Below are 851,688 nucleotides of genomic sequence, written 5' to 3'. Positions count from 1 at the left end.
GGGCGGATTTAGGCGAGCAGGGCCCTGCGCGCCGGGAAGCCTATTTTACATAGGCCTCCCGGCGCGCGCAGAGCCCGGGACTCGCGTAAGTCCCGGGGTTCTCCGAGGGGGGCGTGTCGGGGGCGTGTCGGGGGCGGTCCCGGTCGTCGCGGCGTTTTTGGGGCGTGTCGGCAGCGTTTTCGGGGCGGGTACGGGGGCGTGGCTATGGCCCGGGGCGGTCCGGGGGCGTGGCCGCGCCCTCCGTACCCGCCCCCAGGTCGCGGCCCGGCGCGCAGGAGGCCCGCTGGCGCGCGGGGATTTACGCCTCCAGAGGGAGGCGTAAATCCCCCAACAAAGGTAAGGGGGGGGTGTAGACAGGGCCGGGCGGGTGGGTTAGGTAGAGGAAGGGAGGGGAAGGTGAGGGGAGGGCGTTAGAGGATTCCCTCCGAGGCGCTCCGATTTCGGAGTGGCCTTGGAGGGAACGGGGGTAGGCTGCGCGGCTCGGCGCGTGCCGGCTATACAAAATCCATAGCCTTGCGCGCGCCGATCCAGGTTTTTAGCAGATACGCGCGGCTCCGCGCATATCTACTAAAATCCAGCGTACTTTTGTTTGCGCCTGGAGCGCAAACAAAAGTAGGCTATTCGCGCTCCTTTTAAAATCCGCCCCAATATGATCAAATTTAAATTAATGACTGGAAGGGGTACAGTAAGTAAATTCATGACTCTAGTACTAAACTTTCAAAAGGGAAACTTTGATAAAATTAGAAAAATAGCTTTTAAAAAAACAAAAAACGGAAAGGTGCAATTAGAAAGTTTTAAGAGTGTGCATCAGGGGTAGACATTGTTAAAAAAATACCATCTTAGAAGTGCGGTCCAGATGTATTCCACACATTAAAAACGGAAAGAAGGTCAAACGATTGCCAGCATGACTAAAAAGTGAGGTGAAAAAGGCTATTTTAGCCAAAAGATCCTCATTCAAAAATTGGAAGAAGGATCCATTAGAATAAAATTAGACAAAGCATAAGCATTAGCAAGTTAAATGTAAGACATTGATAAGATAGGCTAAGAGAGAATTTGAATGAAGCTGGCCAAAGAGGCAAAATCTCATAATAAAAAGGTTTTAAATATATCCGAAGCAGAATAGACGTGTTAAAGGGGCACTTAGGGAAAATAAGGTCATCACGAAAAGACTAAACAAATTCTTTGCTTTGGTGTTTACTGAAGAAGATTTTGGGGAGATACCCATTCCAGAGACAGTTTTCAAGTGTGATGATTTAGATGAAATGAACCAAATTACAGTGAACCTGGAAGATGTAGTAGGCCAGATTGACAAACTGAAGAGTAGTAAATCACCTGGACCGGATGGTATACACCCCAGGGCTCTGAAGGAACTCAAAAATGAAATTTCAGACCTATTACAATTAGGGGTAGATTTTATAAATGTGCGCACATGCGTACTTTTGTTCGCGCACCAGGGGGCGGATTTTAAGAGCCCTGCTCGCGTAAATCCGCCCAAAACCGGGCGGATTTAGGCGAGCAGGGCCCTGCGCGCCGGGAAGCCTATTTTACATAGGCCTACCGGCGAGCGCAGAGCCCCGGGACTCGCGTAAGTCCCGGGGTTCTCCGAGGGGGCGTGTCGGGGGGCGGGCCCGGTCGTCGCGGCATTTCGGGGGCGTGTCGGCAGCGTTTGGGGGCGGGTACGGGGCGTGGCTCCGGCCCGGTGCGGTCCGGGGGCGTGGCCGCGCCCTCTGTACCCGCCCCCAGGTCGCGGCCCTGACGCGCGGGGATTTACGCCTCCCTCTGGGAGGCGTAAATCCCCCGACAAAGTTAAGGGGGGGGTTTAGACAGGGCCGGGCGGGTGGGTTAGGTAGGGGAAGGGAGGGGAAGGTGAGGGGAGGGCGTTAGAGGATTCCCTCCAAGGCCGCTCCGATTTCGGAGCGGCCTTGGAGGGAACGGGGGGTAGGCTGCGCGGCTCGGCACGCGCCAGCTATACAAAATCCATAGCCTTGCGCGCGCCGATCCAGGTTTTTAGCAGATACGCGCGGCTCCGCGCGTATCTACTAAAATCCAGCGTACTTTTGTTTGCGCCTGGAGCAGCCTCGGAGGGAATCTTCCTTCAGCCTCCCCCCCCCCTCCCCTCCCCAACCCCCCCCCCTACCTTTGTTGTACAAATTACGCCTGCTCGAAGCAGGCCGGCGCGTCATTGGGGGCATTCCGGGGGCTTGGCCGCGGCCTCTGGATCAGCCCCCGGACCGGACCCTGACGCGCCGGCCGCAACATGCCCCCCGGAACGCCCCGCCAGGAAAGCCCAGGGACTTACGCGCAGGGGGGGTTTGGGCCAGGTTTTCGGGGGGTACGCGCGTACCCCTTTGAAAATCTGGCCCTCAATTTGTAAACTATCATTAAAATCATCTGTTGTATCTGAAGACTGGAAGGTGGCCAGTGTAACCCCGATATTTAAAAAGGGCTCCTGGGGTTATCCAAGAAACTATAGACTTGTGAGCCTGACTTCAGTGCCAGGAAAAATAGTGGAAACTGTTATAAAGAATAAAATCACAAAACATTTAGATAGGCATTGTTTAATGGGAAACAGCCAGCATGGATTTACCCAAGGGAAGTCTTGCCTCACAAATATTCTACATTTTTTTGAAGGGGTTAATAAACATGTGGACAAAGATGAACCGGTAGATGTGGTGTATTTGGATTTTCAGAAGGTGTTCGAAAAAGTCCCTCATGAGAAGCTTCTAAGAAAACTAAAAAGTTATGGGATAGGTGGTAATTTCTTTTTGTGGATTGCACACTGCTTAAAAGACAGGAAACAAAGAGTAAGATTAAATGGTTTGTTTTCACAGTGGATAAAGGTAAACAGTGGAGTGCTTCAGGGATCTGTACTTGAACAGTGCTTTTAAATATATTTATAAATGATCTGGAAAGGAGTTCAACAAGTGAGGTGATCAAATTTGCAGATGACACTAAATTATGCAGAATAGTTAAACCTCAAGCGTATATCAATAAATTGCAGGAGGACCTTGTGAGACTGGAAGATTGGGCTTTCAAATGACAGATGAAATTTAATGTGGACAAGTACAAGTTGATGCATATAGGGAAAAATAACCCTTGCTGTAGTTACACAAGGTTGGGCTCTATCTTAGGAGTTGCAACACCCAGGAAAGAGATCTAGGCATCATAGTGAATAACACATTGAAATCTTCGGCTCAGTGTGCTATGCTGGTCAAAAAAGCAAACAGAATGTTAGGAATTATTAGGAATGGAATGCAAATAAAATGGTGGATGACATAATGCCTCTGTATCGCTTCATGGTGAGACCGCACCTTGAATACTGTGTGCAATTCTGGTCCCCACATCTCAAAAAAGATATAGTTGAACTGGAGAAAGTGCAGACAAGGGTGACCAAAATGATAAGGGGCATGGAATGGACCCCCTATGAGGAAAGGCTAAAGAAGTTAGGGCTGTTCAGTTTGGAGAAGAGATGACTGAGGGGGATGTGATAGATGTCTACAAAATCATGAAAGGACTTAAACAGGTTAAGATAAATTGGTTATTTACTCCCTCAGATAATAGAAGGACTAGGGGGTACTCCATGAAGTTAACGAGTAGCTCAATTAAAACAAACTGGAGAAAATTCTTTCACACTCAGCACATACGGGCCGATTCAGTAAAGTCTGCGGGAGAGCGGTCGAATGCCTGCTCTCGCGGCGTGCGCACAGGCCACTCGCCTGTGCGATACAGTATTTAAATGAGGCCCGGCGGTAGAAACGGGCAAAAGGAGGCGCTAGGGACACTAGCGCGACCCTAGCTCCTCCTTTTTGCCAGGAGCGGTGGCGGTCAGCGGGTTTGACAGCCAACGCTCAATTTTGCCGGCGTCGGGTCTCGAGCCCGCTGACAGCCACAGGCTCGGAAACCGGACGCCAACAAAATTGAGCGTCCGGTTTTCGACCCGACAGCCGCCGGCCGACTTCAAATTTTTTTTTTTACTTTTTTTTTACTCTTCGGGACCTCCGACTTAATAGCGCCATGCTATTAAGTCGGAGGGTGCACAGAAAAGCAGTTTTTACTGCTTTTCTGTGCACTTTCCCGGTGCCCGAAGAAATTAGCGCCTACCTTTGGGTAGGCGCTAATTTCTGAAAGTAAAATGTGCAGCTTGGCTGCACATTTTACTTTCTGAATCGCGTGCGAATACCTAATAGGGGCATCAACATGCATTTGCATGTTGAGGGCGCTATTAGTTTCAGCGGGTTGGACGCGCGTTTTCCGCCCCTTACTGAATAAGGGGTAAGGGAAAACGCGCGTCCAGTGGCAGGTTAACAGTGTGCTCCGTTGGAGCTGGGCTTGATGGACCCTTGGTCTGACTCAGTATGGCATATCTTTTGTTCTTATGCTTAGTGTCATCAGTGTGTCCCACATCAATCCACCAAATTTTCAGAAATAAAGATTGACAACATCTTTTGTGCAGCAGATAAAAAAAAAATTCATCATGTCAGTCAAAGGGTATGAGAAGCCCGCAGTTGTTGACAGGGGATTTCCTAGACAGACGTGAGTCTCCCAATTAATTTCAAATCCCAAACATCAGCAGGAGAGACAGGCACGTCAAGCTGCAAGAAGATGAGATTTGGGGAGGATATGCCAAGTTGTTCCATCAGTGTCTCAGCCAGATCCTGCTATCTCAAAAGAGAGGTAAAAGGAAGGCACTATTAGTAGCAGCAGAATACAATCACCAGTGTCTTTAGAAGTACAAGTACATTCAATAAAACCTAAACCACCAGTGCATACCCTTAATGCAGCAGAGATTATAAATAAGATCAGTTTTGTCATTCACTTGATTCAGAGCCTGATGAATCTCCCTTCAAAGAATTTCCTGAAGCAGATGGGAGAGGCATTAGCTGAAGACCCTGTATTAGGAGGTTTAGTCTGTATTGTGCTAGCTTCCACTTCACTGACAGAGGAGAGAGAGGCAAGAGGACATGTTAGTGAGGCAGAACAGGCCACACTGACAGTGCAGGAACTGAGGATGAGTGAATCCTGTGCTATAGCTCCTCAGACTCCATCTGTGACCACCCCCACTTTACTGCCAGCAGCATCATACACCCCAAAGGATGCAGACAGAGGCAAGGGATCACAAGAAATCTGTGATCTAGAGCCATTTTCAAATGAGGGAGGCCCCATGCTTTGTGCGTTTTAACTATTGTGCAAAGGACATTAGCCAAGGGAAGCAACTGGGTCACTTAAGCAATTATGGAATGGAGTATTACCTGAAGAAGCAGCATCTCCTTCAATTTTCACCTGGTGATGATGGTGGTATTAGTAGTAGTAGTAGTAGTAGTAGTAGTAGTCAGGAGGCCCCTTCTGTAAGACAGAGGACACTAGTCTTTGAAAAGGGGATGAGTGTTCCTCAAGCTCTCTTCAAGACTTCGGCTCCTTCTACCAGTCAGGTGGCAGGCCGGAAACAGCAGTCCCCAACTATAGCTAAGAAGCGACAGTCCACAATGGAGGAAATGGGGTGGTGTTCAATGGCACTGTGTCAGGGAAAGAGACAGGCAACATCCAAAGTGTGACACGGACTATTGATGAGATGATCACTTTAGACTATCAGCCCCTTCAGGTCACTGAGAACGTGGGTCTCAGGCTTCTAGCGCCAAACTATAATGTGCCCTCCAGGACCACTTTCAGCAGAAAGGATATCCACAATTTGTACAAACATTGTCGTAGCTGAGTGCAGACAGGAACAGAGAAGCAGTGTGCATTTCACAAGTGACATATGGACATCTACAAACTCCTCACACTCCCTTCCTCTCTCTGATGGCACACTGGTCGGACCTGGCCGAGGTAGGGGCAGGCAGCAGCTCCACAAGGGCTGGAGCATCAGGATGCAGGTGGGCTTTGCTGCATACTCACCTGGTGGATGGTTCTCATACCTCTGTCAATATTTTAGCGGCTATTCGAGAAATGCTGGAGGGCTGGCAGCTGGATCAGAGAGCCAGAAGTTTCAACGCAGGTTTCTTTATCATAAACAATGGCTCTAATATGATCAAGGCAGTATCTGACAGGGTAGGGTGTACGATGCTTCACACATACCCTGCACCAAGCAGTGAAGACCCTGGGGCTGGGGTTCAGGCATCCAGAGTATGCATACCTACATGGCTTACTAGAGGAGAGAAGAAAAACAGCTGGACACTTCCACCAAAGCATGAAGGTGGGTGACCTTCTCTGTGAAAAACAGGAGGAATTAGAGATACCTCACAAGCGTCTCATCATAGATGTGGGTACCCGCTGGAATTCAACCTACATGATGCTGCAGAAGCTAGTGGAACAGCAGACACCCCTTCATGATGTGTCTTGGGAAATGGAGATAGGTGTGCAGGTTCCCCTAGATCCTCATGGCTGGTCAGTCATGAGACTGCTTGTGAAAATCCTGAAGCCCTTTAAAGGATGCCACAGAGGAGCTGAGGTCTAAAAGCGCCACCTTGGAAGATGTCATCACAATAGTAAACATCCTGTTAGAAAGGTTGAAGGGCTTTCAACAGGAAAGGGAATGAGAGGTGAAGTACTGCGCTGTTTGATGTCCTTGGAAAAGCAGGTGACAGAAACTAGGACCTCTGACCAGAAACCGACATACATGCTTGTTACATTATGTGATCCACGTGTGAAAGGGAGACATGCGCTGGAGGTGACAATCTGATAGATATGAAGAGTATCCTGACAGAGGAGGTCTGTCAATTAGAGCACCAGAGGTTGAGGCAGAGGAGAATGTAGCACAGGAGGAAACATCATCATTGGCCAGGTCAGACAGTAGTGCAAGTCAGAGCAGCACCTTGCAATCGCCACCTAGCACACCCTCCCTCAGGAAAATGGAAACAATTCTCACGTCTGTCCCAGGCAATCGCTAAAGCAGCTGGGAAGAAAGATTCACATCCAATACCACCAAAGAAGGCAGCAGCTCAAATCTCAGTGACATGCTATCTCACTGAGACCATCAAGGACATAGAGACAGACTGGCATATTGGACTCACAAGTCAAGCATCTGGCCAGACCTAGCGAGTGTGACTCAGCGCTATCTCTCTTGGCCACCAAATGTCCCCAGCAAAAGAGTGTTTTTCATTGACACGTTGGCGGTGTGTGAGATGTTAGATGTCGTTTGTTATAAGTTCACATAAAATAGACAGTATAAACAAACAAATGTTGTCGGAGATACCATTACAACAAAAAATTAAAAAAAAAAAAATAGAGTGGAGGTGGTGAGTTTATGATTATAACAACGAGTACTACGAGGTAACTCAGAGGGTTCCCATTTAAATATTATATGAAACCACCATAATCCATTAAAAAAAAGTTTTTTGTCATATAAAGGTCTTTTGAAAAATTAAGGGTGATCACGGCAATATTATTTGAGATACAATTAAGATATACTGGGTTGTTTATGATTTTGAGTCTGAGGTTGAACCCAGGACAGTGATCTTTAGTTTAAAAGTTTTGTTCTATGACAGGAGACATCATAAGCCCTCATAGTTCCAGGCTGTCATCAAACTTGATGGAGAAGCTAGGGTTCCGTAAAAGTAATCTGACTGTGCTTGGCTTTCCAGATTTGCTATGCGAGTGGCGAGATGAATGAAAGAAAAGTGAAGGTCCTGACTGTTCTGCCTTTCTGCATGCCAAGCTTCAATAAAGCAATGGGGCCTACATCCAACATCATTTAAAATGAAATTGAAATGAAGTTGGCCACAGAGGCAAAAATTCATAATAAAAACTTTTTTAAATATATCAGAAGCAAGAAATCTGTCAGAGAGTTGGTTGGACCGTTAGATAACCAAGGGGTTAAAGGGGCTCTTACAGAAGATAAGGCCATTGCAGAAAGACTAAATTAATTTTTTGCTTCTGTGTTTACTAATGAGGATGTTGGGGAGATACCAATTCCAGAGATGATTTTCAAAGGTGATGAGTCAGACGAACTGAACCAAATCACTGTGAACCTGGCTCTGCACCTTGCTGTCTAAGTCTGCCACGGTTACTGGCAGGCCTGTTCCTGGCTCTCACTTGGAGTCAAATGTCTGAATGAAATTCACTTTAAGGTGCCAAAAAGCAGAATATAAATCAAATAAATAAATAATAATACCTGCCAGTACAAATATAGTTTTGCTGCTTTGTGATGTCTTGAATTATTCATGCCGCTGTTGGTGCTACCTTTGCTGCTCTTTTGAAGCCTAGGGCTGTTCATACAACTATTGTTGGTTCCCTTTTCATGATGTCTTGGGGGTTTTGATGCCTCCATGCTGTTTGCAATATCCCGCATTCTGCACCTTGGGGTTTTGCTGCCCCATTTGTCTCATTCTTTATCTTGCAATTTTGTTTTCTAATCTGCATCTATTACTAGCTGTAGAGACAGATTGCAGTGAACACCAGTCTGAGCATGAGCTGTTTCTTCTTTGACACAGTGTCTATGAAACATTTTTGCACACACTGGGAGAGTTGCTAAGTGTAGCATTGTAATTTATGACTGTAGTAAACTACTGAAGCATATCCAGCCGGAGAATAGTTGCCAAGCATTCTAACTCTTCTTGCTGAGTAGTGCTACTTTACTTACTGCATTGCTCTGCATTTACCTTTTGTGATTTTAAACTCCAGCACTCCTGCTGCTCCAACCCTCTCTCGGTACCTGTAGGTGGTTCCTCCTCTGCTCCAGCAGTCTACTAGATTGCCAAAAATTGGCTCAGTCATATCAGTTTCACCATTTGGATTAGACAAATTCACATCCTTTCTTTTTTCCTCCACCATTCACTAACCCTGAGATAGCAGAACCACCCTCCCAGGACTTTTCCCTTCTTGGTACCTGCTTTCTGGTCTGCAGATCTCTGACTCCATCCAAGCAGGAGCTAAGAAAGTAGATATCCAGGTCTGGCAAGACTTACTCTGACTAGGGTTGCCAAATTTTAATTGTCAGATTTATGAACATTTGGAGATGCTGTTTAATATGTTCTCTTTGGGTCATATACACATACATGGCTTTTATTGCCACTCTTCATCATTAGAAAAACAAAGAAACATAGAACATAATAGTAAATAAAGACATATCTACAGTTCTAAATTTACTTCCTGCTACAATGCCAAAGACTTCACTCTGACTTTCCCATCACATCTTTGCAATTAATGATCATCTGTAATCAGGGCCTGTGCAAAGGTATTGGGTGCCCTAGGCGACCCTTGCGCTGCTCGCCCCCCCCCCCCCCCCCCCCCTTGTTTCGGCACAGACTGTGGCTTCTCAGGGCCGTGAGCAGCAGACTTATTTTGGGTAAATCTATGCTGTCTGTGTCCCATTAAACCATGCCTCTCTATATGTTATGTGATTTTGTTCTTTAGAATAGTTTCCACAATTTTTCCCGGCACTGAAGTCAGGCTCACCAGTCTCTAGTTTCCTGGATCACCCCTGGAGCCCTTTTTAAATATTGGGGTTACATTGGCCATCTTCTAGACTTCAGTTACAATGGGGGATTTAAATGATAGTTTATAAATCACTAGTAATAAATCTGAAATGTCATTTTTTAGTTCTTTCAGAAACTTGGGGTGTATACCATCTGGTCCAGATGATTTGCTACTGTTCATTTTATCAATCTGGCCTACCACATCTTCTAGGTTCACCATGATTTGGTTCAGTTCATCTGAATCATCACCCTTGAAAACCGACTCTGAAACATGTATCTCTCCAACAAGGAGCACTTGCCAGGGGATGTGGCTAGTGCAGTTAGTGTAGCTGGGTTTAAAAAAGGTTTGGATAAGTTCTTGTAGGAGAAGTCCATTACCTGCTATTGATCAAGTTGACTTAGAAAATAGCCACTGCTATTACTAGCATCAGTAGCGTGGGATATACTTAGTTTTTGGGTACTTGCCAGGTACTTGTAGCCTGGATTGGCCACTGTTGGAAACAGGATGCTAGGCTTGAAGGACCCTTGGTCTGACCCAGTATGGCATGTTCTTATGTTCTTATGTTCTTAGATATCATTAGATTTCTTATGTTCTTACATATATATTTAAAAAAATATACTTTTAACAAAATTACCACATTTTAGTAAAATACAAAGAGGTTAATATTCAGTTTGTCTGGGCAACCTTTGGAGATACCAACCTTTGGAGATACCAAGACAATATCCAAGATTTGAATATTTCCACCTTCTCTCAGGCAAAATTTTATCTGAGCAATTTGTCACCTGCACAAAATCTTGCTAAATACAAAGCGGCAGCGCTGTGGGATTCCCTTAGCCAGGTTTCACTTTGTCTGTGTAGCACTACCCAGACAGTTATCCAAGTAACTCTGATTGGCCAAATAGCTGTCTTAAAGTTACCTGGATAATGTAGAGGAAAAAAAAAAATTAGTAGGCCATTGGCACATCAATCCCCTCTCCCTTCCACTTACAAGATAAAACATGCAGTGGGCTGAGTGGTGCCCAATCGCCTCTCCTTTCCTTCTGCCCCTAAGATAAAGACATGCACCAGAGTGCTTCAATCTCTCCATCTGCTACTTTAAAAAAAATGTGGTGGGCCAAATCACGCACAAGTGTGCACCCCCTTGCGCGTGCCGACCCTGGATTTTATAACATGCGCGCGCGGCAGCGCGAGCATGTTATAAAATCGGGTGTAGATTTGTGCGCCCCGGGTAGCATGCACAAATGTACCCCGCGCGCATAACATTTAAAATCTGCTCTTAAATGTATAATAATGAATCACTGTCCACAAAAAAAGATAGATCAATTCCACAATTCCAAAGCAGTAAACACAAAGTGGAATGATTTTACTCATGTTTACCTACATGGCTTACTAGAGGAGAGAAGAAAAACAGCTGGACACTTCCACCAAAGCATGAAGGTGGGTGACCTTCTCTGTGAAAAACAGGAGGAATTAGAGATACCTTACAAGCGTCTCATCATAGATGTGGGTACCCGCTGGAATTCAACCTACATGATGCTGCAGAAGCTAGTGGAACAGCAGACACCCCTTCATGATGTGTCTTGAGAAATGGAGATAGGTGTGCAGGCTTCCCTAGAAGCATGTTATAAAATCCAGGGTCGGCACGCGCAAGGGGGTGCACACTTGTGCACCTTGCGCGCCCCGAGCCCAAGGGAAGCCCCGATGGCTTCCCTCCAAGGCCGCTCCGAAATCGGAGCGGCCTTGGAGGGAACTTTTTTTTTCGATCCCCCCCACCTTTCCCTCCATTCCCCTATCTGACCCACCCCCCAGCCCTAACTAAATCCCCCCCTACCTTTTTTTCAGGAGTTACGCCTGCCCGAGGTAGGCGTAACTTACGCGCGCCGGCACAGGCCGCTGTGCTGGAGCACTCGGGACCGCCCCAAGACTGCCACCATGCCCTCTGCCACGGCCCCAGACCGCCACCCCGCCCCCGGCCCCTCCCCCGGTCCACCCATTTTGGAAAGCCCTGGGACATATGCACGTCCTGGGGCTTGCGCACACCGCCGAGCCTATGCAAAATAGGCTTGGCGCGCAGGGGTAGGTTTTCGGGCATTACGCGCGTAACCCTTTGAAAATCTACCCCTTAGTGTTTTTTTAATTGTAACTCTTAATATTTCTTTTCAAGTTTTTCTTGAAGTTTGCATTGTAAAAATTTATAAATAAATAAATAATAATAATAAAGCAAGTATGTAAAGAGTCCTGCAATTATTTTCCAGTGGTCCTAGGAAGCTTGTAGCTTCTTCTCCTTCCCCTACCCCGGTAAGACCCTCAGCATTATACATTCCTTTTTTGTGTGATCAATGATCCAGGTGGTTACATCATTTGTTTTCTTCTTTTATCTACTGTATCATTACTTTGGTAAAGTAAATATTGTTATGCCAATAACGTTTCTTAAATTTGAATCTTTACCTTTCTGTTTCTAATAGCAGTGACATTTCCCTGCTGTTCTCTCTTTCTCTGTCATTGTCTCTTTCTCTCTGTCTCATGGCACTGACAGCTCCCTCTGTCTGTCCCTGTCTCTAACAACACTGACAGCTCCCTGCCACCGACTCTCTCATTCTCACAGCACCAATTGCTCTGTCACTTTCTCTCTCTTTCTCACAGCACTGACAGCTCCTCCCACTGTCTTTCTCTCATAGCACTGACAGCTCCCTGCCACTGACCCTCTCTCTCATTCTCACAGCACCAACTGCTCTCTGTCACTTTCTCTCTGTCTCACAGCACTGACAGCTCCTTCTCACTGTGTCTCTGCCAGCTCCCTGCCACCGACTCTCTCTCTCTCATTCTTATAACACCAATTGCTCTCTGTCTCACAGCACTGACAGCTCCCTCTCACTGTGTCCTCTCATACCACTGCCAGCTCCCTGCCGACTCTCTCTCTCTCTCATTCTCACAGCACTGGCTCACTTTCCCTCTCTCAGTCTCACAGCACTGAAGGCTCCTTCTCACTGTCTCTCTCTCTCTCTCTCTCTTTCTTGCCTCACTAGAAACGATGTCTCTTTCTGCATAATGCCATCATATAGTGGTTTTAGTTCAGAATGTATTACATTGCAAACTCCCGGACTGAGTTACAGTGGCACTCTTTTGTTCATAATGTTACTTACACCCCCCACTCGCACCCATTGTCTCTCTGCCTGTACTGTACATGTGACTTCTATATTGTGCTGCACAGCGCCTGTCACCTCTTAGCACCTTTAATTATTCCAATATTCCATTATTAACTGCCAGCCTGTTTCATTTTACACAGGGGTCCTTGTGACATACAATAGGCATGCAAGTGTATGAAAGGAGCTACTTAGCTGTACTAAGCCTTTGTAGGCAGTGGCATAGCTAGATACTTTTTGCAACTAGGACAAGTTTCATAAATTGCACCCCCATACTAATTTTTTGTGATGAACTATGTTTCTTGCTGCAGTCACTCTGCTCATGCTGTCCTAAATATTGTATTAATTTTTTTTGGACTGAGCAATTTCCTCCTGTTTTGCTCTTCAGGCTCAACTGGAACCAACACTGGGATGTTGTCTGTGAGCCTTCACTCACAGCTACCTGAACATTTCTCTAGTCTCCCCACCTCTAAGCAATAACCATGATTCTCTTTCTGCCAGTGTCTGTGACTTCCACAGCATCTAGGGTTGCAAACTGTCCTGATTTCTTCCGGATTGTATAGATTTTTATTTCTTGTCCGGAAGCCTTTCGGAAGGCTAAAAAGTCTGGAAATAAACCAGATCGTAGACCTCTGAGATTTTTTGGCAGCTGGACTGTGTATTATCTGCTGTGATTTTTTTCCCCCAGTTGATGGGAGAAGTGGTGAGATGCTGTCTGGTCTTCCCCGGCTGTAGAGGGAGCTTTACATTGGGGCTCGGTGGGAAGAGCAGGTGGGCAGGGCTGTTTATTCCCCTTACTGCTCTCTGTCAAAGGATAAGAGAGGTTCCTCAGCACCATCTGCGCAAAGAACAAAAGACACCTAGAGCTAACCTGAAGAAAAGAAGAGGCCCCCGCAGGGACTTTGGTTGCCCGAAAAAGAAAAGAGGCCTGGTGCCAGCAGAGCCCTCAGAAGCAAAGGACCTGGGCCCCGAAGCAAAGAACAGAACAGGACCTGACGGCCCAAAGCAAGGAACAAGCCCCGTCGTTCACCATCCTGCTGTCAGCCCTGGTACTGGCAGAGCCACTGACCAAATGAAAATGAGGCCCGCAAACCCCATCCCACTGGCGACCTGAAGAAGCGGAGAGGCCTGGCCTGAGTTTGTGTGTGAGAGACTATTCATGGGTGTATGTATTTATTTATGTGTGTGTGTCAGAGACAGAGAGTGTGTGCATGTGTGTATATATATATGAGTAAATGTGCATATGTGTGTGTGTGTGTGTGTGTGTGTGTATAAGAGACAGTGTGAGTATGCATGGGGGTGTGTGTGTGTGTATGCATGAGTGAAAGAGACAGAAAGTGTATGTATGGGTGTGTAAGAGAGAGTGCATGGGTGTGTAAGAGACCAAGTGATTGTGCATGAATATGTGTATGCAAGAGAAAATGCATGGAGTATGTGTGTGAGTGAGAGAGAATGTGCATGGATGTATTGAGCAACTGTGTGTTTATATGACAGAAAAGAAAGTTTGTGTGCATTCCGCCCCCACCCAATCTACGACAACCTCGGTGAGTAGAAATCAAAAACTGCCAGATATGGAGAGTGGGGGATTTTTTTTAATCCTTATTCATTTTAATTATTGGGTATTATTTGCTGATGTGAAATATTTTATTGGTGTTTAGTTAATTTTTAAACATTTTTTATTTGAGTTCTTAATTATTGGATATTATTCTATTTGTCAACTGTATTGAAATATTTATTCTTTTGATTCATATGGTTTTATAATTATGATTGATGTTTTATATTTATTTTGTTTCATGAGGAATGGTGATGTTTGTTTTGATACACTGCATAAAGGGTTTGGCTTTTGGGTTCCAGTTCAGTTTTTGTCTGCATACTTCTATTGATATTTTATGGTCTGCCTGTGTTCTGCATGCATGACCAAAGTGAGGTATTCTGCTAGCATGGAGTTTCTGTGTAGGAATCTATAGTAGCCTCATTTGTTCTGTTTTTTTCTGATAGGCGGTATATTGGTGTTTTAAGGCCTGCTATCATATTTGCAGTGTTGCATTTTCATAGGTAGGGTTGCTACTGTTTGAGTGCTGGCAGTTAATGCTGTTTTGGTGTGAGATGTTTACTGTATTGTAATTTACATTGTTTATTCATGGCTTTCTGAGAGCCAGGCCCACAACCCATGTGTTACGTTTAATGCCATATAGGTTTCAAGTGTCTTTTTGGTACCACGGCAGTGCATGTAAATACAATATACATGTTATTTTAAGTGATATTTTTACCTCATAACTTTGAATGTCCTTTTTCATGTAAAATCTATTATAAATATATAATTTTTAATTGTGAGTGGAGAGGGCCATGGGGGAAGGGGGTCTCAAGGCTATAAGTTTCACCTAGAATGCCTTGTACCTTACACTGGTCCTGATCGGGAGCCACACACATGCAGAGACAAAACCGAGACAGCAGGAGACTGAGAGCTGGGAGAGAGATCAGCTATATATAAGCCTCAAATAGTAATAGCATAGCAAGAGTCTGATTGTGTTTACTGTCCCCTAGGAAAACACCATCTGCTTCCTATGGTTTAAGAAAACAGTTCACTTTGGGGCGGATTTTCAGAGCCCTGCTCGCGTAAATCCGCCCAAAACCGGGCGGATTTACGCGAGCAGGGCCCTGCGCGCCGGGAAGCCTATTTTACATAGGCCTCCCGGCGCGCGCAGAGCCCCGGGACTCGCGTACGTCCCGGGGTTCTCGGAGGGGGACGTGTCGGGGGCGGGGCCGGAGCGCGCGGCGTTGCGGGGGGCGTGTCGGCAGCGGTTTGGGGGCGGGTACGGGGCGTGGCTACGGCCTGGGGGCGTGGCCGCGCCCTCCGTACCCGCCCCCAGGGCGCGGCCCGGCGCGCAGCAGGCCCGCTGGCGCGCGGGGATTTACGTCTCCCTCCGGGAGGCGTAAATCCCCCGACAAAGGTAAGGGGGGGGTCTAGACAGGGTCGGGCGGGTGGGTTAGGTAGGGGAAGGGAGGGGAAGGTGAGGGGAGGGCAAAGGAAAGTTCCCTCCAAGGCCGCTCCGATTTCGGAGCGGCCTTGGAGGGAACGGGGGGAGGCAGCGCGGCTCGGCGCGCGCAGGCTATACAAAATCGATAGCCTTGCGCGCGCCGATCCAGGATTTTAGTGGATACGCGCAGCTCCGCGCGTATCTACTAAAATCCAGCGTACTTTTGCTTGAGTCTGATGCGCAAGCAAAAGTAGGCTGATCGCGCTTCTTTTAAAATCTACCCCAGAGGGTCCAAGAGAGTCCAGATATATACCCTAGACACACTGCATGAAAAATCTCATTCTTTGGCCTTAGTTGGGTTTAGTGTGTGGGTTGGGATCAGCCTTCCCTGTCCTCTCAACTCTCCCTAATGAGATTTTTTGTTTTGTTCCCCCCTCCACCCATCGAGAAGGGACCATGGGAGTGAGGAGGAGCCTTCACCACCTTGGGAGAGGGTAGCCCTGGCCCTTGTGAGTAATCAATAAAAGGATCTCATAAATGCTGCTTGAACACTGAAATGCAAGCAAACAATAGACTAAGCTATTAAAAAATGTATTAGTATGGTTTTATTATTATGATGGATGTTTTATATTTCTTGATTTAATTGTCTTATGTTTTATGAGTAATAGAGAGATATTTCTGTTTTTCCATTGTTTCACTGCATAACAGTCTGACTTTGCACATTTCTAGTCATAGTAATGGTCTATTTACTCTGAATTTGATGAATGTCTGTCTGCGTTCTGCATGTGTGAAGGGTGGCCAACTGGCATCTTGCAAGCTGCATATACTGGCTGTGGAACCAGTGACTCTTCTGGAAGGTAGGGGTACTGAGGGAGGGGCTGCAGAAGGGCTGATAGCAGGCAAGAACAATAATGATATGGCAGTGCTAGCATAGCAGGTCACTCACTGAGTGGGTTCATATGTGTGTGTGTGTGTGTGTGTGTGTGTTTGTGGGTGTGAGTCTGTGTCCTCAGAGAGTGTGTATTTGTGTGTCTTTGTGTCCTGAGAGAGAGAATTTGTGTGTGTCTCAGATGGTGTGTTTGTGTTGGTGAGAATGTGTGTGAGTCTGTGTCTTTGAGGGTATTTGTGAATCTTTGTGTCTGAGAGGGTGAGGGTGTGTCTGTGTGTCTGAGAGTGTGAGGGTGTGTCTGTGTGTCTGAGAGGGTGAGGGTATGTGTGAATCTTTGTGTCTGAGGGTGTGTGTGTGAATCTGTGTCTGAGAGGGTGAGATGTGTATGTGTCTGAATCTGTGTCTGAGAGGGTGAGGGTGTGTCTGTGTGTCTGAGAGGGTGAGGGTATGTGTGAATCTTTGTGTCTGAGGGTGTGTGTGTGAATCTGTGTCTGAGAGGGTGAGGGGGTGTGTGTGTCTGAATCTGTGTCTGAGAGGGTGAGGGTGGGTGTGTGTCTGAATCTGTCTGAGAGGGTGAGGGTGTGTGTCTTTGTGTCTGAGAGGGTGAGGGTGTGTGTGTGTGAATCTTTGTGTCTGAGAGGGTGAGGGTGTGTGTGTGTCTGAGAGAGTGAGGGTATGTGTGAATCTTTGTGTCTGAGGCTGTGTGTGTGAATCTGTATCTGAGAGGGTGAGATGTGTGTGTGTGTGTGTGTGTGTGTGTGTGAATCTGTCTGAGAGGGTGAGGGTGTGTGTGTGTGTCTGAATCTGTGTCTGAGGGTGAGGGGGTGGGTGTGTGTCTGAATCTGTGTCTGAGGGTGAGGGGGTGGGTGTGTGTCTTTGCGTCTGAGAGGGTGAGAGGGTGTGAGTGAATCTTTATGTCTGAAAGGGTGAGGTGTGTGAATCTTTGTGAGAGAGTGAGGATATGTGTGTGTGTTCTGAGAGGCTGAGTGTGTGTGTATGTGTGAGAGAGAGAGAGTGTGCGAGTCATTGTGTCTGAGAGGGTGAATATGTCTGTGTGTGTATTTGAGGGGATATGGGTGTATATGTGAGTTTTTGAGTCTGATAGGCTGTGTGTGTGACTCTTTGTGTCTGAGAGGGTGACTGTGTTTGAGGGTGTAGTCTATGAAGGTGTGTTTGTGTATATATATATGTAAGGTGTGTTTGTGTATTTGTGTTTGTGTATATATATATATAAGGTATGTTTGTGTATACTTTATAGTCCTTAGGACTATACAGTAGATTAGTCTATGAACTCCACACCACAATAAACCATAACTATAATACTATGTGTAATAAAACTACCGGTGTAAGTACCTTGGTACAATTGGTCATGAACTACTTCGCTAAATGACTATGTCTAATGATATCTAAGAACATAAGAACATAAGAAATTGCCATGCTGGGACAGACCAAGGGTCCATCAAGCTCAGCATCCTGTTTCCAACAGAGGCCAAAAACCAGGCCACAAGAACCTGGCAATTACCCAAACACTAAGAAGAACCCATGCTACTGATGCAATTAATAGCAGTGGCTATTCCCTAAGTATAATTGATTAATAGCCATTAATGAACTTCTCCTCCAAGAACTTATCCAAACCTTTTTTAAACCCAGCTACACTAACTGCACTAACCACATCCTCTGGCAACAAATTCCAGAGCTTTATTGTGCGTTGAGTGAAAAATAATTTTCTCCGATTAGTCTTAAATGTGTTACTTGCTAACTTCATGGAATGCCCCCTAGTCCTTCTATTATTCGAAAGTGTAAATAACCGAGTCACATCTACTCATTCAAGACCTCTCATGATCTTAAAGACCTCTATCATATCCCCCCTCAGCCGTCTCTTCTCCAAGCTGAACAGCCCTAACCTCTTTAGCCTTTCCTCATAGGGGAGCTGTTCCATCCCCTTTATCATTTTGGTTGCCCTTCTCTGTACCTTCTCCATCGCAACTATATCTTTTTTAAGATGCGGTGACCAGAACTGTACACAGTATTCAAGGTGCGGTCTCACCATGGAGCGATACAGAGGCATTATGACATTTTCCGTTCTATTAACCATTCCCTTCCTAATAATTCCTAACATTCTATTTGCTTTTTTGACTGCTGCAGCACACTGAGCCGACGATTTTAAAGTATTATCCACTATGATGCCTAGATTTTTTTCCTGGGTGGTAGCTCCTAATATGGAACCTAACATCGTGTAACTACAGCAAGGGTTATTTTTCCCTATGTGCAACACCTTGCACTTGTCCACATTAAATTTCATCTGCCATTTGGATGCCCAGTCTTCCAGTCTTGCAAGATCCTCCTGTAATGTATTACAGTCTGCTTGTGATTTAACTACTCTGAATAATTTTGTATCATCCGCAAATTTGATAACCTCACTAGTCGTATTCCTTTCCAGATCATTTATATATATATTGTAACCGAACCTTTGACGGCACCTGTTAGAATGTACTATTGTACACTTTTACCTACATTAAATATGTGCCTACATGAAAACCGTTGCGACGGTATTTAACTTAGCAACGGTATAGAAAAGTTTTTTTAAAAAATAAATAAATAAATATGAGTCTTTGTGTCTGACAGGAGGTGTATGTGAGTCTTTGAGTTTGAGAAGGTGTGTGTGTGTGTGTGTGTGTGAATCTTTGGGTCTGGTGGGGGGAACGAGAAGCTTGGCCTTTTCTTTCATTTGTGGGGACATTCCCCCTTTCCCCCCATAAAAGTAATGGCAGCTCCCTGCCTCTATGAATTCTGGTTTTATGGCTCTTGATGTGTGAAAATTTGGACACCCCTGCTATACTACATGACCCAGATACTAGGCTACACTCCTTAGTAGGTATCCCAGTGGGGCTCCACACAATAATAGTCATGTGCAGAATTGGATGGTCACTATCTGCAAAAATTTTACTTAACACATCCAAATGTTTGGAATTTTAATAATTGAAAGCTGGCAACCCTAGCAGCATCCCCAGCTGATCCGGGTAGGTTGTATAATTTTAATACATTTCTATGTACAGTTTTTGTTTCACCATCCTTTGCTCTTATTTTATACATAGTGCCATTTGGATGTAGCACTTGTATTACTTCATATGGATTTTCTTCCCAGGTGACCTGAATTTTTAATTTTTTTCTCTACCTCTGTGATACTGTAGGTAAATTACACTTCCTAAACTGATTAGTGTCTTTGACAGTTCCAGATTATAAGTTTCTTTCCATTTTGATTTTTCAAAACTTTGGAGTTATAAAAAAATATTTATTTTGGAGTTACATAATAGTGTCTTTATCTTTCTCTTCTTGATGTGTGTAATCCATGCATTCAATTAATCAAGTATATCATAGCAGTTGTCTTTTATGGGTGCCATCCACTTTGTCCATCCTGTTTTAACAGCATATAATATCATACTTAACAAATGGAAAAATGCATAAAGGACTGCCAGTTATCCATGCTGCTTGTCTTATTATCTTCATTTCTGAGTAAACAGTCATTATTTTGTTTTTTCATTCTACTATCAACTCATTAATGGATCGGAGTGTATTTACTTCCTGTTTTAATTTTTCTCTCATATTTTGTTTATTCTAGGATTGCAGTGAAGATGTCTGTTTGACCTGAATTATATTTTCCTTTCATTCGCTCCGAAACCTGCTCAGTGCTACTTGTACATAGAAACATAGACAATGATGGCAGAAAAGGACCAATCGGTCCATCTAGTCTGCCCAGCAAGCTTATGTCAGCAGCTGCCGCGCCATACAGGTCAACCCCATATTTAGTTTCATAAACCTGTTGCGCCGGAGGTAGACCCTTGGGCCGAGGTAGGGTTGACGCAACCCATAGGTAGGGACCTACTGGTCCCCACCATTGGCAGGCAGAGTGGGCTGATAGACAGAAGACACTGGAGCTTCATCTATACCAGCCCTCATTCCCTGCGGGTTGAGCCTTTGGGTGCCGTGGCCAGCAGGACTTAGGTGGGCCTCTGTGTGTAGTCGAAGTAAAGATCGGTTCAGCCCAGAGAAGGTACAGTGTCCTGGAAAATCAGGCGCCAATGGAACAGAAGCAGACAGGGGGAACTCGAGCAAGAGCAGGCCGAAGCCTGAGTAAGCCAAAGAACAGGCTTGAATCAGGGCTGGCGGCAATCCGAAGGCAGTGGCAAGCAAGGCTGAGGTCCGGGTCTGGAGATAGGCAATAGCGTAGTCAGGCGAAGCAGAGGTCCGGGTCTGGAGATAGGCAATAGCGTAATCAGGCGAAGCAGAGGTCCGGGTCTGGAGATAGGCAATAGCGTAATCAGGCGAAGCAGAGGTCCAGGTCTGGAGATGGGCAATAGCGTAGTCAGGCGAAGCAGAGGTCCGGGTCTGGAGATAGGCAATAGCGTATTCAGGCGAAGCAGAGGCCCGGGCTTGGAAAGAGTCAATGGCATGGTCAGGTGAAGCAGAGTCAAAGTCCGTGTAGTCAATCAGAGGTATGGAGCAAAGTAGGAACAAGGAGACAGGAACCAGGAACAAATGAGAAACAGGAACGCAGAGATGAGATGAATCTCTAGGAGGCAATGAGTACTAGACCAGCGAAGAGACCTGTTGCAAAGGCAACGCTAGGGAGTGGAGCCTGCACTTAAATACTGTAGCTGAGTTTACGTAATCATCCAGGGCCACGGCTAGGTTCCCGCCGCAGTTCCTACTTAAACATCAATGATGCGCGCCTAGGGAGGGGCGCAGCGCCATGCGGAGAGTCCCGACTAGAAGTGGTGGCAGGACTGGGAATGCCAGGGACTGCAGCAGGGCCAGAGGCACCGGGAGAGGCCTGAAGACGGAGCTGACGGCCCACCGCTGTTAGCAAGGAGGAACCAGGAGCTGGAGTCACTGTAGAAAGGTGAGGAGGCCTTGCTGCAGGTCTGCCGCGGACGGCACGCGTAACAAAACCATCAAAGTCAGGGCCCTTGTTGGTTTCTGTCATAGTCCAATTTCCCATTACCTCTTGCAGAGAGCAAAGTTGGAGTTGCATCAGAAGTATCAGGCTTATTGGTTAAGGGTAGTAACCGCCACACCAGCAAGTTACCCCCAATGTACTCTTTTCTTCATTTCCATCCTCTAAGCTTTAGGGATCCACAGTGTTTATCCCTTGACCCCTCGAAATCTTTCACTGATGTTTATGACATATTCTGCTTGCAAATCCTGGAAATTTTCCTTTTCCATTTTGGTGTTTTTTGCGAACTGTTTGTTATCTAAGTTACATTCTATCTGTTCTATTTTACTTTGCTGCACTGACTCTTTCATAGTCTCGTTCTTTTATATCATGTGAAATTCATTTGTTTCATTCAGCTCTTGCTTGAATTGGTCGCTCACCAGCTTACTCATCTCTAAAAATCTTCCTTCACTAATGACACTTGGCATTTTGCTAGTTGTTTTATTTCTTTATGTATATCTGTTGCATTTTCCATTATTTTGGGGATTAAGTCATGCTGTATATTTCTGAAATCATTTTTGTTAGGACTGTTTTTTCTTGACAATCCTTTCTTTCTACTGAAAAGCCTTTCCTCTCTGCTGAGGTCTTCTTCCACTGTGCCCACCTCAATTGGGAATGATATGTCTCTTCAATTATCTGTCAATGAGGCTTTTATGGAATACGATTTTGTTGCAGCCACAAGTTCAAGTGCTGTCGATGCTCGCTCTGTTCCTGTTTTGAGTCTTGTGTGTTCTGCTGGTCACAAGCAGGGTACTGACCCAATGTATTCACAGCTGGTGTTGATCTTGTAAGCAGCTGTCTTTCACTCTTGCAATTGTGAGATATATGACCGAGTTTGTGACATTTATAACAAATATATTGTCCTTTTCATTTTTTAAAGGAGCTCTTTGTTTCTCATTAGGTATAGGATAGTTACTTACACTTCTTGAATTTGCTGGAGCTGGAGTTATACAAGTAGGTTCTCTTCTAGTTTGCATTTGGTAAGTTACGTCGTGTAATTCTCACATTAATTATTCTTACTGCTTTAAGTTCTCCTGTTGAATACCCATGTTGGTCATTAGAGTAGTAAACATATTCACATTTTTACTCAATACACTGTCATTTCCAGCTTCTACATTAATACCTCTTATTGGTATTCTTTCTTTTTCCAATTGTACGTCCTCATCCTCTTCAGCCCAAACTATCGCCTCTTGTATCAGTTCTAGAAAGATGATGTACGAATGTTTATTTAATCTTTTTTCATCTCTCTTGTAAGTCCAAGGTCTCTAAGGCCTATCACAAATTTTTCTTTTAGTCTTGTCTTAGCATTACCCATGCACTCAGGGTCACGATTAATAGCCCTGTTCATTTTTTCTTGTAAACTATATGCATATGTTCTAAGATAAGAACATAAGATCATAAGAACATACCATACTGGGTCAGACCAAGGGTCATCAAGCCCAGTGTCCTGTTTCCAACAGTGTCCAATCCAGGTTATAAGAACCTAGCAAGTACCCAAAAACTAAGTCTATCCCATGCTACTGATGCTAGTAATAGCAGTGTCTATTTTCTAAGTCAACTTGATTAATAGCAAGTAATGGACTTCTCCTCCAAGAACTTATCCAAACCTTTTTTAAAACCAGCTACACTAACTGCACTAACCACATCCCCTGGCAACAAATTCTTCATTATTGAATTGCTTCCTTTCATAGAATTCCTGGACCCTCACACTTACAGGTACTTTGTCTCTGTATACTATTTTTAATTATTCAAATAGGTCATCAATGTTTCTTAGCTGGTCTGCCACCATAAATTTAACTGTGTCTCCTGCTTGATCTACTAAGTGATCTTTCACCATTTAAAGATGGTCCTCCTCAGGGATTCTTAAAACTTTGAGTGCTGGTTTTGTCTTGTCAGTCCATTCTTCAATAGTCAAGTCTCCCTGTCTTCTTGGAACTCCCACAAACTCAGGAATTTTCTTATCCTTAGGGATATACATAGAAACAGTTCTTGGTCCTTTACTATGTCTGAATCTCTGTTCTTCTTGAACTCGCCTCTAGTCTTCTTCCATAACCCTTAATCTTACTTGCAATTGTTCTATTGTTTCTTCCATTCTGTTTTTTCTCTTAAATAATATTCTTATAATTGGTCTTCTTAAGTCCTGCCGATTGCGCCAATTACGTGTAAACCTATTTCTGTGCAAAGACTTATTATGGCTGAGTGGTATTTGTGTAATTGTAGCAGCAAGTGTTAGGGTTCATATATGCAGAAATAAAGTTTACCATAAAATATTAAATTAATAACATCACAAACATAAAATTAAAGTTCTACTTTTATTTGTACACAACTTATTTTTTAAAAATTAACTTTAAATGAAAACCAACAGATATCTCTACATATCCTATGCTTTCTATTTCTTATATTATTTCTTATATAAGTCTCTGACCCTAACTCGGCACTCCGCTCATGGCTTAATATCACAGAATCAATAGCAAACAAAGTATGCCCTCGGGCAGCTAGAAGAATCAAACAGACGCCTAACAGGAAACAACCATGGTTCTCTGAAGAACTCAGAGAACTTAAACGAATCCTCAGACAAAGAGAAAACAAATGGCGCAAGACCCCGTGCCCGAGCACACTGAATGCATACAAATCAACCCTACACATATACAGAAACGCCACTCACCGAGCGAAAAAAGATTTCTACGGTCACAGAATACATGACCTCGTCTTTGATCCTAAGGCCCTATTCTCCTATGTATCAGAGCTCACTAAAACCGCTACCCCATGCATCCCAGACGAACAAGCGCAAGCAAAAGCAAACGAATTGGCAATTTTTTTCCACAACAAAATATCTAATTTACTAACTCTCCTGCCTGTCAATTCCACTTCCACTCACTTCTCCAGCCCCCCCTCTCAAATTCCGGACCCTCGCTGGATTCATTTGAGCTCACCTCTGCTCTGGAAATTGAATCCCTTATAAAGAAAATGAAACCCTCCTACCACCCTCTCGACCAAATCCCAACCAAGCTTCTTCTATCGGTGCCTGACTCCATCTCCAAGTACCTAGCCGACATCATAAACTGCTCACTATCTCAAGGAATCTTCCCGGACGTCCTAAAAATTGCCACCCTCAAACCCCTTCTTAAGAAAGCAAATCTAGATCCTAGAGAACTCAATAACTTCCGCCCCATTTCCAACCTACCTTTTCTGGCAAAGATCATAGAAAAAATAGTTAACAGCCAATTATCAGAATACCTGGAAGATCACAACATCCTCCACTCATCGCAATATAGATTTCGTAAAGCTCTAAGCACCGAATCCCTCCTCATCTCCCTCACAGATCATCTCATCATGGGCATGGACTCCGGTCACTCCTTCCTTCTAATACTCCTCGACATCTCGGCAGCATTCGATACGGTGAATCACTCCACTCTCCTTAAACGACTTTCGGACATCGGGATAACAGGTACAGCCTACAAATGGTTCGACTCCTTTCTCACGAACAGAGGCTACAAAGTAAAGATTAATAATAAGGAATCTCTGCTCATCAACACCACTAGAGGTGTTCCACAGGGCTCCTCTCTGTCTCCTACACTATTCAACCTATACCTTCTTCCCCTTTGCCAGCTGCTTACGAATCTTAAACTCAAACACTATCTCTACGTCGATGATGTCCAAATCCTGATCCCAATAACCGAATCCCTCACAAAAACACTGAAGTTCTGGGACAACTGCCTCCAAGATATCAACGACCTCCTTACCACCTTAAACCTTGTTCTTAACACGTCTAAGACAGAAATGCTCCTTATATCTCTCAACCACAATGATAACATACATTCAAGTCACACAAACACCCTGGTCAGCCAAGCAAGAGACCTCGGAGTTATAATTGATAACCAGCTAAATCTAAAAAAGTTCATCACCAACACAACCAAAGACTGCTTCTTCAAACTTTAGGTACTAAAAAGACTCAAACCACTACTGTACTTTCAAGACTTCAGATCGGTACTCCAGGCCATTATATTCTCCAAATTAGATTACTGCAATTCCATTCTGTTAGGCCTTCCCGCCTCTTCCACCAAACCGCTTCAGATGCTACAAAATTCGGCCGCTAGAATTCTAACAAACTCCAACAGAAGAGACCACATTACACCCATCCTAAAAAACCTGCATTGGCTCCCAGTAAACTTTAGAATTCTTCACCAGTGTCTCACCATCATCCATAAAACCATTTACAACAGAACACCCATTGATTTACACTACCCACTCATGCTGCACTTCTCTTCTAGACCCATCAGAGAAGCATACAAGGGCTCGCTACACCCGCCAAATCCACACATCTCTCATCCACCAAAGATCGAGCCTTCTCGACAGTGGCTCCAACCATCTGGAACGCCATGCCCCCAGACCTTAGACAAGAACCTTGCATACTGACATTCAGAAAGAAACTCAAGACATGGCTATTTCTACAAGCCTTCCCTGATCTATAACCGCCCCAAATATTATAACTCGCCATGGTTTTCCAGTCGACGTACCACATCCCTGACTTGGCTTCTGACTATACATTAATTAGTCCCAAGTTTTATGAACTGACACTTTTAGTCAGGAACTTATATTATTACAGCCCTGAGTATATGATATTTACATATTTGAAACAATCCAGTCCTGAGTACATGTTTTAATATAATCCTGAATATATGACTAGATATTATTTATTTCTGAGACTAGATATTATTTATTTCTGAGTTAGCCATGTCTCTGGCTCTTCCTCCTCCCAGTTCATGTGCCCCTGTTTTATTGTAACTTTTGTTCACGTGTTCTCTCTTTGCCTATTGTTCATGTTGATGTTAATGTATTTGCACCATTGTTTCTTGTAAACCGATATGATATGATTGGTATCATGAATGTCGGTATAAAAAAGCCCTAAATAAATAAATAAATATTCTTTTTCAGGTATTAGCCAAGCATTAGATATCTTCAATCAAAACAATATAACAGATAACTCTATCAGATAAGTAGATAACTTTTTAATCAATTTTTTCTTCAAAAGTATTTATAAGTATCAATAATCACTTATTTCACTCATTAAAGACTGATATTTTATGTAAACTTTTCTTTCCTTTAGCAATGAATACAGTCTCTAAAGGATGGATGATCTCCTGGTAATTATTTCTCTTTTCTTTAAGTAACTCAAAAATGAAAACTACCTCCCTTTACCACTCCCGATCTTCTGAAATCTACGTCTGTAATGTTCTCTATAATGGGTGTCTGCTATGTCTTGTTGGAACTGTGTATTTTCTGACTAAAAGAAAACAAAAGATAATTCTTGTACCCTATTGTTAAAGCCACAGAACTGCTAATGATTCCCTTTCATAACTTTAATTTATCTTCAATAGCTGTTAACTAATGTTGCACTAGAACATGAAGCAACATATAAATTTAACTAAGCTATCATAAACTTGACTTAAATTGTACTGAAAATTATATCATTCGATCATCTCACACACCTCCAATCAATCATTAGGTGTTCTGATAATTATTGGTAATTTATCTATACTTAGTAGGCCTTAGGTAAGAAGAGCTCTAATAGAAGTTCCTCTCCCTTCGATGGCCAGCGCCTTGTAACTGTCACTTACTATCCTAGCTGGGTTATCCATGCTCTTAATGATGTCACAAAAAGAATAGTTCTATGAGCTATCAATTTCTCTGTTTTTATATTGTTTTTATATTGCTTATTTGATTCCTTTTTAATTTTTTCTTAATGCTGTGGATACTATTAAAAGTAAGATTACTTGGGTGACTCTTAATCTTTTTCTGTTTTTGAATTCTGTCTCTGTGCTTTAACCAGTTTTGATGTACTCGCGTTGGTCTTTTCGCTCCTATCCAGGGAAGCCAATGACACTTCCCTTACGAACTTGGTTGTGGAGTTGATGCCTCGCTAGCGATGATGTGTTTGCCTATACTAAGTTCTGTGGGAGGGGGGGGGGGGTCCTACACCAATGTTCTTATTATGAAGGTTTTTCTTCTCTTTAAGCACTAAAAACTTTTCTTTTCCTCTAAAAACAATGGGGTATGTTATAAAATTGGGGGTTGGCACATGCAAGGGGGTTCACATTAGTCGCAACCTGTGCATTGCTATGCTGCTGAATATCTGCATACATGCCGCTACTTAGCAGGATAATATATATATAAATAAATAAATAATTTACCCACACAACTTATCTGGCTAAAGCTAAATATCACTACTTAGCCAGATAAGTTATCCAGCTAAGTAGCACTGCTCTGATCCGCCCACTATCTAGCCAGCTATCAAGCGCTGAAAGCTCTTTCAACATCGGCCCAAAGAGTAGATGAGATGATCTGAAAATAGGCAGAAGGAAGCAGTCTCTGCATGCTTCAGTGACAGAGCACTTCCAGAGAGAGGAGTAAGACAGAGGATCTGTGAAGACAGAAGTGTGCAATGGAGCAAGCCATCAGCATGGAGCAGGAGAACCCTAACTCCCATGCTGAGCAAATTAATGCTACTAGAAGCTTCATGCTGAACACCACATTTATTTAGAATTCACAACACCAGAGGATCTAACAGGCCAATGCAATATGGACACGCTAAAAACATGCATCCAAACTGGACGTGTTTTTTTAACACGCGCACAATCACCTCCCCATTGCTCCTGATGCAATAAGCAAATGAGCTGCCATGCTAAAAAGAACGCGTTAGGGATAAATTGTGCATCCTTAGCACATCCATGGCATCGTGTGCCCAGGAGACGTGGCTGTGTGCGGGTTAGGAAAACGGACGCTCAATTATGAGCATCCATTTTATCCTGCGGCAGCTAATTTACCAGCACAATATACACGCACAATATACACGGCAACAAGACATTATTTGCATGGTGCTGCTTTCTGTTTTCCTCCTACTTAGTATTGCCACGATACTAAGTAGGAGGAACCACGGAAAAACATTTTTTTTTTTGTTTTTAGGCTGAGCCCGTGACATGTGGGAAGACTTTACACCTGCTCTGGGGCAGGCGTAAAATTTTATGGGTTAAAATGTGCCCCTTGGGCACACAGAGATTTTTTTGTATCACGGGGTAATAGCTAATATCCTCATGTACATGGAATTTACAAGTGATGAGCGCTATTACCTATGCGCAAGTTTGGATGCGCGTTTTGGACAAGCTGATCCCCTTATTGCATCAGGGTTATGGATGCGTGTCCAAAATGCGCGTCCAGCCTCGGGTTAGCCTATGCGCTAGCCTGAGCACATGATATTGCATCAGCCCTAAGGGAACCTTTACACTCAGAAATGTCAGTGTTATGGGATTTTCAATATTCAAAATAAATAAAAATAAATAAATAAAATAAGTAGTTGTGTATATGAAGTATTATAAAATATTGGCACCAGTGGGTTTTGTGTTTAATATTGAATTTGCCACTGGGATTAGTTTAGATTGATTAAGATATTGTGTGTAGTAGATTTGGGATTACCATTTCAGTAGTGGAATGGAGTGAAGAGGTAGCCAAGGTGCAACTGTAGCGAGGAGGTAGAGGCTAATACAGCTTAAAGTGGAAGCTAGCACAACTTTGCATGAGAATATTGATCCAGAACTCTTGTATTATAGCTTAAACACTCAGCACAGAAATTAAATCTATTGCAATATATTGTTTCCTGTGAAAAAGCAACCTGTTTAATTATTATGCTACATCAATAAAGTCAGACTAGTCTGGAACCAAACCAGTGGAGTTGTCTGAGATTATTGGGAGCAAAGTTACATAATTGCATAAGGTGACAGAGAGGGCAGTGTAACTTACAATGAGTGTTTCACCCACAGTCTACTATAATCATCTGATAAACCATGTAATTAAGGGCATCTTCCTCCTGATACTGAAAGTTACACGTGTAAAACAGAAATCAGTTTTCTGATGATGTCTCACATATGTCATTTCCTTTTAAAATTCTCCCTCTCACTCACCGAGAAAAGACCTGAGTCAGTGAAAGTGCTGCCAGTTGGGCGGTTTTCCAGCCCAATTGGATTAGTTTTTGAGATTGACTGCAGGAAATTTTTGTCTTTTTTTGGTTGTGGGATTTTAGGCCATTTTTTGTGGCATGTGCGTTTTTTTGGCGATCTTTTCTCTGTCTCGCAGAACAAAGGCCGGAAGGCGTGCAGAATAGGCAGGGCGTATGGCCTTAAAGCCGCAGATAGACGTTTGGTCACAAAACATCTAATAAAGTAATTTGGTTTATCCATTGCCTTTGCTATTTGGTAGTTTTAATAGCTACGTAGTCTGGGGTTGAATCAAGCTATTTACGCAGCCATGTATCACCCACAGAGGTTTGATCCAGACCTTTATATATATTTGCATTTTATAAATATGTTGGCAGTGTCTTGTGCATTTTACTGTTCAAAAACTCATCAGTGAGATTTAAAGATGTGTCATTATTAATTTTGTTGGAAATATTAAAAACTTGTGTTAATATACAACCTACACTTTTTTTTAGCTATGAAAAGTATTATTATCTTGTAATATATAATATGGCTTGGCATTTTTATGTGATTTCAAAAGTGTTCCATAAAAATTAATACTCTGTATTCTTTATTTAATAAGAAGATATGCAACTGGAGTACTTCTGTAAAAATAGTTTTAATGGAGTCCGTAGAACAGTTTTATGTAAGGTATATTGTGTATATTAGGATAAACCACTGAACAAATGGATAAATGGATTCCATGGTGAATTTCTGAATTATGTTAAAGGGTAAAAACACCTCAAAATGATTTATTCCCCCTGAAGTGTTTTTCCATGCCCCAAAATATCTGAAAAAGTTTCTTGCAAATTCTTAAGACTTTCCATATTTTAGCTAAGTGCAGAATCGCTAGTTTAAAGACTATTTTGCACCCTTCTTTTCAAAGTGGCAGCTTACTCTATGCCATTTTATTGACATTTACATGCAGGCTTGGGACACTCTTTCTTTGGGAGTTTTATGACACAGCTCAAGCAACAGGAAAAAATGAGTAGCCCTTTCAGAAAATGGAGCTTTAAAAACAAAATTGGCAAAATTGTTGATGCTGCTATTGCAAACAAAGGGGGAGGGTGGGTTATTGTTTATTTTGGTTGATTTATATGGGAGATGGCAGGGTAACAAGAATATGTTTAAAAAAACCAAACCAAAAACCTTGAGAGTTTGACTTGACTAGCTAAGTTTAGGCAAATTTTCAGCCACCACCTTGTCAACCACATTGTGGCTGAACATTTGTCCAAGCTAACGCAACTATCTAAAATCTAGTTGGCTAAGATGATAGGTCAGGGACTTTTGAAAACAGACCCCTATGTTATCCTACTTGCCCCCTTAAGTTAGGAGGTAGATCCTTAGGAAAAATAAGAGACACGCCGCCCCCTACATTCCCTTACACTCTGCAGAGCTTGATCAGGCACAGATCTTGCTCAGGCTCTGTCCTAGCCTGCAGCTGCAACAGATATGTACAGATGTCATGGCAACACTGAACACGACAACCTAGATTTCTAGGCTTTTCCAGCCTTGTTTTTAAACTTTTTTATATCCATAGTTATTTTTATCAACTCATCTGCATGCAGTGCAGGACTTTGTAAAGAATCTTGCATAAATACTTTTTTTTTTTTTTTGCATTTTTTAGTTTTGGACTATTTATGGGCTAGATTTTGTGATCAGCTGGGCTATAAAAAAGTTTGGCATCTGGCAACACTGGAATCACTCACTGGTCAGAGAGGTGCTCAAGCCAAGGACTTGTCTCCTGTATACACAGAAGTTATGTTTGTTGTGTTGCCACCTAGTGGTTATATAAAAACTTGCACCTGCAGATTTTACTTTGTGTATCAGCCAATAGATACACAGCCTTTGCTTTGAATGATTAACTCTGGGGCAGTGTGAGGAAGTATATAAGAAACTCCCTCAGAACACCTTAAAGGACCAGCCACAGCTATCTGTACCTGTCCTCCTTAAGTGCCAACCCACCAAGGGATTCTGGGCTAGGGTGGATTCCTACAGACTGGGATAAGAGACCAGAGCATCAGATGACTTAGGAGGATCCCAGGAGAAAGAGCAAAGCCTCAAGAAAGCAATATAACTGAAACGTAAGTTGCATTTAGGGTGACCAACTGCCCGGTTATGTACTGGACAGTCCGTTTTTTTTCTGTCAGTTGTACAGAGTCCGGTTCCAAGTATAACCGAACACTATAAAATAGGGATGTGAATCGTTTTCCATATCGTCTTAACGATAGAAATCGTGTGGCAGGGCAAGAAAATCGTCTTAGGCACGATTTTTTAGTTAAAAAATCGTTAAAAATCGTTTTTTCCGATTAGTGCGCACTAACTCGAGTTAGTGCGCACTAACGGGAGTTAGTGCGCACTAACTGGGAGTTAGTGCGCACTAACTGAAAATGATACAATTTGACACTTTTCAGGTCAGTTAAGGTCAGTTTAGGAATGAATATGTATTCCTATTGGCTGCCCTCTTATTTATTCATGTTACCAAGTTTCCTACTGACAGTATATGGGGGATGGGAAATGGAAACAGTTGGTAGCTTGACAAAACAAGTAATGTGATCAGTCAATGTGACTAGAACTTGTGCCCTAACCCTGATACCAGGGGTATTGTGATCTTCCTGCACACAGTGCCCTATCCCTATTAATACCAGGGGTGTTGTGATCTTCCTGCACACAGTGCCCTATTCCTGATACCGGGGGTGTTGTGATCTTCTTGCACACATCCCGATATCAGGGATAGGGCACTGCATGCAGGAAGATCACAACACTCCTGGTATTAATAGGGATAGGGCACTGCATGCAGGAAGATCACAACACTCCTGGTATTAATAGGGATAGGGCACTGCATGCAGGAAGATCACAACACCCCTGGTATCAGGGATAGGGCACTGTGTGCAGGAAGATCACAATACCCCGGAGGAGTGAGGGTCAGGCAGCTCCCCCCTGTCTGTGAAGCCAGCCTCTCACTAGTAATGCAGGGAGGGAGCTGTCTCAGACTTCACCATCCTCCCCCCCCCCCCCTTACCCACACACCATTCACTAGCTGGGACATGGGGGAAGTCAGGAGTGAGGGTCAGGCAGCTCCCCCCTGTCTGTGAAGCCAGCCTCTCACTAGTAATGCAGGGAGGGAGCTGTCTCAGACTTCACCATCCACCACCCCCCCCCCCCCTCACCCACACACCATTCACTAGCTGGGACATGGGGGAAGTCAGGAGTGAGGGACAGGCAGCTCCCCCCTGTCTGTCAAGCCAGCCTCTCACTAGTAATGCAGGGAGGGAGCTGTCTCAGACTTCACCATCCTCCCCCCCCCCCCCCTCACCCACACACCATTCACTAGCTGGGACATGGGGGAAGTCAGGAGTGAGGGTCAGGCAGCTCCCCCCTGTCTGTGAAGCCAGCCTCTCACTAGTAATGCAGGGAGGGAGCTGTCTCAGACTTCACCATCCTCCCCCCCCCCCCCTCACCCACACACCATTCACTAGCTGGGACATGGGGGAAGTCAGGAGTGAGGGTCAGGCAGCTCCCCCCTGTCTGTGAAGCCAGCCTCTCACTAGTAATGCAGGGAGGGAGCTGTCTCAGACTTCACCATCCTCCCCCCCCCCCTCACCCACACACCATTCACTAGCTGGGACATGGGGGAAGTCAGGAGTGAGGGTCAGGCAGCTCCCCCCTGTCTGTGAAGCCAGCCTCTCACTAGTAATGCAGGGAGGGAGCTGTCTCAGACTTCACCATCCTCCCCCCCCCCTCACCCACACACCATTCACTAGCTGGGACATGGGGGAAGTCAGGAGTGAGGGTCAGGCAGCTCCCCCCTGTCTGTGAAGCCAGCCTCTCACTAGTAATGCAGGGAGGGAGCTGTCTCAGACTTCACCATCCTCCCCCCCCCCCTCACCCACACACCATTCACTAGCTGGGACATGGGGGAAGTCAGGAGTGAGGGTCAGGCAGCTCCCCCCTGTCTGTGAAGCCAGCCTCTCACTAGTAATGCAGGGAGGGAGCTGTCTCAGACTTCACCATCCTCCCCCCCCCCCCCCCACCCACACACCATTCACTAGCTGGGACATGGGGGAAGTCAGGAGTGAGGGTCAGGCAGCTCCCCCCTGTCTGTGAAGCCAGCCTCTCACTAGTAATGCAGGGAGGGAGCTGTCTCAGACTTCACCATCCACCCCCCCCCCCCCCCACCCACACACCATTCACTAGCTGGGACATGGGGGAAGTCAGGAGTGAGGGTCAGGCAGCTCCCCCCTGTCTGTGAAGCCAGCCTCTCACTAGTAATGCAGGGAGGGAGCTGTCTCAGACTTCACCATCCTCCCCCCCCCTCACCCACACACCATTCACTAGCTGGGACATGGGGGAAGTCAGGAGTGAGGGTCAGGCAGCTCCCCCCTGTCTGTGAAGCCAGCCTCTCACTAGTAATGCAGGGAGGGAGCTGCCTCAGACTTCACCATCCTCCCCCCCCCCCCCCCTCACCCACACACCATTCACTAGCTGGGACATGGGGGAAGTCAGGAGTGAGGGTCAGGCAGCTCCCCCCTGTCTGTGAAGCCAGCCTCTCACTAGTAATGCAGGGAGGGAGCTGTCTCAGACTTCACCATCCTCCCCCCCACCTCACCCACACACCATTCACTAGCTGGGACATGGGGGAAGTCAGGAGTGAGGGTCAGGCAGCTCCCCCCTGTCTGTGAAGCCAGCCTCTCACTAGTAATGCAGGGAGGGAGCTGTCTCAGACTGGTATCAGGGTTAGGACACTGTGTGCAGGAAGATCACAACACTCCTGGTATTAATAGGGATAGGGCACTGTAAGAGATGACTGTAGTAGATTGAATAAAGATCTGATGTTTCTGCTCTCCTCACACCAAACAAAAACAACACACAAGCAGAGAAGCCCTTCTTACAAAGCTGAGCTAGTGAGTTAAGTAGGAGGAAAAGTAAACATACTGGTGCCAGTGTGGCTACTTAAAAAATACACTTACCAACAATCAATTACATATATTTGAACTGTGTACAGTTCCAGCCAGGACCACCTTTCTAAAATGCACAGTGATTGGCAAATTCAACATGCACTAGCATTTCAGGTGCCTGCTAACAAAAATAATAAACAAACAAGTTCTAGTCACGTGAGTGCTGATCATTACATTACTTTTTTTGTCAAGCTTCCAACTGTTTCCATTTCACATCCCCCCAACCATATTGGTAACATCAATAGATAAGAGCACAGCCAGCCAATAGGAATACATACATACATATTCATTCCTAAGTGACCTTTACTGACCTGGGAAGTGTGAACACTTTGTTTCATTTTCTGTTGGTGTTCGTTAGTTTCCAGTTCCATTTCCCATCCCCCCAACCATCACCTCAGTGGTAACCTTGGTAACATCAATAGATAAAGAGGGCAGCCAGCCAATAGGAACACATATTCATTCCTAACTGACCTTCAGTGACCTGGAAAGTGTTTATTTGTATCATTTTCAGTTAGTGCGCACTAAATCGAGTTAGTGCGCACTAACGGGGAGTTAGTGCGCACTAACACGATTTAACGATTTTTAACGATAAATCGTTAGAATTTCTATTGTATCGTGTTCTATAACGATTTAAGACGATATAAACATTATCGGACGATAATTTTAATCGTTGAAAAACGATTCATATCCCTACTATAAAATCCAGTCAAAAGCGGCTGGCAGGAGACAACAGAGAGAGGACGAGCTGCGCATGCTCAGAAGAGTGCTGTGCTCTGATCCACCCCCTTTCCTGCAACTTGCTCCTGACTGAAGATACATCTGCCAGCAAGTTTTAAAAAAAAAACCTACAGCTCAATGAGTTAACCCTTTTTACTGCCAGACTTTTCACTGCCTGCCAGCTGCTGCTGCTGTCAGTAAAGCTGCTGTTGCCGATTTGCTGCTGAATACTATCGTCCTTTCACCTCCTCCCCCTCACCCCGCCGAGCAAAGCGTGAGCACGTCCCAGTGCATCTCCATAGGAACGGGGAACGCGTCTCTGTCCTTGGCGCTCAGTAATAAAGCAGAGCCAAACTGGGACTCTCAGAGAGGGTGAGGAGAGAGGATGACAATGCTGTGGCCCTGTACTGTGTTGGAGTTGGGAGGGACCTGCAGCTGTCCCTGTGTCAGCAGAGAAAGTGGTATTGACAGAGTGACAGCTGCAGACTAGATTGGAGACGTACACCATCAGAACCAGATCTGGAACTGAAAGATGCATGATGGGGAGGACTAGGAGAAGGAGAACCGGGGAGCAGCCATCAGGGGGTGGAGCGGGAGCAAGAAAAGAGAAGAGGAGTGAGGTCAGAAGGGAGAGAATGTGGGAATGGGTGTGGGCACAGGGGAAAGGAGGAGGGAGGCTGAAGAGAGAAGAGGGGGAAGAGACAGAAGAAAGCAGAGATTAGTGAACAGAAAAGTTTGAATTGGGAGGATAGGGCATGGGGCAAGTGCAGAAGGTAGGGAAGGTCTGAAGTGAGAAGAGGAGGATTTTGCTGAAGGGTGAAAAAGCTGGTTGCTCCCCCACCCACTGCCTCTTGCTCTCAGCCCCTCCCCGTCATCCCCCTTCTCACCTGCCACTAGCAATTTCCCCTTACTCCCAGCCCTAACCTCTCTCCCCATCTCCCTCTTCACCTTTCAGCACCTCCTCTCTGCCCCCCTATTTTCTACTTGCTTTTGCCCCTGCAAAGGCACACTGGTACCCCCACCATGCCAAGCCTGGGGCCTGGCACTGTGCATCCTGGATGATTGTCTGGCCTGGTTCCTCTCTTGCCACCCCTCCCTTCCCAACATCCCTTCAGCGTCTCTGTCCTACACCTCCCTGCTAGCAGGGCCGATACAAGGGGATTAGGCACCCTAGGCATCTTCTGCCCTGTGGCGCCTCCCCCCCCGGTCGCGTTGACACCTCCCCACCCTGCCCCGTCACAGCCCCGACTTCTACCTCCAGGGGCAGGGACCACATGCCACCGCTGCTCCACCATCTGCACCCCCCAAATTTAAATAAAATAACCCCTCCACCCTCCCAACCCCCCAAGGCTCACGAAAACCCTTGATGGTCCAGCAGGGGGCCCGGGAGCGATCTGCCACTCCCGAGCCATCGGCTGCTACTAACCAAAATGGCGCAGAAGAGACAGGGGCCAGCCAATGGCACCAGTAGTCCCTGTCACATGGTAGAGGCTAAAGGCCACCCGTGCCCTTTTGGTTAGTGGCAGCTGATGGCCCGGGAGCGGCATATCTCTCTCGGGCCCCCACTGGACCATCAAGGGTTTTTGTGAGTCTTGGGGGGTTGGGAGGGTGGCACAATGGGGGGGAAGGCAGGGTGAGGCGGGGCTGGGCAGAATTTTGAAGGGGCACTTTTTGCCGCTTCAAAATTCTGCTGCCTGAAGCAGCCGCCTCACCCTGCCTCATTGGCCGCGAGCCACGGTGGCAGCCCCTAATGGTCAGCGCCGTAGCCCAGGCCTAGCTCGCCTAATGCTTCCGCCTGGCCCTGCCTGCTAGTAGCATTTATTTTGCCCCCACCTTTTGTCAAGAGTGAACTCTACAATATCCTAGTTATTCCAGAAAAATCCCCCCTCCCCTGAAACCTGTATCAAGCAATACATACACACGCACACACGCACCCCCTTGAGTAACTGATGCCCCCCATCTCCTTCTCTCTCCTGCAACTCATAGGCACACACAGTAGAGCAATTCCAACCCACCTCGGAATGCAACCTATCCCTCACCCTCCCGCATGTGAAGTAAATCATTTCTCCCTAGTCCTATTAGTATGATCTTAATATATAGATTTTATAGGTCTTGATTTTATTTTATGCAAATGAGGGGAGGGGGAACTCCCACTTCAGTTCTCGAGTGTCCAGTTCAGGTCTATGGAAAAGTTGCCACCCTAGATGCATTGCCATATTTGTTTTGTTGAACTGCATGGACCAGCAAGGTTGTTTGGTTTTTCACTTTTCACCAATAAAGAAGTATATAAAGATTTTGCCAGTCTGAAGTCTGGCTATTCCTGCCTGCTCGGTACCACAGGTAGGAAGATGCATATTATGACAGATATAGCCTCACTGTGTGAGAGAGCAGCTCTCAGCTAAGTCTACAGCCTACTGTTACCTGTCTTCCAAAAACCCTCACTGAAAGTGTTGCTTTTTCATCTGCTTCAGCCGAATATTCAAAGAATGTCTTAATCCATCTGTGCCAGAGTTCAGAGGCTTTGTTTCAGTTTACTCTTATTTCCATTTCATCCTCCAGTAAAATCGATGTTTTCCTATTTGTGTTCGCCAGCAAATATTTTATGGAATTTAAGTATCAACCGTGTATGACGTTGAATGAGAATTTAACTGTCTAGTCATACAGCATGATGAACATAAGAAATGCCATACTGGGTTTCTGACACTGGCCAATTCTGTTCCCTTTGAAAAAGTACCCAACATATCCTAACAGGAAGATCCATTCCCTTTTAGTTCACTCCCAGCAGTAAGAGATTGTGTTTCCCAAGCCTACTTGGCTAACAGTTGTTAATGGACTTGTCCTCCAGAAACGTATCCAAACCTTTTTTTAAACCCAGTTATACTACTGGTCCTGACCACATCCCTCTGGGCAACAAAATTCCACAACTTAATTGTGCATGGACTGAAAAAAAATATTTTCTTACATTTGTTTTAAATCTGCCACCAGTTAGTTTCATGGAGTGGGCCCTAGTCTTGGTATTATTTGAAAGAGTAAATCCTTCTCTGTTTACTTGTCCACAACATTCATGATTTTATAAACACATTCTCTCTCTGTTGTCTCTTCATTAAGCCAAAGAGCTTTTATCTGTCAAGCCGTTCTTCATAAAGGAACTGTTCCCTTACCCGTTATCGTTTTTGTTGTATTTCTCTGTACCTTTTCTAGTTATGCTATATCTTCTTTAGAGGATGTTGCCACCTAGTGAATGTTAAAAGCAGCTATTTATTGGGCTCAGCCTCAACAGATTCAAGGTCCTGTGACTACATTTCTATAGCCAGGCCTACTGCTACGACCTATGTCTCAGACATGCAGCCAGGTCCAGAATCAGAATATGGGGACTCCACGTATGCTGTTTTACCAAGCATTGTGGCCTCTCCAGCCGCCTGAGACTGCACTTACAAGCAACAGTCACTGAGATGCTGATTCTCAACAGGACATTAACCAGCACCATCAAGAGTCTGTTTCGCTTCTCCTCTGTTGCAAGATTATACCTCTAAATTTGTCCCCATTCTTATAGACCCATAAGTGTTTCATTTTGCCGAACCTGTGCCTGCAGATAAATCTACAGGCACTGAGGATCTAACTCAACTTCAGCTATAGAATGGTCACATTAACACAAGTGGTCTATGAAAAATATGAAATTTCCACACTGTCTTGCAAGCACGAATATTTTCAAACTTAGACTACCGCAACTCCCTATTACTAGGCCTAACTTCAAGCTTACTAAAACCACTGCAGTTACTCCAAAATGCCTCTGCTAGACTATTAATAGAACAAGGAAATTTGACCACATCACTCCCTCATTGATGTCACTGCACTGGCTTCCTGTACAATCCAGAATTCACTATAAAGTATTAACCTTAATATTCAATATTGTCAACAGTACTGATACCAATGCTTATTAGGAGTAACACTTCAACACTGCACACCAAAGAGAATCCTAAGATCACAAAACAAAGGACTTCTAATGATGCCTTCTACTCGGAACACACATACAATACCAATATATGGAAAACCTCAATGTCAATACAAGAGACAATGGCAGTGAAATGAGCAATAAGTAATGTTTGAAGTAAAGTGTATAGGTACAGGTAGTTGAATTAGAACCTACATTTGCTGTAATGCAGACTATGAAAATGTATGACTATGAAGACTATAAATCTACTGTCATGTTGACCAAGAATATGTATAAACATGTATAAGAACATATATTTGCTGTGGTTCTGACCTAGATTGTGAATAAGAACATATATCTGTCTTGGTTTTGACTTAGATTATGGATGCTGGCTCAGAATGAGATTGTTAAACAAGAACATAAATGATGATTTTGTAAACCATGGTGATTTTATTCTGGAACGATGGTATATAAAACGCCAAAATAAATAAATAAAGAATAAATATGATGCATGTATTTTGTACTTATGGACCTACAAGTGAATTTTCAATGTAAAACTCCCCTTGGACTTTTCCTTTGAAACTTTGAGTGGTGTGCACACTGCAAATACCTTGGCACCTATGTATTTCGAACCTGCATGGGAACAGCTGCAAAGCATTTCCCAAAATGTAAACATGGAGATTTGCAAATGATATCGCCTTGCACAGCTTCCCTCCCCCAACTTAAACCTGACCTTTTTCCTCCATGGGTAAAAGTATGCATGCTGTGAAATAGCATTAATGGGGAGCAATATTCCAACTGTGGTTTTTATTTTGTGGGCAACACATAATTTTCTAAGTGTTTTACCTGCATTAATCAGCTGCCTGAAAATTGCCTTCTGTCAATGTGGCTAAATTATGCTTGTTGCTCCAGAGTGTGTATACTTTTGGCCACACTGAGGGGGCAGGGGGGGTTAAGTCAGTGGAAAAGGGGGAACAGAATATGTGTATAAACTGCATTTTCAAATCTTCACATATTTTTCTGCAAAAATCTACTCATAGGAAAACTAGGAGCAAGTGACTGAGCATACATACATCTGCAGTAAGTTACAAAGCAAAGGTCTATGCATACATTTACTTTGAGAACTGGTGCAAAGTCCACAGGTAAAAAGTATACAGGGAGGTCAATATTCAAAGCCATTTAGATGGATAACTCACAAGTTATCCATCTAACACTATGTTAGCCATCTAACTCCAAGTTAGCCATTTAAATGTTTAGTTTTGAATTTTGACCTCATGATGTTTGCCCAGTGTGGACAGTTTGAAAATTGCCCCTTACAAGCACAGGGAATATGGAAAGGATGATCCAACAAATTATACCACAACTCAGATTTAGTTAGACATGCTTTCATCTCCTGTCAGAAAATTATTTCACTTTCTTAACCAGGATCAATACAGAGGAAAGCTTGCAAGAGCCATTGACATCTTGGTGAGGAGTGCTATAAGAGAAGAGGAGAGTCCAGTTGCAGGAAACTGCAGCTCCAGCTTTTGCAGGTGCACAGCAAAATCTACAAGATCAGTGTGTTTGAACCTATGTACAGAAAGGATAGCTGCCACCTGGGCACATGCTGAAGTAGAAGTTGCATGGGTGTGCACTTCTTATATTAACAGAGAAATAGTTCTGAAGCTAGAAAAAGCCAAGTTAAAGAAAGGGAAGCAAAAAGCTGCTGTCATGGTCATCACTGCTGCCAAATTGAAAGCCAACCTAAGAACACTCCATCAGGAAAAAGAAGCAACTGCAGATAAGGTCCAGGCCAAGATTCTAGAAATGACTGCAGAACAGGAAGGCAAGGATTAGCCAAGTGATCTTAGATTTTGTCCAGTTGTGAGGTTCCAATAGGCACTTCTCACCTCTTGCCAGCAGGGACCTTCTGCTCCTCCCTGCCTTCTTTCTACTACTTAACATTTCTAAAGCACTTCTTTCATAACCTTCTTTCATTCTCTAATATGCCCTATAATTCAGTGACCACCGCACAGATGGGACGGCCCCACACAACGAGCTTGGCTTCCCTGTTAGAAGGAGGGGCTGGGGTGTGACTTTGGACATGAGTGCATGACCCCTGCCCCTGTGGAGCGCATGGGCGCTTCAGACCTGCAGAAGGCCAGATATGTGTGGCACCGTGCAAGGGCTAGAAGGAGATCCCAGGAACCTGGTGGGGTTGGGTCATTGGGAGGAGGGGAGGGACCACCAATCGGAACTCTATCCCTGCTCATGCCCCTGTTGAGGGTGCTCGGGGTGGGTGTAAGCAAGGTCACACTTGGAAAAATGCTGACCCCATACCGCCAGGTCCACCTGTTAAATCAGGATAATGACCCCCTAGTTGCAGTCAGTGTTCTGAGGGCGAGGGTGTGAGTAGACACTGTGCCTGTGTCGCATGCAGACTTATTTCTTGGGTAGGGCTCCTTCCCCCTCAGACTTGGAGTAGAGGCTCCTGTCCCAGACTGGGAACGACATCCATTTATAGGTCCATCAGAAGATTTTCAGGCGGCCCTCGGTGGAGGTTCTAGCCCCACTCAATGCCAAGTCCGAACACATTGGGCTAGAAGCTCTAGTCCTGGCAGACATTCTCCTGGGTATCCAATGCACCCAGATAGGTTTGCGTAATCATCGTGGTATGATTTCGAAGGATTCTGCCCCCAGTCACCCCAGCAGGGTGTTCATGACTGGGAGCCCGGCTGGGATTCCCCAGGACAGCACGACTGGGTGGTTGTCTCATGTGCAGACTTGTTCAAGAAGGATGGTGGGCATGTCGCTATTTTTAAACGGCCTAGCAAAGGCATTGTTAACTAACCTAACAATCTAACGTCTTTTAGTTCTTGGAATGAGTTTTGTTAAGGATGTTTGTGCTTCGTTGGTATATGGTTGCAGTCCTTGGGTTGGGGGTTGGGCCTTCTCCACAGACTCAGGAGGTGGTCTGGTGTTGAAGGCTCAACTTTGACGGGTGCCTGGGTCTCAGGGCATTTGGTCAGACCAGTGTTGGGTCTATTCAGACCTCCTTTCTAGGAGCACGAAGGCAAGTTAGGGTTTGGCAAGCCACCAGCGAGGCCTTGCGAGACATCGCAGGCCTTGAAAGTCCTGCCTAGGGGCAGGTTTCTGCCTCATCACTGGGGCATGGGGCAGAGGGTAGTGCAAACGGTGGTTCAGGGCATGTGGCCCTGGTAGTGGCTCAGAGATGGGGCAAGAGACTCTGGCCGGGCCAGCACAGTTCAGGGGGGGTGGGGGGGGGGGACTGTTGGCAGGGGCGGGGCAAAAGGAGGGGGCCATTATTGAGGCTCAGTACCTGGTTTTACAGTTTTTCTCCTGTTGTTAATAAAGCTGCGGCCATACATTTCCAAAGTGAATCCGTCCTCTTTTGTGTCTCATAGTCTCTGGGGGATGAATGTGAGCCGGGGTCAGGGGTAGGGGAGGCATTCATGGTGCCCTGGTTAATGGGTGGCCAGAACCCCTCCTGACGCAGCCCGCGGTGGGTGGGCAGGCGTCGTCCTACGGGGAGCCTCGTGTGCCTTCCCGTTCCTGCAGGCAGCGTTCTCTCCACCCGGGCTTGTGCTGTCTTTTTCCCTTGCCGCGTATCAGCTGGGCTGCCTGACTGCTTAACGGTGGCAGGGAGGTGGAGAGTTGGGGGGTTCCCCGGGCTTACCTGGCTCAGGGGCCTCTTCATGGGCTTGGAAGGGGGTAGTATTTCTGGAGGGGGGGTAAGCATCCACCCCCGCCTTGCCGCTTGGTCCGGCATCATGGGGGAATCTCCCTGCAGCCCGTGAGGCCATGTGATGATGCCAGTACGGCCAGCAAGGTGGGGGGGATTGGTGGGAACAGCTGCATCGGGTGTGGGACATCGGGGGGAGTTAAATTCTGGCAGCAGCGGCAATCGGCCCTTTTGCAATCGCTGTCGCCAGCCAGCATCTCGCAACCCACCTGCCCTGCCCTTCGCGAGCAGCAAGACCATTATAAATATTGTACGTGTGTAGTAACATAGATGATATTTGTATTAGCGAAAGTCTATTTTGTCGCAGCAGGTGTCTTAACTTCAAAAGGGGGGGGGGGGGGGGGGAGAAGCATTTGGTCAGACCAGTGTTTTGTCTGTTCATGAAGGCATGAATAGACAAAACACTGGTCTGACCAAATAGACAAAACACTAGGAGCATGAAGGCAAGCTAGGGCTTGGCAATCCACCAGCCTTGTGAGACACAGCAGGCCTTGGAAGTCCTGCCTAGGGGAAGATTTCTGCCTCATCATAGGGGGCGTGGGGCTGAGGGTAGTGCAGATGGTGGTTCAGGGCTTATGACTCTAGTAGTGGCTCAAAGAGTTGGGGCTAGAGGCTGACCGGTCTGGCACAGTTCGGGAGGGGAATAGTCGGCGAGGAAAAAGGGGGGCGTTGTTGAGGCTAAGCACCTGGCTTTATACTTTTCCTTCTGTTGTTAAATTAATAAAGCCGCGGCCATACATTTCCAAAGTGAATCCGTGTCCGTAACCGCTCCTGAATGGGAGCCAGGGCCTGAGGTGGGGAGGCATTCACAGTGCCCCGGTGATCAAGAACACACTCTTCAAAAGAACTGAGAACTTTCCTAAAATCTCAAAGGCGCCTCAATCTCAAGTCCGCACATCATTGCTCAGCCAATTTGTCTAAATGAGAAGAGGGTAGGGACTCATGTAAAACGTGTACCCAGACACCAATTTTATTAAAATGGGGAGTAGTTTCCAAAAATGTTTCTTCTGCCTCGGAAAGGGCAAGAAGGGCCACACTCCCCTGGCTAATTGACAGCGCATAATGCATACTTTATAAATAAGCAAAAAAATGAGACTTAGGGCTGTCCCACTGATCCCAAAACTGTTGAAAGGACCACAGCCTATGCTCTTCCACATCTATTAGTAGTCCAAGGCAAAACTGCCCCTTTTCCTGCCAAATGTGAAAAACAGAAGGATCTATACCAGCGGGAAAATCCCTATTGCCTGTAAGTGGTAGAAAAGGGGTCACAGAGGGTGAACTGTGGGCCATAGTTCTCCACCACTTCCAGGCTTTCTGCATCGCCCCCATCCAATAGGTGTTAAAGCCAAGGTGTCAGAGCATAGGCGGGGAGAGATGAAGTAAAAACATCCCCTGGTAGGGGAGGGCCCACTCCTCTAGTAGCCTCTCAGAATTGTACTTATTTTCCCAGGACCCGCAGTCTTGAACATAACATAAAAGACAGGCAACATTGTATAATCGCAGATCAGGGACTGCTAAACCCCCATATTTCTTCTCTCGCATAAGTACTGCTAATCATATCCTGGGTCTGCCCCACTTCCATAGAAATGATGAAACCAATAAACGGAAGTGACGGATGTCTACTTGCTTACTCCAAATCAGCAGCATTTGGAGTGGGTAAAGAATCTTGGGCAGGATAACCATTTTTATCACTGCACTCCATCCCATCAAGGATAGTAGAGTAAAGAGCACCAATGCTCCAAAAGCACTTGAATTTTCCCCAAGGTGGTATTAATATTTTGCACATACAGACCCCGTGCTGAGCAAGCCAAATGAATACCTAAATATTTTAATCCTCGCACACTCCATTTAAAAGGAAACGCGCCGCATCATCTAGAGGGGAGATTAGCATCTAGAGGGAACGCCAAAGATTTATCATAGTTAGTTTGGAGCCCAGAGAAAGAACCAAACCGATTAATGACTACAACTGCAAAAAAGTTCAAAAATTTAAATAGTTTACAATTAAAGCAAGGTGGCCCTATACCTAATTAGGAGTCTGTATGACTTTGACAGACCCTTAGAGTGAGGGGCCTACATATATTTGGCGAGATTAATTCATGAATTAATTACCAGTGTAACAATTGTTTTTGGTTTTGTGGGTTTACATATAAGGTACGCTGGAATACAGTGTGTGAAAGGGTAGAGGTTTGTGATTGATACCATAATATTTAAACATTCTTGTGGGTTAGCAATAAATAGAAGCATGTCACCTGTAAACATGCTCAACTTAATCAATTTCCTGCCAATAGACAGACCTGAGAAAGAAGGCAGGCTCCAAAGGGCAACAGCTAAGGGCTCAATTGTCAATACATACAATAAAGGGAGAGGGCAGCCTTGACGCATTCTTCTTCCCAGGGGGAAAGGGGAGAATAGCACCCCATTGACTGAAATTTGAGCAGTGGACAAAGCATATAAGGCCTGTATCCAACAAATAAACTGATCACCAAAATTAGACTGTGCCAGCACCCACCAAATATATGACCATTCTACTCTGTTGAATGGTTTCTCCGAATCTAGTCCCACAAGTAGACCATCATCTCCTGTTGGGGTACATAACGACATAGTGAGAATGATCTTGAGCATGTTTGCCAAGGAGCATCTGTGGGAAATAAACCCCATTTGATCAAGGGAAACAATGGTGTGAATACATTGATTAACCCTCAATACAAGTATGGCCGAGAGACTTTTAGTGTCCTGATTCAATAAAGAAATAGGTCTATAGGACCCGGGGATGTTGGGGTTCCTATCTGGCTTTAGGAGAAGGTGACTGTCACCAAGGTGTTCTCGGGGGCCAAGCCTCCTGCAGTAAAAGCCTCAGCAAACATTTCCCGGAGAGGCGAAAACACATGCTCCCCCAATATTTTGTAAAATTCCATCCCCAAACCATCAGGGCTGGGAGTTTTTCCCAGGGCACCAATTGGATTTCCCCTAACATAATAGGGTCAGTCATCTTCAAACGTTCTACTGAGGATAATCTGGGGAGTGTTATCCCATGAAAAAAATCCCATCTGGTAGAGAGATCAGATGATTCGATCAAGTAGAAGGTATGAAAAAAATCTTGGAAAAGAAGGACTTTATCAGTGCCAATATAGTACTCATCCTGGAATCATAAGTGAGAGACAAATGCTCTAGGGCTCACATGTTTTAGATGCGCCAACAGCCTACCCGATTTATTATCCTATTGATGTAATTTAACCGATGGTATAACAAAGATTGCCACGCCTTGGAGACTAAGGGCATCCAGTTCATGATCAGTTGCTGTCAATTGGCGCTTAGCCTTGTCTATCATGTGAGCAATGTGGGTGCATTTCAAAGAAGTTATGCGTTTGCTTAGAGCCAATTCTTTTTGTGCAGCTTTGCCTCATTTACTAATTTGGTAGGCCAAAACATGTCCATGGAGTACAGCTTTGGCAGCGTTCCAAAAAGTAAGGGCAGATACAACCTGTAAGAAATTCAATTCCCAATACTCCTCCCATTTTCTGCACAACAATTTAGAAAAATCTTTATTGTGGTAAAGGAGAGGAGACATCCTCCAAGGAGGATGGACTCCACCCTTAATAGAAAAAGTTAGCTTACATGCAACTACAGAGTGATCAGAAAATGGGACATCAGACATTTCACATAATCTTAACAACTCAAAACAGGATTCAAAAACCAGAATATAATCCAATCTCAAATAAACTTTATGAGCATGGGAATAACATGAAAACTCTATCTCTAGGGTGCAAAATTCGCCAGCTGTCAATGACCCCCAGTTCCTGACACCAAAAAAAAATGCCCATATGTTCCTGCGTTCGGTGAAGGGTCTTAGGGGGAAGCAATCTTCCAAGGGATTGTCTGTTATATTAAAATCTCCCCCTAGTATGAGAGCATATCCTTCCCAATGCAGAGGCACAGGGATCAGGGAGGAAAAGAATCTGTGAGAGTATTTATTAGGGGCATAAATATTGACTAGAACCAGCTTCTTCCCATACAAGAACCCCACTAAAACAATGAACCTCCCCTCTGTAACAGTGATCTGTTTTTCCAGTATGAAAGGAGTGGATTTATGAAAAAGAATGGCGACACCTCATTGCTGGGGGAAGTAAGAGGAAAAATAGCATTGTCTCACCCATTCCAGATGATCTGCTTGTAACCACCATTGTAGTTGAGAGCAGACCTCCATCAACAGTTGGAGCTGACTCAAATAGTCCTGAGACTGTGGGCTCCAACGAGACAGTCGAGAGCACTGAAGAGGATGCATATGCTCTTTTACCCACAAGCTACTTCCAGGGTCGCCACCATCAAACCGAGCACCTATAGATAGGACCAAACTGTCAGGTGTATTGTGTTCTTCAACAGACACACCTGCGCCAACAACTTCTATATATGACCCTCTAGCAGGAAAACCCAGCCATGTCAAACTGAACACCAAAATATTCTAGCAACTGCGATGGCTGAAGACTGCTCTTGGCCACATGCACCATCCAACCGAGTTCCTGCAACAAGGAGATAACCTTATGCATCACCAGGAGGCTCACTTCTAGACACTTGGCCCAAATCAGCTAGTCATCCAAGTACAGGTGTGCCAGGATCCCATCCTTTCTCAACTCTGCTTCCAACACCACCATAACCTTGGAAAAGATGGAGAGGAGCTAAGATGGCAGCTTAAGGCCAACACTACTCTGCTCTGGTCACTTTCTTTTCAGATTACCATTTGAAACTTGTTTCTATGCCATCTAAATGGAAGGGAAAGGTGTGGATTTACCCTTAGGAACCCCCACCTTCTTCCTCTAGCATTAATGTTGCAGAGTGGGGCTCTAGGTCCGGCTGCTGCGGTGAACAAGGAGAGTTCACCCCAGCTTCGGAAGAGGCGTCATTGAGCCCCCATGGATGAATGTCTGCCACCTGCTGCACAGGAAACCTTGCCGGAGGCTTCAATGATGGGCCCAGAAGTAGCTGTTTTTCTCGCCGAAGCAGAGGGAGCTGCGGCTTTGGTTTGCCCTGAGCAGAAATCTCCGATGGTATGGTGAGATCTGGGGAGGCCCCTCCCATGATGGTTGTAGGAGAGGGGTATACCCCCTTGATCCAACCCCCTAGCGGTTCTTTCTTTCCACTGGAGAAGCCGGCAGTGGTTAACATGGACTCTCTTTGGGATCTGATAATCTCGGTAATGCTTTCTCAGATTGTTCCTTAAAAGTTAACACAGTACCTCATCGTGCATAAGAACAATGTTTCTCAACACCAGGAAATTTGGGGAAAATTTAAGGAAGTGGAAGAAGAAATCCATACTATAAAAGGAGTGCAAGCCTCCATTATTCGGGATTGTGGTTCCTTAAACAGAAGAGTTGAATATATAGAGAATAGACAGACATTTAAACTTACGTTTACTGAATTTTCCAAGAGTAGTGGGAGAAATTCCTCAAGTTACTTTAAAAAGAAGTTTCCATGATGTTTTGGAGTTTCCTTCAGACTCTCCTCCTTCCCTTGATAAAGTTTATTTTTTGCCATCTCATCCAGCTATTCACTATCAATTTCCTGCTGTAGATTTGGCTGATTTAACTGACTTTCTGAAATCTTCCAATTATGAAATTTCAGAAAGGGCTACATTATTAGTATTTTTTTTTTCAGAATATGATTTAAGTTTAGTTATGAAGAGTTATTTCAAAAAATTTAATTCTTTATTTATGGGTCAAAGAGTGAGGATATTTCTGGATTTCGCGAAATCTACCCAAGAAAGAAGGAAGGGTTTCCTAGCTTTATGCCAGGATACTATAGCAGCAACTTTTTTCTTGAGATATTTTTGCAAATATATAATTAAATATAATAAGGATAGTTTTGTTTTCTTTATGCCAGAGCAACTGAAAGCATTTCTTGTCTCCAAAAGGATGTTAATCCCTGTAAGACCATCTATGTCATCCGTATAAGAAGTGGCAACACTGTAATTTAAGTTATGTCATTTCTATTTAATTTTTTTTTCTTATATTTCTCCTCTGTTATTTTGAATACTCCCCCCAGTACTTGTGGTCTAATAGGTGCAATGTTGTTTGTTTTTCTTTTCTTTTTAATGATAATGTTTACTACATTTGTTCTCTTATATTATGCACCAAGTTTCTGTCACAAAATGGATGCTTTGTTAGAATTGTGAAAATGAATAAAATATAAATTAGAAAAAAAAAAAAACTTTGGAAAAAGTTCTGGGTGCGGTGGCCAGACCAAAAGCAGCTCTCAAAACTGATGACGCCCCCAAACTGTGAATCGCAGAAAACTGTTGGTGCTCTAATCGGATGGGAATATGCAGGTTCGCCTCGGACAGATCCAAGGTGGTCAGAAATTCCCCCGACTGCACGGCCATTATCACTGAGCACAATGTTTCCATGCGAAAATGAGTCAACATCTGCTGGAGATGAAGAATACTGTGATGTCAGCTTTGCTCTCTCTCTATCTGCTGGCAGAGGTACATAATAACCCACTGGTTCTGGATTCATCTGTCAAGACACTAGGAAATTTTATTTTATTTTTGTTGTTTCATTTTTTAAAAATGACGCTTCAAACGACAGCACATTCATATAATCTTATTGTGGAGACACTGCAATATGGTATACAAGAAAAGTAGATCTCACACGGTTCAAAGAGTAGAATATAGTTGCTTTTCATTCTTTTTTGTGTTCTTTTCAAAGGCATAAATTAACATTGACTCATTGGTCATAATTTGCAGGATTAGCCTTGAAGTCCTTTTTAAAAATTGTCATTACATTGCCTATGCTTCAGACGTCAAGTACAGTGGCATATATTAGTGGTAGATTACATATTATTAGTAGCAGGATTGCAGTTTTGCATTTGAGTTCATTCAGAACTCTGGGATGACTATTTCTGGTCACAGTGATTTGCTACTATTTGTCAATTTGCTCTAGCACCTCTTCTAGTTTCATATTAATTTGCATGAGTTTCTCTACTTATCACCTAAAAGTGGTTCTGTCATAGATATCGTCCCAACATCCCCTGCAGTGAAGACAGAAGGAAAGAATTAATTTAGTTTTTCTGCCATGGCCTTATGCTCCTTGAGTGCCTCTTTTAACCTCGGTCATCTAATGGGTTCAATTAACGTTCTTGCACGCTTCTTGCTTTTGATGTATTTGAAAAAGATTTTTATTAGTTCTTGCCTGTTTGGCACGTCTCTTCTCAAATCCTCTCTTGGCCTGCCTTACAATGTTTTAAATCTAATTTACCAGTGCTTCCTATTTTTCTCATTAGGATTTGCGTTCCATTCTTGTTTAAAAGATGCCCTTTATTAATTTAATAGCCTCTTTTTGTCAGGGCACAGGTGCTGGTATTTGGATAACCCCCAGAGCAAGAGTGGGCTGGAACAGGGCACAACTGGCTTTTTCATGCATGGGCTGTGCAGGACAAGATTTTCTGCCTGATCAGCCACCTCCCCCCTTCGCCTTGAGCCTTCAGGTTCTGGTGGCTGGCAGGTTTTAACCGGAAGTGCTGGCACAGGGGATTAGAAGGCACCCACTAAGATAGGCTTTTCCCAGGAAACTGAATCTGGCACATACCTGGGAAGCTGTTAACCTGGGTCAGAAAAATTTAGGCCAAGCATGAGAAAATTCATGCTGCCACTCCTGGGAGGTCTGTTTGGCCTCAGCTTGACTGTCAGGGCACAGGTGCCGGGTATTTGTTTAACCCCCAGAGCAGGAGTGGGCTGGAACAGGGAACAACTGGCTTCTTCAAGTATGGGCTGTGCAGGACAAGATTTTCTGCTTGACCAGCCACTTTCCACTTGGATCGAGCCTTCAGGTTCTGGTGGCTGGTAGGTCTTAACTGGAGGTGCTGGCACAGGGACTAGAAGGCACCCACTAAGATAGGATAGGACTGGAGTAGGGATAGGAGAACATAAGGGTGCCCAAAAAGTAGGACAAAACAAATGCAAACAAAAAGGCCAGCGTACATAAGAACCAGACAAGGACAGGGATTTACCAAGAATAAAACAAAATAAACAATAAGACAGACAAACACGGAGTTAGAAGGCCACTATACGGGAACCTAAGCAAGACACAGAACAAAGCTAGGATGCAAGAATGTGGTGGCCACAGTTAGGAGCAAGAAAGACTCCAAGCAGAGGCAATGCATTTACTGTGAGGAGGGCTTATAAAGGCATAGCAGTGCTGAGTTGTTGCTGCCAACATGGCCAGCAGGACCTCCAAGCCATAGGAGCTCAGAGGATTGATCAGCCAAGACCATGGCCCACTGAGGGCCCCTGCTGGCAGGAGGGCTGCACTGCACACTGATATCCTCACACTTCTATAGCACCAATTATGGCAGACATTTGGTCTTCTTTCTACTTTTTTTTTTTTTTTAACTTTTGGAACACATTTTATTTGGGCCCTTAGTGTTTAAATTTATTTATCATACCTTGACTGGTTAAGTTTAATAAAAGAAGTTTGCATTCACATAGAAACAACTGAACCTGGTGCACCCTTCTATCTGTGTCACTGAAATTCAAACTGCGTTGCCTTTTCCTGTGTAACCCCAACCCAGGGTGCGGACTGCACTCAGATAGGGCCATAAAAGAATTGGTTGTCTCTTTGGGGCTGGAACCTCAGGCTAGCTTGAACACAGTCTCTTAACCCCAAGTTAAGATAGGTTTCCCTTTCAAGGCCTGGAGTGCTAGGGGTGATTCTATTGTTATTTTCTTGTTACTGGGACAGGGGCAACTTTGCTTCACTGTGTATGCTGCTGTAAGTGCCAAATAACAAACTAGAGCCATTGGTTTAGTGTCCAAAATTAAAGTCTTTACTGATAGAAAATTCAGATGAAATATGACACAATTTAACTCAATCCACAGCACCACAGGTTTTCTCTTTTGTTACAGTCTCTTTCCTTCTATCTGTGCATCGGTCTCTTTTACCAGGGTCAGGGAAACATCCACCCTCCAGGGCATGGAAAAAGTGAAGTTCCCAGGTGGACAAGGGATCCTAGTTTAAGCAGGAAAAAAAACCTCTCCAGCAACGGTAAAAAGGGTTAAAACACAGCCTCTGCACAGACATTCCATTCCAATCCTCTCTCTCCCCAGGGTGTGACGAATCTGGATGAGTGTCCTCAGTGGTCTTACATGGTTCTTTCCTCACAGTTAGTTGATATTCCATACTTTCTTTCCTCCTCTCTCTCTCTCTGGATCCCAGATGGGAGGGATTCACTTGGAACAGGCAGTTTTCTCTGCTCCAATACAGGAAAAAAAGAGGCAGCCAAAAATCTTCTTCCTGGATTTCACAAACAAAATCTTAGTCCCTCAAAAGAATTTAGCACTGGAGTTGTTCCTTGCAGCAGGTCACCACCATACCTCCTTCCTCATTGAAGGTGTGGAGGGTCAGGTCTTTCCTACCAAGGGAACCCCAAACCCAGGTTTCCCCATACTCGAGTCCAGGTGATACCCAGGGGTCTCCAAAGGGCTCCTACTACAGAAAATTATAAAACCCCCCAAAAAAAATCAACCTAGAAGGAACCCCAACCAACCACTAGGTGGATTGGAAGGTGTCACCTCCCGACCCTAGTCAGGATCCCCAAGGCAGGGTGTGCCTGGTTCCTCTAAGTGAGCTTAAAAATGCAATGCAAATAACTCTTCTACTACCTCCTAACTCTGAGCAAACCATACGGGACTACCCACAATTTCTCAGTAGAGATCCGCTTAAGAAACCTTCCCAAGGAGGCAGCATTCCAGCACCTAAAAGGGAGGGACTGCACAGAATGGTAACCTCCCCCATATTCTAATTTACACTGATCTAATTGAATAAGCAATCACCCAGAGCTTACTTTAATGGAACCGGGGGGGTCTGTTACACACTTAAGTCAAGAGTCCTCAGATTAAAAAAAAAAAGGGCTGCATGCAACCTTTCAAATTATTGAGAGGGCTGGGAGGAAGGATGGACAGGAGCCGGGGGTTGGGGGGGGGGGGGGTACTGTAGGGCCTAGCCAGGTCACCTTTGGAGGAGCTGAGCTGTGTGAACCAAACAAAATGGAGTTGAGCAACACAAGATGGATGCCGCAGAATTGTAGGAGCAGTTCTTGTTCAATATACAGGACATTGTCTGTACAGCTGAAATAAGCTACCAGAGCAGGACACGAATTTGTTGAATTTGCTATGGCCTTGACAGTCATTGTATCCGTCTAAGCAGCATATGCAGGTCAATGAGTTGTCTCTGCTGGTGCACATTTACTACCATTGTCAGCTATGTTGTGAATCTGCCTTTTAAGAAGAAAACAGCTTGTAACCCATCAATCATATACTAACGGACTATATATATCCTATCAGATTGTCTTCTTTGATTGATCTACATTCATGTGAAGAAACCGAAAAGGATCCTAAAAAGGTCTTAAGAAATGAATAATATAAAGGTCCAGGCTCTCTGTTTTGCCACTTCTTTGTGCCCCTGCCACAACAGAACCCTTACTGTGGTCCCTGCTTGTTTCAACTTGCTGGAAGCTGTCTACAAGCCTCTTAGGAGTTGTCTGCCAATGCTCCGGGAACTGTCTGCTGTCCTGGACTGATAAGAGATGTCTCTGGACTACATGGACATCGTGCATCTGCCTTTTGCAGAAGACATTGGGCCATGTGTCAATGGCCCTGGACACCAGACATCTGAACTTGCTTCAAGGAGAGAATGCTAGATGCTTGAACACTCCTGCCAAGTATATGTAACACCTAGCTAGCTTTCTCTTATATGCTGGGATTTAAACTGCAATGCATGTGAAAGGGCAAGTTGACTAATTTGCCATAAGGCACTATGGCATTCAGAATGATTTATGGGTGACAATAAATGGGTGACAAATGTAATCGTAATCCATTGTGAACTATTTCATGTCACAATAAAATCTTTATAACAGATACCAAAACAAAGGGGGTCATTTTCAAAGGAGTTACGCATGTAAATGTGACATACTATCGTAGCAATTTTCAAAAGCTATTTACTCGAGTAAAGTGCACTTACTTGAGTAAATGCTATGGACAATTCAATGGCATATATTGTAGCAATTTTGAAAAGCCCACTTACTTGAGTAAAGTGTATTTACTCGAGCAAAAACCAGTTTTGCTCGAGTAAATGCTTTTTAAAATCTACCCCAAAGTGTAAAGAATCTAATCTCTAAGAAATCAGGTTGTTTTATTTCTGAAATCCAAACAATTTAAGATATTATTTGGAGGCACATCTGCCCTACAGGTGTCTTTGAAGATTTGATGAGAAGGGGGAGGGATTCTCTATTGTAGTCTGACCCTTTCAATGATTCAAAATGCTGTGGAACGAGGGAGGCAGGGTTCCCACACAGGCATGGCAGATAGGGCAGGCCTGGATTTAGGCATAGGCAACTGCCTCCGGTACCAAATTCTTACAGGCATGGGAGCATCACTGCCACTACCATTCCTAAATTAAAACCTGGTGCCACTTCTCTCCTGTAGCAGCACCAGCTCTGGTATATATTTTTCTCAAATTGTATTGCGAGTGAGAACTATTTTTGTTTGTATTTGTATATATATATATATATATTTTTTTTTTCTTTCAACATTCTTTGAAAAACAAAGGAGACATTATTTTAGAGCTTTAGGGTGTACTTCCTGCCATGAAGAATATATATATATATATATATATAGGTGGAAAATTTGAAGAATATATATATATATATATATATAGGTGGAAAATTTGAGTCCCTTGGAGGTTTAATAGTGGGATGCTGAAGGGAGTAGTCTTTGTCTGTGTTAGTTGTCTGAATCTGTTTAGGTGTGCAAAAGTAATGATCCTAAGAAGACTAAAACCTCTATTAACGATTAACAATTTTCGCACAGTTCTGCAAGCAATGATATTCACTAGCACAGATTATTGTAACTCCCTGCTGTTAGGACTACCTCAATCTACAATTCGGCCTCTGCAAATATTGCAAAATTCTGCTGCCAGAGTTTTGACAGGCAAAAATGAGTGACCATATTACAGGAACACTTGCTGAACTCCACTGGCTTCCAATTGAACAAAGAATACAATATAAAGCACTTTGTATAATCCATAAACTAATCCACGATGATAAAGCCGACTGGCTTAACACGGCACTGCGCGTGCATGTACCACAAAGAAACCTGAGATCTGCAAATAAAGCTCTACTAACTGTCCCCTCTGTCAAATCAGCACATCTCACGCATGTAAGGGAAAGAGCACTGTCACTGGCTGGTCCTGTACTCTGGAATACCATGCCACTCGAAAAAAGACTACAGACAAATCTGAAATTATTCAAAACTAATCTGAAAACCTGGCTTTTTAAACAAGCATTTTATAAAGATAAAGAAAAGGAGAAAAATAGTTGAGCGATAAGGATGCACCAAGCTAGAAGTTTTTAGTAACCTACATAAGCATATTAATGTTAAAATCAAACTGCCTAATTTGTTCCTAACAATCAGGTTTAATTTACACACCTAGTTTATTATTTTACATTGTTACTGTACTATGATGGCACATGAGTAATTTGTAATCTATACCACCCATATTTCTCTTTATCGTGCCCTTCTGTAAACCGTTGTGATGGTATTTAACTTAACGATGGTATAGAAACATTTTTAAATAAATAAATAAATATCTTGCTTGGTCTCTTGTGTCTTTGGAACAAATGTTTTTTCTATATTGTGCTTTGGCTGGGGGATGTTCTGGTCTACGGAATCTGTTTATTGTCTGTTTCTCTTTTTAGTTTGTTATTCCTGGAATAGCTGATCTTAATATTTTTTCTTTGAATGTTAAGAGGAAAAATTATAATTTTTCAAAAAGGTTAAATCACTTGTTGTGCTTCTTCAGGAAACTCATTTAAATGGCAAAGAACATAAATAATTACGATCAGACTGGGTTGGACAATTAGTCTTTTCCTCTTTTACTAATAGCCTGAGGAGAATTGCTATTCTTTGACATAAAGGATTGCAGATTGAACAGGAAAAAAACCAATAACAGATCTGGAAAGGCGATTCGTAATGGTCATTGGAGTAATAGCTCATAAAAAATATGTTTTTTTATAACGTTTATGCATAGACATGAATTTTAAGACCTGTGCACATGGATGTGGCAGTTTTATAACATACGAGTGTGTTATAAAATCAGCTAAATGCGCGTATACGTGAGCATGATTTTATATTGATGCGCTTGAGCGTGTAAATGCCACCTCAGTCACATAAGTGGGAGGAGATTTTAGCAGATACATGCGCTGATGCAATTACCTGTTTCCCCAGTTCATTCCCAGTTCACCCCAGTAACGGAGAGGACTTCCTAAACCCCCTAACTTATCTCCCTTTTACACTATTAGCCCTGACCCTTAAAACCCTGCTGACTTGCCTATTTTTTTTTTTGTTTTGTTTCATGACTTGCTCACCATCCATAGCAGAAGTAAAGTTACACAGATAGGGACCCCAGCGCGTGCTTGTGTGCATAAATACTTACACGCTGGTTTCAATCATATTTCCTGAAATGCACATGCCCCGCCCAGACCATGCCCATACCCTACCTCTTTTATGAAAAAAATTTTACTCGCATACCGTGAGATATGTGAGTATCCGCGCACCTCAAAATCCACGTGGTGTGCGCCGGGCCAATACACGTGTATATCTCCTGGCTTTGGCACTCATAGGGCTTTTAAAATTCACCTGCTAATGTCTATACTCATGCTTTTTTTTTTACTCAACTAGTGACCATATTGAGCCAATATCCAGACCATTTGATAATCTTAGGAGGTGTTTTTTTTATTTTATATTTATGCAATTTACAATAATTTCAAGAACAAAATCTTGTACAGAAAAAGAGAATACCATTCAATCAATACAGATACTGTATTTATGCACAATATCATCAAACAATAGCCCAAACTAAATCATTTATAGTATCTCTTCTTTTGAGATCCACAATATAGGGGGGGTGGATCATTACCAAACCTAAAGGAAAAATAGTACAAGACTATATAAAGATATATCCAGATAATAACAGCGACACTAGTACTTATGAGGGACTAGGAGCCTCTACACGAGGTGCTTCAGCTGTTACAGGAATCTTTCCCCTCTAAGAATTGAGTTAACTGGGGTGGATCAAAGAAAACATAAGTATTTTGTAAATATTTGACCATGCATTTGCATGGAAATTTAAGGAAATATCTCTCCCCAATTAGTAAAACCTGAGGTCTCAAAAGTAGAAATGCTTTTCTCCTCCTCTGTGTCTCTCGGGAAAGATCAGGGAAGGCTCTAACTAAAAGTCCAAGAAATCTTTCATTCCTATGTTTTATACTCAAATCTTAATAACCTTTCCCTATCTATCTCTGAGGCAAAAATCACTATCAGAGTTGGAAAGCAGATCCAAATGAGGAAAATAAGGATGAGTATAAACACTGGCAAATTAGATGCAGGCTACGAGAACTTGCCAGAGTGGTAAAAACAATTAATAATTTTTTTTCAAGTATATTTGATGGAAAAAGCCTGTGAGGGAGTCAGTTGGACGGCTAGAAGATTGACTGAGGACTAAAAGGGGGGTGCTCAAGGAGGACAAGGAAATATAAAAACATAGGGGTTGATTAAGGCAAATTTAATTACATTATGATCAATGTTGTCACAAGAATCCACCAATTTTATCTCTTGCACTAGGTCCTGCATTCCGCTGAGATCTATTTATTTATTTTTTAGCTTTTCTATACCGATGTTCCTATAAAATATACATATCACAACGGTTTACAATGTGACAACAACGTTCGCTCTGGGCGATACAAAGAACAGAGGTGGAATATTAACAGTGAAACGGATCATAACATAACATAAACCTTATAAGATAATTCAATACAAATCATCTCAGAATGGATGAGATGAGAAATGGATAAAACAACGGAGATAATAAAATGGACTATGGTGACTGCATAGAAAGATCTAATATAGTTCCATGACCAATTATCATATGAAGTAGTCACTGATGGCATCTAGGAACTTTATCTTCCTTGCATGTCCTGATGAGATATTTACCCAATTAATACTTAGATATATGAAGTCTTCCATTATTATTGTATTGCCCATTTTAGAAGCCAATCTAATCTCTTTCCTCATCCTGGCCAATCTGTTGGTAATATATCTGCACTACTAAACTCTTCCCTTTTACCCTTTGAATTTCTATCCATAAGAATTCCAGAGTTCAGTTTGTTTCCTGCAAAATCTTTATCCTGCTTGACATGCTATCCTTAATAGATAGTGCCACCCCTCCACTAATTTTATCCGTCATGTTGATATAATTTGTACTGTGTTATTACAGTGACCCATTGGTTATTCTCCTTCCACCATGTCTCTATGATGCCTGTCTGTTGCACCGGAGGTGGACCCTTGGGCCGAGGTGGGAGTGACGCTACCTGTAGGAGGGATCCTATGGGTCCCCAACATCGGCAGGCAGAGAGGGCTAATGGACGGAGGCCGGCTGGCGCTTCACCAATACCAGCCCTCGTTCCCCGTGGGTTGAGCCTTTGGGTGCCGGGGCTGGCTGGACTTAGGTGGCCTCCGTCGGTGGTCGTCGATGGATGGATCGAGGTCAGCCCAGAGGAGCAACTAATGTAGTGATCAGTCTGTATTGGATGAGGCGGAGTCCAGGAGACCTGGGCACCAATAGGAACACAGTCTGACAGAGGGTGCCCGAGCAAGAGCAGGCCAAAGCCTGAGTGTACCATGTCCAGGACGAAGGCTGAAGAGGCATCTTGAAGCAAGATGGGATCAGGGCTGGTGGCAGCTTGGAACCAGTGGCAAGTAAGGCTGAGGTCCAAACGAGGAGAGCATCAGAAGGATGCTCAGACAAAGCAGAAGTCCAGGGCTGGAGAGAAGCAACAGCGTAGGCAAGCGATGCAGAGGTCCGTGGCTGGAGAGACGCAATGGAGTAAGTCAGGTGATGCAGAGGTCCAGGGCTGGAGAGAGGTAACGGAGTAGTCAGGCGTTGCAGAGGTCCGGGGCTGGAGAGAGGCAAAGGAGTAGTCAGGCAAAGCAGAGGTCCAGAGCTGGAGAGAGGCAACGGAGTAGTCAGGCGAAGCAGAGGTCCAGAGCTGGAGAGAGGCAACGGAGTAGTCAGGCGAAGCAGAGGTCCAGAGCTGGAGAGAGGTAACGGAGTAGTCAGGCGAAGCAGAGGTCCAGAGCTGGAGAGAGGCAACGGAGTAGTCAGGCGAAGCAGAGGTCCAGGGCTGGAGAGAGGCAACGGAGTAGTCAGGCGATGCAGAGGTCTGGGGCTGGAGAGAGGCAATGGAGTAGTCAGGCGAAGCAGAGGACCGGGGCTGGAGAGAGGCAACAGAGTAGTCAGGCGATGCAGAGGTCAAACCAGGTTAGCAATCTGAAGGAGAGAAGAGGAGCAGGAACTCAGGAACAAGGAAACAGGAATAGAGGCACTCGGGATCAGGAAACAGGAACAGGAGAAGCAAAGAGCACTCGACTAGCGAGGGGACCTGTTGCAAAGGCAATTTGAGAGAGCGGAGCCCGGCCTTATATACCGGAGCTCAGCCGATGTCATCATCCGGAGCCACGGCCAGGTTCCCGCCGAGGACCCTATTAAAGGATCAGCTGTGCATGCGCCTAGGAAGGGGCATGGCGCTGGTCTGAATGGAGTCTCTCCGCGGGCCACGCAGAGAGGCCCAATGCGGAGCACTGACAGCTGCAGAAGAGCCGGAAACCCCAGGTGCAGGCTGAGGATGGAGCCAGCGACCCACAGCCACCAGAGACGAGGACCAGGTGCTAGATCACTTTGAGAGAGGTGAGGGGGCCGAGCCGCGGGTCTGCTGCGGCCGGCGCACCTAACACTGTCTATATTTTCCTTTAGTGCTATATATTATAACTCTCCAGTCTTATTTTTCAGACTTCTGGCATTCGCATACATACATTTTAAGGTAGGTTTATTTCTATTTTTTTTTTATATGTACCCACACCTGCTTATAAGATGATACAGGAAGTTTATAATCATAGTAACATAGTGAAAGACAGCAGATAAAAATCAATATGGTCCATCTAGTCTGCCCAGCAAGTTTTTTTTGGGTAGTAGCAACTGCCTCTCCATGCAGGCTACCCTCAAGTCTTCTGTTAAGGGTAGTAGCAACTGATGCTCTGTGCAGGCTACCCCCAAACAGAAATGTATACTGTAGGTGTGATAGAAAAATTACCCCATTTCTTCATTTCCATTCTCTAGCCAGCAGAGATCATCTGGGTATGTCCTACGCCCTTTTGAATTCCATTACCATTCTTGTCATCCCCATCTCTTCCAGGAGGGCATTTTATGCATTCACCATACATTTTGTGAAGACATATTTCCTGACATTCTTCCTGAGTTTTCCCCCTTGGAGTTTCATATCATGACCCCTTCCATTGGAACTATAACAGGGGTTTCCCTTCCATTGGAAAACATTTGTATTTTTTGTGCATCATTAATTCCTTTCAGGTATTTGAAAGTCTGTATCATATCTTCCCTGTCTCTGCTCTCTTCCAGAATACACATATTAAGATCCTTCAATTTCATCTCATGTGGCTTTCCATACAGACCTCTCACCATTGTGGTTGCCTTTCTCTGAACTGCTTCCATTCTGTCTTTACTCTTTTTGAGTTGAGGCCTCTACAATTGAACAGAAGGGTGCTGTACCAGAGCCAATATCACCAAAGAAAGGAGAGCTGTGCTGGAGTCATTGTCACTGTAGGAGTGAGCGTTATATGCTGGGGCTGCCGCCAGCAGCTAAGTTGGGAGGGGGTGTGCCTGACCAAAGGTTCACTTAGGGTTCCAAATACTCTTTTACTGGGCCTGTATTTACTATGTTACAGAGTCACAGTTTGAGAATGCATAACATATTCTGAGATCCTTGCTCTGTGATGCCATCATGTGGCTATTCTGTTTTTCTAGGTGAAGAGTTTGCAGCAGGTTAGAAAAATGAGGCAGTCAATACACAGAAAAATGCACATGCATATTCTGGACATATGTTGGCACATATAAATATATGGTGGAATTAAGACATTTGAAGCTTTACTAATGACATGGCTTTCCAGCATTGCCATGGCCCCACTGAAGTAGCCATACCGGAGCTAGGTTCCGCCGCTGCTATGGGACCGTGGCCGCTGCAGTGGCAGCATGGTGTCTTGGGGCCTGGTGCTCGGGGCAGTCACCATTGATTCAGCATTTCAAGGGACCCCTGTTACTGCTGAAAGTCATGGCAATAGTAGGCAGGCATCCTGCTAAAATAGGGAGAGAGAAAGCAGTCTACTGCCTGTATTGTAGCCTGGAGCACCCCTGGTAAGAGGGAGAGAGGAAGATTCTTGTCATGGGGTTGTAGGGGAGAGGGGTTGGAAGATTCTTGGCAGGTTAGGGGGAGAGAAGGAGATTCTTGGGAGAAAATGTAAGGCAGAGGGAGGAGGAGGAGAGAGAAGAAGGATGCTGTTGAGTAGGGAGTGGGGGAAATAGAAATGCTGCTGAGTGGTTGGGTGGGCAAGAAAAGGGGATGGGGAAGAGTGGTAAAATAAATACTGATTCTCAGAAAAATTAGTCACTTTTTCCCCACTGATGCTCTTCTGCCTTTTTTGTTGTAATAAACACTGATAAATCCCTGTGAAAGATAATACAAATGAAAACAAAGGCCCCTAGATATACAAAATCCATATATCAAAACCAAATTAAAGTATCCCAACTAAATTCATATGGCACATCATATATTCACAACTATAGGTAAACCCGTTACAAAACAATGCTCACTTTTAATTACTTTCCACATAACTTCCTTACTCACAAACCCACTTCACAATATTCCATAATACTATCCCTATAAAGCCTAACGCCTGAATTTTAAGAGGTCCGCGCATGTAAAATCCAGGGGTTACGCGCATGGCCGGGCCATGCATGTGCCGAGTGCATTTTAGAAACAGCCCAGTCACGTGCGTAACCCCCGATACGCGCAGAAGTGCCGGGCCAATGAAAAGGAACGGGTTGGGGGGCAGGGTCTGGGCGGGGCTGACTGGGAGAGCGGCCATTAGGCTCTGTCCCGGGGAAGCATGTGCCGGCAGCTGGCCGGTGCGCCGAAGTTACTTCTGCTGAAGGAGCAGTAAGTATTAAAACAAAAAAATATCTAATAGTTAGGGGTTAGGGAGGAGAGGAGAAGAGAAAAGGTAGGAAGGGTAGTTAGGTGGATAGGGAAGTTCCCTCCCAGTCCGCTCCTTAATTGGAGCGGACTGGGAGGGAACTGGGAAAACCCTACTCCGGTCGCCGCGCATTGTTTTCAAAAATCCCCCCCATTGCGCGTGGAAGAGGCCACCTGCCCACACTTGCACCTGCGGACATTAAAATCTGTCGCGCATGTGCACGCATATTATAAAATAGCTGCATCCATGTGCGTGCACAGGGAACCGCACGCAAATGGACTGATGCGTGGACTTTTGAAAATCAGCCTCTAAATGTATCAAAAACAGAGGCCTTATGGATTTGTAGTACAATGAAACCCTCTAATATTTTAGAGCTCAATTTTAAAGTAGGAAGTATTAAATTTACTGATCAGGTTCAGAACCTGGGGTTTTACTTTGATTCCAAATTGGATTAGTCTTATCAATTGAAATCTGTACTTGCGAAAAATTATTTTAAATTCAATATATTGCGGTATATTAGATTCTGCCAATTTTTGTATATTAATGCAGGCTTTTATAATGACCATGGTGGATTATTGTGGCTCCCTATACATTGTATTGCCAAAACCACATTTACGTGCATTGCAGCTTTTGCATAATTCTGAGGCATGTTTAATTGTAAAGATCCCCATCAGCGAGCACACAACCCCAATACTAAAGCAACTACATTGTTGCCAGTTATGCAATGGCTTAAATTCAAAGTTTTGACATTAGTGTATAAAGCACTGCAAAAGGATGCCCTCAGGTATCTTTCAGAGCTTTTTTGTTTCAATACCCCCCCTAAGAGCTCTGTGATCTTCTGGTTTATATCTTCTTCACATCCCTGATTTTTAGAGTTGTGCATTTACAGATGGCTCGTAGGTGTGCTTTGTCTGTGGTTGGCGCTTCATTTTGGAATTTACTCCTGAGGAACTAAGATATATACAAGATTTTAAGGCTTTTAGGAAAAAGCTAAAAAGTGTTCTGTTCTGCAAGGCTTTTTCATCATATGCTAATGGCTTGTCATGTTTGTTTAATTATGATTTTATGAATTTTATTCTGTTATGATAGTCTGTTTTTGATATTTTAATTGCTGTACTTTGCCTAGCATGACTGTGTCACTATAGATGAAACAAATATTTTTAAATAAATAAATATATAATAAAAGAGACAAAACCTACATTCTTTATAAGGGGCTGTATAACCAAGTCCATCAGAATTCAATTTAGCTGGTGGCAAACACTGAAAGAAAGATGCCCTCAATTTAAAAAAATTCCCACTCAGATATCACATGATATAATTAACCAATCACAATCACGCATTTAATAAGCAGGAATGCTTAGGCTTTTTCTATTTTCCTCAGATGGATCTTTTTTCACATTTTTTAAAGTTCTTTTGACTAAGCCTCATTCACCTCACTTTTTAACTATATTAGCAATTGTTTGGCCTGCTTTCCACTTTTTATAATGCATGAAATACATCTGCACTGGGCTTTTAAAATGGTATTTTTAAGCAATAAACACACCTGATTTAAACTTTTAAACTTTGTTAGCTGCACCTTTCAGTGTTTTTCTATTTTCCTCATTGTATCAAACTTTCCCTTTTGAAAGTTTAATGCTAGTGCTGTAGTTTTACTTAATGTCTTCCTAGTCATTAAGACAAATTTGATCGCACTATGATTACTGTTGCCGAGCAGCCCCACCACCATTACTTCTCACACCAATTCCTGCATTCCTCTAAGAATTAAATCTAAAAAGGCTCCCTTTCTTACCAGTTCCTGGACCATCTGCTCTATCTACCAGCATTTATTTAATCTAGAAAATTTACCTCTTTAGAAAGTCCTGATGTTATATTTACCCAGTTAATATTGGGGTAATTGAAATCTCCCATTATGCCTGTGTTGCCAAATGTATTAGTTTTCCTAATCTCTCTTAGTATTTCATTGCCCATATATTCATTTTGGTTCAGGTGGACGGTAGTATACTCCAACTGCTATACTTTTCTCCCATCACACATGGAATTTCCACCCATAAGAATTCTACTGTGCATTTAAACATAATCAACAAGAAAATATTGGGGCAGATTTTAAAAGCCCTGCACTCGTAAATCCAGCTGGCTTGACGCACGCAGGGGACTTGCGTGCTGACGCGCCTATGTTGCATAGGCCGCCGGCACGCGCAAAGCCCCGGGATGTGCGTAAGTCCAGGGGCTTTGTTTGGGGGGGGCGTGTCAGGGGCGTTCCGGGGGCAGGGCCATGGGCGTGGTGCTGGCCCGGGGGCGTGACCGAGGCCTCTGAACCAGCCCCTGGGCTGGGGAATGGGGCACCGGCAGTCCACTGGCGCGCAAGTTATGCCTGCCTCTGGCAGGCGTAACTTTCTGCACAAAGGTGGGGGGGGATTTAGTTAGGGCTGGGGGGTGGGTTAGGTAGGGGAAGGGAGGGGAAGGTGGGGGGCCGGTAAAAAAGTTCCTTCCGAGGCCGCTCCGATTTCGGAGTGGCCTCGGAGGGGACTGAGGCAGGCTGCTCAGCTCGGCACACGCAGGTTGCACAATTGTGCACTCCCCTGCACGCACCGACCCTGGATTTTATAACATGTGTGCGGCAGAAAAACAGGCTTAACAGATATGGTGGATTACAATAATTTGATTATCTTAAGGGATCTATTACCCAGGATTGATGTTCAAACTCCTGGCATTTAAGAAGGATTTCAACTGTTCCGACATAGTGAAAACAAAACATTCTTCTTTTCCTCGAACTATACACCTACAAGGGTATTTTAACACAAACGTATAACCCAAGGTTAATATTTATGATCTCATACTAAGAAACTCTCTTCTCTTTAGTTGGGTGGTCCTAGAAAAATCTGGGAATATTCTAACAACTTGATCATAGAAAGTAAGAGATATGTTTTGGAAGTACCTTCTCATTACTTCACTAATATCATTTTCTGTCACAAAAAGACACAAGTAATATTCCACGATCTAGGATCCACGCATCAGTCCATTTGCGTGCGGTTCCCTGTGCACGCACATGGATGCAGCAATTTTATAATATGCGTGCACATGCGCGACAGATTTTAATGTCCGCAGGTGCAAGTGTGGGCAGGTGGCCTCTTCCACGCGCAATGGGGGGGATTTTTGAAAACAATGTGCAGCGACCGGAGTAGGGTTTTCCCAGTTCCCTCCCAGTCCGCTCCAATTAAGGAGCGGACTGGGAGGGAACTCCGGCCGTCCTTGGGCTCCCGGGCCATCGGCTGCCACTAATCAAAATGGCGCCGATGGCCCTTTGCCCTTACCATGTGACAGGGTATCCGTGCCATTGGCCGAATCCTGTCACATGGTAAGAGCACTGGATGGCCGGCGCCATCTTGTGCTCCTACCATGTGACAGGGGCTGACCAATGGCACCGGTAGCCCCTGTGAAATAGTAAGGGCAAAGGCTATTGGCGCCATTTTGGTTACTGGCAGCCGATGGCCCGAGTGCAGGAGATCGCTCCCGGACCCCTCGCTGGACCACCAGGGGCTTTCGGCAAGTCTTGGGGGACCCTCCTGACCCCCACAAGACTTGCCAAAAGTCCAGCGGTCAATCACTTCTTGATTCATCACACTCTGTCTCTCCTCAATTATCACTAAACATCAATAAAACTGAAATTATTCTGTTGGGTCAAAAACCATCTCCAAAAGTGCCTGACATTTTTACCATTGATTCTCAAACCCTTCACATAATAAAAAGAAGTCTACAACTTTGGTGTTATACTTGATCCTTCCCTCACTATGGACCATCAGGTTAAGGATGCTTCTCCTATGCTAACCTGAGATTCCTCATCACTTAAATACTCCCTTTATATTAATCTCCCACAATATCTAATAAAATCATTGCAATTAGTTCAAAATACTGCAGCACAATTACTCACATGCACAGTACAGTATGATTACATCATAGTCATTCATTTAGAATTTTCAGGCTGATACAGTACAGTGCGCTCCAACGCACCGTTAGCCTACTCTTGGACGCGTGTTTTCCCTTACCCCTTATTCAGTAAGGGGAGGAAATCGCACGTCCAACCCACAGCACCTAATAGCGCAAATGCATGTTGATGGCCCTATTAGGTATGCACGCGGGATACAGAAAGTAAAATGTGCAGCCAAGCCGCACATTTTACTTTCAGAAATTAGCGCCGACCCAAAGGTAGGCACTAATTTCTTCTGGCAGGGGTAAAGTGCACAGAAAAGCAGTAAAAACTGCTTTTCTGTGCACGCTCCGACTTAATATCATGGCGATATTAAGTCGGAGGTCCCGAAGAGTAAAAAAAAAAAAAAAAATTTAATTCGGCCCGCGGCTGTCGGGCCGAAAACCGGACGCTCAATTTTGCTGGCGTCCAGTTTCTGAGCCCGTGGCTGTCAGCGGGCTCGAGAACCGACGCCGGCAAAATTGAGCGTCGGCTGTCAACCCGCTGGGCCTAATTTAAATACAGAATCGCACGCACCGGCGACTGGCCCGTGCGCGCGCCGGGAGAGCGAGTGTTTGCCCGCTCTCCCGCGGACTTTACTGTATTGGCCTATTTATTGGCTCCCAACTGCTGTGATTATTCATAATTTACTAAACAACTTTAGTTCGCCTTGGATTAGCTCCATCCTAAAAATCTCTATACCCTCAAGAAGTTTGTGATCATTCTCTCATTCATTATTTGACGTTCCATCGGTTCGTCTAGCATGTCTTCTGCTCACACAAGAAAGAGCATTCTTGATAGCAGACCTCATAGTTTGGAATTCATTACCTGCTGATTTGAAGCATATAAAATAACCAAAATAGTCTAAGCTAGCCCTAAAAACTAATTTTTTTAAAATTGCATATGTTTCATCTTGTTAACCTTCTGTTTTGCTGATTTAAATTACTATCAGACTTTATGGGAATCTTCTATTTTTATTTTACTGCAGGCTCTAGGTTCTGACCACTGAATAGCCTTTCCTTATGGCTATGGGGCAGATTTTAAAAGCCTCCTGCGCGCGCCGAGCCTATTTTGCATAGGCTCGGCGACTTGCGCAAGCCCCGGGATGCACGTATGTCCCGGGGCTTGAAAAAGGGGGCGGGACGGGGGCGAGGCCGGAGCCTCCAGGTACAGCGGCCATTTGCCGCTGTGCCCGGAATCGCGGGCCGGCCGTTGCTGGTGTGCGTAACCTACGCCTGCCGGAGGCAGGCGCAACTTCGTGAACAAAGGTAAGGGGGAGGTTTAGATAGGGCTGGGGGCAGGTTAGGTAGGGGAATATGGGGTGTATCAGAAAGAAAGTTCCCTCCGAGGCCGCTCTGAAATCAGAGTGGCCTTAGAGGGAACAGGGAAAGTCATCGGGGCTCCCCTAGGGCTCAGCACGCACAAGGTGCACCCCCTTGCTCGCGCCGACCCCGGATTTTATAACATGCGCGCGGCTGCACACGCATGTTATAAAATCGGGCATAGATTTGTGCACGCCGGATTGTGCGCACAAATCTACACCCGTGCCTAAGTTTTAACATCTGGCCCTATATGTTCTGTGCATCGGATTTCTGAGTTGCAGGCCTTGTCTTGCCGGGAGCTATGCTTTTGGGTGACTCCAAGGGTGTTACAGCTGCGTACTGTTCCATCCTTCTTGCCCAAGCTAGTCTCGGACTTTAATTTGAATCAGTCCATCTCCTTGCCATCCCTGGATAAGGTCAAGCATGAGGAGGAGTTCTGCCTTTCACACTTCTTGGATGTTAATCACCTTGTCGTGCGGTATCTGGAAGTCTCTGAGTCTTTTCGAAAGACGGATCACCTGTTCTTTCTCCATGGCGGGAGTAAGCAGGGTGCTCCAGTTTCACGGGCTACCATAGCTCATTGGATAAGGAGGTGCTGGAAAGCCATTGCCTACTCAGGTTAGGGTTCATTCCACTAGGGCTCAGGCAGTGTCATGGGTGAAGTTTAGTCTGTTGTCTCCCATCAATATCTGCCAAGCTGTGACATGGTCCTCCTTACACACTTTTTCCAAGTTTTATCGTCTGGATGTGCAGGCCCGGGAGGATGTAGCCTTTGCAGGTGTGGTGTTGACTGGACCGCGGGCAGCCTCCCACCCTGTTGGGGAATAACTTTAGTACATCCCACTGGTCCTGAGTCCATCTGTCTACACGCTAGGAAATGGAGAAATTACTTACCTGATAATTTCGTTTTCCTTAGTGTAGACAGATGGACTCAGCTTCCCGCCCTCAGCTGCCGCAAGAGTGTGTCAATTATCCTCCTGTGGGGCTCTGGTTTCCAAGGGATTATTTATTTATTTATTTATTTGCAGTTTTTATATACCGACATTTGTTTAGTAACCTCACATCAGTTCACAATTAACAGAAACACTGCAGCTGTGCCAAATAGAACGAACACGTGCAACAGGATTACTGGTAAGTGTTCATCTAGTCCCTAGCTCGGGGTACCTAGAATCTTATGTGAGGTCGGTGCTTATGGCTGGTTGAGTAGTTACCTGTTTTTAATCACATTTTTAATCAAGTTTTTTGCTAGTCTGTCAACTGTTGCTTTTGAAAAGGATACTGGCAGGCTGGGGTCACTGCAGTGTTATGTATACTGTGACGTCAGCTTGCTCAGTTTCCATCTGCTAGCAGGGCTTTCTCTATTGCATATAGGTTCCTCAGCAGTTTTTCTTGTAATGACTTATAACTAAGTTGCTAGATACAGGTAATGTCAGGCCAAGGAATGTACAGTCTAGGGGTGTTCTCTACTTGTTTATTTAGAAAAAATTTGGAGAAATTTTGGCTCAGTTCTATTGGTGATGTGATTAAGGGATTGACAGAAAATGAAAAAAATATCTTTATTCTGTACATACTGCATTTTTATATTTAGAAGCAGATTTTCCATTTCTTATGATCAATCTCAGCTGGCATTCCTGGATATTATGATCATCAAATCTGAGACAGGGGTGCAAACTACACCATACAGGAAAGCTACACATGAACAATCTGCTCCGGTTTGAGAACTTTCAGCCCCATCCTTTTAAAATGTGGCCTTCCTGTGAGCCATTTTTTTCACTTGAGATGAGTGTATACTGAGATAATAGAATTTGAGAAAATCGACCGAATTTACAGATAGGTTTCGATCACGTGGATACCCTAGAAGATCGCTTAAAAGGGCTTATTCCCATGCTTGTTTTTCAGATAGAAAATAAGTTTTGCAGTACAAAGCCAGATCAAATCTTGAAGAAATAGTCTGCTGACAAAATTAAGAGGATTATTAAGAGACCCTGGCACATTTTAAGTTGCCATTAGATCTTTCATAAACCTCCAGTGTTCTCATATTCAAGAGGGCAGAATATCAAACAACGGTTAGTAAGAGCAGCACTGCCAGAGCAACCATCCTTACAAGTTACCATCACAGGACCCAGTCCTTGTCACAACTGCGATTTATGCAATACCACCATTTCTGGATTATGCTGGAAAGAAAGATACACAGGCTTTGTCATGAAGAGACATCATAATAACTAATTGCTTAACATGGAATGTGGTGTATGCTTTGCAATGTCCATGCCGCAAAGTATACGTTGGTAGGACCACACGCCCTGTTAGGACCCATTTAATAGAACATAGAAGCCGCATTAATGCAAAAGACAAACGGGCACTAATGACAACCCATTGCATCGAAATGGGTCATCTTTTTCAGGATTTGTACTGGACTGTCTTGGAGTATATTCCCCCCTCTTCAGGGGGGGGGGGGCAATCATAAAATACAACTTAATCAGCATGAGAACTGGTGGATTTTTTAAATGAACACTATTCATCTATCTGGGCTCAATGACAAGACTGAATGGTACACTATTTAAACTTTCTCTAGACTCCGCGCCTTATTAGGACTTTGTATGTCTAATGGAATATATGAGCCACACCAATATTCAAGATAAATGGGCACCGATTGTATCATAATGGGTCTTCGCTCCCAGGACTTTATATTAGGGTTGAAAAAGTCATAACATCTGTCACTCACTGTCACCCCTCCTTCCAGATCAGTCTCTCTCGCTCTCACCAGTCACCGTCATCCTCTTTCCCCAGACCAGTCTCTCTCTCTTTCTCTCCAGGCCCTGTGTCACTCACTCCTTGCCCCCATACCAGTCTCTCTCTCCTCAGTCATTTTCACTCCATTCCTCCACCACCACCACCCACTGTTTTTCTCTCTCACCTTTCCAGAAGGCTCTAGTGGAAGTTTTGTCACTGGCGTTACTGAAGCACAGCTCTGCTACTAAAGAGTGGGGCCTGCTGCAGCTCAATGCCTTGCTTCCACCAGGCTCCTGCTCCAATCCACTCCCCTCCCGTCCACCACCCTGCCCTGCCCTAACCTTCGGTCCCTGGTGCCGCCTATCTACAGTGCTACCGCAGCTCTGCAGTCTGGCTCTGGTTGCATTTGCAGTGCCTCCCTCCCTCCCTGAGACTATTGAAGGCAATGAAGCCATAAGCAATCTGCCGTTCTCCTCCTTTTATTCAGGCCCTTGCTGAGGCACTGAGCAACAGGCACGTCAGTCTTGAGAACCAAAGCTGATAATAACGACATGCCGGCATGCCACCAACTTTTTTACGTTTAAATATTTTTATTAATTTTTTGTAACAGTCAAGCACAACACTTTACATATTTGTTCCTAATATACACTATATGTCAGTATACAATATGGGCCTGATTTTAAAAAGCATTTACTCAAGTAAAACTGGGTTTTGTTTGAGTAAATGCACTTTGCTCGAGTAAGTGGGCTTTTGAAAATTGCCACAATGTAGGCTATTGAATTGTCCATAGGATTTACTTTTGTAAATGCACGTTACTTGAATAAAAGGCTTTTGAAAATTGCTACAACAGTAGTTGCATTTATGCGCACATCTCCTTTTGAAAATTACCTCCTAAAAGATCAAGCTAGAATATACAAGTCCCCCCCCCCCCAATCCCACCCCTCCAATCTCCAACTAACTTTGTAAAAATAATCATGTGCCTGCAGCCTTAGCCTTTTTTTTTTTTTTTTACTTACTTATTTCTTGGGGACAGGCACTCAGGCAGCAAGAGCAGCACTGCAACTTGAACAGGTGGAACCAACAAGAGGACCATTTGCATCATTGCTTCAGTCTTGCTGGTGCCGCTTGCTCAGTGAAGTGCTACAGCACGAGTCAGCATACACTGGTGAACCTGCATGCTGCAGTGACGTGGGACACAGCATCTGCTTTTAACTAATTCATGGAGGCATTGAGGCAAACGTGCAGGGACAATTTTTTTGTGTGTGTGTGGGGGGGGGGGGGGGGGGAGACATTTTTTGTCGCCTCAAAATTCTGTCACCTGAAGTGACTACTTCACCCTGCCTCATTATAGAACCGCTTCTGACTAAAGAAGACCTTGGAGAAGGACTGTTGCAGGTTGACAAGACCACAAATGGGGGTGGAGTAGATGAAACTCCTTTTACAGAAAAGAATGTATGGGAAGAGCTAGGAAAACTGAAAGTGGACAAGGCAAAAGGGCTGGATGAAGTACATTCCAGGACACTATGGGAGCTCAGATTTGTGCTGGTGAGTCTGCTGAAAGACTTGTTCAATAGATCCCTGGAAACAGAAGTGGAGCCACAAGATTGGAGAAGAGTGGTTGTGGCTCTGCTTCACAAGGGGAGTAGCAGAGAGGAGGCTGGAAACTACAGGCTGGTTGGCCTCATCTTGGTGGTGGCAAAATTAATGGAAACTCTGCTGAAGGAGAGGATAGTGAACTATCTACAATCTGGTGGGTTGCTGAACCTGAGGCAACACGGATTCACCAGAGGAAGGTCCTGTCAGACAAATCTGATTGATTTTTTTGATTGAGTGACTAGAGAATTACATCAAAGAAGAGCGCTCAATATGATTTATTTGGATTTCAGTAAGGAGTTGATATGATCCTGCATAGGAGGCTCATGAATAAGATGAGAAATGTGGGTGTAGGTGCCAAAGTGGTGGAATGGATTACAAACTCATTGATAGGCAGGAGACAATGTATAATGATAAATGGAACCTGCTTTAAAGAGAGAATGGTATTAACTGGAGTGCCTCAAGGATTGGTTTTGGAGCTGTTTCTGATCCATATCTTTGTGAGTGACATTGCAGAGGGCTTAGAAGGAAAAGTTTGTCTTTTTGCGGATGATACTAAGATCTGCAACAGAGTAGATATGCCTGAAGGAGTAGAAAGAATGAAAAAACACTTGAAGAATGGTTGAAGATTTGGCTGCTGAGATCCAATGCCAAGAAATGCAAAGTCATGCCCCTGGGGTTCAGTAATCCAAAAAAGCTGTATTTGATGGGGGGGGGGGGGGGGGGGTGAAAGACTGGGAGACAGATCTTGGGGTGAATGTGTCTGGTGATCTGAAGGCAGCAAAGTAACCGTGCCTAGATAGCAGCTAAAGCCAGAAGGATGCTGGGCTGCATCAAGAAAGAAATAACTAGCAGAAAAAAAAAGGAGGCGATATTGCTATTATATAGGTCCTTGGCGAAGCCTCACCTGGAGTACTGTGTTCAGTTCTGGCAACTATATCTCAAAGGGGATAGAGGCAGGATGGAAAAGGTCCACAGGAAGATGACAAAAATGATATAGATCTTCAGAAAAAGACTCCACGAGTAGAGTCTCAAAGATCTAAATATATATATTTTGGAGAAGAGAAGGAGCAGGGGAAATTTGATACAGACCTTTAGATACCTGAATGGTATTAATAAAACACAAACATCAAACATTTTCCATTGGAAATGAAATGTAAGATTAGGGGTATTGATACGAAATTCTAAGGGGGGACGGACGATTCAGAACCACCAAGAAATACTTCTTCGTGGAAAGGATGGTGGATGCCTCTAATTCTCTCCTGAAAGAGGTGGTGAGGGCAAGCGTAGTGGGTGAATTTAAAAGAACTTGGGATAAACATTGCGGATCCCTAAAGGCTTGAGGTTGGTAATGAAGAAAAGGGGTAACCTATGTTAACTTTAAGTATAACATTTCTGCATGGGGAATAACCTGCATAGTAAGGTAGCTACTACTCTTAAACTATATGGGGTAACCTGCACAGTGTTAGTTACTACTCTTAATGGAACATATAGGGGTGACCTGCATGGCGCAGCAGTTACTACCATTGACAGAGTAATCTGGGAGTAACCTGTATGATGAGAAAGTGACTACTATAAGCCACTTGCTGAGCAGACTGGATGGACCATTTGGTCTTTATCTGCTATCATGGCTATGTTACTATGTTTCCATTGTTAAACAAAAGACCTTCCTTATATAATACCATTTGGAATTTATTTTTCACAACACAAAAATTCAGTCTCTAGGGCCACAGGTGAAGGAACAGGAGCTGGAGTTGTAGAGAAAGCTGGTGCTGGATTCGCCGGTGCAAGAACAGGAGCTGTAACTGTAGAGAAAACTGGCCCTGGATTCAGTGGTGCAGGAACAGAATCTGAACAGACAGCTGGCACTGGATCTACCGGTGCAGGATCTGGAACTGTTACTGGGAAACTGTAGTTGGGATCACCGGTGCAAGAACAGGAACCGAAACAGATGATGAGTAGCTCGCTGAGCCAGGAAGAGTCACCGAAGTAACCTTCCATACCAAAGGATGTGTTTTTAACTCTGTGGCAATCATGACTTGGAGGCCTAGTCAGCTAGTTAATTTGCTGCAGTTTTCCATCCAGGCCTTTTTCTTGCACAATCCCCACAGATACCAGAAAAGAACCCAGAGTATTCCTCATATTATCAATCTTCTTGGGAAGCAGCCATACATGGTTTCTACAATGGGTGGCCTTCAGGAACAGCTGCCAGTCTTGGCTAGAGTTTGGTCTAGGAGTGTATTCACCTTTGATGAAAGGTATGGCCCTGGACCTACATTGCTTGAATCACATTCATTAAGACTTTCGAACTGTCTGAAGTCCTGACCATGGGCTCCATTTTAAACTAGCCTCAGGCTTGGGCTAGTCCAAGCTATCAGGCTATGCCCTATCGAGGCGGTAGTGTATCTGGAAAGGCTAGACCTCAGGGTCATAATAGGGGAGGAGCCTAGTGGTTAGAGCAGAGGGCTTTGAACCAGCGAGGCCAAGGTTCAAATCCCACTGCTGTTCCTTGTGACCTTAGGCAAGTCACTTTACCCTCCATTGCTACTATGTTCTCTCATAATTTCATCTTTGTGAGACTTTCCTCACTCCAAATCTTCACCAAGGTGCTGTTCATCTGACTCACTCTGCATGTAAAACTGGCCCCTAAACCAACACCTCACCTTGAGAGATTAGCTGGCCCTCCTATAGAGATATAAATACTTGTCTACTATGAGGGCCTTATAGATAGTCAGTCTCTCTCTGCAAAAGGTTTACTGCACCACACGATACTACAGATGTGAAGCGCTGTTACCGCCTGGTACGGTAATTCTAAAATTTCCATAAACATGCTCCTTTTTTTTATAGCACAGGGGATTACAGCATTTTGAGGAATCTAGGTGTTAGATTGTGAGCCCTCTGGGGACAGAGAAATAACTACAGTACCTAAATGTAATCTGCTTTGAAATGCCATAAAGCAGAATATAAAAATCAGATAAATAAAAGTGAGCTGGTGCTGTAGGCTTAATGGTAGATGGAGGTCCAGGAACAGAAGTCACTGCAGGAGCAGGAATTGCTGGGATGACTAGATAGGAATAGGAGATCAAAGGCCAAATGAAAAGTCCCATGGGGCAGATGCCAAGGAGTTTGTTGGACCAGCAAAGGTGTGTCTTACATTTATATGTTTACTGCTCATTTCTTGAGAAATGAAAGAAATCTCAGATTCGGTGAATACAGTGGTAATGATGAACATACAAACCTTATAAACTAACATCTTGCAGCATTACAGTTTGTGACCACCACTGGTTCTCAAAAACTCTCAAAGAATACTTTCTGATTTTATTGTGAAGGTAGCTCAATATCTGTTGTTTAAGAACTATTTTTCTTTTGAAAGACAATTTTATTATTTGACACATGTATTGCAATGGGGGTCTCTTCAATGGTCCCCTGAGCTGCTAAATTATATGTGGCATCATTTAGGAGCAGCATGCGTATGTTTCAGAATGGTGCACTAAGACAGCATGATATAGGTATATAGATTCCTTAGCTAATGAAAAAAAAGGAGCATGGTATCAATAATAGCCAAAAGGATTTGGATACAAAAGTGTCAAAGGTATCAGGAATTATACACTTCAATATATCTAACTAGTTAATTATGGATTTGGGATCAGCTGTAAACAGTGCTCGTGATATAATCCGCAGTCTCTTGCCTGCAATGGACCCCAAACTGTATCATGTAGCGACACTGGGGTCACACAATCTACCAAATCCAACCTACCATCCTACTCCAAATTTTATCCAAAATTTAGATTACACATCAAATTTATAATGTTCTGTAAAAAGGTTATTTGAGAATATCTTTTTACTTAACTGACCACCCACTCAAAAAAACAACTGTGGTAGAGAGAAAGCACCAATGCTTCCACACAGACAGACATCCAGCATTGGCAATGTTTTGGCACTAAACCACCATCATCAGGGGACCAAAATCCATACTGTCACTCTCTTTGCTTAGCTATCATTCAACATGGTGATGTGTTGCACAGATGCCAAAAGGTCTATCATCAGGTGGGGGTGATCAGCGAGTACAGCTGAATTTTAGAGAACAATTTCTGGATTTTTAAACTTCAGACTAGTTCTCCTATGGTTTTAATGGGTCTATGGACTGGAACTCAATTTGATGATATTACTCCTCGGTCATTAGGTATTCGTATAGTCTTCATGATTTATTGAGATCTAATTATAACAGATGTTTCCTATTGAGTATCGATTGGCTTTGCTAATGAAGATAAAGAGCAACATAGCATGTCAGCATTTCGGCTATCCTACCTAATAAGAGCAGCGGAAAGTAAGGAAGACAAATTCAAAATGCAGCCAGGCAGCGGGCTTTGCAGCTGGAACATTTAACCACGCTGCAGTCTTGATAAAAATAAGTTTTATTTCCATTATGAAAAAATGTAATAAAAAGTTCATTTGCAACATTGCTGTTGAAGTGGAATTGATTATAATTAAGTACCGCCAACGACATTTGACTGTGGAGAGTGGAAGCTGTGTATGAATATTTTCCCTCACCATGAAAATATATTAGTGAGTGGGTATCAATGTGATAGCAGTGATCTTATTGATTGGAATAATGTACGTTCATTTCTATAAGTGGTGTTATATTTGAAGGTCAATTTTGGGGCAGACCCAGTGCTGGTCCAATGGGAAGCAGGCAGAGAGTGGCGTGTCTAGTTCTCTCCAGTAAGTCTAATTATTCTATGTCTCCTTGGTGAGCAAGCAGCATAAGAACATAAAGAATTTGCCTACTGGGTCAGACTGAGGGGTTCATCCAGCCCAGTATACTGTTACAAGTCACAAATACCTGACAAGATTCCAAGTAGTAAATATATCCCATGCTGCTATCGCACAGTAAAAAGTAGTGGCTATTTGTTAAATCTACTTGGTCTTCCAGAAACTTGTCCAAACCTTTTGTAAACCCAGCTGTGCTAACTGTCTTAACCACATCCTCTGGTACCCGAACTGCAGAACTTAATTGTGTGCTAAGTGAAAAGAATTTGTCTAATTTGTTTAGAATGTGCTATTTACTAACTTCATGGAGTATCCCTAGTCTTTGTATTTTTTTTGAAAGAGTAAATAACCAATTATATTTACCTGTTTCTATTCCACTCATGATTGCATAGACCTCTCTCATACCCCCTCAGCTCTCTCTTTCTAAGCTGAACAGCCCAATCTCTTTAGCCTTTTTGTCATAGGAGAGTCATTCTATATCTTTATCATTTTGATCACTCTTCACTGTACCTTTTCCAATGCAACCATATATTTTTGAGAGGCGGTGGCCAGAACTGCACACTGTACTCTAGGTGCAGCCTCACCGTTAAGTGATACAGAAGTATTATGACATTTGCTGTTTTATTTTCCATTCCTTTCCTAATAATTCTTAACATTCTATTTGCTTTTTTGACCACTGCCGCACACTGAACTGAAGATTTCAAAGTTTTGTGCACTATGATACCCAGATCCTTTTCTTGGATTGTAATTTCTAATATGGAACCTAACATCGTGTAACTACACTCCTTTTTCTCCTTTCCAAATCATTCATATTAAAAAGCACTGGTCCCAGTATAGATCCTGGAGGCACTCCACTATTTACCCTTCTCTACTGAGAAAACTGACATTTAGGCTGTTTCCTATCTTTTAACCAGTTTACAATCCACAACAGGACATTGCCTCCTATCCCATGATTTTTTAATTTTTCAGGAGTTTCTCACAGGGCATTTTGTGAAACGCCTTCTGAAAATCTGAATACACTACATTATCTACTTGTTTATTAACCCCTTCAAAAAATGTAGCAGATTGGTCAGGCAAGATTTCCCTTGTGTAAATCCATACTGGCTGTGGCCAATTAAACCATGTCTTTCTATATGTTCTGTGATTTTATTCTTTAGAATAGTTTCCATAATTTTTCCCAGCATTTAAATCAGACTCACCAGTCTATAGTTTACAAGATCACTCCTGGAGCCCTTTTAAAAGATCAGGGTTACATAGGCCATCCTCTAGTCTTGAGGCATGACAGACTATCCCAACGATAGCTTACAAATTACCACTAACACATCTGAAATTTCATTTTTTAGTTTTCAGAACTCTGGGGTGTATCCTGTCTGGTCTGGCAATTTGCTATTCTTTAGTTTGTCAATCTGTCCTTATTACATCTTCCAGCTTCACAGTGGTTTGTATCAGTTCTTCTGAATCATTACCATTGAATAGTTTGACACAGATATCTTCCCAACATCCTTTTAAGTAATAGTATACGCCGAAACAAATAATTCATTCAGTCTTTCTATGGCCTTATCTTCGTTAAGTACCCCTTTAACCTCTCAATCATCTAATAATCCAACTGACTCCCAGAACGGCTTCCTGCTTTGGATATATTAAAAAAAAAAATTATGAGTTTTTGCCTCGAAGGCCAGCTTTTTTCTCAAATTCTGTTTTAGCCTGCCTTATTAGTGTTTTACATCTAACTTGCCAGTGTTTATGCTTTTTCCTATTTTCCGCAGCTGGATCCTTTTCAAATTTTTTTAAAGTTCTTTTGGCAAAAATAGCCTATTTTCATCTCACTTTTTAACCTTGCCAGCAGATGTTTGGTCTTCCTTTCACTTTTTTTTTTTTTTCCAATTTATTATTTATTAATTTTTTCTATGATAATTACATACATTGAATGGAAAAAAAAAGCATATTACAGAATATTTATTTCAGACTTTTTTAACTCTAACATTAAATATGCTCATTACTAGCCCTCTACTTAGGGGAGATCCAACAATAGAAGACGACTTTCTTATATAAAGGCAATAAAGTTAAACATAATTAGCTATGAGAGGGATATTCTCTCTACTTAGGTCGGACTAGTGCCTACTATGTGGTCCAAACAAAGACCAGTTTAAACTTTAACATCTGCGTTATCTGCTTCCTTAACATTTAGAAATTGCCTCAGCTGAGAGGGCAAAAAAAAAGTATATGTAACATCTCTAATTTTTATAATACATTTACAAGGGAATTTGATGAAAAATTGCGCTCCCATTTTTAGAACTCTGGGCTTCAGATCTAGGAATTCCTTTCTTTTCAGTTGTGTTTCCCTCGCCAGATCCGGAAACACCTGAACTCTGAGCCCTAAAAAGGGTTCCCGCTGACTACGAAAAAAGGCTCTTAAAACCCAGTCTCTGTCCGAGTCTAAGAGGAAAGATATAATCAAAGTTGCTGGTTGTTGAATTTCCTCTGAAGATGTCTCAAGAAACTCAGTTAGGTTTAAATTTGCTGGAGAAAGCTGTTGCATTCCAGTATTTTCACAGGGTATTTTCTTTCTTACAGATAGATAATAAATACGTGAAATTGGCGGTAAAACTTCTTTTACAATCTTCAAATTTTCCACTGCATACTGATTCCATAGTTCAGTCGGAGATGTTGTCAATTTCTTAGGAAAATTGATTAATCTGAGATTTTTCCCCCTCTGTTGATTTTCCAAATTTTCTATTTTTCTAAGAAGGTATAGATTATCTTTCACCATTTCTTGATATCGATTTTTCAAACAATCTATATCAGTCTAAACAATTTTCATTTCCTTTTTTACTTCCATTTGCTTTCCTTTTATTTTTTTTTAATCTGAACATTCATTTGACCCATTTTATTTGCAACATCATCCAGCTGAATAGTCAAATTTTTATTCTATATTTCTATAGCAGTCCAAATAGCTTCTAAAGTAAACTGCTCCGGTCTTACCAGCTGCTGTAATTCACATGACTTCTCCTGAATCGATACTTCTTCTTCAGATTGCCATTGCAAAAGTTCATCCAGCGTTTGGTTCTTCTCCTCGCAGGCCTCCTTCCCCTTCTAACCCAGCAACACCCGTACTCCGTACTGCCTCCGGAGTTCCCTCCGTGTGCTGTGCAGGCTCATCCCTGGAGCCTTCCGGGGTCCTCTCCGTCAGGGCCAGGGTAGTTGTCCTCCCAATTGCCGGGTTTTCGGGGGCCATCCGTTCCGCCGGGGACAGTGATGTCAACGAGTCAGGGAAGCTGTCGGGTGTTATTGCGTCTCCTCGATCAGCTTCCAGCGACTCTACTCCCGGTTCAACAATCCCTCTGAGCACATGGGCGTCCATCGGCCCTCGGTGTGGACCCGGCGTTGAGGCTTCTAAGTTCAGCCTCTCGCGGGCCCTCCACTTTCTGCCGGAATGCGGCATAGTAAGGAAAAATTGTAAGGTAAGAGGAGAGAGTCGGCGTGCGTCCTGCTTCTAGCGCACCATCTTGAATCTCCTGGTCTTCCTTCCTTTCACTTTTTTAATGTAAGGAATACATCTGGACTGGGCTTCTAGAATGTTTTGGTTTTTTTTTTAAAAGATCACGCCTGATGTAAACTTTTAACCTTTGCAGTTGCACCTTTCAGTTTTTTTTCTATTTTCTTCATTTTATCAAAGCCTCCCTTTCAAAAATTTAATGCTAGAGCTGTAGATTTACTTAATGTCTTCCCAGTCATTAAGTCAAATTTGATTGCAATATGATCCCTGTTGCTGAATGGCCCCATCACAGTTACCTCTCAAATCCTCCATTCAACTAAGAATTAGGTCTAAAATGGCTCCCCTTCTCGTCAGTTCCTGGACCAACTGCTCCATGTAGCAGTCATTTATTTCATCTAGAAACTTTATCTCCCTAGCATGTCCTGATGTTACATTTACCCAGTCAATATCGGAGTAATTGAAAACTCCATTACTGTGCTGCCAAATTTATTAGCTTCACTAATCTGTTAGCATTTCATCATCAATCTATTCATTCTGACCAGGTGGACAGTAGTAAACCCCTATTGCTACACTCTTCCCCATCACACATGGAATTTCCAACCATAAGGATTCTACTGTGCATTTAGAGGATAACTTTCAAAACTGCTCACATCCACCCATTTACTTGCGTATATGGTTGTACACAAAGTTGCTACTGTATTTTATAACAATTGCAAAAAGGTTATAAAATACGAGTACATATGTATGCACAAATGCTCGCACATGTAAAAACCACAAGCCATGCAAGTTTGGACTTATCCGGATATATGCCAATTTATACAACTAAACAGTGGCATGTAGCCAGATAAGTCCAAAAACACTACTTAGACGGACAAAACACTTTTCAGACTTATCCAGCTATGTAGGCCTGCTGCTACTTAGCCAGATAAATTGGAATATAGCCAGTTAAGTGTTGCTGCTTAGCCAAATAAGTTCAAATTTGTCCATCTAAGTTGTGGGAAAGGCACTATTTAGCTGAATACTTGAAAATTAGCTGGATAAGTGTGCGCAACACATATACCCTCATATTTGTACTTCCAATATTAAAAGGGTATGCATGTAGATTTTCGTTTTAATTTGACGTTTTTACCCCCTCCCCATAAATCAGCATTCACAGGCAGTTTTGAAAATAGCATGTACTCACATATGTGCTATTTTCTGCATACATGTTCCAATTTTTACACATTCAAAGTTTGAAAATTCACCTGTTAGTCTCAGACAGGATCTTTATCCTGTTGGATTCTATATGATCTCTAACAAAAGGCACCCCCCCCCCCACAATGATGTTGATCCACCTTATCATTGTGATATAATTGTACCCTGGTATAGCACTGCCCCAATTAGTTACACTCCTTCCACCAGGACTCTGAGATGCCAATTATGTCTACTTTTTCATTCAGTGCTATACATTCTAGATCTCATGTTACTTTTTATACTTCTGGCATTAGCATACAGACATTTTAAAGTATGTTTTTTGTTGGTATTAACAATCTGCTTATCACTTGACTGGGCATTTTGGAATATTTTTTAACTCAGGTAGTTCTTTACTTATAGGCACATGGGCTACTATTATTTTTATTGGAATCTCTCTATCAGGATTCTTTATTATTTTAGAATTTTTTTGAAGATACCTCCCCTCTCAACCATGTGTACTGTTGGCTTTCTCTCATGCTCTAATTTAAAAGCTGCTCTATCTCAATAGCTCTGTTGCAGGTTTCCAGCCTGCAACTATCAGGACCATGGATTCAAACCTTAATGTCCCTGATACATACCCACTCCCAAAACATTCTTTAATGGTGATGATTATGAACAACTAAAGCACATTTTTGATAACAGAAGACATAATAGATCAAATTTACAAAGTAAAGAGTAACTCATCCTTTTACCCAGTTACTGATCTACAGTAAGACAGCACCTCCTATTTCATGACTTTTTAATCTCCTGAGGGTCTTTATCAAATGCCTTCTCTAAATCCAAATATGCTATAACAACCGGCTCACCTTTATTCACAAGCTTATTCACACCTTTAAAGAATTTTTATAGATTAGTAAAGCATGACTCCCGCTTTGCTAAATCTCTGCTGGCTCTTCCCCATTAAGCCATGTTTATCCATATGACCAGTTCTTTTGTTCTTAACAATAGCTTCTATCATTTACCTGGCAGTCACGTACACGTTATAAAATCCGGGGTTGGCATGCACAAGGGGGTATACACTTGTGCAACTTGCGTGCACCAAGCCCTAGGGGAGCCCAGATGGCTTTCCACGCTCCCTCCGAGGCCGCTCCGAACTTTCCTTCCACTCCCCCCCCCCCACCTTCCCCTCCCTTCCCCTATCTAACCAGCCCCCCTACCTTTGTCTTAGTTATGCCTGCCAGCCGGCTGCCGGCGCGCGATCCTCCAGCACGGCCACCGTGCTGGAGGCCTCAGTTCCGCCCCCGGACCACCCCGGACCAGCACCCTGCCCATGTCCCCTTCCTGCCCCTTTTTCAAAGCCCCGGGACATGCGCACGTCGCCGAGCCTATGCAAAATAGGCTTGTGCGCTCAGGGGCACTTTCTCCGGGTTACGGGCATAACCCTTTGAAAATCTGCCCCAGTATGAATAACATCAAGAACCCACAATGGGAGAAACCGCTACCAGCAGTGGCAGGAGTTCTCCAAGGCACCATGAGAGGAGCAAAGCAGCAGCAAGTGTTAATACCCCAAGATTTTGAAACAGGGCACTGATAACAGTAGAATGAACCCCCATAGGCAGCATGAGGGGGGAAAATTGGCATGAACATTCTAAGGCACCATTCAAGGGGGAACAAAGCAACAAAGGTAACGGAAAAATCCCCAGGTACTGATAGAGGGACAAAGCCACACAAAGAGTGGCATGTGGGCTACAAGGCAGCATGAATGATGCAAAGCAGCCACTCACAGTGGCAAGAACACCTCAAAGTGTAGAGTCTAGGGCGTGGCAGCGTGATCCCAAAATGGTAGATTAGGGGCATGGCAGCTAGGTAGAATGGCAGAAAGATCCCCCAGGATGGTACATTAGGGGCATGGAAACAGAATGGCAACAGGATCCCAAGGTGGTACATTAGGGGCATGACAGCCAAGCAGTGGCAGCAAGCTGTAGAGACAGGGGCATGGCTGCAAATCAGAGTGGCAGCAAGACCCTTAGGGTTGGTACATCAGGAACATGGCAGCAAGGCAGAGTGGTATCAAGATTCTCAAGGTGTAGCATCAGGGGCATTGCAGTTAGGTAGCAAGACTTCCAGGTGCTTTTAGTCATCTTGCCATTTGAATGGGAATTCTGGAAGGCCCAGCAAATGCAAATTGATTTTCAAAAAGATAAACTTTTCCATCAACTCTACCTTGAATGATGAGGGCTTAGGATGTTCCCTGCCATTGAGAACACATATTCACTGGGCACACTGGTTGGTGGGCAGGAAAGATAATGCAGAGCCAACTGGGCTAGGTTTAGCTAGTCTATGGATCTGTTTGTCCAATATGGCAGATCTTTGTCCATATCCTTGATGGGCTCTGTTAGATAGGGTGTCAAGAATTTTCTGCTGGGGTGTCCTTTGCTAGGGCAGGGTAAGGGTCTCTCTTACCAACTGTTTTACCTATGGCCTTTGTCTGAGGAGATGGGTCTGTGGTAGATGACAGGGTGCTGCTCTTGCTTGCACTACACACTGAGGTGGCCACTATTTCCTGTACTACAACGCCAGTGTGCTTCTGCCTCTGGTGCTCCTGTTCACACACCCTAGCTACCAGTATCTCCTTGATGTATGACACTGGTACTGGAGGGTTAGAGTCCACAAACTGCAATACCTCTTCTTCCATTCCATCTTGCTCACAGAAACCCTCTAACATTTCCTCTAGAATATTTACCATGGGAATAACTCCACCCAGGGTGATGCTTCCGGAACTCAGATCCTCCACGGCATCCTTGAATAGCTTAAGGATTTGTATCACTTGTCTCATCATTACCTATTCATGATGAGCCAGGGGAGATCTCTATCTCTGTTTTCAGAGAAAGATCATGAAAGGATGATGCTACTGTACTAAACGCTGTGACATAAGATAGCATCCACTGGAATTCCAACTAAAATCTTGAATCAGATGCTTATAAGGCATCTCAAATTCTTCCAGCTTCTCAGAGAAGCTGCCCACCCTTCATGCATTGATGAAAACATTGTGCTATTTTCCTGCACCTATCTGGAAGCCCATGTTTCTTGGGCACTAGCCCCAGGGCATTTCTCACCTCCAGGTGCAGCAAGTTTACAAAGCAATGGATCTCCCCTATAACCCCCATCTTCCACTGTCTTAATATTTGTACCAGTCTATCACAAAAAAATTACCAACCCTCCAGCAACTTTTTTTTTATGACTGATAGGATATTGTATGGCTGCTATCCATCACCTGAGTGTGCAGCACAATGCACCTGCACCCTGATGCTTGGTCCCTGCTGGAGCTGCTACCATTTCCTTACATCAGCCAGCTCCCACCACTATGCCATCAGGAAGAGGTAGGCATTCACGCTAGTCCAGATGTTGCTGGTGAAATGCATGCTACTCCCCTCTGCCTTAGCCAGCTGTACCTGCATACACCTATAGCACTAGTTATACAGAATAACCTGCCTCCTAAATGTAGCCCTGGATGGCAATTTGTAATGTAATTCAAAGCTAACAGGTGCAGCAGATGTTTAAAGCCCAGGTCCTCAACTATCTGTAGGAGCTGGGCAATCTTGTCCCTGATGCACCTCATTACTTCTTTCAATACTGTGTGCCTCTTGCCCCGGGTCAGTTATGTAGACCACCCCATTTCCTCTATGGTGTGCTGCCGTGGCAAATGCATAGCAGGGGGCTGCTGGCCTGCTACCTGAATAGTGGAAGGGGCCATGGGGATTACCTTGGGGAAGTCTTTTCCTTTTCAACCCCTTTCCTATGGCTTTTTCTTTGAGTAGCAGAGCCCCCAGGCTAGTACTGCCACCCTCTCCTGCTGCGAATACTAGCGGGTGCTGCTTCTGCAGGTGATGCTGCATACCATCTTTTGGCAGATACCTTCACTTGACTGATGGTCTTACTGCAATGAATATACTGAGCAAAATGCAGGTCCCTCCCTCCCTTTAAAGTGATTCCAGACCAGGAATGCCTTGCACAGTCTCTTTTCTACATTGCTGGAGGATGATGCTGGCACTGAAGTTAAGGTTGAGGATGGTCGCTGAAGAAAAAAGCCAGGGGCATAATACATGCTCTCTACCTGCACTGCTTGCTCTTCCTAGGATTTGCTCTCAACACCATCAGTATCATCTATCTTCCCATAGGAGGATAAAACATTACTGACTAAACCTCAGGTTTTTTTTTTCAGCTACTAGCTCTCGATATATTATGATTCAGACAATCCCAGACATGAATTTTCCCCAAAATCATTTGTTGAAAATACTTCCTCCATTACCTCAGAAGTAGTAAACATGAAGGAATGTACCACTGGCTTTGGGTATTGCACTTCTACTGTCCCTGTACTTTCGCCTGCCCTGCTAACACCAGCCTCTGATGACTCTACCACCTTTTGCTCCAGCTTCAAAATGACTGGGAGAGGAACAGGTGGTGGTGACATATTTTCTCCCATTTTCACTTTCTAATGGCTTGAGCTGGCTTTCACTCCTGGCTTTCTGCAGATAAGTCTCTTAAGTTTAGAGGCAGAATTTCATTTTCTCACTGCTAACTAGTACTGTTTATACTTCTTACAGGCTCTGCAGCAACACCTAATCCTCTGCCCTTGCCATTCCCTCCTCTTTCCTTTCCTTGCAGTGGCATGATGGAATTTTGAAATTTAAAGTGGCTATTGGGAATTTTGATATTACAATAGATTTTATTGAAACTGTACCAGCACTCATCAGTACCACTACTGAATGTTTTTCTCACCCACTCAGTCAAGTTTACAGACTGAGCTCACTTCAGTGATTAGCAAGTATTGCCAACTCGCCAAATCAAGTTAGGAGCTTGTTAGTGCAGTCTGTTTTTCATACATACACACAAAAATGTGCAAAAATGTCTCTCTCTCACACTCAGTTTGTATGTGTGTACTGCTAATTGCCTCCGTTTACACACACAAAATAGCTATTAGAAACAGAACCAAGAAGGCTGATAAGGCTGTATTTCTTTTCACTTCAATCTGTCCGCAGATAATGTTACTGGACTGCATCAGACACAAAAATCACTGGCGCTGCTTTAGTCTCCACTCCATTCATACCCTGCTCCCAGTGAACACAAAAAACAGTGTCACTGCCTATCTTTCTGTCAGAGTGAGACCACTGACTGCAGCAGCAATCAGAAAAAGCCTCTTGCCAATGCATTTTTTTTGTTTTTCTTTAACTTTCAGAGAGCTTTTAAAAAGAGATTATTCTTTACAAACTCTAACAGGCCAAATGGAGTTTCTTTGCATGTGCTCAGCCCTTTCAGTGGGAAAAGATCCATGTTACTTGATCCAGATGGCAGCAATAGACTAGTTAAAAAGATGTTTCACCATGATTTTTCCTCATTCTGGTCTCCTTGCCAACTTCTCCCTCCTCAGCTCCAAAGAGGCTGTTTTGTCACACAGGCAAGAGTTGATTACTATAGCTACCATTTAGTGCTTGCCTGCACCTGCTGCTTGCTTTGACAGCCATAAACTTGAATGGGAAAAATATGAAATCCATTTTTGTTTAAATTTAATGGGCACCCTTCATTAATTTTGGGGTCCATGAATGAAAAAAGAAAGGTCTAATATGTTGCATTTTACCCAGTTTCCAACAAATGCCCATACCTATTCAGCCATACCAGCAGACTATTCTTCTTCATTTAACCTTTTTTAAAGTATTAAATATATTTGGGCTTCTAAGACAGTATTTTAAACATTCTCCACATTGCATGCAGACCTTTAATCCTTGTAACAGCTCTAACTTCCTTCTATTTAGTTTCCTTTTATCATATTCCTTTTTGAAAGTTATATGTTGTAACTATAGTTTTATTTCTTATTCTCCCTCCAGTGATTATCCCAAATTTGATTGTGCTATGATCACTATTGCCAAGGGGCTCCACCATTACCCCTCATACAAGATCCTGTATGCCACTGAGAACTAGATCTAAAGTATTTCTTCACCCACTCCCCAATTGGTTCTAGTACCAGTTGCTCCCTGAAGCAGTCATGATGTCTAGCAATTTTATTCCCTGTCATGCCTTGTATAATATTCACTCAATTGGTATCGAGGTAATTAAAATTTCCCATTATTATTGTTATGCTAAGCAGCCTGTCCAATCTCTGTTAACATTTCACATTCTTTTTTACCATCCTGGTCAGGTGGATAGTAGTAAACCTCCACTTCTACACTCATGCATGAAATTTCTATCAATAGGGATTTCAGTATGCAGTTTATGTCCTGAGGAATTTGTATCCTATTTGATTTTATGTAATCCTTAACTTACAGAATTACGCTGCCACCACTACTTCTAACTGCTCTATCATTTTGATATATTTTGTACCCTCGTGACTGTTGGCTTTTCCCTATGAGCTAATTTAAAAGCTGCTCTATCATGATCTAATAACACCTGGATAATGGGTAGATATTTGGAAATGAGCTTCTGGCATTGCCGTCTGTGGTTAGTGAACTAGAGCTGTTTTCTTTCCTCCTTTTCATCTTCTATGATTTGAAGGTGCACCTGTCTTTCACTTTATTTTTTCTTCTGGACTCCTACTCTCCCATTGACTCCATTCTCACTCTGCTATCCATCTACTTCTCTCCATCACCCTCTCTCACACTTGTTTTTTATTCCCCCTCAAGCCTTGCAGCTGACCACTCCTCTCTTCAGCAGCCACCCTCTCTTACCTTTTCATTTGCTACTCTCTCGTCTCACTGTAGTAGAAACACTTTCACCTCTTAAGCAACTGATCCTTTCTTTCCCTTCAGTGGCTCCCAAGCAAAGTCACCTGACATTCTTTGTAATAGCCATGGGTTGAGGCACATGTCCTCTTCTTTCAATGGCTGGTATGGGATTGTCTTCAGTAACTCCTTGAACTCTGGCTATTTCTAAAGAACACAGAATCTCAAGGTTCTGGTTAATTCTGTTTCTACCTCATTTGAGCCTTATATTCTGACTAGGTACCTGTGTTCCTCATGCACTCTAGCACCTCAATAGCATTATCACTGTTTTGCTACTTAGAGATCAAATGGTCACTCTGAGGTCTCTCTCTCCAGGTTAATTTCTCATCAGTTTCTCACTTCCTATTGTGTACTGCTCCCTTGGATTCCTGCACTCCAAATAATTGACTTCATTTTTTTTGTATTGCAAGTAAACAGCCACTCTATCATACTCTTATGTAGCATTTCAACCCTAATGTCTTTTTGAGCTGACCAACTGAAAATGTTTCTATAAGCAAAAGTAAAGCAAGTTTGCTTACCTGTAAAAAAAAAAGTCCTCTGTAGACAGCAGGATGAATTAATCAATGCATGAACGATACCATCCAATAGCACTGACATGGAACCCAGCTCTCACAGCTCAGGAAAACTGCTGAGTATGTGCAGGAGTTCCAGTATGCTGCCTCATGAGCCCCTCAGTCTTTTCCAGAATGTAAGCTTTAGTAAGACAGTCAACTCTCCTAGGAAGTGAGCAGATATTATGATTAATTCATTCTGTCTACAGAGAACCCTGTTTACAGGTAAGTAAACTTGCTTTTTCTATCAGCGAATAAGCATGACTTAGCCATAACATGTAGGGAGCCCCAAGCTGAGGGCTGCACAGTTGAAGCACTTATTTAAAGACAACCTGACCCCACTAAGTGGAGTGGACTGGACTGTTAGGAGAACAGGATGCCCAGAACTGCTTTCCCAAAGTTACTGACACCTTGGAACATGCTGTCCAGATAGTAGTGGGATGTGAAAGTGTGAACAGATGACCAAGTAGCAGCTTTGTAGATGTTTTCAATGGAAATGGCCCTGAGATGAGCCAGTGAAGTTGCCATGGCTCTTAACTGATAAGCCTTGACAAAGTCTGTAATCTTTAAGCCAGTCAGTGCATAACAGTCCACTATCCAATTAGAGTTCATTTGGCAACTACCCTTCCTATTCTATTGCAATCAAAGAACATGAACAGTTGAGAAGTTTGACAGCAAAGTTGAATATGCAGGGCTCTTTTAATAGTCCAGGCAATGAAGAGCCCATTCTTCTTTGTGCACATTTGGTCTTGGTAAGAATGTAGGTAGCACAATGTCTTGATTAATATGAAATACAGATACTACTATCAGAAGGAACTTGGGATGAATTCATAGACTCACCCTATTGTGAAACGGTTGCAGGTATGGTGAATATGAAACCAGAGCCTATACTTCACTTATTCTTTGTGCCAAACTAACAATAAGAAACAACACTTCCCAGGTGGGAAATTTCAAATCTGCAATTTGAGAGGTTCAACTTTTCATGAATTGAGCTAGGACCACACTGAGGTCCCAAGGCGCTGTTCGGAGACTTGGAATGCCACAGTTTTCATGAGTCTTGAGGGGTGGAGAGAGATCAGAGCCCCCCTAATGGTACTAAGATGAACTTTGACTGAAGAGATGCTAAGGCCTGAGGAGGAGAAAGATTACATATTGAAGCAAGTTTCTTGGACCAAATGAGAAAGGGTCCAGCTGGTTGGCTCTACACTAAATCAAAAATCTTTTCCATTTAAATTTACAGGATCTTCTGGATGAAGATTTCCTGATAGAAATCAAAACATCCTCCACCTCTTTGGGAAGGAACATAAGAACATAAGAAAATGCCATACTGGGTCAGACCAAGGGTCCATCAAGCCCAGCATCCTGTTTCCAACAGTGGCCAATCCAGGCCATAAGAACCTGGCAAGTACCCAAAAACTAAGTCTATTCCATGTTACCATTGCTAATGGCAGTGGCTATTCTCTAAGGGGCAGATTTTATAAATCTGCGCACACTGGTACCCCTGCTCGCGCACCAGGTGCGAACAAGAGTACGCGGGATTTCAATAGATACGCGCGTAGCCACACGTATCCATTAAAATCCGGGGTCGGTGCGCGCAAGGCTGCCCAAAATAGGCAGCCTGCGCGCGCCGAGCCGCGCAGCCTGCCTCCGTTCCCTCCGAGGCCCCTCCGAAATCGGAGGGGCCTCGGAGGGAACTTTCCTTCCGCCCCCCCCCCCCGCACCCTTCCCTTCCCCACCTCCCCGGCCCTATCTAAACTCCCCCCCCCACCTTTGTCGGCAAAGTTACGCCTGCTTCCAGCAGGCGTAACTTTGCGCACGCCGGGCCGGCTGCCGCGCTCCAATAATCGTTGTTGCTCCATTATCTTCTGGGCCAGTCCAGGAATGGCCTGCCGAGCTGAGGCCTCTGCTGGGTCCATGGCCTTGGTAGTCTGTTATGAACCTGGAAGTGGACCAACTCTTACCCGAGGAGGGGGAAGAGTTGCTACAGCAAGAGAGAACCCTCGTAGACCCTTCTCCTTGGGAGGCGAGGCCGGTAACTGTAGAAGTTGAAGAAATGCTTTGCCACTGGAAGTCCTTGGTCCCCCCAGAAGGAGCCCGTAGGGACCAGGACCGCTTGGACTTAGGAGACTCACTGAAGACGGAGAATTTGGTCTGGATGCAGGCGCCTCCTGCAGGTCGTGGTTTCCAGACTGCTGGCGCCTCCAGCAGGTCAAGGGTCCATCCAGTAATGACAGCTGAAGAATGGTCGAAAGCAGGTCCGGTAGTCCAGGTAGGCGAATGGTCGGAAACAGGTCCAGAGTTGATGCCAAGAGAGAGGTTGGAAGCTGGTCCAGAGTCAACACCAGGAGAAAGGTCGGAAGCCGGTCCAGAGTCAACATCAGGAGAGAGGTCAGAAGCCAGTCGGAAGCCGGTCCAGAGTCAACATCAGGAGAGAGGTCAGAAGCCAGTTGGAAGCCGGTCCAGAGTCAAAGCCACAGGAACAGGCAAATTCAGAGGCTAAGCTCAGGACTAAGCCAACAAGAAACCTCAATACCAAGGCAAGGTCTGAGGAGCAGACCTTGACTTAAATACCCAAAATTACAGGAAGGAGTCCAAGGGGGGAACCACGACACTTCCTTTCATGGTTCCTTTAATATCAGTCTGCAGCCACGCGTGCGGCCCTAATCTGACCCCGAGGGGGGCGGAGTCAACTCTGCAGGGAGGAATTCAAGGAGCAAGGAGACTATTGCACCTTCAATATCCATGCTGGGGGAGCCAGTGCTGGCAGGATCAGATGGCAGAGCCTGCCTTCTTCCTTCGTGATGAAAGTCTGGGACATTCCCAATAGAACCAGAGAATAAATTGACAGCCATATAAGATATGGCCATCACACTTGCCATGGCCTTCTGGTGCAATAACGATTATCTTCACCTTGTTCTGAAGGACTTTTTGCATGGGTATGGGTATGCATAGAGTAGACAGATGCTACAGTCAGCAAAAAAGCTGCATGGATGCATGGAGCAGAACTTTTAGACCTTTCTGTTGTCTTCTGATATGAATAGCTTGATCACTAGCTTTCCCCAGTTGTCCACAATCTGTTGATCTAGGGATCACTCATATGGTTAGCACACACTGCTGAAGTGGTCCAGCGATGTGTTCTGAATTCCTGGCAGGTAGATCCTGAAGATCAGCACTGCGATGACCTACCCACAACCAGATTTGGATGCCCTCTGCACCTCCCTTATTTATGTAGAACATGGCCAGTTGGTTGTTCATCTGGATCAAGATACTCTTTCCCAAAAGAAGGTGAAAGCTCTTAAAGCTTAGCAGATTGCTCACAGTTCAAGATGGTTAATTTGTACGACTCTCCACTGGGGACCACGATCCTTGCATCTGTGCCTCTCCAGTGTGCACTTCCAACTTCTTGGTGGAAATGTCAGTAGACAGAGGCATCTGATGTGGTGGAATGTGAAAGACAGACCCTTTAGCACTTCCAGATTCATTTACCACTGCAGGGATGCTCTCATAATAAGCTGGATTTATATTCTGCCTTTGCGACACTTCAGATTAAGTTCAGGTACTGTAGGTATTTCCCTCTCCCCAGGGAAGGTCATGGAGATTTGATGGTATAATGGCTGATAGAGTTGATCCCACTGGAACTGGAGGCCCCACTAAAGGCTCTGAATATGTAGACAAGGCAGAAGAACCACATGCACTGCAGCAGCCATGTGTCCAAGAAGGACCAGGACCGACCTTGCTCAGTCCTATCAAAGAAGAGACCTTACTAGGCTCATCAGCAATACAGCTCTTCCAATGGGGGAAATGCTTTTTCCTGAAGTGAATCCATCCAGTCTCCTAAGAACTGAATTCTTTGAGAAGGACACAGGTTTGACTTGGAAAAGCTGACCAAGATACCCAGGGACTGGAGGAACTATATGGTATTCTTGAGGGACTCCAGAACTCCCACTAGAGATGGATCCATCACCAACTAATTGTTCAAGTAGGTGAACATGCAGATTTCCCAGCTGATGAAGCTGTGCTGCCACTACTGCAAGACATTTTGTGAATAGCCTTTGAACCACAGAAGCACCAAAGGGGAGTGCCTTGGATTGGTATTGCACAATGCAGATCCTTAACTACAAACTTAAAGAACCTCCATGTTGCATCAATACTTCCTGGCAGCAAGGAAGCTCAGAAGAGATGGAGAGGCCCTGTCAGAGTGTGTGTGTGTGTATATGTATGAGACACAGAATGGGAATGAGAAGCGTGTGTGTGAAAGAGCATGGGAGTGAGAAGACAGGGTGTGTGTGTATGAGAGACAGTATAAGAGTGAGAAGCCACTGTATGTATGTATGAGAACATGGGAGAAGCCTGTGTGTATTTGGGTAGGGGGATGTGTGTGTGTATGAAAGAGAGCATGTGAGTGAGAATCCTGTCTGTGGGTATGAAAGAGATCATGGGAATGAGAAGTCTGTATGTATAAAAGAGAACATGTGAGTGAGAAGCCTGGGTGTGCATGTATGAATGACAGCATGGGCATGAGATGCCTTTCTGTATGTATGAGCTAGAGTATGGGAGTGAGAAGCCTGTGTGTGTGTGTGCATGAGAGAGCATGGGAGTAAGAAGTGTGTGTGTGTGTCTATGAGAGAGAGCATGGGAGTGAGAAACCTATGTGTGTATATATAAGAGAGAAACATAGAAACATAGAAATGATGGCAGAAGAAGACCAAATGGCCCATCCAGTCTGCCCAGCAAGCTTCACACATTTTTTCTCTCATACTTATCTGTTTCTCTTAGCTCTTTGTTCTATTTCCCTTCCACCCCCACCTTTAATGTAGAGAGCAGTGATGGAGCTGCATCCCAGTGAAATATCTAGTTTGATTAGTTAGGGGTAGTAGCCGCCGCAATAAGCAAGCTACACCCATGCTTATTTGTTTTACCCAGACTATGTTATACAGCCCTTATCGGTTGTTTTTCTTCTCCCCTGCCGTTGAAGCAGGGAGCTATGCTGGATATGCGTGAAGTATCAGTCTTCTCCCATGCTGTTGAAGCAGAGAGCCATGCTGGATATGCATCGAAAGTGAAGTATCAGGCACATTTGGTTTGGGGTAGTAACCGCCGTAACAAGCCAGCTACTCCCCGCTTTGTGAGTGTGAACCCTCTTTTCTTCTCCCCTGCCGTTGAAGCAGAGAGCTCTGCTGGATGTGTGAAGTATCAGTTTTTCTTCTCCCCTGCCGTTGAAGCAGAGAACTATGCTGTATATGCATTGAAAGTGAAGTATCAGGCTTATTTGATTTGGGGTAGTAACCGCCGTAACAAGCCAGCTACTCCCCTCTTTGTGAGTGTGAATCCTTTTTTACCACATTTCCTCTTGCTGTTGAAGCTTAGAGCGATGTTGGAGTCCAGTAAGCATGTGTATGTTTATTTAATAAGGGTATTGTCTCCAGGCAGTAGGCATCATTCTGGCGAGTCACCCACTCTTCATTGGCGGCCTCTTGACTTTATGGATCCACAGTGTTTATCCCACGCCCCTTTGAAGTCCTTCACAGTTCTGGTCTTCACCACATCCTCCGGAAGGGCATTCCAGGCATCCACCACCCTTTCTGTGAAGAAATACTTCCTGACATTGGTTCTGAATCTTCCTCCCTGGAGCTTCAAATCGTGACCCCTGGTTCTGCTGATTTTTTTCCTACGGAAAAGGTTTGTTGTTGTCTTTGGATCATTAACACCTTTCAAGTATCTGAAAGTCTGTATCATATCACCTCTGCTCCTCCTTTCCTCCAGGGTGTACATATTTAGATTCTTCAATCTCTCCTCGTACGTCATGCGATGAAGATCCTCCACCTTCCTGGTCGCCCTTCTCTGTACCGCCTCCATCTTGTCTTTGTCCTTTTGAAGATACGGTCTCCAGAACTGAACACAGTACTCCAGGTGAGGCCTCACCAAGGACCTGTACAAGGGAATAATCACTTCCCTTTTCTTACTCGATATTCCTCTCTCTATGCAGCCCAGCATTCTTCTGGCTTTTGCTATCGCCTTGTCGCATTGTTTCGCAGACTTCATATCATTAGACACTATCACCCCAAGGTCCCTCTCCTGCTCCGTGCACATCAGCTTTTCCCCCCCCCCCATCGAATACAGTTCATTCGGATTTCCACTCCCCATATGCATGACTTTGCACTTCTTGGCATTGAATCTGAGCTGCCATATCTTCGACCACTCTTCCAGTTTCCTTAGATCCCGTCTCATTCTCTCCACTCCTTCCGGCGTGTCCACTCTGTTGCTGATCTTCGTGTCATCCGCAAAAAGACAAACCTTACCTTCTATCCCGTCCGCAATGTCGCTCACAAAGATATTGAACAGGACCGGTCCCAACACCGATCCTTGCGGTACACCACTTAAAACCGCTCTCTCTTCAGAGAAGGTTCCGTTTACCATCACACATTGTCTTCTGTCCGTCAGCCAATTTGCAATCCAGGTCACCACCTCGGCCCTCACTCCTAAGCTTCTCGTTTTATTCACCAGTCTCCTGTGCGGAACCGTATCAAAAGCTTTGCTGAAATCCAAGTATATGATATCAAGCGCTCTTCCTCGATCCAATTCCTTGGTTACCCAGTCAAAAAAGTGAATCAGATTTGTCTGACAGGATCTTCCCCTGGTGAATCCATGTTGCCTCTGGTCCATCAATTCTCCGGACTGTAGATAGTTCACTATTCTCTCTTTCAGCAGTGACTCCATTACTTTTCCCACCACCGAAGTGAGGCTAACCGGTCTGTAGTTGCCAGCCTCCTCCCTGTTCCCACTCTTGTGAAGCGGGACCACCACCGCTCTTCTCCAATCACTCGGCACCACTCCCGTTTCTAGGGATCTATTGAACAGGTCACACAGCAGAGCTGCCAGAACATCTCTGAGCTCCCTCAATATCCTTGGATGAATCCCATCAGGCCCCATGGCTTTGTCCACTTTCAGGTTCTTTAGCATGGGAATGGAGAGCCTGTGTGTGTATGTATGACAGAAAGCATGTGGGTGTGAAAGAGAGCATGTGAGAGAAGCTTGCATGTGGGAGAGAGCATGTAAGAGTTAGAGCCTGTGTGTGTGCGGGAGTAGAAACCTTTGTTGATAAAGGGGATGGAACAATTCCCCTATGAAGAAAGGCTAAAGAGGTTAGGAATCTTCAGCTTGGAGACCAGACAGCTGAGGGGAGATATGATAGAGGTCTATAAAATGAGTGGAATGGAACCAGTAAACATTAATCAATTGTTTACTCCTTCAAAAAGTACAAAGGCCAGGGGATACACAATGAAGTTACTGGGTAATACATTTAAAACTAATACAGTGCCTTAGTCTATGGTATGGTGCTAGCTGACCTCCCACTACACCCTAATTTCAGCAATGAGATGTCTGGGTTTATGTGCCAAAGTGCTCATCTCTGAAATAATTGATGGCACCTTGGCATCCTGTGCTGCAGGATGATTGAGCCTTAGAATGTGACCTCCACACCAAGTACATGGACAGTGCCCTGACTGGCTCCAGATTCAGGTAAAACAAATAACTTGGCACCTACCTCTTTCAGTGTGTTTTTGCTGATTAAATTCCCTACTGATGTTATACTGTTATTTGCTGTTTTGTGTGGTTTGTATTGTCATATTCTTCATATTTTACTTTGTAAAGCTGTTTATATTTTTGAATAACCACGAATGTGAAGCTTTAATCTGCCAAGATTCCCAGATCAGCAGAATAGAAATTAGTTACATAAATAAATAAATGGGAATCTTCCATGCCATAAGGGAGGCTATCTCCTGCTTCAGCACTGAAGAGCAGCTCACTCTGGCACAGCTTCATGGAGACAATTATTTTTTCTTCAGTTCCGAATGGGATAGCCCTGAATGGGATTCCTCAAATCACTTGGGCACTCTTCTAGGCATCTCATTAGGTACTGCTTGCTTCCATGTCATGCTCAACCCCTGAGCTGAAGTAGATTCTGCAGCTGTCATCGCAGTGGGTAAGTGGGGATAGTGAGAATGTTCCCTTGCTCATGTAAACCACTTTGGAAATTGTAAACTGCTTTTATGCACGGTCACATAGATAGCTATGTGGTTCAGGCTTTGGAGTTTCCTTAATTAATTAAAGTTGTTATATGTTAACAGTTTACAATTTTCCTCCATGAAGTTTCACCAATAAAAGAAAAAATTAATTATTTTGACACTTGGTATTATTAAAGATAAATTTATTAAACTAGTAAAAGAGAAAATGATTTACTGGGAAAACAAATATAAACATGAATTATGATAAATAAATATATTTTAACCTTGGTACCAGGTTTTAAAACATTCCAAACATTTTAGATAATTATAACTATATTAATTTAATGGGACTAATATCAGTAATGTTACTAATATCATTCTCTGTTATTATGTGGAATAATGTTTGCAAATTTCACGGTTTTTAAAGTCTTTAATACTTTTACACGTGTATTCATTGGTGCACTTATCTATGACTCCCGCGATGATTTGTGTACGCTGGTTTTTGAACAAAGATGAAACATTTTGAAGGCTACAGTTCTTTCTGGATTTATGCTTGACCATGTCGTCTCTGGAACAATTTCCTACTACTCTGACTTTAAGAAATCAATAAAAGAACCTGTCTCCCTGAGACTCTCAATTTTTACTTTCTTTAATGTTACTAGCTTCAAAATAAAAGGTTAATTCAGTTCCCTGTCTACAACTAGGAAAGGTGGATAAGAATAAATTAATGTGTTTTCAGATCAGATACTCTTTAAATTAGATAACACATGAGATCCCTGTACCCATTCAGTCACTCTTTCCTCAAACAGTTCTCAGATAACTGTATTTAAATGGAAATGAGGTTTTGAAAATAAGAAGTCTTGAAGCCCAAAATAAAAATCCTTTTGCCCTTCTGCCAAAAGTGCTTTTAATTTCCCTTTGGAATTCAGCAGCAGTCACCCTTATCTTCAGGTATAGCAAAATATATATAAGCAGCAATATTTGTCTGCTTCTAATAGGGCTTTAACTTCAGTGTAATTATGGTATCACACAATCAGTTTCACAATTTTCTTTCTTTGAAAACTGAGAAAATATCCGTGTTTCAGCTGTTTTATTTTTAATCTCACTTAAGTAATTTCCTTACCTTTGGCAGGCAAATAAACATTAATAATCACTCTCATTCATTCTCATAATTAGTGTTTCTTAAATGTTTTAAAGGTGTTTTACATAGTATACAGGCCTAAGTAACAGAGCTCAGCAGCGCACGCTCTCTCTGTCACCTTTCCCAGCTCAACCTCTTACTGACCAACTGTCATGCAGAGAAACTAAAAGAATATTGCTGTCATGAAAAGAAAAAAGTGTTTACTTGGGATAGATTAGTAATTAAAAGAAATCTTTAAAAAACCAAAACCCTTGGTTCAAGAGACTAGTAAAAAGGAAACTTATTAACTAATTTAAATGCATTCTCAATTATACCAACTCTTTAAAGAAAATAGTAATTTGGCTATAATTTGAACCATTACTTTAAACTTTGTTACAGTGAGCAGATGACCAGTGCTCTGTTGTTAAGGTAATAGCTTCCCTGGATACCCGTTGCTATGGTTCCCAAGCACTTTATTCAATGCAGGCATCACTGGCACTCATACAGCCCCTTCAAATTAATTATTTTATTTTTAATTCTCTGCACCACATTTACACTTCACCCCGGCCTCCTAAATGTCGTCCCTGACATTTAGCATACATAACCTCATTCACTCAAAATAAAACTATCCAAAAACCTAACATTAACCTTTTTTAAAACCTTCTATCTTTTCTTTATCTAATTTGAACATTAGGAATCCCTTGTATAAATGTTTTAGTTTTCAAATACACAGTATAGTCATATTATTCCTTAGCATAATACATCATGTAAATTATTACTGCCAGTACAATTTCAACAAATAATTTTGTGAATCAATGAATTACATATTACAGTTTTCCCTGATTTGGATCACGTGCACTGAAGAAAATTTCTTTGAAAGTAATCTTTCAGAGAAATTCTACAAAAATAATCATTACTTTCTCTATTGCCAGCTTCTCTTCCTAAAAAGATATGAAGTAACCAACCTTGGGCTTAACATAATATGTAATTATCAATCAAAAATGTTGACATTTGACCTTTATTTTCTCTCTGAGATCTTCGTGGTATTTCAAATTTGTCTCTCTCGAAACTCATATCTTCTTCGTCACTTAAATGGTATTCATTATTAATAAAACTATCCTCTATTTTCTTTCCAACCTCTGTCTCTCCTACTAATAAAAATAAGATATCTCTATTCTCTGAATTTTCTGTTTCTTGCTTGGTTTCTAAAGGCATATCTTCTTCTAAGTCTGGTAGTGAAGTTTGTAATAACTTTCGATGATCTCAATGGACTACCTTTCAGATACCCTGTTTCTCAGATTTGATTTGTACTGAATTTTCTTTATGGCTTACGTTCTCTACAACATAGATATTTCTTTCCCACAAATCTTCAATCTTACTTTTCCTCATAATTCCTCTTTTTCTTAACAGAACTCGATCTCCAATATGAATTAGTTGCTCTCTAACTCTACGGTCATAGCATTTCTTTCTCGAATAACCTTTTGGGAAATTTACTTGCGCTGCAGTTTCCCAAGCTTTCTTTAACGTTCTATGATGCTCTTTTACCCATTCATCTAAATCAGCAACATCTTGATGACCTTCTATGGTACTATCATAAAAATCAGTGGGAAGTCTTGCGTCTCTCCCAAACATAAGATAGTACGGTGAATATCCTGTTGACTGATGTATATGTCTATTGTAAGCTATACAAATTTCAGGTAAATGCTTGACCCAATTCCTTTTTTCTGAATTTCGAAGAGTACGAAGCATTTCATGTAAGGTTCTATTAAACCTTTCACATTGCCCGTTTCCCTGGTGATGATAAGGAGTAGTTCTACTTTTCTTAATACCATATAATGTGCACAATTCTCTTATTAGGTTGGACTCAAAATTTCTTCCTTGGTCAGAATGTATTCTGGTGGGTGCCCCATAATGGGATATCCAGTCTTTAACCAAAACTTTTGCAATAGTATATGCTGTTTGATCTTTCGTGCGAACAGCGATAGCAAATCTAGTGAACATATCTGTTATCACTAAAATATTTTGTATCCCAGTTCTACTGGGTTCCAATGTGGTGTAGTCAATAGCAAGAACTTCTCCTGGGTAAAACTCGTGAAAATTACACAAGGAAGCTTTAGGTTTTGGAAATATATCTCTGGCCAAAATACATCTTTTACATTTCTTTACCCAATCCTGGATATCCTGAGCCATTCGTCGCCAATAATATTTATTTCTGATCAACTTTTCTGTATTTTCTTTGGCTAAATGTCCCATATGATCATGCTTCATTTTTAAAACTTCCTCTTTAAGAGAATCTGGAATAATTAATTGATGAATTAGTTCACCATCTCTAGGACTAATAACTGTTCTGTATAAAAGTCCTCCTTTCATGAGCAGTCTGGCTCTGTTTTTCCAATATTCTCAGGTATCTTCCAACCAGCTATTCACTGAAGCATTTTTGTCTTTTAAAATCAAAGCATTAATTATTGGTTTCAATATTACATCTTTTCTTTGCAATGATTTTAATATTTTGGGTGTTAAATATAATTCATCCTCTTCCTCAGTTTTAGACTGTGAGGTGATAATAGCTTCTACTGTAGCTGGTAACTTTTCTTCTAGCCAAAATCTTTTTTTTATTTCCAAACTATCCATAATTAACAGAATTTTTTTTTTAATCCATTATAGTATCTGTTCTTCTGCAGGAAATATGGATAAAATATCCACATTAATGTTTGCTTTACCTGGCTTATATTGTACTTCAAAATTAAAGTTAGCAAGTTGGGCCAACCATCTTTGTACTACTGCTTCCACATTTGCAGTATCTAAATACTGTAATGGATTGTGATCTGTCTTCACTATAAACTTGGCATACATCAAATAGTCTTTGAATTTCTCCGTAATCGCCCATTTTAAAGCCAAGAGTTCAAATTTAAATGGACTATAGTTTTTGTCATTTCTTTCAGTTTCCCTTAAACCTCGGCTTGATTAGGCGATAACTCATTCAGTTCTATTTTGTATCTGAATTAATATTGCAGCCAGTCCCATAAAACTTGCATCTGTAGATAAGATAAATGGAGATGAAAAATCAGGATAAGCCAATATAGGAGCACTGATTAATTTCTCTCTTAAAGTTTCAAAAGCCTCTTGGCATGCTAAATTCCACTCAAAAGGAATAGGCTTTTTGTTATTCTTAGGTCTTCCCATCAAAAGATGTAATGGCTTTGCAATTTGTGCAAATTTTGGTATAAATTTTCGATAACAGCTGGTGAAACCAATAAATCTACGCACATCTTTAGCATTCTTTGGAACTGGCCACTAAGTACTTTTGTTTTGTCTTCATCTGTGGCTATCCCTTTATCTGAGACAACATGTCCCAGAAACCTGATTGCCCGGGATAAAAAAGTACATTTGGTTGATTTAAGTTTTAGCCCAAATTTATGAAGTATGACGAATATTTTTTCCAAGCACTCCAGATGGCTTTCAAAGTCAGGTGAAAATATTAAAAGATCATCAAGATATAGAAGTACAATATCAAAAATATATTCATTTAAAACATGTTCCATCAATCGGGAGAAAGTTGCTGGTACGTTGCATAAACCAAATGGCATTCGATTCCATTCAAATAAACCAAAGGGTGTTATTACTGCTGTTTTCTACTTGTCTTTATGGTCCATAGCCACCTGGAAATATCCAGAGGTAAGGTCTAATGTGGAAAAATATTTTACATTTCCCAAAATGTCCAGTGATTCTTCTATTCTGGGGAGTGGAAATGCATCCTTTACTGTAACCTTATTTAACTTGTGGTAGTCCACGCAGAAACGTATGCTCCCGTTTTTCTTTCTGACAATTACTGCTGGAGACGCCCAAGGGCTACAACTTTTTTGTAAGATCTTTTGATCTACTAAATCTTGAATATATCTTTTAAATTCTTCGTAGAAGTGTGGCGATACTCTACAATATGGCTGTTTAATAGGTGCTATATCTTGTGTATTAATTCAATGTTTTAACACTTCAGTATATCCAATATCTTGATCAGATTTGGAAAATACATGATTATGTTTTCTCAATAGAGTTTTCAATTCTTCTTGTTGAAGCAGAGTTAATGTGTCCCAATTTATCTTAACTTTGGGAATGTCATCATCTTTATCTATTTCTTTTCCTTTTACAGATACCAATAATTGTGTCCCATTTGTCTGGAAGCAGAGACCAGTTTGATTAAGAGAAATTATTTCTTCAGGTCTTATTACCTCTGCTATGCATGCTCTTGGTCATAGTTGTATTGTTTTTGTACTCACATTTAGCAATCTAATAGGAAGCTTCCTTCTATCTGTTGTAGTTAATACTTTCCATTAATCCTTCTGGCATAGATATTGTACTTGAGAGCTCTATCACTACAGAACATGATGGAAATCTCTGTAATCTGTGACATACTCCTTGTGTAATGGTTTCAGTTAAGGGAGGAATAATTACTCTTATTACCCACTAATAAACCCTAAACGTCCAGGTTGCTGTAGATACTTCTGATGTTCTAATATTTCAGCTCTTATCCTGGCCACGGTCTTATTCTTGGACTCTGAATTTTTCCATTTAAATTGCTGAAATAAACCCTGTAGTTCTCTTAACACATTAGTACTGATTAATCCGGGTGTCTCTTCTTTCTCATTGTCAGACATCCAAGGATCATCCCTGGTGATAAATATGCAGCAATTTGGAATTATCTGTCCAAAACATTCTATCATTGTTTCCATGCAACCTACTAAGGGTATTTCCAAGCCATTAGCTGCTGTTAATCTAATCCATTTTGCATCAGACAAGTGTATACTTTCTGCAAAATTTTTATAAAAGTAGCGAGCTGTTAAGGTGCTCACTTCTGACCCTGTATCTATTAAACATTTTATTGGAATGTCTCCAATAATTACTTCCATAACTGGATGTGGACCAATAGCATTAGGTCTGATCCATGCCCTGTTTGGACTCTGTTTGTACACTGTGGATACCTCCTCGAGCAATAGATGAAGTGGGTTGATCATGTCCCCTGTCTCTTTTATCCTCCCTTCTTGAAGATGAGGTCGTAGTTTCTTCACGTTCATTTTCTTCCTCTTCTTCACTTTCTTTAGAAGTTCTGTTATTTTTTTTTATTTCCCTAGTACCTCTATAACAACTTCTCCTGTTTTGGTATTCAGGGACTCTCTCACTTCTACATTATCTTGCAATATGTCCCGGCTCTCTATACCAGTAACATATCAATTCATCCAGGTTATTTTCTTCTGGTGTTCTAGGCCTATTACTTAACCTTTCTCTATTAGTTCTCCAATTTCTGACTGCAGGTCTTCTGTTTTCTTGTATTGCTTGGAATAATTCTTGCTGTCTCTTTCCCAAATTCTCTCCCATTCTTTCAACTATCTTACATAACTGTTGTACAGCTGAAAGATTTGGATCAGGTTCACTTATAGTAGTTCTGATAATGCCTTCATTCTTTCTGGTTATCAATCTTATACCTCTTTCTCTGTCTCCCTCTCCAAGTAATTTTTCTTCCTCTTTGGACCATTCAATAGCTAGAGCCAGTAAATCTTGATAAGAGAGGTCAGGACAATGTTTTTTCTTTCTTTTTAATTCTCTATTCAGGCTATCATCTCGCAAACCTGTAATAAGTTGTTCTTTTAGTACTTCTTCATCTGTAATAGCTGTTGCTTTTCTTGCTAAAAGTTTGGTCATAAGGTCATTTAAATGACAACCAAATGCTCTTACAGTTTCTCCTGCTAGTTGTCGTCGTTCAAAGAATTCTCTTTTTCTGATGTTTCCAAATTATTTTACTAAATTCTTTTTCCAAATTCTTTTACTAAAATATAAAATAAACCTTCTACATCTCTCCCTCTTTTATGTATCGGTGCTCCTCTCAGATGATCCTTAACCACTTCCCACTGATCTAGTCTGACTAATCCATTCCTCTACTGTAGGATCGCTGGATCTCATTGGATATCCATTAAAATCTGCTATTCTCTTGTCTCTAGGTACATATAAGGCTGGATATTTAGTAGCTTCACCCACTTTTTCCCAAAACTGCTTTGGCAAATGCACTGGAATCTCCAAAATCTTCAATTACTTCTCAAGATCTTCTCAATCTTTGTTTGCTCTTAATTCTGTCTTTCAAGCTCTTTTAACCTTTTTTGCATCTGTTCTACTCTTGTTCCCAGTCTTCCATCCCAGATGTTATAAGAAATATATGATTTATTACTAGAAGCAAGATTGAATATATGGTGGTACAGAAGTCTCTATATTGCTAATTAGAATTCAAATCTAATTATGACATGATACCAAATGACATAATAATAAATCAAATCCTGTTACATGATGCCAATTGATGTAAACCACTTCGGAAATTGTAAACTGCTTTTATGCACGGTCACATAGACAACTGTGTGGTTCAGGCTTTGGGGTTTCCTTAATTAAAGTTGTTATAAGTTAAGAGTTTACAATTTTCCTCAATGAAGATTCACCAATAAAAGAAAAAATTAATTATTTTGACACTTGGTATTATTAAAGTTAAATTTATTAAACTAGCAATAGAGAATATGGGTTTACTGGGAAAACAAATATAAACATGAATGACACAAATAAATATATTTTAACCTTGGTACCAGGTTTTAAAACATTCCAAACATTTTAGATAATTATAACTATATTAATGTAATAGGACTAATATCAGTAATGTTACTAATATCATTCTCTGTTAATATGTTGAATAATGTTTGCAAATTTCACGGTTTTTAAAGTCTTTAATACTTTTACACGTGTATTCGTTGGTGCACTTATCTATGACTCCCGCGATGATTTGTGTACGCTGGTTTTTGAACAAAGATGAAACATTTTGAAGGCTACAGTTCTTTCTGGATTTATGCTTGACCACGTCGTCTCTGGAACAATTTCCTACTATTCTGACTTTAAAAAAATCAATAAAAGAACCTGTCTCCCTGAGACTCTCAATTTTTACTTTCTTTAATGTTACTAGCTTCAAAATAAAAGGTTAATTCAGTTCCCTGTCTACAACTAGGAAAGGTGGATAAGAATAAATTAATATGTTTTCAGATCAGACACTCTTTAAATTAGTTAGATAACACACTAGATCCTTATACCCATTCAGTCACTCTTTCCTCAAACAGTTCTCAGATAACTATATTTAAATGGAAATGAGGTTGTGAAAATAAGAAGTCTTGAAGCCCAAAATGAAAATCCTTTTGCCCTTCTGCCAAAAGTGCTTTTAATTTCCCTTTGGAATTCAGCAGCAGTCACCATTATCTTCAGATGCACAGCAAAATATATATATAAGCAGCAATATTTGTCTGCTTCTAATAGGGCTTTAACTTCAGTGTAATTATGATATCACACAATCAGTTTCACAATTTTCTTTCTTTCAGCTATGAAAGCTGAGAAAATATCAGTGTTTCAGCTGTTTTATTTTTAATCTTGCTAAAGTAATTTCCTTACCTTTGGCAGGCAAATAAACATTAACAATCACTCTCATTCACTCTTAGTGTTTCTTTTTAAATGTTTTTAAGGTGCTTTACACAGTATACAGGCCTAAGTAACAGAGCTCAGCAGCGCACGCTTTCCGTCACCTTTCCCAGCTCAACCCTTTACTGACCAACTGTCATGCAGAGAAACTAAAAGAATATTGCTGTCATAAAAAGAAAAGTGTTTGCTTGGGATAGATTAGTAATTAACAGAAATCTTTAAAAAAAACAAACCCAAAACCCTTGGTTCAAGAGACTAGTAAAAAGGAAACTTATTAACTGATTTAAATGCATTCTCAATTATAGCAACTCTTTAAACAAAATAGTAATTTGGATATAATTTGAACCATTACTTTAAACTTTGTTACAGTGAGCAGATGACCAGTGCTCTGTTGTTAAGGTAATAGCTTCCCTGGATACCCGTTGCTATGGTTCCCAAGCACTTTACTCAATGCAGATATCACTGGCACTCATACAGCCCCTTCAAATTAATTATTTTATTTTTAATTCTCTTCACCACATTTACACTCACGGGATCAAGATGACGAATCTCACCTGAACGCCTTGACGAGGTGGCTCCACAGTTCACCGCAGAGGCTCCACAATTCTGCACAGTGGGCTTAGGGTTCTTACCCTTCGGGGCCTTCCTTAAGGCTATCTTTCAGGTATGGCACATCTACTCTTGGATGTATCCAGCCATAGCTGTAGCAGTTGGAGGAAACATGGTCCATGACCATGCAGATGGCGTGCATATCCATAATGGATAACTGGCGCCAACAAATACAGGCCTTAAAGCCGCGGAATGTGGGCTTTTTGGCCTTCACGATCATCCTTTCTTTTTCTTTTCCATTTAGAACTGAAAAGTTAGGTTTGATTGACTGCTAAGTCAGTGGCAAGAAAACAAAGCAATGAAGCAGTAATCAGGCACAAGGTTAAAAGCTGAAAATATCTGAGAGACTGGGCCATGTCTGTGCAGTAGCTCAGATGAATAAAGACAGACAGGCTCATTAGCCAGCATACATGTGGGAACTCCCACAGGTGCCTAGTAAAATTTGACTAAGCTCTGATAGCTGAGTTTGTGTTGGGCCCTCGGTTGATGTCACCCATGCGTTAAGGTTAATTCATGCCTTCTTATCAATGGAGAATTATTCTTCAACAGGAGAGTCCAACTCCTGTCTTTGAGAGCCACAGACTGGTTTGGTTTTCAGGATACCCCTAATGAATAAGCATGAAATACATTTGCATACAAGTGAGACGTGGTTCTCATGTAGGGCTATACAGAAAATCTGACAAGTATTCAGTCCTCAAGAACTAAAGTTGGATACCCCTGCTCTATAAAGGGTCAATTTTAAAAAGGGTGTGCACACATAGATGCACCGATTTTATATGTGCGCGTCATAAAATCTGATACCCATGTGCACAAATGCTTCCAATTTTATATCAGCGCACACACGTGAGCAAGGGGGGATTTTATTTAGAAGAGCGTGGCGATTCAATCAGGCCTTTACTTTTATTGGAGCAGACTGGGAGGGAACTTCCTTAATCCCCTATCTACCTTGCCTCCCTTTTCCCCTCTCCACCCCAACCCCTAAACCCCACCTAACTACCCTAATTTTTTAAATTTTGGAACTTACCTGCTCTTCCGAGTAGAATTAAGTTCTGCGTGCCGGCTGGCTGCTGGTGTGTGCTGTCCTGGCTGGCCCCCACCCCCAGCCTGCTCCATTTTATAAACCCAGCTCTTCCGCATGTACCGGGAGCTATGTGCTGCTGGGCTGCTTTGAAAATGTGCGCAGCTCAGCCACGCATGTACCTCCCGGTATTAGTGTGTGCCAGCAAATTAAAATTAAGCCGTAAGATCTGGCAGCTAAAAAAGTGAGTCCCCAGGGATGGGAAAAGGAGGGAGAGTCTATTCTCATTTCTTCCTTGTATGTTTTTATACAAGCAATTCCTTAGGACCCTGCAGCTGTGGCTCCTTGAGAGGGACTGGAGTCTAAAGGTAAACAGAAGTCAGACCTGAACTGATGGAGAAAATATCCATTAATGTAAAACCTATGGAAAAAATATCTGTAAAGATAAAAGCTCTTCTCTCCTTTTCAATGCAATGCTATAACATTATAGCTTGGGTTACATTTAAGCTGAATGTCTTTTTGAATTGGTTAGTGATACTGTCCTTGTTTCCATCACCTCCATAGGAAGGCTTTTCCAATGTCCACCATCCTTTCTGTAAAGACATTAAGATTGTTCCCATTCACTGTCATCCTTCATTCTAGGGCCTTCTGTGCATTGAGATTCCTTGGAGATATTTAAATGTCCATCGTATCTCCCTTTTCTCCATATGGGAACAGATCTTTAAATCTGTTCCTATATGCTTTCTTAAGACCCTTGTTCATTTTAGTAGCTGCCCTCTGGATCGACATTGTTCATCTATATCCTTTTCAAGGTGCAGTCTCTAGCACTGTACTCAAAATGAGGTCTCACCAGACATGTACCGAGGCAATATTACCTCCTTTTCCGGTCAGCTATTCCTCTGTCTATGCAACCTAGTATCCTTCTGGCTTTTGTTGTCATTTTATCTACCTGTTTGGTCATCTTAAGATCATCAGATATGATCACCCTCAGATCCCACTCTTGTTATGTGCACAGCTAAATTTCACCCCCTATACCAGTGCCGCACTGCAAGAGCTTTGAATTCCATTCTTAGCTCTTGTTCTCCTTTTCAGTATAGTGAATACGAACGAGCAAATGACAGGAGAGAAGCTAAAGAAGAGGGTCACAGGACACACTTCCCTCACAAATATGTTGCAGACCCCTTTGAATTGTAAATCATTAAGATAAATAAAAATGGAAACTTTGTAATAAAAATGTTTTAATTAAAAAAAAAAAATCCTAGCAGCAAGAACAGTGACAATTCCAAAGAAAATAACGAAACTGATTTGAGTCCTGGGGCTGTGAGTCTTCTTCCTCACTCCAGCTCCTTGTAGAGGGCAAACATCGCCTTCCTGACTGCGTCCCGGTACGACTCATTGGCAGGGCGCTTACTCGGCTTTCCCTGTGCTGCCGGGCCTGCTTCCTTCCGCCCGCCTTTCCACCTGCTGAATATGTAAGACAACGTCATATTCCTGTGGTCTCTGTGACCATCGCGGTAGATAGTACCATGCTCATGCCTTACACCCCCATGGTGTTTGTGACCCCCCTTGGGGGAATTATCATCACACTCCTCTGCTATCTGCTATCTGTGATCTTCAGGGAAGATATTGTCACAGTCTAGTAGTGTCTATGAATCCAGTGGTGATAATGTTACACTGCTGTGGTCTCTGTGAGCTTCGGGTGTGTGAAATACTCAAGGAAAATATCATACTTTTGTGGTGTCTGTGATGCTCTACCCCACGTTGCTCATGCATATGTGTAACAATGAAACAGGTAAGGCTTTGGTGCAGAGCTAAAAGAACTGCATGGAACTGTAGCGAAGGGCAAGAAAGGCAGGTGTACATATTCTTATGTCTATACTTTTAGTCAAAGATAAGGGCATGGCAAGGCACAGACATATCCTAGAGATTAACATCTGGATGACACTGCTTTAGCTTCTTGGATCACAGTATAGTATTCCAAAATCTGCTGAGGAGATAAGGTGTACACATTACAAGGAATGGTAGGTCTTGTCATCTTAATAACGAAGGCTTTAAATTAGGTTAATTGGGGGATGGTGATAATAGCCTACAAGTAAACAGGAGACGGTAAACAAAATGAAATTACAAGAATGAGGAGGCGTACAGTGTCATATGGATACACTGAGGCTATAGTGAATTGGAAGTAATTTACAATACAAGATTTGAACTGGGAGAATGTGAGTTGGAGAATACAGTGGGGGATGGCAGGCAGTGGTAAAGGACTGGTATGATTCCTAGGCTGGTAGCTGTAGGACAAGAAATAGGAATGGCATATTCCATCCAGAGAGAATAAAAGCCCAAAGTGATCTGCATAATAGAAGACATGCAATGGATTGTAGTAATAATTATGAATCAGTTTACAGGGTACAAAGAAGGAACAGATAAACAAGATGGAGAGAGAGAGTTAGAAAAATAACAGGCCGATATAGTACAGTGCGCTCCGCTGGAGCGCACCGTAAACCCGCGTTTGGGCACGCATTTGATGCGCTAGCTTTACCCCTTATTCAGTAAGGGGTAATAGCGCGTCGAAAACTCGCGTCTAACCCCCTGAAACTAATAGCACCCGCAACATGCAAATGCATGTTGATGGCCCTATTAGTAATTCCTGTGCGATTCATTAAGTAAAAGGTGCAGCGAAGCCACACATTTTACTTTCAGAAATCAGCGCCTACCCAAAGGTAGGCATTAATTATAAATCAGGAAAAGGATATAAAAAGCTATCCAAACATTTGAAAATGCCAATCAGTATTGTTTAAACTCTGATCAAGAAGTGGAAAATTATGGGTTCTGTTAATATCAAGCCACGGTCAGAAAGATTTCAGACACAATTGCCAGGAAAATTTGTTGGGATGCAAAGAAAAACCCACAAGCAACTTCTACTGAAATACAGGCTTCTCTGAAAGAAAGTGGTGTGGGTGTTTCAGCATGCACAATAAGGAGATACTTAAACAAAAATGGGCTGCATAGTAGAGATGCCAGAAAAAAGCCATTGCTGTACCAACGCCACAAAACAGCTCACATATAATCTGCCAAACAGCACACAGAGAAGCCTCAAAACTTCTGGACAAAATAATTTGGAGTAATGAGACCAGAACTGAACTTTATGTTATAACCATAAACGCTAAGAAGAGAAGCACTCCATCTCTACTGTGAAGCACAGAGGTGGATCTCTGCTGTTTGGGGGGGGGGGGGGGGGGGGGGGGGGGGGGGGGGGGGGTGAGAGCTACCAGTGGCACAGGGAATTTAGTCAAAGTTGATGGCAGGATGAATGCATCAGAAAAAATTGGAGGAGAGTTTGCATTCATCAGCCAAGAAGCTGTGCATGAGGCACACTTGGACTTTCCTGTTGCGCCCGGTGGCAGGCGGCTGCGACCTATGCTGCTCACCTCCTTTCTCTATACAGCTCCAAGTCTGGGCAGAATGGCGGTCTCCACTTCCACACGCTGACCCTCATGGCGTGCCCAGGCTTATTATTTTAGACACATCTCCACTTCAATAAAGAATTGAAAAAGACCTTGGCATCTAATCCTTTTAACTACGTCATGGCGGGAACCTCGGGGCGTCCACACCGCATGACGTCACCCGCTCACGATACTTAAACCCAGCTGACCATCTGAGCTACGAGTTAGCAAGGAATCTCATCCTGCTAGTTCCGCTACCTTGGGACTTCTTCACTGACTACTGGGTGACCTATGACCCGCTCCTCGGGGGCCTTGCCGCACTCAGGGCTATCCGCTCCTCGGAGAGCCATCTCTCTCTTCTCATTTCAGTGAGTTCCTGCGTCGTTCTCATCTACTCCTGCTGATACTGCCCCAGTCATCCTCAGGGCTTTGCTACCTCTGCCTCTACCTTTCCGGTGTGAGTACTCTACCTTAGTGGCACAGATTCTCAAGTTACCCTGCTTGCGGACCACTACCGGATCCATCGTGTCTTGTGCATTCTCTACCAGCAGCTTCTGGCCTACCCCGCGCTGCAGACCACTACCGGGATAGCCAGCACGAGCAAGCCTAGATAAGGCATTCACCAGGACTCTCCGCATTGTGGAGTTCTACTGGACTGATCAGCTGATTCCAGACTCATCTGCTTACTCTACAGGATTGTTGCCCGTTAGGGTAAGGGCCCACAGGGATCCTCCCTGTGGGTGGAGTCTCTGCTCGCCTCGACCCAAGGGCCCACTATTAAATTCAAGACACACCGAACATAACATTTCCAACATGACAATGATCTGAAACATAAGCCCAAGTCAACGCTTCAGTGACTGCAACAGAAGAAAGTGAAGGTTCTAAAGTGGCCATCACAGTCTCCTAACCTCAACATCATTGAGACACTTTGGGGGAAACTCAAACATGCAATTCACGCTAGACAACCAAAGAACTTACAGGATTTGGAGGTTTTTTGCCAAGAGGAATGAGTAACTTTACCACATGAGAAAATAAAGGGCCTCACTCACAACTATCATAAAAGACTGCAAGCTGTCATTGATACAAAAGGGGGCAATACCCAATATTAAGAACTAAGGATAAGCAAACTTTTGAACAGGACCATTTTATTATTTCCTTTATTGTGATGTGCTATTCTGTGGATGCTATTCTGTGGATGCATAAGATTTTAATTTGAAACACATGAAAAATAACAGATGTGTTTTGTCTGATCACTCATGTTTTCTTAAAATGCTATACATCTTACCAATTCTGCCAGGGATATGTAAACTTGTGAGCAAAACTGTTCCTCTCCCAGTCAGTGATTTATACAGGTTTGTCTGTGTCTGGTACCTAAGATTTCATCATGTGCTAAACAGTTTGCTTCTGCATTGGAGAAATATTTAAATTTAACAAAGACCAACAGGTGATTCTGTAAGATGACGTCACTCAACCATTTACCAATGCATCTTTTCTGAAAATAACAACAAGTACCACCAATGTGTAATGTTGATGAGAGGAAGCAGCAGGTTTCAACTGTGTGATTTCATCTGATTTTATTCTCCGACAAGATGTAAGAAAGTGAAACTAAGATTTGTATTGATTTGAGATGAAACCAGATGTAAAGTACACTATCACAGTATCATTATAGATGATGGAAGAAAAAGACCCATTGATTCATCCAATCTATCCAGTTATTCTTAACCACCCAGATAAGATTGTATGCTTTGCAGAACATTGCTCCTTATATCAGTTTTTCTTGCATTCCTTTTGGTTCTTCCTATCCTGGATAGATAAGCATATAAATCTACATACTTAATCCAACATCAAAGGGGCATGCGATAAACACTGTGGATCCCTAAGGACTAAAGGATGGAAATGAAGAGTGAAGTGCATGGGGGTAACTTGCTGTGTGATGGTTGCTATCCTTAACCAATAGGCCTCCATGCTGTTGATGCTCCAATATTACTCTTTTCTTTAACGGTAGGGGGGAAAAAAAAGGGGGGGGGGGGATCGGACTCAGACAGCAACCAATGAGGACACTAAATTTTAAGGTCTGAGAAAATAAGTAGGAGTGGGGGTAACTTGCTGATGCAGCTGTTACTACCGTTAACCAATAAGCATGATACTTCTGATGCTACCACATGCTTGCTGGGCAGATTGGATGGACTGTTTGGACCTTTTCTGCCATCATTTCTGTTTCTATCTATTCCCCCATGTCTTATCACCAAACATTTTAATAATCTAAACAGCTATCAAAACTAGTAAGACTGATGCCTGCACACTTGGCCTCAGAGACTGTACCCTTGCTAGATGGTACCTGGCCATTACCAACATGCCAACAATTGTTGGTTCTCAGAAGCTGAAGTCTGTTAGTACCAACCTAGCTCCCTGTACATACCCAGATCAGTCCAGACTCCTGGGTTTTGCCTCCCTTCCAGCAGATGAAGACAGAGAAAGTTTTACTGACACTGCTGCTTAACCATGTGTGCCGCCTGCAGTTCCTCAGTATTTCCTGGTCTCCAGCAGATGGCAGATGATGCAAAACCCGCAGTTCTGCAGTCTGGGCAATTTTTTTGTTTTTGAGCCTTCCTCCTGGGGTTTTTTGGATCCTGGTGGGTCCTTCTCTGTCTGGTTGAGGTGGACGAGCTGGGAGTTGGTGACCCTTTAGTACGCTCAATCCTTGCGCCTGTGGGTTGTAAATCTGGTGGTCCAGATCCCTCCCCATTCATAAGGCTGCTCAGGCAGCTGCAGGCTCAGGGTAATTTTTCCTTCTCAGGCACTCTCTTTTTGTGTTCTTGAGTCTCTTTTCCCAGCCTTGGAGGAACTTTGAATAAAGTTTAAAAAAAAAAAAAGAAAGAAAACAGAATCTCAGGCAGCAGCACTGCTCTGCTGTGTGGGCGGCTGTGATGTTTGCCTGCGGTGCTAGCTCATGTTGTATTCCTGCTCTGAGGTGGCTGCAGGTCAATATGCCACTCGTGCGGCTTAGAATAGCTTAATAGGCTTGGCTTGTGTTCCAGCCGTTCAGTGGGTGATGAGGGCTTGTCCGACTGCCGGGTAAGTGCAAAAGGAGGTGGAGGGCTCCCCCTCCTACTCCAGCATTACTGCGAGGTTCACACCAGGGTAAAGATCCCTTCCTGCTCAGCGTGGGAGCAGCAGCCATTTTAAATTCGTTTTGGCCATTCCCGTGTCGGCAGGAGGGGGAAGGGGAAGGGGAAGGGGAAGGGGATGCGCCCCCCCCCCCCCCACGGTTGTCCCCGGTGTGTTCAGGCTCTGGGGAGGATCAGGGAGACTCAGAAGGGGGTTCCCATGCTTCCCTTCCCTTCCCTGGTCCCTCTCCTGCTGGGGTTGAGGTTTCTAAGGCGTTTTCAGCTGACTTTTTATTTATTTATTTAAATGTTTTATATACCGCCATTCCAAGTGAAGTTCACAAGATCAAAACAGTTTACATAACAACTTTGTTTTTCTGCTGCATGAGGCATATTTGGCCAAGCAGCAAGCAGATTGTTCTAGTGTGGATTCCTGGCTCCAGTCGTCAGAGAAGCGTGCTGTGTGGCCTAAGCCAAGTTCTTTGGATAGAAAGCACGTTTCCCCTGTTGAGAAATTGTTGGGGCCTCCATCGGGTTCAGGGCCAGCTGGTGATGACTTGGAAGACTGAGGATGCCCCAGTGGGGAAAGGAGACCCTGTGGACCTTGCTGGCAATGACTTGTCAGTAGATCTGGCAGCAGGAGGTGTGGCTCTGGGGGATAACCCGGAAGGAATCCTGGTCCCCAAGGGGGATGACCTGAAGGTAGTTCACCTTTTTAGAAAAGAGGAACTTGCTCTATTAATTCCTCAGGCTATTCAGGTGCTGGGAGAAAGTTCCTCAGGAGGAGTTTGATTTGGAGGGGCGGATCCGGTCCTGAATGGACTACGGTGACCCCTGACAGCCTACCCTTGTCACAAGTTGGTGAAGAGGTTGGTTGACAGTAAATGGGAAACTCCTGACTCAGGTTTAAAGGTGGGAAGGGCCTTGGCGAAGCTCTATCCATTGCCTGAGCAGATGCTGGAACTTGTCGTCCTTCCTAAGGTCGATGCTGTGGTTTCGGTGTTTACTAAAAAGACTACCATCCCGGTGGTAGGATCCACGGTGTTGAAAGACGTGCAGGATCGTAAACTGGAGGTACACCTCAAGAGGATATGTGAGGAGTCAGCCCTCAGTTTGCATGCTATTTGATTATTATACAGTGTGCTTGCCTGCGCTGGGTACAGTAGCAGATGCAGGAAAGTCTGCCGAAGTCAGGTGAGGAGGCGGACAGGGCTGAGTGTGTTGAAGCAGCAGTGGCTTACAGGGCGGATGCTCTGTATGATTTGGTTTGGACATCCTCTTGGATTATGGTGTCTGTGGTTTTGGCCAGAAGGTTACTTTGGTTGCGTAACTGGTCGGCAGATGTATTTTCTAAGTCTCAGCTAGGTTTGCTGCCCTTTAAAGGCCGGCTTCTGTTTGGGAAGGACCTAGAATAGTTGATATAGTCTCTAGGTGATAATAAGGATCTCAGATTGCCAGAAGATAAACCTAAGGGCAAGAGATTTTTTCAGGTTCGTTCCCATTTTTGGAATGTTTGGTGGTCTCGTCTGGCAAGGACAGTGCAAGGTCCACAAAAGCAGTTTTCCCTGCGGGGACAGTACTGGGGTCAGTCTTTTCGAGGTGTCTGGAGCCCATTCAGAGGTGCTGCCGGTACTAGCGCAGCCAGAGTTAAGTTCCTGCAATGAGACGAGGCTGGTCCACTCCATCATTCCTATTACAGGGGTCCATCTAGCACTGTTTTACATGGAGTGGGCTAAAATTACTCAGGACTAGTGGGTTCTCAGTGTGGTAAGAGACGGCTACGCTTTAGAATTTGCTCGTCCGGTCCGAGGTTTGTTTTGGGTTTCCTCTTGCAGCTCTGCAGCAAAACAAGTGACTGTTTGAGAGACCCTCGCGAGGTACTAGGCTTGGGAAGGTATTCCATTTATTTCGTGTTTCTGAGGAAGGAAGGCACTTTCCACCCAATTCTCAACTTGAAAAAGGTAAATGCAGCACTCAAGGTACCATTTTTCTGTATGGAGACCCTAAGTGCAGTGATTATGGCCGTTCGCACGGGAGTTTCTGGCATCTCTGAATCTCACAAAGGCATATCTGCACATTCCCATTCGTTCAGACTCCCAGCGTTTTCTGCGGGTCATGATTCTGGGTTACCATTTTCAGGCCCTTCCTTTCGTATTGCCGACGGCATCTCACACAGTCACCAATGTGATGGTGGCAGCGGCTTTGCGTCAAGAAGGTGTTCTGGTGCATCTTTATCTGGATGACTGGCTTATCAGGGTGAAATCGGAGGTTCTTAATCGCCAATCGGTATTCTTGAGTCGCTCGGCTGGGTAGTAAATTTGGCGAAGAGTCACATCACAGTCCCTAGAGTATCTGGGAGCCCAATTTGACACTGTGGAAGGCAAATCGTTTCTCATGGAGGAGCATATTCAGAAGCTGCAGGGATAGATTCGGTGCTTGTTAGGGTTGCCAGTGCCCAAGGACTGGGAGTATTTGCAAGTTCTGGGCTCTACGGCTTCAACTCTGGAATTGGTACCATGGGCGTTTGCTCATATGAGACCCTTATAGAGGGCTCTTTTGGCATGGTGGAACCATGTTTCATCTTTCTTTGTCACTCAAGGGTGTCACACTGGAGAGTCTGACCTGGTGACTGCTATGCTCCAATCTTGTTCGGGGGGGTAGACCTTGAAATTCCGGATTGGGTGGTGGTTTCTACCGATGCCAGTCTCTCTGGTTGGGGAGCAGTTTGTCAGCTGTGATTGGTGCAAGGTTGCTGGTCTGTGAAAGAGTCTGCTCGGTCTATCAATCGTTTTGAGACCAGAGCGGTCCACTTAGCCTTACAGACTTTTTTGCCGTTGGTGAGAGGTCGTTCGGTGCGGGTCTGGTTGAACAATATGATAGCAGTAGCTTACATAAATCGACAGGGCAGAACCAAGAGCTGAGCAGTGGCCCAGGAGACGCAAGAGTTGATTCTTTGGGCAGAGCAACACCTGGAGTGGATAGCGGCGTCACACATTGCCGGGGTCGAAAACATTCAAGTGGATTACTTGAGTCACACAATGTTGGATTCAGGCAAGTGGGAGTTGTCAGACGGCAATGAAGCTCATATGCGAGAGGTGGGGCTCTCCTCACGTGGATCTCATGGTGACATTAGAATATCAAGGCATTTCGGTTTTTCAATAGAAGGGAGCATGGGGTTGAGGGTGTCGATGCTCTAGTAGTGCCTTTGCCTCGGGGGTGGGGGGGGGGTGTTCTACTTTATGTCTTTCCTCCTTGGCCATTTGTGGGCAAGGTGTTGCATCGCACAGAGAGGCATCAGGGCGAAGTGATGGTGGCTCCAGAGTGGCCACATCGCCTGTGGTTCGCGGATCTTATCAACTTGGCAGTCAAGGGCCCGATTTACCTAGTTCACCTAGAAGGCCTGCTTCAGGGACCCATATTTTTAGACCAGGCTGTTCGCTTTTGTCTAGTGGCATGGCTTTTGAGAGGTGGTGTTTGAGACGTAAGGGTTATCCTGAAGAGGTCATTGCTACATTGTTACCGGCTAGGAGAAGATCTATTAATCTTTCTTACATTCGGGTATGGAAGGTTTTTGAGTCCTGGTGTTGCACTAACGCGTTTCGGCCTTCATTTTGACTTTTCTGCAAGAAGGTTTGATCAAAGGGTTGTCTCTGAGCTTGCTTAGGGTCCAGGTGGCAGCTCTGGGTTGTCTTCGAGGCAAAATAGAGGGCTCTACTTTATCGGCTCATCCAGATGTGGTTCGCTTTCTTCGGGGGACAAAGAACTTACGCCCGCCGGTATGGATGGTTTGTCCATTCTGGAATCTTAATCTGGTTGGTCCTCAGAGCTTTGTGTGAGGCTCCATTTGAACTGCTCAGAAGAGCTACTCTTAAGGTCCTGACTCTTATGGTTGTTTTTCTGGTGGCCATATGCTCATCTAGGAGAATTTCTGAGTTACAGGCTTTGTCTTGCCGTGATCCGTTCCTTCAGATTTGGGGGTGTCACTGCAGACAGTACCTTTTTTTTTTTTTTTTTTTTTTTTTAACCTAAGGTGGTTTCCGTGTTTCATATGAATCAGACAATGGATCTTCCTGCTTTTCCTAAGATAGATTTTTCCGCCCCTCTCGTGAAGGAGCTCAAGTTTTTGGATGTCAGGAGAGTGCTATTGAGATACTCAAAGTGACTAATGACTTCAGAAGTTCAGATCATCTCTTTGTTCCATGGAGTGGGCCGAACAGAGGTTTGAAGGCTACTATTGCATGTTGGCTTAAGGAAGCTATTGGATCCACTTATATTACTAAGGGTCAGTCAGTTCCTGAGGGCTTGCATGCTCATTCTACTCATTCTCATGTAGCCTTGTGGGTGGAGGCACAACTAGTTTCTCTGTAGGAGATCTGCACAGCAGCGAAGTGGAAGTCGCTGCAAACTTCTGCAAAGCACTATCGGCTGGATGTGGGGGACACGGATTCCCCATCTTTTGGCGAAAGTGTTTTGTGAGCAGGACTCTCCAGGTCCCACACTGTGTAGGGAGCTTGGGTACATCCCAGGAGTCTGGACTGATCTGGGTATATACAGGGAAAGGAAAATTGGTTTCTTACCTGCTAATTTTCGTTCCTGTAGTACCACAAATCAGTCCAGAACCCGCCTGATCTGTAAATGGGGAAAGTTGTCCACTCATTCTGTTTTTATATTGAACTCAGGCTTGTTTAAAAAAAAAAAAGGAAAGAAATGTTTGGAAAGATTTTTTTTGATTGCCTAGTTTTTTGCTTGGGTACAGTTAAATACTGAGGAACTGCAGGTGGCACCCGTGGTTAAGTAGCAGTGTCAGTAAAACTTTCTCTGTCTCCATCTGCTAGAAGGGAGGCAAAACCCAGGAGCCTGGACTGATCTGTGGTACTACAGCAATGAAAATTAGCAGGTAAGAACCAATTTTCCTTTATCCTATAGTCTACCATGTAGCTAAATCATGCTTCCTTTATCTGCCCCTTGTTTTTGCTTTATCACCTTGCTGGACAGTGCTCAGCAACACATAAGAACATAAGAAATTGCCATACTGGGTCAGTCCAAGGGACCATCAAGCCCAGCATCCTGTTTCCAACGGTGGCCAATCCAGGCTACAAGTACCTGGCAAGTAACCAAAAACTAAGTATATCCCATGCTACTGATGCTAGTAATAGCAGTGGCTATTTTCTAAGTCAACTTGATTAATAGCAGATAATGGACTTCTCCAAGAACGTATCCAAACCTTTTTTAAACCCAGCTACACTATCTGCACTAACCACATCCCCTGGCAACAAATTCCAGAGTTTAATTGTGCATTGAGTGAAAACATTTTCTCCGATTAGTTTAAATGTGCTACATGCTAACTTCACGCAGTGCCCCCTAGTCCTTCTATTATCCGAAAGAGTAAATAACCGATTCACATTTAACTGTTCTAGACCTCTCATGATTTTAAAGACCTCTATCATATCCCCCACAGTCATCTCTTCTCCAAGCTGAACAGCCCTAACACCTCTTTAGTCTTTCCTCATAGGGGAGCAGTTCCATCCCCTTTATCAATTTGGTTGCCCTTCTCTACCTTCGCCATCTCAACTATATCTTTCTTGAGATGCAGCGACCAGAATGGTACACAGTATTCAAGGTGCGGTCTCACCATGGAGCAATACAGAAGCATTATGACATCCTACATTTTATTCACAATTCCCTTCCTAATAATTCCTAATATTCTATTTGCTTGTTTGACTACCACAGCACACTGAGCCGATGATTTCAAAGTATTATCCACTAAGACACCTAGATCTCTTTCCTGGCAGTAGCTCCTAATATGGACCTAACACTGTGTAACTACAGCATGGGTTATTTTTCCCTATATGCATCACCTTGCACTTATCCACATTAAATTTCATCTGCCATTTGGATGCCCAATTTTCCAGTCTCACAAGGTCCTCCTGCAATTTATCACAATCCGCTTGTGATTTAACTACTCTGAATAATTTTGTATCATCTGTAAATTTGATTACCTCACTCGACAAATTCCTTCCCAGATCATTTATAAATATATTGAAAAGCATGGGTCCTAGTACAGATCCTTGAGGCACTCCATTTTATACCCTTTTCCTCTGAGAAAATTGTCCATTTAATTCTACTCTGTTTCCTGACTTTTAACCAGTTTGTAATCCATGAAAGGACATCACCACTTATCCCATGAATTTTTACTTTTTTTTTTTTTTTTAGAAGCCTCTCATGAGGAACTTTGTCAAATGTCTTCTGAAAATCCAAATACACAACATCCACCAGTTCACCTATATCAACATGTTTATTAACCCCTTCAAAAAAGTGAAGCAGATTTGTGAGGCAAGACTCGCCTTGGGTAAAGCCATGCTGACTTTGTTCCATTAAACCATGTCTTTCTATATGTTCTGTGATTTTGATGTTTAGAACACTTTCCACTATTTTCCTGGCACTGAAGTCAGGCTAACCGGTCTGCAGTTTCCCAGATCGCCCCTAGAGCCCCTTTTAAATATTGGGGTTATATATTAGCTATCTTCCAGTCTTCAGATACAATGGATGATTTTAGTGATAGGTTACAAATTTTTACTAAAAGGTCTGAAATTTCATTTTTTAGTTCCTTCAGAACTCTGGGGTGTATACCATTCGGTCCAGGTGATTTACTACTCTTCAGTTTGTCAATCAGGCCTACCACATCTTCTAGGTTCACCGTGATTTGGTTCAGTCCATCTGAATCATTACCCATGAAAACCTTCTCCAGTACGGGTACCTCCTCATCATCCTCTTCAGTAAACACCGAAGCAAAGAAATCATTTAATCTTTCCGCGATGGCCTTATCTTCTCTAAGTGCCCCTTTAACCCCTCGATCATCTAACGGTCCAACTGACTCCCTTCACAGGCTTTCTGCTTCGGATATATTTTTTAAAGTTTTTACTGAGTTTTTGCCTCTACGGCCAACTTCTTTTCAAATTCTCTCTTAGCCTGTCTTATCAATGTCTTACATTTAACTTGCCAATGCTTATGCGTTATCCTATTTTCTTCTGTTGGATCCTTCTTCCAATTTTTGAATGAAGATCTTTTGGCTAAAATAGCTTCTTTCACCTCCCCTTTTAACCATGCCGGTAATCGTTTTGCTTTCTTTCTACCTTTTTTAATGCATGGAATACATCTGGACTGTGCTTCTAGGATGACCACGCCTCTTGCACACTTTTTACCTTTGTAGCTGCTCCTTTCAGGTTTTTTTTTGTCAAAATCATTTTTATTGAAGAGTATGGGCAGTACAACCATCAAAACGTATAGAAGGTGCACAACATAATGCAACAAATCAGCAAAAATAGTGCCAAAACGTACCTCCCGCTGCACTCCCAGCTTTTGCCAGGCACACTGCCCCACTCCTTTTCAAAGTCCAGCGGACACAATCCACCAGACAAAGCCTGCAAAGTCAATCACTCATCCCATTCACACCAATCAACCCGTGTCTCTCACGCTCCCAACCCTCCCCCCGTTTTTGTCCCCCCAACCCCTAGGAGAGTGTCGCAGTAAGATCATAAGACATACGCTTTCTTTCCCTTTTGAAAGTTTAGCATGAGAGCCGTGGATTTGCTTACTGTCCCCCCCCCCCTTCCAGTCATTAATTCAAATTTGATCATAATATGATCACTATTGCCAAGCGGCCCCACCACCGTTACCTCTCTCACCAAATCCTGTGCTCCACTGAGAATTAGATCTAAAATTGCTCCCTCTCTTGTTGGTTCCTGTCGTGGTGTCTATCTCTTGGTGTAGCTTTAGCAGTACTTGGAAGGGGACAGGGTTTTAGTGGGTGCTATTTGCAAAGTGCATTGTAAACTGCACTACAAAGAAAGGAATGGAAGATATAGCCACAGGTAGGCATAAGGTGGGCAATAGTCCATCCGATACTGTGCACAGACCAACCCACACCCTGGAAGGAGAAGGAGATATTGGCTTGTGCTACCGGAAGGTGTGGCCATATGGATCTTTAGGCTGGAAAGAGGCACAGGTAGCTGTCTTCGCGGGTCAGAGGAAGCTGCTGTGGTGGGCTGAAGCAGTCTATACGGGCCAAAGTAACAGCTTTAGAGGTAGGCTGGGGAAAAGAGGAATAGTGATGGGTTTGGATCAGGTTGGGTGGGGAGGAAGAGGGATGGGGCTGGGAATGGGAAGAAAGAGTTGGGGTTGGGTTTGGGAGAAGAGGAGCAGTAAGGAGAAGGGAGGAAATGGGGAAGGAAGGGATGAAGGGAGGAAATGGGGAAGGAAGGGATGAAGGGAGGAAATGGGGAAGAAAGGGACGAAGGAAGGAAATGGGGAAGGGGTAAGAAAGTGCAGGATGAAGGGAGGAAATGGGGAAGGGGGAAGAAAGTGCAGGGGAGACAGGTATTCCAACAGAAATTGAGAAATTACTACTTACCTGATAATTTCCTTTTCTTTAGGACAGTCAGATGAATCCAGAACAAGTGGGTTATAAACCTCTACCAGCAGATGGAGATGGAGCAAACTGTAAATAAATGATGTCTAGATGCTGGTGTGCTACTTCCTTAAAAAGCAGATGCCTTTTAAAAGATGTATTGAGACCTTTCACATTAATGGATCCAATGCGTACCGATGCCATAGTTATTGGTTAAGAAAGGGCCCCCCAATTTTAATCAGACGGATGTGTACTCTGGTTGGGTTTAAACTAATAGGGATGAACGGATTGGTGAAAATATAGAAGATTCCACGCAAATACCAGTGTGCCCCATGAACAACATGCAAATCAATATCCCCATTCCCTGGTTGGTAGTAGAACCCCCTTCTGTTGAATTCCCCCGTACCCCCACCCCTATAGAATCTGCTCAATCCTCCCTGCAGATCCATTCTCCTTACTATTTGGAGGAAGATGATAGCTAACAGAAAACTCCCAAACACCCATTTTTCACATATAATATAATATGATAGAATATAAACACCAACCCTGCTCATAACAGAACTCCGAAACAATACATAAGTTTCAAAACTGCAATATCTGTCCATTATTCAGCAATGAATCCTGAAAAATATAAACAACCATGGACTAGCTGAAATACTTAGTGGAACGCAGACCTCTAACAGAAGGTCTCAATACTTGCAATGTCATGATGTGGTTGAATCTCTATATTTAGGATCAGAGTTTCTTTTCAATCTGCTGTTGCGAGATCCAGCTCTCTGCCATCTTGGGTGCTGTTCCTTCGTGTTGTTTTTCCAGATAGCAGGACCTGCAGCAAGTGTGGTCTTGAATCCCCTATCTCTCAAGAAGGCTGCTGCCTCGTGCACTGAGCGGATCTGCGACGTTGTCCCATCCCATGTGTTAAGACAGCCTGAATGGATACAGCCATCTGTACTTCACATTTTCTTGTCTCAGAAACTGTGTGACTTCTCAAAGTTCAAATCGACTTTGAAGCGTTGCTTGAGAGAGGTCTGCGTATACAGAGACTTCTTGATTTTCCCACTGCCAGCAGGTTTGTTTTCTGGCAGCATTTGCTATTCTTTCTTTTTGAGAATATTCATGAAAGCTGAGAATATCCCGGGGTAAATTTGCTCTTGCCGGTCTCAGCGCTTGGTCTATTAGGATGGATTGAGCTTGTGATAGTTCTCCGTTCCCCTTAGGATTTAATAGAAACTGACAGAAGCGGGTCACCACTTCTTCACAGTCAGCATTTTCCGCGCATTCCTTGAGCCCGCAAAATCTGAGATTTCCTCTCCTAGCTCCGTTTTCTAAGTCAGCTAACTTCACCCGCATGGCTGTATTTTCATCTTGTATTTCTTGACCGAGCTCTTGTAAGTTTTTTGTTTGCTCTGTTTGCCCATCCAGGCGGTTATCGATATCAGCTATCTTATTGCCCATCATGGATAATTCTTCACAGAAGTCATCTATCATAGTGTGAATTTCTTTTTTATAAGTTTTAAGGTCCTGTCGGAGCGTACAGAACCAGCTTCTAAATTCTTTACGCGTTGGAGCCTCCTCCGCTGCAATGTTAAATTCGGTCTCGCTTTCACTCTGCTCTTGGTCGGGGCTGTTGGCCATTTCTGCAGCGTCTTCCTTCGGCCTCATCTCCGGCAACTTGCGATATGAAAATTTTTGAAAATCTATCGATTTCCTCTTTCCTGCCATTGCGGTAAGATCTAATTTAACTTCATCTCTGGGTTATAGAAAAAATTACAGAGATTTGGGTGTTTTAAAGTGAGAAAGAACTCCGGTGTGCGGGAGCTCGTGAGCTAGGCTGCCATCAGCTACGATGACGTCACTTCCTCCAAGATGGAGCAAACTGACGTCACAGTATATATAACCCTGCAGTGACATCAGCCTGCCAGTATTCTCTTCAAAAGCAACTGTGGACAGACTAGCAAAAAACTTGATTAGAAACAGATATCCATTTCAATGCTCGGCCAACAGACAACACTGAGCTCAGACAAGAATATAATAACAGTCTAGGGACTGGACTAACACTTATCAGTAATCCCTATAATATGTAGTCACATAGGAGGTCCACATTACAATCATTTGGCAGCCAAGGGAAGGAAAGTAGATTCATCTGACTGTCCTAAAGAAAAGGAAATAATTTCTCATTTCTTAGCATCCAGTCAGATGAATCCAGAACAAGTGGGATGTACCCAAGCTGCTCCCAAACAGGGCAGGAGGCTGCCCGCGGTCCAGTTAAAACTGTACGTGCAAAGGCTGCATCCTTTCAGGTCTGCACATCCAGACGATAATACCTGGAAAAGGTGAGTAAGGAGGACCACATTGCAGTTTGTCAAATGTCAAAAGGAAATAATTTTACCTCCACCCATGACACTGCCAGAGTCCGAGTGGAATGAGCCCTAACCTGACTAGGTAATGGCTTCCCAGCATCCACGGCCGTGACGTCCTCCTTAATCCAGCGAACTACTGTAGCCCGCGAGGCTGACTCTCCCTGTCTAGTACTGCCGTGAAGAACAAACAGGCAATCTGACTTCCGCTTAGGCTCAGTAACCTCTATATACCTGACAATATGTCTCTTGACATCGAAGGGTCACGATACTCCTTTACATCTCTCTCTCTGTTCAGAGTCAGCAGGGAGATGGACTGATTCAAGTAAAACTCAGTGACCACCTTCAGTAAAAAACGAAAGAAACAGTACGCAGCTGTACCGCCCCTTGAGTCTCCCGGACCGATGGCTCCCGGCAAGACAAGGCCTGAAGTTTGGAAACCCTGTGCACAGAACAAATTGCCACAAGAAACACCATTTTCAAAGTCAGTGAGCGCAAAGACAGAGTACACAGCGCTTATGCAGGGCCTGCCAAGAAATCCAATACAAATTAAGACTCCATAGGGGCACCGGAAACTGCAAAGGAGGACAAAGATGTTTCACTCCTTTCAGCAAACGAGTCACATCAGGATGAGCCAACAGGGAACCACCATTCACCTGACCCCTGAAACAGGCAAGAGCCACTACTTGTACCTTTAAAGAATTGAGGGCCAAGCCTTTATACAAGCCATCCTGCAGAAATTCCAAAATGAGAAGGATCTTGACCGAAGGAACAGTACCTCAATCCTCACACCAGGCCTCAAACACTCACCAAACCTGCACAGAGGCCAAGGAAGTGGAGAACTTTCTAGCTCATAGCAAGGTGGAAATCACTGCTGCAGAGAATCCATGTTTCAGCAAGCGAGTCCTTTCAAGGGCCATACCATAAGACAAAATCAAGTCAAATTTTCGTGAATAACATGTCCCTGCCACAGCAGGTCCCTAGGTGCTGGAAGACAAAGAGGTGAGTCCACCAGAAGCCTCTGCAGATCCTCATACCACTATCTCCTGGGCCAATCTGGAGTGACCAAGAGCACCATCCCTCTGTGACACTCGATGCTTTGAATCAATCTGCCCAACATTGTCTTTTCCTACTATGTGCGAGACTGAGATCATCTGGAGATGCACTTCTGCCCATTCCATCAGGGGATCTATTTCTTGTGACACTTGTTGGCTCTTGGTACCTCCCTGCAGATGTCGCATTGTTCGACATTATCTGGACCGATCAATCCTGCAGCCTGTCGCCGAACTGCAAGCATGCCAACCGAATCGCCCTGGCTTCCAGCCGATTGATGTTCCAGAGAGACTCTTCTACATTCCAGCGCCCTTGCGCTGTCAGTTCCTGACAGTGAGCTCCCCAATCAAAGAGTCTTGCATCTGTTGTCAGTACTAGCCAGTCCGAAGGTGATAGGGAAATTCCCTTCCTTAGATGGTCTGCCTGCAGCCACCACTGCAGTTATGAGGAGACCTCCATCGGCATGTGGAGCCAAATCGAATAGCCCTGAGACTGAGGGTTCCACTGAGACAGCAGGGAGTGCTGAAGAGGACACATATGCGCCCTTGCCTACAGTACCACTTCCAGAGTCACCACCATTAATCCAAGTACTTGCAGGCAGGACCATACAGTTGGGCACAGAGTGTTCACGAACAGATGGAGCTGTGCTAGCAACTTCTGAATTTGAACTTCCGGCAGGAAAACCTTGCCTTGCTTTGTGTCAAACTGGACCCTGAGGTATTCCAACGACTGAGAAGGCTGAAGACTGCTCTTGGCCAGGTTCATCACCCAGCTGAGCTCCTGCAACAGGACAATCACCTTGCGACACACCAGGTGGCTCTCTTCCAGCGACTTGGTTTGAATCAGCCAGTCGTCCAAATGTGGATGTACTAGGATCCCATCCTCTCTCAACTCTGCCGCAACTACTACCATTACCCTTGTAAAGGGTCCTGGGAGCGATGACTAGTCCAAAAGGCAGTGCTAGAAACTGAAAGTGGCATCCCAGAACTGCAAACTGCAGAAAGCATGATGTTCTAATCAGATGGGAATGTGAAGTTATGCCTTGGACAGATCCAGAGAGGTCAGAAATTCCCCCGACTGCCATTATCACTGAGTGCAAGGTTTCCATGTGAAATTGTTTCACTCGCAGATGATGGATGACACCTTTGAGATCCAGGATAGGACGAAAAGAGCCACAAAATAAATGGAATATCACCCCATATTTTCTTAAGATGTAGGCACTGGAACCACAGTCCTTAGACTTAGAACCTTTGCCAATGCACCCTCCACTGCCTGCTTCATCTACGGGGAGTGGCAGAGAGACTCTATAAACACGTCCCAAGGAACACTGCGAAACTCCATCACATATCCTTCTCGTATCACCTCTAGGACCCATTGATCCGATGTGATTTTGATCCACCTCTGATAAAAGAGAGAGAGGCGTCCCCCTATCTCCTGTTCACGGGGGTGGGACAGCAAACCTTCATTGGGAAGCTTGGCAGGTCCCACTACCCACACCTGTGCTCCTTCTGGGTTGTCTGGGACGAAAGGATCAAGGCCTACTAAGGGATGAGTCCTCTGAAATGTCACTCCTCTATAGGGTCGAAAACGCTTGGATCCTCTAGCATGACCTCTCATGTTAAAGGAGAGTGGCATCTGCTTCTTATCCTCTGGCAAATGAGGAACCAGTGATTCGCCCCATTTATTGGCCAGTTTCTCCAACTCACTCCCAAATAAGAGCGAGCCTTTAAAGGGCAATTTGGTGAGGTTAACCTTGGAGTTCACATCGGCTGACCAATTTCTCAGCCATAACTGACACCTGACCGCTACTGTCGAAGCCATCCCTCTGGCTGAAGGGTGTACCAAATCACAGCCTGCATCCACCAAGAAAGCAGTGGCTGGTTCCATAACTGACCTGGAGTTCACCCTAGAGTCATCAACCTCCAGGGAGAGAAGCAAACAAGAACAAGCCACCAAGGATCTGCAAGGTCATTGCCACTTTCCAAAGGATACTCTCAGTCTTTCTATCATGACCATCCTTCAAGGCCGCTCCTCCTTCCACGAAAATAGTGGTCCACATGGAGACTGCACACAGAAAATGTAATTGCTCTCTTACTACTGGATCCAGAGAGTACAGGCCTTCCAAAATTCAACCCCCTTTGAAATTAGCCTCTGGGGCTCCCCACTCGAGATCAATCAATTCTTGAATGGTCATCATGAGGAAAAAACAAGAGGCTTTAAGTATGGAAACCAAAATGTGATTTCTCTTTGGCTCAGATATGGAATCTGCCCCAGGAACCCCGAGCATTTTCAAGATCTGGGAAATCAGAGCCAGCAGTTCATCTCTATGAAAGAACCGTAGCATAGTTCTATACAGTTCTAACTCTGGAAGAATTTCATCTTCCATGCCATCCGTATCTCTATCGGGCAGTCCTGCTGCCTTCTCTAGGCGTACTTCAGCGCTTTACAATAGGTCCAGGCAAAGTTCCTACCTGCGACTCTGCTCTAGGAGCATTGGACAGGGCTGAGGACTGCAGCTGAAGAAAGGATTGCAATCCCTGGAAAAATTCTACCCAGGAAAATGCAGAAATATACCAGGAAGTCCTTTGAGGCGTACTTTCGGAGGCATGCAGCTAGCTGTGTTTTTTTTTTTTTTTAAGACATCCAAAAATTCTAGGTATCCAACCTAGGCATCCAAAAATTAGGCATCTCAACCTAGGCGTCCCAACATCTAGGCGTCCCTAGGATAAGTGTCGCAAAACTTAAGCACACAGAAACGGACAACTTGTGCGCACAGGTAAGTGTGTGGCTAACAAAGACACTGCTTAACTTGGACACACAGACTACAAGGGTGACTAAGCGCCCAAAAACTGGACGCACAACTTGGGATGCTCAGCTAGACGCACATACCGAACTGACAAGCCTGTACAGGGCAACCTATAGAAAAGTGTATGAAGCACTTGAGGCCTACCACACAGCACGCAATGAAAAAGCCTCAGAGTTGGACCTAGTCTACAGAGGCTACTCAATCCGCCAGGCTGTCCATGTCCCTCAAACCTCCGTGGAACGGGACAAACGTCAGGGGAAGGAAGAAGTCCTACACTAAAAAACCCTCTTCCGTCTCTGTAAATTTTTTTTTTTTTAAATTAAAGACTTACCTGAGCTCAGCCTTACCTGGCTGAGTATAGCGACGGTTTCTGGCTGCAGGGGGAGAGGGCATATGCCGTCACTGCCGCGCTTGGCTTTCTGCACCTGCTGCCTTTCAGCTGCTTAATCAGCTACGTCCATGCCAGCTGAAAAACCAGCTGCCGGACCAAGGCATTCATCTGAGGGACCAAGGAAATCACCTCAGGAATTCTCAACTAGGGGAAGGGACCATTTGGTATCACTGCAGGAGAGCGGGGTAAATTTATTTTCCTTGCTTCTTTTTCAAAATGAAGCAATCCCTAGTAGGGAGAAGCACATCCACCATCTCCAGGAGATGGAGAGTACTGGCAGGCTGATGTCACTGCAGGGTTATATATACTGTGATGTCAGTTTGCTCAGTCTCCATCTGCTGCTAGAGGTGCATAACCCATTTGTTCTGGATTCATCTGACTGGACCCTAAGAAAACTCATTTTATTGGAAATATTTTGTTTTAGTTAGTTTAACACTACAGAGTCAGGCGGTAGACACAAACTATATCTATATGTGTATGAGGGGACAGGGAACAGGCTCATAGAAGGGGATGAATCTGAGAGCACAAGATATATAGTAAAATGGAAAAAAGTAGTGAAGTCTGGGAATGCACCTTCCTTATGCAGGAACAGGTGCATGTGCAGCCTTTATCTTAAGTCCCATATATATAGGAGTGATGTGCTTCTAGCAATAATGAGCTGCCTGTGAAGAAGCCTAATGGAGAGAACAAGAACAAAGTAAAAATACAAACAAGAGTCTGCTGAAGGTGATAGGCTCTGCTATATTTGGCTGGACAGACCTGAAGCTGTATGGCAGTCATGCTGAATTAATCCTGTGGTTATGAAGTATACTAAGAAGTTGTCAAAATGCTGTAAAACTACAACTTTTAGCAAATACAATACAACCTCGGCTCTGAAAGGGTGCAGAAAGGATCAGATGCTGCTTTTTTTCTTCTCTCACCTTAAAGAATTAAGACAAGATTGCTGATAAGGAAATGCAAAATACTGTATGTCTGTTTTAGGGGCGAAGTGGGGTGAAATACTGTATGTCTGTTTTAGGGGTGAAGTAGGGACATAGACTGAGTTGCATATAAGAGGAAGCACATCAGACTGTGATGTGTCTGCAGCTGGATATGAAGGGAGACTTTTGTATAAATAGGGGAACAGAAGACTGTCTATGATGGAGATGAGGGGAGAAAGTTGTGTATAAGGGGGAGTACAGCAAACTGATACAAAGGGCAGACTTTGTTGTGTGCATAGGAGGGAATAGAAGACTGAGCTGTGGTGTAAAATCAACATAGCACACCATTCTAACACCACCATCCCTACAGTAAAGCATGGTGATGGATTTATGTTGTGGGTATGCTTTGCAGCAATGGGGATAAGAGGCTTATGAAGATCATTGGTAAGATGGATGGTGCAAAGTACAGGCAAATCTTGGAGGAAAACCTGTTCCAGTCTGGACAGGACAATGATTCTAACCACAAAGCAAAAGCAATAATGCAGTGACCTAGAAAGAAAAAAAATGAATGTCCTTGAGTGGCCCAGTCAAAGCCCAGACCTGAATCCAATGGAAAATATGTGGCAAGACTTGAAGACTGCAGTTCACAGACGACCCCCTATCAATTTGAAAGAGTTTGAGTTCTTCTGCGAAGAATGGGAAAAACTGCACCATCCCACTATGCAAAGTTGGTAGACATCCTAAACGATTCATGGTTATTGCTGCATAAGCGGCTTCTACCAATATTGAGTCAAAAGGTGTGAAGATTTATGCAATCAAGACTTTTTTTTTTAATTCTTAATTACTTTTTTAAAATATTTATATAATTGTCCTTTCACAATGAAAGTGTAAAGTAACTTGTGTAGATCATAAGAAGTGCCATGCTAGGTCAGACCAAGGACCATCAACATCTTGTCTCAGACAGTGGCCAGTCCAGGTTACAAATATCTGACAGATTCCAAATAGATGATCTATTTTAGTCTCAGGAATATCCCAAGACTTCTTGGCTAATAACTGTTTATGGACTTTTCCTTCAGGAACATGTCCAAACCTCTTTTGCACCACCATGTTAGTTGCCTTGACCACATCCTCGGGCAACAGATTCCAAGGCTTGATTGTGCACTGAGTGAAAAAAAAATACTTCCTAAGTTTTGTTTTTAATCTGCTGGTTGCTTGTTTCACTGAGTGTCCACTAGTCCTAGTTTTGTTCGAAAGGATAAATAATTGTTTCCTATTTACCTGTTCCACAACCCTTATAATTTTATAAATCTCAATCATATCCCTTCTCAGTCATCTCTTCTCCAAGCTAGAGAGTGTAAGGGAGCATTTCCATTCCCTTTTATCATTTTTATCACCCTTTTTGGTACCCTTTCTATATCTGCTAAGTCTTTTTTGAGAAAGGGTAACCAGAACTGCACACAGGCATTATGATATTCTCAGTTTTCTCCTCTGTTCCCTTACAAATTATTTCTAACATTCCATTTGTCTTTTTGACCGCTGCCACACACTGAGACAAAGATTTCAAGGTACTGCCCACAAGGACTTGAAGGTCCTCTTTCTGTGTGGTGACTCCTAACATCAAATCTAGTACTGTGTACCTATATAGTTGGGATTATTTTTCCTTAGGTGCATTACTTTGCAGTTATCCACATTAAGTTGTACCTGCCATTTAGATGCCCAGTCTCCTAATCTCAAAAGGTCCTTCTCCAGTTCCTCACAATCTGCTGCTGTATTAACAACCCAAAACAATTGTATCATATGAAAATCTGGCCCTCATTCACTGTTCCCTTTTCCAGATAATTTATGAATATGCTAAACAGCACATGTCCCAGTACAAAACAGTGAGGCACTCCACTAGCGACTTTCTCCATTTGGAAAATTGACCATTTAGTGCTATCCTCTGTTTCCTGTCTTTTATCCATTTACCAAACCACAATAGGACACCGCTTCCTATCCCATAACCTCCCAATTTCCTGAGGTCTCTCTCATAATGGACTTTGTCAAATGCCTTCTGAAAATCTAAATACACTATATATCAACCGGTTCATTTTAACCGCATGTCTATTTACACCTTCAAAAAAATCTAGTACATTGGTAAAGCAAGGCTTCCTTTTGCAAAAACCATGCTAAACATTCTCCCATTAAACCATGTCCATCTATGTGGTCAGTAACTTTGTTTTAAATATAGTTGTCAAACTCACCAATCTACAGTTTTCTGAATCACTCCTGGAGCTTTTTTCAAATACTGTCATCACACTGGCCACCTTTCAGTCTGGCTGTTTTAAATTATTCCAGTCTTGCAGTTTTAAATGATAGGTTGCAGATCACCACAAACAGGTCTAGAATTTCATATTTGACTTCCTTCAGAACTCTAGGGTGAATACCATCCAGTTCCAGTGATTTATTTTTTAGTCTGTCACTGATTTATTACATCTTATAGTTTCACACTGATTTTGTTTAGTTGCTCTGAGTATTCACCATCAAAAAATATTTCTGGTTAGGTATAAGCCCAACATCCTCCTCAATAAAGAGAGAGAGAGAGTAATAATTTATTTCATTTTTTCTGCTATTTCCTTATCTTCCATGAGAATCCCCTTTTCTCACCTTAGTCATTGAATGGCCCAACTGACTTCCTCAAAGGCTTTTTGTTTCAAATGTACTTGAAAAACCCTTATTACTTGATTTTACCTCTATGGCAATTTTCTTTTCAAATTTTTGCTCAGCCTGCTTAATTACTCTTTTACATCTAACTTGCCAGTGCTTATGCTCTTCCATATTTTTCTTATTTAGGCGTGCTTTTCATTTTTTGAAAGATGCCCTTTTGGCTTTAATTGCCTTGTTCACCTCACTATTAAGCAACACTGTCAGACATTTGGTTTTCCTTCTAATTTTTTTAATACATGGAATACATTTTGTCTGGGCCTCAAGGATGGTAATTTTAAACAATGTCCATACTGCCTGCAAGTTTTAAACTTGTGAATTGCTCCTTTTAGTTTTCTTCCAACAAATTTCTTCATTGTATCATAATATTCCTTTCTAGAGTTAAATGCTACTGCAGTAGTCTTCCTTAGCATTCACCCTCCAATGCTTATGTCAAATTTACTTGCATTATGATCATTGTTGCCAAGTGGATCCACCACCTTTATCTCTTGCACCAGATCCTATGTTTCACTGAGAACTAGATCTAATGTAGCTCCCCCAACACCTTGGTTCCATGACCAACTGTAGCATGAAGCCATTGATGATATCTAGGAACTTTAACTCCCGTGCATATTCTAATGTGACATTTACCCAATCAATACTTGGGTAACTAAAGCCTCCATTATTATTGTACTGCCCATTTTACTAGCTAATGTCTGCTATCATTTTACAATCTGTTTTCTCATTTTAGCCATGCAGGTGATAATATATCCCCACTTCTATACTCTTCCCTTTTACCCTTGGAATTTCTATCCATAAGGAGTCCAGAGTACAGTTTGCTTCCTGCAAAAACTTTAATTCTGCTTGACTCTATGCCATTCTTAACATACACTGCAACGCCTCCACCAATTTTATCTATCATGTTGATATAATATGTACTTGCAATATCACAATGTACCATTGGTTAGGCTTCTTCCACTGGGGCTCTGACATGATTATTACATCTATATATTTCTTTAGCACTACATATTAATTCTATAGTTATTTTCCTGACTTCTAATATTCGCATACAGACATTTTAAAGTAGGTTAATTTATATTCCTATTTTTATATGTATCTACAATCTACTTATTAGATGATACAGGCAATTTGGAGTCATTTTTATTGGTGCATTCTGTATTTAAATACATCTGCTTTTTCAGTTTTTACAATCACTTCTCTATCAGGATAGTCTAACTTACTTGGTTTGCCAGTATCCTTTGAAGATACCCCCTCTGAAACATGCACTGTTAAGTTACACTCCCCCCCTCCCCATGTTCTAGTTTAAAAACTATACCATCTCCTTCTTAAATGTTAGCACCAGCAGCTGAGTTCCACCCTAGGTAAGGTAGAGTCCAACCTTTCAGAATAGGCAATATTTTGAAGAAGAGGAGCCTATTTCCTAATAAATCTGAAGCCCTCTTCCCTGCATCGTCTCATCCATGCATTGAGACTCTATAGCTCTTTCTGCCTCTGATGCCCTGCATGTTGAATGGGGAGCATTTCTGAGAATGTTACCCTACAGATCTTGGATTTCAATTTCCAATCTAAAAGCCTAAATTTAGCCTTCAGAACCTTCTTCCTGCACCTTTCTATGTCATTAGTACCCACATGTACAACAGATGGTTCATCCTTACTACTCCAACACCCTATCTAGGTGATGTATGAGGTCTGCCAGACAGGCAAGTTACCAAGCAATCCTCCATGCCCACCAGCCATGCCTAATGACTGAATCACCAACTACAACTGCCATCCTAACTCTTCCCTCCTAGGCAATGACCCTTGAGAGACATCCTCGGTGTAAGACGATAATGTATCACCTAGCTACAGGATCACTTTCTGCTACTTTGCTATTCCAAGATGGTCTCCTTCCAGGTGACCTTGCTCCGCTAAAGTAGCACAGAGACTGCTAGACTGGAGTTGGGACCGCTCTACTATGCCCCTGAAGGTCTCCTTTATATACCTCTCTGTCTGTTTTTGCTCCTCCAGGTCTGCCACTTTGGCCTCCAGAGAATGGACATTCTCCAAGAGCTAGGAGCTCTTTGCATACATTTAGGGCCAGGTTTTTAAACCTGTGTGCGCTACCCGGCGCGCACAAATGTACGTCCGATTTTATAACATGCACGTGCAGCTGTGCGCATGTTATAAAATCCGGGGTCGGCGCGCCCAAGGGGGTGCACACTAGTGCACCGCGCGCGCGCCAAGCCCCAATGGCTTTCCCCGTTCCCTCCAAGGCCGCTCCAAAATCGAAGTGGCCTCGGAGGGAACTTTCTTTCGGCCCCCACCTTCCCCTATCTAACCCACCCCCCAGCCCTACCTAAATCCCCCCCCCCCCCCCCACCTTTATTTTGTAAGTTACGCCTGCCTCTGGCAGGCGTAACTTGCATGCACCGGCCAGCAAACCCCCAGCTTTGCTGGTGTGCCGGAGGCCTCGGTTGCGCCCCTGTACCCGGACCACCCTGCCCACGCCCCGCCCCTTTTTCAAGCCCCGGGACATAGGCGCACCGCACCACTGGGCCTTTTGAAAATAGGCCCGGTGCGCGTAAGCTTTTAAAATCTGCCCCATAATCTCTCGCCAACTGGTAGATAATCATACATGTGGCACTCATTGCAAAAGACTGGACAGTCTCCATCTTGCTGCTAGATTGTCTGCATATTTTAGCTTTTGATCTGATATAGAAGTTAGGTATGTGATGTTGCATAGATCAGTAAAACAAACTCCCACTTTAATGCATTTTAATTTGTATTTTTTAGACAACAGAATGTAAAAAATGTATAAGGGTGTGAAGATTTTTACAAGATACTGTAAAATCATGAATGGGGTAGAACACAAATAGGGAATGGTTATTTACCCTTTCACATAGTACTAAGGCTAGAGGTCACTACATGAAACTAGCAGGTAGCAAGCAGATTTAAGACAAATTGGAGAAAATATTTTTTCACTCATTGCACAATTAAGCTGTGGAATTTGTGGTCAAGGCATCTAGCATAGCTTGGTTTTTAAAGGGTTTGGACAAGTTCCTGGAAGAAATGTCCATTCACAATTACTAGCCAGACTGACTTGGAGAAAGCTGATGCTTATCCCTGGGAATGAGCAACAAGGAATTGGAGTTATTTGGGATCTTCTGGGTACTTCATAATGACCTGAATTGGTAACTGTGGTAGACAAGACACCAGGGTCGATGGACCTTTGGTCTGACCCAGCATGGAATGTCTTATGTTCTTAATGTGTCTGTAGGGAGGAGGTAAGGGTAGAAAGATGTGAATATGGGGAAATGCAACAGACCATAATTTATCTCTAAGGAGAGTTCAAAGGAGAATGAACTGTGTATGTTTGGAGGACAGCAGATTCTACTGTGTGGTGCAGCGGCAGGGAGGTCTGCTACAGAAACCATAGTGAGGATGTACAACCCAGCACCAGGCATCACTCTCCTCCAGTGGGAACCAGTGCACTCAGCATTGCAGTGGCAGCAGGTAGCCTTTCTGACAACATACCAGCCTCGAGCTGTCTTTGCTGATGAATCCCTGAGCAGCTCTTGGCTCTCTTTGTAATTTCTGTCAGTGTTCACTGTACTTGTGTTTTCACGGTCCCTGGAAAACACACACAATATTTCACAGTAAGAGGTATGGAATTAAAGGGTCAAACAACAAGTGGTAGGTGAGACCTTTTTATTAAACTAACTTAATACATTTGTAATGAGCTTTTGAAAGTTATCCAGCCTTCATCAGGTCAGTGAAGAAACAGCAAAATTACACTGGGTTTAATTAGTACAGAGTCATCTAGGTCTTAGGCTGTCTGCGTATGTCATTATATTTAGTCATTATATAAAGTAGAGCCTTTCCTGTCTCCTAGACTATATCCTACTAAGATATTTTTCAATCAGCTGTACTTCAATAACTAGCAGAATGTCATATAATCATGTTATAATGCTAGAGTTATTCTCCTGAGGTTGGCTTCAAGCCCCTTCTCTCTGTTATATCTCTCTACTTTGATTATCTGTCTCTTCATTTCCAATTCCTAGTTACTCACCCTTGTTATAATGTAACTTTTTACCTTCTGCTCACAATCTGTCTCCTCTTTTGAGGTTTGACTAGTTACTGTTAATGTACTATCGTTCTATGTAAACCGAGTTGATTTGATCTGTATCAAGAAAATCGGTATATAAAATCCCTAAATAAAATAAATAAATAAATAAATATTTCAATAAGGGAAAAGGTATGGGCGGGGAGGTGGAAGAATGCCAGAGGTGATAAGACAGTAAAACTTTGCAATTGAGAAAGCCAATGTTTTTTTGTGTGTATTTTAAAGTGTTTGATCAATCCTAATTTCAAACTTTTTCTGTTCCTGTGCACTCCAAAAGTTCATTTTAAGTATTCTGACCATGAGATAGTTAAGGGAATGATCTTATTTTGAGAAGTGCTAGCTAAGCACCATGAACCTTCAATTGCAATCACCTCATTATAGTCCTTCTTTTATATCACTTTCCAACTCAGCCCAGCCATTCCATTCACAGTCGTTGGCCAGGGGCCACAAACAAGTAGCTCCCTTCAGATCCCAGCTAATGTGGACAATAAGTCTGGTGGTTAAGTGTAACCACTGAGTGATGGCTAAGACTTCTTCCTGAGGACTATAAATACTACCTTTGTATAGAGATGTAGAGAAGAGGGGAAAAAAGTTTGGGAGGAAATAAACAGGTCAGGAAGAATGGTAATTTTGATGCATATGTCTTTAAAATGTTTGTTCTTAATATCAAAATACTCAGTATATATTTCTTCAGTTTCTTAAAATCAGTAGTGTAGCTTCAGAATACTACAGTAGTTCTGAATATTCTTTGGCAGGGATGTCTGGTTACTTCTACATCCTCCACCATGGACCCAGGTTGTCCTTTTCCTCCTCTCTCATTCATTCCTCCTCTCTTTTATTAACTTCCATGTCACCTACTCCCTTTATTGGCACCTCTTTTCATTCCTCTATAGTTTTTCTCACATCATTCATCTCTCTCACCTACCCCTTTCTAATCCTTCTCTCATCCCCTTCGCCTCCTCCATTCCTCTATCTCTATATCATCCTTCACCCCATGCCTTTCCCATCCTTCACCCTTGCTTCCACCAACTCTGCATTTCTTTCTTCCTCAGCATCTGCCCCTTTTCTCCCCACCCCCTTATGCAGCATCTGCCCCCTGCTTCTTACCCTTCTCTACTTATAAACAAAAACCAAATGTGAAAGAATCAGAAAAAAAATACCACAAACCAGATCTCACTTTGCACACAATGGGATAGGAGAAAAGAACTCACTTTTCAAAGATTTAAATGACCTTCATACTATACGGGGTCAGACATGAAAAATTTCAAGTTTCTGTAATCCCATAATGTGCATTGGTATAATCATCCTTCATAGTGAGTCTTTCAATGTTCAAATTGTGAGCAACCAAAAAAATGTTTTTAAATGTTTTTCTATGCATATAAAATGAGATGAAACAAAAACTGAACTTATCTTAAGCTCGTTACTCAATCCAAAGGCTTTTAAAAATTGTCCATGCAATGGGGAACTTGAATGATCCCTTCTTTGATACCTCTCAGCACTGCAATGTATCTGAACCAAAGTTCTTCCTCAGGAGTGTGTTTTGATGTTGCGTCTCCATGCCCAAATGCCCCGCATAGGAATGATCAATAACTACATAATAACAATTCTGAGTTAAATGACTTACCTTGAAACATCTCAATTGATCTTTAAACTACTGAATAAAACAGTATTTTAAAGATCAATTGAGATGTTTCAAGGTAAGTCATTTAACTCAGAATTTTTATTATGTAGTTATTGATCGCTCCCACATGGGGCATTTGGGCATGGAGACCCAACACTAAAAACCCTCCTGAGGAATAACGTTGCAGTGTTGAGAGGTATCAAAGAAGGGATAATTTGAGTTCCCCATTGCATGGACACTCTTTAAAAGCCTTTGGATTGATTAACGAGCTTAAGACAAGTTCAATTTTTGTTACATCTCATTATATATGCATAGAAAAACATTTTTAAAAAATTGTTTTGCTTGGCTCACAGTTTAAGAAAGACTCACTATGACTGACGATTATACCAAATGTGCATTATGGGATTACAGAAACTTGAAATTTTTCATGTCTGACCCCGTGCAGTATGAAGGTTATTTAAATCTTTGAAAAAGTGAGTTATTTCACCTATCCCATTGTGTGTAAAGTGAGATCTTACCTTTCTCTAGCAACTATATTCTCTGCAGGCTTCCCTTTCTCAGCATCTGCCCCATCACTCTTTCAGGTAACCTGAGCTGCAGCTGTCAACCACTGTGTATAGACTGTGCCAGCATGGCAAGCATTTTCAAAACTCTCAAGCCAGCACTTCCTGGCTGTTGCTCTCATGAACTGCGAGAAGAGTGTGGTGTTCCAGTATGTTTCAGAAATCAGGATCAAGGTTTGGGACCAATGTTTCCTGTAAGCTGTATGCATATGCATGCTCACAAGGTCATGAAATAAGCACACACAGGAAACCAATCATGCACAAGAAAAGGAAAATAGAATGGTGTTTCAAAGAATACTGTAGACAAATCTGTACATTACGCTGCACACAAGAACGTTTTTGAACATATAGCATAAAAAATGAGTTCCATCTCAAGCAATGCTCCCTCTAAAAACATATATTAACACATTCTGTGCAGCCTACAGTCAGGTTATAGTTGTCATACTTTCTCAGTCTGCCAGTGTGTGCAACCTGAATCTTTGATCCCTGTCATCTTTGTGGTGCTGTCCCCAAAACCTGGGGTGGAATATGAGCAGAATTGAACTTGTAGGAGGCATAAATAAATCCTGCTCAAGACTATTTATTTATAGATGCCGCAGCTTCCAAAATGAAGTGTTTAGTACAGATCACATATTTACATCCACAATTCAACACAAATGGCATTTGAACATATTAAAATTAACATATAAAATGCCATATAAAATATAGACTACTCAAGTTAGTCATAGACCTATTTAAAAGAAAGGCTCTTTTTTTTTTTTTCTAAAAACTAGATAATCTGAGACTTCCTTAACTCAGCCAGTAAAATGTTCTACTATATGCATATAAAAGAAAAAGTTCTACATCTAATTTCCTGCAATGAAAATTCTCACAAAGGAAACGTGTTGGCATATATTGATGTTTTGTTTTTTTTTTTTAACACAGGGTGGATGGTCACTATAAAGGGCCTTGTGAATGAAAGTCAAGATTTTAAATTTGGTCCCTTGCTGTATTGGAAGCCAGAGTAACTTTCCCTCAATATAAGGGTGATATTTGGCTCCTTTTATAACTATAGCTGTGGCATTCTGAATCAGCTGCAATATCCGAAGTAAGGTTTGCAGTAATCCAATATATTAGGCATTAAAATAATCCTCATGAATTAAACCAGTGTGTGTCAAAAGTCAGTGCGTAGAAAGATGTAACTTTAAAAGTTTTATAGTTTTGAGTTTGAAAAATGCTAGCCAAGCAACCCTTCTTTTATAAGTGATTTGAGGGACAACAGCTTATCTAATAAAATGCCCAAGTTTTGTGTCTTCAGAGCAACAGGCAACTTTATATTATTGATAATTTGATAAAAATGGTTCCCAGTAGATATTGTATTGGCAATTCGCAGTAGTACCATTTTATCTATATTTAGTACCATTTTATTCTCTGCCATCCAATTGTTATACTGCTTAAAACAAGCAGCCAATACATCGACAGGCAAACTACCATCCTGTTACAGCAAACTGGATACTTCTAGTGTTGCACAGACCTTACCGAGAGGCTGGAGATAGATGCTACATAAAGTAGATCCCTGCAGTACTCTGGAATTTAAAACTTTTCAGGTAGAACCTTTGTCTCCAGTACAAACTTGCTCAAAAATGAAGTGAACCATGCTAAACCTATGGCATTAATACAAACTGATTGAAGATGTCAGGAAGTATTTCTTCACGGAGATGTCAGGAAGTATTTCTTCACGGAGAGGGTGGTGGATGCCTGGAATGCCCTTCCGGAGGAAGTGGTGAAGACCAAAACTGTGAAGGATTTCAAAGGGGCGTGGGATAAACACTATGGATCCATAAAGTCTAGAGGATGTGAATGAAGAGAAGAGGCATGGGGGTGACTTGCTTGCGGGAATGACGGCTACTACCTGGAGATTAATATCCTTATTCAATAAACATACACACAGTTAATGCGACTCCAACATTGCTCTATGCTTCAACAGCAAGAGGAAATGTGGAAAAAAGGATTTGCATCCACAAAAAAGCAGGGGAGTAGCTTGCTTGTTACGACGGTTACTACCCCAAACCAAATAAGCCTGATACTTCACTTGGAATACATATCCAGCATAGCTCTCTGCTTCAACGGCAGGGGGAAATGACGTAAAGATGATTTATATTTAGAGAACAACCAACAAGGAAGGAATTACATAGTCTGGGTAAACAAATAAGCATGGGTGTAGCTTGCTTGTTACAGCGGTTACTACCTCAAATCAATTAAGCCTGATACTTCACTTGGAATACATATCCAGCGCAGCTCACTGCTTCAATGGCAGGGGGAATGAAGTAAAGAGGATTTATAGTCAGACAACCAATGAGGACTGAATTGCACAGGCAGGGTAAACAAGCGTGGGAGTAGTAAGCAGTTACTACCCCAAACCAATTAGCTAGATACTTCACTTAGATGTAGCTCCAGCACTGCTGTCTGCATCTTTGGTGGGGGTGGAAGGGAATTGGAACCAAAAAGTTACAAATAAGGGCCCTGACCTCAGCGGTCAGAGTAACAGATAAGTATGAAACAAAATAGGTGTGAAAGCTTGCTGGGCAGACTAGATGGGCCGTTTGGTCTTCTTCTGCCGTCACTTCTATGTTCTATTAGTGTCTGGTGATGTACTTGAATCAGAATGACCGAATTTTCTTTATCCATCTAACAGGATAAACTTATCTAAAAGCAACAACATTAACAGTTCTCTAAAACCAAACTGATAAGAATGTAAAATACTATGCTCTTCAAGATAAGTCTCTAATTTGCGTAGAACACACTTCTCTAGAACCTTGGTAAGAGATGGTAGATTAGATACAGGCTGATATTTAAAAACTATATATGCCAAAAAGAGCAGAATGTTTTTGTACTGGACTAATCGTTGCCTGTTTCAGTATCTCAGGAACACATCCTTCCTCTAATAAAATTATTAATAAGTTAAGTTATAATGCTATAAGAAATATCCTGGAGCCCCTGAATAATTCAGAATGGACATGGGTCTAATTTACACTTGGTAGAGCTACTGGTATGTTGTGGGATCAAAACTTGGTTCTCTGAAAGAAATAAAGTAGAAACTGAGACCAAGTTGAGGAAGTATCTGCCACACTGGCTCTAACCTCTATCTCATTATTATCAGGGATAGAAGCCAGCAGTTTAAATACCTTACTTTTAAACTAATCAATGAAACTGAAAGGTGACAAGGATCAATGTGTGGAGAGAGACGAAGAAATAGCAGAATACTTCAGTTTGGTGTTTACTAAAGAAGACCATGGAGAAGGACCAACACTAGTTAACAAGACTGTGCATGGGGGTGGAGTAGACAAAACTCTGTTTACAGAAGATAATGTATGGGAAGAGCTAGGAAAACTGAAAGTGGACAAAGTCATGGGACCTGATGATGTTCATCCCAAGATACGGAAGGAGTTCTGAGATATCCTGGCAGGTCTGCTGCATGACCTGTTCAATAGATCCCTGGAAACCGGAGTGGCGCTGAGTGATTGGAGAAGAGTGGTGGTGGTCCTGCTTCACAAGAGTGGAAGCAGAGAGGAGGCTGAAAACTACAGGCTGGTTAGCCTCACCACTGTGGTGGGAAAATTAATTGAGGCTCTGCTGAAGGAAAGGATTGTGAACTATCTACAGTCAGGAGGATTGCTGGACCCAAGGTAGCGTGGATTCACCAGGAGAAGGTCCTGTCAGACAAATCTGATTGTTGGACCCTCTTGTTCAATATCTGAGAATGACATTGCGGAAGGGTTAGAAGGTAAAGTTTGTCTGTTTGCGGATGATACTAAGATCTGCAACAAAGTGGATATGCCGGAAGGAGTAGAGAGAATGAGAAGCGATTTAAGGAAGCTTGAACAATGGCTGAAGATATGGCAGCTGGGATTCAATGCCAGTGCAGAGTCATGCATCTGGGGTGTGGTAATCCAAAACAGCTGCATGTGATGGAAGGTGAAGGGCTGTTGTGCACGAAGCAAGAGAGGGACTTTGGGGTGATTGTGTCTAGTGATCTAAAGAGGGCAATGCAATGTGGTGATAATTCCCTTGTACAGGTCCTTGGTGAGGCCTCACCTGGAGTATTGTGTTCAGTTCTTGAGGCCGTATCGCAAAAGGGACAGAGACAGAATGGAGGCAGTCTAGAGAAGAGTGACGAAAATGGTGGAGGGTCTCCATCAAATCTTATGAGGAGAGGATGAAGGACCTAAACATGTTACCCTGGAAGTGAGGAGGTGCAGGGGAGATATGATACAGACCTGCAGATACATGAAAGGTTTTAATGATGCACAATCAACAAACCTTCAATGGAAAGAAATCAGTAGAACTAGGGGGTCACAAAATGAAACTCTAGAGACGATGACTCAGAACGAACATCAGGAAATATTTCTTTGTGGAGAGGGTAGTGGATGCCTGGAATGCCCTTCCGGAGGAGGAGGTGAAAGCAAAAATGGCGAAAGATTTCAAAGGGGCATGGGATAAAGGCTATAGGATGAAATGAAGAAAAGAATACATGGGGGTAACTTGCTGGTGTGGCGGTTACTACCCTTAACCAATAAGCATCAGTGCGCTCTGCTTCAATGGCAGGGGAATAAGAGGAAAAGGGGAATTAGATTCAGACAGCAAACAACAAGGACATTGAATTTTGCGGTCAGGGAAAACAAATAAGCATGGGGGTAGCTTACTGTTGTGGCTGTTACTACCTTTAACCAATAAGCCTGAACCTCCTGATGCAACTCCAATGGCAGGAGGTAACGAGGAATTGGACTGAAACAACCACCAACAAGGGCCCTGACACTGTTGGTCTGGGAAACTGATTAAGTATGAGTGTGACTTGGACGGCGCAGCAGACTACCATAAGCTTGCTGGGCAGACTGAATGAACTGTTGGTCCTTTTCTGCTGTCATTTCTATGTTTCTATAATTGGAGTTGAATTAACTTTATCACTGTGTAGGATAATTCTTAATGAGATTCATAAAGTACCATTTTCTAACTTGATAAATATGCTTTTTATAGTCTTAATCCCCTGGGATATAAATCACAACTATCAATATTAGGCTGACTGCTATCTCCTTTCTAACTTGTGAAGGTTCTGCCTATCCTGAATCAACTCAGAGATGAACCAGAATAGAGTATTCTTAGCACTCCCGAACGGGCCCTTTGGCAGGCTCTCTCTTAATGAAGGTGGTGGGAAAAATTTGTTTATGTCACCCACTAGGGATGGGGTTTGTTCCAATGTACTCGGCAATGGCTCAGGAGGCAGCAATCCAACAAGCAGACAGCAGACATAAATTAGTTTAGAGGATAATACTCAAAATCAAGCACTTCCAGGCTGATAAAATGCAATGTGCAGAAAGGCTGACTACTAGGAAATTTCTCTCACAGGAAGTGCTTGCCTGTGAATTTTGAAAATGCTTGCAGTCTGGCACAAACTGTACACAATAGTCAGTAGTCGCAAGAAGGGCTTCCGCCACTCCTCCTTGCTAAGTCCTGAATCAGTGATGGCATTGTTGTTTGCATGGTCAGGACTGCAGCATGCGCACACCTTAGAGTGATCATTGGCCAGGAGACCAGCACAGGAAACGGTTGAGTACTAGGGGCTGAGCTCCTGCTGAACCAATCCAGAAGGAAGAGTCAGGCTACAAACACACACAAAACACTGAACCAATCAGGGAACAGAACATAAGTGAAAAATTGTACAAATAAATCAGACGTCTATGGGGCCCATATTCAGAAGAATTCAGCCCATTCTATATCTTAGTCTTAACCTGTCAAGTTGCTATTTTGGTTCTGCTTAAATATTTTATTTAAAGGATTTATTACCCGCCCCTCCAAAGTTCAGGGCAGGGTACAATAAAAACTTTCATAAAAAGCAACAAACAATACAATGACAAAATTATACAGATCGGAGCAAATGGTATATACAAATTAGCTGCGAGGCAAAAAAAAAATATCAACTGGAGAGGAGAAAAGAATGTAGTGTCATTGAAATGCTTCTGTAAAAAGATGGGTTTTTAATAAGTTCTTAAATTGCTTAAATATCTTTGAATAAACCCCTGCATATACTTTGAACTGGAATTGATTCATTTATTGCAGGATCATCAACATGATGTATTCAAGCAGTTTTTGTGTAGGGCAAGAGAAGGAATCCAGGTTACTGCTCTCACACCTGCCATTTAAAGTCATAAGACTTTTAAGTAATTTGTTTTTGTGGTCAAGGCTTTTTCTTCATGGGGTAGCCCCAAACAGTTACGGCAATGACCTTCTTGTCACTTTTCTGGAATTTACTTACAAGGGTATAGCAAGGAGAATTTTGATGACCACCTGATTTCTGAAAGTCTTTACAGAGTTTAGGATTGCCTTTAATGCCAGAAGGTTGATGTGTAACATCTTACACTAAAGGGACAGGGGCCTTAGGTATGAATTCTTTCTAGGAGAGCTCCCCAGGCCAGGTTTGATGATCTGTTTGTAAGGACAATTTGTTGAGAAAGAATTTGCAAAGGTTATCCCAAGGTCAGTTTGAAGTCTTTGAGCTCTTCCAACAACCAGATGGTTATCTATATGTATTTATCTGTCCCTGCTTGAAATGTGCTCTTGATCAGCCAATTGTTCAAGTAAGGAAACAAGAAATTCCAGTCCACACAGATATGCCATACTGAGTGCAAGACATTTCATAAATAGCTGTGGTGCTGAAGCTAGGCTAAAAGACAGTACATGATACTAGAAGTGCTGTTTCTTTAGTATAAATTTGAGAAATAACCTGTGCCTTTAATATGGTGAAAGACTCCTTTCCTTCAGATCTAGAGAACATAGCCAGTCTCCCTTGTTCAGAAAGCTGATAATGGAATCCAGGTTACTCATCTTCTTCTCCCTTTTCAGGAAGTTGTTCAAGGCCCTTAGGATTAGGATGAATTGTAATAACTTCAGTCATTTTGGGGACATGAATGTATCTAGAGTAAAATTTCCATCTTCTCTGCTTTGGTAGGACAGGTTTGATCGTTCTGGCCCGCACGAGGGAGGTTTCCAACTTTTAACTGTCTAATGTTTTGATAGCAGAGGACCCTGCTATCAAAGTAGAATGGTTCAATATTTTACAAAAACCTCAACCTCTTTTCCCCAGGGAAATCTTCTGAATCAAAGACTGGGATTCTGGCTATTTCCTCTGGTTTCAGTCAAAAACCCTACCCTGTGTTGTAATTTTGTCTGCTGTGCAGCCACATTGTACCCTGTTTCTGACTACTATGCTGCTTGCCCTCCTGTGAGCTCTGTTTAGAGCTATCTAAGCCATCTCCTCAATGGCCTCCTGACTCAGTCTTTCAGTCTCTGCTCCATAAGTCCTCAGTGAGCTTGACCTCCAGCCTTGCCAAACTTCTCCTCACTGACCGCATCACACCCAAGCTCCAACTCTTTGAAGCCCAGCCATACCACTTCACCCTTGCCTCTTCATGGAGTCACCCTTGGCTCTTTGACCTAGCCACTGTTTCTTGCCTTGTGGCCTCTGGGCCTTCTTTTTCTCCTTTCCTTGCGGCCTCCAGGCCTTCTTGCACCATGCGTTATGGTCCTCGGATCGTCTGCTATCGTGCACCCTGCCCTATGGCAGGGTGTATTTTGTCTAACCAGTTATTCTTTCCTATCTCTTCCTTCTTCTCCAAGTTCTGTGACCCTTGTTAATTGTAACTGTTTCCTTCGATCACCACAGTTTTAGTTTGATGTATTTAATGCACCCCGTTTCATGTAAACCAGCAAGATATGTCCTCATGATTGCCGGTATATAAAAACCTTAAATAAATAAAAAATAAAAAATAAATGGCCTTCAGGCCTGATCTTACCTTACAATAGTGACCAAGAAAAGAGGATCAGTGAACACCAGGAGTTCTTTATTCTGCACAAAACATCATAAAAAGCCCGACTCAGGCCGAGTTTCGCTCTTTGAGCTGCTTCAGGGGCTATTATGTGTATTGCTAGTGGTTTGTCTCCATATAGCAGTTCAGCCTCTTAGGAAATGCTTAAACAATTACCACCACCATTCAATTGCTGCCGCTAACACTTCGGTGACTGGCTCAGCTTTGTCCGACCAGGAGGATGACTGAATAGATGCCAGCGTTAGAACGATCGGAGCGATCAAATTTCAAGCCCAAAAAACAGAAGACATTTTTTCTGCTTCAAAACATTCAACTCTTATTCAACAAGGATGGTGCTGAAATTCGCACAGGATGCCCTTGCCATGACTCCAGTGAGGAGTCTGAGATTTGTCCTGACCTTTGGTCCTGTCATCAAGCCAAAGAACCACATGAGCTTGAGGGCCTCTTTAGCAAGGCCTGACCATCAGTAATGAGAAGAGCTCCATGGATCTTGTGTTAGGCCTTTTAACATGCATAAAAACACAGCAGCAAGTATAAAATATTTAGTAAATGACAGCAGAAAAGAACCATTTGGCCACCCAGTTGTCTCTGCCTGTACTTCTCTAGCTAAGGATATCTACACCAGCTGTGAACTGTAATATCACAGGAAAGTAATATGGTTTTAAAAGTACATTAAATGTCAAAAAGAATTCCAGTGATGCTATTACCCTGAAAAGTTGCCTCTGCTCCCTCTCCTCTTGGAGCGGCGACTTTTAGGCAAAATATGCATTAAAAACATGTGCTGGCACTTTATAATAGTATTTTTTGTAAGAAGAGTACAAGAAAATTTTGTCATTAAAAAGCTAAACAAAATGATTAGTAGATTTAACCAATTAGGAACAGATAAAACTGCACCCGCTCCCAAGGACAAAATGGTGGCAGAAGTAGGCCTATAAGGAATCTCGGAAGCAATATTTAGAGAGCTTACACGGGCAGTGATGGCTGCAGTTATGAACCAGCTTCAGAAGCTACAATCATCGGTTATGTGATAAGCTGGAAAATTATAACTCATCTATAATTGGCATATACGAATATGTGGCAGTGCACGATGACAGAATAGATGGTTTAAATAACAACAGAAATGCAGGCTAAATCCAAACTCCTGGAAGAAAAGTTCAATGAGCTGGAAATAGAAGTCAGCACAATAACCTCCGCATATTCAGGGAGATTTTAAAGTGTTTGCTTGCACAAAAATGGCCCCATCATGCATATGTGGGCTGCATGTGAGCAACGTGAATTTTAAGAAGGGAAGTATGTATGTACATACCTGTGCGCACGTCAAGAATAAGGAGGCAGAAAAGGGGCGGAGCATGGGCATTATGAGACAAGTCTGGAGATTTTGAGCCAGAGGGGTCCTGAACACCAAGGAGGGGAAGGGGGAGAGAAAGAGCCTCTGTTAGAGAGACAATATGACACTCTATAATATCTCCCACTGTAAGAGGGGCACTTTCAATAGAGAGTGGGTTTGGGGGGGGGGGTGCAGTGTTACATTGATCTGCCTAAGGCACAAGGGGCTGTAGACCCTTGTAACACTACCCCCCAACGCTCCCTGATTTGAAAGTGCACCTCTTACAGTGGGAGATATATTCAGTGTCAGATTGTCTCTCTAACAGAGACTCTTTCTCTCTCCCTCTCCATGGTCACTTGTGAGTACATGAGTAAAACACACATACACGCAGTAGGGATTTTTAAAATGATATACGTGTGTTTGCACGCATGATACAAAATTAAGCATATTTTTGCTCGCGTGCCCAAACATGCGTTTATGGGTGCACATGCACTCCTTGTAAAATGTACCTGAATAGGAGCACCTGAAGCTCTTCAACTGGATGGCCTGTTTAAATTCTGCAAAAACTGGCTCCCGGAAGCTCTCGGCATGAGTGTGGCAGATACACCAATTCTGGTGGAAAGAGCCCATCGGTTGGGGCCAGCCAGTCAAAACAATGACAGGCCACAACTAACATTTAGTACTTAAACTACATAGATAACTTGAGAATTCTCACTGCATATAGAAAACTCGGCAAATTAAAATATGAAAGCCACAAGCTCTTAATCTTCCCTTACTACTCAGCAAAGTTCATGGCGTCTCAGCGGGAATGGACACCATATTCCCCGCAGTTGTTTAAGAAGGGAATCAGGTTCTCTCTGCAGTTTCCAGCTCACCTCTGTATATTTCACAAGAGTGTGACCAAAATAATCACCTCGAGAGTTGAGGGGGAAACCTTTATGAAGCAGCTGTAGAAGCTAGTGGGAAGCAAGGTGGATACTGATAGCTCCAGATAATAGATCTTAACTCTTATGGAACGATTTATCTGTTCTTTCCAGTTTTCAAATTGAACTTCATCCCTGTAGGTGAAAAGGTCTGTAATGATGAGAACTGGGTGATAACTGAACTGAGGGTGCAACAGTATTAGTCACATATTATGGAGATTATTGCCCTATAATTTGGCCCTCCTTGAGATTGTCTCTTTCATCACACCAGTGGCAACAGGGTAAACAGAGGAGCCTGCATGACTGACAACATGTGAGACCTGCTCCTCTGTAGATATCTCTGGCATAGACAGTTTTTACTTCACATGTACACTATTCCAACAGGACCTAACAACCAGTTAATATTATCGCTGGCCCTGGGAGATGCTGAGGCTCGAGCAGGGAAGTGAATCTTGGAACTGAGAAAAGGAAAACTCTCAAGGATTGGGTCTTTCCTTGTTCCTGCTCATGTCTGAGGATATGAGAGTGTTACCATGGTTATTAGAACTTACCTATTTTGCAACATAGTAGAGGTTGGGTATGCTGATCGAGCTGAAGAAGGGGAATGAGGAAATGTGAAGGAATGAATGTGTGTTGTGGAGTGATGATCAGAAGGCTGCTAGTATGTTGGAATCATTTAACATAACATTTAACATAATCATTTAACATAACATTTAGTACATATTATCTCGTTCTCTGTTACGGTTATCACCCCATTGTTTATTGTAAACCGGCTTGATGTGACATTTTCACGAATGCCGGTATAGAAAAAAAATCTAAATAAATAAATAAATAAATCTGAATCACTATTGGTTAATGATGGCTTGATTCTTATATGTGGTGTGAGGGAGTTAGTCTGGGGAGTCTCCTTGCACAATGAGACCAAAATTTCATTGTTTATGTAAGTTCATTTGAGTTATAATGGCCCAGGTACATTTCCTGTTCTCTTAATGTGGACTGGCTTCGTTCTCCCAGCAAAAGGGAAATAGTTCTAATGGAGGTCCACAAAAGGAGAGCAAATATTGCCTTTCTTCAGAAAACCCATATGGATGAGGTTGAGCATGGTAAGCTGTATAGAGTGTGGGTGGGGCAATGTTTTTCATCTTCATTTTCTGCTAGACAAAGAGGGGTAGCTATACTGATTCATAAGTATTATATTCATATTATATTCCATAATACCATATTTTAGACATTGTCTTTTTTGGCTATTTATTTCTTCTTTAAATGCTATTTAGAAAAGCTCAATCTAAAACATTAAGATTTAGACATATAAGACTTTGTTGTGCCATGTATATTTTGCTCTTATGTTTATGTTTTTGCCATGTATATTTTTGCTCTTATGTTTAAATGTTATCCAAAAAAGTTATACAATATGTTACTCAAAAAAAGTTCTTTGTTATATGTAATTGCCCACAAGCAAGCTTATTCAACTGTTCTCTGTAAACCGATTTGATTTACATATAATGTAAGAAGATCAGTATATAAAAACCATAAATAAATAAATAAATAAGAATCTACCTTTTGAAATAGAGCTGCAGATGACAGATCTCAGTTGTAGATATATTATTGTTCTTGGTATTCTTTACGGCAAAAACATGATCTTAGTAAATTTATATGCCCCTAATCAATACTCTCAATTTTGTTTTTCGAATCTGGCTCCCAAAATAGTAGCATTGTTTGACTATATGATTATAATGGGGGGAGATTTTAATGTTACGGAAAACCCTATAATACATTGCAGACCGTCCAAAACTCCCAAGAAAAACCAAGTGGATATTGGAATCTCTTTCTTAGTCCAAGAACTTCATCTGGTAGATTCATGGAGAGTCCTACATCAAAAAAATCAGGAGTACCCATTTTATTCAACCGTATATATTTATTCCAGATTAGATTACCTATTGATTTCTGAAAATTGGTTTAATTAAAAATTGTGAAGTGATAGAGGTAGCCTACTCGGATCACTCTGTTATCTCTCTAGCTTCAGTTTACTGATGAGGGGAATATACCCCCTGCGTGGAGGATGTCATCCCTACTTTATCACAATAGAGAATTTTAAAAAAATAAATGGAATAAGTATCAGCTCACTAACCGTACACCTGATTTTGATGCACTAATTTACTGGAATGCAGCACAAGCTGTCCTTCAAACAGGGAAAAGGAAAAAACAAAACTAAGAATATCCTTGAGCTCACTCTTAGATTAATACACCTAAAGCACATACATGTTCAAGAACTTACTCCCCAGATCAGACAAGAAATGAGGGAAATTTGTAGGGAATTAGATAATTTGTTATATTTCCAATATAAATGAAATCAGTGGAGCAACAAATATGGTAAGCTTTTGTCCAATTTACTGAGACAATTGAGATCAAAGACTATTGTGACCCATTTATAACAAAATGGCACCACCATAAATACAGAAATTCTAAACTCATCTGAATTTTTTCCAAAAGGCTATATATAACCACTTCTCCCCCTAGAATGCAATAAGGTGGTTTTTTTTTTTCAAACATGAAAAGCCTCCAATTATCAGAGGCTCAGCATGCAGCTTTAAAAGCCCCAATTTTGGATAGTGAGCTTTATTTTGCAATCACGTAACTCGAACTGGGGAAAGCTCCAGTTCTGGATGGGTTTCAGCTAGAATTTTATAAAATTTTTGATGATCAAATTATTCAACTGCTTAACAGTATGCTATCATGAGCTCAGGAAATGGGTCGTTTTGAACCTGGCCATAATTTTGCTACAGTGGTACTACTTCCTAAGCCTGGAAAAAAATCCATTACTTAAGGAATCTTACAGACTCATATCCCTTCTAAATTAAGACATTAAACTACTGGCCCACATATTAAATGGGGTAATTTGGTCTATATTTTCTCCAGATCAGATGGATTTCATCAATGGGTGGCATTCTCTCTCAAATCTTTTTAAAGCTATTCTTGCTCTGTAAATTGGGGATCCCAAGGCAAAAGAGGCTATGTTGCTCATCTTAGTCTGAGAAGGCCTTTGATCACAAAGAGTGGACCTACATGTGGTGGGTTTTGATAAATTTGGGATTGGCGATCAGTTTTTGAGCTGGGTTCAGCTACTTTATGCTACCCCCACAGCACAAATATCAATCAATGGGAACCTGTTCAATAAGTTCAAATTATGCAGAGGAACTAGACAAGGATGTCCATTGTCACTCTTATTGTATGTTGTAAAGTTAGAACCCTTAGCCATTAAATTAAATACCCTAGAGGCTTTCAAAGGAATACAAATTGGGATCCTGCCGAATGTTAAAAAAAAAAAAAAAAAAAAAAAGATTCAAGAAATTAATCATTTTGGTGTCTTTTCGGGATTGAAAATAAATTATGGGAAATTTTAGGCTTTCCCTCTGGATCTCACAATGAAGGAGAGCTGGAGGTAACCATTTCCACTCAGATTGTGCTGATTCTATGTGTTGCTTGGGCATCTGGTTGACTCAAACTGTGGAGGAGTTATATACCCAGAACATATGTTTTTGAGTCTATTAAAACTTTATTTAACAAATGGAGATCTTATCCCTTGTCCTTTATGGTGAGGTGTGCAGTGGTTAAAATGGTGATCCTACCAAAACTATTGCACTATATACAGATGGTACCTATCTGGATTAAAAAAAACAGAGGTCCAATCGTTTAGTTCTATAGTATCTTTTCTTTGGCGCAATAAGTGCGACAGAATAGGCTTTGACACCCCAAATCAGGGACAAAAAAACAAGGCGAATTAGCCTTATTGGATCTCCATATTTATAATGTGGCCTCTATATTATGTCACATTCAGAATTGGGTTTAATTGCACCATAAATTTGCTTTCTGGAGGAACAGATTTTGCTCTCTCATCTGGTCAATATTCTCCACTTCCCTAAGAAGAGAGAGTTTTTGCTTTAGGGGCTTGGAATTTTTGGTTTCCTGCCCTTAAGGAAGATTTGGGCATGGTAGAGAGCATTTTTGCATTGGCCTCGAGCTGTATTGCCATTTATTTTCTTGGTGGGAAATCCAGATTTTCCATTAGAAATGAATAAATTCATTTTTCAAACCTGGAGGGAGGGGGGCTATATTGTTTGGAACATCTTAGAGTGTCACAAACTATAGGCATTTTGGTGAAGAATTCATGGGTTCATTGAATGTTTGTTGAGACAGCATATTGAGCGGAATGGCAAAATGTATCTATCTTTTTGACAGATCTAATGTTTTACCTGCTGGAACTACAACATTTTTAGGAGTCTTACTTTAGCAAAAAAATGTTATACTTGCATTGTGGCATAATGATGAAATACCTGTCTTTCAACAATGGAAAGTGGAAATGATAAATTCTCAAGTTAAGCATAATGTAAGAGAGAAAGATCTTAAGGGGCAGAAAATTTTGCAGTCTCTAAAAGGCTATTTTCAAATATGGGAAGAGGTTAAAAATGTGGTATAAACAGGCGTTTATGTTATATATTCAAACTGCATTTTCTTCTCTGTGGTGTGACTGTGGTATATATGTTGTGTTTTAAAACAGTGAGTTAAATTTTACTATTGCTCATTGTAAAACTGTTCAATTGAAGATGTTCTGGTTTTACATTTCTGTTCAATGGACTTTGCATATATTACTCGCTCAATAAATATATTAAACAAAAAAAATATCAAAAATAACCATGAGTAAAAATCTACCTTTTCATCTTAATAATCAAAATCAATTTTAATAAACATACCAAAAGCATTTCAAAATCAATATACAACTAAAGTGTTTCAAAATCCAAAAATGAAATAATCCATCAAAAAGACCATCCTCTTTTTGATGAATTATTTCATATTTTGATTTTGGATTGCAAAACACTTTAGTTATGAATCGTAATATCACTCCCTTAATGCAAGTTAGTTTTGCTGTCTTCACTCTTTGGTTCCCTACCATTCTGGACAGATAAGCATACATGCTCTCATACTGAAACCAACTCTAAGCCACACCCTATAGCAGGGGTCGGGAACCTTTTTGGCTGAGAGAGCCATGAATGTCACATATTTTAAAATGTAATTCCATGAGAGCCATACAAGACCTACCAAATTAATTTACTACAACCCCCCACCCTCCTGACCCCCCCCCCCCCCAAGACCTGCCAAAAGTCCCTGGTGGTCCAGCGGGGGTCCAGGGCTCGCAGACAAATCTTTAATAAAAAAGTAAAAATCTAACAAAAACCCCCACCCTCCTGACGCCCCCCAAGACCTCCAAAATTAATTTACTACAACCCCCCACCCTCCTAACCTCCCCAAGACCTGCCAAAAGTCCCTGGTGGTCCAGCGGGGGTCCAGGAGTGGTCCGGGAGCGATCTCCTGGACTTGGGCTGTCGGTTGCCAGTAGTCAAAATGGCGCCGACGGCCCTTTGCCCTCACTATGTCACTGGGGTAGACCAATGGTGGCGGTAGCCCCTGTGACATAGTGAGGGCAAAGGTCCGTCGACGCCATTTTGATTACTGGCAGCCGACAGCCCTTTGCCCTTACTATGTCACAGGGGCTACCACCGCCATTGGTCGACCCCAGTGACATAGTGAGGGCAAAGGGCCGTCGGCGCCATTTTGACTAATGGCTGCCGACAGCCCAAGTCCAGGAGATCGCTCCCGGACCGCTCCTGGACCCCCGCTGGACCTCCAGGGACTTTTGGCAGATCTTGGGGGGCGTCAGGAGGGTGGGGTTTTTTGTTAAGATTTTTACTTTTTTATTAAAGATTTGTCTGCGAGCCAGATGCAGCCATCAAAAGAGCCACATCTGGCTCGCGAGCCATAGGTTCCCGACCCCTGCTCAAACCTTTTAAGCCTGTTCTTATCCCTGCTCTGTGTATTTATCCCAAGTATGCTTCTATTTTGTCACAGTATTGGCCTCTACCATCTATGCTGGTAGGCTACTCCAAGCATTTACTACCCTCTCAGGAAAGTAGTACAGTATTTCCTCATATTTCTTCTCTTCAGTTTTATGACCCCTTTTCCTTGAATTTCTTTTTCTATAAAAAAAATTGCATCTTCATGCACTTTCTTCAAGTCTATGTTGTAATGTTTCCATCATATTCTCCTTTTTCCTTCTTTCCTCTAGCAAGCATAATTTTGAGGATTTTAAGCCTCTCTGTGTGGGATTTGAATTATAGGCCTGATATTTTAGTAGCCTTTTCTAAACTGTCCTTAAAAAGGAATTGTTTCTAGAACTGAACACATTACTCAAGAAAGGTTCTTAGTGACTTATACAAAGGAATTACCATCTCTTTTATATCTGATAATGATACATGAAGAAACATGCTCAGACATGCAAGCATGTAAATAAAAGCACACAGACATACATGCATGAGACATGCATATGAGCAGACAAACACAATTGTTACACATATAGACACGCATACATGGAGATATTCACACACATTCATGCACACACTTATGCAGAGCCTGAGACACAGAGTCACCTTGGGTATTTGACTTCCAGTTGCAGTACTGGGGTAAGGCTACCCACTTGTGATACCAGTACGTCAGTGTCTGAGGTTTCCCAAGAGCAGGTGCATGGAGCCTTCCCTCCTAAAATCAGGTTAGGATAAAGGGGGCGGGGAATGTCTACTTACCCTGATGCATCTTTGGTGTTTTTCAGTCTTTTCCTCTCAGGGGAAACCAAAGTCATAAACTTCCCTTTCCTTTCACTTCCCCGTTCTTTACCTTCCACCTTTCAATGAAAAAACAAATTAGAGAAAGCAGGAAGATTCTAAATAGCTCAACATGCCCAATAGATTCTACAACAGATCTATCCCAGTGCTATGAGACCATGAGTAATGGGAAGAAGCATTAGTGAGGAACATATTTATTTATTTATTCTTTTTCTATACTGACGTTCATGTCCTGTCATATCACATTGGTAATAACATTTTGCAAAACCATTTAGAGAATAAAACGTTGTAACTTATAACTTATATCTTCAGTGTCTTAAGTATCCAGGGCTGAGTAATCATGGGGGGGGGGGGGGGGGGTTGCGGGAATATATATACATGATATATACACCTAGATTTTTTGCATGAGGTTTTATATTGATGATTTGGTTCTGAAAAGTGAAAGTTGGAGGGGGGCGAAAAGCTGAGTCAGGTACAGTGGATAAGTAAATTAATTCTGTTTTACTTGTGTTTAGTTTGAGTCTATTGTGAGATAGCCATGTTTTTATTGTGGATAAGTATAGATGTAATAAAGAGAAAGTTTTTGACCAGGAATCAGTGAAAGGTATGATGAATTGTATATCGTCTGCATAAATTTTGAAGTTAAGATCTAATCCAGCAAGCAAGCGGCAGAGAGGTAGTAAGTAAAGATTGAATAGAAGAGCTGAAAGTGCGGAGCCTTGTGGTACTCCTGTCTTGGTAGAGTACCAGTCAGAGTAGTAGGGACCGACGGTGATTCTTTGTTTACGATTGGTTAGAAAAGAAGAGAACCATTGTAATGCAAGATCTGTAATGCCAATCTGAGATAGTGTAGAGAGTAAGATGTCGTGGGGTTTAGCGTATCAAACGCAGCTGAGATATCGAGTAGTACCAGTATATAATTAGTATTGGAATCAAAGCCTCTGATGATTGAATCGAAAGATGATATTAACAGGGATTCTGTGCTGTGACCTTTTCTAAAACCATGTTGATTATTATGTAATATATTGTTTTCTTCGAGGTATTCTGATATTTGGTGTAGGACTACAGATTCTATAATTTTTGCAATGGATGGTAATGAGGCAATTGGTCGATAGTTAGTTAAATCTTTGGGGTCATGATTTTTTCTTTTTGGGAATGGGAAGAACAGATGTTTGTTTTAAAGAGTTGGGAAAAATTCCTTGGGATACAGAGGCATTCACTAGATTTGTGATAGCGGGGGCTAAGTGATCTCTGGAGTCTCTGAGTAAGAAACCTGAACAGGGATTAAAAGGACTATTTGAAGGTTTGGATTTTGACAGTATGTTAATGATAGTTTTGTTAGCAACTGAAGAGAATTCTGGGAAGGTATGAATCATTTGAGGAAAGCATTGTTTGGAATAGGTAATGAGTTGAATTCTGCAGAGATATCATCTGTTTTGCTTCTGAAGTAGGTGGCAATTTTGTCACAGTGTTCATTGGTTGTAATATTTGAGGGTGTATTTTGTATAGTGGTCAAGTCATTTACAATTGAAAAAAGTATTTTCGGGTTACCATAGGCATCTTTGATTTTAGCGGTGTAAAATGCTTTCTTAGTGTTGATTATTTGTTTTTTGTACTTTTGTAAATAGGCGTAATATTCTTGTTTGCGTATGGGAAGAGGGTTTTTCAGCCATCTTCGTTCGAGATTGCGGAGTTTTCTTTTAGATGTTTTTATTGTGTCATCATACCACATAGCAGATTTCTTCCCAGATGTTTTTTGTGGTTTCAGGGGAGCTATTTGATCAAGAGATTCAGTAATTGAGTGATTCCAAAAGGTCAGCATATCTGTTACTTTGGTATGGGGATTTTGATTAATTATTGGTAATAAGGTGTCAAGAAATAAGAGGATATTTTCTTTCGACGCAGTGATATTGAATTGTGTTTATGTTGCGTGGATAGAGTTGTATGAGAGGTGTTAATTTTTCCTGTAGCTTTTATGAGATAGTGGTCAGACCAGGGAACTAAGGTGATGTGTGAGTTTAGTTCAATAGTAGAGCGGTTGTAAAAGATTTGGTCTAAAGTATTGCCTAGTCTGTGGGTAGGTTCGTTCAATAGGGGAAAGAAGTTTAGTCCATTTAATGCGTCGATTAAGTTTGTTTGAGCAGGGTTTTGATGAGGTTTGTTGAAATGTAAATTGAAGTCACCTGCAATGATTGTATTGCTTAGGTCGCAGGGTAGTGTAGCTAGTGTTTCCAATAATAAAGACTCTTGAGAGTGTAAGATTCCTGGAGGACTATAAATCAAACAGATATTTGTAATATTGGTTGTGATTAAGAGAATTTCTATTCTTGTTTCCATTTTGGTGATGGCTTTTTTAACTGGAGCTAGGGAGGATTTTACTATTGCTAGTAAGCCACCTCCTCGGCGATCACTGCGGGGTTGTGAAATTGGGATATAGCCATCGGGACATAGATTGTTTAAAGTTACAGTATCATGTTCATATAGCCAAGTTTCAGTAAGTAATATGAAATCAACTGCTGAGGTTAATATTAAATCATGTAGAATTGCCTTCTGGCTGCCACTATGGATGAGATGCCCCTGGCTGAGGTGTGCACCAGGTCGGAGGTTGCATCTGTGAGGAAAGATATTGCTGGTTCTAATGTTTCGACGGACGTGGTTGCATCCCTGGAAAGTGACAAGCAGACCCGTGTCACCACGGCGCAGCAGGCAGCGATCTGCAGGGACATAGCTGCAACATCAAATGACTGTTTAAGGATGGATTCCTGATGTTTGTCCTGGGTATCCTTGAGTGCAGTTCCTCCTTCGACTGGAATGGTAGTGCGCTTTGTGACAGCGCAGACCATGGCGTCCACTTTGGGGAACCCCAGGAGCTCTTTGGCTGAGGGTTCCAGGGGATATAGGGCTTCTAGGGCCCATCCTCCTTTGAAACTGGCCTCCGGAGCATTCCATTCCAGGTCAATCAGTTGTTGTACGGCTTGTAGCACTGAGAAATGGCATGAGGCCTGACGGAGCCCGACCAAAACAGGGTTCGTCTTTGGCTCCGCTGCGGTGCTTGTGCCTGGGATGGCCAGAGTCTTCAGGCTCAGAGAAACGAGATCTGATAACTCGTCTTTGGAGAAGAAACGCATCATGGTTCGGTATGGTTTCGTTCCTGGAGGGATTTCCCCTTCCTCCAGGGAGTCTGGCTCTTCCTCCTAGGTGTCCGTGTCCCCTAAGGGGAGGCTTTTGTCCAGTGGAGGCATGTCTTGGGAAGGCCGAGAGGGGCCTAGGTGGTTTTGGTCTTCTGGTGGAGGCTGTGGCTGTGTCACCGGTGGCACAGATTGTGTCTGGACAAAGGTTTGCAGCCCTTTGAAGAATTCTACCCAGGAAAAGGTTCCTGGGTTCATATTAAGCCCAGTGGCGTTCCCCGAGGGGCCCAACTGAGAAGGGGCCGAGCCATAGATAGAGAGGTCCGGGGTACTATTGTTGGTGGAGCCGGATTCCTCTACTGGCCAAGGGGGGCCTTGTCCCGGTTCCCCTAGGACCTCTTCGCACTGCAGGCCCAGGGCAGAAGCCACTTCGTATTGCGCAGCTCTCAGGTGGCAGTCTGGGCAGAGGGCTTATCCCTTGGCTTTCTTGGCTTGTGGTGCCATGATTTGAGCACGTGGAGTCGTTCAAAACTCGTCCGTGCGCCTATATGTGCGTGCCAGGCGGCTTAGATATGCACTTCGGGTGCGCCGAAGCTGTGCGTGCAGGCCGCTAAGTGCGCCTAGAGAGATGCGAGTGCCGCTGTGCACACAGGTTTAATTTGTGCGCCTGGCACCGTTGAGCGTGCCGCTGTGCGCCGGCATCTTTGTGCGCATTGCTGTGCGCATGGCACAGATGCATGCGCTGCGTGCGCACAAGTAGTTTATGCGCCCGGTTCGCCACTGTGCGCACGGCTCAGTTGTGCAGACAATACGGCGATCAAGGGGGGGAAATGGCGCTGGCAACCACACGAGCAAGATGGCGGTCCCCCCAGAGGGTCTCCATGTGGGAGGACCCTCGTACTGAATCAGGGTCTAGCCCGGACAGGACTGTTCAACCCGATGGGACAGACACCAGAGGGTGATCTGTGCAGCTAACTGAGCCTCGGAGACCGGAGACTTTAAGAAAAGTTTTCTACCTTACCTTAACTTGTCTTGGCGCTTCCCGGTCTCATGCCGGGCGGTCTCCGGCTGCGGGGGGAGAGGGGAATACCTTCACCGCCGCGCTCGGTATTTCACCCGCTGCCTCTCAGCTACTCTCGTTCCTGGGGGCTAAGTCCACGCCGGGAACCGGCTACCGGACCGAGGCTTCCCTCTGAGGGATCTCGGAAATCACCTCAGGAATTCTAGACTGGGGGAGGAACCCTTAGGTATCACCGCAGGAGAGCGGGGCTCGTCTTGTAGAGGTAAGATTTTGGAATTTTCTTTCTTCTTTGGTTTGGATTTTCTAACGCTGTGCAAGCGTGCGTAGAGTACCAAACTGCTAAGGAGACAGAGAAATACTGAAGAGCACAGCTTCCTGCACGGGTATATGTAGTGCTGACATCAGATTGAAATCTGACTCAGTCTTCAACTGCTATCAGGAGTACACTATACCCATTGGTCCTGAGTCCATCTGCTACACGATAGGAAAGCTGGATTTTAGCTAGATCAGCATACTACAAATAAATATATCAAAACACAGCAGAGTAACTAATGGTACTGCTTGCCTGCTGGGAACAGTTCAGGACTTGATTCTGGTCAGACGGAATTGAGGAGCATTTAGGTATATTTACACAATGTAGAGGTAAAAACATAGGCTACTGCTGCATGCTTAACTGTCAAGACGTGTTCTAGAATAGAACCTGAGGAGATGCTACAGATAGGAAGAGCTACACACAATTAAGAAGGCATAAAACAGCCCACACACTTTATCACTCCCTTCCTCTTATACACACACTTTTTGCTCCTCTGTCCTTCACACGCACACCCTGGCTTATCCCCATACACAGTTTCCTCCCCTCCCTCTAACACACACACACACACACTTTTTATCCCCCTCCCACACACGGCTCTCTCCCTCTCTCCAATACTTGCTCTTTGCTCACTCATTTTACTTCCCTTCCTTCCTACATACTCTTTGCTTCCCTTTCGTTCACAAACACACACTATTGCCATCTCCCTCACACACACATTTTTTGTTCCTCTCCTTTATATTTCTCACACAAATAATTTGCTTTCCATCTCCATCCCTTAAACATGCTTTGCTCCCTCTTGCATATTCTCTGTTATCCCTTTCCCCTGTCACACACGTTTTCCTCTCTCAGCTTTTTCTGACACACACGCCAAAGCAGTAGCCTATATATTAAAAGTGGGTGCTGAAATTCAGCGCAGTTTCATAACACACAGGTAATTTTTTTTTTAAACTCCTGATATAGTAAGCTCATACTATGCTAATGCATCAGGATTTTAAAAATAAGGGTCCCGCTGGAAAATATGCATTCCTCTCAGGCTGAATGCACATTTTAAACAAGTATGGCACCAAGGGACTGGCTTTAGTTGCTGGGAGGATGTGTGCAGCCTCTAGAAACCGGATGAATTCATTGGAGCACCCCTCCTCATTGTCATCCAGCATATCTAATCAGCCCTGATCCTGCATGGCTTTTGTGGATTTTTAAAAAAATTATTTGGTTTCCCTTCCTTGAAACTTCACCTTGAGCCCCCTCCCTCTCTGCTGGGGATCATGAAGAGCTGAAGCAGCAGAAATAGGCAGTTTCGGTGTACGTGACTAGGAGTTAAGTTTACAGTGCTAAGAAAATCTGTTAGTACAACACACCTCTCTGCACTGGAAAGTACTGTTTAATGTCCTCATTTGCATGGGATTTCCATGTAAGGGCACTAAGCAGACTGCACAGTTTTACATGCACATTTCGTGTGCGTAGAACTACTTGCCGCATACGCAGTAATGTTTACAGGCACAAACTGTGCGCACCACTGTGAGTAAAACTGTGTGTTTTGCTGAATGCACTTTATTGCATCGGCCTTACAGTTTATTCCTTCCCCTTCTCATACACACTCTTTGCTCCCCTCCTTCTCTCACCACTCTCATACACACACTTTGCTCACCTCTCTTTCTTTTCTCTCCAGATATGCCAGCTCTTTTTCAGACTGTTTAATTTTCATATGGATGGCCATATTTTGCTGAAATGATAAAAACAGGAACAGCTGGTTTGTGATTTAGGAAACTGGAGATATAAACTGTTTACAGACTTATAGGAAAATGCAAAGAAATAAGCTGTGAGGTCTCACTTGCAGGAAAGGGACATTACTAGATAAAGGATATGGTTTTTCAGCATATGAAATAGGCGCAGGTCCCAGATGCTAAGACACATCACAGTAATCAAACCAGAGGCCCAAGCAAGGACCCTTGATGCTGGGAGTATGTAAACTAACTCCTAGAGACCTTATTAGGCAATCTCTGTTCAGTGAACTGCTCTATGACCCATATGCCAGCCTATTAAGTACCTTTGATCTGTAAACTGCTTTCTGAACCCTGCTGGGCTCTATCAGCATACTGCTGATAGAACAAAGGATACTGCAGAGTCACAATTCACAGCTCCTGTGGAAGATTCTTAGTCGGGAACGAAAATTAGCAGGTAATAACCAATTTTCCTTTCCTGTTCATACCCCGGATCAGTCCAGACAAGTGGGATGTACCCAAGCCCCTCTATTTTGGGCGGGAACTCGAAAGACCTACATGCAACTCACGTTCCCCAAATGAAGACTCACCTGGTGCCCGCACATCCAAGCGGAAATGTCTGGCAAAAGTGTGTAGAGAAGACCATGTCGCCGCTCGACAGATCTCCTGTGGAGAAAGCAGTTGACACTCTGCCCATGAGGTCACCTGCACTCGTGTGGAATGCGCTCTCAAGCCCTCTGGCACCAGCCAGCCCTTACAGATGTAAGCCGAAGCTATTGCTTCGTTCAACCACCTTGCAATAGTGCCCTTGGAAGCCTTACTTTCCCTCTTTGCTCCACCGAAGAGGACAAACAGATGATCAAAACTCCGAAAGGCATTCGTTACCTTAAGGTAGTGTAAAAGAATACGGCGGACATCTAACAAGTGACGCTCCCTTGCCATTGGAGCCTCCACCGACAAATTCGGAAAAGCCGTTAACTCAACAACCTGGTTAAGATGAAAAAGAGGACACCACCTTAGGCAAAAAAGAAGGAACCGTATGTAAGGAAATATCATCTTCTGAAAAATGCAGAAAGGTATCCCTACATAATGCCTGTAACTCAGAAATTTGCCTGGCTGAACAGATAGCCACCAGGAAAACAGTCTTCAGGGTGAGATCCTTTAATGACGCCCTTCGCATAGGTTCAAAAGGAAGACCACACAGCACCCTAAGTACTAAATTAAGACTCCAAGCTGGACATTCTCCACACCGGAGGACACAGATGCTTCGCTCCTTTGAGGAAACGAACCACATCTGGATGAGAAGCCACCGGTCTTCCGTGAATCCTACCCTCGAAGGGACCCTAAGGCTGCCACCTGAACTCAAAGAGAATTATAAGCCAAACCACTCTGCAAAAAAGCCAGGATATATGGAATGTCCATCTTCATAGGTTGCACCTTATTGTGTAAACACCAAGATTCAAATACCTTCCACACCTGGACATAAGCCATTGACATGGAAGGTTTCCTTGCCTGAAGTAAAGTCGCAATTACAGGCTCTGAATACCCCTTCAAATGGAGCCGTCGCCTCTCAAAAGCCAAGCTGCTAGACAGAAAAGTTCCTCCCGATCTGAAAATACAGGCCCCTGCCACAACAGCCCTACCACATGGGTCAAGCGAATGGGACTGTCCAAAACTTGCCACAGAAAGTCCATGAACCAAGGCCGGCGCAGTCACTTGGGCACCACCAGAACCACCCTGCCCTTACGATGCTCAATTCGATGCAGCACTCAACCTATGAGAGGCCACGGCTGGAAGACGTACAGGAGCTGCCTTGTCAGTCATGGTTGAACTAGAGCATTGTTGCCCTCCGGATCCATCCTCCCTTCTGCGACAGAAAAACCAAGCCACCTTCGCATTTCCCAGAGTTGCCATGAGGTCCACTGCCCCAACCTCTGCCCCCGAGGTTGGGGCAGAGGTGGCCTGCCCCAACCTCGCCTGAAACAAGGCAAAGGCTTCCCCGACAACTCCCACTCTCCGGTGTCCAGGCGTTGTCTGCTGAGGAAGTCCACCTGCACATTGTCCACCCCTGCGACATGGGAGGCCACTATTGTCTCCAGATGTTTCTCCGCCCAGACGAAAAGCTCTTGTGTCTCCCGTGCAACTAGACGACTCTTTGTACCGCCTTAGCAATCGATGTATGCCACCACTGTCATGTTGTCTGAGAACAGTCGCACTGACTTGCCTCAAATAAGCAGAAGGAAAACCAGTAAGGCCTTGCGCATCACCCTGGTCTTCAGGTGGTTGATGGACCAAGTCGCCTCCCTCCAGCGACTACAGACACTGGGCTGATTTCTCTTGACAAACCGCCCCCCCAACCAGAGAGGCTGGCATCCGTGGTCACTAGTACCCAGTCGGGCACCTCCAGATTGCGCCGAGACAGCCACCATGAGAGACTGGACCTGGTATCCTCCGGTAAAGGAAGTTGAAACTCCTCTGAATAGCAGAGCCCCCTGCAGGGGACGCATGTGGGAAAACAGCCATGTAACTAACTCCAGCATAGACACCATGGAACCTAGGACCTGCAAGTAATCCCAGACCCTAGGCACTGAAAGGTGCAGCAGCTGCAGGACCTGACCCTACAACTTGACTACCCTCTCCGTAGTCAGAAACATTTTTTCTAACCAGGTATCGAATCGCGCCCCCAGATATTCCAAACAATCTTTTGTTCAGGATTTCCAGTTTCTAATCCTGGACATCCCTTAGAGCTGCTGCTCTGGCCATCGGAATGGTTCTCTTCTTAGTGACTGCCAACATGGCTGCATCCACCTTGGGAATTCTCCAGGATTCCAAGATCTGCTCCAGCAAGGGGTACAGTTTTGCCATACCTCTCACCACCTTAAGGCTCACCCCAGAAAACTCCCATTCCCAATCTACCAGCTTCTTCACTGTCTTTAGCAAAGGAAAGGCCGTAGGGGGTCTCTTTAATCCCTGTAGGACTGGATTCACCCCTTCAGGATCCAAGTCTTCCTGGGTGACTAATTCCCAGATCCTCTATCATCTGGGGAATTAACGGACCCAACTCCTCCTTCCTATTCCCATTACACTATGGTGACACCTACTGGCCAGATTCATGGTACGTGTACTGGTTTCTAGATGGAGTTGAGTGAGTTCTATGGCACTGAAATGGCTGGGTGATAGGAGGATTATAAAATGGGAAGAAATTTCCCAAGTAGTTGTGAACAAAGGCTCATGGTGCCATTGTCCAACAGAGGATGATTCCACACCCAAAAAGAGCTGGAAGCCCAAAAATAGTAGAAGGAACCCATGGGGCACATTTAAAAAAAAATAATAAAAGATTAAAGAGCTGATACAGCAGAGATTATGGCATGTAGGGAAAAGACCACATATTATTTCCTAATATAATATTTCTATGGGGGAAGATGGTTAATTTGTTGGTAACTGGCTGGATTGACTGAGCTGCAAGCTACAAGCAGCAGTAATGTGCTAGGTTGCACAGCCTGCAGCCCTAGCAGTAACTTGCTAGGGCTGCAGGCTGTGTCTAACTGTATGAGATGATGTGGTTTTGAATGTTAATAATTTGCTGGCACTGCATTACTTAAGTAATTTGTGATACAGATGTACATTGCTTTGGGTGGTCTTATATAAACACCAGAAATGCGATTAACAAAAATCTAAAAATAAATAAATAAAATGTGGACTTTGGTATTGATTTTCTTTATGGGACTAACAGGTTATTTCAGTTCATGATTAGAGGCATATAGCCCTCTTAAAGATACCTCTGTCCACTCTTACCTTGTGTAAGTCTGAGAGTTGCTGATGTCGTACCAAGCCCTCCTTGGTAGGGAACTGCCTCCTGCAAAGCAAGCATGCCAGTTTGCTCCAATCCGTTAGCTTGTCCTCATCACTCTCCAAGTTCTTCGGCTTTGGCTGTGGTGCTGCTGGCTGTGGTTTCACAAATTTTTTCTGTTCCTCCTCTTCCTCACTGTCACTGTCTCCTCCATACTCTCCAATCAGACCAATCAATGGGTTCACTTTTGGCTGTAGGTATAAAAATCAACATGGCCAATAATGCAAACGGCCTTTATTATCTGTAATTATGGTAATGAAACACAAACTAACCAATAATTTCTAAGGCAACAACTGCTGAAAATGACTAGAGAGGTAACTAAGTAGTGTGGGAACATAAGAACTGTACAATAAACTATCATTGCCCAGGTCCCTCTGTCTGGCTCACAGTCTATTTACTGCCCTAGGAACCTGCTTCAGTAATATGCACACTCTACTGTGGCACTCTCTGAAGAAAAGAGCAGCCTATCCTTCTGTGGCCCTTGCAAAGGGAGAAGCCAATAATCTCTCTGAGAATTTGAATTTGGCCTCAACCAGGGGGGATGGTCCCCTCAGAACCTCTCAACCCCCTGGGAGGCGACCGGATGAGGGAGACTGCTGCCTTTCTTCTTTGAAATCTTCTCTTCTTTTTCTTCTTTTTTTTTTTTTGTAAATTCTAGCAACAACTCCAAACAACTAATCCCTGACTATCTGTACAAAAAACCCCCAGGGATCCCAGAGGCTGTGAGTGACCCTGCACCACCTGCTGGAGACAGAGTAAGACTGAGGGGCTGTGGGTGGCACCTTACTATATGTAGGGAAGCCTCACAAGTTTTGCTCTGTCTCCACCTGCTGGTGCGGAGTCACAACCCAGGTGTCTGGACTGATCCGGGTTCGTACAGGGAATTCTCTTTACTTCATTTGTTTGTGACCAATCCACTCTGGTTGGAACAGTTTTGAGTACTCATTGCAAATATGATAAAGGGGTTAATTCATTCCAGAGGAAATACATAAACTAGCTTTTCCCTGATTATTTGCCTGATCATTAAGTGAAACTGCAGATGTAATAAAGGTTGTTTTTTGATTCCCAGAACTCGAGACTGGCTGACAATTGAGTCAGTGCTACTAGATAATCTTTTACAGGGCTCAGCTGCCCAAATACATGGAAATTACCAGATACAAAGGGATACCCAGTTGACAACTTAATATACTTTGATAGGATGTTTAGTTTAGTTTATTATTCACATATACAACATCATCATGGTGAGGTACAATTAAAACATTCAGGACATGAGGATTTTGACAGACGTACTTTTATTGGATCCACATATTTCATGAATATGCATGCACAATTGTCACAACCTAATATCTTCTTGGTTTTGTATCTGATGCACACCAAATTTTCAGGATACATTAAGGGAATCCACGAGTATCACAGGAGTATATTTTGATCTACATATTCCATAAGTACTCACATGCAGTGACATCTTCTGTCGACTTTTCGATTTTAAATCTGATCTATACTACATTTTCAGAGAATGTAAGGGGTCTACAAGTATCATGAGAAGTACATTTTTAGAGGGGTTCACAAATTCCACGAATACAAGTAAGCAAATATGTTATCTAATAATTGTTTGGTTTTGCATCTGAGTCACACTACATTTTCAAGAGATGATGGGGTGGGGGATGTGCCAAGAGGAGTCTGACAGTAGTTTTTCCCCTACCCAGATAAGTTCTGAAAAGCAGACTCCATAAATTGTGTGAAATTAATAGTCTCAGTTTTGAACTAGATTCATAAGTTTTATGGTAAAAGATAACGTGAACAAATACAGAGCAAAATAACTCTAAAAAGATACAGCAGTGGGATGGGGACTGTCCAGTCTTGTGTATCGAATGCCATATATATGATTATCTGCCTGCTGGGGAGAGGTTGTATGTGTGCATCTGGTGCATACAGTTCCTAGCTCTCAGACTGAGCACAGTCTCTGGAAGCTAGAATGGCACACCTGAAGTCAGAGAGAAAAATACATAGGGACATAGTAATGTGGCCTTGCCTTAACTCTGGCAGCCCCATGCTGCTTTGGAGAATCAAGATTACCTGCAAGGAGAGCATCACTTTGGAATAGCAGAAGTGATCCACTATTTATTTATTAAGTTACAATTATTTACTGTTTAATCACTATAGTGCCCTAGGTGAGTCTCAACACAATATAAAACAATGTTACTTATTTATTAAAAATGTATAGACCGCCTATCAACATTCCTAGGCGGTTTACATGTTACCATTCATAAAATATAAAAACAATACAAACATAATAAATACAAAAACACATCATAAAAATATTACATACAAATAATCAAAGATAAAAGAATGACAGTTTAAATCTAGTTTAAAACACAAGCATACACCAAAACATCACACAAAAACTGACATTAAGACAAAAGCAAACTGCAACCTGCCTTCCAGGAGATGTGTTGTCACTTTCACACTAAAGATATGTCTCAGGTAATGTGAGCCCAGAGGGGTAGCGGTAATGACTGTTGTTATTGCCAAGTCAATCATTAAAAATTAAATAGCTCAGTAACTTGCCTGCCTGGAGTTAAACTCAACAATCACTTATCCGACACATTCCAATGCTAAACAAGCATTCTGCAAGGATCAGCGCTCTCTTCAACCCTATTTAATATATACATGCTGCCCTTGTCCAAATTACTAAGAGACCTAGGATTGAAATTCTTTCTATATGCTGATGATCTGCTATTCTATATCCCACTAACAAAATCATTTGAAAAAACAGTACTTATCTCTGAATTTATGGTCACAATAAAATAAAAACTTGTACTAATGAAACTATCGATGAACCCCCAAAAAACAGAAATAATCTGGCTGAGCAGAAACTCATCAAAATCTATTCCAATGGGCATAGATCTCAGAAATTGCCAGTTAATCCCAGCAACTCAAGAGAGAGATCTAGGAGTTCAAATTGATGAAAACTTAACTATGAAAGCCCACATTAGCAAACTGATCAAATCAGGTTTCTACAAGTTGCGAATCCTGAGCAGATTAAAACCTCTACTAAACACAGCAGATTTCAGAACAGTATTACAATCACTAATATTCTCAAACCTTGATTATTGTAATTCCCCACTTCTGGGAATTCAGACTAGTCACTTAAAATCCCTACAACTACTGCAAAATGCTGCAGCTAGACTACTGACTAGAACAAGGAAATACAACCACGTCACTCCAATTCTGATCACTTTACATTGGCACCCTGTACAATCAAGAATAATCTACAAAGTACTTACAATAATATTCAATAACATTTATCCGAATGACGATCTGATGGGAATAACATTTAAACCACATATCCCACTACGAACACTCAGATCACAAAAACAGAGGCCTCCTAGAAATCCCGACCATAAGAAACTCATCTAACGCAAACAAGAGAAAGAGCAATTTCAGTCGCTGGCCCAAAACTATGGAACTCCATGCCAGAGGACCTGCGATCAATAACAGACTTTAAAAAATGTAAGAGTGAGTTAAAAACATGGCTATTCACAAATGCCTACTGTCTGACAGAAAACTCCAGTTCATCACAAGTCTGATAACCAGAAATGTCCTGATCAATTCCCCCTACCCTTGGGCCATCTATTGCCCAGTTATGTCTTTCCTTAATTGTACCTATCCCTTGATATGCATCCTCTGTCTCTAAATGTTTCTCCAGTTTACTACCTGTACGTATGCCTACCTGTTTTTCACAATTTATGAATGTCAAACCTGTACACCGTTATGAGCTAGTGATTTTCACATGGAACGAAGGTATCCTACCTAATAAACGAAGGATGACCGACGTGCCGCAAATGCGCAGTAGAGACCAGCTCTACCGCGCATGTGCGGGCACGTCGGTCTGAGCCAAAAAAAAATGGCGGCGTCCAGTGGCAGCGGCGGTGTTGGGAGACAGCGGCGGCAGCGTTGAGTGGCAGCAGCGGCGGCGGCGTCGGATGGCAGCGGCGGCGGGTGGCAGCGGCGGCGTCGGATGGCAGCGGCGGGTGGCAGCGAGGGAGGAGAGAGAGAGGGAGGGACTGACAGAGAGAGGGAGGGACTGAGTGAGAGGGGAGGAGAGAGAGGGAGTGGGACTGAGTGAGAGGGAGGGAGTGGGACTGAGGGAGGGAGTGGGACTGAGTGAGAGGGAGGGAGGGAGTGGGACTGAGTGAGAGGGAGGGACTGAGTGAGGGGGGAGAGAGAGGGAGTGGGACTGAGAGAGGGAGGGAGTGGGAGTGGGACTGAGAGAGGGAGGGAGTGGGACAGGGAGTGGGACTGAGTGAGAGGGAGGGAGGGAGTGAGACTGAGGGGAGGGGGAGGGAGTGGGACTGAGTGAGAGGGAGGGAGAGAGGAGGGAGGGAGTGAGACGGGGAGGGGGAGGGAGTGGGACTGAGGGAGAGTGAGTGGGACTGAGGGAGAGTGAGTGGGACTGAGGGAGAGTGAGTGGGACTGAGTGTGAGTGAGAGGGAGGGAGAGAGGGGGGGAGGGAGGGAGTGAGAGGAGAGGGAGGAGTGGGTGAGAGGGAGGGAGGTAGGGGGTGGTGAAGAGTGAGGGGAGAGAGAATGAGGGGGAGGTGAGAGACAGAGGGATGTAGCCCGTTTTAACGGGCTTAACGGCTTGTATAAATCATAAATAAATAAGGGTTGCAGACCTCAGAAGTCACCCAATTGGATTTGAGAATGTACAAGGGAAAAGGCTAGCTGTCATGAAACATATGGATACCATTGATTTAGAAAGCTGCAGCAGAGAGGTTCTGGAGGCCAAATTTAGCATTCTAGATAGTGACTGAAATCCAGAGCGTCCAGGGTAGCACTCTCAGAAATGCTTCCAGTTTGATGCACAAGACTCCAGAGGCAGGCTGATCTCTGGAGTCTTAATGTGTGGATGATAAGTGTTTGGAGGACAGTTCAATTGACAATTATTTGTCAGGTAGACCTGAAGATCACAAACTCTAACTTATGAGAGTGGGCAACAGGGAATGATTTCCCCATTAGGGCTGTTGGGTAATTCAAGTGACCCAAATTGGCCATGTTCAAAGACAAGATGCCAGGCTCAAAAGACTACTGGTCTGGTCCAACATGGTACTTTGTATGTTCTTAGATGACAGAGACATTCAAATACCTCAAAGGTATAAATGAGACACAAGAGGCAAACCTTTTCTAGAGAATGCTCTACAACAAAAGGTTGCAAGTTTTAGGTCTGTTAATTTACCTAGATTTAGAATCCTAAGTTAGGTTTTTAGTGCTGGAAATCCTTGCTAACCACCTAATTTTTCCACATCCTAACTCTGCTTCCAAAGTCTCTCACTTTTTAGGAAGTGAGAGACTTTGGAGGTGGACTTAGGAGCAACATCAGAAAATACCTTCACCTCCACTACCTTCACCTCCCAGTGAAGGTAGTAGAGACAAAAATAGTAACAGAATTCAAGAAAGTATGGAATAAACACACAGAGGTCAATTTTAAAGGGTTAGGTACCTAGAGTCAGGCACCTAAATTGGCCCTTTGGAAAACTTAATAGGTTTGAGAGCCTAAATTTAGGCTCCTAGTTTCACCAGGCACCTAAATTTAGGGTCCTAAAAGTGAGAGACTTAGGGGGAAGACTTAGGGTGAGGAAAAATTAGGTGCTTAGTGAGGAATTTCCAGTACTAGGAACCTAATTTAGGCTTCTAATCTAAGAAAATTAACAACAGACCTAAATTTAGGCCCCTAGGTTTTTGGAATCCCTAAATTTAGATGAATTTTCAGCAGAAAAATTAAGACACTAAGTTCGGCTGAATATAGGTCTCTAACTTAGCGACCTAACTTAGATTTCCAAATTTTAGAACTCAGTTTTTAGCTTCAGAGGATCCTTAGCTGTGAAGTGGTGAAAGGAAAGCCAGAGATCAACTGAAGTCACCTGAATTGCAACAGGAATGAAATTGGGCAGATTAGATGGGCCTAGGGGTCCTTATCTGACATCATAATTTATGTTCTATGTAAGAGAGAGATGGGCAACGAAGGCACACAGGATTATGCTATCTTGAATATTTACAGTGACTTCACATTACGGAATAGAATGATAGGAGCAGATTTACAGAGACTTTTTATTAAAGGATTCAAGGGTAGTGAGAAGTTTAAGGTATCTGTTTAATATGACTTAAAAGGATTGAGGAAGCTTACAGAACTGTATTATAGTTTAAGAAAGTAGGAAGGGACTTACTGCAATTTTTATTATTGGATAAGAGAACAGAGGAGGCTTATGAGTGACTGCTTATGGAAGGATATCGTGAGAAATATTGTAACTGGTTTATTATGGAATAGGAGGATACGGAGTAGCTTACAGTTACTATTATGTGATAAGACAGTAGGCTTAAAATAACTGCTTAGTATGGAACAAATAAAAACAAAAGATATAAATATGAAGTGATACCTTTTTATTGGAGTAAATTAATTCATTTCTTGACTAGCTTTAGAGAACTAATACTTTCTTCATCAGGTCAGAATTCATATGAGCAAAGGATATTACCAGGAAATACAAAATATTGCAATGATAGGATCAGCAGGACAGGGAAGCCTTACAGTGGACTTTATTATATGATAGGTAGGCAGAGGAATGTTCACAGTGACTGCTTATGAATTAGGAGGGCTGAGAGGTTTACAGTGAGTCATTATGGAAGAGGTCGGTGTGAAGGCTTAGGAGGACTGCTGATGGGATTAGGAGAGCTGGGGAGGTTTACAGTAATAGGTCATCATGGAACAAGACAGGGAAAGTGAAAGCTTAGAGTAATAGCATATTATGCAGGAAAAGCTTACCGTGGCTGGAGGATCCTCTTTTTTCATCAATGAAGGAGGCAATGGCTTTTTAAACAAATCTTCTCCATCAGACTTCTGTTCTCCAGACAAGTTCTGAAAAACAGAAGAAATCAGCAATGAAATCAAGTTTACTTAGGGAATAGCCACTGCTATTAATTGCATCAGTAGCATGGGATCTTCTTAGTGTTTGGTTAATTGCCAGGTTCTTGTGGCCTGGATTGGCCTCAGTTGGAAACAGGATGCTGGGCTTGATGGACCCTTGGTCTGACACAGTATGGCAATTTCTTATGTACTGAAAAATCTTTCCCCATCACAAAAGCCCTTTAACTCCTTTCTTTAATCTGAATTTTTGTACTGTCAAAAAGAGCTGGAAGGACACATTTAAGGACTTGAAAAATGTCCTGCAGCATTTTTAGGTTTCTTTTGTTTTATGCCTTTTATGATTTTAAAATTTTAAAACTGTGGTATTTTGCAGACTTTTTTTTTTTGCAATATCCCAATGCAAAGTCATTTAAAAGAGGTTCTATGTTAGGAAGAGTAGTAATGTTAAAAAGGTGTTTCAGGTACAATTCTGCTTCAATTGCCATTTCAGTTTAAGAATGAGAAAATATTTAGAGTGACTGAAAACTTTGCAAAGGAAAATAAAATATGTCAGCTTAAGCAGAAGATGGATCAAGGGAGAGTGCTACTTGGATTTCAGTAAGGCTTCTGACAAGGTTCCACACAGACAACTTGTAAACTGAGCGCCCTTGATATGGGCTCTAAAGTGACTGATGCGATTAGAAACTGGTTGAGTTGAATGTGACAAAGGGCAGTGGAAATGGCACTCACTCTGAGGAGAGGGCATTACCAGTGGTGTGTACCACAGGAATCGGTCTTTGGATTGGTTCAACATTTTCGTAAGGGATGTTGTGGAAGGACTATTAGGAAAGGATGATATTTTTGTGGATGATATAAACCTGCAAAAGGACAGAAACCTAAAAGTATGGAAAGCATGAGGATGGATCTAACAAAGCTTGAGAAATGGGCAATTCTGGTCCTTAAGAGCCACAGACTAGTCGGGTTTTCAGGATATGCCTAATGATTATGCATGAAATAGGCTTGCAAACAACTGAGGCAGGGTGCATGCAAATCTCTCGCATGCATATCTGTTAGGGATATCCTGAAAACCGGACTGATTTACGGCCCTCGAGAACCTGAATTGCCCACCCCTGGTATAGAGTCTGGTAGATAAGGATCACCTGAGCAGGAGGGGGCTGAAATGGGAGTTCCCTTGCTCAAGTTGGCTTCTTGTGCCCACCAGGCGAGAGAGACCTCGAGTGGCTCGGTTATCCGAACCAGCACAGAGAGGTCCTGAGAGGCTTGGTGCCACTGGGAACTCAAGATCCACTGCCTCATTCTCTAGACAAGCCATCGGAGTGACATGCACCGACGCCATGTGGCCCAGCAGCCGCAAAAGCAGGAGAGCAGAGGCCGTCTGTCAACGACGAATGGACGGGGCCAGGCCCGCTAGGGTCACCACCCGATTGCTGAGGATGAATACCCTGGCCACTGTGGTGTCCAGGTCCGCTCCGATAAAGCTCAGCCATTGGGACACGGTCAGCTGGGATTTTGGATAGTTGATGAGAAAACCCAGTGACTGGAGCACTCCGACTGTCGAGCACAGGGCCCGGAGGACTCCCTCCCTCGAGGGACTCCTGATGAGCCAGTCGTCCAAATATGGGAACACATGTACCCCCTTGCGGCGTAGATGTGCTCCCACCACTGAGCGTCTTGCAAATCGAGAGAGCAATCCCCTGATGAAGAAGCAGGATTAAGGTGCCCAATGAAACCATCTTGAACCGCTCTCGCCTCAGGAACTTGTTTAAGGCTCGAAGGTCGAGGATGGGACGGAGGTCGCCTGTTATCTTTGGAATGAGAAAGTACCTGGCTGGAGTAGAACCCCCCAGGCCCGCTGGGCATGGGGAACTGGTTCGACGGCTTTTGACCGCAACAGGGCCGAGAATTCCAACTCGAGGATTGCTGCATGCTCCACGAGACCCCACCCCGATGAGGGAGGGGAGTCTGGCGGGATGCTGAGCAGATTTAGGCAATAACTTCATTTCATGATGGTTAACACCCATTTGTCGGTGGTGAAGGGGGTCCAGCAGTTTGCAAACAGGCATAGCCGGCCCCCAAATGGTGGGTTGGGACCTGAGGGCACCGGGGTTATGCTGCTGCTCTCTCTCTGCGCTGCAGGTCTGGGCTGAAGTGCGGGTTGGGCCCAAGGCACCCGCTGTTGGTGTGGATGGCCCTTTGGGGTAGCCCAAGTTGGACGAGCTCGCGAGGCCTGAGGATATCATCTCCGTTGCTTATAGAAGGGTTTCCTCGAGTCTCAAGACAGCGTCCGACGGGTCACCGTGGAGGGGTCTGAAGTGCTGGCGGACAGTTGTCGCAGGGTTTTGTGGTGGTCCTTTAGCTAGACCTTATCTCTGAACAGGTTTTCCCCTGTGTATGGGAGGTCTGCCAGCTTCTCCTGGTCTTCAGTGCGGAGGTCAGAGACCTTAAGCCAGGCCCAGCGCCGGGCACTAATACCGGCCGCCTACACCCTTGCCGCTGTCTCAAATATGTTGTAGGCCGCTCGCACTTCATGCTTGCCGGCCTCAAACCCTTTTGCACGATGGACTCCAAACCCTCTTGGAACAGCTGTGGGAGACCTTCAGAGAGCTTCTGGACCTGCTTCCAGAGGTTAAGGTTGTAGTGATTCATGTACAACTGATATGCCGCTATTCGGGCAAAAAGCATCGCCCCCTGGAAGGCTTTGCAGCCCAGGGCATCCAAGGCCCTTTTATCCTTCCCTGGAGGGGCAGAGGAATGAGTGTGGGCCCTTTTGGCCTTCTTGAGAGCAGACTCCACGACAATGGACTGGTGTGGAAGCTGGCTCTTCTGGAAGCCCAGGGCCTGTTGTACTAAATAAATGGCTTCCATCTTCTAGTTGACCGGGGCAGCAGAGCCTGGGTGCTCCCATACCCGGTAGAGGAGCTCAAGGAGGACCTCATGCACCGGGACAGCTACCACCGCCTGTGGGACATCCACGAATTGGAGGACTTCTAACATTTTATGGTGGGCGTTCTCTTCAATCAGCAGTTAAAAAGGCACGGCCTCCGTCATCGCCCGAACGAAAATGGTGAAGGACAAGTCCTCCAGGGGTGAGCGGCGCCTCTCATCTGCAGGTGAAGGCTCTGACGGGAGATCATCCAAGGCCTCCGAGGAAAACTCGGAGGAATCATCACCCCATGGGTCATAAGGGGCCTCTCCTCCTCACCACGGACCCGCTTGGGTCGAGGAAGAAGGCCGAACCCTGGGTCCCGGGGTACCAGATCGATGGCCTGTCAGAGGGCCTCAGTGTCAGCCGTGTGGGCATCCTGGGCACCAGGACCATTGAGGGCCTTGGAAGACCTGGGGGCTCTGGAGCACCCGATAGCCCGAGACCGGGCTCGTGTACCAACGGCGCTGCCTGTGGTGGCCGGTGTGGAGTCGCATCCTCCTCCTCTTAGGAACCCGGAATTGGGATACTATCGGAGGGTGGAATCTGTAGCAGACGAGGCACCGGAGGACCTCTGGGCACTGGCTGCATCGGCAAGGCACTGAGCAGCATGTCCAGCCTTTCCACTAGGGGCTCCGGTGCTGGTATGGGAGCCGGCACCAGTGGTTGCTTGAGGCCCCGAAGGGCATGGAGCACTGCCTGCTGGACCACGTGATCCAACTCCTCCCAAAATTCGGGTGTAGTACTCGCCGATGAGGGAGGAGAAGGAGGATGGGGGTGTAACTGCTGCCTCCAGGGGGTCCGTGGAGGTTCGGTACCCGACACAGAGATCAGTGGAGGAGGACGGGATCTCCTCACCTTGAGGCCGCATTGGAGGATGTTGGTGCTTCCCTCTGTGCTCATCCTGGTTGTCCTCCGGTGCCGAGGAAGATGATCCCGAGGCCTTGAATTGGCCTGACGCCCGGTGAGGGGCGATCCCCCGCGCCTTTATCATCACGGCAGGACATCGAGGGCGACCGCCTGGAGTCAGAACGATCCTGATGGCTCGACGTCCACGTCCCCAGTACTGGAGTCGATTGTCGGGAACCGAACAAGTGCTCCATCTTATCCAGGCAGGCCCGCCAGCCCTTGGGGGTCATCTGAGCGCAACTGGGGCACAAACGAACATCGTGGGAAGGCCCCAGGCAGAGGACGCAAACATTGTGCAGGCTGTAATGGACATAGTCTGCGGACACTGAGGGCACTTCCAGAAGCCGGTCGCCATTGAGAAAAGATGACATTCGGGCAGTGGCCACAGAGGAGGCAGATGCTCGGGAACAGACCGTAACAAGTTGGGAAAAAATGTACTTATTGAACGCAAGAGGAACAGACATGTGAAGGGGGACCCCGGAGCGGGAAGTACCGCGAAAAACATGGCTGCTGGGATAGTGGCATGCTGGGCATGCTCAGTGTGCCAGTCAAAGTTTCTAGAAACTTTGACTGGCACAAAGTCAGCATGGCTTTGACTGGCACAAAGTCAGCATGGCTTTACCCAGGGCAAGTCTTGCCTCACAAATCTGCTTCACTTTTTTGAAGGAGTTAATAAACATGTGGATAAAGGTGAACCGGTAGATATAGTACACTTGGATTTTCAGAAGGCGTTTGACAAAGTTCCTCATGAGAGGCTTCTAGGAAAAGTAAAAAGTCATGGGATAGGTGGCGATGTCCTTTCATGGATTGCAAACTGGCTAAAAGACAGGAAACAGAGAGTAGGATTAAATGGGCAATTTTCTCAGTGGAAGGGAGTGGACAGTGGAGTGCCTCAGGGATCTGTATTGGGAACCTTACTGTTCAATATATTTATAAATGATCTGGAAAGAAATACGACAAGTGAGATAATCAAATTTGCAGATGACACAAAATTGTTCAGAGTAGTTAAATCACAAGCAGATTGTGATAAATTGCAGGAAGACCTTGTGAGACTGGAAAATTGGGCATCCAAATGGCAGATGAAATTTAATGTGGATAAGTGCAAGGTGATGCAAATAGGGAAAAATAACCCATGCTATAATTACACAATGTTGGGTTCCATATTAGGTGCTACAACCCAAGAAAGAGATCTAGGTGTCATAGTGGATAACACATTGAAATCGTCAGTGCAGTGTGCTGCAGCAGTCAAAAAAGCAAACAGAATGTTGGGAATTATTAGAAAAGGAATGGTGAATAAAACGGAAAATGTCATAATGCCTCTGTATCGCTCCATGGTGAGACCGCACCTTGAATACTGTGTACAATTCTGGTCGCCGCATCTCAAAAAAGATATAATTGCGATGGAGAAGGTACAGAGAAGGGCTACCAAAATGATAAGGGGAATGGAACAACTCCCCTATGAGGAAAGACTAAAGAGGTTAGGACTTTTCAGCTTGGAGAAGAGACGACTGAGGGGGGATATGATAGAGGTGTTTAACATCATGAGAGGTCTAGAACGGGTAGATGTGAATCGGTTATTTACTCTTTCAGATAGTAGAAAGACTAGGGGGCACTCCATGAAGTTAGCATGGGGCACATTTAAAACTAATCGGAGAAAGTTCTTTTTTACTCAATGCACAATTAAACTCTGGAATTTGTTGCCAGAGAATGTGGTTAGTGCAGTTAGTATAGCTGTGTTTAAAAAAGGATTGGATAAGTTCTTGGAGGAGAAGTCCATTACCTGCTATTAAGTTCACTTAGAGAATAGCCACTGCCATTAGCAATGGTTACATGGAATAGACTTAGTTTTTGGGTACTTGCCAGGTTCTTATGGCCTGGATTGGCCACTGTTGGAAACAGGATGCTGGGCTTGATGGACCCTTGGTCTGACCCAGTATGGCATTTTCTTATGTTCTTATGTTCTTAAAAGTATTCTGTGCTAAGCTCCATCTGCTGATGTCACCCATCTATGAGGGCTACCATCCTGCTTGTCCTGGGAGAAAAACCCACCTCTACACCAGCTTCCACGAACCATCGGGTCGCCAAGCAAATGGAACCAAACAGCCCTCCCACCTCACTGCAAGGACCGACAGCTCCCACTGTCCAAGGTTCTTCCACCACTGAGCCTCAGACCGGTATTCCTGCCACTCACTCTGTTTCCTGTCTTTTTTTAAAATTTTTTAAACTACATTAAACAGAACAGGGATACTTCCCTGAGCAGGCCTGGTGGATGAAGCAAGAAGGACCTCGAGGGACCGAGGTAACCAGTCCCCGGCTATCGGACTTTCCAGTGCGCTACAGACAAAGCCCAGATAGGGGTTTCCAACTCCCCTGCAACCCGGCTCCACCTGCGGGATGGTCCTCGAAAGAGCCTAACACCTCATGGAGCTTCCGGCTTCTTCTCCGTAGCCCTAAACTTTCTTCTTCCCCCCCCCCCCCCCCCCCAGACTGCAGGTTTGCACCTCTGCCATCTGCTGGAGTCAGAGGAATACTGAGGGGACTGTAGGTGGCACTCTTGGATATGCAGCAGTGCCTCAAAGTTTTATTCTCTGACTCCATCTGCTGATAGGGAGGCAAAACCCACTTGTCTAACTGATCTGGGTATGTTCAGGAAGGTGCAAAATCACCTCGCGGCTTATTGCGCGCCAAAGGAATAAACCTGGAAGCGGGGTCTAGCCAAATGGCTGTGCAACCCACCGTGCCTGCACTACCTCTTCACCTCATCGAACTCCTCAGAGTCATGAGCGGGACAGGAGAACGCCGAGGTAACAGATCCTTTTTCCTGCTTTCCTGTCGCTGCTGTATTAATTTTGTTGTTTTGTTTTTTTTATAAGGCAAAAAAACCTTTTACCTGAGCTCAGCCTTCTCTGGCTGAGAGCAAAAACGGGTCCCAGCTACAGGGGCAGAGAGCTAAAGCTTTCACCGCTGAGTATCTCTCAGAAACAGATCCCAGCTACGGGGGGGAAGAAGGCTAAAGCCTCCACTGCCAAGCCTTTCTCTGCTTGCAACTGCTACTGGAATTCTGGTCAACAGCAGTCAAGGTTTTTGGACCGAGGGCACTCTACTGAGGGAGAGACCACACGTATCGCCTTAGGAGGCAAGCAGTGCTATATAGAAGTCTCATCTTTCTATTATCCCTTTTCTTCTCTCTCTCTTTTTTTTTATTTTTTTTACTCACAGGGGAAGGGGAAATGCATGTCCATCATCTGCTGGAGACAGAGAATACTGGCAGGCTGATGTTGGGACGGGACTAGACGGCCATGATGTCAGCTTTTGCCCCATCTCCATCTGCTGGCAGAGGTTCATAACCCACTCGTTCGGACTGACCTATCCGAATGCTAAGGAATAATTGTGTTGATCCAATAAAAGTTATTATAGGCCTCAAAGAGTCCTAGAAAGATAAAGGGAGACATATTATTTACCTTACTCTCCGAGAATGTTCTGTTAGTCCTGCGGGGTTCTTTCCTGACCCTTCGCCTCGGCTCTGTCTCCTCCTCTCTTTCACTGCTCGCAGTTCTGGCCCTGCAAGCTATACCTCTACGACGCTTAAAAGAAAGGGACAGATGTGACTGGGTCACAGGAAAATAATATGTCAAAGCTCAAGCTTACAGAGGTAGTTTTCTAACATCATTCATAAAATATTTGGCAAATATGCACATAAGTTACACCAGTTTTCAAAGTGGACATACACACAAGTCCGCTTTGAAAATTATCCCAGAAAATCTACCTGCATAAATTACATCTGTTAAAATGGCCACATACATTTTCCACAAAAATTATCCACATACTTTTAAAAATCCAAATCTATGTGCTTAAGTCCAAACCATCAAATTTGCCCCAAGAAATGCCTCCGCTTACTCTGGGTAAACTTGCATGCATAAGTTTACCCACATATCCAGCAGGCAATTTTGTAAAAGACCATTTCTGCATGTAAAACACTGTTTTACCTGCAAAAGTCAATTTGAAAATTACCTCACATGGAGCAATTCTCAAAAGTCATTTATCTGGGTAAACTTGACTGTCTGAAAATTGATCATTCTTTCCATGGGCAAGAGTATACATGAGGATCAACAATGTGCACGCTTTTACCTAGGAAAACTACCTGTGTTACTTTGAAAGTATAAAGTGCTTGCAGAAATAGGTACAAATTTGTGCACATGCTTTTTCCCTTTGAGAACTGGTGCAGTCAGTGGGTAAAAGTACATGCAGACTTTTGCAACTTTGCAGGATGTTTTGAAAATTGCTCTCACAGTTGCCATTCTCTTTCTCAATTGACTTTCATAAGGTATCCATCATGCAGCTGCCTTGTTTCTTTCCACATGACTTATTGGAGAGCTATTGTGCCCAGCTTCTTGCCAGTCTTTCCTATCTAGCTTCATCAGAGTATCATCACACATAGTTTTCCTTATTCCTTCCATGTGGCTCTCAATAGGAAGCTGCTGAGCCCAGCTTTTGGATCACATCAGGAAGCCATTGTGGCCGGTCTCTGCCCTCAACCCTTCCCATTCTGCAGTGAGGGTAGAGATCAGTAAAGAGCACAATACCTTATTAGATGGGGGGTCTCGTGATCTCATCCTGATCTTCCTCCGCTCTCTCCGTTCTCTCCGCTTGCGACTAGACTCCTTGGGGAAAGTCTTCTTCTCTTTTCTTGCCCCAACTTGCTTCTCATGATGCTTTCCTGTTGATTCACTGGGGGCTTTCTCCCCAAGAGGCACTTCTTTCTGCAAAATCAAATTCAGAATAGATTGATCAGAACACTAGTTCTCATTGTTTTGTGACTACTGAATTTCTGTCAGTCATCTGAGTTGTTTCATGTACCTCACACATTCACCAAAATGCATACCAAATACTAAACTTACACTTGTTTTTTCTCTACCATGGTTGTTTAATGTATTCTCTCTGCTTTCCTCTGTTTCCTCCTTTTGCCATCCATCTCTCTCTTACCTACTTTTCACATATCTTTCTTTAATCTCATTTCTGTCCACTTTTCTTTTCACAGCCATTTTTCTTCATTCACTATCAGTACTTTATTTCCTCCCACCTCTCCATAGCCCACACTTCCACTTCCCCATCTCTTTCCCCAGTGACCTTTCCAAGCCTTCCACCTCTCCTTCGTTGGCTCTCAGCAACCCCTCTCCCTGATCATGGCTGTACTTTCTTTTTCCGGACCCTGTGCAGGCCTCATTTTTAATCAGGAAGCCCACAGGATAAGGAGACAGGAGGAAGAAGAACAGCGATGGATACATGAAATACAATTTCACTGTGCCCCCATGATACCTACTGCCGCTGCTTTAGGTTTGCAGTCAGTTGCCTCTCCTGCTGCTCTTGTGTTAGTGGTTGCAGCCTTGGGCTCCCCTCTCCTCTGCAGTGGTAATGCTATCACATCTCCATTTTACTTCTCCAAGTTAGATGTGGCAGCGAGCCCAACACCACCTGCTTCAGGTTGCTGCTTTGGGTAGTGGGGTCAGATAGCTACTTTCCACAGTTTGTGCTCCTATTTCCTGTTTAGCAGCAGCAATTTGACTGTATACATGCTGACAGGGTACACACACCCATATTTGGGAATTTTTGAGTTGTGGTTACTCTGAGATTAGTGTTGAGACAAGCAAGGTGCTTTCTCCTTGAAATCAGAGCACTCTCTCCCCCATAAACACATGACTGTGATAAGAACAGTATTCCCTCTCACAAAAACATATTTGAGACAAGCAAAGCTTTCTCTGCCTTAAATACATCTGACACATATATTTTCACCCATTGCTTATTTTTATTAGTGATTTTCCATGAATCCCCTCAAATTTTTCTTACTACAATGATGTTTTATGTATTTTAATCAATTATATAGGAAAACGGGTGGATGTTTCATATATTATACGCAACCATCCAGGTGCCAATTTTTTCTGTTATAATCATTAACAACCTCCCGCCTCCAATTTTTATTTATTTAAATTTTGTAGCTTTAAAATATATTGAGATGGCTCATAGAAAATCCTTTTTTTTGTAGATATTTAATTTTTATTTTTATGCTAAAAACATTTTTTTTCTGTGACTAGCACTTTCCCATATATTTATATTTTGAACCGTCAATGGAAGGATAGCAATTACTTCCATTGACAGCGCAAAATATAAATATATGGGAAAGTGCTAGTCACAGAAAAAAATGTTTTTAGCATAAAAATAAAAATTAAATATCTACAAAAAAAAAGGATTTTCTATGAGCCATCTCAATATATTTTAAAGCTACAAAATTTAAATAAATAAAAATTGGAGGCGGGAGGTTGTTAATGATTATAACAGAAAAAATTGGCACCTGGATGGTTGCGTATAATATATGAAACATCCACCCGTTTTCCTATATAATTGATTAAAATACATAAAACATCATTGTAGTAAGAAAAATTTGAGGGGATTCATGGAAAATCACTAATAAAAATAAGCACTGGGTGAAAATATATGTGTGATAGATTGGACATTCATCTGGTGAGGATCTTTATTGAAAGATTGTTAAATACATCTGAGACAAGTAAAGCAGCCCATCATCTGTAATAAGCATATCATCTGTAACAAGCACAGCAGATGCTCTGTTTCCCCCAAAGAACACATCTAAACAAACACAACAGTCATTCTGCCATCAGACAAAGTTGCACTTATAAGGTCACCTGTGATTTTGGATCATAGTACATCCCAGACAGTGGATCATAATAAACTCCCAGCTCTGAATCATAGATATAACTGGAGCCATCAGAGGAAGCTGAAAAATGAGAACAGTCTGTGTCACCAAACTATAAGGTCATAATGAGTGTCACTGATATACCAGGTATGCATAAAGTCAGAGAAAGTCTGTTACTGATATGTTGGGTTTATGTAAAGACAGAGGGAGTCTGTCAGATATACCTTGCACAAATAAAAGTGGATGCTTTACTTATAAACTGGCACAGATATTTATAAAGGTATTTGATCATCTCTGTTTGTTTTTATTTATACTTGCTAATTTTGTTAGGAGTTTCACAGGGATTCTGTTCTATGAAACGTCCTGTGCCATGGATGTAGATGGCCTAATTGAGTTCCTAATGTCCCATCCAGCCTTCCCTTTCTAGAATTCTGTGAGGTCCACTTCAGTTGCTGTATCTATGTGCAGGCCATTGAGCTGTCACTCAGAATATTGTGTCCAGTTCTGGAGGCAGTACCTCCAAATGGATATAGCCAGGGTGGTGTTCATCAAGAAAAAAGTTACCAAAATGATGCAGGGTCCATACTAATGAAATGAGACTTAAAGACCTAAATATATATACCCAAGATGAGAAGAGGGACCACAAAGATATGACAGAGACAATCAAATACTTCAAAGTAGCAACAATGCACAAAAAGAAAACCTATTTCAGAGTAAATAAATGCTCTAGAACAAGAGGTCACAATATGAGGCTCCAAAGGGGTAGACTCAAGAGCAACATTAGCAAATAATTTTCAATGAAAGGGTGATTGATGGATGCACAGAATGGCCTCCAAAAGGAGGTAGGGGAGACAAAGTGACAGAATTCAAGAAAGAATAGGGTAATCACAGAAGATTCCTGGATATGAAGGAGAGAGAGAAAAGCCAAAGATCAGCTGGGGTCTATGGCACTGCAGCAGGAATGGAGTTGGGCAGACTACCTGGTCCCTGAGGTCCTTATCTACTATCATATTCTCTGTTTCTATCAATTTAAACCATGCTCACACCTCTCCAGCTTCCCCCCCCCCCCCCCCCCCTTTGGTTGGCTTATATAAGTTACATGGGGGTAGGGGGAAAAGAAGGTCATTTTCAAACAGCCTGCACAGGTACTTTTTAGCTGCAGATTTTGGCCAGAATTTTCAAAGCAGATTTAAATGCATAACTCTGCTTTGAAGATTCACAGATGTCCGCAAAGTCTGGCATGGCATACATGCACAAAGTTACACTTGCTTAAGAGTAGGTGTAACTTTATGCATGTGGATTTACATGCATACATTTACAAATTGAAAGTACATGTATAAATCCAGCTCTAACTCCAAACCTCCCCTCCCACCCCAAATTCCTGTTTTGTATATGTGTAATAGTAAATGGGAAATCATGTTTTGCATGTATTTTTATGTGCATATCCACCAGGGCTTATTTTCAAAGAGCCACTTAACTGCATAAAACTGGGTTTTGTGGATGTAAGTGCCTTTGAAAATTATCCCCAAAATATCCTTTAACATTCTGAATAATCTAGTGGAAGCATAATTTCTCTTAGCAATGCAGAATATTTGTGTCAAAATGCTTATTTACAAAAATTCTGCCAATAAAAGTCAAAACCTGTTAAAAAAAATTTATTTTTTTATTTATGCTATTTCAAAATTATACAAGACAATCTTGATAGAAAATGAAAATTGAAATGGAAAATTACAAATCAAGAAAAGAGAAGAGCAGAAACCACCAATCAATATATATATCAATATATATTCTTGTTGATACTTTCAATTTACAATCCAGTCGTCAATGGAGGGGAGGGGGTGGGGGGGAAGGACACCAATCCACAACCCCAGGAAAAAATAAGAAAAACAATAGGCAATAGATCTTAGAAACAGCCATTACAATGTAAGGAACTATTGTGAGACTATTATGACTGGGGGTCAGCTAAGGTGTCAGTGGAAGGTACTTTATCAATCATGAATTGGGTCAACTGGGGCGGGTCATAAGAACATAAGAAATTGCCATGCTGGATCAGACCAAGGGTCCATCAAGCCCAGCATCCTGTTTTCAACAGAGGCCAAAACCAGGCCACAAGAACCTGGCAAGTACCCAAACACTAAGAAGAACCCATACTACTGATGCAATTAATAGCAGTGGCTATTCCCCAAGTATAATTGATTAATAGCCATTAATGGACTTCTCCTCCAAGAACTTATCCAAACCTTTTTTGAACCCAGCTACACTAACTGCACTAACCACCTCCTCTGGCGACAAATTCCAGAGCTTAATTTTGTGTTGAGTGAAAAAGAATTTTCTCCGATTAGTCTTAAATGTGTTACTTGCTAACTTCATGGAATGCCCCCTAGTCCTTGTATTATTATTCGAAAGTGTAAATAACCGAGTCACATCTACTAGTTCAAGACCTCTCATGATCTTAAAGACCTCTAACATATCCCCCCCTCAGCCGTCTCTTCTCCAAGCTGAACAGCCCTAACCTCTTCAGCCTTTCCTCATAGGGGAGCTGTTCCATCCCCTTTATCATTTTGGTTGCCCTTCTCTGTACCTTCTCCATCGCAACTATATCTTTTTTGAGATGCGGTGACCAGAATTGTACACAGTATTCAAGGTGCGGTCTCACCATGGAGCGATACAGAGGCATTATGAAATTTTCCGTTCTATTAACCATTCCCTTCCTAATAATTCCTAACATTCTATTTGCTGTTTTGACTGCTGCAGCACACTGAGCCGACGATTTTAAAGTATTATCCACTATGATGCCTAGATCTTTTTCCTGGGTGGTAGCTCCTAATATGGAACCTAACATCGTGTAACTACAGCAAGGGTTATTTTTCCCTATATGCAACACCTTGCACTTGTCCACATTAAATTTCATCTGCCATTTGGATGCCCAATCTTCCAGTCTTGCAAGGTCCTCCTGTAATGTATCACAGTCTGCTTGTGATTTAACTACTCTGAATAATTTTGTATCATCCGCAAATTTGATAACCTCACTAGTCGTATTCCTTTCCAGATCATTTATATATATATATATATATATTGAAAAGCACAGGTCCAAGTACAGATCCCTGAGGCACTCCACTGTTTACCCTTTTCCACTGAGAAAATTGACCATTTAATCCTATTCTCTGTTTCCTGTCTTTTAACCAGTTTGTAATCCACAAAAGGACATCGCCTCCTATCCCTTGACTTTTTAGTTTCCTTAGAAGCCTCTCATGAGGGACTTTGTCAAACACCTTCTGAAAATCCAAATATACCACATCTACCGGTTCACCTTTATCCACATGTTTATTAACCCCTTCAAAAAAGTGAAGCAGATGTGTTAGGCAACACTTCCCTTGGGTAAATCCATGTTGACTGTGTCCCATTAAATTATGTCTTTCTATATGCGCTACGATTTTGATCTTGAGAATAGTATAAGAATTATTCTGATATTTCACCATGCACTTGCAAGAGAATTTCAGGAAAAAAAAGGCCCCCCCACTTGTTGAACCCTAGGACGCAGTAAAAGAAATTGTTTTCGCCTCTTCTAGGTCTGCCTGGAGACATCCGGGAATACTTTAACTTTAAACCGTAGAAAGGGTTCTGACCTATGGTGAAAAAAAAGTTTCAACAACCAGCCTTTGACCGGCTCTAGAGCTAATCTATTTATTTATTTATTTATTTTTCTATACCGATATTCGATTTGAAATTTCACACCAGTTTACATACAACGGGATGTCTAAAGGCAAGCCTTTTGGTGACATGATACAGTATAACAGATTAACCGAGTAAATATTATGTAAAGCAAGTTTTCTTTACATAATAACTTTTCTAACAGTAAATATATTCTGATTTAACTTACTATGTACAATGGCAGAGAGGGGAACTAGCTGTGCCAAGGGAGGGTAACAAAAGGGGGGAGGGGGGAGCTGGGAAGAGGTGACGGGACAGGGAGCCAGGGATTAATTTTCTGGAGGGAATGCTTTCCGAAAGAGCCAAGTTTTGAGATTCTTTCTGAAGGAAGGCGTAGAGGGGTCAGTTCTGAGAGGAGCCGGGAGGTTGTTCCAGATGTGGGGTCCTGCTATTGATGCACCACGTTCTCTTGTGGAGACTCGAACTTCCTTAATGGAGGGAGTTGTAAGTAAATCTGTGTTGGTTGAGCGGAGGTTCAATGTAACAATGAGTGTTGCAGAAACTGCAATCTCAGAGTCTGATGTTTCAAGCATTGTAGAAATATCCATACTGGGCCCTTCAACCGGAACCAAAGCCTCCATTTGTTCTCCATATTGTTCATTCCCAGACATCTTAAATTGTGGTAAATAATAAATTCTGGAAACGAGTGGAATTGCATTTTCAGGAACTTGCAAAATTTCCAATAGGTATCTCCTAAACATCTCAGGCAGCTTTGGAAAGTTCATGCACCTGAGATTTTTGCTCTTCACAGAGTTTTCCAGATTTTCGATCTTTAAGTCCATACTGTTATTTTCTTTGATCAATAATGTTTGGGATTGCTGAATTGAATTTACTTGAACCCAAAGTGATGAATATTGTTGCTCTAGATCAGCACTAATATTAGTTAAACCAGAAATTTTATTTTCTAAATTCTCATACTGTGAGGTCAAGGGAGAAAGTTGTTGTAAAACAAAACCACGAAGTTCAGCTATAGCATCCCAGATTGTTTCCAGTGAAATCACAGAAGGTCTCTGAATCGAAAGTAGTGAAACAGGAGATGAAAAAAGTTCACTCACGATACCTTGAACTGATCCTGTGTTGCCTCCATGTCTACTGTCCCGCAAACTCTCGGCATCCAACGGTCCAAGTTCACATAATGGACGAGCAGCAGAGAGATTAAGATCCCGGTCACTCCCCATTGAAACAGCCGATCCCACCTCTAGGTTCACTGGTGTTCCCTGTGTTTCTCGGGAGCCTTTCTCCAATGCAGGATTGCCGGGTGGCGCTCCTTCAGTCGGGCTTAAGGGTGACAATGAGCCAGGGAGAGAGGGGATCTCAAATTCCCCTCCTGTTCTCTCCAACATGGAATACCCAATATGGAATACCCAACATGGAACTGCTTCTCACGACATGGGAATCCATCGGGCCCGTCAGAGATTGTGATGAAGGGGCCGTGGGGAGTGGCCCTGCCCTCTGCTTTCTCTTCCTACCCATTTAGGAAATGGTTAGCAGGAAAAAGATTTGAAAGAAAATTAGCCGAGAGAGATCCGCACGGCGTCCTCGATCTTTTGGCCATCTTGGATCCGCCACCTGTTAAATTTAAATAATGGGAGAGCTAGTTTGAAAGCCATTTAACTGGGTAAATAGCAGTTTATCTGGTAAACTGGCCTGGCTGAAAATGTTCCTATCCAGTAAAAAGGAAATGTGGGGTTGCATAGCATGGGTACTTTTAACTGGGATAAAGCAGAGTTGCTTACCTGTAACAGAAGTTCGCCCAGGACAGCAGGATGTTAGTCCTCACTTATGGGTGACATCAACGGATGGAGCCCTATCACAGAACACTTTTGTCAAAGTTTCTAGAACTTTGACTAGCACATTGAGCATGCCCAGCATGCCACTAACCCTGCATCCAGCAGGGGTCCCCCTTCAGTCTCGTTTGTAGCAAAAGTATGAGCGAAAAATAAAATAAGAAAACGTAAGTGAACACAACTCTGCAGGGTGGCGGGCAGGTTTCATGAGGACTAACATCCTGCTGTCCTGGAAGAACACCTGTTACAGGTAAGCAACTCTTTCTCCCAGGACAAGCAGGATGGTAGTCCTCACATAGACCTCTTTGCTTCAATTCACAACCGCAAAGTAGACCAATTCTGCTCTCTACACCACAGCTGCAAGACACCTCCAAGGGATGTCTTTGCCCTTTTGTGGACAACGGGTCTTCTATACGCATACCCTCCTCTTCCGCTCATCACCAAGACTCTCGTGAAGTTACAAGATTGGAACGCAATGATCCTCATAGCCCCATATTGGCCACGGCAGGTTTGGTTTCCCATCCTACGCGACCTCTCAGTCCAGCAACCAATTCACCTGGGCACAAATCCAACTCTAATAACGCAGAACAACGGACTGTTGCGTCATCCGAACCTCCACTCCCTGTCTCTGACTGCATGAATGTCAATGCCTTTGAGCGCGAAGATACCAGTGATGGCAGGTCACTGGTGACTTGATGGTGTTGAGACGCTGATGGAGAAGGAGTTGATGAAGAAGGCGGCTTCCGACTAGGTGCACTCTTGGCCGGAGAAGATGGAGATGAGTGCTTAGAAGCGAACAGGTGCTCCATCTTTTCTAGGCGGGCCCAGCGGCCTTTAGGTGTCATTTGGGCACAACTAGTGCACCGTTGGACGTCGTGGGAAGGCCCCAAGCATAAGACGCAGATGTCATGAGGGTCCGTAATGGACATAGTCCTCGGGCACTCTGGGCACTTCCAAAAACCGGTCGCCATTTCAAGAAAATAGGGGGCGGCGAGCAGTCGGTGGTCATTGGGCACAGATGGAAGAACCACCGGGAACCGACCGCAAAGAACGTGGTAAAACTTACCGGCATTAGCGGAGGATGGCAGCCGATGGGGGACCCCGGGCTGGGGCAAAAATTTTTTTTTTTAAATCAGAAGAAAAGTTCCGTGAGGAAAAAAGTTGTGAGAAATTCTCACAGAGCTCCTGAGAACCGTGAGGCAACTGCTGCGCAGAAAAAAAGAGACTAAAGGGGGACCCCTGCTGGATGCAGGGTTAGTGGTATGCTCAGTGTGCCAAAGTTCTAGAAACTTTTACAAAAGTGTTCCGTGATAGGGCTCCATCCGATAATGTAGCTCATATGTGAGGACTACCATCCTGCTTGTCCTGGGAGAAAGAGAGGCATTCTCAGAAATCTCTCTCTGTCCAGGGCGGAAAACAGCACTTATTCTTTCTCTTTGAATATTAGCTATGAAGTATGCATGTTAAATGAGTGTGCATACTTTACAACTATGCAAACTATTGAAAATTGTCTCCAAAATAGCAGCAGTTCCTATGGACATGGGATTCAGTATCAGTTAATGCTCTGTCTTATCTCAGTCCTTGAATTTCACCATACAGAGGCATTAATAGCCAGCAAATGCCCTGGGTCCATCAGGAATTATCGGTTACATAATAAGCACTGCGAGTAGATTTGGGGTTGGAAGTGGACTGTACCCTGTTACAGAAACAACTGAAGACCTGGATTTTCTCTGATACTTGGGATGTGGTTTGGAAGTGGAAGAGAACTTGGGGACCTGTTTGTAGGTTGAGGTGTAGACCTCCTTGACCTCACAGATATTTATTCTGTAATTTTGTTTTGTGTTAGATTATTTATGTGATTATTTCATGTTTTATTGTATATCACCTTGAGCATTCTTAAAGCCGTAGCTAGCCTATGGCCGATATGGCCTCCGCTATAAGCGCCATCCACGAGGGTTGCCATCATAATCTGTCGGCCTCCCCTCTACAGATACAGCCTTGAAGCCTCAAGAGCTCAGCTGCCTGGGGGAGAACTGCTGTACCAATTTCTGGAGTCTGGGGGGAGCGGCAGCAGCTCCCAAATTGGGACAAAAAAAAATCATCAATACTGTCCCTGCCCATGCGCAGTCAGAAGCAGAGGGGTCCGCGGAGCTGCAAGAAGCAGCAATGACCTCCCACCCCCTGAAATCAGGAGCACACCTTGCCAAGCAGAGTCAGCCTCCTCCACTGCATTTAGGGAGAGCATGAGCCGCAAGCTGAAAAAAGCAAACAGTGGCCTCTCATTCCACCCCCAGAGCCTGAAGAACTGCCCTTGGAGCTGTATTGGCTTCCCATCCTACCTCAGTAGTCAGAATGAGCAAGGCTCACAGAGCAACAAAAACAGCATCCACCTTCCACCCCTGGAACTCGGGAGGAGGCAGCCTATGAAGTAACAGGGGCCTCCTTCATCTCCCCCACATTTAAGAAAAGCATGGCTCGCAGACCGAAAAAACATAAACAAAGGCCTCCTATTCTGCCCCTGTAGTCAGAAGCATGCCTGCAAAGAGAAAGAGAGAGAAAGGAGAAAAGTGTGTGTGTGTGTGTGTGTGTGTGTGTGTGTGAGTGAGTGAGAGAGCGCGCATGCAAAGTACTGTGTATGCATTTGTGACTGAGCATGTGTGAGAAGGAGCAAATGAGCATGTGTGTATGGTTGTGTTAACATCGATTGAGGTGATATTGTATAATTATATTTTGTCTTTCTAGATTTGAAATCTGCCGGGTAATTGTCCCTCCTGATGCAGCCTTTCGGCAAAACACAGGGTCCGTGTCGGGGGATCCGTTTGAAGGATTACTGCTGTTAAAAAAAAAAACAAACAGTGGAGTTGCCATGCCAAATAAAGTTTATATCTACACACTTGATCTCTAGATGCAAGAACTTTGTATTTTTCTGCATCTCTCCTTGATGTATATGAGAGAGAAACAGCACAGTAGTATGCATGTGTGTGAGCATGTGAGAGTGAGCGAATGAGCGCGTGCTTGTGTGTGACTGAGCATGTGAGAGCGGAGCATGGTCTGTATGACTGAACATTTGAAAAAGCAAATGAGCATTTGTGTGTATAATTGAGCATGTGGGTATAATTCTATATGTAAAAGAGAAAACAAGCGGGTGCGTGACTGTGCATTTGAGAGAATGAGCGAGAATATGTGTGACTATGTGACAGAACAAATGAGCGTGTGTTTGTATAATTGAGCATGCAAAGAGTGTGTGTGTGTGTGTATGAGCATGTGAGAGCACAAGCGAGTGTGTACATGTTTATAACTGAGCATGTGAGAGGGCGAACAAGCATGTGTGTATAATTGAGTATGTGAATGAGAGAGTGAATGAGCATGTGTGTTAGAGTGAAGGGAGAAAGTTTGTGTGCAACAAACAACTCCTCCCACCACTCCACTACAATCTTTGAGCATCTGGAAATCAAAAGTTCCCAGGTATGGAAAGCGGGCTATTTATTAATCCCTGTTAATTATAATTATTGGGTATTATTTATTGTATCTGCTATTTTGAAATATTTTATTGCCATTTGGAAAAGTTTTATAAGTTTTTAATTATTGGATACTGTTCTGTCAGCTGTTTTGAAATATTTCTTTTTATTAGTATGGTTTTACTATTATGATTGATGTTTTATATTTCTTTATTTTGTTTGATATTTTATGAGGAATGGCAATGTTTCTGTTTTTCCCTTCTTGCTCTGAACATAAGAACATAAGAAATTGCCATACTGGGTCAGACCAAGGGTCCATCAAGCCCAGTATCCTGTTTCCAACAGTGGCCAATCCAGGCTACAAGTACCTGGCAAGTAACTAAGTAGATCCCATGCTATTGCTGCCAGCAATAGCAGTGGCTATTCCTCAAAATCCGATCAATAGCAGTCAACGGACCTCTCCTTCAAGAACATATCCAAACCTTTTTTTAAACCCAGCTACACTAACTGCACTAACCACATCCTATGGCAACAAATTCCAGAGCTTAATTGTGTGTTGAGTGAAAAAGAATTTTCTCCAATTAGTTTTAAATGTGCTACTTGCTAACTTCATGGAGTGCCCCCTAGTCCTTCTATTATCCAAAAGAGTAAATAACAGATTCACATCTACCCATTCTAGATCTCTCATGATTTTAAAAACCTCTATCATATCCCCCCTCAGTCATCTCTTCTCCAAGCTGAACAGCCCTAACCTCTTTAGCCTTTCCTCATAGGGGAACTGTTCCATCCCCTTTATCATTTTGGTCGCCCTCCTCTGTACCTTGTACTCTGCATACAGTCTGGCTTTTTGCGGTTTCCAGTTCAGTATTTGTCTGCACATTTCTATTTATAATTTATGATCTCTTTATTCTGTATTTAGTGAGGTCTGTCTATGTTCTATACATGTGACAGAAGTGAAATATTCTGCTAGCATGTATTTTCTGTGTAGGGATCTATAGCAGCCTGGCTTGTTTTGTTTTTCTAATTGGAGGTATATTGATGTTTTAAGACCTGGTATAATATTTACAGTGTTGCCTTTTCATAAGTAGGATATTTACTGTTTGAGTGCTAAAAGTTAGAGCTGTTTTGATATGGGAGATTTACAATATTGTAATTGCAACTCAATACATGGCTTTCCCAGGGTCAAACCCACACCCAATATGCATTATCATAGGCCTAATACCATATAGGTTCCAAGTGTCTTTTTTTTCCCCCAGAGTTTCTGGTCGGTACCACAGCAGTACATGTACATATAATATACATGCTATAAGTGATTTTTTTTTACCTCAACATCCTCTCTCATGTTACTATAAATGCTTAATTTTGAATTGTGTATGGGGAGGATGCAACCGGGGAGGAGGTGGATGCAAGGCTGTAAGGTGTACGTAGGGTACTTAATACCTATACACCAGCCCTAGGGAAGAGTAGAAGGTATGATTGATTGGAAGATGAGAGAGGGGGGAGGGGAAGAGGATAATTTGGAGATGAGGGGGGTTCAAGAGCACAAGAAAGGATGCAGCTGTTGAGAGGAAGGATAAAGGAAGCTGGAGATGGTAAAAGGAGCAACTCAGTGAGGGGAAGATGGAGGGCTGAGAGGGGGTAATAGAGGGGAGATTTGGGGAGGTGTAGGATTGGCACAGAGAACTGGAGGGGGGAGAAGGAGGGATGAAATCTAGATGAGTGAATAGAGAGGCAGAGATAAAGAGAATGAAGAAAAAGGAGAATAAAAGGGAAAGTTAGATATTAGACAGAGGCATAGGGAGGTACTGAAGAGACAGGAGAGAGACGAAACAGAAAATGAACAGGAGACCCTGTAAAGGAGTTAGGAGACCAAGAAGAGGAAAGCAGTATAAAGATATGAGGACCAAAGTGATTAGAAAAATACAATTCCAGACAGCCAGAGTAGAAAAAAGCATTTTATATTCAGTTTAGTGGATGGACTCTGTCAACTTTGGGAATGTGCAGCTCAGGATTATCTTATTCTGCACAATACAGGAGGAAACATATAGGAAAATTAGTTCTTACCTGCTAATTTTCATTCCTGTAGTACCATGGATCAGTCCAGACTGTGGGTTGAGCCTCCTGTCCAGCAGATGGAGACAGACCAAAACTGTGAGGGTATCCTATATCAGGACAGAGCCTACCCTACAGCCCTTCAGTATAAAGTACTTTCAAAGCAGATATGACTTTCCAAGGATCAAGCAAGCAACAAGGAAAAAACTGGTAAATATAACAAGTGAACAATTGAAAGAATTCTGAATGAACAAAACGCTCTTACTTAAAATATTGTATTTTCATTTGTAAGATGCTTCCAGTGCCTTGAATAATAATAGACAACAATTCAGATAATTGATAAACCTGTAGAGAAAAAAGAACCTTCGAGTGGACGCAACAGATCTAGTACGGGAGGGTGTCTGGACTGATCCATGGTACTACAAGAACGAAAATTAGCAGGTAAGAACCAATTTTTCTTTCCCTATACGTACCCGGATCAGTCCAGACCGTGGGATGTACCAAAGCTTCCCTAAACAGGGGGGGGACTGAGACAGTCCCGCTCGAAGAATCTGCCGCCCGAAGGAGCCAAGAACTGATGCCTGCACATCAAGGTGGTAATGACGAGCAAAAGTATGCAGGGACTTCCAAGTAGCTGCCGTACATATTTCCTGCGGAGAGACCGATTGACTCTCCGCCCAAGAAGTAGCCTGAGACTGTAAGGAATGAGCTTTTAAGCCTTCCGGTACTGGCTGACCCTTACAGATATAAGCCAATGCAATGGCCTCCATTAGTCAACACGCAATAATGGCCTTGGAAGCCTTATGACCTTTATTTGGACCACTCCACAGAACAAACAAGTGATCAGAGACCCAGAACTCATTTGTAACATGAAGGTAACGCAGGAAGACCCATTTCACATCGAGGCGCCGCAGATCACCCCCAGATGTATTTGCCACTTCTGAAGAAGAAAAAGCCGGAAGTTCCACGGACTGATTGACATGAAAGGAAGACACGACCTTTGGCAAGAAAGAGGGTACCTTCTTAAGGGATATCCCTGAATCAGAAAAACGTAGAAAAGGTTCCCTGCACGACAATGCTTGGAGCTCTGAGATTCTTCTGGCTGAACAAATGGACACCAAGAAGATGGTTTTGAGAGTCAAATCCTTAAGCATAGCCCTCCTTAAAGGTTCAAAAGGAGCTTCGCAGAGAACCAAGTTAAGACTCCACGAGGGACAAGTAACCCGGACTGGAGGATTCAAGTGCTTGGCTCCCTTGAGGAAACAGACGACATCTGGATGAGCCGCCACTGAATAACCGTCAATGGTACCTAAGAGGGAACAGAGAGCGGAGATCTGCACTCGCAAGGAACTGAAAGACAAACCCTTGGCAAGACTGTTCTGGAGAAAGGAAAGGACCTGGGAAACCGGAGCCTTACGAGCCGATACACCCGAGGCGACACACGCATTTTCAAAACCTTCCATACTCTGACATAATCAAGCGAGGTAGTCAGCTTCCTGGCCCGCAATAGAGTGGATATAGCTTCTTCCTTATATCCCTTCTTTCTCAATCTCCGCCGTTCAAAAGCCAGGCTGCTAGACAGAAGCAATCCACCTGATCGAAAAATATGGGACCCTGCCGAAGAAGATGGGAAAGATGACCAAAGCGGAGAGGACCATCCATGGCGAGATTGACGAGGTCCGCAAACCACGGTCTGCGGGGCCATTCCAGAGCCACTAGAATGATGGGACCGTGATGAAGCTCGATTCTTCGGAGCACTTTGCCCACTAACAGCCAAGGAGGGAACACGTACAGTAGAACGTCGCGGGGCCAGGGAAGGACCAGGGCATTTATCCCTTCCATGCAATGTTCCCATCTGTGGCTGAAGAACCAAGGAGCTTTTGCATTGCTCATGGTGGCCATCAGATCCAAGTGAGGGGGACCCCACCTGCGGATGATCAGGTTCATTGCTGCGTCTGACAATTCCCACTCACCGGGGTCTAACCGCTGGTGACTGAGGAAATCCGCCTGAACGTTCTCCTTCCCCACAATATGGCTTACAGCAGTGCTCTAGGTGATGTTCCGCCCATGCGAAGGGCTTGCTGGCTTCCAGAGCGACTAGGCGACTCCTGGTGCCCCCCTGTCGATTGATGTAGGCTATAGTGGTGGTGTTGTCCAATAGGATCTGCACCGCCTTGTGGAGGAGTAGGGGAAGGAAAGCCTTGAGAGCCAGTCGAACCGCTCGAGCTTCCAGTCGATTGATATGCCAGCGAGATTGGATTGGAGACCAAAACCCCTGAGTAGACTGGGTCTGGCATACAGCTCCCCAGCCGGAGAGGCTGGCGTCCGTTGTTACCACGATCCACTGCGGCGTCAGAAGGGACACTCCCTTCTGAAGATGGGCAGGTGATAGACTCGGAGAGCGGGAGGGGTGTCTGAAATTGTTCTGATACCGGTTTCCAGCGGGATAGCAAGGCTTTCTGTAACAGACGCATATGCGCAAACGCCCAAGGGACCAGATCTATAGTGGAAGCCATGGATCCCAGAACTTGAAAATAGTCCCAGGCCATTGGCAGAGCAAGAGAGAGATAATTGCACACTTGGCTTCTGAGTTTGTGCGATCGGTCCTCCGGAAGAAACACCTTGCCGACTCAAGTGTTGAATCACGCCCCCAGGAATTCCAAAGTCTGGGAGGGTTGAAGTTTGCTCTTGGGAAAGTTGATGACCCACCCCAGAGGGGTCAGACAAGACAGGATCTTGCTGACCGCCAGCTTGCAAAGAGCTTCCGATTTGGCTCGAACGAGCCAATCGTGCAGATAAGGGTGGACTAGGACTCCGTCTCGACACAGGGTGGCCGCCACTACCACCATTACCTTGGTGAAAGTGCGCGGCGCCATGGCAAGACCGAAGGGGAGTGCTCGAAACTGAAAATGTTGGCCCAGTATCTTGAACCGAAGATACCGCTGGTGATCGCAGCGAATCGGGATGTATAAGCAGGCCTCCGTCAGATCAAGCGACGCCAAGAATTCTCTGGATTGAACCGCCACTATCACCGCCCTCAAGGTTTCCATCCGAACATGGGGAACCTTGAGGGCCCGGTTGACGCGTTTGAGATCCAAAATTGGACGAAAGGAGCCCTCCTTTTTGGGAACGACGAAGTAGATGGAATATTGGCTGAACCCTTGTTCTTCCACTGGGACTGGGACTATGGCCCCCAGGTCCGGCAGCCTGTGCAGGGTCTGTTCGACCACAGGCCTCTTTCGACTTCCGCAGGGGGAGATCCGGCAGGTCTCGAGCAAATTCTAATGCGTAGCCTTTTTCTATCACCTCTAGGACCCACTGATCCGTAGTATGTTGGCCCATTCCTCGAGAAACTGGGACAGCCGTCCACCTAAGTTTTGAACAGAGGAATGAGCCGGCCCCATTTCATTGGGAGGAGGACTTTGTGGCCAAGTGTTGATGGCTACTATCCCTGAAAGGTCAACATCCCCGAAAGGAATGAGACCAGGATTAAGATTGGGAAGCATTACCCCTTGGGAAGGAACCCCGTGCTCTGGTGTTAAAACAAGGTTACCCCCTAAATCGAGTGCGAGAGGGTAAGAAAGGCTTAGACTGTTTTGGGCGGTCCTTTGGCAACTTATGAACCTTATTTTCTCCCAGAGATTTGATGTTGCTCTAGGTCCTCACCAAAAAGCAACTGGCCCTTGAAGAGAAGGGTTCCCAACTGCACTTTGGAAGAGGATTCCGCAGACCAATTTCTCAGCCAGAGGAGGCGCCTGGCCGAAACCGCGAAGATCATGACCTTGGCTTGCACTTGCAGAAGACCGTAAAGGGCATCCGCCCCATATGCAATCGCTCCTTCCAAGCGATCCGCCTGCTCCGCCTCTGTCGAGAAGTCTTGGGTGCTGAGTAATTGCTGAACCCACCTAAGGCTTGCCCGTTGCATGAGACTGCCGCAGATTGTCGCCCCAACTCCCAAGGACAGGACCTCAAATATGCGTTTGAGGTAAAATTCCAACTTGTGGTCCTGGACATCCTTCAGAGCTGTAGCCCCCACTGCCTCCAGGGACTCCCATTCCCTAAGGAGCATCAGCTTATGCATAGGGTGAAAAGGAAAAGTACATGGAAGAGCCCTAAGTCCCGCCAGGACCGGGTCCATGTTGGCAGGCATTGCGGCCGTAACCGTATCCACTGGGGGCAGCTCAATTCCCAGTTCCTGCAAAATGAATAGAATGAGCGGTTCTAGTTCCTCCTTTTGAAATAAACGTAGGACTCGAGGACTGTCCCCCTCGAGGGAGGGGGTTAGGAAGCAAAGGATCAACATCTGGATCCAGAGTCAGGACCGGCGGCGGCTGGGGAGGATCCGGAGGCGGCGGGACCCCTGGAACCACCCTGACCCTAACCGAGCCCTGTCCCTCCGGCGCCTTTGGAGGTTGCAGAGGGGAAATTCGTGGGATTTTTGGCAAGGGGGGGGGGTCCAGGGATGGATCTTCCTCCTGCTGTAAGCTGGCTAAACAGGACTTGTGCATAAGAAGCACAAACTCCGTGGAGAAACGAGACTTAGACTTCCCGGGGGCGGGAAGGGGGGGGGGGGGAGGGGAGGAAAAAGTCAGGCACCTTCAAATCCGGTGGGGAAACTAAAGAATCGGGCTCACTTTCTTCCTGCACATCCGATTCTGCAATAGAGCCTGCTTCCAAGATGGCCACCATTCCCGCGGTTCTTCGGGCCGGGAATGGCCTGGCCACGCAGCGAGGAATTCGCCCCTGGGTCGCTGTGGGCAAGGGGACCGATGAGGGACCCTCCACACCTGGTAGGCACCCTGAACAGAGGCCTCCGTGGGAGAGCTGCATGGCAGGCTCTCAGGCTTTACAGGCGCTGGAACGTGGAACGTGGCAACAGCGCTGAAGAAAAAAAATCGCTAAAAAAGTAAAAACAGCTGAGCTGTGCAGGACTGGAGCCATCGGTCAGCAGAGGCAGCGACTGAACTCTGCACGCTGCCGGAGCTCCACAATGCTTAAAAGGTAATAAAAACAAGCAAATTACAAAAACACAGCCCTGCCTGTACCCTTTTTTTTTTTGATTGCTCAGTAAAGACAGGGGAAAAACACTCCCTCCCAAGCCAAAGGGTACTGTTCTACAGTGGACAGCTAGACAATGGGGGAGTGACTGGATCACTGGTATCACCCCAGATGGTCACCGGGAAAAAAGGAGCCTAGGATAAAAAAATGGAGGGCAAGCCCCCACCTAGGCTCCCAGCAGAGTGGGGAGACCAAACTGTGTGAGAAACAAAAGGAGAAAACTTTCAAAGTCCTCTTTTTTTTTTTTAAACCAAGAATTAAATACTTGCTTGATCCAGACCAAAAAGGAAAGAAGATCCCCTCAGGGAAACTAAGGGAAGAAGAAGAAGGGGAACCATAGGTTCAGCTGCCTGCATCTGCTGGAGACAGACGAATACTAAAGGGGTGTAGGGTAGGCTCTGTCCTGATATAGGATACCCTCTCAGTTTTGATCTGTCTCCATCTACTGGACAGGAGGCTCAACACACGGTTTGGACTGATCCAGGTACATACAGGGAACTGGGTTTCTTGGAGTTTCCAGTTCAGTTTTTGAATGTAGGTTTATAGTGCCAGGATTCCTGTAATGGTTCCAATTAAGCTGGAAGCCCACAGGGGCTGGAGAAAACTGCTGGATCAAAATAAAAATGAAATGAAAGCCCCATATAACAGAGTGTCCTGGCTCATGTTATGTTCAGGTTGAAGGCGTCCTTTTTTACTTGGCCATAAGTGCCAAATAGCCTGACTATGGCTCTGAGCATTCACTTTGAGAAATTGGGAAGCTGCTTGATAAGTTTGTTAAATAAATACACAGCTAACCAGCATATCTTCTAAACAGGCAAAGTGGCTTACCTGTAATAGGTGTTCTCCACAGACAGCAAGACAAATACATACAAGTGGGTGAGTTCACTGGACGATGCCAATACTGAACATATTCTCTCAGAACTCAAACACCCAGAAGTGTTCCTGAATAGCTGCCCGTGCACAAGTCTCCTTGGTCATTTAACAAGCTAAACTTCAACTTTATGGGGAGAAGGTTTGGGATGGTGTGACTGACTTGTCCTACTGTCTACAGAGAACATCTGTTACAGGTTTTCAATTCTGTTTTCTCCATGGACAAGCAGGAGTAATTCAGACACACAACTGGGGATTCCTTAGCTGAGGACTGCACAAGAAAATGTTCTTATTGCTACTAGATGTATTACAACCCAATAAGAGAGGAAGGCGGGCGAGCTGAAGCTCTTAATTAAATAAATCCTGGCCAAAGTTATTACCTCAGTGAGAATCTGGTTTCAGACAGTAATGTTTGATAACAATGTCAATACAGGATTCTGGCTGAGTCTGTCCATAGGGTGGCTACAAAAATGGTCAGTAGTATTCATTCTAAAGCATATGGAGACAGACTTAAATATCTAAATGTATACCCCTAGAGGAAAGGTGGGATGGGGAGAGAATAATAGAGATATTTAAACACCTCTAAGGTTTCCGTGCACATGAGGTGGGCCTCTTTCAATGGAAAGGAGGCTCTAGATTGAGGGGTCATGAGATTAACATGAATGGGAGTAGTCTCAGGAGAAATCTAAGGAAATATTTCTTTACAAAGAGGATAGTGAATGAATGGAACAGCCTTCCCCATGAAGGTGGTGGAGCCCAGGACAGTATTTGAATTCAAGAAAGCATAAGATAAACACAGAGAATATCTGAAGGAATGTTAGGGATTGTAAAGCTAAATAACTGGTGGAGATGGGCAGACTGGATAGGTCGTATAATCTTTTTCCCCCGTCATGTTTCTATGTTTCCATATGGCTGCCTCACAGATCTCTTCAGGTGATGGTAAGCGAAAATAATCTATAGAAGTAAAAATTGCTCACATTTCATGAGTTTTTACTTTACTAGGAAGTTGAAACCCTTCACAGTGTTAGGAAAATCAGAGAGCTAGACGGACTGGTTGGACTTGCTTTTTCAGATCATAAAAAAATATATAGCTGGGTTGATTTCCTGTAAGGTTTGGACCTTTCTAAATAAAACAGTAGAGCCCTTTTGCAGTTCAGTATATGAAGCACTTGTTTATCCTTGGTGGAATGAGGTTTTGAAAAAAAATGGTAGGATGACAGATTTAAAATTAAACTGGGAAACTACTTTAAGCAGAAATTTAGAAAATATTCTCAACAGTACTCTATTTTTTGGAAATCTGAATAAAAGGTGGATGTACTGCTAAGGCCTGAAGCACACTTACTCTGCGAGCTGAACTTACCATCAAAAATAATACTTTTCAGGTTAAAAATTTTAGATTAACCAATATTAAAGGTTCAAATGGAGGTTGTACTCATTTTGAGAGTACAACATTGAGGTCTCATTGAATATGAAGAGTGTGTACCTAACCCGAATTTGTCTTTAGTCCTGATTATGAGACACTCAGTAGATACTGAAATAATGTCAAAGCTTGGCATTCAAAGCTTTCTCTTTTTGAATTGTGCACCAAATGGAGAATTTTTTCTAGTAGGAATATTTGGTAGAAGGTCTCCTCTGTGCCAAAGTTATTTCTTTTCCTTCTGAAGAAAAAGACATTGCTTGTTGGGATGTGAATCGTGTGATCGATCGTCTTAACGATCGATTTTGGCTGAGGGGGGAGGGAAATCTGATCGTCATGGTTTTTTTTGTTAAAAAATCGTAAATCGGGGGGAGGGCGGGAAAACCGGCACACCAAAACAACCCTAAAACCCACCCCGACCCTTTAAAACAAATCCCCCACCCTCCCGAACCCCCCCAAATGTTTTAAATTACCTGGGGTCCAGTGGGGGGGTCCCGGCACGATCTACCGCTCTCGGGCCACTGCTGCGTTAACAGAAATGGCGCCGGTGGCCCTTTGCCCTTACCATATGACAGGGCAAAGGTAGCGCCGGTGCCATTTTGGTTCCTGTCACCCGACGTCACGAGTGCAGGAGATCGCTCCCGGACCCCCGCTGGACCCCCAGGGACTTTTGGCCAGCTTGGGGGGGCCTCCTGACCCCCACAAGACTTGCCAAAAGTCCAGCGGGGGTCCGGGAGCGACCTCCTGCACTTGGGCCGTATTGCCAATATTCAAAATGGCGCCGGCGCTACTTTTGCCCTCACTATGTCATAGTGAGGGCGGGAAAACCGGCACACCAAAACAACCCTAAAACCCACCCCGACCCTTTAAAACTTTTGCCCTCACTATGGTGAGGGCAAAAGTAGCACCAGCGCCATTTTGAATATTGGCAATAGGCCCGAGTGCAGGAGGTCGCTCCCGGACCCCCGCTGGACTTTTGGCAAGTCTTGTGGGGGTCAGGAGGCCCCCCCCAAGCTGGCCAAAAGTCCCTGGGGGTCCAGCGGGGGTCCGGGAGCGATCTCCTGCACTCGTGACGTCGGGTGACAGGAACCAAAATGGCACAGGCGCTACCTTTGCCCTGTCATATGGTAAGGGCAAAGGGCCCACCGGCGCCATTTCTGTTAACGCAGCAGTGGCCCGAGAGCGGTAGATCGCGCCGGGACCCCCCCACTGGACCCCAGGTAATTTAAAACATTTTGGGGGGGTTCGGGAGGGTGGGGGATTTGTTTTAAAGGGTCGGGGTGGGTTTTAGGGTTGTTTTGGTGTGCCGGTTTTCCCGCCCTCCCCCCTCCACGATTTTTTGACGATAAATCGGGGGAATTGCTATTGTATCGCGGCTCTAACGATTTTTGACGATTTAAAATATATCTGACGATTGTTTTAAATCGTCAAAAAACGATTCACATCCCTAATTGCTTGTATTAGTTTATTTTCAATATCCATGCTGTGAATGCTAAAGAGAAGGTTGGGGTGGAGAAATGATCCATTGTGTTTTGTTAGTATTGTTGAATATACTGCAGATGAAGTCGTAGAGTGAGCTAGTTTCTGGAGCCATGGAAACCATATTTGATATGACCAAAGGAGGGCTACTAGAATCATTCTTCCTCCCGCCTTTAACTTTTATGTTAATGTTTTACTTAATGCTTTATATTTCCTGTAAACTTCCTAGTATAACATGTTTGCTGAAGCAGTATAAAAATATTTTATAGTGGTATGTCTCATGAAATTGAGGAGGCATCAAATGTCAAAGTGAGTGCTGTCAGTTTTTTAGAGCAGAAGAGAGTTTGTAGTTGAACAGCACTGCAAAGAGGTGTATCTTTAGCATTCCCCAGAGCTTAAAGAAACTGTTCTGTATTGGGAAGGAGAGACCAATTAAGAGGTTGAAGCTGGTGACTTCTTTGCCTGGGAGAAGAATGACATTTAGATGTATTTACCTTGGAATTGCCCAGTTACAGATTTGTGCAAGCTTCTCATCAATTATGATGACCTTGTTCCCCCTTGCTCGTTTATGTAATATATTACAATTTGTGGCACTATGTGCAGTCAGAATTGCCAGAGAATAGATGTAGGCTAGGCTCTGACTGGCTATTCAAGAACTTTTTATTGATTCATAACAGAAGCTAACTTTGCAGCTCTCTGCAGCTTATAAACACAAGTAGCAATGTCTCAACTTACAGTCTCATGATCTGGGTTTACCTAAGGTTCCTTCTAAATCCCTGGGGCCTCCTGTTCCCTTCTGGGCCTGGCTAGATGTACTCCTCCCAGACCAGGATTCCCTGTTGTCTGTGCTTAAGTTGGACTGGGCCAGGCCTCTGAATCCAGTCCTTTAAAGTATTCTGGGGTTTTCTTGTGTATATTCTTTCACATTATTATATTGTTTATTCGGATTCGAATCACTTTTCCCTTTAGCCATGTTTCGTGTACTAAGAGCTTATAAAATGGCCCATAGTTCTAGAATGTTTATGTGGAGAGTTTGTACTTGAATGGACAAAGGTCTTTAAGACCAATTAGTACTGAGATTAACTCTCCCAACCTTGGATGGAGGAATCCATAGTTAATACTTGTTGAATCTGGGGTCAGTTAAAGTGTTAACTACAAAGTATATTGAACAGCTAACTCCACCAATTCAAGGCACTGGAGAGTGCACTTTGGAGAGATGTGGATAGTGGCTGTAAATGCTAATTCAGATGACATCTCAGATGCCACTGCACTTCTCTTATCCATGAACAGGCAAAGGACATGGACTGTAGGTACCATGTGACCCAACATTATGAAGAAAGTTCTGATAATACAGTTCTGATGGTTGGACCAAAAGTGAACTATGCAGGTTATATATTGTTCAATCTTTGAAGGAATAGAAATGCTTTTCCCTTCTGTAAGTCCAAGTTTCCTCCTATGAATTCCAGTTGATGAACTGGTATAAGATGAGATTTGTTAGAGTTTACTACATTTACCAGTGATAGGAGGATATGGATTGTATAGGATGTGGTCAGCTATGCTTCTTCTGAGAATTTGCTCGATATTAGCCAATCATTTAAATATGGAAAAACTAAGATCCTGTTTTTTTGGGCATGGGCAACTATCATTTGAGGTTGCTGCCAGACCAAATGGGTGCACTCAGTATTGGAAATTCTCTTCTGCCACAGAGAAACAGATTATTTTCTGTGGTCGGTGTGAACAGAATGTACATGTAAGCATCTTTGAGATCTAGAGTGGTTAGCCAGTCACAGAGTTCCAGGTGATAACTGATGGTTTATTTTGAACTTTTCTATCCTGATGAAATTTTTAAGGCATCCTAGATCCAGGATCGAACATAGTTGTCCTGATTTTTTGGGATTAGGAATATCTCAGGACTGGCTCTATTGCATGAATCAACAACAGAGCAGTTAGCACTTCCTTCAGAAAGTGGTCTGAGAAGAATGGATGAGGACAAGATGTACTGAGAGGAGGTATAATCTGAAAATTTAGAAGATAACATTTGTGATTTATTTTGAGAATCCAATAGTCTGTGGTGATGACAGATCACTGGAGTTGGAAAACATTGAAGCATTTTCCTCACTGGAAGAACTCTGAAGTAATTGGAGGAATGAATAATCAAATTATAATACTGATTTTGAAGGGATTGCTGGGTAGATTTTGCTGAATTCTATCCTTTGGTCAAGATCTGGCTTAGTGTTGTTGCTGCTGAGGCTGCTCATGGGGATATTGTCTTTGAAATTGATATAGCTAATATCTCCTACAAGAGTAATACCATCTCTTGAAAGATTGTGACTATCTCCTTTGGTAACTATGTTCATCTGAAGTTGCTGCAGTTACGGCTTGTAAACTTGAACAGTTTCCTTAACTTTTTCCTGAATAAGTTATCCTTAGCAACTGCCTCCTCTTCTGATTTATCATGAACATCTTCTCTATGACTAGAGGTCTTAAAGCCAAGTTAGCCTTTTTATCCCTGAAGCTATGGTTGATGATCTTAAAGCTGTACCAAAGACATCATAAGCAGATTTTATTAAGTAATTTGCATATTCATCTGCTTCATTGAGTTGAGAAGTAATTGTTTCTTGGTAGTCTGCAAGCAGATGAGTGGATTCTTCTTTTGCTTTTTTAAAAGATTGTAGAGATATTATACCATTTGAAATTGATGAGCCGATATCCTGCTTAGAAGCACTGCTGACTACAATTCTTTTTTTTAACTAGCAGGATCCAGCAATTTATCATCTTTTTCAGGAAGAACATTGGAATATATCTGACTTTTTTCACTTTTTAGAGCAGCCTCCACCACTATATATTTATTAGGTAGGTGGACCTTATCATGATCTACCATTGGTGGATTCTGTTTTTAAATCTGTCTTCCTTGCAACTACCAGTGTAGAAAGAGTTGCCTGCCATACTTATTTAAAACATTTAAAGCCCGCAGATCTGAAAGGCTAGCTTTCAGTGAAACAAACATAACAGATAAAACATAGTAATATATACCAGTTTAAACACACAAAATTCATAATCAGAATTCATTTGGGAGACAGAATTAAGTAATAGAAGCAGGTCCTGAAGTTTTTTGTGTATTGGTACTGCCAGAGGTTGCCTTGTTGCTTGTATATCCCCTTCAACAATCTTGGGAAGTCCTCTTTTGCTTCTGCTTCTTCCTGCATTTCAAAAGGAATAGACTGACATTTGGTACATGACATCCTCTGAAGGTGTTGCACTCCTACTTGTTCCTGGAGAGGAGTCCAAGGGTAGTTCTGGAGAATCCTTCACTGAGTTATAGGAGTGAGACTCAAAGGATACATTGGATTCATCTTCAAAGCCAGTGATTAATAGTAGAAGCTCTGAGGACAAAGGAGTTTGTAATTGTTCTTATCGAAAATCAGCTACTTTCTGATAAAGTGGAATGGGAGATATAGAATCCATTATGGTAGCCAATTTTTCCTGTATAGCTTCCACGATAGAAAGAATAGATGTAATATTTTCATGTACTTCTGAATTAATTTAAGCCATAGTTTCTGTATAAATGGATGATAATCTGATGGAGGCGGCAGAGGTATGCGATTCTAGGGCTAATACTGAAAAGTGATATTTTCTGATGACTAAGTGAAGGTGCCATGAAGTGTTGCAGTCTACACCAAGGTGTGCTGCAGCAGTCAAAAAAGCAAACAGAATATTAGGAATTATTAGGAAGGGAATGGTTAATAAAACAGAAAATGTCATAATGCCTCTGTATCGCTCCATGTGAGACCGCACCTTGAATACTGTGTACAATTCTGGTCGCCGCATCTCAAAAAAGATATAGTTGCGATGGAGAAGGTACAGAGAAGGGCTACCAAAATGATAAGGGGAATGGAACAGCTCCCCTATGAGGAAAGACTAAAGAGGTTAGGAATTTTCAGCTTGGAGAAGAGACGGCTGAGGGGGGATATTTATTTATTTATTTTGAATTTCTTCTATACCGATAGCCGTTTGCACATCGTATCGGTTTACATACAACTAAGAACTTTTGGGCAAGGCCCTTACATAGAACAATAGCAAAATATGATAGAGGTCTTTAAAATCATGAGAGGTCTTGAATGTGAATCGGTTATTTACACTTAAGAACATAAGAACATGCCATACTGGGTCAGACCAAGGGTCCATCAAGCCCAGCATCCTGTTTCCAACATAAGGCCATAAGAACCTGGCAAGTACCCAAAAACTAAGTCTATTCCACACTACTGTTGCTAGTAATAGCAGTGGCTATTTTCTAAGTCAACTTAATTAATAGCAGGTAATGGACTTCTCCTCCAAGAACTTATCCAAACCTTTTTTAAACACAGCTATACTAACTGCACTAACCACATCCTCTGGCAACAAATTCCAGAGTTTAATTGTGCGTTGAGTGAAAAAGAACTTTCTCCGATTAGTTTAAATGTGCCAGATGCTAACTTCATGGAGTGCCCCTAGTCTATTATCCGAAAGAGTAAATAACTGATTCACATTAACCCGTTCTAGACCTCTCATGATTTGAATAAGGGTATTATCTCCAGGTAGTAGCTGTCATTCCCATGAGCCACCCACTCTTCATTCATATCCTCTTGACATTATGGATCCACAGTGTTTATCCCACGCCCCTTTGAAGTCCTTCACAGTTCTGGTCTTCACCACTTCCTCCGGAAGGGCATTCCAGGCATCCACCACTCTCTCCATGAAGAAATACTTCCTGACATTGGTTCTGAGTCTTCCTCCCTGGAGCTTCAAATCGATGGAAAAGGTTTGTCGTTGTCTTTGGATCATTAAAACCTTTCAAGTATCTGAAAGTCTGTATCATATCACCTCTGCTCCTCCTTTCCTCCAGGGTGTACATATTTAGATTCTTCAATCTCTCCTCATAAGTCATTCGATGTAGACCTTCCACCTTTTTGGTTGCCCTTCTCTGGACCGCCTCCATCTTGTCTCTGTCTCTTCGGAGATACGGTCTCCAGAACTGAACACAGTACTCCAGGTGAGGCCTCACCAAGGACCTGTACAAGGGGATAATCACTTCCCTTTTCTTACTCGATATTCCTCTCTCTATGCAGCCCAGCATTCTTCTGGCTTTAGCTATCGCCTTGTCACATTGTTTCGCCGACTTCAGATCATTAGACACTATCACCCCAAGGTCTCTCTCCTGCTCTGTGCACATCAGCCTTTCTACCCCCATCGAATACAGTTCATTCGGATTTCCACTCCCCGTATGCATGACTCAGCACTTCTTGGCATTGAATCTCAGCTGCCATATCTTCGACCACTCTTCCAGCTTCCTTAAATCCAGTCTCATTCTCTCCACTCCTTCTGGCATGCCCACTCTGTCGCAGATCTTAGTGTCATCCGCAAAAAGACAAACCTTACCTTCTATCCCATCCGCAATGTCGCTCACAAAGATATTGAACAGGACTGGTCCCAACACCGATCCTTGTGGTACACCGCTTAAAACCGCTCTCTCTTCAGAGAAAGTTCCATTTACCATCACACATTGTCTTCTGTCCGTCAACCAGTTTGCAATCCAGGCCACCACCTCAGCACTCACTCCTAAGCTTCTCATTTTATTCACCAGTCTCCTGTGCTGGACCATGTCAAAAGCTTTGCTGAAATCCAAGCAGATGACATCAAGTGCTCTTCCTTGATCCAATTCCTTGGTTACCCTAATCTAATCGAGAAAACTCTTTTTCACTCAACGCACAATTAAGCTCTAGAATTTGTTGCCAGAGGATGTGGTTAGTGCAGTTAGTGTAGATGGGTTCAAAAAACGTTTGGATAAGTTCTTGGAGGAGAAGTCCATTAGCTGCTATTAATCAAGTTTACTTAGGGAATAGCCATTGCTATTAATTGCATCAGTAGCATGGGATCTTCTTGGTGTTTGGGTAATTGCCAGGTTCTTGTGGCCTGGTTTGGCCTCTGTTGGAAACAGGATGCTGGGCTTGATGGACCCTTGGTCTGACCAAGCATGGACATTTCTTATGTTCTTATGCAGACAGCTCCAATGGCAAATATTTCTTCTTCTTGTCAGAGTGGGTTAGAAAGGAGTCTCTTTAGTTCTTTGAAGACTGACCAACTTTTTATCTTTTTTAGGAAACTCATGAAAAAATTAAAGAAAGAGGAAGTAACCAAAAGAAAAATGAGAACACTTGAAAAACTGCAAAATGCCATATTCTACTGAAAGTGAGAGATTAACATGTCTTTTTACGCCAGCTGAGACAAAATGATTAAGGAGATTTATGCAGCAGCAGCTACATGAGAACACCTATGCATGCTCAGAAAGGCTCTTGGGACTTTCAAAGAGCTTTGACATAGCTCATTCTGAATCAGTACCATCCAACATCATCACCCATTTGTATGGCTGAATTACTCCTGTTTGTCCAAGGAGAATGGCATATACTTTGTAGTGATTCTTTAATTAAAACAGCTTAAGGACTGCATATTTTGCAGAATGTTGAAAACACATGGAATCTAACAAGTAATAAGACAAAATCTGAATAATTCCAGTTCTACATATTGAATGTGCATAAGGAATGTTGATGTTCTTAGTTCTCAGCTGTTTCTCTAACACATGGTTAACACCGTGTCTAACACCGTGCCTACCAACATTTAAAAAAAACCTCAAAACTTGGCTCTTCTTACAAGCCTTCCCTGATCCATCAAACTTTCATTAGATAATTACTCAGCTTATGAATATGAATTTCGAACTTCGCCCCTCCAATACTCACCTCATTTACTAGTTTACTACCCTAATAAGCTAACTAGCTCTAGACTAGGCTCGGATATTTCACAATGTATTTAATTTAATACCCTCGTAAGGCTTCTCTTTTTCCAGCTGAACCAGCTTCCAAGTTCAAGGTCCTTGTTATTATGTAACTTTTGCTTCTCTGTTTTTGTCTCCGCTAATTATAAAAAAGTTGTTACTTATGTTACGTTATGTTATACTGATCTACCCCTGTTCGATGTAAACCGACCTGATATGGTATTCAACCTTGACGGTCGGTATAGAAAAATGTTAAATAAAATAAATAAATGGTAAATTAGATTAGAAGGAATCCTGGTGCCCTGTTTGTTTTCCTGCCATGCCATGTATCTAATAGACATATAACAGATGTTGCTGCTGGGCTGTACCAGTTTCCTATGTCCTGCACTAGCTCCCGGTTAGTTGCAGTGATTCCTTGCCTGAATTGAGTCCTGTTGGTTCATTTTTAAGCTGTGAGAAGTTACTTACCATGTTGACTCTGCCAGGATGCTTCACCGGAAGAATGTCTGCCCCTGCTGGCTCCTTCTCTCCTCTTACTCTGGAATAGGAGAATTGTGGGATTACATGATACATACATACATACATGTGACATGCACATACATTATTCTTCCCTGCCATGTCTAAAGACATCTCAAATAAGAAGACAAGTAGCACTTTTGAAGTTAGTCTAATTAAAACAGTATCTCACAAACATAGTGAGAATTTTTTAAGATTTGGAAGAGAAGCTGCTTCTTTGGTTTGATTCAAAAGGCGAGTTTAATTAATGTATTTACCAAAGAAAGCAGGGAGTTTGTAGAAGGACCGAATGTGTCTAAATCTCTTGATTCAGGGACTATAAGAAACTCACTGTGCCCACCAAAAAAGCTCACTTTAAATTTTAAGCCACAATTGGAGAAATTACTTATCTGATAATTTTGTTTTCTTTAGTGTAGACAGATGGACTCAGGACCAATGGGTTATTTGCTCTCCTGCTAGCAGATGGGGATGGAGTCAGATTTCAAAGCTGACATCACCTTAGATATACTCCTGCAGTGACCTCAGTCATTCAGTATTCTCTTCAAAAGCCATTGTTGGACATACTATTGAAAAACTTCAATAAAATCTGAATACAACTTAACTTGATTAAAAAAACTGGTGACCGTAACTGTACTCAAACAAACATAAGCGCTGGATCCCAGCAGTATTAAAGATGCCCTGATCTAGAGATAGGGCAACGGCTTACCCATAACCTCTTGGAATCGAGATTCACCTCATGGGCGATTCCTTGGCACCATTCATGGGCAGCCATGGGGAGGATGCTGAGTCCATCTGTCTACACTAAGGAAAATGAAATTATCAGGTAAGTAATTTCTCAGTTTCCTAGCATGTAGCCAGATGGACACAGGACCAATGGGATGTACAAAAGCTACTCCCAAACAGGGCGGGAGGCTGTTCGCGTTCTGGTTAGCACCGCCCTTGCAAAGGCTGCGTCCTCTCAGGCCTGGACATCCAAGCGACAGAACCTGGAGAAGGTGTGCAAGGAAGACCATGTTGCTGCTCAGCAGATGTTGATGGGAGACAGTAGCTTAAGCTTCCGCCCAGGATACTGCCTGGACCCTAGTGGAATGACCCAAAAAGCACGAAGGAAGGCGATCTATAAAGGCCGTCAGGATGAACAAAGAGGATAGATGCCAAATGTCTTATAAATTCCTTTATTGAAGTGATACTTTCTGTTACTGACATTGACATCGGGCAAACTGAGCAATTATTACATGGTTGGTGAGAACCCACAATCATGTTGTCATTGTCCTTGATAGTAAAGTCTGAACGTACCAGCATATTTTTTAAATTGGATGCCCTTGAAAAAGTGATTCGAGGGGGGGATTGAAAAACCCCATGTAACTGTAATACATGCCAGTTGTTATAAATAGCTCTTCGAATTTTATATGCTTGAGGGGAAAATGGTAAAACACAGGTATATTGAGAGGAACTGTCATTAGAGGTGCTTGAAAGAAATAACCACTCACGATGTGCAAACTTTGCACGCAAATAGGCTTTTCGGATGCATGTGCGCGGATAACCCCCCTCGAATCACTTTTTCAAGGGCATCCAATTTAAAAAATATGCTGGTACGTTCGGACTTTACTATCAAGGACAATGACAACATGATTGTGGGTTCTCACCAACCATGTAATAATTGCTCAGTTTGCCCGATGTCAATGTCAGTAACAGAAAGTATCACTTTGCAATCAGGCTATACAATTTTCTTGAAACATACAACATCTTGTACATCAATGATGGTGATTTACTTGATTGTCTGTCCATGTGGCTTACAATATGTTGGAAAAACTAAACGTCTCCTAAAAACGCGGATGATAGAACATAGATCAAACATAAAGAATGCCCGTATAGATGAGCCATTGGTTGCACACTGTTCAGCACATAAACATCTATTCAGTGATCTTAAATTCTGTGCCATTGATCATGTTCCAATGCACTGGCGTGGCGGCAATCGTGAAGCACAGCTTTTAAAATTAGAACAATGCTGGATTTACCGCCTGGGGACAGTGAGCCCGGCAGGTCTAAATGCTGATCTGGAATTATACACTTTCCTAGGATAAAGTTCTCACCTCAGCTTTTTACTTTTTGTTCAATTATACAAAAAATATTTTTCCTATGATTTAGTGCTTTATTCATTGTCATAATACCAATCAATTAACGAAGTTTTTTTGACAATCAATACGTCATCGAATGACGTCACATCTGATGAATATTTATTAAGACGTAAACGTCAGCCTCGTTTCCTCCCTGCGATGCAGAAGAATGATTGAGACTTCGTGTCCATTTTGAACCGGTAGCCTATGGCGGTCAGATAAGTACTGTTTTCTATCTCCTTTATAGAAAGTTGCTAAGACTGTCTCTTTTAATTTCTAGGCAAATACTCCTATGCTGATGTTATCCAGATGCCCCTGAGGAAGCTTTGTTAAGCGAAACATCGGCCGTGTTGGGCGCTATTTATATTATGCATTGAGAGAATGCTTGCTATTTCTTATCTTCACGTTATCAATGGAGTGAAGTACAGAAGTCCTTTGGACTATTTTTTATGATATTGAAAAAGAAAAAAACATACAAAATAGTTTTCATACAAAAATAATTAAAGATTTTTTAAAGTGATGGTGAATGATTAGAAGTCCGGTTGGATTTAGGTTTGAATCACAATGTCTGGCTTGATGACATCGTCACTATAGGCAATATTTTGAATTAAAAATCAGTTTCCCTCTTTTTTGACAGACTTCAATTACCCCAATATTGACTGGGTAAATGCATCATCGGGACACGCTAGAGAGATACAGTTCCTGGATGAAACAAATGATAGCTTTATGGAGCAATTGGTTCAGGAACCGATGAGAGAGAGAACAATTTTAGATCTACTTCTCAGTGGAGCACAGGATTTGGTGAGCGAGGTAACGGTGGTGGGGCTGTTTGGCAATAGTGAGCATAATATGATCAAATTTGAATTAATGCCTCGAAGGGGGACAGTAAGCAAATCCATGGCTCTCGTGCTAAACTTTCAAATGGGAAACTTTGATAAAATGAGAAAAATTGTTAGAAAAAAACTGAAAGGAGCAGCTACAAAGGTAAAAAGTGTGCAAGAGGCGTGGTCATTGTTAAAAAATACCATCCTAGAAGCACAGTCCACATGTATTCCACACATTAAGAAAGGTGGAAAGAAGGCAAAACGATTACTGGCATGGTTAAAAAGGGAGGTGAAAGAAGCTATTTTAGCCAAAAGATCTTCATTCAAAAATTGGAAGGATCCAACAGAAGAAAACAGGATAATGCATAAACGTTGGCAAGTTAAATGTAAGACATTGATAAGACAGGCTAAGAGAATTTGAAAAGAAGTTGGCCGTAGAGGTAAAAACTCACAGTAAAAACTTTTTAAAATATATCCGAAGCAGAAAGCCTGTAAGGGAGTCAGTTGGACCGTTAGATGATCGAGGGGTTAAAGGGGCACTTAGAGAAGATAAGGCCATCGCGGAAAGATTTAATGATTTCTTTGCTTCGGTGTTTACTGAAGAGGATGTTGGGGAGGTACCCGTACTGGAGAAGGTTTTCATAGGTAATGATTCAGATGGACTGAACCAAATCACGGTGAACCTAGAAGATGTGGTAGACCTGATTGACAAACTGAAGAGTAGTAAATCACCTGGACCGGATAGTAGAAACCCCAGAGTTCTGAAGGAACTAAAAAATAAAATTTCAGATCTATTAGTAAAAATTTGTAACCTATCATTAAAATCATCCATTGTACCTGAAGACTGGAGGATAGCTAATGTAACCCCAATATTTATAAAGGGCTCCAGGGGCGATTCGGGAAACTACAGACCGGTTAGCCTGACTTCAGAGCCAGGAAAAATAGTGGAAAGTGTTCTAAACTTCAAAATCACAGAACATATGGAAAGACATGGTTTAATGGAACAAAGTCGGCATGGCTTTACCCAAGGCAAGTCTTGCCTCACAAATCTGCTTCACTTTTTTGAAGGCGTTAATAAACATGTGGATAAAGGTGAACCGGTAGATGTAGTGTACTTGGATTTTCAGAAGGCGTTTGACAAAGTTCCTCATGAGAGGCTTCTAGGAAAAGTAAAAAGTCATGGGATAGGTGACTATGCCCTTTCGTGGATTACAAACTGGCTAAAAGACAGGAAAGAGTAGGATTAAATGGACAATTTTCTCAGTGGAAGGGCGTGGGCAGTGGAGTGCCTCGGGGATCTGTATTGGGACCCTTACTTTTCAATATATTTATAAATGATCTGGAAAGAAATATGACGAGTGAGGTAATCAAATTTGCAGATGATACAAAATAGTTCAGAGTAGTTAATTCACAAGCAGATTGTGATAAATCGCAGGAAGACCTTGTGAAACTGGAAAATTGGGCATCAAAATGGCAGATGAAATTTAATGTGGGTAAGTGCAAGGTGATGCATATAGGGAAAAATAACCCATGCTATAGTTACACAATGTTAGGTTCCATATTAGGTGCTACCACCCAAGAAAGATCTAGGCGTCATAGTGGATAACACATTGAAATTGTCGGTTCAGTGTGCTGCGGCAGTCAAAAAAGCAAACGAAATGTTGGGAATTATTAGAAAGGGAATGGTGAGTAAAACGGAAAATGTCATAATGCCTCTGATATTGCTCCATGGTGAGACCGCACCTTGAATACTGTGTACAATTCTGGTCGCCGCATCGCAAAAAAGATATAATAATTGCGATAGAGAAGGTACAGAGAAGGGCTACCAAAATGATAAGGGGAATGGAATAGCTCCCCTATGAGGAAAGACTAAAGAGGTTAGGACTTTTCAGCTTGGAAAAGAGACAGCTGAGGGGGGATATGATAGAGGTGTTTAAAATCATGAGAGGTCTAGAACGGGTAGATGTGAATCGGTTATTTACGCTTTCGGATAATCGAAAGACTAGGGGGCACTCCATGAAGTTAGCATGTGGCACATTTAAAACTAATCAGAGAAAGTTCTTTTTCACTCAACGCACAATTAAACTCTGAAATCTGTTGCCAGAGGATGTGGTTAGTGCAGTTAGTATAGCAGGTAATGGAGGAGAAGTCCATTACCTGCTATTAAGTTGACTTAGAAATTAGCCACTGCTATTACTAGCAACGGTAACATGGAATAGACTTAGTTTTTGGGTACTTGCCAGGTTCTTATGACCTGGACTGGCCACTGTTGGAAACAGGATGCTGGGCTTGATGGACCCTTGGTCTGACCCAGTATGGCATGTTCTTATGTTCTTAAGGGTCCCAGAGTCTTCAGGGTGTGGGAAACCAGGACCGGCAATTCATTCTCTGTGGAAAAACCGTAACATGGTCCGGTATGTCTCCAAGCCTGGAGGGATTTCCCCATCCTCCAATGAGTCTGTATCCCTATCGACGTTCATGGTGTCTGGGTCCCTGTCAAGGATACCCTTGGTGAGGCGAGGCATGCTAATAGGGCTGGGAGGAGAAGGCCTTCCCAGCTGGGGCTCACACCAGGCAGGGGCAGTAGCTGACTGTGCCAGAACAAAGGCTTGATGGCCCTGAAAGAATTCCACGCAAGAGAAGGTCGCCAGGTCCATATCTAGCTCAGGAGGAACTAGGGTAGGCACCGCTGAACTGCCCTCTGCCGAGAACAACGCAGCCTGGGATTGCTCAGATCCTGGTGCTACCTGATAAGATTGTGGATGACCCGTCCTCCGACTGGGAGGGGCCAGGCTTGGAGAATCTCTGAGATTCCAGCACTCCCTGGGGCTTCCTCAGAGTGCTGACACAGGAAGCATTCCAGATCAGACTAGGAAGCCCTAATATGGCAGGCAGCACAAAGAGTGTCGCTTATGCTTCTTTGTTGCTGGAGCCATAGTTCACTGTAGCTTGTTCATTCAGCTGGCTAGAGCTTGGACCCGAGCACGCAGAAATCCGCCCTGATGCACGTAAGTATAAGCATTTGGATGTGCGTGAATATAAGCGCGTCCTTATAAGCATGGTTATGCGTGCTGGTATGCGCACAGTTGTGCGCACACTTATGCACATGTTAAGCGCACAGTAGGGCCAGCCTGAACTGTGCGTACTGGTCTATGGGGGAAAATGGCGCCGCACTGTACCAAACGTAAGCTGGTGCTGCTGCGGCCTGCCACGTGGAGTGCCCACTAAGCCTGAAGCGGGGCCTAGCCCATCTGAGGGCCGCCCAACCCACTTGGAATCCCCCTTCCCTTGCCCCCAACAAGATCGGAAACGTTGTCGGTATGGCGCGCGAAGCAAGAGACCAGAGGAAAGACTTATCGGAGCCCTTCCACGTCTCTGAATCGGAGGAGTCCTACTTTTACTTACCTGGGCTCAGCGCTTACTGGCTGAGTACAGAGACTGTCTCCGGCTGCAGGGGGAGAGGGCTTCGTCCATCACCATCGCGCTCGGCTTCCTGACCTGCTGCCTTTCAGCTGCTTCAGCAGCAAAGTCCACGCCAGGAATCGTCTAGCGGACCAAGGCACAGCTCTAAGGGATCTCAGAAATTGCCTCAGGAATTCTCAACTGGGGGAGGGTCCATTAGGTATCATCGCAGAAGAGCGGGGCTCAATATTTCTCCAATTTAAAGGTAAATTTTCTTCTTTAAACGAGTACTGCAATCCCACTAAACACCAATGCTGGTGTGGGGATACCACGTCCACATCTGCTAGGAGACGGAGAGATACTGAATGGTTGAGGTCAATGCAGGGGTATATCTAAGGTGACGTCAGCTTTGAAAACTTGACTGTCTCCATCTGCTAGCAGGGGAGCATATAACCTATTGGTCCTGAGTCCATCTGGCTACACACTAGGAAAGATTTAAGTTCTACAGAATTCCTAGCAAAGGATCTGGAGATATTTGGCGCATAGTTTTTCTCATGTTGCGCAACAGATATTAGGCTAGCTTGAAAGGCATTTGAATGCTTTCTTTGCAGATTTACTCCAAAGCTGGATGTTTTCTGCTCCTCCTAGCTTCTCAGGATAGAAACCATTATGCTTTTCTGACACTTCTCATGCTGTGATTGTGATACAGGGAGAGTAAAATTCTTTAGCTGTTGCTGTCCTGCTGTGAATGTTTAATTTTCTAAGAATAGCAGAGTCACACATAACATAAGAAATGCTAGACTGGGTCAGGCCAATGGCCTGTAAAGGCCAACATTGTGTCTCTGACAATTCAGACCTTGGAAGAAGTACCCAGCATATCCTAAGAGAGAAATCCATTCCCTGTTATTCAATTCCAGCAGTAAGAGTTTATGTTCCCCCAAGCCTACCTGTCTAAAAGCTGTTAATGGAACTGTCCTTCAAAAACATGTCCAAACATTTTAAAAATCCAGCTAGATCACTGGGCTTGATCACAGCTTAACTGTCTGATAACTAAATAACATTTTCTTAAATATATTTTGAATCTACTATGAGTTTATTTCATGAAATGTCCCCTGGTCCTAATATCTGAAAAGGTAAAAAACCATTCCCTAGTTACTTGTTACAGACCACTCATTATTTCCTAAACTTTTATATCTATTTTTGGTCATTTTTTTTCTAAGCTGAAGAGTTCTATCTTGTCTAGTTTTTCTTTATATGGGAGTTGTTTTATATCCTTGACCCTTTGAGTTTTATCTTTTTTAAGAACTGCATACAATATCCAGGTGTAGTGGCAGCAAACATTTATATAGAGGCAGTATGATATTCTCAGTTTTCTCCTCTAATTCCTTCCAATTAATTACTAACATTCTATGAAGGGGTGGAAATTTTTCAGGCTGCAGTTTGCCTAAAAATTGCACCTTGCAACTGCTATACACCTGGGCTGGACAGGAAGAGAAGTTGATATTGTATACTAGGACTGGACCACAGAAGAGAGGTGGCAGAGAGGGCAGAGAAACAAAAAAAAGGACAAAAATTGAAATCTTAGACAAATAAAAAAAAAGAAAAAAAAATCTAACCATGTCAAAAAAGCAAATAAGCAAAAACAAAAAACAAAAAAAACCCAAAAACAAAACAAAACAGGAGCAAACGTGAAAATAAAGAAATCTGATAAAAAGGCAAAACAAAATGTATTTCAGTAAAAAAATAATTAGAAAAGCAAACAAAATTAACAAGGAAAATGTTTTCACCTGGCCCTTAAAATTTTGACTGGCAGCCAAGTTTTCTAAATATATTCCATATCTGTACTGTATTTGTTTTTTGACCGCTGCTGTACACCGAGCAGAGGATTTCAGTCTACTGTCAACAATGACTCTAAGGTCCGTTTCTTGAGTGGGACCCACACCATTATGTACAATCAGAAGACAATTTTGAGACAGTGCAGACACATTTCAGGGCCCATGGGAACCTCTTTATGCAGTTTCCTTTTAAAAATCACCACACAGCTGGAGTCACAGATATATAAGTATCTGCAACTGTAGACTCCCAAATAGGAAGTATGTGTGGAGTTAAAAATTAACTCTTCGTGTATACCGTGCTGGTCCAGCCCCACCCCAGTGCCATCCGTTTTCCCTGTAGTAGAAGAGTGCATGGTGGGCAATTTTCAACAGGGCCTTTTCCATAGATAAATACCAATTTACCAGCAGAGAATCCATTTGAAAATTTTCCCCAGGGCTAGGATTATTTTCCTTGTGTATCACTTTCTACTTGTTCACATTAAATTTCATGTGCCATCTAGATGCCCAGTTCTCCTGTCTGTCAAGGTTCACTTGCAACTCCTCAGTTTGTTTTTATTATTTTGTGTCACCTGCACTTCTGATCACCTTACTCATTGCTTCCATTTCCAGATTATTAATGAACAAGTTTATAAAACAAAACAAAACACTGGGCCCAATACAGATCGCTGCAGCACTCAGAGTTTTTCCTTGTGTGAAAACTGACCATCTAGTCCTATTCTTAGTTTGCTATCCATAACAAGTAACCCTCCACTTCTCAAAAACACTAGCAGATTTTAATATAGGTTACAGATTACCAGTATCAGGTCTGCAATTTCATATTTCAGTTCTTTCTTAACTCTTTGATGAATACCATCAGGTCCTGCTGATTTGCTACTATCTAGTTGATCAATTTGCTCTATTATTTCTTTCAGTTTCAAAGTTACCTACCTTGCCATGGGAAGAATTCTCAGAGTGGCTAGAGTAACCAGATTGATTTGATGACTCTTCCCTAAGAAAAAAGAATTATACACCAATTTTTAAATCAATCAGCCAGTCAGATTATTCTATTCCCGCAACATATCATGCACTTGTTTTATGAAGTGTCAGTTTTATCCCAAATGGATTTGTATGCTTTTAAAAGAAAAGGCATCAAGAGGTTCAGGAATAGCCAGGAACAGCAAGTCTTTTCTGGTTTGATTTCTTTCTGCTCTCTGAGGAAGCCTCAGTTAAGCAGTGGGTTTGCCTTCAGACTGCCAGGCAGCCCATGATACAGGGACCATTTAGTCATGTGAATTTAAAAAAAAAAAATCTATAAGAATCTTGTCTCAGAATATTAGGCAGCTAGCTGGTCTGTGAGTAACAATCTTTCCAGTGTTGTGGATAGGGCCAGCTGTGGAGAAATAAAAAATTAAGGGCAGGTCTCTTAGCTCAGGCCACAGTAGTAATGAAGGCTTCAGTTCAAGTCTCCCGTTTGACACAGTTAGCTGAGACCAGATGCAATGCGAAGGCAACACACTGGATGCTGGGGAGGAAGGAATGATTGCTGCTACTACTGCAGTTTCCTCTGCTGGCCAAATCAGTAGCTCAGAACTTAAGTCTTAGAGAAGACTTTCATCCAGCATTCCTGGTCGAGGAATGCATGTCATTTAGATATGACATCTAAGGTAGAAGGTATGTAAAAATGAGGGGAAATGGGGATTTAAAAAATGGAAAAAAAAAAGATTTCAAACCATTTTTGGGCTTTTTCCTGAGACAGCACAGTAACCTGTAACAGGTGTTCTCCTAGGACAGCAAAATGATAGTACTCACATGTGAGTGACATCATTCGATGGAGCCCGGCACGGAAAACTTTTGTCAAAGTTTCTAGAAGCTTTGACTAGCACACTGAGCATGCCCAGCATGCCACTATCTGTGCATCCACGCAAGGTCCCCCTTCAGTCTCGTAACATAGATAAAAAATACGAACGAAAAAATAAAACAACAAACCGGAAGGAGAATCCAACTCTGTGGAGTGATGGGCAGGATTCCTGAGGACTAACATCTGGCTGACCTAAGAGAACACCTGTTACAGATAAGCAACTGCGCTTTATTCTAGGACAAGCAGGATGGTAGTCCTCACATGTGCATGAATACCAAAGCTCCATGCTGTCCCTGCAGCCAGGTGCAGTCAACAGGTACCAAAACAAATTGCCAACGGGCACAACAACAGCGGTACTGTTGGTCAGCAGAAGTCAGCCTGGTACCCAACCAGGGCTCTAGGCAGGGAGAGTTGGGTTTAAGTCTGGAAGAGATTGCGTAGGACAGACTGGCCGAAAGCACTGTCCCGTCAACCATCTTTGTCCAAGCAATAGTGAACTGCGAACATGTGAAGGGAACGCCATATTGCTGCACGGAAAATTTCGATGACGGGAACCACTCACAGATGAGCCACCGATATCGCTATGGCCCGCACAGAATGAGCTTTGATTCGGCCTCTCAGCTGAAGGCCTGCTTGCGTATAGCAGAAGGTGATGCAATCCGCCAGCCAGTTGGATAGAGTCTGTTTACCCACCACCACTCCCAGCCTATTGGTATTGAAGGACACAAAGAGCTGGGTGGACTGCCTGTGACCGGCTGTGCGTTCTAGAAAACCCAAAGCTCTCTTGCAGTCCAAAGTATGAAGAGTCCATTCCCCTGCATGGGAATGGGGCCTGGGAAAGAAGAGGGGGCAAACAATGGACTGATTGAAGTGGAAATCAGTCACAACCCTTAGGTAGGAACATAGGGTGAGTATGCAAGACAACACGATCATGAAAAAACCTCATGTATGGCAGGTACATAACTAAGGCCTGAAGCTCACTAACTCTACGAGCAGAAGTAATCGCCACTAGGAATATAACTTTCCAGGTGAAGAACTTTGGGTCGCAGGAATGCAACGACTCAAAGGAAGGATGCATGAGCCGTGTCAGGACAATGTTGAGGTCCCAGGACACAACAGGAGGCCGAAGAGGGGGTTTCAATTGAAGCAGACCCCTCAAAGCGACCCACTAAAAGCTGCACTGATATGGGTGTGCCAGGGACACCTTGATGGTACGCACTAACAGCACTAAGATGAACCCTGACTGAGCTGGTTTGAAGCCCAAACTCAGAAAAGTGCCACAAGTAGCCCAACAGCTTGAAAAGGGAGCATCCAAGTCAAATCCCACACAACAAGTGGAGAACCTTCTCCATTCTAAACTATTCCTGGTGGAAGGCTTTCTAGAAGCCACCAGCACCTAGGAGACACTGTCCGAGAGATACAGGGGCTTAAGAACTAGGCGCTCAACATCCATGCCGTTAGGGCCAATGCCTGGAGGTTCGGTTGGCACAGGATGCCCTGGTTCTGAGTTATCTGATTGGGTGCGGTCCCCAGCTGATTGGAATCCCTAATTGACAGATCCTGAAGGAGAGGGAACCAGATCTGTCGGGGCCAATAAGGCACCATGAGGATCATAGTCCGTCTGTCCTGTTGAAGCTTCAGCAGGGTCTTCAAGAGGAGCGGGAGAGGAGGGTACGTGTACAGCAGAACCCTCCCCCAGTGAAGAGAGAAGGTGTCACAGGCCAGTTGTCCACCCCCCAGCAACAGGAAGCAGAAACTGTTCACCTTGTAATTGTACAGGGAGGTGAAGAGGTCCATATCTGGGGTTCCCAATGATGAAAACATCTGGCTGCTACCTCCAGATTTAGGGACCACTCGTGCGGCTGAAAGGAACGGCTCAGTCAGTCTGCTCGTAGTGACATCCACTATGACAGTGCCCAGGACCACACCTGCACCGCCTCATGACGGAGAAGGAACGATCCCGTGCCTCCCTGTTTGTTGACATACCACACTGCAACTTGGTTGTCCATCTGAATCATGGCCTCCTTGAGTGACAACTGGTCCCAGATCGCCCAGAAGGGGTAGCGGATCGCTCGAAGCTCTAAAATGTTTATTTGACAGCGGGCTTTGTGGGTGGTCCAGAGACCCTGCGTGTGGAGGCTGTTCACATGGGCTCCCCAGCCATGAGGAGTGGCGTAGGTGGTGAAGACCACTTGAGGCAGGGCAGCCTGGAAGAGAATTCCCCGCTCTATATTGGAGAGGTTTTCCCACCAGGACAGAGATGCCCTCAGAGGTTCCTTGGCTGGCAGACAAGTCTCAAGGTGCTGGGAGGCCTGTTGCCACTGCGACCGCAGGGTCCACTGTGCCCTTCGCATGCACAAGCAGGCGAGAGGGGTAAAATGGTCCGAAGCCGCCATGTGGCCCAACAAACTGAGCAGAAGGCGGGTACTCACATGCCGGCTGCTGCACACGAAGGTTGCCAACGAGGTGAGGGCAAGAGCCCGATCGAGGGGCAGAAACACCTTCGCTTGCGCCGTGTCCAGCCTGGTTCCTATAAAGTCCAGTTGTGGAGACGGGCAGAGGTGAGACTTTGGGTAGTTGATAACAAACCCTAAGGATTGCAGTGTCTGCATGGTCAGGGCTAAAGTGTTCAGTGCCCTTGTGTGTGAGTCGCTCTTGATCAACCAGTTATCCAGGTACGGGAAGACGTGCACTTCATGGCGCCTGAGGTATGCAGCCACCACTGCTAGGCAACTGAGGCCAACCCAAAGGGCAGTACCTTGTACTGGTAGTGAGCCTTCCCCATCACGAAGCGGACGTATTTTCTGTGGCCAAGGAAGATAGCTATGTGAGCGTAAGCGTCCTTGAGATTGAGGGAGCAGAGCTAGTCTTCCCTTTTCAGGAGGGGTATCAAAGTACACAGAGAAACCATCCTGAACGTTTCTCTTAAGAGGAATTTGTTCAATGCCCTGAGGTCAAGAATGGGGCGCAAGCCTCCATTTCTTTTTGGAATTATAAAATACCTCAAATAGAACCCTCGGCCCTGCTGAGAGCAAGGAATGAGCTCTACCACTCCTGCTGTGAGAAGGGCAGAGAGTTTTGTCTGAAGTATGACCTTCTGGGCAGCAAACCCCACAATGGATATGGAGGGGAGTTCTCTGAAAGCAGTCTGAAATTGAGCCGGTACCCCTCATGGACGATAGTAAGGACCCATTGGTTTGAAGTGATAGCCCTCCAGTGGTGGGAGAAGCCATTAAGCCTGCCTACTCCTGGGGGATCCAGTGCCAGGGGTACGTTTGGGTGACTCATGTTCCCTTGCCACCAGTCAAAAGCCTGTGGCCGGGGCTTGCTGGGGTGCTGGCTGAGGCCTAGCTGCTCGCTGTTGACGAGAACGACCCCTGCAGCAAGTGCGCAGTGTGCAAGTTAGAGAGGCGGGATGATAATATTTCCTCTGCCTGTAAAAGGATTTCCTGGAACTTGGTCTGGAAGATTTCCTGGCAAAGGAAGGCGTGTCCGAAGCGCTAGCGGAGAGCTGTTGGAGAGTTTCATGGTGGTCCTTCAACTAAGCCAACGCATCCTGGACCCTATCCCCAAAGAGGTTGTCACCTGTGCAGGGGAGGTCAGCCAGCTTCTCCTGCATCTCTGGACTGAGGTCAGAAGCCCGGAGCTAGGCCATTCTATGGTCACAGATGCCCACGGCAGCTACGCGGGCCTCTGTCTCAAACACATCATAGGTGGGTCTCACCTTGTGTTTCCAGCCTCTAGACCCTGCAGGACAATGGCAGAGAGTGATTCCTGTTGCTGCTATGGCAAGCTATCTGCGAGGTCCTAGACCCGTTTCCACATGTTCCGGATGTATTGGGTCATATACAACTGGTAGGCTGTAATAATAGCGATGAGCATAAAGCCCGGAAAAACTTTTCTGCCCAGAGCATTGCGCTCTCTATGTTCTCGCCCCGGAGGGGCAGAGGCATGGGTTTGGGAGCGCTTGGCCTTTTTGAGGGCAGACTCCACAACCACCGACTGGTGAGGGAGGTGCTGCCTCTCGAAACCCAAAGCCTGTGTACCAAATACGTGGCATCTGCCTTCCTGTTGACTGAAGATATGGAGATCGGGTGTTCCCACATCCAAAGGAGAAGGTCCTTAAAGAAGTCATGGATGGGAACTGTCACAATTTTCTTAGGAGCATCCACAAACTAAAGTACTACCAATATCTTATGTTGCGCATCCTTGTCTGTAAGAAATTGGAAGGGAATAGCTTTGGCCATGGCCCTGACAAACGCCACAAAGGAAAGGTCCTCTGGGGGGAATCGACGCCTTCCCTTCAATGGGGAAGGCTCAAATAGGGGGTCATCCAAGAATTTGGATAAAGACTCTGAGGAATCCTCCCCCCATAGGTCATAAGGGCCTTCTTCCTCACTAAGGCCATCGCAGGGCTGGGGCAAGCGAGGCGTGTGAAGAACCCTAGCCCCGGGCTCCGAAGGCTTTAAAGGCACTGACGGCCCTGTGGGAATTGACGGTTCCCGCGGTAATGGGGGAACTGAGGGGCACAGGAGGCCAGAGGGCCTGGGCAAAAGCTTCGAGAAACGAGGCCTTGGGAACACGGCACCAGTAATTGGAGGACGCAATAATAGGGATCGGTCCCGAGGGGGGCATCGGTGGCCTTGGAGAACTGAAGGTCCTTCAGGCATCGGTTGCGTTGGGAGGGCACCGAGGAGGACAACCAGATGCTTGAGCAGGGGCGCCAAGATAGACGGCGCAAGCTCTGACATCAGTATGTGGGCCAGTGGCAGGGGCGGCTCAACACTCCGCAGAGCTTGGAGCATCGCACTCTACAACCAGCAGTCCAACTCCTCCAGAAAGTCTGGTGTAGCCAGGACTGAGGGAGGGGAACAAAGTGTCACCAGTGCTTCCTCAGATCTCTAAGAAGGCATGGTTCCCAGCACAGATATCGGTGGGGAATGACTGGGACTCCCAGGTACATCAGTGGATAGGGCCTCCGAGCCACGGGTGTCACTTCTGTGGCAATACAGCAGTTGCCAGTACCGCGCAAGAACTGGAGCTGCACGCTGACGGCAACCAGTATCGATGCTTGTGGGATCTCCCACGGTGCTCGCCCCGGTCTTTGCACGGCACCGAGGATCCCAATGTCCTGGAAACCGGTGAGATCATGGAAGACCGATCGCCATTCCCTTGGTCCTTCAAGGATGCAGTCAGAGGAGTAGTGAGAGGGAGCTTATCGAGAGGTTCCCCTTGACCCCCGGGGTGTCAAGGACTTAGACGCCCGTGTGGATGAAGTGGACGTTTTGGATCTGAAAAGTTTCTCCATTTTATCTAGGTATGCTTGACAGCCCTTGGGGGTTATCTGGTCACACAGCTGACACCCTCAGACGTCTTGCGAGGCCCCAGGCAGAGGACGCAAACCTCATGCAGATCCGTGATGGACATGGTCTGCGGGCACTGGGGGCACCAGTGAAAATTGGATGACGCCATGAAAAATAACCGGCACATGGTCAATAACCGGGGGCTACTGAGAAGTGGAACACTGAGAATCAAATGTGAAGGGAGGAAAATTGTTTTCTACCTACCACGATGAAGAGAAGCATAGACCGCGAAGGGAGACTTGACGATGGAACAGGAAAAAAAAACACATTTATGGAATAAAAAAGGAGGAGTGGCAGAGCTCCAGAACCACTAGGCAACTACACTGCGGAAAGAGAGAGACCGAAGGGAGACTTCGTGTGGATGCACAGATAGTGGCATGCTGGGCATGCTCAGTGTGCTAGTCAAAGCTTCTAGAAACTGAAAAGTTTTCCGTGCCAAGCTCCATCGGATGATGTCACCCACATGTAAGGATTACCATCCTGCTTGTTCTAGGAGAATGTTCTGATTTCCTCTTTATAGCAATGGAGTCACTTGAAGAAACACAGGGCAGTTTGGCTGTGACATTTAAATACATTTGAAATCCTTTTCTTACAAGGTTTTAGTTGATGAAGAGATTACCCAGTGATTTCAGATTTTTTTTACATTTAGTTACTCACTTTCTCAACTTGTACTCAAGATGAGTTATAAGTCAGGTACCATAGGTAGGTCCCTGTCCCAGGGGGGTTATAATTTGTTTGTTCCTGAGGCAAAAGATGGTTAAATGACTTGCCCCAGATCACAAGCAGCATCAGTGGGAAAAGATAGATCTGAGCCCTCGCTTTTCTGGTTCTTAGCCTGCTGCTCTACTTACTATGCCATTCCTCCTTTTTATAGTTTTATAGTGAGCCAGCAATGTTAAGTCTTGCCTGAATGGGAAAAGTGCCACAGAGCTTCAGCTTCACCATACAGAAGTGCTCTAACAGTCATAGTCAGAATCATAGGAATGATCCTAGCTCACCTCCTGATGACAGCACATAGAAGACAATGTTCAAAATCCATTTACTCATGTAAATTGGTTGTCTGAAAACTGCCTGCCCTGTATGTGGGGTAAAAGTACATGTGGGGATCAACACCACACATGCTTTTATCTGTGGGAAAAGTACAGGGCTCAGAAGCAGGGTTAGGTTGAGGGAGGCAAAAATGCTCATAGTTTTGTATTTTCAAAACTACACATTTTGCTTGGAAAACGCATGTGCACTAACTAAGTATACTGGAAGACTGAGGAATATAAGAATAAGAAATAAAGAAAGAAAATCTTTGCAGTTACTTTTTCCCTAGACAGTTTTCAAAGAGAAAGTATGTTTCTATTTTCTCTTTGAGAACTGTTGCAAAGTCCATGGACAAAAGTATCCACGGACTGTGCAACTACCTGCATAATTCTGAAAACTGCCTCCAAAGTGGGCAGCCATAGGTATGCCTACAAGAAACAATGGCACCCTCTGATGTTTTCCCACCTACTTTCTTCTAGCAATTTCCATTATTTAAATAAATATATAATAGCCAGGGGATTGTGATAGATGCTCAAGGTCAATCCCATTTATGTCACAACAAGAGAGTCTCTTTAAAGATCAAAGGTGGATGGATATCTTGTAATGCTGGTGTGGGAAGCTGAGAAGAACAAATATCTGATGTTACTAGTACAGAAAGCTAAGGCAGAAAACTAGCTGATGCTGCTGGTGTAGGAAGCTGAGGTGGAAAATATTGGATGCTCCTGGAATGGGAAACCATTTACAGGTTTTATTTTCCTATTAGTGCTTCTAGTATGCCCATCTCTAAACTGTTTTTTTTTGTTTTGTTTTTATTGTTTAAAGTCATCTAGTCTTACATCTTTCTATACTCCCCTTCTTATCCAGTTCTCATTACCTTCTTCGGCCTGTAGCCAGATTCACAGATAAGGTTTGCCCATCAATACATAAAGGTGGATCCAACATCTGTAGAAGGTGAATCACACGAAGTGCCTCCTAAGGAGAAAAATTAAAAAGATCCTGGATATCAACTGGAGGAGGAGAAAAAGCAGAACACACAAAAAATACAAATAAGAACAGAGAGAAATAAACAAGTAATAAGCAGAGGTGAAGAGGAGAATTATGCAACAGTATAATTATGAGAGGGTAAAAGAAAAGAATGAGAGAAATGAGAAGGGTAGGATATGATAGGAAAGTAAGTAGAGAAGCATAATTTTTTATTAGCATCCTTATTTTCAGATGGTCAAACAACTTTGCAAAATTGCTCCACCGGTATGTGTGTGCACATTCAGTTACTCTTCAATGTGAATTACCTAGGCTAGGTAAATGATTATCAGCCCATCTCAGAACTCAATCTCTCTTGCAATATTTGGGCACTCTTTTTCCCTCCTTTTTTTCAGGAAGCTCACATTCTAACTGGATTTATATATATTTATTCTGAATCAGAGTTTGAAAGACAATGCTAGAAAACTGCTTTCTTCTCAAAGCCTTGTGTATATAAGGATTTATGTTTATGAAACAGTCTTTGGGCAAGCTGGAGTAAGAAAGTAGCTTTACATCTTTTGAGACTGTAACCATGGTGATAGGTACCCACTGCGGTATACTTTCTGGACTGCCAACATTCCAAGGTTTTCTTGACCTAAACAGGTAATATCAACTGACAATGCAGGTGAAGTCGGAATGAGTCACATGCCTATCAGCCAGTACTACAAATGTAATTTCAAAAGGGGCCAAACAAAGGGCTGCTTAAGTAGGTCAGGCAAGTGATCTGACCAAGGAATAACTTAATGGCTCACATGAATTGAGTCATTAATAAATTAGTTAGGGTTCAGGAAAATCAAATCAAGCGTAAAGCTGTATTTATGGGTAAGAATACTGATAAATTGTTCCCATCTCGTACTGGTCATATTTCACAAGAGGGACTCCAATAATGCAGGTAACGAAATTTGGTCTATGTGAGTACTGAAATTGCCAAGAACAATAGTCTGAGATAAGTTTATATTGAGGGAAGCCAGAGACTTAATCAGGAATGACAGATTCACTAATAGGCTATTGGGAGGACAGTAAACTAAACAAAAATTAGCCACAAAGGGAATAATTAGTATAACTTCAATGGGGAGAATAGGGTCTAGAATTGCTGTTTTGAAGCAGTCCTTGATAATAACCATCAGGTTATTATTTCACAACCTTGTCCCAATGGCTTGGGACAAGGGTGTGAAAAGGCACAGTATCCCGGAGGACACATTTGATTTTCCAAAAATGAGTCTGTGACTAACAGCCATGAATCAATGAAACATGCAAGCGGGAGACTTTATACAGAGAACATCAAATTAATGGGATCTTTCGTTTGGCAGCTTGTACATTCAACAAAAGTAATAACAATATGGAGACAGTAAATAGCACCTTAGATGGAGTAGTGCTCACAGAGATTAAAGAAGATAAATTCCTGAAGGTGGACCTATGGTGAAGACCAGCCAGAATGTCAAAATGCCCCTGACCTGTAATCACTGGTATGAAAGTGCGATAAAAAAATATTAGGACCATCTGTTCAGTGGAAATACACCAGAAAATGGTCCAGGGGGCACTGCTTGCTTGTAAATTAAGGGCACTGCTGTTCTTGAAACTGTCTCTGAAGCTGTCTCACACTTAGATAACAGAAAAACATATGTATCGCTTTGTAGTCTTAGGGAAAACAATGAAGAGTTATAAAATCAAGGTTAGTTAAGCTTCCCAGGGCTCTGTGAAATGTTAGAAGTAGCAAATGTTTAAACAAATGTTTCCCTGTAACCTCATGACACTAAATCAAAGGAGTGTTTTAATTATTGAGGAGAATAGTATTTAAGAATGGCTGTTTCAATCACAAACTAAGTCAGGCTCTTAGGTCTATGAGAGCTGACTTCCTTATGCATAAGAAATAAATAAGAAATAAGAAATAGGAAATAAAGGCTATTATTCATAAGAAATACACTGTCTATGTTGTCCTCTGTGTCCTTGGTAAACATTTTTATTGCAGATGGTGCATTGGCCGGGAATCAAAGAAGGGAGTGCTGGCCTGGCCTGAGCCGGGGGAGAGGACGCCTGGAACAGGACACGCACAGCCATTCCCTCTCTTGATTTGAACAGAATACAGGACACAGGATCTCTGAAGGTATTTTTAATCTTTTTCTCTTTGTTTTTTGTGCTGTACCATTTGTATTGCACTAACATTGAGACCTTTAAGGGAAATGTGTTTACTCATTATTTTTGCACTGTTAAGTGACTTGTGTTCCTATGAATAACAAAGCGTTCAGTATTACAAAGGGACCTGATAAAGCCAGTAGCTTAATTGATAGGGCACTGAGTAGTGGCAGCCTGCTGCTTAACGGATAAGGGTGCAGGGCTCCAGCCGGCACCTTAAGAAAAAGATAAACCTGCTGCTTACATGACAGGGCGCAGAGCAGTAAAGCCAGCTGCTAACAAACAGGGCGCTAGGCTTCTGGATAAAAATACCGGGCCCGGTGAACTATAGGGAAGTAAAATCCCTAGATTTCCAGCCTAAGGTTATAATAGGCTGGGACAGTCTGGGCAATCCACATTCAGGGAGACAAATTCTCTGGGATTGTCTAGAACTGGGATACAGGGTAGTGAATTCCCTGGGTATTTAGCCTTGAAAACGGCTAGGATAAGTATGGGAAGTGCACCCCTGCTTATGGGAAAAAAAAAAAAAAAAAAAAAGAGTGTGAAAAAAGGGGATAGCAAAAAGAACCTTGATTTCTTGGGAACACTTGCATACATGGAGTATTTGTGATACAAGAGGGGAGTGTCTGTAATCTGACAAAGGATTGCTACTTGAGTCCCTTACAATTCATTTTACCGAGCACTGTAACAATCTAGAGGGTTTTTTTTCTATTAGATGGTTTGTTTAATCTCTGCATTAGCTACAACTCCTGCTTACAGGGAAACAGTGTCTTATGATGCAGGCTATTTTTGAGAACTGCCTATATATCTATTAGGAAAAGTGTTATGCAAGTGTTGCTGCCTATTAGCCAAACTTCAAATCTCTGCTATGGTAGATTGGTTTGAAAGATTTCTTTTTGGTCAAATGCACTATTTCTTTTTATCTACTTTGGAGACGCCCATTGCAGACTATTTTTACTTAAGGCGAACTTATTAAAAGTGATTGTGAATTATTTATCTGTATATTTGTTAATAAATGTGTACTGGGAAAAAAAAAACTATACAAGGAAATTTAACAACAGTGCCAGTTAGCCTATGGTTTAAAACCCTTGCCCTGCTGGCGAGGCTGAGAGAGGAACATAAAAAAGGGAAAATGTAGTTTGCAATCTGGTTTTTTATTTATGTCTGATTTTTGCTGTAATGCATTACAATTATTATGGCAATTCCAGCACTTGAAAGGTCACAGTAAGTACTTTAATTAGTAGAATTCTTTCAGAAAGATTGGTTTCATCAGCCTTCTCTGGCTGGCTAACATGTGGTTAAAAGTTAATAAGCTATTGAGTTTGTAAACAATAAACTTAAAAAGACCTTACAATAGGCATAGGAGATATTGCATTTTTGTATTGAAAGCACCTAGTTTGGTTCTTGTTGATTTAAGTTATAAGATTGATTTATGGGTCTGAAGGATGGGCAGCGGCTGCTTCTCAGCATGACAATTTAACCCCTAAAACATTTCTCTGGTACATTTGGGATTTCAAATTATGAATTAAGGATTGTGATATATGCAACGGCTATCTGTAAATTGTAAACACATGTACCAGGGATTTTAATTGTTTTAACCCCTAATAGGCAGAGATTTTTGATTTACAGATGAATCCTGTACAAAATCAAACCCAGGATTGCTTTGCTGCTACTTAGAGGTAAACAGTTCTCACTACCATCACAAATGTCTGCACAGGGAGCAGAATTTATGAATGATGCTCTAGTTCCCCTGAAAGTTTTCACTGCTTCACATTATATATATATATATATATAGATATATATATACGTATATTTTCATCTATTAATAAACACTTAAGACAATGGAATAGTAAAGGCTTTGTTTCAGCTACTAGAGAACCTCTTTTACATTTACAGACTTTGCAGCACAAGAGATTACTAAACAAACTTGCCAATTAGCAACAAAGGAAGGCAGATGCAGAAATTTATGAAGAACAGGAAAGCTGCAGGCTATACCTTTACTGGTACTCTCTGTTAAGCTTTAAAAGTTTTAGATTTGATATTATATGAGTAGAGCACAACCCATGTACCAGCATGTGGGTTCCAAACTTACAGACACCTTTTTCTTTGTGACCAGGTTAGAAATGTTTCTTAATATTTGTCATTATAGAAAAGAGTAAAGGAGGTGAAGATTTAATAAACTCCAAACTAAGGTAGCATTAGAAGAATTAACTATAGCTTGGTAATGTAGTGTCTGTAATTAGAGTCAATCACACAAAAATAAGGATTCAGAATTAACCATGACTTGCAACATTTATAGTTTATAGTCCCATGCATTCTACCTCACCTGACAGTTATTCCAGTAGGTTAAGATACTTTAGTTTGTTAATGTTCTTTTGTATTGTCTCACCCAGATTTGCATAAGCCATACTGAAGTAGAAAAATGTTTTCTGCATTCATTAGGTCTTAAAGTATTAAAAGGTAAACTTCAAATGTGTCAATTAAAATAAGATATGTTTTGTTTCACAGTTTTACATAATGCAAAGACTCAGGTAATCACATTGGAACGCATGATAAAGTATGAACTCCTTTTACAATCAAGGAATATCATCTCTGTTCTGCTCTCACCCCTGCTACCTTGTTACCAGAAATAATTGATTTAGATGTTCCAGACCATGATTGTGCAATGTTAATGGAATGTGAATTACAACCCCGGGAAGGCTTAAAAGATATCCCTCTCTCTAATGCTGACGCAGTTTTTTTTTTAGATGCTCCACTCTCCATGATGGTGCAGGCTCGCTGCAGATTGAATGTGCTGTGTGTGTCCGGTGGGGGGGGTGGGGGGTGCTGGAGGCTGGACCTCTCACCGGGGGAGGGGGATTGTGTCTCACTTGTGGGGCATTGTGGAAGGTGAGAGAGTTTTTGGCAGCGGGTGGGGGTGTGATTGGGAGCGGTCCTTTGTTGGAGTTTTGCTGGAAGCTATCTTGTTGCCTCTCGGGCTGGCAGTAGTGAAAAAAAATAAACTTGACAAGATAAAGCAGCCAAGCATGCAGCCCTGACCAACAGTACAGTAGGAGTTGCAAGATGCCTTTTACTAACGCCCACTCCTCATAAGGAAAACAAAGATTTTACTATTAAAAATTTGATACAGTGGCAGGCACAGGACAAGGACTACTGGAAATCCTGGGCAAGAGGAGGGGCCACAATCCACAATCAGGGACAAGATCAAATATGGTTCGTCCAAATGGCGAAGTAGTGGCCCCCCAGCACATACTGCCCCATATCCTACTCTCCCTTCACCAGGCATCTCATGCAGCTCTTACAGCACTAATAGGCATGTTCTTTCACCACTGGTGGGGGTTAGTTTCAGCAGTCAGGGCTCTGGCTAATACCATATGTTCTCAGTGTATGCAATGTAACTTGTACAAGGCCTCCAAGGGCTTGATTGTCACTCCTGCACACCTAAAGCGCCCCCCTGGGCCCTTTCTTGCAGATCCAGGTTGACTTTATTGAATTACCCCAATGCCAAACTTACAAGCATGTACTAACAATGTTTTGCAGCTTCTCAGGATAAGAGGAAGCTTTTCCAGTAGTAAGAGCTGATGCAATCTCTGTAGCCAAGATTTTACTAAGGGAATTTATTCCAAGATATGGGATTCCAGAGTCAATTGATAGCAATCAGGGGACACATTTTGTAAATGACATAGTTGTATCCTTAAGCAAGGCGTTAGGCATCTCTCTCAGGTTTCACACACCTTACAGACCTCAAGCCTCTGCCCTTATAGAAAACTTCAATGGCAAGCTAAAAACTAAGCTGGGCATTATCATGGCTGCAGCACACTTAACCTGGCTACAAGCACTCCCTTTAGCTCTAATAGCTTTGTGGGCATCACTCCATTCCAAGACAGGGCTTACCCCATTTGAGATAGTCACTGGACGACCAATGGCTATTGGTCTAATGCTAAAACCCTTCACTGCTCTTATATCTTCACAAGAGGTATATCTTAACCATTATTTGTTTATGTTGCAGAAAGTTTTGACTTCACACTGGCAGAAAGTATGAGTATCTTTTCCTCCAGTGTACACTGAGAGTGAGTGTACACAGAGTGTGAAAACCAGGGGACTTTGTTTTTTTTGAAGATTTTTCAGCGAAAGAACTCCTTGGCTCCCAGGTGGAGAGGACTTTATCAGGTATTTTTAACCTCACATTCTGCAGTAAAATTGGAAGGACACCCTACTTGGGTACATCTTTCTTACTGTAAAAAGGCTTACAGTACTACAACAGCAGGAAGCTCCGGGACATAGAACTCTCTCACGAGGCTACTGGAACGGACATGACCCTGCTTTTGCTTCTTGGGGCAAATCGCACCGTGTGGTGAAATATCATCTGTCTGTCCACACGATGGAACTTTGTGCATGAATGTTTTGACCATGAACTAAACATGACTGCTCACCTATAAAAGGTTTACAACAAGATGGCGGCTCTCCCCGGGGCGCATCCTTCATACTGCGTGGACTATAAGCATCCTCCATGCTTTAACAGGACTCTACCTCGTTGTGACCACAGCAAGAGCAGCCAGTCAGTCTATGCGATACGCCAGCTGTGTCCTATGGAAGCTGGAAAAAAAAGATTCAAGGAACCTGTCCTACTGGTTATGGACGCAACCTCAGGTGTACTGGGAACTATATTCATGATGAGTACACCCCTTTACCCATGCTTCTGCTTGCCAAGGCTTATATTGAAGAGCAAGGCTGCTCTGTGCTGGGCCTTCCTGTTGTAACTGGAAGGGAACATATCAAAAATCTGCTTCACCAACTCTGAGGTAAAAGTGAATGACAGCAGACTATCAGTTTATAGTACTTCAGGACTATGGTTCTTTGCACCGTGGGGAGCAGTAAAGACTATTTCCTTCAATACTACTGCTCAGTTTTCCTTTGGATACATTATACAGTGTCTTCTTTCAACAGAACTGATTTGCCCCTAAGAAAAGGCGCAGGTCACCTACTCGATTTCCAGATGGACTGTGATACTTTCATCGTATTTTGAGGACTATTTTTCCTGGTTTAGGTGTTTTTGAACTTGAAAGTGCTTTAAAAAGAAAATCTTTCTGCCACTGTGGAAGTCACTATGAATGAGACCAAGAAGATTATGGGACTAATGCAACAAGAAATGAAATCTCTTAAGGAAGTAGTTTTAGATAATGGCGCTAGAAGATTTTGGCTTAGGCAGGATGCTAGGACTTTGGGGATTCTTATAACCATTATAGTGTTTTTTATTTTATGTGTATCTGTTCAATGCATTGTTGTGTTATGCAAGAAAAGCGTTCCTAAAATACTGGTCTCTAAAACACTTGCAGTACCACAGAACGAATCTCCAAATGAAGAGTTTAGCAGATTATGCACTATGGATGAAAGTATAGCTAGTTTTTAAGACAAGCAGCATGCCCCTGGACAAAAAAAGGAGGGGCTGCGATAATAAAAAAAATTAGGACCATCTGCTCAGTGGAAATACACCAGAAAATGGTCCAGGGGGCACTGCTTGCTTGTAAATTAAGGGCACTGCTGTTCTTGAAACTGTCTCTGAAGCTGTCTCACACTTAGATAACAGAAAAACATATGTATCGCTTTGTAGTCTTAGGGAAAACAATGAAGAGTTATAAAATCAAGGTTAGTTAAGCTTCCCAGGGCTCTGTGAAATGTTAGAAGTAGCAAATGTTTAAACAAATGTTTCCCTGTAACCTCGTGACACTAAATCAAAGGAGTGTTTTAATTATTGAGGAGAATAGTATTTAAGAATGGCTGTTTCAATCACAAACTAAGTCAGGCTCTTAGGCCTACGAGAGCTGACTTCCTTATGCATAAGAAATAAATAAGAAATAAAGGCTATTATTCATAAGAAATACACTGTCTATGTTGTCCTCTGTGTCCTTGGTAAACATTTTTATTGCAAAAGTCATGTTAAGACAGTATGAACAGCAACACTGGACTGAGCAGCTATGAGATGACAAAATAGATATAAAGTGGAAAACGCGTTACATCAAAGGCACTCAGCGCACACAGAGGGGCATGTTCCTTTGTCGTGCTCCTTCATGTGTGCAAAACAGGTGTGCGCCTCTCCGGTGTTGCTGCAGTTCCTTTCAAGGCCCCCTCCAGAAGATGTCAGGGGGTGTGGCCATGAACTGGAATGGTAAACGTTGAGGCTTAGGCTCAGATAGTGCCTGAACACAAATCAGGGAAAGCTCCCCAGATGGTCAGAAAAGCGGCCAAGGCAGGAAGCAATGGTGGATTGCAGTCCTCTCTGGAGTCACCACAGTTCCTTTCAGGGCCCCTCCAGATGAAATCAGGGGGCATGACCAGCGGACCTGGAACCATGGGCAGGTAAATGACGGGCTCAGTCGAGGGAAGCTCGCTAGATGGTTTGAAAGGCAACCAAGGTATGAGGCAAAGGTGGAATGTAATCCTCTCTGGCGTCGCTTTAGTTCAAGGCCCCTTCAGATGACTTCAGGGGTATCACCAGTGGATCCAGAACCACGGGATGGTAAATGACGGGGGTTAGGATCAGATGGTGCTCGAACATAAGTTGGGAGAAGCTTGCCAGATAGTCTGAAAGGCGGCCAAGGCAGGAGGCAATGTTGGAATGCACAAATGAGACTATGAACTATATCACTGACTGTGGAGGGTGATGGTTCTCCAGAGAATATATACTCCCATCTCTCAGATCTTAGGCAGTACTGCAAATCTAAACATACAGAAAAAATACACCACTATTCAGAAAAACACCCTTATAGCATTTCTCCATGACCTTAAACTTTCAGGAATTCCTTATGAAAAGGAACACTGCTGTCCTCCTTCTTTTGGAACTGTAATCCACAAGCCCTTTAATTGTGGTTTGCAGGTCTCTACCATCGCAGGTGTCTGCTGTGTTGGAACAGCCTTAGGGCAGTAGTGCATCTTCAGACTGAGTTCCAGAAGCAAGGAAACACAAGTCACATAGCATCTCCCTTTCTACAGGGCTTGCTTTTGTCTGCCATCACTGAATAAAAACATACCAGGGCAGATACTATGAAGGTGGTTCACTTAGAACAATGGCTTCGGGGGGGTATTTTTTTTATTGCTCTATGTTATTATGGGCGACTATGTAAAAGCCACGAGACATGAACATTACTGTATTGTTTTACTCTCTGCTGTACTTGTTGCTGTTTAATTATTGTTATAGATATTTTATATTAGCAGTCTCTGGAATAAAATCATTCTAAATAAATAAATAAATAAATAAATAAATAAATAAAAGAACACTCCTAACACCTGAAAACAAATTGTGGTCCAGTATACTCAGACACTGAATTTGTTTGGGAAGAATGTGTTTCTGAGCCTACCTCCTTCCTGGAAAAAGTTATTACTCCCTGTTGGTGAGGGTCAGCCCCTATTATTGGTAAATTTGCAGGGTTGGGAGAGGTATCAGAGTGCAGCCTCTCTTGGTATGTCTGTGACATGTGTACTCCTTAAGGGTAGCTCCCATGATATACCTAGCCAATGAAATAATTTCTAAGGAGGGGAGAAATGTGGAGTGTTTCCTAACTGTTCTATGATATATGTAGCCGATACTGTATGATGCTTCAAGTTTGTTCATATGATGCTAGTGACGTTTCATATTGTGTATGTGGATCACTCAATAAAAATTGTGTTTACTAAAAGTAGGTGAAACATTTAGCAAGACTTTTTCCCTTCCACTTGCAAAACAGATGTTTGCTAATGATTAGTAGCGCCTTCTACTAATTTTCCTTTGTAAGTTGCTTCGGTAATGACACCTATGGGCTCCTTCACCACCCAGTCTTAAAAATGGTAGGCAAGATGAGCTCTGCACAAATATACCGGGCAACACACAGTGGAGTACACTGGGCTCCATGCAGAGCCACTTATTGCCACTGTGACCACAGTCATTTATTTATTTTTAAAAGATTTTTTTTTTTTTTATTTTGATTATATTCCTTTCAGCCACTTCAAAGCAGGTTACATTCAGGTACTATAGATTTATATCCTGCTTCTATAAGTTTCGAAACAGGTTACAATGCGCTCATCCACAAAATCACAGTAAAGAGACAAAAAAATCAGAGACATAAAAAAACACTGCTCAGAGCTTGACTAGTACATATTAATGGCCTATTGAAAAGGTTCAGCACATCAGCCAATTCCAAATAGGTAAATTTATAAAGGCAGAGTATTAAATGGTTCCCTAAAAAAAAGTTTTGGGAAGCTTTTTAAATCTTGGCTTATCTGTTACACTGGGCAACAAATTTTCACAAAAGTCAAGTTACGGAAATGAAATTAGTCAATTCTTATAAATTCCCATGTGCTAAACACGAATGTGACTGTGAAAATGCAAAATTGGCTCTAGTTTTTTGGTAATATGCAATAATATAATTACATCTTGAACTGTATGCCAATAGGAGACCTACGGTTAATACAGTTTGAAAAATGAAGTCATAGACTACGTCTTAGATTTCTTTGCTTGTCTCTTGTACCCCTGTTCGGGAGCATCTCTGCGGACTGTCCAGCAGTAGTCAGCCAGCATGAATATTTCAAATGCTCACCCTTTCTGACTGGGCTTCATATAGTACACTGCTGACGTCAGCTTACTCAGCAGCAGCATGGCAGTAGAACTGCATTGCATCAGAAAATGATGTAATAAACTCTGGATGATGTGTGCATGATGGTATTATGCAATATGATGCAATATTACATCATTCTAGGCTTATTTATTTATTTATGCATTTTTATATACCGAACATATTGTGTACACTTCAAGTCGGTTAGGCTTATTTACAGTCCTACTGGATAAATTTACACGACTAAACATAGAAAGTGAACTATATTAAATATCTTCAAAACGAGAGCCAATAAAGACTTTTCATGGTCATATTCGTGTTCAGCACATCAAGATACTACAGAGTAGGACCTTTTTAGGTCAGTAACACTTTCATTGTTGCCCAGTGTTATCAGTCCGATTTCTGCTGGAAGCAAGTTCCACAGAAGTGGCTGTACCACTGAGAAAGCCTGGCTCCATGTCTTGATAAGATGAGCAAGTTTTAGAGAAGAAGTCTCAAACAGGCCTTTATTAGCTGATTATAGACAGCGAGATGGCTGGTAAATATGAAGAAATAAGTTAAGCCATGTTACCTGAACTGTTCAAGACCATATTTATCAGACAAGCAATCTTGTACTTCACAAGCCAATGTAAGAATTAGAGAATTGGTGCAATGTGGGTGTACAAACTGGCTCCAGTCAGACATGTCTCTTAATTATTTAATAGAAACATAGAAATTGATGGCAGAAAGAGACTAAAAGGCCCATGCAGTCTGCCCAGCAATCTTATTTTGTATTGGATCCACAGACCTTTAGACGGGGCCCATTTTTTTTGTCACTAGGGTTCCAATTCCCACCCCCCTGTTCTGTTGAAGCAGATAGTATTGCTAGGATGTTGTATATTGTGTAATTGTTTTGTATTTTATATTTACCAGACTATACATTCTCACCTAGTGTCATGTAATTGTTCTGTAAACCCCCCAATACTCTTGGATTTACCTCCCAATTGTTATTAACAACCCCCATTGGCTCTTAGATTTAGCTCCTTAGGGTTCCACAGAGTTTATCCCATGCCCATATTTAAGTTTTTCTAGCCTCTACTGCAGGAGTGTGCTTCAACAGTACTTCCCTATCAGGAACAGTTAAAGGACTGGAGGGATTAGTGGAATGCACAGGAAGGAAGATAAGCAGGGAGAAAAAGCCATAAGAACAAAGCAGCTGGTTTATTATACTATGCTTGTTGCCCTGCGCTTCAAGTTGTACAAATGTGTTGCTTGTGTATTGTAAATTGTGCGCATATATATATATTGTAAATTGTGCGCATATATATAATATATGTGCATATATATATGCGCACAATTTACAATACACAAGCAACACATTTGTACAACTTGAAGCGCAAGGCAACAAGCAAACACACTACTTACAGCACACTGGCAGTGAGCACACATGCACAACTACAATGAATTCTTTTTAAGCAGATGCTTTGGCAAAGGTAATTTTTTCCCCAAGAGAGAGGTGGCAGGGCATTTAGCGCTCTTGATTTTAACCATGTTCACTATAATAAATTTCCTGAAACCTCTATTTGTTTAGTCTGTCTCTTGACTAGATTGTAAGATTCATAAAGTAGGAACTCTCTCTTATGTGTATCTGTATAGAGCTGCATACATTTACTAGTGCTATAGAAATTATAAGTAATAGTAGCAGTAGTTAGCCCCCCATATATTGTACAAATTTCTCAATTTCAGCCAAAAAGCCAAGAAGAGATCAAACTGCCCATAGATCAGATTCTACACTTGGTTCTTAGCCATAAGGACAAGTTGTGATCACCTCAATCTACAAACATTAACATACTCTTTATGAGAACTCATTACGAAATAGCCACCTTGTAATGCATATGTTGTGTATATGCATATAGCTTGCAGCAAGTTATAATGTGTGAGCCCAGCATAAAGTGTACAGGCTGTGTGTGCTAACTGGATCATGGTAACTCACCTCATGTGAGTCCATCTCGATGAAGCCATAAGTGGTACCAAAACGCATGGCCTTGTTCCTGATTATGCGAATCCTAGATGTGGAGAGATGAACATATGGCTCCAGAGTTTTCACTATGATTTCTGGTGTGGTGCCGACTAAGAAATTCTTCAGCATAATAGCTGTAACATTCCAGGAAGAAGAAAAGGTGAAGTGTGTCAAAACTTTGCATATCCCATTATCCTTTTCAAAAGAGTACAACACAATTTCTCAAACATTTTTTATTTACATTCCAAATAATTTCATTCTTTAATTCCTGTCTTAATCTTCTGAAAATGCCTCTTTTCATCATTGTGCCCTTTTCTGCCATACTTATTATCCCAATAGTCACTGGGTTTCCAGCTCTCACAACTGAGTCAAAGAAGGGCAGTTCAGCTGTCCTTTGCAAGATAGAATTTATGAGAAGTCTGACAATGGAGAAATTATTTACCTGATAATTTCGTTTTCCTTAGTGTAGACAGATGGACTCAGGATCAATGGGTATAGTGTACGCCTGATAACAGTTGGAGACGGATCAGATTTCAATCTGACGTCAGCCCTAGTACATATACCCCTGCAGGAAGTGCAGCTCTTCAGTATTCTCCTCGAAAAGCATTGTGGATATATGTGTGACTGACTAATTTGAATAACTTGAATAACTTCATAACTTGGTTAAACTTTACAACTTGATTAACTTGATCTGGTTGAATTGGCTGTAGCTGGAGACTGCCAGTGCCCTCAACAGGAAAGCGTTGACACCCAGTAGGATAGGTGTCCTAAGTGAAGGAAAGCATGGCTTACCCTTCAATCATTCGAAATTCCATGAGTAACGGCAGCCAAGGGTGGGATGCTGAGTCCATCTGTCTACAATAAGGAAAACAAAATTATCAAGTAAGTAATTTCTCCATTTCCTAGCATGTAGCAGATGGACTCAGGACCAATGGGATGTATAAAAGCTACTCCCGAACCAGGTGGGAGGCTGCCCATGACCCACTTAGTACTGCCCTTGCAAATGCCGTGTCCTCTCGAGCCTGAACATTCAGGCGGTAGAACCTGGAGAAGGTGTGGATGGAGGACCATGTCGCCGCCCTGCAAATCTCGGCGGGTGACAACATTCTGATTTCTGCCCAGGACACTGCCTGGGCTCTAGTAGAATCAGCCTTGACTTGTAGAGGTGGCGGCTTGCCTGTTTCTACGTAGGCCGCCTTGATGACTTCTTTGATCCAGCAGGCTATGGTTGCCCGCGAGGCCGCTTCCCCTTGTCTCTTCCCGCTGTGAAGGACGAACAGGTGGTTCGTTTTTCGTACGGGTTCCGACATTTCCAGGTATCTGGATAGGAGTCTGTCGATGTTGAGGTGGCGTAGACTTCGAGCTTCTTCCGAATTCTTAAACTCATCCGGCGATGGTAGCGAGATGATTTGGTTGAGATGGAAGTGTGACACCACTTTGGGAAGGAACGAAGGGACCTTGGGTAGCTGGATGGTTCCCGGGGTGAGCCTGAGGAATGGCTCACGGCAGGACAGTGCTTGTTGTTAGGAAATGCGGCAGACTGAACAAACTGCCAGCAGGAATGCTGTCTTCAAAGTCAATAGTCAGAGAGACAGTCCGCGGAGGGGCCTGAAGGAGGCTCCTGCTAGAAAATCCAGGACCAGGTTGAGGTTCCAAAGAGGTACCGGCCATTTTAGGGGTGGGCGGATGTGTTTGACTCCTTTCAGGAAGTGTGAATCGTCCGGGTGAGAGGCTATGTTGTCGCTCTCGCTCTTGGTGCCGAACCATGACAATGCGGCCACCTGTACCTTGATGGAGTTGAGGGACAATCCCCCTTCTGTAGCCCATTCTGTAGGAATTCCAAGATCGCGGGAACTTTGACTGAGCATGGTATGATGTCGTGGTCTTCGCACCAGGCTTCGAATACTCTCCAAATCCTTATGTATGTTAAAGATGTGGAGAACTTGCGTGTTCGGAGTAAGGTGTCGATTACAGCCCCCGAGTATCCGCTCTTTCTTAGGCGAGCCTTCTCAATGGCCAGGCCGTAAGAGAGAATCGAGCTGGATCCTCGTGGAGGATCGGCCCTTGTTGGAGCACGTCTCTGTGTGGAGGCAGCAGCAGGGGGGTCCCTGCCAGTAGTCTTCTCATGGCTGCGTACCATGGTCTTCTTGACCAGTCCGGGGCCACCAGAAGTACTAGTCTCCTGTGTAGCTGTATCTTGTGAATGATTGCGCCCAATAGGGGCCACAGCAGGAAGGCGAGTCCCCTGGGCCAGGTCTGTACCAGGGCATCGATCCCCTGGGACTGAGGTTCCCGCCTGCGGCTGAAGTACCTAGGTACTTGGGCGTTGGACCAGTTTGCCAGAAGGTCCATGTCTGGAGTTCCCCACCGGTTCACTATCATATGGAATGCTGCGGTCGACAGCTTCCATTCTCCTGGGTCTAGACTTTCTCTGCTGAGGTAATCTGCCGTGATGTTGTCTTTCCCGGCAATGTGGACGGCTGAGATCTCCTGGAGATTTACTTCCACCCACGACATTAGGGGGTCTATTTCCAGACACACCTGTTGGCTTCTGGTTCCCCCGATGGTTGATGTAGGCCACTGTTGTGGCATTGTCCGACATTACTCTGACCGCTTTGTCTCGGAGTCTGTGAACGAACCGTAGGCAGGCTAGTCTGGCTGCCCGCACTTCTAGGCGGTTGATGTTCCATCCCGACTCTTCTGCATTCCACTGCCTTTGGGCAGTTAGCTCCTCGCAGTGTGCTCCCCACCCTCGTAGGCTGGTGTCTGTGGTGAGCAGGGTCCAGGTTGGTGAAGATAGCCTTGTTTCCCTGGCTCAGGTGGCTGACCTGCAGCCACCATCGTAGCTGGGTCCGAACTCTGCTCGGGAGTGGTAGGCGTACGGCGTAGTTCTGAGACAGTGGATTCCATGGCGATAGAAGTGAGCGCTGTAGGGGTCTCATGTGAGCTCACGCCCATGGCACTACCTCCAGTGTGGATGCCATCAAACCGAGGCCTTGCAGGTAATCCCATGCTGTGGAGCGCGGTTTGCTCAGCAGGGTTTGTAATTGGTTCCTCAGTTTTGATCTCCTTGTGGGAGTCAGGCTGACCTTGTCTTCTTTGGTGTCGAATCGGACTCCTAGATATTCTAGAGACTGTGAGGGCTGCAGACAACTCTTGTTTGTGTAGAGTTCTGACTCTGTTGGTTGCCTGGTGACTTTCCTCTGGGGATTTCGCCCTGATCAGCCAATCGTCTAGGTAATGGTGTACGAGGATTCCTTCCTTTCTCAGTGTTGCTGCCACCACCACTATGATCTTGGTGAACGTCCGGGGTGCTGTGGCTAACCCGAAGGGTAGTGCCCGGAACTGGTAGTGATGTTCCAGGTTTTGAAGCGTAAGAAGCGCTGATATTCCTGATGGATCGGGATGTGTAGGTTGGCTTCCGAAAGATCCAGGGATGTGAGAAACTCTCCCGGTTGTATCACCCTTTATTACAGAGCGTAGGGTTTCCATGTGGAAGCGGGGAATCCTCAGGTGGCGGTTGATCGACTTGAGGTCCAGGATGGGCCTGAACATCCCCTCTTTTTTGGGGATGATAAAATAAATGGAATAATGCCCAGTATTTATTTCTTGTGGAGGTACTGGGGTTATGGCCTCGAGGGCTAGTAGTCTGGTCAGTGTAGTTTCCACTGCCACCCTCTTGGAGGGGGTCGTGGCAGGGGTATTCCACGAACTTGTCCAGAGGGGTTCGTAGGAAATCCAGGTAGTACCTCTCTCGAATGATGGTTAGGACCCACTTGTCCAAAGTTATCTCAACCCATCTGTGGTAGAATAGGGCTAGTCTGCCCCCTATGGCTTCTTCCCTTGGATGGGTTGGCTGGATCTCATTGTGGGGTGGGGTGCGGGTGGGGTGCGGCTGGGGCCTGGGCCCGAGCTGGTTCCCCTTTTGTTGTGCTTGTTCCGAAAGGGCTGGTTCCTGCCTGTAGGGCGGGGCGCTTGATAATTATTTCTGTATGGATTGAAGTGCTGCGAACCTCTGCCCCTGGAGGATCGGGGGAAGGGTCGCTGGTTTCTCTTTCTTTTGTCCTCCGGTAGCCGTGGTAGTGGGGACTCGCCCCATTTGTCAGCCAGTTTCTCTAGTTCACTGCCGAACAGGAGGGATCCCTTGAAGGGCATCCTTGTGAGTCTCGATTTGGAAGACGTGTCGGCTAACCAGCTTCGGAGGCAGAGTTGTCTCCTGGCTGCCACAGCTGATGACACTCCTCTAGCTGTGGTGCGTACCAGGTCGGAGGCAGCATCCGTGAGGAATGATACTGCTGGTTCCATGGCTTCCCCAGGGGTGTTGCTCTTGGTCTGTGATAGGCAGGCACATGTCACAACAGTGCAGCAGGCCGCTATTTGTAGGGACATAGCGGCGACATCAAAGGACTGTTTAAGGATGGATTCCAGACGTCTGTTTTGCGCATCTTTGAGTGTTGCACCTCCCTCCACTGGGATAGTGGTGCGCTTCGAGACCGCGCAGACCATAGCATCCACTTTTGGGCATGTCAGAAGGTCTTTGGCCGCCGGGTCCAGAGGGTACATGGCTGCCATAGCCCATGCCCCTTTGAATGTGGACTCTGGAGCAATCCATTCCAGGTCAATTAGCTGTTGAACGGCTTGTAACAAAGGGAAATGGTGGGAGGTCTGATGGAGTCCCTCTAGCAGAGGATTCGTCTTAGGTTCCCCCGAGGCACTTGTGCCCGGGATCGCAAGTTCCTTCAGGCTGCTGGCGACCAGTTCTGGGAGCTTGTCCTTGGTGAAGAAGTGTCTCATGGTCCGGTGAGGCTCTGTCCCCGGAAGGAGTTCCCCTTCCTCCAGGGACTCTGATTCCTCCTCCGAGAGGTCCGTGTCCCTGTAAGTGGGGCTTCCGGGTGGTGGATTCACTATCCTGGACCTAGCGGGGCCCGGAGTGTAGCGGTCCTCTGGTGAAGGCTGTGGCAGTGTTACCGGAGGCTCCATCTGCATGTGAACGAAGGTGTGCAGGCCTTTGAAAAATTCCACCCAGGAGATAGACACTGGGTCCAAACTAAGAGGCGCTGTGTCCCTGGGGGGCCCCCATTTGAGGGGAGGGGCCCGCTGGGATTTTCTAGGTCCGGGGAACTTATTGAGGAGCTAGCACTCAGGCCCGAATGGGGCTGGCCCTGGACTTGATCCCCCAGGCCTCCTCGCACTGGATACACAGGGTGTCGGCCTCTTCGTGTTGTGCGGCTCTGATGTGGCATGCTGGGCAGAGGCCCTGAACCTTGAACTCCTTCTCTGGTGGTGCCATAGGTATAGACGCGGAAATCTCTTGTGCGAATATGTGCACGTGGAGGGATGTGCGCGCTGGTGTGCGCACAAGTCGTAGTTATGCGCCTGGTGTAGCACGCGCGAGTTGCGCGCGTAACTTGTGCGTACTGCACTTAAGCGTGTAATGTTGTGCACACGACCCGCCCTATGTGCACGGATCGAGGCGGCGAATAGGGCCAAAATGGCGACGACGACCACGCGGGCAATATGGCGACCACCCCGGAGGGTCCCCACGTGGGAGAGCCCTTCGCTCTGACCGGGGTCGTGCCCTGCTAGGGTGGATCAACCTGGTGGCACTGGTCCCGGCCAGCAACCTGTGCGACTCCTCGAGCTTCGGAGACCGAAGACTTTAAACAAGATTTCTACCTTAACTTGTCTCGGCGCTTCCCGCTTTCGTTCCGGGCGGTCCCCGGCTGCGGGGGGAGAGGGCAAATACCTTCACCGCCGCACTCGTGATTGCACCTGCTGCCTCTCAGCCGCGCCCGAAATCGGGGGCTAGGTCCCCGCCAACGGTCGGCCGCCGGACCGAGGCTCACCTCCAAGGGACCACGGAAATCACCTCAGGAATTTTCAACTGGGGGAGGGACCCGAAGGTGTCACCGCAGAAGAGCGAGGCTCGCTGTTGAGGTAGATTTTCTTCTTATTTGGGGTTTTTTCTATTAAATTTTGCTCTAATGCTGTGACCGCTTGCTATGGAGACGGAAAATACTGAAGAGCTGCACTTCCTGCAGGGTTATATGTTCTAGGGCTGATGTCAGATTGAAATCTGATCCGTCTCCAACTGCTATCAGGAGTACACTATACCCATTGGTCCTGAGTCCATCTGCTACACGCTAGGAAATTTCCTTTCAAAGCTTGCTGTCCACATGTATTCTGCCTCCTATTTTTCTACTGAGTACTGGAATCACAGAACCTCTCAGAGCAAGAGGCTGGTAAATAGTCTCCTCCCGGATTTCCAAAAGAAGCTTCTATGTAGGTTAGCAGAAGTTTCCTTGAGAATGACACTTTAGTTGTTCTCACACTCATGGATCATGAGAATGATTTCTGCAGCAACTACATTCTTAGCTGACTTGAGAAGCAGGAGCCTTCACATAACTCCTGCCGGAAGAACTTTCACATTTACAGTCCAAATCCAAGGAACAAAAACCTCCAGAGCACTTACATCCCCTGCTAGCCCAAGGAGGAAGAGACTCCACAGTATTCCCAGTGCCTGTTAGCCAGAAGAGTAGGAACCTACCCTGCACTCCCAACCCTGTTCCCAGATGCTGTCACAGTACTCTTAACCCTTGTAAGGCTCAATCTCCACAGCACTCATAGCTCCATGAGCAAGAAACTTGGCAGCATAATTAGCCCTTGCAGACCCCAAGAACAGGAGGCTCCATAGCACCCTAAGATAAGAAGTGCCATGCTAGGTCAGACCAAGGTCCACTGAGCCCAGCATCCTGTATCCAACAGGGACAGTATGGGTCACAAATACCCAGCAGATCCTCAATAGTTGGTCTATTTCTTATATCTCACTTCCAGGGGATAAGCACTGGCTTTCCTAAATCTACCTGGGTAACAATGAATTTCCATCAAGAGCTTATCAATCCTCTTTGGAATCCCTTTATGTTAGCTGACTTGATCATGTCCCTCTGGCAAAAGATTCCATACTCTTATTGTGTGCTAAGTGAATACTTCCTTTGATGTGTTTTAAATGTCAATTGCTAGTTTCATGATGTGCCCCCTAGTCCTACTGATATATGAAAGGGGTAAATAACCGTTAGCTATTTACCCATTCAACCCCACTCATGATTTTATAAATCTCAATCATGTCCCCCTCTCTGTCATCTCTTTTCCAAGCTACAGAGCCCTAATCTGATTAGAGTCTCTCCATAAGGGAGCTTTTCCATCCCATTTATCATTTTTGTTGTTCTTTACCTTTTCTGTGTCAGTTATTTCTTTTATGAGATAGGGCAATCAGAACCGCATGCACTACAAGGTGCAGTTGCACCATCTATCTATACAAAGGCATTATGATATTCTCAGGTTTGTTCTCTATTCTCCATTCTATTTGCCCTTTTGACTGCCACTGAGACAAAGATTTCAAAGTATTCTAAAAATTAATCTTATTATTTATATTTTCCTCTGCAACTGGACTACAATTTCTAAGTTCAAAAATTCATTTTATCTTATTATTTATATTTGGCATGGTTAATATGTCACTATATCCAAGTTAAATAGTTAAATTATACAGATTATATTACATAATTTTATTAATTACAATGTTAAACTATACTATATTATTTATTACCATTATGTTAAATTGTCATCCAGTTATATTGTTCCATATGTGCCACTGTTCTATGTAAAGTCCCTTATCTCTGTTGGGCAGTTTATCGTTATATGTAAACCGGAGTGATTTGTAGTCTCTATAAGAACCTCGGTATATAAAAATTATAAATAAATAAATAAATAAAATAAATATTCTCCTTTTTCCTTGGATGTGAATCCTAACATGGACCCAGCACGGTGTACCTGTAGTTGGGATTATTTTTTCCTATATATATATTTTTTTGCACTTTTCCACATTAAATTGCATCTCCCATTTAGATGCCTTATCTCCTAGTCTCATAAGGTTCTTCTGTAGTTCCTCACAATCCAATGCTGTTTTAATGACTCAAAACAAGTGTCATTTGCAAATTAGGTCACCTCATGCATTCCTTTTAACAGATAATTTATAAAAATACTAAATAGCATAGGTCCCAGTACAAACCCCTGGGGAACTCCATTAATGACCTTTCTCCATTTGGAAAACTGATCATTTAGTCCTCCCCTCTCTTATCCAGTTACTAGTCTGTCAGCAATCAGTAGCGGCTGCATCAGCACCCACGCACACTCCACCTCTGTTGAGTAGCATAGGCACAAAGTCTTCGAGGTTATGTACTGATAGTACATGCGTACACACAGCTACACACAGACATTAGAACTTAGTGCACAGCTCAGCAGCCAGCAGGGTGTGCATTTGAGCCAATGCGTGCATGTATTCCCTGCTGCTGAGCTGGGTGCATAGCACTGAACGTAGGCATGCACACTTTTGGTGCATGTTCTTTGCAAAGCCACAGGGCTATAGCACTAGAGGCAGACAGAGGTAAACCAGGGACAGCAGCATCTCTCTTCGAGACTCCTAGGGCCAAGAGACTGAAGGAAAGAACAGTGACTCCTGGGGCTGTGGGACTGGAGAGAGGCAGATGAAATCCCAGACATGAATGGGTAGGAGGAACCAGTGCTTAGGTTAAGCTGGGGTCAAGCAGGGACCTGGGGGGGCGGGGGGGGGGGGCGTTGAATCATTGCTCTGTAAATGCTTTGCAGGTGAAAAGCTTATTCACAATACTGGGCCCGAGGAAGTAGTTTCTTTGAATATTTTGTGGAAAGCAAACCAGAGATGAGGCCCTCTATTTTATTCCAGCATGACAGGGGATCTTCTCATACATTAATGCTAATTCCTCATACAAAATAAAATCAAATTACAATCACTTCACCATCATTTCTCAAACTCCAAAAAAAGACCAAAAATTCTTAAATAATTTTTTGCATTTTTTCCCCATGTAAACCTTTTGTATTTAGTGCAGTGGTGTGAAATCCCCTTTCACCCTCCCACAAGATTGCTGCTTTTCATATGCCCCTCCTTTTGAAAGCGTCTTATTGAAGTCAAATATTTTATACAAGACTCTGCACACTTTTGCCATCTGAATTTTCTTGCTTGTATAATGATGGGCTGACCACAGGTCTGTCCCTCAGCCGGCCTCACCTACCTCTGAGGTAGGGCGCTGACAACTTGCTGCTGGACTGAGCCTTTTTAGGCGTATACGTATGTATGCATGCCTCTCTGCACCTTTCATTGGCTCTGTGGCAGGAATCTGGCCCCAGTGCCACTAGATTTAAATAGCTGGTGGGCCATTTAAACTCTCAAGCTCCTAAAGCTCAGCGCTTTTGCAAAAAGTCCCCTGCTAGTTTCAGCAGTGCTAGTTGCCCAGTATGTGACTGCTCTGTTCCTGGATCCTGCCTTGTTCCTATCTTTTTACTTTGCTCCTGATTCCTGCCTTCTGCTTGGTGTCTATCTCATGAGTCTTTATCCAGTCCCACCTCGCTTGTCCTTGCCTGTTCCCTTGTATTTCAGCTCCCTATTCTGTTCCTTGCTGCCTTGTCTTTGGATTGGACCTTGATTCTGCTCTGCCCTCAGCCTGCCCTGTCCTCTGATTGGACACAGCTGGCCTCTGACCTGGCCTTCTCCCACCATCCTTGTACTCTGCTTAAAAGTCCTGCTGGCCAACAGAACCTACGGGCTCAACCCAAGAGGGAGGGGGTTGGTCAGACAGAAGACCTTGTTTCATGGAGAGTCAGCTGCCTTCTGTTAAGGCCTATTTTGTATTCTCACAAGATAGGATGCGTAAACTTAACAGCGGTCCAAAGGCTCACTAACCACATATCTGCTCACTTTTGCTGTCAGCTTCCTGCAGCATGTCTTCTCCATGATGTGATTTCTTCTCCGTCTCTCTCCTTGAGCGGTTCTGCCCTTCTCTCCGGTGAAGGCCTTTGGCTGTGCGCTTCCTAGGCTCCTTGGGAGATTGTCGCTTCTCTACTTCCTCCTTTTTCCTCTGCTCATGATCTACAGGACCCTGAGATGGGTGCGGCAGCTCCTGTGGGGACCTCGGTGGTGTTGAAGGAGGTGACACAACATCTTTCTGTTTCTGAGTCAGAGACTGTGATAATGCTACCTGCTCCTGTGATGCCTTATGTGTTTTCTCATCTGATTTCAGCTCCAGTTCTAGAGAAGAAACAAAACAGAATAAAATGGGTTCACAATGATCTTATGCAGATTAAATAAAAACTGGTGTCTACTACGTAAATTCTACTTTTCCAGCAGGGATGACCAGACCTGGCCCTTGAGAACTAACACAATGTCTGCTCTACATACACAAGGTGACTTTAGTTTAGGTTCAGTCCTTTTGGGTACAGAAAGCTACTTTTTCATCACAATAAAACTCAGTACTATGGGCACATCCAAACATAAGGCAGACAAAAAAATACAGACTCATCAAACTGAATTTCATGTCAATTATTTAAGCCTTCAACTACATACACACACCTTTTCCTTGTAATTCACTTATCATAATCCCCCCTCACCCCCTCCCAGCTATTAAACAACTTTAGTTTAAATAGCAATTTATATTGATTACCCAAAAACCTCTTTATACTCGAGGACTGGAGCTGGCAATGAGTTACTTCATCAGTTGTTAAGTACGGTTTACAAAACATACCTGGCACTGTAGTTTTACCCTGCAAATGCGTTGCAAAGGTTCTTGGAGTTATTTTGGGACTATTTCTGAAATTTTGTTGAATATCTGCTGTTTTTACTGGAAACAAATTAGATGGATTTTCAGTTGCTGAAGATTCTTGGAGATGCCTGCAAAATGCTTAAGATTTGAAGGATATGCATCAAGATGTTTGCTACATATTATATACCTCTGCTTGATTTCATTTTTTTTTTTTTTAGTTTAAGTCTAAGGAATTCAGCTCATAGACATGCAAGTAACTCTATGAAGTATCACATAGCAAGGGTAAATCAGGATAATCACTGGGCTGGTGAAAGCGGAGAAGAGAAAGGCACTCCTAATTACTTATACTAGAGAAAGCTGGAGGCATGGGATTCCAGCTACTCACTATTTGGGTTAGAGAAAGCAATATTTATTTATTTATTTTGATTTTTTTTCTATACCGATGTTCCTGTATACAATACATATCGCACCGGTTTACATGGAACTGAACTGTAATATGGGTCAAGATTGCCTCTGGCTGGACTAGATTAAACCTATAGGAGTTAGGATTCCCTCATTAGGCTGGAGAACACTGTAGAAAACTCAGGATCCTCACTTATGGGCCGATACAGTAACGTGTGCTCTGGTGGAGCGCACTGTTAGCCCGCATTTGGCCACGCGTTTTCAATGCGCTATTTTTACCCCTTATACAGTAAGGAGTAATAGCGCGTTGAAAACGTGCAGCCAACCCCCCCCGAAACTAATAGCGCCCGCAACATGCAAATGCAAGTTGATGGCCCTATTAGTTATTCCCGCGCGATCCAGAAAGTAAAATGTGCAGCCAAGCCGCACATTTTACTCTCAGAAATTAACTCCTGCCAAAGACAGGTGTTAATTTCAGCACGCACCGGGGAAGTGTACAGAAAAGCAGAAAAAACTGCTTTTCTGTACCTCCGACTTAATATCATAGCGAAATTAAGTCAGAGACCCCAAAAATTAAAAAAATTAAAAAAAACTAAAAATCGGCCCACGGCCCATGGGTTGGAAGACGGACACTCAATTTTGCCAGCGTCCGTTTTCCAAATCCGTGGCTGTCAGCGGGTTCGACAACAGACGCCGGTAAAATTGAGCGTTGGCTGTCAAACCCGCTGAAAGCCGCCACTTCTGTCAAAAAGGAGGCACTAGAGACGCACTAATGTCCCTAGCGCCTCCTTTTACTGCGGGCCCTCATTTGCATGCAGGCCGATACTGAATCGCGCCCACGGGAGAGTGGCCTGTGTGCGCATCGGGAGAGCGGGCACTCGCCAGCTCTCCCGCGCGTCTTTCTGTATCGGCCCGTTAATGAGCTGGAGACAGCTATGAAAAGGGCTGATGCAATAAAATGTGTTCGGCGGAGTGCACAGTTTTAACCCGCAGTTGTGTGCATATTTTTTGTGTGCAAACTTTACTGCAGACACAGCAAGGAGTTTTGTACACAATAATGTGCTTACAGATTAGCACCCTCTCATACACATTCCATGTTAATGATGGCAATGGCTATTACCCACCCTCCCCCCCTTGCAGAGAGGTGTGCTAGCTTACCTCATGTTTTCTTAGCACTGGAAGCTTTTCTCTTAGTCAAAGGTGAAATAAAATTGTCCAGGGTTTATGTTAATCTGTGAGTGGGAGCTGGAGCTCTAGTGCTGGGACCTATAGTCAAAATTTGTGGGCAGAAAACATGCTTTATGCACACAAATTATGATTTATGCACACAAAAACGTTTACAACATTTACAATATCTTTGTGTGCATAAATCATTTGTTTATGTGTAGAAAGTATGCTCTGTGTGCACAAAGTATGTTTTCAGTGCATATCCCCTGCTTTCTTTTTCTGCAGCACTGGATCTTGCTCCCTATGCAAAAGGCTGAGCATATACTAACTCGGGTTTGCACGCTTTCTTTTTAAACTCCTGATGCAGTAGCATACCATTTGCTTACTGCATCAGGAATTACATTTTTTCCTGCATGGGTTTAAAATGCTCAATGGGCTCAAAGTCAGGATCTGATCTCAGTGGACTGCAGAAAACTGGGGAAAATGGTTTTCACTTCCTGGAGCATGCTGAGCTGAGAATAAGTTGACAATGTCAAGTGAAAGCAGGTTTGTATGTGCTGGCATGTGAAGTAGAAAGTAAAATTTGGAAACTAGGGACAAAAATGTCATCCTCCCAATACATAAGGCCTTGTGTGGAGTATGGGGCTCAGGTTAGGTTACCTTTCCTGAAAAAGCATATTTAAGTATTAAAAAAATTATATTAAAAGCTACTAAGCTGTTAAAAGAAATGCCAAAGTTTAATTATAATTTTTAAAAAAGTGTCTCAAGTGGGGCTATTTTCTTTAAAAAAGTGCAAAAGGAATTATACTGTACAAATATTGCAATGGATCCTATAGAGATCTTCCATAGATGTTTTAATTCAGAAACAAAAAACAAAAACAAAGAAACATTCTCTCAGGATAACAAGAAACAGTGTTCACTATCTCAAAAAGGAAGGTATCTTTTACTGAATAAATAATAAAATTATTAGACTTTTTTCTAACAGAGAAGGTAATGACTACAATGCATCTTCAAATCAATACTAAACAAGTACTTGGAGAACAAATTGGTGGCTATGATGCTGTAATTATACTTCAAAGAAAGGTGCAGATTGCCATATTTGGGATCAGGTATGAAATTATTTTCATTTTGCAGTTGAACCGCAGCTACAGATGCAGTGATTTTCACCTCTGGTCTTCTTTCAACCTATCTACATAATCAGGAAATTTCTGACTTAGTCCCTTCATCCTAATCTGGACATTAATAAATACTCACTCTCTCTTGATGTGCTGCATTGGACACAGTTTTCTTGAAATCCCACATTAATCGCATCGCACTGCAAGAAAAGAGAGAATCAGCCCCTCTTATCTCAGGAGAGAAAAAGAGAACCAGTACATTGCAGCCCATTTAAAACAGTTAAGCACCTTCGCCTGAATCTTTGGGACCACATTTTTCCAAAGAGTATGCATGATGCTGTTGAGCAGCAGTACTGTGCACTTTATTTTGTAAAATATCCAAACATGAGCCAAGTGATTTGTAGATGCATGTGATCTTTTTCCATTTATTTATTTATATGATTACTCATTTGCATAGAACAAGTAGGAGAAGACAGGCTTTGGTACGTCATCTCACTATGGCAAATAAGTTTTTCATGATCTGAGGAAATTTGCAATCAATCATGATCATCAAAATGAATCATGGATCATTATCCACATTTTTGTATATCTTAACCTGCAAATCACTTGGTCCATCTATAACAATATCAATTTCTTCTACGGAAATGTTCATGATCACCATTTAAAGTCTGAGATAGCAAATGTTGCTTACCTGTAACAGGTGTTCTCACAGGACAGCAGGATGCTAGTCCTCACATATGGGTGACATCACAGGATGGAGCCCAATCACGGAACACTTGTCAAAGTTTCTAGAAATTTGACTATCATCTACTGGGCATGCCCAGCATGGCACTAAACCTGCAGCCAGCAGGGGTCCCCATTCAGTCTTGTTCAAAGCTACAGGAAGTGACAAAAATAAAATAAGGAAACAAACCCTACACCGCGGGGTGGCGGGTGGGTTTCGTGAGGACTAACATCCTGCTGTCCTGTGAAAACATCTGTTACAGGTAAGCAACATTTGCTTTCTCACAGGACAAGCAGAATGTAGTCCTCACATATGGGTGAGTACAGAACTGAGGATGTCCGAGAAATGCACCAAATGTACCCAAGATGTGCAATTGGCACAAGGACTGGAGCGGAATTTGGTAGAGGGCATCCTGAAACCTAACAGGCAGGCGGAAGGGTGTTGGTACGTCAAGTTGTAAAAAGGTTGTGCAAGACAGATTGGCCGAAGATGGAATCTTGTCTTCCGGCCTTGTCTAAGCAATAATGGGCTGTAAAGGTATGGAGAGAACTCCAGGTAGCAGTCCTGCAAATGTCAGGAAGCGGCATCGAGCATAGGTGTGGTACTGAAATCGCCATGGCCCTCGCAAAGTGTACTTTAACACGGTTTTGAAGTGGAATGCCTGCTTGCTGACTGCAAAAGGATATGCAGTCCGCTAACCAGGAGGAGAGAGTCTGCTTACCCACAGGCTGCCCCAATTTGATGGAATGGAAAGAGACAAATAATTGAGTGCTTTTAATGTGGGCAGCTGTATGGTCTAGATAGAAGGCTGAAGCCCGTTTACAGTCAAGGGTATGCAGAGCCTGTTCTCCTGGACTGGAATGAGGCCTGGGAAAGAAGGTAGGTAGTATAATGGATTGATTAATGTGAAACTCCAATACTACCTTAGGTAAGAACGTAGGGTGAGTGCGGAGTACTGCCCGGTCCTGCAGAAGTTTAGTGTAAGGCGGATAGGTGACTAGGGCCTGTAACTCACTAACTCTGCGAGCAGATGTGATTGCCAAAAGAAAAATCACTTTCCATGTGAGATAGCGAAGATCACAGGATTGGAGATGCTCGAATGGTGGTTTCATGAGCCGACTCAAAACCAGACTGAGGTTCCAAGAAGGGGCCGGAGGGCGCAGTGGAGGCTTGAAGTGAAGCAAGCCCTTCAGAAAATGTGTTATGAGGGGTTGTACTGAAATAAGAACATCCCCGACACCTCTATGGAAAGCTGCTGCTGCACCGACATGCATTCTGATGGAGGAGGTTTTTAGACCTGATTCTGACAAGTGCCAGAGATAGTCTAGAAACTTTGTGGGTGGAATAGGTAAAGGGATCAAGGGATTGAGAAGAACACCATGATTCAAACCTGTTCCATTTGTAAGAGTAAGATTTTCTCGTGGAAGGCTTCTGCAAAGCAATCGGGACACAGGAAACTGGCTCCGAAAGGTTAAGAGGCTGAAGAATTAACCTTTCAACATCCAAGCCGTCAGAGACAAGGCCTGAAGATTGGGGTGGTGTAGGCACCCATTGTTCTGAGTGATCAGAAGCGGGTCCTTTCCCAAAGGAATGTGCCTGCAAATGGAGAGGTCCTGAAGTATTGGAAACCACACTTGTCGAGGCCAGTGAGGAGCTATCAAGATCATGCTTCCCCTGTCCTGACGTAACTTCACGAGAGTTTGAGAGAAGTGGAAGTGGAGGGAATGCATATAGGAGACCGGTTGCCCATGAGAGGGAGAACGCATCTCTTGGCTGAGAGTGTTGGCTGCGAGTGAGAGAGCAAAAGTTCTCTACTTTGCGGTTCTGAGGTGACGCAAAGAGGTCTATGTGGGGGTAACCCCAACGTTGGAATATTGAGTCCGCTACAGTGGGGTTGAGGGACCACTCATGTGGCTGAAAGGTGCGACTCAGCTTGTCCGCCAACACATTGTCCAATCCCAGCAAGTAGGTGGCCCTGAGGTACATAGAATGGGAGAGGGCCTCTGCCCATATCTGTGCAGCCTCCTGACACAGTAGGTAGGAGCCCGTCCTTTCCTGTTTGTTGATGTACCACATGGCCACCTGGTTGTCTGACAATGAGGATGACCTGGTTGGAAAGGTGATCCTGAAATACCCTGAGAGCATATCTGATTGCTCGCAGCTCCAGGAAATTGATTTGGTGTTTGGCTTCCTCTGGAGACCAAGTTCCTTGTCTCTGCAAATCGGCGACATGGGCTTCCCAGCTGAGGTTGGAAGCATCGGTGGTGAGAATTATTTGAGGATCTGGAGCCTGGAAGGGTAGGCCTCGAAGGAGATTGATCTGATTTTGCCACCAGGCTAGAGACTGATGAAGTGAGACGGTGATGTGGACAATGGTCGATAGAGGTTGGATGGACCATTGGGGTAACCTGTACTGAGGACGCCATGTGTCCTAGCAGGATGAGGAAGTGGCGTGTAGTCGTGCGGTGCTAAGACTATAGCTGGTGCGCGAGAGAGATGAGCATGAGAGCTCGCTGTCGAGGCAGAAATGCCTTTGCCTGCAAGGTGTCCAAGTCTGCCCTATGAATGATAAAGTTTGAGATGGGACTAAGCAGGATTTCGCGTAGTTGACGAGAAATCCTAGAAAATCAGTGTGTAAAGTAAGACGTAGGGACAACAGAGCAGCTTGCTGAGGTGGGAGCCTGATCAACCAATCGTCTCTAGAAAGGGCTAGATGTGGACACCTTGAGTCCTGAGGAAGGCTGCTACTACTACAGGGCCATTGGTGAAGACTCGTGGTGCAGATGCCAGACGAATGGTAGCACTCAGTACTGATAGTGCTTGGGGCCTACCAGAAATCTCAGGAACCTGCGATGAGATGGAGTTATCGCAATGTGTTGTGTACGCATCTTGGAGATCGAGAGAGCAGAGCCATTCTCCTTTTTGCAGAAGAGGAAGGAGGGAACCAAGGTACCATCTTGAACTTTTCTCGGTGGAGGGTACTTGAGGGCATGTAGGTCCAGAATTGGACGAATGCCGCCTGATTTTTTGGGGATTAGAAAGTTACCGGGAATAGAATCCTAGGCCTTGCTGGGAGTAGGGCACTGCTCTATTGCTCTGGACTGGAGGGAGACCTCCTGCTCCAGGAGAAGTGAGTGGTCGGATGTTCTCCACGTCAGTAGAGGTGGGGAATCCGGTGGGATGGAGAGAAAGTTCAGGTGATAACCTTGAGAGATTATGGCAAGGATCCACTGGTCTGAGGTGATTGTGTGCCACCTGTTGTTGAAATGGCACAATCGACCTCCCACTAGTATCTGAGGCAGTGGAAACTGGCTGCTGCTCTCTATGCAGGAGTCAAAAGCCGGAAGCAGGGCCCGGCTGAGGAGCTACCTGGGGCTTTTGTTTCCGCGGTTGACGAGACTGGGGCCTTTTGGAAAGGTCTCGTGGAACGAGTTCTAGACAGTGGTGGACAGGACTTTTTGGACGGAAGAATGACTTTTTAGTACCCTTCCTGAAAGGCTATTTGGAGGAATACTCAGAGGGCATCAGAGCGAGCTGGCGAAGGGTCTCATGATGGTCCTTGAGTTCCGCCACCGTCCGCTGAATCTGTTCACCAAACAGATTGTCTCCTATGCAGGGCAGAGCTGATAATCTGTCTTGTACTTCAGGGCGTAAGTCCGAAGACGTAAGCCAGGCCCATCTTCTTGCTGAAATAGCAGTTGCAGATACCCTGGAAGCGGTGTCGAAGATATCATAAGAGGATCTTATTTCATGCTTCCCCTGCCTCGAAACCCTTGTGTACCAGGGTTTGAAGCTGTTCCTGGAATTGCTGGGGCAGGGACTCTGCAAAGTCCTGTATCTGCTTGACCTGTTATACTGAGTCATATACAGCTGGTAAGAGGCGATCCGAGAGATAAGCATTGATCCTGGAAGATACACAGGCCAATAGCAACCAGGAATTTCTGTTCCTTATCTGGGGGAAAGGAAGAGTGGGATTTTGATCTTTTTGCCCTCTTTTGGGCCGATTCTACAACCACAGATTGGTGATCCAGCTGAGGTTTCTGGAATCCTGGGACTGACTGGACCAAATAAGTGGTATCAGCTTTTCTGTTGACTGGAGCAACAGAACCAGGGTGTTCCCAGTTCTTTTTGAGGAAGTCCAAAAGAACCTGGTGAATAGGGATGGAGGTTATTTCCTTGGGAGCATCCAGGAATTGTAACAGCTCCATCATTTGGTGCCTATCATCTTGCTCAGTCTGTAATTGGAAGGGAACCAATTCAGACATTTCCTTCACAAAATTTATGAAGGACAAGTCCTCTGGAGGAGAACGCTTCGTACTTTCAGTAGGAGAAGGTGACGATGGTAAATCATCGGTATCTTGAGATGAATCGTCAGTCCAGGTGTCATAGGGATCAGCACCTGTCCCTGTAGGAACCCGAGAAGGACGGGACGATGGTATTCCTGAAGGTCCTGGTCTAGGATCTGAAGGCATCGAGGGAAGTACTGGAGGCACCGATGAAGGCATCGAGGGCACCAGTGCAGGCATCGAAGGCATCGATGGATGGATCGATGGCGAAGATGGGCAGATCGGCATCGGAAGGACTCCCGATGGAGGAATGCGGAACGGTGCTTCCCCTCCCAATGACAGGGTAAGCGGGGAAGGCACCGGGGCCATCGGTGACCCAGGATCCATCGGTGGAAAAGCGGCTATGAGCACTTCCATCTTCGAGAGTAGTGGTGCTGGAATGGGATCCAAGGTTGGTTCCGCAACCGGCACCGATTTCGGCGCCGGGGGACCTTGGTGTCTGTGCATCACCTTATCGATGGCCTCCTGAACCATCCAGTCCAGTTCTTCACGGAGACCTGGAGCAAGCAGCCCCGGCTCCAGAAGAGAAGAAGAAGTCAGAGGCATAGCTGAAGGGACCACCGTTAAAGGCAGAGTCACAGCTCCCGATACCCGTCCGGCTGAGGGTTGCCTCGGTGACCCGGTTGCAGAAAGGGTCGGTGCCTTTTCTGGACGGGGTTTCTTCGATGGCGGCTCGGACGATGGCAAGGTCGATGATTTTCCTTCATCGATGGTCCGAGACTTCCGGTGTCGATGCCGATGTTTCTCTCTACGATCCCCTCGGTCCTGAGGGGGAGTAGAGGTAGTCAAAGGCCGAGAAGTTGACGCCGGACAGTCACCAGCTGGTGGCCAATACTGGCGCGAAGTTGATGGTGCCAGTTCAGACGACGTCTATGCAATAGACGGTGTTGGAGTTTGAGAACGGAAGAGAAGTTCCATTCTCCATTCTGGCCTTGCGACCTTTTGGTGTCATTAAGGCACATTTGGTGCAAATCAGGACATCATGCTCGCATCCGAGACACATTACACAGACTTTATGTGGGTCTGTAATGGACATGGTGCGAGTACAGTCCAGGCACCAACAGAACCTCGACGCCATGGCCTTTGAAAAATTTAGCCGTGGTACGGTCGACGGCCACTAGGGCCAAACTCGATGGGAATCGACCGAAAACGGGTAAAAACTTACCGGAGTACTGCGGAGTCAAAAATTCGAAGGAGGGACCCTCATGGGGTATGAAAGTGTTTAGTAATTCCGTGAGGAAAATTCCTGTCAGGAGTCTCTGTGGAGCTCCTTAACCTGCGTGGCTACTGCTGCGCGGAAAAAAGAAGACTGAAGGGGGACCCTTGCTGACTGCAGATTTAGTGCCATGCTGGGCATGCCGTGTAGGTGCCAGTCAAAGTGTTCCATGATTGGGCTCCATCCTGTGATGTCACCCATATGTGAGGACTACCATCCTGCTTGTCCTGTGAGAAAAAATTCAACCAATCAGAAAGCTCAGCTATTTCTTCTCTGGTTGACATTCCTATTTACAGAAGAGTAGGGAAAGAAGTTAAAAAAAAAATAAAACAAAACTTGCTTGTTTATGTAATTTGATGTTTTATGTTGTAATATGCCTTTGAACTACTTATATAGGAAGGGGTGGAACATAGAATTTTTTAAATAAATATATATATTCTCACTCTCTTTCTATACGCCTCATGTCACATTGTTCAAAGTTCTAGCAGATTTAAAAGGTTCATCTTATAAATTAAGTGCCATGTCATATTAGTTGGCAATTTGTTTCTGGTCTCACTAGGGCCAACCTGGCTAAGACAAATATCGCTGTGTTTTTACAAAAAAACAGTAACTGTAAGGGCCTGATTCATTGTGCAATTTTACCCATAGACAAAGATTAGGAGAAGGACTGAGGGGTCAGTTTTCACAAACTCCTGGGGGAGGCCTGATTTGGATTCAATTATTCGCCTTTCCAAATCTGAGCTCAAGACAGTCACACTATAGGCACAAGTAGGTAGTTCCCTAACTAGATTAATCGAGCATAAAAGCTGTATAAAAACTGAAGCAGGCAGCTCCTATTGTACCCCATTGTCTGGAGAAAAATCATGGCTTTAGAGATTTGAAATGGACGATTTTAGAAGCTGTAAATCCCCCAGGACGGGGTGAGGACGTTCAATCGCTGCTGAATCATCGAGAAGTTTTCTGGATTTTCAAACTAAATCCAGATTAAATAAGGTGATTAATTGGTACTCATTAATTTAATGACTCTGTGTCTGAAGGGAGATGAAACATTTTTAGCTGGGTAAGGGTCAAATAAATTAAGTCTGATGGGTTCCTGTTTAAAACTTTGATGTGACTTCCGGTTCTTAAGAATTTAAAGAGCCAGTCCCGATGCCATTTTTAAAGGGAAGTGAAACGCCATTGAAGTACCACGGTAAAAGTTTGGTCGAGCAGTCTTAGGTTTTATACGTGAAGAAGAATCTTCAAAAGAAAAGAAAGAGACCCCCCTGAGGCAGATATCGAAACTTGGATCCAGGTCAGGGCAGGAAAACTAAATACTAAGATAAGTGGCGTTTTCATGTCTAGTCTTCATGAAATCTAGATTCATTCCAAAAGTGGATAGGATAAACAGAGACTGCTTTAATAAAGGACCTTCAGTATAAAAGACTTTGAATATATATTGAATTTCCTAGAGTTGGGATTTTTAAGTGATTTTTTGAAAATGAAAATGATGAATAAAACATAAAACTGGACTTGTGAGTAAAAACAGGATGTTTTTGGACATTGAGTACTTGAAGGTCCTACAAAAATAAAAATAAGAAAAAATAAATCAATACAAAAATTGGATATAGCAGTGGAATACACTAGTAAAATAATTGCACTACTGAGAGACATTGTTGTTTGGTGTAAGTATTTAGTCCTCAGATTACGTTGAATTTGGGCTTTAGTGATTGGATTTAAATAAGACTTCACATACCATAAAGATATGGAATTCAGTTCTCACACATTCTAGAATGTTTTGGGATGGTTGGCAGTAGAACACAATGGTACTAGCATTTATCCAGCGACTCAGAACATCATGGCCTGTTAGGGTACCTTGCCCAGAATTACAGACTGGTAAAGATAAACCCAGACAAAACAAACTAAAAAGAAATTCAGGGTCGCCTGAGTTCCAGACCCACATGCTAACTGCAATATTCATTGCCTGCTTAGTACTTAACCACGACGCATTCACCTTGTTCTGCCACTGTGGAGACAAACAAGGTTAATGACCATGACGCTCTTGTACACTCACCTGATGGCAGTACCAATCATCTGGTCCGCTGCTGTAATGCAGAGACACTTCTGTGCCACATATAGTAAGATAGCCCTGTGGGAGAAGAAGGTTAATTGCTAACACACCAAATATACTATTACAATCAGAAAATTAAGAAGCCAAGCATTCAATTCCCAGATATAGAAATTAACCAGGAAGTCTGATTTTTCTTCACAAAATGGATTGGACTTCATTCCATGTGAGCCAGATATCAAGTTCCAAACATTCCTGGGCTTCTCCAATGCATAAAAAAATGAAATCTAAAATGTTCTACAGCAATATCTTTCAGAAAGCACATTGCTCTAGTATGGCAGTAAGGAGAATAAGAAAAGAATTTCAGCTGTAACCATGGGAGAAGAACCTAAACTGGATTTCCTAAACTGAAAACTGAGTGTCATCTATTATGAACTCTGCAAATTCTGTGGGCATCCCCTGGGAATTAAGGACCTGAAATATGTTTTTGGTGCTCTGAAATATACTCTGGAGACAGCCTGGATCTGGTTATTTGTGCCCTTGGGAATGGACTCTGGATAGGCACAAGGACAATAAAATGGAATGACTTTAATACCCATTGAATGTTCTCCCGCATAACATTTGTATAACATTTTCTGTTACTGAGACTTTGTAGCACAGAAAGCACAGTTGCTTAGCTGTAGCATATAGTCTCCGAGGACAGCAGGATGTCAGTTCTCACACATGGGTGACATCACCTGATGGAACCTGGCACAAAACCTTTATGTCAAAGTTTTTATAACTTTATGCCTCACTGGGCATCCCTGGCATACCACTATACCATGTGTCTATGCGGGAGCCCCCTAGCAGGTTTCATGAGGACTAACATCCTGCTATCCTAGAAATCACCTTTTACAGGTAAGCAACTCTGTTTTCTCTGAGGACAAGTAGGATGGCAGTGGGAAATCTCTAATTATAGAGTACCTGGTACAAAAAAAAGGGAAAAACATCCATCAAGTATCATGGGAACAACGAACTACTTTTGTTAGCAACAAGCCTTTTTTCCATTTTATAATCTATCCTATGAGAGAGAGCCTGGAACAAAAAAACAGGCCCTAGAAGGGAGTGGAGTTGGTTTCTACATCTCAAACATTCTGCAGGACAGACTGGTCAAAACTACTGTTGGGTTGGGAGTCTCTGTCCAATCAGTAGTGATGTATGAAAAGAACTCCATTTCGCAGCCTTGAAGATGTCCTCCATAGCTGTCCTAGCTCAGACAGAGTAAGCCTTGACATGGCCCACCAGAATCAGTCTCACCTGGATATAAGAGAAGGACATATAATCTGCTAACCAATCAGATAAAGACTGTTTGGCAATGGTAATCCCTAGTTTGTTGATGTCAAAAGAAAGAACAAGCTGGGTGGACTTTCAACCTGCTCCAGGTAGACGGTCAAGATGATCTTGCAGTTCAAACTGTGCAGTGCTTGTTCATCTTGGTGGACATGTGGCCTGGGAAATAACGTTGGAAGAGCGATTAAGATGTGAATTCCAACATCACTTAGGCAGGAACTTAGGATGGGAGTTTGAACCAGCCTATCGTTGATAAAACTTGGACTAAAGTAGATAAATTACTAGAGCCTGGAGCTCACTAATCCTGTGCACTGAAATGACCACCACCAGAAACTCAATCTTCCAGGGTTGGGTACTTCAGCATTCATCAGTTACGCAGATCCAAGGTGAGGTCCCAAGACACGGCTAAAGGCTTCATAAGGAGGCTTCACATGAAGCAGTGCCTGCATAAACCAGATAATCAAATGTTGTACAGAGATGAGTCTACCTTCTCAATGCTGATGATAGGTGCCAACTACAATGAGGTGAATTCTTACTGAGTTGGTCTTGAGAACTGACTTGGATAAACGTAGAAGGTAATCAAGCAGTTTTTGTGAGGAGCATGAAAAAGGATCTAGGGCCTTTTGTTCAAGGCAAGCCTCCAACATTTAAGTTCATAGGACTGTCTAGTTGAATCTTTTCTTGAAGTTAAAAGATCCTGAGTGATGAGATTCAGGGAAAACTCCAGCCTAAACTGGTTTCCTAATGGACATCTCCCTGAGGAGTGAGAACCAAATCTGTCTAGGTCAAAATGACACTGAGTATCATGGTCCCCTTCTTCTGTTAGCTTCAACAGAGTCTTTGTAACTAGTGGTATCGTAAGATACATGCACAGTAATCCCCAGCCCCATCTGAGGGTGAAGACTTCTGAAGTTAGTTTTGGGTTTTTTTTAATTTATCTTTTAGAATTTTCAAAACATTACAAATAAGGATACCATTCCTTACCATAAGGTATAACATATCAACATTCAATTACACATAGGTAATAATATTTAACCAAAGCTTTTACTTATGCTATATCCTTATTTTACCATGAAATCTGAGAGATCGAATTAGGTAATTAATGGAGCAAAATACACAAATCAAAATGCTAGAACATAATAGAAAGTGGTCGAGTTAAATCATTACCTGATACCTAACAGATTTTCAAGCTGTTCCTTCTTTGGAAATCAGGAATTTCTCTAAATGCTCCAGTTCAAAGAAAACATAACGGACATTCTCTACTGTCAAAACACATTTACACAGAAATTTGATCAGGATTTGTGCTCCGAGAGCACGTGCTCTAGTACATAAATTCAAGAATTTCTTTCTACGTATTTGTGTTGATCTAACTACGTCTGGATATACCCACATTTTTTCTCCCAAGTACAATTTTTCCCTGTTTCTTAAAAAATTTCTCAATACGTTGTCTCTCTCACCGGGGGTTGCGAATGAAACAAACAATATACCTCTTCTCTCTATCTGTTCCTCTTGTGAGGTTTCTAAAACCCCGACAGATCTTCTAAGGGTGACAAAGTCATTACATCACCCCTAGGAACATCTTTATCTCTTATAGGTACACCTTCCCCTTCACATCTCTTTAAAGTATCAGATATAAAATATACTTTAGTTATGTTTGGAATACCTGTAGAGGGATATAACAACACCTCTTTCATATATCTACTTAATTGTTCGTTAGGAGAAATAAGTTTACATTTAGGAAAGTTTACTATTCTCAGATTGTTACATCTGAGATTATTTTCCAGATTTTCTATTCTCTTATCCGTTCTAGAATCTTCCTGAATCAAATTTACCTGAATTTCTTTAATTTTTTCTATTTGAGAATCCAGCTCTTGTACTTTAATAGAATTTGATAACACAACTGGATTAACTATGATAGATTGTTCCTGAAAGTTTTTAAAAGCTTGTGTTAAGGAAATAATTGTTTTCTCAAATACAGAAACAGCATTCCATATTACATCTAAAGTAACAACTTCTGGTTTCTCTAACAGAGTAATCTCAGGAATAATAATCGGAGATCTCCAAAAAACCTCCCCCGATTTCCCCTTATCTGTTATAACTCCCCCAAGTGGAGTTCTTGGTAAATTAATACCAGAACCAGTTACTGTCCCGATATTAAATTCTTTCAAGGCGCTCAAAACTTCCTCGCCTTGAATGTGACCATATTCACAACCAGCTGTGGCTCCCTCAATCATATCCCCTTCCTGTGACACTTTAGGTCTCAGGGGGTCTACAGTCTCAACTGGTCTAATATGGACTGGAGGTTTCAGGAGCCCCAGGGCTCAAAGATGTTTCGTCGAAGGATTCTGGAATTTGCTCCTGTTCCAGTATCCCAGCCGATGCTCCTGGGACATCCATGACCGCGGAGTAGAACTCCTTAATCTTAGTTTGCACTGAGGAAGGCAAGCATGGGATCGAGGTTCCTTCCATCACCTTCCCTTTTCTTTTTATATGTGGCATTAGGAAGTCTATTCCAAATAAACAAGACAGGAGGTCTGCTTACAGACTTCTTCCTATATCACAATTCAATCTCCCAGTGAGAGCAGTTGCTGTGGGGAGGTGAAGAGATGAAATCTTCTTAAAGGCAAAAATAAAAAACCAAAACTTTGGAGGGATTTTCTCAGCCAAAGCCGCGCGCGGCTTAGGCAGCACGTCGGCATCGGCTGCGCGCCGCTGCACGCCAAGATTTTAAGGGCGAAGTCCCGGCAGCGTCCGGAAGTGACGTCACGCCACACCCCCTTCCTTATCGGGGCTTAGAGTCTGTTCGTTTTGACTCGCTAGCGTCGAGGAAAGCCTCCTTAGCTGGCACAAGTCCTCACCTCCTCTTCACAATGAAAACCGCTCCCCCTGAAGTTAGTTTGCTCTGTGCACATTTCCTGGAACAGAAGAATGTAACCTTCCTGCTCTCAGGAAACACAAACTGATCTACCATGAGTGGTGGGCTTTAGAAAAAGCAAATGTTGCTTACCTGATGTAACAGGTGTTCTCACAGGACAGCAGGATGTTAGTCCTCACAAATGGGTGACATCGAGGATGGAGCCCAACCACGGAAAACTTCTGTCAAAGTTTCAGGAACTTTGACTGGCCCCTACTGGGCATGCCCAGCACGGCACTAACCCTGCAGCCAGCAGGGGTCTCCCCTCAGTCTTGTTTCAAAGCTACAGGCAGTGCCGAAAAATAAAATAAAAACAAACCCAACACCGCGGGGTGGCGGGCGGGTTTCGTGAGGACTAACATCCTGCTGTCCTGTGAGAACACCTGTTACATCAGGTAAGCAACATTTGCTTTCTCACAGGACAAGCAGGATGGTTGTCCTCACAAATGGGTGAGTACCGAGCTGAGGATGTCCGAACATGCACCAAATGTACCCAACGGCGTGCAACAGGCACAACAACTGGGGTGGAATTTGGGAGAGGGCATCCGCACCCTACCAGGAAGGTGGAAGGGTGTTGGTACATCATGTTGGAAAAAGGTTACGCAAGACAGATTGGCCGAAGATGGAATCCTGTCTTCCAGCTTTGTCCAAACAATAGTGGGCTGCAAATGTATGGAGGGAAGTCCAGGTTGCAGCCTTGCAGATGTCAGGAAGCGGCACCGATCGAAGGTGTGCTACTGAAGTCGCCATGGCCCTCACAGAGTGTGCTTTAACACGGTCTTGAAAAGGAATGCCAGCTTGCTGATAGCAGAAGGAGATGCAATCCGCCAACCTGGAGGAAAGAGCCTGCTTACCCATAGGTTGCCCTAACTTGTTAGGATGGAAAGAGACGAATAATTGAGTGCTCTTCATGTGGGCAACTGTACGGTCTAGATAGAACGCTAGAGCCCGTTTACAGTCTAGGGTATGCAGAGTCTGTTTCCAGGAGTTGGAGTGGGGCCTGGGAAAGAAGATAGGTAGTATGATGGATTGATTAATATGAAACTCCGAAACTACCTTAGGTAAAAATTTAGGGTGAGTGCGGAGTACCGCCCGGTCCTGCAGGAGTTTAGTGTAAGGCGGATAGGTAACTAGGGCCTGTAATTCACTAACCCTGTGAGCTGAAGTGATAGCCAAAAGGAATAACACTTTCCATGTGAGATATTTTAAGACACAGGAGTAAAGGGGTTCGAAAGGTGGTTTCATAAGGCGACCAAGAACCAGATTAAGGTCCCAAGATGGGGCCGGAGGACGTAAAGGTGGCTTCAAATGGAGCAATCCTTTAAGAAAGCGTGTTACAAGGGGTTGTACTGAAATAGGGACACCCCCGATACCTTTATGGAAGGCGGCTACCGCACTGACATGCATTCTAATGGAAGAGGTCTTTAGACCTGATTCTGATAGATGCCAGAGATAGTCCAAGAATTTAGAGATTGGACAGGAAAGGGGATCAAGGGACTGAGAAGTGCACCATGATGTATACCTTTTCCATTTGTAGGAATAAGATTTTCTTGTGGAAGGCTTTCGTGAAGCGATCAGGACACGAGAAACTGAATCCGAAAGGTTAAATGGCTGAAGGACTAACCTTTCAACATCCATGCCGTCAGGGACAAGGCTTGGAGGTTGGGATGGAGGAGGCATCCGTCGTTTTGAGTGATCAGATGCGGGTCCTTTCCCAGAGGAATGTGCCTGCGGATGGAGAGATCCTGGAGTATGGGAAACCACACTTGGCGTGGCCAGTGCGGTGCTATCAGGATCATAGTTCCCTTGTCCTGACGCAGCTTCACGAGAGTCTTCGACAGAAGAGGAAGTGGAGGGAATGCATAGAGCAGACCGGTTGTCCACGTGAGGGAGAATGCATCCCTCGGCCAAGAGTGCTGGCTCCGAATGAGAGAGCAGTAATTGTCTACTTTGTGGTTCTGAGGGGACGCAAAGAGGTCTATGTGGGGATAACCCCATTTGTGAAACAGAGAGGTCGCTACCAAGGGATTGAGGGACCACTCGTGTGGTTGGAAGACACGGCTCAGCTGGTCTGCCAATACATTGTCTGCTCCCGGCAAGTAGGTGGCCCTGAGGTACATGGAGCGGGAGAGGGCTTCTGCCCAAATCTGCGCAGCTTCCTGACACAGAAGGAAGGAGCCTGTGCCTCCCTGCTTGTTTATGTACCACATGGCCACCTGGTTGTCCGTCTGAATTAAGATTGCGTGATTCAATAGGCAATCCTGAAAAGTCCTGAGAGCATAGCGAATTGCTCACAGCTCCAGGAAATTTATCTGGTGTTTGGCTTCCTCTATTGACCAGAATCCTTGAGTTTGTAGATTGTTTACATGGGCTCCCAACTGATGTTGGAAGCGGGGTGGTGAGGATTACCTGGGGATCTGGTGGAAGAAAAGGCAAGCCCTGTAGGAAGTTGGATTGATTTGTCCACCAAGCAAGAGACAAACGGAGTGCATCTGTGATGCGAACAATGGAGGACAGAGGCTGAACAGCTTGTGTCCATTGTAATCTCAGAGTCCACTGCGTGACCCTCATGGCTAAACGGGCCATGGGAGTCAGATAAACTGAGGAGGCCATGTGTCCCAGTAAAACGAGGAATTGACGAGCTGTTACTGTGTGTTGAGACTGCAGCTGGCGAGCTAGGGAAACAAGGGTTTGAACCCGTTGATGAGGAAGGAAGGCTTTTGCCTGTAAGGTGTCCAAGTCTGCCCCAATGAAGGATAAGGTCTGAGATGGGATTAAGTAGGATTTCTCGTAATTGACAAGAAACCCTAGAGAAAGCAAAGTTTGAATTGTTAGGGTCAGGGAGGACCGAGCAATCTGCTGGGTTGGGGCCCTGATTAACCAATCGTCCAGATAGGGGTAGACGTGGACACCTGCCTTCCTCAGAAAAGCTGCAACTACCACGAGGCATTTGGTGAAAACTCGTGGTGCGGATGCCAGGCCGAAAGGTAGCACTCGATATTGGTAGTGATTTCGGCCTACTAGAAAACGCAGGTATTTGCGATGAGATTGCGTGATGGCAATGTGGGTATATGCGTCTTTCAGGTCTAGAGAGCATAGCCAATCCCCTCTTTGCAGCAGAGGGAGAAGCGAGCCCAGGGTTACCATCTTGAACTTCTCCTTGTGAAGGTACTTCGAGGGCCCGTAGGTCCAGGATCGGACGAAGTCCCCCTGACTTTTTTGGGATCAGGAAGTACCTGGAGTAGAACCCTAGTCCTCGTTGTAAGGGAGGAACGGGTTCTATAGCGTTGGACTGTAGGAGAAGAGAAACTTCCTGCTCTAAAAGAACAGAGTGATCGGTGAGTCTCCATGCCTGCAGGAGTGGGGAGTTGGAAGGGAGAGTCAGGAAGTTGAGATGGTAACCCTGTGCAATTATCGCTATCACCCACTGATCTGTGGTGATATGATGCCACCTTTCTAGAAAGTGACACAGCCGACCTCCTACTGGTATGGCTGGAAGAGGGGTTTGGCAAGTGCTCTCTAAGTGAGAGTCAAAAACCCGCCGCAGGGCCAGGTTGTGGAGCTGCGGCGGGCTTTTGTTTACGAGACTGGCGAGGTTGAGTTTTATGGTAAGACCTCGCAGGCTTAGCCTTGGCTAGTGGGGGATAATACTTCCGTGGCCGGAAGAAAGACTTTTTGGAGTCCTTCCTAAACGGCTGTTTAGAAGGCAAGTCAGGAGGAATGGATGAGAGCTGTTTAAGTGTCTCCTGATGATCCTTTAGTTCAGCAACAATTTGTTGAATCTGCTCACCAAACAAATTATCCCCTAGACAGGGCAAGTCAGAGAGCCTGTCCTGAACTTCTGGACGAAGGTCAGATGACTTGAGCCAAGCCCAGCGTCTGGCAGAGATGGCCGTAGCAGAAAGTCTAGTGGAAGCATCAAAGATGTCATAAGCCGTTCTTATTTCATGCTTCCCAGCTTCAAATCCTTTATTTAGTAGGGATTGAAGCTGTGGTTGGAACTGTTCTGGTAAGGCATCTGAGTACTCCTGCATCTGTTTTAGGATGACCCTATTATATTGAGTCATATACAGCTGATAAGAAGCTATTCTAGAGATCAGCATGGCTCCTTGGTACACCTTTCTACCCATATTATCTAGGAATATATTTTCCTTAGTAGGAGGTATGGAAGAATGTGGCTTTAGTCGTTTAGCTTTCTTTTGAGCTGATTCTACCACAACAGAATGATGGTCCAATTGTGGTTTTTGAAAGCCAGGTGCTGACTGTACGAGATAGGTAGAGTCAGCTTTTTTGTTTACCGGAGCAATAGACCCAGGAGATTCCCAATTCTTTTTGAGAAGGTCTAGAAAAACCTGATGAATTGGAATAGAGGTGATGACCTTAGGGGCATCCAGGAATTGGAGTAATTCCATCATCTGGTGCCTGTCATCTTGTTCAGATTGAAGTTGGAAAGGGACCAACTCTGACATTTCCTTCACAAAATTTATGAAAGAGAGGTCCTCAGGGGGAGAATGCTTTCTACTCCCCGCAGGAGAGGGTGGTGAAGGCAAATCATCGGTGTCAGTAGAGGTATCATCACCCCAGGTGTCATAAGGATCAGGATGCTGACCTGTAGGACCATGAGGGGGCTGAATACCTGAAGGCCCCGGTTGAGGCTCCGAGAAATTGGAAGGAATCACCGGGGGCATTGAGAATGTCCTCGATGGAATCGGTGCCGGTGCCGGCATCGAAGGAACCGGTGTCGGCATCGGAATCCTCGGTGGAGCTGATGTGCGTATCGCCCCCGAGGAATGTATCGGTGGCGAGGGACGACATGGCACCGATGGAACTACCCCCGATGGAGGAATTTTATACAGTGTTTCTCCACTTGAGGAAAAAGCTGTCGGTGACCCAGGTATTGCCGGTGGAAGGGCTGTCATAAGCGCTTCCATCCGGGCGAGCAGCGGTGCCAGTGCTGCTGAAATCGGGTCGGTGACCGGTTCCACTCTCGGTGCCGGAGGAGTCTGGAACCGTAGCATCGCCTTGTTGATGGCCTCCTGGACCAGCCGGTCCAGTTCTGCCCGGAGACCTGGGGTAACGAGACCCGGCTCGACGGGAGAGGGAGCCTGAGGCTGAGTCAGAGGGACCACCGTAACCGGTGGAATTGCGGCTCCCAAACCCTGGAGGGGTGAGGGTTGCCTTGGTGTCTGCGAGACAGGAGTGGACGGTGCCACTTCTGGTCGAGACTTCTTCGACGGAGGCTCGGACAGCACGGAGGTCGATGACTTCGATTCCTCGACGGTCCGAGACTTATGATGTTGATGGCGATGTTTCTCTTTCCGATCCCCTCGATCATCAGGGGAAGGGACAGGAGTCGATGGCCGTGAAGCTGTCGATGGCGGACGGTCACCGGAGGGCGGTCGATGATGATGAGACTTCGACGGTGCCGGTTCCGATGACGTTGATGCAATCGATGGCGTTGGAGTGCGAGCATGGAAAAGGAGTCCCATCTTCTCCATTCTGGCTTTGCGACCTTTTGGTGTCATTAGGGCACATTTGGTGCAAGTCAGGACATCATGCTCGCTTCCTAAACACAAAACACAGACTCTATGTGGGTCTGTGATTGACATAGTTCGGGTACAGTCCGGGCACCGACAGAACCCCGACGCCATGGCCATAGGCCAAAAATTTAGCCGCGGGACTGTCGACTGCCAACAGGCCTCGAGGGCCAAACTCGACGGTAGTCGACCCAACGATGGCAAAACCTTACCGAAGTTCCGCGGATGAAAAATTTGAAGAAGGGAGACCCCTGAGGGGCAAATTTTTCTTCAGGAAATTAATTGAAGAATTCCTGTCAGGAACGTGGTTAAGAGCTCTTTGACCGCGTGGCTACTGCTGCGCGGAAAAAAGAAGACTGAAGGGAGACCCCTGCTGGCTGCAGGGTTAGTGCCGTGCTGGGCATGCCCAGTAGGGACCAGTCAAAGTTCCTGAAACTTTGACAGAAGTTTTCCGTGGTTGGGCTCCATCCTCGATGTCACCCATTTGTGAGGACAACCATCCTGCTTGTCCTGTGAGAAAAGAAGATACTGAAGAGATTCCCACATGATATAATGCCATACTAGCCATGCCTAGTAAGGCACAGTTAAAGTTCTCTAAACATTGACATAAAAGTTCCAGGCTGGGCTCCATCAGGTGATATCACCCACATGTGAGGACTGCCATCTTGCTTGTCCTCAGAGAAAAATTAATGACAAAAATTCTCAGCTAATTACTGAGCCAAAACATGGTCAATGAAATATGAAAATGATCTCTGTTGCTCCCAAAGCACCTGTGTTACAAGGTTTGATAAGGGTTTAGTAATAAATGTGATATCCAATCATGTTCCACACCTTAAGTTTAGAACAGGGAGAACCAATGTCTTAGGGGTAACTGAGGAAAACGTTTTATCTTGTGCATCAGTGCTGGCAGGCAGGTTTGTACACCAATAAGCCAATTGTAACAACTTAAGGTTATGTGGGCATCCTAACTAGGATATGCCAAAGGGCAAAGTGAAATACTTAAGCACAATGGGATGGAAAACTGTAACTAGGCCGCCCCAGTGGTCCAGTGATAGTGCTTTAGAATACCATGCAGAGCACCCTAGGCTTAATTCCAGATCAGAACTTCTGTTCCCCATGTCAGCTAGGGCCGAGGATGCTGCTCATAGCCTTTTGAGGATAAAGGCATCATAGTCATCATGCAATGGCAATATCTAGTTGCCACATCTAGGGTTCATGAATGCAGAATTACAGAAAGGGACCTAGTACATAACCCCCTGGCCAAGTATTGTCACATCTGCAATGATTGGACTAAAATAAGCTGGGAGAGAATAAAAAATAGGGGGAAAAATTCCTGGGTAGTTGTGAATGAAGACTCATGGCATCAGCTCCCAGGCCTTCTAAATGAACTGGAAGTTCAAAGGAACAAGAGGAAACTGTCACACAATAAAACAACAAGAAACAAAAAATCTAGATTCATAAATAACTCCAGGAGTGAAATACATTTTACCATATACTTTCAGTTTGTGAAACAATCCAAGAATGACAGCATTACATTAAGTTAGGTGAGCTAGAGAATTATTCTACTGGAATTACCCTTCCAGGCCACAGTAGTCCTGCTTTCTAACCATCCAAATTCTGCCACTGCTGGTTCTTGGCCTTTGAATCTCCTGTCCCAATCTCAAAGCAGGTAGCATTAGGACATATCAGAACATACTTTACCTGGATATAACAGCAATTTTCTGTGCTTGAATCTTTCATCCTTCAGCCATCAGTTACATTACAAGTACACTCAAGGCATTTTGGAATGTGTCTTAAAAGATAAACTCCCGTATAGTGTAAGAAAACAAAAGCCTTAGAGATGACTATATCAGTTTGTTTTTCCACATCTCCATAGGTAAACAATATAATCAGTATGCAATAGTTTGCTACCTTTTGGTATTACCAGGTATGGTGGTACAGTTTCATTTCTGATTGCTGAACAGGAGGATGGAACAAATACCAAGAAATCTAATATGGGAAAGCAGTTGAGAGTTCCCTTTATGAAACAAATTATTAACATTCGCTTCCAATTCAAGACATTTTGATCTGTTCCTACTTCTCATACATCCTAAGGTAGGAATTGTCTTATTTTAGTTAACAAAATGGTATTAATTATACTTACTGGGTCCTGCAAATCATCAGTGCCCTCTACAAACTTACCCAGTTTGTTACTAATTATTCAGGGCAGGTGTTAATTCTGTGCAAGATCCATATCATCCCAAAATAAGAAATATGGATATTAACTCAGATGACTTCAGATTCTCTCAAGAATTAACACTATAGAACATCTATGACATCATCAGTTATCAAAAACGGATCTATAAAACTTAACAGCTCCATCGCCATGAACTATCGCCATGGAGGGCAAATCCAATTTCAAAATACTACACCATGCAGAGCACATATCAAGCAAAGGTAAAACTTTTTTCTGAGAGAAAAACCATGACTCCAGAAAGGATAAACAACTAGGAAAGAGAGAAAACTAACTGTATCATCCAACAACAAACTAAGCATTAAACTACAGCTTCAACTATAGCATAGCGATCATACCCAGAGATCTTTTGTATTTTATTTATATTTTAGCACTGAGCAGCACACAGCATTGATGATCTTCATCTTACCACAACAATTCCTCCACTTACATTTATAGCAGCACTGACACAGTGTCAATAGTTCTCATCTCCATATAATGACTTGTATGGACTATTGTAATTCTCTGTAGCAGGGTATTACCAATGCATTTATGAAACAACTACAATTACCCCAAAATATGGTAGTAAGCTTACTATCTGGGTCCAAAAAAATAGAACCTGATTACACTGATACTAGCCAAACTCCACTGGCTCCCAACACAATTTAGGATTAAATTTAAGATTTTGACTTGTAGATGCTTACAACAGGGATGCCCTAAGTAACTAACTTTCTGCTTTCACAGATTTTGATTGGGACATGATATTAACTGGAATTAAGGATATATTTTGATGCATATGTGCATACTTGTTTTAATGTTACATCCCCTCTACATCCCCTGAGGTTTTCAAGATAGGTATTCAATAAGAGGGTAACAAACAACTCCATACGGCTCCATCTATGTACATTTAGGCCACGTAGAGATCTAGGACAGTATTTTATAACCTGCACGTCTGTATGTGAAGATTATAAAATATATGTATGCCTACCCCCAAACATTCATGTGTATGTATGTTTACCACAAATAACTACAATGCACTGAAAGCACATGCTTTTCCTACATATTTTTAAAATGTGCATATTTTGTGTGCAAAAAAAAAAAAAATCATGACTTGTTCACATAAAATCTGTTTACATACAGAAGTCAATATATTTTAAAATATGTGCATAATTGAAATTGCCAGTTTGCCAAAACCTTCTCCAGATCACAGACCTTCTTAGTTCTTCACTCTGATCTCCCCCCAGTTCACTCAGACCCCCATCCAACCAATAGTAAACAATACACGAGTCTGATATTAACAAGATACTTAGCTGGTGTAAAATTATGCAAATTGACAAATGTACGCATGCAAGTTTCTTTTATAAAATCTCAACTTGCGCATGTAGCTCTTGAACACGCCTTTCACATGTAAATGTGTACACGAAACCCAATATACATATCTACAATTTTTAAAACAGAATGTACATGACTATAAGCTACTTATGCACACATATGCTAATTTTTTGCTCATAAATGTTTAGAAAATTCACTATCAAATAAAAAAATCAAATATATATATATATATATATCTACATATTTATTTATTATTTATTTGAGTTTTTTCTATACCGGCATTCGCGATGGAAATCGCATCATGCCGGTTTACAATAAACAAGGTGTGCAGAAAGGGAGAATAATAATAACATTAACAGGTGCAACAGAAAAAAGTAGCAGTTACAATATAACAGGGACGTAATACAACTTGGAACAGTGAAGAGTTGATATTAATTTAACAGAAGAACGAAAAACTGGCCAAACCTGGCAAAGTTTTTGATTAGCCTTTGCCTGTTGGGTGGTCAGAGTTGATTAAGGTGAATTAAGGTTCAGTTGGTTTCTGGATATGCTTTCATAAATAACCAGGTTTCGAGTCTTTTCCTGAAAGTTGGAAGACAGGGTTCCTGTCTCAGTTCTGATGGGATGGAGTTCCACAGAGTAGGTCCTGCTGTGGAGAATGCTCTGTCTCAGAGTTATGTGCTGAAAGGTTTTGAGCGGAGGAACCTGTAGTGAGTCTCTGTAGGACTCTCTGATTGGTCTGGCGGAGGTATATTTTTTAAATGGGAATTGAAGGTTGAGCGGAGAAAGTTGATGGATAGCTTTGTAGATGGTGGTAATGGATTTGTATAAGATTCTGTGGTGAACTGGCAACCAGTGCAAGTCTTTGAGGATAGGGGATATGTGTTCTCTTTTTCTTGTGTTTGTCAGGATTCTGGCTGCCGTGTTCTGAACCATCTGGAGGGGTTTAGTGTGAGAAGATGGGAGACCTAATAGAATGGAATTGCAATAATCTAACTTAGAGAAGATTATTGATTGCAAGACTGTTCTGTTGTCATGGAAGTGAAAAAGAGGTTTAATTCTTTTTAAGATGTGAAGTTTATGAAAGCAGTCCTTGGTAGTTTGATTAATAAAAGATTTTAGATTTAGCCGATTGTCAATGATAACCCCTAGGTCTCTTACTTGTGATGTTTGAAAGCCAGTTGGTAGATTTGAGGTGAGGTTGTTGTTTTCAGGGGAAATTAGAAGAAGTTCGGTGTTTAAAGAATTTAGGATTAGATTTAGGCTTGAGAGGAGGTTGTCTATTTGTAGCAGGCAATTTTCCCAAAATTTAATAGTTTTTGTGAGGGATTCTTTGATAGGGATGATGATTTGGACGTCATCCGCGTACAGAAAGTATTTGAGGTTCAGTTTGGTTAATAGTTGACATAGGGGGAGGAGGTAAATATTAAAGAGCGTGGGTGAAAGGGAGGAACCCTGCGGAACTCCTAGCGAGGAAGGATAAAACAGATTCTTTGTTGTGTATTTTGACCTTGTATCCTCTGTTTCCTAGGAATGATTTGAACCAAGCAAGAGCAGAGCCTGTTATTCCAATGTTCGCTAGTTGAATTAGGAGGAGGGAGTGATTAACAGTATCAAAGGCAGCTGATAGGTCGAGGAGTATCAGTAGGTAGGCATGACCTTTATCGAGGACCACGATGAGGTAATCTGTTAAGGATATGAGAAGTGATTCTGTACTTAGGGATTTTCGGAAGCCATATTGAGTGGGGAATAATAAATTGTGGTCTTCAAGGTAGTCTGATAATCTGGCGTTAACTAATTTTTCCATTACCTTAGCAATGAAAGGGAGGTTGGAGATTGGGCGAAAGTTGGAAGGGTCTTTGGGATTTAAATTAGGTTTTTTTTAAGAGTGGTTTAATGGAGGTGATTTTCAGGTTGTCTGGATAGATTCCCTGTGCCAAGGAACAATTGATAATGTCAGTCAGGGCTTTAGAGATGGTATCTGGTATTAGCAACAGTAGTTTGGAAGGAATATGGTCGAATGGGTGGGATGAGGGTTTCATTCTCTTTAATACTGATTGGGTCTCTGAAGTTGCGATCGGTTCAAAGGCTTGTATGGAAATGCCTTTGCAGGGGTGGAGGTATGCGCTGGAGGGCGCTGAGGTATTAGGTTTCAGCTGTGATTGCAGTTTGGTTATTTTGTTACTGAAGAAGATGGCTAATTCCTCTGCTTTTTCGTGTGCTTGGTTGAGAGGGATGTCCGGTGGGTTGACTTGAGTTAACTTCGAAACGTAAGAGAAAAGGGCTTTTGAATCAAAGATGAGGTGATGTATCTTGTGAGCGTAGTAGTCCCTTTTTGTTTTTAATGTAGCGCTCTTGTATAGGTGGAGTGCGAGTTTGTAAGTTGAGTGGGAAGTCTGTGATGGTGCTTTGCGCCATTTACTTTCTTTTTGTCGAAGGGAGAGTTTAAGTTTATGAAGTTCTTCATTAAACCAGGGTTGTCTTTTGGAGGAGTTGTGGTTTGGTTTTTTTGTAGCCAGTGGACAGAGTTTGTTTGCTGCTGATACTGTGATGTTGGACCAGGAGTGGAGAGCTGAGTTAGGATTAGAGATGTCTATGAGAGGTAGTTCTGGGACAAGGTGTTTGTGTAGTTCATCGGATGAGCAAAGTTTTCTGTAGATAAATTGAGGTTGAGGATCGTGATTGTTAATCGATTGTGTCAGCGAAAAATTGGTAGAGATTAAAGCGTGGTCTGACCAGGGGACCGATTTGCATATGGGAGGTGCTGGGTGTGAGATGCCTGAGTTTACAAAAATTAGATCCAGGGTGTGCCCTGCTCTGTGTGTGGGGTTGTTGATTATCTGCTTGAATCCCATGGCAGTCATGGCATTTAGGAATGTTTCGCAGTTTGTAGAAGGGGAAGGGTCATCAACATGTAAGTTAAAATCTCCCAGTATAATGGCTGGAGACTCAAGGTTTAGGTGCGTCGCTATTAATTCAAGAATGGGAGAGGCATCTGAGTCCAGAAGTCCTGGGGGGCATAAACTAGCATGATTTGCAGGTGCTCAGATTTGAAGAAGCCAGCTTCAATTTTTGTGGGAGAGTATATTGGGAATTGAGTAAGTCTTAGCTCTTTTTTGGCTGCAAGGAGAATACCCCCACCCCTTTTTTTTCTGACTAGGAATAGAAAAGAAATCGTGTGTTTCAGTTGGAAGTTGGTTTATTAGTGCGGTGTCCGTATGTTTAAGCCATGTTTCAGTTATTGTGCATAGGTCAGGATTAGTGTCCAGAAGGTGGTCTTGTAGGGACCCCGGGTCATTGTAGAAAGGGCGCCTGGGAGTGTTTCCTTTGCTTAAATCCCCTTTTATATAAAAAACATATACATTACATATATAAAAGTAGCAGAGTTACTTGTGAGTTAAAGACTGGTGCAAGCCTTATGCTCAACTCAGCAAGATATGCTAGTGGTTCCTCCACCTTCAGCAGCTCAACTGGTGACATCCAGTTTTTGTTTTTTTTAATAAGTTGCCCTATGACATCCAGATGGAGAATAATTACCTTAATTTGTGGGAAAGCATCATGGCCTGGCGCTATAACCAAGCCTGGGTAATATTTTAATACAATATATTTAAGATTTGAATGTTGTGGCTTTCCTGATCTGTAAAAACTGGGTGGACAAGAAAATGAGTTGTTAAGACGTATATGTTGAGAGTAGGAAGAATATTAATTATAAACACAAAAGAAGGGCAGATAAAGACCAAAATGGTCCATCCATTCTGCCCAGCAAGGCATTTAGGGTTGTAATTCCCATTCTGTACAGTTACCCTAATGGTAAGGAGGCCCCAATTCAACTCATAAAAGCAGGTGATGGTCAGATTTCCCTCTCCCAATTGTATTTATTCATTCCATCCTGCAGGGCACGGAGGAGCTGCCCTGGTGATAGATGCACAAGAACAACTGCTCCTACCTTACTACTATCATGGGAGAACTTGATGAAAGTTTGCTAAAGAAATGTAAACAGATAGAAAAACCACTTGTTTACTGCAAGATATGCCCTGATGGATCCCTTGAATGCACTACTGGCTGGCTGCAATTACTGCTCCGTGCAAGTTACTTATCATAGGCTACCTCAGTTCTAGATACTAGGGAACCTCTCTATTTATCCCACTTTTAGAATTTTGTTACTTCATCACCTCTTCCTGGAGGGCATTCCAAGCATCCATCACCTTTCTGTGAAAAATTGTTTCTGAACCTTGTTCCTCCCTTTGAATTTCATATCATGACACCTAGTTCTACAGCTTATTTTCCTCTGGAAAAGGTTTGATTCTTGTGCATTAATATCTTGTTTTGAAGGTATTGTATGGACATAAATTGTGTTAATTTATTGCTGATTGTTGTCTGCTTTGAGGGCTGAGGAAAAGCAGAAATGTAGATATATATAATCAAATACATTCACTTACACACCACCACTAATGATCAATGCATCTTTATTTTTTTTTCTTGTGGTGGTCTATTCTGTTCACTGATCCCAGTCTCATTGCAAGTTCTACACCTTCCCGGTATTAATGCATTCATTCTTCCCTTGCTAACTGCTTGTAAACTAACTAGCCTTTCATTTTCTAACCCAGTTTCTACCCCTCATTCTCTGCAGGACATATCCCAACTGTTATTCAATTAATTTCTACTCAGTGTTCACACACTGCATGTATTTTCATTCTTCTACCCTTTATGCCTTGCAGATTCTAAACATGCCCTACATCCCTCATACCTCACAGATATCCTAGCTTTCAATCCTTTACTCTTTGCAAGTTCAATTTTCAAAGATATATATAGCACAATAACTGAAATCACATAAGATACATGGCGAATTTCAGAAGCCTTTTTTTTTTTTTTTTATTAACACTGTCATCTAGCAAGAAGGGAAATCAGCTTTGGACCCCTCATGGAAAACTGGCATGAGGTTTTGCACATCTTCGCTGTAAATTGTTTCCATGACAGCACAATCAACTTTAAAAGAACTGCACATATAAATCCATCACAGTTTGTCAAAATGAATGGGTGACATCAATGGCTTCCACAGAAAAAAACATGTGAACTACAACCTAATATTATGTATGCATATCATAGGAATCCTGTATAAATACTGTGATACTGGTGTTAGAAAATCTCACATCAGGAGCATTTGCATCATAATAGATGAAGTTTCACATAGCATTCAAGAACAAAGGATGCAAGCAGTTCTCATGGACAATAAACAACCAGATAGAGGAGTAACCTAGAGGTTACATGAGAATGGGAGCACACAAGTCATGTATACTATCCAAGAAGCCATGAAAGAGGTAATGCTACAGGTACACAGGAATGTAATGCAAAAGGCCATGGGTAGCATCCATGAATGCTATCCAGATAATGATGAAGTGAGACCTACAGTTGGCGTAACAATGAAACACACTAGAGGTTATGTGCATTAACTATTAACAGATTTTAAATTTCAACTGGAAATAAAATTTCTAAAAATATTGACAAGCACAAAAAACAGCTACAGTTGGCATAGCTACAGAATGCACACACAGATAGTATGCATTAACCATAACCATCATGAAGGTAGGCACAGAAGAGCTGATGGCATCCAGCATAATGAAATATTAAAATCTGTGTGGTAGCCAAAATATGTAGACCATTGTTTCTCAACCTTTTGCAGCCCAAGGCACAAAAATAAAAAACATGTGGCACACCAGAACCCCCCCCCCCCTGTCCTTTCCCCTCTGAACAACACATACCTCATTAGCCCTAGCATATTACTATTAATAAAAACCAATAATGTACTCTATTTTTTACTTTATATTTATTAAGTTTGCTTAAATTGTGGCCCTCAGTTCCATTGCCCCATTCCAATCCTCCGTGGATGGAAAAGGGGAAGAGCATGATGGAACGGAAGAGCAAAGGGAAGGCTATGATGGGACAATGGAATTAAGGGCAACAGAAGATTGCGTTTGGTGGAGGGAGGGGCAGAGACAGAGATAGGAAGGATTTTTTGCCACACAAGTGCATTGCAGAGACTTGAAACAGTTTCCTTACTTGCCCCCTTTCTATTTAGTAATCTTTACTTACTTTTGTGCAGGTTGTGAGCTCTACTGTGTGCTGCCTTATTCTTGGCCTCCTCAAATTGCCACCAGCAGAAGGGTCAGTGCAAGAATCTGAAGCACCCTAGGCAGACCAATGTAATACTGTCTCCCCCCTTCCCCCAACACACCTTGAGTTGAAAGTGCCCCTCTTACAGTGGTAGATATATATATCTGTATAGTCAAAATCTCCCTCCTACAGTGTTCGCTCTCTCTCTTTTTCTCAGCCTGAGCATTCCTAGTGGCAGTGCTTGTAGCAGCTGGGAGTCTGCTTCCTGCTGGTGAAGAATTATTTTTGTGCCTCCCACCGGCATCAATGGTTTTTTTTTGTTTTTTTGGGGGGTTTTTTGGCTTATTTTTTAAGATGGGCTCTGCAGCTGCGGCACACCTGGGGACCAGTTGTGGAACACTGGCGTAGACTATTGAAGACTTAGATGAGGTATGATGCTGAGATACCCAAAGTTCATGTTCAGTAACAATATGTTCTGCTTTGGAAGGCATGGATGAGGCAAGACATTACAAGAATATAGTGGAAGGACACACAGTAGCTGTGCAAATAATTAAGCGCTCTAACCAGGCAGGCATATATGACATGAGATCTACAGATGGTAATATGATGGGTGATATAAAAATGTGTGCAGTGATTAAGGGGTCAATATACTAAAATATGTTAAAACTAATGCAGCAATAGTGTGTTTAACATTACATTAGTCTTAATGTACTTCTGCATTAGTCAGCAATATTTATTTCACGTATATACTCCTGTTTCACATAAGACTCTGGGCAGGTTTATAAAGCACATTAAAATTACATAATAAAATATTCATAATATAGCATGAACAAAAAAAAAAATTAAATACTAAAACCAAAATATGGCATATAATTAAAACCATCTACGAAACAGGTCCCACTTATACAGCTTCTAGTAGCAGAAATATTTCTTCCTTACTATTTAAAAGCTAGAGTAATAAAAAGTACTCTTTTCTGTGTTTACAAAAGTTCATTGAGAATTGAAATCCACAGAACTGGCTCCTAAATGAGAATGCCTTCTTCTGGGTCTCAACCAACCTAATCCCTTTAAATGATGGAACACACAGCTTATTTTCATGTGACGATCTTAAGTTCCTTTATGGCTTGTGTATTACAAGTCTATTTAAAAGCTCTTAGGGACCAATCCATGTAACGCCTTAAAAACTAAACTAATACTTTTAAAATCAATCCATTAAGAGACAGGTAATCAATGTAGTTCAGTACTGGAGGTGATATGATCGCTTGCCCTTAGACCCAAAAGGATTTGAATGGCTGTATTTTGGATGAGTTGTAATTCAAAGTTAAATGGACTAATGTGATAAAAATATTAATGAATTGCATCACATATAAATGCATCCATTTCAACTTCCTGAAATATAATGGTGTGTGTGTTACCCGATGCGGGCTATGATATTCCCCCTACCCCTAAAATGAAAAGGAAGGCCCCTCTGGGCAGATCTCCCCCCCAAATCTTGCATCCCAAAAGGAAGGTCTCGCTGGATTGATAGCCTCCAGGGCACAACTCTGCCCTCTCCCCCAAATAGAGCGAAAAGGAAGATTCCCTCAGGGCCGATCCCCCCAGTCTGCATAACCTCCCCAAACTCAAAAGGAAGGCTCCTTCAGTAATTATGCAAACCTTTCCTATGTCCGCCACCCCGCCACCCCCCCCCCCGCCTCCCCTTTGCCAATAAGTCTCTTCAGCCTATTCGATCCACACTATGCAGGCAGGCACGAGCCAGATAAAATCTACCAAAAGTATAGTGATGGGAAGTAAAACAAAGAACTTATGGGATAACAATATCTGCTATCCAGGCAGAAATGGGTCAGACAAGACTTATAGCATCATAGTGACAAGATGTCAAACCAATTATGCAATTGTTATTCAAACAGGAATGGAGGAGATAAACGTACAAATGCTGAAGTTGACATGTTGAAAGTGATTTTGCTGTATAATTGTGCACTATCCAAGCCGTTATGAACCAAATAAGATCTCCATATGGCATAGTAACAGGACATGACATAAGTCTGATGAGGACGGAGCTCATCGCACATCATAACTGCCTTTCGATTCAAACAGCTTCTCAACATACTCTGCAACACTACACATTAAAGGCAGTTATTTATGGAGTAGATAGTGATATACAGTGCAAATATAGTTTTCAACTGAGTGAGAGAACAGGATTATTATTAATATACATTTAAAATGCCAGGGTCTGTGTGTGCATGAGATTGACAGAATGTGAGTAGTCTTGTATTTATGTGAATTTCTGAAATTGAAACAAAATACATATTGCTTATTTGAAAAACGTTTATTGGTTCCTTTAGATATAGGATACAATTTGTCTTTTGTAACTCATTGAAGTGCTATTTTGTTAACCTATGTTGGGTGATGTTTGCTGTTGAAATCACTGTATGAATAAAAAAATAAATAAAAAAAAAAAAAAAAAAAGACAGGGTCTGTGGAGGTGACTGTGTTAGATTCCAGGAATTATGACTCTACCTCACACCCTTTTGTTTTTTGTTTTTACATGAAAGAGGGTGTCTGTTTATTAGAATTTGTATTCTCACTGACTTTTGGAAAAAGGTCAGCATATACTATACAGGAACTTCTGAAAGTTATACAGAATTGTTCACAAAGACCTCCAAAATCCCTGAACAAATTAAAGGTCAACCATCAAAATAATGAAAGTAAAAAAAAAATATTAAAAACTGAGAGCGCCTTTCCTGAACTAAACTGATCCTATTCCATTATTAACTAGGCACTCAGACTTTGCCTTATTCATGGTAATTAATATCTCTACCGCATAATTAATATCTCTACCTCACAAGGACAATTCATTAATGCTTTAAGCACATTGACTGGCATTTACGTTCTCTCTATTTAATCCCTAGCTTCTTTTCTATGCTCCAAGTTGTATTACTCCCTTGTTTTATTGTAACTGCATACTTAACCTTCTCTTGTTTAATGTTTTTATCATTATTATTACTACAACTATTATTATTATTATTATTATTATTATTAAGATAAATGTTAGTTTTTTACCTTGTTTGTTACCTATCCACTTGTTAATTGTAAACCGACATGATGCGATATCTATTGCGAATGCCGGTATAGAAAAACTTAAAATAAATAAATAAATAAATATTAATTGCTTCTGCCAAGGCCTGAAGCAATGTCTCAATTGCAAAATAGTGAGCTCCATTTATCATTAGTACATGCTCATTTTTTTCTGGATAGAAATGTATAGTCTAAGTATTTACCATTTATTTGTTTATTTTTTTGCTTTCAAGTATTTCAAATAGCACTGAATAAGGCAATATCTTAACGCCATGTAGAAAAAAACTGGTCATGGAAAAACTGAAACACTATGCAATCAACAATAGCTAGACAAAACTAATTATATTACTGTCTCTCCTGTGCATTATGGATTCTAGTACAAAGAGAAATTGACTAGCATGACTAATCTAATATCATCATGCAAATCTGACCTAGTCAAATTGTCAAGATTACTATACCATAGTCAAAAATATTTACAGCCCATTTTGGTTTTCTACCTAATTTCCATTTTAGACTCCTGGCACCAAAACAGCTTAAGTGGACCTATGGATTTGTCTCAGAGACACAATCATAGTAATCCCTATGATGATGACTAAATAAAAAAATGTATTAGCCTGGCATTAATATAGCACAGTATTCCCCTGATCAGATGTGCCATAAAAAAGCCACCATTATCTGATGCTCAGGTCCAGATAACATGTGAACTCTGCTCTCAATATTTTGCAGGAACAAAAGATCTCAATGGTTGCACTAAAATGTGCAGGGGCTATTTCTTGAGCACATGTATAGTCAATAGAGAAACATGACAACAGAAAAAGACCGTATGGCCCATCCATCCAATTCATTTAGCATTATAATTCTTATCACTTCCTTAGAGATCCCCTGCACTTATACTATGCTTTCTTGAATTCAGATACCAATTTTGCCTCCACCACCTCAACTGGGAGGCTATTCCATGCATCCACTACCCTCTTTGTAAATAAATAATTCCTAAGATTATTCCTGAATCTACTCCCTTTCACCCTCATCCCATGATACTTTAGAGCCTCCTATGCATGGAAACCTTTGACATTTAAATATCTATCATATCTCTGCTAGCTCGCCTTTCCTCTAGGGTGTACATGTTTAGACATTTGAGTCTATCCCCATATGCTTCAGAATGAAACCCACTAACCGTTTTAGTAGCTAGCCACCATCTGGACACTCTCCGATTGGTTTATATCCTTTTGAAGGTGCGGTCTCCAGAATTCTATTTAGTATTCCAAAAGAGGTCTCATCAGGGACCTATACAGGGGCAATATCACTTCCCTTTTTCTGCCGACCATTCCCCTATGCAGATTTCACTGTCACTTTATCCATCTGTTTAGTTACTTTAAGATCATCAGATACAATCTAATATTGTACCTCTCCTTGGCTTTTTGCAGTTCAAATGCATGATGATGCATTTTTTTAGCATGAAATCTTAGCTGCCAGTCTCTAGACCATTCCTCGAACTTTGCTAGATCTCTCATGCTTTGCACATCTTCCTGGCTGTCTATCCTGTTGCAAATTTTGGTGTCATTGGCAAAAGACAAGCTTTTCCTGACAATCCGTCCCCTATGTCACTCACGAAAAAGTTGAAAAGAACTAGTACTGGGACTGATCCATGAGTCGCACCACTAGTAACCCTCCCCTCCTCAGAGTAAACTAGACTTACCACTACCCTTTGTTGTTTCTCACTCAGGCAATTTCTAACTCTAGGTTCCATACCAAGGGTGCTTCATTTTTTTTTTTTTTTTTTTTATAAATCTCCTGTGTGAAACTGTGTAAAAGGCCTTACTGAAATCCAAGTGTACTACATCTAGCACTTTCCCTTGATCCAACTCTCTGGTCACCCAATCAAGGAAATTAATCAGATTCATCTGACAAGATTTACCTCTAGTAAAACCATGCTGCATCGGATCTTGCAATCCATTGGATTCCAGAAACTTCACTATCCTCAGCTTTAGCAGGGATTCCATTCATTTGCTCACCACAGAAGTCAGACTGTCCAGCCTATAGTTCCTTACTTCCAATTTTATGAATAGGAATCACATCCACCCCTCTCCAGTCCTCCGAAAATATTCCTGACTCTAAAAAAACATTTAAATGGTAAGCCAGTAGGTTTGCCAGGACTTCTCCAACTTCTCTAAATACCCTCAGATGTATCCCATTTGGCCCCATTGCCTTATCTACTTTAAGTTTAGTTAGCGCCTCACAAATGCACTGCTCTGAAAATTGATTGAGTTTTACCTCATGTATCTTATTTATATTCATTTTATTTGGTCTTGCTCTAGGTCCTTTGTGAACACAGTAAGCCCAGGAATGTGGAAATTAATGGCAGTGCTGCATATGTCGTATAGCACTATAGAAATGTTAAGTATTAATAGCCGCATGGGATAGGTGAGCACAGTATGCATTTCAGTTTTGCCCTGCATACAGAGGGAGCTGGAATCCAGGAGTTTGGAGATCTGCTCATGGAGTGGGACAGGATAAAGAAAAGTCCATGTATGGCGAGGAGCTGAAGGTAAGGAAGGAGCAGGAATGCAGGCAGTGAGAAGTGGAAGAAGCATCTGCAGGGTAAGGAGCTGGGGCAGGTGGGCAAGGTGCCTATCTTAAAAGACAAGTGAGAATGGAGAGAGTTGCAGTAGAAGAGACAAGGTGGACACAAGACAAGACTCTATGCAAAACAAAGAGGTCAAACTGTAGCTGAAAAAATATGCTGAAGCTGCAGATAACCCACAAATGCAATGCAGACATCATTCTCCAGTGCTAGAAGACAAGGAGATGGTAGGAGAAATTCATGGTTAATAAATGGAGGAACAAAAGCAGTAGCCATTATCTGCATGTCTCTCTTTCTCTCTATTTATGTATGTACCTATGTCTGTATTTATATAGATAACCACATCTATTTAAAGCTGGTGGTGTGGGGGAGCCACCAGAGCATCCTGCTTTAACAGAGGCACATAAATTAATTTTGAAAGTCACTGGAAAGCCACTCCATTGTGAGGAGTCCATGTGTGTGTGTGTGTGATCTATCTTTGTTTAAAATCTGGAAGAGACTGATGGGTATTTCAGCGTTTCCCTAGATCTTCTTTTGGCCATATGAGACCTGGCCATGAAGGATAGTGTGCCACTCAACATTTTTCTTAAAGCAGGTGTGCCTTGAAATTGAAAAGGATGGGAAACACTGCTGTAGAGCAATCATTACCATAGAAGTTTTATAATCATTACATTAGGAATAATGCTCTGTAGAAAGCCTACTGTCTAAGTTTAAGAATTCCAAAGCTACAGGTTACAAAATCATGAGCATAGGAAGGCCAAATAACGGTACTCTATAATTAATATAGGAATAAGCATTAAAGAGCACTTAATTGTTAACTTGGACAAGCTTTTAGAAGACAACAATATTGTTTGGCATGATATAGATACACAATAGGGAAAAGTCCATGTCCATTACTCACAGCCAGGAAGGAATTTTTTTTCACACTATAGAGATCACTATAGATGCACTATTTGTTCTTACCTTCCCCTGGTTTACCATGGAGAGACAGCTGATAGGCAATTAGAAAAAGGCTGGATTCAATGGACCTCTAGTCTTCTTTCAAGCTAACCAACAATGTAATAATGACCATAGTAATACCAAACTGCAGTGCTCCTGATTATCAGCATTGGAATATCACATATAGCGTGACTAATAGTCAATATAGGAATACTATATAAATAGCATGCTTAATCATATCATAGGAATGCCATGCAATAGTGTGAACAAAGCATCTAATCAAAAAGGTGATTAATAAATCATAATAAAGTAAAGTAGAGTTGCTTACCTGTAACAATGATCTCCAAAGACAGCAGGATATTAGTCCTCACACTTGGGTGACATCACCAGATGGAGCCCCGATGCAGAAAACTTATGTCAAAATTTCTAGAACATTGATTAGGCACACTGAGCTTGCCCAGCAGGCTTTTATACCATACGACCACACAGGGTCCTTCTCCAGTCTTGTAACATAGAATTATAATTAAAATTAAAAAAAATAGGAGAAACCCAATTCTGCAGGGTGGCATTCCGCAGGGTGGCCTAACATCCTGCTGTCCTTGGAGAACATCTGTTACAGGTAAACAACTCTTTCTCTGAGGTCAAGCAGGATGGTAATCCTCATACATGGGTGAATCCCTAGCTACAGTCTGTCCTTCAACACAAAAGAGGACCAACAGACACCCAACCAAGTGCCAATGGGCACAACACCACCAGTGCTGTTGGTAACAGAGGAGGAGAAAGCCTGAATCCAAACAATGGGACCTAGGCAAGGAAGTTGGGGTCTAAACCTCAAATAGGTGCCGAAAGACAGACTGGCCAAACCTACTGTTGCATCTGCCATCTCTATCCAGATAGTAATGAGATGTAAATGTGTGCGGAGAACTCCACGTCGCAGCCTTGTAGATCTCCTCCTCGAAAACTGCTCACAAGTGGGCTACCAATGCAACCATGCCTCTCACAGAATGAGCCTTGACATGACCCCCAAGATGCAGTCCTGCCTGGTTATAACAGAAGGAAATGCAATTTGCTAGACAATTGGATAGTGTCTGTTTGGCAATGGCAACACCCAACCTATTCCTATCAAACAAATAAAAAGTTGGGAGGGCTGTCTATGGGCTTCTGTCTGCTCCAGACAGAAGGCTAGGACTCACTTGCAGTCCAAACTGTGCAGTGCTTGTTTATCTTGGTGCAAATGGAACCTGGGAAAGAATGTTGGCAGGACAATTGACTGATTAAGATGGAAGTCCGTCACCATCGTAGGTGTTTATTTATTTAAAATCTTTTCTATACCATCACTAAGTTATATACCATCGCAACGGTTTACATGTAGGCAAAAGCGTACATAGTACATTCTAACAGGTGCCGCCAAAGGTTCAGTTACAATATATCAATAAAGACAATCTATTGTTTATTGTAGTAGGACATGACCTAGTGCACCAATAAGGTACTGTTCACGGGTAAAATTCATTATTCATAGTGTTACAATTATGTTTATAGTAATGTGTACACAAGACAATCCTGTCATGATAAAACTTCGTGTAAGATGGATAAGTCACTAAGGCCTGGAGCTTGCTAACCCTGCATGCTGAGGTGTCTGCCAACAAAAATATGACCTTCCAGGTCAGGTACGTTAGATGACAGGTGTGCAGCGGTTCAAAAGGAGCTTTCATCATCTGAGCTAACACCACGTTGAGGTCCCAAGACACAGCGGGAGGCCTTAGGGGAGACTTCAATTGAAGCAGGCCTCGCATGAAATGTACTACTATAGGCAGTACAGAGATGAGTGTACCATCTACACCTTGGTGGTATGCACCAATTGCACTGAGGTGAACTCTGGGTTGGTATTTAAGCCAGCTTCTGATAGGTGTAGAAATTAGTCAAGCAGTTTATGTGTGGGGCAGGAGAACGGACCTAGGACCTTCTGCTCACACCACAGAGAAAACCTCCTCCACTTCAGTCCATAGGACTTTATAGTGGAAGGCTTTCTGGACATCACCTGGATCTGAGACATATTCCTGAAAGATCAAGCAGCTACAGAATTAACCTCTCAACATCCAGGCTGTGAGTGACAGGGCCTGGAAGTTGGAATGCCACAGCCTGCCTTGAACTTGCATGATGAGATCTGGATAAGTCCCCAGACTGATCGGTCTCCAGATGGACAACTCCTGTAGAAGTGAAAACATGAACTATCTCGGCTAATGAGTGGCTATGAGGATCATAGTCCCCCTTTCCTTGTGAAGCATCAAGAAAGTTTGCGCCACTAAGGGAATTGGAGGATACATATACAGAAGATCTTTGCCCCAATTTATTTATTTATTTGGTGTCCAAGGCTGATTTGCTATCTGACCTGTACAGGGAGCAGAACAGAGGCACTTTCCTGTTGCAGGGGGATGTGAACAGATCTACATCTGGGCTCCCCCAGAGGAGGGATATCCAATTTGCTATCCCCCAGTCCAGAGACCACTTGAGGGGTCTGAAGGCATGACTCAGCCTATCCGCCACCACGTTCTCCATCCTGCCCAGATACATGGCCCTAAGCACAATCCCGTGGGTAAGGGCCCACGACCAGATCTGGACCACTTCCTGACACAGGAAGTATGAAACTGTGCCTCCCTGCTTGTTGACATACCACATGGCTAACTGGTTGTCGGTTTGGACAGCTGATCTCTGGAAGCCTACTTAATCGCCCGAAGCTCCAGGAAGTTGATTTGACAACAGTGTTCCTGAGTGGACCAGAGACCCTGGGTGCTGAGCCCAGCTACATGAACTCCCACCCCAAGGTGGACGCATCCGTGGTTAGGACATTTTGGGTAGGGGGACTTTGAAAAGAGATCCCTCATTCCAGATTTGAAAGTATCCACCTCTAGGACAATGAATCCCAGAGAGATGGGGTGACTCAGATGCAATCCTGGAGCCTCTGAGTGGTCTGGTGCCACTGCAACCTCAGGGTCCATTGGACACTGCTCATGTGGAAACGTGCCAAGAAAGTGACATGGATGGGTGCAGCCATATGGCCCAACAGCATCAACATGTGCCAGGCTGACACCTGCTGGCTTTGTTGAATCTCTATCGTGATGGTCGTCAAAGTGACTGCCCTCTGGCCGGAAGGCCTTGTCCTGAGACGTGTCTAGCAGGGCTCCTATGAAGTCCAATTGAAGTGACAGGCTAAGATGGGACTTTGGGTAGTTGAGAACGAACCCTCGTGACTCCAATATCCGGATGGTCAAACGCACGGGGCTGACAGTCCCTGCCTGAGACATGCTCTTGAACAGCCAATCGTCCAGATACAGGAAAATATGCACTCCCAGCCTGCAGAGGTGTGCTGCCACCACAGCCAGATATTTCGTAAAGAACTGTGGGGCTGACAAGAGCCCAATCAGCAATACCCAGTATTGGAAGTGCTGTTTTCCTACCACAAATCGGTGATACTTCCTGTGACCACGGAAGATCTTGTTATGAGTGTATGTGCCCTTTAGGTTGAGGGAGCATAGCCCATGTAATTTGATAAACATAGGGCAGACCAAACGTATAGTAGGGGTCCGTAACAGAGAACATCTCAGTTGCTTATGGACAAACAAGGAACATACAACCTCTAGATGAACAATGGGTTAAGAAGGCCCATTGTGAACAGGATCTTACATTTTTTGTTATCCACCAGGAATTTAATAATCGCAGAGGAGACACTTCTAGGAAACTCATATATAAAGAATGTATTATTTTTGAATGGCTTACACTCAACGCCAAAGGACTTAAATCGGGAGATTGGCCAGCTCTTTTATAAAATGTCACTTATTTTACATATTTTATTATAAATCACATAGGATGATGTAGCTGTGACATCATAGGATGTTCTTAGAGTATTGGCCTGATTGGCTAGCGCATATAAGATAGAGGGAACTGTAATGCGCAGCTGCAGTGCTTTTTTTTGACAACTATAGAAGTGCAGAGACTAAAACAGTGGCAGGCAAGTAATCGGTTTGACTTATGGGTTGGATATAGTATTGTTATAACAACTATTTAATATCTAATAATTGGTAAAATATTTTTATATATTTTTGTAGATTACTTGGTTACATTTTTTCAGAGATAGCCGCGATACTAGCGAGTTTTATCGCTAAACCTTCCGGGAGCTTTAATTGGATTCACGGCATTTAAGCATAGCATACCAGCAAGCTGTTTCCAACATTTAGCAATTCTGTTTTGAGAAGAGGTAAAGATTTTGTGTCTAATTTATCAATATTCACAAGTAAAAACACAAATTGAACTTGGGATATTTTGCTTTTAGACATTAGTCCATATGACGGTGGATTTGACTCCATTGAAAAAAAAGCACTGGAAGGAGAATAGCATTTCTAAGATCATAGCGACCCAACACGCAATACATTATACATACTCCTTGAGGAAATCTCTTTACAAATCTCCTGAAGAAGCTTAGATTTGGCGAAACAGAGAGGATCCTACTTTGTAGGGATGTGACAAGTTCACAGAATAAGATAGGTTTTTATATTGAAAGCGGGATATACTGTAATATTTTTGTACAAAGGTTGTGTGTGTATGTTTGGGAATTAATGACTTGAGAGTTTTCAGTGATGTGAGGTATGTAGTGTATGTGATGAGATCATTGTACTCATGTGATATTAGCTATATATTTGTTTGTTAATTTTTGGTTTTGTATGTTGTTGCCATTTCTTTTTGATGTTTTTTGTATTAATGCACTATTGCACTATTGTATTACACAATATCATGTGTTTGTATATTATTGTTCAAAGTAAATTAAAGTTTTATATAAAAATGTTTGTATATTAAATATTTAGAACTTTTTTGTATGTTAATAATGGTTGATTCCTTCATGTAATGTATATTGCTAAAAACAGTCCATAAATGTGCAGTGAAATGAAATGGAATATAGAACTGGTAAGAAGCTATGTGGGACTGAAGCATAGCATTCTAGCAATTAGAATCCTTAACCAAGGATACCTGGGTCTTTGATTTCTTAGCCCTTCTGAAAGCAGATTTTAATGCAACATTATGGTGAAGCAACTGGAAGTTGTCAAATCCTTCAGCTGTTTAATCATGGTACTCTGAGGCTGTCTTATCAATAAAGACTAGGCAGACAATTGGAAAGGAAGTGGCAAAAATCTCAAAGTTGTGTAGATAAAAGATGAATACAGATCTTACCTAAAAGCATAATTCAGGCCCTTTCATCAGCAAAACTCCCCTACTTTTATTCCAACTTAGATACTGCAAAGAATTGGTCAAAAGCTTTGTTTACCTTAATAAGAAACCTTTCAAGGCTGTAGTCCCATCTGCTAATTATTTAGTAATTGATTCAGTAAAATGTGCCTATTTCTTTATCCAGAAAGTTGCTATGACAGATAACCAATCTAATATTAATCCTGTTGATACATATCAGCTTGACTATTTTTGGCTGGTAATTTTCAAAGAAATTGAATTAATTCTGTCTGAACCAAAACCAAGTAGCTTTCCTTAGGAAAGATAGCTTCTCAGCAATGTTAAGAGATACATCATTTGACCCTTACTCAAGGAGCCAAATTTAGACAGTTCTTTGATAAAGAACTATAGAACAGTTGCTATTGTATACTTTTTGGTAAACTGGTGGAATATATTGGAATCTGCTAGCTTAATTACTAGAATAGTAAATTTCTGGATTCTTGTCAATCACAATTCCGTGACTGACAAGGATGCTCTCTCTTGGCACTAACCAGTGATCTTCATCATGATTGGACAAGGGCCTTTACTGTGCAACGGTATTGTTAGTTCTTTCATCAGCCTGACATGGACCACTGCAGCATATTACAATGATTGCAGGTCCTCAGTATCAAGGACACAGCATTAAATTACTATTCTTCCTTTCTTAGTAATAAGAGTCCAAAGGATGATGATTAGAGATGACTCCTTTCACTCTGGGATCTGATTTCCCCAGCTGCATTCTAAACCTGTTCTTTAGGAATGTAATTAGGCAAACTGGGCTAACTATGTCATGTAAACTGATGATCTTCGGATATATTCTGAACTGGGGCCAAATCACTCAGAAGCTGTAGATAAATGTAATGTAGGATTGTCATCTACTGTCCAGTGGATGTGAACTAATAAACTGAAAGTTAATGCTGAGAAAACAAAGTTCTACAGTTGATGCGTCCATCATTAAAAACCTTTCCCCCAAGATTAATTCTGGAGAATTCTGTTCTAGAAATGAATACAGATGTCTGAATCCTGGGAGTAATCCTATATTCTGATTTTTCTTTGGCTCCTCATATCGCAGTGGTGTGGACATCATTTGCTCAATTATGTGTTTTTGTCAACTTCAAGCCTATTTACCAAAGGAGGATTTGGATAAAATGATCCATGCCTTAATTTCATCTAGGCTGGACAACTGTAACTTCCCGTTTGTGGGGTAACTAAAAGTAGATTCAAGGACTCCAAAGGATTCAGAATACTGCTGCTCGTTTACTTTTAGGTCTTCGTTTGTCACTAGTTCTGAGTTTCATTGCCATTTTAAAATAATTTTTCGACTTCTATACTGTAATGGACCACTGTACTGAAGACACTGTTAAATCCTTTATATTATCCTTCAAATATTGTATTCATATCAGACCCATCTTTTATCAGTGCCTTCAACAATGGAGGTCAATTTATTTGGTGCTTGTAAGAAAGCATGCAGAATCTAAAGCATGGAACATAATGCTTAAAGATCTTCACTTAATGACTGATTATTTCAAGTACCATACATAGGTTAAAATCTGTTGTTTCAACAGTTTTTAATTGGTTATTTTTTAGGGTTTTGTATATTTGTTCTGATTACTCTTTGGTACTGCTATTTTAAAGAACAACTTGACTACTATAGGCCTGTTTTTTTTCAAACATTCTGTAATCCACTATTATTATATCCGTATTAGTGAATTTTAGTTCTTTGCATTTACTTTAACTTATGCATTGACATGGAATGTTTTAATGTTTTTATGATTACTATATTTGTTATTTATTGTTTTTGTTGATTTTTATTGCAATATTTTTTATGTTGTGTATTCTGCCTCTGGTAAAAGAGCCTTATAAATATGAGAATTAATGAATTTAATAAATAGGAAGCATGGAACAGGAAGTCTGTCATCTTCTGTAAATTCTAAAAACGGGTGGATAAGCACTGCCACCAATAAATTCAGAACAGTCCTCTTCTGAACCTGATTTAGACTGAAAATAAGCAGGGCTCCAGACTCTTCCAATTTAGATTTCTCCATGATCAGAGGCACCAAAGATGCCCAAGATTGTGCTAATCCTGGAGCCAAAAGTTTGCAAAGACCCAAAATTCAGTTCAGCAGGCCTTACAGCTTAGTAAGCACAAGTCAGGAGAGGCTTCCTGCTCAGAACCAGCTTGGTCTTGATGCAGATGGAGCTGAAATTGGCACAATGTGCAAAACCAGATTTAGCACTAAAGATTGAGGTGCCTAGTGGTGGGTTGCTTGAGATACCCAGAGAGGTCAATGTGTTCAAAACCAGGATGTAAAACTCTTTAGACATACTAAGCCAAGACCTCTGCAATTCTAGTCTACCTTAAAAATGGCCAATGTTAGCACTGGGATCAAGTCATAGGAGAGTAGACACCTTTTATTGCTCTTGAGGTGTTGCCAGAGGGCCTCTGACAGGTCCACTGAAGACCATCATCCATACTGGGGTGGCAGAACTAACCTCCAGATGGGGTCACTTCAGAAAGTGTGGACCCTTCTGCACCTCTGGGCTCTTGGAATCAAGCATTGAAGAGTTATACCTGTGTGTCAAAGCCTTTGCTTGAAGCTTGATACCAACTTTACTTGGTTCCTTTCTGGAGCCTTCAGAGCCATTTGTTATGACTTGAGCAGGGAGGGCAAGATTTCTCTTAACTCTTGAGGCTCTCCTTGGGCCAAAGAGATTGAGGGTCTCTTCAACAAAACCTTATCACCAGAACCAAAATTGGTAACTGTGTCAAGTTTTTGAGGCTAGCTTTGTCTACCTGGATTTAACTCCACTGGTAAGAAAGGTTCTAAGAGTATCCTTCCCTGAACAAACTGTTCTAAGCAACATCTTTGTACAGATCTCACACGTGAAGAAAACACGATCCACATAAATTTAAAAAGTACAGCTGGATTGCTTGCTCACATGGCCTTCATAATAAAGATGCGGGACTGGCAGGTCAGGAAAACATAAAAAAAATAATGAAAGGCAAATGGAGCTAATCAAACCTATGGAAAGTTGGTTGGAAGAGAGTTTGTTAGAACAGCCAAACTGTAAGGGTGGAGACAAACTAGCTGGAAATGCATGCTGAACAAGACTATACCCTGTTGCTCTGAAGCAGACTCTGATTACTAGCCAGCATATGAAAAAAATCCCCAAAACATGACCATTTATTTGAGAACTCGGTTTTGCAATACACATGCTGGCTAGCAAGCATCAGCAGCCAGTGAATGCATTTTGAATGCTTCATATCATGAAGATAACTAGACTTCAATCTTCAGCATATAAAATACTCAAGATGGTGTTACCATCCTTTTTTGCAGCATGTCAAGATACACAAAGATATCAAACACATAGGGAACACTTCACTCCAAGGGGTTACATACATGCATAAGTTATTAATAACTATCACGCAAGCTGTCAATCTTGCTTGGCTGACGGGAGATAGGGAAGGTAATTTTTAAAAATATTTCCATGGGTAAAACAGTCCTTTACCCACAGAAATGGCCTTTAACAAAATTGCCCACCTGATGCATGCATGTTTACCCAGACTGAGATGTATTTCCAGGGCCAAGATTAGTGCAGAGTCTACACTTATTCATATACTTTGTATTTTCCAAAGTAGGTTGGTATATTTTCCTGAAAAATATCTGCACATAAATAAGTAGGTATAAATGTGCAGATAGTTTTGGAAAAACTTTGAAATATGGCATAACTAATGTGTGTATTTGATTTCAAAATTAGGCAGACTTTTACATAATTATTCCCACAGTCATCATTACAGGCGATCAACTATTTGTCAGCTAAAGAGCAGATCATTTAATTTCTCTAAATATTATTTGTAATTTTAATAAGTGCCAACAAAGTAATTCTTCTCTACCTACTGTGCTACTTAATGCTAGATCAGTTAGAGCTTAAGTGATTAGAATCTGATTTAATCTTAGATAATGTAGCCATATTTTTTTATAACAAACTTGTTTTGAAGAGCATGATAGGGTCATTTTAACATAACTGTGCCCTTCTCTCCTTCTACTTCTACTACTACTACTACATCAGTCACAGATAAATGTGGAGAAGTGGCTGTGAGTTTTCTAGCTGTGTACCTGGTGCCTCTCCCGAGGTGGCTGGAGCTGAATGCTTACTTTTAAAGATGAACATTTTCAAATACCAGGATTGTATATGGTTTAATGTTGGGCCAGGAACTAATTTCTTATATAATCCAGCTTTACATTCGGGCATAAAGAATTCTAATTTCATTGTAGTAGGAGATTTTAATTTACACCAACATGACAGGTACAAACACCTTAGCAGAACTTAATTCCTGCGTTCTCAGAGAGCTTTCATATACTGTCTGGCCCATCAATACATCAAGTCACATGGCCTGATCATTCTTTTGCAAACAAGGATGACAAATGTTTTCCTGCTACTTTCTCCTCTTCAAATCAGATTTTGTGGCTATATGAAGGAAATTAGATCAGGATATATAGTGGCTTACAAAAGTATTCAACACCCAAAAAGTCAGCAGATACAGTATGTGGATTACAAATGACACTTACAAAGATTTTTCCAAACAATATGTTTGTTGGAAACCAGTATGCTCTTAAAGTAAATTTTCAAAGTCACAATTCATTATTTCTTTGCTTTCAGATTCAACAGCCATTGTAATGTTGCTTCCACTTCTACCCTCTTCTGAGGGGAGTTGTATAGAGAGACCATGAAGGCATCCGGAGGAATGTGAAGAAATTCTAGAGCATACCAGTCCTGAATCACTCTGAGAACCCACTGATCCAAGTAATCTGGACTCACCTGTATAAAAATGGGATAGGCGACCATCTATCTCCTGCACCAACAGGTGAGCCCACAAACATTCATTAGGATGACCAAGAGGATTCACCTCCGGAGCCTGAATCCTTTCAAGGTCCTTGGCGCAAAAGGGCTGAGACCTACAGAAGGGATGGGACCTCTGGGAAGAACCTCCCCTATAAGGCCAAAAACGCTGGTAGTCTCAAGTGTGGCCAGTCGCCCAAAAAGACCAGGCAACGGATTTCTTGTCCTCTGGCAATCGAGGGACCTGGGTCTCTCCCCATTTACTTTGCATTTTTTCCAATTCACTGCCAATTCACTGCCCTTGAAGGGTAGCTTGGTAAGATAAGACTTTGAAATAGTTTCTGCGGACCAGTTGCGCAGCCACAGCTGCCACCGGGCCACAATAACTGAAGCAGCTCCTCTGGCAGCTTTGCGTACCAAGTCACAGCTCCCATCAGCCAAGAAGGCTTGGTTCTACATAAGTCCAAGATCAGACCCAGTGCCACCAGATTCTTGACAAAAACGCAAGGTAGCCCGAGCTATCAAGGTGCAATTTGCAAGTTCACTGTCACTGCCTGAAAGGCTTGCTTTAGGATAGCCTCAATCCTCCTATCCTGATCATCCTTCGATGTTGCACCTCCCTCTACCAAGATGGTGGTACGTTTCGTGACAGAATACAAGGTGGCATCCATACTAGGGAAACGCAATTGCTCTCTGGCCTGCGGGTTGAAGGGGTATAAACCCAACCAAGATGCATCCCCCTTTAAAGACACCTCTGGTGCACTCCATTCCAGAAAGAAACAAGAAGCCTTGTGCAGGGTGACCAAAATAGAATGCTTCTTCTGCATCCCCAAGGAGTCAGGCCCAGCCACTCTGAGGGTCTTCAAGGACTGAGAGATCAAACCCTGCAACTCATCTTTCTGAAAGAAACCAAGAAGAGTTCTATATGGCTCCAAATCTGGGGGAATGTCTGCTTTCTCACCAGGAGCATCACCCCCATCATCATTGGTATCATGATCTACCTGCATTCGAGCTCTGTCAGACCACACTGCGCCGTGGAAACTGGCAGAGGAGTACTCTGATTGCACCTTAGTAGGTACTGCTGATTCAGAAGACCGGCCCTGGAAGAATTCTACCCAGGAAAAGGATGAGCCCATTCCAGGCTCCATAGGCCCGAACCTGATGTCCTGAGAGTTAATGTTCCCTGAGGACTCAACCCGTGGATCAATCAAGGGAGGGGACATCCCTGCCGGGTCTCCCTCGGTCCCATTCTCCTCAGGCCAAGAAGATGGATAATCGCCGACAAAATAAGGTGGTGGTAAATCTCCCCGAGCATCCAGGTAGTGCCGACACAGGCTAAGAAAACTCCAACTGAACGGCCCTGATGTGGCATGCAGCACAAATATGCACTGAGGCTTCTTTGCAGCAGGCGCCCTAACTGTAAGCATGCAGACCAATAAAGGCTCGTGCCTAGATTACCCGTGCATATAAGCCACGCACAAAAAATGGGCATCCAAGCACATGCGCCTAGGCCGCTCGTCCAAGTGGATGCCCAAACTGGATGCCTGTACCGGTGGCTAAGCTAGATGCACAAGATGTGCCTCCAGAAGGAAGAACACCCAAACTGGACGCACCAACGAGAATGAACACAGACACGGACATGCAGGTGCAAGCCAATGGCCTGCAGCAAAAAACGCACAAAACTACCCTACGGCCTACCACACGCCAAAATGGGGAAAGCCTGGGAGTGGGGCCTGCACTCTCTCTTCACAGAACTCCCCAGATATGTGAGGACAGCCGAATGCCGAGGAAACAGACCCTTCTCCTGCTTTCTGCCTTTTCACTGGCTGAGAGCAGGAAACGGTTCTAGCAATGGAGGAAGAGGGCTAACGCCTTCACCGCCAAGTCTCTCTTGGCCTGCAACCGCCAATTCGAATTTAGGTCCATGCCAGTCAAGGCTACCACACTGCAGGCACTCTACTGAGGAAGGGAAAGCATGGTGTCACCTTAGGAGGCAAGCAGTGCTGCATAGACATCTTGTCTTTCCAATACCTCCTTTCCAATTTAAAAAAAAAATTTTTTTTTTTAAACACTCAGGCAATCCCCGAAGGGAAATGCATGTCCACCAACTGCTGGAGATGAAGAATACTGGTGGGATGATGTCAGGGTGGGATTATATAGCCATGACGTCAGTTTTTGCTCCATCTCCATCTGCTGGCAGAGGTGCATATCTCACTCAAGGGTATTGACCTGCCCGAACGCAGAGGAATGTCCTATTGTGGATTGCAAACGGGTTAAAATTTAGGAAACAGACAGTATGATTAAATGGTCAGTTTTCTCAGTGGAGAAAGGTAAACAGTGGACTTCTTCAGGGATCTGAACTAGGACTGGTGCTTTTTAATATACTTATAAATGGTCTGGAAAGGGGAACGAGTGAGGTGATAAAATTTGTAGACACAAATATTTCAAGTTAAATCACAAGCGAATTGTGAAAAATTGCAGGAGGACCTTTCAAGATTGGATATCCAAATAGCAGTTGAAATTAATGTGGACAAGTGCAAAGTGATGCACATGGGGAAAAGTAACCCACACTAGTTACATCATGATAGGTTCCCTATTAGGAGTTATCACCCAAGAAAAGGATCTGGGCATCATAGTGGACAATACTTTGAAATCCTTGGTTTAGTGTGTGGTGGCTGTGAAAAAAGCAACCAATGTAGGAAATTATTAGGAAAAGAATAGAGAATAAAATGGAGAATGTCATAATGCCTCTACATCAGGGCTCCCTAAACTTGTACTGGGGAACCCAGAACCAGTTGGGTTTTTAGGATATCCACAATGAATAAGCATGAGATAAATTTACATATCATGGAGACTCAGTAATTGCAAATTTATCTCATGCATACTCATGGCAGATATCCAGAAAACCCAATTGGCTGTGGGGATCCCAGGACAAGTTTGGAAAGACCTGCTCTATAGTGAGGCCACACCTGAAGCACTGTGTGCAGTTCTGGTCACCGCAGATCAAAAAAGATATAGTTGCATTGGAAAAAGTACAGAGAAGGGTGACCAAAATGATAAAGGGGATGGTTCTGCTCCACTTTGAGAAAAGGCTAAAGAGATTAGCAGTTTAGCTTGGAGAAGAGATGGCTGAGGGGAGATAAGGTCTATAAAATCATAAATGGAATAAAACGAGTAAATGTAAATAAGTTATTTACTCTTTCAAAAAATACAAAGACTAGGGATGCTCCAAGAATAATAAATAGCACATTCAATAGAAATTGGAGAAAACTCTTTTTCACTCAAAGTACAATTAAGCTCTGTGAATTCATTGTCAGAGGATATGATTAAGGCAGTTAGCCTAGTCAGGTTTAAAAAAGGTTTGGACAAGTTCCTGGAGAAGTCCATAAACTGGTATTAACTAAGAGACTTAGGAAACAGCCACTATTTATCACTGCATGATAGCAACATGGGATCTATTTCTATCTGGGATCTTGCCAGGTATCTGTGACCTCAATTGGCCACTGTTTGAAACAGGATATTGGGCTGATGGACCCTCGCTCTGACCCAATATGGAAATTTTTATAAACCTCCCTAGTAGAAAGAATTTTTCCATGCCTATTAAAAAGCAACAATTCACCCAATTTTCAAAAACTGTCAATATATGCCAAAAAAATTGAAAACTATAAGCTGGTTTCGAATCTACTTCTATTAGGTAAACTAACAAATGTATTGGCCATCAATTGCAGGCATTTTTAGATAATTTTACATTATGGACCCCTTCCAGCCGGCCTTTCACAAAGGATATGGTAATGAAACAATATTGGTTTCACTGATGGATAATGTGTTAGCTAATAGACAAAAGAGGTTCAGCTATTATCATCATCCTTGAATTATCCCTTAGCTTTTGACAACTTATACTCTGTTTTAGGATTGCGCCTTGCAGAAATTGGGTTGGGGGAACTATACTGAAATGACTGCAATAATGTTTAAGTGAGAGAACTCAGCAGGTTATGATAGATGGAAAGTGTTCTAAGATAAAACCATTTCTTTATGTGATGCTATAAGGGACAGTTTTGTGGCCTCTTGTTCTACATTTATAGCCATCTCGCTAATAATGTTATGTGGACTTTTCCTTCATGAACTTGTCCAAACCTCATTTATGCCAAGAAGTTTTTTTGAGTAAATCAGAAAGAAAACTCATGGTCACATAGTTAACAGTGAAATACAATGGTAAACATTTCTCTTCGCAACCAATTACATCCATCAGGTCACTTTTTTTTTTTTTTTTTTGGGTAAGATCCCCACTCCAGTTTCTCGCCAACCCTTGTTTCCCCACCCTCCGCCCCTTCCTCCTCCCCCCCTCGCCCCCTTTTCCCCCCCTGCCCCTCTCCTATGGCTTATTTAAGCTATAGAACTTAAAAAATAATACCAAGTTGATTAGGTAGAAACCTCCTCACATGCTCGGCAAAGTCAGATATTAAAGGTATTTAAGATTAAGCTCTATGGACAGTGCGGAAGTGCTTGAATGTAGAGCTCCCAGATGTGCAGAAATTTTCGTCGGTGGAGAGCTGATGTTCGAGCCAGTGGTGCCTCCAGCTGTATCAGGTCGTGCAATTGGTTGCGCCATGTCCAATAGGAGGGAGGGTCTACTGAACGCCACTGCAAAAGAATTACCTTTTTCCCCACACAAAAGGCCTTATGCATGAACATCCGAGGCCCCCATTTACGTATTTGCGGGGTTGGGATGAGGCCAAGAGCACTAATTGAGGTCCCGGAGTCAAGTTAACTTTCAATAAACCAGACAAATATTGCAATAGGCGCCCCTAAAATCGCCGAATTAAATAAAAGCCCCAAAACATATGCAGTAAAGTGTCCGTCTCTCGTTTACATTTCCCACAACATATAGAGACTTCGATTTTATAATGCGCCATGTTAAGAGGAGTATAGGCACGCCACAAGAATTTAGATTGTAACTCCCGGAAATACACATTTATGGCCACTTGAGAGATGGAACAGAAACCCCGTTTTATCTGATCACGTTACTAAATTCTCGGCCTCCCTATTCCATCTTGAGGCCAAAAGCGCAAGCACTCCCCTCATCGGGACCGTTGGTTAGCTGTTTATAGTAATGTGCTAGAGCGGGACTCTGTCTGGTGTATAGCAAAAAACTCAGCCCTAGTCTCAAAGTGTTGAGGTGATTTAGAATCTGCAGGCAGGGTTCTAAAATAGTGCCGCAATTGCAGGTAGGAAAAAACATGCTGCTTTGGCAAAGTATATTGCGCAGATATGGAGGCAAATGGTAATAAGTGGCCTTCTGCATCCAGCACATGCCCCAAATATATGATGCCTTTGGATGTATATTCTTGAAAATCCACTGTGTGAGATCCTGGCTGGAAATCCACATTACCTCATAGGGGAAGAAAATAGGCACACTGTCGTAGAAGGGAAAGAATCCTAGTGACTCGTCGCCACGCCCAGCGAATCAGATACAGCAAATGTGTGAGTATTGAGAAGAGTCTCCGCGTAGGGTTAATGGCTTGCAGAACATACCGGGGTTCCAAACTCCCCATTAAAGTTTTTTCAGCCGCGAGGTTAATATAAGTCGATTCGCACAGCAACCAATCTCTGGCCACACGGAGGTTCCTGGCCACATTGTATAGTTTCATATTTGGAATATTCAAGCCTCCCCATCCCATTCGCAGTTGAAGGTATCAGAACTGAATGCAGGATTTCCTCCCTCCCTCCCCATAAAAAAAGACCGCAGCGCCTTTTCCAGAGACCAGTGATCATGCCGTTTAATCACCAAGGTCAAGTTTTGAATTAAATAAAGCCACTTGGGCAGAAGAATCATCTTATAGAGGTTCACTCGTCCCATCAAAGATAGCGGGAGTGATTTCCACATGGCCAGACGCGTCACTGATGACCGGAGAAGGGGAGACATTCATATATCAGGTGGAGCTGGGTCGAGAGATAAATCCCCAGATATTTTAGTTGGCTGTCTGCCCATTTCAAAGGGAATGAGTTTCCCCAATTAGTAAGCACAGAATCAGGATAGGCCAGAGCTTCCAATTTCCCGATATTTAATTTAAGTTCCGAAAAACGCCCAAAGTCATGAAAGAGCTGTAATAGGATCGGTAAGGAGGAACCGGGGGGGGGGGGGGGTGTTAAAAAGCTAGGATGTCATTCACAAAAGCGGCATATTTAAAAGTTTCCGAGCAAAATATCACTTCCCGCACTCCTCTATTCGCCTGGATGGCCAACAAGAGGGGCTCCAACTGTAAAAGAAACAACAAGGGTGAGAGAGGACAACCCTGTCGGGTGCCTCGGGAGATGTAAAAGGGCTCCAACTGGGATGCATTAGCCACCAGGATGGCCATCGGGGAATGATATAGTAGCTGTAGTGCATTATAGAAAAATCCCGTGATACCTCTAAACCTCATTTAAACTCCACCATTCTAGTCATCTTGACCACATCTTCTGGCATCAGAGTCCACAGCTTGATTGTGTTTAATGCTTGAACAAGTTCAAGTCCTTCCATGATTTTGTAGACCTCTATCATATCCCCCCTCAGTCGTCTCTTCTCCAAACTGAATAGCCCTAACTTTTTTAGCCTTTCCTCATAGTGCAGCCGTTCCATGCCCCTTATCATTTTGGTCACCCTTCTCTGCACTTTCTCCATTGAAACTATATATTTTTTTTGAGATATGGTGACCAGAACTGCACACAGTATATATATTGGTTATTTAGTCTCTCAGATAATAGAAGGACCAGGGGGGCAATCCATGAAGTTAGCAAATAGCTCATTTAAAACAAAACGAAGAAAAATCTTTTTCACTCAGCGCATAGTTAAGCTCTGGAATTCATTGCCAGAGGATGTGGTTACAGCAGTTAGTGTAACTGGGTTTAAAAATATGTTTGGATAAGTTCCTAGAAGACAAATCCATAAACTGCAATAGTAGTGTGTGATTTATTTGATGCTTGGGTACTTGCCAGGGTCTTGTGTCTTGGATTGGCCCACTGTTGGAAACAGGAGTTTGGGCTTGATGGACCCTTGGGTCTGATCCTGTATGGCATATCTTATGTTATGTTCTTATGTGCATTAAGTGAAAAAGTGCATTTTATGATTTGTTTTAAATCAGTAGTTAGTTTTTAAGAGAGTAAATGATCATGCATTATTTACCTATTCTATCCCACCCATGATCTTGTAAATATCTACCATGTCCCTTTCTCAGTCATCTCTTTTCCACACTAAAGAGTCCGAACCTGTGTAGTGCATCTCTTCCTATAAAAGTTCTTTAATATTTTGCTGCCCTTCTCTGCACCTTTTACTAGTTATGCCATGTTTTTCTTGTCATGGATTTACCTGCCATGCAGCTTCTCCATGTCCTAGTCTTGTATGCTATGAATCCTCCTCATCTGCAGAGGCCTTCAGTGAGCCTCATCACCAGCCATTTAATCCTACTCTGTTTCCTGTCTTTTAGCCAGTTTGTAATCCCCCTATCCCATGACTTTTTACTCTTCCTAGAAGCCTCTCATGAGGAACTTTGTCAAACGCCTTCTGAAAATCCAAGTACACTACATCTCCTGGTTCACCTTTATCCACATGTTTATTAACTCCTTCAAAAACGTGAAGCAGATTTGTGAGGGAAGACTTGCCTTGGGTAAAGCCATGCTGACTTTGTTCCATTAAACCATATCTTTCTATAAGTTCTGTGATTTTGATGTTTAGAACACTTTCCACTATTTTTCCTGGCACTGAAGTCAGGCTAACCGGTCTGTAGTTTCCCGGATCGCCCCTGGAGCCCTTTTTAAATATTGGGCTTACATTAGCTATCCTACAGTCTTCAGGTACAATGGATGATTTTAATGATAGGTTACAAATTTTACTAATAGATCTGAATTTCATTTTTTAGTTCCTTCAGAACTCTGGAGCGTATACCATCCGGTACAGGTGACTTACTACTTTTCAGTTTGTCAATCAGGCCAACCTGATCTGAAGACGGCAAAGCAATGTGACAAGGCGATAGCTAAAGTCAGAAGAATGCTGGGCTGCATAGATAGAGGAATAAAAGTAAGAAAAAGGAAGTGATAGTCCCCTTGTACAGGTCCTTGGTCAGGCCTCACCTGGAGTATTGTTTTCAGTTCTGGAGATGGTGTCTCAAAAGGGACAGAGACAGGATGGAGGTGGTCCAGAGAAGGGTAACAAAAAATGGAGGGGGTTCTCCATCAAATAACTTATGAGGAGAGGTTGAAGGACCTAAATATGTATACCCTAGAGGAGGGGAGATATGATACAGACCTTCAGATACCTGAAAGGTTTTAATGATGCACAATTTACAAACTTTTTCTGTTGAACTAAAGGTCACTAATGGAGATAAAGTTGGATTCTACTCCTTAAAGAGACCTGGAGGACAGTCTGACTGAACCTACTGCTGTATCGTGAGAATGTCTAAACAATAATGGGAAAGTAAATGTATGACGAGAAGGCCAAGTTGTAGCCTTGCAAATCTACTCAATCGAAGCAGACCTTAGGCCACTAATGCAGCCATAGCTCCGACATTATGAGCCTTTAACAGGCTCTTCTGGAGTCAGATCTGTTTGGACATGAAAGGAGATGCAATCTGTTATCCAACTGGAAATGGTACATTTGATTATAGCAAGCCCAAGCCTATTAGATTTAAATGAAACAAAATGTTAGGTGGACTCTGGTCTTTGGTCTACCAAAAGTAGAAAACAATAGATCTTTTGTAATCCAGGCCATGTAGTGCCTATTCACCTTTATGAGCATGGGGCCTGGGATAAAATGTGGTAGAATGATTGACTGGTTAAGGTGGAAATTCAACACCATCTTAAGCAGGAACTTGAGATGCATGCACTGCACCAACCTACTACAAAGTTAGCACAAGGTGAATAAGTCACTAGGCCATGAAGCTTGCGGTAATTGAAGGATGAAGTTATTGACACAAAAATATGAGCTTTCAAGTCAGGTAACTGAGTCCCAAGAGTTCAGAGGCTCAAAAGAGATTTTCATCATCTGGGTAAGAACCTTGTTGAGGTTCCATGATACTACAAGTAACTTAATGAGAGGCCTTAACTGAAGCAATCCTCTCATAAATCAAACTAAAGCCTATACAGAGATAGTATTTCCTTCTACATGATGGCAATGAGCACAATTGCACTAAGGTGAACCCTACCACAGCTGATTTCAAGACTGGACTCTGAAAGACATAGAAAGTACTTAAACAGTGTTTGTATAGAACAAGAGACGCTATCTGTTTTTACACCAGACAGCAAACCTCCTCCCTTTGAATTTATAAGATCTTCTAGAAGCCAGAAGGATCTGAGACACTGTATCAGAGAATCCAAAGGAATACATCATTTTGTTCTCAATATCCAAGAAGTGAGGGCCAGAGACTGATAGCTGGGATGAAACAATGTTTCTGAAGAAGTAGAAACTCTCTTGGCCAAAAAGGGGATCATAGCTCCTTGTGTTTTCTGCGTTTTACTAAGACCTTTGCAATCAAAGTATCGAAGAATACGCATACAGAAATTCTGTTTCTCAATGAAAAGAGAAGGCATCTGACACTACTCTGCACTCTGACCTCCTGCAGCAGAAAGTGTGTACCTTCTTGTTCAGTGAACAGATCTCTACTGTTTCCCACTCAAATATTTTGTCTGCCACATCCTGATTCAGAACCCAACTGAGTATGTCTGCTAGATGTTCTCTTTTCCTGCCAGGTATGTGGTTCTTAAAGTTGTTCCATGCAAGATGACCAAGTTCCATACCTTACCAGCTTGCTTGTTGAGGTAAAACATAACTACTTGACTGTTGTTATAAGGATGATTTTGTTGGCCACCTCTCTGAAAGCCTTTAGAGATTTCATCACTGTTGTAGCTGCAGAAAGATTTCAAGATACTTTTCCTGAATAAAGCAAGGGCCCAGGTTAGAGAAATTTGTTGTCAGAAGAGTTTGGTGAAGAGTAATTTGGAGTAGTAATCCCATGGCAGACTGACATGGGAAAGCAAAGAAAGTTTCTGAGCTGCTCTTGACCCGGATACATTCTTTCAGTTCCCAAGTGGCTTAATTCCATTAAGACTTTAGGGTTCATTGGGCTTATCTTATGCGAGACATGCCATGGAAGTGATATGAACTGCTGATATATGACCCAACATCCTCAACATTTTCCAGGCTGTTTGCTGATTGAAATACTTCCTTCACATGAACACTAATTCAATGATCCTGAATTAATAGGAAAGAAGAGTTTTGCTAGAGTCATACCAGGCAGAGCTCCAATGAACCTCAATCAAAATGGCAGGGTTACATTGGACTTGAGATAATTTACGGCAAATCTTAACAGCTCCAACACCTGGATGGTAGTGCATATAGATTTGTTTGCCTCTGCCTACGATATAATTTTCATCAGTAAATCATTCAAGAAAGGAAACACACAAAACCCCAGATTGCACAGAAATTCTGCAATGACCATTAAGCATTTTGTGAACACACTAGGGGCTAATGTCAGGTCAAAGAGCAGTTAAGTTTATAGTAAGAATTAGGGAAACTTAGATAACAGCTTTCTTCCTCTGAGCTAGGATTTTCTGGGTGGATATCATCCCAAAATAGAAACAAAGAACATGAAAGCAGATAAAAGCCATATGGTTCATCCACATCTCCAGCTCAGCTTTTTCTCCCTCAGGGCTTGTCACGTGTTCTCTTAATTTCTGATACTATCCTTGTCTCCACCACCTCCACAAGGGGTTATTGCATGCATCCACTATCCTTTCTGAAAATAAATATTTTCTTGGATTACTTCTGAATTATTCCTTTTCAGCCTCATTCCATGTCCCTTCATTCCAGAGCCTCCTTTTCCACTGAAAAGAGGACCACCTTCTGTGCATTTATTCTTTGGAGGTATTTAAATGCTTAAGACATACTTATTTCAGCAAGCTTTTGCAAGATTGACTAGGTTTTTCTTTTTGTTGGCCTCTGTTTTAAAACAGAGTGAATATAAGTTCTGACTAAATCTGGCAGGTTAGATTTTATTATATGAAGCAGAATAACAAGATTATATAGTTGCATGTTTTTGTATTTTTGTTATATTATGAATGTTTTTGTGTATGCTGCCTTGAACTGGGTTGAAATATGACATATAAAGTTTTAAATAGAAATAAATAATGTGTCTATTCTATCTCCCCTTACCTCCAGGGTATAGATGTTTTAGATATTTAGCAGCTGGGTCTGTCTGGCAGGTTGCAAGTACAATAATTATTCACTCATGTAGCCAGGTCTGTCTGACAGGCTATGTAGGTGACCTAGGAGACCATACAGCCTTGTGGTTTGACATGGTAAGAGGAAAAGGGAATTGGAGTGCTAAGAAGACAGACAGCAAAAATTGCCCTGGAAAGGGAGAGATATCTTATAAGCAATCATGCTCCAAGGCTGACAGCCAAGATACATCCTTACCAGCATAGAAGAAGATAGGTAGGTAGACTTGATGGCTCATTGGTCTTTTTCTGCCATCACCTAATATGTTATGTTTTAGACAGCACAGACAGTCTCTTTTGTTTATACAAGGAATAATGGAACCAAAAGAAATCATCTTGAACTTTTTTCCAAGGTAAATTTGTTCAAGGCCCTTAGGCCAAGGATGGTAGAGTATCCTCCAGTTGCATAGGTTATAGCATTTCCTGAATTGAAAGGGAAACAGATTACCCCTTGGGAGGGTGAGTTGATAGGATTCTCAATAAATAAAATCTGTAGCCATCCTTTTTTTTTTTAATCCAGATAACTCACCTGTTGACTTGAGTAGAGGCCAATGTTTTGCATAATTCCTCAGCCTTCCCCCAACAGGCAAGTCTTCTAGCATGGAGACTGGGATTCTGGATTTGCTCTCTGAAACTGGTCAAAAACCAGTCCATTGTTTCCTCTGGTTTGTAGAATGGGTAGGGCTGGCAATACTAGGTTTAAAAACCATGTTTCAGCACAGAGTGGCAAACAGCATTGCATTTTCATGCCCCACAAAGAAATTTAAGATCAGCTAACAAGAGCCTACTAACCATTCCATCTATTCAAAGTAGTCATTTATCTGAGGTGAGAGATTGAAAGTGTTCTATTACAGGACCAAAACTGTGGAATTCTTTACCAGAAGATATAACAATACAAAAAAAATCTAAAAGCCTTTTAAAAAACAACGCATGGTTCGGTGACAGGTATCTTCAAAGGATACTAATGATGCATTAGAATTAGGGCATCCCGACAGTGAGGTTCCAATAATAAGAAAAGTAGTCCAAGTGCCTGTAACTAAAAACTCACCTGAGCTTAAAAATTCTAACTTATCCCTATCAATTAAAAAGCAGAATGAAAATACAAACAAAAAACAAACTTTGAAATGTTTGTATCCTAATGCCAGAAGTCTAAGTAGTAAGATGGGAGAATTAGAATTTATAGCAGTGAATGATGACAGACTTAATTGGCATCTCAGAGACATGGTGGAAGGAGGATAACCAGTGGGACAGTGCTATACCGGGGTACAAATTATATCGCAATGACAGAGAGGAGCACCCGGGAGGTGGTGTGGCGCTTTATGTCCGGGATGGCATAGAGTCCAACAGGATAAACATCCTGCATGAGACTAAATGCAAAATTGAATCTTTATGGGTAGAAATCCCTTGTGTGTCGGGGAAGACTATAGTGATAGGCGTATACTACCATCCACCTGGTCAAGATGGTGAGACGGACAGTGAAATGCTAAGAGAAATTAGGGAAGCTAACCAAATTGGTAGTGCGGTAATAATGGGAGACTTCAATTACCCCAATATTGACTGGGTAAATGTATCATCGGGACACGCTAGAGAGATAAAGTTCCTGGATGGAATAAATGATAGCTTTATGGAGCAATTGGTTCAGGAACAGACGAGAGAGGGAGCAATTTTAGATCTAATTCTCAATGGAGCACAGGACTTGGTGAGAGAGGTAACGGTGGTGGGGCCACTTGGCAATAGTGGTCATATGGTCAAATTTGAATTAATGACTGGAAGAGGAATAGTATGCAAATCCACGGCTCTTGTGCTAAACTTTCAAAAGGGAAACTTTGATAAAATTAGAAAAATTGTTAGAAAAAACCTGAAAGAAGCAGCTATAAAAGTAAAAAATGTGCAAGAGGCATGGTCATTGTTAAAAAATATCATTCTAGAAGCACAGTCCAGATGTATTCCACACATTAAGAAAGGTGGAAAGAAGGCAAAACGATTACCGGCATGGTTAAAAGGGGAGGTGAAAGAAGCTATTTTAGTCAAAAAATCTTCATTCAAAAATTGGAAAAAGGATCCAATAGAAGAAAAAAGGATAATACATAAACGTTGGCAAGTTAAATGTAAGACATTGATAAGACAGGCTAAGAGAGAATTTGAAAAGAAGTTGGCCGTAGAGGCAAAAACTCAAAGTAAAAACTTTTACAAAAATGTATCTGAAGCAGAAAGCCTGTGAGGGAGAGTCAGTTGGACCAATAGATGATCGAGGGGTTAAAGGGGCACTTAGAGAAGATAAGGCCATCATGGAAAGATTAAATGATTTCTTTGCTTCGGTGTTTACTGAAGAAGATGTTGGGGAGGTACACGTACTGGAGAAGGTTTTCATGGGAAATGATTCAGATGGACAATCAAATCACGGTGAACCTAGAAGATGTGGTAGAACTGATTGACAAACTGAAGAGTAGTAAATCACCTGGACCGGATAGTATACACCCCAGAGTTCTGAAGGAACTCAAAAATGAAATTTCAGACCTATTAGTAAAAATTTGTAACCTATCATTAAAATCATCCATTGTACCTGAAGACTGGAGGATAGCTAATGTAACCCCAATATTTAAAAAGGGCTCCAGGGGCGATCCGGGAAACTACAGACCGGTTAGCCTGACTTCAGTGCCAGGAAAAATAGTGGAAAGTGTTCTAAACATCAAAATCACAGAACTTATAGAAAGATATGGTTTAATGGAACAAAGTCAGCATGGCTTTACCCAAGGCAAGTCTTCCCTCACAAATCTGCTTCACTTTTTTGAAGGAGTTAATAAACATGTGGATAAAGGTGAACCAGTAGATGTAGTATACTTGGATTTTCTGAAGGCGTTTGACAAAGTTCCTCATGAGAGGCTTCTATGAAAAGTAAAAAGTCATGGGATAGGTGGTGATGTCCTTTCGTGGATTGCAAACTGGCTAAAAGACAGGAAACAGAGTAGGATTAAATGGACAATTTTCTCAGTGGAAGGGTGTGGGCAGTGGAGTGCCTCAGGGATCTGTATTGAGACCCTTACTTTTCAATATATTTATAAATGATCTGGAAAGAAATACGACGAGTGAGAATCAAATTTGCAGATGATACAAAATTGTTCAGAGTAGTTAAACCACAAGCAGATTGTGATAAATTGCAGGAAGACCTTGTGAGACTGGAAAATTGGGCATCAAAATGGCAGATGAAATTTAATGTGGATAAGTGCAAGGTGATGCATATAGGGAAAAATAACCCATGCGATAGTTACACAATGTTAGGTTCCATATTAGGTGCTACAACCCAAGAAAGAGATCTAGGCGTCATAGTGGATAACACATTGAAATCGTCGGTTCAGTGTGGTGCGGCAGTCAAAAAAGCAAACAATGTTGGGAATTATTAGAAAGGGAATGGTGAATAAAATGGAAAATGTCATAATGCCTCTGTATCGCTCCATGGTGAGACCGCACCTTGAATACTGTGTACAATTCTGGTCGCCGCATCTCAAAAAAGATATAATTGCGATGGAGAAGGTACAGAGAAGGGCTACCAAAATGATAAGGGGAATGGAACAGCTCCCCTATGAGGAAAGACTAAAGAGGTTAGGACTTTTCAGCTTGGAAAAGAGACGGCTGAGGGGGGATATGATAGAAGTGTTTAAAATCATGAGAGGTCTAGAACGGGTAGATGTGAATCGGTTATTTACTCTTTCAGATAATAGAAAGACTAGGGGGCACTCCATGAAGTTAGCATGTGGCACATTTAAAACTAATCGGAGAAAGTTCTTTTTTCCTCAACGCACAATTAAACTCTGGAATTTGTTGCCAGAGGATGTGGTTAGTGCAGTTAGTATTTATTTATTTATTTAAAAACTTTTCTATACCATCGTTTAGTAGTATACCATCACAACGGTTTACAGAAAGGCACATAAATAAGTCTGGTTAGGATTATAAATTAGCTAGTAGGTGCCAATAAAGTTTCGGTTACATGATTCAAATAATATACGCTATTTGGATTGTGGAATGGAAATTCCATTCATATGAATAATAGGATATCCATATATGAGAATACTGTACTCTTAAATTAATCTATAGCTGTGTTTAAAAAAGGATTGGATAAGTTCTTGGAGGAGAAATCCATTACCTGCTATTAATTAAGTTGACTTAGAAAATAGCCACTGCTTTTACTAGCAACGGTAACATGGAATAGACTTAGTTTTTGGGTACTGTTGGAAACAGGATGCTGGGCTTGATGGACCCTTGGTCTGACCCAGTATGGCATGTTCTTATGTTCTTATGGTTATTCAAAATGGTATTTGAGATAGATTCTGCTCATTAATAAAAGGAGGGAAAATGATTGCAAGAGAACTGTATTTGATAGATGGAAGATGTACAATTTCTTTTTTTATTTATGTATGTTTTGTCAAGTCTTATGTTTTTAAATTTATGAATGTGAATTTTGTGAACCTCCGTGTTTGTTTTGCAGAACGATGGTATAGAAATAAATAAAACAAACATATACCTGACAAAACAACGTGTTCTAACAGTTACACAAACTTAGAAAACTGACCATGCTTTAAACCACTTCTTCACATCTATCATGTGGCACAATCAACAGCTACACCAAGTACTACTTGTCACCGTGGCTTTATTTTTGTGTTTTAGGCTTTATGATTTTTAAAGTTGCTTTGTTCCCTAACAGCACCTATGATTAGACCTTGAACTGCTAGTTTTCAGGTCTGTACTGTAAGTGAAGTCCCCCTGTTAACAAAAGAATTAGAAAAAGCAATAGCTACAAATTCATACTCTTTTCTTCCCTCTGTCAACTGGAATCATTGGAGATGGAACTGTTTAATACTATTTAGTATCTCTTTTCTGCTTTAATACCTTCATAACTTTCTTTTGCTATACTCCTTAACTGTAATAACTTTAAAGACATCCCATGAGATTTGGTGAATTCAAAGAATATCTCCTGGTGCTTTTTTTTTTTTTTTTTTTATTACAAAGCCTTGGAAAAGAAACATTCAGGCCAATTTTAAAACAAACAATACACGCGTGTATTGGTAAGCAAGCAGAGATACATCGAATTTTAAATCATGCGCACACTTGTGCACATATGATTTAAAATACTCTTACAGCGTACAAGTATGCTCCTAATTTTAAGAGATTCCTCGAGCAAACCTACTTTACGTATCTTCCATAGGACTTTGCCGGCTTTAATGTGTGTATGTAAGTGGATTTTAAAACATGCTTGTGAGAGGAACATTTCAAATTAGTCCACTAGTTTCCCAGTCAGTCTTGAGGTCATCCAGATCCCTCTGGTTCTTTATTCTGCACACCCCCCAGTTGATCTGGAGTAAGGTAAAAAAATGCAGGATCTGCAGAGTCGTGTCTCCAGGAGCAGCCATAAAGTTAAGCGGCTAACAAGCCACTGTGTGCTGTGGCTTCTAGTTTTTCAAATATGGAATTACGTGTGTAACAGTTGGCCCTGCCCTAGAACACCCAAACCCCACCCCAGTTCTGCCCTTTTATGTTACTCACACACACACATATATATATATGTGCTAACTTCTGACTTTTAAAACAGGCATTGCTCAAACGCAGCCCACGTACTTGCATATATGGGCTTTTTAGCATGAGCAATGCTTTAAAAATTCAGTCAAAAACCTGGCACCGCTGTAGGGAGGGAAAAGAAAGAGCAGGGAAAGAGAAAAAGGAGTGTGGTAGATGGAGCACAGGAGAAAGGCAAGTTTGCTTACCGTAAACGATGTTTTCTGTAGATTGCAGGATGAATTAGCTGTGATTAGTGGGTGACGATGTAACATTTTGTCCAGCCACGGGATATCCTGCAACCTGCTGCACTCATCTCCATCATCGTGGCTCACATGCCACCGAGAAGCTGTCCCACTTTGTAAGGCTGGGGCCTCCTAGGCACACGCACACAGGGAGCAGTGCCTCTTAAAGGCCCCATTGGGGGGGACGGGGACCCTCAGTCTGTTTCATGTTTTACCTAACTAAGAATGTGTATTTGTAAACCACTGAGAATTTTAGATGGGCAGTCTATACATTTTTTAATAAATGCGCTCTGACAACATCATGCTGCAGAGTATTTAAACTCTCGCCACACTATGACCTGATGCCTCAGCAATATGTCCTCCTGCAGTGCATGTTTATATTGCTGTCTTGTGCTTGCTTTGCCTTGTCACACTGTTTTCTTTGCCTTGCCGTATCCTTGTCCATCCTTGTTGTGCCTTGCCTTATTTGTTTCATCTGTGTTTTGGTCTCCTGTCTTAGTCCTGTCTATCCATCTCTGCCTAACTCCTGGTTTTGGACCACAACTTTGCCCTTGGACTGCCACCTGCCCTGACCTCAGCCTGGACCTCGACACTGCCTGAATCTCCGCCTGCCCCAACCTCAGCCTGGACTTCAATATTATTTGCTAGCTTCCTGCCCAGTCCTCAGCCCGCTACTCAAATTTGTCTGACTGCTCCTTACAGGACACTCGCCTAACTCTACCGGCATCTGGAACCCAAGGACTCAATCTAAGGGGGTTATTGGCATGGGCCTAGTACAATGATGGTGAACTTCAGTCCTCGAGTGCCACAAACAGCCCAGGTTTTCAGGATATCCACAATGAATATGCATGAGAAAGATTTGCATTCAATGGAAGCAGTGCATGCAAATCTCTCATTCATATTCATTGTAGATATCCTGAAAACCTGGCCTGTTTGTGGGACTCGAGGACTGGTGTTCATCACTGGCCTAGTAAGGTTCGCCTGCTAGGCTGAATCAACCATGCCACAACCTTAAGTCTCACATCCATGATAGATGTCATCCAGCAGCACTTCAAGCTAGTAAAGCTTTAAGATCTATTTTGCAGATGCATATATTCCCAAGCGGGCATTGCCTCGGAGTCGCCTCAATGTCAAAGCTAGATTAAGTATAGTCTACTCTCCAGGGAAAAGGGCAATCTCATGGCTAAGTCATCCTGTTATCTATGGAAAACACCATTTCAGGAAGCAAACTTACTTTTTTCTGTCAATAAACAGGGATGAATTGGCTATAATCTGTGGGAAGTCCCAAGCTGAAAGTTGCAGCATAGCGTTTATGGGTAAGCAACCCAAACTCTTATCATGGAGAGCAGACTATTTTTGTAGTATATGGTGCAGCACTGCCTGTCCAACCACACTGACGTAGCTAGGCTCTACGCAGCAATGAGATGTTAACATATGCGCCAATGACCAGGTAGTTGTTCTGCAAATACCTTCAATGGGAACCTCTGAGATTTAGATGTGCACGCGACAAAGCTGCTGCTCTAACCTGGTGAGCTCTAATGGGACTGGTGAGATATGCAGTTTGTAACCCAATTAGATAAGGTCCTTTTAGTTTTGGGTATGCCAAGTCTGGATTGCAGGATACAAGCAGCTGTGATATTTGTCTGTGCGATTGCATGTGATGTTTATAGTAAGCCAGAGCCCTTTGCAGTCCAAAGTACACGGTGCTTTCTTACAGTCATGAGTATGAGGGCGAGGAAAGAAAGTGGGCAGCACGAATGATTGATTTATATGGAACGCAGACACCATTTTTGGCAAAAACTTGGGATGCTTTCTGAGCACCACCTTATAGAAGAATTGCATGTATGGAGTGCAGCATGTAGAAGTGACTGCTACCAAGAAAATGACATTCCATGTTAGATATTTAAAAGATATGGAATCCAGAGGCTCAAATTTAGACTTCATTAGGCAGGTGAGAACCAAGTTTAGGTTCCAGGGTACCAATGGTTTGCGAACTGGTAGATGTAACTGTAAAAGGCTTTTCATAAATCTTGAAATGAATAGATGCCTGGAGAATGGTACGTGGCAATGGCATTGAGGTTCACTTGCATTAATGCTGCTACAACTCCAGATTGCGACAAAAAATGGAGGTACAACAATAGGTGTTTTGGCTCGCAAGTGAATGGGTCTATGCTGCAAGAAGCACATCAGTTTGAATATCCTTCCCATTTGAAGGCGTAGCTACATCTTGTGGATGATTTCCTTGCCGAGAGAAGGATATTTTTAATCTGTTCTGGCAGGACCCAAGCTGCTACGATTATGCACTCAACATCCAGGCCGTGAGATAGAGACTGAAGCACTGGGGGTCGTAGACTGCACTCCTCTTGAGATAGGAGGCATGGGTTGTCTCTCAGATGTATGAGCGGTCTTGTGGACAGTTATACAAGATATGCGTATTACGCTTGCCTGGGCCAAGCTAGTATGATCAAAATCATGGTGGTTTGGTCCTATATAAGTTTTTGCACTGTTCTCACTATAAGTTGTGTAGAAGGGAAAGTGTACATGAGGCCTGTGCCCCAGGTTAGCAGAAACACATCCTGAGTTTTGCATAGTACGCTGGGTAATATGGAGCAGAATTGATTTAATTTCAGGTTCTGTTCCGACACGAATAAGTCAATCCAATGTTGACTCCAAAGCCAGAAAAGATAGTTGGCTATGGATTGTTATAGCAACTACTTATATCAAGATGGAAATTCTGCTGAAGTGATCCGCCAGGGTATTTACTATGCCGGACAATTATGTGGCCTGTAGCGTGGCTTTGCTCTTTATTGCCCAGTGCCATTTAAGAAGGGTCTCTTGGAAAAGAATCCAAGATCCAGTTCTCCCCTGTTAGTTCACATAAAACATGACCACTTGATTGTCCATTTGAATCATGATGTAGTTCCCTTGGAGGATATTTTGTGAAGGCTTGTACTGCACTGCGCATTGCTCTGAGTTCTAAAAAAGTGATATGAAGATAGTATTGAGGGGACCATACACCTTGCATCCTATATGGACCAGTGTGAGCTTCCCAACCTAGGATTGAGGCATCTGTGACTAATACTACTTGGTAAGGGATGGGTTGGAGTGGCATCCCCTCATGTGAAGCACTGCAAACTGTAACTATCTGAAGTAAGATGGACAGATGTATGGAGGGGTTGCAAAAGTTGGTTTCACACTATACATAGCCCCCATTGAAGCAGACAAATATGTAATTGTGTCAGAGAAACTACGTGCACTGTCATTGCTAAGTGTCCCAAGGGAACTAGAATAGAAGACAGCGTGCTGTTATGTTTGGGAAGGTCAGTAGTAAATAGGCAATTTTGATTAATGTGGCTGTTCTGTCCAAAGGAAGGAATGTTCATATCTCTTCTGAGTCATTAATGGCTCCAATGAATTGCAAAAGCTGAGTGAGTACCAGGATCGATTTTTTGAAGTTGATGAGGAACTCCAGCGACTGTGTTTGTCTCTACCACTATTGCTAAGTGTCTCTGAAGGCTGTCTTTTGTCAGAGATGCTAGCAGTTGTCCAAATATGGAAACACTCGAATCCCTGATGATGTAAATGGACCACTACCACTGCAAGGCATTTTATGATGACTTTGGGATGGGGAGGGTGGGGGGCAGTTGAAAGCCCGAACGGAAGAACTTTGTATTGATAGTGTAGTGTATCCACCTTGAAGCAGAGGTAACGCCAGAAAGAAGGGTGTATAATATGTGCATAGACATCCTTGAGGTCCAGGAAACACATCCAGTCTCCTCACTGAATGGAGAACAGTGCTCAATGAGGTCATTTTGAATTTACTCTGATGAAGATGCTGATTGAGCTCTCAAAGGTCTAGTATGGGATGCAGGCCTCCTGTCATTTTGGGGTTTAGAAAATATTGGGAGTTGAATCCCTGGCCACGTTGCACAGGAGGCGCTTCTTGTATGGCCTTCTGTATTAAAAGCTGCTGCACCTCCAGATGCAACTGAGGAAGGTTTGAAGGGTCAGATGTTAGAAAAGTGGCATGAGAACGCACCAGTTGAAGTTTGAAATTGAGGCAATACTCATGCTGAAAATGTTATTACCCAGGCAGGGTAAGTCGGCCAACTTTTCATGCATATCCTTTTGTATACCACTTGCTCTTAACCACACCATGCAAGCAAGCTCCAATGGATGCAGCTGATGTGTGAGCTGTAGTGTCAAAAGATTCACATACAGAACATAGCAGATGGATGAATAGCCTCTTCTAAATAATAGAGTGGAGCCAGGGAGATTTATTCTCCAGATTCAGAACGAATGAAGAGCTTTAGATTTTGGACGCAATCATAAATGTCCTGGACTATGTAGAAATGGTGTTGAGTGATCCATGCTGTAAGCATTGTGCCATGGAAAACCTTCTTGCCGAAGTTGTCTAGAATGTGGTGATCTTTTCAGGTAGAGTGTTGGAGTGAGAGCGAGTCTTTTTAGCCCACTTGAGAGCAGATTTTACTACTACAGAATTGTGTGCAAGTTGAACTACACCATAGCCTGGTGATATTTTTATGTGAAATTTTAAATCCAACTTTTGGGTGGCTGTAATTCCAGAATACAGTGTATCCCACATTTTCATTAAGAGCACATCCAATACGACATGTGTTGGTAATTTAGACAGCTTGACTGGGAAATCCAAGATCTTTAGGATGCCGTTGACCTCTACCCTGGATCCGGATCCTTACACACTGCTACATCAAGCACCACACCCATCTTCTTCATAAACTAAGTATGCTAGGGTCTTTTGGTGGACAGGTTTGGTCCGGCGGTCCCAGAGGTGGATCAGAAAAAATATTAATGGAGCTACCAGGAGACTCCCTTGGAGAAGGTACACTGGACCATGAGGAATGAGGCAAAATATGAAAGTTTTGTAACCTGGAGGGAGCCAAAATGGGTGAAAGTTCATTACTGGAGAAAGACCCTAAATGTTCTGAGGATGAGGATGTCAGTAGTGATGGCGCACCTAGCATCACTATGTATAGTGAATATGGCAGGATGGGATAGACCAGCAGGAAAAATGGCTGCATCAGTTCTTGGACGAAAGAGGAGAAGATGCTGCAATAATTTATTTTATTTGCTCCACAGCCTGCTGCGATCTCTGGGCTGTGCTAATAGAGATGCATCTTCCTCAGATTACAGTACTGATTCCTGTTCTGCTGCAGGTGGTGGATTTGATGCCAGGGATGAGAGAGTAAATTGGTTCTGGAGACTGTAAGCAAAGGCCTGGGATAGCAGATGGGAAATTGGCAGGGCCCTGGTTAGGTGAGACAGGAGATGAAGTGCACCCTCTGACATAAATGCACCATAGGCTGTTATAGGGTTGAGTACGCAAGGCCACCTTTAGTATTTCTTGGGCATAGCTTTTACCTGGGTGTACTAAATTGGCTCTATGTGCTTTGAACATGTTGAGGTGGTCAAGTGATAAGATAGCGGAGAGAGATGAGGTGCCTCATCTGAACTAACAGGGAGGATTTTGGCATCTTTTTGCATCACATGCATCAAGGTGTTTGCAGCTCACATCACGTCCTTGCACCGGGGGAGGGTAATGTTTCGAATGGTCTTTCAGCTTTCGTTGCACTCTAGATAGAAGTTGAGTGCTCCTGGCGCTTCAACGCAACTTCCGTTGATTGCTCTGATTCACTGTGTTTCAGTCAGCCTGGTGCATCGAGTGTCTCAATACAGCATATGTCAGACACTCCGACGTATCATGTGCAGAGTGCACCGATGGCTTCAACGCATCTTTAGAGAGCATGGAATTTGCCCAGTGCTACGTTGACTCTCTTTTTCTTGGATGGAACTGGTACAGTTGATGAGTCTTGGTTCTTTGCTTAGTAGGCAGTCTGACCAAGTCAGTGGAGCAAGGCGATCTAGGACGCAATGCAACTAGGGCTGTCCAGTCCGAGTCGCCTCAATGGGATGAGCCCTAAGTCGAAAGTTTTCTAGATGAAGTAGAATGACAACTCTGACGCTGTCCTATTCCAGTTGCTAGGCCTGAGGCATGCAAATCTTCACCATTTGGGACCACTGAGAGCGAGGGGACATTCTGGTGCACCATTGTGCAGTTCAGCTGGTTGTGGTCCGGACCAAAACAATTATATGATATGAAGCCACTGTTGACTTTTTTTTTTTTTTTTTTTTTTAATAGTCATGTTCCAGAAAGGTCGAAGAACTTCTATAGACAGATTTTTTCCTTTTTTTTTCTTTTTGGCAAGGAAGCCAAAAGGCTGAGAAGCACTGAAAAGTGCTGTTGTGGGTCACAACCACGAGGTTTGCAGAATTTTAAAGACTAAGGAGAAAATGTTTTTGAGAGAGACAATAGCCATCCATGCAAAGGCGGACAAAAACAGACTGAGGAAACTCTGAGGCAATGCCTGTGCGGGAACTCCTGTACATGCTCAGTAGAGCTCAAAGCTCTACTAAGTTGGAGAGACAGATCCGTTCAGTGCCTCTAGATGATGTCACCCACAGATCACGGCTAATTCAGCCTTGCTTATCGATAGAAAAAGCAGAGTGTCACAAGGGAGGGGAGGGACAGGGCAATGGAGCCACAGGGAAGGGAAGAGGGTCAGAGAATAGCCACAAGAGAGAAAGGGAAGAGGCAGTGGGGAGGCCCCATAAGACAGAAGGTAGCAAGACAGAAGGTAGAGAATGATGGCAAGTTTTGAAATGGCCTACTAGTGGAGGAAGCAATTACTGTAAAAGTATGGGCATGCTTGGGACAGATATGGAGGGCACTGGCAGAAAAAGGGTTGCGAGGTCAGGTAAAAACTGGGGGACAGGGGAGTATGTGCTGGGTTGCATATGGAAATGTATATGCGTATCAACCAAAAGTGGCTGAAACAAAACTGGGCAAACTGGATGGGCCATTTTTGCCTATTTCTTGTTGCTTACTATGTTACTATTTAAGAAGCATGGAACAGGGAATGGTAAATTGTACCTCTCCTTTTGTGGTTTGAGGGGATATGAGGAAGGAGGAGAGAAAGGCAGATAGCGCATGAGGGAGACAGACAGATAAAAGGCTGAGGGGGGAAAAGGTTAAACAGTTAGTTGGGGAGGGGAGAAAGATGGCCGGATAGGTGTGAGCTATCAGAAATGGAGGGCTGAGATGGCGTGATGGAGGAATAATATGAGAATAAAGAGGTGAGAGTAAAAAAAGAGATGAAACGCAAAAGGATGATAGGTGTGAAGTGGTGATGTATAAAAAATGACATCGAAGGCAGGAAGAAGAGCTACAGAAAGAAAAGTAACATGGAAAGAAAGACAGCATAACAAAGAGGTTGAAAGCAGAGAAAGTATGACATGGGGGGGGGAGGCAAAAGCTAAAAATATCTAATTATGTGACTTTGGAAAGCTTTTATCCATCTTAATTTTTTTCAAAAATTCTACTTGTAATAATTGACAGTGGAAGTGCTCTACTCATATTAGCTCTATATCCTGGTGGGAGTTGTTGTGCACACTAACTTGCTTCTCTCCCCTTGCACCTTCCACCTATCTCCCTGAAGACCATAATTCAAACTTAGGCTGTCTGAAAATAGAGTCCGTCTCAAGGCTAGCAGGACTCAAGTGGCAAGCTGCAAGAGGCGGCAAAAACACCTTATACTGCCATTCCCTGCCCACCACAACCTTTCTTAGGTGACACCTCTTAGATTTTCACTGATACCCTCTTCTGTTCCTCATTGCCTATAATGTATCAGGCAATGCGGGTTGTAGCAAGCTCTCTCTCTGTGATGTCTCCTCACCATTTTAGGCATGCTTCCAAAGCAAGAGGACAAAATAGGATCATAGCTCTGCTGGGACTGTAAAAGCACATAGAGGCTGAGGGTTCATCCATTTAAGGATCTGTATAACTGTCCATTTATACATGGTGCTGGGATTTGAACCCTAGTTTTCTGGTTCTCAATTCATTGATCTAACCTCCAAGCCACTCCTCTTCTGATCTAAGCCCAGACAGCATACGCAATCCCTGTGATGATCAATCTTGAAAATCTTCCAGTTGCAAATCAGGCACCAATAGAAGACTATCTTTGTTCTCCATTATGAGAAAAATAGATGCAGTGAAATCAATGGATGGAACCGCACCAAAAAGGGGGAGCCAACAGGTCACTAAAAAAGTCTCACCAGGAAATAAGAAAATAATCTGTGGCCCAGCACCTTTCATCGAAAAAGAGAAAAAAACATATATAAATGCTGCAAAACTTCAATAAAGTGTAAATGGAGCCAGGAAATTGACTTGAGTAGGCCAACATCATAATAAAAACTACATAGAGAGCAAAGAAAATGCATCTGAGGAGGTCTGAAGGCAACCCACATAGTGCTAGGAGGGCATAAAGCCCCACATATGTCAAGAAAAGCTTTCTATACTTTTCTATAGTTTTTGAAGAAACACTATGCATTGATGCCATGAGATGTTACCCACGTGTGGCAGATTAATCCTCAGATACAAAGAAAATATACGTGGTTGCTACTACTATTGATTTGACACTGGTAACAAAGCAGCAAGAAGTGAATGTTACCAGATTTATCTGGGTAAATTCATTCACATTCCATGGTTCAAATACAGAAAGTCAGAACTACCATTACATAAGGATTCTAGTCCCATTGATTATAAGTGAATGGAAGTGTTTTCATAAAACTTTAGCACTTCCTAAAAATATATGAAACGTTTTCTCAAATAAAAGGGCTTTATAAATAGTTGTCACTTGTAAATGCTCTTGCCTGAAATCCTATTATTGGTACAATAACCCTAATCACATACTTCATGGAATCCAAGGACAAATGAGACATTGTCCCCAACTGCAGAATTCACCACATGCACCAAACACAGAAAGACTTACTGCCTGTTTCCAACATATCATCCCTGCGATCTAACCAAAGCGCCAGATGTGCCATCATAATAGCAACACGTTTCCTCATTTCCTGCCAACAAATACAACTGCTGGATAATTGTAACCTTGGAGCAGTGGCACTGCAAGTTGCAGGAGACAAATTACTTTGCCACCATTGGTTGTTTAAAAAAAAAATAAATGTGTGGATGCTTTCCCTCCCCTCCTCCTCCAAAACAAAAATCACAACCCTTGCAGCAGCATTTGACCGAAGTATAAAGCAACCTGGTTGGCTTCCATGCATCCGATGGCCTCTTCCAAGAGGGAAAACTCCACGCAGACAGAGCCGTGGCTGTAACCTGGGGACAGCATTTAAATACAGATGGGAGTTGTGTTAGTACCATATTATTTAACACAGAAAAACCACATTCTATCCCCCACAAAAATCACAAACCTTCCTGCCCCACTTCCCCCCATTCCCAACTATGGTAACCTCACTCACCAGCACAAATTGAGTCATCATGAAAATAAATGAAACACGATGTGAAAAGATGGCTGCGCTCACTAGATCCCATGCAGTGCTTCAGAAGTTAACCCAACGAGACGGAGCACTCATCCTGCAAAAAGCTGTCCTCTGGGCTACCATGCTAATACGAGTATCATCAGTGACATCATCATAACATATTACTCAGAAACACACATACAAGATGCAACTGGTGATGTCTCATCACATAAAGCAAGGATCCATTATGCCCCAACATGCTACATTGTCATTAGTGATACTCGCACCGCTGTGGCAGCAGCTTGCTTAGAGCTTCAACAGTTTCTCACCTGTTACCTGAGAGATATACAGCACCTTGTTAGGGGGGGGGTGTGTATTGTTGTTCAGCAGCTGAAAAGTGCAGTGTTGCCACACACAGCTCCTTTCCAAAATATTTTGCCAAATCTGCCTCCAGTGTGTTTTAGTACTTCTAAATGCAAAACTTACCAAGAAAATAACCACCTGCATTTCTCAGTGAATTGCGACCTGACAGGAATTATTTAAAACTGTAAAAAATAATTTAAAAAATCTTCTATGACAGGTCAAGCTGCAGTCAACATTTGAAGAGGCAGTACCATAATCTGGTAAATCTAAAAATAGCAAATAATGTAGCTTGTTCCATCTAATAGTTACATATTTTTGCATTTCATTCCATCGATGATTTTGGAGAGGACGTGTGTGTGTGTGTGTGTGTGTGGAATAAACTCCTCCTGTACAGTCAGCCTTTTCCACCTGCCTGATTCCTCTTATGATGTTACAATCCAGTGTCTCTTCCATGAAAGCGATTTCAATTGCTTCTGAAGGCTGGTTGTACAGAGAACAGTTTCTGTCACCCATAAAAACACAGCAGTGATTTTACATAGGGATTGAATGTTTCTGTAATTTATCCCACATGAAACTGCAGTGACTAATACCGTCACCATAAAGCAATGAATCAGACAGTTAATGGCTGAGTATTTTGTCACTGCTCCTGACCAAGCTGCCTAAAATTTATAAGTGTATAACAGAGTTTTGCAACAGAAGTACCAGTTAATACATAGCAATTAAAAGATTGCTGCCCAGGTAAAATGTCTTGTACTGCAAAGCCTTGAAACACGGCAGCAAACGAGGGGAAGAAATATTGGGGAGAGGCAGTGGCAGCAGAAGTCTATAGTGGATCTGTGGGTGTAGGGCACGCTACTCTCTCCCTCGTGCTCCTGATGTCTATCATTTCCAGCCCAGCCAGGTGAAAAGGGCATCAGCAGCCTCTCTGCCAGGCCCAGTGGGGGAAGACAAATTTGATGTCCTACCAGGCCCAAAAGAGCAGGAATTTACGATGTCTCACTCTGATCTGGGTGAAGGAGGGCACAGCCTCCCACTGGGCCAGAAGAGGAGAAGGAAGCAAAAGCAACCTCCTGTCATACACAATAAAGAAGTCTGTCAACTCCGGCCTGGACTGATGAGGACGGTGCAGACGTTTGACGGCCCCGCAACACATCCCCCGGAACCCACCAACACAGTAGTGTGTCCCAACACACCTGTTGAGAACCACTACTATGGAGTACACAAAATTTCCAAAGAGGTTTTTTATACTGGTTAATAGCGGACATAGGTAAAATGGTTGAGCTGAAAATTACCCTCCTTGTCAAAGGGGTTTCCCTTTGAAAATGTACTACAATGCATACATAGTAAATGATAACTGATAAACAACTGGCCCATCCACTCTGTCCAGCTGAGATTCTTATTCTGGTTTTCTACCATAGGTAGATGAGCATACAAAGATAGATGAGCATACACAAAATACCAGCTCCCAACCCCTGCACATCTTATACCCGACCTCTCCCCTGCACATGATCAAAATCAGTCGCATTGCTGGCCTCCTCCACCTCTTATACAACCAATACTTAATCCAATAATCAGTCCCCTTCCATGTCTTCTTACAAAGTTTTGTAATGATCCATACAACCTACTGTCAAACATCTAGCTTCCTCATGCTCATTTATGTTCAGGTTTTAATCATGGTCACCCTGTGAAGGTTACACCAATCTTCTTGGAAGCCTTATGCTGTTAAGCTAGTAACCATCAACTTTTGCACATTACCCCAGTGCCTTTTTTTTTTTTTTTTTTTTTACAAGCTAGATGAAGTCATACCATTACTATTTAGAAATGTAACAACAGTGTTTCTCTACTATCTGAACACTCACACAATTCCACATTTAATACCACACTCAGCATACCCCACCCCTCAATGTTTTTAGCTTTATAATAATCTAAATCGCCAACGAACTAGCAAGGCTGTTGTGCTAACATCTAGCCTCTTTTAGGTCATAGTAAACAGTATCTTGCTACCATCAATCTATCAGCTCCAACCTGGTTGGTTTCTCTGGAGTTCTAGTCAACTGACACCAACTTGGTTATCCAATAGCTTGCAATATTGCTGGGATGTTTCCTTTATCTGCTCATCTTGTCCTTATCACTCCGCTTGAGGAAGGGAAGGGTGGTTTGATTCATTACTACAACCTGCCAACCATGTTTCTACCATTATCAAGAATTTTAAGTCTGTAAGGACCATTTTGTCCATCTAATCTATCCGAATCCACCCTTGGTACTATACCATATACCACCAACCAATATTTGGCTCTCCCCTCACCTATGCCACTAGGTGCCCTCTGTACCTACTCATGCTTTTTAAATTTTGTTACTGTTTTTATTTTCACTGCTTCCACTGGGTGTTCATTCCATTATCCACTACCCTTTACTTGATGAAATATTTTCTGAGATTGCTCCCCAATCTGGTCTCCCTAGATACCATAACCTTGTATAAGTACATACATAAGTATATAAGATTTGCCAAACTGAGTCAGACCAAAGGTCCATCAAGCCCAGTATCCTGTTGCCAACAGAGGCCAATCCAGGTCACAAGTATCTTGCAGGATTCCCAAGGGGTAGGATAGATTCCATGCTGCTAATCCTAGGGATAACCAATGGATTTCTGCAACTCCATCTTAATAATCGTTTATGGACTTTCCTCCAGGAACTTGTCCAAACCTTTTTCTAAAGGCAGCTATACTAATAACTTTCACCCCATCCTCTGGCCACAAATTCCAGAGCTTAATTATGGGTTGAGTAAAAAAATATTTTCTTTTATTAGTTTTAAATGTATTTTCTAGAAACTTCATTGTGTGTCCCCTAGTCTTTGTACTCTTTGAAAGAGAAAACAGATTGTTTACTCATTCCATTCCACTCATTTTATAGACTTCCATCATATCTCCCCTCAATCATCTCTTCTCCAAGCTGAAGAGTCCTAATCTTTTTAGCCTTTCCTCATAGGGAATCATTTCATGCCCTTTATCATTTCGTTTGCCCTTCTCTGTTCCTTTTCTATTTCTGCTATATCTTTTTTGAGATGTGGTGACCAGAAACTGCACACAATATTCAGGATGAGGTCGCACCATAGAATGATACAGAGTTGACATAATATTGTTTTATTCTCCATTCCTTTCCTAACAATTCCCAGCATTCTATTTGCTTTCTTGCGCACTGAGCAGAAGATTTCAACGTATTATCAACACTGATGCCTGGATCCTTTTCTAAAGCAATTCTCCTCTGAAAAAAAGGGTTTCTTCTTGTGCTCTCCCCTTTATACCATTGATATATATATATATATATATATATATATATATATACATACATATACACACACACACACCTTTCCCTCTCCTCTAGGATATAGATATTTAGATTCTTAAATGTCATGTCATATACAGTTCTGGTGCAGACCTGCACCATTTTGGTAGCCTTTCTCTGGACAACTTCCAGTCTATTTATAAGGAGGAATAGACTCCAGAATTGGACACATCTGTACAGAGGTATTTTATCACCTCATTTTCTACTGGTTATGCCTCCCCTTATATGCTCTAGAATTCCTTTTGCCCTAGTCACTGCCTTATCACTGTCACTATCTTGAGATCATGACATGATCACACTGTTGTCTTCTGGTTGGTGCAAATTAGTATTTTCACCCCATAACATGTACTGTTTCCTTGAATTTCTGCAGCCTGTATGCATGAAATCTTAACATTTGTTTCACATTAAATATTACCTGCCAAGCATTCAACCACTCCTTAAGCTCTCTTACATTATTTCTCATCCAGTGTACTTACTCAGGGCTGTCCATTTTGTTGCAAATCTTAGCATTATCTACAAAAAGGCAAACCTTTCCTTTTAACCCCTTTCATATTATCGATAAAGACACTGAAAAGAAATAACCCCTGGACAAATGCATGAAGCAATGAACTAATCACTTTTTTTAAGAGTGAATTCCATTTACTTTGTGAACAGGTCTGGTGAGGCACCACTCAAAGACCAGAGCTGCCTGCCCTTGCGTCACATTGTTTATGAAAGAATGGGTTTCAGTGGAACTAGCAAAACTGCAAGTAGAGAAAGCTATATGGCTGCATGTCATGTGTCTGAAGACATTAAGGGAGGTTAGAGGTTCTGGAAGATTAACTGATGAATCTGTTCAATAGTGGTTCTGTAAAACTGGAGAAAAGTAGATGTAGCTACCTCACTACCATACAAACCCCTACTAACAATGATTCATCTCCAATCCCTTCTTCACTAACAGTAAACAGTATTTTTTTTTTAACTTATCACCCTCCACAGTCTTCTTTTTCCTCTCAGTCTTACAATCCCACCTCTGCATTTCTTCCTTTTACTGACATATCTGAAAAAATCTTGTAACCTTTGTCTTAGCTAACCCTTCTTCTGCTTTTGTCTTCAGTGTCCTATTTTTGCCACTTTTCTGCTTTACTGTATATTCTTCCTTGTGTTCTTTTTGAGATTCTTTGGATTTTTTGAATCCCCATCTTTGACACCTTACATTTTCAGCCATCTCTTTGGAAAAGAAAACAAATTTCTTTTTCCTCTTACCTTTATTTACTTTCCTGACAAAGATCTGTTGCTCTATTAATAGAAATAGACATGATGGTAGAAAAAGACTATATTTATTATTTATTTAACAGTTTTATATACCGACCTTCATAGTAAATAACCATATCGGATCGGTTTACAATTAACAAGAATAAAACTGGGGTAACTATTCAAGTAAACGAAAGATAAACAGTAGGTAGGAATGAGTCAAAGTTACAATCAACAGGGAAGAGAACTTGGAAGCTTGCAACAAGCTGGAAAGAAGATAAGGCAGGATATGGATATATGGCCATTCTAGTCTGCCCATCCATCCAATTTATGTAGCCCTTACAATTCCCTCAGAGATCCCTTGTATTTATCCTATGCTTTCTTGAATTCAGATACTATTCCACCACTTTCACTGGTAGGCCCATTCATGCATCCACTACTCTGTCTATCCCCTTTCACCCTCATTCCATGGCCCCCTGCTCTAGAGGCTCTAGAGGCTCCTTTCTATTGAAAGACTAGATTCCTGTGCATGGAAACTTTGAAATATTTAAATGTCTTTATCAGATCTCTATTTCACCTTCCCTCTAGGGTTTACATGTTTATATCTTTAAGTCTATCCCCATATGCTTTAGAACGAAGACCACTGATCATTTCAGTAGCCACCCTCTGGACCGACTCCAACCAATTTAACATCCTTTTAAAGGTGCAGTCCAGAATTGTACACAGTATTGCCATACTGGGTCAGACCAAGGGTCCATCAAACCCAGCATCCTGTTTCCAACAGTGGCCAATCCAGGCTACAAATACCTGGCAAGTACCCAAACACTAAGTAGATACCATGCTACTGGTGCTAGTAATGGCAGTGTCTATTCCCTAAGTCGTCTTGATTAATAGTAGTTAATGGATTTCTCTGAGAACTTATCCAAACATTTTTTAAACTCAGATACACTAACTGCACTAACCACATCCCTGACAACAAATTCCAGAGATTAATTGTACATTGAGTGAAAAAGAATTTTCTCTAATTAGTTTTAAATGCACTACTTGCTACCTTCATGCAGTGCCCCCTAGTCCTAGTATCCAAAAGAGTAAATAACCGATTCACATTTACCCGTTCTAGACCTCTCATGATTTTAAAGACCTCTTATAATATTCCCCCTCAGTAATCTCTTCTCCAAGCTGAACAGTCCTAACCTCTTTAGTCTTTCCTCATAGGGGAGCTGTTCCATTCCCTTTATCATTTTGGTTGCCCTTCTCTGTACATTCTCCACTGCAATTATATATTTTTTGAGATGCAGCGACCAGAGTTGTATACAGTACTCAAAGTGCGGTCTTTCCATGGAGCGAGAGGCATTATGACATTTTCTGTTTTATTTACCATTCCCTTCCTAATAATTCCTTTTTTTGACTGCCACACCACACTGAGCCAACGATTTCAATGTATTATCCACTAAGATGCCTAGATCTTTTTCCTGGGTGGTAGTTCCTAATATGGAACCTAATATTGTGTAACTACAGCATGGGTTATGTTTCCCTATATGCATCACCTTGCACTTGTCCACATTAAATTTAATCTGCCATTTGGATACCCAATCTTCCAGTCTCGCAAGTTGCTCCTGCAATTTATCACAAATAAGATCTCACCAGGGACTAAATAGGGGCAACATCACCTCCCTTTTTCTGCTGACCATTCCTCTCCCTATGCAGTCAAGATTCTTACTGGCTTTTGTCGCTTTATCCACTTGTTTGGTCACCTTAAGTCATCAGATAAAATCACCCCAGATCCCACTCTTCTTTTGTGCTTAGAATTTCATCTCCAATACTGTACCTCTCACTTGGGTTTTTGCATCCTAAATGCATTACTCTGGATTTTTTTTTAGCATTAAATCTTAACTGCCAGTCTCCAGACCATTCCTCAAACTTCACTATATCTTTCCTCCGGTTTTTCACACCTTCCTGGCTGTCTACCCTGTAGTAGATTTTGGTATCATTGACAAAAAGACAAGCTCTTTCTGATAATCCTTCCACTATGTTGCTCACAAAAATGTTGAAAAGAATCAGTCCCAGGAATGAACCTTGAGGCACACCACTAGTAACGCTCCCCTCCTCAGAAGGGGTAAATTCCGTTTATGGCTACCCTTTGTCGCCTCCCACTCAGCCAGTTTGTAATCCAGTCAATGACTCTAGGTTCCATACCAAGAATGCGCAATTTATATTTAAGGCTCCTGTGCAGAACTGTGTCAAAGGCTCTAATGAAATTAAAGTACATTATGTCTAGCACTCTTCCTTGATCCAACTCTCTGGTCACCCAATCAAAGAAATTAATCAGATTCATCTGACAAGATTTAACTCTAGTAAAACCATGCTATCTCTGATTATGCAATCCATTGGATTCCAGAAATTGCACTCTCTTGTGTTTTAGTACTAATTCCATTAATTTGCTCACTACAGAGGTAGATTGTCCAGCCTATAGTTCCCAGCCTCCCACTTTTATTAACAGGAACCATATCTGCCCCTCTCCAGTCCTCCAGAACTACTCCTGACTCTAAAGATGCATTGAAAAGATCAGCCAGCAGAGCTGCCAGGACTTCTCCAAGTTCTCTCAATATCCTTGGATGTATCCCATCCACTCCCATCACTTTATCTACTTTAAATTTAGTTAGCTCCTCATGAACACACTGTTCTGAAAATCAACTGCAGTTTACCTCACCTCCAATCTTATTTGTGTTCGTTTTATGTGGTCCTGCTCCAGGCCCTTCCATAGGGAACACCGAACAGAAATTGTTAAGCAATTTTGCTTTTGCCTCATCAGCTTCGATATATTCCTCCCCTTCACCAAGGACTCTCATAATCCCACTTTTGTACTTCCTACTCTCACTAACTTAAAAAAAAAAAATCATCCCCATTTTACCATATTTGCTATTTTTTCATTTGAATTTTTACATTCCTATTTTCCCAGCTTCTCTAAGCTTTTCTAGATATTGTTGCCTTTCTGCAATCTCTTGAGGTTTATGAATATTAACCTTTCTCCCTTACCTTTTCAGCTATGGCTCCTTTTAGTTAAGCTCACTGGTTTTTCCACTTCACCCACATCCTTCTACCCTGCCAGCATCAACTTAACATACTTTCCCAATTTACCAAAGTCAGTATTTTTTAATCTTTGAGCTTTGTACAACTCCTCTTTGCCTTAGACATTATATCAAACCATACCATCCAATGGTCACTAGTTCTCAGGTGGAACCCTACCCAGATATTAGAAACACTTTCTCCATTTATAAGTACCAGGCTCAGTATGGTCCCATTACCATTTACCCGAGAGCCCCTTAGAGAGAGTTATGATCGCTCTACTTCTAACCAAATCACATGTAAGGAATACTCCAATCTACGTTCAGCGGAGTTAAGCTCTCCCGCTTCATTCCCATCTTTTGACTATCAAACCAAACCTCCATTCAGTTCTTACACCTAAATCACAGGTCTATAGACCACTGTGGTGTAGACAGGCATGCGATCTCCCCTTTTAAGATAGCCAACACCACTTTTACCTTTCCCCACACCACCTGCATTTCCATTGTATTAAGAGTTTTTACATAAAGAACTGCTACTGCCTCTTTTCTGCCATCCCTATTCTTTCTAAACAGACTATAGCTCAGTATAGCTGTGCCCTATTTATGAGACAAACTATATCTGTGATTGAAACAATATCCAGGGAATAAAGGTTAATTTAAAAAACACATATATAATATTTTATATTGTACTAACTTAATACATTTCTGGACCAGCTTTTGGGAACTAATACTTTTCCTCAGATCAGATCAAATTAATTCTATTCTGACCTGAGAATTAGCTCCCAACAGCTGGCCAAGAAATGTATTGTTAGACCAATAAAAAAAAAATTATATATTATTATTTGTTGTTTTTATTTGTTAACCTTTATTTCCATGCATCCAAGTAAATTAACACAACAGTTACACTATCTTATCAAACAAATCTGTATCCAAAGGGCTTGCAGATCTGGAATTTTATTACCTAGACTGTAAGCATTTGTGTTCATAGCCTTCCAACTATTTCTGATAAGCTGCACTACACTACTACTATTAATCACTTCTATAGTGCTATTTGATGTATGCAGCTAAATATCCAGTCCCATTGCCTCAAACACAAGCAAAGTACTAGGTTTTAACCATCAACATAGCAGCTGAAGTAGGCAAGATCAAAACATAACAGCAAATAATGGCAAATAAACCCAAAATGGCCCATTCAGTTTGCGCAGCAAGGAGTTTAGGGTGGTAACTGTCACTCCATGCAGGTCACTCCCATGCAGAAAAGTTACTACAGGTACTTGCGTACTTTAATCCTCTGCAACAAGGGATCCTCTGTGTTTATTCCATACCCTCAAATTCTGTCAATGTTTCTGTCCTCACCACCTCCTCCAGAAATGCATTCTGGGCATCCCCCACATTTTCCATGGAAAAAAATTTTCTGAAGTTGCTTCTGTGTCTAACCCTGGAGTTTCATATCATGGCTGCTAGTTTTACAGTTTCCTTTACAAAGGAAAATATTTGTTTCTTGTTCATTTTTAGTACCTTTCAGTATTTAAAAGTCTGTTATAATCCCCCTTCCCCTTCTCTTCCAGGAAATATGTATTTAGGTTCTCATGTCTTATCTCATGTGTCTTTTGATGCAGAGCCTACACCATTTTGGTTGCCTCTTTCTCCACTGCTTCTATCCTACCTCTATCTTATTTAAAATATGGTTTCCAGAAATGAACACAGCATTCTAAGTAAGGCCTCACATCAGTGACCTGTATAGTAGCATTATCACCTCCTTTTTCTTGCTAGTTATGCCTCTCTCTATAAAGCCTAGAATTCTTCTATCCTTAGTCACTAACTTGTCACACTAGTTTGCTACCTTCAGATCAAACACTATCCCACCCTTCCCTCATGAATCCCAGCTAATACTCAATTCTCTTTTTCTCCCTCCCCTGCCCCTTCATATACAGCTCATTTGGATTTCTGCACCCCAGATACATGATTTCACCTTTTGGTATTGAATTTCAATTGCCAAACATTTGACCATTCCTTAGGCTTTCTTAGATCACTTCTCATATCTACTCCTTCAGAGGTGTCCACTCCATTGAAGATCTTAGTGTTCTCTGCAACAAGATAAGCTTTTCCTTCTAACCTCTCCACAATTTCACTCACAAAGATACTGAACAGATCCCTAAAGCATTCCATTAATTTGCTCTCCTTGGAGTTAATTCCATTTACCAACTCTCTGTCATCTATCAGTTAACCAATTTCTAATCTAGGCCACTCTCAGGCTGCTCATTTTATTCATGAGCCTTCTATGCGGGACAGCATCAAAAGCTTTGCTGAAATCTTAGTAAACCATATCAAGCGCAAGACCTTGATCTAATTCTCTAGTCATCCAAATGAAAAAAAATCAATTAAGATTTGTTTGACCCGATTTTCTTCTTCTGAAACAATGTCAAATAGGATCAGCAACAAGAATAGATCAGGTCTGAAAGGCAAATACTTTTGTAACGTAGCTTTCTTGTAAAACAACAAAAACCCTAATACAACAAAAAAAATAAATTTTTTTTAATAAGGTGTCAGCCCCTACAAATCGCCTGCTCACTGCTCTCTCTGAACCCCTGGCATTATGTGCACACAGTAATAATGCAAATGTGTATTTAAAAAAAACTATGTTGCTGCCACCACACATCACACTTTGTGTTTATCCAGCTTGGAATAAAATGTTTGATAGTGACTTCTGCTCCATTTTAATACTTTGCACAACCAGAGATGTTTTAAGTTACTTGCAGCCTGTGAGAACCAAGATCTTCCTGTTATTAGAATATAAATAGGGACATTTGTTTTCAGTTTTTATTTTGCCTGGGAATTTCAAGGGTATAACAAAAAAAAAGTAGTCAGTGGAAAAATGACTTTGAAATAACACAGGAGAAAAATCAGTATACATTTTTCCATTGCTTTCTTTTTTGTTCCAACATTGAAATTCCCAAGCAAAATAAAATAAACTGAAAACAAAGATCAGTAAATATAAATCACTCAAACAGCATGACAAATAGTATGTTGAGACTGACCAATGGTCCATAGAGTCCAGCATGCTGTCAGATCCCAGTGGAAAGATCCATTCCATGCTGCTCACCTCAGAAGTAAGAGGTAATGAACTATAAGTCTATCTGGCTAACAATGAATAGACTTGTCCTCCAGGAACTTGTCTAAACCTTTTTAAACACAGCTATATTACTTTTTTTGATCACATCCTCCAGCAACAAATTTGACAACTTAATTGTGAAAAAATGCTGTTCTCAAATTTGTTTTAAATCTGCTACAAGTTAGTTTCATGACGTGTCTTCTAGTTCTAATATTATTTGAAAGGATGAATAACTGTGTTTCCCAATAACTTGTCTAGATTCTGTCTAGGATATTTACTATTACATAATGATTGGCTCTATAACTTGTTGGCATATAAATTCATTTAACAGACTTTACAAATCATTATTCCTGGGTTGGCCTCCGCAGGCCTGACCTTAGGAAGGTGTGGGACCTAGGGCAAATCAACCATGGTGGGGCCCTGGAATGCTGAAATTTTAGTGTTGGGGCTACCTTGGCAGTGGAGGGCCCCCTTCAAATTGCAGAGCCCAAGGCAGTCGCCCCTATTTGCACCCCATCCCTCTCAAGGATGGCCCTAGGCATCTGTACAAAAAATGAGAGTTTATTTTATTAGCCTTTACAAGCAGTCATTACTAATCTTGCAGTTCCTTTAGCTAAAAAAACAACTAAAAGGCACATTTTGTTTTAAGGAAACTGAAAGGAAGACAGGCTAATAAAATTAAATCTCAGTCTTTGGACAATTTTTATCCTTGTATTTAATGACATCCACACAGGTAATATAGTTAAAATAAAACTGAACTTTCAAATTAGTTAGGATGGATCCAGCTACAAACCTGCAACAAAGGGATGGAAAGGCTTCCCCATATACAAACAATGCCAATGTATGTAATCCTAAATTGAATACAACTACAGAAAAAATTATAGTTATATATAGAAACATCTCTGTCTTTAGGACTAAAATTCTAACTTGATTTGCCTATTAACTGCAGTTTTGCTGGTCCATTTCCAGCCTGTTATATATTGATCCTTTTATTGTGAAGTATCCTGGTCAGGTCATGATACAGGAATTATAACCGAGCTCATAGCAGTTCATTATAGTGGATGAAAATCTGTGCATTACACAAGAAATAACCAGATACAAATCTACAGCAAATCTATACCAGACAAACAAAATGGAATAAGTGCACCTATTCATAGTTATTTTCACAGTTTGTAAGATATCCCAAAGACATAGTTTTATACACACTGTTTATCTGGGCAGTGACCAGAGAATGACCAATGCCATACATCTTTTTAATACAATTAATGCAATCCATCCTAAACAGAAAATTCAGTAAGGGACAACTGTGGACATAATTTGCCTTCCAGAGAACTTGCCAAAGGGAAAAATGAGAATTTGTGTTTGAGGTACTGTCACATTTTAAAAACATTCATCTCTTTCTTCATTATATGAAGTTCATTTCATGTGAAATCAGCCCCAGGATTCAGAGTATTTCACCTCATAAAAAGCATTGTAACAAACAACTGTTCTGCACCTTCCACTGAGATTTACTTAATGTTTTATTACAAAAGCAATAGATACCCAATATTTGGTGCCAAAATACTTCATGTATACTCCGAGATCACAAGAATTCATTTTATAAGATGGATATGACTGCTGCAAACATGATGAAAAACAAAAACAAACATCTTTCAAGTGCTGTACATAATATTAAATGCATCTAAATATTTAAAAGGTTTTCCTACCTAACATACAGAGCATGAACAGACAATATACCCCTAAGAGAAAAAATTCTTAAAATCATTATTTGTCAGTGTATGGGATCAATGTGGGTACTGCACAGTTGGCTAAGCTCCAACTCCCTGTTGGGCTCATCAGGGAGCAGCCAAATGAGTAATAGTAGTTTGTGGAGCACATCAGTCTGCAGGTATACAGAAAAATAATTTCTCTCTTAAAACAGATTTATACACCAATATGGGCACAAGCTTGAGTTAACTATAAAGAAGTGCAGATGTAAGGTTAAAAGTTACAACATTGTAGATCTTCTCTGGTAACAAGTCACCACAACACCTTCTACCTTCCCCCAGTAATAACACAGGAGCAACACAATTACTGGAAGCCAAAGACTACCACTTTATTTTAGACTTTCAGAGCCATTTTACAGTGAAATTTTTAACACAAAGTCATACAAATCAGAAGAAACAAAATGTGTTCTCCTGTTATCAACCTCTTCTAAAATAACTCTACAGTGAGGGATACCTCACTGAGGAAAGTATTGTGGCCCTATGAGTGGGAATTATCATATGCTATTAGATATGCCAGGCTAATAGTATAGCTATTTTCACATGTATTCCACTCCTCCTCTGCGCAGATTCAATCCCAGCTCCTAACCTTCTACTCCTCCCACCCAGATACTGGATGTAATCCAAAACCACAGGGTCACTCTAATGAAGTGTCTGTCATCCACTGCAACAGGCATCCCCCCTTCCTCAATGCCTCTTCTGCTTCAACTAATAAATACAAACCTGAGAACTCTGATAAAGCTGCAGCCCCTCCTTTCCTGTACATCAGTTTCTACACTGGGTGAGAATATTGCTTTCTGAAGCCAAGGTACAACCCCCACCCCTTTCTTTCGCAACCTCTCTGTTTTTGTATTACTCCACTTATCCCACTGTAGTTATCCTTGGGCTGCTTTAACCCATCTCACATGGAACACTTCTCCAGCTATTTGCAGCCTGGCCACAGCTTTATATTACAACACTGCTTAAAACCATCTTCCAAGTAAAACTGCTTCAGCCAAAATATTTCATACAAAACCTGAGTGGGATCATGCACAGAACATTTTTCCACCCTTTTCTGTAAATCTTGGCTGTAAACCCCCACCCCCCACCCCCACCCCACCACCAATGGTCCATATCAGACCCTAACATTAGAGCAATGAGCTTAATACAGCTTTTACAGATGAGCTGAAAATGCCTAGACCATAGCCAGACAATTGCATACCACTAGGGCTGTAAAACACATCATACTCAGGCTGGATCTCATCATGCCTGACTGTCCGCCCTCCAAAGCTTTCCACAAGTTTCCCTATTTCTACATTTACTTTCTTCCAGCTTTGTTCAATCGGGTTCAGTCTGTTTGCATGCTCCCAGAACCTCCGAGGTACAATGTTGGACCAAACCAACACAGCCTCCTGGAACAGAGTCCTGATATGAGCCAGATCCTTCTTCATCCGAGTTATGAAGTCAACCAACTTAGTCACGCCTAAATCGTTACTTCCCAAGTCTATTACTAGTACATCCGGTGGTGGCAAGTTGTGGCGAGCAAGAAGTAGTGTCGGTATCAGCTCATCCCACATCATGCCTGTTCTTCCGAGCCAGTGCAACTTGGCATCCTCCAGATGAATGCCCAACTGCTCACCCTGGCCTCTGCCAAGGAACTCGTTCTTTGCCCCGAAAGCAAACGAATCGCCACATATCCAAACATGCTTGGGTGCCTTTTGACCACCTGCTCTCAAAACACAAACAACATTATTAGTGACCTCAATAAAAAACCACCAGCCCTTCCCTAAGCCCCTCAAGCTGGTTCCTAATCTCTCTGCCAACAGGCAAACCAGATGGGGGACATACTCTAACAGCAAGTATGTGTGCACCATAATCTTGAATTTCCAGTCATGCCACAGTCAATTTCTCCTGGCTTAACAGGAAAGCCATCAGTGAAAGCATTACCATGAAATAGCAGGGCAGAAAGGCTCCAGTGGTGCATGCTTTACTGCAACATATCAAAAAGGTAGGGCTGAAGAAGCTTTCTGATTGATTAATGGTGCTTCTAAGGTATACATATTAGGGATGTGCAAACGTTTGACGATTAGGAAATTCGTACGATATTTCCTAAATTGTCATGGATCGGGAAACCGATAAAACGATCACATTTTCCCCGAATTTTCATTCAAAACTCATTTTTCGGCTTAGTGCACACTAACAAAAATAACAAAAAGTAACAAAAATTAACTTTTTTTGTTAGTGCGCACTAACTCCCGTTAGCGCGCGCTAACAAAAAACCATTAATTTTTGCTACTTTTTGTTATTTTTGTTAGTGCGCACTAGGCCGAAAAACAATTTGACGAAAAAAAAAATGCAGATCCGTGGGAAAACTAGATTTTCCCACGGCCACACAAACATGAAAGCAAAAACGATCAGGTACCCGGTGCACATCTCTAATACATTTATCTTTACAACCCATACTTGCTTATTTGCATATATGCTGTGGAGTTAAATTATAACAATCTAGACCATGCTTGATGACATCACAATTCAGCTTGGCTGCACTACTAGTGAAATAACTGAATATATAGTATAATCTGTGCTTTCGAGTTTATAACACCTATTTGTGTGCTGCTCAAAGATATTTCATATTTTGGCCACGGAGTGCCATAGACTCAGGAAGAAGTGTAACCTAATCAAAGACTCTCAGGGCTTTAATTTCTAAGGCTCTTCTCCCATTTTGTGTCTATGGGGGAAAAATGTTTAGTAAATCCAGGGCCGGCATGACTGGCGTGCAAACAGGTGCATTTTATACAAAGTAGCAGCTGCTGGTGGACAGGAGGGTGGTAGTGAGCAGTTGCTATCACAGCCACACAAATACAAAGAACCACTAGAGCTTTCAAACACTATCTTCACATCTTTCATACACATAAACAGTCACACCAAGTACTATTTCACACAATGGCGTTATATCTTTTTTTTAAAGTGTTTTTTGTGTCTATACATCTGACAGGACCTGAGTTCTTAGCTTTCAGCTTTGCCCCTAGGTCTTATGGAGTAAGATTAAGTTCCTTCTGAAAAGGAGCATGAAGAAAAGATATAACTGCTAATTCATAGAGCTCTCCTCTTCCCTCTGCCAGCCACAGTCACTGAAAAAAAAAAAGCATCTAAAAACTGTGGAGCTTTTCCCACTAAATCGCTTAATTTGTACTTTGATACACCTCCTAGTTGCTGCTTTGAGGTCATATTGTATTAGAATAGTCTTGTAAACTGCAATAGGGCTTGTTGTTGCTGAAAAACCTTGCAAACCTGGAGGGAGGGGAAAGAGACAAAGAGGAAGCCATAGGGAAGGAATGGTGGAAGGACAGAGGGAAGTCATAGTGGAGTGCATGGAAGAGCCATGGGGGGGGACTGGGGGAAGAGGAACAGAAGGGCATGAGGAAGGAGGGAAGAGTAGCCACAAAGGAGTGTGGGGAATTAAAGAAAGGAGAGACACTAGGTTAGACAAGAACCAAGGAGTAAGCAGAGCAGAAGGGGCCACAGGGGAGGGAAGTAAGGAGGATGGGGGCATGAGGAAAGGAGGAAAAAGAGAGAGGCGCGGCACATAAAGAAGGGAAGGAGATTATCAGAGGCCTTAGGAGGTATAAGGAGAAAAGGGAGAGTTGGAAGGGAGCAACAAAAGAGGAAGAGAAGGGGTGCCATAGGGAACAGAAAAAGGTCAGAGGGAACACAAGGGAAAGGAGGGCACAAAGGAAAGAGATGGGATATTAGGAAGCAGAAGAGAGGATCAGAGGTGGCATGAAGGTGACAAAAAGCTAGAAAGCTGGGAAGGGTTAAGGGAATGGGGGAAGCAGACAATTGGGAGGGGTTAAGAGATAGCTATTAGAGATGTGCTTTGGGTAAAAATTTTGTGTCGAGGCCCTCCCCGCGGGAATTTCGTTTTTCGCGCACTAACTCAAAAATGAATTTTTTCCGAAATTTTGGGGGAAATCTATCGTTTTTTGGTTCTCCCAAACAATTCCGAATTAGGCAATTTCATTGACATTGCCTAATTCGGGAAAACCGATTGCACATCCCTAATAGCTATAATGGGAGTGAGATGAGACTGAAGGCTAGGACAGGATGATGGAGGAATAAGACAGGAGACAGAAGGATGAGGTAAAAATGTATGGGCTGAAAATGTTTATAATATATTTATTTTTAGGTAATTATATACCAGCATTCATAAATTTAGATCAGGGTGGTTTACAAAGTCTAAAAAGAATGAGATGTGAAGTTTTGACAGAAGAAAGAAGGAAAGTAGAGAAATGGGAGAAAGCAAATGTTGCTTACCTGTAACAGGTATTCTCACAGGACAGCAGGATGTTAGTCCTCACATATGGGTGACATCATCAGGATGGAGCCCAATCATGGAAAACTTCTGTCAAAGTTTCCAGAACTTTGACTGGCCCTACTGGGCATGCCCAGCATGGCACTAACCCTGCAGCCAGCAGGGGTCCCCCTTCAGTCTTATTTGAAAGCTACAGGCAGTGTCGAAAAATATAACAACAAAAAGTTATGAACCCAACACCGTGGGGTGGAGGGCGGGTTTCGTGAGGACTAACATCCTGCTGTCCCAACACCTGTTACAGGTAAGCAACATTTGCTTTCTCACAGGACAAGCAGGATGGTAGTCCTCACATATGGGTGAGTACCGAGCTGAGGATGTCCGAACATGCACCAAATGTACCCAAAGGCGTGCAACAGGCACAACAACTGGGGCGGAATTTGGTAGAGAGCATCCGGAACCCCACCGGGCAAGCGGAAGGGTGTAGGTACATCACGTTGTAAACAAGTTACGAAGGACAGATTGGCCGAAGATGGAATCCTGTCTTCCGGCTTTGTCCAAGCAATAGTGGGCTGCAAAGGTGTGGAGAGAACTCCAGGTAGCAGCCCTGCAAATGTCAGGAAGTGGCACCGATCGTAGGTGTGCTACTGAAGTCGCCATGGCCCTCACAGAGTGTGCTTTAACACGGTCTTGGAATGGAATGCCCGCTTGCTGATAGCAGAAGGATATGCAGTCCACCAACCAGGAGGAGAGAGTCTGCTTACCCACAGGCTTCCCTAACTTGTTAGGGTGGAAAGAGACGAACAATTGAGTGTTTTCCTGTGGGCAGCTGTACGGTCTAGGTAAAACGCTAGAGCCCATTTACAGTCAAGGGTATGCAGAGCCTGTTCTCCTGGGTTGGCATGGGGCCTGGGAAAAAAGGTAGGTAGTATGATGGATTGATTAAGATGAAAATCCGAAACTACCTTAGGTAAGAATTTAGGGTGAGTGCGGAGTACCGCCCGGTCCTGCAGAAGTTTAGTGTAAGGCAGATAGGTAACTAGAGCCTGCAATTCACTAACTGCGAGCTGAAGTGAGAGCCAAAAGGAAAATCACTTTCCATGTGAGATATAAAAGGTCACAGGAGTGACGAGGCTTGAACGGTGGTTTCATGAGCCGACCCAAAATCAGATTAAGGTCCCAAGAAGGGGCCGGAGGACATAGTGGAGGCTTGATATGGAGCAAGCCCTTCAAAAAGCATGTTACAAGGAGTTGTACTGATATAGGGACATCCCCGACACTTTTATGGAAGGCGGCTACCACACTGACATGCATTCTGATGGAAGAAGTCTTTAGACTTGACTCAGATAGATGCCAGAGATAGTCCAGAAACTTCGGGATTGGACAGGAAAGGGGGTCAAGGGACTGAGAAGAGCACCATGATGTGAGCCTTTTCCATTTGTAAGACTAAGATTTTCTCGTGGAAGGCTTCTGTGAAGCAATCAAGACACGGGAAACTGGTTCAGAAAGGTTAAGTGGTTGAAGGATTAACCTTTCAACATCCATGCCATCAGGGATAAGGCGTGAAGATTGGGATGGCGTAGGCTCCCGTCGTTTTGAGTGATCAGAAGTGGGTCCTTTCCCAAGGGAATGTGTCTGCGGATGGAGAGATAATGAAGTATTGGAAACTACACTTGGCGAGGCCAGTGAGGTACTGATAGTAATCAGGATCATGGTTCCCTTGTCCTGACATAACTTCACGAGAGTCTTCGAGAGAAGAGGAAGAGGAGGGAATGCATAGAGCAGACCAGTTGCCCACAAGAGGGAGAATGCATCTCTGGGTCGAGAGAGTTTTCTGCGAATGAGAAAGCAGTAGTTTTCCACTTTGCGGTTTTGTGGGGACGCAAAGAGGTCTATTTGAGGATATCCCCATTGTTGAAAAATGGAGTTCGCTACTGAGGGGTTGAGAGATCACTTGTGCGGTTGAAAGACGCGACTCAGCTTGTCTGCCAGCACATTGTCCACTCCCGGTAAGTAGGTGGCCTTGAGGTACATCGAATGGGAGAGAGCTTCCGCCCAAATCTGTGCAGCTTCCTGACACAGAAGGAAGAAGCCCGCACCTCCCTGGTTGTCTGTCTGAATGAGGGTGACCTGATTTGATAGGCGATCCTGAAAAGCCCTGAGAGCATATCTGATTGCTCAAAGTTCCAGGAAATTTATTTGGTGTTTGGCTTCCTCTGGAGACCAAGAGCCTCTGTCTGCAGATCAACTACGTGGGCTCCCCACCCGAGGTTGGAAGCATCGGTGGTGAGAATGATTTGAGGATTTGGAACCTGGAAGGGCAATCCCTGGAGGAGATGGGTCTGATTTTTCCACCAGGCGAGAGACAGACGGAGTGAGTCAGTGACGTGGACAATGGCCGACAGAGGCTGAATAGCTTGAGTCCATAGAGACCTCAGAATCCAGTGCATGAGTCTCATGGCCAAGCGGGCCATTGGTGTGACATGGACTGAGGACACCATGTGTCCCAAGAGGACAAGAAATTGGCGTGCAGTCGCAGAGTGCTGAGACTGCAGCTGATGAGCAAGAGATACAAGAGTCAGTGCTCGTTGTCGAGGCAGGAAAGCCTTTGCCTGTAAGGTGTCCAAGTCTGCCCCAATGAACGACAAGGTTTGAGATGGGACTAAGTAGGATTTGTCGTAATTGACGAGAAATCCTAACGAAATTAGAATGTGTAAGGTTAGATTGAGGGACGACAGAGCAGCTTGCTGAGTGGGAGCCCTGATTAACAAGTTGTCCAGAAAGGGGTAGACATGAACACTTTGTGTCCTGAGGAAGGCTGCGACAACAACAGGCATTTTGTAAAGACTTGTGATGCAGACGCTAAGCTGAATGGAAGCATTCGGTATTGATAGTGCTTGGGGCCTACTAGAAACCTCAGGTACTTGCGATGAGCTGGACTTATCGCAATATGGGTGTATGCGCCTGGAGGTCCAGAGAGCAGAGCCAGTCTCCTCTTTGTAGAAGAGTTAGAAGCGATCTCAAGGTAACCATCTTGAACTTTTCTCGCTGGAGGTACTTGTTGAGGGCCCATAGGTCCAGAATAGGACTGACGCCTCCCGATTTTTTGGGGATTAGGAAGTATTGGGAATAGAACCCTAGGCCTTGCTGAGAGTATGGAACGAGTTCTATTGCTCTTGACTGGAGGAGGGAAGAAACCTCTTGATCCAGAAGAATGGCATGTTCGGATGTTCTCCACGTCTGTAGAGGTGGGGAGTCCTGTGGCAGGGCGAGAAAGTTCAGATGGTAACCCTGAGCAATGATTGCCAATATCCCTTGGTCAGATGTGATTGAATGCCACATGTTGAAGTGGCACTATCGACCTCCCACTGGTATGTGCGACAGAGGAATCTGGCTGCTGCTCTCTAGGTGGAAGTCAAAAACCTGAAGCAGGTCCTGGTTGAGGAGCTGCTTGCGGTTTTTGTTTACGGGCTTGACGAGACTGCGGTTTTTGATAAGGTCTCGTGGCACGGGATCTGGTTGGTGGCGGGTAAGACTTCTTTGGGCGGAAGAATGACTTCTGGGAGTCCTTTCTGAAGGGCTGTTTTGAGGAGAAGTCGGAAGGCATCAAAGAGAGCTGTCTTAGGGTCTCATGATGGTCCTTTAATTCTGCCACCGTCCGTTGAATCTGTTCGCCAAACAGATTATCTCCGACACAAGGCAGGTCGGATAACCAGTCTTGTACTTCTGGGCGAAGGTCAGAAGACTTGAGCCAGGCCCACCATCTCGCCGAAATAGCAGCTGCAGACACTCTGGTAGAAGTGTCAAAAATGTCATAAGATGTTCTAATCTCATGCTTGCCTGCCTCAAAACCCTTGTTTACTAGGGTTTGTAATTGTTCTTGAAATTGCTGATGCAGGGAGTCTGAGAAGTCCTGTATCTGCTTAAAAATGACCCTGTTATATTGGGTCATATAAAGCTGATAGGCGGCAATTCGGGAGATGAGCATGGCCCCTTGGAATACTCGGCGACCAATGTTATCTAGGAACATCTGTTCCTTTCCAGGAGGAACAGATGAGTGAGGCTTTGACCTCTTCGCCCTCTTTTGTGCAGACTCTACCACGACCGAGTGGTGATCAAGCTGTGATTTTTGAAAACCTGCACCAAATAGGTAGTGTCAACTTTCCTGTGTACTGGAGCAACTGATCCAAAATGTTCCCAGTTCTTCTTGAGGAGATCAAGAAGGACCTGATGGATGGGAATAGAGGTGATTACCTTGGGGGCATCCAGGAATTGGAGCAACTCCATCATCTGGTGCCTATCATCCTGTTCCGTCTGTAATTGGAAGGGAACCAATTCAGACATTTCATTCACAAAGTTTATAAAGGAGAGGTCCTCTGGAGGAGAACACTTCCTACTTTCAGTGGGTGAAGTTGGTGAAGGTAAATCATCGGTGTCTGTTGAGGTATCATCAGCCCAGGTATCATAAAGATCAGCATCCATCCCTCTAGGAACTAGAGGGGGACAGGGTGGTTGGATACCTAAAGTTCCCGGTCTAGGCTCCGAAGGAATCGGAGGAATTAATGGAGGCACCAATGATGGCATCGGAGGCACCGGTGGAGGCATAGAGGGCATCGATGGATGACTCTGTGGTGCCGACAGACGTATCGGCACCGATGGATGGGTCGGTGGCGAGGGGTGTATTGGCATCGATGGCTGAGACAGAACACCCGATGGACGGATGCAGAACGGTGTTTCTCCTCCCGATGATGCTGTCAATGGGGAGGGCATCGGAGCCCCGGGATCCATCGGTGGAAAAGCGGCCATGAACACTTCCATCCTGGATAGCAGCGGTGCCAGCGCTGCCGGAATCAGGTCGATGATTAGTTCCACAGGCGGTGCCGGTGTCTGTGCTGGAGGAACCTGAAGACTTTGCATCACCTTATCGATGGCCTCCTGAACCATCCGGTCCAGTTCTTCTCAGAGACCTGGAGCAAGCAGCCCCGGCTCCGGAACAGAAGGAGGAGGCAGAGGCATAGCTGGAGGGACCACCGTTAAAGGCGGAGTCGCGGCTCCCAATTCCCGATTGGGTGAGGGTTGCCTCGGTGACCCGATCGCAGAAATAGTTGGTGCCTTTCCTGGACGGGGTTTCTTTGACAGCGGCTCGGACAATGGCAAGGTCGATGATTTCGCTCCCTCGATGGTACGAGTCTTACGGTGTTGATGGCGATGTTTCTCCCTGCGATCCCCTCAATCCTGAGGGGGAGTAGAGGGTGTTGATGGCCAAGAAGTCGTCGATGCCAGTCGGTCACCGGTCGATGCTGGCGCGAAGTTGACGGTGCCGGTTCTGACGACGTTGATGCAATGGACGGAGTTGAGGTTTGAGCATGGAAGAGAAGTTCCATCTTCTCCATTCTGGCCTTGCGACCCTTCGGTGTCATTAGGGCACATTTGATGCAGGTCAAGACATGGTGCTCGCGTCCTAGACATATTACACAGACTTTATGGGGGTCTGTGATAGACATGGTGCGGGTACAGTCTGGGCACCGACGAAACCCAGACACCATGGCCACGGAAAAAAAATCGAGCCGCGGTACGGTCGACAGCCAGTATCCTGCGAGGGTCAAACTTTTAACTTTTAAACGCTTGTTTTTAACTTTTAAACTTGTTTTTTAACTTTTAAACTTGTTTTAAACTTTTAAACTTGTTTTAAACTTTTGTTTTAAAACTTGTTTTTTAACTTTTAAACTTGTTTTAAACGTTTGTTTTTAACTTTTAAACGCTTGTTTAAAAGCTTGTTTAACTTTTAAACGCTTGTATAACCTTTGTTAAATGTATAACGCTCCGGCGTAAGTTCCTGTTCACTGTACACCGACGTGATATCTTTGAGCGGCGGTATATAAAAAATTATAAATAAATAAACTCAACGGTAATCAACGAGAAACGGGTAAAAACCTACCGGAGTACCGCGGACTGAGAAAAGTTAGAGGAGGGACTCCTGTGGGGCAATTTAACTTTTAGTAATTCCGTGAGGAAAATTCCTGTCAGGAATCTCTTCAGAGCTCCTTTACCACGAGGCTACTGCTGCGCGGAAAAAAGACGACTGACGGGGGACCCCTGCTGGCTGCAGGGTTAGTGCCATGCTTGGCATGCCCAGTAGGGGCCAGTCAAGGTTCTGGAAACTTTGACAGAAGTGTTCCGTGATTGGGCTCCATCCTGATGATGTCACCCATATGTGACCATACCATCCTGATGATGTCACCCATATGTGACCATACCATCCTGCTTGTCCTTTGAGAATGACAGATAGAAAATAGCTGGAGAGAGAGAGATCTGGAAAAAAAAGGAGAATCCTAGAAAGAAAAGTAAAATGGAAAGAAAATAGGGAAGGGAGGAGACACTAGAAGATGAACGGAAAGAGAGGACAGTATGATGTGGGGCAAAAAGGTAAAGGTAACAATCTTATTTATTTTCAATCAGATTATGTGACTGAAAGTATTCATTTTTTTTTTTTTTTTTATAGGTATAGTTTTAAATTCCAGATGTCTGAAGACGCATTATAGTGCTTTCTCTCAGGGCAGGCATGAACCAAGTCTCAAGATTCAAGGTGTGTCACCCACCCACCTCACTAATACTACACCAGCTCCTCACGCCTGTCCCCATGTTGAGTCATCTCCCTAGGGCTTCACTGCCATGCTGGCCAGCCACTCACAATCCCTGCAAAGGCATAGCCCCACTTCCCCCCCTTTCTGAGCACACTTCCAAAGAAAGAGGAAGAAGCAGGACCACAAGGCAACAAACTGTCCTTGTGTTCAGGCACCTGGCAATCACCCATTGCACATTTGAGGAGCTGAGCAGATGTGTTAGCAGTAGTGGAGGTCTCAGGGGGAGTACACATTAGCAGCAGTGAAGGCCCAGGAGAAGGAATCAGAAACAGCAGGGGAGGGAAAACAAATTTTTGAAGTTGCACAACTTAGCCAGAAAACTTGCAACGGCCCTGAGTAAATCAACCCCTTAATGCTGATATGATGGGTACTGTGTACACCCCTGTGATATATACCGCTATACAGCATAAATAAGAAAGATTTCATATATTTAGGTTTGGGACATCATGAAGTAGTTTTGTAACAGCCTGTACCAAAATAGACAAGTAAGTTAAAAACAGTTTTCAAAGGGAAAGTACATCTATCTTCAAAAATATCCCACCAAAATTACCCAAAGAAAATTACAACTGCTAAATTGTGCGCAAAAATATTTTGGGAAACTCCTTGTGCATACTTTTGAAAATACAAAATTATAAGCATAAGTGCAAAGCCCTCCTCAACCTTGCCCCTGAAAACAACTTCACTCAGTCTGAGTAAACTTGCATGCAAACATAAAATACACACCTAAATTTACCAATTCTGTGGGTAAAACATGGTTTTACCTGTGCAAATACTTTTCAAAATTACTCTATGCATATTAAAGGGCCTAGGAATTCAGTATCTCCTATATGTCATTTTTAGACAATTTTGTTAATGAATTTTTAGTAAAAATTAAAAATCTGTTATTCAGGAAACAAGTTATAGCTGCAGAATATTTTGTATTGCAAGAAGCAATGGTACCTCGGTCATCATGACAGTATATTTAAAGTGCCACTGATAAAAATTTGACCCAAGAAATTATTCATTGTTGACTGAATTTCTCTATCTCCATTAACAACGAATGTGTCACATTTTGTTACTGGACACAAATCAGGTACGATGTTTTCTGACTGCATATTGATTAGAGTAGCAGTTCTCAACCAGTGTGTCAGGTCACACCGGTGTGCCGCCAAAAATATGACAGCAAGCTCATGCTTTCTGTAACATCCACATGTACCTGGCTGTTTGAGGAGAGTGCACAGCAGGGAACCTGATAATTGAAATTCCCCATAACTGCTCCCTGTTGCTGCCCCCCACCCAATCCCTGGCAATCACTGCCAACACCAGCCCAAGCCAAAAATGTTGCATGTATGCTGTAGTCCCCATCCCCCTAGTAGGGTAATCACCACTAGCAGGTCTTATGTCCAATTGCACTGCATCAGAATCACTGCCACCACAAGCCGGGACTGGAAATGCTGTATCTTGATCCCTACCCTGTGACTATGATTACTAACATTGGCAGCCTGGCCTGGAAACGTGGGGTCCTGCTCCCTTGGCTGTGATCATCATCACTACTAGCTGCAGAGGAATAGATGGCTCAAGGTACTCCTCCATTTTTCTCCTCCTTCTGGCTTTGACTGTAGTACAAAGAAGGTGAGTTGTAAAAGGAGCACTGGCAGGGAAAGGGGTATTGAAAGGGGAATGAGAGATAGGGTGGGGGTTGAAAGGTTTTAATGATGCACAAACTTCAAACCTTTTCCGTTGGAAAGAAATCAGTAGAATCAGGGGTCATGACATGAAACTCCAGGGGGGGGGGACGACGACTCAGAACCAACGCCAGGAATTATTTCTTCACGGAGAGGATGGTGGATGCCTGTAATGCTTTTCCAGAAGAGGTGAAGACAAAACAGTAAAAGATTTCAAAGGGGCATGGGATAAACACTGTGGATTCATAAAGGCTAGAGGATGGAAATGACAAAAAAAGTGCATGGGGATAACTTGCTAGTGTGGTGGATACTACCCGTAATAGAAGGCATGAGGATTACTACCCTTAACCAATAAGCCTTGATACTTTTGATGCAACTACAATATTGCTCTCCACTTCAATGGCAAGGGGAAAAAGGGAATTGGATTCAGACAACAACCAACGAGGGCCTCAACTTTCATGATCTGGGGAACTACAAGCACAGGCATAACCTGCACGAAGCAGCAGGGACTTCCTTTAACATAAGGCATGGGATTACTACCCTTAACCAATAAGCCTCGATTCCCTTGATGCAACGGCAACATCACTCTGCACTTTGATGGCAGGGGGGTGGGGTGTAAAGAGGTATTGGATTCAGACGACAACCAACACAGACCCTGACTTTTACGGTCTAGGGTACTGATACACAGACATAAGGGAAAAAGCACAGGGCTCCTTCTATGGGGTCCATAAGCAAAGCACATCAAGCAGCACTGTCTGAATTTTCAAGGCAGCTCATCAGCCAGTAAAAGAGAAGCATGGGGGTAACCTGCACAATATGGCAGATACTACCATAAGAAGCTTGCTGAGCAGACTGGTCCTTTTCTACTGTCATTCTATGTTACTATGTAACACAAGGAAATGAGCCTAGTGCAATGATGACACTATGCAAGGAGGAGGAAACCAGGGATGTCTCTCCCTTGTACGATCTAGATAGAATGCTAGAGCACGTTTACAGTCAAGGGTATGCAGAGACCGTTCTCCTGGGTTTGAGTGGGGCCTGGGAAAGAAGGTGGGTAGTATAATGGATTGATTGATATGAAACTCTCATACTATCTTAGGCAAAAACTTAGTGTGAGTGCGGAGTACAACCCTATCATGCAGAAGTTTAGTGTAAGGCGGATAGGTAACTAAGGCCTGTAACTCATTAACTCTGCGGGCAGAAGTGATTGCCAAAAGCTAAATCACTTTCCATGTGAGATAGCGGAGATCACAGGATTGGAGAGGCTCAAACGGTGGTTTCATGAGCCTTCCCAAAACCATGTTGAGGTCCCAAGAAGGGGCCGGAAGGCGCAGTGGAGGTTTAAGGTGAAGCAAGCCCTTCAAAAAGCATGTGACAAGGGGTTGTACTGAAATGGGTACATCCCTGACACCTTTATGGAAGGCGGCTACCGCACTGACATGTACCCTGATAGAAGAAGTTTTGGGGCCTGTCTGACAGGTGCCACAGATAGTCCAGAAACTTCGGTGTGGAACAAGTGATGGGATCGATGGACATGGAAGTACACCATACTGCTAACCTGTTCCATTTATAACGATAAAACTGCCTAGTGGAAGGCTTTCGTGAAGCTACTAGGACACGGGAAACCGGCTCAGAAAGATTAAGAGGTTGCAGTATTAACCTTTCAACATCCAGGCAGTCAGGGAGAGGGCCTGGAGGTTGGGGTGACATAGGCATCCGTCAATCTGAGTGATCAGAAGAGAGTCCTTCCCCAAAAGAATGTGCAGGTAAACTGATAGGTCGTGGAGAATTGGAAACCAGACCTGGCATGGCCAATGAGGGGCTATGAGAATCATTAGCCCCCTGTCCCTTCGCAACTTCACGAGAGTCTTTGAAATGAGTGGAAGTGGAGGGTACGCATAAAGGAGACCGCTGGCCCACGAGAGGGAGAAAGCATCTCTGGGCTGGCGGTGTTGGCTGCGAGTGAGAGAGCAGAAGTTCCCTACTTTGCGGTTGTGAATTGATGCAAAGAGGTCTATGTGAGGGTAACCCCAACGTTGGAATATTGAGTCCCCTACGGTGGGGCTGAGCGACCACTTGTGCGGTTGAAAAGTGCGACTCAGCCTGTCCGCCAACACATTGTCCACTCCCGGCAAGTAGGTGGCCTTGAGGTACATTGAATGGGAAAGGGCTTCCGCCCATATCTGTGCAGCTTCCTGACACAGGAGGTAGGAGCCCATTCCCCCTTGCTTGTTGATGTACCACATGGCCACCTGGTTGTCCGTTTGAATCAGGATGACCTGGTTGGAGAGGTGATCCTGAAAAGCCCTGAGAGCATATCTGATTGCACGAAGCTCCAGGAAATTTCTCTGGTGTTTAGCTTCCTCTGGAGACCAGATGCCCTTAGTTTGCAGGTTTCCAACATGTGCTCCCCAGTTGAGGTTGGAGGCATCTGTTGTCAAGGTTATGGAATCTGAAATGGAAGGCCCTGTACCAGATTGGATTGGTTTGTCCACCAAGCTAGCGGTAGCCGAAGCTGTTTGGTGATGCGGATTGTGGAGGACATTGGCTGAGAAGACTGAGTCCACTGTGATCTTAAGAGTCCACTGCATTACTCTCATGGCGAGGTGAGCCATGGGAGTGACATGCACTGTGGAGGCCATATGACCCAATAATATCAGGAAGTGACATGCAGTTGAATGATGTCAAGATTGCAGTCGAAGGGCCAGAGAAGCGAGAGTGAGAGCTTGATCCTGAGGTAGGAAAGCTTTCACTTTTTGAGTGTCCAAGTCGGCCCCTATGAACGATAGAGTTTGCGAAGGAACTAGCCTGGATTTTTGATAGTTTATGAGAAACCCTAGAGAGAGATCAGGGAATGCGAAGTGAGGCAAAGGGACGTCAGTGCACCTTGCCAAGAGGGAGCCCTGATCAACCAATCATCCAGAAAGGGGTAGACGTGGACACTTTGACTCCTGAGGTAGGCCGCTACCACCACGAGGCACTTGGTGAAGACGTGTGGGGCAGATGCTAGGCCAAAACGTAACACTCAATATTGGAAGTGTATTGGGCCTACTAGGAACCGCAGGAACCTGAGATGTGACGGAGTGATTGAAATCTGCATGTAGGCGTCCTGAAGGTCTAGAGAGCAGAGTCAGTCTCCCCTTTGAAGGAGGGGAAGTAGAGATCCCAAGGTCACCATCCTGAACTTTTCTCTTTGTAGGTATTTGTTTGAATCCAATTCAGGCGCACACCACCTGACTTTTTTGGTATCAGGAAATACCTGGAATAGAACCCTTGCCCCTGTTGGGAGAGGGTCACTGGGAGGAGGGAGACTTCCTGCTCCTAGAGTGGTGTATGGTCGGATGTTCCCCACATCAGCCGAGGCGGGGAATCCGGTGGGACCGAGAGAAAGTTGAGGTGGTAACCTTGGGATACTATTGCAAGTACCCACTGATCTGTGGTGACTGTGTGCCATAAGGCTGGAGAAGTGGCACAACCGGCCTCCGACTGGAATAGTCGGAAGTGGAAGCTGGGTACTGATCTCTAAAAGGGAGTCAAAAGCCTGACACTGGACCTGGTTGAGGGGCTGGCTGCGACTTCTGCCCTCTAGGCTGCCTAGGTTGGCCTTTTTGGTAAGGCTTAGAAGGCTGACCCCTGGACGCTGGAGGATAGTATCTCCTATGCCAGTAGAATTGCCTCTTGGAATCTCTCTTCAAGGATCTTTTGGAAGAAGAAGAGAGAGCAGAAGACAGTAAGGAGAGCTGGCGCAGAGTCTCTTGGTGGTCCTTGAGCTGCACCACTGCTTCTTGAATCTTTTCACCGAAAAGATTATCCCCCGCACAGGGCAGATCACCCAATCTGTCCTGTACCTCTAGTCTGAGGTCTGAAGATTTCAGCCAGGCCATCTCCTTGCATGAATACCGGCTGCCGACACCCTGGAAGCGGTGTCAAAGATGTCATAAGCTGATCGTACTTCATGCTTGACAGCATCTAAGCCCTTTTGTGCTAGGGCATGAAGTTTGCCTGGAACTGCTGAGGTAGAGCTTCAGCAAAGTCTTGAATCTTCATGAACAAGGCCCTACTGTATTGGGTCATGAGGAGTTGGTAGGATGCAATGTGAGAGATGAGCATTGATCCATGGAATACCCGTCTTCCAAATGCATCCAGAAATTTCTGATCTTTTCCTGGGGGAATGGAAGAGTGAGGTTTGGAGCGTCTGGCCCTCTTTTGGGCTGACTCTACAACCACTGAGTGATGATCCAACTGAGTGCTTTGGAAGCCAGAGGCTGACTGAACTAGGTAGGTGGCATCTGCTTTTCGGTTAACAGGTGCCACAGAGCCAGGGTGCTCCCAGTTTCTCTTCAAAAGGTCCAAAAGGATGTCATGAATAGGGATGGATATGATTTCCTTTGGAGCATCGAGAAATTGTAGAAGCTCTAGCATCTGATGTCTAGAGTCCTCTGCTGTCTGAAGCTGGAATGGGACAGTTTCAGACATCTCCTTTACAAAATTAATAAAGGATAGGTCCTCTGGAGAAGAATGCTTTCTTTCATCAGGAGTGGAGGGCTGTGAAGTTAGATCATCAGAATCCTGGGACGAACTGTCAGTCCAAGGATTATAAGGGTCATCACCAGCTCCCAAATGTTCTTCAGAAGGAAGTAACGGAGTTATTCCTGAAGGCCCTGGACTGGGCATCGATGGCCCTGAAGGAGGAATCAAATGCATCGAGGGCGGCATCAGAGGCATAGACGGAGGCACCGATGGAATCTGTGGCATCGATGGATGTGTCAGTGGCGGCACTCCCGATGGTGGAATGAAGAGCAGTGTTTCTTCATCTTCCTCCTATGACAAGGGAATCAGCGAGGAAGGAGTCTGGTCCATCGGTTCCCTCGGATCCACTGGTGGAAGGGCACCAATTAACTTGTCCATTCTTGCCAATAGCAGTGCAAGCGCCATGGGTATCAGGTCAGTGACCGGAGCAGGAACCGGCACCGATGGAAGTTGGAAGCCCTGGAGTGCTTTGCCGATGGCCTTTTGGATCATCCGATCCAATTCCTCACGGAAACCTGGGGCATGGATAACCGGTTCCAGAGTAGGAGGCAGCACTAGCATAGCCGGATGGTCCACCGGTGAAGGTGGAATCGCGGATCCCGGTACTTTTCCAGGTGGGGAATGCCTCGGTGACCCAGAGACAGAAGAGGACGAGGCCTTTTCTGTAAGGGGCTTCTTTGTCGGAGGCTCAGACAACGTCGATGCCGAGGGTTTGCCCATATTGGTGGCCTGAGCTTTACAATGACTGTGTCGATGTTTTTCTCGATGTTCACCTCTGTGTTTTTCCTGAGGAGGAACAGAGGGGGGTCAACACCCGTGGAGTCGTCGAGGCTGGTCGGATAGCAGCAGATTCCTGGTGCTGGCGCGACATAGACGGCACTGGTTCAGACAACGTCGAAGCTATCGATGGAGTTGGAGTTTTTGGCTGAAAGAGAAGACTCATCTTATCAAGCCAAGCCTTGCACCCTTTGGTGTTATTTGGGCACATTTGGTGCAAGTAAGGACATCATGGCCGGACCCCAAGCACATCACATAGACCGTGTGAGGGTCAGTGATGGACAATGTTCGAGTGCAGTCGGGGCACGGACGGAAACCAGATGCCATGGCCTCAACAAAATGTAGTCGCGGTGCGGTCAATGGCCAGAAGGCTGCGAGGGAAAAACTCAATGGGAATCAACCGCAAACAGGCAAAAAACGTACCGCGAAGCAAAGAAATTGATAAGGGGACCCTGTGGGGTAGAAATTTTTGAAAATATTTAACAAAGTTCCATGAGGAAATTTCCTGTCAGGAATCTCTGAAGAGCTCCTTAACCCACGTGGCTACTGCTGCGTGGAAAAAAGAAGACTGATGGGGGACCCCTGCTGGATGCAGGGTTGGTGCTGTGCTGGGCATGCCCAGTAGGTGCCAGTCAAAGTTCTGGAAACTTTGACAGAAGTTTTCCTTGATTGGGCTTCATCCTGATGATGTCACCCATATGTCAGGATTACCATCCTGCTTGTCCTGTGAGAAAAACCTGATCCCATGAGCACATCTCAGCAGAGTCATCCTTGGCAGGGATGGGATGGAAATAATCAGAGCTCTGGAGAGTTCTGGTTTGCTATGTTAGTCCTGTTTCCTGATGTCTAACATTACTTCCCATTCCTCGGGAATACAGGTGAGGCTAGAGCTGCAGAAACCCATAAGTAAAGACATCTGTCTCAGACCAGAAAGTATCGTGCTTCCCCCTTCCCCATTCTTCAATATTTCAGGGGAGGCCCTCTGGGATTTAATCACTCCATGCCTCACACCCCACTAGTATCAGTCCTGCTCTTAGACACAGTTCTGGTCCAGAACCAAACTGACAGATTGCGTAAGAGTTTTCGTAAATCTGACATTCTGTGTCTCAATACAGAAGAATTCCAATTTTACAAACTAGAAATCCACTGGATGTTGTGCTAATTGAGAAACTTCGCTGGATTTTCTGTTTCATTTTTAAATTTTGTTTACTTTTTTGAATTTTTCTTTTTTTTTTTTCAATTTGGGACTAGACCCATAAATTGAATGGAAAAACACTTTCATTTTCCAGTTTTTCTATAGATATATCAAGCCTGAAAATTAGGTTGCTGTAGGTTGAATGGTTCAAGAGATAACATGTACACAGAAAAAGAAGATTGGAGGGGGGGGGGGAAGTGTTACAATGTTGCATCAAAGACTACAAAACGGCTGGATGCATAGGCTCATAGGTAAATAACGAGCTGTCAACCCTAGACATCAAAATTCCAATTCCACCTATACCACACTGACATTCAAGTCTTTGTAAAGAAGTGTGTGTTCCTTCAGGCTGCGTTGAGGCAGGGGATTCTGGTTGTAGTTCCAGGAAGACACAATTGGGGTAGATAGGTGTAACCAATAAGTGACCTGAAAGTAATTCCATAATACAAGAAAAAAAATGCAGAATAATTCATATGAGTGTTTTTTTACTATTTTAGGATGGATCCATAAGTCTTATGAGAAAATATTATTTCTGTTTCTACCTTTCATATGTACAGGACTTTTTTTTTTCTGCCAGTAGAAAGGCACCTTTTCTTCCCAGCATGGGTCTCTGGAAAATGACAGGAGGGGAGGGGCTGAATTAGGGAGCAGAACAGCTTTCTTTTTTTTTTTTTCCCCAGCCTCATCCCTCCCCCTAGACTGTCCTATAAGGCATAGGAGGGGAGAGAGAATGATAGGAATGGAGTGGCTGAATTAAGGAGCAAAGTAGATATCTTCTTTGTCTGCTCCAGCCTCACACCCCTCATCATGTTCCCTGCAATGGACAGAGCACGAGAGAGAAAACAGGAGACAGACTGGCACAGAAATCAGAATAGCTCTGCTCTGATCTATCCTCTTCAGCCTCACTCCCTCCCTTCCAGTTCCATGCATGTTACTTGGGAGGGGAGGGGAGGGACAGGAGCAGGGAAGCAGAAGACACTGGCCAGTAGAGTTGGGGAACAAGCCTTGTGTTCCCAAGCCACAACATGTGCACAAAGTGTGAGTGCTCCAATTCCAGTGGCCAGTGTAATCCCACTCAGAGAACAGCCCTGTACTTCCAATTCCAGCCTCCCTACCCATGTGTTGTGTTGCCTTTTGCCTGAGGGACAGGAGAAGAGGAGCTAGAGCTGAATAGCAAGTCCACAGGTTTCTATGCTCCCAGAACTCAGTACTCAACTGCCAGCAAAGGGAAGAGGGTTGTGAGGAAGAAGTGAAGACAAAGTGGAGTGAGGCAAGAAAGAGATGAACGCCTACATGGTATGAAAGTAAGTAAAAGGGATAGGAGAGAGAGAGAATCATTAGTGGTGCCCCTCTCTCTCAGATTGTCCATGTGGCTTTTTTCCCTCAGCCCCCTCTCTGGTGCTTTTCTCCCCTTCACAGGAGCTTTTCCCATGCTATAATGGTGATAGAGGAGGCACCAGCAGGCAGCAGCACTGCTCTCTTCTGTCAGTGGAAAGGAGGACAGAAAGAAGGGATGGGGGGGAGAGGACTGTATCATGACTGTGACCAGTTGAAGGGTCCCAGGTGCTTGCCTTGATACACTGCACACCACCACCAGCACAGTCCTACATTTGAGAACTGGCACCTTTCTCTTTAGAAAAAAAGGCATTAAATATACCTGAAAATGTTGTCATTTTAGTATGAATGGTTGGGGATTTATGTAGACCTAGAAAGATCCAGGAGCTTAATAAGAGAAAATCTTCTCTCTGCTTTTTTGTCTAGATCAGTAAGTTTTATGGAATAACGTGTGTAAAACAACTATTAGCAAAGCATGTCAACAAGTGCATATTTCCCACCCTAACTAATTTGTAAGACTAGCCTAACCCTTTCCTATACTCATCTGCTATTCCTGAGGAACTGCCATCCCACTTATCCTCCTGGGACATCTAGTCAAAAAGAAGACATCAATGGACCTACCCATTAGTACTTCTCACCTCTGCAGAGTTTGGAAACACCCAATGTACCACATACTTAACACACACACATATGGCTCTGGTCAAGCTGATAACTCTTTCAGTCACCTGTAAATTTTCCTAATTGCCTGTATGTCAATACCAAGTATGAATGGAGAAGTGAGCCAACTAAAAAGCCAGTGAAATTAATAAAGATGAATGATCCCAGATTATCTAACAAATCCAGAAAATGGCAGAAAAAAAATGACAAAAATGCTCAAAATGGCCAGGGATCTTTATGATTTTCTCCTCCGTTCTCAATGCTGGTATTAAATCAGCAAGCATTATTCAATAAAACCTATTCACAAGCGAATATCTGGATTAGAGATGGAATTTAGGACTGCAAATACTAATTGTAATTGTTAATAATGTCATGTAGTTGTAGAGTTTGTGTGTTTTTTAAAATCATACATTGATTCAACTTCCATCTTTCTTAATTTACCATTACATTGATTTGGGTAACCCACTAAGGTGATCCAGGGAGAGGCAAAAAAAAAAAAAAAAACCTCAGCAGTACTTCAGTCAAATTAATCTACAGATTTAAAATTAATTCCTAGCTTCAGAAGGAAAATCAGAACACATTGTTGGATTAGCATAGTTTCGAATCTCATAACATTTGAATACAGAGCAACATCATCATTCTCTAGAATTTTTAAATCTTAAATGGCTGCGATATCTACTGCAGTGTCTAAAAGGGCTCCAAAGGTGACAAGTAGCTATAGGCCAGCGAGAGCTTGATGTCAGTATTTGGCACAATGGTGGAAACTATTAAGTACAAAATTACTGTCATATGGATAAACATTGTTTAATGGGGACAAGCCAGCATAGATTGAGTAAAGGGAAATCATGCATTACAAACCTATTAGAATTCTTTGAAGATATGTATATGTTCATGGATAAAGATGAAACAATCAATACAGTGTATCTGGATTTTCAGAAGGCATTTGATAAAAGTCCCATATGAAAGACTCCTCAGAAAAGTAAAAAGTCAAGGGATAGGAAGTATTTTCTTATTGTAGACTGGTAACTGGGTAAAAGTTAGGAAACAAAAAGTAGGACTAAGTTACAGAGAAATGAGAATAATGAAATGCCCCAGGGATCTATTCTTTGACCAACACTGTTTTTAATTTATTAATGATCCAGAAAAGGGAGCAACAAGTAAAGTGATCATATTTATAAATGACACAAAAATATTCAAAATTGTTAACACACAGGCAGACTGTGAGGAACCTCAGAAGGACCTTGCAAGACTGAGGAACTGAGAGGCAGGTGAAGTTTTATGTGGACAAGTACAAAGTGATACATATAGGGGGAAATAATCCTACTTATAAGTACACAATGATGGTTTATTTACTAGGAGTAACCACTCAGGAAAAGGATCTTAGAGTCATTACCAATAGTACATTGAAACTGTCAGCTCAGTGTGTCGCAGTGGTTAAAAAAGCAAACAGATCTAGGAATTTTTCTGAAAAGAATGAAAAAGAAAACAGAGCATCATAATGTTTCTGTATAGATTTGTGATGTGACTATACCTCAAATGCAGTGTGCAGTTCTGGTTGCTCCACCTCAAAAAGAGATATTGTGGAACTAGAAAAGGTATTAAGAAGGCAGCATTATGCTCGTTGTCGGGAGGGGAGTAGGGGACCGACTGTACACCTGTGAAAAACTTGGACGGATGTCTATTATCTGGTGCCCACCAATGCATTGTTGTACATTTCGTGTATGTGATGTTTATTTTCTATCACTGTTACGTTGTTATAAATCTGTTCCAATAAAAAATCTTTAAATACATAAAAAAAAAAAATGGTAAAGGAGACTGGCTCCCTTATGAAGAAAAGCTACACAGGTTAGAGCTCTTAAGCTTGGAGAAGAGAAAGTTGAGAAGGGATATGATAGAGGTTTACAAAATCATGAATGGGGTGGGTTTTTTTTTTTTTTTTTTGCTATTCCCTGGATTATCATGTGGCAAGAGCTGTTAAGACATCAAAGAACATTAGACTCAATGAACCTCTGGTTCTTTCAACCTAATCAAGTATATAATTTACAAAAGATACTGAAATCACCCTCTTTTTTTTTTTTTATTTCGATTGTAAGCCCTCTGGGGACACTGAAATACCTATGGTACCAGCATGTAGTTTGCTTTGGGCTACCAGTGGTAATGTGTAAATTAAATCCAAATAAATTTTTCATGAATTAAGCCTCTGTTCCCATTTATACACTAAGTGGCTCTTTCTCTATATGTTTCATCATTGTTTTTCTATTTATTTTTTATTTATCTATTTATTTTTTATTTATTTTTTTCATCAATGTTTACACATCATGAAACAGGAAAAATAAATGATATCATACAATAAATAAAAAGGAAATACAACTCCACTTTGTCACATAAAGGAAATATACTACTATTCATTTATTTGTATGTCTCTTTATAACCCATAAAGGGGGGAGAACACTAGAAACATAAAGAATTATCCAGATATTAACATTCTGAATATAATATAGGAGGAGGAGTTATCATTATCTTTTAGGCTTCAGTCTCTGATCTTGATACTTGATTTTTATCTAAAAGAAAAGTTTCTAACTGTAAAGGATCTATAAAACCAAATTTTTTCCCTTGGTAATTAATCAAACAGAGACATGGAAACTTCAAGAAAAAAGTTGCACCCAATGCTAAAACTTTACTTTTCAGGGACAAAAAGTTTCTCCTCCTGACCTGTTTGGACCTAGCCACATCAGGGAAGATTTGTACTTTATGTCCACAAAATAGCAGGTCTTTAACTGCAAAAAATTTCTTAAATAATTTCTCTTTATCCTGTTCTGAAATACAAGAAATAATTAAAGTTGCTCTATTATTAATCTGGTCCATCGAATCTTCTAAGAAGGTCGATATACCAGGAGAGGAAGAATTTTCCTGAGCATTTAGATTACCAACAGTTCTAGAAGATTTTCTAGGTAGATAATATAACTTAGAAAGGTTAGGTATATCTTCCTCTTCATATGATAAATTTTCTTTCAAAAATTTCTTAAATAACTCCCAGGATGAGAGAAGTCGAGTTTGAGGAAAATTTATAATTCTCAAATTCTTTGCCCTGAATAAATTCTCAAGATATTCCATATCTTTATGTGTGCCCAAACTATCTCGAATAAATGCATTTTGTGAATTTTGTACTAATTGTACTCTATTAGTCACGGCAATTAAATCTTTTTCGCATTTTTCTATTTTTTTTCCTTGCTCTTCAATCATATTTCTATTTGACTTAATAACTGTTAACAGTGATTCATTCATTTTTAATATATTTTTAATACAATCTGACTTCACCTTAAGTGATCTTGGGAAAATGATTTTGAAACTTGTTTTTCTATTTTTGAAGGCAGGGGAAAGCATAGGCCTCAAAACCGTACACTACGTGTGGCATAAATGGCTTTACATTGACAAAAGTATTTTCTTCTCTCTGCATATTTGTTAAATGCACGCTTGTATACACACAAACATTTTCCCACACAAACCTTCCAACTCAACTCAAATTTATTTAAATTGACCTTATACAAGCCACTTTACCGTGCCTCCTCCTCCCTCCCTCCCCCATCTCCCCAGGCTCACCTGAGTGTTATGCGAGTCTTCTCCACAGTTCCATTCTTCACCATCATGTCCATTCTTGGGTTCTTATAAGGATCTCCCAGCTCTGATGGAATTTCCTCTGTAGACGTGATCCTTGGATGGTTCTGTAGCTCCTTGCACGCCCCACCAAGTCCCCTACAGTTTTTCCAATAATCCATTCCAAACCAAGGACAACTCTAGGCTGGGGCCAGTCAGTTCCCAGCTCTTTCCATGGTAATGACATTCCATTGATTGAAAGGCTTACCAGAGAGGTAAAGGGGAGGGGGGAGGTCTTCTCATCTATTACATATTGCCGGTTTTGGGGTTTTTTTGTTTTAGCATTTACATTTTTGTCATTTCTATAGTTGCCAGAAGGAACATTTATTGATAAGTGACTGAAAAAAATATTTACCATGCCAGGTGGATCTAACAAGCTTCTGTTACCCACTATCCAGCCAGCATTTTTCAATCACCCTCCCCACTATCTTCCAAAATCTATATTTTAACAAATGTGGCATGTTTCCAAATCTCTTGCTGCAGATTCTAGATCACCCGAAGCTACTGCCTTCAAAGAAACATACAACTGCCACATTCTCATTACAGGCATGATCCCTTCCAAAAGGTATCTGCCAGATGGTGTTAGAGCAAGAGTCAGAGGACAACATAACATACTTGTTATCATAATTGGAAGATTATAAATTATGTGCAGTCAGTAGAATACTTTGTTATGACACTACCAACCTTTTTAAAATTTAGTTCTTTAGTGTTTTGTATTTAAATGGATTTATAATTATCAAGTGATAAATATCAAAAGATTGTAATTGGATTGATTTGATTTTTTTCTGAATGTAGAAAGGGGAGTACCCTTCAAATGAAGCATTTTTGTGAAATAAATGCGAAGGTTAACTTATCTAAATCCACTGGCTGAGATTCCACAGTTGACTGCAATTAGAATACAGAGATTTTTAGATTTAATTTCATCTTAAGCACCCATCATTGACAACCGGTAGAGGGTAGCCCAAATTATAGCAAATATCCTGGAACCTATGTGAAATGAGAGAATATGCTACTTGTCCAATATGGAAACATTACAATTATCTTTGTGATTACGGAGCAGGTGAGGTGTGAGTGCATTAAGCACAGTGTATCAGATAATTTTTCATGAAAACCCTCAACTGTGTTTTTATTATTACAAAATCTCTTGAGAGGCCACAGTACTACTCTGATCAAGCTTTTAGTGAGAGATACAATCTGCAAACTGATCCCTTCAATCACCAACATATATCATCCTTGCACATCAAAACCATTATATTATACTACATCCATAGAATTGTCACTGCCCAGTAGATCTCTTTTGCTTTCATACAGGGCTGAATGTCTTCAGATTTTTTCCTTGACTTTGGAACAGATCTCAGCTTTGGGAGCAAATAGGACTTATTCTAACCATCTACATACACGAGTCAGGTGAGCACAACTAGATGACCATGACAAAAGGAGCTAAAACCATTACTTTCACTGAAATTAAACAAAATACATTTTAAGTGAATCATTACTAACTCTTCTCCAAAGCAGCTTTCCTTCCACTTATTACTTAATCAACACACCATCTGCACATAAAGGGGCCAGGTAGAAAACACTAGATTCTTGGTGAAACACCTCAGGCATGTACAGATAGGGTAAAAGGAGGAAGAACTGAGAATTCAGAAATTACAAATGTCCTCTAGCTACAAAACTTCTCATCTTTTTGTATTATGCTGCAACCCAATGGTTGTAGTGAAAATTGCTTTAACATTTGCTTTGTTTTTACACAGAATGTAACCTTTGTTCTGACTAGTCAAGTCAAGGGCAGGATGCTGTGCATTTTGAGAGTTTTCACTAAGAACCCTCCATTTTCAGTCACCAATTTTCTGCTAAACTTTCAGCTCCTTGTTAGTTTGTTACTGAGATCTCAAAGAAAGCATAGCTTTTCCACCTGGTTCAACTGAGTATTCAAAGAACTTAATCCAGTTGTGACAGTTTAGAGATTTTGTTCTAGTTACTGTCTATTTCATCTTACAATGATCTGTTTTCCAGTTTGTAAATTCAACATATGTTTTATGGATTTTAAGAATCAGCCTGTCTTCGGTATGAGAAACTGAATGAAAGTTTAACTATCTGTATTGTTGTCCAGCATGACATGCAGTGAAGACAGAACACTGAAAAAGCAGCTACACAATGGACTAACCCATGACAAATTCACACACCTGTGGTTGCGTCTCCAAAGCAAGGCTTATTGCTACAGCCACACTTCAGATAGACAGAGCCAGGACCAGAAAAACATGCTGCAACTCTACAGCAGCCATCAGTACCATTCAAGGCTTGTCACCCACCAAAAAAAAAAAAAATCTCTTCTGCAAGCCCTTTATCTGAGGTCTGTCACCTTTCATCTCCAAATCTGTTACTATTATCACAATCCCATAAGTATTGCATTATGATAGAACATAAGTCCACAGATGACAGTGCTCTGTTTCCTGAAACCACAGGCCCTGCAACCCTAACTCAACCTCTGCAAAAAAGAACTAGGTCTCAATGGACAGTCACATTAACACAAAATGCCTGAAAAAATATGAAAGTATTATGAAAGATTACATAATGTGTGGGAGAAGACCAAACATTCAAATATATAATATGCTTAGCCTTCAAATTCATGGTATCTTTCTGTCTGTCTGCACTGCTTCAGCTCTGACTACAAGGACGGCTATAGAATATGTGTACTTTGCAAAAAGCAATGGAGAGGTGGAGGGTCACATATTTTCAAGGTGTTGCAGCTAGTCTAATATTACAAACACAGAAAAGTGGATTCAGCAAGTGATAAATTCAAATTAATCAGTAAGTGCTACCAAGTCCTGTCAGAAAAATCTCTTACTTTTCTAAGAAAAATAAACAGAGGACAGCTAGCACAGCAACACCTTCTGAAATCCATTGAATTTATTTTTATTTATTTATTTAAGGTTTTTATATACCGGCAATCATGAGCACATATCTTGCTGGTTTACATGAAACGGGAGTGCATTAGATACATCAACTAGAACTGTGGTGATCGAAGGAGCAGTTACAAATAACAGGGGTAGCAGAACTTGGATAAGAAGGAAGAGATAGGAAAGAATAAACGGTTAAACGGTATATAAATAAATTAAATGCTATGTATAGATGGCATGATTAATGGCTGAACATTTTGAAGTCCTTGGTTTGAGTCCGTGACTTGTGACATTAGATTGTGTCTGGGAAAGCTTGCTTGAATAACCAAGTCTTAAGTCTTTTCCTAAAAGTTAAGAGGCAGGGTTCCAGTCTGAGATCTGTAGGAATGGAATTCCACAGGGAAGGGCCAGCTGTGGAGGTGGCACGATCTCTTAGAGTGATGTGTCTGGTCATTTTCGCAGGAGGAACTTTGAGGGCGCCTCGGTAAACATTTCTGGTAGGTCTTGTCGAGTTGTGTACTTGGAGGGGGATTTGTAGATCGAGGAAGATGCGTTGATGAATAGTTTTGAAGATGACACATATGGCTTTATACATGATACGGAAGTGGACGGGTAGCCAATGTAACTCTTTCAGAATGGGTGATATGTGGTCTCTTTTTCTTGCGCCTGTTAGTAATCGGGCTGCTGAATTTTGAACCATCTGTAGTGGTTTGGAATAGGATGAGGGCAGACCTAGCAATAGGGAATTGCAGTAGTCTAATTTTGCAAAAATGACTGCTTGGATGATCGTTCTGAAGTCTTGAGCATGGAAGAGAGGTCTTATCCTCTTCAGAACCTGGAGTTTATAGAAGCAGTCTTTGGTTGTTTTGTTGATATGTGCCTTGAAGTTTAGCCGGTTGTCTATTAACACTCCTAAGTCTCTAACTTGTGTGGTAGGTAGGTTGGTGGGAAGAGTAGTGTTGGAGATATTGTTTTCGGGAGAGATGAGTAGGATTTCTGTCTTGGAAGAGTTTAATATGAGGTGTAAGTTGTTTAGTAGTTGTTTGATTTTCAGGTGGCATGATTCCCAGTAGTCAATAGTTTTAGAGTATGTGTCTTTGATGGGGATGATGATTTGGATATCGTCTGCGTAAAGGAAGTACTTTAGATTGAGGTCGGTAAGAAGTTGGCAGAGAGGAAGAAGATAGATATTAAATAGGGTTGGAGATAATGAAGAACCTTGAGGGACTCCTATGACAGAGTCAAATCTTGAGGATTCCTTGTTTTGGATTTTAACTTTGTAACCTCTGTTATTGAGAAACGTTTTGAACCAGGATAGGGCGGTACCGCTGATTCCTATATACGAAAGCTGGTTTAGGAGGATGGCGTGGTTGACCGTGTCGAACGCTGCTGAAAGGTCTAACAAGATCAATAGGAAAGAGTTTCCTTTGTCCAGGCCCATTAAGATATAATCTGTCAACGAGGAGAGGAGGGATTCTGTGCCTCGATTTTTTCGGAAGCCATGTTGTGGGGTGAAGAGAAGATTGTTGTCTTCGATGAAATCTGAGAGTTGAGAGTTCACTAGTTTTTCCATGATCTTGGCGATGAATGGGAGGTTAGCTATGGGACGGAAGTTGTTGGGGTCCTTCGGGTCAAGGTTGGGTTTCTTTAGGAGCGGTGAGATTGAGGCCATTTTGAGGTCATCAGGGAAGGTTCCTTGGGCTAGAGAGCAGTTGATGATGATTGTCAAAGATGTTGCTATTGTGTCTGGAATAGATAGAAGTAGTTTGGAAGGGATGTGGTCTGCAGGATGAGATGAAGGTTTCATTTTTCTCAAGATGGCTAGTATCTCAGTAGAAGCTACAGGTTCGAAGGTGTTTAAGCTGACGTTTTTGTGAGCAGGTTGTTGATATGTCTGGAGAGCGGCGGTGTCGGGAGGCAGTTGTATTAAGAGATTGGAAATTTTATTTTGTAAAAACTGAGCGAGTTCATCAGCTTTGGATTGAGCCATGTTGCCGGGGATCTCTCGCGGTATGGTTTGAGTGAGGCTGGAGACATAGGCGAAGAGGGCTTTGGCGTCAAAGACCAGGTTGTGAATCTTAGATGCATAAAAGTCTTTTTTTGATTTTGAGGTGAATTGTACTGGTATAGTGTAGATTTGTATGAAGAGATGGTGGTGTCGCAAGGGGTTTTACGCCAGGTCGCTTCTTTTTTTCTTAAACTTTGTTTAAGTTTTCTGAGTTCGTTGGTGAACCAAGGTTGTCTGTTGGCTGCATTGGTGTGAGATTTTTTTGTAATAGACGGACAGAGCTTGTTGGCTATATTTTCTGTTATATTGTTCCATGAACGAATGGCAGTGTTCGGGTCGGTGAGGTCTAATAGGGGGAGCTGGGAGACTAATTGGGTGTTAAGGTCTTCTGGAGAGCATCGCTTTTTGTAGTGGAATGAAGGTGAAGGGATGTTGGGAGTGTTGGTTTCTTTCAGTGCGAAAGAGGTGGAAATGAGAGTGTGGTCTGACCAAGGGATCTTTTTGTTCTTCAAGTTGGAAATATTCGTAATGCCTTTGTTGACGAAAATCAAGTCCAGGGTGTGACCCGCTTTGTGTGTGGGTTCATTGACTATTTGTTGGAATCCCATAGCAGATAGGGCTGTGAGGAGGGTTACGCAGCTGTTAGATGGAGAGGGATTGTCTATGTGAAGATTGAAGTCTCCTAAGATGATTGCTGGAGAATCCAGGTTGATGAGCATGGTGGTGATTTCAAGGATAAGGGAGACATTAGATTCTAGGAACCCTGGGGGGGCGTAGACAAGAAGGATTTGAAGATGTTGTGAGGTAAAGAAGCCGACTTCCAATTTTGAGTTAGAGCTGAATGGATGTTGGGAGAAGTTCAGGCTTTTTTTCGTAGCCAGAAGGATTCCACCTCCTCTTTTTTTCAGTCTCGGGAGTGAGAAGACGTCATAGGTATGTGTAGGTAGTTGGTTTATTAAAGCTGTGTCTGAGGGCTTAAGCCATGTTTCGGTTACTGCACAAATATCTGGCTTGGCGTCGGTGAGATAATCATTGAAAATTAGGGATTGTGCATTGAAGAGTGAGATTGAGAAGAGGGAGAGGCCTAGAAGCTGGGTGATTGGTGTAATCAAGGTGGGGGTGAGGGTTTTTAAGTTCTTGTGAAGGGCTCGTCTGGCAGATATTCTTTTAGGTGGGAGGCGGTGTTGTAATGTTGGTATTGGGAGTACTAGAGACATTGTGGATGGTTAGCTGGCTGGTGCAGTGGGTAGGCGGATGACTAATGGGAGGAAAGGCTGAGATTAGGAGAAAATTAGGAGAAATAATTAGTTGGTTAGGGCTCTGGATGAGCGTATGGTTGTTTGCTGTAAACTTGCTGAATGTTTGCAGGGAGGATGTTTGCAGGATGGTTGTTTGCTGAGCACTTGTTGAATGCTTGCAGGATGGTTGTTTGCTGAGCACTTGTTGTATGCTTGCAGGATGGTTGTTTGCTGAGCACTTGTTGTATGCTTGCAGGATGGTTGTTTGCTGAGCACTTGTTGTATGCTTGCAGGATGGTTGTTTGCTGAGCACTTGTTGTATGCTTGCAGGATGGTTGTTTGCTGAGCACTTGTTGTATGCTTGCAGGATGGTTGTTTGCTGAGCACTTGTTGTATGCTTGCAGGATGGTTGTTTGCTGAGCACTTGTTGTATGCTTGCAGGATGGTTGTTTGCTGAGCACTTGTTGTATGCTTGCAGGATGGTTGTTTGCTGAGCACTTGTTGTATGCTTGCAGGATGGTTGTTTGCTGAGCACTTGTTGTATGCTTGCAGGATGGTTGTTTGCTGAGCACTTGTTGTATGCTTGCAGGATGGTTGTTTGCTGAGCACTTGTTGTATGCTTGCAGGATGGTTGTTTGCTGAGCACTTGTTGTATGCTTGCAGGATGGTTGTTTGCTGAGCACTTGTATGCTTGCAGGATGGTTGAAGAGAAACATGACACCTTGGTGAGAAATGCTGTAAGAGAAGCTGAGTCCTTTTCCTCAATCCCACTTGTAACCCACCTGGCTCTTCTTCTTCCCAATCATGGCCTTGCTAATTTTAACCAAGTTTGTCTTGTTTGTGTCATCCCCTGACTAAACTATAAACGCCATGAAGCAGAAACTGCTCTGCACAGCGCCAAGTACATTTGCTGGTGTTATACAAATGTTTAGTAGTAGAACTGACCACTTCCAGGAAGCTGTGTCACAATTTTCTCTCTCTTCCAGGCATACAGTAAGATCTGCAAGGTCAGTGTGCTCAAACCTATCTACAGCAAACACAGCTGTCACCACTACAGCAGAGAAGCAGCAAGCAAGAAGCAACCATAAAGCTAAAAAAAACCAAAACTGAGTTGGAGGAAGAGTAACAGAACGTCGCTATTGCTGCCACAGTTGCTACTGCTGAGCTCTGCGCCTGGACCATGAAGGATGAGTGCAAGTTTTCCCCTCAGAGCCTCCTCAAACTCCCCAGTTAAGAGCAGGCATCTGTTTGCCATTGTCTCTGTGGAAGCTACGTGATCCGGAACTGAGGGGCTTGGCAGAGGAGAAGCCACTCTAAATGAAACAGAGACCTCACTAAGCCTGGACAGTGATTCACTGCCTCTAACATGGGGAACCTTCCTGCTAGCTAATCATCTCTGAAAGAGGAGATGCCAGATCCCTGCTGGTAAGTGATAGTGCTGTGACCAGGGAGGGTGCAACAGCTGACAAAAGTCAATCCTAAAGTGGCTGCAGATTCAATGTTGGCCTATCAATAGATCACTTACATCAGACCTCCTGTTGTGCTCCTTGAACAAGCCTTATCTAGACTGAGTCCTAATCATGACCTCAGGGGCACAGGTTTGGTTGGGACAGCATGACCAAAAATTACAAGACCATGGGGTTAGGTTACTGAAGTCAGACCAGGCAAGTCATTGAGTTACAGCATAAGAGCATGCCATACTGGGTCAGACCAAGGGTCCATCAAGCCCAGCATCTTGTTTCCAACAGTGGCCAATCCAGGCCATAAGAACATGGCAAGTACCCAAAAACTAAGTCTATTCCATGCTACTGTTGCAAGTAATAGCAGTGGCTATTTTCTAAGTCAACTTAATTAATAGCAGGTAATGGACTTCTCCTCCAAGAACTTATCCAATCTTTTTTTAAACACAGCTATACTAACTGCACTAACCACATCCTCTGGCAAGAAACTCCAGAGTTTAATGGTGCGTTGAGTGAAAAAGAACTTTCTCCGATTAGTTTTAAATGTGCCACATGCTAACTTCATGGAGTGCCCCCTAGTCTTTCTAATATCTGAAAGAGTAAATAACAGATTCACATCTACCTGTTCTAGACCTCTCATGATTTTAAACACCTCTATCATATCCCCCCCTCAGCCGTCTTTTCTCCAAGCTGAAAAGTCATAACCTCTTTAGTCTTTCCTCATAGGGGAGCTATTCCATTCCCTTTATCATTTTGGTCACCCTTCTCTGTACCTTCTCCATTGCAACTATATCTTTTTTGAGATGTGGCAACCAGAATTTTCCACAGTATTCAAGGTGCGGTCTTCACCATGGAGCGATACAGAAGCATTACGACATTTTCCGTTTTATTCACCATTCCCTTTCTAATAATTCCCAACATTCTGTTGCTTTTTTGACAGCCGCACCACACTGAACCGACGATTTCAATGTGTTATCCACTATGATGCCTAGATCTCTTTCTTGGGTGGTAGTACCTAATATGGAACATTGTGTAACTATAGCATGGGTTATTTTTCCCTATATGCATCACCTTGCACTTATCCACATTAAATTTCATCTGCCATTTGGATGCCCAATTTTCTAGTCTCACAAGGTCTTCCTGCAATTTATCACAATCTGCTTGCGATTTAACTACTCTGAACAATTTTGTATCATCTGCAAATTTGATTACCTCACTCGTCGTATTTCTTTCCAGATCATTTATAAATATATTGAAAAGTAAGGGTCCCAATACAGATCCCTGAGGCACTCCACTGCCCACTCCCTTCCACTGAGAAAATTGTCCATTTAATCTTACTCTGTTTCCTATCTTTTAGCCAGTTTGTAATCCATGAAAGGACATCGCCACCTATCCCATGACTTTTTACTTTTTCTAGAAACCTCTCATGAGGAACATTGTCAAACGCCTTCTGAAAATCCAAGTACCCTACATCTACTGGTTCACCTTTATCCACATGTTTATTAACTCCTTCAAAAAAGTGAAGCAGATTTGTGAGGCAAGACTTGCCTTGGGTAAAGCCATGCTGACTTTGTTCCATTAAACATTGTCTTTCTATATGTTCTGTGATTTTGATGTTTAGAACACTTTCCACTATTTTTCCTGGCATTGAAGTCAGGCTAATCGGTCTGTAGTTTCCCGGATTGCCCCTGGAGCCCTTTTTAATATTGGGGTTACATTAGCTATCCTCCAGTATTCAGGTACATTGGATGATTTTAACGATAGGTTACAAATTTTTACTAATAGGTCTGAAATTTCATTTTTAAGTTCCTTCAGATCCCTGGGGTGTATACCATCCAGTCCAGGTGATTTACTACTCTTCAGTTTGTCAATCAGTGCATTATGATGTTGCACTGGTGAAGGATAAACTTGTACTTCACCACAAACTGGAATCCTTGGGGAATCACACAAGGTAGCTGAACTTACATTTCTTAAACTTCCTGAAGCTCCTTTTGATTTCACCAGGGTACAAGGCTCAGGAAATTTTGAGAGTTCCAGGAGGACATATACCACCTATCAAAATATTCCATCTAGGAAAACAAAAGAAAACCAGGGTGATGATCCCAAGAATATGCCACAGACATCTGTGGATAGTTGTAATATGACTGGTTTTCTAGAGAAATCTCAGTTGGAGGCTTTCACCAGTGGTTCTCTCCTGATAACTTCTGTACTTTTAGCCAGACAGGAACTGGATGTGAATTTTTGTGGACCACAGAATATCTATTTTTCCTAATATATGTAGAGTCTCAGAGATGTAACAGATTTTTGTTTAAGGCGACAAGCAGTTGTCTCTAGAAGCAACATTTATACTGCGGTTTTTCTGGTTTCTGTCTCAGATATAAAGGTAATATTTCTTCTATGACCCAACTTAGCTATATTAGATCATTCGTTCTCAACCAGTGTGCCACAGCAAGCTCCTGTGTAATCAAAGCAAATGCTTAATGCTCTTCCCTCCCCCCCCCCAGACCTCCCAGTGAAATCCTCCATATTCCTTAGTGCAACCACCTCCACATCCCAGAAGCAAAAAAGTTGGCTTGAGGTGGCAGATAGACCCCATCCCACTAGCCAACAGTATGAAAGTGAAGCATGTGTAGAGTTTCTCAGCATTTACCTCAAGCTTTTTTAAAACTCACAGGCCTAAGATCATGTGATGCACTGAGTTAGGCAGAATCTGCTGCTTCCCGCTTTATCAGACCAAATCTCTTCAAAATTTATGAATAGCACTTGACGGGACCCTTTTTCCAATGCTGAAATATTAGGGGGTCAGATGGAGCTTAGAGGAAAAAAGAGAAGTAGAAGGGAAAGGGTAAGCAAACAGATCTTTAGATGGCAGAAGTCACGAGAGTCTCAGCTGCCATGCTGTTGACCGAAGCAGCAGTTACAGAAAGTATGGCCACAGTGATTCAAGTATTAAAGGCTAAATTTGAAAAAAAGTGTATGCAAAGCTCAAAAAGGTAATGGACAGCAATATCCTCTATTGCAGGGGTCTGGAACCTATGGCTCGCGAGCCAGATGTGGCTCTTTTGATGGCTGCATCTGGCTCGCAGACAAATCTTTAATAAAAAAGTAAAAATCTAACAAAACCCCCCACCCTCCTGACGCCCCCCAAGACCGCCAAAATTAATTTACTACAACCCCCCACCCTCCAGCCCCCCCCCCCCCCAAAAGTCCCTGGTGGTCCAGGAGCGGTCCGGGAGCGATCTCCTGGACTTGGGCTGTCGGCTGCCAGTAGTCAAAATGGCGCCGACAGCCCTCACTATGTCACTCACTATGTCACTGGGGTCAACCAATGGCGGCGGTAGCCCCTGTGACATAGTAAGGGCAAAGGGCCATCGGCTGCCAGTAATCAAAATGGCGTCGACGGCCCTTTGCCCTTACTATGTCACAGGGGCTACCGCCGCCATTGGTCGACCCCAGTGACATAGTGAGGGCAAAGGGCCATCGACGCCATTTTGACTACTGGCAGCCGACAGCCCAAGTACAGGAGATCGCTCTCGGACCGCTCCTGGACCCCCAGGGACTTTTGGCAGGTCTTGGGGGGGGTCAGGAGGGTTGTAGTAAATTAATTTTGGAGGTCTTGGGGGGCGTCAGGAGAGTGGGGGGTTTTGTTAGATTTTTACTTTATTAAAGATTTGTCTGCGAGCCCTGGACCCACGCTGGACCACCAGGGACTTTTGGCAGGTCTTGGAGGGTCAGGAGAGTAGGGGGTTGTAGTAAATTAATTTGGTAGGTCTTGGGGGGGCAGGAGGGTGGGGGGTTGTAGTTAGTATGTGCAATAAAAAAGTTTACCAAGGACACAGAAAACAACATAGACAGTGTATATCTTATGAATAATAGCCTTTATTTCTTGTGCGCACAAGGAAGCCAGTATAGGACTGACTTGACTTGTGATTGAATTGGTCATTCTTAAATAGCGTTTTCTGCAATAATTAAAACAACACTCCTTTGATTTAGGGTCACAAGGTTATGGGAAACATTTGTTTAAATATTTGCTTACTTCTAACATTCCACAGAGCCCTGGGAAGCTTAACCAACCTTGATTTTATAACTCTTCATTGTTTTCCCTAAGACTACAAAGCGATACATGTGTCTTTTCTTTTATCTAAGAGTGAGACAACTTCAGAGACAGTTTAAAGAACAGCAGTGCCCTTAATTTACAAGCAAGCAGTGCCCCCTGGACCTCAGATGGTGCATCTGTATTGAACAGATGGCCCCAATATTTCTTTACTATCGCAGTCCCTCCTTTTTGTCCAGGGGCATGCTTGTCTTAAAAATTAGTTATACTTTCACCCATAGTGCATAATTTGCTAAACTCTTCATCCAGAGATGCGTTCTGTGGCACTGCAAGTGTTTTAGAGACCAGTATTTTAGGAACGCTTTTCTTGTATAACATAACAATGCATTGAACAGATACACATAAAATAAGAAAACACACTATAATAGCTATAATCATCATCAACATTTTCTTGGCCCCAAAGTCTTAGCATTCTGCCTAAGCCAAAAACATCTAGCGCCATTATCTAAAACTACTTCCTTAAGACATTTAATTTTTTTGTTGCAGTAGTCCCATAATCTTCATTGTCTCATTCATAGTGACTTCCACAGTGGCAGAAAGATTTTCTTTTAAAGCACTTTCAAGTTCAAAAACAGCTAAACCAGGAAAAATAGTCCTCAAAATATGATGAAAGTATCACAGTCCATCTGAAAATCGAGTAGGTGACCTGCGCCTTTTCTTAGGGGCAAATCAGTTCTGTTGAAAGAAGACACAATGTATCCAAAGGAAAACTGAGCAGTAGTATTGAAGGAAATAGTCTTTACTGCTCCCCATGGTGAAAAGAACCATAGTCCTGAAGTACTATAAACTGATAGTCTGCTGTCATTCACTTTTACCTCAGAGGTGGTGAAGTAGATCTGTGATATGTTCCTTCCAGTTACAACAGGAAGGCCCAGCACAGAGCAGCCTTGCTCTTCAATATAAGCCTTGGCAAGCAGAAGCATGGGTAAAGGGGTGTACTCATCATGAATATAGTTCCCAGTACACCTGAAGTTGCATCCATAACCAGATGGACAGGTTCCTTGAATCCTTTTCTCAGCTTCCATAGGGCACAACTGGCGTATTGCATAGACTGACTGGCTGCTCTTGCTGTGGTCACAATGAGGTAGAGTCCTGTTAAAGCATATGGCTCTCACGGAATTACATTTTAAAATATGTGGCGTTCATGGCTCTCTCAGCCAAAAAGGTTCCCGACCCCTGCTCTATTGGAAACAGGGTTTCTGATGTCCAGCAATGAGTCTCCAAAATTCATGATGAAGTAAATATGCACTCCACAGAGAAATCTAAATTACAGGAGCTGGAGGAAGAGAGCATCCTTCTTGCTCTTCTCGCATTCCCCGATCCATTTCTGGAGCCGGAAGCCCTGTCCGTGGCACGATCTAGTGGGAGGAGCCAACTCCTGGTTCATGAGGTGGCACCCTGTTTACCCGGGGGGAGGAGGAGGAGGAGGAGAGCATGCATCTTGCTCTCAGTGCATTCCCCGGTCCATTTCTGCAGCCGGAGGCCCTGCCTGCAGCATGAAGCCAGTGGGAGCAGCCAGTAGGAGGAGCCAACTTGTGGCTAATAGGGAGATGCCCTGCGGCATGTCGAAGCAACAGACCTAAGGAGCACATCCCCAGGTGCATTTTTGTTTGGAAACGTTTTTTTGCTGATCTTCGGTACCTACTCCTTTTCCCATCATTATGGTCAAAAGAAAGGGGCAGCTTCATTCTTCCAGCCTTTCCTCTCAGTCTTCTCAACTAATACTGCCTCAAGCTTTTGGGATTATAGAGCAACTTCAGCCGGGCCTGCCAGAGCTTGCGACCACACATAGCCCCAACAATCATCTCCACCTCCTTTGTCAACAAATATGAGTAGCTTTGAGACTAATTTCTTAGCTGAGAGCTCGGTTTCTTCACTGCCTGTTATCGCTTCCTCACAAGCTCCCAATATTTGCCTACCAGGAGATGTATGTAAGTCAGGTTTGGATAGACCTGCAATAATTACCCTTTAGGTTGTTTGGAAGGCAATCACCTTCTTAGAAAAAACTGTGAGTAAAAGATTGGATGATACTATTTCTCGTCGACAGCAGGGATGAATCAGCCATGCTGTTCTGGGCTGACGTTCAGGCCCCGGAGGTGGAGCTTCACAAAGCTGTAACACAGAGCTTTGCTCTGTGTGGCTGCTGGTGGGTTCCCGCGCTGGAAAAAGCAGATTCTCCTCAGTCTTTTTTCCGCGTGCGCTCCCGCACGCGGAGCTTTGAATCTCCTCAGAAGTTTTGACGGATTTGAAGAACTCAGAAAAAATAAAATGGAAATTGAATCCAGCGCAGCGCATAAGAAGCCCAGGCCATCGGGGTTTAAACCCTGCGCCTGCGGCAAGATTATGTCACTTACCGATGGTCATGAAGCCTGCTATGTGTGTCTGGGACCAGACCACATACAAGAAACTTATAAGTCTTGTGGAAAAATGTCTCCTAGGGCCAGACGTCAAAGGGCTGAAAAAATAGATAGATTAAGATTGGCTAGGGGCTCCTATCCCCTCTGTCTGAATCCCACTCGTCGCCGGGACCGGCGATGCATCATCTGAAGAGGACTCAGAGAGCTGCGTCAATGAGGTCTACCTCCTCAGGCTCCAGTAGAATTATGGCCGACAATGCATCGAGCATGGAGACCGTATTAAAGCCGACACACCATGCGCCTTCGACTCAAGCCTCGAAGTCAGCGCAACAATCGACGGCGACTCAACCACCGAAGCCGGTGCACCCTCCGGCGCAGACACAACCATTGGCGCCCATGAAGTCATCGGTGTCGACGCAGAAGCCAATGCCGACGCAAGCTCCAGCACAGATACTGCCATCGACAGACGCCTCCTTCGACGCTGGCGCTACCGATGCAGTTACTTCCATTATGTCCGGCGCATTCACAAATGGCGCATATAAAATCGACGCAAACAAGCAGAAAACAACACTTACACGCCTCTACAGACCAAGCAGACCTGTGTCATCACAGTACCACAAACACCAGGAATAAAAAAAGAATCGACAGCCATCAAAATCTAGGCACAGACTCCATTCCGCCTAAGATTTGCGTGGCTTAAAACGTTCTCAGAACAGAAAACACTTGGATCTCAATCCAAGAATGGAATCATCAAGTTATTCCCTTTCCCAAGACTCTCTGGATTTGGAGCCACTGAGAACCCCATCGGGGAACAATAGAACACCAATAAGACAAGAGTTCACTATGGAAGAGGAATTACAGGTATCTTCCCTCTCCACATCTTCCTCCTTAGAAATACTATCAGATTATATCATCAAGTTCACAGAGACGTACTAAAAGAAGGAGAGTACATACCAGGATCTCACCAGATGTAAGAGACCCAGTTTATGAACCACCAATTATTCCATACACAGCTCCGGATATGGGACACATGCCGCAAATGCCTGAGGAAGCCAAGGAGACTCTTACGCAGATTTCAACTCTATTATCAGGGCTTCTTACTACGTTACAAACCTCCTTTCAAGTTCCTCTACTTCCATGTGGTATTCCACAGGGCTCTCCGGTACATTCACCGAACCCTTCGCCTCAATGTCCTGAGACACCTTTACCAATTGCACCGGGGCCATCAGTACCAACCCCAGAGCAACCGATAGCACTGCCACAACAACCATGGTCAATTCCATCCTCCCCAACATCGTCAACGGGATATCCATCCTATCCAGAGGAGGAGCATCAACAACCGTACTCACTGCCAGAAAACCTGGCTTATCGTAAATTTATTGAAAAGGTAGGGACAGCTCTCCACCTAGAAATACAAAAAACACCAGACCCAAGATCAGAAACATTAGGTCTTCTCAAAATCTTTGACCTTCCAAATGAACCGACAAGTCTCCCAACACATAAGGTTCTGGACACTGTCATGGAAAAATCCTGGGAGACTCCTCATAACATCGTCCCAGTATCTCGAAAAATTATCTTAAATATAAGACGAAACATTCCCCCTTTTCTGCCACTCCGCAAATGCCACACCAGTCCATTGTAGTGGAGACCGCATTACAAAGAGCTAGGAAGACAAGGTCACATTCAAGTGCCCCTCCGGGGAAAGACCATAAATATCTATATGATTTTGCGAAGAAGTCTTTTCAGTCTTCAATGCTGGGGGCGCATATTGGACAACATCAGTTTTATATAGTCCAATACCTCTACGACTGTCTACAACAGGTAAAAACCTTTCTGCCAAATTCAACAGAACCTTCGGAGGTTCCGCAGCCAATACTGGACATGGAAGAAGGCTTACGCCATCTTTTGAGATCCATGTATGAATCTTTTGAGACATCCTCTCGCATCTCTGCTTCTGCAATAGCTGCACGCAGAATTGCATGGCTGAGGGCAAGTGCCATACGAGAGGATGTACACAACAAATTGGCAAACTTACCATGTCGTGGAGACGACTTATTTGATAATCAACTGCAAGACACGGTGTCACAATTAAAAGAACAATCAGTGACAGTACAATCCTTGGTCAATCCTCTGCCTACTTCCTCCTTCACCAGGCGGTATTATCCTCTGCTGCGAAGACAACCTTTCCAAAGATGTCAATTTCGCCCATATCCACAGTACAGACCTCAGAACTACCAACGATCACAGAGGCCGCAAGCCTCACAACAACCACCAAGAAGAGGCAGACCCAGGGCCCAAAGTACCCAAGGACAAACGTCTACAACAATACCAAAGACTCAATTGTCTTTTTGAACTCTTCAGGGCCACCTCCTTCGCCTGTAGCCATTGCAGGGAGTATACAATTCTTTACCAAGCTTGGTCGCAAATCACAACAGACCGATGGGTGTTGGACATCACACATCAGGGATACCATCTGCATTTTTCTTCCAACCCAGCCCTCCCTTCCCTACCTTATGTAAAGAATACCACAAAGGATCACCTTCAACTATCACGTGAGATCAATCAATTGCTCGAACAACAGGCAATACAACAATTATCCCGTTCCTCTTGGAACAAGGGGTTTTATTCCCCATATTTCCTCATTCCCAAGAAAACGGAAGTTCTATGTCCCATACTGGACTTACGAGAACTCAAAAAATATCTAGTAAAAGAAAAGTTCAAGGTGGTGTCCTTGAAGTCCATTCTACCCCTTCTCCAGCCAAACGATTGGATGTGCTCCCTAGATCTAAAGGATGCATACACCCACATTCCGATGCATCCAGTGTCTTGGAAGTACCTGTGCTTTCGATGCAAGGATCAACATTACAAATACAAAGTTTTACCCTTCAGTCTAGCGGCTGCACCCAGAGTTTTCACAAAATGCATGGCAGTAGTGGTGGTCAACCTCAGAAAACAACGTATCCAAATTTTCCCATATCTGGACGATTGGCTGATAGTGGCGTCAGATCCACAGACGCTACAATCCCAGGTGCATCAAACCATTCACTGTCTTCAGACCTTAGGCCTGGTGGTCAACTTCCAAAAATCAAACCTCACACCAACACAGTCCCTTCAATTTATTGGGGTCCACTTGGTAACCTATCAGAGCAGAGCCTTTCTTCTGAAAGACAGGGCAATCACCCTCAGGCGTTTATTGCGCAACATCGAACGTACACAAACCACGTTAGCACATCAAGTTCTGATGCTCCTAGGGCCCATGTTTGCAGCCATATACACAGTGCAAAATACTCTTCATAAACGAAAGCTACAGTGGGGGTATGGTCACAACACAGTCAACCCTTATCTCACAAGGTGTCTATAACTCCGGACATGTTAATAGATATAAACTGGTGGCTACAAAAGCGAACACTGACCAAGGGAGCGCTTTTCAAGACACTTCCACACAATGCAGTGTTAACGACGGATGCTTCCCACACAGGTTGGGGGAGCTCATCTAGATTATCTCGAAACACAAGGTTGACGGTCTCAGAAAGAGTTCTTTCCAGATAAACCTCCTGGAACTCCGAGCGATACGGCATGCCTTACGAACGTTCCTACAACACCTGCAGGGCAAGCGAGTCATGGTGTAGACAGACAACCAGGTAGCCATGTTCTACATAAACATCAAGCAGGGTCAGGTTACTGGAGCCTTTGCAGAGAGGCACTCATAATTCTGGACTGGGAAGCACAACACTCCTTTCACCTACAAGCGACATACCTACCAGGAATAGCCAACACCCGGGCAGACCGCCTAAGCAGAATCTTCCATCCACACAAATGGTCCTTGCACCAAGAGGTGGCGTAAGAGATTTTCGAATACTGGGGAATGCTTTTCTACTTCCGTGGACAGACAATTTGCTTTATGCTTTCCCACCGATTCCGCTGATCATTCGGACAATTCAAAAATGCATACAAGACAGAGCAAACCTCATACTAATTGTTCCAGCATGGCCCAGACAACCATGGTACACTTACCTTCTTCGCCTATCCATAGACGACCCAATCCGGTTGGAGAACCACGATGATCTCCTGTCGCAGGAAGGAGGATCCCTCCTACATCCGATGCACACATCTTTGCATCTGACAGCATGGAGATTGAGCAGTCAGTACTAACAAACATGGGACTATCTCCCTCGGTGCGAGACGTCCTCATGGCAGCCAGGAAACCATCCACAAGAAGAAATTACCAGTTCAAGTGGAAAAGATACACAGTTTGGTGTGCATCTCACCAATTTGATCCACGGCACTGTCCGCCAGAACACCTTTTGGAATATTTACACTCTCTCTACACAACAGGACTCACGACAGCATCCATACAAGTCCATTTAAGCACTATAGCGGCTTTTCATTCACACCATAAAGGTCACTCCATTGCTACACACCCGATAGTTTCTCGATTCATGACGGGCCTCTCCCACCTGCGGCCCCCCTCTGCAAAACCTCCGGTTCCTTGGGACCTCAATGTAGTCTTGGAGCAACTCATGTTACCTCCCTTTGAGAGCCTATGGACAGTCGCACGTCAAATACCTCACCTGGAAGGTGGTCTTCTTGGTCGCAATCACATCAGCGCGCAGAGTCAGTGAAATTCAAGCCCTGGTGCACTACAGTCCATATCTGCAATTCTTTCATGACAAGGTTGTGCTTCGCACACATCCGTCTTTCCTACCAAAAGTAATTACTGCCTTTCATCTTAATCAATCTATCGAGTTGCCAACATTCTGTCCAAAACCACATCAAAACGACAGGGAGAAGTTACTCCACACATTGGATTGTAAGAGGGCCTTGACGTACTACAAGAACAGAATTCAGTCGGATACTCGACCTTCCCAGCTCTTCCTCACCTTTAATCCTAATTTTCCGGGCTTACTGGTAGCCAAGAGAACTATATCCAACTGGATTGTACAATGCATAAAATTCTGTTATGACAAGAGAGGCTTCCCTCTAGCTTAGTCTCCACATGCACATCAAGTCAGAGCAGTATCGGCATCCATCACCCATTTATAACACGTTCCACCCATTGACATATGGAAGACGGCAACCTTGTCGTATCTGCATACCTTCACATCGCACTATTGCATAGCACAACAGACAGCAGGGGATGCCTGTGTAGGCAGAGTCATACTCTTAAGTGAACACTAAAGCTCTCTGTCCACGCTCCACAGGCATGCTTGTCGTAGAAGACTGACATACACAAACACGTGACTATAGCTTGGGATTCCCAAAACAGCATGGCTGATTCAGCCCTGCTATTGACGGGAAAAGCAAGTTTGCTTACCATAAACGGTGTTTCCGTAGATAACAGGATGAAAGCCATGCTGACCGACCCACCTCCCTGGACAGACAGCCTTTGAACCACATATGTTCACCTGCTGCTATGTTACAGACTGAGGAGAATCTGCTTTTTCCAGTGCCGGAACCCATGCACAGCCGCACAGAGCAAAGCTATGTATTACAGCTTTGTGAAGCTCCGCCTCCCGGGCCTGAACGGACAGCCCAGAACAGCATGGCTGATTCATCCTGCTATCTACGGAAACACCGTTTACAGTAAGCAAACTTGCTATTTCTCACTGGATTTGATAAAAGGGCAACTTGCTGTAGTGCAAACTGTCTCTATTGAAAATGGTGACAAAATCCAAATTCTTGAATCTCAGACTTCTTTTCTTGAAGAATTTAAAACTGCAGTGGTTAAAGATAGTGCTATGATTCATAGACGTTTAGAAATCTTTGAGAATAAATCTTGTTTCCTTAATTTATGCATTCTTAATTTTCCTAAAATGCCTCATAAGAACATAAGACATGTCATAGTGGGTCAGACAAAAGTCCATCAAGCCCAGCATCCTGTTTCCAACAGTTGCCAATCCAAATCACAAGTACCTGGCAAGTACCCAAAACATTTAATACATCCCATGCTACTATTCCTTATTAGTTAATAGTTTATGGACTTCACTTCTAGAAATTTACCCAATCCTTTTTTAAACTCAGTTACACTAATTTCCGTAACTTCATCCTCTGGCAATGAATTCCAGAGCTTAATTATGCATTGAGTGAAAACCTTTTCTCCAATTTGTTTTAAATGTGCTACTTGCTAACTTCATGGTGTGCCCCCTAGTCCTTTTATTGTCAGAGCATAAATAACCAATTTACATTTACCTGTTCAAATGTCTTCATGATTTTGTAGACCTCTAACATATCCCCCACCCCCACCCACCTCTTCCAAACTATATAGTCCTAACCTTTTCAGCCTTTCCTCATAGGGGAGCCGTTCCATACCCTTTATCATTTTGGTTGCCCTTCTCTGTACTTTCTCCAGTGCAACTATATCTTTTTTCAGATGCAGTGACCAGAATTGCACACGGTATTCAAGGTGCGATCTCACTTGGAGCGATACAGAGGCATTATGACATCCACCGTTTTATTCACCATTCCCTTCCTAATAATCCCTAACATTCTGTTTGCTTTTTTGATCACCACAGCACACTGAGCAGACGATGTCAATGTATTAACCACTATGATATCTAAATCTCTTTCCTGGGTGGTAACTCCTAATATGGAACTTAGTATCATGTAACTATAGCAAGGGCTATTTTTCCCTATATGCATCACCTTACACTTGTCCACATTAAATTTCTTCTGCTATTTGGACGTCCAATCTTCCACCCTCAAACATTCTCCTGCAGTTTATCTTGTCCAATCTTCCACCCTCAAACATCCTCCTGCAGGTTATCTCACTTGAGATTTAACTATTCTGCATAGTTTTGTGTCATCCACAAATTTATTCACCTCACTCGTTGTACCCCTTTCCAGATCATTTATAAATATATTAAAAAGCACCGGTCCAAGTTCAGATCCCTGAGGCACTCCACTGTTTACCTTTTTCCACAGACCACTTAATCCTGTTTCTGGTCTTTTAACCAGTTTGCAATCCATAAAAGGATATCGCCTCCTATCCCATGGCTTTTTTTTTTTTAATTATCTCTTTATTGCTTTTTAATGAATTACAAATAAGGATTACATACCTTACAATTCAGGTACAGCAAATTGCAGAACAGTAATATAACAACTTTAATCTTCCATAAAGCAGTTAAAAAGAAAAGGAAAAAAAAAAACCAACCTAATACACAAACCTACTGCAATGTGCTATTTCACCTTCAATATACTATGAAATTAGAGAGAGCCTAAATGTGGAAAAACATGGGAGCATTATTAATATCTTCCTTTTAAATAATATTAAATGGAAATAAGGGGTGGTTGGGTTATTTCAAATTAATTACCAGAACTCTCAGGTTGTTTGGGTTATTTCTTTTTTTGAATCAAGAAATTTCTCCAACTGATCTGGTTCCGTAAAGATATACCTTATATTATTTAACGTTAAGACATTTACAGGGAAATTTTATTAAAATTTATGCACCTAAAGAGCGGGCTCTAGGACATAAGTTCAAAAATTTCTTCCTACGTATCTGAGTTGATCTAATAATATCAGGATATATCCATATCTTTTCTCCCAGGTACATTTTATCTCTATTTCTGTAGAAGCTTTTTAATACGTTATCTCTTTCAGCCGATATACTAAATGTTACTAATAATATTCCCCTCCTCTCAATCTGTTCTTCCTGAGAGGTTTCTAAAAACCCAGATAGATCTTCTAATGGGGACAATGTCTCTAAATTTTGTCTAATTCTCCATCTACTTTCCGATCTCCTCTCTTATTTACTTCTGGTAGAAAAAATATTTTTTAAATTGTGGGTAGATTGATAGAGGAAAAAGACAAAACCTCTTTTAAATATTTATTTAATTGCTCCTTGGGTGAAATTATTTTGCACTTAGGAAAATTCATCAATCTTAGATTGTTATATCTAAGATTGTTTTCCAGATTTTCGATTCGTTTATCTGTCTTTAGTTCCCCCTGAATTAGGCCAGCCTGTACCTCTTTCATCTGCAAAACCTTATTATCCAATTCCTGTAACTTATTAGAATTTGCTAAAACCACCGGATTTACAACAGTGGATTGATCCTGGAAGCTTTGAAACACTTGTGTCAATGATACTATAGCTTTCTCAATCACAGATACGGCATTCCATAAAACATCCAAAGTCACTATATCTGGTTTATTTAGCAATGTAATCTGTGGTATATTTACTGGAAATGCCCAAATCAGTCTGATCTCTCCCTTCCATGGACAATTGGAGAGAACTGCTTGTTCCCCTCAAAATCCCGATGTTTACTTCCTTCAGGGCAGACCGTACACTGTCACCTTGAATTTGCCCAGACATCTTAACAGAAAGTCCTCCTTCGACAGTTTCCTCCCTCTGGGACAACATCGCACCCGGGGACTCTACAGAACCTGCTATTCTGTCATGGGCTGGTGGGGAGGGAGTCTCTGGTGCTCCAGGGCTCAGTGATGTCTCGTCGAGGGGTTCAGGTAACTGCTCCTGTTCCATCCTCCCAGCCGACCCTCCTGGAGAAACCCCTACCACGGGGTAAAACTCTCTAATCGTCGTCTGCCCCGGGGTCTGTACACGTGGAGTCGAGGTTCCCTCGCGTACTTTCCCTTTTCTTTTTGAATGCGGCATTAATGATTTCAAGTAAAATTTATTGCAAACAAACTTAAAGAGTTCTACTCACCCTACCCTTATCCCATGGCTTTTTAGTTTTCTTAGAAGCCTCTCGTGGGAGACTTTGTCGAACACCTTCTGAAAATCCAAATACACCACATCTACCAGTTTTCCTTTGTCCACATGTTTATTCACCCCTTCAAAAAATGTAGGAGATTTGTGAGGCAAGACTTCCCTTGGGTAAATCCATGCTGGCTGTGTCCCATTAAACCATTGCTATCTAAATGTTCTGTGATTTTACTCTTTATAACAGTTTTCATGATTTTTCCCAGCACTGAAGTCAGGCTCACCGGTCCATAGTTTCCTGGAACACCCCTGGAGCTCATTTTAAATATCGGGGTTACACTGGCTACTTCCAGGTTCTTCTTTCTCCCTTTGAGTTGATCCAAAAATATATGAAAGAGCTTAGGAATTACTGAGGAATCTCTTTCTTCTCTAAGATTTATTATTTGCTATTTAAGGTTAAGAACATAAGAACATGCCATACTGGATTGGCCATACTGGATTGGCCATACTGTTCCAACAGTGGACAATCCAGGCCATAAGAACCTGGCAAGTACCCAAAAACTAAGTCTATTCCATGTTACCGTTCCTAGTAATAGCAGTGGCTATTTTCTAAGTCAACTTAATTAATAGCAGGTAATGGGACTTCTCCAAGAACTTATCCAATCCTTTTTTAAACACAGCTAAACTAACTGCACTAACCACATCCTCTGGCAACAAATTCCAGAGTTTAATTGTGCGTTGAGTAAAAAAGAACTCTCTCAGATTAGTTTTAAATGTGCCACATGCTAACTTCATGGAGTGCCCCCTAATCTTTCTATTATCCAAAAGAGTAAATAACCAATTCACATCTACCCGTTCTAGACCTCTCATAATTTTAAACACCTCTATCATATCCCCCCTCAGCCGTCTCTTCTCCAAGCTGAAAAGTCCTAACCTCTTTAATCTTTCCTCATAGAGGAGCTGTTCCATTCCCCTTATTGTTTTGGTAGCCCTTCTCTGTACCTTCTCCATCGCAATTATATCTTTTTTGAGATGCGGCTACCAGAATTGTACACAGTATTCAAGGTGCGGTCTCACCATGAAGCGATACAGAGGTATTATGACATTTTCTGTTTTATTCACCATTCCCCTTTCTAATAATTCCCAACATTCTGCTTGCTTTTTTGACTGCCGCAGCACACTGAACCGACGATTTCAATGTGTTATCCACTATGACGCCTAGATCTCTTTCTTGGGTTGTAGCACCTAATATGGAACCTAACATTGTGTAACTATAACATGGGTTATTCTTCCCTATAATCACCACCTTGCACTTATCCACATTAAATTTCATCTGCCATTTTGATGCCCAATTTTCCAGTCTCACAAGGTCTTCCTGCAATTTATCACAATCTGCTTGTGATTTAACTACTCTGAACAATTTTGTATCATCTGCAAATTTGATTATCTCACTCGTCGTATTTCTTTCCAGATCATTTATAAATATATTGAAAAGTAAGGGTCCCAATACAGATCCCTGAGGCACTCCACCGCCCACTCCCTTCCACTGAGAAAATTGTCCATTTAATCCTACTTTCTGTTTCCTGACTTTTAGCCAGTTTGCAATCCACGAAAGGACATCGCCACCTATCCCACGACTTTTTACTTTTCCTAGAAGCCTCTCATGAGGAACTTTGTCAAATGCCTTCTGAAAATCCAAGTATACTACATCTACCGGTTCACCTTTATCCACATGTTTATTAACTCCTTCAAAAAAGTGAAGAAGATTTGTGAGGCAAGACTTGCCTTGGGTAAAGCCATGCTGACTTTGTTCCATTAAACATTGTCTTTCTATACGTTCTATGATTTTGATGTTTAGAACACTATCCACTATTTTTCCTGGCACTGAAGTCAGGCTAACCGGTCTGTAGTTTCTCGGATTGCCCCTGGAGCCCTTTTTAAATATTGGGGTTACATTTAGCTATCCTCTAGTCTTCAAGTACAATGGATGATTTTAATGATAGGTTACAAATTTTACTAATAGGTCTGAAATTTCATATTTGAGTTCCTTCAGAACTCTGGGGTGTATACCATCCGGTCCAGGTGATTTACTACTCTTCAATTTGTCAATCAGGTCTACCACATCTTCTAGGTTCACCATGATTTGATTCAGTCCATCTGAATCATTACCCATGAAAACCTTCTCCAATATGAGTACTTCCCCAACATCCTCTTCAGTAAACGCCGAAGCAAAGAAATCATTTAATCTTTCCGCGATGGCCTTATCTTCTCTAAGTGCCCCTTTAACCCCTCGATCATCTAACGGTCCAACTGACTCACTCACAGACTTTCTGCTTCAGATACATTTTTAAAAGTTTTTACTGTGAGTTTTTGCCTCTACGGCCAACTTCTTTTCAAATTCTCTCTTAGCCTGTCTTATCAATGTCTTACATTTAACTTGCTAATGTTTATGCATTATTCTATTTTCTTCTGTTGGAGCCTTCTTCTAATTTTTGAATGAAGATCTTTTGGCTAAAATAGCTTCTTTCACCTCCCCTTTTAACCATGCCGTAATCGTTTTGTCTTCTTTCCACCTTTCTTAATGTGTGGAATACATTTGGACTGTGCTTCTAGAATGGTATTTTTTTAACAATTACCACGCCTCTTGCACACTTTTTACTTTTGTAGCTGCTCCTTTCAGCTTTTTTCTAATAATTTTTCTCATTTTATCAAAGTTTCCCTTTTGAAAGTTTAGCACGAGAGCCATGGATTTGCTTACTGTCCCCCTTCCAGTCATTAATTCAAATTTGATCATATTATGATCACTATTGTCAAGCGGCCCCACCACCGTTACCTCTCTCACCAAATCCTGTGCTCCACTGAGAATTAGATCTAAAATTGCTCCCTCTCTCGTCAGTTCCGGAACCAATTGCTCCATAAAGCTATCATTTATTCCATCCAGGAACTTTATCTCTAGCGTGTCCCGATGATACATTTACCCAGTCAATATTGGGGTAATTGAAGTCTCCCATTATTACCGTACTACCAATTTGGTTAGCTTCCCTAATTTCTCACAGCATTTCACTGTCAGTCTCACCATCTTGACCAGGTGGACGGTAGTATACTCCTATCACTATAGTCTTCCCTGACACACATGGGATTTCTACCCATAAAGATTCAATTGTGCATTTAGTCTCATGCAGGATGTTTATCCTGTTAGATTCTATGCCATCCTGGACATAAAGCGCCACACCGCCTCCCAGGTGCTCCTCTCTGTCATTGTGATATAATTTGTGCCCCGGTATAGCACTGTCCCATTGGTTGTCTTCCTTCCACCATGTCTCAGATGCCAATTAAGTCTATGTCATCATTCACTGCTATACATTCTAATTCTCCCATCTTACTTCTTAGACTTCTGGCATTAGCATACAAACATTTCAAAGTTTGTTTCTGGTTTGTATTTTCATTCTGCTTTTTAACTGATAAGGATAAGTTAGAATTTTTTAACTCAGGTGAGTTTTTAGTGACAGGCACTTGGACTACTTTTCTTATTATTGGAACCTCACTGTCGGGATGCCCTAATTCTAATGTATCATTAGTATCCTTTGAAGATATCTCTCCGAACTATGCGCTGCTGAGCGACTGTCGGCTTTCCCCTTTGTTCTAGTTTAAAAGCTGCTCTATCTCCTTTTTAAAGGTTAGCGCCAGCAGTCTGGTTCCACCCTGGTTAAGGTGGAGCCCATCCCTTCAGAAGAGACTCCCCCTTCCCCAAAAGGTTCCCCAGTTCCTAACAAAACTGAATCCCTCTTCCTTGCACCATAGTCTCATCCACACATTGAGACTCCGGAGCTCTGCCTGCCTCTGGTGACCTGCGCGTGGAACAGGGAGCATTTCAGAGAATGCTACCCTGGAGGTTCTGGATTTAAGCTTTCTACCTAAGAGCCTAAATTTTACTTCCAGATCCTCCCTCCCACATTTTCCTATGTCGTTGGTGCCCACATGTACCACGACAGCCGGCTCCTCCCCAGCACTGTCTAAAATCCTATCTAGGTGACACGTGAGGTCCGCCACATTCGCACCAGGTAGGCATTTACCAGGCGATCCTCACGCCCACCAGCCACCCAGCTATCTACATTCCTAATAATTGAATCACCAACTATGACTGCTGACCTAACCCTTCCCTCCTTGGGCAGTAGGCCTTGGGGAGATATCCTCAGTGCGAAAGGACAATGCATCACCTGGAGAGCAGGTCCTTGCTACAGGATCCTTTCCTGCTGCACCAGGTTGATGTTCTTCAATCATGAGACCTTCTTCCTCCAAGGCAGCACCAGGGCTGCCAGTCTGAAGTTGGGACTTGGCTACTATGTCCCTGAAGGTCTCATCTATATACCTCTCTGTCTGCCTCAGCTCCTCCAAATCCACTTCACCAAGATGTATGAATTGTAGTTGAGGAGATGGACATATACAATGCCCCTAGTTTCCTGTGACAGCTTATGGGTAGATTTTATGGCAAAAGTTAGAAAATTATGCAGCCATGTTTGTAAAAATCTACTGCAATTATGCATCTTCTGAGCATGTTAAGTGGCTCTTATGTTCTTATGTAGATTATGTGATGAGGTGCAGGCTGGCTTGGGGGAGAAAAGCCCGGACTGCATCACCCCAGGGAGAGCCCGGAGCAGAGCTAGACAACAGAAGTTGCCGGTAAGCTGGGGAAAGACTACATTTCCCAGATTCTTTGAGCCTCAGCTAAACCAATGGGAAAGAGAGAGAGTTGAGGGTACAGCTGAGCAGGACACCCGGGTAAGGCACACAGCTGAACCCATGATTGCTGAGGGGAGAGGCACTGAGGATACTTTTGGGTTAAAAAAAGAATGCAGCTCCTCAGAGGGGGAGGAGGCGGCCATGGAAATGGAGGTCCCTGCAGGGGAAACAGTGATATAGACATGGAGATAGAGTAAGGATTACTCGGGGGGATTTTTGCCTGATTTGGTGTTTTGGAAGGACTGGAAGGACCGTGGCCTGCAGCACAACAGAGGGGAGTTGGGGAGAGTTGTGCTACTGCCAAGCAGGGCAGTTTTTGCTGGCTGGAACGCACAGCACATTAGTTTTTCCCCAAGGAATTGAGGGCACTGGGGACTTTGTGTGGTTTTTGATCTGGAACTAGAAAGAAAAAGGCTCTTTTGGACACAAGCTTCTTTTGTGCTTGATTTGCTGGGAGCTGGTCTGGACCTGCTACAGGGGAATCAAGGATCACTTGTTCGAGCCCTGTCTGTGCACCTGAGGCCACACGGGGAGGGGGTGGAGCTGAAGCTGAGACCTGCAGGGTTGGACTACCTGCCAAAGGTGGTTCTGTGGGCAGCGTAAATAGAGGACCTTCTTCAGCCAGCGCTTCGCTACAATTAGTAAATATAAATAATCCCACAGCAGGTCTAAAAATAGTATGGTTAGAGTCCTTCATTAATTTAATTCATTTTACCAATACATTTCTGGATTTTTGCATCCTAATTTAAAACATATCTGCAGGTCCATGCTGCATTCGGGCATCTCCTCCTCCAGAAGACCAAGAGTGGGGCATACACAGGACCTGTGCCTGGACTATTCATGCAGCAAAATCGTACAGGTCCAGAATGCACATGTAGGTTGCCATTGGGGAGGAAAGCCAGAGTTGCCAGTGGAGAGATTGCTGAGGAAGAAAGCACAGGAACTGTGTCCTACTGGGAGGAAAGGAGAAGAGAGGGGGAAAAAAAAAAAAGGAGATGCTGAGAGAAGAGTAAAGGAGGGGTAAGGAAAAATACTGGAAAGAGGTGAGACTGGGAGAGTGAATATGCTGGTGGAAGAGGAAAATTTTCATCTAGCCCTGACAATTTTAAAGGATCTATATATATCTATATCTACACACAGATTCAATTCCATAGGTTGAACCACAAAAGTACACTATCCTATATCCAAGACAATTTTGAAACATCTCTTAATTAGATAACATTTAAATTTGACATGTATACTGCATACCATTAATATAGTTTGCAAACAGTTAAAATCAAACAAAATAATTGTGATACTCATTTTATGTTGTAATAACCTCAAAGGTCCCAATACTTGCACAATAGCCTTAAAGTTTCCAGTACTTGAACAAGTCCTTTATAGCAGACATAATGTCCAATATTAAACTCAGATATTTACCCAGAAAAATGTTTTTTTACACTGATTTTGTTTTTTCTTGGTATAATAAACACTGATAAAATAAAATATAAATATAAAAACAAAGGTCCTTAAGTATGGCAGAGGCTAAACAAGTGTAACAGCAGTCCAGAAAAAATTGAGAATATACTCTTCAAAAGAATTGTGATCTTTTCTTAACTTTCAAAATAAAAAACACCTGTAATGAGAACTTGGGGATTTGCTGCCAGAACTAGTCAGATCAAGCTGATCTACATTTGTCAAGTCTGTTACTTAGATACTTCCTGTGAAGTGAATCCCATTGTGAAAAAACTCCCACATGGCTTGCAAGAGAAATGGATCTCACAAGGTTCAAGAAAGAGGAGAATCAAGTTGCCTTTCCTCACATTGCATTCTTCTCAATGTTTATTTGTGACCTAGCAGAAACAAGAAATGATCCAGGTTTCACATTTAGCACATATGTGATCTGTGCAAGCTACACAAAGAATCCTAGGAAAACGTAAGAACTTGCTTAAAAAGAGTATGAATTTCATTTTATGTGTTGCTCTTCCATGAATTGGTTCTCTGGAGATTGTAAAACAACTATTAAATGTACAGAGTTTGACAGCAAAAAGCTGTTGCCATTCTATACCCAGACACTGCAAAATCCAACCCTCCTTAAAGCTTGTAACCCTGTCTTTACAGCATGGCAGAAAAGTGATGAAAAAAAACATTTCTGTATGAAATTACTTTCAAATACACTGAAGCTTTAAAAAAAAAAATGCTTATTTAAGACTTACAGGGGGGGAAGCCATTTAAGTCTGTAGAGCAAAAATATTTTAGCAACGCAGAAGATGGTGGGGTTTTTTTTTATAAACTAATAGATTTATTGAAGCATAAACTTTTGAGGACAAGTCCATTTCATCAGATGCAGGAAATGTAGTGGAGAAGGTGGATATATAAACAGCGCCCCTAGTTTCCTCCGGCAGCTCAGGAGTAAATTCTGTGGCAAGAATTAGAAAATTATGTGGCCATGGTTCTGACATTCTTCTGCAATTATGAAGCACATATGAATCGTTTTGAATTATTTATACATACTATAGTAAATGTATTTTTGCATAATGAAAATAAAGTAGTTTTCAAGCTTGCTTTGTATCTATATAATTAGGGACCTTCATTTTTTTTAATTTTTCCATGAAATTTGACTAAATAAAAAAAACAGGAGAAAATTAGTAGAAGAATGTGACTCTTTTCTGGGTAAATATTGAAGATTATTTTGATGGACAGAAGCAAGAACAATAAAAAATATTAAGTAGATTCTACCATTCAACCTCTCTCTACTCCAATCCCCTGCCAAGCATGCCTCTTTCTCTACCCACACACCAGACTTTTCTCTCTTCAGTAGCAAGCTTATTAAGGATCCCATACTCAGCAGCACTGCACTTCTGCTTTGGCACAGGGTCAGGAAGCATGCAGTGAAGTGCTTCTGGCCCTCTTCAAATGTTGCATTGGTGGTACCAGGTAGCGAGCACTTTGGCTGCTTGCGGGAAGGGGAAGCTGGGACTCTAAATGTCACTTCAGTGGAACTGGAGGGCAAGCGCTTTTGCTGGTGGGAAGGACTTGAAACGCTGCAGGTGCTTTGGCCAAAGTGGCTTCCAGCAGTTGCTGGAGACCTCAAGACATCTGCAATTCTGGAGCTGATCTTTAATCAGCCTAAAATGAAGGTGAAAATCAGTTTAAACCAACTGTCACTTTTGGAAAAATATGGTCATTTATGGGTGAAAATCTGTTTCAACTGAAAATGAAGGACCCTATCTTTGTACTGGAAATGTTGAACCTCTACAGTGAATCTCAGGTATTTTCTGTGGGTTTCATTTATCAGTATATAATCATAAGCATCCTTGAGGTCCCATGTTGTTAATCAGTCTCTAACACTGGAAGTATTGTGTCTAAGGAATTCATATTGAATTTCTCCCTTTTGAGAAATAAGTTCAAATTTCTTAGGTTCAATAATTGATAAAGATCTCCTGTTTTCTTTGGGATTAGGAAATATCTCAAACAGAAATCTTTTCCTCTTTGTCAATGGGGAATTTGTTCCACTGCTTCTAAACAGGGAAGAACTTTACTCAGCTCTTGCTTGAGTAAAGTCAACAGATGTAACAATTGGTGTTGAAAACACAAGAGGATTCTGCTGTGGATGAGTCTGGAATTTTAAGCAGTATCCCTTGGCTATGATCTTGAGCACCCATTTCTCTGAGGTAATGAGGTTCCAGTTGGACTGAAAAAAAAAGAACTGGAAAAAAACTGAAGTCTTCCTTCCACTTGAACATTCTGATCCTTGTGATGGTATTTGGTTGCAAGTCAAAAACCTGGAGCAAGCCTTTGAGGCTGCTTTGTCTCTGCTTTTACTTTAGTATGATATCTAATTTGTTGCTGTTGCATAGACAGTGTACGCTGTCTGTAATATTGGTATGGATTATACCTTCGTCTTGAATACTAATGATTTCTTCTAAAGGGTTGAGAACCTGGTCCTTGGCTCCATTTCTGGATCCTACTCTGCTTCCAGATTCCTGCCTCCTGTTCCACCAAGTCCTGGCAGCCACCTGCTCCTGAAGGCTCCTTCAGTCAGAACAACTACTCCAGGACCCCTTACAGGTGATTGCGAAAAAAAATTCTGACAGAGAAAAATATTTGGAAAAGAAGCCTGCCAAGTATCTAAAAAAAACAAACAAAAAACAGTCTACTCTGTGCTAGGGGTAAATGGTGGACTGGGGAGGGGCCAGATGTGATGTGGTACTATAACGCAAGCCAAGTTAAGAAAATAGTGGATTGTACCAGAAGAAAGAAAAATGGGTGGAAACTGAGCAATTAGAAATGAACAAGATTTCTATAGGTTACATCCCTTGAATACTTGTACGATTTAGAAGTTTGGTGATAATTCACATCCATTTATTAAAGTAGCACTCCAAATCTGGAAGTAAATGGGCAAAACCATAGAAATAAAAAGAGAATTGACAGGATTATCCCTGATGACCAAGTATTTCCCTTTGTTTACACCAGGATTACACAGACCTAGTTTCAAGATATGGGAGAGGAAAGATTTAGTAAGATGGGAGCCAGCTAAAAACAGGTAAAGGGCTCATTAAGTTTGAGGCTCTACACAATATCTACAACTTGGGGGCGAATCATGGGTATGCATATGCTCAAGTGAAGCACTTTCCTAATAGAGAGATCAGGAAGGATTTCTTTTCCCCAGTGACTCTCATACTCAACAAGAAGTAAAGCAAAAGGGGTAATGTCAGAACTGTATTTGATTCACGGGGGCAAGAAAGAGAGAATTAGGACAAGCTATGGGGAAGAACAGAGGGAGGGCATTCAGATAAACATGAGCAAGATCTCAATCTGTACAAGACTATTGAGGAATGGTTACAAGGTGATTTATAGATGGCATTGCATGCTCCAAAGCTTCATAGGATGTATCCTGAAGCCTCAGAAAGCAGAGTTGCTTACCTGTAACAGGTGTTCTCCCAGGACCGTAGGATGTAGTTCTCACATGTGGGTGATGTCACTGGACGGAGCCCTATCACGGTAAACTTTTCAGTCAAAGTTTCTAGAACTTTTGACTGGCACACTGAGCATGCCCAGAATGCCATAATCCCTGTAACCACAGGGGTCTCCCTTCAGTCTCTTTTTTCCCGTGCTGCAGTTTACCTCGCGGTTAGGAGCTCTGTGAGAATTTTCTCACAACTTTTCTTCACAGAAAAATTTGAAGTTTTCTTCACAAAAAGTTCCCTGCTTGTCCTGGGAGAAAGGTGTTGACGGGTAGTAAAGGGAGATGGGCTCTATGTTGCACATTTGGTGAGGATGCTCAAAACAGTCTATATTCTGGAAAAAGGTTCAGGTGGTGATAAAAAAAAACACACACACACACACACAGACACTATGCAGACTAAGACCAACTTTCATACGGGCACACAGGCGCACACATACATGTGTATACGGGCATACGGCCAGATACATGTCAATTTTATATCCTGCACGCACATATAAGTGTATGTGTGCCCCTAATTTTACAAGTGTGCATGCACAGCCACATAATGTCTGCCTTGTGCCGTGCAAGAGAGAATTTTAAAACAGGCACACGTCCCTGCCATGACCAGTTTCACCACTTAGTCCACCAGTTTGCCTAGTCTACAGCTTGGTCCTCCAAACCCCCTGGTTCTTAGCCTGCACTCCCTCTAATAATCCCAGAGCTCTCAAACACTTCATAGATGCCTGGAAATATTTTTAGTGATACTTACACCTCCTCCATAGCAGAAGTAACTTTATACTCAAATATACCTGGGCACGTACCCAGACACTTAGATATTTGCGCACACATCTCTTGGACCCACCATAGAACACCCATGCCCTGCCCAGATCATGCCCTTTTTTTCTCCAATGTGAGATATTCACACATCAGGACTTGTGCGCACTGGGGCAGCTTATAAAATCAGGTGGAAATGTGCATGTGCTATATGCGCGCCCATCTTCTGATTTTGGCGCACGCCTGGCTTTTATAATTCGCCTTTATGATTCTATGGAAACCAGAATACTTTTGTGTTAGGTATGTCTGTTCTGGAGGCTATCATACGAGAGAAAACATGTCATCTGCCTGTAGCACGAGATGCAAACCGTTGTGATAGAATATGGAACAATGGTATATAAAAGTTTTAAATAAATAAAATAAATAGAAGACTTAAATTATCTGGGAGACATACATACAATGGAGAAACTGACTTGTAAGCTAAAAAATAAGATGATCAATGGTCTGTGCGAAAAGCACTGGGAGAATGGTTTAAGGCACATAAGTCAGAAGACAGACATCTAGGAGAAATACTTTGAGAAGGGACATGACAGAGTAACTAAATAGCTGTGGAAAGGAGGGGGCAGAAACACAAAGTTCCATTTCTACTGCATTAAATGTTACCATTCAGGATTAAGTTCTTTTGATCGATTGAGTTTCACCTTAAAGAATAGCTGAGCTCTAATGGATAAAATGTCTAGCGATGCAAGGACATTTACTGTACAGATTACATGTTAACACTCTGCTTGTATACTTGTGAGAAATTCAATAAAAATTCTAAAGTAAAAAAAAAAAAAAGAAAAGACCCAAGGATTCTCACTGTCAGGCTGATACAGTAAGGAGCGGTAGGGAGAGCTGCGATAGTGCCGGGTGCACCCGTGGTTGCCGCACGCACAGTCCGGCTCATCTACCGCTCGATACTGTATGTAAATAGCTTGCAAATGCAAGCTGCGTCTAAGAAGCGTCCGTGAAGCGTTAGGCCCGCGCAACCCATTTTACTGTATAGAGCGCTATACAGTATCCTGGGTGCGCTGGCCTAACGCTTCACGGACACACTGGCATCTGTCATTTCAAATGACATTTGAAATGACAGGTACCAGGAAGTGGACGGTTCTCTACGCTCGGGATTGCCAGTCCTCTCTCCCCTCCTCCGGAAGCAAGCAACGAAAGCGGAAAAAAGCGAAAAAGCGAAAAAAAAAAAGTTGCAAGGGAGAGAGGACGGGCAATCCTACACGCTCGGGATTGCCAGTCCTGTCTCCCCTCCTCCCGAAGCAAGGCTGCTTTTCGCGCCTTGCTTCGGGAGGAGGGGAGACAGGACTGGCAGTGTAACGCAACGAAGCGACTTACTTTTTTTGCAGCCCCCCTCCGGAGACGGACATCAGCGAAGACGGATCGTGGCTCCCCTGCCTCCCGGAAGCGAAGATGGATGCCTGCACGGGCGAAAGCGGCCCCTGTGCTTGCGATTGGGCCGCTCAAGGCGTGACGTCACGACGTTTGGCGTCACGGCATGTGACGTCACATCTTGAGCTGCCCAATCGCACGTATAGGGGCCGCTTTCGCCCGTGCAGGCATCCATCTTCGCCTCCGGGAGGCAGGGGAGCCACGATCCGTCTTCGCTGATGTCCGTCTCCGGAGGGGGGCTGCAAAAAAAGTAAGTCGCTTCGTTGCGTTACACTGCCAGTCCTGTCTCCCCTCCTCCCGAAGCAAGGCGCGAAAGGCGTAGAATTGCCCCTCCTCTCTCTCTTGCAACTTTTTTTTTTCGCTTCCCCCCTTTTTCGATTTTTTCCACTTTCGTTGCTTCGGGAGGAGGGGAGAGGACTGGGGCTGCCCTGGAGACCAGCACCCATGGACGCGGCCAGGACAGGTGAGCGGGGGCTGGGGGAAAGTTTGCCGCCTACCCTTATCCCTGCCTCTAACGCAGGGGTAAGGGTAGGCGGTAAGTTAGCAGGTTAAACGTGCGGCAAAACGGCAGGGTAAAAAAGCGATAGTTGGGGCGCGCGTTACTGTATGGGAGGGAATAGCTAATTTGTCGTTTACATCTAATATACATGCCGCGGGCGGAAGGGGTTACCCGGTGATTTAAGGGCGCAGTAAGAGTAGGTTAAAGGGGATAGTGTTTCGCGGGTTGACTAGCGCGGCCGAAAAGTGGGTAGAAAGCGGGTTAGGAGCAGGGTAACCGCGGCCGCACATTACTGTATTGACCTGTCTGGTTGTATGCAATGGCTTATCACAGGCACCCAGTCTCCTTGATTCTGCAGCCGTGGAAAGTGCCACAGAATCTGGCCCTAACCACACAATAAGGTTTTTGCTGTGGAACTGCTGCAGGAAAATAGTCCAGAATTGAGCAATAGCAGTATTGTTGCGTCGGCCGGCCATGGGGACCATGGCCGACTGAGCTTACTGCTTCCGGAGTTGGTCCGCTGCTCTCCGTGCCCCTGATGCTGGGCTCGGGGGTGCGCCCTTGGGTACTGAGGTCGATGTCCACGTCAGGGGGCCTCCTTCCACGGCTGGAACGCCGCCTCCAAAGCCCCGCCCACCGACGTGATCTAGGCGCGCGCGGCAAGACCAGGTCCTCTTTTAAAGAGGGCAGCGCGGGAGACTTTGATCATCCCCAGGAGGTCTCCACCCCCTGGGAGGTATTTATACACCTAGCTCACCAACCTTAGGTGAGTTAGCAAGGACTTTGTTTTTGCAGCTCTGCTGCTTCCTTGTAGGAAGCTCTCTCTCTCTCTGCCCTTCGGGGTAATTGCTACCTGGGCACCCGCTCCTCGGGGGCCCTCTGCTTTATTTCAGGTGCCTTACAGGGATCAGGTACTCGCTCCTCGAGGGCCTGCTCTCCCTGCCTCGGCGCCTGTACCATCTTCTTCAACCTGGTAGAATCGTATACCTATAGCAACCATCTAGTGAGTAATCTAATTCTCAGTATATCTCATCCACAGTACTGCCATACTGGGAAACCTACACCGGACGTCTCCGATACCAACGGGGTGAGAAGGATCCTGAGACCGCTACGTTCAGACTACCTCACAACTGCCACCTCTGGTAGTATACTTCAAGTTGTATAATAAAGAGCCAACTCTGTGTTTGTGTGTCCTGCGTTTAGCCCAGTACTGTGGCGCCTCCTGGGCGTGGTCATCTGCCACAGTACCCGAGAATCCACCCAAACACTGCTTAACCGTAACAAGTATTGGCATCAGTCTGCACATCTCTCCCACTCTCCACTGGCTGCAGCAGCCAATCGGAAAAACAGCAGCACTACCTCAGGCCACGTCCCATTCACCTGTGTCATGCTGCGGTGCTTTACACTGCCCAGTTTAATGAAGTGGATAGGATTTGAGGTACTGCTGAAGCTATTTTTCAGTTATGCTCGGATCAGCACTAGCAAACAGTGGAGAGGGGGAGAGATGTACGGGATGATGGATTGGCCAAAAATTGAGAAAAGAGGGGAAGGGATCAACAATGAGAATTGGAGGGATATGAGAGAAAGCTCCAGTGTTGAGAAGATGTTTTTATATGAGGGGAATCAGAGATGTAGATGTGAATGAGAGGAATGGAGGGAGGTGAGCTGTGAGAAAGGATTTGAGGGGGGGGGTGTCTGAGTAAAGAGATCAGAGGGGATATGGAGTATGTGAATGAGTGAGGGGATTGGAGAGGGTGTGAGGAGAAAAAGAAAGGGGGAAACTGGGGCATGAAGCAAGTAAAGGAATTAAATGGTGTGCAGGGGAATGAATAAGGGGATTGAAGTGGGTGTGGAACTGGCATTAGAAGAACAAGTGTGAGAACATGACTACACATTCCTTCTGATTCTAGACCCCCATTCTCTCTTCTCAATCCTACCCTTTTCCTCCTCTGCTTCTCCCTACATTCCCCCACCTCCTCCATGCCTCCTCCTCGAGGTCCCTTCTACATCACCTTCCAAAAAAATATTTTCTCCATTTCCTGTCCCATCACCCTATTCTATTCTACATCCCAATCATAGGCAATTCCAATCCTGCAGTACCACAAACAGGTCTGATTTTCAGGATACCCACAATGAATATGCATGAGATTTGCATTCAAATATACATCAAGCATAATCATTGTGGATATGCTGAAAACCAATCTTATTTGTGGTACTTCAGGACCATAGTTGCCTACCCCTGCTCATGAAAATCAATTTTGTACTTAAAAAAATAAATAAATAAGTGTGTGTGTATATATATATATATATATATATATATATATATATCTCGAAATACAAGAAATATCCAAAAATGACTATTCTGTTTAAGTAAAATATAAATCTATATTATGTAAACATGTGCAAATTCATAGTGTGTTACAGAATTGCCACATTTTCAGAAACTTTGCAGCAGAATTGTATGACTTGTCACAAAATCTACCCTTGAGCTGCCACAGAAATCTGGGGTCTCTGATCACAGGCTCAGAATTCTTAAATGCCTCAACTATTCTATGAGATACATAATTTTAGGTTCCATATTGCCATGTGTATGATTATCTTGTACAGTGCTGTGTAACCCCCAGGGTTTCACACTGTACAGTTTCCTCTCTCTGACAACCTAGGGAAATATTATAGTGTAGTGTTGTAGTTGTACTATACAGAAAACTTGAGTACCAAACAAAATTTTAAAAATAATACATTAAGTACTTTGTTAACAGCAAGGCCACTCAGTACATGTCATGGATGTATACTGGTGTGCACTATTATACCAGCACAGATCAGAAAAATGTCATTATATTCACAAAATTAATACTAGTATCTTATGGCAGAGCATGAAAACCCAGTTTCAATCCCTCAGTTTGGCAAGAAATGCAAATATTCTGAAAATAGCTCTAGCTCATCTCCCTATGCCAGAAAGTCATCAATAACCAGAGAGCTAATGGGGAGGCAAGAGAGAAATACACAGCTGCCATGTTTAATGGTCTGAGGTCCCTTAATTCTAAGGTCTCTGCCAAGCAACCAAAAAGAAAAGGAGAGGAGGGAAGAGAAATAGAGGGATTAATAGCAGGAAAAAATACAAAATCAAGCAAACTTTTTTACCCGTTTAAACTCTGTGTGCTATAGGTTTTATTGTTTCAAAGTGAGTACACCAAAGCTGCCCTATGATGTCATCAAGCATTGTGTGAAAGTTTCCCTGCCATAAATTAGCATCTAAACAGACACAGAAAGATTATTCCTATCACCATTACATTATAGCATTGTGCCTCACACTTAGCTGGCAATATTATTTTTCCAGGTTGGGCCAAGCCATTTTATATATTAATCTTAGTAAAAATATCTAGTGCCAATAAATATACATCTACAACTGCTATGTCCAATATTGCCAAAAATATTTCAGGTAACTCACACCTAAAATTTGAAAATATTCTTGCATGCATCTGCTCCCACATAGAGAGATTGTTCATCATTAGTAGCAGAAGATTAATCTCCATACATCAGAGGTGGCCAATCTCCTCCTTGAGAACCACAAACAGGTTGGGTTTTCAAGATATCCACAATGAATATGTGGATTTAGATTAGCATGCTCTGCCTCTATGTATGCAAATCTCATACATATTCATTGTGGATATCCTGAAAACATGGCCCATTTGTGATTCTCGAGGACCAGAGTTGGCCACCCCTGGCAAATATGATTACACATTAGCTACTACAGTATTCACAAAAAGTCTTAAGCATTAAAGAGCAATATTTTGAAGTAGAAAAGAAAAAAGGAATAACCATATATACTCAATAGGTCAACAGTGCATTCACTTTTTAATTTTATAATTCTTTAGCACCCCCTCACCCCATCACACACAACATTGTTTTAATTCATACAGTGCTCAGAGCATGGAATCATAACGTTTAAAGTAAACATTTTAAATTATTGCATCAATTCCCCCCCACACACACACACACACACAAAATACCGAAATACTCTTGTGGTATTTAGAAACAAAGACACGACAGCCGAAGACCATATGGCCTTTTTAGCCTGCCTATTCACACCAACTATTCAGCTCTACATTCCCTTCCACTCTCTCAGAGATACCCTGTGCTGGTCCCATTCTTCATGCTTTTTTGAATTCAGATACTGTCCTTGTCTCCACCACCTCCACGGGGAGGCTGTTCCATGTGTCCACAACCCTCTTTGTAAAGAAATATTTCCTTATATTACTCGATTCTACCTGTTTTCACCCTCATCCCATGAACCTTCACATTCTAGAGCCTCTTTTCTGCTGAAAGAGTCTTTGGAGGTATTTAAATGTCTGTATCATCTCTCCCCTATTCTGCCTTTCCTCTAGAGTATACATATTTAGATCTTTAAGTCTGGTCCCATTTGGGCAAGCAGCGTTTCGTGAAAAATTTTCAAAACCATTTACCAAGACATATAGGCCTGGTTGAAAACTGCCCTCAATCCAGCTAAAAGGAGATGTGGTATTCCATAGTACACATACTTTTAGCCAGATAAAAAGGCATTCTTAAGGGCATGTTAAGTCAAGGAAGTAAATAGTCCAGGAACAACTGTATTTTATTTATTTGGTTCTGCAATTTATGGATCGTCTATTCAAAAATAAGATCTGATTTACAGATATTTAACATTAAAATACTGCACATAACAAATATTGTAAAAATAAAACATACAAACAGCATCTAATTAACAAAACTAACATTAAATGCAAGAAAAAATTACATATCTAACCCTAAGAGATATAACAAACCAAATAAGCATAAAACAAGATATCAGCATCTTAGCAGAGTGTTAAGTTAAAGAGTTTAAAAATAAAATAAGTGCATATCTACTAATTACTAACTATCCATATGCAGGAAAGGCAGAATTATACAGCGCAGCCTTTACTAAACATCTGGTTCTCAGAAAATCCTGTAACATTTTAGGAGCATATTCTACACCTGGGTGCTATACATGAAGGCCTAGCATCTGGGGGTGGCCAATGTCAGACCTTAAGAGCTACAAACAGGTCTGGTTTTTGGGATGTCCACAATGAATATGAGAGAAATTTGCATGTACTGCCTCCATTGTATGCAATATATATTTCAAGTATATTCATTATGAATATCCTGAAAACCAGGCCTATTTGTGGCTCTTGAGAGTTGGCGTTGGCCATCCTTGCTCTAGTTCTAGAACTGGTTAATTTAGCTTTTTTTTAACTGAAAGGACATAAAGGAGACCATCCCTCTCCAATCTTAAACAACAATTTTTTAATATTTTACTGCTTTGTCTGGTAAATAACTTGGACACAAACCATTCAAGGTCTTGAACACAACATGCAGTAATTTAAAACACACCCAAAATGAAAATGGCAATTAATGCAGTTTGGCTGAAAGTGTTATATGGTCCCAAAACAATATGGATATCATCCTTGCAACCTTTTTCGCCTCCATCAGCAAATTACAACAAGCATATGACAATACAAGCATATGGAACATTGTTTTTAGATTTTTATATTTTTAAATAAGTGCTCCATTTTGTCTTCAATCAGTCACCGCACAAATAGGTACTGAGTACTTTCCCTTTGAGAATGAGCTACAAAGTAGGCATGTACAGAATTTTGTACATATCTTGCAACTAGACAGGCTATTTATTTTCCCCTTTTACTTAAGAGAAAATATTTCTATATATACAGTTGTGCTCCTAAGTTCACATACCTCTGGCAGAATTTGTAAGATGTGTAGCATTTTAAGAAAAACACGAGTGAACAGACAAAACATGTCTTATTTTTAGTGCATAATAAAGCTATTATGCACCACAGAATAGCACAATCATTAAACTATGGCAATAAGGGACATAATAAAATGTTCCTATTCAAAAGTTTATACCCTCTTATTTATTTTATTTAACTCTTTTTTATACCGGCATTCATGATACAGATCATATCATGTCGGTTTACAAGGAACATGGGGGTTAACAATAACAAACCATTTGACAAGAGGCAAAAAGTTACATTTAACAAGGTGTTAAATGTTTCGAACACTCTTGAATGTTTGGACTGATAATTTACACTCAAGTTGACACACACAGGTTGTGATGGAAATGAAGAGTAGGTATCCACACTGCGCTTTGTTTGATTATAATTAGTGTCTGTGTATAAATTAGTCAATGAGCTTCTTAGCTCTTGAGAAACACTTGTGCATTTCATCCAGACTCACTGACTTTGGTGATTACTGAAGCATGGATAAAGTACAACAACCGTTAAAGGATCTGCAAGCAAAGTAACTCAACTTTAAATCAGGAAAAGGATATAAAAAGATATCCAAAGATTTGAAAATGCCAATCAGTAGTGTTCAAACTCTGATCAAGATGTGGAAAATTATGAATTAAGTTAATACCGAGCCACAGTCAAGTCGACCAAGAAAGATTTCAGACACAACTGCCAGGAAAATTTGTCATGATGCAAAGAAAAACCCACAAGCAACTTTTACTGAAATATAGGCTTCTCTGAAACAAAGTGATGTAGGTGTTTAAACATGCACAATAAGGAGATACTTGAACAAAAATGGGCTGCATGGTAGACCTGCCAAAAAAAAAAAGCCATTGCTGTATCAATGCCAAAAAACAGCCTGCTTATAATTTGCCAAACAGTACCTAGAGAAGCCTTAGAACTTCAGGAGCAAAATAATTTGGAGTGATGAAACCAAAATTTAACTTAATGATCATAACCATAAACCATATGTTTGGAGAGGACTCAACAAGGCCTATGAAGAAAAGCACACCATCCCTACCATGAAGCATGGAGGTGGGGTAAGCTTCAGCAGCACAGGGAATTTAGTCAAAATTGATGGCAGGATGAATGCATCTTCTTATCAGAAAATATTGGAGGAAAATTTGCATTCATCAGCGAGGAAGCTGCACATAGGGTGCACTTGGACTTTCCAACATAATGATCCAAACATAAGGTCAAATTCAGCCCTTCAGTGACTGCATCAGAAGAAAGTGAAGATTCTGAAGTGGCCCTCACAGTCTCCTGACCTCAACATCATTGATCCACTTTGAATTATTCCCAAACATGCAGTTCATGCTAGACGACCAAAGAATGTACAGGATCTGGAGACGTTTTTCCCCAAGAGGAATGGGCAAGCTTTACCACTTGGGAAAATTAAGGGCCTCATTCACAACTATCACAAAAGACTGCAAGCTGTCATTGATTTAATACATGATATTAAAACTAAGAACATAAGAAATTGCCATGCTGGGTTAGACCAAGGGTCCATCAAGCCCAGCATCCTGTTTCCACAGAGACCAAAACCAGGCCACAAGAACCTGGCAATTACCCAAACACTAAGAAGATCCCATACTACTGATGCAATTAATAGCAGTGGCTATTCCCTAAGAAACTTGATTAATAGCCATTAATGGACTTCTCCTCCAAGAACTTATCCAAACTTTTTTTGAACCCAGCTACACTAACTGCACTAACCACATCCTCTGGCAACAAATTCCAGAGCTTTATTGTGCATTGAGTGAAAAATAATTTTCTCCGATTAGTCTTAAGGTTATGTTCTTATGTACACTTTTGAACAGGACCATTTTATTATTTAACTTATTCTATGGTTTGTTTAATGGGTGTGCTATTCTGTGATGCATAATAGTTTAATTTGCAGCACATTAAAAATAACAGACTTTTTTGTCTGATTACTGTTTTCTTAAAATGCTACACACCTTACAAATTCTACCAGGGCTATGTAAACTTATAAGCAAAACTGTACATGCATTGCAAAAATCTCTAGCATATTAACCACATCCATTTGATAAGTAATCTAAATCCTTTTATGTTTAAATGTGTTTTAATTTTCAGCACAATCAGGCACATTGTACATGAAAATTCAAGTCCCAAAGGAATTCTGCAGTTTACAAAACAGAAGGCATGCAAAACCTGGTTCAAAAGCCAGGCCACAGGTAATATACAGCTATTCGGGTACTTTTTTAAATGTCTTTTGCAAGTGCTTTCTTAAGATTCAAAAAATGCACCCAAGTATCTTTATACAAGGTCTTGCATATAGCAAATGTTGCTTACCTGTAACAGGAGTTCTCACATATGTCCTCACATATGGGTGACCTCACAGGATGGAGCCCAATCATGGAACACTTTTGTCAAAGTTTCCAGAACTTTGACTGGCCCCTACTGGGCATGCCCAGCATGGCACTAACCCTGCAGCGAGCAGGGGTCCCCCTTCAGTCTTGTTAAAAAGCTACAGGTAGTGCCGAAAAATAAAATAAGAAAATGTTACGAACCCAACACCGCGGGGAGGCGGACGGGTTTCGTGAGGACTAACATCCTGCTGTCCTGTGAGAACACCTGTTACAGGTAAGCAACATTTGTTTTCTCACAGGACAAGCAGGATGGAAGTCCTCACATATGTGTGAGTACCGAGCTGAGGATGTCCGAACATGCAACAAATGTACCCAAAGACGTGCCACAGGCACAACAACTGGGGTGGAATTTGGTAGAGGGCATCCTGAACCCCACCGGGCAGGTGGAAGGGTGTTGGTACGTCACATTGTAAATAGGTTGCACAAGACAGACTGGCCGAAGATGGAATCTTGTCTTCCGGCTTTGTCCAAGCTATAGTGGGCTGTAAAGGTATGGAGAGAACTCCAGGTGGCAGCCCTGCAAATGTCAGGAAGCAGCACCGATCGGAGGTGTGCTATTGAAGTTGCCATGGCCCTCACAGAGTGTGCCTTAACACGGTCTTGAAGTGGAATGCCTGCTTGCTGATAGCAAAAGGATATGCAATCTGCTAACCAGGAGGAGAGGGTCTGCTTACCCACAAGTTGCCTCAATTTGGTGGAATGGAAAGAGACAAATAATTGAGTGCTTTTCCTGTGGGCAGCTGTACGGTCTAGGTAGAACGCTAGAGCCCGTTTACAGTCAAGGGTATGCAGAGCCTGCTCTCCTGGATTGGAATGGGGCCTGGGAAAAGAGGTAGGTAGTATGATGGATTTATTTAGATGAAAATCCGAAACTACTCTAGGTAAGAATTTAGGGCGAGTGCGGAGTACTGCCCGGTCCTGCAGAAGTTTAGTGTAAGGCGGATAGGTAACTAGGGCCTGTAATTCATTAACTCTGCAAGCCGAAATGATTGCCAGAAGGAAAATCACTTTCGTGAGATAGCGAAGATCACAGGAGTGAAGAGGCCCAAATGGTGATTTCATGAGCAGACCCAAAACCAGGTTGAGGTCCCAAGAAGGGGCAGGAGGGCGCAGAGGAGGCTTGAGGTGAAGCAAGCCTTTCAGAAACATGTTACAAGAGGATGTACTGATATAGGAACATCCCCGACACCTTTATGGAAGGCAGCTACTGCACTGACATGCATTCTGATGGAAGAAGTTTTTAGACCTGACTCTGATAAGTGCCAGAGATAGTCCAGAAACTTCGGGATTGGACAGGTAAAGGGGTCAAGCGACCGAGAAGAGCACCATTACGTAAACCTGTTTCATTTGTAAGAGTAAGATGTTCTCGTAGAAGGCTTCCGTGAAGCAATCAGGACACGGGAAACTGGTTCAGAAAGGTTAAGTGGCTGAAGGATTAACCTTTCAACATCCATGCCGTCAGGGACAAGGCTTGAAGATTGGGGTGGCGCAGACACCCGTCGTTTTGAGTGATCAGAAGCGGGTCCTTTCCTAAAGGAATGTGCCTGCGGATGGAGAGATCCTGAAGTACTGGAAACTACACTTGGCATGGCCAGTGAGGTGCTATCAGGATAATGGTTCCCTTGTCCTGGCGTAACTTCACGAGAGTCTTCGAGAGAAGAGGAAGTGGAAGGAATGCATAGAGCAGACCAGTTGTCCACGAGAGGGAGAATGCGTCTCTGGGCTGAGAGTTTGCTGCGAATGAGAGAGCAGAAGTTATCTAACTTTGCGGTTTTGAGGAGACACAAAGAGGTCTATTTGAGGATAACCCCATTGTTAGAAAATGGAGTTCGCTACCGAGGGGTTGAGAGACCACTCATGCGGTTGAAAGGTGCGACTCAGCTTGTCTGCCAACACATTGTCCACTCCCGGCAAGTAGGTGGCCCTGAGGTACATCGAGTGGGAGAGGGCTTCCGCCCATATCTGTGCAGCTTCCTGACACAGAAGGTAGGAGCCAGTCCCTCCCTGCTTGTTGATGTACCACATGGTCACCTGGTTGTCCATCTGGATCAGGATGACTTGATTGGAGAGGCGATCCTGAAAGACCCTGAGAGCATATCTGAAGCTCCAGGAAATTTATTTGGTGTTTGGCTTCCTCTGGAGACCAAGCTCCTTGTGTCTGCAGATCTGCCACGTGGGCTCCCCATCCGAGGTTGGAAGCATCGGTGGTGAGAGTTATTTGAGGGTTTGGAGCCTGAAAGGGCAAGCCTTGGAGGAGATTGATCTGATTTGTCCACCAGGCAAGAGACTGACAGAGTGAGTCGGTTATGTGGACAATGGTCGACAGGGGCTGAATGCTTTGATTCCATTGTGACCTTAGAGTCCACTGCATGACTCTCATGGCCAAGCGGGCCATTGGTGTGACCTGGACTGAGGACACCATGTGTCCCAGGAGGATGAGAAAGTGGTGTGCAGTCGTGGCATGCTGAGACTGCAGCTGGTGTGCGAGAGTCTCTAGAGCAGTGGTTCTCAACCCTGTCCTGGGGACCCCACCAGCCAGTCGGGTTTTCAGGATATCCACAATGAAAATGCATGAGAGAAAATTTGCATGTTATGGAGGCAGTGTATGCAAATTTTCTCTCATGCATATTCATTGTGGATATCCTGAAAACCCGACTGGCTGGGGGGGTCCCCAGGACAGGGTTGAGAACCACTGCTCTAGAGTGAGAGCTCACTGTTGAGGGAGAAAGGCCTTTGCCTGTAAGGTGTCCAAGTCTTCCCCAATGAACCATAAGGTTTGAGATGGGACTAAGTAGGATTTGTCATAGTTGACAAGAAATCCTAGTGAAATTAGAGTGTGCAAGGGAAGGTGCAGGGATGACAGGGCAGCTTGCTGAGTGGGGGCCCTGATTAACCAATCGTCTAGATAGGGTAGACGTGAACACCTTGGGTTCTGAGGAAGGCTGAAACCACTATGAGACATTTTGTGAAGACTCGTGGTGCAGACGCGAGGCCGAAGGGAAGCACTCGGTACTGGTAGTGCTTGGGGCCTACTGGGAACCTGAGGTATTTGCAATGAGATGGGGTTATCGCAATATGAGTGTATGCGTCCTGGAGGTCGAGAGAGCAGAGCCAGTCTCCTCTTTGCAGAAGAGGAAGGAGCGAGCCCAAGGTTACCATCTTGAATTTCTCTCACTGGAGGTACTTGTTGAGGGCACATAGGTCCAGAATTGGACTGATGCCTCCTGATTTTTTGGGGATTAGAAAGTACCGGGAATAGAACCCTAGTCCGTGCTGAGAGCGAGGTACTGGTTCTATTGCCTTGGACTGGAGGAGGGAGATCTCCTGTTCCAGAAGGATGGCGTGATCGGAAGATCTCCACGTTGGTAGAGGTGGGGAGTCTGGTGGAATGGAGAGGAAGTTCAGATGATAACCCTGAGTGATGATTGCCAGGACCCACTGGTCTGAAGTGATTGAGTGCCACCTGTTGTTGAAATGGCACAATCGACCTCCCACAGGTATGTGAGGCAATGGAAGCTGGCTGCTACTCTCTATGCAGAAGTCAAAAACCGGAAGCAGGACCTGGTTGAGGAGCTGCTTGCGGTTTTTGTTTTCGTATCTGAAAAGACTGAGCTTTTTGAAACGGTCTCGAACAATTTCTAGCTGGTGGCGGATAGGATTTCTTCGGGCGGAAGAATGACTTCTTAGAGTCTTGCGGAAGGACTGTTTCGAGGAGTACTCAGAAGGCATCAAAGAGAGCTGTCTTAGGGTCTCATGATGGTCCTTGAGTTCCGCCACCGTCCGTTGAATCTGTTCACCAAACCGATTGTCTCCTACACAGGGCAGGTCAGATAACCTGTCTTGTACCTCAGGGCGAAGGTTGGAAAACTTGAGGCAGACCCACCTTCTTTCCGAAATAGCAGCAGCAGATACCCTAGTAGCAGTGTCAAAGATATCATAAGATGATCTGATCTCATGCTTGCCTGCCTCACAATCCTTATTAACTAGGGTTTGGAGTTGATCTTGAAATTGCTGAGTCAGGGAATCTGTAAAGTCTTGTATCTGCTTAAATATGACCCTATTATATTGGGTAATATAGAGCTGATAAGCAGCAATCCGGGAGATGAGCATTGATCCCTGAAAGACACGGCAACCAATGGCATCTAGAAACGTCTGTTCCTTGCCAGAGGGAAAAGAAGTATGAGGTTTTGATCTCCTTGCTCTTTTCTGTGCAGAGTCTACCACTACAGATTGGTGATCCAGTTGAGGTTTCTGAAAACCCGGAGCTGACTGCACCAAATAGATAGTGTCAGCTTTCCTGTGGACTAGAGCAATGGAGCCAGGATGTTCCCATTTCTTTTTTAGGAGATCCAGAAGAACCTTGTGGATAGGGATGGAGGTTATTTCCTTGGGAGCATCCAGGAATTGTAGCAACTCCATCATTTGATGCCTATCATCCTGTTTAGTCTGTAATTGGAAGGGAACCAATTCAGATATCTCCTTCACAAAATTTATAAAGGAAAGGTCCGCCAGAGGAGAACGCTTTCTACTTTCAGAGGGTGAAGGTGGTGAAGGCAAATCATCGGTGTCTGGCGAGGAATCATCAGTCCAGGTATCATAGGGATCAGCACCCACCCCTCTAGGAACTAGAGAGGGAAGGGGTGGTGGGATACCTGAAGGTCCTGGTCTAGGCTCCGAAGGCATCGAAGGCACCAGCGCAGGCATTGAGGGCATCGATGGATGGCTCGGTGGCACCGACGGGCTTATCGGCACAGATGGTTGGATCGGTGGCGATGGATGTATTGGCACAGATGGTTGGACTGGTGGCGATGGACGTATCGGCATCGATGGCTGAGGCAAAACTCCCAATGGAGGGATGCGGAACGGTGTTTCTCCTCCCGATGACAGAGTAAGCAGGGAGGGCACCGGAGTCATTGGTGACCCGGGGTCCATCGGTGGAAAAGCGGCAATGAGCGCTTCCATCCTGGAGAGCAGCGGTGCCAACGCTGCCGTAATCGGGTCGTGGTCGGTTCCACAATTGGTACCAGTGTCGGTGGAACCTGGAGTCGTTGCATCGCCTTGTCGATGGCCGCCTGAACCATCCGGTCCAGTTCTTCTTGGAGACCTGGAGCAAACAACCCCGGCTCCGGAACAGAAGAGGCAGAGGCATAGCCGGACGGACTACCGTTAAAGGCGGAGTCGCAGCTCCCGATACCCTGTCGGGTGAGGGTTGCCTCGGTGACCCGGTCGCCGAAAAGGTCGGTGCCTTTTCTGGACGGGGTTTCTTCGACGGCGGCTCGGACGATGGCGAGTTCGATGATTTCGCTCCCTCGATGGTCCAAGACTTTCGATGGTGATGGCGATGTTTCTCTCTACGATCCCCTTGGTCCTGAGGGGGAGTAGAGGGTGTCGAAGGCAGAGATGTCGTCGATGCCGGTCACCGGCCGGTGGTCGATACTGGTGCGAAGTTGACGGTGCCAGTTCTGACGACGTCGATGCAATGGACTGAGTCGGGGTTTGAGTGTGGAAGAGAAGTTCCATCTTCTCCATTCTGGCCTTTCGACCTTTTGGTGTCATTAGGGCACATTTGGTGCAGGTCAGGACATCGTGCTCACGTCCAAGACACATTACACAGATTTTGTGGGGGTCTGTGATGGACATGGTGCGATTACAGTTCGGCCACTGACGGAACCCCGACGCCATGGCCTTGAAAAAATTGAGCCGCGGTACGGTCAACGGCCAGTAGGCCGCGAGGGCCAAACTCGACGGAAAATGGGTAAAAACTTACCGGAGTACCGCAGCTTGGAAAAGTTTAAGGAGGGACCCCTGTGGGGTAAATTTATTTCTAGTAATTCCGTGAGGAAATTTCCTGTTAGGAATCTCTGCAGAGCTCCTTAACCGCGTGGCTACTGCTGCACACAAAAAAGAAGACTGAAGGGGGACCCCCTGCTGGCTGCAGGGTTAGTGCCATGCTGGGCATGCCCAGTAGGGGCCAGTCAAAGTTCTGGAAACTTTGACAAAAGTGTTCCGTGATTGGGCTCCATCCTGTGATGTCACCCATATGTGAGGACTACCATCCTGCTTGTCCTGTGAGAAAACCAATATACCGGGGGGAAAAAAAAAGGGACATGGGCTGTGTTTTGGCACTGGAATGTTTTTGTGAAAGGAAAACTACTGCGGATTTTGAATAAGGTTTTTGCATGCTGTTTCTCCGTCTCAGAACCTGCTGCTTCTTTTGGTGGAAGCTGATTATGTGCTAGGTGAGGCCCTGATATAATAAGATGCACTAAGCTGTACGCAAGTCAGAACATGGCTCTGTGCACACTTTTGTGCTAAGAAATTTATTTCTGATGTAGCAGGTCCCTCCTGACAGTTATTCAAAACACGGTTCCATGTCGGGGGACCGCGTAAGATACACCTAGGTATCAGTGCAATCCTGAAGTCTTCAAAAAAATTTCAGCTTACTTTACAATTTGAATGCTTGTGGACTTTGAAAATTCTTGCCCATCCTTCTTGTTTATTGGGTTAGAATTCACCCCATCCCACCCCCTTTTTGTTTTAACAGGGAGACAACCTTAAATAAAAAGAATGACCCTACAGGAAATGGAATTAGGCTCTAACATTGAAAAAGACAATGAAGAACGTGATAAGTGTATGTACATCACTGCTTTGCATTTCTCTTCATTAGAGACTTACTTCAGATGACACACCAACACAGCCAGGCTATTCACATTAGGATCCTTTGACATGTACTTCCTCAGGTCAAGGCCATTTGATCTTAGAGGAATTATATCCGGTATGCTGAATGCAATCCACTTTGAAGTGCCCAAAAAGCAGAATATATAGTAATTTAATTAGATTCCTTTTTGAAACCATTTTCACTTGCTGGGGCAAAAATGAACAAAATGTGGGTGTACTTTCTAAGGTCTTTAGTCCACTTCAGGTAGAAGGCAATTACTATTACAATCCAAAGTATGCAGAATTTGTCCTCCTTTGTTGGCATGTGGCCCTGGGAAAAATGTTCGACTGATTAAGGTGATGTCTGACTCAACATTAGGAAGAAACTCATGATGCATGCACACCACCATCCCATTATAATGAACTTAACATAAGACGGATAAGTTACTAAAGCCTGATGCTCTCCAACTCTGTGGGCTAAAACACTGCCATCAAAAAGAGACCTTCCAAGTTAAGTACTTAAATACACAGGAGACCAGAAGCTCAAAAGGGACTTTCATCAGCTACATTACCACCATGAAGAAGTCTCATGAAAACAGCAAGTTGCCTGATGGGAGGCTTTAAATCAACCAAATCCCACATAAATCTTACAGCTAAGAGCTGTACATAATGATGGTATGTGCCAATCACATTAAGAAGATATTCAAGCACATTAAGAAGATATTCAAGCAGGTTTTTTTTTTTGGGGGGGGGGGAGAGGCAGGACAAAGGATCTACAGTCTTGCCATGCAAAAAATCAAACCTCTATTTCAATCCAGGTCTAAACCCGTCATGTGAATTGGACTCTGGAAGTACCTCATTGGGTGGAAAAATAGACTCCTAGGTATGAAAGCTGACTGAGGAGTTAGAGAAACCCTGAAGTGAAAAATGGCAGTTTTGAGGATTTCCACAGCATCCATAATAACCTTTCAAAGTGATTCCTTCCAGTTCAAGATAGATCAGCAAGCTTTCCTGCATATCTTCACAAAGCCTAGACACCTATAGCTAAGAGCTTGCTTTCATCAATAACCACTGCGGAAGCACTATGTCAAATGGATATGATGCTTCTCTCATTCCTCACCTTGAGCCAATAGTGAATGGAATTCCTAATGATTGTCTTCAGGAAAACAAGCTGAAAATCCTGTGCCCTTTCCAGAATCAGAAGAATTGGACCACACAGGTCTGGAAGGAAGCTATGCTGAACTGAGAACAGAATTATATAATGCCTTCTACTGAAAGGATCCAATCTTTGCGATTTACATCCCAGGGAATCAAGGCATGTATATTTTGGCCTGTTTCAGCATGGATTTGACCACCAGATAAGAGTTAATTACCTGGAACACGTGTTCTCTGATTGACACCAAGATGTCAGTCCTCATATATGGGTGATGTTGTAAGATGGCGCCCTTTTAACTTGAAACTGTCTACTTATGATGGATTCTTCTAGCAAATTATTTCAAAATACCACCATGTAATACCGAAGATAGCTCGAGCCTGAGATATGTTATAGACAAGGAGACCTCATATATTATGGAGAGGCTTTTAATGCATTTGCATATACCTCAACGCCTTGAATGATATTATGCGGTGATAAAATTTTTTGTTACACCGTATCAAACTGTTATAATCATTGGTCTCTTTGTCAGTTTAGTAATAGTTCCTTGCATCAAGGTTACAATGTAATGAAAAGCAATGAGAGAAATGAACACTTATCGTAGCGAAGTAGGCAGATGTGCAGCAGGGATAGAGTTCTGGCGTTGGCTCGACACGGCTCGTGTTTCTGGGAACCTTCTTCAGGGGCCGCCGTTTGCCAGTGTTATTCCCGAGTCTGCCGTCTAGTTCTGCTACAGGGCTGCAGCGCTATTCGGGCCCGAATAGCGCTGCAGCCCTGTAGCAGAACTAGACGGCAGACTCGGGAATAACACTGGCAAACGGCGGCCCCTGAAGAAGGTTCCCAGAAACACGAGCCGTGTCGGGCCAACGCCAGAACTCTATCCCTGCTGCACATCTGCCTACTTCGCTACGATAAGTGTTCATTTCTCTCATTGCTTTTCATTACATTGTAACCTTGATGCAAGGAACTATTACTAAACTGACAAAGAGACCAATGATTATAACAGTTTGATACGGTGTAACAAAAAATTTTATCACCGCATAATATCATTCAAGGCGTTGAGGTATATGCAAATGCATTAAAAGCCTCTCCATAATATATGAGGTCTCCTTGTCTATAACATATCTCAGGCTCGAGCTATCTTCGGTATTACATGGTGGTATTTTGAAATAATTTGTAAGATGGCGCCCGGCACAGAAGCAGCAGCTTTCCCCAAGTCTACCTGGTTAATAATTTTATGGACTTTTCCTACAGAAATTTTTCCAAACATTTTTTAAGCCTAGCTATGCTGTCTTTACAACATCACCCAGCAATGAATTCCACAGCTTAATTGTGCATTGAGTGAAAAAATATTTTCTCCAATTGGTTTTAAATGTGCTACAATAACTTTATACAGTGTACGCTAATCTTTTCATTTTTTGAAAGAGTAAACAACCAATTTGCATTTGCCTGTTCCATCCCATTTGTAATTTTATAAACTTCTATCATATCGCCCCCTCAGCAGTTTCTTCCCCAAGCTGAAGATCCCTAACCTATTTAGCCTTTCCATCCCCTTTATTATTTTGGACATCCTTCTCTGTACTTTCTCTAGTGAAGTTATATATTTTATAAGATGTGGTGACCAGAAATGCACACACACTCTAGGTATGGTCATACCATGGAGCAATACAGAGGCATTATGACATTCTCCATTCCTTTTCTAATAATTCCTAACATTGTTTGCGTTTTTTGACCGCTACCACTGAGCCAAGGATTTCAATATAACATAAGATATGTCATACTGGGTCACACCAATGATCTAACAAGCCCAGTATCCTGTCTCCAACAGTAGCCAATCCAAGTTGCAAGTACCTGGGAAAGTACCCAAATAGATCCCATGCTACTAATGTCTGCAACAATCACTGGCTATTCCCTATTGATTAACAGTTTATGAACTTCTTTTCCAGGAACTTATCCAAACCTTTTTTAAACCCAGCTACACTAGCTGTCTTAACTACATCCTCTTTCAAAAAATTCCAGAGCTTTATTATGCATTGAGTGAAAAAGAATCTTCTGATTTGTTTTAAATGTGCTACTTGCCAACTTCATAGTGCCCCTTAGTCTTGTATTATCCGAAAGTGTAAATAACCGTTTCACATTTACCCGTTCAAGTCCTTTCATGATTTTGTAGACCTCTATTCCATCCCCTGTCTCTTCTCCAAGCTGAACAGCCCTAACTTATTTAGCCTTTCCTCATAAGGGAGCTGTTCCATAATCCTTATTTTGGTTGCCCTTCTCTGTACTTTCTCCAGTGCAACTATATCTTTTTTGAGATGCAGTGACCAGAACTGCACACAGTAATGAAGGTGCAGTCTAACTACTTAGCGATACAGAGGCATTATGACAACCTCTGTTTTATTCACTACCTAACAATTCATAATATTTTGATTTCTTTTTTAACTGCCGCAGCACACTAAATAGATGATTTCAATGTAATATCAAAGATGACGCCCAGATATTTTTCCTGGAGGATAACTCCTAAAATGGAACCTAACATTCAGGCCGATACAGTACAGTGCCCTCCGATGGAGCGCACTGTTAGCCAGCATTTGGACGTGCGTTTTGGACGTGCTAGCTATTACCCCTTATTCAGTCAGGGGTAATAGAGCGTCCAAAACGCGCGTCCAACCCCCCCAAACCTAATAGCAAATGCATGTTGATGGCCCTAGTAGGTATTCCCGCACGATTCAGAAAGCAAAATGTGCAGCCAAGCCGCACATTTTACTTTCAGAAATTAGTGCCTACCCAAAGGTAGGCGCTAATTTCTGAAAGTAATTTCTGACAGCCGCCGCTTCCGACAAAAAAGAGACGCTAGGGATGCGGTAGTGTCCCTAGCACCTCTTTTTACCGCCGGGCCTAATTTAAATAAATTAAAATACTGTATCGCGCGAACAGGAGAGTGGCCTGTGCGCGCGCCAGGAGAGCGGGCGCTTGCCTGCTCTCCCGCGATTTTACTGTATCGGCCCATTTGTGTAGCTACAGCATGGGTTATTGTTTCCTATATGCATCACCTTGCACTTCTCCACATTAAATTTCATCTGCCATAACGACACCCAAAATCTTCCAGCCTCGCAAGAACCTCCTGCAATTTATCACAATCAGCTTGTGATTTAACTACACTGAATACAATTTGTGTCATCTGCAATTTGATCACTTCACTCGTCATACCTCTTTCCAGATCTTTTATAAATAAATTAAAAAGCACTGGTCAAAGGAGAGATCCCTGAGGCACTCCACTGTTTATCTTTTCCCACTGTGAAACCAGACCATTTAATCCTACTCTGTTTCCTGTCTTTTAACCAGTTTGCGATCCAGAAAAGGACATCTCCTCCTATCCCATGTCTTTCTAATTTTCTTAGAAGCCTCTAATGAGGGACTTTGTCGAACACCTTCTGAAAATCCAAATATAGCACATCTACTTAAAAAAAAATGTAGCAGATTTGTGATGCTAGACTTCCCTTGGGTAAATCCATGCTAGCTGTGTCCCATTAAATCATGTGTATCTCTATGTTCTGTGAATTTTTTCTTTATAATAGTTTCCACAATTTTTCCTGGCACTTAAGTCAGACTCACTAGTCTATAGTTTCCATTATGATACCTAGATCCTTTTTCTGGATGGTGACTCTAAATATGGAACCTAACATTGTGTAACTACATTTGGATTACTTTTCTCTATGTGCATTACTTTGCAATTATCCATATTAAATTTCATCTGCCATATGGATGCCCAGTCTCATAAGGTTCTCCCACAATTTCTCGCAATCTGCTTGTGACTTAACTCAGAATAAATGTGTCATTTTCAAATCTGATCACCTCACTTGCTCCCTTTTGCATATCATTTATAAATATATTAAAAAGATTCAGTCTCAGTATAGATTCCTGGGGCACTCTACTATTCACTTTTCTCCACTGAGAAAAATGACCATTTTAATCCTAGCCTCCGACATATGAGGCTACTTCTTTTTAGGTGCAGCTGAGCCCTGCAGAGGGGCTCAGGGACTCCTGAGTCCAATGCTTCCACATTTTGCTCAACCCTGTAGAGGCAGTAGGCTCAAAATCTTGCACCAAAGGAGGAGCTCTGCTCAACTCTGTGATGAGAGAGCTTGAGAAGGCTTCGCTCTGGGAAGAGGATCAACTACGACTCTTTACCGGCCTGTACATTTTTATCCTCCAGGCTCTGGATTTCTGAGTCTGTGGCGACACATGGCCACAATGGTATGTTAGGACAGCCATGCTCAGGCCCTAGACACCAATCGTAGATATTGTGGCCGTTACTGATAGACATCTGTCACACACAATCCTTGAAGCTGCCGAAAGTGGCCTTCTTAGAGCCAGATGATGTTTTCGGGTTTTTGGTATGTCTGCACAGTAGCTTGGACAAAAAAGACTGAGGGGCCCATGAGGCAGTGCCCATGCAGGAATTCCCACACACATGCTCAGCAGAGCAAAAGCTCTATGAATTAGGACAGAAGGGTCTGGTTCACACCATCAGATGATGTTACCCATGTAGCATAGCTAATTTGGCCCTGCTTGACAGAGAATTACTAAGTTGCACATTTAAAACAAATAGGAGAAAATAACTTTTTACTCAATGCACATTTAAGCTCTGGAATTAATTCCCAGAGGATATGGTAAAGGCACTTAGTACAGCTGGGTTTAAAACATATTTTGACAAGTTCCTGAAAGAAAAATCCACAAACTTATTAACTATGTAGACAGAGAAAGTCACTACTTATCCCTCAGCATTAGCAGCATGGGATCTATCTACTATTTGGGTTGCTGCCAGGTACTTGTGACTTAGGCTTAATGGTCCCTCAATCTGACTGAGAACGGCAATTATGTTCTTTGTTTGCCTGCCTTATCAAATCTTTTACATCTAATTTGCTAGTATGTTTGCTTGTATTTTCTTATTTTCTTCATTTGGATCCTCTCTCCATTTTATGACAAAAGATCTTTTAGCTATAATAGTCTCTTTCACCTTCCTTTTAATCATGCTGGCTGTTTGGCATTCCTTAAAGCATATAATACATCTGGTCTGGGATACCAAGACCGCATTTGTAAGCAATACTCACATCTGATGTAAATACTCAAGCTTTGCAACTGCACCTTTTAGTTTCTTTTCTATTTTCCTCATTTAAATGTTATAGCGATACTTTTCCTTAATGACTTCCCCTCCAGTTATGATGTCAAATTTGATTACATTAAGATCATTATTGTCAAGTGGCTCCATTAACATTACTTCTTGCACTGAATCCTGCAGCCACTAAGGATTAGGTCTATAATAGCTGCCCCTCTAGTCGGTTCCTGGATTAGCCAAGATTCAGATTCTACTGCCGCTGCTTGTGACCTTGGGCAAGTCACTTCACTCTCCATTGCCTCAGATACAAAACTTAGGTCTACAGCCATTAAGCTGCTGTGTTGGTATGCAGAAGGGGGTCCCACTATCGTGGGGAGGTATCACCACAATGGTGAGAACCTCCCCCCCCCCACAAACACACACAAAAAAAGCCACATTGCGGCTCTGTAGCATGTTCTGTTGTCTCATTGGCCAAACACTGAGGGGCAAAAGAACGCACTTAGTGGCCTTTAACACAATAGCAGTCCCACAGGACTGCTGACACCCCCCTCCCCCCAAAAAAAAGTTGCACGCCAAAAATGTGGAAGTTGAGTGGGAGTCAGTGCTAACCCCTGGCTCAACCTTGGGCCACCAGTCGAGATGGCCCCTTCTCCTCAAAGTCAAAAAAAAGAAAAATAAGCCCACACAGTGACAGCCCTGCCCCCCCCCCCAATTGTCAGGTCCTAATCAATAAAATAGGGTTCGTGTCCCCAGCACCTCCCCCCCTTCCCCACAAAAGGTGTCACAAATGCAAACAGGGTCCCAGCCCCCCCTCCCCAAAAGGTAAAGAAGGTCCAGAACAACGGACTCCACTTCCCCCACCGTCACGGCTGGAGCAAGGATAGGTTGGCATTTTTTAAATGGTTAGCAGCAAAAAGACAACAAGGTGGAATCGGTAAAAATGGACTTTATTGAACCTTGCCCGACTCTGGCAGAGTTTCGCTCTACGAGCTGCCTCAGGGGCTTTTTGAACCACTTGAATTGGCTCAGATCAGTGCGGACGTCATTTACATCGTAGTCGAAGAGACATGAATCAGCGAGTTGAATATCAAACCTGTTCTAAGCATTACTCGCCGCTCAAGCATTTGCTTGAGCGGCGAGTAGCTGCATGCCATTCTACTGAAGAATTACGATATCACTGCTTGCACAGTGATCTATGGTTGAAAGCATCTGTTCTTAGAACAGGTTTGATATTCAGCTCGCTGATTCATGTCTCTTCAACTACGATATAAATGACGTCCGCACTGATCTGAGCCAATTCAAGTGGTTCTAAAAGCCCCTGAGGCAGCTCGTAGAGCGAAACTCGGCCAGAGTCGGGCAAGGTTCAATAAAGTCCATTTTTACCGATTCCACCTTGTTGTCTTTTTGCTGCTAGCCATATTGGATCAGTTACCGGTTTGTTTTCTTGGACCATTTTTAAAATGATGCCAACCAAGCCAGGTGCTATGGGGGTGCCCTAGCCTTGACGCACTACCAGTTACTTTATTTAAAGATTCAGGGGATGGAGAAGGGGGGGCCCAGTATTGTTTTGTTTTTTTACACCTTTCAGGGGATGGGGTAGGGAGGCTGGGGTATGAGACCCTATTTTGATTTGGACCTTCCGAGGGGGACGGGACCCTGTTTGCATTTGTGACATCTTTGGCGGGAAGCGGGGTTGGGGGTGCTGGCGGCACAGGACCTTATTTTATTAATTTGGACTTTTTGGTGGGGAGGCTGGGGCCATAGCCACACAGACTCATTTTTCTATTTTTTGGCAGCCCTGGGTTGAGCTGAGGGTCAATATTGACCCCTGCTCAACTTCCCCATTTTGGCACGCAATTTTTTTTGCCAGCTCTTTAAATGTGAGGCCGGAGCCTCGGGACACACGTTAGGATCTCCGACCTCCTGTCTCACATTTACCACTTTTCAAATAGATGAGGGTATTTAATCGCAGCTGACCACCTTCTCAATCGGCCGCAAGAAAATAATTGCATAAAATTACATATTAATGACTTTCTTTGCATGCAGTTGCATTATTCATACATGCAAGTAACATGCAAATGCGGTCATTCTAATAGGGGAGGTAATCTAGGCAAGGATATGCAAAATATCGCATGTATCACACAATATACGCTGTTTTAATGCACGTTAGACCACCACTGAGGCTTGATGCATCTCCCAGTTAGATTCTAAGCTCTCTGGGGAGAGGGAACTACCTACTGTACCCAAATTTAACTCGTTTTGAGGTGGTTTGGTCTATGTATATTTTATGAATGTTTTTATGTAAATCACCTAGAAATGCTGCTAGATGGTCTATAATTTTTAAATAAATAAATACCAATGCAAAGGCGTGAGCTAAAAATACACAAATAAATACAAATAAAATAGCTGTTCTGGATGAAATAAATTATTGCTTCATGGAAACTATCTCCCTAGTTACAGATAATTGACTTTTTTCCCCCAAGGATAAACAGGATGGCAGTGCTCACACATGGGCACTCCCAAACTACAAGCTGCTCTGAACAAAATAAAAGGGGAAAAATCTAAACCCAAAACTGCACTAACAAGCAAGACTGTTTTGGTAGTGACCCAGAAAATGTTATAGATCAGTCTGGAACCAGAATAACGGGCCCTAAGAAAGGTGGAATTGAGTTCTACATGTCAAAGAGACTTCATGGGATAGACCTGCCAAAACTATTGTTGAGATTACTACCTGATAATCTCCTTTTCCTTAGTGTAGACAGATGGACTCAGAACGAATGGGATAGTATCCGCGTGCTAGCAGTTGGAGACGGATCTGACGTCAGCACGGAGGTATATATATCCCCACAGGAAGCGTAGCAACTCAGTAATCTTTCTTGCAAAAGCTGTTATGGAAATGTGTACTGACGCTCAGTGAAAAGTGAAAACAGGATTCCCCTGACCGATTGATAGTAGCTGGAGACCGCCAGCATTCCCAACTGGAAGGCGTTGACACCTGGTAGAGTGTACGCTCTTATAGAAATAGATGATATGGCTTCCCTTGCATCGGTGAAACCCATGTACACAGGCAGCTGGGCGGGATGCTGAGTCCATCTGTCTACACTAAGGAAAAGGAGATTATCAGGTAGTAATCAACATTTCCTGGCTTGTAGCCAGATGGACTCAGAACGAATGGGATGTACAAAAGCTTTACTCCCAGCCTGGGCGGGAGGCTGCCTGAGGACCAAGTAATACCGCCCTCGCAAATGCGGAGTCCTCCCTGGCCTGGACATCCAGACGGTAGAATCTGGAGAAGGTATGGAGGGAGGACCACGTCGCCGCTTTACAGATATCTGCAGGCGACAGCATCCTGGATTCAGCCCAAGATGCCGCTTGTGCTCTGGTAGAATGAGCCTTGACTTGTAGAGGTGGAGCCTTCCCGGCCTCCACGTAAGCTGCTCTGATAACTTCTTTAATCCAGCGGGCGATGGTGGGCCGCGAGGCCGCTTCACCTTGCTTCCTCCCGCTGTGCAGGACGAACAAATGGTCCGTCTTTCGTAGTTCTTGTATCACTTCCAGATATCTGGGCAGCAATCTGCCAATGTCGAGATGGCGTAATAAACGCCCTTCTTCAGATTTCTTCAAACCCGCCGTGGTAGGCAAGGATATGTTTTGGTTCAGATGAAACTGTGAAACCACTTTAGGTAGAAAAGAGGGAACCGTACGAAGATGGATAGCCTCAGGAGTGATTCTGAGAAAGGGATCACGGCAGGACAGTGCTTGCAGCTCTGAGATGCGGCGTGCCGAACAGACCGCCAATAGGAACACCATCTTCAAGGTTAGAGAACGGAGAGACAGCCCCCGAAGGGGTCTGAAGGTGCATCCCGCGAGGAAATTCAAAACAAGATTGAGGTTCCATAAGGGCACAGGCCACTTCAGTGGCGGACGAATATGCTTGACTCCTTGCAGGAATCGAGAAACATCTGGGTGCTTGGCGATGGTCTTGCCATCCCTCCTGGGACCATAGCAAGACAGCGCAGCCACTTGAACTTTGATGGAGCTGAGGGAGAGACCCTTCTGAAGTCCATCCTGCAGGAAATCCAACACAATAGGGATTGGGGTCGCATGGGGATTGGTGCCGTGAGTGTCGCACCATGCTTCAAATACCCTCCAGATGCGAACGTAGGTGAGGGATGTGGAAAACTTGCGAGCTCGGAGAAGTGTATCAATCACGGGCTCCGAGTAACCTCTTTTCTTCAGTCTAGCCCTCTCAATGGCCAGACCGTAAGATAGAATTGAGCTGGATCCTCGTGGAGGATGGGACCCTGACGTAGAAGGTCCCGGAGAGGAGGCAGGGGAAGAGGCTCCCCTGCCAGTAAGTCTTCTCATGTCCGCGTACCAGGGTCTTCTTGGCCAGTCTGGTGCCACTAGAAGAACTAGGCCCCGGTGTGTCTGAATCTTGTGGATGATGGCGCCCAGCAGCGGCCACGGAGGAAAAGCGTAGAGCAGAGTCCCTGGAGGCCACGGCTGGACCAGGGCATCGATTCCGTGTGAGAACGGGTCGCGCTTGCGGCTGAAGTATCTGGGTACTTGAGCATTGGACTTGTCCGCCAGTAAATCCATGTCCGGAATCCCCCAGTGATCCACAATCATCTGGAAGGCTGTGGGTGACAGCTGCCACTCTCCCGGATTTAGGCTTTCTCTGCTGAGGAAGTCTGCTGTAGTATTGTCCTTCCCGGCAATGTGTACGGCGGAGATGTCCTGAAGATTCGCCTCTGCCCATGTCATTAGTGGGGTGATCTCCAGAGATACCTGTCGGCTTCTGGTTCCGTCCTGTCGGTTGATGTATGCCACTGTGGTGGCGTTGTCGGACATCACTCTGACCGCTCTGTTCTTCAGTCTGTGAGCAAATCGAAGGCATGCCAATCGGACTGCCCGGGCTTCTAGACGGTTGATGTTCCACGCTGACTCTTCTCTGTTCCATCGCCCTTGTGCGGTGAGTCCTTTGCAGTGTGCTCCCCAGCCGCTCAGGCTGGCATCTGTGGTGAGCAAGGTCCACGTGGGTGAGGACATCTTCGACCCCCTGCTCATGTGGTTGGACCGCAACCACCACCGCAACTGGGTCCGTACCCTGGCAGGTAGAGGGAGGTGCGTGGAATAGCTCCGTAGACGGGGGCTCCAACGAGAGAGCAGGGAGTGTTGTAGAGGTCTCATATGGGCTCTCGCCCAAGGTACCACTTCCAGGGTGGATGCCATGAGACCAAGGACCTGCAGATAATCCCAGGCTATGGGCCGACTGGCTCTCATCAAATACTGGATACGCTGCTGAAGTTTCAACTTTCTCTTGGTAGTGAGACTGACTGTGTCCGCCCGGGTGTCGAACTGTACTCCCAGGTATTCCAGGGACTGGGAAGGCTGTAGGCGGCTCTTGCTGAGGTTGATTACCCAGCCCAAGCTTTCCAGAAGGGCGATTACTCTGTCGGTCGTCCGAAGACTCTCCTCTCGAGATTTCGCCCTGATCAGCCAGTCGTCTAGGTATGGATGGACCAGAATTCCTTCCCTCCTGAGTTTCGCTGCTACCACTACGACCACCTTGGTGAATGTCCGTGGTGACGTGGCCAACCCGAAGGACAGAGCCCGAAACTGGAAGTGGCGTCCTAGGACCTTGAAACGGAGGTAGCGCTGATGATCCGGATGGATCGGGATATGCAGGTATGCCTCTGACAGGTCTAATGCCGTGAGGAACTCTCCGGGCTGTACTGTGGCCTTGACGGAGCGCAGGGTCTCCATGCGAAACCTCGGTACCCGTAAGTATCGATTGACTGACTTGAGGTCCAGGACAGGCCGAAAGGTACCCCCTTTCTTGGGTACCATGAAATAAATGGAATAGTGTCCAGAATTCACTTCCCAGGCAGGTACTGGGATGATGGCTTTTAAGGACAGGAGCCTCGCCAAGGTAGCTTCCAATGCTGCCTTCTTGTGGATGGGACATGAAGATTCCACAAACTTGTCCGGAGGGAGATGATGAAAGTCCAGATAATATCCTTCCCTGATAACGGCGAGGACCCACTGGTCCGACGTGATCTCGACCCATCTGGGGTAGAAGAGGGTCAACCTGCCCACTATGGCTCCGTCCCCCAGATGAACCGGCGAATTCTCATTGCGAGGCACGGCCGGGACCCGAGCCCGGACCAGCCCCCCTCTTGCGCTGCTTGGTCCGAAAGGACTGATTCCTGGCCTGAGGACGTGATGTCTGGTAGCGACCCCTGTAAGGAACAAAGCGCTGGGAACTCCTGCCCCTGGAGGGCCTTGGGAAGGCGCGCTGGCCCCTTCTGAACCGATCTTCCGGCAGTCTGGGCACTGGAGAGGCACCCCATGTACTGGCCAGTTTATCAAGGTCGCTGCCAAAGAGCAAGGAGCCCTTAAAGGGCAATCTGGTGAGGCGTGACTTGGAAGGCGCATCAGCTGACCATCTCCGGATCCAGAGCTGCCTCCTGGCAGCCACGGAGGATGAGATCCCCTTAGCTGTAGTCCGGACCAGGTCAGATGCAGCATCCGTGAGGAACGAAAGAGCGGACTCCATGTCTGCCGCCGGAGCGTTGTTTCTAACCTGTGACAAACAGGCACGCGTCACCACAGTGCAGCATGTCGCGATCCGCAAAGATAGAGCTGCCACCTCAAAGGTCTGTTTCAGAATGGCGTCCAGTCGCTGGTCATGAGGCTCCCTGAGGGCCGTCCCCCCTTCAACTGGAATGGTAGTGCGCTTGACCACAGCGCTAATCAAGGCGTCCACCTGAGGGCACGCCAACAGGTCCTGGATAGCCGGTGCCAAAGGATACATGCTCGTCAGAGCCCGGCCCCCTTTGAAGGAAGCCGCTGGTGCCGCCCATTCTAAATCTATCAGTTGTTGCGCCGCTAGTAAGAATGGAAAGTGGCGGGCTGTAGGACGAAGACCTTCCAACAGGGGGTTCTGCGCAGAGGGTACCGAAGCGCTGGGACCTGTAATATCCAACTCCACTAGACATTGGGACACCAGATCGGAGAGATCCTCCTTAGGGAAGAACCGCCTCATGATTCTATATGGCTCAATCCCAGGGGGAAGGTCCCCCTCGTCCGGGAGTTCGGACTCGTCCGGTGAGATCTCCTGGTCCGATTGATCCGGACTGTCCAGCGGCGGGAGGTCCCGCTCACGAGAAGGGCGTGAGGGTCCAGGAACAGGGTCCGCAGGAGCCGCCGCCGCAGCAGCCACCGCAGGAACTACAGGAACAGCAAGAACCACAGGGCCTGGACGGGAAGCCGTTTGCATCTGGACGAAGGCATGAATCCCCTTAAAGAGATCCACCCAGGAAATTGAAGCAGCCTCTAATCGCCGGGGTACCAGATCCCCCGGGATTCCCAATTGGTCGAGACTGCCCCCTAAATCCGGGGTAGCCCCCGGGGAACTGTCAACAAATCGCGGCTGGGACCGGTCCTGGCCTGAGAGTCCCACATCCTCCTCACATTGGGCGCATAGGGAGTCTGGCTCTTCACTGCGCGTGGCCCTATGTTGGCATGCAGAGCAGAGGCCCAGGGCAATAATGCCTGAGGCAGGCGGCACCGCCGCTGAAGACGCTGCTGCGTTTTGATCCATTGAAAAATATGCCGAAAAGCTTAAGACAACAGGCGCATAAATAAAAGTAATATGCGGCAACAATAGGCGCTTAATACAGCAGGCGCACAATAATAATATGCGGTAGCAATAGGCGCTTAATACAACAGGCGCACAATAATAATAATAATAAGCAGCAGCGCTATGCGCAACAGAGTCTTAGCAAGAGGCGGCCAAGAAAACAGCCCAATTGTATGCAATATGCACTCAGCAATATGCAGTTAGCAACACACGCACTATGACGGGTAATAGGCTTTCAGCAATATGCGGTTAGCAATAGGCGCTCAATAGCATTCAATAGGCTTTCAGCAATATGTGGTTAGCAATATACGCTCAATAGCGTTCAATAGGCTCACAGCAATATGCGGCTAGCAATATACGCTCAATAGCATTCAATAGGCTCACAGCCATATGTGGCTAGCAATATACGCTCAATAGCATTCAATAGGCTCACAGCAATATGTGGCTAGCAATATACGCTCAATAGCATTCAATAGGCTCACAGCAATATGTGGCTAGCAATATACGTTCAATGGCGTGCACAAGACTGTCAGCAATATGCAGTTAGCAATATACGCTCAGTGGCATTCAATAGGCAGCCAACAGTCAATAGCAGTCAATATGCTCTCAGCCACAGGCGGCGCTCACAACAATAAGACAATATACGCACAAGGAGGAAGAAGCCTGCGCCGATTACCGGCGCCTTACCTGAACGAGGCCCACAAAATGGTGCCCTCCTTGGCGTGCCACGCCACCGATCCTCTGTACCTTCGGAGACCTGGAACTTCACAGCAGGAACCCAGGCGGTCTCCGGCTGTGGGGAGAGCGGGGAAACAACTCCACCACCGCGTTTGAGGATAGGCACCCGCAGCCTCGTCCACGCCGGGACCGAGGCACCTCGTAAGCCTCACCCGGAACTTGTCCGGGGGGCTGCGTCCCTGCCACGCTTCGGCCGGACCGAGGATTTCAACCTCCAGGGGGATCACGGGAATCGCCCCGGGCAGCTCAACTGGGGGAGGAACCCGTGGGTATCAACCGCAGGAGCACGGGGCTCGATATGTTTGCAGAAAGTGGAAAGTAGAATCTAGAATGATAAGAAAAGAGAAACAAATTAAAGTAGTCTTGGAAAGCACGCTCAACCAGCGTGCAGGCACTCCAAACTGCTTTGGAGACGGAAATTACTGAGTTGCTACGCTTCCTGTGGGAATATATATACCCCCGTGCTGACGTCAGATCCGTCTCCAACTGCTAGCACGCGGATACTATCCCATTCATTCTGAGTCCATCTGGCTACACGCCAGGAAATGGTACGTTAGACGTTAGAAAATCATGCTGAAAGAGTAGTGAGATGTGGATGTGTGGAGGGAACTCCCTAAAGCAGCTTTTTATATCTCCTCCGAGGCGGCAGATCTTAGGCAGGCAACCAAGGCCACTATGATCCACAGTGAACCCACCAGATCCAGGCTTGCCTGGACATAACAAAAGGAGAAGCCATCTTACTGCTAGCCAAACAGAAATAGAGTGCTTGGAAACAGCAATCCCAGGCCCATTGGTTGTAAGGGTACTTGTTCAGGTCTGGCCAACTCAGAACCGGTTAACTTACAAATGTGCAGGGTCATAGAACTGTCCATTACACCTAGGTTAATGGTTAATACCCAACTGGCTGGGGAGAAAGATACACACACATATGGTGGCAGAAAGATACATACACAGATGGTTTATAGGTTAACAGACCTTTGACCCAATCTGCTTTCAATGTGCACAGAAGAGCTATTTGGCAGTTGCTTTCTGTATTGGAGGGAATATTACCCCACCCCACCCAGCAACATAGCATAACAGACTCAGCAGACTGACAGACAAGAAGAAAAGCAATGGCAGATGAACTGAAAAATACACTGTGCCCCCGGTGCTCTTCCACAGACTTAGCAGCTTTATGTAAGGGATGTATTATGCTGTATCATCATTATTACTCCTACTATATATATTTCTTCTTGCATTACCAGGTATTCCCCTGGGATCTGCTATCATTCCAGATAGTTGGGTGTGTGTATGAGAGAGCTAGTGTGCAGTGTATGATGTGAAATGTACCAAAGCCTGTCAGAGAAGGAAGCTGCAGGATTCGGGCCTCTTTGTATTCTAGTCTGTTTGCCACACCCACACATAGCATGACAGAAAACTTGTGCAAATAAAACCCGAGTGGACTATCGGAGGACTTCAGCCTGCCCTAAACTGCAAAATCTATTCACCTTTGTTGAAAACTTTTTTGGAAGATGGATAAGTTACCAGGGTTTCAAGTTTACCAACTCCATGTGTCAAAGTGCCCGTCACCAAAATTATGACCTAGGTCAGGCACTGCAATTCAGAGTCCAGAAACTTGAGAGGAGCTTTCATTAACTGTGAGTACCACATTGAGGTCCCCTGATACAGAGGAAGGCTTGATGGGAGGCTTCAACTGAAGCAAACCCTGCAAGAAACTGATGCTAAAGGCTATACAGAGAGATTATTTTTCTACAAGACAAGCAGATGTGGTTGCTATGCACAAAATTGGAAGGAAGGAGGAGGCTGGGAACTACAGGCCGATTAGTTTGACTTCTGTGGTGAGCAAATTAATGGAATCACTGCTAAAATAGAGACTAGAGCAGTTTCCGCAATCCAGTGAATTACAAGATGTCAGGTAGTATGATCAATTTCCTTCATTAGGTAACTAGAGAATTGGATCAGAGGAGAGTGCTGGGCAGAGTGTACCTCGATTTCAGGAAGCCCTTTGACATGGTTCCACATAGGTGGCTTATAAATAAATTGAGTGCCCCCAATATGGGCTCTAAAGTGACTGTTTTAGAAACTAGTTGAGTGGGAGATGACATAGGGTGGTGATAAATGTACATTACTAGTAGTTTGACACAGGGATCAGTCCTTGGACCAGTTCTTTTCAATATTTTTGTGAGCGATATTGCAGAAGGATTATCAGAAAAAGTTTGCTTTTGGCCGATGATGTCAAAATCTTCAGACAGCCAGGAAAGTGTGGAAAATATGAAGAGAGAATGTAGAGAAGTTTGAGGAATAGTCTAGGGTCTGGAAGCTAATGTTTAATGATAAAAAATGCAGACTTATGCGTTTATGCTGCAAAACCCAAGGAAGATATACACTATAAGGGGTAAAATTCTAAATACTAAAGAAGAGTGGGATCTAGGGTGATCATTTCTGATGATCTTAAGGTGGTCAGACAGGTGGATAAGATGAGAAAAGCCAGAAAGATGCTTGGGTGCATAGGGAGAAGAATAATAGAAAGACTAGGGGACATTCCATGAAGTTAGCAAGTAGCACATTTAAGACTAATCGGAGAAAATTCTTTTTCACTCAATGCACAATAAAGCTCTGGAATTTGTTGCCAGAGGATGTGGTTAGTGCAGTTAGTGTAGCTGGGTTCAAAAAAGGTTTGGATAAGTTCTTGGAGGAGAAATCCATTAAATGCTTTTAATCAAATTTACTTAGGGAATAGCCACTGCTATTAATTGCCTCAGTAGCATGGGATCTTCTTAATGTTTGGGTAATTGCCAGGTTCTTGTGGCCTGGTTGGCCTCTGTTGGAAACAGGATGCTGGACTTGATGGACCCTTGGTCTGACCCAGCAGGGCAATTTCTTATGTTCTTATGATAGGTGCTAGTTGCACTAAAAGGAACCCAGAGTTGAAAATGCTTCAGCAGTTTCTGTGTGAAGCAGAAGAAAGGATCTAGGGCCTTTCATTCACACAACATGGCAAAACCCCTCCATATCAACGCACAGGATTTCCTCATAACATCCTTCTAAGAAGCCAGAAAATACAAAACTTTGCCAGACAGATTCAGGGGTTATTAAGCTTTTCTACATCCAGGCTGCGAGAGCTAAACACTCAATGCTGGTATGACACAGCAGCTCCTGATTCTGAGTGACCAGTATTGGGAATGTGCAACCTGAATTGATCCCTGATGGACTTTTCCCAAAGGAGAGGGAACCAAATCTGATCCAACCAATAGAGCTTTAAAGAACCATAGTTCCCCGGTCTCTTCTGGTTTTTCATAAGGTCTTCTGACCAGAGGAATAGAAGGATATTCTTGCCATCGGCCCTGACACCAACTTAGAGCAAAAGTATCCAATGCTAATTGCCACATATTTCTCTCTTGTAACAGACGTTCATGGATTTTTCTGTTCAGGAGATATACAGATGTGCTCCATCCACATAATATCTGATCCGCTATTCCCATGGACCATTCAAAGGGTTCCAGGACATGACAGTCTGTACACCAGAACAGTCATCATGCCTACCAGATGTGTAACTCAAAGAACCATTCTGTGAGATGGCCCAGATTCACATCAGGACCATTCTGCTCGCGCAGAACATAGCTACCTGAATGTCTGTTTAGACAAGATCAAATTCAATGACTAGTTGAACCCTGAAAATCTTCAGAGCATACCTTACTATCCTTGGCTCAGGGAAGTTTATATGATGAAATTCCTCCTGAGCAGATCAGAGACCTTTGGTACAGAGCCCTTCTATACAAGCTCCCAAACACAGGCTGGGCATATCCGTAGTTAGGACAATTTGTACCAAAGGAGTTTGGGAGGAAATCAGCTACCAGGATTCAAAGTTCTTGAAGGCTGAGTGATGCAGATGCTGCCACAGAGATTCTGAGGGGCTGGGAACCACTGAAAACTTAGGGTCCATTGGACTCCAACTTTGAGAATGTGCCATAGGGGTAACATGTACAGTAGAAGCTAGAGAGTCCAACAATCTCAACATGTTCATGCTGACCAGCCGCTAGATGGTTCTTATTCATTCCATAGACTGTCATGCCACTTCAATTGAGGCACCACCAGCTGTGAAGTCCTAGTTCCCTAGATGTCAGTGCTTCCTATGCTGATGCCCATTGATTGGGCTAAGTCTTCTGAAAACGTCTGAGACCTCCACCATGAATGATGTTATCCAGAGATTATAGACTCAGGAGAAGCAGCCCAAGAAGCCATGGTCTACTCCCAGTTGAAGCATCCATTAATATGGGGTGGGACAGACATACCCAGGCACATAGGGAGCAGCTATTAAAGCCCTATGATCAGGCTGAAAACGGTGACTGGAACCACCCTACAGCACCAGAATCTGTGCACCATGTGACTGAAGAAAATAAACTTAAAACCGGAGAAAAAAAACCTACCTAGAGGACTAGAGAGAGAAAAACAACCCATTGGGCCTTGCAAAAATCAGCTCCTGCAGCTCCAGAAACTTTCACTGCAACAGCTGTGGGAGAAAGACATGAACAGTGAATGATCTGCAGGCTTCAGGGAAAAGATGAGACTGAGGGGTCCTGCATGGGATGTGGGGTAATGGTCGGGACTTCTAGAAGCTTTGAAGTCAAACTTCCACGCCAGGCTCCATCTGATACCAAACCTCAAAAGACACCAATATATTTTGGGGAATTTTTAAATTGACAAATCCAATCTAATATTTAATGCCCCAATAGAATCATTTATCTCGGTTATAATGAAAATTCTCTTCTCTGCTCAAAAACAAGTCATCGCTTAAATAAAAAAATCTTTGCTGGAAGCTACAGAGTACAATCCAACTCTTGTAGCCAACCTAATTTGATCGAAACGAAAAAATTTTTTAAAGAGTAGAGGAAGGGTTTCATATATATGAGTTTTAAACCACAAAATGGTATACTCGGTTTGCGTGTATAATCATAAACCAAACCTCCTCCACCCTGAGTTTTTTTTCGATTCTATGCATCATAGGTAAAACTGCATATGTTTTTTTGTTCTTTTTTACTTTTTTTACGTATTATATGACTCCATCTGATGACATCCACATTTGAGGGCTGCCATCCTGCTTGTCCTTTAACACCGGTGTGGCATTTGGGATCAGTAAAATCCAACACCCCTTGGACAAAATATTTAGTTTTGCTGTCTTACCAACTGGGAGGACAGAATATGAAGCTTTCCACATTCTTATGCACCTCCTGGTAGAGGGGTGGAGAAATACTATCCCCCACTCTTCTGCATCTTCTAGATATTTGAGATAAAGCTATGCACTGGGCTCTTCCACCTACAACTGAATGGGATAGACTTTGCCATAGTCTGTGCAAAATCAGAGAAGAGGTCCTCAGTTAAGACTTACTACTAACCTGGGGAAAACAGGGGCTTGAGAAGGGTTCTAGTGAGAATTCCTCATCAAAACATTTGACTCACAAGGGTACTCTCATCCCATCAACCCTGAGTGCTACTTCCAAAGTAAACTAGAGAGGACTGCACAAGGTGTGCCAATCCTAGAATTGATTATTTTTCAACAACAGACTAGTCCCCAAGCATCAAAGCCAGTTATTAACAAAATCTCTCAGGTTGTCCAACCTCAGCACACTTGCCTCAACATTAAGTGTTCAATGAAGGGGCAGAATGCAATTGTGTGCATAGAGGTGGCTGCAGCAGACAGATCAATTGACATTCTGAATGAAAACAAACCATATGCTGCCTGTTGCTTGACACACTTCTTGTGCTGAGTAACTACTTCTGCCAGATTGCTGATCTGAAAAGTTGAAGGAATTCAGTAGGATAACAGATTTTCCTCAGGGTGTTTTAAAATGTCCCGAAAGCTCAAAACTGGACTTCCAGAGACTAACATGTGCAGTCACTTTGGGGGAAGAACTGCATGCTCTAGTACACTCCTGTTCTCAGAGTCATGCATCAAAAGAGATTAGCATCAATGCACCTTCCCCCTTCAATGGGTCCTCAGTATCATTTCTCTTTGGCTCCTCACACAAGTACTCAGAGCATATTGCTCTACAAAGGCTGGGAGAAAAGGCTGTGTCTTGCTTTTGGGCCTATCCATTGGCTTCAGTGCTGAAGGAATTTATGTTTCTTCAGCAGCTCCAAGCCTCCAGCCATCAGCAAGGCTGCATGGTCCTTATGCTTCTTTTTTTTCAGCCCAAGTTCAGTGGAGCTGGATTTCAAGGTAAGACAGTAGTCTTATCTTGTAGATTCTGATTAACCTCAGCAATATCCAGGAGCAGATGCTACAGTAGAAATCAAGGTGATACCAAACCCAGATATTTGTAGCATATCTCATGATGATCGATGATACACATCTTTGGAATGTAGTCTGGGCACTTCTTGAATCTGCTGTTCATGTCCTCTACCATCATCCAAAAAATAAAGAATATGAACTCAAAAAGTGAATCATTCTCAAAACAGACAACTAGAGAAGCACAAAGAGGGCCACAGTCGGTAAGCTATTCAGAACTTGCTACAAGGAGGTCCTACCAATACAGACACTGAAAAACAAACTAAAGAGGCTGAAAAGACCCTAAGTAATAAGGAGGGGGAAAAAAGAACGCTATAATACACATTGCCTAAGATGTAAAAATGAAAAGAAAAATCCTGCTGAAATTATTGCACAAAGAAGCAAAACACAAGCTCTAACACATAACCATTCATAACAGAAAAAGACAAATTGAGGCAAGCAATGAGGTCTCAGGGATGCAGGAAATACTATGCATGCTCAAACGAGTTTTCAGGTCTTCACTGAAAAATTCTGGGAAAAGTGCTGTGTATTAGTCATCAGAAGTGTGCTTGCCTTTTTGTATTATTTGTTTGATATGTGTTTTAACATGTTTTATTTTATGCCACCAAGATTTTTAGATTGTGAAAATTATAAATATTATTAAAATAAAGAATGATGCCACCTATCTGCATGACTAGGTAAACTGCTTGTCTTTAGAGAAAACAATTTGTTGGACTTGTGGCAGAAGAAAAGGTTGACCACAAAGCATGCTGATGGTTGCATCCACCACCTTAAACAAATGAGAAGTCTAGAAAGAGATTCTGTGCAACAGCGGCTGCAGATACTGGTCCCAACAGCTTCTGACGTGCTATTGAACATGTCTCATGTTTAGATGTGCAGGGGGCATCATGTATCATAGCCGCCATGTGGCTTAACATTTCAGTGGAGGAGCTAACTAGAAATCATTGGCATTTGGATAGGGCATGAACTATATATTTCAAGGTATCCATTCTTTGAAAAGGAAAAAATGACCTCTCTTCTGGATGCTCAAGTAGCTCCTAGGAAGCTCAACTGTCGTGTTGAGGTTAAGTAAGACTTCTTGAAGTTCACTATGAATCCTAGGGAGTGTTGGGTACTAAGTGCACAAGTTGTGTCATGCATGGATTCTTTGAAGGATCTGCTCAATATTAGCCAACTGTCTAAATGAGGGAAGATAACATTACTCTTCCTGAGATGGCCAGCTATGGCAAGGCACTTAGTGAAATCCCTGGGTGCTGCTGCTAGACAAATGGAAGGATGCAGTACTGGAAATGATGTTCTTCTAGGGAGAAATGAAGGTACCTTCTGTGAACCTTTTGGATAGGTATGAGTGTAAACATCTTTTAGATCCAAGGTTGTCAGCCACTCTCTCGATTCTAGATGTGAAAGGATAGTGCTAGGGAATTCCTTTTGAATTTTTCCTTTTCAAGATATATGTTTAGACTTCTGAGATCAATTCAAGGCAAAGACCTCCTGATTTCTCCAAAATGAGAAAATATCTCAGAAATCGGGACAGGCTCTATTGCATGAGCAACAGGAATGTTAATTTGTCCTTGAGAATTTTAACCTGTGCTAAAAGTAAGGAAGATGCAGTTGTAGCAGGTTTAGAGGAGGAATAGTTTGAAAATTTAGGTGATAACCATTACGGATTATTTGAATCCCAACAGTAAAAAATGTGACCATTGGGGATGAAAAAAATTCAAAGCCTTCCACTCACAGAAAGTCTGTAAGGAGCGAGAATGTCCATAATTTTGGTAGCTTGTAGCTCACTCTTTGGGCCAGTTATTGCTACTAGAAAAAGCACTTTCCAAATGAGATATTTTAATCATGCATTTTATAAGGGTTCAAAAGGAGAATTCATTAGAGCTGATAAGACAATGTTCAAATCTCAAGGCACCGGAGGTTTGCGGATCAGGGGAAGATTAAGGAGTCCTTTCATAAAACAAGAAATTAAGGGATTTGAGGCTACTGACAAGTCTTTTTCCCTTTCGTGATAACCGGCTATTGCACTCTGGTGTACTCTGATGATGTCGCTAAGCCCATTTTGGAGAAATGTAATAGATAATTGAAGATATCTTTAGGTGCCAAAGAGAAGGGACTAATGTCTCGAAGTTGGCACCACTCAGCAAATCTTTTCCATTTGAAGGAATAGTTTCATCTGGTCGATGATTTTCTGGCTGCTTTGATAATCCTTTGAATATCTGATGATAGAGTTAAACTCTGTAAGATCTCATGTTCCCCATCCAAGCTGTCAGGTATAGGGAGGAGCATAGAGGATGGAGAAGACGACCGTCCTCTTGGGTCAAGAGATCTGGGTCTTGATCAAGATCTATTGGTTCACTTTCGGAGTATTGAATCAGATAAGCAAACCATGGCTGTCTTGGCCATGCAGGAGCTATGAGAATCATGTGAGCTTTGTCCTGAATCATCTTCTGAACTGTTCTTGAGATGAACAGAATCGGGGAAAACGCATAAAGGAGACCTTGTGACCATGACATTAGAAAGGCATCCTGTGCTATTCTGTATGCGCTTAGGTGAATGGAGCAAAACTGAGGTACTTTTTGTTTTTTTTCCATGGCGAACAGGTCTATCCAAGGTCGGCCCCAACGCTGGAATATCGGGTTCGCTGTAGTCTGGTTGAGCGACCATTCGCGAGGATGAAATATTCTGCTGAGACAGTCTGCTAGTGTATTTGCTTCCCTGGTAAGTATGTGGCTCAAGTTGATCATGTCAAGGGCCCATTCCCAAATCCAAACAGCTTCCCTGCAGAAGAGCCAGGATTCCGATCCGCCCTGTTTGTTCACATAAAACATGGCTAATTGATTGTCCGTATGAATCATGAGGGTATGACCCCGTAACAGATGTGTGAAAGACATTATGGCATATCTCATGGCCCTGAGTTCCAGGAGATTTACCTGGTAATGAAGCTTGTTTGGTGACCATTGACCTGAGTTTTGTAATGGAGTAGATGAGCCCCACAGCCCCAGGTGGAGGCATCTGTAATAAGAAATAGGGTGTGGGTCGGGTCCCGAAGGGGTGCTCCTATAGATAGGACTTTTGGATTCAACCACCAATTGATGTCCTTCCCAATGGAATTTGATAGAATTAGAGTGGTAGACATTGGCGTCGTCATATGTGTAGACGAGTTTGAGGTACCACATGGATGGCTGCTACCATATAACCTAATAGTACCAGGATTTGGCAGGCAGTGACTCTTGATTAGAGGAGTAATTCTGTACATAATTGATGAATCCATTCAATCCTTTCTTGAGGAAGGACTGGATTGAATCTATTCTGGCCCCTTTGAACTGTAGAATTAGCATCAGTTTGAGTACCAACTTCTTGTAATTGATAAGGAACCCTAGGGATTTGAGACAAGTTATCATGGATTTTAAATGTAGATGTAGGGATATCTGTTTGGGGGAGACTATCAGCCAATCATCCAGATAGGGAAACAGGATGATCCCCTGACACCCGAGATGAGCCACAGCCACAGCCAGACATTTGGTAAATACTCTGGGAACAGAGGATAGACCAAAGGGGAGAACCATGTATTGGTAGTGTGTGGAATTCACTTGGAAGCACAGGTACTGCCAACAAGAGGAGTGGATTGAAAAGTGGGTGTAGGTATCTCTGAGGTTCAATGAACAAATTCAGTTGTTCACGTGGATGAACGGTAAGATTAGTTTCAGGGATGTCATTTTGAATTTCTCTTTCCAAAGGTACTTGTTTGGGAGTGCAAGTCCAGAATAGGACAGAGACCTCCTGAACGTTTGGGGACAAGGAAGTATTGGGAGTAATATCCCGTGTTGATCTAGTGCTCGTGTACCAATTGAATGGCCCGCTGCTGGATTAGGCGTGGATCTTCTGTTCTGGAAGAGCAATTGGGCCGTATGATGTGGAAGCAGAGGTTGAGATAGGAAATTCAAATGATAACCCCTGTGGACAATTCGAAGCACCCATTGATCCGAAGTGGTCTTGTTCCACTGTGAGGCAAAGGTCTTTATCCTGCCCCCTATCGGGAGGTGAGGCTGTGCGTCTCAAAAAATGGTTGGGGCTTTTGTAGAGACAAATAGGAGGACTTTTGCTGTTTCCTGTCTCTTTGGCATCCCCTAGATGGAGCCTGTTGTGTCTGTGAACATGGATGCTGAAAAGACAGGAATTGCTGAGGTCTATAAGGTGGAAAATATTTATATGGTTTTTCTTTGGTTATAATACGGTCTCCTATACTATTGATAGGTACATCTCGATGTCAGTTGGGGATCTGAGACTGCTGACAGAGACTGAACTGCCACATTTTGTTCTTTTAGCTGGGTTATTATATCTTTCAGCTTGTTACCCAAACGGAGGACTGACTGTCATGTATTTCTTCTCTGATGGAACCAGAGCGGAGCCAGCTTATTCAACGAGCAGCTATAGCATTTGTCGAGGTCCTTGAAAATGTCTGAAAAGACTCTTGTACTGCTGTGTCTTAGACCTTCTTGCATGTCATAGAATGGTTTCAGAGTTATTTTCTCTCCCGATTCGGAGCTTAGAAACAGTTTTACTAATTGCGAGGTTTCATACAAATACTGTACCATATAGAATTGATGCTGTTGTATACATGAAGATAACATAGCACTTTGAAATGTCTTCTTAGCATATTCATCCAAAATCCTGTACTCTTTGAGAGGAGGAGTGGAGGCATGGAGTTTCAATTTCTTTGCTTGCCTCCTCACCAATTTAACTACCACTGATGTATCCTCATAGTTGAACGACTCCATATACAGTAGACTTTTGTAATCTGAACTTTAAGTCCAGTTTTCTGGAAACAGGAATTATCGAGGGGACTCCCACATTTTGGGCAGTAAAATATCCAGCAGTTTATGTGATGGTAGAGTGGATGGTTCAGCTGGAACATCTAAAATCTTTAGTATTCCAAAAACCTCCTCATGAGGGTCAGGAATTTTATGGACCTCAATTACCAGAACATTGCCCAGTTTTTCTATGAATTTCGAATAAGTTCTTCGGGAGGAGACATGTGGTCAAGAAGCTCTTCTGGTGGGTCAGAAGGGATTCCCGTTGAACTGTCCGGGGAATGGTCAGGTGGAGAGTGTTGAGGGATGGCTAACTGAGTATGTTGAGCTATGTCAGGCTGTTCCCCTGAATCCAACGGTGGTTGTCCTGGTGGAGAGGAAGTAGTGTGTGATATATATATGCATCTCCTGCTGGACCTGGGAGATGCGGAGGAGAAGACTATAGTTGTAAAGACAAGAATAAATCTTTGATAATCGAGGAGATCTGGGCAATGGCTTGCTGGGAATGATCTGTTGCGTGGTGCTCTTCACTCTGAAGAGAACGGGAAAGGCCTTTACGTGGATTCACTCTGGCAGATAAAATATCTGAGAATGGTTGATGCTTATAGAATCCCCTTTCCTTTTCAGGAGATAGACATCTGGTTGAGAGTTCCATCTGGAGTATGAAACATTATAGATGCGAACGTGAACATAAACCTGAATATATGGAAAGTTTATCTTGTGATGAGATTGAAAGAGAACTTCTAGAAACAGGTTTTGCAGGAGAGACCCAGGGGGGGTTGAGATAATATATCCTGGAAGGGGTCTGTAGGACTTCCTGGAGAACTGTGCTTTTGACCATGTGAAGTTAAGATAGGTCTCAAATCAGGATTTCTACTCCTGTCTCTCTTCTCTTGTGATATGTGTGTCGATACAACTTCGTATGCATCTAAGCTGCTCCGTGTTTGTGTCGATGCATTTGCATCGATGTGGACTACATAGCATGACACAGCTCCAAGGGTTCGTCCCTAGGCTTGTGTTTCGAGGCACCGGTCCTTGCACCATGCTTCAAAGCACATGGTGGAGTATGGTGCCCCAATGTGTCATTCGTTGTGGCACATGCCCTTGCATCATGCATCTTAGCCATTCCCTGTTTTTCTCCGACGACGCATCTCGGTTCTGATTCAGAGCTTTTTGTGGGGGCGTCCATCAAGCCTAATTTGAAGCTTTTTTGGTGCCGCAGCAATCTCAGGCCCTGATGAAGCCAGGTATTTTTTTTACCCCTCAGCTCGACAGAAGAAGCTCTTCTTGAGACATCATGAGGAATAGATTTTGGTCCCGGGAAGGAATTAATGGAGCGCCCCTGGGAAGGTGCATAGCTACCGGAAGCTGACGAGGCACACTCCTGGTCTCGAAGGCCTATCTTCGCAACTCTTTTCTCCTTGCTCTTGGAGACATGCGGCCACAATCCCTACACTTTGCATGGACCAAGGCAGATGTAACAGTAATTATGATTGTCAGTGACAGACACTGTGTGTCCACACTGACAATAGTTAAAACCCATTTTTTTTTCCAGTCATAGTAGCAATGAAAAGTGCTGTTTGGTGTTCGCTAGTGCGAAAATGTAAGAAAATAATAAAAAGGCTGAAGAGACACGCAGAGAAACAAAAACACACCTGTGATTGTGCACAGAAAATAAAAACTGAAGAGACAGGTACGTGCTTCGCACAGGAAGAGCCACACAGGCGCAGCAAAATCAGAACTTTGACTCTGAGAACAGAACGTCCATGAGAGCACCGTCATTGACGTCGCCCAACTAGCATGGCTAATTCAGCCTGCTTATCGACGGAAAAAGTAAAAGAACTGTTAAAGGATCTACAAGCAAAATTAACTCAACTTTATAAATCAGGAAAAGGATATAAAAAGATATCCAAAGATTTGAAAATGCCAATCAGTAAAGTTAAACTCTGATCAAGTGGTGGAAAATTACGGGTTCGGTTAATACGAAGCTAAACCAAAGATTTCAGACAACTGCCTGGAAAATTTGTTGGGATGCAAAGAAAAACCCACAAGCAACTTCTACTGAAAAACAGGCTTCTCTGAAACATAGCAGGGTGGGTGTTTCAATATGAACAATAAGAACAAAAACGGGCTGCATGGATAAGCTACAAGAACAAAAGCCATTGCTGCACCAACACCACAAAACAGCCTGCTTACAATATGCCAGACAGCACCTACAGAAGCCTCAAAACTTCTGGAATAAAATAATTTAGAGTGATGAGTCCACAAGTGAATTTTATGGTCATAATCACAAACCATATATTTGAAGATTGAGTCAAGACCATCCCTACCGTGAAGCATGGAGGTGGATCTCTGATATTTGGGTGGGTGGGGGGGGGGGGGGGGATATGAGCTGAGGGAATTTAGTCAAAACTGATGGCAGGATGAATGTAACATCTTATCAGAAAATACTGGAGGAGATTTTGCATTCATCAGCTAGGAAGCTGTTCGACTTTCCAACATAATGATCTGAAACAGGCCAATTCAGCCCTTCATTGGCTACAGCAGAAGAAAGTGAAGGTTCTGGAGTGGCTTTCACAGTCTCCTGAATGCATCAATAAGCCACATTAGGGATAACTCAAACTTGCAGTTCATGCTAGACAACCAAAGAATTTACAGAACCTGGAGGCTTTTTGCCAAGAGGAATGGGCAGCTTTACCACATGAGAAAATAAAGGGCCTCATTCACAACTATCACAAAAGACTCTTAAGCCATCACAGATGAAAAAGGGAAGCAATATATGATATTAAGAACTAAGGATATGTAAACTTTTGAACAGGACTATTTTATTATTTACTTTATTGCTATGGTTTGTTTAATGATTGTGCTATTCTGTGATGCATAAAATAATTTAATTTGAAACATTAAAAACAACAGACCTGTGTTTTGCCTGATCACTCATGTTTTCTTAAATGGTATACATCTTGCAAATTCTGCTAGGGATGTGTAAACTTATAAGCACAACTGTATATTATATACACAATGTAACCAAACTTTGGTGGGTGGGGGGCCTAACTAATTGCATGGATGGAAGGGGGGGCCATGGTTCAAAACATTTGCTCACCCCCTGCATTACAGAATTCAAGAATAAAATAAAATATGGAGAAGAAACCCACATAGTGGAAATCCAACTCCACAGGGTGGCGGACAGGTTTCATGAGGACTGTCATCCGGCTGTCCTCAGACACCTGGTATAGGTAAGCAAATCTTTTTCTTCAGGACAAGCAGGATGGCAGCCCTCACACATAAGTGAATCCCTAGCTACAGGCTGCACCCCAACATAAAAGGGGACCAACAAAAGTGCCAACAGGCAAAACAACAACTAGTTTTGTTGGTAACAGGGGGCAGTCTGAACACAAACAAGGGCCCTAGATGGGAAAAGACTTAGGTTCTAAACCTCAAACAAGGTCGAAAGTACAGACTGGCCAAATCTGCTGTCGTGTCAGCCATCCTTATCCAAACAACAATGGTATGTGAATGTGTGGAGAGAACTTCATGTCACAGTTCTGCAGATCTCCTCCATGGGAACTGCTCACAACAGGGTCACCAACACTGACATTGCCCCCAAGATGCAGTCCTGCCTGGGCATAACAGAAGGAGATTCAATCTGCTAGTCAATTAGAAAGTGTCTTGTTTGGCAACAGCAATACCCAACTTATTCCTATCAAAAGAAACAAAAAGTTGGGTGGTCTGTCTATGGGCTGCTGTCTACTCCAGATAGAAGGCTAAGGCTCTTTTGCAGTCCAAATTGGGCAGGGCTTGGTCGCCTTAGTGCGAATGGGGCCCAGGAAAGAATGTTGCCAGGATGATGGACTGGTTAAGATGGAAATCCACCACCTTAGGCAGAAACTTAGGGTGCATACACAAGACCACCCTATCATGGAAAAACTTAGAGTAAGGTAGATAAGCCAGTAAGGCCTGGAGCTCGCTCACCCTGCATGCTGAAGTGACCGCCACCAAAAATATGGTACCTTCCAGTCAGGTACTTCAGGTCACAGAAGCTCAGCAGCTCAAAAGGAGCTTTCATTAGCTGAGTTAACACCATGTTGAGGTCCCAAGACACAGCAGGAGGCCTTTGTATATGCTGTACAATGTTGGCCATACCATCTACACCACAGTGGTATGCGCCAATTACACTTAGATGAAGTCTAACGGATTCGGTCTTCAAGCCAGCTTCCGATAGGTGTAGGAGGTATTCAAGCAGTTTTTATGTGGAACAGGAGAAAAGATCTAGAGCCTTCTGCTCACACCACACGGAAAACCACCTCTACTTCAGTCTATAGGATTTTCTAGTGGAAGACTTTCTGGAAGCCACCAGGACCTGAGACATTTTCCGAGAGATTGAGCAGTTGCAATATTAACCTCTCAATATCCAGGCTGTGAGCAACAGGGCCAGGAGGTTGGGATGTTGCAACCTGCCTCAATCCAGTGTGATGAGATCTGGGGAAATCGCCAGAGTACTCTGTTTCCAGTTGGACAACTCCCACAGGAGTGGAAACCAGACCTGTCTCAGCCAATAAGGGGCGATGAGGATTATAATCCCTTTGTTCTTGCGAAACTTCAAGAGTGTATTCACTACCAGTGTAGCATGAGGGTACAACGTAGAGAAGACCCTCACCCCAATGCCCAGAGAAGGCATCTGAAGTTGGTTTGTGGCGCATCTTGCGCAAGAAGCAGAACTGCGGAACCTTCCTGTTTCAAGGCGCTGTGAAGAAATCTACATCTGGGCTTCCCAGAGGCAGAAGATTTGATTTGCGACCCCTTGGGACCAGAGACCATTCGTGGGGTCTGAAGGCAAGACTCAGTCTGTCAGCTATAATGCTCTCCGCTCCAGCCAGGTGCATAGCCCTGAGCACCATCCCATGCGACAGGCCCCATACCAAATCTGAACCACTTCCTGGCACAGGAGGTATGATCTCATACCTCCCTGCTTGTTGACATACTACATGGCCTCTTGGTTGTCTGTTTGGATCAGGACAATTCTGTTGGAAAGCTGATCTCTGAAAGCCCATAGCAAGTACCTGATTGCCCAGAACTCCAAGAAACTGATTTGATAGGATCTATGGTCCACCCAGGAACATCTCTGAGTGCTGAGCCCATCTACATGAGCTCCCCAATCCAGGGTGAATGCATCAGTGGTGAGGACAATTTGAGTAAGACAACTAGGAGATGCCCCGTTCCATATTTGAAATTACTCACCACCAGAACAAAGAGTCCCAGGGAGAAAAGGTGACTTAGGCCCAATGGACCCTTTCTCATGTATAAACATGCCAAGGCAGTGACATGAACTGACGTGGCCATAAGGTCCAACATCCTCAACATGTGCTAAGCTGACACCTGCTGGCTCTGTTGAATCCCTGTCACAATGGTCATCAGGTTGATGGCCCTTTGTTGAGGCAGGAAGGCCTTGGCCTGAGCCCTGTCTAAGCACTCCAATAAACTCCAATTCAGGTGACAGGCTGAGATAGGATTTGGGGTAGTTAATGACGAACTCTAGTGTCTTCAACATCCAGACAGTTGAGCACATGGACCCATCAGCCCCTGCCCAAAAGGTGCTCGTCACCTGCCAATCATCAAGATATGGGAAAACGAACTCCAAGTCTGTGAAGATGCACTGCCACCAAGGCCAAGTAGATATGTGGGGGCTGACGCAAGCCCAAACGGTAACACACGATACTGGAAGTAGTTTTCCCATCATAAATCAGAGATATTTCTGATGACTTGGGAACATCTCGAAATGTGTACTTGTCTTTTAGCAAGAAGGGGGTTCAAAGTTTCCCTGGGCATCAAACTTTTCTTTTTGATGAATCTGTTTAAGTCCTCCTGTTTTCTTTGGTATTCAGAAGTAACGGGAGTAAAATCCACACCTTTTTGCCCTGGTGGAACAGGTTTGACCACTCTGACCATTAAGAGGGAGGAAAGCTGGACAATGAAGCAGAGACAAGATGGCCGCCACCCATGAAGAACGCTAAATAGCTCTCTCCGTCTTTTCTTTTCCTGGGAGCTATATATTTCCTTTGGTAATGCCTCATACAAAAAGGAAAGCGAAGATAAGGGAGAATTTAGTTTCTTCTCTCTTATCTGATAACCATCAGCCACGGATCGAAAGCTTTTTCACGGCCCCACCAACAATGCTGTTGGAAAGAGCAGCCACCTCAACTGTTGATGTAGAGCGGACATCAGCGTTGCTGGCTGAAGTAGTGTCGTTGAGCCCCGGGCACACCTACAACACTCTCCCCACCATTTTTTACTCTATCGTTTAGGCCAATAACCCAACCTTACAATCTCAACCAGAGTGGTGTCCCGAAGTTGGTGAAAGATCCCAAGCTGGAAGGCCCTGGAGGAGGAAGGGTGGAGCCTCCAGCTATGTTGCTTGAGAGCCCTGGCCGAGCCTCAGACTTGACCAACCTAGCTGGCCTCCCTGGAGTTGGGGAAGGTGTTACCATCTTGCCGGGAACAAGAGATGTTGTCTCGAAGGTATGCTCATTGCCCAGAATCTCCTTGATAAAACCTCCAGTGATTATACTGGATTCATTGTGGACTGCTTTGGTCTCTTTGGAGTCTGCAATTTCTACCTTAACGAATATAGCTTTGGATATTAACCAACGGATTCCAACTATGGATAAAGCTGTTAATATTCTTGAAGAAAAAGTGGACAGATAGATACACGTTTAACAACTTTGGAGAGCCTTCAGTATGGTTTAGTTCAATCTGAACTGGTCCATACAAAGAAGTTAGAAAATATTGAAAATGCTTTGAAAACTTTAAACCTGGTGACCAACAACAACAATCTGAGCAGTCAAATCTTTCTGATATTTTAGAATTGTTTTTAGATACTGTTGTAACTAATCGTGCTACTTTGTTAGTTTCATTTACTTTTATGTCTGATAAAAATGCTATATTAAGTTTTGGGGTTTTTTTGGGGGGTTTTTGCAAAACCATTCCTCCTTGTTTCACGGTCAAAAAAATATGGATTTACCCCGACTTACCAAGGGCCACTCAGTTACGGAGAAAACATTTTTTGATATGAGAATGGAGGTTCTGTCACATGTTTAGTTCATTATTTAGATTCAAAATGTGTGTTTTTTGTACACAACTGCGAACATTCCTTGACTCTCATTCCTGGTGAACTCCCTTGTATTAGGGTTAGGTGCTAGATCTATTTGGTGGGGTACTCACGGGATATTTTTCTTCTTTCCTTGTACATTGTAACTGGTATGATTACACTTCTCTCCCCTTATTATCCTTTATTTGGAGAGTTCATGTTTAGACAATATTTCACTTTGTTTTGTGATATGTGATTTAATGATGTGTATTTCTACATGATATTCTCCTTATTGCTGTGCAAGAGGATTCTTGTGAAAATTATAAAAATAAAATTAAAAAAAAAAAAAAAGGAGGAGGAAAGCTCAGTTATTGGTACTCTCTGATGCACTACCGGGCCCAAAAATGGGTTTGGGGGCAATTTGGTGGGGATCCTGTAAGTTCAATCGGTACCCTTGGCAGACGATATACAGAACCCACTGGTGTGAGGTTAAACTGGGCCACTGGTTCACAAAAAACTCAGACTTCCCATGACTGGCAGATTCATTGTCACAGGTATGGGCAACTGGGATATGCTCCCTACGATCCAGTCAAAACCCCGTTTCTGGAGTTGACTGAGGCACTGGCTGGGGCTTCGGGGCTCCTTGCTGCCTTTGAGAGCCCTGGTATTGCCGAATGGAGTGAGAGGGCAGAGGATAGTACCTCCTCGGACAGAAGGAGAACTTCTCTGGGACCTGTCCTCGCAGATCTACTGGATGAGGAGGGCAGGTCCGGAGTGCTGGAGAAGAAATGCTGAAGGGTCGCACGATGGTCCCAGATTTGGGCCACCGCATCCTTTGCCTTATCTCCAAGCAGACTCTCTCCAGTGCACGGCACTGGTCTGAGATCTGAGGCCCGCAGACAAGAAAGTCTGTAGGTACAGATTCCCGCTGCAGAGATCCTCAATGCCATTTTGAAAACATCATAGGTCAAGTGGATCATGTGTTTTCCGCAATCCAGGTCTTTATGCACCAGCGATAAGTGTGTCTTGCTGCCGCTGAGGAAGTTTCTCAGCAACATCCTACAATTGCTTCCAGATGTCCAGCATATACTGGCTCATATAGAGCTGGTAGGCAGCTATGCGGGCAATGAGCATAGCCCCCTGGAATGCCTTTCAGCCAAGAGTGCCATCACCCTGTGATCCTTCCCCAGGGGCACCAAGGAATGAGTCCAAGAATGCTTGACCTCCTTGAGAGCAGATTTGACTATCATCGACTGGTGGGGCAGCTGAAGCTCATCGAATCAGAAAGTCTTCTGGAGAGATAGACCATGTCCACCTCCCTGTTCACGGGAGGCATTTATTTATTTAAAGGTTCGGGGAGGTTTACAGCAAAAATGAGCATAATGAATGTTATTTAAAATACATCATCTAATTATAAAATAAAAAAATTAAAATAGTTAAAATAAAATGTCATAAAATGAGTAGACAAACAGCATCAAAGGAGAACTACAGAAATACATAACATAATAAACCAAAGGGAAAATCATAAAAGATTTTTGAAAGCTTGTACTGTGAAGGGTTTTCCCCACATCTTAAGCAGTAACTCCTCGAGGATCTTGTGCCACAATCTACTTGGGAGGTTCCACGAACTGGAGAATATGGAGCACTTTGTTCCTGGTGTCCTCTTCAGTCATTAGCTGAAAAATGATGGCTTCCACCATCAACCAAACACTTGCAAAGGAAAGGTCCTCTGGCAGGGACTTCCTTCGCTCCTCTGGAGGAGATGGATCTGAGGGGAGACCATCAGAAGGATAGTCAGAGACCACATGAATCATCCCCCCAGGGGTCAAATGTGCCCTCATCCCCCCGTCATTGACTGGGAATGGGGTCCTGGAGTTTCAGCCTTCATCCAGTGGTGCATGCACCAATGGAACTAGACATGGGGCCGCAGGCTGTCTTTGCCAGTCTAGGGGAAGCTTCCTCCTCTGAGAACCCGACAACGATGACCAGATCGGCAAGAGGCAGTGGTGGTGCCCCACAAGGAACAGACACTGGCTGTGTTGGCAATACACCAATGAGTACATGCAGGGATTTCAGCAGCAGCTCCAGGAGTGATGGTCCCGGTGCCACAACACCAAGGCCGCACATTGCCTTTCAATGGCCAACTGCACATGCTTCTCCAGTTCCTCCTTGAACATCGTCGATGCCAACAGAGGCTGGGAAGGAGAAGGTAACATTCACTTCAAAACGTAGAGGAGGATTGGTGGCTGGCATCGGGCCCGATGGAGTCTGTGTCACATCTCTGGCGGACCAGTGGAGGACCAGATCTCTGTCGTGGGGGTCGCTTCGAGGGCATCACAGCAGAAGCTGTTGCATCCCCATACCCAGCATTGTGCATCGACAGGGACCAGTGCCAATGCTTCTTCAGCTTCACTCAATGCTTGGCACAGTCCTTCCCCAGTGACGAGGTCAATAACAAGGAACCTGACATTCTCAATCTGGAGGAGCCCGACAACGGCCAGTCTTCGGCATCCCTTTCATCAGATGACCTCAACGGAACAGATGGCCCACCGGGGGCATTGCTTAAATCCCAAAGTGGATAGATCATCACAAAATAAAAAGGACACAAAATCGAAATCTATAGTGGCGGCCATCGATGACTGGCGGGCACAGAACGCACTACCACCCCGGGGGAATTGACTAAGAAAAGAAACTTACCGATAAACGTCGAAAAACCTACTTAGGACGCTAACAGGAGAATTAGAGGGTGGGGAACCCATCTAGACTGCGCAAAGCAGCAAAATAGAAAAGTCGCAAAAACATTTTACAAAAACAGACAAAAGTGAGGTTTCTCACCTAATTGCAAAACAGGCTCTGCGGAAAAGAAGAGACTGAAGGGGACCCCATGTTGATGTGTGGTATAATGCATGCTGAGCATGCTCAATGAGGCTCAGTCAAAGTTCTAGAAACTTTGACAATTTTTCCATGCCAGGCTCCATCCAATGATGTGAGGACTGCCATCCTGCTTGTCCTCAGGGAAATATTTTTCTATATCTATTTTAGTTTTCCTTTATGAAAAAAAAAATGGGTGAATTAGAACTTTGAAACTTGTCAGAAATAATACTAAATTGTCAAGGCTTCAACTATAGTTATTGACTATTCAAATATTTCTTTAACATTCATAATTCAATTATCTGAAAAAAGGAGGTGTGTAAACATTTCATGCCACCAAATTTCCTTCTTTGGAACAGAAAGCTGTACACACACACACACACATACATACACACACACACACACACAAATACTGTGTGCGTCTGTGACTGTGTGCATGTACAGGGATTTGAAAATCCCTCCAAAACTCACTAGATAGAGAAGGAATGCACTCCCATACATCTTCCTCTAACCCTGAAGAAAAAACTATATTCTCTTCTCATAACACAGAAATCCATTCAGATTTCTCTTCTCCCCTTTCTCCTGCATGCTTTTCTCTCCCCCCCCCCCCCCCCCCCCCCCCCCCGCCAACTTCCTTCTATATGTTTTATTTTTTTCATATTGTCTCTTCTTTTCCCCCTGGAAATTTGCTTTAGTATGAACTGCTGAGGGATGGTGGAGTCCTACACTTCTCCCTAACTCTAGAGGCTCAGCTTTAGCACAAACAGCAGAAGCAGACATATGGTGGACCTCCACTAACTAATGCCACATATGGCTTTGTACTTGTTTCAACTGAGTCCTCCCAATCCTCTGCTGCCTGGCAATCAGTGGCTACAGATTTCTTATAACTCATCCAGTGATGGAACATTCCATATATATTGTGTTCTATTTCAGTCAAGTAATTCCTGTTAAGCAAAGTTCCCTTCTTCAGAAATAGAATGCAATTAAAGAATATATGCAGCTGAACAATATGGTAGTATTTGTCTACACCTGGGGAACAAGTCATTTACCTGTGTGAGACGTATTACAAAAAAGTCAATTTCTCAACAGAATTCTCAGTACTGGACCCCTGAATCACCTCAAGCATAAAGTCACTATCTGGATCTCTAGCAGGCATTGGAGAAGAGGAATAACCAATTGCATGCTCTCACCTGCATAGAAGTTTATATTAGTAATCTCCAAAAGGAGCCAAACTATTGCAAGGTGGTAATGTCTGCAGACATGTGGACCCTAATTTATTAACTCAAAGTCATGCCTGAATACTAATTATTTTTTTCATTCCTTTATGCCAAACAAATCCTTAGAAGACAGATCAAGAAATATTTATATCACACAGATTAGCAGACAGCTTGTCAAGGTAGCAAGAAAAGGCAGCAGAAGCAGAACAAAAGTAAACTTCCAACAACTCAAGCCCCATCGACCTCACAATTTTAAAACAAAATATTCAAAACGGATATGTTGTAATAATTTAACAATTGCTCTTCCAAAATGCATTTTTACAAAGCCCACAAATGACAGCCATTAAATAAATATGTTGGATTAATCAGATTTCACATAGTCTTACAAATAAGAACATAAGAATGTAACATTTGCTGGGTCAGATCAAAAAACTCCATTGGCCCCAGCATTCTGTTTCCAACAAAGGCCATTCTAGCTCATTAGGAGGTACCCAGCAAATCCCAAAGAAAGTAGCTTCATTCCTTGTGTTCATGCTTTCCAACCATGGACCTGATATATGCAAAATGATGCAGTCATTGGCAAAGGAAAAAGTCATGATTATGCAGATTTAGTGTTTCTACATTCTTTAACATAACCTGTACTACTGCAGCACTGTCTCTGCTGCTATTTCCTGCTGAGAAAGGTTCAGATTACTAATGCTGTATCTTTCACAACTTTTCTGTGAAAATACCAAAATTCCATAAGAAATATCCACTGACCAGTTACAAAGATGAAACAGTCTAATCAGGATCCACTGGTCAGTCTCAGACTAGTTCGCCAGTTCTAATGAAAATAATCCACCAATAAAATTAGGCCAAGGTGGCTTAACAAAGTGTGTCCCTCAGATGAAAAGGGCAAGGATGGCTTCTGAAAGCACACTGCCCCCTTTACCAGCAACACCACACCAGAACAAAAGCCTGAACGATGCTTAAATTCCCTGCAGATGCCATGCAGTTCCTGTCTGAAACCCTTCTATCCATCCTGCTACAGAAGGAAAAAATTGGATTTCTTACCAGACCACTCCAGACACATGGGTTTTTCTCCCCTTCCCGCAAATAGAAACAGAGAATGAAAGCTTTGCAGGAAACAGTCTACAAAAGAAACTGTGCCACCTGCAGTATTTCAGTATTACTTTATCAAAGCTGAACTAACAATTAACCCTGAATGAGCAAGATAGATAGAAAACTTATGTTAACCCCAAAATAGACCTGACTTCTTTAATAGAGAGGTCTTAAATCAGAAGGAAAACATTCAATAACTGTGAATATTCTGAACAGTATATAAACACAGAAGATCAGGTTACAGGCCAACTGGTAGGACGTCAGAAAAGAAAATTAGCAACTTTTCCTTCTTATCAACCCATCTGACCAGTCCAGATGCATGGGATGTACCCTAGCCCCTCTAATCTGGGAAGGAGCCTGAAAGACCTGCTCTCAAGACACTCACCCCAAGGGGAGGCTGCATCCCTAGCTTGCACATCCAACCATAAAGCTTGGAGAAGGAATGTAACAAAGACCACGTTGCTGCTTTACAAATGTCCTGACATTCTGCACTAGTTCAGGGGTGGCCAACTCCAGTCCACAAGCACGCCAGGTTTTCAGGATAAATGTTTATTTATATTTATATTTCACTTTTCAACACTTCCAAGTGATTACAGTCAGGGTATTTCCCTATCCTCAAAGGGCTTACAATTTAAGTTTGTACCTGAGGCAATAAAGAGTAGAGTGACTTGCCCAGGGTCAGAAGGAGCAACAATGCAATTTGAACTTTGGTTTCCCTGGTATGTAGCCCACCGTTCTAACCACTAGGCTAACTCCTCCACTCCTAAGATAGATTTGCATGCACTGGCTCCACTATATGCAAATCTCATGCATATTCACTGTAGATATTTGGAAGTTGGCCAACCCTGCCCTAGTTGAATGTGCCTTGAGCCTCTCAGAAACCACTATTACCATACAAAATGTATGCAGAAGCAAGACTCCTTAATCCATCTGGCAATAGAAGCCTTAGATGTCTTCTCTCCTGTCTGATGACTATTAAATAGCACAAAGAGATTGTCTGATCTCCGAAAAGCATTCGTCACTTCAGATACCTTAAAAGTACCTTCCATACATCCAGAACATGGAGCTCCTTTCACTTATTCTCCAGAATCAAACTTCCTGAAAGATGGCAGTTCCACAGTTTGATCCAAATGGAATGAGGAAACCACTTTAAGCACATAGGACATTACCATGCAAATAAAAATCCCACCCTTTATAAATTTAAGAAATGGGTCTCTGCACGACAAGGCCTGTTATTCTGAGATACATCTTGCCGAACAGATTGCTATTAGAAAAAATCTGTTTTCAAAGTAAAGTCCTTCAAAGAAACCTCTCTGATGGGCTCAAATAGCACTTTATATAAGGCTCCCAATACCAAGGTAAGATTCCAAGAAGGGATTAATCTCCTGACAGAATGACGCAGTTGCTTAACTCCCTTCAAGAACTGTACTACATCCAGTGCAAAGCTAAGGACAGCCTTTGTGCTTTCTCTCTAGAACACCAAAGTGCAGCCACTTGTATCTTGAGTGAGTTTAGTGCTAGGCCTCTCTGCAAACTTTTCTACAAAAAAGATAGAATTGCCAGAACAGAGGCTCTGAATAAAAACCTCCCATCTTTATACACCAAGTCTCAAACACCTTCCAAACATGGACATAAGCTAAGGAAGTTGATCTTTCTAGCTTGAAACAAGATGGAAACCACCTTCTCTGAATAACCCTTACTCCTCAGCCTTCTCCATTCAAGAGATAATCCATGAGACAAAAGTGAGCCACCTGTTCCAAGAAGACAGAACCCTATTTATTTATTTTATTTATTTATTTATGAACTTTTAATATACCGATATTCGTGGGTCACATCATACCGGTTCACAATAAACTCATGGAAAAAAGGAAATAGAAATTACAAATAACCGGGAAGGGGAGCAGAGGAGGAAAAGGGAGAGAGCGGGGGTGGGGGGAAAGCTAGAGCCTGAGGGGCGAGAAAAGCAAGAGTAGGAGAGAAGGAGATAAAAGTAGATAGGAACTGAGATAACGGTCTTAACAATATTCTTACTGGAGTAACAGCATTAACAAAATCTTTACATTTCGAATGCATATTTAACCTTTACTTGGAGGGGGGAGTGGTAGGACGTGGGGTGGCGGTGATGGGGGGGCAGGGGGGATTAGGTTTGGTCAGAGTCGGGGTAGGCCTGCAGAAAGAGCCATGTTTTGATGCCTTTTTTGAAGTTAAGTAGGGAGGGTTCGAGGCGGAGGGAGGTGGGGAGTGAGTTCCATAGGGTGGGTCCTGCTATGGAAAATGCTCTATCTCTGGTGGAGGCAAGATGCGCAATTTTGAGTGGTGGGGTGTGAAGGGTGCCAGCTAAGGTGGCTCTGGAAGGACGATTGGAAGCGCGGAAGCGTGGCATTTCCTTGAGCCAGGCGGGGTTGTTGCTATAGAGTATATTGTGGAGAACGGTGAGGGTTTTGTATTTTATGCGGAAGGGGATGGGGAGCCAATGCAGATCCTTTAGGACTGGGGTGATATGTTCTCTTTTTCGGGTGTCGGTGATTATTCTTGCCATGGAGTTTTGCAGGATTTGTAAGGGTTTGATGGTAGAGTAAGGGAGGCCTATGAGGAGGGAGTTGCAGTAGTCCAATTTCGATAGAATGGTGGACTGCAAAACTAGACTGAAATCTTTGGCGTGGAGGAGGGGTTTTATTTTTTTGAGAATGTGTAGTTTAAAGAATCCCCACTTGTAAGGGAACCCTACAAGTGGGGAACCCTAATGCAGTAAATCCTAGAAGTGACTGAACCTCTATGCTAAGTTTTATCAGATCGGTGAACCAAGGCTGCCTGGGCCATTCTGGGGCTATGAGAATCACTAAGTCTGATGCCTCTCAACCCTCTAGATAATGCTTCCTATCAGAGGCCTCGGAGCAAAAAGCAGACCCCCTCCCCCAGGACTGTGACAAGACATCTAGATCTGCTGACCCCAGCACCCTTCTTTAACTGAAAAACTTGGCATTCCTTCTCATTGCCATCAGATCCATCCAAGGATCTCCATACTTTATTAGGATCATAGAGAATACAATGTCCAACACCTCCTGTTCCCCAGGATCTAACATGTGTCTGCTTGAGAAATCCACCTGGACATTCTCCACCTTGGCAATATGCAACACTGAATGTCTTCAGATGAAATTTTGCCCACTGGAATAAGAGGCTCACCTCTAACATCATCTCCGGAGTTTTGGTACTCTCTTGCCAGTTTATGTATGCCACTGCTGAGGCATTGTCCGAAAACACTCATTGCATCCCCTTGACCAGAGGGAGAAACTCCAGCAAGGCTCTTCTGATTGCTCTTGTTTCTAAGTGACTGATGAACCATGTTGCTTCCGACAAGTTCCAGCAATCTTGAGCTATATATTCTTGGCATTCAGATTGAAATCCGTGGTTACCACTGTCCATTCCTGAAAGTCTAACTCCACCCCCTTGGACATATTTCAGTCTGAAAGCCACCAAGCTAGGTTGAACATGGTCTTTGCCAGGAGTAGTTTGATCTCATAGCCCTGAGATTGAGGATTCAACCGCAAGAGCAGAGCATTCTGCAATGGTCACATGTGCGCTCCTGTCCATGGAACCAGATCCAAGGTTAAATGCCACTGATCCCAGAAATTGCAGATAACCCCAGGTCCTGGGGCATTCATCGCCAGAATCTTCCAAACCTGTCTCTGAGCTTGGCCATTCTTTCCGCCCTTAGAAACACCTTTCCTTCCCAAGTATCAAAACAAGCCACCAGATATTCAAAGTTTTGGAAGGACTGAAGTTTGCTTTTGGAAAAACTGATGACCTAATCCAGCTTTTGTAACAGCTGGATCAGTCTGAAAGTGCGACATTCCTCCTTTGATTGTGCTAAAATCAACTATTCATCAAGATAAGGATGAATCAAGACTCCTTCCTCTTAACTACCACTATAACCTTTGAAAAAGCTCTTGGTGCTGTTGCCAAACCAAGTGAAAAAGCCTAACTGGTGGTGACTTGCCAGGACAGCAAACCTGAGGAGCCTTTGATGATCCCTTTGCATCAGAATGTGCAGATAAGCTTCTGAAAGGTTCAAAGACCATTGAGTGAAGTGTCCATGTGGAAATGAGATCCCCTTTAAGGATGTGTTCACCTTCTTTAAATCAAGAATAGGCCTGAATTAACCTTTTGTGGTAACTTGGGAAACAGCCAGGAGGAAAAAGGAGGCAGAATCTGGCTGTTTCCTTTATGTGCAATTATTTACAGTTCAGGTAGCACACAGACATCAAACACAGCAGGTCTTTGCATAGACTGGGTTCCTGCCTGCTCCCCAGGATCTATCTAACCCTTCTAGGCCCAGAGTTCTTATACTCTGATGAGGGGCTCCCTCCTTCACCCAGGATTCCTTGTGGGTCGGGATCTTAAGGAGGACAAGTTGAAACAGCCGTGCCTGGTCCCTTAAGATAGTGTGAGGGCATTTCCTATAGACTCCCTCACATACCCTCCCCATCAACACAGCCTTGCCAGGATGAGCGTCTGCCTGTACTAAGCACACCTCTCTAGGCAGGAAATCTGCATTGATGTTTTCCTTGTCTGCCCTATGTCGTATTTTATAATTGAAAAGCTGTAGGGCTAGGAACCATCTCATTACCCTCGTATTGAACTCATTTCTATTTATCCATAGCAGCAGGAGGTGGTCTTTTACGACTGTCAGCTGCTATAGCGCAATAGCGCAAGGCCTCTAGGGTCCACTTGCTTGCCAAGGCCTCCTTCTCGACCACTGTGTATCGTCTCTCTTGTAGCATCAGCTTCCAGCTAATGTATGCCATAGGATGTTCTTGGCCATTCTTCTCTTGAACTAAGAATGCTCCCAAGCCTTCTTCTGAGACATCAGTCTGCACTGTGAAGGGTTCAGGAATTTCTGACTTATCAGGACAGGTTCGGAGCACAATGCCTCTTTCAGAGTCCGGAAGACCTCTTCTGCTTCAGCTAACCACTGGACCTTCTATAGTGCATTCTTCAACAGCCTTGAGAGAGGCTCCGCCTTCTCCAAATAATTGGGGATAAACCTTCTATAGTACTCTGTGAGACCTAGGAACACACTCATTTTCACTTTTGCTTGTGGGACTGGCGCCCAGGTGATCGCCTCAATCTTCCTGGTCTGTGGATGGACCTTGCCCATCCTAGCAAGCACTTCTTCGGGTTGGTCATGAGTTCTGCTTTCCTCAGACTGGTTAGCATGGCCTGGAGTTGGCTTAGGTGTGTCTTCCAGTTTGGGCTATACACCACAATGTCTTCTAAGTAGGCAGCTGGATACCCTTGATGTGGGCAGAGAAGGCATTTGATCAGATGCTGAAATGTTGCGGGGCACCATGGAGTCCAAAAAGGAGGACAGTGACCTGGAAAAGTACCCATGTCATCAAGACCACAGTTTTCTCCTTTGCCGCTGGCATGAGAGGCACCTGCCAATACCCTTTTGTAAGGTCCAGGATAGAGATGAACTGGGCTAATCCCGGATGCTCAATCAGCTCCTCCACTCAAGGCACTGGGTATGCATTATGTTTTGAGATCTCGTTAACCTTTTGAAAGTCAGTGCAGAACCTTATGTTCTCATCTGGCTTCAGCACCAACAGTGAGCAATCACTGTTAGACTCCTCTATAACTCCGAGCCAGAGCATCTCCTTTATTTCTGTCTCAATAACACAGTGACTGACCTCAGGAATCTGATAGGATTGCTGCTGCACAACAACTTCAGGAGGCATAATGATCATGCTGCACCAGGTGGGTACAATCTGGTAGGTTCGAGAAGATCTCCTTGTTTTGCTTCACCAGCTGATTTAAGTCAGCTGTCTGTGTGGTTGACAGCTACTCTCCGAAAGGAATCTAGATTTGATCCACTTCAGATCTGGACTAAACTCTCTCTCTTGTACCACTCCACATACCTATGGAACCTACTTCTTCAGAAGGCTTACGTGGTAGATTTGAGTTTTCTTTCATTTATCTGGCTTGGCTACTTTGTAATCCACAGGCCCTGTTTCCTCCAAAACTTCATAGGGTACTTGCCAACGGGCTAAAAGTTTGTTTCCTGAAGAGGGGAGGAGGACAAGAATGTGGTTGCCCAGCTGGAGTACTCTTTGGACCATAAGTTTAGACTACCTAAGCTCAGGCTTGGGTAGTCTGAGCATTCTCTAGGCATAGGTGGGCTGCCTTCCCAGCTTTTTTTTTAGGCAATCCTGCACTCGTAGAATGTAGTCCATGAGGTTCTGCCCGGGGTTCTCTTTGTCTTCCCAAGTTTCCTGAGCTATGTCCAAGATTCCTCTTGGCCTCCTCTCATATAGTAATTCAAAAGGATAAAATCCCATTGAGCTCTAAAGCATTTTGTGGGTTTCGAACAGCATATAGGGCAGCACATAGTTCTTCAGGTTTTCATCCACAAATTTCCTCAACATTTGCTTGAGCATCTGGCTGAAGCGCTCAACAAGGCCATCGGTCTGCGGGTGATACACTGAGTGCACAGAGTTTTTACCTTACGTAAAGAACAGAGTTGTTTCGTTATCTTGGGCCTGAAAGGGGTCCCTGATCCATCAGGATCTCCTTGGGCAGTCCAAGTCATGACAAAACTTCCATAAGGGCGGTCACCACCATCAGGGTCTTCATGTTCCATGGTAGTACTGCCTCTGATATCTTGTGGCATAGTACAGAATAAGGATCACTGATTTCCTTGAGTAGATCTCTCTAGTAGTTAAACGAGGTTCATGCCCACCCTTTCGAAAGGGGTCTCGATTATGGGCATTGGTTTAAGATTTGCTACCTGTACACCAGCAGGCTTTGGAAGTTGGCAAGTAGGGCAGGACCATCAATACAACTGGACCTGTTTATATAGGCCCGGCCAATAGAACTGTGCCAATATTTTCTCTTGGGCCTTTTCCTCCCCCAGGTGACCCCCTAAAAAGTGACTGTGTGCTACTTGCATGACCCCCTGGAATATGGTTTGGGAACTAGAAGTTGTTCTATCAATTCCCCTTCCACATTTCCCTTTGTGATTCGGTAAAATAGGTCCAGTTTCATCAAGTGGATTGTGATGAACTGCAGGAGGACCTTGCGAGACTGGAAGATTGGGCTTCCAAATGGCAGATGAAATTTAACATGGAGAAGTGCAAAGTGATGCATATAGGGAAAAATAACCCTTGCTGTAGTTACACAATGTTCTATCTTAGGAGTTATCACCCTGGAAAGAGATCTAGGCGTCATAGTGGATAATACATTGAAATGGTCAGCCCAGTGTGCTGTGGATAACAAAAAAGCATATCTTATGTTGAAAATAAGGAGGATTAGGGTCTGTAACCTGCTCTCCAGGGACTCGCTTTCCATTCACCCTTTGGGACCACTTAAAAAAGACATCCTTCCCCTTGGGCCTGCCTGAAGCTCCCCAAATTATTCATATTTTCCCACTCAAAAGAGCTAGGTATGACTATCTGTTGTTGCTGTTCCACTGACTCAGACCCATCCTCCCTAATGGCCTCTAAATTAGCAGCATAACTATTTGTCCTGTAGGCATTGCCTCCAGGACTTAGGAGACTTAAGAGTCTGGGTTTTCTAAGGGAACGTGCTCTGGAAACTCCAATTCTTCATTGTTGTGGGTGGATTAACTGTTTGTGAGCTGGTTCCACAGGCTCTCAACGTTTGGACAGTCCTGCCCTATCACCATGGGGTAAGATAGCCAAGGAAGTACTCCCACTCTATTTTGTCTTGGCTGACCGGGGGGGGGGGGGGGGTGTCTTCAGTTGTATCTGGCTTTTTAGATACTGCTGTTGGTCCACGTGGATGTATGCCAGGGTCACTACGCTATCTCAGTCAATCTTGACCCGCTTCACTAAATCTCTTCAGACTAATTTTTTCACACTCCCAGAACCCACCAATGCCTGGGTTGGAATGCCATCTAGCTCAAACGCAATCACAAAAGTAGAGACTCCCTTGCTAGGGACTTCCATAGAAACATAGAAGTGACGGCAGAAGAAGACCAATCGGCCCATCTAGTCTACCCAGCAAGCTTTCACACCTATTTGTTTTCATACTCTGTTACTCCAACCGCTGAGGTCAGGGCCCTTATTGGTAACCTTTTGGTTCCAATTCCCTTCCACCCCCACCATCGATGCAGACAGCAGTGCTGGAGCTGCATCTAAGTGAAGTATCTAGCTAATTGGTTTGGGGTAGTAACCGCCGTAATAAGCAAGCTACTCCTGTTTGTTTACCCTGCATATGCAATTCAGCCATTGTTGGTTGTCTGAATAAAAATCCTCTTTACTTAATTCCCTCTGTTACTAAAGCAGTGAGCTGCGCTGGATACTTATTCCAAGTCAAGCTTAATTGATTCGGGGTAGTAGCCACCGTAACAAGCAAGCTACACCCATGCTTGTTTACCCAGACTATGTTATTCATTCCTTGTTGGTTGATGCTAAATATAAATCATCTTTTCTTCATTTTCCCTGCCGTTGAAGGAAAGAGCTATGCTGGATGTGCTTTGAAAGTGAAGTATCAGGCTTATTTGATTTGGGGTAGTAACCGCCGTAACAAGCAAGCTACTCCCCTGCTTTTTTGTGGATGCAAATCCTTTTTTCCACATTTTATCTTGCCGTTGAAGCATAGAGCAATATTGGAATCGCATTAACTGTGTGTATGTTTATTGAAAAAGGATATTAATCTCCAGGTAGTAGCCGTCATTCCTGCAAGCAAGCCACCCCTTGCCTCTTCTCTTCATTCACATCCTCTAGACTTTATGGATTCACAGTGTTTATCCCACGCCCCTTTGAAATCCTTCACAGTTTTGGTCTTCACCACTTCCTCCGGAAGGGCATTCCAGGCATCCACCACCCTTCTCCGTGAAGAAATACTTCCTGACATTGGTTCTGAGTCTTCCTCCCTGGAGTTTTAAATCATGACCCCTGGTTCTGCTGATTTTTTTTGCAATGGAAAAGGTTTGTCATTGTTTTTGGATCATTAAAACCTTTCAAGTATCTGAAAGTTTGAATCATATCACCCCTGCTCCTCCTTTCCTCCAGGGTGTACATATTTAGATTCTTCAACCTCTCCTCATAAGTCATTCTCTGGACCGCCTCCATCCTGTCTCTGTCCCTTCGGAGATACGGTCTCCAGAACTGAACACAGTACTCCAGGTGAGGCCTCACCAAGGACCTGTACAAGGGGATTATCACTTCCCTTTTCTTACTCTATATTCCTCTCTCTATGCAGCCCAGCATTCTTCTGGCTTTAGCTATCGCCTTGTCACATTGTTTCGCTCACTTCAGATCATTAGAGACTATCACGCCAAGGTCTCTCTCCTGCTCCGTACATATCAGCCCTACTCCCCCCATCGAATACAGTTCTTTCGGATTTCCACACCCCATGTGCATGACTCTGCACTTCTTGGCATTGAATCTCAGCTGCCATATCTTCGACCATTCTTCCAGCTTCCTTAAATCCCGTCTCATTCTCTTCACTCCTTCCAGCGTGTCTACTCTGTTGCAGATCTTAGTGTCATCCGCAAAAGACAAACCTTACCTTCTATCCCATCCGCAATGTCGCTCACAAAGATACTGAACAGGACAGGTCCCAACACCGATCCGTGCAGCACTCCCTGTGGGGCCATGGCATTAACGTCCATTGGTTCATCTTCCCTACAGGGACAGTCTCTTGCAAAATGGCCCCCTCTCACCACAGCTAAAACATGGCGGTCCCGTGGGTTTTTGTGGTTGAGGTGAAAAGTCCAGCCTGTCTGGCTCCACCTGCTGCAAAGATCTCCTGTCTCTAAGATTCTGGCATCCTCTACCCAGGAAACAAGCTCTCCCCTATAACCAAGCTCAGGGATGGCTTGAGCTTGGTTATATGCCTTCGCCATCTCCAATGCCATCCCTAGTGTAAGATTCAGGTATCACACACTCTCTGCCGCATCGAGCATTCTAGGCCATTTAGGAACTATTCCAGCAAAACTGCATTGGCTACCTCCACCCCTGTCTTCACTTCTGGGCACAGCCACTTCCCAAGCCACATCCCTTAAGTGGGTAGAAAAGGTTCCACGGGTTTTCCACTGGCTGAAGAACTCCTTACCGAAACTGCTGTCTGTAGGCTTCCGGGGTAAGTCCTGCCCTCTTTAGGATGACTAATTTGACTTCGGTATCTGCAGCCCTTCTTTCTGGGTAGGTGGTTTGAAAGGCAGCTCGGCTTCTCCCAGTAAGGATGTTTCCCAGATAAGGTAGTCCATCCTGCCAAATGAGCGATCCCAGGAAACACTGGGATTTCTCCTAGGGCCATCTTAAGTACAACTGGTGACAAGGGAGGTGGCCTAGTCATAGCGGTCTGTACAGCCTGTGCTACCTGAATTAGCACTGTATTTTGCTGCATAACTTGTTCTTGCAGCCCCTGCTGCTGGTCAGTTTGAGTTTGTAGGACAGTCTGCAATTGCTGATGTCCTGTAACAAGGACCTGCATCACTTGCTCCATCTTCTCTGCTTTCCAAGTGGCCTCCAAACTGTGCACCTCTCCAGAGAAAGGAGAGGGGAAAAAAACAAAAAAAAAAACCCTGCTGGCCTGTCCATCCCTTTATTCATTTGTTAGTTTATTTATTTTCATCTATATGTATGTTATTGTAAACTGCCTTGAACTTCAGAGGGTGCGGTATAGAAGCATTTTAAATAAATAAATAAATAAATAAATAAATACTTGAACCCTGACTGCACAGGTGCAGCTAGCTCCCTTGGCCTGTTGTAATTTCAGCTGGGTGAGTGGAACTGGGGTGCCCCAGGAAAAAAAAAAAAAAAAAAAGAGAAAAGAAAATCTGGAGAGTTTTAAAATTTGTTTTCTGTTGCGTCTATGGGTCTTTGCCTGTGCTTCCCACATAGGCAACATCATCCCACTGCTACTACCATATGTGGTAACTTGGGCAACAGTGACTTGGGAAACAGCCAGGAGGAATGAGGAGGCAGACTTTGGCTGTTTCCTTTATGTGAAATTTACAGTGACAAGCAAAAGCAAACAAAGAATGCAGCTCACCTTAAGTTCAGGTAGCACACAGACATCAAACATAGCATGTCTTTGCATAGACTGGGTTCCTGGCTGCTCTCAGGGGGTCTGTCTAGACCCTTAAACTCTGGTGAGGGGCTCCTCCCTTCACCCAGGATTCCTTGTGGGTCTAGCTCTTAAGGAGGACTGGATGAAATAGCTGTGCCTGGTTCCACAAGGTAGTCCACCTGACTGCGCCATGTGCTTGGAAACGTTTTCCTGAACTGGTGCATCATGCTCTCTCTCTTGCCATGTTTAAATCCCATCTAAAGAACCACCTTTTTGAAACTGCTTTTAAATCTTATGCCTGATTATCTGCTTTTAGTCTTGTGAACTAATGGAGAAATTACTTACCTGATTTCGTTTTCCTTAGTGTAGACAGATGGACTCAGGACCAATGGGTACAGCGTACTCCTGATAGCTGATAGCAGATGGGAGACAGAGTCAGATTTCACAGCTGACGTCAGCCTACATATACCCGTGCAGCATGCTTAGCTCTTCAGTATTCTCCTCGAAAAGCAATTGCAGATATATGTGTGCTTTAATAACTTGATTAACTAGGACTAGTTCAACTGATTTCCAAACTGGAGACCGCCAGTGCACTCAACCGGATAACGCTGACACCCGGCAACTATGGGTGTCTTGAACTAGGAGTAATACCTGGCTTACCTGTGCTTGTCTTGTTCTTGGGGATTTTCACCCGAGGTTTCCAGATTCTGGGGCAGCCATGGGCGGGATGCTGAGTCCATCTGTCTACACTAAGGAAAACGAAATTATCAGGTAAGTAATTTCTCCATTTCCTATCGTGTAGCCAGATGGACTCAGGACCAATGGGATGTACAAAAGCTACTCCCGAACAGGGTAGAAGGCTGCCCTTGGCCCACTTAGCACTGCCCTTGCAAAGGTTGTGTCCTCCCGGGCCTAGACATCCAGGCGGTAGAACCTGGAGAAGATGTGTATGGAGGAACACTTTGACGCCAGACAGATCTCGGCAGGCGACAGCATCTTGGTTTCCGCCCAGGATACTGCCTGGGCCCTTGTAGAATGGGCCTTGACTCGTAGAGGTGGAGGCTTCCCTGCCTCTACGTAGGCCGCCTCGATTACTTCTTTGATCCAGCGGGCTATAGTTGCCCGCGAGGCCGCTTCCCCCTGTTTCTGCCTGCTGTGAAGGACGAATAGGTAGTCCATCTTTTGCACAGATTCCGATCTTTCCAGGTATCGGACTATGAGTCTGCCAACGTTAAGATGGCGAAGAAGGCGTGAGTCTTCCATAACCTTACGTTCGTCTGGAGATGGTAGCGAGATGGTTTGGTTTAGATGAAATTGAGAAACCACTTTCTGTGGGAAGGAGCTGTATGGATCCCGGTGTGAACCTGAGGCACGGTTCCTGACAGGATAGCGCTTGCAGCTCGGAGATGCGACGGGCTGAATATATTGCCACTAGGAATGCAGTGTTCAAGGTCAGGAGCCATAGTGACAGACCGCGTTTTGGTCTGAAGGAAGTTCCCACGAGGAAGTCTAGTACTAGATTGAGATTCCATAGGGGTACTGGCCACTTTAGGGGTAGTCGGATTTGGGAAACAGGAATTGGGAAACATCTGGATGGGTTGATAGACTGATGCCATCCACTTTGGCTCTGAAGCAGGCCAGCACAGCCACCTGAACCTTGAGGGAGTTGAGAGACAACCCCTTCCTTCAAGCAGTCTTGCAGAAATTCCAGGATCATGGGGATTTTGACTGTCCGCGGAAGGATCTCCCGGTCCTCACACCAGGCTTTGAATACTCTCTATATTTGTATGTAAGCTAGAGATGTAGAGAACTTGTGTACTCGGAGCAAGGTGTCAATCACTGCCTTAGAGTATCCACTCTTCTTCAGGCGAGTCCTCTCAATGGCCAGACCGTAAGAGAGAATCGATTTGGGTCTTCGTGGAGGATCGGTTCTTGCTGGAGCAGGTTCCTGTGTGGAGGAAGGCACAGAGGGTTCCCCACAAGAGGCCTTTGCGTATCTGCGTACCATGGCCTTCTTGGCCAGTCCGGGGCCACTAGAAGTACTAGTCCCCTGTGGTGTTCTATCTTGCGGATGATCCTGCCCAGTAGTGGCCATGGGGGAAAGGCTTACAGCAGGTCTTCCTGTGGCCAGGTCTGAACGAGGGTGTTGATTTCCCAGGATTGAGGTTCTCGTCTGCGGCTGAAGAACTTGGGAACTTGGGCGTTGGACCGGGTTGCCAGTAGATCCATAGCTGGGGTTCCCCAGCGGTTTACTATCAACTGGAAGGCTGTGATCGACAGTGTCCATTCCCCTGGATCTAGGCTCTCTCTGCTGAGTTAGTCCACAGAGACTTTGTCCTTTCCCACGATGTGGGGGGCTGAGATCCCTTGCAGGTTTGTTTCCGCCCACGCCTGTTGGCTCCTGGTTCCTCCCTGGCGATTGATGTAGGCAACTGTTGTGGCGTTGTCCAAGATGACTGACAAACTCGCCCCGGAGTCTGTGGCCGAATCTTAGACAGGCTAGTCGGACTGCTCGGGCTTCCAGCCGGTTTGTGTTCCATCCCACCTCTTCTTTGTCCCACTGTCCCTGGGCCTTCAGTTCCTGACAGTGGGCTCCCCACCCTCGCAGGCTTGCATCCGTGGTGAGCAAGATCCAGTTCGGTGAGGATAGTTTTATTCCCTTGCTCAGGTGGTCCTCCTGTAGCCACCATTGGAGCTGTGTCCAAACCTCTGCTGGTAGCTGGAGGTGCATGGAGTAGTTCTGGGATGTCAGGTCCCACTGTGACAGTAGGGAACGTTGTAATGGACGCATGTGGGCCCCTTGCCCATGGAATGACTTCCAGGGTTGATGTCATGAGATCGAGGGCTTGGAAGCAGTCCCATACCTTGGGGCAAGCATAGTTCAACAGTTTTCACAGTTGGCCCATCAGTTTCCTTCTCCTTGGAGGGGGGAGGATAACCTTGTCTTGCTTGGTGTTGAAGCGGACTCCCAGGTACTCTAGCGACTAGGAGGGCTGTAGGCAGCTCTTGGCTGTGTTGACGACCCACCTGAGATTCTGCAGTACATTCTTGACTCTGGTGTTCAAATGGTGACTTTCCTCTGGAGATTCTGCCCTGATCAGCCAATTCCTTTTTCCTCAGTGCTGCCGCCACTACACCATGATCTTGGTGAAAGTCCGAAGGGTAGCACCCAGAACTGGTAACGATGGTCCAGTATCGCAAAGCGTAGGAAACGCTGATGGTCGTGATGGACCGGTATGTGGAGATAGGCTTCGGATAGATCCAGTGAAGTCAGGAATTCTCCCAGCTGTACTGCCCTTATGACTGAGCATAGAGTTTCCATGCGGAAGTGTGGTACTCTCAGGTAATGATTGACGGTCTTGAGGTCCAGGATGGACCGGAACGTTCCCTCCTTCTTGGGAACGATAAAATAGATGGAATAGTGACCAGTATTTTGTTGGTGCGTGGGCACCGGGGTTATTGCCTTTAGGCTGAGTAGTTTTGTCAGTGTGGTTTCCACTGCCATCCTCTTGGAGAGGGAGTGGCACAGTGATCTCACAAATTTGTCTGAAGGGATGCTGTGGAAGTCCAGATAGTATCCCTCTCGAATGATGGTTAGAACCCACTTATCCGATGTTATCTCGACCCATCTTTGGTAGAAGAGGGTAAAAGTCCGCCCCCTATGACTTCCTCCTGTGGATGGGTCTGCTGATTCTCATTGTGGGGTAAAGCCGGAGCCTGTACCTGAGCCTACTCCCCTCTTGTTGTGTCTGTTCCGAAAGGACTGGGACCTGCCTGGGGGCGAGGTGCTTGGTAGTATGTGTTCTTGTACAGTCTAAAGCGCTGTGCTCCTCTGCCCTTGGTTCTTCAGGCAGAGGAGCGCTGGTTTCTTTTGTTCCTGTCCTACGGTAGGCGAGGTACTGGAGATTCGCCCCATTTGTTGGCTAACTTCTTCAATTCGCTTCCGAAAAAGAGGGATCCTTTAAAAGGCATTCTCATGAGGTTCGCTTTGGAGGTCGCATCAGCCGACCAATTTCGGAGCCATAGTTGTCTTCTGGCTGCAACTATGGAAGAGACGTCCCTTGCTGAGGTGCGCACTAGGTGTGAGGGCGCATCCGTGAGGAAGGATATCGCCGGTTCTAATGTTTCAGCAGACGTGTTTGTGTCTCTGGAGAGAAGCAAGCAGGCATGTGTTACTGCGGCACAGCAGGACGCAATTTGCAAGGTCATTGCTGCTACATCAAAGGACTATTTGAGGATGGCTTCCTGACGTCTGTCCTGGGCATCCTTGAGTGCCGCTCCTCCTTTGACCGGGATGGTTGAGCGCTTAGAGATGGCGCAGACCATGGCGTCCACTTTTGGGAACCGTAGGAGTTCCTTGGCCGTGGGTTCCAGGGGGTATAGGGCTTCTAAGGCCCGGCCTCCTTTGAAACTGGCCTCCGGGGCATTCCATTCCAGGTCAATCAGTTGTTGTAGGGCCTGCAACATTGGAAAATAGCATGAGGCCTGACTGAGGGACACCAGGATGGGGTTCGTCTTTGGCTCCAATGTGGTACCCGTGCCTGGAACGGCCAGCGTCTTCAGGATCAGAGACACAAGAGCTGGTAACTCATCTTTGGAGAAGAATCACAGCATGGTTCAGTATGGTTTCATCCCTGGAGAGATTTCCCCTTCCTCCAGGGAGACAGTCTCATCCCCCAAGGTGTCTGTATCACCTGTAGGGAGGCTCTTGCCTAGGTGGGGCACATTTCGAGCGGTCCGAGAGGTGCTTGGAAGATGTTGTGCTTCTGGTGAAGACTGGGACTGTGTCGCCGGCGGTACCGATTGTGCCTGGACAAAGGTTTGTAGTTCTTTGAAGAATTCCACCCAGGAAAAGGTCCCTGGGTCCATACTGAATCCCGGCAGGTTTATGGTGGAAGCTCCTGAGATGCCTTCCTGATTAGGCGCCGAGTCGGAGGTACAGAGGTCCGGGGTACTATTGTTAGTGGATCCAGAACCCTCTATTGGCTGTGGGAGGCCTTGCTTAGGTTCCCCCTGAACTTCTTCGCACTACTGGCATAATGCGGAGGCCACTTCAGGTTGCGCAGCTCTCAGGTGGCAGGCTGGGCAGAGGGCTTGTCCCGCAATGCCATGACGTGTGCACGTGGAGTGATTCAAATCTTGTTTGTGCGCGTTGGTATGCGCACTGGGAGGCTTAGTTGTGCACTCCAGGTGCGCCGATGTGCATGCGGGATGCGCGCAGGCTACAACTTTGTGTGCCTGGGAGAGATGTGCTCGGGCCTATTTGTACACTCGGGCCATTTATGCAGGCCGCTATGCGCCCGGCACCATAGTACACGCCGCTGTGCGCACAAGTCTGTTGTGCACCCGGCTCGCCACTGTGCGCAAGGCTCAGAGGTGCGGATAATACGGCGGTCCAGGAGGGGAAATGGCGCCGATGACCATGTGGGCAAGATGGGCCCCCCCCTCCCCCAAAGGGTCTCCACGTGTGTGGACCCTCGCACCGGATCGGGGTCTAGCTCGGACGGAGCTGCTCAACTTTAACAGACGCCAGAAGGGACGAACTGTGCGGCAATTCGAGCCTCGGAGGCCGGAGACTTAAAAGAAGGTTTCTACCTTACCTGGTCTCGACGTTTCCCGGTCTCGTGCCGGGCGGTCTCCGGCTGCAGGGGGGACAGAGAAATACCTTCACCGCCGCGCTTGATTCAACACCCGCTGCCTCTAAGCCACCGTGGGAGCCAAGTCCACGCTGGGAGCCGGCTACCGGACCAAAACTTACCTCTGAGGGATCTCGAAAATCACTTCAGGAATTCTCGACTGGGGGAGGGACCCTTAGGTATCACCGCAGGAAAGTGAGGCTCGTCGTCTTGAGGTAAATTTTCTCTCTTCTTTGTTTTAGAATTGCTAACACTATTCTAGTGTGTGAATGTATCCCTATATGCTTTAGAAGATGGAGAAATACTGAAGAGTTAAGCATGCTGCACGGGTATATGTAAGGCTGGCGTCAGCTTTGAAATCTGACTCCGTCTCCCATCAGGAGTACACTATACCCATTGGTCCTGAGTCCATCTGCTACACGCTAGGAAACTTTCTTTTCTTTTTTACCATTGTCTTGCTTTATGAAATAGCTCAAGTCCCTTGTCTTGTATGTTTGTCTTATTAGATTGTAAGCTCTATTGAGCAGAGACTGTATGTTTCTACAGTGTTATGTATGTCTTGCAGTGCTTTAGAAATGTTAAGTAGTAGTAGTAGTAAGATAGTCTGAGGGAGTTTCCAATAGACTCCTACACACCTTTTTTTTGGGCACCACAAAATAAATGGAAGAGTCCAGTCTCCTCTTGCACCAGAATCACCATTGCCAACTGGAGAAGGCAGTCCAATGTTGAACTTACCCACTTCCCTTGTCTTTACCGAAGGACAAAGAGATACCATGAAGGCGTCCACTACAGGGCAAGAAAATTCTAACATGCAGCCATCTCTTATTATAACAAGGACCCACTGGTTCATTGTAATTTGGGTCCACTCTCCATAAAACTGAGACAATCATCCTCCAATCTACTGAGTAGTGTGAACCTTTGAATCTCATTGAGAACCCTTGACTCCTGTGCTGCCACGTATACTATCCCTTGAGCATCTTATTCCCAAACTGCCTCTGAGACCAACTCTCTCTCAGCAACTGCCTTGCCTCCCTAAACTCAGGAATCCCTTCCTGAGTTCCTTTAGGCTTTTCCTCCAGCAACTTATATGATTTTGATGCAACCAAATGCTTTACTAGCTTCTTCAGGTCTTCCCTGATAAAAGCTTTCCCTGGAAGGGCAGTTTTCCTAGCCGCAACTTGGACCACACATCTGTCACCCAGTTGTGACAGCAACAACGCACTCCTGACCAATACAGAAGCCACCATACCTCTGAGCTGAAATTTGAATAAGACCATAGAGAGCATCTGCTATAAAAGTGAGACCGGCTTCCAGGCTTTTAGCCTCCCTCTCCAAGAAATCTTAATCAGCATTGCCTACCTAGATCTGCTGCACCCTGCACAAGCATGTTCTAGACATATTACTACAAACTGCTACCCTGACTGCCAAGGCAGACGCATCAAAGGCTTGCTTAAGATGGATTTTTATCTTCCTATCTTGGGCATCTTTCAGGGTCGCACTCCCCTCTACAGGTATTGTCATAGTCTTTGCAACAGCAGACAGCAAAGCATCTACCTTAGGAAACACTAATTGCTCCAAAGCATCATCAGGAAGAAGATCAAATTTAGCCATGGCTCTGCCCACTTTTAACCCTACCTCCAGAATCTCCCATTCTGCAGAGACTAAGGCTTTCACCACTATTGAAAAGCCCTAGCCGGCCCTCAGACTTTCCAGAATGGAGTTCTCTTCTTCCTAAGCTGGTTCCACCTATTGTTCCTGTAAGCCAATTCCTCCAAAGCCTAAATAATCATCGCTGGCAACTACTCCCTCTTAAATAAGTGGATCATTCAGGGATCATCTCCCTCTACAATAGGGATTTATCCTTCTTCCAAAGCATCCCTGTCTGGTTCACTTTCCATCTCCTCCCCAGTATTAAAGTCCCTCAGAGTGCCATCTACCGACACCACAGACACTGTTTTTAAATCTGGCTCAGATTTCTACCTAGCCGTTTTGCACGAGTGGGAACATATGACATTCCTTAAAAAGTCCCTATTGGGCTGGGTCTGTCTGAAACCAAGCTCTGTTTAATCAAAAAAGCTTGGTGAATTAGCATCACAAACTGCGGAAAAGGCTCCGATGAGGGCTGTCCCAACCAACCTTTTGTCTTCAGGCCCATTCCTGCTTCCTCTCACGATGTCCTTGGGCCCCCTCTTCCCCTCCCCTGGAGATAGCACGGAAGACTCTGAAAAGGCAGGGGATAGCATTTAAAATAGCTGCCATTCCCACCCTTACTGGTTCCCCAGAAGGCTAACATTGGGAGATATAGCCAACTTGCTTTCTAAGAGCAGATTGCAACTTTCACTAGGGAGGGGGATCCCCCAAATGACCCTCCCTTCTCCATGCGCAAGTGCAGCAAAGTCATAACAGCAAAACACTTCCATGCTGGCCATCACACGCTGAACACTTCTTCCCATGCTCTAATACAGCAACCATCCTGTTTGAGCCATGAGGCTCACATTAAAACAAAAAAAATACTGCTCACCTTCTCTCCTTCATGAGCCCCAAGCAAACTTCTGACTGCTCCTGTGCTGCAGGAGCAACAGCTTCAGGATGACCGATGCCCTTTATTTCCTTTTCAGTTTCCTTTTTTTAGGAAACTTACTACCCAAAACAAAGTTTAAGGGTATTTCCCTGCTTCCAAAGGCTCTTGCTTGCAAACGAGGGGAACAGGGCAGGAGGAAAAAAGGAAAGGAGGGTGAAAAGAAAGAACCTGTACCACTGGCTTTCAGACCTCCTTCATCAACAGGATCAAGGGAAATAAGGGACATCGACACCCCCACCCCACCCTCGCTTGTCCCTACTCAATCAGGGATCTAACTATCCTCTGGGAGTAACATGCCCACCAGAATGTTCAGACTTCAGGGTCGGCACTTCTACCGTCTTCCAGAGACACAAAAAAAACTGAAATATTGCGGGTGGCACAGTTCCTTATGTAGGTTGTTTCTAGCAAAGCTTTCATTCTCTGTCTCCATCTGCTGGTAGAAGGGAACACCACATGTATCTGGACTGGTCTGGTAGAATAAGGAATATGATTAAAAGGAAGGTTTTAACAACCAGACTAACAGCAAACTACTGTAAGCAGCAAGAAAGGGCCCAGCTAAACACAGACACCATTAGATCAGTGTTACATGATGCACAAATAAGCAGTAGCTGAATATCAATTTATTACCACCAGAAAAGCCAGCACAGTTCCTTTGTATTACAAATAAATTCATATACTGAAGACATGTATATGGTATTGCATTCCTTAATGCTGTATAATGCAAACTGCTGCTATCCAGCAGAACCATGGAAATGAAGCACCTCACCTTGGTGGTTTATCATCTACCCCATTTTATTTCTTTACCTACCACCCCTACCATTCCCACAAAATCCATTTATTTCCATTATCAGTGCTTTTCTACTCCAGGCTTAACATAACCCCTCAGAAACAGGTTTCCCACTGCAGTGAAGGATGAAGCCCCAGCACAAGTCCACAAAAATGCCTAAGTGAAATTAATTTACAAATTATTTATTACTCACTCTATCTTACATCCTAGGCAAGTTACAATCACCATACATAAAACACAATTCCCGAAAGAAACAGACAATATACTTTTAATATACCATAAGTCTCTGCTCTGATTAACCTTGGTATCATTAAACCTCTTCAGTTCCTCATCTCAGCTTGAAGGAAACTGCTATTTACATAATCATCTGGCCTGCAAAGTAACAAAAGCCTCAACAAAAAGTACTGCCTTTAATTTTTTTCTGAAATGCTTTGAATCTCTTTCTGCTCTTACTTATTCTGGCAAGGCATTCCACATTATTGGCCCTGCCACTACAAATGTTAAATCCCTTGTTTAAAAGAGGCGAGTAGTTTTCAGTGAAGGAATTTCAAGGAGATTCTTGCCTTGTTAACATAATGAGAAGTTCAGAATGATTACACCTAAATCTGCTAAAATTCTAAAAATCAATCTTAAGTATATATTAAACAGAGAAGCGGAAAAAACAAAATTCCTGCTTAGGACCTGGGATACCGCGGCATAGAAATACTGAACTCTCTACTATAACTTTCAACTCTGCCAGAAAGATACAATCTAAACCAAGCCAGAAATTTGTCACAAATTCCTAAATCAGACAGACAATCAAGTCAATAAGAGTATCAAAAGCTGATGAAATATTGAGGAATACTAGCAAAAACTGTTTACAGGCTTCAAATCCTTGGGAGAACACACAGATACTAGCCAAAAGCAAAGTCTCTGTGCTATGGTTCTTTCTAAAACCAAACTATTGGTAGTCCAGCATTTCATGATTCTCTAGAAAAGTTTTCAATTTTTTAAAAACCATTCCTTCAATGATTTTTGACAAAAAAGGTACAGAAGATACTGGTCTAAAATTTGCAGAATCCATCTGATCAAAATAGGCCAAATACAGAAGCACTTAAGAAGGCTTGGAAGCATACCCTCAGATAGAAAGTAATTTTAGCAATAGGTGCAGAAATATCATAATGTTATCTCTTCATAAGTAGAGCAGCACATGGATTCGGTGAGCATCCCGAATTATATATTACACACAAGAATGATTTTATCTCAGTCTTTGAAACACACACAAGACGTTATCCCACAGCACATACTCTAATTGAAACCTATTATTGCATAGATTTAGCTCATCAAAATCTGCACACAAACATCTGATCTTCCTGTGAAAAAAAAAAACAAACTGATTTTTTCTGCTACCTGCACCTGTTTCACCTGATATATTATGATAGCAAAGCTCAGGAGCTTGCATTAATAATTTTACCATCTGAAAAGTTCTCTTGCAGAGCTACCTGCTTCTTGCAACCTCATGGTGTAAACTTTTTTCATCGTCTCAGTAAGATCCAGATATGAAATTAGACAATTGTTATAAATCCGCAAATTACCTCATTCTTTGCTTTGTGCCAGAGCCATTCGGATTGATGCAAGTTTCTTCTTTTCCTTTAGTTCCTTTGTAAACCACCGTGCTCTATGAGATCTATGAAAATCATTTACCTTAAAGAGGCAATCTGCTCTAGACTATCCAATACAGTATTATTCCTAGCTCCATCAATTTTTCGCTGTCATTAATCTGAACAAAATGTTCACATAATTCAGGAATCCACACACCCTTTAACGGATAGCTATCAATACATACCCTTCTAAATCGCTTTTCATCAGGCAGGTTAGACTTAATGTTGTGTAGCAAAATCCCCAACTTACATTCAAATCATGAGATGATCTGTTAATCTCCACTCTAGCTCATCCACTTTCCAATGCTCCTCCAGAAATACTAAATCCAGGGTATGCCATAATTCATGGGTAGGTTTATCTATAAACTACATCCAGCCTTATGTTGCCATGAGTCAAAACTCCTTGCGGTTAGTTGCTAATGGTGATTCATTTATCCATAAATTGAAATCTCACATCATTTTATCAGTTTTCAAATCAATATTGATAGACAGCAATGGACAGCAATTATGCGACATCAATCAAGAAGTCAATAAAATACCTAATAGAAAGTCCTGAGGATATTAAAAGGAGCATGCCATACCTTTAATCAATACCTAGCTTCACCCTAATAATATTTAGAGGTATGTTTTTTGGCGAGTTTTTGTTTGTTTTTTTACAGCTATCAATAAGCCCCCACCCTTACTGTAACAGCGAGGCTAGGCAAAAATCAAGTATGAAGGACAAACTTGATTTAACAAGACAATATCAGTGTCTAACAACCAAATTTTGGTTATGCAAAAAACATCTGGTTTATAATCCATTAACAAGTCATATTTTAGAAGTCTTCTTCTATACTGACCTTGATTAAAAATTGAGCTAGTAACACCTCTCACAAACTCACAAGACTGTTGGGGGGGGGGGGGGGGGAGAGGGGTTGCTTATCCTTATATCATGTGGTAGACTAGATATCTGCATATTTTCCTTAAACAGTTACAGGGATGAATGGCATATCAAGTCCCAGCAGTTCTATATGCTCATCTGACAAACAGTAAATAAATTCTCCATATCCCCTCTGCCCCTACACCAGCATGGAATTATTCAGGTGACGGAAAATCTTCCTGAAAATTAGTCTCAAAACAAAAACAGGACAGGTCAATCGAAAATCACTCAGTTTGTATCAACCATTTCCAGCATATTAACCCACATTAATACCAAATCAAGATTTCTCAACATAAATTATGCACGAACGAGCTCCTTTGCTGGGCTCCATCATGAGCACGCCACTATGCATGATGTTTTGATGCCACTTGCCAGTTCTTCACTTCCTTGAGGATCGGTGATGTCACTGATAGTTTCTCAAGCAATACATGCTCAGACTGCTCAGTGCAACAGATGAACCAGCTGCTTGTGATAACCCCCCCTCCCCACACACACACACACAAAAATAGTGAACTGCAAGGGATTATGGCTAGTGTAGCCATATAAGCTTGTGGCTGATATCCAGTATAAAGAAAATTCCACCCATATTATGGTTCCTCCAAGTGAATACAGTACACCTGCAGCACTGTACCCCTGGCAAACACAGCCCATCTGTGTTCCTACACCCCAGACCTACCAAATACTGTCAAGTACCCACAAACAGGCACAGTCCACTGTACCACATCTTCTCAGGTGAACAGAGCTCACCCATATCACAGTACACTAGGCAAGTGCAGCCCACCAGTAACATTGTACCCAATATAAGTGCAGCCCATTAGTACCCCAGTACCCCAAGCGAGGATAGTCTATCTGTATTGTGCTACCTTCAGTCAAGCACAGCCTACCTGATCACTGCTTCTCAGCCAAATTTGGCACACAAGATCTCAGGAGTTCTTCTGCTTTCAGTTCCTCAGATGCCTCTTACATTTAAGTTTAGGTGGATACCTGCCTTAGTTTCCCCCCCTCAATGGCCTACCTGTTTGCCACTCCTCAAATGTCTCTGGCCATTAATGGAGGGAAACATTTCAGCAGCTTATGACTACTGAAGTGCCATTGATCAATGCCACCTCAGGGCCATAAGCTACAGTAAAAAAATTCAGAGACTATTACAAAACCAGCAGACACCAGAATTGCCGATTAAGGAGAAAAGCACTCACCTGGCTTATAACCGGTCAAGCGCAAACCCTGCAGAGGAGTCCCATCAGGAGCTTGGAAAGCACCCAGAATCTGTATAAAGGAACATACAAAATGGTAAATGCCATGTATCACAGGAGTCTCTTCATGCTCACAGCACAGGAAAACAAACACACACACACACACAGTGTCATGTTTTTCCCATAAGCACATCTCATTGCCCACAAAACAATATCAGAATACCATATCATCACTTCCTGGATGCCTATCATGACCAACAGCAGAGTTCACTACCTACTGAAATAAAAGGCACTCTGGCATAACTAATGTTCAATATAAACAAAAGCTAGTGTAAATCCATGTATTTTCAGCAATCAAAAAAAAATATTTTTTTTTAAATTATAAATTTTCTATTTAATCTAATTTATTTTTCAGTTTTTAAGAATTATTTTCACTAATTTTTATTTTGAGAGGAAAGACCTCAGCACTGGTTGAAAACATGACAGACAGTTTAGTACCAGTTGTTGCTGAGGTCTTTCCTCTTAAATAATAAAAATTAGTGAAAACAATTCTTTTAATTTATTTTTCAATTTTTAAGATTAAATAGAAAATTTATAATTTAAAAAAAAATTTGTGTTGATTGCTGAAAATAACCAATGTTCAAGTCTATGTATAACATAACTTATCAGATATGGAAACTGATAAGACAATGCACTTTAACCTTGAGTCCTGGCCTTTAACACTCTCCATTTCTCCCATCTGTCAGGCCCAAACAACCCAATTCCAAAAGAATACATTTTTGCCACTTCCTCTCTGCCCAAAGGATTGTCAGGAACTTCTGTAATATATAGCAGAAATGTCATTTTGGAATATAAGGTACTGCTAATGTTCCTGAAGAAGGTATTTTCCAGTCAGCACAGCAATGTAATATAGTAGTTGTAAACAAACAAACAAGAACCATTTGGCCAGTCTGCCTGATTGCCCGTGTTTACACTTCTCTAGCTAAGGATATCAACCAGCTACCAGCTGTACAAAGCTTGATTGCTTATACTGCTCTAGTTCTTGTCCTTAATACTCATTGTCAATTGCAAAACTTCATCACCTACAGATGACCACTTTTTCCTCTCCTTTTGTTCTTAACTGGAATATATAAGTCAGTTGACTTCCCATACTAGGAAACTTGTCACCTCCACCTTGATTATATCTTAAAATATACCAAAGCCCTGTCGTCACTGGATATCGATTGACCTTGCCTCATCTTCTTGAGAGCCTGATAATTGTGCAAGTCAGCTATGTCGTCTCCTCTTTTTGGCATTCCACTGTTCTATGTATATACAAGTTTCTAAAAGTAGTCCAACTTCTTTTACATTACTAATCTCCCACCCTGCTCTTACCATTGTTGTCTGTATCTGTCCCAAATATGCTCAGATTCTGCAATGGTTCTGATTATTACTGTCTCTGCTGGTAAAGCTATTCCAGGCATTAGCCACCCTCTAACCCTGTAACTTCATATCAATATAGGCTTGTCCTTGAAATTTTTTTTTTTTTTTTTTAAACTGAAAATGGCACCTTCTTGTATTTTATTGAAGCCTGCTAAATATTTAAATATTTCTATCATACCCTTCTTTTCCAAATACATTGTGTTCCTTAAATCTCTGTGTAGGGTTTGTGCTGAAGGCTGTCCTATTTTGGTAGGCTCTCTCTGACCAACTTCCATCCTCTCTATGTACAATAAACCCTCCAGAATTAATACAACATATTTGATAGTGGAGAAATCAGTCTGTCTATTTATTCCTACCCACACTCCAAAGGATATATCCCAGCTGTAGGTCATAAAAGTTGACAACTTATCCAGGACAGTTTTCGTCACCTTTTCTTTAAACTCTACCATCTGGGGGAGATAATTATACAATCCTCCACACCCAGCACCCCTCCCTTCCTATGTCTGGCTACAAGGCTTTATAATAATATAAATAACTATCAAAGCTAGCATAGCTGTAGGTCGAGCATCCCAATCTTCTAGACAGACTGGCTATGTGTGTGCTTGCATTTCCTCTAAGACTTTTAGCTATTACTGTATTTGCCTGTCAAACTGAACCAGCTGCCTGCGTTTTTTTTTTATAGGACTTAACATTTCACTTTACTTGCTTGCAGCCTCAACTCTCTGCTGAATCATCTGAGTAGGGAACTTTAAACACTAAATTGTGCTACTGCTACCTATTCAATTTTTGCAAGTAAGAATCCACTGTGCTTATCCATTGTCTCCATGTCTTTGCTCTAGTTGGGGGTAGGAGAGCTGCCCTGCTTGCCCCACAGCCTTTACTGCCACTTTAGAGACTTCCTACACAGCCAAAGTACTTTGGATGACTTTAGCCCTACCCACCAACTTGTCATTTCTGGATCCCCCCTTTATCTGAGGGCTCAGTGCTGACAAACTTACCTCCCCCTCTGATGCTCTTTCGGGCCGATACGGTAAGACGCGCGGGAGAGCCGGCGAGCGCCCGCTCTCCCGATGGGCGCCCAGGCCACTCTCCTGGGTGCATGATTCAGTAAAGAAACATATTCAAATTAGGGCCCGCGGTAAAAGGAAGCGCTAGGGACAATAGCGCATCCCTAGCACCTCCTTTTTGACAGAAGCGGCGACTGTCAGCGGCTTTGACAGCCAGTGCTCAATTTTACCGGCGTCTGTTCTCAAATGCGCTGACAGCCACGGGCTCGGAAAACAGAAGCCGGCAAAATTGAGCGTCCGTCTTCCAACCCGCGAGCCACGGGCAGATTTTTAATTTTTAATTTTTTTTAATTGTTGGGGCCTCCGACTTAATATCGCTATGATATTAAGTCGGAGGGTGTACAGAAAAGCAGTTTTTTCTGCTTTTCTGACACTTTCCCGGTGCCAGCCGAAATTAACTCCTGCCTTTGGGCCATCTTGTGCTCCTACCATGTGACAGGGGCCAACCAATGGCACCGGTAGCCCCTGTGACATAGTAAGGGCAAAGGCTATCAGCGCCATTTTGAATACTGGCAGCCGACAGCCCGAGTGCAGGAGATCGCTCCGGACCCCCGCTGGACCACCAGGGACTTTTGGCAAGTCTTTGGGGGGGGGGGGTTGTTGTTAATTAAGTTTAAAGGGTTGGGATGGGGAATGGGGACAAAAAAAAAACCAAAACATTGGTTGTAGTTAGATTTTATTTTTATTTTTTTTAAATATTCGCTCCATGACAGGCACAGACACCCCCCCCCACACACACACTTTTGGGGGGAAAAAGTGCGTCTTATGGAGCGAAGAGTACGGTAATTCATATATATGAAACCTGGGCACTTTTCAGGTTACCAGTAAGTCCTGGGTATTTAGTGACAGTGTCAGAGTAGGATGGATATTAAGAGGTCCATGCAGATTCAGCCCCTATTTCTGTGGGGTTTGCCATGCCACTGGTAATGCTATATAACAGCTCCCCAGCTGCTCAGGCAGCAGTCCTTTGGGTTTAGTACAGAGTACAGAAGGTAGAGAGGAGTTATATTTTTACTTTACAGATCCAGCTGCTTGGTGGTCTCGGCCAGGGTCAGGAGGGAGTTTTCCTTTCCAGTCCTCTCTCTGGCTGGTTTGGGCATTTGCCCTATGGATCATTTTTTGGAACTTTTAACCTTTAAGTATTGGGGCTTTTCTGGAACTGGTTCAGCTCCCTGCTCAGGGAATGGGAAACCCTGGGCAGGGCAGGGCAGGGAAGACCTGCCCTCTGTTAGCCTCTGTGAGGAAGGAGGTGTCAGTGACCCGCTGTGAGCCACCCAGAGTTTTCCTGAGTTTGGTAAACCTAATTTCAAAATTCAGTTTGGAAGTTCTGACTGCCCTTCCTTCCTGCCAGGTGCATTAACAATCCTGCTCCAAGAGATCCCTCCCATCAGGGACCCGAAAGAAAAAAAAATCAAGGACTACAACAGTAACCAAGGCTAATCCAACAAACTGAGTGAAGGCAAAGCCTACTATTCAAGAAGTAACCCAACTGGTGCGTCCAAATCCTGGGGGGAGAGAAAGGTTTCTCTCTCTGTGCAGACACTGCAACAAAATATCCTTGCCAGTTGAGCAGAACCATCCCTTCCATCAAAAGGACACCCTGCCCGACTTCCGGGAGATGACGTCACCGGGGAGGATGGCCGCAACTTGAGCTCCGCGGTCCCTCGCTGGCCTCCCCCTCATCGCTCCATGCTGTGGTGGCGATTTTTAGGGCTTTCAGCTCGGCAGGACTTTTGAAGCTGCTCGGCCCACAACAATGCGATTTCGGTGCCTGGGGGCGGCGGAAGGCAGCGGCTACGGCCGGGAACAGCAAGTGGCGCGGCACACCCAAGATGGCGGCCAGCCCACCGAAGTACCCCTTTTTGCCGTGATCTTGGGAGAGCAATTCGGTGTCCCATCTCAGCAGACCTCCTGGCAGCATAGTGTCGGTCCCAATGCACCAGGCGAGCGGCGGAGAGCCGAGAGACGAGCGGAGCAGCACGAAGGGAGCAAGCAGGGCCAAAATGGCGACCGCCCCCGTAAGTCCCAGCTACTAAGCTGGGACTTACAGCTTCTTTCCAGGTTGGCAGAAATAGGCATCACAGACACTGCTCTATCTTGGTTCTCATCGTATCTTACCCACAGAGAATACTTTGTACAAGTTGATAAGTGTACCTCCACATACATCCCTCTGACACAAGGCATCCCCCAAGGCTCCTCCTTATCCTCTACGCTTTTCAATATTTATCTTCTCCCCCTTTGCCATCTTCTTTCCGACCTAGGTCTGAAATTCTTCCTGTATGCAGATGATGTGCAAATTCTAATCCCCATTCAAACTACACTTAAGGCTTCCCTGCAATACTGGGAATCCTGCCTCTCTACTATTAATTCCCTTCTATCCAACCTCCACCTTGCACTCAACGCAGCGAAAACCGAAATCCTTGTCATCTCCAACCAATCTGAGTACACCACTCTCCCCACAGCTTCTACCCCTACCCTTTCCATCTCTCCCACACCCCCCGTAAGAGACTTAGGAGTCATTTTAGACCAACACCTCAACTTTAAACCACATATCAAGGCCCTCATAAAAGGAGGTTTCTACAAACTTCACGTGCTTAAAAAACTAAAACCACTCCTCCATGCCCAAGATTTTTGCTTAGTCCTACAGTCGACAATCCTTTCCAAACTGGACTACTGCAACTCCCTGCTGTTAGGCCTCCCCGCAGCCACTATTAAACCCCTACAAATTCTACAGAATGCCATGGCAAGAATTACCACCAATACCCGTAAGACAGAACACATAACCCCCATTCTAAAGGAGTTGCACTGGCTACCGATCCCATACCGTATTCAATACAAAACTCTTACCATCTTGCATAACGCCCTACATAAAAACAATTCTGCTTGGCTCAAGGACATGCCACGTTTCCGGACCTCTAATCGACCCACCAGAAATGCCCTTGCAGGGACTTTGCACACCCCATCCCTCAAAACAGCACACCTCTCCAATACCAGAGAGAGAGCTTTCACTATCGCTGGCCCCATCCTCTGGAATTTACTTCCTCATTTACGAATTGAGACCTCCATACATACTTTCAAAAAAGGCATTAAGACCTGGCTTTTTAGACAAGCTTACCCTGACGCCAATCAAACATAGCACCCCCCCCTACATCTACCACTGCCATCCTCCCCATCGCCTCTTCCACCCCCTCTCTGTTGAACTGCACCGCCTTTCTACCCCCACTCCTTTATCTTCTCCTTTTCACTGCTCCCCCTCCCCTCTCACTCTGTCCTCCATAAGGACATGTAACTCAGTGTAAATAATGTAAATAAGTGCTCCGCTGTATGCTTTTAATCAAGTGATCAGTAACAGTTCTCTATGTATTAACTGTTCAATAATTGTTTTTTTGCTGCTATCCTCCTCCGGTCCTATCTTTCTCTCTGCCCTATAGCCCCCTGCCCTATTTCTCACCCTTTCTTGCCTGCTCCATCTATCTCCCCCCCCCCCCCCCCGTTCTTTGTAATCTCCTGCCTGCCTCAATTTTTTGTAAACCGGCGTGATGTGCTCCACGAACGTCAGTATAGTAAAAGTTCATAAATAAATAAATAAATAAATAAAGTGTGGGCCTATTTCTGGGGGACCGTGATAAGGGACTCGCTGCTGTTAATTTGGAGAGTCTCTAGCACCATTCTCCCCTCTCTCTGCGACTGGGGAGGAGGGGGTCTGATTGGCCCCTCCCTTGTGGCTGAGCCCCGGGAGGGTCGGGACTCGCCTTTAGGGTACCGGACCTGCCAACACCGACGAGACTGTGTCGCCCATCAGGGACCTGCGGCCTCTGCCTCGGATAGCCCGCTCAACATCTCTGTCCCGGGAATAGTTTCGCAGGCGGGCCAGGCGCCCTGTGCTTTGGCTCCCTGCCTGAGGACCCCAACCATTCCTACGTGGAATAGGCGATGCGCCAGAGGAGCGCGCATAAAAGTGCTGTCTACCATCCCCAACCTACTGCCACTAAGACGGCGGAGGCCCCTCCGGGTGCAAAGGTCCTGGACTCTCTTTCAGCAGATGCCCTCCACCACTCCTCTCAGAGCGTAACGGCGGCCTTGGATCTGCGCCTTACCAAAATACAGGCCTCTATGGACGACATCAAATCAGCCCTAGAAGGACAAACTAAACAATTGGACGAAGCGGAACATGTTTTACCGGATCACGGAGATCGACTCGGGGAGTTCGAGCGGCACGTGGAAGCACTGCAGGCCACTCGGCGGGAGCTGTTGGCGAAGATCGAGGACTTAGAAGACAGGAGCTGGCGCAATAATATCCGTATTATTGGCTTGCCTGAGTCTGTTAAGGAAGGTGAGCTGCCTGCTCTGGTGGAAACCTGGCTACCGGCGAAGATGGGATTGGACTTCTCTATGACCCCGCTGATTTGTGAACGAGTCCACCGCATAGAAGTGCTGCGGGACGGGGCCATGAGGCCTCGCCCGGTGCTAGCGATGATACTGAACTGGGCACACAAAACTAAAGTAATACGGGCATTTAAACGGCAAGCAGGAGTGAAATATCAAGGTCAAAAGCTTCTTCTATTCAACGACTTCTCGGAAGGAGGAGGAGCATCAGTGCGTTTAAACACAATCTTTTTCTTCGAGCCGTGGTGACGTGAGTCTCACCAAGGCCCTGCCGATCTGCCTGTCGCAGCGCCGCATGAGCCTCCCTGCGCCCGGGGGCATTGGCTCCCCTCGGGATACCACTGCTTGCAGCGCCCCAGGCTCAGGCCTAGTGCTTCCACCGGCCCTGCCCGTAGGTTTCTCTTTGGGCCGCAGCGCCAGCAGACCCTCTTCTTGTCTTTGGCCGGGAAGTTTTAAAAAAAAAAAAAAATCACGCGATGGGAGCGACCGGTCCACCGGGGGAAGCCCGATCCCCCGATAGGCCAATCCGCCCCTGGTCACTCCCTTCACAACTTCTATAATGAAATGCTGGATCTCTGTTCTCTAGCCGCTGCCTTAAATCATTCAGTCATTGTGGTCCTCCCGAAGCCGGGCAAAGACCTGCTGGAAGTTGGTTTGTACTGGCCAATTTCTCTTTTAAATGTAGACATTAAGATCTTAGCGGCTATTTTGGCTGCACGCCTGAGTGGTTTTCTCCCTCTTCTCATTCATGGGGACCAAACGGGGTTTGTGCAGGGGCACCAGGGAGTACGGAACATACGACGCTTGATCGCGTCTTAGTTATCCCTCCAGAGAAGAGGCGGTGATACTCCGTTTAGACGCGGAAAAGGCGTTTGACTCCCTGTCGTGGGAGTACTTATTTTGGGCGCTGCAACAGTATGGAATCTCGGAGGCGTTTTTGCAGTGGCTTAGGTTACTGTATAGTAATCCTGGTGCTAGTGTCCTGGTGAATGGGGCTCTGACTCCCTCGTTTGCGCTGCATTGTGGGGTCTAGCAGGGCTGCCCTCTTTCCCCACTGCTTTTCATCATGGCTATTGAAGCTTTAGCTATTCGCCTACAGGGGGACCGCCAGGTGTGGGGTATTAGTGTTGACAGTCACCCTCTTAAGATAGCGATGTTCGCGGACGACCTCTTGCTTTTTGTGGGGCGTCCCCGGCAGAGCATACCTATAATCATTGACTGGTTCGGCCAATTTCAGCAGGTGGCAGGTCTCAAAATCAACTTTTCCAAGTCGGAGGCGCTGGCTTTGGAACCTCGGCTGCAACACACGTGGGACGGCCACTTTCCATTGATAAGCTGAAATATCTGGGGATATGGGTCCCTCGAAATCTGACTTGCCTCTATGATCTCAATGTGCGCCCGGTACTAGACAGGATGCAGGCGCAATTGGAAGGCTGGGGCTCTTTACCGTTGTCCTTATCTGGGAGGTGTGCTCTGATCAAAATGGTCATTGCTCCTAAAATAATTTATGTTTTGCATATGATCCCTTGCCGGCTGAAGGCTGGGGATCTCAGGCGGCTGTGTGCCATGATTCAAAAATTCTTATGGAAGGGGAGGAAAGCACGCCTCAGCTATTCCACGCTGGCATGTCCTAGGGAGCGGGGTGGTTATGGCTTGCCCGATTTTCGGCTTTATAATGCCGCCTGCTAATTGCGCTTTGTGGGGGAGTGGCTCACTGACACCTATCACTATTGTGAACCTGGTTTGTTATGTTGTATGACTAATACCCGGTCTCCCCTGAGTCTTCTCCTCCAGACGAACGAGAGAGCATGGCAAGTGCTGTCACATCCCTGCATTCGAACTTGGCGATGGTTACGCTTGCAGGGAGGTCGGGAGGGGATAACTTCAAAGTTGATACCATTTTTGGGGAATGTGGGGTTCGTGCCAGGTAGGGATTGTAGTGCCCTCTTCCAGTTGTGGGCCCACAAGGGAGTGAAGTATGCTTTCCACTGTTATGACCATGATCAGCATGCCCTGCTAGACTTTGCTACTTTGGCTGCTAATTATCAGCTCCTTAACAGGCATTTTTTTGCCTATTTACAAGCAAGACACTATTTGACCTCATTTCAGTGGACACCAGAGGCCAGGATGGCAGAGTCGGCATTTGCTACCAAAGTGTTTGACACGGCTCTCCTTACCAAGACTATATCTGGATGGGTCAAACTGGGCCAGGCCTTGCAAGCGGAGAACCAGCTGGATCACCTGGCGGCCAAATGGTCTACGGAGCTCGCCATGCCCCTTATGGCTAAATACATGGAGCAGTGTTTTACAGCGGTGCACAGGCAGATCCCAGATATCGGTCTTCAGGAAGTACAGTTTAAAATCTTGCACCATATTTATTGTGCTGATGTCCGTCGTTTCCAGATGGGGTGTACGGATTCTTCTCTTTGTATAAAGTGCGGGATCAAGGAGGGCACGCTTCTGCACCGCCTTTTTCACTGCCAGACCTTGACCGGTTTTTGGAGATCAGTAGCGGATGTCATCTTGCAGTGTACCGCTGTCTCGCTGCCTGACACTGGCCAGTTTCTGCTGTCTAGTCCGCAGGCCTGCTCCACTGAGATCTCTTGCTCAAAAGACAAATTCAGTAGAGTGGTCGTCCTTTTGGCGTGCCACTCGATTCTCTCAGACTGGGCGGCCCTGGATGCGTCCCCATCTGTTCTGGCCTGAGCCCACCGACTGGCCTCGTTTCTTCAACTTGAACACTTAGACTTTGTACTGGGCAAGCGGAAGTCTGACAAACAGTACCCGGCCTGCTGGCAGGCCTGTGTCCTCTTGTTGCCAGCAGCGGTTGAAAATGGGCTCCATGCCGGTGGCTATGAGTCTGACTGGCATAATCCCGGGTCTCAGTAGGGGGGGATGGGGTGGTGTGTGGAGGTACGAATGGAGTGCGGTGCGTGTGGGGATGAGTGGGTTGAAAGTGCCAAAGTATGGTGAGGAAAGGGTTGATGGGGGGAAAATGGCAATAAGATGGGATGGAGACATGATGGAGGCTTCAGCTGTTATTGTTTTGCATAATTGTGCACTGTACTGGGGGAAAATGGCAATAAGATGGGATGGAGACATGATGGAGGCTTCAGCTGTTATTGTTTTGCATAATTGTGCACTGTACTGGTTTCTAAGTATACTGGTTGTGCCTGCTGCAGTGCGGGAGTTACTGCCTGTTCATGTTTTATCCCAATAAAAATTATTTTGAGGGAAAAAAAAAAAAAAAACGAACACCCTGCCCACCTGGGGACCCTATTTTTCCAAGCCCTGGAGGGTAGGATTTCCCCTGGCTGGCATTTGACCTTCCTGCACAGATTGAGGGAAAAAATGTAACAAGACAAATCATTGTGCTGTTGCAATTAAGGGGCGGATTTTCAGAGCCCTGCTCGCCTAAATCCGCCAGACCCGCCCCCAGGTCCCGTCCCGGCACCCTAGCGGCCCGCTGGCGCGCGGGGATTTACATCTCCCTCCGGGAGGCGTAAATCCCCCAACAAAGGTAAGGGGGGGGGTTTAGACAGGGCCGGGCGGGTGGGTTAGGTAGGGGAAGGGAGGGGAAGGTGAGGGGAGGGCAAAAGAAAGTTCCCTCCGAGGCCGCTCCGATTTTGGAGCGGCCTCGGAGGGAACGGGGGTAGGCTGCGCGGCTCGGCGCGCGCCGGCTATACGGAATTGATAGCCTTGCGCGCGCCGATCCAGGATTTTAGCGGCTACGCGCGTATCTACTAAAATCCCGCGTACTTTTGCTTGCGCCTGATGCGCCAGCAAAAGTACGCCAAATCGCGCGGTTTGAAAATCTACCCCTAAGAGCGTGCCAATTTCATTGTTTTAAGAAGTAGAAATTCCTTTGCACACTAATACAGTGACTCCAGTCTTTCTTTAGCGCACCCAGCATACTAAGGGGCAGACATACATTAGTTGCCCCAGGGGAAGAATAAAAAGATACATGGGAGCCACCCTTAGCATTTGGGGTCCTGGTAATCATCTCTCCCCCCCCCCCTAATTCGACCAAGAACCCAGGTTCTGGAAGGAAGAATCAGTGATCGAGCTAGCCTGGGAAGGTTCTTATCTCCATGAAAATAATTACTTTTATAGCCTCATTGAACAGCAACCTGCACCCGAAGCTGGGGTTACATATACATACATCTTGGCATTTTCTAGGACAATTCACAGTAATTCAGCTTCTCCCTGCTCACCCTGTATTTCAGCAGCTATTGTTTCACTGCATGCTATAGTTTGCATCAAAAATTAAAAGGAACAATTAGTAAGCCCACCTCTTCCTTTGTTGCAGTTGCTGGCACTCCCTCTAATTTGATGAATTTGCTAGCATTCTCATCACTGGAACCTGTCCTATAATCTTGGTCCTAGAGGTAAGAACAAAACATAACACAAGGTTAATTGGAAAAATACAACAGAATTTTGCCATGTAGTCACTATAATGGAATCGTGTTTCAGATTATAAACAATAAGACAAGACATCATACAGTGCATTACATTACAGTCTTAACAGGACAATATATGATGTTTTACAGTACATTCACTATAATGGAGATTCCAGCTAATGCTTTCTACGAGGGCTGTAAAATCCTGAACAGCCGGGCACCCACTGGAAGGAGAAGCAGTCATCAAAGGGGACCAGGCTGGAGAGAAACATGGCAGCCACTGTTAACAACAGGGCCCAGGCCAAGAAGACACACTGCAGACTCAGTGCTCTCCTATTGCTGAGCCATCTAGGAGGGGAGGGACTAAAACAACGGCACATTTTGTTTTCAAAAAAAGATGGTAACTTCTCTCCCTGTCCAACAACCTCTTTTCTCTTCCCAGACAATCACATCCTCCTGAATACCTGTTATTCTTGATACTTAAAGTTCCTAAGACAACTCTACTACTACTGCTGCTACTGCTACTACTACATGCAGCATTGTACATATACATTAAAATAGAGACAGTCCCTGCTACAATCTACAATGGAGCTTACAATCTATTTGAGACTCACAGACGAGAGACAGAATTTCTAGCAATAATTTAAGTATTACATTTAAAAACCTATAATGTAAAATAGTCAAGATCATGCAGAGTCAGGGTTTCTGGAGTAAAAGGCAATCTCAAAGTGGTAGGTCTTTAAGTGGGAAGTGAATAAGGCCAGGGATGGTGCAGAACACACCAACCTGGAACTGGAAAGAAGCAGCGATGTAAGTGCTGCGATCATTAGACCCGCCCCCCCCCGATGACATCACTAACATCGGACAGTTAAGACAGCCTCAACACCAGGCGTCGCATGCCGAAGGGGCGCGACAAAGGGGCTCTCCCCTTTGTGCAAACCTTTGTGTATATGTAAAAATTTATTTTTATGTTTCCTTTGTTAACTAAGCTGTTTCATTGTATTCGACTAAGGAATTTTTTCCTGCTTTTTCTGTTTCACTGTAAACCGGCATGATTTGCATTTAATGCAAGAATGTCGGTATATAAAAGTTAAAAATAAATAAATAAATAACTCAAGGAGGCCATTCCAAGCACATGGTGCCAGAAGACAGAAAACGAGGAGTCTGAAGTTAACAATGAAGAGAAGGGCACAGATGAGAGTGGCTTGCCTGATGGAGGTCACAAGGAGAAACATAGAGGGAGTTAAGAGAAGAAAGGTAACATGGTGTTGCAGAGTGAATGCCCTTGCAAATAAGAATAGAACTTAATGAGGAAACAGATATAAGTCAATGTAGAGCCATGAGAAAAAAAGGTAACAAGGTTGTAACGATGCTGGAGAAAGTTAAGACAAACAGCTCAATTTTTTGCATAGACTTAGCAGAGGAATATGGTACAGCAGCAGACCTGTGAAAAGGATGCAATAGTCCAAGAGAAGGGAGATAAAAGAGTGGATAGGCCATCCCAAGTTTGCAGGCTGAGGGGATGGAGAAGACGACTGTTATCCACCTGATGTGTGCTGATTGGTCCTTAGTCTCAGTGAAACACTTTAACATGTCACATATGAAGTCATTCCTGTACTCCTGGGGTTTTTTTATTTTTGATCAAAAGCAGTTTTGAAATTACTAACATTATAGTCTCAGCCTTGCACTTGTTTTTACTACACAAAAGACTCCATAAATTAGTTAGATGCTGAAATACAAGGCTTTAGAACATTTTAAACTGACAGGAGGATAGTTTACATTGCATCTAAGATTATAGAAGCATATCTAGAACAAGGATGAGGCCAACTGACATTCCATCTATGACTATAGAAAATATTCTTAAAACAAGCACAAGTTGCTAATGCTGCCAAATTCCAAGAAAACATTTACATATGAGATAAGGATTAATTAACTTGGAGAAGAAAAGCAAATTACCATATAGTCATTCAGATTATTTGTTTATAATGGAAAGCCAAACATAGAAATTTTGACAATTATGTAACCTACAGGTCGATACTGTAAGGCCGCGGTAGAAACAGTGCGGCAGTGTCAGGCGCACCCTTCCTCCCCGCACGCACAGTTCTCTTGACCTAGCGCCTGATACTCTCTTCTAATCGCATGCAAATGCATGCCGCGGCTGTAAAGCGTTAGGGAAGGGTTATGCCCGCGTAACCCATTTTACTGTATAGGCGCTTAATACAGCACCTATACAGTAACCTGGGTGCGCTGGTACCTGTCATTTCAAATGACAGGCACCAGGAAGTGTAAAAAACAAAATTTTTAAATACCTGTCGGAGGGCCGCCTGGATGAATGCGCGCCTGTGCGACCCCTGCGATTCGGTGCTCAAGGCAGACACATGCCGTGACGTCACGCCTTGAGCGCCGATTCGCAGGGGTCGCACAGGCGCGCATTCATTCACTGCCGGTGGGGGCTGCCGGAGAGGCAGCCCCCACCGGCAGTGAATGAATTCATTCATCCAGGCGGCGAAAGCAGCCGGCTCCTCCGCCTGGATGAATGAATGCGGGCCTGTGCGACCCCTGCGATTCGGCGCGCATAGTAGCAAGTGTTTTGATTTTATTACTATTGACTGCAGTTTCAATAACTTTCTTCCCCGACCATTCGTTCTTTCGCTCTGTAGACAAATCAATCTCCCCGAACAGCTGCAAGCCAGCGATGCTCCCCCTCGGTCCTGCACGCCAGCCCGCGGCTCTCAGGCTCTTTCGCTCCCCCTCCGTCCGGGCCGCCGAAAGAGGAGATGACCTGCTCAGCCGGACCGCCTGGTAAAAGGACCGGGAGCGACTGCAGCTGAGCTGCCCGATGGGAACTTTTAGTGCCGACGACCTGGTGGCGCGGGAACTTGTCTCGCGGGCGGGCGAAAGGCACAGGCGTTCTGCTAGGCAAACCTGCCCGGATCAGGGGGGGGAAGCAGAACAAGCTAGGGAGGACCGGAGAGCGGGTGGCAGGGCTCTTGTGGACAGGGCAAGCAGGAGGAAGCGATGGCAGCCGAGAGAGGACCGGAAAGGTGCAGTGAATGGATTCATTCATCCAGGCGGCGAAAGCAGCCGGCTCCTCTGCCTGGATGAATGAATGCGCGCCTGTGCGACCCCTGCGATTCGGTGCTCAAGGCAGTCACATGCCGTGACATCACGCCTTGAGCGCCAAATCGCAGGGGTCGCACAGGCGCGCATTCATTCATCCAGGCGGAGGAGCCGGCTGCTTTCGCCGCCTGGATGAATGAATTCATTCACTGCCAGTGGGGGCTGCCTCCAGCCCCCACCGGCAGTGAATGAATGCGCACCTGTGCAACCCCTGCGATTCGGCGCTCAAGGCGTGATGTCACGGCATGTGACTGCCTTGAGCACCGAATCGCAGGGGTCGCACAGGCGCGCATTCATTCACTCATCCAGGCGGATGAATGCGCGTCTGTGCGACCCGGCCTAGATTTAACACGCGACCACCCGCCCCCCGGCCGTCTGAAACTAACGCGCGTCCGCCCGCCCACGGCCTAGATTTAACACGAGACCACCGGCCCCCCGGATCCCGCCGCCGGTCGTCTGAAACTAACGAGAGTCCACCCGCCCCCAGCCGCCGCCTGGACCCACGCGGCCCTCCGACAGGTATTTAAAATTTTTTTTTTTTTTTCTGACAGGTTTTATGTGTCCCACAGCATTACATTTTCTCGATCATCTCTGTATCGCTTTTTTTTTTTATTGTGTTTTATTGTTTTTGAGTATCTTAAGGGGTGTCAATGGATTTGTTACTAGACTCACAGTCCTAACTCCTACTAGGGGGAGGCGGTAAACTAACACGTTAAGGCCGCGGCAAAACAGCGGGTTACTAAGGAGATAATCTGAGCGCGCGTTACGGTATCAGAGGGGAATAGCTAATTCCTTCATTATACAGCATTATACAGCTAATTCGTTCATTTACATGCCGCGTGCGGAAAGGGTTATGCGTCTGTTTTAAGAAGCGCTAAGGACGCGTGAAACTGGAGACTGTATCGCTGAATCGCCTTACGCGCCCGAATTGTGCGCTCCGAGCACGTTACAGACGGGCAATCTTCGACCGAACGATACTGTATCGACCTGCTAGTTTAGGGGTTGGATGTGTTATCATAAAATCATTTGAGAGGGAATTTATGCTAGTTTCTTGCCCGACACTCTTCCTCTCCATAAGGTACCTTATTATTTAATGTCTAAGATTTATATTGTATTATAGCACTTAATAAAAACTTTTTCTCTACAGCTAGTGGCTTTAAGCATTCTTATTTTCAATAAATCAGAACACATCAACATAGAATAATGTGGAAGAGGGAAGAAAATTTGTGAGGAAATATAAATTTAATCTTACACATGTTAAGTTTAAGGTGATGGAGATGCAGGAGGCTATGTTAGACAAACAAGTCAACTGGAATTTGGACCATACATCCACCGTCCAATTGCATAACCAGAGGCAGCACCTAGCCAATTCTGGACACCATATTCCTAGCTGCCATATGCAGCAAATCATGCAAGGCATCAGCAATAAAAGCTACACCAACTTCCACACATTCTGCCTCCTTCTCTGAAAGAACTTCCCTAGAATCAACCATTGGAATCTGCTGTACCAGCATAAATATGCTTGGGCCATAAAACTACTATACAGACACCCGAAGGGCTAGATCTGAAACTTCAAAAATTCTTTTGAGATGAATTTCCATAATCCTATCCTGACAGTCTTTAAGAGTCCCACATCCTTCCACCGGAATAGTGGTTTTTCTTAGTAACTGCTGATACCAAGGCATCCACCCTGGGCATCTTCAATAATTCCAAAGCATCTTCTGGAAGATGATAAAACTTAACTATGGCTCTGCCTACTTCAGGCGAGCCTAGGAGTATCCCATTCCACAAAGCTTTAACAGTGGGATAAAATGGAAAGATCTTAGCAGGATCCCTAAAAACTTTCCAACATAGGATCCTCCTCCTTCCTGCTCCAGCTGAACTCTGGTTTCCTTAATGCCTAGTTCAGTGGTCCCCAAACTTGTCCTGGAGGGCCACCAGCCAGTCAGGTTTTTGGGATATCCACAATGAATATGCATGAGAGACAATTTGCATGTTATGGAGGCAGTGCATGCAAATTTTCTCTCACGCATATTCACTGAGGATATCCCAAAAACCCGACTGGCTGGTGGCCCTCCAGGACAGGTTTGGGGACCACTGGCCTAGTTCCACAAGAACCTACATCAACACCATGAGCAGTTTGTCCCTTTTAAAAATACATACCACCTTTGGATCATCTCTTAGTGATGGGGATCTCTCCCACCTCCAGAGTATCCCTATCCCCATTTCCATCCTCTAGAAAATCTACAGGGGGCCCTCATGCAAATCTTCCTCAGAGAGCACAGATTCCAAATCAAAATCAGAATCAGCTTCCAGCCTCCTATTCTTGGGATGGGACGGAGGTACATAACTCTCCAAAAGAGCTCATTAAGACCAGATCCATTGGAACCAGCATTTTTCTTCATTAAATATGCCTTATGCATAAGAAGTACAAATTCATGAGAAAAAGGACCTGTAGCATCCTCTCCCCTGAAATCCTGCATAGCACAGGTCCTCCCTGCATTAGGATACAGACCCCTTACTCCCCCAGCCACAGCAGTCAAAATCAGAGGGCGAGTACTAGTCTCCCCAAATCTTCCTGAACTGCATGGGAAGAGATTAAGATGACTGCCATTCCTGCTCTGCACATCTGTGCAGCACAGCCCAAATCAATCAAGCAGCTGCTGCTGCTTTGCAGCTGCTCCCTGAACCTCCACCACTGCGAAAGGAGCACCCAAGCAGCCTTTTCCTCTGCCCGCACAAGCCCTGCACAAGCTCTAGGGTGAGATTTTGTCCTTGTGGTCGCCACATGTTCAGTATCATTTCTCGTGTACCACGGGAGTGGCCATAATGTGATTGCCACACAGCTGAAACAGCACAAACTTGCCTGCTAAAGAATCCTCCCTCTCTATGGCAAAAAACAGGATTTTGAACAGCCCACAGCACAAGCAGGCTTGCCAGTAACGTTCCCCTCCTGTCCAGTTCATAGAAAACCTATGCGGCTTAATGGAGAAATTACTTACCTGATAATTTTGTTTTCCTTAGTGTAGCCAGATGGACTCAGGACCAATGCGATGTACAAAAGCTATTCCAGAGTGTGCAAGTAGGCTTCCTGCGGTCCGGTTAGCACTGCCCTCGCAAAGGCTGTGTCCTCTCGGGCCTGGATGTCCAGGTGATAGAACCTGGAGGTGGTGTGCAAGGAAGACCACGTCGCTACTCGACAAATGTCGAAGGGAGACAGCAGCTTAGCCTGGGCTCTAGTGGAATGAGCTTTAACCTGAAGAGGTAAAGGCTTCCCTGCCTCTACATAAGCTCCCGTGATCACTTCCTTGATCAACGAGCTATGGTAACTTGCGAAGCCGCTTCACCTTTTCTTCCCCCGTGAAAAACAAACAAGCAGTCTGTCTTGCGCACCGGTTCTGAATGTTCCAAATACCGTACTAAAAGCCTACTGACGTTTAAGTGGCATAGGAGGCAGTAGTCTTCCGTGTCCTTGCATCTATCCAAGGTCAGTAAGGAAATGGACTGGTTCAGGTGAAACTCCGAGACTACCTTAGGTAAAAAAGGAGGGGCCAGTGCGAAGCTGTACTGTTCCTGGAGTAAACCAAAGGAACGGTTCCCAACATTGACAGCACCTGTAGTTCAGAGATGCGATGAGCCGAGCATATCACCACCAAGAATACAGTCTTCAGTGTTAATAGGCATAGAGGCAGACTGAGCAATGGCCTATAGGAAGGCCCTGCTAAAAAGCCCAATACTAGGATTGAGGTTCCATAGGGGGACCGGCCACTTTAAGGATGGTCAAAGGTGTTTAACCCCTTTAGGAAACAGGCCAAGTCCAAATGCGTCAACAGGCAGGTTCCATTTACCTCAACGCTGAAACAGAAGAAAGCCGCCACCTGGACCTTCAAGGAGTTGAGGGACAATCCTTTGTTCAGGCTGTCCCTGTAGAAATTCCAGAATCATGGGGGATCTTCGTCATTCGCGGGGGCATCCCACGTTCCTCGCACCAGGCCTCAAATATTCTCCAGATCCGTACATACGCCAGGGACGTTGAGAACTTCTGCACTCGAAGCAAGGTGGCGATTATGGCCACCGAATATGCACGCTTCGTCAGGCGAGCCCTCTCAAGGGCCAGACCGTAAGAAAGAATCAATTTGGGTCCTCGTGAAGAACTGGACCTTGCTGGAGAAGGTCCCTGTGTGGGGGAGAGGCGAGAAGCCTCCGCATGTCTGCATACCACGGACGTCTGGGCCAATCCGGGGCCACCAGAAGGACTAATCCTCTATGGTGTTCGATCTTGCAGATGATCTTGCCCAGTAGAGGCCACAGCGGGAAGGCGTACAATATGTTCTCCTCTGGCCATGTCTGAACAAGGGCGAAGATCCCTTGGGAGCACTGCTCATCTGCGACTGAAGAATCGGGGGACCTTCGCTTCATGAGATGTAGCTACTAGGTCAATGGATGGGAGGCCCCAGTGATCTACTAGGAGCTGGAAGGCTCTGGTCGACAATGTCCATTCCTTTGGATCCTGCTCTCTCTGCTGAGAAAGTCTGCTCTTTTCCCATGATGTGGGAGGCTGAGATCCCTTGTAGATTTACCTCCACCCATTCCATAAGGGAGTCTTATCTCCAGAGCCACTTGGTGGCTTTTGGTTGCTCCCTGGCGGTTGATGTACGCTACCATTGTTGCGTTGTCTGAGATCACGCGGATTGCCTGTCCCTGGAGCCTGTGGCTGAACTGCAGGCATGCTAATCTGACCGCTCGCGTCCAGGCAGTTTATGTTCCAGCGCGCCTCTTCCTCGGTCCATCACCCCTGTGTTGTCAATTCCTGACAGTGAGCTCCCCACCCTGAGGCTCGAATCCATCTTGAGGATGATCCAGTTCGGTGGGGACAGGTTTACACTCTTGTTTAGGTGAACTTCCTGTAGCCACCACTGGAGCCGAGAACATACTTCCATCGGTAGGTGGAGGCGAATCGAGTAGTCTTGAGACAGTGGGTTCCAACGTGACAGCAGGGAGCGTAGGAGTGGCCGCATGTGTGCCCTTGCCCATGGTACTACTTCCAGGGATGATGCCATGTTGTCGAGGACCTGGAGATAGCTCCACACCCGAGGCACATTGTGTTTGTCAACCAAACGCACTTGGTACATCAGCTTCCTTATCTTTGAGGGAGCGAGGTGTCGAACCGTACTCCCAGGTACTCTAAGGACTGGGAGGGCTTGAGGCTGCTCTTTTCCATATTCACGACCCAACCGAGTTCCTGTAGAAGGGACCTGACCCTGCTGGTCACCTGGAGGCTCTCTTCCAACGATTTCACCCGAATCAGCCAGTGGTCTAAGTAAGGGTGCACCCAAGATCCTTTCTTTCTTCAATGCCGCCACCACGACCACCATAATTTTGGAGAATGTTCTGAGGGCTGTTGCCAGGCTGAAGGGCAACATATGGAACTGGTAATAGAGGCCCAGTACCTTAAAGCGTAGGAAATGCTGGTGGTCTTGACGGATTGGAATATGAAGGTAGGCCTCTGAAAGGTCCAGGGAGGTTAAGAACTCTCCCGGTTGTACAGTCATTATGACACAGAGAAGAGTTTCCATGTGGAAGTGAATTATCCGCAGATGACGACTGACACTCTTGAGATCCAAGATGGGTCAGAATGAACTCTCCTTCTTGGGTATGATGAAATATTGCCCCGTATTTACTTGGGGTGTAGGTACTGGGGTTATAGCCCTCAGACTGCGGAGCCCTATCAACGTGGATTCCACTGTCAGCGTTTTGTGCTGGAAGTGGCAAGGTGACATCATGAACATGTCTTGAGGATTGCTGCGAAATTCCAGAGCGTATCCTTCTCGTATGATATCCAGTACCCATTTGTCAGACGTGATCTCGACCCACCGCTGATAGAAGAGGGATAGTCTGTCTCCTCTCTCCTCATCCCGTGGATGGGTCAGCCATTGGGAAATTCGGGTCAAACCTGAGCCCGAACCCGTTCCTCTTTTTGGTTGTCTGCTCCAAAAGGACTGAGACCTTCCTGAGGGCTGAGATGTCTGAAACTATGAGTTTATGTAGGGCCGGAAGTGCTGGGAGCCCCTGGTCTGACCTCTCTTAGGTGAGGGGCACTGCGACCTCTTTTTCTTATCCTCCAGTAGCCGAGGCACTGGGGATTCGCCCTACTTACTGGCTAGCTTTTCTAATTCGCTTACGAATAGGAGGGATCCCTTAAAGGGCATCTTCGTGAGGTTTGCCTTAGAGGTCGCGTCCACTGACCAATTTTGCAACCATAGCTGTTTCTGGCTGCCACCACTGAGGCTACTCCTCTGGCCGAGGTACGCACTAGGTCCGAGCTTGCATCCGCTAGGAAAGCTGCAGCGGGCTCTATCGCTTCTCTGGTATGCGCCCCTGAGCTATCTGCTTCTCTCTCGAGAGAAAAGTAGACATGAACAAACCACCAGGGCACAACAGGAAGCGATCTGCAGTGTCATTGCTGTCACATCAAAGGCTTGCTTAAGGATGGCTTCCAACTGCCTATCATGAGCATCCTTCAAGGCCGCTCCTCCCTTGACTAGGATAGTTGTTCGCTTCGAGACAGAGCAGACCAGGTCATCCACTTTCGGGAAACGCAGGTGTTCCCTGACCACTGGGTCCATAGGGTTCAAGGCTTCCAAGGCCTGACCTACTTTAAATCTTGCTTCCGGGCGTCTCATTCCAGGTCAATCAACTCCTGGATGGCTTCCAGCATCGGGAAATAGCAACAGGCCTTTCTGTAGAGACACCAGGATGGGATTCATCTTTGATTCCGATATAGGGTTTGTGCCCAGAACTCCCAGAGTCTTCAGGGTCTGGGAGACTAGGGCCAATAGAAAAATCGAAGCATGGTCCGGAATGGCTCTAGTTCTGGAAGGATTTCCCCATCCTCCAAAGAATCCGCATTCCCTTCTTCGTCCATGGTGTCTGGGTCCCAGTCAGGGAAACACGGGCCAGTTGCGTCACAGGTGCGTCGCCCGAACCAGGCTGCATCGCGGCGTCTTCCCTGCGTTGATGCATCGGCATCTGATGAGTCGATGGTGCGCCAGGGAGATGACTCTGACGCAGCACCATCCTTGCGTCAGTGCGTCTGTTCTCAGACGCTTCGCAACGGCTCCGGCGCATTTGTCTTCGGAGCGTCGATGTGTTGATTTAGTCGATTGCATTGGTGAAACATGCAGCCAAGATGCCACTGACACATCCTCTGTGCCGTGCACCAAGTCCTGGCTGGTGCCCAACAGTAGGTATTTGGACCGGGGGGGGGGGGGGGGGGCAACAGAAGAGGCCCTCCTCGAAGGAGACTTCTTTCTCCCTTTTGGGCCTGGAGAAGATTGAATAGAGGCTTCTGAAGGAGCATAAGAGCCCGAGGCCCTGGATTGCAGCTCCTGAATCTTTGCAGCCCATTGTCTCTGGGCTCATGGGGACATGCGTCTGCAAGTCCACACAATTTTTCTGATCATGCTGGGGTCAGAGGCATAAATAACAGGAAATGTGGCCATCTGTGGCCAACATAATTTTGCCACAGGAGCAAAATTTGAACCCTGGATGAGGCATACTGATTCAGACCCTGGTAGATGTTTTAATCCTGTCTTTTTTTTGGTGGGGGGGGGGGGGGGGGGGTGTGGGTTTGTTTTGTTTTGGGTTTTTTTGGGTTTTTTTTTGTTTTTTTTTTTTTTTTAAACTTCTGTAAACTTTTTTCCCCACAGAATATAAATTTTCTCTGGAGAGAAGAGCTCTGCGTGGCTAACCATCGCATGGAAAAAAAACTGACTGAGGAGCCTGAGGCAATCCTGATGGGATGCAGGAGGGAGTACCTAGCTGAAAGACTTTACTAGACTTAGAGAGCTCTGCCACCTAGTAGCACGGAAGACGTACCCAGACAGCATGGCTAATTCAGCTGCTTATCTACGTGAAAAATTCTGTTTCAAGGTTTAATAAATAAAACCTATGGCCATATCATTTCCACCAATATTAAAGGTATCATCTTTCTCATTTATATGGGGATTGGGAGTGGGACTGGAAAAGCAAGGACTAAGTGAAGAGATATAGTGTGCCCTATATTATAGTTTTCCTTCATACAAAAAAGGAAGAATTCAGCAAATATTCCCATGTTATGTTGGGATCTTCATGAACTCAGATTCCACACATCAAAAAAGGAAAATTGTTCTTGTCTGCTAATTTTCGTTCCTGTAGTACCACTGATCAGTCCAGACTCCTGAGTTTTGTACCCCTGCCAGCAGATGGAGACAGATAACGTTTTATTGAAACTGGTACATAACTAAGTTTGCTACCTACAGTTCTTCAGTATTGACCTGTATCCAAGCCAAAACGCAAGATTTATAACATTTGACATCCCCCCTCTCACTGACGAACAGGAGCCAACGAACGGAGCGGCGAATAGGGCCAAGATGGCGACGGCGACCACGTGGGCAATATGGCGACCACGTGGGCAATATGGCGACCACCTCGGAGGGTCTCCACGTGGGTAGACACTTTAAACTAACCGGGGCCTGGCCCTGAAAGGGCAGATCAACCCAGCGGCACTGGTCCCGGCCGGCGACCTGTGCGACTCCTCGAACCTCGGAGACCGGAGTCAACGCTGAGGATCTCTACCTTACCTTGTCTTCGGCGCTTCCTGGTTTCGTTCCAGGCGGTCTCCGGCTGCGGGGGGAGAGGGCAAATACCTTCACCGCCGCGCTCGAGGGTGCACCTGCTGCCTCTCAGTCACGCCCAGGATCGGGAGCTAGGTCCTCGCCGCGATTCGGCCGTCGGACCGAGGCTTACCTCCGAGGGACCACGGAAAATCTCAACTGGGGGAGGGACCCGAGGGTATCACCGCAGGAGAGCGGGGTTCGTCTTCAGAGATAGGTTTTCTTCAAATTTTGGGTTTTCTACTTTGAGTTGGTTCTAACACTGTGAGAGCGTGCAGATAGTCCCTAACTGCTATGGAGACGGAAAATACTGAAGAGCTGCACTTCCTGCAGGGTATATGTACTAGGGGCTGACATCAGATTGAAATCTGATCCGTCTCCAACTGCTATCAGGAGTACACTATACCCATTGGTCCTGAGTCCATCTGCTACACGCTAGGAAAAATAGCGTTCAAGAAATATAAAAGATCCCAAAAAGAGGAATACAGGGAAGAATATCTGGTGAAACAGAGAGACGAAGAAAGAAATCAAACAAAAAGTCAAAACAGACGAAAGGAATGCCAAAGAGGTAAAGCATGGTGACAAAACATTTTTCAGGTATATCAGAGAAAGGTCCGAAGTGGTATAGTGACATAAGAACATGCCTATACTGGGTCAGACCAAGGGTCCATCAAGCCCAACATCCTGTTTCCAACAGTGGCCAATCCAATGGCTACTGAACAAGGTGCCAACGGGCACAACTGCGGTACTGTTGGGTGGTAAGGAAACAGCTGGATTTCTACTTCCAGGGAGCTTTAGGTAGGAAGAGTTGGGTTTAAGTCTGGAAGAGACTGTAAAGGACAGATTGGCCGAATCTACCATCTTGTTGACCATCCTTGTCCAAGCAGTAGTGGGTGGCGAACTTGTGTAGGGAGCTCCTCGTCACAGCCCTGCAGATTTAGACAATGGGGACCGCCCGTAAGTGGGCCACTGACGCCGCCATAGCCTTCACAGAATGAGCCTTAACTCGGCCGTCTAGATGAAGACCCAACTGTGCACAGCAGAATGAGATGCAGTCTACTAGCCAGTTGGATAAGGTGTTTGCCCACCGCAACCCCCATTCTATTCTTGTCAAAAGATATGAACATTTGGGTGGACTGCCTATGGCCTGATAAACATTCTAAGTAAAAAGCCAGAGCTCTTTTACAATCCAGCGAATGTAGAGCCCATGGGAATGGGGCCTCGGATAAAAGGTGGGCAACACAATGGACTGATTGATGTGAAAATCAGTCACGACCTTCGGCAGGAACTTGGGATGCGTATGCAGAACCACACGATCATGGATCAATTTCATATAGGGCATGTTTCAAAAACATCATATGTGGTTCTCACTTTGTGTTTTCTGGCTTCCAGGTCCTGTTATACAACAGCAAAGAACGACTCCTGCTGCTGCTGCTGTTGCAACAGTTGCTCCGCAGTTGCTCCACAAGCTCTTGGACCTGTTTCCACAGGTTCTGGCTGTACTGGGTCATGTATAACTGTTGGAGGCAATACGGGCGATGAGCATAGCACTGTGAAAGACCTCCCTACCCTAAAGCATCTAGCTCCCGATGTTCTTACCCTGGGTAGGGATGGAGGAATGGGTGCGGAATGCTTGGCCTTTTTTTTTTTTTTTTTTTACAGCAAATTCCACCACCACAGATTGGCGGGGGAGGAGGCGTTTCTCAAAACCTAAGGCCTGTTGCACCAGGTAAGTGGCGTCTGCCTTCCTGTTTACTGGAGAAATCGATATCGGGTGTTCCCACATCCTAAGTAGAAGATCCTTAAAGATGTCGTGAGCAGGAACGGCCACTATCTCCTTAGGTGCAACGACAAACTGGGAAACTTCCAGCACCTTATGTCATGCATCCTTCTTAGTTAGGAGTTGGAAGGGAATGGATTCAGCCATGGCCTTAACAAATCCGGCAAAGGAGAGGTCCTCTGGGGGTGACAGATGCCTTTCCTCTGGTGGTGAGAGGAGGTCATCAGAGTCATCAGAAGACTCGGAAGAGTCATCTCCCCATGGATCACACGGGCCCTCTTCCTCACTTAGGTCTCCAAGGGGTCGGCGTGGGTGAGGCCTGGTCAGACATTTCGGTCTGTGCACAGATGGAACTGGCAGCATTAGTGGCAGGGAGGGCATCTATGGCCTGGGCACAGGTTCGGGGAACTGTAACCTTGTGCCCAAAGCACCAGTGGTCGGTGCATGTCTTCCTCTTCGGAGGACCCAATGATGGGAATCACTCCCGAGGAGGGAATCTGTGACCGTGGAGGAACAGATGGCCCTGCAGGCACTAACTGCATCTGAAGGGTGCCAAGTAGGATGTCCAGAAGCTCAAGCAGGGGCGAAAACAGAGATGGTGGTAAGGCTCGGAGCACCAGACCTTGCGGTCCAACTCCTCCTAGAAGTGCGATGAGACCTAAGTGAGGAAGAGGGCCCGTGTGATCCATGGAGAGATGACTCTTCAGAGTCTTCTGATGACTCTGGTGACCTCCTCTCAGAAATGAACCCTCATTGCAAGTCTTCAAAAAACACCTCAAAACATGGCTGTTTTTAAAAGCTTTCCCACCTGACACTTAACCTGCCCAAATGTAACACACCACACCCCCTACACAAGCATCTCGCCCCTCCCTCTTCCCTCCCTATCACTACCATCCTCCCACCTATCCCTCTCCTCCCCCCTCCTCCCTCCTTTCAACCCTCCCTGCTATCCTTAATCCTAAATTATCCCCATCAACAAGTCATTTATGTACATATGTTATATACTATAATCTAATGTTCCATGTATTTCTGTTATTTCTGTTATATTTTGTTATATTTATTACCATGTTATAATGTAAAATAGGGCTGTTACCACCCTATTCTTTTAGTTATCTGGAAACCGATGTGATATCTCGATCGAATGTCGGAATATAAAATAAATAAATAAATAAAATAAAAAACAGGACTGATGGAAGGGGATGAGGCGTCACCGGAGTCTCCTCGGATCCCCAAATAGGTACACAGTACCCAGCACTGATGGGGTGGAACGCCTAGAACTCCTGGGTCTGCGGGAGAATGGGGTCTCCTCACCACGGGGCCTCTTCGGTGGCGGCATAGCAGCTGCTGGTGTCACACCAGAACTGGAGCCGTGCACCGGCAACAACCGGTGGCGATGCTTACGGGGTTTCCCACGGTGCTCAGTCCAGTCTTTCCCCCGGCACAGAGGAAGCGGAGGAACCCAATGTCTGAGAGAGAACAGACAGCAAAAGGCCGATCACCGGCTCCCTGATCCTTGAAGGTAGCTGCCGGGGGTGTAGAGAGGGACAGCGTATCCAGCGGTTCACCCCATCCCTGGGCGCCATGGATTCCAAAGCCGGCATAGATGGAGTGGACTTTTTGGGGCCAAAGAGTTTCTCCATTTTGTCAAGACAAGCACGACCACCCTTGGGGGTCATCTGATCACATTTAACCTAGTCCGCGGGCACTAGGGGCATCGGCGAAACTCGGACGCCATGAAAACGAGCCGGCGAGCAGTCAATGGTTGGCGGTCACAGGGAAGCGAGCTGCCGGGAATCAACTGCAAAAGGGGTAGAAATGGTAAAACTAACCTGCCACGCTGAGGGGACACCATCCAGAGGAAGGGGGACCTGACGTTAAACAGGAGAAAAAATGTTAGAAAAGCTGGAAAAGAGAGCACAAATTAGAGAGCTCCAAAAACGCGAAGCAACTAGTACCACAGGGAAAAAAGAAAAAAAAAAGAGAAGAGATTGAAGGGGGACCTCACGTGGACACATGGATAGTGGCATGCTGGCCATGGTCAGTGTGCTAGTCAAAGCTTCTAGCTTTGACAAAGTTTTCAGTGCCGGGCTCCATCTCATGATGTCACCCATCTGTAAGGACTGCTTGTCCTAGGTTAAATGTAAATATATTTAGCCATATAGATTGATATGGCTTAATGGGGAAGAAGCAACATGTTTTTTACCAAAGGGAAGTCTTTGATGATATTGATATTTTTTGAAAATGTAAACACACATATAGATAAAGGTGAGCCAACTCATACAGTGTATTTAGATTTTCAGAAGGCATTTAATAAAATCCCTCATGAAAGACAACTAAGGAAATTACAAAGTCATGAGATAGGATAAAAACATAAGTGTCATGCCCATTGAACCCAGCATTCTTTGTCCAACAGTGGCTGGTCCAGATTACAAGTAGCTGGCATATCCCCAATAATTTATATATTTCTTATATCACTTCCAAGAATAAGTACTGGCTTTCCCAAGTCTACCTGGCTAATAACTATTTATGGACTTTTCCTTGAACCTCACTATGTTAAGTTGCCTTGACCACATACTCTGGGAGCACATTCTGTAGCTTGATTGTACACTGAGTGAAAAAAAAATACTAATGATTTGTTTTAAATCTGCCTGTTGCTAGTTTCATAGAGTCCCCTACTCCTCGTGTTTAAAAAATAAATAACTATTTCCTATGTACCCGTTCCAACCCACTCATGATTTTATAAATTTCTATCATATCTCCTCTCAGTCATCACTTTTACAAGCTAAAGAGCACTATCTGTTTAGCCTTTCTCCATAAGGGAGCTTTTCCAATCCCTTTATCATTTTTGATCCCCTTCTCTGCATTTTTTCTATGTTCACTTTTTTTTTTCAGATGGGGCAACCAGAACTCCACACAATACTATACAATCGCACCATGTATCTATACAAAGGAATTATGATATTCTCAGTTTTGTTGTCTATTTCTTTCCAAATTCATAACAATCTATTTGCCTTTTTCACTGCTGCCGCACATCGAGCAGAAGATATTGGAGAAATTACTTACCTGATAATTTTGTTTTCCTTAGTGTAGACAGATGGACTCAGGACCAATGAGTATAGTGTACTCCTGATAGCGGATGGGAGACGGAGTCAGATTTCAAAGCTGACGTCAGCCTACATATACTCGTGCAGGAAGCTTAGCTCTTCAGTATTCTCCTCGAAAAGCAATTGTGGACATGTGTGCTCTAATAACTTGATTAACTAGGATTGGTTCATCTGATTTCCAAATTGGAGACCGCCAGTGCACTCAACCGAATAACGCCGACACCCGGCAACTATGGGTGTCGAACTAGGGATAATACCTGGCTTACTCGTGCTTGTCTTGTTCTCGGTGTTTGTCACCCGAGTTTTATGGATTCCGGGGCAGCTGTGGGCAGGATGCTGAGTCCATCTGTCTACACTAATAAAACAAAATTATCAGGTAAGTAATTTCTCCATTTCCTATCGTGTAGCAAGATGGACTCAGAACCAATGGGATGTACAAAAGCTACTCCCGAACAGGGCAGGAGGCTGCCCGTGGCCACCTTGCAAAGGTTGTATCCTCCCGGGCCTGGACATCCAGGTGGTAGAACCTAGAGAAGGTGTGTATGGAGGACCACGTCGTCGCCAGACTGATCTCGGTGGGCGACAGCATCTTGGTTTCCGCCCTTGTAGAATGGGCCTTGACTCGCCGAGGTGGAGGCTTCCCTGCCTCTACGTAGGCCGCCTTGATTACTACTTTGATCCAGCGGGCTACGGTTGCCTGCAAGACCGCTTCCCCCTGTTTTTTCCCGCTATGAAGGACAAATAGGTGGTCCATCTTTCGCACAGATTCTGATCTTTCCAGCTATCGGACAAGGAATCTGCAGACATTAACATGGCGAAGAAGGCGTGAGTCTTCCACATCCTTAAGTTAGTCTGGAGATGGTAGTGAGATGGTTTGGTTTAGATGAAATTGAGAAACCAGTTTTCGGTAGGAAGGAGGGGACAGTGGTAGCTGTATGGCTCCCAGTGTGAACCTGAGGAACGGTTCCCGACAGGATAGCGCTTGAAGCTGAGAGATGAGACAGGCTGAACATATTGCCACTAGGAATGCAGTCTCCAAGGTCAGGAGTCGTAGTGACAGACCGCGTGTTGTTCTGAAGGAAGTTCCCACGAGGAAGTCTAGTACTAGACTGAGGTTCCATAGGGGTATAAGACCACTTTAGGGGTGGTCGGATTTGTTTGACCCCTCGCAGGAAGCGGGAAACATCTGGATGGGTTGATAGGCTGGTGCAATCCTCTTTGGTTCTAAAGCAGGCCAGTGTGGCCATCTGAACCTTGAGAGAGTTGAGAGACAATCCCTTCTTCAAGGCGTCCTGCAGAAATTCTAGGATCATGGGGATTTTGACTGTCTGCAGGAGGATCTCACGGTACTCATGCCAGGCTTCAAATACTCTCCATATTCATATGTAAGTTAATTATGTGGAGAACTTGCATGCTCGAAACAAGGTGTCAATCACTGCCTTAAGAGTATCCACTTTTCTTCAGGCGAGTCATCTCAAGGGCCAGACCGTAAGAGAGAACTGAGTCGGGTCTTCGTGGAGGATCAGTCCTTGCCGGAGAAGGTCCCTGTGTGGAGGTAGGCACAGAGGGTTCCCCACAAGATGTCTTCACATGTCTGCATACCATGGCCTTCTTGGCCAGTCTGGGGCCACTAGCAGTACTAGTCCCCTGTGGTGTTCTATCTTGTGGATGCTCCTGCCCAGTAGTGGCCATGGGGGAAAAGCATACAGCAGGTCTTCCTGTGGTCAGGTCTGGACAAGGGCGTTGATTCCCCGGGACTGTGGCTCTCGTCTGCAGCTGAAGAACTTGGGAACTTGGGCGTTGGACCGGGTTGCCAGGAGATCCATGGCTGGGGTTCCCCAGCGGTTTACTATCAACTGGAAGGCTGTGGATGACAGCATCCATTCTCCTGGATCCAGATTCTCTCTGCTGAGGTAATCTGCAGAAACGTTGTCTTTTCCCGTGATGTGGGCGGCTGAGATCCCTTGCAGGTTTGTTTCCGCCCGCGTCATGAGGAGGTGTATCTCCAGGGACACCTGTTGGCTTCTGGTTCCTCCCTGGCGATTGATGTAGGCAACTGTTGTGGCGTTGTCCGACATGACTGACAGACTCGCCCCAGAGTCTATGGACGAATCATAGGCAGGCTAGTCTGTTCGGGTTTCCAGTCAGTTTATGTTCCATCCCGCCTCTTCCTTGTCCCATTGTCCCTGGGCCGTCAGTTCCTGACAGTGTGCTCCCCACCCTCGCAGGCACGCATCTGAGGTGAGTAAGATCCAGTCCGGTGGGGATAGTTTTACTCCCTTGCTCAGATGGTCTTCCTGTAGCCACCATTGGAGCTGGGTCCGAACCTCTGCTGGTAGCTGAAGGTGCATGGAGTAGTTCTGGTATGTCAGGTCCCATCGTGACAGTAGAGAACATTGTAGTGGGCGCATGTGGGCCCTTGCCCATGGAACGACTTCCAGAGTTGATGTCATGAGACAGAGGACTTGAAGGCAGTCCCATACCTTGGGGCGTGCATAGTTCAACAGTTTTCGCAGCTGACCTATCAGTTTCCTTCTCCTTGGAGGGGGAAAGACAACCTTGTCTTGCTTGGTGTCGAACCGGACTCCCAGGTACTCTAGCGATTGGGAGGGCTGCAGGCAGCTCCTTGCTGTGTTGACGACCCACCCGAGATTCTGCAGCAGATTCTTGACTCTGGTGGTCGCCTGGTGACTTTCCTCTGGAGATTTTGCCCTGATTAGCCAATCGTCCAGTAAGGATGTACGAGGATTGCTTCTTTCCTCAGTGCTGCTGCCACTACCACCATGATGTTGGTGAAGATCCGAGGGGCTGTGGCAGTGAGGTCAGGAATTCTCCTGGCTGCACTGCCCTTATGACTGAGCTCAGGGTTTCCATGCGGAAGTGTGGTACCCTCAGGTAACGATTGACGGACTTGAGGTCCAGGATGGGCCGGAACGTTCCTTCCTTCTTGGGAATGATAAAATAGATGGAATAGTGACCAGTATTTTGTTGGTGCGTGGGCACGGGAGTTATTGCCTTTAGGCTGAGTAGTTTCGTCAGTGTGGTTTCCACTGCCATCCTCTTGGAGAGGGCGTGGCACGGTGATCTCACAAATTTGTCCGGAGGGATGCAGTGTAAGTCCAAATAATATCCCTCTCGATGATTGTTAGGACCCACTTGTCCAACGTTATCTCGACCCATCTTTGGTAGAAGAGGGTAAGTCTGCCCCCTATGACGTCTTCCAGTGGATGGGTCTGTTGATTCTCATTGTGGGGTGTGGCCGGGGCCTGTCCTTGAGCCTGCTCCCCTCTTGTGTCTGTTCCGAAAGGACTGGGCCCTACCTGAGGGGTGAGGTGTTTGGTACTGTGTGTTCTTGTACGGTCTAAAGCGCTGAGCTCCTCTGCCCTTGGTTCTTCGGGGGGAAGGAGCACTGGTTTCTTTTGTTCCTGTTCTCCGGTAGGCAAGGTATTGGAGATTTGCCCCATTTGTTGGCTAGCTTCTCCAATTCGCTTCCAAACAAGAGAGATCCTTTAAAGGGCATCCTCGTGAGGTTCGCTTTGGATGTCACGTCGGCTGACCAGTTTCGGAGCCATAGATGTCTTCTGGCTGCCACTGCAGAGGCGACTTTCCTGGCAGAGGTGCGCACTAGGTCTGAGGTCTCATCCGTGAGGAAGGATACTGCAGGTTCCATTGTCTCAACAGGCGTGGTTGCATCTCTGGAGAGGAGCAAGCAAGAACGTGCCACCACTGCACAGCAGGAAGCGATCTGAAGAGTCATTGCTGCTACATCAAAAGACTGTTTAAGGATGGATTCCAGTCGTCTATCCTGTGCATCCTTTAGTGCCGCTCCTCCCGCGACGAGAATGGTCGTGCGCTTGGAAGTTGCGCAGACCTGCGGTTCCCAAAGGTGGACGCCATGGAGTTCCTTAGCCGCGGGTTCCAAGGGATATAGGGCTTCTAGGGCCCATCCTCCTTTGAAGCTGGCCTCTGGAGCATTCCATTCCAGGTTAATCAGTTGCTGTACCGCTTGCAACATTGGAAAATAGCATGAGGCCTGATGGAGTGAGACCAAGATAGGGTTTATCTTTGGTTCCGCTGTGGCGTCCGTGCCTGGAATATCCAGCTTCTTCAGGGTCTGGGATATGAGAGCTGGTAACTTGTCTTTGGAGAAGAATCGCAGCATGGTTCGGTATGGTTCCATCCCTGGGGGGATTTTTCCTTCCTCCAGGGAGTCAACCTCGTCCTCCGAGGTGTCTATATCCCAGGGAGGGAGGCTCTTGCTTAGGAAGGGCACGTCTCCATGGGCCCGAGAGGTGCTTGGAAAGTCTTGCGTTTCTGGTGGCGACTGGGACTGGGTCGCAGTCGGTACTGAGTGTGCTTGGACAAAGGTTTGTAGCCCTTTCAAGAATTCCATCCAGGAAAAAATCCCTGGGTCCATGTTGATTCCAGGGGGCGATATAGTGGAGGCCCTGGAGGTGTCTTCCTATGTAGGAGCCGAGTTGGAGATAGAGAGGTCCGGGGGTACTATTATTAGTGGTTCTGGATCCCTCAAATGGCTGAAAGGGACCTTGCTTTGGTTCCCCCTGAGCCTCTTCGCACTGCTGGCATAGGGAGGAGGCCACTTCTGGTTGCGCTCTCAGGTAGTAGGCTGTGCAGAGGGCTTGTCACTTGGCCTTCTTGGCAGGTGGTGCCATAGTTTGTGCTCGTGGTGAGCTTCAAAACTCGTCTATGCGTGTAGGAATGCGCGCCGGGAGGCTTGGTTGAGCGCTCCGGGTGCACCGAAGATGTGCGTACGGAATGCCTAAAGGTGTGCGCTCATGCCACTACTTGTGCGCCTGGCTGAGATGTGCACACAACAATGTGCGTGTGCTCGGGCTGTTTATGCGGGCCGCTATGCACCCAGCATCATTATGTGCGTCGCTGTGCGCATGGCACAGGCGTGCGCGATACTGTGCGTACAAGTCGGTTGTGCGCACGGCTCAGTTGAGCAAGCAATACGGCGGGGTCAAGGGGAGGAAATGGTGCAGACGACCACACAGACAAGATGGCAGCGACCCCCCCCCCCCCCCCCCCGGAGGGTCTCCACGTGTGAGGACCCTCGCATCGGATTGGGGTCTAGCCCAGACGGGGCTGCTCAACCTGATGTAACAGACACCGGAAGGGACAATCTGTGCGGCAAAATCGAGCCTCGGAGACTGAAGCCTTTAAGAGAGGTTTAGCAAATGTTGCTTACCTGTAACAGGTGTTCTCACAGGACAGCAGGATGTTAGTCCTCACATATGGGTGACATCACAGGATGGAGCCCTAAACGGAAAGCTTTTCTGTCAAAGTTTCTATAAAGCTTTGACTAACATTGGCACACTGAGTGCACTGAGCATGCTCAGCCTGCAATTATCCCTGTGACCACAGGTGTCTCCCTCAGTCTCGTCTTATAGCAAAAAGCGCAAGCAAAACTAAAATAAAAGTAAAAACGTATACAGACCCAACTCCGCGGGGTGGCGGGGGGGTTTCGTGAGGACTAACATCCTGCTGTCCTGTGAGAACACCTGTTACAGGTAAGCAACATTTGCTTTCTCACAGGACAAGCAGGATGGTAGTCCTCACATATGGGTGAGTACTGAGCTGAGGATGCCCGACAGTGCACCAAATGCACCCAAGATGCGCAAAAGGCGAAATGACAGGGGTGGAATTTGGAACGGAGGGCATCCTGAAACCCTTAACGGGTTGGTGGAAGGATGTTGGGTAGTTAAACCAAAAAGAATAGGAGTAGATGGACTGGCCAAACATGGAGCATGCCGGTTAGTCGTATCTAAGTAATAATGGCTGTGAAGGTATGGAGAGAGCTCCAGGTCGCAGCCTGATAATTATGTACAAGCAGCAGCGGCCAACGGTAAGCTATGGAGGCTGGGACGGACGCAACAGAGTGTGGTTACACACAGTGTTGTAGTGAAATGCCTGCTTGTTGGTAGGAAAAAGATACAGACCCGTCAATTAGGAGGAATAGGTCTGTTTGCCCACTAGAACTCGCAGCTTGGCCCTTGCCACAGAAGGAAAGAGTTAGGCGGACTTCCTACGGAGTGTAGTGCGATCTAGATAGAATGCAAGTGCACTATTACAGTCCAAGGAGTGGAAAAAAACATCTCGCTTTGGTGAGAGAGAGGCGTTGGGAAAGTGGGCCGAGTATATTCTGAGTAAGGTGAGATGCAACGTCTACCTTAAGAAGGATATGAAGTTGAAAACATAAAACCACTCAGTCACGGAGGAACGCAGGGTCGGGTGAGTATGTAACAAGGTGTGTAACTCACTGACCCTGTTGGTAGAAGTGATGTCTATGAGGGAAAGAGTTCCCCATGGCAGACTTAAGTGAGAGGAACGGAAAGGCTCGAACGGAGAACATACGAGTCTTGTAAGCATGAATTACATGTCCCATTCCGTGACTAGTGAAAATAGAGGCGGCTTGATCAGTGGATAATCCATGGTAAGCTGACTCAGAAGGGGGCTGACCGTTAATCGGGTATCCCCACTCCCAAGTGGGACGCCAATTGGAACAGAGGTGTACCCATGTGAAGGATGTCTGGGGAGCAGAATCCGAGGGAGTAAGAAAAAAAAAAAAGAGTGGTGTAGAAAAAAGAAAAAGGGTAAAACCCTTTTGTAAGCGTCATGTGGTAAATCATGCCATTTTGAATGGTAGGATTTGGGTGTGGAAGGATTTCTGTGACGCTACCAGTACCTGAGAACATCAGTGAGTCTATGATATGAGACTGACTTGTGAGAAGGCGAATTGGTTACTGGTGTGATAGACCGAGAAGTATGGGAAGCATACTGGTCTCGGCCAGGACGTGGGTCTGAGGAACAGTGAACCCCGTCCGTTTCAGCATTAGAAGTGTGCTGGCTATGAGAGGCAGCGGAAGAGACACATATAAGAGGGCCTTGATGGAACAAAGGCGCCTAGGGGAACGCATTGGAAACAAGTGTAGGGAGGAGACTCCGTGCACCGTATGGTTCGATGTGGACTCAGAGGGCAAGTTCGGTTGACCTCGGTGCTAGAAGATTTCTCTCGCTACACATGTAGTCCAAGACCATTCGAGAGGATGGAAACCTATATGGAGATGGTCTGTTAGTGCATTCAGTAAGTCTGTTAGATAAGTGGCCCGAGGATGCATGGAGCGAGCAAGGGCCAAGGGCAGAGCTGCGGAGCTTCCTAGTAGAGCAGCTAAGAGGTTATGCGTGCTTGTGTGTTGGAAAAGCACATTGTCCCTATGCTGTCTGTCTGTATGCACAAAAATTTGTTGCAGAGGCAGTATTGGAAGGCATAAGAGCATAACTCATGGCTACAAGCTCCAGGAAGTTCATGTGAAACTGTGCCTGGAATGGAATAGACGCATATTGGGTTGAGAAGATATTAGGTCAAACTTTACAACCCTGAGTAAATGTGAGAACTAGTAGGAGCAGACTAGGTTTTGGTTCTAGATCTGCAATATGGATAAGGGACGAAAACAGTTGAACAACTTAGACCCACTGATAATGAAATTTCACTGAACCTAACCCATAGCAATTTTGGATCCATGAGGAAAGTGCACAGTGAAAAAACCCCATGGCCCGACAATGAAAGAATTGAGGGGCTGAAGTTATAGAATATGCGCGCAGGGACATATAAGAATTTGTTAGAATGTCTGCGCAGTTGCTGGACAGGAAGGTCGTTGTGATTGTGGTGTCCAGAAGTGTTCTATAAGGGATTTATGGCAGTGACAGCAATCCCAGGTAGTAGATTTATAGTGAGTCATGAAGAAGTTAGAGCTCCTTGCTTGGATTGACTGTGGTTATGCAGCTGTCCATGCAAGGAAAAGCGTGAATGATGTTGTACTCCGCAGAGAAACCGCAGTCACCGATAGTGATTTAATGAAATACCCCAGTTGCCGAAGCTGGTGCAACCGGCAGAGCTTGGGATTGTAATATTGTTGACTCACCATGAAGCACATAGAAAGACTAGAGGCAATCTACTTACTGTGATATGGAAGCATGGTGACGAGAGACACCATTTTACCTGTGCATTCTGAAGAAAGTTGATATTTCTGAGGTCCAGGATGGGCGAAGAGTAACTACTTTCTGTTGAAAGAAAGAATAGTGAGATTAACACTCCCCCACCCACCCCCTCCCCTCTGCGCTTTGAGGCGTCCAGGGGACTGTACCCTGAACCTTGGTACAAAGTGGGGTGGCCGCTCTGATATCCGGCAAGTTGATAGACCAGGAGGTGTCCAACTGGCGAGGCTGATGTAATCAGGATATCATGTAATCTCCCACGGGAGTGTGAGCGGTAAAAGTCGTACCCGCATTTGTGTGCGCTATACAAGAAAACGTCGAGACCTGTCACCAGATATCGAGGTGGACTTGCAATTGAGACAGTGTTTGCTGAATCTCGTGTTTAGCAAATCAGTGAATGCATCTGGAATTTCGGTCCTTAATTAGGAACCAGAAACCAGAGAATTAATCAGTACAGAGTCCCGTTGCTAACAACGGGAGGATGTCCTGATGTAATCCCAAATGATTGGTATAGAGGTTCTCTTGGTATTGTGTCCAACATAGCTGGCAATAGTGATATATGACACTAATACGGCTCTTGGAAGGTCAGACGACCTAGAACCTATCGAACCATATGGCCCGGTTTAGAGAACAGGTCTCAATGGGATTGTCGCTGAAGCGGGATTAAAGTAGAGTACTTACCATCCGTCGTGGATCGCAGAAGGACGAGCCGGCGAAGATGGATTGCTCCGTGGATTTCAGGAGTCATCGAGGGATAGCCTGGTGGACGTAGACGTCAGACTCAACTCTGTAACCTGGTATGGTAGCGCAGGTACAGAGGAGTCCAGGCTGAGCGTGTTTGTCGCTACCACATTAATTTGTGGAGTTACAGAACCCCACACCGGTGTCAGTGGGGAATACCTTGGGTACAGGGGAGCCATTTTTGACTCGTGAACCCGGCCCTCGTTGCAGCGGCTCGATGTCTCGTGACGCCAGTCCAGAATTCTTCAGAACTTGTTCCGGTGTTTCTGGAGCACCAAGGACTGCAAGCACTGTGTGGAACAGTGGCGATGTTGCTCGGTCTGGGCATTCTCCAGCACCGAGAAGGATAGCACAGATGTGCTGGATGGCGTCGATGGCGGACAGTCACCGTGCCAGTGACAATGAGTGCCACGGTGCTCGACCCGGTCTTTCCCCAGCGCCAAGGTGGATGTCCTCGCTGTCTTGGATGGCGAATGTTGATGAACCGTCAGCATGCCTGCACTGCTCCTGGCACTATGTAGTGTCGTAGGCTAAAACGGGGCTTTAATAAGAACCCAAAGCATGGAGAACTGTGTTTAAGCGAGGGCATTACGTGGAGGTGCTATGTCGGTATTGGCGGTGTCGATGGCGGCCGAAGCGGCCTCGAGGGCATCGTCAAAAATATATATATGAAAAGCTTCGATGACCCGGGCAGAGCAAGGATAACTGTGCCGAAAGCACTGATGGCATCTGCGTAGGTACCTATGGAAACGATGTGGCATGGAGAAATCAAAAAACATCGTTGGCATCAGAAAAAATGATGCCGGCATCGACAGGAACGTCGATGGCATCGATCCGGGCATCGATGGAAGTGCCCCGGGCGACGATGGCACCGACACAAGGGTGTGCATCGATGGCATCCATGAAACCCAGGGAAAAATCAGTGCCATGGATGAAAAACATGGATGGCACTGATAGAATCTATGCAGGGATCGATGGCATCAATGTACCGCGGGGGAGGGGTACGATGGCATCGAAGAATGTAGGACGGTCTGGAAGGGGGTATCGACGGTAGCGATGGGGGCATCGACTGTGCGAGGATGCCGAGGAAATCGAAGGACCTGGATTCGACAGAGGCCCTGGCAGCAATGGAAATCGTGGAAGTCCCTGTCCCACTAGCACTACTAACCAGGCAGAGTGTCACAGAGGGACACTCGCAGACTGTGTGTGGCTAACTATGAAAACATAGGGAGAGGGAAGGCCTCAGTCGGTTGGCAGGCCAGGGAGGTGACAGGAACAGACCGAAAAACAGGGCATAGTACTCACCGAGCGTCGAATAAATGTAACGAAGGGAGACCCGTGCAGGGAAAAAGTGTTTGTGAAGTAAAAGTTTAAGTGTTTCCGTGTGGAAAAAGTATTAGAATTTCTCACAGAGCTCCTAACTGCTATTCTTACTGCAGAGCGGAAAAAAGCAGCCTGAGGGAGACATTTGTGGTCACAGGGATAATTACAGGCTGAGCATGTTCAGTGCACTCAGTGTGCCAGTGTCAGTCAAAGCTTTATAGAAACTTTGACAGAAAAGTTTTCCGTACAGGGCTCCATCCTGTGATGTCACCCATATGTGAGACTACCATCCTGCTTGTCCTGTGAGAACTACCTTACCTGGTCTCGGCATTTCCCGGTCTCGTGCCAGGCGGTCTCCAGCTGTGGGGGGAAGAGGGAATTACCTTCACCACCGTGCTCGATTCTGCACCCGCTGCCTCTCAGCCACCCTGGGGGCTAAGCCCACGCTGGGAGCCAGCTACCGGACCGAGGCTTGCCTCTGAGGGATCTCGGAAATCACCTCAGGAATTCTCGACTGGGGGAGGGATCGTTAGGTATCACAGCAGGAGATGGAGAAATACTGAAGAGCCAAGCTTCCTGCATGGGTATATGTAGGCTGAAGTCAGCTTTGAAATCTGACTCCGTCTCCCATCTGCTATCAGGAGTACACTATACCCATTGATCCTGAGACCATCTGGCTACATGCTAGGAAACAAGGTATTGTCCACAATGAGTCTGAGGTCCTTTTCTTGGATGGTAACTCCCAACATGGAACCCAGCATCATGAACCTGTATAGTTGGGATTATATTTCCCTGCGGGCATTACATAAGCACATGATTTATGCCATACTGGGTCAGACCAAGGATCCTATCAAGCCTAGCATCCTGTTTCCAACAATGGCCAATCCAAGTCACAAGTACCTGGCAAATACCCAAGCATAAAATAGATCTCAAGCTATTATTATTTATTAATTATTAGTTTATAGATTTTTTTTTCTCTAGGAACTTATCCAAACCTTTTTTAAAGCCAGTTACACTAACTGCACTAACCACATCCTCTGGCAATGAATTCCAGAGCTTAACTATGCATTGAGTTAAAAAGAATTTTCTTCAATTTGTTTTAAATGAGCTACTTGCTAACTTCATGGAGTGCCCCCTAGCCCTTCTATTATCTAAGAGGGTAAAAAACTGATTTACATTAATCTGTTCAAGTCCTTTCATGATTTTGTAGACCTCTATCATATCCCACCTCGGTCGTCTCTTCTCCAAACTGAACAGCCGTAACTTCTTTAGCGTTTCCTCATAGGGAAGCCGCTCCATGTCCCTTATTTTGGTCACCCTTCTCTGCACTTCCAGTGTAATTATATCTTTTTTGAGATGTGGCAATCAGAACTACACACAGCATTCAAGGTGCAGTCTCACCATGGAATGATACAGAGGCATTATGACATCCACAGTTTATTTTTCATTCTCTTCCAAATAATTCCTAATACTGTTTGCTTTTTTGACCTCCACAGCACACTGAGTTGACGATTTCAAGTATCACAGGGATCAGTACTGGAATTTGTGCTATTTAACATTCTTAAATGATCTGGAAAAGGAACAACCAGTGAGTAAATCAAATTTGCAGATGATACAAATTAAAAAAGTGGATTATGAGGTACTGCAGAGGGTTCTTGTGAGAGTAAAGTGCAAACGGTGAGAGAAAAGTGCAAACAGTGCACATAGGGAAAATAAATCCCAACTACATGCACAGAATGCTGGATTCTGTACTGGGAGTCACCACCCTGGAAAATACCTTGGGGACTCTGTGGACAATATGTTGAAATCATTAGCTAAGTATGTGGCAGCGGTCAAAAAAAAGCAAAGAGAATGTTTGGACTGATCCGAAAAAGAATGGAGAATAAAATAGAAAATATCATATTGCCTCTGTAATGAGCCATGGTGAGACTGTACTCTAGTACTGTGTGGAGTTCTGGTTGCCCCATCTCAAAAGAGACAGAGAAACTAAAAATGTGTGGAAGAGAGCAATAAAATGATTAAGGAGATGGAATGGCTCCCCTATGATAAGCTAAAAAGGTTAGGACTCTTTAGCCTGGAGAAAAGGCAGCTAAAAGGGGACATGATAGAAATTTATAAAATCATGAGTGGCATGGAAGGGGGTCAATAAATGATAGTTATTTACCTTTTCAAATAATATTAAAACCAGTGGACAGTCCATGAAAGTAGCAAACAAAAGATTTAAAACAAATAGTAGAAATTACTTTTTCACTCAGTGCATAATTAAACTGCGGAACCTGTTAAGTACATTTAAAACCAAATCAGAGAAAATTATTTTTCACTCAACCTACAATTAAGTTCTGGAATTTGCTGAGATGTGGTTAGTGCAGTTAGTGTAGCTGGGTTTTAAAAAGGTTTGGGTAGGTTCTTGGAGAAGTCAATCAACTGCTATTAATCAAGTCGACTTAAGGAATAGCCACTGCTACCGTGTTTCCCCGAAAATAAGACAGTGTCTTATATTAATTTTTGCTACCAAAGATGCACTAGGCCTTATTTTCAGGGGATGTCTTATTTTTCCATGAAGAAGAATTCACATATATTGTTGAACAAAAAAATGAACATTTATTATATTCTGAATAGTTGTCTGGTTATGCTGGTTTGTGATGACAACTAACTGTGATCCTGCAGGGTAAAAAAACCACAGCTGCATGCTCTGGTGTTCTGTGCGACGGGCATGCTCTCAAATAAAAACTTTGCTAGGTCTTACTTTCGGGGGAGGTCTTATATTTAGCAATTGAGCAAAACCTCTACTAGGTCTTATTTTCGGGGGATGTCTTATTTTCGGGGAAACAGGGTATTACTGGCATCAGTAGCATGGGATCTACTTAGTGTTTGGGTACCTGCCAGGTATTTGGAGCCTGGATTGGCCACTGTTGGAAACAGGATGCTGGGCTTGTTGGACCCTTGGTCTAATCCAGTATGGCAATTTCTTATGTTCTTAGGATGTAGTCAAAGTAAGTAGCATAATGAGATTTAAAAGAGGTTTGAAAAAGTTCCTAGAGGAAAAGTCCATAACACATTAGCAGCCAGGTAGACTAAAGAAAGCTGTTGCTATCCTTGGGAGTAAACAGGAATTAGATCTACTTTATGGGATTTGCCAGGTACTTGCATTTTTTGGATTGGCCACTGTTGGAGACAGGATGCTGTGCTCAATGGACCATTTGGTCTGACATAGCATGGCATTTATGTTCTCATCTCACCATCCAGAAAAAAGATCTTGGAATCACTGTGGACAATCATTTTGAAATCATCAACCCAGTACCCAGTGAAGGTCAAAAGAGCAAATAATATTAGGTATTAGGAAAGAAATGGGAAATAAAACACATCATCACAACTCTTCTTATTATTCCGCAGTATGACCGCATCTTGACTACTGTGTGCAGTTCATCTCAAAAAAGAAATAGTGCAACTAAAAAAAAAAGGTACACAGAAGGGTGAACAAATGATAAACAGGATGCAACAGCTCCCCTATGAGGAAAGCCTAAACAGGTTAGGGCTCTTCAGCCTGCAGAAGAGACATCTGCGAGGAGATATGATACAAGTCTATAATCATGAGTGGGTTGGACTGGATAAACAGGTAAAGGTTATTTATCCTTTCAAAATAGCACAAGGACTAGGTCATATTTTATGAAGCTAATAGGTGGCACATTTAAAACAAAATCCGAGAAAAAATGTTTTCACTCAGTGCACTATAAAGCTATGGAATTTGTTGCCAAAGGATGTGATAAAAGCAGTTTGCACAGCAGAGTTCAAGCAAAAGGGTTTAGACAGGTGCCTGGAGGAAAAGTCCCTAAACCATAGTCATGGAGATTTGGGAAAGCCATTGCTTATCCCTGGTTATGAGCAAGAAGGAGTGGATCTATTCTTTGGGATCCTGCCAGGTACTGGATTGGCCACCGGGGACAGAATGCTGGGCTTGGACATTTGGTATAACCCAGTAAGACGTTTCTTATGATTTTATATTTTGAAATCCTCAGCTAAGTATGCGGCAGAGGTAAAAAAGCAAATAGAACATTAGTAATTACTCAAAGGATTGGAGAATAAAATGTGATCTTAGAATAATGCCTCTTAATCGATCCATGGTGGAAACACAGTTTGAGTAATATGTACAGCTCCAGTCATCCCATCTCAAAAAATAAGGGTGTCCAATTTAAATTTTAGAATGATTTGACCCCTGATGCAGGCAGCTAGCCAAAACATGGTCATGATAGGTCTTATCTTTTAGTTCATGCAAATCTAATCTTTTGCTTTTATGTTACAGATGTTATCTGTTATTAAATTGATAGCTGTGTATCTTGTGTGCCTATAATGAACTATTCACAATGTATTATATTTATATATTATCAACTTATTTCGAGTTTTTATTTATATTTATATTTTTATTGTCCCCTTTGAGTATGTACAGCTGTTTTTCTGCATGCACAAAATTTACCCATTTGGAGACATTACCCCTTAGCAGATTTAAAACAAATTGAAAAAAGGATTTTTTCACTCAGTGCACATGTAGACTTGGAAAAACCACTGCTTATCCCCGAGACTGAATAGGAAGAAATGGATCTGGTCTTGAGGATGTCAGGTACTTCCTCGTGACACAGATTGGCCACTGTCAGAGACAGGATTTTGGGTTTGATGGACCTATGGGCTGACCAGGCATGGCATATCTTATGTTTTCTACTCCTGAGGGACATCAAGGTACTTGAGTAGAGACCAAACATTAGTGCCCTTGGTTCTCCTTCTGCCTATAAATGGAATGACTTTGGTCATTCCCTTAACAAAAGTGGGGTAGGAGAGATCTTCTCCTGGCTTTTGGAAGAGAGAGATCTGACGTGAGGTCTGGGGATTCAGAATTAAACAAATTTGTATGACAGGTCCCAAGATTCCTCAGATTCAATCTGAGTTCAGAAGAGACTTTGAAGCCTGAGCTGATACTGTCCTAGCAGTCTCCCACAACTGAGGTCGCTTCTTAGACTGCTGTAGCCTTGGAATCAAGCACCAAAAGGTTAAAAAGGCAGCTTCTCTCCATTTATGCTTGGCATGTACAGCCTCCACGTCAGAGTTGTGAGACACTCCTGCCATTAAAAATCAACTCACTAGGTCTGGGCACTGGTCACAAAGACTCCTCCAGGGAGGAAGACTCAGAACCAATGTCAGGAAGTATTTCTTCATGAAGAGGGTGGTGGATGCCTAGGAAGCCCTTCCGGAGGAAGTGGTGAAGACTAAAACTGTGAAGGATTTCAAAGGGGCATGGGATAAACACTGTGGATCCATAAAGGCTAGAGGAGGAGAATGAAGAGAAAAGCCATAGGGGTGGTTTGCTGGAATGGTGGCTACTACCTGGTGATTACTACCCTTACTCAATACACCTTCACATGGTTAATGCAACTCCAACATTGCTCTCTGCTTCAACAGCAAGGAGAAATGTGGAAAAGAGGATTTGCATTCAGACAACAACCAGCAAGGACTGAACTACACAGTCTGGGTAAACAAATAAGCATGGGGTAGCTTGCTTACTGCAGCAGTTATTACCCTAAACCAATGAAGCCTGATATTTCACTTTGATTGCATATACAGCGTTGCTCTCTGCTTCAATGGCAGGGGAAAATGTGGAAAAGAGGATTTACATTCAGACAACATCCAATAAGGCATTGATCTGTGCAGTCTGGGTAAACAAGCATTGGGGTAACTTGCTTGATGCAGCGGTTACTACCCTTAACTATTAAGCCTTATGATTCACCTTTGATGCAACTCCAACATTACTCTCTGTATCAACATCAGGGGATGGCAGGATATTCGAATCAAACAATTACCAACAAGGGCCCTGAACTTGGTGGTCAGTGAAACAGATAAGTATGGGAAAATAAGTGTGGGAGCTTGCTGGGCAGACTAGATGGGCCGTTTGGTTTTTTCTGCCGTCATTTCTATGTATCTATGTATATGTATCTATCAACATCACATTTGGAGCCGAAAAAAATCGGTGCTAACAATGCAGCCTGACTGAGATGCTGAGCGAGGACTTCAAGGATCCTTCGATCTATCTCCTTCTCTAAAGTCTCTAATGCTGAAACATGGGAAATAAGAGACAAAATGCCCTCCTGAATGGCCAGAGGACAACAGCCAATGGCTATAGCATGGACCTCTGGAGACAGTTATGGCTTCATGGCAGATGTGAATTTTAAGCTCACCTCTTGCCATTCTCATTTTTGAGGCATAACTAGTCAATGTCTACTACCACATTCTCAGCCTCAAGTGCTAAATGGAAACAATGCCCTCGCTTAGATGCCATTCTTGATTTGGAGACATCCTTCTCCTTTGAGAAGCTGAAAAGTTCCCTGCTCCTGAACTTCTTCTTGGCCCTCTGCTCTGAGGAATGTAATCTTCCCCTCAGTGCTGATGCACCATCAATAGATTCTGCAGTTCCCAGCTCCTTCAGTGCTGACTGATGGTCTGTCATTGAAAACTGAGGATGTCAATAAGCTTCAGTCTCTTTTTTTTTTTAAATTTCACTTTTCGGCACTTCAAAATGGATTACATTCAGATACTGTTGGTATTTCTGAACTTTAATTGCCCTGTGCGACATCAGTACAGATTCTGTAGCCAGAGACATCATGTCTCACTTCAGACAATGTATGCAATCCTTGTAATAGACTGTGATGATTATTTCATAAATGCATGTGGGTTATCTCTTGAAACCCTAGCTTGCATCGATCCACAAAGAAAATCTAATAATGTGAAATCAAAGGAAATGGCAAACAAAATATCAGCATGGAACTGCCAAAGCTCTATGGCACTGAAAATAGGCTGAAGCAGCAGTAGATTGAAAAAGAAAACACTAAAACCTAATTGAGAAAAAATAAATGGATGACTGAGGGAATTCAAAATGTACTAGAAACAATGCCCGAATCAGATACAACAAATACAATAAAAAAATAAATGAACTATTTCTCATGAACGATCAGCAAATCAGAAAAAAAAAAAAAAACCCAAGACTGAGGGAGTTTATGCAGCAACTTTTGAGCTCTAAGAGGGCTTCTCTGCATCAACACCATTGGATAACATCAGCCATTTGTGACTAGTCATCCTGTTTGTCAACAGAGAAAAATCTATTATTACTTACAACTTGTTTTTGACCCCTATTTCTTTATATACAGGAAAATGGTACCATTTTATTAACTGATGACTCCATTCTGATTAATATAAGATAATGCCACAGAATATCTGGATCCACATACCTGGAGGGAATCTTTTGTGGCTCTTCCTGAAGAAAGTGATTTACCATGACCATAATCGAAGCGCAGATCCACATCACGATATTCCATATTTCTGTAGTCTGTGTCCTGTCTGCCCAGGAAGTCCAGCTCTGCCCCTCGTTTGTGCCCTGTGGCAGGTTGCAGTCGGTTTGGCTCTCCGGCAGGAGCAGGCTGCATGCTGGCGTCAGTGGAAACTTGGTTTGGGTCCTGTTGGTTCATGAGGTGGCCTTGGCTATTCCTGAAGTCATGCGAGGGCTCCTCTGGAGTTAGCAGTCCCTGGGACTTCCCATTGCTGCCTCTGGGTTCATGATGCGTGAAGGGAGGACTCTCTGAAACAGGGTCGTGTGCATGTCTTTCCCTCTCCTCTGTGCTGAGCCCAGGGAGTTCTTGGTCTGGTAAGCGTATAGTAGAAAGTGTGCGCAGGAATTCCAAGAGAGATGTATTTGGAGGCGGCACAAGACTTTTGGCAAAGTCCACAGCAGCAGAAATATCCCACTCTCGAAAATCCTGATCAGATTTGGGTTTGCTTCTTAAGTCCAAAGTTGTAGAATCCCTGTCCCTCAAGTCAAGATCAGATGTGCCCCGACCCTCAAAGCTTTTCTGAGCTTCATCCTTGCCCAGTAGGTCCAGGAAAGCTGTGAAGTTTGACTGGGAATGATCCTGGCCCCGATAATCTATCAGGCCCATATCCTTTCCCCTGACATCTGATTGCTGTTGATCCCTTCCCCTAAAATCCAGATCAAGCAAGACTCTATCCCTGAAATCAGATGGAGGAATTGCTCTGCTCCGAAAGTCTGAGAGAGATTCCCTCTCTCCATAGAGCAGACTGGATACCTCCCGGTCTCTGAATTCTGCAGTATGCATCACCCTACTCCTGTAGTCAAAGGGAACTGCATCTCTTTTTCGGTAGTCCATATGTGGTTCCTCTCTATTCAAAAAATCCATAGGACGCTTTTCCTGGCCTATAAATTCTGACCGAGGTGTCTCCCTAGCTCTGAAATCCAGTAGTGCAGCATCTCTACCCTGAAAATCAGAGGAAGGGAAGTCACGGGCATGGAAACCCTGCTCTGGAATCTCTGCTCTGAAGCCAGCCCTGGAGTCATCCTGTGCTCCAAAACTGAACATTGTTTTCTCCCGGGTTGTAAAGTGAGGACTTGGAAGCCTGGACTGGCCCTGGAAGTTGAAAGGAAGTGGATCTCTTCCAGAGAAACTGCCAGCTGGTCGCTCATTTATGTGACTTTTGGGGGCAGGGGTAAAGTCACGATTCCAATTCGGAGTAAATCGCTCGTCTGGGCTCCCACTGCAAAAATATAAGAAATCATGCTAAGTAATCATACATATTTATCCATGCATATGGGCTATGTTACCCATACCAAAAGGAAAAATCAAATAAAAGATTTTTGGATTGCAATGATGATGTTGCTAGGGGCAGAGGAGAAGAGGAAGTTCTCACGTTTTGGATTACAAAATACGATGGAAATTTATGATCCAAAACATAACCTGGATATTTAAAAAAAAAAAAAAAAAAAAGTTTATAATCATATCAGGGACAGCACTTCTTATTCCAATCAATTATTGGATCCCATTGTTCCAATACTAGTTTGAAATATAAACTCAGGAGCCCACCCCGAATTACACAGACCATGCATATGGGTTTGCAGTCATTGAAATCCAAGATCAGCCAGTTTCTCAATACAATCACTATCAGTTATCAAACACAGTTTATTTGAACTTCTGTAACTTTTTTGAAATTTTTTCAGAAAATAAGAACTCAGAGTAGAAACAGACACCAAACATCAAAGAAAAATCACACAGATTCTTACTGTTCACAAGGAATATAATATTCTGATACGTAATGATGTGCACACATATGCCAACAAGAAATATTTAAGCAAACAAACAAGCAATAATAATGCTCCTCATTTGCAAGTCCAAGCAAGCCAATATCCATGTGACAAGCAGCACAAGGCATTTTTTCTCTCTAACTGGTTTGCACGCACACACACACACACACACAAGTTAATTCACACTGGAATAAGATGCCTCAAAAAGCTTACATACAAAAATAAAGAGAAGAGAAAGCCAGAGGAAGACCACACAGAAGGGTAGATAAAGATATTTTGAACCAACATCAAAAACACATTGTAGAAACATCAAGAGCTTATAACTGTTCCTTGCACTTGCCTCAATACCAAATGGTTAGAAGAGAATGGGAAAAGAACCAGGAATGTCTCCACTTGCACTACCTGACATGTTATTCACAATGTAACCAAAACAAGCACTACACACCCATATAGACTATAACCAGTATAGAGACCACACAGAAAAGTTAACTCAAATTACTTTTTGCTTTAAAGTAAAAAATCTAAATAGCAAAAACTGTAAAAGCAAATACTAAAGATATTGGTCATTAACCCTTCTAAAATAAAATATGGAGGAGCTACTAGGAATGCCAGTAACACCATTTACAGCACTATAGGTATAATCACAAGATACATATAGCACTGTAATACATCAACTTTAACGTACATGATATATCCACAATGGCAACTCATAGTGCATAGTATCATTAAGGGCTAGACATTTCTCTAACACAGAAGTTATTCCAGACACAAACCAATTCAACTCCTCCTGTATGCCCCACACTCCCCATCACAAGTTACACTCCCAACACTCAAATCATGTCCATCATACATAGTAGTAAAGAACATATAACTTACTTAAGACACACAAATATATGGACTACCATTTATTTATATAACATAAAAAATACTGAACAAGAATCTTAGGGCCCAGTTTCTTGTGAACGGGAGCTGCTCCTCCTGCTTCTATCTGGGGAGGGATACTAGACAGCCTATCCTTTGTCCACTCTATCTCTTGCTCTAAATCATTAAGCATCTAGTAACCCACATTAGGAAATCCTAAGGGATAAGGAGGATTAAGGGTGGGAGAACAGAGCAAAAAGTAGCCTTATATGATAAAAATGTATTAAATTCTGGGTTGATACATAAAGTATTTATTTTATTTAACATTTTTTATATACCGAGGTTCTGGTAACAATGTTATCAATCACTTCGGTTTACATTTAACTTTGGGATGACATAACATGAATGTCTTACATAGAACAGGAATCTGTTAATCTAGAATTAATCTGTTAATCTAGAATTAACAATCCCATGTGGACACACTTCTTGGAAAAACTTTGAATCCCTACTGGCTACAAGAGAAATGTGCCCAAGTCTGAAATAATGCCCCTACAAATGGGAGAAGCCGAAAGTCTGGATCCAAGACCACTGTCCATTCAAATGGAGAACTGATATATTTACTTATTTAGAAAGAAATGTATTGCCTAGACTGAAGGATTTACAGAAACTAAATTATGCCCCACTACTTGATGACTAAGTCTATCAAGAAAATGAGTTAGCACATTTGTCAACTGGCTGTGAAGCATCTATGATATCCCAATGAATTAGCTCCCAAGAGCAAAATTTGTCAAAGTTGCTTCTCTACTCTGAAGCTAAAGACCATACAGAGAACAAAGGAAGAGGGTGAAGTAGGAATTTCAGATTTCTTTACAAATTTCAGGTTTTTTCCAGAATAGAGTAGACCTTCACTATGTCAACACTGGTTGGAAATAAAAAAAAAGACAGAGATGGGAAAGGGGGCACTCCCTTACCCCCCATAAAATTTGGAAGGAAACATAGGCAGGAAGAGGAATTTGGAATGGAGTTAACCACATTTTGGGGATTGAGTGAAAAATAAGATTTATAGTCCTAGCCGTCCTGAAACTAAGCAGTGGCCAAATTAAGAAAACTATTTGTTTCATTTTAACTGCATAGTTTTCCCAGCTTTCTCTGTGGATAGTCTGTCAGCAGCTCAGTTTCCAGGAGTGGTTTTGGTTGCAGTGCTTCCTACACTTCGATTATCTACAGTTGAGAAATGTTGCTCTCTCCCCAAGGTTCAAACCTCCTGTGAACTTATCAGTTGAAAAGGCAGTGTATAAGACTCCAAATCTGAAGAACAGTGGGAAGAATATATAGAGCAAGGAGAATGGGAAAAGGGAAAGCCCAGATACTGGCTTGTAAAGAAACGAGACTTCAATACTATAATTTAAAAAAAAAAAAAAAAAAAGGGGGGGGGGAATGGGACTGCATCTATAAATTTACATAAAACTGTTCAATATTGGTCAACAATTGTGAACAGCAGCACAAAATGAACTATAGGATATGCCTCAGCTCTGTCAGATGTAAAGTCATTTACCAGTACAGAGATGATAAATGGTGGGGATAGGGTGGTGGAAGGAAGAAGAATCTTTTTCACATTTTTTTTTTTTCTTGCACAGAAATTCATAAGTTTTGGAGACATATTTGAGGATGGTAGAATTTATTACAAGATGCTACTCGACTTGTGGCTGACTTGTGTCCATGGCTCTATGTCCTAGATCTTAAGCTACATAAGCACAACTAGGAGCAAACCAGTGAGCTGGTTCAGAATATTCTCTTAATGGAAACAGAAGCTATACTAGCTAAGTGAAAGGATGCTTATTGCCTACAGATTCAGTGATTTGACAAGAATAAAGCAAGTTAAAGAAAGTGTTACTTACCTGTAACATTGGTTCTCTGATGGACAGCAGGATATCAGTCCTCATACATGGGTGACATCAGAAGGAGCCCAACACAAAGCTTTTAGAAAACCAACTGAGCATGTCCAGCCCTAGGTCACGCCCCTACATCCCATGCAAGTCCCCTCAATCCAAAGATGTGGAGAAACCAACTCCAAAGATTGGTGAGAAAAATTTTGAGGACTGGTATCCTACTGTTCAGAGAACTAAAGATAAAGGTAAGTAAGGGGAAGGAAAGGCTCTGCCATATAGATTACAACATTTTGTAGGTCAGAAATTGAAGTTAAGAAAGTGGTTTTGGATAAATTGGAGGCTGAGCCATGTATGGAACAAACAGTAGATTATATGGTAAGGATGGTCAATATTTGTCCTTGGCAGGAAAGGAGATGCTGAGCAAGAAATGTGGATCATACTTTATCAGGCATTTAAACTAGAGGGTGGGAGTGGCAAGAGATGGCCAATAAAACTGGCATGTCACCACTAAGCGATACAGGAAGTGGGAGAAGAAAACAACAAAATTAGCTCAAAAAAAGGAGAAGAGGTGACTAGGATGAGCAGCAAACCAAGGGAAAAAAATTGGAAAGCTATGATCCCAAATGCTCATAGTCAGGGCAATACAATCTCAGACCTGTAGGCCCTAATGGTAGAGGTTAATTTGGATATTGTTACAGAGACATGGCTCACTAAGTCTCATGACTGGCTATAACTTATTAAGAAAGGACAGAAAAGGAGGAGGAGCAGCTATATTAAAAACAATATCCAAGCAACTGAAATGTAAGGGACATGGGGTATGGAAAAAGCATTATGGGCTGTCCTCAAAAAAAAAAAAAAAAAAAAAAAAAGATGGTGCTTCCATTAACATCGGTGTGGTCTACAAGCCTCCAATTCAGATAGAATAGCTGGATAGAGATCTGGCCGAAGACATCTAAAGAGTGGGAAAGAAGGGAGAAATATTGCTCACTGAAGATTTTAACCTGCCAGACGTAGACTGAAGTATATCTTCTGCGGAATCTACAAAAATTAGAGATAGTGGATGCCCTTCAAGGAAGACTGCTCAAATAAATGGTAATAGAACCCACAAGGGAAGGTGTAAATATTTGATCTACTGCTGACAAATGGGGATGTCTCTAATGTCCAAGTAGGTACCCACCTGAGCATCAGGGATCATCAGACAATATGGTTTCATATCGCAAATTGGATTCAAATAAGTTACACAAAGACCTGAGTTTTGAAACTGAAAAAATACGGACTTTGTCAAAATGAGGATATTCCTGAAGGAAGAACTAGAAGACAGAGAAAATGGGTGAGGAGGAACAACAGCTGGCCAAATTAAAAGGAGCTATTACAAAGGCAACAAATCTATATCGGGCCAATACAGTAAAAATCGCGGGAGAGCGGGCAAGCGCCCGCTCTCTCAGGCCACTCTCCTGTGCGCGCAATTCAGTAAATAAATTTATTTAAATTAGGCCCGGCGGTAAAAAGAGGCACTAGGGACACTAGCGCATCCCTAGCGCCTCTGTTTTGGCAGGAGCGACGGCTGTCAGCGAGTTTGACAGCAGACGCTCAATTTTGGCGGCATCGGTTCTCAAACCCGCTGACAGCCATAGGTTCGGAAACCGGACGCCGGCAAAATTGAACGTCCGGTTTTCAACCTGTGAGCCGCGGGCCTATTTCAATTATTTTTTTTTTTTACTTTTTTAAACTGTCGGGACCTCCGACTTAATATCGCCATGATATTAAGTTGGAAGGTGCACAGAAAAGCAGTTTTTACTGCTTTTCTGTGCACTTTCCCGGTGCCCGGAGAAATTAGCGCCTACCTTTACTGAATAAGGGATAAAGCTAGCGCGTCAAAAACACGCATCCAAATGCCGGCTAACAGTGCGCACTGTACTGTATCGTCCTGTATGTTAGAAAAGTAAACAGAAACTGATCTTGTTCTCAAATGAGATATTTTTTTCAGCTAACGGCAAAAAGAACAGCATTCAAGAAATATAAAGGATCTCAAAAAGAGGAACAAAGAAAGAATACCTGGTGAAACAGAGAGACAAAGAAAGAAATCAGGAAAGCAGAAGAAAGGATTGCAAAAAGGCAGAGCAAGGTGCAAAACATTTTTCAGATATATCAGAAATAGAGAAAGAAGAGAGGCCCAAAGTAGTATAGTGAAATTGAAAGAGGACAAGGAGCAATGTGTGGAAAGAGACAAAGAAATTGGAGAAATTACTTACCTGATAATTTCGTTTTCCTTAGTGTAGACAGATGGAATCAAGACCAATGGGTATAGTGTGCTCCTGATAGCAGTTGGAGATGGAGTCAGATTTCAATCTGATGTCAGTACTACATATACCCCTGCAGGAAGCTTTGCTCTTCAGTATTCTCCTCGAAAAGCAATTGTGGATATATGTGTGTTTGAATAACTTGGTTATCTTAATTAACTTGAACTGGTTGACGTGAATTTTAGCTGGAGACCACCAGTGCACTCAACTGAGAAACACAGACACCCGGTAACTATGGGTGTCCAAACTAGAGGTAAAATGCGGCTTACCCGTGCTTGTCTTGCTCTCGGGGATTGTCACCCGAGGTTTCCGTATTATGAGGCAGTCCTTATGCTCGTCTGGAGATGGCAGCGAGATGATTTGGTTTAGATGGAAGTGAGAAACCACCTTTGGTAGGAAGGAGGGTACAGTGCTCAGCTGTATGGATCCCGGCATGAATCTGAGGAACGGCTCCCGGCATGATAGTGCTTGAAGTTCGGAGATTCGACGGGCTGAGCAGATTGCCACGAGGAATACCATCTTCAAGGTCGGGAGCCGTAGGGACAGACCGCAAGTTAGTCTGAACGGGGCTCCTGCTAGGAAGTCTAACACTGGATTGAGATTCCATAGGGGTATCGGCCACTTTAGAGGTGGGCAAATGTGCTTGACCCCTTTTAAGAAGCGGGAGATGTCTGGGTGGGCCGCTAGGCTGCTGCTTCTGAAGCTGGCCAGAGCGGCTAGGTGTACCTTGATGGAGTTGAGAGACAACCCTTTGCTCACACCGTCCTGCAGAAATTCCAGGATCATGGGGATTTTGACTGTCCGTGGAAGGATGTTGCGGTCCTTGCACCAGGCCTCGAATATTCTCATACTCGTATATATGTTAAGGAGGTGGAGAACTTGCGCGCTCGGAGCAGTGTGTCTATCACTGGTCCTGAGTATCCACTCTTTTTCAGGAGAGACCTCTCAATGGCCAGACCATAAGCAAGAATCTCGTTGGGTCTTCGTGGAGGATTGGTCCTTGCTGGAGTAGATCCCTGTGTGAAAGTAGGCATAGAGGGTTTCCCGTCAGAAGTCCTCGCATGTCCGCGAACCACGGCCTTCTTGGCCAGTCCGAGGCCACTAGAAGTAGCAGCCCTCTGTGGTGGTCTACCTTGCGGATGATTCCGCCCAGTAGTGGCCATGGAGGGAAGGCTTACAGTAGGCCCTCCTGAGGCCAGGTCTGGACGAGGGCGTCGATCCCCGGGACAGCGGTTCCCGTCTTCGGCTGAAGAACTTGGGAACCCGGGTGTTGGACCCGGTTGCCAGAAGATCCATAGCTGGTGTTCCCAGTGGTTTACTATCCGCTGGAAGGCTGTTGTCGACAGTGTCCATTCCCCTGGATCCAGACTCTCTCTGCTGAGGTAGCCTGCAGTGACGTTGTCTTTTCTCGCAATGTGGGCGGCTGATATCCTTTGTATGTTTGATTCTGCCCACGTCATTAGGGGTTCTATTTCCAGGGACACCTGCTGGCTCCTGGTTCCCCCCTGGCAGTGATGTAGGCCACTGTTGTGGCGTTGTCAGACATGACTGACTGATTTGCCCCGGAGTCTTTGGCTGAACCGTAGGCAGGCTAGTCTGACTGCTCAGGCTTCCAGTCGGTTTATGTTCCATGCCGAATCTTCTTCATCCCATTGCCCTTGAGCCGTTAGCTCCTGGCAGTGGGCTCCCCATCCCCGCAGGCTTGCATCCGTGGTGAGCAAGTTCCATTCCGGTGGGGATAGGCTTGTTCCCTCGCTCAGGTGTTTTTCTTGTAGCCACCATTGTAGTTGGTTCCGAACCTTCGCCGGTAGCCGGAGGGAGGCGGAGTAGTTTTGAGACATCGGGTTCCATCAAGACAGTAGGGAATGTTGTAGGGGCCGCATGTGGGCCCTTGCCCACAGGACGACTTCTATGGTTGATGCCATGAGTCCGAGGACTTGGAGATAGTCCCATGCCGTGGGGAGAGTGGAATTCAACAATGCTCGTAGTTGTTCCATCGATCTCCTTATAGGGGGAAGGGTGACTTTTTTCCCTTTGATGTCGAACCGGACTCCCAGGTATTCCAGGCATTAGGAGGGCTGCAGGTGGCTCTTGGGTGTGTTGACGACCCACCCAAGGTTCTGCAGTAGTTCCTTGATTCTGGTGGTTGCTTGCTGGCTTTCCTCTGGCGATTTCGCTCTGATCAGCCAATCGTCCAAGTATGGATGCATGAGGATTCCCTCTTTCCTCAGTGCTGCCGCAACTACCACCATGATCCTGGTGAACGTCCGGGGAGCCGTAGCCAGCCCGAACGGTAGGGCCTGGAACTAGTAGCGATGGCCCAATATCACGACGCGTAGGAAACGCTGGTGGATGCACTGGATCAGTATGTGGAGATAGGCTTCTGACAGATCCAGGGAGGTCAGGAATTCTCCCGGTTGTACCGCCCTTATGACCGCACGCAGCGTTTTCATGCGGGAGCGGGGTACCTTCAGGTAGCGATTGACGGTCTTGAGGTCCAGTATGGGCCGGAATGTTCCCTCTTTCTTGGGTACGATGAAGTAGATGGAATAGTGCCCCGAATTTTGTTGGTGCAGAGGCACCGCTGTTATTGCCTTTAGGGCGAGTAGTTTTGATAGTGTGGTTTCCACTGCCTTCCTCTTGGAGGGGTCGTGGCACGGAGAAATCACAAACTTGTCCGGAGGGATGCTGTTGAAATCCAGGTAGTATCCCTCTCGGATGATGGATAGGACCCAATTGCCTGCCCCTTGTGATCTCTTCCTGTAGATGGGTCTGCTGATTCTCATTGCGTGTTGCGGCTGGGGCCTGGTCCTGAGCCGGCTCCTCCTTTGTTGTGTCTGTTCCGAAAGGAGTGCCCCTTGCCAGCGGGGCGGGGGACTTGGTAAGTGTTTTGTATGGGCTATAACGCTGGGATCCTCTGCCCTTGGGTGCCCGGGGGGGGGGGGGGCAGGAGCAAGTCCTCTTGCTCCTGCCCTCCAGTAGACGGGGTACTAGGGACTTACCCCATTTGTCGGCTAGTTTGTCCAGGTCTCTTCCGAAGAGAAATGATCCTCTAAAGGGCATTCTCATGAGCCTCGTCTTAGAGGACGAGTCGGCTGACCAGCTTCAGAGCCAGAACTGTCTTCTGGCTGCCACTATGGACGAGAGGCTCCTGGCTGAGGTGCGCACCAGGTCTGAGGTCGCATCCGTGAGGAATGATATTGCCGGGTCTAATGCCTCGATTGGTGTAGTTGCGTCCCTGGCCATCGTCAGGCAGACGCGTGATACCACGGCGCAGCAAGCAGCGATCTGTAGGGTCATAGCTGATACATCGTAAGACTGCTTGAGGATGGATTCCTGCCGTCTATCATTGGCATCCTTTGAAACAAATATCTGCATTAATAGCTCCATATATAGCAGATATAACTAATAAATCCTTGCATGAAGGTACCTTACCTGATCAACTTAAACAGGCTATTATAAAGCCTATACTTAAAAAGAATAACTTAGATCCAGAGGTTTTGAACAACTATCGACCAATTTCTAATCTTTCATTTATAGCTAAAGTAATAGAAAAAGTGGTAGTAAAACAATTTAATGACCATATAGAAGCAAACGATATTCTATAGCCAACTCAATTCGGTTTTCGGAAAAGTTTTAATACCGAAACTCTTCTTTTATCTTTATCTGACACAATACTAAAAAGGTTTTGATCAAGGACAACGCTACTTATTAATCCTTCTGGATTTATCAGCAGTGTATGATACAGTAAATCATAACATCCTACTAAATAGACTGTCAAATCAGGATTAAGGACAAAACATTAGAATGGTTCTCCTCATATTTAACTAACAGATCATATCAGGTTTTTATTAACAATTCATACTCAAAAACTTACCCAATCAAAACAGGAGTAGCCCAGGGCTCTGCCCTATCGGCTACCTTATTCAATGTGTACATGTTGCCTCTGTGTCAATTACTGTTGGGTTTGCAGTTCAACTATTACATCTATGCAGACGATATTCAGATCGTTATACCAATAAATGACTCCCTTGAGAAAGCCTTTAAAATTGCTAATTTATCTAAATATTATTAGACAATTACTAAAACAAATGAAATTTAGCCTCAATTGTGAAAAAACAGTAATTATGTTGTTAGAACGTAAACTAATGTCATCTGATCAATGCAAAGTTTTTAACATGGAAAATGTGTCCATTTCTTTAGGGAATAAAATTAGAGACTTAGGCGTGTGGCTTCACCCCGAATTTACACTAAAAAAAAAAAACACAACACATTTCAACAAAGATACAGGAAGGTTATCATAAATTATTAATTCTTAGGCGCTTAAAACCCTTATTGAACCATGATGAGTTTAAAACTGTTCTCCAAGCGTTGCTATTCACCAATATAGACTATTGCAATTCTTTATTGCTTGGTCTTCCAAAGTCATCACTTAGACCATTGCAGGTTTTGCAGAATTCCGCGGCCAGGCTCATTTCTGGTACTAACAAAAGAGACTCCCTTGAGAAAGCTTTTAAAATTGCTAAAATTTATCTAAATATTATTAGACAATTACTTTGCATCGCATGCATGCGATGCAAAGAGCTCCTGGCTCTCAGAGAACGAGTCCGATCTCTGGAGGCTAGAGTGGCAGACCTGAAGGAGCTGAGGGAGACAGAGAGGTATATAGATGAGACCTTCAGGGACATAGTAGTCCAGTCCCAACTTCAGACTGGCAGCCCTGGTGCTGCCTTGGAGGAAGAATGTCTCATAATGGGAGAGCACCAACCAGGTGTAGCAGGAAAGGATCCTGTAGCAAGGACCTGCTCTCTAGGTGATGCATTGTCCTTTCGCACTGAGGATATCTCCCCAAGGCCTACTGCCCAGGAGGGAAGGGTTAGGTCGGCCGTATTAGTTGGTGATTCGATTATTAGGAATGTAGATAGCTGGGTGGCGGGTGGGCGTGAGGATCGCTTGGTAACATGCCTACCTGGTGCGAAGGTGGCGGACCTCACGCGTCACCTAGATAGGATTTTAGACAGTGCTAGGGAGGAGCCGGCTGTCGTGGTACACGTGGGCACCAACGACATAGGAAAATGTGGGAGGGAGGTTCTGGAAGCCAAATTTAGGCTCTTAGGTAGAAAGATTAAATCCAGAACCTCCAGGGTAGCATTCTCTGAAATGCTCCCTGTTCCACGCGCAGGTCACCAGAGGCAGGCAGAGCTCCGGAGTCTCAATGCGTGGATGAGACGATGGTGCAAGGAAGAGGGATTCAGTTTTGTTAGGAACTGGGGAACCTTTTGGGGAAGGGGGAGTCTCTTCCGAAGGGATGGGCTCCACCTTAACCTGGGTGGAACCAGACTGCTGGCGCTAACCTTTAAAAAGGAGATAGAGCAGCTTTTAAACTAGAACAAAGGGGAAAGCCGACAGTCGCTCAGCAGCGCATGGTTCGGAGAGAGGTATCTTTAAAGGATACTAATGATGCATTAGAATTAGGGCATCCCGACAGTGAGGTTCCAATAATTAGAAAAGTAGTCCAAGTGCCTGTAACTAAAAACTCACCTGAGCTAAAAAATTCTAACTTATCCCTATCAATTAAAAAGCAGAATAAAAATACAAACGAAAAACAAACTTTGAAATGTTTGTATGCTAATGCCAGAAGTCTAAGAAGTAAGATGGGAGAATTAGAATGTATAGCAGTAAATGATGACATAGACTTAATTGGCATCTCAGAGACATGGTGGAAAGAGGATAACCAATGGGACAGTGCTATACCGGGGTACAAATTATATCGCAATGACAGAAAGGAGCAGTCAGGAGGAGGTGTGGCGCTTTATGTCCGGGATGGCATAGAGTCCAACAGGATAAACATCCTGCATGAGACTAAATACAAAATTGAATCTTTATGGGTAGAATTCCCTTGTGTATCAGGGAAGACTACAGTGATAGGGGTATACTACCGTCCACCTGGTCAAGATGGTGAGATGGACAGTGAAATGCTAAGAGAAATTAGGGAAGCTAACCAAATTGGTAGTGCAGTAATAATGGGAGACTTCAATTACCCCAATATAGACTGGGTAAATGTATCATCGGGTCACGCTAGAGAGATAACGTTCCTGGATGGAATAAATGATAGCTTTATGGAGCAATTGGTTCAGGAACCGACGAGAGAGGGAGCAATTTTAGATCTAATTCTCAGTGGAGCACAGGACTTGGTGAGAGAGGTAACGGTGGTGGGGCCGCTTGGCAATAGTGATCATAATATGATCAAATTTGATTTAATGACTGGAAAAGGAACAGTGTGCAAATCCAAGGCTCTCGTGCTAAACTTTCAAAAGGGAAACTTTGATAAAATGAGAAAAATTGTTAGAAAAAAACTGAAAGGAGCAGCTACAAAAGTAAAAAATGTCCAAGAGGCGTGGTCATTGTTAAAAAATACCATTCTAGAAGCACAGTCCAGATGTATTCCACACATTAAGAAAGGTGGAAAGGCGGCAAAACGATTACCGGCATGGTTAAAAGGGGAGGTGAAAGAAGCTATTTTAGCCAAAAGATCTTCATTCAAAAATTGGAAGAAGGATCCAACAGAAGAAAATAGGATAAAGCATAAACATTGGCAAGTTAAATGTAAGACATTGATAAGACAGGCTAAGAGAGAATTTGAAAAGAAGTTGGCTGTAGAGGCAAAAACTCACAGTAAAAACTTTTTTAAATATATCCGAAGCAGAAAGCCTGTGAGGGAGTCAGTTGGACCGTTAGATGATTGAGGGGTTAAAGGGGCACTTAGAGAAGATAAGGCCATCGCAGAAAGATTAAATGATTTCTTTGCTTCGGTGTTTACTGAAGAGGATGTTGGGGAGGTACCCGTAATGGAGAAGGTTTTCATGGGTAATGATTCAGATGGACTGAATCAAATCACGGTGAACCTAGAAGATGTGGTAGGCCTGATTGACAAACTGAAGAGTAGTAAATCACCTGGACCGGATGGTATACACCCCAGAGTTCTGAAGGAACTAAAAATGAAATTTCAGACCTATTAGTAAAAATTTGTAACTTATCATTAAAATCATCCATTGTACCTGAAGACTGGAGGATAGCAAATGTAACCCCAATATTTAAAAAGGGCTCCAGGGGCGATCCGGGAAACTACAGACCGGTTAGCCTGACTTCAGTGCCAGGAAAAATAGTGGAAAGTGTTCTAAACATCAAAATCACAGAACATATAGAAAGACATGGTTTAATGGAACAAAGTCAGCATGGCTTTACCCAGGGCAAGTCTTGCCTCACAAATCTGCTTCACTTTTTTGAAGGAGTTAATAAACATGTGGATAAAGGTGAACCGGTAGATTTTGTATACTTGGATTTTCAGAAGGCGTTTGACAAAGTTCCTCATGAGAGGCTTCTAGGAAAAGTAAAAAATCATGGGATAGGTGGCGATGTCCTTTCGTGGATTGCAAACTGGCTAAAAGACAGGAAACAGAGAGTAGGATTAAATGGGCAATTTTCTCAGTGGAAGGGAGTGGACAGTGGAGTGCCTCAGGGATCTGTATTGGGACCCTTACTGTTCAATATATTTATAAATGATCTGGAAAGAAATACGACGAGTGAGATAATCAAATTTGCAGATGACACAAAATTGTTCAGAGTAGTTAAATCACAAGCAGATTGTGATAAATTGCAGGAAGACCTTGTGAGACTGGAAAATTGGGCATCCAAATGGCAGATGAAATTTAATGTGGATAAGTGCAAGGTGATGCATATAGGGAAAAATAACCCATGCTATAATTACACGATGTTGGGTTCCATATTAGGTGCTACAACCTAAGAAAGAGATCTAGGTGTCATAGTGGATAACACATTGAAATCGTCGGTTCAGTGTGCTGCGGCAGTCAAAAAAGCAAACAGAATGTTGGGAATTATTAGAAAAGGAATGATGAATAAAACGGAAAATGTCATAATGCCTCTGTATCGCTCCATGGTGAGACCGCACCTTGAATACTGTGTACAATTCTGGTCGCCGCATCTCAAAAAAGATATAATTGCGATGGAGAAGGTACAGAGAAGGGCTACCAAAATGATAAGGGGAATGGAACAACTCCCCTATGAGGAAAGACTAAAGAGGTTAGGACTTTTCAGCTTGGAGAAGAGACGACTGAGGGGGGATATGATAGAGGTGTTTAAAATCATGAGAGGTCTAGAACGGGTAGATGTGAATCGGTTATTTACTCTTTCGGATAATAGAAAGACTAGGGGGCACTCCATGAAGTTAGCATGGGGCACATTTAAAACTAATCGGAGAAAGTTCTTTTTTACTCAACGCACAATTAAACTCTGGAATTTGTTGCCAGAGAATGTGGTTCGTGCAGTTAGTATAGCTGTGTTTAAAAAAGGATTGGATAAGTTCTTGGAGGAGAAGTCCATTACCTGCTATTAAGTTCACTTAGAGAATAGCCACTGCCATTAGCAATGGTTACATGGAATAGACTTAGTTTTTGGGTACTTGCCAGGTTCTTATGGCCTGGATTGGCCACTGTTGGAAACAGGATGCTGGGCTTGATGGACCCTTGGTCTGACCCAGTATGGCATTTTCTTATGTTCTTATGATCATATCACCCCTGTCTTTGCCGCATTACAATGGCTACCAGTCGAATACAGAATTAAATTTAAGACTTTATGTTTGATACATAAAGCAATCTATGCAGAACAAGTAGACTGGATGAATGCGGTCATACGCATACATACCCCTCAGTGAAATCTGCGTTCGGCGGGTAAAGGACTCCTTACGATTCCTTCTATCGCTATTGCCAAACTTACTTCTGTCAGGGAAAGGGCTGTTTCATTAGCTGGTCCAGGTTTATGGAACTTATTACCCACTGAATAAGGCTCCAGAGAGATTTAAAAGAATTTAAGAAAGCACTAAAAATGTGGATGCATGTACAAACATTTCAAGGAGAAGTCAGCCAGTAATTTTCTGTGTTTTGTTTCCTATGTGGATACTTTTTCTTGATTATTTTATGTTAATAGACATAGTTTAATGAGACTTTTACTTTTAGTATTTTAGTTCTTGTTATGTAATTTTTATATTATTTTAAGTATATATATGATAGTTTCCTTATGATTGGTTTAAATTTTATGTATTTTATATTTTATGAAACTATTTTATGTTTTTTAATTAAGAAACACTGTAAACCGGTGTGAAGGTATACACCAACATCGGTATAGAAAATTAAGTAAATAAAATAAATAAATAAAACAAACACCCTCGGCTGGTATGGTGGTGCACTTTGTGGTCGCGCAGACCAAGGCGTCGACCTTGGGAAACCCTCAAGAGTTCCTTCGTCGCGGGGTCCAAGGGGGTAGAGAGCTTCTAGGGTTCGACCCCCCTTGAAGGTGGCCTCTGGGGCATCCCATTCCAGGTCGATCAGTTGTTGTATGGCCTGTAGCATAGGGAAATGGCATGAGGTTTGGCGGAGCCCGGCCTTGGACTCTGCTGTGTTGCATGTGTCCGGGATGGCCAATGCCTTCAAACTCGTGGCTACGAGATCTGATAATTCGTCTTTTGGGAATAAGCACGTCATGGTGCGATGCGGTTCCATTCCTAGAAGGAGTTCCCCTTCTTCCAGGGGTTCTGGTTCCTCCTCCGAATCATCTGTGTCCCCTAAGGGGAGGTATTTGTCCAGGGACAGCTCATCTGGTGGAGGCCGGGAGGGCCCTGGGAGGTTCTGGGCCACTGGCAGGGGTTGTGGTTGTGCCGCTGGTGGTCCTGTCTGTGCGTGGATGTAGGATTGTAGTTCCGTGAAGAATCCCTCCCAGATGAAGTTGCTTGGGACCGCATTGGGTCCGGCAGCGCTCCCCAAGAGCCCCCACTGTGGAAGGGCCGAGTCGGGAATAGAGAGGTCCGGGGTAGACTCGCTGGCAGATTGGGAGTCCTCTACAGGCCGAGGGGGACCTTTGTCTCAGCTGCCCCCGAGCTTCTTCGCACAACAGGCTCAGGGCGGAGGTCACCTCGGGCTGTGCCGCTCTCAGGTGGCATGCCGGGCAGAAGACTGGGCCTTTAGCTGTCTTGGACTGCGGTGCCAAGATTTGCGCGTGTATCCTCTACAGATGCGCATGCTGGGAGGCCCGGTTATGTGTTCTGGGTGCGGCTACGATGTGCGCCTAGGAACGAAAGATGCGTGCGTGGCTGTGCGCACAGGCCTAGTTGTGCGCTTGGCACCCCTTGCACATGGCGCTGTGCGCACAAGTATTTTATGCGCCCGGCTCAGTTGTGCGGACAAAGCGGCAACTAAGGGGGGGGGGAATGGCTCCGGCGACAATGCAAGCAAGATGACGCCCCCCCTTCCCCCCCGAGGGTCTCCACTTGGGAGGACCCTCTAGCCGGATCAGGGTCTAGCCCGGACGGGGCTGCTCAACCCGATTAGACAGACGCTGGAGAGACAATCTGTGCGGTTATCCAAGCCTCAGAGACCAGAGACTTAGAAAAATGTTTTCTACCTTACCTTGTCTCGGCGCTTCCCAGTCTCTTGCCGGGCGGTCTCTGGCTGTGGGGGGAGAGGGAATACCTTCACTGCCGCGCTCGGTCTTGCACCTGCTGCCTCTCAGCCGCTCCCTTTTCAGGGGGCTAAGACTACGCCGGGACCGAGGCTTACCTCTGAGGGATCTCAGAAATCACCTCAGGAATTCTCGACTGGGGGAGCGACCCTTAGGTATCTCCGCAGGAGAGCGGGGCTCTTCTGTAGGTAAGATTCTTTCTTCTTTGAATTTGGAGTTTGGTTTTCTAACGCTGTGCAAGTGTGTGTGAAGCCCCGAACTGCTATGGAGACGGAAAAAACTGAGGAACAGAGCTTCGTGCACGGGTATATGTAGTGCTGACGTCAGATCAAAATCTGACTCCGTCTCCAACTGCTATCAGGGGCACACTATACCCATTGGTCCCGAGTCCATCTGCTACACGCTAGGAAAGTATCCGTTTGTTCTTCCCACAAGTCATTGGTGTGGGTAAAGGCACATTCATATGCTTATTATATAAACATAGAAACATAGAAATGACGGCAGAAGAAGACCAAATGGCCCATCCAGTCTGCCCAGCAAGCCTCGCACTTTATCCATTTTTTTTTCCCTTTTTCTCTCCCCCACCCGTCACTATTGGCTTCCAGCACACTCCGGCCCTAATTCCCCTCCACCCCACCACCAATGTAGAGAGAAGCACCGTATCTGCATCCAAGTGAACATCCAGCTCAATTAGGGGTAGCAACCGCTGTAACAAGCAGGCCACACCCCTGCCCCATACTCTTACCCACCCCTATTTTTTTTTATTGGTTTTTTTTTTGGATATGGCAGCCCTCCATCCTTCCGCTCTGTGAAGGTGGAACACCAACCACTGGCCACTGGCATCCTGCTCCGTGAATGCCTCTGTGGCTACTGCCACTCCGTGCAGTGTTTTGCTGCCTCCTCTTTATTTACGCCCTCTAGACTTGATGGATCCACAGTGATTATCCCACACCCTTTTGAAGTCCTTCACAGTTTTAGACTTCACCACTTCCTCCGGAAGGGCATTCCAGGCATCCACTACCCTTTCCGTGAAGAAATACTTCCTGACATTGGTTCTTAGTCTTCCTCCCTGGAGCCTCACGTCGTGACCTCTGGTTCTGCTGATTTTTTTCTGACGGAAAAGGCTTGTTGTTGTCGTTGGATCATTAAAGTTTTTCAAGTATCTGAAAGTCTGAATCATATCACCCCTGCTCCTCCTTTCCTCCAGGGAGTACATATTTAGATTCTTCAATCTCTCCTCGTATGTCATCTGATGAAGACCCTCCACCTTCCTGGTCGCCCTTCTCTGTACCGCTTCCATCTTGTCTTTGTCTCTTTGTAGATACGGTCTCCAGAACTGAACACAGTACTCCAGGTGAGGCCTCACCAAGGACCTGTACAAGGGGATAATCACTTCCCTTTTCTTACTCGATATTCCTCTCTCTATGCAGCCCAGCATTCTTCTGGCTTTTGCTATCGCCTTGTCGCATTGTTTCGCAGACTTCATATCATTAGACACTATCACCCCAAGGTCCCTCTCCTGCTCCGTGCACATCAGCCTTTCTCCCCCCCCCCCCCCCCCCCCCAATCGAATACAGTTCATTCGGATTTCCACTCCCCATATGCATGACTTTGCACTTCTTGGCATTGAATCTCAGCTGCCATATCTTCGACCACTCTTCTAGTTTCCTTAAATCCCGTCTCATTCTCTCCACTCCTTCCGGCGTGTCCACTCTGTTGCAGATCTTAGTGTCATCCGCAAAAAGACAAACCTTGCCTTCTATCCCGTCCGCAATGTCGCTCACAAAGATATTGAACAGGACTGGTCCCAACACCGATCCTTGCGGTACACCACTTAAAACCGCTCTCTCTTCAGAGAAAGTTCCATTTACCATATTCAGAGGTATATGCTCTCAAATAAGCAGCAGAGATGGCATGGCTTATCTATCTCAGACAAAACGCCTGCTCTGACCCAGACACTAAAAAAAAAAAAAACCCCACACTAGCCGATCTCCCTTCAGGGTGGCTCTCTGCATTTCCTGTGAATAGATAATTGCATCCTTTATATGCTATTGCACAAATTCTGCCACAGGTTTTTAAACAGGTTTGTGTGCACGTTTTTTCCATGCTAAATACATTACATAAGCGTGTAAGATCAATGCGGAAAGCCATGCACAAATTACGCATGCAAAAACCCAAGGCAGATTTTGCACAGCTTATTTTATTGGCCCCTTTGGGGTTTTTTTTATTTTTTATATTCCGCCTTTCAGCCACTTCAAAGTGGATTACATTTAGGTAACGTGCACACACCATAACCAGAGTAGGCACTGCACTAACAAGACATTTACAATGGAAACAGAGCAAGTGTACACATACACACACAGGTTATTTGCATTATAATGGGAAAAAACAATAAATGCACACACAGAGATTATATGTTGAGAAAAAAAAATCCACACAACCAACTAAGTTTATACTGCAATAAGAGCAGGCACTGCTCACGTACACAGACAGATTTTTCTCACTGTAAAAATATATCAGCCCGCCAGTATTCTCTGGAAAAGCCAAACTGTGGACAAACTGATTATTCTTGATCATCATCATTAACAAATCAATCACTCATGCTTCCAACCCAACGGGAACAAGAGTTCAGCCAAAAGAAGTAACATTCACTAAACTAAGGAGCTAGATAAGCCACTTACCAGTCTTCAATAAAGAGCAGGAAATCACATTCTGCAAAGTTCGCCCCAAAAAAGCTAACCAAAACATAAATCATCAGCAGCCTAGGGTGGGTTGAGGATTGGCCTGCCCTCAGAGGAAAGGAAATTATCAGGTAAGTAGTAATTTCTCCTTTCTCTGCATTCATGCAGGTCAATCCACACCAGTGGGATGTATCAAAGCTAATTCCAAAAAGAGCGGGAGGCTGCCAGTGGTCCAGTTAATACAGCCCACATGAACGTGGTGTCCTCCCTAGCCCAAATATCCAAGCAGTCTGTTTCAGCAAAGTAACCTCAGCAGCCACATAGGCAGCCATAATGACTTCTTTAACCGAATGGACTGTCACTGCCCGCGCCGCCGGTGCTCCCTGCTTACTGCCACCATAGAGCACAAATAGATGATCAGACTTCCAGACAGATTTAGTAACCTCCAAGTACCGCAGCAAATGTCACTTGACGCCCAAGGAATGCAAAAGACCATACGGTACTGTATTCTCTGTTCTTGTCCAAGGTGGGCATGGAACTGGACCAATTCAAATGAAACTCTAAAACCACTTTTTGCAAAATCGAGGGCACAGTCCGAAACTGTACCACTCCCGGAGTCATATGTAGAAAAGGCTCACAGCAAGAAAGAACCTGCAGCTTGGAGACCAGACATGCCAGATTGCTATCAGAAAAACTGTCTTCAATGTAAGCAGCCACAAGGAAAGCGCACACAGCGGCCAAGAATTCCAGGTCCAAATTAAGGTCCCACAGAGACAATGGAAGCCGTAAAGGGGGCAAAGATGCTTAACTCCCTTTAGGAAATGGATACGTCAGGATGGGAAGACAAAGGCCCTCCATTGACTCGCCCCCTATAAAAACCAAGGACTGCAACTTGAACCTTCAAGGTGTTAAGGGCCAAGTCTTTATATGCAAGCCATTTTCTAAGAATTCCAAAATTAAAGGATTATCCACCTTGAGAGGCTGAGAACCTCGCTCAGAACACCAGGCCCCAAAAACTCTCCCTAACATAGGCTAGAGAAGTAGAAAATTTCCTAGCCTGAAGTAAGGTGGAAGTTACAGTGGGCAAATAACCCCACTTCAATAACTGAGCCCTTTCAATGGCCAAACCATAAGACAAATTAGACCTGGATTCTCGTGTAGACAGGATCCCTGCCGCAACAGATCCTTCCAAGGTGGTAGCCTAAGTGGACAGTACACAAGCATTCCCTGCAGATCAGCATAACATGGCCTCAGAGCCCAATCTGGAGCCACTTAAAAAAAAAAAAAAAAAAATCTTGGTGTGGCTTGCAATCCTCCGGATGATCCTGCCCATCAGAGGCCAGGGCAGAAATGCATACAGCAGGGCGCCTCACGGCCACTGCTGAACAAGAGCACTATGACCAGCACTTTCTAATCCCTCCTGAGACTAAAAAGGCATAGATGTTTTACGTTGTTGAAGGTCACCAACAAGGAATTGAAAGGTTTCATCCACCCACTCCCAATTTTCTGGGTCCAACTTTCTCTTGTTGAGGAAGTCTGCTCTGATATTGTCCTTTCCGGCAATATGAGAGGCGGATAAGCCTAGATGTCGCTCTGCCCACACATTGAGCATATCTATTTCCTCAGACACCTGTTGACTCTTGGTTCCAACCCTGATGATTGATGTAAGCCACCATTGTCGCATAGTCCGACATTATTCGGACCGTTCGAACCTCTAGATGCTCGGCGAACTGCAAGCACACTAACCAAACCACCCGTGCTTCCAATCGGTTGATGCTCCACCGCCGCTTCTCTGCATTCCAGCAACCTTGCACCATATACACCTGACAGTGAGCCTCCAACCCAAAAGGCTTGCATCTGTCATGAGCACCAACCAATCCAGCACCTCCAAGGAAACTTACTTCCTGAGATGATCTGCCTGTAACTACCAGTGCAATTGAGACCTCACCTCCAATGGTAGGAGCATCCTCAGTGCATAGTCCTGCAAGTTTCATTGTGAAAGCAATGCACGTTGAAGAGGTTGCATATGTCCCCTTGCTCAACCCCAGAACCTGTGGAATAAGACCACACGGTTGGGTGAATAGTGTTTGTCAGGGGTCGAAGTCAAGCCATCAACGTTTGGATTCGAGTCTCTGGCAAAAATACTCTGCCCTGCTTCATATCGAAGCGAACTCAGAGATACTCCAGAGTCCGAACTGGCTGGAAATTGCTCTTGGCCAGATTCATCACCCAAGCTACCTCTTGTAGTAATTAAACTACCTTGCGAGAAGCCCGAATACTATCTTCCATGTTCTTAGCTCGAATCAACCAGTCGTCCAGATAGGGGTGAACCAAAATGCATCTTTGCATAAGGCCATCGCTACCACCACCATGACCTTGGCAAAGGTCCTGGGTGCAGAGGCCAGCCCAAAAGGCAAGGCCTGAAACTGGTAATGATGATTCAGAATGGCAAACCATAGGAACTGTTGATGTTGCCAGCAAATGGGAATATGCAGATATGCCTCCTTGAGATCCAGAGACGCGAGGTATTCCCCTGCTTGTACTGCCATTATGACAGAGCGCACCATTTCCATCTTGAAATGAGTGACTCACAAATGACAACCGAATCCCTTCAGATCTAGTGTGGGTCAAAAGGACCGTTCCTTCTTGGGCACGACAAAATAAATGGAATAATGACCAGTATTTTGCTGCAATTCAGGAACTGGAATCACGGTTTTCAGTCTAACAGCCTTTGCAGCGAGGCTTCCACTGCTACCCCCTTCTGAGGGGAGTTGCCTGAAGATATCATAAAGGCATCTGGTGGAACACAAAGAAATTCTAGAGCATATTCGTCCCAAACCACTTCAAGGACCCATTGATCCAAAGTAATCTGGGCCCACTTGTGATAAAAATAAAATGGGAGCCCACCTATCTCCTATACCAATAGGTGAGCCTGCAAATCTTCATTCGGAAGATCGACGGGCTCCACCTTCCGGAGCCCGCATCCTTTCAAGGACTTTATGGGCGAAAAGACTGCAATCTACGGAAGGACGGGATCTCTGGGAAGAAGTTCCCCTATAAAGCCAAAAATGCTGGTAGTCTCAAGAGGGCCACCTGCCCAAAAAGTCTGGGAAATCAACTTCTCGTCTTCTGGCAAGTGAGGGACCTGGATTTCCCCCATTTATTTACCATTTTCTCCAACTCACTGCCAAACAAAAGCAAACCCTCGAAGAGCAGTTTGGTGAGATTGAACTTAAATATAGCATCTGCTGACCAGTTGCTGTCTAGCCACTATAACAGAAGCAACTCCTCTGGCAGCTGTGCAATCCAGGTCACAACCCGTATCAGCTAAGAAGGCAGCCCCCAGTTCTACCACAGGTCAACTATATATTTTATTTAGATTTTTATATTCTGCTTTTTGACACTTCAAAGTGTACATCGAAGCAGATTACATTCAGGTACTATAGGTATTTCCCTATCCCCACAGGGCTTACAATCTAATTTTGTACCTGTGGCAACAGAGGGTAAAGTGACTTGCCCAAGGTCACAAGGACAGTTTAATTTGAACCCTGGGTAATAACCACTAGGCTACTCCTCCACATCAGATTCTTGAGAAAGGCACCAGGTAGCTCAAGCTACCATGGACAACAAAAAGCAATTTGCAAGTTCATTGCCACTGCCTCAAAGGCTTGCTTTAGGATAGCCTCAATTCTATCTTAAGCATCCTTAAGCGCTGCACCTCCCTCTACCGGGATGGTAGTTCGTTTCGTGATAGGTGGGTGCTTTGATGTGTTCTAAGTGAAACGCAACTGCTCTCTGGTCTGCGGATCCAAGAGGTATAAACCCACCAAGGCACGCCCTCTTTAAAGGATGTATCTGGTGCACTCCATTCTAGGTCAATCACCTTTTGAATAGCAATCAGGAGGGGAAAAACGAAGCCTTGCATAAGGTGACCAAAATGGGGTCCTCCTCCTGCATTCTCAAGGAGTCACCCCCAGGGTCTTCAAAGTCTGAAAGATCTGGCTCGGCAACTCATCTCTATGAAAGAAATGTTCTATGTGGGTCCAAATCTGAGAGAATCTCCCCTACCTCAACAGGGGAGCCACCGCCATCATCATTGGTGTCATCTTGATCCACATGCATTAGAACCTTGTCAGGGCGAGAGGAGGCAAGATGGCGGCATAGGCGGTCGCACACTCCTGAGCTCCGGTATCGCAGAAGTTTTCATGCAAAAAATGCCAGCTAAACGGAAAGGCAAGCTCCGTTCCTACCCTTCTGAAGCGGAGTTGATGGCAGCACAGCGATTGATCACCTCGTATGCGACAGCTAAGGTGTTTGAGACGGGAGGAGCAGGCTCCATTGAGGGAACCTTCGAGGAAGCGTCGGTTTCCCCGGGAGAAGTCATCTTAAGCCCCCCGGATCCTCGTAAGCCCAATATTGTGTTTCCTCCTGAACGCCTGACGACAGCTGAGGCGCAGACCCACGAGGCCAATGCGATTGGCTCAGCAGAGGGGGGGTCAGAGGGCGGAAGACGCCGAGCTTCAGCAGCGGGAACCCGTGGACTCTGGAACAACAGGGGCAGAAAATTCTTTTTCGATGCCCCCAGTATCTACCCCGACTCGGGAGGGGCACACTGAGGCCCTGGATGGAGCAACGGCGTCGACTACACCAGGAGGAATCAGACTGGATGGAATATCTCCGGTTTTGAAAACGGGTGAGTCAATGTCTAGACCCCGTTTTTCAATGCCTGTAAAGCCAGATAATATCACTCTGGAAACAATATGGGACATTATGGCCGCGCTAGTAAAATCGATCGGCGGGTTCCAGGATAATTTGGAGGTAGTAGAAAATAAATTGGAGGAATGTGTAAACCAATTGGGTGAAATAACGCCAAAATTGATAGCGGTTGAAGCTGAGGTAAAAAAAAAACCAAGAGTGCAACTTGAAGATTATAAAGGATATAAATCTGGTTTCAAAGAGATTGGAGCACTTAGAAAACTTCTCAAGACACCTAAATTTAAGATTCCTGAACTTTCCTAAAATAATTGGAGAGCTTCCCTACATCACATTGAAGAAGTATTTTGTTGAAACTTTAAAATTTCAAGAAGAAGTCCCACCAGTGAATAAATTGCATTTTTTGTCTATTTCAAATAAAAATAGAAATGCTCCGTCGTTGAATGTAAATGAAGGGAACTTGACTAGGTTTCTAGAGGACTCAGCAATGGAATACTATGAGACTGCAACACTTATGGTATCATTTATTACAGAAAAAGATTTATCTGAAACCATGAAACGTTACTTCAAAAATATAGAATTACAATTTAAGGGGACACAAGTACGTGTCTTCCCAGATTACGCCCCTGTTACTCAGAACAGGAGGCGTGAGTTTCTTGCTTTAAAACCTCAAGTTCTTGCTCTAGGTTTTTCATATATTTTAAAATATCCTTGTAAATGTATGGTAAAATCTGCAACAGATACGTTTGCCTTCCAATATCCTGAGCAACTGAGATCCTTTTTAAATGCACGGAGAGTAATTAATATTACCAATCCATAATTAACATCTACGAGGATCATAAAGTAGTAAATACCTTTTTCTATGTTAGGCCAATACATGCATTTGTATGTTTATCTTGCAAATATCTTCCTTTATATTTCGTTCTCCTCTCCGATGTTTCGTGTGGGATACAAATGTATAAAATGAATGTTTGTGAAAAATTTCTTGCCTCGAGTAATGGAGGGTTAATTAAGATTATTGTATTCCTTTTCTTTTTTCTGTAAGTGATGGCTTGCTGTAAATTTTGAAAATTAAAAATAAAATGTAAAAAAAAAAAAAAAAAAAAGAACCTTGTCAGGGCACGTTGCACCACAGCATTTGACTGTGGTGGCAGACACAGGAAACTCTGAGCGCACAGACCTAAACTAGTAGGTATTATTGACTCAGACGATCGCACCTGTAGAAAGGTCTGTAATCCTTGGAAGAAGTCCACCCAGGAAAAAGGAGGACGGTTCCATTCCAGACCCCATAGGCCCAAACCTGCAAACCTGAGAGTGTGTCTCCCCTGAAGACTCAGCTAGTGGATCAACCGAAGGAGGGAACACCCGCATCATGTCGCCTTCAGTCCCACTCTCCTCAGACCAAGGAGATGGACCATAGTCGGTAAAATCAGAAGAGGCAAATCCCCCACAAGCATACAGGCAGCACCGACAAAGGCTTGAAGAAAGCTCCAGTTGAACAGCCCTGATGTGGATGCAGCACAAAAAGAAAAGTATTTAGGCTTCTTTGCCACCGGTGCCATGTTTGTAATGTGCTCAGATAGACGTATAGGCATGCGCCCTGCCAGACCCAAAAAACGTGCATCCAAGTATCCGTGCATAAAAAGCACACACAAACTGGGCACACAAAAAAAAACGTGTCCAGGTACACGCGCTTTAAAAAACACCCAAGCTTTGAGCACAAAATTTGCACCCAGAAAGGATGCCCAACCTGGATGCACAGAATGTGAGTCCAAAAGAATGTATCAGACACGCACACACGCCCAAAAGGAAGATGCGGAGGTAGGCGTGCAGCACACGCGGAGAACACACTAAAGAACATGCAAACTAGGGGAGTCCGAGGAGAGGAGAAAGAGGGAGAGACTTTCCAACTCGTACCAGCACTCAGAGGCCTACCTCGGAGCTCCTAGGAGGTGAGAGACCCCGGAACATCCCACGTGCCTGCCGCGGGCGTAGCGGAGAGGCGGAGCCTGAGTGACATCAGCAGGAAGTGCCTGGAGCTATAAGTTGGGGCGACAGACGGCGCGCGGCTTGGTCCGGCTTAGGCCGGCGAAGGCTGAAGGCTGCCGGGACTCTTTGAAGTGCGGTGTGAGGAGGACTCTCTTCAGCTGGAAACTCTTCTAAGTATAGTTTTGGGTAAATTTAGGATAAGTACTATCTTGTATAAGCTGTTTGTTTTGTACCATTATTTTATTACGATATGCCTCACTCTAAACGTAAAGGAAAGGTCAGACAGGAAGCCTTAACCCCTGTGAGACCAACCTCTATTCAAACAGCTATTACAGGATATTACCCAGTGGCAGAAGTGATAGCCTCGGAGTATCCCATTGAAGGAGGAAGTGGTGAGCAGCCATCTCTCCTTCCGGGAGAAGTAAGTCTAAGTCCCGGGGCGCCATTACCACCTTTCCCCCCCTGTGGTGCTGCGTCCGACCATGCAATAGGCTCACCCTCCCTGCAGAATGCGCTTGGGGGATTGAGCCCGATTAAGGAGTTCGTGGCCGTAGGAGAGTCAGTGCATGTTGAGCAGGAAGATGTAATACTCCCTCCTTCGGGGGAGGGACCTAGTAGGGTTAGTACACCTACTAGTAGGAAAGATTCAAATGTACCCATGGAGGCTAGTGCTAGTCAGGAATCACCCATAAATAAATTGGATAGGGGAGCTGACTGAGGAGAGACGCACTTTTGAGATATCGAGCGCGTGGAGACTTACCCGGCTGAGAGGGACGCTGTGCCGGAGAGAGGGAGATCAGCCCCGCCTATCCAGTAACATCATCTAAAGCGCCGCTGTCCCCTATTTAAACCTGAGGACAGCGGAGAAAGGTGGGAGCTGACTGAGGAGAGACGCGCTTTGAGATATCGAGCGCGTGGAGACTTACCTGGCTGAGAGGGACGCTGTGCCGGAGAGAGGGAGATCAGCCCCACCTATCCAGTGACGTCATCTAAAGCGCCGCTGTCCCCTATTTTAACCTGAGGACAGTGGCGCGCAGCCGCCGGCGCGCCAAAGGGGCGCGCCCCTGGGAGAACTTTTTGGCTGTTAAATCCCTGAATTGAGACTTGTCTCTTTACGTGAAGATCTGAATGGGAAAAAAAAAGGAAGGCCAAGATGGCGGTTTCAACACCTACGAGGGCAGAGGTAACAGGTCCGATGGATCAGCACCTCGTTAGAAGGGTAAGCCAGACTATAAGAGAGGTCATCCCTGACATTTCTTTCTCCTCGGGTTCCTCCGGTAGCCCTGCCGAAAAACAGTTACCCGTAGTAACCTTAGGGGATGATGGAGCCATTAGAGATTCAGGCTCCCAAATACTGGCAATAGCATCGCCAGACCCGAGGGTTCAATTGTCAGGGACACAAGATGGGCCTTTTACCTATTAATGAACTACCTAATCAATTTGAAATACCTGATGACCTAGTCCCACCAGATAACATCTCTCTGACTGATGTGTGGAAGGTGGTCACCAAAATGGAAAGGATGCTATCCTTTACCATAGCCCAATCCACCACTTTGACTGTTGAAACCAGGAAAACTTTGGAGGATCACAGTAAAAAGTTTGTTCATTTGGAAACTCAGATTGAGTCACAATCTAGTCAGATAGCAACGTTACAAGCAACTAGTGTTGTATCCATAAAGGACTCTTTAATTATGCATAAAAAAAATGGAGAGTTTTGAAAATGCTTTAAGAAGAAAAAATTTAAGACTTTTAAATTTTCCGTGTTTTAGATTGTCATCAGCCGTAGAACTATTTAACAAATATGTTAGAGAAATTCTGGGCATAGTGAAGGAATTAACCATATCTAAGATGTATTATTTGCCTGTTAAGAAAAGAGATACATCAACCCCCGAAGGTGGGATTGATGTCTTGGTTTCAGAAAGTCCTAATCTAACTGCGTTTTTAAAGTCTTCTATGGACGACATTCAAATGAGAGCCACCTTGTTAGTGGTATTCAGTTTGGAGAATGAAAAAAATCTGGTTCTTCAAAATTACTTCAGAAATAAAGATAGTACATTCTGTGGTCAAAAAATCCAAATCTTTCCGGATGTTTCAAGAGAAACTCAGATGAGACGGAAGCTTTTTTTAAATTTGAGGCAGAGAGTGTTGTCCCTTGGGGCAACCTTTTACCTCAAATTTCCGTGTAAGTGCATAGTCACCTTTCAGAGAAATAAATTTGTATTTTTGGATCCGCCACATCTAGAATCTTTTCTTGTAGATAAGGGTGGATAGGCTAGATGACCACCCTCCTTGGTACGGGATATAACTGGATAAATTAATAGTTTTCTCCTAGTGTTTCATAAGTGTTATGAAAAATTTTCCTTTTATAATTTCCTGTTAATAGCTCCCCTTTAAGTGGACTGGATATTAAGTTTACATGATGAATGAGGGGAAATGAATTTTCTGTTTATATTATTGATGATGTGAATTAATATTTTCTTGTTTTCATTTACATTTGTATGAATGTTGAAAAATATAATAAACTATAAATTAAAAAAATAAATAAATAAATTGGATAATTCAGTACAAGGTGTGTTTTCAGGAAGTCCCTCAAATATAACAATGGATACAATCTGGCATGCCATAATTGTTTTACAAAAGAATATTGTAAGTTTAAATACTAACATTAAAGATATGCAAGCTGTTTTGCTTAACATAAATCCAACAGTGACAAAGGCTGAGAAAATGAATAAAATAGAACAAGAAATAATGCAGATAAAATCAGTACAAACAACAATTATTCAAGGTGAAAATCTGTTATTAAAGAGAATTGAAGGTATAGAGAATACTATCAAGTATACTAACTTGAGAATTGTAAATTTTCCGAAGTGTAAATTGATTTCTCCTTGTGAGCAATTAAAAAACTATTGTTCAGAAATACTATCAATGTCAGGAGAAGATTTTCCTTCAATTTATAATGCCTACTTTATCAGTTGGAAAAATGAAAGTTTAATAGCACCAAATGAGGTAGAAACATCACTCAATGTTACAGATTTAATAGAATCATCTTTCAGTTCCCAAGTAGAGAAGAGAGGCACTCTGTTGGTTAAATTTAAACAGATGTCTGATAGAGATAAAATTTTGAAAATGTTCTTAGTAAAGAGAACCTCTCTATACTTGGGACAGAAAGTGTGGATATACCCAGATTTATCTAAAGATACTCAATCAAGGAGAAAAAGGTTTTTGACTTTAGTAAATCAGGCTAGGACATTTGGGTTACAAATTAAATTGAGATTTCCCTGCAAATGCATAATGTACAAAGGGGGTGAAAGATATGTATATTATGAACCAGAACAATTGGAGAGATTCTTGGAAGCACAACGAAGCCAGGGTGAAGAATAGAATCTATTACCTAAATATGGCATAGTTAAAATGTTTTCTTCCACTCATTCTTATCCGAGATAGTAGTAACATGTTATTTCCTGTTTTATTACTGCTCATATACAGGACTCCTAAATTTTAGTAGTTTGGTAATTTCAGATTTGAAGGTTATAAATTTGTTTGTTTTCAATATGTAAAATGTTAATAATGACCAGGTGGTTATTTAACCTTCTTCTCTGTTAATTTAATTCAATTGAAAGATTGAATATTTGTGAAAAATTATAAATAAAAAAAAAGAACATGCAAACTAACTACCGTGGCCTACCACATGCAAAAAAGGAGAAGCCTAATAGCAGGGCCTAGCCAAAAGATTGCTCAAGCCGCCATGCCTAAACTGCCTCCACACCTCACAGAACTCCCTAGAGACATGAGCAGAAGAAGGTGAACGCCAAGGAAATAGACCTGGTAGGAAAACTCCTCACTAACAAGTTCCTCTCAGCCTCTCTATTTTTTTTAAATATAAAATAAACTTTTACTTGAGCTTAGCCCTCCCTAGCTGAGAGCAGGAATAGGTCCCAGCTATGGGGGGAGAACGAAAGCCTTCACCACCGAACCTCTTGCAGCGAGCAACCGCTAAAAAAAAAATTAAGTCCACACCAACCAAGGCTACTGGACTGAAGGCTCTCTACTGAGGGAGGGACCGAAAGGTATCACCTCAGGAGGCAAGCGGTACTATATAAACATCTCGTCTTCTACATTTTTTTTTTTTAAACAGGCATTCCCCAGTAGAGAAATGTATGTCCATCATTTGCTGGAGACGGAGAATACTGGTGGGCTGATGTCAGAGTGGGACTATATATCCATGTCATCATCTTTTGCTCAGTCTCCATCTGCTGGCAGATATACATAACCCACTGGTGGAGATTTGCCTGCTGAGTGCAGAGGAACTCTGCTTCTCCAAAGACAAGTGGGATGGCAGTCCTCACAAGTGGAGAATCCCCAGCTACAAGCTGTCCCAAACAAAAAAAAAAAGGGGGAACCAACAAGTGCCAATGGGCACAACAAACTAAGGCCTGCCTAGATTTTCATTCTGCTATAAATATAGCGGAATGAATATATAGCGGAATGAAGAGCCGCAGCCAGAAAAGGGGCATGGGAGGGCGACAGTGTGCACCCGGCCGCATTGCAGCGGTGCGTTTTCACCCCTTAGCGCCCCTGCAAAAGGTGTAGTTATTTCCAGCGCTACTGCCGGCAATAAGGCACTAACACATGCGATAACAGCCCATCCATTTTGAAAAATGACCCTGTTTACTTGTTGGCAACAAACCTTTTTTCCATTTTATCATTTATCCAATCAGGGGCAGCCTGGAACAAAATAGGCCTTAGAAGGGAATGGAGTTGGGTTCATCGCCTCAAACAGATTCTGCAGGACAGACTGGCCAAACCTACTGTCTTGATGGGAGTCTCTAAGCAAACAGTACTGAAATGTAAACTGGAAGAGAACTCCATGTTGCAGCCTTGCAGATCTCCTCCACAGAGATAGATCTTAGGTGAGCAACCCAATGCTGCCATGACTCTGAGACAGCAAGTCTTAACATGGCCCATCAGATTAAGTCCCACTTGGGCATAACGGAAGGAGATGCAACTTGCTAGCCAACTGGATGTCGTCTGTTTAGCAATGGCAATCCCCAGTTTGCTGGCATCAAAAGAAACAAAAGGGAAGCAAAATCGAACTCAATAGCCAAGAGGCGATCAATAAACTTGACCAGGCACAGGCAGAACGGAAACTTTAAAAAAATAAATAAATAATCTATCAAGGGAACTACCATGGAGGTGAAACAAGACCTTGGGGTCCCACGACAAACAATCCTGCAATTTTTAATCCCAAGAAAGAACATGAAAAGCAGGAGATAGTGAGGAAATACAACCAGTGGGCTCCATGGAAAACAAGAAACTGGAAGGGCCCCCCAAGTGGTTATGTGGTATATTCGCATGCTAGGCATGCCCAGTGAGGCACAAAGTTCTAGAAACTTTTACATAAAAGGTTCCAGACTGGGCGGCATCAGATATCATCTACATGTGAAGACTGCCATCCTGCTTTGTGCATTATCTGGCATGTGCACACACAGAGTCAGGAGTGAAAACAAATTTAGAAAACCTAGTCAATAGCCAAAGTTTTATCAGCAAACATTTTTGTTGATCTTTTATGCTTTTTGCTCCAATTCCCTTCCTTTACCCATTTCCTTCCCCTCCCAAAGCTTGCTCCTATCTCTGTGACCCAGTGGCAGGTACCAGAAGGCAAATTTTAGTCATCCTCCTAGTCTGATAGTTTCTATGTGACACTGGGATTTATTTGTCCAGGGTATAGATATTGTATGGCAGTTTTTCATTTTCATGTATTAATTTACAACAACTTTCATGAGCTCCTAGTATGAACTCACCGGAAAGGGCCTGTTCTATTTGCAGGCCGAGGGTCTCCCCACATCTTGCTCCAGGGCTAGTACGTCAGCAGAGAAAGGAGTTATTCTATCCAAAGCACTGGATCCAGCAACACCTGCAGGAAAACAGCAAAGTACTGAGAAATGGAAAACTACTCCTGACATAAAAGTTATCAAAGTACAGAAACCCAAGACTGTGGGTTTAAAGGTCAGATTACAACATGCTTATTGTGTGCCCTTACGCAAGCCAATTATCAAACTTATTCTCTTTTTAAATTTACGTCCATGATCAATAGCAATATATGTTATTTCAGGCATGAGAATGTCAATACATGGAATTAATCAAGTACTTCAGGAGTTTTTAAACCAAGATCAATTAAAAGTTCATCCCACAGCACCAGTTCTGCTTACCAAAAGTGGCCCACTAGGTACTCGAATTTCTGAAGGGCTCCAAGCAGCCTTCTTCCTGCCTGGGTTTCAAATTCATTTGAAACCAGCAATACCTCTGATTAATACTATTTATAATAGGAGATGGGGGGAGATGGTCCGGGTCAGAGACACTATGGGCTTTTGTTCATGGCTACACTGGACATTTCCTCATGTTTTAATCATACTCCCCCTCCCATTTATCTAGCCATTGCTATGATAATCCCCAGCCTAAGAGAAAAAGATCATGGCTCCCTCTAGAAATCAGGACAAGTACACCAATAAACCAGTTAACAGATATTACTGTTGAGTGATGGCTGGGCTTCTGCTGTCTCCACAGCATCGCCTGTCTCTACCAAAAATTGATTACTGTAACTCCATGCTGCTGAGCTTACCTAAAAGCACCATCCAACCACTTCAACTCCTCCAAAATGCAGCAGCCCGTATACTCAACAACACCCACAGAAATGAACACATAACCCCTGTACTCAAACATCTGCATTGGTTACCCGTAGCTTCTAGAATCACCTTCAAAGCGCTCACACTAATACATAAATCCCTTCACAACCAAAACATGCACTGGTTTAAAGAGCATTTCACCTTTCACAACAATAATAGACCCACGAGAAAACAGTACCTGGCCACACTGCATACCCCCTCACCCAAGCTCACTAAGCTTCGCACCACAAACAAAAGGGCCCTCTCCCTAGCAGGACCGTACCTTTGGAACAAACTACCAGCCTCACTCCGCCAAGAAACCTGCCCTAAAATATTCAGACAAAACCTTAAGACTTGGCTCTTCAAGCAGTCTTACACCTAACCGACCGCTCACACTTCCACCACCTCAGTCTCTCTCACCCTACTACCAACTCAGCTTCCCAAATCCTTTTACAAGCTAACCCCTGTACATTATTTGTATATAGCATGTTCTTTCTATTCTCCATGCAACTTGGGAATTTATGTTTACTCAACGTTCACTAATTTATCTCTATACTAGTTTATATTCCTCAATAGTTATGTGTTCCCTATAAAGCCTGTTGATACTTCTGTTCCTTTTAGTTATGTGTTACCTGTAAAGCCTGTTGCTAATTTTTGTTCTATGTAAACTGATGAGATGTTCCCAACGTTCGTCGGTATATAAAAGCCATAAAATAAATAACTAGCCCAAGGAGCAAAAGCTGGGTCTGGGAACTTAACTTGGGTCTCCAATAAACCAGTGATGCTACTAGGTCATTAGATCAAGCAGATCAAATAATTTAATATCTAATAACACACTATTAGATATCTAAAGCACCCAGGGTTGGAAAACAACCAGGTGCAGTTCCCCTGGCACTCAAATCAGGGAAAGACAATGCTGGTGGGGCTGAGAAGAGATGCATGCAGCAGCTGCCACTACTGCCAATGAAGCCTGGGAAGAAAAACAGCTGCTGCCGCAACTGGTGAGACCCAGGACAGGGACAGAGATAGCAACTACCCTACCACAAGCAGTGCCTAGTTTACAAAGAGACATAGCTGCTACTGCCATAGATGGTGGAAACCAGGCTGGTGAGAAGTAGCTGCTAGCAACTAGCGCCAGCAGGACTTGAGCGAGAAAAAACAAAAAAACGGCTAATAATGCAAGTGGTGGGACATACGCTGGGTAGAAAATGCTGCAGCCCAACACTATCCCCTGTCATTAGACTGGAGAGAAAAGAGAGGAAGAACCTTGAAAGAGGAGGGAAGGAGGAACATATGTCTGAAACAGGGGAAGAAGCTGCTAGGGAAATGGAGGGCAAGTCACCAGGTAGCAAGGAAAGAAAACTTGGGCACCAAAGAAGAATATTGTATATTTTGGATCCATGGAAGATTTTTCTCTTAACTTTTTTTTTTTTTTTTGGAGGTGAGAAATTGCATATCTATCTTTCCCTGCTTTGTTTTCCACTCTCCCCTTCCTTCAGCTTATTTTCCTTTTCTTCTCTCCCATCAATTATCCCTTTTTCCCCCTCTTCCATCCCTCCCACCCCCAACTTATTTCCACCCTCCAGCAGTTCTCTCTCCCACTCTGCCAAGTGTCTTCCTTTTTGGCTCTCCCTGCGGTGATTTCTGTCCATGGGTCCAAACCAGCCCACATCCTCGACTCTCCTTGTGACCCAGCTGCAGACCCCAAAAAGGGCTGTAGCAAAGAATGGGGGAAAAAAACATGTGACTGCCATGGCCAAACTGGAGAGGGGAGGAGGGCACTATGCCGCCATTTTGCAGCACTCTACAAGTACATAAAAGTTTGAAAGAAAAGGGGGGTGTTGAAGGAACACTTGCACAGCTCACCCATATGCACATAAGAAATGCAATACTGGGTCAGATTACAGGTCCATCAAGCCCAGCATCTGGTCTCTGATAGGAGGACAGTGTAGGATCCCAAAGAACAGCACAATTCTCCTTGCTCGTAACCCAGGATAAGCAACTTTCTCAAGTCTACATGGCTAATAGCGGTTTACAGGCTTTTATTCCAGGAACTGATTGAAAATCCCAGAAATGCTAGCTACTTTCACCACATCCTCTGGCAATAAATTCCAATTTGTGTAGATTGAAAAAAAAAATACTTTCTCCAATTTGTTTTAAAACATGCACCCTTTTAGCTTCATATAGTCTCACCTAGTCTTGTACTATTTAAAAGGGTAAATAACTGTTCCCTATTTACTCAATCCATACCACTCATGATTTTATAGAGCTCTATTATCTCTTCTCACCCATCTTTTCTCCACGCTAAACTTTAAACTTTCCTCACAGGAGAGCCATTCTATTATTATTTTGGTCACCCTTCTCTGTACTTTTTCTCATCATGATATATATTTCTTGAGATGGGGTGACCAGAACTGCACACAATATTCAAGGATCATTGCAGAGACATTATGGTATCTTCTGTTTAATTTTCTATTCCATTCCTTATACATACCATTCTATTTCCTTTTTTGACCACTGGCGCACATTGAGTCAATAGTTTTTTTTTACATTATATTTATTACTTATATGAATAATACAAAGTAAAACTTTGTACAGAATTATTACACACCAAAAATCTCAGTAACAATAAAACTTATCTGATTACATCAACCCACAGAGAAAAATCCTCCTGAAAACAACAACAACAAAAAACCACTAGTCTATACTGGACCCAAATTATGAAGGGGTGCACATGACATATTTAACATCCTAGAATCTATAAAGACACTCAGTTGTTCTGAAAGGGAAAAAATAAACAAACAATCTGCATTAAGTTTAATAACATGTTTGCAGTGATATCTCAAAAGAAATGAGGTTCCAAAAGCCCAAACTCCTGCCATAATGCCAGGAAGCACTTCCTTCTCTCGAGTAGTTCCTGCTAAATCTGGAAAGATTCTAACTACTTAAAAATATGAATGTTCAATTTTTGGGTTAATATCTTATTACAAAACAAATCTTGCTCAGTAAAAGAAGCAGCTAAAAAAGTAGCCCGAATATCTCAAGAGTAGAGGATTCCAAAAAAGCTGATAAATTCATAAAACCATTTGGGGACTGCTAACCTACTCCTATGCCATCTTCACTCATTGTCCAAAGGGCTAAAAAAATTTCTTATAAAACAGGAATATCAGCAGCAGGAATGTGCAAGCTATTGTTGTCCCCATGTGCTTACGGAGTACTGACTGGGTAGGGACCACAATCAGCCAGTCCACGTATGAAAAAATTTAAACTCCTGAGCTGCAACCGCCACACTCCTGAGTGTGCAACCGCCATGTGTTTCTCGCACAGACAGGCTGATGTATGAAGGGTGAGGAAACCTGAATATCCATGGACAGGTATGTGACTTTGTATATATGTCTAGAACTGTAAGCTTTGAACCATGACGTCATGCAAATAAATATCATAGAGAGCGTGTGGCAGTGCTTTTATTCTTGCTCCACACAATTGGTGTAGTCGCAGGATGTCTCTGTTTGAGAAAAAAGTTAAAAGATACTAAGGAGACATCCGAATCTCAGAGTAATATAGATTTACGCATTCCCGGGTGGGAGAAAACCCCGTATAATATTCTAGCTCAGGAATGGGCTATTAATACTGGCTTAGCAGAAGCATGGGACGTAGGCAGTGAACCGTTAGATATAATGAATCAACTGCAAAAAATTCCAGTAGTAAAAGGAAAAGTAGAAGGGGCTGGGCAGTCTTAGCAGGATATCGGAGATGTCATGAACAGAAAAATGTTCTGCAAGAACGCCTAGCAGCTTTAGATAAAGAACTAGATGAGGCCAAACAGGCCAACATAATGCTACGGTGCCATCTAGAGGCTTATAGGAATAAATCGGAGCAATATTAATCGGTTGCGGAACGAGCGGCCGTCCGACTAGCACAACATAGATATAGGAAACGGCGAGGGAAGGTGAATCATGCCAAAGTTAGAGCATGTATTATGAAAACTGAATGGGACCCTGATACCTGGGATGGGGATATTTGGGATTCAACTGATAGTGAACAAGAAACGGAGGCTGTATCAGCTGAGGTATCAGTAGAGCAGGCATGTCCCATCATACGGAGAAAATTGAAGCAGACTAATGATGGGACAGCAATGGCAAATGAGGCCACACAGGTGTTGGAAGATTTTTCACAACACAAAATTAGTGAGATTTTAGACAGAATGGGACAAAGCTCAGGTGAGCCCTTGGACAAATGGCTAGTGCAGCTATATGAATCAGGGGCTGCTGATATTACCATAGATCAACGGGATGTTAAACGGTTTACCATGATCTCCACTGATCCAGAAATAAGGGCAGCAGTGAGGACAGTTCAGTGGAATTAGCGGGACTAAGGGGAAAAATAGTAGTGGGGAAGTGAACCATCATTTCTTTAACGGTAGGAGGTTATAGAATTCCCCATGCCAAGGAAGTCATTGTTCCCATAAAAGAGTATATTATCGGCAAGGATATTTTACAAGGCTTAACCCTGAATACTAGCTGTGGGGTAATGAACTTTGGTACTCCTCCTAAAACAAGAGTAGCTTTTGAAGCAAATCGACCTACTTATTTATCCAGAACAGTAATAGTAGGACGGACAATTGGACCCGAGATTAGACTGCCTTACACTCGGGGTCCGGTGTGCCAGAAACAATACAGAATACCTGGGGGACACAGGGGAATTATGGACACTATTAAAGATTTGCAAGAGGAAGGAAAGGGAAAATCTAGTCAATTTGCAGAATTGTATGCCATATGGATGGCCCTCCAGAAGGGAAGTCCGGAATGCCATATTTATATAGACAGTTGGGCCGTAATGAAAGGATTAACACAATGGATGCCGAAATGGCACAGATGAATGGAAGATACATCACCGCCCAGTATGGGGTGCTGATATTTGGCAAAATATTTGGACTGAATGCCATAAGAAAAAGGTCACTGTTTTCCATGTAGATGCACATGTAAAAGATACTTCTTTGTCTAACTTGTACAATTCCATTGCAGATCAGCATACCAAAATTAGAACAACAGCCCTTGATCACACAGAAGAAATGGGTTCTGGAGATGGGCTCATTGCAAAAGCGGTCATTTGGGGGCAGAAGCAAGTCACAGGTGGGCGCAAGCCCGAGGGATACCAGGGTCCCTATCGGATTTTCAGAATATTGCTAAACAGTGTGAATATTGTCAATTGTCCCATCCACGGTCCCTGCATGCAATCGAAAGGGGGACAATACATGGGGGATTAACACCCACTGCTATCTGGCAGATTGACTTCATAGGCCCCCTACGTAAGTCTCAGGGAGATATGTATATATGCACTGCAGTAGATACCTATAGTGGAGTATTAATGGGAATATCAGCCCCTGAGGCTAACCAAAAAGCGACCTTGAAATTGTTACAGGAAATGGGCCGATATTATGGAATACCCTCTCAAATACAAAGCGATAGAGGGGCACACTTTACGGGACACACTGTACAGCAGTATGCCAAAGACAACTATATTGAGTGGATCTTTCATATACCCTACAACCCCCAAGCTGTGGGGTTAATAGAGCATATGAATGGATTACTAAAAAATATGTTGCGATCCTTGACTAAATCACATACTCTTAAGGGGTGGAAGCAGTATTTACCGATAGCATTACAGTTATAAAATAGTAGACCACTGAAAGAAAGCGGACACCTTTTCAAAAAATGTATCAAAAATCTGAAGCAATAAGTATTACATCTTTGGAACAACGTAACAATATCTGTTGGGCGACAGCGGAGGGTAGTGTAGAATTACCAAAGCAGAATAGCTCGGATGCAGCGGGATATGACATGAACAATCCCACCACATTAGTAATCCCTCCCCAACAATCACTTTTGTATGATATGCATTTTGGATGTAGCATCCCCAAAGGTCATTTTGGTTGGGTAAGAATCAAGTCAAGTTGGGCAAAACAGGGTCTTACAATCTTAGGAGGCATAATTGACGCAGACTATAGAGGTTCTATTTTTGTAGTGTATCATAATTTAACAAAAAGTGAAATATATATCCCAGTTCATACTAAGGTGGCCCAATTGATCATTATACCATGTCACATAGATACAATGACATGGGGGGTCCCAAATAAAACACCAAGGGGAAGTGCTCTTGGAAACACTACTATACCACCGGAATCATTACATCCTGGGGCGAAAATTTGGATATTTTCCCCTAATCGGGAACCACAAAAAGGTGAAATCCTAGCGGTAGGTAAGGATGATGTCCTTACAGTACTGGCGGAAGGCACAGGTGTCTGGCAGCCGGTACCGAGCGTGCGCCGCAAGTTACGGGAATAAAAGTTTTCCTTTTCTTCTCTTAATAGGATGGCAATATCCTCTTCAATACCCTCTTTGCAACGATCTCGAAGCTACTAGCCCTCCTAGTCATATGGGCCCTGACCGTTGGAAACACACCCTCCTTAGCGCAAGGTGGATTCCACAAACTACTATCAAGGATCCAAGCATCAAATCGGACAAAGTGGAAGTTATTCCATAATGCAACATGCGAAAATTGTAACATATGGAATTTTACGATAGAAATCATCATCCCATACGTCATTCCCTGTACATCAATCGACCAATATGTTTGGGTATATAAGCCCAATGCGAATGTGATGCTAGAAATTAAAAACACTACAGAATATGTTTGTAAGAATTTTGATTATACTTGTTTTATGAGTACTGCTCATGCATCACGATACCAATGTGCCAATGTATCCACTTCATTACCTGTTCTTACTATTTCTAAACCAGCTTGGATACTCGGCTGTATGGAAATCCCAGCACCCAAAACTACCACCAGGTTTACCTATTATTGGATAATGAGTCAGGAATCCCTGCCCCAATTCTGGGAACAATCCATAATTCGTTTGCCAGAAACCTGTGTTACGACCGTCTTTTATAAAACTGTACATAAAATGTATTTTAATATATCTTTTCCCCCCATACCCCGGCCCGCCAGGCGATGGCGGGAATGGTTGGGAAGTGCCAGTCTGGGTGGTGGTGTTCTTAACAGTATAGATGCTGAAATGTTATCAAATAAGGTTGCCAGAGCTGGGACTGATGTAAGTACCGCTACTAACCTGATGGCGGATTGGATACCAGACAACATAAATCTCTTTCACCAAACGCTAAATTATTTGCAAGTACAGTCTGACCACCATCGGAACGTGTTTAATCAGCAGATCCATGTGATGGAGAATGTCTCTGCCTTGTTTAATTGGACTCAGATCCGATTGCAAATAATTTACCTTACTCAACAAATCCAAAATGTCCAAACCCAATTATATATCGGACATACTCCTATCTGGAAAACACTATTTGAGCATTATGTCAAAACTTTGATCCCTTATCCTCTTGGATGGAGACCACGTCCGGAGCAAACCACATGTAGCCATTTATATTGCACTGGGTTAATTGAATGGTATCATGGAAGCAACACCACTGTATGCAAATTCATGGCGCTTCCGTTCCATGTGTGGTACCCATCAGAACCTGTCTTGGTCCAGCCGACTTTTTTTGGTAAATGGATCTTTCCCGATAATAGAACTTCTTTGGAAAACTGCATTCCGCTTTTATCAGGACATCTTGCTTGTCACTTCTCAGTATCTCGTACCAAGGAAGATTGTACTTTACAACACTCTACGAGTGAATGCACCTTATGGGTATTACCAGCAGATGCGCAAGGGTTCACTGAGGTCGCGCACCAAGTAATTTGTGTTTATAATTCTTCTTTTAGCGACTGTATTTATAACATATCGGTCTTTTCATTTAGTAATGTCACTTATTACCTGCCCGCTAAAGATACATTAAATATTTCCACGACTGCTAACATATCAATTGCATTTTTACAGATCCCCCTTCTAGACTTACGGCCTTTGCAGAGAGCCATTAATGCCTCTCATCAATTACAACAAATATTGGCTCGATTGAATAAGTCTATGGACATTGTATCACTTAGAACTTTATTTGTGGCCGATCAACTTCATTCTTTGACTCAAAAAATTGACTCAAAAAATTGCTGACGATACCCACCACTCCTGGTGGGACATCTTTACAGGTCATTCCTCCACAGCCCAGAGAACGTTAAATTGGCTCCTACACCCTATTTTAATTGTGATGATTGTGTGCATACTCTGACCTGTAACTGTTACCTCACCTATCGTGTACATCGCCTATCTCAAAGAACCCCAATCAATGTTCATACTGCCTCATGCACACGTGTCGGAAACTTGCTGATCAAGGGGTGGAGTGCAAGGAAAATGTTGCTGCCTATAACTGATTGTGCAACAAAGACTTTGGCTGCTCGTGCCAGGGACACGCTGGCATGATCAACCAGCCTATGCCCAAGAGAGATAAGTAAGGCTTTGTGGTAGCAACTGTTGGCGACAACACAGGGATAGCAACTGTTATCGACTGTTAGAAAACTGTTGGCAACGACAAGGGAAAACATAGTGATCAGCAACTTTCCTGACGTGTATAAAAACAGAGGGGTGGAACGGCGAGACAGGAGTCTATTGGAATGCCTTCATAGACATGAAGTGCTGCAAATTCCCCTTCTTCGCCTAATTGATTGACCAGACTTCTCACACAGACAGGCTGATGTATGAGGGGTGAGGAAACCTGAATATTCATGGACAGGTATGTGACTTTGTATATATGTATAGAACTGTAAGCTTTCAACCATGACGTCATGCAAATAAATGATATCATAGAGAGCGTGTGGCAGTGCTTTTATTCTTGCTCCACATGCCACAGCAAGGCATTTTGTGAAAACTCTGGGGGCAGAACATAAGAACTTGCCATGCTGGGTCAGACCAAGGGTCCATCAAGCTCAGCATCCTGTTTCCAACAGAGGCCAAACCAGGCCACAAGAACCTGGCAAGTACCCAAACACCAAGAAGATCCCATGCTACTGAAGCAATTAATAGCTGTGGTTATTACCTAAATAAACTTGATTAATAGCAGTTAATGGACTTCTCCAATAACTTATCCATACCTTTTTTTAATCCAGCCACACTAACTGTACTAACCACATTCTCTGGCAACAAGTTCCAGAGCTTAACTGTGCATTGAGTGAAAAAGAATTTTCTCCGATTAGTCTTAAATGTGCTACTTGCTAACTTCATGGAATGCCCCCTGGGCCTTCTATTACCCGAAAGTGTAATTAACAGATTCACGTCTACTCATTCAAGACCTCTCTCATATCCCACCTCAGCAGTCTCTTCTCCAAGCTGAACAGACCTAACCACTTCAGCCTTTCTTCATAGGGGAGCTGTTCCATTCCTTTTATCATTTTGGTGCAGTCTCACCATGGAGCGATACAGAGGCATTAGGACATTTTCCATTTTATTAACCAATCCCTTCCTAATAATTCCTAACATTCTGTTTGCTTTTTTGACTGCTGCAGCACACTGAGCCGACGATTTCAAAGTATTATTCACTATAATGCCTAGATCTTTTTCCTGGGTGGTATCTCCTAATATGCAACGCTCTAGTCCCCCACCCCTTCCGCCCTTTTCCCTCCTCGCTCCCTCCCTCCCTGCCCCCCCCCCCCGCCCCTGCATTCAATTGTACAGTAGTGCACATACTTTCTTTACATTGTTCATAAGTTCATATGCTAAGGTCATAACTGCACACGCCCCCCTAACATTGTTTATAAGTTCATTTGCATATCTAATTTTAATATGGATAATCAAAATCCATTTCGTTCTACCAAGTTGTATTTCTGCTCGTTGACTCTCTATCTTTGCACTGTCGTATATTATCTAGTTAGCCTTCTCTCATCGTTCATTGTAATTTCCTTTCTCAGTTACCTGTAAACCGACATGATGTGTCCTACGAATGCCGGTATATAAAAAGCTTTAAATAAATAAAAAAAAAAACCTAACATCATGTAACTACAGCAAAGATTGTGTTTCCCTATATGCAACACCTTGTACTTATCCACATTAAATTTCATCTGCCATTTGGATACCCAACCTTCCAGTCTTGCAAGGTCCTTCTGTAATGTATCACAATCCGCTTGTGATTTAACAACTTTGAATAATTTTGTATCATCCGCAAATTTGATAACCTCGATCATCGTATTCCTTTCCAGATTATTTATAAATATATTGTAAAGCACCCATCCAAGTACAGATCCCTGAGGCACTCCACTGTTTACCCTTTCCCACTGAGAAAATTGACCATTTAATCCTACTCTCTGTTTCCTGTCTTTTAACCAGTTTGTAATCCACGAAAGGACTTCGCCTCCTATCCCATGACTTTTTAAGTTTTCTTAGACGCCTGATTGCGCTTGTTTTCCACTGTGAAGCAGAGATACTACCAATATGAGGGGTGTATGGGAATGTGTGCATAAGCATCCTTGAGATCTAGGGAGCACATCTAGCCGTGTGATTAAATGAACGGTAGTATCATTCCGAGGGATGTGCTTGCTGAGCATTTGGAGATCGAGGACTGGGCAAACATCCTCTGTTTTCTTGGTGATAAGGAAGTATTGGGAATAGTACCCCTGATTGTATTGAGCTGAAGAAAGCTCCCTGATGGCCCTTTACTTCAGAAGTTTTGAAACATCTTGTGCCAAGATTCCCTGATATGAGGGGGGGGGGGGGGGAACTGCAGTGATGTACTTGTGGGTGGTCTAAGAAGTTGATGTGATAACTATCTTAAGCACCCACTGATCTGTTATCTCCTTCCAGGCCTGGAAGAAGTATTGTATTCTGCCTCCAACCGATATATCTTGCTGCAGCGACGATGTGACTAAAAATCAGATTGAGTCTTTGTTGTTGTCTGTTACTGTGATTTTTAGTTGCATCTGTTCTTTTGTCGGCCCTGATTTTGCATTGGTTGAGTTTGTGGCCAGGTTTGTTGGTAGGGATAGAGATGGTAAGATCGGTAAACACTGTAGGATCTGCATGGGTAAAATGGGCACTTGTACTGGTTGTAGAAGCACTTGGTAGGATTTACTGGTCTCCTGTTTCGGAAAGGGACTGGACCACCATGTTTTATTATTTTAATTGGGAGACTGTCTCCCTTAGCTTCTCTCTGAAGAGATTAAGCCCCAAACATGGAAAGTCTACCAGCTTTTCATGTACATTCTCAAATGGCACTCGCTTGGAGCCAGGCTTTCCGGCAAGCTGCTATAGATAAGGTTCGTGTACAGACCTCAACAGGTGATGAAGACCCTCATTAAGGTCATGCAATGGTTGAGGGGCGATCTGCTGGCCTAAATTCAATGTTATGTGAGGTCTTAGTTGTTGGACACATTCATAAAGATATTGATGATGCTGTATTCTTGAGATGAGTAAAGCACTCTGGAAAACCTTCTTCCCAAAGTCATCAAGCAGCTTGCAGCCTTTTCTGGAGTGTAGGCAGGATTTCGTTACCTTTTTCATAGCAGATTCAACTACCAAATTATGTGGTACGTGAACTATTCCATAACTTGGAGATTTCTTCAGACAGTCTTTTATTCATCTGCGCTATGTACAGACGGATTCTTATCTCTCACAGAACTTGTTATTCTCCTCGATTTTTTTTGCCTCTCGAGAGCAGAACAGCTCTTTTCAGTGCTACAATATCCACCAAGAAAACCTCTGGCTTCAAGTTCTGTTCATGTGGACATATTATATCCATAACGGATGGTCATAATTATTGCTACCTATGCCTTGGACAGGACAATGAGAAGGCCTCCTGCAGGGACTGTGGTAGAATGACTCCCCGAACACATAGATCGTTGCAGCTGTGTGTCCAAGAAATTTCAACACTTGACGAGCCGGAGCTGTGGTTGAACGCTTTAGCGTTTGAGCTAGAGTCCTGAGAGCTATAGCTCTTGGCTCAGGAAGGAATGCTCTGTCCTTTAAGGTGTCAATGTGGGCTCCAATGAATTGCAACGCTTGCGTAGGGTGGAGATTCGACTTTTCGTAATTTTTTAGTAGACCCAATGTGTCCAAACATTGAATAATTGTGATGAGATTCGTCTGGAGCACTGGTTCTCAACCGGTGTGTCACAACACACCAGTGTGTCGCCACACTTCCCGTTCCCCCGCTGACCCAGCTGCACCCCCTCCCGAGCAAAATAGGTCCTCTGACTGGGCTTAAAATGCCGATAGCCCGGGAAAATGCAGCCGGACAGCTGGAGTCAGCGACACCAGCATGCTCTCTTCTTCCCACCCCCCCGCGGCCTGGAAGCGGAAGTGGTGAGCAGCGAGAAGAGACCATGCTAGTGCACATAGTGTCAGCCTGAAGAAAATGAAGAGGCGCAGCCTGAGGAATGAGCTGCGTGGCTCGGAGAAAAACAAAGAACGTCATCAACCCCCGCAGCCAATGGGACTCCTTTCTCCACGAGGGCTGAAAATGAAGTAGGTTGCTGCTGCCTTTAGGGTTAGAAGTGGAGGAGGCTGCTGTTGCCGCTAGTTCGGGGGGGGGGGGGAAGGGGGGGGGGGAAAGAGTGAATGAATGAGCAAGCATGTGTGTTTGAGATCCTGTGTCTGTGTGTGTGTGAGAGCATGTATGTGAACTGAGAGCCTATACATGTGAAAGAGAGTGTGTGTGTGACTGAGAGCTGGTTTAGGTGAGGGAGCATGTGAGTATGTGATTGAGAGCCTGTGTGTAAATGAGAGAAAGAAAGAGAGCATGTTTGTAAGCATGTCAATGAGAGTGTGTGTGAGAGAAAAAGACAGCATTTATGTGGTCGCCGCATCTCAAAAAAGATATAATTGCGATGGAGAAGGTACAGAGAAGGGCTACCAAAATGATAAGGGGAATGGAACAACTCCCCTATGAGGAAAGACTAAAGAGGTTAGGACTTTTCAGCTTGGAGAAGAGACGACTGAGGGGGGATATGATAGAGGTGTTTAAAATCATGAGAGGTCTAGAACGGGTAGATATGAATCGGTTATTTACTCTTTCGGATAGTAGAAAGACTAGGGGACACTCCATGAAGTTAGCATGGGGCACATTTAAAACTAATCGGAGAAAGTTCGTTTTTACTCAACGCACAATTAAACTCTGGAATTTGTTGCCAGAGAATGTGGTTCGTGCAGTTAGTATAGCTGTGTTTAAAAAAGGATTGTATAAGTTCTTGGAGGAGAAGTCCATTACCTGCTATTAAGTTCACTTAGAGAATAGCCACTGCCATTAGCAATGGTTACATGGAATAGACTTAGTTTTTGGGTACTTGCCAGGTTCTTATGGCCTGGATTGGCCACTGTTGGAAACAGGATGCTGGGCTTGATGGACCCTTGGTCTGACCCAGTACAGCATTTTCTTATGTTCTTAAACATGAAAAGATAGACAGCCTGTGTGTAAATTGGAGAAATTACTTACCTGATAATTTCGTTTTCCTTAGTGTAGACAGATGAACTCGGGACCAATGGGTATAGTGTACTCCTGTTAGCAGATGGGGATGGATTAGATTTCAATCTGACGTCAGCCCCTAGTACATATACCCCTGCAGGAAGTGCAGCTCTTCAGTATTCTCCTCGAAAAGCATTGTGGATATATGTGTGACTGACTGATTAATTAACTTAATAATTTGGTTAACCTGGATAACTTCATAACTTGGTTAAACGTTCAAACTTGATTAATTTGATTAACTTGAACTGGTTGACTGACTATAGCTGGAGACTGCCAGTGTACTCAACCGGAAAGCGTCGACACCCGGCAGGGTGGATGCCCTAGGTAAATGAAAACATGGCTTACCCTTGAATTATTTGAAAGACCATGCGTAACGGCAGCCAAGGGTGGGATGCTGAGTCCATCTGACTACACTAAGGAAAACAAAATTATCAAGTAAGTAATTTATCCATTTCCTAGCGTGTAGCAGATGGACTCAGGACCAATGGGATGTATAAAAGCTACTCCCGAACCAGGTGGGAAGCTGCCCGTGACCCACTTAGTATTGCCCTTGCAAATGACGTGTCCTCCCGAGCCTGAACATCCAGACGGTAGAATCTGGAGAAGGTATGGATGGAGGACCATGTAGCCGCCCTGCAGATCTCGGCAGGTGACAGCATTCTAGTTTCTGCCCAGGATACTGCCTGGGCTCTGCTAGAATGGGCCTTGACCTGTAGAGGTGGTGGCTTGCCAGCTTCTACGTAGGCTGCCTTGATGACTTCCTTGATCCAGCGGGCGATGGTTGCCCGTAAGGCAGCTTCCCCTTGTCTCTTTTCGATGTGAAGGACAAAAAGTTGGTCCGTTCTTCATACGGGTTGCGACATTTCCAGGTATCTGGATAGGAGTCTGCCGATGTTGAGGTGACGTAGACTACGGGCTTCTTCCGAATTCTTCGAGCCATCTATTGTTGGTAGCGAGATGGTCTGGTTGAGGTGGAAGTGTGTGAGACCACTTTGGGGAGGAAGGAGGGGACCGTGCATAGTTGGATGGACCCCAGGGTGAGCCTGAGGAACGGCTCACGGCAGGACAGTGCTTGTAGTTCCGAGATGCGGCGGGCTGAACACACTGCCAACAAGAACACAGTCTTTAAGGTTAACAGGCGGAGGGACAGGCTTTGGAGGGGTCTGAAGGTGGTTCCTGCTAGGAAGTCCAAAATGAGATTGAGATTCCACAGGAGGTACCGGTCACTTTAGTGGTGGGTGAATGTGTTTGACTCCTTTCAGGAAGCGTGACACTTCCGCGTGGGAAGCTATGCTGTCGCCCTCGCTCTTGGAGCCGAAGCATGACAATGCGGCCACTTGAACCTTGATGGAGTTGAGGGACAGACCCTTCTGTAGTCCATTCTGTAAGAATTCCAGGATCACGGGAACTTTAAATGAGCGTGGCTTGATGTTGTGGTCTTCACACCAGGCTTCAAATACTCTCCAGATCCTTATGTACGTTAACGATTTGGAGAACTTGCGTGCTCGGAAGAGAGTGTCGATTACCACCCCCGAGTATCCACTCTCTCTCAGGCAGGCCCTCTCAATGACAAGACCGTAAGAGAGAATTGAGATGGGTCCTCGTGGAGGATCGGACCTTGTTGTAGCAGGTCTCTGTGTGGGGGCAGGGGTAGAGGGTTCCCTGCCAGCAGTCTTCTCATATCTGCATACCAGGGTCTTCTTGGCCAATCCGGAGCCACCAGAAGAACTAGTCCCTTGTGTAGTTGTATCTTGTGAATGATCACACCCAATAGGGGCCACGGCGGGAAGGCGTATAGTAGACACCCTGGTGACCAGGTCTGTACCAGGGCATCGATCCCTTGGGACTGCGGTTCCCGCCTGCGGCTGAAGTATCTGGATACTTGGGTGTTTGATCTGTTTGCCAGAAGGTCCATGTCCGGTGTCCCCCACCGATTCACTATCAATTGGAAGGCTGCGGACGACAGCCTCCATTCTCCTGGGTCTAGACTTTCCCTGCTGAGGAAGTCTGCCGTGATGTTGTCTTTCCCAGCGATGTGGACGGTGGAGATCTCCTGGAGGTTTGCTTCCGCCCATGCCATCAGGGGGTCTATTTCTAGGGAAACCTGTTGGCTCCTGGTTCCCCCCTGCTGGTTGATGTAGGCCACCGTCGTGGCGTTGTCCGACATTACTCTGTCCGCTTTGTTTCGCAGTCTGTGAGCGAACTTCAGACAAGCTAGTCTGACTGCCCGCGCTTCTAGGCGGTTGATGTTCCATCCCGCCTCTTCTGAGTTCCACTGTCCTTGGGCAGTTAATCCTCGCAGTGTGCTCCCCATTTTCGTAGACTGGCATCTGTGGTGAGTAGGGTCATAAAAACATAAGAAATGTCCATGCTGGGTCAGACCAAGGGTCCATCAAGCCCAGCATCCTGTTTCCAACAGAGGCCAAGCCAAGCCACAAGAACCTGGCAATTATCCAAACACTAAGAAGATCCCATGCTACTCAAGTTCTACCTGTACGCTGATGACGTTCAGATCATCATCCCTATACAGAACTCTCCTGCTGACGCCCTCGAACACTGAGAGAAATGCCTCACAGCCATTAACTCCCTTCTCATTAATCTCCATTTGACAAAGGTAACGCATAAGTTCCTGCAAATTTTGTTTAAATGTAAACCGATGTGATATGTAAAATCGAACACTGGTATATAAAAGTAAATAAATAAATAAATAAATCTTGCCATCAATACGAAGAAAACGGAGCTGCTACTCATCTCCCCCCACTCATCCGCCTCCTCTCCCCTGCCTTATACTACTAAACCCAACCTCCCCTCTACACAACCCTTTGTTAAGGACCTTGGAGTCATCCTTGACCACCAATTAAGCATGAAGAACTACGTAAACTCTATACTCAAAGCCTGCTTTTTCAAACTCAATGTGCTCAAAAAACTGAGACCTCTCCTACACACCCATGATTTCCGTACAGTTATCCAAGCCACCATTACTTCCAAATTGGACTACTGCAATGCCTTACTCATTGGACTCCCCTACTCTACCATTAAACCCCTACAAATGCTACAACATGCTGCAGCGAGACTCATTGCAAACTCCCGCAAATATGATCACATCACCCCCATCCTCAGAGACTTACACTTGCTCCCCATTACATCTCGCATTATCTACAAAACACTCACCATAATCCACAAAGCAATCCACACGCACAACTCCAACTGGTTAGACCTCCCTTTTACAACTCCTAAGTCCAGTCGACCCACCAGAACGGCAAAAGCAGGCACCCTACTTGTGCCCTCCTTGAAAACAGCCCATCTCTCCTCCACACGCGATCGTGCTCTCTCGATTGCAGGTCCCACCCACTGGAACACACTACCGCCTGACATACGCCTTGAACCCTGATGTCAACCATAAAGATTAAAAATTTGCTGTGGTCCCTCCTGATGCAGCTTACCCGAAACACGGACCGTGTCGGGGGACTTTAAAATTTCCGTTTGTTTACTTGGAATGGAGTTGCCTCACTTAAATGAACTTTGAATGCCTGAAGATATAATAAAAGTATATTTGAAGTTTCGATGGAACTGTATATTCTTTCCTGCACCATGTTTATGTGAGTACTTGCTTATGTGCAAGGTTTGCTTCGGTTGATTTTTGGTAATTGAAATCTCCCATTATTATTGCACTGCCAAATTGGTTTGCTTCCCTGATTTCTCTTAGCATTTCATCATCTGTTTGACCATTTTGTCCAGGTGGACGGTAGTATACTCCTATCACTATACTCTTACCCAACACACATGGGATTTCCACCCATATAGATTATACTGAGCATTTAGTCTCTTGTATGATCTTTATCCTGTTGGACTCTATACCCTCCCGGACATAAAGTGCCACACCCCCACCAAGTTGATCCTCCCTATCACTCCGATATAATTTGTACCCCGATATAGCACTGTCCCATTGGTTATTCTCCTTCCACCAAGTTTCTGTGATGCCATTTATGTCACTCTCATCATTTGCTGCTGTACACTCTAACTCTCCCATCTTACTTCTTAGACTTCTGGCATTGGCATACAGACATTTCAAAGTGTGTTTTCCAGGTTGGGGAGGATAGTCTTGATCCCCGGCTCATGTGCCTGGCCTGCAGCCACCACCATAGTTGGGTCCGAACTCTGCCCGGGAGTAATAGACATACGGTGTAGTTCTGGGACCGTGGGCTCACGCCCACGGCACAACTTCCAGAGTGGATGCCATCAGCCCGAGGACTTGCAGGTAATCCCACGTTGTGGAACGAGGATTGTTCAGCAAGGTTTGCAGCCGGTTCCACAATTTTGATCTCCTTGTGGGGGTCAGGCTGACCTTGTCCTCTTTGGTGTCGAATCAGACTCCTAGGTATTCCAGTGACTGTGAGGGCTGTAGGGAGCTTTTGTTTGTGTTGACCACCCATCCTAGGCTCTCCAGTAGAGTTATGACTCTGCTGGTTGCTTGGCGGCTTTCCTCCGGTGATTTTGCCCTGATCAGCCAGTCTTCCAGGTAAGGGTGAACGAGGATTCCTTCCTTCCTCAGTGTTGCCGCCACCACTATCACCTTGGTGAATGTCCGGGGTGCTGTGGCTAACCCGAAGGGTAGTGCCCGGAACTGGTAGTGACGGTTCAGGACTTTGAAGCGTAGGTAACGCTGGTGTTCCTGATGAATTGGGATGTGTAGGTAGGCCTCCGAAAGATCCAGGGATGTGATAAACTCTCCCGGTTGTATCGCCCTCATTACGGATCGTATGGTTTCCATGCGGAAGCAGGGAATCCTCAGGTGGCGGTTGACCGATTTGAGGTCCAGCATGGGTTTTAGTGTTCCCTCTTTCTTGGGGACGATAAAATAAATGGAATAATGCCCAGTATTTATTTCTTGTGGAGGCACTGGGGTTATGGCCTCGAGGGCCAGTAGCCTGGACAGTGTAGCTTCCACTGCCGCCCTCTTGGAGAGGTCATGGCAAGGGGACTCCACGAACTTGTCCAGAGGGATTCGTAGAAAATCCAGGTAGTACCCCTTCCGAATGATGGCTAGGACCCACTTGTCCGAGGTTATCTCGACCCATCTGCGGTAGATTAGGGCTAGTTTGCCCCCTATGGCTTCTTCCCTTGGATGGGTCGGCTGAATCTCATTGTGGGGTGAGGCTTGGGCCTGTACCCAATCTGGTTCCCCTCTTGTTGTGCTTGGTCCGAAAGGACTGGTTCCTGCCCGAGGGCGGGGGGCTTGATAGTTTCTCCTGTAAGGATTGAAGCGCTGTGAACTTCTGCCCCTGGAGGACCTGGGGAAGGGTCGCTGGTTTCTCTTCGTCTTATCCTCCGGTAGGCGCGGCAATGGGGACTCGCCCCATTTGTCGGCCAGTTTCTCTAGTTCGCTGCTGAATAGGAGGGATCCTTTGAAGGGCATCCTCGTGAGGCACGTTTTGGAAGATGCGTCGGCCGACCAGCTTCGGAGCCAGAGTTGCCTCCTGGCCGCTACCACAGAGGACACTCCCTCTGGCCGCGGTGCGCACTAGGTCGGAGGCAGCATCCGTGAGGAATGATACTGCTGGTTCCATGTCTTCTCCCGGGGTGTTGTTCCTGGTTTGTGATAAGCAGGCACGTGTCACCACGGTGCAGCAGGCCGCAATTTATAAAGACATAGCGGCTACATCAAATGACTGTTTGAGGATGGACTCCAGCCGCCGATCATGTGCATCCTTGAGCGCATGTGAGAGCGTGCAGATAGTCCCTAACTGCTATGGAGACGGAAAATACTGAAGAGCTGCACTTCCTGCAGGGGTATATGTATTAGGGGCTGACGTCAGATTGAAATCTGATCAGTCTTCAACTGCTAACAGGAGTACACTATACCCATTGGTCCTGAGTCCATCTGCTACACACTAGGAAAGTGTAATTAAGAGCCTATATAAGTGAGAGAGAAAAAGCACATGTATATGTGAGCGATTGAGAGCCAGTGTGTGAGCGAGAGAAAGAGAGAAGAAAGAGGGAAGAGAAGAAAGCTGCAAGCAAACCATCCCTCCTCCTGCTAATTCAAAACAATCTCAGGGCACCTGGATATCAAACGTTCTCAGGTATGCAGAGCAAAGCATTTTTTGTATCATTTTTCATTACTGGGTCTTTGTGTCTGCTATTTTGAAATATTTTATTGGTATCTAGAAATTTTTTATATGCGTTTTTAATTATTGGATATTTCATTCATCCGCTGTTTTGAAATAATCTGTTCTTTTTGTTAGTATGGTTTTACTGCTACTGATTTTATATTTCTTGATTTGTTTTATAAGGATGGGTGATGTTTCTTTTTTCCTTTATTACACTGAATACAGAGACTCTGGCTTGTTGCGGTTTCCAATTCAGTTTTTGTCTGCATGCTTCTAGTTATGCGTTTTGGTCTCTTTATTCTTTGTTAGGTGAGGGTCAGCACATGTGATTCAGGTGAGGTTCTCTGCTGGCGTGTAGTTTTTGTGTAGGGCTCTATAGCAGCCTGACTTGGTCCGTTTTCCTAATAGGAGATGTATTGGTGTCTTAAGGCCTGGTATAATATTTTCAATGTTGCCTTTTCTTAGGCTGGAAATTGGTGCTGTTTTGGTTTGGGATGTTTACTATTTATGCAATTTCTGTTCAGACAGAATTTGTATCTTTTTTTTTGTGTCATTCTTAACAACAAAAATAATACTGAACCTTTATTTCCGTCATAAATTGTAATGAGCAGTGTGTCACATATGAGTATGGTCTGTCAGGTGTGTCACGATGGGAAAAAGGTTGAGAACCACTGGTCTGGAGAATAGAGGGGCTGGGTGCTACTAAAAGCCAATCGTCCAGACAGGGAAAAATCTGAATACTCTGGCGACGTAGGTGAGCCACTGCGACCACTAGACATTTCGTGAATACCCTGGGAGCAGAGGAAAGGCCAAAGGGAAGCACCCTGTATTGAAAGTGGCGATTCACTGCTGTGAAACCAGGGTACTGCCAAGAAGCCTTGTGCATCAGTATATGAGAACAGGCATCCTTGAGATCTATGGAGCACATCCAATCTCTGGGTTGTATGAAGGGTACAATGGTTTTGAGTTATGTCATCTTGAATTTCTCCGACGTAAGGTGTTTGTTGAGTTCCTGGAGATCCAAGATAGGACGGAATCCTCCTGATTTCTTTCGAATGAGGAAGTATGGGGAATAATAACCTGTGTGATGGTGAGACACTGGTAGTTTGACAAAGCACTGTTGCTTTAGGAGGTTGTGGATTTCCAGGTGCATGTTGGGCATGGATGTGATGTTCCCTGATGGTTACTAAATGTGGAATGACAGCAAGGGTGGTGAAGTTTAAAGAACAACCTTCTTTATGATCTTTAGAACCCAGAGGTCGGGAGTGATATTTTCCCATGCAGGCAAGAAATGTAGAAGCCTGCCTCTGACTGTTGCTGGTAGCAGTGTTGGGTGATGTCCTAAAAACCTTGTGCAGGTTTAGGAAGATTCTGCTCCTGCGGAGGTTTAGGCCTTGGTGTTCCGACGCTGCCTGGAAGCTGGAGCTTGAGACATTTGGGGGCAAGATGAGGAGCAATATGCCGGTCTAGAAAAAGAGGATAAGGCCGGAAAGGTCGGTGTTGAAGTTGAGGATTTCTGTAACCAGAATAGTAGCCTCTTCCGTAGGCAAAAGATGATGGAGTTGCGAGAGTGAACGGCCAGTTTCTGCTCTTTTAGCTAAGCAACAGTGTCCTTGAAATGGTCACCAAACAAGTTGCCAGGATGGCAAGGAAGGTTAGCTAATTTCTCATGCACATCCTCTCTTATTGTGCTGGCCCTGAGCCACACCATTCGTCTGGCTGCAATGACATTTGCTGTTGATTTTGCTGAAGTCTCGAAACCTTCGTAAATCGTGCGTATTAAATGGCGCAGACCCTCTTCTATGTAATGAAATTCAGTAGGGAGGGGTTGATCTGGTGAACTGTCTTGGATTTTGGGTTTTTTGTGTTTTTTTTTTTATTTTACCATTTCAGATCTATTACAATCACTTTTCAAAAGAATAGAGAACTAAACATAATACCAATTATGAAATACCCTAAATTTTCATATAATCATTTTTTTTCACCTCAATTTTACAGAAAGGAAAATGGGGCAAGATGCACTAAAGGAAAAATATAGGAGCTCACCATTTCATTCAGATATAAAGGAAAATAAACCTCTGCTTGAAAAACTTCCCCCCACATTAAATTTGAGACACTTTTCACCCTTTACCGTCCAGAAAACTCCTTAACTGATTTGGTTTAAGAAATAAATACTTTTCTCCTTGACATTTTAATATGCATTTACACGGGTATCTTAATACCATATTGGCACCTCGAGATATTACTTCAGGCCTCATTTTAAGGAAATCTTTTTGACGCTCCTGAGTGGAGCGGACAATGTCCGGGTAAACCCAAACTTGTTTACCATAAAATGTAGCCATTCTATTTCTAAAGAAATATTTTAAAACTATATTTCTATCTTGCTCAAAGGCAAATGTTACCAATAAAGTACCTCTCGTTTTAATCTCCTTTTGCATTGACATTTCAATCAATTCTGAAATATTCAAAGAGTTTTGCTGTTCCCCATTTTCTAATACCGCCTTTTGTGAAACATAAAAAGCTTTTGTAAACTACAGGCAAAACCTCCAATGGAATTTTAATACAATCCTTCAAGTATTCCTTAAATATTTCAATAGGCGGCATTTTTTCAATCAAAGGAAAATTAACTACACGAAGATTTAAATATCGCTAAGAATTTTCAATGCCTTCAAATTTCCTATCGGCATGACTTACAGATTTAATTAAATTTGTTTGGATATTTTCATATTTAGCTGTTTTTTCTTCCAATCAATTCTCTTACTATGGATATCAACTGTTTTTTCATTCTTAAGTCCTCTTTTATTAGTCTCTAGGACCACTTTAGTCAACGAAGAAATAGCCGATTCAATTGAGACTAATGCATTCCATAGTGATTCCATAGTAATAATGGAAGGTTTCTGAAGAGCAAAAACAGTTCCAGGCATTGGCATGACCAAATCCTGCGGTAAGGGCTCCTCGGTGTCTCATGCCGGTCCTGCCTCAATGGGGTTAGGAGTTGAGGTAGTACCTCCAAATGGGTGCTCTTGTCCTCCCTCTTTCGCGCCGTCTCCATTCCCTCCGTTGGACCTCAGGTCTAGCTCCTCACTCCTCTCTGCTCCATGAGATCGCGATGTTTGCTCGATCTCCACCTGTGTCTTGTCCTCGGGGTGGAGATGGCATTTCAGGAGCCCCGGGGCTAAGCGAGATCAACTCTGCCATGGGAGACACGCCGAGCTCCTGGCGCACTCCCTGCGCAGCCCTCGCTTCCGGCGTCCTCGGGGTAAGTTTGAAAAAGCTCTCAATCCTTAATTGCTGGTTACCTTCCTCAATAGGTAAAATGTTCTTAAGGTTAGCTTTGCGCTTTGTATGAGGCATCAGAAAGGGTCCAGCAAAGCAAAAATTTCCAGGAAATCAGTAACACGTCCAGAGAGGTCTTACGCCTATCTCAAGCAGCGGCCATCTTGCCGGATTTTGGGTTTTAAGTCCTGCAGACATTGAAACAAATATTGCGTGATCGCAAACTGATGTTGCTGAATCTTTGCGTTCATCATGCCTGATTGATAGGCCCGTTTCACAAAGTCATCGAGGTATTTGGAGTCATGTCCAGGCGGGGTGTTGGAATGTAGCCTGGACTTGCGCGCTTTCTGCATAGCAGATTCTACCATGATGGATGCGTGAGGTAGTTGAACTTGTGAATAGAATGGTGATTGTCTCATCCGCTAATTAAGTTCCGACTTCCTGGACATCGAGGGTCCAGCCAGTGGAGTCTCCCATGCCCTTTTCATCAAGGTGTCCAGTACATCATGCGATGGAAGAGGCACCGATTCCACCAGAATGTCGAACACTTTCAGCAGGCCTAGGATCCGGCAATTTTCTTGTCTCAATATTAAGAATTTGACCTATCCTTTCTAAGAACTTTGAATAGGTCAAGTCCTCAGGCGGTGATATTGGTTCCGGCTGGTCCTCAGGAGGGTCGGACGGATAACCAGTGGAAGACCCAGGAGATGAAGAGATTTGAGAGCTGACTTGTGAAGACCGAGCCGGTGATGTTGGAGCAGGAGCGGAACTTCGAACAGGGGACAGTGGCACCTGAGGAAGAGGTTCTGTTGCCAGTGGATCTTGATCAGCAACTGTGGACAAGAATTTTGCCAGAATAAGTGATATCTGGGACATCGCCTGTGATGCTAAAGCCCCTTGGGATGGTGCAGACGGCGGAACTATTGAGGGTGGAGGATGTCTGTGTCTCCCAGATTTGTCTCTGGGTAGAGGATCTCTGCGTAGATTTTTAGGCAAGGGTTCTTCCAGCAGAAGGGGAAGAAAATGGATCCTCACCTACAATGAATAGTGGGGAAGGTTCCCTGCGGTTTTTATGTCCAGATATGTGCTTTTTTGGATGTTTATGCTTCTGAGTCGATGGCTAATGAGAAGAGTCAGAAGTGCATCGGATGCTTGGAATGGGAATGCTTCACTCCTTTAGTATGGACCTTTTTCCTAGCACTGGATGCGCCAGATGTTCCGCTGCGTCAGATGCTTTTGCATGGGTGCGGTGGTGCTTCGGTGCCGGTTGACGCGGGTTTTCCTCTGAGCTGATGGTGCGTCGCCCACTCCGTGCGCCGATGATTTTTTCTTAGTCAACGCCGAAGCACCTTCCGAAGCCGCTCGCAGTCGGTCCAACTCCCTTGACACCCGAGGGGGTGCAGGACAGGACCTTGTGGAGTCATCCGAGGGGGCATAAGACCCCGACGCAGCCCTCCTTAAAGTTTCGATTTTTGCGGCTCTTTGATGCTGTGCCCTGGGGAACATCCGTCCGCAGGCAGCACAGGTTGATTGGTTGTGCTGGGGCCCCAAGCACAAGTAACAAGAAACATGTCTGTCTGTGACAAACATGATCTTTCCGCAGTCGCAGAATTTAAAACCTTGTCGAGGCATATTTGTGAGAATGATGAAATTCTTCAGGCAATTAGTCCTAACTACCTTACCAGGCTGTTTTTCACACTTTTTAATCAAAATAATTTTCCTGTGAGGAAATCACTCGAGGAGACAGAGAGCTCCGTGGCTGTTAGGCTTACGGAAAAAAAATGGACTGAGGAGACTTCACACAGGGGAGGAGGAGGTGCCAAGCAGGCACACACTACAGCAAGACTTAAGACTTTACTTTGAGAGCTCTGCCACCTACAGGACAGGAGGGATGTTCCAGACAGACAGCATGGCTAATTCAGCTGCTCATCTACGTGAAAAGGTACCTTTCAAATGGTAGGAGGTAATAGGATGTTTGATATTAATATAATTTTTACATTTTTAATATAAGATAATTCTCCTGATGCAGGCACACAGGAGTGCCGAAATGCTGCAGCATTGGGAGATTTGTGATATATCGAAGGAATATTGAAGCGGACACTTGGTCACAATGAAGGAATACTGAAGTGAATACTTTGTCATATCAGAGGAATATATTTGCACCATGGCAGCATTATGACGACAATTGCTGAGGAAATTGGTGAAAGGTGACAGACTATTTTTGAAAAGTAAATTGTGAGCCATAGCATTGGGAATGAGATTCAAATAATATTAGGATGGCTGAAACATTGAACTATCAGGCATTAGTGGTCTATAGCCACTATTTCAATCATTGGAATGTGGAAAATTGCCCTCACCAGCATTTATGGGACACGCCTGTGAGTTCTCCTGATCTTGGAAATAACTTATGGAGTGTAACAATCCTAAGTACCAGTCAGTTTGGAATTATTTAACAACTTCCAATGGTTTTTGGTTTGGTTTTTTTTTATTCTATCTTTATGCGTTTTACAAAATTACAAGATAATCTTGAAAGAAAATACAGAGAAAATCTAATAATTGGAGAAATTACTTACTTGATAATTTCGTTTTCCTTAGTGTAGACAGATGGACTCAGGACCAATGGGTATAGTGTACTCCTGTTAGCAGTTGGAGACTGATCAGATTTCAATCTGACGTCAGCCCCTAGTACATATACCCCTGCAGGAAGTGCAGCTCCTCAGTATTCTTCCTTGCAAAGCATTGTGGATATATGTGTGACTGACTGACTGATTGATTAACTTAATATGATTAACTTAGATAACTTTTGTTAGAACGTTAAAAACTTGATTAATTGATTAACTTGACCTGGTTGGTTGACTATAGCTGGAGACCGCCAGTGTGCCCAACCGGAAAGCGTCGACACCCGGCAGGGTGGATGCCCTAGGGAAATGAAGGCATGGCTTACCCTTGAATCGTTGAAGGACCATGTATAGTGGCAGCCGAGGGTGGGCTGCTGAGTCCATCTGTCTACACTAAGGAAAACGAAATTATCAGGTAAGTAAATTCTCCATTTCCTAGCATGTAGCAGATGGACGCAGGACCAATGGGATGTATAAAAGCTACTCCCGAACTGGGTGGGAGGCTGCCCGTGGTCCATTCAGGATTGCTCTTGCAAATGCTGTGTCCTCCCGAGCCTGAACATCCAGACAGTAGAATCTGGAAAGGGTATGGATGGAGGACCACGTTACCGCCCTGCAGATCTCGGCAGGTGACAGCATTCTAGTTTCTGCCCAGAAACCGCCTGGGCTCTGGTGGAATGGGCCTTGACCTGTAGAGGTGGTGGTTTTCCCGCTTCTACGTAGGCCGCCTTGATGAGTTCCTTGATCCAGCGGGCAATGGTTGCCCGCGAGGCCGCTTCCCCTTGCCTCTTTCTGCTGTGAAGGACGAAAAGGTGGTCTGTCTTTCGTACTGGTTCCGACATTTCCAGATATCTGGATAGGAGTCTGCCGATGTCGAAATGGCGCAGACTACGGACTTCTTCCGACTTCTTCAAGCCGGCCATCGCAGGTAGTGAGGTGGTTTGGTTAAGGTGGAAGTGTGAGACCACTTTGGGGAGGAAGGAGGGAACCATGCGTAGCTGAATGGTCCCCGGGGTGAGTGAGGAATGGCTCTCGGCAGGACAGGGCCTGTAGCTCTGAGATGCGGCGGGCCGAGCACACGGCCAGCAAGAACACAGTCTTCAGGGTTAACAGATGGAGGGACAGGCCTCGGAGGGGTCTGAAGGCGGATCCCGCTAGGAATTCCAAGACGAGGTTGAGGTTCCACCGGGGCACTGGCCACTTTAGTGGTGGGCGAATGTGTTTGACTCCTTTCAGGAAGCGTGATACATCTGGGTGCGAGGCTAAACTGTCGACCTCGCTCCTGGAGCCGTAGCATGACAATGCGGCCACCTGTACCTTGATGGACAGACCCTTCTGTAGTCCGTTCTGTAAGAATTCCAGGATCACGGGAACTTTAGAGGAACGTGGTTTGACATTGTGGTCTTCGCACCAGACCTCAAAGACTCTCCAGATCCTTATGTATGTTAGAGATGTGGAGAACTTGCGTGCTCGGAGGAGAGTATCTATTACTGCCCCCGAGTATCCCCTCTCTCTCAGGAGGGCCCTCTCAATGGCCAGACCGTAAGAGAGAATTGAGCTGGGTCCTCGTGGAGGATGGGACCTTGTTGTAGCAGGTCTCTGTGTGGAGGCAGGGGTAGTGGATTCCCTGCCAGTAGTCTTCTCATGTCTGCGTACCAGGGTCTTCTTGGCCAGTCCAGGGCCACCAGAAGAACTAGTCCCCTGTGCCGCTGAATCTTGTGAATGATTGCGCCCAGCAAGGGCCACGGCAGAAAGGCGTATAGCAGGGTCCCCGGTGGCCAGGCCTGTACCAGGACGTCGATCCCCTGGGACTGCGAATGCTGCCTGCGGCTGAAGTATCTGGGTAATTGAGCGTTGGATCTGTTTGCTAGAAGATCCATGTCTGGAGTCCCCCACCGATTCACTATCATCTTGAATGCTGTGGGTGACAGCTTCCATTCTCCTGGGTTTAGACTTTCCCTGCTGAGGAAGTCTGCCGTGGTGTTGTCCTTCCCGGCGATGTGGACGGCGGAGATGTCCTGGAGATTTGCTTCCGCCCAAGCCATCAGAGGGTCTATTTCTAAGGACACCTGTTGGCTTCTGGTTCTGCCCTGCCGGTTGATGTAGGCCACCATCGTGGCGTTGTCCAACATCACTCTGACCGCTTTGTCTCGAAGTCTGTGGGCAAACCACAGGCAGGCTAATCTGACCACCCGTGCTTCTAGGCAGTTGATGTTCCACCCCACCTCTTCTTCGTTCCACCGCCCTTGGGCGGTTAACTCTTTGCAGTGTGCTCCCCACCCGTGTAGTCTGGCATCTGTGGTGAGCAGGGTCCAGGTTGGGGAGGATAGTCTTGATCCCCGGCTCATGTGGCTGGTCTGTAGCCACCACCTTAGCTGGGTCCGGACTCTGCCTGGTAGTGGTAGATGTACGGAGTAGTTCTGGGATCGTGGGCTCCACCGTGATAGGAGTGAGCGTTGCAGGGGCCTCATGTGAGCCCGCGCCCATGGAACCACTTCCAGTGTGGATGCCATTAGTCCAAGGACTTGCAGGTAATCCCATGCTGTGGGACGAGGGGCGCTCAGCAAGGTCTGGAGCCGGTCCCACAGCTTTGATCTCCTCGTGGGGGTCAGGCTGACCTTGTCTTCCTTGGTGTCGAATCGGACTCCTAGATATTCCAGCGACTGCGAGGGCTGTAGGGAGTTCTTGTTTGTGTTGACTACCCATCCCAGGCTTTCCAGTAGAGCTATGACTCTGCTGTTTGCTTGGTGGCTTTCCTCTGGTGATTTTGCTCTGATCAGCCAATCGTCCAGGTAAGGATGAACGAGGATTCCTTCCTTCCTGAGTGTTGCCGCCGCCACTACTATTACCTTTGTGAACGTCCGGGGTGCAGTGGCTAACCCAAAGGGTAGTGCCCGGAACTGGTAGTGATGATTCAGGACCTTGAAGCGTAAGTAGCGCTGGTGGTCCTGATGAATTGGGATGTGTAAGTAGGCCTCCGACAGGTCCAGGGATGTGAGGAACTCTCCTGGCTGTATTGCACGTATGACCGATCGTAGTGTTTCCATGCGGAAGCGTGGGATCCTTAGGTGTCGGTTGATCGACTTGAGGTCCAGGATGGGCCTGAATGTACCCTCTTTCTTGGGTACGATAAAGTAAATGGAGTAATGTCCAGTATGTGTTTCCCGAGTAGGTACCGGGGTTATGGCCTCGAGGTCCAGAAGTCTGGTCAGTGTAGCTTCCACTGCCGCCCTCTTGCGGGGGGTCATGGCAGGGAGATTCCACGAACTTGTCTGGAGGGGTTCGAAGGAAGTCCAGGTAGTACCCTTCTCGGATGATGGCTAGAACCCACTTGTCCGAAGTTATCTCGACCCATCTGCGGTAGAATAGGGTTAGCCTGCCCCCTATGGCTTCTTCCCTTGGATGGGTCGGCTGAATCTCATTGTGGGGTGCGGCTGGGGCCTGGACCCAAGCTGGTTCCCCTCTTGTTGTGTTTGTTCCGAAAGGACTGGTTCCTGCCCTTAGGGCGGGGCGCTTGATAGTTATTCTTGTAAGGGTTGAAGCGCTGTGAGCTTCTGCCTCTGGTGGACCTGGGAACGGGACGCTGGTTTCTCTTCGTCTTGTCTTCCGGCAGACAAGGTAATGGGGAGTCGCCCCATTTGTTAGCCAGTTTCTCTAGTTCGCTGCCGAACAGGAGGGATCCTTTGAAGGGCATTCTCTTGAGGCGTGTCTTGGAGGAGGCGTCACCCGACCATTTTCGAAGCCAGAGTTGTCTCCTGGCTGCCACCGTAGACGACACTCCTCTGGCTGCTGTGCGCACTAGATCGGAAGTCGCATCAGTGAGGAATGATAATGCTGATTCCATGTCTTCTCCCGGGGTGTTGTTCCTGGCTTGGGATAAACAGGAACGTGTCACCACGGTGCAGCAGGCCGCAATTTGCAGGGACATGGTTGCCACCTCAAATGCTTGTTTCAGTATGGCTTCCAGGCACCGGTCGTGTGCATCCTTGAGCGCCGCTCCTCCCTCCACTGGGATGGTAGTGCGCTTAGCGACCGCGCAAACTATGGCGTCCACTCTAGGGCACGCCAGAAGCTCCTTAGTTGCTGGATCCAGGGGGTACATGGCCGATAAGGCTCGACCCCCTTTGAATGAGGACTCCGGCACGTTCCACTCCAGGTCAATTAGCTGTTGTGCCGCCTGTAAGAGAGGAAAATGGCGAGAAGTCTGTCAAAGGCCCTCCAGCAGGGGGTTCATTCTAGGTTCCCCCGGGGTGCCTTGGCCCGGGATAGCGAGTTCCAATAGGCATTGGGATACAAGGTCCGGAAGCTCATCCTTTGAGAAGAAGCGTCTCATGGTTCGGTGTGGCTCTGTCCCCGAGGGAAGTTCTCCCTCCTCAAGGGGCTCGACTTCTTCCTCGGAGAAATCCGTGTCCCCGTAGGTGGGGCTTCTGGGAGGTGGGAGCCTGTGCCTAGGCCTCGAGGGTCCTGGGGCATGAGGGTCTTCCGGTGTCGCATATGGCTGGTCCGCCCGGGGTTCAGTCTGCATCTTGACAAAGGCGTGAATCCCCTTAAATAACTCTACCCAGGAGATCGATGCTGGGTCTAAGTTGAGGGGCGCCGGTTCCCTGGGGGTCCCCGTCTGTGTGATGGACTCACTGGGGCCTGCTAGGTCCGGGGTGCCCCCTGATGAGCTAGCACTGGGCTCTGAGTGGGACTGGCCCTGACCTGGATCTCCTAGGGCCTCCTCACAGTGTGCGCATAGGGCGTCTGCTTCCTCGCTCTGTGCGGCTCTGATGTGGAATACTGGGCAGAGGCCTTGAGCTTTTATTCCTATTTCTGGAGGTGCCATTTCTGTGGACACGTAAGTTCTTATGCGCTCCATTGCGTCTGATATGTGCGCGCAGGTGTGCGCCTAGCCATAGATATGCGCCTTGTACTGTGCCCTTAACTTGTGCGCCTAAGAATATGCGCACAAATAATTTTGTGCGCTTAGCTTAATTTGTGCACTCGGATCGGGTGGCGGGCGGAGCGGCGAACAAGGCTAAGATGGCGACCTCCTTGGAGGGTCTCCAAGTGGGCAGACCCTGGAACAGCCGGGGCCTGGCCCTGCTAGGGTGGATCAACCCGGTGGCACAGATTCCGATCGCCGACCTCCTCCTCGATCTTCGGAGACCGGATTAAGTAGAAGATTTACACCTTACCTTGTCTTCGGCGCTTTCCGTTTTGCTCCGGGCGGACTCCGGCTGCGGGGGTAGAGGGCAAATACCTTCACCGCCGCGCTCGAGGGGATGCACCCGCTGCCTCTCAGCCTCGCCCGAGATCGGGGGCTAAGTCCTCGCCGCAATTCAGCCGCCGGACCAAGGCTGCCTCTACGCCACGCCCGAGGATTCAGGGGCTAGTCCCTGCCGCGAATCGGCCACCGGACCGAGGCTCACCTCCGAGGGACCACAGAAATCACCTCGGGAAACTCAACTGGGGGAGGGACCCGAGGGTATCACCGCAGGAGTGCGGGGCTCGTCTTCAGGTAGGTTTCTTCTTTAAATTTCGGTTTTGTTCTTTAAATTTTGGTCTAACGCTCTGAGAGCGTGCAGATAGTCCCTAACTGCTATGGAGACGGAAAATACTGAGGAGCTGCACTTCCTGCAGGGGTATATGTACTAGGGGCTGACGTCAGATAGAAATCTGATCCATCTCCAACTGCTAACAGGAGTACACTATACCCATTGGTCCTGAGTCCATCTGCTACACGCTAGGAAAACAGAAGTTTTTCAGGCAATTTCTCAAATTTTCTCTGAAATAAAGTCCACAAATTGGAGGGAGGAAATTACACAACCTAAAGAAATAGTTATACAAAACAAGAAAATCCACTGTAGAATACGGAGACTAATTTCTTTACGAGGAACTTGATGCTTCTAAACTGGTTCCTACAGGCGTCACAGGAGTCTTCCCTATTATAAATTGAGTCAGTTGGGGAGGGTCATAGAAAATATATTATTGGCATGCTTTATCATGCATTTACACGGAAATTTCAAAAAACAAAAGACCCCACCCCCCACCTGCAATACTTGTGGTCTCAGCAGGAGGAAAGCTTTCCTCCTCTTCTGAGTCTCATGTGAGACATCTGGGAATACTCTTACATTACAACCTAAGAATACATCATTTCTGTACGACACAGTCTTAGTAACCACTCTTTGCCTGGCTCAAGAGCGAGAGTCACTATCAGCGTTGCTGGTACTGCTAATTCAGTGTTCGATGTTTCCAAAATCGCCGATATAATTAAAGACTATTCCTTCTTCTTGTTCTGCAGATCTTCTTAATTTAGGAAGGTAGAAAGTCTTTGAAACTGATAGTATAGCACTTTCTACTATTTGCAATATTTCCATTAGGTATTATTTAAAGCTTTTCTATACTGGCATTCATGATACAATCATATCATGCCGGTTTACAAACAACAGGGGGTGCAAAAACTTTGTTCTTTTAACCAGTGCAGAGGAAGCAAAAAAGTTACATTATAACAGGGTTGTTGAAACTTGGGGAGGAAGGAGACAAGAATAGACAAGAATAATATAATCTTTCTTATATATATTTCTTAAATATCTCTCTAGGAAAACTTAGGGGAATTTGTGGAAAATTTATAAATCTCAAATTCTGGTTTTTAATCATATTTTGCAAGTTCTCCATTTTCATAGACATTTTTTTCTCTTATCATGGCAGACTGAACCTGTTGAATTCCATTTAGTTGCTCTCTATTTGAAGATATTTGTTGTTCCAGGTCACAGTGTTTATCAGCACTTTATCTTCCAACTCTTTAACTTTTGCATTTAAGGGTAACATTTGTTGTAATTTATGTATTTATTTACGATTTTTTTTAATATACTGGCATTAGTGTGCAAACATCATACCGGTTTACATTACAACTGAAAGATTGAAAATACAATGAACAGGGGAGAATAAATAATTAAGGAGATACAGAGGTACAGAAAGTGCAAAAAGAAAAAAAAACAGTAGCAGTAAACGTTAAACAATAAAGCTATATGCAACAGTGAACTTATATACAAGGGCATAATAAAGAAATTGAATAAAGGGGTCTTCTGAAGATAACAGGGTGATTTCTAATCTTAATGACGAAGTCTTTATTAGAAGTGTATGTAAGCAAGTGTTGAAGGGGAGAGGACTAAGAAAGTGGACTATTCTGGGTAGGCTTGTCATAATATAGACATTTTCATCTCCACAATAGTCTCCCAGATAGTTTCTAACGAGAAAACTGTTGGTCTTACCACCGTCAGTAATCTCACTTCAGGGAAATCTCCCACGGCGCTTGAAGGCACTCTCAGTACTGCATCACTTTCAACACCGGCCTGCCCTGATGAAAGTCCTGGGCTCCCTGCCGCGGTTGCATCTCCATTGGACTCCTCGGTCAGGCAGTGTTCCCCTCAACTCAGGAGTGCTTCCCCCAGCAGCGGGATTGGTCGGTGGCGTTCCTTCTGCAGGGCTGAAAGGAGATAACGAGCCAGGGAGAGAGGGGAGCTCCACTTCCCCTCCTCCATTCTCCAACGGCTGCAGTCCCGCTCTCAAGACTCTGCGCACAACGTGTGCATTCATTGGACCAGAGATGGGCATCGTCGGGGGGGGGGGGGGGGGGCGCAGGGTAAGATTCCCCTCTCTGCTTTCGCTTCCTCGCCATCAAAAGTAAGTAAAGCAAGAAAGAAGTTTGCTCTGTCCGCTTGAGCTCAACCCCGGGCTGTACTACCATGCAGCCATCTTGGATCCACCCCCCATCCAACTTCCAAAGGCTTTCTAATGAAAATAATACCAAGGATCTCCTGCCTACATGCTGTTATTAGCAATATATAGGAAGATTATTATTGCTTTCAATTATTGGAAGTATAATTTATTGAATGAATGAGAGGATGAGTGGTGTGTATGTTTAGAGAGTTTGTATGGTTTTATGTACTGGGATGGTGTGAGAAATTGATGAATTTAGTAATTTTTGGTCTCAATTGAATTTTGCTATAACAATTTTAACAAAATAATTTTTGTAATGTGATATATGTCGTGATATTATGAATACATTAGTTATATTAAAGTCTGTACTTAAATTTATAGATTGTGTTTATTGAAATTGTTCATTCCGTAGAGTGATTTGATGATTTACCATTCACCTGGCCAGAATGAACAGGCAGACAATAAAATGCTAACAAGGAGCTAACAAAATTAGCAACACAATGATAATGAGCAATTTCATTTACTCCAGTATTAGCATGTCTTGATGTGACATTTACCCAGTTAGGATGAAGTTCCTATATGAAATAAATGACTACTTCATGGAGCAGCAGGTAAAAAAGAACCAACATGGCAGGGACCTATTTTAGATCTAACCCTTAGTGCAGTGACAGCGAACTCCAGTCCTCACGTGCCAAAAACAGGTCAAGTTTTCAGGATTATCCACAATAAATATATATGAGATAGATTTGCATGCACTGCCTCCCACTGTATGCAACTCTTTCTCATGCATATTCATTGTGGATATCCTGAAAACCTGGCCTGTTTGTGGTACTCAAGGACTGGAGTTCACCATCACTACCTTAGTGGAAACATAGGATTTGGTGTGAGAGGTTAACAGTTTTGAGGCCACTTAGCAATACTGATCATAAAATGATCAAAACAGACTTGATAATTAGAGGGAGAACACTATGGAAATCATTGCGATATCATTTAACTTTCAAAAGGGAGACTGAGAAAAAGAGAAAAATGGTTAGGAAAAAAATGAAAGGAGCAGCTGCCAAGTTTAAGAAAATGTATAGCCGGTATGGACTTTGCTTAAAAATACCATCCTGGATACTTTCATAGTTGGGGTCCATGAGAAGTCGGGCACCTCCAGAACCTGTTCCTTTTACATGGGTGGGGATGGGGAAACAGAAGGGGAAGAGGAAAAGGGAGAAAATTTGACTATAGTCAGTCAACTCAGGTTTCGGTCAAGGTTGGTGGCTTATATAAATATGTTCTTCATATACTGTGCTGCTATGATATGAATCTACTCTATATGTGAATGTTTTCAAGCCAGCTATGTATTTTGTTGCCAAAGGTTTAGACTGCAGAATATGTCAACAACCTAGAAATGAGGAAGGGGGGGGCATAAATTGGAAAATGCTGGACTGTTACAAATTAATGTGCTATATGCTGGTTGATATGTATACGAAACCAATGCATATTGGACATGTGTTTGCTGTTCTTTATTCAATAAAACAGTTTGAATATAAAAATACCAGACCAGATGTATTCCACACATTACAAAAGGCGGAAAGAAGGCTAAACAACTACTGGCATGGCTAAAAAGTGAGGTGCAAGAGGCTGTTATAGATAAAAACCTCTTTAAAAAAATGTTAAAAGAGATACAAATGAAGAAAACAGGAAAGAGCCTAAGCACTGACAAGTTATATGCAAAGCCCTGATAAGAAAGGCAAAGAGAATTTGAAAAAAAGCTTGCCATGGAAACAAAAACTCATAAAACCTTTATCAGGTACATTCAAAGGCAGAAAGCCTGCAAGGAGTCAGATGGACCACTAGATGATCAAGTGGTAAAAAGGGCACTAAGAGAAGAGAAGATAAGGCCATAGCGGAGAGACTAAATTAATTCTGTTTCAGTCTTTACTGAGGAGGATACAAGGGAGATACCCTTGCAAGAAATGATATTTAAAGGCGAGATGATTCAAAGGAATTGAAACAAATCTCAGTGAACCTAGAAGATATAAGGAGGCAAATTGACAAGCTAAAAAGTAGCAAGTCACCTGGAACAGATGGTATACATCCCACAAAGTGTCGAAAAAAAAATGAAAAATGAAGTTTTAGCCATTCTATTAGTAATTTGTAAACTATCTTTAGAATCGCCTACGGTACCTAAAGATTGGAGGGTTACCAACATGACGCCAATTTTTAAAAAGGGTTCCAGAAGTGATCCAGGAAACTAAAGACCAGTGAGCCTGATGTCAGTAAAGGGCAAAATGGTATAAATATCATAAAAAACAAAAATTACTGAACATATAGATAGGCATAGTTTAATAGGACAAAGTCAGCATGGATTTAGCCAAGGGATGTCTTGCCTTATCAATCTGCTACATTTTTCTATAGGTGTAAATAAGTATGTGGATAAAGGTGAACCAACTAAAGTGTTTGACAAAGTCCCTCATGAGTGTCTTCTGAAGAAGTTAAAATGTTATGGGATAGGAGGCAATGTTCTATTGTGGATTGGGAACTGCTTAAAAGAAGAAAAAAAAAACAGCAAGTAGGGCTAAAATGATCAATTTTCTCAATGGAGAAAGGTGAACAGTAGAGTACCACAGGGATCTGTTCAGGGACCACCACTTTTTAACATTTATAAACAACCTGGAAATGGGAACAACGAGTCAGGTTATCAAATTTGCAGATGACACAAAATTATTTAAAACTGTTAATTCTCAAGAGGATTGTGAGAAATTGCAAGAGGACGTTGCAAGACTGGGGAAACTGAGTATGCAAATGGAAGATGACATTTAATGTGGACAAGACAAAGTGTTGCATATAGAGAAGAGCAATCTAAAATACAGCTACACAATACAATGTTCCACATCAGGAAAATGATCTAGGTGTTATCATATATAATATGTTGAAATCTTCTGCCGAGTGTGTGGCAGCAGCCAAGAAAACAAATAGGATGTTAGGGATATCATATATTGCCTCTGTATAACTCCATCTTGAGTATTGTGTGCAATTTTGATCAACGCATCAAAAAAGATATAGCAGAATTAGAAAACGGTACAGAGAAGGTCAATCAAAGTAAAATGGATGGAACAATTCCCCTATAAGGAAAGCCTAAAGAAGTTAGGGCTCCTCAGCTTGGAGAAGAAACTGCTGAGGGGAGAAGAGAGAGGGCTATAAAATGATGAGTGGATCGGGTAAATTCAAATCAGTTGTTTACGCTTTCAAAATGTATAAAAACTAAGGGACACAAAGTTTCTAAGTAATATATTTAAAACAAAATAGGAGAAAATATTTTTTTACTCAATACATAATTAAAATCTGGAATTCATTGTCAAAAGAGCTATTATGAATCTGGAATTGACAATGAATTTGGAATTCATTGTCAAATGTAGAGCTATTAGAAGTGTAGCTGGGTTTAAAAAAGGTTTGAACAAATTCCAGGAAGAAAAAAGTCCATAAACCATTTTTGAGGTGGACTTGGGAAAATCCACTGCTTATAACTGGGCTAAGCAGCATGGAATCTATCAACCTTTTGGGATCCTGTCAGGTACTTGGGACCTGGATTGCCACCGTTAGAAACAGGATACTGGGCTTGATGGAGCTTTGGTTTGACCCAGTATAGCAAACCTTATGTTCTTATGTTGTGGTCAAGACATCTAGCATAGCTGCATTTAAAAAGGGGTTTCGACAAGTTATTGAAGGAAAAGTTCATAAACAATTAGCCAGGCAAACTTCAAAGATTCACTGCTTAACTCTGGGAGTGACCAACAAGGTATGGATCTACTCTTTGGAATCTGCCAGCTACTTCATAGTGACCCAGATTGGCCACTGTCAGAGACAGAATGATGGACTCAATGAACCTTTGCCTGGATCCAGTATGGCATATTTTATGTTCTTGAAAATGTTTTAATTACTTAAGCATTTTTGATAGTGCCTAAGAGCCAGGGGGATATTTTTTTTTATAGCTTTATTTCTGTATGGTCCTTCTCCTCAAAATACTCCCTTGCTCTGCACCCAACAGCACCTGCTACCACTACTTCCCTTTTCGGCCACAATGGCTACTGCCCTTTATGGCTCTAACCATCACTGCTTCTCCTGGTCTCTGCTATTTCCTCACCATCACTGCTGCTCCTCCTGTTCCTTGTCATTCTACTGTCTAGCCAGTTAATCACTGCTCTATTGCTGTTGCCTCTTCCTGGCTGCAAGCACCAAATCATAGATGCAGGCTAAACTGCCAAAACATGGCCATGTCAGGTTTTACCTAATTATTTATGGTGTACTTGCACTTCTATGGGATCTTTATAGTTGATATTTTTCTTACATTTATTCTTGTAATAAAGATTTATTACCCCAAATATATCTGCAGTTAAATCTTTGGTTTATGTGAACCAGGGATGCCAGGATTCAAATCTCGCTGCTGCCCCTTGTGACCTTGGGAAAGTCACTTAATCCTCCATTGCCTCAGGTACAAACAGATTGCGAGCCCTCTGGGAATACAAAAAGACCTACGGTACCTGAATGTAATCCGTTTTGAAGTGGCTAAAAAAGCAGAACATAAATCAAATATATAATAATTAATTGAGGTCAATTCACCTTTATTTTGTGGCTGGCCAAATTTCAGATGTCAGATCGACCTGGCTCCCAGGTTTTTTCCATTCCTAAGAACCTGGGAATTGTCCTTGATCTGTCTGTACATTGTAATTTTATTTTACTGTTACTATCATTATGTATTTTATTTTAATCATTTAATATATTTTTTAGCAACGTGTGCATAGCATCATGCTAATAAAGTTTCCTGACTCTGTAACCATGGGTGCCTGATACTCCACAGATATAGAGGCATGTCTTTATATCCAGTAATAGGTGCAAAACATTCTCTCATCCAACTGTGTCTTTAGCTGTACACCAAAAGACTGTCTAAAAATCATAATTTAAGAGGTAATAATCAAACCATCTGCATTTATGATTTATTTTTTATATACCACACTCTACAAACAATGTTGATCAGGGAGGTTTACAATATAATATTCACAATGTTAGATAGGATAAATATAAAATCAAATAATATAACAAAATATAGAATAAAAAATTTACAGAGGGGAAAAAAAAAACAAAACCATTTACTTCCAGACATGCCTCAGTATATTAGTCTATGTTGACAGAAAGCATTTCATCCTGTCTTGCCCAAAGCTTTTTTTTTTTTTTTTTTTTTTTAAAGAGGTGTGTTTTTAAATTTTTTTTAAAACTCTTTAATACTAGACATTAAGCGGAGAAAGTCAGGCAAAGCATTCCAGAGAGTGTGGGCCCAGCAATAGAAAAAGCATGCTTTCTAGTGAGATCAAGACTAGCTATCTTAGTAGCAGGGATGTCTAGAAGATTTTTATTTGCTGAATGGATGTGTCTACCAGGTCTGTAGACAAGTAAGATTGTACATAGCCAAATAGAAGAGTTATTGCATATTGAATTGTGAATGACTGTGAGAATGGTGCAAAGACCACAGATACTTTCTACCCATGGGGCTACTAGCACCGATAAAACAAAAAACTATTCACATAAATTTACTTTGTCTCAGGAAAAAAGCACCTGCAGAGATCTGTGCCTGCTATTTCTGCAGGTACTTTTTCCCCTTGCAGATAACATGCATGATTTGAAAATGCCATTTAGGCGTATTATATGAACGCCTCCAGACAATGCAGGTGAAATTACACATTGTTAATAAGCATAATTTTACCTAGATTTAAGGCGGGCAATTTTCACAGTCCATTTCCATGGGTAAAATGGCTTTATTACCCTCCCCACCAGAAAAGAACGTTTCTATAAAATCAGATGTCCGTCTAAAAAGATCTTTTAAGTGCAGCAGCATAAATACAATCTTTGTTGCAAAACAATATCCAGCAAGGGAGGAGAAATAATAAAACTGTGACAGCTTTTTGCACCAACCCCAGAGACACGGAGACAGAAAAAAAAAAACGGACAAAGAAGGAGAAACTTGGAATTTCCTGCTCTGAAGCCCGAGGACAGTGACAGTCACACATAAGAGCGCGCCCTGGCGCAGCGCGAGCTTCCCGCTCCAACCCCAAGTAGCGGGACTGTTTCTCTTCTTTAGAGCAATTAGTAGGTTTGTATTGTTACCATTATTATATTATTAATATTTTTATATTCGTACTTACAGTTTGTGTTCGTATTTTCAGTTTTATCGGTGTGATTATTTCTCACCTCAGACGCCGTTTCTTCGCAATAGGCCTCCCAAGCTTCCTTGCTCCTTCCGCAGACAAACCGGAACTTCCGGTCAGCCATAGCGTTCCTACAATGGCTCCTTACGGCATGTCGGGAATTGTGGTATTTCAAGTCCTAGGCAAGTTCTAGTAGATTATTGGGGGCGGTAGATCGCAAAATGGGGGATGTGTGACGAGTTCTGCACAAGGCGAGAAGAGTAGTGAGCCGGAATATTTTACGGCGAGGCAGTAATGGGGAGTAAAAGAAAGAACGAGTGCAAAGGAGAACATAACATAGCAACCAAAGCTCCCTCCACGATAAGGTTACTAGAATTTTGGAGGGCAAATCTGGGATGCGTGGAGATTCTTCTCAGTTTGGGGGCGATGAGTTCCCCTTAGTTGCAGAGGATTATTTCTATCTGGCCCTTGGCAATATTACTTCCAGACAGTCTGGGATTACTTCCACTGGACAGAAAAAAGAATCATGTGACAACCATATTTGTGGAACACACGCGCAGTCTATAATACTTTTGGAATGGGTCCCTAGGTTCTTAATATTGGCTAATTAATATTCTTTTTCAGAACATAAAATAGTTTCCCATCCTCTGGTGTTTCCAGTTTTACTTTCTGCTCTGCTTTTCCTTCTTTTCTCATCTTCTGGTCCAGGTCCACTGCCTGTTCTTTCTTTTGGCTGTCTCTTGTCTTGCTCTCCTTCCTTTTTATTTCCAGTTTCAGTTGTTTCTTCTTTGTCTCGTCCTTCCTTTCCCTCTCTCTTCTGAAACTTTCCCTTTCCTTGTTCTATCACTCTCTCCCTTTCTCTTCACGTCTTCTTGATCTCACCTCCTCCCTTTGTTTTGTGGGAGGCAAGAAGATAACAGCAGGTGAACAGGGAGCAGGAAGAAAAGAGCAAGAAAGCAATGGACAAAAGAGGAGAGGCAGCAGACAGGGAAGGATAGGGAAGCACTGAAAGGGAGGGAGTGAAGCGAGGAACAGCAGAAAAGGTGAGAAGGGAGGAAGAGGCAGCATTAGGAAGAAGAGAGAGGGGAGGAAAGGGTGGCATGCAGCATGAGACAAGGGGGTCACCGTCAGGCAGGAGAGGGGTGGCAAATTTCAGCTGCAGACCTTGTCAGGCCTGATCTGGCAACATGGGTCATGTGGGCAGGAGAGAGCATCAGGTCAGAGGCAGCAACATGGGGCACCAGCTTTCCAACACCCTCTCTCATTTTCTTCCCATTTCGGAGACAAGGAGTTGTTGGCTATAAAGATGGCTTTCAAGGAATGGAGGCAATGGTTGGAGGGGGCGCAACACACAATTACGGTCTACACAGACCATAAAAACTTGGAATACCTTAGCAAGGCGTAGCGGTTGAATCCACGTCAAGCCCGCTGGTCGCTATTCTTCAGCCGCTTTAATTTTGTGTTACGCTACCACCCGGCAACCAAGAACGTTCGTGCAGATGCCCTTTCCAGATTATACGAAACGGAAGACACACATGAAACCCTTAGCTATATTATAGATCCAGCTAAGGTGTTACTTGCTACTACGGAGACTGCACCACCAGGGAAGACGGTGGTTTCCCTTCGTCCCAAAGTACTCTCTTGGGCACACGATTCTCTTACTGCCGGTCATCCTGGAAGAGCACGTACCTTGGAATTATTATCTCGTTACTACTGGTGGCCCCATATGTATCGGGATGTGCGTGCTTACGTTAATTCTTGCCCGAAGTGTGCCCAACAAAAACCATTACCTGGCCGGCCATGGGGCCTCCTCCAACCCCTTCCACCGCCTCAAGAATCCTGGACCCATATATCCACTGATTTTGTAGTGGACCTCCCTCCTTCCTCTGGAAATCAGGTAATATGGGTTGTGGTCGACCAATTTTCAAAGATGGCGCACTTCGTTCCCTTGCCCAAATTACCATCCGCCCCGGAGTTGGCTGGACTCTTCTCTCTTCACGTGTTCCGCCTTCATGGTCTTCCACTCCTTATAACATTGGACAGAGGCCCACAATTTACTGCCAAATACTGGGGTGCGCTGTGCAAGAAATTTGGTGTACAGTTGGATTTTACCAAAGCCTTTCTCCCCCAAGGGAATGGGCAGGCTGAATGGATCAACAGAGGATTGAAGATGTTTCTCCGTCTATTTGTGAACGACCGCCAAGATGATTGGTCCATGCTCTTACCCTGGGCCGAATTTTCACATAATTCCCACATACACTCTGCTACTGGGAATTCTCCGTTCCAGATTGTCTACGGCAAGCAGCCACGGCCTCCCCTTCCTCTATCTCTTTCTGTCGCCTCTCCGGCAGCTCACCTTTCCGCACTACAGCTGCATGAACTGTGGGAGGTTACCAATGCCAAACTTCTACGTGCGGCCGAAACGGCCAAGCAGATGGTGGACAAGCATCACTGACCTTCTCCACTGTTTAATGCGGGAGTCCGAGTATGGCTCAGTACATGCCATACACGTCTCCGGGTTCCATCCATGAGGCTCGCTCCCAAGTACGTTGGACCTTTCTTCATCAGTAAACGCCTGGGACCTGTAACCTATCGCTTATGGCTTCCAGCCAGTCTTCAAATCCATAATTCCTTCCACGTCTCATTGCTGAAACCGTTGATTTCCTCTTCGTTCCATGCTGCTCCACCTCGACCTCCGGCTGTGGCATCGGAAGATGATCCGATCTATCAAGTACGAGAGATTCTTGATGTCTGTCGTAACCACAGAAGATAGGAATATCTGATTTCATGGAAAGGCTTTGGCCCGGAGGAGAACTCATGGGAACCATCAGTCAACATCTTGGACCGGGTTTATCAGGATGCGTAAGATGAAAGTGCTCCAGCACTTTCATCTAACGCATCCTGATAAACCCGGTCCTTCCAGGAGGGGGCGTAAGGGGGGGGTACTGTTGTGTTACCTGGCCATGGTAACCCCCTGCCAGGACCCCTACCTTCGCCAGTTCGCTGGAGCGGGACCCCTTCCCAATGCAGCAGATGACGGGCGGGCCGCTGCGCGATTTCCCCGACGTCCCTACTGGCAGCATCGGGGAGAGCGCGGCAGGCCCTGCCTCTTAAAGGGGCCACGGCACGAAGACCAGGCCGGCCCCAGAAGATGATGTCAGAATCCAGGGAGATTTAAACCTCTCCCCGGGACCCAGAAGACACCTTGCAACGAGGTTCCTGTGTTTGTTTCTTTCCTGTGCCTAGTGAGTCTCCCCTGGCTTGTATTCGGACTGGTTTTTGGACTCTGCCTCTTGCCGCCTGCCTTGATCTTTGCCTGGACTCTGACTCCGCCTCTTGCCACCTGCCTTGACCTTTGCCTGGACTCAGAATCCACCTCTTGCCACCTGCCTCGACCTTTGCCTGGACTCCGACTCTGCCTCTTGCCGCCTGCTTCGACCTTTGCCTGGACTTCGACTCTGCCTCTTGCTGCCTGCTTCGACCTTGCCTCCTGCAGCCGGCCTTGGACCCTCTGCCTGGACTCCGACTTTGCCTCCTGCAGCCGGCCTTGGACCCTCTGCCTGGACTCAGACTCTGCACCTTGCCACCTGCCTCGGAGTTCTGGTTGTATCCGCTCCTCGGGGGCTTCCTGATGCTTCCAGGCTATCCGCTCCTCGGAGGGCCTTCAGGCAGTGCTGAGGGACGCTTTCTCCAATAGGGCGGTTGCCCCTACCACTTTCCGGAGATGTGTTCCTCGGGGTTGTTCCTCGATCAGTTCGATTCCTTCGCTCCGGACTAAGGGTCCACATCAGTACATTAGCAGAAAGAAGATAACTCAAGGACCAAGAGGAAATAAAAAAAAATACAGTGAAACAAAGAAAATAAAAAAATACAGTGACACAAAGAAAATAGAAAAATGTGCCTAAACATGAACGGTATTGAAACAGTTTGGATGCACTCTCTGCTGCACTTTAAGGGCAATTTTCAAAATTCTTTACACAGATAAAAGGGCTGTCTTCAAATTGCCCACCTGCTCCATGGGTAAAAGGATTCGTATGTTTGCATACATTTACTTGGGTTACAAAATGTGCATCTTTTTACCCGCATTGAGAGGAGGCATTCCGGAAGGCGCAGATAGGGTGGGGAATGCAGCAACAACTACAGTTTTGTATTTGAAGGGAATAGTTACTGACAGATCCAGGTATAAATCTCTATGGGTACTTTTTCACTACGCAATTTTTTAAAGAAAATATACATGCTTTCCCTTTGAGAATTGATGCAAACTCCACAGGTAAAATATCCCAGACCTTTAACTATCCATAGACATTTTAAAATTGCTCCTCAGATGCTTTCCTGTAAAACCTTTGTTGAATTGGCACCTCCACAAGGCAAAGAAAATCCTAGGGAAGCAATAGGAGAAAAGTATCCCTGAGAAAAAACTTTTCAATCATTTTTTTTTTTTTTTTTTTTTTTAATTACCACTAAACTTTTAACTAGCTGCAAGGAGCAAATTACACCAGGAAACAGCAGCAAATCCCAACCCAAGAATATTCTTCTCTAATAGGAGAATGAAAGCTACTAGATTCAGCATCTTGAAAAATAAAAAAGTTAAGTAAAAGAGAGAATTTAATACTGATGTACAGAGAAGGAACCCATTTCGATACACTACTCAGGATAAGGACACAGATGAAATTATAAGCACCATAAATATATACCACAGTACAATGGTGATGATCCAAAGCTAAATATATACCAAGGTGATGATCCAAGAAAACAAAGCTAGTCCAGAGAAGTTTCAACAACATTTTAAATACACAAGAATCATACCTCAGATGGAAAGGAGTCTGTAGAATCAGGAGTCATGATCTGAAACTCTAAGGAGACTTGGGAACAATGTCAAGAAATATTTCTTCATGGAAAGGGGGGTGGATGCATGGCATACCCTCCCAGTAGAGGAAGTGAAGTCAAGAGCAGTAATGGAATTCAAAAAGATGTGGGATAAACACAGATCTCTAATGGCTAGAGGATAGAAATGACGAAAAAGGGCAACCTTTATTAATTTTCGGTATAACATTTCTGAATGGGGATGACCTGCATGGTGCAGCAGTTACTACCTTTATCACAAGGCACAGAGGTAACCCACATGGAGCAGCATTTACTACCCTAAACATCTTACTGGCCAGACTGGATGAACCACTGGGTCTTTATCTGCTGTCATACACTATGTTTCTATGTAGTTCAAAACTCTGAAACAGGCAGTAGCAACTAACATAGAAACACGATGGCAGAAAAAGATCATTGGGCCAATATTCAACCACGAAGAAGCTAGTTAAATCAATTGGATATAGTTATCCGGCTAATTTAACGGGGATATTCAACAGCATGGATTTAAATCCAGTTAGTGAGCACTAATCACTAAATTAGGGAAAAATGGAAAGAAAAAAAAGAACCATTTTAAAAACAAAATCAAGCAAGAAATGACACAAAATAAAAACAATACGAAAAAAGAACACTGCACACCCCTAGTATCCATCACACCTCTAGTATCCATAGATACAACCCTAGGTACTCTCTCTTCTTCACTGTGTATATATATTAGAGATGTGAATCGTGTGCCAGATCGTCTTAACGATCAGATTCGGCTGGGGGGGGGGGGGGAAATCTGATCGTTAAGATATGTGAATTGGAATCGTTTCCGATTCCAATTCACATCGCCAATTTCACATCGCTAAAAAAAAAAACCCACCCGACCCTTTAAATCGACCCCACCCTCCCGACCCCCCCAAAACCTTTTAAAATTTACCTGGTGGTCCAGGGGGGCCTCGGGGAGAGATCCAGGGGGGCCTCGGGGACAGATTTCCCGTTCCCAGGCATCACCTGTTCAAAAAAAAAAAAAATGGTGCCGATGTCCCTTTGCCCTTACCATGTGACAGGGTATCCGTGCCATTGGCTGGCCCCTGTCACATGGTAGGAGCACTGGATGGCCGGCACCATCTTTAAAGATGGCGCCGGCCATCTTTACTCATTAGCCTCTATTATACTATAGGGCTAATTTTTTTAAAGGTTTGGGGGGGGGTCGGGAGGGGTCGATTTAAAGGGTCGGGTGGGGTTGGTTTTTTTTAGCGGCGCGGGCCTCCCTAAAAAAAAGGGTCGGGAGGGTGGGGGACCCCCTCCCCCCACTGGACCACCAGGTAATTTAACATTTTGGGGGGGTTCAGGAGGGTGGGGGAGGGTAAGGAATTGGTTTTAAAGGGTCGGGGTGGGTTTAGGGATTGTTTTGGTGTGCCGGTTTTCCCGCCCTCCCCCAAATAATTCCCGTGCCCTATTTAACGATACAATACAAATGCCCCTGACGATAAATCGGGGGCATTTGCATTGTATCGTGCACTCTAACGATTTAGGACGATTTTAAAATTATCTGACGATAATTTTGATCGTTCAAAAACGATTCACATCCCTAATATATATATATATCAGTGGATATAACCTCAGAATCTCTCTCTCCCTCTCACTATGTGCCTATATATATGGACGAATTTAGCCCCAGGCTTGCTCTCTTTGTCACACTGTGCGTATATATGGAGAAATAACTACTTACCTGATAATTTCCTTTTCATTATTGAAGACAAGTTAATCCACGATCAGAAGGTTATGCACCTCTACCAGCAGATGCAGATGGAGCAAAGCTGATGTCACAGTATATATACACACCCCTGAATTGACATCAGCCTGCCAGTATTCTCTGCAAAAGCCAACTGTGGACAACTAAACAATAGGGATGTGAATCGTGTCCTCGATCGTCTTAACGATCGATTTCGGCTGGGAGGGGGAGGGAATCGTATTGTTGCCGTTTGGGGGGGTAAAATATCGTGAAAAATCGTGAAAAATCGAAAAATCGCAAAACCGGCACATTAAAACCCCCTAAAACCCACCCCCGACCCTTTAAATTAAATCCCCCACCCTCCCGAACCCCCCCCCAAATGAGTTAAATAACCTGCGGGTCCAGCGGCGGTCCGGAACGGCAGCGGTCCGGAACGGGCTCCTGCTCCTCAATCTTGTTGTCTTCAGCCGGCGCCATTTTCCAAAATGGCGGCGAAAAATGGCGGCGGCCATAGACGAACACGATTGGACGGCAGGAGGTCCTTCCGGACCCCCGCTGGACTTTTGGCAAGTCTCGTGGGGGTCAGGAGGCCCCCCACAAGCTGGCCAAAAGTTCCTGGAGGTCCAGCGGGGGTCAGGGAGCGATTTCCCGCCGCGAATCGTTTTCGTACGGAAAATGGCGCCGGCAGGAGATCGACTGCAGGAGGTCGTTCAGCGAGGCGCCGGAACCCTCGCTGAACGACCTCCTGCAGTCGATCTCCTGCCGGCGCCATTTTCCGTACGAAAACGATTCGCGGCGGGAAATCACTCCCTGACCCCCGCTGGACCTCCAGGAACTTTTGGCCAGCTTGTGGGGGGCCTCCTGACCCCCACGAGACTTGCCAAAAGTCCAGCGGGGGGCCGGAAGGACCTCCTGCCGTCCAATCGTGTTCGTCTATGGCCGCCGCCATTTTTCGCCGCCATTTTGGAAAATGGCGCCGGCTGAAGACAACAAGATTGAGGAGCAGGAGCCCGTTCCGGACCGCTGCCGTTCCGGACCGCCGCTGGACCCGCAGGTTATTTAACTCATTTGGGGGGGGGTTCGGGAGGGTGGGGGATTTAATTTAAAGGGTCGGGGGTGGGTTTTAGGGGGTTTTAGTGTGCCGGCTCACGATTCTAACGATTTATAACGATAAATCGTTAGAATCTCTATTGTATTGTGTTCCATAACGGTTTAAGACGATATTAAAATTATCGGACGATAATTTTAATCGTCCTAAAACGATTCACATCCCTACTAAACAATACATGATCATAACCATTAACAGACAACCATTCAAGCACTCAGTTAACAGAAAGACATTGAGCTCAGACAAGAAGTGTAATATCACTAATCTAGGGACTGGATCCAACACTTACAAATCCCAGAAACACAGCCACTCAGGAGGACAATAGCATCAATATCCAGCAGCCAAGGGCGAGAAGGTGGATTAACCTGCCTTCATTAAAGAAAAGGAAATTATCAGGTAAGTAGTAATTTCTCCTTTCTTAACATTCAGACAGGTTAATCCACAACCAATGGGATGTACCAAAGCTAATCCCGAACAGGGCGGGAGGCTGCCTGCGGTCCGATCAACTTGGCATGCGCCAAGGCTGCGTCCTCCCGGACCTGCATATCCAGGCAGTAATGCCTAGAAAAAAGATGTTTAAGGAGGACCACGTCGCAGCTTGGCAAATATTGACGGGAAACAACAATCTAATCTCTCCCATGATGCTGCCTGAGCCCTAGTGAAATGAGCCCTACCCTGTCTAGGCAACAACTGCTCAGGATCCACATACGTGGCCGTGATACCTCCTTAATCCAGTGGGCTATTGTAGTCTGCGATGCCGGCTCACCCTGTTTACCTTGACTGTGGAGTATAAACAGCTGGTCCATCTTTTGAGAGGTTTAGAAACCTCCAAATACCTCATGATACACCTCTTGACATCCAAAATCCAATGATTCAAGTGAAAATCCGAGACCACTTTCTGCAAAAAAGACGGAACAATTCACAGCTGGACCGCCCCCAGAGTCATTCGTAAGAACGGTTCCCAGCAAGACGGAGCCTGCAGTTCGAAAAATCTATGCGCAAAATACCATCCTCAAAGTTAGTAACCTCAAGGAGAGGCTACACAATGGTCGAAAGGTGAGACCCGCCAGAAAATCCAGTACCAGATTAAGACTCCACAAGAACACCGGCAACCACAAGGGGGAACGAATAATGTTTCACCCCTTTCAAGAACCGGGCTACATCCAGATAGGCCGACAAGGGTTCACCATTCACTTGACCTTGGAAACAGACAAAAGCCGCCACCTGTACCTTCAAGTAATCAAGGGCCAAGCTCTTAATCAACCCATCCTGCAAAAAATAAGCAGAATTTAACCAAATAAGGATGAACTCCTCATTCCTCACACCAAGCCTCAACCATGTTACGATACTGCTCGCAGAGCTCACCCTCCTCGCAGGCCTCTTACTTCCAGCGCTGCCACCCGGACTGCTGCATTTGCCTTCCGCGGCAGGCCGCCACCGCTGCCATCTTCACGCAGCTGTGGCTGTTAAGAACATAAGAAAATGCCATACTGGGTCAGACCAAGGGTCCATCAAGCCCAGCATCCTGTTTCCAACAGTGGCCAATCCAGGCCATAAGAACCTGGCAAGTACCCAAAAACTAAGTCTATTCCATGTTACCATTGCTAATGGCAGTGGCTATTCTCTAAGTGAACTTAATAGCAGGTAATGGACTTCTCCTCCAAGAACTTATCCAATCCTTTTTTAAACACCACTATACAAACTGCACTAACCACATCCTCTGGCAACAAATTCCAGAGTTTAATTGTGCGTTGAGTAAAAAAGAACTTTCTCCGATTAGTTTTAAATGTGCCCCATGCTAACTTCATGGAGTGCCCCCTAGTCTTTCTACTATCCGAAAGAGTAAATAACCGATTCACATCTACCCGTTCTAGACCTCTCATGATTTTAAACATCTCTATCATATCCCCCCTCAGTCGTCTCTTCTCCAAGCTGAAAAGACCTAACCTCTTTAGTCTTTCTTCATAGGGGAGTTGTTCCATTCCCCTTGTTGCCTGTCTTCATGGCCTAGCCGCTGCTGGGATCCGCCTCCATACGGCATGGTGCCACTGTTTCTTCTCTTCACGGCCCGTGACCACCTCCGGGGATTCTCTTTGCGGCCTGTGCCGCTCAGGAGGCCACTGCCAACACCATCCTGCGGTCTGGAGACTGTTCCCGATACCTGCCTGCTTCTTTGTTCTTCGCGGCAGGGACACCGCTGTCCGTGGTCCTGCTCCACTCCCTGGGCCCTCCTCTAGGCACCGGTGCGCACCTCTTCACCTGATTTAAAGGGCCAGCAGCGGGAAAAGCCCAGGGCCCCACCGAAAGCCAGTCTCACTTCACTTCCTGCTTCAGCCCTATATAAGGGCTCAGATCCTGTTCCTCGGGGCCTTCAGATCCGGGTCCTATGGTCGTCCATGCTGCTCTTTTCCGGAACAAGGTCCTCCATGATCTTCATTTGTTCAAGATGGCTCTTCATTCCGTGTTCCTGATCTCCTCATCCTGATGTTCCTGGTCTTGTCCTTCATCGGAGCTCCTTTGTCACCTGTTCCATGTCCTGATGTTCCAGATGTTCCTTGGTCCTGATGTCTAGAAGTCCTGATGTTCCATGGTTCCATTCCTGAAAGTCCTGATGTTCCATGTCCTAATGGTTTTGGTCCTGATGCCTTTGTCTTCGTCTCTGCAACCAGTTCCCAGTTTCCTTGCGTACACCTTTCCTGGCGTGCCACCATTGTGGTCCGTGACCAGCCCATGGGGGGCTGTATAGGGTGCCTCGTGATACAAGGCCTTCTTCTCGTCTGTGCACAAGCCTACGGAAGACTCCTGTTTTTAATGCCTTGCTTCTGAGTATCCTGAGTCTTGAATCCTGTCCCGATCTTCGGAGTTCCTTGTGCCTGCTTCCATCCATGCCCAAGACTCTGCCAGAACCTGCTCTGCTTCAGCGTGGTCTGTGACCAGCCACAGGTGGCTGTGTAGGGCACGGCCTGGTACAGGCCTCTACTGAATCTTCGACAAGTTCCAGTCTCAAGTTCCACTTCTTCGCCTGGAGTTTGCCTCGCACTCAGTGTGGTCCGCGACCAGCCGTGGGTGGCTGTGTAGGGTACGCTGCGATGCAGTTCTCACCCAGTATTTTCACCTGAGTCCTGAATCCTTGCCTGAGATCTCCAAGTAACCTGAATCCTTGTCCGAGTCTTCTGAGTATCCTGAGTTTTTGTCTTAGTCTTCCAAGTTCCTGTCTTGTCTTGTTCCTGCCCTCAGCCTCCATCTGGCCAAGCGGCGGGTCCGGAAGGGCTACTGAGTGGCTGGAGGGCTACTCTTGTGACCAGCGTTGCGTTGCTGGGTCATGCTGGTGTAAGTCCAGCGGAGGGCTGACCCTGCCTTGTTCCTGCTCTGAAGTTCCTTGCCATAGTTCCAATCCTGCTTTGTTCCTGCTCCGCCCGTGCTTGCATGCTCTCCCCTCCCACGGTATGCCTTGGGGCTCCTCCCTGAGTCGTGCCGAGGTCCAGGGGCTCATGCTCTTATGTTCAACACCAGCCTTAGGCTGCACCCGCATCAGGACCCGCAGGCCTCGCGATCGCAACAAACCACTCACCTAACCCGAATATAGGCTAAGGAAGTGGAGAACTTTCATGCTCGAAGCAAGGAGGAATCACAGCACTAGAATATCCATGCTTCAGCAACCGAGCCCTCTCAAGGGCTATACCGTAAGACAAAATCGAGTCGGATCTTCGTGAAGAATAGGCCCCTGCCTTAGCAGTTCCCTGTGGAATGGTAATCGGAGAGGAGAGTCCACCAGGAGCCTCCGCAGATCTGCATACCACATCTTCCTGGGCCAATCTGGCACCACCAGAAGCACCAAACTCACGTGTCTTTTGATATCTGAATCATTCTGCCCAATATGGGCTATGTGGAAAAGGCATATAGAAGCTTGTTTTCCAGCCACTCCTGCACGAGGGCATCAATGCCCAAGACTTCAGATGTCTACTGCGACTTAACAAGTAAGGTATCTTCACATTGTATGATTTCACCTGCAAGCCTAAAAACGGGAGACCCTACCAGCCATCTATGAGCTGGAATGCTTCATTTGACAATTCCCATTCTCCTGGATCCAGACTCTGTCTGCTGAGAAAGTCAGCTCATACATTGTCTTTTCCTGCAATGTATAACGTTTAATGTAAAAGGTATACTTTTGCTCATTCCATGACTTGGGCTATTTCCTGTGACATTTGCTGGCTGTAGGTTCCTCCCTGATGACTGATGTAAGCCACCATCATTGCATTGTCTTACATCATTCAGACCACTCGATCCTGCAAGCAGTCAATGAATCGCAAGCATGCTAACTGAATGGCACTGACTTCCAGCCAATTGATGCTCCAGAGAGATTCTGCTGTACTCTATCGCCTCTGCGCTGTCAACGTCTGAAACTGAGCCCCCTAACCCTGGAGGCTTGCATCCGTCATGAGTACTAGCCAGTCCGGTGTTCGTAGGGGAACGCCCTTCCTTAGATGATCTGCTTGCATCCACCATTGCAGTTGTATGCTGATCTCCACCGGTAACTAAAGCCGTATTGAGTAGTCCTGAGATTGTGGACTCCAGCGTGCAAGCAGTATGCACTGAAGATGCATGTGCGCCCTTACCCACGGAACCACTTCTAGGATGGCTGCCATCAACCCAAGTACCCGTCTCTTCTGCAGACAGCTGCAGGGAGACAGCATGAAAATGTCCTGAGGAATGCTGAGAAACTCCAAAGCATAGCCATATCTTATTACTTCCAGAACCCACTAGTCTGGCATAATCTCGACTCACCTCCAATAAAAAAGAGAGGCAGAGAATCTCCCACTCTTACTTACTTCCTTATCTTCAACATGGGGGGGGGGGGGAGGGGAACACAGGATATTGTATGACGGTGCATTTAATGACATTATTTGACTGATAGATCAATGGTTTGCACATGAATTTTGTTATTACTTGACTACTTCTAAGTCTATGTTCATGTTGCTTGTTGCTCTACATTTCAATAAAAATGTTAATTATAAAAAAAAAAAAAAAAAAAAGAGAGGCAGGTGACCCCCTATCTCCTGTTCCTGGGGCTGGATTGGCACACCCTCATTGAGGGGGTCGGGGACACCACTGCTCGAGCCTGCATCCCATCTGGGCTACCTGGGATGAAGGACTGAGTCCTACTCAATATTGTGGGAGCACTAGGGAGCGGTACCGATTCAGGGGAGAGTGTGTGCCCTTGGGCCATGGCACAAACCCAGAGGAGGACTCCAGAGAAGCACCGAGGCAGGCGAGATGCAACCCAGCACGGGCAGGCAAGCTAGAGACTCAGGACCCTGACTGCTGCCGAACCAGAACGCACCAGAAGAGACCCAGCAATGCAATGCTGGTCTCTGGGGTAGCCCTCCAGCCCTTCGATAGCCCTTTTGAACCCGCCGCCTAGGAACAGCAGGTGCGACAGGACGGACAGAGGTCGAGGACAGGTGATGACACTGGAACAAGGATGAAACATAGGCACTAGGAAACTTGGATGGGATGTAGGCTCTTGGAGACTTGGACGAGACGTAGGCACTTTGAGACTTGGACGAGACATAGGCAGGACTGAAGCTCAGGATGAAGGAAGGATCCGGGTAGTACTCGAAGCGGGATCCAGCCAGAACAGGGCTCCAATGACCGGGAATAGACACTGGGTTAGATACGGAATTACTCACAGGCTGGTCATCTGGAGGTGGAATCCAGCAAGAGGGGCTAGGCTTAAAACCCGGAACTAGGAACTAAAGGATCAGGGACCACTGGACACAGGAACAGAAGATCTGGAACATCCAAAGACAGGAACATCTGAAGACAGGACGTACAAGGATGTGGGATCTGACAAGAGACCAAGAACCATGGACGAAGACAAGGGAGAGCCTTGAAGAAGCGAAGATGGACCTCGGAGCCTCCTGGAATGAAGAGCTGGAAGAAACAAGTGTTGTGTGTGCCGCCCACGGCAGGCTCGTATCCGGGCCCACTTACCCCGGCTTCCAGCTCCTGCTCCGGGTTCTACCTCTCTCACAGCAGTAGGCAGTCGCCTGCGCACCTGAGCTTCCTCTGAGTCCCCAGATCCTTTGCAGACTCCTCAGTTCCGTGGGGAGATGCTGTCGTCCAGCGAAATGCCGCCCACTAGGCGCGCACATGCCTCTCCTGGTTTTAAAGGGGCCGCAGCGGGAATCCATCCCACGGCCCTGGATGATGACATCACTAGGTCTCGGTATATAAGGCCGGGTCCAGCCAGTGGTTCCTTGCCTTGGCAACAGGTCTCCACGCTTGTCATGTGCTCGTTGCTTGTTCCTGATCCTGTCTACGTTCCTGGTTCCTGCTCCTGTACCCGATCCTTGTCTTCCACATTCGGATTGACTTCTGGCTTCACCCCTACTTTGCCTGACCACATTCAGATTGACTTCTGGCTTAACCCCTGCTTCACCTGACCATTCTCAGACTGACCTCTGGTTTGACCGCCTGTCCTTGTCTGCCGCCTGTCCCGACCACAGCCTGCTCTTCGGTGCTTCTGCAGATTCTACACTAGACTTGGCCTCTCAGGCTTCGGCCTTCTACTACTCAGGCGCCACCTGTCTTGCCTCCTGTTCTCCATTGGCACCTGGGTCTCTGGAACCCTGCCTCATCTGGACTCACCTTCATCTTCCTGCTACCGCTGCTGATCTCTGGCTGATCCTGACATCGTACCATGGGAGTCCTTGGACGGAGGCCCACCTAAGACCAGTCGACCCTGACACCCAAGGGCTCAACTTGCGGGGAACGAGGGCTGGTATTGGTGAAGCTTCCGCCAGCCTCCGTCACTAAGCCAGCTCCACCTACCGACGGTGGGGACCCGTAGGGCTTGCCCTGCGGGTAGCTTCAACCCCACCTCGGGCCAAGGGTCCACCTCTGGCGCAACAAAGAGGAATCCAGGAGTGGACTGACTCCTTGCGAAGGCAACGAGGGACTGGCAAGGGGTCCTTTTATAGGGGTGAAGAGGAGATGCCCAGATGAGGTCATCAGGTGGGGCCGTGGGGAAAAGCTCCCGCGCCACCCACTGTTGATGTCAGTGGCTCAGAGTATTTAAGGCAAGCTCTGCCAGAGTTTGCCTTGCCTTGGCAACAGGTCGCCACGCTTGTCGAGTGTGGTTCCTGAGTTTCTGCATTTCTGATCCTGAGTTCCAGCCTTCATTCCTGCTTGTTCCTGATCCTGAGTTCCACTTTCCGTTTCCTGCTCTGCCTTAGTTCCTTCGCCCTGCTCTTTGGACTTTGGCTTGACCCCTGGACCAGACCTGACTATGAGTTTGCCGCCTGCCTCTGATCCCTGGACCGGACCTAACTTCTCTTGTTGCCTGCTGTGGCCCCTGGACTGGATCCTCGCTGTTCCTTGTCTCGCTCCACACCTGGCTGTCCCCAGGATCATCCATGCAGAGGCCCATCTAAGGCCAGCTGGCCCCGGCACCCAAGGGCTCAACCTGCGGGGAACAAGGGCTGGTATTGGCGAAGTTCCTGTCTGCCTTTGCTTCCCGTCCAGCCTTGCCTCCAGATGGTGGGGAACTGTGGGGGTCTTCCCTCTCAGGTAGCACTAACCCCACCTCACCTCCGCAATATACCCTGTCATATTGCTTCATGCCTATGAGTTCTGAACTGCTCCCGCATTTCCAAACCTGCTACTGCTGAACTCCTTCCTCTCCCCTGAACCTGCCTGCCTAAGCTCCCAGTAGTAGAAGGTAAATTGATTTTACAGAGGCAGGTGGATTTTGAAGGGACAGTGTCGGAGACCTGTGCAGTGTGCAGAGCAAGAGCAGCCAGCAAACAAAGTTGGTATTTTTATTTATTGATTTATTTATTAGTTTTTATATACTGACATTCATGTACACATATCATATTGGTTTACAGTTGGGAGCAAATATCCATTTAAAAACATTTGTATTTCAAAGAATAAAAGAAAGTTATAAATACATAGTTTCTTAATATTATAAAAAAAAATAAAAGATAAAAATCATAAAAACTAAAAAATTAAAATTATAAAAGTTAGAAGGAGGCAATCAAAGTAATAAATATTAAAAGAACATGTAAGTCAAGGTAGTTTATGGGAAGGCTTGCTGGAACAGCTATGTTTTTACGCCTTTCTTAAATATTTTTACATTTGATTCCATCCATAGGTCTTGTGGCAGGGAGTTCCATAATTGAGGCCCAGCAATTGAAAGTGCTCTTTCGCGAACAGTATTCAAATGTGCAATTTTGGGAGATGGTATTGGCAAGATCCCAGTACCGGTCGATCTTGTCGTTCTTAAAAGAATATGGAAGTGTAAGGCCGAAGTTAGCCATTCGACCTTGTCATTATAAAGTGTCTTGTGTATTAGAGATAAAGCTTTATGTTTAATTCGATATCTGATGGGTAACCAGTGAATGTCCTTCTTCAGTATGGGGTTAATATTGGAGAAATTACTTACCTGATAATTTCGTTTTCCTTAGTGTAGACAAATGGACTCAGGACCAATGGGTATAGTGTGCTCCTGATAACAGCTGGAGATGGAGTCAGATTTCAATCTGACATCAGCACTACATATACCTCTGCAGGAAGCTCTGCTCTTCAGTATTCTCCTCGAAAAGCAATTGTGGATATATGTTTGTTTGAATAACTTGGTTAACTTGATTAACTTGAACTGGTTGACATGAATTTTAGCTGGAGACCACCAGTGCACTCAACTGAGAAACGCCGACACCCGGTAATTATGGGTGTCCTAACTAGAGGTAAAGCATGGCTTACCCGTGTTTGTCTTGCTCTCGGGGATTGTCACCCAAGGTTTCCATATTCTGAGGCAGCCGTGGGCGGGATACTGAGTCCATCTGTCTACACTAAGGAAAACGAAATTATCAGGTAATCAAGTAGCAGATGGACTCAGGACCAATGGGATGTACAAAAGCTACTCCCGAACCGGGCAGGAGGCTGCCCGTGGCCCACTTAGTACTGCCCTTGCAAATGGTGTGTCCTCCCGGGCATGAACATCCAGGTGGTAGAACCTCGAGAAGGTGTGAATGGAAGACCATGTCGCTGCCCTACATATCTCGGCGGGTGACAGCATCTTGGTTTCTGCCCAGGACTGCCTGGGCTGTGGTGGAATGGGCCTTGATTTGTAGAGGTGGAGGCTTGCCTGCCTCTACGTAGGCCACCTTGATTACTTCTTTGATCCAGCGGGCTATGGTTGCCTGTGAGGCCGCTTCCCCTTGTTTCTTCCCGCTGTGAAGGACGAATAGGTGGTCCATCTTTCATACGGATTCAGATCTTTCCAGGTATTGGACTAGGAGTCTGCCGACGTTAAGATGGCGAAGGAGGCATGAGTCTTCTGAGTCCTTATGCTCGTCTGGAGATGGCAGCGAGATGGTTTGGTTTAGATGGAAATGAGAAACCACCTTTGGAAGTATTATGGTTAATGGTGTTTGGGTAGATCCTTGGACACTGTGGCAGCTCACCACACCCATGGGGGACAGTCCCATGAGGGACCACGGTGTCAGGCTAGACCCCGGACAGACAAACACAGATTTGAATCTTTTATTAAACAGTGTGAATGACCACCAGAGGTGGCAGTAGTGAGTAGTGGTTGTAGACTGGGCGCATCGCACACAGAAAGCTGGAACAGTGGATCCTTTGCAAGGCAGTGCTGTAGTGGAAAGAGACTGAGAGTTATGAGCACACAAAAAGATAAACATTCAGAGTCCCAATGTAGAAACAGGAGAAGCTCTGAGACAGGGAGAGCAGGCCCTCGAGGAGCGATTACCTGATCCCTTAGAGTAGAGAGACGGTAGCATTATACTCACTTAGCAGTAACAGAGATTCCACTAGACGAGAGGTCTGGCACCAGAGCGGAGAGCAGGCCCTCGAGGAGCGAGTACCTGATTCCAGTGAAGCAGTACTGTGGAGAGAGATGGTTTCTGTACTCACTGATGGTAACTGTAAGTTAGTTCTTCCAAGTAGAAGGGTAGAGGTTGCAGGCAGCGACACAGAGAACATGGGCCCTCAAGGAGCGAGTACCGGTTTCCTGATAGCACCTGAAAGAAACAAAGAGGCCCCCGAGGAGCGGATACCCCGTTAGAGACCCCAAAAGGTAGTAAGAGTTCCAGATAATGCTGGAGTGGCAGAGTAGCTTAGGAACAGAGAGCGAATCCCATCCGTAAAAATCCTGTTGCTAACTCAACGAGCTAGCAAATACTGTAGGCAGATATACCCGGAAGATGTGACGTCAGAACAGGGGGATGCCCCTGAGGTTCGCGCCAACGTAGACTTAAAGATAAGGGCAGCGTGCACGTGTGTGCCCTAGAAGTACCTTGAAGGAGAATGGTGGGAGGCAGCACCAAAGCCAGTCTGGGGACGCCGGAGAGAATGGCAAGCAGACACCGCGGCGGCCATCAGTCCAAGGTGAGCGGGAGGAGCCGAGAGTAGAGAGAGGTAGGCGGGACGAAGCCATCGAAGACTGATGGACGCAACAGTACCCCTCTTCAAATTCACATTACCTGTGACAGCTTTATGCTTGATTTTCTAGTGAAATTTATTACTCTGAATTGCTGTCATGGGTTTATGCAGTTACTACTCACTTTTTTGCAGTGGACTTGCCGTCTCAATAGTCAGGTTAAAGCAAGGCATATCAACATGGTCGCCTCTATTTAAACAACAAACTTACTTGAAGGAGACCAATCATTATGCTCGTACTGACGTCACTGCATGATGATGTATAAGGTTTAAATGTCCTTCAAACACTTCTTCTCCTATCCTGTCAAAATACGCATATCAGTGAAAAAGAATAAAATTGAATATTCTTCAAACAATTATTTTATGAATGTTGATTCAATTACATTCAATGATGAATTAAACTGTTCCACTCGATATTGCTATTTAAACCATTTGGTTCTTCTGACATCAATTTGAAAATCCATTGGTGTTCCTTTTTATACAGCAGTTTCTCACAATTACCTCCTCTTGTATCTAATCCATTGTGATCTATTACAAACCATCGTAGATCCTGTAACTTGTGTTGTTCTGCAATACAATGTGCTACAATAGGTGCTGATTCTTTTTTGTTTTTCAGACAGCTTTTATGTTCTCCAATACGTAATCGTAATGAGCGCTTGGTTTGTCCAACATAAATTTTGTTGAGTCAAGATGGCCGCTTTTGCAGGACGCTGAGTCTCACTGCTCTGCATCCTAATATTTTCCTGAAGTTCTTTTCAGCCAAAATGTTCTTAAAATGCCTCACAAGAGGAAGGGAAAGGTTAGAGTCTATCCTCCTGACCTACCTGGCCCGACAGGGCAGCGGTTCATAACTGACTTCGCGGTTTATAACTGACTTCGCGATCCCAGGCACTCTGGTGGGGGCTCCATGCGCCGCTGCAGAAGTCTCGAGAGGAGCGGAACTTTCGCCTGGCGAGATTACTCTGAGCCCACCTGACCCTCGAGGCCCGCTGTGCAGCTCTCCCCTCAGTAAGGTCGGTGGGACTGAGATTGCCAATCTGAATTTGACCAGGCAGACTTAGCGTGGAGGAACCGACACAACAGGAGTTGGGACAAGATTATCGGGACTCTCTCTCCCGGGTGATGGAAGAGAGACTTCAGAGAGGGAAAATCTCGAATTGGGAGTCGACTTGCCAGGAATATCAGGCGTGAAGTCCCGAAGGGAGGAGGTAGGAACTGATATTTTGGAGCCCTGGGAGTTTAAAAAACCAGCGGAAATAACATTAGAGTCCCTCTGGGATCTAATGATGGTAAATGCCCAGACCCTCAGAGAGCAGTCTCAGCAGATAGGAAATATTGATAAAAGACTGGACTTGGTGGATAAAGAGCAAAAAGGAAAATTCTATGAACAAGCTAAGACTATCCAAGATATTTCTGTGTTGGATTCGTGGACCCTTGGGCCGATCGGAGTCGGAGGAAGAACTGCTGGATGTGGTTGCAGTAGCGACCCCGACCGGGTGGCGGCGAGGACAGGCTGGTGGCTGGCCGACGGTGGAACTCTGGGAGCCCTATGCGACCAAGGGCTTTGGCGAGGAAGGAGGTGAAGATGGTGCTGGCACTGTGTTGAGAGAACCTTCGCCCTGGAAGCCGATCCTCCCCCGAGAGGAGCTCGTAGGAGTTCGGCCGCTGGGACTTAGGAGATTCACCATATGACTCTCACCATAGATGCGACAAAATCCTCCATTCCGACCCTCGCCCTTTCTACTTTCTCCCTCCACCCCCTGTGGATACACCCATCTTCCTCCCCTTCCCTTATTACTATCCCCTCCAAACTTCTCTAATTGCTCTGATTTAATTCAATTATTTGAACTAATATGTACATATGTATATAATTCGCGTATCATATTCTCCTACCATTGTTAACCCTCTCCCTGTTAAAAAATGATAATATTGTAAAGCTTGTTGCTAAGTTATGTTACAATGTGAACCGAGGTGATGTTTTGCAAACGTGCCTCGGTATATAAAAAAACCCTTAAATAAATAAATAAATAATTCACCCTGGAAGCCGGAGTCTCCCCAGGAGGAGCCCGTAGAGACCCGGCCGCTGGGACTTAGGAGGGCCCGCGGGGGCCTGGTCAGCTGGAGTCCAAGGTTGAGTGCCGACAGGTCGTTGCTCGCCAGTCCAGAGCCAGGAACCAATGGATCACCGTACGCCAGTCCCAGGTCAGGAGCCAGAGAATCAATGCAAGCCGGTCCGGGGTCAGAAGCCAGAGGGTCAACGCAAGCCGGTCCGAGGTCAGAAGCCAGAGAGTCAACGTAAGCCGGTCCGGGATCAGAAGCCAGAGAATGCCAAATGCCAGTCCGGGGTCAGGAGCCAAGAATAAACGTAAGCCAATCCAAGTCAGGAACCAAGTAGGAACAACGCAGTCAGAAGCAGCAACTGGAGACAGGAACAAACCTGGGAACCTCGTTGCAAGGCGACGTTCTGATCCAGCTGCAGGGCTTAAGTACCCTGGAGGTGTCTGATGTCATCAGGGGGCGTCCCCAAGGTTTCCCGCGCTGGCCCCTTTAAATTATCGACTGAGACGCGCGCGTCTAGGGGGCGGGGCTTAGCGCCGCGAGGCGCCGGCTGCTCCGGCGAGGCAGGGAAGCGGGAGCAGAAGCAGCTGTAGGCCCGGGCGAGCTGGGGAGACGCTGGGCCTGCGGCCGCCGGCGTCCCTGGAGGCCCAGGGAGCACGGGACCCGCGCCAACCCGCGAGCAGGTGTGTGGCGATTCCTGGGGCGACCCGGAATCGCAACATTCTGTTAATTTAAAACAGGTTCAAGATTTAAATACCTCTCTTATGAAAGACCGAATTATATCTCAAAGAAGAATTGAATCGATTGAAAATTACCTGCAATGTATGAATGTAAGAGTGGTGAACTTTCCTAAAGTAATGTGAGAACTTGCAATAGTGACTTTTAAAAGATACATGGTTGAGATACTAAAGATCCCTGTTGAATTGTTGCCTTCTTTAAAGAAAGTTTTATTTCTACCTACTAGAAGAGATGTTTCTCAATTACCTTCTAGAGATAACAGGGTTGACTTAGTAAACTTAACGGAGTAGCTAGAAAACACAAATATGGAAATTATAGAAAGGGCAGTTCTCTTTGTTTCCTTTTTCACCGAGCCAGAAAGGGCACAGATGATGAAAGCATATTTTCAAAACATTAATACTCCCTTTATAGGAGGTACAGTTAGGGTCTATCCAGACCTTTCCAGGGCCACCCAGCAGCGGAGGAAGATGTTTATAATAATGCACCCCAAGGTATTGGCTAAAGGGGCTAGTTTCCTGTTAAGGTTCCTTACAAATGTGTTATAAAGTTTGCTGGTAACACATATATCTTCTTTATGCCTGATCAACTGAGACACTTCCTGGAAGGGGGGACATAAACCATGTGTAAAGGGGGCATAAAATAAGTAGAGGCCTACACAGCAGCAAATCAAGAGTGAAAATTTCCTTTTTTTCTCCTTTGATTTTCTTCTTGTTTCTCCTTCCCTCCTTTTCCAATGAAGCGCAGTTAAAATAGGATTTCATTTATATGTATTAGTAAATACAGTATGTATAATTATCTTTAAGATTTGAGTTTCTGTATTTCCTTACAAGGTTATCTTGTTATATTATTAGAAAATTAATAAAATATAAATTAAAAAAAAAAATTTTGTTGCATGGGCACTTGATAATGTATACCACAAAAGTGCTCTGACAGGTTTAAAGTATCTTAATTTATATGTATAATTTGTACGTGAACAAGTGAATTCTTTAAGTTCTAATGTTTGGTCACAAATTTTACAATGTCCACATCTGTAATGTCCTATCGGTTTTGATCCATCAATAGTTGATATTACGTCAGTTTTTTCTGGCAAAGTTGATGGACTTAGGATTTCTTTAAGATTTCTACTCCTGGAAAATGCCATGCGGAAATCAAGATTCTCAAACCCAGGGATCATTTTAACAATGTGCCAATGATTACGCTTACTTCTTATTATTTTACGTGCTATAGGAGAGTACCGTATTTTTCGCTCCATAAGACGCACTATTTTCCCCCAAAAGTGGGGGGAAAATGTATGTGCGTCTTATGGAGCGAATATAAAAACAAACTACAAATCTAACAAACCCCCCCCCCCCCGACTCCCCCAAGACCTGCCAACTTAATTTACTACAACCCCCCACCCTCCTGATCCCCCCAAGACCTGCCAAAAGTCCCTGGTGGTCCAGGAGCGGTCCGGGAGCGATCTCCTGGGCTTGGGCCGTCGGCTGTGGCAAGGTAAGGGCAAAGGGCCGTTGGCACCATTTTGATTACTGGCAGCCGACGGTCCAAGCCCAGGAGATCGCTCCCGGACCGCTCCTGGACCACCAGGGACTTTTGGCAGGTCTTGGGGGGGTCAGGAGGGAGGGGGGTTGTAGTAAATTAAGTTGGTAGGTCTTGGAGGGGGGTCAGGAGGGTGGGGGGTTGTTAATTAATTTAAAGGGTTGGGATGGGTTGGGTTTTTTTTTGGGCGGGGGGGTTCCCAGAGAAAGATAAAAGTTTTCTGATCTGGGGAGTGGACCGAAATGGCCCTCCCTAGACCCGAAAACAAAATGGGGAGAAAAAAAAAAGTTATGCACTCCCCTAATTTGCTCCATAAGACGCACAGATGCCCGGGGACAGAGCCGGTTTAGCACAAATTATTTTTTTTTAATTTTCCCCCTCTGAATCCTAGGTGCGTCTTATGGTCAGGTGCATCTTATGGAGCAAAAAATACGGTATTTAGTGACACGTAATTGTCTGAGATCCATCTTGTTTCTGACAAGGGGTCAGTAATGCACTTCTATCGTAGTAAAGAGCTCTTTTGAATGCATTTTTGATGCATTTTTTGGGGTAACCACGTTGTTTAAAATCTTCAGCCAGTTTTTCTGATTGTGTCTTGAAGATCTGGTTATTTGAACAATTACATTTATACCGCAAAATCTGCGAAAATGGTAAGCTGTTTTTTAAAGACAAAGGATGTGCACAATTGTAGTGAAGCATTGTATTTCGATCCATTGGTTTTTTGAAAACACTGGTTGTCACTTCACCAGAATCAGCTTTTTGTAATCGAATATCCAAGAAAGAAATTTCTGTGAAATTATATTGCATGACAAATTGAATTTTTTTCATGTGTTGATCCATTTTTCAAAAGATAATAATTCCACTTCATTCCCACACCAAATGATGAAAATGTCATCAATAAATTGTTTGTAGAAAAAAATTTTGGATGCAAAAGGAGAATTTTCAAACCATGTTGCTTCAGACTCAGACATATATAAATTTGCAATGGAAGGGGCCATAGTGGTCCCCATTGTTGTGCCTGAAATTTGCTGAAAAAATGTATTTTGGAAAACAAATTTTTTTTCAATGCAATGGTTGCCAGCTTTAATATAAATTCAGTTGGTATACGATGCGGTCGCGCTCTCTTGTTCAAAAACAATTCTATGATCTCTAGCACTTCATTTTGTGGAACTGAAGTATAAAGAGATTTAATATCTAAAGTGACCAACCATTTATCTTGCATATCATCAAGCATGGGTTCTATCATTTGTAGAAAGTCGGGCGGATTTTAAAAGCCCTGCTCGCGTAAATCCGCCCGGATTTACGTGAGCAGGGCCTTGCGCGCCGGCGCGCCTATTTTCCATAGGCCACCGGCACGCGCAGAGCCCCGGGACGTGCGTAGGTCCTGGGGTTTTTGGAAGGGGGTGTGTCGGGGGTGTGACCCGATGACGCGGCGTTTTGGGGGGCGGGGCGCGGCATTTCGGGGGCGGGACCGGGGGCGTGGCGCCGGCCCAGGGGCATGGTCCAGGCCTTCGGACCAGCCCCCGGGTCGGAGCACGGCGCGCCAGCAGTCTGCTGGCGCGCGTAGATTTACATCTGCTTCTTGCAGGCGTAAATCTACGGACAAAGGTAAGGGGGGGTTTAGATAGGGCCGGGGGGGGGGTGGGTTAGGTAGAGGAAGGGAGGGGAAGGTGAGGGGAGGGCGAAAGAGAGTTCCCTCTGAGGCCGCTCCGATTTCGAAGCGGCCTCGGAGGGAATGGAGGCAGGCTGCGCGGCTCGGTGCGACGGCTGCCCAAAATCGGCAGCCTTGCGCGTGCCGATCCAGGATTTTAGAGGATACGCGCGGCTATGCGCGTATCTTATAAAATCCAGCTGCGCAAACAAAAGTACGCGATCGCGCTGTTTTTAAAAATCTACCCCAGTGTGTAGTATCTCGTATAAATGTTGGGCACTGTGATACAAATTCTCTCAAAAAACAATCTATGAATTTGGATAATGGTTCTAACAGCGATTTGTTAGAGGAAATAATGGGTCTACCAGGTGGGTTATGTAATATTTTATGAACTTTGGGCAGGATGTATATCGTAGGTACTCTTGGATGTTTGGGATTCAAAAAATTATATTCTTTATTAGTCAAGTAACCTAATTCTTTTGCAACATCGGTGATTTGTTGGATCTTCTTCTGTAATTGGTTAGTTGGATTTCCTTGAAGTTTGATGTATGTAGTCTCATCTTCGATTTGTCTTTTAATTTCTGAGATGTAGTCTTTCCCATTCATTAAAACAATGGAGCCACCTTTATCCATTTCTTTTATGATGATGTCTTGATTCTTGGACAGAGAAAACAATGTTTGACGATCCTCCTTACTCAAATTATTGCAAAATCTTTCATTCTTGTCTTCCAAACTCTTGACATCCTTCAAAACTAATTGTCGAAATGTGTCTATGAATGGATGAACTGGTCCTGGTGGTAACCAGGAAGATGGATTTTGGACTACACTTGCATCTTTATTAAATTCTGAAGTCTGAAAAAAAATTTTTAATGTTAATTTTCAAACAAATTTCTGAAGATCTACAAGAAATTGAAATGAATCGTGCTTTTCTGTCGGTACATAAGACAGACCTAAATTCAAAATGTTTTCTTCTTCTGAATTTAGTGATATATCTGATAAATTAATTATGACTTTTTCTTGCCTCTCGCTGATCCTCGAGACCGTGTGACTATATTGTTCGTTGATGTATTCTTGTGGTCTCTCCATCCCATTCCTCCTTTTCTTGTTGTGAAATTTGCTTTGTCTAAAAAATCATTTTCGGTGTTCATGCCTTCTGGCTCTTCTTCTTCTGAGGAGCTTATTTCAAGATCCATAACCAAAAGAAAAATCTAATTGAGATGGATAACTCTGTCAACAGTGGCACAACTACAAACAGAAAGAGTAAAGTGAATAACAAATCTCAACTAATATCTCATAAGGAGTCCAGGAAAAGCAATAACCTTAAAGAGAGTACCTGGAAGGCTATGACCACAAATGCTCATAGTTTGGGAAATAAAATCCCAGATCTGCAGGCCCTAATGGCTGAGGCAGAATTGGACATTGTTGCTATCACAGAAACATGGTTCACAGATTCTCATGAATGGGATACAACAATACCGGGCTACAACTTGTTAAGGAAGGACAGAGAGGATAGAAAAGGGGGAGGTGTGGCTCTTTATGTCAGAAACAACATCCAAGCATCTGAGCTACAAGGAAGTTGGGGTAAAGAAGAAGCTCTATGGGTCAACCTAAAAAAAGATGACAGAGTGTCCATTTATATTGGAGTGGTTTACAGGCCTCCAAACCAAAAGGAAGAGCTGGACAGAGATCTGATTGAAGACATCCATAAGATAGGTAGGAAGGGAGAAGTGGTGATCGTGGGTGACTTTAATATGCCAGATGTAGACTGGAAAATCCCATCTGCAGAAACTAAAAATAGTAGAGCGATAATGGATGCCATGCAAGTATCTTTGTTCAAACAAATGGTGTTGGAACCCACGAGAGAAGGTGCTATACTCGACTTATTGCTCACTAATGCAGATAATGTCTCAGATGTCCAGGTGGGCGCCCACCTCAGCAGCAGTGATCATCAAACGGTATGGTTTAATATCACTAATAGAATAGGGAAAAGAACCACAAAGACCCGAGTTTTACAGTTCAAAAACACAGACTTTGAGGAAATGGGGAAGTACCTGGAGGAAGAATTTAAAGGATGGGAGAACGAGAGAGATGTGGATCAGCAGTGGACCAATCTAAAAGGAGCAATCACCAAGGCAACTGCTCTATATGTTAGAAACGTAAAGAAAAGCAAAAGAAAATTGAAACCTATCTGGTTCTCAAAGGAGGTGGCTGACAAAATTAAAGCTAAAAGAACAGCATTCAAGAAATTTAAAGGATCCCAAAGGGAGGAGCACAAAGAAGAATATTTGTATCAACTGAGGGAGACGAAGAAAATAATCAAGTTGGCAAAAAATCAAGCAGAAGAGAGGATTGCCAAAGAGATAAAAAATGGTGACAAAACATTTTTCAGATACATCAGCAAAAAGAGAAAGGTCCAAAGTGGTATAGTGAAATTGAAAGGTGGTAATGATCAATGTGTGGAGAGAGACGAAGAAATGGCAGAAATATTAAACGAATACTTCAGCTCTGTGTTCACTAAAGAAGACCCTGGAGAAGGACCATCTCTACACAACAAGAAACTGGAGGGAAGTGGAATAGATGAAAATCCTTTTACAATAGAAAATGTGTGGGAAGAGCTAAAGAACCTGAAAGTGGACAAAGCCATGGGGCCTGATGGGATTCATCCAAGGATATTGAGGGAGCTCAGAGATGTTCTGGCGGGTCCGCTGTGTGACCTGTTCAATAGATCCCTAGAAACGGGAGTGGTGCCGAGTGATTGGAGAAGAGCGGTGGTGGTCCCGCTTCACAAGAGTGGGAACAGGGAGGAGGCTGGCAACTACAGACCGGTTAGCCTCACTTCGGTGGTGGGAAAAGTAATGGAGTCACTACTGAAAGAGAGAATAGTGAACTATCTACAGTCCGGAGAATTGATGGACCAGAGGCAACATGGATTCACCAGGGGAAGATCCTGTCAGACAAATCTGATTGACTTTTTTGACTGGGTAACCAAGGAATTGGATCAAGGAAGAGCGCTCGATATCATATACTTGGATTTCAGCAAAGCTTTTGATACGGTTACGCACAGGAGACTGGTGAATAAAACGAGAAGCTTAGGAGTGAGTGCCGAGGTGGTGACCTGGATTGCAAATTGGTTGACGGACAGAAGACAGTGTGTGATGGTAAATGGAACCTTCTCTGAAGAGAGAGCGGTTTTAAGTGGTGTACCGCAAGGATCGGTGTTGGGACCGGTCCTGTTCAATATCTTTTTTGAGCGACATTGCGGACGGGATAGAAGGTAAGGTTTGTCTTTTTGCGGATGACATTAAGATCTGCAACAGAGTGGACACGCCGGAAGGAGTGGAGAGAATGAGACGGGATCTAAGGAAACTGGAAGAGTGGTCGAAGATATGGCAGCTGAGATTCAATGCCAAGAAGTGCAAAGTCATGCATATGGGGAGTGGAAATCCGAATGAACTGTATTCGATGGGGGGGGAAAGGCTGATGTGCACGGAGCAGGAGAGGGACCTTGGGGTGATAGTGCCTAATGATATGAAGTCTGCGAAACAATGCGACAAGGCGATAGCAAAAGCCAGAAGAATGCTGGGCTGCATAGAGAGAGGAATATCGAGTAAGAAAAGGGAAGTGATTATTCTCTTGTACAGGTCCTTGGTGAAGCCTCACCTGGAGTACTGTGTTCAGTTCTGGAGACCGTATCTACAAAAAGACAAAGACAAGATGGAAGCGGTACAGAGAAGGGGGACCAGGAAGGTGGAGGATCTTCATCGGATGACGTACGAGGAGAGATTGAAGAATCTAAATATGTACACCCTGGAGGAAAGGAGGAGCAGAGGTGATATGATACAGACTTTCAGATACTTGAAAGGTTTTAATGATCCAAAGGCAACGTCAAACCTTTACCATAAGAAAAAAATCAGCAGAACCAGGGGTCACGATTTGAAGCTCCAGGGAGGAAGATTCAGAACCAATGTCAGGAAGTATTTCTTCACGGAGAGGGTGGTGGATGCCTGGAATGCCCTTCCGGAGGAAGTGGTGAAGACCAGAACTGTGAAGGACTTCAAAGGGGCGTGGGATAAACACTGTGGATCCATAAAGTCAAGAGGCTGCTAATGAAGAGTAGGTGACTCACCAGAATGATGGCTACTGCCTGGAGACAATACCCTTATTCAATAAACATACACATGGTTACTGTGACTCCAACATCACTCTAAGCTTCAACAGCAAGAGGAAATGTGGAAAAAAGGATTTGCACTCACAAAGACGGGAGTAGCTGGCTTGTTACGGCGGTTACTACCCCAAACCAAATAAGCCTGATACTTCACTTTCAATGCATATCCAGCATAGTTCTCTGCTTCAACGGCAGGGGAGAAGAAAAACTGTTACTTCACACATCCAGCAGAGCTCTCTGCTTCAACGGCAGGGGAGAAGAAAAAAGGGTTCGCACTCACAAAGCGGGGAGTAGCTGGCTTGTTACGGCGGTTACTACCCCAAACCAAATGTACCTGATACTTCACTTTCGATGCATATCCAGCATAGCTCTCTGCTTCAACGGCAGGGGAGAAGAAAAACTGATACTTCACGCATATCCAGCATAGCTCCCTGCTTCAACGGCAGGGGAGAAGAAAAACAACCAATAAGGGCTGTATAACATAGTCTGGGTAAAAAAAATAAGCATGGGTGTAGCTTGCTTATTGCAGCGGTTACTACCCCTACTACCCCTAACTAATCAAGCTAGATATTTCACTTGGATGCAGCTCCATCACCGCTCTCTACATTAATGGTGGGGGTGGAAGGGAAATAGAACTAAGAGCTAAGAGAAACAGATAAGTATGAGAGAAAAAATGGGTGAAGCTTGCTGGGCAGACTGGATGGGCCGTTTGGTCTTCTTCTGCCGTCATTTCTATGTTTCTATGTTTCTATGCTACCTGTCTTTTTTTATTTTTTGGTTGCATTCATGTGTAAATGCTTCCTCGTTTGTAATCTTGTTCATCTCTGGAAAATTTTGAGATTTTGTATTCTCTTAATTCTTTCTTAAAATTTTCCACAACTTCTGTAAATCAGCAAAATTATGTTCAAAAGTATCATGATCAATTTCTGTCTTTATTGAGACCAATTTTTCATCTAATTCTTTTTTTTTTTTTTTTTAATACTTTATTTATGATTTTTTCAAATGCTTTACAAATGAAAATTTACATTAATTTTAAGGCTTCCAAAGCTTCCAAAAAAAAATTCAAATAACTTCAAATTCAAATACCTATTTTTATACATGCTAAGGAAATATTAGCTTCATAGTTACCTATATAGCTTATTGAAGGGAAGCATTACAATTATTATCCTTTAAAAGAAAAAACATTGAGGCTCTTAAGGAAACTTAAAGAAACAGAAGGAGATAATCCAAAGGAAAAAAAAGAAATAGATAGCTTTACATATTACCAGCTGGTATATTCTTTGCTAAAGCCTGTAGTAGTTACTCACTTAAAGGTATAACCACATTGGTTGACATATTATTAGGCAACGGAGTGGAGGCAGTGGGTTGTTGAGCATCCACAAACTGTTGGAGTTGTTCAATTTGATAAAAGACATAATCAGAATCCCCTTTCTTTAGCTCACATCTACAGGGATATCGTAGGAAAAAAGTAAAACCCAATGAAATCACTCTTTGTCTTAATTTTAGAAATTCTCTACGACGTATCCTAGTGATGGGAGCCAAGTCGGGGTACAATTTTTCTGTTTGACCATAATAATTTGTTGGAAATTTTTGAAAATATTTCTTCATAAGAATACTTATGTCTTTTGTAGCTATAAAAGAAACAATCAAGGTATTTCTATGTAACACATCTAAAGATGAGTCTTCAAGAAAGTTAGTTAGATTAGATGGTATAGGAGACTTTTTTAGTAGAAAATAACATGAATTTATCAAAGGCATTTCTTCATCTGTATATAAGAGAACTTCTTTAAGGTATTTTTTAAAGGAAATATACGGTAACTCACCCAAAACTTGTGGAAAATTAACCACTCTAATATTTAAATGCCTAGCCCTGTTTTCTATTAATTCCAAACGATGAGAAGTAGCGATATGATCTTTGATTCACATTACATTCAACTTTTGCATCGTTTGGATAGATTCATCATTTTTTGTAACTTTCTTCGATAACTCTAAACAGTTTGTCTGAACTAATTGCAATTTCCCTTGATGTTCTAAGGATATAGTGTCCATCTTTTTCTCCAACCTGTTTACGGCACCGCTCACACTTTTCACTGCGACCCAAATTGCCTCAAGGGTTACCTTTTCAGGCCGAGTTGTCGTCTGCAACAGATCTTCAATATTTGATGAAGAGATTCCCTCCTGCCCGTCCCTTCTCCCCCTATTTGGGGCGAAGGCTGGGGCATCTGTTCATCAAAAAGGCGTTGGGCCGGAGGTGGTCTACCATCTGGGCTTAAGGACGCCTCATCACCGGGGCTCCTCATTACTCCTTCCTGAGGAGTTCCAACGGATTCATCGGTTCCTTGCTTCCCCAACTGGGTCAAGAATTTATGTATCTCTAATTGCGTAGAGGCTGAGGGTATGGGTTCTGAGGGAAAAACCCGGATTTTCCCTTTCCTCTTTGCAGGCATAATATTAATCCAAGTAAACAATTAAAAGAAAAAGAGGAGATATATATATACCTTGACTATGCAGCTAGTTCCTTTCCGAGTTAGGTATTTAGCAAAGCTCAGTCAGGCGAAGTCGGGCAAAGTCGCCAAAGAGGCGCGCGGCTTCGGCGACGCGCTGGGTCGGCGACGCGCCGAGAAGGGGGTGCTTTTTAAATGTTCTTCCGGCGCCTCCCTCTGACGTCGGGTGAACCCGGCGTCCCGATCTCTCCAGCAGCAGCAGGAAACAAATTCAAAAGCTCACCAGGATGAGGTAAACTCGATGGCCTCAGAGAGTTCTTGTGGGGGCGCTTTTTAAATGTTCTTCCGGCGCCTCCCTCTGACGTCGGGTGAACCCGGCGTCCCGATCTCTCCAGCAGTAGCAGGAAACAAATTCAAAAGCTCACCAGGATGAGGTAAACTCGATGGCCTCAGAGAGTTCTTGTGGGGGCGCTTTTTAAATGTTCTTCCGGCGCCTCCCTCTGACGTCGGGTGAACCCGGAGTCCTGATCTCTCCAGCAGCAGCAGGAAACAAATTCAAAAGCTCACCAGGATGAGGTAAACTCGATGGCCTCTCATCTAATTCTTTGCGTAATTGGTTGCATAAATTCTGAGTAGAGTCAATAATCAAGACCATAAGGTCTAACGAGCACATGTTGAGTATGGAGTTCCATCGTTCCAAAAAAGCAGTATCTTCGGTGAATAATTTTGGTTCCTTTTGTATTCGTAAACCTCTTGGTATTCTTTCTTGTTTACAATATTCTACCAGGGTTACCCCGTGTAATTCACTCCTTGTTATTCTTTTGGATAAAGCTAATAATTCTGTCCAAGAACTGGAGGTAGCTAGAAGTGTTGTATTGGAAAATAATGATGAAGTGTTTAACAAGTTGGTCACTTATTCCTGCGAATAGCTAAAGGTGCTCTGCCATGTATGAGCCATTCCTATCACTTTGATATAGCAGTAAGAAAATAAGGGAGTAACTAGTTAATAATTAGACCGAAAAATCACTAGTTGATGTAACCAATATTGACACAAAACTAAATCCCAATGGTTGAAGTTATATTGTAGGAATAAAATATTCTTTTATTATCGTGTGATTAAAACTAGTCTCATTTTTAATAATTTGTAATGATAAACTGCACATTAGACCCCATTTATTGCGCCACAAGGCCTAATGCAGCTTGATGAATGACCCAGTAAGTTTGTACCTGAGTTAACAGAGGCTAGAGTGAGTTGCCCAAGGTCACAAGGAACAGCAGTAGGATTTGAATGCTGTTTTCCCTGGTTCATAGCCCACTGCTCTAACCACTCGGCTACTCCTCCCCTCAGAGGAGAGTCAACAAACAAAACTGTGGACGAGACATTTTCATTGGACTATCTTAGTGCATCTGTGACTAGTGTCAATGGAGGTGATAGTGTAAAACTCAGCTGCCAGAGTACTAACCAACACCAGATTGTCAGAACATTGGAGAAATTATTTACCTGATAATTTCATTTTTCTTAGTGTAGACAGATGGACTCAGGACCAACAGGTATAGTGTGTTCCTGATAGCAGCTGGAGACGGAGTCAGATTTCAATCTGACATCAGCACTACATATACCTCTGCAGGAAGCTCTGCTCTTCAGTATTCTCCTCGAAAAGCAATTATGGATATATGTGTGACTGAACAACTTGAATAACTTGGTTAACTTGAACTGGCTAATGTGAATTTAGCTGGAGACTGCCAGTGCACTCAACTGAGAAACGCCAAACCGGGTAACTATGGGTGTCCGAACTAGAGGTAAAGCGTGGCTTACCCGTGTTTGTCTTGCTGTCGGGGATTGTCACTCGAGGTTTCTGTATTCTGAGGCAGCCGTGGGCGGGATACTGAGTCCATCTGTCTACACTAAGGAAAACGAAATTATCAGGTAAGAAATTTCTCCATTTCCTAGCATGTAGCAGATGGACTCAGGACCAATGGGATGTACAAAAGCTACTCCTGAACCAGGTGGGAGGATGCCCGTGGCCCACTTAGTACTGCCCTTGCAAATGCTGTGTCCTCCCGGGCCTAAACATCCAGGCGGTAGAACCTTGAGAAGGTGTGAATGGAGGACCATGTCGCCGCCCGACAGATCTCGGCTGGTGACAGCATCTTGGTTTCTGCCCAGGACACTGCCTGCGCCCTTGTGGAATGGGCCTTGACTTGTAGAGGTGGAGGCTTGCCTGCCTCTACGTAAGCCAACTTGATTACTTCATTGATCCAGCGGGCTATGGTTGCCCGCGAGGCCGCTTCCCATTGTTTCTTTCCGCTGTGAAGGACGAATAGATGGTCTGTCTTTTGTACGGATTCCGATCTTTCCAGGTATCGGACTAGGAGCCTACCAACGTTAAGATGGCGAAGAAGGCGTGAGTCTTCCGAGTCCATATGCTTGTCTGGAGATGGCAGTGAGATGGTTTGGTTTAGGTGGAAATGAGAAACCACCTTTGGAAGGAAGAATGGGATAGTGCGTAGCTGTATGGATCCCGGTGTGAATCTGAGGAACGGTTCCCAACAGGACAGCACTTGAAGTTCGGAGATTCGACGGGCTGAACATATTGCCACTAGGAATGCAGTCTTCAAGGTCAGGAGCCGTAGGGACAGACCACGTGAAGGTCTTAATGAAGCTTCTGCCAGGAAGTCAAATACTAGATTGAGATTCCATAGGGGTACCGGCCACTTTCGTGGTGGTTGGATTTGCTTGACCTCTTTCAGGAAGCGGGAGACGTCTTGATGGGAAGCTAGACTGATGCCGTCCACTTTGGCTCTGAAGCAGGCCAGCGTGGCCAGTTGAACCTTGATGGAGTTGAGAGACAGCCCCTTCGTCAAGCCGTCCTGCAGAAATTCCAGGATCATGGGAATTTTGTCTGTCCACGGAAGGATGTCGCGGTCTTCACACAAGGCTTCGAATGTTCTCCATATTCGTATGTAAGTTAAGGATGTGGAAAACTTGCATGCTCAGAGCAAGGTGTCAATCACTGCCCCCGAGTATCCGCTCTTCTTCAGGCGAGTCCTCTCAATGGCCAGACCATAAGCGAGAATCGAGTTGGGTCTTCGTGGAGGATCAGTCCTTGCTGGAGCAGATCTCTGTGTGGAGGTAGACACAGAGGGTTCCCCTCCAGAAGTCTTCGCATGTCTGAGTACCATGGCCTTCTTGGCCAGTCCGGGGCCACTAGATGTACTAGCCCCCTGTGGTGTTCTATCTTGTGGATGATCCCTCCCAGTAGTGGCCATGGAGGAAAGGCATACAGCAGGACGTCCTGTGGCCAGGTCTGGATGAGGGCGTCAATCCCCTGGGATTGTGGTTCCCGTCTGCGGCTGAAGAACTTGGGAACTTAGGTGTTGGACCGGGTTGCCAAAAGATCCATGGCTGGAGTTCCCCAGCCATGGAAGGCTGTGGTTGACAGTCTCCACTCCCCTGGGTCTAGACTTTCCCTGCTGAGGTAATCCACAGCGACGTTGTCCTTTCCCGCAATGTGGGCAGCCAAGATCCCTTGTAGGTTTGCTTACGCCCACACCATAAGGGGGTCTGTTTCGAGGGAAACCTGTTGGCTTCTGGTTCCTCCCTGTCAATTGATGTAGGCCACTGTTGTGGCGTTGTCCGACATGACTCTGACAGATTTGCCCCGGAGTCTGTGACTGAATCGTAGGCAGGCTAGTCTGACTGCCCGGGCTTCCAGCCGGTTGATGTTCTATCCCAACTCTTCCTTGTTCCATTGTCCCTGAGCCGTCAGTTCCTAGCAGTGGGCTCCCCACCCTCGTAGGCTCACATCCGTGGTGAGCAAGACCCAGGTCGGTGGGGATAGCCTTACTCCCTTGCTCAAGTGGTCTTCTTGTAGCCACCATAGGAGCTGGATCCATACCTCCGCCGGTAACTGGAGGTGGACGGTGTAGTCCTGGGACATTGGGTTCCATCGTGACAGTAGGGAAAGTTGTAGTGGTTGCATGTGGGCCCTTGCCCATGGTACGACTTCTAGGGTTGATGTCATGAGGTCGAGGACTTGGAGGTAGTTCCATACCGTGGGACTACCTCCAAGTAGTCCCACGGTATGGGACCAGTTGAGAAAAACCGTTTCAACAGTTTTCTCAACTGGTCCATCAATTTCCTTCTCCTTGTAGGGGGAAGAATTACCTTGTCCTGTTGGGTGTCGAACCGGACTCCCAGGTATTCTAGAGATTGGGAGGGCTGCAGACAGCTCTTGGTTGCGTTGACGACCCATCCGAGGTTCTCCAGTAGATTCTTGACGCTGGTGGTCGTGTGATGAGTTTCCTCTGGAGATTTTGCCCTGATCAGCCAATCGTCCAGATATGGGTGAACGAGGATTCCTTCTTTCCTCAGTGTCGCTGCCACTACAACCATGATTTTGGTGAACATCCGAGGGGCTGTAGCTAGCCCGAAGGGTAGCGCTCGGAACTGGTAGTGATGGTCCAGGATCGTGAAGCGTAGAAAGCGCTGATGATCGTGATGGACCGGGATTTGCAGATAGGCTTCTGACAGGTCCAGGGAGGTCAGAAATTCTCCCGGCTGTACCGCCCTTATGACCAAGCATAGGGTTTCCTTGCGGAAGTGTGGTACCCTGAGGTAACGGTTGACAGACTTGAGGTCCAGGATGGACTGGTACGTTCCCTCTTTCTTGGGGACGATAAAATAGATTGAATAATGTCCAGTATTCCGTTGGTGCGTGGGCACCGGTGTTATTGCCTTTAAGGCGATCAATTTGGTTAGGGTGATTTCCACTGCCGTCCTCTTGGAGGGGGAATGGCAGGGAGACTTCACAAATTTGTCTGGAGGGATATTGTGAAAGTCCAGGAAGTATCCCTCGCGACCCACTTATCTGATGTCATCGTGACCCATCTTTGGTAGAATCAGGCAAGCCTGCCCCCTATGGCTTCTTCCTGTGGATGGGTCTGTTGATTCTCATTGTGGGGTGCAGCTGGGGCCTGGACCTGAAATGGCTCCCCTCTTGTTGTGTTTGTTCCGAAAGGAATGACCCCTGCCTGCGGGGCAAGGTGCTTGGTATGTATTCTTGTACGGTCTGAAATGCTGTGATCCTCTGTCCCTGGATGTTCCTGATCTTGTCCTCCGGTAGCCGAGGTACTGGAGAATCGCACCATTTGTCAGCTAACTTCTCCAGTTCGCTTCCGTACAGGAGGGTTCCTTTAAACGGCATTCTCGTGAGTTTCGTCTTGGAAGTCACGTCGGCTGACCTGCTTTGAAGCCAGAGTTGCCTTCTGGCTGCCACGATGGATGAGACGCCCCTGGCTGAGGTGTGCACCAGGTTGGAAGTCACATCCGTGAGGAAGGATATAGCTGGTTCTAATGTTTCGAAGGGGTGTGGTTGTGTTCCTGGCCTGTGACAAGCATGCGTGTCACCACTGCACAGCAGGCAGCAATCTGTAGTAACATAGCTGCTGCCTCAAATGTCTGTTTAAGGATGGACTCCTGACGTCTGTCTTGGGCATCCTTGAATGCAGTTCCTCCTCTGACTGGAACGGTGGTGCACTTTGTGACTGCGCAGACCATGGCGTCTACTTTGGGAAACACCAGGAGATCTTTGGCTGAGGGTTCCAGTGGATATAAGTTTCTAGGGCCCGTCCTCCCTTGAAACTGGCCTCTGGGGTATTCCATTCCAAGTTGATCAGCTGTTGTACGGCTTGCAGTAATGGGAAATGTCGTGAGGCCTGATGGAGCCCTACCAGAAGAGGGTTCATCTTTGGTTCTGCTGAGGCGTTTGTGTCTGGGATGGCCAGCTCCCTCAGGCTCCCGGACACGAGGTCTGGTAGTTCGTCTTTGGAGAAAAAACGCATCATGGTTCGGTATGGTTCCGTTCCTAGAGGGATTTCCCCTTCCTCCAGGGAGTCTTGGTCTTCCTCCGAGGTGTCTGTGTCCCCTAATGTTAGGCTTTTGTCCGGAGGAGGCACGTTTCTGGGAGGCCAAGAAGGGCCTGGGAGGTTTGAGTCCTCTAATGGAGGCTGTGGCTGTGTCATTGGTGGCGCCGATTGTGCCTGGACGAAGATTTGCAGACCTTTAAAGAATTCCACCCAGGAAAAGGTTCCTGGGTCTATATTGAACCCAGCGACGTTCCCTGAGGGTCCCGTCTGGAGGGCCGAGCTGGGGATAGAGAGGTCCGGAGTACTATCAGTGGATGCGGATTCCTGTACTGGCTGGGGGGAACCTTGCCCTGGTTCTCCCAGAGCAGTCTTGCACTGTAGGCACAGGGCAGTAGCCTCTTCATGCTGCGCAGCTCTTATGTGGCAGGCTGAGTAGAGGGCTTGTACTTTGGCTTTCTTGGCCGGTGGTGCCATAGTTTGTGCGCGTAGGGGCATTCAAACCCGGTCTGTGCGTTTATATGCGCTCGCCGGAAGGCTTAGATATGCCCTCCGGGTGCGCCGAGGGTATGTGTGCAGGCTGTGAAGATATGCGTGCAGGCTGGTCTGTGCGCATATGGGGATGCGCGTGCTGCTGTGCGCGCAGTCGAACTTGTGCGCCCGGCGATATTGAGTGTGGTGCTATGCGCCCGGCACCCTCATGCACCTCACTGTGCGCACAGCACCTATGCACGTGCCACTGTGCGCACAACTATGTTATGCGCCTGGCTTGCTGCTGTGTGCATAGCTCAGGCGGACAGTACGGCAATCAAGGGGAGGAAATGGCACCGGCAACCACGCAAATAAGATGGCGATCCCACTCCCGGAGGGTCTCCACGTGGGAGGACCCTCGAACCAGATCGGGGACTAGCCTGGACGGGGGTACTCAACCTGATGGGACAGACGCCGACGGGCGATCTCTGCAGCTATCCGAGCCACAGAGACTGGAGACTTAAGAAAGTTTTCTACCTTACCTTGTCTCGGCGCTTCCCGGTCTCGTGCCAGGCGGTCTCTGGCTGTGGGAGGAGAGGGAAATACCTTTACCGCTGCGCTCGGTTTTGCACCCGCTGTCTCTCAGCCGCTCCCTCCTGGGGGCTAAGTCCACGCCGGGAACCGGCTGCCGGACCGAGGCTTAACTCTGAGGGATCACGGAAATCACCTCAGGAATTTTCGACTGGGGGAGGGACCCTTATGTATCACCGCAGGAGAGCGGGGCTCGTCTTATAGAGATAAGATTTTGGAATTTTCTTTCTTCTTTGGGTTTGGATTTTCCAAGCCTATGCAAGCGTCTGTAGAGTCCCAAACTTATACGGAGATGGAGAAATACTGAGGAGCAGAGCTTCCTGCAGGGGTATATGTAGTGTTGACGCCAGTTTGAAATCTGACTCCGTCTCCATCTGCTATCAGGAGCACACTATACGCATTGGTCCTGAGTCCATCTGCTACACGCTAGGAAAATTACTTTTGTACTCTATTCCTTGCACTGGTTACTAGTGTACTAGAGAATTAAATTCAAGACACTATTGTTGATTCAGGGAATAGTACATCACCATGGATTTGCACCACCCTGAAAATCTACACTCCATCACTTGCCCTAAGATCGGCTCAGCAGGGACTCCTCAAAATCCTCTCACTTCTTCTGGCACATTTCTCTGAAATACAAAAATGAGCTATTCAGTGGCTGGCCCTATTTATTGAAATTCTCTTCCTGAGAGTTTGCATACTATTAGTCCTGGGGGAATTCTGTGCTACTGTGCAGAATTTGCACAGAATTCCCCCCCTGCGCAGAATTGCTAAATTCTGCGCAGAAAATAGCAGAGGACACCCCGGCATGCCACGGAGCGCATCCCGCAGCACACGGGACGTGCTCTGTTCGCGGTGAAGATGAAGGCCTGGCACGCCGTTCACGGCGAAAAGGGAAGGCCCCCGTGTGCCGTGAACGGACTGTGCTCCACTCAAGGCGAAAATGGAAGGCCCCCCCGTGTGCTGCGAACGGCTCGCCCGGGCCTTCATCTTCGCCGCGAACAGAGTGCGTCCCGCAGCATGCCCGTGAGAGAGAATGTGTGTGTGAGAGAGGGGAGGGTGTCAGAGAGCATTGTTGGTAAGAGGGGAGGGGGTGGAGAGGATGAGAGAGAGCAGGAGGGTGTGAGAGACAGTTTGGTTGGTAAGATGGGGAGTAGGGGGGATGCTTGAGTGTGGGTTTCAGAGGGGGAGCCTATATGAAGGGAGAGGTATGGGGGAGGGTGACAGAGAGCAGGAGGGTGTGAGAGAGCATGGGAGGTAAGAGAGGGGGGCTGGGGGGATGCTTGAGTGTATGTTTCAGAGAGAGGGAGCCTGTATGATGAGACTGTGAAGGAGAGTGTATGTGTGTGAGAGATTGGGAGCTCGTGTGTATGAAAAAGGGATTGTGTGTATGTGAGGGTGCTAGCCTGTGTGAAGGAATTGTGTATGTGTGAGACAGAGCCTGTGTGAAGGGCTGCGTGAGAGAGAGACATAGGTAGCCTGTGTGAGGATGCATGTGTGAAAGAGAAAGGGAGCTTGTGTGGGTGTGTATGCAAGAGAGAGGGCCCTGTATGAGGGGATGTGTGTGCGAGAGAGTGAGAGAGCCTGTATGAGGGTGTGTGTATGTATATTAGAGAGAGAGTCAGTGTGTGAGAGAGGGCGGGACAGAGGGAGCCTGTGTGAGGGGCAGTACTGAGAACAGGGTCAAAGTCTGGGACTCGCAATAGAGTGGAAGGGGTTGAGCCTAGAGGTGGAGGGGAGAGATACTGGCAGGTGGAGGAGTTGGGGCCTGGAGGGCAAAGTGGCCAGGGGAGTAGGGAAGCGAGTGGAAGGGACACTCTTACAGTGAATTTCTAAGGAAATTATGCTCAAAATATTTAAAATTCTGCAACTTTAAGTAATAATGTTTTTCTGTAATCATTTAAAATGTAATTACTTAAAGACTGTCATGTAAATTGTGTTATTTTGACCAATATAAAGTTTGCAGAATATTGCAGAATTTTCAGTTTTTGTGTGCAGAATTTAAAATTTTTTTGCACAGAATTCCCCCAGGAGTAATACTATGACCCACACAAATACTTTCTGGAAGCAGTTAAAATCGGTTCTATTTAGGAAAACCTTTGAGATTGACGGTTAGGCTTCTTATCTTTTATTTGAGCCGTAGTATCTGAATCTTACCTTGTGACTGTATAAATACTACATGATGGAGTCATTTTATACTTCCATCCTTCTTCTGTATAGTTTGTCTATTAGGGTTAGGAGGCCTTTTTTATTATTATTACTTTTATTCTTTTTGCTGTTTTTATAAGATTTTTTAATAAGTCATAAGTAGATAAATTTGCCATACTAGGTCAGACCAAAGATCCATCAAGCTCATTAACCTGTTTCTAACAGTAGCCAAGCCAGGTCATAAATACCTGGCTTGGCCACTGTTAGGACCCCAGAGAAAGATAGATTCCAAGCTGTTTATCCCAAGAATAAGCAGTGGATTTCTGTGACTCTACCTTAATAATGGTTAATGGACTTTTCTTCCAGGAACTTGTCCTAACCTCGTTTAAACACAGCTACACTAATAGCTTTCACTACATCCTCTGGCAATGAATTCCAGAGCTTAATTATGCGTTCAGTAACATTTTTTTTCTCTTATTAGTTTTAAATGTATCTCCTACCAACTTCATTGTGTATCCCCTAGTCTTTGTACTCTTTGAAAGAGTAAACAAGTGATTAACGTTTACTCATTTTACGCCACACATTATTTTATAGACCTCCATCATATCTCCTCCTCAGCCATCTCTTCTCTAAGCTGAAGAGTCCTAATCTCTTTAGCCTTTTCTCATAGGAGAATCGTTCCATCTTCTTTATCATTTTGGTTCCCTTTGTCTGTACCTTTTCTAATTTTGCTATATCTTTTTTGAGATTTGGTGACCAGAACTGCACACAGTAGTCATGATGAGATCGCACCATGGAGCGATACAGAGGTATTATGATATTCTGTTTTGGTCTCCATTCCTTTCCTAATAATTCCTAGCATTTTATTTGTTTTCTTGGCTGCTGCTGCACACTGAGCAGAAGATTTCAATGTATTATCAACAATGATGGCTAGATTTGTTTCATGAATGGTGACTCCTAATGTTGAACTTTGCTTTGGGTTACTCTTCCCTAAGTGCATCACTTTGCACATGTCCAGATTAAATTTCATTTGCCATTTGTATGCCCAGTCTCCCAGTTTTGCAAGGTTCTCTTGCAATTTCTCACAGTCCTCTTATGATTTAACAACTTTGGATAATTTTGTGTCATCGATAAATTTGATCACCTCACTTGTTGTTCCCATTTCCAGATGATTTATAAATATATTAAAAATATAAAGAAGGAGCAATGCTGCACTCCACAATCCTCATTTAAAATTTAATCATTGCATTGACCCCATTACTATTTCATTTTTAGACGTGCAGGTACAGTTAAACGAAGGATTATTTAGTACGTTCATTTACCGGAAGAGTACGGATCGTAACACCTTGTTACGATTCGATAGTCACCATCCCACTCCTTTAAAAATGAACATACCAGCTGGACAACTACTCCGGCTCCGACGCCTCTGTTCATCAAAAGATTATTTCATTACACAAGCTAAGCAGATGATGCTCCGGTTTAAAGAGAGGGGGTACCCTCACCGGGTACTTCGCAAAGCTTTCAAAAGAGCACTATATGTCAATCGTGATTTACTTTTTCTCCCACAATCCCGAACAGAGGATTCATGTATTAATTGTATTCTGCCTTTTTCAACTCATGTGTACACTATTACTTCTATTTTAAAACGTCACTGGTCCATGTTATCTTTACATGAGGTTTTTAATTACCCATTACGTTTTTCTTTTTGCCGTGGAAAAAATTTGAGAAATATGCTTGTGCATTCACATTTTCAACCCAATCTTAGTAACACTTTAGGTGTTTTTTCTGGCCACCAATCCTGTGGACAATGTTCAGTGTGTCCTTTTGTTCTCTCTACCAATAATTTTGAACATCCAATTACACACAAAAAATTTTCCTTAAGATTTTCTACCAGTTGTCATTCACGAGGAGTAATCTATGTGATTTTGTGCCCCTGCCCAAAATTGTATGTGGGTAAAACCACTAGACAGATACGTACTCGTATCATCGAGCACCGGTCAAACATTCGTACTGGCCGTGAAACTGCTCCCCTTGTCCCTCATTGGCAAATAGCAGGGCACTCTGAGGATGATTTAAAGTTTTTGGTAATTGATTTGCTTCATCCACCATGTCGGGGAGGAAACTTTTCCGAAATGCTTATCCGTAGAGAGCAGAAATGGATTTTCACACTCAATAGCCTGCATCCAGCAGGACTAAACAATGAGATTGAGTGGCAGCATTTTCTATAACAATATTTTCTATAATACTCCCTATAATATACAGTATTATGACATTCTAATGTATTTTTAGTATCCTCTTGAATTGAATTCATCACCACCATATTCATTTAGTTGAGCGCAGGTTTGTCCTGTTCTGATTGGCTAGCTGATTCGTGTTCTGATTGGTGGTTCAAAAACGCGCCAAAACAGCTCTCTTTAAAACGCTGTGTTTAGTCTAGCCGCCCGCCCTCCTTGTCGCTTTAGCTGTGTGAACCCCTCAGCTGACTTTAAGGTACGTGTCTCGGCGTCAATAAATATATCCTGTACCCTTAAATTGGTCCATTATTATTTTTAACACTGATGTTTTGTTGTTCTCTTTTAGCCTTTGTTAAAATTACAGACTGTCCCTCCCGACGCAGCCTTCGGGCGAAACACGGGGTCCGTGTCGGGGGACCCTGAAGCAGTCATTCACTTGTGCATGAATTAAAAACAGGAGTGGCTCCTTTGAACGTTTAAAATAAATAATTTTGAAGATGAAATTATTGGACCTATAGTCTTCTTGCACTCCTTGTGGATTGTATAAATATATTAAAAAGCAATGGTCCCAAAACAGATCCCTGTGGCACTGTACTATTTATCTTTCTCAACTGGGAAAATTTACCATTTAGCCCTGTTCTCTGTTTTCTGTCTTTTAACTGTCTCAGTTCCGTTCTGATACGCAATTCTAAGTAGAGAGACTTTAGTAAGGGGTACCCTTAAAAGTTACTCTCCGAACATTTAGAATACCTTGTCACGTAAATTAACACATCAGTGCCACTAAGGATAATGCATTCTTCTGAGCTCAGTTTATTTTTATGAGATCAGAACCACACACAATACTCAAAGAGTTGTTCTAAAAAATATTTTATTTTACATGAAAAAAGTATACAATTAAATTCAATTGATAAATGCAATTGATCAAATCACATCAAATTGTCAGATCAATTAATTTAAGTCAGATCAAGTCATGATACAACAATGTGTATGAATCAAATGGTTGCTTACCAATATGAGTTAGAACAGCGAGGCCTCTGGTGTGTTACACTGAAAACAGAATAACAGCCCCTAGTGACTGGACTTCACTGTTTTTATACTTTTAGCCCACATTGCAGATCATGGGTTATAAGTTTGAATAACTAACCTAGAATCTCGGATTGCTACATGTATTAGTCAAACTAAATGTACAAGAACATTTGACTATAAAAAAGAAACTCTTTGATCTTCCATCAGATCTACGTACAGAAAGACATGTGGGTGCCTTGATCACAGCTCATCAGTCTTTAACTGGCAAAAAGACATTTGATCTCATATACTAATATAGGATAAGTACAATCTCCTAATCTGCAAGCTTCTTAAAACTTCTAATGTTTAAATGCAGTACTAAGATGCAGTAAATATATTTATTTTAAGTTCAGAAGAATATAATATATTTTATTCAGGTCCTGTGTTACCTTGAGAGAGAAAAGTTCTGGGAACTCCGCCATACTTAGGTCATTAATCACAGAGATAGCAGAGCGCTGGCTAGTTTCTCAATTCTTTAAAGGAAGGGAAAAAAATAGAACTAGAACTATTTTACATTTAAATATAACTTGTGCATTGATCATTTTTAAGTCTAAAGAATAATTCAGAACAATTTAAAATAATTCTGAATGGGTCAGAGTTTATTGGTTTTCATACCTCTTACATTTTTTAAAGGTAAAGGGGAACCAGATGCCATGTCATAACCAGTAGCTCATGAGGGAGTTTGTTAAATGATTTCTGGAAGTCCGATACACTATATCAACTGATTTATCCTTATCCACGTTTGTTTAAGCCTTCAAAATAAATCTAGCAGATTGGTGAGGCTAGACTTCCTATGGCTAAATCCATGTTATTTATTTATTTTATTTATTTAGAGTTTTTATATACCGACCTTCTCGATATACATATCGAATCAGGTCGGTTTACATAGAACAAAACTTTCGCAAGTAAGGCGATACATTAAACAATAAAACAGAGTATTGAACTAAAGAGTACAGCATAACATTAAACAATAAACGGCGAATGTTGGCTTTGTCCCATTAAACTATGCCTATCTATATGTTCAGCAATTTTATTCTTTATGATAGTGTCTACCATTTTGCCTGACACAGGCATCAGACTCGCTGGGCTGTAGTTTACTGGATCATCCCTTGAACCCTTTTGAAAAATTGGGATTACATTGGCAACCCTCCAGTCTTCAGGTACTATAGACGATTTTTATGATAGCTTACAGGTCCACAATTTTATTTTTCAGTTATTTCAACACTCTGGCTTGTATACCATCTGGTCCAGGTGGTTTGCTACTCTTTAGTTTATCAATTTGAACATAAGAACATAAGACGTTGCTATATTGGGTCAGACTGATAGTCCATCAAGTCCAGTAACCTGTCTCCAATAGTGGCCAATCCAGGTTACAAGTATCTGGCAAGTATCCAAACATTAATTACTAATGCCAGTAATAGCAGTGGCTATTCTCTAAGTCAACGTAATAGCAGTTAATGGACTTCTCCTCCAGGAACTTATCTAAACCTTTTTTAAACTCAGCTGCACTAACTGCCCTAACTACATTATCCGGCAACGAATTCCAGAGCTTAATTTTGCAGTGAGTGAAATTAATTTTCTCTTATTTGTTTTAAATGTGCTACGTGCTGGGAAGAAATGTCATCACCTGAGCAAGATGGATGCTTGAGTCCATAGCTCCTTCTCCCTCCCTCAGCGTTTTGTATTTTTCTCATCCCTGAAGCAGCGAATCAAGGATTTCTGGAGGCTAATTTGACAGTGATTTGGAGGACATAGCAGGTCAGAAAAAGTCAGTAGACTTAAAAAAAAAATAAATTCTCTTTTGATGCTGCAGGATCACGTTTCAGGACTTTGAGCAGTGCGAACAAGCAATCAGATGGGGAGGCAGAGAGTGGAGTCCTCGTGGATGAAAATGCTTTTCCTGCTATCGATAAAGCGAATTCTCTTATCAAGCAAGATTTCCAACAGTGGTTTAAAGATATACAGACTGATATTCGTTCTTTAAAGGAGTTCCGAGAGAGACTAGCCAATTTTAGCTCAGAGTTGCTGGATTTCAATAAGCGTATTGAGGACACGGAGGCACAAGTAAAAGAACAAGCCATACTTGTGATGCAGCTGAAATCCAAAATGGCCATTCTGCATAAAGAAAATGTGGAATTGTCACTTAAAGTAGGAGACTTGGAAAATAGGTCCCATAGGGACCAAGGATTGCCGGAATCCAAAAAAATATACAGATGCATCACAGGTAGTAAAGAAACTTTGCCTGGCAATATTGAAGATGAATGTGGATGCTAACGATGACTTAACTGATATCATTATAGATCATGCTCATAGAGCATTGGGTGCTGTGCCTTGGAATGGACCCAGGGATATCGTTGCATGTATGCACAGCTTTCTGTTAAAAGAAAGAGTAATGAAAGCTGCCAGGAAGATGGGAGGTATTTCTTGGGAAGGTCACCATTTTTATATCCATCATGATCTTTCCCCTGCTACATTGCAGAGGAGGAGAGAGCTTCAACCTGTGATGTTGATTTTGGTTGTACCCAAATGGTATGGCCTTCACAGTCAGTGGCATGATTTCAAGAATTAAATCTGTAGAGGAGGCGTGTGCAATTCTTAAGGCAGTAGGAATATCTTTGCCATCAATGGAACAGCAGGCTGAGAACCTGGTGAAAGTTGCACACCTAGAGCAGCCCAAGTGGCAACTGATCAGCAAGAGCAGACGAAGGCTAAGGCGGAATTCTGGAGACTCGTTATCACAGCATTCTGGTTCCTCATGCAAAGAGTAAAAACTTCTCTCGTCTCGATTACAGCAAACGAGCCTGGTGACAGGGGGTTAAAAAGTTTTGGGGGTCTCTGCTTGTTATTAAAAGCCTATGATGGGTTTTGTGGTTTGCAGGGTCTTCGGTGCTATATTGGTTTTAAAGCAGAGCCTGTTGTATTTGTGGGAGTTGGGTAGGCCGGGTTCTTGATATCCAGATGTTTATCTTTTAAAAATGTTTCAGTATTTCAGGTGCTATATGAAAATTAGGATGTAAACTAATTTTGGAATGGTGTTTATTGGGGGGGGGGGAAGATAGCAGGCAGGTTGACTCACCCCTCTGGGTGATAGGTGTCTGCTATATTTAGGTGGATGAGGATATTGGGAAGGACGGATGTCAGTGAGGGAAAAAGGATGGGGGTGGGATTTGGGGTTAATAAGGGACTAGAGATGTATACGACTATCCTATAGGGATTGGAATTGGTTGGGAACTGGATTTACATATTGGTTTGTGATAGATTGGGGTGTGGTAGGATTGGTTTTGGGGAAGAGGGAGGCTGGTTTCTTCATTATGGTTTCTCTTAAATTTGTCTCTCTTAATGTAAAGGGTTTGAATACCCCATATAAAAGGCAACTGATGTTTAAAGAATTGACACGCTTACAGGCTTCAGTTGCATTTATACAAGAAACACTTATGAGGAAAATAGGTGAACGTTTACTGTACTCCAGATTTTCTCATCAATTTCTTACGCCATGCTCTCCAGGTATTAGATATGGGGTATGGGTATCTTTGTTTCTAATAAAATAGTGGTACAAACAATTTCTGTTAAATGAGATGGGGGGGGGGGGAAGATGATATATAATGGTTCAGGCTAATCTTAATGGTGAACAATTTACTTTAGTCAATGTGTATTGTCCAAATTCAGCCCAGGGAGCTCTCTTAGATGAGGTTAATAAACATTTGTTACATTTCATAGGGGGAAGTACAATTATGGGAGAGGATTTTAATCTCTCCAGAAATCCGGCACTGGATAGTTCTTCTAAAGGTGGAGTTCGTGCTAAGAAGGATAGACCAGCTCTTAAACAGATGCTGGATGACTGATAGTAGTAGATGAGTGAAAGATGTTTAATCTAACTAGTAGGAATTATTCTTTCTACTGCTGTCCGCATAACTCATATTCTAGGATTGATTTCTTTTTGGTAGAAAAGTCATTGGTCTCACAGTCCCCTGGGGCAAACATAGGCTGCATCACCTGGTCTGATCATACTCCAGTTTGGTGGGAGGTGAAGTTCAAGTCACCCAGGAGAAAGGCCATTTTTTTTTTTTTTTTGCAAATAATTTTATTGAGATTATCAACATGTAAGAAAACAGCAAAGTGTACAAGAGAACAACATGTAAAATTGCACTAAGAACCATAACACCTTCATATAATTAACAGTAGAAAGGGAGAGAGAAAAATACAGTTCCCTCTCTCTCTCTCCACTTAAATTGAATGATAATTTGATTAAAGACAAAGATTTCACTCTCCATCTTAGATCATGCATAAAAGATTTGTCTGTCAATGATACTGAGGGGATGCTACAAACTACTATATGGGTCTGCTTGAAAGCGGAGGTAAAAGGAAATTTGATAGCTATGGGCACATTTAACAAAAAGAAAAAGAGAGAGAAGCAAAACCTTTTGCAGATTTTAAAAGCTCTGGAATTGGAATTATAAAATGAACCCAAAGCGAACCCTTATAGGTAGGATGGATGACGTTCGACATAGGATTAGTTTAATAGAGGCTGAAGATATAGCTTTCAAATTAGATCAGATTAGGCAGACATATTATGAAACTGGAAATAAAGCAAGCAAATTGTTAGCTCATTAACTGAAAGAGAAAATGGCACAATCTCATTTTAGAAACTAAAAATTGCGAGGCATATGGTAGTGGAGACTAGGATGTGCATTGGCTTGCAATGAAATAGGAAATACCGACTTTATTTCCTATTTCATTGCATTCCCGGGGGGGGGGGGGAAAGAGGACAAAACGAAAGGAAAAACCACGAAATGTCGTGTGATTCCCTATAGGTTTTTTTTTTGGGGGGGGAGGGGGAGAAGGGCACAAAATTAAAAAAAAAAACCCAACCCTTCAAATTTAATTACTTACAACCCCCACCGTCCCCCAAGACTTGCCGAAAGTCCCCGGGAGCGATCTCCCCCTCTCGGCCGTCGGCTGCCAGTAAGCAAGATGGCGCCGGTGGCGCTTTGCCCTTACCATGTGACAGGAGCTACCGGTGCCATTGGTCGGCCTCTGTCACATGGTAGGAGCACTGTATGGCCCGTGCCTATGCTCCTACCATGTGACAGGGGCCGACCAATGGCACCGGTAGCTCCTGTCACATGGTAAGGGCAAAGCGCCACCGGCGCCATCTTGCTTACTGGCAGCCGACGGCCGAGAGGGGGAGATCGCTCCCGGGGACTTTCGGCAAGTCTTGGGGGACGGTGGGGGTTGTAAGTAATTAAATTTGAAGGGTTGGGGTATTTTGTTTTCGGGGTAGCAGACAAAAATCGGCCCGAACCGCGGGAAAACGAAATTTCCCGCGGCGGGCCGATAACGAATAGGCAATTCAATCCAGATTTGTATAGTTCTATGAAAAATTATATTCAGTGGAGACAACAGCCTCAGATGTGGAAATGTTTGACTACTTAGACAAGGTAGAATTTCCCATATTGAGTCCTGAAATGGGGGAGGTTCTGGGGCGTCCTATTACCAGTAAGGAAGTGATGGAAACAATCAGAGAGAAAATGGGAAGGCGCCAGAGATGGATGTCTTTAATCTCTTGTTCCATAAGAAATTTAAAGATCTATTAGTGAACCCACTAGTAAAAATGTTTAATTATGTCAGAGAAGGGGGAACATCTTTTACCGTTTATGAATGTGGCAGGTATAACAATACTTCCAAAATCAGGCATTGTGCAGTTCCTATAGAACTATTTCTTTGATCGATATCGATCTGAAACTGCTAGCCAAGATTCTCACACAGATACTAAGACAGCAGATTGAAGTATTCCACCCTGATCAGGCAGGATTTATGCCTGGGAAAATTACGGCCAGCATGTGCATAAAATTGTAAATCTTGTTCAAGTGGCCAAGGTAGGATAGCAATTTGCTGTTGATGCGAAAAAAGCATTTCACAGAGTACACTGGCCATTTATATTTCAGGTAATGGAGAGAATGGGATTAGGTGCTCACTTCTTGACGTGGGTGAAGGAACTGTATAGAGGTCTGGAGGCTTGCTTAAAGGTAAATGGGTGTCATATCAATACTTTCAAGATACAAAGAGGCACGAGACAGGGATGCCCTCTGTCATCTCTTCCCTTTGCTATTAGCCTAGAACCATTAGCGGAAGCCATTCGCAGGGCCTTGGACATTTTGGGAATTAAAATGGGGGGTAGCCACTATAAAATATCGTTCTATGCGGATGATGGTATGTTTACCCTTTTGCACCCGGAAATTTCCTTGCAGTCTGTGGTGTGGGAATTACAAGAGTACAGGAGAATATCTGACTTTAAAGTCAACATGGATAAAAGTGAGATTTTGCCAATCTATCTCAATGAATCCCAAAGTCAATTATTAAGGTTGGCCCATCCATTTAAGTGGAGTGCAGATAAGGTACTTTATCTGGGAGTGAATTTTTCTGGGAATTATCAGATCTTGTTTAAATTATTTACATTTAGTAACTACTTTAACACAGGATTTGGGAAAGTGGGATAGATTTATGTTGTCTTGGTTAGGAAGAGTGGCGGCGGTAAAATGAATTTCTTACCCAGAATTTATCTGTTTCAAATTCGGCCTGCATCATCTCTGACGCTCAGCTTAAAACTCTACAAAAAAGGCTATTTGCATTTATCTGGAAGAGAAAACCTCCTAGGGTGGCTAAGGGAGTATTATTTAGAAAGGGAGGCTTGGGAGAACCAAACTTTTATTGAAGTATTTTGCGGCAACACAGCTGAAGGTTGTTGTGGAATGTCATGTAGAGACTAATAGAAAACAGTTAACATAAGAACATGCCATACTGGATCAGACCAAGGGTCCATCAAGCCCAGCATTCTGTTTCCAACAGTGGCCAATCCAGGCCATAAGAACCTGGCAAGTACCCAAAAACTAAGTCTATTCCATGTTACTGTTGCTAGTAATAGCAGTAGCTATTTTCTAAGTCAACTTAATTGATAGCAGGTAATGGACTTCTCCTCCAAGAACTTATCCAATCCTTTTTTAAACACAGCTACACTAACTGCACTAACCACATCCTCTGGCAACAAATTCCAGAGTTTAATTGTGCGTTCAGTGAATTGTGCGTTGAGTGGGTTGATATTGAGCAAGAACTGCTGGGCTATATCCTGATTCAATATTTATTTTGGTTACAAAAAAATAACGGGGGATCTCTCCCAGGTTTCTCCTTGTTTGGGTTGCATGCTATCTTTTTGGGGTAAGTGGAGAAAGCATCATTTTGGGGAAAGAGTATTTCATTATTTCAGATCTATTAGTAACCTATCATTAAAATCATCCATTGTACCTGAAGACTGGAGGGTGGCTAATGTAACCCCAATATTTAAAAAGGGCTCCAGGGGTGATCCAGGAAACTACAGACCAGTTAGCCTGACTTCAGTTCCAGGAAAAATAGTGGAAAGTGTTCTAAATATCAAAATCACAGAACATATAGAAAGGCAGGGAACAAAGTCAGCATGGCTTTACCCAAGTCTTGCCTCACAAATCTGCTTTACTTTTTTGAAGGAGTTAATAAACTTGTAGATAATGGTGAACTGGTAGATGTAGTGTACTTGGATTTTCAGAAGGCGTTTGAAAAAGTTCCTTATGAGAGGCTTCTAGGAAAAGTAAAAAGTCATGGGATAGGTGGCGATGTCCTTTCGTGGATTACAAACTGGCTAAAAGACAGGAAACAGAGAGTAGGATTAAATGGACAATTTTCTCAGTGGAGGGGAGTTGGCAGTGGAGTGGCTCAGGGATCTGTTTTGGGACCTGTGCTTTTTAATATATATATATATATATATATATATATATATTTAATTTCTGAATTTTCAATAAAGAACATACATTAATAATACATTAATTGTATACAGATTATGATTTCCATATAATTATAAGTATACAGAGGAAATATTATTCTCATTTTCTGTTTTTTCTCAAAGAAATTCCAGGGAAAAGAAATTTTACATGAGCGGTTTAAGGAATCAAAATTTAAAGAAAAGTGAATACTTTTCTCATTACATTCAGAGATAAACAACATTGGACCATTAATTATTGCCCTATGAACCATTTCCCACATTTGGGGGGTGTGAATCCAGGAAAGCTTGCAATTGGGATGCTTCATGGAACACGTATTTCTGTTCCAAATATTTTAAATCACATCTGCAAGGATATTTTAATATGAATGTAGCCCCCCTTAATAGAATTTCTGATTTTAGCTTAAGAAACTCTTTCCTTTTTGGTTGGGTAGTTCTCGAGAGGTCAGAATAAATCCATACTTCTTGTCCGTGGAACCTCTCAGTACGATGCCTGAGAAATAACCGGAGAACAGTATCCCTTTCCGTTGAAAACAAAAAGGATACTAAAAGTGTACTCCTAGTAGATATATCTATATCGATAGATGACTCTATAACCTCAGTCAGATTTATTGGTTCCTCTAATTGTACATTTCCCAGTTGATCCTTTCTATTTTTTTAAAGGTATATAATAAGCCTTTGCTAAGGCTGGTAACGATTGTTGAGATACTTTTAATACAAATTGCATATAGTCTCTAAACATTTCAACAGCTGGAGTTAAATTCTGCAAAGGAAAATTTAATACCCTAAGATTGGAATATCGTAATGAGTTTTCAAGAAATTCTAATTTTTTTCTCATTAATCACTTCAGATTTAACCATTGTATTTTGTATCTTTTCCACTTTTCCAAGCCTATCTTCGACTGTGGCTATTTTATTGTTACAGATAGAAACTGAATTTTATACTTTTAATGTTCTCTGTTGGAAATTGTTAGTGTTCAGAGTTAATTTTATTATTGCCTGTTCCAAGGACTTAATCGCAGACCATAACTTGTCCATAGTGATCTCTGAAGATTTTGGATGTAATATAATCTCTAATTCTTCCCTGGAATCTTCCTTACCCCCTATGGGAGGGTTTCCACTCCTTATAAGTTCTTTCATACTTTTGCTTGTATCTTCAGTACCCTCATCTAACATGAGAGGGCCAGTAAGATTTTCTACATTTATACAAGGTGGGGACTGTCTTCAAGTCCTTGGCCTCATGGCCACGGACTTGGGCCATGAGTCCGTGGGCCACGGACTCATGGCCCACGGAACAACCTGAAGGTTGTTCCGTGGGCAAGGGCCCACATGCGACCACTTCAGCGCTCCTTACTGTCACGATGGAACACAATGTCCCAAAACTATTCAATTCGCCTCCAACTAGCAGCAGAGGTACATTCTCAGCTTCAGTGATGGCTACAGGAAGATCACTTAAGCAGAGGAGTAAACCTATCCCCACCAAACTGGATCTTGCTCACTACAGATGCGAGCCTGAGAGGGTGGGGAGCCCACTGATGGCCCAGGTACAAGGGAACATAAACTATCTGGAAGCCCGAGCAGTCAGACTAGCATGCCTGCGATTCAGCCACAGACTCCGAGGCAAAGCAATTTGAGTGATGTCGGACAACGCAACAGTGGTGGCTTACATTAATCACCAGGGAGGAACCCAGAGCCAGCAGGTGTCTCTGGAGATAGACCCTCTCATGACATGGGCAGAGATAAACCTACAAGGGATATCGGCCTCCCACATCGCAGGAAAAGACAACGTCTCAGCAGACTTCCTCAGCAGAGACAGCCTGGACCCAGGGGAATGGACGCTGTCGACCACAGCCTTCCAACTGATAGTAAATCGCCGGGGCCTCCCAGCCATGGATCTACTGGCCACATATCTCAGTGCCCAAGTCCCCAGGTTCTTCAGCCGCAGCGAGAGCCACACTCCCAAGGGATAGACATGCTCATCCAGACTTGGCCAGAAGAAGACTTACTGTACGCCTTCCCCCCATGGCCACTACTGGGCAAGGTCATCTGCAAGATAGAACATCACAGGGGACTAGTTCTACTAGTGGCCCCGGATTGGCCAAGATGCCCATGGTACACAGACATGCAAAGACTCCTTGCGGGGAGCCCTCGGTGTCTACCTCCACACAGGGACCTTCTCCGACAGGGTCCGATTCTTCACGAAGATCCGTCTCAATTCTCTCTTATGGTCTGGCCCTTGAGAGGATTCGCCTAATGAAGCGTGGTTACTCGAAGGCAGTGATTGACACCTTACTCCACATGCGCAAGTTCTCCACATCCCTGTTTTACAGTCATACATACTGATCTGAAGAATATTCGAAGCCTGATGCGAGGACCGCGAGATAATCCCACGGACGGCCAAGATCCCCATAGTTCTGGACTTCCTACAGGACGGTATGAAGAAAGGGCTGTCACTCAACTTCCTCAAGGTCCAAGTAGCCACACTGTCCTGCTTCAGAGCCGAAGTGGACGGGATCCGACTATCATCTCATCCGGATTTGTTCTGCTGCCTGAAAGGGGTTAAACAACTCCAACCACCCCTAAAGTGGCCGGTGCCCCTATGGAATCTCAATCTAGTATTAGACTTCCTAGCAGGGGCTTCCTTCAGACCAATGCATGGTCTGTCACTATGCCTCTTAACATTGAAGATGGTATTCCGGGTGGCAGTATGTTCAGCTCGTCGCATCTCTGAACTACAGGCACTATCCTGTCGGGAACCGTTCCTTAGGTTCACTCCTGGAACCATGCAGCTGCGCACCGTCCCCTTCTTCCCATTGAAAGTGGTCTCCAAGTTTCATTTGAACCAGGCCATCTCTCTGCCATCTCCGGATGAACATAAGGACTCGGAAGACTCATGCCTTCTTCGCCACCTAAATGTCGGCAGACTCCTAGTGCGATACCTGGAAAGATCGGAACCTGTACGCAAAACGGATCGCTTGTTCGTTCTTCTCAGTGGGAAGATGCAAGAAGAAGCTATCTCGCGGGCAACCATAGCCCACTGGATCAAAGAAGTAATCAAGGCAGCCTACATAGAGGGAGGAAAGGCCTTACCACTACAGGTTAAGACTCATTCTATGAGGGCCCAGGCAGTTTCTTGGGCAGAGACCAAGCTGCTGTCGCCCGCCGAGATCTGTTGGGAGGCCATGTGGTTCTCCATGCACACCTTCTCCAGGTTTTACCGCATGGATGTTCAGGCCCGAGAAGACACAGCCTTCACAAGGGCAGTATTAAGTGGGCCACGGGCAGCCTCCCACCCTGTCTGGGGGTAGCTTTTGTACATCCCATTGGTCCTGAGTCCATCTGGCTAAACGCTAGGAAATGGAGAAATTACTTACCTGATAATTTTGTTTTCCTTAGTATAGATAGATGGACTCAGCATCTTGCCCATGGCTGCCCCAGAGAAGGAGAACCTTGGAAGCGAACCTCGAGACTAAGCAAATACGGGTAAGCCACTGCCTACCCTTAGTTCAAGACACCCACAGTTGTCCGGTGTTGGCGTTAATTGGTTGAGTGCACTGGCAGTCTCCAGTTTTGAACCAGTTGAATCAGGTTTAATCAAGTTGAATCAAGTTTATTGAGAAAAGATATATCCATAATAGCTTTTCGAAAAGAATACTGAAGAGCTTAGTTTACTGCAGGGGTATATCTAGAGAGACATCAGCTTTGAAATCTGACTCCGTCTCTCATCTGCTAGTAGAAGAGCACATAACCCATTGGTCCTGAGTCCATCTGTCTACACTAAGGAAAACGAAATTATGAGGTAAGTAATTTCTTCAATATGCATTAATAGTCAGTTATAGGCCAGGCCAATTTCCCCGGGACCATATAGACTTACTTCCCAGCTGTAACTTTAGCAATTTTCAAAGCCCTAACTGAAGACTGCATGCTTCTCTGCTTTTTGGTCCATATAAGTCCTCCCACTTAGCTCCCCCCAGTACTGTCTATTTGGCCTCTTTCAGCCTGTTCTATTTTCTATTTCCTTCCAGTCTGTTTTAAACTGCAAGAGACAAGACTCTCCTACTGAGTCAACAGGTTTCTATTTGTTTTTAAGGTAGACCAGTCTAAATCCTCTTGAGGGTTTTAAGGTGACGGTGATTTCCCTTACTCTTCACTTCAGTACTGTGTTCCATTGGTATTTGTAGAAGCCAGGGGTTCTCAAGGTCGGCTTTCCTGAGGATTCTGCCACATCAGATGATTCTAGTGACAGATACCTCCAACAAAGGCTGAGGGCAGAGACAGGTGCCTACCACATACAAGAGACATGGACAGTGTCAGAGCACCAGTATCAAATAAGCCTTCTGGAATTCCGAGCAATTCTTTACTCTATAGGCATTCACTCACCTACTACAAAGAAAGAGAGTTCTAATTCAAACTGATAATCAAGTAGCAGTGTTCTACATGAACAAAGAGAACGGGCAATTGAGTTCTCTGCGAGAAAGCCCAACAAATTTTGACATTGGCCCATAGCCATGGAGCCTACCTTCAAGCAATGTACATTCCGGGAATATCCAACAAAATGGGGAATTGCATCAGTCAGATCTTTCAACCAAACAAATAGCTGTTGGATCAGAGAGTCATGGACAACCATTGGTACCTAGGATAGCACAAACAGTGATACTGAATCAAGTGGACATGAGCCTCATTGCCCCAGATAAATATTGTACTCCTTCCTTTTTTAATTCTTTGTACATCCTTAATTCCACTGGGAGCCTAGCCAACCCTCCTCACCTAGATGGGGGCTGACTATGCCATCCCACTCTACTTCATCTCAGCCTGACTGCTTGGAAATTAAGTGCTCATTAATTTCCCCTTGAGTACTGCCTATGGGGATGAGGATATCATGATTTCTGCAAAAAAAAACCCCAAAACCTATCTACTAGGAAGTCATATGCTTTTAAGTATAAAAGATTTTTGATTGTCATTCAGCATCCCTGAATTGTTCTGCTTGCCACCCTAGGGATCTTTTTAGGTTCCGATTTTTCTTATCTTTGTCAGGGCTTTGCACTGCTTCTGTAAAGGTACGTTTGAGTGCCATTACAGTGCACCACTCTCACGTAAAGGTAGATTTTAAAATGAGCGTACGTCCATGTGTGCGCAGTTCCCGGTGCGCGCACGTGGACACAATCATTTTATAACATGCGCGTGTCAGATTTCAACATATGCATGCACAAGTGCGGGCAGTCCGCGACTTGCGAGTGCAGGGTGGGAGAAATTTCAAAAGTATGCATGGCGACACGATCGGGCTTTTGCCCAGTTTCCTCCCGGTCCACTCCAAATAAGGAGTGAACTGGGAGGGAACTTTCCTAACCCTATCCTTCCTCCCCTTTCCCCATTTTTTTTATTTTAATACTTACTGCTCCTCCCAAGCAGAAGTATCTTCCGTGTCCTGGCAACAAGACCTAATGGCTGCTGTCCCAGCCGGCCCTCACCCTTCCCTGCCCAGACCCTGCCCCCCTCTTTTTGCTGACCTGGTACTTCTGTGAGTAATGGGGGTTGCGCATGTGGCTGGGTCTGTTCTAAAATGCACGCAGTGCATGCAAGGCTCGGGCACGCACGTAACCTCCGTTTTTTTCGCATGCGGTCCTTTTAAAGCCAGGCCTTTAGAGGGAAAATCAATCTCCATTCATTCTTTGGTTTCCAAATTCATGAAGGGATTGTGATATTTGAAACTTACTGTACCCTGGGATCTTAATGTTGTTCTTGCACAGTTAATAAAACCTCTATTTGAACCAATGGATTCTATTCAGCTGAAATTCCTCATCTGGAAGGTAATATTTTTTATGGCAATCACTTCAGTGAGAAGAGTGAGTGAATAAGAATAATGGTCTTCTATTTACCCAACTATAGTTTTTTCACAACATGGTGTTGCTTTGTATATACCATTTCTGCCAATAGTTGTCTCTGCATTTCACATTGATCAAGCCATTGTCTTGCCCATGGTTTTCCAAAGCCGCATACATACAGGGGCAAGAAAGCCCTTCATTCATTGGACTGTAACAGGATCATAGCTTACTACTTGCAAAGAACTCAACCCTTGGTCAGGCATCCCAGTTGTTTGTCTCCTACAATCCTAATGGAATAGGGATAGCAGTTGCCAAACATACTATTTCAAATTGGTTAACAGACTGTACTGTGCACTTTTCTGCACCGGCTGCCCTCCAAATCACTGGCTCTGTCAAAGCTCATTAAGTTAGAGCCATGGCTATTTCATTTGCTCATCTAAAATCTGTTTCGATTGAAGACATTAGCAAAACTGAAACTTGGTCATCTGTACATACCTATATGTCCTATTACTGTCTGTACAAATGACAGTAACTTCAAACAAGCAGTTTTGCATAACGTCTTCACTCAGTAGTCCAAAGGGGTGACGGGGAGCAGGGGTGGGGAACCAGGTTGCTTATTCCTTAAAAGCTCCGTGGTGCAACCCTCAGCTTGGGACTCTCCATGTTTTATGGCTAATTCAGCCCTGCATGTCAACTGAGACTAGTTTGCTTACCGAAAATAAGGGTTCTCCATAGACTGCAGGATGAATTAGCCATTCTTAATTCCCACTTGCCTCCCTGAAAGTCAACCACATCTCTAGAGTTAACCTCTACAATCAACTGAGGAGCTCACAAAGCAGCATTTCAGTGAGAACTCCTGTATATTCTCAGTAAGCAAAAGCTCTGCTGAGCTGAGAGAGTGTGGTCCATTTGATACCATCAGATAATGTTACCCACATTTATAGCTAACTCATCCTGCTGTCTACGGAGAACCCCATTTATGATAAACAAATGTGCTTTTCTTTCCTTCTCTCTTTTATTTTCACCAGATATTCTTCTTTTTGAGATCCTTTGTACTTTTTGAATGCTGCTCTTTTGCCTTTGTTTTAAGCCACTTCTTTGGAGAACCATACCTGTTTCCTTTTTTCTTTAATTTTCTTTACTTTTCTTACATAAAGATTTGTTGCCTTTTTATTATAGCTCCTTTTAGTTTGTTTCACTGTTGTTCTACTTGACCCATCTTCTCCTAGCCTTCTAACTTCTTCAAGGTACGTCCCCATTTGTTGTTGTTTGTTATTGTTTATTTATATACCATCAATCTGGGATACAAACTTGGCGGTTTACAATAGAGTTAAAATACAAATACACGGCATATAATTGTCATACATTAAAATCTAAGTAACATCTGCATCGAGAAATAAAATACAATAGATAATACCAAAGTTAGTATTTTATCCAGGACTCTGTGAGACTTCTCTCGACTTTAGCCGTTATATATCAAACCATACCATCTAATAATCACTAGTGCTCAGTAGGGATGTGCAGGAGAAAACTATTAGGCCAGAAAATGAATCCGAGGCCTCCTAGTGTTGCGCTTCCTGGCCGCGTCCGCTCCGCGGCCGATCCTGCTCACCTGGCCTGACCGTCTACCAGTTCTGCCTTGAGTCCCTGCACTGCTCGGCCGCGGCTTCCATGGGCGTCCCCGGCTCCCTCACGGCCTTCCTCATTACAGCTATCGTCGCGCCGGGGCTTGGCATCCTCCTCGGCGTCGGCCCCGACCCCGCGTGCGCGGAGCTCTCCCAGAGTTAAAGGGCCAAGAGCGGGAAAACCTCGGGCGGCGCCCAAGTCTGAAGTCACTTGAGCAGGATATTTAAACCACACTTCAGCCCTTAGCTCATTGCCTTGGCAATCGGGTTGTACACTTCGGTGTGTCTAGTTTGCCTTCCAGCGAAGCGTGTCTCTTGTTCCAGCGTCTCTTGTTCCAGCGTCTCTCTTGTTCCAGCGTCTCTCCTGTTGCTTTGTCTCTCCATCCCTGGTAGTACCCTCCAGACTGATCTCACGGTACTGACCATTGCTTGCTCCTGACCATTCTTGACTTCTGCCTGGAACTGACCTCTGCCTGGACACTGACTACTTCCGGATTGACTACAGGCACTGACCCCTGCTTCGGCTAACCATTCTGATCTACTACTCTGGCCTTGATTCTTGCTATTCATTTGGACTCTTTGTTGTGGCCTCCTGTGACCACTAGACATTCTGGTTTGGACCTCGACCGTGCACCCTTGTTTGTGGTGGGCACGCTTCTACACTTCATTTCCAGGAGATCCTGCGAGGCCCACCTAAGACCAGATGGCCCGGGTAACCAAGGGCTCAACCTAAGGGAACCCCGGGTTGCTATTGGTGAAGCTCCAGCTAGCCTTTGTCTCCTCCTGGGCTCCGTCTCCTGGTGGCAGGCGCTTTCCAGGTCCATTCACACATCCAGACAGTCCTCCAACATCTCTATGCCAAGTTAGAGAAGTCTTATCTTCGAGCAAACGCGTCTTCCCTTCCTGGGTTACATTATGTCCAATCGTGGTTTTACAATGGATCCTGAGAAATTCCAGGGGATTCGAGACTGGCTCCAGCCAGTAGGTCTCCGCGCCCTACAGAGATTCCTTGGATTTACAGACTAATACAGGAACTTCATTGCTAACTACTCCACGCTCGCTTCTCCACTCACAACCATGACTAGAAAAGGTAGTAATCTTCAAGACTGGAGCCCCAAGGCTCAATCTGCTTTCCATGCCTTGAAAGAGGCCTTCTGCACCGGACCTTGCCTACATCACTCAGATCCTAACCGCCCGTTCGTCGTCGAGGTAGACAACTCCGCCATTGGGACAGGGGCGGTCCTGAGCCAATATTCTCCCAAGGGGGTCCTTGTACCCTGCTCCTTCTACTCTCACAAATTCTCGCCCGCAGAGCAAAACTACATCACTGGAGACCATGAGCTCTTAGCCGTCAAATTAGCTCTTCAAGAGTGGTGTCCCTGGTTAGAAGGAGCCCAATATAAATTCATGAACTTCACAGATCATAAAAACCTTGAACACCTGAAGGAGGCTCAACTCTTGAACCCAGACAGGTCCGCTGAGCGCTGTTCTTCGAGTGCTTTCATTTTGAGCTCCGCTATAGCCCTGCTGCCAAGAATACCCAAGCGGATGCCCTCTCTCACTCTCTTGAACCTGAAGATAAGCCTGAAACCCCCAAGCACATCATTGACCCAGCCTGTATAAACCTCGCGGTTACCTACACGGTGCAAGCTGGGAAAACGGTGGTCCCACGCTGTCCCCGAGAATGCATCCTCCGCTGTGCCCATGACTCAAAGTTGGCTGGCCATCCTGGCCGAACTCGCACTTTAGAAATGTTGAGAAGACATTACTGGTGGCCCAACATGGTCAAGGACTCCCGCAGTTATGTTGATTCCTGCCCTATCTGCGCGCAGCAGAAGCCTCCCACAAGTTGTCCTTGGGGACTCCTTCAGCCTCTTCCGGTTCCCACCGAACCCTGGTCCAGCATCTCCACCGACTTCATCGTCGACCTGCCCCCATCAAAGGGCAACACGGTCATCTGGGTTGTCATCGACTACTTTTCAAAGATTGCTCATTTCATCCTACTCCAAAGTCTTCCTTCAGCTCCCGAGTTGGCCAAGTTCTTCCTGCATCACGTGTTCAGATTACATGGCCTACCCAAGGAGATCATTTCCGACCGTGGACCACAATTTGCAGCCAAGTATTGGAAGTCTCTGTGCACAAAGTTTGACATCACCCTGAACTTGACCTCGGTCTATCACCCTCAAGTGAACGGCCAAGCCGAGAGGACGAACTGTTCATTAAAAATCTCCCTGAGATCCTACATGAACGATCAATAGGACAACTGGGCCAACCTCTTGCCCTGGGTCGAGTTGTCCCATAATACTCATCTTGCCTCCGCCACCGATGTATCTCTCTTCTCCGTGGTCTTTGGATGCCAACCACGCCTACCCCTTCCAGTAGCACTCTCTGTACCCTCACCTGCGGCCAAATCCACAGCCCAGACAATCCGCCGCCTCTGGAATCAGGTCAAGGACAGACGGGGGCAGGCAGCCGAGAAAGCTAAACGCGTTGCGGACACCCACCGTCGCATGGCGCCTCTATTCCAACCTGGCCAGAAGGTGTGGCTCAGTACAAAACACATCAAGTTACGTCTGCCTTCTCAGTGCTTGGCTCCCCGGTTCATTGGGCCATTCCCAATCGTCTGCAGGATTGGAGCAGTCACTTACCAATTATGACTGCCTACCTCTGTGGGCTTTATCATTGGCTGGGCCCATACTATGGAACACAATGCCCCCTGAACTCAGATTACAGAATAATCTCAAAACTTTTAAGAAAAATTTAAAAACATGGCTCTTTAAAAAAGCCTTCACTAAAGAGTGTGGAGGGTAGGGAATGAAAGTACAGAGTAATGCAGATGAGAATGAATTTACTCAATCCTACATTTAAGAAGTAATATCTCAAAGAGATAGTAACTCAATAATATACCTAGACTTGACCAACATTACTCAAATAATGATTTTATTTATGAAATTGTAACCGAACTTTATTGGCACCTGTTAGAATGTACGATATCCTAGATTTACTAACCTTAGTCTATGTGCCTATTTGTAAAACCGTTGCGATGGTATATAACTTAGCGATGGTATAGAAAGTTTTAAATAAATAAATAAAAATACCTTCATGTTTCCCTGTTAAAGCCTCTAGTCTTAAACTGGCCTTCTCGCAGACCTCCCGCTCCTTCACAGATCTCAGCTGATCCCGAGGATGTCCTCCAAGTTAAGGAAGTGTTGGACATCAGGAGAAGACGAGGGCATTGGGAAATACCTCTTATCGTAGGAGGGCTTCGGTCCGGAAGAGAACTTCTGGGAGCCCTCGCACCACATATACGACAAGACCCTCCTCGTGGAGTTCCACAGGACTCATCCTGACAAACCAAGGCCAGTAAGGGGGAGGCCTAGAAGGGGAGGTACTGTTGCGCTTCCCGGCCGCATCTGCACAGCGGCCGGTCCTGCTCACCTGGGCCGACCATCTACTAGCTCCACCTTGAGCCCCTGCACTGCTCGGCCAAGGCTTCCACGGGTGTCCCCGGCTCCTTCACGGCCTTCCTCGTCGCAGCTGTCCACACGCTGGGGCTCGGCGTCCTCCTTGGAGTCAGCCCCGCCCCCTAGTGCGCATGCGCGGAGCTCTCCTTGAGTTAAAGGGCCAAACGTGGGAAAACCTCGGGTAGCGCCCGAGTCTGACGTCACTTGAGCAGGGTATTTAAACCACACTTCGGCCCTTAGCTCATTGCCTTGGCAATCGGGTCGTACACTCCGGTCTGTCTAGTTTGCCTTCCAATCTCTCCTGTTCCAGCATCTCCTGTCTCTCCTGTTCCAGCATCTCCTGTTCTTTCGTCACTCCATCCCTGGTAGTACCCTCCGGACTGATCTCAAGGTTCTGACCATTGCTTGCTCCTGACCATTCTTGACCGCTGCCTGGAACCAACCTCTGCCTGAACACTGACCATTCTTGACCACAGCCTGGAACTGACCTCTGCCTGGGCACTGACTACTTCCGGATTGACTACAGGTACTGACCCCTGTTTCGGCTGACTATTCTGATCTACTACTCTGGCCTTGATTCTTGCTATTCATTCGGGCTCTCTGTTCTGGCCTCCTGTGACCACTAGACATTCTGGTTTGGACCTTGACCACGCACCCTTGTTCGTGGTGGGCACACCTCTACACTTCCTCTCCAGGAAATCCTGCGAGGCCCACCTAAGACCAGGCGGCCCGGGTAACCAAGGGCTCAACCTGAGGGAACCCTGGGTTGCTATTGGTGAAGTTCCAGCTAGCCTCTGGCTCCTCCTGTGCTCCGCCTCCTGGTGGCAGGCGCTCTCCGGGTCCGACCGGAGGGCCGTACCAATCCTACACCGGGCCAAGGTCCACCTCCAGTGCAACACCTAGGGCCTCCTGTCCCCCTGGCTGGAAAAATGCTGAGGCCAGGATACCATCCGGTCCCCATTTACCCAGTCCAGTGGGGATCTAACGGCAAGTCCTAGGCCCAGGCCAAAGTCTCGGCCTTGTGTAGACTGAGGGAGCAATGTGACTTTGACCTACTCAAGGCCGAGACTTTGGTCTGAGCCTAGGCTTGGAGCGCAGACCCAGACTGGGTCCTGACACCGGGGCCTCATCCTAGGCTAGATCCTGGACCCAGGCCTGACATCGTGACCTGGCCTGGAGGCTGGGTCCCCAATGCCAGGGCCTCAGCCCAGATCCAGGCATGATTCAGCAACCTAGCCTGGAGGCTGAGAGGCCTAGGCCAGAGCCTGGAACCAGGCCCAACTCCACAACTCAGCCCAGAGACCGGGTCCCGCCACGGGAGCCTCAGCCCGGACCCAGGCTGACACCATAAACTGGCCTGGGTACATTGCCATACATCAGAATGGCACCATCCACTGGGGTGAATTCTCTGGAGTTAATTAATTCCGGCGTAACCCCTGCAGTTGGTGTCAGAAGAAGAGGATGATATAGAAGCAGCCACGAAGCCTGAGCTCCGGGCCTGGGCCTAGGCCTAGGTGGCGGGACCCGGCCGCCAGGCCAGGCCTGGGTCTGGCCAAGGCCCCAGCGCCTGGACCTGGCCTTGGGCCTGGGTCCGGACCAAAGCATCTGGGTTGTGTCGTCAACAGCCTAGGCCAAGGCCCTGGCGTTGGGACCCAGCCTCCAGGTTGGGTCATGGCATCAGGCCTAGGTCCGGGCAGAGGCCCAGCCTTGCCAATGGATACCAGATTGATCAGGTAAAACCTTTTTTGGGTATCGACCGAGGCCTCTGCGTCAGGCTTGGCCCAAGCCTTATCTTATTCATAACTGATTCATTTTAATCGCCTGTATATAACATGTCTATTACTACTGTTGTTGTTTTAATGTTATTTGTTATTAGTATTTATTCAATTGTCTCCAAGTTCATTTTCCTGTTCCATGTAAGACTCGCATGTTAAGTCACTCCAATGTTATATGTAAACCGAAATGATTAGCAACATTGTTGCTAGAATTTCGGTATATAAAAAATGTTAAATAAATAAAATAAAAAGCCTAGACCATGGCGTCGCGCTGAGGTAGGCCACAGCCCCTAATTTGGGCCTCAGTCTATGCCCTAAGCCATGCTCCGGCTTTGGGCCTAGCTTAGGCCAAAGCACCGGTGTTGCGCAAGGACTTGGGCTGCAGCCCTGCTTTGGGCATTGGCCATGCCTTAGGCAAGGCTGCTGCTTCGGGCCTAGGCTTAGGCCTGATGTATTGTTTTCAAACGAATGCAATGAATAAGGTTCATTTCATTCAAGCCCCCCCCCCCCCAAGTTTCAAGCCCCCCCCCAGTACAAATTACCCTTATCACATTTTTTAGATTTGTTTGACATGAATGCACATCCCTTGTACCTGGACATTAGAGATACTTTTTTTTTATTTTGAGTACCAGGTCCAGAATCACTCCCTCCCTGTAAGTTTCATCACCATTTGTTTAAACAGAGTCTCTTGAACGGCATCCACAATCTTTCTACTACTTATACATTCTGGAAAGAGACACACCAATTTACATCTGGCAGATTAAAATTTCCAAACAGCAACACCTCTCCCTTTCTTCTCTCTTTTTGGATGTCTTCAGCCAGATCTCTGTCCATTTCCATCAGAGTAGAAGGTCAGTAGACCACAATGGTGTATGTGGGAGTTTCTTCAACTCTATGGCCCACAGTGCTTCTTCCTTTCCCCACTTCCCATATATTTCAGTTACTTTTATATTACTTTTGAAATAAAGAACTATTCCTTTTCCCTTTTCTGTTACCTCTGTCTTTCCTAAACAGGTTGTAGGCCAGTATGACCGTATCCCATTCATGAGGCTTATTGAACCATGCTTCCATAATAACAACAATGTCTAAGTCTGCCTTCACTATTAGGGCTTGCAAATCTGTAACTTTATTGCCTAGATTTGGATCATTTGTGCTGATGCTTTTTTTTGCTAATCCTCCTGGTGTCTTCTTTAACCCATTTGCTGCAAAGTGGACTATTGCACTGATTTCTTTTGTTATTTTCCTCACTATCTATATGTGTGTGTTGGGATGACATCTCAATTTCCTCATTTCTTCTTTCTTTCTTTTTTTTTTTTTTTTTCCATTTATATTTTATTGAAATTTCTTCATCATTTTTACAGAAGAGAAATAAGAATATTGCTTCACAACGAAATAATATATATTCCACAGATATAATTAGTACCTTCAAAATACCATGTGAATCACAATATACAGCCCTCTTAAAGGGGAGCCTCAATATATGCTTCTAAAGGAAAATTTTCATAATAATATTATGAGTGATTAGGAGTGAGCTTCTATTTTCTAACCAGTATATTCCCCTAATTCAGGAGGGTGGACTACTTGCTCAACCACCTTTATCTAAAATAAAAGATTCTAAATGAGGTGGATCCAGAAATACAAACTTATTCCCTTGAAAAGTAATTAGACATTTACACGGGAATTTGAGATAAAAGGTTGCCCCTAAAGATACAACCCTCTGTCTCAAATTCAAAAACTGTTTCCTCCTCAATTGGGTTTCCTTGGAGACATCCGGAAATACCTGTATTTTCTGACCACAATATGTAATTCCTTATTTTTTAAAGTAATTCTGGAGAACCAGATTTTTATCGTTCTCCAGACAAAATGTTACTAACAATGTAGCCCTAGTTTGAATATCATCATTGGATGATTCCAAGAAGTCAGTTAAATTAGGACTAACGGGTACCAGTAAATCCATCCCACCTTCAGAACTAGTTACATCCTTTTTTTTTAACAGGCAAATAATACATCTTTGATATAAGCAGTTGTTTAGTTATCCCCAATACTTCTATCAATACTTATTGAATAACTCATAAGCTGACAATAGTCTTGTACAGGGAAAATTCAGAAATCTCAAATTTTTCATCCTTATTATATTTTCAAAACCCTCCAGTTTTTAAAGTCACTAAAGAGTCTTTCATAAATGTAATATTTGAAGCTTGCAATGTAGCTATCTGCTTATTACTTGACTCTCTTGAATTCTCCAAATGCACAATCCTCTTATTGTGGTCATCCAGGCTTTTCCTAGTTTCCAAGGCCAAATTAGCCGATTGAGCCATGGAAAGGGAGAGCATCCTTTCCATTTTTGTCACCCACCCTCCATACGTCCACCAGAGTAATGTTATCAGGGGGTTCTGTTCCACCTTTCTAATTCAAGACAAATTGTCCAAAGAAAACATTTCTCTCTCATAGTACCAGTTAGCCCCTTCCTGCATACTTGGTGGCTGTCCTCTGGGTTCTGGTGATAGTTAAAACCAGATTGGGGGTATCAGTTTTTCTTACTGTCCCCCTCTTTGCCAGAGGATACATAGGGGGACTGGTCTGTGGCCGGACTGACGGATGCCCCGAAGAGGAGGAGATATCCGGGATGGACTCCCCTAATGGACTGACTTACCCTCCTTATGAGGGTTGTTGGTCCATTGGGCCGGTAATCTTTCCCTCGCGCTGGTGTGGAGGCCGCCATCTTTATCTTCCGTTTTTTTTTTCCCATCCAACTTACGACCAAAACCTCTCACCTGAGAGGGAAAAAACGCGCCCAGGGGCGCGCCCCCTTTGTGCGCGCGGCTTCGGCGCGCCGGCGGCCCTGCGCGCCGCTGTCCTCAAGTTTAAGTAGGGCAAGCAGCTGATGACGTCAGGTAAGGGGAGGTATGCTCGATGTTCCTCCGTCCAGCGTCCCTCTCAGCCCCTCAAGCTCCAGACGCGCCCTCGGTCTCCCGGTTGCCGTCTCTCCTCAGGATGGCTCCCACTTTACCACCGCTGTCCTCAAGTTTAAGTAGGGCAGCGGCTGATGACGTCAGGTAAGGGGAGTATGCTCGATGTTTCCTCCGTCCAGCGCCCTCTCAGCCCCCTCAGCTCCAGACGCGCTCTCGGTTCTCCCGGTGCGTCTCTCCTCAGGATGGCTCCCCATTCTTTCTTTCTTTTTTTGATTTATATTCCCCCTTTGTGACTTGTCAGCTTCCATCTGCCATCCCCCATCTTCCAGCTTAAATGCTTATCAATATATGATCTGAATTTCTCACTTAGGATCCTTTTTTCCTGCCACATAAAGATGGCTAATGTGTTCAAATGCTGTGGATGCTCTCAGCGTTTGGAGAAATGTCGGGGTGAAAATTGTAAAGAGATGAGAGCTGGCGCAAAGACTGTTAAAGAAGGCATTTTAATGTTCGAATAATTGAAGAGTGTCAATTTATGGTGATATGAGCGAGGGGAGGTATCCCGAAAAGCCCTGAGACATGATATTTGAATAGCTGAGGAGAAGAAAATCGGTGCAATATCTGTGAGGGAAGGTATACCGAGGAGTTTGTGACTCAAATGTCTGAATAGTGGAAATTTGCGACCTGGACCATGTTTAAGAATTAAGGATATTAAGAACAGAATACGGGGGTGATTTGTGTGAAAAAAGAGGGTTTATTTATTTATTTAACGTCTCTTATATACCGATAGCCGTTCGCACATCGTATCGGTTCACAAAGAACAAAAAACTTATGGGCAGCGCCCTTACAAATAACAGATAACAATACAAATAACCGGGGAAGGAGGCAATGCAACTTAATAGGTCAATAAATAGGGAGAAACTATAAATATAACATACATAAAACTATATACAAAGCATCAGTCGTCGTCAAAAACGTCAAGGCATAAATCGGTGGTTTATTGAATCTCCCTGAAGAAGCCTTGTGGTACAAGGTGAAACAAGGCTCTCGTTGGAGGAAATAAGATCGTATGTAAAGTGAAAGAAAGAAATAAGATCGGGAGGAAATAAGATCGCATGTAAAGTGAAAGAAAATAGACCAGCATTTGAGGATAAAGGAGGAAATAATATTGTATGTAAAGTGAAAGAAAATTTACCCGTATTTGAGAATAAAAGGAGGACATAATATCGTATGTAAAGTGAAAGAAAATATACCTATTTTTAAGGATAAAATTGTGTGTAAAAAAGAAACAAAATTATATGCAAAGTGAAGGAAAAGTTACATGTCCTTTCAGAAAATAAAAGTTACATATCCTTTCAGACAATAACATTTAAGAGACTATTATACCACTTATTCTAATCATGTTACTTTCAATCACACTTAGCACTCTCCCTGACATACATATACGCAGCTCTCTTAATATTGTAACTGATCCATCAATTTTCTTCTGAACCATAAATAATCTTCACATCATGTATCAAATAGCCCATCATGTAATTATTTGTACTTTTAATTTTGATCCGCTGGCCAAATGCGCTTCTATTGATCTTATCGGATATTATTTATGTGCAAGTTTAATACTTTCAGCTTTGTACCCTCTTTTTTCGTTATGCTCCCCTATGTTATCTTATAGTTTTAATGTTATGAGCGATATACCCTTATTTACTTGATTTGGATTGTAAAGCTGTTGCTAAGTTAATGTTCAATGTAAACCGAGGTGATGTTTCATAACGTGCCTCGGTATATAAAAACCATTAAATAAATAAATAAATAAATAAATAAACATATGTTTGAATGATATAAAATATAGGTTTAAGAGATATACAATATCCGGCATTTTGAGATTAGGAATTTGTTAATATATATTTTAAACGTGGGGATGGTGATATGGTGGGTGATGTATGTATGAGGCGTGGATGAGGGGTTTGTATGAATGAAGTTATTGGGAATTACATTCTTAAATGTTGGAGTTAGTGTTTTAAGAATGTATCAATAAAGTGTATGTAAATTGATAGCACAAGTTTGGGTCGCTATGAATAAAAAATTGTAAGTTGTAAAACAGGTTGCGAATAAATGATTATCGGGACACTTTGTTCCTAATTGCCTCTGATTTGTGGGATATTATCTTTCGGATGTTCAGAGGATATGCATGTTACATATACCTTAGTAGGTTACTAGTGTATACATAAAGATGTAGGCCATTTCTAGCATATAGTCTTTCATTGTTCCATATGCAGCCCCAGTATCCTTTATATCTAAAACTTATTTTTTTTACACCAGGTTTTGAGACAGTGATTGAAGTCATCTTATGGCATAACTTTTCTGCTCTTTTTCTATAACAGGTAACACTTCTGAAAAGGCTGTGGTCTTCACCATATACCTAAGCCCCCCCTCCAGATTCTGGAAATCACTCTATAGTGCAGAAATGTTTAAAGCAAGGTCATGGTTCCCCAAGTGAATAATATCAATTTTAGAGGCCTTAACTTTCTTCTCTGATCACACTAACAATCAGGTTTGCATTTCTGCTAGTCAAGAATCCTGGGATGCATTTAACCTTTGTGTGTGTCCCTCAAAATGTGATATTAGTTACCCAGCAGGAGTTTTCTGTTTTCAGGTCCTTTGATGGTACTGGAGTTTGTGTGTGTGTGCATTGTGTGTCTCCTTTCAAATACCACTTCAGTTTCCACTTCCTGGAGCATCTTCATTTTCCAAAGCCAAAAAGGAATTTTGTGTGGGTATTGTTTGGGGGAGAGAATGTCTCTCTATCACAGGCCTTATTTTACCAGAGCCCAGCGTAACCCATTTATTCTTGGGTTTGTGAATCCTCTGAGAGAGTGGGGACAGACTTCCTAGATGCAGTATAGTGGGGGATGCATTTTAAATCATAGTTAATTCCCTTTTCAGTTGAGTCAGCAGAGTTTTCATTACAGAGAGCGGAAGGCAAATGGGACTGGCCTTAAACCTCCAAATGGTATGTCTTAAGAATAAAGCACCATGGTTGTTACACTGAGAAATAGTGATTGCATTAATCTGTGTTTATGAAAGACACCTGTATTATTGTAATGCATTTACAAGTTGTTAGGTTACTGCTTAATTTGATTGAATGATATTGTCCTCTGTCCTAGGAAGAGCACATTCTGGGAATGGGTGAACAAAGGATAGGATGAGGGAATAAAAAAATTCTTTTACATACGAGTAGCTATAAACCCATTCCAAACCGCAAATCTGCAAAGATTATAAATTTGAAATAAAAAAAAAAAGATTAATCCCAGAGCTAGCACAGATTACAGGCAGATATTTTCAAGAATCACCCCAAGGAAAGCACAGATTATAGTCAAGAATCAAAGCAAATTTCTCCACAAACTTATCCAGCCTGCAGAGTTAAGTTTCTGTGTGGATCACAGCTGAGCCAAGTGAGCCCTTAAAGCTGGTTCCCTGTACATACCCGGATCAGTCCAAACTCTTGGGTTTTGCCCCCCCCCCCCCAGCCCTCCCACTCTAGCAGATGGAGACAGAGAAGTTTTCAAATCAAAACTCTGCCTTATATAGGCTGGTTGCCACCTTCATTCCCGTAGTTATTTCTCTGCCTCCAGCAGATGGTGAAGGTGCAAAACCTACAGTCTGGTCTGTGTGGTTAGTTATTTCTTAGGAGTTAGTCAGTGTTAGGTTGGCTTTTGTTGTCTATTCAATTTTGCTTTATTTAAAAAAAAATAAAAATAAAGAACAAGCAGGTGCTTTTAAGGAGCAGTGCGGTCTTCAGTCTCCCAGGGGGTCGTGAAGTCCTGAGAGGGCCATCCCCCACTGGTGTTGAGGCAGCTGCAGCACAGGGTTAAGGGCACTATTGTCCCCATTTTGCAGCTCTGGCTGCGACACCGGGGAGCCCAGTTCACTCCACCCTGCAGGATCAGCACCTTGGACCACTGCCAGGCAAGTTTAAAAAAAATAAATAAAAATTATTTAGCTTTCGGCGTCGCAGCGACTCTCTCTCCTTGGTGCGGGGGTATTCTATTTATTGAATTTTTTTCAATTTGTATGTTTCTGTATGGCTTCTTTTTTCTCCCAATGTCACAATCTTCCTCTTGCCGCGTGTGCGGCTTGGCCCACATGCGTCTGTCCCAGGAGGGCCTCTGCTCTGCATGTCTGCCCGGGGGGAGGGAGGGATCCTCTGGGCTGCGAAAATGCAAAAAAATAGCAAAAAGCAAGACTGCTTGAGTTCCTGCGGGGCTGCTGCTTCAGGACAGGCTGGGGCTGATCCGTTCCCACTCAGCACGGGAACGGAGGCCATTTTGCAGCCATTCAGGTCTGCGACTCGTGCAGCCATGGGGGAGGGGATTTTGCCACCTCCTCTTTCGTCCCAGCAAAGGTTTCCAGAGGAAAGAGGGGCCTTTGCAATATGATTTGCCGGCAACTGAGGATAGCCCCAAGGGGGCTTCTGACTCCTCCTCCTTTTCCTCTTTCTTGTCTGAGTTTGTTTTATTACTCCATAAGGCTTTCAAAGCGAGGAAGTTAGGGAAGCAGCAGTCTGGAGTAAAATTCACCTCTCTGGGTTCCTAGCCTCAAGCTAAGAAGCGGTCCATGTCCAAGGGAGTTTCAGGGCCATCAAAACCTAAGCGTCCTCTCCGTACAGGGGTCCCTCAGTCTGATACCGATAGTTCGGGGCAGGATACTGACCCAGGGGACCCAGACCTTCAGTCCAAGCCCCCACAGGGGGTGGAATCGGACTCGGATCTACTGCAGCAAGGCAAGGCGAGGGGCTCGCATGTTGCGGACCCTAAGGTGGTCCGCATGTTGTGGACACTAAGGTGGTCCGCCTCTTTAGGAAGGAGGAGTTGGGTCCACTAATCCCTTCTATTCTAGCTGAGCTGGGCATTGAGGGTCCACCAGAGGAATCCAAACTGTAGGCTATGGATCTAGTATTGTTGGATCTGAGATGCCCTGCTACCTTGTTTCCTTTTCATTTCTCGGCTACAGATCTGCTTTTCCGGGAATGGGAGACCCCGGACCTGGGATTGAAGGTGAGTAAGGGGATAGATAAGCTATATCCTCTGCTGGAGGATGCTTTGGATTTGCTAAGAGTGCCCAAAGTGGACATGGCGGTGTCCATAGTTACCAAGAAGACCATGATCCCAGTTACAGGGGCGGCAGCACTCAAAGACCTGCAGGACAGGAAGTTAGAGTTGCAGCTTAAAAGGATATTTCCTACCGTGTAGCCAGATGGACTCAGGACCAATGGGTATTGTGCTCTCCTGATAGCAGATGGGAGACGGAGTCAGATTTCAAAGCTGACGTCAGCCTACATATACCCGTGCAGCATGCTTAGCTCTTCAGTATTTCTCTGTCTCCCATAGCAGATGCGGACACTATCCAAAAGAGAATAGTGTGACATTTACAAGAAAGAAGAAAGAAAATTTACCTTTAAGAAGAGAGCCCCGCTTCTCCTGCGGTTGATGAAACCTAACGGTCCCTCCAACAGTCGAGATTTTCCTGAGGTCGATTCGATATCCCTCAGAGGTGAGCCTTAGTCCGCCGGCTGATTCCCGGCGTGGACGTAGCCCCCAGGGTGGCTGAAAGGCAGCAGGTGCAGATTCGAGCACAGCAGTGAAGCTATTTCCCTCTCCCCCAGCAGCTGGAGACCGTCCGGCACGCTACCGGTAAGCGCTGAGACCAAGTAAGGTAGAAACCTTTGCTTCTAAGTCTCCGGTCTCCAAGGCTCGAACAGCCGTACCGACCTGCCTTCGAGGTTTTTAAATCGGGTTGAGCAGTCTTTCTCTGGCTAGGCCCCGATCTGGTGCGAGGGTCCACACACATGGTGACCCTCCGGGGGAGGGGGGGGGTCGCCATCTTCCCCTCTCGCCGTTGGTACACGTGGAGCAGGCCAGAAGCCTGAGGCGCCTAACTTGAGTGTGTCCGTAGGGATACACGCTTAACTGCGCGCACATGTCAGTTGTGCGCACAGCGGCACGCAGAACTAGGCCGCACACACAACTGCGCATAACTGTGCTACGCACACAAAGCCCGCCGCCTGCATGCACAACTTGTGCACACGTACTGCACATAACTTCTGGCATTCTGGCGCACACAGCTAAGAGAATCCGCGCGCTCAACTCTCGCAAGGGCGAGGTTTTGAAGCCCCTACACGCGCACAAACAATGGCATCGCCATCCAAGAAGGCCAAGGGACCCTTCCTTTGCCCAGCCTGCCACCTGAGAGCTGCACAGCCTGATTTAGAATCCCTCCTGTGCCAGCAGTGCGAAAACAACCAGGGAGAACCAAATCAAGACCTCCCACAGCCAGGAGCAGGATCCGGAACCACTAATGATGGCATCCCGGACCTAACTATGTCCAACTCGGTGCCACCACAGGAAAGTTCCTCTGGGGCTGCTACTTCAATCCCTCCTGGTATCAACATGGAACCAGGAACCTTCTCCAGGGTGGAATTTTTCAAAGGGCTGCAAACCTTTGTCCACTTGCCTCAAACTCCGCCGGAAGCACAAGCCCTTCCCAGCACCTCCCGAGGCTCTCGAGACATGCCTCTCCTAACCAAGAGCATCCCGGATGGGGATCCAGACACCTCAGATAAGGAAACAGACTCCTAGAAGAAGGGGAAATCCCCCCAGGGATGGAGCCATACCGGACCATGCTCCAATTCTTCCACAAGGACGAATTACCAGCTCTCGTGTCCTAAACTATGAAGACACTGGGTCTCCCAGGCATAGATCCTACATTGGAACTGAAAAAGAATCACATTTTGGTGTACCTCCGTAAAGCCTCATGCTATTTTCCTATGTTGGAGCCCATCAAGGAACTGACTGACCTGGAATGGAATGCTCAGAGGCCAGTTTTAAAGGGGGACGGGCACTAGAAGCCCTATATCCATTGGAGCCCACGGCCAAGGAACTTCTATGCTTCCCTAAAGTGCACGCTTTGATCTGTGCGTCTCAAAATGCACCACGATCTATGTGGAGGGAGGAGCAAGCACTGAAAAACACCCAAGGACAGAAGGCTGGAAGCCATCCTTAAGCAGTCCTTTGATGTTTAGCAATGACGCTACAAATTGCCTCCTGCTGCGCCTTGGTGGCACGTTCCTGATTGATCCTCTCCAGAGACGCTACCATGCCCGGAGAAGCGATGGGAACCTGCTGTCTCCTTTCTCACCGATGCTACCGCAGACCTCGTGCGCACAGCATCCAGGGGTTGCCGCCGCAGTGGCGGCCAGAAGACAATTATGGCTCCGAAATTGGTCAGCTGACGCGACTTCCAAGGCGAACCTCACAAAAATGCCTTTTAAAGGATCTCTCCTGTTCGGGAGTGAACTGGAGAAGTTGGCCAACAAATGGGGCGAATCCCCAGTACTCCGATTACCTGAAGACAGGAACAAAAGGACATATCAGCACTCCTCCCCCAGAAGAACCAAGGGTAGAGGATCGCAGCGTTTTAACCTTACAAGAACACACAGTCCTAAACACCTCGTACTTCAGGAAGGTTTCAGTCCCTTTCGGAACAAGCAACATTAAGAGAGGAGCAAGCTCAGGGCAGGCTCCGGCCATGCCCCACAATGAGAAGACACAGACCCATCCACAGGAAGAAGACATAGGGGGCCAGAGTTACCCTCTTCTACCAAAGATGGGTCGAAGTAACATTGGACAAGTGGATCCTAACTATCATTCGAGAGGGGTACTTTCTTGGAATTCCAAGCATCCCCCCAGACAAATTTATGAGATCACCGTGCCACTCCCACTCCAAGAGACTGGCAGTGGAAACCACACTAGCAAGACTACTCAGCCTGAAGTCAATAGCTCCTGGTGCCCACGTCTCAACAAAATACTGGCCACTCTATTCCATTCTATTTATCGTTCCCAAGAAAGAAGGAACATTCCGGCCCATCCTGGACCTCAAGGCCGTCAACCATACCTGAAGGTACCACACTCCACATGGAAACCGTGGTGAGATCCAGGGATTGCCAGAAACTCTCCCTTTTGCACAGAGGCACTGACTGACCGGAGCATCTCCATGCGAAAACGTGGCTCTCGGAGACATTTTTGTTTACCCTTTTTAGATCCAGAATGGGCTGAATGAAAGGATCCCTCCATATAGGCATCCGTCCAGACCACCAGAGATTTCTCCGATTTTTCGGTACTGGGTCATCACTTTCAGTTTCAAGCGCTGCCCTTCAGTCTTGCCACCACGCCCAGGACATTCACCAAGATAATGGTTATGGTGGCAGCCTATCTACGGAGGGTCGGGCTTCTGGTGCATCCTTACTGGGACGACTGGCCGATTCGGGCAAAATCGGAATCGCTTGCCAAGGAAGCAATTCGCCAAGTGCTCCAGCTCCTGCAGTCGCTGGGTGGGGTGGTCAATTTCACCAAGAGTCGGCTGGTGCCCTCTCAGTCCTTGGAGTTTTTGGGTGCTCTATTCGACACTCAGCAGGGCAGAGTCTTTCTTACCACAGAACGCATCCCCAAACTGCAGGGCCAAGTAAGAGCCTTATGCGCAAGCATCCACCCAGGGTCTGAGATTATTTGCAGGTTCTCGGTTCGATGATTTCAACCCTGGAACTGGTACCCTGGGCCTTTGCTCATATGCGGCCTTTGCAGTTCGCATTGCTTTCATGATGGAACCTAGTCTCCGAACTTTTTCATCTACCTCTTCTGCTTATGGAAGCAGCGCGGTCCAGTCTCGAGTGGTGGTTGGTAGTGGACAATTTATCCCGAGGAGTCCCCCTGGAAGTGCCCGAGTGGACAGTGGTCACTACGGATGCCAGACTCTCCGGTTGGGGGGCGGTATGCCAGGGGAAGTCGGTACAGGGATTATGGTCTCTCGACGAATCACAGTGGTCGATCAATCGTCTGGAGACGAGTGGTGTGGTTAGCGTTGCAAGCGTTCCATCCTTTCCTCCAGGGGAGGTCTGTCAGAATTCTGTCAGACAATGCGACCACGATGGCATATATCAATCGCCAAGGCGAAAGTACATCATAAAAACAGTCCAAAAAAATGTTAATAAGAAGAAATAAAACTGTACAAAAGCACCAGATCTCTATGTAGAAACATGTTTCCAGTACTTTCCCCAGATCCTTTTGTATTTAGGTGTTTATAAATTGTAAAATTAGGTGTGTTTTTTCCAGCTAATTGGGGATCCTTTGAAATTTGTGTTTATTGATGTTTCTGCAGCAGCTATCGCTGGGTACATTTTGGGGTAGGTTTTATAAAAGTACGCCGGATTTTAATAGATATGCGCATATCCTTTAAAATCCGGGGTCGGCGCACGCAAGGCTGCCCAAAATCGGCAGCCTACGCGCGCCGAGCTGCGCTGCCTGCTTCCGTTCCACCCCCCCCCCCCCCCCCCTTCCCCTCCCTTCCCTACCTAACCCACGCCCCCAGCCCTATCTAAACCCCCCCTACCTTTGTTTTAAAAGTTACGCCCCCGAATGCTGCGCCGCGGCGACATGCCCCCGGCACGCCCCCCCAGGAAAGCTACGGGACTTACGCACGCTGCCGAGCTTATTCAACATAGGCTCGGCGCGCGCAGGGGGAACTTGGGGCAGGAACTTGGGCACCTTTCTGTTTGAATTAAATACATACATTTGTGTAGCTGATGAGTTATCAGTCTGAAAAATGTGCAAAAACAAAGGGGTGGGCGGGACCAAGATGAGCCTATTTTAACATTTTATTGGTTAAAGCCGAAAAATCAGAAGCCCTAGTTATAATAAACCAAGTTCGCAATATATCATTTTTATGTTCCCCATTTGCTGGATTGTTTCAGTCCAGTCTTGGATTACAGTCACTAGCCATGCCTGATGGAAACTCCCTTCATTGGGCAAGAGAGAGAGGAGGCTGCATTGATTTTACAGCCCATCTCTGTGACAATCGTTTGATGTGATGTGCAAACGAACGTCGGTATAGAAAAGCTATAAATAAATAAATAAAATGTCTTTGTCTGCAGGTCTACATCCCTCTTCATGCTGAAAGATGGCTGCAGATGTACAGAAGAAGAAAGGCTGGGAGGTGCAAAATGGATCTCTGGCTCCAGTGGACAGTCTGAAGGCAGAGAGATCCGAGAGCCCTACCCCATCCCTGGCCCAGGGATCAGAACCAGGTGAGAAGCAAAGCCTAATGAGAGGGAGCGTACCCTAAGACCTTCAACTACAGAAACAGAAATTCCTTACTAAGCCTGCAACTCCAAAGGAAACACATCTGTCAGGATAAAATTACAGCCTCCCACCTGTATTGTGACAGTAGAGGAGCTTTCCTGTGTGCCTGTATCTTCCTGGGCTTTGCCCTGCCATTCAGTTCATAAGTTTCTCTCTGTTTTCTTTCTGAGGCTGTACATATGCACTTGGGTTGGGCAAAACCAGGGAGCTTTGATAGTATCACCTAACAAAAAAAAAAAAAAAAAAGCTGTCCATAACCCTGAGCAAAGTCCTCTGTTAGTAGTGAGATCCAAGATACCTCACATTATAAATACCAAGAAGTCATCTTTTCTTTACCTGATACGCAGTGCTGTGTGTTATAGAAAGAGAAGGAATTTTGCGATTCTGGGTTGGCTTGTAGGGAGGATAGGAGGAAATGAAAAAGAGGCAGGAGTGGTTTGAGGTCTTTTCTTCTTTTCCCTTCGTCTTACAGTGAAATCTGTAACTCAGCTTTTTATTTTTATTCAAATTTTATTGAACCGAAAATGGCTACAAATATTACAGTAGAATAGACAGCCAATAATATCCAACTATAAGCAACACCTCAAAGAAAACAATACAATTCACAATTTTTGCACTGTTTTTCAAACCCTCTTGACAGTCCCCTGAGGCACCATGAAGTCAATATTCAAAACTAAATATTTAGATGGATAACTTGTAGTTAGTTGGATAACTTGTGAGTTATCAATCTAAATGGCTTTTGAATATTGATCTCCATATTATTTATAACAAAAGAGATATTCAGCCTATTTAATAATCACATTAACTCACTTCAGGTTCCCAGGTATTCAAGTAAGAAGTTAAAGCATCATTCCTTATCGCCAGAAGTTTCTCCATATAAAACACAGTCCAAATACATTTCATAAAAGACTCCATAGAGGGCATAATCAACTGTCACCATGAGGCAGCAATTTCACATCTTGCGGCTATTAGGCTAATAATTCCAACATTTTCCCTGGAAAGTCAGTAGGAAATGTAGACATACTTTAGGATCCTTAGGTAATGCACTTTTGCTACTGACTCAATCAATTTTAAAACCAGACCCTAATACTGTTAGAACCTATGGCACATCTACCATATGTGCAATAAAGTGCCTGGTGAAACACAGAGATGCCAGCAAGATCCATCCACCTGGAGGTGTCATATACCACTGAAATAATACCTTATTGTTACGTTCGTGCCTATTCTCGCCCTCGCTCCACCCTCTCTACCTTTGTGGCGACTCCCTTCGGCTCAGACGGACAGATGCAGCCGCGGCTTCTCTCCGCCTCTTGGTCCCGGTATCCCCGGGCTGGCTTGACGCTACGGATCCGCCATGCTCCTGATGACGTAAGGGCGCGCGTACGTGCACTCCAGACTTTGTACCAGCAAGGGTACGAACCTCGGGGGCTTCCCCCCCATAATGACGTCATCCGTTTTCAATTTAAAAGGTCTTTGCTAACTACAAGCGAGTTAGCAAGGAACTCCAACGGGATTTGCTTCGGCAGTCCACGCTACTTGCAACTATGTTCCGAGTCAGCTAGGGAATTCTTCTCCACTGCTCGGCCTTTTCAAACTTACCAGGAGTACCCGCTCCACGGGGGCTCCGCTCTCTCTATTCTTGATTTCAGATTGTTGGACGGGATCTGGTACTCGCTCCTCGAGGGCCTACGTTCCCGAAGACTCAGAAGACTCCTATTGCCTGGAGGTGATCGCAGACATGAACACAGTGAGTCCTATTACAGACAAGAACCGGTACTCGCTCCACGAGGGCCATTGTTCCTAATCGCTAAGGCTCCCTTTAGTCTAAGACGTTATCACAGGTACGGAGATCGTGAGTTACCATTGCAGATTACAGATAGGCCCTCGTGGAGCGAGTACCGATTCCTATGTTCCTAATTCCTTTCTCATAACTCTCTTCTTCCTCAGAAGATATCTCATACCTGTATCTTATGGATTACTATTACAGATTAACAGACAGGAACTGGTACTCGCTCCACGAGGGCCTATGTTCCTAAATCTCTCCTAGCCTCTCTTCTATTCCAGAAGCCATCCCATACACAGTTATTGTGAGTTCTATTTCAGACTGCCTATAGATACCAGTACTCGCCTGCAGCTCCTGTTCCTGAATACTGAAGACTCTCTGTTGTATATAGAAGACACTACAGAGATCTACAATTGTGAGTGTATCATCTACCACTGGTTATGCCCAGCATACCCTGTCTACTCACTACCTATAGTCTCTTCCTTACAGCTCAGCAACTCAGAATCATTGTTCCAGTATCAGAGGGACTTCTGCCCTGCCGGGGCACATCAACTCACTACTGCCACCTCTGGTGGTTCTACTTCCAGTCTAATAAAGAACTATCTGTGTTTGTCTCAATACTCCAGCCTAGCCGGTGGTCCCTCTCAGGAGGGCGCTGTCAAATGCCATCAGCCCAGGGGTTCACTATTTCTACTAAGTGTTATTCCTACACTAATAAGAGCGGTATTATTTATCTACCACTCTGTGGGAGCCACATCAGATCATCACTCCTCTCTCTGCGGAAGCTGATCCATATCAGATAGCTATCTCCCCATGGGAATCATACAGGTTGCTGGTTCATCTTTCTACAGGAACAAAGCATAACAGTTGCTACTCCTTCCCTCTGGAAGAGCAGAGCACTAACAGATTGCTACTCCTTAGCAAGATCCGTAACAAAGTGCTACTTCGCCCCCTGGCGGGGTGATCACTTATAGATTGTTAACTCCTCCTTCAACAGGAGTATCCAGCATCCAGATTCATAACAGATTACTAACTCCTCCTCTCTGGGTGAACAGATCTATAACAGATTGCTAACTCATCCCCTTTGGGGAGCTGGTCTCTAAACACTTATAACCATTTTCCACTATAAATGCCGATATAGAGCTTTTGGTTGTCTGCATAAAAGGACCCCATCCCGTGTTACATCATCCAGGTTCCCCCCACCAGATTCCTTTCCCATTCTACTATGTGCTTAGATTTATTGGACAAATCAGAATTGAGAAAGACATACATTTTTTATATGAGCCCCTTAGAATTACAAGGTTTAGAACATAAAAGTACAAATGGAGACAAAGTTCTAGAGACTTCTTGCCTGATACTTTTATTCAATAAAAAAATGTCATATTTGTAAATAACAGCAGAAAGGGAAATGCAGTTGACTTCAAAGAGTCCCAACAACTTGAATTAAGTTTCAAAATGCACTTTTTATTGGCGGCAACTCCATTGCTTACACAAGTACAATTTAGACAGGGTCCCCCGACACGGACCTGTGTTTCGCCAAACGCGGCTGCATCGGGAGGGACTTCAAGCGGGGTTCATAGGCTATAATATAGAAGAAAAATAACACAATAGAGGGACTCTCTAAACAAGAAGGATCCAATAACAGTCATCATATATAAAAATATATCTACATCAAAAACAGCACACAATTTATTTATTTATTTATAATTTTTCTATACCGACATTCTTACATTAAAATGCAAATCATACCGGTTTACATAAAACAGAAAAAGCAGGAAAAATATTTCCATAGTCAAATACAGAGAACATTTATAATAAAATTGTTAACAAAGGCATAAGGTAGGAACTTGAAAAAAGGTTACTTAACAGAAAACGTAAAAGAAAAAATAGTAAATGAAGCACAAAGAGTTGACGTCGGGGGAGGGGCATGGTCACACATCGCAGTCACCCATTTCCCCTCACCTCCTGATGATAGTTCCGTTTCTTTTTTATTATTTAAGATGGTGTTCACTTCTTGCGGGGGCCCAGGATGGAGGGTGGCCTCCCCGCTCGCTGGCGCCTGATGGTGAGGCGCTTTTCAACTATTTAATGCTGTGCTTACTATCCTTAATAATTGTGTTAAAAAAGAGCGAGGGCAGTACTGGCAGAAAACTCTGAATTTAATGAAATTTAATGTTAAAGTAACCAATATACTAGGCTACCAGATAACTAATGAAAATACTGATCTCAAGTATACGGTAGAAAATGTAAACGCCTGAGGAGAAACTGTACTGAACCATGTACATGTGGCAAATACGGGCAGATCCGCCATTGCTACCTAAAATTAACATGTGAGAAAATTGTCTATTTCACGCCAATGAAACATGAAAGAACACATATAAAAAAATAAAATAAGTGAAAACGGGGGAAAAAAGTCCAAGGCTAATAATCTGAAATACACTTTCGTATGTAACTCACACTAACTATGCATCTATTAATGAAGCTTAAGGTGGAATAAATATCATAAAAGACGCATCGGGGTGTCTGAATAAACAAAAATTACTTACAGAGATTAACAGTGCGTGCACAGTGAGGTATCAAAATGGATCATAGAGAATTTACAAAAAAACATTCAAACTCGAAAAATATCCGTATGAGAACGGGCTCTTACAAAATTTCTCAAATTGTACATCAAGAAAAAATGGAGCACATACCTTGAATGCACTCTTATAATATTTCACAAATTAGACACCAAGAAGAAAACATCAAGAAAATAGCTCACATACCTTATATGTACTGTGCTTACATTTTAAAGTCGCAAGGAGAGCGGACAGGGCCGATCGTACTCTGCATTTAAAGAGCCCAGAAATGGTGCCAAAATATTCAACCAATCAGCGAACATCAAAATGAGAAACAATCAGAGAACATCAAAATGAGAAAACAGAGTTGGGAAATACAAGTAAATAATGATACGAGGGTAGCATATTTGATAGCGCTTATACTAATACAAATGAGCATGATAAATACAGACGAGTGCAAAACAATTTTTACACAAGAATTAAATAAAACACATTATAATATGTATCCGTTGAACTAAGGTGCATACCATGGATACACACTGAAAAAGGATATTATATATAAAGAAGTCAATAAATTCAAGGAAAATTATTGGTGAAAAATTATTCTATTGAAACCCAAAAGGGGAGGTGTACTGGTATCTCATTGGAGTATGTTAGGTCACTCTGATAGTGATATAAGGTTTTTTATTATTGACATTGTGTCCCCACCACCTTGGGGAGGTAACTTCTCTGAGATTTTGACTTGACGTGAGCAAAAGTGGATTTTTAGATTAAATAGTTTGGCTCCTCTTGGTCTGAATGATGAGATTGAGTGGCGTTTTTTTCTTATAAATCTGTTCTGAGCAGTTTTCTTTTTCAATACACCTCCCCTTTTGGGTTTCAATAGGATAATTTTTCACCAATAATTTTCCTTGGATTTATTGACTTCTTTATATAGAATATCCTTTTTCAGTGTGTATCCATGGTATGCACTGTAGTTCAACGGATATGTGTTCTTTCATGTTTCATTGGCGTGAAATAGACAATTTTCTCACATGTTAATTTTAGGTAGCAATGGCGGGTCTGTCCCATATTTGCCACATGTACATGGTTCAGTACAGTTTCTCCTCAGGCGTTTACATTTTCTACCGTATACTTGAGATCAGTATTTTCATTAGTTATCTGGTAGCCTAGTATATTGGTTACTTTAACATTAAATTTCATTAAATTCAGAGTTTTCTGCCAGTACTGCCCTCGCTCTTTTTTAACACAATTATTAAGGATAGTAAGCACAGCATTAAATAAATTGTGTGCTGTTTTTGATGTAGATATATTGTTTTATATATGATGACTGTTATTGGATCCTTCTTGTTTAGAGAGTCCCTCTATTGTATTATTTTTCTTCTATATTATAGCCTATGAACCCTGCTTGAAGTCCCTCCCGATGCAGACACGTTTGGCGGGGGACCCTGTCTAAATTGTACTTGTGTAAGCAATGGAGTTGCCGCCAATAAAAAGTGCATTTTGAAACTTAATTCCAGTTGTTGGGACTCTTTGAAGTCAACTGCATTTCCTTTCTGCTGTCATTGAATATTTGAAGTGCAGTTTCGGGCTCCCGCATTTGCGTTGTGGATTTCTCCGATATTTGTAAATAAGCGATTCTGTCTTTCTCCAAGAGACCAAACTTTTCCACCAGCCCCTTAAACCTACAGGGCTCCTTATTTACAAAAAAGTGACCCAACCTGAACAAACCAACATCCGCCCATCATTGAAAGGCAAATTCTCGACAGCCATGTCCAAATTCCTTATTAAATTGTATTTTAGTAAAGGGAGCATAACCCTAAAATTCCTCCAGAATTTGAGTGTCAGTTGAGCAAATGGATTTTTCAAAGGGACAGTAATTTTGAAACAGTCGCATGGGCGCACATGTATGTACGTATGCTGGCTCTTGCCAAAGGACATGGTGATATAATATACTCGTTTGTATGCGTGCATGATATAAAATAGGCTGTAAGCACGTACATGTGCGCATGCACACGCAAATGCCGCCTCTACCGCGTAAGTGGAAGGGATTTTAGTAGATGCATGCCGACACAATTACCAGTTTCTCCGGTTCGTTCCCGGTAAAGCAGGGTAAAGCATAGGACTTCCTAACCCACCCTAGTTAATTAGCCTCCCTTTTACACTGTTAACCCCTACTCTTAACCCCGCTGACTAGCCTGTTTTTATTTGTTCCTGGACTTACATGCCATCTATAGCAAAAGTAAAGTTACACAGTAGGGGACACTTGCGTGTGCAGATTTCATTGAGAAATCTAGGAATGCCCATGCTCCGCCCCTTTTTTGCAGAAACATTTTTGTGCGCGTACTGGGAGATACACGTATACTCGCTCACTTTTTAAAATCCACGAGGCACGCACGGCCCAACTTCTGCACATATCTCCTGGCTTTGCTTCATGTAGGGCTTTTAAAATTCACCCCTAAGGGAATATTCTGAGATGTTCTTGTTAATAAATATACAGACACAAAGGGACACTACTCACAAAAAGTTGTTCCAACTGAACCTACTGTTTGTCTCTGTTACCCTGCTATGTATATAAAGCCTGTAATTGCGTAGCCACATAGTTGAGTTGTTATGTTTGGAACTGAGAGCCCACCCTGCAGTTTCCTCTGATAGAAAACATTACAAGCTATTATAGGTGAATGTTGCCACCAAATATATCCGAAAGTTCTGCTGTGTAATAATTTTAGAATTTTATCAGGAGCCTTGATAGGCAAAGTCTGGAAAAGATAGCATAACTTAGGTAATTTATTCATTAATTTAGCCATAGTCTGGTCAAACCAAGAAAGACTCATGTGAGATTTATTTATGAACTTTTGTTATACCGATGTTCGTATGACACATCACACCGGTTTACAATTAACTAAAAGATGGAAAATTACAATTAACGTGGATAGGGGAGAAGCGGGGAAGGCTAGAAGGGGGTGTAGAGAGGACAGGGAGCGGGGGGGGGGGGGTATAGGTAGAAAGATAGGAAAGCAGAGAGGAAAACATAGTTGGTAACGAGAAATAACTTAATTTACATTGCAAAATTAATGCTGTGGTAACTGAATACAGATATGTATACAGATCAGTCCTCCAGATTGTTTAGAATATTAGTAATTTAAAGGAGTATAATTTAAATTAAATAAATTCTGCCAATCCACACCAATTCTCACCCCCAGATAATGGATACTATCGCAGGCCCATCTAAACAGAAATGTATTTACCAAAGCTAGAATCTGCGGCTGGGGAAGAGCAAGGTTCAAAATTTCCAAATTTCTCCATATTTACCTTAAAGCCTGATTCTGAACCAAACACAACCAACTGTTTCATTAAAATAGGAAAAGTCCAAAAAGGGCTTGCTAAGCATGAATAATATATCATCCACAAAAAGCAACATTTTGTGATTGCTATTTCCTCTTATCATCCCAGATATGTCCCCTAAACTATGAACTTGTTCCACCAGTGGCTGCATCATAATTGCAAATGTCAGAGGAGAAAGTGAGCATCCTTGATGCATTGCCTTCTCTAATTGTAATGACTGCAAATACCTTCCATTAATCTTAATACTAGCTTGTAGAGAAGAGTAGGGGGCCCCACAGCTCATCGCACTGGCTGTGCAGTCAGGATCTGTAGCCCTGTGCGGGGGGGGGGGGGGGAGGGGGGGCAGACTGTGGCATGGTGAATGTGGCTGTGAGCAACCAGACTCAAGCAGATAGGATTCTCCGAGAACAAGCAGAGTGGCAGCCCTCACATATGAGTGACATCATCAGATGGAGCCCCGATATGGAAAACTTATGTCAAAGTTTCTAGAACTTTGACTTGGCACACTGAGCATGCCCAGCATGCCCTATACTACGCGTCTTGGCGGGGTCCCTCTCCAGTCTCTCCTTTTCCGTGGAGCTGCAGCATCACAGTGTGCGTGAGCTCATTTTGGCTTTTTTGTCCTTTGTGTAAAGCTTTCTCTTTTTTGCGGATTTTCTTCACAGTGTTCGATGCCTGGTCCCCCTCAGTGCTTCCCTGTAGTGTTCCTATTCTGGATTTTCAGCGTTTCAGGTAAGTTTCCTTTCACGGTCGATTCCTCACAGTGGTGGTGCTTCGGTGCCTGCCAGCCATCGAGGGCCGTCACCATAGAGTTTGATTTTTTTCCTTTTTGTTTCGTCCCGTCATGGCTGCGTCCAGGTTTAAAGGATGCCCGAGGACCATGTCCATCACAGACCCCCATGATGAATGTGTCCTCTGCCTGGGGGCATTGCATGATGTCCAGGGTTGCCACAATTGCATCTTGATGACACCTAAAGGATGTTGTCTTCGTCTTGATAAGATGGAGTACCTCTTCGGGTCAAAAAAGACCAAGCCATCGGCATTGGCATCAAAGGACCATGGAGCCACACCAATGGACATCGAGCCATCGACTTCATTGGTGCTGTTGGCTCCATCAGTGCTGTTGGCGGATAGGGGAGCCGGAGACAGTCTATTGTTGGGCTCCTCCAGACCAAGGGCGTTGGGTTCCTAGTCTTCAGCCTTGGCACCAGGGAAAGACTGTGCCAAGCATCGAGGTAAGCTAAAGAAACATTGGCATCGGTCTCCATCAGCGCACAGTTCTGGGCTCGGGGATGAGCCCAGCTCATGCTGTGATGACCTTGAAGCACTCCGCGACGAGGAGAGCCAATCCTCCATTGGTGCTGGGGGTCCGTAACAATCACCACCAGTCCTGGTGCCAGTAACCGATCCTACTCTCAGTTCTGACGAGGATCTGGCCACCTCCTTTCACCCACTCGGTGTTGGCAATGTTTAAGGAGGAGCTTATGTGGCGAGTCAGGCCAGCAGTCGAGCGGGCATTGCAGGACATCAGACCAGTGGCACTGAGGGCACCGGACTTGGCACCTTCCATTCTGGAGCCACTGTTAGAAAAGCTCCAGGCACACATCAGCGTGTTACCAACTCAGCTGCCATTGATTCCCAGGCTGGTGTTGGTGCCAGTTGGGGCTCCGCCATCTGGTGATCATCGCCAATTCCTTCAAGGAAGAAGCTCCACTGAGGCTGGCTGAGACACTGAGGCCTGCAGCCCCTCCATCCAGTATCACCAATGCCTGTACCTCTGGACGAAGGCCAAGCACCCATGGCTCCCATCCCCTGTTTGTTTCAGTGAGGATAAGGGCCCCTATGACCCCCTGGGGGGATGACACTACAGAGTCCTCTACTGATGGCTCTGAGGTCTCCCTCAGACCTCTCTCTCCTCCAGAGGGGCGAAGGAAGTCTCCGCCTGAAGACTTGACCTTCGCAGGTTTTGTACGGATGAAGGTGTTGGCCATCCCGTTTCAGTTACTAATGGAGGAGGATGCCAGGCAAAAAATACATGAAATCTTCCAGCCCGTGGAGCCTCCTAAGTAGGTTGTGGAGGTCCCAGTACATGAGATCCTTAAGGAGTTACTGCTCAGAATGTGGGAGCACCCCCTCACAGGGTCTCCCATAAACAAGAAGGTGGATGGGGTTTACCTCATCTAGAAGGCTTCCGGATTTGATAAGTGACAGCTTCCCCACTAATTGGTAGTAGTCTCTTCAGCTCTCATGAGGGCCAAGCGTCTCAGACCCATTCTTCGGTGCCCCCAGGGAAGGATCACAGGGTGATGGACGCTCTTGGGAGGAAGATGTTTCAGGGGCCTATGCTCATTGCCTGTATAGCTTCCTACAAGTTCTACAAGAGCCAATACTCGTAAGACATCTGGAAGAAGGTGCAGGAGGTGGCCAAGATTTGCCTTAGCAGCAGCAGGAGACCCTCATGTCAATGATACATAAAGGCCTAGAGTGCGGAAAACACGAGGTCCACGCAACCTACAATTTTTTTGAAATGACATTGAGGGTGTCTGCAGCAGGAATCGGTGTCTGCAGAATGGCATGGCTGTGGGCCTTGGATCTCCGACCAGAGGTATAGGAAAAACTCGTGGACGTGCCTTGAACTGGGGAGAATATCTTCAGAGATAGAGTGAGGGATGCAATAGCCCAGCTTCGGGACGACCATGAAACCCTCCAACAACTCTCTGCCAGCACTTCGGATCCATCCTCTTCTGCTAGGAGGTCTGCAAGATAGGGACAGAAGGTCTTTCTTCTGCTAGAGGAAGTACAATCCTCTGCTCCCTCGCTCCCATCATCAGCATCATGACTCCCGCGGACGTCCCAGGCAGCAGAGGGTTCCCAAGGCCCAGTCGGCACCTCAGTCAACTCGAGGGACGTAGTTTTAACTGGTTCATAGGGAGTGTAGTCCAGTTGCCAGTACTCGGGAAAATAGATCTGTCGGTCGGGGGAAGTCTGCGGTTCTTTGTGAACCAGTGGCCCAGTGTGTAACCTCAGACCAGTGGGTTCTACCCATCGTCCATCAAGGGTACCGATTGAACCTATTGGGGGTCCAGCCAAATTGCTCTCCAAGCCCGTTTTGGGGACCACTAGCACATTAGAACATACTACTAGTGGAGCTCTCCTCCCTCTTAACAGCCAGAGTGATCGAGCCTGTTCCACCAAGGCAAAGAGGCTGGTAGTGCATCAGGAGGTACTACTAACGGAGCTCTCTTCCCTCTTAATGGCCAGAGCGGTCGAGCCTATTCTATCAGGGCAAAGAGGGTAGGGATTTTACTCCAGGTACTTCCTGATTCCAAAGAAAACAGGAGGACTCTGTCCCATCCTAGACATAAGGGCCTTGAACAGATTTGTCAAAAAAAGAAAAGTTCAAGATGGTTTTCCCTGGGCATCTTGATCCCCCCTTTTACAAAAAGTGGACTAGCTATGATCCCTTGATCTGAAGGATGTTTACACTCACATTGAGATCGTCCCTGATCACTGGAAGTATCTCAGATTCATGGTGGGAAAACAGCACTTCCAGTATCGGGTGTAGCCATTCAGGGTAGCGTCAGCCCCACAGGTCTTCACAAAATCCCTGGGGGTGCGTGTTTTCCCTTATCTGGGTAATTAGCTGGTCAAGAGCACATCTTAGATAGAGGGCTTGTCAGGTCCATGCACTTGATCATCTGGGTGTTGGAGCCACTAGGGATTGTCATCAACTATCCGAAGTTCCATCTCAGCCCATCACTTCAATTGGACTTTATAGGAATCCTGCTAGACATGGCTCAGGCCAAGGCCTTCCTGCCTCATCAAAGTCTGCATTGGTGCCAAGCCAAGCAGAACCTCCAGAATCGCATCCAAATCACCTCGCCCCTCCAGGACTCTTTGTCCTGGTGGCAGGTACGTTCAAATCTGCAACAGGGGATCTCATTTCAGAGTCCTCCTACCCAAATTGTCCTAACCAAGAATATATCCACCCTAGGATGGGGAGCTCATGTAGATGGGGTCAGCACCCAGGGTCTTTGGTCCACCCAGGAAACCTGTTACCAAATCAATTTCCTGGAGCTCTGGGTGATCAGGTACGTGCTATGGGCTTTCAGAGATCAGTTGTCCAACAAATTTGTCCTAATCCAAACTGACAACCAGGTAGCGATGTGGTATGTCAACAAGCAGGGGAGGTATGGGATCGTACCTCTGGTTTCAGGATGTGGTTCAGATCTGGTCATGTGCCCTGTCCTACGGGCTAGTGATCAGGGCCATGTGCCTGGCCGGGACGGAGAATGTGTTGGTGGACAAGCTGAGTCATGCCTTCAGACCCCACGAGTGGTCCCTGGTCCAGGGGGTTGTGAATTGAATATTCCGCCTCTGGGGGAGCCCGGATGTGTATCTCTTTGTGTCTCTTTGCAACAGAAAGGTGACTCGGTATTGCTCCCTGTACAGGATAGACAGCAAACCATCCTCAAACACCCTGGCCTGTCACTGGGGCAAGGGCCTTCTGTACGCATATTCTCTGATTCCTTTAGTGGCAAAAACTCTCTTGAAGCTTCACGATTACAAAGAGACTATGATCCTCATATGCCCTTATTGGCCGAGACAGGTCTGTTTTCCACTCTTACGGGAGTTGTCCCTCCGGAGACTGATCAGTCTGGGGACTACCCCAGATCTCATCACGCAAGATCAAGGCATGTTGTGACACCCCAAACTCCAGACACTGTCGCTCACATCCTGGATGTTGAGATGTTAATTCTGCAACCACTTGATCTCTGAGGATGTGTCTTGTGTCCTGGTGGTTTCCAAAAAGCCTTCCACTAGAAAGTCCTATGGACTGAAGTGGAGAAGGTTTTCCATGTGGTGTGGGCAGGAGATCCGCCCTAGATCCGATCTCCTGCCTCACACAAAAATTGCATGATTACCCTCTACACCTATCAGAGGTTGGCTTAAAAAAACAACTCCATCTCAATGCAGTTGGTGCATACCACCAGGATGTAAATGGTATGCCCATGTCTCTACAGCCTATAGTTGTACATTTCATGTGGAGCCTGCTTCATCTGAAACCTTCCCTAAGTCTTCCCACTGATGAAAGCTCCTTTTGAACCGCTGCGCACACGTGACCTGAAGTATCTGACCTGGAAGGTCATATTTTTGGTGGTGGTCACCTCACCACATGGTGTCAGCGAGCTCCAGGCCTTAGTGACTTATCCACCTTATACTAAGTTTTATCAGGACAAGGTGGTTTTGCATATGCACCCTAAGTTCCTGCCTAAGGTGGTAATGGACTTCCATTTTAACCAGTCTATCGTCCTGCTAACATTATTTCCCAGGCCCCATTCGCGCCAAGGCAAATGAGCACTGCACGGTTTGGACTACAAGCGAGTCTTAGCCTTCTATCTGGAGTGGACAGAAGCTCGTAGACAATCCACCCAACATTTTATTTCTTTTGAAAGGAATAGGTAGGGCATTGTTATTGCCAAACAGACCTTATCCAGTTGGTTAGCAGATTGCAACCCCTTCTGTTATGCCCAAGCGGGACTGCATCTTGGGGGCCATGTCAAGGCTCATTCTGTCTGAGCCATGGTAGCATAGGTGGCCCACTTGTGAGCATTTGCCATGAAGGAGATCTGCAAAGCCGTAATGTGGAGTTCTCTCCACACATTCACATCTCACTATTGCTTGGATAGGGATGGTCAACGTGACACTGTTTGGTCAGTCTGTCCTTCTGAATCTATTTGAGGTATAGAACCTAACTCTTTCCTTCCTAGGGCCCATTGTTGGGTTCAGGCTGTCTCCCCCTCTTGTTGCCAACAGCATCATTGTGTTGTGCCCGTTGGCACCTGGTTGGGTGTCTGTTGATGCCCTTTTATGTTGGGAAGCAGCCTGTAGCTAAGCATTCACCCATGTGTGAGGACTACCATCCTGCTTGTCCTCTGAGAAAGCAGAGTTGCTTACCTGTAACAGGTGTTCTCTGAGGACAGCAAGATATTAGTCCTCATGAAACCCACCTGCCACCTCATGGACTTGGGTTTTTCCTATTTTTGTTTTATATAATTCTGTTATAAGATTGGAGAGGGTCCCTGCATGGACGTGTGGTATAGGGCATGCTGGGCATGCTCAGTGTGCCAAGTCAAACTTGACATACGTTTTCCGTGTTGGGGCTCCAACTGATGATGGTGAGGACTAACATCCTGCTGTCCTCGGATAACACCTATTACAGGTAAGCAGCTCTACTTTCTCCTTCTAGTTAAGAAAGGGGAACTTTTACTTTTTCTCCATGGTAGAGTTCCTTATTTATTTATTTATTTATTTATTTTTATATACCGATGTTCCTGTATAAAATACATATCGCACCGGTTTACATGGAACAGAAGTGTCGCCTCTGGGGCGGAGTACATTGGAACAAGTTGAATACATTGGAACATTGAGAAGAACTTACAGGGAGACAAATGGACTACAATTAACACATGATTAGCTGAAAAATAACGTACAACTCAAAACATATGTACAGTGGGATAGATGGGACGGAGTCTATAGAGACTTGAAGCAAGAAGGTTGTAGATTGAAATTTCAATGATTTCCAGCTTGAAAAATAGACTGCTGTGTGCACAGCAAGTGTTGCACCATCACAAGAATCAGCACAAGTCCTCATATTCACCGTTTTCCCTTGTTCAGTTAGGATCTGTTAAGGAAGATGAATACAATAAATGTTTCCAATCTGTAGAGATTTAGGAGTTGGAGACCAGCTTGGAGGTCAGTGCTTCATGTTGCCAGGGTATAGAGGCTTGGAGTGTATTCCCATCTCTGGCTCAAGCTTCTCGGGCTGCTGGGAGAATGCTACTGAAATTCCTCTCCAGCCTTGGAGCTCGAGGAGTAGTGAGAACATTACCTCTGATGTTTATTAGGACTCTTGATGGATGGACAGAGATGTATATCCTGCTTTCATAGTGAAAAACTAATGCTGAAGTGGTCTGCCTCTATTTAGGAAAGAATAAATTACAGCTAATTCTTTGTCATGAGAGGCCATGCATGAGGGCTCCCTGATGAGAGCTGCACAGGAAGGAGAGAGGAAGTACATAATTACTCCCTCCAGAGCTAGGCAAGGAAGTCTTTATTCTCTGCTCCAGCAAGAGATGCTACAACGTACTGTTTGGCTAGGAAAAGGATGGATGGGGGTCAAAGAATAGAGAGGGAATAATGACACATGGGAGATAAAAGAAAGAAAAGGAGAGAGAATTGGAAGATGCAGAATATAAAAGTTTTAAATAAATAAATAAATGCTATCGGGCCGATACAGTACAGTGCGCTCCAACGGAGCGCACTGTTAACCCACCATTGGGCGCGCGGTTTCCCTTACCCCTTATTCAGTAAGGGGCCGAAATCCCACGAACCTAATAGCACCCGCAACATGCAAATGCATGTTGATGGCCCTGTTAGGTATTCCCACGCACGCGATTCAGAAAACAAAAAGTGCAGCCAAGCCGCACATTTTGCTTTCAGGGCACCGGGAAAGTGCACAGAAAAGCAGTAAAAACTGCTTTTCTGTGCACCCTCCGACTTCATGGCAATATTAAGTCGGAGGTCCTGAAACTTTCCAAAAGTAAAAAAAAAAAAAAATTGAAGTCGGCCCGCAGCTGTCGGGTCGAAAACCGGACACTCAATTTTGTCAGCGTCCGGTTTCCGAGCCCGTGGCTGTCAGCGGGCTCGAGAACCGACGCCGGCAAAATTGAGCGTCAGCTGTCAAACCCGCTGCCAGCCGCTGCTCCGGTCCAAAAGGAGGCGCTAGGGACGTGCTCGTGTCCCTAGCGCCTCCTTTAACCTGGTTTTACCGCTGGGCCTAATTAGCATACTGAATCGAGCGTACAGGAGAGTGGCCTGTGTGCGGGCCGGGAGAGCGGGCGAACGCCCACCCTCCCGCGGACTTTACTGATTCGGCCCGTATGTGAGGCATAATAGACAGAAAGTGAGAAAGAGGCATGGCACACGTGAGAAAAAAACAGAGCAGAAGAGAAACAGAAACAAGGTGGGCCTGGAGGAAGAAACGGTAGAGGCCAGGCCTGGATATGTAAATAGACACACTAGGCCTGTGCCTAGGGCAGCAAAAATCTCGGGGATGGGGGCAGGGGCAGCAGTCTGGCTGAAGATTTACTGATTTCCAGCTGTGCTGAATTCTACTCAGCAGAGAAAAGTTCTCTGCTTCCTGATCCAGCCCCGCCCTTCCCAGGCAGCATGCAGAAAACAAAATGGGAGGAGAGTGAGCCTGGAGCACAGGAAGCAAAAGGAGATCATTTTGGTAAGATTAGGAAGGGGATCATTGGGAGTGAGAAGAGAGTGGATCATATGGGGGGAGGTGCAAGTGTTTGTGTGTGTGTTTGCCAGATTGGGAGGTTAGAGACAAGTTGTAAGCGGAAGCAGGACCAGAACAAGGTAGGGATACCTCCTTCCTCTCCTTCCCCCCCCCCTCCCCTACCCACTGCAATTCAGGTTTTCTCTTCCTTGATCTCAGGTTCTATCCTCCAGATCCTGAAACCTCCCTTTTTTCCCTTCTCTCCAGATCCTGGAACCCACCCCCCAACAGGTCTTACTCCCTTTCTCCATCCCAGAACTTACCTCCCTCTCCCTCTTTTTCTCCCATCTCAGATTCCTGATTTTCCCCTTTTCCTTGATCTTACCCATCTCTCATCCTCTCCATCCCCGATCCTTTCTATCGCTCCTCCCATCCTCTTTCCTTCTCAGACTCCTCCCCTCATTCCAGTCCTCTTTCCTTCTCATACTCCTCTCTCCATCCCTTGTTAGCTTTCCTTCTTATACTCCTCCCTCCTATCCCCAGTGCTTTCAACTTCTCCTCACCCCATTGCTAGTCCTCCTTTCCTCTCCCCATTCCTGGTCCTCTCATCCTCTCCTTCTCTTCTGCTCATCCCTGATATCTCCTTCCTGTACTAATACTTAAGATCCCTTTTCCTCACACAATAAAATAAATAAATTATGCAGACACAAACAAGGTTGGAAAATTGCTTAATGTTTATAATGTAAACAATGGAAATGTTTGCCAGTGTGCTTCAGATTTTTCCAGTTTTTGCCTCAGAATCTATGCCTGAGCTGCCGCATCCTTACACCTCCTGCTTCCTGCTGTCTGACCTTACCTGGGGGGGGCGGCAGGGGGCAAGAGGAGGCACAACAGGAGCAAGAGTGCCCAGGGCTGGCAAACTCCTAAATCTGTCTCTGGTGGAGGCAGAGCAAGGGAAAGAGATGTGGAAAGCAGATATGGGAGTGAAAAGTAGTGATGGAAGAAAAACAAGCAGAACACTCAGGGAGACAGATCTGAAATGGTGACCAAGAAAAGGAAGACAGACAAAAGAGTAAGTCAGTGAGAGGTTAGAAAACGGGGAAATATCGAGCCACTGGTTGATTAATACAGCATTTCAATGCAGGGGACCCATGTTGGCTGCATTATATTCCATTCTGGGTGTGTAATGTTACAGATCCTCTGATGTAAAAGAATTTTTATCAAGTAGGCCATTTCCTTCCTAGTTTTTGCAGGTTTTCGTTCCTCTTGGTTCTTTAGCACTCACTTAATGGAGCATTCGTGACAGGGCCCCACAAATCTCAAAAACAGAAAAATATAGTTTCTTGCCTGGGCTCCGCCTAAGAGTACAGAAGAGAAACTGCTTTAAAAATAGAAATGTTATCTATACTCCCAAAGGTTGCTGTCAGACCTTGGTGTCCCCATTGCCTATGTGACTATTTTATCGCCTTTGTTGAAATGCTTCTGTAATTGCAAAATACATAGAGATCCAGTTCAAACCTTGTGGTGTACAGAGTGATGCAAATCCACAGCATTTGCATCAAGATCTAGTTTCTGATTTGGATTTTATTATATCGGAGCCTAAAACCTAGGCTGCTTGAAACTACTTATTCTATGCTTCACTTTTAAAAACTGCTTTTGGAAGGTCTACCCATGTAACTGCATTCTATCTTCTGACAGGATTTTTCTTTCCAAAATGTCTCCTGCTGTCTTTGCCTATGCTTCAGTTTATTCCAAGATCAGTTTGCTAAGGAAAGCTCTGTTGGTTTGATTTCCAGGAGCAGGACAGGAGGAGGCGATGTTTGTTCACGCCCGCTCCTACGAGGACTTGACCGAGGACTTGACCGCAGATGGAGGTTCTGTACCAACAGGCCTGGAGGAAATAGATGGAGACCAGACAGACTCGGACATGGAACAAATCAGCAAGGACTTTAGTGAGCTGAGCACAAAGCTGACTGGCATTCCAGTGGACATGGAAGAAGAAATGAGAGAGAACGATTCAGACCAGCAGGAAAAACCCCGGCGAGACTCTGTGCTGTCTTCTGGAAAGGAAGAGGAGGATGTGACCATGGATGCCTGGCGTATGCATCAGAAACACGTTTTTGTTCTCAGTGAGGCAGGAAAACCCGTGTACTCCCGCTATGGTTCAGAGGAGGCGCTGTCCAGCACCATGGGGGTGATGATGGCGCTGGTGTCCTTTCTGGAAGTGGAAAAGAATGTGATCAAGTCTATACATGCAGGTAGGATGGAATCCATTCCAAGTCTCACTAGGTAGTTATCCTAATTACTCATATAGCAAAATCTTATACAGGTTATCATTGTAGGTACAGTAGACTCCAATCTTGCCCCATCTTGTACTAACCTTTTAGTACCATATAGTTAACCTGCTATCCAAATTCATTCATGCATTTTTCATTCTATGTTTGTACAGTACCAGCCCATGAATATCCCATCAACGTCTGTGCATATATGGATTTTTGGTATAGATCTCATACTTTACATAATTATGTCTGATCCAAATACAACTATAGAACTATAAGACCTCCCTATATAGCTATAATATGGGTGCAATGTCATCAAAATCCCACCCAGGTATGTAGTAATGGAATACAGGTCTTTCAATACATGCATCCTCCCTTACAAATACCATCCTAGGTCTCTCAGTAGAGATTCTCATCAATATGTTTATCCCTGACTGTATAATAATACCCTATAGAGTGCAGTCAATAGACATCTCATACATTAGCAATCCAAGTGTTTCTATACAACTACCAGATCTTTCCATATAAATCTATCAATACAAGTATTATAGTCTGTCTGCCCCATCTAACAAGGTCTGTCTATGCACCTATATACATATATGTTTGCATCCCAACTAAGTGTATACTTGCAGGTATGGTATCATCTCCTATAGGTTTCTTAATGCACATAATGTCCTCTCCATTCCAAGAAAGGAGCAGGGAGGAGGCTGTAAATTATAGGCCAGTTGTCCTGACCGTGGTAGTTGGGAAAATTACTGAGCCACTGCTGAAGGAAAGGACTGTGGAATATCTTCATCGGGAAGTTCATGACAAAAATTCTCCTTAATTTCTCTGCCTGAGTGACTAGGGAATTAAATTGAGAGATAGCACTGGATGTGAGCTTTCAGTAAGGTCTATGTGCCAAAGAGGAAGCCTAGGTTTTTGTCTTGGATGATAAATTGGGTTATAAACTACCTGAGCAGCTAGCCCTGTGGCTCAGGTATCTAGTGTTGTGCACTACCATGCAGTAGGTCTCCGATTTAATCCCTGGGTCAGGTATTTTACTTTCTGAGTTGGCTGAGGAGGCAGTGCTCATAGATCCCAGGGGGAAAAAGTCATGGCCATTACTTAAGGGTTTTCTCAACAATAACAGCAATATGTTCCACTGTTTCTCCAAGGACGAACAGGATGGTAGTCCTCACACATGGGTGACATCAGATGGAGTCCGATGTTGAAAAGTTATGTCAAAGTTTTTTAGAAACTTTGACTAGGCACATTGAGCATGCTCAATATGCCCTATACCATCCGTCCACATGGGGTCCCTCTTCAGTTTCCTCTTTTCCATGGAGCTGTGAGCCTCACTGTTGTTCTTGATTCAGACCGTACACACTGGCACTCTCCCCAGGGGCTCTGACCTGGGGGGCTAATCTCACTGAGGTCTACACTGGGTGCTACCTGAGGAACGTATCACCTGTGTGCACTCAGGATTACTCGAGGGCTTACCTAATATAAACCCACACAATTACTGGGATTATACCTGGGAGCTTGAACCCAGGAGTTTATCCCCTGAACAAATAGCCACACACAAACTTTGATTCAGTGCATCATGGTTCCAGGTACTTAGGAAAGTAAGTTTAATTGAGCAAAAGGAAGATAGAACAAATAAAATCAGATCATACAGAAGAAGTATTAGTAGAAAAAGCTTACATGCTTCCAAAGGATCAGCCTGTGCTATTACATCCAGTGTGTGCTCTCCCTCTCTCTAGCTGTTATATCTCCTTACCCTAAACTGCTTGGGAAAGCAGTGATGTTCTCGCCCACTGAGTTCTTATCCATTTCATGTGCTGCTGTGTGGCATTCATTCTCTCTCAGGATTTAGTATAAGTTATTTGCTTGCTTTCTTATCATGGACCTACTGGAATAACCAACTAAACAAACACTTGCCTGTTAGTAAACATTTCACAGTGCAAGACAGTAAACAGGAGTTCACTTAGAGGTTTGCCTATGGCCTTCAAACTAGTCTGTGTCTGGGTGAAAACTCTGAATCCATACAGCCTACCCTCTATATACATTCTAAGCTAAAGTAACAAAAAAATGACTCGCAACAGCAGTTGATTAAGCTCTTCAAAGTTTTGGCTTTTTGGCCTAATGGAAAACTTCTTTCACATTTTTCGCTATTTTTTTCTCTCTTTCCGTCGCCGAATCCCTCTTGGTGCCTTCCTGAATTGTCCCCAGTTTCGACATCTTCGGATAAATTTTCTTTTGTGGTCGATTCTCCTGTGGTGGCGGTGCCTCGATGCCCACTGTTCATTGATGCCCGCCGCTGACGTTCCGTCCTTTTCCCTTTTGTTTCGCTCCATCATGGCCACATCTGGTTTTTGCTGATGCACTCAGTGACAGCGGACAATGTCTATCACCGATTCGCTCGATGTCTGAATCCTCTGCCTGGGGGCACAGCATGACATCCAGGGTTGCCACTTGTGCGACCAGATGATTCAAAAAAGACATTGACTTTGGCTTGACAAGATGGAGCACCTCTTTGGGTTGAAGAAGTCCGAATCATCACTGTCAGCATTGGTACCTAAGGACCTTGGAGCCACACCGATGGACAACTCGCCATCACCATCAGCATTGATGTCTGTTCCGTTGAAGTCGCTGGTGGACAGGGGTGCTGGAGACGAGCCATTTTTTATCTCTTCCGGATCAAAGATGCCAGTATCATTGTTCTCGACCTTGGCACCAGGAAAAGACTGGGCTGAGCATCGTGGGAAGACCAAAAAGCATCGGCACCGGTCTCTGTTGATGCACAATACCGAGCACAGGGATGCACCGGTTTTTGCCGCGATACCCCCAAAGTGACCCTGTGGCGAGGAGCACCAGATCTCCATCAATGCCTAGGGTATGCGATGGTCTCCACCGGTCCTGGTGCCAGGTGCCAATCCCCCTCGAGCGTCCGAGGAAGATCCGGCCATCCCTTCTTCCTCCCAGTCGGGGTTGGCATTGGCAGTGTTCGAGTAGGAGCGAGAGTGTCAAGTCCAGCTGGTGGTGGAGTAGGCGCTGCAGGGCCACGGTCCTGTGGCACCGGTGGAACCAGAGGCAGTACCACCCGTACACATACCACTTTTGGAGAAGCTCAGTGTGTTCATCAGTGCCTTACCGATCCAGCTGGCATTGGTTCTGGGGCATCCTCTGACTGATACAGTTGTTGTCGCCATTTCCTCCTCCAAGAAAGCTCCATTGAGGCTGCAGAATTGCCAAGTCCTGTACCTCCCCCCCACCCTCCATCCAGTTCCATCGGTGCCTGCACCTCTAGACATTGGCCGAGCACCTAGGGCCCCATCCCCTGTGACATAGTGATGATGAAGGTTCCTGTGACCCCTAGGGGGATGATCAGTCGGAGTTTGACTCAGATTGTCTCCTTTCAGACCCTTCTCCTTCAGAGGAGTGAAGGAAGCCTCCGTCTGAGGACTTAGCCTTCGCAGGTTTTGTGAGGTTGATGGCAGAGGCTATCCCGTTCCAGCTGTTGACAGAGAACAATGTCAGGCACAAGATGCTTAACATCTTGACAATTTGTGGAGGCTCTTAAGGAGATCTTGGCGGTCCTCTGCCTCTCGCTCAGGCCTTTCGTGAGTCCCTGATATCCCTGGAGTCCGTCAGCCGCTCGTAACTCCCTGGGTTCGGGTCTCAGCAGGCCCTGGCTTTGCTGGGCTTCCGGGTTCTCCTTGTACGGAGTTGGGGATGAAACAGCCCCCAATCCCCAAAGATAACACAGAGAGACCGTTTCTTGGTGTCTCAAAACCTAGATAAATGACCCTGCCCCCAAGCACTCCGGCGGAGAGTTACCTTTCAAATCCCACACATCTATATTTAAATACCAGACACACCAGGCTCTCCCGAGCCCTTCTCCCCAACTTCCTTTAATGTGTAAGTTATACCTCTCCCCTTTCTGGCTACTCTGTATCCATATGAGAGCTGGAGGATTCCTCTCCCCCAGAACCTACCTCCATCTCCTCCTCCTCCCTCCTTCCCAGAGCTGGCTTTTTCTGGCCATTGCCACCATGTAGGCATGCCCTCTTCCTCTAACTCCATCAGTTCACCTGTGTCTGACTCGTTATTCTCTGAGTCTGCCAGCTGTTCGCCTTCAGGCTCTCCCCACGGGTCAGGTGATGGCTCTAAGAACCTGGGATTTGTAGTTTTTCTTGTCCTCAACTGCGCCTCTGCTGTCTGGCTCTGGTATTACCTGCCGCCCTATGTTGTCTTGTCTGTTCCTGACCCCGGCAGTGCTGCACTGCATCACACTCCTCACACAAAAGAGGCATTTCTACAATTATCACAATCATTAGCGGGATTCTATGAAACACTTCAATCATCCTTCAGGATGCTTCATGATCCATCTGTCAGTTCCCCAGAACATAATACTCATGCTTCTAGGGAACAGTCGGTAGAACTGCCGGAATCCCCAATAACAAAAAGTACGGTGTCACCAATTCAAAACCAAAATACACCTATGGATTCCCCATCTCCGCAAACCTTCCCATCATCATCTACTGGGTTTCCATCGGACCCACAGGAACAACCACAGGAACCGTTTTCCCCTCCAGAGGACCTCGCAAACCCAAAATATTTGGAGAAATTGGGTACCATATTACACCTAGAGGTTCAAAAGGAGACAGACCCTAGATCAGAAACCCTTGGTCTCCTAAAGATTTTCAATACTCCAGGAGAACCAACATCTTTACCATCGCAAGATATTCTACATACCGTCTTAAAGAAATCGTGGGAAACACCTTACTCTTTGTCAGCGGTCTCAAGGAAAACGGATATCAAATTTCGTATGCGGAAAATATCGCCTTTATGCCACAATTACCGCATGCTTCAATTGTGGTAGAGTCTGCGATGCAGAGATTCAAGAAATCAAAGTTGCACACCTCATATCCACCAGGCAAGGATAATAGGTATCTAGATGAAATTGGCAGAAAGATGTACCACAACTCCATCTTGACTGCCCGTATTATGCACCATCAGTGTTACATGGTACAATACCTAATTGAATGCATACAAGCCATGAAAGGTATGCTTTCCTCGACAGCAGATCAAGTACCACAACCTCTTCATGATATGGAAGAGTGTTCTTGCCACCTTCTGAGGTCGATATATGAGGCTTTCGAAACATCATCCAGGGCATCTGCAACAGCCATTGCAGCCCGAAGAATGGCCTGGTTACATTCCAGTTCAATACGGGAAGACTTGCACAAAAAACTGGCGAACCTCCCATGTACAGGAGATAACCTGTTCGGAGAAAGATTTCAAGACACTGTGGGCAAATTAAAGGAGGAAGCTCTAGCAGTCCAATCCTTAACATCACAACCTCACTACTCGACCACACGTTGTTATGTGGGATCCACTCATCGACAATCATATTCCCGTAGACCTTACAGGTCTTATCAGTCCTTTCGTACACAACTGTATCCATCTTATTAGCGTTCTACGCCTCAACAGCATACCCCAAACCAACGTAGGGGCAAAGCACATACTCAAAGGCAGCAGACGCAACAACCGGCTGCTGCAGTAAAATCAACGCCATCTTTTTAGTAACCCAAGCACCACCTGGCAGAATCCTTTCTTGCCTGGCAGCCTGGGAAAGAATAACATCCGATCAATGGGGTTTAGAGATACTACGACAGGGGTACCAACTCCAATTTACCATGAAACCCATCTTACCTCACCTTCCCACTCTAAAGATTCAAAGCGTCCAACCACAACTGGGGGAGGAAATTGCTTTGCTTCACAAACAGCAGGCCATTCGACAGATTTCCCAGAAAACGCAACAGGTGAGGTTTTATTCCCCAAAAAGTCGGGTGGCCTTCGATCCATACTAGATCTGAGAGAATTGAACAAATTCCTCACCAAAGAGAAGTTCAAAATGGTATCGTTGAAATCAATCCTACCTCTGATTCAACCCAACGACTGAATGTGTTCCATCGATCTAAAGGATGCTTACACACATATTCCAATCCATCCATCCTCTTGGCGATACCTGTGCTTCCGCTACAAGCATCACCACTACTAGTACAAAGTTCTACCCTTTGGACTATCGGCTGCACCCAGGGTTTTCACCAAATGCATGGTTGTGGTGGTGGTGCATCTCAGACAACAGGGTATAATCATATTTCCATATCTGGATGATTGGCTGATAATCACCTCGACTCCAGAAGTCTTGATCGATCACCTACGACGAGTGATACAGTGCGTACAGAAGTTGGGACTAGTGATCAATTTCCAAAAATCACATCTACAGCCAACACAAACATTACAGTTTATAGGAGCATGCCTGGATACCACTCGCAACCGGGCATACCTCCCAACCGAGAGAATAACGCAACTGCGTCACCTTCTCCACGAACTGAATCATACTCAGAGACCTTCGGCAAGACAAGTTCTCGTAGTCCTAGGCCACATAGCAACGGCTATTTTCACAGTTCCCAACACCAGGCTTCACATGAGATGCCTGCAATGGGGATTAAAACATCAATGGAAACAACACTCACAACCGTTGACACAGAAGGTATCATTGACTGCCCAGATGAAACAGGACATAACATGGTTGCTACTAGACTCCACCCTATCAAAAGGAGCATTATTCAGTTCCCCTCCGCACAACACAGTCTTAACCACAGATGCGTCTCACAAGGGATGGGGAGCACATCTCAAGATTTACGAAATGCAAGGGTTATGGACAATCTCAGAGCAGAACCTGCAGATAAATTTATTAGAACTGAGAGCGATTCGAAATGCACTACAAGTGTTTCAAGATCACCTGAGAGGTCGCAGGGTCATGATATATATGGACAATCAAGTAGCGATGTTTTACATCAACAAACAAGGAGGGTCAGGTTCATGGTCCCTTTGGAAGGAGACCCTACAAATATTCGAACATGCTCACAAAAATTGCATACATCTACAAGCAACTTACCTACCAGAAGTAGCAAATACAAGAGCATACAGGTTAAGCTCCATCTTTCACCCTCATGAATGGGCACTCAATTCGAATGTAGCCCAAGACATCTTCATACAGTGGGGGACACCTTTGATAGATCTATTTGCAACGAAGATCAACGCTCAAGTTCCCAAATTCTGCTCGATAAGACCAAGCCAATTCAGAATCGCTCAGGACGCCTTCCTCAATCTGTGGACTACAGGCCTCCTGTGTGCCTTTCCTCCCATACCACTAATAACAAGGACAATTCAAAAGTGCATAACAGACCAAGCTCAACTGATTCTCATAGCACCGGTTTGGCCGAGACAACCGTGGTACAATTTCCTTCTCAGACTGTCCATCACGGACCCAATTCGATTACCGAATCGCCCAGATCTTCTATACCAAGATCAAGGGACGCTTCTACATCCACTACACTCATCTCTTCATTTGACAGCATGGAGATTGAAAGGCTCCTTCTAACAGAACAGGGAGTTTCCACTTCAGCACAGTTCATCCTATTAGAATCCAGGAAACTCTCAACGTGGAAAAATTATAGCTATAAATGGAAACTCTATTCTACCTGGTGCATTTCCAAAGGTGTACCACCATTGTACTGCTCACCTGAGCTACTCATGGATTATCTTCATACACTTTACGCAGCTGGTCTTGCAACATCCTCCATTAGAGTTCATCTAAGCGCCATAGGCGCCTATCATAGACTAGTTAACAATATTCCTATCTCCAATCTCCCCTTACTCTCTCGTTTCATTAAGGGGTTAACTCACCTTCAACCTCCGATCTCTAAGCCTCCAGTTCCATGGAACCTCAACATAGTTCTGGAACAGCTCTTGCTTTCCCCGTTTGAACCCATGGACTCTGCACACATTAAATACCTCACATGGAAGGTGGTATTCCTGGTTGCAGTAACATCAGCACGACGAGTCAGTGAATTACAAGCCTTGGTCCATTACTCTCCATATTTGCAGTTTCATCACCAAAAGGTGGTTCTACGAACTCACCCGTCATTCCTTCCAAAGGTAGTTTCGCAGTTTCACCTCAATCAAACCATAGAACTGCCCATCTTTTTCCCTAAACCTCACGCAAATGATAGGGAAAAATTACTGCATACATTAGATTGCAAAAGAGCCTTGGCATACTACAAAGAAAAAACAGAATCGGACCATCGAGTCTCTCAACTCTTTGTATCATTCGACCCAAAGGCAACTGGATTACCAGTGGCTAAACGCACCATCTCCAGCTGGATAACACAAAACATCATGTTCTGCTACAACAAGCAGCAACTACAGCTACATTCTGTTCCTAACGCTCATCAAGTAAGAGCAGTGGCGGCTTCCTTGGCACATCTTAAAAATGTACAGCCCATAGACATTTGTAAGGCAGCTACATGGTCATCGCTCCATACCTTCACATCTCACTACTGCCTTGATCAACAAGCAGCCACTGATGCGAAGATAGGGCAAGCAATTTTACAATCTTTATCCACGTGTTCACGGTGACTGCTACACTATTGATGATCACGTACAAACAAATATATATCATAAATAACGTGATCGGGAGCTTGGGACTCCCATGACAGCATGGCTAATTCAGCCCTGCTATCGACAGGAAAAAGCAAGTTTGCTTACTGTAAACAGTGTTTCCGTGGATAGCAGGATGAATTAGCCATGCTGACCTACCCACCTCCCTGGCAGTCGCCGTCTTTTCGACTACACAGCTTAATCACAGACTGAGGAGAATCCGTTACTTTCCTGTGCGGGAACACACACGCAGCTGCAGAGACCAAAAATCTAATCTCTGCTTTGTGAAGTTCTGCCTCCAGGGCCTGATTGACAGATCCCATGACAGCATGGCTAATTCATCCTGCTATCTACGGAAACACCGTTTACGGTAAGCAAACTTGCTTTTATCAGCAAAGAAAAATTTAAAGATTTCCTAGCGTGTGGCAGATGGACTCAGGACCAGTTGGGTATAGGGTGCTCCTGATAGCAGTTGGAGACGGAGTCAGATTTCAATCTGATGTCAGCACCAGTACATATACCCATGCAGGAAGCTCTGCTTTTCAGTATTTCTCCGTCTCCATAGCAGTTCGGAACTCTATACATGCTTGCACAGCATTAGAATATTCAAACCAAAGAAGAAAGAAAATTCCAAACAAAGAAGATATCTTATCTCTCCAGACGAGCCCTGCTCTCCTGCGGTGATACCTAAGGGTCCCTCCCCCAGTTGAGAATTCCTGAGGTGATTCCTGAGATCCCTCAGAGGTAGGCCTCGGTCCGGTAGCCAGTTCCCGGCGTGGACTTAACCCCCGGCAACGGGAGCAGCTGAGAGGCAGTGGGTGCAATACCGACCACGGCGGTGAAGGTAAATTCCCTCTCCCCCGCACCCGCTGACCGCCCGGAACAAGACCGGGAAACGCCAAGACCTAGGTAAGGTAGAAAACTTTCTCTAAGTCTCCAGTCTCTGAGGCTCAGATAGCCGCATAGATTGCCAGCCGGTGTCTGTACCATCGGGTTGATCAGCCCAGTCCGGACTAGACCCCGATCTGATACGAGGGCCCTCCCACATGGAGACTCTCCGGGTGATCGCCATCTTGTTCACGTGGTCGCCGACGCCATTTCCCCTTGATCACTGCTCTGTCTGCCTAACTGAACCGTGCGCACAGAGACGAGCCGGGCGCACAAATTACTTGTGTGCACAGCGGCGTGCGCATAGGTGCCGTACGCACAGCTATGCGCACAAGTTAAGGCTGTGCACACAGCGGTGCGCGCATCCCGGCCTACATGCACATCTTCGGCGCACCCGGAGCGGATAACTAAACCTCCTGGCGCGCACATCAAACGCACAGACCAGGGTTTCAACGACCTACGCGCACAAACCATTCCACCACCGGCCAAGAAAACCAAGGCACAAGCCCTCTACCCAGCCTGCCACATAAGAGCTGTGCAGCACGAGAAGGCCACGTCCCTGTGTCTACAATGCGAGGAGGCTCTGGGAGAACCAGGACAAGGCCCTCCCCAGCTAGTATAGGAATCCGGATCTATCCCCAGCACGACCCTCCCTCAAATGGGGCCCCTGGGGAATGCAGTGGTTTTCAATCTAGACCCAGGATCCTTCTCCTAGGTAGAATTCTTTAAGGGTCTACGCACCTTTGTCCACATGCAACCAGCGCCACCGATGACACAGACATATCCTCCACCAGAGGACCCTAGCCTCCCAGGGCCCTCTAGGCCTCCCAGAGACATGCCCCCCCCCGGCCAAAGGCCTCACCATAGGGGACACGGACACCTCGGACGAAGATCAAGATTCCCCTTCCTCCGTTCCTGGAGGAAGGGGAAATCCCTCCAGGAACGGAACCTTACCGAACCATGAGGTGTTTCTTCTCCAAAGACAAGCTACCAGATCTCGTGTCTCTCAGCTTGAAGGAGCTCGCCATCCCAGACACAAGTGCCACAGGGGAACCAAGACGAACCCTCTCCTAGAAGGGCTCTGTCAGGCCTCCCACCATTTCCCTTTGCTGCAAGCCATACAACAGCTGATCGACTTGGAATGGGATGCTCCGGAGGCCAGTTTCAAAGGGAGACGGGCCCTGGAAGCCCTATACCCACTGGAACTCTCAAAGATCTCCTGGTGTTCCCCAAAGTAGATGCCATGGTCTGTGCACTACCATTCTAGTCGAGGGAGGAACGGCACTCAAGGATGCCCAGGACAGATGTCAAGAATCCATCCATAAACAGTCATTCGATGTATCAGCTATGTCACTGCAGATTGCGGCCTGCTGTGCCATGGTGACACGCACCTGCTTATCAATGACCAGGAACGCCGCCACCCCGTCGAAGCACTAAAACCAGCAATATCCTTCCTCACAGACGCGACCTCCGACCTGGTGCGCACCTCAGCCAGGGGTGTCTCAGCCATAGTGGCAACCAGAAGTCAACTCTGGCTCCAAAGCTGATCAGCCAACGCGACTTCCAAGACGAAACTCACGAGAATGCCCTTTAAAGGAGCCCTCCAGTTCGGAAGCAAACTGGAGAAGTTAGCTGACAAATGAGGTAAATCTCCAGTACCTCGGTAACCGGAGGACAGGAACAAAAGAAGCCAACGCCCCTCACCCTGATTACTTAAGGGCAGAGGATCTCAGCATTTTAGACCCTACAAGAGTACATATCAAGCACCTCGCCCCGCAGGCAGGGGCCAGTCCTTTCGGAACAAACACAACAAGAGGGGAGCCGGCTCTGGCACAGGCCCCAGCCACAACCCACAATGAGAATCAGCCAACCCATCCACAGGAAGAAGCCATAGGGGCAGGCTTGCCCTATTCTACCAAAGATGGGTCAAGATAACAGCGGACAAGTGGGTCCTAACCATCATTCGAGAAGGATACTATCTGGACTTCCACAACATCCCTCCGGACAAGTTCGTGAAATCTCCTTGCCATGCACCCTCCAAGAGGACAGCAGTGGAAACCACACTGGCCAAATTGCTCGCTCTAAAGGCCATAACACTGGTGCCCACACAACAGCAAAATACTGGGCACTATTCCATCTATTTTATCTTCCCCAAGAAAGAGGGAACATTCCGGCCATACTGGACCTCAAGTCGGTCAACCGCTACCTGAGGGTACCACACTTCCGCATGGAAACCCTGCGCTCGGTCATAAGGGCGATACAGCCGGGAGAATTCCTTACATCCCTGGACCTGTCAGAAGCCTACTTGCACATCCCTGTACATCATGAGCATCAACGCTTTCTACGCTTCATGATCCTGGACCACCACTACCAGTTCCGGGCGCTATCCTTTGGGCTAGCCACAACCCCTCGGACGTTCACCAAAATCATGGTTGTAGTGGCGGCGACACTGAGGAAAGAAGGAATCCTCGTACATCCATATCTGGACGATTGGCTGATCAGGGCAAAATCTCCAGAGAAAAGTCATCAGGCGACCACCAGAGTCAAGACTCTACTGGAGAACCTCAGGTGGATCGTCAATACAGACAAGAGCTGTCTGCATCCCTCCCAATCTCTAAAATACCTGGGAGTCCGGTGCAACACCAGACAAGACAAGGTCATTCTTCCTCCTACAAGGAGAAGAAAGCTGATGAACCAATTGCGAAACCTGCTAAGAAGTTTCCGCCTCAAAGTATGGGACTACTTCCAAGTCCTCGGCCTCATGACATCAACCTTGGAAGTGGTCCCATGGGTAAGAGCTCACATGTGACCGCTACAGTGCTCCCTACTATCACAATGGAACCCGACGTCCCAGGACTACTCCGTTCGCCTCCAGCTCCCAGAGGATTCGCGGAACCAGCTCCAATGGTGGCTAAAAGAAGACCATCTGAGCAAGGGAGTAAGGCTATCCCCACCGATCTGGATCTTGCTCACCATGGACGCGAGTCTACGAGGGTGGGGAGCCCACTGCCAGGAACTGACGGCTCATGGGCAATGGGACAAGGAAGAGTCGGGATGGAACATCAACCGACTGGAAGCCCAGGCGGTCACACTAGCCTGCCTACGGTTCAGTCACAGGCACCGGGGCAAATCTGTCAGAGTCATGTCGGACAATGCCACAACAGTTGCCTACATCAACCGCTAGGGAGGAACCAGAAGCCAACAGGTGTCCCTGGAAATAGATCCCCTAACGGCTTGGGCGGAAGCAAACCTACAAGGGATCTCAGCCGCTCACATAGCGGGAAAAGACAACGTCACTGCGGACTGCCTCAGCAGAGAAAGTCTAGACCCAGGGGAATGGATGCTGTCGACCACAGCCTTTCAGTTGATAGTAAACTGCTGGGGAACTCCAACCATGGATCTCCTGGCAACCTGGTCCAACGCCCAAGTTCCCAACTTCTTCAACCGCAGATGAGAACCACAATCCCAAGGGATCAATGCCCTCGTCCAGACCTGGCCACAGGAAGACCTGCTTATACGCCTTCCCCCCGTGGCCACTACTGGGCGGGATCATCCGCAAGATAGAACACCACAGGGGGCTAGTACTTCTAGTGGCCCTGGACTGGCCAAGAAGGCCATGGTACGCAGACATGTGAAGGCTTTTGACGGGGAACCCTCTCCCTCTACCTCCACACAGGGATCTGCTCCAGCAAGGCCCGATCCTCCACAAAGACCCAACTCGATTCTCTCTTACGGTCTGGCCATTGAGAGGACACGCCTGAAGAAGAGCAGATACTCGAGGGTGGTGATTGACACCTTGCTCCGAGCATGCAAGTTCTCCACATCGCTAACCTACATATGAATATGGAGAATATTCGAAGCCTGGTGCGAAGACTGCGACATCCTTCCACAGACAGTCAAAATTCCCACGATCCTGGAATTCCTGCAGGACGGCTTACAGAAGGGGTTGTCCCTCAAATCCATCAAGGTTCAGGTGGCCGTGTTGGCCTGCTTCAGAACCAAAGTGGAAGGCATCAGCCTAGCATCTCATCCAGACGTCTCCCGCTTCCTGAGAGGGGTCAAGCAGATCCGACCACCCTTAAAGTGGCCGGTACCCCTATGGAACTTCAATCTAGTACTAGACTTCCTAGCGGGAGCCTCCTTCAGACCTATCCGCGGTCTGTCCCTATGACTCCTAACCTTGAAGACTGCATTCCTAGTGGCAATATGTTCGGCCCGTCGCATCTCCGAACTTCAAGCACTATCCTGTCGGGAACCGTTCCTCAGATTCACACCGGGATCCATACAGCTATGCACTGTCCCCTCCTTCCTTCCAAAGGTGGTTTCTCACTTCCATCTAAACCAAACCATCTTGCTGCCATCTCCAGACGAACATAAGGGCTCGGAAGAATCTCACCGTCTTCGTCATCTTAACATCTGCAGACTCCTAGTCCGATACCTGGAAAGGTCGGAATCCGTACGAAAGACGGACCACCTATTCGTCCTTCACAGTGGGAAGAAACAAGAGGAAGCGGCCTCACGGGCAACCATAGCCCGCTGGATCAAAGAAGTAATCAAGGCAGCCTACGTTGAGGCAGGCAAGCCTCCACCGCTACAAGTCAAGGCCCATTCCACTAGAGCCCAGTCAGCGTCCTGGACGGAAACTAAGATGCTGTCACCCACCGAGATGTGTCGGGCGGCGACATGGTCCTCCATTCATACCTTCTCCAGGTTCTACTGCCTGGATGTTCAGGCTCGGGAGGACACAGCATTCACAAGGGCAGTACTAAGTGGGCCGCCCTCCCACCCGGTTCGGGAGTAGCTTTTGTACATCCTGTTGGTCTTGCATCCATCTGCTATATGCTAGGAAATGGAGAAATTACTTACCTGATAATTTCATTTTCCTTAGTGTAGACAGATGGACTCAGTATCCCGCCCACAGCTGCCGCAATACACGGAAACCTCGGGTGACAATTCCCAAGAGCAAGACAAGCACAGGTAAGCCACGCTTTCCTTCAGCTAGGATACCCATAGTTACCGGGTGTCAGCGTTTCTCGGTTGAGGGCATTGGTGGTCTCCAGTTATAGTCCACGTCAACCAGTTCAAGTTAATCACGTTATTCAAGTTATTCAAGTTAAACAAAGTTAACCAAGTTAACCAAGTTAATCAAATTATCCAGACACACATATATCCACAATTGCTTTTCGAGGAGAATACTGAAGAGCAGAGCTTCCTGCACGCATGCATGTACTGGTGCTGAAGTCAGATTGAAATCTTACTCTGTCTCCAACTGTTATCAGGAGCACACTATACCCATTGGTCCTGAGTACATCTGTCTACACTAAAGAAAACAAAATTATCAGGTAAGTATTTTCTCCAATATACAAAATAGACATGACTCCTGGAGCTATGATTGAACAGTGGAACATATGATTGGCTATCGTTGAGAAGAGCAACAGACAAAATGAGCGCAGAGAGAAATAAGGGTCCACACATATTCCTTATTATGCTGGCAATAGTTTTTACTTGGTACGGCCACTTCACTGTTTTGTAATACACATCGAATTTCAAAAGGGTCACCCGACACGGACCCTGTGTTTTTGTGGCTGCGTCGGGAGGGATGATAATATAGGAGTATCACTTCTAGGAATTAAACGAACAAAATTATAATGTAGTGGGACCACACACCGATGAGATTGAGCCGATACATTAAAACTGACAACATACCTGAGCCAGTTTCAACATGAATGTACAGGGAGCGCAACAATTAAAGGGACAAAGCAAACATTTGAATGCTGTCAAAAAGGCATGAAAAACACTAATCAGAAAATACCAGCCAAAACAAAGAAAAGCCAATCAGATCATAGCACAATATGTAAACAAGGGGGCGGAGTTAAGTGAAATAACTCCATTCGATTTTATTATTTAAACCATGTGGGGAAAGGCTATCAAGAATATGAATCCATTTCTGCTCTTTCCGAATAAGCATTTCTGAAAAATTCCCGATGGGGGAGATAACACATCAATAACAAAAAATCTTAACTCAAGTGCAGTGTAAGAGCAAGCAATCCAGTGTGTGACCAGGGGAGCATTATCACGATGATTATTAATATTAGACCGATGCTCAGTGCGTCGTGTCTTGACCATGTGTGCCATTTTTCCCACGTATAATTTCTGGCAGGGGCAAATAATGTAAATCACATCTGAGGATGAACAATTAGTGGAGAAAAATGTAAAGGGAAAACTTTTTTAGAAACAGGATGTGTAAAAGACGAGAGTGAAAGGGGTCACACACAAACATTGTCCACAAGGTTTTATGGCTCCCTAAAGATATGGGTAATGAGGTGGACGGACCTAGTTCAGAGTGAACCAAGTAATCCCAAAGATTCCTACCACGATAGAAAGTGAATCTAAGAGGACAGTTACTCTCTTCATGTAAAGAGAGTAAAGACCAATAACGGCAAGCTCCCGGCTAAGGAATGAAAATGGAAGAATACAATTGATGAATCCCTCAGAAGATCATGGCTGTGGCAAGAATAATAAATCACGGTTAACATATAATGCGCGTTTAAAGGCTTTCTTAAGGATGCCGTAAGGGTACTCCCTCTCTTTAAACCGGGTGAACATCTGCTTAGCTTGAGTAGGAACTCTGTTTTTGACGAACACAGCCGTTGAAGCCTTAAGAACTGTTCCACTGGGATGTTACTTTTTAAAGCATAGGGATGGTGACTATCAAATGTCAAGAGTATTTTGATCCGTTTCTTTTACATTTTGTGCTGTTATCTGATTGGCCTTACTTTGCTTTCGCTGGTATTCTCTGATTAGTTGGCGTTTTTTGCGCTTTTTTGACAGCGTTCAAATGGTTGCTTTGTCCCTTTAATTTTTGAGCTCCCTGTACCCTCATGTTGAAACTGGCTCAGGTATGTTTTCAGCTTTAATGTATTGGCTCAATCTCATCGGTGTGTGGCCCCACTAAATTATAATTTTGTTTGTTTAATTCCTAGATGTGATACTCCTATATTATCGTCCCTCCCGACGCAGCCTTGCGGCGAAACACGGGGTCCATGTCGGGGGACCCTTTTGAAATTCGATGTGTATTACAAGACAGTGGAGTTGCTGTACCAAGTAAAAACTATTGCCAACATAATAAGGAATATGTGTGGACCCTTATTTCTCTCTGCACTCGTTTTGTCTGTTGCTTGAACACTGAGCGCAGAGTTGTTCGTTTTTTTACTCTCTGACTAGATCTTTTTTCTTGGTAACATTACTTAATGGTGACACGCATTAGCTGGATTCAGGGCCCATGATTTCAGGGTTCCTGAATGAGCCCTAGTGTTTGCCCAGCTGCCCACCTATCACCGCAATGACTGGACCAGATAAGTTAGGGGAGGGGAGATATGAAATAGGGGGAAAAAAATCCCTGGATAGTTACAAATGAAGACTCAGGGTGCTATCATATTTTGTTTGTGTCCCATATAATTCTGTTCTTGCAGAGATAGGTATCCTACTAAATAGATCTTTTCACACAGGTGCTATACTATTCTATGTAGTTCCATGCAAGTATCACTGAAACTCAAGAACATGACGCAGAAGTCATTACACATCCAGTGCCTTCCCTCCAATTCTTTTCAAACAGAGATCATTGCATCAAGCTGTATCGATACACAGGTACCATCTCATCCAACTGTATCCATACATAGAAAGCAGGATCTATAGTACATGAATTATCTCACTTAGTAGAGAGAGTTTGCCATATTTTTTTTTTAAAAGGAGATTTAATCCTCCTGGTTTGATCAAATACCAAATACGTTTGTTGTCCCCAGCAGGGGTTAACTTGGGGACTGCTTTCAGGTATGTGGGAGGCATGGGAGGGGATTTTTGGTTGGGAATTTTTCTTTAAAATGTGCATTGGGACTGTAACCAAGGCTAGACAGAATGTTCCTTCAGCTTCATGTTGCTGTGCTGGACCAGAGATTACTTGGATTTCTATATCAGCTGATAGTGTATGTATGAGATTTCAGCTTTCCAAGTAGCCATGTTCCAGGAGTTAAGGATGTGATCTATTTGAAAGGATTAAAAAAAATGTAAAACTGATATTTTTATTTTTCTACATATTGACTTTCAGGTAATACATTATTTTGTATTTACTCCAATCTCTTTTCCTTTCTCCAAAGATAAAACACTTTACAGGCACTCAGCATTTTTAACTAGTGCTGTGCTGATAACTAACTGTTGTTTTAGCTAGTACTAAAACATTGTTGCTTTATTGTTGCTTTAAACTGGAATTGACTCCTGGGTATTATAGTGGGAATAGTCCATCGTGGCTTTGGAAGTTCTCAGCTGATTTTCTCTTTCTGTTTTTTTGGGTGGTGGGTTCAGATGGCTATAAGGTGGTCTTCGTGCGCAGGAGCCCACTAGTGCTAGTGGCAGTTGCTCGGACACGGCAGTCGGAGCAGGAGATTGCACAGGAACTTCTCTACATCTATTATCAGATCCTCAGCCTCCTCACCTGGACTCAGCTCAACCACATTTTTCAGCAGAAACAAAACTATGACCTCCGTCGGCTCCTGGTTGGCTCTGAGCGCATCACTGACAACCTGCTGGATCTAATGGCCCGGGACCCCAGCTTCCTGATGGGAGCAGTGCGCTGCCTGCCACTGGCCGCCAGTGTTAGGGATGCTGTGAACACCAGTCTCCAGCAGGCCAAGGCCAAAAGCCTAGTCTTCTCCATCCTTATATCCAAAAACCAACTGGTGACTCTCTTAAGAAAAAAGGACCAGTTTCTTCATCCAGTTGATCTCCATTTACTCTTCAACCTCATCAGCTCCTCCACATCTTTCCGGGAGGGCGAGGCCTGGACACCCATTTGCCTGCCAAAGTTCAATGCCAGTGGTTTCTTCCATGCCCATATCTCCTACCTGGAGCAAGAAATGGACCTCTGCCTGCTGTTGGTCTCCACCAACCGTGAAGACTTCTTTACTGTTTCTGACTGCAAACAGAAATTCCTGGAGCGCATGAGGAAGCGGGGTTCATACCAGGCCCTGCAGGAAGCACTGCGTACCCCATTTTACAGCGTTTCCCAGGTGGGAATTCCAGAGCTGAGGCATTTTATATACAAATCCAAGAGCTCAGGGCTCTTTACCAGGTGAGAATTAGTTTTGTGAGTGTTGCAGCTGAAAAATTTCACGTACCAAAATTTGGAAATGATTTCATGTTTATAGAAGTCAACATAAGATCACATTAAAAAAAAAATCTCTCTTGATGATTGTAAATATTGCAATGTTTTGGAAGCAGATACTCTGCAAGGCTTGATGCCTGTTATAAATGCTGTAAAGAGGCTTTGCTTGTCTCCCGTGGCTCTTGTAACAATGCAGATGGCAAGACTCCGAGGGTAAGCCCATCACCATTGTAGTCCTTGATGACGGTTTCAACTTTAACTCCGTGTTCACCTTGACAACGGTCATCCCTTACCCCCCAGCACCATCAAGCAGTCTTGAGTTTTCTTTGTGTTAAAAGGTTATATAGGCGTGCATTTTCCCCCTTTTACATGCAGAGACTGCTGCCCTTGTAGTGACTTGATCTCATAGGCATCCTCCTGTGCTAGGCTGGTATGGAAAGATTTACTGCAGCAAATATTACCAAGTGGTCTTCACCCACTGCTGCAATCCAGGAATACACAGAGCTAGAGGCAGAAACTCTGTTTTATTGGTAGAGGTGTAGCAAAATTCCCAACACAAGCAGGCTGATGCAATATCGAGTGCTCAGGCCAGCGCATCGGCTAACTCTCTATTGGACGCAAATTTTGGAGGTGCTAAGCAATGCAATAACGGGATTAGTGCGCCCAATTAAGCACTTGGCTAATAGTGCTCATCACATATAAATTCACGTAGATGAGGATATTAGTCATTAACCCGGAATGTAAAAAATGACTGCGCGCCCAACTTGCCCTGTTTAACGTGGAAAATTTAACGCAGCCGGGGCTCAACAAAAAAAAAACAAAAAAACATGCTTTCTGTGGTTCCTCCTACAAAATATCATCGTGGTACTAAGTAAGAGGAACCACAGAAAGCTATATGAAGACCAAAAAGCTTGACTGAGAAAAAAACAATTTTCAGGGCACATAATATTCATGCACAACATACATAGTCCAGGCCATGTATGTTGTGGGTGTATATAGTGCCGGTAGCAGGAGAACACGGACACTCATATTGAGCATCCGTTTTCTTAACTTGCACTGAACGCCACCTCTCCTGGGTGCTTGTTGCCGAGGAGGTGCTAGGGATGCACAGTGTCCCCCAGCACTTCCTTTTTAAGGCAGCAGCTCATTTTCCTATTGCATCGCGCGCCGTGGAGAGGTGGATGGGCACACGTTAGGAAAACGGGCGCTCAATATAAGCGCCTGTTTTTAGGGTGCCCATATTGCATCAGCCCAAAAAAGAGGAGTTTTCTACAGGGATCATTAGTGCAATCCGTGCCATCTCGCCCACAGATGATGAAGAGCACATGATCAGGATTTTTGTGGTGAAGGGGACAAAAGAGAGAGGGGGGGAGTGCCTGAACTTCCTCGCTGAACTTCCTCGCTGCCCACAGCTTCTTAGCTGTGGGCAGAGGCCAGCTTTCAAGACCAAAGACATTTTATGGCCTTTGGGTGGGAACCTGATAGAAAGAAAAGACAGAGGAGGAAGGAAATGACAGGGGCAGGAGAGAAAGGAAAGATAGGTCAAGGGGTGAGAGAAGGAGAAGATGGGTCAAGTAAGACGAGAAACAAAATGAATAAAGGAAGGGAGAGAGACAAATGGGGGAATTAAAAAAGCAACACGGATGCTGCAGGGCAAGAATAAGTGCAAATAAAAGAAGAAAAATGATGCTATAAGAGAGAAAGGGAAGAGGAGAGGATGAAGAGCGAGAAAGAGAACTTAAAACACTGGCAGTTTAGGGACAGAGGAAAAGCAAAGCAGAATGGTGGAAAAGCATAAAACAGGAAGGGAACTAGCACCCTGGGAAAAGTCTGGAGAAACGAACAAGAAATGGAACAAATCCTGCTACTGGAGTGAGAAAACCCAACAGAAGAGAACCAGGAAGGAAAGAGCGCAATGAAGCACATCAGCTCAAATAAAAACTGGGAAAGGTTTATTGTCTGCACGTAAATCTGGACAGGGCAGAGTGATAAGGAGAGGGAAGGGAGTGACCGGGTTCCCCTGGTAACATAATCCAGGGTGCGGCTCTTTTAGCTGAGATAGAGAGCTGGAAAGGTCAAGGCTCACCGAAGCCCTCCGCAGGCCACTGAGGGATTTAAACCTATGAACTGTACTGCCAGAGCTTCTCATTTTTGTATCACCACCAGACCCACGCAGCGTTATATGCACACACATAAAAAACTGTTGCTGCTCTCGGGAGCTTATAATTTAATCCAGATACACGGACAAGACACACACATTTCAAGACTTTTTTTTTTTATTCAGGAAACATAATTACAATTGTCAAGGTAATGATCGGAAAAACCAGGAATATAAATGGAATATAAAAATTTAAAATAAATAAAAGCAACCTCAAAAATGTGGATTTATTTTAGTTTATTTTTAAATCTTAAATACTGGTTCTTTCATATCTTAACTTTCTCGATTTTAACTGTTCACTGTAATACATTTTTTTTGTCTGTATCCCGATCAGGTTGTAAGCTGCACTGAGCAGGGCCTGTCTCTTCTGAGTATCTGTACAGCACTGCGTATATCCAGTGGCGCTACGGAAATGGGAAGTAGAAATAGTCATAGAGCCCCTTGATAATGGAGCCAGAAGGCTGCAGGTTTAAACCCCTCGGCCCCACTTAGAGCACGGCCCTGTGGAGTGCTTCAGTGAGCCTTGAGGCCCTCATGGTTACTTGGTATAATTAAGGGGAGGTGGGTTCATTTCAATAAGTACGCAGGCATTTTTGTACCTGTGTGCCTTCAGTCAAAAGAAACTACCTACCTGGGTAGATTCTCTGTGAAAACTTCATAAAGGTACGCGAGTCCCTGTGTATGCTGCTCATGCGGGGGGAGAAACTATGCACAGAGCAATAGAAAATGCAATCTAATGCACATACTCTTCTGCCCCCTCCCCAGCGAATGTCTGTTTTAATAGTGGCTAAATATAGCTAGATTTAGCTGCTGTGCCTGGGGCAAATTATTCCAAACTAATATGGATCTAGGCACCCAAATTCATGGTTAAGTGCTTAGATCACTTTTTAACATTGTCCTCCCCGTATCTGTTATCATAGGCTGGGGCTCTTAGAAGGTGCTTTCCAGATTGCAGGTTTTGTAGTGATACTAAACTAAGGTAAAAGGGAGAGGGTCCCCCTCCGTGTTTGTGACTTTGTTGACGTGCATGTTTATGTACTGCAGTTCTAGGAGCTGTATTGGTTCTGGACAAAGCTGGAATCTTTGTAGGCTGCAATACGTTTTAAAGGACCAGCAGAAAAGATGATGTAGCACATGAACTTTCAAGACCACATAGGGCCCTACGTCAGATAAATAAAAGAAGGGACATGTGTGAATTTGAAAGCTCGTGTACCATATCTTTTTTTTGTTGATTCTGGAAAGATTCCTGTGTATATCTATATTGAGTAAATGTATGCGATCATGTGTTGATTCTGTGATGTATTTGTGCATGTTTACAGTGTATGTGTATATGTATTCTCATCTATATAGGTGCCTATGTATGTGATTTCTCTATTGGGGCAGTGTCTCCAGATGGGTTTCTGTGTTGCTCTTTGTATTGTGTAGATGTGTATGCTCACGTATTTGTTAATCACAGTTAGGATTTTTCTCCCCAGCCCTGAAATTGAAGCTCCATATGTTACTGAGGAGGAGAAGGAGAGACTTTTGGGACTGTACCAGTACCTGCACAGCCGGGCTCACAACTCTCCTCATTCGCTGAAAAACATATATTACACTGGCACAAATGAGAACCTGCTGGCATGGGTGAGCACAACCACTGAGAGAAGACTGCAGGGTTGAGGCTTGGGGAACAGACTACAGGGGCAGGGCTCAGATAGGCCCTGGGGAATGAATGGGAAAGGGAGCAATGACTGAGGCGATCAAACTTGCAGATGAGACAAAAAGATTCCGCAAACGAATCACTGCACGGCGATTAATAAGAAAAACTGCTGCAGTAGCATTTAACTATAGAAACAGAGAAAATTTGTTAGAAAAAAACCTAAAAGGAACAATTCACAAAATTAAAAACTTGCAGGAGGCATGAACACTGTTTAAAATTACCATCCTTGCGGACCAGATAAAATGTATTCCTTGCTTTAAAAAAGACCAAAGGAAAACCAAACGACTGCCAGCATGAACATAAATTGCTATACTGGGTCAGACCAAGGGTCCATCAAGGCCAGGATCCTGTTTCCAACAGTGGCCAATCCAGGCTTACAAGTACCTGTCAAGTACCAAAACCCTAAATAGATCCCATGCTACTGATGCCAGTAATAGCAGTGGCTGTTCTATAAGACAACTTGATTAATAGCAGGTAATGGACTTTTCCTCCAAGAACTTATCCAAACCTTTTTTAAACCCAGTTACACTAACTGCACTAACCACATCCTGTGGCAACAAATTCCAGAGTTTAATTGTGCGTTGAGTGAAAAAAGAATTTTCTCCGATTAGTCTTAAATATGCTATTCCATGTATGTACCAGGATCAGTCCATACCGTGGTTTATGTCCCCCTTCCAGCAGATGGAGTCAGAGCAAAAACTGAGAGGGCAGTCCCTGATAACTGTTGAGCCCTCTGTAAACCTTCAGTATTTCTCTGACTACAGCAGATGGTAGTTGCACCTTCGGTTCTCCAGTTCATTTAGAGGATAGTTTACAGAATTTTTTATTCTTTGTTTTCCTCTAATTATTTCCTTGGATGGATCATAGTTATAAAGTTAAAAAAACCAAAAAGCCTGTGTTCAGCTTCTCTGGAGACTTGCAGGCAGAACTTTTTCAGTGACAGGTCTGTCTCCTACATTCCTTCTATCTTCTGTTGTTTTTGGGGTAAGTGTTTACTTATTTCTTACAGCCAATATTTCAGCTGCCTTATGGGTGAATGTTGGTGGTCCAATCTCTCCCCCACAACCCCCTGCTGCCCTGAGATGCCGTTTCTTCCTAATTTTCTTGCTAACTTCAAGGAGTGCCCTCTGGTCCTTCTATTATCCAAAAGAGTAAACAACCGATTAACATTTACCTGTTCTAGACCTATCATGATTTTAAAGAGTTCTATCATATCCTCAGCTGTCTCTTCTCCAAGCTGAACAGCCCTAACCTCTTTAGCTTATCCTCATAGGGGAGCTGTTCCATTCCCTTTATCATTTTGGTCGCCCTTCTCTATACCTTCTCCATCGCAATTATATTCTTTTTGAGATGCGGCAACCAGAATTGTACACAGTACTCAAGGTGCAGTCTCACCATGGAGCATTACAGAGGCATTATGACATTTTTGTTTTATTCACCATTCCCTTCCTAATAATTCCTGACATTCTGTTTGCTTTTTTGACTGCTGCAGCACACTGATTTGACAATTTCAATGTATTATCTACTATGATGCCTAGATCTTTTTCCTGGGTGGTAGCTCCTAATATGGAACCTAACATTGAGTAACTATAGTGTGGGTTATTTTTCCCTGTATGCATCACCTTGCACTTGTCCACATTAAATTTCATCTGCCATTTGGATGCCCAATCTTATTTGCCCTTTCAAACAACACTAGGACTAGGGGACACTCCATGAAACTAGCAACTGACAGATTTAAAATAACTCATAGTAAGTATTTTTTTCACTCATTGCACAATCAAGCAATGTAATCTGTTTCTAGAGGATCTGGTCAAAGCAACTAACACAGTGGGGGTTCAAAAGGCGATTGGTCAAATTCCTAAATAAAAAGTCCATAAACAGTTATTATCCAGGTAGACTTGGGAAAGCCAGCACTCATTCCTGGGAGTGAGATACAAGGAATAGGTCAAACATTGCGTATTGCTTGGGTATTTGTGACCCACACCATCAGAGACAGGATGCCAGGACAATAGACCTTTGGTCTGACCTGGCATGGCATCATGTTCTTATGGATGTTCCTATTAGAATCTGCTGGGTACTCCTATATAACCGACTGGCTACTATAATACTAACAGTAAATAAGAACATAAGAAATTGCCATGCTGGGACAGACCAAGGGTCCATTAAGCCCAGCATCCTGTTTCCAACAGAGGCCAAAAACCAGGCCACAAGAACCTGGCAATTACCCAAACACTAAGAAGAACCCATGCTACTGATGCAATTAATAGCAGTGGCTATTCCCTAAGTATAATTGATTAATAGCCATTAATGGACTTCTCCTCCAAGAACTTATCCAAACCTTTTTTGAACCCAGCTACACTAACTGCACTAACTACCTTCTCTGGCAACCAATTCCAGAGCTTTATTGTGCATTGAGTGAAAAAGAATTTTCTCCGATTAGTCTTAAATGTGTTACTTGCTAACTTCATGGAATGCCCCCTAGTCCTTCTATTATTCGAAAGTGTAAATAACCGAGTCACATCTACTCGTTCAAGACCTCTCATGATCTTAAAGACCTCTATCATATCCCCCTCAGCCGTCTCTTCTCCAAGCTGAACAGCCCTAACCTCTTCAGCCTTTCCTCATAGGGGAGCTGTTCCATCCCCTTTATCATTTTGGTTGCCCTTCTCTGTACCTTCTCCATCGCAACTATATCTTTTTTGAGATGCGGCGACCAGAATTGTACACAGTATTCAAGGTGGCAGATAAAAAACAAAATAGCTCATCCAGTTTGCCCAGCAAGTTGCTTAGAGTTGTAACTGCTGCTCCATACAGGTTTACCTGGAAGCAAATGCTGTCATTTTGTTGCTGTTTTGGGTTGAACCCTTATGCTCTGTGCAGGTTACCCAGTGCTTTATTATCATCCTCCTGCCACAAGGTATCCAATATGTTCATCCCTTTTTTAATTAAGTTACTATTTTCATCTCTACCACCTCCTCTGGGAGGGTGTTCTTGTTAACCGCACAGTTAGGACAGAACTCCACATAGCAGATTCTGCTTCACATGAGGCCAACAATAGTGGCAGAGGAGTAGTACTGTTGTTCTGGCCACCCCAGTGTGACCTTCCAGGTGGGAATCTTGTGCCCGGATAAGTGTTTTCTCCTGAAAGCATTTGGGAACCACCATCTTTCCCAGTGGCACAAGAACCACTGCAAGATCGATGATGTGGCGAGAAGGTCCTGACAGGTCTTCTGTTTTGGAGGACCAAGATAGGGCATCGGCTTGCTGGTTCTTCTCCACCAGCCTGTACCGGAGCTCAAAATCAAAGTGGTTAAAGAATAAAAACCATCGAGCCTGATGTGGCTTTAACCATGGCTTACTGGAGATACTGCAGGTTTTTTTGATCAGTGAAAATTGTGACCGGGTGTTTATTTCACTCCAGCAAGTGGCGCCATTCTTCCAAGGCCAGCTTCACATCCAGAAGCTCTCTGTCAAAAGCCTTTTCGGAGTCAAACTCCACTATCATGGCTGGGATACCCTTAGCTTTGCATTCTTCCATGGCAATAAGCAATTTCATTATGTTCGTGCTGACCGATCTCTCCTTCACAAATCCCACTTGGTTTCTAGTTATGATCACAGGAAAGACAATGCTTAGTCTATCCGCCAGGATCTTCGCGAATAGCTTAGCTTCGAAATTTAGTAATGAGATCAGTCTTTACGACGCAGGAAATGCTGCATCTTTACCTGGTTTCTCTAGCACTGTGATATAAGTATATATGTTTAAATGTAAACCGATGTGATATGTAAAATCGAACACCGGTATATAAAAGTAAGTAAATAAGTAAATAAATAAATAAGTCCTTGTAAGCTGTGGGGGAAACTGTTTACTGCTGTGCATCATGATAAAAGTGAAGCAGATCCGGGGCTATTTGATTAATTAGGATTTTATAATATTCTGTGCTATATCCATCTGGGCCTGGAGCCTTACTCCTCTTACTAGATTTTATGGCACTTATAAGCTCATTGAGCCCAGCTAATTGCTCAGGGGTGATCTTTGGAATGTTGAGATCTTTAAAAAAAACTCTGCATCCTTTTCCGTGCCCTCTTCTCGATCTTCCATGTATAACTTTTCATAGAATTGCCTGAAGGCTGAGCAGATGTTTGAGTTTCTTGGAATGGGATTCCCCTGCCCTTCCTTAAGCTTTGCAATATAGGTCTTTCCCGTGCCAGTCTGACCATGTTTGCTAGAACTCTTCCAGCCTTATTGCCATGCCGAAAGAACCTATGTGCTCCATATAGCATTGTCTGTTTTGCTTTTTTATGTAACCAGTCATTTAATGAATGCAAAACAGCGTGGTATTCTTCCCTTGTCTGTTTTGAGTTCTGTACTGCCATATTGTGCTTGGCCTGTCTAAGCCTACCCTCTAGCTGTTTGATTTTATTGTGCATATTTTTGGAGCGGGCAATCATATACGCGAGAATCTCTCCCCTCATGACCACTTTGCCAGCTTCCCAATAAAGGCATGGGTCCCCTTTATGTTGCTGATTATGACTCTCATACTCTTTCCATTTAAGCCTGAGAAACTCCTGACATTTTTTGTTATCAGCCAAATATCCCGGAAATCTCCAGATCTGGACTCCTGTCTCTTCCTCCCATATTTGTACCTCGATCCATATGATAGCGTGGTCAGATATCTCAATAGGACCTATTTTAGCTTTTTTTATTTTAGGAAAGAGGGTATCAGCCACCAGAATAAAATCGATCCTAGACATAGTGGCATGAGCCCTCGAGACGTGTAAAATCTTGCTCTGTTCGGTGCAGAATTCTCCATATGTCCATTGTGTTTAACTCATTGCATAAGAATTCTATGCCTTTGGGTTTCACCCCTCTTCCTGTGGCCCCTGTGCCTGATTTATCCATTTGCGGATCACTAACACAATTAAAGTACCCCAGTAGAATTAATGGTCCTTGTAGTACTGGGATTATTTTGGCTACTAAATTTTGGAAGAAAGAATGTGTGTATGAATTGGCAGCGTATACCTGAACTAATTGACCACAGAAACAGAACCCTTTATTTTTAAAATAGTTTTGTAATACTAGGTTTTTTTTCTTGTTCTAACCCAAAAGCCACAATCAAAGTGGCTCTTGTTTGGATGTCGTCAACTGAAGCCTCTAAAAAAGATGTTAAATTTGGATTTTCAGCTGACAATACATCTATTCCCCCCTCAGGTGCTACCCCAGCTCTCTTTAAATTTGATATATAATATATTTCAGAGATAAGCAAATCATTAAGGATACATAATATCTCTTTCACATATTTCTTAAATAACTCCTGTGCAGACAGTAATCTTGTGTAAGGGAAATTCAAAAATTGTAAATTTTTGCTTCTCATAATATTTTCCAGTCCCTCCAGTTGTTTATATATAATCAAGGTATCCTTTATAAAGGTAGTCCCAGTTGACTGCAAAGTTGTGATTTGCACTGCTGAGGTGGCACCTGATGATTCTAATTGCTCTTTTCGTTTTCCGTGGTCCTCCAGTATTTCCTTGATCTCACTATAAAAATTTGTGGATTGGGCCATGGATTGAGACGACCTTCTCTTCATTTTCATAACCGCTCTCCACACGTCAACCAGAGTGATGTTTTCAGGCTCAGTCATTTCAAATTCTATTTCTACCGGCAAATCACTTGCACTCCTCACCATGCTGCTTCCACCCCCTTCATTAGCAAGTAAGGCCCATTCAGGTGACTTGTTCTCTCTATCTTTAGATGTTGTTAAATCCCTCAAGTTTTAGGGGTAGTTATTGTAACACCAACCCCATAACTTCCAGGTATAGCATTGGATAACTGGTCCTGGGCGTGACTAGCAGTGGCCCCCGACGAGAATGAAATATCTGGTATTACCTCCCTCGAGGTCTGACTCACCCTTTGAACAAGATTGAGTATCCATCGGGCCTTTCACCTCCTTCGCCACAGGTGTGGAAGCCACAATCTTCATTTTCCTTTTTTTCCCCATCAATTTGATATATATATAATCTAACTAGATAAATGAAGCTTGACCGACGTGCCCACAAATGCGCAGTAGAGAGCAGCTCTACTGCGCATGTGCGGGCGAGCACGTCAGTCTTAGGCAGCGTCAAAAAAAAACCAAAAAACATGGCGGCAGCGGTGGTAGCAGCGGCAGCGGGCAGCGGTAGCGGCGGCGGTAGCGGGCGGCAGCGGCGGCGGTAGAGGCAGCGGTGGTGGGCGGTGGCGGTAGCGGTAGCGGGCGGCGGCGGTAGCGGCAGCGGGGGCGGGCGGCGGCGGCGGTAGCGGGCGGCAGCGGAGGCGGTAGCGGCGGGCGGCAGTGGCGGCGGTAGCGGGCGGCGGTGGCGGGCGGCGGCGGTAGCGGCAGCGGGCAGCGGGCGGCGGCAGCGGTAGCGGCAGCGGCCAGTAGCGAGGGAGGGAGGAGAGAGAGAGAGGGAGGGAGGGACGGACTAAGTGGGAGGGACGAAGAGAGAGAGTGGGAGGGAGTGATTGAGTGAGGGGGAGGGAGTGAGGGGGAGGGACTGAGTGAGGGGGAGTGAGCGGGACTGAGGGAGAGGGAGGGAGGGAGTGGGACTGAGGGGGAGTGAGTGGGACTGAGGGAGAGGGAGGGAGGGAGTGGGACTGAGGGAGAGTGAGTGGGACTGAGGGAGAGGGAGGGAGGGAGTGGGACTGAGGGAGAGTGAGTGGGACTGAGTGTGAGGGAGAGAGGGGGAGGGAGTGAGTGAGACTGAGTGGGAGGGAGGGACTGAGTGAGAGGAGAGGGAGGCTGGGGAGGAGTGGGTGAGTGGGTGGGAGGGAGGTAGGGGAGAGAGAATGAGGGAGGTAGGGGAGAGAGAATGAGGGGGAGGTGAGAGACAGAGGGATGTAGCCCGTTTTAACGGGCTTAACGGCTTGTATATGATATATAATACACTTTCGAAGTTAGCAAAGTTACTCCTGGCTGCCAGAAAACACCTTAACCTCAAGCTCCAATCTTTCCAACCCCCTCCAAACTAGAGATAGGGTCTTTTAGATCTAATGCGCTTCAGGTGTGCCTCATCTATGCCCCCCCAGGCATACTCGACCATGACCCCTCCCCCCTCATAAATTTATCGCTGACAACCTTAAACTCGACCTCCCTGCTGTCGTACTCGGAGATTTTAATCTCCATGTAGATGTCAGCCCGGCAACCCCGGCCTGGGAAACCCTCCTGATTACCCTCAATGCCCTAGGCTTCAGACAGCTTATTACAATGCCAAGACATAGAGCAGATCACACCCTCGACCTCCTCTTTGTTAACTCCCATATCTCAGTACCCAACACTCCGATTGCTACCCCCATCCCTTGGTCTGACCACTTCATCATCAATGCCCTCCTCACCACCAACACCCCTGACAAGATCCCACAAACACAGAACAAATGTATATCCTTCCGCAAACCATGCTCCTCAGAGGAACTTACCCTAGCGCTCGATAAAGTAATTAATAACCTTGACCTCTCCAACCCTGATGCAGCCTTACAATCGTGGAATAACCACCACCACCATAGCTGATGAACTCTGCCCAATGGTTCATAAAGAAATCCCCCTCGCAACCAAAAATAAAAAACCATGGTACACCAATGAGTTAAAGTTTAAGCAGGACCTAAGATCCAAGGAACGCATCTGGTGCAAACAACCCTCCCCTACACACAAAGCAGTATACAAACATACTCTGCACAACTACCATCAAGCCACCCTCCAAGCTAAACGGGACTTCTACTCATCCAGAATACATGGCTACCAATTCAACTCCAATGCCCTCTTCTCCTATGTTGCAGATCTTACAAAGTCCTCCCGTCCCCCCCCCCCCCCCCCCCCACCTCCAACGGAGGAAATACCAACATAAAATGCGAAGAACTTGCAAAGTATTTCCAAAACAAAATCAACAGCATCCTCCTACATTTCCCCACCAAGCCCTCCCCCACACCCCTCTCCCTAATAATACCAGTCATTGCCTTGGGTCCCTTGACCCTACCTCCACCCTGGAAATAGAAACCATCCTAAAAAAGATGAGACCTGTCTCTCGCATCGTAGACACAATCCCCTCAAAAACCCTCCTCTCCATACCTAACACCATTGCTAAACCCTTAGCAGACATAATTAATTGCTCACTTACCTTCGGCAAAGTCCCAGATCCCCTTAAACTTGCTGTGGTGAAACCCCTCCTTAAAAAACCCACTCTTGACCCCGCTGACCCAGCAAACTACAGGCCTATCTCCAACCTGCCTTTTATCTCCAAGATCCTTGAGAAGGTAGTCAACATGCAACTCACTGACTTCCTAGAGGACCACAATATCCTCCACCCATCGCAATTTGGCTTCCGGAAAGGTCGTAATACCGAAAACCTCCTCTTAGCAATCACTGACACCATCCTCATAGGCATGGACCAAGGGAAATCATACCTCCTTGCTATCCTTAATATTTCTGCAGCCTTTGACACTGTCAACCACCAAATCCTTCTTTCCCGGTTGGCAGAGATAGGCATCGCTGACACTGCCCTATCTTGGTTCTCCTCTTATCTCACCCACAGAAAATATTTAGTACAACTTGATAAATGCGAATCCTCCCACATCCCTCTGACACAAGGGGTCCCCCAAGGATCTTCCATATCTTCCACGCTTTTCAATATCTACCTTCTGCCTCTCTGCCACCTTCTCTCTGACCTTGGTCTGAACTTTTTCCTGTATGCTGATGATGTTCAAATTCTCATCCCCATTCAAACTACACTCAAAGATTCCCTGCAATACTGGGAATCCTGCCTTGCCACCATTAACTCCCTTTTAGCCAACCTCCACCTCGCACTTAATGCTGCGAAAACTGAAATCCTCATCTCCAATCAACCGGAATACGCTACCTTCCCCACTGCTTCTGTCCCCACCCTAACCCACTCACCTCTACCCTCTGTAAGAGACCTAGGAGTCGTACTAGATCAACACCTCAATTTTAAACCACACATTAAGTCTCTACTAAAGGGGGGTTTCTACAAACTCCACATCCTTAAAAAACTTAAGCCTTTCCGACTGGTCCTGCAGACAACCATCCTTTCTAAACTTGATTACTGCAATGCACTCCTATTAGGCCTCCCTTACTCCACCATTAAACCCCTACAAATCCTCCAGAATGCCATGGCAAGAATCATAACTAATACCCGCAAAACTGAACACATAACCCCCATATTAATGGAGCTGCACTGGCTACCGATCCCCTACCGTATCCAATACAAAACCCTCACCATCCTTCACAATGCGCTCCATAAAAATAATCCTGCATGGCTCAAGGACATGCCACGCTTCCGTACCTCTAATCGCCCCACTAGATCCGCCCTCGCAGGCACCATGCACACCCCACCCCTCAGAACCTCGCATCTCACCAACACCAGAGAAAGGGCATTCACCATTGCCGGCTCTACACTCTGGAGCTCACTTCCCCCCTATCTACGTCTTGAACCCTCCTTACACACCTTCGAAAAAGGCATCAAGACATGGCTCTTCAGGCAAGCCTACCCGGATGTCAACCAGACATAGCCTTGTTCCCCATCCTCTCCCCCGTTTCCATCCTCCATCCTTTGTATCATACCTATCCCACTCAGTTTTTCTCTTCCTAGCTACTCCCCCCACTCTTAAGGTGCCCCCTCTTTCCTTTCCCTTCTCACCTAACACTTCCAGTTTCCCCTGACCTTTCCCTTCGCACCTAACACTCCCAGTTTCCCCTGACCTATTCCTCCGTCACCCTTGAGATGAATCAAGGAAATGAAGTAAATTAGTTCCCCGCCTGTATTGCTGTCATTTTAAGGAATTGTTGTATATTGTTCTTTTTGCATACCGTTCATTATGGTTCCTTTCTCGTCTCACTCTTCTGCCCTCTATCCTTCCAGCTGCTCTCGCCCCTGCCCCCTCTCCTCCCTTTCTCGTTTGCTCCCCTCTCCCCCTCCGCGTTCATTGTATTTTCTGCCTTTCTGAGTTTTTTGTAAACCGGCCTGATGTGTTCTACGAATGTCGGTATATTAAAAGTTCTTAAATAAATAAATACATTGTGATTTAACTACTCTGAATAATTTTGTATCATCCGCAAATTTGATAACCTCACTCGTTGTACTCCTTTCTAGATCATTTATATATATATATTGAAAAGCACCGGTCCAAGTACAGATCCCTGAGGCACTCCACTGTTTACCCTTTTCCACTGAGAAAATTGACCATTTAATCCTACTCTTTGTTTCCTATCTTTTAACCAGTTTGTAATCCACGAAAGGACATCACCTCCTATCCCATGATTTTTTAGTTTTCTTAGAAGCCTCTCATGAGGGACTTTGTCAAACGCCTTCTGAAAATCCAAATACACTACATCTACCGGTTCACCTTTATCCACATGTTTATTAACCCCTTCAAAAAAATGAAGCAGATTTGTTAGGCAAGACTTCCCTTGGGTAAAGCCATGTTGACTGTGTTCCATTAAACCATGTCTTTCTATATGCTCTATGATTTTGATCTTGAGAATAGTTTCCACTGTTTTTCCTGGCACTGAAGTCAGGCTCACTGGTCTATAGTTACCTGGATCGCCCCTGGAGCCTTTTTTAAATATTGGGGTTACATTGGCCACCCTCCAGTCTTCAGGTACAATGGATGATTTTAATGATAGGTTACAAATTTTAACTAATAAATCTGAAATTTCATTTTTTAGTTCCTTCAGTACCCTAGGATGCATATCCATCTGGTCCAGGTGATTTGCTACTCTTTAGTTTGTCAATCTGGCCTACTACATCTTCCAGGTTCACAGTGATTTCGTTCAGTTCGTCTGACTCATCACCCCTGAAAACCATCTCCGGAACTGGTATCTCCCCAACATTCTCAATAGTAAACATGGAAGCAAAGAATTAATTTAGTCTTTCTGCAATGGCCTTATCTTCCCTAAGAGCCCCTTTAACCCCTCGGTCATCTAATGGTCCAACCGACTCCTTCACAGGTTTCTTGCTTTGGATATATTTTTAAAAGTTTTTATTATGAGTTTTTGCCTCTATGCCCAACTTCATTTTGAATTCTCTCTTCGCCTGTCTTATCAATGTTTTACACTTAACTTGATAATGCTTATGTTTTATCCTATTTTCTTCAGATGGATCCTTCTTCCAATTTTTGAAGGATGTTTTTTTGGCTAAAATAGCCTCTTTCACCTCACCTTTTAACCATGACGGTAATTGTTTTGCCTTCCTTCCACCTTTCTTAATGTGTGGAATACATATGGACTGTGCCTCTAGGATTGTATTTTTAAACAATGTCCATGCCTGTTGAACACTTTTAACCTTTGCAGCTGCACCTTTCAGTTTTTTTCTATTTCTTCATTTTATCAAAGTTTCCCTTTTGAAAGTTTAGTGTTAGAGCTGCAGACTTACTTATTGTCCCCCTTCCAGACATTAGTTCAAATTTGATCATGTTATGATCACTGTTGCCAAGCGGCCCCACCACCATTACCTCTCTCACCAAATCCTGCGTTCCACTAAGAATTAAATCTAAAATAGCACCCTCTCTTGTTGATTCCTGAACCAATTGCTCCATGAAGCAGTCATTTATTACATCCAGGAACTTTGTCTCTAGCAAGTCCTGATGTTACATTTACCCAGTCAATATTGGGGTAATTGAAATCTCCCATTATTATTGTACTGCCAAATTGGTTAGCTTCATAGTTTTCAGGGTTAGATTTTATGTCTTCCACAGTTTTACCGAGGTATGCTGCAAAATTCTGTCAGCTTTTTTTGAAATTTTGCAATGATGAAATGGTACTGTCTTTGGTATTATGATTGGATGGATTTTGTATTATGATGAGGGTGTGAAATCAGATCCTGAATCTATACCTTAGTGTCGTAATGTTACTAATAAAGATGAGGTCTGAATTGTAGCCTCATTTCCAGCATCCACTATTGAAGAAGCTTGTAAGCTTGAGGTCATGTGTTAGATTTAGCTGGTTTATCTTTGCCCAAGTTTCCACCAGTTCTCCATCGTCATTAGCAGTATTGTATCCCCCATTTGTTACTGGTTGTTGAAATCACCATGACAATTTGCGTTTTGTTTAGACATCATGTTGGTCCTATGAATTCCAATTTTTTATTGCGTGGTTTGTAGACTAAGGTGAATGAAATTCCTTCAGTACCTCTGTTTATGATCTGAGTTCCAGTGATGTGATGCAGGTCTGATTTTACAAAAATCATATTCTTCATGAGGTCTTTTATTAGCTAACTTCATCTCAAGACACTTGTGGTTAATTGTTGGTTAACTCATTGTGTGTCTCTTGCAAGCACAGCTTCTGACACTTATTTTCAGTGCACATTTTCAGGAATAGGTGTCAACTGACCCAAGAGAACCTTGGCAGATATAACAGGTGATATGATGACTGCCATCTGTGTAAGTCTTCAGGTATATTTAGTTGTTAGCGATTTACTTGGTGGATGATGTTTGCAGCATTAGCAGTCTGAAAGATTACCAGAGCCATGTCATGGATGATCCTACTGTGTCTCTCCGCCAGGCAATATGATAGTGTGTCACTGTCCTGCTCATAAGCAATACATGGGAGGGCTCTCTGCCTTGCTGTCAAATAGTGACACTGGATCCCTGCTATATCCCCAGGCAGGCTGATAGGGGGATCAGAGAAGGAGAAAGAGAACAGCAGGGCCCAGGACTGGAGAGGCATAGAAGTATGCAGAGGAGGAACCAAAGACAGAGAGAGAGAAGATCAGACAAAAGGCCACAGTGGCAGAGAGAGAGAGAGAATAAGGTCCAGCACCTGAGAAGCAGAAAAAGAAGAAAGAGGTTGGGACTAGAGATGCAGAGAGAGAAGAGCATGGGAGAGACCAGAGAGGTAGAGTGAGAAAAGAGAAGGGGATAGGCAGAGAGAGGAAAGAGCAGGATGTGTGGCTGGAGAGATTAAAAAAAACAAAACAAAAAACCAACAAAGATGTAGGGAGGCCTACAGAGAGGGGAAAGGAACAGAGGGAAAAGAGCAGGGAATTGTCGAAGAGGTTCACCGAGTTAATTTTTGTGCATTTACATATGTAATATGTTTGTACATGGCTCTGTCTGGTGCGTATGTCTGTGTGTTGTTACATTGGTAGGGATAGGTTGAAAGAAAATCAGAGGTCCATCGGTTTGAACCTTATGACTTGCCAGGTCATCAAGGATAGGCTGAGCCAGTTCTGCTTTTCCACCATTGTAACTATGGACTTGTGGGTCTGCTTTTCTTAGAGAAATTGGAAGTACAAGGCCAATAGATGTTCAGTTTATTTTTTAATTGATTTAGTGCTGTAGTCATAACTAAATCTGCTGGCAAAATATTCTGTAAGTTCACCACTGTGGCTAAAAAAGAAAATTGATTTCATGTGAAGGTGATGAAATCTGTTATCCCATAATCTCAGAGCGTGCCAGCTGATTTGTTCTTGGGCCTGTGAGATTCTTGTACACTTTATTGATATATTTGTGCAGTGTAATTAAATCTTCTCCAGGTATCTCATTTTGTTGGACCATCTTTATGTGGAAACCTTTGTGCTGCCCAGGTTGGCAACTGGTCCCTTGTTTGTTTGGGGATTTTATCCAGCACCTTCCCCCTGTTCCTTTTGGGCTTTCACTTCAATCAGAATCTGTGCTAACAAGAGCTCTGATAACACAGGCCTTTACGCTCGATACTCAGCAGTTTTTCCCCTTCTCCCCTCCCCTCACCTCTCAGACAGGCATTACAGCAACAGTTCTTTGATTAAAAATGACAGGAGTTGGGTGGCACCTTTTAGACTTCGAGGACAGAGTCCACTTCATCAGTTCTGTAATTGTGAGGCATGGGCTGTGGTTCGAGCTGAAATTGATACAGTGTATGGCTGGCTTTGGCTACTGCTGCTTACCTTTGTGATTTTGTAAGTTTGCTGAAAATCTAACTTTTTTTCCTTCTCTGTCTTCCTCCCTCCTTCCCCCTCCCATGCCCCTCCTCTCCTCTCCTCTCTTAGGTGACTGGAGCTTTTGAGCTCTACATGTGCTACAGCCCTCTGGGAACCAAAGCTTCAGCTGTGAGCTCCATTAGCAAACTAATGAAATGGATCCGGCGGGAGGAGGATCGACTGTTCATTCTAACACCACTGACGTACTGATCCATTGAGCCCGACAGCTATTGGGCACAGTCCCACCTTCTGGGTACCATATAGCACACATGCCGGTGCTATAGGGCAGCTGATGTGCAAGCCATTGACTGATTGCTGCTCAGGTTTCAGCCTCATGAACAATTCAGCCTCTCTTGTCTACCTCCCTGGCAACTTTTAAAGGTGTCTTCTACTCCTCCTCCATTTTACTTTCACCTCAGCCTCTGTTCCTCTCCCCCTGCTATCCTCAGCCTTCTCTCCTACTCTGTTGCCATCCTCATTCTCTTTTCTACCCCACCTCACCTGCCATTCTTAGCTATATCTGAGGTCTCTCAGTACTACAGGCACATGAATTATCTTCCAGTATTGATTTAAAAATACATTTTTACTGAGTTTTATCCAGAAACATTTTCACTTGGAGCCCAGTTACAGTTATGAAGTGGCTCCTCAAAGTCCTGTTTCCATTCTTTATATTCACTATGCTATCATCACCTTTCTTTTTTCAGAGTGAACTCCATTTATCACCACACAGCAATCCAGCTTTGACCAGTTTCTAATCCAGTCCACCATCTTAGGTCCCACCCCTTGGCTGTTCTGTTTATTTATGAGCATCCTATGTGACACAGTATCAAAAGCTTTGCTGAAATCTGAGGACACCACATCCAATACACAGCTCTGATCTAATTCTCTTGACACCTGATCAAAGAAAGAATCAAGGGGACATACCCTGAAACTATATCCAAGATATTTAAAACAAATTGTTGCTAGAGGACATGGTCAAGATGACTAGCATAGCAGGGTTTAAAAGAAGATGGGAACAGTTCCTAGAGGGAAAAGTCCATAAAACCAGTATTAATCATGTAGACTAGAGAAGACTATTGTTATCCCTAAAAGTAATAAATAAAAATCTAGTTTTTGGTATCTGCTAGCTACTTATGACCCACTCTGGCCAGTTGCTGGGCTTGATGGACCTTGGTCTGACCCAGCAAGGCATTTCTTATGTTACACTTGTCTGATATAATTACCCTTGGGGAAATCAATGCTTCCTCAGATCCTGTATCTCACTGTGTTCAAGATATTTCACTGTTCTTTCCTTTAGCAGAGTTTCCATTTGCCCTTCACTAAGGTGAGACCAGTTGGCTTCTTATTTCCTATTACCACTTTTAAGAAGGGCAACATTCACCCTTCTCCAACCTTAAGGATTCACTCCTATCTCCCAAGATCAATTTAACAAATCTGTCAGTTGACTTGCCAGAACTTCTCTGAGCTACCTTAATATCCTTGGACAAGGATATACAACTCTGGTCCTGGAGTGCCACAAACAGGGCTGGTTTTCAGGATATCCACAATGAATATGCATGAAATATATTTGCATACAATGGAGGCAGTGCATGGAAATATACCTTTTGCATATTTATTGTGGATATTCTGAAAACCAGACCTGTTTGTGACACTCCAGGACCAGAGTTGCCTACCCCTGTCCTAGAATATATCCCATCTGATTCCATAGCTTTATCTACTTTTAGTTTTGCTGCTTCCATGCAGATGTAAATGGTGTGGCATCCACATCTACACCACTACCATAAGTATCCCTTCAAGTTGTTTGTTGTGCTTCTCCAATCTCTTTCTTGGTGAACACTGAACAAAAGTATTTTAGTGCTTCTGCTTTTTTATTGTCATCCTCCACACATTGCTCCTTTTCTCCTCTCAGTCTTTAGAATTTCATCTCTGCACATCCTCCTTTCATTGACGTACCTGACATAGGGCCGGATTTACTAAGGCCTTTTCCTCATTCTGTGTCTATGGGAAAAAATATCTTAGTAAATCAGTCCCATAGTTTGATAGAGAAAGATAAAAAAAAAAAAAAAAGCGGCAGATGGAGTTAAGGAAAGAGAGGAAAAGAAAAACAGATGAGAAAAGAAGACAAAAATAGTCTGACCAAAAGCAACAGAAATGAATAACACCAGAATATAAATTGAGTACGAGAAAAGATGGAACACTGTTTATCTTCTGAAAATCAATATTGAGGTGCTATATACATTAGTAATAAACACAAGATCTAAATCAGGGGTCCCCAAACTGAACCATGGAGCTTGATTTTCCAGCCTACAATACTTTTCTTTCCCTCCAGCTGGATCCTTTCATGGGTTAGGGTACCCCACCTGGAGAAGAGGCATGGGACTGCAAGGCAGGACTCTGGACAGAACATGGGCTGGTCTTCTGCCTAGCCAGCCCCCTTCCCTGCAGGTTGAGCCCTTAGATTCTGGGGACCAGTAGATCTCTATGGCAGCAGTACATCATGGTTGTGAATCCGTACAAGCTGGAACTAGACTAGACAGGCAAGGCTGAAGACAAGGCTTAGATGAGGCAGGTAGGCAGGGCTAAAGGCAAGGCTTAAACAGGGCTGAGCGGGCTGGACAAGCTAGACAAGGCAATACTGGGTAGTACCTGGAACCAGGCAAGACAGAGAGTGAGGCAAGGTAAAGACAGGACTCTGGTACAGGCAGGACTGAATGGGATACTAGAACAAACAGGACTAGCAGGGAACGACAAGACTAGACAAAGCAGACTAAGGCAGGGTTTAGATCAGACAGGCACGGATAACAAGAAACAGAGCATATAAGACTGAAGGCAACAAGGCAGGATATAAGCAGAGTAGGCCCAAGGCCTAAGGCAGATACAAGACAGAATAAGCCAGAAGGCCTCAAGGCAGGAAACCAGGCAGGATACAAGGAAGAAGCCCCAAAGGCCACCAGGCAAGACAAAGAATGTGGAGGCAGGTCAGAGCCAGAAGTGTTCTCACAGGACAAGCAGGATGGTAGTCCTCACATATGGGTGACATCACAGGATGGAGCCCTGTATGAAAAACTTTTCTGTCAAAGTTTCTACAAAGCTTTGACTGACACTGGCACACTGAGTGCACTGAGCATGCTCAACCTGCAATTATCCCTGTGAGCCACAGATGTCTCCCTCAGCCTTCTTTTTTCCGCTCTGCAGTAAGCATAGCGGTTAAGAGCTCTGTGAGAAATTCTAACACTTTTTCCTCACGGCAACACTTAAACCTTTACTTCACAAACACTTTTCCCTGCACGGGTCTCCCTTCGACGCTCGGTGAGTACTATGCCCTGTTTTTCGGTCGGTTCCTGTCACCTCCTTGGCCTGCCAACCGCCTGCGGCCTTCCTTCTCTCTATGTTTTCAGTTCGCCACACATAGCCTGCGAGTGTCCCTCTGTGACACTCTGCCTGGTTGTTAGCGCTAGTGGGACAGGGACTTCCATGGTTTCCATTGCCGCCAGGGCCCCTGTCGATTTCAGGTCCTTCGATTTCCTCGGTACCCTCGCGCAGTCGATGCTCCCATCGGTACCCCCTTCAGACCGTCCTGGATTCTTAGATGCCATTGGTACCCCTCCCCCCACAGTACACTGATGCCATCGGTCCCTGTATCGTTTCTATCAGTGCCATCCATGTTTCTCATTCATGGCACTGATTTTTCCTTGGGTTTCATCAGTGCCATCATCACCCGGATGGATGCCATTGACCGACACTTTTGTGTCATCAGTGCCATCCATGCCCGGGTCGATGCCATCGTCACCCAGGGCACTTTCATTGATGCCAGGGTCGTTTCCATCAATGATATTGATGCCGTGGTCGATGCCATCGATGCCAGTGTCGATTTCACCGGTGGCATCGATGTCAATGTCGATGCCATCAATGCCAAAGTGGATTCCATTGATGCCAATGTCAATTCCATCGATGGCATTCATGCCAACATCGGTACCATCGATGCCCATGTCAGTGGCATCGATGCCATTGGTGCCCGAGTCGATCCAATCGATACTGTCGATGCCCATGGCCATGCTACCGATGCCGTCAGCACCTGCCTCCATACATCGATGTCCTCGACGTCCACATCGCTTCCATCGGTGTCTTCAACATTCTTATCGATGCGGTCATCGACTCCTTCGATGCCGGTATCATTTTTCTGATACCAACGATGTTTTTTTTGATTGTTCAATGCCACATCGTTCTCATAGATAACTACGCCGATGCCGTCAGTGCTTCCGTCACTGTCATCGTTGCTGCCCGGATCATCAACGTTTTTTCATGTATATTTTTGACGATACCTTCGAGGCCGCTTCGGCCACCATCAACACCGTCAGTATCGACATAGCCACATAATGCCCTCGCCTAAACACAGTGCTCCATGCTTTGGGTTCTTATTAAAGCCCCGTATTAGCCTACGACACTACATAGTGCCAGGAGCAGTGCAGGCATGCTGACAGTCCGTCATCAGTCACAATCCAAGACAGCGAGGGCATCCATCTCGGTGCTGGGAAAAGACCGGGCCAAGCACCATGGCATGCATCGTCACCGACATGGTGACCGTCCGCCACTGACACCATCCAGCACATTGTGCTATCCTTCTCGATGCTGGAGAATGCTAGGGCCAAACAACATCACCACTGCCATCGACACTGTTCCGCACAGTATTGGCAGTCCTTGGTGCTCCAGAAACACCGGAACAAGTTCTGAAGAATTCTGCACTGGCGTCACGAGACATCGAGCCGCTGCGACGAGGGCCAGGTTCACGAGCTGTTAATTGGCTCCCCTGTTCCCGAGGCGTGCCCCACCGACATCGGTGCGGGATTGTGGCCCTCCACTAATTATGGTGGTAACGCCAGCCACGCTCAGCCTGTCTCCTCTATACCTGCACCACCATACCAGGCATCAGAGTTGAGACGGGCATCTACTCCCTCGATGACTCCTGAAATCCACGGAGCCAGCAATCTTCACCGGCTCGTCCTTTGGCGATCCACGTCGGATGGTAAGTACCCGCTTCTGCGGCATTCCCATTGAGATGTGTTCTCTAATTTGGGCCACATAGTTCGAAAAGTTCTAGGTCATGTACCTTCCAAGAACCGTATTAGTGTCACATATTGCTATGTCAGCCACATTACCAAGAGAACCTCTCTATCATTTCTTTGGGATTGCATCAGGACATCCTCCCGTTTTCAGCAACGGGGCCCTGTACTGATTAATACTCTGGCTTCTGGTTCCTAATTCAGAACCAAAGTTCCAGATGCATTCGCTGATCTGCTAAACACGAGATCCAGCAACTACTACCTCAATTGCAAGTACACATCGAAGCCTGACGACAGGTCTCAATGTCTCCTTGTATAGCACACAGAAATGCGGGTAAGACTTTACCGCTCACGCTCCCGTGGGAGCTTACATGATATCCGGTTAAACACCTCCTGGTCTCCCAACTGGCCGGATATCAGAGCGGCAACCCCACTTTGTACCAAGGTTCCTGGTACACTCCCCCAGACGCTACAAAGCGCAGGGGGGGGGGGGTTTGGGGAGTTTTAATTACACTATTCTTTCTTTCAATAGAAAGTAGTTACACTCCGCCCATCCTGGCCCTCAGAAATACTAACTTTCTTCGAAGGCACAGGTAAAATCGTATCTCTTGTCACCATGCTTCCATATCGCAGTAAGTACATTACCTCTAATCTTTCTATGTGCTTCATGGTGAGTCAACAATATTACAATCCCAAGCTCTGCCTGTTGCACCAGCTTCGGCAACTGGGGTATTTCATTGAATCACTATCGGCGACTGCTGTTTCTCTACGGAGTGCAACATCATTCCCGCTTTTCCTTGCATGGACAGCTGCATAACCACAGTCACTCCACGCAAGGAGCTCTAACTTCTTCATGACTCACTATACATTTACTACCTGGGATTACTGTCACTGCCATAAATCCCTTATACAACATTTCTGGACACCACAGTCATAATGATCTTCTTGTCCAGCATACGCGCAGACATTCTAATAAATTCTTACATGTCCCTGTGCGCATTTTCCATAACCTCAGCCCCTCAATTCTTCATTGTCGGGCCATGGGGTTTTTTCACTATGCACTTTCCTCATAGATCCAAAACAGCTATGGGTTAGATTCAGTGAATTTCCATTATCAGTGGGCCTAAGCTGTTCAACCGCTTTCGTCCCTCATCCATATTGCAGATCTAGAACCAAAACCTAGTCTGATTCTGCTCATGCTCGCATTTACTCAGGGTTGTAAAGTTCCACCTAAAAGCTTCCCAACCCAATATGCTTCTATTCCACTCCAGGCACAGTTTCACATGAACTTCCTGGAGCTTGAGCCATGAATTATACCCTTATGCCTTCCAATACTGCCTCTGCAACAAATCTTTGTGCATACAGACAGACAGCATAGGGACAATGTGCTTTCCAACACACAAGCACGCACAACCTCTTAGCTGCTCTGCAAGGAAGCTGCGCAGCTCTACCCTTGGCCCTTGCTCACTTCATGCATCCTCGGGCCACTTATCTAAGAGATTTACTGAACGCACTAGCAGACCTTCTCCATGTAGGTTTCCATCCTTTCGAATGGTCTCGGACTACATGTGTAGCGGAAAACATCTTCTAACGCTGAGGGCAACTGAACTTGCCCTCTGTGTATGAATCGAACCATACGGTGCACAGATTCTACTCCCTACACATGTTTCCAATGTGTTCCCATAGACTCCTTTCTTCCATCAATGGCCTCTTAAATGTGTCTCTTCTGCTGCCTCTCATAGCCAGCACTCTTCTAATGTTGAACCGGGGCGGGGTTCACTGTTCCTCAGACCCACGTCCTGGCTGAGACCAGTATGCTTCCCATACTTCTCAGTCTATCACACCAGTAACCAATTGGCCTTCTCACAAGTCAGTCTCAAATCGTAGACTCACTGATGTTCTCAGGTACTGGTAGCGTCACAAAACCTTCCACACATAAATCCTACTATTCAAAATGGCATGATTTACCACATGACGCATGCAAAAGGGTATTACCCTTTTTCTTTTTCTACATCACTCTTTTCTCTTGCTCCCTCGGATTCTGCTCCCCAGACATCCTCCACACAGGTACACCTCTGTTCCAATTGGTGTATCGTTTGGGAGTAGGGATACCCGATTAACGGTAAACCCCTTCTGAGTCAGCTTACCATGGATTATCCACTGATCAAGCTGCCTCTATTTTCTCTAATCATGGAATGGAACCTATATCTTATCCTTATAAGTCTCATATGTTCTCCATTCGAGCCTTTCCATTCCTCTCATTTCACAGTTTGGCATGGGAAATTCTTTCTCTCATAAATGTCATTTCTGCCAACAGGGTCAGTGAGTTACACACCTTGTTACATACTCATCCGACTCTGCATTCCTCCGTGACCGAGTGGTTTTACGTTTTCAACTTCATATCTTTCTTAAGGTAGACGTTGCATCTCACCTTACTCAGAATATACTCTGCCCATTTTTCCCAACACCTCTCTCTCACCAAAATGAGAGGGTTTTTTCCACTTCTTGGACAGTAATAGTGCACTTGCATTCTATCTAGATCGCACTACATATCATAGGAATTCCACCTACCTCTTTCCTTCTGTGGCAAGAGTCAAACTGCGAGTTCCAGTGGGCAAACAGACCTGTTCCTCCTAATTGACGGTCTGTATCTCTTTTCCTACCAACAAGCAGGCATTTCACTACAACACTGTGTGTAACCACACTCTGTTGCGTCTATCCCAGCCTCCATAGCTTACCGTTGGCTGCTGCTGCTTGTACATATTTATCAGGCTGCGACCTGGAGCTCTCTCCATACCTTTGCAGCCATTATTGCTTAGATACGACTAACCGGCATGCTCCATGTTTGGCCAGTCCATCTACTCCTATTCTTTTCGGTTTAACTACCCAACATCCTTCCACCAACCCGTTAAGGGTCTCAGTATGCCCTCCGTTCCAAATTCCACCCCCATCATTGCGCCTTTCGCACATCTTGGGTGCATTTGGTGCACTGTCGGGCATCCTCAGCTCGATACTCACCCATATGTGAGGACTACCATCCTGCTTGTCCTGTGAGAAAGCAAGTGCTGCTTACCTGTAACAGGTGTTCTCACAGGACAGCAGGATGTTAGTCCTCACGAAACCCACCTGCCACTCCGCGGAGTTGGGTCTGTATACGTTTTTACTTTTATTTTAGTTTCGCTTGCGCTTTTAGCTATAAGACGAGACTGAGGGGAGACACCTGTGGCTCACAGGGATAATTGCAGGCTGACCATGCTCAGTGTGCCAGTGTCAGTCAAAGCTTTGTAGAAACTTTGACAGAAAGGTTTTCCGTACAGGGCTCCATCCTGTGATGTCACCCATATGTGAGGACTAAGATCCTGCTGTCCTGTGAGAACACCTGTTACAGGTAAGCAACACTTGCTATACCATAAGAAGCTGAGAAGCCAAGGAGCTTCTGGCAAGGTAGGGTTACCTAGGGTTGAAACTGGGGCATGGCAAGGGCAGAGAAGAGGAGCTTGGCAAGGCTAGTAGTAAGGCTTACTGATGGCCTCTGCTGGTGAGAAGGCATCATTGCAGGAGTCAAGAAGGTAGGATATGGCTGCATTGTAAGTGAAATCCTAACAGATCCTGCTCGCCAAGGAAGTGTTTTTTTGTTTTGTTTTTTTTATGTACAGTGGCAGAAAGGCTGGCAGAGTTTTCCAGGCTTCATCAGCAAAAGCAAAAATGATGTGTGGCTGCAACATAAAAACTGGTGGGGTCTCCCAGGCTCCATTAACAGAAGAAAAAGATGAAGCATGACTGTAACAGGCTGGCTGGATGTCCAAGGCCCCGCTAGTGGAAGGGGAACCAGCCAGATCTGCACTAATGGAGAAGAGCCGTTGGTGAGGAAGCTAGGCCTTACTAGCAGATCAAGAAGACATGCAGATGAAAGAGTAGATGAGAGAGTGAAAAGACAGGAAGAATTGGGATAGGGATGGATGAAAAGTGAGTGAGAGGGAAAGGATGGGAGGAGCATGAGAGAGAGGAGGGAATGCACCACACACTGCCATACATTGGGCAGATGCAGAGGGGCAGGGTTGCCAACTTTCTAGAAATATTACTGTGAATTCTATGAATCGCATCCCGGGGAACACTGCTTCTTGCCTCCCTCCTTTCCCTGCATTTCATATCATCGAAAGGGCCAGACATGCCTACTCAGCAAACTCTGAGGTGGTGGACCCCTTCCCTCCCCCAGCTCTCTTGGTGATTTGAAATGCCCTATGTGGCTCTTCCCTTGAAAAGTTTGGGAGATCCCTGATCTAAATGATTGTGACATTCTGTGATCTCATAATTGGGCCCTATTTGATTGACAGTTGATTTATGTAGCTTTCATGGGCATGGTATTTGGAAAATAAAGAATTCTAAATATTTTTGTAGTCTAAATTTTTATTTTTACAAATGTGTTTAAAAGTAGTAACAAACTTGTAAACAGTCATATTTCAAATAACAAAAAGATATACCCTTTTAACTGTGAAGTGAACATTCATTGTAATAATTGTGTGTTACAGGACACCTTTTTATTTACATAATTTACATTATGTAGTTGGAGAATGAATACAAGTATGCATGTCACAACTAGCGAAAGTATCGTTTTTCTTTCCCTGTCTCTGAGCTTCTAGAGAAATAACTGCACACAGACAAATTCTACTTCCCTACACCATAAACATATTCACATACCCCCTCCATGCAGAACACCTACACACACACTCCATCCCCTACCATTGAATATCTAATGGTCTTTTCTGAAGTCAGTAGTTGAATGTGATCATGTAACAATGTGTTACAGATTTGTTCATGCTGACAAAAAGAAACACAAATATACAACACATCCAATACCCATGTAACCCTTCCTTGGAAATGCCTACAATTACACACCCTCTCCAGAAATAAGTCTACACACACACACACACCCCCCACATAGTGTACATAGTAACATGGTAAATGAGGGCAGATAAAGACCAAAATGGCTCATCCAGTCTGCCCAGTTCACATTCATCCTCTTGGTCCATCTGCATATAAAATTCACAAATGCATTCCAACACCAACTCTTCCCTTGGGTCCTCCACTCAATCCTCCTCTTATATCTGTCCCAAGCATTGCCAAAGTCTATATCAGTGTTGGCATCCTCATGCTTTCTTGGAGCCCTGCTCCAATCATAATGCTGCTGTTTAGGGTGGTAACTGCCGTTCTGTGCAGGTTACCCCCATATTGAAATCAGCAGTTGAATGTGGACAACCTGAAACACTTATGTTCTTCATGCCTGTCTCTGTGCCACACCAATACTACAACACTTCTGTGCCCTGCCCCTACCTTTACCTCCACACATGTGCTCTTCCTCCATGGAAACATTACATACATTCACATAGTCACTTGACAAGAAAGTCTGTTATTAAATGTGAACAAGAAGCAACCTGCAACTGTGTTATTCTTCATTCCCTATCTGTGGTGGAAAAAGCCTGGCCTTGTTTAGACCACTGTCCCTGCATCCACCGAGTTATATTTTCCAGCAAACCAAGCAAGCCTTATGAGGTGGGTGGTCTTCCTACCATAGAATATTCCCTGATTTGGAAAAATGGACTATGAATGTGTTAAATAAAATAAATAAGCAAATAAAACTGAGGCATAAAACAATGTCCATGTCTTTTGCAATATTTTTGTAAGCAGGAATCTCTAGTCTACAATGTTTGTCAAAACCAAGAATCAAGTGTTGTGAAATCCATCAACATGTTAATTAGTCCAAGGTCAAAAATATGCACAGTTTTTAGGAAACTTGCTCCAGGATGTTGGAACTTTTGTGTTTTTGTTTTTGCATGATTGTTGCCATCATTGTTGCGGTAATATTGTCTGCATATAGCTAACTCCTGTTGTAGTTACAGGAGCAGTGGGGGTGGTAATCCTGTTAATTGGACCCATAACAGCAGGGATTTGGATTTAATGGAAAAATTACTACTTATTTGATAATTTCCTTTTCTTTAGTACAGACAGGTGGATCCAGAACCAGTAGGTTATGCACCTCTACCAGCAGATGAAGACCGAGCAAAGTTGATGTCACAGTATATATATACCTGACATCAGCCTGCCAGTATTCTCTGCAAAAAACAACTGTGGACAAACTAACAAAAACTTGATTATTAACAAACGACCACTCCAGTAGTCAGTCAACAGGAAACCACTAAGCTCAGACAAGGAGTGCAATAACAGTCTAGGGACTGGATTGGCACTTATCTGTACTCCCTGGAACATGCAGCCATGCAGGAGGACCATAGCACAACCGTTTGGCAGCCAAGGACGGGAAGGTGGATCCACCTGTCTGTACTTAAAGAAAAGGAAATTATCAGGTAAGTAGTAATTTCTCCTTGGCGTACAGACAGGTGGATCCAGAACCAGTGGGATGTACCAAAGCTCTCGAAGAGGGCGGGAGGCTGCCTGCGGTCCAGTCAAAACCACATGTGCAAAGGCTGGAGTCCTCCAGGGCCTGCACATCCAGGCGATGACAACTGGTAAAGGTGTGTAAAGAGGACCACGTCGCAGCTCGGCAAATGTCAGTGGGAGACAACAATCTAACCTCCGCCCATGACAGTGCCTGAGTCCTAGTGGAATGAGCCCTAACCTGACTAGGCAGCAGCTGCTCAGGATCCACATACGTGGCCATGACTACCTCCTTAATCCAGCGGGCTATTGTAGCCTGCGACGCTGGCTTGCCCATTTTACTTCCACCATGGAGAACAAACAAGTGAACAGTCTTTTTGAGAGGTTTAGAAACCTCCAAATACCTCACGATATGCCTCTTGACATCAAGGGCCATAACAGGTGATATTCCTCTGCATCTCTTTCCCTGTCCAGAGACGGCAGGGAAATGAACAGAGTCAAAGGAACAATATGCAGCTGTTATGCCCCCAGATTCTTCCACAGAAAGGACTCTGGCAAGACAAGGCCTGTAGTTTGGAAACCCTAATCACTGAACAAATTGCCACAAGAAACACAGTTTTCAAGGTCAGAATCCTCAAGGAAAGACTATGCATCGGTCAAAAGTAAGGCCTCATAAAAAAATCCAAAACCTAGATTAAGATTCCACAAAGGCATCAGCAATCACATGGGGGGATGAAGATGCTTCACTCCTTTTAAGAAATTGGCCACATCTGGGTGAGTCAACAAGGGTCTACCATTTACTTTACCTCGAAAACAGGCAAGAGCCACAACCTGTACTTTTAATGAATTAAGGGCCAACCTTTACTCAGTCCATCCTGCAAAAATCCCAAAATAAGTGGGATCTTAACCAAATGAGGCGAAACCCCTCAATCTTCACACTAAGCCTCAAATACTCGCCAGACTCACACATAGGCTAAGAAAGTGGAGAACCTTCTCACCAGTAGCAAGGTGGCAATCACCACAGAATATCCATGCTTCAGCAACCAAGCCCTTTCAAGGGCCATACCATAAAACAAAATTGAGTCTGATCTTCATGAAGAACCAGCCCCTGCTGAAACAGATTCCTGTGAGCCGGAAACCAGAGAGGAGAGTCCACCAAGACCCTTTACAAATCTGCATACCACGGTCTTTTGGGCCAATCTGTGCCACTAGAAGCACCATCTCCATGTGTCTCTCAATCCTCTGAATCTGCCCAGCATGGACCACTGGGAAAAGGCATACAATAGCTTGCCCTCTGGCTACTCCTGCACGAGGGCATTGATGCCCAAGGACTTTTGATCTCTCCTGCGACTGAAGAATCGAGGAACCTTCACATTTCGAGAAGTTGCCAGCAGATCCAGAAATGGAAGGCCCCCAACGATCCACTATGAGCTGGAATGCCTCATTTGACAACTTCCATTCTCCTGGATCTAGACTGCCTGCTGAGAAAGTGTGCTCTTACATTGTCTTTTCCTCAGATCTCCTGAAGATGTACTTCTGCCCATTCCATAAATTGGTCTATTTCCTGCAATACTTACTGGCTCTTGGTTCCTCCCTGCCGATTGACATAGGCCACTGTCGTTGCATTGTCAACATTATCTGGACCGCTCAACCCTGTAACCCATCGCTGAACCAGACTACCAGAGCTTCCAGCTGATTGATGCTCCAGAGAGATTCTTCTGTACTCCAGCATCCTTGCGTTGTCAGCTCCTGACAGTGAGCTCCCCAAACCTGGAGGCTTGCATCTGTCATGAGTACTAGCCAGTCCTGTGATCTTAGGGAAACCCCCTTTCTTAGATGATCTGCTTGCAAAACAACACTGCAGGTGTAATGCAGATCTCCATCGGTAGGTGGAGCCGAATCAAATAGTCCTGAGACTGTGGATTCCCATGAGACAACAGAGTGCGCTGAAGAGGACGCATATGCACCCTCACCCATGACACCACCTCCAGGGTCACCCCATCAACACGCGTACTTGTAGATAAGACCACACTGTCAAGATGTATCGTGTTCATCAACAGACGTACCTGCGCCATCAACTTCTGAATGCGGCCCTCCGGCAGGAACACCCTGACCTACTTCATGTCGAACTGAACATCAAGATACTCTAGTGACTGAGATGGCTAAGATTGCTCTTGATCAATATCAAAAGATACACCTATGCCGCGAACTGCTGTACTGAACAAAAACAATCAAGAGCTTAAGCTCTGTCGCTGTGCAATTGAATAAACTTTTGAATGAATAATATGTGTTCTGTCGATCGACAGAGGAAGATCGCCTTGTGGCATAACATCTCGAGCTCAGGAGAAACCGTCGAAGAGAGGGTTGCAGACTCCGTGAAGTTGGTCCTGGCAAACATCGAACCCCCTGAGGAAAGGCATTCTTGTCTGAAACATGTTGGGATAACCTATAAGAAGATGGACACACCAACCAAAATCGGGGAAGTCTGTTTTTATACCCTTTATTGACATTCTCATTGAGTATTATGGAGTAAACTTTTGCGGTCACGCATTTAAAAATTATATTGCCACGGAAGAGTCCTTTAGGTGTTGTCAGGGACAACACAAATTCACATAAAAAATTTTCAAAAAAGAATCGTTAAAAGTTATTGAGGAGGAGGAGGAAGGTTGATGATTATAAGTTCACCTTACGGAGGTGCGGGGCACCTACACCATGTATGAAACCTTTCTCTGACTCCACTTAATATTTTTAAATTTATACACACTATTAAAATAATTTTCACCATTGGTAGTGTAGGTATTTACTTTATTTAAAATAATTTCAGAACACATATTATTCATTCAAAAGTTTATTCAATTGCACAGCGACAGAGCTTAAGCTCTTAAGATTGCTCTTGGCCAGGTTCACCACCCAACTTAGTTCCTGTCCAAAGAAATCACCTTGTGCAAGACCGAAGACTTTCTTCCAGACTCTACTTAAAGACCTCTCCCAGTTCATCAAAGCATTTAAGCAGGTATTTGATGAGCCTGGTTGTTTGGCTACCATCACCTCTGACCTGCTGCACCTCCAGCAAGGTGCTTGACCCCTGATAGATTACGCCATCAAGTTTTGTACCTTAGCTACCGAACTGAACTGGCAGGAGGACAGTCTATGCAGCATTTTTTGGAAGGACTGTCCTCGCAGATCAAGGATGAACTGGCTGCACGAGAATTGCCCAAGTCACTTGATGAACTCATCAACCTGGCTAGCAGGATTGACCATCACCTACAGCAATGGGCCCAAGAGCTATGACCCCCTTGTAGGCAGGTGACATTGGCCCCATCCTTTACACACCCCCTGGTCTCAGTACCAATGGCACCCACATCTCCACCCCAGTCCGAGGAGCCCATGCAGCTGGGACAGAGTCATCTCTTACCGGAAGAGAAGCTACACTGCCGTACTTTGGGACTCTGTTTCTATTGTTCTGGGAAGGGGCACCTTCTGGCACATTGCCCCTTGAAACAGAGAAACTAGCCAGCCTAGGAGTCAGTGGGGAGACAATCCTAGGCTATACCACATCTGCTCCCCAACTTACACTCCCAGTAGCGATTATCACAGATAACCACGAGTTTGCTACCCTCGTGCTGGAAGATTACGGTGCAGGAGGGAATTTCATTACAAAGGCACTAGTGGACCACCTGAAGCTGCTGACTGTTCCTCGGGAGAGACCTCTAATTATCTCTTCCATCTACAGGAAACCCCTCCCTGGCCAGATCACTTCTGTGACAGCCCCACTGTGTCTCCACACTGGACTTCTCTACATGGAAGAGATAAACTTCCACATCATCGATAAGGCAGTGCATCCCATCATGTTGGGACTGTCCTAGTTACAGCTACACTCTCCTCAATTTGACTGGGGAACACACCAACTCACCCAGTGAGGCCCTTGCTGCCATGACTCTTGCCTCCTCCAGGTCAGGCCTCCACTGCCCATCCCTCTGGCTACAACTTCTGTGGGGCTGCCCCCGCAGTATGCTACTTTGTGGATTTTTTCTCCAAAAGTAAGGCAAATACGATGCCAGAGCATTGCCCCTTTGATTGTGCCATCAGTCTACTTCCAGAAACTGTTCCACCATGAGGTACGGTTTATTTCTTATCACTTCCAGAGACCAAGACCATGTACTAGTATATCCAAGAAAACTTTGACAAGGGTTTCATCAGACCCTCTACATCTCCGGCAGGTGCGGGGTTCTTCTTTGTATCCAAGAAAGATGGGACATTACATCCCTTATAGACTACCAAGGGCTGAACTCTAGAACCATGAAGGACCATTTATCCCTTATAGACTACCAAGGGCTGAACTCTAGAACCATGAAGGACCATTACCACCTGCCACTCAGCTCAGAACTTCTTGATCGCCTTCAAGGAGCCAAGGTATTCACAAAACTGTATCTGCACAAGGCCTACAACCTCATTCGGATTAAGTAAGGCAACGAGTGGAAGACTGTGAGATGGCCATTACCAATACCTAGTTATGCCATTTGGTTTATACAACACCCCCGCAGTATTCCAAGGCATGATGAATGAGATTTTTAGGGACCTCCTGCACATGTGCATGGTGATTTATCTTGATGATATTATCATTTTCTCTAAAGATCTCCAGTCTCATTATCATGATGCCCTTCAAGTTCTCTAGCAGCTATGGGTCCATAAGCTATACACCAAGCTTGAGAAATGCATCTTTGAAAAGGAGAGATTACCGTTCCTGGGGTATATAATTTCCAGCACTGGCTTGTGCATAGCCCCAGAGAAAGTAAAGTAAATTCAGGACTGGGTGCAGCCTTCTGGACTTCGTGCCTTGCAGAGGTTCCTAGGATTCGCTAACTTCTACCAGCACTTCATCCCCAATTACTCTTGGATTGCAGTCCCTCTTAAAGACATTTACCAGGAAAGCAGCTGATACTAAGCTATGGCCTCCCAAAGCAATCACTACTTTCCACGAGTTAAAACAGGCCTTCCTCCAGGGGTTGTGTCTTCGCCACCCTGATCCTGCATGTCCCTTCATTCTAAAAGTTGACCTCATCTGTGGGCAATGGGGCCGTGTTGAGTCAACACTCAGACATGGATGTTCTCCAGCTATGCTCCTTCTTCTCCCGAAAATTTTCCCCTGCTGAACGGAATTACTGCATTGGGAGCAAGGAGTTACTTGCCATAAAAATGGCCCTCAAAGAATGGCGGCAGAGGCTGGCGGGTGCACAACACCGAATTGTGCTAGACATCAACCATATGAACCTGGAGCACCTCCATCAAGCCTAATGTTTGAATGCCTATCAAGCTCGATGGTCCTCGTTTTTGCCCGATTTGACTTTGGGCTGAGATGCCGGCTGGCAGCCAAGTGGACGCTCTTTCCTGGTCCTTTGAGATAGGAGATGTACCTGACTCTCTGGGGCATATCATTGATATGCCCCAGAGTTCTCCCTCAAAGTTCTCCCTCAAAGAGTTCTCCCTCAAAGTTCTATGTCAATTTGTTACAATGTATTACGCCCCCGAGGCGACAGTTCAGTTCCTTGTAAACCGGTGCGATATGTATTGTATACAGGAACATCGGTATAGAAAAATTAAAAATAAATAAATAACTAAATTGATCTTTCCTGTATCCTCTTAGCTGCATCCACACCCATCCTGCCAGGGAAGATGGTTGTTCCACGCCATCTCCGTCAGAAGGTTTTGTAATGGTCCCACAATTCTCATGTTGCTGAGCATCTCGGATGGGCCCGAACGCTCGCACTACTCCAGCAGTATTATTGGTGGCCCTGATGCAGAGTGATGTAAAGGCCTATGTGGACTCAACAAAAAAAGCCAGTGGGACTACCTTGGGGGCTGTTACAGCCCTTGCCAGTCCCCAAGCAATCCTGGACCCAACTGTCCACCGATTTTGTGGTGGATCTTCCCCTCTCTAGAGGCTGCCATACTATTTGGGTCATTATTGACCATTTCTCCAAGATGGCCCACTTCATTGCTCTCCCAGGTCTTTCTTCTACACCAAAGTTGGTGCAGTTATTCATCACACATGTTTTCCTCCTACACTGCTTGCCTCAACATATTGTCTCTGATCAAGAGGTCCAGTTCACGGCCGGAAGTTTACCATTATATTGGATTGCACTACTGCCTATCATCCACAAGCCAATGGCCTGGCAGAATGTACTAACTGCAGGTAAAAACCTTTTTAAGAGCATTCATTAACAAACAACAAGATAATTGGGCCTCTCTTCTTCCATGGCCGGAATTCTCTCTCGATTCTGATATTAATGTCGCCACGGGATCTTCTCCGTTTCTGATTGTATACAGCAGACAGCCTGCCCCTCCTCTGTCCGTCCCACTCTCCGTTTCCTCTCCAGCCACTCAATTGACAGCACAGGAGCTCCAAAATCTTGGGTACGAACAGAGGAGATGATCCAGAAAGCTGACTAAAAGGCTAAGAAAGCCATGGACATTCACCGGCATCCAGCTCCCCAATTTAAAGCAGGAGACAAAGTCTGGCTAAGCACTCATCACATTAGACTCCAGGTGCCTTCCATGAGGCTAGCACCCCGTTATATTGGGCCTTTTGCCATTACCCGCCAGATAGGACCTGTGACATACCAATTGCGGCTACCTGCTTCACTGAAGATTCACAACGTGTTCAGCATTTCCCTTCTCAAGCCCTTAATCCTCTCTTCACCTTCCCAGAGAGTGCCAGAGCCACCAAACTTATCCACGGAAGAGGGTCAAGTTATCATGTCAATGAGATGGATGACGGAACAGAAGATGGGAATACTTGATCTGGAGGAGTTATGGTCCAGAAGAAAACACATGGGAACCTGCTTCAAAAATCTTGGATAAAAGCCTCCTAAAAGCATTCCATACCTCTCACCCCGGTAAATCCAGTCCTCCAGGGGGGGACCTTAGAGGAGGGGGTACTGTTGCAGTTGGCCAGTCACGGGCTTCCTCCATGACTGGTCCTCCCTACCTCCAGCTGGGAATGGAGGGGGTTCCACTGATACCGCAACGCCTTCTGCAGCGGAAATGCGGAAGGCCACTGCACTGGATCAGCTGTGCTGCGCAGGGAACGCCACTCCGCTGAGCGAACTTCCCAAGGCACACTCATGCATCTTCAAGATTTAAAGAGCCTGCATTGGGAAAGTCACCGCAACGCCTCCAAATGATGTCTCCTCAATCTCCCAAGACAGCCCAGACCAGCCATGGGTGCCTCAATAACGGGTCGTCCCTTGTGAGTAGCAAGTTGCTTGTGTTCCTGCTCCTGTGTTCCTGGTTCCCAGTCCTGCTCTTGAGTTCCCGTTCCTGTTTCTCTGCTTCTTCTGCTTCTTCTCCTGGATTGACTCTTCGGTTTGGCCTCGGCTTGGGTCATCTCCCAGCTGACCTTGGACCTCGTCTTGACCTTGCTTGCCCTGCCACCTGCCCTGACCATGGTTTGTCTTCGTCTCTGCTGTTCTGCTGCTTGCCCTGACCTCAGCCCAAACTGACTCGATATTCTTGTCTGACCACTTCTTTGGATTCCTCGTCTCCCAGAGGCCTGTGCCTAAGTCCAGCCAGCCCAGGCATCCAAGGGCTCAACCTGCATGGAACATGGGCTGGTACTGGTGAAGCTCAGGTTAGGCCTTTGCACCAGCCAGCTCCACCCATCGACGCCGAGGACCTGTAGGGCTCCTCCCTGCAGGTAGTGTCAATCTCGCTTCAGCTCAAGGGTCCACCGACGCAACAGAGAGAGGGATGGGTCTCTCAGATTTGGAATATTATAATCTCCTTTGTTTACTGAGAATAATAAGGGATTGGATATATGATAAATCTGTTTATGTACATACAGATTTATTATATATCCAATGGGGGATAAAGGGTTAATCCACCTGCTTGATTTGAAATATGTTTTACATGCTCTTTATGGTAAATTACTGAAAGGGTGAGCTTAGATGTCTGTTGATTTCTCCTGTTAAATGGGCCTGGAGAACTTTGGCCAAATTACTGGTTTGGTCTTCACAATTCTCTCAACTTTTGCCGATTCAAGGGAATTCAGATTTTTCCCCTGGCAATAGCTCAGCTGAATTTCACAGTTGGAAGTTAAAGAGTATTACTCATTTATGTCATGTTCTGGATGCTGAGGGTAAGATTTTTACTTTTCAGGAGTTAAAAACTTGGTCAGCTATTTTTCTTATGTTCAGTTGCAGCATTATGTTTCTTCTATACCACTGTCTGATTTAGAAGCTTCCTTCTTGGACTCTGGAGGAAATTATAAAAATTGAAGAGCAGGCAAAGTTATCAGCTCTACGCAAAGGACTGAAAAAATTTGACAATAAGTCAGACTTGAATGTTCCTTTGACTCATGGATTCGTGAAAGTGGTTTTGGGATTCTGGCTCAAGCTTTTACAGCCTGTTTTCAGGGTCTCAAGACATTATCTACCAATATGGACATTAGAGAATTACAAGTTAAATTCTTAAGAAGGGCTTATGTTTCTCAGTTGCAAGCTTTCCAGGCTGGTATTATTGATATACAAATATGTGTGAAATGTAATCTAGAAGTGGACACCTTATCCCATAGCTTTTGGTTTTGCTCGCAAATCTATGCCTTCTGGAAAAGAGTGACAAAGTACTTATCACAAATTTTGTAATATACTCTGGTGAATTCCCCAGAGGCTTTATTATTTGAACAATTTCCAGTGATGGGTTTTTTTGTCTAACGGTGATGGTCTATTTGTAAGGAAGGCTTGTGTTTTGGGAAAAAAGGCAATTCTTTTGAATCGGAGTACAGACCTTCCTCACGTTGGCAATGGCGGAATATGTTCCACAGTATGATGCAGATGGAAAACATGGCTTCTAATGTCTCTTTTAAACAGTGTATGCACTTCATGAATGTTTGGGAGAAATGTATACAAAGCTTACCATCACGGCCTAGAAGCTTAATTTTAAATACTAGTTCCTGGTTTGTGTGGTTTGATTTGCCCTATATTTACAGCTAAGATAAAATCCTGGTGAGCTGTGATTTTTTGATGATTTTGGGAACTTAATAATGACATTTAGGATTGGTCATGCTATAGGGATTGGGGAGAGAGAAGGGGGAATTAGGAAGGAGGTTTAAATGGGTGATTATCTGTTGACTTTGTATTGCTCAAAATACCTTTAAAGTGCATAAGAAACACTTGTACTTTGAAGGTCACTTTGTACTATTATATGTTTAATAAAAAGTTTGAACATAAATGTCGGTGTTTATTTTTTAGCTAATTAGGGGTTCTATGAGAGTGCAAATATTGGTGTTTATTGGTGATTTCATGGCACAGGTACTATTGCTGGGTGCTTTTTCTAGTTAAATTTCCATAACACAAATGTACTGCCATAACAGAACAATACTCCCCCACTAACTAGCACCAGTATTTACATTCCCTCAGCCAACAGCACGTTTTCCCAACTAGCTTTCTGTCCCTATGGCCTCAGCCCTCTTCTGCCACACAATCCTAGCCCCCTACCACACTCTCTCCCCCCCCCCCCCCCCGTCTGTCCTCAGCGCTCTCCCCACCTGCGTCCTTACTACGCTCAAACTTCCTACCATTGCTCATTCTGTCCTCTTACCACCGGCTCTAATGCTCTTTGTGGGGAACAACTGTGCAGCAGAGCCAGCAAAATGAGAAGGAGAATGGGACCCTGTCACCAGCTAAAAACTTGTACAACTGTGGAGTTACCCGTATGGAAAAGGCATGAAAACAGAGTGGAGAATCCAAGGTAGGCAAGAGGTGTGAGCGAGTACTAGGGACAGTGGTGTTTTTCCGGTTTTTATCTAGTAAACAAATATTTTAATTTTTTGTGTTGGGGGATGTGTTATCAGTGCTTATTGATTAAAAGCAGAAGCCCTAATTATACACTGACATGTATGTTTAACAGCTCCCCTTACTAGTTATACAAACATAATTCTTAATAAGGCTTACAGACATCTTTAATCAATTTTTATGATGTCACTAATCCTTCCTACAAACATTCCTCACCTTCCTATCCAGCATACGTGTGCTGCACTAGATCCATGGAACCTAAGAATTCCCTTCTTTGTATGGAGGCTGGAACAGACAAAACGATGCCGGTCTGTCTGTCTGTCTGACTACCACAGGTGTCAGAGAAAAGAAACAATATTTGAGTTGTACAACAGGTCAGACCTTTTGATCACACTGTGTTCGGTGATCTTGTATTCTCCCTGTGTCCCCTGTCACTATCCTTTCCTCCATCTAATATAAAGAACAAACATGCTGCACTGGGAATAACTATTAGGATACACTGGATTGTTTTTTCCTTCTTGTCCCCTAATTATTCATGCTTTTTTTTTTTTCTTCTAAGTACAAAGAAAAAAGTGTAGAGAATCCTGGTCAGAGAGATGAAAGGATTGCTCCTGGCCTTTTTAATACATCTCATGCAAGCATCACTGAGATTCCAGATGGGTTGGCCAAAATCTCTCTGTGCTGGACTCAGCAAGGAGAGGTTTAAAGGTAAGGGCTTAGCTGTCTGATGCAGTCCCAGCATTTTCAGCTGAGCACAGCAAGTCAGGGAAAATGTAGGGCTTTCACGCCTGCTCCTGCCTGCACCTGTCCTTGCCTTAGATTGGCTGCCTTAGATCACCTGGCAAGTACAGACTGCAAAATCCTCCTAAGAAGTGGAGCAAGTCGGATTTGGGAGCGTGGAGATGAGAAGTTCATTGGCTTTGCATCACAAGCAAGGGAGTATTGAGGTGGCAGCCACCTCCACTGTGCACGTAAGCTGAAAGGCACTCTGAGCAGGGCCAACAGGAGGGGGAGGAGGCGTCCATCGCAGGAATCAATCTTCTGTTTCTCTTGTCTGTGTGAGAGGGAAAGAGTTCAGGTCTTCTCCCATCGAATTCTGTGTCCTGGAAGATGGGAGCTGGTGCGAGTGCAGAAGAGAAGCATTCCCGGGAGCTAGAGAAGAAGCTAAAGGAAGATGCTGAGAAAGATGCCAGAACAGTCAAGCTGCTCCTTTTGGGTAATTAAACTTTCATTCTGACCCTCCCCACTCTGCTAAACTCTTCCCAACTTCCCTTTCCCAGGTCCACTAAACTCTCGCTGTGTGGCTCTTCCCAGCTCTATTAAACTCTCTCCATGTGCCTTTCCCAGCTCCATGGAACTCTCTTGTCTGTCCCCTTCCAGCTCCACTAAATTCTCCTGTCTGTCTCTTCCCAGCTCCAGTCAACTCCTCTCCCTAGTTTCGCCATCTATCTCCATCATTCCTTTCTCTATTAAACTGTCCTCTCTCTGTCTGTCCCAGTCATCTCTACTAAGTTAACCTCTCCCTGTTTTCCCCCTCCAACTCCATAAAACTCTTCCCGTCTGCCCCACCACCAATCTCTTCAGCTCTGTCTGCTCTGCCTCCCTGCCTACCTGCACACATACATTCTTCCTCATGTTTCTTATCCCCATCTCCCTGCCTATGCATAATCTTCCTTCTAATCTTATCACCACTGATTCTCGTCCTTCTATTTTTATCCTCCTTATCAGATAACCAAAGTTCTTCACTCAAACACATCTAAGGAAGAGAGTTTGAGTGATGAAAGATGTGGGTGAGAGCTTGGTGTCATTAATCTCTCTTACTTAGGTGTCACCCCATCTCTCTTCCTTAGGTCATCACATTATCACTCCTAATTCTTTGTCTTTTATTATCTTAACACCCTCAACTATCTCTCCAGTACATCTCATCAATCCTTCTACTCACTTTAACCCAACCTCATCTCTGTAATTCCTCTTCACTTCTTTTCAGAAACTACTTTAAAAATAATTAATTAATGATTTCATGATGTTTATAAGCAGACTGTGTCATTAGTCTGGGTGCAGCAGGGCATGTGTTCTAAATTGCGCTAAGATACTGTAGGTAAACTGAGAATGCAAGCATAGGGCCGGATTTTAAAAATGTGCGTGCATAAAACCCCGGGCCTTACGCATGCTGGCCAATTTTCAAAGGGCCCGGCCACACGCGTTATCTCCCGGGATGCGTGTAAGTCCCGGGGCTAGCCAAAGGGGGGGGGCGGGGTTAGAGGTGCCTGGCACAGTGGCCATTTGCTGGTGTGCCAGGGATCGCGCGCCGGCAGGGTGCCGGCGCTCTCAACTTACTCTTGCTCAGAAGCAGGAGCAAAAGGTAGCATAAGACATTTGGGGGTATTTAGGATAGGGATAGTGGGAGGGCAGGATAGGGGAAGGGGAAGGGAGGTTAGGCTAGAGGGTTAGGAAATTCCCTCCCAGTCCACTCCTTAAATGGAGTGGACTGGGAGGGAACTGGGGAAGGCCCCGATGTGTCGCCGCACGTACTTGCAGATCCCTACCCCCCTTGCGCGCACCGACCTGAAATTTTCTAACATGCGCGCACGTCCGTGTGTGTGCGCCGGGTAGTGCATGCACCTTTTGAAAATCTACCCCTTAATTTTTTGTTGTTGCTATTCTAAGGAAAAACTTTCACTTGCCTACATTGATGCAAGATCTGAGGGTACTTTTATAGTTTCCCCTTGAAAAATAGATGCCAGATCTGCAGATACAAAGCTTCCCACAGACCCTACACCTGCAATTTCTCCAGGGCAAATATGCAAGGGAAAATAAGTGCACAGATTTAAAAATGTAATCTACATGTGTATTTTTCCTTCCCTGTCCCATCCCCAGGATGGTCACTTTTGCCCTGCAGCTAAATCTAGCTGCCAAGTGAACGTAGATAGCTAGATATACAGGCAGTGAATAGTGCAACTTTCTCCCTGAGGATCTAGCCTGGTAACTCCTGGTCTCTTTTAAAATTGTCCTCATTATCATTATTATTATTATAAAATTTTATTACAGCTACCGGTACCAAAGCTATTTATTTAATCAGGTTATTTAAATTGGGTAATTTGCAAATAAAGGGTTGGATTTAAGGATAGGGCAAAACACATATAACCCTATCAGTCAGTTTGCTTCACACTTCTGAAATAAAGGTCTTGGACAAACGATGATCTATTTTCTGAAACTTCAAGAAGGGAAACATTTCCACAGATAAAATATGCAAGCAAAATCTTGTGCAAAACACATTGTGGGGCTTTTGCCCTTAAGGGCAAAATTTACAGATTAGGGAGGTTTGGCACATTTTTGTGGATTTTTTCCATTAGGGAAGTTGCAAGAAATAAAAGTCTTGGGTAAATACCCTCATACTATCTGAGATGTATCTGAGTATTATAATATGATATTCTCTTTCATTTTTCAGATTTGTATTTTTATAAATTTATTTAAGATGACTTCACTAGAATATTGCATAAAAACATAATTTAAAAAACAGATGATTACACATCATTATCTTGAAAAACAGATAGCAATGTGGTGCTAGGAACAAATATGTCAGTCGCTATATTATCCAATCAAAGCAATTTAAGGCATTTTCCTCCTTTTCTATCCCTACAGCCAGCACCATTTAATCGCTTTCGGTCCCACACTACCCGCACATACTCTCGCAGCAATTTGTCGCCTCTCACGCTCCCAGGTTATGCCTTCTATTTAGGGCTTCTGATTTTAGGTGAGTAGTTTATTTTCCAGCTAATGTAGGGTTCTTTAGGGGTACCAAAAATCTGTGTTTTCATGGCAGAGGTATTATTAATTGTGTACCTTTTCCGGCTGAATCAAATACAAATATATGTGCAGCTAAGGAATCATTAGCATGGAAAAGGCAAAGAAGAGGTGAGAGAAAGCTAGGGAAAAGACATTTTTCCAATGTTTATCTAATAATCACCTACTATTTTTCACATTGGGATATATTATATGGGGTTATCAGTTAAAACCTAAAATTAAAAGCCCAACATTTTTCCCCAATATTAACTATACAAGTAATTTGTATTTGTCTTTTCGGTATTTTGTTTCTCAGTAAATTTCATTTTTTTTCCCATTACTGCTCACTGTTTCATTAATATCTTCCAGCTCAAAAAACGTAGGGAGTTCATCTGCCTACCAAGATAGCAGGATTATCTTTTTAGCTAGGACCAAGGCAGTGATCATGAATCTTTTCCCCCCTTTAAGTAATCTTTCATCCCTGTTCAAATCTCAAAATAAACCAGCTTATCAGACCAGGTTATCGAACAGTTCAACACTTTGTCCAAACAATCAAAATATTTTCCTCAAAAAGGAGCTCAGTTTATGCCAACTGGTAAATATATGATATGTTGCGTATTGGTTGAAGGATGACCAGAAAGGTAGGGAGCAAGTGATCGCTTTACATAGATCAGGAGATAGGGTACCTTGCTAGAGCTTTGTTTAAGTCATGTTTTTGCCTTATTTCCTGGTCTTGCTCTAGACTATAGCCTTGTTTCCTAGTCTAACTCTTAGACTCTAATTTTGTTGGCCCTAATTTGAGCCTTACCTGAGTCCTTCTCTTGGGCCCTTGTATTCTGCATTCTTGCTGTTCTGCCCTAGTCGTGCTCTTAGTCTCTGCTTTGTTGGCCTTCATTTGTGGCCTTACATAGGTCCTCCTCTCAGGCCTTCATATTCTATTCTTGTACTCCTGTTTGCTTTAAGTCTGCATTTGTGTTCCCTGTCTGTTCTCAGCCTTGCCTTGTATTCTTTTCTGGTCATAGTTCTTGCTCCTCAGTTCCTTTTGTTCTACATAAGAACATAATAAATGCCTTCCTGATTCCTGTTCCTGCAGTAGCTGCCCTGCTCTTGTAGGTTCCTTCAAGTTCTCTGTTGTGAGTGTACTTATTTATGTTGTCCAGGTCCTACCAGCCACCAACACCTGAGGGCTGAACCCAAGGGGACAGTGGCCGGCACAGGCAGAAGACTTATTGTTGCTGTTCCTGTTGAAGCCCATTTTGTCTGCATCCACACCACTCCTACTTTTGTGGTCATAATTTCGGCAGTATGCCATCACACTTGTAGGTGCTCAGCAGAAAGAGCATATAACCCTTAATTTTGAGAACTTGCACTGGCTTCAAGTGAGACTTAGGGCACAGTTTAAATGACTGATTTTGTTTTTTAAAGCTTTATTTTATTTATTTTTATTAAGGCTTTTATATACCGAATTTCTTGATACAAATCAAATCAATTCGGTTTACAATGAACTAAGTAGAATATACAATTAACCAATCAACAAGAGATACAGAGCATACAGTTACATTATAACAAGGAAGCCTTAACTTGGAGTAGGAAAATAAAGAAGGGGTGAACGGAGCAATAAATATATAAAGTGCAATAAAATAGAATAAATACTATATACAGTGGAGGGGGCTAGGAGCCAACCTCTCTTTAATGGATATTAGGCATGAGAAATTTGGAAAAGTTTTGTTTACAGAGATGTGTGGTGAACAATTCTAGATCAGGCAATGGAGTTTGTGGTGGGGAAGGCTTGGCTGAACAGCCATGTCTTTAGTTTCTTTTTAAAAGTTGTTAGACAAGTCTCCAGTCTGAGGTCCGGAGGCATGGCGTTCCACATGGAAGGGCCTGCTGTAGAGAATGACCGGTCTCTGATGTTTGCGTGGTGCACTAATTTGATTGTAGGAACGTGTAAAGATCCCTTGTAAGCATCCCTTAAAGGCCATAATAATGGGTCCTAGATATCTGGAAAACAAAATGATTAGCCAAGTTAATCTTCAGTTGTCTTTTTACTCTTCTCAAGGAAATTTGTTGGAAATCCCACACCCTAGAGATGTGGACAAAGGAAAGTACATGGAAGCAAGTTTTTTCATTGGTAGGCCCATGTTATGGAATGTACTGCCACTTGACTTACACCTTACAAATTATGTATCTTGGTTCAGAAAGGCATTGAAATCTTTTCTTTTACAGCTGCTTTAGGTGGGACCTGCAATCGAGCAATTGTCTCCCTTTGTATAAAGCTGGATTTGGCTTCTGTATATGTATATGATTATTTTATGGAAACCTCTGATGGAAGTATTTTGAGAATTATGAATTTTTAATTGAGTTGTAAGTCTGTGCAATTTAATTAATGTTGATATTTAACTGGAGCTATAGTATTTCAGAATTCTCTGATTTATTATTTGCTGGGGTATGAAAGTTTCTGAAATTTTGTTAGAGGTTGAATGCCTTGATTGTTTAATGTTTTATGATGGTAATTTTCAAACAGCCTGCATAGTGGTAAAATCTGCATGTACATTGTACATGTGTATGTTTGCTTTGAAAATACTCGGGTAATTGGCCGAGTATGCGCAGCCATTTACTCGCATAAAGTTACACCTCCTCTTTGGAGGGAGTAACTTACATGCGTACACTTATGCAAGACTGGGCATCCAAATAGCAAGTATGTCAGTGTTCTATAATTTGTGTTCCTATGCCTCCTGAGCTTACATTGTGCTGGTATCCCGAACTGGGAAAATGTTTAAGACTAAACTGATAAAACAATGCCTTCTTAGACCTGCCAAGCCCACTAGTTTTCCCCCAGCTGTGAGAAGAGATATGCCAAGGAAACTATCTGTATATTAGACACAGGATTTACTTGTGTCTGCATGGTTTATGCCTCTGCTGCAGAACAGCAGCTACATGGTTAACCTGACAACATAGCGAGAGGAGACCACCTGACCCTAGTGAGCCTATGAGAGAGCTGGCCAGCAACCAGAAAGAAAGAGAGAGACTGCTGCACCGATCAGGAGTAAAACCAGAGGGGGAAAAACACACTTTTTGTTCTACTGCCTAGGTATTTTTCTGGGGAGTAACTCAGACCTGTGAAATAGAGGAGAAAAACAAGCCATCTCTCAGAGGCTGGGGAAGAATATCGTTGAAGTTACAGCCTGCATACAGAACCAGAATTCTAGGTCTGGAGTGGAACCACATCCTAGGACTTCCCTTAGTGTTCCTAAAAGATAAATGACCAAAAATTTAGAAAGTGACTAACTGCGAGAAATATTCAGAGCCATTGCTGCTACAACCTGGTATCAGCACAGCTGAAAGTTTGCAGTGTTAGTGGCAAGGATGTTGTAACATTTTTGCATGGGAGTAACCTGCATGGAGCAGCAGTTGCTATTGCTGAGCAGACTAGATGGGCCATTTGATCTTTATCTGCCATCATTTATAATACTATGTTATGACCCTATAACAGGAGAACTGCCAAGAAAAGAATAAATTCAAGCCTGGGGAGGTTTCTCCCCTTGGCCAAAAGGGACATTGCATGGGAAAAAAAAGAAAGAAGCAAAATAAAGGAGAAGTGGAGATAATGTTTGCTTCAAGGGAATAAACACTTTGATTAACCTGCTGTGTTTATCAGGTTTTTTTCTGTCTTTTTATAGGACAATTCTGGGCCTCACCAGGTTTTGTTGTGGTTTTTTTTTCTGTGCACAGACACTGACTGTACTATAAAAGGTCTTAATTTCCTGTGTCCCCAGTAGATAAAACTAATCTTGAGATTTGAAAAGAGTATAAAACTTATTCTGTTTCATGACCAAACTCATATAATATTATTATCAGTAATACTGGTACATGTTTATTCAATGCTTATTTCTTATGTTTTTTCTGTTGATTTATGCCCGTTGTTCTATCAACCCGAACCTGAATTCAGTTACATTATCAGGGACCATATTATGTTATTGGTAAAACAAAACAAAACAAAACACATTTCTTACATGGTGTGGTAATTGTTGATGGTACCCTGGACAAAGAATAGGAGGAAAAAAACGGGGTCCTGGTAAGAAAGAGGAAGAGGAAGCACTGGTGAGTGCAGGGCTCATCTATCCCAGTGGCTATAAGATAACCCACAACCCCCACTCTTCCTTTAACCACAGGTGCACATGGGGTACTTTCTTCTGCTGTAGCATTCCCCCTCTCTTGGTGACAGGTAACCTGTATTACCTGAAGGTTGTATTACACAGATGAAATTTAATGCAGAGAAGTGCAAAATGATGCAGATAGGGAAGATCAATCCAAATTATAGCTACACAATGCAAGGTTCCACATTAGGAGTCATCACCCAGAAAAAGGATCTATGTGTCATTGTGAATAATATATTGAAATCTTCTGCTCAGAGTATGACTGCAGCCAAGAAATAAAAAATAATGCTAGGAATTATTAGGAAAGGAATGGAAAATAGAATAGAGAATATCATAATGTCTCTAAATTGCTCCATGGTGCAACTACACCTTGAGAATTGTATGTGGTACTGATCACCGCATCACAAAAAAAGATATATCAGAATTAGAAAAGATACAGAGAAGGGTGACCAAAAGATAAATGGGATAGAACACTTCCCCTGTGAAGAAAGGCTAAATAAATTAGGCCTCTTCAGCTTGGAGAACAGATAACTGAGGGGAGCTATATAGAGGTCTATAAAATAATGAATGGATTGGAATGGGTAAACTCATATTGATTGTTTACTATGTCAAAACATACAAAGACTAGGGGATACACAATGAAGTTACTAAGTAGTACATTTAAAACAAATATAAAATATTTTTTTACTCAACTCATATAATTAACTTCTGGAACTCATTGCCAGAAGATGTTGTAAAAGCTATGGGGTAGATTTTCAAAGGGGTACGCGCGTAAGATACATGCGTACCCCCCGAAAAACTACCCCAAACCCCCCCTGCGCGCGCCGAGCCTATTTTGCATAGGCTCGGCGGCGCGCGCAAGTCCCAGGGCTTGCAAAAAGGGGTGGTCAGTGGCATAGCCAGAGGGCATGGTTAGGGATCGGGGGCGTGTCCAGGGGGCGTGTGGGCGGTCCAGGGGCGGGGCCTGCCGCGCCGGAGTGCGTAAGTTACTACTGCCCGGAGGCAGTAGTAAATTCTCCGATAAAGAAAGGGGGGGGGGGTGGGTTAGATAGGGGAAGGGAAGGTGCGGGGGGGGGGTAGAAAGAAAGTTCCCTCCGAGGCCGCTCCGATTTCGGAGCGGCCTCGGAGGGAACAGGCAGTGTGCGCAGGGCTCGGTGCGCGCAAGTTGCACAAATGTGCACCCCCTTGCGCGCGCCGACCCCAGATTTTATAAGATACGTGCGGCTACACGCGTATCTTATAAAATCCAGCGTACTTTTGTTCGCGCCTGGTGCGCGAACAAAAGTACGCATGTGCGTATGTTTTTAAAATCTACCCCTATTTGTGTAGCTAGGTTTAAAAAAGGTTTGGACAAGTTCCTAGAGGAAAAGTCTATAGACCATTAAGCTGGACTTGGGGAAATCGCATGTTATAAAATCCGGGGTCATCGCGCACAAGGGGGTGCATACTAGTGCACCTTTCGCATGCCAAGCCCTAGGGAAGCCCTGATTGCTTTCCCCGTTCCCTCCGAGGCCAATCTGAAATTGGAACGGCCTCGGAGGGAACGTTCCTTCCGCCCCCCCCCCACCTTCCCCTCCCTAACCCACCCCCCATTCCTACCTAAAACCCCCCCATACCTTTGTTTTACAAGTTGCGCCTGCCTCCGGGCAGGCGTAGGTTGCGCACGCTGGCCGAGTGGCCCTACGAAGTCCTCTGGCTCGCCCCCGCCCCAGATCGCCTCCGCCCTGCCCCTTTTTTCAAGCCGCAGGACATACGTGCATCCCGGAGCTTGCACGCATCGCTGGGCCTATGCAAAATAGGTTCAGCGCGTGTAACCCCCCCCGCGCGCATAAATCCAGCTGGATTTACGCGTGTAGGGCTTTTAAAATCTGTCCCATGTTCTTATGTGCAGACTTTTTAAAATTAAAACTTATGTACATAAGTGCTGACTCCAGCTCCCCAATGCCTCTTCTCATTGCACATAAAAGTGCACACAGAACCAGGTTACATATGGACTTTTACGTGCACTGATCCTGAGTCAATTTTAGAACAGTCATTTACATGCAAAAAATTGGGCTTTATGCACATAAATGACTTTGAAATTACCCCCTATATTTAATTGAATTTAATATTTTTATTCTGCCTTTTGTCGCTGCTCAGCTATTTCAAAGTGGATAACATAGTGGATAGTTAGTCAATTTAAATAATTTCATAATAGGCTAGAAAGCACAAGGAGGCAGAATATTACAGGTAGTTTGCATGCATTGTGGTGTGTTCATAGAGCAGTTGACAGGATTTACAAGGAACAATAGTTAACAGATATGTTATACAAAAGAAGAGGTTATTCAGTACTAACCATTGCTTATTTGATTCAGAAATTATTTACATCCAGTGTGTGCTTGAAGTATTGCTAGTTTGTACGTACTGTAGTGTGGCAATACATATACAGGTGGATTTTCAAAGCTTTACGTGGAGGTCACAAAAGTAAAAATAGCATCTATGTGCTACGTAGCATATATGCGCATAAATTATATTTTATAAAATATGCTACTCCAAAACTCAGCAGCAAGACTACTCACAAACAGCAAAAGATCGGACCACATCTCACCTATCCTTAAAAACCTACACTGGTTACCCATTCAATCCAGAATCCAATACAAAGTCCTCACTCTCATCCACAAAGCTCTATACACTGACAACTTTAACTGGATGAATACATTCCTCTACTTCCGTGACCCACAAAGGAACCTCCCCTCCAAAAGTAATCCACCTACCACAAAAAGAGAACGCACTCTATCTGTAGCCGGACCTATGCTCTGGAATAACTTACCAACACAGCTAAGTCTGGAAACAACAATGCAAACCTTCAAAACAAAACTAAAAACATGGCTTTTCCAAAAAGCCTTCACAACAACCGCCTAATACCCATTTCCGAGGACATCATACGATAAGACACCCCTTTGGACATACAGTTACAGTTCAACATTCATGTTACCATACAACAAGACACCCCACAAGACATATTATCATGACTGTTTTTCATGTAATGTCCTTTGTAAGAATTTAATGTCAGAGCCATAATAACAAAACTGTACGTAGGACATACTGTCATTACTGTTACATTTTAATCTCCTTTGTAAGAAATAAGTAAGTTTAAAGTTACAATACTAAATAAGATTTGATAACAATGCTAAATAAGAACTAATTACAATGTGAAATAAGAGCTAATTACAATGTTTAATAGAATTTTAAATGAAGTTATAATGCAAAACAAGAAGATCTCTACTTCTTGAACACAGTTACAATGTAAACCGATGTGATATTCTATATTGAACACCGGTATATAAAAACCAATAAATAAATAAATGTGAGTATATGCATAATTGCAGTATGTGTAGCAAACAAGTAAAAGACCTGGGGGTCATTATAGACAGAAGTTTCAACCTCAACAAATTCGTTAACAACACAACAAAAGAATGTTTCTTTAAACTACAAACCTTAAAGAAACTAAAGCCACTTCTCCAATACAGAGACTTCCGCTTGGTCCTTCAAGCCATCATATTACCGAAACTGGACTACTGCAACTCTCTCCTTCTAGGCCTACCAGCATGCACCACCAAACCACTTCAGATGGTCATGAATGCCTCAGCCAGAATTCTCTCAAATGCCAAAAAAAGAGACCATATTACCCCAATCCTGCATCATCTCCACTGGCTGCCGATTAAATACAGGATCCAATTCAAGTCCATAATGATGATACACAAGGCATTACATAACATCGCTCCACTCAACTTAACGTTTGATCTTCAGCTACACACCTCCTCGAAACCGACCAGAAGCGCGTATCAGAACAGACTTATCACCCAACCGGCGAAATCATCCCTGAGGAAACGCGCACTATCCACCGCGGGCCCATCACTTTGGAACTCACTACCTCCAGACCTCCGCATTGAACCCTGCCACACCACATTCAAAAAGAAACTCAAGACTTGGTTATTCAAACAAGCATTCCCTGAGAGCTAAGGACAGGAATAAAGTTATCATGCAGTTTTCACTCACCCCCCGCCCATAGCATAAAACCTCCGTAGAACTCAATTCTGAATCTGTATTTACCCACACAATTATATCATGCATTTACTCACTTATTACAACTATTATTTTAACGGTTTATTTATCTATTTTACAACTATTATTTTTAACTATTTATTTATCCATTTTAACTGTTTCCTTGTTCCGTTAACTTGTTTTAGTAATTTTTTTCTACATTATAAATTTGTTATAACTTGTTGCAATGTAAACCTTGTTCAATGTAAACCGCTAAATGAAGCGATAGTTTGAGTTCCTTGTAAACCGGGGTGATATGTATTCTATACAGGAACCTCCGGTCTAGAAATACTATAAATAAATAAATAAAATCTGGTGGAAATAATGCAATGCATGCAACAAAAATATACTGATAAGTATCATTGTGATTATATGGGACCACTTATGACAATGGCCCAGAGAGAGAGAAATGAGGTACAGGAAGTAATTATAAGGATATGCCGTTTGTGATCATGCAGCTAAGCAATCAGGTGAGTGATCAGCTGAGTTCCAGTACCCTGTTCCGATCTCCTTCGTCAGGTATGACCACTCCGGGGGTCCTTGTTGAGAGTAGGGTGTCCTGAGTTTGAGGACTCAGTGCTGGGGTTCAGATCTGTTTGCTTTTGTGTTGCAGTGATCTTCTTTTTATGCTTCCTAGACCAAATTTGGCCTTATGCAGGTGTTTTCTTTGTTCTTTGCTACACAACCACTTCCCCAACCAGGAAATATAGGGGTCCAGCTGTTATATGTTAAAAGTCATGTATACATCTTTGCTTCATTTCTTACTAAGGCAGAATATGGTTCCTTATTTCTAAGCTAAAGTGGCTATGTTCTATTTATTGAAATACAGTGTTTCTTAAAACTTAAGCAAAACATGTTCTTCTTAAATATTTAAAAGTAATATTTAAAATTAGTTTCATAGTAACATAATAATGATGGCAGAAAAAGACCAAAAGGTCCATCTAGTCTGCCCAACAATTTGCTTATGGTAGTAACTGCTGATCCATGCAGGTTATTCCCATGCTTTCTGAAAGGGTAGTAACTGCCTCTCCAGTCAATTCACCCCCATGCAGAAATGCTATACCATCCCTTTCTTTAAGTCTATAGGGATCTGCAGTGTTTGTCCCATGATCTTTTGAATTCATTGTTCTTTTCATCTCCTCTTCTGGGAGGGTATTCCAGGCATCCACCATCCTCTCCAAGAAAAGATTTTTCCTGATATTGGTCAATCAGATTTGTCTGGCAGGACCTTCCCCTGGTGAATCCATGCTCCCTCGGGTCCATCAACCCAGAAGATTGTAAATAGTTTATTATCTTTTTCTTCAGCAGTATCTCTGTTAATTTTCCCACCCCCGAGGTGAGGCTGCCCAGCCTGTAGTTTCCAGCCTCCTCTCTGCTACCACTCTTGTGAAACGGGACCACAACTGCTCTTCTCCAATCATGCGGCATCACTCCTATTTCCAGGGATCTATTAAACCGGCCTTTTACAGGACCTGCCAGACCATCTCTGTGCTCCCTCAGTATCCTGGGATGTACCTCATCCGGTCCCATGGCCTTGTCCACTTTTATGTTGCCTAGCTCTTTCTGTGCATTCTTTTCCATAAATGGGGTTGCATCTACTCCACTCCCATCCACAGTCTTGTCAAACAGCAATGGTCCTTCTCCAGGGTGGTCTTTAGTTTAATATTTCCGCCATTTCTTCATCATTCTCCACACATTGCTACTCATCACCTTTCAATTTCACTATACCACTACGGGCTTCCCTACTTTCCTTGATATATCTGAAAAATGTTTTGTCACCTCACTTTACCTCTTTGGCAATCCTTTCTTCCTCTTGTCCTTTTGCTTTTCTGATTTCTTTCTTTATCTCCCTCAGTTTTACAAGGTATTCTTCCCTATGTTCCTCTTTTTGGGATCTTTATACTTCCTAAATGCTATTCTTTTTGCCTTTATTTTTCAGCCATCTCCTTTAAGAACCAGATCGGTTTCTTTCTCCTCTTACTTTTGTTTACTTTTCTAACATATAGATTTATTGCCTTTGCAATAGCTTCTTTTAATTTGTCCCATTGTTGTTCTACCTCATCCATTGTCTCCCTGGAGAAAGAACTAGAACTCTGGAACATCCCCATTTTGACAAAGTCTATGTTTCTGTTATTTAGGTATAATATTTCAAGGCAGTTTCTTATCTCTAGGTTGCAAGGTCTCTTCCAGCCTTTCTGGGCTGGAACTCAGCTATAATATTCTTTAGACAAAGTGTTATGAACACGCCTTGTGGCTACGTATTCCGTGGTGAATGTGTGTGGGAAAGCCCTGGGAAGGGGCGTAGAGGTGTGATCGCTTGCTCCTGTGTAAGTGTGAGCCCCTGGTCCATGAGATAACTCAGAGAGGAGCCCCAATATACCCCGAGGATAGGAAAGCAAGTGCGAGCTTGGGCACAATTCGAACTCATGAAGAATGGAACCGGAACAGGGGAATCCTGGTCCGAAGAGTGAAGAGCCAGAGTTCATAGAAGAAGGATTCCTGGAGCTTGGACTAGATGAGGACTCCTGGACATGGATAAAGGAGAGGTGTACTCTTGAAGATGAAGACGAGATGAGACTCTTGGAGAAGATGAAGAGGGATGCTCTTGAGTACGAAGACAGACAAGACGAGACTCTTGGAGATGATGAAGAGGAACACTTTTGGGTATGAAGAAGAGACGAAGCTCTTGGAGTAGAGGAGAGACTAGGCTCTTGAAGTTAGGGAGTGCTATCCCTCAAGGCGCCCTACACAGCCCAAGGACTGGTTGCGGACCACCTTGTCCACTGTGTGCCCTACACAACCCGGAGGCTGGTCACGGACCAAGCTAGAAGTGGGAGAAGCACCAGACGGAGAGGAGTCGGGCAGCACTCAACGAAGTCCAATGGAGAGATTCCAATCTATCAAGCATAGACTGATTGGAGTCCGGGGAAAGCCAAGATCTGCTGACGTGCTCTCCAGGATAATGAGGTATAGTGAAGAGAGAGGTACGCAGAGGGCAGTACCTCAGAGAAGCCATCTTGACATCAGGGAACCTGGACATCTGAAGAGATGGATGACAGCAGGAGTGGGCCTCTGCTTAGGATAGGATCTGGAAGTCTTTGTCGAAGAAGACGGGCGAACATCTGATGAAGGACTTCAGGACGCCAGGACATCTGGGACTCAGAACAGGCGAACTTCGGGACATCAGGACATTGAGACATCGAAGCATCAGGGATATCTACAAATACACAAGGGATCCCGAGGCTTATGGAAGGGAAGCCTGAGACTGGAACATACCATGAAGAAGGTTGACGACAGGGAAGACATGGACATCAGACGAAGACATCACGAAGAAGACATCACGAAGAAAGAAGACTTGAAGATGAAGTCTTCTGGACAGGAGCTTGAAGATAACCACATTGGAACAGTGGAACTTCCGAGGATGGAACTCTCTGGAAGATGTAGAATCTGGAGGGTGTTACTCCAGGAGGGTGTTACTCCAGCCGAAGGCATTGAAGGAATCGAGCAGTGCCCTTTTATAGGGCAGGAGCAGGAAGAGCCCTGAAGACGTCATCTGGGAGGGCTGAAGAGGAACTTCCTGCTTTCCCTTTAAAAGAGGAGAAGAGCTGTGCGGCCAGCCCCTAGAGGGAGCCCTGGAGCACAGGGGGTGGAGCCAAGGCTTGCAGCAGCATTGGAGGGACAAAGAAGGCCTGAGGATGTCGGGCTGTGGCTCCTGCCGTTGAAGAGAGGTCTCGGCAGCAGCACTCGGGCTGCAGGATTCCTCTGACAGAGAAGAGGCTCCAGCGGTGTCCTGGCCGCGAAGAAGGGGGATTTCCCAGTGGCAGCACAGGCCCTGAAGAGGAGAGTCTCCCAGTGGGGGGTGTTCCCCCGAAGAGGACATCGGAAGCACGGCTGCAGCCACGCAGGAGGGCCTGCAGCACGGCAGCAAGCCGCTGAAGAGAGGAGGCAGTGCGGCTCAGTGGCAGACCGGGCCGCAGAGAAAAGGTAAGACGCTGTCCGCGGGCCAGCCGTGGGCAGGGGCGCAACACAAAGCAGTTCCTTATTCTTTAACTTGCAATGTTCCTCCACTAAGTAAAGCAGTAACCATATTATTATTTCATTGTATATAGGCAAGCTGTTTCTTATATATATCTATATCCCTTGTCAGTGATCCATTTACATGGGGCTATCTACCCTACATGTTACACTGAAATGTCTTCACATCCTCTTTCCCTATATTCTAATACAGTATTGCATGTGAATTTTAATAGGGAAAAATGGAGTGGTGGAGGGGCTTTCCAGGGCGGGGTTCAGAAGAACATACACCTTATTTTGTAAGAAGTAGAAAAGGATACATTGCCAGATTTGCCTGAACACTTTTACACCTGCTAAATGACTCACACAATTGAAATCAAATGTGTTTTTTGTCTGTATTTTTTGGGTGGCAGGTCTGGGTAAACTGTGGGGGTGGTTTCAGGGTGAAGTGGTAGAGGGTCTAAGCGAACTGGTGGAGGTATCAGTGAACTGGTGATTCCAAGGAGGTGAACGCACATACATTACAAAATACTTGCTTCTGAATGGTAATTCTGGGTTATTCGGCATGATTTGTTGCAAATATGTACTGTGTAAAATATACATAAGTTTTTTAAAATGGGTAACATATACATGTTCTTACATTAGAAATATATGCGCGTACTGAAACACAGTTGCACACTTTCAGTATATAAATGTTGTGTTTGGATGGTTGCAAGATGGACCTGCAACTAGCTGCTCTTACCTCCAGCTCCGAGCCGTGGGTGGGATCCTCCAGTGTCAGGGCAGGCCGCCCGGTTAAATGTGCGGCAGGCCTCCGTGCTTGAACAGGCCTGACATGCGAGCCTGAGGAATACCGCTGCCAGTTGCCCTGGGCGTCCTTAGGCATGTGCATGCCGAACTAACTGCCATTTAAAGGGCCCGCAGCAGGAAATTCCCTGCAGCGCCCTCTGATGTCTGGAGTAGTTCCCTATTTTAGGCATCCTCCACTGCTCCTCAGACACCTCGGTAATAGGTTGTCTCCTTTGGAGTAATGGTTTGCCTCTGTATTCCTGGTTCTTGATCCTGATCCTTGTCTCCGTGTTCCTGGTTTTGCTGTGTGTCGTCTTGAGTTCCTGTGTCCTCTTCCTGGTCCCCCGTAAGTCTGGTCTTCTCCTGAGTTCTTGACTTTGTGGTCTGCCTTCCTTTGTCTGTCTTAAGTATATTGCCTGTCCCGTCCTCTTCTCGCCCTTCAGATTGGACTCCTGGCATTGACTTTGATTTGTACTTTTATGTTGCTTGACCTCTGCCTGCATTTGACCACTGCCTGCTCATCAACTTGCTTGAACTCTGCCTGCTAAAACCTCTGCCCGGACCACAACACTACATGAACTCTGCCTGCCTCTGACCACAGCCTGCACTCTACACCTGGGGGAATTCTGGCAAAAAAAAAAATTTAATTCTGTACACAAAAACTTAAAATTCTGCAAAATTCTGCAAACTTTATATTGGTCAAAATAAGACAGTTATTACTTTAAGATGCAGAATTTTAAATATTTTGAGCAGAATTTCCCTAAAAATTCACTGTAAGAGTGTCCCTTCTACTCTCTCCCCTACTCTTCTGGCCACTTTGCCCTCTCAGGCCCCAACTCCTCCACCTGCCAGTATCTCTCCCCTCCATCTCTAGGCTCAACCCCTTCCACTCTATCTCCACTCCCAGAGTTTGACCCCGTTCTCAGTACTGCCCCTCACTCAGGCTCCCTCTGTCTCTCCCTCTCTCACACATATTCCCCTTCTCTAGTGCATATACACACACCCTCATACAGGCTCCCTCACTCTCTCGCGCACACACATCCCCTCATACAAGGTCCCTCTCTCTTGAATGCACACTCTCACAAGCTCCCTTTCTCACGCATACACCCTCACACAGGCTACCTATGTCTTTCTCTCACGCACTCCTTCACACAGGCTCTCTCACACATTCACAGTCCCTTCACACAGGCCAGCACCCTCACATACACAGGATCCCTTTTTCATACACACCAGCTCCCAATTTCTCACACACATACACACTCCTTCACAATCTCCTCATATAGGCTCCCTCTCTGTGGCACCCACACTCAAATACCCCCTGCTCTCACACCCCCCTGTTTACCCTCCCTGCTCTCTCTCACACCCTCCTGCTCACACCCCTGCTCTCTGTCTCTCATTCCCTCCCCCTCCCCCTGCTCTCTCTCTCACACCCTCCCCCTCCTTCCTCCTAATCTCTCATCCTCCCCTCCTCCTCCTCTCTCTCCCCCTCCCCTCCTCTCATACCCCCTCCCCTCCCCCTTCTCACACTCCCTCCCCCTCCCCTCCCTCACACCCCCCCCCCACCCTCCTCACACACACACACACACACCTCTCTACATACATTCATGCTCACCAGGGCCTTCGTCTTTCCTGTGAGTGGAGTGCATCCCAAGGCATGCGTGGGCCTTCATGTTCGCCTCGAATGGCGCTTGTGCTCTGTTTGCAGCATGCCAGGGCCTTCATCTTCACCTTCATCTTTGCCGCGAATGGTGTGCTCCGTTTGCGGCATGCTGGGGTCTCCTCTGCCATTTTCTGCACAGAATTTGGCAATTCTGCACAAATTCTGCGCTCCGCAGTAGCACAGATTTCCCCCAGGACTTACCAGTGTCTGCTGCCTGCTGCTCATACCTGGGAACTCTCCAGATTTGGCCTGGAGACTCTGGAATTCTAAAAGAATTACCGGGTCTCTGGGCCAATACCGGAAATCTTCGGGTGCTGCAGCAAAACCAATCTTCTTGGACCCGGAAAGAAGAAAGGAACGTCATTGGTCTTGCACGGCTGAAAAAGGAGGAACTTGACAGTGATTTCTACCATCTCCGGACCTTTTTAACTCTTAACTTTGCTTCCTTGTGACACTACCTGCTCCCGCACAGCCTGTTTCCTGTATCCAGCCACTTGCCTGTCCCATCCTGTTTGCCTTGGCCAATCGACATTGCGATTTCCTGCCCGTGCATCAAACGAGGAGTAAGAAACAGGCAGCGACCACTTCCACAGGACAGGAGGAGAAGGAAGAGGCAGCTGCTGCTGCTCCAGGAGCCCCAAGTTAGAGTCTGCTGTTGCTAGTATGTTTTCAAAGGGGGGGAGAGAGAATGAATGAGCAGGTCTGTGAAAGTGAGTGAGTGTGTATTTGTGTAGGAAGAAGAGATCTGAGAGTGTATGTAGGTGGGTAGGAGAGAGCTGAGTGCAAGTGAGCATGGGTGTGAAAGTGAGTGGGCATGTGTGTATGGAAGAGGGAGAGACGTGAGTGAGTGTGTGTGTGTGTGTGTGTGTGTGTGTGTGTGTGTGTGTGTGGGAGAATGGCAGAAGTAAAGGTGTAAATGGATATGAGAGAATGAGCAGTGAAAGTAAGTGTGAACATATAAGAGTGTTTATGAGAGCAAATTTGTGAGGATCCAGTCCCACTGTGCAGTTGCCCTTCCCCTGTTCCCCCTCTGCTAATCCATGGTAATCTCAGGGTGACTGGAAGTCAAAAGTTCCCAGGTATGTTGCTGCCTGCCCCGACCAATGCTCGTACTGACTCCGCTTCTCTCCTGCTGGTCTGTAACTCCCTACATAACGGATCTACATCATCACAGAGGCCCGCGCCTAAGTACAGCTGGCTCCGGCATCCGAGGGCTCCACCTAAGGGGAAGCAAGGGCTGGTATTGGTGAAGCTCCTATTGGGCCTCTGCTCCAGCCAGCTCCGCCTGCCAATAGTGGGGACCTATAGGGCTCCTCCCTGTAGGTTGCGCCAACTTCACCTCGGCCCAAGAGTCCACTTCTGCAACAATAAATATGCAGTATTTTATACATTTTGCAGCTCCTGCCACATAATTTATAAAATACTGACAGAAATCTCCATGTCTCCACTTATACATACAAATGACGAACTGCAAACAGGTTTGAAAGTTCAGCTAATTGATTTTTGAGAGTTGATAGGAAGACGAGGATGATGTGCTGTCCTACAGGGTGTTAGTCTTTTGGGTAAATAGCCATGTTTTCATTTGGCGTTGGAAATCCATGTAGTCACTGATTTCTTACAGGTACAGGGGAAATGTGTTCCATATAGTTCTGCTCTTACTCCTCTGAAGGTTTTGGTCCTGCAGTTAGTTGTTGGTTTTGTCTTATGTTGTTAATTATGTTTTATATATATATTTTTTTATTTATGGTATTGTTTACTGATGTTCTCCACCCTGGGCTTTTTTGGAAAGGGCAGATTATAAGTAGAAAAATAAATAAAATGTCAATGTAAACTAGGTTCAGTGTCAACATCTGGCTTTTCTTTCTCTGCCCATTTGCCGGCTTCCCCAGTAATAAGCCAAAGGAAAAAAAAAAGACTCCACACTTAAGCAAAGTAAAGTGAAATATATTTAATGGTTACAAAATAAAGTGCATGCTTTTAGATCTAATGACTTAACACATTCCAAAACAGAATGAACATAAGAGCATAAGACTTATCATACTGGGTCAGACCAAAGGTCCATCAAGCCCAGTATCCTGTTTCCAACAGTGGCCAATCCAGGTCACAAGTACCTGGCAGAATCCCAAGGGGTAGATAGATTCCAAGCTGCTTATCCCAAGAAAAATCAGTGGGTTTCTGCAACTCTTCCTTAATAATGGTTAATTGACTTTTCCTCCAGGAACTTGTCCAAAACTTTCTTAAATGCTACACTAAGAGCTTTCAGCACATCCTCTAGCAACGAATTCCAGAGCTTAAATATGTATTGAGTATAAAAATATTTTCTCTTATTAGTTTGAAATGTGTTGCCTAGTAACTTCATTGTGTGTCCCCTGGTCTTTGTACTTTTCAAAAGAGTAAACAACTGATTAATATTTACTCATTCCATTCCATTCATTATTTTATAGACCTCTATCATATCTCCCCTCATCTGTCTCTTCTCCAAGCTGAAGAGTCCTAACCTCTTTAGCCTTTCCTCATAGGGGAAACGTTCCATCCCCTTTATCATTTTGGTCGCTCTTCTCTTTACCTTTTCTAATTCTGCTATATTGTTTGTGAGATGTGGTGACCAGAACTGCACACAATACTCAAGATGAGGTCGCACCATGGAGTGATATAGACACATTATGAACTTCTCTGTTTTATTCTCCATTCCTTTCCTAATAATCCCTCGCATTCTATTTGCTTTCTTGGCTGCTGGCTGCACACTGAACAGAAGATTTCAATGTTGACACCTAGATCCTTTTCCTGAGTACTGACAGTGACTCCTAATGTGGAACCTTGCATTGCATAGCCATAATTTGGGTTACTCTTCCCTAAGTGCATCACTTTGCACTTGTTTACATTAAATTTTGTCATTTGCAAACCCAGTCTCCCAGTTTTGCAATGTCCTCTTGTAATTTCTCACAATCCTCTTGAGATTTGACAACTTTGAATTATTTTGTATCCTCAGCAAATATGATCACCTCACTTGTTGTTGTTCCCATTTCCAGGTCATTTATAAATATACAAGCCGTTAAGCCCGTTAAAACGGGCTACATTACATTTTTTTTTCCAGTCCATTTTCTAACACAGCACCCTTCTACACTTTTTCTCCCTCTCTCCCCCTTCCCCTCGTTCACTCCTCCCCTTCCCTCCACTCAGTCTTACTCACCCTCTGTCTCCCACTGCCTCCTTCCCCTCACTCTCACCTCCCTCCCCTTCCCTCAGTCACTCCCCACCCTCTCTCAATCCCATCCCCTCCCCCTCAGCCCTCCTCCACTCCCTTTTTCTCTGCTCCACAACTTCTTACCCTTCCACTTACTCACATCCCTGTCTCTCACCTCTCCCTCATTCTCCCTCTCCCTCTCCCCCTTCCACTTACTCACATCCCTGTCTCTCACCTCTCCCTCATTCTCCCTCTCCCCTCACTCTTCCCCACCCCCTACCTCCCTCCCACACACTCACCCACTCCTCCCTCCCTCTCCCTCAGTCCCTCCCCCTCCCTCCCCCCCTCAGTCCCTCCCTCCCACTCAGTCCCTCCCCCTCACTCAAGCCCTCCCTCCCTCTCCCTCAGTCCCTCCCTCCCCCTCACTCAGTCCCTCCCTCCCCCTCCCTCAGTCCCTCCCTCCCACTCCCTCCCTCCCTCTCACTCAGTCCGTCCCTCCCTCTCTCTCTCTCCTCCCTCTCTCTCTCTCCTCCCTCCCTCGCTACTGGCCGCCGCCGCCCGCTGCCGCCGCCCGCTGCCACCCGACGCTGCCGCTCGACGCCGCCATGTTGTTTTTTTTTTTTTCTGACGCTGGCTGAGACCGACGTGCTCACCCGCACATGCGCAGTAGAGCTGCTCTCTACTGCGCATTTGCGGCACGTCGGTCAACCTTCATTTATTAGGTTGATTAAAAAGCAGTGGTCCCTGAACAGATCCCTGGGACACTCCACTATTCACATTTCTCCATTGAGAAAATCTACCATTTAACCCTACAGAGAGTACAGCTAAACGGTAGAAATTTGTAATCATTTGGCAATCCACAATAGGACACTGCCCCCTATCCCATGACTTTTTAATTTCCTAAGAAGTCTCTTATGAGGGACGTTGTCAAATGCTTTTTGGAAATCCAGATACACTGTATCAACTGGTTCGCTTTTATCTACATGTTTATTTATGCCCTCAAAAAATGAAGCAAATTTGTGAGACAAGACTTCCCTTGGCTAAATCCATGTTGGCTTTGTCCCATTAAACTATGCCTATCTATATGTTCAGCAATTTTGTTCTTTATGATAGTTTCTAACATTTGGCTGGCACAGACGTCAGACTCACTGGTGTGTATTTTCCTAGATCACCCCTTGATCCCTTTTTAAAAACTGGCATTACATTGGCAACCCTCCAGTCTTGAGGTACCATAGACAATGTTACTGATAGTTTACAAATTTCCAATAGAAAATCCGCAATTTCATTTCTCAGTTCTTTCAACACTCAGGAATGTATACCATCTGGTCCAGGTGATTTGCTTCTATTTAGTTTGTCAATTTGCCCTAGAATATCTTCCAAGTTCACTGAGCTTTGTTTCAATTCCTCTGAATCACCACCTTTGAATATCATTTCTGGCATGGGTATATCTCTTGCATCTTTCTCAGTGAATACCAAAGCAAATAATTAATTTAGTCTCCCTTCTATGGCTTTGTCATCCCTAAATGCCCCTTTTACCCCTTGATCATCTAATGGTCCAGCTGACTCCCTCGCAGGCTTTTTACCTCAAATGTACTTGAAAAAGGTTTTATTATGAGTCTTTGCTTCCACAGCAGGCTTCTTTTCATTTTCTCTCTTTGCTTCTTATCAATGCTTTGCATCTGACTTGCCAGTGCTTATGTTGTTTTCTATTTTCTTCATTTGGATCCCTTTTTCATTTCTTGAAAGATGTTCTTTTAGATATTATAGCCTTTCTCACCATACCTTTTAATCATGCCAGTAGTCATTTAACCTTCCTTCCATCTTTTCTAATGCATGGAATACATCTTGCCTGGGCTTCCAAGATGATATTTTTAAACAATGTCTATGCCTGAGTTAAACTCTTATCCTTTGTAGTTGCTCCTTTCAGTTTTTTCCTAACCATTTTCCTCATTTTATCAGTCACGTTTTTGAAAATTAAATGCTGTCACAGTAGATTTTCAAACTGTATGTAGACAAAATATGTTTCTCTTTGAAAATCAGTGTCTAAGCCAAAATGGTCAAACTCCCTTTTTTTCCATCTAGAAGTCCTTGATTTGTTTCTTAAGGATCTATGAGTTTCCTTCAAAATCTAGTCCTTGAAGCAGACTCTCTCCACATCATCTATTGGCTGTGCTGTGTCTGCACTTCAGTTGACTTTGTTTAAGATGAAAGCAGTTACAGCAGGTTCCTGTAACTCTCTGCCGTTGTCTATTAGGCCCCAGGTCTGCAGTTTGCCTGGCTGTCAGGTCTGGAGCCGGACTGAAGTAATCCCACCTCTTAGTGATTTATAAGCTATTGCCTCCTGCAATTTTTGTACATTGAGCATGTGTGCTGACTCCATGGTCACAACTGCACATGGAATACGTACTGTGCCCATCACTGTTAGTTCCTCTTAAAGGAGAATTCACCACCACTGACAAAGTCAAGGAGGGTTACATAAAAAAAAAGATATTTCTGCAATACAAAAAACTACTTGCACTTTTTAAAATTTCCATTATTTCCACCTCTCTCTTCATCCTGTGGTACTGAGAAGACCAGCTTTCATCTTATTAATTCTGCAGTGTTTCTTTAGGAGGGGCAAATATAATCTGATTTTCTGTAACGAAGACTGGAACAGAAGAGGTTTTAGCCTCTATAATCCCATGTCATCTGCTCTCCCTCTTTCAGTCACTGAAAAGACATTTGCCATGGTGACATTGCCATGGTGATGAGACAGCAGAGGCTTGATATCCCCTCACCCAACCCTCACTTCTGCGGTTTTATACTAACCCAAGCAAGGCCGGATTTATATTGCACTCAGCCTTAGGTGTAACAGATGGATTCATGCAATACGCCAGCAGCACATGTTACATGCACACACACCAGTTGCTGCGGTTGTAATCAGCAGGAGTTTATTAACTGGAATCTGCTCAGAAGTCAGAACAAACTTCTTGATATGACTTCAACTTAGTTTTGCAGGAGAACACAGCGAGTGATCGTATAGTGGATTTTTTTTTAACATATAAAACAGAGCACACAAAGGGAAACAAACTACCATACATTTCTCCTGCTAATCAAGCCCCATAAATGCAGCCATTGCAGCCTGCTAAAATACTGCTTCCTTTCCTATATAGCCAGAAATAAATAGAAGCCAGACTTAGCCAGGTTGGAGAACAACTCCATTTCTAGGGTTCTTTATGTTAAGAACACAGCAAAGTTAATCAACTCACCTTACCTGCTCAAAGTCAGAACAAACTTAGGGCCTCATTTTCCAATATCGCACGGGATACCAAAAAGGGGTGTTACCTTATGCTAACCCAATTTGGGCTACTTTGCCAGTATATATCATGGTTCACGATGTTTCTGAACAGCCTGTTTCAGTATATGGGCAATGTTCTCTCAAACTAGCTTGTTGTTGCCCAGGTAGAGAGTCCATCAAGCTAGTTTGAGAGAACATTGCCCAAATCTCATCTTGGAGTGAGTTTCCTCACTCCGAAGGCCATCAAATCTTCACAAGAGACCACTGTTCTGTTCGTACGTCTCATGTTGAATGTGAAAGTGGCCCCCAACCCCCTACACTCATACCTAATCCCCACCTCGAGTTACTAGGTGAGCCTCTCATAGGGATACAAATACCTGTCTAGGGAAGAGGCACTATAGCAAGTCTCTCTCTCTCTCTCTCTCTCTCTCTCTCTCTCTCTCTCTCTCTCTCTCTCTCTCTCTCTCTCTCTCTCTCTCTCTCTCTCTCTCTCTCTCTCTCTCTCTCTCTCTCTCATATATATATACTGGAAACACTGTGGCTGTTTTGCAGCACACGATAACTCTTTCCTACTTTACATATACTCCACCCCCTGAATACAAACTTAAGCATTTGCAAATCGCGTTAACGGCTGTTAGCGCGATTTGCGGAATTATCTCCCGTGGTAGGTGCAGCAGAAAATTTGCTGCTGCCATATGCCCTAGAACACAGTACGCCCTGTGAGCACTGCTTTCTCTGATGCAAAAAGCCTATCAAATTTATGCTCACAGCAACCCAATCCTTAGAGGGAACATTAGCTAATCCCTTAAAAAAAACACCTAATTTACTAATAGCAGTTACAATAAAATATGTGAATGAAAACATATTTTCTGCAAGAACATTCAAAACCGCTTTCTGCATGCAAGTGAAATTAATAAACAGCAAACTTCTATTTAAAATAGAAATGAGGAAAAAATAACCATAATGCCATAAAGGCGAGTGATAAGTACCATCATTTTCACAGCATGAATTAAAGTTATGCAAGAACTGGACCTTTTAAAATACAGAGAGACCCTCACCGAATTCAGAATAGAAATGTGCCAACAAAAAATGAATTGGAAACCACAAGCCCAACTGTATTATGCAATGCAACAGATGAAAAACAGAAGCATCATCATTCCTCTCAAAACATCAAGCAACATACAGGCCGATACAGAAAGAAACGCGGGAGAGCGCACAGGCCAGTGTCCTGTGCGCGTGATCAGTAAATAAAAATATGCTAATTAGGGCCCGCGGTAAAAGGAGGCGCTAGGGACACTAGCGCGTCCCTAGCGCCTCCTTTTTGACAGGAGCGGCAGCTGTCAGCGGATTTGACAGCCGACGCTCAATTTTTCCGGCGTCGGTTCTTGGACCAGCTGACAGCCATAGGTTCGGAAACCAGCCGCCGGCAAAACTGAGCGTCCAGTTTTCAACCCGCGAGCTGCGGGCTGATTTTACATTTTTTAATTTTTTAATTTTTAATTATTTTTAACTTTTGGGACCTCCGACTTAATATTGCCATGATATTAAGTTGGAGGGTGTACTAGTTTTAGTAGTGCTCAGCAATTAACGCCTGCTCTGGCAAGCGTTAATTTCTGATTGCTAAAATGTGCGTCCTAGACACACACTTTTTTTTTGCATAGGGAGTGAATAGCTAATAGCCTCATTCACATGCATTTGCATGTAATGAACGCTATTAGTTTCACTCCGCATTGGACGTGCATTGTAGAGGCGCTAATCCCCTTAATGCATAAGGGGATTAGTTAGCGCCTCTACAACCCACGTCCAACTGCAAGTTATACAGTGCGCTGGCCTCAGCACACTGTATTGCATCGGCTCAGCGCACTGTATTGCATCGGCCTCACAGTGCATGTGAGGAAGAAATAGCCTATGTTTGTGAGAAAGGGAGTGTGTGTGAAAACATTGGCGTATATATGACAGAGGGACTGTCTGAAGGAATGAATGTGTAGTATGTGTGTGTAAGTGAGGAAGATAGTTTGTGCGGCCTTACCTCAGCTAATGCTTGATAATCTCAGGGTGACTGGAAATCAAAAGATCCCAGGTATGGAAATCAGATTTTTTAAAATTTTTATTAGTTTTAATTATTGGGTGTAATCTGTTTCTATTTTTTTAAATGTTTGGTTTTTTTTTAAATATTAGACCTTTATTTAATTATTGGATGTTTTATTCATCAGAGGTTTTGAAATATTTTATTGATGTTTGGGAAATATTAGAATAAATTTATGCAAGTTTTTTTATTGGATGTTCGTGAGCTGTATTGACATTTAATCTTTTTATTAGCATGATTTTAATATGAATGATGTTTTATATCTCTGATTATCAGGCCGATACAGTACAGTGCACTACGGTGGAGCGCACTGTTAACCCGCGGTTGGATGCGTGTTTTCGACGCACCAGCTTTACCCCTTATTCAGTAAGGGGTAATAGCGCGTCGAAAACGCGCATCCAACCCCCCCGAAACTAATAGCGCCCGCAACATGCAAATGCATGTTGATGGCCCTATTAGTTATTCCCATGCGTTAATTTCTGCCGGCACCGGGAAAGTGTACAGAAAAGCAGTAAGAGGGAGGAACAACTCTAAAAAAAATAAATAAATAATAATAATAATAATAATAAAAAGTTTTTAAAAAGCACTGGCAGGGGTTTTGGAAAATGGACGCTGGTTAATTAATCATCCATTCTCCAAACCCGACTACCAGCACCAGAAGGAGTGTATAAAATCAATATTAAAGTGTCAGGCACTTAATATTAATTTATTCATTTCTTCACTTATTGCCCATTGGTCTTTTTTCACTGACATTTGTCAGTGAAAGGACCAATCACCTTTCAGGACAGCCTTCTGAAAGGTGATTGGTCCTTTCACTGACATGTGACAGTAATTTCTGATTCTCTCTGGGGGTGAATCTCATCTGTGGCACCTCTCTCCCTCTCTTGTTCCAGGTTGTCCATTCCTCTCTTGCCATCTGTACCACCCTCAGACCTATCATTACTCTGGAAGGGTTCTTGGATCTCCCTCTCCTGAGTTTCCATTCCCGGGAACTGTTTTACTAAGTCTCCATCATGTGCCTGTTGGCTAGGGGTATGGTCTCTCCAATGTGGCTCCCAGGTGAACCTCATATGTCCCCCACCTAACTCTCCTTTTGAATCCTCACTATCATATCCATTATGTCTGTCTTCCAGTGGATACTCAGGGGTCAATACCAATTCCCAGTGGGGATTCTTGTCAAATATATCAAATGCCATTTTGGAGGGGAAGCACTAACAGTCACCAAACAGGAAAGTGACCTGGGAGTCATCATTGCTAATGACCTCAAGGTGGCTTGTCAGTATGGCAAAGTAATTGAGAAAGCTAATAATATACTTGGGCGCATAAGAAGAGGAATCATTCGTAGAAAATGGGAAGTAATATTATCTCTGTAATATCACCACCTGGAGTACTGGTTTTGCTTCTGGAGACCACATCTACAAAAGGACATTGATAAAGTGGAAGCCACTCAAAGAAGGACCACCAAAATGGTGCATGGTTTGGAGTGGACTATGGGATACACAGAGGGACTGAAGGAGCCAAGATGACCCGGGAAGAAGGAGATATGATACAAACATTCCATTATCTAGCAGACTTCAATAAAGTGTGAGAAGGCAGAATAATCCATAGGATGAAAAGCTCAAAGACAAGAAGTCATTGTATGAAGCTGAAAAAAGGGACGCTCAAAAGGACTGTGAGAAAATACTCTCTCATTGAGAGGGTGGTAGACACCTGGAACACATTTCAAGCAGAGGTGAAAAAAGCCAAAACGGAGACAAAATTCAAGCATGCATGGAACAAATGCGAAAAGATCTTTGTGGTAGAGAGAGATAAGGAAAACATCACAGATCAAGTAAAACTTGTGATAGCAGAGTAGGCAGGAACAAAAGGGCAGACTGGGTGGACTATGTAGTCCTTGTCGATATCTTCTATGTTTCTATGGAAAACCTACACATCTGATTATTTGCAAGGCACTTTTGTATGGATGGTTACTTTGTGCAAGATTTTAAGATTGCTGGGCTATGAAAATAAAGCACATGCATTCTCTCCCCACTTAATGAAACTGTCTTTGACGTTAGACAACAATCCTCAGTGTATATCTTAATTCCAACCCCTAGTGAATAAGCACCAGGATTCCAGAGACTATAAAAGGGATTTACAAAATAATAATATTCCAAATAAGCAAGGATAAAAAAACACGTTCCTTCTGTTTGTATAATAAGAAACTCCCGCTTTATTCTGTGGGGCATCTAATATAATATCCTAATACTGTGTTCGTCTTCTTTTTTAGGAGCTGGTGAGTCTGGAAAAAGTACTATTGTAAAGCAAATGAAGTGAGTATAATACCATCACACACTTCTGCACAGCTGTTAGTGGTACAGTAGAAAGATTCTCCCTGTCTGTTGCTCTACAGTGCCTCCTTGTGAGATAGTTTGGGACTGCAAGAGCTGTGAGGTTTTTTTTTGCAGTCAGTATTTCAAAACCATTGTATAGGTAGGAACCTTCATTTTCAGATTTTATTTTATTTTTCCCTGGAATTTATCAGTGTTTATAATAGCAAGCAAAAATAGGAGAAAAAACTGTGGAAAAATGTCATTTTTTTCCCACTAAAGTTGCCCTTTTATGTGCATTATAATAAACATGGGTAAATTCCTGGGAAAAATAAACTAAAAACTGAAAATAAAGGTCCCTTTGTATATATGATAGCCATTGGAAGTTATTTAGGGTGAATGGTTGGGGGTGGTATCTAAGTAAAGGTGATTGGGAAGTTGTTTTTAGAATGTGTAGTTGGAGGTGGTATCTGGGTGATAATGATGACTGGAATGGGGTGACATCAAGGCTATAGTAGCTGGAATTAAGATTGTGTAGTTGGGAGGACATGTCATGTGGTGAATACGGGTAGATGTGTTTTCCCTTAGATCACAGTGCTATCCCAATCATCCACCTACATCACCCTCACTAGTTCACTAGTCTGGATACCGAAGACTGAGAACAAAAAGATAACAGGCCCAAAACTGAGTGGTTAGAGCAGTGGACCGCAAACAAGGGAAGCCAGGGTTCAAATCCTATTGCCATTCCTTGTGATCTTGGGCAAGTCACTTCACCCTCCATTGCCTTCCCTCTGCCCTGGCCCTCGGTTGGGGGGGGGGGGGAGGGGCACCATTTCATCCTTTGCCTCAGGCAGCAGTTTGCTTGAGCTGCCCCTACTCTTAAGTATCAAAATACAGACACCCCTACTTTTAAATGAATAAGGAGCAGAATAAACCTGACCCACCCAATCATGCTTCAGTTTCTCAGGCTCTACACATGAGATATGAGTCTCCTGAAGCAATGCACTATGAATCTGGTTCTTCCTAAAAAATGTCAGCATCCATTTATACTTAATAGGATTTGTTACTCCTCTAATATTCAAAGATACTATCTTAAGCTGATTAAACATAAGGACGGATATACTTCCATAAATGAAACAAAGAGAGTAAAAAAAAAAAAGAAGCTTTGCCCCTTAGATACCATGGCCAATTTGATGATTGTGTGGTCCATTTTCATAATCAATTGCTCTCCAACTGTGTCCCCCAACTAAAGGGGAGCCGAAATAAACTCTGGAATTTGTTGCCAGAGGATGTGGTTAGTGCAGTTAGTATATCTGTGTTTAAAAAAGGATTGGATAAGTTCTTGGAGGAGAAGTCCATTACCTGCTATTAAGTTCACTTAGAGAATAGCCACTGCCATTAGCAATGGTTACATGGAATAGACTTAGTTTTTGGGTACTTGCCAGGTTCTTATGGCCTGGATTGGCCACTGTTGGAAACAGGATGCTGGGCTTGATGGACCCTTGGTCTGACCCAGTATGGCATGTTCTTATGTTCTTATGAAATGTAGCTGCATCCCCTCTCCAATCCCCTCCCCCCTCCCATAACTCTGAAATAGCATCCAAAACCCTAACAGAACAACTGCTGCCACCTTTACCAAAACACCCATCCAGCAAACCCTATCCAAGAGGGACAGACATTGGGTCTTGGACAGATCACTTCCTGAGATCCATAACTCCCAGAACAAGAAACAACCCCGGCCCCCTCCCCCCCCCCCAACCATAATCCAGCCCCCCTCCTTAGCCCTACCTCCCCCTTCCCTACCATATCCCCAATCCCACCATGAACCTCTCCAATCTAAACCTATCAAGAGAATCATCCCCTTGAACAAACATTAAAACTTTCCCTGGACCTCCCCCAACTAACCCTCCAACCCCCATCCTCGGCCTACTACTCCTATAATAACAAAAGAGTAAACAACCCCTTCCCCACTCCCTTCGTCATACTCCTCCCCCCTCATATATCCCGATCCATAAGTCAAGACATATAATGAAAATAGAAAAATAAAAACTAGTAGAATGATATGAGGTTCACCGCACTGCCAGCGCTTGCATCAACATCAGGGATCCAGACATCACCTCCACAGCATAGTCCACATCCCCGGGCACCAAGCACATGGCCAAGTATGTGCAGATCAGCACCATGTGCATGAAAAAAAAAGTCCAGTGGCAGAAGTGTCTCCCACCCCCCTTCGAACCACTCCACCACAAGTTCCTGCCACGGCCACGCTGCCTGGATATAGACAACCTCAAAAAAATAAAATAAAAATTCCCAATACAAACCCCATATGACGAAAAGAAAAATAAAATTGAAAAGTAAGACCAAAGAATGAGGAAATCAGGGGGATCCAAGATGGCGCTGTAGTGAGGCGAGCGGTAGCGTCTCTCTCTTCAGCTTTCATGTTGCCTACGAATGCCTCATTCTGCTCGCAAGAGAAGGGCGAGAGAGCGGTTGTTTCGGGTGCCCTCTCTCCTATTCCACCGGTGGGCCCTATGGACGCTCATGTCCGTTGGATGGCAGCCAAACCGGGAGCTAGCTCGCTGGCTGGGGATTGGGGAGAAGAGGAGTCCGAACCCCTCCCTGAGCTGTTAACATCTCTATCCCCGGAACAGAGGTCTCCACCCGCTAACCTTGCTGAGAGACATTCCCAGCAGCCGCGACAAGGCGTGGAGGCGTTGGAGATAGGTGCCCTCATTGAATCTCCTCTGGAGCCCGCAGCGCTGGGGGAAGGCCTTTCAGCCCCGTTAGTGATCTCTGGGGATTTGGGGGATGTTGCTGCAGGAGCCGGTATACAGCAGGCGACTGAGAGCTCAGCTGGACACCCACCCTCTCGAATTTTCGACTTGGTAAGACCCCAGTCTTTCAACTTTGAGACAATTTGGGAAACTATCCATACTCTGAATATAAATATTAATGTTCAGTTTAACTCTATTACCGCCACTGTTAAAGACCTGGATACTCGGTTAAAGACTCTTGAAAAGGATACAGGAGAACAGAAAGCTGAGTTGGACTCTTTTAAAACCAACTTGGACAGTATTTTCAACACTCAGCATGCTTTAATAAAAGGAAATCAAACACTTCAGTTAAAACTAGAGAATTTGGTGTTATGCCCAGGAGGGTCGTGAACCCTTGGACCGATGGGGGTTGGTATGACCTTTAGGAGATGGCTCCTAAGGTTCCCCCGTCGGGTGGCAAGGCGGAAGAGAAGCTGGGGCTGGATGGATCTTCGCTGTTGGAGACTTAGATGGGCCCCCTGAGAGGGCAAAGCGGCGTGAAGGCGGAGCAAAGAGCAACTAGATCTTTGCCACTGGAAGTCCGCACCCCCCCCCCCAGGAGGAGCCCGTAGGGAACCAGACCGCTGGGACTTAGGTGGACCTTTGAGAGGTCGAAGAGGCATGAGGTCGGTGCAAGGGTCAACTGGATCTTCGCCACTGGAAGCCCGCAGCCCCCCCCGGGAGGAGCCCATAGGGACCCGGGCCGCTGGGACTTAGGTGGGCCCTTGAAGATGGATGGTCTGGAAGGAGTCCGAGGTCGAGTACCAGGGGATCACTGCTTGCCAGTCCGAAGTCACACGCCGAGGAATCACCGCTTGCCAGTCCAAAGTCACACGCCGAAGATACGTCCGAGAAGAAGCAGGAACCAGGAACCAGAGGCACCAGAAGACTCACCGTAGCGAGCAGACTCGTTGCCAAGTCAAGGAGTGTGCAGAGGAAGTCTCCTTAAATACCTCCCTGAGCCTGAGCCCAATTGATGCAGCTGAATCCAATATAGGGGATGAGGCCCCTTTAAATTCTGAGAGGAGGCGCGGCCTCATGCCTAAGGGCAGGGCAGCCATCTTGGATCCGGGAGCGATGCAGAGCAGCCCGACGCCGCAAGGAGAGGCCTGGGACGCCTCTCCCGCCGGCAACCACCGCAAGGGCCTGGGCCGAGGTGCGGGGGGCGAACGGAGCTGGACTCCAGTGACCCCCCCCCCCCCGACGCTGCCGCAGCGGCCCCAATGGCACGGATCAGGTAGGGGGTTGTGGTCACGGGCGGCCGCGAAGCACAACATTTGGAGAACCAAATTAGAGGGAAAAATTTACGTTGTATTAATTTTCCTAAAGCTCTGCATATTCCTCCAAGAGATTATATGGAGGAGATATCTGCTGGAAATACTTACAATTCCAGAGTCTACTCTTCCTATAATTTCTAAGATATATTATATTCCTCCACTGAAGAAAAGTCCTCTTCAGAGTAATAATATGTATGTCTTAGTAACTCCTGAAACACCACCAAATCTGGATATATCTGCAGTCTTGGAATCATCAGATGACAACGTGGCAACATCTTTCACCTTGATCGTCAACCTTTCTGCTTGAGACTGATAGAGAATGGATATTTAAAAAATATTTTGCTCATCGTACAGAGCTTTTCTTGAATCATAAAGTTCAAATATTTCTATTTGGCAGTTCTGTTTTTTTTCGTGGAAGAGAGAGGGTTGAATGCTGTGAGATTTGTTTTCTGCCTCTAGGCCAGTCCTTCAAAAGTCAACAATCCAAATCTGGGCTGTCTATATACAAATAAAAATCTCTTTTCCAAGTCCTTTACTTCTCTGTCAGTTTCTATAGCTCGGCCTTCATTTCTCATTAAATCTCCTCCCTCCTGCAACCTGTGCTCATCACAGGCAACTCTCTTCCCACCCTTCATTTTTCATTATACCCCCCTCCTCTCTCAGTACTTGTGTTTTTTCTCCTTTCAGGCTTATTTCTCATTTCAACCCTTCCCTCCTGTATTCTGCACTCAGTATAGGGCTGTCTCACCTCATCCCCTCCTTTCTCATTATGCCCCATCACTTCCAAATCTTGCGCTCAGTGCAGGTCTCTTCTCGCTCCCCTTCTAATTTCTCATTACATTCTATCCCTTCACACCCTGTACTTAGTGCAGGCCTCTTTTCTCAGTCCTCTCCTCATCTTTCATTATGCCTCCTTTCCCCATATCCTACAGTTTGCATAGGCCTATGTGCCCTCATTTCTCATAACTTCCTCCATCTCTCATATCCTGTGTTGGAATACTGATAATAGAAGGTAGTTCTCAACTATACAACAATGGATTAGCTCACTCCCTGCTTGTGTAAACTGACTCTATTGGGAGGAGGAGGGATGCATATCCTGCTTATATTAGGACTCACTCTATCCAGTACAATGTTACCGTGTATATGGAGGCAATGTTCATATTGCCCGCATAACTGCAAAGTCCATGGGTACTTTTTACCTGTGGTCTTTGCATCAATTTTCAACACAAAAATACATGCAAAAGGTAATCCACAGAAATTCGCACTTGCTTTTCTGTGGATACTTTTTCTGACCAAAACTAAGTGTATAGTTTTGAAACTTCAAAACTATGCACATGGTTTTCTCCCATGACCTAACTTTGCTCTAGGAACTTCTTCACTATAATTCAGTTAAAAGTACATGTGTTACGGAACTATGCATGTACTTTTACCAGCATGCAGGGTGGACAACTTTCGGACACGCATTTTACTCAGGTAAAACACTTTTTTACCTGCCGAAATTCCTTTGGAAATTACCTTTATAATATTCAGTATTTTCTAACCTAGTTTCCCCCATATAAAGTATCCTTCTATATAACTAATGAAAGCTTCTGAGTGAATTATTGCTTCATGGTAAACTCTCTGGGACAAGGGCCAGGAGGTACACACACATCATAACAGAGGATGTGATTAGTGCAGTTAGTATAGCTGTGTTTAAAAAAGGATTGGATACGTTTTTGGAGGAGAAGTCCATTACCTGCTATTAATTGGGTTGACTTAGAAAATAACCACTGCTATTACTAGCAACGGTAACATGGAATATACTTAGTTTTTGGGTACTTGCCAGGTTCTTATGGCCTGGATTGGCCACTGTTGGAAACAGGATGCTGGGCTTGATGGACCCTTGGTCTGACCCAGTACGGCATGATCTTATGTACCCACAACACACTGCAACAGGTTATGAGCCCAGTACAGATCACAGAGTATGCTGACTCAGAATAAACTGATCCAAAGTGAAACTGACCACTAACTGAGCATTCCAAGGATGATGCAAGCTACAGAGCAAAGCCAGTGCTTAGGAAGCAAAGGATCTGAAAGAAGGATTCTTCTGTTTTGAACTGACCGCAAAGAGCCATGAATAGAAGGAAAAAAAAAGAAAAATTAACTCAGAGAAATTGTCTGCCAGCACACACCTTGGAGCGGTTGTAACTAAGCTGAATGCAAGCAACAACCAGATATGGATATTTAAGATGGAAATGCTGCTGAATAAGGATAAATTATGGGGAGTAATTTGCATGGATTATCCTATTATACATGTAGAGAGCTGGGATGAGTGAAATATGTAAGCAAAAGTTTTGTTTGCTATACTTGTGGAGGACATCCAAAGGCAAAGTACTGCAAAGGGGATTTTGGAATCACTGAAAATTTTGAATGAAAGGTGTAAACAAATAATTTCTGCTTTATAAGCTATATAGAGTATGAGACTAAAAGAGTCACAAGAAATGTTAGCACATTGATGCTGTACATGGGAGAAGAATTGAAAGATAATCACGTGACAGTTATAGCGCTATATAGTCTGTATGTTTCATATGACCTTCTAATAAATGCTTTCCAAATGAGACTGACGTCTGAGTTAATTCTGGCTTGTATAAAGGAGAAGCTCATTGATAAGTTGAGCTGCAGAACAGAAGCTGAAGCCGATAGGCAGGTCAGCCTGGGAAAGTAAACAAAAAACATATAAGACTTTACAAATGGCTCTCATAGCTGGGGACAGAGCTAGTGGGTGGACACAGCTAAAATTGCCCTCATATGGAAGGTAGAATTGGTGGGCAGAAGCAACTCCCAAAAAGCTTAAACTACTCTTACAGCAAGTGGTGGAGCTAGAGGGTGGTCACAAACCAATGTTTACTATCACTGTAAAAAGGCAGGACATTTGCAGAGGAATTGACCAGTCTAAAAACCTAAGAAGCACATGAAAGTCACAAAATACAAAAAAAAATGGATTGAGATAGTTAACAGCCAGATGAAAGCAGAAAGAAACAGCTCGGAAAGCTGGTTGTATTGACTTGAGGAGGGGAGGGACAACCAGTCACATGACAAGCAATAAAGAATTCTTTTCAGAGATTGATTGCAGTGAGAGAAACAAAGTTTTTCTCCTTGCAAATAGGAAAAGAGTAAGGATGGCTCAGATGTGTCCCTTTTGCTGAAAACAGGCACAAGGTTCTTATTTGCTGTATGTGCCAGACCTAAAGGGAAGGCTGTCTATACAAACACCTAACAAGCAAGAGTTTCACTATATACTATATATGTACCGATATAAAGAGGGCAGATATTCTAGCAGAAGGGAATTGCAGGTGACAGCCTATACAAGATCATCAGCATAGATGAAGAAGTTAAATCAGCTACCCATCCCCCACACGAGAACTGCATGCATACATGGTAAAGCATGTAGGGCAAGATACCAAGGCACAACAAACCGTGCATCCCTGAATGGACAAGGTGATAGTAACAGAGTGCAAACTTTAACAAGAAATCTTCAGAAGTCATGACTCTAACAAGCCCTGAACAGGCACCAGTGAGAGCCAAGGCAAAGCTGCAGAACAACCTTGTATGGTTGCCAATACAAATGAGGACAAGACTGCAGAGCGGCCAGTCAAGGCAAAGAGAGAGGGCACTTCGGATGACATTGAACAGGCAGAGCCAAAACAAGAAACTGAACCTTGAAGGTCAGCCTGGACGATGAAGGGCATAGCCACCCAGAGACTCTTGTTCATGGAGTAAATGCAGGAAACAGGAATCTTTAGTCCGGGAGGACATCAAAAGACAACCCCCACGTGAGACCAGGGAATGGAGGAGAGCAGCACCAGAAAGGAAAAACTCTCCCCATAAGGACAGAATATAGACCGTTGTGCAGTTTCCAGCAGTGACTGCCACAGCCAGGCCTGAAAAAGGACAGATCTCATGGAATGACAGTTCGACCATCAAGTTAGCATCTCCAGTTAGCATTAACAGCTTATCTACGGGCAGATTATCTAGTTCGGATCACCATCTAATTTTTTAGATGATTACAAGGCTAACTTTTGTCTAGTCTGTTACAAAAAAAAAAATATAGCATATTACTTATTGCACATGTTATATGGTGATAACAGTCTCCCAGTTTATTTGTTCCAAATTATATACTCCTTGTTCTATGTAATTGCATTCTTACATGCATGTTAATGTTAAAATGTAAACCGAATTGATTTGTAACTCTGCTACATGAACTTCGGTATATAAAAATGCTAAATAAATAAATAAATAAGAAGGTCATTCTCAACCAGAAAGCAAGGGGTTGAGTCACTCCCTGCTTGTATAACCCGACCCTATTATGGGGAAATGGGATGCATATTTAGGTAGCTTAGGACCTGTATTAAGTAGTTCCCTGTGTGCACTTCCTCCCTGTTCAGGAGCATCCCTGGTAACATCAGTACACAATTTCTCGATCCAGTGCAATGTAACCTTGTAGATAAAGTCTGTTTTCTATCCCAGTTTCCCCTCAAGTAAAGAATCCTTGTGTTTAACCTCTGAAAGCTTCTGAGTGAATTGCAGCTTCATGGTAAGCTCTCTGCTACCAGGACCACAGAGTTTGCATGTACTGAAATAAGCTGTGTGCCCAGCATGTACTACAAAAGGTCCCTCTTCTCTCACCCCCTTGTTGTTCATTACACTCCTGCTCCCTCACAGCGTGCAATCAGTGCAACCTTCTCTCCTCTGAGTCTTTTCTCCTTGTTATAACTCTCCCACATTTTAGGATAGGCTTCTCTCCTCTCAACCCTCATTTCTTATCAAATTCACTCCTCCCAGACCCTGATCTGAGCACAGGCTTCTCTCCTGTCACCCTTCATATCTTGTTACACATGCTTCTGCACCCTGTGCTCTTTAATGAGCTTCTTTCTCAGTGCTGTGACTGTATCATGTTCATTTAGGATTTTGCCCTGGCCCTAAACTGTGCATCTGATCAGCTTTACTATATAAATGCTTGTCTACTGTCATTCTGCTTATCCTACTGCCTCCTGGAGCTAAACCCAGGATCAAGTGCTGAATCCCTGCTTCACATATGAGCTTGAGAGAAACATGAAACTTTAGGGGTCTTCAAGCTCATGCAAGCACCCCTCAGAAATAATGCCAGAATCTAGATCAGGGCTTCCCAAAACCTGTTCTGGGTGACCCCACAGTCAGCTGGGTTTTTAACATATCTACAATGAGTGTGTGTGAGATCTATTTGCAATATACCGGTGACTGAATATTTGCCAGTTTATCTCCCACATACTTTATTTAATTTATTTATTTAATTTCTTTTACTATACCGATGCTCAAGACTAGGTCTTATCGTACCGGTTTTACTTACTGTGGATGTCTTGAAAACCCAATTGGCTGTGGGGTCCCCAGGGCAGATTTGGGAAGCCCTGACCTAGATACAAATGCCTCCATGATACCTAACTCCTACAAACATAGCTCAAAGCACCTAGACACCAGCACCATCAAATAAACCTACCACACAGGTAAAAGTTCTTCCAAAATACAGCCCCAAATGTAAGTGAAACTCTAGGGGTCTTCAAGCTCATGCAAGTGACTAGCTAATTAGGCATAAGGAATGTTATTACATACTTGATTTAGGGTCATCTGAACACATGCCAGAGCTTGCCTTCCATCTTTAGATCAACCAAAAACAAATTATTTGTTGGTTTTTTTCAAGAAGCAAAATGTTCTACTACTGTTGCCTAAGGTCTGCTTTCTGTACTTTCTATAGCATAAATGCATGCAGCAGGAATGATCTCTGAACCACTATTCAGACCTTATGTGGGTCTAAGGATGACATTTTGCTCATGCTGTAAAGGTCTTGTAAGATACTGTACGTAATTAGGTAATGAGGTTTTTTTTTTTAATCATGGGGGCTGAAAGTTGGGGGTTGGAGGTATAATTTTGGTCCATTCCTTATCTCATGTTTTGTACTTATCTCTGCCAGAATTATCCATCAGGATGGTTACTCCTTGGAGGAATGTCTAGAGTTCATCAGCATCATTAACAGCAACACTCTGCAGTCTATGCTGTCCATTGTGAGGGCCATGAGCACCCTTAACATCCAGTATGGGGACACTGCCAGGCAGGTGAGTCCTAGCAGGCACTGCAGAAGGACACAAAATGGCTGACACCTGACTATGAAGGGTTTCTGGCATTGCTTCTTTCTAGACAATATCTTTCACTCCTTTCCCTATCATTTAACTAGTATCTGTAATGTTCAGATTTTTAATATCTATAAATAATACTTTAACGTCTCCATCTGCTGGTAACTTGCCTGCCTCCATCTGCTGGTAACTTGCCTGCCTGCCTCTTGTTCCAACAGAGGCTTAGAATACTTGCCTTCAAAAGATCATCTCTCTGGACCTCCGGCCAACGCAGTTTATGCCCCCGCCCAAACCATCTACCGTGCCCTTCCTGCCTCGGCTGATGACCACGCCCCCAGCGATGTCATCAAACACGCCGAGGAGGTCAAAAGCATGGCTCTTGGGCCAAGGTGCCGGGCGCCAGGCGTCACATGCCAAAGGAGCGCGACTGAGGGGCCTGCCCCTTAGTGTGCCCCTTTGTGTTGCTCTGTTATAGACCTGCGACCAAACAGGAGCAAATCAACTTTCTCCGATTCAGCATTTGAACCTTGCCTTGTTTTCATCCTCACCAATTGAAATCGTGATACGGTAAAAACAGTGAGTACTATCATGGAAAAACAATTGCATATTCAACCCATCATATCCAACATAGACCTAAATATCAAAAGTTCAAATTTTCAACTTCCAACAGACTACAAACGCTTACTCCCATATCAATAACCCAGAACTCAAAGATTACTGCATTCTCTATACTATCTTTATTATTAATCAATGCGCAATCGTTGGTAAAAAAGATTCCAGTTCTAACCGACCTTGTATTGCAAAACCATCTTGATATATGTTGTGTAATTGAAACATAGTTCAAAAGTTCTGATATTGTTTTGATAAATCAATTACCTAAAAATCTTTATGATGTTTTCTCTATGCCTCGGTCCAATCGAAAAGGCAGAGGTCTATTACTTATGGCCCTAAAAAAATTTAAATTAACTTCTCAGGCTATTAACATTGCACCACATTATGAGATTGCCTTTCTGAAATCCAAACATTTACAAATCTGTTTATTGTATCCACCCCCCAGGTCTCCTTGAACACAATATCTCTCCACTAATAGAATTTATCACTGAGAATATAAATATGGATATCCCAGCCATTGTGCTGGGGGATTTTAACCTCCATGTTGATCTATTACCACTAACGACAAATTGTGAAATCTTGTTAAACACTATGGGCCGAATTTTCAAAAGGTTACACATGCCAGGCCTATTTTCAAAAGGCCCAGCGATGCACGTAAAGCCCCGGGACACGGGTAAGTCCCGGGGCTTGCAAAAAGGGGCGGTCCGGGGGAGGGGCCAGAGGCTCCTGGCACAGCAGCCATTTGCTGCTGTGCCGGGGATTGCGCGCCAGCAGTCGGCCGGTGCACACAACTTACTTCAGCCCCAGGGCTGAAGTAAGTTGAATAACAAAAGAAAAAAAGGTAGGGGGGGGAGGGAAGGTGGGGTGGGGGGAGTAGGGAAGTTCTCTCTGAGGCAGTTCTGATTTCGAGCAAGTTATAAAATCGGGCATACATGTATGCGCGCCGGGTAGAGCACGCACATGTACACCCACGCAAGTCTTAAAATCTACCCCTATGCTTGCATTAGGATTTAGGCAGATTGTTGATCTCCCCACTCATAAAGCTGGACACACATTGGATTTAATTTTTATTAATTCCTTCTTATCAAATACCGAACTACCAACATGTTTGCCAATGCCATGGTCAGATCATAGACTGATCCAGACCTCAATTGCATTAAATAATATCAACAGTAATATTTCTTTACCTAATATTACTAATGAATTTAGAAAACCTTTTAATCAGGAAGACTTATCCGAATTAATTCCAGTAGCATTTAACAAGTTAGAAAGAACTGACGTGGATACTGCACTATCCTCCTGGAACACTATAACAACTGAATTGGCAAATACATTATGCCCTACTATTAAAAAAGAAATTAAACCATCCGAGAAGTATAAAGCTTCCTGGGATACTCCAGAATTGAGAAAAATCAAATGTACTCTCAGATCATTAGAAAGGAAATGGCGAAGAAACCCATCCCCCATCACGTTGGGCAAATAAGGGCTACTCTTACCAAATATAGATCTACTAGCTATAAAACTAAGCAAGATTATTTCTCTAGAAAAATTCATGACTTCCAATTTAATTCTTGAGTCCTCTTCTCCTATGTATCTGACCTAACCAAATCTAATAGACAAATGGAAAGTCAGGACAATTTGAAAATCAAATGTGATGAGTTAGCCCATTTCTTTAAAGACAAAATCTCGAACTTAATTAAGAACGTTCTGGTGACAAATACTCTTTATAATAACCTAGACTCCATCTGGTGTATGTTTGATAATGTTTCATCAACTGAAATTGAAATACTAGTAAAAAAGATGAACCCAGCTGCCTATCCAATAGATGCAATCCCAATCAAAGCATTAAAATTAATTCCGAATATTGTTGCAAAACCATTAGCAGACATCATCAATATTTCCCTTAATCAAGGCAAATTTCCTGAGATCCTTAAATGTGCAATCATTAAGCCTATCCTAAAAACCCTCAATTGGATTCTTTAAATCCGGCTAATTTTAGACCTATCTCTAATTTACCTTTTGTGGCAAAACTCATAGAGAAAGTAGTAAATCAACAACTTACAGCGTACTTGGAAAAAAATAATATACTGTATCCAGCACAATTTGGTTTTCACAAATTCTTTAGCACTGAAATGCTCCTTGTCTCACTTATCGACACTGTCTTTAGAGGACTTGATAGTGGACAATCCTACCTCCTAGTAATGTTGGATATTTCTGCTGCATTCGATATGGTCAACCATGACATTTTGATCAATAGACTAGTTGAAATTGGGTTAAGGGATAATACACTTAAATGGTTAAAATCATACTTACATAATAGATCTTATAAAGTGAAAATGGGCATCTATGAGTCACAGAAAATTGACCTTGAGACTCAGGGTCCTCTCTTTCTGCAACAGTGTTCAACATATATAAATTGCCATTATATAAATTATTAGCAGGGCTAGGGATAAATTATTACATCTATGCAGTTGATGTTCAAATTTTAATACCAATCAAAGATTCTATAAAAAATTCACTGAAATTATGGAATATATATCTTTCTGCTATTAAACAAATTTTATTACATATGAATCTCTGTTTAAATGAAGCCAAAATGGAAATATTATTAATTTGTAATAAACAAAATGAACGTACCAACCACGAAATTTATGATTTAAAATCGAATCAAGCAATTGGAAATTATGTAAAAACTTTAGGAGTGATCCATGACTCTGAACTAAATTTTAAGAATTTTATTACCTCACTAAATAAAGATGTTTTTTATAAGATTTTAGGACTGTTTTACAAGCACTGATTTTCCCAAAAATAGACTACTGTAATGCGCTATTCTTAGGCCTTCCAGCATCCACCATCAGACCTCTTCAGATCCTTCAAAATGCGGCTGCAAGAATTCTAACAAACACCAGAAAATGTGATCATATTACACCCACTCTGAAAGAACTCCACTGGCTACCAATCACATTTCGAATACAGTTTAAAATACTTACATTAATACATAAAACATTCTATAATGAAAAAATTGAATGGCTCAATGCCGCTCTACATTTCCACACACTACAAAGAAACTTGCGTTCATCAAATAAAGGACTATTATCTATACTGTCTCTGAAGTTGGCCCACGTAAACAAAGTAAGAGAGCGAGCTCTTTAGCAGGTCCAAAAATATGGAACTCTACACCAATAGAGTTGAGAGTTGAGGCAAATCCATTGACTTTTAAAAATAAATTAAAAACCTGGCTATTTCAGCAAGCTCTTCCTGATTGAATAATACCATTCTTTTACTTTACTATCTAATTTTACTGAGTATTTTAGGTCTATTGTATTTGTATTTCTAATATATTAACTATGTTGTATTTCCTTTATTTAGCTTTTATTTGATGAATTTTATTGTACTATTTTATTTTTTTAATTTTGTAAACCTATATGATGTATTTCTCAAATACTGGTATATAAAAACAATTAAATAAATAATTAAAATATTTAATACCTAATATATATCTGGATCTATAAATTTGGGACAATTAATGCTGAGCTCTCTAATACTCTGGTAATTAAAACTGTACATATAGGGGTCAATTTTTAGTATCTCACTCAATGGGGACAATTTTTACCCAGCTAGATCCTTCTGAAAACTGTAATGCTGGTGTAGGTAATGCTGGTGTAGGTAAAGCTTGATTATTAGGTAATATCTGGATATTTAGTTTTGAGATTGTAGTAACTTGGGTGATAGCAGCTTGGGAACCGCCAGAGAAATAAGGAGACAGATTCTGGCCCTTCCTTAGGTGCAGTTTATTTACAATGGCAAAAGCAAAAAAACCCAAAACAATCAGTGCAGCCTGTCCAGCCCTGACTCACTTCCTGAACCTTGACTGTACAGATGGGGCTAGCCCCCTTGGCCTGTTTATGAAGGAGGTGATGAGTGGAACTGGGAGGCCCCAGGAAAAAAAAACAAACTCTGCAGGGTTTTTTCTCTACTGTGGTTGTGGGTTCTTGCCTGTGCTTCCCGCTTAGGCAAGAAATCCCACTGTTGTCACTGTATGAGGTAACTTGGGCAATAGGGGCTTGGGAACAGCTAGAGAAATAAGGAGACAGATTCTGGCAGTTCCTTAGGTGCAGTTTATTTACAGTGGCAAAAGCAAAGAGAACAAAACAATCAGTGCAGTTCACCAAACAATTCTTACATGTAACTGGTCTTGGCATATGGTGGGTCTCTACATACTCCCCGGGGCTTTTCTAACCCTTCTAGGCCCAGAGTTCTTGTACACTGGTGAGGGGCTCCTCCCTTCACACAGGATTCCCTGTGGGCTTGGGCTTTAAGGAGGACTGGGCAAGACAGCCTTGCCTGGTTGTTTAAGGTAGTCTAAGGGGTTTCTTGTAGATTTCCTCACAAGGATATATATAATAACTGGATTAATCAGACTGTAATTTATAATAATAAGATATATAATTCTGCAGTTTATAATTCAATTGTTGATTGGAAAACAGAATTGTTTGCTATTATAAAACATTTAGAGGTCAATATTCAAAAATTGTAGAACGAATAACTTATCTAGCTAAATTTAAACAGATAAGTTATCTAGGTTATTCAGCAGAATAAACGTTGTGCTGAATATCCCCGATTAAAGTTATTCAACTACCTTTATCCAAATACCTTATAATCTAACCAACTATCTTTTGAATATCTCCAGTTAGGTGTAAAGTTATCTGGCCTTAACTAGCTATATTCAAAGAATATAGCAATGGCTTGAGGAAAAAATTTTTGTGCATAGGCTTGGTGCTCCACATTCAATGACGTAAGCAAAGTGCCTGCTGGCCTGAGACAACCACCACCACCCAAACTCTGCCATTTATTTAAAAAAAATGATCTTAGCTGTTGGTACCACCTTCCCACCTCCCCCATCCCTTTCCCTGTTCCGAATTGTCTCTAAAGGCGGCCACATCCTCTCCCTTCCTACCCCCACTCAACCTCCCCCTATACCAACCCGAACCCTCCCACCATGCTGGTAGCTTGAAACTGAAAGATCTTTAGCCCAGGACCCGGTAGCAACACCAGAAGTGCCGGGCCTGGGTCATGTTAAGCTGCTACCGCAATCTGGGCTGAAGGTCTTACCCTTTCAAGGTACCGGCAGGGTAAAGATTCTTACTCAACTAGTAGATGGTATTCTCAAGTTCCAGTAATCATATTACTTATGAAGAAAACTGGCTTTTAAGTTGTGATATCTTTTATTTAACCAATATCAAAAGATGTGGTCAGCATTCTCTCTAACCTGCACAGGGGATTTTACTTGCCTGATGGCCCTCTGATTATCTTTCAGTTTGAATAGCATAGAGCTGGAGGGTTCAAACCGCAAGTCGCCTGGAGGAGTATCAGGCAGTTAGAAGGTGGTTGGAGGCCCTGCAGTAGGAACACTGGTTATAGTAGATGAGGATTTGAAAGAGATCTAGGTGTCATAGTGGATAACACATTGAAATCGTTGGTACAGTGTGCTGCGGCAGTCAAAAAAGCAAACAGAATGTTGGGAATTATTAGAAAGGGAATGGTGAATAAAATGGAAAATGTCATAATGCCTCTGTATCGCTCCATGGTGAGACCGCACCTTGAATACTGTGTACAATTCTGGTCGCTGCATCTCAAAAAAGATATAATTGCGATGGAGAAGGTACAGAGAAGGGCTACCAAAATGATAAGGGGAATGGAACAACTCCCCTATGAGGAAAGACTAAAGTGGTTAGGACTTTTCAGCTTGGAGAAGAGACGACTGAGGGGGGATATGATAGAGGTGTTTAAAATCATGAGAGGTCTAGAACGGGTAGATGTGAATCAGTTATTTACTCTTTCGATAGTAGAAAGACTAGGGGGCACTCCATGAAGTTAGCATGGGGCACATTTAAAACTAATTGGAGAAAGTTCTTTTTTACTCAACGCACAATTAAACTCTGGAATTTGTTGCCAGAGGATGTGGTTAGTGCAGTTAGTATAGCTGTGTTTAAAAAAGGATTGAATAAGTTCTTGGAGGAGAAGTCCATTACCTGCTATTAAGTTCACTTAGAGAATAGCCACTGCCATTAGCAATGGTAACATGGAATATACTTAGTGTTTGGGTAATTGCCAGGTTCTTATGGCCTGGATTGGCCTCTGTTGGAAACAGGATGCTGGGCTTGATGGACCCTTGGTCTGACCCAGTATGGCATTTTCTTATGTTCTTCTTATTTATTTATTTAGCTATACCGGCTTTCATGACAGGAATCATATCAAACCGGTTTACATTTAACAATGTGTGTAAGGTAGAGAGAACTCAAACCACAATAACAAGAGCATGGTTAAGAATGTGAAATAGTTACAATAAAACAGGGAAGTAAAAACTTGGATATGGAAAAGAAAAGGGGGAAGATAACTGAACAGTAAAATATTTACAGTGTAGCAAAATCAATTCCAATGTAATATTTACAGGGTAGCAGAATTGATTTCAATATAGTATAACTGTATAGTGAGTGACATTGATCACACAGTAATGGAGATGATGGAGAAGGTAGTGATTTTAAATCCTTTTTTTTTTTTTTTTTTTTTTTTTTGATGAAGTGATTGTGATGTTGGGTGAGGATTTCAATCAAGGCTTGGAATTGTTTTTATGTACTTATGACATAGGTTTTTCTTCACCTCATGGACTACAACATTTTTTTAAGTTGGTCCAACAAAAGGTATCACAATTTACTCAAAGACTAGTTAAATTATGGAATATTTTACCAAAAGACAAGAGGGTTAGGGCTACATTATGAAGATAACTTTCAAAACTGCTCACATGCACCCATTTACTCGAGTATATGGGTGCATGCAAAGTTGCTACTGTATTTTATAACCTGCACAGAAATTATATGCGCAGGTTATAAAACACGAGTACTTAAGCACGTATAAGTGCTCGCACGTGTAAAAACTGCAAGCCACACAAATTTGGACTTATTCGGATAAATGCCAATTTATCCAGCTAAGTAGTGGCATTTAGCTGAATAAGTTCAAAAAATGCTACTTAGATGGACAAGTAGTACTTTTCAGATTTATTCAGCTAAGCAGCACCTGCTACTATTTAGCTGGATAACTGCAGCTACTTATCTGGATAAGTTTGAATATATCCGTCTAAGTAGCAGCAAAGGCATTACTTAGCCAGATAAGTTGGAATTTAGCTGGTTAAGTGTGCGAAAATGAAAGATCCACATATTTGTACTTCAAATGTATCCCTCGTAAGTCGGCTTTTACATGCATAAGCCAAGAGATCTTATAACATGCACGTTGCAATAAAATAAGTTTTATAAATTAAGCTACCAGTTTGCACTGTCCATCTGCAGCTTGTGACAACCCTCATGGTTCATCAGCCTGAAGTCCCACCATTCCACTCAGACCCCTACACAGTCATTTTTTCACTTTTAAGATGTTTATGATCACTTACACCAGATACTGAGTAGAAGTAAATCTGCTTAAGCAAAAGACTTACACACGTCACTTTTGTTATGCTCAGGCTTGTGAACCCTTGGGCCAACGGGAGGATGGTATACCTTAGGAGGAAGATCCGTAGGTTCTCCGTCGGGTGGCGAGGCAGGAACAGAAGACGTGACCAGCTGACCCTCGGCACAGGAGACAGAGGCGACTGTGGAGGTAGACGAAGAGTCGTGACATCGAGGAGGAAGTGTGTCTTCACCACTGGAAGTCCGTGGTCCCCCCAGGAGGAGCCCATAGGGACCCGGACCTCTGGAACTTAGGCGGACCTTTGAGAGGTCAAGAAGTCAAGCATCTGGTGCAAGGGCTGACTGGAGCTTCACCCCTGGAAGCCCGTGGTCCCCCCAGGCGGAACCCGTAGGGACCCGGGCCGCTGGGACTTAGGTGGGCCCTTGGAGATGATGGTCAAGAAGAAGTCCAAGGTCAAGTGCCAGAGGGTCGTCGCTTACCAGTCTGAGGTCACGCACCGAGGGATTACTACTTGCCAGTCCGAAGTCACACACCAGAGAATCATCGCTTGCCAAACCGAAGTCAGATACCAGGAATCACCGCAAGCCGATCCGAAGTCACACACCAGGAATCACTGCTAGCCGATCCGAAGTCAGGAACCAGGAACACCAAGATGAGACAGGAACAAGGATCCAAAGCACAAGAACTCACCGAAGCAAGTAGACCTGACCAACCATGGAAGTTGCCAAGTCAAGGAATGAGCAGAGGAAGCCTCCTTTTATACTTCCTCTGCTCTGGATCATTGGAAGCAGCTGAGTGTAATTAAAGGGTTTAGGTCCCTTTAATTCTAGTGAGGGGGTGCGGCCTCGCACCTAAGATGGCGGCGGCCATCTTGGATTCCGGCCACGGGGGAGAAGCTGTAGCTGCCGCGCAGGGGAATCAGGAATGGCTCCCAGCTGTGTAGACACCCCGGGGGGCTGCGCTGATGTGCGGGAACAGCAGCACCAGACCAGAGCTCCTCACCCGGTGTTTGCCGCGGCGGGTCGCCACCACGGTCAGGTAGGGGGGGGCGCGCCCGTGGACAGCCGTTGGCTTGGAACACAACAACTTTGGCAGGTTATAAAATAGCAACTTATGTGTGTAAATGTTGGTCCTTCCTAGAACACCCCTGGTCTGCCCCTTTTTTACATGTGCAAATTTGCTCATGGACTTGATTTACATGTGAATGTGTTCAGTTTTTAAAACAGCATGCACTTATGTTTATGCTATTTTATGCACGCGTTTGAAAATTCTCCTTTATGTAATGTTGATTGAAAACTGGAAGAGGCCAATATTCAGTGCCACTTAACCGGATAAGTAGTGACTTATCTGGTTATGGGACAGCATTTAAATGTTTGGCCACATGTAGCAGCTGCCTCATAGCCAGATAAGTCTTTATTTGACTATGTATTTATCCAGCTAACTGGTAAGTAGGACGGGCGCATAAAGGGAGGAGCTATTATCTGGTGAACTTAGCCGGATAATTCATGAAGTGACTGCTAGTTAGAAGTGTTGCACTATGCACTTGTAGTAGTAATAGATGTGTGCTGAAGCTGGATTATGATTTCCAGGTTAGTGATTAGTTGTTGTACAGACGAGCTCAGGTATTGACTCACCATCTCTATATGTTCTGATTTAGGATGATGCAAGGAAACTAATGCATCTGGCAGACACCATTGAAGAGGGAACCATGCCCAAGGAAATGTCCGATATTATTGGTCGACTCTGGAAGGATACAGGCATCCAGGCTTGCTTCGATCGTGCTTCAGAGTACCAGCTTAACGACTCAGCTGGCTAGTATGAATTTTTGGATGTTAGTCTGGAATCTTTAAGGATTGTGATACTTCAGAAACATAGATGTCCATATTCAAAGGGGTGCTGACACAGTCAGGAAGGCTGAATACTGGTATTCCCCCAACAGGAGTGGTAGAGGGCTCTACAGAAGAGCAAGTCAGGGTCAGGAGTTGCTCAAGACAATCTGCTGCCTGAGGTGAGGAATGAGATGGCGCTCCCCTGTCCCTTCCTCCCCCAAAAAGGCACGGCAAAGGTCAAATCATCAAGAGGGTCAAGACTGGAGGATGGGGGTCCTCTTTTTAGTTTGGCCCTTTTGATGATTTGAAATGCTGCAGAAGGAGACAAAGAGGTCAGAGTTCACAGAGAAGAGGCAGCTAGAATATCGGTGATAAGATTTCTAGGAAGCTGGCAACCGTGCCACACTCCTAGGAGTCCTAAAACCTGCCTTCCATGTTTTCCCCAGCATTTGCCCTCTGGAGAAGCAGGAGATGGATGAATAGTGGGAATCTCTGTGTGGCGCACTCTTTCCAGGCCAATACATGGGTATTAGGTGCCCTGGGTGATCCTTACAATCTTGCATCCCCCTCCTCCAGGCCCTTACAACACACACAATTAAAGATTATGCATTTATAACAGATTTTACATGAAAAAGGACCTTTGAAGCATGATCTTCTAAGGTAAAAATATCACAATATGCATATTATTTGTATATGCATTGCTGTGGTGCCAACCACAGCAGTGCCTGCAAAAAAAAGACACTGGGAACCCATATGGTATTAGGCCTATTATAACTGCATTAGGTGTAGGCTAGGTACTCAGAAAGCCATGAGTAAACTCAATTATAATATAGTAAAGCTCTCATACCAAAACAGCACTAACTGCTAGTATGCACACAGTAATAACCCTACCTATGGAAAGGCAATACTGCAAATATTACACAGGTCCTAAAATTCCAATACACCACCTGTAAGCTAAACTGCTATAGATCCTTACACAGAAATTACACACACCTACAGAAACTATACAGAAACCTCACCTTGGTGAGACATGCATAATACAGACATTCACCAAATACAGAATAAAGTGACCATAAAATATATATAGAAACGTGCAGATAAAAACTGAACTAGAAACCACGAAATGCCAGACTCTATGCAATGCAACATTGGAAAAACAGAAACATTACCATTCCTCATAAAACGTAATAATAAAATCAAGAAATATAACGCGTCAATCATATTAGTAGAAGCATACTAATAAAAAGAATAAAATATTTCAAATAGATCATTTAATAAGTAAACTCATAAAAAGTTTTTTTTAAGTTTTCAATGTCTAGTGACCAACCCATAGGGATGCCACACTCTCCTCCCCCACAAAAAAAAGAAACTGTCTGAGAGGAAGAACACCTACTCACTTACAATTTTTCCACAGTAAACACAGACAAAATATAATAGTAAGAAGTTGTAATAATAAAACTTGCCACCAGGGTGTGCACTACCCCATGGAGACTATGACCAGCACAGCCTGAAGACTTAGTTTCTTACTTTAAAACCAAGGCACATATAAGGGAATATATTCTAACACACAAACAACCATTGGACTCATATTTCCTGTAGAATGAATAATAATTAACCTGAACCAAGGCCAGCACTGACACTGCTGGCAAGCAAAGCATTCTGCCACCTCCCTTAAGCATGAGGGGGATGCTCTCACCACTCGAGGGATTGTATACACATTACACAATAAAGACTTGTTAGACAAAATCCCCCAGTGCAATCCCTGTAAAGAAAAAGCCATTAGATTTTGGCCCATTCAAGCAGGTGCACCCTTGGGAGGAGCACTAATTAACTGTGAATACATTATGATCATCTGAGTAATCTCTCTCCTTAATACTTCCTCACTACTTCCCATCTCATATCCTGTGAAAGGCTTCTTATTAATGATTGGGACGCAGGAATTTATTGCATCAGCTGAGTAACTTCCTGCAATGAAAAAAAGAATTAATATGAATGATGTCAAATCCTGCGAGAGAATTCCATCTGTAAAAGAAATCAAAGTTAATCAAGAAAAAAACAATAAATAAATCAAGCACCTATTTTATAAAGTATTAAACTTTTATGAAGTAGGAGATTCAGCATTAAAACGTCTCATCAAAAATCAATGATAATTCATATCAGAATCAAAATAGATAACCTTCCAATGAGTGTGATTTTAATCATAAGTCCCTTCCAAAAAGGGCTGTCACAGTTCAGAAATTCTGTGAGACCTTCTGTTCTTGGCCTGTGTACCAGGCCAGGTCTTCACCTTGACAGCAGAATTAGCTCTCCATAGAGGACCATCCACCCTCTCCTGGAAGGGATCTCTAAACTTCACCTCCCTATGGAGGACAAGCAGTCTCTTTAACTAGAACCTCACCAGGCCAACAGGATAACCATGGAAGAAAGCACAAAACAAACAAGAGAGTCAAAACAGAGTCCCCTCTGTAGCAAACAGGAGCAGTCTTTCAAATTCTCTTCACCTCACCTCAGAGGGTAATTAAATCGTCACTGGGGGCATCCTCTTTTTTAAGATTCCTTCAAGACTCATAACGTTCAGGACTCGTTTTTTTTTAATTGTCACGTCATTTGGAAGTAAGCAGTTCATGGAATGAGGCTTCTGCTTGCCATTCTGCAAGTGATATGCCATGGCATGTTTATATATATATAGATATATATATGTGATGGACCTTACAGTTATGTCACCATTAAGAACTGGGTGAACCTTTAATTTAATTCAGCTAGTGAGAGTGCAGGTTAGTGTGAAGGGAGAGGTTGCCATTCAAATGCAGACCCTCCCTTTGAAGGGACTGGAATGGCCGTCCTCCTGAAAGTCTTTATAGCAGCTCCCTACAGACAGCTCGGGGGGACAATCCCTTTGGGTTTGCTAAGAGTTAGGAAGTAGAGAGAACTTTTGCTTGAATTGTCTTTTCAGGCCCAGTCAGAAGAGCCAGAGAAACCCTGCCTGGTGGTCGTGACCAAGGTCAGGAGTGTTCCCTTATCCAGTCATCTCACTGGCTGGTTAGGATTTTCCCTCTGTTTTTCGGGTTTAAGATTTTAAGTGGTAGGAGCCTTGTGAGAGCCTGTATACCTCCTGGGCTCAAGGCACGGGGAATCCTGTGTCTGGGGTTGTGCAGGTTAGGGAAGACCTGCCCTCCAAACCCTCCACGAGGAAAGGAGGAGTCTGTGACCACCTGCCATAGGGAGGAACTCTGGTGTGAAATTCATTTGGGGATAAAAGACTTTTTCAAGATCCAGGGGGACGTTTGGGCTGACCTTCCTTTCTGAATGAAGAAAAACCAAGGGTATCCTGAAGATCTGCTAACCGTGAGCGAGGGAAATCACAAATCACTGGGGACGTCCATCCGGTGATTGCACTACCCCAGGGAGAGAGAGAGAAGATTTACTCTCTGTGACTCTTTACCATTTTTATCAAATTGGAAAGGGATTTTTCACCAAGCTAAAGAGACCCTGCCCACCTGGGAGCTCCATTTAACCAAAACGTGGAGAGTGGATGTTTCCCTGGCCCTGGTATGTGAGTCCTCCACAGACAGAAGGAAGGAGATGGTAAGGAAAGAAAACAAGAGAATGCTGTGGTGCTGCCGTTTAAATTATTGTGCCAATTATCATCAGCGTTTGAACAGTAAAGACTTTAATTTTGGACAGAGTATTTCTTTTGCACTTACTGCACCCACCATGAGGATAACTTCTCTCTCCCAAGGAAACACAAAGGTCAGAGAAATGTGTAGAAGGGATACCCCTGTCACGTTGGGCCGGGGAAGTAATCTCCCTTCCACCTATAAAGGATCCGACCCTGGAAGTAAGAGAGACTGTGGAGAGCTAGCCGGTGAGTGGTTCCAGCCTCAAAGAAAAATAAATATTTTTATAGCCCCACCCGTGCAGGGTAGGCACACCGGGATAAGGTTACATATATTCCGCCCTAGGCGCATCTCAGACACCTTACGGTCCAAAGCTGTCCTGTAGTCATGGTGCTCCCTCCCTGAAGGGCTGTGAAATCCTTCACAATGGTTCTGTCAGCGCGCTCAGCCAGCCGGGCATCCCTGGTCTCCTCCACAAACTTCATAACATGAACAGGAGCGTAAGGGTATTGGAGTCCAAAAATACCCTGCACCTTTCGGTCAACTATTCTCTGACTATGAGAAAACTTGTAAAGGTTAGGTTTTTCTCCCAGGAGAGTGGGCACTGCCCAGGACTTGATCTCTCACCTCAGGGGGTAAAGGCTGGTCGAGGGCATCCTCTCCACTGAGGAGATCTTCTGACACCGCCATCCTTCTTCCTGATTCTCTGGGCAGCGCAGATTTCACTCCGGAGGAGATGTCCAAACCGGATGGTAAAGCAGGCGGCTCCATCACCATCCAGCACAATTCGCTGAAAGCCTTTGGCCCTCGAACCATGAAGTTAACCTTTGGGGTAACCACCCTGTATATCTCCTCAGCCTGAGCTGGAGTGATGGCCATGTACAACTGTCTATGATCCTGATGTCTGTAACCCAATGCAGACCTCAGACGGCCTGAAGACATAGAATTGGTAGATTTTCCTTTCCTCAGCCCAGATGGGGGACAGAAGTCACACATTAAAATGCCCAGCAGGGATTCACACTGGGGTCGATGGCTGTGCAGTCTCTGACTCCACAGATTTCACTGTTTGCCAGCATCGCCCAATGACGGAGAGAATCATTGCTGCTTCCAGTTTTTGTTGCTCCTGGGCTTCTATCTGCTCGGCCCAGGAGAGTATACCAGGATCACCGCTGGCCCTGCTTGCAGGGGGATCTTCTTCAATGGCCTCCACCACCACCACATCAGGGCTATCTCTGCATGAGAGTGTCTGACTCCACCTGGTCACAGATTTTGCCGCATGAGCCGCCTCAGGTAAGGCTGACACCTTCAGCAAAGGGAGCTTCTCAGTTGCCGTCGCTTTTTCTCTTACGACATTGCTGCTGCTTTCATAGAAAAATAGAAACATAGAAATGACGGCAGAAAAGGACCAAACAGTCCATCCAGTCTGCCCAGCAAGCTCGTGGTAGCATCAAAAGTATTGGGATTATTGGTCAAGGGCATCGAGAGCTGCATCAGCAAGTTACCCCCACTCCTACTTGTTTTCCCAGACCCCAAAATCCAGTGTCCTCATTGGCTGCTGTCTGAGACCGATTCCCTCCCCTTTCCACCCCCCTACTGTTAATGCAAAGTGCAATATTGGAGCTGCACCAAGAGTATGAAGGCCGCTGGCCAAGGGTAGGAACTGCCACACAGCAAGCTACCCCCATGCACTTCCCTCTTCAATTCCATCCTTTAGTCCCTAGGGCTCCACGGTGTTTATCCCATGCTCCCTTTGAAATCTTTCACTGTTTTTGTCTTCACCACCTCTTCTGGAAGGGCATTCCAGGCATCTACCGACCCTCAGGGAAAACCTGATCTTCATGTCACGGAATCACCAAACAGCGGATGGCGCTGGAAACGGAAGGACTGGCCTGCCATCCTACAGTAAAACCTGAGCCCACACCAACGTCTTCAAAAAACGGTCCCTTACAATAATAGCAGTAAGTAAATACTGTACATTTGCTTACTGTAAGTACATTCGATGCATTTAACCGCCAAGATCGCTCCTGTTCTGGCAATACTGCACTCACACACCCTCACTCACTTTTCTCCCCTTCCAGAACTCACAAGCAGCTGCAGCTGCAGCAGCTTCCACCTTCATCCCACACAGCCAATGGGCCTCCTCTTTCTTCCTGAGGTTTGCGCTGATGCAGCTTCTGCTCCTTTCTTCTGGCCACGCATGCCAGCACTACTCCTACTGGCTGCAGCAATTGCACCTCCTTCTTCCCATCTGGGCAGGCTTATACAACAGAACCGGCCCATGCAAGCAGGAAGAACAAGGAGGCGCAGTTGCCACAGTCCTGACACAGGTGTGCTGCCCCCAAAACTGTAGCACTCTGGGCAGCCCTGCATTCTGCCCCACTCACACACCCCCATGCATTCTTGCTCCCTCTGTAATTCCCACCCTTTCCCATCTTTCCCTCTCATTCACCTCTTCTCCTCACTCACATCTCCTTCCCTTTCCTCCCCTCTCACTCACCCCTTCCCTCCTTTCCCTTCACTCTCCCCTCACTCACCTGCCCTTTCTCCCTTCTCTTTTCACTCAACCACATTCTCTCTCCTCTCATTCACCCCTCCTTCCCTCCTCTCCCCACTCATTCACCCCCTCGTCTTATCCCCTCACCCTTTCCCTCTTCTCACTACTCATTGACCTCTCTCTCCCCACCCCTCCATCTCTCACCCTTTCCCTCCTCTCCCCTCTCATTCAGCCCTCTCTTTTCATCACCTCTTCCCCTGCCCTCCTCTTTCACCTCTTTTCTCACCCTCCCCTCCCCTCCCCACTCATTTACCTTTTCTTATCTACCCTCCTCTCACTCACCCTCTTTCCTTCTGCTCATATCACTCACTCTCACCTCCTTTCCTCCTTTCTCCCTCATCCCCTTCCCGCTCGCTCAGCCCCCTTCCCGCTCGCTCCTTTTTCTTCGTGCCAGTGGGGTGTGGAAACCTCACCAGCACGCCATCATTGGTGGTGACCTGAGGTTCCCCTGCAGGCCTGTGGAAAGTAGGAGTCCCGCAGGCACATCACTGCAGTGGTGGCCGTGAGGATCTTCTGCAGGCCTGCTGGGGATGGGAACCCTGTAGACATGTTGCGAAGATTAGAGGGTCTGCAGATATTATAAAATAGAAAGTGTACAAATTTTTATTAAAGGGAAAAAATACACAACTCCGAGTGACTGAAAGTAAGATTGTAAGCCCTCTGGGGGTTAGGGAAATCACTACAGTACCTGAATGTAATCCACTTTGAAGTGCTGAAAAAAGTGTGAAAAACGGAATATAAAAAAAAAAAATTCTAAATCTAAACACTAATAAAGTTGAAAGTACAGCTCTGTCCCCCGACACGGGACCGTGTTTTGCAAAATGCTGCATCGGAAGGAACAAAAGGAAGTATCTCCACGCTACGCTTACCTCCTGAGCTAAATGTATTTTTGAAATTTGCATTGGCTCTTGTGGATAGTTTATAGTTTATTATTTTTTTATATACCGCCACATTAGCCGTAGCCTTCACAGCGGTTTACAATTTAAATACAATAAGGAAATACAATAAACATTCAATAAAAAGTGATAACAGCTAAAAATTTAAAAGCACAATAATAGAAGGTTTAGCTGTTAAAAAGGATAAAAGTTTAAAAACTTAAGATGAAGCTGTTCCTCGAAATATTATTAAAAATGTAAAAAAATAAAATGAGCTAATAGTAAAAAACATAGACATCAAACAGAAATAAACATTACACAATTAGACATCTTCCTGTGATCAATTGTCTGTATGCACGCATTTAAAAAACCTGTAGTCCATTTTCTGTGTACGCGCATTTAAAAAGCCAGGTGTTACGTGACACAGGTATTTCGTGTGCCCTTGGGCCTCGGCCCAACCCCAGATGGATCCAGGACCGAACCAAGGGTTGGCGACTTGTTCCAGCATGGCAGAGACACGGTCTTACCCTCCGCCGGGCCTGCAAGCTCCCAAGGCCGACAAGAAGATGTTGGAAAGTGAACGGTCCTCCGACCGTTCCAAGCCCTTTCGGACCTGCCGCTTGGATCGGCATGGAGCAGCAGGCCGGCCTGAGGATGAGGGCAGACGGAGGCCTTGACACGACATAACTATGAGTAAGGCGAAGACATGACACCAAGGCTGATGCGACGGCATCACAGACGAGAAGAAGAACTTGACAAAGTCCTGACGAGACAAGAAGCTGGGAAGGAAGACATTGGCACTGTCTCTCAGGGCGCCCTACTCAGCCTACCTTCACAGGCGGACCCAATGGGCTGGTCGCAGACTACCTTGTCCCACTGCGCGCCCTACACAGCCCGAGGAGGCTGGTCATGGACCACGCGGAGAGCGGGACAAGCGCAGGAGAGAATCCAGTCGAGGCGGGACTTCGACGACGAAGCCGATGTCATCCGAAGCACCACAAAGGCTGGCAGGACAGGACGGCTCAGGAGCCAGTCCACTGCCGGCATCTCCCAAGACGGAGAAGCGTCACCTGGAGATCCACAGCCGGCAGAACTGAAGGCTCACGAGCACATGAACAAACATCAAGGAGGGCTGGAACACCAGGAAGCGCGACATTAGGAGACCTGGACGAGGACCTCAGGCAACGAAGACATGATGAGACGAGGAGCTCCACGAAGAACATCAAGGACCTGACGGAGGGCTGGCAGGCAGGAGCCTCCAGGAGCGAAGTAACCCCAATGCAAGGCGAAGAGGAAATGCAGGAACAGCCCTTTTATAGGGCTGGCATAGGAAACAGTCTCAAGGTGGGGCCCAGGGCACATCCGGCCGTGGGCCCTTTAAATCTGGAAGAGAAGCGCGGCCGCGCGCCTAGGAGGAAGAAGCAGGAACTGTGCAGGACCATGGACAGCGGCCCTGCACTGACGTCAGCGCAGGGGAAGCAGGGCTGGGCTTGGAAGCAGGCCCCGACGACGGCAGCAGCTCCAGCCACTTCAGGAGGCCCCGAGGGTGGCTCCAGCCGCCAATCCAGCTCGGGGCTTGCGGCCTCCAGCTGCAAAGAGGACGAAGACGGCGGCGGCGGCGGCTCCGTGCAGCGTGATGGTAAGAAGTCTGCGGCTCCGGCCGCGGTGAAGAGCAGGGCAAGACGGGCGGCCTCCGGGCCGCAAAGGGAAGCAGAGTCCGCATCGGGCAGCAGCAAGCAGCAAGGTAAGGTGCCTGCTTGCGGGGATTAGCTCCGCGGGCAGGGTTCATAACACCAGGTTTTAAGGTCTGTCTTAAATTTGTTCTTATCTGACATTAATCTCAATTCTGTTGGTAAAGAATTCCAAAGTTTGGTTCCGCTATAGACACTGCACGATCTCTCACTTGGCTCAATCTTGCTGATCTTATCGTTGGTATTGTTAAAAGGCTCTTATTTGCAGATCTTAAGTTCTTCTGTGGTACATGACTACATGTAGCCTGGCCCAACTGATCATTGCAGCGGTCAGCTCCGGGAGCAGCACTCCGAATGTGCTGAGGGCACCTCCCCCCCCCCCCCCCCCCCCACCGTAGGAGGGAGAAAACTGCCAGCACCAAGGCATCTGCGCCACCCACAACCCACCCACTGGCCACCCACTGACACCTGGAAACCGCGGCTGCGACGCTGAAGGCGCCTGTGCTGAGAGGCACGTGCCCTTGGCACTCACACAAAGGAGCACAACAAAGGAGCTTGCCCCTTTGTGCGCCACTTCGTGCAGCCCCAAAGTGGATTATTTTATTGATCACTGGTCTGAATACTACAATCATGGCCCAGAAGTGCTTCATTGAACCCATACTAGGAAGGGGCCTGTATGGAGATCTAAGAAGTGCTTCGATTCAGAAGTAAAGAACGATAACAGACTTGGTCTTCTCAATAAGTACTAACGCCACCACTATCACTTCCTATCTAACGTTAACACTGCTCCTATTAAATGTTCAGTCTATGTAAAAAAAATCCCTTTGATTAATGACCTGTTAGAAGATTTACATCCCCTCTATTTTGCATCTCTGAAACCTGGCTGACCGAAAAAGATAATGTACTTCTAAACCAAATTTCCCACCCTAACTATGAAATATTTCACTTTCTTAGACCTAAATGAAAAGGGGATTATTAATAATCGGTAAAAAAAAAAACTTAAGCTAGAACCTTGCAAAGTTGAGATTAACTCACCCTATGAAGTGGCAATTCTAAAATCTCAGCAAATAAATACAAGAATGGTCTACTGTCCAGTGTCCACCAGGTTTACTTCAAAAAAACTGCTCAGCACTTGCTGAATTATTCACTAAAGTATTTCCATTACTAGACTCTACATTAATTGTAGAAGACTTTAACCTCCAGGTAGACAAAACACCAAGAACCTCAACTTGTGAAATGTTTTAAGAAGCAATGGGAGCCATGGGATGGTCATAATTTTCTCTAAAGCCACTCAAAAGCAAGCCACACTTTAGACCTAATATTTGCCAATACAAGTACCTGCCTAATCAATACCTCACACACAATATTGCCCTGGTCGGATCGCCAATTAATAAAAGCAGATAGAGCCTTCACCAACCAAATACCTATTGATAATAAACTTACTTTTACCTTCAGGAAAAAGATAGAGATGGAAGTACTTGCAGAAGCAATAGAAAAAGAGATCCATGAACTAAATCAAACCAGTACTAGATCAGCATTTGATTCCTGGGACAAGTTAGTCAATAGTCCAATCCAGACAAAAACTATTAACAATTAAAGGAATAACTCCAAACACAAGAAGCCTTGGTACAATGATGAATTTAGGACTTCCTCAAAGCAAAGGGGCCAGAGGGAGGGTAATTTTCAAAGGCATGTCCTTGGGTAAAACAGCATTTTACCTGCAGAAAGGACTACTTACGTATGTATGCCCTGTATGCATATAAGTTTACCCGGACTCAGAAGAGGTGTTGACTAGAATGGGGTTGGGAGGGTTAGGATTTGCATGTGTACTTTTGGATTTTCAAAAGTATGCCCATAAATTTCCTCCAAAATCTCCTGTGCACAAATCAATACATGAAAATGTGTAAGGGTAGTTGTAGTGGAATCATTTTCAAAGCAAACTTAGAATTGGTGTAACTTATGTGTGTGATTGCCAGTTTTCTTATGCAGTCTGTTACAGAATTACCTTCATAGTAGTCTGAGCAAGAAACTTTAAAATCTCCTTTTATAATGCTAGGGGAAAATACCAGATCCAAAATATGACCTGCAGTGTGTGCGCGACTTCTGACTAACTGAACTAATCCTAGCCTAGTATATATATATATATATATATTTAATATCAATCTCTATGAAATAAAACATTCAGGACCAAATTTCAATAAGCCACATAGTGGATAGTTTCTTTTTGAAAATAGGTTTAAGGTACACAAGTGCTGGCGTACCTTGCCCCTGCTATTTGTGCAACTGGGGTTCTAGGGAGAAGTTGGGCAGGTATCATTAAAATTCAGTTATACGGGTATATTTTCTCTCCTTACCTAAACGTTCCTGGGAATTGCAGACTGTGAATCAACACCTCTATAATTAGCCACACAGCCTGGGGCAGATTTCAATCCCAGATTCTAGGTTCTAGCTGCCAAATTTTGTGGTTAGACGTCTAGAGCCCTTTAAAAACTGCTCTCTAACAGGCTGATGCAATATCATGCGCTCAGGCCAGCGCACAGGTTAACCTGCGGTTGGTCACGCGTTTTGGATGCGCGTCCATAACCCCAGATGCAGTAAGGGGGGTCGGCACGTCCAAAATAAGCTTCCAAACCAGCACGCAGCTAACTGCATGTAAATGTCACGTTGATGAGGCTATTAGTTAGTACCCCCAATGTAAAAAAAATAACCGTGCGCCTGACGCACAAATTTTAACCCTTAAAAATTAATGCCAGCCCCAGTGCTAGCGTTAAATCTTGAAGTGCCCCAAAACCTGAACAGAAAAGCAGAAAATACTGCTTTTCTGTGGTTCCTCCAACTTAATATCATTGCAATATTAAGTCGGAGGAACCAGCGAAAGCAACAACGTAAAAGAAAAAAAGTCTTGACAGCAGTCAGGTTAAGAAAACGGACGCTCAGTTTTACGAGCATCCATTTTCCTAACCTGTGCGAAGCCACGGGTTAGGAAAATGGACACTCGTAAATTGAGCGTCCGTTTTCCTAACCGACACACAGCCACTTCTCCTGGGCATCCAATGCCGAGGAGGAGGCACTAGGGATGCACAATTTCTCCTAGTATCTCCTTTTTAATGCCACAGCTCATTAGCCTACTGCATCGCGCACCCAGGAGAGGTGGATGGGCGCGTGTTAGGAAAGCAGGCGCTCAGTCATGAGTGCCCGTTTTTCGCATGCCAATATTGCATCGGCCTGTAAAATGTGCTTTATTTAATCTTAAAAACTGCCTGGGGTCCTTGAACCTCATAAGAATAAAAAGCTTGTGGGACTTTACCCCTTACTGCACATCTCAGGTAGGCAGCGCTGCATATAAAGAAAGGACAAGCAGGAGGAAGTCTCAGCAGCACCAGAACAAAGCCCCATCCCTTGTTCAGCCAGGCGAGGTGTAGCACAGAACAGGTAACTATGATGGTTCCTTGGGTGTAACACTCTGCTTTCTCATTGACAGTTATCTGAATGACCTAGAGCGATTGGTGACCCCTGGCTATGTTTCCTACTGACAGGATGTCCTAAGGTCCAGAGTAAAGACCACAGGTATCATAGAGACTCAGTTTGGCTTCAAAGACCTCAACTTCAGGTGGGTCAGTCACCGATGATCACAGCTTTTCTTCTCTGTGTTTTTAGTGCAATTCCAAAGAATTTAGCAGATATGATGTATGCTTGCATTATAGAACTTTTCCACATACCCTGAAAAACTTTAAATCCCCTTTAAAATGAAAATAACAATACAAATCTACTGTGAAAAACCCTTTCAAGTAAATTTAAATGGAGCAGAGAGAGAGAGAAGTGAGAGAGAGAGAGACTCTTTTAAAGAAACAATCTGACACTCTATATATCTCCCACAGTAAGTGGGGCACTTTCAACTCAGGGTGGGTTTTTGGGGGGAGCTGTGTTACAAGGGTCTACCGACCCTTGCGCCCTAGCAGGCCAGTGTAACACTTGCTGGCTATCTTATCATAAAAGCCCCAGCACTCTTTAGGGCGGATTTTAAATGCCTTGCACGTAAATCCGGCCGGATTTACGCGCGCAGGGCCCTCGCGTGCCAGCGGCCTATTTTGCATAGGCCGCTGGCACGCGTAGAGCCCCGGGACGCGCGTAAGTCCCGGGGCTTTCTAAAAGGGGCGTGTCAGGGGGGTGTCTAAAATGACGCGGGAGTTTCGGGGCATGACGCAGCGTTGCGGGGGTGGGCCCGGGGGCGTGGCGCCGGCCCAGGGGCGTGGTCGAGGCCTCCGGACCAGCCCCTGGGTCGGGTGATGGTGCAACCAGCAGCCCGCTGGCGCGCGTAGATTTACGTCTGCTTTTAGCAGGCGTAAATCATGAAACAAAGGTAAGGGGGGGGTTTATTAGATCGGGCCGGGAGGGTAGGTTAGGTAGGGGAAGGGAGGGGGAGAGCGAGAGGAAAGTTTCCCTCCGAGGTCGCTCCAAAATTTTGGAGCGGCCTCAGAGGAAACAGGCAGCGCACGCTGGGCTCAGCGCGCGCAGGTTGCACAAATGTGCACCCCCTTGCGCCTGGTGCGCGAACAAAAGTACGCGATCGCGCAAATTTAGAAAATCTACCCCTTTGTGTAAGTCATAATCCTCCCGCAAATCCTCAAAGCTCTGAAAAGCAGTTCTCTCCTCTTGCCACATTTGACCTAAGTATTTAAGGCCCCAGTTTCCACTAGTCATTTGGCTTCCGAACTATCAGGCTGATCCAATACCAGTGCACTAGCCACTGTGCAAGGCTTAACACGCGATTGGACGTGCGTTTTGGAACATAAGAACATAAACTGCCATGCTGGGACAGACCAAGGGTCCATCAAGCCCAGCATCCTGTTTCCAACAGAGGCCAAAACCAGGCCACAAGAACCTGGCAATTACCCAAACACTAAGAAGAACCCAATGCCACTGAATGCAATTAATAGCAGTGGCTATTCCCTAAGTATAATTGATTAATAGCCATTAATGGACTTGCTCCTCCAAGAACTTATCTAAACCTTTTTTGAACCCAGCTACACTAACTGCACTAACCACCTCCTCTGGCAACAAATTCCAGAGCTTTATTGTGGCGTTGAGTGAAAAAGAATTTCTCCGATTAGTCTTAAGTGTGTTACTTTGCTAACTTCAATGGAATGCCCCCTAGTCCCTTCTATTATTCGAAAGTGTAAATAACCGAGTCACATCTACTCGTTCAAGACCTCTCATGATCTTAAAGACCTCTATCATATCCCCCCCTCAGCCATCTCTTCTCCAAGCTGAACAGCCCTAACCTCTTCAGCCATTCCTCATAGGGGAGCTGTTTCCATCCCCTTTATCATTTTGGTTGCCCTTCTCTGTACCTTCTCCATAGCAGCTATATCTTTTTTGAGATGCGGGCGACCAGATTGTACACAGTATTCAAGGTGCAGTCTCACCATGGAGCGATATAGAGGCATTATGACATTTTCCGTTTTATTAACCATTCCCTTCCTATAATTCCTAACATTCTATTTGCTTTTTTGACTGCTGCAGCACACTGAGCCGACCGATTTTAAAGTATATCCACTATGATGCCTAGATCTTTTTCCTGGTTGGTAGCTCCTAAATGGAACCTAACATCGTGTACTACAGCAAGGGTTATTTTTCCCTATATGCAACACCTTGCACTTGTCCACATTAAATTTCATCTGCCATTTGGATGCCCAATCTTCTAGTCTTGCAAGGTCCTCCTGTAATGTATCACAGTCTGCTTGTGATTTAACTACTCTGAATACTTTTGTATCATCTGCAAATTTGATAACCTCACTTGTCATATTCCTTTCCAGATCATTTATATATATATATCTATTGAAAAGCACCGGTCCAAGTACAGATCCCTGAGGCACTCCACTGTTTACCCTTTTCCACTGAGAAAATTGACCATTTAATCCTACTCTCTGTGTGTTCATAAACCCCCCCCCCCCCCCCCCCCGATCCAATACGGAGATTAGCGCATCCAAAGCGCACGTCCAATCACCGCATAACTAATAGTGCTCATCACATGGAAATTCATGTAGATGAGGTTATTAGCTAATTCCCAAGATCCAATAAATTTTCCGCATGGCCAATGCACCCTTGCGACACGCAAATTTTACACCACGCCCTGGGCTGGCGTAAATGCATGCCACGCTCAACATACACTGAGCGCCTGTTTTCTGCGCACATTTATTGGATCAGCCTGTTTATGTGCACACATTAAGCTAGGGTTCCCACTCAATGGCTTAAGTGGGGACAAAATCCCCTGGCTATTCAAAGTCTTTTATCCACTGCCCTCCAAATTTTTAGCGTAAGGCTATAGTAACACCCAACTTGCTAGCCCTCCTAAAAGACAGGAAATCATTAGATTTGGAAAGCAAGCATGAAAGATCCAAGCCTGCAGCTAGGGAAGATTCCAGCCCATACCAAAGGGTATCCTTATCTCTGTGCAGCCATACTATAACTCCATATAACCCCACTGCCCAATAATATACCTGCAAGTTGAGCACATTCATTCCACCCTGCTCTTTAGACCTCCATAAACTCTTAAAGTTAATGCGAGGGTGTTTGCCATGCCAGATAAATGTATTTAGTAAACTGTTACTATCAGAGAAGAAGCTGTCAGGCAGATAACATGTAACATGATGAAAAAGATACATTAAACACGGAAACACGTTCATTTTAACAACATTAATCCGCCCGGACTAAGATAAGAAAAGATCGTCCCAGTCCTGAAGGTCTCTTTGAAACTTACTAATCACAGGTGCATAGTTGTATCTATATAGAGATTTAAGATCCCTAGGCACACAAATTCCAAGACATTTGATATTATCTTTAGCTATCTTAAAAGAGGAAATCCAATAAGGAATATCACCTTCCCCCGCACTACCTATAGGGAAAATTTCAGATTTATGAAAGTTTACTTTATATTCAGACATTCTCCCATATTCCCTTAGGAAGTCAAGAATCTGTGGTCCAGACTGTTTAATATTCAGAGTAAAGAAAAGAATGTCATCAGCATACAAGAGGATGATGTGTTCCCCGTTCCCCACCCAGAATCCAGAAATCTTGGGGTGCATTCTTATCTTCAAGGCAAGGATCTCAATTCTCAAATCAAAAAAGAACGGGGACAAGGGACACATAAAATAGGAAATAAAGCTGATCGCTTCTGTTCGTTAATACTCTGGCCCTTGGGCATGGGCAATAATATAACTCACAAATCCAGGCCCGAAAATCTTCCGGAAGCCCAAACATTTCCAGTGCTAAAAACAGAAACGGCCACTTAACTTGTCAAAGGCCTTTTCCGCATCAAGGGATATCATCATTCTCCGAGGGCAAGCAGGATGGTAGTACTCACACATGGGTGACATCATCAGATGGATCCCCCACATGGAAATCTTATATCAAAGTTTCTAGAACTTTGTTTTGGCGTACTGAGCATGCCCAGCATATCCTATACCATACATCCACATGCAGTCCCTCTCCAGTTTCTCTTTTTCCACAGAGCTGCAGCATCACGATCTGAGTGAGCTCCCTTTGGCCTTTAGGCCAGTTTGGAAAACTCTCTTTTTTCTCTCTTTTCGCGGATTTTTCCTTGCGGTGTTCAATGCTGGGTCCCTCTTAGTAATTCCCCGTAGTGTTCCTAGTCAAGGTTTTCTACATTTTGGGTAAGTTTCCTTTCAAGGTTGATTCCCCACAGTGGCGGTGCTCAGTGCTCGCAGGCCATCGAGGCTCGTTGCCATCGAGTATGTTTTTTTTCCTTTTACTTTGTACCATCATGGTGCATCTGGATTTAAGCGATGCCCTTAGTGCCCAAACACCATGTCCATCATGGATCCCCATGATTTATGTGTCCTCTGCCTGAGGGCATTGCATGATTTCCAGGCTTGCCACGAATGCACTTTGATGACACCTAAAAGATGTTGTCTTCATCTCAACAAGATGGAATGCCTCTTCAGGTCAAAGAAGACCGAGCCATTGGCATCGGCATCAGCATCATCAGCACCGAAGGACCATGGAGCCGCACTAAAGGACATCAAGCCATCGACATCGGCAGGACCGGCAGTCCATTGGTGTCGCAGTGGTTAGGGGCACTGGAGTCCGGCCATCACTGGGCTCCTCCAGACCGAGGATGTCAGGTTCCTCATTTTTGGCCTCAGCACCAGGGAAAGACCATGCCGAGCATCGAGGGAAGCCAAACAAGCATCAACATCGGTCCCCATCGATGCATGGTATTGGGATGAACCAGCTCATGCTGTGATGCTTCTGAAGCGACCCCGTGGAAAGAAGACCAATCCTCCATTGGTGCCATGGGTACGCGATGGTCTCTACAGATCCTGATACCAGTCGCTGATCCTCCTCTCGCTTCTGAAGAGGATCTGGCCACCTTTCCTTTCTCCCAGTCAGTGTTGGCATCAGCAATGTTTGAGGAGGAGCTCGAGTGGTGAGTCCAGCTGGTGGTCGAGTGGGCATTGTGGGACATCGGTCCAGTGGCACCAACGCCCTGGTGCCAGCACCGACCATTCGGGAACCACTGTTGGAGAAGCTTCATGTGCTCATCAGCATGTTACCGACCCAGTTGGTGTCAGTTCCTGGGATGGAGTTGGTGCCCGTTGGGGCACCGCAGCCTCCTCCTGGTGATCCGGTGGTCATAGCCCGTTCCTCCAAGGAGGAAGCTCCACCGAGGCCAGCTGAGACACCAAGACCTGCAGCCCTCCATCCAGTTCCACCAGTGCCTGCTCCTCTGGATGAAGGTCAAGTACCCAGGGCCCCATCCCCTGCTCATTTCAGTGAGGATGAGGGCTGCTATGACCCCTGTGGGGATGACACCACAGTGTCCTCTACTGAGGGCTTTGAGGGTCTCCGCTCAAAATCTTCTACTCCAGAGGAACGAAGGAAGTCTTCGCCTGAAGACTTGACTTTCACAGGTTTTGTACGGGTGATGACAAAGGCTATCCTATTTCAGTGCCTGACAGAGAGGATGACAGGCACAAAATGCTTGAAATCCTCCAGTTTGTGGAACCTCCTAAGGAGATCATGGTGGTCCCGGTGCGCAAGATCCTTAAGGAGTTACTGCTGAGGATATGGGAACACCCCCTTGCAGTGCCTCCTGTAAACAAGAAGGCAGATGGGGTTTACCTTGTCCAGAAGTCTCCCAGATTCGATACGTGCCAGCTTCTCCACCAATCAGTGGTAGTCGAATTTAATCTCAAGAGGTCCAAGAGGTGTCAGACCCTTTCCTAGGTACCCCTAGGGAAGGATCACAGAGCATTGGATGCTCTTGGGAGAAAGGTGTTTCAAGGGGCTATGCTCATTGCCCATATAGCTTCCTACCAGCTCTACACAAGCCAGTATTCGCAGGATAACTGGAAACTGGTGCAAGAGGTGGCTGAGCAGATGCAGCAGCAGGACACCCTCATGTCACTGGTGCATAAGGGTCTGAAGTACAGAAAACACAATGTCGGCATGACCTATGATGTTTTTGAAATGGCATCGAGGCTCTCTGCAGTGGGAATCGGTGCCCACAGAATGGCATGGCTGCAGGCCTTGGATCACCAACTGGAGGTACAGGAAAGATTCATGGACATGCCGTGTACTGGGGAGAATATCTTTGGAGATAGGGTGAAGGACACAGTAGCCCAGCTTCAGGACCACCATGAAATCCTCCAGCAACTCACCGGCAGCACTCCAGACCCATCCTCCTCTGCTAGGAGGTCGGCGAGATCAGAGCAAAAGAAGACATTCTTCCACCAGAGGAAGTACTATCCTCTACCCCCTCATGCCCGTTATCAGCACCAGGTTTCCCGCAGCCATCCCATGCAGCATAGAGCTCCCAAGACCCAGCCAGCGCCTCAGTCAACTCCAAGGTCGAGGTTTTGATTGGGTCATAGGGAGCATAGTTCAGTCACCCTTTTCCAGGTCAAAGGATCCGCCGGTCAGGGGAAGGCTGCAATTCTTTGTGAACCAGTGGTCCAGGATAACCTCAGACCAGTGGGTTCTTTCCATCATATGTCAAGGGTACTAATTGAAAAAAAACAAGCACCATTAAGTGCTTGTTTTTGTTGAGAAAATCAACAAAATTCCAAAATCAAAAAAAGACACCCCAATCAATTATAAGCTGGTTGGTCATAAAAAAATACAAAAAAAGATGTGGCATTACAAATATTTATTGTAACAAAAGTAGTACAAACATGTTAAAACAAGATATAAAATCGAGCATAAACAATAGCTTAGTACTTTCAAAATATAATGAAAACACTAATAGGATAACATGGGACTCTCCACACAATCTCACTCAGAAGGTCTCACATCAAGAAAATAATGCAGCATTGACATATGTCGCATAGCTGCTTCAGGATAATTAACATATACTGAGTTATTGATATAATTCAAAATTCTATCAAATTCAAAAGGTTAGCATATACCAAACTGATTAATAAATTCTGCCAAATACACCGTGTTGTGTTTTATGCCGGTTTACTCATATTGGCTCAGGAGATTATAGTTTATCAAAATAACTTTCTCATGTAAAGAAGTGATTTATCCAATTATTTTCATGAAGTCCTTTCAAACTTTAAATGTCTGTGTCTCACAAAAAAGGTGAATGCTTCTCATCATAAGATCCTCTCATGTTCCACGGTGCAGACGAACTGTTATATGGATCAATAGAAATCTAAAAACACTATTATTGCAAAAGGTGCTAACGGCTAAAATTAGATCAATGCTTTTATAAAACTGTTGAGAACTTATACATCACCTTAGATGATGAATTTCTTAGCAAGATACAGACAAACCATATATTATATCACTTTTTCAAAGTTCCAAAGCTTCATACAAGTTGTGAATGAAAATCACTAACATTCACTTCTTGATCAGCGGTTCAATGGAGAACTTTCAAGTCCTCAACCGGACTTTCCACAAACAAAAATGTATATATTTTAACTATATATTAATGCCACATCTTTATAAAACACAACTCTATTCTCTTTCATATCTTTTGCAAATTCTCCTCAAAGAGTCTTAAGGGAACTTACACTTTTGTGATTCAAAACATCAACGCTCCCCTATACACCCGGCATGCTGTTCAGCATCTACAAAATGGCGTCGTGGCGTCTCTGAGTTTAAACGTATTCTTATCCTGCATCATGTGCATTTCGTAAGCACGTTCTACATAATGACCAATCAGCTTCTTACTTTCTTTTTTTTTTTATTTAACTTTTTTATTGAGTTTTTATGCAGAAGGTACATAACAATAAGCATCGCATTACAATAAAAATTCCAGTTACAGCAATTGCTTATAACACATATTTGGTATACGTTGAGTTGTAGTATTTTCTCCTCCCTGTCCCCTCCCTCCCCTGCCAGGGTAAGAAGTGCATGTAAACATCACATCACAAATAAGTCGTCCATCAACAACCGTGTGGTCCAACAAGTGTAACTTTAGATGTCAAATATACATTGGTGCTAAAGCAGTTGCGTCATGTCGAACAAAGTGCATAAAATCAAGAAAGTCAATAAGGAGTTTGTTGTTGCCAATACAAAGCGTGAGATGGCTAAAGACCGTTTCGAAAGGAGACCGTGCATAATGACCCATCGCTACCTTCATTCGCTCCCCAAAAGCATCATGAGGAGATGGAGCCTTATATTACTAGGCTTATGAAAGGTTTCTCTCAGGGAGTACTTTCCATATTTTGTAAAAAGCAGCCAGTTGATTCTTTTTTGCCGCCATCAGATAAGCTAACTGACGGTGTCGACTCAACTGGACCAGCACATCCGATAAAGGTGGTACTACCTTAGATTTCCAGTGCTGTGTGACCACTAGGCGGGCAGCCATCAAGACATGATGGCAAAACTTGTGTTGAGGACCATCAAGCTCCTTCACTGGAACCGATAGAAAAATATTGATAGGGTCCCATATGAATTGTGCATGCAATAGGTTACAGAGCCAGTCCTGAATAACCTTCCAAAATAGCTGTATTTTGGGACACCCCCACCATATATGCCAATAAGAACCCACATTGCCGCATCCCCTCCAGCATAGCAGGGAAACCATTGGGTATAATTTATTTAATTTGCCTGGCGTAAGATGCCACCTATACAACATTTTATATCCATTTTCTTGCAGACTAGTGGAGATAAAACCCTTGCCCATTCTCCGATAGATGTTTTCCCATTCTTGTTTAGTGAGGGTACGGCCTAGGTCTGTCTCCCATTTAATTCTGCGCACCGGGACGTGTTCTGTTGAGCTATTGAGTAATCCATATATTTTAGCTATCACTTTGTTGTGGAAATCAGCTTTTATACAGAGATTTTCAAATAGAGACCTATTGCTGCGAAATTGTTGGGAGGTGCACAACTTGGTAACAAAATGTCTAACCTGGGCATAAGCCAAAAAGTTAGCTGCTCCCAGTTCATATTTTTGAATCAAGTGGGATAGACTGATCAGAGAGCCCTCCTGGAACAAGTGCCCTATAGTGCCAATGCCAACTTGTCGCTAGGTGTTAAATAAGCTGGATTGATATCCTATCTCAGACTCCTTATTATGAAAACAATGGGACAAGTTTCTTTTTCCATTTACTCCAGAATTTAAGAGTAGTTTGAAAAGGCCATGGAATAACAGATATGGGGCACCATGTATGTCTCGGCTGCCAGCGAGCTTCTTACTTTCTAAAGGCTATTTTAATAAGCTCAATCATGCAATCACTATCTATTTTAATACAAAAAGTCACAGATATATTCATTTACTAATCTGTATTCAACTGATGAACTTATTTTTGACTCAGTCTAAAGAATTTTCACTCAGAAGAACAGGTTCCATTCAATGCTGCTATTTAACCCACTGGGTTCAATACACCTCAATTTAAAAATCCATCTCTGTTCCAAACAGGGTTCTGAAGGAACTAAAAAATGAAATTTCAGATCTATTAATTAAAATTTGTAACCTATCATTAAAATCATCCATTGTACCTGAAGACTGGAGGGTGGCCAATGTAACTCCAATATTTAAAATGGACTTTAGGGGCGATCCGGGAAACTACAGACCGGTTAGCCTGACTTCAGTGCCAGGAAAAATAGTGGAAAGTGTTCTAAGCATCAAAATCACAGAACATATAAAAAGATATGGTTTAATGGAACAAAGTCAGCATGGCTTTACCCAGGGCAAGTCTTGCCTCACAAATCTGCTTCACTTTTTTGAAGGGGTTAATAAACATGTAGATAAAGGTGAACCGGTAGATGTAGTGTATTTGGATTTTCAGAAGGCATTTGACAAAGTTCCTCATGAGAGGCTTCTAAGAAAAGTAAAAAGTCATGGGATAGGTGGCGATGTCTTTCTTATAGACACATGGACTACTTTTCTTATTATTGAAACCTCACTGTTGGGATGCCCTAACTCTAATGCTTCATTAGTATCCTTTGAAGATACTTCCCTCTGAACCATGCGCTGTCGGAGGAAGGTATTCCCCTTTGGTTTAGTTTAAAAGCTACTCTTTCTCCTTTGTAAAGGTTAGCGCCAGCAGCCTGATTCCACCCTGGTTAAGGTGAAGCCCAACCCTTCGGAAAAGACTCCCCCTTCCCTAAAAGGTTCCCCAGTTCCCTACAAAACTGAATCCCTCTTCCTTGCATCATTGTCTCATTCATGAATTGAGACTCCGGGGCTTTGCCTGCGTCTGGGGACCTGCACGTGGAACAGGGAGCATTTCAGAGAATGCTACCCTGGACGTTCTGGATTTCAGCTTTCTACCTAAGATCGTAAATTTGGCTTTCGGAACCTCCCTCCCACATTTTCCTATGTCGTTGGTGCCCACAAGTACCATGACAGCTGGCTTCTTCCCAGCACTGTCTAAAATCCTATCTAGGTGAATTGTGAGATCCGCCACCTTTGCACCAGGTAGGCATGTTACCAGGCGATCCTCATGCCCACCAGCATGTCTACATTCCTAATAATCAAATCACCAACCATGAAAGCTGACCTGACCCTTCCCTCCTGGTCAGTAGCCCTGGGAGACACATCCTCGATCCAAGAGGACAATGCATTACCTGGAGAGCAGGTCCTTGCCACAGGATCATTTCCTGCTGCATCAGGTTTATGCTTTCTGACCAGGAGACCTTCCTCCTCCAAGGCAGCACCAGGGCTGCCAGTCTGGAGTTGGAACTTGGCTACTATGTCCCTGAAGGTCTCATCTATAGAACTCTCTGTCTTCCTCAGCTCCTCCAGGTCTGCCACTCTAGTCTCCAGAGTTTGGAATCGTTCTTTGAGAGACAAGAGCTCTTTGCACCAGGTGCACAAATACAATCTCTCACTGGCGGGTAAAAAATCATACATGTGACACTCAATGCAAAAGACTGGAAGGCCCCTCTTTTGCTGCAGGACTGCTGCCTTCATCTTAATTTTGTTCAGTTCCTAGTTAAATTTAGGTTATTTTGGGAGTAGGAATGTATACAATTAGGGTCCTTTAAATTTATTAATGTGTTCACTATTTATCAGGTAGTGACCTGCAAGGGGATGATTAAACTCTTGATAAGGCCTGGGACAATCCTGAGTTTAAGTTTAAGTTAAGAGGCTGATTAAATTATTTTTATGATTATTATTATTATTATTATTATTAATAATAATAATAATAATAATAATTTTAATGTGATAATGTCACCTGCCTAAAAATCAAAGGATGAGCTAGGGGTGTGTGGGAGGGAGGGAAAGACAAACACGCAAACTTGTTTTTTGCCTGCCTTCTGACTAGCTATTTAATACAAACACACAAACTCCTGTTTTTTTTTGCCTACCTTCTGACTAGCTATTTAATACAGACACACAAACACACTAAAGAATATACCCCAATAGTTTACTTATCCCCTAAACTTTTAGGGGCAGATCTTAAAACATTTGCGCGGGCATAGATTTGTTCTCGCAACCTGGCGCGAACAAATCTACGCCCGATTTTATAACATGTATGCGCTGCCGCGCGCATTTTATAAAATCCAGTGTCGGCGCGCGCAAAGGGGTGCACACATGTGCACCTTGCGTGCGCCGAGCCCGAGGGGAGCCCCGATGGCTTTCCCTGTTCCCTTCAATGCCGCTCCAAAATCGGAGCAGCATTGAAGGGAACTTTTTTTCCTGCCCCCCCCCAGCTTCCCCTCCCTTCCCCTACCTAACCCACCCCCCAGTCCTATCTGCACCCCCCCTACCTTTATCGCGAAAGTTACACCGCTGCGCGATTCCCCGGCCCGGGAGCGATTTCAGAGGCCACAGCCACGCCCCCGAAACACCCCCGGGCCGGAATCACGCCCCCCCCCTAGCAAAGCCCCAGGACTTATGCGCGTCCCGGGGCTTGCGCGCGCCGCCGAGCCTATGCAAAATAGACTCGGCGCGCGCAGGGGGGTTTTAAAGGTTTACGCGCATAACTTATGCGCGTAACCCTTTTAAAATCTACCCCTTAAGTTCTAAAATTTCCCCAAGCAGTACTTACTGATTCTCTTCAGCCACCAGCAAGGTGATCCTCTCCTCTCAGTGCTCCCAAACAGCTGACAAAAAGAATAACATCCAATATTATAAAACTCATATAAGACCAATAAAACATTCAAAGCAGCATACACGTACACCACCCAATACTTAAAACTTTAAAAAATGATAAAACACTTGCTGTCCATACCTGGGATCTTTTAATTTTCAGATGCCCTGAGACTGTTGTGGATTAGCAGGGGAGAGGAGAGGGATTGTTGCTTAGTCTTTCTCTTCTTTCTTATATACACACACATGCTAAATCACAGAACATGCTCTCACACACACACACACACACACATATACATTTTCACACATACACACACACAGACATGCTGTCACATACACACACACAGACAAATATGCTTTCACAAACACACAGAGACAGACATGTGCTCACACACACATCCACAGACATGCTGTCACACATGCACAGAGACAGACATGCTCTCAAAAACACAGACAGATATGCTCTCACACATATACACACACAGACATATACACACACACAGACATGCTCTCACAGTCAATCCCACACACACACACATACTGTCACAAACAAAGATAGATATGCTCTCTCACACACATATACACACACAGACATACTCTCACACACACACACACATAGAGACAGATATGCTCTCACGCACTCCGACATGCTCTCTAATACACATAAATACGCACAACCAGGCTTGCTATCACACATATACAAACACACAGACCTGCTCTCTCACACACATATAGACACACAGACATGCTCTCTCACACACACACACACACACACACACAGACACATGCATACACACACAGATATGCTTAGTTCCTCCCCCTCACCATCAGGACACATAAGAAGTAGAAGTCGACCGAGCAGCCTCCTCTTCTTAGGGCCGTGGGGCTAATGCTGCACTTAACTGTGTCTGGGGGGGTGGCACGCTGTTGCTCCTCCTGTGCTCCAACACCACATGGGCCCAAGGCGATGTTTCCTCTTCCTGCCATGGCACAGAGAACACGCTATGTCTTCAACCTGGTAGGTGATGTCCTCTTCAGCTGTTAGAGGTTGGGGTTCAGGTGGTTTTCTTGAGAACTCAGACAGGATGAGCGGTTTTATGAGAGAGATATGGAAGGCATTGTGGATCTTAAGTGAAGAGGGTAACTGAAGGCTGTAAGTAACTGGACTGCCTTATGTTTTTAAATAGTTTATTGGTATTTGGAAAATTTGTATAACTTTTAATTACTGGATGATGTTCTCTTCAGCTATTATGAAATATTTATTATTAGTAGTAGTATGGTTTTAGTCTATTGATCATTTATATTTCTTGATTTTATTGTTTGTTTAATGAAGAATGTTTCTGTTTTTCCATTGTTGCACTGCATAAAGAATCTGGCTTCTTGTGGTTTCCAGTTCAGTTTTTGTCTACACATTTCTATTTATAGTTTATGGTGTCTTTATTCAGTATTTGTGAAGATCTGGCTGTGTTCTGCATGTATGATTAAAGTGAGGTATTCTGCTAGCTTGTAGTTTCTGTAAAGGGATCTATAGAAACCTGGCTTGTTCTATTTTCCTAATAGGAGATGTATTGGTGTTTTAGGGCCTGGTGTAATATTTGCAGGGCTGCTTTTTCATAGGTAGATTTATTAATGTTTGAGGGCTGGTAATATGTTTTGATATGGGAGGTTCACAATAATCGTAATAGAGTTTATTCATGATTTTCTGAGGGCCAAGCCCACACCCAACAAACATTACAATAGGCCTAATTTCAATTCCAAGTGTCCTTTTTACTTTTTTCTGCAGGATTTTCTGGTTGACACCACAGCAGCACATGTAAATATATTATTCATGTTATAAGTGAAATTTGTACCTCTGAAGACTGTACTTTGAATGTCTTTATATGCTAAATTATTATAAATGCATAATTTTATTTGTGTGTAGCGAAGGTGTGACCCCCGGAGGGGTACGTTTCGCCTAAGGCACCTAATAACCTTGCACCAGCCCTGGTCCAAGAAGTGGAGAGAATAGAAGCATTCAGTTGGGCAAGAAACAACTTAAAATTGCTGCTATTGCTGATGGCATCTTAGCTTATCTCACTGCTCTCAATCTTCGCTCACTTGTATGATGAATTTATTCAGGGAATATGGATCTTTGTCAGGGTTTAAATGATGTTAGGAGAAGTCAGAGGCAGCAGCCCTCCCAAGCAACACGAGAGATGAATGGAGAAAACCTTTCCATTAAACTGGGCTATGGGGGCATTCACTTACCTAGGAATTACTCTGCCTAAAAGCCCTAGCAGGAATGTGCCAGTTTTGTTGCATTCATCCAAAAACTATGTTACAACCATGGCAGTTTCTCCCTCTTTCCATTGCAGGATGTATAAATCTTTATAAGATGATTTTATTTCCTCTATGGGTATACTGTATGTCCTTCAGTTACTCCCTATACAGCTTTTGAAACAAGATCTAAAGACTTTTGATAGGCAATTTTCAGAATTTTTGTGGAATAGTGGGAAACCCAGAATTTCACTATCTTGGTTTAAAAGTGATTGCGTGCGGGTGGGGAGACTGGCACTCAGCTCACACAGGTGCCAAACCCTCTCAACGTTTTGTGTGATCGCCCGGTTACAGGGGTGGGGGATATGGGAGGGGGAGGGGGATTAATTGTTTTATTTCTGTGGCACTGGAGGAACCCAGCCCCCTTCCTTTTTTTTCTGTTTTATTTCACTTTGGTGTTTACTTCAGTTCAAATAAATGAAATGAGCCAGAATAAACATCAAACAAAATGATAAATGAATGAAGAAAACAATCAACCAAAAATTGAAATGAAAGGAAACATATTTACGTGCACACCTCTAGCGAACCTGTGCTTTTCTGTCTGATTTGAATGTACCTCTTATGATGACAGAAAGAAGACAGGTACAATGCAGGCACGTATTGGATGCATTTTCTGCATCGGCCACCACAATTTCTCATTCCCTCATACAGCAGCGATGAATCTTGCCCCCTGAGTGTGATAGCATTTCCCCTTATCCTGACAGTGATTGTGTATCCCTCTCCCCTGATAGTGGTGGCATTTCCCTCTCTCCCTGTACACTGGCAGCATCTCTTCTCCTTGGTGTCTCTTGGGTTTATGTTTTTTTCTTGCTCTCTCCCTGCAGGATGTTTGATGTTGGGGGGCAGCGTTCAGAGCGTAAGAAATGGATTCACTGCTTTGAGGGGGTGACGTGTATCATATTCATCGCTGCCCTCAGTGCTTACGACATGGTGTTGGTGGAGGACGATGAAGTGGTGAGTGTCATGGGAAGGGGCTGCAGCTTCAGGAACCCCGTACCAAATGCAAGGCTCCAGCAGCCAGTGTTGGAGCAATCCTGTTTTAAAGGAGCATTACACACACTTCACATAGAGGCAGCAGGCTCTTAGGCTTCCAGTTACAGCGCTCTGCTCCTTTTGCTTGGGAATCGCAGGAAACCAGGACTAGGCTGGGTGGCAGGCTGGGCAAGTGCAACGTTCCCTCCCTCCCTCCTTCGCCTGGAGCCACCTTCTGGCAGCACCCTCCCCACTCCCTATCAATCCCCTCTCCTCTCTCTGACAACCTCCCCACCACAATCATATTATCCCTCTCACCGTGCCTGAGATCCCCTCCTCTTTCACCCATCCCCAAGATCCTCTGCCTGTACTGATTCCCCTCCCTCTCTCACACAATACAAAGATATCTTTTCCTCCGCCCATAAAGTCCAAAAACAACAAAGTAACTTCTACAGAAACACAAGCAAGATTAGAAAACTACTTTATGTTTGTAATGTAAACTAAAACTGACTGTTTATTATGGCAAATAGTACAAATATGCCACTGAATTTTATGGAAAATAGTACAAATTCTTGCCACAGAATCTATACCTGAGCTGCTGCCAGAAACTGGAGGCTGTGACTATAATGCATATTAAGTTACATAACATTTTTCACTTTTAAACCTAGCATTTTTATCCTAAAGCAGGCCTGCTTCCAGGGTCTTTCTGGATTCTCCCCTCCCTTTTATTGTGGACCGGAGATTTGTTTCTTTGCTTAAGGTGACTGGAATTAGGGATGTGCATTCGCTTTTCCCGAATTAGGCAATTTCAATGAAATTTCCTAATTTGGAATGGTTCAGGAGAACCGAAAACCAATTTAATTTTTTCCGAAATTTTGGAAAAAATTAATTTTCGGGTTAGTGCGCACTAACCTGAAAACCGGGGCCCCCGGAAAAAGCCCCCGAACGCGGGAAAAAAGAGATTACCATGGGGGGGGGGCCTCGAAACGAAGCCCGACACAATATGAAAACCCGAAGCACATCTGTAATGGAATATTTATTCCTATTTTGGGGTTATATAATATTATTTTTCTGTATTTCTTTCTCAAATTTATGCTTGATGTTAACTATTTCCAAGACACTGTATAAAATAGCCAAACAATACATCAAACATACCAAGACACAAACAATATACATATAAACCACATCAGGATAATACTCAAATAGCAATCACGTAAGCACCTACAGATCACATAATTGCCATCTATTTTCTTTCCTAGCAGGACATTGAGACTTACATCCCCTATTCCTTGTGTTGTCTAGCCTTAAAACCAATCCCAACCCAACACACCCCTTAAAAATTTCTATATAAAAAAGAATAGCCTCGCATATAAGCATCATAGACATAATCTACCTAACCATTATAACATCTTCTCCCATCTATTTCCTATTAGCATCCTTTTCATTCTAATTCCTTCCCTAAATATTAAATTAATTAAATAGCATAAAATAATTTAACTTCAAAATAAAACAGTCCTAATATCCTAAAATAATCAATCTAGTATCAATCAATCTAGTATCCTAAAATAATTCATCACTAAATAGAACTTTAAACTCACAGAAAATCAGAGCAATCCATGATATACCATTTCATCTAATTGATAAGATATGATATACCATTTCATCTAATTGATAAGACAGGCTAAGAGAGAATTTGAAAATAAGTTGGCTGTAGAGGCAAAAACTCACAGTAAAACCTTTTTTAAATATATTCGAAGCAGAAAGCCTGTGAGGGAGTCAGTTGGACCACTAGATGATCAAGGGGTTAAAGGGGCCCTTAGAAAAGATAAGGCCATCACAGAAAGATTAAATGATTTCTTTGCTTCAGTGTTTACTGAAGAGGATGTTGGGGAGGTACCCGTAATGGAGAAGGTTTTCATGGGTAATGATTCAGATGGACTGAATCAAATCACAGTGAACCTAGAAGATGTGGTAGATCTGATTGACAAACTGAAGAGTAGTAAATCACCTGGACCGGATGGTATACACCCCAGAGTTCTGAAGGAACTAGAAAATGAAATTTCAGACCTATTAGTAAAAATTTGTAACCTATCATTAAAATCATCCATTGTACCTGAAGACTGGAGGATAGCAAATGTAACCTCAATATTTAAAAAGGGCTCCAGGGGCGATCCGGGAAACTACAGACCGGTTAGCCTGACTTCAGTGCCAGGAAAAATAGTGGAAAGTGTTCTAAACATCAAAATCACAGAACATATAGAAAGACATGGTTTAATGGAACAAAGTCAGCATGGCTTTACCCAAGGCAAGTCTTGCCTCACAAATGTGCTTCACTTTTTTGAAGGGGTTAATAAACATGTGGATAAAGGTGAACCGGTAGACGTAGTATACTTGGATTTTCAGAAGGCGTTTGACAAAGTTCCTCATGAGAGGCTTCTAGGAAAAGTAAAAAGTCATGGGATAGGTGGCGATGTCCTTTCGTGGATTGCAAACTAGCTAAAAGACAGGAAACAGAGAGTAGGATTAAATGGACAATTTTCTCAGTGGAAGGGAGTGGACAGTGGAGTGCCTCAGGGATCTGTATTGGGACCCTTACATTTCAATATATTTATAAATGATCTGGAAAGAAATACGACGAGTGAGATAATCAAATTTGCAGATGACACAAAATTGTTCAGAGTAGTTAAATTACAAGCAGATTGTGATAAATTGCAGGAAGACCTTGTGAGACTGGAAAATTGGGCATCCAAATGGCAGATGAAATTTAATATGGATAAGTGCAAGGTGATGCATATAGGGAAAAATAACCCATGCTATAATTACACAATGTTGGGTTCCATATTAGGTGCTACAACCCAAGAAAGAGATCTAGGCGTCATAGTGGATAACACATTGAAATCATCGGTTCAGTGTGCTGTGGCAGTCAAAAAAGCAAACAGAATGTTCGGAATTATTAGAAAGGGAATGGTGAATAAAACGGAAAATATCATAATGCCTCTGTATCGCTCCATAGTGAGACCACACCTTGAATACTGTGTACAATTCTGGTCGCCGCATCTCCAAAAAGATATAATTGCGATGGAGAAGATACAGAGAAGGGTTACCAAAATGATAAGGGGAATAGAACAGCTCCCCTATGAGGAAAGACTAAAGAGGTTAGGACTTTTCAGCTTGGAGAAGAGACGGCTAAGGGGGGATATGATAGAGATGTTTAAAATCATGAGAGGTCTAGAACGGGTAGATGTGAATTGGTTATTTACTCTTTCGGATAATAGAAAGACTAGGGGGCACTCCATGAAGTTAGCATGGGGCACATTTAAAACTAATTGGAAAAAGTTCTTTTTTACTCAACGCACAATTAAACTCTGGAATTTGTTGCCAGAGGATGTGGTTAGTGCAGTTAGTATAGCTGTGTTTAAAAAAGGATTGGATAAGTTCTTGGAGGAGAAGTCCATTACCTGCTATTAAGTTCACTTAGGGGCGGATTTTCAGAGCCCTGCTCGCCTAAATCCGCCCAAAACCGGGCGGATTTAGGCGAGCAGGGCCCTGCGCGCCGGTAAGCCTATTTTACATAGGCCTACCGGTGCGCGCAGAGCCCCGGGACTCGCGTAAGTCCCGGGGTTTTCGGAGGGGGCGTGTCGGGGGGCGTGTCGGGGGCGGACCCGAACCGCGCGGCGTTTTCGGGGCGTGTCGGGAGCGTTCCGGGGGCGGGCCCGGGGGCGTGGCTACGGCCTGGGGCAGCCCGGGGGCGTGGCTGCACCCTCCGGACCCGCCCCCAGGTCGCGTCCCGGCACGCAGGAGGCCCGCTGACGCGCGGGGATTTACGCCTCCCTCTGGGAGGCGTAAATCCCCCGACAAAGGTAAGGGGGGGCTTAGACAGGGCCGGGTGGGGTGGGTTAGGTAGGGGAAGGGAGGGGAAGGTGAGGGGAGGGCAAAAGGAAGTTCCCTCCGAGGCCGCTCCGATTTCGGAGCGGCCTCGGAGGGAACGGGGGTAGGCTGCGCGGCTCAGCGCGCGCCAGCTATACAAAATCGATAGCCTTGCGCGTGCCGATCCAGGTTTTTAGCAGATATGCGCGGCTCCGCGCGTATCTACTAAAATCTAGCGTACTTTTGTTTGCGCCTGGAGCGCAAACAAAATAGGCCTATTCGCGGAGTATGAAAATCCGCCCCTTAGAGAATAGCCACTGCCATTAGCAATGGTAACATGGAATAGACTTAGTTTTTGGGTACTTGCCAGGTTCTTATGGCCTGGATTGGCCACTGTTGGAAACAGGATGCTGGGCTTGATGGACCTTTGGTCTGACCCAGTATGGCATTTTCTTATGTTCTTATGTTCTTATCTTTTCATATTGTCCGAGTTTATTCAAAATTACTGTTTACAGATTTAGGACTATTTAATATTGTGTCATCACACTGAATGAGTGAGGCAAAGCAGAGGTGTATTAATACAGGTGTAGAATCCCATTGGAACTCTACTAAGCAAACTATACCAGCAGTGGAGTTAGAGGAGAAATATGCCAAGTAATTCCCAGCTCCCCCATATGGGTTGCTCTTTTCGTTGTTTCTTTTTCTTATAAAAAAGGGAAACATCTAGAGAGGGTATGCATTGTCAGTTTAGTTTTCCAAGGAGAAGGAGTTTAGTTGTTTCTTTTTTTTTTTCTTCTTTTAGTAACTCCTTTTTGGTAATAAAAAAGAGTTTTGTCTTTAGTTAGTAATTTTAGTGAAGGAAGTTTCTATCCACCCTTCCTTATATTTTTGTTGGAGGAGAATGTTGGAATTTCCAGTGGAGTCTCACATCTAAAGAGAATCATCAGCTCATTTGAGATTAACAAGGGGAATGGATCTCCATCCATTCCTGGGAGGAGAAGAAGATTAGGAAGCAAGGAGAAGAGTGGCACCCCACTGGTGATCATCCACTATATATATCATTCTAATTGTTGCGCCCATCAGTCGCAGATGGCTGCGACCTTTGCTGCTCACCTCATTTTGCCCAGTAGCCTCAATTCTGGCTAAGATGGCTGTCTCTGCCTCTGCATGCTGACCTCCTTGGCATTCCTGGGACGTCGAGGGTGATCCCGGTCGCCATCTTGAACCAAGAATGACCCAGGGCACATGCGTGCATGCGTCTGCCTTCTTCTTGTGCCCGTCATGGTGGGAACCTCGGGGGCGTCCCCTCCGCATGACGTCACTGCCTAAGTGTACTTAAGCCAACCAGACTTTCCTACCTACGAGTTAACAAGGATTCCAAATTGCTATTCCTTACTTGAGACGCTTCGCATCGCTGTACTAGCGTTCCTGGCAGAGTGACTCAGGTACCGGCTCCTCGGGGGCCTTGCTGCACTCAGGGCTATCTGCTCCTCAGAGAGCCTCTCCTGTCTGTCTCTCCTTCTCCAGCTAAGTGAGTTCTTCTGCACGGACCTCCGCTGCTGCTACTACATATTCTCTTCTGCATTGTGAGTACAAGACCTACTCTTCGTTATCATGCCTATTCAGCTGTGTGGGATCCTCGGGTTACCCCACTCTGCGGACCACTACCGGATCCACGCTGTCTTGTGCCAATTGCCAACACCTACTCTGGCCTACCCCGCGCTGCAGACCACTACCAGAGAATCCATCTCAGGTCTTCTAATTCCTGAACCGAGTTTACAACCCGCTACTCGGGTTTCTCTTTGCTGTATAATAAATATTATCTGACACCTGTGTCCATCACTGCTGAGACCCCGCCTGTTGTGGAGAGTCCCCACTGGGCTCCTCCCAATGGGTGGTGTCAGCTCTCTCCACGAAATTCGGCGAGCTGAAATTTGAAATTTGGCTCGCGCTTAGAAAAGAAAATGCACGGAGCATAACCGCAGTCTTCATTCTTTCTGTCGAATTGGATTCCATCTTTCAGCGTTTCCCCTGAAGCAGGACTACGGTCCGAAACATGGCCATGTCGGGACGTTTGGGACCTATTCATTGTGGATGAGTATCTGTATACTATCATTAGCTTTTGATTGATCAATTGGAAATTTTTCCTATGAATTTTTGGTCGGGACTATTTTTACAATAATTTGAAAAAAGAAAAAAATTGATGAGTTGAAAATTAAAGTAATTAAGACCCCTTATAAAAAACGAGATGGTCTGCTCTATGCCTACTCGTGAATAGAGGGTCTAACAAAAGTTTGTTCGGTAATAAGGTGCTTTATAGTTTATACCAGTACATTAGTTGGTTGGTTTGTTGTTTACATTGTGGTGTACTGGAATACACGAGTGGTGTGTAGTGGGTTTTTGTGTGATTGATATCAGATGAAGGTAGAAACAGGCTGAGCAGAAGAAGGCTGGAGCAGGCTGGGCAGGCAAATGCAAGAACAGATAAGGCAGATGAAGGAAGGAACAGGCTAAGCAGACAAAAGCAAGAACAGGCTGGGGAGACAAAGGCAGGAAACAGCACACTCTACAATCATAGATGTACCTGTTGCTGAGGCAGAGTGCCTTGTGGGAGTTGCCCTTATAAAGGGTGAAAAGGATGATATCATCAGTAGGGGCCATGGGGACTTTTCTGCCATGGTCCCTTTAAGAGGCCCGATGTTTTATGAGCACGTGCCTAAGGGGCACAGGAAGAGGCAGGAACTGGTGACATTCAGCGGCCTCCTTCCACGAAAGGGGCTGTCCCCACAAGCCATCAAACACAACAGATACCACTAGGATTAAATGACAGGAAAGGAGAGTGAAGCTGAATTTCAAGACATCAGAGTTACGGTATGGACAAATGGGAAAATGATTTTGGACGAACTATCCCCTAGTATTGCCACCAGTTAGAGGAAGCTTCAAACTTGCTCTGGATTGGGAAGGACAAATCTGAATGGGACTACTTAATAAATCAATAAGCTACAGATTTATTGGGAAAGGATTATGGAATGGACTGTATTGAATAACGAGAAAATTCTTTTTCACTCACTGCATAATTAAGCTCTGGAATTCATTGCCAAAGGATGTGGTTATGACTGTTAGTGTATCTGGTTTTAAATAAGGTTTGGATAAGTTCCTAGAGCAGAAGTCCATAAACTGCTATTAATCAATAAGGATTAGTAGTTTGGGATCTATTTAATGTTTGGGTACTTGCCAGGTACTTATGACTTGGTTGGCCACTATTGGACACAGGATACTGGTCTTGATGGACCCTTGGTCTAATGCAGTATAGCATATCTTATGTGCTTTGTCATTAATTTAAATTTAAAACCAATTATCAGTAAAGTTATGTTGTAACCATATTAAGAGACCACTTGCTTTTTTGCTGTATATCTTTTTGATTGGGTGACAAGAGAACTGGATCAAGAAAGAGCGCTTGATGTAATTTACTTGGATTTCAGCAAAGCTTTTGATATGGTCCCACATAGGAGGCTCATGAAGAAAATGAGAAGCTTTGGAGTGGGTGCCAAAATGATAGAATGGATTATTAACTGGTTGACCGGAAACAATGTTTTAATGGTAAATGGAACCTGCTCTGATGAGAGAACTGTGTAAAGTGGAGTGCCTCAAGGATCAATTTTGGGACTGGTTCTGTTCAATATCTTTGTGAGCAACATTACAGAGGGCTTAGAAGGAAATGTTTGCCTTTTTGCGGATGATACTAAGATCTGCAACAGAGTGGACACGCCTTAAGGAGTAGAGAGAATGAAATGTGATTTAAGAAACATTGAAGAGTGGTCGAAAATTTGGCAGCTGGGATTCAATGCCAAGAAGTGCAGAGTCATGCACCTGGGATGCGGAAAGCCAAAGAGCTGTATGTGATGAAGGGTGAAAGACTATCAGGCACAGACCAGGAGAAGGACCTCGGGGTGATCATGTCTAGTGATCTGAAGGAGGCTAAACAAAGTTGCAAGGTGGTAGCTAAAGCCAGAAAGATGCTGCACTGCATAGAGAGAGGTATAACTAGCAGGAAAAGGGATGTGATAATGCCCTTGTACAGATCTTTGGTGAGGCTTCACCTGGAGCACTGTGTTCAGTTCTGAAGACCGAATCTCAAAAAAAGATAAAGACAGGATGGAAACTGTCCAGAGGAAGGTGACCAAAATGGTGTGGGGTCTGTTTCAGAACACTTACAAGGGGAGGCTGAAGGATCTAAATATGTATACCCTGGAGGAGAGGAGGTGCAGGGGAGATTTGATACAGATCTTCAGGTATCTGACAGGTATCAGTGATGCACAACTTCAAACTTTTTCCACTTGAAAGGAAAGAGTAGAACTAGGGGCATTGATTTGAAACTCCAGGGGGGACAACTAAGAGCCAATATCAGGAAATAGTTCTTCACAGAGAAGGAGATGGATGCCTGGAATGCCCTCCCACAAGGCGAGAGCAGTTAATGAATTAGAAAGAGGATTGGACAAATACTGCATATCCCTAAAGTTTTAAAGAAAGGGATGATGTAACATTTCTTCATGGGGGTAACCTGCATGGAGTGGCAGTTACTATCATAAGCAAATTGCTGGGCAGACTAGATGGATCATTTGGTCTTTTTCTGCCGTCATTACTATGTTACTATCTTAAAAATTGTTAATACAATGTTAAGGGTCTTGGAAAGAAATCTCTCCCCAGTCCCCCCACCTGACAGGGAATCCTGAAAAGAGAGTGAGCTTCTGCAAGGTATGGGAGGAAAGAGCATCTTAAGCCCTTGAAGTGTGTCTTTGGACTCCTCAATGAGGATCTCAGCCCAGCGGTTACATATTTTGGCATCCTGCACAGGGCCCCTATGGCATTGGGATTGTGATCTTGTGTGAAGAATTGCATTTTAAAATGGTTTGGAGATTTTTGCTGTGATTGGAATTAAAATGACAAATGTGTTTAAGACCTGCAACATTGCATTAAGATGGCTGCTTTCCTGCCGGAGGGGCATAACGGTGATGAAATTATGCAAATCCGGTTCAGAAGAGGAGGCTTGTGCACTTGTCAGGACATCATTGTTAAATGTTTACAACGTTCAGCTGAAAGCTGTTAGGTTTCCGTGGACCCTTAGGTGGTAGCGTCCCACTATCACAGGTGGAACCCCCGCCTAGAAACAGTCAGGAACTTCCCTTGAATCCAACCATCTTACCTTGGGTACTGAGGGCCGACAGGGCTTCAGAAGTCCCAGAGAATGGGCAGATCTGGTAAGCAGGTGAATGGTCAGAAGGCAGCAAACTGCAAGTCCAGAAACCAGGCAAAGGGTTGAGGCAGGTGGCAAACAGCAAGTCCAGGAATCAGGTGAAGGGTCAAGGCAGGCGGCAAACAGCAAGTCCAGGAGGCCAGGTTGGAACCAAACTGAAGGCAAAAATAGGAATAGGGACACCAGGAACACACGGCACAAGGGAGAACCATAAGGCACAGACAGGGAGCAACCAGAATCAAAGGGAACACTTGGAAAACAGCAGCACTGCGAAACTGGAGAACCAGAAAAGAGCAGACTCACAAGAAGCCCCTTGCTGAGGCAAAGAGCAGCAGAAGGAATGGCCCTTTTAAGGAACTTCCGATGGCAGTGCATAAAGTTGTGCATTGGAAGTATGCACACACCTGCCGTGCAAGCAGGAGGGAGGCTGCTGCTGCTGCAGTGGCAGCGTTTACAGCGGCTTGAGAACACCGGGAGTGGGCAAGTCCCATGGCAGGACACCTTCTAACAGTACCTCCCCCACAAGTTCCCCTTCCCTGCGTCCCAGGTCTGGGTTTTAATTGAAAATGTTGATGGAATTCGTGGATAAGTTCAAGGGCTTGAATATTGCTGATGGGCTTTCAAGAATTCTCCTCAGGGCTGTAACCTTTCCAGGAAATGAGGGTATTGAAGTTCTTTCCTTACTCTCCCGGCATCTAGGATCTCGGCCACCTCATACTGTGTGTCATCTTCAAAAATCATGGGTGGAGGTCGTGGCAGCAATCTAAATGGCCAAGACAAAACAGGAGGCTTGAGGAGAGATACATGGAATACATTGTGGATTCGAAGTATGGGTGGTAGTTTGAGCTTATAAGCCACATTTTGTATCTGTCGAACTACTTGAAAAGGTCCTACAAACCGAGGAGCAAATTTCAGCTAATGCATTTGCAATCGGAGGTTGTGGGTACTTAGCCACATGAGTTCCCCTGATCAGAATTGCAGAGCTGGACGTCGTTTTTTATCAGCCTGTTTTTTGGATTGAGCAGCGGCCTGATCCAGGAGTTTGTGGGTGGTCTGCCAGAGATTGTATAGTTCTTGGCCAGCAAGACTAGCAGCGGGGCAATTTGATGGCATAGCTATTGGCATTGGTACCTGAGGATGTCATCCAAAAACTAGGTAGAAAGGCGAGACCCCCATAGCTTGGTTAACATGATTGTGGCACATCTCCTCCCAAGAAAGCAAGGAGGACCAGTTGCCCTGATGTTGGTTCACGTAGCATCGCAAAAACGTTTTGAGCAATTGGTTGATGCGTTCTGCTAATCCGTTTGTCTGGCACTGATATGCCGAGGAGAAGTCGTGGTAGATTCCGAACTTCTTACATAAGCCCATCCAGTAACAGGCAGTAAACTGGATCCCACAGTCAGATAGGATATGGTGAGGGAGACTATGTAAACGGAAAACATGTTGTACAAGCAACTGTGCTAACTCCAGGGTGGACGGTAATCCGGGTAGAGCAATGAAGTGGGCCATTTTTGAGAACAGGTCTACAATTACCCAAATTGTATTGTTTCCTTTAGAAGGAAGAAGGTCCATGATAAAATCAGGGGCCAGTAAAGGTTGGTGTATACCCCAGGGTCAAGTCCAAGGGCTCTTATTAACCACACAGGTAAGACAAGATTCCACATATCGTTTGGTGTCTTTTTTTACACTGAGGCCACCAATAGTGTCAGAAGAGGAGCTCCTTGGTATGTTGGAGCCCTGGATGACTGGCAATACATGAATCATGGGTCCACCAGAGGACCCATTCTCACAAACGCTTAGGAACTACCGTCTTCCTCCTGGGGACCATCAGAGTGGTGGCAATCATGATTCTGGCTGGATCAATGATATGACAATGTGGGTTGGGAAATTCATCAGAATCAAAACTTCTGGATAGGGCATCAGCTCGCCGGTTCTTCTATGCTGAGTGAAAACGCAGATTTAAGTTGAAGTGACTGAAAAATAGGGACCATCAGGCTTGTCGTGGATTTAACTGTTGAGCATGAGATAGATATGCCAAATTTTTATGGTTGGTATAAATAGTTACTGTATATCTGGTTCCCTCCAGGAGATGGCGCCATTCCTCCAGTGCTAACTTGATTGCAAGAAGTTCTCAGTCTTCTATGGAGTAATTCTTTTCTGTAGATGAAAACTTCTTAGAGATATATGCACAGGTAACCAATTTCCTGTTGGTGTCTGGTTGTAGAAAGTCTGTCCCTACCCCTAAGGAGGAGGCATCTACCTCGACGATGAACAGTCGGGTGGATCTGGGTGTCAGAAGCAAGGGTCCTTGAATTCTTCCTTTAATTGTTGAAAAGCCTGAACAGCATCTTGGGTCCAGTTGCAGGCATCCGCACCCTTTTGGGTTAAAGCTGTGAGGGGGGGGGGGGGCTGTCAATCAGAAGTATCCATGGATGAACTGGAGGTAATCCCAAAACCATTGTAATGCCTTGAGGCCCACTGTTTGCAGCCATTCCAGGATGGCCTTGAGTTTTTTTGGATCCATACATAGACCTGCTTGAGAAACCAAGAAAGGGCAATTCCTCTTGGTGGAAGGCACATTTCTCTAGCTTGGCATACAACTTATGCTCACATAACTGTTATATGACCTTTTGCATGTGATCTTGTTACTGGTCCAATGTCTTAGAAAAATAAGAATATCATCCAAGTATACCACAACATGTGAACATAAAAGGTCTCGAAATATTTCGTTTACCATACCTTGGAACACCGCAGGAGCATTACATAGTCCGAATGGCATAACTAAATATTCATAATGGCTGTCTCGTGTATTGAATGCGGTTTTCCACTCGTCTCCTTCCCAGATGCAAAAGAAATTAGAATGAGCCCCTTTTACTTGAAGGAGGAGTTGTCCAGTCAGCGAGGGTGCTGAAGAAGGAAGCTGCTGCTGCTCTTGTGCTTCCCGAGTGGGAGTTATGAAGTGAGACAGGGAGTGTTGTGTGTGTAATTAAGCACGTGTGAAAGAGGAAGTGTGTGTATGATTGAACATGTGGGAGAGAAGTGTGAGTGTATGTGTGTAATTGAGTACATGGGAGAGAGGGAGTGTGAGTATTTGTGTATGATTGAGCATGCTGGAGAGAGGGAAAGTGTATGTGTATGACTGAGCAAGCAGGATAGAAGGAGTGTGTGTGTGTGTGTGTGTGTGAGACTGAGCAAGCAGGAGAAAAGGTATGTGTGTGAGAGACAGCATGCAGGAGAGAGGGGAGAGTGTATGTGTTTGTGTGTGTGATTGAGCATGCTGAAGAGAGGGAGTGTGTTTGTGATTGTGTTTGAGGCAAAGCATGTGGGAAAGAAGAGAGTGTACTTATTAGCCAGCTGGAATTTAGCCAGATGAGTTAGGGGCATTCCAGGGATGTAACTGGGAAGAGTTGAGTTTGCAGCTAAGTTATCTGGCTAACTCAGATATTCAGAGTTAGACAGATTACTTAGCTGGCTAAGTCTGGTTGGACCAAATTGCTGTCCTAAAGTTGGCCAGATAAAGTTAGCTGGCTAACATTAAGATAGCCAGCTATGTTCAATAGTGTGGCTGCACTATTAAATATAGCTCCAGTTAAGTTTATCTGGCTAACTTTGCTATCCAGACAGTGACTGAATATGGACTTCTTAGTGTCTCTGCTGTGGGACTGTAGGGAAAGTGTGGCCAATGAGCTATGCCTTAGCATTTTTCTTGAAAATGAGGTAACCTAGAGTGAGGTATAGGGGTAGTGGTACCTTGTTCCCAGATTTTTGCGCATGACTGAAGGCATGAAGTCTTGTACAAGATAGTCTAGCTGAAGCTCATAATAATTTTTTTAAAATAATTACGAAGCAAAAAAACTATAGTTGGTTGGACCGTTAGATGACTGATGGGGTTAAAGCGGCTCATAATAAAGATTAGGCCATTGCAGAAAGATTAAATGAATTCTTTGCTTCTGCATTTACTAATGAGGATGTTGGGGAGTTACCGGTTCCAGAGATGGTTTTCAAGGGTAATGAGTCAGATGAACTGAACCAAGTCACTGTGAACCTGGAAAATGTAGTAGGCCAGAATGACAAACTAAAGAGTAGCAAATCACCTGGACTGGATGGTATGCATCCTAGGGTACTGAAGGAACTCAAAAACGAAATTTCAGATCTATTAGTTAAGATTTGTAACCTATCATTAAAATCATCCTTTGTACCTGAAGACTGGAGGGTGACCAATGTAACCCTAATATTTAAAAAGGGCTCCAGGGGTGATTTGGGAAACTATAGACCAGTGAGCCTGACTTCAGTGCCAGGAAAAATAGTGGAAACTATTCTAAAGATCAAAATCACAGAGCATATAGAAAGACGAGGTTTAATGGAACACGGTCAGCATGGATTTACCCAAGGAAATTGCCTCACAAATCTGCTTCATTTTTCTGAAGGGGGTTCATAAACATGTGGATAAAGATGAACTGGTAGATGTAGTATATTTTGGATTTTCAGAAGGTGTTTGACAAAGTCCCTCATGAAAGGCTTTTAAGAAAACTAAAAAGTCATGGGATAGGAGGCAATGTCCTTTCATGGATTACAAACTGGTTAAAAGACATGAAACAGAGAGTAGGAGTAAATGGTCAATTTTCTCAGTGGAAAAGGGTAATCAGTGGAGTGCCTCAGGGATCTGTACTTGGACCAGTGCTTTTTAATATATTTATAAATGATCAAATTTGCAGATGATACAAAATTATTCAAAGTAGTTAAATCACAAGAGGATTGTGATAAATTGCAGGAGGACCTTGCAAGACTGGAAGATTGGGCATCCAAATGGCAGACAAGTGCAAGGTGTTGCATATAGGGAAAAATAACCATGCTGTGGTTACACAATGTTAGGTTCCATTTTAGGAGTTACCACCCAGGAAAAAGATCGAGGCATCATAGTGGATAATACATTGAAATCATCGGCTCAGTGTACTGCAGCTGTCAAAAAAGCAAACAGTAATTATTAGAAAGGGAATGTGAATAAAACAGAAAATGTCATAATGCCTCTGTATCGCTCCATGGTGAGACCGCACCTTGAGTACTATGTACAATTCTGGTCGCCGCATTTCAAAAAAGATATAGTTGCACTGGAGAAGGGTGACCAAAATGATAAAGGGGATGGAACAGCTCCCCTATGAGGAAAGGCTAAAGAAGTTAGGGCTGTTCAGCTTGGAGAAGAGACGGCTGAGGGGGGATATGATAGAGGTCTTTAAAATCATGAGAGGTCTAGAATGGGTAGATGTGAATCAGTTATTTAATCTTTCGGATAACAGAAGGACTAGGGGGCACTCCATGAAGTTAACAAGTAGCACACTTAAAATTAATCGGAGAAAATTATTTTTCACTCAACGCACAATTAAGGTCTGGAATTTGTTGCCAGAGGATGTGGTTAGTGCAGTTAGTGTACCTGGGTTTAAAAAGGTTTGGATAAGTTCTTGGAAGAGAAGTCCATTAACTGCTATTAATCAAGTTGATTTAGGGATTAGCCACTGCTATTACTGGCATCAATAGCATGGGATCTACTTAGTGTTTGGGTACTTGTCAGGTACTTGTAGCCTGGTTTGGCCACTGTTGAAAACAGGATGCTTAGCTTGGTGGACCCTTGGTCTGACCCAGTATGGCAATTTCTTGTGTTCTTATGTTCTTAAGCTAGAGGAGAGCCATTTGGGAGGATTAGAGTTCTCTAGTGGGAGTATAGGACAAAACTTCCCAAACCTGTCCTAGGGACATTTATTGAGTCTCTATGATATGCAAATTGATAACCTGCACATTCATTGTAGGTATCCTGAAACCTGACTGGCTGTGCGGTTCTCAGAACAGGTTTGGGAAGCCCTGGTGTAGGGGAAAAGAAGTTGAGAGAGATACTCATGGACTTGTAGACAAAGGAGAGAGTTTTGAATTGTAGCCTGCTTTCAACTGGGAGCCAATGCAGCTGGTGTAATATTGGTGTTATGTGGTCGGTTGCTTTGGCCTCTACCAAAATTCTAACAGCCTGTTTTCTCTTGAAATTGGAGGTGCTTCAGTCTATACCAGTTGCCTGTTCTAGTTATGATGTTATACCGGTTCCCTGATGTTATACCGGTTCCCTGATGTTATACCAGCAGTCATCTCCCTATCTGTTTTCGTTCTTGTTATGATGTTATACCAGTTGTCTCATCAACTGTATTCCGTTGTTTTACCTGTAAACCGTAGTGAAGGCATCTATCTAAACTTCGGTATATAAAAGTGTATAAATAAATAAATAAAAATATATTGTGAGATGTTGTTAAATAGAGAGTTGCAATAGTTGATTCGGCTGGTGATTAATATATGTGTCATTTTAGAAAGATTGTGTTTATCAAGGTCGCTGCACAGTTGTGAATCTGGCACAGATGAATAAGAAGTCCCTATCACATTAGATATATGAGTTTTCATCGTGAAGTACTGATCAAGTGGAACCCCTAGGCTTTGTACTGACTCCAGAGATTGGAAGAGGGTACCTGCCAGGGAAGATAAAGATTGAAAGGGATGAACTTGACGACTGAGCCAGAGGAGTTCTGATTTGGTGGGGTTTAATTTGAGTTTGTAGTTGGTAAGCCATTGGGCTATTACTGTAAGACAATCATTGAGCATGGCAATGGATGAAATTTCATCTGATCCTATTTTTATGCAAAGTTGGTGGCAAATAATTGTCATTCTGTATTGAAGGACTGAATGAGGTCACAGATTGGGCAAAAATAAATGTTAAAAAAAAATAGGGAGAGGACTGAGCCCTCAGGCACTCCACAAGTGAGATCTTAGATGTCGAATCAAGAGTTGGTAGTTAGTGTCAAAGGGGGCAATGGTCACACCTGAAGGAGTAGAGAGAATGAGAAGTGATCTGAGAAAACTCAAGGAATAGTTGAAGATTTGGCAACTAGGATTCAATGCCAAGAAGTGTAGAGTCATGCATTTGGAGCGCAGAAATCCAAAGAAGCTATATGTGATGGGGGACTATGAAAGAATGATGTGTACAGACTGGGAGAGAAACCTTGGAGTGATAGTGTCTGATGATTTGAAGGCGACAAAGCAAATTGACAAGCTGATAGCTAAGGCCAGAATGATGCTGGACTGCATCAAGAGAGGCATAACCAGCAGGAAAAAGAAGGTGATAATGATCCTCTTCAGACTGTTGGTAAGTCCTCATCTGGAATACTGAGTTCAGTTCTGGAGAGACTGTATCTCTAAAAGGATAGGATAGAAACAAACCAGAGAAGGGCAACCAGAATGGTGTAGGGTTTACACCAAAAGACATGAGATAAGACTGAAGGACCTAAATATGTATATCCTGGAGGAGAAGAGAGATAAGGGAGATATGATACAGACTTTTAAATACCTAAAATGTATTAATGATGTACAAGAATCAAACCTTTTCCAGTGGAAAGAAAGCTGTAGAATTATGGGTCATGATATAAAACTCCAAGGAGAAGATTCAGGAAACATTTCTTCACAGAAACGGTGGTGGATGCATTGAATGCACTCCCTGAAGAGGTGGTGAAGACAAGAGCAGTATTGGAATTCAAAAGGGTGTGGGATAAACATAGAAGATCCCTAGTTGTAAAAAGATAGAAATGAAGACATAGTGTTAACCTTAGGTTTAATATTTCTGCATGGGGTAACCTGCATGGAGTAGCAGTTACTATCCTTAACAGAAGACATGGGAGTCACCTGCACAGAGTGACAGCTACTACCCTAAACAACTTGCTGAGCAGACTGGATGGCCCACTTGTGTCTTTTTCTCGAATCATTTACTATGTTATTATGTTACTATTTAGAAAGCTCTAGGACAAAGAAGGAGTTGTCACTGTGGTCTGCATGCATTAGTGATGGCCATTAGAATGGATTCTGTTCCATGGCCTTTTCTGAAGCCAGACTAGATATGATGCAGGATGTTTCCCTCTTCTATGAAATCAAGGAGTTGGAAATAAACCACTTTTTCCACTAACTTTGACAAGAAGGGTAGGCTGGAGACTGGACAATAGTTATCAATTATATTTGGATCAGATCCTGGTTTCTTCAAGATGGGCCTGCTAACTGTCTTTTTAGTGAGTGAGGTAGAGAGTATTGGGTAAGAATGGTATTATGATAATTAGCCAGGGGGTTAAGTCATGTATCAGGTTACAGATGAAACTTGGGGGGAATAGGTTCAGCTGATTCTTTGGAGGATCTTCTCCATCTCTTGTGGGGAGATTATCCTGAAATCAGATAACGGAATACTGTAGGAGAGAGTTGAATTGATTTGATCAGAGTTAAAGGAGAGGTAATTATATTAGTGGGACAACTTGGGCCTAGCATGAGCAAGATGAGTGGAATCATCAAAAGCAGAACAAATAGTTTGGATTTTTTCTATGAAAAATTGAGCAATGTCTTCTGCTATGTGGTCATCAGTGCTGGTAGAAGGTGTTTGGGAATCTGGAGAATTTTCATATCAATTTGAAGAGTTTACCTGAATAATTCATTTAGAGATCCAGTTGTTTGGAGGTGTAGTCTTTTTTTTTTTTTTTTGCTTGTCGAATGGTTGCTTTATATTGATTGGAATGCTCCTTGCAGAAATACAGGTTGGTATCTGTTTTGGGTTTTTTTTGCCATGTACATTTGAGTTGGTTGTTTAAAGTTAGTTGTAAAATCCTAGAGAGTTTCTGGGGAGTTTGGTAGGCTTGGATTTTATTGGGGATATAGCCTTGATGTTTGTAGCAAATTCATCATTCCATTACCTGGACTGAGGAGTTCTGGTGGATCTGCAATGGTAATAGTTGTGGGGATGTTGAAGAGATAAATTTCTGAAGGGAGGTTTAGGTGTAAGAATAAGCAAGCTTTTTTATGGGATTCGGATGGAGGCCCAGACTAGGTGGTGGTCTGACCAGGAGATAGCGTCCACTATTATTATGTAGGAGTATAGCTTATTATTTATGGAATCAGAAATCAAATCTAGAGAATGGCCATGCTTGTGTGTGGGAACCTTGATTACTTGTGGAGGTGAGATCATCCATATTGTGTTGGAAGCTGGTAATGTTACTTAGAGAGGGGCCTCTGTGTGATAGTTAAAGTTTCCTAGTACAAGGACTTTGTGGGTTAATAGTTGCAATGTCACAAAAGAATTTGGAGAGTTTAAGAAAGGAATCAGGTTGATTGGGCTGTAGATGAGGGCAATTTTTGGTCCTTCATTACCCTGGAATTTAAGCGTTAAGGCAGCTGGATTTGCCTATGTGTTTGGTAGCAATTAAACTGAGGACAAGGTAGCAGCTAAAGATGATGGCAATTCCTCCTCCTCCACAGTCTCTGGGTCGGGGGTGGTGCAGTGAATTTGGTAGCCAGGTAGAACTGAGTGAAAGTGACAGTTTCACCTTCTCGTATCCAAGTCTCAGTGATATAGATTTGGAATTCTTCAGTTGGGTCCTAAATGAGGTGAGATTTGCTGTTGCAGAGTACACATTAAGAAGGCCTAGTTGAAGGAGAGAGGAGTGATTTGTTTGGGTTTGGGTAGAGATCTTGGGTTGTAGTGGCATAGGGAGACGCTATCTTGTACAGGTTGGCTTTGGTGGTAGGGGATATCTTCTGCCCCAGATCACTTGTACAAGTAGGGTGGTCTTACTGAAGCACATAGTGGTAATGTCTTTTCACTTATTCTTTCTGGATCTGAGGGTGAGGGACCTTGCTGGCAGGTGGAGGTTTTCTTTTGTTTTTCCTTCTCCGAATGACTCTCAACCTTACAATTGTGCCAGCACCATCAAATTACCATAACAGAAACCTGTCGCTCCACCTGCAGTCACAGCACAGTCATGTTTCCACTTCCACTTCCTCCCACTTCCACTTCCTCCTCCACTCCCACTCCCACTTCCTCTTCCTCCCGCAGCCTATTGGCTATGAGCAACATTCACAAAAACCAATGGTTGTGTGAGAAGGAGGGGGCAGGAGAGCATGAGAGGGAAATTCTTCATGTCTCTCCCACCCACCCACCCACATGGCTGCTGCTCTCCAGCACTGACAGGATCAGAGCTAGTAATTCCTCAGGACATCCATAGCATTGTCTCTGACTGCAGACACTCAAGTCAGAGCAGAAGCGTTCTGAGTTTTGAGGGTAATTAGGCAGTTGGATTAAAGGTTTGTGCCAGCAGTGGTTCTCACCCCCTTCAAAACTGATCATTTCTTTGGACAAATAAACATCAGTCTGACTGGACTAGACACAAAGGGGTGAATTTTCAGCAGTCCCTAGAGCACCAGCTAAAACGTATGGCTGAAAACTTGCTTAAATCTAGACACACAATATCTGGCTGCCCTAGATATAGGCCTGTCATTTGATCACCTGAAGTTAAACAGCCCAGCTTGACCACCTAGTGCTGAAAATCAGTGCTAAGTAGCTAAAATGCTTTATCTGCACTTTAAATTGCCTGGTGGCTGCCTCATTTACAGGAGCTAAATATAGTCTGTAAGAAACTAGGTGGCTAAATGTAGGCACTGTGAAAGAGGAAAGGTTATCCCATGGTATCTTAGTAAGGTGACTAAATGCTGCTGATAATCACCCAGAAGGGACCTTTTTGGTGGATGGAGGGATAAGATGTGAGAATATGTAGGCCTGTGACAACACTGTAGGCAGGTACAAGGGAGACTGGGAGAACCCAATGGGCCTTTTTTGTTAACAACTTTATTATTTTGCCCTTTTTCTCTGGTTTTCCACAGAACCGGATGCATGAGAGTTTGCATCTTTTCAATAGCATCTGTAACCATCGTTATTTCGCCACCACCTCCATTGTACTCTTCCTTAACAAGAAAGATGTCTTCACAGAGAAGATCAAGAAGGCTCACCTTAGTATCTGCTTCCCTGATTATGATGGTAGGTCTCTGAGGGGGCAAGTCCCTGCCATTGCAACATTTCCTCCCTCCCTCGAGCAGAATATACACATCACAATACCAGCACAAAATTATAGTCCAGTACACAGCATAAAATCTCCAGTATAGTCTCTAGTGCAGCAGACAGCAGGTAGGATTCCAGCGCATTGCACTGCAGAGTGCACAAGATAGTCTCCAGCACAAGACTCCAGAACAGGACACAGCCTCAGCAGCAGGACACAATACACATTCTCCAGTAGAGTACACGGCATACAGTCTCAACCACAGGACTTCACACAGTCTCTGTTGTAGGATTCCAGCACAGTATACAACATACAGAATTCCAACACAGTGCACAGGACAAAGCCTCAATCACAGGGTATAGCACACAATCTTTAGCAAAGGACACTGCACGCAGTCTCCAGAAGAGGACTCCAATACAGTACACAGAACACAGGCCTCAAGCACAGTGTGCACTGGACAATATACAATCTCCAGCAGAGAACTCAAGCACAATATGTAGCGCACAGTCTCCATTGCAGAGCTTTAGCATAATAGACAGCATACAGGACTCTAGCACAGTATAGTGCACAACACACACAGCGTGTAATGGTAAATGGAACTTACTCTGAAGAGAGAACAATGTTAAGTGGAGTGCCTCAAAGATCAGTTTGGGACCGATTCTGTTCAATATCTTTGTGATTGACATTACAGAGGGGTTAGAAGGAAAAGCTTGTCTGTTTTGCAGATGGCACTAAGATCTGCAACAGAGTAGAGAAAAGGAGTAGAGATTCAGTGCCAAGAAGTGCAGAGTCATGCATTTGGGGTGCAGTAATCCAAAAGAGCTGTATGAGAAGGGGGTGAAAGACTACTGTGCACGGTCTGGGGGAGGGACCTTGGAGTGATGGTGTCTAGCGATCTGAAGGCAACAAAATAATGTGACAAAGCAGTGGCAAAATCTAGAGGGATGTTGGGCTATATAAAGAAGAAAAATCAGAGAGAAAAGGAGGTGATAATGCCCTTGTACTGGCCTTTTATGAGGCCTCACCTGGAGAACTATGTTCAGTTCTGGAGATCTGAACTTAAAAAGGGTAAGGAGAGGAGCCCAGGATAAAGAGAATCTCCAGAGGAAGACCCCAGCTCAGTATGGAAGACATAAGAGTGAGGGCGGTTTTGACACAGCAGTTTCCTCCTGCTTCTTTGTACTTCTGGTTCTGTCAGAACTAGGGCTAGAATCTGGCAGCATGATCCTTCAGTCGCAACTACCCAGGGATTTTTTTTCCCCTATGTTATATCCCTCCCTTCTCCCCACCCAACAATATACCTAGTCTGGTCATTTCAGAGGCTATGCACCAGGGCTCCTTCTAGAACCCTGTATCTGGGCCACTAGGTGTCAACTTTGAGGGATGATCCCGACTCCCTCTCCCCCAGGGAATTTGAGTATTACCTCTGCAATATTCTCAGCCACAACCTTTTTTTTTTAATTAAATTTTGATTTCTTATCCAGACTGACACAGAAACACAACAGTAAGGTATAACAACCATTGTTAATATACAAGATACAAAAGGTTTTGGTAACAAGCCAATCAAAGCATGATAATACAAGAATAAAGTATTGCCAAAAGGTTCATGAAAAACTTCACCCCATGACGGGAGTGGAACTGCCAAAACCTCACCCCACACACGCTTTAAGGAACTAATATTCAATAAGGACTCTCTCAAAAAGTTGTGCTTGCCACTATCCACTATTAGGTAGGGTTTTCCCATGTTTGGTAATTGTAAATCTAGCTGCAAGTAGCATTCGAGGCCACGCCATTATTTCAGCCAACCCAATTCCAGAGCAGGATCTTCTGGGAAGCCCACTATTGCACTTATCTCAGGAAACACATCTTGCCAGAAATCCTCCACCTTGGGGCAAGTCCACCACGTATGTATATGCGATTCTCTGAGCGTGCATCCCTGCCAGCAGTGAGGACTGGACCAATGCCTGAACCTAGAGTAAAAAAAAAATAGGGAATCAATATTTTTGATGAGGTAGACGGAACATCAAGTCTGATTAATCTCAGCAGATTGAAATCTGAACATCAAGTCTGATTAATCTCAGCAGATTGAAATCTTATGAGCTTCTTCCCACAAAGCTTTCCACTCCTCTGTCCCAAAATGAATGGCGAGGTCCTCCTTCCACCAACAAATGAGAGTTTCAGGTTTATTAATGTCACTGTCATTCTCTGTTATTCCACTGAAGCAATTACTCCCCTTAAGCTGCCTTTCCACATAACTCCATTTCCACTAAATTTGACCTTTTGGGAGACCATCCTTTCTCTGCCCTCATTAGGAAAGAGTTTTTGATTTGCAAGTAAATAAACTGCAGGAATTTTAGATTAATCTACAATGCTTGTAAACATTGATTTGTCCTGATGCCTAAAGTTTCCAATAAAGATCAAGTCCTACTCTACTCTCAGAAGGGGTCGTTTTTAAAAGGATTTATGTGTATAAATCCCGGTTTATGGACATAAAACTGCTTTTGAAAAACAGTCAAGAGCCTGTGCATGTAACAGCATGCCTATGAATCAGTTTTGTGTATACTTTTTCATGCACCATGCAAAGGCATTGTGAAGGGCAGGGTTGGAGCAGAGTCAGCACTAAAACCTATGCAAGTGTAACCCCCCTTTTCCTAGGAGTCTCCTTCCCAGCCTTGGGGAGCATGGGGCAGCTCTGCCAAGGTGGGGTACACTTCATTTTGGACAAGGTCTGGGAAGAATTTTCTCTGTAAGGCCAAACCAAGCCAAGGATCTCTCCAAATAATTCCAATGTCCATGCTGCTCTTGTGCTCTAAAAAAATAATTTATTTTAATGAAAAAACTTAGCAGTAGAAAAAAAAACATCAAAATAGAATCAGAGTCCATTTTCATAGTCATGTCACTTGCCTTCTTGGTCAGATCACAAAAAAATCACAGTCCAATATTTTCTATTTCCCAGATTTTATACTTTTGCTCTTCTTTGCTATTCCCCAAAACTTCTGCTGCTCCAGTTTACTTTTCCACAGTCTCTTTTCAAGGTCTCCACATGGGCAATTGCTCTCACTTCTCCCACTCCAAAATCTCTTTCCAAGGTCTTTCCTCACTAGGACTCTTGGGGGCAAGGGGTCCCTTGATGGGTCTTTTCCCTTCTCACAGTTTCTCACAGTTCAGTACTCACACAAGAGGAGCAGCTCCGGGACAGTGCACCCCCTCTCTTGGACATATGCCAGTCCCAAGCTCTGCAGTAAAATAACCAGCCTAGTACCTCTTCCCAAGATCCAGCTGGCCCCCACCACAGTTTCTGTATCCAAATCCTATGCTCCACACATCTTCTCTTCTCTCACTCTGGAACCAACTTTTGCAAGATCACTCTCCTTTTCCCAAAAGCTGATGGGACTTTCAGAAGGTTCTCCTTTCACTCTCTCCAAGTACACTCCTTACTTCCAGAGCACCACTGGGGATGGCACCTTTAGTCTTTACTCCCAAACTCTCCGGTTTGGCTCCTCCAGAATCTTTCAGCCTCCAAAGATCCCTTCCATAGATAACCAGCCCTTTTCCACGGGCAAATCTTTTTTATACCACTACAATGCACTTTTCCATTGGCCCAAAGTCACACCGCCACTCACAGTTCTGGAGCACACCTATTAGTCCGGTCCTTGACCCATGCTTTGGAAGCTTCCCCATGGTTAAGAATAAGATAAGCTTTTGACTTCCCTATAAGACATCCTCCTAGAAGGCAAGGGCTATAAAATACTCTTCCCATAGCAGCCACCCATGGCTAGCCTTTGGCTGAATCAGGAAACCAGAACATTGTCCGTTGTAAAGTATAGCAATGCACTTTAAACATAAGCCTACTGAAAGCATAGCCCCTGTAGATTGAGTGAGTATGCCATCCCGTGACCTCCTTCGGTTACTCAAGTATGTTTCCGCACACAAGTTACGTCGTCCTTGGAGTAGGTGTAAATTTGTGCAAGGTAATTCATGCGTATTCTCCACCAGTTACGCGAGGATTTTCAAAGCAAATTTATGTTCACTTTGAAAATAACCCTTACAAGGGATATTACATTGTTAAAATGTTATAAACCTTCCCATGACTTGATGTCAGCAGGGTACCATTTGTTTGATGTGCTCTCTGCTTATGGCTCACTTATGTAAAATTTGTGATAGGTTGTTCTCGATTACTTATCCATCAGGATGGCGTTCTTTACCTGTTGAGTTGAGAGCCAAACCACGTTTCCAGAACTTCAGCAAGAAAGTAAAGATCTTATTGCTTGAACAGGCATATGGCACCATTGCAGTGGGAAGTTGCAATTCAAGGAAACTGTTCACTGAGCAAAATGTTTTATTTTACTGCTTTTAACTGATAAACATCCTGCTGAACATACTTGCCTAAAGTTATTCGGCTACATCCTACCGGATAGCTAAGAAATCTAACTGGCTATGTTTGAATATAGCCAGTGAGATTGTTCAGTTATCTGGCCTTGTGTGGCTGGATAATTTCCTGCACATCTTCAAAGATAGCCGGTTAAGTAGCACTGTCAGAATTACGAGAAAAGAAACATAAGGGCCTGCGGCCTGATTCTCTCCCTTACTGAACCTAATTATTTATTTTATTTATTTGTTTGTTTTTATATACCAACATTCGACCGAAATATCACATCGGTTTACATGTAACTGAACATAAGCTGCTTATTTTACATTGCAACATTGTAACTTAAATAATAGTTTAGAAAGAAAGATTTACATAGTAAATTAATTAATTAAAGTAATTAATTAATAAAGGGCCCTGTCAGGCCATGCACCCCCACCTCCCCAAACTTTATTACATTACTGAAAACATTGCAGTCCGAAGGTCCTTGTACCAGGAAGAGCACCTCTCCATGGGTATCAGGGGCTTCCTAACAGCCCAGGGGTTTCCTGGGCTAAGGTGTTCTGGGTTGCATTTTCAGATTGGTGCTGGTGAGCTCTTCTCGATTGCTTGCTGCCAATAATCTCTGCAAACCCTCCTACTGGGTATTACTGAGAAGTTAGGCCTGCACTCTCCAGGTACAAACCTACAAATTTATACCAGGCTTCTGGAACTCCTGGCTGGATAATGATTGCAAATCAGACCTCATTCTTATTTCTACCTACTTCTATCCAAATCTCTGGCCATCTGATTATGTTTTTCCAATGAGGATTTAAAAAGTTTTGAATAAGGTCTGGAAGAGTTAGAGCTCTGCCCATCAAATCTAGTAGCCCTAGACCCCATTAGTCACCCATGGGGCTTCCTTGAGTGAACTGGGAAATTCCACTTTTCCTGCTTAGACAGAAGTGACAGTTGGTGGACACTTTTAGCCAATTAACCCGTCGGCTTCGCTAGAAGTGGGGTGGATCTGTTTGGCGGGCCAAAAGTCCGGTTTCCAGTGGACTAGTGACATGAGGCTGGTAGCTTCTTATACAGGAGAGTCTGAACTCAATGCACAACAAGTCTGGTGGCACTGGGCCACGCCAGTGCCCCTTGGGGCTTCTATGAGTGGAGTGGGAGAATCCACATTTTCTGCCTTGGGCAGAAGTGAGGGTCAAGATATACAATGAATCTGGGTTCTCTGCCTACCAAGTCTGGTGGCCTTGGGCCAAGCCAGTGCCCTCTGGGGCTTCCCTGAGTGGACTGGAAAAATCCACTTTTTCTGCCTGGGAAGTAATGAGGGTAAAGGTTTACACTTGCAGCCAGTTATCCCCTTAGAAGTGGGGTGGACCTCTTTGGTGGGCCATAAGTCTGGTTCCCAGTGAGCCAACAACAAAGTTCTGTTGGTTTTTGGTGCCAAAGAGTCTGGGCTCTCTGTTTACAAGTCTGGTGGCCATGGGCCAAGATAGTGTCCTGTGGGGCTTCCTTGAGTGGACCAGGAGAAACCATTTTTTCTGCCATCCTGGATCAGTACTGATTCATTTCTTGTTGAGTGGAGGTACATTTACATATTTCATTACATTACATGCCAAAAGGTGCTGAGTCATGCATCTAGGATGCAGTAATCCAAAAGAGCTGTATATGATGGGGGTGAAAGATTGATGTGCACGGACCAAGAGAGAGATATCATGAGGTGATATTGTCTGATGATCTGAAGATGGTGAATCAATGTGACAAGATGATAGCTAAAGCCAGAAGAATGCTAGGCTGCATAGAAAGAGGAATAATGAGTAAGAAATTGGAGGTGATAATGCCCTTTTACAGGTCCTTGGTGAGGCCTCACCTGGAGTACTGTGTTCAGTTCTGGAGACTGTATTTCAAAAGGGATAGAGACAGGATGGAGGTGGTCTAAAGAAAGGCGACCAATATGGTGCGGGGTCATTATTGGAAGACTTATGAAGGGAGATGAAGAATCTAAATATGTATACCCTGGAAGAGAGGAGGTACAGGGGAGATATGATACAGAACTTCAAATACTTGAAAGGTTTTAATGAAGCACAAACTTTGAACCTTTTCCATTGGAAAGAAATCAGTAGAAGCAGGGGTCACGAAATGAAATTCCAGGGAGGACAACTCTGAATTAATGTCAGGAAATATTTCTTCATGGAGAGGATGGTGGATGCCTGGAATGCCCTTCCAAAAGAGGTGGTGAAGACAAAAACAGTCAAAGAATTCAAAGGGGCATGGGATAAATACTGTGGAGCCCTAAATGCTAGGGATGTGCAAAGCCTGAACCTTTTGGTTCAGGCTTCATTTTCGGCCCGCCCCAGGAAATATCGTATTTCCCATGGTTCGGGCCTTTGTAATTCGGGGGGACCCAAATTTCAGGTTAGTGCGTGCTAACTCCCAATAGTGCGTGCTAACATTTTAACGTTATCGCGCAGTAACACAAAACCAAATTTTTCCCGAAATTTTGGGGAAAATTTGTTGGCAGGGGAAAAGGGGAATTGAAATCAGACAGCAACCAAGGAGGACTCCGACATGTACGGTCTGGGGTACTGATAAGCATTGGGTTAACCTGAATGGAGCGGCAGTTACTACCCTTAACAGAAGGCATGGGATAATTACCTTTAACCAACAAGTCTTAGTGCTTTTCACACAACTGCAACATTGATCTCTACTTCATTGATGGGGAGAAAGGGAATTAGATGCAGATGACAACCAATATGAGCCCTGACATTTACGGGCTAGGGTACTGATATGCAGACATAAAGGAAAAAAAGCTCAGAACTGCTTCTACAGGCAAGTTCATAAGCAAAGCATGTCAAGCAGCACTGTCTGAATTTTCAAGAAGGCTCATCACCCAGTAAAAATGTTGCTAGCAGTAAATTTTTTATGGGTTATCTTAAGGCTTGGGGATTACTGCATGGAACAGCAGTTACTATACTATCCTTAAGAGAAACATAGGGGTAACCTGCATGGCAGATACTACTACCATAAGAAGCTTGCTGGGCAGACTGGATGGACCTTTTGATCCTTTTCTGCCGTCATTACTGTGTTACATTGCCAAGTGACAGCAACCAGCCTGAATCATCGGAAGTGCAGTTAAGGGACCAATGACTGGACGGGAATAGGCACCCAACTGATCCAAGCTGGAGCTTTTGTATTTTTTATTACTGAAGCCTATAAATCTTATGACATTTAAAAAATGGCAGCACATCCCTCCAAAGAAAAATGAATTCAATTATTTAGCAAGATGAAAGCAGTTTTCAGGTTCTGGAGATTTCTTTAGTCAGGGCTTCTCAAATCTGTCCTCAAAAACCTGCCCCCCACCCCCAGCCCTTTGAGTTTTCAGGATATCCACAATAAATATGCATGAGATACATTTGCATAATTAGAGACCCAATATATGCATTGAGGATATCCTGAAAATCCAAAGGACAATGTGAGAAGCCCTGCTCTAGAGACTAGTAAAGGGATTTCATCTCACAGTGCTTTTCTAGATTTTCACACACCTTCCTACAAACCGTGCATACATCCCTGTACCCTGTAGAAATAACGTGATTCTGTGCTCCACACAGGACCCAATACATATGAGGATGCTGGAAACTACATCAAGGTGCAATTCCTGGAGCTGAATATGAGGAGAGATGTGAAGGAGATCTACTCGCACATGACTTGTGCAACGGACACTGAGAACGTCAAGTTTGTGTTTGATGCTGTCACAGACATCATCATAAAGGAAAACCTAAAGGACTGTGGCCTCTTCTAACTGCAGGTACTGCAGGCTTCCACCCCCTGCATTGCCACTCACACTGACACCGACCTACAGCACAGGTACCTTACCCAATACACAGTTATAACCCCATTAATGCAAACATCCATGCAGCACAGGTATTACAGGCGTCCACCCCCCTGCACTGCCACCAACCCCAAACCAGTGTCTGCACCCAGGGCAAATAATCTCTTATACCCTCTCCCACCCCCTTCAGCACTCTATCCTTTATCCTCTCACCTATCATTCCTCTTTCTCTCCCGCACCCCATGCCCAACATCTTCCTCTTTGCAATTCTCTGTTTAGTTCTCCATTCATTTCCAAATCATTCCTAACCATCCACACCAAGCATTCAGCTTTACAGTCCCTAGCACTCCCTCAGAGATCCTCTGCAGAATTGAATTCAGATAGGGCCTATGCGCGTGGCTGGGCCTTACGTGCGCCGGGCCAATTTTCAAAGGGCCCGGCTCAAGCGTAAACCCCCAGGATGCGTGTAAGTCCCGGGGTTAGTGAAAGGGGCAGTCCGGGGCCGGGGCAGGGATAGAGGTGAAAGGCATAGCGGCCATTTGCCGCTGTGCTGGGGGATCACGTGCTGGCAGGGTGCCGGGGCATGCAACTTGCTCCTGCTCAGAAGCAGGCACAAAAGGTAGGACAAGGAATTTGGTGGGATTTAGGATAGGGATAGGGGAAGGGAGGTTAGGCTAAGGGGTTGGGAAGTTCCCTCCCAGTCCGCTCCTTAATTGGAGCAGACTGGGAAGGAACTGGGGAAGGCCCCGATGCATCGCTGCGCATAACTGCATATGTCTTCCCCCCCTTGCGTGCGTCCATGTGCGCGCGCCGGGTAGAGCGCGCACATGGACGTGCACGCGCAATGTTTTAAAATCTACCCCATAATGTCCTTGTCTCCACTCCCTCTACTGTGAAGAAATATTTCCTTAGATTATTCCTGAGTCTACTCCCTTCCAACTTCAACCCATGACTCCTCATTCTAGAGCTTCTTGTCCTTTGCTTTTTGATTGCTGCCATTTTCAACATATTGTTTCAGGATTTACTATATGTATTTATTTAACAATTCCATGCAGAACCCACGTAGTAGAGTGAAAATAATGATAATCTCAATAACAATTCATTCACAATAAAATATGAGATCTATTATTATTGAATAAGATGGAGACAAGTGATTGAAAAAAATATATATGAGTGGAGGATTTATTTCATAACTAGTTCACAAACCTAGAGCTTGTAGGTGAACATCTGCATCATCATCCAAACCCCACTCATATAAAAACATGTTTCTACCCACTCTGAAAATGTATTTTTTTATAAATGCAAATAAAAACACTTATTGATTTTATCTGCGGATTTGTAGCGGAGTGCATCTCCATGATGTCAACAGTATTGAACGCTCGGTGCTTGCTCAACACAGGCCACATCTGGAATATTGATCTTCCTCAGCAGCTACAATTTAACAAAGCAGAAAATAAATAACTGGATGAAACTCGAAAATCCTTGCTAAACTGTCTCCCTAATCATATTGGTGGTTTTGAATTGGCATACCGCAAGCATCTAATTTATAGGTTATTATAGCATCTCAAACGGATCAATGACAGGCCTTATTACAAACCAGCTGGTGCACATATGTACACAGATACTGAAATGTAAGAACAAAATCCAACAAAAATACTACATAAAAGTTTTATGTGGGAGAATGCCAATCCAGTTCTTCATTGAGGCCATGTAGGCGGAGGAATGAAAGTTGAAAATCCAAAGTTGTTTGCAGAAATTACAGAGATCAAGTCTGACTTCACCCCCACCCCCTTGTGGGTGCTGGGGTACAAAGTCGATGACAATCCAAGTAAGATGTTCAAAAGTGTGTTGGTAACCAATGCAATGGTGTATGATAGGCGCGTTTCTCTTAACCGTTCTGATACAATTCCTGTGTTCAATAAGTCTGATTCTCGCAGCTCCTTTGGTATGCTCAACATACACATAAGGCATGTTGGATTTTGCTCTTACATTTCATTGTCTGTATACAACCAGCAGAAGAGGAGACCATTACCTTATACTAACAGCTACACCTCTGATAATGCTCTTCTTTGAAGCACCTGCTTCCTGTAGCCTTGGGCTGCAGATCAACATCCATCAAAATTTCCCCCTGTTTGCCCAGCAACACATCCTTCACAGAGTGCAGCGATCAGATGTGTAGCTATCCTGCTTGAGAAAATAGAATTTTGTTAAACAGGCAACTATGACTACCTGGCCTCTATCTACCTTCACTCCCTTCATGCCCAGTAGAAATAAAAAATGCATAAACAGCATTGTATGGAAAAGCAAAGACCACAGCGTTTAATAACAGTACTGTTGTTGTTACCCACTGCGTGTGTGTCCAGTAAAGCAGAATATCAATTTCTTAAAATAGAATGTGAAACCCAACCACATGTGGATGGGGGCCACATAAATAACTGCACCTCTCAGCTGTGTGATTTAGGATGGGCACATGTAGCACACCCACATAACTAAAGGGATGGGAAAGAGAGGCTGGAGCAGAAAATAAAAGCGACATACAATAATAGAAAATCCACAATGCAGTGGTGTAGCCACGGGTGGGCAGGGGTCCACCCAATTTTGGCCCAGGCCCACCCAACCAGAAGAGGCCTATTGGAACGATGCCGTCACAGGATCTTATCCCCGTGACAGTGAAGAGGAGGGCCGGAGCTGCAAGGCCACTACGGGATCCCATCCCTGTGATGGCAAAGAGGA

General features: G+C 44.2%; 3 protein-coding genes across 9 annotated transcripts; 2 read left to right on the top strand and 1 right to left on the bottom strand.

Annotated features, from left to right (window-relative positions):
• Positions 1–107,754: 107,754 nt before the first annotated feature.
• Positions 107,755–591,445, bottom strand: RBM6 (RNA binding motif protein 6). Of its 5 annotated transcripts, none has more exons than XM_029599633.1 (23): positions 591,203–591,444; positions 551,049–551,161; positions 518,423–519,740; positions 484,306–484,395; positions 473,142–473,211; positions 323,514–323,587; positions 261,213–261,287; positions 253,013–253,073; positions 250,172–250,327; positions 249,334–249,678; positions 239,535–239,695; positions 226,699–226,796; positions 218,523–218,583; positions 209,370–209,439; positions 182,254–182,345; positions 180,142–180,318; positions 179,020–179,166; positions 171,625–171,717; positions 164,751–164,996; positions 160,883–160,957; positions 154,734–154,831; positions 135,220–135,315; positions 107,755–107,989 (listed from the first exon to the last, which is right to left on the bottom strand). In XM_029599633.1, the coding sequence occupies exons 2-23, from the start codon at positions 551,090–551,092 to the stop codon at positions 107,860–107,862; spliced, it is 3,777 nt and encodes a 1,258-aa protein (XP_029455493.1). In that variant the 5' UTR covers positions 551,093–551,161; positions 591,203–591,444; the 3' UTR covers positions 107,755–107,859. The 5 variants fall into 5 exon arrangements, with proteins under 5 accessions (XP_029455493.1, XP_029455494.1, XP_029455496.1 ...); XM_029599634.1 differs by having other exon boundaries at positions 591,249–591,444; XM_029599636.1 differs by having other exon boundaries at positions 179,020–179,142; positions 591,203–591,443.
• A 48,052-nt stretch (positions 591,446–639,497) lies between these two features.
• MON1A (MON1 homolog A, secretory trafficking associated) lies at positions 639,498–724,585 on the top strand. Of its 3 annotated transcripts, XM_029599630.1 has the most exons (7): positions 639,514–639,557; positions 640,269–640,349; positions 667,710–667,862; positions 685,690–686,151; positions 703,915–704,680; positions 708,347–708,494; positions 722,575–724,585. In XM_029599630.1, the coding sequence occupies exons 3-7, from the start codon at positions 667,736–667,738 to the stop codon at positions 722,713–722,715; spliced, it is 1,644 nt and encodes a 547-aa protein (XP_029455490.1). In that variant the 5' UTR covers positions 639,514–639,557; positions 640,269–640,349; positions 667,710–667,735; the 3' UTR covers positions 722,716–724,585. The 3 variants fall into 3 exon arrangements, with proteins under 3 accessions (XP_029455491.1, XP_029455490.1, XP_029455492.1); XM_029599631.1 differs by lacking the exon at positions 640,269–640,349 and having other exon boundaries at positions 639,498–639,557; XM_029599632.1 differs by lacking the exons at positions 639,514–639,557; positions 640,269–640,349 and adding an exon at positions 660,047–660,108.
• Positions 724,586–744,856: 20,271 nt separating this feature from the next.
• Positions 744,857–849,336, top strand: GNAT1 (G protein subunit alpha transducin 1). Its single transcript, XM_029597566.1, is given in 8 exon segments — positions 744,857–744,962; positions 773,049–773,091; positions 783,162–783,303; positions 793,052–793,209; positions 805,442–805,570; positions 820,612–820,741; positions 840,597–840,750; positions 848,735–849,336. Coding segments are annotated over 8 exon segments (1,053 nt in total). The 3' UTR covers positions 848,926–849,336.
• Positions 849,337–851,688: the final 2,352 nt, after the last annotated feature.

Source organism: Rhinatrema bivittatum, chromosome 4 (assembly GCF_901001135.1).
Source record: "Rhinatrema bivittatum chromosome 4, aRhiBiv1.1, whole genome shotgun sequence".
Classification (NCBI taxonomy): domain Eukaryota; kingdom Metazoa; phylum Chordata; class Amphibia; order Gymnophiona; family Rhinatrematidae; genus Rhinatrema; species Rhinatrema bivittatum.
The sequence above is the reverse complement of the archived record's forward strand: the minus strand, read 5'-3'. Positions and strand labels throughout refer to the sequence as shown.

Excerpts from the sequence above, each read along its gene's own strand:
- RBM6 (XM_029599633.1), bottom strand. The coding sequence starts at position 551,092 with ATGTGGGGAGACCCTCGGCCTGCAAATAGAACAGGCCCTTTCCG. Across the intron at positions 179,167-180,141 it reads GAGACCCCCCATCTAATAAG|TCACATCTGTCCCTTTCTTT; the intron begins GTATTGTGCTCT and ends CCTGTGACCCAG. Across the intron at positions 171,718-179,019 it reads GAACATTCTCGGAGAGTAAG|AACTTGTCTGGAGAACAGAA; the intron begins GTAAATAATATG and ends TCTGTTTTTCAG.
- MON1A (XM_029599631.1), top strand. The coding sequence starts at position 667,736 with ATGGCTGCAGATGTACAGAAGAAGAAAGGCTGGGAGGTGCAAAATGGA. Across the intron at positions 686,152-703,914 it reads GATCAAGTCTATACATGCAG|ATGGCTATAAGGTGGTCTTC; the intron begins GTAGGATGGAAT and ends TGGTGGGTTCAG. Across the intron at positions 708,495-722,574 it reads ATGAGAACCTGCTGGCATGG|GTGACTGGAGCTTTTGAGCT; the intron begins GTGAGCACAACC and ends CTCCTCTCTTAG.